At 45.5% G+C, this 1,153,433-nt stretch overlaps 2 protein-coding genes across 6 annotated transcripts; one reads left to right on the top strand and one right to left on the bottom strand.

The window, feature by feature from the left end:
* Positions 1-364,555: 364,555 nt before the first annotated feature.
* Positions 364,556-939,291, top strand: ITGA11 (integrin subunit alpha 11). 4 transcript variants are annotated; one of them, XM_069222912.1, is made up of 30 exons: positions 364,556-364,721; positions 456,784-456,895; positions 523,072-523,181; positions 530,003-530,094; positions 554,228-554,342; positions 556,160-556,287; positions 628,389-628,537; positions 638,156-638,300; positions 652,340-652,508; positions 653,100-653,170; positions 660,675-660,819; positions 684,088-684,236; positions 686,156-686,296; positions 706,351-706,554; positions 710,599-710,729; positions 743,460-743,626; positions 745,141-745,283; positions 760,413-760,523; positions 764,199-764,284; positions 818,143-818,350; positions 819,301-819,399; positions 865,031-865,107; positions 865,415-865,504; positions 874,886-874,976; positions 877,719-877,832; positions 883,239-883,325; positions 898,994-899,104; positions 900,001-900,096; positions 926,553-926,666; positions 938,917-939,291. In XM_069222912.1, exons 1-30 carry the CDS (start codon positions 364,670-364,672, stop codon positions 938,965-938,967), a joined length of 3,558 nt encoding a protein of 1,185 aa, XP_069079013.1. In that variant the 5' UTR covers positions 364,556-364,669; the 3' UTR covers positions 938,968-939,291. The 4 variants fall into 4 exon arrangements, with proteins under 4 accessions (XP_069079013.1, XP_069079012.1, XP_069079014.1 ...); XM_069222911.1 differs by lacking the exon at positions 938,917-939,291 and adding an exon at positions 928,318-933,758 and having other exon boundaries at positions 364,557-364,721; XM_069222913.1 differs by lacking the exon at positions 938,917-939,291 and adding an exon at positions 928,318-933,758 and having other exon boundaries at positions 364,567-364,721; positions 456,784-456,878.
* Positions 939,292-1,046,156: 106,865 nt separating this feature from the next.
* On the bottom strand, positions 1,046,157-1,152,799 carry INTS14 (integrator complex subunit 14). Of its 2 annotated transcripts, none has more exons than XM_069222910.1 (12): positions 1,152,658-1,152,799; positions 1,135,861-1,136,111; positions 1,134,653-1,134,760; positions 1,133,603-1,133,758; positions 1,129,364-1,129,482; positions 1,108,606-1,108,748; positions 1,101,800-1,101,892; positions 1,090,980-1,091,115; positions 1,079,618-1,079,751; positions 1,049,312-1,049,430; positions 1,048,555-1,048,620; positions 1,046,157-1,046,894 (listed from the first exon to the last, which is right to left on the bottom strand). In XM_069222910.1, exons 2-12 carry the CDS (start codon positions 1,136,080-1,136,082, stop codon positions 1,046,643-1,046,645), a joined length of 1,548 nt encoding a protein of 515 aa, XP_069079011.1. In that variant the 5' UTR covers positions 1,136,083-1,136,111; positions 1,152,658-1,152,799; the 3' UTR covers positions 1,046,157-1,046,642. The 2 variants fall into 2 exon arrangements, with proteins under 2 accessions (XP_069079011.1, XP_069079009.1); XM_069222908.1 differs by having other exon boundaries at positions 1,135,861-1,136,204; positions 1,152,658-1,152,794.
* Positions 1,152,800-1,153,433: the final 634 nt, after the last annotated feature.

Genomic DNA, 1,153,433 nt, shown 5'->3' with positions numbered 1-1,153,433 from the left:
AGGTAGGTATGGTAATTCAGCTGTCAGTGTTTGGGTCCTGTGTAGGAATGTTGGGAACTGTGGCACATCTGACAACAGCCTACATTTGAAGTCTATCCTGCAAAACTGACCGGTGGCAATCACCAATGAGGCTAGGTACCTCTGTATCACACCAATGTGTTCTACTGGTATTCCCAGCTGATGATATTGCACTAGAACTGTATTACAGCCATTCCTGCCATTTGTAGTGAGTGAAGCATACATGTGTTCTTCATTATTGACATATTCAATGAATTGCTTTTAGGGGATGAGACAAGCATTGACATTTGTCATGTTGTGATCTTGTGTGTAGGTATGTGCCCCCATAGTCCTGCACTCTTGTATTGACACTCTGTGACTAATGACATGGTTACACACATCACAATTACTAAGCATAGTTGATGTATCACAATACACAAAGACATGATGTATGTGTAGGAGGTGTTTATTTACAATGGTCATAGTGCAATATTTACAATGTCCAGGTCATTGACCCCATTTGTGAAATACATACAATTGGGACACAACACAAGTCCAGGTTTGAAGGACATGTCATGGGACATGCTTGGGTAAAGTGTTGTTAAGTGTGGAGGGACAATAACTGCCAATTGGTAAGTGAGAGACAATTACAGTCCTTAGCAGACAGGTCAACAGTGTGTGGGTGAAGAGTACACATATCCAACTCTGCTGACACTGGCATGATCTCAAGCACAGGACAAAGGAGTACCCTGCCCATGTGGCATGGGCTGGTGCTACTGGGAACTCTTACGAGTGAAGATGATGTGTTCCACATCTTTATCGTCCGATGTGTATGGTGTCTCCTCTGCCCATGATGGTGGTGGTGGGGAGGTAGAGGGGGCCACACACACTTCAGTGGTTGGAGATGTGGAATCCCAATTCCCGGCAGTTGCCATCTGTGGAACAACATATGGCATTACTGCAGCAGGGAGGAGCTGCTGATTATTTAGGATAAAGCAACATCCAGATGATAGGCAGCCATGTCTGCCCTGGGGGAGGCCACTACCTGGTGCATGGAGTCCACCTTGTACTCAATCACGCTGCTGCCAGTTTGGTATGGCAGTTGTTGTGGCCTCTCCCTCATGGCAGCAGCTATGTCCCTCAGACACTGCTGGACTCCATGCAGTGAGGAGTGTGTGCCTTGTTTGGCTGCAGTATGTTCATTGGCCGGAACGAGGCACGGGCGCATACCCTCTGAGTCCCTCAGCTGTGTCGGTGCTGGCAGGTCGTAATATTGGGGTGTTCGGTGGGGCATCTGCGATGGCTGTCACATTATTTGTCCTCCTTGCGACTGGAGGTGGTGTCTGGAGGGATACCAGGACTTCTTGGAGGGTCTCTTGGCTGATGGTTGTCAGCTGGTCATCCAGGTCATCGGGGTACTCCAGGACAGGCAGATCAGCAGGAGAGCCATCATCCTCTGCAATGAGATGGTTTAAAATCAATTTTTCTGTGTTGTGGCAGTTGACATGTCACATTACTGACTTGATATTGGAGGCTCATTGTCATCTTACTTCCAAGACATTGTTCCTGTACATCATGGTTGCAGTCTATCAGCACTTTGCCCCACCTGAGTGTCCCATGAGGGGAAGCTCAGGTGGTGCAATTGGCTACGCCATATCTACTAGGTGTCATGTATATCCTTCTTGTGGCTTGACACCATCTTGTTATTGTCAACCCTCCCTCTGCATCCATTTGCATGGTTGGGCCTTGTAATGAATGTTGCAGTGGTCAAGCAATAGCAACACACATGCCAATATGCCCCTGTCTCAGTCTTACATGTTTCACATACACCGGGTGGTACTGAAACCTTGCGCCACCCCAGGGATGACATTGCCAAGACACTATGGTGGTCATTCCGACCTAGGCGGGCGGCGGTTGCCGCCCGCCCGTCGGAAGCCGCCTGAATACCGCCCCGCGGTCAATAGACCGCGAGGGGTATTCTGACTTTCCCGCTGGGCCGGCGGGCGATCTGATTCAGATCGCCCGCCGGCCCAGCGGGAAAGCGCCTTCCACAAGGAAGCCGGCTCGGAATCGAGCCGGCGGAGTGGAAGGCGTGCGACGGGTGCAGCAGCACCCGTCGCGCTTTTCAGTGTCTGCATCGCAGACACTGAAAAGCCTAGTTGGGCCCTGTTAGGGGGCCCCTGCCGTGCCCATGCCATGGGCATGGGCACGGCAGGGGCCCCCAGGGGCCCCGCGACCCCCCCTACCGCCATCCTGTTCATGGCGGCTTTCCCGCCATGAACAGGATGGCGGTAGGGGGGGTCAGAATCCCCTCGGCGGCGCAGCGAGCTGCGCCGCCTTGGAGGATTCTAAGGGTCAGTGGAAAACCGGCGGGAGACCGCCGGTTTTCCCGTTCTGACCGCGGCCAAAGCGCCGCGGTCAGAATGACCAAGGGAGCACCGCCGGCCTGTCGGCGGTGCTCCCGCCCCCGTTGGCCCTGGCGGTAGAGAACCGCCAGGGTCAGAATGAGGGCCTATGCTGTTGTTTCCTTTGATAGCTCCTCATGTTGATGTATGTGTATGTGTGCTACATTGCACAGCACACATGGACCTAGCAGATTTCCATTTCATCTTCTGTCTGTGCTGGAAGGTGTGCCTTCCTACACAACTATGATCTCCCCCTCAATGCAGCCGTCCTTGCACTATGATGGAAGACATGCAGAATAGTGGCAGTGCAGCTAAACTGACACAGGCACAGGGGTGGACCCAGGAATGGCAAGCATGGGTATCATGTGTTGCTGTGTACATCATTTTCTATATGAAAGTGCCTGATGGTAAATTAGTTTATGGACATAGACAGTTAACTGGAGTTGAACTTAGGTCAGGGCCTCAAGCTAGTTTGATGGTGATTTTGCAGATAGTCATACTAGCGCATACATGGACCCTCATTACAAGTCCAGCAGTCCTATGACCACCTGACTGCCATTGTCTATATGACCCACCCCAACAGCGCAGGTGGTAGTGGCACATGTTGTCAATGGTGAATCCCCCTTGGGCCATTGGCCTGGCACTGGCAGGTTGCTAACAGAATGGCAATGCCACCTGTCTTGTCACACCAGACCAGTATTAGGATCAGCGCTATCCTCCAGGTATGTTCCCGCTTTTCCACCAGCCTTTGCATGGCGGTGAAACCCCCATGCAAAGGTTGGTGGTGATGTGGTGTGGTGTGTCCCTGTGTGCCCCTGCACAGCCCATGCACCTGGCATGGGCAGTTCAGGGGGACCCGTGCCCTGCCCCTTTGCCCTTTCCACTTCCTGATTTGAAGAGCTAAGAGAAGCATGTCCTGTCACGCCCAATGCACCCCAAGACTGGCACTGACTCTATTTTATCCATCAACAATGTTGTGCTAAGTGCCCCACAGAGCTACCATGAGCAGACAGATTTCTACCCGCTATCCCAACGTGTGACTCATACTGCCAACCGCAAAGGGTACACTGCACTGGCAGTCTTACCAACACCAGACTTGCCCATGCACCATCCCCTGTCCAACAATGTGAAATTGGACACCATTATGTTCACAGTAATACACCATGTGCTGTATGTGTGTGGTTCTTTCCCCATTCCTATGTATCAAACATGGTTGTGTCAAAGTAGTTGTGGGCTCAGCCTGTATTTGTTGTGACCTAAAGTTTTCAATCTGTGGTACATATTTTCTGTAGTGGCACAATTCTGATTAGCATCAAAATGTGTGGCTCCACACTCCACCAGTTTAGTTGTTCTAGGTAGTGGCATGTTTCCAGTGATACAGGACCACCCTGCTATTCCCCCAGCACCTGCTCAGATTATTTTTCCCAGCACCCAGATGGCATCCTTACTGCATGATGGAGTGGTGGCTGCCTTATGTGGATGTGTTGTTAATGTGCGGGGTGGTGGTGCTACTGGCACATGTCTGGGTACTGTTGGGAACGGTTGCATTGAATTGTGTGCTGTAAAATGCAGCACACGTGTTTGGGCAATGAGGCAAGGCAGTTGCAAGGTGTTACTGCAAGGGACACCACCATGACGTAACCCCAGGAATGGTATTGACTGACTTCCTTGTCTCTGATGTCTTGGTTATGTTGGTAGGGTTTGTTTGACTATATGCAAGGGATGTTGTGCTGACACAACCAGAGGCACAATGATTAGACATGCTTTCCATCCTATGTGATGCATATGTGCATGTAGGTATTTAGGCCTGGTGATTGACATATGTCCAGGTTGTGTATGTGTTGTGGTGCATGGCACTACCAAGGTGCAGGTACATATGTAGCTTAAGTCTGCATGGTGCTATTTGCTTCATGTGCAATGTGTCCCTCTGTGGCACTTTGACATGCTTAGAATGTGTCCTATGTGCCTCCCCCTTCCTGCACTTGACAATTTAGCATAAATTTTCCCTGTGCAACTTACTCTGCTTTTGTGGTGTTTCCTGGTAGTCTGTGCTGTCCTGCAATTCCAGTGACCAGTTCCTTCGGGATGACCGCTGCAACCATCTCCATCTCGTCCAGGTCCTCCTGTGGTACTGGACTACCACCTCCAGTTTGCAGTGCTGCCTTCGTATTCCTTGCCATTTTTATCTTTGTCCTTCGTTTGCAATCACACCAGCGTTTCTTGCACTCGGTTACGTTTCTCCTCACCTCTTCCACACTGTTAACCTTGTCAACTCTCAGCTGCCAGATTGCCTCTCTCCTGCCAATTGGCAATTGTGAGGTAATGAAGAGTTGATGTTGATGCTCTGTCACCTCTTCCACAAGTATTTCATGCTTCTCCACACTAAAACAACACTTTCTCTTTTTCTTCTCCCTCCCCTGGGACTTGGGTGTGTCCTCCTGGCTGGTTCTTGGTTCATTGGGGTCACTCTGGGGCCTCTCCTGGCTTTCTGGGTCCATTTTGCCTCTCCTTTGCATTGTTTTCTGCATTAGCATCTGAAGTTGACGCTAATGTGGTTAAAAATGATGCATTTCCGTTTTGCGATGACTATACGTGCCAAAAACAGGTTAGAGTCATTTTTGCGGCGTTAACGTCATTTGCCTTACAACAACCCACAATGATTAACGTCATGAAATTTGACTCTAACCATTTTTTAGTGCCGTCTTGCGTCATGGTATAAATATGACGCCAAGACAGCACTAAATAAATGGCGCTAGCCAGTGGTAAGCTTTTTGCTGCAAAACTGTGTTTGCGCAGTTTTGCCGCAAAAAGTATAAATCTGGCCCTAAGTGTTTTAGACAGGTCAGCAGCAGTTTCAGCCCCGGGATGGTAGTCAGTACACCCAAGGAAAGAAAGTACATTGGAGCCTTCTTTTCTAGGTCAACTAAGCCTAAAGTTGAAATTGGGATTCATCACAGGCAGCACATATTTTGGGAGACCCTAAACGTACCAAGAAAAAAACAAGATAACTATTCTTGAACTTCAGATAGTGAGAGCACAATCAGAAAACGGGGTGTAGAGTGTTCTTTCATTTTTCATGGCTTTGGAAGCTAAGAGAAAACGCCCAGCCTTCCCAGCTGTACCTACACTGTGTTTACGTGCACGAAGGAACGTGAGGGCTAAATGCAGGGTACTAGAGGCCAGACGAGAAAGGCCAGAACAACAACTGAAGTGCGACTTCTCCATGTTGATGGATTCTAGAGGTTTACGGTTAACACTTTTTATTTGATTTTGAAAAACAACACATACCATTGCTAACAGCTATTGCCTGGCGAGAAGTCTGGTAACCAGTTTCTGACAGGCAACAGAATCCCATTTCACCCTCCCCTATGATTCAGGCCATTCATTCTCCATAGAGAAACCAGCAGAAAAAGGAGTGCTGTCAACCCCTGGAGGCACTAACCTAGAGTTCAGTGATATAGGGCGGCGCGAGGTAACTGCTTTAAGGAAATATACTGACTGCTTTCATCCATACATTGAGAGAACTTTCAAGAGAATTACTAGCAGTACTTTTGAGTATCTCACACCATTTCTTTAAATTCAGTTGAAAGGTACCCTAAAAACTAAGCCAGTCTGTTTCAAAATCCTTGGGTTTGCGTTCTCATTAGAGTGATATGTTCTCCAAAGCAAAGAAGTTCCACGCTCTAAAGAGCCAATCTTTGCACACGAGCGCGCTTTTTTTCTCCCACATGGCCAAGATTGTTTAGAGAGCCCCTCCTACACACGTGATGAACTGCTTTCCTCTTTGAGATCTTAGGGATTTCACGCTGGACTGTGGGAGAACCAATAATATTACCCCAGGGTCCTGTGGGAGAGTGATCGAGAACATGGAGTCAACAACTGACAGTAATGTGTGATAGAAGTTGTTAACACTTTGCCACAAGTGACCTGCAGCCTTTCCAACACCTGTTGGGTTTGCTTGTCTCCCATTTACGCAGTTTCAACGACATTTGATAACTATACATAGTTATTTTACATAGCATTTCCCGTCTCCTCATGTTGTGATTGTTTTGTGTGATCTGAGGTGGACTCCATTTGAATACTCTGCTGAAAGCACCCACCCCAGAACCCTTGTCTTACCCAAGGAATGCCCTGAAAGAAGCAAATTGTATATGTTTGAGATAAAGTGTTAAATTTCAGCATCCATTCTTAGAAGCTCATGAGATCCCCCTAGGCCCTTTGTCTTATGGAGCAACGCAATACCCAGTGCCATGCCTGGAGGGATTGAAAGGTCCTTCACTTGGTGGAAAATGTCTAGATGAGAGAGCACAAAATGCAATTCTTCTTTCTTTTTTTAAATGTGGAAAAGACATGTGATCATTTTCATTGGTCTCAAATGTGGGCAGTTCAAGACGTTTTTAGTCTCAGTCGATCTTTCATTAAATGGCTCTTTGCAACCTTTCAACATCTCATTATGAACTTCAGCATCCATGGAGTGAGATCCAGATCATGGTATATGATAGGATTGTCCCCTCTAATACATACCTCTTGTTCAAGATGACTGTGTTTGCTCACGATATGGTAGCTTCAATTGCGGACACAATGCACTCTTTCCCACCCTTCCTGGAAGAAATATAGCAATTTCAGATGGTCTTATGCTTGAGAAAAATATTACCCAATTGTGGAAACCAGAGACAAATAAGCACTGTTGCGTTCTGCACCAGTAGATAGTGGGTGCCCTTCTGTGGAGTGCCAAGTGGCTAGAGAAAAAGCACAGACGTTGGGGCCTCTATGACTCTCCTTTTACTGTGGTGATGCTTAATACCATTGTCCAACTTAGTTTGGCTAAAGGCTTTACCCGTTTTCCTTCACCCTTTACACCAATTCAGATTTCACCCCAGGAAACGAGGGAGGAGGGTTCAAGCGTGAACAGACAAATGCCTGATGACAGAGTCAGTGTTTCACAAGTGGGAAATTGATCCTTTTACATGCTTGTGTTAGTACATGAGCTTCATGGATTTCAGAGATTTAACAGACGTCTTCTCATAACGGAGGTGTCTCGTGAGTGAAAGAATGTCGCTACGGAGAGGAGGGTGGTACTGTGTCCAGAGTAAACTGGGGTTGCATCTTTGGCAAACACTTCCGGGGCAGCACGAGGAGATACTCAGTCATAGCTGACTAGTTAGGTAGTCGATATATATCTAGAGAGAGCGAGCTCTGTGACTTATTTAACTGCAATGGGGGGGCCCGCGGAGAGAGAGACTCGTTCTAGTCTCTCTGCGGGTCTTTTCGGGAGGACAGGAAGTGGCACGGGCGCGCCTGATTGGTTCCAGGTAAGTGGGGGTGGGTTTTAGGGAGAAGGATATAAAGGGGTGGAAGGGTGGGGTCGGCCTCTTTTCCTGGGCCGACCTAGAGGGAGAGGTGACGAGTGACCACCCACCCACCCGGCAGATAGGCAAGGGTTTTGATAGGGTGCTAGTTAGAGGGAGCTCAGAAGTTAGGGTTGGGTAGAATGGTTTTAACGTCATTTAGGGCAGGTGATGTTGTTCATGCTATGGCAGGAAATGGGGGAGGGAGGAGAGCCAGATGCGGGCTTGTCCCCCCTTCCAAGGGAAAAAAACAGGAGTAGGATCAGAATGGGGGGGTGGGATCTTACAAACAAGGAGGGCATGAAAGGAATAGGGGAGTGCCTAGGGGAGGAGATTTGAGGAGAGACATTGGAAGAGAGAGTGAGGGGCATAGGGAAGAGTTTTAAGTTAAGGTTGGGCAAAAGGAAGTTATACAGTTATAAGTTATTGATGTTTATGTAAAATCCTATCCTAAATAAATGACCTTTTACACCAGTCACCAGCGTCACTGTATATGTATTCCGAACCACTCTGCGGCTGAACCAGGGAGCTGGCCGATTCTACAATGACTGAGCGCAAATATGTTTTAAGGAATCTCCCTGCTTCACTTCCCGTTGGCCGCCTCCTTCGTTGTGTATATTGTAAGCAAAGCAGTTAACAGTAATGTCCAGAAATGTTGCACAAGCCCACAAGAATGCTGCGAATGAGCGGCTCGCTGGGTGGTGCGCCCATTCCCAACGGAGATCTCTTGATGCTGGACTTCCGGGATATTCCCAGTTCCTCAGCTACGCAGAGCTGACCTAACTACGATAGCAAACGGTCACCAGAGAGAAAGGCACCAACTGCACGGGCCTCCTCTGACTCAAACTGCTGACATTCCCACGGCTCCAGCTGGCCTCGTATGGAGATGTGAGCTACAATTAATAATTTGTGGGCTAGTTTGTGATTGGCAGTGGCTCGGGAGCCAGGAGGACTCACGCCAATTGACTCTGAAGCACAATGTTGTCTTGGGCTTCCAATGGACAGGAGGCGTGGCCAAGTGGAAGAGTTGCAAGCCGCCGTACGGTTAGATATAGAGCTTCGCCATTTTCCTGAAAAAGTCAAAACAAATCCAACTGTTAACACAGAGAAACCTTTGCTTTTTTCGCATACATTCTATGATTCTAGGAACATATAAATGGATATTTTCAACAAATAACAATTCTGCTTCTATAAGACGGAGATGCACGAAAAACGGCCTCTGCCCATAGTCAGACTCGTGTAAACCATAGAAAAGCCCTAATGCTTGCTCGTTTTAGTCACTGTCCTAGAGCTCACAGCGCTCTGAATCGATCTACTTGGCACTGTGCCCATTTGAATATCCACCTGCCTAACATTACGGCGAGTTAACTTTTACGTCTGTAAAGCAACGGTGGCAGGGCAGGGCTACCCCACTTGGGTGCGCCCTTCTTGAATGTGTAGCTGATAAGATCGTTAAATGGGTCGAAATAGTTGCAGCGCTCTGCGTGCAAAAAAGCTTTCTCCTTGGAGATGCATGTGACTCAGGCCATCTTCCTTAGGTTGATGGAACGACCATAACGTCTTTGGAGCAGAAGTCGTATATCACAAACGCTTTTAGAGCAACTACACACACCATGGAGTATTATGATCTACGGAAATATAGCAGGTGGTAGGTATTTTGTTCAGAGAGGAGCACTTGAGGGGGCTGGACGACCTGCCAGAGGAATGGGCAGAAATAGTCAACACCTGCCTAGGAATTAGCTGGACATCTCTGGGTCTTAGCGTCACTCCCCTGTCACTCTCTTCATGTGCAGCCTTTCTTTCTCGATTCTTAAAATCTATGCTTTGTCGTTGGCTTATGGTGCCCCTGCCCTGATTCCATCTTTAAAAGCTTGAGAGCTCAGTATATGCAAGGCAGGAAGTGAGAAGACAGGCATGAAGACATTATTTGATTTATACAACTGATACGTATTGTAAAGAAAGCTATACACAAGGGAAGGCTGGAAGGGTGAAGAAGACAGAGCTATTGACGAGGACGTGGTGTTAATATGCTGTTGCTCCGAAATGCTCGAAGCATGAGTGAGACATTCAGGGTGTGCATGCAAGTCTCGCTCTCTCCTAGTGCGGTAGCATACTGGATAGCTTATTCACATTTGGAAGGTGCCATCATTTTACTTATGTTCACCCGCTTGAGAAACAAAATGCCTCTATAGACATTAATGCAGATTTGATTACTGTAATGTGCTTTACCTTGACATCAGTAAGTTGGCGCTAACTAAGCTACAGATGGTACAGAATACAGCGGTGAGACTGATTCTTGATATTCCTAAATACCACTCAGTCTTGGAAGGATTAACCAAGCTCCATTGGCTACCTGTGAAAACGCGCGTTATGTTTAAAGCTCTGTGTATTGTTCACAAGACCCTACATAACTCATAGCCTGAAGGAATCAGAACAATGTTCCAATGGTATGTTCCTTCCAGGCAACTCTATTTGGCAAATCAAAATCTGGTTGTGATCCTCACGCTCTGGAAGGCAAGAAGGGACGCCAGTGTCTTCTCGGTGGTCTTGGCCAAGCTCTGGAACTCCCTCCCCCGTCATCTCACCTGCTTAAAGACTCATGCTTTGTTTAGAAAATCCTCGTAAACCTGGCTTTTCATCCTATAAGGGAGGTTGCGATGACTCTATGAGTATAGAGCATGCTATCCTTGCAGACGTCTCTCTTTCATCAGAACTAATTAGTCTTTAGCGCCATGAGACCTTTGGGCATTTGTGCACTCTTACAAATCTATTTAATTTAATTTAATTTCATTTCAATGGTGGTCATCCAATTTGCACACCTATGTGGGAGTAACAATCTGCACATCAGGACCACAACACTGGTATAAAGTGCTCTACAAATGCTGCAATGCAGCACAATACAGATGTATCACTGTACAAACACATTTCTGTAGGAAGAGAAAGTCTGAGAGAGAGGAGAAAAAGGATTTACTTCAGTGCAAATCGAAATCAATGGAAAACAAGATCAAATGTCTGCAGAGGAAGTCAGAAAAGCAAGGAATCTCACTGCAGGAGCCAGAGGAGAAGTGATGCACCCCCTGTGAGGAAATGAGCAATTAGAAGCAGGCAGAGGGGGAACAGTTCTTTCCAATGCCGTAGAGAGCAAGGGGTTGAATGGTTAGTACACTAAACAAACAAATGAAGAACAGAAGGCATCACAGTAAAGGATATGACACACCCACCACAGTGAGAGAGAGAAATACACACACTCAGAACTTTTCAGATACATGTGACCAGTCACCCCTTGCTAAACAGGACACAGAGCAACTTCACAGCAGAGAGGAAGTGGTATGCATGAAAAGCAGGAAGGAGAAAGCAGGACAGCAGGGAAGTGTTTGCTTACTAGAAGAAGTGCAAGAGTAGAGAAGATCAGTCACAATGTCTCTAATGTTACCTAGATGATCTTCACCAGCGGAGGAACACCTAAAACAACATCCCACCCAATCGTGGGTGGAAGCCCCAAGCTATTTAATTTAACTTGTCCACAGACCTATTAACAGGACTAAATTTTCCATTAGAAAACTCTGTTCTTGGTGTCCAACCCGGTCCTCGGATTCGTGGCCTTTCATGGGTCACTTAAGTGGCAGCTCTGTACGTCTAAACTGCTTGACATCATCTCCCCCACATTGTATTGTAATTCTCCTTTCATCTCTTTCCGGCTTTCTTTTTCCCACTGATCTAGCGAAAATGAGCAGAAGGGTTTGTCGGAGAAAACGGAATCCATGCTTTAATATAAAGGAAAAAAATCCATATAAAGTGTATTGCTGCCCCCGAAGCACACGAAAACAGCGGATCAGCAGATGCTTCAAATACTAATTCCTTTCAGATGGCAGCTTCTCTTTTAAGTGCCCTGGGCTTTTGGCTGGCCACAACTTTCCAGGGTGAGATAGAGGATGCAATATGATCTCTAACGAAAATATGCACATTCGCTGTAAAAAATGCTTCCTTTGTGAAATTCTCTCCCCCTCCCCAGTAGTCTTTTTTTCCGTACTTGTTGATGTTACTCAAAGGGTGTGAAAAACGACCACTTAACCATGCGGTGGGTTTGTGGAGTACTCACAGCTCACCCCCTGTGCCCTCTGTGCCTCTTGTCCCGGCCTTATTTGGATGTAACTTGGCATTAGATGTGGGGGTTCTACCTGAGCGCCATGCCAGTGGTGGCGCACTGGATCTGTGAGGTTCTGGAGTGATCACAGCACAGATCTGGCCAAGAGAACCTCAAGATTTGACCGGTTTATTGTCTCAGATAAGTTGGGGGCGGTTTATTGTCTCAGATAAGTTGGGGGCGGTTTATTGTCTCAGATAAGTTGGCTTGCCTCAAACCGTGTCTAAGAGAACGTAGGTGCAAAAAAACGAACCTCAATGCTTGCTGTACTTTGGACCTTAACCTGCCTGTGAGACCCATTCTCAGGATCCAAATAGCCTCTAGTGTCTAGGTCAATCAAGTAGTGCCTGGTGGGCTGGTCTTACAATTCGGTGTGTGGGCTGTTTTTTAGCAGCTTGTGGGCCTGCTTTATAGCCAGGGTGCCAGCTTTTACTGTTGATTTCCCTGATATTATTACAAGCATTGTCCTCCAAACCCTGCAAAACAGCTATTCAGCATGTCTTCACAGGTTTAAGACTGGCCTGATTTGCAAATGTGGGCCAATTTTCAACTATCTGGTTCGCAAATTGGGGCCACTTTTATTTTGGTCTATTTTTTGTCCCAGTCCGACTCTGCCAATTTTCATGAGCTTACTGAATGATTCAATCAAGGTCTGGATGATTGACTGAGACTCTCACGTAGTACTGGTGCTATTGGTGTAGAGTCTGTGCTCATGCTCCAGTTGCATGAAACATAAGTGAAAAGATAGTATTTAGGTTGACGTTTTGGTGTGTCTACAAAGGGTCTAATGGTGCCTTTGCGCTGACATTCTGCTCTGGGTTAACTATCAGTGGCACTAGACACAACTTTATGTACACCAAACCATATCTAACATCAATTTACCCTGTCTGGGCACATATCTCACACTTATACTTATAGTAAATAGTCACGCAGTAGTTTACTACTCACCCAGAACTCAAGTCAATTAGTGATTGCAAATTTTTAGCACAACTACATGGTTACAGAAACATATGATGATAACACTCTATAACTAAGTTTCTTTAAATGCTTCAGAAAATAAAAGTATACTAATAATATTTCTAGATTGGAGTGTTCAACAGATATGACACAACTATTCTGAGACTAACCTTTATCACACCTTACCCACTTACCACACACTCCACAATAATATGATGCAACCAAGTACCCCAAGTATTTATTTCTACTAACCAGTTACTGATATTGTTATGTCTTTAAATCTAGCACATACTATCAAAGGATGAACCCACATTCATATGCCAAACATTACACTCATATCCTTAACCTAGATATAATGGCAAGGACTATATGTGATCCCCAATATCACAAGGTATTCTTACAAGTAATTACAAAAATAATAAAGTTAAATGTAGTCACACACTACCACTCTGAAAGCCACATACCTAGGGTCTCACAGCAAGACTACCACTTCATTTAACAAATATGAGAAAAGTAATGAACTACATGTTCGTCAATGCAACACACAGGAAATCACTGGTCCTGGATATGGAAGTAAATGGATAACCTAAGCAACATATTGGAATGCCAAATCACATATTGAAAACATTTTAACATTTAAAAAACGAATTATATTTCTGAGTATACAACAGACACAAAAGGCATAATTGCACATCATTTAAAAAAAAAAAATAATAAATAATCAGAGACAGAAAAAATCATCTTCCCCTGGTTATGTAAAATTATTAAGAATGTATAAACAAGAAAAGTAAAGTCCGGGATTGGGTAATAAAACATAATGGCGGTCATTACAACATTGGTGGTAAAAGCCGCTTACCGCCGTGCAAAACACTGCCAACACACCGCCGCGCCCGCGGCAATCCACCACAGCTATTATGACCCACAGCACGGAATCTGCCAAAATGCAGACACCCACACAAGTCCGCCACACCAAAGGTCAGTGATAAACTGGCGAAAACAAAACCTCCACCATCACGCCAACAGAAATATGCCCACACTATCATGACACACGAATCCACGTGGCGGTCTTTCAACCGCGGTATTCCATTGGCGGTACACACCGCCGCGCTCAAAATACACACAGATTTACAAAACATAGCCACATTGGACAAATCAAAATACACACACCTGATACACATACACACACCACTCCCACACACCCAATACTATATAAAACACACACCCACATCACCCACAAACCCCTATGACCAGAATCACAGAGAGAAGGGCAGAGAGAGACACCACCATCAACAAACTAGCATCCACAGGCACACAACACCATCACCCACATAACTTTCACGCACCTCACACTACACACCACTACATATCAGCACACTTATCACCACACACACCACTACATATCAGCACACTTATCACCACACACCACCCCACACATCACCCACACCACCCCATGGCACGGCAAAGACACCCCAGGTTCTCGGAGGACGAGCTCAGGGTCATGGTGGAGGAAATCGTCCGGGTAGAGCCACAGCTATTCGGATCCCAGGTGCAGCACACCTCCATTGCTAGGTAGATGGAGCTATGGCAAAGAATAGTGGACAGGGTCAACGCAGTGGGACAGCACCCAAGAAATAGGGATGACATCAGGAAGAGGTGGAACGACCTACGGGGGAAGGTGCATTCCGTGGTATCAAGACACCATCTTGCGGTTCAGCGGACTGGCGGCGGACCCCCACCTCCTCCCCCACAACTAACAACATGGGAGGAGCAGGTCTTGGCGATTCTGCATCCCGAGGGCCTCACAGGAGTAGCAGGAGGAATGGACTCTGGTAAGTCAAATCTCTCACTATTTCATCCCCCACCCAACCTGCATGCCATCACATACCCCCACCCTCACCCCCATCACTCCAACTCCTCACAAATGTCCCAATATCACAAACCACACATCCCAACACCAAGACCTGCATGCAACAACAAAGCATGGACACCCAACACCAAAGCATGCCCACTGCACAAACCCATACTCCCCCCCTAAACCATCCTCCCACAAGGTCCCACACAGGAATGCAAGCCTTGGAGTACACGGTTACTCACCCATTGCACACCATGGCACACGCAGATGCAATAATCATGCTTTTACACCCCCGCAGGACCCCTACCCAACGTCACCACACAGGAGGGTCCAGACATGTCCACACCACCAACAGAAGAGTCCCACAGTGATGACAGCAGCTCTGTCCAACTGGATCTAGATGACCAGCCCGGCCCATCGGGGACCTTAGGACAGTCGGTTCCCATCACACAGTCACAGGCCACTACAGAGCTTCCCCCCTCTGGAAACACCAGCACAGCACCCACCCAGCGGGCCCATACCCCTGTCCCCAGGACACGTCAAGCAGCAGTGTGTCCACCACTACAGGGAACCCAGGCTAACCCACCACCCCAACAACAACAGGGACCTGGGGGCAGTGGCAGTGGGCACACCGTTCAGGGGACAGAGGCACAGGAACACAGGGGAACTGGGAGGGCTGCTGTGCGACAGGGGGAGGACAGGCCAAGGGAACCCACTCTCCACGAGGCCGTCTTCAACATCATGGGAGCCTACCACCACTCCCAGGAGACGATGGCAACGGTACTGGCCAAGTTTCAGGAGACCCAGCGGCTGCAGGAGGAACAGTATCTGGGCATCAGGGAGGAACTCAGAGCCATCAATTCCACCATGGGCACCATCGTAGGGGTGCTGAAGGAAGTACTCAACACCAGGAGGGACACTGTGGAACAACAAGGGGCCCCTGACACTAGCCTGGACGATGAACTGCCCACCACCTCTGCCGGCGCTAGTAGACAGGAGGCACCGCCACAGGACCACCACACCAGCACCCCACCCCCTGCAGAGGGAGAACCACCCCGCTAACTGTCCCTGAGATCCAGGACAAAGACAGAGAACGATGCCAAGACCCCTGCCAAGAAATGAGACCACCCTGAATGTCATCTTTCTGTCCCACTTTGTCACCCTGTCCATCCTCAAACTGCCCCAGCTCCACTTCCTATGCCCATTTGGGCAAAGCACCTGTGAGACCAATAGACTGGACTCTGCCATGGACATACCTCCACCATCACCCCTCCCCATTTTGCAACCCCCTCCAATATTGAGCACTTAAATAAACACCCTTGAAGCACAAAACAATCTGGAGTCAGTCTGTGATTTCGAATTAGTGTATCATCAATTACTGTGGCAAAAAGCTCTTACAATTGTAATGTCAACATACCTATGTCACACAGCTCTAGTCCATGAGGAATCAAAGCAGATGTCACACAGTGGGACCCACATCTGTGAAATCGTATGGGAAAGTGACAACTCAGGGACCATACACTGGGTGAAAACGACAGACAGTAGAGAGGTAGTAATGTTAAAGTACATGTAGTAGGCAGGTTTGTATTCTTACCTGTGTCTCACTGGAAATATTGCAGGATCACCGAGTCCCTGTTGTCGAAGTCCTCTTCTTCTGCTTCCTCGTCTTCACTGTCCACAGGCTCCACAGCTGCAACAACGCCGCCATCTGGACCATCCTCCTGCAAAAAAGGCACCTGTCGTCGCAAATGTAAGTTGTGAAGCATACAGCAGGCAACGATGATCTGGCACACCTTGTTTGGTGAGTAGAATAGGGATCCATCATCATATGTCATATGGAGGCACAGGAACCTGGCCTTCAGGAGGCCGAAGGTCTGCTCGATTATCCGCCGTGTTCGCCCATGGGCCTCATTGTAGTGTTCCTCTGCCCTTGACCTGGGATTCCTCACTGGGGTCAGTAGCCATGACAGGTTGGGGTAACCAGAGTCACCTGCAAATGTCGAGGGACAACTGTTAGACACACACTAACCCTTAGGGACAACCCCAGACCCAGACAACTATTCACACTGTATAGGGTCCTTGTCCTCACCTAATAGCCACGTACAGTGCCTCTGGAGTTGACCCATCACATAAGGGATGCTGCTATTCCGCAGGATGTAGGCGTCATGCACTGAGCCAGGGAACTTGGCATTAACATGGGAGATGTACTGGTCGGCCAAACATACCATCTGCACATTCATGGAATGATAACTCTTCCGGTTTCTGTACACCTGTTCACTCCTGCGGGGGGGGGACCAAAGCCACATGTGTCCCATCAATGGCACCTATGATGTTGGGGATATGTCCCAGGGCATAGAAATCACCTTTCACTTGAGGCAAATCCTCCACCTGAGGAAAAACGATTTAGCTCCGCATGTGTTTCAGCAGGGCAGACAACACTCTGGACAACACGTTGGAAAACATAGGCTGGGACATCCCTGATGCTATGGCCACTGTTGTTTGAAATAACCCACTTGCAAGGAAATGGAGTACTGACAGCACCTGCACTTGAGGGGGGATTCCTGTGGGATGGCGGATAGCTGACATCAGGTCTGGCTCCAGGTGGGCACACAGTTCCTGGATTGTGGCACGGTCAAGCCTGTATGTGATGATCACATGTCTTTCCTCCATTGTCGATAGGTCCACCAGCGGTCTGTACACCGGAGGATGCCGCCATCTCCTCACATGTCCCAGCGGACGGTGCCTATGAAGGACAACAGCGAGCACAGAGTCAACCAACTCAGAGGTACGTACCCACAGCTTACACAGAACACGAATCATAATCCGAAAAGTGGCCTGTATGTGTGTTGAGTCTAGGCCTAGGTATGTGTAACGCAGTTAAAAATTAAGCCATGTGGGCCCCTGACATGGCGGCTGCCTGACCTCTAAAGTGGGACAATGGGATGTGAGGTAACTGCGCTGGCGTTGTACACCGTTGCGGTAGGCAGTCGAAGACCGCGGCGCAATGCTGCATTGGTTAACATTGGACCCTATGGGTCCCAGGAGCCAATGACGATGTACGCCGGCGGTGATGGTACGCACCGCCGCGGACGTGACCGCCATTTTCTATTTGTTCAATCACTCGATATCGGATCTTCGACAGTAGAGGACCTACCCTGCAAGTGCTGCTGTGACCTCTGTCTGGAAGAGACAATGGCTCGAGTGTCTGGGGAAAGGGCAACTGCCTTCACATCGGAGGAGTTGGAGAAACTCGTGGATGGGGTCCTCCAGACAAACAGGTAAGTACACTGGGAGCATGCTGTACCTGCTATGCTTGTGTGGAGAGGGGTGGATGTAAAAAGGAAGGGGGGAGAGTGTGGCGTGCATGAAACGACGGTGAGTGCATGTGCCACATGCCAAGGGTAGGGATGGGGGCCAATGACTGTGACGGTGCAGTTGGTAATAACTTTTCTTTTCCCCCTGTACAATTCCTGTAGGTCAGCGCCCACCAGAAAAAGGATATTTGGCGTGCCATCGCCAAGGACGTCCGGACCCTGGGGGTCTACTACAGACGGAGCACCCACTGCCGGAAAAGACGGGAGGACATTCGCCGCTGGAGCAAGAAGACGGCGGAGGCTCAGCTGGGGATGGCCTCCCAACGTGGGAGGGGTGCCCGTCGCACCATGACCCCCCTGATGTTCAGGATCCTGGTGGTGGCGTACCCGGAGTTGGATAGGCGCTTGAGGGCATCACAGCAGCCACAAGGGGGTGAGTACACTCCCATCCTGCTGATTTAGCGCACAGTGGAGGTGTCTGGGTGGGGGAGGTGGGCTGTGGGTTTCCCTAGGCCAGGGCGAGTTTAGTAGGCAAGGTCCCTCCGTAAGGCAGGCCATGTGGCACCCCACCCCACCTCTGTAGAGTGCCAAGTACACCTAGTCATGCCCCTGTGTCATCCATGTGTGCAGATGTCGTCCATAGCCTAGTAGGCCATGTCCCAGGGATTGAACAGTGGAGCCCAAAAGCACTGCATAGTGCAGGGGGCTTCTGTGTCTATCGTGTCCGCCAACTGTAGAGGTAATGCATGCACTCAACATGTCTTTCTTCTGTCGTCCCCCCCCTTTTGTGGTCTCCCTGTTCTTGTGTGCATTAGCATCATCAGGTTGAGGAGCAGTGGCACCGGAGCATGAAGGAGCTGCATCCCACATGTCCATGGAAGGTGAAACTACGGACTCAGAGTACACCAGTGGGACAGAGGGCGAGGGGAGCTCCACGGCGGGGACAGGAGCTGACACCAGCGACACGGACTCGACCTCTGATGGGACCTCCCTTGTGGTGGCGGCAACATCTGTGCCCCTCGCATCTACAGGTACAGCCGTCACCCCCCCTACCAGCCCTGCCCTCCCAGCAGCCCCTCAGCCTTTGTCCCGTGCCCGCTCACCCAGGATGGTGGGCATCACCTTCGCCCCAGGCACCTCAGGCCCTGCCCCAGTCACCCCTGCTGCCCTCAGTGAGGAGGCCATTGACCTCCTCAGGTCCCTCACTGTTGGGCAGTCTACCATTTTGAATACCATCCAGGGTGTAGAAAGGCAGTTGCAACAATCAAATGCATTCCTGGAGGGCATTCATTCTGGTCAGGCGGCCCTTCAGCGAGCTTTTCAGACTCTGGCCTCAGCACTGATGGCAGCCATTGTCCCCGTCTCTAGCCTCCCCCTCCAACTTCCTCCACCCAGACCCAATCCCCTGTACCCCTGCCTATCCCAAGCACACCTTCAGACCAGCATGCACACACGTCAACACACAAGGGAAGTTCAGGCAAACATAAGCACCACACATCCCACAGGCACTCACGCAAGCATCACACACATGCAGACACACCAACATCCACTGCCTCCACTGTGTCCCCCTCCTCCTCGTCTCCCTGCCAGTCTCGTCTACACTCACACCTGCATGCACTACATCTACAGCCACTACTGCCATCACCAGCACACACACCACCACATCCCGCTCACGTGCAGTCACCACCCCCACTACATTCCACACGTCCCCTGTGTCCTCTCCCAGTGTGTCTGTGACACAACCTCCCAAGATACACAAACGCAGGCACACACCCACCCAACAGCCATCCACCTCACGACAGCCTCCAGCGCATGCACCTTCACCCAAAGTCACCAAACGAACACCTCCTACAACCACAACCTCTTCCTCCACTCCCAAACCGCCTCCAGCTACCCATCCCAGTGTCTCCAAAAACCTTTTCCTGTCCAACCTTGACCTCTTTCCCACACCCCCCCACCCCGTCCATCTCCTAGGTCCCGGCTTTCCAGGTCCCAACCTAGCACCTCAGCCACAACATCTCCGGGACCAGAGTTGCCTGTAGTCACCGGAATATGGAGTGCACCGGCCACCAGGGCAGCCAGTGTGGCACGGAGCCACAGCACAGACAGTCCCCCATCTGTCAAGCATCAGAAGTTGGCCAGTGCCCGGCGGGAGAGGGGGAAGACTCCAGCCACCAAAGCAGCTCCCAGGGGTCCCGGTGGGAGTGTGGAGTCCGCTGCAACACCTTCAAAGGTGGGGAAGGGCCACAAGAAACCCGGCAAGTCTGGGAAGAGCAGCACGGCGGAGGAGACCGCCATCATCCCCGCTGCCCAGGAGGCCACAGCCATCATCCCCGCTGCCCAGGAGGCCACCGCCATCATCCCCGCTGCCCAGGAGGCCACCGCCATGCCATCATCCCCGCTGCCCAGGAGGCCACCGCCATCATCCACGCTGGGACAGAGAGGACCGCCAGCACAAGCCCCGCGGGGCTAGAGAGGACCGCCAGCACAAGCCCCGCTGGGCTAGAGAGGACCGCCAGCACAAGCCCCACTGGGACAGAGAGGACCGCCAGCACAAGCCCCGCTGGCACAGAGAGGACTGCCAGCAGCTGAGTCGCTGCAAAGGAGCCCGCCGCCTAAAGCACCGCTCAACAGGTCACCACCGCTCCAAGCACTGCTGAACAGGGCACCGCCACCTCAAGCACCGCTGAACAGGGCACCGCCACTCCAATCACCGCTGAACAGGGCACTGCCGCTCCAAGCACCGCTGAACAGGGCACCGCCGCTCCAAGCACCGCTGAACAGGGCACCGTCGCCTCAAGCACCGCTGAACAGGGCACCGCCGCCTCAAGCACCGCTGAACAGGGCACCGCCGCCCCAAATACCGCTGAACAGGGCACCGCCGCTCCAAGCACCGCTGAACAGGGCACCGCCGCTCCAAGCACCACTGGCCCATGAGCGCCAAGGGCACTGACGCTACTGAGTCAGTCACGAGCAGGATGAAGCACTCTGGTCACCAGGCCCCCTCCAGAACCAGTGGAGTATCACATCCACTACCTCTGTCCTTAGCAGGATGAAGCACTCTGGGCACCAGGCCCCCTCCAGAACCAGTGGAGACTGTCATCCACTACCTCTGTCCTTAGCAGGATGGAGCACTCTGGGCACCAGGCCCCCTCCAGAACCAGTGGAGACTGTTATCCACTTGAGAGATTGTGGCTTTGCACTCCCCAGGATGGAACAGTGGGCAACCCACCCACTGTAGAGACTTGAGAGACTGTGGCTTTGCACTCCCCAGGATGGAACAGTGGGCAACCCACCCACTGTAGAGACTTGAGAGACTGTGGCTTTGCACTCCCCAGGATTGAACAGTGGGCATGTGGCCCCCTTGTGGATTTGGCGTTGTGCACTCAACCGGCTGAGGTGCCCCCCCTTTCCCTCCCCCTGAGGTGCCTGTTTTCTTGCTCGCCGATGCCCCTGCAGTGTTCTCTCCATCATAGTCGGGGATCTTGTGTGGGCCTCACCCATACCGTGTGGGCCCAGTGTTCCACGGACTTCATTGGAGCACTACCTGGACTACTAAGATTAGTGTATATTTTGTTTATGGTGTATATATATATTTGTGCGTACTTGATTTTAATATATTACAATGGTTACACTCATTTCCTTTTGTCTTTGCATTCTTCCGGGGGGCTTGGGGGGTGTAACTATAATGTATAAATATGTATTTGTGTGTGTGTTGTAGTGGGTGAGGGTGGGGGTGGGGGTGTTGCGTGTGTGTGTCACTCTCTTTTCCCTCCCCCCTCCCCTGTGTCGTAGGTGCAGTACTCACCGTTGTCTTCGCCGCCGACGTTCGTGCTCCTGGTAGAGGAGCAAGAAGATGAGGGCTGGAAAAATGTGCAGCTCTGGTTCCATGGCGTCCGGATTCCTCGTGGGGTGTGTAGAGGTGAGCGTTTTCCCTTTGAAGTCCTGTTTCCGCCGTGTTTTTGTCCGCGGTGAATCCGCCCTGGAAAAGGTGGCGGATTGGTAGGTGGTGATACTGTGGGCGGTACATTGCCTTCTGCCTGCCTGTTGGCGGTGACCGCCAAGCTGTTTGTCTGTACCGCCATGGCGGTCGGAGTGTTAAAGTGGCTGTCTTTGTTGGCGGTTTCCGCCACGGTCGTAATTCCAATTTTTTAACCGCCGCTTTAACACCATCCGCCAGGGTTGTAATGACCACCAGTGTCCTATAATTGCCTTTATTAGGCTTCATGCCTCCACATCTCTGTAGTCTCTTCCTAACAGGGCTCAACAACCTCCTGGAGCAGCAGGATGTCCAGGCACCTACTTTTTGGGATGAGGGTGGGGTTTTTAGGATATTCTTTTGTAAGTGGGGCAGGGCATTCTGGGGAGGGTTAGCGACGAGAATGATGAGGTTTTTGAAGATGAAAGTGTTTAGGCTTGAGAAAATATTTAAGGGTATGTGGTGTTTTGGGGACTGGTAGATTAAGGTGTAAGGATTAGGTCAGAAGTCGAAATTGGAGGGAGCTCTAGAATGGGGTCAGGGCTTTGAATGGGGCATGCTGTGGAATGGGGTCAGAGGGTTGTAATGGGGGCAGAAGAAGGAGTAAGGGTAGGTGTCCTGGAAGCACTGGTGTCAATAGAGGAACTATGATACAGAGAACATCTCTATAAGGCAGATGGGGCAGAAGGCATGTCATCCAGAATGTCAATTCACATGTGCGAGTTGCCAACTGACACCTTTGACAGCATGCAACAATGCTGTCTGCCTACAGAGAGGTTCTTTAGAACTCTAACATCAATTCTGATGGGATGGGTGCAGAAGAAGAGGTGCCCAGGGCGAAGGAGACCATGCCTCCTTTTAGGACTGGGTGCTGGCTTTGTTCTGGGGGACTGGAGTGAGGGTGGTGCTGGTTGTAGTGGTAGTGATGATGATAGTGGCAGCCACAGGAACAGATGTTACAGTGTGTAAGAGGCTGACTAAAGTCAGAGGCCAAGCTCTACTTCAGGCCCTAGGTCACAAAGCTGGAATACATTTTGGCCAACACCTTACAAGTTAGAAATCCTTTATTGCATTTGGAAAATGGGGTATGTCTATTCAAGCCCATTTTAAGGACTATCTCATTGGTCCAAATCAACCTCAGGCACATATGTATATATTTTTACTTTGAAATATTGTTGACAGCAGTGTTCCACACTTTGTGTATACTAGATACCCATGCCCAGCATTCACATTTGCACATCTGCCATGGCTCTTGCACAAGTATATAGAGAAAAGCTCAAAATAAACATGTGTGTCTGTCAATACCTTGGCAACATTTCAAATAATAATGTGTTCATGAACTAGCCTAGGACCTAAATGTCTTATACAAAAAGCAGTCTGAAGTACTGGCTAAGGGATACTACCCACATCACATACTATTATTAAAAGCACAGTTGTGGTAAGACATCATGTTTAATATGTATATGAGCATATCCAAAACCCTTTACATGCACCACAGGTGTGTGAGTCTCATGAACCACTTGACCAAAGGGCAGGTTGAATTTATGTTGGCGGGCATAATCCATCAATAACAGATTTCACCAGCAAACTTACAAATACAGTGTTGAGAATATGACTAACTTATATTTTACGGCTGATGCTACTACGTCACAAATGTGACAGATATCCTGCCCACCTGCATTATAGGTAATTACACTTGTAATAAGGTGGACAATATCTCTGTCAGATTTGTGATGCAGTAGCTCTCCAGCAAACTTTAAATCTGGGCCAAAGTTTAATATATGCTATGGAACTTGGAATAAGACTTTCATTTTTTTCAAATAGTGACATATAGAAACCTGAAAACTAGAAAGAACCGTTAAGAACAACATGCTTTTTTAAAATTTGATTACACTTATATCCCTTTTGCTGTACCATCGCCTTTAGCTTCCCATCCAAGTTGGGGGTTGGTCACTGCAGAGGACCTTCCCGGTTTGATAAGGGCAATGAGCCAGCCCTAATCCCGAAGGTCATCCACCATTTCCTGCATTGTTGCAGCCAACCTTTTCAGCTTCCTTCAACCAGTTCCTAAATGTTAAACTCAGATGCATGAATGACTACATCCAGTTTTCAACAGGTGATGGTACGTTGAACAATATCATGGCAGAGTTTTATAGCTTGGGAGCAGGGCCGGCTTCAGTGCTGATGGCGTCCTGTGCGATAGTCCTTTTTGGCACCCCTCACCCCATGAACACCTCCTCAGATTCAGTCACTACCACCGGGCAAATGTGCCCCTCATCTCTCCATAGCCCCCCTTTCACATACATTCATTTGTTTTAAAGCACTTTTAAAGGCTGGCTTTTCAAATCCACTCAGCTAGCCACATAAAACATAGGGCCTGATTCAGACCCTGGCAGGCCGGGGGTAGCACCGCCAACAGGCTGGCGGTGCTACATGGGCAATTCTGACCGCGGCGGGAAAGCCGCAGTCAGAAAAGGGCAACCGGCGGTTTCCCGCCGGTTTACCCCTGCCCAAGGGAATCCTCCATGGCGGCGTTGCAAGCAGCGCCGCCATGGGGATTCCGACCCCCTTCCCTCCAGCCTGGTTCTGGCGGTTTTAACCGCCAGAACCTGGCTGGCGGGAACGGGTGTCTTGGGGGGAACGGGTGTTAGGCGGGAACAGGTGTCTTGGCGGGAACGGGTGTTAGGGGGCCCCTGCAGTGCCCATGCCATTGGCATGGGCACTGCAGGGGCCCTAACAGGGCCCCACAAAGATTTTCAGTGTCTGCATAGCAGACACTGAAAATCGCGACGGGTGCAACTGCACCCGTCGCTCCCCAGCAAATCCGCCGGCTCCATTCGGAGCCGGCTTCATCTTTGCTGGGGCTTTCCCGCTGGGCCGGCGGACGATCTTTTGAAGATCGCCCGCCGGCCCAGCGGGAAAGTTAACATGGTCCCCGCGGTCATTTGACATCGGGGCGGTGTTTGGGCGGTTTCTGCCCGGCGGGCGCCGTCCCGCCGCCCACCGGGGACGGAATGACCCCCATAGTTCTGTTCTTTGCAGGAGGCACATTAACCCTCTGTGCTACTTAATGGTGAGTCAAAACTGCCACCAGACAAAACTCTCATCTTTCTCCCTAGCAGGAACATTAATTGCAAGAGGTATCTTGACATTTGAATTGCTTCCTGAAGGCTGGATACACATTGAACTTTTCAGCAGGTGCTTTTACATAGCATGTTTTTAAAGTTATTGCTAAACACAGCACCCCACCTGAGGTCAGCGCCCCCCAATTCAGGTCAGCACACCCTGCGGCTGCACTGCTCGCACCGCCCTAAAGCCAGCCCTGCGTGGGAGGCATACCACATGTGCTTTGTGCCATAGATGGAACCTATATTTCATTGGTGCTACCTCATGGCCGGGAGGAAATATACTACAATTGGAAGAATTTTCACCACATTGTTGTGCAGGTTGTTTGCACAGCAAATCTCTACATCACAAGTATGAGTGTGCAACATTTTCAGGTTCCATCCATGGCTCACTAGTGCTACACAACAGCTCCATATCACAATATATGGCGGATCTTGCACTAATGAGCCCTTGGCTTGTTGGTAAATTTATAAAAAGTCTGTCTTTTTTTGTCAGAAAGTTGTGCCCTTCCAGAGATAATTTCAAGTATGTTTGCTTTTGTGATTATATTTTTCATGGAACTCAGCTTATCCTAGTCATAAGGCCCAGTTCAGACCGGAGGGGTCCTACTCTACTCTCCTGGGAAGATCTGCAAGATTGTTGTGTTAGGCTGTATGCTTCACAACATTACCCCACTGAGAATTGTTCCATGTATCCCTTGATGTTGAGTACTAGTGGGAACACCAGGGTGATGTTAGTAGCCTGTGTCAGAAAGCTGTCAGAGATGAGGATGAAGGCAGTGAACCAAGGCATAAACTGATTGAAAAATCTTTGCCTGATCATAAATAAAATGTCATATGTTTATAGTCCATATTTGCATATCCTTTTTTTACAATTGATGTTACTAATCCTCTAATTAACCTATTTATGCAAGGTTAGTTTGTTTTTTAAATAAGTTTCGAAAGTACAATACCATGTTGCATATACCTTACGTATAATGATGAACATGCTATACAAGAAATAATTTTTTATAGCTGCTGATGTTTGAGTATCTTAAACATTTGAGAGAAAATATATATGAATAATAATTTTATTGTACAGATAAAATCCAATACAAAAAAAGAAGAAGCAAAAAAGCAATCGAGAATAAATACCCTCAGAGACTAAATTCATGCTAAAAACACACCATAAATTAGACACACATGACATTAAAAAAGACAATCCTCCTGCCTAAAAGTGTAAGACATCCTGAGATATAAAAATAAAACAAACCTCCCAACCCAGAACCCCGAATAGTACACAAAGACAAAATGGATAGGCACAGCCCTAAAGTGCAAGGTGCATTAAATAGTTATTTAGAGAAAATATATAGTTAGTCACAAACATAATAATATGTCTACTTAGTCCTTCCTTAGTCATGTTATACAGTTATCTGCTGGGGCACTAATAAGTGATGGATGCTTTGGAATATACTGGTCATTGAGAGATCTGCTGTGCAAGCTGTCTTACTACTGGTGGAATATTTATGAAAGGAGCAGCACCCTCCCTCCCAGTCATGGAGTAAGTTTCATGTAATTGGTATAAGCCTAGAACTTGGACTTGATGATTTCAACTATAGCATTTCTGTTGAAATTTGGCACAGGGCTGCTTCTGAGCATAATATTTGTGTAAAATATGAGCACAGTCCAATGTGTGTCTGAAGACTATTAATTGTGTTGCTACCGTACGAACTAGTTGCTAACAAAATGTAGCACTGGCTTTATTTCTTCACAATAGGTGTAATCATTATATACATTGCATTGTAAGTTTCATAATTTCTTGGTCAATGTACCGCTTAATACTTTTCTTCTCTGTATGGTTTCTATGTAGACAAGTGTTTCTACACATTGTTGACCTGTCCTTTTCGTTTGCTGGGCTTTTGGATGTTTAAAGGTTTTCTATTAAACTCAGTTACCTTTATAGATTTAGTGGGACAATATGAGGTGACTAATTAAAATCTGTGTTATCATGAAATGTGTGTTGTGAATATATGTTAAATGGTCAGCAAAAAAGTGAAATATCTAGAGAAGTATTTATGCTTTCATAACACATCAACGTAACAGTTAATTCATTTTTATGAAAAGAAGGTTGTAAAATGCAATATTTGTATTGCATAGTTTATTATTTTATACACTGGAACAAAAAATATAATTGCAGATTCCATGAAAATTAGTTAACTTGTATGTGGGATTAGGAAATAAAGAAGAGATAACAATTGCTAAGAGTCCTTTTCCAGATAACAGTGAATAAGGGTACTTGAAATGTGTGGACATAGGGTGAACAAGGTGACTATTCCTGGTGCCCAGATAAGGACCTCACTTTTTGTGTCTCTTGGTGGTAGTGTCTTGGGTGTTGTCCTCAACTGGGCCTCATAAGATCGTTCTTGGCCCTTAGTTTAATAATCTGCCCCAGCCAGCCCATTCTCCTCACCCTTGAAGGGGGATAAAGGAGCCACTGAGTCCCCCCAATTGCAGCATGACGAATTGAGCATGTTTCCAGAAATCACTCATTAAGACACAGAGGTGATTCTTAAATCTTTAAATTCAAGCTGTCCACAGGACCCTGCTCCCCAGGACATTATGCATAAAGGTGGGAGGGGAGTGATAACCATGCTGACAGACATGTTTAACTTTTCACTTAAGTCCATGACGGTTCCACCAACATGAAAACATGCCATTGTTAAACTGTTACTAAAAAAAGCCATCCGCTGATCCCCTAAAATTCAAAAACTATCACCTGATTTCCCTCATTCCAGGACCCAGTAAGATTCTAGAAACGTTTGTCAATAAGAATCTCTCACTATATCTGGAGACAAATGGCATGTTACATCCTTCTAAGACTGGTTTTAGACCAGGTAGCAGCACAGAAACAGCCCTGCTTGCAGCTAAGGAGGAACTTAAAGCCATCCTGGATCAAGGTGGGTCTATAACCCTGACCCTCTTGGATCAGAGCATGTCCTTTGACACCATCTCCCAAACCGTGCTAGTCAAAAGGCTGGAAGAAGCAGACATAGCCGAATCAGCAGTAAAATGGTTTAACTCCTTCCTCTGAAACAGAACTTTCCAAGTATGTGAGGAAACCACACAGTCAGAAATTTGTCCCCTAAAATGTGGGCTCCCTCATGGCTCCTCACTGAGCCCCACCTTATTCAATCTTTATGCCCCCCAGTTGGCAGAAATCATAAAGGCTCATGGTTTCTCATCGATATCCTATGCTGATGACACACAGATTATCATCTCCCTTTCATATCGAACGGATAGGATATCCACCCACCTAATAACTGCCTTAACCATATTACAAACTGGATGGCAGCAAGCAGTCTTAAACTAAATGGGGGGAAAACAGAGGTGATGGTGATGGGAAACAACCCCACCAGGTGAATGGAGCTGAACTGGCCAGATTATCTTGGCAGCCAGCCCACTCCTAAACTGAAAGTCAAGAGTTTATGTTTCTGGCTTTTCAATAACCTTGCTATGGCAACCCAAGCCAAAAAACTGGCAGCAACATGTTTTGGTATACTAAGGACTCTGAGAAAGCTTCTGAGATGACTACCTGACCCCTTGCATAGGGTAGTGGTGCAAGGCTTAAACTTATCATGACTTGAATATGGGAACTCCCTTTACCTGGTAAGTCCCATGTCTATAATAAAAGACTTCAGGTTACGTAGAATGCTGCAATCTGTATACTGTTGAAAATTCCAAAATACCAATCTGAAAACGTGGCCTTGGCTAGGCTGTACTGGTTACCAGTGCTCAAAACGATTCTAGGGCATTCTGCCTTGCTCATCGATCAATGTATAAAAAGGGCCTAAGGCTTATTCAAAGACTATCAACACCCTATGACCCTACAATAACGTTGCACTCCACCATCCAGCATCTGTTCGCAGTACCTAGGATAAAGAAAACTAGGAGTGGAGGACGATCCTTTGCATCCCTAGTCCCCAAGCTCTGGAAATCTCTTGGCAGCAAATAAGGACTACTGAGTCAGAACTAAAATTCAGAAAACGGCTGAAAACAGCCTTTTTTAGACAACTATGCTCAGCATTGATGAAAAAAAAACCTATAAGCCATCTTAACTCTGGGAGGCCCTGCTGGGTAGCCATGCGCTCTAGAAATCCTCATGAATAGAATAGAATAGCTGATCCACCTACCACAGAGCTGCACCCACTAGCTCCCTACTTATGTTTTAACATTGGTGACTGCACCCTAAGCCTCCCTCTCTGCAGCATGTCCTGCCCCAGCCCTTTCTAAACCACACATGCGTCTCGGGTGGGTGGCCAGACATGTACTGTGTCCTGGCTGCACAACAGATGTTACGGCAGTGATTGTCATAGGAGCCAGAACAGGGGTGGCCATATTTGTTGGCAGTGTGGGTCTATAGGGGACTTGTGAGGGAACGATGTGCGAAATGGGGAAAGGGCTCTGTTGGAACTATTCGATCTTGTGCACTTAGGGAGAAGGAAAGACATAGGCCGCTGGACACATACACCTGATGGGCTTGGCTAGCCTCGAAGATCATCCTCATTGGCAGGAGTGCTGCTGTCACTGAAGGTTTGTGACCTTCTTTCCTAAGGCAGAGTGGCCAACGCAGTTGAGGCTGATGACTGAGCTCTTCCTGCTGTACCTTGTAAAAATAAATTAAAAGATTGTAGGCAATGAAAGTTTATACTAAGTTTAAGCAATATATTAACTCTAAAACATTTGGCTTATATTCATGTTTATAGTGTCAAATGGGCCATCAATGTATTTTTAAACTACTTATCAAATTGAGGGTCCATAAGCTGTTTTGCTTCATATTAAACACAGAATGTTGAGAAACATTGATTTATAGTGAAGTGAGATGGTTTGTGGATTCACAGTTCAGGTCTGGGCTAGTGTGCGTTAAATGTCAAACCTAGGGTTGTTTGGCTCTCCTGCCTCTTGGTTCATTGTTTCATGCCTTAGCAACACCATGTGTAGTAAAGTCCATCAAACACTCATGTGTCAATATTTGTAATATTGAACAATCTTAGTTTTCGAAAGGAGGTTACTAAGGAAATACAGCACAATATGATTTCAATATTGAAGGTATATTCCGTTTAAAAGAAATGTGCATTCACAATGAGTCCTTTTGATTTGTAGGACAGATAACGATGCCACATCATTACTATTTTAAAATAGAAAAAAATAACATTTCGGTTATTCAATATGCAGGTGTGATTCAAATACATTTAGGTCAGCTGACTCCCTGTCATTTACCCACTCCTTTATGTAGAGTTGGGTCTGTCAGCTAAATACCCGGTGGAGGTGCAGCACCAGTGCTTAATTTGAGCCAGTGGTTACAGGTGGGGCTCACTGGCAACTAGTTTTCTTGACTAGCACTCATGTTGTCTAAACAGACTTTGGCACTGAGCAATAGAGAGAAAAACACACAAGGGGGAAAGACGGAGTAAGAGTAAGAGAGGAAAACTGCTTAAAGAGAGAACGTTGGGACGAAAACAAAGCTGTAAGAGTGAGACAAAAGAGAAGGGAGTATCTGGCGTGTGGTGGAATTAAGGCTACGCAACCTTGGGATGCGGCACACCAGCATTCAATAGCACATTCCAAAGGCTTCTGAGCAAGACTTTGGTCCCTGGCTCTTACTCTTTATCAGTTAAGCATTGTGCAGCACTACTCCTCATTTCTTACATACTATGTATGACTATGTTTCCTACAGACTGAAAACCAATCTCTAAGCATCATCTTGCAAAGGTCTCACATCCACTGGCAATCTGTGGTTAGCTAGGGTGACCACCTGGCATTGAGGCAAATTCTGGACAGGACTGTAAAAAATTCAGGACAAAGGGTCAAAATTCAGGTCAAAAATTCAGTACAAAGGGTCAAAATTCAGGACAAAAATTCAAGAACAAACATCAGTTTTACAGACACACGCAAGAGAGGCCATGCCTTACTATGTTGTCAGTGCATTTATTTACTCTTTTTTAACATGCACTATTTATTCACTGTGATCTTTTTGTGATTGCCTCCTGGTATGCTACATTCAGGTGTCACATTACGTCCTTGTTCAGTAGTAAATGAATGCCCTTCAGTACTGCGGCAAGGCCATCACCCCTACCCAAATCTACCCGATCTTTCCTGAAGAGAAAGTAACAGCAACATTTTGATTATGTTTCTGAACATTTTAAAACCCCTGGCAAACAGTTTGGGAAACATTAAGGAAATTAACCTTATGCTAGTTTAAACAAATTGAACAAAAACATCTGGCTTACCCCAACCGCCCATGGACTTTCAACCTAATTGTTTTTTAAAGAGGCAGGGCAGATGGTGTGGGCGACAGTCTCACACCTAATGTCAGGATGTGATGTACCCATAACTTGTCTGTAGTCCTATTGCACTAGTGTGTATGTCTGGGACTCTACATTTATCTCAGAAATGGGAGCCCGGACTACCAATCAAAGATAATAAAAGAGGAGGATGAAATCAAGAGCAAATGGGAGATCCACGGCAAGTAATTCAAAAGGGTTGTTGCTAAAAAACTGGATAAATAAAGAAGAAAAGAACAAGGTGGGACAATTCCTAAAATCAGACAAGATGGGTCCACCAAGACTATTCAAAGGTATTGGGTACCTGGGGAGTTGTCTCTGCACACAGGAGCGAAACAGAAGAGGCACTCTCAAGTGGTTGAACAAGCAACACCCATCCACCTTGGCAAACTCTTCTGGTGCAATGGTCCGCTGTTAGTGCTTTTGAAGGGTGAGCAGGGGCCAGACCCCTTGCAAGGTTGTGCAAGGCAATTGCCCGCTTTGTCCATGTCTTTATATGGTTTTGAAGTTGAGCAAAAGCCAAACTAGAGATCTGGGTTATCCCTAAGTGTCAAGTACACATAGAATCTTCAAAATATTTGGGATGTAAATTACACACACAAAATTTACAAATTTTAAAATGTAATTAGTGTTTCTTTAACATATGGCACTGTTCTTGCCTATATATACAACTAGATCTCAGATTGAACTGGGAACCAGTTACCTTTTGATATCTAATGATTAATATCTACCATTCTTACACTGATTTCCAGGATGAAAATCTAGGCAGAGCAAACGGTCCCTCCAAGCCCAGTTTGCTTTTTGGTCTTCTCTTCTGCTTTCTGTATAGGCCATGTGGCACTAGTGAAGATGGTGTGCTACCCCAATGATAGTATTATTTTGCAAACCTTCCCCTGCTCGTCCTTCATTCCTTCTTCAGACATGCCACACATCTGATTTGGTCACTGCAGCACCATAGGGAGCTCTTTCCACTCTGAAGCTAATTGTGACTGCGGGTGGATTAGGTCTTCTGGACTTAGGATGCTATTATTGAGCTGCACAGGTCCAATGGGTGGCTTGCTGGCTTTCTGCCCACCTCCCTGCATGAGATGGGGTTTACGAGTAAAGACTTTTAAGAAATGCTTAATGCACTCCTCATTGTTTCCTACTGACCATTCTACGGATCACCATCCGGGGTTATCATGCACGGCTTTCTATTGCCTTGCCAGAACCTGTAAACTCACTGACACGAAGAAACCCTATGCTCCTGCACTACCTTTGCTAAGCCTTCCCACAGGGTAGCTGTGCTCAGAACAACTCCATCAGTGGCATGTTGCAGGTGTCTTAAAATTGGGGACTTTGTTTCTGAACAGTGAGCTACTAAATTTCCAAACCCTTGAGGCAGACTACCTTCTTCACCCCGGTCAACTCTTTATTTACAACCACCTTAAATAATCATTAAATGCCCTATTTCATGTCTGCCACCTAGCACTAACCCTACAAGAGGTGTGCCAGAAGCTCTGTACCATAGGAAATGGTGGCAAACTGATAGAATGGGTGTACAGACCTATCCTGCAACATGGAAACCACTCCAGGTCTTCTTGCCATACTACCTGGGTGATTGATGTGGCCAAACCTCTGCAAGATATGGACTAACATACTGGACTTTCCCCACAAAGTATCCCACAGCTGTCACTTTAAGTAAATTCATAGTGCTTCCTTGTGAATGCATTCTGCCCGTGGCTTGCCATTGGCCTTGTGGTTTGTAACTCACAATTTGTTGCTTTCAATTTGCTGGCTTTACTTGTTTTAGGCTATGCAGCTTGAATTCGTCCCTTCCCTTGCCAAAACCTTATTTACAGTATCCTGCAGAGTGCTCCCTTTCTGTAAACAGGCCTGTAAATCTTGTTCTTATCTTATCATATTTGCTGTGCCTTCAAAGAACAAAGTCAAATGTCAGGCTCTGTCTTCGGTGGGAACTTAGTGTTTGCTTTCTTTTTTCTGACTTCAAAGTGAGAGGATTTATGCGACAATCTTGCTGGATACTGGGGTTAGGAAAGAGTTTTTTCTATCACCTGACAACATTTAAAGAAACTTCAGAATATATCAGAATTAGAAGTACAAATCAAGCAAATTTTTGTTAATTCTGAACTGTGCTGGAAACAAATACCTTTACATGATTAAAACAAATCATTTCATTAGGTGATGCAAATTCCACACATCATCGTCTGTGCCCAGTATAGTTTGATTTGAAAAACTGTATATCTGTGCAAATGTAATGGTCATTTCGATAAAAAAATGTGTTGTCTGTAATGGCAGTGTGTTAGCATACCATCCATACTGTACTCCACTCTGCTCTGCACCACTACACGCCACAGCACCCTACTCTGTATCACTCTACTTTACTCCACTCCAGGCCACTGCACTCTTCTCCATTCGGAACCACTCCACATTATGCCTCTGCACTCTATGCTACTTCACACTATGCCTCTCTACTCTACTCTGTAGCACGCTACTCTATACCACTGCACTTTACGCCTCTCTACACCACTGCGCTCTGCTCGTCTGCACGCCATACCACTCCAGTCTAGGCAACACCAATCTAATCCGCACAACTCCACTTTCTGCCACTCTGATACACTGCACTGTACGCCACTGCACTCTAAGCTAATACACTCTATGCAAATGCACTTTACTCTGTAACACTCAACTCTATGCCCCTGCACTCTACATCCATCCACTGTACATCACTATAATCTACTCTGCACCTCTTCACTCTATGCCACGGCACTCTACACTACTTTACTCTATGCCATCACACTCTATGCCACTTTATGCAACTCCACTCTACCCTGCACCTCTCCACTCTAAGCCACCTCACTCTACTGTGAAATAATCTACTTCATGCCACTGCACTCTGTGCCACTGCATTCTATGCCACTACACTCTACCCTGCACCTCTCTACTCTATGCCACTGCACTCTACTGTGAAACAATCTATTCTACGCCACTGTACTCTATACCACTCTGACCACTGCACTCTAGTTCAATGCACTCTACACCACTGCAAGCTGACACTCTGCAACACTGCACTGGCCGCCACTATACTCTACACCACTCTGCTCTGTACTACTGCACTCTGCACCAATATACTCTATTCCGCTGCATTCTATGCCACTCTACTCTGCCCAATGCCACTCTATGCAACTGCACTCTACACCAGTGCACTCTAAACAACTGCACTGTATGCCACTGCCCCTTACTCTGCACCACTGTACTCTATGCCACTGTTCTCTGTACCACTCTACACCACTGCACTGACACTCTACTCTGCAACTCTGCACTCTACACCACTCTACTCTATGTCACTGCACTCTAGGCACTATACTCTACTCTACACCACTCTACAATACTCCACTCTGCACCACTCTACACCACTGCACTCTATGCCACATGAGTCTACTCTGCATTCTATGACACTGCACCACTCTGCATTACTGCACTCTCTGCTACTCTACTGTATGCCACACTACTCCACTGCACTCTATGTAACTCTACCCCATGCCACTCTATGCCACTGCACTCTGCGCTAATGTACTCTAAAAACTGCACTGTACGCCACTGCCCACTACTCTGCACCACTGTACTCTACGCCACTGCTCTCTGTGCCACTCTACTCCACTCGACATCACTGCACTGACACTCTACTCTGCAGCATTGCATTCTCCACCACTGTACTATACACCAATGTACTATGTACTACTGCATTCTATGTCACTGCACTCTATGCCACTCTACTCTGCATCACTCCACTCTACAGCACTTTGCTCTACTCTGCACCATTCTACACTATGCCACTGCACTCCCTGCAACGTGAGTCTACTCTGCAATCTATGCCAGTGAACCACTCTACACTACTGCTCTCTCTGCTACTCCATTGTATGCCACTCTACTCCACTGCACTCTACGCCACTCTACTCTGTCCCACACCACTCCATGCCATTGCACTCTAAACCACTGCACTCTATGCTAATGCACTCTAAACAACTGCACTGTACCCCACTGTACGTTGCACCACTGGGCTCTATGCCACGCCTCCTATGCCACTCTACTCCACTCCACACAATTATGCCACTAACTTTAAGCCATGCTGAACAGCAGCTACTCTGGTGTATAACGTGGCTAATGGCTAAAACACATTAGCAAAGCCAATAACTCTTTTGTCGATGAGACCTATTGGCTTTGCCAATGTTTGTTAGTACTATGAGGTACTGAGGTACCTGAAAGAACTGTGAAAAATACAATTACATCATAATAAAGGCTGCTACAAAATGCGCAAATACATTTCGGTTAAATAAAAAAAAGTGCTTCTCAAATACAGATTTGAATAAAATACAGTTTATACCTAGTACTAAAAAAATGTTTAACACTCCATTAAAACCACACACTCCACAGCTCACCTTGGAACACCATTACAATACCTCTCTAAAAGAAATATCTTTCCCACCAGAAAACTTCAAGTGACTCCTTTTAGTAAAGTCAATGCAGGTTTTCAAACCCCTTTGTATTTGCAGATTTACCAGTTGGGCACATTTGCATGTCTTTAGGGAAGGAGACCTCCTGTCAAGAAGGTCTGATTCTTATCTGTCTGCCCCTCCCTCAGAGCACAGGAGACTCCCTGCCTTCCAGTCCAGCTGGGGAAACTGATCTGCCCTTAATTTCGCCCTGCCTCCGTTGCCCTTTAGGTGACAGGCTAAAATTACGGACAAATGCCGTCCGTTAAGGCTTTCATCACGGACAACGGACAGCAGGGCGAAATTACGGACAGTCCGTGAAATTTACGGACGGGTGGTCACCCTATCCAGGTTAGCAGAGGCATGTTATGCTGCAGCTGAGTGTCAATTAAACAACTCTGGCTGGGCAAGTACCCAAAATGGCGGACACATGGCTTCGAGCTCCGCCACCAGCCCCAATATAATCCAATACCATCCGATCCTGTGAGCCTGCCCACAGGGGTTGAGACAGTGGTGCTGACTCCTGGAGGGGGGGTGGAGAGGTGCCAAGCTACTTGCAGACCCTCAGAGCCCACAGTGTGGGTGCCTGTGAGCCGAGAGAGAAGGCTGCATGTGCTGAGGCAGTGAGTGTCAGGAGAAGGCAGGCAAGCAGCTGGCTGTGGCCCGCTCTGTGTCCTAGGGCCAAGAGATGAGACATTTCACTGTCTGCAAAGTGCTGGCCCTGAGGTGAGTGTCCAGGTGCAGGGGCAGCCAAGCTCAGTGGTAGCAAGGAGGGGAGGTCTGGGAGGGGTGGTCCCCTGCATGGTGGGCCTGCTTGCACCAGACGAAATGGCCGAGCTGGTGAAGCAGATGTGGAAGAGTCATCATCAAGGCCGCGTGGAGGGTGGCAGCCACGAGCATATGAGAGGAAGGCAGCAGCTTGTCTCTGGTGCCCGGGGGTCAAGAGATGAGGCTCTACACTGTTGTTCCTCGAGCCTGGGGCCTGTGAAATCATGACCAAGGAGCCCGGGAGAGACCGGTGGCCCCTTGGGTGCTAGGAGAGGAGTTCGACAGTGGGGGGCCCCAAAGGAAAAGAGGAGACGGGGAGCAGTAAGACTACTTGAAAAGCCCTGGGCCCTCTGGGCCACCGGTATGGCGAACACAGTGTGTTGAACAGTTGTAACTGACTGGGGGCTGTTGGAGACTCACCCCAGTGATGTTTCATTTGTTTTGGAAGTGTTAGTCATGTGTTCACAAGGATGACAGATGCTTCAAGTAAGGAAGTGTAGGGTGGTGGAGGGGTGGGTGTTTCGCTCTGCTTGGTTGCTGGAGCTTGAAACGGTTGTTCTATGATTTGCAAATGCATTATCTTGTTTCACACATTCAAGATGCAGGGCCCTCACTCAGGTCTCTCTTACCAGTGTGTTTTTGAGGCAGTGTCAACCACTATGGTTGTGGAAATAGTGGCAGGTACATTAGGTGACTATTTAATAGTCACCTGGAATGTAAGTGGCCTTAAAGACAAGGTTAAGCAGGAGGCTGTGATAGCATATGCCGAGCGATACCACCCTGTGGTTCTCATGCTTCGAAAAACACACCACCTAGGCACCAAATGTTCCTTTCTAAGGTGGTTCAGGTATACAACAGTCTATCATTCAGACTACATGAGGGGGTTTTGGGGAGTGGCTATTTTTCTCAAAAAGACGTTTACACTAGCAGTGCGGGAAGTGCATACAGATCCCCTGGTGGGGGGGTTGTGGTACGAGGGTCTGGCTTGGACGTTGGGGAGTGTCTTTATTCCCTCTCAGATGTTGAGCGCTCCGATGGAGGAGGTAGCCCAGCTTCTTATGGTGGCTACGTCTGGATTTGCAGGAGATTTTAATGCAGTAATGGGCCTGGAGATGGATACCACCTCTGCCATAGGTATTGTTCGCTCCATGCACCTTCAGTCCTGTGCTGAGGTGCTGGGTTTGTTTGGTGGATGCTTGGCAGATGCGGCACCAGGACGAGTGACAATTTACATATTACTCCCATTCCCATGGCACATTCTCCTGCTTTGAATATTTTCTTCTCCCCTCCTCAGACTTTGGTTGGTTACATGCTCCTGTATCCTCGGCTGGGTCTCTCGGATCACTACCAGTATAGCTGGCAGTTGGGGATAGATGATGGGGTGAGCGGGGTCTGGGGCGATTAAATGCCAGGTGGGTTCAGGATGGAGATTTTTTCAGAGGAAATCCAGGAGACCATCACTGACTACTTTGACCTCAAAAAAGAAACTGCTTCCTCCCCCACTGCCCTCTGGGAGGCATTCAAAGAGTTCCCCTCCTAGGAGGGGTGTTCTAATCATAGGTGGATGAACTAAGAAGGGGGAGCTACTCCAACTAGAGAATGAGATCGAGGGCATTGAGCAGGTGATGTGGGTCTCAAGCTTCCCATCTACGCCAGAAGCTCCTGGATTCGGCAAAGCTGAGCTGGCTCCATTCCCATGGTTGAGTGCATGAAAAGGGGGGCATGGCGGGATAGTTAACCTATTGGCTGGAGACTGCCTCCCCTGCAGCCTGTTGACAGAACTGCAGACTACTGCAGGTGTGACGTTGAGAGGCTCATACATTCCAGTGTGCAAATTTGCTTCTCACTTCTAAGCCCTATATGCCAGCTTGGTTTCCACCAATCCAGATCCTGAGGGGCCCATCATCCATGACCTGTCCCTATGGTCACTCTCAGTCACAGAGAGTAGGGACCTGGATCTTCAACTCACTGCCTAAGAGATACAGCAGATGATCTCCGCGATGCCCTCTGGGAAGGCCCCCAGTCCAAATGGGTTCCCACTGGAACTGTATAAAAGATTAATCCTGCATCTGTTGAAGTTATATAAAGATGCTTTTACCCATGGGGTGCTCCCCTTTGGACCTCTGGGGAACGACTATTACAGTCATTCGTAAGCCTGGCAAGCCCTCTGAGGATTGTGGGTCTTAGCCCCATCTGCTCAATTAACATGGAGGTGAAAATCCTACCCAAGGTCCTGGCCTCACGCTTAGACACTGTGATTCGGTCAGTATGCATGGTGACCAAAACAACTTCATGTCGGGCTTTAGCACTAAACGTTGTTTGCACCGCCTCCATCTGACGCTAACCCTTTGCCCACGAACTGACGGGGGATGCTGCACTCCTCTTCGTCGACATCGATGGACCTTTGATATGGTGCATTGGCCCTATTTTTTGGTGGTCCTCCAGAGAATGTGGTTTGGATCCCAGTTCAGATGATGGGTATCCCAACTATAAACAGATCTGTGGGCCCAGGTCTGTGTCAACTGAGCTCTCACCCTCAAATTCCCAGCTGAGAGGGGCACTAGGCAGGGCTGTCCCCTTTCCCCACTACTATTCACCTTGGTGATGGAGCCACTAACTGAGCTTATTAGGATGGATGTCAGGCTGGGAGCTTTGTGATCAGCAGAGGACCGGCTGTTGCTGTATGCAGATGATATGCTCCTCTTTCTCCAGAGACCTGGCGATACCATCCCATGGCTTATGGAGATCCAGAAGTTATATGGAGAGGCAACAGGGCTCAGAGTCAACTCGGGGAAGTTAATGCTGGTACCTGGGCGGGTGGAGATGGATGGGGGGTAGACCACTGTTCACTGCTGGCCAGGGTGCAGTGGAACATGGAGGAATGGGCTAGGTTGCTGCTGTCAGTAGCAGGCAATGGCAAGTGGTGTGCTCTTTAAGATGGTGTCCTTCCCCTGTTTCCTATATGTCCTACAGCGTTATCCACAGCCGATCCCACCTAGCTTTTTCACAAATCTGCAGGCATATATTGAACGGTTTCCTGTGGGCAGGAAAAAACCAAGAGTGTCTTTTGAGAAGAGTTGTCTCACTTCATTTCGTGAGATAAGGGTGGGCTGGTGTTCAACGAATTTATTAGACCTCCCACTAGGATCAACATGAATGACTTGTTCAGAGCGGAAAGAGGTGACCTCACTCACACGTTGGTGCTGGACCTCTTGCATCCCCATGGTTTACTTCCATTGTTATATGGATGGGCACACCCCACTCGCTGGTGCCGGTCACACGGGTCCATTGCTGATACGTGGCCCTCCACCATACGAAGTGGTATGGTTTCCTCACAGGGACGACTCCTCTTTGGAACTGGACGTGGTTGTTGGAGACGTCAGACCTTACTGGGTTTCACTCCTGGGATCTCATAGACGTCTCCACATTGGGAGATGTTTGGAGAGAGGGGCACATGCGGTCATTGTAGGACGTGGTGCCTGAGTTTCAGCTGCACTCCTCACAGTTCTACCGCTGCGTCAGCTACATCACTCTCTACAGGGCTATAAAGAAAGGCTGGATACCGTCCGGAATTTCGCTCATTGGAATGAAAGATGGTGACAGTTGAGCTGGGTCTGGGGGGGGGCGAGAGGGGATATCTCAAAGCTGTATAAATCTTTGGTAGTGAACGCACCAGACCCATAGGATATGATGGGAAGAGGATGTGGGGGCCCTTGATGATGAGGAAAGAGCTGAGGCTAAGATGGTATCTAGGATGCTGGCTATATCCATGAGCTTCCGCCTAATCCTGGTAAAGTATTTTCATAGGATTTGTTATGCCAAAAGGTGTCTATGGTGCATGTGACGGGCCCTGGGTAAAGGTGGCTGCAGTGCTGCCGTTCCCCAGGCTCCCTTTATCACGTACTGTGGGATTGCCCAGTAGTTCAAGGGTATCGGAGGGAGGTCAGTGATTGGATTGGGCAGGTTGTGGGCTTTCCATTGGCTCTGAACCTCAAGGTCATACTGCTGGAAATTATGGATAAGCTGGGGAGACATGAGCCTCATGAGCGCTTGTCGCTGCAGCTTTTTTGGTGGCCCAGAGGGACCTGGCCAGGCACTGGAAGGATGTGCAGGTGCCACCGATACATGAATAGGTCCGGGGCATGGACAATTGTTCAGCATGGACAAATTGGTGTTTAATGCACAGGGGCTTCCACAGAAGTATGAAGGAATTTGGGACTCCTGGACTAAATTTAAAGGGCCCATGGACTGCTAGCCATGCTGGGTGCATGGGGGACCCAACAGTTGTATGTTGTTATGTGTGACTGCCTGTCATTTGTTCGAGACTGTATTAATGCACATGGGGCCTGGAGGTTTGTTACATATTATTTAACTTTTGATCTAAAATCAACAAAATGTGTTAAAAAAAGAACAACTCTGGTCATGAGACACAGGCTACTTTACAGTTGTTTTAGATAACTTATATATACATCACTCTATTTCCACTTCCATGTAGAGGAGGCCATGGAATTATGTAAATAAATAGTCCTTCCCCTTTACAAGAAACAACCGACTCAATGTTATGTATGAAGATAATGTGTGTGAAAGTAGAGTGTTATTTATGAGACAAAATGGCTAAACTTCATTATGACTCCACATTTCAATTTCCTAGCTTTTAGGTATCATTAAAACGTGTGTTTTTTTCAATCCTTTTTTTGCAATTAAAAAGAGTAAAAACACAAAACAAAAGCATATTGTGCAATATCAAAACACTATCAATCAGCGTTATTTTCACAAAAGTGTTACTGGTCCTCCCACCCTCCGCCCATCCGACCATCGAGTTACATAGTAGATGCATCAATTGTTGGTCTCTGGCCATGGGCCGCTGCTCCTATGAGTCCTGGAGAAGCGCACAGTCCCCTGCAGAGATAATCCCACTTCCCCCAAATTTTAGACCATTTAGTCTGACCACCCCTGCCCTCATATACCACCCTCTCTGCTAACATCTATTAGTCCAAATCCAGCTTCAATGTGTCTAATTCAAGTGGTTTTTCAGCCCTCCACATACGGGATATTTTACGTTTAGCTACTATTAATCCCAAAGTCGTTCAGCTCTGGGCCGTGCGGGTGAGATCCGTGCCTCCCCATATAATTAATAAACACCATTTTGGAGAAAGATCCACATTGCTACCACCAACATTGTTTAGACATGAGACCACTGAGGCCCAGTAGTTCTGTATGGCTGGGCAGCTCCAAATCATGTGGTACATGTACCCGTTTGCCCACGTTGTCATATATAGTATGATGTAGCTGCTTTGCCCATCTTCACCAGACTAGCACGAGTAGTAGCACCTATGGAGGACCTTCAATTGTATCAGGCAGAATCTAGAGCATATGGCCACGCCCTGTGGGGACACCAAGGCCTCTGTCCATTCATTGTCTTCTAGTTCCCCAAGGTCTCTCTCCCAGTGTTCCCTGAGGCTTACCAGGGTGTCAGGAGAGTTTGTAATGAGCTTAGGATAAGTGAGTGAGACTGCTTTCTTGGGCATATAATGTATCAGCAGTCTATCTTCAAGTGGTGAGGATTCGGGGAGTTCCCCCCTCTTTTGGCAGTGCCTTGCATAGTCCATGATGTATTCAGAGAGATCGATAAGCTTCAATAGGCACCAGCTGGTGTTTGGCCTGCTGGTCTGTGAATGGAATAACCCCACCCTCCCACCACAAGTCACCCACCCTGGAGATTTCTATGAGATCCCATCTATGGAAACCTGGTTGAGCATCCAGAGTGCCCAAACATGCTGAATCCCACAGGGGAGTGGCCTGGGTGATTCTATCCCACCACCCCAGGGAATTTAATGTGTCATGCCAAGTTGCGAGAGTAACCACTGTGGGGTTGGGAAAGGATATTGGCTTCGTCCCTCCAGACATTGCCCTAGGGTAGCCTTCCGGCTTCATGGAATATCAGTACACATGGTATGCCAGCTCAGTGTCAGACAAGTTAACCCAATGATTGATAGTGACAGGTTGTGCTGCCCAGTATTAGTTCTGTATATCCGGTGGTGCAACACCCCGTCATACCAGCTCCTCGTTAGTTTCTTAACAGCTATACATGCAGGACCCCCATCCCAGAGCAATGTACGAAGTTCTTGATTTATAGCCTGAAACTAAGTGGTTGGAATTGGGTAAGGCGTATTAAAGAGCGCATAGAGAAAACAAGGCCATGCCATCATTTTGAATAGGGTGTCCCTCCCCAAGAGTGACAATGGAAAGGACCTTCAGTGCTCGACATCCCTGCTAGGCTGTGCCAGTGGGGGCTCCAAATGATTAGTGTAAAAAACCTTCTTATTGTTGAGATAAATATCACCAAATATTAGAACCGTTCCTTTGCGATGCGGTTGGCACAGCCGCCTGGCAGTCGATGGACATCTCCGTGGAGAAGGTAAATCAGAGATTTGTCCCAATTGATAGTGTATCCTGAGTGCTGATGGTATAGGGCATACACTTGCATAATTCTGACAAGGGTATGGGCCGGGTCATCAATGTAAAGTAGGATATCGTGAACATAGAGGGAGATTCTGTCCTCCCATTCCCTCGTCCAGCGGAGCCCCCTAATCATGGCGTCTCTATGTATCCACTTCACTAGAGGTTCCAGGACCGGGCCAAAAATCAGGGGGGAGAGGGCACCCCTGACACGTGCACTGCTGGTGCTGCACTGCTGGTGCTGGAAAGTCGATGATATACCACCATTGACTGTCACTTGAGCGAGGGGTATCAAAGACAGTATCAAGGCCATTCATGAGTCTAGTGAGAGCATGATGGCATCCTCACAAATCCGTGCCGCACAACCCAGGACACCTTGTACACGTCTCAAATTGAGGGCCATACTACGCCCCAGCATAAAGCTGGACTGGTCCAGGTGAATTGATCTTTTGATCACTTGCACCAATCGGAGGCCAGTAACTTTGCTAGAATCTTTACCTCTGCATTAAGTAGGGAAGTAGGCCTGTAGGAAGCACAGGCTTCCGGGGGTTTGCCCTCCTTAGGTATAACTACAGTACTAGCCAGTGTCTGATCTCTGGGCAGGGATCCTTTCTCACAACTCTCAAGAAACATCTTAAGAAGATGAGGGGCAATTGTAGAGGCAGTGAGCTTATAAAGCTCGATAGGGAGGCCATTTGACCCATCTCTTTACCAGAAGATAGGTCTTGAATCGCCTGTACTAACTAATCTTCTGTGATTTTTTTGTCTAATGACTTTTTGTCCGAATGGGAGAGAGTGGGGAGAATAATGTTGGACAACAGTTCACAAGACCCATCGGCTGTAGCCGTAGGTGACTACAACTTTGCATAGTAAGTTGCAAAGGTGTTGACTATTTGTCTCTCCCGCATTCGGTTTCCTTAGTCAGTTAATATTTCTGACACCCATCGAGTTGCCCTGTCCTTATGATCAAGCCAGGCCAGCAGTTTCCCCAGCCCTGTTGCCCACCTCATAGAGGTGGCATTGCGTGGAGAGAAATTGGGTTTCAGCTGCCTCCAACACTAGATCTCTGAACTCTTTCTGTTTCAGGGCCAGGCGATAGTGCCCATCATCTGGGTCCGAGTGTAAGAGCAACGCTTCAATTTCTTAGATTTCGTTCTCTAAAGTCTCCATGCCCGTTTCTCTTTTTTGTGTCTCACTATCAAGGTGACTCCTTGACCCTTTATGACTGCCTTGCAGACCTCCCATAGGGTCTGCACCATCTCCACAGAGTCCGCATTCTCTTGGAAGTATTCTATTTTGGTGCTCAGCTTAGTACAGATATGACGTATCTTAAGGTACTATGGGTTGATTACCAGACGGCTCTGGTCATCCTAGAGGGGGTTGGATTATAATGCCCAAACCAGGAAGTGGTCAGATATTTCCCTGACTAGATGACAGACCTCCCTGAAGTGGGGGAGTAGATGAGGCAGAGTAAGAATATAATCGATTTGTGACAGGCTGCTGTGGGCTCTTGAGTGGAATGTGTACGGCTGCTACAAGGGGTTAGAGGTGCCCCATGTGTCCACAGATCCCAGGGCTGCCAAGAAGTCAGCCAGAGGATGGCGGGCCGAGGAGGTGTGAAGAATGGCCATTGGTCTTTAATCCACAATGGGCTATGTTAAAGTCACCGCCTATTATTAGTTCCCCATCCGGGAGCTTCAGCAGGAGACCACTAAGCTCAATAAAGGCCACATCGTGTAGCTGAGGGGGCGTATGCTGAGATAATGTTAATTGTGGTACCCTCTCACCTACCAGAGAGCACTGCATATCTCCTGTATGGATCAACCCAAGTGTTTTGGACTATGAAAGGGAAGGATTTCCATACCAGCATCCCCAGTTCTCTAGATCCCGATGTATAGCCCACATGTACCATCATTTTAAACCCCCTGCGGTCTATAGCTCGATAGGTGTTACCCCGCAGGTGTGTCTCTCAGAGGAGAACGATGTCAGGACCATGTCTCTTAAGATATTGAAGTAGTACCCCTCTCTTTAATTTGTCTCCCAGACCGTTAACATTCCAGGATAATATTGTGATGGCTAGAGGTGCCAGAGCCATGAAAGTAAGTGAAGGAGGCTACTAATATAAAAGGCTGATAGCTCAGCAAGGGCTGAGTAATAACAGTGTGGGGGCTCAGAGGAAGAGCCATGGTTGTGTCAATACCAGTGAGCTGCACATTATACATATAACAGTTTCTTAACTGACAAACGCAAACAATACCCAAACAATTCCCCCCTCCCTGAGCGATGGACCTAAAACTGCCCATCCCCCCAACTCTGCAGAGTGACTGTCGCCCAATGTAACATATTGAACTTAAAGGTAGCTGTAGCCTACAACAAAGTGTCCATTGACCCCCACCCCCAAAAGGAAAATTGCTACAAATCATACACTGGCCCCCTCAACCCTTTTGTAGCGTCTGGCCAGACTGTCACTGTTTACATGAGGAGGCAGCAACACCATAAGTAGTGGGAGCCGTCCACCCATCTCAGATCCATCAAAACATCTTCCCACAGTTTAAGTTGATCGTTTTCATCGATAGGCACACCCCACTCGCTGCTGCCGGTCACACGGGTCCATTGCTGATACGTGGCCCTCCACCATACGAAGTGGTATGGTTCCCTCACAGGGACGACTCCTCTTTGGAACTGGACGTGGTTGTCGGGGACGTCAGACCTTACTGGGTTTCACTCCTGGGATCTCACAGACGTCTCCACATTGGGAGATGTTTGGAGAGAGGGGCACATGCGGTCATTGTAGGACGTGGTGCCTGAGTTTCAGCTGCACTCCTCACAGTTCTACCGCTGCGTCAGCTACATCACTCTCCACAGGGCTATAAAGAAAGGCTGGATACCGTCCCGGAATTTCACTCATTGGAATGAAAGTTGGTGACAGATGAGCTGGGTCTGGGGGGGGGGGCGAGAGGGGGATATCTCAAAGCTGTATAAATCTTTGGTAGTGAACACACCAGACCCATAGGATATGGTGGGAAGAGGATGTGGGGGCCATTGATGATAAGGAAAGAGCTGAGGCTAAGATGGTATCTAGGATGCTGGCTATATCCATGAGCTTCCGCCTAATCCTGGTAAAGTATTTTCATAGGATTTGTTATGCCCAAAAGTGTCTATGGTGCATGTGACGGGCCCTGGGTAAAGGTGGCTGCAGTGCTGCCGCTCCCCAGGCTCCCTTTATCACGTACTGTGGGATTGCCCAGTAGTTCAAGGGTATCGGAGGGAGGTCAGTGATTGGATTGGGCAGGTTGTGGGCTTTCCCTTGGCTCTGAACCTCAAGGTCATACTGCTGGAAATTATGGATACGCTGGGGAGACATGAGCCTCATAAGCGCTTGTCGCTGCAGCTTATTTGGTGGCCAAGAGGGACCTGGCCAGGCACTGGAAGGATGTGCAGGTGCCACCGATACACAAATAGGTCTCGGGCATGGACAGTTGTTCAGCATGGACAAATTGGTGTTTAATGCACAGGGGCTTCCACAGAAGTATGAAGGAATTTGGGACTCCTGGACTTAATTTAAAGGGCCCATGGACTGCTAGCCATGCTGGGTGCATAGGGGACCCAAAATTTGTATGTTGTTATGTGTGACTGCCTGTCATTTGTTCGAGACTGTATTAATGCACTTGGGGCCTGGAGGTTTGTTACATATTATTTAACTTTTGATCTAAAACCAACAAAATGTGTTAAAAAAAGAACAACTCTGGTCATGAGACACAGGCTACTTTACAGTTGTTTTAGATAACTTATATATACATCACTCTATTTCTACTTCCATGTAGAGGAGGCCATTGAATTATGTAAATAAATAGTCCTTCCACTTTACAAGAAACAACCGACTCAATGTTATGTATGAAGATAATGTGTGTGAAAGTAGAGTGTTATTTATGAGACAAAATGGCTAAACTTCATTTTGACTCCACATTTCAATTTCCTAGCTTTTAGTTATCATTAAAACGTGTGTTTTTTTTAATCAGTTTTTTTGCAATTAAAAAGAGTGAAAATACAAAACAACAGCATATTGTGCAATATCAAAACACTATCAATCAGCGTTATTTTCACAAAAGTGTTACTGGTCCTCCCTCCCTCCGCCCATCCGACCATCGAGTTACATAGCCAAACAGTGGCCAATGGGGATGTACGTCGGCGATGATGGTATACACCCCTGCGGACGTGACCACAGGTGTGTTTCTCAATCATCACTTGTTTCCTGACCTTCCACAGGAGAAGACATACACTGCATGTGCTGCTGTGTCCTGTGTCTGGAACCTACCATGGCCCGTATGACCAGGGAAAGGGCCCCAGCCTTCACTCCTGAGGAGTTGGAACGACTGGTGAATGGGGTCCTATCCCAGTACGGACTGCTGTAGGGGCCTCCAGACCAACAGGTGAGCAGACTGTGGGCACGATCCATGTGGCATGAATGCATGGAGTTGTGTGTGAAGGCATTGTGTAAGGGTGGATTTTCTCTTGGCAGTGTACATGTTGTGTGCTGGCCTATGTGTTTTGCAATGTTGATGGAATCAGGTATGGCGGGCCATGTGTGTGACAGGCTGGACTGTCCGTTTAATGGAGTTCTCCTGTATGTATTACCTCTGCAGGTAAGCGCCCACCAAAAGAAGGGATTATGGCATGCCATCGCCAAGGAGATGCGGACCCTGGGGATCTATGGCAGGCGGAGGACCCACTGTCGCAAACGGTGGGAGGACCTGAGATGCTGGGCACGGAAGACCACGGAGGCTAAGCTGGGGATGGCCTCCCAATGAGGAAGGGGTGCCCGTCGGACCCTGACCCCACCTGATGGCCCGCATACTGGCGGTGGCCTACCCTGAGCTGGATGGGTGTTTGAGGGCATCACAGCAGCCACAAGAGGGTGAGTAGAGTGGAATAGTTACAACTTATGGCTGGTATCCAGGTGGTGGTTGTGTGTTAGCGGGTTCCCCTAAGGCCAGGCCAGACATAGCAGCGTAGGTCCTCTGAAGGGTAAGGTTTGCATGGCAAATACAGGTAACTTAGCTTGTTAGTATTCACTTTTAGGCAGGGCTGTGTGGGTCCCAGGTGTGCTTCAGTTGGCAGTGTGTGCTCCTCCTCATGCCTTGATGACTAGCCATATCACTGGTAGTGCAATGCATAGTGCGTAGGCCTGTTCCCTTTGTGGGAGGGTGCTATGTAAGGCAACGGTGGTGTTGGTGCAGTCATTGACCCAGTGTATCCTTTGTCTCTCTCCCCCCCTTTCTTGTTTTGTCATCCTGTCCTTATGTGCATTAGCATCATCTGGTGGAGGAGCATGGGCAATGGCAACAAAGGGTGCTGCATCCCACAGGACCCTGGAGGCACAGTTCACCAACTCAGAGGGAACCAGTGGGATGGAGGGCGAGGGGAGCACCACGGCGGAGACTGGAGGGGACAACACAGACTCTGATACCTCCTCTGATGGGAGCTCCCTGGTGGTGGCGGACAGCTCTGTGACCACCCTAGCTGCAGGTACAGCCGCCACCCCTATACCAGCACTGCTCTCCCAGTAGCCCCTCAGCGAGTTGCCCGTGCCCGCTTACCCAGGAGGGTGAGAATCTCTTTCGCCCCAGGCACCTCAGACCCTTCCCCAGTGAGCCCTGCTGCCCTGAGTGAGGAGGCTATTGACCTCCTGAGATCTGTCTCTGTAGGGCAGTCAACCATTGTGAATGGCATCCAGGGGCTGGCATCCCAGATGCAGCAATGCAATGCATTCCTGGAGGGCATTCATGGTGGATTGTCGACCCAACAGAGATCGATTCAGGCTCTAGCCTGCTCTCTGATGGCAGCCATTGTCCCTGTTTCAACCGTCCCCCCACCAACTCCCACTTCCCAGTCCCATTCTCCTCAACCCCAACCCATCCCAAGCACACAAACAGACAAGCATGCACACAAGGCAACACCCAAGAGTGGCACAGGCAAACACAAGCACCACACTTCATCCCACAGGCACTCACAAAAAAACACCATAGCGTTTCAGACACGACAACATCCACAGCCTACACGTCTCCCCCTCCTCCTCCTCCACCTCCCTCCCAGTTATGTCTACACTCACACCTGCATGCACCACATCAACATCCACTACCAGCATCACCACACCAAGCAGAACACACACCTCACTGGCAGACCCCTCCACAACATCCATCAACGGGTCCGCCATGTCCTCTCCCACCTTGTCTGTCCCCCCCCCTCCTAAAGAACACAAACGCAAGCACTCAGACACCCAACAGCCATCCACCTCACATCAGCATACAGCCCATGCACCTGCACCCAAATCCAGCAGACATACACCTCCGACAACCTCTACCTTATCCTCCACTCCCATTACTCCTCCCTCCTCCCGCCCCAACATCCCTAAAAGGCTTTTCCTTGCCCAACTTGACCTCTTCCCTACCCAGAAAGGGTAAGAGTTCCCCGACCCATTAAAAGGAGGAGAAGAGGCACTCTACGCCAGCGGAAGCTCTCAGGCTAACACCGCCACCACCACCAGCTGTCACAAGGCCCCCACTGCCAGCTGTGGATGTGCTGCCATCAGTGAGAGCAGGGGCTGCCCAGGAGCCTCCCCCAACCACCACCACAATGCAGCCATCACTGATGCAGGGGCTGCCCAGGAGCCTCGCCCAAACACCACCACCATGCAGCCATCACCGCCGGCGGACACCATGTAGTCCACCCTCCAGGGGTTACTGTGTGGACTGCCCCCTCCAGAACCAGTGGGCAAGTCACCCACTCGAGAGACTGTGGCCTTGCACTCCCCAGGACAATGCAATGGGCATGTTGCCCCCTCCAGAACCAGTGGGAAAGACACCCACTCCAGAGACTGTGGCCTTGTACTCCCCAGGACAAAGTAATGGGCATGTTGCCCCTTGCAGAACCAGTGTGTAAGTCACCCACTCGAGAGACTGTGGCCTAGCACTCCCCAAGACAAAGCAATGGGCATGTTACCCCCTCCAGAACCAGTGGGCAAGTCACCCACTCCAGAGTCTGTAGCCGTGCACTCCCCAGGACAAAGCAATGGACATGTTTGCCCCTCCAAAACCAGTGGGATTGTTCCGGCATCCGGCTGAGGTGCTCCCCCCCCACGAGGTGCCTGCCTGTTTGCAAACTGATGCCCCTGCAGTGTTGTATCCGGATGTGCTCAGGATTCGAGTTGGGCCTTAGACTGTGCCCTGTGGCCTTGTGGGCCCTTTGAACTTTGGACTGGGCAGTGTCCTTTTTTTGTACATGTGTGCATATCTGTTTCATTGCCAAATATCGAATTATTCATTTTGATGTTGATCTGATTACAATCACTTTAGTCAATTCCTGTTGTCCTTGCATTATTCTACCATTTTTCGGGGACAAATTGTTTTTCTTGTGCAGCTGGTTGTGTATATGGTGTGTGTGTGTCGGGTGTGTGTTGTGCATGTTGTCACTCTCATTTTCCTCCCTCCCTCTCTTGTGTGCTAGGCAGCTGTACTCACCCTCGTCGTCTTTGTCGGCGTTGGTGTTCCAGGTTGAGCATACGTAGAAGATCATCGGGAAAACTTGGAGTTCGCGTTCCATGGCGGCGTGGTTCTTCCCTGTGTTTCCAATGGTGAGTCCTTTCACTTCTGAGCTCTGATTCTGACAGGGTTTTGTTGGCGTTGGTACCACCCTGGAAAAGGTAGCGGTTTCCTGTGTCAAAATATGGTGGGCGGTACTTTGTCTTCCACCTGGCTGTTGGCGGCTACCGCCCTACTGGCTGTTGTTTCCACCCTGGCGGATGGTGTGGTACATTGGCTGATTATGGTAGATGCCACCGCCATGGTCATAATTTGGCAGTAATTACCGCCAGCCTGTTGGCAGTCTTACCGCCACTTTATCACCCACCGCCAGGGTCGTTATGAGGGCCTTAATGCGGTATGCAGCTTCCTTTTAAAGTTTTTGGGCTCTTTTTCGCTCACAGCTGCACAACGCCACCGTTTTTTTTAATTTTCATATGCTGCTTGGTCACTTGTGTATTTTCCCTGGAATGCCTTTGTTCTTTAGTAGCATGTCCGCGGCAGCTCCCAGGCTCGAGGACATGCAGCAGTAAGTAATGTCTCCTTCTCAGGGGTGCAACTAGACCCGACATTCTGGGGTATGCTACCTCTTCAGTCAGTGGGGCAGGACAAGCATTTCAAGCAACGTAGGCAGAGATATCTTTATAGCAAATGTGAGGTAAAGAAGTGTCAAACTGCAGTTTAAACGTTATAGACAAACACAATCTTATTATGAGTGACAGACTGGATTCTGTATTTATGCCAAATTCCTCACTTAGGTTCAGTTGTTTGGTGGCAGGCTGCCTTGTTGAGACCATATTGTTGATGGGCGATGTTTGATCCATTTACTGCATTTGGATATTTTGATTTGTGACAAGTTTATTTTGTCATGGTTCGATATCCTTCATTATTTGACTTTGAGATATTGTCCATTTGAGTATGAGTCAAAGTTAGATGAGTTTTTATACTTAAATATGATTTTATTATCATCTCCTTAACAATAACACTTGAAATTGAAGGAGCAGATTGGGTGCGCTATTGAGCTAAGGTGAATGTTAAAAAGGGAGGACTGATGTTTGGTACAAGTAGTTGTAAATTAATGGAGCTGACATGATGGCAGCAGTGGTATGATGATCTGACTGACAGAAAAGATGCAATCTGCTTCAGTTATGCACCCTGCACTCTATGTTGTCAAGTCTCTGTAGAAGCTTGGGATGGTGAACAGTATCAAAGGCAAGGGAGAGTTCAAGTAATAGGTGTGGTGGTAGTCCAGTTTGAGTCCACTGTTTTTTTTAAATCATTCTATGTGGTAATCATTGCTACTTCTGTGCCTCAGCCATACTATAATCTGTTTTGGAAATCTGAATACAAGTTATTTTCTTGAAATGTTGATATATGTTTTGAGGCAGATCTTTTAATCATTCTGTCTTTTTGACTAAAAATAGTCTATTATTGGCAAGTGGTTCGGAGGTCTCTTGGCTTTAACTCTGTTTGGTTTAGCAAGGGTTTTATGTAAGGCATTTAAAGTTCCTTTGGGAAAATACCTTTATTTAATCAGTTGTTCACTATTCTGACTGGATTGGCTGCAGAGCTAGCCATTGATAAGGGTTTGCAGGCAGTTCCGCTGGCCCACAGACATTTGCAGCATTGATGAAGTATTGATGAAACTTTGATGAGATTAAAGGTGAGTGGCTGTAGATGTTTTTCTGTTTTGTTATTTGGTAAACTTATTGAGCTATTGAGGTTCTGGAATTGAGGTTGAGAAGCGGGTTTGGATACAAGAAGAGTGAAATTGGTGAGTGAGACGTAATGCAGGTTTGCCCTCCAAACAACAAGGGCCAGTGGGGAGGAGGACTTCAGCTGCACTGCAGAGGAATCAGGATGTTCTAAGGTACTACCAATTCAGTTATCATTGCTGGTGGACCCTTTCTCTTCTGAAATCTTGTAGCAGAGCTGTTGTTTGTGACCATGGGACCTTTCATCAGGTTTGAAGGCCCCTCAACAGCTCTCTATATTCAAATCTTCTGCCCCACATTATGGGCTCGTGGCTGCTAACAGCTCTGCAGGCTGCAGGTAGGTTCTCCAGGACATGGGGAGGTCTCTCTTAAGCAAGGCAGCCATGAGGTCTCAGGGAATGTTAACTTTACTGGCTCCAGTCAGCTTTGCTTGTCACCAGCTCACCGTTCTTTTGAAGAAAAGAAAAAAAAACATCCAAGCTGCTCTCCATTTAAAGGGTGAACGGCAGCTATTCCTGCATGTGTGCACTGGATAAAGATGGACAATGATTGGAAATAATGTAAATTTGCATTAATGATTATACTGTGAGACACAAATGCGGACTTGTTTAGTATCCACAAAATAGCATATTTATAGGAGTCAAGTAAACATATATGTAGTGAAAAGATTGTAAGATAAGCCATATTAATTTAGTGAAAACATAATATTGCCTGAACATGCTGTTAGACTAAGAATGCTTCCTGTGGCATGTGCAGTCATGTTGCCATGTTCTGAGGTGCTTGACTGTAACTCATTTATATCACAGTTTTTGATTTTGGCTCCAGGCTCACGCCAATATAACGTGCATAGGCCTACCCCTGTTCCTGACATAAATGAAGTCGTGCAACTCTCCTGTAATCTAGAGGGGTGCTCCAATTGTACTCTCATTTTGCTGAAGGTGGATTACTGCCACTGTCATTGGTTTAGCAAGTACAGAGGTGGTGGCAGCATACCATGTTTTGTGAATCCACAGTCGTGATCAGACCTTCTATCTATGTAGTCGGCCCCACAGGTGTAAAGTTCTGCATCAATGTGTAACCTAGATTTTAGTACTAATATCCAAGTGGATTATGTGTGTTTGCGACCTGTGTAGTATATGAATGAGTAAGCTAGAGTAACGAACACCTGCAGGTCCCATTTTGGAAGCCGTAGCCTGTCCCTGTGCACAAGATGTAGGTGGGTTTCTTTTCGCAGACAATGGAAAAGTATTCCTGACATTCCTGAAAATGGAGAGAGATGGCAAGGCTCCTTTAAAATTCACTCAACCCCTTCTGTTGTCCGACATTACTTTGCTCCATCCGACCACATGGCACTTGAAATCCCTCTGGTGCATGCACCAGAGGGATTTCTTTTGGAAAGAAAGAGCCTCGGGAGATAGTGAGAGCTGCCCCATCTCCAGAGGCTGTTTTTTTGTTTCAGTGAAATGACAATCATAGGGTAGGGTGCACTGATGTCATTTCACTGAAACTGAAAGTGAAATTAACCGATCGTCTCATTTCACTTTCACTGCCTCATTGCTCAGGAAGCTATCTCGGCCCCCTGAACACCGAGGCATATGGGACAGGTCTCATTGGAAAGGTGAGAATCTCCCTAGTGGATCCCTGCTTGGGGATCACCCAGAGAGGGCGCTCCCAAAGCAGGGATCCACCCACTAGACACCAGGTGGGAGGGAGCGGCTCTTTTGGGAAGGGCTTTTGCTCTCTTTGTTTTTTTGGCATTTACAGCCTTTCTGCCGTCCCCGGGGGAAAAATGGAGGCAGTAGCCCATGATCTGCCCTCCATGGGGACAGAAAGCTCACTAGAAACCAGGGATTTCTTTTATATATACATCTAGAGGTGGGGGCTGCCATTTACGGGCATTCTAATGCCCCCACCCCTCTCAAAAAGTGGCACAGTCTTTATGCCCCCCTGAGGGGCAGATGGGGGCAATAGCAAAAGCCCGCTAGGCACAAGGGAGTTTTTTTTTATTCATCTAGGGGTGTGGGCTGCCCAGAATGGGCATTGCAATGCCCCCACCCCTCATCTAAAAAAAACAAAGTGGGTCAAAAAGGGAAATCTACACGTTTTTGGCCCTCACTTATGTGGGAATCATTTGTGTGGGTGCCCAAAGCAGAGTCTGCCTAAAAACGTATAAAATGAAAAACTGAGCTCCATGCACCTGTGACAGGTAAGGGCCAAAATGTGTACTCATTTTGGTTTCCCCTCAGTTTTGCATTTTATACATTTTTATGCTGACTCTCCTTTGGGTACCCACACAAGTAAGGTATCAATTTTATCAGAAGACTGAGGGGAACACTGGGTGGTAGGACATTTGTGCTGGCGCACTGATCTCACAACTTTTCCACACCGAAATGTAAAGTGTGACTTTTTGGCTAAATTTGAGGTTGGCAAGGGATTTGGGGTAAGAAATGTTGGGGGATCAAAGCAAGCCACATCTCCCTGGACTCCCCAAGGTATCTAGTTTTCAGAAATGTTTGGGTTGGGTAGGTTTCCCTAGATGGTCGCCGAGCCATGGACCAAAAATGCAGGTTAACCCCCTGCAAAACCAGGTTGTTTTTATGATAGATTTTTTTTTTATGTCTCCATAATATGTTTTGGGCCATTTCCTGTCGCAGGCACTAAGCCTACCCACACAAGTGACGTGCCATTTTTATCGGGAGACTTGAGCAAATTCTAGGTGGAAGAAAGTTTGTGGCTCACCTCTGATTCCAGAACTTTGAATTACTGAAATATGAGGAAAATGTGTATTCTTAGACAAATTTTGAGGTTTTCAAAGGATTCTGGGTGACAGACCTGTTGAGACCCCTACTTGTCACCCCATTCTGGATTTCCCTAGGTGTCTAGTTTTCAGAAATGTACAGGCTTGCTAGGTTTGCCTAGGTGTCGGCTGAGCTAGAGCCCAAAATCCCCAGCTAGGCACTTTGCAAAAAAAAATCACGTCGGTTTTCATTGGAAAAATATGATGTGTCCTCGTTGAGTTTTGGGGCAATTCCTGTAGCGGGCACGAGGCTTACCCACACAAGTGAGGTACCATTTTTATCTAGAGTTGAGGAAAGGTAGGGTTGAAGGAAGTTTGTGGCTTCACTCAGATTCCTGAGCTTTGCATCACCAAAATGCGAGGAAAATGCATTTTTAGACACATTTTGAGGTTTGCAAAGGATTCTTGGTGACAGAATCTAGCAAGAGCCCCACAAGTCACCCCATCCTGGATTACCCTATATGTCTAGTTTTCAAAAATGTGTTTACATTGTGTTTTGGGGTGTTGTGGGGACTAGGCCTACCCACACAAGTGAGGTACCATTTTTTTCATTAGACTTGGGGAAACACAGAATAGCCGAACAAGTGTTATTACCATTTGTCTTTCTCTTCCTTTGCATCTTCCAAATGTAAGGTAGTGTGTAAGGAAGCATTCATTTTAAGAAATGCCCTGTAATTCACATGCTAGTATGGGTACCCCCAAATTCAGAGATGTGCAAATAACCACTGCTACTAAACTCCATATTTAGTGCCCATTTCGGAAATACATATGTTTTCTTGATACTTATTTTTCACTCTTTATATTTTACCAAATAAATTGCTGTAAACCTGGTACACAGTGAAAACCAATTGCAAGGTGGAGCTCATTTATTGGCTCTGGGTCCCTTGGATATTTGATGAACCTACAAGCCCTATGTATCCCCGCAACCAGAAGGGTCCACTGGACATAATGGTATATTGCTTTTGAAAATCTGTCATAGGTGGAAAAGTTACAAATGAAAATGTAGATAGAAATGGCTGCTTTTTTCAACTAAATTTCATTTTTTTTTTCATTTCAACTGTTACTGTCTATAGAAAAACCCTGAAGGATCTACACAAATGACCCCTTGCTGAATTCAGAATTTTATCTACATTTCGGAAATGTATAGCTTTCTGGGATCCACCATTGGTATCACACCCATTTCTGTCACTAACTGGAAGGAGGTTTTAAGCACAAAAATAGGAAAAAATTAGTATGTCCCAGTAAAATGCTAAGACTTTGTTGGAAAAATTGGTTTTCTGATTCTAGTCTGCATTTTGCTGCAGGCTGGGAAGATGGTGATTTTAGCACCACAAACTCTTTGTTGAAGATATTTGCAGGAAAAAATAAATGCTTTCTTCTGCAGCACTTTTTCCCCATTTTTTCCCCCCAAAAACAAATTTTAGCTGTATTTTGGCTAATTTCACAGCCCCACCAGGGGAATCTGCAAACCCTGGGTACCTTTAGAAACCCCAGGATATTGGAAAAAAAGGACACAAATTTGGCATGGATAGCTTATGTGGACAAACAGTTATGGTGACCTAAGCGCAAACTATCCCAATTAGCCAAAAAAGGCTTGGCGCGGTGGGTTGGGGAAAGGCTTAGCAGCAAAGGCGTTCAGCAGGTCCTGATGAGTGGAGCTGTTGATTAGCTTTCCTGTGGTACTGTCAGTTGGTAGGTGTTCGAGGTGGGACTCTCTTTGTTGTTCAGGGTGAGATATCTTTTAGGTGAAGCTAGCCTTTTGTTTTTTTCATCACTGTTCAGTGTGGCTGGTGAAAAGCCAGGCGCAGAAACTACCCGCCTCTTTGGACCTCTGTTGTGAGTACTCCAGGCTAGAAATTATCCTTCTGTGAGGAGCATCACTGTACACAAAGGCTTTGAATGGAGAATAGCCTAGAGAGGACACTTGATGGAAGAACCGCCGCAAACCTGCCTATTTTGAGATTGCAGGCAGAGAATCCATATTCATTATCTGCTTTGACTGCATAAAAGTGGGAGCTCCACTTCACCAAATAAAGGAGTATTCCACAACATACTCTGAGGACTGCTGAATAACTACCAGAACTAGTGTCTGTGTGACAGCCAGCTTCCCAGAGGATAGGGTACATCAACTGGAGACTTTCCTTGCTGGAAAAGCTATTCTCCTGACATGAAGCGCCTGTAAGCCAGTCTGCCTGCCTGCCGGTAGAGTGAAAGAGGCTGTCAAGACGCAGGAGGTGTGACTGTGCAGGTAGTGCCAGGAACAGTAAGACTCTACCATGGAGGGTCTACCAGGAGAAAGAAGACTGCAGAAAGTGATCTGCGAGTCCGAAGAGGGTTGTTGTAGTCTCTCCAGAAGTGTGGTTCAAACAGGGAATCACAAGCAGGCAGCAAACCTTGCAATAGGAACAATAACGGTTGAACCTGCTACTTATATCAAGAGCTGTGCTCATGGTGAATGTATCCACAAAAATCCAGAGCTGTTCCTATGGCCACAGAACTCAAAAACTATGTCCTTGAGGTAACGTCACTGTCGTAGCCAAGACTTGTGCACATGACAGCCACAACTGCATTATTTACAGAGTGCATTCCATGGCTGCTAGAGTGCTGTTGTGACACCTGTGTAAGCGGTGGCCCATCTACTTCCCCGTGACCCAGCAGCAGGTCTGATGCCTACCATGAGCCTTCACTGACATCCACTACCTGCATTCACCGAAGGACTCACAGCTGTAGCTCTGGCTGCCCATCTTGGTGCGGCCTACCCAGTTCAAGGGCCACATCTGCAATCATGCCATCTCATCCTAGAAGCGGGAGCGATCAGAGATATGTGATGCCGAAACACATAGAGAACTGCATTGTGGTGAGGCTATATCTAGGAAACTGCACTGAACTCAGCACAACCATAATTGAACTGGGTAGCGGCACCTGAGCCTTGATTAATGCCTCACAAAACTAACCTAACGGAGACCTGCCTAAACTCACAAGAGGAGGTACTCATGTTAAAGAGAGTACCAAAGAGGTTGTACGTAGCCCACTTTGTGTAGCCAAAGTAGGACAGACTCTGGGACATCCAAGGTGAACCATCCCTGACCACCTGGCTGAGGCCCAATAGTTCCTGCTTGCTCCATGCCCCCTGAACTGCTCTCTGCCAGAAAGGATATGTATTCAGAGTGACCAACTATACACTGTATGCCACCTAAGTCTATATAGTCGATATCATTCACTTAATACTAGGTTTTCAATGGGAGTCTAGGGCATAATGGCTTCCGATAGGAAGAGCACAAGATGCACTAAAGGCATTGAAGGAAAAGAATGATAAAAAAGATTGAATAAAACTAATACTTTTTTTGAAAACCACTTCACAACTTTTGGATAATCACCAGTACGCCACAACACATGACATAACTCCTTGTGTTATTCTTGAAGCGTTAATGTACTTGTTAATGAATAGCGCTATGATGTGAGTTTTAAGCACCATGTTGAATATTTTTCAATACTTCTGAGATGTACGTTTTAGGTCTGGCTATTGCCATACCTTGTGTGATCAACAGAAAAAAAGCTTTAAGAAACACAATTGTCAGAAAGACTTTGGCTCGTCCCACACGTTTACCTTGATTACAGCATTTGATTGGGCAGAACTTGTGTGGTGCTGCCAAGAAAAAGTGCACTGCTTGTTTCACTTCTGTTGACTCCTTAGTGGTGTTCCCTCACCTAACAGGGCTACCCCATTAAAATGCAATAACATAGCAGTGTGCAAGAAGAAGACTCCTACACAATGATGTGAAAGTATTGGCTAAGAATATTGCTCTGTGAGCAAGCAGCAGTATATTTGGTAGAAGTATAGGTGAAAAGTGCTGCTCACTGCAGCCCTATCCTGCGGTTCTGCATCGCAGCAGCCCCATACCAATCTCTGCTGCTACACCAACCTGCAGCTTCACTTCACTATCCTCATCTTCACTGGCTCCTCCACAGGCTGCTCCCATCTCACACACCAGCTGTAGCCTCTGCACGCTCATATGCTGGTCTACATCATGGCTTCAGAAGCAGCAAAAACAGCATGTCTGGGCACAGGTGACCACCACACCTTTTTTCACAGTGGCAGTAATAAAGGCCAATGGGGCTTAGTACAAGGCCAACAAGTACCTCTTGAGTTGTAAATTCTCCCTCCATCTGCACTGCACCCCTAGCCTGCGGTACCAGTCAATTCGCACACAAGATCACAACCACAGTACCAGTGCTTCACCCTTAGCCTGTTGTGCTGCTCCCCATCCTGCTGCCTTCCCCAATTAGCAACTCCTTCTTGGACAATCCCCACAGCCTAAAGACTTATCCCAGCTCCCACACCAGCCCCCACAGCCCCAGCTCAATTTCCTTTACCATATCATCCCACAGTCTTAGTACACTCTTCCCTCTTACATTGCACCTGTAGTTACGGATGGAACTGAACAAGCATCTCGGACTGTGGGAAAGACAGATATTCAGTGACTGCATTTGTAGACATGTGATCATATTCACAAGTGTTTGGAAGTTTAATATATGCTGTGTTAGAGGTGTGGTCTGGAAGTGCTGAGTTACAGTGAGTGGTGTAAGTACAAGGTGAAAGGAATGCCTGTGTGAGTGCACGGTGAGAGGTGTGAGCGTAGGGTGACTGGTGTGAGCAGAGGATGACTGGTGAACCTGTGTAAGGGTAGAGTGGGCTGTGTGAATGCAGGGTGATGTAGCCGTGGGCACTCAAAGTAATTCACCTTATCCTAAGGGGCGGCTTCTCCATAAGGGAGGAGGATCGTGTCGCCCCCCGCCTCCCCCTCACCAGCAGCAGCAGCTGCAAACCTTTTCCCAAAAAACAATCATAAACTGTGTTTATGATAATTTTTTGGGAAAAGGGGCAGGGCCACAGGGGTATGAGCAATAAGGGGGAGTGCTGTGTGCTGTGCCTTCTCGGGCTGGCCAAACACACATGCGCACAGGGCTCTCTCCAGCCCAGCAACTCACATGCACACAGGGCTCTCTCCAGCCCAGCAACTGAGTTGCTGGGCTGGAGAGAGCCTGCACAGGCTCTCAGTCTGCCTGGTAGTGCCCTGGCTGGACGTTCCCAGCCAATCCTAACACTGCTCTAAGCAGCGTCAGGATTTGCACTGGTCAGGCTGGGAGCCTGTGCCTGCCTGCAGCGAGGAGAGGAAGGAGCAGAGCAGCGCACAATGGTTTGGTAAGTGCTTTGTTTTAAAAAAAAAACATTTTTTAATTTAATTTCAATTTTCTTCCTCCCCTGCGCATGTGCCCCCCCCCCCTTTCTGCTTAGCGTGAGCCGTGACTGCTTATCCTTGGCAGTTGGCAAGTCGGGATTCAGGTGTAATCTGACCTATGATTATCGAAACTGATCCTGCACCAAAATGTCAGCTTTTCAGACATGCAAAAAGTTATGTTTCTAGTGGTGGAAGAGTCATTGAAGGCCAGGTGCTGATCTCTAGTTCTGGAAAAAAAAACTCTTGGAACTTTGAGCCAAGACTTCTTGTGGATTCTGCCACTCACACCATTATATCAGTCACCAAGCCCCTTCCCCTTCATCTAGTGGCTAAATTATGCACCGTAAAACCAGAAAACTGGTTTCAAACATGATTTACCTGCTAGACAAAATCTGTTTTACCCCAGGCAATCACCTTATTTCACTCTGCCTCCATGTCTTCTATTGTCCTTTTTAAGAGTACCTAATAATTTTGCCATTTTTATACATGGTAAAACTGTCTCTAAAAGATTTAACCTTATTAATACCAATTTAACATCTGAGTACAGCATTAAGCAACTGAAATATGACTATTGAACCTTTGCGAAGGGCCTTCCAGAGAGCAGGAACAAGTATTGCCTTTTTTTTAGTACATTTTGATCCGTTTGAGCTGGAAATAAACTATTTTTTTTTGGTCAAAATCTACAAACTATGCAGCAGACATGGGTATATTGTAGCAAATGCGGCAAATCCAATATTACTCGAAAAACGCTTGAATCGCATAATTACAGTGGCCCTGCTAATAGCATCCTCATCGCAGGCATGAATGTTTCAATGATAAAAGTTTGGAAACTGAAGTCTGAGAAATTTCAGTCAATGCAGAAATATATTTCAGTGTTGTAAAAACCCTTCCAAGATAAAGAAATATACCTCTTGAAAGGCGAGTCTCTGGCATATTTTTAAATTATGAATTATATACCACCTGGAAGGCTCAGTTCCTGTTTTGGAGCTTAGAAGCAAACCAGGCCCATGGCTGGGAACTTTATATTAATGTAAAACATACCCATGTTTCTATTGTAAATTAAATACGTTCATCCTTTCTCCCACTCTGGCAGCAACAGTCCATAATAACAAGAGCAGGGACAGCAGGAGGGCTGGTAGCAATTAAAACACACAAAGACCTGTGAACTGATAAAAGGTTTTTTGAAGACTTGCAAGTACTTTGAATGAGGCCGAGTCTGAGCTGTCAGCCCTTTCCCAGCCCCAGTCCATGACTGCCGTGCACTCCACACACTGGGCTCCTGGAGACAAGAAAGGGAGAGGTCAGGTAGGGGTCTAAAGCCCTTTCAGCCTAATGGACACCGCGCCCCTACTCCTTCCCACTGCTAAGATCACTTACAGGAGAGTGGGCAAATTGAATTCTTTGGCTGCCGGGGGCACCAACTCCTGAGGTCTCTCAGTCATGGCTACTATGTGTGGATGGGAAAAGAAGTGGTTTATTATTACCATCCCGATTTAGGGCGGGTGTGTCTCCTGGGCTTCACAGTGATCTGAACAGCATTTTCTCAAAGAAGCTTTTTGGTATGCAGCGTGTGCTTTTCTTGATCTCTTGGTGTGATTTTGGAATATTCCCTTTCTGGACACTGGTCATATTTGCAAGAAAGTGGCGCATTGGTCCCGAAGTGCAACTTTTCTTGTGTCGCCCCTGCCCCACCCAACGACACCATGGTTGTGCCGTATTTACTATATGGTGGACCATGGCTGTCGTTAGAACAATAGCGTCAACATATTTGATTCTATTGTGGCGTTTTGCTGCACTAGCGTAAACAATTCTGACACTAGTGCAGCAAAGCACAGGGAGGCCCATTGATTAAAATGGGTGCGTCATTTTAACACCTGGTCTGAGCAGGCGGTAAAAATAATGGGAAAAAAGGCGCAGTGAAATGTTGTAAATTTCACTGTGCCATTTTTTCGGGCCTCGCTTCGTTGGAACGCCACCCCTGCATACATTATGCCTGGCGCAGGCATAATGTGGTGCAAGGCTTTACAAAGTGGCGCATGGCACAAAGCAGGCATTGCGCTACTTTGTAAATATGGCCCAGGAGAAAGGCCTCCTTAATGCTACCTTAACGTAAATAATAAATAAATGATGCTAGGGCGGCGCAAAATGGTGTTAGGGGCATGTAAATATGTTCCCATGGGTGCAGCTTACCTTCTGGTTGGCTCCTTCCTTTTTTTTACAGAGGCCTCATTCTGGAGCCCTTTTTGAGAGCTGTTTAGGCTTTTCTTGTCGCTCAGTTTATTTGTTTTATATGCACTTTCAGGGATAATCGAGCTGGGACCATTGCACTATGTAAGTGGAGACTTCCACAGTCAGTCTGTGTTCCCACTCTGATTGCTGATGGCTACAGTATGGGTAGGCATCTCTCCATTCTTCTCCTTCACAGAGATATCTTCATGGCCTTGAAGGTAGAATCCCCCTGTATCTGAGAAGGATTTGCAGGCGATTGTTAAATATGTCTCTGAGGCTTACAATCTGCATATTGGAAGGAAACGTCCTCCTCAGGATTCACCCTTCCTCTTCTGCCTTTATGTGTCTCCTTTCACTCCAGTTTCATCATGGATGTCTCCAGAGTATAATGAGGAGTAGTCCACATTTCTGGGAGATTCCTATGTTCCTAAAAAGAAAATATATTATGAAGGATGATGTAAAACCTGTGATAGATTATCTTTCCTCTAACCTTAAACTTCCGGTGAAGGAGGAACAACAAAGTACTGGCGGAGTATGGTTTAGGCAGTTTCAGAAGATTATGTTGTATAAAGTTTCTATAATTCTTGCAATCCCAGGGGGCATGGGCAGGATCATCACAATGGCGGTTGCACTCTAGGAGTGCTCTGGACCCCTCCGTCATGCAATGCCATCCGTACACCATTAGAACAACCTCACTCTCACTATAGTGGTTCTGTGGAGTCTGTGATCCTGCCCTTTTTTCCTGAATCATAACTGCAAGAGCGCCCGGATATCAAACCAACATCTCCTCTCCCATTTTCCCCAACATGGCAGCCACCATAGGAGCAGTGCTGCAGGGCAGCTGAGGCCTGTGAAACTCACATCCAGCCCCCGCTTTCGCCTTGCAGCCCCAAGGTAGACTGGAGGGTTGGACCCTGCCCAGAGGTTCACTCACTTCTCCCTGCAGGCCAGCGGTAAATACTGGTGACTTGTCATCTGACCTGCCAGAACTGAGGAGAGGGCCCACACAGTAGGCCCAACCCTGAGAGAGGAGCTAAAAGAAGCAACGCATCGGGGTACAACCCCCCCAGCTCACTACCACAAGGTTGCCGCTCTACACCAGCTGAAGGGACTGACTGAAGAGAGGTGCGGATTCTCGCCCTCCGGTGCCCCCGAGCCACCTACTCAAAACAGGGCTCTTCCAACTGCCATACGGCGTGCATGTTGGTGCCAGCTGCAGCAGCCTGCGCTCTCCTCCTGCGCTCACTGGGGAGCCACCTGGTGTGCCTAACGTGCCCTTAGAGAGGTTGTCAGGATCTCTTGTGACCAGGCACACTGCCGCATGCAGCCAGGGACCACACAGCTATGTAGAGCCTGGACTCAAGGGGCCCTGCTTCAGTGAAGCCTTCTTGTGCATCATCAGCACCACAGGGCCTCCCTCTTATCAGGCCTTCACTCTCTCCAGGGACAGCAGCAATCCATAGACTGACTAAAAGATTCCATGGCCAAGCCCCCTAAGCCCTGCGACCAACCTTTACTGGCCTTACCCACCCAGACCTAGCCACCCTGACCGGGGTCTGTGCATGTCTCTCTAAACCAATGTCTGGAAGCTGGCCAGCGTTTTAGGTCTGACATTCTGTTCTCTCCATGTATCAATCGCCCGGCCTGCCTCCTTTGAGACTCTGATCCTGGGTAGCCAACAAACCAGAACACTCTGTGATCCTCACCTCACTGGGAGGGCAGGCTTGTGACCTTGAGGGATGCGATCGGACAAGTGTTTGGGAAGTGGAGCAGCTGCCCTGGTATCTGGACAGCCTGATGTGTCCTTGATCATTGGAGGTGGGATGGTTGGCATTGAGTTCTGCTCCCCTGGAGGTCTGACTGTAACACACTATGACTACTCACTCTGTAGTGGTGGGCTCCTGAGCACAGCCCAAGGCCTGTCTTCTGCATTTTAATACAAACTCACTCTTATCCATCAATTATCGCCTGCCTCGCAACAATACCTGGCTCTGAAATCATCTCCTACCCTATGGATACCTACTGCTCTATTCCTGCACTTGGTGGTGGCAGCAAACACAGGTCCTTTCTGATCGACGACACCTACTTCATGACCTGGCTGCTTGTGCTGTTGCGTCCCCACAGTAAGCAGGCTGGGACCTCCTGGCTACTACACACCACACTCAACGACACCACCGCCATGGGCAAGGATAGATCCACCCACCCAGTGACCTCCCAGACCCACATAGACTAATACACCACAGGCCAAGGCAGTACTGGAACGGCACAACTGAGAAACTGCCCTGCCTGAAGGGGACTTAGCCACGATCTTTCAAGCCATCAGTGCCTCACAATTTGCAGCTGATGTCAAAATAGGGGAAGTTCGTGAAGATGTGGGTCTTCAGCGCCATGGCTTACGCACTGCTACCGCTAGAATCACTGAGTCCCAAACCCACCATCCACGGTGAAGGACAATGTCACCCAACTGAAAACACAGGTCTTCCATTTCCTCTCATGCACTTCGAGTGGAAGATGTTGAAAAACTCTCCTGGTTAAACAACCTGAGCTTTGTGGGATTCCCAGAGGGTATTGAGGCCTCACAAGTCACAGACTTTTTGTAGACCTAAATTAGATCATGGATGCCACCAGAAAAGCTGTCTCTGTAGTTTGCAATTGAACAAGCGCACTAGGGTCTGACCCTGAAACGGCCAGTGGGTGCTCTACACAGACCCTTGATTGCCCAAATTCTAAATTTTAAAGACAGGGACATAATCCTGACAAGCCTGCTCTCGTTCTGACCTCCGTTATCAAGGTGCTCATTTTTCCTGGCAATACCAAAGAAGTGCAGATGCAACTGTGGTCATATGTGGTGGTCAAGCACAACCTCCAACCAATGAATATCTCCTATAGACTGCTATTCCCAGTTTGGGTTAGAGTAGTGTATGCTAATAAATCCCACTTCCTTGACAGCCTGGAAGCGGCCTGGACATGGATCACCTAGGAATGCCCACTGTGCCGATTGAGCGGCTTCCCTTCCTGGACAGTCAGACACTTCGAACTGACCTCTCTGGTCACCCCTCCAAAACTGAAGCAGCACCACACTCGCTCCCATAGAGGCAGAGGAATGAAGACGTTCATGACCCGCTTCATTCTTTAACGCACTCCTTTCTGCCATGAAACATATCAGAACTATGAATAACTCAAACGGTTCTCCAAGAGGCGACTTCATTGCCTCCCCCTGACCAGATGGAGGATACAGACCTAGCCCAAAGTCCCAAGATATGATCAGTCGACGGCAGAACTCCTGCAGTAATGTGACCACTCCTGACTATAAGTGTTAAATATTTTGATTGCTGATGGCTATTACTCATCCTACTCGAAGGAGTCCATCACTCCATTCCTGGTTCCAATTTGCGGTATACATTCATTATTAGTTCTAGGGTGACAGATGCTTCTAGGGTAGAAGTATGGGGAGTGGGGTGCTGGGGGGCAGTTGAGTCTATTTAGGTTGTATATTGTTTGTTTTACACTGCACTCAGACATACACTGCAGCTGCACCAACTACGACACATTCCAGATTTGTGGTTACCACTTACACACAGTGAACAGATACACAGGGAGATCTTCCTCCCAATGACACTGAAACTGTGGAGGGATGCACCATCAATGTGGCTGGAGTGTACGTGCCCCCTACAGCTTTAGACATCCTCGTTCAGGAGCTTTCCAAAACCCTATGAGCTTCTCCTGAAGAACTCACAGTGATAGGAGGTGACTTTAACACAGTCCCAACTCCTGAAATCAATGATACAGACCTTTCCTCCGCCTCCCGTCGAGCTGGTGCTCATCGTCTCTTGGACTGGACTTCTGCTATTGGTCTTTGTGATGTCTGGAGGATCCCTCTCCCCCCTGCTGCTGCCAATACACTCACACCTCTGAGGCCCACCGGAACAGAAGTCCTCCTCATTCCAGCCCTGGAGTGCCGGGAAGTGGCTTACGTTCAAATTCTTCCCCTGGGCATTTCAGACCATTCTCCTCTTCTCATAGGTCTTAGAGCCCCAGCATGGGATCTCTTGCAGGCACCCTCGACTTTCTTATCTATCAGATCTAACAACATAACGTCTTCAGTAAAGAAAGAAGTCATGCCCACCAGAATGGCTAACAAGGGGTCCACCAAGGGTGACTGAGGCAGATTGGTCTATCCTTTGGACAAAGGGTAAAGTCTTCCCATAAACCTATTAACAGAAATGCTACCAGGGTCTTTCTTCTCTATTGTTAGAAGATTCTGGACTACAAGAATTTTGTTCGATAAACAGTTTCATTAGTTTTCATGCAAAGCAGGCACATAACTAACACATCATGTCAATTACACGAGAAACCACAGTACAAGCATGCACTACACATTAGGAGAGATGCTCAGGGAGGACATATGGGCTTCGATTGTGGAGAGACAGGAGGTTCAGTTTATCTGTCCTATCCATTTCCCTGCACACACAATCATGTTTAGAGGGGCATCCCCGGGCTTCATAAACAGGATTCTCCTGCTGTGCACACCAGTCAACCCCTCCTCTCCATTGCATCAATGTGGGAGGAGCGGGATTCTTCCAATAAGACGCTATGTCTCACTTGGCCACTACATTTGCAGTGCCCAAAAACATTCGGTCTGCTCTTGAGCCTCCAGATCCCTCCAGGACACCAAGCATCAACAACAAAGGAGAAAAGGGGATCTCCCAGGTCAATACCTCCATCAGTACGCCCACCACAGCAGGCCAGTACCTCTGTATCAACTCATGTGCAAAACATGTGCAGATAGGGCTAGGGAGGAAGCCTGCATGGTTTAGTCTGGCTGGAGTGAGGTAGGCACAGTACAGGTAGTATTTCTGGATCATGCATAACCAGGAGGATATTGTGATAATCGGTGGGGCCATCATCGCATCTCGCCAGACATCATCTTCGAGAGGCCCCATCCAGTTTTTCCAGTGGGTCCTCAGAGGTTCCAGTGCTCCCGGGGCATTGAGGATTAGGGTCTGGTAAATTTGGAAACTGCATCCCCTACCCTGCGCTCTCATAAGCCCCTTTGCCTCAAGTGGAGTCAATTCGGGGAGAAATGTCATGTGTGCTGTTTGGGTGGAAAGTACATGTCTCAGTTGTAAATATTTGTAGAATTGTGAGGAGGTAAGTGGTTTTGAAGCTCTTGAAAGGAGCACATATGGGTACTGGACCACCCATCCTCCAACAATGTTTTCTGATGAGGTCCCATTTTCCAGACCCTTCCAGCCCTGTCACCTTTCTCAACCACTTACCATGCCAGACCAGGGTCTGGTGCGTAAGTCTGGCTAGTGGTAGAAATGGGGGATCTGTAGACCATGGCCAGTATCTGAAGAAACCCCAGGGTTGCCAATTTGAGCTGATGTGCAGGCTCAGACCACCTCCTCGTAAGACAATCATTGATGACCAGAAGATGCGTCACCAAATAGTAAAGGTGGAGATTAGTCATCACCATCCCACCCTCATAGGGGGACCATTGGCAGTGGCAGAAGGCCAGGTGGGGCCTAGAGTTATGCCATAGGAAGGAGTACGCCTGCCAAGCCAGATCCCTGAACCAGCATTGAGGTATGAGAATCAGTAGTTTCTGAAAAATGTAAAGGAATCTGGGGAGGCTCATCATTTTATAGAGTGCAATCCTACCCATTACATTCAACAGCGGGGAGTGCCATCTGTGGAAGTGTAACCTAGCCTTCTTTGTTAGTGGGATATTGAGTGACCAGGTGAGTTCTGGATGGAGTGCCACTCAAATCCTCAAGTAACGAAAGCTGAGGTGACGTACGGGGATGTCTTTCTTCCAATCAATAGAATCACAGGTGAAATAGAGAGGGGCAGTATAGATTTGGCTAGGTTAACATGGAGGCCTGAGGCCTCCCCAAAGATCTCAAGAATCCAAAGACATCAAGGTCCGCTCATTGATGGTTCGTTCAAGTCGAGGAGGACATCATCTGTGTAGAGTGCAGTACGATCCTCTTCCTCCACGTCCCATTGCCATCCCCACATTTGGCCGTCACAATGGATCAGGCATACGAGGGGCTCAATCGCCAATGCAAAAAAGGAGGGGGAGAGCGGGTATCCTTGCTGGGTCCCTCTCCTGATGGGAAAAACCTTAGTCTGACTCTAACATACAAGATTTATGGGGTTTATGCCTCCCGATCATTGGTGAAAGATTTTCAGACCCTTTCCTCTTCCCTTCGTAAAGGAAAGGATTTCTTACAGTAGCTGAATAAAATGGGGGTTCAGGGTTGTTTTTTGTCTGATGTGATGTTCGACAGCTTGAGTGCCACTGGCATGGCCTCTGCTGGGTCCATAGCAGTCAGTCATAATCTTCATTTAAGGAACTGGGAGGTTGCAGCAGCACAAAAGAACTGCCTCCTCTGAATGCCCTTTTCAGGCCCAAAGCTTTTTGGTGAGGATTTTGAGGTTTTAAGAAAGTCCTTTAAGAGCCAGAAGCAATATGAGACCTTCAGTCAAAAGACGAAGTCATGGGAGGGTAGTAAACGTAGATATGATTTTTTTAAAAAAGAAAAATGTTTTTTTTTCATAATAGATCCCGCTTTCAACCAAGGCCACCCAATCTAGTTCTTCCTCCTGGCCAGCAGGTAAGACCATCCTCAAGAAAGGATCCTGACTAGTCTGGAAATCCTGCTGGTGTGGTAGGAGGTCATTTATTTCTTTTTCAGCAGGTCTGGAAGAGATTAATTTTGGACAGATGGGTAAAATAAGTTGTTACTGAAGGTTGCCTGATAGAGGTTCTCCCAGACTTTCCAGGGCCTTGTTTTGTTCGGAAACTCTGGCTGGAGGATCAGACCAGGAGAAAAGCCTTGAAGGAAAGTATCTCTCTCCTGATTCCGAAAGAAGCAATTCTCCATGTTCTCCCTCTGGAGAGGAATCAGGGATTTTATTCCAAGGTCTGGTTTCCTGAATCCTTATATTCCATCACCCATTTCAACCCATTTCAAAATGAATACTCTTCAGAGTATTTCCTTTAATCTCAAGAGCAGATTTCTTAAAGATAGTTCTCCAAAACACTTACCTGCATGTGCTGATTGCCCTTCACCATCAGCAGTTTCTAAGCAGTTCAGGGCTCTACCCTCCGGCCTGAAGGCTTCAATCTGGGTATTCACCAACATCCTGGCTCAAGTGATGGGTCTCTCGCATGCTCAGTGGGTAATAGCCCACCCATATCTGGCAGACATACTCATCCAGTCCCCTTCACTAAGCAAATCAAGTCTGGATGCATCTTTAACCATTAGGACAATTCAGAGCTTTGGATTTCTAGTCAACTATCAAAAGTACAACCTTCAACCATCACAGAGACTGGACTAGATAGGAGCTACTTTCGATATGATACCAGATCAGGTGCTGCTCCCAGAACATGGAAGAACAAGCTTAGGAGAGCACTGATCATCCTTATGAGGAAGGAGGAGGCTCTACCCAGAGTGTGACTTCGGGTCCAGGGGAACATAGTAAGAGTCCATCAATTTCCCTTAGCTGGTTCTATCTTTGATGCCTCTCAAGTGGAGGTTTCCAATTTGTTTTAATTTCTTCCTCCACGCAGCAACTCCGAGTATTGGTCTTTGGTCGACACTCCATATGGGCCAGGTCATGAGTCACAGGCAGCCTTCTCTTCAGGATTATGCAGAGCTAATTTTAATGACTCCCTCTGTTTGAAACAATTTAATGTGCTACACAAAATCTTACTCTCCAGACTGAGGTTCTCTGTTTACTCACCCAAACCTAATAGTCTTCACTATGGACACAAGCAGTGTGGGGTGTAGGGCGATTCTGGAAAAAATGACTGATCAGGGCCTCTGGGAGACTCTAGAACAGAGGAGGTCTTCCAGCTGGAGGGAGTTCATGGAGGCCTGGGGAGCAATAAAACCTTTTCCAGGCGGGTAAGAGGGAGAACTCTTGTGGTCAGATTGGACAATGTTGTGATGATAGCCTGTCTAAGGCACCAGTATGGTATAGGCTCAGGGACCCTAGAATAATCACCACAGCTGACTTGTTCATGGGGAGAGAATAGCCTCTGAAGTCTCAGAGCAGTTTATATCAAGGCATCTTAAATGTACTGACTACCTCAGCAGGGCCTTTCTGATTTTTCAGATATGTCCTCAGTCCACTTATTTTTCAGGAGATATGCAGGAGGTGGGGCATCCCCAGGATAGATCTATTTACAGTACATCAGAATGTCCAGCTACCTCTTTTTCTGTGCAGATTTCAGGATCACACAGCAGTAGGCATGGATGCTTTGCACAGCTTCTGGCCAATGCCTTTCCCAATCCCTCTAATCCCAATGGTTCTGGGAAGGTTGCAGGGGTTTCTAAGCAAAGTATTATCTGTTTCTATTTCCAGTTCTTTGCACGCTTTCAGAGGAGGGTCTATTAATAGGTTCCATGTTCATCACTGGTCCTTCTTTGGTGTTTGCAGAGATCCTTAGATCCAGTTTCTGCTGCAGCACCTAACATACTACAGTTTCTCCAGGAGGGATTTTATAGGGGGGTTTCTGTTGCTACACTTAGGATGCAGTGGGCTATTACGGGTGCATTTAGATCCCCATGGAATGATCATTCTCAGATTAAACCTTTAGTTAGAAAGCTTTTTTAAGACTTTAAACTTTTAAAATCCGGAGTGCAAAATCCTTTCCCTGCCTGGGATTTACCTTGAGTTTTGGCCACCCTACGGTGAGCTCCTTTTAAGCCTCTAGACACAGCATCAGATACGTTTCTCATACGAAGGTCATTTTTTTCTAGGTGTGATCATGGCTAGGCACCTAAGTGCATTAGGGGCTCTTGTTTGTAGGCATTCTTATATGATGGTTTTTGAGGACAGTGTAGTTCTCTCTCTGGATCCTAAATGTAAACCTAACATAGGTTCCAGGTTCCATAGAGATAAGGAGATTTTCCTGCCTGTCCTCATGTCAGACAATGATGGTACAAACTTTTTCATTTATATTTTAGATGTGGTAAGGCTGTTTAGGTTTACCTAACCAGATCTGCTGAGTACAAAGTTTCGTATTCCCTTTTTATAAATTTTGGGTCTGTAAAAAAGGGGAAGCCCTTCCTCCTCCACACTAACAAGGTGGATAAAGGTGGTCATTTATTTTCTTTATCAGGAGTGTGGTTGAGATCTCCCTGGTACTAATAGGACCCACTCCACAAGAGGCATGGCTACTTCTTGGGCATAATGGGTGGGTGTCTCAATTAGAGTTATTTGTAGAACTACTACCTGGTCTTCTACATGTATCACACATTATAGGTTGCATGTGATTCAGGGTTCTGAGTTGACATTTGGGGCCATATTCATACTTTTTGACGCAAACTGCGGCGACGCAGTTTTGCGTCAAAAATGTTAACGCCGGCAAACGCCATTTCTTTGCGCCACAGGGGCGTCAAATTTATACTTTGACACTCCGTGACGCAAACCACGGGTTAGAGTAATTTTTTTTTACTCTAACCGTTGCGCCACGTCGTGAAGAAAAACTATGTTAACGCGGCAAAAATTACTTTAATCCAGTTTACGACGTTACAAACCGTATATGCGCCATTTTTCCCCGCAAGTACGTCAAAAAGCGGCGCAAACACAGCAAAATGTGCTAAGGTGCCCCAAAATGGATACCAGAAGCCATGAGAGACCCCAGTAAGACTCCAACGGACCAGGAACCAGCCAAGAGGACCCAGACAAGACCCAGGAGAGGGAGAAGAAGAAAAGGAAGTGTTGTTTCAGTGCAGAGGAGCAGGAAATACTGGTGAAAGAGGTGACGGAACACCAGCATCAACTTTCTGTCACCTCAAAATTGCCAATTGGGAGGAGAGAGGCAATTTGGCAACAAATTGTGGACAAGATAAACAGTGTGGCAGAAGTATGGAGAACAGTCACTGAGTGCAAGAAACGCTGGCATGAGGCAGGACTGCAAGCGCAGGACCAAGGAAAAGATGGCAAGGAACAGGAAGGCAGCACTGCAGACTGGAGGTGGGAGTCCAGCACCGCAGAAGGCCCTGGACCATATGGAGGAGATGGTGGCAGCCATCATCCCAGAGGAGATCGTCACAGGGACCCAAGGACAAGACAGCGCAGACTACCAGGAAACCACACAGATGAAGGGTAAGTTGCATGGGGGACAAAATTGGCTAAATGTTAACTGTAAGCAGGGGGGGACATACCTACTACACAAATAATGTCAGCCATGAAAATCAGGCAGTGGAAAGGGCATAGGGGCATGGGCTATGAAGGGGAAACCACGGGCACAGCACAACACTACACCAACAACCTTTGCATGGGGGTACTCTGCCATGCCAAGGATGTTGGAAAGGCAAAACCAGTCCAGGAGGGTAGGGTACAACGTAAAACTGTCCTGCTGTCATACGGCAGCTGGTATTGTCGCTACATGAACTAGGGCTCAGTTTCCAGTCTCAGGCCATATCCGCAAGTGGTATTTACCATTGACAACAGTTGCCACTACCACCTGTTCTGTGTGTGCAGGTCAAGTAGCTAATGGCAGTTACGTGCCCATGGATCAAATACACCCAAAATTGAGGGTTCCGGATGACGATGTAATCAATCCCCTGTAATTCCTAACAAAGTGTAAACCCTGTCAAATGCTCATGTCTATAGGCGCTATAAACATCAGGTACTGTTACTTACATTATGAAGTACACAGCAGTAATGTCATACCCATGCTGCACATTTCAGGGTGTACCCCGTGCCTGTGTTACAATAGCTGCAATGCCACCTTGCAACATCCCAACTGTCACACTGCTAAGACAACAGTATTGAGGGGGAGGACATATGTGTCTAGTTAGTTAAACACACCCGCACCGTCATAAGAGGAAATGGAACACTGCCAGGACCATCAGTGCAATCCAATGTAGCACACATTCCCCAACATCAACATGACACACTACCAATGCTGACACCTGTATCGTGCCTTGCCAATGCTATACATAGTATGTGCTTGGTCTCAACAACATATAGGTGTATGTGAAATATTCGAGACTGGGTCAGTTCCATATTGTTAAGTGTGGTGCAAGTGGTATCAGAACACCCACAGCCATTGCAAGGCCTCACCATGCTATTGGAAGTAGACGGAGGGTTAAGTAGGACAATAAAGTGGCAACATACAATTTGGACAGAACCTACACCTAGAGGATGTGACGCAGACAATTCCCCAAACTGCCCACACTACATGTGACATGCAGGTGGGGCATAGGCCTGGGAGAATGCTAATATTAATGACAGGAACAATGAACAGGAACCAAGATTACTATGTCTCACTAATAGGAAGTAACTTCACATTACAACTGCCACAACACAGACACACTAATTGTACAATATCTCATTACAGAGGACGATTGCTCTCCTTGGGATATGCCTGTCCTGGACTTCCCTGATGACATGGATGACAAGCTGACAAACATTAGCCAGCTGACCCTCCAAGATGTCCTTGGAACCCTCCAGACCCCACCTTCAGTCGCAAGGAGGAGTACAGATATAGCAGCCAGAGGACCCACCCACCACCCAAATAGTACGACCTGCCAGCTCCAACCCAGCTGAGGACTCTGAGGACACTGGTACCACCTTTGAGAGGACAGTAGTGGGAGTACAGCGGGAGCTGGCTAAGGAGGTGCGGGTGGGGATGCAAAATATGGCAGCCAGCCTTGAGGAGATGCGCACATGAATGATGTCATCTGCAGAACAGGCAACAGCCATGCAAGCACTATCATCCCTCCTGCAAGGACTACAACAATGTGTGAGGGAATTCACCACAGCAGTTAGGGAGTTGCCACAACACCTGGAATCCCAAACCTTTCACTGCGTGCACGAATGCAATTATGACCCCCTCAGGGCCGACCTGGCTGCCTACCACAGAGATGTAACTGCTGTACTCAAGAACCAGCAGCTCCTCCTTGCTGGAGTAATGCCCTTAATAGCCCCACAGTTGGCAGCTACCTGGAATTCTGACTTCACGTCTTCAAGCACTGAAGTGTGTGTTGCCCCTTCAAACTCACCACCACCAAGGGCAGAGGAGATGACACATACATCAGAAGATGAAGACGTGGAACAGGTCACCTTCTCCCGTAGGAGTACCCAGTAGCACAAGTCCATGCCACATGGGCACTGATATCCTAGGTCCTGTGCTTGTTAAAATGCCAGTCTTCCTACAGTTGGTCACATGCACTGTTCTCCAGCACACTGTTTACATTGACACTATGCACTGTAATTGTCTCTCACTACCTCATTGGCAATTCATGTTCCTCTGCACTGTATGACACTTCACCCCAGCATGTCCAATGACATGTTCCTCACCATTGCACTTGTGTTGCATCACAATAGAAGGCATCACACTAATGGACTCATAATCCTGGACTATGTAAATATTGCACTACAGCACTTTAAAATAAATAGCACTTACACAACGACTTTGTCTCTGTGTAATGTGACACATCAACTGTGTAGGAGATTAGTGATGTATGTCACATGTCAAGGGCCATAGAATGTCAATACAACAGTGTTGAAAGAATGTAGGCTGATAACTATGCACTGTGGACAACATTCCCTTCAAGACAATCTTTATGTATGTGACGCCTGAATATAAACTTTCATCACACATACCATACAGCAGGAATGGATGTGTACGAGTGTATGGACAAATATGTAACCTGGGAGTACAATGTAAGAAATGATAGGTGTGAGTTATGTATACAGAACCACATAAGATTATACAATCACTCAGCTTATCAGGGTTCACATGAACATCAGGTTGCAGGCAGACGTCCCACATTGGCCATGATTCCAATTCAGGACTCAAACGATGATAGATTTAAAAACATATCCAACATTCACTACACATTGGGAACCATGGTAACCGTGAGTGGTGGGTGCAATGGATGGCAAATGCATAGAGAAGTAGCTTTGTTGTAGCTGCCAATGTGACAGCTCATTTGGAATTGGGAATAACCATATCAATAATGGGATTCTGATGCAGGATGGAACAGAAATGCAAACACTAAATTGACACTTTCAATATAGGAAGGGAGTTAAGGTAATCATTGCTGCACCTTCATCTTGAGTTATATATGTAGTTTATGACACTATTGGTGCTCGGGTCTTGAGGACCAACCCCCTAGACCTAAGATAACCAAAAAATGGTTTAAAACATTGAAAAGAGGAACCGGCACATCAAAATATCTATTAGTATCCAAAAGATATTGTCCCATATCTTAAAATTTAATCACAAATCACATTGTTCGAAAGTCAAGTCTTGTAAAATCACTGTTCTTTATTAATCCAGATTGAAAATAAATAATCCATAGCCATAGCCAATGCATTTCGTCCTAATGGACCTCTTCAGGGCTAAAGGAATGTAAACATATAAAACCACAAATCAATATAACATTATATCTAAATCCCAAAGTACTATACATTTAAAGTGCCGTGAAAAGTATTAAAATCACATATTATCATCACCATGATTTCTTCCTAATACTCAATTAAATAATATTTCATTATCCTATGAATCTATACTTTTTGTACAAAACTGACAATCATTAATAATAGAGCAAATAGATTTTGCTATGCTCTTGCATAATCAATATATATATATACATTCAAATTTTCTATTTTACATTCAACACCATCTAAATTTCATTTAAATAACATGCCTGTGATAGCCTTCATACTGAGAAGTTAACAATTGTACATATGCTGCACTAGATCAGCAGGGGTGTACCAAACGTAAACTAGAAAACTATTTTGTCACTTTAAATGTATGATGGAAGCAGTCAGTGGTCCCTTGCACAAAATCATGCAAATAAATAATTTGTGACCATGCATTCACAAAGTTCAGGGATCCTATGATGACCCATTAACTTTAGACAATTGTTTGGCTATAAAGTGACACAGATGGCAAATGCACCAGCTCTGTACCAGCAATTGTGCCCAAGGCAAAAATGTTTTTGGGTCATGCTACTGAATGATAGAATTTCTACGCCTACTCCGAAAAGCCACAAGATGAACCTGTTTAGTGCTACTGCAATCTGGTAGAATCCGGGCACAATTATGTTTGGCCATGTGAAAGATTATCTGTTCAGACGTAAACACAGAGAAACAATGAACCTGGGGCCAGATGTTCTTTCTTTTATGTGTAGCATTTGCTTCATTTGTTCACGCTACAGCTATGGAAAGTAGCACAAAATATTTAGATATTATCAAGTGTGCATTACTTTGGCATCCATAATTAATTTAAATGCTTCACAAACAAAGTCGAGATATCAGCCTAAGATATTAATAGAGGTTAGGAAGATCTTTGTACGTATGGCCATGAATACTGTTCAGACATAGTTTAAAAACAGTGAGGACTACATTGGTTCCTTGCATTAGCATGTGAAATACATCTCGTTCCTGGTACACTCACAGGCCCTGAAAAATACATTTGTTTGTGCCACATTACCATCATCTATTGATGTCAAAGCAGCACTAATTTACAAGATAAAGTTGTCTTTTCTAAGTTTTTGCAGCTTTAGCGTCAATAAATGACGTTAATGCGTAGCAAAAATTGTATGAATCGGTGCCACTGTTTGTTCAACTTGCATTCCACATGTCCACAAACATTGAATGCAGCATGTCACAAAATCTGCTACTGCTACTACAGAGCAGTTTACTGTACACATTAGCCTGATTTGTACTCACCAACACGGCCACCGATCACCACACCCAGGTGGTCCAGCAGGTCCTGCTCTCGGGCCACCATGCCTGCCCAATGATGTTTTAATTGGTGGTCATTGCGCTGGCTGTTAAACAGTCTTCTTAGGTGGAACAGCACCTTTTGCCCATCTGAGCCTCCTAGCCTCCGTGTGATACCCCTGTATCACCCTTCCACCAGCCTCCAACATCAGTGGGAGGAAGTGACACACAAGCCACAGAAAGGCCCCCAACTCCTCCTCACCCATTCTCCCCAGACGTGACCTTCCCAACATCTCAACAATAATAAGGATAGGAAAGGGTAAAGAGGGAAAAACAGGGAAAGGAGGTATGGAAGGGAAACTTAAAGAACCCAACAGTACCCCAATTAACAATACCCACTAACACACTCCCAACAGTACAAAGACAAATCTAATCTCAAATAATGACAAAAACACACTTACACTGATTTACACAGAAACTTACAAATACAACAGATGACAATGGCAATAGCACACAGGAGACAAAAGCACAATATTCACAGACACAACTCTACAGGGAGTGCAGAATTATTAGGCAAGTTGTATTTTTGAGGATTAATTTTATTATTGAACAACAACCATGTTCTCAATGAACCCAAAAAACTAATTAATATCAAAGCTGAATATTTTTGGAAGTAGTTTTTAGTTTGTTTTTAGTTTTAGCTATGTTAGGGGGATATCTGTGTGTGCAGGTGACTATCACTGTGCATAATTATTAGGCAACTTAACAAAAAAAAATATATACCCATTTCAATTATTTATTATTACCAGTGAAACCAATATAACATCTCAACATTCACAAATATACATTTCTGACATTCAAAAACAAAACAAAAACAAATCAGTGACCAATATAGCCACCTTTCTTTGCAAGGACACTCAAAAGCCTGCCATCCATGGATTCTGTCAGTGTTTTGATCTGTTCACCATCAACATTGCGTGCAGCAGCAACCACAGCCTCCCAGACACTGTTCAGAGAGGTGTACTGTTTTCCCTCCTTGTAAATCTCACATTTGATGATGGACCACAGGTTCTCAATGGGGTTCAGATCAGGTGAACAAGGAGGCCATGTCATTAGATTTCCTTCTTTTATACCCTTTCTTGCCAGCCACGCTGTGGAGTACTTGGACGCGTGTGATGGAACATTGTCCTGCATGAAAATCATGTTTTTCTTGAAGGATGCAGACTTCTTCCTGTACCACTGCTTGAAGAAGGTGTCTTCCAGGAACTGGCAGTAGGACTGGGAGTTGAGCTTGACTCCATCCTCAACCCGAAAAGGCCCCACAAGCTCATCTTTGATGATACCAGCCCAAACCAGTACTCCACCTCCACCTTGCTGGCGTCTGAGTCGGACTGGAGCTCTCTGCCCTTTACCAATCCAGCCACGGGCCCATCCATCTGGCCCATCAAGACTCACTCTCATTTCATCAGTCCATAAAACCTTAGAAAAATCAGTCTTGAGATATTTCTTGGCTCAGTCTTGACGTTTCAGCTTGTGTGTCTTGTTCAGTGGTGGTCGTCTTTCAGCCTTTCTTACCTTGGCCATGTCTCTGAGTATTGCACACCTTGTGCTTTTGGGCACTCCAGTGATGTTGCAGCTCTGAAATATGGCCAAACTGGTGGCAAGTGGCATCGTGGCAGCTGCACGCTTGACTTTTCTCAGTTCATGGGCAGTTATTTTGCGCCTTGGTTTTTCCACACGCTTCTTGCGACCCTGTTGACTATTTTGAATGAAACGCTTGATTGTTCGATGATCACGCTTCAGAAGCTTTGCAATTTTAAGAGTGCTGCATCCCTCTGCAAGATATCTCACTATTTTTGACTTTTCTGAGCCTGTCAAGTCCTTCTTTTGACCCATTTTGCCAAAGGAAAGGAAGTTGCCTAATAATTATGCACACCTGATATAGGGTGTTGATGTCATTAGACCACACCCCTTCTCATTACAGAGATGCACATCACCTAATATGCTTAATTGGTAGTAGGCTTTCGAGCCTATACAGCTTGGAGTAAGACAACATGCATAAAGAGGATGATGTGGTCAAAATACTCATTTGCCTAATAATTCTGCACTCCCTGTATACACAGCCACACAGTCTAGAAGAATCACAGACTGCAAAGTGTAAGTGAAAGTTCACCCACTGTACCATTTCTGTAAACAGGATATCCTATTACTTCACTTCCTGTCTCAAATGCGGTGCATTTTTATTATAATGTGTGAAATTTTATGACGCTTACGGGCTTTGCGTCTATATTTTTTTACGCTTATGCTTAAAAATCCCCCCGCATTCAAGGATCAATACATTTATTGTGGATGACTGATTTCATGGGGTGCAGTGTTGGAATTAATGCTAGGGACCAACCAATGTGGGAATTAATGCTAGGGACCAATCAATATATTATGGGTGAGAGCGTCATTTTTTAACGATTATGTATCATATTTTGACCCATATGCATCTTTTTTTACGCTTTTGCATCAAAAAATCTGTCTATAACTGTGTTTGTGTCATTTTTCTTTTTTTAACATACATGAAGGCTATAACTATACAAAGATAGGATGTTATGACCTGCTGTGTGTGTTCTAGTGTTTGGGCACATGTGGCAGACCACACTACTGCGGACCATAATACTCATGTTGTTGTGCTGGATTAGCTCTCTTAACTGACGCAACTGCAACACAAACTTTTGGAATAAAATTGGTATTTCCTAGTTTGAGCAGGTGTTGCATCAATAGAAGATATTAAGGCTACGCAACTAAACACATAGAATCATGGCCTCTGTGTTTATGTCTGTGAATTGGCTATTTCAATTTTTGTTGTGCCTCTGTGTGAACGTCACAAGAAGTGTTTTCCATAATGTGCATGTATGAATGTGTTTAATTGTGGATAACCATCAGATGCCATTCATTGAGGTACATCAGTCATGATATGTGTTTGTTATATCTGTTGCGTCTCATGCTGTGTGAACTTCCCTGACTTTGGGGACAAAACATCTCCCATGACAAACTATACACAGGATAGATAGAGGACGGTTGACAATGGCAATGTCAGAAATGTAACACATCACATTTAATGAAATGTTGGAAACCACTTCATGGTCACTTGTGTCTATACTACCCATGAATCAGGCATTTGAACATGCTAGGTAGGTACAGTGTTTGTGACAGAGAGTCTTAAATCCGATCCACAAATTGTTATGTACACCACAGTTTGAGTCAGTTACATGACCTATGTTTCTCCTGTGGCTGTGGAGGACCAGCAGACCATGCTGCATGTGTTCACATATTTCCAGTGGTTCATTGAACAAAGGTGTCCAGTTCAAGTGTGTAGCCATGTGTACCCTGTATCAGTATTGGCCTCCATGTTGTCATAGTTATGTGCAGGTCTAGTCATGAATCTGTGGAGCCATTCCCTCAATTAACAGAGTATCCTTCCAAGCAGATTTGACCTAAAGCCAAAGATCAACTAACGACACACATGGTGATAGTCCAGCTATGGCACTGCAGAACTTTAATAAGGCTGACGACAGGGCAACCTTGGTGTGCTTAAAAACTTTATGGATGAGTAATAGGTAGCAGGCAGCTTTCATCACAACATGTGTACACTGGTGGGCTTGAAAATTCCCACTACAACAGGGAACATCAGTGCCACTGTGCTAATTAATCTCACAGCTAGTCACCACGCAAGCACATCAAAAGGTGGCCGCAGAAGTGAATCTGTGTCTGGACCGTCAGGGCACAAACATGTTTTGTCCTCATAAACACATTGGCAAGCCTTGTTTGTTGTGCTGGAGGCACCGTACCAAATCCATACATACAGCCATAGCACACTGTCACTGTTTGACAATAATGAATACATGCAAAACCAGACAAGGGGTGGGGGCTGGATTAGGCAATTTGAATACATGTCCCAGAACCGATTACAATGAGTAAAATGATTAAACCATACTATCTATTTGAGGATTCATTGTAGTCCTACCAGACACAATACCCCACGAGGAAAGAGACGACATGGAAAGCAACTATGAGACAAATGTAGCCACAGGGAACCACTATGGTTAACGCAAAGACAGGAACCACTCTGGCTAACAGGATGCAGGCTCTGTCAGGAACAAACATGACAAGCAAATACACAGGCCCATATTTATACTTTTTGACGCTAAACTGCGCTAACGCAGTTTAGCGTCAAAAAATTTTGCGCCGTCTAACGCCATTCTGAAGCGCCATGCGGGCGCCGTATTTATGGAATGGCGTTAGCCGGCGCAAGCAGACCGGCGCTGCCTGGTGTGCGTGGAAAAAAACCACATAGACCAGGCAGCGCCGGCGTTGGGCAAAAATGACGTTAGGGCGTCTTAAAATGGGGCAAGTCAGGTTGAGGCAAAAAAATCGTCTTAACCCGACTTGCGCCATTTTTTAACGACGCCCATCCCCCATCAACATGACTCCTATCATTGTAAAGATAGGAGTCATGCCCCCTTGCCCAATGGCCATGCCCAGGGGACTTCTGTCCCCTGGGCATGGTCATTGGGCATAGTGGCATGTAGGGGGGCACAAATCAGGCCCCCCTATGCCAAAAAAAATTATAAAAAAAAAAAAAAAAAATACTTACCTGAACTTACCTGAATGTCCCTGGGGTGGGTCCCTCCAGCCTTGGGTGTCCTCCTGGGGTGGGCAAGGGTGGCAGGGGGGGTCCCTGGGGGCAGGGGAGGGCACTCTGGGCTCATTTTGAGCCCACTTGTCCCTTAACGCCATGCCTGACCCAGGCGTTAAAAAGCGGCGCAAATGCGCCGTTTTTAGCCACGCCCACTCCCGGGCGTCTCTTTTGCCCGGGAGTATAAATACCACGTAAAGGCCTGGGAGTCATTTTTTAGACGGGAACGCCTCCCTTGCATATCATTAACGCAAGGAAGGGGTTCACGCTAAAAAATGACGCACATTCCGGGAACTTTGGCGCTATACGCCTCTAACGCCATAGTATAAATATGGCGTTAGTTGGCGTTAGTTTAGCGTCGAATTTGCGTCGAAAAAAACGACGCAAATTCGGCGCAAACGGAGTATAAATACGGCCCACAGTGAGCAGACCCTGACTGGGAAAAGCTGGAACAACACTCTGCGAACTAAAAACAGTTTGTGCTGTGGTCTGCAACGTTACACAATCCCCCAAGGGTTCTGGTACACAAGTGATTTGTACGCCAATGCACAACAAGGAAATTCTGAAAATGGCAGCTTCACAGCAGTTCCAGGCAGCAGCAAGGGCAGGGCAGGTTCAAATAGTTGGTCTGCATGGTCGTGCTCACAGGTGTGTGCAGCTTCAGTCTGTCACAAGTCCTGGAGTTGAGAATTAAGTTCAAAGGGCCAAGTGGTCCCTTCACATGGGAAGCAATTGACAGCTGATTACAGGTCTTACCGACTACCAGGCAGTGCATTATTTGACCTGATGTCCATGCAGACTGATGAACTATGACTATGGCATGCCATACGGAAGTGGGAAGCACACAGGAGTCAGAATGAGAGTCTGGGTGTGTGTAGCTGAAGATTCTTAGGGTAGAGATAGTCCATTTACAGAACCCCCTAGAAGGGTGAGGAGAGACTTCAAACATGGCAGTGGCAGGACTTATTACATGGGATAGACTGCGCAGGGCATGTCTTGTGAGCAATGCTTGTCATACCTGGGGCACTCGTGCTATCCATTTTCAGCTTAGATGGACTTCTTGTCACACATGCTCCTTGCAGAGATAGCTGATGTCACACTTACTACTGTCAAGGGTCTGGTCATACATTCCTGTTACCAATGCAATAGCACATCCACTGCCTCATGTATGAGACACTTTTTTTTTACCTTATGACTGATGGTGTCTTAGTTGTGTGTCATTTGCTGCAATGGACCATGTTGGCAACATAGATATGTCTCATAGCTGTGCCCCTCTGATATTGCCCTTCACATGTGAAATAGATAGGATATATGTCATTTACACTGTGTTTGATGTTGGCTGTACATTCATACCCATCAAATGTGATGTGGCTTTTTCAGTATCCTAATCTGTATTTCTGCAATGCTCCATGAGGCTAAACTCTGATTTTGATTCCTAGGGATCATGTGATGCATAAGAAAATACCCAGAGCATGATTGAGTGATGAAGTTAGGTGTTTAATGACATATGATAACAAAGTGGTGATGGTGACTATAGTTAGAAGAAGTTCAGTACGATGTGTTGTCTACGACGCAATCCTGCAGCAGTGTTTGGATGTTCCCCTTCATTTTTACAGACAGCATCCTCCTCTTCCTCCTCTTCAGGCATTTGTGGGTCTGGTTCATAGAGGGGAATATTCCTCCTTACACAACTGTTGTGCATGATGGCACAGGTCAAAATGATCTTGCAGACCATTTCAGGTGAATATAGGAGGCAGCCTCCGGTGATGTCCGGGCACCTGAATCTGGACTTCAGGATGCCAAAAGTCCTCTCAACTATGGTGCATGTCCTACAATGTGCCTCATTATAGGCACGCTCTGCTGCTGTGCTTGGGTTGGCAAATGGGGTCATGATCCATGGCTGGATCCCGTAACCCTGATCAGCTGAAAGAGAAAATGAGGGTAAATATTTAGTTGTTGGTTGCACCTTGAGTATCACTTTGCATGGCAGTTGTTATCTTGTGTTGTCTGTGACTCCTCAGTGTTTGTGGTATTGTGTGGGATCCTAGGCTTCTGTGAAGTTCTTTCTGCATTGGGTTAACTGTTCAAACTGGTGTTTGGCTGATTGACCTGATATCAGTGGTATATTTCGAAACTTGCTGTTCAGTGTTTATCTCCCATGCATTATGTAATGTGAAAGAAGTGTCCGGGTGCATTCACTGGAGATGACATAATACTTCCACACACACAATCGATTCCACTGTGGTGGTAACACAGTTGCATTATATGGGCTGAACATCCCATCCAATTCAACATATGTAATTGCATGTGAAATGCAACAGTGAGGCCCTATGATTTTGCTATGTGACAATGTACAACACATCTCCATAAGTTGGTAGCACTGAAATGTTCACAAATGGCAATGCACAATTATCCCATCTGTTCTATGCAAACCTATTTTTGTGCCCTTACTGAGTTGGCTCATGTGCAAACATGTACCTACACTACTGAACTTGCTCCAGGTAAGCTGGCTAACTTGGTTGTGGGAGTGAAGGTTTTAGTGCCAGAAGGTCCGTGTACCTGTCCGTCTGTTATGTATATGGGGAATTGTCTCAACCCATATGTGTAGCAGTGTGCACTTTGCATTAGTGTCACATCCACATGTTTTCGCAGCACAGTCCACTTCCTTATTGCTAGCTGGCAATGTCACCCCAGGAGTGATGTGAGATGTTGGTACTGCCTCAATGATTCCATGTTCCCTTCATTAGAGTCAGCATCATCATAGTATGTGTCTCATGGTGTTTGACCTGCAGCAAAACACATTATACACTCCTTACAGAGGACATATTGTTTGGAAGGGTGTGTGATTGAGTGTTATTGATGTGATATTGGAAGATTCATCTTTCAAGTTGAACTGCCAGTTAAGGCCATGTCATTGTGTGGTTTTAAATTGGTCCCGTGTGACTCTGGAGTGACCTCTCTTGTTATTTGCATCGGTCATTTGTCTATAGGTGTGTATCCCATTGGGTCAGGAGATCAAACATGACTACCAGTGTCACAACCTCACTGTCTTCCTGGCCACGTGTCAATGTAGTGGTGTATGTGTTGTGTGTCCTACAGGGTTGCTGAGCTGTGTGTAAATTCTTAGGTTTCTGTACTTGCCAACAAGTAGGCCATTGCCACATCGTCCATCCTGGAAGTGCTGATGGATGGTGCTGTGGCGGAAGATGAATGAATCATGTACACTCCCAGGATACTTTGCCACAATGTTAGTGATCAATCCACAGTGATCCACAATGGCCTGCACATTGATGGAGTGTGTGTGCTTCCTGTTGTGGTATAGATGCTCTGTTGCAGCAGGTGGCACAATCCGTACATGTGTGCAGTCAAGGCACCAAGCATGTGTGGGAAGCCATTGATTTGATAGAACCCCTGTTTGGTCTCCTGTTGCTTCTGCTGTGTGTTGGGGAAGCTGATGTGGCAGGGTGTGAGGGAGATGATGGCATCAAGTATCTTGGAAAGGAAGGCAGAGAATGAGGGCTGTGAGATCCCGGCAACCAGGGCACCAGTGGTTTGAAAACAGCCACTTGCCAACATGTGCAGGACAGCTAGCAGCTTGGTCTCTGGTGGAATGATGTGGTGCCAACTGTGGCTCAATGTGGCGCAGCAGCTGCTGTATGGCTTGCCAGTTTAGTCTGTACCTCTGGATGATGTCATGTTCCCTGAGGCCATGAAGGGTTGTCCTGGTCCTGAATATCCTCTCCTGCCTTCTGTGTTGCCTTTGGGGTCCCTGTTGGTGTGGTGGAAGCTGCTGCTGTTGCTCCTGTGCTCTGCGTCTTCGTGCATGCTAGATGAATAGCACCTCCATGTCTTCCTTTTTGAGCTCTGATGTTGCTTGTGTGAGTTTTCCTTAAGTACTGGTGTGTTTGCCCCATTTTAACGCCTGCCCTGAACCAGGCGTTAAATATTGGCGCAAATCGGGATTTGCGTCATTTTCTGGGTCTGCCTCACAGCTGTGCGCCATTTTTGCATGGTTGGATAAATATGGCACACAGGTGTTTAAGTCATTTTTTAGACTGGAACGCCTACCTTGCATCTCATTGACGCAAGGCGGTTTCACGCATCCAGAAAATGACGCACACTGGGATATTTTGATGTTAGACGGATCTAGCGTCAAAGTGTAAATATGGTGTTAGCTTTGCGCCGAATTTGCGTCAATATAAATGATGCTAATCCGGTGCAAAGGGAGTATAAATTTGGGCCCTGGTTGTTAGGTGGCTTTGGGTTCCATGTCCAGATAAGGTACTATTTCTCGTTCTTTACTTACGTTTGTCTTCAGTATCCTAAAGTATGCATTAACAGAGTGGAACAAAATTAGTCAAATCAGGAACCTACACAGGAGAAGGTAATATTGTAAGCAGGTTTATTCTCCATGAAAAGGTCCCATCCATCCTCAACAGCTTTCTTGCAGCTTCCGTCTATGCTTTCCTAATACATTCTCTCTGACCTCATAACATTCTACTACCATGGCAACTCTAACATAATAGACTTAAATATAGACTTGGTGAATCTAGATATTACACAGAGCACAAGAGGTTTTAGAAGAACGTGAATAAAATTATTTTTAAAACCTCTGCCTAAGCTTTTTCAACTTTTTTGTAGCTGATGAACAAGTGTTTTGATGCAAGCGTAAGGAATGGGACGTGGAACGAGATGAGAAAGTAATAGGGCGAGAAATGGAATGAGAAGATTACTTACAGCTAATCTTCATTACCAATTTGTAATCCGGCCAAAACCTTTAGGAGGATTGCTTTTGTGCAAGGAACTGGCAGAAGGTGCACCCCTGAAGCAATATCATAGTGCCTATTTCTGCGCGGCACCAGTGCAGAAGTGATCTGTGCACTCCTCTTTGACATCTCTGCATTAATGCATGTTTCTTTCTGAAACCACTGCTTGGAAACTCAAAGAGACGATTGCTGTCCTGTGCTTCCGAGCACTGCTGTCAGCAGAACGTTCATTAAGTCTGAGATATTTCGAGTTTGCACGGGGGGGCCCCGCTTATGGCGGCGGTGCCAGGCCAACATGGGGGGGTGGGTCAGGGAGCAGCAGGCTCCCCGGCCCCAACCCATCAATAAAAACACAGCTGATTGGCTGTGAAGGGGCCTGCGGCCCGTAAGCGCTCTTCTCACTTCCGGGGTCGCGCAAAAAAATTACATCACGCGGCTGGCCTTATAAGGCGGCCGCGGTTGGTGAGCGCATCTTGCTCACGCTCGCCGATAGGATCAGGGGGCCCCAGTGGCTGCAGCAGAAATAATGCATTGTGCATGCACAGAAGGTCTGAAACGAGCACTGGCCCTTGGGGGGGGGGGGTGGAGTCTCAGGGTAGCGGGAGCGCCTGAGGTAGGTATCTTAGTGGGCAGCTGGGCCCCCACAGCAATCCAGTCTGGAAGGTATGAGACCACACTGATGGAGATCCTACCCCTGGGATTTGTAGCGTAAGGAGGGGTAGGGTTTGGGGTATGGGAAATCAGTCATGATCTCATTCACAGCCACCAACATTGGGTACACAGGAACAAATGGTTTTAGTCAGTGACAGGAATGTGGATGTATTAGCGTACTCTGTTAAGGCTAGGCATCCCCTGTACTCTGTAAATACTTTTGTGAACATGATTGTGGTTACTGCATATAATTTTGATTATGATTGACAATATTTTGTCAATAAAATACGGCCAGGGGTTTACAACCCCTAATCCCAAAGTGAAGTGCATCTAAGGTTTTAATTCAAGCTTACGCGGAGGGGGGTTGAGTGGTGTTTGGTGGTAGGGCCTCGGCGTTACCCGGCCATATGTGTGTGAAATGAAGACACCGAAAAGAAGTGCACAGACCTCTTCTGCGCTGGCGCAACACAGAAAACGTCACCATAATATGGCTCCTGTGTTTTGATCCTCGCATGAATGTGCAGTGGGTCTGGTGTGACTAGCAGGTCTATGGCATTCTCTTCTCCTGCAGTAATTCCGGGGACATGAGGCTCCATATGGCCTGCAGTGCACCCTGTAAGGCTCGGCCACGACAGGGATTGAGGTTGGAGAACGTGAGGAACAAGATGTCATCACTATTATATAGAGAGGGTAAAACGGACACTTTTCAGCACCAAGCGCTCTGCCTGCCACCTTGCCACGAGCTGAAGCCCGGTCTCTGAGGGGCATCCAAGAGCAAACTCAGCAGAGGCCATTCTAACTAACCCCTTTATACACCTTCTGAAAGGTCTAGAAGGCAGATTAATCATCCAGATTGGTTTTGGTGCCACCACCTCAACTGGTATTATTTCTGCTTTTATATTGTGATAAGGAATTTTAATGTAAGGGTGGGGGGCGCGCAGCAGGGAGGTATGTATTTTTTTTAAAGTGAATAGGGTACCAAGGGGGCAAGAAGCAGCAGACGGAAACAGGGTGACGAGCTGGAGCAATGAGCCCACAGATTGAGGGCATATATCTTTAGGCACATATTGCCCTCTACACCCTTGAGCCCTTCCTAAAGAAAAAGATTATTATGCCAGTTGGCTTTTATCAATCTACCAACTAAACGTAAACAGTACATTCAGGCAAGGCAATAGTGTAATATTGCTATGCCGAAACACCACTAGTGCCCCTGCTGTTCTTAATCCAACCCTGCCCCACTCTGACCATATTTAGAACAATCAGAAGGTGAAAATGGAAAAAGCAGAGCCTTGTATACAACATCGGGAAGACTCATCCAGATCGATCCCCAAGTGGAGTGTGAGTAATGAGAGGCTCTGCCTGATCCAAATGGATCATATTGACCAATCACAAGAGGTCAAAGAAATATTCTTTACCTGCTTATAAGAGCTCCCACTCTCAGCCCTACTACTAGTTCTAGTACTGTGGGAGCACCTCTATCAGTGTCTCTAGACAAGGACTGGGAATGCCCCCTGGAGGATCATCAGGACCCTAAGATCCCAGATTCCCATATTTATGAGATCCCTGTAAAATAACCTTTGCAAGACCAGCAAACTGAGGGATTAAGATATTGAGCTTTTAATTCCCACAGTCTCCCCAAGTTACACATCAGCCCTCCTGTGTAGAAGCAAAACACAATCAAGTCTACTTTAGACAGGAGTGTAAGAAGAAAAAAGATACTTGCAGCTTGATGGGCCCAAAGCAAAAAAAAGGACTCAGAAAGGGCAGTTGGAGAGTGGCAAACTTTCTCTCCTCGTCTTAAGTTACCAGAACTCAACCAAATCCTAGTTTATCACAGAGAGTTGCTCAAGGGAATATAGAGCATTAAAGACTGTGACTCAGCCTCCTGAGCATTTCTCACAGGTGCGGACCAAGACCCGAAAAAAGAAAACGAAAAACCTTAACCATCAGCCTCCCCAGCTATGACAAACTTCTTCACTGGTATTATGAGCAACTCCATCACAGATTTTCAGGTTGACTCTTCCCATGGCAAAAAGTAGCAGGCATTCCCCTTATCCTGTGAATCACTGGAATCAAAGGATCAACCTATGGCTTCTGAGACAGCCCATCTCAAAGAAGAACTATCCGAGCTGTCTAAGACAACGAGGTCCAGATTGGTTTTATCTGCAGTAAACAGCCCAAGTATGCATCACCTTCCCAAAGTCCCTAGCGTTCTGCTGTAGTTTATACTAAATGACAAGTGGACAAATGATACTTGGATCATGATAAAGGAAACTATGTCAGTGACTGCTTTTTCTGTCAGCTAGAAGTTGTAATCACCAGCCTACTCAGGCAGAAAAGCTGATTATGCGGATCAACAGACAGATTGCCAGGGGATCAGATTTTTATCCCTGAAAACCTCCTAGAGACCAAACATTTCTCAAAGAAGTGACCCCATTCAGAAAGGCACTAGAGGTTTGGTAGAAGATTGGCAAAACATAATCCTAAAACACATTCCCATGATAAAATCTAAAGAACGATGGGAAGCATTAAGAAATAAGACTTTGGCCTGGATGAGAGGGAATCTGAGCCCAGGGCTGATGTAGCTCTCTGACCTACAGATGCTGAGAAGCATCCACATTAAAGAATGGAGTTCATCTAATGACTGCATTATTGTACCATATGGCTTGAGTACTGGACCTAACACTCTGAGAAGAAACAAGATAACCAGAATGCATGCAGTCAAACATCTGAATCAAAGTGTCACTATAATTTCCCTTCACTTTGTCAAGCATTGTTCCTTTTCATCCTCTTCCTTTTTAGAATTCTTCTGTGTGCCCCTTGCGGCGAATGGAGCAGAACGTATTATGCGGTATAACATCAGCAGGATTCCATGTGTTTGGATTAATGCATCCCCCTTTTCATGTGTGAAAATAGTTTTGTTTTCCTGTTTTCATCCTGCTAATAACTTAAAGCTGATGCAAGGATAAAATGACTGACCTACTTATAATTCTGAGGAAACTGGAAATTACAACAGGACCCAACACACAAACGACTGACCCATGAGATTGAAAAAGCCTTCCTTGAATTTCTTTGGATTGCTTATTCCAATGGCAAATAGCTATCTTTTTGCAAGCTGCATTTTTTTCCCTATCTCCCTTTCATTCACCCTTAATCCTTCACATATGAAAATATAGTTATTCTTTACTATTTAGAAGCAGCACCTTAAACTTCAAATTGATGAAACTGATCAGACCCCCTATAATTGCTTCTGGGACAACCTTTTTAACTTTCCAAACATGAATTTTATGTCAAGACCGGAGGCTCCTATTATGCGTTTCTTTTCTTGCAGATTGTAATAGCAGCATTCAAGATTAATAAACTACCACTCCCAGAAGGCAAACAAAATAAGCCAATGGGAGAAAAAACGTAGTACCAACACAGAAACCAATCGGAATAACATACTAGGCATTATGACATCACTTGACTGCGAACAGTCTTCTTTTCTTATTGCTCGCAGTCAAGTTAAGTACTTTATTTCAGTTATTCTTAAATATTGTTATATATTTGGTCTATTGTTGGGTGTATATATACTTTGCTTACTATATTGCAGTGACGCGTAGCTTTGTGCTTCGTTTTTCTCACAGTCGGCTTGTTGCCGCATTCTTGCACGCGCTTCCTCAGCACGCTTCACAACTGTTGCAACCGCCTCCTCAGTTGCCGGTCGCCATATTTGCCGCAACTGGGGAGCGTCACTACCATTTTTTGCCCTCTCCACACGTCCTTCTCGCAGCATATTGGCACATTTCATCGTCATGCCGTTCCCTCAGCTTTTTCTTTGGGACTTCCCTCAGCCACACCCAGTCCAGCCCATTCCTGATTCAGGACTCGGTAAGACCCACCCAAAGGCGGAGTTTACCATTTTGATCCTCCCAGCCTTCCCAAACCTCATTTTAACCCTTTCCTATCTGGTTTTCACCTTTCTTTCATTTAATATGTATAGTTCTCATTTACCACATGGGGATTCCGAGGAGATTGACTCTATAAAGGATAAATTAAATGCTTTTATACAAGCTTCTGTAAAACAGGCAGTTTCTACCTCTATTCAAAAATTGTTGAAAATTTTAGAAGCCTCTGTGGTGAATATGATGTCCAAAACTATTTCGGCCCAATCTGTGTGGGAAAGCAGAAAGCGCCTTTCAGACACCTACCAGTCCAAAAAATTACAAAAGGTGGTGCTAACGGTTAGTGAGGTTTCCTCACAAAAGGCAGAGGACTTGGTTTCTCACATGGCTCCTTCAAAGGAGAATAATAATAATAATAATAATAATAATAATAATAATAATAATGATCAAGGACATCAAAAATCATCTAAAAAATGTATGTCTAAATCAGAGCATATTTTGTCCCCTATTATTATTTCTTCCATCCCTGATACGGATGATGATGGGGCTGACATGGTTTCAGATAATGATGTATCTGCTAACAATGACGACAATACATCTTCATGTCCTCATATCAAAAAACCCAGATTAGCTTCAGCAGAACATTCCAAACCAAAGTTGGTTGTAGATACAATGGGATTACCTATGTTTGACCCCAGTCATATTTTTCACCCTAACTCCACAGAGTGGACTCTGGCAGATCATGTCGGAGAGTATTTAACTTCCAGACTGAATTGTCCCCTTGACAAGCAGACCACGGCCAAATTGAGATCTGAATGTCCTCATCCCTCCCTCCCCCAAAAAGTAACAGTTACTCCCTCCATTGATCAGCCTCTTCTGACCTTTTTTACCAAGTTTGGCAAAGATCCTCATAAAGGGGTGGATAAAGCATGGTCATCATGCCAAGATAAACTTTGGATATTCTTGGTCCTCTTACATGCATTTTTTACCTTGCGCAATCCGCCAGATTAGAAAGCAATTTAACTGACCCTGAAGAGCTTTTGTTATGGGTCTAACGGGCGGTTTGCCTCCTGGGCAATGCCAATTCAGCTTTAACTCATGAACGATGAAAAGGTCTTTTACTCAAATTAGACCCCAAACTGGTCAATTTGGCAACTGTGCTCCCTGATGTGAAGACAGAAGGTCAGCTTTTTGGAGATTCATTCATTAAGGAACTCAGTAAATACGTTTCTACTTTTGCATCTCTGGATAAGGCTCAAAAAACCATTAAAGACAATGTTCTCCCAATGTGTTTTTGCCAGGGCTGACAGAGGCAGGAACTGCTTTTCCAGCCGTGGTTATACCAACCAAGGTTCCCAAACCTACTACAACTTAACTTATCAAGAGTACAAGCCTCAGTTCTACCCGCAAAGGGGCAGAGGCTACCGTGGCAGAGGGTACAGGAATGCAAGATCCTCCAACCAAACAGGTAAGTCTACCTTCTGGCCTTCCTCCAATAGGGGGCCATCTTCGTTTTTTCCTCCCAAAATGGCTATCAATTACCTCAGACCCTTGGGTTCTAAACACAGTCCAGGGTTTCGCTATCGAACTTTATTCAAACCCCGTACAAACATGTTTACCTCTCTCTCCACGATTTTCACAAGAAATGTCCGATCTTATCTCTTTAGAAGTTCACTCTCTTCTACAAAAACAAGCAATTGCTTGGACTCAACCTAATCCTTCAGGGTTCACCAACTCCATCTTTCTGGTCCTAAAAATGAACAAAAAGATGCAACCTGTAATCAACCTAAAATGCTTCAAACCAGTTTATAGTCTATCGTCATTTCAAAATGGAGACAATTCTTCATCTCAGGGACACTCTCCTTCAATTCAATTGGATGATTCGTTTAGATTTACAAGACTCATATCTTGTTGTTCCAATTCACCCAGACTGCAGAATATTTCTACAGTTTCAGTGGTTAGGCCTTTACTATCACTTTACTTCTCCGCCCTTCAGTCTCTCGTCAGCCCCCTGGTGCTTCACCAAGCTAATGAAACCTGTGGTTGCTTTTCTCAGGGCTCAAGGGGTGGGACTTATCATTTATCTGGACAACATTCTCTTAATGAACCAGTCCCCTCAAACTTTTCTTTCTCACTTGAGACTAACATCCTCTCTTTTGTCCAATCTAGGCTTTGTTCTCAACAAAGAAAAATCTTCTCTCTCTCCCTCTCAAATAATGGAATTCCTAGGCTTCCAGATAAATTCAGTTTCTGCTTCCCTTCTTCTCCCTTCTCCAAAGATAAAATCTATAAAGTAAGAAATTCTCCAGATACTACGCAGCTCCTTGATCTCTCTCAGATCTCTAGCTCGCATAGTAGACCTTCTCTCTTAATCTATCCAAGCAATTTTCCCAGGTCCCCTTCAATATCTGGCTTTACAGACACTAAAAATACATCACTTAAGAAAAGGCCTTTCATATTCAGACGTCATTCCTCTCGATCTAGATTCCCATATAGAACTCCAATGGTGGATAAACCATTTAGATGCCTGGAACGGCAGGACTATCTTTGCATCAGCCCCAGATCTTGTGTTAGAATCAGATGCATGCCGCACAGGATGGGGGGCCCGATGTGGCTCAATATCGACTGGCAGTACATGGTCTTTAGAGGAGTCCAAATTGCATTAGAGATGCTTGCAGGATCCTTTGCAATCAGAAGCCTCGCAAAAAACAGGGCCTGTTGTGCTATTCTTCTACAGATGGGCAACATCTCAGCAGTACGTTACATAAATCATCTAGGTGGTACAAAGTCCAAACCCCTAGCAGAACTCACAAAGGGCTTTTGGGAATTTTGCCTTTTAAACCAAATTTCGGTTCATGCAGAGTACCTTCCAGGAACTCTCAACTCTATAGCAGATTGGCACTCTCGACATCTTTGCAACTCGAGCTACTGGAAACTTCGTCCTTCAGTCTTTCACTCAATTCACGACAGGTGGGGCCCATTTGTAATAGATTTATTTGCCTCCCGCCTCAATTCTCAACTTCCTCAATTCTACAGTTGCACCCAGATCCGTTAGCTTTGGCCTCAGATGCCTTCTTACAAGATTGGTCAACGTCCCTGAATTATGCCTTCCCCCCTTTCCTCATGATCAACAGAGTTCTTGCTCAAACAAGATGCCAACAGGCCACTCTAGTTCTAGTAACTCCATTTTGGCAATCCCAAATATGGTTTCCTACTCTGTTGGAACTTTCAATAGATTTTCCCATTCTTCTTCCTTAGTTTCCGACTCTCTTGTTAGACCCTCTCAATCAGCCTCACAATCTCATCATAGACAACCTTCTGACTCTTTCCGCTTGGAAGATTTCGGGAATCCCCAACCTTTCCCTTTCATTTCGCAGGAGTCTTCTGAATTCATCAAACAATCCTGGGCTCCAGGTACCAGAAAGGCATATAAATCAGCTTGGGCTTTATGTCACAGCTGGTGTTTGAGAAAAGACATTGATTCCCTTTCAGCAGATGTAACATTCGTTAATAATTTACTAGCAGCAGAAGTTAGCAAAGGTAAGTCTTATCGCACCATCAATCTCTATAGATCGGCTATATCATCCAACCATGCTTATGTCAATGGGAAACCGGTTGGAGAACATCCATTGGTTCGTCGACTTCTCAGAGGAGTAAAATTCTCTCATCCTCCACTTCCCAAATATAGTAAATTATGGGATGTGAATGTTGTTTTTAATCTATTCTTGTCATGGCCGGACAACGCTTTGCTTTGCCTGAAAATGTTATCTGCTAAACTCACTATGTTGTTATGTCTTGTTTCTATCAAACGTTTGTCTGATGTTAAAGCTTTCGACATTTCTTCTCATCATTTTACACCTTCTGCTGTTGTGTTCACTGTTGTTCGTCTAACCAAAACAAACTTAACATCAGTTTTTATCCTTATTTTCCTGAGAATCCTAAGTTATGTGTGGGACAATGTTTAAAGATTTGTGAACAAAAAACTGCAGATCTAAGAACTTCCTCTGTCTCCCAACTTCTTATCTCCTTCAGGATACCCTACAATCCTGTATCTTCCCCTACTCTAGCTCGTTGGGTCAAATGGATCATGTCCCTGGCAGTTATTGATACTTCTTCTTTTGGGGCCCATTCTTCTAGAGGAGCAATGGCATCCAAAGCCTTCTGGGCGGGCTCTTGCTTGGACGACATTCTTAGATCTGCAGATTGGTCTAACGATAATGTTTTCAAAGTTATTTTTTGTAAACCTATTGTTACTGCTTCTACTAATGTGGTTAATGCGCTTTGAACAAGCATAATAGGAGCCTCCGGTGTTGACATAAAATTTAGATTTTCCTAGTATTCATGAAGGAAAGTCTTAATTTTATTAAAGACACAGAGGCGAGTATTATCCCACCTCACTGTTTAACTGTTGTTTTTTTCCCACCCTCACAGCCACAGCGACTCCTACTCAATTTCCTACGTAATTCATCACATCACCATTGGAAGTCTTTCTTCTCTGATTCTACTTCATCAAGAATCGTTGGAAGTTCTACAGTTCCTGTTTCTCCTGAGCATTTTCCATATTCCGGGATTTTGAACTTTTGTTCTGAGCTGTTTTCCTTTATTATGGCTATATTGATTTTATTTTCCATTTTCCCTCTATTTCGTTCTGATTGACTTACTAAGCAAGAAAAGAGGGCTGTTCACAGTCAAGTGACGTCATAATGCCTAGTATGTTAGTCCGATTGGTTCCTGTGTTGGTACTATGTTTTTTCTCCCAATGGCTTATTTGGTTTGCCTTCTGGGAGTTGTAGTTTATTAAACTTGGCTGCTGCTATTAAAATCTGCAAGAAAAGAAACGCATAATACTCGCCTCTGTGTCTTTGATAAAATTAAGACTTTACATCATGAATACTTGGAAAATCTACATTTAGGTTAACATTATGGGCTTCTGAATTTTCTAAAATGCAATTGGTTTAAAATTCTTCCACCATGAGGTGCTGCAAATTCTAAAATGGGTAAACTAATATTTCCAACATGGTCAGTCACAACAGATACTTGGAAAATGTTCTCGCCCAATATCCCCATCAGAATTTTTTTACCAGGCATTAGAGAATCCCTATTAGAGGGCAATACTCTTTTTCCGAAGCACCACTGCACAAAGGATATTTGTGGTTCAAATATTTTTATTCAGTTTCTTCTTAATACATACAGTTAACTACATCCAGCGGCTGATGAGGGGTCATAATAGGGCTGGGGGGTAATTTGGGAAGAGGTATCTGAGGGGGACAAGGGTTGGTAGTGTTAGGTCCTACTGAAGACATGGGAGAAACTGTCCATTCCACTTTGCAGTTTGTGAGTAACCTCCTAGGTTTTGAGAGTTTACCTGGATGTTTTCTGTGTAGTTTCCAGATGATATTCAATATTATTCAGATTCCTTGGAGACTCAAATTCATCATGCCAAGACAATCTTACAACGGTTGAGAGATCAACATCTTTTTGATGAAAAAGATAAGTGAGTCTTTCATACTACTACAGTAGAGCTATTGGGTTACATAATTACACCTAGAGGCATTAAGATGGACGAGAGAATAGTGCCAACAATTGTGCATAAACCAACACCACCTAAAAGCTTACAACGTGGTCTTTGCCCTCTGTTATAGAAGGTTCAGTCATAAATTTTTTGAAATACTAAGAATCATTACCAGATCACTACCTAAGAGGGCTGTTTTGTATGGTCCAAAAAGGCTGACTAGTGTTTTCCCTTTTTAAGGAACATTTTCCAAGTGCCACAATTTTGCCACATGCAACTGCAGAACATCTGTTAATTGTTGAAACTAATTCTTCTTATCATGCGAAGGGAGGTGTTTCTCTCAGCAAAGTTCACGTTTATGGCAAGGTCCATCCAGTAGCTTGTATTTCTCAATGTTTTTTTCCATCTGAACTAAATGATACCATCACTAACAAAGGGCTTTTGGTGAGAAAAAGGTTCTTTAATGAGTAGAGGCATTATTTTTGGAAGCTAGATGCACTGTACTTTTTAAATCAGCTAGATCATTTACTCCAGCCATGATTCTAAAACTGCTGGCCATCCCAGAATAGACAAAAAATTTAGGAGCAGATAGGAGACATTTTTAGTAGCCAAATTTATATGCTGATGTGAAACAATATGTTCAAATGTGTTACATCTGTGTTGTGCACAAGTAACAAGTTCCCATACTAAGGGCCTCATTATGACCCTGGCGGGCGGCGGAGGCCGCCCGCCAGGATGCCGCCCTCCATAATACCGCTCCGCGGTCAGAAGACCGCGGAGGGTATTATGAGTTTTTCCCTGGGCTGGCGGGCGGTCTCCAAAAGACCGACCGCCAGCCCAGGGAAAAACTCCCTTCCCACGAGGATGCCGGCTCGTAATCGAGCCGGCGGAGTGGGAAGGTGCGACGGGTGCTACTGCACCCGTCGCGTATTTCACTGTCTGCTACGCAGACAGTGAAATACTAGCGGGGCCCTCTTACGGGGGCCCCTGCAGTGCCCATGCCATTGGCATGGGCACTGCAGGGGCCCCCAGGGGCCCCACGACAATCCCTACCGCCATCCTGTTCCTGGCGGGCGAGCCGCCAGGAACAGGATGGCGGTAGGGATTGTCAGAATCCCCTCGGCGGCGCAGCGAGCTGCGCCGCCTTGGAGGATTCTTACGGGCAGTGGAAAACCGGCGGGAGACCGCCGGTTTTCCCGTTCTGACCGCGGCCAAAGCGCCGCGGTCAGAATGCCCAAGGGAGTACCGCCGGCCTGTCGGCGGTGCTCCCGCCCCCATTGGCCCTGGCGGTTCTCTACCGCCAGGGTCATAATGAGGCCCTAAATCTGTGAGCCTTTTGAGACCGTTGCCTGGCCCACCCAAAGCCTGGCATACAATGTCAATGGATTGTATTGTAGAGTTGCCCCCAAGCTTGAAAATGTACTGTCTCCATGAAAGACCTCACTTGACGGGCCCCGAACCCAGGCCACACAAATCACTGGTATGCCCTTGAGCCTAAAAGCTAGAACTAATGAATGTCTATACAGATTATTACAATAGGCATAGCGACCGGGGGCCGCATCCAACACAGGGGGACATAATTGGTGCAGTGTCCCCACCCTCCACACCAAAGACATGACCCAGCAAGAACAGAACAGCTACGTTGAGGACAGAGGGAAGAAAACCAGAGGCGAGCAGAACTCGGTGGATGAGGGAAGCCACAGGGACTCATCTTTGAAGCTCCCCTCTTCCTCTGCTACCCACAAGAACAGAACAGCTACCTTGAGGACACAGGGAAGAAAAGAACAGCTACCTTGAGGACACAGGGCAGAAAACCAAAGGTGAGCGGAACCCCTGTGGACGAGAGAAGCTACAGGGACTTATCCTTGAAGCTCCCATCTTCCCCTCCATATCCCAGGTTGCCAGTTCTGGTTGGGGATGGGGCTGCCTGTGATATACAACACCAAGCTCCAGAAAGAGGAGGTCAATAGTGAGTTTCAAGCATATCAAAATGGCATAAACCATCTGGGCAAAGGAGCCCACACCAGGTGCAGCAAAAAAGACCACTGGAGGAATGGTCTTGTGGTTGTGCTCACAGCAGGTACACACCAAGGGCAACCAGAGGAATTCATATTTTTTTACTGGTGTAAGGATAAAACTGTGCCTGTGGACCTACTCACTCACTATATACTCACTGTTTTTGTTGAGCGAAAAACAGAAAGTTCAAGAAAGGGTGACAGGTATCCTCGGGCAGTGGGGTGGTCGGTAGTTAGAAACTGGCAGCACAAGAGGACAGGAAGGGTGGGGAAGTTGGGGGGAGGTGAGATAGGGGGCGACATGATGAGATTCCATGAACGACCCAAATGGGGCCTGCTGAAACATAGTACAGGTATCCCCCTATCCCCGACATATTCCCCTCACAGCAATCACGCGCTAACTCAGAAATGTCCCTTACAGTCCTCTCATGGAATATGACTTGCTAAGCAATAAGCTAAAAAGAGAGATGGTCCTGAAATACTTGGCACGTAGTGCTCCAGATCTTGTTTTGCTACAAGATACCCACCTTGCGGGAAACAAATGTGAGTTCCTACACAGGGGCAAATAAACACTGCTGGTGCACGCTTTGTTTTCCAAGGGCTCCCAAGGTACATATATCCTGTCTTTCCAAGTCTTTAGAATTCCAGATGACAAACACCTGGGTGGACCCACAAGGATTCTGAGCAGCAGTAGGAAGTATGGGCAAGGGGCAGAATATATGACGTCATGGTACTTTCCTCAAGGCCTGCAATTGAAAAGGACTGGAGTCCATTGCAGATTGGCTTACAAAATGTCCTGAAACCCTCCTAGTTTTCGGGGCAACATTATTCTGACCTTACATGATAGGATGAGTAAGGGCACTGGGAGTCATAGAGAGGACACCAGACTAGGGGCCAGATGTAGCAAAACGCCATTTTGCGAGGTGCAAAGTGCGAGTCCATGCGACTCGCAATTTGCACCTCGCAAATTGGTATGCAGTACGGTGTCTCAGACACCGACTGCAACTCGCTATGGGGTCGCAATGACCCACCTCATGAATATTCATGAGGTGGGTCGCAAATTGCGGCCCCATAGCGAGTATAGGCACTCGCAAACATGGAGGCCTGCTGTAGTCAGCAGACCTCCATGTTCGTGACTGCTTTTAAATAAAGCATTTTATTTTTTCTCTTTGCAGCCCGTTTTCCTGAAAGGAAAACGAGCTGCAAATAGAAAAAAATACCGAAAACTTTTGTTTCGTTTTTTTTCAGAGTAGGCAGTGGTCCATAGGACCACTGCCTGCTCTGAAAAAATAATTTTGTGAGCATTCACAAAGGGGAAGGGGTCCCGTAGGGACCCCTTCCCCTTTGCGAATGAGTTACCATCCACTTCAAGTGGATGGTAACTGCGAGTTGATTTGCGACCGCTTTCGCGGTCACAAATCAACTTAAATCGCGGTGCGAGTCGCAAATAGGAAGGGAACACCCCTTCCTATTTGCGAGTCGGAAACACATTTTGCGAGTCGGTTCCGACTCGCAAAATGTGTTTCTGCATCGCTTGAGGGCTTTTGCACCTCGCAAACGGCGTTTTTCGCCGTTTGCGAGGTGCAAAAGCCTACCTACATCTGGCCCCAGGTATCCTAGGGCAGTGAGGTGGTTGGTAGTTAGAAACTGGCAGCACAAGAGGACAGGAAGGGTGGGGAAGTTGGGGGGAGGTGAGATGGGGGCGACATGATGAGATTCCATGAACGACCAAAATGGGGCCTGCTGAAACATAGTACAGGTATCCCCCTATCCCTGACATATTCCCCACACAGCAATCACTCACACGCTAACTCAGAAATGTCCCTTACAGTCCCCTCATGGAATATGACTTGCTAAGCAATAAGCTAAAAAGAGAGCTGGTCCTGAAATACTTGGCACATAGTGCTCCAGATCTTGTATTGCTACAAGATACCCACCTTGCGGAAAACAAATATGAGTTCCTACACAGGGGCAAATAAACACTGCTGGTGCACGCTTTGTTTTCCAAGGGCTCCCAAGGTACATATATCCTGTCTTTCCAAGTCTTTAGAATTCCTGATGACACACACCTGGGTGGACCCACAAGGATTCTGAGCAGCAGTAGGGAGTATGGGCAAGGGGCAGAATATATGACGTCATGATACTGTCCTCAAGGCCTGCAACTGAAAAGGACTGGAGTCCATTGCAGATTGGCTTACAAAATGTCCTGAAACCCTCCTAGTGTTCGGGGCAACCTTATTCTGACCTTACATGATAGGATGAGTAAGGGCACTGGGAGTCATAGAGAGGACACCAGACTAAGCACATCCTGGGCCTGGTGGACCAGTGGGAGATCACCCACCCAGGAGTTGGACAATACTCCTATGTGGCTAATGCCATGCAGTCTATTTTGTGGCTTGATTACTTTTTAATCATGAGGTGCCTCCTGAGGAGATGCCGAGAAGTTAAATATCTACCTGTGGGGATCTAAGATCATACACCATTGAGCATCTGTATGATGCAACCCTCACCATGTATCTCTGGATTGAAAACTAGACACCTTGGAGTTAACCGACTGGTTAACCAAGGCTATACACAAGAAGCAGCAACACTATGGCCTTCATTATGAGTTTGGCGGTCTTTTTCACAAGACCGCCAAAGCTGCGGGTGCCAGAAGACTGCCAGTGCTGGCGGTCTTCCGACCACAATATTACGAGTACTGCAGGATTTTCGCCATATTTTGGGTGGAAATCCTACAGTAGTCATGCTGGCGGTCGGAGGCGCATGGGCGGTTCCACCACTGGCTCCGTTCCGCCCAAAGGACTCCATCAGCTGTATTACAACCTGTAATACGGCCTGGCGGTGTCCTGATGGCGGGGCGCTGCAGGCAGTGGAAGCACCCGTTCCCTCCCAGACAACCTCCTCGCCAGACAAGGTAAGTCGGGCATCCAACAGGGGAGGGTGGTTGTTGTGTGTGCATGTGTGAGTTGTGGTCATCTGCGTGTGTGAATGTAAGTGTGTGTGTATGCATGTGTGTATGTGTGTGACCGCTTGTAATGGAGCCAGCTGCAATGTGCCGGTGCGGCGGGTGGAGCAGCACCCGTCCCACATTCCACTGCCCGTAATTCGTGCAGTGGAATGCGCGACGGGCTGTGCATTGGGGCCCCTGCACTGCCCATGCCAAGTGTACACCGCCATGGAAAGGCTGGCGGTTGGGGACTCAAAATTCTAAGGTCAGCGCTGCTTTGCAAAGAAATGTGGGTTGGAGTAAGACATTCTGATTAGCATCACTAACACCAAGCAATATGGAGCATTCTGCTACTGAGGTGTTATACTTCTTTTGTATGTGTAGAGATGACTGTCAAATATTACAATTAAAGTTGTTCTTATCCACATCAATTCCTTCAGTAAAAGAACATTTAACTCAGCTGAAGATAGTTCAAATTTCAGCACAGGAGGCAATAGAAGAAGCCAAGGACAGATATAAGCTACACGCTGGTTGTAAACAAACCCCTGCACCTAAATACATGTGGGTGAGAAGGTGTGGCTACTCAGTAAGGGTCTGATTCAGAAGCTCCATTTTGTAGTAATGTAAATAGTAGTAAAGTAGTACTACTCACATATGACAAAATACAATTCATAAACCTATTGTCGGAGACATCCTCTTCTGCCTTTTCTGTGCAGAGATTTCTGTACACGTAGATGTACAAATTATTAGTAGTAAATATGGAATCGGCTTGGGGGAATGGTAGGAAAATGGGGAATATTTACTATTGTAGGATGGGTTGCAGAAAATTTAGGGAGGAGTTTGGGGGCATGCTAATACAAAACATGCAACAACCAAAACAGTAAGACAATTACAACACTAAAAATTTACTTCTAAAGTTATTACAGCCTTAAAGGTGTCAAGACAGACTGAAATATACTCCAACGCAGCCTGGGTGCAATCTAAACATCACACAAGTTTAACCACTGGTACTGCAGCACACTTTCATTGAAAACACCAGAGGTAGGGAATTAAAATATCACTTTATAGAAGTTAATATTAAATAAATTGAATTGGTTGGACTTTTAAAATTATAGGTAGATAGATAGATAGATAGATAGATAGATAGATAGATAGATAGATAGATAGATAGATAGATAGAAGATATCCATCCGATAGGTGGCTGCCAGTGGGCATCAGAACACCAGCGTTAAATGGTGCTGCCACCGCCAATTCCTACATCTCCACTCCTCCCCTCACTCGTCTACAATGAGAGAATGACACTCCAAAACTTGTGTGTGATAGTGATTAAATAGGCAGTGCCGAGGTTTTCTAGCATCAACACATTACGGCTGAACCCACCTTGATCATGACAACAGCTGCCATTATTTGTCTGCAGTTTATAGACTACAGAGAACATAAGAAACATACTGCCCATGGTTAAATATTAGGCACCATGTTCTCAATTTTCATACATTTCATTCATATTAATTACTTTGTGGCATGATTAACACCAAAATTAAATTACTTCAAAGTATATATTCTCTCCAGTACAGGCAAGCAGCATTATACGTAATTATGATCGCATTATCCACCGCAGTGGGCCCATTTTACATCTACCACACAATTCATCATGACATTAAAGATATCAAATCATGCTTATTTATCATCTATATTTGTCTAATCAATCTCCACCTTTCAGCCCCAATTGGCTTCTTGAGTCCAAGATTCAAACCACCCTTTTTCATTTGCTTGATAGTATCATACAATATTTACAAATGAAAATGTATTTCCTCATCTACATTGACCCCTGAGGTTTCATTGAATCCATTTCCAGGATATAACGTGACTAGAGCCTCCGTAGTTCTCTTTCCTTATTTCCTTCTCTGGCATTTCTTGGCCCATTATGAATTACACTACATCCTATTAGGTTTTCATCTCCTTTATGTTTTTTAAAAAAATGCAGGACAACAGGTTGACTAGTGTCATTATTTCTTATCGCTCCTAAATGTTTTAGAATTTGCTTATGTGCAGGCAGAATAGTGCTCCCTATGTAAGTTTTAGTGCAGAGACATTGTCAACATATACACCACCAACTCACTCTTGCATTTCACATTGCATTTGATTTTTATTCTCGAGTTAAGTAGTACTCCGCTGTCTTGGACACTCATTTTCTGTTGGCATGCTCACATTTACTACTTCTAGTAAAATGTCCCTTTGATTTGAGCCAACCCTCCTTTTCATCTCTGACCTCAGTTCTTACAAATTGGTCCCTCGTCGAGCTTGCCCTTATGAATGCAATCTAGGGTTTTCTAGCCATATCCTCTCCTATTATGGTGGTTGATTTAATTAGATGCCAATGTTTATTCAAAATCGACCTGACCTTCTCCTGTTGACTATGGTAAGTGGTAATAAAGCTACCTGCATTTCCCTTCTTTTTTCTCTTGGCCCCAAATGGGATAACTTCTCTTGTACATTTACTTACTCTGCTTTTTGCTATATTAAGTATCTCCTCTGAATATTCCCTGCCCCTTTTTCTGAATAGCATCTTCTCTTCTACTTTCTCATATCCCTCTTATGTACTGCATATTGTGTGTGCTCACATTAGCTCTCTAAAGGTTATACTATTTTGAAGAGCTGTTGGCTGGGAAATCCTGGAATAAATGGTGCTATTACCTGCTGTGGGTTTTCTATAGAAAGTTGTCACTAATTTTTGTTCCTCAACTTTCAATTTTACATAACAAAAGTCTATCTCTACCTTGCTGATGTTGCTGGTAAATGTCACATTCTGATCATTGCAGTTGATCTTATTCACAAATCTATTGGCTTGTTCCCTGCTATTTCTCCATGTAACAAACAAGTTGTCAATGTACCAAACCCATAATGTTCTCGAGCCACCTCCCCATTCCTGGGCCATTGAGCACATGCTTCTCCCAACATCCTATATTCAAATTAGCACAGATGGAGGCAAAACAGGTGCCCATTACAGTTCCTCTCTGTTGCTCAAAGACTTCCTTGTTGAACAGAAATATGTTTTTTGTCAGACACTATTTGATTATTTTTAAAAATAAGCAATTGTGCTGGTAAAATCTGATCAGTCTCTGATCATATTTTCTGAAGAAGAGGAAAGAGTCCCATGTACCAGATGAAAATCTATTCCGACCTATGACAACTTAGATGAAAGGTCGGGCCACAAATGTACTACTGTTGCTGCAGGGCTGTCTCATACAGAAATCCTACACTCTCTAACATAAGAATGACTCCCCATGCAAACAGGGGGAGAGTGTAGTGCTTAAGACCGTCCAGAGAACACGCAGAGTATAGTGTTAGTAGTCATGAAACATGCTACTGTATTAATATATTGGGTAATTGCAGAAATATGTAAATTTCTTCAGTATGTATCTTGAGGATATTGTGCACTGAATGATCTTTATCTGTGACTATACTATATATATTTTTTAAATAAATATATCACTCTGTTTTTGCTAATAATTCTCAATGGCTTATTTTTTAAAGAGAAAAGTATCTTCAGTTAAGGTTCCTGGCAGAAAGATACATGGAAGAAATAGAAGAGAATTTATTTTGGTTAAGTTTTCCAGGATTCTGCACAAGATTAAAGATATGCAATGTTTATGACTCAATTGACGATTCCCAGAATGAGAACCACGGATCTTCATTCTATCTTTTGTAGCTGTTATACCTACTGTTAGTAGAGACCACCTTCTCAGAGAATGGGGAAGCCAGAGGGGAAACCTGAAGGGTAGCGTGCCAAAGTAACGAACTACTGGTTTGGGCTACAACTTGTAAGTGCCAAAACCTGGGACTGTATTGGAATCTCCAGTGCAAAAACCTTTACATCTACTTTAAGGAATTGAACTGAACAGGGTGGTGATGCATCTTCCTATGTCTAATACTATACCAGTATGTGGGCAATCATCTGAAGATGCTTTCACTGCTATGTGATTGGCAGACTCAGCTGTGGGTCTTGCATATCTAAGCTTCTAGTAGAGCTCCTGATGTTAGCTTCTAGTAGAGCTCTTGATTTTCCAACAAAGCTTGTCACTCTCAGACTTGGGTAAACTTCACTGCTGACCCTTGTACTGAATGAGATATAAAGTTGATCACAGGAGAGGATGAGTAAGCAGTTAGATGGGTCTTGTCAGGCTAAGTCTGCGTCATGGGGCATCACAGAAATCTGTAGGCTCTCTCCCATGGCCATTATACCAAACAAAGACAGTCTGAATCCTGTCTGTCTTTAACCTCTAGAGCCAGTAAGTTGATTGCACTGAGTAGATGTGACTACTTCAATCACAAGCAGCAAAGAGGAGCAGGTTCTGATCCTCCTCTTCAACATGAAGGAGTGTCAAGTTATATTTACCCACAAAGGTGCATGGTTCCTGGTATGTAAGGTGCAGCTACAGAACCAATTTCCAGTTCAGTCACTAAGTGATGCCTACACTCACAGGATGAGAATAGTGGAGAGCCATGATGGAGTACAAAGTAAGGATCATAACATTTATGTATCGGGTGCAATGGTTTCTGAGAGTCAAACAGGGATAGGTTAGGTAGGGGTTTTAAAGAGTAATATCCTCATGTTTTCCACAAGTAGAAACACCGGAAATCATCAACAATAAAGTTGAACTTTTAGTCTTCTTCTTCTTCTTTAGCTCTCTTCTCTTCCTCGCTTTTCCATTGTCTTCAAGTTTGGACTCTAAGGCATTCTGGTAAATAGTAAAAAAAAGTGGGGAGTTACATCTAGGTGTGTCGGGCAGTCAGCAGTTCTGCTCAGTCTGATGCAACAGGGATTGTGTAAGCTAACTAGGTTGTTTAGTGATGTTGGGACATGACGTTGGGGAGGACGATCAGTGTTCTGGTGTGTGTCGCAGCTGAAGCTATAGCGGGAGGAGCAGAGTCGGAGGAATAGAGAAGAGCCATGCAGGAGGGGACCAAATTATCAGTAAACTGATTCTGCCAGCCTCCACTCACCCCTTCAACCCAGCATTAGCATTGGCCTGCATTAGTCCCTACACCTCAAAGTTGCAGAATAGGCTGTGTTGCAGCTTTGTGCCCTTGTGTGGCCCCTTGCATCCTCGAGGCCCCTGGGTCCTCAGTGCATCACCCAAACGTCTTGCCTGCATTGCAAGGAGGCCTCCTATCAGGAAGACACAGTCTATTATGATCATGGACTGACTATCAGCAATTACTTTTAACAGGAGGCAGGGCAGTGGGCAGCAGGCAAAGGCAGCAGCAAACAGGGTGGAGGCAGCAGGAAACCGGCAGCACAGGGGTAACAGGTTTAGGCTCTGCTACAGGTAGTTTGTGCCGCTGGTTTGCAGAAGTGGCCTGACTAGGATCGGGGCGGCTTGAAGCCAGTGTGTGCATGCTCCCCGCCTGCCCCTGCATTTCACCAGCATGCCTCATTGGAGCAGGCCACAGCGGAGCAGGCCTGTGGCTCCCCCCCTTACTATGCAGCACCACCCGTACCACCCAGCATTGGCTCTGAGGCACTAGGAGAACTGGCGGCTGCAACTGAAGGGAGAGCAAGTGGGAGAGAAAGCAAGCTCCCACTCGCATCACGCATCCCTCCAGCCCTACAGCCTGCATGCTGCGGTTTTCTCACCTCTTATACCCAAGACTCCGATGACTCCTATGACTCATATCCTGGACTTCACTTACATGCCAATCATCAGTATTACAGCTTGTAGGCTGTAAGCATTCCTCTGGCTGGCAGAGCAGCAGCAGAATTTGATTTCAGTCGATTGAAGCCACATGGCAGTGGTTTAGCCTCGTGGTCAGTGTAAGAGAAACTGCCCTCTAGGATGGGTGCGATTTGTGGCCGGGAGAGCACTCGCCTCACGGGGTACTGTGCCTTCCTTTCCTTTCTTAGAACTCAGCCCATAAAACTAGGTGTGGGGGCAAATACACATGTGAGTAAATATGCATGTGCATATTTACCTTTGTGAATCAGGCCCTAAGAATCTATGTTTGAAAAAATATTCTACGTTACAACCAAAATGTATTGGTCAATTTCTCGTTGTACAGATTGTGAATTCAGTAACAGTATTGCTAAATTGCCCTAGTCCATGAATATTAATTCTGTGTTCCATATCTCCTTATTGACACTTTGGCACGGAAAAAGGATGTCACAGCGCTGTGCCAAAATTGCAGCCTCACAACACTTTAGAAATTTACAAAAATACGGCGCACCCCTGTGTTTGGTCCTGCACCAGCGCTGAATTTAGCAGCCGGCGGCAACGCAGGCATCCTTGCACCATAGTGCATGGGTGTCTGCATTGAGGGGATTGATTGTTTATGTGCAGGAAGGTGGCCCTTTCTGCACATTAACAATCACTAACGGTGATTTGGCACTTCTATGTGTTCTGCAAAATTCAGCGCACATAGATGTACCAAAGCATCATTTCTGAATGATTATATATGTGCAGGAAGTGACACCTTCCTACATACAGTATAAACATTCATTCATGGCCTTTTGCTCCTTCTATGTGTACTGCACATGGAAAAAGCAAAAAACGAGGAGGAACAAAAGTATTCCTCCACGTTGTGCCATGCTAACGCCACCTCAGGCGCTGCCCCAGATTTATGTTTTCTTGTAAATCTGGGGCAGCATCAAACACAATGAATGTCGTGGTGGAACGCCCACAGCAACACCCATTGCACGTCCCTCTGCCGCTGAAAACTGCGGCTGAGGGGCCATATTTACGAAGCGGCGTTAAGCCACAAAAAGTGGTTTGAAGCCTCTTTGTAAATATGGTGCAGTGAATAGCGCCACCGGAGTGTCACTAAAAGTGATGCTCCAGTGGCGTTAGGGCCTTGTAAATCTGGCCCTTTGTTCTGCAATAATGTTCCAGATCTTGCACCGATTCAGGTGAGCTCTGAAAAACAATATGTGGAACACAAGATCCTGAATGCAAAAGCTCCTAATTGTGATATCTGTTACACTGGAAGAGGTTTGGCCCTGAGAAGCGATCATGAAAACCAGCCTGCAAGCTCATGGACCACATTTGTGTGTGAACTTTATGTCAATAATCCAGATAAACTAGAAACTCCACTGCCAAGATTGTAATTTTTGGCGGGGGAACTTTCATGATCCGTGGCCGGTGCTTACCATTGCACCCTTTGTAGGCACGCAAGCGCAATACTCTGGACTGGCAGGTCATGCAGGCACTCAGAGGAAGGATAAGGAGTCTTGTGCTGCATGTAAAGAAACTTCATGTCTTTGAAGCGCGTACTACGCGAGGAACCTGATTATAACCCAGGAAACTACGTTTCCATGGACCCATAGAACTCTCACGGTGCTTGAAAATGGCGCCAAACATTTTGACGTTATTGACTATCAGTTCCTCGTGATCCAAAACGTCTTTTCTAGGCAATGGAGATACATTGTTTCCAGAACTTGTGGGAAAACCTTGAAGTTTATTTGTCTATATTTTTGGAAGTGATTGAAGTTTGAACTGAATACAGTGAAGTGTTCTTGCTAATCTAGTCGTATCGTGCATATTTACTTTACACAAATGTATAAATCTGCTGAATCTTTGCTGTGTTACATACATGTTATAAAAACAATCCTGAATGTATTTTCAATCCAGAAAGCATTTTCTAACAAAACAGGTAGTTAGCTTAAGAGTTTCAGTAATGTCAAAGTTCCACCAAAATACAGGGTCTGACATATATAGATAATCAAAAGGTACATCATTCGTGATAGCAAATGTTAGATGCTGCAATACTTTTATTTTTGTCTTTCCCCAGGCACATTTCAATGCTTTTGTTATTTTCTTAACACCTGTGTATTGTCACCCTTGAGGATACTACTATTTCTTGTGACTTTAACATTTCATCTTGTAGTTATCAATTATTTATTACATTTCCTGTATTAAGTAGTAAAATATTCCTTTTGTTTCTTTCCACGTACCCACTATTTTGTGAATTCAATATAAAGTGTGTGCTTTATAACTACACAAGTAAAATGCAATATGTTATGCTATATATACTTTGTGCACAATTGGAGCCCTATTCACAAAGATATGTTAGCACATGTGGATTTAATCACTTGTAAATTTACTATTGCACCTAGGTGTAAAAGTACACTTTTTTGTTCTTCTTCTGAGTGCAGATTTACAAGGTGTAGACTGCCTCCACCCCCTCAGCTCAGGGGTGGTAGCCTCTTAGGCCTACTTGGTGGGCATGCCCGCATGTGGTGCTGAATCTCTGCTTGTCAGGGCAGAACCTCCGCCTCCTAGGTGGAGAACTCTGAATGGGAGGGAATAGGCAAATCACATACGTATATAATACCCAATCACTTCAAGCCACATAAATACTGAGTTTTTCCTCTTCAACTTTGTGAACCTGCACCACCATTAACCACACTCTGCCTCCAGGTTGCGTTCAGGTCTGGAGATAAAGAGGAATCTTACTGAGGAGGAGACTGCCCTTACAATGTAAATTGTGGTAACATACTACAAACTCTACCTGGGCTGCCTCCGTTCACCCTCACTGCAGTACGGAAGGAATCTCTGTGGCAGGAGACATTGGGAGAGGAGATACCCACCATTGGGGAAAAGTAAGAAGAAATGGCAGGATGAGATGAGGTGGGTGAAGGGGGAGAAGTTCTCAAGGATTCAGCAGCTTTAAGCTACTCATGCAGGAACCACTGTATCCCATCTCAGCTCAAACCCCCCTTGACATAGGTCGATTCGCAAAATACAAATGTATTTAGTAAAATTAGTTGGGCAAATTCCAACCACTTTTACCAAATCCATTTTAGTACATGATGCCCGAGTCTTTGAACCCACACTGTTTTCCAGGCATAACGAACATACAAACACAGCCTTTAACATGCACCCTTAAAATAAGTTAATGTTCATATTAATTTCACTTTATACTTCCTTCCTCTCATAGGTCACAATCCCAAGGTAATTGGCTGCTACAGCAGGACCAGGGGACCTTTCTAATGTGGTGGAGCAAAGCACATGGCCTGCCTGTAATTAGAAACTTAAAACAAGCAGAAGTATGTCCTTATGATATAAATTTCACTTGAAGAGTAAATAAGATTTCTATAACTTACCAATAAGTTATTTTATAAATGGTGATTTAGGGGGTCATTCTGACCCTGGCGGCCGGTGGCCGCCAGGGCCACCGACCACGGGAGCACCGCCAACAGGCTGGCGGTGCTCCCACGAGCATTCTGACCGCGGCGGTTCAGCCGCGGTCAGAAGCGGCAAGTCGGCGGGCTCCCGCCGACTTACCGCTGCTCGGGGGAATCCTTCATGGCGGCGGAGCGCGCTCCGCCGCCATGAGGATTCTGACCCCCCTACCGCCATCCTGTTCATGGCGGGAAAGCCGCCATGAACAGGATGGCGGTAGGGGGGGTCGCGGGGCCCCTGGGGGCCCCTGCCGTGCCCATGCCAATGGCATGGGCACGGCAGGGGCCCCCGTAAGAGGGCCCCGCAAAGTATTTCAGTGTCTGCCTTGCAGACACTGAAATACGCGACGGGTGCCACTGCACCCGTCGCACCTTCCCACTCCGCCGGCTCGATTACGAGCCGGCATCCTCGTGGGAAGGGAGTTTTTCCCTGGGCTGGCGGGCGGTCTTTTGGAGACCGCCCGCCAGCCCAGGGAAAAACTCATAATACCCTCCGCGGTCTTCTGACCGCGGAGCGGTATAATGGGGGCGGAATTCTGGCGGGCGGCCTCCGCCGCCCGCCAGAATCAGAATCACCCCCTTAGTGTGTTAAATGATTGTACTCAATTATAAGTTGGAAATTTGTGTGCTTTAAAATGTGTTCCTACTTTCATTTTGTGTACTTTTAAGGCCCTGTGCTGTCCCATTCATCACCTGTTACCTCCATCCTCTGCTCCTAGCACTGCAACCAAACCAGGAATAGCTAACCTGCCTCACTCTTTGTGACAGGATAGAAGTATGTCTACTGTTCTAATCGTCCATATCCATACTTATAGTGCTGATTATTATATACTTCCTCATTTATACTTAGCTTTAGACTTGGCATTGAAATTGCAGGATTATTTGTTAGGCCTTGTGTTAACCTGGGGTGGGGGGATCTGTGTGTGTTTCATACTTCGTATTAAAACTGTCATGAAAACCTCATCATGTATGTCATGTGATTGTTTATTCCTCTATATATGTCATTTTCTCCTGACAGCAACAGTCAAAAAACCGCCGATGGTGTCATATGTGCCAGAAGCAGGGCTGTGGGGCACAGTAGTACCCCCAAAATTACCATACTAGCTTTCAGAAGGTGAATGAGCAATAAAGATGTCTTTTAATTGTGTTTTTATCTTTTCACATTTACTGTGCCTTCAAAGACAGAGATCAAATGTCAGGTTTTGTCTTGTTACAAATTGCTGCTCATTCTTTGATAATGGTATTTACTTTTCTTTCTCTGACCCCAAAGTTAGTCAATCTTGGTGAGGTGCAGGGAGTGTGAAAGGAACAGCTGTCGAATTTTTTTTTTTTCTAACTCACAACAAAATGTAAATACCTGTAAGGGAACTCTACGTATATTACAAAATATACCAGCAATTATAAAAGCAGAAATGAAGTACATTTGTTTATAATTCTTAAGTGTGATGGAAACAAACTTTTTAATAGGATCCAAACAACTCAAGACATCACTTTACTTGGTGATATGCAATGATAAATAATTGCTGAAAGATGACTTTAGCGTATTATTGTTTGTGCTATATTGTTTTTATCAGTAAAACGTATTGTCTGGATGAATTTTGTGGCTATTTGAAAGAAAAATGTGCTGTCTTTAAATGACAGTGTGCTACTACACCATGTTTAGTAATATTTTTGTCACAGTACACTCCAAAATGTGCCACCAGTTACATATGACAATTTCCCACTTTGCTGCTGAATGGATGTAGCTCGTTGCTGTACTTGCTCTGTGTGAAATGCTTGGATTTTTCACAACCCCTATAACTTCACTGATGTAAAACTGATGGCAGCACCCTCCGCCCCTCCCCCGCCGAACATAGTTCCAGTATCACTGTCAGGGACATCCTGGCAGCAGTAATTAGGCCCTCTACCGTCCGTCAATCAGGTATGTTTGGAAACATTTGATGTTTACTTCTGTAGCTCATCATTTTTCCTTTCACAGCATCCTCTATATGTCAATAGAAATAATTGTTAATACGGGTGATTTCGTAAAGCTGTATTGCTTATCTTTCATGGATTTAATTTGACATAATTTAGCGTTACATATCACTTTTATCTTTAGATGTATATCTTTGTAGTTCTCATTTCACATTAATCTTCTTTACAGCTTCTGGATCAAGGGATACCTTATCAAATCCCACTTAAAGGACAGTGGTCAGCAGCTGATGTCAAGGGGTCATCAAGAAAGAAAACATTTGGGGCAGGCACTGACAAATTCATGTAATATATATTTAATAATTCCATGTAAAACGATCAACTGTTACCTTCACATGTTTATTTATCTTCTCATGTTATCACATTAAATAGAAATGATTTTCTCCTAATTTTCTATTAAGATGGTCTGTCGAAGTATTATGTTGTTATGTTGTGCCGATTTATGTGGCTCTCTATCACCTTGGATGGTATCCTGGCACTGATTAGGACAACATTGTATTTGATGTTGCAATGGTATCAACCTTGGGTGCTGAAAATGTTGTTGGAAGGACAGACAAGTGTGCCCGGAGTCTTAATCTTGGCTCAGCGAAAAACGTCTTCCCAGACTTTGAGGTACTCTTTCCTTCTTAGTGTGTGGCCATCCACTCCAGTGCATGCTGCTGTGCCTTCGGATTTAGGCCCAAGCTGCTGTGCTAAGCTGGATCTTAAGACCCTCATAAAGCTGAAGGTAATTGTGGAGGACTTCATCACAAATTAACATTCATTCCTGATTTGTGAAGCAATGGACCTTCACCTCTCTATCAGCAATGTTGAAGGTTTTGATTGGAACAAGAGCAGAACAGAGGAGGATGCTGTTGTGGTGAGGATATGGCCAACTTCCTATTCTTGTATGTAATTTCCTGTTCGTGGCAGTAGCTGTTGATGTCTCCCCCCAAAACGGAGGTCCGTACTGAATGTGTAGTCACATGACGGAGGTTGACCTCTGTATGTGAGAGGGAAGTCATGGCATGAAGAAATAATAAATAACATTGAGGTACCACACAAATATTGCTACAGTGAATGGTTGTGTACATGATCTATGTTACAAATTAAGATTATTGCTATGTATGTCAGAAAAATGTACTTTAATATGGGAGTGCTTTTTATATGTTTATGAAGTGAAAAGTGTTTTCATGATTGTGAAACTGAAGTGTAAATGTAAGACTAACTAGAACTTGTTGTGTTTTCAAGACATTATGTGAAAGAAACAGTGTAGTCTCACGATGGAACATGCGGACTGTGTACTAGTCCACCATTCATCATTGACTAGAAACCGCGCAGCAGTTTGAATGCAGAAATGAAACTAGCAGCTCAAGTGAAAAATTTATTTACTAGTTGATTCCGCACCTGTATATCTGTGATGCTATTAATTGTGTTTGACCAATGACTTTATGTTTCACCACTGCGCATATTAGTTGCTCAATGTTCACCAGTAGCACATTATGTGGGTGATTCCAACCCTGGCGGGCGGCTACTGCCGCCCGCCAGGCAGAAACCGCCATTTGGCCGCCATGCGGGCAAAATTCCGCGGCCCCCATTCTGACATTCCCGCTGGGCCGGCGGGTGCTAATCAAGTTAGCGCCCGCCGGCCCAGCGGGAATGAGGCCGCAACACAGGAGTTACAGTGTTGCGGCGGTGCGACGGGTGCAGTTGCACCCGTCGCGCTTTTCACTGTCTGCCATGCAGACAGTGAAAAGCAGGCCGGGGCCCTGTTAGGGGGCCCCTGCACTGCCCATGCCAGTGGCATGGGCAGTGCAGGGGCCCCCAGGGGCCCCAGGACACACGTTACCGCCAGCCTCTTCCTAGCGGTGAAAACCGCCAGAAACAGGCTGGCAGTACGGGGGTCAGAATCCAAAGGGCAGCGCTGCCCTGGCGGATTCTCCCAGCCGGGGCAAAAACGGTGGATGACCGCCGGCCCCGGCAATCCGACCGCGGCTTTACCGCTGCAGTCGGAATGGGGATTGAAGCACCGCCAGCCTGTTGGCGGTGCTTCCGTCATTCGTGGCCCTGGCGGTCCAAGACCGCCAGGGTCAGAACGACCCCCTATATGTTTTGTTCAGTTTAGCCGCCTATTGGCTTTGACATGGCATTAGCCATTACATTCTGTATTCTGCCTATTGGCTTTGACATGCTGTATTCAGTTTAGCTTCCTATTGGCTTTGACATGCTGTATTCAGTTTAGCTGCCTATTGGCTTTGACATGATATTAGACATTACATTTTGTATTCAGCTCAACTGCCTATTGGCTTTGACATGACATTAGACATTACATTTGATATTTAGGTTAGCTGCCTATTGCCTTTAACGTGGAGTTAGACATTGCAGTTGAGAATCCAAGCTGTATTCTTCCAAGCTGTGTTTTTCCACAAGATGAACCAAGCAGTTTTCTTCACACCAGACTAGACCTGATAAGAGAGAGTACATTTGGTGTTTTCCTTTCTGCTCAGGCTTGGGAAGAGGAGAAGTCTAGGAGATCTGGCCAGTCTCCAAAGGCTTGCGTAGTTTTCCCGAGTCTGAGAGGAGGGGGCACGCTTTTGTAAGGCTGACTCTGGGCTACAGTGAGTTAGATTCGAATCTGCTTGACTTCAGGCTGGAACTAGGCGCCAGTTACCAGTCTCCCGTTTGCGTAGATAATCTCTTTCTCGCAGTTGACCGGAGTCATCAACTTGCAGACCCCACAAAGATGAAGCTGAGTTAGGCCCTGCCGTCTTGCTCAAACGGTGATGAATTAAATTTTTATGCTTTGCTAATATAATCTGCTGTGTACATTGCAATTGAGAAGTACTGTGATATATTTTGTTTTCATTGATACAACTACTTTTACTCTTTTGAACGTGTGCTTGAAGTCTATTAATTCGTCTCTCAAGAACTTGTGGGTGGGGAAGAATTAACAACAATAAAGGTCTTCTTTGAACTCAGAAGTGCATTCCAGAGAGGTTCTGTTAGCTCTGATATGAGATAAGTAGGAAGGCAGAACAGAAGTGGGGTCGAATTATAGATTTCTACGTAAAAGTTTTTTTTGTTGTTTAGAGAATTACAGAAGCACGGCAGACCATGTTTGAAAATGCATGTGTAGTTAAACTGCCTGATGGTGCTGTGAGAAACATGTTTTCTTTCTGTGATAAAGCATATTTAGAAAATGTGCCTTTTGGAAGCAATGATGATCCTTTTGTTTTTGACAGAAGGGTTTGGATACTTTTATCTGCTTACAGAAAAATGCAGGAGAAATGTAGGCAGTTAGAACATGAAAATAAGAATTTACGTGAGCAAATCAGCCAGAACACATTAATGCAAGATAATGCTGAAAGTTATAAAAATGCTGTTTTAGAAGAATCTGTCTTTTCCCATTCCAGTAATGAGGGGGTTAAGACAGCTGTGAGCCAGTCTGAGCCTCCGTGTGAGCCAGGTTTTTTGGCAGTCGAAGTGCATTCCTTAACTGATAACACGGAGAACAGAGCTCAGAATGTGATTTACGAGGTACCATCGCAAAATGCACAAGTAAAACGAAATTTTTTAGAGTTTCTTACTATTTGCACTAAGCAAGAGACACCGAGTTTCATTTGCTTGTTTGATTTTTGGAAACAGAATAGCCCTCATCTGAGTGAAATCCTAACACTTTGGTATATGGTCAGTAGGAAAAATTATATACAGCTGCACGCTTGTGATTTGGCAAATGAAATAATGCAGACTTTAGGTTTTTGCGCAGTGCAAGAGAGAAACACTGATTTACATGTAAATCAGGAACAGGGGAAGAAAAGAGTGCCCCTAGCTAGGATCATACACTGGATCTGGTACCTTCAAGACAGGGCTAGACTACCACAGGTAAAAGAGTCACCAGTGAAATTGAGTGCACCATTTTAATTCGTGTCCACTGAGGATAAAAAGCATGTTTGTTTGACTAATGATTTATTGACTGAAATGTTGTTTTCTAGCACAAGAGAAGGAACAGTGTTGTGCAATGTGTGTCAGACTTTAAAGCAAGAGCTGCTTGAGATGTGTCATTTTTACACTGATTCTTGGTTCATTGCTAATGGTTTAGCCGTTTGGTTTTCCACATGGCTTGCACCTAACTGGTTCAATTCCCTTGCAGATGTTAAAGAGAAAAAATCACAGAGAGAAGTGTACACCCAGAATTCTGACTTAGTGGGGATGGCTAAGTGGGTGCACCAGACATGTGAACAGCTGGGAGAAAAAGACACTTTCAGTTGGGCAGAGATGAGAGAGATGCACATTCCCCTAGATTTGATAAAAACTGTGCAGCACGCACAAGAGCAATCTGTCCCACAAGCAGTCACAGAGCAGTTGGGGAGAGGAAAGTTACCAGAACAGATATGGCAAATTGATCAGGTTTTAGGGGGAGTGATTGCTGCAAATTACCAAGGAGAAATCAAAATTATGCTGATAACTAGAAAAGAATCTGATTCATTCATACAAATTGGAAACAGAATGGCCCAACTTGTCAAAAGTGCAGTGAATGGAGGTTTGGTAAAGAATGAGTCTGCCCCAGCCCTTCTGACAGTGCAAGAAAAGGGAAGCTGTGGTGCAGCAGATAAAAACCTCAGTGCTGAGGTGTGGGTTGAAGCCCCAGATGACCCTACAGAACCTGCAGAAATTATAACAAAGGGCCCTAAAAACGTCCTGCTGATTATAAAACAGGGAAAGGAAGAGAAAGGGTACATTTAAAATGACAAATGTTATTTGCAAGAAAAGTCATACTTTTTTCTTTTGCAGATCCTACCACGTATCGCCACTGACCCTGAGTGTGCTGTGTGGTCTCCCTTCGGGTGTGTGCGTGTGGGGTCGGAGAAGGGACCGAACCCCCAACCTGAACCTGACTGAGTAAAGTGCAAGCACCATGGATCCATTGTGCGCAAATGGCGCCTTCAGTTCAAGTTCAACTTGTTTGATTGCATTCTTCCACTGGAACTAAGCAACCTTAACAGTTAACTGTCTGTGTTTTCTCGTGTGGAACTCTGACTTTCGCTTATATTCCAGCAAACCTTTCAGGTGGACCGTGCACCTTTACATGAGTAGTACTCATGCTACATCAAATTGCTACTTTAGAGACACTACCATCTCATTCAGAATATAAAAGTTTCAGTCTTTTCCGTGTAGATGTATCTGATGTGAAAGGTTATGAGATCTATATGTTAATCCACTTCCATTGCTTTACAGTGATTGCTTTGATCATTCAAATCTGATTTGCTGCTAATGTTTTTTTTTTGTGCTGATGTTTTTTGTTTTTTTTTGTTTGAAACAAGAGATATGTGAAACAAAAATTCATTGGTCATAGGGTGGAATGTGATGCTATTAATTGTGTTTGACCAATGACTTTGTGTTTCACCACTGCGCATATTAGTTGCTCAATGTTCACCAGTAGCACATTATGGGGGTCATTCCGACCCCGGCGGGCGGCGGGCGCCACCTGCCAGGCGGAGACCGCCAAAAGACCGCACCGCGGTCAAATGACCGCAGCGGTCATTCTGACTTTCCCGCTGGGCGGGCGGGTGACCGCCAAAAGGCCGCCCGCCCACCCAGCGGGAAAGACCCAGCAACGATGAAGCCGGCTCCGAATGAGATAAGTAGGAAGGCAGAACAATATCCTGACCTCTGTTCTGTTTGTCACCCCAGGAACCTGGATGTTGTCATAGATAATGGGTAATGTCTATATGTCAGCATCAACGATTTGTGATGTTGGAAAACACACAGCAAGCTACTACAATCTTGCATACAACTTTGTGGGGAGTATAGCAGCACCCCACCCCTCTATGTTCAAGACATCTGAATCAAAACTTAACGATCCCAAAGGTGGGTTCAATTATGACTTTTTTGTGTGTGTGTGTGTGTGCGTCCTCTTCTAGACCTGTTGAGGTAGTGCGGTAGGACATCTGAAGGATGTGAGGAGATGGGCAGAGAGAGCATATACAATATTACCTTCAATACAGACAAGTGACATTTCCTTACGTGGGCTAGTGTTCTAAATAACTGCAAACATGCAGTGACTATTAGTCTAATGGGTTTTATTGTGTTGTGATGAGTGCTGATTGAGTATGCTTGAGATCCCATCCCCCAGGTACACATGCATCCCCAGTGTAAGATATTTTAACTTACCTATCAACCACATGTCACTGATATCCCTAGCAATCAAACAATGTGCAAAAGGTGGCTGATGGAAGATGTAGCTATGCTGTGTGCTTCCACGAAAGGCAGCATACGCGTTAGTGAAGCAGGTACGGGCATTGCAGACAACTGTCACATTGATGTTGTGCCAGAGTTGTTTGTTGCAGAAAAGGTATTTCGCAAAAGATACTGTGCGGGATGTTATTTTTTTGTCCAGACTGGCCTATTCATGCTCGCTCATCTGGCAGTGCCAAAGTACCAGACTGCACAAAAGGCCAGTCCATCACTGGATGTTTCTTCTGTAGTGTAAATAACATCAGGCTGTCAAAGTATTTTCCTAGCACCTGTCTGTCAGAAATTGGTTGAAGGAGAGAATGAAGTTTAAATAATTATCACAATCCTTGTCAGGGTGAACCACAAAAGTCACTAAATAAACCTGTGCTTAACCCTTTATTAGCTTGGCACAAAAGCAGTGAAGCTTAACTTACAATCAATGTGAACATTATTACTGCAGCACCTAAACAGTAATAAAGTAAAAACATATTGAAAGAAAAATTCCAAATTTACTTAGAAAAGTAACGTGACTTTTAATAAAAATAATGACACCAAAAATTATAACATTACAATCAATAGAACCGGTTATTAATTTTTAACTTTACGGTTCAAAATAGAGCCAAAAAAGGCTTGAAGTGCCAACTCTGGGTTTCCGCTCATGTTGCAGTGGGACAAAGTCACATGGTCAGCGGCCACTGTGATAAAGCAGGGGCTGAATAGTGGACCAAGTTTGTCCTGCTGGAAGTTTTACCTTCTGACTTTGATGCGAAGACTGTGTGGCTTGACTCTGAGTTCAGCATTGCCCTGCAGCACTCTGCATGGATCTAGTGAGGCTTTAAGTCGGGAGCTGCACGGCTTTGCATCGGATCCGGTAAAACCTTTGAGGTAGGCAGGGAGGAGCGCATTATAAACCCAGCCTAAGGTACAGGACCTTGAGGAAAGCACTTGGGGTTAGGACTCGCTCCTACAGGGGTCAGTAGATGAGTACAGCTCAGGTCCAGTTGGGTCTGGTCAGATGGAAAGCAAGAACAATAATCTGGAAGCTGGTTGGGTCCCAGTTTTCCTCAAAAAAAATGTCAACCAATTGACCCTTGGAGTCACTTCGGGGTCCTGGGTACAAAGCATGCAGGTCTAGAGTTTCTTCAGGCTTCAAACAGCAGGGCAATCATCTTTTGATTCTTAACAGGTGTGTTCTGATTTCCGTTTTTTAGTGTGCTATTTTTATAGCCAGTGCCAGCCTGTGGGTGGAAGAACCTTTATGTACCGCTAAACCAGTTCTGAGCAGTTCTTTCCTGTTTCCTGGGTTTGGCTTCAGTCTGACTAGCGATACGAATGGCAGGGGCAGGCTTGGCGTCAGGTTCCTTTGTGTGTGATGGGGCAGATCCTTTTTAAGTATAATCAGGGTAGGGCACAGCTACTCCCCAGGCATCCTGTCAGGAAAATCCACTCCCCTCTACACCCAGACCCTTTATCCACTGTCTGGCTCCAATACACGTTTCTCAGTGGGGGAGCCATTATGAGCCCAGGGGCAGCTGCCCATTCACAAAAAAGGCCCAGAAACTTTAAGTAGGGAAATGAAAACTTTTTAAAACCGGCATTCACAAAACTATAATTTAAAATCCAACTTTTCCATTAAAGAGCTTTTAATGGAAAAGTTGGATTTTGATTACAATCAAAATGAGTGGAAGAAGTATTTCTCTAGCTACTTCCAAACTGAATTAATCACTTATTAAATGCAATAAGGTAGACCAGTGTTAGCCTATATAAGGCCAGTCTTCCCACAGTGAAAAACAACTTTGGAGGTTTTTCACTACCAGGCATGTAACACATTAAACATTCATCTCCTACTTTGTAAATACCATGCAACCTTGCCAATGAGCATTTTAGACCTATGTTAGGAGTGACTTATAAATATTGAAAAGGAAGGTTTAGACCTTTCAAAATGTTTATTTTGCAAGGGTGAAACAGCAGTTTAAAACTGCACTGCAGGCTGCAATAGCATGTTACATGGAGCTACTTTAGTGGGTGGCTGATGAATTCTTCCTTCTGCATAAGAGAATGCTGGCAAGTATTCAGAGTGAGGGGAAGGGTTTGCCAAGATTCTTTTTTTTTTTTTTAATATATTTTTATTATTATGTCACACAACAAATAAGCATTAACATTTGAAAAAATAAGATACAGGTTATTATACTACGGTGCGAAGGGTGATACACTCTACCCAACCCTTGACAGCCACATCTGCCCTACCCGGGCAGATGCCTCACTCCCCGGCCGCACGCGCAGGCGCGGGAGCCCCAGCCCGGGCGCGCACCAGGTTGAAGGGACAGGGCCCGAGCTAAACATTAGTCCAATCTACTTTGTGAAATAAAATACTACAAACAGGAGGGTGTGAAAGTTGAGCCCAGTGAGGGGGTTGGGGGACCCAGCGACCGCGCGCGGGGAGGGCAGAGGACAGGCGGGGGGAGCACAGGGGCGGTAGGCCATAGATCCCCCCCCTACGCCACGGTCGCCCCCTCGGGTGTTAAGCGCACCGCCTGGCATGTTGCCCCGGGGCCAGTAGAGAACTATGTGGGGGAGCTCTTCCGCAGACGGGCAGGGGGCAGGGGGAGGGAATCCTCAGTCAGGCAGGAACGGGACAGGTCACGGGACTCTCTGGCGGGCAAGCAAACCCAGCACGTGCGCTATCGCTCAGCCGGTGCATTACTAGTGGTAGCGTCGCGTGCCCCCTCTTTTTTGGGGGGGGGGTTTGTTCTTAGTTATATACTTATTTGCCAGTAGCGTGGTTAGGCCTCCGCATGTGACAGAGTGATCTTGTGTACGTTGGAGTGGGTCTTTGTAGTGTTTATAGTGGTGTTTGGATATTTTGCTGTATTTGTTGTCGCTCTCGCACAGGAGTTATCGTTTAAATAAATATTCATGGCGGTCTCTCGTCGTCTTTACTTTCTAAGGCTATTACAAAGGAGTTCCAAGTATTTAAGCCCTTGACTGGAATCCCCTTGACCAATAGAAGCTGCAGCGTCTGCGACTCAGCCCTGGCCCAGCGCAGCAGCTCAGCGCACCACTGAGCTATCCCTGGGGCGACCGGGGCTTTCCAGTGCATGGCTATGAAGCGTCTGTACATCACCAGCGCTAGAGCTATGCATCTGGATGTTTGCTTCCGTATGTTAGACCATAGGCCTATTCCCAGTAAGCACAATTCAGGTGTAGGGGCAAGTGTGATGGCCGTCCATTCTGCCAGTAGTGTTATTATGTCGTTCCACACAGTACGGATTGGGGAGCAGTCCCAGGTCATGTGAAAGAAAGTGGCCTCGGAGGTGGCGCATCTAGGGCACGTCTGTGTCGATTGGGGGAACATGCGCGTGATGCGGTGGGGTGATAGGTATGTTTGGTGCAGGTAATTGAACTGGGTATAACGGAAACGCGGGTTGCGCGACACCTCTTTTATCATTTTCATAGCTTGACTCCATGCGGGCTGTGTTAGGGGTTCTGATAGCACGCTATCCCATCTGTTTTTTGCTTGTTCTTGTCTATGTTCTTGGTGTGTGGTTAGGATCGTGTATATTCTTGATACGTTTAGTGGGGCGGCTATACTTCCTAGCAAGTCATGAAGCGTAGGGGAGACGTTTGGTTCTGAGTTTTCACAATTCCAGCAGGAGCGCAATATCTGCCGCACTGCTCCGAATGCTAAAAAACTACCTTGCCCCAGATTATGTTTGTCAGATAGTGCTTTGAAGGTTAGGAGGTGTCCTTCATTATATAAGTCGCCGACTGTGCGTATACCCTTGTCGTACCATCCTCCCAGGCCCACCTTGGTGGCTATATTAGCGAGTTTCGGGTTGGCCAGTAGTGGCATCCTGGGGAGTACTGTGGCTTTTTGTCGCTGGCTAGGGCATAGCGGCCCCATATCCAGTGCGCAGTTTTCAATAAAATATTTCGTGGATGTTTGGGGCACTCACGGTTCATGAGGTAATGCCATACATCCAAGTTTCCCAAAGATAAGAGAATTTATTGTGATTCCGCACTATCAGGGCATCCAAGCCAGGTAGATATCCATTGCAGGTGGGCAGCTGCATAATATAATTCAAATCTGGGTGCTCCTAGCCCCCCCATAATTAGTGGTTGGTATACTTTATTTAATGCTACGCGCCGCCGGCCGTTGCCCCATATTAGAGCAGTTAATAAGCTATTCAGGGGTTTAAAGAAAGAGGCTGGTAAAGCCAGTGGGAGGGCCATAAAGAAATGGAGCAGGCGGGGTAGAATTATCATATTTGCTATGGCCACTCTACCCAGAGGCAATAGTGGAAGTGAGCACCAGAAGGGCAAGGATCCTCTGATGGATCTGATCGCTTGTCCAAGGTTGCCGTCACTGAGGTCGCGTGTGGCGTGATATATATTTATGCCCAGGTATTTAAAAGTGGTATAACACCACTTCAGGTCATACGGGTTTGAGAGCAACCCATGTGCTTCAGGGACTGGGCGCATGGGAAATATGCACGATTTTGACCAGTTCACCTTCAGTCTGGCTAGTGAGCCGAATTTACGCAGGATTTCCAATAAGTCGGGTAGAGATTCATTGTGGTCTCGGAGAAAAATTAGAGCATTGTCTGCGTATAGGGACACTATACGATATGTATGATTGTCGCGGACGCCCCATGACGGGGCAACCGCCCGCAGATGGGCTGCCAGTGGTTCGATGGCAAGGGCGAATAAAAGTGGGGATAATGGACATCCCTGTCTGGTGCCTCTTTCTATGTTAAACGATTGAGAAATCGTGTCGCCTGTTTTAACCCTCGCAGATGGGTTAGTGTAAAGCACTTTTACCCAGCCCAGGTATGCCCGTCCGAAACCCATGCGACAGAGTGTTTCCATCAAAAAGGGCCACCCTAGTGTGTCAAATGCTTTTTCTATGTATAGTGACACTGCTACACAGTGGTAGTCGCCCTCTGGAGAGTTTGCTATTAAGCGCAATAAATTCCGGATGTTGCCGAGGGTGCTACGACCCGGTATAAAACCGGACTGATCTTGGTGGACCAAATCTGACATGCATGGGAGTAACCGATTGGCTAAGAGTTTACCGAGTAGTTTACAGTCTGTGTTCAGTAACGATAGCGGCCTGTATGAGCGTACATCTAATGGGTCTCGACCAGTTTTAGGCAGTACCGCAATCAGTGCTTCCCGACAAGTGTCAGGTAGTTGGCTGCGCTTTAAGGCTTCAGATAGCATCGCAAGATATGGGGTTAATATTTGAGTCAAGAACGTGCTATAATATTCAATTGGTAGGCCGTCGCTGCCGGGTGCCTTGCCTTGTGATAGTTGCTGTAGAGCCCGTTGTATTTCGGTAATATCTATCGGCCTGTCTAGGTCCGCTACCTGCGTGGGAGTTAGGCAGTTTAAATTAATATCGTTGAAAAACTCATTTACAAGTGCTGTGGAGGGTGGGGAGTAAGCTTTGTATAATGTGCTATAATACTCTCTAAAGGCACTATTGATGTCTGCTTGGGTGTTAACTATTAATCCTGTGTCAAGGCGGATAGCTCCTATGGGAGAATTCCGGCGCTCGTTGCGTGTGAACCATGACAATAGTTTGCCTGATCTATCCCCCTCCGCATGCGCCCGAGCCATGTAGTGACTATAATCAAAGAGCCCTAGCCGTTTATCTACTTCGTTCCATTGCGTGCGCGTTCTGGTGAGCTCAGCCTGGGTAATTGTGCCACTTGCAAATTTACCTTCGGAGGAGTGAACTTCCCTGTACCAACGCGCCAAGTGCTGCGATCCCAGGATCCCAGCTCAAATATCGTCCGCTAAGTGCCACCAGCCTGATGCACGCACCCCCGTCCATACCCCCCGCCCACCCCGCACCCGCCCGCCAGCCATCGTTGCTCCGAAGGGGGAGGACAGTGCAAAAATGGGATAGAGAAAGAGGAAAAAGAAAAAATAACAAAAAAAATGATATTTCGGGTAAAGCCCGATTTTAAACAATGTGGCACAACCGGTGCCTAAACAGCAAACCAAGCAGTTAAGTTCCATACGGGTATAGTTAGTGTGGTGGGGAGCGTGGGTTGTTTGAGGTCAGACGTCAGGTGGCCCACCTCCAGGATATTTCTTTCCCTATGTGCGATGAGGCCCTGTTGGGGCGGCAGTCAGTCGCCGCACCCCGTCTCGGGGCAGTCGCGTTCCTCCCTGTGCAGTTGCGGGGGTAGAGGGGCCCGTCTCCTCTCACGTAGCATCAGGAGTAGGTGCGGTCCAGGCGCACCCCGGGGCCCTAGAGCTCATCCGCTGATCGCGGGGTAAGATCGGGGCCAACTAGAAGCGGGGAGAGGGGTGAGCTGGATTCGCCTCCAGGAGAGCCACTATCGGTGATGTCTGTCTCGCTCTTGGTGTCGGTTTGTGATCGGGTGAATGTGCTAGTTTCCTTCAAACTTTGTGCTTGATCAGCTTCTCTTTGTGACTTTGTTGGGCGCAATGTTGTTTTGGCTTTTTTTTTCCTTCTGGTGCTGGGGGTGATCCAATCTTCAGTCGCTTCCTTATCTTTGGGCAAGCCGACCAGACCCTTGGCGTGGATCCATGTCCATGCGTCCTCTGGAGTTGGAAACATGAGCGTTTTCTCGTTGATGGTTACACGCAGGCGAGCTGGGAACATAAGAGAGTAGATGATATTATGTTCCTGCAGAAGTTGTTTTATCTTGCTATATGCAGCTCTTTTACGTTGTACTTCCATCGTGTAATCCGGGTATGCAGATACATTGCTGTTTTCCAAACTGAGTGGGTTAGAGGTTCTGAAATGTTGGAGGACTGAATCTCTCTCTCTGTAATTGAGAAACCGGGTTATCAGAGGGCGAGGTGGAGCTCCGGGCCGTGGGGGCCTGCCCGGGATTCTATGGACTCTCTCTATCAAAGGAGCTTTAGTAGGGCCATGTATGTTCATTATGTCTTTCAACCAATTCTCTATAAATTCCTCAGCATTAGGTAGTTATGAGCGTTCCGGGATGCCAATGAATCTGATGTTGTTGCGTCTTGTGCGACCTTCCGCTTCCTCGGTCCTTCGCTGTAACTGCGTTAGTTCCGTTTCCATTTGCTGGATTTTATTCTTCATGTCTGCCACCTCTGGTTGAACAGTTTTTAGCGACAATTCTGTGTTGTGTACTCTATCTGTTAGTTTGCGGTGGTCGGCGCGAAGCAGCGAGACTTCCAGTGCCGCAGCGTCAATTTTCCCTTCCAGCGAGGTCTTGGTCTCCATTATTGCTTGCATGATTTTGTCAAACTGTAGGGAGTGTGTTCATAGAGTTTCACTCAGTTGGAGCAGCGTTGTTGATTGTGTGTCAGAATGTCCAGCAGCAGGGGGGGGATCCCCATCCGGGGGGGCACCCGGTTTGGGATGTTTCGGCTTGACCATGGCGCCTTCCGCGCAGTGGGGGGAATTGGTCCGAACAAGGTCAACAGAAGGCCCAGGCGGATCAAGACAGGAAGTCTACGTGTGGCGAATGGCTGGTTCGAGGGGGGCGGGTGGTGTTAGAGAGGTGGGTCTCGCATGGAGGCAGACCAGAATTTGGCTTCTGAGTGATGGTTCTAACTGCCTGATTGTTGCTGTGGGCCCAACACCTCGGTAACAGTAGTTTCCACTTGTTGTGTATTGATATGATATAACTTGCGTCTGAGTTGGCCTTGTACTTACACTCTGGTGCTTTGTTGATGTTATTGTCTTTCCTCTGTTTTTTTTTTCTCTTTTCTTTTTTATTATTATTTTTTTTTCCTTTCTTTTCTTTCTCTTAGATTTTTCTCTAGTGCCCTTTATTTTACTTTATATGTGGCCCCATCCACGGTCGCCGCCGCAGCACCCTTCAGAACTTCCTCTCCAGGAGCCTCAAGCAGGCCGGTACAATTTTCAGGCGTAGGGGGAGGGACAACCACCACCAGCAGGCCGCTTTCTCCAGCCCAGGCCCCAGCGCGTACCGCGCCCGTGTGGATGAGGGCCTGGGAGGTCAAAACTTGCCGTCTTGCTGCGGGTTGGGTGCTCCGGCATGCCACCCGGGGTCCGGGCCCCCCGCAGGCGAGCGCGCACAACACCAGCTCCAGCTCCAGGCAGATGGCTGGCGGTTACGGCCGGCCAGAGCGCCCGGCCCGGACCATCACGCGGCCCGAGGGGGCCGCCCGCCATCACCGCGCTGGGGGAGCTACTCCGGCGGGCTGCCTAGGGCGCTACCCCCTGACCAGGGGCTGCGCCCATCCGCCACACGCGCTCCGTGCCGCGGGCAGCCCAGCCAGGGTGCAGCCAGGTCGGGAGGCGCGGCGTGTAAAAGCCGCGTACAGGGAGCCGGCTCCTCGCTCCTCACCTCTTCAAACGATTCACAGGCGTCGGAGCCCCAGCGACCTCAGGGAATCCCCGGGAGGTCCGAGGGGGCCTCCCGATGCTGCCCGGAAGCCGCCCCCACCTCGGCCGGCACTGTCGGTCCTCGGAGCTGGGGCCTCGACCGCGCCCCGCTCCGTGTTCCCCGGTAGGGCCGCTGCGGGATCCACTCACGCGAGTTCAGGGAGTGCTGGCTGTCCCCAAGCAAGGGGGTGAAACCTCCCTATTAGTGCGCACATCAGGGGCCAGGGTAATCAGTGGGCCGTGAACAGAGCTCACTGTTTAAGCGTCCGTTCCGGCCCCCATCTTGGCCACGCCCCCCTTTGCCAAGATTCTGTTGACAGCAGTTGGATGGCAGGCTCCCTCTCAATAGCCATACTTCTTAAAGAGCTCACCTTTTTCCCTCAGAAGTTTTTGTCTTCTTTTCACTGATGACAAGGAGCTTATGGATTGGGAGAAGAGTGCCCTCTTTGTCAGTGGACTTTTTGTTAAGACATCCGGCTGATGTCGATGTGCCAAAGGAGCCACTTGTGGCAAACAACTGTTGGAGCTGGAGCCTTCCTAGTGATGGCATTATTCTTGAGAGGTGCTAGTCCTTCATCCATGCAACCAAGACTTTCCCCAAATTTTATGTGTGGTGGCTTTGTGGCATGAGACAGCAGTGCATGAGGTGTATTGCATGCATGTCTTGAAGAACTTGCCACACGCCTTTAGTCCACCCCTACATTATGAGGATTGGGTCTTACTGAAAGTTTGAATAACAATGTATCTCCAGGGCAATATGAATTGTTTCCTCTGCACTGTTTCAACGCAATTTATAATCTGCACTCAGCCATCTTGTAATGGGAAATAAATGTTATAATTTGTTCAGGGCTCGATAAACAATTAAAAAGGAGAATTAAAGAAGAATACATAAGTCATTTTTAAACAGGCTAATGGTATTAGAGACTCCAAAATAAGCGGGCAAGAAAAAAAGACTTATTGTGCAAGTTTATTATTTTCTCTTTATCAACATTGTATTAAGGATGGGATTACTGCACCTTCTCCATATCTGGCGAGTCCAGGACAGCCCATACTTATAAGGGAGGAATGGCGTGAAGGTTTTGAGGCATAAATTGAAGCAGTTGGGGTGGATGACTGTACAGTTTCAAGAAAGTTGGCGCTGTTGAAACATTACCTAGGTGAGAAAGGAGGCCACAGTTAGGAACATCTTCTTCCATTACTTAAGGAGGAAAAGGGTGATACGGACTTTGATGAATATGACACGGCACTAGAACAACTGCTCCTGCATTTTGGTAATAGTAGAAATGAGGTTGTAGAGAGGTTTAATTTCATAAAAAGAGGGCATCTTCTGGGAGAACTCAGGGAGAACTTTGCAGCTGCATTTTGATTTCCTGCTGCTACGTGCAACTACAGAGACTTCCTAGATGATATGCTGCAGGACCAGTTGGTACAAAAGGTCAGCCGCAACAAGGTCCAGGAAAAACTACCCAACACTGACAATCTGACATTGAAAAAAAGCAATTGATATTGTGCAAAGAACAAAAGCTACAGATGAGACTCTGATCAAAATTTCATCTAGGGTTTATGAGAAGGTTGCTTTTGTGAAGAACCGTAGTACATAAACGGATGTTAAAGAATGAGAGATTTCTCTGGTGTGATGATTGTGAGAAAGAGTTTGGTGAACTGAAGAGGAAAACTGCTACTGCCCTGTCTTTGAAGGCCTTTGACACAGGAGGGAGCAGCAAAATCAGCACTAATGCTAGTAATGTGGGTTACCATTGCCTATCCGTCTCGACCCTTAAGAGAAGCAGAGAAGAAATATGTCACTATTGAGACAGAAGCTTGTTGGTGGGGCATATACTACTTCAACAAATTTGTTTGGAGTACAAGGTTTACTGTTTGTGCTGGCCATAGGCAGTTAGTGGATGTGTTTACCACACAAGGGTCTGTTAGAGCTTCTGCACAGTGGTTGTTGTGATTGATGGAGTATGATTTCTCTGTCCAGTATGTTCCTGGAAATAAATGTCTTGGTAAATTACCTATCACGATTACGGGTATGATGTTCGAGAAGAAGTGACAGTGGGTAATATTTTAGTTGCCAGTGTTTGCAGTATAGCTGATGTGTGTTTTTATGTGGGGTGGATGGATGAATGCAGGGAGATATGTGCTGCAGGATGTGAAGAAATATCTAACAGAGGGTTGGCCCAAGAAAGGTAACTGATCTAACCAAGTATAGGCTTTTTGGGACATGGGCGTGGAGTTAGCTTGTTCAGGATTACTCATGCTAAGAAAAGACTAGTCCATTGTGCATGACAGAAGAATTGAGGCAAAAGATTATGAATTTAGCTCACAAAGTTCATATAAGCATGAGTGTCACCTAACAGAAAATAAGACCCACTATGTGACTGCTGATGTGATTGTCAATATGCTAACCAGTGTGTGGGACAGGGAGGAAATTCCTGAAACCATTGTCACAGATAATGGTGTTCAATTTCTGTTGCACACCATGCAATATTTTTTTGAATCTAAGGGTGTTGAACACATTTATTCATCTGTTTCGTCACCCCTAAAGTAATGAGTTGGTTGAGCAGTGGAAAGGGGTCTTAAAAGAAGGTATGCAGTTGACTCTGTGTAGTGGTATTCAGTGGCAAGAACCTGTCAGGAAATTGATATGGGCATATCGCACCAACCTAAGGCCAGTACTGGAAGTACTCCATTTGATGTCAAGAGGGGAAGGTAACCAAGGATTATGCTAACTAAAGCATTGAGAAATGAAGGGGTTTGTGTAGGAAATTAAGAGATGACATTGTTGACAGAGCTGGGGTTGATTTGCAGATTGGTGCCTGGGTTGGGGTCCAGAGGAATCGTGGTCTTGGCAAGGAATAATCATTATTTCCTGATCTGCTCTCAGTGAAAAGGGGTTATCCTTGCACTGTGTTGTTAAGTGATGGTGATGTCTAGAATCAGAAGAAAGTGGTGAAGTTACCTGATTGTCTGATGAAGTGTGAGGACTATGTCGAAAAAGAGAAGAATGTGGTTGGAACTAAGGAAGCTAAGCCTTATATGGTCAGATTGTATAAGACAGTCGTTCCCAAACTTTTTCGACCCACGGCTCCCTTCACCGATATTGGCCATTGCCCGCGGCTCCCCATTATGTCACTTTTTTTCGGGTAGGTGTACAGGGTTCCATGGCACGGTGGTGCTTTCTTGTGTATGAATAGCGCTAATGCCATCTATTCCCTGCCTAGGATACCAGCGATGCAATGTAAACAGCAGAGTGTATGAGCTTGAAAGAACGTGAATCATATGAAACACATAACTATGTCTATGGAGCGTGCCATGTTCTAGAAACGCACTACTCCTCTGGAACTTCTGTGAAGAACGTATGATTAATTTTTCATAATCATCAAATTAACGTCAGCTGCAGCACTACAATTCATTGAAAACCAAGCTCCATGGAAAATAAACTGCAACAGCCAAAATATAGTTAGCAGAGATTTAACCTATTTCCATCTAAATCACATTTAGTTTGGTGAAACGCTGATTAAAATACCCCCCAGCAATGCCACTCCGGGGTATAATCTTTGGCCATAGCTGACAAAACAAATTATGTGTTCGGTAAAACATCAGTACGGGATAATTCTTTTGGAAATGGACCATGATTTGGTACTGAGTAGAATGTATTTAAATTACCATTTGCACAATCTCCAATTGACAGCATCAAGAGTGAATGAATTAACACTCACACCCCTGAGATAATCAGCTGCCTGCAGCCTCTGCGTTCTGTTCTGTACAAGGCATCACACACAAGTCTTGGATTTAAGAATTCTTTGTTCAATGGAAATAAACAAATGTTACAGCGCAGGTCTTCCGAAATGTCATCTACTCAACTGTCTCATCTTATGTAATGTTCTTCAAAAATTTTACCTGGTGAATGTTTTTTCCGATTAGATGAGAATTTGTTATATTTCATTTTTTCATTTACACACAAAACAATCTCGGATAAAACGCTACTGGGTGGTGGGTGGGTGTCTACACACACGTGCAAGCATCCCTTAATTCTCCTAATTATAATGATACTTACCTGATTTTCCTAAATTCGACAAGGAACTTCGGATGTGCGCGCCATCGGATGTGCGCACTTTAATGAGCATGGCCTGCCAAACACTGCTGTCTTCTGAACTGCCGCGTGCCTAAGAAGCGAAGGCTCTGATAACGTAATCACACTGGGTGAAACCATGCTCCAGAGGCAAGATGTTGACAGGTGGAACTTATGTAACTCCCCCACATGAAATGTCAAATGAGTTACTCGCGACAAAATACTTTTTACCTCGTTGTAAAAGGTAATTTATAAACTGTTCCTATCATGTTTCCAAAATGCGCGCAGCGCCCCTGGCAGCTTCCAACGGGGAACCGGGGTGCCGCGACGCACAGTTTGGGAACCACTGGTATAAGACACAAAAGTGTTTGAATGATTATGAAGTGTTCGACTAATACTTTAATGCAGGTTACTAAGAACATTATTCTCCTCATCAGAAATATAATAAAATTATCTACTGGTATTGGTTGTTAGGCAACCGCCAAACGTGGTGGGCATTGTCATAAGGAGCTTTGTTATTGTTGTCATGTTGATGTATTATTGTTTTAGGGAGGGAGATTGTTTGCATTGTACCGTCTGCACAAGAGAAAGTTGGCAAGCATTCAGAGTGCATGAAAGTGTTATCCAAGATTCTCTCTGCAGTGATTGCTGGCAGGCTCCCTCCCGACATCCATACTTCTTAAATTACTCACCTTTTTGCCTCAGATGTTTTGGGGGGTTTTTAGTGGCAAAATGAGTGCTGTAGTCCACCAGTAGCATTTAATTTACAGCCCCATGGTAGAGCTAGTACCATACGTTAGGGACTTATAAGTAAATTAAATGTGCCAATCATGTATATGCCAATTTTACCATATTAGGGAAAGTACACACACACCTTAGCACTGGTTAGCAGGGGAAAATTGCCCATAGTCATAGTGTCAACAAAAAAGGGTTTAGTAATACAAGGCAAAAATCCAGGGTGACTCAGTAGAATGGGCAAACTTCCAAAATGCAACCCTCCACTCAAAACCTGTTGTAGACTAATCAGTATATTGATGGGCTTTTCTGTTCAGGCACTAGAATGTCAACATTTTGCAAATTGTACTGGTCTGCTGTATGCCCTTCTGAATCTAACTGTACCCCTGAGCCACTTCACTGACCTTTGGAGAACCCTTATCCTAATCTGTGGCCCTCATCTGTGAGGCTTCTTTCCTTAGCTTGCTCACAGATGCATCCCAGTAGGGCAGACAGTACCAGCATGGCTGCCAAGGTGATGTGACCCACTCTGCCCCTTGGATCACACTTCTGTTCCCAAACCCAGGGAAAACTCTGCTCATAAGGGCAATAGCCAACAGAGGCCACTGACAGCTGTCAGTGTCAAATGCTAGGCAACTGGGGGCCTTCAGTGGGTCTTATATCCAGCCTTTGGGTTGGAAAGGAGTCCCCTTCTTGTTTCCCTGACATCTTAGGTTTCTCAGTGGGGGGTGGGGGACAGCCCTGGGTGATAGGCACCCTAATTCTACTCTCTCCCTCTATCTCAAGGGTGGTACCCTGAGGCTGTTCTCTCTGCCTAGGGTCTTTACCCTGTGGTTGAACTTTTGCCTGGCAAGTCAGGACTTACAGGGAGGAACCACCACCTCCTCAAGGAGGACACCCTGTGTCTTGCAGAGGTCTGCCTGGTACATGTCTCCTGTCTTTTTTGTTTGTGACAGCACAGGTAGTATGTGCAGTATGCCCTCACCAGGGTCAGTCTTGGGGTGCTCTTCTCTCAGAGTAGGTAACCCTGATCCTCTGGACTACCCACTGTGGTTTTCCTCCACCTCCTACCCCTTGCTGTATCCCTGGGCCTCCATACTCTCCATTTGGGAGCAGTAACATCAAAAAACTGAGCCTTCAGGGCATCCTAGGCAGCAGCCCCACCCAGCTCATCAGTTTCCAACAGTGGGTAATTAAGTTAGAAATTCTCAAATTAACAAAACATTTAAGTCAGTGACCCAAAATTCCAATTACAAATGTATTAAAGTCTTAGAATATTGCCTCAATGACCGTGCACATATGCTGCAAAGGGATCGCTGACACTAAATTATGGTAAACAATATAATTGACAAAAGTATTACAGAAAAAAAGGTTACCACAATAGTGTGATCCCATACCCATAATGTTACGTACAAAAATATCAGAAAAAATTATTGTTGACACTAATATCCAAAAATATACTAAAATGTTTTATGCAATACAAGGCGGCCGATAGGAAGTAAATTGAAACTACTAAATCTATTGCTGGCCTGTACTTGTCTTACCCATTAAATACAAGTAGGTTTGGCTATCTTTCCATAGTCACCAACATGCAGCACCGGTTTGTTTTAACTAGACTAAGACTAGGCATTGCGCACCACCTAGTAGCATTTCCTCAAACCAGGCATTGCCCACAAGAGTCTGTTAGGTGACCTTGAGACGCAGTAAGTAAACAATGCACATTGCATTTTGTCTTATTCTGTAAATTCTATGAACACCTTAGAATCTTCTACCTCAAACTGTTTTTTATTACTCAATATAAGAACTTACCAGAATGCATTGGAATTTTTGTTAGCTTTAGACACCCCGAATGTGTGCTATAGGGTGGCAAATTATATTTTAAAAGCAATTCATGTTAGGAAAAGCCTCATTGCACTTTACATTTTGTTTACACTTTCTATTGTATTTTTGTAAATGGAGACAGAATGCAGCTCGATAATTTATTTATTTTATGATCTTAAATATTTGTGAGTCTTATTGATTTATTGTCCTATTGTTTTATTGTACTTTAATGGTCTATGTGCTTTTAAGGCTTACTCTTGGTATAGCTGAATAAAGATTATGAACTGAACTACTAAAATGTTGATATTTTTAAAATATAAATAGAATTTAAAGTAGTGAATGTCAAATACCTTAATATATGAATTTAATATAAAGTAAAATAAATTCCTCTATTTATTACTACCTATAAATATATGCTTATATAAACACATATATACATATGTTTGTGTTTATATAAATATATAAGTATATATTGTAAAATAATTAATAAAATATTTTACATTATATTTTTTCCTATATTTTAAACCTATTTCTGTGAAAACATATATATATATATATATGTATATATATATATATACATATGTAAATAAAATGCATATACACTAAAACCATAAATAATATAAACAATTCAATATTAAAGACTATATTAATTTATTCAGGCAATAACTAAAATATTAAAATGTAAATCCCCAAATACACATTTGCTATAAACCTTCAAATACATTTAAAAATATAAAAAAATATTATCTAATAATAATTAATGCTATAAAATGTATGCAACCAATATTAAGAAAACTATTGAATATTAAATATACTAATTCCACTCTAGTTCATGCAACAGTAGGGAAAATGTGGGGCTTCAGAGAGGTTAGATTTACTATCCCTACTCCATTCAGTGCAACAGTAGCTGATGCATTGGACTTCGGAGGGATGAAATTTATTATTCCCACTTCAGTCTAGAAAACAGTAGGGAATGTGTTGTACTTTGGAGGGGTTATATTTTCGATTTCCACTCCAAACAATGCAACAGTAGGGAATGTTTTGGTTCAGAGAGTTATATTTACTATTCCCACTCCAAACATCGCAGCAGTAGGGAAAGTGTTGAACTTCAGAGAGGTAAAATTTACTATTCCCACACTAGTCTGTGCAACAACAGGGCAAGCATTGGACTCCGGAGGGGTTACATTTACTATTCTCACCCCAATCTGGTCAACAGTAGGGAAAGTGCTGCATTTCAGAGGAGTTACATATATCATTCCCTCTCCACACTGTGTAACAATAGAGAAAACGTTGGATTTCAAATGGGTGAAATGTTTTATTGCCACTCCAACCATCGCAACAGTAGGTTTACCATTCCTACTACAGTCTAATCAAGAGTAGAGAAAGTTCTTAATTTCAAACACACAACATATAATATAAATAACACTATGAAAATAGAAGAAATATTAAACTCATAATATAAAAAATATTAATTAACATGGAATTATATATATATATGAATTAGAGGAAACTAAAAGCAATTAATCAATTCACATAATTACTATTAAATAAAATACTTATCAATTAATAAGTGTTATTCAATTACTAATTAACTTCCCACCCTATACACCTACAAACCTAGCAGCGCGCACCTAAGATATAACTAAAAACATAGCTATTCCACAGTTTACATATTTAAACTCAATTACACAATTAATTTACAAATAATAATTATTAGTTACTTATTTACTTAATTTTCACCCTCTAACTCTACAAACCTAGCATCTTCCCTCTAAACTATGAGTAAAATAAATCTGTATTCCATATGTTACATAATAAAATCAATTAAATTGTTATCTAACATTTAATAATAAATTAACTAATTATTACTTAGTTAACTTCCACACTATACCCCTACAAACCTAACAACCCACAAGTAACATATAACAAACATAAATTAGTATTACATGGTAAATATTAATACTATATTTAAATAAAAATGGATTTAAAAAATTCATAATAAATTCATAACTTCGCAATCTACCCCTACAAACCCAACCTGCTACAACACTATAAATTACTATTAAAAATTAAATCACTTAAAATTACAAGCTATATTTATATAAACAGTAGTAACACATAACATTAATACATCAACTAAAACACATTCAAATAATTATAAAAAAATATTTTAATCATTATATTATTGGAAATGATATTAAAGACATTTATCTTATTTAATACAGTATTACTTTCCTCACAAAACAATATTCTTGTCAAAGATATTTGTGCATCACGATATTTGTCGCAATATTTAAATTCCGATATTTCTGCTCCCAATATTTCAAACCCAACATTTTATCGAACCATCACAGCAAATAGCATTGTTTTGTGAGCAGTGTTTCCATACAGATACATATTCTGTTTTTTGTAGGTTATATATCTAGTATCTATATCTAATATTTTTCAAATACTCAACATATAATCAACTACACATTTTTTTAAATGATGCAGTTGAAGATAGAGAAAAGTTCCATTACCTGCATTGCTTGGTACTATTTGCTTTTTCGGTGGGTGAGTGGCACTTGGCAAAGTGCACATATGAATAAAGCATATACTCATACATTTATGATATGTCTTACAACATATCTCACACTATTTAAAGCTGTCAGTGTTTACATTATTTGTGTGGCTTTTTAAATGTGATTGAGAAGACAATAGCTGGCACCACATCTTTATTAATTCAGTAATGCATTGTGTTTTCATTCTTATACCCATAAGTAATTGTATTAGTAGATTCACATCTAAGTTTTCATTGAGTGAAGGCTACAACATTTTACATGACTGGGTGTTGAATGATGTCTCTGTGGACAAGTGCAGTTGCCCTTTCTGGGGGTAGAACTGGAGAAACAAATATATAGTTTAGCCCTTACTAAACTCATATAGGGCAAGTATACTGTGCTATCTGCCATGCACATAATGTACCTCCTTTCTACAACTAAACATCCACAGATATCATGTTAATCTTAAAAGGCATCCTATCACTAGATTCCTAAAACCGTCATGAAACATTGACCTTCTATTAAAGCTATTGATTGTTCTCTTTCCTTCCTGTCGGATGACCCTCTCTTTACCCTCCATCCTTTGCATGCCTTACTCTCTCTGAGCATAACCTACTATAAGTTGCATGTCAGTCAGCATTATTTTCTATCATTGTATTGTTGCAAAGTGTCCTCATCTCACTTTGTAGATATCAACCTTGTTCTACTGAAATTCTTATCCCTCTAACCAAATCGTAACTAATCTCCCCTAACCTATCCATTCATCACACTCAGCCATTTGAATGAAATAATCATAATGATCATACCTAACTCTTATCAATCAACTCCATCACAAAGAAACTGAGTAAATGCATGGAATGGTTTCCTGTAGGGCACAACACTAGCCTTGATAACCAATAATAACCAATGACCAACAATAACAAATAACCACTGGATTGATGACTAGCCTTCGTTTCTAGAGTAATGTGCTACCTGTCATAAAGCACTTCGGTGTCTCATCAGGGATAGTAAGCAATTATAATACAATACAGTGAGATACTAAAGATATGAATCTTGTCTTTTAATACCCCCTATGACCCAGTAGAGCCTAGTGCCCAGCAGAGTGATGAGCTAGAGTAGTGATATATTTAGGAGGCGGCTCTCTATGTCGGGTGCAAAACCAGGTACACTGGTACACTGTACACAGGTGCAGAGAGTCCGGGCAACCACACGTTGGTTTACAGAGGTAAAAATTGGACCACCTAATGCTCTAATTTTTATGGCAGCTTGGTCGAGCAGTTAAGCCAATCTTGGGGAAGTGCAAAGTATTTGTTGTACTCATAGTATCAATAAAGCAAGACACACACTCAAAGGAATAACTTGAGACCAGTTTACAAAAATACTTCAGATTTTTATAAAATCTTTGAGACCAAGTCATCAAAATTGGGTAAGTACTTTTTAAGTTATGATTTTTCAAACTTTAGCAAAATAGTCTTTTTGTGCGTAATTACACACCATAGGAATCAATGGGAGACAACTTTAATAATGCATATAAAATCAGGCAATGTGTTTACCATTGCCTCCTTTTGTTTTCAGGTGGAGGTCATCAAGAAGTCCTGTGGGCCAGCCGGAGGCGTTCGGGTGGTTCCCAGTTTTGGCAGGAAGATCTGCCGAAAAGTCCTTGGAGCTGGTGCAGGCAGGTGTGGCCTATTGTCAACGGGGGTGGGGAGCAGGGGCTGTAAAAAATAAAAAAATAAACATTTTTTTAAAAACGTACCATTAATGTTGGGAGAGACGGTTCCATCTCTACTTCCTCCTCAGACTTCCTGAAGCACACAGGCTTCCAGACTCCCTTCCAATCACAACGCTGCTGTCAACAGCATGACAGCAGTGTCGTGATTGGTCTGAGCGCCCTGCTTCAGCACTCAGACAGGGAGTAGGGACCTATGCAATTTCTCCTCCCGGCTGTTCAATACCGCCGGGTGGGGAAATGTAAAGTGCGCATGACTGTTTGGCCGGCCAAACACGGCTGGCCAAAGCGTTAGTGTACATAGCACTCTTTAAGCCCAGGCCTGCCCCATCCTTGCTCCTGAGGAAAAATAAAATGATGATAACCTTGTGTTATTATAATTTTATTTTTCCCTTTCCTTCACTGCATGAAGCAGTGGGGTAACGCTCCTCCGCCTTAGTGGAGTAGCTGCCGCTGGGTGCAGAACCACTGCAGGGGACTACATGGAAAAGCAATGCACAGATGGACTTCAAGGTGAGTCCAGTTGGTCCCCTTGGACTGTAGAGGTCACAAGGGATGGGGGACCCTTAGAGTACAGATGGTTCTCCAGTGCAGGGCTCAGGGAGGCTGGGTGCAGAGCAGATAGATGAGCGAAGAGCTATGAGCAAAGGTGCTCTTAGAAGCAGGCGGGAGGTCACTTTGAGGGTAGCTTGCAGGTCAGCAGAGCCAGTCTGGTGGGTGGTTCTGGTGGTTTCTGAAGTCCCTCAACTGGGGCTTCCTCCTGGTCCTTTTGGAGTCCAGTCTGGCTTTTCTTTTTGGTGTCTGACTTTGAGTGACCAGTAACCAAGGTTATTGAATGGTTCAGCCACTGGAGGTTGCAGTGCCACCAAACTTGGCACACTTGCAGGATTTGTCCTCCAGGTCCGTTGGGTGAAATTTGGTCTGGCTGCAGCATCCTGTTCCTTGGTCAGCAGCCAGTCAGTGAACTCGATTTCACTCATCTTTGGGTCTTTGTTGCAAAAGAGTGATGCCTTCACTCTTTTGGGAGAGCTTCAGCAATTTTTAGAAGAGTGGAGGTCCTCTTGGGATTTTTAGAGTCCGTCTGATGCCTGAGCAACCCCTCAGTGTTGATTGTCGAGCCCTGGGTGCAGCAGGCAGGGTTCGGCACCTTTTCCTTTGTGCAGCAGGAATGCAGTTCTCGAGCCTTGGGTCTTATTTGTTGGTGGTCTTCTTGTGTCCTTGGAATCTGATCTGCAGGTCTAGGGGTACCCACTAAATACTGCATTTAGTCGGCGTTTAGGGTAGCACTTAGTATTGACCAATGGATCATCTACCTTAGGGTGGATACACCCACTCTGTGCCCACTTCCTGTGGGCAGAGATCACTTCCCTATCCCTGTTTGGCTATTTTCCTACCATGCAAGATGGAGGAAAATAAAATGGAGAGATCACCTCGCATCCAACACCTTAGGGGTGGTGAAAGCAGGGGGTGGCCACTCCTGTCCTTTGTACTGTATATTGTCCCACCATTGCTCCAGCCAAAAGTGGGGGTTTGCTATGGGGGCAGCCAACTGCTGCCAACAGCAGGGCTGGGGGTTGAGTTTCAAGGGTGGTAAGCCCTTTGAAGCTCTTAGGCAGGGCTGTGCACATTCCTGGGGTAGGGGGTGTAAAACCTCTGCTCAGGAAGGGCTTTGTTCACTGGACATAGGGAGCACAGGCTATCACCCCAGTGTTCCAGAATCTTGTCTTATGGTGGCAGGCTGGTTGTGACCAAGTAGCAACCATGCCAGGGTAGTTAGATTTTGCAAGGGGCACCTATAAGGTGGCCCCTGGGTAAATTTTGCAATAAATCCAATACCAGTACCAGTTTGGATTTATCATTCTGAGTTCTTTGATACCAAACAACCCAGTGTGCCGAGTGGCCATTGTGTAGCTGTGAAACTTGTACTAACCAGTGTCCAGCACATACATGTAAAATGGCTGCTCTGTTCACTTACTATGCCCCAAGTTTGTCAGGGATGCAGTAGGGGCATATTGCTCATGCATCTATGCCCACACATGCAGTATAGTGCACCCTGCTTGAGGGCTGGAAGGCCTTCCGGAAGGGTGACTTACATATACTGCATGAAGTGTGTAGTGGACACAGCACACTGACTGTGTGCCATCTCAGTTTTGCATTTTAGGAATGCACCAAGACACTCAGCCTGCAATGGCAGTGCTGGGTGCCCTTGAATGCATGGTCCCTGAGGGTGGCACAATCTGTGCTGCTGCCGTCAGGGGGCTACCCTTAGTACTTCATGCCCTGGGTACCTAAGTACCATTTACTAGGGACTTAAAGTGGAAGCTAAAGGTGTTGCCAATTGTGCCAGTGCATCACAACGATTTTGGGAAAGAGATCTAGTCCAGGGAATTTGGTAAGTAGGGGCCCTAGCTACTAACAACTTTGAAACCACTTCAAATACCAAGCAAAAAGTGGGGGCTAATCATGTCAAAAGAGGCCCTTTCTCACACTATACAGTGTATGTTTTCTCTCTTATCCCATTCCTCTTCCACAGGGTCTGCTACTAAACAATATATTCCTCTTGTGTATGTTAGATGTTAATTCAGAGGTGTACAAACATGTATTGCTCCTGTTGGATCTAGACTACACTGTTAGTGATTTCTGATACTTTGTTGTACTTTGCATCCCTATTTACTGAGGAAGGCTTCTGAATTTTACTTTGCTGCAGTTCCTTGGTCTCTTTATCGGATGGAATACTGCTGGATTGCACTTTACTGCAGTTCCAGAGTACCTTTCCTTGGTCTAGGAATACTGGGTTTTCATTTCCAGTTTGCCACAGTTCTCTGCTGTCTTTCCTGGAAGATTACTGCTGAGTTTTACTTAAATGCAGTACCCGGGCCACCATTCCCAGCACAGTACTGTTGGATTTCACTTTGCTGAAACTCCTTGGTCCGCTTTCTTTTGAGCTTACTAATGGGTTTTACCATCCTACATTACAGAATTACACTTTGCTGCAGTTCCCCACCCTCTTTTCCTGGTAGAATACTGATGGATTTGACTATGCTGTTCATAGGCCTCTTTTGCTGGTAGAATGCTTCTAGATTCCACTGTGTTGCAGTACCCTGGTTCCTTTTCCTGGCAGAGTACAGCTAGTTTCACTTTTCTGTAGTTCTGTAGCCTCTTTGCCTGTCACATGACTGCTGGAAATTACTTTGCTGCAGTTCCCCAGACTCTTTTCCTGGCAGAGTACTGCTAGATTTCATTTTGGGGTGGCTCATCTGTCTCTTTCACTGGCAGATTATCCTTAGTTGCAGTTCCCGAGGCCCTTTTCCTGCAGGGTATTGATTAATTTCACTTTTCTGCAGTTCCCTGATACCTTTTCTAGCAAAATACTGCTGGATTTCACTTTGCCTCAGTTCCTCTGCCACCTTTCCTGGCAACGTATTGCTGTATTTCACATTGCTGCTATTTTGTGGTCTCTTTTCCTGGAAGGCCATTGTTTGATTCCACATTGTTGAAGGCCATCGCCGTTTTTCGCGTCATAGGACTGCTGGATTTCACCTAGCTGAATTCCCCTGAAGTCCCAGACTACTTTTCCTGATAAATTAATGCTGTTTTCACTTCCATACAGTTTCCTGGCCCTTTTCCTGGCAACGTATTTCTAAATTTCAGTTTGCTGATGTTCTTATTCTCCTTTCCTGGCACAGAATGGCTGGATTTATTTTTGGTGGAGTTACTGTTCTCTTTTCCTGGGATAGGACTGTGGTCGTCACTTACCAGCAGTTTCTCTTGACTAAAATAATGTATGAAGATTTAAATTTGCATTTGACTTCCTAGTTGGGGCTTTTGAGGTAGCATCTGCTCTGGTGCTTCACTGGCTGACATTTGTCAGTGAACTAGATATTTCTAGCAAGGTATAGTGGGCTTAAGCATCTTACATCCATGATGGATAAAATCATGTGTTGATGTCTCCAACAGTCCGTAATTCTTCTCGTGGAATCTGAATATAAACTATTTTGTGATGGTGTCAAACAATATTCAAACCTTATTGCCCAAAAGCACTTTGTCTCAACAATGTGCTAAATGACAGGACTGAGAGTCCTTACTGGTTCCTAGACTTTCTCTATACAGAGGGGCTTCATCTATTGGTCTATTTAGCTGTCACTTGGTTCTTCCTACCACAGCATAAAGTATAAGGCAATAGGTCAGCTCAATTAAGCAATGTTCTCTGTTCCATTATGAACATTTTCCCTGATCACATGTGCATATGCACCTTAACAGAAGTGCACTTCCATGCCAGTGTTGGTGGGCCAGTGCTTTATTTTAACAATTGCTGGAAATGTCCTTTTTTGTGTGTGGCATTCCCCCATATTTTTGCCTTGTTGTGTGGAACTCATTTTTATTTGTCATAGGACTCTACATATTTACTCCTGCTAACCAGAAGTAAAGTGCCTAGGCTTTCCCTTTTAAACTTGGTAAAATTGTCCTATACCCAATTGGCATTTTTAAGTTACTTATAAGTCCCTGGTATATGGTACTACATATATCCAAGGCCTGTAGCTTTAATGCTACTAGTGGGTTCAGCACTCCTTACTCCACCTACTAAAGCAGCCATGTAAAACATGTATGTCTTCAGGCCTGCCAATGCAGCCTGAGTGTGCAGTTTTACACTGAAACTTCAACCTGGTTTCCTTTCTAATACTTATATGTAACCTTTAAGGCAGGTAAGCCCTAAATGCCCATAGGGTTGGGTGCATGGAACCTAAAACATAGGACATATATAATTTATGTTTTACATGCCTGACAGTGAAAAACCTTCAAAGTTGTTTTTCACTATGGCGAGGCTGGCTGTGCCATAGGTTAACTCAGGTTTACACTATTATCTTTGATAATAGCTAAATTCGGTTTGGAAGTAGCTAGAAAAATGGTTCAAGGACTCATTTTAATAGTAATTTAAAATCCAATTTAAGGGAGTAAGTTAGATTTTATATTACTGCTTTGCGAATGACACTCTTAGAAAGTTGTCATTTTCCTGCCTAAAGCCAAAAGGTTTTACTCCCAGTGCCCACTTTATGGTGTACATTCTTTCTCTTTCCAGCCACACTTTCAATAACCATTTTTTAGGTGTTTTTTGCAATATTTTTGATTCCTCTTTCATTCACTTTTAGTATACCCCTTTTAGCTTGCAATGGCTACATTCTTGTTTCTCCTTTCTCTTTTAGTTTTTAACTTTTCAATTTATTTTTCCTTTGGATCACCAATCACTTGAATAAAGTTTTTTCTGGAATGGAATTTTATGTTTTGCATGGGCACGATTATCTTCACGGACCTTGGTTTTTCACACTTCGTGTGGTTTTCCTTTTACTATCTATCTTTCATGAATGACCCCTCTAGTCGCATGTCATTTTTCTTTTTCAGCCTTGAGAAAGCCCTGGCGTACGAGCCTGTGGGACGAAACACGTGTTGGCTGAGCTTCTGCTTTCTTGTGGGACCCATTTTGTTTGCATCTCAACTGGGAGTTACCTGTTTTCCAAAATTTAAATTTGATTTAGAGCATTTAAGGCTCTCTTCGTAGTTCCTTCTATGAATTTCACCGATTGCATGACAATCAGATACTATCTCATTCATCCAGTGGGACCTTACCTCTCTCTCACTAGCCTCTAAGTGGAGCCTGACTGCATTGTACCATGCTACCAGAGGGTTAAGCACAGGTTTATTTAGTGACTTTAGTGGTTCACCACGACAAGGGCTAGGATTATTATTTGAGGTGGGTTCTCATTCCCCTTAACTAATACTGCAGTTTCTTACACCAGTGCTTTTTTTCTTACCATTCTTTTTGTCTTTTTAGTCATCATTCTATGGTTCAGTTATGTCTTCAGGTACAGTAATTCAAAGCCAATTGAACTCTTTCTTTCCATTAATAAGAACCATATTTTCCTGTGGTACGCATTAAAACTAAAAAGTACACCTACCTCCATGGAAGCACCAATATAGTTCTATTGAGATTATAGGCAATTGTTATTTTTAATTTATGAATTGCATGCGTCTGACTGCCACGTTTAGGCAGCAGCATGTTTTCTTTTTATGTTTGTGGCATATGTTTGTAATAATAAATTAAAAATAACCATCGCAGCAGCCTGCTAAGGTTCTAGCGATTGTCTTCACCATTGCTTGTTTAGCTTTGAGACCCATCTAATTTATGTCGGTTTATGACGATTAACGCTTAACTTCAAAAGGTAGGTGTACAGATGTATTCTGTGCCCTCTTCCTGCTTTCCTTCAGAGCGTGGAGTTAAATGTGCCCAAAGTCTAGAGTGGTCATGCCAAGTCGACCCGGCTTCTAGGAGCAGAAGAGAGACCAACACAGCGAGAGGAGGGGGAAACACAGAGATAGAGCAAGAGAGAACGAAATTATGCGTCAGTTTGATCCTGTCAATTTGTGCATATGAAGAAACCTACGTCTCCCTCTCAAGAAACATAGCCAAGTGACCCCCTTCCTCGTGGCTTCCTGACTTCTAGAGCACTAATCATGTCAAACCACAGTTCACTCTAATTGATTGCAAGTTCTAGGGTTTTGGAAGAAAAACACGTTGTGCAAGTCTTATGTGAGAGAAGCGAGCACCTCGGTTTATGAAGTTCTCGTTTATCAAGATGAGGCCGGTGCGTGGCTAAAGGAAACATTTCAGACCCTCGCAGACCTCCATTCAAAAAATAGGGAACAGATATCTTATGGCGTCTTTGAAATTTAAGAGTTTCCATTCCAAGTCTGGATTCCTGGCTGACACGCTGTGTGAACTTTGGCACGCAGATTATCAACCAGGAGTCTTTATTTCTGAGCTGCACAATTTAAATACTTAGAGGATCTTTCACTTGTCATACAGCACCGCCAGCGCTTACTTGGAACCGGAGGCTTTGGCACGTATTTTTAGGGAGTGGTGCTTTTCCGCATCAGATATTTGTCGAGCTTTGAGAGAGAAAAACACAGAAAACTCGGAGATAGATGCAGAGAAGGGGGCACAATCATTACAAAGGGAGAAAGCAGGATCCTGCAAGTGTTAGATAAAGGGGCAGGGAGTGTCTGGTGGTGGATTAAAGAGGTACAAGGTGAAAGTAAGCCTCCCCGCCTTGGTATTCGGCTCCCTGACATTTAATTGGACCGGCCGCGGGCACCTGAGCAGAGCGTCAGTCTCCCGCACTCTTTCTTCCACAAATTCAGCACTGAGCATCCTACACCTATGGGCTTTCACTGTGCTGAACGCATCTGTGTGTGAATGAGTGTGAGAGGGGTGAGCTACGTTGTGTCCTTTCTTTTACTCAAGCGTCCAAACGGCTGTGCTTCTCAAGTCCCCTAGCAGTCTGTGCCAAATAGGGATATACAGCTGCCTTATGATATCCTCTCTCAGGAATGTAGTCATAGAAAAGAGACAGAAAACTTGGAATGACAAGAGTAAAAAAATGTCAAAACAACTGGAAAACTAATTACTGCATGAACCACTGCTAGTTCCGGATCGAACTGTCCGTCACAGGGCAAAGCGAAGCGGTATTAATCACTGCCTTATACAAATAGACTGCATAGGCCAGTCCGTCCCCTCCCCATTATGTCTCAAACCAGTAACACCTGCATTACCGGAATACGTCACTCTAAAGGATGGGCGGCCCTGACCCGGACGTGCGAGCATTATTCTCTGCAGACAGTGGTTGAGAAGGCCAGGAGAAAAGGAGATGAAAATGGAACTCAGTCCTCTGGTAGTCCATGTGGGTGGTGGCCTCGGCTCGCGCTCCTCCATTCATCACTTAAAGAGGCAGCGCTGCCCTAGCAAAACCACCAGTAATCGTTTTAATAATACAACAATATGTAGGGGTCAGAGGCTGGATACTGTGCGCGTGGGTCCAGCATCCTGCTTGGTGAGTCCACCTCCGGTCCCAGGCTCAGGGGGAGCTCCCCACGGGGCCCTTTTCTGGGATTTGCTTTGTTGTCCATAACTGTTAACTTTGTCTGGTTGTCCGGATCGCGTCACAGGAACTTCCTGATTGGTTGTAGTGGTGGTAGTCTCTGTCACCTGTACACACCGTCCCGTAAGAGATAGCCGTCTAGGACCTTAATGTAAGTGCAAAACGCCAATGTAAGCTGTCAACCCCCATTTACTATAGGTCCGCCGGGTCCTGAACCTCCATGTTCCTGTTCTGTGTGTCAGTGGCGGCTTTGAGAATCTCCAGGGCTTTTTCAGAGTTCTATCATCCACCTGGCAAGCCTTTTTCCTACAAAGGAACTTTCTTTACCAGGAGGCCAGATTGGTTGGGGAGATGTTGGCTACGGATACGGCCTGCGTTCGCCATGCTGGAGCAAGGATCTAGCTTTCACCAAGCTCTGAGGCTCTCTACTCAGTTTCCCCATCCTTCTTTCAAATACCTACCTTCCTGCTTCCAGTAACTGCAAACTCTAAGAATTTCAGGATGAGCAAGGAGCACACATCTCGAAGAAAATATGTGGTCTACATTCGTGGCTCGCCATGCTGTAAAGGGGTTAGAGTGGCGCTGGCGGGGGCTCACACAAAACAAATGGGACAACATTAAATAAATAAAAATAGAAATACAATTTTAAAAAACTTACTTTACTGCGAGCCGGCGCTCCGCTGGCTCCACTTGTAGGCACAGGCTCCCAGCCTGCCCTGCGGCCAATCCTAACGCTGCTCTCATGCTGCTAGCAGCATGAAAGCAGTGTTAGGATTGTCTGAAGCGCCCAGGTTTGCCGCGCCTCTGCCTGCTGTCTCCTATCCAGCAACACAGTGTCGGGTTGGAGAGAGCTCAGTGAGCATCTATGATTGGCCGGCCCGAGACGGCCGGCCAAAAACACATGCGCACTGAGGGGAGTGCTGTGCACCCCCGTCCCTGTCAAGCCCCATGCACCACCCCTTTAACCATAAAGTGATAATAAACATAGTTATTATTGTTTAATTGTTAAAGGTTTGCAGCTGCTGCTGCTGGCGGGGGGCAGGCAACGCTCCTCTGTCATAGCGGAGGAGCCGCCGCTGGTGGTCTTTTGCTAAACTGCTGACCTATGGTAGAAGGTATGAACATTTTTGTATTGTAACATCAGCTTAGGATTCATCAGTACAAAGCACAATATATCCAATGTGTGCACTTCAGACACCACTGCTGTACTGTGAAGAAACCTTAGCACTAGATCACTGTAGGCTTGCGTTTTACTTAGGGCCTGATTTAGATCTTGATGGTGTTACTGCCAAGCCGCATCAGCGGCGGACCTGAGAACAACGCCAAGTTGACAATGTCCGCCTGCTGAATTTTGTTGTTACAGCTCTGCAGGTGGTGTACTGGTGATGGCTTGGTGAAGAAGGGAGACAGCCATAGGATCCAATGGACTTCGTTCAATGGCAGTGGCTATGGAATACTGGTAAGTAACACACACACACTGTACCATAGCCATATGTGTCCCCTTGCCCTACACACTACACAACTCACTACATAAACACCATCATCCATTACAATTCCAACCCAAACCGTACATGCCGAAAACACATATTGAAATATATTTATGACACAATATACACACACCATTGACACTTTACCCACACACAACACAACCACAGCAACCAACACAACTATACACACATCTACACAAACACTCTCACACATTATGACAATGACAACCACACAACACTCACCTGAATGCTACACATAGCAACACAACCCACAATGCACAACATCATCAAACCCATATGCAAGTAGCACACATACAGACTCAACCACATCTCCCACTCCAGCTCCCTCCACCACAAACTGCCAAACGCATAACACACATAAATACATACATATGCATACAGACTCACATGCACTACAGGAAACACATCATCACAGGTCCAGGTCCTCTTGCCTTGTGCACACATGGACACAGTTGACAACTTGGAATGTCGTTGTGGTGGCAGCATTAATTTGGCATGAATAGTGACACCAAAATAACAGTTCTGTATGGGTGGGACGTGTCTTGTACCACGGTGTACCCATCCGTGTCTGACACACTCATGTTCCCCACATGTGCATGTCACAGTAATTTTAATAAATTACAGTGACATGTATATGCCTGCAGTTGTCCTGACCTCATGTGCAGTGCCCACGCAACATGCCATGACAAAGTCTGTCAGTGGCAGCAGAAATGGTAGGTCTTGTCCAGTCGTGCCCATTCAAACACGGAAGTGGATGCGGAGGAGAAGGTACATTTTTACCTCATTGTCCATCCCGCCACTCCCTCCCCCCAGAATCCACCAACTCAAGTGTGGAGGTCTGAACACCACATTTTGATTGGCAGTAAGCACATCCAAATCTGCACAGTGGTAAAGGTGGATGGGGTCCCGCCAGCAGCCCCTTTTTCCAATGGCACAGTCGAAACGGGTGATGGTTCTTGGCAGAGATGGTGGGACGAATGTGGGCTATCATCTATGGGACCACCAGCATCTGAATCTGGCGGGTGGACCGCCAAGGCAACAGACAGCTTTCCAGTTGGAAAACCGATGGGGGGACCTTTATCGCCAAGATCTAAATCAAGCTCTTAAACTGATTAATCTTTGCTGAGTTGGAAAGTGAATATTATTTTGCATCTTCAAACTGAGGGCGTGTGCATGCTGTCAGAACTGGGTCTTCCTTATTTCGGATAATTAAAATAAAATAGAAAACAGCAGCCTAACAACCCCAGGCTGGTGAAATACCTTCTTTGCAAATCTTCAAAAAGAGAAAAAATATTTTCCTCAAAATATTTGAGGAATTAACAAGAACAACAGTAAGAAAAACATAGAGGATAAACCCTGGACTTGGGTCTGGGCTTGAGAAGGGTTTTTTTGTGATATATTTGCATGCAGCAAAGGGTTGCCATTCTGGAAGCAGGTGGGACTCTGTAACAGCCCAGCACAAAACCAGTTTATCTGAAAGGACCTCTGGTAGAAGGGTGACTGCTTTGAAGTACAAGGTCAAATGTTGTAATCACATGTTGCATTACAACCTGTAACTCTCTGTTCCGCTTCTTCAACAGGTCTAATTGCCACTGGGACCATGGAGAGGACACCTGAGACAGCCACTTCCCCCCTGGATGAAGCCCTCAGTGAGGAGAACTCACCTGGATGTGTGGACAATGAGGACGACTCTGGCCCAGCTGGGATACCTGATCAGTCTACAACTGTCATCCTTACCCTGCCTACATCGACTCCTCCCAGCCCTGTTGCATCTACATCCCAAGCAACCATTCACCTCCAAACCTGTGCCCCAAGGACAATTACAACCATCAATTGTACAGGTACAGGAGTCACAACTAGAAAACCCTGACAATGAAGGACTTGGTACCAGTGGCAGTGGGAAAACTGTGCCAAGGGCGCAGGCACATGGGGGTGGGGTCCGTGGGAGGGATGGTGTGGGCCAGCGGATTGAGTCTGCTAGGGATACAACTGGCCAGGACACCATTTCACAAGTCTTGGGAGCTTACCAACAGTCCCAAGGCGTGATGGGCCAGGTACTTGCCATGATGGGTGACATCAAGCAGCTGCAGAGGGACAACCACCAGGAAGTTATGCAACAGTGGGAGGCCCTCAATGCCAATGTGGTCTCCCTAACAGGGGTGCTGAGAGACATTAACACCACCCTGAGCAGGGTATGTCCACAAATCCAGACCACTTCCGTTGACCATGTAACATCAGCCCCTCCTACATCTGTGGCAGCCAGTGGAATGGAGGCTCTGCCAGGGGAAAGACATGCCTCAGACACCCCTGCCTCTGAAGCTGAAGAACCCCCCTCACAAACGTGGACATCTACCCAAACATCCAGGGGGAGCAGATGCCAAGACTACAACCACTGCCAGGAAGTGATCCTCTACTGATTAGTTCCCCTTCTGTGCCACTGATACACCCTGTTCACTGTTGTACGATCACTGTTCATTTTTCAAGGATAGTAGGATACTGGCTTTGAGACTCCAAGTGTTGTAGCAGCTACTCTGATTATTACATCCACCATGACTGAACCCTTCACTATTTGCCCTTTATTGCTTCAATCCCATTCATTGTATTTTCCTCTGGACTTGTAAATAAACACAACTAAACCACAACATATGTTTGAGAGTCATTTTTCATCTATATTGAACAGTTAACTGTGACATGTCTTGCTTACACATGATAAACACAAATGTATGCTTTGATTCTGGGTTCAATGCAAACATAATGATACAGGTGGACAATCATCATCCCCCATTTATAACACTGTGCTGCACATAGGCTGACAACATGCCAATTATCACACAGTGAAGTACATCTTCACAATTTAGTGCTTCAGCATAGGTGTCTGTAACTAACATCCCATAGACCACTGAAGTAAGGGACATGTTAGTCCTTGTCTATCCTAATAGGCAAACAGATTGGTGCAATGTGTCATCAGCTAAACCCTTATCACAGACCCATACCATACCTACCAAATGAACATACCCCAAAACATAGACAGAGGTCAGTATAACTGTTCCCAGTCAGGGAACCTTCCACTTACCATGGTCAGGTATCTGTAGCCATGCTACTCGCCTATGTCAGTCTTGATACACATGCACAGTGGCCTGCAATGAGGAAACACAGTGACAGCTATATACAAGTAAGTATTACCATTATCAAACCAATGAGAAGGTTTAGGGAATGAATTGCACAGGAAGACGTGTCATAGACACAAGACCACACACATGACACAACTGGACCCTGATAACATGGCAAACAGGTCTATTGTGTGGAACAGAACACTGCCATCCCACTTTCCTGACACTCTGGCCATGGAACTCATACACCACCAATATAATGTCATTCAGTACCTGGATCAATCCATGTCTGCTTCACATGTCACACCTGCTAAACCCACCGGCCAGTGACACAATTCAGAAATGACCATATGAGGATGACATTGTGAAGAAATTTGGAAAGTAAAAATGTAGAACAAAAGGTATAGGCAAGTAATGGTAAAAATAACCTAGACATACATGTTCCAAATACAAGGTTAACTCTGATTGTGCATTGTGACAAACACTAACAAAGGAGATCATCACAATAGTCACAACTCCATGTACTATTTTTCAAGAACACCTGAGCTAGGTACTGCTAAGCAACTAACAACATGTCTAATGGTCATACAAAGACCCTTCTCAAACATCTCCAACCCCGCCCTTCCCCAATACCCCATTGAGCCAATCATTTTACAGAACAACACATACCTGCAGTCAGTTGAAGTACTGATTGATGAGATCTGCTGGGATAGCTCCACCTTCATCCTCACCACAGTCATCCTCACTTGACATTTCTGCATTCTTACCCGGTGGAACTGCTGGCTCCTCCTCATCTGGGATGTATGGGATCTGACATCTCAGGGTGAAGTTGTGGAGCATGCAGCAGGTCACAATGATTTGGCACACTTTGGTGGGTGAGTAGAGGAGGGCTCCACCAGGCTTATTAATGTTATGGAATCTTGCCTTTAAGGAACCCAAAAGTCTACTCCACAACAGGACGTGTCATTCCACGGGCCTCAATGAAGCAGACGTCCCCTGGTGTGGTTGGTCTCGCCACTGGTGACAAAAACCAGGGATGGGTTGGGTAGCCAGAACCCCCTGTAAGGAATCGTTATATGTGTGCAAACATAAATCTTGGCGATCCTTACATTTGACAGCAGACATAAGATACAGACACACATGACATATATGACTTACCAACCAGCCAGGCCCTTTCTGTCTACTGTTGTGTCATCAGCTATGGCATAGTACTGTTCCGTATGATGAAGGCATCATGGACTGAACCCGGGTACCTTGCATATACTTGGGAAATGTAGAGGTCCGCCAAACAGTCTACTTGGACATTTATGTAGTGGAAGTTCTTCTTGTTCCGATACACCTGTTCATTGCCGTGTGGGGGAACCAAGGCTACATGGGTACCATCTACGGCTCCCAATATATGTGGTATGTGTGCCTAAGTATAAAAATCAGCCTTCACATGGACCAAATATTCTTGTTGTGGAAATCGGATGTAGCTGTCCAGGTGTTTCCACAATGGAGCCAGTGCAGCCTTCAGGACCAGACTGAACATAGGTTGGGACATCCCTGCAGTTAGGGTCACTGTATTTTGGAAATGCAGCACTGACATGACTTGTACAATGGGTGGTATGCCCTTGGGATGACGAATGGCAGGCATCAGTTCTGGCTTTAACTGATGACAGAGATCCATGATTGTCTGCCTATCCAGGTGGTAGATCTGAATGATATGTCGATACTCTATGGTCTGCAGGTCTGCTAGTGGACGGTACACTGGAGGTTGTGTGACACTTCTCATTCCAGGGTAACTCTGTTATAATAAGTTAGGTCTATCAGTCATTGTGTCCATCGTAAGTGTTAAAATACATATGTCAAACACAATGCTTGGACATGCCATATGACATAGCAGAAAAATGGTACACAGCACATACCTAGGAAAATAATGGCATATTAGTGCAATTCATATCCCCTTCCCTTAACTGTGACATGGAAATGGAAATGCATGCCTCTGCAAGTCTCTGTGATATTGACATCTAAATATGTTATACATTTAAAAGCCACAAATACTATCTATTCAATTGCCAAGAGGGTGCTGACTGTGCCACTAAGGATATCTTACTTTTATCTGATCAACATGACAACATGTCTCTTCAATCTGGACATTCATATATGGTTGGTCAAAGCCAGCACTAAAGGCTATGCGGTAGATCTGTATCCCACCTTGTAACGCATCATGAAATTAACTTTTCTGACCATCTAAGGGCCTTAAAATGGCGACTGCCTCACCTACTGTACTGGACAATAGGAAACAACCCTCGACCACCGGCAGAAGTCATCATGGCGGTAGGCGGATACTACCGCGGTGGACATTGCCATTGGAACACATTGCTGCCTTTGGTGGTCTAGGGTAAATCAGGATGTCTGCTGGTGGTGACGATCTCTTACATGGTGGACGTGGCTGCCATCTCATACATCATCTCTCACTTGACTCCTGACACTGCTGCTAGCAAGACCTCCACGATGCGAGCTGCTGTGTACTGCCTCTGGGAGCAATCATGCTGTGTGCTACAGGTGATAAGGGCCCCTGCCTTCTCACCCGAAGAGCTGGAGAAACTGGTGGAGGAGGTCCTACCCCTGTATGAACAACTCTATGGTGCACCAGAGGAGCAGGTAAATATATGCTTTCATTAGCTTGGCTAGTCTTTGTTATGCTAAGCAAAGGATGATGGGCAATGTTTCGGATTGTATCCTTAAAGTCTTTTGGGTGCTAAAGTTGTGGTAGAATGGGTGAGTTCCTTAGCATGTACTTATGCTTGGTGACAGATTTAGAGACCAGAGAGATTGTGGAGAGAGTGTGATAAATGTTCCCTGACCCACCTTGTGACTAATGAACATGGTTAGTGGAGGTGTTATGCCAGACTCTGCCTGAAAAATCATATCTTCATATGTGTTTGGTGTCTGGTCATCTGTGATAACATGACAGCTGGTGCTGGAGATGCATGTGGTCTGCTTGTTTCCGCCTCACATAGGCCCTCACTGTATATGCTCATGTATCAGTGGAGAGGATGTCAAGACAGTCTGTGTTTGGCTTGCTAAACTGACTTGTAAATAACTGCCTGTTTTAGTGCGGTACATGTGGACATGATATTCTTTCTTGTCTATGTCATCCATGCAGGTCAACGCCCATCAGAAAAAGGGGATTTGGCGTGCCATCGCCAAGAAAATGCGGACCCTAGGGGTCCACAGCCGACGGAGCGCCCACTGTCTGAAGAGGGGGGAGGAGCTGAGATACTGGGCCCAGAAGACCGCAGAGGCCCAGCTGGGGATGTCCTCCCAACGAGGACTGGGTGCCCGTCGGACCATGACCCCCCTAATGGCCTGCATTTTGGCGGTGGCCTACCCAGAGTTGGATGGGCATTTGAAGGCGACACAGCAGCCACAAAGGGGGTAAGTACCGGCTTAACTCATGTTTGCCCCTTTACCAGGTGATTGAGTGAGGGAACAGAATGTTAGCTCTGACAATGTGGTAAGTGCAAAGTCTCACAGATCTCCTGTGAACACATTGATGCACAATAGCTATCTGTAGCACACAGGTGAGCACATACAAATGCATTTTAATGCACGTTACTCTACTATGTTGTCCCCTCAGTACAACGGCACATAATTGTGGACATATGACTGGGTCATATGTGTACCAATATATAGCTTCGTCTACCCTGGTGATTGTTAATTTCCACCAACAGGTCAATCCTCCCAATGTCATAATGGTAAAGTGTGTAGGTTCTTTTTCTCTGTCGTCTGCAATGTCTCAAGTATCATGTCTATGTGCCACATAGATTCAGACATATTTAAGTCACCTTTAGTTTTTTAAGAGTTTCTGAGAAGTGACATCATCATCTGAGACTGTGATGTCCATCTGATATGTTACATGACATATAAGGTTGACATCTTCACATCTGTTGCAAAGTAATCCACCTTGGCAAGTGAGGGATGTTCAGAGCCATTTGTGATGTCTCATCAGAGTAGACAATATGCATGTTGGATACCACTGAGGTGTTGCAACTTTTTTGTAGGTACACACATATTAGTGTCAGAGGTAGGAATATAACTACCATGCTAATGTTCTGTTAGTGGAAAGTGGCCCCACAGCTTTGTCCTTGGGCATACTGTCGTAGGCATGATGTGTAGGCAATAACAGCCTATTCACAATTATGGCCCAGACAGTTATTTGTCAACATCATGTGTCAATAAAAAAGTTCATAAACACAAAGAGTATGGGGTTCACTTATATAATGGAGCCGCTGGCGAGAGATTTCGCCTAGGGTTCCTCAAACTCCCACTATGAGTTTCAGTGTCAGGTGCTGTGGAGGGTTGTATGGTAAGGGAAGTTTCCTTTACAGACTAGGTGGTCTCACACACTATATAGTGTCATGCTTCATCATATGACCACCTAGCCCCACCCAGGTAGGACAGTGCCACCTGGGCGGACTTAACCTCACAGTTAAAAGAACAGGAGGGAGTGCGTAAATTCAGTTTGTCTGGCAAAATATGGGATTCAACTATACTAGGGAAGAAGTAAAAACACCTAGTCAGTCACCTGTGTAATAGCACACTTTTATTCGTGGTGTCTGCTGGTGTGATTAAAAGCAAGGATGGGACACCTCTGTGAGAACAAAGACTCACTGGGTCACCTATCTAAAAGTTACTGGCCAACATGTTTCTGCCCACTACTAAGAGCCAAGAAAGGCCTGGGGGCAAAAGTTCAGTCAAGATTTAACAGTGGTATTAGTTATGTGTACCTGCTGTTACTATGAAGGATATGTCAAATGAGTCCTGGCTGTTTTGGAACCTAATGTTTGCCATGAGACATATTTGGTGCAGTTGTGATAGTTCATATACACCTGTGAGTAGTTTGGTAAGGGTATCCAGGATGTTTGCTTGCCTCATGGTTGGTGTGCCAATCATGTTAGCATCACATGTGCTTTGGCTCTAGGAATCCTCCACAGACAGAGGCCAGGTTTGCCATGTCTTATGTGTGGGCAGTGATGTTTTCACTCAGTCAGTGGCCTATTGGTGTACTAATTGCATAGTTAGCTAGGTCTGGTTGTCATCTTCTTGCACACTACAGGAGTCCATTTATTACATTCACTTTATTAACAACTTGTTGTTGTGTGTGGTACATTGGTCTGAGCTTACTTGCTCCTTACATGACTGATAATGTTCATTTTCTGGAGACCAATGTACCAGGTGCCATGGTCCACATTGTATTTTCAGTCCTAGGTACGTCACAATTGGTACATGTGTGTGTGATATGCGTTCTGACGTCTAGACCTAAAATTGAAGTGTGACGATTTGAGGTGTTACATGTTGGCATGTTTCCATAGTGTATGGTAGTACCTATGAGAAATGAAGAAGGTATGGCTGGTTTGCACAAAGCTGGCTTGCCTTTACTTTACAACACATGTCATTGTCTGGTACATGACACCAGGTTAAAATAATTGTCTGTTAAATATATGTATTGGATTAGTGGAAAGTTATTTCACATTTCTGAACTGTTGCTTGGTTGGTGCTTGCCTATGTTGTTCTGGATAGGGAACCTGTATCAAGTGGCAAAGTCACCTTGTCATGGTATGGCCATTGTGATTGGTCTACTTAAATCATAGTATTGGAGGTGTCAGTTAGGTAGCTTTGCTGGTGTGTAACAATGTTGATTTTTAGGGACGTACATCATATTTTGTTGTGACATTATGTTGGCACTTTACTGGTACTAACTAGGGTATTGGTAAACAGGATGTAACAAGACTTATGTGTAATGTATGATGGAAGTGTAATCTTGGGTATGTGATGACCCTACTTCACTATCTATTTTCAGCATCAGCACCTGGAGGTGAAGGAGACAGGGCACAGCTGAGTGGGGAAGCTACTGGCCGTAGGACCTCCAGTCACAACACCACAGACACCAAGGGACCCAGTGGCTCGGAGGGGAGACCGGATTTTCTACATTACTACATCTTCTTCACAATCCTCCTCCAGTGGCCACTCCCTAGTGGTGGCAGACCCATCTGGGACCAGTCCAGTATCATCTTTGTCTGCCAACCACCGTTTTATCACCACCCTCCCTGTAGCTAACCAACCAGTTGGCAATGCCCGCTCATCCAAGAGGGTGGGTGTCTCCTTTGCCGCAGGCACCTCTGCCCCAGCCCCTCTTAGCCCTGCTGCCCTCAGTGAGGAGGCTATTGACCTCTTGAGGCCGATCTCTGTAGGTCAGTCAACCATTGTGAATGCCATCCAGGTACTGGTAACTCAAATCCAACAGAGCAATGCGTTCCTGGAGGGCATTCATGGTGCACTGACTGGCCTACAGAGATATTTTCAGGCTCTGGCCTCCACACTGATACCAGCCAGTCACTCCTTGTCTACCGTTCCCCCCTCCACCTTCCTCTTCCAAGTTCGAATCCCCCTTCCCCGACCCAGCCTAAGCATACAAACTGATTTGGATGCATCCACTTCAAAAGACAAGGGAAGCGCACACAAACATAAGCACCACAAGACACACCACCAGCATGCACACAAACAACATCAACCTGCAGACACAGCAACAGTCACGACCTGCCCTGACACCCCCACCGCCACTAGCATCACAGACGCACCTGCAGACACCACACCAACATTCACTGATCCAGCCACCACACCTATCCTATCCACAGACAACACCCCAGCAGACCCTTAGACATCCACCCCAGTCACTACACCGCAGGCACCACAACCACTGACACGCCTCCATGCAGCACGTCCACCATACCTACAGACACCACCCCAACAGACAGCCAAACCACCCACCCACCACGGCATCTCCCAGCACCTCCACCCCCCTCAGCCAAAGACCCATAAACACCCTCACTCACCCACAGAACATACACCCATCTCCCAGAAGAACGCACCCAAGACATCCACACATAAACATCACACAACCACTCCCTCACGCTCCACACCCAAACCCCCATCTGATGAACATCCCAGTGTGTCAAAAAAACTATTCCTTTCAGAGTTTGACCTTTTCCCCACTCTCCCCCGTGACACCCCTAAGAGATATGTTTCCCTCCCCAGGGCCATCCCTTCCACCTCCAAGGCCTCCCAACCCCCCTCGCCAGCACCCATGCCCCTCCCCCAGAAAGAGAATTCCACTCCTCCCAAAAAGGTCCGACCCCCTCCCAAACCAAAGCCTAAAGCCCCCTCCCAAGCCTAAGCCCAATTCCCCCTCACCAGCCCCTACGAATCCCTGAGGTGCACACCTACCCCCTTGATGTCCCTACCTGTGGAGGTTACATGGCAGTCAGGAGTCAAGTAGTGGCACCCTTTTGTGCCTTCGGTGACAGGGACATACTTTGGGATTGGCCTATGGCCTTGGACATTCCTGTTAATTTCAAGTTTTAAATCATTAAAGCCAACCAGTTGTTGGTCTTTTGGTTACATCGTTGTCCTGCATTTCCTTTCCTAGGTTTGAGTTGTTCCTGGCTGACATTTGTTGTGTGCCAGTGTTGGTGTGTGTGTGCTGTTTGTGCTTCCTTCATTGTTTGAGCAGTATGTGAGTTTGGGTGCAGTGCTGTTGCCCTCAGGGATAGGGTGTGTGTTGTGTGAAGGGCATGTGTATGTGGCTGACATGTTGTCATGGTATTGTGTTGTGTCTGTGTTGATATGTGTTTGTTGTTGTGCTGTGTGGCTTGGTGTGTTTGGACTGTTTGAGTCTGCGTGTATTTTGCATGGCATAATAGGTTTGATGTGCTGTGTGTGTGTGTGATTTGTGTGTTGATTGCTAGGTTCTATGATGGTGTAATTGTGTGTGTTCCATCACAGATGGTTGTAGATTGTGTTGTCTGTGTCTTGAGTCCCTGGCCAGTGTTGGTTGTGAGTGTGTAACATGTTTATATTAGTGCATTGTGACGTCTTGGTATGTTGTATGGGAATGTGTGAGGTTGGGCCTGTGCTGTGTTGCCGTGCGTAACTGTGTATTATTGATGTGTGGTGTGTGTGTGGGATGGCTGCAGTGTGCATGCTGTGTATGTGTGGGTGTCTTTGATGGAGTATGTGAGCGTGCGTGTCACTGTACTGTTAGGTGTGAGTGCAGCCCTTGCACCCCCTCCCTATGGGTTGTGTTGTAACTGCACAAAATTGAACTATTTACAAACATAACAGATAAGTGTGTGTACTTACAGTTGTTGTCGTGCCTGTAGTTGATGATTCTGTTGTCTTTCTGCGAGCAGGAGCAGCAGGATGACGTCTAGTTCTGGTTCCATGGCGGCTCCGGACATGTATGACTTCCTGGAAGTGAGTGTCTCCTTTTATACTGTTCGTTTCGGCCTGGTGTGTCATGGTGGTTCGACTGCAGTGGTTATGTTGGTGGTGTGCAACCTCGTAATGAGACCAGCGGAAACATGGTCGCCGTCGGACTGTTGGTGGCTCCATTTGACCGCAGCGGACTGTCCTCCATGGTGGTGCCCGCTGTGCTTTGGCGGGATTTTGTGTGCACCACTGCCAAAGTCATAATATGGCGATAACAGGACCGCCAAACTCGTAATGAGACCCTAACTGTCTTACTATACAATAACCTGAATATGACTTCCGAATAGCCTGAAGACATTCTAATATTTGTTTCCTTTCAGGAAAGATAGTACTGCCCACATATAATTTGTCAAATGAGCATTTTACGACATACACACAGTAGTCTGAGTTACATGCATGCAGGGTGTTTCAAAATGTTCTTTTGTTTGCCATTACGTAACATCTATTAATTACACTTGGTACTCTTGTGGCAGGCTTTGTATTTCGCACATCTAAAAAAAATCCATGGGGGGCTTAGCCAGCCACCCGCTGCCAGATCCTTAAGATAGCTTATGGTTAGCCTATCTTTAGAGCCAGCGCTAGGGTTAAAACAGGGGCAAACATGTGTTGCAACTCTCATTCAAAAGGAATATCAACCCGCAGTTAGTTGAAGATACGACAGTCCACGTACAATATGGTTTTGATTTATATATTTGACAAATATCTGACCGTAATAATACCGATATGACTTGACAGTTTGAATACAGCCACAATGAAAATTGCAAAGAACTAGAAACAGTGATTGAAATTCTTTCCATAATGTTGTCATATGTACAGTGATGCAATTAATGCGGCTTGATGATACAAATCCAGCCCATTTTAAGCTTATTTTCAGCCTACAGCCATTCGCAGCCAACAAGGGGTTTCGTCAAGGGAAGTCTCCTTTGAATTCCCGTACGACTTCTTCAGGGCTATAATTTATAAATACAAAGTAAAACATGAGAACCAAAATGCTCCAACTTTGATATTTCCACAATGTGAAAGGGGGACCCACAAAAAATCACCAAAGTCTCTGCCAGAGGCTGAGAAGACCACATGCAAAAAATAGTGATCAAGGACATGCAACACACAAGTCAAATTCTTCTAAAGTGCTCTTTATACCTTCCACCATCAAAGTGTAAGTGTTTACTTATACCAAGGGAAAAACCACAGTGACAGCATGAAAAACAACCATAATAGTCCAGAATTTTAATTTCAAAATAGAAGACAAAAAATTCAGCAAATACCTTATATTTACACCAATCTCCAAACTTATGTACTTAGTCAGGCATTATTAATGTTATGGGCCATGTGCAAATCCTCTGACATAAAGGATAAAAAAGAGAAAGAAAAAGAAAAAGGCCAAGTGACCTATTAAAGTTGAGTGCAATCTAAATAAGCCATAAATTTCAGATCTCAAGGAGTCAAGAAAAATGCCACAAAAACTCCAATAAAATACCTTCCGTCCTATATCATTATAATCCGTCTTCTAATTAAGCTGTAAAACGAAATTAAGGAGAGTATACTTTTAAATGTCGAATATCTACATAAATAGCGTACTGTAGCAGGCTAATTATGCAAAACAGGGGTGTGTCGTATTTTTGTCAATATGATGCATCCCTGCTTTTCAGAACTTGCGCAGCGCTGCCAGTTTTGGTGCAGCACCAGGATACGCCATTTCCTTGTAAATCTGACCCTAGTCTCACAACACTACAGCTGCTACACGTGACTGGTATCCCTGACACCCTATAGCTTTTCTTTGCCTCTGGCTGTTGTGGCTTGAGGGACTGGTTACTATGCCCTGATTTTCTTAGTTCTGGGGAATTTCTCGCCGCAGGCTGTAGCGGTGCCACTTACGTTTCCAAGGCGTCTGCCTCCATTACGCCACGTGCACACAGATTAGTTTCTCCTTTGCCACCACTAGAGTCATCCGAAAGGGCACGTAACCATTAGCAATGAGACACTCTGGATGCAGGAGGTAGGTCACAAATTGCTTTATTCCAGGATTAAGGGACAGGCTGCATGAGCTGCACAGACCATGGAATTTGTTGTCCTTGCACCGCGGCCTCTTCCCCAAGGTTTTCCTTTCTGGTTGCCCATGCCCACTTTCTGTTCACTGCCCTAGAAGAGACGGTGGCGAGTGCAAGAGACTCACGCTAGGGTCCGCAAGGGCCTGCAGCCCCAAGTGTTACTGTTGCCTGGACACGAGAGTCCTAAATGGAAACATTTCAGATAAATTGAAGTTCTTAAATGTACCACTCTCTCGTCTGTAGTGGGGTCTGCCCTATTTATATCATGTGTTCATTGCCATCAGTGTCGTTGCAGTTTTTTGTTTAGCTGCAGTTACTAGCTCATGATAAAAATGGTGGTGTTCAGAGTCTGTATTTCTATCAGTCCTAAATACACAAGACAGAGTATAGTGTGAATAATCTGTGTACAACTGTTCAAGTTACATGATACATACTTATCTCATAAAAATAATATATGAAGACAAAAGGGGACTCACTGACTTTGCAAGTGCTTGTTTCCATTGTGGTTAGCTGGGGGCTCATGTTGCTCAGCGTAAGCAGCTTTGCAGAGGGTCTTCGAACCCACACTCCTGTCTTTGTGCCAAAGTTATGAGGTCTTTTTTTCAGCTGCACTTTCCGGAAGGTATTTCTGATTTTATCTAACATATACACTTTTCTGACCTCCATTTTCCTTTCTATGAGGATTTTCCGAGAAACCCAATAGCCCCTGTGACGTTTGTCGTATTCTGGAAGTTTCTAACATATATAGGTGGAGATGAATTAACTTAGAAGTCACGCAATGCAGCCCAGGAACCAAAGTTGTTGCCCTGAGATGCATGAACGGGAGAAAAGACAGCCCCATACTAAGATTGGACACTGCTGCTTTCTCTCTCCACCTGACACTGCCTTGTGCCAACAACACACCGTTGCACCATAGTACAAGGGTGTCTGTGTGATATCTAGCACAGATTTTCTGCTATAAGGTTAGCCATCCAGTACTAAAAACTATGTTTCGACAAACCTTTCCAACTTTGTATGTGTGCTGTACAGCACAGCACAATCAAAGGGGCACATTTACAAGAAAGTGGCGCATCAGCTATGATGCAGCACTTTTCTTGCGACCCCCCTGATGTCACCATGGTAGCACTGTATTTACAATATGGCGCACCATGGCGCACAGTAGCACAATAGCATCAACATTTTTTATGCTATTGTGGTGCATTGGTCAACTAGTTCCAAAACTTACGGCACTAGTCCGGCAATGTGTGGGGCGGCCCATTGGAAACAATGTGAGCGTCACTTTAATTCCTACCTTGGGCAGGCGTTAAAAATACAGGAAAAATGTTGCAGTGAAATCTCGTAAATTTCACTATGCCATTTTTCTAGGCCTCCTAATGCGGGAATGCGCCCCTTGTATACATGATGCCTAGCACAGGCAGAATGTGGCGCAAGGGGATACAAAGTGGCGCAATGCTTGCACGGGGAAAAGGCCTCCTTGCTGCTGACTTAGCATTAAAAAAATGACACTACGGGGGTGCAAAGAGGTACTAGGAGCTTTTAAATATGCCCCAAAGTGTCTAACTTTGCGCCTGCCTTGAGGTGTACATTTTTTAGGCAAATCCCTGTCTACAAATGTAAGTAGATTGAGATTTGCATAAAATGTAATGGGTGGTAGCACCAAAACGCAGCACTAAGATGCCCCCTTCGCAAAAAGTCAGGTTTGATCGGGGAAAAAATCATTTGTGGAAGATCCAAGAGGTGTAATAATTACTTTAAATCTCAGAATCCTATTCAGGTGCCCACACGTTTACACCAGCAGAGCGGGATTTTCGTCATATTGTAATGAGGGTCTTACTATTTTCATATGTTTAATGCTTGCATAACTCAAGGTCCTGAAGTTATCATACGAGGACAACCAGCTTCTACTACAACACATACATGCAAGTGTAGTTGGGGAAATGTATCAATATTTTAATTAATAAAATGCAAGATCTTAAATATTTTGTGCTAAAATTCAGCATCAAGTTTATGGTTATGAGGAAATGCGACATGGTGATGGACAGAAACTAGCTCTGCACTGAAGCAGTTTATCACACACAGTCACGATACTTTCTCTGGTCGCTGCCCATTCATGTTCTGTTCTCAGTGAGTTCTTTGATTAAAGCGTTATCAGTAAGGGAAACGTGTACAATCCCAGTGCTTGATAAAACCCTGTGGAGAACCCTAGGCAGTCAAAATTTCGGGGTCCCCCTCGCAAATTATCTCCTAATACGTTTTTAATTTTACCAATGAACAATTTTAATAAGCCAATTTTATTACACAAAATTGAACATTACACGTACACAGTTTGCACCGATTTAGAACTGACAGAAGATGAGCTTTTAAAAGACTAGCTGTTATGTGAATCTGATGTCTATGGTTTATGCACTTTAAGTTGTTAATGGATACATTATATTAATACAGTATTTTCTCTATAGAGTCTTTAATGTAAAGTTTTCATTTCTTTGAAATGATTCATTTTTTATTTCTTTTGGAAACAATTTAAGAAAGCTTGATTGTAATTTTCTTTCTGGATCAAATCAATATAATTTTTATCCGTTGTCGTGGGGCCCCTGAAAGGAGTGGGGCCCATAGGCCAGTGCCTACATTTCCTATTTGGTAATCCGGCACTGCACACTCCTGTGACCTACTTGCACCGACAGAAGGTTCTGTTAATCTGGTCACACATTTATATTATGCCCCCCTCTTATTTTACAGTGTTCTCACCCAACCTGGCAATCAGCATGAAATTAAATAGGAAGAAATTCCTCTGAAAAGCTTTGTGTATTAGGCAGTTGCAGCTCGCAGTTTTACAGGAGGTGGAGAAGCACGTGGTAGGTGATGGGGAATGAGAGGAATATTGATCAAATGTAAAAAAAAAAAAAAAAAAAAACTTACCTGCACGCCGTTCTCTGCCGCACCACTCCTCCGTCTCCTCAGCAGGCTGCAGGCACAGGCTCCCAGCCTGCCCTGCGACCAATCGTGACGCTGATCAGAGCAGTGTCAGGATTGGCTGAGAGAGCCCAGCCAGAGCACTCCAAGGCAGACTGGGAGCCTGTGCCAGCTTTCTCCAACCTGCACTACTGCACATTCGTGTTTGGCCAGCCAAACATACATGCGCACTGAGGGGAGTGCACAGTGCACTCCCCATGTCCCTGTCATCCCCAAAGCCCCAGCCCTTAAACAATGAAAGGATAATAAACATAGTTCATTATCCTTTCATTGTTAAAGGATTTTCAGCGGTTGCTGCTGGTGGGGGGTGATGCTCCTCTGCTATAGAGAAGGAGCCGCCACTGGTATTAGGCCGCCCTGCTCTTGGATGTTTCTGCATCGTCCTGTGCATTGTTTTCCACAATCATGCAGGTCAATTGAGTGTTTGAAGATTTCTCTATAAGGAGGGGCACAGATACTTTTTTTCTTCATGCTTGTGGAGCGAAGGCCCACCAGAGGGATACCAGATCCCTTCATCTGAAAGTCTGTCTACTCCCTGTAACCATGGTCCTTGGTGTCTGTCTACATGTGTGAGTATAAGGGCGTGGGTGCATGTATGTGATCGTGCGTGTGCCTGGTTGGCGAATAATGGAATCCATTTGATTTACACATGGAGTTCATTGGACTCCACATGTAAGTGTTTCACAAGTTAGTGGTTGGCTTTTTATTAAGGCTGCCCAGGGTCCATCCATATTGAGCCGCCTCGGAACCTGGCCATGCCAAAGTCAACTGTCTCTGTGATGGGCTTGTAGCCTGTCGGGCCCTTTGAAGTAGCCACAGTTTTTCTGTCACAGAGAAAACAGAACCAGTTCCTCTTCTTGAATCGATCTACATTTTTTTAGGTTATGGTCTCCTGCCTCTGGCCAATACCCTTTTCACCTAAGCAAATCCAAAGTTGCTGAGAAGGGCCTTCAGTGCAACATGGCCTGGACGTAAGGTAATGATGCCAAACGCAAGCACTTTCATAACTGGAGGGAGCAATAGAAATACAAAAACTGCAGACAGCCTTATGAGACAGGCAAGGCTGTCATAAAGAGTAAGCACTGGACCCAGTGACCAGTGCACTGTTTAACATGGGACTTTATAACCAATTAACCTCTTGCCTATGTGGACAAAACTTATACAGGATCCAGTAATAAAACCGCTGCATATTTTCACTTTTTGTGAGCTGCACTGACTCAAGTTAGAAGTATGTTCTTGCTGCTTGCTATTCTGCATGAAGAGGAAAACATGTTTGCCTGTGTGAGCCAGTGGAAAATCTATAAAACCCCATGGCTTTACAAAAAGGATCACCCCCAGGACTCCATATTTCCCCACTCACCCACACCCCCCGCCATGCCAGCAGACAACTAACAGGATTTGAAAAGTGGCTCCTCACCAGAAAAACAATAAGGGCCTCCTCTCTGACATATATAATTTCTTAAACAAGCCTGTGAAATCTAACAAGTCGCCAGGCCCAGAAACAATGGGAGACCGAGATGGAATGCTCCTTTACTATCAAAGAATGGTCCAAAGTTCTTTTCTGAGCTCTTTTAGTGCTGTGAGATGGGAAGCCATGCTTACAATTAATTACTATGGATACTACATCCAAACCAGAATGATGACTTGGAAACTTAACAATACCAATCTCTGTTAACACAAATGTGGTGTCATAATTTGCTTTCTGTGCACTCGTGCCCACCAGAGGCCCTATTTGTGAGATTTTCCAGTGTTCTAGTAAGCTTCCAGACCTTCCACTGTATGTATACACTGATTTCCTGGCTCTTGGCCACTATTCAGCAATTCCCATCCATCCCCTCTATGCAAGGTTTTGTGGAAGCCAGTCTGCTCTTGCTAAAAATTCCATTAGCTAGAATTCCTTGTTCACTGCTTCATCTCCAGCTCTTCGGGCCAAGGATGGGTGGATGAATTCAGCACACCTGTGGCTGTCAGCTGCTAGTCTGCTCACACCTGAGGCATGTGATCACAGAGAGCTATTTTAAACCCCAGTTCCTGTCAGCCAGTGTTGGTCATTGCAGCAGTGTTTCTGTTTGTCTGACCTCTAGTTTCCTGAGCTGTGCTATCCTTGTTTCCAGAATTCCTGAGCTATAGGTATCCCTTGTTTTTTGTTCCTTGCCTGTACCTATTCCTTTGTTCCTAAAAAAGCACTACTTGCAGTGCTACCTTGATTCCTAAGCTTTTGCTATCCTTGTTCCTCAACTAACACTGCCTGCAGTGCTCGCTTGAATTCGGAGTCAGCACTTTTGGTGCACCCTTGAACGCTTTCTTTCTCTGTATACCTTTTCCATGTGCCTGCCACCTTTCCCTTTCTTTTAGTTTCTAGTTTGCTACCTTCCTGTTCCTGCTGTCTTAGCTTCCATTTCCCTTATGTGGTTTGAACTTGCTTTCTGCCTTGTATGGTTTGTACTTGCTTTCTGCCAAGTGCCTTTCTTTCCTGGTAAGCACCCCTACTTGCTTGCGTCTTTGTCCATTTGTGGCTGTGTATTTAGTTCCACACCCTTGTTGTTACCATTTGATCACCAGGATCCATGGTCACAGCTGACGACATAGGTGGTGTTTCTTGCCCACTGTGGTATTGTTTTTGAGCTACTTTTATAACATCACCAAAGGTATGAGCTCCACAGACCCTGCCTTTGCATATATATCTTTTATGTGGCTATTTGCAGTCAGTATCTGTAACAACAATTATGGGTGAGGAGCTTACTGAACTTCTGCCTGACTGTGTGAAGCTCCTGAGTGCTTTACCCCACATTCTCTTTATTGTTAATGTTGTTTTATATAGATATTACCTACTGGCAGTAATCAATAGGTAGTTATAATTAATACCTAATTCCCACAGATAAAGCGTTTGTTGTGTTGCCAATAACTTTGGTGCCATTTGATGAATCTTAACAAAATGTTCAAAACTAGTTTGCCACTCACTTCAGCTGGTGTCTTGAAAGTTTCGGGGTGATTCATCAAGTGGGGCCGAGAAAAAGGGAGGGTCCCAAAACGTGTTTTCCCCATACAATTGCGCATAGGGATTTTGAGCATGACTACAACCAAATCTGCTGACAGAACTACAAATTTGGCAGAAATCTAGACCTTGTTCCAGAAAGATCTTTTTTGTGATTTGGTGTAAATCCCTTCAGTAGTTTTGGAGTTATTAAAGGAAAAAGAAATATCTAGGGATGCGGACCCTTCGCTGATCCAAAAGCAAGAACCTGATTGTCTGGCCGCACCCTGACAGGAAAGTTGCAGCCACCATTTTGTTTGTTGCATCGGGTCAGGGGGAACAGAAAACATTGGAAAACATACATAAGAGGTTAGGAAAGAGGTATCCGGACCCCATAGAAGACATGGAGGGGTCCCGGAGGGCCCATTTTTTTCAGCCGAATCGCAGATCTGCAGATCTCCCATGGCACTCAGCGTGGCCCCCTGTGTAAACTCATGAAGGATTGGAAGATCCGAGAAAAAAAAAGAAAAAAAAAACATACATCCATTACACACCTTAAGCCACTGCGCATGACCGAAGGCCGCGTACAGCATGTGGTTAGACTTATCCAGGGGGGTTGGCTCTGGGACGGTGGTTGTATTAATGTGCGGTAATTACATATTACTTTACATTGAAAAAAAACATAGTAATTCACTGAAAGAAACAAAGGTTACAGGGAAGTTATAGTTAGGCTCATGTTTCACCCATACAAAACCATAGAAATTCAGCAGTTATAGTCATACTTGTCTAAAGAAACTATAACTTGTGCCGGAAAGTAACTTTGGCAACGAGTTATAGTTTCATAACATAAGTATAAGTATAACTATAAGTACAACTTCTGAATTTCTATGGTTTTGAATGGGTAAAACGTCAACCCAACTATGCTCTGTAACCTTTGGTTTTAACCCTGGGTGTTAGTCTGAAAGCCAAATTGACTCGAGTGCCAGTCCTTTCTGAGCTGTAACTTTCTTGTTCCTTTGTGTAAAGCTTCCCCTTTCTCCTCTGACTCTCTGTGTGTGATCTTGGCAGCTCTGTACCGAATATTCTGTCTACTTTGTCTTTCCTGCCACCAGTCCTTGCTAGGGTTTCCTGACATGTGGACAACCAGGCATACTCACCCACCTTCTGTGTTGTTGCCTCAAACTTCATAGATACTGGCAGGAAGTATTGAAAAACATTCACTAAATTTGCAAAACGATATCCCTTGCTTTCTCAGCTACATCTTGCTTGGTCTCTCCAATGCCATAACATATCCATTACTCTCCAAAAAGGAAGGACCATAACGGTGGCGCTCTGCAGACCCAAGTTAGCCATGACATCTAAATGGGGAACTAATGTATCACCTCTCCACAGCGATTGGCTAAGCAAGCTATGCTACGTAGTTCCCATGGAGAAACTCACCCCCTCCCTGGACCATAAAATGGCACAATATGACCAAATGTGGGGACTCTGCATCAAATTCCTTTTCTAGGATTACCATAAATTCACTTTCCCCATACACCTGTGGGTGCTCCATCTCACAGGGACAGCTGAATAACAAAATGCAGATTGGCCTTCTCAGATCAAATTTCCCTTGCAATCTGACCTTAGGACTTGGAGCATGCCAGGAAACCTATTGTCTATAGAATGTCTCCAGACTAATGTTCACAAACCTATATGTGGAATTTACGCCTCCACCTCTCCTTTATCTTCTTCTACATGCAGAGTTAAGCCTCCTCCTCTCCTATATATGTTTGGAGATTGCAGCCCCGACTTCGGAGTTCCTACACATATAGATATACATTTGAATAGTAAATATGAGAGGGACACAGCAAGTGGCTAAATAATGGGAAATGCTCATGAATAAAGGAAATTGGTTTAGAGAGGAGTAAGGACGGGTTTAGGGAAAGGCATAGGGATGGTCTTAACCCACTCACAAAACAATAAGCCTATCATATTCACAAACTGCAATTCTACAGTTACTACAGACAAAAAGGGATCCAAAACAGTAGTAAAGTACTCCATCTTGGAGCTAGTTTAAGTCTAGTGCCGTACATGGCCTACCACTCCTAATGTAACCTCCCTCCCTTTGAAAATAATGGAGTTAAGGACTTAAAATAAAACCCAAAGTAAAATAATGTTAAATTAAATAACATTATTTAAAAAAGTTAAAAATTTAAATACATTTAATTTAATGTTACAAATATAATTACATTTTAAAAATATAAAAATAGTACATATGCTTCATTTAATTATAAAAGATGTTGACTTTGTTGCACTAAAAATGTGCGTAACAAATTATTAAAATATAATTTCATTATTTTTAATAAATGATATACATCACCTTTAATACTTGATACATAATATGAAAATTACATTTATTAATTTAAGTGGGAATGTATTTTCTAATTTAAACTTCTGAAAAATAATTTACTTTATTGTATTTAGATTAACAAAATATTTATTTTAAAATTAAGTTAATATTGCTGTAGATTTTTCATTTAGTTCTATATTTAAAACAAATATATACAATTAGATTGTATTAATATGTATCATAAAATAGTTTTGATTTAGTTTATTTATTTATTTTTTAAATTGTCCCATACAGGGATTCCTCAGTCTAACTGGAGATCTCAGCCTGATAAAGTACAGTGAAAGGTAAAAAATCTCATTAAACTTGCAAACAAATATTAAAACTATTTTCATGATAAAAACGTAGCCAACCCATTATCTCGATTACTTTACGGGCAATAGATCATATTGAAAAAAATGATCAACATTTGAATGATTCAGCCACAACCTTTCCTGTTCCGGTTTAACTATTGCTCTTTCGTCAGATCTGGAAGAAACTCTTCTCAATACTGATCTGACAAAGATTTTTGCAATGTCATTAAACAGAGAAATAAGTCCATAGTTCTCAGTAGTCCGTCTATCTACCTTTCTAAAAATTGGCTTTCCGATTGCCCTTTGCATGACATCAGGATCTCACGTGAAGAGACACTCCAGTTAAGAAGTGGGGAAAGGATGGAAACCCACCACTGGGGATTCTGCCTCATTAATACTGCTTGGTATTCTCAAGCCTCACAGTGTGAGTTAATTTCATTGACTTAATGACCTCTAATTTTTAGTTAGGCTCCATCAATGACAGGAACTCTTCATCAGGCACAAACTCCTCTTGTAAGGCCCCTTTATTACCCAACCAACATATTTTTTGTGCTAACCTGTTCAGGAGTTTTCTGGAACAAAGATTTCTAGTGATGACAGATTTGAGATGAAATTATAACCCCAGTTCATCAGTCTCCTAAAGGTGTGAAGGTTTCCATCTGGAGGCCATTACTTCAATCAGTTCTTCCCACTTATTCTTTTATTTTATTTCAGTATTTTAATTTAAAAGGGCATCAACTGCTGTTTTAATTTGGGAATATTTCGTAAAGGCATGCTATTTAGCCTTAAACCCTAATTTGAAGGCTCTATGCTCACGCTTTGGAGTCTTTTAGGGCACTTGCAAATAGAATACTTTTCTGAGTACAAACTACCACCTTTATGCTTAAAACTACCTTACTTATTAATCCCTTGTATCAGTTCCACAACTCTAACTGGGTAAAACCCATGTATGTTGTTTGGATTAGTTGAACCTGATGATATCCTCTAACAAGCATATACGAACCCTCTGAGAATAAGTCAGTTTTAGGGCGGAATCACAAGTAGATCTACCAGTGGATACTGACAGTGCACCCGTTACATAATATGAATCCAATTTTCTTATCTGAAGGTTCCCGAACCTCTCATTCTCTTGAAAGTTAACACGGTCTTAAACCTGACAACAAATTCTGGTAATTATTTAAATCTCTTACTATAACACAAGCAATTTTCTTCCATTTAGTGAATTCCCCTCGGCTATGGCCCAGGTAAGATCTTGATTGGAAAGCAATGGGGTGAATAGGGCCTGATAACTAGACAGGCATTGTTTAGTTCCCATTCTGTCTTTGTGGAGTGGTCTTACTTACTTCAAGGCTTCTCTCATCATATAGCAAACCAGCTCCTTAATAAAATGTCCCTTTATGAACATCTGAAAGCTGATAAGCCTTCTCCCCTCTACAGTTGTAGTTAGTTTCAAGATTATCTTTAATCTGTTGTCTTATACTTTTGATGTAGTCTAAATTTTAGTAGAGCCCCTTGTGTCACTAAAACTATCAAGATGTGACAGATTATGGGCCTCATTTTGACTTTGGCGGGTGGCGGAGTCCGCCTGTCAAAGTACCGCCGTCAGAATACCGCTGTGCGGTCAAAAGACCGCCGCGATAATTCTGAGTTTCCCGCTGGGCTGGCGGGCGACCGCCAGAAGGCCGCCCGCCAGCCCAGCGAGAAACCCCCTTCCACGAGAATTCCCGGCTCCGAATGGAGCCGGCGGAGTGGAAAGGGTGCGACGGGTGCAGTTGCACCCGTCGCGATTTTCGGTGTCTGCTATGCAGACACTGAAAATCTTGGTGGGGCCCTGTTTCGGGCCCCACGACACCCGTTACCGCCAACCAGGTTCTGGCGGTCAAAACCGCCAGAACCAGGCTGGCTGTAAGGGGGTCGGAATCCCCATGGCGGCGCTGCCTGCAGCGCCGCCATGGAGGATTCCTCAGGCCAGGGGAAAACCGGCGGGAAACAGCTGGTTTCCCTTTTCTGACCGCGGCTTTACCGCCGCGGTCAGAATAGGCCTGGATGCACCACCAGCCTGTTGGCGGTGCATCCGCGGTCCCCGGCCCTGGCGGTCCATGACCGCCAGGGTCGTAATGACCCCCTATGTCTTATGTTAGTTAAAGTGTTAACAGTTAAATGTAGAAACTGCACTGGCACACAATTTTATTTGCATTTGTTTGTAATTCAGAGTTTGATTTAGGTAGTATTTGGATTAAATCACATGTTAGAGGGGTGAAATATGTGTTATAATGTAAGTTAGATTCTAGATTAACAGTGCATATAGAAACAGTATTACATTTCTAGTAATTAATTAATTAAAAATATGTTCAAACATTAGAGAAATGCACTTTCCTGTTGTACTTAATGAAATGCTTTAACAAAGCTTTTCATTTCAAATGAAATGTATCACTCATATTAATGAAGTATTGCGAATGCTGGATTTATAAGTTTGCATATTTTATTAATATGTATTAATTAAATGCATTAGTATAACTTTCTTTTGTTAGCATGAGTAAGTTATGTTGAAGCTTGTAATTTGTGATCATGCTAGAAATGCTGATTCATTTTTTATCATGGATTTTCCCATGGGAAGACTGGAAGTTAGTGATAGGTTCTATTGTTTAAGCATAGAGAGAATGTAGCATAGTGCCCTTGATGGAAGAGCATTGTGGAAAATGGACTGACATAGTATACAATTGTTTCAAACTTGCGCTGAGTCTCACAGATGGAAGATGTTCTCATGACAGACCTGGGAAAGTGTTGAACTGTTTCAGCTTGGAGTAGTGTGATTGATTTCGATTTGTTGATGCCCCTTCAATGCAACATGGACTGATACCTTTGGTGAATCAGTATGTTCCATGGTTTTTGATATGGCAGTTCCCAGTTGGACTTTGCACAGTTCTCAGAAGTTCCCTGATGCTAGCAGATGCCCTGCTGACCCCTGATGCATTGCTGACAAAGATTCCCTGAATGCTGTGCCCTCTTGGAAAGGAATCTTCCCCTCAACCTTTGCCCCTAGAGATGATTTTTATTAGATTTAGAAATCATTATCTAATCTCCTTCAGAAGATTCTTAGTTGAGCTTCTGATATGCTGACCCTTGCCCTTTTTGAATTTTTTCTGCACGTGTTCATTCCACACATGTATTTCCCTAATTTGGTCAGTTGTAGGGTTGACCGTTGCCCAGCTCAGAAATTATTGACTCTGCAAATTTGAATTTATCGATGATTGTTAAATCTGAGCAACAACTTATTTCTGTGTCTCAGATATTTTTGCTTATGATATGTATTATTCTTCTTGAATACTTAGGCCCTCATTGTGAACACGGCGGGAAAGACCGCACCACCGGCAGTGGCGGTCACTACCGCCAACAGGCTGGCAGTCTGGGCCACCAAATAATGAGGCACATGAATAACAGACAGCCTGAAAAATACACACCGCCAGCAGAGGAGTGTCGACAACGACAGAAGAGGCCACCCACAGGCCGACAGAAAGGCCCTACCCGCCCAATAAATAATGAAGCACAAGACCGCTGTCAGTTCCAGGGCGGGAACCACCGCCACTCAAAGCCAGGCGGAAACGAACCAAATAAAAGGAAACACTCACCGGAGGCTCACACAACATGCCAAAGCAGACATGGAGAGAGAGTTGGAAACTATGCCAGTGCTGCCCCTTGCCATACACCTGCGCGACCGCGACCGCCGACGAAGAAGACAACAGCAAGTACCACAACCTACAAAACAAGGGAAGAAAGGGCACAGTGACATACCCACCCACTCCACCTACCCCGCAACGCACCCACAACCCATCACAACATCACAAGGCATACACACCTGAGCAAGAGGTACTTACCCGACACAAGCCCAAGCCAACCTGCCAAAAGTACCCACATGTGCACAACATGCCCCACAATGAAATGAGGAACCACAGATCCAGAGTGTGTCAAAACCAACACTGGGCACACCAACTTTATTAAAGCTCCAAGAGCAACAGATTGTCCAAATTAGGCCATTGGCCAGTCCATATCAAAAAGGCTGATGGGCCCAAATGGTCCGAACTTGACTCCCACATGTGCACATGGTACTCCACCATAAAGGGGCATCAATGGGACAGCCAGGCACCTCAGGGAACAGGGGCAGGGGTGGCAGGGGTGGGGACTTATGTCTGGGAGGGGGGGTTTGGGCTTCCGTTTGGGAGGTGGAGGGGGCTTTGGTTTTGTTTTGGAAGGTGGGGGAGCGGGCAGGGGGTGGCAGATGGTCCAGGGCCAGCACGGGGCCTCTTGCTCACTGGGGAAGGTGCACAGGAATGGGAAGGGCGGACAGGGGCGGACTTGGACGTGGAAGGAGTGGACAGGGCAAGGAGGTGGGCACATTTAGGGACAAGATGGGGTGGGCCAGTGGGTTTCAAAAGGTCTACACAGGATAGGAAAAGTTTCTTTGGGGCAGTCGGGGTGGACCTGGAGGAAGGTGTGGGAGTGGAGGTAGAGGGAGTGGTTGTAACAGCTGTAGGTGTGTGTGACGTGGATGCAGGTGCCTGTACAGTTTGCTGAGGTGTGGTGGATGTGTGTTGGGTGGGTGTCTGGGAACGTCTGAGTGTAATGGGAGGAGGGGGTGGACACAGTGGGACAAGACTGGCTGCCAGTGTAAATGGATGTTGTCTGGGTGTCTGCAAGTTTGGTGAGTGTGCTGCGAGTGTTACTCAAAGTCGTTGTGGTGAGTGCAGGTGTGGTGTCTGGGGTGCATGACTGGATGTCTGATGTTGTGGTGACTGCAAGAATGGGGTCAGCAACAGTGAATAAGGGTGCAGTGCTTGTGAGTGTGCATGTAGAGGTGACAGACAGGGAGGCGGAAGAGGTGGAGACAGTGAGGGAAGTGGATGTTGTTGTGTGTGCCTTTGTATGTTGGCTGTGTGTATGCCTGTGGTGGGAAGTGTGGTGCTGGTGTTTCTGTGTGTGCTTCTTGTGTTTTGAGGTGTGTGCATGTCTGTCTGAACATGTACTTGGGATGGGTAAAGGGAGTGGGGTGCTGGAAGTGGTAGAGGTGGTTGGAGGGGGACGGAAAGACCAGGGACATTGGCTGCGGTCTAAGAGGAGGCCAGAGCCTGAAAAGATCTCTGTAGGCCAGACATGGCACCGTGAATGGATTTCAGGTATGCATTGCACTGCTGCATCTGGGATGCTAGCCCCTGGATGGCATTCACGATGGTTGTCTGCCCTACAGAGATGGTCCTCAGGAGGTCAATAGCCTCCTCAGCGAGAGCAGCAGGGCTGACTGGGGCAGGGGATGAGGTGCCTGGGGCAAAGGAGATGCCCACCCTTCTGGGTGAGCGGGCACGGGCAACTGGGTGGGGAGCTTCTGGGAGGGCGGTGATGGTATGGGTGGTGGCGGAAGAGGTCAAAGATTGGGTGGGCCCACTAGGGTTCGCCACCACCAGGGAGCTCCCACAAAAGGACGTATCAGAGTCACTACCTCCAGTGGTAGTTGCCTCCCCCGTGGTACTCCCCTCATCCTCCAACCCACTGGTCCCCTTGACATCGCTCAACTCTGCCTCCTTGGAACCGTGGGCCGCTGCATCCCCACTCGACGGTGCCACTGCTCCCTCGCCAGATGATGCTGATGTACACAGACAACACAAGAGTACAGGGGAGGGGAGTCAAAACAGGAGAGAGAATGTTAACATCTGAATGGATGTACATATCTGGTTCACCCGTACTCTCACCCAGCTAATACACCAACATGCAGCACCTACAGCTATACTCATGGCCATGCCCCTGACTACTGGCCACAACCCTAGTATACAATCATTTCCAACATTACAGAAGGACCTGAAGAACTGCAGACCTGCCCCTTATCATCTAACTGCCCATGGGGTCCATAATGCTAAATGACATCAGTCAGAGTCCCTGCCACTAGACAGCATACTTACTACAGCACCCTCAGACATCCATCAAGGAGGCATTATATGGTCTTGGTACTCACCCCCTGGTGTCTGCTGTGCAGCCTTCAAGCGCCCATCCAAGTCTGGATATCCCACCGCCAGAATGCGGCGCATTAGTGGGGTCAGGACCCAATGGGCACCCCTTCCTCGTTGGGAGGACTACCCCAGCTGGGCCTCACAGGTCTTCTTTGCCCAGCGCCGCAGTTCCTCCCACTGCTTCCTGCAGTGGGTGCTCTGCCGGTTATAGACCCCCAGGGTCCGCACCTCCCTAGTGATGGCCTGCCAGAGTTCCCTCTTCTGATGGGTGCTGACCTGTACGGGACACACAGAAAATAAACACTGAGGTCAGAAAAAGCACCTTTGATACCGCTGGCCATACGTCCCCTATGTGACAGACACTTAAAACAGCATTCCAGCACCTCACTCAGGCTGAATTTCAAGCATTAAATGGCTGTGCAGTTACAAAAAATGCACACATTCATATAGCCATCCACCACCATCACACACATCCATGCACCCCATCAGCCTACTCACCTGCACCTCTGGTCGACCATATAACTTGGCATACAGGGGTAGGACCCCGTCCACCAGCTTCTCCAGCTCCTCCGTGGTGAAGGCCAGGGCCCTTTCCCCTGTGACTCATGCTATTTCCAGGACCAGAGTCAGGAAACAGCAGCACACTCAGTGGACTACTTGCCTGCATGGAATCCGGGAGTCCAGTGAACCAGGGGTGACGAAATGGCGTACGCTCTGTGAAAGGCCAGGGCCCTTTCCCCTGTGACTCGTGCCATTTCCATGACCAGAGTCAGGACACAGCAGCACACTCAGTGGACTACTTGCATGCACAGAATCCGGGAGTCAAGTGAACCTGGGGTGACGAAATGGCCTACACTCTGCGGCGGTGTGCACCGTCACCGCCGGCGGTGATCATGATAGGCCCATATTCCCCATTGACAACCATGTTAACCAATGAATGGGTGCACGGCTGTGAACACTGCCTTACGCCATTATGACAACCTCTAGCGGTATGAAGTCACTTCCACTGCTACATATCTGAATGACAGGGGGCTGGCATTTTGCGAACTACTACGCAGTTATTATTTGGTCATGGGCCCCATGCAGGCCCTATGGACTCCAGCCCTCAAACGCATGCCCAAAAGACTATTTACTCACCAGAACAGTCCAGAATTATCAGTAAAGGACATGTCACTCCAGTTTAACATCCTATAATGCTTATGTGTCACCTAAATGTTTGACAGCAGTGTTGAATACACAACATGTTGTGCTATTGAATTTGTGTCCCTCACATGTGTTCTCCACTTCTCCTAGGTACAGACTCAAGTGGCGAGGGAGGGCCCCATCTGTGTACAGACCACTTGTTGATTTGGAGACCATTGTGGAACATCACATCATTATCAATTACAGATTCACTTGTGCTACTATTGATGAACTTTGTGCATTACTGGATCCAGTACTGAGACCGGCTAATAGGAATCAGCATGCCATCCCTACTGAAGTGCAAGTGCTCTCTGTACTCCATTTCCTGGCTACGGGCTCATTGCAGGTGACAGTGGGCATGGGTGCAGGGTTCTCACAGCCAATGTTTGCCTCATCCAGTCAAAATTACTGGATGCATTTGTACCACACCTGCAGTCATATGTGAGGTTTCCCCAAAGTGCTGAACTACCTGCCATCAAGGCAGACTTTTATGCCTTTGCCAACATTCCTCATGTGATAGGTGCCATCGATGGCACCTACATAGCTCTCATCCCCCCAAGAGTAAGTGAACAGGTGTACAGAAACAGGAAGAACTTCCACTGCATCAACATTCAATTGGTGTGTACGGCAGACCAGTACATCTCACATGTGAATGCCATGTTTCCTGGATCAGTCCATGATTCATTTGTACTGAGGATCAGCAGTGCACCACACATGATGGAACAAGTACAAGGGGACAGAGGATGGATCATAGGTGAGAGTGTCTGACACGTTTTCTGTACATAGCTGACAGTCAGGCTGTCTGCAACGGAGGGTAGTTAGTTACGGTCATGTTTTGCACACTTTTGCAGGTGATTCTGGCTACCCAAACATGCATTGGCTCCTGACAGCAGTGAGGAATCCTAGAACAGATGCTGAGAGAAATTACAATGAGGCTCATGGAAGTACTAGGAGGGTGATTGAGCGCACTATAGGTCTCCTGAAGGCTAGATTCCTTTGCCTCCATATCTCTGGGGGTTCCCTGTGCTATGGCCTTGAGAAGGTGTGTAGGATAGTGGTGGCCTGCTGCATGCTGCACAACGTGGCTGTGAGGAAATCTATCCCCCTCTTGGAGGAGGAGGGCGCTATATATCCAGACCAGCTTCCTCTGAGAGGGGATGAGAGTGATGGTGATGATGAAGAGGGGGAAGATGTATACTCCAGGAACCAACTGATCCAACTATACTTCCAGTGACTATGAGGTACTGTTCGCTGATGATGTTGTCTGTACTGCATACTGTCAGTCTGACTTATTCTCTATGGGGGTGTGGGGTCTGTAGCCATTTACACTGTAACATGAATTTCAAGTGCCATGTGACATGATAAACAACTTGTAAGACATTTCTGTTTACTCCACACCATGTTGTGCGTGGGGTGCAATTCCTGCAATAAAGGTCTGATTACTGAATATAACTGGCAAATGCATTCACACTTTGATTTGATTCAACATGATGACAGGGGACATTGAAATTGGTGTAAATGTGTTTTAATAGGTGTCAGGGATGCAATGATGCTCTTTACAGTGATGAAAGTGGGCTGATGGTGGGTGTCCATACTGGTTACATGGTCTAAGTGATTGGTGGCAGTGGTTATATGTCCATCTGTACTTTACTAGTTGTTGAGTTACTATTGGCCGGTGAGGATGGTGGTTCAGTGGCACATTTGGGAGACAGTTTGTGTCAGAGTCACTTCTTTGAAGGTGCCTTGGTCTTGGCAGGTGTACCAGTGCCATATCTGGGTCTGAGGGACCGTTTGCGTGTCTGGGGTTGGGCTGTACGGGTAGGGGTATTGGTCTCCTGGGTGTCCTTAGACTGTGGCACCAGTCCAGTTGCTGCTGATGATGTTGATGGCTGGTCTGTATCGTGGTCTGTGGTAGGGGCTTCCTGGTTTGTGGGGGTCTCAGGCTGGGTTGTGAAGTGGTGCAGCAGCACCCCTGCAATAGTGGCCATGGTGCCACTGAGCTGTTTCCACTGCTCCATGGCCTCTTGGTGGTGTTCTGTCTGCAGCCTTTGATTCTACTCTAGGGTTGCCATGATCTGGCCCATCCTGTCCTGGGTATGGTGGTATGCTCCCAGGACCACAGAGGTCACCTCCTGGGCTGCAGCATCCATCCTTTGGCCTCCCCCCGGACTACTGATGCCCTCCCACTGGGCCTAGCCCCCTGTGCCTGTGTCCCCTGCACAGGTCTCGCGGTGCCACTTGTACTAGGGCCATCGTCATCCTGCCTGTTGGTAGGTGGAGACTGTGGCCTCTGTACTTGTGTTCCATCAGTCTGTGGCCTGGATACACAAGTGTGGGGTTGTTTTCCATGTGCTGATGTTGGTGGCTGGGTGGTAGGGGTGTCAGCGATGTCCTGGGTGGCGCTGCTGGATGGTGACTGTCCAGGACTGTCAGATGGGCCAGGGTATTCCTCACTGTCCAGAGTTCCCTCTCCAGTGTCCTGAGTAGTGCCTCTGTCTCCAAGTGGGGCACTGGCACTCCTTGGCCTTTCTGTCAGGGTGGCATGGGTGGTGGTGCCTGATGGGGGGAATGGACATGTATGTTATATTTACAAAATCGGATGGGGTTTTCAGGGCAGGCCTCTTATGTGCAGGTTTTCCACTGTTGGGCCATGCAGGGTCCTTTTGTGAGGTTGCCATTGCATTTAGCATGGGATGTGGAGGTGCATTGTGGATGGTGTAGTGCCAATATGATACTGTGCAGGGGTGGGTGGCTGTGCACAGGGGGAGGGATGTGGGCCCGTTGATGGGTTTGTGGGCCCGTTGATGGGTTTGTGGGCATGCAAGGTAACTGCATGTAGTGATTGGGGCTGGGGTGGGGTGTGGTCATGGTGGTAGTTGGAGGGGTGAGGTGGTACATGCATTACAGGTGTGGTGGATATGGGGTGATTGTAGATGACTTACCCAAGTCCATTCCTCCAGTGAGTCCAGTGAGGCCCTCAGGGTGCAGGATGGCCAGTACCTTTTCCTCCCAGTCGGTGTAGTCAGGGGTGTTGGTGGGGGTCCTCCCCTAGTCTTCTGGACCGCAATGTTGTGGCTCGATGCCATGGATTTTACCTTCCCGTTCCATCTCTTGCAGATGTCGTCCCTTGTGCGTAGATGGTTTCCCACTGCATTGACCTTGTTCACTATTGTCTGCCATAACTCCAACTTCCTGGCGATGGGTGTGTGCTGGGCCTGTGCACAGAATATTTGAGGCTCGAACTTGAGTATCTCGTCCACAATTGTTCTTAACTCCCTTTCTGTGAAGCGTGGGTGCTTAGGGGGTGCCATAATGTGTGTTGTGGGTGGTGTGTTGTGGGGTTGGGTGTGTGAGTTGTGTGTTGTTGCATTCAGCATCTGCTTGTGGTGTTGTCAGTCTGGCTTCTCCTATTGACGATGCAAAGGATTGTGGGGTGTGTATGTGAGTGTTTTATGGTGTTGTGGATGTGTGTCAGGTGTGTGGGTTTCAAACTTGCCAATGTGTGCATTTCTTGCTGTTCGGTCCCATTGCTGGCCGTGACGGTCTGTACCGCCAAGGGTCGTTTGGCATCCACTAAACGCCATAGTGATATGTGCATCATGATTTGGAGGGTGGGAGGTTTGTGTGCTCTGCGGTGGTGGGGTGGGATGTGCAGCCTTTCCACCAACAAGGCCCTGGCAGTGGCTGGTGGTAACACAAATATTGGCGTGTTCAGGTTTTGGCATCTTTATATGGCGGGTTTCTGTTCACTGCCAATGACGGTATTCTGTTCACCGTCGCCCCAGCGGGTGACAGTGTTTACTGCCATGTTCATAAAGACCCCCTTAGTTTTGTTAATGTTGGTCCGCCTGAACTTATTGTGCATTGAAAGTTTGTTGATGGTTCTATCACACTACTTACTGGGGTCAAAGATTCATCAACCTTGAAGAGCATTGATTGCTGCGAAGGATGAAAATCTGGTAGCAGACTGATTGTTTGTACCATAAGGGAAAGAACCACTTTTGTTTAGTGTTAGGGAGATAGGATTGACCTGATGTGAATGCCCAGTCTAAAGACTGCCCCGAATATTATCCAATTGTTCATTCTGAAGACTGATGAAGTTCTAGCGTTGTTCCTACAAGTGACGGGGGCGTAATAGTTATAGGGTTTTGCGCTTGCATTGCTTTTGGCTTGAAGACTGCGGTGAAGTGTGATATTGTTAAGTGTTTTGGGGAGCCCTCGTACCTGAAGTGATTGTGGTGTTCTTTGCTCAAAAATGACTAAGGTTGTTGTTGACAGGTCCGTCATGGTCTAAGATCCTGGGATAACGCACAAGTGTAAAAGACACTTGGTTAATTTATTGCCTGCAGTGAGGTACTTGTCATGAGACATTGATGACAGTGGCAAAGGTTTACCTTGAGTGAGTGTGAGTTATTGGTTGGTATTTAGTAAATCATAAGGGTCTATGGAGGATCTGCATCAACCGTATTGAGAATTGCTGGTTAAGTTATACTTTTTGTGTAATTGTGAAAGCTACAGTCAGAGGAGTGCATGCCTGTACAGTTTTGAAGTGTTTGAGTTCCTACCCATAGTGTGTAGACAGGTAATTGTTTTCTGCTCACAATATTGTGCATTAGGTGTGTGTGTGAGGGATTGTTTGAGAGACAATTGCAAAGTGACTGTATTGCTGAACGAAGTACAAGTGACATCTGATTGTGCTGCGCTGGCATAGGTTGTTTGGTGTGAAGCCACACTGGTATTGGAGGACCGTGCTGCGCTGCTATTGGTTGAGAACTATGATAACAAAGTATTGTGGGAATGAAGTTACTTCCTGTTTCGAGGTTTTCAAAGCACTTAAAAGGGCGTTAAGGGGAGATGTATTTATTCCAGTTAGGGATGGAATAGAAACGACACCAGAAGGAACTCCTGGTTATATTGTAAAGGTATCACGCATGTGTATGACTTGAACAATGGTGCAAAATTACTAAAAAAGAAGGTGCTTTAGCTTTTCCCCGATACAGAACATTTCATTTGAGAAGTTTTGATAATGTGAGGCAAATCATGTATGAAATTAAACCGCCTCCAAGACCCGCACAAGTTCCCATGAAAGAATGTAAATGAAATATGAGACTAGAATGCAGAAAGTGATTAAGACACTTTCGGAAGCTAGATGGGATGGAGAGCAGAGGATGCAGAGAGCAGATATGTTAGATGGAGTCAGAATGTTTCCAGCTATTTCAGAGGAAGGAGATAAAAGTACAAAACCAAAGACCCACAGCAGAACAGACAGCGGAAGGTGAGAGTATGAAGACAGTAACGTATGACAGTGATTCAGGTGATGAGTTTATAAATCAGTTATTGATGAATCATCCATCTCCATATCATTCAGTTGCAACAGGAACAAGAGGTGAAGCAGTACAGAATGTAGTCCATATGTGCCAACTGCTCCAGTTGCACTGACCCTGAATCAAACTGTTCCAGGTACACCTGTAAATTCAGTGACACAACTGCCCGTGGTTTATCCACCAGTTCCAACTATTAATACAATTCAGCCCATTCCAAGTCCAATTGTAAATCAAATCATTCCAGATCCCAATGTCAGTCAAATGGCTCAGACACCTTATGTGAATCCGTCAGTTCAAAATTGTGCCCTGCATCAGTCAGTACCAGCTTTTAGTCCTGTTCAGTCAATGCCAAGTGTTACCCTGAGCCAAACAGGACAGTTTTAGTACTGTCTTATTAGGACAGAGTGCAAGAATGCCAATTCCCCAAAATCAGACAAATCCCATGGGTCTTGCTGCATTAATAGTTCCCGTGACAATAGGTCCAGTTGTTCCCTTGTTTGCTTCAGGCAATTCTGGAAATAATGCCCATTCAATAAATGTCCCGGCTGTTCCTGAAACACCAGTTACATCTATTGGTATATCACCAATTGGTGTGCAGAGATCAGTATAGTCACATAATTCAGAAATGGAGAGAACAGCTTCTCTTGTTCCACTCTTGACCCCCTACATGAATTGCACAATCTGATGTTAAATCAAGCAGGACCAGTTCTTGATGTGAGGTTTCCTTGGGGAACCCCATCTTATCCCATGTTTAGACCAGATCAGATCCCAAATGTACATTCCAGTACTCCACAATGAGCATCCCGGAGAAATAGTGTCAGTTTGCAAGGTTTCCCAGCACAGCAATTAACAGATTGGTTAAATAGTTTGAGTCCACAAGGTGCAACAGGATTAATAAATGGCAATGTCAAAAGTCTTGATTACAGTTCAGTTCCAAAGACATAGCTAACATGAGATCACCTGGAATGAAATTGCACATTAATGAATGGATTACATATACACAGACATGGGGAGCATTAGATAAGTGGAAAGGCAGATGGGTGAAGAAAGTGAAGCCAAGTGTGCCTCCGGCAGGAGCTAATCATGCCAAGGACAATGTGAAAATGATACCCCATAAGAAATACCAGGTGGAGGTTATATCCACATGCCTTGGAGCATGAGTGATATACTGTCTTTCACAAACGATTACCCGAGATTGAGAGAAAGCCTGGGGAGTGGTACAAGCAGACCAAGAGATCTGTGGAACTTTCAAAATGTCTGTGGGAAGATTTGAATATGTTGTTTGACATTGCTGTTCTGACTGATTGGTGGACTGCATGTAAAGTGCATGTTGATTGGCCTGAATGTGAGCTTTTGAGAGATCCAGTAACAGGTGCACCATCAGAGAAGGTAATGAAAAAGAATTGCAAGATGACTGAGTTTCTGGAAAATAAAGGCCCATATTTATCCTTTTTTAGCGCCGCATTTGTGCCGATTTTTTTATGCAAAAACTGCACAAACTTGCAAAATACAATTGTATTTTGCAAGTGTGCACCGTTTTTGCGTCAAAAAATGAGGCAAATGCGACGCTAAAAAAGTATAAATATGGACCAAAGTGTCTCCGAAAGATATTGATTGGCGAATATCGACAGAACAGCCCAGGAAACGAAGTAATCAATTCATGCTTACTATTAGAGACTATTGCAAGATTTTAAGCATCACAGTGGTACTGAGACTATGGAAGCTAAAGATATGGGTCATTTTGTTTTCAGATGTTTACAGGTACTGAAACTAGACATAAATGATTCAGAAGCACCTGATTTGTTGGCAGACTAAACCGTTTGACAAGATTCTGCATTACTTTAAATACTGTAGTGATGAAATAGAGTTGAAACTAAAAAGTTTAAAGAAAAAGTCATGGTTTTGCAATTGAAAGCTGCACAGATGATGGTGAACACTAGTGTAATGCATGGAGTACCACAGCAGGTAACGAATGTTGCAGCACAAAAGAATGATGGACGGAGTGTTGAAACTTTTCAACCACTCACCCCCAGTCACAGATCTGGGTTTAATCCATTGTTCTTTTGCTCACCATGCCACCCCAGGTTGCATGATCAGCCAAATGCAAATCAGTCTTGACCCTGTTCCACTTGGGAACAATCCAGCCCGAACTGCCAAGCCAGGTCCTCCCTGGACTGGAAACAAGCATCCTGGGACTGGTTTCAGGGTATCACCCTTCATCAGCCAGGCTAGCTTGAATCCAGTGGCACAGTGAGAAAGCGACTCACGTCTGGGCTCCGTCCATCATCCTTTTGTGTTGCAAATTTGCCCTAAGTGGGAAGGGTATGCCCAGACATATTCAAGCTGATATACCGAGAGGAGCTGATCCAACCAATATTGAAATACTGGGGGTTGCTGATCCAGCCACGCAGAGGCGATACAGAGTCGATATACAGCCATAGATACAGAAATAAACTTAGAAACCAGTGACCAAATTACGTTAGATACCCCAAGCTATACCACACCAGAGGTTAATTCCACGTCCTGTTTGGCTACTTCACTGATAAACTGCCCAATATCCTTTATCAGAATTGCTAGTTTTGTACATGAAGCAAACCTGTGTATTAGATCTGCACCATATAGCTGACATCTTGGGCAGTATATCCCCTCTACCCTACCCCACTTAACTATTTTCCCTGGGTTGAAGTATAAATCAAATATTGTTTTATAGTGTTGCACCTGAAGTGCTGCAGATATCAAAATGCTGCACCCCAGTCCGAGAGACTCATAGAATTCTGCTTTTCTCACTTTAAGTTGAGCTTCCCACTTCTTACAGTGCTTCTCCAGATCCTCTGGCAACTCATCATTCAGTCTGGCATAAACTGTCCTTATAGTTATCCTGTCACCATTTACCATCATCTCCATCATAGGGCATTTTGCAAATCCTGCTACCCCCCCCCCGTTTTCCTTTGCAAAAAATCCCTTACTTGCAAGTATTTAAAGAATCCACTTTGCTCCAGACCAAATTTCTCCCGTAGATACTCAAATGTACCTATTGTAGATCCTGCAAAGAAGTCCTCTAGCTTGTGTACACCCTGTTGATTCCAACTCACCACATAATCATCTCTAAATATCTTGGGGGAGTGAAGTATTATTTACAATCAACGTATAACAGTTGTGTCTACTGAGACCCATTATTTTCCGCCAGGGGTCCCAACATTTAAATGCAGCGGTTAAAACCTTAAAGCGTACCTTCTTATAGTAGCTGGGTTCCATAACTGTCAACAGTGCACCACAAGCCGAGGATCCAGTTAGCAGTTCATAAATATTCGGGACGTACCCTTCGCCTCTCACAAATCCTCTATTGTTAAACAATGGGTGTATAAATTGTAGCGCAGCTGCCAGCTGACATAATTTTAAATTTGGCAGACCAGCCTCCCTTCTCCCTAGAGAATGTCATATATCTGCTAGCCCGCATGATCTTACCATACGACCAAATGAACCTCATCACTAATTGATCCAGCATGTAAAACCAGGATTTCTCAAACTCCAACGGGATAGCCCGGAATAGATATAAGACCTTAGGAAGAAACATAATCTTAACCATGCTGCACCGCTCCATAATTGACATATGTAGATTGTTCCATCTACCGAAATAGTGTCTGGCTTTTTGCACGATCGGCATTAAATTAAGCTGAACTATCTGCTCCACATTGGGTCTAATGTCAATCCCTAGATAGACAGCATGGTCGACCCTTCGAATATTGGTTGTGTTGCCGTACTCATTTACCACTATCGGGGTCTTGTCTTTATTAAGTAAATAACCGGATACCATCCCAAAGCTGTGTGCAACCTTTTCAATTTCCTTGAGGGCCAGATCCGGGTTAGTGGTAACTACTGCACCATCATCGGCATAAGCTAATATTTTGGTACCCCAGCCATTATGGATCACAGGCTGGATGGCCATGTTCTTTTCTAGTTGTCGTCTATATATAATGCGAATAGCAATGGGGAGCACGGGCATCCCTGTCTCGTACCATGCTCAATCCAGATATCCTTTGAATGGCCACCTAGCATTTGGATTCTAGCACATGGATGCTTGTACAGAGCCTTAATTGCTGTAATAAAGCTGTTTCCCAAACCATAAAGCCGCAGTGTTTCCCACATATGTTCCCAATTAACTCTATTGAATGCTTTCTCAGCATCTAACAAAATCATTGCCATAGGCTCCTCCGCAACATGAGTGGCATCAAACAAAGCTATAACTCTTCTGATATAGTCAGTTGTATCTCTCCCTGGGACAAACCCATACTGATTCTTAGTCACTAAATTACAGATGCAAGAAGACAGACGAGTCGCAAAGATTTTAGAATGCATTTTCACATCACTGTTAATAAGTGTGATGGGCCTATATGCACCCAAGCTAAGCGGATCTTTACCCTTCTTTGGAAACGCTACCATATTAGCGGTACCCCAAGACGGAGGAGGATTACCCCCCTTGCTGCACTTGGGTGAACAGTTCTATCAACACTGGTAGCAGCAATGTTTTAAAATGCTTATATAATTCTAGCGGTATACCGTCCGTCCCTGCGGCCTTCCCGCTTGGGAGCCCTCGCACCGCTGCTTCCAATTCCTCGATTGTCAAATTTTTTTCTAATACCTCTTGTTCCTCAGGAGTGATCCTACCCCCCATTGCCTCGCTTAACCAGCCGTACCCAACTTGATCCTCACTTACAGGAGTAGCTTTGTATAGCTCCGCATAATATTCCCGGAAAGCTTCCCTGATAAGTTTGGGATCTGTGACTATCTTCCCCAGCCTATTTTTGATGGCCGAGATTGAGCCGAGTGTAGCCCTTTGACGAGCCCGTACTGTGAATAAATGACCCACTTTCTTGCTAAATTCATAACACTCCTTTCGTCTTGCCAGGTATTTTTCCACCGCGCTTTCGGCTGAGTGTTTATCTAATAACATTTTAGCGATCGATATCTGCTGTAGGGCATCTTGAACATCTATGCCGCCCTCGAGCGTCCTGATAAGTTGCTTTTCTGCCACATGGAGCTTTTTGAATAATTCTTGAATCCAGTCTGCTTCTTGTTTATGTCGCCTAATGCGAAAACTAAGGGTTTCCCCCCTTATCCCTGCTTTCAATGTGTCCCACACTATCTTGATTGGGGCGGACCCCCTATTAAATTCCCAAAAACTCCCTCAACCATACTTTCATATGCTGCATATATGCAGGATTATTCAACAGCCCTCTCTCGAATGTCCAACCCTTCCTATGGTTCCACCTATCCGCACTCTTAACCTCCAGAAGTAGGGGTTTGTGGTATGACATAAATTGTGGGTATAGTTTAATTTCCACCCCCCCCTAGGAATTCAGGCGATATGAGGAAATAATCTAACCGGGCCAGTTTCCTAAGAGGAGCAGAAAAATATGTGTATCCCGGGTCCAGCCCCTTCAATGTTGACAATACATCTATCAGTCCTACTTCCTTTTGCAAGTTCCTAAAGGCCTGAAATACTCTAGGTTTCCGCCCGAGTAACTTTTATTCTTAACATCCTTTAAACTTTGTTATCTATCCCATGACCCATTAAAATTCTAATCCCTGCAAACAATGTACGGGGCAGACCATACTGCTAATTCAGCTGAGATAAAGTCTAATAAGGAGGGATCATCCAACACAGCACCATACAGTGAACATAGGGCCTCATTCTGACTTTGCCGGGCGGCGGAGGCTGCCCGCCAAAGTACCGCCGTCAGAATACCGCTGCGCGGTCAAAAGACCGCCGCAGTAGTTCTGAGTTTCCCGCTGGGCTGGCGGGCGACCGCCAGAAGGCCGGCCGCCAGCCCAGCGGGAAACCCCCTTCCACGAGGATGCCGGCTCCGAATGGAGCCGGCGGAGTGGAAAGGGTGCGATGGGTGCAGTTGCACCCGTCGCGATTTTCAGTGTCTGCTATGCAGACACTGAAAATCTTGGTGGGGCCCTGTTAGGGGGCCCGGCAGTGCCCATGCCATTGGCATGGGCACTGCAGGGGCCCCCAGGGGCCCCACAACACCCGTTACCGCCAACCAGGTTCTGGCGGTCAAAACCGCCAGAACCAGGCTGGCGGTAAGGGGGTCGGAATCCCCATGGCGGCGCTGCCTGCAGCGCCGCCATGGAGGATTCCTCAGGACAGGGGAAAACCGGCGGGAAACCGCCGGTTTCCCTTTTCTGACCGCGGCTTTACCGCCGCGGTCAGAATAGGCCTGGATGCACCGCCAGCCTGTTGGCGGTGTATCCGCGGTCCCCGGCCCTGGCGGTCCATGACCGCCAGGGTCGTAATGACCCCCATAGTGTAAACCTTTCTTTACCAAGCTGACACTCTATTATATGTGCAGAAGACCATCAACACACCACTGCGGCCGTGGAATTCCGCCACAGCCATTATGACCCACAGCGCGGAATCCACCAAAATCTAGACACCCACACAAATCCGCCACACCAAAGCTCAGTGATAAACTGGCGATAACAAAACCTCTACCGTCATGCCAACAGGAATACGCCCACACTATCACGACCCACGAATCCAAGCGGCGGTCTTTCAACCGCTGTATTCCATTGACGGTACACACCGCCGTGCTCAAAATACGCACACATTTACAAAACACAACCACATTGGAAAAATCGAAATACACACACCTGATACACATACACACACCACTCCCACACACCCAATACAATATAAAACACCCACCCACCCACATCACCCACAAACCCCTACGACAACAATTGTGACAGAAGGCCAGAGAGAGATACCACCAGAAACAACACTAGCATCCACAGGCACTCAACACCATCACCCACACAACATCCACCCACCTCACACAACACACCTCTAAATATCACCCGACACATCACAACACACCCCACCCCACACATCACCCACACCACCCCATGGCACTGCAAAGACACCCCAGGTTTTCTGAGGAGAAGCTCAGGGTCATGGTGGGGGAAATCATCCGGGTTGGGCCACAGCTATTCGGAACACAGGTGCAGCACACCACCATAGCTAGGAAGATGGAGCTATGGTGAAGAATCGTGGACAGGGTCAACGCAGTGGGACATGAACTAGGGATGACATCAGGAAGATGTGGAATGACCTATGGGGGAAAGTGCGTTCCGTGGTCTCAAGACACCAGATTGCGGTTCAGAGGACTGGCGGCAGACCCCCACCTTCTCCCCCAGAACTTACAACATGGGAGGAGCAGGTCTTGGCCATACTGCATCCTGAGGGCTTTGCAGGAGTAGCTGGAGGAATGGACTCTGGTAAGTCAAACCTTAAACTACCATATCCCCCACCCTACCTGCATGCTATCACCTACCCCCACCCTCGCCCTCACCCCCATCACTCCAACTCCTCACACATGTCCACTATCACAAACCACACATCCCAAACCCAAGCCCTGCATGCAACACCAAAGCATGGACACCCATCACCAAAGCATGGCCACTGCACATACCCATACACCCCCCTAAACCATTATTACAGAAGGTCCCACACAAGAATGCAAGCACTGGGGTACAGGGTCACCCACCCATTGCACACCATGGCACATACAGATGCAATAATCATGCCTTTACACCCCTGCAGGACCCCTACCCAATGTCACCGGAGAGGAGGGTCCAGACATGTCCACTCCCCCCACAGAAGAGGCCCACAGTGATGACAGCAGCTCTGTGCAACTGGATCTAGATGACCAGCCCAGCCCATCTGGGACCTCGGGACAGTCGGTTCCCCTCACACTTGCACAGGCCACTACAGAGCTTGCCCCCTCTGGAAACACCAGCACAGCACCCACCCAGCGGGCCCATACCTCTGTTCCCAGGATATGTCAAGCAGCAGTGTGTCCACCACTACAGGGAACCCAGGCTAACCCACTACCCCAACAACACCAGGGACCTGGAAGCAGTGGCAGTGGGCACACAGTTCAGGGGACAGAGGCCCAGGAACACAGGGGAACTGAGAGGGCTGCTGTGCGACAGGGGGAGGACAGGCCCAGGGAACCCACTCTCTACGAGGCCCTCTCCAACATCATGGGAGCCTACCATCATTCCCAGGAGACGATGGCAATGGTCCTGGCCAAGTTTCAGGAGACCCAGTGGCTGCAGGAGGAACAGTATTTGGGGTTCAGGGAGGAACTCAATTCCATCAATACTACCCTGGGCACCGGGTGCTGAAGGAACTCGTCAACACAAGGAGGGACACTGTGGCACAACAAGGGGCCCCTGACACTAGCCTGGATGATGAACTGCCCACCACCTCCCCCGGCAAAAGTGGACAAAATGCATCGCCACAGGACCACGACACCAGCACCCCACCCCCTGCAGATGGAGACCCACCACACAAGCGGTCCCTGAGATCCAGGACAAAGACAGAGAACAATGCCAAGACCCCCGCCAAGAAATGAGACCACCCTGATTGTCATCCTTCTGTCCCACCTTGTCACCCTGTCCATCCATCAACTGCCCCAGCTCCACTTCCTATGCCCCTTTGGACAATGCACCTGTGAGACTAATAGACTGGACTCTGCCATGGACATTCCTCCACCATCACCCCTGACCATTTTACAACCCCTTCCAATAGTTGGCACTTAAATAAACACCCTTAAAACACAAAACAATCTGGAGTCAGTCTGTGCTTTCGAAAATGTGTATTTGCAATAACTGTGGAAAAATGCTATATCCAATGTAATGTCAACATACCTATGTCACACAGCTCTAGTCCTAGTCCATGCGGAAACAAAGCAGAGGTCACATAGTGGGACCCACATCTGTGAAATCGAAAGGGAAAGTGACAACTCAGTGTCCATACACTGGGTGAAAATGACAGACAGATGAGAGGTAGAACAATTAAATCAGATGTAGCAGGCAGTGTTGTCTTCTTACCTGTGTCTCACTGGAAGTATTGTTGGATCACTGTGTTCCTGTTGTCAATGTCCTCTTCTTCTGCTTCCTCGTCTTCACTGTCCACAGGCTCCACAGCTGCCACAACACCTCCATCTGGACCATCCTCCTGCAGAAAAGGCACCTGTCATCGCAAAGCCAAGTTGTGAAGCATACAGCAGGCCACGATGATCTGGCACACCTTCTTTGGTGAGTAGAATAGGGAACCACCTGTCATATGGACGCACCTGAACCTGCCCTTCAGGAGGCCGAAGGCCCTCTCTATAATCCTCCTAGTTCGCCCATGGGCCTCACTGTACCGTTCCTCTGCCCTTGTCCTGGGATTCCTCACTGGGGTCAGTAGCCATGACAGGTTGGGGTAACCAGAGTCACCTGCAAATGTCGAGGGACAACTGTTAGACACACACTAACTCTTAGGGACATCCCCAGACCAGACACCTAGTCACACTGTATTGGGTCCATGTCCTCATCTAATAGCCACACACGGTGCCTCTGGAGTTGCCCCATCACATAAGGGATGCTGCTATTCTGCAGAATGTAAGCGTCATGCACTGAGCCAGGAAACTTGGCATTTGCATGGGAGATGTACTGGTCGGCCAAACACACCATCTGCACATTCATAGAATGGTAACTCTTCCGGTTTCTGTACACCTGTTCACTCCTGCGTGGGGGGAACAAGGACACATGTGTCCCATCAATGGCACCTATGATATTGGGGATATGTCCCAGGGCATAGAAGTCACCTTTCACTGTAGGCAAATCCTCCACCTGAGGGAAAACGATGTAGCTGCGCATGTGTTTCAGCAGGGCAGACAACACTCTGGACAACACGTTGGAGAACATAGGCTGGGACATCCCTGATGCAATGGCCACTGTTGTTTGAAAAGACCCACTTGCTAGGAAATGGAGTACAGGCAGCACCTGCAATAGATGGGGGATTCCTGTGGGATGGCGGATAGCTGACATCAGGTCTGGCTCCAACTGGGCACACAGTTCCAGGATTGTGGTACGATCAAGTCTTTAGGTGACAATTACATGTTGCTCCTCCATTGTCGACAGGTCCACCAGTGGTCTGTACACCTGAGGATGCCGCCGTCTCCTCACCTGCCCCAGCGGATGTTCTCTATGGATGAGAACAGCGATCAGAGGGTCAGCCAACACTGAGGTACGTAAACACAACTTAATAGGAAAATGTTTGAAAATTGACATATGGCTGTATTAGTGTTTAAGCAAGGCCTAGATATGTGTGACGCAGTCAAAATTAATGCCATGTGGCCCCCTGAAATGGCGGCTGCCTGACCTGTAATGCGGGACAAGGGGATATGAGGTAACTGCGCTGGCGTTGTACACCGTCTCAGTAGGCGGTCGAAGACCGCGGCGCAATCCTGCGTTGGTTAACATTGGACCCTACGCCAGCAGTGACGGTACGCACCGCCGCAGACGTCACCGCCATTTTCTCTCTGTTCAATCACTTGATGCCTGATCTTCGACAGGAGAGGACCTACACTGCAAGTGCTGCTGTGACCTCAGTCTGGAAGAGATAATGGCTCGTGTGTCTGGGGAAAGGGCCCCTGTCTTCAGCTCAGAGGAGTTGGAGAAACTGATGGATGGGGTCCTCCCCCAGTACACGCTACTCTACGGTCCTCCAGACAAACAGGTGAGTACACTGTGAGCATGCTGTATGGGCAATGCCCGTTTTGGAGTAGTGTTGATGAAAGATAGTGGGGGGGAGAATGAGGCGTGGATGATACGATGGTGAGTGCATGTCCGTCATGGCAAGGGTAGGGATGCGGGCCAATGACTGTGACAGTGCGGACGGTTATATCTTCTCCTTTTCCCCTGTACTATTCCTGTAGGTCAGCGCCCACGAGAAGAAGGATATTTGGTGCACCATCGCCAAGGAAGACCGGACCCTGGGGGTCCACCACAGACGGAGCACCCACTGCCAGAAAAGATGGGAGGACATTCGCCGCTGGAGCAAGAAGATAACGGAGGCCCCGCTGGGGATGGCCTCCCAACGTGGGAGGGGTGCCCATCGCACCATGACCTCCCTGATGTTCCGGATCCTGGCGGTGGCGTATCCGGAGTTGGTTGGGTGCTTGAGGGCATCACAGCAGCCACAAGGGGGTGAGTACACTCTCATTCTGCTGATTCAGCGTGCATTGTAGGTGTCTGGGTAGGGGAGGTGGGCTGTGGGTTCCCCTAGGCCAGGGCGAGTTTAGTAGGTAAGGTCCCTTCTTAAGGCAGGCCCTGTGGCACCCCACCTGTGTTCAGAGCCAACTACACCTAGTCAGGCTCCTGTGACTTCCATGTCTGGAGCAATCGGGCATAGGCATTGTAACCCATGTCCCTGTGATTAATTAGGGAACTTTAAGTGCACGGCGTAGTGCAGGGGGTGTTAGGGTTTGTACACAGCAAAGAGCATGTCCCCTCTCACTGCACTAGTGGGTTCTGTAATAGCTCCCTTTTAAACTTACTATTGAAAGCCTTTCTTGTTATCTCACCTTCCCCCCCCCCTAGGCTTCTGTGTATGTTGTTTAATGTGCTGTTTTGTTTACACATTGGGCCTTGCTTTTACCAAGGCTTCTTTAAAACACTCCTCCCTAGGCCATGTGTTAATCCAACTCATTTGCATAATAACTGAAACTCTGCACACCTTTCAAGAACATGTGCAGCATGTGAGGACCACACCCAGCTCTTCAAACCACACCCAGCTCTGCACACCTTCCAAGAACATCTACAGCATGTGAGGACCACACCCAGCCCTTCAAACCACACCCAGCCCTGTCTATAAAAGGCATCCCCCGAGCCTCACCCAGTGCTTGTGCTCGTCTACCTCCCGCTTACCTGAGAACAGATCCCTCGGCGCTGGCACTCCTGCTCTTTACAGACTTTCATTGACTTCAATGGGCGCAGCTTCTGGCTCTTCCTTCTTCCGGTTTCCGGTTCCTCCTTGCTTCAGCCTCTCTCCTATGAGTAACCTGCAAAAGAGAAAGAAGACAAGGTTAGACTGATCAGTATCTCTTGCCAGCAAAACCTTTTATTACCTGAAAGAACTTTGACAACAATTTCTGGATTCGTGTATAGACAATTTGAAACGAAATACCTTCCACGAACATTGTGATTCAAACTCTTTGTTACAAGAATATTTTGCAGAACTTTGTGAAGCAAACATTGTTTTTTCTCATGGAACTTTTAAGAATCGAACAGTGGAAACCATTAACAGCAAGGCACACAGTAAATCAAGGACTTGCACAAATTACATGCTGTATTTTGATGTAAAAGTACAGTATTTGTTTTATAAAAGATTCTGGAAATATGGGAAAAAAGTTTTACAGTAATAGAAAACACATCCCAGAGCAGTAACACATTCCAAACCTGGAAACTAGAGACCAGGATCCAAGAGGTACTTTTAGAAGAGAATTTCTAATAAATAAAGGGATAGTCAGGAACCCATTTAGGAATATGTTGCACTTATCTGTTCTTTGTTTATGTTTCATTAGGCACCAGTTTCAACAGAAGTCAGAAAGGGCCGCAGATTTGTGCAGCACTTCAACAGTGGAAACGCAAGAACGGTGTTGTCTCTCTTTTTTTTATTTTATCCACTTCCCCCCTTCCCTTGAGCTTCTGTTCTTAGTGCACTGTTTTAAAAACTAGTGTGCTGGAACAAGCAGTTTCAGGGTGGGGTCGGATTGTCTTCAACCTCCATCAGAACTGAACAAGAACTCAGGTGAGCTGGGCTTTGACAGAAGCACAAGCCTTTAAAAAATTTCAGTTCTGGTGGACGATGAATACCGGGGAAGAAATAGAGGGCATTGTCGTCACGGATATGGCGCAGGCCCTAAATGAGGACTTGGCTCATAATGAATCAGTGTCTGGCATCTTGCAACATATGCAAGAGGAAATAAAGAGATTAAAGATGGAGAATACCTCTTTAAAACAGGATTTAAGCAGGTATAAATTTAGGGGATCTCAGTGGAACACAGCTTCTACGCCTTTGTTTAAAACCTCCTCAGAGACAGGGGCGCCATCAAAACATACAACTTTGCCTTCCCCAGTTGAGGTTACTGTTAATGTTCCTAATGTTGTGCCCTTAGCAGCACCTGAACGTTTTCATGGAGATAGTAACAAATTCCATGTTTTTATCAATCAATGTCAATTACACTTCATTTGTAAGCCACAACAGTTCCCTACTGATGATACGAAAGTGGCATTTGTCTTGTCATATTTGGGTGGCACAGCAGCCAATTGGTCAATTCCTTTCGTGGATAGAGATGATCCCATCCTCCATAATTGGAATCAATTTAAACGTACCATGACCAGCCTTTTTGCAAAACACACTTTCATGCAGGCAAGTGATAATGAGCTTTTAAATCTTAAACAAGGTAACAAGGATTTATTGACCTATCTCACTAGTTTTAATCGTTTACTCACCGAGACACAGTGGCCAGAAGAAAAGCGTGTCTCCCTTTTTTATAAAGGTTTGAGAGACGAGTTAAAAGACGCGCTGGCTCATATCGTTGATTTGCCAAAAGACTATTCAGACTTTGTAGATTTAGTTGTGAAATTAGAACATAGACTAGGAGAATGAAAGGGAGATAAATACAAACTGGAATCACGGTTAACTTTTATTAGACACGAGAAGAAAGACACAGATAATAAACTCCCTGAACCAGAGCCTATGCAAATAGGGACACTCAGAGGTCCACTCACATCAGAGGAAAAAGAAAGAAGGAGAAAATTTCAATTATGTTTATATTGTGGCAGGGCAGGTCACTTTGCCAGAGAATGTCCAGTAAAGCCTAAAACTCCACGAAAGGGTGCTGTTTCCTCCACCTCCTCAACTGAATCGGGAAACGATTAAGCTCGACAAGGGGAGAGGTTACTTGTTCGAGAAAGCATCTTAATCAAACCTCTAATGCTGCAGCCTTCAGGGTACCGCACATACCTAGACATTTCATAATTCAGGTCGTTTTAATTGTTACTACCCAAGTGAGGCATTCTCTCCCTGTCCTACTGGACTCAGGCACGACAGGAAATTTTGTGGATAATAAGTTAGCTGAAATCTTAGGACTTCCTATGTGCCTAAAGCCTTGTCCAGAAGCAGTATGTGCAGTGGATGGGTCAGAATTGACCTCTGGATTAATCACAAAACAAACAAGTCCACTTGTTATGGTCTGTCAGAACGGGCACACAGAGGTGATTAGCTTTGATCTGATAGATACTCCTAATTTTGGTTTGATTCTCGGGGTACCCTGGTTAACAACTCATAACCCAAAAATTGATTGGGAAAATAGAACTGTTACTTTGGATTCCTCTTTCTGTAGAACCAATTGCTATCAAGAAGCAGGTACAGAACAGAGCACAGTATTACACTGTGCTAGTGTTACACAAGATGAACCAAGTCTCCCTCCTGAATATTCTGACTTTAAAGACGTCTTTGATCCAGTAAAGGCTAGTGTGCTGCCCCCACATCGGTCTTATGACTGCCGTATAGATCTTATCCCAGGGGCCCCTTTACCTAATAACAGAGTATATGCTTTGACTGACGAAGAAACCAAATACTTAAGAACCTACCTAGATGACCTACTACAGTCTGGGTTCATCCGTCATTCCACATCTCCGGTGTCATCTCCACTCTTTTTTATCCCGAAGCCGGATAAATCCCTGCGCGCGTGTATCGATTATAGAGGACTAAATAAGGCTACAATAAAGAATAAATATCCTCTTCCTCTAATACCTGTGTTGTTGGATCAATTAAGACATTCTACTGTATACACTAAACTAGATCTGTGGGGAGCTTACCACCTGGTCCGAGTAAAAGAGGGGGATGAGTGGAAGACAGCTTTCAAGACAAAGTTTGGTTTATTTGAGTACACAGTAATGCCCTTTGGGTTATGTAATGCCCCTGCAGCCTTTCAGTTCTTTATAAATGAGGTCCTACACGAATTCCTGGACGTTTGTGTCATAGTATACATAGACGACATCCTCATTTACTCTAAGAACTCAGAAGAACATACCCAACATGTTCGTGCAGTATTATCAAAGTTAAAAGAAAATCATCTTTTTGCTAAGTTAGAAAAGTGTACTTTTAATGTCAACAAGGTGGACTTTTTAGGATACTGCCTGTCACCTCAAGGAATAACTATGGATGTAAAGAAAATCAGTGCTATTGCTGATTGGCCAGAACCATCCTCTGTAAAAGATATTCAGAAATTTCTGGGTTTCGCCAATTTTTATAGGAGGTTTATTGCACATTTTGCAGACATTGCGGCCCCAATAACTACCTTGTTGCGGAAAGGGCAACGATTTCTTTGGACTGATGAGGCGGCACACTCCTTTCAACTCCTAAAACAAAAGTTCACTTCAGCCCCAATTCTGAAACATCCTGATCCTGACTTGCCCTTTTTTTGTTTTAGCGGATGCTTCACAAGTAGCTTTAGGAGGAGTTCTCTCTCAACGAGATGCAGTAGATGGCCAGTTACATACTTTAGCCTTCTATTCCAAAAAGTTATTGCCAGCTGAACAAAATTACACTGTGGCTGAAAGGGAACTACTAGCTATCAAAGTAGCCTTTTCAGAATGGAGGCACCATTTAATGGGAGCCAAGTACCCAGTTACAATCTTTTCTGACCATAAGAACCTACAGTTTTTTGGATCACTTAAAGCACTAACACCACGTCAGATGCGCTGGTTAATTTTTTTTATCACATTTGACTTTGTTATAACCTATAGACCAGGTGCACAACAAATTCAATCTGATGTGTTATCTAGATACGGACATACCTCAGACATGAAACAAGATAAAATAGGAGAACCCATTATTCCTCCCCAAAAGTTGTTGGCACCAGTACAACAGAAGGATTTAATCACAGACCTATATAATGCACACATGCAAATAGCACCTCAGGATTGGTTAAAGGATTCCCATAACACAATACAACGAGGTTTATTGTATCACGACAACATGCTGTTAGTGCCCACCTCTGAATTACAAACACAGGTGATAATTTGGCATCACGCCTCACCCTTGGCAGGTCATCCTGGTTGGGTAAAAACCCTGGAAAATGTGCAAAAACACTTTTGGTGGGACACTATAAGAAAGGACATTAAGTAATTTGTCACTACCTGTCCAATTTGTGCAAGACATAAATCTTCTCATAAGGCTCCTGACGGCTTGTTAATACCAATGCCAACACCCAAACAACCTTGGCACACTGTGAGCGTAGACTTTATTGTAGGTTTACCACCTGTAAAATCCTTCACAACAGTGTTGGTTATAGTGGATTTTTTATCTAAAATGGCACATTTTGTACCATTACGGAAATTACCCACGGCGGCAGAATTTGCCGATATTTTTATAAGGGAAATTGTGCGTTTACATGGTTTGCCAAGCAAAGTGGTTTCAGACCGAGGGAGCCAGTTCAACTCCAGATTTTGGAAAAAATTATGTGAAAAACTGAAAATAGATGTGGCCTTATCCACTGCTTTTCACCCAGAGACAGATGGACAGACTGAACGACTGAACCAAACCTTACTTCAAACGCTACGTTGTTTATTGGCTGATTATTCTAGTGAATGGTTGGAAGCTCTCCCTGTAGCAGAGTTTGTTTATAATAATACTGAGCATTCAGCTCTACTTTGCTCACCATTCTATTTCTTGCAGGGGTATCATCCAAGAGCTATACCCATTTTGTTAGAAGATTCCCTGTTGCCTACAGTAACGGATAGACTAACGAGGTTAGGTGACATACAAGACAAAGCCAGGAAACATTTATTAAAGTACAAGGAAAGCATGAAAAGACAAGCAGACAAACACAGGTCTGAGGCCCCAATGTATAAAATTGGTGACAAGGTATGGCTCTCCACAAAGAACCTAAACATAGAGGGATCCCGAAAGCTGCAACCACGTTTCATTGGACCCTTTAGTATAACTGCCATAATAAACCCGGTAACAGTAAAATTAGATTTACCAAAAGAATATCCAGTACATACTACATTCCATGTGTCCTTGCTTAAGCCGTACAACTCAAAAACCCGACCTGAACCACCACCTCCACCCATACCAATTAAGGGAAATCTGGAATATGAAGTGAAAAGCATAAAAGACTCAAAAAGAATTAGTGGACGTCTGTTTTATTTAGTAGAATGGAAAGGATATGATGAATCTGAGAATTCATGGGAACCAGCATCATATGTACATGCCCCACAGCTGATTAGACGGTTTTATTTAAAAAATCCAGGAAAACCCCGTCCTGTAGGAGGGCCTTTGAGGGGGGCAACTGTTAGGGTTTGTACACAGCAAAGAGCATGTCCCCTCTCACTGCACTAGTGGGTTCTGTAATAGCTCCCTTTTAAACTTACTATTGAAAGCCTTTCTTGTTATCTCACCTTCCCCCCCCCCTAGGCTTCTGTGTATGTTGTTTAATGTGCTGTTTTGTTTACACATTGCTTCTGTTCTTAGTGCACTGTTTTAAAAACTAGTGTGCTGGAACAAGCAGTTTAAGGGTGGGGTCGGATTGTCTTCAACCTCCATCAGAACTGAACAAGAACTCAGGTGAGCTGGGCTTTGACAGGGGGCTTCTGTGTCTGTAGTGTCCGCCAACGGTAGCGGTATTGGATGCACTCAACTTGTCTTTCTTCTGTATTCCCCCCCCTTTTTGTGGTCTCCCTGTTCTTGTGTGCATTAGCATCATCAGGCAGAGGAGCAGTGCCACCGGAGCAGGAGGGAGCTGCATCCCACATAGCCCTGGACAGCGACACAACAGAGTCAGAAGCCATCAGTGGGACGGAGGGCAAGCGGAGCTCCACGGCGGGGACAGGAGCTGAGACCAGCGAGACAGACTCCTCCTCTGATGGGAGCTCCCTTGCGGTGGCGGGCCCCTCTGTGCCCCCGCATCAACAGGTAAAGCCGCCACCCCCCCTACCAGCACCGCCCTCCCAGCAGCCCCTCAGCATGTGCCCCGTGGCCGCTCACCCAGGAGGGTGGGCATCTCCTTCGCCCCAGGCACCTCAGCTCCTGCCCCAGTCAGCCCTGCTGCCCTCAGTGAGGAGGCCATTGACCTCCTCAGGTCCCTCACTGTTGGGCAGTCTACCATTTTGAATGCCATCCAGGGTGTAGAGAGGCATTTGCAACAGACCAATGCATACCTGGAGGGCATTCATTCTGGTCAGGCAGCCCAACAGCGAGCTTTTCAGACTCTGGCCTCAGCACTGACGGCAGCCATTGTCCCTGTCTCTAGCCTCCCCCTCCAACTTCCTCCACCCAGACCCAATCCCCTGTACCTCAGCCTATCCCAAGCACACCATCAGACCAGCATGCACACACGTCAACACAAGGGAAGCTCAGGCAAACATAAGCACCACACATCCCACAGGCACTCACACAAGCATCATACACATGCAGACACACCAACAGCCACTGCCTCCACTGTGTCCCCCTCCTCCTCGTCTCCCTCCTCCCTCCCAGTCTCGTCTCCACTCACTCCTGCATCCACTACAACTTCAGCCACTACCCCATCACCTGCACACCCACCACTACACCCCGCTCACGTGCAGTCACCACCCCCACTACCATTCACACATCCCCGTGTTCTCTCCCAGTGTGTCTGTGAGCCCACCTCCCAAAGTACACAAACGCAGCTACACACCCACCCAACAGCCATCCACCTCACGACAGCCTCCAGCCCATACACCTTCCACCCAAAGTCAGCACACATACACCTTCTACAACCACTACCTCTTCCTCCACTCCCAAACCCCCTCCATCTACCCATCCCAGTGTGTCTCAAAAACTTTTCCTGTCCAACCTTGACCTCTTCCCCTCACCTCCCCCACCACTTCAGTCTCCTAGGGCCCGACTCTCCAGGTCCCAACCCAGCACCTCAGCCACAACATCTGAGGGAACAGTGGTGCCAGCAGTAACGGGCTTCTGGAGTGCGCCAGGCAGCAGGGCAGCCAGTGTGCGAAGGAGCCAGACCACGGACAGTCCCAGACCTCAAAAGCACAAAAAGTTGGCCAGTGCCCGGCGGGAGAGAGGCAAAACATCTACCACCAAAGCCTCTCCCAGGGGTACAGTTGGGAGTGTGAAGAAAGCTGCGCCACCATCCAAGGTAGGGAAGGGGCACAGAAAAACAGGCAAATCTGCAAAAACCTGCACGGCGGACAAGACCACCACCGCTGAACAGGACACCGCCGCCACAAGCACCGCTGCCAAGGACACTGCTGCCACCAGCACCACTGAACAGGACACCGCCGGCACAAGCACCGCTGAACAGGACACTGCCGGCACAAGCACCGCTGAACAGGACACCGCCGCCACCAGCACCGCTGAACAGGACACCGCTGCCACAAGCACCGCTGCCAAGGCCACCACCGCCACAGGCACCACTGAACAGGACAATGCCGCCACAAGCACCATTGAACAGGACACTGCCGCCACAAGCACCGCTGAACAGGACACCGCCGCCACAAGCACCGCTGCCAAGGACACCGCCACCACAACCACAGCTGAACAGGACACCGCCGCCACCAGCACCGCAGGCCAATGAGCGCCAAAGCTTCCGACGCTACTGAGGCCACCACGAGCAGGAAGAATCACTCTGGGCACAAGGCCCCCTCCAGAACCAGTGGAGTAAGGCATCTACTATCTCTGTCCTTGGCAGGATGAAACACTCTGGGCACAAAGCCCCCTCCAGAACCAGTGGAGTAAGGCATCCACTACCTCTGTCCTTGGCAGGATGAGGCACTCTAGGCACAAAGCCCCCTCCAGAACCAGTGGAGTAAGGCATCCACTTGAGAGACTGTGGCTTTGCACTCCCCAGGATAAAGCAGTGGGCAAACCACCCACGGGAGAGACTTGAGAGACTGTGGCTTTGCACTCCCCAGGATAAAGCAGTGGGTAAACCACCCACTGGAGAGACTTGAGAGACTGTGGCTTTGCACTTCCCAGGAGAAAGCAGTGGGCAAACCACCCACTGGAGAGACTTGAGAGACTGTGGCTTTGCACTCCCCAGGATGCAGCAGTGGGCATGGAGCCCCGCTTGGATCTGGCGTCGTGCACTCATCCGGCTGAGGTGCCCCCCTTTCCTTCCCCCTGAGGTGCCTGTTGTATTTCTATCTGATGCCCCAGCAGTGTTCTCTCCGTTTTGATCGGGTATTGAGTGTGGGCCTTGCCCATGCATTTTGGGCCCAGTGGTCCACGGACTATGATGGTGGAATACCTTGGACTTGTATTCTTGGTGTATATATTTGTTTATAGTGTAAATATTATATATATATATATATATATATATATTTTTTTTTTTATTTTTTATTTTTTTATTACTGTATTTGAATAGATTACAAACGTTCAACTCATTTGCTTTTGTCCTTGCATTCTTCCAGGGGGGTTGTAAATGTAATGCATCAACATGTACTTGTGTGTGTGTTGTCGTGGGTGAGGGTGGCGGTGGGAGTGTTGCGTGTTACGTGTGTGTGTCACTCTTTTTCCCTCCCCCCTCCCCTGTGTCGTAGGTGCAGTACTCACTGTGGTCTTCGCCGCCGCCTTTGTTGTTCCTGGTAGAGGAGCAGGAAGATAAAGGCTGGGAGTATCTGGAGCTCAGGTTCCATGGCGCCCTGGTTCCTCGTGGGGTGTGTAGAGGTGAGAGTTTTCCCTTCCAAGTCCTGTTTCCGCCGTGTTTTTGTTCACAGTGAATCCACCCCGGAAAAGGTGGCGGATTGGACTGTTGTAATACAGTGGGAGGAACCTTGTCTTCCGCCTGTCTGTTGCCAGTTACCGCCGTGGTGTTTGTTTGTACCGCCTTGGCGTTTGGAGTGTTAAAGTGGCTGTCTATGTTGGCGGTTTCCGCCACGGTCGTGATTCCATTTTGTTTATCGCCGGCCTGTTGGCGGTTTTACCGCCGCTTTAACACCGACCGTCAGGGTTGTAATGACCCCCAATATGTTAGCTTTCAATGATTTCAAGTCTTCTGCCACTTTCCTTCTCTTACGGGGTTATTTAAACCGCATATATTTACGGATACTATCCGGAATACAGCCATGTATCAGCCTCACGTGGGCTTCTCCCAGGATCACCATAGTTAATTGTAAACTCTCTATTTTTATGACTGCACCTATGATCCGTTGCATCAGCCTTCAAACCCAGACCTCCGGGCACTAAGCCAACCTGCACCTTATTACTGCACTTTATCTGCATTCCCTCAGGTAACCAATTTTCCCTTTTACTCCCACCAGAATAACCCACCATCACCACCCCCTCCCCTTTGTTCCCTCCCTCACCCAATACCACCCTGCCCCCCACTCCCTCTCTCCCCCCCTACTCTTGGTCTTGCACCTCACCCTTCTACCCCCCTCGACTCTCAGCAAGTAATCTTTTGCCTGAATCTCAGAAGTAAAAAGTCTAACTTTCCCGTTAACAACTGTCTTCAGCCGAGCAGGAGCCAACAGGTAAGCCTCCCCCATCCTGAAAGGGTTTAATCAGCTGCCGCAGCCGCCATCTTCGCTCCACAGTAACGTGACAATAATCTGGTCGTGTAAAAAAAGGGACATTCTCCACACGACATGGGGCGTCCGGACGGGCTTTTTCAAAAACGGCTTGCCTTTACAAGTGATTGCCAAAAAAAAAAAAATAGCTCTTTGGTGTTTAGATTTCGCATTGCAGCCTCCCTCGCGTCTGGCTATTGGGAATCTATGGACTCTTTGAATCTCGGTCTCCCAGTCCCATTTAGTAAGTTCTGGGAAAGCACACCCCAAAGTCTTAATCATAAATGCCCTAATGTCGTTGCCCTCCATCCCTTCCTCTATGCCCCAAAACCGCAAGTTAATTCTCCTCTGCTGATTCTCATAATCTTTCAATTACCACATGATGTCAGTTAGTTGTCGTCCATGTGTTTCGGTTTGTTCCTTTAGGGCCTCAACATCCGCCTTCACAGCAGTAGTTCTGTTCTCGATTATACTCAACTTTTCTTCAGTTTCTGTACAGGGCTTCGCAACTTTGCAGACCGTGCCCTGTAACTGCTTAGTGGCGATCTGTGCCCTTTGACTCTCAGCCCTTGTCTTTATTTGCAATTCCCTTATCGTATCGTATCGTATATCATCTGCAGCATTTTTGCACCCATGCTAGTCGTGCTGGTGCTTTGGACATGACAATCCTCACCCCCATTAACGTTAGGTACCAGGTCGAGTTTAGGGTCTTTCTCCAGTCCCGTGAATCTGGTTCCTTAGTAATCCCATTTAAGAACCTTAGTGCTCTGTCCTGAGAGCTCAGCTCCTTCAATTGAGCCTGACCCTGCTTTCACACATCTGCGTTGTCTTAGCTGTAATCGCACTGTGGACTCTGCCGTTGATGATACCCTCTCGGACTCTGAAGATGTGCTGCCTTCTGCTGCGCTCTGGTTGCATCCACTGCTGGTAGCTTCGGAATCCTCGGTTAACTAGTAAAATTTATCACCACCGTCCCTAGACCATTCTGGGACCTTCTTGCTCCTTCCAATTTTCCTGGCTACCATTTCCGCATTATTGCCATTGTTGCCGCCCTCCATCAAATTCCTGAGGCTTAATGCAGGGGGCATATCGGGTAAGACATGAGCGACATGAGTGACATGGTTGGGCTCCACCGTTTGTAAGTGCATGCTACCACTATTGGGTGCCCTGACGTTTGCGCCATTCGACACCCTTTGCTCCTTGGCATTACTCAGGTCATCTACCGGCCCCCCCTCGGCATCTTGTGTCCCAGTCAGGGGAGAGTTACTCCCAGTGGGCCCTTCCTTACTTTCTTTAGCTTGTCCGATCTCCTCTCTATGCGTCTTACAGTTCTCTTTGACAGAAACTGACGTGTCTGTGGGAAGGAATGAGGAGCTCTCAATACCATTCTCTTGCGCGCCACTGATCATAAAGTTCGTAATATCGGGCTGTGATTTACCCTTCCACCTAGGGTCGGGCGGGGCAACACTAGTATCCTTGACATCTTTGGCAGTCCCACCTCCGGTTTTACCACACAGTTTAGTTACTCCTGAAGCAGGTCGCCTGCCAGCCGGGCCTGCACCCCCACTGTCTTTCCCCGAACATGTTGGCCGGGCCCCCTCCCCTTTATCTCCGAAGTTCTGTGCGTTTTTAGGTGCCATGTTTACTCTTAGGAGCCAGGACGAAGCCCCAATTGATTTTAGAAACATCCAATGCCAATACTCCGTGCCCCTTACGACATAGTTAATAGTGCTTCTCAGCGATCTGATCAGTGTCCACGCTAAGCCATTGTGGGAGCCCAACCGTGCTCTCTCAGTCCCACTCTCCTTATAACAGAGCCCAGCCAGCATCAGTATCTCACCAACTGGCCCCTTATTTCACCTTAACAATCCAGGAAACCTCAGTTTCTTTTTGTGCCCTTCATACCTTCATACCTTCAGGCGAGTGTCATTGTAAGTGTAAGTCCAGCGCGCTGTAATCATGTCCTGAGATCTCGAAAAAAAGGTGAGGCGACACGGCACTACCGCTCAGCTCCGCGGCTTCTGCTTTCTCCATGGCCACCCGTTACTCTCTGCAAGCAAGGAGCGGGGGATGACCGGCGCGTCGTGCGCGGCTCCCGCGCTACATCTGCTCCTCCACTGTCAATGTCAATGTATTTGAAAGTCCCAGCCAGCGTCCGGCACTCCCGGCAAACAGTTGGGGGAAAGGCAATGGCCGGTGCGCGCTGTGCGCGGCTCACATCCTGCACCTCTGCTCCTCCGCCATCGATGCGCCGAGCTCCCAGCCGGTGTCCAAGGGGGGCAGGGCTTAGCGACCTTCGCAAACTGAATTATTCCATTAGCTGCACATCTAAAGGAATAACGATTCAGACAAATGAGGAAGATGTGCCCTGTAAAATTGTGGAACAGTACCAGAGTGTCAGATTGAACCATGACATGTAATGATTTGTCCAAAGATTTAAAAGATATGGTGACATCTAAAGTTTAGGGATTTCTCTGGAAAAGAAATTGAACTCATTGAAGGAGTTAAGCCTAGTAAAATAACAGTGAAACGAAATGCAGTCTATCCAGACCCTGTATAATATGTCACCAGAGACAATTGCTGGAATTACCCCTTTGATTAATTGTCTGATAGAACAGGCTATCTTAAAAGAAATTATGGGAAGTACATGTAACTCTCCCATTTTAGGATTGCGGAAGCCCAATGGAAAGTACTGCATAGTCCAAGATTTGAGAAAAGTGAACAAGATTGTCGTTCCATGTTGTCCTGTGACTTTATTCCAAATTCCGGGTAAAGCAGAAAGGTTTACTGTGATTGATCTTTGTCAAGCCTTCTTCTCTGTTCCATTGCATGAGAAAAAACAGTATTTATTTGCATTTAAATTCAGCAGTCATGTTTTGGCATGATGCCAAACTCCTCAGAGGTATACAGAGTCAGTGTCTTTTTACAACCAGATCTTGAAAAAGAATCTGAAATCCCTTAAAATGACCTCTCATTCAGTCTTAGTGCAGTATAATGATGGCCTTTGGTTGTATCAAAAACACCGAGAAGCATGTAGAAGAGATACCATTGCCCTCTTGAATAATTTAAGAGAGAATGGCCATAACGTTTCCCCTGCCAAATTACAGTATTGCAAGAAAGAAGTCCTGTATTTATGTCACCACATTGAGAAGGGTGTGAGGAAAGTGTCACAAGAAAGGATTTCAACAATCATGCGAATGAATCCTCCTGCAACACAGAAAGAAGTCAGAATGTTTTTCAGAATGGTTGGCTAATGTCATTAGTGGATTCAATTCAAATCAATTCAATTTATTTATTTCATGATTTGGAACTCCAAAGAGGTCCACATACACAAATAATTAATCAAATACAATACATAAAATGAGAAGAAAATTTACAATAAAATATGAAAGCTGGGTTATGTGTAAAATTCAATACATCCAAGTTGCTGCCCAACAATCATGTATTATGATGTTGTTACCATTCAATGCTTTGATTTACAAAGTGCATCAGTTCTAAGAGAATAACTTCTATGAAGTGTCTTTGATTCTCAACTCCTCACAGTGAAAATCCTACAAAGTCCATCATGATGTGCAAAATAATAGTTCATTAGGAAAATACATTAAATACATTTTATAATGATAAACTAGGTATATATTTAGGAATGGCTTAAAAAAAAAGAGAAAGTCCTAAATCAGAGTATTTCATTTGGTGGTTTATACAATGATTCCAAAACCTCTCCCGCTGAGTGAGTATCAAAAATCAAAGAATGCGGTTGCGGTCATTTGCCTCAAAATAGCTGAAGAGGGACAGACAAATAACACATGCTTAAAATCTGCAAAAAAATGGGTTACCTGTGAAGTTCAATACATACAGATTGCTGCCCAGCAAACATGTATTACAATGTCATTATATATTGAAGAATGGTATGGTAAAGTGCATCAGTCCTAGGACAAAAAACTTCTATAAAGTGCCTTCGAATTGCAACCCACTGGCTTATTTCGCAGTGCAATTCCAATAAAGTTCATTGTAATGTGCAAAAGGATGGTTAATTAGGAAAATACGTTCTTATGACAACCACCAATGAAAGATAAAATCAATAAAGATTTAAGAAAGCTTAAAAAACGTAAAAGTCCTAAAACAGAATATTTCGTTCAGTGGGTTATTCATTGATTCCAAAACCTCTCCTGCTGAATTAATGTTAAAATTCAGATAAAGCGGTTTCAGACATTTTTCCTCAATGTAGCTAATGAGGGACAAACAAATAACATGTGCTTAAAGTTCTTCACCCCCAACTGACAGCAATCACAGATGTTAGAAGATCCATCCCAATTGGAGGTTAAATCTTTAAGTGGCAATCTATCTAATCTCAACAAAACATAAAAGCGCCTCACCCCAGGTGGTAGATTCCAGGATAGACATGATTGGGAATGTTTAAAGATCACTGATTTAGTTAATGCCACAAGTCTCCTCTTTTGGCGACGGAACTTGAAGTCCAGCAAGAAACCTTTACCCCTTATAGCCTCTTTTAGGCTCTTTTTAAATAAAAGGGGTGGTTGAGATAAATAAGGTCAAGCAGTTGCAAAGCAAGGGTATAATTTCTAAAGAACTGAGATTTTTCTCTAAGTGTACAAAAGATTTCTTTGTATGCTAAATGTCTTAGAGTAGATTCTGCACTGTGTACTAGGCAAAAAGCCCTCCGGACCACTGCCGCTAGGCCCTGTACATAAATGCTCTTAATACCAAATTCAAGCCTTAAGGTTGCCACAGATGCCAAGTTGTTACAGGAAACCAAGCATTTTAAAATCCGCTCTTGTAGCTTATTTAAAACTCCCATTTGGAAATCTCTATACATTCTCTTGCATATAAAAGGGTGGCCAAGATCTTCGATAAACAGTAAATTAGTAAAAGATGCCAATCAACTGCATTATAAAAGGCCAACAGACCTTGTGTCTGAGAAAGAACCTTACTGACATTATTACGTATATGATCTTGGTCCCTTAGTGAACAAGATAAGATTTTCCCCAAGAAGCAATACGTTTTTACCTGTTCCAGCTTATGTTGATCCAGCAACCAAGAGAAATTATTTTTTTACGTGATTTTTTCCCTAAAAAGCATACCACTTGAGAATTTAATGCATTTCTTTTTAAGTGATGCTGCTCGGTGTAATAGTTTAGGGCAGCCAAGGCCCTATTTTGACCTTTCGGGGTAAGGTCAATCACCACTATATCATCAGCATATAAAAGGCAGGATATTGGACGCCCTCCAATTTTGGATGCAAAGCCTTCAGTGTTCCCTAAAATCTAAGGCAGATCATAGATACATAGTGAAAAAAGCAGCAGAGCCAGCAGACAACCCTGCTTTGATCCATTTTTTGTCAGGAATTCTGAAGACAGAACTTGCTCTCCACCTAAAAGAACTTTACACCAAGTGGAAGAGTGCAAGGCTATGACCAAACGTAACAGATTTGCGGGGACGCCCAACTTAAATAATTTTTTCTAAAGGATCTTACGATCTACCCTGTCAAAAGCTGTTGAGAAGTCTATAAATGCAGCATATACCACTCCACCCCTGATATGCACATATTTTTTATTTAAAATTTGCATGAATAAGATATTATCTAGAGTACTGTGCTCCTTCCTGAAACCTGCTTGTTCCAAAGGAAGGATCGAATTTTTTTCAACCCAGGACGTTAAGTGTGGAAGTATACTTTTAGCACAAATCTTGCCAGTAGCATCCAACAGAGCTATTGGACGATAATTTATAGGTAAATATCGATCACCCTTTTTTTTTACAAGGAAACTATGACACTCCCAGTCCAAGATGCCGGGATTACACCTTTTAAGTAGCAGTGATAGAATACGGGTAGAGAATCCTTGCAAGGGCTCTTGTTTAATTATTGCCATAGGAACCTCGTCAGGACCCATTGCTTCAGAAGTCCACACCGACCTTATGAACCCCTCATTCTCAATCACTGAGGGGGGCCATAACTATTGGGTTCAGCCCTACTACGTATATTACAGCCCATTTCACATGGCTCAGTGTCCTGGTTTTCCCCATACAGGGAGAGTATGTACTACCTTCATTCTGCCTCCGCTATCGGTGGGGCAAGAGAAGATTTACGAGACCCGCAGCCTTCAGAGATGATTGTCCAAACTTTGTGGGTATTTTTCGTCACGGCAGCTTCCCTCAGGGCTACCCACCTCTGTTCGGCCTCCTCCTTCCTTATGCCTATCTTCATCCGCACTCTTCTCCTCTTTAATAGGGAAATTCTTCTACTTCTATCTTTTGATTCCTGCACATACTGTAGCCGTACCAATTTATTGATTTCCCTATTCAGTTTTAAAACAGATAGCCTTAATTTCTTTTGTGGGGGCTTAATACACTTAGGCTGGCCGCTCTGAATTATATTTCCCATAAATTCAGAAAAGCAGTTTAGCACATCTCCATTCCATTGATCAATATGTCTTACAGTTGTTTCAAGCACTTCTTTCACAGATAATATTTTTGAAGGCGGCCAATGGATTCTTTCTGTTTTCCCATAGGAGTTGATATCCTGGCCCTTGAAATTCCATGTCTCCATTGAGGACAAATTAAGTTTTAGCGTAAGGCTAAGGATCTTATGGTCACTAAACGGGGTATTGACAATTATCATGTCCTCCACCGATTGAGCTATAGCATAAGAGGCCAAAAAAATTATCAATAATAGAACTACTCTGTTGGGTTTTATGCGTGAAGGCTGCAGGGGAGTCCAAGTGAAATCACTGATTTAAAATTGTGTAACTGAGTTGTCTCAGACCTTTTAATAAAATATACCCCCTTCTGTGCGTCCTAATTCTTTGGGGAAATAGAACGGAAGAAATATTGAGCACATATTACCCATCTATATCACAGAAAACGGATAGAGATAGATTAGAAATTTTACAATTTTGGTCCTACATTATCAATACCTCATATACACTTTCACGTGAATTTGAACTGATGGAGGAAATGCAATTAAACATGTGAGACAAAGTTTTATCATGATCCTTATCAGGGGGAATATAAGCATTTACTATTAACATAGGCGTTCTCCTTCCATCCTCTAATATTGGGTAGACTCTATCTGGTACAGGTTTAGTGGGATTAAAAAGTTATCATACTCCCATTTGTGATTATTACTTAAGAGCATAGCAATTCCCCCTTTTGCATGCCCTTTCTTAGAGGGCTGTGCCTTTTGACAAAGTATGGTGTACCCAGGATAAGAGAAATCTTTTGGATGCATTTTAGATCAGTCTGTAGAAAGCAAATATAATTTAGTTTTCCAGTACGGATCTCTATTCCCGCAGCATTTCAAGAGATCACATGAAATTTAGGGTTAATGACCTGTTTGTAATAACTTACCCTTTGCAGAGTACTATTTAAAGCCCCTGCAAACCAACTCCAATTTTCCTGCTTAGAACCTGAATGCTGAGAAGGGACATCTTCCACAAGCTTCATCACTCATTCTCCATCGAATAGGGAAACCTTAACATTTTCCAGAGAGGAAAAGGTAGGATCACAGGTGCGGTGAAGGCTACTTCATATACAAATATTGTGCAAAGGGGGACTACTGCTTAATAATAGGTGGTTATTTGTCCCATACTAAGACTACATCTATGCCTCTACGCTGTAGTTGCTCGCAGTTGACTAGAATCAATTTTGCGATGGTTTTAGAATAAAACCACACTTTTGTCTTTACTGCTCCTAATCCTTGTAATAGATACACATGGGAGATATCACTGCTTTCAATTAATTTGAACTCATCTATATCTGTGAAACAAGAAATGTAAAGTGAGTGGTTCAAGATTAAACTTGAAACAAATAATATAGAAAACTCTGGACATGCAGTAGTCTCAGTATACCTTAAGATATCCTCCTCCTTACACCACTTAAAGTGTCAGATATTCGGTTCGGTAACAATGAATTTGATTTCACTTTGCAAAATGAGCCAGAGCATGGATTTAAGGAAAACAAAACCCTCTTTACAACAAGTGGATTATCCTGATGAGGACCCCACAGGGGACCTGATCATATTCTTCCCTGGAAGGGGAGTGTGGTGGGTTATGCTGGAGAACCCCTTCCGTCCCCTCCTAAGGTGCGGGAATAATAAATGACTCTAGGTTTTGTATACAATATGGCACTTTCCTTTATTTCTACTTATTGGGTCCCCTCCTTAAGTTATTTCTGTTGATCGTTTCCAAAATATACTCCTTTTGCGTCTCTGGTATTCTTCTTCCAGTCTTTTTCCCCCTTCTCTTTCCCTGTTATTTTCAATTCTTTCTTCTACAGTTGTCTGTCTCCTTTTCCTTTTTAATTTTCTCTGATTTGGTTTTCTTTTAGGCACAGCTCAGGGTCTCATGGTCATTGCTCCGGAGCATGAGGAGAAAACAAAGGATGTAGGAACAGAAGGTAAGTCTTGAGGCACTGTTCTCCGCTCGTACGTATTAGGGTTAGGGTAAGGGAAGATAAGTGAATAATTGTGAACTCTCTGTGATAAATTTCTATACCCTTTGTGTTTCTCTTTCGGTGAATTTGTGTAAGTGATTACAAAGAAACAAACAAATCAATAGTAGGTATACTTCAGCATGCGTTGCTTGAATTGCGAGTAGCTGATTATAAGTAATCCCCTTGCTTCTCGCTAAGGTTTATGCTGTATCTTGTCACCGCCTCCCTTTTTCCAATTTTCTCTCCCCCTGCCCTCCCTATTTGTGCCTTCTGTAACAGAGATGTGGCCGAGCCCCGAATACGGGCACGTACCTGCTCTAGCCATGTGGGGACGTGGCAGGTTACCGGGTTCCAAGTCTGGAGTTTGCTGCTGCCTTCAGTCTTTACTTCTGTCGGGACACTGTTCTCCAGGATCTCCTCTCCGTCTGTTCGTGCTGTCTGTTGTCTCCCCACCGACTTCTAGTGCCTCCTCCTTTAGACTGCGGTGTGTGTCCTCTTCCGTTCGCCCATCTGCGTCCTCTCTGCCTTCCTTCCTTCAATCACGCCACTCTTCTTCTTCCTGTTTCTTATCGGCATCATGCCGTATGAACACGAAACTCTCTATAGTGTCCACGGGGCACTTCTCAATCGGCCCTAATCGGGCATGAGCCTCAAGGCTGCTGGTAACCCTGTTACAGGGAGATTCTTACAGTGCCCAAGTCTTTAAACCTATCCTTCCTTGGGTCCTGTTTGTGTTCTTTCCTGGGAGAAGAGGTTCCTGCGGATCCCAAGTCCTCGAACTTGACTTTTCTTGGGTTCGCCGTTTGCCCTTTCTTCCCACCTTTTTCCCTTTTTTTCTTTCCTGTTTTTCTCTCTTTATCTACCTTAGTGGCCGAATTTCCATTGTGCTCCGCAATCGAAGGGTCAGACCATCCTTTAGAGAATGGTTGAAATATAGTGAAAGGGGCCACTGAGGAGTTTGGCTCTTTTTTTTGGATGACAGGAGCCGAAGTACTCGGAAGGAGGAGGGGACTTGAAAAGAGATTTTCCAAAGAATAGTCAACACTATCTTTGTGGAGGATTTCCTTGAAGTTCGAAGATTTAAGTGGCACTTGGGGTTTGCCAGCCCGAGTTCCCTGGTCTGCGTGGTGAGGCCATTTAAATAAGTACACATTTGAGCATGTATCCAGGGTACACAAAGGTAAGCTGGAGCCTCGGCACCCCAATTTTTCATGAACTTCCTTTGTGGCTAGCAATACTGTCTCGTCCAGAACTGGCCCGTCCTTCTTTTGGTCCATCAAGACTTTAAATATAACCAGGAGTACGTCTTGAGAATGATCAAAGCTATTTATTGATTTTTCTAAGAGTGTCAAAATAGACGATAAAAGTCTCTCCAGGCATTTAATGGACTCCGAGATTACTGTATATTGGTCCGGAGGGTCACTAGGAAAGTTCTCATGGTGCACAAAATCGGGGGTCAATGAAGACAGTAATGGAAAGAAAGCTTGATAAGAAGGAGTACTACTAAAGAGCCTTAGACTGGGCGATTTATTTCTACCATCCAAAGGCGTGATCACACAACAGGCGGAAGGACTCCTTGCACCTTCAATGCCATTCACCTCAATATCAGGAAGGGTAAAATCCCCTGCTCCAGGAATGGCTACCACATTGGTTAAGGGTGAGATGTTGTGTGCAGAGCCCCCCCCCCAAAATATGAAGACTTTCTAGCCAAAGAGTTTGAATCCGCATCCTTTCCACAGGTATCTGAGGTTCTAGTAATTTACCCAGCTTGCTCCTTGGAGACTGGTTCATCAGGTAATTCCTTCTGGAAAAAGAGAGAATGGAGTAAGAGCTTTTTGTACTCTGATGAGGAATACCCTTATTTCTTAGGAGGTTGGAGTTCGGTGGTCATTTTGAACCTGGTGGTAAAGATCGCACTACCAGCGGTCACGGTAACTACTGCCAACAGTCCAGACCATCACATAATGAAGCACATGAGAAACAGCCAGCAGCCCATCCACTCACCGCCATTTTGGGAGCACCACCGCTGATGGCGGAGGCCATCTTCAGGCCAGTGGAAAGGCCCTACACGGCCACCATATTATGAACCACCACACGGCCATCAGTTCCGGGGCATGAACTATCGCCATGCAAAGCCTAGTGGAAATGACCCCTATAAAGGGAAACACTCACCGGAGGCGCACAGAACACAGCGACTCTGACATGGAGCGAGAGTTGGAAATAATGGCAGTGCTTCTCCTTGCCATATTCCTCCAGGATCGTGACTGCCGACAAAGATGGTAAGTACTACAGCCTAGCACACATGGGAGGAAAGGGCACAATTACACAACCACTGACCCCACCCACACCGCAACGCACTCCCAACACCCGAAGCCATACATACTGTAACAAAATGTACTTACCAGACACAAGCTAACAAATACCTGCATCAATGCACACACCTGTGCTCACCACACCCCCACAATGAAACTCTGCACAACGGGTCAATATTGCGCCAACTGGTCTACTGGGAACTAAAATTTACTTGAACAGGAAAAAAATAAATGTTTAAAAAAGGCCATAGGCCAGTCCATATACAAGTCCTGTATGGGCAAATATATGCCGCACTTGACTCCTACAATGGAAAAATCCTCCATTGAGAAAGGGGCATCAATGGGGTAGCCAGGCACCTCAGGGATGAGGGGTAGGGGTGGGGACTCAAGTTTGGAAGGGGGTGTCGCGGGCATAGGCTCTGGGGGTGGAAAGGGTTTGGGCTTGCCCTTGGAAGGAGGAGGAGTTGGCCTGGACCGGGGGTGGCAGAGGTACCAGAGGCAATACGGGACTTCTTCCTCCCTGGGGAAGGGGCACAGGAATGGAAAGGGTGGACTGGGGAGGACTTTGAAGAGGAAGGAGTAGACTTGGTGAGGCCAAGGGGGATAAGACGGGTTGGGCCAGGGGGTTCAAGCAGGTCAACACAGGAGAGGAAAAGCTTTCTAGGTGCAGCAGGAGGGGTTTTGGAGACAGGTTTGGGAGTGGAGGTAGAGGGAGTGGTGGTACGAGGTGTAAGTGTGCTGGACGTAGATGCAGGTGCCTGTTTAGTATGCTTATGTGGGGGATGTATGTGGAGTGGATGAGTGTGAGCGTTTGTGTGTTTTGGAAGGAGGGTGGGTGGACACAGTGGGATAGGTGGATGTTGGTGTGTCTGCTTTGGTATGTTGGGTGTGGGCCTGCATGTGGTGGGACAAGTGGTGCTTGTGTTTCTCTGGGTGCTTAATGTGTGTTGATTTGGATGCATGGCTTTCTGTATGTGTGCTTGGGATGGGTGAAGGGAGTGGGGTGCTGGAAGGGGTAGAGGTGGTGGGGGGGGCGGAGAGGCCAGGGACACTGGCTGGCATCAAAGAGGAGGCCAGAGCTTGAAAAGATCTCTGAAGGCCAGGCATGGCACCGTGAATTCCTTCCAAGAATGCATTGCTGCATCTGGGATGCCAGCCCCTGGATAGCATTCACGGTGGTTGTCTGCCCTACAGAGATGGTTCTCAGGAGGCCAATAGCCTCCTCAGTGAGGGCAGCAGGGCTGACTGGGGCAGGAGAAAAGGTGCCTAGGGCAAAGGAGACACCCACCCTCCTGCGTAAGCGGGCACGGGCAACTCAGTGGGGAGCTACTGGGAGGGCAGTGATGGTATGGGGGTGGCAGAAGATGGCAAAGAATGGGTTGGCCCAGTAGGGTCTGCCACTACCAGGGAGCTGCCATCGGAGGAGGTGTCGGAGTCACTACCTTCAGTGGTAGTCGCTTCCCCATGGTACTCCCCTCACCCTCCAACCCACTGGCCACCTTGGCACTGGTGGATTCTGCCTCCTGGCGATTTTCTTTTATGGCATCTTTATGTGGCGGTATGCCATCCACCGCCACTGGTGGTCTTTTGTTGGCTGTCAGCACGGCGGTCGGAGGTGTTTGCCGCCAATTTCATACTAAGGGCCTTAGTCTTTTTGCATGCCCAGTTCAGAAAAGCTCTACCCATTCAGAGGCGTTTGGCTGTCATGCTAAAAAAAGTGAGCTTTCCTCGACCAAGACCCTGATAGGGAGAACGCCTTAAAGGATTAGCCAACAAATTGATAATTAATGTAATGAAATGAGCGGTTTTACTTATTTTTTATGTTTTCAGAGAAGCAAATGCTCCAAGCACTAGGCAAATGAACTCTTAGAAGAAGTCTGAGAAGGGTGCCTCCCATGAGAAGAACAGACTGCACTGGCCTAATGCCAGCAGCTTCCGCTCCACCTCAGGGATCCACAGCTCTGAGCTTTACCTTCTGAAACCCTATTTCAGTTATTTAAAACTCCTTGTCACCTCTTGTCCAGCCCCTTACTTGCAAACTTGCAAACTTTTGCTGTCCAAAATTAAAGACTCTGGGCTAAAAACCATATGGACTACAAAGCATGTGGAGCCATGAGCTGAAATTGCAGATGGAGTGGGAGCGGGGAGGGCTAGGTTGCTGAAACTTTACGTAATTGTTGATTTAGTGAGGACGGACCGTAACACCCACCTCACCACGCTCCACTACTGCCACCACTCCCTGTGTCTTTGCTTTTGCCTTTGCCGCCACTGCCGCTACCCCTGCTACCGCTGCCAGACCCTTCTGTCCCCTCCTGGGGGGTCGCAATGTACTGCAACGTACTGTATCCCCACAAACATCTCCATCGGTGTTGGGTCAGTTTGGGCATGGGGAGCGAGGCGCAAGGCAGGAGGGCAAGGCAGCAAGGCGGCACGTCTGCCCCAGTGGGTCACCAGTGGGTCGCCAGTAGTCTCCCACGGGTCTCTTCCAGGTCTCCTCCTCCTCCGGAGCCCCCTCTGCTGAGTGTGGACGACACCACCACCCCCGAGAAGCTTGTGACCTACCACAAGTGCGGGTGTGAGCGAGCACCACTGCCGCTGAGCTGCGGTAAAAATGTCTTGGTTCCCTCAGTTGTGGGAGTGTTGGACCCGGCTCCGAGCTCCACCCCTTCTGCTTCTGCTCAGTGGATTCCAAACTTTTCCCTTTTGGCCAAGCCTTTACAGAGGCTAACACACAAAGATGTGACTGATCTGGGGCCACTGGATGATAACGGCATACGTGCCGTCACTGAGCTGAGAGAAAGCCTATGCTGAGCCTCAGCTCTGGGAATGCCTGATTATAACAAATGTTTTTCTTTGTTTTTTTGCGAGAGAGACAGATGGGCACTCTCAGTCTAGACACAGTTTCATGGAAATGCAAACAGGTCTGAGACTTATTTTTCTGTTGCACTTGATCCTGTTTCCACAGTGCTGCCTGGTTGTTTAAATGCAGTCGCCGCACTCCGCATCAGCATCGAACTGTGCGAAGGCATTGTTGTGGGACACCCACTGAATATTTTTATTTCCCACTCAGTGGAAATTTTGCTAACCCGAATAAAGGCACATTATCTGACAAGTGCCCGTTTGACCCATTATAGGCAAGTGATCTTTGTCTCTTCAAATGTGAACATTATGGGTATCATTTTGACACCGGCAGTAATATGGAGGAAAGTACTACCAACAGGCTGACGGTACTTTCCTCCATATTATGACATTGACGGGATCATTTTGACACCGGCAGTAATATGGAGGAAAGTACTACCAACAGGCTGATGTACTTTCCTCCATATTATGACAATGGCGGTTTGGCTGAAGCAAAACTGCCAATGTACCACACCGACCGCCATGGTGGTAACGGCCGTCGGGCTGGAGACAAGAATCTCCAGCCCGGCAGCCGTCACTTGCCCACCTGTGGGATTATGACCCCAACTACCGCCAAGGTTTTTGTGGCTTCCTTACCGCCACAAAAACCATGGCAGTAGGCACTATCAGTGACAGGGAATCCCTTCCCTGTCACTGATAGGGGTCTTCACCATTCACCTCCCCCTCCACAGGCTCCCACCGCCCCCTTCTCTCCATACCCCCTCCATACACACCCCTCCCTTCACACACGCACACACACAAACCCATGCCCACATTCATCCATGCATGCATGCATCCATTCACACACACATCCACACACACTTACATACATACACGCAGACATGAATTCACACTACTCAACATACATGCACTCATACCCCCAAACATGCTCACACATACAACATGCAACACACACGCATACACGCACGCACAGACACACACACACCCCACACACACACACACAACAACCCTCTCCCCTGTCGGAGCACCCACTTATCTGTGTCCAGTGGGTCCTCCGGCAGGAGACGGGACGGGGCGCTGCTGCCAGCAGCAGCATCCACCAGCAGAACACCGCCAGGCCATATTATTCTCATAATACGGCTGGCGGCGGTCTACTGGAGTGGCGCTGTTGCGAGCAGCAGCGCCACCTTACCGCCATCCGCCGGCATGGCCACAGCCGGATTTCCGCCATCCTTCTGGTGGAAATCCGGCTGTGGTCATAATTTGACGGATGGCTGGTAGTCGCGGTGGCGGCCGGCGGTAGGTGGTTTCAAGTGATGGAAGAGTAGGGTTGCCAAATAGTTTATTGTCCTCAATGGCGAGACATTACCATGGACAGGCACATATAGGTAGAGACCGCAATGATCAGAACATTCAGGCAACCAGAGAGGTTCAGAGAGATTGCGGAAGCCACATGTCACAGATGTGTCATCTGGCCACAGATGAATGTAGGGAAACACACAGTGATTACACTGAGTCACATAGGTAGGTCAGGAGGACCTTTCAACAGAATGCAGCTGGATTTTATTGAGCTTCCAGTGCGCAATTGACTAAGATATATTCTTGTCATTGTATGTATTGTCTCACACTTTGTTGAGGCTTACCCCACTAGGAGAAATGATAGTCTTATAGTAGGAAAACTGTTACTTAGAAAGTTGATACTGCAATTCGGATTCTCAACTTCTCTAGAATAAGACTGGGGACATCTTTTCAACAGAGAGATCCTTAAAATGTTGTATGCTGTGTAGGAGGCTGGCTCTCTATATAATGTACAAAAATGATATGCACTGTGCAGACAGTCTAAGCAACCCCACTTTGCTTTACAGAGGTAAAAACTAGACCACCTAATGCTCTAATTTTTGTGGTAGCTTAGTCGAACAGTTAGGCCAATCTTGGAGAAGTGCTAAGCATCTACTGTAGTCACAGTATCAATAAAGCAAGAAACACTCAACATAATTCATATTCTTATTTTTTTTTAAGACCAAGATCATTAAACTTGGGTAAATAGTTTTTAAGTTACGATTTTTCAAAGTTTAGCACAAATTTTCAAAGTTTAGCACAAAAACAAAATGTTTTTGTGCGTAATTACCCACCATAGGAATCAATTGGAGAATACTTTAAAAATGCATATAAAATCAGGTATGTGTTTACCAATGTTTCCTTCTGTTTCTAGGTTGAGGTCCTGTGGGCCAAACAATAAAGTTCAGGCCACAGCTCTCATTTGCTGCATTACCAAACAAAAGCTGGCAGAGTAATGATGTAGAGCTGCTTGGGGGTGGCTAACACCACACTGGCCTACTGAAAGAAAAGAGATCCACCTACCATGACCGTTAGGGACCTCTGCTTATGGAACTTATTTGCAATGTTAAAAACTTACCTCAAGGACCCGACGGGCCTTTGAAACTACTGTGGCACCCTGCTTGAGTTTCTATCTCCGGGCATACCAATGACATGCGGACCAACATGGCTAAGAAACTTGGCTTAGAAATCAGAACTTATTCCATTACTAATGAATAATGTTTGTAGGGCATAGACGGAAACCCTTGAAAATAGACAGAAGCGGACCTGCAATATAATGATTCATACTACTTGTAAATGTATGCAGTGATAATTTCTAATGGGCTTCCTATTATCTCAGAGATTTTTTTTTTGTGTACTATGTGTAAAATTACTTAAACTCTTCCAAATTAGGCAGGGACTTTGATGAGGTTGTTGCCAATAAAATAGAAAAAAAATGGAAATAATGTTGTATATTGCTCTGAACTACTGATGTTGGTGATTGTATGGCCTGTTTATGAGTACGGCGACATACAGGTATTTAATAGCTAATAAAAATGACACAGCTGAAATAAGCATTGGAAAGGCCAGTAGGTCTCACCTCTGGGATCTGTTGGCTTTGCCAATGGTTTATAGTGATTCTCTTCACCATGGGTACTCACTAACATTTTCCCTTGGCCATAAAGTATAGTCTGTCTTGTTCTATTTTGGCTTTCATAGCTCTTCTTCTCATATCAACTTGTCCAATGATCTCCTTTTCTACTGGACTAAGAATGCAGGTCAAATTATTCTTGTGTGTGTGTGCTGTTCCAGATGTTAATGTAGGTTCAAAAAACCTCCCATGTAATCAATGTTCCTTGCCTTTGCAATGCTACTCAAATGTTTCATGATGGGGACAAAGGAAAACACCAAGTTATAATTTGAATAGAAGTATTGATAATATTCCTGCTGATAAAACAATGTTAATAACAGACTACAGGAAATTCCATAGGTTAGTAGCTGGTCACGGGCCCCACGCACAAAGCAGGACACACGCTGGATCCCATCATCGCGGCCAGCAACAGAATCAGCTACATCCACACCACGAAACTTACCTGGTCCGAACACTACATCGTATACTTCACCCTCACAGGATCCACCCGCACTGCCCCCATCCAACACAGTGCCTCCTCAAAACGTCTGGTCCAAGGTCACTCAGCAGCAGTAGACCAGTGCCCTCAGCACCTCACAAAGCAACATCCCTACCAACTTGGATCAGGCAGTGCAGAAGTTTAACGACTGGATCATCAAGGGCACCAACATGGTGGCCCGGACCAAACCAGCCAAGATCTACAGAACCAAGATAAAATGCCAGCTGGTACACCCCGGAACTCAGCAAATCAGAACCCAGGTGCAAACAACTGGAGAGAAGATGGTGCACCAGCAAGAACCATGCCGACCAAGCCACCTTCAAAAGCACCCTCAATGACTACCACCACCAGATTAAAGCTGTAAAAACGTTGGCCCTGTCCCGCTGGATCGAGAACAGAGCAAACAAACCAAGGAAGTATTCAGTATTGTCAGAGATTTTGCATGCCTATCAGCCATCATAAACTCCATCCCCCCTCACAAGAGCTCTACGATGCTCTCACCGCCAACTTCCATAAGATAGAAACCATCAACAGTAACTTTGATCACCAACCCTCTGACCTCCCCAGCATCCCATCAACCTCCACTGCCGATGACCTGCTCACTGCATGGGGACAACTCAGCACACCAAACATGATCACACTCACAAGCTCCATTCACTCAGGAGCACCTGCCTCCCCCTGCTACCACAGGATCTTCAGCCTCAGAAGAAACAAGATCAGCCGCCAGCTCACCACCATCCTCAATGCCTCCTTAACCACAGTCACTTTTCCAGAAGCATGGAACCATGCAGAGATCATAATCCTCCTCCTCATGAAGCCCTTTGCAGACCCCAGCGAGCTCCAGAACTACTGCCAGATCTCTCTGCTCCTTTTCCCCACCAAAGTCCTGGAGAAGGCCAACAACCTCCAACTCAATGAACAACTGGAGAGAAACTACCTGCTAGACCCCTCTCAATTAGGCTACAGAGCCAATCACATCATGAGAGAGCTCTGATCACCGCAACAGACATCTGTGCCCTGCTCAACAGAGGAGAAGTGGTTGTCTTGATCCTGCTTGACCTCTCCGCCACCTCAGACACCGTCTCCCACCACACACTGATCAACCGACTATGCCCGATTGGAATCACAGATGATGCGCTCAGATGGCTAGCATGCTTCCTCACGGGACACAACCAGAGATTCCACCCCCCCCTTTCACCTCACAGGTCAAGCACACCATCTGTGGTGTCCCCCAAGTCTCCTTCCTAAGCCCAACACTCTTCAACGTCTACATGACACCACTCGCAGACATTGTGAGATTGTACAACATCAACATCATCTCCTACGCTGACAACACTCAGCTCATCTTCTCGATCTCAACAGACCCCACCAAGACGAAGATGAACTTCCACAACTGTATGAAGAACACATCCGCCTGGATGAAGATCATTCCTCGCGGACAGATTGTATCATGTTGCCTTGGAGGGTTTTGTCTCAGACCACTTTTGCCGACCACGTGGTATGTCACAGGGATCTTCATTGAGTCCCACCCTGTTTAATCTTTATGTTACACCTCTGGCCAGACTTATTAAATATTTCGTCTTCTTTGTGATTTCATATGCAAATGATACGCAAATAGTGATATCAAGTTCCAGTAACCCTGATGACACCGCCTCCAAATTCTGTTCCTGCATGATTAAAATAAATAGCTGGATGAACAGTAACTGTCTAAAATTGAACTCTAGTAAAATGGAGGTTCTTCTTCTAGGGAACAGCATCTCTTTCTGGACCCCAAAGTGGTAGCCCCAGGAAATAGGATTACCTCCCCTCACCAGTGCAGAAAGTAAAGAACTTGGGGATGCTTTTCGACAAAAAAACTTAATTTTGAAGACCAGATTACTATGCTAGCAGCATCATCATCATCATCATATTATACCCTAAAGATAATTAGAAAAATCTGCTGTGTTATCCCTCCTGAACTACAAAGGACGGTGGCCACCACCCTTGTATTATCCAAATTGGATTACAGCAATGCGCTGTTTTTGGGCACAAAAACAATGTTCTTCTTAAACTTCAGGTGCTTCAAAGTGCATCAGCTCAGCTTCTGATGAATATTCCAAAATACCAATCAGCATCCCAAGCTATAAAAAAGCTTCCTTGGATTCCTTTAGTAAAGAGAATATAATTTTAAGCACTCTGCATAGACAATATGGCCCTCAAGTACATTCAGGATAGATTCATCTGGCTCAGACCCTCCTGAAATCTCAGATCAACAGAAGCCAAGACCCTACGGCTGCCTAGAATTAAATGTGCCTCCAGGGGAGCCAGCGGCTTCTTTTTTTCAGAACAGTAAAATTATGGAACTCTCTTCCCATGAATCTAAAGAGCTGCCTAGATTTGATGCTGTTCAGGATATCCTTTAGGGCATGGCTCTTCACTCAGTAGGCTCTGTATATTCCGTTAATCCCCTCCCCTTTTGTATTGATGTCAGCATCAAGATGCCTCCAGGCATTCAAGTGCTATATAAAACTAAAAATCAAATCAAGGATAACTGCCTGAAGCTCAACATGGATAAACTGGAGGTTCTGATCTTTGCCAGACACTCAACCCTCTGGAACGACTTCTAGTGGCCAACTGAGCTCGGATCCACCCCGACACCGAATGTTCACGCCCACAACCTCAGCATCATTCTTAACAGCTAATTTTCCAGGAAACACCAGGTCAATGCCATTTCCTCAGCCTGCTTCTGCATGCTCTGCATGGTCCACAAGATCTTTAAGCAACTCCCTATCTGCATGAGGAAGACAGTGATTCTGGCCTTCTTCACCAGCCAACTGGACTACGGCAATGCATTCTACGCAGGCACTGCCACCAAAGTCTTGCAGAGACTCCAGATGATCCATAACGCAGCTGCCAGACTGATCCTCAACCTGCCCAAGACAATCCACATCACCAGCATCTGAAGGACCTCCATTGGCTCCTGATCCAGAAAAGCCCATGCCTGCAAAGCCCTTCATGGCCAAGGACTCACCTACCTGAACCACTGCCTTCACCTTCACCAACCAACCAGGAACCTCCACTTGGCACACATTGCCCTCACAAAGATACCACGCATCTGCTGAAGACGCAGCGGAGGACGCTCCTCCTCCCACCTCGCCATCAAAGCTTGGAACACCCTCCACCCTTGCTGACCCACTGCAGAAAGGGACTGAAAACCTGGCTTTTCGAATAAACACCTGCAGCAAGCACCTGGAAACCAACTCCGGTGACAAACCGTGCTACACAAATAACACCTGATTGACTGTGGGCAAACTGTGATATGTTATTCCTTCACTTACTGATGAAGGCAGCTGTGTACACATGTAACAGTCACTAACTTCCATTGTCTCGACCTACTCGTACAATAACCTATAAAAAAGGTTGGCATAAAAAAATCACCTTTAGAACTATCAGTGTAAAATTAATTTTAATTTGCAAGAGAAATTGCTAAATTTGGGGTAAGTGTGGGTGCAATCTGATCTGACTCATCTGTTAGGGATCAACTTAAAGTTATAAGCAATAATATAATCATAATAACTGCCACTTCTGCTAAACCTATGCATATGTGTAAGGAAATGGCTCCTTGTTGCAGTTACCCCCCACTTTTTGCCTGATACTGATGCTGACTTGACTGAGAAGTGTGCTGGGACCCTGCTAACCAGGCCCAAGCACCAGTGTTCTTTCACCTAAAATGTACCATTGTTTCCACAATTGGCACACCCCTGGCACACAGATAAGTCCCTTGTAAAAGGTACCAGTGGTACCAAGGGCCCTGTGACCAGGGAAGGTCTCTAAGGGCTGCAGCATATGTTGTGCCACCCTTAGGGACCCCTCACCTAACACATGCACACTGCCATTGCAGATATTGTGTGTTCGTGGGGAGAAAAAGGCAAAGTCGACATGGTATCCCCCTCAGGGTGCCATGCACACAAAGTACTGCCTGTGGTATAGGTAAGTCACCCCTCTGGCAGGCCTTACAGCCCTAAGGCAGGGTGCACTATACCCCATGTGAGGGCATAGCTGCATGAGCAATATGCCCCTGCAGTGTCTAAGTCTATTCTTAGACACTGTAAGTACAGTGTGGCCATATTAAGTATATGACCCTCTGTGCGTCTGGCCTGAAGATCTCGGACCACCTCCTCAATTATCCAAGGAAGTGAAAAACCTAGGAATCACCATGGATTCCAAGCTAACTATGAATACCCAAGTAGACAAATTAGCACGCACAAGCTTCATCACCTTAAAGACTTTACGACGCATCTTCCCCCACCTCGGATTTCCATACAAGGTGCAAGCTACTATCTCACTTGTATTATCCAAACTGGATTATGCCAATAGCCTCTACCATGGATCATCTCTATCTGTTATGAAAAAACTACAACGTATCCAGAATCCCGCAGCCAGGCTACTACTACATATAAAGCCGCAAGCCCACATCTCCCCTGCCTTGAGAGCACTACACTGGTTACCCGTTGCCAGAAGATGCACTTTCAAGCTGCTTTGTATCACCCACAAAGCTATACATGGAACAGGACCGCTTTTTATCAGAAAGAAAATTACCAAATACATCCAACAAAGAACCCTCCGCTCAAGACTGGCACCCCGCCTTAGAACACCACCATACAAGAAAAAGACTGTAGGTGGTACATCCTTCTCCGTCCAAGCAGCCAAACTTTGGAATTCATTACCCCCAACTATAAGAGCCACAGATAACTTTCTTGTTTTCAGAAAACTACTCAAGAGTTGGCTCTTTCCTTCATAACCACCTTTTTCAAACAACTATGAACTGCATATGCCTATGTGGATAAATATTTTTTCAGATTATATTTTTATTTATATTTATTTATAGATTCTTTGGAAAATATGTATTGCTACTGTCATAACAATAAAATACACACACACTCTTTTAAACCTGTCTGACTAAGTATTTTTTACCCATGATTCTAATTATGTATTGTATGTACATATGTGTGTGTATTCATGTGTGTGTGTATAAATATATATATATATACATATATATATATATATATATATATATATATATATATTTATATATATATATATATATATATATATATATATATATATATGTGTGTATGTATGTGTATATGTTGTTTCTGTGCTTGGCATGTTTGTGGATCATTGCATGGCTCCTGGTTTTTGGGTTGTTATACTAGATATCTATGAATTTCTGCTCTCATTTTTCATCACTCTTATGTCATGTCTCTATCAAACTATCCTCCATTCTCACTCTGACTCATCCCAAATCCCTTCGACCACTTTCATCTCCTAAATATCTCTGCCTAAACTCTTCCCTCCACCTCCACATCTAACTCACCAAACCTCACTCTACCTCTGTGACCTCCCACACAACCCTACTAAATTCTCCTGCATTCATCTCACCCTGCTACTATGCTCTCCCTAACCCTTCCACATACTCTTCCCCCCTCCGCCCCCCTTTATTCATCCCAAGCCTTTGGATTGAGTAAATGAAGGATATACTCCCAATTAACACTTCTGGAATTCTTTCCTCCTCCACCCCTCCATTACTCCAGTCAATCTAACTAACAAACTCTCATATCCGCGGCTCAAATTAACTCATAATAATACTAAAACTGTACTCATTATTAAATGATACTAATCCATCACTAATTCTTGTTGGGTTCCGGAGTAGCGTGCTACTCATCGAAAAGCGATTCAACGCCTCGTCAGGGGTAGTAAGCGCTATATAAATACGATTACAATACAATATGGTCTGGGAGTTTGTCAAAAACGAACTCCACAGCTCCATAATGGCTACACTGAATACTGGGAAGTTTGGTATCAAACTTCTCAGAATAATAAACCCACACTGATGCCAGTGTTGGATTTATTAAAAAATGCACACAGAGGGCATCTTAGAGATGCCCCCTGTATTTTACCCACTTGTTCAGTGCAGGACTGACTGGTCTGTGCCAGCCAGCTGCTGAGAGACGAGTTTCTGACCCCATGTGGTGAGGGCCTTTGTGCTCTCTGAGGACAGAAACAAAAGCCTGCTCTGGGTGGAGGTGCTTCACACCTCCCCCCTGCAGGAACTGTAACACCTAGCAGTGAGCCTCAAAGGCTCAGGCTTCGTGTTACAATGCCCCAGGGCACTCCAGCTAGTGGAGATGCCTGCCCCCTGGACACAACCCCCACTTTTGGCAGCAAGTCCAGGGGAGATAATGAGAAAAACAAGGAGGAGTCACCCACCAGTCAGGACAGCCCCTAAGGTGTCCTGAGCTGAGGTGACCCCTGCCTTTAGAAATCCTCCATCTTGATTTTGTAGGATTCCCCCAATAGGAATAGGGATGTGCCCCCCTCCCCTCAGGGAGGAGGCACAAAGAGGGTGTATCCACCCTCAAGGACAGTAGCCAATGGCTACTGCCCTCCCAGACCTAAACACACCCCTAAATTCAGTATTTAGGGGCACCCCAGAACCTAGGAAATCAGATTCCTGCAACCTAACACGAAGAAGGACTGCTGACCTGAAGCCCTGCAGAGAAGACGGAGACACCAACTGCTTTGGCCCCAGCCCTACCGGCCTGTCTCCCCAACTTCGAGAGAAACTGCAACAGCGACGCACTCCCCAGGGTCCAGCGACCTCTGAAGCTTCAGAGGACTACCCTGCATCTAAAAGGACCAAGAACTCCCGAGGACAGCGGCCCTGTTCCAAAGAAACCAAAAATTGCAACAAAGAAACAACTTTAAAAGGACTCCACGTTTCCCGCCGGAAGCGTGAGACTTTCCACTCTGCACCCGACGCCCCCAACTCGACCTGCGGAGAAACAACACTACAGGGAGGACTACCCGGCGACTCCGACCCTGTGAGTAGCCAGAGTTGACCCCCCTGAGCCCACCCCAGGGACGCCTACAGAGGGAATCCAGAGGCTCCCCCTGACCGCAACTACCTGCTTCCAAGAACCCGACGCCTGGTAAAGACACTGCACCCGCAGACCCCAGGACCTGAAGGATCAGACCTCCAGTGCAGAAGCGACCCCCAGGTGGCCCTCTCCCTTGCCCAGGGGCTATCATGGGGTGCTATCCGATTGCCAGCAGTGCCTGCAAATGCACTTGTGAACATTACGGATGACTTGGTGCTGGATTATTGGAAAGGACTGGCTGAAGTGGTGCATTCTTTGTCTCATCAGGTTGGAGAGTCTACTGTACAGCTGCAGCAGGAAAGCAGGAGCTGTGTCATGACCTATGTTGTGGTGGATGAGTTATGATAAAGAAGCATGGAAGGAAGACATGCTTGAAACTGTGTTGCAAAGGCCCTCACCAGGTGGCCGTCATAACAAGTGCAGCTGGGAAGTCCACTGGTCTCCCGAATAGGGTGCATGTGAGCCAAACCCACAAACTTCAAGGTCCCCTTAATGAAATAGCACCTATTCTGGTAGGGTCGGATACAGTGAATGTGAGGGATCAGGTTAGCCAAGCTATTGGGGCTGATCAAGTGGCTGCAGCACAGACTTGGTTTAATGGGGTCCTCAGTGAGTCAACAATGGTGGATGGTACAGAAGAGTCGGGGCAGAATCAGTTGACTCATGCAAGCTCAGATGCTGATGAAGGATGAGTCGTGCTGGATAAAAGAGTTGTACCCAGAGACAACTGTAATAAAGAGAAAATTGCTGGCTGTGCAAGTGCCTTCAACTATTGCTGAAGAAACTGAAGAGTTGAGTCACAGTGAAAGTGATGCTGAGAGTCGAGTAAACAGAATGTCAAAAAGAAAAAGAGTGCCAAGCCGAAAGTATTCAGCACTTGAATGGACATATTACTCTGCTGCTAACTGGGAACAGGGGTTTGCTACCTTTTGTACTAACAATTTGAATCCAGTTCAACATTCTTGAGATTTAAATTGCTTTGGAGCCGAACTTTGAAATCTCATTGCCAGTCAATGAAGAAAGACATTACGTTTTGGAAGTAGTTGTAGTTATTGCGAACTGTGCCTTTATTAAAGACATTTGAACATTCAGTAGGAGCTTTTGAATATTGGCAAGCAGAGAAAACTCTTGATGAACTTTCTAGAGAATCAAGGAACAATTTTGAATAATTGCATTTTAGAGAGACGATTTTTGGTTTTGCTTTGCTCACAAATAAAAAGACTGAGATGGAACAGTGATAAACAAAAGCCGCTTTGCATTTTTGAACTTTTAATTTTTTTAATTTGGACTATTTGGTCTGGAATTAGAGAACTCATGGAGTTAAATCACAATAGAAGTAGTAAATGTAAATACATATGCATAGGTTTAGCAGTAGTGGCAGTTATTATGATTATATCATTGCTTATTACTTTAAGTTGTCCTGTAACAGATGAGTCAGATCAACTTGCCCCCACACTTACCCCGAATTTAGCAAATTCTCTTGCAAATCAAAATTAATTTCACACTGATGAGAAGTATTTACACACTGATAGTTCTAAAGGTGATTTTTTCCTGCCAATGTTTTTTATAGGTTATTGTATGAGTAGGTCAAGACAATGGAAGTTAGTGACTGTTACATGTGTACACAGCTGCCTTCATCAGTAAGTGAAGGAATAACATATCACAGTTTGCCCACAATCAATCAATCAATCAATCAGGTGTTATTTGTGTAGCGCGGTTTGTCTCCTGAGTGGGTTTCCAGGTGCTTGCTGCAGGTGTTTATTCGAAAAGCCAGGTTTTCAGTCCCTTTCTGCAGTGGGTCAGCAAGGGTGGAGGGTGTTCCAGGCTTTGATGGTGAGGTGGGAGGAGGAGCGTCCTCCGGTGCGTCGTCAGCAGATGCGTGGTATCTTTGTAAGGGCAATATGTGCTAAGTGGAGGTTCCTGGTCGGTTGGTGGAGGTGAAGGCAGTGGTTCAGGTAGGTGAGTCCTTGGCCATGGAGGGCTTTGTAGGCATGGGTCAGGAGCTTAAAGTGGCCTCTTTACTGAATCAGGAGCCAATGGAGGTCCTTCAGATGCTGGTGATGTGGATTGTCTTGGGCAGGTTGAGGATCAGTCTGGCAGCTGCGTGTTGGATCATCTGGAGTCTCTGCAAGACTTTGGTGGCGGTGCCTGCGTAGAATGCATTGCCGTAGTCCAGTTGGCTGGTGAAGAAGGCCAGAATCACTGTCTTCCTCATGCAGATGGGGAGCTGCTTAAAGATCTTGTGGACCATGCCGAGCATGTGGAAGCAGGCTGAGGAAATGGCATTGACCTGGTGTTTGCTGGGAAGTTCGCTGTTAAGAATAATGCCGAGGTTGTGGGCGTGATCTTTCGGTGTCGTGGTGGATCCAAGCTCGGTTGGCCACTAGAAGTCATTCCAGAGGGTTGAGTTTCTGGCAAAGATCAGAACCTCCAGTTTGTCCATGTTGAGCTTCAGGCAGTTGTCCTTGATTTGATTTTTAGTTTTATATAGCACTTGATTGCCTGGAGGCATCTTGATGCTGACATCAATCAAAAGAGGAGGGGATTGATGAAATATACAGAGCCTACTGAGTGAAGAGCCATGCCTTAAAGGATATCCTGAACAGCATCAGATCTAGGCAGCTCTTTAGATTCATGGGAAGGGAGTTCCATAATTTTACTGTTCTGAAAAACAGAAGCTTCTGCCTCCCCTGGAGGCACGTTTAATTCTAGGCAGCAGCAGGGTCTTGTCTTCTGTTGATCTGAGATTTCAGGAGGGTCTGAGCCAGATGAATCTATCCTGAATGTATTTGGGGGCCACATTGGCTATGCAGAGTGCTTTAAATTACATTCTCTTTACTAAAGGAAGCCAAGGAAGCTTTTTTATGGCTCCGGATGCTGATTGGTATTTTGGAATATTCATCAGAAGCCAAGCTGATGCGTTTTAAAGCACCTGAAGTTTAAGAAGAAATTTTTTCTTTGTGCCCAAAAACAGCCCATTGCCGTAATCCAATTTGGATAATACAAGGGTGGTGGCCACCGTCCTTTGTAGTTCAGGAGGGATAACACAGCAGATTTTTCTAATTATCTTTAGGGTATAATATGATGATGATGATGATGCTGCTAGCACAGTAATTTGGTCTTCAAAATTATTATTTTTTGTCGAAAAGCATCCCCAAGTTCTTCACTTTCTGCACTGGTGAGGGGAGGTAATCCTATTTCCTGGGGCTACCACTTTGGGGTCCAGAAAGAGATGCTGTTCCCTAGAAGAAGGACCTCCATTTTACTAGAGTTCAATTTTAGACAGTTACTGTTCATCCAGCTACTTATTTGCAAAATGCAGGAACAGAATTTGGAGGCGGTGTCATCAGGGTTACTGGAACTTGATATCACTATTTGCGTATCATTGGCATATGAAATCACAAAGAAGACGAAAGATTTTAAAAGTCTGCCCAGAGGTGTAGCATAAAAATTAAACAGGGTGAGACTCAATGAAGATCCCGGTGACATACCACGTGGTCGGCAAAAGTGGTCTGAGACAAAACCCTCCAAGGCAACATGATACTATCTGTCCGCGAGGAATGATCTTCATCCAGGCGGATGTGTTCTTCATACAGTTGCAGAAGTTCATCTTCCTCTTGCTGGGGTCTGTTGAGATCGAGAGGATGAGCTGAGTGTTGTCAGCGTAGGAGATGATGTGGAATTTGTGAGGGCTCATAAAAGTCTATTTTTCATTTTATTTAGTTGTTATTTCATTTTTATTATTATTTAGTTGTGTGCGAATTCAAGTAGATTTTAGTTCTGGCTAGAGAAGGCTTTAGTTGTTAGCCAGAGCCCACTTAGTCACCAAAACAGCTTGCAAAAGCATTATTGAGGCAGGGGCTTTGGCTCTGCCTTTTTGTTGCTCTTCTTATGCCCATGCATTTGAATGGTAAGCAGTTCTGATACTCCACCCAAGTAGTTCCTTTGCAGAAGACTGAGTAGTGTCCATAAACTGCAAAGGCCCTGTACTTCTTTAATATGTATTTCTTTCTCTGGCTTCCCTAAAATGTTTTATTACTTCAGATTAATGCTGGCTTTTCAATGAAAACAGTGTTTGACACATGTGTCAAAAACAGCATGGATGGCTCGACACTGAATGACTGCATTGCAGATGGCCTACTGATATGATTATTGCGCATGATAATGGGTTCACATGGCAGACAAACCCCACGGGCCTTTGTGGGAAACAGCGTCATTAAAGATGGCTGCAACATCAATATAATGCACTGCCATCTTAGGTGAGGTGATCAACTTCACATTCTAGGTTTAGGTGATGGGCAGTGAAAACCCTCCACTCTGTCACCTATTTGTTAAAACTAAACAGAATGTCAAAAGTTGCATCCGCCTTGGAAGTATGCTGCACAGTCATGCCTCACTCCGTTTTACACAAACAGAAATATTGCTTTGAAGTTTTCTGAAATTTACAGACTGGCTCAAAACTATTTTCGACTGGAAAACTTTTCTGGCACTTCTGGCACGTTCAGGGACTACTGGCATGTAAAGCAAGATCTCTAAGCTCTCATTGTCCTAGCTGTCTCGTTATATGAAAGATCTCACTAAAGAACAGTGGGACTCTGCTCTTTCTCATAAGAATCTGCTGTCACGCTTACCTGATGTTTAGAAAGAGTCTAATCACAGTGTTTATGTCTAGGAGCAGGTCATATGCGTGATCCACGAAAGTAAGGTATAAATAAAATAGTGCACATCTTTTATTTAAAAACAATAAATGATGGCTATCTTAAAAACCAACAATTGGCAAAACGGAGTTGAAGCACATGAAGTTATTACGAAATAATTACCGGGAAGAACTCGTGTTACAAAGTGAAGTACCTCATAATACATTAAAGTTTATTACCACATATTAATAATATTTTATACCGACATGCTACAACATTTCCTTTAATTTCCCATACCCCAACAGGATTGTCAATTAGGTAACTTTTACACATTCCTCTCACTTTACATTCAGAGAAATAAAAGTGCACTCTAGTTTCCTGAATAAGCAGTTATTTGTCAAAAGACACAGCCTGATATTTGACCTATGTCTCTGAAGGCGCAGAAAACGAGACAAGATAAAAGCAGTATTTAAAATTATCCCTATTGCTCATTCCCCTTCTGAACTCCACCATGATTATTCTGGGGGTGCTGCAGCACTGCCAGCACCCCTACTTCCAGCGCCTATGTCATCAAGGAAATAGAGCGCCCTTATGAAAGAAAAGTTAGAGCTTTATTGAGATTTTTTTTTTAATAAATGGGTAAAAGTAAGTTCAAGAGCAAAACATTTACAGGGTGTTCTGTTGAACATACAGGTGTTGTACAGCTGTCGTCTACATGGCGCTTTCCTCAGCATGGGATCAGTGCGACACCACCTAACCCTGATGACATCACAATAATTTATATCACTTAAGCATAGCATCTAAATTAAATAAAAAATAAAATATATTTTTAATCACATGGAGAGGCACTAAAAAAAACATTACTGGTTATGCCCATAGGTATTAATCCATATTGACCATATACTGGAATATGATCAATGTTACTGGCTTGATTAACCTCTTATCATTGTTAACAGGTTTTGATTTATGATTACTTGTAAGGAACTTTCACACTTGTGAAGCACAGAGGCAGCTCTTTTGTTCAAACACACCATCAGGTGAAGACTAGAGTCAGCATTAGCTCTTTCGTCACCTGCATGTAATGAAAACAACCATACAAATCTATACGTATATATAGAGGCTTTGCGCCAGCGCTCTTCATCCATTGGCCTGTTCAACAATCATTCACATTTTACTTCCGTCCACTGCAGTGCACAGCATGGAACAATAAATAGGTCAGCCCACTTTATCCACCGGCAGCCCTGCACTGTGAGTGGTAACATTTTACCTAACCACATGCGCACATCCATGTAACAGGAAATATACTTCAGTGCTAGGGACGGTGTGCCTGTATTTTAGTTTTCCAGTGGTTGTTTCTTCCCATTCTTTCTCATTTTTGTATTTTTCAGGCATTCTTGTGTGTTTGAACTATGCCTTCTGGTTACAGAAATGCATAGTCAATAGTATTTGTGTTTTGTGTCAATAAGAATCATATTTTTCTGTGACATGTATTAAAACTAAAAAAAAGATTCCTATACCTATTCTAAGCACTGCTACATTTGCCTGCTACAAATGACCCACACTGTTCTATTAATATTGTATGCAATTGTTATTTTCATTAATTTTCCATTTTGTTTGCAAGCATTTGGCACCACATTTAGGTGACATGCTATTTTCTTTGTGTGGCATAGCCTTCAAAAGGCCTGACAAATTGGCTTTGCCAATGGTTGTTTTGAATGTATGTGCAATAATGAAGCATAGCAACTAGTTTTAAAAACATGTATATTTGTTTCATTTTATGATGTATTCTAAACAGTGCTGCACTACTGAATGCATTTCTTTTCCCAAACGGAAAGTGTAATGTCCGGTGCTTAATTTGAGCCGGTGGGGGCCCACAGACACTCATTTTTGGGGACTTATTTTTCCTCAGACATTTCCTGAGAGCAAGAGAGGGAAAACACCTAAACAGTAAAAAAAGGAGGAAGAGAAATACAAGAAAAACCCGTCACCAAGGATAAAAGCAGGAACCTCCAAGAGTGAGATAAAGGGGTAGGCAATGTCTGGCAGCAGATTAAAGAGCTCTGAGGTGGATTCAGGACTATGCAGCCTTGGTATTTGGCGTGCAGACATTTAATAGTGCCGGCCAGGCTTCTGGGAAGGGCTTTGGGCATGGGCACTGTTAGAAATGGGGTCTTTGGTTGACAGTCAGGTTACCCCCTGTTCAAGCAAGGACCCTCACTCTAGTCAGGGTAAAAGAGAATCACCCTCAGCTAACCCCTGCTAACCCCCTTGGTAGCTTGGCAGAGCACTAGGCTTAACTTCAGAGTGCTAGGTGTAAAGTATTTGTACCAACACACACAGTAACTCAATGAAAACACCACAAAATGACACAACACCAGTTTAGAAAAATAGGAAATATTTATCTAAACAAAACAAGACCAAAACAACAAAAATCCAACATACACAAGTCAAGTTATGAATTTTTAAAGATTAAACTCCAAAAATAGTGCTTAGAAACAAAAATGCTTCGATGAGATGTTAACACGGCGTCGTGACGGAGTCGTTCCCAACAAGCCGACACCAGCGGCGCCGTACACGGAGTCGTGTAGACCCCCAAGTACAGTACCTTTGGTGAAGAGTAAAAACAAGCCGATGCGCGAAGTCGGGGATCGCGGCGTCTGTGCGAAACGTTGAATCGGTGCACTTCGAGCGGCGTCGGTCACGACGTGGTGCGGCGACTTCCACGGAGTCGCTGACTTCAGCGGGGCTGCTGCGGCGTCGGGCCTGCGAAGAGCGTCGCGTTCCAGCGAAGGTCATGGCGTCGGGTGCAGGAGGCGTCACCGGATTCAGCAGCGGCGTCGGTCCGGAGTCGTCCGAAGTCGATTTCCTTGGATTTCCACCAGCTTTCCTTTCAAGGGCCCAGGGACTGGATAGGGCACCACTTGTCAGAGCAGGAGTCTCTCCAGAGACCCCAGGTGCTGGCAGAGAGAAGTCTTTGCTGTCCCTGAGACTTCAAACAACAGGAGGCAAGCTCTAACTCAAGCCCTTGGAGATTTCTTCACAAGATGGAAGGCACACAAAGTCCAGTCTTTGCCCTCTTACTCTGGCAGAAGCAGCACTGCAGGAAAGCTCCACAAAGCACAGTCACAGGCAGGGCAGCACTTCTTCCTCAGCTATCAGCTCTTCTCCAGGCAGAGGTTCCTCTTGGTTCCAGAAGTGTTTCTCAAGTCTGTAGATTTGGGTGCCCTTCTTATACCCATTTTAGTCTTTGAAGTCACCTTTCTTCAAAGGGGACTCACACCTACTTGTGAAATCCTGCCTTGCCCAGGCAAGGCCTCAGACACACACCAGGGGGTTGGAGCCTGCATTGTCAGAGGCAGGCACAGTCCTTTCAGATGAGAGTGACCGCTCCACCCCTCCCTCCTAGCAGAGATGGCTAATCAGGAAATGCAGGTTACACCCCAGCTCCCTTTGTGTCATTGTCTAGTGCGAGGTGAAAAACAACCCAACTGTCAAACTGATCGAGACAGGGAATCCACAAACAAGGCAGAGTCACAGAATGGTTTAAGTAAGAAAATGCTCACTTTCTAAAAGTGGCATTTTCAAACGCACAATCTTAAAATTAACTTTACTAAAAGATGTATTTTTAAATTGTGAGTTCAGGGACCCCAAACTCCACATGTCCATCTACTCTCTAGGGGAATCTACACTTTAATCACATTTAAAGGTAGCCCCCATGTTATCCTACGAGAGAGACAGGCCTTGCAACAGTGAAAAACGAAGTTGGCAGTATTTCACTGTCAGGACATGTAAACCACATTGCTATATGTCCTACCTTATCCATACACTGCACCCTGCCCTTGGGGCTACCTAGGGCCTACCTTAGGGGTGCCTTACATGTAAGAAAAGGGAAGGTTTAGGCCTGGCAAGTGGGTACACTTGCCAAGTCGAATTTATAGTGTAAAAGTACACACACACACACTGCAGTGGCAGGTCTGAGACATGATTACAGGGTTACTTATGTGGGTGGCACAACCAATGCTGCAGGCCCACTAGTAACATTGGATTTACAGGCCCTGGGCACCTCTAGTGCACTTTACTAGGGACTTAACAGTAAAACAAAAATGCCAATCATGGAGAACCAATTACGTACACATTTTAAACAGGAGCACTTGCACTTTAGCACTGGTAAAGTGCCCAGAGTAATAAAAACAGCAAAATCAGAGTCCAGCACACATCAACAACCTGGGGAACAGAGGCAAAAAGTTAAGGGAGGCCACGGCAAGGATGAAAAGTCTAACAAGCACTCTTTTTTTTTTTTTACAAATTAAGCACTGATAATGTCTCAGTGGGATCAGCTGAAAGTAAATGTAAAAAGTGCTCATCAGGGCACTGCTTACCTCACTTTCTTGACACTGCTTTAATCACCTCTACGGCCAGGAGTCTCTAAGGCAACGTTAGAGGTGGCAAGCGGCAACCCAGCGGGTTACAATACGACCCTCAGTAACTCCTAAAGAACATCCATGGGTCATCCAAATTTTAGAGTCTCATTAGGGCCATGTAATTCCCAATTTGGCCACTAACAAAATTGGCAATTATAAGGTTCACCAGAATAATTAACTCCTGGTGTTTCCTACCCATACACTTCACCTGCTAAACGTTAGAGAAAATTCTATGTGAGAATGGCCCCAAAATGGGGAATTAATGTGATATCTGTGTATTTGAACACTGACTCCTATTGTATTCCCCCATTTATAAGATCACCCTTGGGCTCAGAGTTGGAATACAACAGTACTCCTTCTTCTGAAAATTACCGCTAGCCAGGGCTGGACTGGCCATAGTGAGCATCGGGCGTTTCCCCTGGAGGCCGGAAGGGTGGGAGCTAGTTATACAATGGTGGAGGGTGGTTTTGTTACTGGGGTGGTTTTGCAGCTGTGCTGCAATATTGGCCCCCAGTAACAAACGCAATAGTGATCTGCACTTCCACGCCTCCCCCCAACCCAGGGGCTGGTCTGCCAAAATTGCCAGGGCTACTTTGTGTTCCCAGTCAGGCCGTGCTGCTACCAATAATTTTGAGAGCAGGGGTACGAATGGCATCAGTATTCCCTTCCGTGACCAGTCTTGAAATATGGTTGTAAGTGCCTCACTTCAGCATTCATCAAGGATTTAGCTTGAACTTCAGATTTTCCAACAATCACACTGGGATATCTAGCTGAGGCACATTATATAAAAAGCAGGACAAGAGGGGGGCACTGGAAAGAGCGAGGAATGCGGATTTTTAGGGGTACTTAAAACGCAATCTTTTTAAAACGAATCAACATTTTCTACAGTTAAAAACATAGAAGAGAGAGTATGTTTTTATCAGTGTATCCATGTAAATATTCCAGGTGAAATCTGACAGACACTTCACACTTCTTGACTGAAAGCACTTGTACCCAACTATTTAATGCAGCATTGGGCCTTTACATACAGCCCCCTGGTCTAAAGCAGCACTGGGCTTATGTTTTCTGAAATCAGCACCAACATTGAGCAAGAAGTTAAATAAACAGATAAGCCTTTGTAAAAAGGTTAATTGAAGTTAAAGAAAAGAAGTAACTAGGTTATCCTTCACTACTGAACTTTAGAAAACCCTTTATGTTTAAAGACATCTTGCAGCAAAGGTGTAAAAATATGATAAAATCTCTTCAAAATTCAGAAAGTGTGCTGTATTAATATACAGAAGAGTTTCACCTTCGTATATCACGTTTTATCAGCTCATTGAGAAGGATTTTCTTTTTAAAAGTCATAGGGGGTCATTCCAACCTTGGCGGTAAAATCAGCTTACCACTGTCAGAAGACCGCCAACATACCGCCGCGGCCGCGGTAAACCGCCACGGTCATTCTGACCCACAACAGGCAAACCGCCAAAATACAGACATCCACAAAAGTCCGCCACACCAAAGGCCAGCGAGAAACTGGCGATGACCAAACCTTCACCGTCACGCCAACAGAAATACGCCCACACTATCACAACACACGAATCCATGCGGCGGTCTTTCAACCGCGGTATTCCATTGGCGGTACACACCGCCGCGCTCAAAATACACACACTCTTACAAAATACAACCACATTGGACAAATCAAAATGCACACACCTGATACACATACAAACACCACTCCCACACACCCAAGACAATATAAAACACACACCCACATCACCCTCAAACCCCCACTCCTCCAGAATCGGGACCACGCACAGAGAAATAGAGATCCGAGCCCCCAGACGCGCATTTTACTTTCACCCAGCAATATTACCACGCAGTTCACACAACACACCAATACCCATCACCACACTTAGCACCACACAATCCACCCCACACATCACCCACACCACCCCATGGCACCGCAAAGACACCCCAGGTTTTCTGAGGATGAACTCAGGGTCATGGTGGAGGAAATTGTACGGGTAGAGCCACAGCTCTTCGGGACACAGGTGCAGCACACCACCATTGCCAGAAAGATGGAGCTATGGAGCAGAATAGTCGACAGGGAAAATGCAGTGGCACAGCACCCAAGAAATAGGGACGACATCAGCAGGCGGCGGAACGACCTACGGCGGAAGGTGCGTTCAATGGTATCCAGGCACAACATCGCGGTGCAGCGGACTGGCGGCGGACCCCCACCTCCTCCCCCAGAATTTACAACATGGGAGGAGCAGGTCTTGGCGATCCTGTATCCTGAGGGCCTCGCAGGAGTATCTGGAGGAATGGACTCTGGTAAGTCTCATCTTCACAACTTCATCCCCCCCACCCCACCAGCATGCCAACTCATACCCCCACCCTCACCCTCACCCCCATCACACCTACTCCTTGCAAATGTCTCACCATCACAACCCACCCATCCCAACCCCAAGCCCTGTATGCGACCACAAAGCATGGACACCCATCACCAAAGCATGCCCACTGCACATACCCATCCCCCCCCCAAACCACCATCACAAAAGCCCCCACACATGAATGCCAGCACTGGGGTACACGGGCACCCACCCATTGCACGCTATGGCACACACAGATGCAATAACCATCCATTTATACCCCTGCAGGACCCGAACGCCACGTCACCGCGCAGGAGGGTCCACAAATGTCCACTCCACCCCCAGAAGAGGCCCACAGTGATGACAGCACCTCTGTCGACCTGGATCTAGATGACCAGCCCGGCCCATCGGGGACCTCGGGACAGTCGGTTCCCCTCAGACAGCCACAGGCCACAGCAGACCTTCCCCCCTCTGGGAACACCAATACAGCACCCACCCAGCGGGCCCATCCCTCTGTCCCCAGGACACGTCAAGCAGCGGTGTGTCCACCACTACAGGGCACCCAGGTTAACCCACCACCCCAACAACAACAGGGACCTGGGGGCAGTGGTAGTGGGCACACGGTCCAGGGGACAGAGGCCCAGGGAAACAGGGGAACTGGGAGGGCTGCTGTGCGACAGGGGGGGGACAGGCCCAGGGAACCCACTCTCCACGAGGCCCTCTCCTCCATCATGGGAGCCTACCATCATTCCCAGGAGACAATGGCAACGGTCCTGGCCAGGTTTCAGGAGATCCAGCTCCTGCAGGAGGAACAGTATTTGGGGTTCAGGGAGGAACTACGAACCATCAGTACCGCCCTGGGCACCATTGTAGGGGCTCTGAATCAGGTATTCACCACATTGCGGGACACTGTGGCACCACAAAGGGACCAAGACACTAGCATGGACCAAGAACTGCCTACCACCTCTGCCGGCGCTAGTGGACAGGAGGCTCCGCCACAGGACCAACAGGCCACCAGCACCCCACCCCCTGCAGAAGGAGAACCACCCCGCAAGCGGGCCCTGAGATCCAGGAAGAAGACAGAGTAAGATGCCAAGACCCCCGCCAGCAAAGGATACCTCCCTGATTGTCATCCCACTGACCCACATTGTCACCCTGTCCATCCTTAAACTGCCCCTGCTCCACTTCCCACAGCCATTTGGACAATTCACCTGTGATAATACTAGTCTGGACTCTGCCATGGACAATCCTCCAACCATCACCCCTCACCGATTTGCAACCACCCACCAATTTAGAGCACAGAAATAAACACAGTTATTGCACAAAACATTCTGGAGTCTGGCTGTGATTTAGTACAAATGTATTAGAGATTACTGTGCCAAAATGCATATTTACATTGTAATGCCAACATACCACTGTCACACAGCTGTAGTCCATGGGAAAACAAAGCAGATGTCACGCAGTGGGGCCCACATCTCTGAAATCGGAAGGGAAAGTCACAACTCAGTTACCATACACTGGGGGAAAAGGACAGACAGTAGAGACGTAGTAGTGGTTAAGTATATGTAATATGCCGGTGTGGATTCTTACCTGTGTGTCACTGAAAATACTGCTGTATTACTGTGTTCCTGTTGTCTATGTCGTCCTCTTCGGCTTCCTCGTCTTCACTCTCCACAGGCTCCACAGCTGCTACAATACCACCATCTGGACCATCCTCCTGCAGAAAAGGCACCTGGCATCGCAAAGCCAGGTTGTGAAGCATACAGCAGGCCACGATGATCTGGCACACCTTCTTTGGTGAGTAGTAGAGAGAACCACCTGTCATATGGAGGCATCGGAACCTGGCCTTCAGGAGGCCGAAGGTCCGCTCGATCACCCTCCTAGTTCGCCCATGGGCCTCATTGTACCGTTCCTCTGCCCTTGTCCTGGGATTCCTCACTGGGTTCAGTAGCCATGACAGGTTGGGGTAACCAGAGTCACCAATTAGCCACACAAGGTGCCTCTGGAGTTGACCCATCACGTAAGGGATGCTGCTATTCCGCATGATGTGCGCGTCATGCACTGAGCCAGGGAACTTGGCATTCACATGGGAGATGTACTGGTCTGCCAAACACACCATCTGTGCATTCATCGAATGATAACTCTTCCTGTTTCTGTACACCTGTTCACTCCTGCTGGGGGGTACCAAAGCCACATGTGTCCCATCAATGGCACCTATGATGTTGGGGATATGTCCAAGGGCATAGAAGTCACCTTTCACTGTAGGCAAATCCCCCACCTCAGGGAAAACAATGTAGCTGCGCATGTGTTTCAGCAGGGCAGACAACACTCTGGACAACACCTTGGAAAACATAGGTTGAGACATCCCTGATGATATGGCCACTGTTGTTTGAAATGATCCACTTGCTAAGAAATGGAGCACTGACAGCACCTGTACTAGAGGGGGGATCCCTGTGGGTTGGCGGATTGGTGACATCAGGTCTGGCTCCAGCTGGGCACACAGTTCATGGATAGTGGCTCGGTCAAGCCTGTATGTCAGTATGACATGTCTTTCCTCCATTGTCGACAGGTCCACCAGCGGTCTGTACACGGGAAGATTCCTCCATCTCCTCGCATGTCCCAGCGGACGGTGCCTATGAAGGACAACAGCGAGCACAGAGTCAATCAACCCACAGGTACATAACCACAGCTTGCACATAACACGATTCCCAATGCATTGAATGGCTTGCATGAGTGTTGATGCAAGGCCTAGGTATGTGTGACGCAGTAGAAAGAAAGCCATGTGGGCCCCTGAAATGGCGGCTGCCTGACCAATGAAGTGCGACAATGGGATGTGAGGTAAATGCGCTGGCGTGGCACACCGTGGCGGTAGGCGGTCGAAGACCGCGGCGCTAAGCACCATTGGTTAACATTAAACCCTATGGGTCTCAGGAGCCAATGAAAATGTGCGCCGGCGGTCGCGGTACGCACCGCCGGGGTACGCATCGCCACGGGCGTGACCGCCATTTTCTATCAGCTTAATCACTCGATACCTGATTTTCGACAGGAGAGGACCTACACTGCAAGTGCTGCTGTGACCTCGGTCTGGAAGAGACAACGGCTCATGCGACTGGGGAAAGGGCCCCTGCCTTCACTGCTCAGGAATTGGAGAAACTTGTGGATGGGGTCCTCCCCCACTATGCGCTACTCTACGGTCCTCCAGACCAATAGGTAAGTACACTGGGACCATGCTTTGTGGGCAATGCCTGTGTTGAGTGGGGTGGATGAATGATGGTGGGGAGGGGAGCGATTGAGGCATGCATCAAACGACGGTGAGAGCATGTGCCACATGGCAAGGGTAGGGATGGGGGGCCACTCACATTGAGCATGCAGATGGTGATGACTATTTTTCCCCCCCTGTACATTTCACATAGGTCAGCGCCCACCAGAAGATCGATATTTGGCGTGCCATCGCCAAGGACGTCCAGACCCTGGGGGTCCACCAGAGACGGGGCACCCACTGCCGAAAGAGATGGGAGGACATCCGACGCTGGAGCAGGAAGACGGCGGAGGCTCAGCTGGGGATGGCCTCCCAACGTGGGAGGGGTGCCAGTCAGACTTTGACCCCCCTGATGTCCCGGATCCTGGCGGTGGCCTACCCCGATTTGGATGGGCGCGTGAGGACATCACAGCAGACACAAGGGGGTGAGTACACTCTCATTCTGTTGACTTTGCGCGCAGTGGAGGTGCCTTGTTGGGGGAGGAGGGCTGTGGGTATCCCTAGGCCAGGGCGATTTTTGTAGGCTAGGCCCCTCCGTAAGGCATGGCCCTGTGCCCCCGCCCCCCACCTCTGTAGGGTGCCAAGTACAGCTAATCCAGGCCCTGTGTCATCTATGTGTGCAGATGTCGTCCATAGGCTTGCAGGCCATGTTCCACGGATTGAGTAGTCGACCCCAAGTGCGCGGCGTAGTGCAGGGGGCTTCTGTGTCTGTCCTGTCCGCCAACGGTGTCGCCAATGCATGCACTCAACATGTCTTTATTTTCTCCCCTCCCCCTTTTTTGTGGTCTTCCTGTTCATGTGTGCATTAGCATCATCAGGCGGAGGAGAAGTGGCATCGGAGCACGAGGGAGCTGCATCCCACATGGCCATGGAGGGCCATGCGACGGACTCCGAATTCACCAGTGGGACGGAGGGCGAGGGGAGCTCCACAGCGGGGACTCGGGCAGACATCAGCGACATGGACTCGTCCTCTGAAGGGAGCTCCCTTGTGGTTGCGGCAACATCTGTGCCCTCCGCAACAACAGGTAGAGCCGCCACCCACCGCACCAGCACCGCCCTCCCAGCAGCCCCTCAGCGTTTACCCTGTGCCCGCTCACCCAGGAAGGTGGGCATCTCCTTCGCCCCAGGCACCTCAGGCCCTGCCCCAGTCACCCCTGCTGCCCTCAGTGAGGAGGTCATTGACCTCCTGAGGACACTCACTGTTGGGCAGTCTACCATTTTGAATGCCATCCAGGGTGTCGAAAGAGAGGTGCACCAGAGTAATAAATACCTGGAGGGCATTCATTCTGGTCAGACTGCCCTACAGCGATCGTTCAACACTCTGGCCTCAGCACTGATGGCAGCCATTGTCCCTGTCTCTAGCCTCCCCCCTCCAGCTTCCTCCACCCAGACCCTATCACCTGTACCTCTGCCTATCCCTGACACACCATCAGACCAGCCTGCACACACCTCAACACCCAAGGGAAGCTCAGGCAGACATAAGCACCACACATCACACAGGCATTCACACAAGCAACATCCACATACAGACATACCAACACCCACTGCCTCCACTGTGTCCCCCTCCTCCTCGTCTCCCTCCTCCCTCCCTGTCACGTCTCCACTCACACCTGCATGCACAACATCTTCAGCCACTACGTCCATCACCAGCACACACACCAGAACCCCCCGCACACGTGCAGTCACCACCCCCACTACCATTTACACCTCCCCTGTGTCCTCTCCCAGTGTGTCTGTGACCCCCTCTTCCAAGATATACAAACGCAGGCAGCCACCCGCCCAACAGCCATCCACCTCACGACAGCCTCCAGCCCAAGCACCTGCACCCAAAGACACCAGACTTCATACTCCTAAAACCACAACCTCTTCCTCCACTCCCATACCCACTACACCTACCCGTCCCACTGCTCCTAAGAAGCTTTTCCTGTCCAAACTCAACCTCTTTCCACCAACTCCCCCACCCCGTCCATGTCATAGGACTATAGTCAGCACCTCTGCCACGACAAAACCGGGCCCTGTCATGACAGTCTGCCATGGACTGTGGAGTCCCCCACCCTCCAGGGCAGCAAGTTCAGTACGGAGCCAAGGCACGGGCAGCCCACCCCCGGAGAAACATCCAAAGATAGGCAGTGGCCGGCGCGAGAGGGTGAAAACAGCAGGGACAAAAACCCCTACCATGGCTCCGGCAGCAAGTGTGGAGACAGCTGGCACACCGCCCAAGGTGGGGAAGGGACACAGGTGATCAGGGAAGGCTGGGAAGGGCAGCACGCCCAACAACACCGCCATCAGCCCAGCTGGCCAGGAGGGCCCCGCCAGCCCCATCCCAGGTGGGCAGGAGGGCCCCGCCAGCCCCATCCCAGGTGGGCAGGAGGCCACCAACAGGCCCGGCACTGCAGCCCAGGAGGGCCCCGCCAGCCACAGGACAGATGGGCAGGAAGGCTCCGCCAGCCACAGGGCAGGTGGCAAATGACCTCCACGCCATGGCCAGATCCGCTGCACTGGGCACCGCCGTCTCAAGCACCGCTGAACTGGGCACCGCCGTCTCAAGCACCGCTGAACAGGGCACCGCCGTCTCAAGCACCGCTGAACAGGGCACCGCCGTCTCAAGCACCGCTGAACTGGGCACCGCCGTCTCAAGCACCGCTGAACTGGGCCCTTCATCTCAAGCACCGCTGAACAGGGCACCGCCGTCTCAAGCACAGCTGAACAGGGCCCGCATCTGTGTTGGGCAGGGCTGCACAAAGCACTCTGGGCACAAAGCCCCCTCCAGAACCAGTGGAGACTGTTATCCACTTGTGAGACTGTGGCTTTGCACTCCCCAGGATGGTCCAGTGGGCAAACCACCCACTGCAGAGACTTGTGAGACTGTGGCTTTGCACTCCCCAGGATGGTCCAGTGGGCAAACCACCTACTGCAGAGACTTGTGAGACTGTGGCTTTGCACTCCCCAGGATTGAACAGTGGCCATGGAGGCCCCTCGTGGATCTGGCGTCGTTCACTCATCTGGCTGAGGTGCCCCCCCTTCCCTTCCCCCTGAGGTGCCTGTAGTTTTGCTATCTGATGCCCCTGCAGTGTTCTCTCCGTTGGAGTCAGGTATCTTGTGTGGGGTTTGCCCATGTGATTTGGGCCCAGTGGTCCACGGACAATGCATGCTACAATGCTCGGTCTTGTACATTTATGTATATACGATTTTTTGATGTGTAGATATATTTTTAAGCCAGTTATACAATATATTCCAATGTTTAGAATAATTTCCTTTTGTATTTGCATTCTTCCGGGGGGTTTGGGGGGTGTCACTCTGATGTGTTGCTATGCATTGATGTGTGTGTTGTAGTGGGTGAGGGTGAGGGTGGGTGTGTCGCATATGTGTGTACCCGTAATATGTTCTTCTGCCCCCTCCCCTGTGTCGTAGGTGCTGTACTCACCGTTGTCTTCTGCGCCGGCGTTCGTGCTCCTGGTAGAGGAGTAGGAACACTATCGCTGGGAGTATGTGGAGTTCGGGTTCCATGCTGTCCTGATTCCTCGTGGTGTATATGGAGGTGGGCGTTTTCCCTTCTAAATGGCTGTTTCCGCCGTGTTTTTATCGGCGGGGCTACCGCCCCGGAAAAGGTGGCGGATTGGTAGCTTGTGATACAGTGGGCAGTACATTGTCTCCCGCCTGTCTGTTGGCGGTGACCGCTGCGCTGTTTGTTTGTGCCGCCGTGGCGGGCGGTGTGGTAATGGGGCGGTCTCTGTTGGCGGTTTCCGCCAGGGTCGGAATTCCATTTTTTACCCCGCCAGCCTGTTTGCGGTTTGGCCGCAGTTTTAACACCGCCCGCCAGGGTTGGAATGACCCCCATAGTTCTCAAACATGAATTTACACTCATTCCCCCCTCCCCCCTTTGACAACAATGTCATTAATAAGCTAAGATGCAAGTCAGTTGTTAAGTGCACTCTGGTTCCTATTGTACAGGAACAACATTATAGTTTACTAAATCAAACACAGGAGGTGGTTTTGCACATCCTGAAGTAATGTATTTCGACATCCTTTTAGGTGCAATAATGAAGAAAAAGGAGGGAAAGTGAAACAAAACAATTGCAGAGGATCACACAATTTGATAAAGTGGGGAAGCTAGGATTCATTCCAGGTTTTCTGGTTTCACATTCTGCAATTCAGCAGCTGTATAGGCTTCGCTTATAGTACTCCTACCTTACTGGCACCGACCCTGGAACTCTCTCCTCCTGAGTGCCTCCGGCTGGCATCAATGGAGCTCTCATCACAAAATGTTTTTAAGTACGCATGTACTACAGAATACATGTTTGGGTGCAGGTGAAACACCCCAAACACCTCCCAGAGCTACGCCCCTGTGTTAGCGCGTTGGACCTTAATAAGTAAACTTACCAGGGGAAGCGAATAGATCGATGAACCTTTTGAATCGTTTAAGATGTTCTTGGCATAGCTCCAATACATAAACAATCATCAATAATCAATACTCAATAATCAATAATCATTAGTCAAAATCAATAATCAATGGAGTCAGTAATTGTCACGCACCATGACTTTTCAGCCATGAATAACCACACCTTCAGTAAATTTTAGTAAGTTTATTTCCCTTATATTAACAATGCTAAAGTCATATAGATTAACCTCAAAATCAAATGGAACACATATAAGAACAATACTGGTTGACCAAAGAGACGGAAGAAACGCTATCTAATCAAAGCCTGAATCACAACACATTCTAAAGCAAAGGTGCAAATCAAAAGCAGAGTCAGCTGCAATAAAGATATGTGATACATAGAATTCAGTAGGATAACTTGTCAAACATTTGTCCCTAAATTCACCAGCCATCATGTGAATGACCTCAACTAACCCAGATTAGCATCAGCATGTTGGGCTTCATGCAAAACAATTTAGAACACAAATTTAGAAAAACATCCAGCTAGGGAAACTATCAAGACAGCGCAGTTGTTACCTACAAAGAAAAGGCATAAAAATACAATTCAGTCACATTGTCATATCTACCTATCCTCAGTATGGGTCAGCAATCAGAATCAGTCTTCGTCCTCAGGTCATTAATCGATCAGCAAAGCATCAGGCTCCCAGAGAGTATGAGCCCCACGAAAGAATCTCTAGTCTCTTCTTCTCCCAAAGTCACTCTAGATCTCTGGTACCATCGTCTATCTAATTTTCCTCTGTCGCGTTGTTATATCAAAGTCACCTAAGCTAGCCTCTAATTCCCCATTGGTCAGTCAATCGCACGTTTATACACTACCCAATAATATTTTTACATCAAATCTATGAATTCTAATATTTCGCTCTTCACATGAAGTTGATAGGTCCACTTTACGATGTCCTCATCATCCAGGTCATCAGGTAACAAATTTGTTGCATCTTCATCTCCAGTCAGTGTCTTCATTGTTCGCATCCTGGGAAAGTACATCTCACACACATTACACACATTTTGTTACATTACTAGGAACATCGTCTCCTGTCCGTTGGTTCTCAAAGAAAGCTTTGATTAAACACTTTTTACAAGACAATGGACATTTCACAGTTTAGTTCACTCTGTCAGCATTTGATTAAACGCTAAGAAATACAGCTTCTGCATGAGGCCTGGCAAACTAGGCCAAGACACTTGCTAAGCTAAGGCCTGTAATTAATAAGCTAGAGCATACTTCATAACCTTAAATATGACATATACTACATTAATCTAATACATTTTCAATATTTCATAAGTATTAATCATCAACTAGTAAATTTTGTGAACACTGGTGGCCATTCTTCGAGGTCACATTTTCAAACGTGTGCATTATTTTTCTACATCATTTATTTTCTACATAATTCATTATTCAAAACGCATAAACACTCATTAATTATTTCTAGTTAAGACACCTGCTGCAGCAATCCCTCCTCTGATGACTAAGGCCCTCATTATGACATTGGTGGTAAATTCCACTTACCACCACGCTGACTGCCGCCAACATACCACCGCCGCCACGGACATCCGTTCCCCATATTATGACACACACACCAATCCATCCCTATTCAGCCACATACACAATTCCGCCACACCAAAGGTCAGTGATAAAGTGGCGGTATCCAAACCCACACTGTTACGCCAACAGAACTACGCCCATCACATTATGACCCCCGAATCACCGCAGTGGACATTCAATGGCGGTAATCCATGGGAGGTACATACCGCTGCGCCCAAAATACACACACAGATACAAAACAACACCACATTGGACAATTCAAACAACATACACCTGACACCCATACACACACCATCCCCACACACCCACACCACTATAAAACACCCACCCACATTACACACAGCCCCTTATGACTATAAACCACTGGCACAAGACAGACACCACGACCACAGACAATACCAGAGCCACACACCACCATCACCTATACACCACCCACACACCCCACATCACCCTACACACCCTCACCTACACAACTCAGACAACACCCATGGCACCACAAAGACACCCCCGATTCTCAGAGGAGGAGCTAAGGGTCATGGTGGAGGAAATTATCAGGGTAGAGCCACAGCTATTTCGAGCACTGGTACAGCAGATATACATTGAAAGGAAGATGGAGCTGTGACGGAGAGTCGTGGACAGGGTCAACGCCGTGGGACAGCACCCAAGAACCAGGGATGCCATCAGGAAGAGGTGGAACAACTTTTGGGGAAAGGTGCGTTCCATTGCAGCAAGACACCATCTCGCTGTACAGAGGACTGGTGGTGAACCCCCACCTCCTCCCCAACAATTAACAACATGGGAGGAACAAGTCTTGGCACTCATGCATCCTGAGGGCCTGGCTGGAGTAGCAGGAGGACTGGACTCTGGTTAATCAACTCTCTATTACTATCACCCCCATACCTGTATAACATCACATACCCTCACCCTCACCCTCACTCCCATCACTCCACCATCCCCCACACACCCCACCATCACATATCACTCATCCCAATGCCAAGCCCTGCATGCCATACCAATGCATGGACATCACTCACAGACCTGCATGAACACCTATCACCAAAGCATGCACACTAGAGAGAATCAACTACCCCACCACATACCAACCTACACAAGTTAAAGCTGCCAGGGCAAAAACAAACAAAGAGGGCACCCACTGATGCACAATATGTCAGACACAGAAACAATAACACTGCATTTACATCCCCACAGGTACCCCAGCCAGTGTCAGCGGCGAAGAGGTGCCAGCACTATCCAGTCCCCTAACAGAAGAGGCCCACAATGATGACAGCACCTCTAGTCGCCTGGATCTGGATGACCAACCTGGCCCCTCAGGGACCTCTGGACAGTCGATTACTCAGGCACAGCCACACACCACCACAGAGCTTCCTCCTCAAGAAACACCAACACCGCACCCACCCAGCGTACCCATACCTCTGTCCCCAGGACACATTAATCAGCAGTGTGTCCACCAATACAGGGACCTCAAGGCACACCTCATACCCAAGTAAATCAGGGACCTGGGGTGAGTGGCAGTGGGCACACGGTTCAAGGGACAGAGGCACAGGACAACAGGGAAACTGGGACAAGTGCTGTGCGGCAGGGGGAGGACAGGCCCAGGGACCCAACTCTCTAGGAGGCACTCACCGAGATCCTGGGAGTAAACCAACCTTCCCAGGATACACCGGGCCAAATCCTGGCTGACGCGCAGAACAGGCGGCTGCAGGAGGGACAGTACCAGGGGTTCAGGGAGGACTTGCAGGCCATCAACACCACCCTGGTCTCCATAGCAGGGATGCTGGCAGACATGGCCAACATTATGAGGGAGGCAGCCTCACAACAGGGGGCCCCTGCCACTAGCCAGATATCTGAACTGCCTTCCACCTCCGCTGCTGACTAGTGGACAAGAGGCCCCCTCACAGGACCAACAGGCCACCAGCCCTCCTCCCCCTGCAGAAGGTGAACCACCCTGCAAACATTCCCTGCGATCCAGGAGGAAGCCAGCGATTATTGCCAAGACTCCCACCAGGAAATGAGACTCTCCTGATTGTCACCCTTGTGTCCCACTCTGTCACCCTTTCCACCTTGAACTGCCATTGTTCCCCTTCCTATGTCCCCTTGGACAATGCACCTGTGCTACAAATAGACTGGAACTATACACTGGACTTTCCTCCATCATCACCCCATCCCAATGCACTTGCCCCCCTACGTCTTAGCACTTCAATACAATTATTTAAGTATGTGTTTGTTTAACCAGGTTCAAACATTACAAATCAAATGTACAGTAATGTTCAAATAGGAAAGACCTGTAGTTGGCTGCGGTGATCGCACCAGGCGCGATAGTGGTGCACCAACATCTGCAAAATGAGTTGCCAAACGGTACAGTAAGTGGTCATAGAAGTGGGAAATAACAGCATGCCAGTGCCAAATATATACAAATAATTGACAATGAAATGTGAAGTAACACTGTCTTACCTGTGTGCCATTTGAAGTATTGCCGAATCACTGAAGTTCTTTTGTCCTCATCCTCATCCTCTGCCTCCTCATCCTCACTGTCCACAGGGTCAACTCCACACGGCCATCTCCAGCCTCCTCCTCCTGCAGAAAAGGCACATGGCGTCTCAGGGCCAGGTTGTGCAACATGCAGCATGCCACGATTATCTGGCAGACCTTCTTGGGTGAGTAGCACCTGTTAGATGGAGGCACCAAAACCTGCCCTTCAGGAGACCAAAGGTACGTTCAATAATCCTTTTTGTTTGCCCATCTGCCTCAATGTAACGTTCTTCTGCCCTTGTCCTGGGATTCCTCACAGGGATCAGTAGCCACAATAGGTTGGGGTAACCAGAGTCACCTAAAAATATTGAAGGACAGCATTTAGCCACATACTATCTCATATGGGCCACACCATACCCATGCACCAACATCTAGTGGGTGGGAACCAGGGCTCACCTATTAGCCACACCCTGTGCCTCTGTAGTTGGCCCATCACAATGGGGATGCTGCTATTCCTCAGGACAAAGGCATCATGCACCGACCCAGGATACTTAGCATTGACATGGGATATGTACTGGTCTGCCAAGCACACCATCTGGACATTCATTGAGTGAAAACTCTTTCGATTTCTGAACACCTGTTCATTCTGCCAGGGGGGGACAAATGCAATATGTGTACCATCAATTGCCCCTACGATGTTGGGGATATGTCCCATTGCATAGAAGTCAGCTTTCACTGTGGCCAAATGTTCCACCTGGGAGAAAACAACGTAGCTGCATATGTGTTTAATCAGGGCAGACAACACTCTGGTCAGCTCTATTGAGAACATTGGCTGTGACATTCCTGCTGCTAAGCCCACTGTCACTTGGAAAGAACCAGTTGCCAAGAAATGGAGCACAAATAGGACTTGCACAAGAGGGGGGATCCCAGTGGGGTGACGGATTGCAGATATTAGGTCAGGCTCCATTTGGGCACACAGCTCCATGATTGTGGCCCTGTCAAGTCTATAGGTGAGGATAATGTGCCTGTCCTCCATTGTTGCCAAGTCCACCAGGGGTCTGTACACGGAGGAATGTCTCCACCTCCTATTCATCCACAGTAGTAGCAATCTATGGGGCAAAAGAGTGAGGAGCCGGTCACAAACTGTACATCATAGACACAACAGTACGATACATGATGCTAATTTTTAATGTATAAGTGGCATTTGTCCTGTATGTCCAATTTTAAACTGTGATGCAGTTATTAGGTAGGGCCTGCCCCTCCCACCATCGAAATGGCATCCGCCTGTCCTGTGTGGAGGGACAGGTGGAACTGAGGTAATTTCGCTGACCCTACCATGGCTTGTGTGACTGGGGAAAGGGCCCCTGCCTTCACCTCGACGGAGTTGGAGTGACTGGTGGATGGGGTCCTACCCCAGTACGGACTACTGTATTGGCCTCCAGACCAACAGGTGAGTACACTGTGAGCACGATGCATGGGGCATGAATGCATGGAGTGGTGTGTGTGAAGGCCTCATGTTGGGGGGGTTGGTGGATGTCCCCTGGGCGGCATGCAGCTTGGGTGCTGGGCACCGTGTGTGCAAATGGTGATGTGAAGGGGTATGGTGGGCCACAAGTGTAACAGGAAGGACGGTCTGACTGATACCTTTTCCTGTGTGTATTTCTCTGCAGGTCAGCGCCCATCAAAAGAAGGGTATATGGCGTGCTATCGCCAAGGAGGTGCGTACCGTGGGAGTCTACGGCAACCAGAGCACCCACTGTCAGAAACAGTGGGAGGACCTGAGACGCTGGGCACGGAAGACGGTGGAGGCCCAGCTTGGGATGGCCTCCTAATGAGGAAGGGGTACCTGTCGAACCCTGACCCCCATGATGGCCCGCATACTGGCTGTGGCCTATCCGGAGATGGATGGGTGCTTGAGGGCGTCACAGCAGCCACAAGAGGGTGAGTACAGTTTCCATCAGTACAACTTATAAATGGTAGGGGGGACCCAAGTGGGGAATGTGTGTCAGTGGGTGCCCCTAGGCCAGGCCTGACATTGCAGAGTAGGTCCCATGTTAGGCAGGGTTCTGAAGTGATAATCCTGCTACCTACCTTGTAGGCATCCACTACTGGTCAGGGCTGTGTGGGTCCCAGGTGTGCTGCAGTTGGCGGTATGTGCCCCTACCCATGCCCTGGTGGCTAGCATTATTACTGGTAGTGCATTGTATAGTGCTTAGGGCTGTTCCCTGTGTGTGACGGTGGTGTGTACGCCAACGGTGGTGTTGGTGCAGCCATTGACCCAGTGTATCCTTTGTCTCTTCCCCCATTTTGGTTTTGTCATCCTCTCCATATGTGCAATAGCATCATCCGGGGAGGAGCAGAGGCACCGGCAACGGAGGGAGCTGCATCCCACAGGACCCACGAGGCAGAGTCCACCAATGCTGAGGGCACCAGTGGGATGGAGGGTGAGGGGAGCACCACGGCAGAGACTGGAGGGGACAGTTCAGACACAGATACCTCCTCCGAAGGAAGCTCCCTGGTGGTGGCGTACACTTCAGTTGCCACCCCAGCTACAGGTACAGCCACCACCCCCCCTACCAGCACTGCCCTCAGCGAGTTGCCTGTGCCCGCTCACCCAGGAGGGTGGGCATCTCCTTCGCCTCTGGCACCTCGGGCCCTGCCCTGGTTAGCCCTGCTGCCCTGAGTGAGGAGGCTATTGACCTCCTGTGATCCATCTCTGTAGGGCAGTCAACCATTATGAATGCCATCCAGGGGCTGGCAGCCCAAATGCAACAGACAAATGCATTTCTGGATGGCATTCACACTCGCTTGGCGGCCCAACAAAGATCAATCCAGGCTCTGGCCTACTCTCTGATGGCAGCCAATGTCCCTGTTTCTACCGTGCCCCCTCCAACTTCCTCTTCCCAATCCCATTCCCCTCAACCCCAACCTATCCCAAGCACACAGGCAGACGAGCATGCACACAGGACAACACACAAGAGTGGCACAGGCAAACACAAGCACCACACATCATCCCAGAGGCACTCACACAAACACCATCCAGATGCAAACATACCAACATCCACTGCCTCCACTGTGTCCCCTTCCTCCACCTCCCTCCCAGTTGCGTCTACACTCACACCTGCATGCTCTACACCCTCATCCACTACCGCCATCACTACCACACCTTGCAGAACACACACCTCACTGGCAGACATCACCAGAACAGCCATGCACACATCCCCTGAGTCCTCTCCCACTGTGTCTGTCACCCCCCCCTCCAAGGTACACAAATGCAAGCACTCAGACACCCAACAGCTATCCACCTCACAACAGCATCCAGCCCATGGACCTGCACCCAAACACAGCAAACAGACACCTCCCACAACCACTACCTCTTCCTCCACTCCCAAACCGTATTCCTCTTCCCGCCCCAATGTCCCTAAGAAGCTTTTCCTCTCCACCACTGACCTCTTCTCTACCCCATCCCCCCCATCCTTCACGTCTGGCCAGGGTGGCAAAAACCCAGGCAAGCACCTCAGCCACCCAGTCCACGGGCCCAGACGTCTCCACACCCACTCATGGTGGGAAAGGATCTAGGGCACCAGGCAGCATCAAGGAAAGAGTGCCTGCCCCAAGTGCTGCCCGGAAGGGCAATGAAGGATCCACAGCTGCTGCCAGGAAGGGCAAGGAGCCAGCACCACCTGCAGGGGATGGGCTGGAACGTCCCCCCCCACCTGCAGCAGCACCACCACAACCACCAGCACCAGCAGCACCACCACCACCAGTGGGCAGCCGTCCGAGGCAAGGGATGGGCTGGAGCCTCCCCCCACCAGCAGCAGCAGTACCACCACCACCAGCACCAGCAGCACCACCACCACCAGTGGGCAGCCGTCCGAGGCAAGGGATGGGCTGGAGCCTCCCCCCACCAGCAGCACCACTAGTAGGCAGCCGTGAGAGGCTGCAGGGGATGGGCTGGAGCCTCCCCCCACCACCAGCAACAGCAGCAGCAGCAGCACCACCACTGAGCAGCCATCACAACAGCGGACGGTCTGCGGTCCTACCTCCATGAACTGCGGTGTGGCCTACCCCTGCAAATCCTGTGGGAATGACACCCAGCTGAGAGACTGTGACCTTGCACTCCCCAGGATCAGAAGCACGGAGCACAATGTCCTCTCCAGAACCAGTGGGTATGACACCCACTCACCCCATCCTCCCCAGGATCAGAAGCACAGGGCATGATGCCCCCTCCAGAACCAGTGGGTATGACACCCACTCACCCTATCCTCCCCAGGATCAGAAGCACAGGGTACGATGCCCCACCCAGATCCAGAGGGCAAGTCACCCACTTGAGAGACTGTGGCCTTGCACTCCCCAGGACCAAGCACAGGGCATGTTGCTCCCTCCAGAGCCAGTGGGCAAGTCACCCACTTGAGAGACTGTGGCCTTGCACTCCCCAAGACCAAGCACAGGGCATGTTGCCCCCTCCAGAACCAGTGAGCAAGTCACCCACTTGAGAGAGTCACCCACTTGCACTCCCCAGGACCAAGCACAGGGCATGTTGCCCCCTCCAGAGCCAGTGGGCAAGTCACCCACTGGGGAAACTGTGGCCTTGCACTCCCCAGAACCAAGCACAGGGCATGTTGCCCCCTGCAGGACCAGTGGTGTTGTTACATCTGCCGGCTGAAATGCCCCCCCCTGTTCCCCGTCCCCCTGAGGTGCCTGCCTATTTTCCAACTGATGCCCCTGCAGTGTTCTATCCATGTTGCTGGCTGCAGGTGACAAGTGTGGACTTGGACTTTGGCCTGTGGCCAACGCACATTGAGGACTTGGCAGTGTCCCTTGAACTGTACAAATGTATATACCATTAGATGGAATTTTTGTATTTCTACTGTATTTATATTATTACACTCACTTTACTCAATTCCTGTAGTCCTTGCATTATTCCTGAGTGGTACGGGTCAATATATTTTATACTGAATCTGATTGTGTGTATGGTGTTGGGGGTGAGGGGTGTTGCGTGTGTGTGTCACTCTCTTTTTCCTCCCCCCTCTCCGGTGCGCTAGGTGGCTGTACTCACGTGGTCGTCTTCACCGTCGTTGTTGTTCGTGGTGGGGCAGGACGTAGAAAATCATTGGGAAGACCTGAAGTTCAGGCTCCATGGCAGCATGGTTGTTCGCTGTGTCTCCAAAGGTGAGTCCTTTCCCTTCTGTGTTCTGTTTCCACCAAGCTTTTGATTTCGTTGGTACCGCCCCGGAAAAGGTGGCAGATTTGTGTCTCTTAATACGGTGGGCGGAACATTGACTTCCGCCTGGCTGTAGGCGGCTACCGCCATGGTGGCTGTTGTTTCCACCCTGGCGGTCGGTGTGGTAAAGTGGCTGTCTCTCTGAGTTCGCCATGGTCATAATTTGGTGGTAGTTACCGCCAGCCTGTTGGCGGTATTACAGCCACTTTATCACCAACTGCCAGGGTTGTAATGAGGGCCTGAATGTGTCATCGCACCAAATACCACCCACAACTTTATAATTTAATTTCTTAAAAATGTTGTCTTCTTCTTGAATTTCCCCTGTAAATTCTTTCTCTTTTCTTTTCTTTTCTTCCCTCCTCTGATTATTCTTAGACTTTTTCAATTTAATCCTTTTACATAATTTGCATAATCCCCAGGTCCCCAATAGACAACCCACAATAATTAGTATTCCAAGTATTATTTTCAATAGTACCCCATTCCAAGTGCTGCTGAGCCAATTTCCGACTGAAGAAAACCCCTTACCAACCTTTTCCCAAACACCTGGTTCTTTCAATTCCTTCAAATCATTACTTACAATAATAGAGACTATTGTCAGATTGGTAAGTAAGTCTCTTATCTCTTTACTATTGTCAGGAATGTACGAGCAACAATGCCTAGAGTTAATCATTTTCCAGACTCCACCATCCTTCGTTAAAAGAATGTCTAAAGCAAGATGATTATGAAGAGTCATAGCTCTATCCGCAGCTAATTCAGTATCTATCAGGAGTATAGCCCCTGGAAAATTTGTCAGCATGTTATCCACAATAGTAGACAACTTTCGAATCTTAATCGAATTCAGAATGACTCCCACTGAAGGAATCACTGCTCCAAATATATCTCCCACTAAGCAGAAGAAGATTCCCTCCTCTGTCTCTTATGAAGTAATTCAGTCATTTTCAGAAACTTTTTCAAATCCTCCATCTGATAAACCTTTGGGAAAACTATCCCCAAATGCCATTCACTTGGAAGACGGTAATAAGCATTTGGTCCACAGATATAATAGATCCCTGGAATCGCAGGGTCCTGCCCATTCAACATTAATGTCCATTTACTCTGAAACAAAAACACATGCCTGCATTCACTCGTACCCACAAATAAACTGTCAGTGCGCGATTTTGGCCTATATATACAAAGCTTCCCTACGTGTAATGCATCTAAAGCTAATTTCCCTTGCGTTTTAATTGTGGTATAAGCATAATCATTCTTGTAAGTTCTTTTCTCTAAGCCCTTTCCTAATTTCTGTTTTAGTGCCTTTCTCCTATCATCAGTATGACCTAAGAAGCTCTTCTGTAAAGGTGTAAGCAAGCATCTCAGGTTGTTTTTACGCGCATATGCTGTGCCAAACGTCAATGTAGGTTCGAAGAATCCTCTAACTAACACTATGTCATTATCCTTAGCTACTCTACTCAGATACCTAATGACAGGAACAAACGAAAACATAAGATCATGATTAGAGTAAAAATACTGAATATACTCCTGGTCATAGAACCTTGTTAGTAGTAGACTACAACTTCTTCCATATGTTAATGGTAAGCTATGATAGGTGACTCCTTCCTCAACTGACGAAGGCATCTGCATACACACAAGACAATCCTTTACATCCATTGTCTCAACAAACTCACTCAATAAGTGATAGAAAACATTAGAAGAAAGTTCTCCCTGCGCATTAGTATAATCATGCAAATACTTCTCATCCAACTTCAATTTCTCTACAGCCGTTAGTGTAGTAGTCTCAAAAGCAGAAGTATGGTTGGCTCCTTGCGCATCAAGAACAGACATACCCACAATCAATACTATAAACAATATCCCACACATGATTGCCAAACCAGTGCTCATATATTTGCAGCGCCTAGCATCTCAAACCTGCTTATCTAAATCAGCCAAGACCTGTAAAGAATCAGAAAGCAGAAGTAACTTATAAAAACTTGCATCAAAAATCAAAAATAGACAACTCTTCTTTCAACAATTCAGTTTCACTTCCAGGAACCCTTCTTCCTTGTCAAAATCATTTAGCAGCTTGTCAAAATCAGGTTTCAAAAAGTCAAATCAGGTTATCAATGTTTTTCTGGCTACTTTTAACAGTCTCTTTCTCAAAAATATTTCTCAGATTGTTTCAGAAGTTCAGTTCATCAGTTTTCTTCACAACACCTCAAAATATTGACTTGGATCCTCACTATCAAAACAAAAATACATAAACTCTTGTTGCCACTCGTTTGTAGTTGCATACGCCCATTCAGGGCCTGCGTATCTTTGACTTGCTATTCTCTTTCTCTTCAATTTTCGATCACCATTCAGCTCTCCTTCACTTAGTTCCTCCTTCACTTAGTTCCTCTTTTCTCATAGTTTCCACTTCTTCCTCCATTGTTCGTTCAACAACCACCTATTTCCTTTTCTTCACTTGAGATTTAGGCCACTTATCTCCTTTCAGCGAACCTTCTGTCAGTATTCTCTTCAAGATTTAACTTAAACCCTTTCCTTTCTTTCTGGTGTATTCTCTTGATGGACCTGCAACCGATTCAGGAGGAGTCAGATCACCTTGACTTTGATCCACCTCAACTCCTTCCCCTTCGACCTCTGGCAATTGCTCTGCTTGTCTGTCAGAATCGTCTACTCCTGGGAGAACCCCCTCTGGATTAGGTTCTCCTGCTCCTTCAGTTGAGATAGGTTCCCCGATACTTTCCTGGAGGTCTCCACCCTCGTCTCTCACAGGAGTAACTGAACCATCCTCAACAAGCTCAGATCTAGTCTCTGTCCCTCTTGGTTCTTTTTCTGATGCTGTGATTTGTCTCACTGTTGTTGGCGCTCTCCACAATGCTTCTTCATGATTTAGTGGACATGCCACTTTCTTCGTGTGACTGGCGTGAATCCAGTTCGGGAAACCAGCACACTTCACAGCTGTTGTAGTTGTTAGGACCACCTGGTACAGTCCCTTCCAACGAGGCTCCAAACACGTCTTTGTCACATGCTTTCGGACAACAACCCAGTCTCTGGCTCTCAGGTTGTGCCCTGGGTCATGGATCGGTGGCAGTGTGGTGGCCTCCTCCTGCTGAGAGAAAGAGCGGACTACATCAGCCAGACCCTTGCAGTAATCCAACACCATATAATCTGTAAAGTTGACAAGTGCATTTGCTGGTACTGCTGGCAATCTCATTGTTCTCCCCATGAGGATTTCATGGGGCGACAATCCTGTCTTCCTATCAGGTGTATTTTTCATTGACATCAACAACAAAGGCAGTGCATCGGGCCATTTCAAATTCGTAGCTGCACACATTTTTGCAATTCTTGACTTCAAGGTACCATTCATCTGCTGCACTAGTCCTGATGCTTCAGGGTGGTAACTACAATGCAACTTCTGCTCAATGTTCAGTGCTGCACACAGTAGTTTAATCACTTCATTGTTGAAGGGACTTCCCCTATCTGATTCTAAAGAGATCGGAAATCCGAAGCGCGGTATCAGTTCCCTAAGCAACAGTTTCACTACTGTGAGACTATCATTTCTCAGTGTAGGGTATGCTCAATCCAGTGACTAAAGATGAAAACAATCACCAACATATATCTCAAACTTCCACACACAGATAAATCAATAAAATCTGAATGGACCTTCTGTTCTTCCAATGTGGCTCAAATTAACCACTGTCCCTTTCCCTGCATTTAATTGCTGACAAATGACACAGCGATGGCAAACTGCTTCAGGGGCTTATCTAAACTTAGGGTTGAACCAATCAATTTTGAACAGACGAACCATGGCATCCCTCCCAATGTGTGCCTGACCATGATAGTACCTTACCATTTGAGACAACAGGCTGTTTGGCAAAACCAACTGACCCTCTTCAGAAACCCACAATTCACCCTCTCTTTGAACACATTTCATTTTACTCCATGAACGTTTCTCCTCCCTGTCGACATTACTCTGCAACGATTTTAACTCTTCCAAAGTGTCAATCACCTTTAGTGCATAACTTGTACATGTGGTGTCTTCTTCAGGTAACAATTCTCACTTGTCCTTGAATGATATACAGTTCAATGTGCAAAACCTTGCGACTTGATACGCATATCCATTCCCCAATGACACATAGTCCTGCGACTTTAAATGTGCACTGCATTTTACCACGGCAATCTCTTCAGGTAATTGAATTGCATATAACAGCTCCTTTATTATTTCACCATTTCTCACTGGTGTTCCAGAAGAGGTCAGGAAACCTCTCTACGACCACAATTGACCAAAATCATGAACTGTTCAAAATCCATATTGGCTTTCTGTGTAGATAGCAGATCAATCTCAATCAAGCAGAAATATGGCACACCCTGGTAAGAACGACCATTCCGCTACCCTGGCAGAATACACTCCTCGAAGCCAGGAAGCTTCCAAGGTACTTGTAATTGTGCACACAGCATATCCTGCTCTCAATGTCCCTGTGTTGTCTCTTAGACAAGAACACAAATTGATCATTCTCTTCCAATCGTGTATCTCTAATGTCAGGTCTCGGTTTTGTGCACAACTCAGTTACTTCGAGACAATCATGTTCGACATCTTCCTCTTTTTCAATTTCAGCAGTATCACTTGGAAGTAAAGTTGCAGGGTTCAGCACTGTACATCTTTTCAGTGTCACGTTTGGTGCTCCCAAAATACTTGCCTCATACCTAATTAAACTAGCACTAGTTAAGTATTGGGTTTTCTTCCTTGTCAGTAAAATCTCAATCAAGTGAGGGACCATTACAGTCAGGGGATATCCTATCACCACGCCTTCACACTGTGAAAGACTCTGACCAACTGTGGCAACTGCACGCAAACAACCTGGTAAGGCTGCTGCAACTGGGTCTATAGTTGGTGAAAAATATGCTACTGGGCAATGAGCTCCTCCGTGGACCTGAGGCAGGACAGACAATGAACATGCATCATGCTCATGACAAAACAATATGAAAGGCTTTGTGTAGTCAGGCATACCCAACGCTGGAGCTCTGCACAAACTCTCTATCAACTCAGTGAACACTTCTATTTCATCCTGGTCTAGCACTATAGGATCTGTGACTTCCTTATGAGTCCGTTTCTGCAATGGTCTTGACATTTCTGAAAAATTCGGGATCCATTGGTGACAGTAACCCACCATTCCCAAAAACATCCTGACATCTCTCTGTGTAGCCGGGGGACTTAACTGCAGTATCATTGTAATCCTCTTGGTGACCCAAATACTTCAGTGGAGACACTTTATGACCATACTTTCCAAATGATTCAACAGGGCAATCGAGTCATACCTACACTTGTCTCTTGTCTTGGACGCAATCAATAAGTCATCCATGTTCTGCACCAGAGTTGATTGGAAAGACAATTCTAATGACTCCAAATTCTTCTTCAAGATCTGATTGAACAAGGAAGGTGATTCTGTGTACCCTTGAGGGAGCCTGCACCAGCAATGGGCCTTATCCAAAAATTTGAAACAAAAGAGAAATTGGCTATCCTCGTGAAGGGGCACAGAAAAGAATGCTTGTGACATATCAATGACTGTAAACCATTCTGCGTCACATGGCATCTGGAACATTATCACAGCTGGATTGGGCACTATGGGACAACACTTGACCACAATATCATTTATTTTTCTCAAATCCTGAACAATCCGAACCTTCCCACATGGCTTCTTTAAACCCATTATCGGTGAATTACATGGGCTGCTCAATACTTATTTTAGAACACCCTGCTTCACAAAATCTGCAATTATCTGAGCCACTTTTATCAGGACATCTTGTGTCAGGTTGTGCTGTGGAAGCTGCGGAAACACTGCATTCTGTTTTAAGGTAACCTTGATTGACTCCACTCCTTTGATCAACCCTACTTCTTTTCCTGTCAAATCCCACACGTTCTCTTTTACTGTTCCCTGCAAATCAGAATGAAGCTCTTTCACTGTGAACATTGGGAAAAACTCAATCAAGGGGTACTCCTCATTTGTAGTTTCACACTCAGTTTCTGGGGCTGGGTCTTCCTCATCATCACTATTTGTCTGGATTTTGATTCCACTGTTTGAGCAAGTAATCAAACACTTTGTCTTACACAGCAAGTCCATTCCCAGTAGGGATACTGAACTCGAATCACAGACTACAAATGTATGCAATCCCTGGAAATTACCAATCTTAACTTGCACTGGATCTGTAATCGGGTTTGTCAAATACTGATTCGCTACCCCCATAACCTGAACTTTTCTTCCTGAAAGGGGAAAATTCTGAACTTCTGCACTTCTCACTGTAGAGCGTGTAGCTCCCGTGTCCACCAGAAATGAGACTCTGTGACCCATTACCTTTCCCTTCACATAGGGTCCTCTCTGATCTGAGAAGGTACTCGCGCTTTGCATCGCGTTATGCGCCTCTATACTGCGATATTATTTTAAAAGCTACCTTTATAACTATTTGTGTTCTTTTTTAGTTGTTTATTGCCCTGATTTTATAGGACTTATTGTAACCCCCTTACCTGCACTCTAATCGGTTCTCCCACCGCTGTTTGGCGGGTCCGGTCTCTGGGGTATTGATTTTGGGTGCCATTTTGGAGTGGTGGTCACTTTGGGCGCCATTTTGGAGTGGTGGTCACTTTGGGCGCCATCTTGGAGTGGTGGTCACTTTGGGCACCATCTTGGAGTGGTGATCACTCTGGGTGGGGTTGCTGACGAGCGGTCTAGCGCTCCAGCTGAGTGGAGGGACGCCTATTTAAGGCGACCTGCCCTGGGGGCTGCCCTGAGAAGGTACTCGCGCTTTGCATCGCGTTATGCGCCTCTATACTGCGATATTATTTTAAAAGCTACCTTTATAACTATTTGTGTTCTTTTTTAGTTGTTTATTGCCCTGATTTTATGGGACTTATTGTAACCCCCTTACCTGCACTCTAATCGGTTCTCCCACCGCTGTTTGGCGGGTCCGGTCTCTGGGGTATTGATTTTGGGTGCCATCTTGGAGTGGTGGTCACTTTGGGCACCATCTTGGAGTGGTGGTCACTTTGGGCGCCATCTTGGAGCGGTGATCACTCTGGGTGGGGTTGCTGACGAGCGGTCTAGCGCTCCGGCTGAGTGGAGGGACGCCTATTTAAAGCTCCCCCCAATGCGCAGCGGATACGCGCAGCGGGCGTGCCTTCGCTGTGCCGGAGTCGTGCCAGAGTCCTGCCCGTCTGCGCCCGTCCGCGCTAAGGAAGCACGGCTCATGGCAGAACTCTGGACCTGGTAATCATGACTGTTCGTTTGAGAACCTATAGTAGGTCCGATTTACTGGCCCTTTGGGGTCAATGTACACGTTGCGAGTGTTTGCCTGTAGGCCCGTTGTGTGGCCCATATCACTGTAGGTGCGGTGTATGGTCATTGGAACCCCCCTCCCTTATACGCTCCTTAGGGCCTGCTGTAAAGAGGATAGGACAACGGGACTTGAGTATCTGGAGCTTAAACGTCAGATCTGTGGTAAAGCACTATCAGGAGATTTACGACCTTCTTGCTGATGGTTCGCCGGATGTGCTTTTTCTGACGGAAACGTGGCTCCAGGACTCTGACTCCTCGATAACTAACTTAGCTTTTCCCCCAGAATATGCTATTTTTACTTTAAATCGTACGACTAGAGGTGGAGGTATTGCGATGGTCACCAAACGGTGTTATCCCTGTCAGTGGAAAGCCGCTGAACTTTTGGGGTGTGAGGGTGCCCTATTTAAAATAGCGTTGTGTCATCAGTTTACCTTCTCTGGGTTATTAATTTACCGGCCTCCGGGCTGTGATTCTGTTTTTAGGGCTGCTCTTCCTGAGTATATTAGCATAGAGGCACTAGGATGCGCAAATTTTAATGTTGTGGGAGATCTTAATCTCCATTTGGACTGTCCTTCCTTACCTACTATTAGGAGCTTTTTGGCGGATCTTGAGGCTTTACAGCTCTCGCAGATGATTACCTTCCCCACACATAAAGGTGGTCATATTCTTGACCCGTTCTTCACAAATTTAGAAGGTCTCAGAGTTCTTGGTTCCTCTCAGTTGGTCTGGACAGACCACATGCTGGTGAAAACGGCATGCTCTCTGTCTGACTATCCTTTTGTATCTCAGGATAGATTTGTTCTTAAACGACACTGGAACAAATTAAGTCTGGAGGATTTTTATCATCAGCTCGAGAAGGCTCCTTTAGGTCCGCTCACCGAGGTCGATTGTGGATACGACTCCTTCTGTGAGTGGATTTCTGGTGCCCTCGATTCTCTGATTCCTATGTGTTGGTCAAAGTGTCACCGGAAGGAGCCGAGCCCTTGGTATGACACTTCCTTGGCATCTCTTAAGAGGGTCTGTAGATAGGCCGAAAGATTATGGAGGAAGTCATATGACTCTGATCTGAAAATATGTTATCTTGCTAAAATCAAGATTTATCACAGGGCAGTGTGTCAAACTCGTGCCTCCTTTTATGCTCAACAGTTTCAGAATTCTACCAATCCATCGAAACTTATTTTTAAAGTATTAAAGGACCTGATGGCGAAGAGAGTAATTGCAGGGGAAATATGCTCGGATTCACATTGTGAGGGTTTGGCCTCTTTCTTTCATGAAAAAGTGCAAGCCATCTATCGCACTTTCCCAACGGGTTCCCTGATGCTAGAGCAGGTTGGTCACACCTTAGGTGAGGGGGAATGTCTTTCCATCTTACCCCCCTTATCTCTGGAGATGTTTGACTATCTCAGCGCCAAAATTAAGTCTTGCTCTCCGGCTGACCCGTTGAAACCGGCCCAACTTAAGACTCTGGCACCGGTTTGCCGCTCCCCGGTACTGTCCTTGATCAACCTGTCTCTTTCTTCTGGAGTGGTTCCCGTTAGATGGAAGCAGGCAGTAGTTACGCCAATTCTGAAGAAGGCGACCCTTGACCCCCTTAAACCTGAAAGCTACCGCCCTATCTCCCTTCTTCCTTGGGCCACGAAAATAGCAGAGGCCCATGTGAATGCCACTCTTACAGACCACCTTGGTAGGTTTAACATTCTTGATCCTACCCAGAACGGGTTCCGCGCGGGTCATAGTACGGAGACGGCCCTCCTCTCGATGGTCGAGCATCTGCGCTCCGTGATGGATTCCGGTCGGACGGCGGCACTGTTGTTATTAGATCTTAGTGCCGCCTTCGACACGGTCTCGCACGGAATTCTGATTCGGCGTCTTGAGGAGGTGGGCGTTTCTGGCTCCGCCTTGCACTGGTTTCGTTCCTTCCTTATGGATAGGTCATTCCAGGTGGCGATCCCGCCCGGTAAGTCGTCACTCTACCCGTTAGACCAGGGAGTCCCACAGGGGTCTTCACTGAGTCCCACCCTTTTCAATCTGTATGTGAGACCGTTGGCTGCGGTCGTCAAGCGGTGGGGCCTAACCATGGTATCCTATGCAGATGATACGGAGCTGGCGGTCACACTGAGTGGGGACTCAGACCTGGAGGCTCCCAGGTTTTGTGATGGTCTGCGGGAAGTGGCTAACTGGATGAAATCCAACTGTCTCCAGTTAAACACCAAAAAGACGGAGATTATGGTGGTTGGTAAACAGGTGGTTTTGTGGGATGATAAATGGTGGCCTTCGGAGTTGGGTGTGACTCCCCTCCCAGCGGCAGAGATAAAAAACTTGGGGGTATGGTTTGATTCTTCTCTGAGTTTCATCTGTCATACCAAGAAGGTGGCGGCTTCTTGCTATGGCATCATCAGAGGACTTCGACCTATCCTCAAATTCTTTGATGCACCTACAAGACAGCTGGTGGTTCAAGCATCAGTGCTGTCTAGGTTGGACTATGCCAACTCCCTACTGGCGGGGATAAACCAGTCAGAATTTCGGCGGCTCCAGCGGGTTCAAAACGCTGCGGCCCGACTGGTGACTGGTCTCCCCAGGCGATGTTTGGTGTCCAATACTCTGCGCTCTCTCCACTGGCTCCCTGTGCAGCAGAGGATTAGATTTAAGGTTCTCTGTTTTGCATTTAAAATCTTAAAGGGTACTTCCCCGCAAATCATGGAGAAATTGCTGATTCCTTATGTTCCCTCTCGCACTCTTAGATCGTTAGGCCAGAACTTAGCAGTGGTTCCGCGCTTTAAGCTGAGCAGAATTGGGGGCCGCTCCTTTCGAGTCCTGGCAGCGAGTTGGTGGAATTCTCTTCCTCCACAAATCCGGGCCATTGATGAGCTCCTTCAGTTTAGGCGGGCTATTAAGACCTTTTTATTTGTCTAAGCTTATCTGTTGTGTTTTGTCTTCTTTTGCCCGCTTTTAGTGCTGTGTTGTGTTTACCTTCTCAAAGCGCCGGGATGCCCCTTTGCTGGGGCAGCTGTGCGCGGTACAAATAAAAATAACATAACATAACATAACATCTACCGCTAAAAAAGTCACAAGCACACATGGATCCTCATCTGAACTGTCACCCGTCCATTTACCATTTATTTCATTCCCACAGTGTAATGGGAATTGGTGCACTGTGTTACTATTTTTGTCTTGTCTCTGACCTGTGACCTGTTGAGAAAGCATCATCTGTTGCTGCTCCATTAGGGCTTGAGGTACCTGCATTTGCTGTCTAGGTACCAGGGGACCTGCTGCTGCATTGGCTGCAACTGTGACACTTGTGCACGGGGCATTTACACCTGTTGCATGGGCTGAAAGTTCTGCACTTGATTCACGTTATTCTGAAAATTTGCATTAGGACCCCTTAATTTCCGCCCTCTCACATTTTTAAATGTATTGATGTCATTACCTTGCTGAACAATACCTTCCTGCACCATTATCGGACACTCCCTCTTCCAATGTCCCATGGCTCCGCAAATGTGACACGGCAATAGTTTCTTCATTCCCTACACATCATTCTGAACCACTACAATATTCAAATCTGGACCCCTGACCCTTATCTCTCATCTGAGGCTGAAACATGACATTTCCCAGCTGCTGCGGCATCTGCTGCACAAAATTTCCTTGCACTCCTGTTTAAGCTGCCTTAATCTGCATCACCATCGCCTTCTCCTTCAACTTTTTCTGCTTCAACTCAATCTCATCACTACAGTATTTTGCATACTGCAACACCTCATCTATTGGCTTTGCTTGCCAGCAAATCAAATGACTCTTAATCATCTGACCTATTTCAGGTCTCAGTCCTTCCACAAATCTGAACACAAAATGGAGCATGTCTTTCGGCTAAATTGCTTCTTTACCACTATACTACTTGAATGCCTTCATCAATCACTCATAGTACGCTTGTATTGACTCCTTTGGTTCCTGCACTGTCCTGTCAATTCTCTGCCAATCAATATTCTTGGGCAAAATCCTTGTTTTCAGAAACTCAATCACCTTATAGAAATATTTCATTACCTCAAGAGACGGTGCACCTGTATTGTTATCTTCCTCCGGTTCACTTGTTGTCCAAACTACAGTCCTCTTACACTCAACCCATAAGTCAGCTGGAACCACTATCTCCAGTAATGTGTTCAAGTCCTCACACAAACACTTCGCAAGGTTCACAAATCTGTCTGTCTGCTGATACCACTCTACTGGCTTCTCCCTCAATTTTGGATAATCATTCATAAATGATAAAATGTCACTCCTACTCCAAGGAACATGAACAAAATTTCCCCCTGGGATTTCCCTCATTGGTAAAATCTTCACCGGATCTTTGTCCTATTGTACATTCTCAGTCACTTCTAGAGAATCTCTTTTCCTCTTTTCTTTACCCATCTGCTTTCCCACTTCTCTAAAGCTCCCCAAACCTGAGCACTCTGCAATAATTCTTTAAGATGCACCTTCATTCGGCAGACCTAATGTGTTTAAAATCTTTTCCTTCGAAATCTAATCTGTAACTTCTCTTCAAATGCTTTGTTTTCTCAATTTCTATGCCATGCTTCCCTGCCAAATCTGCCAATTTCTGATGCACCTTGCCCACCTCTCCTGTAATCTTTGAGCAGAGCATAAGTATCTCAACTCTGCTTCTGTGTAGGATTCTAATCTATTCACCCCATTGTTCCCTCAACTAATTCACCCGCTTCCATGCTTAGTCTGACACAATTTATTTGCTCCTCACCCTTAGAAGCATTTCTGTGGGGTATTCAGCTTGTCTAACCATTCAGTTAACTGCTGAGCTGTCTCTGTAGGCACCACTAAGTTGTAAGTCGTCTCTAGAATAGGCACATCAGGATGAATTCTCTGTATCTGTGGCGGCTGCATCTGTGTCTGAACTACAGGAGTAGTCAACACATTAGGACTACTTTGCACCGCACTCTATGTCAGGTTGGTATTAACCTGTACCGGACCCACTGTCCCCGTTGCCCGTGCCAGGGCTGTCGGATCAGCACTAGTACTTGGACCACTCTCATGCACCGTATACGGTGGTGGTCGGTCTCTCAGTATCTGTGTAACAAGATCTTCAGCATCTGATTCCTCCTCCACTATGGAAGACTTTCTAGCTTCCTTACTCTTAGACGGACTTCTATTAATCTTTCTGGTCGCTTTCTTTCCTTCCGTCTCATCCTCCTGCATACTAGCTGGAAACAACTTAACTCCCTGCAAAATCTCTCATCTCCACCTTTTCTACTCCCAATCCCATTTAGCCTCTGCCAAAGTCTGTTCTACTCTTCTCTCAAATTTCATTTGCTTTTGCTGTCTAGCTACCAGCTCCCTAACTGCTAATGCCTCAAACTGTGCAGGTCTCGGAAGGGGCTTTGATTCATATAGCACCATCCATTATTGCTCCAACATTCTCAGCTTGAATGTCCCATTCTTGGGAAACGCTAAGCTCCCATTTTTCTCTGTCAACTTGCACCATTGCTTTAGCCAGAGACACGGCGCGGCACCTCTTTCTTCTATTACATTGGAAGCCGGTGAACCCTCTGATGGTGTTGGCTCTCCTACACTCACTCTAATGTAAGTATCTCCCCTTAGGGAACTTTTCAACGCCTTGAAAAACTTCATCTTTTCTACTTTTGTTTATTTGAATCAAATCAGGAAATTCCTTTTACTCCCTAAATTCCTTTCACCTATGTTCTCAACCAATCGCTTCTCATGGGTGGCTGCCAATCTATGCGTGACCCTTCTCACTAACCAACCTATCCCAGCGTGGCTCCAATGATGTCACACTCACACGTACTGCTGCTGACAAAGTCTTGCGGCTCGTCCTCCCAAACTCCAATCCACTCAAAACGAATGCAAAATATTGCGAGCACTAATCAAAACTGAAAACCAAAAAACAATCTGCTGGTTTACTACTGGAAAGGTAACATAATCGCTTCAGAAACCTTACAGATTTTCCCTGATGGCCCTTTCGTGCATGCAGCTATTCGACTTTCTCGGTCTCTCAGATTCGCAAGCAAAATTTGACCCGCAAATTTTACTCTCAACTGATCAATGGGTCTGTCCTGGTGCACATAGGACTCACCAAATCTCAGTCTGAATTTCCTCTCGCCCACTTTAACTCACACAGTGACTTGTTGACCATGCCCGATCAATCTTCTAAACCAGACAAATTACAACATATAACCAAGTGTCAATATACGACAGAGTCTTAGACCATGATGGATCCATACATCAACAACCACGTAGACAATTTTTTTAGCACAAAGCGCCACACACATGTGAAGTTCGATTACTTCCCTACTCTCATACTGCGGAGTACGCACACTCCTACTAATCTTCATTTGGAGTACACAAACTCCCTAAATTCTCACATACGTCACAATTCACCTGTGATTTGCATAAGCTGTGCAAGCGCAACCTATCTCTCTTACTCTATCACTAGAATGCCAGGAACATACCCAACACCACTAGTAGGATCTTAGACAGTCATTTCTGGGCTTAAGGGAACATCATTTTCTGTACAAGTGTCATCATTGAAAATCAAAATCCAAACCTCAATAATACTGAATTCTCAATGACTGTCAACACGTGTCACTCCGTTCTGGACACTTATGGCAAGCTCTCCAAAGAGACAAACCATCAGTCTGCTACTATATCTGTTAGCGCGTCGCACCATAATAAGTAAACTTCCAAGGTTGCGCGAATAGGTCGATGAACATTTTGACTCGTTTAAGATATTCTTGCCATAGCTCCAATACATAAACAATAATCAATACGCAATAATCAATCATCATTAGTCAAAATCAATAATCAATGGAGTCAGTAATTGTCACGCACCATGACTTTTCAGCCATGAATAACCACACCTTTAGTAAATTTTTGTACGTTTATTTCCCTTATATTAACAATGCTAAAGTCATATAGATAAATCTCAAAATCAAATGGAACACATATAGGAACAATACTGGTTGACCAAAGCGACGGAAGAAATGCAATCTAATCAAAGCCTGAATCGTAACGCATTCTAAGGCATCGGTGCAAATCAAAAGCAGAGTCAGCTGCAATAAAGATATGTGATACATAGAATTCAGCAGGATAACTCGTCAAACATTTGTCCCTAAATTCGCCAGCCGTCATGTGAATGACCTCAACTAAACCAGATTAGCATCAGCATGTTGGGCTTCATGCAAAACAATTTAGAACATAAATTTAGAAAAACATCTAGCTAGGGAAACTATCAAGACAGCGCAGTTAGTACCTTGAAAGAAAAGGCATAAAAGTGCAATTTAGTCACATTGTCATATCTACCTATCCTCAGTATGGGTCAGCAAGCAGAATCAGTCTTCGTCCTCAGGTCATCAATCGATCAGCAAAGCATCAGGCTCTCAGTCAGAGAGTATGAACCCAATGACAGAATCTCGAGTCTCTTATTCTCCCAAAGTCACTCTACATCTCTGGTCTCATCGTCTGTCTAATTTTCCTCTGTTGCGTTGCTATATCAAATTCACCCAAGCTGTCCCCTAATTCCCCATTAGTCAGTCAATCGCACGTTTATACACTACCCAATAATATTTTTACATCAAATCTATGAATTCTAATATTTCGCTCTTCACACGAAGTTGATTGGTCCACTTTACAATGTCATCATCATCCGGCTGGTCAGGTAACAAATTTGTTGCATCTTCATCTCCAGTCAGTGTCTTCATTGTTTGCGTCCTTGGAAAGTACATCTCACACACATTACACACATTCTGTTACATTATTAGGAACATTGTCTCATATCAGTTGGTTCTCACAGAAAGCTTCAATTAAACACTTTTAACAACACAATGGATATTTCACAGTTTAGTCCACTCTGTCAGCATTTTATTAAATGCTAAGAAATACAGCTTCTGCATGAGGCCTGGCAACGTAGGCCAATACACTAGCTAAGTTAAGGCCTATAATTAATAAGCTAGAGCCTACTTCATAACCCTAAATATGACATATTACTACATTAATCTAATACATTTTCAATATTTCATAAGTATTAATCATCAATTAGTAAATTTTGTGAACACTGGTGGCCATTCTTCGAGGTCACATTTTCAACTGAGTGCATTATTTTTCTACATCATTTATTTTCTACATAATTCATTATTCAAAACACATAAACACTCATTAATTATTTCTAGTTATTCTTTGATGTGTGATAATGAAGAAAAAGGAGGGACAGTGAAACAAAACTGTTGCCTAGGATCACACAATTTGGTAAAGTGGGGAAGCTAGGATTAATTCCAGGTTTTCTAGTTTCACATTCTGCAAGTCAGCAGCTGTATGGGCTTCGCTTACAGTACTCCCACCTTACTGGCACCGCCCCTGGAACTCTCTCCTCCTGAGTGCCTCCGGCTGGCATCAATGGGGCCCTCGGTCAGAAAAAGTTCGTGAGTACGCATGTACTACAGAATTTATGTTTGGGGGCGGGTGAAACACCCCAAACACCTCCTAGAGCTACGCCCCTGTCATTCATGGTTGCAGCCCAACAACTGAAGCTGCCATCCTTCATTCATATGTTTTACTGGGCCTCGCTGTGGATTTTCCGCTCTGGACGGTAATGATGCAGAGATTTGTGAGATGCTGAACGGAGGACTCCAGCTATCTGGGGTGACTGAGAGGGCGATGCGTGGTCTTGCCCTTTGGCACTACACTCCACTGCTTACTTAAGGTACCGGCGAAGATGAAAAACTAACACTGTCAGATGTTTAAAGGTCAGGCACTGTCAACAAGCACATGATTGTGCAGTCGTCTCGCCGCCCCTCCTCCCAGTTACTACTGACTGACTCGCTCGCAGTTCCGTGGTCCCTAAGGCACCGGTGGGAGGGGAGAGGGCTGCTACTGAAAAAATACTAAAAGGTATTTCAATGTTACACCTTTATGTTCAGACTAGAGAAGGACTGAGGTTACAAATTACAGGGTACGAAGACCACTATCAGTGCATTTCGAACCTTCTGGCGACGTAATTACTAGTTTCCACCATTTTGTGAATACAATTATATGCCAATGATGGATGCTTTGGAACTCAATTACAAACCTATTTAATCATCACGGGTGTGCACTCAAATCAAATAGTTGTATTTGGCATTGTCTGTAGATGAAAGGCTGACAGCCTACTTACCCAGTACTTCGCTCTTTTCAGACACGCCTCTTCTGATCCTGGCTAAGCCCCGCTGATCACCACGTGCGACCCCACCCTCATACATGCCAACATTTTAGGAGAGGGGATTGGGAGATTTTAAAGAAATAATCGGGAGAATGTATTTTTCCCGTTGACTGATTTGAAGTAGAGGCAAGTTCAGACGATAGCCAAAATAAAGCCATTTTTGGCTTTAACAATCGGGAGTCTATCGTCTGATTCTGGTCTATTAGCACGTGCTTACCGTTGTGTTGAAGATTCATTGTTATTTGTTAAACTCAGCCACTTATAATTTGGGGAGGTCAGACTCGGGGAGCACTGAGAGGAGATGGAGGCAGTCTCTGCAGTGCCTTTGACTGTCAGGTAATCCTCACACAACAAGCTTTGGCCACCCAGGAACAGGACTGCAGCAGCGCTGGGCGTGGCCCCTAAACTCCAATTAAAGTGTAAGGCACCTTTCTTCGAGATTGGAGGGGCCCGCGGAGATGAGACGCGCTCTAGTCTCCGCGGGCATATTCGGGACAGAGGGGAAGTGACATGGGGGAGTAGGGCAGGATGTTAGGTAAGCGGGGGTGGGTCTTAGGTAGGGAATAAAAGGTGGCGTGGGGGAGGGCTCTGCCTCTTCCGTGCCAAAACTAGTTAGGGAAAGTTTGGTGTAGGGAGCTCCTTTTTGCGGCTGGAAAAAACCTAGGGCCAAGGAGTCGCAACTCAACGGTAAAGGCCCTTTGTTGCAGCAGGCTACCTCGGGATAGGCAGTTTCGCACCCAGCAATAACTGGTGCACGGTGAGTGTAGCGGGGGGGCCCGAGTCAGGGCCTCGGTGCCAGGCATTTAAATTTCAGGTTGAGCAGCGGCCGTGCCGCTCCCGCGTCAGCGCCATGGCAACAAGCCATGACGCTGAGGCTGTGCGGGCCGCGCTTCGCTTGCTCTGCGAAGCCGGCCGTGCCGATCTCCTCAGGCCTGGCGTGCTCGACCAGGCCTGGGTCGGCATGGTGCGGCTGACGCGTAAAGCGTTGAGCCGGGTAGCGGCTGTAGTTGCCGTGTGTTCTTCAACAGAAACATCCCCCGAGAGGGGGGGGGGCAAAACGAGTGAAAAAGGCGGCAGGGGGACGGGCGCGCAGCGCGCCCAATGCCACAGCAACCCAGGCAAGGGGTAGCGTGGAGCGGACGGCAGAGGAGGCGTGGCAAGGGGCGGTTATCGAGGGTGGGGAGGAACAGGCCCAAGAGGGCCTCATAAATTTGGCAGAGGGCACGGGGCAGGGCCCAATTGTGGTTACTGGGGAGGGGACATCCGCAGATAATGATCAGGACTGGGCCCCTCTGGACCTGTCATACCAAGGGGAGGGGTCAGAGCACAGCCAGGGCCCTGGGGCCCCATTGAAAAAAAAGGAGAAGACAAAAGCCAGGTTAAAAAGCTGGCAGAGCAGGCTAAAAGTGGCGAACAGACAGGCTAGGAAAGGGAAATTCGGGGCCAGGATGGGCATACTGGGGCAAAGAAAAAAGGGAGAGGCACAGCAGGCCAGATGGGACCAGAGTGAGATGACCGAGTTAGAAGCCAGGATTAAAGAGAAGCGCCGAGTAGTGGCGGAAACCGAGGAGCGATGGGCCCGGTTGTGTAGGGACAGGGAGGAGGCAGTGAGGCGAGAGAGGCAGTGGGGGGAGACGGCAGTGGGGATGGAGGGCAAGGGCCCACAGTATACAGACAGGGGGCCCGGCAGTTGGGTTTGGGTGCCACAGGCAGGTGTAGGGGGGGGGCAGGAGGCTAAGGCGGGCAAAGGGAGTTATGGCACGGAAGGCCCCAGTGGCGCACACGGTCACACCGGGCAAGGACATACAATGTCAGTGGCAGAGGCTGGCGGAAAAATGCCGAAGCCAGCGGGGTGCAGCACGGCCCCAGCACGCTGGTCAGAAGCACTAGAGGGGTCACCGGCAGCCTTCTCTACACCGCAGGAACGAAGGGAACGCAAAGGTGGTATGCGCCACGAGGAACGGGAAGAATTTTCCACGAATATGATGCGTTTGAATGAAAATACGGGCCACACAGGGGAAATGACTGAAGGGCAAGTGCTGGAGCTTGATTATGAGGATGAGGTAGAGGAATGGGAAGAGGGAAAAATCCGCGAGTTAGAGGCGACCAGAACACAGGGGAGAGTACAAGGGCGCAAGTGCGGCGCAACCCCTGTTTCTGTTTCTGTTTTACAGGATCCCATGGAGGGTGGCAGCCAACGGGAGACGCAGCGCGGCTCGGCCCGAGGTCGGGGGGCAAGAAAGGTGGCCCGGCCCCTGGCGGGGCAAGGCAGAGGTAAGGGGCAATGGTGGTCAGTGTGGGGGAATAATCCCGGACAGGGCGAGACACACACGAGCAAGTCCATAGGGGTGGGGGATTTTTCAGTGCATGACAAGGTTGAGGGGACAGGGAAAACGGGAGGTGAGGAAGTTTCAGTTAAAGCATCCTTGATGTCAGCAGCTAAGGAGACTGGCAAGGAGACAGCAGAGGGGGCCACTGGGGCGGAAGACAAAGAAGGGGGGGAGGCCACAAGAAGAGGCTTCCGTACATGGGCCTTGCCATGCCTTTGGGATCACACATAGCAGAAAAAACAAAAGCCAAAATTTGGAGACACGAATACGTAGACGTTTTCAAGCTGCTACATAGGGATATTCAGGGCGAAAGAGGGCTCCAAAGAGGAGGAATGGGAGCTAGCGCGCAGACCCAGGGTGCCAATAACGATGGACAACTGGACATCAGCCTTTCTGATTTTCGCTAGCATATACTGCGAGAAGTTCCCGAACAGGGCCATTGCACTTTTCAAATATATGATATCATAAGGAAGGCTCAGATGCACTTTGGGGGCTTCGCGTGGCTCAGCTACGATGAAGAATTCAGGGCCAGGGTGAGCATTAATCCAGAAAAGCCCTGGGGGGACATGGACCCAGAATTGTGGATGCAGTGGATGGCATCCGCACAGTCCACGGCATCTACGCACACCGCGAGTGGCTTGCCGGTAATATACAAGCCTTTTCAGTCACGTCCCGCCCAGGGAGGGGCGGGAGGGGGACAGCGACCCCCGGTATCCACAACAGGTGCGTGTTGGAACTACAATAAAGGTTTCTGTTCCAGACAGCCCTGTAAATTCAAACATGACTGCTCCAAGTGCGGGGGTCGTCATCCGGTCACACAATGTTTTACGCTCTCCAGCCCAGCCGAGCAATGGAGAGCGTTCAAAGGCAGAGGCATGCAGGGCAATCCTGCGGCAAAGGGCTCCTACGCCAATTAGGCTGGGGGCTCTTTTGCCATGGTTAAAAAGATATCCTGATACCGACGCAGCCTGCAAGCTAGAGTGGGGTTTTAAGGAAGGCTTTCGGGTAGGTTACCAAGGCCCACGTTTAAGGAGATGGGCAGATAACCTGCGGTCTGCCAAGGAGATGCCACGAATGGTGCGCATGAAAGTGGATAAAGAAGTGGCATTGGGCAGAATTGCCGGACCTTACTATGAGTGGCCAAGTGCACGGCTGATGATATCACCTTTGGGAGTGGTGCCCAAAAAGGCCCCAGGTGAGTTTCGATTGATACACCATTTATCCTGGCCAGAGGGTACCTCCGTTAATGATTTCATCACACCCGAGGACACGAGAGTGGTGTATGCCTCTGTGGATGATGGCATCAAATTGGTCAGAGGGTGCGGCAGGCACGCCGAACTGGCGAAGTGCGATATTCAATCAGCTTTTAGGTTGCTGCCAATACATCCGGATGATTTTGATTTACTAGGGATGCAATTTGAGGGCGCCATATATGTAGACAGGGTGCTTCCCATGGGGTGTGCAGTGTCCTGTGCACTTTTTGAAACCTTTAGTACCTTCATTCAGTGGGTCTTTGTTAAGCTGAGCGGTCACCGGACGGTGACGCACTATTTGGACGATTTCCTTTTTGTAGGAAATGCCGCTTCAGGTGACTGCGCCAGGGCACTCACACTGTTTCAAAACCTGGCAGAGGATTTTGGGGTGCCCCTGGCTCTGGAAAAAACGGAAGGGCCACAGTCAGTTTTAACCTTTTTAGGCATAGAACTGGACACGGACACCATGGTGGCGAGATTGCCGAGACCCAAGGTGCAAGAGATGCTGGAATTTTTGGGCACAATAAAAGTACTCCATAAGATTGATCTACGGTCAGCACAGAAGCTGTTAGGCTATCTTAATTTTGCGTGCAGGGTCGTGAGGGGAGGCAGGACTTTTTGCAGGCGTTTAGGGCTAGCCATGTCAGGGGCGGTGCTGCCGCACCACAGGATACGCGTCTCAGTAGGTGTGAGGGAAGATATTAAGGTCTGGGAAACATTTTTGGCAGATTTCAACGGCGTGTCCATGTTTTTCTGCGACATCAACGCGGTTTGGCAAGTGCAAATTTTTTCAGATGCGGCAGGGGCCTCTGGTTTTGGGCTTTTCTGGGACGGGAGGTGGTGTGCGGAAACATGGCCGACACGGTGGATGCAACAGGGGAGGAGCATTGCATTTCTGGAGTTTTTCCCCCTCTTGGTGGCTTTGGCGGTGTGGGGACACGAGTTAGCAAATAGAACAGTGCTGTTCCAGGTAGACAACATGACAGTAGTGGATTTAGTGAACAGGCAGAGGGCGAGGGATCTCAGGGTTTTGCGTTTGTTGCGTCAGTTCATGCTCTGTTGCCTATCGCTGAATGTAATGTTTAAAGCGGCACACATACCTGGGGTGTACAATGAGATTGCGGATTCCCTGTCTCGTTCACAGTGGCAGCGGTTTCGCACTTTGGCGCCAGGAGCAGAGCGGAGCAAGACCAAGGTCCCAGTAGACATTTGGGAGTGGGGGGCGTGACGATCACGAGACTGGTTGAGATGTCCCTAACGGAATCCACCCGGCGGAGTTACAGGCTGGCATGGTTGGATTTTCAATCCTTTGAATCCTGTCACGGTCATTTTTGATCTCAGAGAGCGGAGGCGTTAGAGTTACGCGCGTTGCGTTTTGTTTTAGCACTAATCGAGAGAGGTTTATCACCGGCAACCATAGGTGGCAAACTGGCGGGGGTGTCTTTTTATGGGAACCTCTTTTTTGGGTGTGACCCAGCTCGTAACGATTTGTTGGGGAAAATGTTAAAGGGATGGGGAAGGGTTAGGTTGAGTACAACTAGATCAGCTAGAGAACCTATCACTTTTGACTTGTTGCTAGAGCTTTTACATGTGTTACCGGTCTGTTGTATTGACGAATGGGAGCTGGCTTTATTTAGACTATGCATGGTATGGATGTGTTTTTGGGGCTTTTAGAGTTTCTGAACTGTTGGGGGTAGGTAAGGACGTTGGAGTGAAAGTTAATGAGGTATATCTGCACGGGCACCGTTTGGGGATCTGGCTCAGGCGCTCAAAGACAGATCAGTTAGGTAGGGGAAAATGGATATGGTTGGACAGAGGCGGCAATCAGGCTGCATGTCCCGTAACAGAGTGGAGGTAATTTCAAGGTGCACGGCGTTTGAAGGAAGAGAATGGGGTTTTCCTGCACGAGTCAGGGGCGAAGCTTACTAGTTTACAACTGCTTCCGGTGTTGTGTATGGCGCTTAGGCGAACAGGGCGGCAGGCTATGGATTTTGGCACTCACTCGTTCAGGATTGGGGCGGCGACTGCTGCGGCGCACCTGGGTTGGGATTGGGCTAAAATCAAGGCCATAGGGAGATGGAAGTCTAGGTGCTGCGAGCGTTACGTGAGGCCTTAGCGATTTTTAGGAGTAGGTTACATACGGGAGGGCAATTTAACAGGCAGGGGGTTGGGGGGGGTTGGCAGAGAAGAGACGTTTTTGTTACAGCTCTTTTTCTTTTCAGGGTGCGTGTATGGACCACAGAGGGACAAGGCGACCACATGGCTGGTTGGACACTCATTTATACAATGGGCAGCAAAATTCGCTGAAAGACAGATTTACGGACGGGCTTTAGGGCTGCCTAGTGACAAACACAAAGGGGGTCATTCTGACCCTGGCGGTAAAAACCGCCAGGGCCAACGACCGCGGGAGCACCGACAACAGGCTGGCGGTGCTCCCATGGGCATTCTGACCGCGGCGGTACAGCCGCGGTCAGAGACGGAAAACCGGCGGTGCACCGCCGGTTTCCCGCTGCCCTGGGGAATCCTCCATGGCGGCGCAGCTTACTGCACCGCCATGGGGATTCCGAGCCCCATACCGCCATCCTGTTCCTGGCGGTTTTGGCCGCCAGGAAGAGGATGGCGGTATGGGGTGTCGTGGGGCCCCTGGGGGCCCCTGCATGGGCACTGCAGGGGCCCCTGTAACAGGGCCCCACAATGATTTTCAGTGTCTGCCATGCAGACACTGAAAATCGCGACGGGTGCAACTGCACCCGTCGCACCCCTTCCACTCCGCCGGCTCCATTCGGAGCCGGCATCCTCATGGAAGGGTGTTTCCCGCTGGGCTGGCGGGCGGCCTTCTGGCGGTCGCCCGCCAGCCCAGCGGGAAATTCAGAATAACCGCAGCGGTCTTTTGACCGCACAGCGGTATTCTGCCGGCGGGACTTTGGCGGGCGGCCTCCGCCGCCCGCCAAGGTCAGAATGAGGGCCAAAGTCATCTGGTGGGGAAAAAGCGGCATGAGATGGGGGAATCTGCTGCCGTTCATCACTTCTACCATGCCGAGCTGGGGCTGTCCAGACTTACTGTTGATTCATCTCGGGGAGAATGACCTCGTGAAATTGTTAGGAATCGTTTTGTTGCAGCACATGCAGAGAGATCTGGAACTCCTTAAGCAGAAGTTGCATGGTACTTGCCTGGTTTGGACTGAATTTGTGCCCAGAAGGGCTTGGAGAGTGGCAGTTAGGCATGGAGCCATAGAACGGGCTCACAAAAAACTCAATAGGGCCATGAGGGTTTTCTGCTGGTCACAGGGTATAAAGGTGTTGAAGCATGGGGACATCAAAGAACAGGAGGTGGGTCTTTTCCGAGATGACGGAGTGCATTTATCACAGTTGGGGAGTGCTTATTATTTGACGGAATTGAGATTGCTGGTAGGAGATCTGTGGGGAGGGGAGATGTGGTTAGAGGGGCAGAGGAAAGTTTAAAAAAAAAAAAAAAAAAGAAAGGGGACACGAAGAAAACAAATGAGGGTGGGGCAGCACAAAGCCAAATGGGTTGTGCTGGATGGCAGTAGATAGGGGAGGGTGGAGAGTCAGGTGCGGGCTTGGCCACCTTTCCAGGAGAAAAAGAACAAGGAAAAGGATCACAGCGTGGGGGATGCACGAAACAACTAGGGCATGAAATAAAAAGGGGAGTGCTTAGCGGAAAAAGGGGGGGGTTTGAAGTAGAAAGATGAGTGGGAAAGGTTAAAAGGGGGGGATCTGTTAAAGTTGGGGTATGCGTTTAAAGTTTAAAGATGTTATTGTTACAATCCTGTCCTAATAAATTACCTTTTACACTTACGACTGGTGTCGCTCGAATATGTCCCGATGGAGGGGCCCGCGGAGATGAGACGCGCTCTAGTCTCCGCGGGCATATTCGGGACAGAGGGGAAGTGACATGGGGGAGTAGGGCAGGATGTTAGGTAAGCGGGGGTGGGTCTTAGGTAGGGAATAAAAGGTAGCACGGGGGAGGGCTCTGCCTCTTCCGTGCCAAAACTAGTTAGGGAAGGTTTGGCCGCCCACCCACCCGGCAGGTTTTGTAGGAGTTAGTAAGGTTTTAATTTTAAGGGTACGCTTGTAGGAGGTAGGGAGTCCGAAGGGAGTCAGTTAGGGCAGGTTGTAAGACAGAAGAGTGGGAGCAGTAGATAGGGGAGGGTGGAGAGTCAGGTGCGGGCTTGGCCACCCTTCCAGGAGAAAAAGAACAAGGAAAAAGAGAACAGCGTTGGGGATGCACGAAACAACTAGGGCATGAAAAGAAAAGGGGAGTGCTTAGTGGAAAAAGGGGGGGTTTGAAGTAGAAAGATGAGCGGGAAAGGTTAAAAGGGGGGGGATCTGTTAAAGTTGGGGTATGCGTTTAAAGTTTAAAGATGTTATTGTTTCAATCCTTTCCTAATAAATGACCTTTTACACTTACGACTGGTGTCGCTCGAATATGTCCCGAGAAAGAACTCGAAGAGATCAACTTGGATTGTATCCTCTCCAGCCCCAGAACTTCACTGTGAACTAAGCAGCTAAACCTAGGAAAGACCCTTAACTTCACAGATCGGAAATACCGGCAGGTGTCGCGGTGCAGTCGGAGATGACAAGAGTTTTTGCCCCCTTTCTCTCTTTCCCATTCCCTGCACAAGTGCCACCAAAGCTCTTTTAGCAGGCCTACCAAGTTTCCCAATTCCATGCAGGAATAGTAAGGTTAGCATGCCTGCCAAGTTTCCCAATTCCATGCAGGAATAGTTAGGACAGCCAGTTTCTTTCTTGAGATTCTGGGACTTGTAATTTTGTTTAGCTAACTATAAAGCCAAGACTACATGTCCCAGAAAGCCAAGAAACAGAAATGGCAACAGACCAACTAACTATTCATGAATGGACCTGGGCAGCTTGACAGCTTTTCTTTAGAAATACTTATAACTGCCTGCTTAGAGCGGGTCCCCATAGCAAACAGCAAGTACCACACTCACAAGCAGGTTCGGACAGGGTTAAAAAATAGGATCGGGCACCACAATAAAAGTGGCCGGCATTAGCAAAGTACATACTATAAAAAGTGGTACTACCTGGAAAATCAACAGTAAAAGCCGGCCTACCTGGCCATAAAACCAGCCCAAAAAATGGCCCACACACTAATCTATCAGACAAGCCTATCGGGCCCTGCCTGATTGTCCCAAAGGCCAGTCCGACCCTGCTTACAAGCTTACGTGCACTCACCTGTAGACACATATCTGAAATGCATACAAACACGGCAAATGCAGTGGGCCTTACGGGGGAAGTGACCTTGAAGCCTTGCCCGTGGGGTTTTCGGACGAATGGTCAATTTTAGAGTGTGAAGTTCTTGAAGTGCGGGTGCCCTGGTTTAATGCCCATAATGTGATTTCCTCTTGTATTTTGGGGCAGTGAAGAAAAACATCAAAATAATATTTAAAAATTAGGACCTTTATTTTATTTTCTTGTGTTGCATGAACTCAATTCATCTGGAAAGCTAAAACGTGTTTTGGCCCTTATTATTAAAATTAAATCTGATTTTTTTGCTGTAGTCAAATCCTAACAAACTATACAGAAGCACTGGCTGACAGAACAAGCATACTGTCATTACACTTACTAGACTCTTGATAAGTGGAGTGTTGAAAACTCAGGACCAGGCAGGAGACACAAGAGGAAGCACAGGGTTGTTTTTACTGAGCTGTCCAATACCTGAAGTGGCATACCTTCAAAGCTGCCTGGTGGTGGCTCAGAACAACTCCAGAGGTCTCAAAAAGTGTCAGGGCTCCGATGGAGACTAGGAAGAAAGTCAAAGTCCAGAAGACTGTCCTCCATTGCAGGGCCTCATTGATGATGCAGGTCAGAGTAGACAGCAGACATCATCTGAAGGAGCTCTACCCTCAATGTCAGCCACTCTCATGGCTAGTTACCATGCTGCCGCCTTTCTGAAACCACCACCACCTTTCGATACTGCCAGAAAGCAAAATATTGGTGCTGGATGGACTGCGTGGATAGAGACATTTGATGATTTCATTGGTTCATGTGACAAGAGTGTACCTAAGAAGTACCTAAAATATCTTGCTGGTGATGGTGTGAAAGAAGTAATAAAGAGAATGCACAGAATTGACAAAGAAGTCACATACTGACAGATTAAAGAAGCATTGAATCTCAGGTTCCATCCAATAACAAATGTCGATTACAAGAGATACATTTTCAGTCTAGAATGCCAAAGAGTTACTGAAACTATCGATGATTTTCTGGAGAGACTCGATGCACTCATCAAACACTGTAAGTTCAATACATTTAATGATGAAGAAGCTATGGGCCTGATTACAACTTTGGAGGAGGTGTTAATCCGTCCTAAAAGTGACGGTAAAGTGACGGATATACCGCCATCCGTATTACGAGTTCCATAGGATATAATGGACTCGTAATACGGCTGGTGGTATATCCGTCACTTTACCGCCACTTTTAGGACGGATTAACACCTCCTCCAAAGTTGTAATCAGGCCCTATGGGGGTCATTCTGACCCCGGCGGGCGGCGTGAGCTGCCCGCCTGGAGGGAACCGCCGAATGACCGCACCGCGGTCAAAAGACCGCGGAGGCAATTCTGGCTTTCCCGCTGGGCCGGCGGGCGACCGCCAGAAGGCCGCCCGCCGGCCCAGCGGGAAACCCCCCTCAACAATGAAGCCGGCTCCGAATGGAGCCGGCGGAGTTGTAGGGGTGCGACGGATGCAGTGGCACCCGTCGCGATTTTCAGTGTCTGCAAAGCAGACACTGAAAATCTTTATAGGGCCCTGTTAGGGGGCCCCTGCACTGCCCATGCCAGTGGCATGGGCAGTGCAGGGGCCCCCAGGAGCCCCACGACACCTGTTCCCGCCATCCTGTTCCTGCCGGTAAAAGCCGCCAGGAACAGGATGGCGGGAAGGGGGTCGGAATCCCCATGGCGGCGCTGCAAGCAGCGCCGCCATGGAGGATTCCCTGGACCAGGGGTAAACCGGCGGGAAACCGCCGTTGCCCTTTTCTGACCGCGGCTTTACCGCCGTGGTCAGAATGGCCCAGGTATCACCGCCAGCCTATTGGCGGTGCTTCCGCGCCGCGAATGACCCCCTATGTGTCTTAGAGTTATTGATGGATGTTTGTCAGATTCATTCAGATGAATGCTGAGAGAAACTCTTAGGGGGTCATTCTGACCCCGGCGGGCGGCGGGAGCCGCCCGCCTGGAGGGAACCGCCGAATGACCGCACCGCGGTCAAAAGACCGCAGCGGCCATTCTGGCTTTCCCGCTGGGCCGGCGGGCGACCGCCAGAAGGCCGCCCCGCCGGCCCAGCGGGAAACCCCCCTCAACAATGAAGCCGGCTCCGAATGGAAAATCTTTATAGGGCCCTGTTAGGGGGCCCCTGCACTGCCCATGCCAGTGGCATGGGCAGTGCAGGGGCCCCCAGGAGCCCCACGACACCTGTTCCCGCCATCCTGTTCCTGCCGGTAAAAGCCGCCAGGAACAGGATGGCGGGAAGGGGGTCGGAATCCCCATGGCGGCGCTGCAAGCAGCGCCGCCATGGAGGATTCCCTCGGCCAGGGGTAAACAGGCGGGAAACCGCCGGTTGCCCTTTTCTGACCGCGGCTTTACCGCCACGGTCAGAATGGCCCAGGAAGCACCGCCAGCCTGTTGGCGGTGCTTCCCCGGCCCTGGCGGTCATGGACCGCCAGGGTCGGAATGACCCCCTTAGTCTGGAGCGAGTGCTAATGGCTGCCAGAGCTGAAGAGCCTGCTGAAAGACAAGCTGCTGACATGGATGTCAGAGGTGCGCAGAGTGAATCAGTCATGAGTATGAAAAGTAAGCCAAAGCAAAACACTGAAGGACATAAAGTGATGTCTATACGTAAAAAGAAGTTATGTTTTAGATGTTGATTTTCATTTCCACACGAAGGCAAATGTCCTGCCATTGTACAGATATGTAAAGGTTGTGGAAATGTAAGCTATTTTGTGACGATGTGTAAAGTGAAGGGAAAAGTAAGTGAATCATGGCGTGAAGACAAAATGGCCACCAGAGCGTTCCAGAAGCAATGCTCAACCCATGCCCAAAAGGCCAAGGGGCGACATCAGTTGAGGCAGATTGACATTAGTTGAAGTTGATCTTCATCTAAATAATCGTCAAACAGTTTTTCCACCTCAATACCAAGTGAAAGAAAGTGAATATGCCATGTCGATGTTTACTTCAGAGAAATGTGCGCATGTTCGATTGGCTGCATGTGAAGGAAAATGTCAGTCAAAGAAAAGTAATTATCAACAGTGATGCATCAATAAACAAAATGCCCGAAGAGAAATACAATGAACTATCTCCATTACCGCAGCTTACGCCATCTCAAACCAAAGTGTATACATGGGCAGCACTGATGCAGATAAAAAGACAAGGTTCATTTGTAGTGACAGTGAAACATAAGAAAATGAAGGTCCAAGCACCTAACCATGTGCTTCAAGGTACGTCAAGTGCCTGTCTACTCATTTTCAACACAGCCACTGATATGGGGCTGAATTCTGTGAATTACAACATGAATGCTCATTACGAAATAGTAAGTCAATTCCCTTCATTGTCTCATTGTTTGGGAAAGCTTAAGACTGTGAAAATAAAGCTGCATATTAATGAGTATGTCCGTCCTTTTGCTCAGAGACATAGACAAATTACATTTCATTTACAAGAAGCTGTTGGAAAAGAACATGAATCGTTACTTTTATTTTTTTAATCTGTTTATTAAACGGAACATTCACACAACAATAATTTGGCTGTCAATAATTCTGCGATCCATTTGCTAGCTTATGTACACTTGCACAGCATTAACACACAATAATGTTACAAAGAAACGGAAAGAGGAGAGGGAAGAGAAAAAAAAAAAACAGAAAAAAAAGGGGGGGGGAAAGGGGGCAGGCAAAGAAAGCAAATATTAGACAGCATAAACATGCTAAGGTGAGGAAAATAAAACAGCCTACAGCTTGAAAACTATGAGCTTAACTATTTGCTAATTAAATATGCAGCTAAACGCTATTAATGTCATTACTAATGTAGATAATCCACAGCAGGTAGAGGAGGAAGAATAAAGAAGGAGTCCGGCTAATATATATGGATAAAGCGGGGGTCATAACTGAGATGTGACTTATGTTTTGCGGAGTTTAAAAGGGTACCAGGCAGAAGTAATATTAGATAACCTAGGTATGAGTTGCATGTACATTTGACTGTGGAGAAAGTATCCTAGTGTGTCGTGAGATTACATTGTGGACAGGAGTGAGGGCATAGATGGCGGGTGTAAGTGAGAGTGAGAAAGGTTAGGGCAGCGTAATTGACGTACTGACGATGTCAGCCAGAGATGTGGTGGGTGTGTAAAATGCACTACTCACGGGGGATACATATCATTTCTGGCTTCTATTGCCACCACAAATGTGTCCCACACCTTGGGGCCCTCCTGTATGAGGCCTTTGTGTTGCAATGAGCGGAGTGTCTGGGCTTCAGCCTGCGCACAACAATGTAACTCGCGAAGCCAGGTCATGTGGGAAGGGACGTGTGGTGCTTTCCAATGCGTTGCTATTAACCGTTTGAAAACAACGAATGCTAAGTCTATGAATCTATGTATTTGTTTATCCCCTCTGGTGCGGTGGCGTATGCCAAGTAAGCAGGAATCTGGCGTGGGTGACAGAGTGTGAGATGAGATGTCTGTTGTGACGTCTATAACGTGGAGCCAAGCCGAGTTTATTGAGTGGCAGCTCCAAACCATATGGTAAAAGTTAGCTGCTGGAGTGGCGCATCTTGGGCATGTCGGGCTTGTGCTCGGATATATTCTTTGGATGCGGGCTGGGGATAAATTTGATTGGTGAATATAGTTGAATTGGGTGTATCGCAGGCGAGGATTACGGGATATTGATTTGATCATTGCAAGAGCTGCGATCCAAGTCTTTTGAGGTAGTGGCGAAGGGAGGACAGAGTCCCATCGTGCCTTAGCATGCGGCAGAGTGGTGCAAACCGCCGCCATCAATGCTTTATACAATTTAGTTATAATGCCTTTTGTGCAACCTATGGTCAGGATAATGGTAAGTAATGGGGTCTCGGGGGGCTCGGCGCTACCGACCCCCCAAAGGTTATTAAGTAGCCGCTTAATGGCACTGTATGTCAAGAAGGCCCCGTTGTGCAACACTCCGGCAGACACCAGTTCCGCAAAGGTGCACATTACAGAGCTAGAATATAGATCGCTCGCCTTCAGTGTGTTTATTTCCCGCGTGTCGTGATGCATTGAGAGGATTTGAGTGCCCGGCAATTGAAATAGCGGTAGCGAGGGTGAGTAAGGGGGAGAGGAGGTCTTGCCTTGGATGTATCTGCGCCAGCAGAACCGAGCTGCTTCCAACAGTATTAATTTTGGGAATTGGGGGGGAGGGCCCGACAGCATTGTACACAGCAGCTTCTGCGGGGCTATATGTGTCTTCAGCATTGTACTTTCAGCCGGGGGAGACTCCTGGAGCCATGTGGAGAGCCACGATAATTGAGCTGCTGCGTAGTATCTTTCGAAATTAGGCATGCCCAGCCCACCCGCCTCTTGCGAGTGTTGTGTTATGGTCAGCGCTACCCTGCGTCTGTCCTTGCCCCAAAGTAAGTCGGTTAATATTGATTGCAGTTTGGTAAAGAACGAGCGTGGTAGGCACAACGGGAGGGCAGTGAAGTAATATAAAAACCTTGGAAGGATAAGCATCTTGGCAATCGCCACTCGACCCATGGGGGACAAGGGGAGCGAGCTCCAAAAAGGTATTAAGCTGCGGGTGGAGCTGAGTACTCTGTCAATGTTACCCTCTTTCAGATCTGTGATAGAGTGGTAAATCTGCACTCCTAGATATTTAAAGGTTGTGTATGACCACGGTAGTTTATATTGTGGAAGTGCCGTGTGGAGATCAAGCGGGATAGAGGTAAGAGGGAAGATACTTGACTTGGACCAATTAACGTGCAAGCCAGAGGCGAGGGCAAAGGAGTCCAACAACTGCAGTACCGCACCCATGGAGGCCGAGTGGTTGCGCAAGTATATTAGGGCATCGTCTGCATATAGGGATATAATGTGATAAGTGTTCAATTCCGGAATGCCCCATATGTGTGCGTTGTTGCGTATTTTAATTGCTAATGGTTCCATGGCAATAGCGAATAGTACAGGAGATAGTGGACAGCCCTGTCTGGTGCCTCTACCTATAGGGAATGCTTCGGAGATAGTGAGACCATTTTTGACGCGGGCTATAGGCATGGAATAAAGTGTTTTGATCCAGCTGATGAAGCCAGGACCGAAACCGAACGCTTTAAGTGTACGTAGGAGATAATTCCAGCTTAGCGTATCAAACGCTTTTTTGATGTCTACGGAGAGGGCCACCGCTTCGGTATTTGTGTTACCATGCATGTGTAGGAGTCTTCTAATATTTAAGAAGGTGCTTCTGCCAGGGATAAAGCCGGACTGGTCCTGGTGTACCAAGTTTGGTAGATAGGGGAGGAGCCTATTTGCTAGTACTTTCCCCAATAATTTGCAATCTATATTGAGTAGGGAGAGCGGCCTGTACGATTTGACATCCAGAGGGTCCCGGCCCGCTTTTGGGAGGACGACTATCAAAGCTTCACGCATAGAATCTGGCAGCTGCAGATTGCGGTGTGCTTCGTTGAATACCTCTATGAGTGGATGTAGGAGATGGGTAGTATGGGAATTAAAATATTCTACCGGTAGACCATCTGAGCCGGGAGTTTTACTGCGTGCCATTTGGGATAGAGCTATACGCAGCTCTTCAATAGTAATAGGGCCATCTAGAGTAGCGGTGTTATCAAGGATAAGTTGGTTTTGAGAGACAAGATTTAATATGTCTGCAAGGTGCTGCTCCGGAGGAGGGGGAGGGGATGTGTAAAGGGTGCGGTAGTATGTTGAAAAGGCGTCGTTGATGTCCGTCTGAGTATTAACAACGATATCAGGATTTAAGCGTATTGCACCTATGGGTGTTGGCTGCGAGGGTTGGCGGGTCAGCCAGGCCAGTAGCCTGCCCGATCTGTCCCCTTCAGCGTGTTGTCTTGCCATGTAATGTCTGTAGTCATGTTTGCTTAATCTATTGTCTGCTTCCCTATGGGCAACTCTGAGCGAGTTCAATGTTGTTAATGTGGATTCTGCGCCGGCTGACTCATTCTCCGCGTTGCGGAGTTTTACCTCCAGATCTTGTAATTCTTTGGTGAGTGTTTTTCTCACCCCGAACGTGGCCGCGAGGCAATGTCCACGTATCACCGCTTTGTGGGCATCCCACTCTATGGCGCGGGATGAGGTTGTATTCTTGTTCAATAGAAAGTAATCGGCTAGTCTTTTAGACATATCTGTTTGGAAGGGGGGATCTAAAAGAGCTTCTGGTTGCAGTCGCCATGTTGGTATACGCGTGTGCGTGTGACCCCATGCCATTATGACGCACAGGGGGTTATGGTCTGATATAGTGCGCGCTAGGTATTCAGACATGCATACTTTATGAATTACGGTTGCGGATACAAAAATCATATCTATTCTGCTGTGTAACTTATGTACGGGGAGTAGTACGAATATTCGCGGTGAACAGGATGACTCACCCTCCATACATCCCTCAAACCATTATTTGATGCCCAGCTTACTAGAGCTTGTGCGGCACGATTGGAAGGGGCCGTGGCGAGTGGGGGAAACGAGCGGTCCATTTGAGTGTCAAGAACATTATTAAAGTCTCCACCCCATATGCACTCTAGTGTGGGATCGCTGAGACTACCGGTAGACAGTGTAGATAAAAAATCACGTTGATTTACATTTGGGGAGTATAGTGCAACTAGGGCTAAGGGGGATCCATCAAGGGTACCTTCGAGTATCACGTATCTACCATTGGAGTCGCACTGTGCGCGAGACGCGGCAAATGGGACCCCAAGAGCAATCCAAATGGCTGCTCCACGGGCGAAAGACAAGGAAATGGTGCCATGCAATTGACCTTTCCATTTTGAACGTGTGCTTTCCAGCGTGGATTTGGAGAGATGTGTCTCTTGTAATAGAGCTATGTGTATTTGATGCCTCTTGAGAAAGGCATAAATTCTTTGACGTTTCCGTGGGGTTGCCATGCCTCTAAAATTCCATCTGAGTACCTTATATTTCAAGATACCTTGGTGTGTTTGGGTAGCCATGTTATTTTTGTAGCCGTCATGTAACCGGAGGGGTGGATATCTGCTACCCCCAGTGTGAAAGTATTGTGTTGCCCACCCGCTAGGACTTGGCAGTCAATGAACGCTATTCTGTGAGCTGTAGTCATGTTACTATAATAGATATGACATGTACGTTTGCTGCCGCATTTACAGTTAACTAGCCTGTAACAAAAACAACCAATAGATAAAAAGGTGCACTCTAATACGAAATATAACAACACTAAAATTACTAATAGATAAAAAACATTTCCGGCAAGTGCCGGCTTGAGAGAATGGTCCATATGGAGCAGGGGGGAGCCAGAGGGCATTGATGTGTGGGCATGGATTTACCCTGCCCAAATTACTGATGGTTCAAAGTGCGAGGTGCTCCCCCTGGGGGCCGCCCGCGAGCCCCGCGCCGCAGCCGAAAACACGGCAGCAGCAATTGACTGCCTCCAAGCAGCCAGAGAGAGGGGAAGTTATAACAGCATATCCAGATACCGGAAGTGGAAGGAACTTAGGGCCTGATTCTTCCGCCGCCCGCCAAGCTACCGCCGCTGAATGACCGCACCGCGGTCAAAAGACCGCGGCGGCCATTTAGACATTTCCTCTGGGCCGGCGGGCGCTCTCCAAAAGAGCGCCCGCCGGCCCAGAGGAAATGCCCCTGCAACGAGGACGCCGGCTCAGAATTGAGCCGGCGGAGTTGCAGGGGTGCGACGGGTGCAGTTTGCACCCGTCGCGTATTTCAGTGTCTGCTTAGCAGACACTGAAATACTTTGCGGGGCCCTCTTACGGGGGCCCCTGCCGTGCCCATGCCATTGGCATGGGCACAGCAGGGGCCCCCAGGGGCCCGCGGCACCCCCTACCGCCATCCTGTTCCTGGCGGGCGAACCGCCAGGAACAGGATGGCGGTAGGGGGTGTCAGAATCCCCCATGGCGGCGCAGCAAGCTGCGCCGCCATGGGGGATTCAAAGGGCAGCGGTAAACCGGCGGGAGACCGCCGGTTTGCCTCTTCTGATCGCGGCCGAAGCGCCGCGGTCAGAATGCCCTGCGGGGCACCGCCGGCCTGTCGGCGGTGCTCCCGCCGACCCTGGCCCCGGCGGTCTTAGACCGCCGGGGTCAGAATGACCCCCTTAATTGCTTATCATATGTCATCAGCTGCACGGGGTGTGAGGGAAGGACCACGCGTGGAGTCCGCTGAGTCTGAATTTGCGTCCTGTTCCTGGTCCGCGTCCATTTGTGTGGATGAGGTAGTGGGCGATGCATTTACGAAGCTGGATGTGGCCCGCAGGAGCTGGGAGCGTTCGGACTGTGCCTGTTCAGGTGATGGTTTAGCTCCCCGTTTTTTGCGTTGTCTGCGGCCCGAAGTAGGGCAAGAGCTATTGTCGTCCCGAGTGCTTGCGACTGGTGGGTCAGCCAGACCTTTAGCATGCAGCCAGGTCCAGGCATCTTCCGGGGTGGTGAAAAAACAAAAGCGAGTGTCGTCCTGCACCCGGAGTCTAGCTGGGAACATCAACGCGTACTTGATACTATGTTTGCGGAGACATGACTTAACACGGTAAAAAGAGTTACGTTTCTGCTGTACTTCTGCCGTAAAGTCTGGATAAGCTGAGATCAGCGCATTTTCGAAGCTTACCGGACCAGATTTGCGGAATAACTGTAGAATGAGGTCTCTATCGCGATAGTTAAGGAGTCTTACTATGAGCGGGCGTGGTTGTGAGCCAGGTGAGGGGGGTCTGCCGGGGATTCTTTGAGCCCTTTCAACGGAGAAGAACTTCGGGATGTTGCCTTTGAAAATTGTGTCTGTGAGCCATTGCTCTATGAATAATTCAGTGCTTAGGCCCTCAACACGTTCAGGGAATCCCACCAGCCGAATATTATTGCGGCGAGACCTGCTTTCTGCATCCTCAGCTCTGCGTTTTAAGGAGTCCACATCTAACGATAGGTGCGCTAATTGCGATTTGAAATCAGACACAGTGCGGGGTAGAGTTGCAGTATCTTTTTCGAGTTCGGCCACCCTGTCTGCTAGAGCGCGTTGATCTGTGCGCAGTAAGTTGAGATACTCTGTTACTGAGCCTATTTTAGCTTCCAGGGTGGATCTAGTGTCTAGAATAGCTTGCAGTATCTTATCGAATTGCGAAGTATGTGATTGTAGGGTGAGTTCCAGTTTCTCCAAGGTCACTTGCGTGGTAGAGTGGGCCTCTGAGGGAGATGAAGTAGTATGGTCCATTTTGCTAGGGGGTGCACGTGGGGTCTTTGGCTTGACCATTTGGTAGGTGCAGGAATACGAAGGCGCGAGCGCAACAAGTGAATACGCAGTGGTGTATACAGCCGAGTCAGGCGTTACACCAGTTCGGCCTGGGCATTGAGGACGGGTGAGGCAGAACAATGATATTAGAGATTAGTAGTCTAATGCGTTGACTACTACTTACAAAGCCTAAAGGTTATGACACTGATAAAGGTTCATGGTGCTATTGGGTTGAAGGCGAGCCACTACGGAGTTGTTAAAGGTTATAACTGTACCGGTTGCTGTAGGGCTCAGGGCGAAGCCCCAACACAACAGCGCACTGCGACTCAATAAAAGTTGCCGAAAGGCTCACCTCTTGCAATCAACCGGGTCCGATGTCCGCTTTATTCCTATCTTTGTTACCTCACCCCTCCTGAGGTGAGGCGCAATTCGTTGGTGTGAGGGGAGCTGAGTAATAGAGACTGCCGTGAGGAAGCTGCATGTCGGCGAAACGGACTTTGTCAAGGCATCATATTTGGGCGATCACAGCAGATTATCCAGTACAATCCCCACGTCCGTAGGATCAGAGGACTTGAAATTGCGAGCCAGCACCCACGAGCCACGCCGGGCGTGAGAACGTCACTGATCCGCCCCGCTGCACGACTACGCCTTGAAGTACCTCCGCCAGTGTACTATTACAATACAGTGCCGTACCTTCCAGGATGTACCGCTACATTGTTTGAACCGCCGGGGTAGATTTCAATTTAAAAAAAAAATGGCGGCTGCAGTCAGTTTGGCCGTGCAGCAGAGTTTTGTGTGCGGTCCGACCTCCGGGCCGGCCGCGGTGCTCAGGGTGGTCCACAGCAAGCAGGTGGGGAACCGGGACACCAGCTCCACTCGCAGTCGTCTCCGTCAATAAATGGTGTCCAGTCGACCTCGCTGCGATAGGATGCGAGGAAAGAGGGGCGGCGACCACCGGGCCGGCGGCTTCGACGCCCGGGACAGCCCCCGGCAAGCGGGAGGAGAGCCGGGGCACCAACACCACCCGCGGACGTCTCCCCCCAAAGCTGGCAACCAGGCAAACCTGCTCCGGCAGGTCGCGAGGGAGGAAGGGCGACGCCGCCGCTGGGAGAGCCCTGCCGGCGCCGCTATTGCTGGTCAGGCTCCCAGGACAGTTTACAATCCCTGCGCCTCGGATGGTACACAGGCGCTAGCGGTCCACAACTCCGGACCCAGCGAGCCCAGGCAGCAGCTACGGGACTCGGGGGATCCTACGGTGTGCACGCTGCGAGCATGCTGAGCACAGGGCGGAAAGAGAACGCGGTCGGCCAGGCGCCCGCCGCGCCTCCCGGATGGCGGCAGTTTCCCAGTGTTTCTTCGCCTCTCATCTGCCTCCCGGCCTCGGGCAGCGGCGCGGCCCCCGAACGGCACCCCAGGCGATACACGCACCCCCCAAAGGGGGGGTTAGAACGCTATGGTCAGGATAATTGTATGGGCCAGGGATCGGAGCTGCAGTTTATGCTGCCGCTCCGGTCGCCATCTTGGCCACGCCCCCCCATGAATCGTTACTTAAGCATGACATTATTGAGTGTTTCATTGGTCTAACACCATGGGTTTCTCCCATAGTGGTAGTGCCAAAAAGGACTGTGAAGGAGCTGTACGCATCTGCATTGACATCTGTCAGGCAAACAAGCCGACTGGACGAGAACGACATCCAGGTCCATAAATTGCTGACATGCTAGCACAATTAAATGATACAAAGGTCTTCTCTCGCCTAGATTTAAATGAAAGTTGTCATCATTTGGAACTCAAAGAAAATTTTGAGCACATTACAACTTTTTCAACACATGTCTGTTTCAATACAAAAGACTTAGGGCCTGATTTAGATATTGGCAGATAAGTTACTCCGTCACAATGGTGACGGATATCCCATCTACCAATATCTAAATCCCAAATGGTGATGGATATCCCAGCCACCAGTATCTAAATCCCATAGGATATCATGGGATTTAGATATTGGCGGATGGGATATCAGTCACTGTTGTGATGGAGTAACTCATCCACCAATATCTAAATCAGGCCCTTAGTTTTGGTGTGTCATTGGCAGCATACCTTTTCCAAAACGTCATTCACGTATCATGTAGCCTGCTGTGAATGCCTTCAATTATAGCAATGACAAATTAGTTTTCGGAGCTACACCGAAGGAGCACGATAGAGATCTCATACAAGTATGTTGTTTACTTAGTGATATAGGTTTGACTTTGAATGCAGGTAAGTGTGAGTTCAACTCGACAAAATCACAATTCTTTGGCCATATCTTTTCTGATGGAGGTCTGACACCTCTGCAAAAGTACAAGCTCTATCCAATGCTGAACCCCCACGAAATATTTCTATTGTATGTTCATTTCTTGGCATGACCAGTAACCATTCAAGGTACATTTAAGACTTTGCCACTGTTAGTGCTCCATTCAGAGAGTTGATGAAGAAAAATGTTTTATTTCAATGGTCACATGAATGTGAGAGACGTTTCAAGAGAATCAAACATGCCATTGAAAATGCTACTGAAATGGCATACTTCAATCTAAAGCTTCATGCAGAGATTGTTGTTGATGCTAGCCTGGTCGGTTAGGTGCTATCCTTGCACAGCACAGTGGACACAAAGGCTCGGAGGCATATTGTAGTCTATGATAGTAGAAGTTTGTCCTGAACAGAACATGCTTCCTTACAACCTGAGAAAGAAAGTTTAACTGTGGTATGGACCTCTGAGCATTTCCATGTATTCCTGTACGGAAAGCCTTTTATGCAGGTAACTGACCATCTTTGGCAATCCACAAGCCAAGATGTCTCTTGCATTGAATGATGGGGACTCCAATTGCAAGAATAATTATCCAGGAAAAAAAAAAAAAACCTAGCTGACTACTTTTCCAGAGTGCTTATACAAGGTCACTGTACTTCATCCAAGATGGCTGAAGCCTATATTAATTTCATTGTAAAATCAAATACGCCAGCTACTATGTTGTTAGCCCAGATATTTACTGCCATGATCCATGATAGTGACATGCTGAAGTCAGTCTGGAACCAACACACTTGACCTCTTGCCAATGATGGTAAATATAAAAAATGCAGAAATGTCAAAGATGAATTGTCCATAACTCAGGAAGGAGTTATGCTCGGAAGGTTGAGAATCTTTGATTGCAGTGGCTTACGAAGGACATTGTGGTATAGTTGCCACAAAAAGAGCTCTCTGAGACCAAGTTTGGTTTCCGTACTTAGATGAAAGGATTGAGAAATTACTTATGTCATATTGCTGTATTGCCAAAGCTGTAATACTGTTCCTGGAGTGGTAAATGGCTTTTGTCATTTTACAGCTCGGCAAGATTGACACTGTGTCAAACCTATGCTTAAAGACTTTGCTGTACAAATGGCAAAAGACTTTGTCACTATCCAGCTCGGCGTGGATAGCACTGTATTGATCCTATGCTTAAAAACTTAGCTAGATAAACAGACATTTGAGGTGAGCAAATCTAGAGTGTCGCTGGTGTTGCAGGGTGCTCCTTACTAGAGCTGCTCTCCACCTAAACTTGGGAACTACCCAGAGTTCTCTATTCTTTTTTGCATAATTTATGTGTCACTCTAACCCTGAAAGGGATTTGTTTTGCGATATATATATATGTATATATATGGAACCATTAGCGGCAAAAGTTCGCCTCATGGAGCATGAATGGGGAATTATTAGGAACGGGGTACATCACACGATTTCACTATATGCAGATGATGCGTTGATATATATCAGGAACGGCTGTGCAGCTATCCCATCTGTAATATCTTTATTGGCTGAATTCGGAGGCCTATCTGGCCTTGTGGTAAACTGGGAGAAGTCGTGTGTCTTTCCCCTGGTAAAAAGGGCTCCTAATAATCATGATCCCCCAGAGACAGGACATCTTAAGTGGTGCCCTACAACATTTAAATACTTAGGGATAAACATATATCATGCCACGGAAGACTTAAGAGATGGGAACCTGGGGAAGGCGCTAACATCTATAAAAGGCTCCCTACAATTCTGGAACAAGCTCCCTCTCTCGCCACCCGGCAAGGTGGCGATTGCTAATATGTTGATTCTACCTAGGCTTTTATATTACTTTGCGGCCCTACCGATAATTATTCCCAAAAGATTCTTCAGTAATCTAAACACAGCATTGCTGCAGCTCATTTGGGGAGGTGGCAGAGCGCGAGTGGCGCTACCCACACTACAATGTCCGCTGGACAATGGTGGCCCAGGAACTCCGAATTTTGAAAAATACTATGCAGCCGCACAACTTCAATGGGTCCAATATTGGATCCACAGACCAGAGCAAGCGGAACCTACGAGCCTAGAGCCTCGGCGGAACGGGACTCCCCTTTTAAATTGGCTGTCGACGAAGCCCCCCAAAGTGGCACTGGTCAACCCACTGCTTGCAGCTGCGTACGCGTGCTGGGCCAGATACGTGCAAAAAAGATCAGATAAGCTCCCATACTCTCCACACGTACCGCTGAATTACCTATTAGTGGGGAACGCAGCCAGAATGCAAGCTGCAAAGCAGTGGAACGAAGCAGGAATACTGACCGTAGGGGATTGCTACGAAGACGGTAAACTAATGACGTTCGAGGCCCTTCAGGCCCTCACAGAGATAAATTCGGGACAGTTCCTGACATATCATGCCGTATGTCACGAAATCAGGAAAACTTGGGAAATGGGCACCTCGGAACCAGAGATCTCCCCTGTGCTTCACCAGCTTCTACAACACAGCGATCAAACTAAAACAATATCCAATCTATATAGAATCCTCAACAAGACCCCTGATACACAGACAGGGAAAACAAGGGATAGATGGAACGCAGTACTCCCCACCCCGATCCCACTGGAAGACTGGCCCAAGGCCCTGTCCCACATCAGAGGTGTGTCAAGGAATCCCAGATTTAGATATACCCAATTCAATTACACGCATCAAACATATCCCTCCCCAGCCAGAATAAAGCGCATGTTCCCTGATGCAGCATCAATGTGCCCCAGATGCAGATTGCCGTCAGCATCCTTTTTCCACATGGTATGGGATTGCCCGAATATACAAACGGCCTGGGCGGAGGTGGTAGAGGAGGTATCTGGGCTTACGGGACTGGTACTGGTAGCAGACCCCGGGTCCTGCCTGTTGGGACTTAGGAAGAGACCAAAAAAACAAAGACATTTACATAAATTTATAGACCTGGCCTTTTTAATGTATAAAAGGTTAATAGCAATGCATTGGAAAGCCTCTATGGCTCCCGATCTGAAATCCTGGCACTCTCTACAGTAATAACACGCTGGGCGCGCACTGAATATCAGGTACTAAAAAGAATGGTGCGTGAAGGGCGGCAACACACAGGTTGCTCTACATGGGAGGATATGGTAACAAAGCTGGAGGCCAAAAACGATGAAAAGCCTCCTTAAATTGGGGCGCGCGTATTCGCAACAACCACAGCATAAACCCACCTGCACCCCTCATCACGGGAACAGAATTCATAAGACACCCAGACAACACAGTGCACATGCATCATATCCGCCCATCTCTCTAGTAATAAATGCCCACTAGGACTATGTCACCACAGTGGTAGCGCGGCGCGGGGAGCAGAAAACCAGGGGAGCCACTCGCATACACTAACCTAGTTGATGCCCCTCCCCTCAGACACTCAGGGAACCCATACACGTAAAGCAAGGCCCACACTGGTCTCAAACGAATGCCTATATAAAATAAACAGTGAAGGATAAACCTAGGGAGGGTGCAGCCAGGGATGATATTGCAAGACCAGAAGCGTTCCGTGAAGTGCATAGAGGGGTTGTGTGTATTTGTTTCAAGACTTAGATAATTAACCATCGTTTTGGTTTATCCTGTGGTTGCAAACTGAACAATTTGTATCATATTTCGAAATATAAAACCAATAAATATATTTAAAAAAAAAAAAGACATCAAAGGTCTGAATCTGTTGAAAATTTACTGTCAAGGTCTTGATAATGTGGGATAACCTTTTATAAAATGATTAGCTGATATGTTTCTTAATACTGATGAAGATTTACAAGGGGGGTAAATGTGTAAAATGTGTGCAAATGCAGTTTAAAGATGGTTGAATGAGATACTTGATGATGCAAAGTGTTCTAGTTCTAGAACCAGTGACAGTTTTTTTAAAGACATTGAGGTTTGTACAGGGTGTCTGTTAACTTATGCCTCAGTGGTGAGCATAAAAAGAACGTGGTATCGCATTCCATGGACATTGTCAAGCCAACCAACGAGTAAGAAGACCTTTTTAGTTTGTTAAACAACTTTTGTTTTATTAAAAGTAAGACATGTTCAATTGTGTTTGTATGTTTTACTGCGGATGCCTCTTGCATTCATTTTACAACATGTCATCCTAGTGTTTAGTGCCAAAATTCAAATCTCTACTACTGTTACGGCTGTTATCTACCTCTTTTGTATGCCCTTTGCCACTGTTTTGCAAGCGGAATAAACTACGCCCTGAATGTTAAAAAAAAAAAAATATATATATATATATATATATATATATGTATATATATATATACACACACACACACACACACACACTCTGGAATATTATGGCAGCACCCTTGAATATCTTTCTGTCTTTCAGAAAATAAAATAATAACAGGGACCATATTGCAAAAAGTGCAGTGGGGACATATCAGGCATTTGCACGCACCCCAGCACACTTGTGCTGATGCAGATTTTGCACCAGCGTGATCACGAGCAGGTCTTCCTTCAATTGCAAGGGGGCATGGCTGATGCAAATAAGAGAAAATTACTTTTGCACCTGTAATGTATTGCAGATATGAGTGCAAAAGAGCTGTTTGGAAGCGTATTAACTGAGGAAGCCGAGAACAGGAGCCCCTGCATACAGGTACAGCAAGTCACTGAACCCGTCTGTGGCCCCCTTTGAAATGGAGGACTGCTTGCCACCCCCAGTGAAAGGCAGACGGGACCTAGTCTGCCTTTCATTAAGATGCTGGTCCCAGTGCAAACACAGACCTGCTCTGCACTGGAAACAGCACATTTGTTGTGAAACGGGTGTATCTTGGTCTTCCTCCAGTGCACATATGTCGGGTGCACCATATATGTAATGCTGTCCCACGTCTGCTGCAGTTATAGTTCAATATTGGCAATCTGCTGGTATTTCATTCTTTGATTTAAGCATTTTGAAGGGCCAGAAATGGGCAAATGAACAATAATTGTCAAGCAACATCAACCACTGCTTCTATTGTGGCTCAGATATTGGTCGTCCAGTGTCTCTGATTGTCATAAACAACATTTGTGCCTGAGAAGAAATGCTTCAGGGTAAAAAGTTGGACTATGAAATACTGACATACTCTGGGAATCTAGGATCTTTTGACGACTAACTAATTCACTAAATTGTGCTGTAAAACAAACCTTTTGGCGTATTTTTTTCTCCAAACGTTCTTGGTGAGTATGTTGCCCTCTAAAGAGCCTATACTTAATGGGCGCAGTTGATTGTAGATTCTGTTATGCAGGGAAAGTTACAGTGAGCCCCTAAACTCCTCTTATGTAAAATCAGTAACATTGACATTTATTTTTAGAGCGCTATACTGTCCCTTTGACTGCAGAACATGTTGGTTTAAACGAGTTATCTGATTTTCCTTGGATGCTCACTGTATTGCTGAAACTCCTACTAATATCGTAGTCGGAGGCTGCTTTAAAGGTACTGCCACAAAATGGGGAGCTGTGAGGGGTCATCTCAGCATACATTGCGGGGTGGGGGGCAATAATCCTTCGGTCCGCCACCATGGGGTAGCTAGAGCTGTTAAGCCCTTCTTCAGCGTGGCAGTGGAGACGTCAGGATCTGATTCTGTGTATCAGTGGAGAGCCCAAGCTCTGCTTCAGTAGGACATCGAGAGCTGTGCTTCAGTGTGGCAGTGATCAGTGTGGCTTCGGAGAGCTCGGCTTCCGTGTGACAGTGAAGAGGTCAGGCTGTAGGCTGTCCCTCACTGTGGCAGTAGAGTTGTCAGATTCTGGATTTAGCACAGCGAAGGAGCGGTCAGGGCTGCAGTTAGAGCGCAGTGCAGAGGTCAGGCGTTGCTTCAGTGTGGCAGAGAGAGATCTGTAGGGGTATCAGTGCAGATGTTAAGCTCTGCAAACAGCATAGCAGTGGAGACGCCAGACTCTGCAGTAAGAGTAACAGTGGAAAGGGTCTGCAGTCAGCAAAGCTGTAGAGAGTTCAGTCTCAACATTCAGTGTCAAGGTGGAAAAGAGACCATTTTCAACAGTCAGTGTCACAGTGGAGAAAGGTCAAGCTCTGGAGTCAGTGTATCACTGGAGAAGTTCAGCTCTGGGCTCATTGCAGCAGTGGAAGGTCAGGTTCTGCAGTCAGTGGAGCAACAAAAAGGTCTAGCACAGCAGTCAGGGCAGCGGTTATGAGATTATGCAGCAGCAGAGAGATTATCCCATGCTGACAAAGTTACAGAGGAGATATCAGACTCCGCATTCAGTTCTGCACAGTGAGTAGCAGTTAATACGTCAGGGGCTACAGGATATGTAGAAGTAGAGAGGTCAGGCTTTTCACTAAGAGTAGCATGGATAAGTCAGGGTCGGAAGTCAGTGTAGCAGTGAAGTAGTCAGTTTCTGCAATCAGTGTAGCAGGAGAGTAGTCAGTTTCTGCAGTCAGTGTAGCATTGAAGTAGTCCGTTTCTGCAGTCAGTGTCGCGGTGGAGTAGTCTGTTTCTGCAGTCAGTGTAGTAGTCAGTTTCAGCAATCAATGTAGGAGTAGAGTAGTAAGTTTCTGCAGTCAGTGTAGCAGTGAAGTAGTCAGTTTCTGTAGTCAGTGTAGCAGTGAAATAGTCAGTTTCTTCAGTCAGTGTAGCACTCAAGTATCAGTGGAGAAGTCCGTTTCTGCAGTCAGTGTAGCAGTGAGGTAGTCAGTTTCTGCAGTCAGTATAGCAGTGGAGTAGTCAGTTTCAGCAGTCAGTGCAGCAGTGAAGTAGCAGTGAAGAAGTCAGTTTCTGCAGTCAGTGTAGCAGTGGAGTACTCCATTTCTGCACTCAGTGTAGAAGTAAAGTAGTCAGGTTCAGCAGTCACTGTAGAAGTGGAGTTGTCAGTGTAGGGGGCTGGCCCAGTTTATGGTATACACCTAAGGTTGTGCCTGACTATACTGAGTCAGGCAACCCTCAGTGATAGAGAGTAGGTGCCAATTACAGAAACTCTCTAAGGGTAACTAAGTGAGCAGCTACAGCTAATCCAGGAGGAATGAAAAGCAGTTGAAATACCACAGTAGTCAGACAATAACTTAGTCACAAGAAAGAACCACACAAGTGTTGCAGAAATAAAGGATACCTTATTACAGCAATACTACTAAACTACCATTGGTGTACCTCCCTTTGGAGATACTGCATACAATTACACACATAAAATAACCAGTAGAAATAGCCTAGAAATATACAGGGCCCTAGGGGAGGGCCATGCCATACACTAAAAAAGTGGAATGTTAAAGTAGGACTCCAACTAAGGTAAGTGTGGTGGTTAGCTAGGGGCTGGTGCCAATTAGAACACCAGAGGTAAGTACAATATGTGACCCTAGCACCCAGGAGTAAGTTAGTTACCCACCCAGTTATCCCAGGGGTGACCTAGGAGCTGTCCGTCAACGGTCGCCGGATTGCAGGAGGGTCAGTGATCAGCCAGTTCACCAGCAAGCACTGGCAAGTGCAAATGGAAGCAGAAGAAACATTTGCAAAGTTGTGGGGACCAGCAAGGTCCAGGAGACTCTATTGAGGAGGGAGACTCAGAACTCGCCCTCAGCGCACAGGAAGGCCAGCAGAAGTCAAGTGAGCCCCCCATAGAATCCAGGAAGTGACCCAAAGGCACCAGATACAGGGAGTCACAGTGAGGCCGTACCAGCCCACAAAACAGAAGTCCCATGTCGCAGGAGTTGCAGGACAGAAGCTGATCTTCGGTTTGCAGAGTGCTATGGGCTGGGGCTACTTGAAGATCTCCCAGAGATAGAATCACCAAGCCTTTGCAAATACAACAGTCACAGTGCACATGGGAGCCACTCCAGTGGCAGGAGCAAGGGCCCACAGTCTTCCAACTTGGATAGAAGACAAATAGGTCCGAGATGAGGCCAGTCGAAGATCCTGCAACACAGGTGGACCTGTGTTGCAGGGTCTTTGGATGTCTAGAGACAGCAGACCCCACCAACAGGTTGACAATTCCCACCAGAAGCAGACTTGTTCGGTTCCAGGCAAGGACCAGCAGCAGTTCCAGAGGCCAGGGGCAGAAGATGTCTTGAAGAGAGTTCCTTGTAGAGTCTTGCTCGACAAATCTGAGGACCCACCCGCGAGGGAGCTCCTAAATAATTCTAAAGGAGGTTGGTCACTCTCTGCAGTGACCTGCCTATGGGGGGTCAGGGATGTCACCTGCCTGGCCTAACCAATGAGGTGCTCCCAGGGGCCTCTGCACATCGTGTTGTCAAGATGGCAGAATGAAGGGGCCACCTAGCAGAGCTCTGGGCATCTCCCTAGGGGAGGAGCTGGAGAGGGGGGTGGTCACTCCCCTGTCCTTGGTGTGGTTTAATGTCAGAGTAGGAACTGGGGGTTCCTGAACTGGTGCAAACCGGATTATGCAAGAAGGGCACCAAATGTGCCTTTCAAGGCAGTCTGGTGGCTCTCGGAGGCCACCCCACCACAGCCCTTAGACACCTAATTCATACGGAAAGGTGGTCACACCTCTCCCTTGCAAGAAATCCTTTCTTCTGCTTCTCAGGCCTGAGACTGGCTCATCAGTAGGAGAGCAGAACAGTGTCTGGGGTCAGCAACAGCGTGGGCTGGCAGCTGGACCCTGTAAGGCTACACAGGCAGATCTGGGGGATCCCCTAGGGAACCCCCAGAGTACATGGTATCATGCAACTAACACTGGAATTGGAATCAGTGTAGTTGCATGATTCCAACATGTTTGATACCAAACATGCCTAGGTTTGGAGTAGCCACTGTGTAGTTGGACCACTCGTGTTGACCAGTGTGCACTACATACCTTAAGATGGCTTCCCCACTCTTATAGAATCCAGGAATTGACCTGGGCTCTGTAGGGGTACCCTGCTCATGCAGTCACCCTCACACATAGATACGTGCACCCTGCTCTTGGGCTGAAGGGCCTACCAGAGGGGTGACTTATAATATCTAAGTGTAGTGGTAAGGTTTGACAGTGAAAGGGTGCTTTCACCCTTTCACGCAGGCTGCAATGGCAGGCCTGCATTCACAATTTACATGGGCTCCTAATGATGCCATAATACATGCTGCAGCCCATAGGAGGCCCCTGACGCACTAATGCCCATGGTACCTAGGTACCATATACTAGATACTTACAGGGGTGCATCAGTATGCCATTGTGGGTGTAAAAAGCAAAAAATCACTAAATTTAGGGGAGAGACCAGTCACTGGAGTCCCGATTAGCAGGATCCCAGTGAACTACAGTCTGAAACACACTAACACCAGGCAAAAAAGTGGAGGGTACTACAACCAGTACCCAGAATACTACAGTCACTTTCTGCAGACGGTGTAGCAGTGGAGTGGTGAACCTCCACTTTGGAGAAGCTAGTATCTCAGTTTGGTGCAGCAGTGAAGAAGGAATGCTCTGCAGTCAGTGCAGAAGTGAAGAGGTCAGTCTAAGCAGTTAGCATAGCAGGGATAAGGTGGGATTCAGCAGCCAGCGCAGCAGCTGATGGGTTAGGGTCTGCAGTCACCATAACAGCAGAGAGGGCATATTCTGCTTTCTGCGTGGTGGAAAAACGACCAGACTGTGCAGTCAGTTTAGCGGTGAAGAGGTCAGGTTCTGCAGCCAGTGTAGTAATAGAGGAAAGCTGAGGCTCTCCAGTGCACACTGCAGTGCAGAGCTCTGCATTCAGCTTAGCAGTGGAGAGGTCATACTGCTTTAAGAGTCGAAGTTTCTAGGTCAGGGTATGTGGTAAGCATTGCAATAGAAGGTTTAGTGTCTACGTCATATGTCACAGTAGAGGAGAGAGCTTCACTGCCAGTGTCTCAATGGAGATGTCAATCTCTGCAGTCGATGTAGCAGTGGAGAGGCACAGGTTCTACAGTCACTGCAGTGCTTGAGCCATCAAGCTCAGCTGTGCTTGTGGCAGTTAAGAGGTCAGGCTGTGCTCTCAGTGCAGCAGTCAGGGTCTGCAGTCAGTATAGCAGTAGAGTGGTTCGGCTTTGACTTTTGTGGCATGGCATAGAGATCATGCTCTGCCATCAGTACTGCATTGGAACGGCCAGGGCCTGTAGTCAGTATAGCAGTGTAGAGGTTAGGCTCTGCTTCCTGCGTGCTGCTGCCAATATAGCAGTGGAGGAGACATAGGGCCTCATTACGACCCTGGCGGGCGGGGGAGAAGTGGCGGTAATACCGCCAACAAGCTGTCACAAAAAAAAATTGAATTATGACCATGGCGGTTACCGCCATGGTCATCTGCCACTTCTCCACTCTGACCGCCAGGGCGGTGATGACCGCTGGGCTGGAGACTTCAGTATCCAGCCCGGCGGCTGTCACCAGACCGCCGGCGGTATCAGGACCCTGCATACCGCCATGGATTTCGGATGGTTTGGAACCGCCACGAAATCCATGACGATAGGCACTATCAATGCCAGGGAATTCCTTCCCTGGCACTGATAGGGGTCTCCCCCAAACCCCTTCCACCCCGAGTCCTCCCCCCACACCCGACCCCCCTACCACCCCTAAAAGGTGGCAGGACCCTCCTTCACACCATCACTCCCACCCCTAACATACACCCCCCTCTCCACCCCCAACATCAACATACACACCCCCTACACGCACACATATACTACAACACATACCCGCACACATACAAACAGACATGCACACAGACCGACCCGCACACATTTCCCATACATACAACACACTCCCTGCATGCATACACGCACTCACACACCCCCTCTACATACTCACACGCACACCCCCATGCACGCACACAACACACAACACCCCCCCCCACCCTCCTCCCCTAACGGACGATCACCTTACCTTGTCCGGTGATCCTCCGGGAGGGGACGGGATCCATGGGGCTGCTCCGCCGCCAGCTCCCTGTCACCAGAACACCACCACCCGAATCCTGGGTTGGGATTCGGTGGGTGGTGTTCTGATGACGGGGCGGTGGAGGTGGAGCAGCCTCCACTTCCCCGCAGACTGCAAGTATGGCTGCTGGCAGCTCTCTGTCAGAAAAAGGACGGAGGGCTGCCAGCAGTCATGATTTGCTGTGCAGAAAACGGCCTGCACTGGCAGTCTTCAGCACAGTGGTACCTCGGCGATCTTGGAAAAAGACTGCCGAGGTTGAAATGAGGGCCATAGAGCTCTGCAGTGAGCATTGCACTACAGAGGTCAAACTCTGCATTCAGTTTAGCAGTGCAGAGGTGAGTGAGTGCAATCTGTGATAGCACCGACGGTGCTGCAGTGGCGAGGTCAGGCTCTGCAATCAGTGTAGCAGTCTAGGGATTACGTTCTGCAGTGAGGGTAGCAGTGGGAGGTCTGTATCTGTAACCAGTGCAAGGGAGCTCAGGCTCCACAGTCATTGTCAAGGTCAGGCTTTGCAGACATTGTTGAAGTGAAGAGGTCAGACTCTGCGGTCAGTGCAGTAATAGAGATGTCAAAGCCTGCAATCACTTTAGCATCAGAGAGGTCAGGCTATGTAGTAAGGGTAGCAGTGAATACGGCATGGTCTGCAGTGAGTGTAGCAGTAGGGAGCTCAAGCTCTATATTCAGTGGTCTGCGGAGGAGAGGCAAGGCTCTCGTGTCATTGTAGCAATGGAGAGGTCACGTTCCCCAACTGTAGTAGTGGAAAAGTCAGGTTCTACCCTCAGCGTAGCGGTGTAAAGTTCTCAGCAATGAATGTAGAAGCGGAGAGGACAGGCTCTGCAGTCTGTGCAGCACTAGAGAAGTCAGGCTCTGCAGTATTTGTAACAGAGATGAGGTCAAGCTCTGAATCATTTTAAAAGTGGAGAGGTCAGACTCTGCTTTCTGTGTAAAGAAAGCAGGGTCAGGCTCTAATTTAGTGCAAGAGTGGAGAGGTCAGGCTCTTCATTCTGTTCAATGGTAGAGAGGTCAGTCCCCACTGAAGGATAGCAGTGGTGAGGTCAGGGCCTGCCTTCAGTGCAGCAGAGAGGAAGTTGTGTTCTCTTCAGTCAGTGTAGCATCTGGGGAATGGGGTCTGCACCTAGTATAGCAATGCAGAGGTCAGACTGCACTCAGTAAGGAGGTCAGGCTCTGCACCCAGTAAGGAGGAGGTCAGGCTCTGCAATTACTGTTACATTATTGGGGGCAGGCTATGCATGCTGCGGTGGAGAGGCCCGTGTGAAAATAGGCTTGGTGTCTACTGAAAATATAACACGATAATTAAAGCAAAAATTTAAAATAAGCACTTGGTGAGGCACAGCTTTGCCTCTCCAAGCAAATCAGTGTGTAATGCTAGCCACTCCAACTATTAAAAGTTTTATACCTCTGCTGCTCTCATGAAGCAAAGGAAAAGACATGTGACAGAATGTAAAATCAGGTAGTGTGAGTCTGTCTCAGCCAGTGCAGGGCCAGGACTGAAAGAAGATACAGATAATATACATTTTTTAGACGCTGAGCTAGTCATTTGTGAATTCTTGTTTACATGTGCCAAAAAGAAAAAGATGCTTAAAACATCACAAGTGCAAGTACAGTCGAGGTATAAGCATAACATGGGCATACAACATAATTGTAATTAAGCAACATGGTGTTTTGTTTCGTGAAAGGCAACAGAAATTATTATAAAGCTTTGAAAAAGCCCAAATGAGCTTACAGTCCCACAAAATTCATGGATTTTAATAGTCATCATTCTCTTTGTTTTTTTTAATGGCACATTTTCCTTCATGATGCTTTCAGGATCATGTTCACAAGATCTTACATCACTGAGTCTTCCTATATCCCATAAGACCACCGTTGAAGCAAGGCCCTCCTGATGAATAGTTTACATAGAAAATTCAATGAGGGCATATAAAGAAAGAAAAAGAGTATTGTGTCCTAAATTACGAAAAAATGATAATTTGATAAAAGGAAACACATATGAATTTACATTTATCCTATCCACAAAACAAAAGAATACATACAGGGTCAAATATATAAAATACACACTACACAAGACATACAAGTACCTAATATATTTGATTTCACAAGAGGTTCCATGTAGTGAACAATACCACAATACCACATAATCTTTGAGACAAAGGTACAAACAACAATAATACAAATAGTTTTCTTTGTATGAGCTGATGTGTATAAGTTGTCGATGTTTCGGTTTCTACTCGATAAACATCCATGAGACCACCCTCAGGACTATATTTATTGGAAAGGATTCTTAAAGAGAAGAACAGAACTTATTTCAAAATTCATAAAGTGTTAAACAGAGAAATGTCGTGCCCAAACTGTGTGTCACTGCAAACACACCAGGCAGCTTGCCCACAAAAGATGGGTCTGTGAAGTGCAGTTTTAGTCCCAACCCCAGAGTTTATTTGTGGGTCTGATGGGGAGTCCTTACTTTTGTCTTTGTCCCCACCCTTGTCGTGAGGCATACCTGTTTCCTTTTTCTTATCTTTGTCACCCCCTGTATGAGCTTTTCTGCTCACCCTTGTTCTGACCCATTTGTCTGCCTTCTTTCCCAATTCTTGGGGAGAGATCAAATCTGAGTCAAACAAGTACTGGTGTAACAAATCAGACACACAATAATTAAGTATATGTTCTCTCAGAATAAGATTGTATAAGCTCTCATAATCATTGACTTTGCTACTGTGTAACCATCCTTCCAACGCTTTCAGAGCCCACAAAATCAACTCCATCCTGGGAGGACTCTTTCCAGGTCTCCCTGAACTTTATCCTGTATTGTTCAGTGGTAAGACCAAAACCATCTATAAGAGCAGGCTTCAAAACTGTAATTATCAGCATCCTCCTACCTGACACTGAGGAGTTTATCCCTCCCCTTGTCAGAGAAGGAGAGCCCAAGGATAGCAGCCCACTGCCTCGGGGGGACCCTCTGTGCTTGACAGGCCCTCTCTAGAGCAGAGAGCCACTTGTGAATGTCACCCCCCACCTTGTATGGGGGAACAACCTTACTCAGGTTTCTGGAATCAAAAGAGTCTTCCCTGACCCTAGGCTCCCTGAAACCAAAGTTGCTGTAGCCACCATGGGGTGCTAACCCCAACCCCTGCCTCTCTATCTCCACTGCCAAGGCCTGTTTCTGCTGCAGCCTCAGCCTGGCCTCCTCCAGTCTCAGTTGCCTGAGTTCTCTGTCAAGAGAATCTTCCCCTGGAGGTGTTCAGTTGGTCCCCTCAGATACCGAGTAGATGTGAGAGTAAGCAGAGGAGGATATATTCCTATTCTGGGACACCCTCTGAACCAGCCCTCTAGGGACAAAAGTGGACCTACTGTTATGGTCCCCCTTTACACTACTGACAGTGCTCTTAGCAGGACTGTGGGTGCACCTAGGTTTTGCCTGATCCTCCCTGGTTTGTCCTGACCCTCCCCAGTGACTACGCGTTCTTTCTCTAGCACTGAAAGGTGAGAGTATACTTCCTCCTCCTGCTTACCAGCATGTTCCTAGTCATCCTGGAGGAGCACACCCAGAAGCAGAGTCTTGTTGGTATTTCTCCCAGTCTTTCGCTTCCTTTGTGCACACAACTCCATAAGCTCTTGAAAGGTCATTTCCTCATAAGGAGACTCCATGACCTGAGTTGTGTGCTCTGCTGAAGACATGTTAGCTAGCTAGAGTGGTGTAGGATCCCTAACTACTCTAAGTCCCCCAAAAGAAGTTTGGAGTAAGGGCTATGCCTAGACCCTTCTCTTACCCAAACCTGTCACGGGGTCCTTTTCTCGGGATCTGCACGTTGCTGAACAAAAGGTCCACCTCCCGGCGTCACCAACCCAGAAGGCTATTATAGCACAGAGTTATGGTGAAGCCAGTCGGGGCAAGGGAGTTTAGGGAAGGGAACGTGCAGGGAGAGAGATCTGAAAAGGAAAAGGTTAGAACAATGTGCATTTACTCATTCATAGAAAAACGTAAATTGTTTATAGACTCTTGACTACATGTGTCTCCGAGATATCAGGTGGAGACCTCTTCTAAAATGGGGGTGAAGCCCCTTGTGAAAACACGACCTCAGATTCAAGAGATGGCCAGAACATTGAACTATGATTTTACACAGAATATCAATCCTGTAACATTTATGAATTCACATCATAAACCTTTGATCATGACTTAGAAAATCTCAAAGACTTAAAAGTTTTTTCATATCTTAAGTTATTCAAAGATCAATGAAAACTGTGATTAGTTTTATCTCCAAAAATACTTTCACGTTCATAATAATAACTGACAAAAAGGTTTTACTAATCAAAACCTAACGCACCTTACTTAATAACACCAGGAAGCACTTTTTATCTGGGCACTAAAACACCTTGAATTACTTGTGCGCATAACGCATTTTCTCTGTGAACTGAAACGCTTTGAATTAGTAAGCCAAAAGAGTGTTTTACATCTGTGAACGGAAAGCAGCATGAATTTCATGTGCACTGAGCGCGTTATCTCTGTGAACTGAAACGCTTTGAATCACTGAGCCAAAAAAGCGCTTTACACCTGTGAAAGTAGAGCACCATGAATTACATGTGAACTAAGCGCGTTATCTCTGTGAACTGAATCACCTTGAATCACTGAGCCAAAAAAGCGCTTTACACCTGTGAAAGTAGAGCACCATGAATTACATGTGAACTAAGCGCGTTATCTCTGTGAACTGAATCACCTTGAATCACTGAGCCAAAAGAGCGCTTTACATCTGTGAACGGAAACACCATGAATTACTTGTGCACTATGCGCGTTATCTCTGTGAACTGAATCGCTTTGCATCACTGAGCCAAAAGAGCGGTTTACATCTGTGAATGGAAAAACCATGAATCACGTGCGCACAAAGCTCGTTACCTCTCTGGAAGTATTAACTTCCTCCAAACTTGGATTCAGCAAGGTCTTACCGCTACAAGTACGACCTTCTCATTTTTGGATGTACCATGGACTATGGTTAGACGATACTCTGCCATTCAGAAAATCTGGACTCTTCCAGAGAAATCTTCACAAGGTCTGGCTGCATCGAAGTCTTCAAAATAGTGAGCAACGTGCTTGGGTGTAGCTGAGCTTTATAAGCCTGCCACACCCCAAGATGGCCGCTGCCTCTAAAAACATGGGAAATGTAGTCCTTTTATAGGATAACACTGATAAGTGCATCTTGACCACCAATGCCCTGAACCTGCAGCTACGTGAGCTTTACCACAGGGCAGACAACGCTGATGGCCATTCTTGGAACAAACGGGGATGACCCGTGGTGCCATAAGGCACGCAGAGTTGCGCAGTGGAATTTTGGGCGAGACCTGGACCACTCCTGGCCCTATTCCTGACATTACAACCTTCTCCCAAGCGCAGTCCAGTGCCTGGTTTAGGAGGAGGTGAAATCGTCACACCAAACGTGGCGCATGGACATGTCTTGCAGGTTCCCAAGAGTAATTTTCCGGTCCGTATCCTTTCCAGGACACCAAGTACCAAAGGGAAGAACCCCTAAATTTAGAGTCTAGAATAGTTCGCACCTCATACTCCCAATGACCCTGAACTAAGAGAGGAGCAGTTCGCGTGACGCTTGAGGGCGAAGCTGGTTTGAGAAGTGTAGTGTTAAACACTGGATGAATTTTCAAAGACAACGGTAATTTTAGCTTATATGTTACTGGGTTCACTTGTCGTATTACTTCATAGGGCTCTATGAATTTTGGATGAAACATATTTTTGTTTTTGAAGACAAAGGGGGTCATTCCAATATTGGCGGGCGGCGGGCGCCGCCCGCCAAGCGGAAACCGCCAATTGGCCGCTCCGCGGTCAAAAGACCGCGGAGGCCATTCAGACTTTCCCGCTGGGCCGGCGGGCGCCCGCCAAGGGAGCGCCCGCCGGCCCAGCGGGAAAGGCCCTGCAACACAGAAGCCGGCTCCGAATGGAGCCGGCGGTGTTGCAGGGGTGCGACGGGTGCAGTTGCACCCGTCGCGATTTTCACTGTCTGCTATGCAGACAGTGAAAATCATGCTGGGGCCCTGTTAGGGGGCCCCTGCACTGCCCATGCCAGTGGCATGGGCAGTGCAGGGGCCCCCAGGGGCCCCACGACACCCGTTCCCGCCATCCTGTTCCTGGCGGTAGAAACCGCCAGAAACAGGCTGGCGGGAAAGGGGTCGGAATCCCCAGCAGCGCCGCCATGGAGGATTCTCCCAGCCGGGGGAAATCCGGCGGGAAACCGCCGGACCCAGCTGGGCGAGACGCGGTCGGAATGCCAAATGAAGCACCGCCAGCCTGTTGACGGTGCTTCCGACGACCGGTTGGAATGAGGGGCAAAGTTTTTTGTGGACAACCCAACTCTATCTTTGGTTGTATATTGAGGACCAGGCTGTTGTTTTTTGTCATATTGCATTTTATATTTTTTCTTTGCTTGACAAAGATTTTTTTGCATGTGTGTTAGCATGTCCTTGACTGCTGGAGTGGTTTGAGTAGATGTAGGTAACGTAACTGGCAAAATATGCGGATGATGTCCATAGAAACCATAGAAAGGAGTTGAATTTATTGACGAGTGGTGAGAGTTATTGTAAGCCAGTTCTTCAAGCCATAAAAGATCCAGCCAGGTTGTCCGAGACTTTGCTGCATAACATCGTAAATATTGTTTCAGAGTTTGGTTTAGTCTCTCTGTTTGACCATCGGTTTGTGGATGATAACTAGTTGATAAATTTGAATCAATTTTTAGAGCCTTGCACCATTGTTGCCAAAAACGTGCAGAAAATTGTGTTCCTCTATCTGAGAGGATAAATCTTGGAAGTCTGTGAAGCCGAACTATATTTTTTAAGATGATAGTCGCTAAGACATCGGAAGTTGGGAGTCCTTTACAGGCAATGAAATGTGCATATTTGGTAAGACTGTCTATTACCACTGGAATAGTTGTAAACTGTTTTATCTGCGGAAGATCAGTGATAAAATCCATAGGATGATTGGGAACAGGTAGAGGTATCAATAGACCTTTGGGCTTACTATGTTCGCTTTTGCATCTTGCACATACTTCACATGATTGTAGCATTTGCTTAAGGTCGTGAATGAATGTAGGCCACCAAAAATACCTTTTCATGAGTTCTATTGTTTTTTGAGGACCTGGGTGTCCTGCCAGAGGATGCTTGTGTAACCAATGAAAAGCTGTCTCTCTTAACTCTTCAGTAGGCAAAAATACTCGAGATTCATGGAGAGGTAAGCCTTGTTAAATAGACCTCTTGGTGTCTTGTTGTAACCACTCTTGCCACTTAGTGATGTGAAAATGATTACGAATGAGATCGAAAAATTTCTCAGCAGATATTAAAAACAACACTTTTGAGGGTGTTATAATAGGCATGGGTTTTTGTTCAGTAGGTGTGATTGAAGAATCTTGTCTAGATAATGCATCAGCCTTACGATTATCTATTCCTGGTCTGAAAGTCACTATGAAATCAAATTCTGCGAAGAAGAGCATCCATCTTAGTTGTCCGAGTTAGTAGCCTGGCAGAACTCATAAATTGTAAATTTCTATGATCAGAATATACAGTATGGTGTGTTTTGCTCCCAACAAATAATGTCTCCATTCTTTAAAAGCATTACGAATTGCTAGTAATTCTTTTTCTGCTATGGTGTAATTTTGTTCTGCTTCATTCAATTTTCTTGATGCATATGCTACGGGGTGCAATTGTCCAGTTTCTCGATGACGTTGAGACAAGATGGCCCCAACGGCAACATCAGATGCATCAGCTTCCACGATGAATGGTTCTTCCACATTAGGGTGAGCTAAAATGGGAGCGATAGTAAAGGCTTTTTTTAAATCTTGAAATGCTTTTTCTGTCTCTTGGGACCAGTTGAAGACAGCCTTTTTTCTTAACAACTTGGGGCCACCTTTTGAGAGAAGTGATGGATGAAACGTAGATAAAAATTCGCAAAACCCAAAAAACATTGAATATCACGCACTGATTTTGGTGTGGGCCATTCGGATACAGCTTGAATTTTTCTTTCAGTCATTTGCATGCCATCAGGTGATAGAATGACTCCTAGAAATTCAACTTCTTTGGTATGGAATTCACATTTACTTAGTTTACAAAACAAATTATGTTTTTGTAGAGTTTTTAACATGTTTTTAACATGTTCTTCATGTATATCTTCGAAGTTTGAGTAAATCAGAATATCATCAATGTAAACGATGACAAAGACGTCTAGATATTCTCTTAGAACATCGTTTAAGAAATATTGAAAGGCTGCTGGGGCATTGCACAGGCCAAACTGCATCACTAAATACTCAAAAAGGCCATATTGAGTCTTAAAAGCCGTTTTCCACTCATCTCCCTCTCATATTCGAACTAGGTGATAAGCACCTAGTAAGTCAAGTTTAGTATAGATGACGGCGGATTTTACCTGGTCTAACAAGACCGGTATGAGAGGTAGTGGATATTTATTCTTAACTGTGATCTTATTAATTGCTCTAAAGTCAATACAAGGTCTCAAATCGCCATTTGCTTTTGGTACGAAAAATAGTGGCGAAGCCGCTGGGGATCGTGATGGCCTGATTAGCTTGTTGGCTAAACATTGATCAAGGTATTCTCATAGGACTTGATTTTCTTTCTCTGATAGAGCATAGATCCTACAATTTGGTATATTGGCGCCAGGTACAATATCGATCTGACAATCGTACGGCCTGTGAGGTGGTAAAGAGCTTGCTTTCTTTTCACTGAAAACATCGGTGTATTCAGCATACTGTGATGGTAACTCGATTTCCTTCTCAACTGCAGTAGCTATAGAGTGTTGAAGATTTCCTTCTTTGTTTCATTTTGATTGAAAACATTTCTTTGCACAAGAAGAGGAAAAACACAAAACCTGGTTGCGCCAGTCTATGCATGGAATATGTAACATTAACCACGGCATTCCTAGGATGAAACCATATTGAGGTGCTTGGATTACATCAAAACAAATTATTTCATAGTGACTCTGATTCTTCTCATCTTTACAAATCATTTGTATTCGTGAGGTTTGGTTAGTAATGGGACCTCCTGCAACTCACTTCCATCAACTGCTTACACGACTTCTGGAACCTTTTTCATGACACTGGGAATATGCAGGTCTAAAGCATTCTGTTGGTCCACAAAATTTCCTGTTGCCCCTGAATCAATTAGAACTTGAACATTATGGGGGTCATTACAACCTCGGTGGTCTTTTTTGAAGACCGCCGAGGGACCGCCGTGCGGAAGACCGCCAGTGGTGGTGGTTTCCCGCTCGGCCTATTATGACCGTTGGCAGCTCTCCGTCCTTTTACCGACGGAGAGCCGCCAACAGCCATACTGGCGGGAGGCGGGGAAGTGGAGGTTGCTCCACCGCCACGCCAACAGAACACCGCCCAGCGAATCACATCCTGTGATTCCCCGTGGCGGTGTTCTGTTGACGGTGTGGTGTCGGCGGAGCTGCCCCCATGGCTCCCGTCCCCTCCCGGAGGATCGTCGGACCAGGTAAGTTGATCGTCCGTGAGGGGAGGGGGGTGGGGGGATTTTGCGTGTTGTGTGCGTGCATGGGGGTGTGCGTGTGTGTATGTAGAGGGGTGTGTGAGTGCGTGTATGCTTGCGGGGGTGTTGTGTGTATGGGAATGAGTGCGTGTATGTCTGTGGGTATGTCTGTATGGGTGTGTGCTTGTATGTTTGAATGTGGGTGTGCGTGTCTGACTGTGTGTGTGGATGAAGGCATGTATGTCGGCGTGTGTGCGTTGAAGTGTGTAGGTGGTGCCTACATGCATGTCGTGTGGGTGATGTGATGTTGGGGGTCGGGGTGGGGAGAGGGGTCCTGCCGGCAGGGGTGGTGGGGGGTGTAGGGGAGGGAGTCGGGTGGGGGGTGGGGGAGACCCCTATCACTGCCAGGGAAGGAATTCCCTGGCACTGATAGTGCTTACCGCCATGGATTTCATGGCGGTTCAAACCGCTGGAAATCCACGGCGGTAAGCCGGGTCCAAATACCGCTGGCGGTATAGTGACGGCCGCCGGGCTGGAGACCCAGGTCTCCAGCCCAGCGGTCGTCTCCGCCCTGGCGGGCGGAACGGAGAACCGGCGGATGACCATGGCGGTAACCACCATGGTCATAATTCCCCAAAGTAAGACCGCCAGCCTGTTGGCGGTCTTACCGCCGGTTTAACACCGACCGCCAGGGTTGTAATGACCCCCTATGCCTTTTTTCCCCGCACAGTCATTTGTACTAAGATTCGGAAATGTTTGACATAACGCTTTGTGCAAGAGCACACTGAAGGATTTGTCAATTTGCCCAAGAGGTCCCCTTCATTTTTTCCTGGGCACTTTAGTTTTCCTGTGAATTTTCTGAAGCAACTGCTATCTTTTTCTTTTTCACAACTGTTGGATCAATCTTGTCTTTGGGTTTCTTTTGGCACTCTCTTATAAAATGACGCTTTTTTCCACAATACAAACACTGACCATTTTTTCGTCGCAGGTCTTTCTCTTCTTTGGTCAATGGTGGGCGAACAGTTCCGATATCCATCGGTTCAATCATAGAATCTGAAGATAATTGAAAGTGTCTGGACCTTTCCATTTGCCAATTTGTTTTTTCCCATTTTTTCCTTGCTCCTTTTCTTTCCAAACGTCTGTGATCTATCCGTATGGTTAGGTTAATTAAATCAGTACAAGTTTCTGGTTGTGGTTCAACTTGGGCCAATACATCTTTTAGTTCGTCTTTTAGCCCCTGATAAAATACTGCTAACCTTTTTTCCTCAGGCCAAGCAGTTTCCACCTCTAACCGGTTGAAGTGGGACAAGTATGTTATCAAGTCTTTATTTCCTTGACGTAATTCTAATAACTCTTTGTCTGCAGTCATAGTGATTGCACGTCTGTCAAAAACCTTTACGAATTCTTCTACAAAACGATGCCAGTTGTACAAAAGAGGACTGTCTAATCGGACTAAAGGCACTGCCCAAGTACGGTAGCTGCATCACCATTCAGGTATGATATAAGGAATGCAATTCTAGATTGTGCATCCAGAAAAGCACAAGGCCGACATGTAAAATGTAATTTCACCTGTGTCAAAACATTTTTAACTTTATTGGGGTCGCGGGAAAACCTCTCTGGTGCAGCTAAAGGAATCTGTGTCAGCACATTCACAGCTATGTTAGTAGATGTGGGAGGCGTAGGACGAGACTCAGATTCAGAACCATCTACTTTACACTGTAATTGAGTTACTTTACTCACTAAATCAGCTGTAACATTTTCAGAGTCTGTCAAATCCCTTTGCATCTGAGTTACTACTTGCATAAGGGTGTCTAAAGTGGCCATTTTGCGCAGCCCCCGTACAGACCAAGAGGAAAGTATTAAAACTTGTGGGCTCCCTATTCTGTCACGTGGTCCTTTCCTTCGGATCTGCACGTTGCTGAACAAAAGGTCCACCTCCCGGCATCACCAACTCAGAAAGCTATTATAGCATAGAGTTATGCTGAAGCCAGTTGGGGGAAGGGAGTGTAGGGAAGGTAACAGCAGGGAGAGAGATCTGAAAAGGAAAAGGTTAGAACAATATGCATTTACTAATTCATAGAAAAACGTAAATCGTTTATGGACTCTTGACTACAAGTGTCTCCGAGATATCAGGTGGAGACCTCTTCTAAAATTGGGGCGAAGAACCTTGTGAAAACACGACCTCAGATTCAAGAGATTGCCAGAACATTGAACTATGATTTTACACAGAATATCAATCCTGTAACATTTATGTATTCACATCATAAACCTTTGATCATGACTTAGAAAATCTCAAAGACTTAAACGTTTTTTCATATCTTAAGTTATTCAAAGATCAACGAAAACTTTGATTAGTTTTATCTCCAAAATACTTTCATATTCATAATAATAACTGACAAAAAGGTTTTACTAATCAAAACCTAAAGCGCCTTACTTAATAACACCAGGAATCACTTTTTATCTGGGTACTGAAACACCTTGAATTACTTGTGCACACAACGCGTTTTCTCTGTGAACTGAAACGCTTTGAATTAGTAAGCCAAAAGAGTGTTTTACATCTGTGAACGGAAAGCACCATGAATTTCATGTGAACTGAGCGCGTTATCTCTGTGAACTGTAACGATTTGAATCACTGAGCCAAAAATGCGCTTTACAGCTGTGAACAGAAGCACCATGAATTACATGTGTACTAGGCGCATTATCTTTGTGAACTGAATTGCTTTGAATCACTGAACCAAAAGAGCGCTTTACATATGTGAATGGAAACACCATGAATTAGATGTGCACTAAGTGCGTTATCTCTGTGAACTGAATCGCCTTGAATCACTGAGCCAAAAGAGCGCTTTACATCTGTGAACAGAAACACCATGAATTACATGTGCACTAAGCGCGTTATCTCTGTGAACTGAATCGCCTTGAGTCACTGAGCCAAAAGAGCGCTTTACATCTGTGAACGGAAACACCATGAATTACTTGTTCACTATGTGCGTTATCTCTGTGAACTGAATCACTTTGAATCACTGAGCTAAAAGAGTGCTTTACATCTGTGAATGGAAATACCATGAATTACATGTGCACTAAGCGTGTTATCTCTGTGAACTGAATCGCCTTGAAATCACTGAGCCAAAAGAGCGGTTTACATCTGTGAACAGAAACACCATGAATTACATGTGCACTAAGCGCGTTATCTCTGTGAAATGAATCACCTTGAAATCACTGAGCCAAAAGAGCGCTTTACATCTGTGAACGGAAAAACCATGAATCACGTGCGCACAAAGCACGTTACCTCTTTGGAAGTATTAACTTCCTCAAACTTGGATTCAGCAAAGTCTTACCGCTACGAGTATGACCTACTCGTTTTTGGATGCACCATAGACTCTGGTTAGACGATACTCTGCCATTCTGAAACTCTGGACTCTTCCAGAGAAACCTCCATGAGGTCTGGCTGCATCGAAGTCTTCAAAATAGTGAGCAACGTGCTTGGATGTGGCTGAGCTTTATAGGCCTGCCACACCCCAGGATGGCCGCTGCCTCTAAAAACATGGGAAATGTAGTCCTTTCATAGGATAACACTAATAAGTGCATCTTGACTACCAATGCCCTGAACCTGCAGCTACGTCAGCTTTACCACAGGGCAGACGACGCTGATGGCTATTCTTGGAACAAACGGGGATGACCAGTGGTGCGCATAAAGCGCCGCAGATTTGCACAGTGGAATTTTGGGCGAGACCTGGACACGTCTGGCCCTATTCCTGACAAAACCCAAGAGACTGTTTCCCTGATACTAGGTATAGTGTATACCCCTAGCTAGTAAGTGGTCTTTCCTGTGGAAAGTACCAAGTGACAGAGTGGTAATGCAATTGCAGGTGTTTATTACACCACTGCCACCAATGTAGGAAGCTGGCCTGGTGTGTGGTGGGTACCTAAGGTACTTACACCTTATACCAGGTCTAGGTTTCCCCTACTAGTGGAGTGAAGGCAGTGTCTAGAAGCCAGGCTCTCTAGAGGTAGCTGTGGATGAGCAGCCAAGGCTTATCTAGAAGACATGCAAAGCTGATGCAAAACCATTGTAGTCACACACACTTACCCACATGAAAGAAAACACTCAATTGTACAAAAATAAAAGTACTTTATTTTTGATCACACAATACCACAAAATACTATAGAGGCAACCCTCCAATAGGAGGTAAGTAATACACTACATTTATACACTAGTAAACAATAGTAGGCATAGAAAAGGTTAGAAAACAGTGCAAACAGCAATAAGCAATAGTGACCCTACGGGGATCCCAAACCATGTACTAAAAAAATGGAATGCGAATACAGGACCCGCATCTAGGTGGATGGAATGTGTCGAGGGGAGCTGGGGGTACTTAGAAACACCAACGGTAAGTACCAAAATACCCCCCAGCGACCACGAGAGCAGGAGTAAATCACTGGAATTTCCCCAAACCACCCAAAAGGACGAAAATGAAGAAAAGAAGACACTCAGGCAAGACTGCAAGAAACCAGCAGTGGATTCCTAGGGAGGAAGATCTGTGGAGAGAGGGGACCAAGTCAAAAAGTCACAGTGGAGTCCAGGAGGAGTAGGAGCTACGACTCACCCAGCTGTGCTTCAAGGAGTTGATTGTCGTGATGAAGAGAAGGTCAGCACTGCAGCCCTGGAACCGAAGAAGAGTTTTTTAGGGGTGCAGAAAATGTTCCACGCTGGAAGGAAGATTGCAGATGGGTGTCGTTGCAGGAATTCCACCAACAAGCCTTGACAAAGGTAAATATCATGGTTGGTGGAAAGTGGTGCTGCCGGGGACCAGCAAGGCCCAGGTGGAGTCAACCCAGGAGGGGGAGTCACAGGGGACCTTCAGTGACCCACAGGGCCCACAGAAGCAGAGGCAGCACCCACAGGATGGGGAAACTAGTCGCATAAGGAGCCCATGCAGCACTACAGAAAGGAATCCCATGCCACAGGAGAACCACGCAGAGGGCTGTGCATCGCAGGAAGGAGTGCTGGGGGCTGGAACTACACATCGCTTGAAGATTCCTTGGAGGAAATGCCAACAAGCCCTGGCAGCTGCATGAGACGCGGCGCACGGGGTACTGTCCTGCGTGGGAAGGCAAGGGCTTACCTCCACCAAAGTTGTATAGCTGGCAGAGAGGACCAAGAGGACTACTCCAGACCACCACCCATGATGCAGGATCCATGCAGCTCAGGATGAGAGGAGATCCACGCAGCCCCTTGTCGTTGCAGCAGGTGCCCTCAGATGCAGGGGAGTGACTCCTTCACTCCAAGGGAGATTCCTTCTTTCTTCTAGTGCAGACTGAAGACACGCCGCCTTAAGTGGATGCACAGCCGGTGGAAATGTTGCAGTTGCTGGCAGGAGCCCAGGAAACAATGTGGCAGAGGAGTTCCTCTTCTTAGAGGCAGATTGTCGGGTCCTGGAAGGTCCAGTCACAGTTCTGTAGGCCAGAAGTTGAAGTGAAGGTTGCAGAAGAGTCCTGCTGGAATCTTGCAATCCGAATCTGAGGACCCACCCAAGAGAAAAACCCTAAATACCCCTGTAAGGGGGATTGGTCACCTAGCCTGGTGACCACCTATCAGGAGGAGGCTCTGATGTCACCTGCCTGGCGTGGCCACTCAGATGCTCCTAGAGGTCCCTGCCAACCATGGATTCCAGATGGCAGAACCCAGAGACCCTCTGGAGGAGCTCTGAGCACCACCCCAGGGGTGGTGATGGACAGAGGAGTGGTCACTCCCCTTTCCAATATCCAGTTTCATCCCAGTGAAGGGACTGGGGGTTCCTGAACCGGTGTAGACTGGTTTATGCATGGAGGGCACCAAATGAGCCCTTCAAGGCATATCAGTGGCTTGGGGAAGCTACCCCTCCCAAGCCAGTGGCACCTATTTCCAAAGAAAGAGGGTGTTACCTCCCACTTCCAAAGGAAATCCTTTGTTCTGCCTTCCTCAGCTTTGTCAGATCAAGCAGCAGGAGGGCAGAAACCTGTCTGAGGGGCGGCAGCAACTTGGGCTGCTGGGAAAACCCTGGACCACTGGTAGGAGCAACGCTGGGGGTCCTCTAAGGAGCCGATAGAGTACATGGAATCATACTTCCAATACTGGCAACAGTATTGGGTATGAGTCTGATATGTTTGATACAAAACATGCCGAGGTTCGGAGTTACCATTATTTAGCTGGACATAGGTAGTGACCTATGCCCAGTACACGCATAAAATGGCGTCCCCGCACTCACGAAGTCCAGGAAAATGGAGCTGGAGTTTGTGGGGCACCTCTGCTAGTGCAGGGGTGCCCTCACACACAGATACCTGCACCCTGCTCTCTGGGCTGAGAGGGCCGACCATAGGGATGACTTACTTCGACCTGGTGCAGTGACCTATAGTGAATACAGGTGAATGCACCTGTTTCACGTAGACTGCAATAGCAGGCCTGCAGAACACTTTGCATTGGTTCCCTTTGGGAGGCATAAAACTACTACTGCAGCCCATAGGGATTCCCTGGCACCCCAATGCCCTGGGTACCAGGGTACCATATATTAGGGACTTACATGGTGGGACCAGTATGCTAAATGTGGGAAGAAAAAGGTACAGTTACAAAAATTTACAGGAGAGAGCATAATCAGTGGGGTCCTGGTTAGCTGGATCCAAGTGAACACAGTCAAACACACTGACAAACAGGCAAAAAGTGGGGGTAACCAAGTTAGAAAGGGGCTACTTTCCCACAGTTGTAGACACATGAATAATCTTAAACGGAAAGGAAAGTAACAAGCGAATAGTTACTGTGCAAAGGGTAGCAAACCAGTGCCTTGTCAGCTATGGGTGTAGCACATGTGAAATTAATGACATGCACAGTGTTCTAATGCCAATTAGATAGCTACCGAATTTGAAAAATGGTTACAAGCTTCTTGAAGGTGGTAAAGCAGTAAATTCACTCTATAGGTAAATTAATTACCAAATGCTTTATAAATTATGTGATTTTGAGTAATTACTTCTAGAGATTATAGGCTTCCACATAAACAATATCTAGATATGTATTGCAAAAATGAAAACGATGAGGTTTAAGAATATGTATATGTGTATCAAAAGCTCAATAGACTTTGGTCGAGCCACATCACATACAATGTTATATAGCTTACCCGAGGGTAAGTAAGTGGAGTAGAATCCCAACAGAAGCAGTACTTCAATGCGTAGTTTTTAATGCACAGGCTACTGCACGTTACATAATAGATGTGCATCTGCTCCACAATTAATTTATGGCAACACCAAACTACAAAGAAGTGTGCAATTTTTTCGCCTAGCCTAATGTCACAATGACAAAATGAGGGAAGTTCACCCGATAGCAGAGGGATCACAGTCCAAAATATGTGATTGTGGAGGTTGACAAACAAATTGCATGTAGCAGCACAAATGTGGACCCGGAAACAGGTCACGGGGATAGATGTCTGTCAAATGTGAACGGTGCTAGCATCTCGAAATGATGGTAAATAAGTGTTGAGGGATTTTAAAACCTGACCGTAAAGCCTACAAGGTTAAGTCGAAATTGTTTAGGAAAAAAACATATGGACATGAAAGTCCAAAACAAGAATGCCATGGGCCAAACAATTGAAAAAGTATACATTCGTAGAAAAGGAATCACAGTGATGCAAATGGCTAAATGAAACTGGTAAAATATAGTGCTGCCATCTTGGATTGGTGTCATGCTAAAGGCTTGTGAAAAATGTACTAAGAAAAAAGGCAGGGATTGACGAAAAATTAACAACCATGAAAAACAGAAAAAAAATCCACTTCAATTAGAAAGACTCTAACATAGCCAGGGCCCGACTGCGAACCCAAAACAGCCCTGGCAATTTTGTCAGACCAGTCCCCGGGTCGGAGGGGGGAGGGGGAGGTAGAGGGGGTGACAAAGCACTGCTGTCTTTCTTCTTTTGTTACTGGGGGTCGATATTGCAGAACTGCTGCAAAACTTGCCCAGGTAACAAAACCGGCCTCCACTGCTCAAAAAAAGGTCCCCACCCGCCCGGCCTATCGAAAAAAGCCTGATGCCCGCTACAGCCAATCTGGCCCTGAACATAGCTAAAGTGTTAAAAACTGTATGTAAAAAGGCAGTCTGTACACACCACTAGGTGTAATAGATGTTGATTTGATTGATTTTAATTTGTAAAGTGTGACGTACGTCCAAAGGCATCTTGGTGCCATACATCTGCAGCGAGTCCTTAAAACAGCAGGCCAGAGTAGAATTCAACTAGTAAGTCTGAAAAGCCAAGTTTTAAGCTGTCTCCGAAAGTTCTGCAGGTTAGGTTGGCCTCCCAGCTGCTCAGACATAGACTTCCAAAGCTTTGAAGTATGGTACACAAAACCTCTTCCGCCCCAAGAGGCCTTGTGGATCCTTGGTAGAGCTACTTTCTTTTCAGCTGTAGAACGCAGGTCCCTCTTAGGTAAATACCAAAAAAAAAAATCTTCAGGTATTCAGGCCTGTCAAATAAAGAGCTTTATGGGCCATGCAGAGGCCTTTAAAGCCTACTCTTTTCTTAACAGAGGGCCAATGAAGACCAATTAGAGTAGACCAGACTGAATCATACTTCTTAATATTGCAGAGTTGCCTGGATGCTGCATTTTGAATTCTATGCAATTTTTTAAACAGCCCTTGCTGCAAGCCCAAATAAAGCGCATTACAATAATCCAATCACGAAAAACTAAAGTTCCCACCCTAATGATGTCTTTCAGAAGTTCAGCAAGTGGAGCGGCAATATAACCCGCATTCTTATGAAACACTTTTGGAGGACAAGTCTCCGCTTGATGCCTTGACTTGGTGATCAATATAAAATCTTCTACCTGCTCTGGTGTCAGAGATGGGAAATTACAAAAACCCAAACATTTTTCTTCAAGAAGTTAATGCGTGTCAGAAGGGTCACACTCCCTCTGCACCACTCTTAATTCCTCATAAACATCTTTGAACTTTTTCCTAAAAAAATCTGCAAGTTATCACAGAATTCTGTACTTGGAGATATTGGGCTGATAGAGGGCAGACGTGACAGCGTTTGTACAGTTTGGAATAATTCCCTGGGAGAGTTAATGGCCAGCCTGATCTTATTTGCAAACAACTTAGGGGGTCATTCCGACCCTGGCGGTCATAGACCGCCAGGGCCGGGGACCGCGGATGCACCGCCAACAGGCTGGCGGGGCATCCAGGCCATTACCGCCGCAGTCAGAAAAGGGAAACCGGCGGTTTCCCGCCGGTTTTCCCCTGGCCTGAAGATTCCTCCATGGCGGCGCTGCAGGCAGCGCCGCCATGGGGATTCCGACCCCCTTCCCGCCAGCCTGGTTCTGGCAGTTGTGACCGCCAGAACCTGGCTGGCGGGAACGGGTGTTGTGGGGCCCCTGGGGGCCCCTGCAGTGCCCATGCCAATGGCATGGGCACTGCAGGGGCCCCCTAACAGGGCCCCACAAAGATTTTAAATCGCAACGGGTGCAACTGCACCCGTCGCACCCTTTCCACTCCGCCGGCTCCATTCGGAGCCGGCATCCCCGTGGAAGGGGGTTTCCCGCTGGGCGGGCGGGCGGCCTTCTGGCGGTCGCCCGCCAGCCCAGCGGGAAACTCAGAATGACCGCCGCAGTCTTTTGACCGCGGTATGGTCTTCTGGCGGCTCCCGCCGCCCGCCAAGATTAGAATGACCCCCTTAGTTTTTCCCTCTTTGATCAGAAATGTATACTTCTGGATCATTATTTTATATTTTGTCCTTTTGTCTAAGGAGTCATTATTCCTCCAGCATTTTTCTTGTTTACAAGAGCTCTTCCTAAAATCTTTGAGCAGTTGTGAGTACCATGAGGCCATAGGACAGCTTCTGCCGTTCTTCACCGATTTGATAGGTGCTACCTGAAGGGCTGCTTTATCTATCCAATTAAAAAAACTAATCAAAGGCTTCAACAGGATGATTACTTAGCACTGGCCTGGAAGTATCCATAGTCTTACCAAATTCATTTACATTAATTTTATTCCAGGATCTAATAAATATAGGCTGGCTAATCAGTTTATTCAGTTTAGCCTGAGACTGGAGATTAATGCTAAAGCGTGACATCAAATGGTCTGACCAGATAACAGGGAGGGTATCTTTCCACTGTAAATCAATATTGTTAGAGACAATTCCATCCGTCCAATAAGTGTCCTGCAGTATTCGTCGGAGTGGTATTTAGCAGTTTTCATTCAAATCCCTTCATGTTATCAATACGTGTTTCAGAATCTTTTTTGGAGGCATTTCCAAACGAAAATTAAAGTCTCCTATTATTGCAAAATTGGGGTACTGTATGCTAGTGTCAAGGAATTCACTAAATTCTTCCAGGAATTTCAAACTCGAGCCAGGCGGCCTATAAACCAATAGCCCATAGAAGTTAGAGTTATTGTCCAACTTACAATAAAAAAATAGTCAGCTAAATTCACCTTATCACAATTAGTTTCATAGCATTCCTTGTAGATTATCGATAAGAGATATCATGTGTTGGTTCTAATCGGCACATGAATGTACATCCCTCACAAGCATATCCCTCATGTAACAATTAAAAATTGATCTTTTACGGGCTGCATTTTTACCTTTATTTTTATACTCCAGCAGTGTTTCTCTAGAGTAATTGGGCAGGGGTCGTGCACGCGTATGAAGCACATCGCAGACAGACTTGCCCGAGTGCCCGCTGTGCAAATGCGCTCTGTAGTTTCCTTTCACGGCCATCATGGGGGGGCGTGGCTGGGGTTGTAACCAATAGCTGAACTCCACTTTAAAGTCAGCGCCGGAAATTTAAAATGATAGGGCAAAGTTAAACGTGAACCTGGAGTCCAGCAACTCCAAACACCTGGTTCAGGCTCCCCCGCGTCGGGTGCCTACTGGGAAAGAAAAACAAACTAAAAGAAACATGAATGGAAACTATAAAATTTAAATAACCGGGACAAACCCTTATACGACGCAGGTCAGAATAGAAGCAAGGCACCTCCTTAATGATGGAAATTCAAGACAAAAAATACTTATCTTAGATGGCTACACAAATTATTCCAGTATAGCAAGTGCAAATCATTCTGTTTAAGCATTCGGTCCTTCGGTGTACATGTTTGCTCGATAAATCCATTTGTCCCTCACTTAGTGGGTCATTCCGACCCCGGCGGGCGGCGGGCGACGCCCGCCGGGCGGAAACCTCCAAAAGACCGCACCGCGGTCAAATGACCACGGGGGTCATTACAACTTTCCCGCTGGGCCGGCGGGCGATCTCCAAAAGATCGCCCGCCGGCTCAGCGGGAAAGTCCCTGCAAAGAGGAAGCCGGCTCTGAATGGAGCCGGCGGATTTGCAGGGGTGCGTCGGGTGCAGTGGCACCCGTCGCGATTTTCAGTGTCTGCAAAGCAGACACTGAAAATCTTTGTGGGGCCCTGTTAGGGGGCCCCTGCACTGCCCATGCCAGTGGCATGGGCAGTGCAGGGGCCCCCAGGGGCCCCCCGACACCCGTTCCCGCCAGCCTCTTCCTGGCGGTGTAAACCGCCAGGAACAGGCTGGCGGGAAGGGGGTCGGAATCCCCATGGCGGTGCTGCAAGCAGCGCCACCATGGAGGATTCCCTGGGCCAGGTGAAAACCGGCGGGAAACCGCCGGTTCCCCTTTTCTGACCGCGGCTTTACCACCGCGGTCAGAATGGCCCGGGAAGCACCGCCAGCCTGTTGGCGGTGCTTCCTCTGCCCTCCACCCTGGCGGTTTGAAACCGCCAGGGTCGGAATGAGGGCCTTAGTGTCAAGAAAAGGGAGCATGACTTAAAAATGTTCTAGCTGTCGCGTCAAGAATTTTTTATTCTAATAAGGACATAGAGGCTGAAGGAACGCATCCATCCCCATCGACTGAGGATCCGTCCTCTAGCTGAAATAACATGGAACCTGGTTGTTCAACTGGGAAGCAAATAAGTCTATTCAACAAGTTCCCCACCGCAGTTGAAGAGCATGGAAATTCTGCTGTTTGAGCTTCCAATTGCTGCCACCCCCCAGGAAGCATGAGTTCCAATCCGCTGTCGTATTGGAATGACCCGGAATATATTCCGCTATAAGCGATATTTGGTGTTGCAGACAATAATGCCAAAAGCCCTTTGTGATCTCTGCTAAAAGTCGAGATCTGGTCCCTCCTAGGCGATTGATATACCTGACTGCGGACATATTGTCCATCCGGAGGAGGATGCAATATTGGACTTTGCGAGGGGACAGCAATTTGATTGTAAGCGCCCCCGCCAAGAGTTCCAGACAATTTATGTGGTAGTTCACCTCCCCTGGGGACCAAAGACCCCCCATCTCCAATGGGCCGCAATGAGCTCCCCGGCCCCACCGGCTGGCATCCAACTCTATTATGACATCTGGATTGGAGGTAAAAATCGCTCTGCCATTCCAGGCATCCATGTGGGAGAGCAACCAAGAGATCTTGGTCTTGGCCTCTTCTGTGGGCGGAACCAACTCTGAATACTGCAGACCTTTCTGAAGATGTAAAATCGTCAGTCTCTGAAGGGCCCTGTAATGCAGCAGCCTCAGAAAAATTGCTTGAATTGAAGAGGCAAGAAGGCCGGCAAGTCGAACCAACATCCTCATTGATATAGTCAGAGAGGCCAGGGCTCTCCTCAACTCTTTCTTAATTGAAGCCCGCTTGCTTATAGTGCCTTGGATCTACGGCCTGGAGCTCGGCCCCTGAAGTGCCTGGCCCTGGCAAAAATAGCATTAATAAAAACCTTTTTAATATTAGTTTGGGCTATGTCCAGTGCCTTGAATGTCGCCACATATTTGCCAAGATCCTTGACAAATTTGTCGCCAAAAAGCATGCCATTAGCTTAGGATCCAGCTTTGTTACTTGCCAAGTCTGCCAGTTTAGGGTCCAAGCAGATTATGAAAGATCGCCTTTGTTCAGTTGACATGGCACAGTTCGCGTTGCCCAGAAGACATCGCACTCAGCCCATTCCAGTACTACCTCAGGATCCAGCAGGGAATTTGTTTCTTTGGATTGGATAGCAAAATCCAAGATTTTTGTTAAAGGCCCTGACAGATCTAACAACTTATCTTGACAACCGCGCTCAGCACAGTGAAGTCCCTTTTTGGGATCTTTGGCGAACTTCTTTAGGAACGTTGCCATGCTGGGATCCAGCTCAGGAGTACCTGCCACTTTGCCAACCAATGAAGGCCGAGGACATTCTGACCTGAGTGTATTGCAGACTTCTTTTTCAAAACTTTTGCACAGCCTGTCTTGCACATAATGGGCCACTTCAGCACTAGGGACCCACCCCATGGAGTGTGGATGAATTATATCCTCAGGGGAAAAGAGGAGATTCTGACCACTCAGAGCCGCTACGTCCGGGGTGACATGACGAGATTTGCGTTTCTTTTTTAATGGGATGGAGTCAGTATAAGAATCGTCTGACTCGGATATAGAAGAGGAAGATTGAACCTGCAGATCAACTTGAGATTGGGAGGACTTCGAAAAAGGACTTGCTGACTCTTGTGGGAACAAACCCCCATATTCGTGATCACGGAGCACTGAAGCTGCCATTTGCGCCAATATGTCAGCTGAGGAAGATCCCCCCAGAACATTGTTAAGGGAGGCCAGAAATCTCCAAAGGTTCAAAAATTTGCAAGCGAGCTTGCTGACTGCCTACCAAAAAAAAATATCTTTTCCCCCTGGGCAAAGCCCTAATAACGCTTACCTCAGCCCCATCAGGCAATTAGAAGAGGCCGAGATGCACTGAAGCTGAATAAACACGTTGATCCGATCGGAAAACGGAACTATTCTGATACGGATCAATGCACGTCAGTCGAAACAGAAAGAGGTCTGCGTCCCCCTAAAGCAAATACTTCAAGGAGACAAAAACCTCTGTCACCCTCGCTCCCGCTCCACACCTGCAAGGACGAGGGATCAGGAAATCCATTAACAGATAACAAGAAAGAGCGCAACAGCGCGATAACAGTGAATAAGAGCGCACGCACTCAAACAATTCAAATTACACTATAAAAATGTCGAAAACAGCACATATACGAAAAGCACTTATGTGAAAGAAAGAGGATGGACTTTAGTGTTAAGACTATTTATATGGACAGAGAATGGCCATTATTGGATAACCTAATGTTCATGGGATATGTAGTTTAAAGTTTTTGTTGTTTTCATTGGCTGCTGTGTTGTCAGTAAAAGAACGAGAAAGCATAATCCGAAGCCTTCAGTCCTGCCATAGAATTCAGGCACGCGCCACTTCATTTCATGGCATTGGTGATTAGATGTTTTGGGGTGTTTCAAGAGGTGTGTTCTCAAAGTTGCATCGAATCTTTGAATACTGTTGCAGAATTCTACATCCACGTTTACGAACTACAAGGGCATTCTCTACAGTCCACGACATTTTGGTTGCACGATTACACATTTGTTTAGTTCCCATCTATTGCCATTAAAATACATGATTTTGTGTTTCAAGTTGTGTTGCAAGTGAAACAACTGCTGCATTTGTAATAGACAACTAGTGGTTAACACCCCCCACATAGGGCTGATGGTTGGTTTTATGGGTTATTCATAAGATTCTATGATGTGATCCCTTAGGTTACGGCCCATTTCTAATGTAAAGATTGGTTTGCTGATTTTAAACATTTAATTTAGTAATAAATGCCATATTTTATCATGATTCCTTTGATATTTTGGGACTGAGTGCCAAATGTAATAACACGTGTGAGGTCCGAATCCTGCATTTTGTTTTTGGTTTTTAATAGGCCATCAGAATTTGTAGTACCAAGCTCTTTTTACGTGACTATTTTATTGGTCTGCTGGGGTACCCTCTCACAGCTAGTCTGATTCTTAGATTTTGGCTTCTCTGAAATAATCCACTCTTTTACTGCAGTTACGGTGAAACCTTAACAACTGGCCAAAAGGCAAATTTCCATGTAAGTTACGAGGGTGGTGACTGTCTATACAAAGTGTATTATCGGTCCTTGGCATTCGGGGCAACCGCTGTACAAAAGCTGCTTCACAGCTTCCTGAGCAAATTCTGCAGAACATTCTATACTGTTGTAGTGTCCAAACACTTACGTTTGTTTAAATAATCAGCTGGTGATTCCTTTGTTTTGCTTACAACTGTGTATCTTTGTCCTGTTAGTTCTTGACCAGATGTACTTCCATCAGTGCATTCATCAACCTGAAGTTGGCTGCTATTAAAACGCTACCATCCACCACACCTCGTTGTGGGCAATCATTTTTATCCATCAGTCAGCCTCTCACCTCACTCGGCATCAGCAGTATCAACACCTGATTCACATCTGCCCAATTCCGCTTCTATACTACAAACACCATTTGCAATTTGTTGGTGGCAGAATTTTCTGGTTGGCTGAGATGAGGCCCTAGACAGGCAGATCCTATTACTCCTGTCAGGGGTGGGTGATGGCGCTCACTGTATAACCTGCACTCACCCTTGGATAGCTTGGTACTGAGCAGTCAGGATTATCACAGGGCAGTTGCGGCTCTTGGGGGTTTAAAGGGGTTGGGCGGGGAGCAAATAATAAAACAAATGAATAAAATAGTAAAAATAAAAACGTGAGTGCCTCGATGCTGCTGTGCCGCCGCTCTTTCTTCCTGGTCACAGGAGGCACAGACTCCCAGCCTGCCCTGCGGCCAGTCCTAACGCTGCATGAAAGCACCATTAGGATTGGCTGGAGTGCCCAGTCAGGGAGCTCCCACGCAGACTTGGAGCCTGTGCCTGCTTTCTCCAGCCCCGCAACACAATGCCGGGCTGCAGAGCACAATGCACATATGTGTTTGGCCAGCCCGAGACTGCCGGTGATAGAGCGTTCCCAATTTAATAATTTACCTGTAGTTGGACGCTCTTGGGTCGATGAATCTTTTGCCCAAGTGGGACTCTCCTTACTCGGGAGTAATCAATCAAATCAATAATCGATAATCAATAACGAACATAAGCAATACCCTGATCAACATAACACTTCACAATTAATCCAGAATACATTTCGGCGAAACCATGACATTTCTGTCATGAATAACCACACCAATTTATGCAAAGTTAATGAATTTATTTCCCTATATTAACAAAGCTAGCACAATGTAGATGTGTCTCAACACAAAATGATATATGTAAATGAACATTAATAGCTGTCCATAACGGCGAAACAGATGCAATCTATGCAGCATTTGAATAACAATGCCTTCTATGATGGCAACGCAAACCACTAAAACTACAATCTGTAATGGGCTAATTGCATACATTTAGTCAGCATAACAAGGTCTCAAATTGCATCGTGCATCAAATGAATCCTCATCTAACCTCAAATTAGCATCAGCACGTGGGTCTTCATGCAAAACAATTTAGCAACATTAATTTAGAAAACTCCTAACTAGGGCTCTTATCAAAAATCAGCAGTTGGTTACCTAAAAAGAAAACACAATGCAATTGTACAATTTTCCTTTCATATTTACCAAATCCAATCAGCATTCAAGGAAGTCTTCGTCTCACAGGTACCGGATTCGATCAGCATGGGACGGGGCAAAGGGGGCAGGGTGGAGGGGGCAATTGCCTCACGGCGGCAAGATAAAAGGACAACTATTATTTCATGCAAAGGGCAAATCAAAGTTAAAGTCTCTAGGGCGAGAATTACTTAAAGTCACTTTCTCTCGATTAGAGAAAGCATCAAAGTCTCTCAAAATGGCGTCGCAGCAAGATGGGCCATAATATCTGCAATGTCTCAATGGGTGCAATAGGTAATGGCTGCTTTCTTCCTTGTGCACCTGGTTTAAGTAGACAACAGTTCAAATCCAGTAGGGTCTTTCATTGGAGGGTTCATAGGTTAGCTTCAAATTGTCCAATCAAAAGCAACAGTTCTCAAGCTTTTACTTAAGCATACATTATCCTTGGAGTCGGGAATGTAAGTTGCAACATATTTTACCAATTAACTCACTTTCAGAGCGTCCATTGTCTGCACCTGCAGATTGACCTTGGAGCGAAGAAGAAAAATGCCAGGCTGGCACGAAACCTTAAGATAAGCATGTGAACGATCTTACTGGAAAAGTACAGCTTCAAGCAAGAATACACGTTTACTAGCACATTGGAAAAATACGAGCATCTAAATCGTGAGACATGGCAACTAGGCCAAAGCCTCCAGTAAAGTTATGCTAAGCTAAAGCATCTCTAACAAGCAAATCATGGCACACGTTTACGATTATGTCAAGCTAGTACAATTCTAATACATCACGTTATATGAAGCACGCTTATAAATGTTGGCAAACTACTCTGAGGGCACATTTGTCCCCGTACAATCTTATTTAGTTCGGTTAAAGTCACGCTTGATTATTGCTACACTACGTTTATGCGCTAAAAATGTAAAACCTTCATTTCAGCTTCATCAATCCCTCCTCTGATGACTACTTGTCATCACACAAAACTATTCCCACAAATTTTATTCCATTAAAATTCTGTCAGTTCTCTCTGCCTTTTAGTTCCCCTTGTCCTTGCTTTGTATTCTTCTGCCATTCTTTTCATCATTTTCTCTTCCTTCCTTCTTTTAATTCTTTCCATAATCATTATTATTCCCCTTTTTATTCCCCAAATTCCAAATATGCAAATCAGTACTATTAATATTCCTTGTATTATTTTTAGCAAGATTCCATTCCAAATGCCACCAAGCCAATTTCCCACTGAAGCAAGTCCCTTTCCAACCTTCTCCCACACTCCTGGTTCTTTCAATTCCTTCAAGTCTGCACTTTCTTTTGTTAGATTAGCAAGCATTGTTTTAATCTTCACACTATTATCTGGAATATACGTGCAACAGTGTCGTGCACCAAGCATTTTGCAAACGCCGCCATCCTTTGCTAAAAGAATGTCTAAGGCAAGCCTGTTTTGAAGAGTCATAGCTCTTTCCGCTGCAAGTTCAGCATCTATCAGGATTATAGCACCTGAAAACTTTGTCAACATGTTATCCACTATAGTAGACAACTTCCTTATTTTGATGGAATTCAACACAACTCCCAATGAAGGAATCATGGCTCCAAATATATCACCTACCACAGCAGCTGCGGTCTCTCTTTTCTGGATACGATGGGATCCAGATGTCTTTGGAATCATCGATAGGTCATCCAGCTGATAAACCTTTGGGAACACTATACCCAAATAACATCTCCCCCACCATCCTTTTGGAAGACGATAATAGGCATAATGCCCACAAATGTAATATACACCTGGTATGACAGGATCAAGTCCGTTCAGCATGAATGTCCATTTGGCCTTAAAGATAAACGTATGTTTACACTCACTCGCTCCTACAAAAATGTTATCATAATAAGATTCACCTCGATATATACAAAATTTCCCTACATGCCAAGCATCTAAAGCTATTCTCCCTTGTGTCTTTATTGCAGCAAAAGCATAATTATCTACTGAAGTCCTCTTATGTAGTTCCTTTTCTAATTTCGCATTCATTTGTGCCCTTCTATCATCGGTGCGATCTAAAAAACTTATTTCTACTGCAGATAGCGAGCAGGTAAGATTTTCCCTATGAGCGTGAGCTGTTTCAAAAGGTAGCATTGGCTCGAAAAATTCTCTCATTATTTTAGCATCCCAATCTTTAGCAATCTGGCTTAGCTGCGTGATTATAGGAACATATGCAAAGGTAACATCATAATTTGAGTAAAAATACTGTATGTTGGTTTGACCATAAAATCTAGAAGTTACTATACTACATGTAATCCCATATGTAAGAGGCATGTGATGATAAGTCACCCCTTCGGTTACCGATGTCGGTATCTGTGTACACACATAACAATCTTTCGCATCCATAGTTTCAACATATTCTGTTAGCAGGCGATAGAAAACATTATATGAAAGCTCCTTTTTAACATGCAAGTGTCTCTCATCTAATTCTAGTCTTTTCAGTGCGGTTAGTTCAGTGACAGTAACAGGAGCAAAAGTAGAAGCATCAATTTTCTCATTCTCACTCTTACCATGCATTGCAAGCACCATTATCATTATTATTAGTATACATGCAATTACCAAGCCTATACACACATATTTACAATATTTCTTTCTACCGTTTTGCGTCATGATCTGTATAGAATCAGAGAGCTAGAAGCACCTGTCAAAGAAACGATTTAGCAATTCAGTTACAAAGCTGAACGAGCGCAATGTTCACACAGTTTTCTTCAGAAGCCAAGTCACTTTTCGGTTAGCAGCATTTGTCTCAATTCGGCAATAACTCAGTCTCAATTCGGCAATAACTCAGTCAATAACTCATTTTTTTTTTTTTTTCAAAGTTCAATAACTAACTCACTCTCTCTTTTTTTTTTTTTTTTTTTTTTTTCAGTTGGCACGTTGTCTCAAATTGTGTTTAAGAGTCAATCAGGTTTTCAAAAGTCTTATCAGGTTAGCAAATGTCTCATCCGGTTTAGCAATGTCTCAGCTGGTTGTATCACGTTAGATTATAGCAAGTAATGTCATTTATCAGCTTTTCAATCAACAGTGTCCATAAAACTTTTCTTTTCTATTGGTATTTCTTCTTCTTCGTTCTCGAGGCTAAGAGATACAAACTCGTCAGTCCAATCGTCATGGACTACATATGCCCATTCAGGACCGGAGTATCTTCTGTTCGGTATCCTTTTCCTTTTCAATTTTGCATCTCTCTTTGACTCTGCCTCACTGGCACTTTCCTCTTTGGCCAAGTCTTTTCCTTCACTTGAGGTTGGTACCACGACAGACACTTCCTTTCTTTTCTCTTTCACTTTTGGCCCTTCGTCATTCAATTTTTCTCTTGTTCCTAATTTTACTGGCGATCTACTTTGTCTTTTCTTTGCACCGTGTCCATTTGATGGACCTGCGATCTCTTCTGAAGTAGTTTGAACAGTTCTGTTCTGTTCTGTCTTGTCCCCTCCTTCTGGGGAGACAATCACGTTTTCTTTTTCTTTTTCGGTACCGTCTGCTTCTGGGAAAGCCCTCCTCTGATCAGGCTCTCCTGCCTTTCCACCTCTTTCGAGCCCTTTGTCACCGTTACTTTTTTCAGGCTCTGTGTCACTTTCAGCTGCTTCAGGCTCTTTGTCACCTTCGGCTGCTTCAGGCTCTTTGTTACCTTCAGCTGCTTCAGGTTCTTTGTCGCCCTCAGCTTCTTCGTCGCTGTCTGAGGTTTCTCCTTGGTCTTCCCCAAGTGAGTCTGTTTCTTCGTCCTCAGAGAATATTTCTCTCTCGACTATTTCTGCTTGTTCGCTTCTAGTTCTGTTTTGCTCTGTCTCAGCGCTCGGCACTTTATTATCAGCTACTGGCAGTTTCAGCGCTTCAACTTCCTCATCGGTGGGACACAACTCTTTCTTTGTGTGACTGGCGTGAATCCAGTTGGGAACCCCCGCACACTTCACAGCGGTAGTTGTTGTCAGGATCACTTGGAAAGGGCCTTTCCAACGGGGTTCCAGACACGACTTCCTCACGTGCTTCTTTATCACGACCCAGTCACCTGCTTTCAGTGTGTGTCCTGGACCTTGGATCGGTGGCAAGGTGGTTGCTTCCACCTGGTGAGAGAAAGAGCGAACCACGTCAGCCAGACCTTTGCAGTAGTCTAACACCATATCATCTGTAATATTCAAAAGCGCGTTTGCGGGAACTGCAGGAAGTCTCATGGCCCTGCCCATGAGTATTTCGTGCGGAGACAATCCAGTCTTTCTGTCAGGGGTGTTTCTCATTGACATTAACACCAAAGGCAATGCGTCAGGCCATTTCAAATTTGTCGATGCACATATTTTCGCCATTCTTGATTTCAGTGTACCATTCATTTGCTCCACCAGTCCTGATGCTTCTGGGCGATAGCTACAATGCAGTTTTTGCTCAATGTTCAGCGCTGCGCAAAGTAACTTTATTACCTCGTTATTGAAGTGACTTCCCCCATCTGATTCTAAAGAGATCGGGAATCCGAAACGTGGTATTAACTCCCTCAACAATAGTTTTGCAACTGTAAGGCTGTCATTTCTACGTGTGGGGTATGCTTCAATCCAGTGACTAAAAATGCACACAATCACCAACACATACTTCAGACCTCCATGCACAGGCATCTCAATGAAGTCCATCTGCATTCTGCTGAACGGGCCACTGGCCCTGCCAATGTGGCTCGCGTTCACAACTGTTCCCTTTCCTGGGTTCATCTGTTGGCAAATGACACAACGATGGCAAACTGCTTCTGCAGCTTGACGAAATCTGGGGTTAAACCAATCTGTTTTGAACAATCTTATCATGGCATCTCTCCCTAGGTGAGCCTGCCCATGATAGAACCGCGCTAGCTGCGATAAAAGACAATTTGGTAAAACATATTTTCCCTCATTTGAAACCCATAACTCATCTGGTCTCTGTGTACATTGTGACTTAATCCAGGAAGCCTTTTCATCCTCCCTGACACTATTCTGCAATGCTTTTAGTTCATCCATTGTATCTACGACCTTTAAAGCAAATGCTTCAGCTGGTTCAAGCTCTGGCTCACTTATCGAATTCCATTCATCCCTGAGCAGTATACAGTTCAAGGCACAAAATCTTGCGACTTGATCCGCATACGCATTTCCCAGAGAAACATAGTCCTGTCCTTTTGTATGAGCACTACACTTTACCACTGCAATTTCGGCTGGCATTTGAATGGCATGTAACAATTCCCTTATTCTCTCCCCGTTTTTCACTGGGGACCCTGAAGAAGTCAGGAAACCTCTCTGTGACCATAGTTGCCCAAAGTCGTGCACAATTCCAAACCCGTACTGACTATCAGTGTAAATGGTAACCTTCATCAATGTGGACAGTTGACATGCTCTTGTAAGGGCTACAAGCTCTGCTACTTGTGCAGAATAGACTCCCTGAAGCCAGGACGCTTCCAAGACACCTGTTACAGTACATACAGCATATCCTGCTTTCAAGATTCCCATTGCATCTCTTAAACATGACCCATCAACAAAAATAATTTGGTCATTTTCATCAAGCTTAGTATCCTTGATGTCAGGTCGGGGTTTTGTGCAAAATTCAGTCACCTGAAGACAGTCGTGCTCGACGTCTTCAGCGTTCTCAATCTCAGCATTTTCACCGGGAAGCAAGGTTGCTGGATTCAACGTAGTACACCTTTTCAGCTGCACATTCGGTGAGCCCAGAATTATTGTTTCATACCTTGTGAGTCTTGCTCCAGTCATGTGTTGAGTTCGGGAGCGGGTCAAAAGTATCTCAACTGAGTGAGGGACCATGACTGTTAATGGATGTCCCATCACTATTCCTTCACTCTGAGTGAGGCTGATACCAACTGCTGCTACGGCGCGCAAACACCCTGGAAGTGCTGCTGCGACCGGATCCAAAGTAGCTGAAAAATATGCTACTGGTCTGTTTACGCCACCATGGGCTTGGGTCAAGACAGACAAAGAGCATGCATCACGTTCATGACAAAACAATGTGAAAGGCTTTGTGTAATCAGGCATACCTAAAGCTGGAGCCCTGCACATGCACTCTTTCAATTCAATAAAAGCAACCATCTCATCTCCTTTCAGCTCAATTTCATCCAATGCATCCTTCTGGGTCAGTTTCAGTAAAGGCTTTGCTAGAGTCGAGAAGTTGGGAATCCACTGGCGACAGTAGCTCACCATCCCCAAGAACTTCCTCACCTCCCTCCTCGTCTTTGGTGGACTCATTTGAAGTACACTCGTTATTCTTTCCTTCATTATTCTCCTTGACCCTTTCTCAATTTGGTGACCCAAGTATTTCACTTTCTTCTGACAGAACTGCAACTTTGAAGGAGACACCTTGTGTCCATTCCTTCCCAAATGGTTCAGTAGGGCAATGGTATCAGCTGTGCAGCCACTTTCTGTCTTGGCTGCAATCAGTAAGTCATCAATGTACTGTACTAGGACTGACTCGAATGGCAATTCTAACGCTTCCAAGTCTTTCTTTAGAATCTGATTGAATATTGACGGTGACTCAGAAAACCCTTGAGGAATTCGACACCAACTGTATACTCTGTCTAGGAATTTGAAACAAAAGAGAAATTGGCTGTCCTCATGAAGAGGCACCGAAAAGAAAGCTTGTGACAAGTCGATGACTGAGAACCACTCGGCATCGCAAGGGATTTGAAACATTATCACGGATGGATTCGGTACTACAGGACAGCATTTGACTATGATGTCATTTATTTTCCTCAAGTCCTGCACTATTCGGACCTTTCCACTCGGCTTTATCAGTCCCATGATTGGTGAATTACATGGACTGCTTAGCACTTCTTTCAGTACTCCCTGTTTTACAAACTCGTCAATAAGTTGGGCGATTTTCATGAGGGTGTCTTGTGCCATGTGGTATTGTGGGGTCTGGGGAAAGGTTGCATTGGTTTTTACTGTCACTTTCACTGGTTCCACTCCTTTCACCAATCCCACCTCCTTTCCTGTCATATCCCATACTTCTTTTCCGACTGTTTCCCGTAACTCAGCTGGAATATCTTCTTCAGTTAACATCGGAAGAAGGGTAATCAGAGGGTAATTTTCATCGACAACTTCCATCTCGTCCCCTTCTACACTGTCCTCCTCTTCCCCATCACTGCTCGTCTGAATTCTGATTCCATCGTACGAACACATAATCGAACATCCCAATTTGCACAATAGGTCTCTCCCTAACAGTGCTATCGGGCTTGAGTCACATACCACAAAATGATGTAACCCTTGATAGTTACCAATGCTGACTGGCACTGGATCTGTGATTGGGTTCGTCAGGTACCTGTTTGCTACTCCCACCACTTGAACTGTTCTCCCTGAGAGGGGCAAATTTGGTACTTCAATGCTCCTAACAGTTGAACTTGTGGCTCCTGTGTCCACCAAGAATGAAACACGATGACCCATAACTTTTCCCTCTACATATGGACCCTTTTGATCAACTTCCAAGGATGCTGCAAGCACACAATTTCCCTCCTCATCTGAACTTTCACTCTCCCATACATTGTTTATTCCACTCTCACTGTGTAATGGAAACTGTTGTACTGTGCCATTTGTATTCATCACCTGACTCGAGACCTGTGGAGGAACCATCACTTGCTGCTGATTCATTGGTGCCAAAGGTATTTGCATTTGCTGATTAGGTACCATGGGTAACTGCTGTTGCATCGGCTGCATTTGCGTCATCTGCATACGAGGCATCTGCATCTGCTGCGGCTGCATAGGCTGTAATCCCTGCAGCTGGTTTATGGTCTGAAAATTTGGGTTTGGACCTCTCATTTTCGGTCCCCTCATTGTCTGGAATGCATTGACATCATTGTTTTGCTGACCAACACCTGCACCTGCACCTTCCTGCACCATCATTGGGCACTCGCGTTTCCAATGTCCGACGATTCCGCACGCGTGACACGGCATCACCCTTTTCATTGCCTGCATACCATTCGAAGTCACAACAGTATTCAAATCCGGACCATTATTCACAAAACCTCCTCTGCCTCTGCCTCTCGCCTGTGGCTGGAACACCATATTTCCCTGCGTCTGCGGCTGCAGTTGCGGTACCTGCTGTTGGAACCCTTGCAACCCTTGCAAACCTGTCTGAGCTGCTTTAAGCAGCATCATCATCACCTTCTCTTTCAACCTTTTCTGTTTCACCTCAATTTCGTCACTACAGTATTTCGCATAAGTCAACACCTCATCAATCGGTTTCGACTGCCAACAAATCAAATGCGTCTTTATCATCTGACTTATCTCTGGTCTCAGCCCTTCCACAAATCTAAACACAAAATGAAGCATGTCCTTCGCCTCTATTGTTTCCGTGCCACTGTAGTTCTTGAACGCTTTCAACAACCTCTCATAGTAACCATGGATCGACTCTTTAGCCTCTTGGGCAGTTCGATCAATCTTCTGCCAATCCACATTTTTCGCGGCAACCTTCGTCTTCAAATGCTCAATCACCTTGTGGTACAAGCTCATCACCATAGGTGATGGTGCACCCGTATCCCTGTCTCTCTCTGGTTCACTTGTCGGCCAACCTACAGCCCTTTTGCATTCCTCCCACAAGTCTGCCGGAACCACAATCTCAAAGAGGGTGTTCAGGTCTTCCCAAAGACATTTTGCAAGCTTCACAAACCTATCAGTCTGTTGATACCATTCAATCGGTTTCTCTCTCAGTTTGGGAAAATCATCCGTAAAAGACTGAATGTCACTTCTGTGCCACGGTACATGTATTAATTTTCCCCCTGCTGTCTCCCTCATTGGTAACATGGTTACTGCATCACTACTCTGTGGTCTTTTCTCCTTGTGCTCTGGGACACTGTCTTTCTTCTTTTCCTTTTTCTTTGCCCACCTACTTTCCCATTTGTCTAAGCACCTCCACACTTGTGCACTCTGCAGCAATTCTCTAAGGTGCGTCTTCATGCCTGCTGACCTCATGTGCTCAAAGTCTGTGGTCCCGAAATCCAATCTATAGCTCCTGCTCAAGTGTTTTGTCTTGTCTATCTCAATCCCATTTTTGTCAGCTATTTCTTGCAACCTTCTGTGTACCTTGTTCACTTCTCTCGTAATCCTGGGACATAGATACCTCAGCTCTTCTTCCGAGTAGGACTCTAGCCTATTCACACCCATAGTCCCTTCCACCAACTCTTCTGCTTCCATGCCCAACCTTACCCTATTCAGGTAGTCTTCTCCCTTCCCACTTGTTGAGCTTTGCGTGGAATTCAGACTATTGAACCACTGTGTTAGCTGTTGCGCGTTCAACCCCATCAGTGTAGCATTCACATCGACTGCCATTGATGGTTGCGGCAACTTTTCAGTGCTCGATGATAGCGGTATTATCAGTGGGGGACTCGACCTCACCACTGTTGATTGAGCACATATGGGACTAAACTCCATCAAGGACCCAGATCCAGTTGGCTGAGCCTCTATCGGAGTTATCCCTGGAGTGTTTTCTATGCACCTCCTTTCCGTCCCATTCTGCACCATTAATCCCTGACCGCTCATACCTGAGTTAGGCTGACTGTACAAAGGTACCGGAGGACCTACAGTAATGGGTAGGGATATCGCATCTGGATTCTGTCCATTCCCCAGGTTCTGAGGCATGTTCATTCCCACACCATGGGTCATCATTGCCGGCATGCCCATCTGACTCCCCGTCATCTGAGCATGTGCGGTTCCCCCTTGCATCTGCTTTTGAGGCATCAAAAACTGAGTTGATTCAGCTTGTGCCAATGTTGGGTTGCAACCATTCTGTACTCCCATTACGGTTGGATCCAGAATCATCCCTGCACTGTTGTCACTGCTGTAGTACCTTGGGACCTGCGGCTGATAATTTTCTGCCGGTTTCAATAGGGGTACATCTGGATATATTCTTCTAACCTGCGGTATCTGCGGGGTGAACAGTAAACTCGGGTCCTTAGATCCCGATGGCGTTTCTGAATTCGGAGTTTCATTATTCTGTACCGGTGCCGGAGGGGCAGAACTGGTACTTGGACCTTGTCCACTCTCTGCATAAGGCGGTGGACGGTCGTTCAGCAATTGCATGATGAACTCCTCATCATCTAACTCATCTTCTCTATCTTTGGAACACCTCCTGTTTGTCTTACAGGTAGCTTTCTTGCCTGTCTCTTCTTCTTCCTTAGCAATGGCGGGAAACAATTTTATCCCCTGCAATACATCTGACCTCCACACCTTCTGTGCATTGTCCCACCTAGCGTCCGCTAGTGTCTTTTCTACCTTTCTCATTCTGGTCTCGAACTTCTTTTGCTGTTGCAGTCTAGCCATTAGTTCCCAAATCGCTAGAGCCTCAAACTGTGCTGGTCTTGGAGGTACCTTCATGTCGTACATCGCAAATCTCAAATTCTCTAGGATCCTTATATTGAATGTCCCATGGATCGGGAACGCTACGCTCCCATGTTTCTCTGTCAGCTTGTGCCATTGTTTTAGCCAAAGACACGGAGCTACCCCTTTTTCCTCCATTACAATGTAAGCTGGTGTACCTTCGGGTGGCGTTTCCTCTCCTACGCTCGCTTTAATGTAAGACTCTCCCTTCATCGCACTCTTTAATGCTTTAAAAAAATTCATTTTCTCGTCTTTTATTTCACAAAATTTGTAATCAATAGGTGACTTTAATTCCCGGAATACTCTTCGCTTGCCTTTCCCCTTCCAATCGAGCCCCACGGACTGCGTCCAATCCGTGCGCGACCCTTCTCTGCAACCAACCTATCCCAGCGCGGCTCCTAGTGACGTCACACCCACACACACTGCGGCTGACAAAGCCTCGCGGCTTGTCCTCCTTCACTCAGCTCCTCTCGTAACAACTTCTAGCATGTATCGCGAGCAACCAAAAAAATATAAAACAGATCTGTCGGTTTACTACAGGAAGGGTAACACAATCGCTTCAGGACCTTAGGGATTTTTCACTAGCCTCGGCAGTTATTCCATCTTTCTCGGTCCCCACGTTCGCAAGCAAATCTGACCCGCAGACTCTGCTCTCAATTTGTCAATGATCTATTCTAGTGCACTTAGAATTTGTCAAAGCCCGAAGTCGAAGTTTCTTTCACTCCCTTAACATACGTACCGACTCGTTGACCACGCCCGATCAACCTACTAAACCGACCAGACCACAACATAAACAAGTGTCTCATACACTTTTCAACATACTCCGGAGTCTCTTGACCTCGCAGGGCCCGTCTCAACAACAACAACCACGTGGACCTTTTTCTGCACAAAGTGCCACACGCACATGAAGTTCGACGACTTCCCTACTCTCACACTCGGAGTCGCACCTCCGCTATTTTCTATGAAGTTCGACGACTTCTCTACTTCTACACTCGGAGTCGCACCTCCGCTATTCTCTAAAAAAATCCTCGCAACTTTTTCACACAATCTGCGGCAATAAGCTGTGCAAGCGCAAAACCCTAACTTCACTCATACCGTCACTAGTACCACCAACGCCGATTCCACACCTCCATTCTCTCCATTCGCAAGCTCCGAGATCCCGGGAAAGTCGCGGGGGACCTAGCCCATCATCATTCTCTCAATCTGTTTTATCCAAGAAAAATCTAATTCAACTTCTCGAGTGGGGTCTCAAAGGGCGTAACCGTTAATTCAACACCATGTACTTTAAGAGTACAGGGTCCCAAAGGCGAAACCGTCCTCTGCTACCATCTACTGATAGAGCGTTCCCAATTTAATAATTTACCTGTAGTTGGACGCTCTTGGGTCGATGAATCTTTTGCCCAAGTGGGACTCTCCTTACTCGGGAGTAATCAATCAAATCAATAATCGATAATCAATAACGAACATAAGCAATACCCTGATCAACATAACACTTCACAATTAATCCAGAATACATTTCGGCGAAACCATGACCTTTCGGTCATGAATAACCACACCAATTTATGCAAAGTTAATGAATTTATTTCCCTATATTAACAAAGCTAGCACAATGTAGATGTGTCTCAACACCAAATGATATATGTAAATGAACATTAATAGCTGTCCATAACGGCGAAACAGATGCAATCTATGCAGCATTTGAATAACAATGCCTTCTATGATGGCAACGCAAACCACTAAAACTACAATCTGTAATGGGCTAATTGCATACATTTAGTCAGCATAACAAGGTCTCAAATTGCATCGTGCATCAAATGAATCCTCATCTAACCTCAAATTAGCATCAGCACGTGGGTCTTCATGCAAAACAATTTAGCAACATTAATTTAGAAAACTCCTAACTAGGGCTCTTATCAAAAATCAGCAGTTGGTTACCTAAAAAGAAAACACAATGCAATTGTACAATTTTCCTTTCATATTTACCAAATCCAATCAGCATTCAAGGAAGTCTTCGTCTCACAGGTACCGGATTCGATCAGCATGGGACGGGGCAAAGGGGGCAGGGTGGAGGGGGCAATTGCCTCACGGCGGCAAGATAAAAGGACAACTATTATTTCATGCAAAGGGCAAATCAAAGTTAAAGTCTCTAGGGCGAGAATTACTTAAAGTCACTTTCTCTCGATTAGAGAAAGCATCAAAGTCTCTCAAAATGGCGTCGCAGCAAGATGGGCCATAATATCTGCAATGTCTCAATGGGTGCAATAGGTAATGGCTGCTTTCTTCCTTGTGCACCTGGTTTAAATAGACAACAGTTCAAATCCAGTAGGGTCTTCCATTGGAGGGTTCATAGGTTAGCTTCAAATTGTCCAATCAAAAGCAACAGTTCTCAAGCTTTTACTTAAGCATACATTATCCTTGGAGTCGGGAATGTAAGTTGCAACATATTTTACCAATTAACTCACTTTCAGAGCGTCCATTGTCTGCACCTGCAGATTGACCTTGGAGCGAAGAAGAAAAATGCCAGGCTGGCACGAAACCTTAAGATAAGCATGTGAACGATCTTACTGGAAAAGTACAGCTTCAAGCAAGAATACACGTTTACTAGCACATTGGAAAAATACGAGCATCTAAATCGTGAGACATGGCAACTAGGCCAAAGCCTCCAGTAAAGTTATGCTAAGCTAAAGCATCTCTAACAAGCAAATCATGGCACACGTTTACGATTATGTCAAGCTAGTACAATTCTAATACATCACGTTATATGAAGCACGCTTATAAATGTTGGCAAACTACTCTGAGGGCACATTTGTCCCCGTACAATCTTATTTAGTTCGGTTAAAGTCACGCTTGATTATTGCTACACTACGTTTATGCGCTAAAAATGTAAAACCTTCATTTCAGCTTCATCACCGGCCAAACACACATGCACACTGAGGGTAGTGCACATTGCACTCCCCTTGTCCCCGTCATCCCCCATGGCCCCTCCCCTTTTACCAACGAAACAATAATAAACACAGTTTATTATTGTTTCGTTGTTAAAGGTTTGCAGCAGCTGCTGCTTGTGGGAGGCAACACTCCTCCGCCATAGAGGAGGTGCCACCGCTGTCACAGGGGCGATGTGTAAAGCATTGGCACAGCACTCTTACACAACAAATACACTGCGTGTCACTAAAGAGACTTCACACGTTGTGTATGTAAAGAAGATTTGTATTCAACTCATACAGTAATTAACACAACATGAACATCATGTACTTCTGGGCATAAATCACATTTGGAAATAACACTAGCAGTTCTATGCTCAACCCTGTTAAAACAACATCAACAATATGTACACTTGGTCAGAAAATATTGCTTTCCATCCCAGCACCCTCATGCAGTACAAAATGTTGTCAGCCCGAGACCCACCCATGCAATTATTCTAATTTAATACAACACAGTTATAGGGTGCACCCCAGTTCACAACTATAGCAGCAATGTGTACAAACAGCTATTTACAGCACTTTTAAAGAGCCTCGTGGACCTGGGCCATATGGGCAAAACCCAATGTCAACTGTGATAATCTCTTGGCAAGGAAACAAAGTGTATGGCAATACTGGGGTGCGGTGCACTTGATCACAGGCAGTCACTCTCACAAAAACACTCCACACCGCTACTTGGTGCCACAGATATCGGTCTGGCTGGTATAGCACGCACTTGCACGCCCTCACTCTCAGCACCCTAATGCGGTGCACTGATATCTGGCAGGTCAGTGGTTGCGGTACTTGCAGACCCCATGGGCCAAAACCCTCCTCCACCCTTCAACCAACCCCTTCTACCTCACCCTCATGGGATGGAGATGAGCAAAACCTTTCCCCGAGTGCTAGGCCTTTCAAAACCAGAGTCACATTTATTCACGGCCCCGGGAGAAAGGAAGAGGGAAAATAGATAACAGGCTGAACAGGCAGCAGTTGACAAATACAGGTTTAGCCCCACTTTGACAGTTCACTCCAAGGTCTCCTAACTGTGCATTCTGGCACGGGCCCTGTTCTGCAAAGCACGGGGCGAGGGTCACTGTAGGACACACACCGCTCACAATTGCGCCCAGCCAAGCCGGGCACTTCAGTAGACTAATCTGCTCCTCTCCACCCCGCATGGAAATGGGGCACAATGTCTGGTGCACAAGTAGCACCAGACAATCCTGATCGCACACAAAGAGTTACCAATTCCATACCTTCCTGGAATGAGGCACAACATCTGGTGTGCGATGACTTGAGTTGCACCAGACAGCCCCAGTCACACATGAAGAGTTACCAATTCTGTACCTCCCTGGAATGAGTCACAACGTCTGGTGCGCGTCGACTTGAGTCGCACCAGACAATTCCGGTCATACACAGAGAGCGCAGGTTCAACTGTGCCACACAAGGTAGAATGCGGCACTGCTGAGGGTACACCTTTACCTCCATGGGTCACAGCCTGTGAATCAGACATCGCATGCAGTGAGCATGCAGTCTGCGTTTCTCATGTGCGAAATGTGACACAGTCAAAGAAACGGGCCACACGGGGTCCCGCAACCAGTGAATCCACTCACCACCAACAAGATGCTTCTGTATGACAAAGCCCCAGAATACAAGCTCACACTCCTTGAATACAGGCTGTCCCTTTGGGGCTCTGCACAAGGCAATCCGGTCTCCAGGCACAATACTTGGTTCCACGCTCACACCGCTGCTTCCAGATAGGATCCAGCAGATGATGTGAGCACTTCAGAGGGCCCCGCTCTCCAGATGTCACTGGTAGAAGGTGTAGGTCCCTCGCAGGAGGTCTTTGATGTCCCTGAGACCTCCACAAAAGAACAGGGGCCAAGCCAACTAGCTCTTGAAGAGCACCCTTCGGGCTGCCACACAGCAGCAGGCAATCAACCCAGTCCTGCCACGGATCAGGAAGGGTGCTTGGCCCCTTTGAAGGTGCACCATGCAGTCCACTACCCCCAGTCCTGCATCTCCACAAGAGTATCTCTCGTTTGTTGTAGTGTGGTGCCAGAAGTTATACTGTAGTGTGCCTTTGCAGTTGGGGGTGGTTCAGAGGGTCTCCCTTTGAACAACAGATATCTCCCTTAAATTTTAGTCCTTTCTGCCATGCAGCAGTGGAATGCAGATCTTAATGTTTAGTAGGGTCCTGATCTGGCCCTGAGAGGCCAGGTGTCAAAACCTCTCCCTCCAATCTATCCAGCCAGGACCTCAAATGGCAGAGGTCTGTGTTTCCAGTTGTGTGCCCACAGTTTAGAACTGTCACTGGGGAATGCCCACATGTGCTCCCCCAGCCTCCAGTGTGAACTCGAGTCGAATTAAAAGGCACACAATGTGTTTTAGAGCAGAGAAATGCCCACTTTTTAGAAGTGGCTTTTCGCAGTTATTATTGACAAAACCACCTTTACCGAGGGAATGGGTTTGTCAGGATGATTTCAATGATAGGAAACAATATGAGGCTGCTCCACTGCAATCCACTATTGCAGTTAAAAATAATTGTAAATTTCCCCCATGTTAACATATGGGCAGAGCAATCCTCATTGTTAGTGAAAACACACATGGGTGTTCTTCACACCCTGGGCATATGTGCCCTTATGCACACACAAGCCTGCCAAGGACATGTTTAAAAACACCCTTGACACAAGTGCGCACACATATGCCTGCAATGACAGGCTGAATATATGTTTAAAAAAGCCATAGGTGCAAATGTACACACAAGCCAGTTATGACAGGCAGGATACATATTTAAAAACACCATAGCTGCAAGTGTGCACAGACAAGCCTGCTATGACAGGCTGAAGACAGGCTTAAAAACACTATAGGTGCAAGTGCGCACACACAGGCCTGTTATGCCAGGCTCAGCACATGTTTAGAACACCAGTGGGCATGCGTGAACACACTGACCAGCACCACTTCCTAACATATATAACAAATGCATGCGCTCTTTCACACTGTACTTACAATGGGAAAGTGCCAGGACCCTAAAGCCACTAAGAGAGAATCAGCAAAACCTGCAGGAAAATGCAAAAAAGTTTGGGAAACCATTATCTCAGTGTGTCAGGTCTAACACAATTCTTCACAGATCTTGACGAGGTTCTCATGAATGTTAGGGAATTGTTTCTTAATATTGATTAAATCAGCTGGTGACCAAAGTACAAGAACAGTGAGATTTCCCATGGGACCATGGCAGTCTTTTAGAAGAAGGATGTGAGGAAGGCACTCATCGTCAGTCACTAGTGACTGGACTGCACTTATTGTCTCAGTTATTTTGACCTCTGTCCCCCATCCCAGCATCTTGCAGTGCATCTCAGACTCTCCCAAGTGATGGTTGGACTAGAGTCCCAGTGTGTATGGTGTCTATCAGATACACCCTCTTGCATGTCGTATTCCTGTGCCCCCTTTGTCAGCAGAGCCTCCTGCAAAGTTTCCTTTCTTGGCAACACTGCAGACGCGCCCCCAGGAGCTCCCACCGGCAAGGGGACATTCAAGATATCTAAAATATTTTCTTTTTTCTCTTCTCTCCTTCATAGCATTCTCTGGTGATATGGTAAATTGAGTACATAATTAGGGAGGAAGAAGGGAAGTGGGGACACAGGAAGACCTACCCCATCTCTCAAATGACTAATTATATATATTTTTTTATATATTTTTATTTTGTATAACACAACAAATGAACATAGAGAAGATATACAGGTGAACGTAGTACAATGCAATTGTAGACTCATTTTTCTCATCCCCTGTCAGTCAAATCGAGTGTTACCGAGCAGCAGTGCCCACAGGTGGCCCAGAGTGCCCGAGCAGGCATGGGTATGCGCACGGTCAGTGGGGCAAAGTCAGGGGGAAGCGTTAGTCTGGAAAGCTTTAAAGGATTCAAATTCTACGGTTAGGGGGGAGTGTAGGAGGGCCTCGATGGAGGGGGTCGGGGGGGGCCAGCGAGCGCAGGCCACGGGCGGCGGGGGAGAAAAACGCACATAGGAGTGCAGAGCTAGTAGAACCCGGGTCTGCGCCCCCTCCCCTACCGGCGATCCCGGGGGGGGGATCTACCGCGTCGCATGGCTCGCCGGCCATGTGCAATCAGAGATCCCTACGTGGGAGCGCGCCCCCGGATGTCAAGGTGGCATGGGGGGGGACACTCGGTGATGCATGTGCAGTTGTGGGGCTAGGTCTCATTGGGGGGCAGTTGCACCCACCTGTTACCCTGCCAACACTCTCTGATCCCGTCCTCCCAATGCGTTTTTTTTTTTTTTTTAATACTTTGGTGATGTTGTGCTAGGCTGTGCCGAGGTTGCGCCTGACCCAACACATGTGATTATGTGGTCTGGTGCATGTTGTGGTGTGTCATTATGGTGTGTACGTAAGTATTTGATAATGTTTATGGGTATGTCTGTTCTAGATCCCGGGGGTTATCTTTTAGTGAGATATTCATGGTGGGCGTTCGTCGTCTTTGTTTTCGATTTTTGTAACGAAGGAATTCCATGTGTTTAAGCCCTTGATCCCCTTGGCCAGCAGGAGCTGCAATGTCCGTGCCTCGGCTCTGGCCCAGCGCAGCAGTTCTGCACGCCACATATCAATCCCAGGGGCGGCCGGAGCTTTCCAATGCATAGCTATAAGGCGCCTGTACATCACCAGCGCCAAGGCTATGCATCTTAATGAGTGCTTCTGGTTTTTAGGGCAGGGGCCTATACCCAGCAGGCACAGTTCCGGTGTAAGAGGGAGCATGAAGGCCGTCCATGCTGTCAACTGAGTTATAATATCATTCCATGTTGAACGGACTGGGAGGCAGTCCCAGGTCATGTGATAAAAATTGACATCGGGAGTAGCGCATCTGGGGCAAGCCTGGGGCGATTGTGGAAACATGCATGTGATGCGGTGGGGTGAGAGGTAAGTTTGGTGTAGGTAGTTAAACTGGGTATATCGAAACCGTGGGTTGCGTGATACTTCTTTTACCATATTCATAGCCTGGGTCCAGGCGCGCTGTGTCAGGGTTTCAGGTAGTACGCTGTCCCATCTGTTTTTTGCTTGTTCTTGACTGTGTTCTAGGTGGGAGGCGAGGATTGTGTGAGTTCTGGATACATTTAGTGGGGCGGTTATGCTGCTTAGTATGTCGTGGAGCGTAGGAGAGATGTTAGGTTCTAAGTTGCCAGAATTCCAGCAGGAGCGTAACACTTGTCGCACTGCTCCGAATGTTATGAAGCCACCTTGCCCCAAGTTGTATTTGACGGAGAGAGCATTGAACGTTAGGAGGTGGCCTTCACTGTATAGATCCCCGATTGTGCTTATGCCTTTATCGACCCATCCACCCAGACCCATATTAGCGAGTTTTGAGTTTGCTAGTAGTGGGATCTTGGGGGAGTACGGCGGTGTTTGGTCGTCCATTAGAACGTAGCGGCCCCATAGCCAGTGCGCGGTTTTCAGTAATATATTGCGTGGGTGTTTGGGGTGCTCGCGATTCATAAGGTACTGAAGTACACCCGTGTTGCCCAGAGTGGAGAGGATCAATTGTGATTCCGCATTGTCGGGGCATCCAAGCCAGGTTGATGTCCATTGTATTTGGGCAGCTGCATAATATAGTTCAAATCTGGGAGCTCCCAGTCCACCCAGGGTTAGTGGTTGATGTATTTTAGTTAATGCTACGTGTCGCCTACCATTGCCCCAAATTAAGGCTGTTAAAAGGCTATTCAAAGGTTTAAAGAAGGAGGCAGGTAGTATCAACGGTAGAGCCATAAAAAAATAGAGGAGTCAGGGAAGGATTATCATTTTAGCAATGGCCACTCTGCCCATAGGCGAGAGCGGGAGCGAGCACCAGAAGGGCAAGGAGCCTCTAATGGATCTGATCGCCTGCCCTAGATTACCGTCCCTGAGATCGTGTATGTCGTGATATATGTTTATGCCCAGGTATTTGAAAGTGGTGAAGCACCACTTCAGATCGCCCGGGTTGGAGAGTGCCCTGTGTGCCTCAGGAACCAGGCGCATGGGAAATACACACGATTTTGTCCAGTTCACCTTTAACCCGGCGAGTGAGCCGAATTCGCACAGTAGTTTCAATAAGTCAGGCAGAGAATCATTATAGTTGCGGAGAAAGATTAGGGCGTCGTCGCGTATAAAGATACTATGCGGTGTGTATAGTCGTCGCGGATGCCCCATAAAGGGGCGACCAACCGTAGGCAGGCTGCTAGGGGTTCGATGGCGAGAGCGAACAGAAGAGGGGACAGTGGGCAACCTTGTCTAGTACCCCTTTCAATATTGAATGATTGGGAGATCGTGTCGCCAGTCTTGACCCGCGCGGTTGGATTAGTGTAAAGCACCCTCACCCATGCAATGTATGCCCGTCCTAAGCCCATGCGATGGAGTGTTTCCATCAGGAAGGGCCATCCAAGCGTGTTGAATGCTTTTTCTATGTCTAAGGACACCGCTACTCGGTGATAGTCGCCCACTGGGGAGTTCGCCATTAGGCGCAGTAAATTCCGGATATTGCCAAAGGTGCTACGACCCGGAATGAAGCCGGGCTGGTCTTGGTGGACTAAGTCCGCCATTTATGGGAGCAGTCGATTGCCCAAGAGTTTACCGAGTAGTTTACAGTCTGTGTTCAGTAGTGAAAGTGGTCTGTATGAACGTACGTCTAGTGGGTCGCGGCCCGGTTTGGGGAGTACGCTATTAGTGCTTCCCGGCAAGTATCAGGCAATTGACCACGTTTCTTGGCTTCGGATAGCATCGCGAGGTACGGGGTTAAGATTTGCGACGAGAACGTGGTGTAATACTCCGGGGGTTGACCGTCGCTGCCGGGTGCCTTGCCTTGCGATAATTGTTGCAAAGCCCGGTGTATTTCTTTTGTGTCTATAGGCCTGTCCAGGTCTGCTGTTTGTGCGGTAGTCAGGTAGTTTATGGTGATATCATTGAAAAACTCGCTCATTGAAGTTGTGGAGGGTGGTGGGTGAGCTTTGTAAAGTGTACTATAGTAGTCTCTAAAGGCACTGTTGATATTTGCTTGGGTGTTCACTATTAGTCCTGTGTTAAGGCGGATGGCGCCTATAGGAGAGTTCCGTGGCTCAGATCTTGTGAGCCATGATAGAAGTTTCCCTGATCTATCCCCCTCCGAGTGCGTACGGGCCATGTGGTGTCGATAGTCAAATAGCCTTAGTCGTTTGTCTGTTTCGTTCCACTGTGTTCGTGTTCCTGTGAGCTCAGCCTGGCTGATTGTGCCGCGAGCGAATTTATTTTCGGAGTAGTGGACTTCTTCTTCTAGGACGCAGAGCTCGCGTGCTAATGTTTGCCGTACTCCTACTGTCTTTGATATGCAAGCTCCCCTTATAACTGCCTTGTGGGCATCCCATTCGTTTGCTCTAGAGTTCGATGTTCCATCGTTTTGAATAAAGTAGGAGGAGAGGTGTGCGGCTAAGTCAGTTCTGAATGGCGGGTCCTGTAGTAACTGGGTTTGCAGGTGCCAAGTTGGGATACAGGCGCGTGGCCTACCCCATCTAATATGGGCAATGAGTGGGGAGTGATCTGAGATTACCCTGGCAGTATATTCGGCACTCGTGATTTTATGTATCAGATCCGGAGTAGTGAGAATGAGGTCTATGTGGGTATGGAGAAGATGCACTGGGGAATAATAGGAGTATTCCCGGTCTTGTGGATGTAAGTGCCTCCAAGTGTCTATCAGGCGGTGATCCGACATCCACGTCCGTATCAACTGCGAGTTTTTGGTGACTGGGGTAGCAGCTATGGGGGAGTGTGATCTATCTATGTCTACTTGCGGTACGGGGTTAAGATTTGCGACGAGAACGTGGTGTAATACTCCGGGGGTTGACCGTCGCTGCCGGGTGCCTTGCCTTGCGACAATTGTTGCAAAGCCCGGTGTATTTCTTTTGTGTCTATAGGCCTGTCCAGGTCTGCTGTTTGTGCGGTAGTCAGGTAGTTTATGGTGATATCATTGAAAAACTCGCTCATTGAAGTTGTGGAGGGTGGTGGGTGAGCTTTGTAAAGTGTACTATAGTAGTCTCTAAAGGCACTGTTGATATTTGCTTGGGTGTTCACTATTAGTCCTGTGTTAAGGCAGATGGCGCCTATAGGAGAGTTCCGTGGCTCAGATCTTGTGAGCCATGATAGACGTTTCCCTGATCTATCCCCCTCCGAGTGCGTACGGGCCATGTGGTGTCGATAGTCAAATAGCCTTAGTCGTTTGTCTGTTTCGTACCACTGTGTTCGCGTTCCGGTGAGCTCAGCCTGGCTGATTGTGCCGCGAGCTAATTTATTTTCGGAGGAGTGGACTTCTTCTTCTAGGTCGCAGAGCTCGCGTGCTAATGTTTGCCGTACTCCTACTGTCTTTGATATGCAAGCTCCCCTTATAACTGCCTTGTGGGCATCCCATTCGTTTGCTCTAGAGTTCGATGTTCCATCGTTTTGAATAAAGTAGGAGGAGAGGTGTGCGGCTAAGTCAGTTCTGAATGGCGGATCCTGTAGTAACTGGGTTTGCAAGCGCCAAGTTGGGATACAGGTGCGTGGCCTACCCCATCTAATATGGGCAATGAGTGGGGAGTGATCTGAGATTACCCTGGTAGTATATTCGGCACTTGTGATTTTATGTATCAGATCCGGAGTAGTGAGAATGAGGTCTATGCGGGTATGGAGAAGATGCACTGGGGAATAATAGGAGTATTCCCGGTCTTGTGGATGTAAGTGCCTCCAAGTGTCTATCAGGCGGTGATCCGACATCCACGTCCGTATCAACTGCGAGTTTTTGGTGGCTGGGGTAGCAGCTATGGGGGAGTGTGATCTATCTATGTCTACTTGCGGTACGGGGTTAAGATTTGCGACGAGAACGTGGTGTAATACTCCCGGGGTTGACCGTCGCTGCCGGGTGCCTTGCCTTGCGATAATTGTTGCAAAGCCCGGTGTATGTCTTTTGTGTCTATAGGCCTGTCCAGGTCTGCTGTTTGTGCAATAGTCAGGTAGTTTATGGTGATATCATTGAAAAACTCACCCATTGAAGTTGTGGAGGGTGGTGGGTGAGCTTTGTAAAGTGTACTATAGTAGTCTCTAAAGGCACTGTTGATATTTGCTTGGGTGTTCACTATTAGTCCTGTGTTAAGGCGGATGGCGCCTATAGGAGAGTTCCGTGGCTCAGATCTTGTGAGCCATGATAGAAGTTTCCCTGATCTATCCCCCTCCGAGTGCGTACGGGCCATGTGGTGTCGATAGTCAAATAGCCTTAGTCGTTTGTCTGTTTCGTACCACTGTGTTCGCGTTCCGGTGAGCTCAGCCTGGCTGATTGTGCCGCGAGCGAATTTATTTTCGGAGGAGTGGACTTCTTCTTCTAGGTCGCAGAGCTCGCGTGCTAATGTTTGCCGTACTCCTACTGTCTTTGATATGCAAGCTCCCCTTATAACTGCCTTGTGGGCATCCCATTCGTTTGCTCTAGAGTTCGATGTTCCATCGTTTTGAATAAAGTAGGAGGAGAGGTGTGCGGCTAAGTCAGTTCTGAATGGCGGGTCCTGCAGTAACTGGGTTTGCAGGCGCCAAGTTGGGATACAGGCGCGTGGCCTACCCCATCTAATATGGGCAATGAGTGGGGAGTGATCTGAGATTACCCTGGCAGTATATTCGGCACTCGTGATTTTATGTATCAGATCCGGAGTAGTGAGAATGAGGTCTATGCGGGTATGGAGAAGATGCACTGGGGAATAATAGGAGTATTCCCGGTCTTGTGGATGTAAGTGCCTCCAAGTGTCTATCAGGCGGTGATCCGACATCCACGTCCATATCAACTGCGAGTTTTTGGTGGCTGGGGTAGCAGCTATGGGGGAGTGTGATCTATCTATGTCTACTTGCGGTACGGGGTTAAGATTTGTGACAAGAACGTGTTGTAATACTCCGGGGGTTGACCGTCGCTGCCGGGTGCCTTGCCTTGCGATAATTGTTGCAAAGCCCGGTGTATTTCTTTTGTGTCTATAGGCCTGTCCAGGTCTGCTGTTTGTGCGGTAGTCAGGTAGTTTATGGTGATATCATTGAAAAACTCGCTCATTGAAGTTGTGGAGGGTGGTGGGTGAGCTTTGTAAAGTGTACTATAGTAGTCTCTAAAGGCACTGTTGATATTTGCTTGGGTGTTCACTATTAGTCCTGTGTTAAGGCGGATGACGCCTATAGGAGAGTTCCGTGGCTCAGATCTTGTGAGCCATGATAGAAGTTTCCCTGATCTATCCCCCTCCGAGTGCGTACGGGCCATGTGGTGTCGATAGTCAAATAGCCTTAGTCGTTTGTCTGTTTCGTACCACTGTGTTCGCGTTCCGGTGAGCTCAGCCTGGCTGATTGTGCCACGAGCGAATGTATTTTCGGAGGAGTGGACTTCTTCTTCTAGGTCGCAGAGCTCACGTGCTAATGTTTGCCGTACTCCTACTGTCTTTGATATGCAAGCTCCCTTTATAACTGCCTTGTGGGCATCCCATTCGTTTGCTCTAGAGTTCGATGTTCCATCGTTTTGAATAAAGTAGGAGGAGAGGTGTGCGGCTAAGTCAGTTCTGAATGGCGGGTCCTGTAGTAACTGGGTTTGCAGGCGCCAAGTTGGGTTACAGGCGCATGGCCTACCCCATCTAATATGGGCAATGAGTGGGGAGTGATCTGAGATTACCCTGGCAGTATATTCGGCACTCGTGATTTTATGTATCAGATCCGGAGTAGTGAGAATGAGGTCTATGCGGGTACGGAGAAGATGCACTGGGGAATAATAGGAGTATTCCCAGTCTTGTGGATGTAAGTGCCTCCAAGTGTCTATCAGGCGGTGATCCGACATCCACATCCGTATCAACTGCGAGTTTTTGGTGGCTGGGGTAGCAGCTATGGGGGGGGGGGTGATCTATCTATGTCTACTTGCGGTACGCAGTTCATGTCTCCCCCACAGATGCATGTTGAAAGTGAGTCATTTGAGATGTGGGAAATCGTTTTGTGTAGGAAGTCACCTTGTCCTACATTCGGGGCGTGTAGTCTGTTAATCACCAACATCTCTCCGTCTAAATGGCCCGTTAGATGTATATACCTGCCATCCCTGTCAGTAACGCTGCTTTGTACTATGTAGGGAACCCCAGGGGCTATCCACACCAGGACCCCCCTAGCGAAGGATGAATTACCCGAACCGTATGCCTGTCCCGCCCAACACTTTACTAGCCGTGAGATCACTTCTAAAGGGATGTGTGTTTCTTGGAGGATGGTGATGTGGATACGATGTCTTTTTAGATGTGCATGTATTCTGTTGCGTTTTTTCGTTCCCGCTATGCCTTTTACGTTCCAAGTCATTATGTTGTATATTGGTGCCTTATTCATTATGTTGGGGTGAGGTTTAGCGTGCTGGTGTTATGGTCCCGGGATCCCATCCCCAGAGTCAAACGTAAGTCGCCGTCCGCCCAGCGCGTGTGTATCTCGCGCACGCCCATCGACCGCCCGCCCCCACCCGCCGACCCCCCCGGGCCCAAAAAGGGGAAAGTAGTGCTGAGTTAGAGTAGGAAAAAGAGAAAGAAAGAGGAACCACAATATACCACAATAAAGGATATTTCGGGGGAGACCCGAATTGAAACAATTTGGCACAACCGGTGCCTAAACAGCAGTCCAAAAGGTTAAGTTCCATACAGGTGTTTTTTCGGTTGAAGGGGAGCGTGGGGTGGTTGAGGCTGGACACCTCCTGGTCCTCCTCCAGGATAATTCTTTCCCTTTGTGCCTTGAGTTGTGGTCGCGCCCTCCGGCCCCGTTTCGATGAACAGTTGGCATGGCCGCAGCGGCCCCAGCTCCTGCGTAGAGCCTTCGCGTGACTCTGCCCGTGTCCACCCGGGGAGTGGGGGTCACACCTCCCCAGCCCAGCGCCCAGAGTGAGCGCGGCAGCGGCACGTCTGACAACACTAAAGTACATCCGCAGAGCGCGGAGTGAGGGCGGGACCGGCCAGGAGAGGGGAGAGGGAAGAGCCAGATTCCCCTCCGGGAGAGATGCTGTTTATGACGCACGCCTCGCTTCTGGTGTCAGTTTGGGATCCGGTAAATGTGCTGGTTTCCCTTAAGCTTTGCGCCTGATCGGCCTCCATTTGCGACCTCGTTGGGCGAGATATTGTTTTAGTTTTCATTTTCCTATTATGGTTGGGTGTGATCCATTCTTCAGCTGCTTCTTTTCCTTTGGGGGAGCCGGCCAGTCCCTTTGCATCCATGTCCAAGCATCCTCCGGGGTGGAGAACATGAGTGTTTTATTTTGATATATGTTGCTCGTTTACGTTGCACTTCCAATGTGTAATCCGGGTAAGCAGATACGGTGCTGTTTTCCAAGCTAATGGGATTGGATTTCCGGAAGTGCTGGAGGACTGAGTCTCTCTCTCTGTGGTTCAGGAAGCGGGCTATCAGTGGGCGTGGTGGGGAACCGGGTCGTGGGGGTCTGCCCGGGATTCTGTGAGCTCTTTCTATTACTGGAGCTTTTGTGGTACCTTGTATGTTCATTATTTCTTTCAGCCATTTCTCTATGAAATCTTCGGCTGTAGGTAGTTCCAAGCGCTCCGGTATGCCGATAAATCTGATGTTATTACGCCTCGACCGCCCTTCCGCTTCCTCAGCCCTACGTTGCAGTTGTGCTAGTTCCGTTTCCAATTGTTGAATTTTACTTTTCATATCTGTTACCTCTGGTTGGATCGTTTCTAGTGATAGTTCTGTGTTTTGCACTCTGTCTTTTAGCTTACAGTGGTCCGCGCGGAGCAGTGAGACTTCCAGTGCCGCGGCGTCTATTTTCCCTTCCAGCGATGTCTTCGTCTCCATTATCGCTTGCATGATTTTGTCGAATTGTGGGAGTGTGTTTGTAGTGTTTCGCTCAACTGGAGCAGCGTAGCAGCTTGTGTGTCAGTGCGGGCAGTAGCGAGGGGGGTCCTCCTCTGTGGGGGCCCCCGGTTTGGGGTGTTTTGGTTTAACCATAGCGCTTTCTTTGCCGTTGAGGTGGGGGGGTAGGATAACTTCCTTGAGGGATCCAGGAAAAGTAGGCTAGGAGGTTCGCCTGCGCAGGCGGCTGCTGTTGTGCGAGCTACACTGAGTGGCAGCTCGTGGTTTAGTTTTGAGGCGGGGCCACAGGCTGTTTGAGTCTGTTTTTTTTTTTTTATGAGGGTCCGGATTTACGCCGGTATCAGCGCTGTCCTTGTTGCCTCCGCTGGCGTAGTCCCTTGAGCCATGGTCTTTGGTCCGTGAGAGAGAGATGCACCATTGCTGGTCAATGCTGTAACCCACTTCTTGGGGAGTTGCTCTGTTTTTCCCTCTCCTCTTTTTATTTTTTCCCTTCTTTCCTTCTTTTTTTTAAAATATTATTTGCTTTTCCCCCCTCGCTCTTCACGCAGTCTCCTCACCCTTCATTTAGTTGCTCCTCTGTGTCTCCTGCGTTCGATACTTCACCAGGCCACGATCAGGCCCGCAAGTTTTTCTGATGTGGGAGGGCGGGCGGGAACCAACTGCAGGTCGCAATCCTTGCTCTGGGCCCCGCCGCGTGCTGATCTTCGCGCTGCCGCGGCCCGGGGACAGAGTTCAGGCCTCTCCAAACACCACAGAGGCACAAGCAGAATACAAGCGGCACCTAAGCCAGGTGTCCACTCGCGGAGGCCCGGGAACACTCTCGCCGTTCCTCTTCTGGGTCCAAAGATGCAGTGGACCGCGGTCCGCTGAACAGAGTGCAGCTCCGCTTGCCGCGCTCGCCCCGGGCCCCGGTCGCCCGGGCAGAACGCGGTCGGGCCGAGGGGCGGAGGGCGCCCGAGCCACGCTCGGCAAAGCAGCACACAGCTCCCCAGGAAATCGACGGACGCTGGAGCCCCAACGCCGTCTGGTGGGGAGCCTCTGGTTACGGTCGGCTCACCCCTCGGGAAGGACTGTCGCTCCGCGGAGCTGGGGCCTCGCCCACGCCCTGCTCCACGCTCCAATCTTGGGCAGGACCGACGCGACCGGCTGTGGAGTATGCTGGGCTTCCCCCAGGTGCTAGGGGGGAGCCCCCTTGACTTATTGCACTTCAGGGGCCAGGATAATTGTTGGTAAGGCAGACCGTGAGCGGAGCTCCGAGCTCAGGCGTCCGCTCCGGCCGCCATCTTGGCCACGCCCATCAAATGACTAATTTGATGTTAGTTTCTTATGAATCTGCTTTGTCCTGCAGACTTTTGACTCATGCTTATGCTTGTCTGCTTCCTCATACCATTCAAGAAACACTGGCCCTTATTTTTCATCTAACATATTCTTATGACCTTCGAACAGTTTTCTCAAGTTAGTTAAGTATGCTCAACTGAAGGTACCCACCTTCTGAAACTTTTATTTCCATCTTGGCGAGTGAGTCCCACCTACTGTTTCAGATACTTGCATGTGCTTTTCTATACCTGTAATACATGGCATGGGCAGGAGACCTTTTTGACCTAGGCTCTTCTTTAGAGTTCTTTGCCCTTATCACTACCTTCTCATTCAATTGCATGAATCACAGACTTATGCTGCTGCTCAGCCCATGAAGAGAGAAACATCGAAAGACCGGTATTGTGCAATAAGGGTGGGCAATCTTCGGTAATTTCTTCTGACTGCATGGAGGAGCATGGAAGGTATCAATCGCTCAGGCACACTGACACCCTTGTGTTGGGCCAACATCTTGTTGTGATGCTATAAAAGGAAATGGGGCAACTAGATCAGTGAGCCTGTTTCACATGCACTTTTATCCTGGTCAGGTCTCTCTCTCTCTCCCTCTCTCATATTCTCCCTCTCGCTCATGTTTTCTACAAGGCACACCTCCCTTTTTTAGCAACTGCAGTTATTGTAGCAATAAACAGGTCATGGTAAGTGTAGTGGTTAAGGATTTGGGTTCTTCGGTCACAGTAAATGTGGAGAGTCCAGGCTCTGAATTATTTATGGGAGTAAACAAGACGCTAGCCTCTGCGTAGAGGTCAGGGTCTGCAGTTGCACTGGCAGTGGACCTGTGGAAAGCTCAAGTGCTAACTTCAGTGGACAGTTCCCAGCAATGACTGTAGATGTGGAGAGGTAAGGCTTTGCAGTCTGTGTAGCAATGGAGAGGTCAAACTAAGGGGAGAGACCAAGCTCTGCAGTCATTTTACCAGTAGATAGGTCAGGTTTTCCCTTCTGTGTATTGCCAGAGAGGTCAAGCTGTGCTTATGTGCAGTACTGGGGAGGTCAGGCACTGCTTTCACTGCAGTGGCAGAGAGATCAGGCTGTACTTCACGAGGTCATGGTTTCCCTTCAGTGTAACAGCAGAGAAATTATTCTCTGCCATCAGTGTAGCAGTTTGGGAATGGGCTCTGCAGCCAGGGTAGCATTGGAAAGGTCAGGCTCTCAATACAGTGTGCAACTGCAGAGTTTAGGTTTGGCCATGATTGTTCAATGGAGAGGTCAGACCTTGCATTCATTGTAGCAATGCAGGCGTTACACTGTGCATTAGTTAAGCAACAGCGCAGTCACACCAGTCAGTGCAGCAGTGGAGAGGTGAGGCTCTGCCGTCACTTTAGATGTGGAGAAGTCTGATTCCGCAGTCACTATAGTGGAGGTGAGGTCAGGATTTACAGTCATGCTGGTGGTGGAGAGGTCAGACTCTGCTTTCTGTATAGGGGTAGAGAGATCAGTCTCCACTTTGGTATGGCACTCAGGGGTGTACCTACCACTGGTGTAGCCTGTGCAATATACCAGGGCCCCAAGGGTGGTAGGGGGCCCAACAAAAACAGCTCCAAAGCTCTGAGAGGCCATCCAAATAACCTTGCTAAAGTTCTGAATGTGAACGAGCACAAAAGAGGACCTTAAAATTTGTTTTTTTTATATTACATTTGCTGTGCTTTTAAAGACAGAGGTCAAATGTCAGTCTATTCTTCTGACAAATTACTGCTTATTCTTTTGACATGGAGATAAGTGTTTACTTTTCTTTCTCTTACTGCGAAGTGTGAAGATTAAGTAAAGTGAACTACCTGAAAACTGGTGTGAAAAGAAAGGCTGCAGGATTCATTTTCTTCTACAAAAACAACATTTTGTTTTTGTAGAAGAAAATGAACTGTATAAATATTCCAAAATAAATAAACAGGAAAACACACATGAAGTGTTTTTTCTGATTCTAGATAGAGTGATGGAAAAATATTAATAGGGCCAACAGAATTCAAGACTACTTGGTGATGACTCAATGCTCAATATCTGTGGATAGCCAACGTCCACACATTATCGTCAGTGCGCTATATAGTTTTATTGGTGAAATTGTATTTCTGTTCAAATTTAGTGGTCATTGCAATGGAAAATGTGTTGTCTGTACATCTGTGTGGCTATCATTACATGACTTAATAATATATGTGTGACTTTGTGACTATGTGCTCTTAAATGCAACACCAGCTGCATACTTCTCCCTTACCAATCTCCTGCTCAATAGGCATGGCTCATTTGCAACACTGGTTCTTTGGGTGATGCTTGAGTTTTTCAGAATCCCTATAAGTTCAGTGATGTAATATTGATGGCAGCACCACCAGTGTTTCACCTTTAGTACATTAGATTATATCAATGCATTGAAAGGCGCTTATTAAAAGTGATCGTTTTTTAAACATGAACTTACAAACATTCCTGTCCCCAACCCCACTGTAAAGGCAATACAATTAGTGAACTAAGAGGCAAATCAGTTGTCATGTGCACCCTTTATGTGAACTATATTCTTGTTTCACACAGCGAAACATTATAGTCCATTAAGTCAAATACAGAAGAGATTTTTGTACAGCACACATCCTCACATATTTCAAGTTTTTCTCAGTTGCAGTAATGAAAACATAGGCGGTACGATGAAATAAAATAATTGCCCAGGATCACACAATTTGGTCAAGTGGCCAAGTCTGAATTGATATCCTAGGTTTTGTGGTCTCATATTGTGCAACTCAGCCATTAGATTATGATCCCTTTTTCACTCCTGTTTTCATCAAAGTTTAATGTTTTGTCTTTCATTCTTGGTGTATGAGGTTCAAGTATGGGTAGCAGGCAGAAGCCACAAGAACACTTAGCTCAGTTTGGCATTGAGGGCTCAAGAGACCTTGAGCTGAATTAGAGCCTTACATCTGGCTTGAGCCTTCAGTGGCTTTCCCATCTCTATACTTTCCCTTGGGTATTCTGTGCCTGAAATAAGCGTGGATGATGCTGCCTGTGTGATACCTGCTTTGCATAAAAGGATGTCTTAGCTCCCACTGTTGATGACCATCTGGTACCTGTGATGTGTGAGTGGAACTTACACAGATGCTTAATGCTGCAGAGTGTGTGTGCGTGTGTACTACTGCTACAGATGCTGTCCATGTTCTGCGCATTTGAGGGAAGCTTGTATTGTTTATGACCAAATTGGTATATGTTCTCTGCTGTGAAGGAAATGTGTACGCCTGCCTAGTGCTGTACCTGGTTGTGTGTGGAAATCTTGCTATGTGTGCGTCAAGCTTGCACTCATACATCCCAGTGCTGTTCCTTATATTTCCTTACACTTGTACCAAATCTGAAATGCTGCATGTTCGTTGTATTTGAGAGAAGCATTAAATGGTGCTTCCCAGTGCCATACTTGTTCCATGTCTTTGAATGAAGCTTGCACTGGCTCCCACAACAATACTACACATGTTCCAAGTCTTTTAAGGAAACTTACACTGGTCCTGCAGGATCACACTTGCTCCACGTCTTTCAGAGAAGATTGTGATGCTCTTGACCAGTGCTGTATGTTTTATGCGTGTGGGCGAAGCACCCCCTGCCCTCCTGCCCTTTGTGCTCTAGTTTTGTGTGTTTTAGGTCTCACCAAAAGACTGCTTTAGCTGTCTCGCCAGCCTAATTTTTTCTAAGAAAATAATAATAACCTTGCATAGAGAAACTGTGCTTTAAATAAGTACACTTCAGTTATTCATCAAACAGAGTGTCATTGATATATTAGTTCAGCCCTTCAGAGCAGCATACATACAATTGGGTGGATCAGCCCTCTTGGGCCATTGTCTTTGTTGCCAATGTTTTATTATGTCTAATAGATAACCACTAGCCTTTAGGATGTCAGATAGTCTAAGTAACAGTAGGTTGACTGCTTACTTTGTGTTACTCTGCAACCAGAGATGCCCAATCTCATGAGGCATTTCCTTTGGTTCATCCCCAGCAGCTTACCTGCAAATGCAGAATGGTGCTAATTGAGTAATGAGAGTACATGCAGCTTCATGGTCCTTGCTACTGGATCACAACTTTCTTATGCAGAGCACCAGGCATCACCGCTGCAATCTTCGAAACCATACCATCACCTAATGCCACCACCTAATGCCACCAACAGTATTCTGCATACTTTATCATTATTTACTGTCCCAAGATGGCAGACCAATGCAAAGCTTTACTTTGTTTTTTTTTTATTGAAGTACATGCCCTTCACATTTAGTTGCTGTATTTTTCTTGTGGTTTCATTAAGTATAGCATATGCTTGTACAAAAAAGAAAAACACCACTTTAAAAAAAAAGGCAAGTGGGACTTTTTTGTTAGGCCAAGCCTCTTCCCCGCAAAAGTTAACAAAGATTGGTCTTGCTATAGGAAATTGGGTTACTGGTTGACAGGGGTGAAAACCTACTCATGTAGTAACCATAACTCATGTCATGGTGAAAAATAAGCACACCCCAAATTAACCTGTGCTCAATCATCTAATAGCTTGACACAAAAACAGTCAGGCCTACCTAGGAGGCAGTGTGTTAAGTATATATGCAGCACACAAACAGAAATAAAGTATAAACACAACACAAGAAAAATCCCACACCAACTTAGAGCAATAAAGTAAAATGTAATAAATTAGTGGCACCAAAAAGACAAAAACTCAATTAGTAGAACCGGAGATATCCAATTTTAAAGGTTTAGATAAAAAGTAGTGATTAGAAGCACAAAGCGTCAGCTGTGGTTACCTTGTAACCACAAGTTCAGGCCGACCACTATAGAGTGCCAGCAAGATAAGGGACTAAGGGCCATATGTACAAACACTTTTCCCATAGACACAGAATGGGTAAAAACCTTTGCTACATCTGGCCCTAAGTTAGGCCTGCTGAACAAAGTATCTTAAAACTTGTTTGTGGAGCGATGCAAGCATCTGAGTCGAGGGTGCGTCATGCAGTGGCAGTTCAGAGGGGCTGCGATGCGAGGCCCTGCGTTGAGAATGCATTATGCAGTGACAGTTCAGAGAAGCTGCAGAGCTGCGATGTGATGTCCTGCATTGAGGATGTGTGGAGCAGCAGCAGTTCCAAGGAGTTGCAGGGCTGCAATGTGACGTAGTGCGTTAAGGATGCATCACGCAGCTGCGGTTCCAAGGAGGTGTAGGGTCCTGCGTTGGGAATGCATCACACAACGATGGTTCTAATGTTGAGCTGCGATGCATTGCACTGCATCAGTTCTGCTAAGACCACAGCTGGGCTGGCACAGTACCTTCAGGCCCACTTCCAAGGGTCTAGGACTGGGGTGGCACCAGCTTGGAGGGGCAAGACTTCGAGCATTTAGAGTGCAGGTGCAGAGATCAAGGTGTTTGGAGCCTTTTCTGTCCCTGGGGATCTGATCAGGAGGCCAGCTAAATAGCCTTGGAGTCATTATGGTGGTTCAGCTATTTATGGTCCCTGAACAAGAAGTTACCCACTTCTATTAAATGTTTTTATATAAGATCCTTGATATCCAATGGCTTGTAATAGCAAACGTTCATATTAAGTGGATCCAGTACACTTTTTATGAACGTATTTTAAATCAAAATATGGATTGGCCCTGTTGGGATTCAATGCTTTGCTCTTCAGGTCACGTGAGGAACTCTGTGGCAGGTCCACTGATGCACTGCCGCATCCTACGTTTCTAAGACGGAAGAATACGTTGATGCAATAGGAATTCGACTTCAGACTCCGAATAACAAGCACTTCAAACTAAAATGTAGTTTTACTGGAACGCTCCAAAGCGTTGTCATAACAGCTGTTTCCCTTCTCAGGGGACGTTTATTTAATCAACATGTTGCACGTTTATCTCTGCAGCAAGTAGAGAAATCCGATGGACTGTCTTCTCAGCTCCTAAGTCAGAGAAAGAATAGCAGGTTCTCATCTGGACGGTATTTTATTCAGAAACAGTGGCAGTGGTCCTCGCTTTTAGTTGTCTTGTTAATGAAGACTGGCTGGGTCCGCACCTCTTGGCTCCGGCCCTGCAGATTGCAGATACATCTCCACAGACAGGACTTTAACTCGTTGAGCTACCTCGGCCGCTTCCCAGTCCCATACGGATTTGGCTTCAGATGAGACTGACTTCATTCAGCACATTTTCCAGTAGACTGCTGAGCCATCAATCCACCTCCCCCAAAAGTTGCCTGTCCCTCCCACTTCCTGTGATGAGGAGGTTGGTGTGCAGGAGCTGAGGGACCGCGGAGGACAGAGCTGGAAAGCCTCTGCCGGAGACGGGACGGACCCCCCAGCAGCCTCTGCGGACACACCGGACCCCCATGGACTGCTACACGGGGCTTCTCGTGACATGGGCGCTCAGCCTGCTGACAGGTAAGGCAGCTTGCTGAGAAGCAGGCACTGTTCGCTGCACCCGGGTGCCAACGACCTTACAGGCTGCTAGGATAGCGCCCAGGCAACTTTAAAGCGCTTGAAGTGCATTTCTTAAGTCAACATTCAGGAGCGAAGCAGCTTGTTACGCTGTTGTTGAGCTTTGCGCACTAGCGTAGCCCTATAGGTTATGTCACTTAAGGTTGCTTCGCGGCGCTGTATGACTGAGAAACAGTGGAACAAGCAGGCTGACATGAGGTGGGGAGCATATATTTATATGATAATGTATATTTTGTTTTGTAGACCACTTTTGACAAATAACGGCGTCACCAAGCTGGTATGAAAGAAAATAAATACTACAACTTGGTAAAGCATTCATATGCAGTTCACGGTGCTGTGCGCCGCTTCCAGGCGCTTAGGTCCGGTGCCTGTGAAAGGTGGGGGATACAAGATAACGAATAACGGTGGTGTGATGTGGTGTCTAGAGCTTTATGTGCGCCTTCGCTGTGGACCGCGAAGCGCTGCACATCAGAGGAGACTGCGTGTCAGAGGGGTCTGTATCTTAGGTTATGTGGATGCATGGCGTGTGTCAGGAGGAGGGTCTGCGTCTCAGGGTTGGCAGTGCGGCACAGAGGTCTTCGTGTCACAGGGGTATGTGCGGCAGAGACGGCTGTGGGTCAGGGATGTCTCTACGTTTGCGAAGTTTGCTTCAGTGAAGACTGCTCCAGAGAGGGCTGCATCTCAGAGAGCCTCATGTGCCAGACGGTTCTGTCTTGAAAATGACTCTATACGATGGGTCAGTGCCTCCGAGAGGGTTGTGTGCCACATAGGGGACGGTATCTGGAGAGGGCTGTGTGTCATAAAGGGCGGCTGACAGAGGTTTTGTACGTCACAGAGGCTGTGTGTCAGAGAAGGCTGGGTGCCAGAGAGGAAAGGGGGTGCTTGCATCTCAGACATGTCTGTATCCCAGAGGTGTTTGTATGTATGCGGTGGCTGTGGGACAGAGAGGACTGTGTGTGAGAGGTCCGCGTTTCAGAGAGAAGTCCGCATGTCAGAGAGGGCGGTGTCCCAGAGAGGGTTGCATGTCAGAGTCACCTGTACCCCAGATGTATCTGCGTGTATCTGAGATGGCTGAGGATCAGAGAGGTCTGTGTGTCAGAGAGGGCTGTGTCTCTGGGAACAGCATCTCACAGAAGGCCGCGTGTCAGAAAGGGCTGTGTTTTAGAGTGGGTGTATCTCAGAAAGAGATTTATATAGAGCAAGCACATGCCTAAGAGGTATCTGTGTCTGAGGTGGCTGTGGATCAGATATGTCTGAGAGGACTGCGTGTCAGAGTTAACTGTATCTCAGAGGTCTCTGTATGTCTGATATGGTTGTGGATCAGATGTGTCTGAGAAAAGTGTGTCAGAGACACTTGTATCTCAGAGGTGTCAGTGTGTCTGAAATGGCGCTGAATCAGAGAGTTCTGTATGTCCGAGGGCACTGTGTGTCAGAGATACCTGTATATCAGAGGTGTCTGAGCATCTGAAAGGAGTGTGTGTCAGCGACACCTGTATCTCAGAAGTATGTGTGTGTCTGAGAGCACGGTCTGTCAGACATGCCCGTATCTCAGAGGCGTCTGTATGCCTGAGAGAACTGTATGTCAGAGATACCTGTATCTTTGCGGTGTCTGTATGTTTGAGAGCGCTGTATGTCCGTATCTCAGAGTTGTCTCTATGTCTGAGAGGACTGTGTGTCAGATAACTGTATCTCAGAGGTGTCTATTTTTTTAGATGACTGTAGATCAGATGTGTCCGAGAAGACTGTATCAGAGACATCTCTATCGCAGAGGTGTCTGTATGTCTGAGAGCACTGTGTGTCAGAGATACCTGTACATCAGAGGTGCCTGTGCATCTGCGAGGACTGTGTGTCAAAGATAACTGAATGTCAGAAGTATCTGTATGTTTGTGGATCGGACGTGTCTGAGAAGACTGTCTCGGAGACACCTGTATCTCAGAGGTGTCTGTATTCCTGAGATGGCTGTGAATCAGAGAGGTCTGTGTTTCTGAGAGGGATGCACCTCGCAGACGGCTGTCTCGCAATAATCTCGGACAGGGCTGTCTCCGAATCCCGCCTGTAATGTTGGGGTCGCTGGGGTGCGGGAGGGGGGTCGTCCATTCCATTCTCTTTCCTTGGAGAACGTCGGTGTTGCTCCTGGGGAGACTACTAATTAAAAAAAGCTTGAAGCGGCGCAGAGCAACATACCCCCCCCCCCCCCCCCGTGACGGCCGGGCAGAGCCCCCTCCACTGGAGGGAGGGCAGAGGGTGTGCAGATGGGAAACTCAAAGACCCCTGGCAGCCGCCCCAGCCGAGTGTTCCGCTGATGAAGCGAAAAGATGGCATTTTTTCAATGACCACAACATTTTTCACATGAAATCTTTTAAAATTGAATTTATTAGAACCTGAGACCAACGTGGCGAACAGTTCAAGAAAGCCTAGAAATGAAGAGCAGTGTACAGGCTTTTAAGGCCGCGTGGAAGAACTAGTTCAATAGTGGTGAAATTCAATTGGATTTAGCAACTACACACACATATAAATCTAATATTTTAATTTTTGGCCGTGGAGTACAGTGTCCACGAGCAAGGAACCCATGCGCACCCCTACCCCTGAGACGGAAGAGGGGTTGTGGGTTGTTAGCACTTCACCTACTCAGCCACTACTACTGCTCAATGCCCTGAGTGTGCCCCGTACTCAGCCCCTTGGCACTTTTGGGGTGGTACCTGCAGGAGGGAGCAGGAGGGAGCAGAGTGGGAGAAGTTGCAAGGATCCCCTTTGTAGTGTTGGGGGCCCTAGGCCCTCATGCTACCAAATAAGGAGACGCAGACACAGTAGCATAGTAGTATGAACTGGCCGTGGGCACGTGCGCCCAGTCCTTTTTATTGCCAGAGTCACCTGACTGGTGACGTCTGTGTTGGGTGGGAGTGGGGTGTGAATGTAAGACCAGCCCTCAGCCGAGTGGCTGGTGTAAACACTAGAACGTGTCCAACAGGACACTACACCCTTGTCACCCTCTGGCCAGCAGTGTTTTAGAAGTGTGCAGAACATTTAAAGGGGAAGCACTGTTTAAAGGTCAGAGTACAAACAACATGTGCTGAATGTCTTCTGAAAAATAAAACATCTGGGGAAAGTCTGGGCCGGAGAAGCCAGCAGAGCACCACAAGAAGGCGGGTGTCGAACAGCTGGCCCAGGGCCTGAAAGCCTCACTGAGGACTGAAAGTTTTCATACTTCGTTCAAAAGGGTTGTTAGGAACACTTTACCCGTGGTAGAACCCAAAGAAAAGGCAACAAGGTGTTTTGTGAACTCCCTCCCCCACCCACACACACCTGAACTTGGAAGGCTTCGGAGTCTTCAGAAGCTCCCAGCACTCTGACAATTTTTGTACTGGTCTGATTCTCCTTGTCCTCGGTCTCTGTGATGTAAGGGTGTGGTCAGCTGCCTGCTTGGGGGCCTCAGACCTACATCCTGTCATTTCCAAACACAGCAGCCAAATGCATTGTACCATCAGCCTCTCAGAGGCTTCAGTGTGATGTCCAGGTTTTCCAGCCCACTCCCCGGTTTCAGCTTCTGTTCTAAGGTGCCTCTAGTGTGCTGTATCACCTACATCACATGCAAGTACTGCGTCCCACTCCCTCCCACTGGAGCATGGGCCCACATTTTGGTGACCCTTGTGCATATGGTATGGTGGTGTTTCACAACATTCTACCCAATCTCTGTGAGAGACCAGTTCCAAATCTCACCCAGTGAAGGAAATTATTTATTTGAAACAACACCCTTCCTCTGGGCTGTAATTTGGGGAATACACTACATTTTCTCACAAGGTGTTATTTTATGGACTTTGTATAATAATAATATCCTATTTCCAAAACGTCATTCTAACAACATTCCATGACATACTGACAGAACTCCATAAAATATGCACAGCATTACATGTCACGGAAACAACACTTCGTGTCATATTAATGTGATGCAATGACATGATAATAAGTATTAAACACGTGATCCTCCAAGGATAGCAAAGTTGGACAGCTACGCCTTACTCCAGGTAACAAAGTGTTCCATACTCTTACACTGTACGATTCAAGTTATTACAGTTAATAAACTTACTTTTCAACCAAAGCTATAGCTTTTAAAATCAAATGTTATTTAGTTTACATATGGGAAAGCTTAGCGATTAAAATAAGAATACCACAAAAGAAACAAAATGACCCTCAGCTTCTGGTACTGAGACATGATGCCAAAATGAACTACTTTTCGTAAGTGTTAAGGTGCTTGAAATAAATATGATGAGGTTCTGTAACCAATGCTGTATGCACTGGAAAATGTTTGGTTGGCCTCAGTTATATCAGCAAAGCCACGGGTGCCAAACAGAATGCTTAAACGTATCATATTTGACATGACACATCAGCCCTTTCTACCACTTTCCCAGAGGTCCTGGTGCAAAGAGGCTGCTCCATAGGTTTCAGCCCAAAAGGCTGAGTCCATAAACATAATTCAGAAGTCAGAGTCACTTAGAAACTCCCACCCAAAAGAATAGACCTCCCACTATAATTCTCCTGCAACTGCTTACCACATCTGTACAGCATACATTACCCAGCAAGGCTCTAGGCACTGTCCAAGATAGCGTTTTTAGGATGACAGTGGTAGGTCACAAAAAAAGAGTTTTGTTGTCAAGTTAATAAATATGCAGAGGATCCTTCACTCACTGTCCAATTACTGACTTAACTGGTGTCAGAGTCACTTTTGTTCCAGGGACTGTTGGTGCAGGAATTGGGCTAACACCTGCAATTTGAATCCTGAAACTGGCTGGTCGAGCTGAAGATTTTTAAGTGGTAGTGGAACCCAAAAAATTGAAGACATATAGAGGTTGCAATAAGTCACCAGCCTCAGCTGAAAACTGGAATTTATGGTTATTATCAGACAGCCTCTTCAAACTGCATTGATCTGCACAAAACCACAATACAAACATTTACTCCAGCACATTGTTCCAAGAAAAGTCACATACATCACTTCAGTGAAACACAATCATGTACTGCACTCAAGACACTGAACGGAGGCAGAATAGGGTGTCAAGATCATGCAAGCAAATGTGATCTAGCTTTGTACTCTGTTGTACATGATGTATAAGGTATCAGCATGTGTAGAGTGGATTTCAGCTATTTATTATGTCTTGCATCCCTTTAAGATTTGATTTGAGGTAGTTGTAGCAAACAGTACGTCACCTTAAAGCTAATGCAGAGAATGCTTTGGTCTGCAGGTCCATTATGTGTCCTCGGACTCCCATTAAGCAATGTCTAGGTCTGAAGAGCAACACAAAAAGATGAAAAGATGATGGACCGAGTGCTGAACCTTTTCAAACACTTACCCCCAGTCACTACTGGGTTTAATCCATTGTCAATTTTCTTTCCCATGTCACCCCTGTTTGGACCCAGTCATATACAAATCAGTCTTGACCCTGCTCCCCGAAGGAATAGTCCAGCTCGAATTGCCAGACCAGGTCCTCCCTGGACCAGAAACAAGCATGCTGGGACTGGTTTTGGGGTATCACCCCTCATCAGCCAGGCTAGCTTGAATCCAGTGGCAAGCTGAGCAAGGGACCCATGTCTGGGCATAATCTGGACACTTAGGGCAACTTTAGCAACACAAAAAGAATGATGGACGAAGTGCTGAAACATTTCAAACACTCACCCCCAGTCACAGATCTGGGTTAAATCCGTCATTCAGTTGCTCACCATGCCACCCCTGTTGGGACCCAGCCATATTAGAATCAGTCTTGACCCTGGTACGGAGACTGTCAGTTGGACCTAAGGTGTATGATGACTCAATGTTAAGTTCATGTGGATGAGCTGTTGAGGAGACAAACAATTGATGCTTTAGGCAAGACAAAAGGAAGATGTTATGTTAAGCTTCCTGAGTATCTTTCCTTTACCTGATTCTGTGGGCCCTGTTCTTTAACATGCTTAGCTGCTGTGGGTTGTCTGTAACCAGGACCTTTGAAGAAAGGCTTTCCTGAAGAGTGTGATCTTTAGGCTTTTTTCAAGTCTCAGATAGTTAGTCTGGTACTGAGTGAGTGGTTGTGCCTGTTCTAGAGCTGTGTTGCTTTTGCCTTCAGCAGTGTTCCACCATAGTTTTCTCACTTCATGGCATGTTGGGGAATCAAGGGGGACTGGATACTTATATACTCAGTGCCTTTTTCCCAGAAGACCATGTGCATTCATTGCTGGATCTTTAACTCAGGTTTGTACTCCCCTGGGAGCCAGTGCAGGACTTTCAGAACAAGTGTTGCAAGGTCATACTTCCAATTTGTATTCACATCTTTGTTGCTCTGATTTGTATCCTCTAGAATGTTACAATCTGCTTTTATTGAAAAGCTGCATAATTCTGCTGCAATGATCCAAACATGAGTGCGTAAGGCCCCTTATTAGCTCTCCGGTATAATCCACTGGAAGTAGCGGTGGTTTTCAGGGCTTCATCCTTCTTGCTTAACATTGATTTTGATGATTAAAGAGAGTCAAGAATGCTGAAGAGGAATGCCACATTCCTAACTGTTTCATCTGCTATGAAGGGGCAGGGCAAGGCAAGAGGACCAGGAGGATGGAAGTGAGGTCTCTGACTTGTCATTACAAAGAGGCTATACGTCGTGCAACCATCTGTGATACAGAGGTTCTAAAAAAGGATTTGCCAGATAAATATATGCCTGACCTGCTGTGAGGTTTGGCTGATTTTCTAACTCATTCCAAGCTGTAGGTGTAGCTTTAAGTCACCCACAGATATTAGGCTGTTTAGTTGCTACTAGTGTATATGCCCTGAACCAGGAGCTGTATGTATTCATTAAACAGTAATAGAGAGAGAGAATCTTGTGATGTCTGTTATTCGTTTTTGGATTTTGCTGTGCTTGTGTGGCTTGTGGTCTGCATTTAGTTAGGAAGTATTTCGTACAAATTTAAATACCTTACTGGCTATTCCCATCTGGCTGTGCAATGTCACTGCAGCACTGAACGAAGAAAGAAATTGGGATACTGGTTGAGGGGAGTGAAACCGTACTCAAGTGGAAACCCCAACCCTAATGAGGGTGAAGTCACAAGCAAACCCCAAATTAACTATGCTCAACCCTCTAGTAGCTTGGCACAGAGCAGTCAGGCTTAACTTAGAAGCAATGTAAAGTATTAATGTAGCACTTCAACAGTAATGAAGTAAAAAACAACACAACACAACACAAGAAACGTCCCACTCCAACTAAGAAAAACAGAGTCAAAATTTTTAGTAAGTAAATCAAGACATAAACAACACAAATTCAATCAGTAGAATCGGAGATATGCAGTTTTAAAATGAAGTGAAAATAGGGTAAAAAAATAAAATAAAGTGCCAAATGTGGTTATCTCATTGCGTTGGACTGGGACAAAGTCACAAGTTTAGACAGACTGTGATGAAGAACAGCCCAGCTACAGGGACCCACATAGGTCTCCTGAACACAGTACCTTAATTGCCAAGAGATGCAGAGTTCTGTGCTGAGAATGCATTATGCAGCAGAGGCAATGCAAGGTCCGGGTGAGGAGAAACATGACGCAGCATTGGCTCTCGGGAGCTGTAAAGTGCAATGAGATGTCCTTGCATGGAGATGCCTCATACTGCGACGTTTCCGATTGGCTGCATTGGGCAAGGTGATGTCCGTGTGTGGTGATGCATCAAGCAACAGTTGTTTTGATGGGATGCATTGAGTGGGGGTGCTGTCCTTTTGTATAGATGCGTTGCGCAGTGGCAGTTCTGATGGGCTTTAATGGGAGATGTGAAGTCCTTGCGTTAGGGAAGTCTGCGCAACAAAGTGATGCATCTGTTCCACTGACGATGCATCTAACAGTGAAGGTGATGTGCAGGTTCTGCAGGGGATACACCCTGTAACAGAGGAGGTACAACTCTTCTGCTCAACCCACAGATGGGCTGGCAGAGCACATTAGTCCCACTTCCAAGGGTTAAGGACTGTGGTGGCACCACTTGGGAGGGCCAGACTCACAGATGGTAGTGTCCAGGTGCTGGGTTCAAGACTGTTGGAAGCCCTTTCTGTCCCTGAGGTGTGTGATTAGGAGGCCAGCCAACTAGCCCTTGGAGTTACTCTGGGGTCCTGGGTCTAGAGTTGCAGGTCCAGTCCTTCTCAGCCAGGCAAGAGGGCAGCAGAGTGGCAGTCCTTTCAGCAGCACAGCAGTCATTCTTTCTGGCAGGGTCCAAGTCCAGAAGTATACTGAAAAGTTTGGTCTAAAAGTCCAATATCTATACCTAGTGTACACTTTGAAGTAGAGGAACCTTCTAGCCACCTGAAGTGTCAGGCATCACCTTTTTCCCTGTCCTGATCCCAGCATCTCTGGGTCTCGGTCAAACCCTTTGTGAGAGTACTCAGGCAGAGACTTTGTGATGTGCAAGTGTGGTAAGTGACAGTTCCTTCCCCTCATTAACTCAGAGTGACCCAACCTGCTGCAACACATAGCTTCCATTTGTCTCACTGTTTGCACGCAATACACAAAGACCAACTGCTAGCTACACCTAGGCTGCTGGCACCAAACGGTTAGGACAAGAAAATGCCAACTTTCTGAAAGGGCCTGAGGCAAGTTTAAAAGGCTACTTAAGTGGGTGGCACAGTGTGTGCTGCAGGCCTACTAGTAGCATTTCATTTACAGGCCCTGGGTACATGCAGTGCCACTTTAATATAGACTTAAAAGTAAATTAATTGGGCCAATTGGGTGTAAACCAATTTTACCATGTTTAACCCCTTCCCCGCCATGGACGTAGTGGTTCCGTCCGGAGGCGCGGCGCTGAGGCGCCACGGACGTAACCACTACATCGTGGTATAGGCCCTCGGGGGAAGCGCAGGCGCTCCCCCCGAGGACCTCTCCCCCACTCCCCCAGGGCAGGGTTGTAAGGGGAATCGCCTCCCCTTCCATCTCCGACCCCCCCCCCAGTGATGTCTGATGACGTCAGCACGCGATTGCGTGCTGACCTCATCAGAGGTCACCTCCCATCACGCTGGAAGCATGCTTCCAGCGCGATGCGGAAGGGAAATGCTCAGCATTTCTCTTCCGCTCAGGAGGAGGGGGCAGGCAGAGGCATGAAAGGAAAGGAAATGCCTTTCCTTTCCTTTCATGTCTCTGCAAGCATTTCTGTTCCCTGATCTCAATGCGATTGGGCAGCAGAAATACCCACTAGACACCAGAGATTTTTTTTTTTTTACACTTACTGATAAGGGGAGAAGCCCGTGGGCAAGGGCCGCTTCCCAGGGGGCCAAATTAATTTTAGCCCATTTCTGCAGAAACCCCCTAGACACCAGGGATAGGCAAGGGTCGCTCCCCCGGGGGAGGAGGGGCAAATTATTTTTAGGCCATTTCTACCCCCATCATCCCATTTTTATTAGATCAATCTGCCCCCAAGGGGGGCAGAAACCACTAGACACCAGGGATTTTTTTATTTTTTATACTTGCGCATAAGGGGAGCAGCCCCTTGGGGAAGGGCTGCTCCCCAATGTGGAAAAATATTTTTAGGCCTTTTCTGCCCCCCCTGTTATAATTAGGCCGATATGCCCCGGGGGGGGGGCAGAAACCCCTAGACACTAGAGATGTATTATTGTTTATGTTTACTTTTGTTTTTCATATATGGGGAGCGACCCCTTAGGCAAGGGTCGCTCCCCTGGGGGGCAAATTGTATTTAGGACATTTCTGCTCCCCTTGGGGGCAGATCGGCCTATTTCTATTAGGCCGATCTGCCCCTGGGGTGGGGCAGAAACCACTTAGGCACCAGGGATTGGTGTGTGTGTATGTGTATTTTTGGAAGGCCCATCTGCCCCTGAGGGGGGCAGAAAGCCCACAAGAGACCAGGGAAGATTTTTTTTTCAAAATAAGAGGCCAGGGGTATGGCCAGGGTGGTGTGCTTCACATGCACCCGCACCATCTTCTTACCCACAATGCCCTGCAAACTTCCAAATTTGCTGGAAATCACACATTTTTCCCACATTTTTGTGATGGAACCTTCCAGAATCTGCAGGAATCTACAAAATTCCTACCACCCAGCATTGTCTCATCTATACTGATAAAAATTCTTCCCCACTTGTCAGCCTACAATTTTTTTTTTTCAAACTGCCCTTTTGAACCCGCTTTGGTTCCCCCTCAATTTCAACATGTTTTTGGCTCTTCCCTGTCACAAGCACTTGGCCCACCTACACAAGTAAGGTATCATTTTTACCAGGAGACTGAGGGGAACATTGGATGGTAGGAAATTTGTCCCAGTGCGGTGATCCCACACAGAAATGTGATTTTTTTTTTAGTTAAATTTGAGGTTTGCAGAGGATTCTGGGTAAGAAAACATTGGGGGATCCACGCAAGTCACACTTCCCTGGACTCCCTTGGGTGTCTAGTTTTCAGAAATGTCTGGGTTTGGTAGGACAGTGCCAAAAACGCAAGCCCCTCCCCCCCCCCGAAAAACAGGTAGTTTTGTATTTGATAATTTTGATGTGTCCAGATAGTGTTTTGGGGCATTTCCTTTCACGGACACTAGGCCTACAAACGCAAGTGAGGTGCCATTCTTGTCAAGAGACTTGGGGGAACGCTGGGTGGAAGGAAATTTGTGGCTCCTCTCAGATTCCAGAACTTTCTGTCTCTGGAATGTGAGGAAAAGGTGTTTTTTTTGCTATATTTTGAGGTTTGCAAAGGATTCTTGGTAAGAGAGCCTGGTGAGAGCCCCACAAGTCACCCCATCTTGGATCCCCTTAGGTGTCTAGTTTTAAAAAATGCACAGGTTTGGTAGGTTTCCCTAGGTGCCGGCTGAGCTAGAGGCCAAAATCCACAGCTAGGCACTTTGCAAAAAACAGCTCTGTTTTCTTTGGGAAAATTTGATGTGTCCACGTTGTGTTTTGGGACATTTCCTGTCGCGGGCGCTAGGCCTAAACACACAAGTGAGGTACCATTTTTATCAGCAGAATTGGGGGAGCGCTGTGTGGAAGGAAATTTGTGGCTCCTCTCAGAGTACTGAACTTTCTGTCACGAAATGTGAGGAAAAAGTGTTTTTTTGGCCAAATTTGGAGGTTTGCAAAGGATTCTGGGTAACAGAACCTGGTGAAAGCCCCACAAGTCACCCCATCCTGGATTCCCCTAGGTGTCTAGTTTTAAAAAAATGTGCAGGTTTGGTAGGTTTCCCTAGGTGCCGGCTGAGCTACAGCTAGGCACTTTGAAAAAAACACATCACATATCAATGTAAAAATGTGATGTGTCCATGTTGCGTTTCCTGTCGCGAACATTAGGCCTACCCACGCAAGTGAGGTACCATTTTTATCAGGAGACTTGGGGGAACATAGAATAGCAAAACAAGTGTTACTACCCCTGGTCTTTCTCTACATTTTTCCTTCCAAATGTAAGACAGTGTGTAAAAAAGACGTCTATGTGAGAAATGCCCGGTAATTCAGATGCTAGTATGGGCAGCCCGGAATTCAGAGATGTGCAAATAACCACTGCTTCTCAACACCTTATCTTGTGCCCATTTCTTAAATATAAAGTTTTCTTGATACCTATTTTTCACTCTTCATATTTCAGCAAATGAATTGCTGTATACCCGGTATAGAATGTAAACCCATTGCAAGGTGCAGCTCATTTATTGGCTCTGGGTACCTAAGGTTCTTGATGAACCTACAAGCCCTATATATCCCTGTAGCCAGAAGAGTCCAGCAGACGTAACGGTATATTGCTTTAAAAAATCTGATATCTCAGGAAAAAGTTACAGAGTAAAACGTGGAGAAAAATGACTGTTTTTTTCACCTCAATTTCAATATTGTTTTTTATTTCAGCTGTTATTTTCTGTAGGAAACCCTTGTAGGATCAACCGAAATTACCCCTTGCTAAATTCAGAATTCTGTCTACTTTTCAGAAATGTTTAGCTTTCTGGGATCTAACATTGGTTTCACCCCCATTTCTGTCACTAACTGGAAGGAGGCTGAAAGTACAAAGAATAATAAAAATGGGGTATGTCCCAGTAAAATGCCAAAATTGTGTTGAAAATGGGGTTTTCTGATTCAAGTCTGCCTGTTCCTGAAAACTGGGAAGATGGTGATTTTAGCACCAAAAACCCTTTGTTGATGCAATTTTCAGGGAAAAACTACAAGCCTTCTTCTGCAGCCCTTTTTCCCCATTTTTTGAAGAAAATGACATTTTTGCTTTATTTTGGCAAATTTCTTGGTCTCCTTCAGGGGAACCCACAAAGTCTGGGTACCTCTAGAATCCCATGGATGTTGGGAAAAAAAGGACGCAAAATTGGCGTGGACAAAAAGTTATGAGGGCCTAAGTGCGAACTGCCCCAAACAGCCTAAAAAAGGCTTGGCACCTGATTGGGGAAAAGGTCTAGCAGCAAAGGGGTTAAAGAAGAAGAGGGCACAAGCACCTCAGCACTGGTTAGCAGTGGTAAAGTGTGCAGAGTCCTAAAAGCCAACAAAACTGGTTCAGAAAACATGAGAGTGAAAGCAAAGTGTCTGAGGGTTACCCTGCAGACAGAGCCAATTCCACCAGCCCCAGATCCATTTTTAATAAGATTCATTATTGATTTATATATTTAATAGAAGAACTAGTAGTGCACGCATAAGAGGGGAAACACTGAATATTGTGCCTTTATTGCTCAAAATAATCTTTTGTCCTTCACATTTAGGGAACTTCTTTTTTCTTGCCCAACACTCAAAAGAGAGTGAGTGTGTTTTCTGGTTTTCTTCCTTGTGTGCTGCTTCCCACTTGCAGACTTTCCCTGATCTGCTACGTTGCTTTCCTGGCCCTTACCTGGCTTTTTTTATTGTGTTTTTTTGCCATCTCCATTCCCAGCACCACCGTTGCTTCCCTTTCTGCTTGCCCACTCCGTGTCACTTCCCCTACACCTTCTCTAGCGCCCAGACCCCGTTCTCCTCTCTGATCCCCCACAGTCCTTTTTTTTTTTTTTAATCTTGTGCTTGTCAAATGTCCTTTTTTTATTTACCGAATGAACCAGCTATGATCAATCAGTAATTAAAAAAGGCACGAATATCATTTTGTAGATGCTCGCACATGCGTGGTTATGTATGTGCACACATACACCATCACGAACCTTTACGAAATACTGCAGTCATGTCAGTATTCTTTTTTTTATTTTGGCACACTATCGGTAAATAGCAAAGGCAAAGCCAATAAGTCCAAAAGGCAAGGCTTATTGGCTTTGCTAATGCTTGTTCTCTCTAGTAATGCCACTGCAATTACAGGGTCACAAACACATACTTCTGCATCTGTCACCAAAGTGCAGGATGAGGGCTGCATCTATGGCTTTTCCAGACATCTGGCATCTTACGTCAAGGACAATTTTAATCGTGGATGGATCTGTGATATTGAGAGCATCACTGACCCCTGAGCTAGGCCTGCCCTGGGGTCTAAACACAGGACCCCTGCAATGCCTCATATTGTGGGTGCTCCCGGGTGTCCAGGCACTGCCTCTACTGTACAATGCATTGTGGATTTGTGCTGATCAATTGTCCAGTGTTATTAGTACTCAAACGTCCTCAGTGCAGTGCACTGTGAAGTTGCGGTATGATGTTAAACATAAATGCTAGCCTCAAGCCCAGGTTGGTGATCTGTTGCTACATTTGTGTGTCTTCAATTTCTGGGTGCTCTTACCATCTGGAAACCTTCACCTTAACCAGCCAGTTTCTGGATTCACATTGCAGGTGTTAGCCCACTTCCTGCATCAGCAGTCCATGAAAGAACACTGACTCAGACTAGATAGTCCAGTAACTGGACACTAATTGAAGGATCACCTGTAGATCCATTAACTTAAAATCAAGACTCCTGTGGTTTTGGGAACTAGCTGTGGCACGTGTGTAAACTACCATTGGCATCCTAAAAGCTTCATCTTGGACAGTACATAGAGACCCGCTGGGTAACGAATTGTATACACATGTTGTAAGTAGTTGCAGAAGAAGTTCGGTGGGAGCGCTGTTCTTTTGGTGCAGGTAATTTTTGCATCATGACTCACTCCCAGAGGGTACTGGGATGATCTAGATTTTGTGTGGTATTCTTCTTTTGACTTTCTCAAATGTAAAATACAGAAACATTGACTTTAAAAGCTACAGCTCCTGTCATGTGAATGCCTACAGGCGCTGTCATGGGCAAGTGCACTGCTTCCTACCTCTCGGGGTTGAGGGTACAGGATCACCTCGGCGTAATAGTTCCTGTTGGCCTTCAGTGGCGCAGATACAGGGCAAGTGCACTCTTAACCAGTGTGTGCTCAGAAGTTTAGTCTGGACTTGGGATCGGATTTTGAAGAAAAAAGGGACATCTGTCAAACAAAGAAGGACTACAATTTTACATCAACCGAGGGGCACAGACTTAAACTGCTCTCATTATCATACACATACAAACGAGGCTTTAAGGGAACAAATTAAATGCAACTTTAAGCTCAGCCTCATGAGTGTAAATTAAATTGCTTTCTGATAAAAGCTTTCACTGCCTTAGAGCACACGAAAATGTGTCTTCTCCGGTTTTCAGTCCAGCCTCCCTGAACACCGGGACATGTGCTAATTGTGCCGAAAGCAACCGAGCCAGCTGGTAAAAAAAAAAAAAAAAATTGGGCTGTCCTGGCAAACCCAGGATGCCTGTTCACCCTACTCCAGGCGCTTCGCAGTGCCTCGAGGCCATCTTTCTCCAGGGGTTCAGTAAAACTAATAGCACTTGCTTTCCTCCCACATACTTTCAGTCCCCTAGGATACAGGCACAGGCCAAGTACAGGGTCAAACTGGCCTACGGGTAATCATGGAGTGCCAGATGGGCTGGTCTGATAGATCAGTGTGTGGGACGGTTTTTAGCAGTTTGTTTGCCTATTTTATGGTCTGATGGGCTGGTTTTTACTGTTTAATTCTGATATCACGACAAACATTGCCTGCAGCAAACACAAATGCATGCATGCATTGTTCCATACCGTGCAAAATTCTCATAGAGCATGTCTTTACAAGCTGAAAATGGGCCTGATTTGCAAAGGTGGGCCACTTTTTAGGTTGAAGGCTATCAGAGAGCGCAGATGTCGGGTTTTCTAACAACATCTTGGGGACATTTGGAAAGCTTCCTTGTGAATGCATTCCACCTGTTGTTTACCACTGTCTTTGTGGTTTGTGGTAGACCTGACATCGTTAGGGTGGTCATCCCCCAATTTTTTGTCTGCCTCCTCCACTTTTCCGACACTGTTTTTGCTGGTTTTAGGACTCTGCACACTTTACCACTGCTAACCAGTGCTAAAGTGCATATGCTCTCTCCCTTAAACATGGTAAAATTGGTTCATTCCCAATTGGCATATTTGATTTACTTGTAAGTCCCTAGTAAAGTGCACTACATGTGGCCAGAGCCTGTAAATTGAATGCTACAAGTGGGCCTGTAGCACTGGTTGTGCCACCCACATAAGTAGCCCCTTAACCATGTCTCAGACCTGCCATTGCAAGGCCTGTGTGTGCAGTTTCACTGCCACTTCGACTTGGCATTTAAGAGTACTTCCAAGCCACAAACTCCCCATTTCATACATATAAGTCACCCCTAAGGTAGGCCCTAGGTAACCCATAGGGCGGGGTGCTATGTAGTTAAAAGGCGGGACATGTACATGTGTGGTTTTATGTCCTGGTAGTGGAAAACTCCTAAAGTGGTTTTCCACTACTTTGAGGTCTGCTCTTTTCATAGGATAGCATTAGGGCTACTCTCATATACTGTGTGAGTGGTAGATTCTGATCAGAAAGGGGCAACTAGGTTATATTTAGTATGATCAGAATGGTAATACAAAATCCTGCTTATTGGTGAGTTGGATTTTATATTACTCTTTTAGATATGCTACTTTTAGAAAGTGAGCATTTCTCTGCACTTAAAATCCATATGTGCCTTACAGCCTGTCTCTAATCCACGTCTGGGCTGGACTAGCTGACAGCTCTCTTTCACGCAGACAACCACCAACACAGGATAGTCAATCACACCTGCACTCATCTGCATACTGAATGGGTCTTCCTGGGCTGGGAGCGTGGAGGGGCTGACACCTACATTTCAAAGGCTTGTGGCCTGGCCTCACACAATGGACTGTGTAACCCCCTACTGGGACCCTGGCAGACAGACCTGTACCAAAAGGGGACCTTGTGGACTTCAAAACCACCCTTCGAATTCTCCCCCACTTCAAAGGCATTTATGGGTATATAAACTGGGTCTCTGACCCCACCAAATCAGACACCTCTGGACCTAAATCTGCAACCTGTCAAGAGCAACTGCCTGGCTGCCCATAGGACTCATCTGACTGCTTTTCTGTGAAATACCGCTGCCCTGCTGTTGCCCTGCTTCTCTACTGCCCTCTGACTTTGCTGAGAAGTGCTCGCCAAGGGCTTGGATTGAGCTTGCCTCCTGTTTCCTGAAGTCTCAGGGCCAAAAAGACTTTATCCCTTAAAGGAACTCCTTGTGTGCTGAAAACCGATGCACAGCCTGCCAGAAACGATGCACATCCTGCCTTACGCTGAAAAAAGCACCGCACAGCCAAACCGGAACAACGTGGCCTGTCTTCCCGAGTGAAGGATTGACGCAGCGCCTGCCTTTCGGCCAGGAATTCGCCACACAATCTACCGGATCGTTGCACAGCCAAACCGGAAGATGCAGCCTGGCTTCCAGAGTGAAGAATCGACGCAGCGCCTGCTGTGCAACAGAAAATTAGACCCATCGCCTACTGGATCGATGCAACATCTCTGACTTCGTTCTGCATGCCCAGGATTTCCACGCATCGTCTCTGGGTGGCAAAAGGACCCACACATCGCAGTGAGGAGCCAAGACTGTGGGCCAGAAATTGACGCAAAGCCCCTTGCAGCATGGAAAGAACCGACGCAACGTCTGTGCTGCGCCAGAAATCCTGACGCACACCCTATTTTTCCACACATCACCTACTCTGAGGTATCCGTGCGTGTTTTTTTTTAATGCAAACCAGGTACTTTGTGAAACCAAGAGACAGCTGTTGATTTCTAAGATTTAAGACTCTTTTTAATCCTCCAAAAGTGATATTTCAACTTGTGCTTATTGAATCTTTATTGTTTTGACCTTAATATAACCAGATAAATATCTTATATTTTTCTAAACCTGTATGATGTATTTTTGTGGTGTTTTCACTGTGTTACTGTATGATTTATAGCACAAATAGTTTACACATTGCCTTCTAAGTTAAGCCTGACTGCTCAGTGCCAAGCTACCAGAGGGTGGACATAGGATCATTTGGTTTGTGTGTGACTTACCCTGACTAGGATTGTGGTTCCTATTTGGACAAAGGTGAATACCTCTGCCAACTAAAGACCTCATTTCTAACATTGGAGGCAGAGGTGGAATAGGTCTTGTGTTTGTGCAGTGACATACAATAGCTACGTGTACACTACCTACCCACAGGTAAAGGTAAACTTGATTTTTCTCTTATTGCTGCAATTTTTTTTCTGCTTGACATTTTAATCTAACCCTAATCAACATGACTCTGGCTGGGTCTCAAGGAGGAGCTGGTGAGTTTGACCTAGCTAAGCAGGAGATATACACTGTCAGCCAGCTGAAAGGGTTCTGTCAGGGGACGGGATTACCTACCCAGGGTGCCTCCAGGAAGGAGGAGTAACAAAAGGTGCTGAGGGCCTGGGCAGAAGCCCATTCACAAGAGGATGTTGAGGTGGAGGGGCCGGAGGATGGCTCCCAAGAGGATTTGCCAATAGCAGTGGGTGATCACACCCCTGGATTTGTGCCCCTTGCTAAACCAGGGAGCAGTGTCTCAAGTCACAACCTGACTGCAGAGGAAAGGAGGGATGAGAGAGAATTTCAACTGCAATTGGCAAGGCTAAACATGGAGGTAAAGGAGAGGAAGGTTGAGAGAGAAGCCAAACAAGCTGAGGCTGAAAGCGCCTTTGCTGAAAAGAAACTACTTCTGGCTCATGAACTGAGTCTCTAAGAGTGGACCTCAAGTCTAGGCAGTCTGAGTCCAGCAGTGATGGCGGCAGCATACATACAGGACCTGCTGGAGACAAAAAGGTTTGTATACCCAGAGATGTGGTGCCAAGTTATGTGGTGGGAGATGACATTCACAAATGGTTTAATGCCTATGAAGTTCCACTAAAAGGGTTATGGGGTCCCTGAAGAGCAATGGAGAGTGGGCTTGTGGAAACATGTACCAATAATTGGGAGGGACACACTTCTCAGATTAGAAAAGAAGGACCAGAACACATACCCACTCATGAAAGCCATTTTACTTGCCAAGTTTGGACTGATCCCTGGAAAGTATTGCCAGAAGTTCAGGGATCGTACCAAACTCTTCACACAGACTTGGGTAGACTTTTTTGATGTTTCTAGTGAGGCACTGAATGGATGGGTGCAGGCAGTAAAGTAGATGATTATAAAGGGTTATATGATTTGATCCTGTGAGAGCACATGCTCAGTATTTGCTTTATAGAGTTGTGCCAGCACCTGATTGACAGTAAGCTGACTGAACCCAGGAACCTTGCTGAGGAGGTGAAACACTGGGCTAGCAAGAAGGTATCTGGGGGACACCCCCACAAAGATGGTCAGGGTTCCCACCAGAAGAAAGAGGGGGGAGAGAAACTTAAAAATTAGTTCTCAAAAGGCCCCCAAAATAATTTCCAAGGGAATAGCGGTAACCAGTCCCAGTGTGATTGAAAAATAAAAGGTTTGTGGATCGTACGAAAGGGAGGTTTGTACCCCTTTGTGCAGAGTGTTCCAAATACGATCAGTCTAAGGACGACTCCAAATGTCCAAGAAGGCATAGCCCCCCACTGGAGGGCAGATACCTAGGTTGGCTAGTGTAGCGCTCAGGGAGGAGGTAGTCCCAGTCAGCTTTGAGGAACAGATAGAGGTAACCTTAGTGTCCCTGGGGGATGCATAGATGGTGCCAAAAGCCCACATGCCTGCCAATACTTGCAAGTATAGGCAGTGGGTCACCATCAACGGGCAATGGGTGGAGGTTCTACATGACATCGAAGCCAGCATGATTACTGTCAGGGGTCAGCTGGTGTTGGCAGAGCAGGTCCTCCCAAATGCATTCCTCCAAGTCATAGTCGCTGAGAATCATGAGAGCCACCTACTGGTAGCTTTGGTTCCCTTTAAGTGGGGTGAGGGTCTCTGGTACTCTAAAAGTAGCTGGGAGTCCTCTCATGCCTGTAGATTATTTGTTAGGCAATGACCTTGAGCACACTACTTGGAAGGAAGCAGAGCTAAGGTCTGATTTGGAAATGTTGGGATTGCCTGAGTGGGTCTGCATGACCACAAGGTCCATGGCTGCCCAGGAGGGGAGTCAAGGGCATCTGGAGCCTGGAAGAATGGCCCTGACAGCTGCCAAGGAGAGGGACAAGGGGTGCAGGAAACCGGTCCCAGAAGTTCCCGCGGTGGTTGACGGAGCTCCTGAGGAGGAGGCACCTGAGCCAGTCGGGGAGGACATTGCTGCCCTAGATGACCCACCTGAGCTTGCTAGCTGGCAAGTTGAGGGTGGGCCCATCAGGGAAGAATTCTGCAAAGTGCAGAAAGAGTGCCCTACTCTTGAGGGTGTGAGGAAACAGGCCTCAACTCAAGCAGCAGATGAATCCTCTGATGATCACCTTATATATTTGGAGAATGAGCTTCCTTACAGTGAGCCTAAGGTACCGGAGGCTGGGGCAGTACGTGTGGTGGTCGTCTCCCAGTGTTACCGGGCCTGGCTCACAACATTCCCCTGGCAAGACTTTTAGGGCAAGACAAGACCTTTGGCAGGCTTGTCTCCCACTTTTATTGGCCCCGAATGCAGACAGCCTCAGGTGCGTTCTGTAGGTCTTGTCTTACCTGCCTGGCCAGTGGAAAAACAGGGAAAAGGCTCAAGGTCCCCCTGATCCCACTCCCTGTCATTGGTACCTCCTTTAAAAGGGTGGGCATCAACGTCATTGGTCCATTGGACCTCAAAACTGTCCTAGACAACAGGTTTATCCTGGTGTTGATGGACCATGCCACCCGCTACCCAGAGGCAATCTACCCGTGTGGGATTCCCAAAGAAGATTGTGTCTGACAGAGGCACAAACTACATTTCTGCATACAAGAAGTCCATGTGGGATGCTTGTGGGGTGTCCTATAAGTTCACCACACCCTATCATCCTCAATCCAATGCTCTTATGGAGAGATTCAACAAGACCTTGAAAGGCATGATCACAGGCTTCCCAGAGGCCCTGAGGCGTAAGTGGGACGTCCGCTTACTATGCCTTCTATTTGCTTACAGAGAGGTGCCCCAGAAGGTGGTAAGGCTCAGTCCCTTTGAGCTTCTCTATGGGTTCCCTGTGAAGGGACCCTAAAGCATTGTAAAAGAGGGATGGGAGAAAGCTCCCAAGGCACCCCCTCAGGATGTGTTTAGCTACATTCTAGCCCTCCGCAACCAGATGCAACATTTCTGGAAGAAGGCCAAGAGAAACCTTGAGGCCAGTCAAGAGGTCATGAAACGCTGGTAAGACCAGACGGCCACCCTGGAGGAGTTTCAGCCTGGAGACAAGGTTTGGGTAATGGACCCAGTAGAGCCTAGAGTTCTCCAGGACTGCTGGACTAGCCTGTTTGAAGTCAAGGAACGTAAAGGGTAGGCCACATTTGTAACTCATATTTGGTTGCTTTCTATTTGCTGGCCATACTTGTTTTAGGCTGTCCAGTTCGAGTTCATCCCTTCCCTTGCACAAACCCTATTTAATGTATTTGTCAACTAGTGCTCGATTTCTGTAAATAGGCCTTTAAATCTTGTTCTAATCACATTTGCTGTGCTATTGGCCGCTTTCAACATCGTCCCACACTCTGTCCTTCTGCACCAGCTGTCTGTTGTGGGTGGGATTGTGAAGGACTGGTGTAATTACTTTCTGGATTCCAGGGGCCAATCAGTTTGGCTTGCTCCTTTTTCCTCTGACATCAAGGAAGTTAACCAGGGGCTCCCGCAAAGCTTCTTGTTGAGCCCTACCTTTTTCAATGTTTTATGTCCCCTTTGGCATCTGTAATCAAACCTTTTGGGTATAAAATAATTTCTTAAGCCGACACAACTGAGTTGCTCTTTGCCTCTGATGGTTCCCATGCCTCAATTGCAGCATCTTGTACAAACTGTATGCACACTGGCTTTGAATGGGTGCAGGGTAGCCAACTCAAATGCAATGCGGATAAAATGGAAATTATTCTATATGGGTCACATGTATGGAATGGTGGGAGGATTTATGGCCTTCTGCTCTTCCGGCCCCGCTTTCTCCAATGTTGGAGGCTAATAACCTTGGGTGTCGTGGGACACCTTATATATGCATGTGACAGCAGTTTTCTGTGCTGGTGGGTCAATGCTTCACTTTGCTCTGCATATTGAAGAAATGTATTGCCCTACTTCCTCAGGGGTCTAGGAGAGTTGTGATCCAAGCACTGACTGCTTCATGCTTGGATTACACGAACACGCTCTACTTAGGAGTGAAGGAGGCTCTGGTGAACTGTCTGCAGGTGGTCCAAAATGTGGCTTCTAGGCTTATTCTGCTTTTTACCTAGGCACTCTTCTATTTCACCAGTCTTGAAAGCACTCCATTGACTTCCTGTCAGGAAACGGATACTATTTAAAGCCCTGGTTCTGGTTCACAGGGCAGTATTTCTGTCCAGTTCTGGCTATTTAGCGAAGAGCTTTGTCCAGTACCTCCCTTCCAAAATGCTGCCTCCTCTACACTTCTGTCAATTCCCCGCTTTAAACATGTCTGCAAGGGTGGTTAAAGCCTTCTCTTTTCGTGCTGTTAAAGCTTGGAATGAGCTCCTACGTAAATTAAGTTTGATCTCTCTTGAGACCACATCCCACAGAGAATATAAAACTTGGCTATTCTCTATGGAAAGGTAAGGTCTTGGTTACTAGATGCATACCATGTGCTCCCTCCCTTAGCTCTGGGTCACTCTTTGGAGTAGCCATGGGCACCATAAGTACCCCCATTCATCCACCCCACATTCCATTCATTTATTCAAAGACAAAGGTCAAATGTCAGGCTTTCTCTTCCAGGGAGATTGGTGTTTACTTTTCTTTCTCTGATATCAAAGTTAGTGGAGTTATGTGACAATCATGCTGCCTCTGGGTGAGTGATTGAGTAAGGCTGTACAATTATATTTTTTTCTAGCACACAACAAAATGTAAATGTCTGTAAATGAACTGGCCAGATATTTCAGAATTAGAAAAGCCCAAATGCAGCACATTTTTGTGTGATTCTGAAAAGTGGTTGGGGCAAATATTTTAAAACTATCAATAAACTAGGTGATGACATTTCCACATGTTATCGTTTGTGTGCCGTATACTTTTATCAGCAAAACTGTATGTCTGCAAATGTAATGGTGATTTCAATTGAAGATGTGATGTCTGTAATACGAAGTGTGCCACTACACCATGCATACTGCACACAAAGCCACTCCACTCTAATCTATACCATGCCACTGCACTCTCCTCTGCAGCGAGCCACTTTACACCACATCACTGCATTTTGCACCACTGCACTCTACTCCACTCTGCACTATTCTATTCCATGCTACCGCACACTATGCCACTTCACCCTACGCATCTCTACTCCACTCTGCACCATTCTACTCTATGCAAATGCACTTTATGCTACTCTACTCTACACCACTGCACTCTTCACCACTGCTCTTTACACCACTCCAGTCTAGGCCACTCCACTCTACCATGCACAACTCCACACTACGTAACTCCACTCCACACCGCAACACTTCACTCCATGCTAATACACTCCATGCCAATACACTCTACTCTCTACCACTCCACTCTACACCCCTTCACTCTATGTTACTCTAATGTAATCTGCACAACTGCACTCTATGCCAGTGCACTCAACACAACTTTACACCATTAGTTTACATCACTGCACTTTACTGTATGCCACCTCAATTGTCTCTGCACCATTCCACTCTACACCACTTCACTCTGCTCTGGAAGAATCTACTCTATGCCCCTGCACTCTACACTACTGCACTCAGTGTCACTCCACTCTATGCCTGTGAACTCTGAGTCACTGCACTCTAGTCTGCACCACTGTAGTCTATGCCACTGCCCTCTATGCCACTCTAATCCACACACTCTACTCTACTCCACTGCACTTGAGTCCACTGTATTCTACTGTACAACACGCACTCTCCGCCACTGAAGTCTATTCTGGAGTACTGCACTCTATGCCACTGCACTCTGCAGCACTCCACTCTGATACTGCACTCTGCACCATTCCCTTCTACACCACTATACTCTACTCTGCACCACTCTATGCCACTGCACTCTATGCCACTCTGCTCTGCATCACCCTATGCTACTGCACTCTATGCCACTTTACGCCACTCTACTCTGTACCACTGCACTCTACACCACTGTATTCTACGCCACTGCACTCTATGCCATTCTACTCTCCACCACTACTGCACTCTATGCAATTGCACTCTACTCTGCACCACTCTAATCTATGCCACTGCCTTCTACAACCCTGCATTGTACGCCTCTTAATTCTACGCCTTTGCATTCTTTGCTACTTTTCAACACTCTACGCCAATGCACTCTACACTGGTCCACTCTACTCTGCGCTGCTCCACTCCACTGTTATCCCCTATGCCATTGCACTCTACTATAGTCTGCAGCATTCTACTCTGTGCCCCTCGACTCCTAGCCACTGCACTCTACTCTGCACCACTCTAATCTACGCCACTGTACTCTATGCCACTCTACTCTGCACCACCCACTGCACTTTATGCCACTCTACATCACTGCACTCTACGATGCTGTTCTCTGCAACTCTGCATTCATTGTCACTGCACTCTATGCCACTCTAATCTGAAGTATTCCATTGTACGCTACTGCAGTTTATGCCACTGCATTCTACTGCATTATACTCAGCAGCACTGCACTCTACGCCACTGAACTGTTTGCCACTCTACACTGCACTATTACATTTTTTGCCACTGCACTCTACACCACTGCACTTTCACCACTCTACTCTGCATCACTCCACTCTATGCCACTTCACTAGGTACTAATCCACTCTATGCCGCTCCACTGCATGCCGCTGCACTCTACAGCACTATACTCTACTCTGCACCACTCTATGCCACCCTATTTTGCTCCACTGCATTCTACGCCACTGCACTCTACTATGCAACACTCTAATCTGTACCACTGTATTCTACGATGCTGCATGGTACATCTCTGAATTCTACGCTGCTGCACTCTATGCCTGCCACTGCACTCTACGTTACTTTACTCTGCAACACTCTATGCCAATGCATTTCCACACCAGTCTACTCTACTCCACTGTAGTCCACACGACTCCACTCTTTGCCACTCCAATACACAATACTCCATGCCTCTCCACTCTACGACACTCTAAGACACTCCACAACACTCTCCATTTTACGCCACTGCGCTCTACCACGTTACTGTGCAGTACTCCACTATACTCCATAGCACTGTATGCTACTCACTGGACGGCACTATACTCTAGTCTTCACCACTCTTCTGTGCACCATTTTATGCCACTGCAGTCTGTCACTCTACTCTGTACTCTGCCACTATACTCTACTATGCAACAATCTATTTTACGCAACTGTATTCTACGATGCTGTATTGTACACCACTGAATTCTATGCTGCTGCACTCTACGATACTTTACTCTGCAATATTCTACGCCAATGCACGTTTCTGTATGCCACACTATACAACAGCACTCTATGCCACTTTAATACACGACACTCAATACCACTCCACTCTACTCCAGTCTACTCCACTCTACTCCACTCTCGGCCATTCCACTCGCTGACACTCCACGCCACTCTCCTCTATATCTCTAACATTTAGCCTGGCTAGTGTACAAGACAGCTAAAACACTGTGTCAAAGCCAATAGCTCTTGCATAGGTGGGACCTATTGGCTTTGCCAATGCTTGTTAGCTATATGGTTCGATAAATGGGGCAACTTTTATTTTGGTGCCTCAGCCTATTTTTTGTCCCGGTCCGACCCTAGGTAAGTATAGTTCCCATACCCTGCGCGCGCCCAGGGGATTAGAAACAGGACCTCTGGAGCCCCCGACTTTCACCCCTTTAAGCTTAGACGCAGAAGCCCACATCGACGCTGGGCATGGCCTGGCCCCCGCAGCTCAAGTAGAGACTTCCTCTGTACCCCTTGACCGTTTCTGTCCTTCGGACTTCAGTCTTAGGATATTCAAAGGACTACTAGGTTCCTATCTGTACTCAAGATATTTGCGCAGTCCATTATCCGGAACCACTAGGATCCCCGGGTCAAGCACAAATACTTTGCAGGGCCTGTTGGCTCAGTCTTTGCATAGGGGTTCAGTAAGAGCAATCGTCAGTCGTGCTCTGAGGGCCTATTCAATGCACAGCGGTTCACGAATAGGAATCCTCAGCTGTACATCACGGTCCTTTGTATCCCATGGGCCCGTTCACGGGATCTCTGCAGCGCTCTTAAACATCTTGACCACAGTGCTTTGGACAGGGAGCCTTTCCAAGCACTAGTCTCAGCATGCAGACCCTGTGCACCACGTCTGTAAGAATCTAGCCCTGCCTTTCACAGACCACCCCGGCCCCTGTTACATCTCTCATGATACACACAGAAACAATTTGCACATATGGACTTCATCAGCCCGCCTTGGGCTGAGCATGTACTCTGCATCTTTTTTTTCTATATAGTATTTCAACATCTGGCTACTTTTTTGGCACTTGTATTATTTTTTCCTAATTCCATTCAGGTTGTGTAACCTTTCAGACCTGGCAGCCTTTCTTTCTTTGTTACTTTTCTTTGGGTATTTTTCTTCTTTTGTTTTAACAGTTTTTAAGTTTTTATTATTTCTTCCCTGATTTCTTAGTGTGCTTTATTCTAAAGCTCATTCTCTAAGTTTCTCTTCATTAATTTCTTTTTTCTTTCAATCATTCTGTTTACCTCTCTCTACATTTCTCTTGCTTTCTTAATTTATTTTTATCTTAAAGCTATCCCTTTTCTTAGCTTTACATATTTTTCCTCTATTTATTCTGGTCGTTTGGTCCTTTTTTTTCATCCTTCCACCATTTGCAATCCTTTATTTTCCTCTTTTGCACCCTTTGTCCTATCTTCATTCTCTATATTCTTCTTTTACACCATCTTATTTTGCCAGTCTTTCCTCATCCGTATCCTCTCTTTTTCATCCCTCCTTCCTTTCCTTCCGCTTCTCCTTCGTTTCCCCTTTCCTTTTGTTCCTGCCTTCTTCCTTACCTCTTTCCCCTTTTCGTTTCTTTCTCCCTCACTCCTACCCTTCTTTCTTTTGTTTCCATTCCTTCCTTCCTCCACAGTGTATATTTCGCCTATCATATCACACCTTGGCTCCGTTTATGAGGATTATGGACCAGTGTGTAAAAGCAGATCACCTTCTAGCTCTCTCTCCACCGATGGGCCCTGAACACCCTCTGTCAAGGCACTCACGGAGGGGCCAGCCTTCCTTTGGGTAGCTCAGCATCATGGCTTAATATGCATGTATTTCTTCAGTGCAGAGTATTGTTCAGACATACCAGTAGGGTGGGAGTTGGGAAAGGTAAACCTTTCTGTTGTTCTTAAGCATCCCATTGTAAGACACTCAGAATATGCACATGAGAATCTGGCACTAAAAGTTGAGGAGAAAGTACTATATTTAAGGAAATCTGTTCTTCTTGTTCTACAAGAGTCTATTTGATGGTAAAGGTGCCTGTGTTTGTTCCAAAATGTTGTAGGTGGTTCGGAATCCAGAATGAAACAGAAAATGTCCTGTGATGCACAATAGCACAGCTCACTTTGTGAGCTCTTTGTACCCTAGTCCAGTGGTTCCTAACCTGTGGTCCGTGGACCCCTGGGGGGCGCGAAGCCTACCCAGGGTTTCCGCGACTGCTTTGGAAATTTAATATTATTAACAAATTATGTTCCCAGCTTTTGGTAATGACTCAGTGGAGGGGTCCCCGGATTCCAATAATGATTCAGTGGGGGTCACCGAGTTCCAGTAATGGTAAAGTGGGGGTCCACAGAAGTCAAAAGGTTGGGAACCACTGCCCTAGTCCGTTAAAAAGACTGACATTTTACATATGAGTGATTTAATTTGGTTTGCAGGAAAACATAAGGCCTTCTCTTTCTGGGAACTTTTGGATAGTTGTGCCCCATGCAACTGCCCGAATCAGTTGAGTCCCAACTCTCTGGCACGAAGAAAGCTTGGACATCATTACTAGGCTCAGTTCTCCATAGAGGTAATGGGTAAATCCTGTTCTTACAGATTCCTGATTGGAACTGGTTGCTCTTCCTTTCTTCCGCTCTAAGATTCATCACAAGCACCTCTGTAAGGTAACTGAGGGATGACAGGACAAACTCAGTAGTAAAGAGAAGAACTTTTATAGCCGGCTCCCCTAGCGACCTTGTACTCCTGGTTCAGCAACAGTAGGTATGGAAGTGTCACTCCTTAGGGCTCTAGTCTCATACAGGGCGAGAAGTGGGTTGACTTGGAAGTGTCACAACCTCTTGCTGCAAGCTCACCCATACACAGATACAACTCCTTCCACTCAGGGAAACGGAGACAAAGTATTCCGCTGAAGATGGAGCAGTAAACACAAAGAAGGCTCTTGAGCCTGGATCCAATGGCAGTGAAAAGCTACTCCCAGGAGAAACAGAAGTGAAAGAAAGAGTTCCTTCTGCAGTTTTAGGGATGATGGAGTAGCGGATGGGTCTTTCGATGGCCTTTCCTCCACTCACCTCCAATTCACTCTTTCTGACCAGACCCAGAAATCACTGGCCTCTGGAAGCCTGGCTACCCTAGCATAAATCCCCAGTCACCAGGGAGGCCACTGCTCTCTCCAGACTGCAGAAGCTCCTCCGCCTTTCGTCCTCATCACTCCACGTTTTCTCATCTCTCTCCACAGATTAGTGACAGTAGGAGTCGAAAATCTGCTCAATTCCAGCAGCCGCCTCTGCCTCTGGCGGGAGACCAATTCTTGGAGGAAAGTGTTGCAAAAAGATCCCAGCTCATTAATCCCAAAGCCAACGTTCATGAGACAAGAGCCTTTTCAGTAAGACAAATACATTTGAGACTTTGTTTACTCCAGAGTGGTACATTCCAGGACAGAATGGATCATGTTGCTTTATTTTCCTTAGAGCGAGTGGCGCGAAGCAGCATTGCACCACACCATCTTTGCTTCTTTTTATGAAAAGATCCAACATAAAAAATTTGAGGCAGGAGGAAGTGGATATATGTGAGGGGGCACGCGAGAATTTGATACATCGTGTGACTATTTTTAAAGGACCCCCTGGAGAATATCTGATCTTCGATTAACATGCATCGGAGGGCTTCTATTTTAATATGGACAAGCCAAAGAAGCATGCCATTGAATTATATAAAGACAAACAGTAAGGGACATTTCACACTAAAATACGGAAATGTGTCAAATATAGGGTGCGATGAAAGATGAGAATAGAGAGTTGTAAAACATTTCTAGATCAAGGACTTATTCAGTCCAAACATATAATTGGTCGATGTTCTGACTCTTTGTGCATTTGGCGTCTTCATTGTGGCAAAGCTCAAATGAGATCCTGAAGTATATTCAATGCAAGATATATATGTGAGTGGCATACAAACATTATTTCGGGTGCAATTAACGAGGACGAAAGTGTTTCCTTTCCATACGTTTAAACACAAATGAAACACGTAGAACAGGTGTACTCCAAAAAGAACTCTAAAATAATTGTGTCCAAAACTGCACAGCAAGTTATACCAGATCAAGTGCCCCTGTCCAAAACCATGAGGCAAAAATAAGAGAGATAACTTTCTCAAAGGGTGGGTTGAAGGACCCTTAAACCTGAAAAAATGGGAATGGAGAGAGATTCTCATGCAAAAGAGAAAACACAACATATGACAAAAAAGTGTACACGTCTTCCCTATCAAAAGTCAAATAGGGAATTGACATGATTGAAGCAAATCATGTCTCTTAGTTTGATGAACTAGAACGGTGGTTCCCAACCTTTTGACTTCTGTGGACCCACATTTTATCAATACTGGAGCCCGGGGACCCCCACTGAATCATTATTGGAACACGGGGACCCCCAAGGGGTCATTACTGATAGCTGGGACCTAATATTATTACATTTTTTAAGCAGCCGCGGACCCCCTGAGGAGGCTTCGCGGACCCCCAGGGGTCCCCGGCCCACAGGTTGGGAACCACTGAACTAGAATCTTGATATGAAGAATATAAATAAAAGAGAACAATTGAATATACTGGACACTCGTGGTTGATATATCATAGATGGTGCATTGCCAATTCTGGGCTTCATGATATATCATTTGTACACCGATTGGGCAGCAGGTGTATATGGCAGTAGCACATTGGGACTTCTGGTGCATAAGTTACTTTTGGGGCAGGGTGGGGGTGCTGTGATTTGTCCGCTGCTCTCATTTTTCTTTTTTGACTAATTTTAATAGTTAAACAAAATCAAATTTAATGGTAAAGTAAAATTTTGTCTAGTACTGCAGAAAAGGTATTTTAGTAATCTTTTGCCTGCCCAAAACCTCTGGAGGCCTTTAGGTAAGTATTCAACTGTCACTTGGCAACTTGGTGGCTTACCTGTGTGAAGGTGTGATCTGCTCCCAGGACTGGGACAAGGCACGGTTGGTGTGGGGAGGTGCTGTCCTTCCTGTTGACAGGATGGCCTGGCGGATGTATCCAAATTTTTGGTGGACTTTAAAGAGGGCTTTCCTGTTCGTGGAAGATGTAACTCGCACCTGGGCCTAACAATGATTGTGATTATTATCTGAGGTGTGTACTTAAGCCCCTCAACTAATACCCTAATTTTGAACAACAAGCATATGTCTCATCAACTTTGGTGTGTTTGATGTAATGCTTCAAGTGGCCAGGGGTATGCCCAGATGCGGGCCCTGTGCTCACTGAGCCACCGAAACCAAGCTGTGGCTCAATGAGCACGGACCCACATGGGGGGAACCCTAATCATGGGGAAATCAGTCTTGGGTTGCTTGTGCTCTGGTTCAAAGAGAACCTGGTTTGCATGCTTGTGCTGGACTGTTCCTATTGTAATAGGGTCAAGACATTTGCTTATCTCTGGGTCCAAACTGAGGTAGCATAGTCAGTCAGCTAATATATACTGAAGCAACCAAGCTCTTGAAGAGGACTATTTGTTAAACTCAATCCCAATGCTCCCTTGCTCATTTTGCAGCCCCTCACATAGATCTTTTCTGGAACTGCCCCTCCCAAAGTCTTACCATCTGCCTCAACTACAATGCCCCTTTTTCTGATGTCACCTACAAATCCATCTTCTCCTTCCTGCTGGGAGCCACTCTGCAACCCTTGTTAGTTGAATGACCTTTCCTGTACACCCCTCAATCCTAAATTCCATCAGTTATTTTTGTGATTTTGTGCCAAAACACTATTCAAAATGTTCCCAAAGTCCTTATCACTGTCACACAACCCCAGTCTTGTCACATTTGCTTTTCCCCACTCCGACAGGCCAACTATCAAAAACCTGTTGTAAATACCACCACAACGAAATCCTCATCTAGTCCTTGTTATGACCTTCTGTAGTGATCACCTTCATTGCAATCTGTCTTTCTCTCCCTTTCATGTTGTGAACTTCTCTGCCAGTCCTGCATCTTCCTTTTTGTTGTGACCGTCTTGCAGAGTCCTGCTCTTTTTTTTTTTGTGACCCTCTCCCCAATACTTCTTCCTTGCTTCTGTTGTGACGCTTTCAGAAGGTTGCTCTTAATCAGACTCTGGCCCTTGATCTGGATCCTCCCTCTTTTATGTGGCCCTCTCCTATAGTTTTGTTTGACCCTCTCACCTACTTCTTCCTTCTTAATGTTGTTGTTACTTTCTCTCCTTTTCTTGCCTCCTCCCTTATATTGTGGCCCTCTCACATGGTCCTGCTTCCTTAGTGTGTGGCTTTCACCTCCATTTGTGCCTCCTACCTTTTATTGAGGCCCTCTCAAACAGTCCTTCTCAATTTTGTTGTTACTCTCACCCCAGTCATGTCTCCTCTTTTCTTTTCTGACCTTCTGACATGGTTCTGCAACTTCTTGCTGTGATACATTGAGGAACTCATTATGACCCTGCCATGGTTGAGGTCTCACCGTCGACGGGCTGGTGGTGAAGACCGTCACATTATGAGTGTGGTGGTTTGGCCTCTGCCAAACCACTACATCCCCACTTGCAAGAGCGGTTGAACAGCCGGGCCGGAGATCAGCATCTCCGACCCGGCGGTCCACTGAAGACTTCCGGCGGTATCAAGAGTCCGCTTTCCGCCAGGGTTTCTGCGGACATTCCAACACACACTCACTTCAACAATCATACACGCATTCACACACCCATACACTTATGCATATACACTCACATTCACACACGCAGACAACACCCACTCACACATGCACACACAACACCCTCCACCCTCCCGCCCCCACCTCCCCTGTCGGATGATCGACCTACCTTGGCCGGTGAGGAGGTCATCCGGCAGGGAATGGGAACAGGCGCTTCCACCGCCGGCAGCGCCCCGCCATCAGGACAGTGTCGGGCCGTATTACAGGATGTACGGCTGGTGGAGTCCTTTTGGCGGGGTGGGGCCGGTGGATGAACTGCCCCTGCGCCTTCGACCACCAGCACATCTACTGGAGGATTTCTGCCCTAATTGTGGTGGAAATCCTTCAGTACCTGTAATATGGTGGTCGGAAGACTGCCAGCAGTGTCGATCTTCTGGCGCATGTGGCTTCGATGGTCTTGAGAAAAGATCGCGGAAGTCATAATGAGGGCCAAGTCTGTTCTATCTCCTGTAGCAGCCATCCCAGGTAACCCATATTCTTGCTTTTTATTGTGAAGTTCTTCCACAGCCATTTCTGAACAGTTTTCCATTTGCCTGCACCTTGTTCAATAACTGGCCGCCAATGCATTAGCTGCAGGATTTGTGTATGTTCACAGTTAAAAGTTCAAATCAAGGACAACTTAGACCTTGATCACTCGAAAGAGAGTGTGGGTATTAAGTGACCCTAACATATAAGGGGTACTAATATATAAGCCTGCAGGGATCAAAAGATATTAAAAGTGTTGTCTCACCCACAACTTCTTGTGGCATGCTTTGTTACTGACGGCCCCCACACCTGAGTAGGATGGTACCGCTCAGGTGGACTCCATTATAAGAGTGAGTTCTTAAATATTTTATTTTTTCAAGACAAAAACAGAGGTCCAGAAGCAGGAATTAAAAATACCTAATAGTACACCTAAAAGATTTCCTTTGATTAACCGGGGCCCTTGGTATGATTATAAAAGGTAGTCTGCATGGTTCAAAGGAGAAGTTAATGGATCACCTAGCCACAAATAATTGACAACATGTTTATACCGATTGTAAAGCCTATGCTGGTTTACGATCTTCTTCAGGGTTCATGAACTCCCTTAACACAGTCTACACTCAGTCAGTGCACAATAATGAAATGTAACGCTCTCATACCTGTCTACTGTGATTTGTAATGATACCCTCTTGTAGGGTTTTTAATGCTTCGTAGTCATGAGTGGGGAGCATTTCCCTGTAGTGACACATTTGTCAAGGAGTAAACACTGCCGCCAAACCTAGTCAGCTCTCATTCTGCTGTAATAGGATCCAATAAGGCAAACCAGCGATATACATGGTTAAGGTTTTAAGTAGAAATGGCACCAAGAGGCACAAAGTCACAGTAGTCCGGGACCTAAGCGCAATTTGATGCCTACTGCGATGGGGTGCAGGTTGGATACCATAACCAGGTATGTCCTTGTCAAAGACATTGCCTTCTGACTCAGTCCTTTAAGTCCCAATCCACCACAGTAGTACACATCTATAGCCCTCCAGGACTGCAAGGGGGGCAGTTAGAGGCTCACATGGTGCCAGGCAGTGGCCGCAGGTCCAAAAGTGTTCTGAAGCAGGTTGTTGGAAAGGCCACATTTATGATTGGCCCTAACTAGTGGGTGACAATGACTCTTGGACACACCCTAACTAGTGGGGTAAAAGTTTCCAGGACCAACCCTACCCACTTTCAGTTTTTAAAGATGGTAAATGTCTTCGGCCACACTATCCTTGGGCTCTGAGACTAGGGATGTGTGTGGGGAGTGTACTGTGGTAATCCTAGTGCCATCACATCTAACACTTAAATCCAGTTTAAGGCAACCATGGTACCCACAACAAACCTAGCGACTGAAGCCTAGTAGGACAAAGCAGGATTCTTCATCAACCAGGAGGTAGATACACAAGAATTGCCTTGGTATCCTGTTCTCTTCCATTTAAGTTTTCCATGTTGCTCAGCAGACCTGTCAAGCGGGGTTTGACACTCAAGCAGGATTTGACACCAAGATGTCCAAAAGGATACTTACAGCACCTACCCTTTGCCTGAGCTTAAAGGATTCATCCCTGTCAATTTAGGTCAGCCTATTGTTTGCTCCTGGGAGGTATTTCATCCCTTCTTCACATGTATTTAAATGATAATAAGTGGCTGGGAGAAGAGCAAATGCAAATTAGCTTCCTAGAGCTCCAGGCAAAGAATAGGAAACTTTCTAAATGTTACTTTTCCTCAATGTTAAAAAATCTAACTTCACCATTGAATTGGGTTTTAAATAACTTAACAATAGTTGGTTAATTATTTTCCTTGCTAGTCCCATTCCTGACATTCAGGATTATGATTTTAATCTGTATTCTGGTTTTATTCACAGGACATCTATGCCTGCTGCAGTGAAAACAGCTTTTGGGTGCTATTCACTGTAAGGTCATGATAACATAACATTTCTACATTTCCTACTTTTAAATACCATGCAGCCTGTCTTGTAGGCTACAAGGCCTACATAGGGGTGACTTACTAATATTTGAAAGGGACGTTTTGATCTGTCAAAAGTTGTTATTTCTGACAGATCAAGCTGATGTTTTTACATTGCTACAGACAGGCTACACTGGTAGGCCTGACGCCATGTTTGCATAGCCACAGTAGTACAGTAGATAACACAATAGGTACAGCAGTCCACTAGTGACATTTAACTTCCAGGCCCTGGCTACAATGTATACCATATAATAAGGACTGATAGGTAAGTTAAATATACCAATTAGGAATACGATATGTTTGAAGGGGGGACCTTAGGCAATTTACTACTGTTTAGCAGGGTTATAGTGCATAGAGTCTCAAAGCCAGCAAAAACATAAAGTTCAGCAGGAGGGAAAAAATCCAGGCGGACCTTGTAGAAAAGGTGCATTTCCTACACAAAATAACTTTGTCTCCTCCTAGCCCCAATTCTCAACCTGACCAGCATGTGACCTGCCACATCAAGAATTGTCTGCCATTTGATCAGCCATTTTCTTGTGAAGCATTTTATTAGGGGGAGGGTGAGTAACATCAACAGTGGTTGGTGATTCGCCATGCTGTGGCTTGTACCGAGAGCCCAAAAAGAAAAAATGGTGGTACGAATGGCATCAGAAGGGCCATCCTCCAATGCCTTTCTCAACTGTGTTAAGTCTGCCCCATTAATTTCCAGAATCAAAGCTAGCAGTAACTCTGCCTTTGGGAGGACCACATTCCTCTGCGCTCTTAAGAGTGGGACAGATGTGGCATAACAAAACTTTTCTCAAATGTCCGGTTACTACTTGTTTCTAAACACAGCCCTAAGTGAGACAACACATTTATATGAGTAAGAGTAATTCTTGCATGAGACTCAATGACGTCATGCCGTTCATAAAGATAATGACAATTCTCCAAGTTGCATGTAGAGAGAATCTAGATTTTATTAAAGACACAGAACTTATGCTTCCATAATTTGGAGACAAACCAGGGACCAGATGTACGAGGATTTTTCTGGTCGCATATGGCCCGATTCGCAAAACCGATCCATTTGGGACTAGAAAAATGCCTTTTGGTCTTTCAAAGCCCTATTTGCGATTCATTAATCTATTACCAAACGGCAAATAGGGTTTGTGATTCAGTATTAGGAAGGGGCATGTTTAGGGCTTCCCTTTCTAATACCGAATCACAGTGGTATGTGTGAATGTTTTCTGATTTAAATGTGGTCCCCTTCCCCTTTGAGAATGTTTGCAAAAACATTTTCAAGAGCGGGCCATGGTTCCACGGCCAAGCCTACTCTTAAAAAATAAAAATAAAACTTTTCATTTTTCTTTTTGAAATGCATCCCGTTTTCATTTTAGACAAAAGGGCTGCATTTAAAAAAAATGCTTTATTGAAAAGCAGTCTCAGACATATGATCGTCTGCTGATCCCAGCAGACCACAATCCCTGTGATTTTGTCATTCCCGATGGGTTACAAAGCGAGACCTACCTCATAAATATTAATAAAGTAGGTCTATTTTTTGACCCAATGGGAATCACACTTTAGTACATGGGTGATTGCGATTATCAAATAGCGAATCGCACAAATTCACTATTTGGTAATCACAAATTTGTCCCTACATATAGTTGGACCCATGTTATCTAACCTGATCTTTCTTCACTATTGACAGGCATTCTTTGATGGACAATTAGCAAAAACATTCACTTGTCGCTGGGGATGCTCTCCTCTGCTTTATCCTTGAATGGGTAGAGAGGGTGCTGATGCGGCGCCCAACACCTGTGGCCTCCTCTTGCCCAGTGATTGAGACAAGGACACCATCTTTCGCTTGGCTCTCAGCCAGACTTCGCTGCTCTTTAGGTCCCATGGATCATAATTTTTCTGGACCATACACGTTTAGTTCAGCAGCAAAAAAGAAACTCAAAAACATGAACATCTGATACATCCTTCTTTATCCAGCAAAACTTAAAGTTATCTTTCAAGGCTGAACCTTTGGAGGAGGTGTTGGAATGGGCAGAAGAGATGGTACCCCTTGTGCTGAATGTGGCCTGCCATTTGGTGACTACCCCACCTCTCGAATGGACACACGGGGACTGCCACTCCATCTCTGCACTCACCCCCAGAACAGACATTGGTCAAGATACAGGAGAACAGGGAGGATTTCTCCTCCAGAAGCTTTGGAGGCTGGCCATCTGGAAAGGGAGACTAAGGCCACAACGGGGTGTGGAACAGGAGAACCAGGGTGTGGAACAGGAGAACCGGCAGCCTTCGGGGGCACACATATAACAGGTGGCACTGGGAGGTTTCCTCAGTTGAGACTCTATACCCACAATCAAACTCCACCGTTGAACAGCGTCATCAAGTGGACATGCATTTGAGCCTCCTGATTAATTATGGAGCTAGCTCTCATGGTAACGGGAGGCCAGTGTGGTGTATGTTATGACAGCAGACCTTTTTTATTCTTCCTTTCTTCTCCTTTCTATTACTCTCCTTTCTTTACTCTTTTTTGTTGTACATAGCAGAGAATATTTGACTCTAGGGTCGGTGGGGGGTTCTGATTCATTTGGGAGTTGTGAAGTTTACTGCATGGAGGGACTTGTTTGTTGTTTGGCTGACAAGTGTCTATTGGCTTCTCTATCGGTGTATGGCAGATACTTCATCTTTTAGAAGTATAGGGTGGGGAGAGCAAGTGAAGGAGGGGTTGTTGATTATGCTTCAGTTATTGTTGTTTCAATGTTACAGACACACAGAAGTCCCCACCTTGGCCCTTACTAGAGGACCATAACCCTTGATGTCGATATGGGGCTGGTGAGGGTACTTTCCTGGAATGTAAGCAGGGCTCTCAAACGCATTAAATGAGGGGCAATCCTGAAAGTACGGAAACAGCGGGGGTTCATAAATCCTTTTCCCACCTGGGCTATTTCCATGCACTCAACACTGACATCTACAGAGTGGTGGCCATCCGTATTTGGCGCAAGGGCTGTCCTATCACTCCCCATGGAACGTCTGTGGAGGATCGACCTTGGGCATGGTGGACCGGGTAGCTACTCGACCCTTGGCTTTTGGTGAACCTGGATCACAAACATCACGTTGTAGATTTGATAGTCTCCTTCTTCTGACTTAATGAGAGCTTGGTGCCCCCTCTGGGACGCCTTCAGGCCACCTTACAGGTGAAATTATCTGTTATCAGACAGGATTTAAGAGGAGATTGCACCAAGAGGTCTCTGACTTAGAAGCTTGAGTGACAGAGCTGGAATCGCAACTCTACCACCCCACCGTCGATGACGCTTCGTAACTTTCTGCACACCCAAAAGGCGCTCCAACAGACGCAAATGGATGATGCCAGAGGGGCATGGATGATGACTCAGAGTCATATTTATCTTTGGGGCAATAAAGCATTCAAAATGCTACATTGACTGTGCTGTGATCCAACACTGTGAAACATGACCCTATAACTGTTGTCAAGATGGAGGAAGGGGATGTAATTAGATGAGACAAAGCCTTTGCTCAAGAATTTGCATCTTATTACACTAAAATCGATTCTGCTGTGGTCCAGCCGGACAACGGGAGCTTAGAGAAATCTATTGGGGGATCTCTCAGGCAGGGTTTGGAGAGAGGGCCTTATCATGGTGGAGGGCTTCCAGGAGGTGCTTAGACCACTCAATGTCAGGGAAGCCCAGGGACCCAACAGGTTCAAAGTGACTGCAGCAGCCGCCGAACCAGTGTTCGTTCTGTCATCTGATCCCTCAGTTGACTACAGAAGTGAAAGTTCTCACCAAAGCATTTGCCAACTGCTTGACATCGGTCATCAGATCACTGGAGACAAGAGACCAGTCCGGCTTTATGTCAAAATGTGTGACTAGACACTACATTTGGAGGGTGTTCAATGCACTTGCATTGGCAGACTAGCTACAAGACCCGCACTATTTCTGGAGGACTTTGAAACAGTATTTGATTCGATGGAATGATACTGCTTCTTCCTCCTACTGGAGAGGCTTAATTTTGGCCCACAGTTTTGTTGCTACGTTAACTCCTGCACACAGATTTGCCAGCACAAGTCTGGATTGAGAGGGATTCTTCCTGGCTCAATGGATCAGGGTTAATGACCACGGTTAAATGATTTGAGTGGGCACTAGGGTTGGAAGATAAGATCACATTATATGCTGACGACATGCTGGTGTTATTGAGTGATTCGCAGTGGTCCGAACCTGCCTAATGCACACTTTTCGTTCACTCATCAGCTTTTCAAGTCTGGGCTTAAATGAGACCATGGCCTCTTTGTTCTTCCTCAGTGACTGATCTTTGGATCTAGCTTGAGCTTGGAACTTGCCGGGCTGAAGGAGGGTTTACTTCCTAAGGATCTATGCCACACCAGACCCCCAGAAAGCCTGGCAGTACAATATGCAACTTTTCTTTGACAAACTTACGACGCTCCCCTTTTCACTCCTTGGTCGTTTAGCTATCTTAAAGCTAGTCTACCCTGAGTGCTCTACCAGCTACAAAACTACCCCTACATAGTTTGTAGGAACTTTGAGCTTTTTTCTGAAAAACGAACGGGGTTCTGAGTAGCTTTCTGTGGCTGGAGAGATTATCCTGGACAGCTGATATAGACTCTTATTAGAAAGTTGCCCATCTTCTGATTCCTATTGAGTGGTGGCATGATGCTGACAAAGACCCGGCATTCACCTCAGAGTAGTGGGTGATGAAGGGAGTGCAATTATTGCACTTTTTCTGTGGGGGGAACGACTATGTTGACTCTCCCCCCAGCCATACGGGTGGTATCAAAGACCTGGCAGGAGGGACAGACTCTTTGAGGGGATGCCACTGTGGGTGAGGACTTGGCTCCATGATTGGTATGATCTTGAAGTCCTTTGCCATGTTACAGATGGAATTTGACCTTCATCGCAGACAATGTTTTAGATACCTCCAGTTTTGTCACACCATAATGCCTTATGCGCCCTAGCTTCCAGCCCCCTGGAGGCCAAAGTGCTGGGGGAAGACCAAGGAGATCATAAAATCTCATAAATGTACAAATCATTGGTGATTAACACACCTCATTAATATCTGCAGTTATGGGAGGCCTGGGAGACCAACCTGGGGCCTCTCACAGAGTACAACTGAAGGGAAGCCTTGGTTTCACAGTGGTAGTGGCACAATGTGGCCTCAATTAATTGCAATATCTACACTGTACTGCCAGAAGGAGGGAGTAGACATGCTGCGTACAGTGTGGATATGTAGGGAAGCATACTTTAACAGTAGGAGATGTTTTAGGAAAGTATCTCCCACAAGACCCCAAAATGGCCCTTTCACACATACAGGTAGACATAGATAGCAAGAAATATAAGATTGCCTTGCTGTGCATTGCGCTCCTGGTCACCAAAAAGGATATTAGTTGAAAAGTGGGACACCCTCCTCAGTAGAGGGCTGGAGAAAGGGTCTGAACCACTACATTAGTATGGAAGGCCCAGTATAAGCAACCAGTGGTTGCCCACACAAACATTGAAAATAAGTGGCGAACGGGCCCTATACAGGTACTCTTTTGGAACCAGGCATGAGTTGGCTGTGGAGAATAGACAATCTTTTTCGATTACCAGCTAATGGAAGTGCTGTATTTACCACATGCGGGGTGGTAGGGGATGCGTGGAAGTGACTGGCAAGGATGGGACTGTGTATTAATTGTGTTGGGAACTGTGTTATCCTTGATAATGTTCTTAGAGGAAAATTTTATAAAATATTTTTAAAAAACGTTTGAAGACCTCAATATCATGAAGGTGAGTACAAATAGTTACGTATAGATTTACTATCCTTAAATCCACATATCCGTGCCCTGAAGGTATATATATTGTCATATGCAAAGTATAGTAAAACTTTACTAACCCATAGAAACTTATGCTCACAATATTTTTCTCCGTGATAATCTTGACACAATATTTTGTCCACAAACTATTTTTCCTACAATATTTTGTCCAAAGCACTACCATACCATCACTAGAGCTGCACCACCCCACACTTTGTCCAGCCTATTCTGCCAACCCTGCTTCGACCTTCAGCAAGCAGCATTGACCTCCTGTTCTGCTTGCCAACAAATTCCACTACATAGATTGACCGGGTCTTGAAAGGATTTCCTCCACATCAGCACAGATACTATCATGCTTAGGTATGATTCTTATTGCTACTTTGCAAACTTTTTCCAAGAGAAATGCAGAGTAGCTCCACAAACATAAGAAGTAGGAACTAGAGGCCCTAAAAGAAAATCTAACAAGCCTTTAACTGTGACATAAATCAATCTTGTCCTAAGTAGCGAGAATGTATTGCACCAAGTAGTAACTAATATAGAACAAGAAATGCTACAAAATGAGCCAAGGAAGCACTAACATTGAAAAAGCCAGTGCAACGATGCAAAGAAAAAGAAGTATGTTGATTAGAAATATCTGCAGTGTTAGCTAGTCTTTTACTGTTTATTCATTGGCAGCATCTGAAGATGAAGGCGAAGTTTGTAATGTAGTGTTGTCGTGATGTAGTCCATTTTAAAGCGGTCCTTTCCTCCACGGGGAGCCAAAAGAGGAAAATGGGGAATGTGGTCTCCAGCCTAAATGAGAGACGTGCAACTGAGTGCAAGATACCTTTACCAGTGCAGACTAGCTTTAGAATCAGCAGCTAAGGGATTATTATTATTAATATCAGTATGGAGGAAATGCATGGTGTGTACCACTGATGGGAGGCATGGGATGTGGCTTGTTGATACAAGGAAGAAGTGCCTGATAGTGATCGGATTTGGTCAGGTTTGCAGTGTTCGGCTGGAGTGTGAGGCTAGCAAAGAGAATGAAGAGACTATGGTGGGAGTGATCTCTGGATCTCTGGATAGAGTTGGATAGGCTAAGACTGATTAGGGAGAACTAACATGAACATTATAACCGATGTATTACCACAGTCCTCTGATAACTGGAAGCCACGGCCGAAAACCCAGGCAATTTCACTTTATCATAGCAAATATAGGGTCCGATTTCGAGCTTGGCAGTGAGGGTACTCTCCTTTCACCCAATTGATCTAGGGCCTGGCAGCGAGGCACTATAAACATAAAACAATTACCCCCTTCTGTGTGCCAGTTAAATTGAACTTTTTCATTGGACCAAAGTGATGGTAAACAAGGTGGGGAAAAAATCAAAATGACAGCAGGAAAAGGGCATTATTTCCAGAACCTGACCAGAAGAAGTAGTTAATTGGCTGCCCCTTTGAGGAAAGAAATTCAGTGGATCCTAGTGGCAAAAAGGGCACTTCCCTGCCCATGTCCCCAGCAAGGAATGGCAGACATGAACAGGGAAAATGTTTGCTGGTTTTGTAAATTAAGTGCCAGTACCGAGTACCGGAAACTACTGGCTTAAATTAAGCACTGATTCTGAGCTTCCATCCCAACAGAGAGGATGCCCATGGCCTGGATGCCCTGGCTAATATTGATGTTCTGTGAAGAGATGCCCTGCAGTGGCCACTTCTCCACTCTGCATCACTCAATAAGGTGCTAAAGAGTAAGAAACCTTCAGCCTTCAGATCTGTCCATGGACTCATTGCCCCTCTCCAAACCAGTTCACTGACACCATGTCACTATACAACCCCCAAAATGCCTTCTCCACTACCAAACAACACACCACAACCGTACCACGTCCAAAAACATTGTATCAGTTCAAGATTCAGGTCTCTCTCCAAACTCAAGTGACTGAGCTATCTGATGGGTTCAGAAATGGTCATTAGTAGTGCATTGTGGAGGGATTTAAAATATCCAATCAGAGGCCATATTTCACGAATCTGAGTTTACACTGAAACTTGACAGCGCCTTAATAGTGCATTTTTCAAATAATCATATTTTTGTTAAAAAAGGAAAAGTAGCTACATAGTATGTAGCACTTCCTCGCTTACCGCTACAATTCCTTTACTCTCTAAGTAAAAAATTGTAGGCAACACCCAAAAGCCTATCCTCACTTTTTCCTATGTATCTTTCATTCTCTCTATCTATCTATCTATCTATCTATCTATCTATCTATCTATCTATCTATCTATCTATCTTTATTTGTCTTTCTATGTGTGTGTACGATTCTGAATTGCCAAGGACTCTCACTCTCTTGGTTTCCTGAGGCTATCTCACCCTGAGCCTTTTGACAGTCGTACAAGGGGGGATACACACAATAGCATATGACAACCAGACATATAGGCCCTCATTATGTCCCTGGTGGCCTTTGACTGCCAGGGTTAATGTGGTGGTACTACTGCCAACAGGCTGGAGGTACATACCGCCATATCATGAGATTGGCGGGTTGGCTTATGCCAACCCGCCAATTTACCATTCATACCGTCATGGCGGTATGAGCCGCTGGGCAGGGGATGTGAATCTCCAGCCTGGCGGCCGACAGAGAACCGCCCCTGGCATTCTGAGACAGCCTACCACCATGTTTTCCGCAGCGTTAGCAATGCCACGATAATCATGGCGGTAGGCCATACTGGTGACAGGGAATTCCTTACCTGTCACTGGTAGGTGGCTCCCCCACCACCCCAACACTCACCTGACACCCTCAACCCCCTCTCCATCCAAACTCAGACCCCCACCTGCCCCCTACACACACTAACCTCCCCACCCCCTGATATTCGGATACTCCCCCACACACCCCCATACACACACTAAGAACTCCACCCCCTCCGATTCATCCACACAGCCCCCCATTCACGCACAGAGACACCCACACGCACACCAAGCACACACCCATTCACTTACACTCATCCATACAAGCATTCTTCCAGACATATACACACACACATGAACAACAACCCCCCAACCCTCCCACCCCCCTTCCCCTGTCAGACGATCACCTTACCTGCTCCCGGGAGGTTATCTGGGAGGGAAACGGAAGGGGCGTTGCTACCAACAGCACTGCCCAGCTTGCTGAACACCGTCAGGCCGTATCACAGGTCATGATACGGCTGGTGGCGTTCAACTGGTGTGGCGGTGCTGATGGTAGCAGCACCAGCTTACCACCATCCGCCAGTTTGATCTCTGCTGGATTTCCACCCTTATTGTAGCGGAAGTCCAGCAGTGCTCATGATCTGATGGACAGATGGTAGCCACGGTTGCAGTATTCTGGCGGCCGTCACAGCAGCGGTAGGCGGCTTTTACCGCCAGTGTCTAAATGACCACCTTAGTTTACAAAGTTCACGCGCTAAGCTAGTAAAAGATTGAGATGTCACCTATGACCAGGGAAACAAGAAAAGTATAAGGAAACATCTGCTGCATAGTTCGCAGATGTGCAGATTTTTACCAAAAAAATGGTTTATAGCTGCAACAGATCAAATCCTTTTACAAGTGTTATCTTGACCAGTTGATTGTTCTAATTGAACATTTAAAGAGGTGAAAATTTTAACAGAAAAACAGACAGCAAAATATCAGGATGACAACACTTCGATGTGGCAAAATTACAGGACCGCAAGACTAAGAAGGAATTCCTCTTACAAATCAAAAGCAGATTCCAACTACTGGCAGACAAGGAATGAGCCAGCTGTAGATGCTGTCAGCAAGAAACAGGAACGGGTCTCTTCAATATATATGAAGAACAGTGGAACATGCCTGGAGACTAAGCCAGGGAAGAGAAAAGAGTGAATAAGACAAGACACATACGAAGCTAAAGAAGACAGGAGGGCAGAAATAAAATAAAAAACTCATGGAGGCCAAATCCATGAGGCTGCAGGAGAAGTACAAGCAATAGTGCACAGAAGCAAACCGAGCAGTCAAAAGAATGACCAGAGCATACAAGTGAGCATGCAAGGATAACCTTGCCAGCTAAGCAGAGAAGGCAGTCAGTAAAGGTGAATGGGGTAAGGTCTTCAAGATCACAAGGCTAATCAGTGGTAAATCATGTCCAGGATACAACAACCCTATTATGTACAAGAAAGGCAGACTACTCACAACCGAAAAACAGCAGGAACCATGCTGGGCAAAGCACTTTGAAAAAGTCCCAATCAGGGTAGTACCAACATGTGAAGTAAACACCCAAGAAGCAGAGACAGACCTGGATCTGAACGCTGCCCTACCACAGAAAGAAGAAACAATTACTTCCATCCAATCGCTCAAGAATGGAAAAGCTCCAGGCCAAGAAAACGTGAATGAGGAAATATTCAAGGCAGACCCTAATACATCAGCCAAGATCCTCCAAAATCTGCTTATATTGATTTGGGAGGGAAATACAGTACCATATGACTGGAACCTGGAAATCATTGTCAAGATTCCAAAGAAGGGTGCATTAACCAACTTAACAACTGGCGAGGAATCACCCTTCTGTACATCCAAGTAAAATTCTGGTGAAAATCTTTATATGCTGCATTTATGATGCTGAGGACAAGCGGTTAAGAAAAACAGGCTGGGTTCTGCAAGGGCAGAGGGTGTGTTGATTAGCTCCTTAGTCTATGGAACATCATAGAGCAGTGCAGAGAGTGTCAGGGACAACAATGCCTCAACTTCAGTGATTAGGAGAAAGCCTCTGACTTTATTCCCCCTAACAGCCTCTCACATATACTGAGAACCTATGGCATAATTCAGGAGACTTTCTCCTTATCAAGAGCTTCTATGATAATTGTATCTGTCAGATGGGAGATAGTGAATATAGCTTTGAAGTCAAGACCAGTGTGAAATAGGGGTGCGTGATGTCAGTGTTGCTCTTCAACTTAATCATTTACTGGGTGATATAACGCACAAAAGAAAACCAAGCTAGAGACATCTCCACACTGGAGGGCTTTGACTATGCAAATGACATAAACTTGCTCTCTCACACACACCAGCATATACAGGAAACGTTGTCTCATCTCAGCATCTTTGCACAGCAAGGTGGCCTGGAGATCAACACAGAGAAATCAGAAGTCATGCCACTGAACATCCCAAACCCTTCACCAGTCAAACCGGCTGGAGACAACCTAGCCATGAGTGAACAGTTCACCTATCTAGGCAGACTCATCAGATATGATGGAGGGGTAGGCAGCGACATCAAGAGCAGACTGAACAAGGCCATGAATGTCTTCAGGATGAACAATGTTTGGAGGTCATCCCAGTATAGCATTCACAACAAGCTAAGGCTTTACCAGAGCTGCTTCAGAGTGCTGGTGGATGATGAAAAGCAACATCACCAAACTGTCAGCTTTCCACACAAATAACCTGAGATGAATCTTGTGCATTTTCTGGACACAAACCATCTCCAGCCAGGACCTGCTCACCAGGTGCAAGCAAGAGAGCATGGACTCTGTCATTATGAGAAAAAGATGGAGATTGCTAGGGCAGAGCATTAAAAGAGAACAAGAGTCCATCATAAGAATAGCTCTCCACTTAACCCTAGAAGGCAAACAGAAGAGAGGCAGGCCAAAGAACTCCTGGAGGCTATCTATGGAAACTGAAATGAAGACCTTGAACCTCATCTGGGGCACTGCACAGAAACTTGTGGAAGGAGACAGAAGTGGAGGTCCTTTGTTGCTGCCCAACATGACAGTTTGTATAATGGACAGTAAGTAAGTCACAATATTGTCCACGATAACCAACCACTTCACCTGCCTACAGCTTGTCATTCACCCTAGAGTAACCTGGATAAACAGTGTTTCCCTTTCATGATTACAAATGGACTGAACCCTGTGATCTCACCAAGAGTTATTCTGTACACTAAAACCATGTTCTACATCTCCATGACCCACTTCAAGTTAATATATTTCTCCAACTTTATGACCCTCATTCACCATTTTGATAAATCTCTCCATTCTACCATTACCGTCTGGATGGTAGAAAGAAGTGGTGTTATGGATTACACCATTTTTTCTTAAGAAACTGTTTGCACAATGTGACATGAATTGTGGCTGTTGGGGCTAACTGTACACTTTGGCAAACCTTCTCTTAAAAATAGCCTATTCAAAAATTTGACAAGCATTCCAGCATTCCACAAATTCCACTTGAGACCACTTAGTGAATGGTCTGAAAATAAGCAACAAAAGTACCAAAATAATGATTTTTGGAGGGAGATCTCTAAAAGGAAAGTCAACCTGGAGTCTAGGTTGGAGTAAACTAAACGAAACAGCAAGCTCTGAGTATCTTGGCCTCCTGTTTGACAATAACAGCTCTTTTAGATTACACAAGGTAATGCTAGACATTACTAGAGCAAAGGTGGTCCCGACCCTGACCTATGGCAGTGTGGGCCTCCATGGAAGAGACTCCATGGTTCTGGATGCCACAATAGCACATATATGCAGGAACAGCGTCAAGCTCCCCCGATATACTTCGCCTCCTCATATCAGGCTGGAGTTTGGCTTAACTAAGCAGGCCTATGCCAGGTGTGCAGCATTTGCCACTTTCTGTCACAAACTGAAAAGCGCTGAGGGCAGTACCATAAACTATCATAAATGGGAGGATATTACAAAGAAGTCACGTTCACCAGCTTTGGACTATCTCCACCCCACGATTGACCAGTTAAGCCTGAGGGATTTACGATCGTCAGCGGGAAATCACAACATCTTCAAAGCAATAGTCAAAAAAGTTACAAAAATAACTTCTTTATTAGAAGACAAGACATCGCTAGAGAAACACTCCCATGCTTGGCTGATATTAAACAGCTATAAAATCTTGAATCCACAGCTGTACCTGGGAGAAGCCGTAAACTATAGCACAAAAAGGAAATACCTGAACTACCACCTCGGAATCTTACCGGTAATAACACATAAAAGTCCCTGGCTGAGAGCCGAAAAGGACTTGCCGTGTCGTTTATTTGGGATTGTTCTGGAAACCTTGATCCACATGTTTTGCCTCTGCAACACCACCCTGACCATACACCGAAAATGGTTGCATACTCTATGGATCCAAAAGGGGGTGTGCATCTGTAGGCTGCCATTCCGTGTTTCCTCAATTCAGCAAATCAGAGAACAATCTCTTAAACAGTGAAGTACCTCTCAGGAGTTGAGCGGGCTCGAACACCTGTCATTACCACAAAACGTCCCTTGATCCAAAGGCAGGGCCATTTGCACATGGACTCTGTTCATAACTGTTGCACAGAATCTTTTTTAACAAACTAAGCATTTTATATGTGCACACTTTCCTCGCACTTTAACCTGTATTTGTAATTTTATGGCAAGTTTTATGGTATATCGTAATGATTAGAAGTAACCGAACAATAAATGTTTTGAACTTGAACTAGTGAACCAATCTACCAACAGAATCAAATACTTAACTTTTCCATTATGTTCCTGAACTAGGACCATGATGTCAATCCCCACTCACTCCCACAGCATGACCTAATGGGTAAAAGAAGGGGATTACACTCATCTGTGTTTTACTGGGTTTCTCCACTCAATGCACTCTCTCACCTTCCACTCAACATCTTTATCCACTCCTAGATACCAGTACACATCCTTGAAACCTCTCCTCATTTTGACAACACCACAGTGACCATCATGACAAATCTCCGAAATCCTACCCCTGGATAATAAATATCAAAGTTAAAATATTGATGGTACTAAATATCAAGGAAAAAATATTGAAAAAATAGACAGGTTATCAAGTCTAGATTTTACCTATATGGTACATATATCTTCAAAGTATGTAGATGAGGAGTTAAGAATAGTAAATCTATACTTTCCAGTAAGCACTTACCTTTAGATAATTTGTCCTTCGATATTCTGTCCACGATATTGTTGTACCACAATATTCTCCATGTTGATAGTTACTATTTCAACATTTCCAAAAATACAACATTCTCCCCTCATCAACAAATCTTACCTGATGGTCAGCCCTCGGTGGTCAATTCGTCTTTCACTTCCCAAAAGGCTGCTAATTACTTCTCTGTGCACCTCTCCCTTGTCCATCCATCTTTTACCAACTTCATGCTGTCTAAAATATTTTCATCGACTGTGTCACCTCCTCCATTCCAATTCACACATGCCCACAATTATCATGTTCCATAACGCAGCCACACAGCTGTCATCCCATTTATTCCTCAGTATTTCCCTTGGAGGAATATGCAAGCAACTCAAAAAATCTTCTGCTTTACTCTTAACCCCCAGCACATAATGTTAGAGACCTTACCTTGGTGGGCTTGGGACAATTCAGGTCGTATTTCTCCATATGTCATTTGATTAGAAGAGCATGGGTGGGAGGAGATCAGGAGCCTATCACTTCTCCCACATTGCATTATTTGCTCTCAGATAATGTCCTCTCAAAAGTGATCACAAATTTGTATAAAGCCCTAAACGGAGTGGATGGCAACAGACTGGAGATTGCGAGACAGAGATGGAATACAGTTCTCCCGGTGCCCTTGACTCCCGAGTCTTGGTTGCTGGCCCTTCAGTAGGTACAGCGTGTATCGCGAAACCCCAGGTTCCGATATACCCAGTATAATTTTGTACACCAGATATATCTCTCCCCATCCCATATTCACGCATGTACCCTGCCTCTAGTCCGACATGCCCCCGATATGGCTCTCCGGCGGCTCATTTCTATCACATGGTATGGGAGTGAGGGCCCCTTCAGACAGTCTGGTACGATATAGTGACAGACATTATTGACATCACGGAACATTTGTTTCCACTGGAACCGAGATCTTGTCTCTTGGGGATACGAAACAGAGATAAGCAACACATTTATATCCATAGGTTTGCCGATTTGGCATTACTCATGTATAAGCGGTTGATCACCATGAACTGGAAGGTGCCCAGGGTACGGGAGCTCCAAGGGTGGCGTGCCATGACATTGTGTTGGGCACGGGGGGAGTCCTGGGTGTTACGGGCATTGCGAGATAATGGACAGGTGCACACGGGGCATGATACTTGAGAAACGCTTGTCACTCGACTGGAAATTAAGAATGATGAGCGCCCACCGTGAATTAATGAAATATGGTAACCACGCCTGCAGGGTGGCCCGTTTGGAGTTTCCAAGTATGGTGGGGGGGGCACCGGGCAGTTGGAAGGGGCCTATATATATGGAAATGTGCTGATGATGAGCTTCCCAGAATGTGAACAAAAGATTGTTTGTATCCGGTTGCTTAAACCCCTTTATGTGTACAGCAGCATAATGGACAAGCCTATTTTTGTCCATGAATGTATCGCTTGCTACCCTTGGAAAGTTTGTACAATGAATCAGCAATTACCTGCGCTGTTGACTTTTGGAGAATGGAATGTATTGATTCAGTTTTTGATATTTGCGTCTGTAACTCACTACATGTGTTGAAAAAACTCCCAGCACATATTGTACTTCACAATTATGGTCTTACCATTTCATGGGCAAACTACACAATCCTCTCACTTGTGGCCAGCACCTTCATGAGCGACATATGATTGAAACCTTAACACTACTGGAAACTCCCATATAAACTGGCAGAAATGTTATAGACCCCACACAGATAAAAGCGTCTATCTCTTTATGGAAGAGTATTACATTTCCACCAGGGCCAGACAGAGCGATACAAAAGCAATCACGTATTCCTTGTCTCCATGCTCAACTCAGATCAAAACTGCTCTTAACCTTACCACTCACATTAGGGGTTATCACACTTCTCAAAGAGGAATGCAAACATTGTCAGGGTGGAGCACTTACAAATGTGTTCTTTCAGCTTACAAAGGTCCTTCTGGCATGCCTTACTCCTCTCGAGTATTATGGTATTCTATAACAACTGCCTAATAACATAGTTTTTTCCTGCAATGTTTTTCACATATATTAAATAAAATGCCATTAACCGAAAGAAAACTTTCATATAATGCTTAATTGTTGGAGGTGATGCATCTTTGGTAGCCTCAACCAGTTCCGTCGTCAGCTTTATTCCTTCCTAACTTATTTCATGCCCTAGCAGGGTAAATAAACGCTCCACATATCGAACTTGCTCTTGGTGGTTTCTGCAGTCAACCCCTTGCTTTCTAAGATCCTCAGTGTTTCATGCAAATTTGTAATGTGCTCAGCCATGGTCTGACCCATGACTAAAATGCCATCCTGGAATAAAATGTTATTTATATCCTTTAAAAAAATCCAAATATTATCCTTTGAAAGACTAAAGCTGCCTCTCCAAGCCCAAAATGGTGCTCTCTGAAATTGAAAACACGATACTGATTGATAAAAGTTATTTTACTTTTTCAGTGTAGTGGCACCTGGTAATGCGCCGCAGTTAAATCAATAGTGGATAATTATTTAACACCTTTAGGTACAACAGCATTTGATAAATTTTCAGCAAAGAAAACGTATCCATTGAAATATTGTTGTTGAGGTGTCTCAGTTCGACATATAAATCTGACTTTCCATTCACGCGTTGAGGCACAGCTAATTGTGCAACACATTCTGAGAACTCCACGTGCGCTATGATTTCTGCTGCCTGTAATTTAGCTACTTCCTGTCTGTACCACCTTATCTCTCACGGTCACTTTCCTCACTTTACGCATGCCTTGGCACCCTCCCTTAAAAACTAAACAATGCATAATCCTACCATCTTTCCTGAAAACACTAGTGGAAACGGTCCATTCAGTCTTTGCTCACACCTTTCACTATCATCTATCCATCTGGAATCATACTAAGCTCTCTTGATCCATCCACCCAAGCACAGACTGACGTACAGCCTCCCTTCTGCTTTCTGTCTCTAAACTTGAATATCAAGCATCTGAAACAAAGCATCTAATTTGTTTCTTCAGTGAATAACCTGGGCAACTCTCTGATCTTATGTCTGCAGGTCCTAACATTTCTCCCAATTACTCACAATTTGTCTTCCCACACTTCTTTATTCGGTAAGGTGTAGGGGGATCCCCAGAGTCTGCCACAGTATTCATTACCACATCCAAACACCACTCCACACACTGGTTTCTTCCGTACCAGTACCTCAATTTCCAGGGCCATCCCTTCTACTCTACTCTCAAAACAGAACCATCCTTCTTGTCCTTTCCAAATCACGAGTAGTGAACTGAAGCTTTTCTGTAACAAACTTCACATCTTGGAAGCATCTTTTCATTTCCTACAAACATATGCAAAATGACCAATAATGCCACAACCGCATTTCTGACTGTACACATATTGCTCAGAGCTGCTGCATCTATACCAATTATTACATCATTTAGTGAAGGCTTTGGGGAGGAGATGGAGTAAAGACTGAGAAGTACACATCATACCGAAACCAGAATAAAAGGAAGTAAAGACTATATATATATATATATATATATATATATATATATATATATATATATATATATAGTCATAAAGACGGCTGGTTGAAGGATAATTTCTACTTTTTTTGCAGTAGATACTATTTTGACAAACCTGGTCCAATATGATAGCCCCACAGTGATAGAGGTCACAGGCCCAGATGTCATTCCACCATCGAATGACATATATGGTATACTAAAGATTACTGTACGCATACATGCACACATCCCCCCTCATCCACACACTTGCACACCCCATCCGCATACATGCAGACACACACCCTCAACCACACGCATACATCCAGACGCCCCCACTTGCTCGCTCACAAACACACCCTCAGACACCCCGTTTGCATACATACACGACTCAGACACCCCCATTCGCACACATACACGCATTCAGACAGATACCCCTAACCCTTTGCATACAAACACACATGCACTCACACCCTGACACACCCCCTCCACTTCCATTCGCACACACCCTCCACACACACATGCATACACAGACGCACTCACAGTCACCCATTCTGCTACACATACATGCACACACCACACACATGCACCCAACACTGCTCCCCTCCCCTTTCGGACGGTCCACTTGCCTGTTTCGGCGAGATGGTCATCCAAGAAGGGATGGGTCCTAGTGACTTCCACCTCCAGCACCGCTGTACAGGACACTGCCGTGCCGTGTTACTCATCGTAATACGATGGGCAGAGTCTTGCTGGCGTGGCGGTGCAGGCGGTGGAACCGCCACTCTTCCTCCATTGGCCAGGCCAACGGGGTCAGATTTCCACCTGTAAACGTGCAGAAATCCACAGCAACTCCAAATTTGGTGGTCTTCGGACCGCCAAAGTCGTAATGAGGGCCTTTGTCTCAAGTAAGGGGAGTATGATTGAGAAGGGACCCGCCAGGAGTTCCAAACAACTGATGTGTAGGTTCAGCTCCTCCTCTGTCCATTTGCCTCTCATGGAGATCTCACAATACCTGATCCCCCTAGCCCTGCCAGCTGGCTAGGGGGGTCAGGTCTGGACAGGACCTGAAGATCACTCTGCTGTTCCATGCCTCCAAGTGGTTTATCCACCACTTTAACTCTGTTCTCCGTCCTCCCTTCCATTGCCGAATAGGTAAGGCCCCTCCGAAGATGAGCTGCATTCAGGTGTTGCAATGTCCTGTAGTGCAGGGGACCTGTGAAGATAGCTTATATCGACGAGGACAACAAACCAATTACCCTGGACAAATGCCAGAGAGAAATCTTGTTCCTCTTCAGTACCTTGCTAAATTCCTTCTTGATCTTGGAAATCTTTGACTCTGTGAAACTCAGAGTAGCTGACATGGAATTAATGAGGAACCCCAGAAAGGTCATGCTCTGCGATGGGGTCAGTTCTGATTGCTGCCTATGATGATGAACCCCAGCTCCTGAAGAAGCACAATAGACATGTTCAAGTGCGATAGCAGTTGGGTACATGATTGATCCATCAGGAGGATGTTTTCCAGGTTAATAATCTACCTGACTTCCTTCAATCTAAGGACTTCCACCACTGGCTGGAGGAGTTTGGCGAAGCACCATGGTGCTGATGACAGTCCGAATGGGAGAGTCTGAAACTTGTGTATCTGACACCTCCAAGCGAATTACAGAAACTGGTGATGCAGAAGGAAGATAGGGATGCTTAGGTACACGTCCTTGAGATCCAACCGCACCATTCAGTCGACCTGCAAGAGGAGGTCCCTCAAGAGGTGAATCTCCTCCATCTTGAGGGGGTGGTACATCAGCCACTCATTGAACTCTCATAAATGTATTATTGGTTGGAACATTTTGTCTTTTTTCTCTATCAAGAAGAGCTTGCTGAGAAAATCATGAGGATGCAGCACTGACCTTCGTGTCGCTGCCTTGTGCAAAAGGTCTTCTACCTCTAAACAGATTAGACTCCTCTCCTACTCTGAGAAAATCAAGGGGACTGATTGTACTAGCTGTACCAGAAATCTGTAGAATTCTATGTGGCTCCCCTGTACCTTCTCCAGGACCCAAGAAGACGAAGTAATTTCTACCCACTTGTGTGTGAATTGTTTTAGTCTCCCTCCTAGGTTTTGATCGAAAGAAAGGATATTGCTTAACATTAAATCCTGGGGCATTAGCCCCTCCTCGTGCAGCATGGTTGGCTCTGCCTTTCCTGCTTCCCTTGCTGGGGAGGAAGGTGCACTGGCGGCTGTTGTTCCAGCCATTATTCCTTCAGCCTTGTCTTCTGTTGGAGCCTTGTTGAAAGGAGCGGCTGGAGGAGCGACCCCTGCCTCTTCTGGCACCAGCAAAAACCTTTCCCGGGAAAACTTTCCCAGTTCTTTTACAAATGGTTCTCCAAATAGGTTACCCTGTGCTATAGCACCTGCTTTGGATGTGGCCTGTTCCCCCAGCTTTGGGTCGATTTTTGTTAGAAGAGAGGGACGTCTCTCAGCTGAAAGAGCACAGTTGGCATTGCCCAGCAGGCACACTGCTTTCGGTGCCCAGCTTGCCACAATGTCTATAGGGAGGGTTTAGACTGCTCTGCCAATTCAATTATTTTGGTGAGTGGGCCAAGGACATCCAATAGTTTATGACTGCATGCACTCAAGGAGAGGTAATTCCCATTCTTGTATTTTATAAAGAGAGTACAGATTGTAGGGTCTATGTCAGGGCTTGATGTCACTATCGCGCCTAAAGAAGGTCTAGGGCACTCCATTCGTAAGCAGGCATGCACTTCCTTGCCCAGTGGCTGGCGAATCCTACTGGCCACTTTTTGCTCTGGGAGCCATTCGGAACATCACTGGTGATATATACCATCGGGATTGAACATGCCTGCCGAGTTCGATTCCCCTTCAACAGAGTCAGAGACAGCAGAAATGAGGCACCAGGGTCTCCCGGAGTCATGTCCCTCATCTGAGTAGCTGTCCTCATCTGTGTCACTCTCTCCTTTTGTGAGGGACCCCCCTGTCAGGGTGAAAATCTGGTACAACTATGTCACAATTTTCCCTTAGAAATTCTTCCTCCCTGTAAGGTGCCTGTTTTAACGTATGCTCACTCTTCCGGAAGGCCTCTCTCACCAATGGAATCCTTCCAGGTGCCCTGTGTCACGTTTCTGCACCCTGTGTGGTCCAAAAGAAGACAGCCCACTGGACCCCGCCCCCCATATCACTAGGATTCCCTGAACCCCCAGATACCTGGGTCATTAACTTGTCCAATTGTTCCTGCAGGGGTGCAAGTGCTCTTGAAATAGTTTGTGAGTGCAGTTTATCAATCTCTGCAGGAAAGCGGCATTGAGGGGGCCATTTTTTGTCTGATGCAAAACTCGGAGTGTATTTATGGTCCCTAAAGGATCCCATGAAAGGGAGAGTGTGAGCACCAAGAATTTTGTAATTATATCGATTTTTAAAAAATACTGTGAAGGGAAGCCCTCCTGCATGTTCTGCAACACAGTAGAATTTTTTTAGGCCACTAGGTGGTGTCAGCTTAAAGTGGCAGGCAGGGCCAAGAAAGACAACACTGACTGCTGCAGCGGTGTCAAGCGAGGGTTGGTAGGGCCCAAACAGCTACAGAATCTCCCAAGAGGGACAGTCCTCAACTGATGCACTAACTCGCATTGCGATTCTTAAGAGCGCAGCGCGCTGCTCTTTCAGGTCACGACGCACCTCACAGAATCCTGTTGCAGGACGTAAAAGTGCCACCTAGTGGACCCACGTGTGATCGAAAATACGTGCTTGGGCCAAAGCCTACCATGTGTTAACGTGCACAATTGAAAATGAAGCCAAGTAGCCAAAATATATATATATATTATGTGTGTGTATATATATGTAAATATATATATATATATCTGTAAAACAGTCACACAATTGTTTCATCCGCCGCTATTACTAATAAACCCAAGAGTTGTTAAGTAAAGGAAGGGACTTAACTGACGAGTAATGAAGAAAGTGGAACAGACATCATAAATATATAAGTCTATATACATAGGACTGTGTTGGGATTGGTTACTGGTTGTCATGACTATACTCTCTGGTGTTTTTAGGATATTTAGTGAATTTTTATTTTGGCTTATACTCTTTTAAACTGCTGTTAATAAAAAGTGAAGAAAGAAATGCACAATCCTCACATCCGGTCCTGACGTAGAATCCCAGCTTGAGTGCACAAGAGTGTTCTGCGCTGCACTGCCTGGCCTGCCTTAGGTGGCACTCGTAAGATTCCAAGTTCTACTGTTGAAGGTGAGCTAGCGTTACATAAGTGATGCTGAGACACAGTACCTTACTCATCAATCCTTGTTCCTCGTACTGGTACATATCTCTAGGGTTCCTCCACCAACCTTCCTTGACTCCTGAAACTCCACTTGGGTTCTAGGCAATCCTTTATGGTTGTGGATAATTACTTGCTGCCAATTTATAACATTAAAGAACCACACAAGACGTGGTAGCAAAGTACTCCACCCCTTATTAATAGTCATAATGCCTGTGAACCAAGCATGATGGGATGCTTCTGTAAAATGAGGGCCATTCTGTTGTGTGAACCACACACTTTCATTACACCCACTTTCCCTCAGTATATCATTATTCAAAACTACAATAGCCTCTTACCGATCCCAACTACCTAATCCTTTCTTTATTCAATCCCATCTGCTGGTTCACTCATTGGGGTTGTGGCACTATCCCCCTCTATTAATGCAATTGAATGCGGGTCCTGATGGTTCATCTGTGATCAGATAGTTTCTGGGCCTAGCTCTCACTATACAACGCCACATTAATGTAAGGGTTATATTGTACCAATTTCGTTCCACAGTTTGGGAACCTAGCCTCACCGGTGATCTAACATGAGAGAGGTTCCAAGTAGGTTTCTGAAATGAAATCTCTGCCTGTGACCTCCTCTGATAAAGGTTCAGGACAGCTGGTGTGCAGGCCTATCGAGTCCTCAGTGCAATGATCATGGGCGTAGGAAGTGTGGGGGACGCGGGGGATATGTCCCCCCCAGATTTTGGAGTGGGGGGGACACGGGGGACAAGGGTGGGGGGGACGAGGGGACAGAAGAATTTTCCCTTCTGTTCTGTAATTCGCAGGGCCATTAGCGCCGCGTGAAAGCGCTACCTATACTGGCCCTGCACTTGACCCGTGACCTGCCTCCAGGACACTTGCCCTCTGCCCTTTTGTTGTGCTGCAGCACACAAGGGATTCCTTCTCACCTTGCCGCCACAGCTGCCTGCAGTCTGCACTTCTGAGAACAAAGGGAGAAGAGAGGCCCTTTGTTGATCGCTGTCTGCATCCCGTCCCTCCTGAGCCCTACCCTTCCCTTGAAAATCGAACCCTGAAGACAGCAGCAAGATTTGAGAAGGTAAAGAGGTTTGGGTAAATAAATAAAGTATTGCCAAGTAATTCTTTTTCTTTTTAAATCCAGTGCTGTGTTGCAGAGTATCTCCCTTTCTAAAAACAGTGTTGTTGAGTTACTGTGAGATAGAAGCCGAGCAGGCTTTAGCGCGCTGGTGGCACCCTGTGCAGCAATGTTTGTTAGGGCACCCGTTTCTGTCACTTCTCTCTCACTCTCTTCTCTCCTCTGTCTCCAGCTTGCCTGCCCCAGTGCTAATTATTGTCCCCTAAGTTGACATCCTGCCTCCCCAACATTTCGGTCCCCTGTCTCTCCCTCAGCCTTCCTGGTATTTGTGAAAGCCCGCTCTAAAGGCCAAGGGCTGTCTGTAAATCTCATTTCCTGCCACTGGCCTGTGGATGGAAGCCAGCACTGGGGCAGCTCACAGGCTTTGCAGGACTTCACAGGCTGTGGTGGTACAGAGCCTGGCACTGCTGGATAGACGGCAAAGAGACTAGCACACAGCACGGGTCCCAGGAAGAACCAGATGGCCTGAGAGATGGACAGGGTTAGGTAAGGCAGCAGGGCCGGCTCTAGGGCGATGCAACTGGTGCCGCTGCACTGGGTGCTGACTTAGGATGGGGGTGCTGTGATTGCAAGTATATTCTGACTTCAAAAGCACCTGCTGGGTGTTCCTTGCCATCAACAGTTTTCAGGCAACAATAAAAATCTCAAGATAACTCTGGTGATTAATGGTCTTCCTGAAGAGAGATTGAAGTTTTGTCTAGTCTGAGTTTTGACTCATCATAACGTACAGGGTTACTATGCCTGCTACAAAGAACGTCTACATGCAGATCACAAAGTCTATATAATGTGAATAGGTCAGTGGGTTACTGCTTTTGTCAGATGCAGGAAAGTACCCTCTTCTTGGCATGGTTACCCCACTTTGACTAGCCCCTACTCTGGTGCGAAACTGGACAATGGAAATGGGTGTAACCACTCCCCTGTCCATCACCACCCCAGGGATGGTGCCTGGAGCTCCTCCAGGTGGCCACTTGATTCTGCCATCTTGAATCCAAGGTGGGCAGAGGCCTCTGTGAGCATCTGATTGGCCAGGTCAGGCAGGTGATGTCACAGCCCCCTCCTAGGTGGTCACCCTGCTGGGTGATCAATCCCCCTTTCTGGGCTATTTAGGGTTTCCCTCTTGGGTGGGTCCTCAGATTCGACGTGCAAGATTCCAGCAGGACTCATCTGCAACGTTTACTTTGACTTCTGGCCACTGGAACCGCAACTGGACTTCACAGGAACCTACAATCTGAAGCTCCAGCAGCGACTTCACCCTGCAGCATTGTTTCTCCGGCTCCTTCCAGCAACTGCAACATTTGCCCAGCTGTGCTCCGTCTGAGGGCAGCAAGTCTTCAGTCTGCATGAGAAGAAAGAAGGAAAATTCTTTGTAGTGAAGGAGTCACTTACCTGCATCCGCAGGCACCAACTGCAACAACGACCGGCTGCGTGGATCTCCTCTCCTCCTGAGCTGCGTGGATCCTGAATCAGGGGGTGATAGTCTGGAGTGGTCTCCTTGGTCCTCTCTACCAGCTGTCCAACTTTGGAGTAGGTAGGTCCTTGCCTTCCCATGCAGGACAGTACCCCCATCCACTGCGTCTCTTGCAGCTACCAAGGGCTGTTGTTATCTCCTCCAAGGGATCTTCAGGCTCCATGTAGCACCAGTCCCCAGCACTCTTCTCTGTGAAGCACAGCCCTCAACGTGCTTCGCCTGCGACATGGGACCTCTCTTCAGGTGTGCTGCGTGGGCCTCTCTGCAGCTCCTGGGGTCCTTGCCTGTAGGTCTTCTGTGGGGGCTGCCTCTCTTTCTCCAGACTCTCTGCCTTGCTGAGGGTCACCTGGGGCTCCCCTTCATGGGTTAAGTCCCCCTGGTCCCCGGCAGCTCCACTTTTGTCCTACTGCGACATTTGCCTTTGCCAAGGCTTGCCGGTTGGTTTTCCACACCACAGACTGACTGCAATTCTTCATCCCGCATGGGACGTCGACTGCATCACCTAGGAACGCTTCATGTGCTCCAGTGCTGCACTGCTGAGCGTCTTCATCTCCCGGCCGAGCAACTCCTGCATCCACAGATGGGTGGGTAGTGGCTCCTGCCACGACCGGACACTCCTACGTAAACTGGACTTGGTCCCCTTCTTTTCCAAGTCTTCCTCTTCCAGGATCCACCTCTAGCTTCTTGCAGTCTTGCCTGCGTTTTGCAATATCCTTCTCTGAAGTCCTTTTGGTGGGTTGGGGAAAAACCAGTAACTTACCTCTTTTCTCCTGGTCACTGGAGGGCACTCTGGTACTTACCTTTGGGGTTTCCTAGATCCTGCAGCTCCCCTCTACAGATTCCACTTCCTTGATTGGGGACCCAGCTTTCGCATTCCACTTTTTTAGTATATGGTCTGGTCCCCCCTAGGCCTTCAGTATTGCCTATTGCTTTTCACTATTTTCTATTGCTTTTTATGCCAACTTCTGATTGCTGCTGTACATATGATAGTGTGCTACTTACATCCTATTGGGAGTATTGCCTATCTAGTGTTTTCGTGTTTGTGTTACTGTAATAAGGAACCTTTATTTTCATAACACGTGTTTCTTTCATGTGTGTAAGTGCTGTGTGACTACAGTGGTATTGCATGAGCTTTGCATGTCTCCTAGGTAAGTCTTGGCTGCTCATCCGCAGCTACCTCTAGAGAGCCCTGGCTTCTAGACACTGCCTACACCTCACTAATAAGGGGATACCTGGACCTGGTATAAGGTGATAATACCATAGGTACTCACCACTTCCCAGGCCAGCTTCCTACATCAGAGAGCTCCTTTTTTGTCCCCTGCAATTTATAAATTAAAACTGAATATAGAACAGTGAGAAATGAACTTTTCAAAGAGCTGCATGCAAACATCAAGGTATAGATTAGAGCGTTATGATTTCCCCCCACTTTTTCATTAACTTAATGTTGCAAAACAAGTTAATTTGAGCGCAAATCAATTCTTATTATTAAAGAAAGCCCCCAACCATGGTGTTATGTTTTAAATTCTGAGTTTGCGCTTCTCCAGATAAACCACTCTTAAACTATACCTGCTACCAGTATGGATGACCTATGACACCTACACCTTGTCGTCCTCTGTCTTATGTAACATTTCATATACACTGATTTACACATATATGATGATTGTCTCTGCGTAATATCTGTGTGATGTAAAGTGCTTTGACACCCTAGACTGGTGTGAGGGCTGAATGATGGAATAACACATGCGTATATCATGCATGCTTTAACATCGCGGTCTCAACGACCGTGTCTTTACTACTCATGCCTTTACAACGAATTTCGCTGTAAAAGAATGTTTGGTAAAGAAACATGCGTGGTAAATTCTCCGTGCCCTGCCCCCTTACACCTGATACCATACTCCACCCTGCCCAATCAGTTAAAACTGCCCCTGCCCTGAGCCCTAACCCCCCCGCCTTGAGCCCTAAAAGTGACCCTGCCCTGTCCTAAAAACTACCCGCCCCCACTGTGAACCCTACAACCTACCCTGAACTGCGCTCAAAACTACCTTGATGCCCCTGCCCCCCAGAACCCTAAAACCTACCCCACCATGTCCTAAAAACTACCCGACCCTACCCTGTCCTAAAAATGAACCCGACCTCCCACCCTAAACCCGGCCACAGCCCTACTTACCTCTCTCTCCTCTGCTTCTTCCTGTTCCACCCGGACAGCTAGACCGCTCTCTATGCTGTAACCACGCATATGCGTGGTAAAGACATGTGTGGTAAAGGCATCCATGCTAGCCCCATATTTGTGGCAGCATGGTCAATGCATTGCATTGCATTGATTGCGTTGTAAGGGATATTTCCCAGTATGAGTGGTGGTATAAAACTAATGAAATGCATCTGAGAGAGAGTGGTGATGGATAGTAGTGAGGGAATCCATGGCAGAGGTGGTCACTGGGGGGTGCCAACAAACAATGTTGCACAGGGCGCCACCAGCACTAAGGCCGGCCCTGTCAGACAGCACAGCAGTTCACAGGAAGGGGGCAGCACAGAGACTGCCACTTGACAGTCAGACAAGGACCTAGCAACAATCATAGGCCTTACTGGCCTTCACAGGCAGGCGGGGGGGGCCAGAGACTGACACAGCCTGACTAGAAAGAAAGCTCCCAACAGGCAACACAGTGCATGGCAGGCAGCACAGGAATCGTCAGGAAGCACTGCGCCCAGCAGGCAGTACAGGCCTCTTAGGACTTTACACAGGCGAACAGCAGCACAGAGCTTGTTGCTGCCTAATAGGCAGCCAAGGGCCCAGCAGACAGGGAATTGCCGGTCTCACAGGACTCGACTGGAAGCGACCGCCGGACTATGCATGCCCTTTCTAGGAACGACAAATAATTTTTGCTTCAATGTTGCTGTAGCTTTTGGAATATGTATATATCAGTGCTAAAAAAAAGAGCAAACGTACAATAAGTTCCAGTAAGTTTAATTCACATTGTTAGTATACCCACATGGTGCTCACTTCGAGTGCTTTAAACCTGGAAAGATGTGGTTGTAGGCAGCCTCCCTGCCGCGGAAAAGATGCTGGAAATGTTTCCAACCCTACTATCTTGGGAATGGTGGGCTCCCCTGTGAGAAAAATGCTGTGAATATGGGCTAATTTACTGCCCTCAGCGCCAAAGTCTGGAGTTGATTTGCGGAATTTTCTAAGGCGGATGAATGGTGGGTGTTTCTATGGCACATAAATAGCCTGTATATACAGTTATCCTTAAGTGACCACAAAAAGCCTTCAAGAAAAGAATGCGTGTGTTTCTACCGGGTTCTGTTCTTGACGAGAAGCTCTCCTACATGCAATTTCTCAAGAAGACACACTCATATAATCTGTTGCATACTTTCTCACATTTATTTTTTCCCACATTCTTACAGTAACTCATCCATTGCAGACACGTTCATGCTGTCACCCAGTCCCTAATGCATACAGTCCCTTGCTTTTCAAGACTTACCCGGTGGCCCTATCACGTTATTCACTTTCTCATCATGTTTCCTACACATTCACTTTCTCTCACTCACACTCACTTACTCTCAGTTACATACTCCCACTTTTTTATTCACTCACTCGCTCCCACTCACTTAAGTTTTGTCCTCACGCACTTTCTCTCTCGCTCTCATGCATGCACACACTTTGTGTCTCATACCCTCACTTCCTTTCCATTCAATCTACACTCACTTTCTTTTCTATTCACTCTTCACACCATCTCCTACTATCCTATTCTTGATCACATGGTTTTCCACATGCTCACTCTTTCTCACCAACACTGGCACATTCTCTTTCGCGGTTACCTTATACACTTACTTTCTCTTTCAAACACATTCTCACTCTCCTTCTTTCTTAATTTCAGTCTTCCAGATACTCTTCCTCTCACTCCTTCACACATTTGCTTTCACTCTGACTCATTCCTTTTCTCTTCAGTAGTATCCAATGTCTCCCCCCTTATTTGTTAATGCCTGCTAGTCAAAATGATCCTCTCTCCTCACTACTGCTCACCCTCATTGCAATGACCACCCTCTCCTACGTTTTATGTACCATTTACCCTCCATTTCCCTCATCACCCTTAAATGCCATATCGTCACCATTTCTAAATGCTGCAGTTTTCCAAAAGATAACCCAGTGCACAATAAGGGCATATGAGGTCTAGCAAACCTAGGGGCATATTTAAGAGCCCCTAGCACCTCCTTGCACCACATTTGGGGCATTTTTTGGTACGCAAATGTGGCCCAACAAGGTAAAAAATGCTGCGTCATATTTAGAATGCATGCATCACGCCACTTTGTAACCCTTTGTGCTACATTATGCCTGCACCAGGCATAATGTATGCAAAGGGGGTATTCCCCCATTAGAGGGGCCTAAAAAATGGCACAGGAAATCTAAGAGATTTCCTTGCGCCATTTTTTCCGGCACTTTTAACACCTGCTCATAGCAGGCTTTAAAAGGAGGCTTCCATTGCTTACAATAGGCCTCAGGGTGCTTTGCAGGATTAGCATCAAAATGTTTGATGCTAATCCTGCAAAGCGCCAGACTAGCGTCAACCATTTTGACGCTAGTCCCCTAACTATTGCCATGGTGCGCCATATTTTAAATACGGCTCACGCAGGGTGGGGGGTGCATGAAAAGTGGTGCTGCACTTTTCATTAATCTGCCCCAAATCTTTTCACGTGCGTCCCTGTAAAATCTCAATGACCCACACCTTCAACTTGCTGCATTCTTAATTTGAGCACGTATTTGCAGTGCTCACTAGAACTCGTTTTTGAGATAAATGCACTGGTGATTGCAACAAATGTGCAATGGGTATAGAGGTGTGTATTTTACATTAAATAACAAATGCTGTTCCAATAGTGTTCTATTTCTGACGCAAAAAGGACAGTGGCACCAGTGCCAAACAAGCACTATACCAGGTCTTCCCACACCATAGCAGGGACAGACAGTTGATTGCCTCCTATTGGCTGCCAGCCAGCACTCTCTTCCTACATGCCTTCCGGTGAACCATTCAGTCATGGCTTAGTGACTGGCGGTACTGGCATTGGCGAGGCCACATTTAGGTTTAAAAGCCAGCCACAACAAATAGCCCGCAACTTGGCCAACCGTAGACAAATAACCTCTCAAGTAATTTATTTTTCATTGAACTCTGATACTTGTAGTTCGATTTTCATTATAAAGTTTGTACTACAAATACCACATTGTAAAGTAAATGAAAAACAAGCCACTAACATCATTCATGAAACAATAGGGATTCTGGATTAAATGTTGACTCCTATTTATTTGGAATAATTGGCAAACTGCAATGTATGTATTGTGCAAACCTGAATGGGGGTCAAGGCTTGCATAATAACCACGAGGGAAAGGGGCAGAATGAAAGAGGTGGCACCACCTGACATCAAATTGGCAATTTCGTCGATGCCAAACACAACCTACTAAAGAAATCTTTGGCCTCAGCGCTTTATACAAGTAAGCACTAACCACACCCCTACTCTCTTTACAATTATGGCTGAAGAGTTTCAGTGTAGGCTTCCATTATTCCTGCAGGGAAGCATATTCGTGGTACCTTTATAATTCAGTGTGTTATAAAAGAACCTCCGTATTTCTGCCTACTTTAATGACTGAATGCCCTCCGGACTAGCTTTGTTGACGAGCATATCTCCGCGGATTCAGCACCCACTGCAGAGACATGAGTCTAACCTGCAGATGACAGGTTTAAAAAAACACACGGAGAGTCATTCTTTCATACTTCCAATATCAACACATGGATTTTCCATAGAGTTTGAAGTTTTTGTATTGTTTTTAATTATTTTATGGATTTTTTGGCTAGAGTACAGTGGCCCATTATTGCTATGGTTCACGGATTTTATAAATAATAAAAAGAGTAAGTAGTTGAGTAACACTTAAAATCATTTAATTTGTGGTGCATGCTTTGTAAATGGTATTTATTGTATTTTCACAACCCTAGGTATTGAACACAATACTTAACGGTAATCCTCATTACCATTATTCGGAGCCCTCCTCATCCCAGACATTACCAAACGAGCCACTCTGCCACTCACAAGCCTTTAAACACGCCTACGGGATTTTGTCTTGTTAAACATATTCCTTCTTCTATCTCCATGAAATGGAACGTCCCTCCCCCAGCCACACCTCACACGAATCAAAACCAGAAGTGCAAGAACCGGAGGAAGGAACGATGTGGTCCAGGAAGGGAAGCCCAAATCTGAATAATGAAGGTTACTTTTAAGTAATGCGTTCGTTACTCTCTCATCTACATCCTCCTCGTCCCAATGATTACCAAATTAGGAATTAAGCTCCAAAAACCTGCACCAACTCTGTACTGATGCAGAAAGCCAACTTTAATTTAGATTACTTACTATATTGCTGCCTTCAATACTGTAAAGTTGAAGTTACAGTTTTGATGTCAGGATCTGTTCCTGATTAGAAAATTGGCAAAACTATCTCCTGGGAGAGAAGATACAGGGTATTGATCTTTGGAATTAACTTGAAATACTGCTTGAAAACTACTTTATCTAGAAGGAAGCATAGATATGGATATGAGAGAACCAATACACCCAATTTTCCAATCTGTCTTCCTGAAGTGATAGCAAGCAAAAAGGCTGTTTTTTACAATAACCAACTAAGGTCAACCGCCTCCAAAGGGGCTCTGCTGTAACACTCGTAGCACTATGGACAAATCCCAAGTCGGTGTTGCGGTCACTACTGTTGGTCTTATTAACTTAAAACTTTTTAAAAGCAAACATATCTACCTAATTTGTACCCAACCTAAGGGTTTTTATAGCTGTCCAATGAGTCAAAAGAGTAGATGGTGATAACCCTTTCACAAAACCATCCCTGAGGAACTCTAGGACCTTGAAAGAATCTGTCGAGATAGGGTCACCTAGGGCTTCCTATAAGATAGTAGGATAGATGGCTTTCTGGACGATTGGATATCTTTAGCAACTTCGTCATACAGCCTAAATATTGTAACCCTAGCCTCTCAAATTCCAAGCCGTTAGTTGTGGAAGTTAAATTTGGATTAACAGCAGTATCTGGAACTTCAGAAGGAAAGGCTGAACTGATAGGTGAAGATAGTGTCCCCTGGACAGAGACATCAGGAGGGAGAACCAACAGTGACGGAGTTAAAAGAATGCTATAAGAATTACCAAACTCCTATCCTCCTGAATCTTCCAAAGCACCTTAGAGAGGAGGACAGCTGGAGGGAAGGCATAAAAAATTCCTTTGGACCACTAGACTGAAAGAGAATCCACCTCCCAGGCTAGAGGACACCATGTCTGGTTACAAAATGTCGGAAGCATGGAGCTGTGTGCTGACACAAAGATGTTCCAAACCGTATCCATAGCTGAATGAATTCCTTGACAGACAGTTGGTATATCACTGAGGTTGGAAGCTCCTGCTGAAACTGTCTACCCTGAATGCAATCTTCCCTTTAAGTACACCCATCTTAATGCAAGAAGGAAAATATTTGTATCGCTAGTGAGTTGAGACTGGGTTTTTTTTTTCCCCCCTGCCCATTCAAACAGGCTCTCATCACCTGATTGTCAGTGCTGATTATAGGATTGGAATCTGTCACCCGGTGACCAGATGCCTGTAGTTCCTTCCACATAGCTGCCAGCTTCCTCCATTTCGAGGAGTGTAAGGTCACCTTTTTTAATCAATGACCTTTTACCTCTAGATACTCCAAGGTTGCACCCCACCCCAATAGACATGCACCTGTGGTGATCTGTGTCAGGGGAGATAGTGGTAGCAGAACTCCTCTCAAGATGTTGTCTTACACTAACCACTACTGTATATCCTGAGGTCACTGGAATCTGTTGGTTGAACTGTTGAGACCTTGGGACCAATGCTGAGGCAAGTGCTTTACTAAAGGCTTGAGGTAGAAACTGGTCCAAGTGAACTACTGCTGTAACTGCTGTCATTAGTCCTTGAACTTTCAACCACCCTCTGGCCGGGAGTGATTGTTGCGTAAGCAGAAAAGTTAGATTGTTCAGGATTGCTACAATCCTGTTATGAGATAGGAAGATCCAGTTAACAGCTAATCATCAAGATATGGAAATACTGGCAAACATATATCCCTGATATGTGTAACCAGTTCGTAACAACTGGAGCCAGTACCTTTGTAAAGACTCTGGGAGATGCGCAAGTCCAAAGAGAAGAGCCTGAAACTGTAGATGCTAGTCCCCTACAGTGAAACAAAGGAACGTCTGACTGTCTGGATGGGGACTTGTAAATAGGCATCCTGTAAATTGAGACACATCAGAAAATCTCCCTCTGCTATCAATGGCATGGTTGACTGGATCGATATTATGTAGAATTTGTCCACCAGGACATACTTGTTTAATGCCTTAAGATCCCACACCTGATGGTATCTGCCATCTACTTTCAGCACTAAAAAGAGAGTAGAATAAAACCCTGTTTCCATTGTATGTCCCAGGACAGGGGCTACAGCTCGCTTCTCTGGCAGTAATGGAGCTCCTAGCAGCATAGACTGTTTTCTTACGTGTTCTTTTGGTAAGGACATTAGAACAAATTGGTGTTTTGGAGATCTCTTAGAAAACCAAACGGAGTGTCCTTGGCTGACAATGGTGAGGACTTATGTGCCTGAAATACACTCCCTCCAATAGTAGGCAGAATATTTGAGTCTTTCCCCAAACCTGGCATTGTCATTTTTATGATTGTCCTCAATCTTGAGTGGAGACTGGTCAGGTTTTACCAGCAAACGAAGCCCACCAATCTCGGACCCGGCATCAAAAAGTATGCTTCTGTTGTATCCTCTAAGGCAGCTGTTTGTTTTCTTCCCTAAAATCACTATCAATACCAGCCCACCAATATGAACTTTTCATTGCAGATTTAGTTTTTATTATACCTAAAAGCCTCTCATGGCACACTGAGATGATTTATTTCCTCAAAGCAGTAGGAGGAATAATGTTCTCCCCCTTACTAGAAATCCATCCACAATGGCCAGTTCACTATGTGCTTCCCAGAATGCTCTGAGTTCCCCCAAATCACTCTTATTAGGCCATCCTTTCTTCACAAAATCAATAACTTTTCTAAAACCCTGATCTTTTTCACTCTTTGCTTTCCATTCTTCTAGACTTAGTAAATGATCTCCTGTTTCTACCACCCATGCAATGTTTTCAATTTCCCATAGATCATCTTGATTCTCCAAAAATGTTGTGGCCATTCTGGATAAAAAAACAGCCACAGAATATTTCTTTCCAGGTAAATATTCAATTGTGTATACAAAATCCAAAAGACGCATGGATAAAGGAGCTAACCTTAATGAGACTCTTAATATTCCCACAATAGTCCATCTTTTTCCGCATGGTGTATGATCACATATAAAAATCACCTCCTTTTCCCATATGAAAGAGAAAAAATGTTCCAATGCCCATAGGCTAGGCTAGAGTTTCTCTTCGCCCTTGAAGCAAACATAATTATGACCTCAACCCCCTCACTATTACTTTGAGATAAAACTGCCCCGGACCTTTGCTACTAGAATCTGTAGTCACAATGCTAGTACATTGGGGATCAAACCCTTGTGGTGCAGGTGCTGAACAAAGTGCATCCTTGATGTTGTCAAATTCTTGTTTACATTAATCCGACCACTCATATTTTGCTTTTGTTTTTAACAATTTCCTTACTTGAAACGTTTTCATGGAAAAAATCCTTACAAATTTCTAAAATAATTCCATCAACCCCAAACATGACCTTAGGTCCTCTTTATTCTGTGGTTACAGAGCCTCTCTAATAGCTTGTAATAAACTTCATTTAGGTTTAACTCCACATCTGATAATCTCATGACCCAGATAAGTTACATTTTTCTTAGCAGAATTGCATTTGGCATATTCAACTGTGAGACCTTGAATTTCCAACACTTCTTATACTTTCTCTAGTTTCATGTACTTGTCCTTATCTCTATCCATAGTATGTTGTCTTGGAAAAATAAAATGCCTTTCATTTTCCCAAACAAATTAAACATAAGGTGCAGGAACACTGCCACCGCTAAACCGAAAGGCATTCTTCAAAACTGGAAACACCCTACTTGAGTCGCAAATGATGTGCATTTCTTGCTGTAAGGAGTATTTGGTGGTAGGCAGCAGATAAATCTAGGGTGGAAAACACCTCTATCCCTTTTGTCATAGTCAGCATTTCACTAATCCTGGGTAAAGGAAATTGATCTATTACAATGTTATTATTTAGATGCCTTTGATCAATGCACAGTCTCACTTTGGCAGTGGCCTTGTGTGCAGCTATCAGTGGGGCTAACCATTCAGCTGCTTCTATTGACTCTATCATTTCAGCATCAACTAATCATGTCAATTACACATTTACTTAATCCCTGACTGCCATAGGTATATTTCTTGCATTGTGGGCTTTTGAAGTAGCATTTTCTTTTAAAATGATTTTATGTTCAAAATGTTTCAATCTTCCCACTGAAGACAGTGGGAAATTTCTTTAGCATCGCTTTTACCGTTACTTTTCCTTCACCCACTATCAAAAACTGTTCTTTACTGTTGGGATCCAATATTACATTTTAATTCCTTTGCTCTAACCACCCAAGGACTGATGGACCCTTCTTTACTACATATCATTTCGTATAAGTCTTTCTGTTTTTAAATCTGAAAATCAATCTCCTATACCCCATCATATCAATCAATTCACCTGTGAAACTTACTGGTGCAATATCAGAACACTGAAATAAATCCTAGTTTCTTTTCAAAATGATTCTTCCACACCTTTTCATTCACAAGTGTGTATGGTGAGGCAGAATCTGCTGCTATCTGTAGACTAACACCACCCTACTCCATACAACAAATAGGTTTGTTTCTACAGCTCTTGCCAAAAATATTAAGAACAACCTTTGCTCTCACATTAAAAACCTCATCATGTTCTTCTTCACTAGAGCCATTGCTACCCTCTGTCTCAAAACATTTTACTTTGTCACATTTTTCTTTTTTTAGTTTGCAGACACATACAAAATGACCATGTTTCTGACACCTACTACACTTTTGTTTTAATGCAGGACAATTTCTACTATTTGCTAAACAGAACCTACTATCACACCTGTAACATTTCTTTAGCTACTGAGCTTTGGCCCCATTTTTGTTTTTGTTGTCTATGGAAACTTTGGCTGCTACTGCAGACTCAGATTCAGCCATTTTCTTTATCGCTTTCGCACACCTTCCAGACATTTCTGCCTTGCGTACTATAGACAAAATAATCTTTTAACTCTGCATCCTCATTAATTCACACTCTTTTCTGTAATCTTGAATCATATTTGTGCATTACTACTTGCTCTCACCTTAAATCTTCAAGCAAACGTCGATACCTACAATATAATGACAATTTTCTCAATGCTGTGACATATTCATCTATAGTTTCCTCCTTTTGTTGTATCCTGTGAAAGAATGTGTATCTGGTGACTCCTATTCACACCTGGGGAGAGAAATACTTGTCCAGTTGTGTGATGACCTCTACAAACACATTACCATCTCCCCCAATCATGTCTCTCTGTAATTGTCCATGAATTCTTAATACGTCAGGCCCCATGAATGTAATAGTAAACTTTTTTTCCTTTCTCGAGATAATTTGTACTCGAAATCTGTAGTCAATAAATAATTAAAAAAATACTTCTTCCATTGCAACCTTGGTATTGGAGGTTCGCCTGACTTGCACAGAAAATCCCTAGCAGGATTTACAGTAATATTTACAATGTTGAAAAGTGCTGAAAAAACACTACCCAAACAATCAGAGTATCCCACTCCCTAAAACTATTCCAAAAATGATGCAATAACTTTATTTAGTTTCCATGAATAACAGAATTTAAGTGTGAGAATCACTGTGCAGTATTTTCCTGTCACTGAGTAACGTGATCCAAAATATAAGTAAATATTAATATTGCATAGTTCTAAGATGTGCTAATCATCGCGAGTCCTCCGCACAAATTGCAAACCCAAGATAATAGTTTGGAGTGCTGGGCATTAAGCTGTGCGAATCACCAATACTTACTAGTTACACAGGCTGCCGCTCCATTATTACCATGCCGACCAAAGTGGTGGCCACCTGAGTTGAAGCAAACCATGTTTGAAACAAATGCCTCCCAGTTGCAGGTAGGTGCACTGCAGTATAGCTTCGCTAAGCTATCCCAAACAGCATTCTGGCACTCCCCCAAAACTGCACTCACTTTGCAGTTCCTCACAGGCCTGTAGCAATGGGAACAAGGGAGCACGGAATGCTTGTGCATGCACAGGCGCTCCATGTCTTCCTAGAAAAGGGTCTCCTCGTCTGCACCAAAACACTTGAATCAACACGTCCCTCAGCATAGCTTCAAATGGATGGACGCTCCTTCCTCATACAGTTCACCATGTAGTATTCACCAACCGGCATCTGTAAGTGCAACTTGGCCCCCCAATGTCGCTAATTTTGTGTAGTAAAATGCTACACAATATAAGGTAAGTATTCTCCTTTATTATATAAGACCAAGCGCTCTGCGTCCTCCTAGCAACTGCTATTCACCAACTGTCCCGGGGTGTAGCTTCGGGGGGGTGTTCGGGTATTACACCCCCTATGTATATGTGATCTGTGGTAAATAATCTCGTAGAGGTGCTTTAAGTTGGATTTCACCTGGGACTTTGTACATACAAACACGGACACACAATTGTCTCTGTTTTAAAGGTCTTAAAATGATTTATTTTACGAAATACTGAGCTTTAAGTACCCCAACAATACGCTCCCCTCTCCCTTCCTACTGTTCATGATTAAATCCCCTTTTGCCCTGATTCTCATATAATATATTTTAACCCACGTGATTCTTGGGTAAGATGAAGCTCACATCCCTAATCTTTCTGAGCAAGCTACGCCCCAATAACCGTCATTCCCCACATGCCAATCCTTTCTACATTATCTGATGTCACTGCTGCTATCACATCACCACCACACCACAGGTTTCATTTGAATGTCATACATGATTCAGCTATTCCGTACAATACATGTTAAAAAGAAAAGTTTCATTGATGTCAGTTCACCAAGAAACAGACCTGACTTAGGTGACTTCAGGCAGCCTTTGCACCCGGTGACATCACCTGGGTTTTAATATTCACTTGTATCACAGGAATTGTTGACATTGGCCCTTGATGGCATCAAAAGAAAGGAATTCAAACGGCAAACACCACCCTTGAGAGATGGACATTTAATGTAGCCGAGTGGATATTTTTAGAGGGGCACAATGATATATGTAAATAGATGTGTGTTTAAAATCGAACGTTGGCTGTCATTGTGAGTTGGCCTGAGCGTTATCCCCTGGGGGATACTGCACGACTGTGAGCGTCTTAGAATTTGTTCACCCAGTTACCGAGCGCAGATCACTTCCCCGATATAACCAGGTGCGATTCCACACCCAATAAAATCACCACGGACTCTGGGCAGGGGCTGCAGGCACAGGTGCAGCGACAGCCCGGCCCTCACTGACCCACTTCATTCACCAAAGAGAGAGAGAAGGAAAAACTCCCTCAGCCACAGGAGAGTCCAGACCACCACCGTGCAACAAAACTCCCTCAGCCACAGGAGAGCCCAGACCACCACCGTGCAACAAAACTCCCTCAGCCACAGGAGAGCCCAGACCACCACCGTGCAACAAAACTCCCTCAGCCACAGGAGAGCCCAGACCACCACCGTGCAACAAAACTCCCTCAGCCACAGGAGAGCCCAGACCACCACCGTGCAACAAAACTCCCTCAGCCACAGGAGAGCACCGACAACCACCGTGCAACCTGCATTGACTATGTCACTCCCATTTACAACCTGCTGACAGTGGGCAGCAAATGGCAGCAGAAAAGTCCCCGGAATCGGGGATCCATGCAAAAAAAGATGTTGTAATCTCGAGTCTTATTATTATTACTCCTAAAATTTAGGTGAAGTCATAGGGAGGCAACGGATCGTTTATTCTGGCCCCGGTCTCTCCACATAGAGTTACTTCTTCCTCACAACCGGGCTCTTTATGCCCAAATGCTTGTACAAACTCTTCAAAGTTACATCTCGGAGCCATCTCACTTTTTCTCTTTGATTTTGTCATCCTCACTTTCTGCCTAAATGCATACAAATGCACTGGTTGGAAATAAATAATGTGAGTAATAATGAACATGTGAACAGATGGCATCCTGGGCTCCAAGTCTACCACCTAGTCTCAGACCTCATAGCAGGAACATATATAAATAAGTAGGGACTGTCAGGAACTCTTTATGTTTCTGGGAAAGTTACCATGTACAGTGATGGGTAGACTTGCACTATCCAAAATCATCATACTTTTCCCTATATTATATCACTTTTTCAACCTTCTGTTTTTGAGCCCTGTTTTCTTTTTAAAGAACTGGACTCATTGTTAATGGTGTTAATGTGAACAATCACAGATATATAGTTGTACTGAACACATTACGCCTTCCAAGTTTGGCCTGTGTGCTCCAAACTATAAGCATTATTATATTGCAGGACAATTGCAAGATGTGACCAGTTGTGAATCGAATCCCAAACGTTTGTGTCCACATTTTTATCAGTGGAAATATACTCTGGTGAACTTTGGGTAGTAGTGTTTGACAACCCCTACTGGAAATTGACCACTACCAATTTGGTTGTCACAGCTTGGTATTGCTAGAATTGACACCCCCAACTGTGTGGAATTGAAATGGTTGAGAAAATGGACGGAAACTGTAGCAACCATCTACATGGACCTGCAGTGTTGCTTCTTGTTTGAAACAAAACATGGCATGTATTCCTATGGGGCTTTCTGCACTTTCACAGAGGTACGAGAAGGCTGAGGAGTGCCTCCAGGACAGTTCCTGACACATGACAGACTGACACATATAGCTAGAGTGCTATGACGCATTGGTAGTGTTGAGCAAATGAGACACAGAAATCAGCAGGCATTCTTGGCTTGGGCAACGGAATGTAAAATATCTCATTTGTATAGTCGTTTGTAAGCTATTCCAGTGATGCCACTTAATGAAATGAGTACACCATGAGAGGGAAATGTGGCTTTAGAATTTGCTGAGGAGGAGTGGGACAAAATAGTGTCCTGCGTAGCTCGAACCACAGCAATAGTAGACTGTTAGAATTCAACTGCTGAATTGTACCTACCTCACCCACACCAGATTGTGTAGAATATTTGGTAATTCTCAGGCAACAGCCCTAGGTGCCATTCCCTCTATGATGACTCTCTGCGTACGATATGGGTGTGCCCAGTGCTAACCAAGTACTGGAACAAGGTCCTCTTTTAGGTCAATGTGGCCTTAAACATCATCTAGCACTAGCCCCTAAAGTGTGCCTATTAGGAATATACCAATGTACAAGAACTGGAAATTCATGAGTAAATTAGTGGATCCAGCGTTCAGCTGGTACTTGCCAAACATAGAATAGCCATTGCTGGAAATCATTAAGGGCACCCCTTGTAGCAGCATGATGAACTGATGTGATCAGATGGGTGTCAGCTGAGATAACCGTCTTACATACAGAAGCTCAAGAACAGAGGTGTGGAATTTAATAAAATATCTACTTGTCCATGGGGCAGATTGATTCATGAATATACTTGCCCTGTAAATAAAAATCCACTTGTCCCTTTGGTGCCATGCAGGAAGACCTGGCCTGGCAGTTCGGGCTGGACTGCTCCCATGGGGAACAGGGTCAAGACTGATTTGCATATGGCTGGGTCTAAACTGGAATGGCATGGCAAGCAAAAAAACTGATGGATAAACCCAGATCTGTGACTGGGGGTGAATGTTTGATTTGTTCTGCATTCCGACCATCATCTGTTGTTTTTGCATTTGTCGCCCCAAGTGGGAAGGGTATGCCCAGGCGTGGGTCACGTGCTTGCTATGCCACCAGATTCAAGATAGGCTGGCTGATGAAGGGTGATACCCTGAAACCAGTCTCAGGATGCTTGTTTCTGGTCCAGGGAAGACCTGGCCTGACAGTTCGGGCTGTACTGCTCCCATGGGGAACAGGGTCAAAACTGATTTTCATATGGCTGGGTCTAAACTGGAATGGCATGGCAAGCATAAAAACTGATGGATTAAACCCAGATCTGTGACTTGGGGTGAATGTTAGATTTTTTCTACATTCCGTCCATCATCTGTTGTTTTTGCATTTGTTGCCCCATGTGGGAAGGGTATGCTCAGACGTGGGTCCCGTGCTTCAAGCTAGCCTGGCTGATGAAGGGTGATACCCTGAAACCGGTCCCAGGATGCTTGTTTCTGGTTCAGGGAATACCTGGCCTGGCAGATCGGGCTGGACTGCTCCCATGGGGAACATGGTCAAGACTGATTTGCATATGGCTGGGTCTAAACTGGAATGGCATGGCAAGCATAAAAACTGATGGATTAAACCCAGATCTGTGACTGGGGGTGAATGTTTGATTTGTTCTGCATTCCGTCCATCATCTGTTGTTTTTGCATTTGTCGCCCTAAGTGGGAAGGGTATGCCCAGACGTGGGTCCCGTGCTTGCTAGGCCACCAGATTCAAGCTAGCCTGGCTGATGAAGGGTGATACTCTGAACCCGGTCCCAGGATGCTTGTTTCTGGTCCAGGGAAGACCTGGCCTGGCAGTTTGGGCTGGACTGCTCCCATTGGGAACAGGGTCAAGACTGATTTGCACATGGCTGGTTCTAAACTGGAATGGCATGGCAAGTAGAAAAACTGATGGATTAAACCCAGACCTGTGACTGGGGGTGAATGTTTGATTTGTTCTGCATTCCATCCATCATCTGTTGTTATAGCAGCAATCTCATTGTATAAGAGCTCTGATAATAGCTTCTCTGATTATATCGGGCTTCATACTATTGTAGGATTTGAATACTAGCCATTCCCTTGTTTTGCCACCTTTCCACAGATCTACATAGTGAGGATAGAGGTAAGCAATATTTCCTGAGTTGGAAAGCCCTTTTGAGTTTGTGCAAACCTACTGACAAGGGCAGATGTAAAACCTCTTCTAGTATTGGGCAAAAAGTATTTGGAGGTGAAATGAACTTGTAAATGCTCAACACATTTTCGCACGAGCAAATCTACAGATGCCTATTTGCTTGTGCAAAAATGCAGTTCACAGATATTTTCTAGGGGTATGATTTCCTGGCCTACTTCTGTAAATTCTTGTGAATTCATAGAAGCCTTAAATCTGCACTAATGCTAGGCAATATACCATGTATTCACTTTTGTGTTTTTCTGTAAGAATTAATTAGGTCTGTTTTTAACTAAGACTTTTTGTTTTTATTAAAATTCTATGTCTGCCTATTTGTGAATCAACAGTTATTTTGTTCATTGCTAGGGACTACTGTGGCAATGTGATCTTTTTTAACCCAAAAATATTTCTGCGTTTTGCCAATGTTTGTTATAATGGTGAGGGCAATTGGTTTACAAAAACCATGTCAAAACAAGGCACGCATATACAAAACCAAAAGGCTACCCAACAATGTCAAACGTATTGGCCTGGCAAATGCTTGTTTATTTTCATGTTTCCCATGAACGTATTGAAACTGGTCACACTGATTTTCCATTCCACATATATTTTGGAAATACTATAATTCATCAATAGGTTGTACTGATTCTTCAAAGAAATGCTACCTGAAATTTTGCAGTAGTTTAGCAAAACATATTTTTTTCTACTAGCATTTTTTGTGTACGTTTTATTTTGGATGCAAAGAATCATCAATCTTGCTTTCAAGCTTATGCAAATATTTGCATCTAGTCAGAGATCATTCTGGTAACAATATAAGTAGCCTCATATTGTTAAACTTTGCAAACGTTTGTAAGCATTTTTATACTGAAACCACTGTCAGTAGTATAATCTGAGCTTTCATTTCCTTAGAGCGCTCACCCTAATAGTAAAGGCTTTGCATTAATGAACCATAAATAGAAGTTCAAACAGTATTACAAATGTACACAAGTTTTACACAATTTCCTGATCCATCCTGTGGTACTGTAAACTGGCAGCTACAGGGTTTGTGCTACAGGGGTTTAGGCCTTATTGTTCCAAGAACAAAATAAACATGAAAACTTGTTGTCCTTGACCCAAACAATATGTCCTGGGCATCTGGTTATAAGAATTCCCCACCTCTAAAAACATCTAAATGTGGCTCCCTTGAAACAGAGATAGGAAACTACCGACGGTGGAAGAGAGGCGTTTTCCACCACCAGCACCGCTACGCTAACAGGACTCCGTCCGCCGTAATATGATACAGCGGTTTCCTGAATGGCGATGCAGTGCTGGTGGTGGAAAACGCCGAGACCCATCCTCTCCCGGACGACCACCTCACCAAGACAGGTAATTGGACTGTCCAAAAGGGAGGGTGGGAAGGTTGGGGTGTTGTGTGCATTTGTGTGGTGTGTGCGTGTATGTGTATATATAGCGGTATGGGTGTGCGTGAGTGAGTGTGTGTATATATGTGTGAGTGCAGGGTGTGTGTGTCTGAATGGAAGCGGAGGGGAGGGGTTGTCGGAGTGCAAGTGAGTAGGTGTGTGAATTGGGATCCATGCAAGAAGGGGTGTTTGTATGGGTGTGTGAAAGCGAGTGGGGGTGTATATTAGGGAGTGTGTTGATGAGTTGGTGTGCATGACTGTGTGCAAGCGAGTGAGAGTGTCAGGATGTATGCTTGCAGTTGGGGATACATATCTCCAAGTGTGTGGATGGGTGGGGGTGGGGGTGTCTGTGTGTGTGTGCTTGTATGCAGAGGGGTGGCAGTATCTGTACGATTGCGTGTTTGTGAGCGAATGGGGGTGTTTATGTGCATGTCTGGGTGCAAGTGAATGGAGGTGTTTGTCAGTGAGTGCCTGGGTAAGTGGGTGTGCATGTCTGTGGGTGTGTGGACGAGTGGAAGGGTGTTTGAAAATGTGTGGACAAGTGGGGGGCTGTTTGAAAGTGTGAGGACAAGTGAGGGGGTGTTTGAATGTGTGTGGACGAGTGGGGAGGGTGTTTGAAAGTGTGTGAACATGTGGGGGAGCGTGTGCCAGCGACAGCAATGGGGATTCCTGTAGCTGGGTGCGTTACCGCCAGGGTTTTCGTGCCGGTGCGACCTCCATGAAAAGGCTGGCGGTGTGCCACCTCGTAATACTGCTGGCAGTCATACGGCTGCCGCTGGGCCGGAGGTGCTCTCCTCTGGCCCGGTGGTCCGACCGTCCTTGCGGCGTTATGGTGGTTTGGCTTCGGGCCTGTGCTGGTAAGACCGCCACCACATGTGTGGCAGTCTTAAGACCTCCACACTCGTAATGAGGGCCTGAGTGCTAATGCAAAACACAAGTCCTGGATCCCACTGCTGAAAACCAATATCAGAAAATGGGTCAAAATGCAATACAATAAAAGCCCCAAAACAAATGAAAAAATAGAGTAAAATTTAATTAAAAAATTACACCAGAATCACAAAAACAAAGCAGAGAAATAGATTTTTAATTTTTTTAGTAGAAATAGTGCCAAAAGCACAAAAGAGCCAACTATAGCAAATGGTCGTAGTAGAGCAGAAAGTAGGCACAATTTGATGCTGATTATGCTGGAGCACGGGTCGGATACACTAACCAAGTTCGTCTTGGTTGTAAATTTTACCATCTACTAGGAGTACTCTTCTAAAGCCTCCCGGGACCTCGGGGGACTCACGGAGGCCAAATGGAGAGTCACGTCCAGTTGCCTGTGGTCAGCTGAACTGTTTCAGGAAAATGCCTCTTGTAGTTAGTTGTGTACCTGTAGTTGTAACATGTCAGCTTTATACTGTTTGAGGCCATTTCTTTGTCCTAGATACAAGAGAGAGATCGGATTCGGTCCTTCAGGTCTCTTCTCGCGGTTCTGACAGCAGACACAGTCCTCTTCTGATTTTCTTCAGATTCAATAGTTTTCTGAAGTGGGTGCCTGGGGTGCCACTTTTAAAGCTGACACAAGCTACTTGGTCAGAATAACTGCTGGGGATGCCCTAACCAATGGGGTTAAGGTTCCAGGGGCTAACCCCCAGCGACTTTGGGCATTTCAAGCAGTTCACACTTCACCATACATCACCTGCCAGGTGACAGTTGGAATTCAACAGATAGACCACCAGCATTTCTAGGCAAGGAAAGGGTGATTTTCTAAATGTCCCTTTCTAGAATATTTATTACAAATCCAACTTTACCAGTAAATTAGGCTTGTGATAAGTGTTTCAGAAAGCCCAAAAATGAAGACTGTAGCTGTCCCCTAGCTGGGGATAACATTTAGTAGATTTAATATTGTGCCCCAGTGCTTTCCTTTGGAATAGCCAACTTAGCTACTGTGAAAATAGTTTTTATGGAAATGACATAGTTAACCTTAAACCTTTACATGTCCTACTTTTAAATGCCTTTCGTCCTGCCTTGTAGGCCATTGTGCCTACTCAGGGGTGACTTACTAATAGAAAAAAAGAGCGTTTAGGCCTGTCAATAGGAGTTATTTTGACAAGTTCATTTTGAAGTTTAAAACTGCACCATCAGGTTGCTGGGCGTAGGCATGCACTCCTGCTTACTCTGTCACTGTAATGGATATGGCACAAATTTTGCTGCAGTCTACTTGTGACATTTAACTTACAGGTCCTGAGTACACCCTTGTACCATATAATAGGGACTTACAAGTAAGTAAAATATGACAATCGGGGGTATGCTAATTTCACCATGTTGAAAGGAGGAGCACATGCCCTTTATCACTGGTTAGCAGGAGTGCCGAGAATTCTATACCCAGCAAAAACAATCAAGGCAAACATCTTTGAGTGCACCATGCAAAGGATGGTCGTGTCCAACACCTTTTTCCCCACCAAAACCATTAAGAAGGCTAGAAAATGAGCCAGCAATAATAATTGAGAAGTTCTTCAAATGCATGTACACGGCTAAGGTGATTTGTGATACCACTTATAGTTGTTTATCAACAAGGTGAAGAAAGCCATCTGATGAATCTTGGTGTCAGGAACCATCTCTTCTGAAAAACTTATGTTCTGCTTTAGAAGAAGAGGACTGTTAGGCACCCTTGGTCATACTAGACCACACAGGAACACACCAGAACCCACAACCACCACACTGTGGGAGGTCATTATCCAAGCAAAAGGTGTAGTGTTTACCCTTTTTTTAGATGTAGGCTAACACACACCATGTGAACTCACCAGGGATACTGTGCCCAGCTCTGAAATTGTATTCTGTGTGATTGCTTGCTGTTGTAAGCTCAGGTATATAGGTATGATGACACAAAAAGTTTGGGTCAGCAAACATAAAAGCAATATTTACTGTAAATGCAATACTGCAACTATGACATTTTCTCTAAATTGACCATTGCGAATGGGTAATCATAGACAAAATATCTGAAACACATTTTCTAGCAAACTGTTTTTTGAAGGGGAACAAAGGAGAATGTATTGATTACAGGGTTGAATGATGACATACTATGGGCACAAGTTATTAGTCAGGCCTGAGTATTTTACTCGTAGTTTACCCCATGTAGGTTCTTTAGAGTTTACCAGAATCAAATGGTATACCATAACTGAGACATGTATATGTGTCTTGATCTGAATGCTTCTTTTTATAAGTACCTATGGCTATTAGGGACCACAGTTCCCAGCTCCCTCTGTCTTCCACACTGTGCCTTCAGATTGCATGAAGATACAATGTAACTCTCATAGAGTCACTTAGAGATGTAACATGATTAAATCATACACGGACATCACACATTTAGATGGTCTTTAGGGGGTACATTAATTATACGGTGATTCTTTACATTCAGATGGATGGACGTAACTAGGTAAAGCTGCTGACACGTATCCTTGAAGAAGAAGCTCATGACATTTCTGAATGCATGTGTTCTTGATTTTACATATGCTTGGTTGTAGTGTTTACCTTTGTCTCTCCAGGGGGCAGTAAACATTTCCAAATTATGGTGAGTCGGTACACTGTGTCTGGTTTCTGTTGAAAATGTTTACAGTGCTTTATCACTCATCTAGATTCTAGGATAGCACTCTCTTGTGAAATATGATGGCATTACCGTAATACATGTGTTAATGTGTTTTATTATTGGAAAGCCTCTTTGACTTGTCAAAAAAGGATGCCAGCATGTACATGCATTTTCCTGTCAATTTTGTGATCATGAAGTGTTGTCCCCTATACTAAATGATAAATTTTCCTTAGGTAGGTTAAGGTCACCGTAGGGATCGTGTACATCCTGATGAAGGCCACTGACCCATTATGCTGTGATGAATGCCTGAAACATGTCAGCAGGTGTATAGAGAAAGATAGACACTGACTATGAAACGTTTTTGAGGAGCACAGTACATGAAAATCTGGGAAAATGTTCCTTAATGCTTACCTTATTGTTCAGAATGTAGAACACTGAAAAACCAGAGAAACTATAAAATAAAATAAACTGTCAAATTATTATAAAGAGGAACATATAGTTTTTTTTTTAATTTTCCATAATTTCATTTCATTCATTTTTTTAAAATGTATTTTATTGTTTAAAAAGTAAACAACATAGGGACGATCATCGGTGATATACATTCTCACAGTTGATAATGGATAAAACTCACAACTATGATATGTACATATAATATGGCCATTATTCATATGCAGAGAATTAGTGGGACATTAAACAATTTTTGTCTGTATCTCATGTCACATTTACTGTTCAACATATTTCACCTACTATCGTCTTGAACAATACAAACTCCACCCATCCCCTTCCCACTAACCACCAAGATAGGGTGGTACTATATACTTGGGTTGCCCATTAGATCAGACATAATTCATTTCCATGACAGTGCATACTCGGAGTTCAATGTCTAGTGTTGCACAGTGAGTGGGGAAGGGTAGGGAATACCAGTTAGCTGCAGTTATTGGTGTTATGGACTGTCTGTATTTCCTTTTTTAGCTTATGTCATTTGCAGTCAGAACTGTTCTAATATTGTGTCTCACACCATAGTGATTGGTCACCGGCACGTTTCCTCCCTCCACTGTAGCACCAAAGGAGGGGCTGGTGATTTCCAGTGTCTTGTTATCTGCCTTTTAGCCAGTAGTAGCGCCAAGTCTACAAAGCGAACTTCTGTGTGGGCACCCTTTGATATTGGATAAAGCCCCAGTGTGCTATGTTCCATTTTATCCCACTATAAGTGTTTTGTCAGGGAGATAAGTGAGTCTCTAACCCCTCCCCAGTAGGGCAACAACTGACAACCTGCCTAAATTATTTGTATTAGATCTGTGTCTTCAGTCTGGCATCTGTGACAGGTGGATGGCGCTATGGGGAAAAGGGTGTCGATCTTGGAGGGTGTCAAATAGGCTCTATGAACGATCATAAATTGAATAAACTTAAACCGTGAGTTATGGAGTATGTGGGTGGCATATTCCAGGAGGATTTGCCATTCTTTGTCGTGAAGCAGGTGCGCAATTTCTGCCTCCCATGTGTCTCTTAATGGGGACAATGATAGCTGGACGGGGGGGGCGTATGCCTCTATAGAGTCACCTAACTAAATGCCTGCCCGTGCCCATCTCATGTATCGCTCATATTAAAGAGTGGGTTTGGCGTTCTTGCCCTGTCCATGTCCAGTTTGTCTTGATGTAAAGCAATATAGCAGCATGTGTGAGGAAGAGGGTTCCCGGAAGAACATGTTTGTGTATAAGTTCCATATGTGTGATTATTAGTCCTTCCTCAAATAATTCCCCTACTGTTGATATGCTCTGCTCATCCAATTGTCAGAGTCTGGCAGTCAATAGCAACCCTGTAATTGTAGGGAGGAGGCATAGCTGGATATTAGGGGAATATGGGGTCGTATTTCCTGTAAGGTGAAGTGCCAAACTCCAATACGCTAGGGCATTATGTAGTAACAATAGCAATCTCTGGGGATGGGATACCTTCCCAGGTAGTAATAGAGAGTATAAGAAGCCATTACATTTCTGAGCTGGTGTATAGCCTATTTCCTGCAAGTTTATACCCACTAACCCATATGAGAGCCATTGTAATTGCACTACTAAACAGTAAGGTTTAAAATCCAGCGCACCCAGACCCCCTTCATCAACTAGCAGCTGTAATTTCTGGAGGCTAATGTGGCTGCAGCCCGAGGCCCATATGAGGTCAGTTAAAAGAGAGTTCAGTGTCCAAAAAACCAAGGAAGGAACAATGATGGGGAAATTAACAAAATAATATAATAGATTTGGGAACATCACCATCTTCACCAGGGCCAGGCGGCCCGCCACTTACAGTGGTAGGGTAATCCAGAATTTCACTTGGGCTCGAAGAGATGATGTCACCCGTAAGAGGTTCCCATCAAGTAAGTCAGTGTGGGCCTGGTAAATCTGAATGCCTAGATATCAAAAGGTGTGTTGGGCCACTGGGCTTTGGTTGTTTCTAGTCGGATTGAACCGGTTGGTAAAATGTTTGGAAAGGAGAATGCTTTTGATTTGGCGTGATTGACCCGCAAGCCTGATAATTCTCCAAATAGCTGGAGTGTTTAGGCTACAGGAGTCAGGATCATTGTCACATCAAGTATATATATAAAAACGCATTGTATGGGAGGAAGCAACTGGTATTAAAGTATTTTTGGACTTCATTTTGCTGTCTGGGCATTCTTCTATATATCATTGGAGGAATTGTATTTATATTTGTGGAGAGCTGGATCCACGCCCGGACTGCCACTGATAAAGTAGCCTCGGGTGTCTGGCATTTGTGATATATTTATATATATATATATATATATATATATATATTTATATATATATATATATATATATATATATATACTTTCATTTCATTTATTGGTGTTCATGGCCGCCAAGTGGGAAATGTCATGTTGGGCACTAGTTCTTATTTTTAAGCCAGTACAAATATGTACTCTCTGACTTACAGTTTCACTTTGCTGGCCCAAAAAACAACAGGACTGGCTGAAAATGTGACACATGACACACGCATTTAACTCATTATTGTTCCCTAAGTTTAAACACCCTACTTTCTCATTGTACACCGAAGTGTGTACTGGTGATGAACGACAGTCATGTGATCTTGACCTTTATCTCACCCAGTGCCTCGCTGATGCACATTACAAGGTGTTCCCATGACACACATCACCCAGTGTTCCTGTGAGTATTATCACCTAATTTTCCCTTAAAATATATCACCCACTGCTCATATAAGACACTTGGCACAGCGCTCTCCTACAGTACATCACCTAGTGACCCACTGAGGGATGTCACCCACTGCTGTGCAAAGCAACATCATACAGTGCTCCGCCGTGGTTTATAATCCGCTGGTTTACATCCTCCGTTGTTCCCTTGAGGTGCAACACTAGGGCTGCTCATGTACAAACCATCATGTGCTTTCCTACTTTAGATCACCATCTACCAACTACTGCGCATCATTCCGTATGCCACTATTATGTATGTCAAAATATCGTGGGCTGAATATCAGTGTGTACAAATAGTGTTCTCAACATCCATGATTGTGCAGTACCAAAATCACTCCAGTGGCGGGGAGAGGAGGAAAGGGGAGGGGAAGAACAGTATGGCCCATAATTGGAGTTCTGGTGATATCATGAACTGCAAGGCCAAAGGACAAGTGTAAATGTCACCAGAATCCTGAGATGGCAATAGAGTACCATGGTTTCCATTACATATAATTTATAATACATGTTTATTTTGGGTGCACTTAGCTTGAGATCCCTGTTTTCTTCAAAGCGCAACTAACAATTGAAAAGCTCTGCTAGTGCTTTTGGGGCTGTCATTATGAGGATGATGAAATCTGTACTTCAGAGGGAACTGTGAAATATTTCCCATATTTCATGGTTCCCTGTGAAATATCGGTTTTGATACTGCTTAATTCTGTACAATGAAACCACGAAAACATCTATCTGTGTGCATCTAAATGCACGTATAAACCACATATATATGTATGTATGTATGTATATATGTGAGTCAAGCTACATATACTTGGAATTAAGTATAGTAAACCTATACTTAGCTATATATAACTACCTTCAGGGTACAAGTCGAGGGTACATGCGGGTTCACGGAGTCCACCCACTATTTTCACAAAGTGGGCACCGTCCACCCTACAAGTAGTGGTGCCTGCCACATTCTGAACTCCTTCTGGTGTAATGTTTTAACAACGCGATGTATTCAGCAGTGCCTGCACATTGTCTGCTTTCTTTCTGAGCAGCAACGTGCAGGTGGCAGTAAGTGTTTATTTTTTATTTTGAGCTTGGGCCACAACAAAGGCTAAAGTTTTTGGCCGTTAAGCCTCCTTTTTTTCTCTCTGGAGCTATCTGAAGCCTCACAAATTCCTTCAAATGCAATGGAAGGAAAACAAAGGCTCACAGCTTGTTGTCACTTCACAAGAACATAAGAGAGTCATGATAACTTTGGGCAGTCCCTGGATATGAGAGATATGCATAAACTGTAAGAATGTCACATATGCTGGTCTGTTCCTATATTTACACACATAGCGATTTAATTATCACTATTATGTTTTATTTCTTTTATAATGCTACTTGTCCCAAAGCAGGCTGTCAGAGCGCTTTGCAGCACATGTACACATTATAAATTGACAAGAAATCATATACTTGTAAATCTATGTACAGGATGTGTTACATAGGATAGTGAGGGTTACAAGGTGTAGGAGTAGCCTGTCTTTCATAGTTCATTGTGCTATATTATAACTGCAAGTAACAAAAGGATCTCCATCTTAAAAGGAATAGCCCACTTACCTATCTACATAAAATAAAATCTGTCATGGTGTGCTTTGGAGGAGACAAGTTAACTCTCTATGGTACTTTGCAAAACTTGGACTAGACACGACACACATCTTTCCAGCAAATATGCTACCCACCAGAGTCATTTTACCATTATTATTATTCCCTGAGATTTACAAGGCATACAAAACCCTCTGCAGCAGGTGCCTTTCCCCATAAGGTTTTTTTAAATGTAGTCTTTGCACCTAATTAAGCACAACAGATTTATTACCCAAGTTCCTCCTTGTTTCAATGTCTTTGCTTCAGAGATTAAAAAAAAAAAATGTTTGAAATTGAGGCCTAGATTTTGCATCAGAGTTGTGTTGCTTTTTTGGCACAACCCCGACGAAAAACCTCATTTGTTAAATCTGGTAATTCACTCAAATGTACTCCTTATAGACCTCCTAAACATATGTGCAAGGTCTTAAGATCAGATGTCGCTTCTTGTGATGTCACTTCCTGTGAGGTTATGGGTTGAAATGCCATTTCTTGTGATTTCACATCTTTGTTATGTCAAGCACCATGATGTCACATGCTGTGATTTTACACGCCATAATGTTGCTTGTATAGAGTCTAACTTGGTTAGTCCCCCAACTTCTTTTTTAGGACTTGTGCTCTGACTACGTTCGAGATGCGTTATATTTGCATGCCAATAGTGTGCTCATGTTATTCTGTTAGTACTTGAACCAATGCCTCCCACTAATCTCAGGAGTAAGTGCTGTGTTTAGCAATAACAAACGATTTAAAAGCACCTCCTGATTTCAGGCAGCAACAAAAATGTCAAGAAAACTCTTTTCATTAATGTTCCTGCTAGAGCGATAGATCAGAGTTTTGTTCACTGGCAATTTTGACTCAGCATAAAGTAGCATAGTGGGTTAATATGCCTGCTGCAAAGAACAGATCTGTATTTTATGTGGCTAGATGAGTGGATGGTAAAGCCTGCCTTTACCAGTGCTTTAAAACAAATGAAATGTATGTAATAGAGGGGCTATGGAGAGATGAGGGATACTTTTGCCAGGAGTTAGTGAGGGAATCTGAGGAGGAGGTCATAGGGGCGGGAGGAGCTGCCAAAAAACGACTATTGCCCAGGGTACCACCAGCAGTAAAGCCGGCCTTGGGTATCATTAACCACTCAAGGCTTCATCTCGTGTGACTCATGGCTCCTCCTCACACTTAATAACGGTAATAAATAGCATATTATAATTTAGCAGCTGCATGTCTAGAGTGCATCATTGCAGTATACTGCATGTGGAGTGTATTAATAGCCAATCACTAAAGGGTGCTATGTGAATGACTAATAGTTTTGCCTATTCCCTGCTAGCCAGATGTTTCAGTGTGACAGGCGGCCTACATGTCCAGCTGGAAACCTGTGTATTGAAGCCTACTGTTGCAAGTAGTAACAAGTAGTGTTGTTAGGCTTTCGATCAGATTTAAAAAATACACGCAGCACATAATAATAAAACATCCGTTGGTTGCGACAAAACACACTCTTGTTAATTAGCCATTTACTGGTCTCCATCACCCCTTTCATTCTGCCTCAGGGCCAGCAGTTGAAGTCCATTAAAAAAGTATGGGAACTGTGATGCTGCGTGCAGTGCAGTTGGGGCAGGGTCAAAGTTGTAGCTAAAAAAAAACAAAATAATATGTGTTTTTGTCTTTTATCGTCAGGTTGCTACATATAAAATAATGCTCAGCTTAAATGAAAAATGAATTAAAAAGTTGCTACTCAGTGAGAAAACACTGTAGTACATTACACACAGTATGAGATAGACTGTTACAAAATGCTCAATAAGGTTTAAGATCAAATGGTGCTTCCAAAATATAGATTTTAGTAATACCCAGGCTGTATTTAATGAATTTTTTTAAGTTACTATCCCTTCAACACAATCAGTGGTAGTAAGTGCTATATAAATATAAACACACACTTTACAGCTCAGTTGTTAACTCTTTTGCACTCAAAAAGAATAAATCTTTGCCATCACAAATCTTTGAGTGATTTGATCAACTAAAGCCGGTACCGGCTCCTAAGCATCCTTTGCATTTCATATTACCCTTTACATTTGCAGATTAACTCATAGCGCACATTTTAATTTTTTTCAGGCAAGTAGGCACCCTGGCAGGAAGGCTTGTTTGGCTGTCTGCCCAGCTTCAGTTTCACAGCACAAGAGACTCACTGCATGATGCTTCAGCTGAAGCATTTAGACTATTGGAATTCACTGTCTAGGGGACGTTTTGTTATGAAAAGTAGGGAACAGTTTTTCATAAATCAAAAAAGTGTGGGCACATGGTGCCTCTCCGATCACATCCACTTCGACCTCTGCTCAGGGCTTTATAATGCACTTCACAAGCAACTAAACATACATCATTTGACGTCACATGACACAGCACAGCCACACTGACATCACGTCAACATCCTCATCCATATAGATCTTGGTCAGCTCAGCCAGTCTAGTGGTAAATAACTCTGAGGAGCTACCCTGGCTCTCATTTAAGTCTCGGGCACACGGAGCAGCTATTCTCATTAGACTCAGTAATGAACAACAGGGAAGGCCCATACACTTAAAAAAGGAATAATCATTTAAGGGAAAACCCTGAAATTGAAATTAAAATCAGATTAGGACCATTGAATTCCTAAAATAAAACTTGTTCCACTTAAAATAAAAGTGGGCTTCAGAGAGGGCTTTCAGTGGTTCTGTGCTGTATTTGCTTATCAATTTTCCTTTATTGAGACGCCAACAAACTAACCAACAAATAACATTTTCAAGTCATCCAGACAGTGTCACAACTCTGCCGCCACTTACAAGATGTAAGCACAACAGGTGAGGAATTCTGTTGCATAATGTACATCAAGAGCCCACTCAGTCTACCTGTATTATTTAGTGTACAATACGCTGAATGTACATAGCTGAGCACTTAAAAAATAATCATGTATAATCCGTCCAGGTTTGGGGTAGTACTCTGTACCGTGTGGACTATCACTGCTGCTGCAGTTATCTCCATTTGCTGGAGTAATTGCCTCTCTATCCGCCTCCCCTGCCTTGTTACTTACTAGGTATCTCTGGTAGGGGGACCAGTAATTTTTCAGGCAATTTTGTGTTGGGATAAGTTCATTGTATGAGTAAGTCTGTGTGGTGCAATATGCCATGTCTGCATGCCAGTCCTGTAAGGTTGGCATGGGGCCCGTTCCTATCGCATAGCCACTCTGCACTTCACTAGTAGCAGTCCCATTGCCACCAAGTGTCTGACCCCATCGTTAATGTCCTTGTCTTAGGCCCTGTAGAGCTAGCAGTGGTGAGGCATCCAGGTTCACATCAGTTATAAGTTCCCTAAATACAGCTACCCAGAATTGGTGTATACCCGGGCAATCCCATGCCATGTGTAAAAAAAACAGCATCACCCATACACATCATGGACAGTCTGCTGTTTCCCGGAGGCCATAATGAAATAGGCGGTCCGGGGTGTAATATGGACTGTACTACTGAATAGGCCTCTGTAAGGACAACACCCAAACCTCTGTGCCACTCCTGCCGGGCTTTAGTTGGTTTTGGTCTCTGGGCTTCCTGTCAAAGGTGTATAGTATCGCCACCAGCTTACAAGGTGTCTCTTCTTGTAGCAGTGTGATGATTGCTAGCATATCAGGGGATTCTAAGAGATCATCTCCTAACAGTTCCCAGAGAGCGTGACTTGCTCTATAGGCTGTTTTTTTTATTTGTGACGTGCACCGCAAATTTCAACTTCAACCAGGCTGTCTAAAACTTCACCACTTGATCACCAAAGCCGCTGACCCGCCAACCCGATAGCCACAGAGACCGCCATCCACCCATCCCATTAACTCTGCAACACCCTCTCAGACTACTTTCACAACAAGATCACCACTATATACAACATTTTCGACCCCCAACTCTCCACCTCCAGCCCAGAGAACATTTCTCAAGCAGCGAACATCATCCACATGATAACCTCCTGGTCTCCGATTACCACACAGACATCTGCAGCCATCATGTCATCCATCCGCTCTTGGGCACCCACCGACCCCCACACACACCAGCTTTTCAACCTCGGGGCTAACACTATTAGCAGGGCCGGCTTTAGCACTGGTGGCGCCCTGTGTGACAGTCTTTTTTGGTACCCCCACCCCATGACCACCTCCTCGGATTCCCGAACTACCACCCACAAAAATGCCCCTCATCTCTCCATAGCCCCCTTTCACATACATTAATTTGTTTTAAAGTGCTTGTAAAGGCTGGCTTTACTAAAACACCTAGCTATCCACATAAAATATAGTTCTGTTCGGTTCAGCAGGCATATTAATCCTTTACACTACTTTATGGCGAGTCTAAGCTGCTGCTAGACAAAACTTCCATCTCTCTCCGTAGCAGGAAAATTTGTCACAAGAGGTATCTTTACATTTTAATTGCTTACTGAAGGCTGGGCCCACAAGGACATTTTCAGCAGGTGCTTTTAAATCGCAAATTTCTAAGTTGTTGCTAAACACAGTGCCCCTCCGAGGTCTATGCCCCCCAATCCAGGTCAGCACCCAGTGCAGCCGCCCCACTCGCACCGCCCTAAAGCCGGCCCTGACTATTGGCATGGAACTAACTCACATCTTCCATCTCCATTGCATCCTTTCTGGACGAATGGAAGCACACAGAGGTCGGACCCCTCCTAAAGAAACCCTCCACTGGTCTCAGCAACCTCAAACAGACTGATCTCCCTGCTCCCCTTCCCGGCCAAAGTGCTCAAGAAAGCCAACAAGAGCGCACTGACTACCTCGAACGAAACTACCTTCTCGACACCTCACAATCAGGATTCCGGGCCAACCATAGCACGGAGACTGCACTGATTGCCTCCACAGATGACATCAGGACCCTCCTCGACCAAGGAGAGTTGGCAGCTCTGATTCTTCTTGACCTCTCCGCAGCATTCAATACAGTCTCCCACCACACTCTCCTCAACAGACTCCACAACATTCAGCAAAACACCCTTAAGTCGGTCGCCTCTTTCCTCTCAGGCCACACTCCTTTCACTTCTACTCCTAAAAATGTCACCCTTGGCATACCCCAAGTATCCTCCTTCAGCCCAACCCTGTTCAACGTCTACATGACCCTTTTGCAGACATCATCAGATCCTACGGACTCATATAGTCTCCTATGCTGACAACACTCAACTAATCCTCTCACTCACTGAAGTCCCCCACGATGCCAAAGCCAACCTCCACAACACCATGACCTACGTTGCAACATGGATGAAAAACAACTGCCTCAAACTAAACATCTACAAACCTAAAGTCCTGATCTTTGGGAAGAACACCTCAGTATGGGACCACAGTTGGTGGCCAACAGAACTCGGACCAACACCCTCTCCATCAGACCACGCACAAAACCTTGGCATCATCCTCGACTGCCAACTATCCATGAATCGACAAGTAAAGTCAGTCACCTCTTCCTGCTTCTACATCCTCCGTATTCTCTGCCGAATCTTCAAATGGATCCCTACCGACACCAGCCACCTCGACTATGGCAACTCTCTCTATGCCGGAGTGACCTCCCAGCTACTTAAAAGACTCCAGACTCTACAGAACACAGCAGCCAGAATCATCCCCAAGTGCTCAAGCATCACAACACACCTTAGGAACCTCCACTGGCTCCCCGTCCATAAAAGATGCCAGTTCAAAATCCTCACAATTGCATACAAAACTCTCCTCAACCTAGGGCCATCCTACATCAACCATCGACTGAGCTTCTATATCCCAACAAGACAACTACACTCTGCCTTGCTAAACCTCGCACACACATTCATCACAGCCGCAGCAGAAGCTGCTCCTTCTCCTACATAGCAGCCAAGTCTTGGAACAGCCTGACCCTCCACCTCCAAACAGCTCCCTCCCTGGTGGACTTCAGAAGGAGCCTCAAGACGTGGCTTTTTCGACAGAGACAAGGCATCCCCATCACCCAGCTACTCTTGGAGGTGATGGTGTTGCGCTTTACAAATGCTATGATTGATTTATTGACAAGTTGTCAACCCATCTCTGAGTTAGGTTGGACAAACTGAGCAGGAAGCAGAAGAACACATGTTTCAATGCAGAGGAGGGGGTGCGGGGAATGGCGAGGGTTGGGTGGCCAAGGCAGTCCAGGATGGAGTGATGGAGCAGGTGACTTTGATGAAGAATCCTGCCTTCATGCTTAGATGCAAAAGCACTCGGATGGATATGCCTCGCGGATACCGATTGTAAAAACTGGGCACACTCGGGGGACTCCAGGAACATTGCCTCGTAGATGCCCGGGCAGAAATGTTCCCCTAGTTTAAGTGCCGTGTGTTTAAATCTTACAGTTCTTATTTCCACAGAAAATACTTTGAAAATTATTGTTTCTAATCTACAGTTGGAGTTAATTTGCAGTAGAAGAGGCGTTCTAATTTCTTTCTACGGTCATTGGGTGGGGGCTGTCTCAGAATGAAACCTGAGTCTCAGGGACAACGTGGAGGGACAACAGCCACTTTCAAGGAGCCCAGTTCAGCGCCCTCCCACGGCGGATTCAGTACTGCAGCTGAATACACATGGGTTACCGCAAGATGTAAGCAGGAATAAAGGTCCCAGCCCAGACACAGCACCAAGCCGTTTTAATGCAAGCGGGGACCTGCCCGGCAGTGGTACCACTCTGACCTAAAGAGGATGGTACTACTGGTGAGAGAATCTATAAACCGAACTCGATGCTGGTAATCTCCATCAAACTACGTGGGTTTGTATGGAAAAAGACTTCCCATTTCCATCACCTCACAGCGGAGATGCTGTGTTGTCAACCACCCTTGCAGATGAAGATCAGGGTAACCTAAACATCACCATTATAAAGGCAATAAATAAGGCAGTGGGGTAATGGCGGTGCAATCCAATCTTAAAGCCCCGCCGTCACCTTTTTTTTCCCTCCGAGACAAATAATTTATTCTGATTCACCCTTTCTGTTCCCAGCCTTTGGGGGACATCCCTTGGGATAAACAGCAGAGTTCCTGTGGGAAGTCTTGCACTTACCACTGAATGTAAGGTCTGGCCTGAGGAAGATGGAATCAGAGTGATGACATTAGCTGTAAGTAATCAAAACATTTATATGGCTGCTTCCCGATATTGGAAACTATCCAATGAAATCCTCGTAAACTGCTGCTCGGGCTGCGTAAATGTTGCTGACACACTGTATGAGTGAAGAGGGTTTGCTCTCCAGTATTGGACTGTTAAGGCACAGTCTGTAGTTGGGTGGCTCTGGTGAATACCTGGAAGAGTTCCTTTTTGCTGACACGTCTCTACTCGATGAGGATTCTCCTCTCTGGGCTACTTGGTCATGTTTCTGACACACCGTCCTTTATTTTTCAGGGGTTTCTGAGGCCTTTAACATCGACACCAAGAGTCCGAAAATCATCCGGGGTTCAAAAGATGCCTTCTTTGGCTACACAGTGCAGCAGCATGAGGTTGGTGGAAAGAAGTGGTAAGTGTGTGAGCCACGTGCTTTGAATGTGTAATTCCACATTGGGTTTAAACAGTGCTTAATTTGTAAATAAAAAGGGGCCGGTGCTCAAAGCTCTCCTCTGAAACACGAAGTTGCTGCAATTAAATATGCGAACACGGAATACCGAGGCAGAGTAACCCTGAAGACATCTCGGGCCTCTTTCTTCTATTTAAGGACACCCCCTGCCCCTCCGGCTCACTCTCGCAGCTTTCTGCTTTCTAACTTTGTGACTTTTTTTCGCTTTTCTCTTCCTCCGTCTTTCCCATATGTGTCTTTTGCTACAAGAGCTCGCAGCGAATGTGTGAGGCAGAAGAATAAGCACCGGCCCGCAAAAATAAGTGCCGGAAACAACAAGCACAAATTAAGCACTGGGTTTAAAAAAAACAATGCATATGCATAGAAGCTGCAGGCTTCTGTTCTGGATTTCTGTGAACAGTGCTTTCCACGGCAAGAGCAGTATCTTCAGGTTGCAGCTATTGAAGCATATTATGTCTGGTAAAGTTGTCTACTGTAATGTGCATAATTACCACAAATTCTTTGACTTTGTATGACTGTGGAATTCCTGACGTTTGTGCAGTAAAGTGTTCAGAGTTGCAGTGTGAACTTTCCCAGTCTCCCTATCAAAAATGCAAGCTTTTTGCAAAATCAAAATGTGGTGAAAAAGATTTACAGCCGAAATAAACCTTTATGCCTGATTTAGAGTTTGGCAGAGGGGTTACTCCATCCCAACCGTAACGTCGCTGTATTACAATTGTAGGCTGTAATGGAATTGTAATGCAGCGGACAGGAATTCCATCACGTTTGTGATGGAGTAACCCAGTCTGCCAAACTTTCAATCAGGCCCTATGTTTCCAGTCTAGCTCCTGATTTTTCCATTCAAAATGAGATCACACTTTATCATTATAGTAGGAAATGTTGCATTATTGTACTGTTGTAGAATCATAATATCCTGACTACTGATGTGAGATTGGTATGTGCTAAACTCCTTTGGGACAACAAAGATCTTTGTCAGTGGGAGCTTCCTGTGTTTAAATGTTGGATTTCCTGTGGATCTTAGGTTGTTTTTGGAAATGAATACATTAGACTGATTGGTTCCTAGTAGAGTCTGTTGAATGGTGTCAGAGGGATCACCTCAAGTGGTAAATTTTGAAGAGCAAAGTATTAGAAGGAGCCTCTGATTTATGAAGGGTATGATTTGTACTGGGGGAGGTTGTTCAGACATTGATGACTGTGTGACTTCTCCAGGGAGGGTGTTTTGTGAGAGAGCGATATGCAGGTGACTGATGTTTGACCTGGGAGGCAGCATAGTTTTTTTCAGAATGGGATGATGTGGGTATCCTTCTGTCTTGGGTGATAACCTTAGCTATCCTCTACCCTGTATCATTTATTTTCCAATTGTTGAGCAATTTCTTTGGTGGTTTCCAGGAGTAACATGCTGCATGAAAGTTTTGCTATATGTATTGCAGATGATTCAGGAACAGGTTGATTTCCCACAGGAATTACTTTTATTCAATTTTTTGATGTTGCAGTGGCTCGTTGGTTACATAAAATGTATGTTTTAAGGAACTATGATACCATCGCTGGAATCACTGCTCCAAAAAACCCCAGCTCAAAGGACTGTTGGGTGAACTAGTACACTTGTACTTTCTGAGTTCTTTTGGTAATGTGTTTTATCGTTGAATTTAAAGAGGGTGTGCGTTGTTACTGCCCTTAGCCCTTCAAAGGTTGAGTCTTCCCACTCCATCTGTCAATGTCTTTTCATATTCAGGAGTCTCATCCTATACGTGGCTGACTGAAGTGCTCCTCGGACCCTTCCAAATGTTGAAGTTGCCACTTCCGTTAGAGATATCCAAAAATATTTTGCAATTTGTTTATACGTTAGAACATTAAAACCAAGGTCGCACAACACACATGTTCCTTTGAGCTACACTGGGGTTCGAGGTCACAGTTTAAGCCTTTTTTACCCCTTCCGCCCCGACAGACACACACCCATGGCGACCTGGGCCTAGGACAGTGCTGTTGTACAAATAAAGATTTTCCTCGAACCTGGGCACACCAAGGGAACTTTTATCACTTGAACCATAGAGGTTACCGGCTCAGCTTTGTTGCTGCACCTGAGAATTTGATTATCCTGGCCCAGTGTCACAATGCCTTTCTGAGTCGAAAAATGTCTTCAGTGAATTTAAAAAAATGTTGAAAGAGCTATTCAGATCCTCTGGTAGGGTTCACAATGTCAATATCTTGGTTGTAACAAACAGTGTGTGCCATGAATGCTCCATAATTCTCCAATGATTCTCATAGGAAACTGAAAATTAAATAAAAAATATGCTTTTGCAAAGTAATTCTCACCAAATGTTTCAAATTTATTTTTTGTCCTCAGAAGGCCCAGGATAGAAATCGAAGAAAAAGAAGAACAATAGTTCCTTTTAAGATTTTTAATTGACTTGTCTAAACTATAAGATCTGCAAGTCTATTGACTTGTAGAGAAATTACTTATATGCCTTACATGTTGCCTCTGTGACCCGTTGAACATTAAGGTTAAGTCTATTTGGTTATGGGTAAAACAAGTAAAACTATGGCTGAGATATTCTTTTAGCTTCTCTGGATTCCTTTTCTTGGAGTTATCAAATAATGAAAACTGATATTTGCTCAAAATCAACAGATGACAATTCTTAAAATAATGGCATATCCCTGGTGAAGGAGAACATAAGCATAAGGAGAACATAAGAACATTAATGATAATCATAAGGAGAAGATGAAATGTACAGTCTGCACTGTTACCCTCAAGAGAGTGTTCTGATGCAGGTGAGAAAGAAACTGGAGCCTAGAAAAAATAGTAAAACAGGAAAAAGCCAGGTTTCTTATGGCTTGACGAAGGCAAGATATAAAACGATGAAGCAGATTACCCCTAGAAGAGGAATTCTAGTGTTTGACATCAAGATGGTAGAATGCACGTTCACCAAACCAGGATAAGTATATTCTAGAGGCATGCATACAGATTTTGAAGGAGGAGCAGAAGGAACAAAAAGAAAGTTGGCCATGAAGGTGAGAGTGAAGATTATTGGGTCCCAGGCAATGGAAGGCACGACAGCAGATACACAGGGTCTTAAAAATGGCTGCTATTTTTCATCACTGGGGTAAAGGCAGTAAGAGTAAGAAGACCAAAAATAGGCCTTGCTGCTGTATCTTGAATGAGCTGCAGGCATTATTAGACACAGAGAGACCAATTTATAAAGAACTGCAATAGTCAGGAAGAGAGTGTACGGTAGATTGGCATACAGCGTTGCGATGAGTAAGAGGAGGCGGATGGACAATCTTTCTGAGAAGTCTCAGTAAAAGGAAACAGTTAGTAGAAACATGGAGATGTTGAAAATGATGCCAAGATTGCAAGCAGCAAAGACATGGGCCAGGAGAATGCCAAGGTCTGCAGGCCACTTGGAAGGGGTTCAAATAGAAGTGGGGGAGCTCCAAAGACAAAAGACAAGGACATCTGCTTTGTTGTCGTTTAGGTTGTTTTTAGCAAAGTATACTCACCCAGCTGGCAAAAAACGACCAGATAGGCTTGAAACGTGTTTTAAACAAGAGAGAAATGAAAGGTCCTGGCCAGCATCATCAGCTCTCTCTCTCTCTCTCTCTCTCTCTCTCTCTCTCTCTCTCTCTCTCTCTCTCTCTCTCTCTCTCTCTCTCTCTCTCTCTCTCTCTCTCTCTCTCTCTCTCTCTCTCTCTCTCTCTCTCTCTCTCTCTCTCTCTCTCTCTCTCTCTCTCTCTCTCTCTCTCTCTCTCTCTCTCTCTCTCTCTCTCTCTCTCTCTCTCTCTCTCTCTCTCTCTCTCTCTCTCTCTCTCTCTCTCTCTCTCTCTCTCTCTCTCTCTCTCTCTCTCTCATAGACAACAGTTTTCAAAGGTGCCTTTAAGACAAGTAATATAGAGGCAGCTTTTCCTCCCTTGTCCAACGTGTGGCTCGTGTCGCCTGAAATTGGTTTCAGTGCAGTTTCAGTACTATGGAGAAGGTGGAACGTGGACTGAGCCGTACTGAGAATGCTGTTTTCAGAGATGAACAGAGAGAGCGGTCTGTCTATGTATTTTCCTGGAATTTGGGTCAGAAATGGGAGATAGCTCAAAAATTGGCAAGACCAGCTCTGAGTTTTCTTTAAGAGGGGGGATGATGGCTGTTTTCCAACTGATTGGAAGTTGGTGGCTGACAGAGAATTGTTACAGAGTTGTGAAACAGCATGAACAAATATTACAGGGACTAAGTAAATGATACCTATTGGGCAGGATTGCGTGAGGGAGACCCGTTTAATCTTTTTCGTGAGGACAAAATATAATCAACTGTCAAAGGAGGCGACCTCTGGAGTTTATTCTGCGGTTCGACGGACTCGAAGGGGGAAATGGGTGATCAGAGTTCGCTCACTTTGTTTAAAAAGACGTCTGTGAGAAGTGTCCATAGAGTCTGGGAAAGGGCAATGGAGCTGGCTATTAGTACACTGCTTGGACAAGACAATAACAATGTGAAAGATCCTGTGAGTAGCTTTGTTATAGTCTATTCGGCCTTTCTAACGAGGGTTTTATAGCGAAGCGGAGCAGCGGCATAGAGCGGATTATCTTTAGGTTCATAAACTGCTTCTCCAGACCTTTGTAATTGTTTGCAGCCGCGCTCGGCTGCTGACAGAGCAGGATCGTGCCAGTCAGCTGAGGGGATCTCGCGGTGAGATGGGCAAGTTTTAAGAGGGCAGTGGCGTCTAAAGAGTTCGTGACCCACTTGTGAAAGTTGGAGACACTAAATTGGAGTCATCGCTGAAGAAGAATGGCGGCGTCATGCATAGGAGAAGCTCAGGGAAGGAATAATGGAGACAGTGGACCACCTCCTGATCATGCCGCAAGGAGGGCAAGCGTCGGTAATGGCAGACAAGGCAGTGTGCCATGTGAACGAGAAAGGAACACCAAAGTGGTCTATCCAAGTTAAAGGAGTGGGAGAGAAACACAATTGTAAGTCTTGAGATGTGAAAATGGAGCCAGGAAAGTGCCCAGCTTTGTGACTAATGCGAAAACAACTGTTCCCTTGAGGAACAGGGTCCAGACTGATTTGCATATGGCTGGGTCCAAGCTGGGGTGGCATGGTGAGCTAAAGAACGATGGATTAAACCCAGATCTGTGACTGGGGTTGAGTGTTTGCATTGTTCAGCACTCCGTCCATCATCCTTTTGTGTTGCTTAAGTTACCCTAAGTGGGAAGGGTATGCCCAGACGTGGGTCCCATGCTCACTGTCCCACTGGATTCAAGCCAGCCTGGCTGATGAAGGGTGATACCCTGAAACCAGTCCCAGAATGCTTGTTCCCGTTCGGGCTGTACTGTTCCCTTGAGGAATAGGGTCAAGATTTGCACAGGGCTGGGTCCAAACTAGGGTGGCATGGTGAGCAAAAGAACGATGGAGTGTTTGGATTGAGGCAGAAGGGCAGAAGGTTTACAATGCCAGCACTGCTCAATTGTAAAACATTAAGGGGGATCATTACATCTGCAGCTACGGGGGAGTCGTGGGGGCCCCTGCACTGCCCATGCCACAGGCATGAGCAGTGCAGGGGCCCCCAGACAGGGACCCGTGCAGCTTTTCACTGTCTGCTATGCAGACAGTGAAAAGCGCGATGGGTGCAACTGCACCCGTCGCACAGCCGCAACACCGCGGCTCCATTTGGAGCTGGCTCCTGTGTTGCGGCCCAGCGGGGATCTCAAAATGACTGCGGCGAGAGTGCGGCCACATTGGCGGCCGCCCAGTGTTCAGTTCAGATCTTGGCGGGCGGCTTCAGCCGCCCGCCAAGGTCATAATGAGTGCCTAAGTGCCATTGAAGTTTTTGGGCAAAAACCAGCAGACGACACTGAGGATTCTTGGGATTGCCAATTGCTAAATCAGCATAATCTTGTTTCCACCTCTTGCCTCTCTCATCCACCGCCAAACATTCCCATCGCTTTTATTTCACTCTTGCTGGTTCTTTTTCAGCCCTGCTTTCTACCTTTGCCACTGTTTTTCAGTCTTTCTCCCTCTTTCCCTCTTTGTCTTTTTCTTTCTCTTGCTCTGATTAATGCTTGAGAGGAAACATAAGTGCATGTCCCCAAAAATGAGTGCTGGTGGGCCCCATCTGCAACCACTGGCTCAAATTAAGCACTGGGTGTCAGGAATATGCGTGTCTTCTGGCTAGACATTGAGATCACGAGAGACTATAAATTTCTCCTATTTCAGAACATAGGACAGTAAATTTGTGAGAAGTATTGCCAATAATTATGCATTTCCTAATCTTCAATTCATTATGGATTGCGCATTTTGGAGTTTACAGAGCAGGTGACTGGTGCATTCATAGGGGTGACGTACTACAAATGAGGTTTCACTGTAACTTTCCTCATATCACACAGAGTACTCCAGTTTGCTGCAGTCTCTTCCCTTCTTAGAGGAAGCCCTCCTGGCGCTACAGACCGGCAGACCGGCAGCACCTCCCCTCCATAGGTTCTATTAATTCCGGGGGGGGGGGGTCTCAGTGGTCCTGCACACCATCTCATCCCAAGGGTCCTCCACCCCTCTGCTTCTTCAGGAAATGGCAATGATAAGGAGAATGGTACCAGGCTATTAAAATACAAACTGTTAACATAAAAAGCCTTTGAATAAAAGGCCCAAAATATTAAAAGGATATCTTAGTAAATGTGAAACCACAAGAAGCACTCGAAGTAGAAGGATGTACAAGGAAGACGATAAATAAGCTCAGTAAAGAAATAAAAGTGTTTTAAGATGAAACAACCGATGTGAAGCTTCACAAACATATGCCATGAGGCACGTGGAGTCATAAATCAGGATGTGAATCTGAGTGCAGATGCGCTCAGCCTGTTAGCCAGATCCCAGGCGACACTCAGATGTGACCTGTGCCCAGGAGTATCGCAGTAAACCTCTTGTGCCCGGTAGCTTGAGGGCCAGCTGCGTGCCTAGTAGTCTGACATCTAGGTGAGGTGTATGTCCGGACATCAGAGCCAGCTGCATGCCTATGAGGCTGACAGGCAGCTATGCTGCATACTTGGGACCTCACAGCCGACTGTGTACCAGCGAGTCTCAGAGGTAGCTGTGGTGAATGCTCGAGGCCTCACAGCAGGCTGCATGCCCAGAAGTCTAAGAGGTGTCTGTGCTGTATGCCTGAGGCCTCACAGCCGGGTGCGTGTCCAGGAATGTGACAGCGAGATGTTCTTTATGCCCGGGGCCTCACAGCCAGTTTCGTGTCCAGGAGTCTGACAGGCAGGTGTGCTATATGCCAAGAGCCTTCTAGCCCGCTCCGTGTCCAACAGTCTGACAGGCAGCAGTGCTATATGCCCGTAGCCTCACAGCCGGCTCTGTGTCCAGGAGTCTGACAGCAGGCAGTGCTATATGCCCAGGGCCTCACAGCCGTCTTCGTGTCCAGGAGTCTGATATGCAGCTTTGCTACATGCCCAGGGCCTCACAGCCATCTTCGTATCCAAGAGTCTGACCGCAATATGTGCTGCATGGCTGGGGCTGTACAGCCGGCAGCGTGCATGCCAGGTGTTGGACAGGTAGTAGTGCTGTATGACCGAGGCCTCAAAGCACGTTGCATAGCCAGAAATCTGACACGCAGCGGTGCCATGTGTCCGGAGCCTCACAGCTGGCAGCGTGTGTGCTAGGAGTCTGACAGACATCTGTGCTGTCAATCAATCAGTCATTTGTAAAGCGCTGCTCTTTACCCCTGAGAATATCCAGGCACCGAGGTTTTGCTGGTCTCAGCCAGAAGCCAGGTCTTGAGTCCCCTTCTGAAAGAGGTATGGTGATGTTCGTAGGTGGACAGGTAGGTGGTTCCAGGCTTTGGCGGCGAGGTAGGGGAGGGAACGACCTCCACTGTGGCTTTGGCAAATGCAGAGTGTGTGTGTGCGAGGACTAGGGAGGCAGAGTGCGGATGTCTGTCGAGTTGGTGGAAGTTCAGGCAGTGGTTGATGTATGTTAGGCCCCTGGCCGTATAGGGCCTTGTAGACCGTGTGTCAGTATTTTGAACTGGCGTTTCTTCTAGACAGGGAGCCAATGTAGATTCATGAGGTGGGAGGTGATGTGAATCCATTTAGGGAGGTTGAGGATGAGTCTGGCTGCTTGCTGCAGTCTGTATGATCTGGAGACTCATGAGGAGTTGGGTGGTAATACCAGTGTATAGCGCGTTTCCATAGTGCAGCCGGCTGGTGAAGAGGGCCTGAGGGATGGTCTTTTGGGTGTTGACATGGATTCAGCTTAAGATATTTTGGAGCATGCGGAGAATGTGGAAGCAGGAGGAGGCAACTGTCTTGATTTTGCACTTCATGGTGAGTTTATTGTCAAGGGTGATGCCGAGGTTGCGGGCATAGTCTGTTGGCAAGAGGGTGGTAGGCGGGCTCTCTGAGTTTGTCCTGTGAGGAAGGATCCATTTGAGGTCATCCCCTTAGATTCTGATGCCGGTGAGTCTTTTGATGAGGGTGTATTGATACATGGTGTTGAATGCAGCAGAAATGTCGAGGAGGATCAGGGCTGCTGTTTCACCCCAGTTCAGGAGTGATCTGATGTCCGTGGTGACGATCGGTGTGGTCTCGATGCTGTGGTCAGCATGGAAGCCAGATTGGGAGGTGTCGAGCAGGTTGGTTTTTTCTAGGTGTTTGATGAGCTGGTGGTTGATGGCCTTCTCAAGGACTTTGACGGGAAACAGAAGCAGTGAGAAGAGGTGGTAATTTTGGAGTTTGCTGAGGTCGACCAAGGGTTTCTTCAGGAGTGGTCTGACATCTACGTGTTTTCATCGGTCGGGGAAGGAAGCAGTGGTGATGGAAGCGTTGAGGATATTGATGAGTTCTGTGCTGATTTCCTTGGTTTGGAGAGCTGGGGAGGAAGGCAGCAGTGTCAGCAGCACACCAATGTCAGTAGGGGAGACTGGCTATAGGCAGCGAGGGGAGCTAGCATAAAGACCTGCTGTATGATTTTGGTCCTCACAACCTGCTCTGTGTCCATGAGTCTGACAGCCAGTTGTGTTGTATGACTAGAGGTGGCGGGCTTCATAGCCACCTCAGTGTCCAGGAGTCTCACCACCAGCTGTGTTCTAAAGCCATGACTCTCAAGCAAACTGTATAACTGATGTATGTCCTTAAGTTTCACATCTTGAAATGTCAAGGAGTCTCACAGTCAGGCACCTCCGGATTAAGATCTTTAGAGGCCCTAAGCACTTAAAAGATTTTGGTGTCCCCATACATATCTAATTCAAAATATAAACAATAATAAACCATAAAATAAAATGTTATTTTTTTTCTAAATGAAACAAAACTTACAGTAAGATGGAAAATGTTTATTTTTGTATACTTCCCCTTTATTTACATTTAAAACATTTTCTTCTATTTTTTCTTATTGTAAATTATTTGATCAGATCCTCAAAACTAATCTTATGTAACACATCTGATTCTATACTTAGTAGAGATAATGTATCCAGCCTGTCTTGTTGTGTAGTGGTTATGTGGACATTTTTAATATACTTCAACTGAGAAAATTAACACTCAGCTGAGCAATTTGCGACCATTAGTGTTACAAATATACAAAAGCAAGTGTCTTCACTTGGAAAGGCACACTCAATATTGTCTTCTACATTTATTTTATAAAGTTCAGCATAACTGAATCTTGTTTTACATTTACACCTATGATGCACATATGAGTGAACTGCTGAAGCTCAGCTGAGAAATTAGTGTTCAAGTCCTCTGGGTAAGCAGCAATCAGCTTTTGACAACACCAAGATTACCTTTCAATTTCAGTAGATGATAACGGGACATTATGTGGCACAGCACTTTAAAAATAAAATCTCTGCTATTTCTTTGTGCAGCTCTCTTCTTCTCATCTCATTTTATGAAATGTATCTCTGGCATTCAGATATACGTCTGGTGCAGCATGTCTGTCATTGGGTAGCTTCTTTCCCATACATTTGAGAGTTTGAGTTGCCTTGTAATCAACATCTGGTAACATTTCTTTTGTAGCTGCTTTTTATCTTTCAAATTCATCTCCTGAACTACACAGTTGCTCTGTGGTCAGCTAACATCCATACAGATCTGCACAAGTTTTTAAGGCAGTTACCAGATTCTAATTTTGTTGTAGTCCCAAGAATAATATATATGTCATTAATCTCTAATATTACTATTCTATTATTATAGTATACATATGCATGTAATGTTTTCATTTATTGTGGGAGCCCCTTTTTGTGGAAACTGGTTCGGCTGCACCATTTCCAGTGCACCATATGGTCCATGGTAAATCCAGCAATGGGAAATTTCCGTGGTGCCCCCAGCACCTGCTTATTTTGCTTAATGGTTAATCCAGCTTTCTAGTCAGGGTATGGTGTATACCCAGCAGCATAATAGGTAACTCGTGCTGTGTGCCCTGGCGTTACCGCCAGCTCCCTCCTGCAATGTTTTATGCCGAAGGTATCTTACAGCCTCCTATGGTGAGTGTGGTGGGTGGAAGTGTGCTGCTATTGTTGGTCTCTTTGCTTTAGACGAGCCCCAACGCGCCCCCCGCCCGCTCCTGCCACCCCAATACTGGGGACGAAACTCAACAACTGCGCAGCTCGAGACGATCACAAACCAGCGTTCTCCCTCCTCCTCGTGCTGCGCTGGCGTCCTCTGCACGGGAGCGACAGGAGCTGACTACGTGTCCGCCGAGACCTTCAGCAACTGCCAAAGAGTTCATACACTGTACTTTTTCTCCAAATGGCTCCTTCTCTCAGCCTGGCTTTCCCCTTTCTGCCTCTGACTCTTATCTCTGACGCGCTCGCTCTTCTCAACCAGACCCCCATTCATTTATTAATTCATTCATTCAGCGTTTCTTTATTGCTCTCTTTCTGCCTTTTTTCATTTTGCCGTCTTTCTTTTTCATTCCTTTATTCTTTGTTTTATTCTATTTCAAGCGTTCTCATTTTCATCCCCTCCTTCTACTGTGCACATGTCATTTTTTGGGACACATTTCGAAAAGTGCCACGCTGGCCTCTCGGGCGGTGGTCGGAGATAAAATTAAGCGCCTGTCTGCTGTGCTCATGTGTTTACGTGGGCTGCACAGGGCTGTGATTGGAGGTTTTGTCTTAAAACTGCTAACGAACCATGAGATATCGGCGTAAGACCCTTTAAGCAAGCACGTAATGGGAAGTGTGATCAAAAACACATGGGGTCCAGTGGCGCAGACTGGTTTATGTGTCAGGAACTGCAGTCAGAGGGGGAGAGGACTGTCAGGAAGGGGTTTCACTGTCAATTACGGGGAGGGCCAGACGTGGAGCTATTTCACGGGGGTTCATGAAATATAAGACCAGTGAACGGGAGAGGGGCCAATATATAGATGTTTACTCTGGTAGTAGCCAGAGTGCGAAAGAACCCTATAGCTGGGGCATTCACTTTGCAAATGTAAACGAAGCGGAATTGTCCCAGTGACTTATGTCGTTTGAGATTTTAAAATGTTTATATGTTACTTTAGAAAAAGAACACCAGGAACCTGTAAGTAATACAGCAGATTGTTTCTCCTTTCCTCTGATAGCTCGACATATCGAAGGCAGACATCTACCAGCAAAGCCCCGTGCTGTGTCCCCATAGAGCCGATATCCCATAGCCCACGTCTACACTTGTAGTCTCAGTCAGACGTATAAGCATCCCCATACAAAAGATCACAAACTGAGACACCACCTTTTTGTTGAAGAAGCATTGCTGCAACCTTACTGAAGCTTAGGCATGACAATGTTAACTTACCAGCGACCCAAGGGCGGCTAGCGATGGGAGCACCTAAGCTGCCTGTCCACCTGATAAGCCACTGAGCTCCAGACTTATCCTTCTTCAGGTGCTTACACCTTCTGAGTCAGTTCACCTCATCTCTGGACCGGTTTGAAATACTGCACACGGGTGGAGCGTTACCAGGCAAGCCCTAGCTGCTCAGACTTACAACTGCCCTTAGGCAATGGCGTAACAAAACTTGAGGGGGTCCCCCTGCACAGGACATGGAGGGGCACCCTCTCTGGACTCAGTCGCTGCTCGCTGGGACTATCGGGGGTGGGGAGGGGGGAAATAATAACATCTAAAAAAATAAAATATATATTTTTTAAAAGTACCTCCTCTCCCGCGCTGCGCCGCTCCTCTGCTGCACGCAGGCACAGGCTCCCAGCCTGCCCTGCGGCCAATCCTGCCGCTGCTCAAAGCAGCGTCATGATTGGCTGGGAGCGCCCAGTCAGGGCGCTCACAGGCAGAGTGGGAGCCTGTGCAGGCTCTCTCCAGCCCAGCCCTGTGCGCATGTGTGTTTGGCCAGCCCAAGTCGGGGAGTACACTGAGGGGAGGACACAGTGCACTCCCCTCTGCTCGTCACCCCTAATGCCCCGCCCCTTTCACAATGATGGGATAACAAACACAGTTTATTATCCCTTCCTTGTGAAAGGATTTGCAGCGGTTGCTGCTGGCGGGGGAGCGACGTACCTCCGCCCCTATGGAGAAGGTGCCCCTGTCTGGACTCACTCAGGAGGACTCAGGTCAGTGTACTGTGCTTAGGGTCCCCCCAGAGCTCGGGCCCCCTATCACCGCAGGGGCTGACGGGGGCCTTTGTTACGCTACTGCCCTTAGAACTAATGGGTCACCACTGCTTTTATTCTGTGCTCCTGCCATAATGATCCGGAGGGGATTGACATGAAGCAGCCCCATGGGGCTTCCTCAAGTGATTGCTACTCTACACCAAAATCATTGCATTGCCCTATAACTCTGCCTGCAACAGAAAAACTGTGCACAAAACATTGTATTTTGTGCAACACCAAAAGACTTGCCGCATCCATACATTCAATGAATGGGTACACAGTAGGGTGGGTTCAACCGGAGACCTCCAAAAAGGGGAAAGGCTGGTGGAATTGGACATTTAAGTGCCCTCCCGCTGCCCAGCACACCCTGTAAGTGACTTTAGGCAAGGTCCCCATGGGGGTGTGAGCCCAACTCCCCCCCCCCACCCAGTTATGACTTGGAGGAAGAGGTTAGAGGGGGACGTGAGCTACCTGATGACGTAATGTACTCAAGGGCAAAACAAAAAATAAAACATTCTCTACGTATCTGTACAGAGGATCAGAGTCTTTCCCAAAGGAGCTATGACACAATCCAAGCCACTACTACTTAGTGGAACTTTTTTGTGCCGCCTGTTGACTATAGCGATTTGGTCTGAGGCAGATACAGCTCGTTATAAACTAGGTCATCTTGATACCAAGCTTTCAAGCTTAGTGAAACAAACCTAGAAGGAAGCACTGGGTAACATTGCTGAAATAGGAAATCCCACCCTTGCAATTAGCACCACTGAGGTTTTCATATGGGAGAGTATTGAGTGGACAAACTTGGTTTTGGAGGTGTAATTGCTCTCTGGGTTGTGGTTTAGACCCAAGAGGAGCCTGGATCGCCAGCAGGGGTAGCAGTGTGAGGCAGCATACAATACTGCATACAACTGCACCACCTCGTGTAAATTTGCACAGTTACCAGTGCTGGTGTGTAAAATTAAAGAAGAGGCTCTACACAAAGATAATAAACTGTGGCAAGCTTTAAGGTAGACACCTCAGCTAACACCATCCAGCCCTCCTGATAATCTTGGAATCATGTGGCTTCTTACTCCATAGCCTATTCTAGAATAAATCTCTTCAAACCTCTAACCCAAGACATTAAACATCCTTCCCCTTTACAAACAGCAATACAAAAAGAAACATATATAAGAACAGTATAAACACTGTACAATTTAGAGAATAAGGTTCAACCTCCCCCATAAAACCTTTGATTGAAGATGTCAAAAGAAAAGCTCACATTAGGATTTACTGAACCCATATAGGAACTAACATTCAGAGATGATAACATCTTGTTGAATGGCATTGCTACATAGTTTTCCACTGAAGCAGGTCTCTTATGAACTCTACCACTCCCACTGCACAGTGTGTCACTAAAGTATGTGTGTGAGGTATCTCTAATGATCTGGTCCAAAAGTTGAGCACTATCCTTATGAGGTTTGTTTGTCGCATTCTTGCGGTTTCTGTTGGCTCCAACTCACTCGGCTTAAGGCCCATATTCATCCATCATGCGTCATAGTTGCATTTTTAAACAATTTGTTCACCTGAAAAGGTTGGTGAGCTTAGAACTGTCAGGAGTTCCTTCCGGAGCTCGGATTTTAGCCATTCTCAAACCTGCACTTTTAAATTCTTGGGCGCCTTTCTCATCGTAATACTCCTTTCTTTCTGCTTGTAATTTCAGTCTTTTATATACCATTCATTCTCCACCACACATCCACCCTCCCCTTAAACTACTTCATCCACCCAGGTATGAGCTTTGTGCCGACTGCCTTCCCTTAAATAATTCAAAAGGAGTTTTCCAGTAGTACAATGGGGAGTCATTTTTTATTCCACTAGTCTCCACTTTAATTGTTCATTCCACATCAGCTCATTAGCTCTAGGTAACGTATAACTATCTGTAATGGTTTTGTTGAATTTACTAAAACTCATTTGGTCTCTGGATGATACAGTGCACTGTTTTGGTGTTCTATACCATATTAACCTACCAAGACTTCTGCGTTAATTGAGCCAAATTGGGCTACGTTATCAGCCAACAAAAATCCAGGTAACCCCTCAATCTGATAGTCCATCTAAAAGCCTGATAACTCCACCTTAGCTCATGTCCAAAAGACACAACTCCTCCAACCATCTTGAAGCTAGACTAGCTAGGAAAAAATGAATAGGGGTGGCCTGTTCACCCCTCAGAGGTCCTCATGATGGCTAATGCTACCTCCTCTCATGGTGTGCTGGGTAATTTGTAACCCTGCAGGAATGGTGTTCTGGTTGTTAAGATCTTGTCACTATTTGACTATCTATTACAATCCCTGATAACGTTCTCAATTTCCTAATACAATCGTGGCCACCAGAAGTCAAGCTGAATTTTATGTTTAGGTTAATACATGCCCACTTGCCTTTCATAAGCTAAATGGAGTACATTTTGTATGGGCAATAGGGGCAGTTTCACTTTAGTGCCTCTGAATAAAAATGTATCTCTTTCTCCTAGGGCTTTCTCATTGTCCATACAGTTTAACCTCATTTCCTAGGTTCTTCTTCACTCCCCATCCACCCTTCATCTTATTCAACACCTCTTTAAGAATGACATTTTTATTTAATACTTATTTCCACTCCTTCTCTAAGATTGCACATTCTGACACTTTCCTTTTTTCATCCTTCTTCATCTTCTACACAGCCCTCTTCTTCATTACTGATTAGTAATCAGGACAGGCAATCTGTGCTTTGTTCTACACCTGAAATGCATTCAACACAATATGTGTTCTTGAAAACCTACCACTGCTTGCCTAATTATAAAAAATATTGCATGATGCTGAAAATGTCCTTTAGGAACTTAGGATTAGTACAGATTTAAACAGTGCTACCCACAAGAAATTGCAAAACATGTTGACTGCTAATTCCTACTTTTCAATTACTGAGTAGTTCAATGCTGGCTTCGCCCATGATCGTAAGCAATGGTTATCTTGCCTTCATTAGACTTCTGTAAGAGAACTTCACCTAGGCCTTTAAATTTGTATCTGTAACAATAACAGTCTGTGTGTGATTCAAAAGCTTGCAAGTCTAGTGCTTTTTTGGAAATCCCTTTCTATCCTCCTGAACTCTTCATCTTTGCTGCTCTCTAGTGAAATTCTACATTTGTTTTAACGAGCCTCTCATGGAAAAAACAAGAATTCAATCATACCAAGGAAAGACTTTAACTCATCCTTAATCATTGAAGCAGGCATTTCCCTAATGGTTTCAATTAAATCTCACTTAGTCTGACACCGGATGCAGATGTGTGATGTTCTAGATGACAGCATTCACTTTGACCAAATTTACATTTATCAGCCCTGTCAGTCCATCCTCCTTGAATCTTCCCAGCATAGACTGTTCATTATGCTCACTGCATGACTCACCATATATATCAACATGTCATCATGAAAGTATTGTACTCCTTCTAAATCCCCCAGCAAAGAGGTCATCGTCCTTTGGAATACCAAAGCTTCAGACACTTGTCCAACTGGCATTTCTCAAACTTCACTCATGGGTGTTGTGAAAGCTGTAAGAGCTTGTGGATATTTATGTAGCCATACTTGGTGGTAGGCAGATGTTAAGTGAAGAGTGGTAAAAAAATGTGTCCACTATAACTTAGTTATTCAGAGTTCTAGGTTTGTGAACAATCGTATGTCACCACTGGGTTTTCTGGCAACCACTACGAGTGCCAATCAAACAGTTGTTGACAGTTACTATTGCTCCAATCGTGCCCAGTCTCTGCAACTCACACCTGATGACTTCACACATACTGACCTTCTCACCCTAGACACTACTGGAATTTCTATCTTGTGTACATATGATTTCAAATACTCTAAAACCTTCTGAAAGACTTCTGGAAAATATTCTCCATCTCGATGCAACAATCCTCTGTTATGTGAACCTGAACATGGGGGACAGCTTTAGAGTCCAAAAACTCCCTAACTCCTTTTGACATGGTCAGTCCATTATGTTGTCCCCCTTGTTCGAAACATACGTTTTCCATAATCTTATTCTATCCTTGATTCCAACATGCTTTCAAAGTATCCTGTCATCTCAATCACTTGACCTCCATAACTCCATTACTTTCCTGTCTGATATCCATTTTTCTAAGTTTACACCTTGCATTACCGAAGACAGTTGACTAAGTGTAGGAACGTGGAGTATTATGCAGAGATGGTGGTTAGGCTTTACTATGTAATTCTGTCACAATACCCCAAAGATGGTCCTTTCGATTCACACAAATAAATCCTTAGCTCAGTCCTGGTAGTGTGGCAAAGAACAGTCAGACTTTACTACAGGAACATGTTTTAAGCATTTGAGAGTACCAACATGGCCGATAAGTAATTGGCATGACTCGAAAGAAATCTGACACCAATTTCTAAAAATAAAGCATATTTTTATATAACTTTAGACACCAAAACAAAGAGTCAAAATAAAAGCAGTACATTTACAAGCTGTCATACTTTACCATTGTGGTCAATGGAAAATCACTGATGACACTCAGTCACTTGTGGTGTGAGTTCAGAGGAATCCACTGGTAGTTAAGGTTGTGCGGGTCCCAAGACCAAGCTGCGACCATCAGACCAATTTTACCCGGCTTGTGGGGCCTCGATGCAGAGGTGTGCTGGCTGTCCTTAGTGCTGAGCACAAGAGCCGCGTCTGCTGGGAAATGGTACTTGTGACACTCGGTCACTTGCAGGGCGAGTACATAGGAGCCCACTGAGGGTTAAGCTTGTGTTGGCACCTGGACCAGGATTCACCAGGCAGAACCACCCCACTGAGCTTGGGTGCCTTGGGTGCAGAGGTGTGCTTGGCTATACTTGGTGCTAAACAAGAGCTGCGGTTGCTGGGTTTACCACTGAGATGCTGTGGGTGAGAAAACTGATGCAAAAGCTCAACAACGGAGCCACAGGTGTTGTCGGCAGAAGGTGTTTCAGTGTGCCCTCGGGTTGCAGCATTAAGTAAAAGTGGGGATGATCAGACTGGCCACCAACAAGCCTTGGCAGTAGTAAGGTGGCGCAGAAGCTCTTTCCCCTTCTTGAGGTCCAGTTGAAAATGGAAGCTGGCTGTAACTTGGCAGGGAGCTGGACTACACTTCCCATAATGCACTTGACCATCTGCCTTTGGGCAATCCCTTGGAGGACCTGATTGCCAGCGCTACTTCGGATCCAGTGAGTGCTTTTTACTTGCTGTGGGTAGGGGTTTAGTGCCACTAGCCCAACGGAGTCTGCTTTTGCCTTTGGCTCACAAAGGTTTCCCTCTTGCTGGAGGAAGCAGTCTTTGGTCCAGGACGAGCTACAGTCCAGCACTTCTAGGAAGATTGCCACAGCTTTTGTTAGTGCAGATTCCTGTCGTCTTTGACGCAGGTCATCTCTTGCCCTCTTGTTACAAGTTGTTGCAGATCTGAGGTTTTGGTGCCGGAGGATCCCCTTAAATCCTAGATCTAGGGATGTTAGGGGTGTGAGTGCAAGTAGCCAATGGGCTACTAGCCCTAGTGGCTGATTCGCCCCTGAGTTGGGTTGTGGCACCTTTTCTTCCCAGAATCCCCTATTCTGCCACTTTTCAAGATGGCAGAAGTCTTTCTCGGCTGTACAGACTGGACAGCCCACTCTATAGGTGTGGCTAGCCTTCTTGGGGTGTACGTCCCCTGATTAACTAGTTTCCCCCTGTGCCTGAACGCAAATATGCCTGGGGCTTAGGGTCGGCTTTGTTCTTCAGTTGGGGAATAGCCTGTTTGCATATCAGAGGCAGTGGGCCCTTTGAAGCTAACCACCTTCATTTGCCACTTCACTAGCCTTCCAGGGAGGGAGGGAGGGGTGACCTCCATCCCATCCAGGCCATTGTCCTGACTCTTTGGAGTGTTCACCCCACTACTCAGGGGGTCAGAATCCTGTCTTGGCGGCAGCAGCTGCGAGCTGGCAGCCAGAGCACGGGAAAACTGACGTAACTCAGTGGGCAACCTCTAATGTTGCTTTCTGGGTCCAAGCCGCCTCGCCCTTGACACGAGATTCATGTCAGGGGTGAGAGAGCACCTTGTTTGATATCAAACATGACCCATTTCGACTGTACCATAATGGAGCCGGCGACCTCAGGGTTGCCTGGTGCCAGCCCATGTTATCCTATGGACCATTGGTCACTTATTAGCCTTTAATGGAGAGTCCACTATAGGAACATATATGCTTGCACTTATATGTCCACACCTTTAATATAATGCACCCTGCCTTCCGGGATCAGGAGACCTACCTTAGGGGTGACTGACATATATTAACAACACTGCTGGGACTGTGCCACACATGGTGGGGGGACAGTTTACTCTGAGCAGTGTGCACTGTTCCTGCAGTCTGCAGTGGCAAGCCTGCTATCAGTAGTTCACTTTGGTCACTTTGGGGTGGAGCAAACAGTGCTTCAGGCCCTGGTGACCCCTTTCACACTCATGCCCTAGGTACTACTGAGACTATATTCTGGGTACTAATAAGGGGGTTAAAGTACTTGCCAAATGTGGATACCAATTCACCTTTAACAATGTAAGGAGAGAGCACTGGAAGTGGGGCCTGGTTAGCAGGCTCCTGTGCACTTTTAGAGTTATAACTAACAGCATCTAGGGCAAAAAGGTGACCATCCAAAAAGGGCACTTTCCTACACTTAGGTTGTGCGTTTCGGAATGACCTGGCATGAAACCATGCTGATCTTAGTGAAAGAATGCTGTAAGGCCTTCTGCATGTATTTTAGCAAAGATTCTACAGTCAGTTTGACTTAAAGAAGCAATGTATGTGATCCAAAGGAGTTAAAGTTTTTTTTGCATTTTTTTATCACTATAGTTGTTGCATGCAATGTTTGTTAGCTTCCTTTCCCCATTATGTCATTGGATATTTCCATCAAATCAGGGATTAGCAGTTTTTGAAAACAGCTTTTAAAATTCCATGTCCAGACCATCTAGTCCTCGAGGTTTATCTGCTGCTAAATCTTGGGAAGCTTTGTTAATATCCTGAGCACGTAATGGACAATCTAGTGCTGATGCAGTACTTTTAAACCACATTTCAATTATATGTAAGTTAGGAGTTAATTTTTGTACTTTTGGAACTTTAGGTTAGTTTTGCTTTATATCTTAGCCTAAAAAAGCTCAGAATACCTTGTTATCTCAATCGAGTCAGGATTTTAGTCTCATTGAGTGTGTCATCTTTGCTGTTTCTGTTGCCTCCACTTTGTGTTAAATGAGCCAGAAGTTGCCCAGAATGTATATTTCCTTTTTTCCTTGATGCAATGCTTCCTGTCCAGCTATTTTATCTCTGTGATAGAAGTTTTGTGAAAGGTAGATATCCATGTGTGCATTTGATCAGTCTTTGAATCATTTTTTGTGTCATGTGAGCACGTCCAGTTCATCAGTTCTTGCTCGTTGGCTCCATTATAAATTGACCGGAAGGATATCTTCGAAGGGGATGACTTTGAGAATAACTATGAGTAGTTATGTGTTACTGAGCCTGAAATACTTGAGGCAAGAAACACCGGTCCCTATTCCAATGGATGTGAACCCACACCTGATAAAACCACTGATGGGGAGAAAAAGGGGCTGTGGGCAGAGACGGTCCCACCCTGTTTGCCCTCTCCAGCACCTCAAGAGGAACAGATAGTGGTCTCCCTCAGAGAGGCCACAACCTTCTCACTGCCCAAAGGCCCTCTCACCCCCTCTCAGCATACCCGGACCCACACCACCCTCCCTTGCCGGATTAAAGAACCCAGCAATTTTGGTCCAGATGAGATATTCTCCTTTTTGGGGAATTTAACTAGTAATCCCCATTAACTCAAGGTGCGATATCAACAAGAATTGTTACTTCTGGCCCTGGTATCTCCCAGCGTGGAACTTGCCTATCTCTGTTGAAGAATTTCTTAACGTTCGGTATGTATACATGTTTTGAAAGTGTCTGGTAGTATTGATTTTAGTGGTATTGTGTCCTCGTATTATGGGCAAAGCACTCCTTAATTTTCTAAGGACTTTCACAATACTTGTATTAAGTACACAATAAAATAAAAGCATGTGATCATCCCCGACGCTGCGCTGCCTGCACCATGGCCTGTGGACACCTCTCGTGAGGTACACAAAGCACCATCCCATCCCGCACTGCAGTCCCGGTCCACTGATGCCAGCATCATCGAATCCAGTATCGTCACCAGGCATTCTGCCTGCACCGTGGCCTGTGGACACCGCTCGTAAGCCCGTCCTGCACCGCTGGCTTGGGCCTACTGACGACAGTGCTTCAGCAACGATGACACCGCTACCTGCACCGCGACCTGTTGACACCACACATTGCACCTCCCCACTTCACACCGGAGCCCTGCTCTCACCGACGTCCCTGGACGCCATCACCAAGCCGATGCCTGCATCGTGACCTGTGGGCACCACACATTGCATTGTCCCGTTTCGCACCGCAGCCCAATGCCCTTCCACGCCAGGGCTCATGACTTCATCAGCCCCGAGTTCAATCCGTAACGCATGTGACTTCAAGGGCCTGACGACCCACACACCGACTTGGAACCGACACCGCTACGCCAGCGACACCGCTCTCCAGAGCTCACTGCGAGGATCACGACACCCTGCAAATCCAAGGTACTGTTTGCACATCTTCATGACACCGTAGTTTGCCTGCGATGCCGCAGCCGTCCTGAACTGTTGGTTTTGTTGATCACGATGCCGTGATAGCCCCAGGTGGAGCTATCGACTTCAAGGAACTGTATTTTTGAGTAAATCTTGCAGAATTAATATATCTATTACTGTATGGTGGATTTTTATTGTATTTGGTCTCGTCTCATATAGATAAATATTGCCTATTTTTCTAAAACTGGTGTGGTGTCCTTTTATAGGGTTTTCCTTTATTACTGTGTGTTATGTGCAAATGTTTTACACATTGCTTCTGAGATAAGCTTGACTTGCTCATGCCAAGCTACCAAGGTGGTGAGCAGGGGTTATCTGAGCGGGTATGTCCCTTTTCCCGACTAGAGTGAGGGTCCCTACTTGGACAGGGTTCAAACCGACTGTCAACTAGAGACCCCATTTCTAACACTGGGTAACAGAACAATTGTTTGGAATGTGGCCCAGAATAATTACCAGTGGCTGAGGTAAAATCAACGTTGCCACCTATCTGGCACTTAATTTGTGACAGAAAGTGTGCTGGTGCCAGAAGGTTTGCCAAAAAGCCATTGCCGGTGCAAATGAACGTCGGCACGCCAAATACCAAGACCAGTAGTCTTTAATCCACCATCAAACACTGTCTGCCCCTTTTTCTCCATCTTGCAGGTTCCTAATTTCAATTTGTGACGGGTTTGCCTTTTTTTGCTTCAGTCATCTTTGCGAACAGTATGTTTTTTCTTCTCTTGCACTCAGTAAAATCTCTGACATGGTGAAGAAAATGCCGGTCCCCAAAAATAAGTGTTGGTGCTCCCCCATCAGCAACACCCCCACTCCTCCCGCCGGCAACTACCAGTTAAAAGTGAGCACTGCACCCCTGGGTTTCTTCAAAGTCAGTTGTGTAACTAAGTCACCAGAAAGGACAAAACATTAGTGTGGCAGTCACCTGGGTCTGAAAATAACCAGGAGATCTGTGAATAGCTAGTACAGTTCTTGGCTGAATAGGTTGCTTTTGACTTGTGTTATAGATTGAACGAGTAAGAATCTTTCTTAGTCAGTTGTAGCAGTTGTAACTATACTCATCTGGGCCCCCACAGGCACCCTGCAAACTCTAGATGACCTCTTACCAGCCTCGGATTGGTAAGGCGGGCAATCGGGCATCGGCTGAAGGGCCTGTGCCTGAGGCCAGTTAATGGGCTTGTTTTTCAGTCCATTAAACAGTGCAAACTGTTTTGCTGTCTCCAACGCCACCAAGTGCACAATGTTAAAGGCTGTTATAACACTTTTGTCATACATATACTGAGCCTATCCCCGTGCAAATGAAGTCAGGGAAGCTGGTTAATTGTCAGAAGCAGAATGACAATGGGCTGTCTGGGTGTCACAGCATGCCCTTGACTCCCTGCAGGTGTGACAGAGCTGCTGATGGTAAACAGTTACTACTTGCTTTTTAAGAGACTGGGACAGAGGATAGGACCTGAGAGTTGGGTGGTTGGGGGTTGGTGAGAGGCAGAAAGGGAACTCTGCAGTTTATTGTTGTCCCCCTGCCCTCCATGGAACAGGGTGGGATAAATGAGTCTCTGCTGTTCTTCTTCACCCCCTCCCTACCATATCTGTTCCTGTAGTCAAAAGGGGAGGTTGTGGCCTTAGCGGACTTTGAAACTGTAAAACCAGGTGTGAGTCCCAGCGTCAGATAAACATACTGTGATCCTGGGCAAATCAGCCGACAAAGAAATTAATCTGATCTTCTGTGTTGTCATCTGGTGCTCTTGTAAAGTGGTCCAACACCCTTGTGTCAAGTTTAGGCTATATAAAACTGTATGTATATGAGGAAAGTGACACTAGGTATATTTATTTTTGCATTTACACATTAGCATCATTCTATTAGTTGGAATGTGCTCATGATGCTATCGGCAAGTTAAACAAAAATAACGATGCACCTCTCGCCAATCTCTGATCACTGGAATGCCCCTCTTAAGTATTGTAAAAGTACTGTGCATATCTAAAAAGCCCTGGGTGTGTGTAAAAAGCCAAGGATGAAGAGGGCTCTCAGGGGACCTTAGGGTGAGAAATATTCAAAGAGCACCCAAGTGGAATAATTTTGTTTCTAGTCTTGACAATCGTTACTGGCCCTATAAGCGTTAAAATACTGTTAGTACTGCAAATGTTTACCAACATTAGCTTCATGCTCCTAACTAAACAGTGTTGCTATAGTCTGCGGTCTGCGAATGTGGGACACTTGTTTTTTGACTGCGGGGGCTAATTGTGGCCGCAATCCAACCCTGCCTCTCACTGTGCTGATGCACTGCGGGGTAAGGAAGCCCCTTGAGTAAAGCGTGCACCCATTAAATTATCCCACAATAACCCTGCATATCATGGGTATTTGTTGACAGTTGTATCGCTTTTCAGGAAAGTAACTCTGTGTTATCGCTGGTCATAAACAGATTATGATTCAGTAGCTTTTACAATAAACCTGGCCGTGCTCGTACCTGCGTTTTTAAAAGAGTCACTAAAGACAATAAATTTGTCCTGCGCTCTGTCTGTTGTGGATCCCGAATATCCCTCAAAAAGCACAGCATTAATCTGCGTCACAGGAAGAAAGAGAGGGCGCCTCGTAAAATGAGCCTGATCTCTTAAGCAGACGCGGCAGGCCGCTGCTCAGACCTGGCCCCCTGCCCTGGCTCCGGGGCTTAGCTGCAGAAATGAGACGACGCAGCGCCATGATTGAATACTTTACTTTCATGGAAGGGAGGGAGAGAGCGGTTAAAACAAGGTCATCATCATCCTAGAAACTTTCAAATATGCAACATTTCCAAGGATGGAGGAAGAGAGCCTTGCTTGGGATTCAGAGCACTAGAGGGCCTTTTAATTTTCAGAGACTAGAGGCCTCTGCACAGTAGGACTGGAGCAGTTTTGAACTTGCACAGACAGGCAGAATGTGTTTTGCAAAGTATGGAAGACTGCATGGATTTGAGGTTGCTTCAGGCAACGTTTGGTTTAACACCAGGGAAATCAATAATAATTAACAACCATTGGCAAAGCCAAAAGGTCTTGCCTATACAATAGCTATTTGCTTTGGAAATTTGTTTTTGCCATGTTATACATTGGTGTGGCTGCTGTTCAGCATGGCTAAAAGTTAGTGGCGTGGAGAGTTATACAGTGGAGTGGGGAGGTAGACTGTTGTAGAGTGGAGTAGGGAGAGTTGAGTTGAGGAGACTAGAGTTAAATGGTTCAGAGGCAGAGTGTCGTGGTGTGGGGTGAAATAGGGTGGAGTGGGTTGGAGTGGATTGAGGTAGTTGGGTGGATTGGAGTAGAGTGAGGTAGATTGGATTGGAGAAGAGGGGTGGATTGAATGTAGTGGAGTCGATTGGAGTACGGTCGATTGAAATCTGGTGAGGTGGATTGGAGTGGGGTGATTAGATTGGATTGGGGTGGGGTGGAGTGGGTGGAAGGACTGAAGTGATAGGACTATGGTGGGTTGGATTGGATTGGGGTGGTTCTGAGTGGGGTGAATTAAACTGGACTGGGGTAGGGAGGACTGGAGTGGACTGCAGTGGGGTGGATTAGAGTGGACTGTAGTGGGGTGGATTGGAGTGGGGTTGACTGGAATGGGGTGGATTGGAAAGGATTGACTAGGGTGGAGTGGATGGATTGGAGGTAGATCGGGTGGACTGGAGTTGGGTGGGCTGAATGGATTGGAGTGAGATGGTTTGAACTGGGGTGGGATAAAATGGATTTGTGAAACGTGGGGTGGATTGGACTAGAGTGGGGTGACTTGGACTAGAGTGGGGTGACTTGGACTAGAGTGGAGTGGGTGGATTGGAGAGGAGTAGGGTGAACTGGAGTGAAGTGGGGTGGATTGAGTGGGGTGGATTAGATTGGAGTTGGGTTGACAGGATTGTATTGGGTTGGGGTGGACTGGAGTGTGGTGGATCGGAGTGGGATGGGGTGAAGTTGATTGGGGTGGGGTGGGTTGGATTGGGGCGAGGTGGGGTGAATTGCACTGAGGTGTGGTGGGTTGGAGTGGGGCGAATTGGACTGGAGTGGGGTGGGATGGAGTGGGGTGGAGTGGATTGGACTGGAGTAGGGTGGATTTGAGTGGGTGGATGGAGTGGAGTGGATTGGATTGAGTGGGGTGGACTTGATTGGGGTGGGTTAGATTGGAGTAAAATGGATTGGATGAAGTGGTTTGGAGTGGGGTCGATTGGACTGGGTTTGGGTAGGGTGGATTGTGGTGGATTGGACTTGAGTTGGGTGGACTTGAGTTGGATGGATTGGAATCAGGGCTTGGAGTGGGTTGGATTGAAATGGAGTGGGGTGGATTGGATTGTGGTGGGTTTGGTTGGTGTGGGGTGGAATGGACTGAAGTGGATTGGGGTGGGTTGGATTGAAATGGCTTGGAATGGGGTGAATTGAGGAGGATTGGGCAGGAGTGGTGTGGATTATTATGGACTGTATTGGACTGGAGTGGGGTGGGTTAAGGTGAATTGGATTGGAGTGGGGTGGACTGAACTAGGGTGGGTGGATTGAACTGGGGTAAGTGGATTGGGGTGGATTGGGATAGAGTGAAGTGGTGTGGGTTGGAGGAGAGTGGGGTTGATTGGAGCAGAGTGGGTGAGGTGGATTGGAGAGGGGTGGAGTGGATAGGATGGACTGGATTGGAATGGGGTGGATTGAAATGGAGTGGGGTGGGATGGATTGAATTGGAGTGGGGCGGGGTGGATTTGGGTGAGTTGAATTGAGTGGGTTGATTTGGACTGGAGTAGGGTGGACTGGAGTGGGGAGAAGAGGAATGGAGTTAGGTGAATTGGATTGAGTGTGGTCGATTGGATTGGGGTGGGCTAGATTAGGGTGGATTGGACTGGATTGGAGTGTGGTGGATTGGACTGGATTGGTGTGAGTGGGGTAGATTGGAGTGAGTTGGATTAAGGTGAACAGGCCTGGGGTGGAATGAACTGGATTGGATTCGAGTTGGATAGACTGGGGTCAGGAGGGTAGATTGGATTAGATTGGATTGGGGTGGGTTGGATTCGAATGCAGTGGATTGGAGTGGAGTGGGTTGGATTGGAATGTGGTGGTTAGGGATGGGTTGGATTGGAGTGGGGTGGGTTGGAAGGGAATAGGGTTGATTGGACTGTAGTAGGGTGGGTTGGACTGGAGTGGACTGGATTGTGGTGGATTGGAGTGGGGTAGATTGGAATGGAGTGGGGTAGATAGGATTGGTCTGGATTGGGGTGGATTAGATTGGTGTGGGGGGAATTGTGGTGCCTTGGAGAGGGGTGAATTGGGATTGAGTGGGGTGAATTGGGATGGAGTAGATTGGGTTGAGGTGAGGAGGACTGGATTGGAATGGGCCAGTCTGGAGTGGGCTGATTGGAGTGGGGAGGGATTGTTTTTGATAGGAGTGGGGCAGATTGTTGTGATTTGCACTGGGGCAGATTGGAGTGGGGCAGATTGTTTTGAATTGGCGTTGGTCAGATTATTTTGACTGGAGTGGGCCAGATGGTTTTGGATTGGAATGGAGCAGATTAGAGTGGGGTAGATTATTTTGTATTGGAGTGGCGCAAATGTTGTATACTGGAGTAAGGCAGATTGCTTTGGATTGGAGTGGGCAGATTGTTTTGGATTGAAATTGGACAGATTGTTTTAAAATGAGTGGGGCTGATTGTTTTGGATTGGAGTGGGGTAGAGTGGAGTGGGACAGATTTATTTGGATTGGACTGGGCAGATTGTTTTGGATTGCAGTGTGGCAGATTGGAGTAGGGAAGATTGTTTTGTTTTGTACTGGGACAGATTGGAGTGGGACAGATTGTTTTGGATTGGCGATGGGCAGATTGTTTTGGATTAGAGTGGGGCAGATTGAAGTGGGGGAGATTGTTTTGGATTGCAGTAGGGCAAATTCTTTTGGATTAGAGTGGACCAAATTGCTCTGGGTTGCGTTTGGGCAGATTGTTGTGGATTAGATTGGGGCAGATTGTTTTGGATTGCTATGTTGGAGAGGGGCAGATTGTGTTGCATTGAAGGGGCAGATTGGAGTGGGGTGAGTTGTGAGTTTTGGGTAGATTGGGATGGAGGGAGGTGAATTAGATTGGAGTGTGACGGATTGGACTGGCGTGGGGCTGATTGGAGTGGGGCAGAGTGTTTTGGATCAGAGTGGGGCAGATTGTTTTGAATTGGAGTGGGGTGGATTGGAGTGGGGCAAATTGTTTTGGATTGGGGTGGGCAGATTGTGTTGGACTGGTGTGTGGCAGATTGTTTTGGATTGCTGCATTGAAGTGGGTCACATTTTTTTCAGATTGGAGTGGGGCAGATTGTTTTGGATTGGAGTGGGGCAGGGTGGAGTGGAGTGGGTTGGGAGGATTAGAGTGTGGTGGATTGGGGTGAGTGATTGTGATAGGAGTGGGGCGAATCAGATTGGAGTGGGGTGGATTATGACATACAGCACTATTATGTGTTTAAGCATAATTTTGAAAATTACACATAAGAAAGAAACAATGTTGCTTTGCAATATTTAGAACAACATAATAGTCATTGTTAAGAGAACAGCACCAACAAGCAAAAACAAAACAAAAAATGAGTGCAAAGTGAGAAAAGAAGACTTGGCAAAATAAAAAAAAGTTAACTATAGAAAGTACAACTTTGTAATTTTGTTTGTTCTGCTGGGCACATTTTTCCAGTCATACAGGCATTTGAAGTAAAAAAAAATGAGTGCTAAGTGAGAAAAGAAGACTTGGCAAACTAAAACATTTAACTATAGAAAGCATGACTTTGCAATTTTGTTTGTTCTGCTGGGCACATTTTTGTCTTCTGTTTACCTTCTGTTTGCAGACCACTAGAAGTTAAAAGAATAAAATAGTAACTCAATCACATCAGAAGCAGCAGGTGGCACTGATTAAGTTGAATCAATCATTGTTTGGTCCCTACTCCATGGACAGGAACGGAAATGACAATATGCCAGCCATGACCAATAATGAGACTGGAAAGAAGAGTGCCACGCAATCCAACAAATGATAAGCAACGGGTGGGTTCCAAGCCCTTTTCTAAATACAACAGTGTCTTGCTAGCAATACACATGTGCTAGCACATGCTGTTGCATGCTCGGCCCTAAAAAACAGCCCAGCGGACCATAAAACAGGCCCACAAATGACCATAAAACTGGCCCAGCTGACCATAAAACAGGCCCACAAATGACCATAAAACTGCCCCACACACTGTCCTGTTATTCAGCTCATCGGGCACTGCCTAATTGCCCGATAGGCCAGTCCAAGAACAGTGGATGGGCTCTTAAAAGCTCAGGGTTTGGTACTAGGGACTGGCCCATTTCTAAGTGCTCACAGGTGTGGTGGAGAAGGGGTATCACAAGAGGCATCACACTCTCTGGAGTATTCAGAAAGCCTAAATTAGAACCCAGATCTTAGCAGCATTTGCAACTGCAACTGTCACAGCACATGTGCATCAGGCATAAACAGACTCTTCTCTCTGATTATACAAAGCATTGACAAAGTCAAATAGATCTTGCTTTTTGATAGGACAAATGTTTGGTAATTGTTGGGAGAATTTGTGCATGTTGCTCCCAGTAGTCTTTCAAATTAAAAATCCATAATGAAGCACCATTTAGGGCTACAATGTGGAAGCTGAGAGTGGGCCATTTAACCAAAACGACTGAAGGAGATCGATTTGTGTTGCAAGTGGTGAAGTAAAAAAGAAGAAAATGTGGCATACTAGGTACTTTTAACAAAGGGATATTATTTTAATTGTATTTTAAAGAAGCCTACATGTCTTCTCTTTGTGAACAAAAATATCTACAAAGCAAATATGTTATCATGACTGCAAAGTAAAACAAATGACCACAGATTAGTAAATAGCAATATGTCTCTTTTTGACAAGTTAGGGCAATCAAACAAATCCAACAGCACACACTTCCTAAACAAAAAAGTCACACATCAGCAATTAAAATGTCATTGTGTCAGCAAAATAAATGCCCACACTGGCTTGCAATTACAATCTGCACTCCATGTGAATAGCTGGCTGCTGCAATTCAAACAATGTTTTAAAAAATATGTACTTAGTGGTTTTTACTCCTTATAATTGTGTGTGTAAATTCTACTCAGTCATTGGCACCTAGGTAGCCAAAATGGTAGCAAACTGCAGCACAGTTTTAAGGCCATGAGCAAGTGGCAGGACAGATCACAATGGAGAGCACGAAATAAAGCATATTGGCCAGGCTGAGATATGTGGCTGCCCAGGTGGTCATACACACTGTGGGATGCGAGGCCTGTAAATGCTTTAGTTACGTACTGCTAATGTTCATTACCATGAGTTCTAGTCTGCCTCATAACAGTGGTTCTGATCCACCTACATCCCTGGTAGGATTGGACGCTTGGTTCACTGAGGTGCCTGGTATTTCAAGGAGTATGGTAGGAGGAGTCCCTCTTTATGACTCCTAGGGAGGAGGTGGGGCGTAACTTAGGGACTGGGTATAAGTATTTGTTTTTTAAGTTTATTTTAGGGCTGAGGATGGTATACACTGTGTAAGCTAAGGGCTTGGATGAGCACTGCAGCCAGACTGAGAGATCCTTTGCTGAAGGTGGAAACTGATTGTCCACTGAACTCAAAGAGGGCACACGAAGTTCAGTACAAAGGTAATCAGTTCTGCCAGAAGCTCATTCAGTCGTCGAAAAATACTTGCTATATCTATCACTTCAGGCAAGGCCGAAACAGGCCCCTGCATCCCCACGGCACTGTGGGACCTAGAAATAGCTGTGAGACATAGGAGACTCAGGGGCCTCTCACTACTTTCTGCGGGGGGGGGGCATCATTTTACGTTACACCACAGATTTCAGAAGCTTACTATTTAAGCATATCCTGATATTCCACTGGAGCACATCCTATATGTGATGGCCTCAAAGCAAAGGATCATATAAAACCTCTGAGACATAGTGCAATAAATCATTATAACTTGGCAGTGATGTCATTTATCTTTTAAATTTGAGCAATTACTGCAGAGGTAGATTGCAATATGTACAAGTATAAGTACATTATGCACAGGTTTTTCTTTAGGTATTGTATTCCCTCGTGTATATTATATATTTCATGGAACCAGAAAACAAAACATTATAATGTGCAGCGTGTCGTGAAAGACTGTTTAAGCACATACTAGCTCCAAGATACTCACCAGACACCAGCGGGAATATTTGTCTGTACTCTGTAAACCTGTGCACGAGGCGGGGTTTTTTGAGCGCCCTATTATATCTTTCCAACTTTACAGTATTTCCCATATCTTTTTGCTAAGGTGAGTGCCAGATTTTACACAAGATACTAAGGGCCAGATGTAGGTAGCCGTTTGCATGGTGCAAACTGCGAAAAATCATTCCCAAATTGCGAGTCGGTACCGCAGTTACCACCAGTGTCACACTGGTGGTAACTCATTCGCAAAAGGGAAGGGGTCCTCATGGGACCCCTTCCCCTTTGTGAATGTCGACAAAAATATTTTTTCAGAGAACAAATCTGAAAATCTGAAAAAACGAAACCAAATGGTTTCGGTATTTTTTTCATTTTGCAACTCGTTTTCCTTTAAGGAAAACGGGCTGCAAAATGAAAAAAAAAACTGCTTTATTTAAAAAGCAGTCACTGAAATGGAGGTCTGCTGACTACAGCAGGCCACCATCCCCGTGAGTGCAGGGACTCGCTATGGGGTCGCAAACTCGACCCACCTCATGAATATTGATGAGGTGGGTCTTTGCGACCCCATAGCGAGTTGCAGACACCGTTCTGCATCCGAGATTGCGACTCGGAAATTGCGAGTCAGACAGACTCGCAATTGCCGAGTTGCAATCTCGGACCTACCTACATCTGGCCCTTAATTACTGACTCCTGTGTAAAAGAGCGTCTATAGGGCTCTCTTACCCAAATCAGCCACTTCAGAATCAGAAGATGTTTGAAATAAGTTTGAGCTCACTACAAGCGTCCTTGGTGCAAAATAAATCAAACCATGCCAGGCTGCAGCAGGGTTCTCTGGGGGAATACCTCCCACTTCCGCCTTTGACCAAACTGTAGCGTGCAATTGGTTAGCAGCCAGGCTCAGGTTCTGGCGGACTCATTGTAGACCGCAAGACCATTAACCTCCTGCGCGATCAAGTGCCAAACTCACAGCCAGCTACCTCTGAACAGTGCTCTGTGTGTGCGGTTTGGGATATTTACCACTAATACAGTGGAAAAAGCTTCACAGTTCCCAAGTCCAAAACAACTTCTATTGTAACCATTTTTTAGATTTGAGCCCCTTCCTTCTGAATTTTTCTAACATTTGCTTCAATTGGACGGTACTGAGGACTCAAAATTCAAGCATAGTTTGCCAATGACAGTGCTTCAAGCAAAACAAAAAATTAATTTTGTCTTTTTAAAGAGGTATTATATTTTTATTTCTGTGGAAGGGATGTTATGCAGTAGTCTTTTTGTTGCCTATGGAAACCCGCAAATGTTAATTCTGGTCTTCACAAGTCATCAAAGTGCGATCCTTGCCAAATCTTTTAGCACCCTGCAAAGCAGGTCAAATCTCATACAAGAGTCTAAAGCAATTCAGGTAGGAGGCAAGTTCCTTATTTCATATTAGGTCATTATGTTACAACAACCGAAGTTATGTTCTGTCAGGTAGCCATCTTCCCTACAGCTGTATGCATCTCCTAGCTTTCCCTTCACACCATAAAACCACATTCTACTACATCATCCAGTCTCAGCAAACCAGAAACCTGCTGCGATATACAGAAAATGGGGACACACCGGACACTACACAGAGCTCCCTACTTACTTTCTTACAAATAAGAAAACAAAGAAGAGACACTTCTTTGAATATATAATACAAGGACAGTAATTCACAATCACTCCAACATGTCCCACAGAGACACACAAAGACAGCAAACAGCAATCACAGAAACTCTGAGACAGATCAATACATGAACCTCCCCCCACACCTTATGTTAAACAAAGAAACATGACAACAACTAGGTTGTGACAGTCATTGCACAATGGTCCAAGATGTGAAAGTCTTGTGACCTGCTTGGACATGAGTCCTACCTCCTGCCTGCACACTCACAATGACACCATACAATATCTATGGATGCAGGACACGTAGTCATGGATGCCCAGTCACACGACTGCCAGGGCACAGAACCCCTGTCAAAACCAAAACGGAAAGTTTATCCATACTTCACTTTAACACAAAACTCCCTTGACCAGACTCCCACACAAAACCTGTCCTCACAACGTCACTCATACATTAGGGGGCCTCATTTTGAGTTTGGCAGACGGGATAGCTCGTCTGGCAAACTCCGGACAGGTTGGCTGCCGCTGTGGTGGCGACCACCCCGCGGGACCAATTAGGTGTTTCCCACTAGGCTGACGGGTGAAAAACAAGGTTTCTGCCCATCAGCCTAGCGGAAACAGGGGGCAGCATTGTCTCCAGGTCCAAATCAAGCCAGAAGCAATGCGGCTGCTCGCAGGGTTCACCAGCATGTTTGGAATATTCACTGTCTGCACAGCAAACATTGCGATGATGCTGGACAGGGGGACTCCTGCACTGCTCATGCCAAGTGCATGGGGAGTGCAGGGGCCCCACCATGTGGCCCCCTGCACCTGATCTCTGCCAGCCTTTTCATGGCGATAAAACCACCATGAAAAGGCTGGTGAAGAACGAGGTCATAATCTGCAGGGCAGCTCTGCCATTAACCCGTCGGGATCCATGATACCGGCAGAGACGTCGGAAGCCCTGGTGGTCTGACTGCTAGGGTTTTAATGTGGTGGCCACAGCAGCGGTGGTCCTGACTGCCACCGCGAGGCTGGTGGTCTTAAGACTGCCAGCATCGTTATGAGGCCCAGAGTCACCAAATGTTCATATCACACTACTTATTAAACTATGGAGGTGACACAGGCACAACAAATTCTCACTGTTTCTCCACCTTTCAGAAGGAACATACACATTCTTACAAGGAGAACACAACTCCCCTGCACACTCACACACAAAAGTGCATCCCAGCACTCTTACACACCCAACACACATCCACACTAGCTAGCCAGACCAAGTGCTAGGCCAAAAATAGCACCCAGTGCACACCCTCTGAATACTGCACTAGAAAAGGTCAGAACATCTTCCTAACACAATGATGGATTATTTACACAGCACAACAATCAACCACTTGAGTAGTCCAGCAATAGAACCATTGAATTCATACTACTTCCGTAGGTAAGGCAGTACACACTTACAAAACACCAGAGATACATCAAGCATAACACCGACTGACATCATTACATGAAAAGTGAATAAACTACTGCTCAAAGCAATCATATACGTACCCTGCCTGTTGTATATCACATCTGTCAGATCTTTCCATTTGTACAGCATGATGACACCAGTGAAACTTGTGGCTATCACCCACAAAACAACAGGATACTACATTTTCTCACATTTACACCTCATGGGGTACTTTCACTTGCAGTCTCTCACGACATGGCACTTCTCTTCTCCCATACCCCACGGGGTACGTGCCCCTGCAATCTCTCATGGTAGAGTACTACTCTTCCCCACTTTGAATACCCTGGGGTACTACCAGCATACAACCCCTAGTGACAGCCAGCCAGTGAGGAAAATCCTCTTTTACCTGGGGCTGCGCATTGAGAAAAGACCACTGTCCATCGACTTGACCATAGCAATAGTAGGATCCATTCCATTTCCTCTAGTCACTCTGGATGTCATAAAATATGCAGAATGCTTTCAAAAAGCACTCTTACATACCATGCGCTGTCCTCCTCAGACTCGGTCAGGCCTCATGCATATACCTGGGGACTTTTCTAGACATACTGCGCACAGCCCTCTAGCAATGCTGCCAGAGCGTGTGCCTCTCGACTAAGCAGTGACCGACTTGAGTGACGTTGAGCCCAGTACACGTTAAGGTTGAATTGAAATTGAATGAGCATTAGAACATTGGAATGCTGGGGGCTCCATTGAAAACTTGGAGTGCTGCGGGCTTTTACTGGCCGGTAAAAGCCCGCAGCGCCAACATTCCAATGTTCGCTTTGTTCACAGCAACAGCTGTGAACAAAGCCTCACGGAGCCCGAGGGGATTTAAATCCCCTCGGGCTCCTTGAACATTTTTTTTTTTAATAGAACATTCTGCCCTGTGTGGCAGAATGTTCTAATAGCCTTAGAAGCTGCCGTAGCGGGCTCTACCGGCTATTAAAGTCCCTCTCCCTTGTTAACGCGGGGAGCGGGCCTTTAATAGCCGGTAGAGCCCGCTACGGCGGGTTCTAAGGCTATAATGTGCACCCATCGCAGTACACTGAAGCCAGTCAGGCACCGGGATCATTCAAAGGCACGGACAGTGTCACCGTCACCCTAATTGCGAAATCATACTGTGGACTCACAAACACTTCTTCTTATGTCACTGTTGCCATTAACTGTGTTACTGTCTGAAGCTCCATGGGTCATTGCAGAGTTTTGCTCAGTGGAAAGGAGATTTCCTGCCTCTTCTCATTGTCTTCACAGCACTGTCTCCAGTGTACTAGCTCCACAGCGCTATCCTTATGACACTGGCTCCAAAGTATTGTCCTTAAACATAAGACACATCATCTTTGCTTACAAGTCCTCTCAGCCGGCTCCTTGTCCTTACCAGATCTTGACTACCCTCCTCACTGGGTTCCTCCTGCCCAGCAGCTTGAATTTACAGGACGTGATGATGGATTTGAGAGTGGGAGGCCCCAAACTAATCCTTCATTGTCACAAGGACATCTTCCTTCTCACAACAGTCCTCTTTCCCTGCCAGAAATGATTCACAGTTGCCACCAGGGTCTTGCTGTATTTTCACGCAGGCTGTTAACTTGTTGCAAAAAAGTTGGAGTACGAGGGCAGGGTCTTCATACAACAGTCTAAAGCCAGTGAGGTAGGAGATAGTCCTTTATTTTGTCTTTTGGTCCTTAGGTTATAGCAACAGCAAGTAGTTTCTCTCGGGGTTGTTCCATACTCCCTCCAATTATCATTATCTCCAAGCTTACACCCCAGACCACACCTCAACATTCTATTATATAATTCAATCTCAGCATTCCAGACACCAGCTCAGAGATACAGAGAATTAGGACACACAGAACGCTACAGCTTCTTTGAAACAACACTGTGCCAAGGAAACGGATTGCCAATGTTAAACATTTTGAAACACACTTTAATTAAAAAATCCTATCTACTCTACTCTTCAAGAAGGGGGATTGAGCTGTTCTTGTTACAGTTGCTTTGGCACACAAACTAATTAGTTCTGATATATTTTTAGAAGGGCCATCACTGATAGTTGTCCATTGTGTATCCAAGCTTTGACCACCCATTCACCCCATTGCCGTTTCAGCACATTACAAGCATTGATGCTGAGCTGCTATGCTTAGCTTCAAAGTGCAGCCAGTGGGCGTGACATACTTTATTCATCTCATGCTACAAAGGAGATCCATTCACAGGTACATTTAAGACAATTCTGTACATTGCACAAGCAAATAATCAGCCTCTTGGAAACCACCATTCTGTCACTTAGAGTATGCCATGCAGCTCCTGAATGGACCAAATGCCCTTAGGCAAATCCACTCGAATCTCTCTTGTCTGTTGACTACAGCCAGGAGTGAGCAAAGATTGCAAGCCACCACTAAAGCTACACAGTGAATTGCTTAATGCTGGAGACTCTGGGGGTCATTATGACCCTGGCGGCCGGCGGTAAGGTGGCGGTAACACCGCCAACAGGCTGGCGGTGTTCCGCCAGCAATTATGACCGTGGCGGAATTGCCACGGCCATACCGCCGGCCCCTCCAATATCCCGCCAGGATTCCGCCTGGCGGTCATAATCCCCAGGGCAGCGGTGCAAGCACCGCTGCCCTGGGGATTATGAGTCCCCGACCGCCAGCCTGTCCGTGGTGGCAAACACCGCCATTGAAAGGCTGGCGGTAAGGGGACTTGGGGTGCCCCTGGGGGCCCCTGCACTGCCCATGCACTTGGCATGGGCAGTGCAGGGGCCCCCAGGCATAGCCCCGTCGCGCATTTCACTGCCTGAATTTCGGGCAGTGAAATGCGCGACGGGTGCTACTGCACCCGCTGCGCATCAGCATTGCTGCTGGCTCTATTACGAGCCGGCAGCAATGTTGATGTGACATTTCCGTTGGGCCAGCGGACGGTAACACTGTTACCGTCCGCTGGCCCAGCGGAAATGTCATAATAGGGAGCCAGGAATACCGCCGGCAATGGCGGTATTCTGTCTCGCGCGGCCTCGACGGTCTTTGTGCAAGACCGCCGAGGTCGTAATGACCCCCTCTGTCTTACTGTCCCATTTGAACCCATCAAATAGGCTTTGATAAGGCTTTAAGCCATGACTATACACCACTGTGTGCGTAAGAGGCCTCTTGACAATGACATTGAAAGTGCCCAGTGACAGGAAAGTTGCCTAATTATGGAAGCTCCTCATTAAAATGCGTGGTTGCCCATTGTTCAATGGCACGTAGATGCAGTGCCATTTAATTTCCTATAGAGGTAGAAAGGATAAATCTAGAAATCCAAAGCCTCTGTATGATCATGAGATGTTCACCTGCATTGGAAGTTTGGTGAAGCCGTACTCCGTGCTAGCTTCAAATATGTGGCATCTGGATTTGGCTGAAGCACCCTACCACAGCCCCGACTGTGTCCAAAGCCACACTCACCTTTCCCGGTATAACTCCATCTCATTGTATTTTAGCACTTCTATAGCGCTTTCCTACATTTTGTTGAGGCCCCTAAGTGTTTCTAGTTGGTTGAGTAAAAACGTACCCTGTTTGTTGTGCCTGGTTGCAGAAAGGTGGCGATACCTTTGAGTAGTATGAGTTGCTTCAGTTTGCCTAGACAAAGTTTAAAACTTTTTTTAACAATAGATGTGTGCCTTTCAATGCAAAACACATGCAGTGTTGGGAAAGGTAGAACATTTTAAACAATGTTTCCAATATAACACATGCCACTCAGATGCATTATTTTCTGGTGCAAAAAGTGGTGGTCTATCAATGCTAGTAAATAGAGATTTGTGCCATTAACCTTGGTAGGAACACCCATATACCACCTACGGGATGCCCTCAAAGCAAAATAGCACAAAACGCTATTTGCGTTACTTTAAAAGTTACTTTTCAGTGCAAATTAACTTTTGCACTAGCAAGTGAACACTTTATTATCAGATTGCGCAGGTTCACATCACTTATTCTAATTTTGTATCAGGACAAAATGATGATAAATCTGCTCCTGAGTGCCTATGCCAATGTCAGAAAGCCAGATCAATCTTTTTCTTAACAGAAGATTTTGTTAAGACTGTAGACTGTAGGTTTGGGCTTTCCAGCAGGAGATGTTCAACAAAAGCCTGTCCTTTGAAGCAGCCACCTTTTCTATGGGTTTTCCGATGTATAGTGAGGGAGACGAAAGGGTTTGGTTCAGTTGGATTTGGCCAAATAATCCTTTGTGTATGATGCATTTTGTAATGATTTTGATCTTGGTTGCGACAAGCACCAGCCAGTCTTTACAACTGGTAGGATGGAATCCCTTAGTTTGTTTTGTGCACTTAATGTAGGTAAAGTATGGCATTACCATGTGGAGGGTACAGCAGACAAGATGTAGCCTCTCACCATCAGAACTGTTAGATAAAAAACGGTAGGCCCTAGGTGAAGAGTGGTGTGAGAGGTTTCTCTTCAGTTGAAATAGGAATGTTGTTTAGCAGAGGGTGGTGAGGACCGGACTGTAGAGAAGCAACGTGCAAAGGAACAGGACTTTGAGAATTGGGTGAATATCTTTAGAAGTAAAGCATGAAGGCAGGGTGCTTTTTTTCTGATAGAGGCTTCTAGCTGTAGGTTCCTCTCCTTTTGAATATTTCCTAGGCATCAGACTGGATCTGGAAACTTCTTTCACCGTACTACTGTGTGCTGGAAAGTGACACTGATGCCATTCCTCTTGAATAGTGACGTGCGGGGCCCATAGAGGCGCCACTCCCACACGCTGATGTCAGTTCCTTTCTTTCTACACTTCTCAACGCCGATCCGGAGCTTCTCTCATCTCTTAGAGACTGCTTTTTTCGATTTTCCTAACAAATTCTCTACAGTGTGCAAGGGATGTCATCCCATAAGACGACAGGTTTTAAGTCCGGTTGGAACGGTCACAATCAAATGTCTTTGACAGATCCCCACCAGGTTTGCCCTTGGTGTCTGGAGTCAATCCACGACTTCAAGACCTGCGGAGACTGCGCATTGATGAATCCAAAGGCCACAAGTGAATGCGAGACAAAAATTTACTTTACCAAGCACAAGAAGATGCAGCACTGTGACTGCTCCAAGTCTAAAACTCATTGCCGGTGCTGCTTCCAGAGTCAATGGAGCCGCTTTCTAGGCTGGTCCATTGCATTCTAAGTTCTCAGGTAAGCCCAAGATATATAAGAAGCTGAACTGGAGTTCTGCTTCTTCTCACCATTCCCACTTCCCTGACCAAGCATGTGGGTGGTGCCAACGGTCCAGTTCCCAAAATTGACCACCTTCGTAGCCGATTCCATAGCTGGATCCAGCTCTACCTTATCGGCTGGGGCCTTGTAGCTATGCTGCGCTAGATCAAAGAGTTTCCCTCATCTCTGCTCCGGCTCTTCAGATCTCCACTGATTCCCTTTGTTGTGCCTTTGGGCCCTACACAGCAGAAAGGCCTACCACCTGGATTACCGTGCCAGCTGGTCCCTCTGAGCTGCATCCACCCTAGGCTCCAGTACAGACACTGCCCCCTACACCCATACCCACTCCGGGCCTGGGTACATCAACTCAGATACCAACTTTGCCACCAGAAGAGGTGGCTGCAATTCTGCCTTCTGATGCCAGTCTTCATTTGACCAACGTCACTACCAAATCTGACAGAGGTGCCTTCACTCGCTTTACTACCAGGCAGACAACATTCTTTACATTCCATTTTTGAAACAGACTCTGATAACGATTATGACCAGGGTGATGAGTTCGCTCAGCCCCATGCCAATGGCGCTGGTGGGCTGGACACTTCACCAGTGTCCCCTTTGTCTCCCCTCTGTGCCAAGCCTTGGAAAAATCTGCATCCTATGCCATGGTCATGCGTAATGCAGCCGAAGTCCTTTACCTCCACCTCCCCACTATGGAGGTGAAAGCAAATGTTCTGATCGAAGTCCTGCTGCCGTGGCAGACAGCTTCTGAGTCTCTTCCACCCTTTAATGAGGCCTTAACAGATGCCCTCCTAGGTTCTTGGACTAAGCCTTGTACTGGCCCTCCTGTTAACTGGCACATTGCCTGGTGCCATCGCCCTGCTCCAGGCGACCCATCCTTTTTGTTGCAATACCCTTCTCCTGAAAGCTTTTTGATGCAGGCCTCCACCAGCCGGACCACCCCCAACAATTTTACTACCATTCCCCCTGACAGGGAATTGAAGCAAGTGGAGACCAATTTGACCCTGGGGTCTATTAAAGCCTTCTGTTTGCTGGGCGCTACTCTCATGCCCTCTGGGATTCGGAGGCACTAGCCCTCCCAGGTGTTCCTGAAGACTTTCATCCTGTTCTGTCACATGCCACTTCAGGATGCTCGTGATGCAGTCAGGTTCTCAATTTGTTGTGGCTTAGACACCAACAACTCCATCGGACAGGCTATTGGCACCCGTTTTGGCATTCAGTGCAGTGCGTGGCTACGATCTGCTCTCAGGTGATGTCCAGTCCTCCATGATGGACATGCAATTCGATGAAACGTGCTTGTTCTGCAACAGGGCTGATCATGCCCCTGAACACTTCAAGGAGAGTAGGGCTATTGTGTGCTCTCTGGAACTTTAGACCCAGCCTCCCCAGCAACACTTTCAGCATTCCTTTCATGGCTTCAGACAAGGTGTTCCTTACCATCAGCCTATCCCTCCCCAGCAGGGAACCAGCAGATTCATAAGAAGAGGCTGCGGTGCTCCCCGGGGTGAGGGTCTGCATAACATTCATTCCAGACCCCCTCCCCCACCCACCAACCTGTTTAGTGTACCCTTATATGGTCACAGCCACCCAGTGGAAGGCAGAATTCATAAATTCTATCTGGATTGGCAAGAGATGACATCGACAGCTGGGTTCTGCAAACCGTCCGCAAAGGTTATGTCTTACCTTTCCGTCATTCCGATGATTGACCAAGGGCCAGCTCTCTATTTTGCTGCAGGAAGGGCAAGCCCTTTTGGCCAAAGGTGCGGTCGAGAGGACGACCTATATTGTCACGACAATATATTACTGAAGTTGAGGGGAGTCCTGCTAGTGCATGTGTAATACCTCACACTTTGCTTTTCCTGTAGGATGAAAGGGAACATGGTAACTACATTATTGAATTTACTGGTATTTGAAATAAAGTACTTGATCAAATATTAAACCTGCATATCCGATCTTACACTCTGTACCTCGAGCTGGTCTTTATAAATTACTAGGCCACTAAAACAGAACAGAAGAAATAGACATCCTTTGGCCCACGTAAGTATTCGCATAATTGAGGGTCGTTCTGCTGTACTTCAGCCAAAACTTCTCTATTGTGAAGTAAGTGGCGAGTGTCACACTTCCTCCTCCTCTGTCCTTAAAATCGAGATGGAGCACCAAAACATTTCCAGCCTGTGCTGCAGCACACAGACATTAAATCTGAAGAGCAGGAATGTGGAGCCCTCTTGGGTACCAGCCCCTTACCAAGTATAGGTCACCTCCTTCCCCCTCACCTCAATGTTTCTTGTCTGAACCGAACTATTACGTCCCTGGCATTGGTGCCAGGGTGTCATTATGAAACACCAATACTCAGTAGCGTATATTGCACTTTACAAAAAATGTAAATGAACAAAACATTTTCAGATTATCTAGCCCTGATGATTTTTTTCTAATTACGTATTGCATGATTATAGTTGCTGGATTCACTGGCAAGGATAAATCAATTTGAAAGTTGTGTGTTCCGCTTGTAGTGCGTTCCTTGGCTAATTATTGGGCGCCCTTACAGAAATTCCATTCCCACCAGCTTGGAGCCTTAATCATTGACACTGGTGTGAACAATTGTATTTATTTGTACACCGTGAGGCCTCTTCACAAAGTTAAATTTCCACATGAGTAAATCTAAAGGTGTAAATTTACTCCTACACTTTGGACGTAAACGTAATACTTTTGGGTGTTCCGTATTTCCATGTAAATGTAATCCAAAGTATAGACGTACATGTCCCAAATTTAGAAGTCTGAAGTTACTACTTGTAACTTTTTGCATAGAGGGAGAGATCTGCCTACTTTGCTGAAAATCTCTGCCACTATGGTGGGAATCTCCATTTGGGAAAAATGAGGAAAATGATCAAAGTATATAAACGTTTAAAAAAATATTTTAATTATTTTATTGTAAAATCTAAATGTAAAATAAATTAAAATAATTATTTTTACCTTAGAACCTATACAATAAAATGCTAGAGCACATTATCTCATCACAATAACTGCTAACTAAATAATTGTATAATTTAAATCTATTCATTTATTTTATAAATATTACTTTCTAAAACAAAACACCCTACCTAGCAATTTTATTTGTAATTAATATTTACTAAATGTAATGAAAAGTTGTGTTAAATGTAAATTGATTTTTAATTTTAATAAAAGTTTAAAAATGTCATTAAAAAAAATAAGTTACCTATTAATTTGTAAAGTAATATATTTAATTATTAGTTTTGCATAATTTTCACAACTTTTTATATATATCCTATATATATATATATATTTAATATGAGGATATATATGTTTTATATATGTATATAGAAATAATGTAATTATTTTAGCATTTTGTGGGGTGTTACATCAAGTCCTATCTTCATCATATTCAGTGGGAGTGTGTTGCAGTACCAGTAAGTCGCCTTGTGTGGTGCTAGACGTACTCCATAGTTTTGCATGAGTACATTTACTATTGTTACATTATGGTTAGGGCAGTAGTAACTTAAGAAGTGTAGTTTGTGAATAGCAATGGTCTTACCCATTTGTAGGTGGGTGTTTGTATTAGCTTGCCCTTCCCTAAACTCCTCCTTACCACTCCTCAAACCCTTTCTTATCCATCCCTAAACCCTCCCATTTAATAGTAGATATTTCCCATTTTCCCACCGCTACCGCTAGTCCCTTACACATTTTCAACTGAGTAGTAAACTTACATGTTCAGAGATCTCTTCATTTAAAATATAGGAGTGGTGGAAGAGGAGATTTCCCCAGTTGGTTTGTGAATTTTATTTTGTAATAAATAAGTAGTACTATTGTAGTATTTTTTTTGTCTATTAAAAAGTGCAGCGTGCCTAGTATGTTTATGGGACCAACCATGGTGACTAGTGTTACTTCAAAATACTGTGCTGCACACATGGTTGCCCAACAGATTTTTAAGTTTGCCTTGGTGTGGTACCAGTGTGCAGGATGGAGCATGCATACAAAGTGGTGCGAAGCGGAAGCAGAAATAGATAATTTGTGGAGAAAAATGTATTCACCCCATGTTCTCATTGTTCTTGATGTAACAATGTAGTTGGTATGTGTTCTCACCAGGGCGGTGGTTGGGTGAACCAGGATGGTAGTTATCAAGGTGATAGAGCTGGTACCCTGTAGTAGAGGGAAGTTGTTTAACTACTGTGTGAAGAAGCACCCCTGCATTTATCTGTCAATGCTACACCTGGTACTGAATGGATTCTGAGTGTTCCAGAGGTTGAGTCCCTGTGGTATAAGGTAACTGTGCTTTGCTGTTATACTTGAATTTCTGTTGGTGAACTGCTTGAATGTTGGTAAATCACAGGTGAGTGACTGCAGCCTGTAGGAGATGAATAAGAAGTTCATGGGGCCTCCTTTCCAGCATTCAGTGGGCTCCCCTAGAGGGGTGCACTGTGCAATACCCATTTAGTACACACACACAGTCAGTGCACCCCCCACAGCACATTTGAGACTGTGGCGCAGACACGGACGCAAAGGCAACAAGTGTACATCCCCTTAAGATTGCAGAAGTGCTGCAAGTGCACCAGTGCAATCTGTATTACTGAAGAGGCTGCAAAGCATTTAAAGCCCATTGTGTAAAACCAAACTACCCAAAGGAAGCAAAAAGTGGGCACACATGCCTGTTACACACCAGGGGCAATTTTGATAATATGGCCCCATGTTGGTCATGGTAATAGAAAGAGGAATTTGTAAAGGCACCATATTGAAAAACTTGAGAACAATGCCTATAGATTCTGTATCTTATTAGAGTGAACTTTAAATACAATAATGTAATGAGGCCCACATAAACAATGCAATTACCATTGTACAGCCAGATATCTTGGTGAACTTCCAGTGCCGCCTCACCAGTTTCTAGACATCCACACCTTAAGGGTCTCTTGGACAGGAATAACACACCTTTTTTTTCTTCTTTTTTTATATATTCATTTTTCTTTCATTTTTTATAACAAAACTAGAGTAAAAGCACTATATACAAATAAATAATCCTTCACAATTGAGACACCCCAAAAATCACCCCCCAGGTTCCACCCTCTGATCAGAAGCACAACATCCCTAAAGTGCACCCCCACATGGCACAGCTGAAAGCACGATACTGGGGATGCACTACCGGATATGACCTTTATTTCAGCATCTAAGAATCATAAATCTTGAAGTTATTGTCGCCCATCTCCCTTGGAGAGTTGTCTTTAGACATCATAATGGGTAGGCTAAATGGGATGAGACCTATGTTTCAGGTTTTAACACGATAGAGGAAATTTACAAACAAGCATTTGCAATTGCAATAGGTCTCCCATTTGTGACAGGTAGAGTTGACAATGACTTTTACCTATGTGTTTTGGACTGAAGTTTAGTGGTTGTATGCCAGGTGCCACAGCAACCATCCCAGGCCTGTCACTGCAGGAGAAAGGGGACAACAAGGCCGCTATCTTGGGAGTGTTTTTGCCTCATTCCTACAGATTCGCTGTGATTTCCTAGAGATGCAACACTTTCTAGTGTGTTTACTTAAACTTTTATAGCACCAAACAAGCCACAAAGAGGCACCTTCATGGAATTTAACATGGAGAATGAGGGGGTCAAAAGAGTTAGGAGCAAAGAAAGGTGGGCAGCCATATATTTCTGTATGTTAAACTTTTAAAGGAATTATTCCTCTACATTGGCAATACCAGTCTAACTTTTAAAACATTGACTCTATACAGAGAGAATAACAGAAGAGGCAGCGTAATTGAACAGGAGGCTTCAAATGTGTGCAGATTGGTGAAACAGAGCTTCAGTGGTAGTTGGGCTGACAGGATAGGTTCCAAAGGTGCAACATCTGTGACTTTGGGTCAGTGCTTTAAATGGAAGTACAGAAGGGCTGGTACTCTGTATTAATTTAAAGCACTGCCTTGGGTTACTACTCTTATGACAGCCCTCAGCTCAGGGCTGGACTCTGTAGAACAGATACCTGTACCTGAATCTCCTGGGCCCTGGCGGTGCCTTTTCGGTGCACACATTTGTGCACTGGCTGATGGTTTTGAAGTCAGAATTATCTCTGTTGGGGTGGCTACTCAGAATTTGAAGTCTTGGCCATGCCATCTGGACCACTCAGAGTAGAGCGAGAAGCCTGGGTTTGGACAACTGAGTGTTTTTTTCCACCTAGACCAGTGGTGCCCAGCGAGGCTCCTACAGTGCTGGTTCATTGGCATTTTTTCAGGCTGTGAAAAAGATTCAAATGTATGTTTTTATTTGGGAATCCAAAGTAGGTCCAGAACCATGTCAGAGATTCTTGATACCCACATAAGATAAACTACGTAAAAATTATTTATGTGGAACTTATTTACACCGTTGTTATCCTGCAAGCCTGGCATGGATCCTACCTGTTTCTTGTCTTAAGCAAAAAAAAGACTTCAGTCACAACAACACATTTGGGTTACATAAGTACAAGCAGTGGCTGGTCCTGGTGGCCACAGTTGGTGAAACAACAGGTCTTCTGTTTAAAACATCTCCTGCTCATGGAGTCTTTTCTGTTACTGTCTAGGATTGACTTTGTGCAGTCCTTGGGCTGTGTACCCATATAAACAAACACACATATATTCCTATAGATACGGAGAGGCATGGTGAAGCACTGAGAGGAACGCCAGTAGAAGAAAAAATGAGAAAAGGGCCACTTGATAGGGCCAGAAAGATATTTTCTTGACATTGATTTTCCATGTACTTGGTAACCACGTTATTATGCACTGTGGTGACATCAAATGATGCATGGGAACATAATGGAGTGGTCACATAAAGCCTGGGGTTGGAAGAGAGGAGAGCAGGTTAAACATTACTGGACTGTGACAGATGATGCACAGATTATTATACATAGGAGTCCAGAGGGTGATGGGGAAGAGCTCTTCACCTGTGACAGTGACTGTGGGGGGTATTTGAGGTGGTGCCTTTTCCAACAGGAAGCAGTGCTATTCGAACACTGTTTTAGACAGAGCTTCCAGAAGTGGCATCTGTAAGGTCACAGCAGCTGTGAGGGGACTGTCATCAAAGCAATGACACCAGTGAATTTTGAGAGAAGGACGTGATGGAGTTTGCTCCACTTTTGTGCCCTATGATACGCTGCTTCTCTCACTGTGGCACCCTTGTGTTAACTTTTTTGCTCTACAGGGTTAGGAAAATGGCTGCCTATACTAACTGAACTCTATTTGAAGAGGCACAATTTACATCCAAAGGCTAGATTTTTTTTTGCTATCAAGCTTGAGGCCGTAAAGTGATTGGGTCTGGAGTCACAACTCCTTTTCCACCATTTTGGAGACAACACCTCTCGCCATCTTCTTGCCCAGAGCTAAACTATGTGCTTGGTTGGTGACCCTCTGGAGGTTATCAAGAGCACTTCCTATCGTCTTGTTTTAAGCTCTACTCAAGTCAGTTGGTTAATGCACTCACTTCAGGGGTCTTGGCAGAATGAGAATATCATAGATTACAATCCTGACATAGCTTTTTCACTTCTTCATCTCTGCAAGGTCGATGCAAATGTTTGTTAAGAATGGCACCTGCTTTGCAGTGCTATAAAATGAACCTGTATTACCATCGCTATATAAAATAAACAAGTTATTCCCAGACTGCCCCAACACGCACCAGCAAAGAACCCTAGGGAAGAGGATGTGGCATAAGGGACAGAGCCGCCGATTTTGGAGCTGGGGAACACTGTTCAAGTCTTGGCGCTGGCTCAACATCCTTTGACTCTGGGCAAATCACTTAATCTCCCCTTGCTACCAAAAAATGAATATATTCTTGTGTAATGTAACCAGTGCGCACGTAAAGCACTGTAATGCCTTTGTATCGAGTTTGCGCTATATAAAACAGTAAAAAAAAAAAAATGCTCCAATACCTTTGTGTCACATTCATGCTACATAAAACAGCAAAAAAAAAGATCCCACAGACATCACAAGGAGACAGCAAAATGCCCAAAAACGAGAAAGAAACAACATACCACCATGAGCGCGAAGCAGTGAGGCAACAGAAAACAAGGGGATACAGGATAGGGTGCATGTACAGTGCCCCTCTGCTTAGCACTGTAATCACATTGACTCACAGGAGCAGGAAACCAAGAAAAAAATCCCCCCAAAGAACAGATAAATCTGACAAAACGTATTTATACAATAGTTAGTCCTTGCTCCCAAAGAGAAAAAAGAGGGACAAAGAGGCATGACTGACCACTTGCAAGCAAGGATTTTTAAATGACACCGAAACGAACAAATGAAATGGCTTTAAGCCTACAGAAGTAAGTATACTAAAAGTATACAAAAGGCCGTAAGTCTACGCTCAACTTAACAAGAAGTCAGACTGGGAACAGATTTATTACTGTTCAGAATTCTCAAACATCCCGAGTAGTATGCCTTGAAAGCTGTGCCATGTATAGCCAGGTAAACAGTCACACTACTAGGAATGTTATGTGACATATTTCCCAAATTCCATTTCTCCAATGCGTACTTCTACATAGCATAGAATTAATTACTAAGGAATTGGTGACTGACTTTTTTCCTGCTGGGGGAATACAGTTTTCCACCTAGAGAAACATCTTCTCAATACATCTCCAAGTTTGGCAGTGATCCATTCCAGTTCTTGCCCTGGAATGGCAGTTAGTTCAGCCCTTTGCTAGGTTGAATCTCTGACCCTTTCCAGGGTGCTGTTTGTGAACAGCCATAAGTGTGCAAGTTTGCAGGTTTTGAAAAAATTACAATGCTACCTACTCCTTATTCTGCCAATTTCTCAGGGTTTGGGTGGGCGTTACTACTGCACATGTCTTCCCGTTCATGGCAGAAAAATACCTTGTAAGAAACCCATCTACACTTGTGAGATTTTCTTTTGTGAATTTCAGGCAGGTGTAAATGAAAGTATTTCCTGTCATAAACGTATGTGTGCATAAAAAAATGCCATTGTGATCTGCCCCAATTTTATATTGTTTTTAGGTTATTCACCATTTGCTCAAAGAAATGGCATTACACCAATGGCAAACTGGTACAGTGTTTCCTCAAATTCAGCATACACCCTCATTACCAAGAAATAATCCAACTTGGGGACATGGTGTAAATCCAAGTCCCAATTCAATAAACTCTAAGGAAATGGGGTGGGGGAGGAGCTCCTGTCAATAAAAATACAAGGTTATTGATACTAAAGCACATTATAAAGTGTTAATGTGTTCACTATATTTAGATAGGTAATCTATGATCATTTCATTTGGATTCTCTGAAGGCCTATTTTTGATAGCAATTATTCACAAAGCACATCTCTTAACTTAGAAATGTTATTATTCACAATGTATTTATTTTATTTGAATTTTTATGTAGCGCATCTGCACCTGGCAGCATTAGTGTACGTCACTATTTCAATAAGCCATAAAAGGAGTATATGATCCAAACATTTAACAGTAGCGATATCCTGTTGGTTAGGTTTGGGGTTGGGCAGAGATGGGTATGTAATGTAGAAGACAATAGGTATGTGGGAATCAAAGGTTTGTTAGGGGAGTGTGTGGACAATAGGGATGGATCGATTCACTTGTGGGTGCTCTGCAGTATTATGTGTCTCTGTGTAGCTAAAATTCTCTAGATGTAAAAGTGATATTTCAGTTTCTTGAAAGAAAAAGCTTAATACTAAAGCAAAAAACATGATAATCTAACCACAGCACTTGGGTTCAAACTTTAGCCGTCTTTAAAAATGTAGGGCCTCATTACGAGTCTGGCTGTCCAAACCCGGACCGCTAAACCCGTGGGGAAGAGACCGCCGCTCCCCCCTGCATTTTTACAAGATTTCCACGGGGCTGATCGGCGGAAACCTCTGAAATCTGATCAGCCAAGTGGGAACCATGCAACAGCATTGGCTTCTCATGGAGGCCCCAGCACTGCCTTTACACCAGTCTTTCAATGGCTGGGACCCTGCCATGAAAAGGGTGGCAGAAATGGGACTTGTGATCAGCACAGCAGCGTTGAACTCAGCGCCGCCGTGGCTGACCATGTATTTGACTGCCACCACCCCATTGGGAACCATGTTCTTGGCGGTGGCAGGGGTACTCTGGCAGTCTGACAGCCAGGGTCATAATGTGGCGGTCAGATCATCAGGCGTGTGGCGGTCCGACCGTCACCGTGAGTCTGGTGGTCCTAAGAAAGGCAGACACGTAATGGGGCCCTTAGATTCCACTCCTATATATTAACTAAATTTATCCTTATCACGTATGTTGATCAATATCTATAATTAACCTTTGGGTTGATCTCCCTTTTATTCTAGAGCATAAAGACTCTTTTCTATATTTTTTTCTTTCAAGTACACTGAAACAGCTGAGAAACTTCACTGAATCAACCGAGTAACAGGTTTTGAGATACTTTCTGGAACTTAGTCAGATTTGCAAACCCAAAACAAAGTTTCAGCAGCTGGATTTTTGTTACCAAACAGTGGGGTAAAATTGTACATTTAGGTCTAACATCACAATTTTCTGTCACGCCACATGTTGCTTGGAATCATAACAATTGTAGTTTTAAATCCTAGTTTTCTGATCTATTCAGTTGCTCCATAGTTGTAATTTTGTATTACCTTTGATGTATGTTTTCAGTTTGTTTTACTCTTTTGGGGTTAATTTTTCAAGTCTGCATTCATAGACACTGGCAACGATCTTGACAAATACCATGATGTTAGACAGATATTAATATTTGCGGTAAAAAAAAATAACGAGTATGCTGCAAGTGGCATCAGTTTGTCTAATTATTCTTATTAATTGAACATTAAACCATGGGAAACCTGCCAGTTGTGACAATGGGTATTATTCATTTATTTGACACTTTTATATAGCGCTACTGAACCCAGCGCCAGTAGTGCACTTTAATAAACCAAACAAATAATATATCAACTAAGGGATTATTAAGGTTTAGGTGCAGGTACTAAAAAAAGGGAGATTTTGGGGAAATAAAGGGGTGGGGGAGTTGGTAAAGTTATCCCCCAAAAGCAGATAAAGTTCCCAAAAAAACGGAAAAAGTGTATTTATTTAGTTATTACCCAGTGGCAGTCTCCACTGGGTAGTTATAGTTAGGTCTGCATTCCCATAGCAAAAAGCATTTTTTTAGTTTGCTAATAAATTTGGGGTCGTTTGAATTCTTCACAAAACGTTCCAAAAAATTGCTCTTGTTTGCATAGCTCCTTCATAGAATGTTTTGGGGTAATATGTCAATTGGAGGCCCATAATGCAAAATCCACATGCAATTTCTACAGGGATTTTTTGAATAGTACTACAGCCAAAACAGCTGAAAGGATTTACACCAAATTTGGTAGGAAGCTAGATCTTGGGCCAGAAACTGTGCTTTTTCTGATTTGGTGGAAATCCATTCATTAGTTTTTGAGAAATTAAGGTTAAAAAATATATGTAGTTCTGAATGGTTAGGTTTGGGGGACTCTCGCGAGAGTCCCGTGAGCCCAACTTCTAAAAATAGAGTTTTCTAATTGGCTGAGGGGGCTTTTTAAACCTTGGGCCATCTCGCTCCTGTGATATTTAGGGTTCTGCATGACCGAGCGCTCTATTTGGCTGGCTGTGGCATGAACGAAAAACGTTGCAGTGGCCATTACAGGACTCCGGGGACTTAGTCCCCTGTCCTAAAACTGTGTAAAAAATATATATGTAAGGGGGCAGGGTAGGGATACCCTGCCCCCAAGCCATTGTGGGGTTCCCAGAAGGACTCCTGAAGTCTAAAATTTAAAAATTATTACTATTATTTTTTTGCTGTGATGCTGCGTTACTTCCATGGGATTGTGGAAGGAAAAAACAGAACAGCAGCCACTATTCAATTTTTAGAATAAAATGACCCCTGGGGTGGGCCAGGGCCAATTAAAATATATATTGAAGGGTGCATGCATAGGTCCTCCCTCCCAGAACTGAGTAAAAAACTCTGGATTCCCATCCTCCAGGGCTTGTCATTATATTGAAAGGGGGGGACGTGTGTCTTCCTTCCTGGATTATGGCCCCAGAGACCACAATCCCCCAAGCCTTGCATATTATTGAAAGGGGAGGGGCTGCGCACCCTGCTCCCCCACCAAGGGGATTAGAGCCTTAGGGACCCCATCTTCCAGGGGCCAGCATATTTATTAAAGGGGTGGGGGTATGAAGCCCCCCCTCCTCAAGCCTCTTAAAGCCCTGGGGGCCTCATCCATGGGGCCAACTCCTCTGTGGTGTCTTAGGGAGCCTACCCCAGGGACACAGTTTCGCTGTCCACAGGGTTATTTTTCGGAAAGTGAATAATAATTGAGCGGCAAGATCCCCATTAAATCCCAGCCCTCAGGAGAAGATTTTCAAAAAAACCTTATCTAGAGATCTATGCTCTGCAGCTGGAGTGCAAGGTTTTATTGTGGTTGTCTTTATGATTGTCTTTTGTGGGCTGAAAAGTAGAAAGAAAGACTCAATGACATGTTGAATTTATTTTTTACTTAAAACTTTATTAAACATTTCTGATAATAATCACTATTATTAAACATTGAATTGTGTAAATTATCTGAAATATATATTTGATTTAAAATATTGGTGATTTTTGGATAAAGATGATAGATCTGCTTTACATATATATTGATCTGCAGACCCGTTGATAATGCCAAAAGGTCCACTTTTTATATTTTGGTGCTGTGACTTTTTGACAAAGTCAGTAAGCCTGCCTGCCTACTGCCAGGACCTGCAAGACCGCCCGCACGCTGCTAATACCAGAAGGCTCTGTGCTGAAGGAGGTATGGATGCTTGTAGGGGGTGGGGCACAAGGCCTGGCCGAGGATTTAGCAATGTGTCAATTAACAATTCTCCTGCTAGACCACATACTTAATATGTACGTCAGTTTCAGCAGGTGTAGAAACACCAAGAGACCCAGCAGGTGGTTGGTGTTTTACAAGTGCTGTAAGAACTATCAAGTGAGACACTCAGTTTAATTAATGTTTTGGAATCCAAATGTGGATGAGGGGTGGCAATTGACTCAGGTTTGTAGCACATGAGATAATGGCAAAAGGGCTTGAGGGGACCTGGAGACTGGTTATGGCTGTATTTTGCCTCCCAACCTTTGCCCTTGCTTACATTAGGGCCTGTGGAATTAGTACCATGCCAGTCATAAAACTGTCACGTTGAACACTGAATATGTAATATTTTGAAATCACATGGGGAGCTGGTAAAGCAGAGGATTTGCGTGGTTCAAGCCGGCTGCGTAGAGTACAAGCCACACTTGTAAATAAGTTGGAGATTTACACTGACGCAATCATGTTTGAGTCTGTGACTTCCTGCAGGGAATGCTCAGAACACTACAGACAATGCATTAACTTTTTTGTTAAGAAATAGCATTTGCCTATTTAATGCGAAATCTTGCATTGTAACGTTCATGTTCAACCTAATGTATTCAGTAAGCACAATACATCACGTTTTTTAAGTCTGGTATTAGATCGTACTAAAATCTGTATGAAATACTCACATATAAGGACTTTCAGCCACCTCTCTTCATCCATCGATCTGGTGTGACCTTCACATTTTGCTTCCACCCGCTACAGCATACACGTGGGACAGTGGGTCAACACTCTTAGGCCACTGGTTAACCTCAGTTTGAGTGATCGCATTTTGCTCTCTCACAAGAAGGATAGCACACACAAGCTTGCTGCCTTTGATGCCATTATTACTGTTTTTACTTGATCATTACTTTAGTGTTGCCTCGGTCTGTGAAGCCTGATGTGATAGCAGATTGCTTCTGAACACAAGGCACATTCCATCTTTATCAGATCCCATCTTCTTCCAGTGCTGTTGTAAATTCCTTTTGGAGTATTTTGTTTTTGTGACTGATGGTATTTCACAGCGTACCAGACTGTGTCCACTTAAATACATTGTTTTGTATTAAGTTTTCCTCTTTTAACATTTTGCTTTCTCTTCTTTCATAATTTTCTTTCTTTCTTTCTTTCTTTCTTTCTTTCTTTCTTTCTTTCTTTCTTTCTTTCTTTCTTTCTTTCTTTCTTTCTTTCTTTCTTCCTTTCTTCCTTTCTTTCTTTCTTTCCTTCATTCATTTTTGTTTCATTCGTTCTTGATTTCCATCTTTCTTTCCTTTTTCTTTTCTTCTTTCCTGCCTTCATTTCTTCCACTTTCCTTCCTTCTTTCTTTCTCTGTTCTGTTTCTTTTTTGCCTTTTATCCTTCTTATATTTCCTTCCTTCCTTCTTTCCTTCCTTCCTTCTCTCCTTCCTTCCTTCCTTTCTTTCTTTTGCAGCCAGTGTTAGACTGATTAACTTTGTAAGACTCTGTTAGCCAAGACCTTTTGATTTTACTGAACATATATGTATAACATAATTTCTGAAGGGGTTTGAGGCAGACTTCATTCATTAGTCTTTGGTTGGTGTCATCCACATTTTACTTTCACCCACGCCAGCATGTAGTAAAGAGCAACGCATCAGCCCACTTTAGCAATTGTCTGACGGCACTGAGTTATGGCATGCTGCTATTTCACTGGGAGCACATCCACACACAAAGTAGTTCCCGTCAGTCCCAAGGAGTACTATGGTAATGTGTGGATTTTTGAGGCCCAAACATTTTTTTGCCTGGAGCAAATTAAATTTGTTAGGTTGTTTAAGGCCCAACATATTCCCAAACAATAAAGTTTTGCAACAAATGTCACAAAACAAAGCAAGAAATGTCAGAAGGCTGGTGGCCGGCACCAGGCCTATTGACTTTGCCAATGGTTGTTTTCCTTGAAGATTGCACATTTTACTCCAAGAGAGCTTTAAATCTGAATTTTCTCAGTCTGAGAACCAAGATGATTCTTTGATTTCTATTTATCCAACTCAATTGTCTTCAAGATTTAAAGATTTATTGTGCTTGAGATGAGTCTCCCTCAGGAAGCATCCCTGGCACAGCTTTTGTTGAGTCTTTTCTGCTTCCTCTCAAGTTGCAAGCTTTTTCTATGTGTGAAAGAATTGATATCCAAGGCTGATACTTATTTTTCCAATCACTGCAGGAGTACCATTTGGAGAGAATATAAATGGGGCTGCAAAAGCTTATGCATTGTAACATTATAGGAGGGTCAGGCTAATTAAAAGTATTAAAACTTGGCATTTTGAACTTGTAGGCATTCAGGTAGTCATAATCTGGATTGAAATACCTATTGTTTAATTTTATTTTTTTCTACGAAGTGCTGTTGTAATTGGTAGGTTAACTCAAAGCACTTTGTGCGGTGTGGTGAAAGGAGGTTTACAGAATTTGCAGGTGATATAACATCATGGTTGGATAACACCTGGCTAGACAAAGGTTGTTTCTGAAGAAGATGGTTAAGTATGATGTAGACCACTGTTCCAAAGGAAGGAGCATTGTACTGTCATAGGACTTCTGTTATGGGAATGAGACTGCTGGATTTGGGCAGCACAACCACCACTGGTGGATAACTGAGTCAATCCCATACCTTTTGCTAGCTGTCGGCCTAACTCTTTTCGCTTGCTAGAAGCACCTCATCCAAACCTAGTAAGCAAAGGTGATTTGTGGCAGCCTGACGCATAACACTGGGTGACTCCTCAGGGAAGTCATGGTTGGCAGATCTTACCCCTTTCTCTCGTTAGCAAAGGTCTCATACACGCACATAGGAAAAAGGAAGAGATGCAGGATAGTTTTCAAAGCATTTAATGAAAAGACTATGATCTATGATCAAATATATGAGCTGGCATTATGAGGAAGATAAAACATAGCACAATTAGGATTGTCAGAGTCAGTGAAAAGAAAAATAAACAGCCCAAGCATATTGGAAAAAACCTGTACATATACGAATACTACCTAACACCTAGCTTCCAAGTGAGAGCATGGTAGTTAGAGCCCAAATCTGCCCGTACTTAGTCCATGGAAGGAACACCCTCCCCCATTACTTGAAAACAGGGATCAGCCCACCGTCAGCCCACCGTCTCCTTGGTTGGTTGCAGAGACTGGGCTGAGGTCAGCAAAGTGAAAGGCATATGGCATGGATGGATCTCCTGGCTGGAATGGCCTCTCTAACCTTCTTTGGTTCTTGTGATGTTTTTATGATAAAACGTGTTTGTGTTCTGAGAAATAGGTTGGGTGTGATCATGTGTGTAAGTGTTGGGCTGTCTGCGCTCTCTTGTGGCGGTAATACTAGATAGATTATCATGTACTGCAATAGGCAACCTTGAGCAAAGATACACTGTGAAAATATTGTGCACTGAAAGCAATAGCAACGTGTTCAAAGAATAGCAGCTGATTAGGAAAAATAAAACATTCCCGCTAAAAGCAGGCTGTGCTAAAATGAAATAAAAATGGAGCATGTATTTGGGTTAAAGGGCACAGGTTACAGGCCTAAACTGAAATACGTTTGCCCAAGCAAGGATCAAAAATGAACCCACAACTGTATTTGAAGAGCCTGACTCAAAAAGGTTACTTACACTTTTTAGCAAGCATACTCTTTTGAGCAAATTTGCTACTTTTCAGTATTAACAAACTGTACTTTTGAAGTAATTTAAACTTTTGTAGTAGCGTACACATTTGTAGTAAGTTCAACACTACACATGGTCAACCTCTGGTATTGCAGTGCCCTCCCCGAGAAACTAATGGAGATAGGGAGTTACTACAAAAGTGTAAGTTAATACAAGAGTGCAAGTGCTGTTTGTCAATACCAATAGTAGTAAACCTACTCAAAAGCTACTACTACTACTAAACAAAACACAAAGTGTAGTTTGTGAATCAGGTATGCAGTGTTGTTAAATTATGTTGGATAGACAGTTAGGGCCTGATTTAGATCTCGGCGGATGGCATACTGCTGTCCATCATATTACGATCTACATAGGATATAATGGTATCGTAATACGGCAGATAGGATATCCATCATGTTTGCTGCTCTAAATCAGATCCTTAGTCAGTTTTCGGTAGCTGAACATTGGCATCTGACCACAGGTGCACCACAAGGTTGACAATATAAGAGGACACTCAATCATGGTGGGCCTTATTGGTGGCCATATGCATGGGGCAAAGGCCTGGGAATGGTGTTTAGTCAGGAGCCAGTGGAGAGATCCCAGTGCAGCCAACTATGATCTTTTCACCTCTGTCTGAGAAAGTTGTTGATGGTGTGGCTTTGTAGTTTTTTTTTTAGCATGACCATTATCTTTGCAGGAAACCCATGGGAGTTTCCAAAGTAGTAACTGATCCTGAGGATAACAACTTCTGGAACGAGGGTAAAGGTTTGTGGATTCCTCATTACATAAGTGGTAGAAACATTATTTGGTGATCATGTTCACATATGTTAGTGACAAATCTGCATCCAGGGTGAGTCCCAAGTTGCAAATATTTTAAGAATGCGCTATTGTATGGTCTGAGATGGATGGCCTGTCAAATGGTAGTTAAGTGGAGGTCACCGGATCTTGGTGCTATGGCTCTCATCTTGGAGGAATTCAGGAATAGCCAGTACTGGTTCATCCACATGTGCATGTACCCTCAGCACTGGTAAACTTGTAAATAAGCCCTAAGAGTGTTGAATAATCAATTGCACATTTTGGTAACTTTGGTATAAACTATGCTAAAGCTGCTGAAAATATTCAACCAGGGCATTGGGTGGGCAAGGAAGGGAATCAGGGACGGATACTTTGATCCTTGTGAGATCCTGCTCATGATGTTAGTTGCAGTGTAGATTTAGGAAGCACATTTTACTCAGTAGGCAAAATTTGGAAGTAAGGATGTGAACCGGTGAAACACTGTTTCTCCCAAGCTGGACTTTGGTCCATCTTGTTGAACTCCACTAAGAAGTTGGGTCAAGGTAATGCACTAGTCTTGTACTCATGAGCTCAAGGTGTTCTCTTTCCATCTGTTTATCAGCTTATGAGGAATGATGACAAAGTAAATTCGAAGGTTGTTATGTTGCAAATAGGAAGGGAATTGGGTATTAATCACTGCTTCTATAAGTGTGGCTAAACAAGTGAGACCATCAGATGGTCATAGTTAGCCAGGGAATCTGCAGTGTTTGTCAGTAGTGGAGCTAATGGTACATGCTTGTGCTTCATGGGAGGACTGCGGTGTGCACATGTGGCATTGCTGAGCTTTCTGATGAGGGTCGTGAGGGTAGATTGACACAGCTTAATGACCATAGCATTGCAGGTTTCTTTTGGGAGGACATTGGTATTTGGAGTGCTGATGATCTTGATTCCCCAGTCTTTTGAACGGGGTTTAATTCACAGAATCAAGGAAGAAAGAGAGGCCCGAATCTTTAATAGTGCAGTATGGTTGCATGGTACTGATGTCAGCAGTGTTGGCCTGAAGAGTGTCTATAGTTACTTGGAAGTGTTGCATATTCGTTGGGAGAGTTTGACAATGGATGGCAACAATGGAATGGCTGCAAGATCATGTAATACTCTGACGACATCTTTGGCTGAGTTTTTGGCTTCAGGTATGCAAGTTGGTAAATAGGCTGTTTTTTTGTGAACCCCAGATAATGAATGAGGCATATATACAGACAATTGGATATTTCGACTTCCAGCATCGCCTTCTAATTTTTATCCCTAACATCAGAGAAAGTACTCTTTGGAGAACTATTTATTCTTCAGGAGCAGTTTAGTGCTTACATTTAATTAAATATGCCACTTGGCCAAGTGAGATAGTAATATGCTTGCCACCTAGGTTGACGTTTCAGATAGGGATGACACTTGTGGGAGCTGACCATCTAGAGCAGCTTAAAAAAGGGGGAGAGGGCTGAATCTCTCTCTTTTTTGCACCACATATTTGCTGGAAGCTGAGGCCCTCTATGAAGTGTCCTTGTTTGGAATAGAGAAACTGATGATAGCGAGGGCAGAATAGGCAAGGACGAGGTAACCAGCCATGATTAGTTTTAAACCTGCACAAATATACGATTAGTTCACCTCCCTTCAGAATATTCATGCAGGGGGGCTCAAAATTCCAGAATATTTTGAAAATATAATTGCAGATGGCTCAGCACGTGCAGCCAGTTATATGGAAATGATACAGGAGTCAATTAAACCTTCTAGTGGGACGTTTGGGCAAAGCCAGATCTGGCACATCCAGTTTTGCACTTGACAGGAAGTGAACAGCATGCAAATTGTTTTTACTATCATTGGATAATCAGATAGATGCTTTTGGCATAACCCAACATAGAAAATGTTAATCAAAGAGCTATTGTTGCCATTAAAGAGAATCATGGACAACTTCGAAACTTATGGACCCCTTTTGTGTTGACGAGGCTAGTTTTACTCAGTAAGACAATTCAGGGGGTGAATAGGATATCCAAATAACCCCACGTCATGAGGGATACTGTCTGCACTTCTGAACCTTTCACCAACAAATCATTGATTTATGATATGTTAGGATAATTAGCTCAGTGGAAGCAAAATAGGAATACAGCCCCCAGAATGCATTTGGTTATCACACAAATGTCTAGGACTGGACAAAAGTGTATGTAATGACTAGGAGGGAGGTGGTCGCAGTAAGGGTGACGAATGTGAACTAATGAAGGGCTATTCCTTCAATACTCTGAGTAGTAAGTAGAGAGCTGTCAACGATTACACCAAAAACACTTCACCTTCTTATGTTCTGGTATGTTGTTGGACAAAACCTTCGGATGATCACTTTTCTCTGGACAGGTGAATATGCTTGTATCATATTTGGATAACTTTACCAGTATCTGACTATGTACAGATCTTTAGTGCTCGATGAACAATAGTTATCTGGGCACACTAGCAACTTGGCTTATCTGCTCGTCTGACCAGTTGCCTCTTTTAAAATAGAGATGCTATTATTTTTTATCCCTTGTCAGACAAAGACAGATTTAATTGCAGAAATCTAAGATTTCATGATTGTTCTGTCACTTTGGTGTTATAGTCTGCATCGTGTGGCATGCTCTGTACCATCTAAGAATACAATTCATAAAACACACCGGTCTCTGAAATATTTCCAAAATGTCTGGGAGATGTGACCTGAACACTTGTCACTGAAAGTGAGCCTGCAGTGAGTTCTTTCACACTGAATAAGGTGCTAAGGAACACCAGCTACATGCATAACACTTTTCACAAGCTTTGGCAAAGCCAATAGGTTTAGCAGTAATGTACCAACACATTTAAACGTAGGCATTCATAAATGCTGTTTACATGCATTCTGTGTATAAATGTTGTTCACCACATTAAAGTGTGTCCTACCAGCTTTGCCAGTGCTGCAGGAAAGTAGCAAAACATATTGTTTTCTAAGTATAACTCACATAGGAAAAAAACCTGAATGTGACAAACAGCATAGTTGGGTTTACTTTTCATATTTAGAATACTCCTTTGTGCATTCTAATGGAAGAACTCACCTGAAGACAAAATGATACCTCACCACCTGACAGCATGGTATGAGAGAGTAATACTCATCTGGGTGGAGCCAAGCCAAAGCCCACTGTGTTCATAATTTAAAGAATAGTGAAAAATATGTCACCCAGCTGCAAAGCCAGAACTAAAAAGGTATGTATACTTTACCAGCTAGGCCATTATTATGAAATTTTTTGAATGGCCATGCATTATTATTGGGCGTATTTTGTCATTCACTGACATTTTACTTTGGGGGTTATTTAGAATATATGAGAAGCTGCAAAACATCCAATGAAATGTGCGAAAGGGTTTTTCAGTGCATGTAATGCTATTTTTGCAGTAAGGGAAAATGCTGCATTCTGTGCCTATTAGTGCCAGAGCACGACCAAAGGGCCATGCTAATTTTACACTAATAGTTGCAGAAAAAGAGACAGAAGCTATGTTTGCACATCTATCTCCAAATTTGCAGCATTGTTATGATAACATGGTAATGGTATTATCGAACTGTGGTAGAAGAGCAAAATATTCAACATTGAAGGTGGCTATAGAAATAACAGAAACCACAAATGGTTTCCTCAAGGTCACCTTAGAAGTGAGTAATTACTGGGGTAATCAGTAATTTGATTCTCAATTTTTCCCAGTATTTTACCCTTAAGCTCTCCACTCCTTCAGCAGGAAGAGTCCCTGAGTGAGCTTTATTGGTTAGTAAGGAGTAGGCCAGGAAAGTATTAAGGTGTAGTTAGAGGCATTTAGGGTTCCTGGAATGGTGACATTAAAGGGTAGTAATGAGTTTTCAGGGTTCAGGGAAATGTAGGGCTAAAAGGTATTAAGAGCTTTTTTGGGCCTTCAGGGAAGGGTACTGTAATGTGGTAATATGGCTTTTTAGGGTTCAGGGATATGCACCATTAAGAGGTAGCAATTAGTTTTAAGGGTTCAATGAAGAGTAGCGTTAAGGAGTAGTAAGGATTTGTCAGGGAACTGTAGAGCTAAAGGGTATTTTGAGATTTCTTGCATTCATGGAATGGTAGTGTAAAGGGGTAGTAAAGGTGTTTAGGGTTGGTGAAAAGATAGAGGAAGCTGCATTGATTTTGGAACTCTAATACAATAACTAAATAATCTAAATTTGCCTGAGACTGTCACTGTGACTTGATGTTCTTTTTACACCTGTGCATACGATTTGTTTGATTTAAATGCATGATAGAGAAGAGTTACAAGTTGGCTAACAGTTAACTGATTCTCATTGGGTGGCTGACAGTTGGTCACCCTATTTGCTCTCACCCCTCCCTACGACGAAGAAAGGTCCAACAGTGGACTATAGCCTCTGAAGTGGAGTGAGTGGGAAAATACATTTCTTAACAATGGTCCAGTGTAGTCTGCGGGTAAAAAGTAAATGTTTCCGCTGCATCATGTTTCATTCAGAGCCGGGCAGCAACACACGACAGTGGAAGAGAAGGGGGCTGGACGCCGGAGCCGGGCAGACAGCCTTGTGCCACAGTGCGATGAAACAAACAGGATCCTACGGTACATATGAACTTGCCCCTGTTATAAACTTAGAAGGGGCACAGAGTGGACTCTCCATGATAAAGAAATATATGGTTAAATGTGTATTTTTTTTTCAAATAAAAAAAACAGACCACATTCAAAGGAACACTTTAAAATGTTTATGCAAGATTACACCAAACGGTAAACTATAAAAGAAAATAGACAGGGCGAATTTTGTGCGGAAAGTTCATGCATGCCCATTACACCTAGCTAATTGCTGTAACTGGGGTTTGAGCATGCACAGGAGCTTACTGGAAATAAAAAGAGGACTAACGATGTCAATTGCACCACTAAATTATATAAACATATCTGCCTTCACCTCGCAATAACTTGTGTAATGTAACTGATGACCATATAAAGAGCTCCAGGTCAAGTTCCTGCTATATACAATTGCAAAATAAAAATGTGAATAGATGGAAAAGGGTGTTAGCACCAGTTAAATTGACTGCAGAGCTATGCATGCAGAAGGAAAAGGGCGTTAGCACCAGTTAAATTGACTGCAGATCTATGCATGCAATTATTTGTTTTATTGATGATAATTGCAACATTTCTTCGAAACAGGCTAAAATGACTGGAATCCCTGTACCTGAGAAGCTTTTGCATCACAAATGACATAGCTTTAATCAAATGACAATAGGGCAACCCTGCTTCACCTTCTGTCTTGCTTAATGTCCCCGTGTTGAAATGACAGCTACTAGGAAAGCACACACAGTTTCCACGGGCTGTGTAATAAATTGTGCCCTGTTCTCCTAAGGGATCACTCACCTTGGTGTTTGCTGCTTATCCAGTCGGCTCTGCCCGCGTTGCACACTTATTTCTTGCCACCACGCTCGCAGTATACCCTGTCTGCCCGGGGCTCCAGTTGTTGTAGCCCCTATGCTTCTGAGGGGGCATGGAAATGCGGGTAGTTCAAACTGTTGAAGGAGTGGGCTTTGGCTGTGCTGGTGCAAGGAACTTAGGGCCAGATGTATCATCACGGCCCTTTGCGATTCGGAAATTGTGAAAATTAAGAAATCGCTATTTCCGAATCGCAAAGTGCCATGTATCGCTAATGCTATTACCGAAACGCAAATTGCGATACCAGCCCCATTCGCAGCTATGGGCCTTTTGACCCATAGCTGCGAATTTTTTTAGCATTTCCAAAATTGCGATTTCTGAACCAGAAATCGCAATTTTGGAATTGCAAAAGCCCAGGGTGCTAGGGGCCTAAGGCCCCCTCTGCTGCACCCCAAAATAATTTTTTGCTACATGTAAGGTACACACATGCCAAAAGGCCATGTGTGCTTTACATGTAAAATTTAAAAATGCAGTTTAACTGCATTTTTTAATTTTGCACCAGGTTACCACCTGGTTGCAGATCATGGTATTTTGCATGTACAAAGTGCCATTCTGCGAAAAATCGCAATTTGCCATTTTTTTGCAGCATCGCCTTGCGACCTGGATTTTGCGAATCGCAAATTGCAGCTCGCAAAATCCAGGTCACAACGCAAGAAATCGCAATTTTTGCGATTTCTACTTTGTGGTCTGCGAATGCCTTTCATGCATTACAGACCACTATTTTGCACTCGCAAACGGCCGAATTTACCGATTCGCACCGTTTGCGAGTGCAAAATATTTTCATACATCTGGCCCTTGGTGAGCGCACAAAGCCTTGAACTCTGGGCTCTGGTTCTTGTGTGGCTGGGTGGATGCCTTCTGGAGCAATGGTGATGTCTCTTCGGGTGCAGCAGCCTGGCGATTTTGAGGGGGGGGGGCATATTTTTGTAACCTTAACCAATCACCCTAGTGCGAATGACAGCCGTCAAAACCATTATTATACGAATTTTAGCCCGTTAATCAGTTTTTTGAGTAGGTTAAAGTTGGTTAGCAATCAATATTAAGGTTCAGTTCATGTACAGATAGATGCAATCATAACAACGTTTTTTCAAATAATTGTAGGATACTCACATGGACTACTTAAGATAAAAGCACAGAGGAATCATGTATGTAAATGAGGTGACGGTGGATAGACGTACTGGCTCGTGGCCGACGCTCAGGCCAGACCAGCCAGCTGGAAGAACTGAAGTGCACAGTGCACTAAGGGATACCCTGTGCAACCGATACTGCGTGGTTAGTTTCAGGACGCTTCTGAGAATCCATATTGTATCATGGCATCCAGGAGGGCTTTTGCACGAAGTATTCAGAGTGGAGGACAGAACCCAGACTGCTGTATTTTACAGGGACTGCAAGGCATAAAGGTAGGGAGGTAAAAAGCATATTTAGTAAAACGTGACCATTAAAGTATGATGCCAAATTGAAGCCTGTCCAGTGTTTCACAAAAGAGAAAAATGAAAGGTGCGGTGTTGCAGCGGCCACCCTGCAGCACGGCTGTAAATTAAAAGTGAAAGCTTGCTCTGTTGCCGGCAGCGGGCAGAAGTGATTTTAGGCAGCCTGCTCTATTTTGGCTGCGAGCACTAAGCAACAAAAAGAAAAGGAAGAGCTGCAAACAAGTTGTGCACATACAACTAAAACGGGAGGGAAGACCAGACCTAAGGCTGGCAGGTGCACTGTTCTTAATTGTGATATATATGCTAATAGGAGTTACCCTACATATTACCATTAATCAGCCTGATCGTAATCAGGCCCAGGTGTCTTGATATGCTCATAATAATGTAGCTGAAACCCTTAGGTAGATCTCAAATTTTGTTTCATAGTGCTTTACGCACCTTTCTCTGCCAGTACTTTGTGTGAAAGGTCTGACAATTTGTTTTGACAATGGGAAGCTGTACGGTTGTAGGCCGTAGTATCTGCTTTTCCCAAGGGGATTTTGGCAATAGCAATACCTTTCTGGAAGGCTGGACTGTAGACAGTGAATTGATCTTTATCAAATACTTATTTGGTTGTAGCAAATAAAAGAGCCATGCATACCAGATCAAGGCAATCCTTGCTGGCTATATGCATGAACCCGACAGTATTTCTTGAGATACTTTTTTTCAGCCACATAATCATGGTCAAGGGAACAATAGTTGGTACATTCTTGCTCAATATGATCTGTGCCTCGGATGTTAACTTTTAATCCCAGGATATCCTATGTTGGCATGTGAGAACATAATGGTTATGATGACAATGTAGATAACAACATAATTTGTTGAAAATGCAAAGCTACAGTAAACAGGGCAGGATAGCTCCATGCAATCTCAAATCATCAAGGTGGTACTTGCAGAGTTTCTTGATTTCAGGGATAGTCACAAATCTCAGATGATAAGATGTAACCCCTGACCACCCTAGATACCAGGGCATGCCGGCTGGTATGGGGAAGATGTGCCCAGTGAAGACAAGGACCATGGGAAGGCTTCCTTAAAATGAATCCTCCAAGGTCTGCACATCTTCTGTCATCCAGGATGGATGATCTTTAGTTATTCGTATACAGTGTTGTAAGAACCTGCATAGATTGAAAACTAGAGGAACATAGAAATCACTGTTAAGGCCACAACTGTTATGAGGCCAGGAGGATAGCCCAAATTAAAAAGTGAGATCACCCTGTGATGTTTCTCAGTCCGAGTCCAGGAACAGGTACCCTTATCAGGTTCATCGGTACTATGAAGAGTTTCCTGCCTATGCATATGGTCCGAGAATTGTTGCTTCTAAATTCTCTACATGAGCTGGGATACCGCTCCACTCAATTATAAATTACCAGGTGCTCTTGCACCAAGATTTCCAGATTGCGGCAACACTGTGCCAGATCTTACAGGCTTGAGAATCCAGCCACTAAAATTACATGCGGTTTTGACTGAAAGTACAGCCTGGAACCTGCCCCCGCCTGCCCGCCCTCTCTAATGGTAGGGGAAAGCACAAAATACCCCCTCCAACCTGACACAGCTTCCCATGTGTTCTGGTGCACTCCTTGCCTCCCACCCAGAACCCCGTTGCCCACTCCCATTTACCTCCTACTTAGAGTTGGTGGTCAAAGGGAGTGGGTTTCTTCCCAGAATGAGTACACAGCATGCAGTTTTGACGTGTTAATGCCAGATCCACATGTTATTCCTCATTCCTGTGACAGGCACTCAGAGTAGCCAGATTCCCCTCACACATTAACCCTGCACATATGTCTGTTTACCTCGTAATCGGGCTTAATTAAAAAACAAAGGGAGTAGCCATCGACTGGCAGAGTATGTGACATCCACACTTCATTGCACTCCAGTCGGTTGGGGTCCATGTGTAGTCAGCTCAGTCTTAATACCAACCTAGATTCTTACAGGTATTTGTTTAAAGCAGGTGTCTCGAACCAGTAGGTCATGAGCTACCAGTAGTTCTCCATGGGCTCTGTGAGTGGCTCTCCTATGTGCAGTCCAGCCTACTACAATATAAGCTTTTACTGGTTGAATTATTATATGAATGCCAAAATTAAAATTCATGTATTCAAAATGAAATATATATTCAGTACTCATAAGGTGTTGTTTGTAGAAAAATGGCTACATTTGTCATTTGAGTTGGAGAAATGTATTATTCACATTATTACCTTGGTACCAGGAGTGTTGCAGCTACAGTTGAAATGTATTACCTAATTAGAGGCATTCCAATTAATAACACTTTTATTTTACTGCTGGCAACCCTGCCTAATGAACTGATGTGATCACTGCCAACAATCTTGGATGGGGTGGTCACTAAATCATCACTGACATTAGTAGCTCATGATTATTTTTATTGAACATAAGCAGCTCTTGTTACTGAAAAGGTTGTAGACCCCGGGTTTAAATAATCTATGTATATTGGAAGAACACCGACTTGCGAGCTGGATAGTTCCTTTAACATTTGCTCAGTGTTCTGCTTGGATCAATCATAGATTTCGAGCTTTTATCGTGCTCCTGGCACAGTTAACTTAAACTCCATCCAGACTGGTCTATCTATAATTCTGATACATGGGCTTGGACCTTGAGAAAGCTCTCAATGTGGGAAGAGATGTCTTTTGTTTACTTTTTTAATTCGAATTAGACTTTTGGCCATTTGATGGCCTAAAAAATTACTTGTTTGGAACTTTGTGCGCCCCTGTTTTGATTTTTACTTGTTTTATATTGAACAATACCTGCACATGTTGAGATCAGTCAATTAATGGAGACTCCGAGGTTTTTCATGTTGCAAATAGACAAAGACTTACACTCGTGTCTTTTAAGATGAGGCCCTGCTTTATCAGACTCCCAAATGCTTATTCGTGTGTTTGGATACTTGGGCTACTGTTAATAATTAAAAACTCTCATTCATTTAGCCTCTATTTGGTGCTATTGCGCCATCTGTCAAACACTGATAGTTAGTGGCAGCTGGAGGAAGTGTAGATCCTCTGTTATTTGATTGTTGATCCATTGCTGATGGAAGAACGCATCTGGCATTCTTTGATTGTTGCTAGATTACCAATGGAAGCTCATGTCAGCCAAGTGTTGATTGGTTACTGGTCAATGGGGGGAGCCCAAGACTGCCATTAATTTAGTGTGGATAGGCAATTGTGGAAACTCATGTCTCGGTAGTAACTGTTTATGAGTTCTTGGTTAAAGTTCATATAAGTCATTAATTCTTTGCTGACAGGTTATTAATAGAAGCTTACATCTGCACTCCTTTATTGTTGGTAGGTTGGTGGTGGGAGCACCCTTTGAGATGAATGGACAGCAAAGAACAGGAGATATCTTCAAATGTTCAGTCGGCAATGAAACAACAAGTGATTGCGTCAAACTTAACATTGGTAAGTAAAAAACATGCTTTCTTTATGCACCTTTTTCCAGTGCTTTTAGCTGATTGCTTCCTCTTCTATAACGAAGTGTATAGTCCTCTTACTTGCTGCAATCCGAACATCACTTGTCCCTTACTTATGACTCGCCACACCCTTGTTTTGTATACATTTTGAGAGTTATCCCAAGCTTTATGTCCTATTTCTACTCATAGATACACGGTCAATAGTGTCCGAGGTCTAACCTTGATTGTTCATTTCCAGAAGAAAAAAAAAATTCTTTTTTACTGACTCTCACCCACTCTAGTAGTGGCATGCCTCATCATCAGGTCTACCCCAACCCTTAAAAGCCAGGGTGGGCTCTATGTAGAGAGGCATACGCTTCTCCGCGGATGGAAGTTTGTGGCGTGTTGGGCCTCAAAACAGTCAGCATTCTGACTTTCTGTCCTAACCATTTTTCATCACATCGACTGAAGGCCGGGTATGGGGTGCATTGATACTACTGACAAATAACCTTTATATCCTTAGTGTGTGACTACGAGGGCATGCCCCCATACTCCCTCAGAGAATTCCAGTGGTTACCCGTGATGGGTGAGTGTACACACTGGATTGCTGCACTATATATTAGCCAGTATATATGTGTGTGTATGTGTGTGTGTGTGTGTGTGTGTGTGTGTGTGTGTGTGAAAGGGGATCCCCAAACAGAGAGAATACAATGCCTAGATTTATCACTTTAATATAGTACCCAACACCAAAATATAAGAGCAATCTTCAGTAAACACTGGCATTTAATTAAATCGGGTCCAGTGGTGAAGCCACAGATATCCAACACACCTACTATTACATATTGCGGAGCACACTCAATGAGGGATTCTTTGGTAAGAAATAGCACAGAGGTATGTAAACCTACCAATTGTCTGTCACTATTTAAAGGTTTTCCCAAATGCCATAAATGTAAAGCGTGCAAAATTGGCATTAACGTGGAGTAGGTGCAATCACATTATTCTACAAAAACAATAATAATTAAGGGGCCTTACAATTGCATATTAGAATACGCTGTGTATGTATTAAAGTGTGAATGTGACTTGAACCACGTGGGTAGCGCCAAATTACAAGGTCAGAAGAGAATACCTCTACATCTTAGAGCGGTGGACAATAAAGATTGGTCCTATCCAGTAGAAAAACATGTGCATGATGCCCATAATAACAACATCAGATTGAGAGAAGAAATTGAGACAACGTGAGAGTAGATACATTGCGCTATTGGACAGCAAAACAACTAAGGGACTCGATATAGAAGAGGAGCTATACACAAGTCTGTGATACAGTGTAATAGATATGTAGCTGATATTTGTTTTTTGAAGAGTAGATATACTACTGTCTTGGCGGACTATCATTAAGAAAATCAGTAAAAACAGCTTAATTCAGTAATACATCACCCACTGGGCAAGAAAATAAATTAAGGGGGGTATGGGAGGTGAAATTAACCCTGCTTGGGAGCAATGAATTTAAAGACTATTTGGTGGTATGTGCAGCTATGCTGCTGAATTGATAGAATAATAACGGATCTGGATAGGCAATACCCACTTGATAATGATTTTTTAAGACACATTAGAGCATCAGTAGCACATGAAAAAAAAACATTTGAGAATAGTGACATCATTGGTGGAATAATAATGTGATATCACGTTTGAATGGTAAACAATGAAATATCATAATCATAAGCATAAGCATAGTAATAGTAGTAATATATAGTTTTTTCAATGTGAGGTGTGGCATCTACATTACTGTCTTAAATTGATTTATTTTGAATTGGTAATTTTTCCCTTTATACTGGTTGCTACCATTATCTTGTTGTCCTGATGATGACCCCGCCAAAGTACTCTATGTAGCGTCAAGACATTGATAAAAGAAAATAGTAAACTAATAGGATTTGTTAGGATGTACACAATGTATTCTAATTTTGAGTTGTGCTGAGAATCAGAATTTCACCAGCCCCTAGTTACATGTGTATATATGCTGTATATCATTTTTGTACAGCACCAATACACAACCTTTCACAAATGTCATTATTCACTTTCACTGCATCGTTTTTGGAGCACCTGCAGTGTGAAACAATGTGCTGAGTTAAACGTGCCGCATGACTTTATCCAATGGCATCTTAATTATATTATTTAGCCCGGGAGGTTTAGGTGTAAAACCTGTCCCCAAAGGGAACCACTGTTCTTTTGTTGCATTTAGTAGCCCAGGTTTCCAGAGTTACAGGGTTGCCCCATAATAGTTTGATGTGCATAGCCAAAGCAGCATTTTTAATGTGCTACTTCAGGGGATGAGAACAGCATCAGGCAATTTCTAGGTTTGGTCTGCACAGCATTTACACTGTGCTTGTGAAATCTCTTGTACACAAAAAAAACTTCAAATGGGCTTATAGTCTGCCCATTAATTACCATTACTTACTATTAGTTGGCTCCATGTCACTTTTGTTTCCTTGCTTCTTATTGGTCACCACCTCCTCCTCGCCTCCAGCTTCCTCCTCGGGCTTTGTGTGTGTCCTTGCCATTGAGCATGAGAAGTACAGCTTCCCTTTTTCCACTGCCCTTTGTGTTTCCCCATCCCCTACTTTTCTACTGCTGTCCATTGTATTTACTCACCTGCCCTTCTCCTGTTGTCTGTTGTGTTTCCCCTACCCCCTACTCTTTTCCTGCTCTCCATTCTGTTTCATCCTCCCGCTCTCTCTTGTGTTTCCCCACCGACCATACCGTTTTATCACTGGTCATGGTGTTTGCCCACTTCCTGCCTTTCTCCTGCTGTCCATTGTGTTCCCCCACCCCCTGCCCTTCTCCCGCTGTCCTATGTGTTATCCCACCGCCGTGCCCTTCTCCCATTGTCTGCTGTGTTTTCCCACCCTGCCCTTCCCCCACTGAACCCTCCCTTCTCCCATTGGCTGATGTGTTTCCCCTCTGTTCCACCCCTCTTCCACTATCGGGTGTGTTTCCCAATCCCCCACTTTCTCCTGCTACTCGGTGTGTTTCCCCATCCCTCTGACATTCTCCCACTGTCTGGTGTGTTTTGACGCACCCCCTGCTATTTTCCAGCTGTTCTGTGTTTTCAACCCCACACGCCCTTTTCCCACTGTTAGAAGTGTTTTCTAACCTCTGCCCTTTTCCCACTGCCCTGTGTGTTTTAACCACCCCGTCCTTTTCCGGCTGTCTGGTGCATTTTAAAGGCCTCCTACCCCCTTCTTGCTGTCTGTTGTGTTTCCCCACCCCTGCCATTCTCTCGCTGTCCGCTGTATCTCCCAACCCTCGCGCCTTTCTCCCACATTCTGTGTGATTCCCATCTGCCCCCACTCTTCTCTCGTTGTTCAGTGTGTGTACCCACTCCCTCATCCTCCTCCCACTGTCTGATGTGTTTGGCCACCCCTGTCCTTCTTTGGCATTCTGGTGTGTTCCCCACCCCCCTGCCCTTCTCCCGCTGCCTGGTGTGTTTCCCCATCCCCCTGCCCTTCTCCTGCTGCCTGATGTGTTTCCCCACCCCACACTCTTCTCCCGCTGTCTGGGTGTGTTTCCCCATCCTCCAGTCCTTTTCCCTATGTCTGGTTTGTGTTTTGAACCCCCACCCATTTCCTGCTGTCTGGTGTGTGTCCTCCCACCCTTCTCCCAATGTCCTGTGTGATTTCCCACTCTCTGCCCTTCTTCCACTTTCAGGTTTGACCCTACCCTCTGCCCTTCTCTCATTGTACGGTGTGTCTACAGTCCTCTCCCCTTATGTTCGGTGTGTCCCCACTCCTCTGCTCTTGTCCCAATGTCCGAGGTGTATTTCCCCACCCCCTGCTCTTCTCCCACTGTCCAGTGTGTTTCCTCACCCACCCACCCTTCTCCCACTGTCCAGTGTGTTTCTCAACACCCTCTCACCCTTCTTCCGCTGCCCAGTGTGTTTTCCCACTGCCCATCTCCTGCTGTCCAGTGTGTTCCCCCACCCCTCTCCCAATGTCCAGTGTGTTTCCTCACCCACCCACCCTTCTCCCGCTGTCCAGTGTGTTTCCCATCCCCGCTCGCCCTACTTCCGCTGTCCAGCGTGTTTCCTCACCCCTGCCCTTTTCCCACTGTCCTGTGTGTTCCCCCCTGCCTTCTACCTCTGTCCAGTGTGTTTTCCCACCCTCCTGCCCCTCTCCCACTGTTAGGTGAGTTTCCACACCCCCGCCCTGCTCTTGCTGTCTGATGTGTTTCCGTGCCCCACCCTTCTCCTCTACATTGGCAATACCAGCCTAACTTCTAAAAACATTGACGGTAATAAAAGAGAATAACAGGAGAGGCAGCTTAACTGCAAATAAATTATAGCAATTTTGTTAAGAATGGCACCTGCTCTACAGCACTATGAAAGGGCAGAACCTGTATTACGAAGCAATATATAAAAAAACAAGCTATTCCCAGACTGCCCCGACATGCACCAGACAAATAACACTAGGGGAGAGGATGGGGCATAAGGGTCAGAGCTGCTGACTTTGGAGTGGGGGAACACAGTTTGAGTCTTGGCGATGGCTCAACATCCTTTGATTCTGGACAAATCATTTAATCTCCCCTTGCTACCTAAAATGAATGTGTTATTTTGTAATATACCTGGTGCTCATGTAAAGCATTGTGATACCTTTGTATTGAATTCACGCTAACTGAACTATATTTGAAGATGCTCAATTTACATCCAAAGGCTAGATTTGTTTTTGCTATCAAGCTTGAGGCCGTGAAGTGCTTGGGTCTTGAGTCATAACTCCTTTTCCACATTTTGGAGACAATATCCTTCGCCATCTTCTTGCCTAGAACTAACTTATGTTCTTGGTTTATGAACCTCAAGAGGTTATCAAGAGTGGGTGCTATCGCCTAATGTTTAGCTCTATTCAAGTCAGTTGGTTAACGCACCAACTGCAGAGGTCTCGACAGAACAAGAATGTCACAGATTACAATCCTGACATAGCTTTTCCCCCTCTTCATCTTTGCAAGGTCAATGCAAATTAATTATAGTGATTTGGTTAAGAATGGCACCTGCTTTGCACCGCTATGAAATGGCAGAACCTGTATTACCAAGTGCTATATAAAACAGACTGCCCCAACACGTGCCAGAAAAAGAACCTTAGTGGATGGGATGTGGAGAAAGGGCCTGAGCTGCTGACCTTAGAGCTGGGGAACACAGTTCGGGTCTCGGTGCCAGCTCAACATCCTGTGGTTCTGGGCAAATCGCTTCAACTCCCCTTGCTACTAAAATGAATGTGTTCTTGTGTAATGTAACCGATAGTCTTGTAAAGTGCTGTAATACCTTTGTATTGAGTTTGCGCTATATAAACCTGCAAAAAAAGAAAAGCGCTTCAATACCTGTGTCGAGTTCGCACTACATAAAACTATAAAATAAATGAATAAAAAAGCCCCCACAGACATCGCAAAGAAACAGCAAGATGCCCGAAACCAAGAAACTACATTCTGCCATGAGCGAAGTGGTGAGGCAAAAGGAAAACTAGTGCGCCACACTAAGGTACATGCCTGAGCATGCAATAATCCATGTAACAGAGTCAGTCTCCAAGGTGGTAACAAAACTGCCTCAAGGCGGGACAATCAAAAAGCATTTACCAACGACATCAAGGGATTTTTGAAAGGCAGGTCCAAGAACAAATGAAAGTGATGGGTGTGAGATGAGCATGGTGCAATGCTTGACCTAAAAATGCCTGTGATGGAGAAGCCTTGTGTCTGGCAGTGTGCTTCCCTTCTGCGTTCTCTTGGAAGTGGAAGCGTCTGCTCTGGTGAGGTGTCCAGTCTGTCTGCCCGGAAGTGGACTGCTCGTCCTGGGAACAGATGGACATTATTGAGGCTGTTAGAGCTTGCACTTTATTGACGTCTCTGTGAATTCTTTGACAGAGACGGAGGCTGCAGGGGCCTTTGTTACGCCACTGCCCATCCCCAATTTGGCACCGATGACAAAGTCCATCTAGGACCTCCATCTGCCCAGTAGCTCTTCCAGTCCCTGTTCAAAGACCTGTGCACATCCCAGTCAGGCAGAAACACACCAGTCCAACATAGTGGTCATTTAAAAGTTAAACTATTATGAGGGAAATGGATCAACGCTTTGCAAAAGAGACCCAGCATAAAATTATGTTTTGGGATTTACTTTTCAGCATGAACAAAAGAAAAAGAAAGTGTGCTGATGGGGCCACCTCATTTTGTCTGTGCATGCGTACACGATGACATAATTGATGTGCATATGTCACTACGTAAGCACTCGTGCGTAACCATGCTTTTCCATTTTTCAAAATGACATGAGTACTTTTGTTTTTATTCACCAATCCTAAATGGATCAATAAATAAATAAGCAGAGTGAAAGAACGTTTTTTATTTGCTATAATACATTTTTAGAAAGGGATTTAAACAATAGGACTACACACGAGGGAGATACATTTCAACACACATGCAGTGTGTTAAGAAACAATAAAAAATGAGTTCCCTAAAAATGAGCAGTGGAAGGACACAATTAAAGAGACTGTACTCCAAGGGAGGGACAAACACATTAAGGACAAGGCAAGCTATTGAATAAGATGAGAGCAAATAAGAGTGACAAAGAGGCCAACAAATGGTAAACAATGTGTGGGCTTTAAGCCATTGAAAGTTGCTGATAAGCTGACAACCAGGCAGCTGTGCTGTCTGGTAGAATCGGATTAAAAAGCTCTCTTGCTGTCTTTGGGGAGGTGAGACAAATATAATGAGTAACACATTGCTGTCACCTCGATGCACGCAGCTCCATCGCTTGTTCCTCTTCATGATGCAGTCTTTCTAACTAAGATTTTGTTCCCCAAGGAAGAGTCACCCTTTCCAACGTGTCAGAGCGGAAGGACAACATGCGCCTGGGCTTAAGCCTTACCACCAACCCAAAGGACAACAGCTTTGTGGTAAGAATGAACATATCCTCTTTCTGATAATACACTGGACTGACTGAGTGAGTGACTCCTGCTTTCTGTGTGTCACTGTTTGCATCCAAATCAGTTATTAAACTACTCTGTGTACAAATCTGACCTAATTTCAAACTACTCTTTGTGTACACATCTGTCCTAATAGCAAATTATTCTCTGTGAACAGATCTGTCCTAATGTCAAACTTCTGTACGTGTACTGGTCTGTCCCAATGTCAAACTACTCTCAATGTAAATATCTATTAATTAATAAACTTCTCTTTGTACATGTCTGTCCTAATGTGTAACTGCTTTCTGTGTAAATACAGGTCTGTCCTAATGTCAAACTACTCCATGTCTACAGATCTCTTCTAATTACAATCTGCTATCTCTGCACAGGTCTGCCCTGGTGCCAAACTACTCTCTGTTTGGAGTTATGTCCTAGTGGCAAACTGCATTATGTGTACACCTGTGTCCTAATATCCAACTCAATTCGGTTTACAAATCTGTTATAATGTCAAATTGCTATCAGGGTACAGATTTGTTGTAATATCAAGCTGCTGTCTGTGTATGGTTCTGTTTAATATCAACTACTGTGTATGTGCAGATCTGTCCTAATGTCAAACTACTGTCTTTGCACAGATCTGTCCTAATATTCAACAACTCTCTGTGTACAGATCTGTCCTAACTTCAAACTGATGTCTCTGCACAGATGTGTCCTAATAGCAAACTTCTCTATGTGAGCAGAACTTTCCTAATGACAAACTTCTATATGTATACAGATCTGCCCTAATGTCAAGCTTCTGTATGTATGCAGATCTGTCCTAATATCAAATTACACTCTGTCTGCAAATTTGTCCCAATATTAAACTTCTCTCTGACTTTCTATGTATGCATTTGCCGTAGAGCAAACTACTCTCCATGAACAGATCTGTCCCAGTGCCAAACGTCTGTGTGTGTGTGTACAGTTCTGTCCTAATGTTTAACTGCTCTTGGTCCACTGCTGATCTGTCTCAATATCAAACTGCTCTCTGTATACACATCTGTTCTAATATCAAACTGCTTTGTTTGTACAGATCTGTCCTAATGTCAGACGGCTCTCTGTGTACAGATGTCTTCTAATATCAAAGTGCCTACTGTGCGCACAGATATGTCCTAATGTCAAACTACTCACTGTATAGAGCTGCACTTAATAGCAAACTTCTGCCTGTGTACTGTTCTGTCCAGAGGTGAGGATGCTGTCTGTGCACAAGTCTGTCCTAATATTAAACTACTCCCTGTAAAAATATGTGTTCTAGGTCTACCGTGGACGGAATGCAGAACCTATCAAACATTCACCCCAAGTCACAGATCTGGATTTAATCCATCAATTATTTTGCTCACCATGCCACCCCAGTTTGAACCCAGCCTTATGCAAATCAGTCTTGACCCTGTTCCTCATGGGAACAGTCCAGCCCAAACTGCCATGGCCAGGTCCTCCCTGGACTGGAAACAGACATCCTGGGACCGGTTTCAGGGTTTCACCCTTCATCAGCCAGGCTAGTTTGAATCCAGTGGCATAGTGAGCCCGGGACCCACGTCTGGGCATACCCGACACACTTATGGCGGCAAAAGCAAAGCAAAACACAAATGATGGGCGGAATGCGGAACCAATCAAACATTCACCCCCAGTCACAGATCTGGGTTTAATCCATCAATTATTTTGCTCACCATGCCACCCCAGTTTGAACCCAGCCTTATGCAAATCAGTCTTGACCCTGTTCCTCATTGGAACAGTCCAGCCCAAACTGCCATGGCCAGGTCCTCCCTGGACTGGAAACAGACATCCTGGGACCGGTTTCAGGGTTTCACCCTTCATCAGCCAGGCTAGTTTGAATCCAGTGGCATAGTGAGCCCGGGACCCACGTCTGGGCATACCCGACACACTTATGGCGGCAAAAGCAAAGCAAAACACAAATGATGCGCGGAATGCGGAACCAATCAAACATTCACCCCCAGTCACAGATCTGGGTTTAATCCATCAATTATTTTTCTCACCATGCCACCCCGGTTTGAACCCAGCCATATGCAAATCAGTCTTGACCCTGTTCCTCATTGGAACAGTCCAGCCCAAACTGCCAAGCCAGGTCCTCCCTGGACCGGAAAGAAGCATCCTGGGACCGGTTTCAGGGTTTCACCCTTCATCAGCCAGGTTAGCTTGAATCCAGTGGCATAGTGAGCCCGGGACCCACGCCTGGGCATACCCGGCGCACTTTTTGAAAACTACGCTATATGTACACCTCTACCTTAATATACAACTAATATCTGTTTACAAATCCGCTATAATGTCAAATTGCTGTCTGTTTACAAATCTGTTCTAGTGACTTCTCTTCATGTACTGCTAACATCCAGCTGCTGTGTACTGATCTGTCAAAATGCTCTTAGTGAGCAGATTTATGACAAAGTCCGGCTTATCTCTGTGCACAAATCTACCCTAATATGAAACTGTTTTCTAGTACCAATGATTCTGGCATCAAGTTGCTGCCCATCTAGAGGCCCCCCCAGTGTTAAGGGTGTCTGGATGTGCAGACCTTATATCGTCCACATGACCTGCATGTGCAGTGATCTGTGCATGTGAAGGCCCTAGCATAAACCTCTTCCCTGTGCACGTGCTGTCCTGCCTGGCAGGCTGCCCCTGTGTACAGACACCTTCTCACAGCAGACTGGTTGTGCAGAGATTGCTCAGTTGTCCCGTGTTCAGCTATGGGTTATGAGACGATAGTCACCGGAAGTGCTCTGCCATCATCGTTCTCACCCTTTAATTGTGCACAGGAACACGTCAGCTCGACACTGGGCACGCCGCTGCCCCTACCGAGCACTCCACCACAGATCTGACCATCCCAGACCTCCAGTACTCCAGCCTAATGATGCCATTCTCAGCCCTCAACAAACCCGGCCTAAGTAACGCTCCACCCCAGCCCTCTAGAACTCCACCCTAACTCCCAACCCGCCCCACCGCAGCTCGTCCTGTCAGCCCCTCCCCAAGACACTGGAACACGGCCAACACTGCTCCTCCATGACACTCTCACCCAGCCCTCCAGTGCCACCCAACCCTTCACACACAGCTCTTCTCTGGCACTCTCACCCAACACTCCAGTACTACCCCACCATTCACACACAGCTCTTCTCTGGCACTCTCACCAGCCCTCCAGAGTTACGAGCACTAAATAGGTCCTCCCTAAAGCACTGCCCAGTCTCCAGAACTACAGAGCCCCACACAGCTCCTCCCTAGCACTCTCACCGGGACCTCCAGAACTACAGAACCATTCACAGCTCCTCCCTAGCGCTTGCTCTCACCCAGTACCTCAGAACTAATGAGACCTGCACAGCTCCTCCTTGGAACACTTGCCTAGCCCTCCAGAACTACCATCCCTTCGCAGCTCCTCCCTAGCACCGCCACTCATCCTCACAGAACTGACAAACCCTTCACAGCCCCTCCCCATCACTCTCACCCATCAACCAGAACTACCGAGCCCTTCACAGTCAGTGCTCCCTGGCACCCTCACCCACCTTAACACAGAGCTTCCACCGAGCAAGGTGACCACCCCCTCCAGTACTACCCAGCCCTTCACACAGCTCTTCTTTGTCATTCTCACCGAGCCCTCTAGAGCTACCGAGCCCAGTACACACAGTTCCTCCCTAGCACTGTGTGCGAGCCGAACCTCAATATTTGAAAATACTCCAATTTGTTTACCTTATAAGTTTGACTCCAAAATGTCCAGTTTATCTAGTGCTTAGGGACTACACTCCTCTTTAAATACACTCCTCATTAAAAATACTTAACTTAGCAGAGTATAACATAATAAAATATGGACGTAATAATAACTGATTCTAAATCAAAAATAGGGCAAAATAGATTTATTGTAGAACTATTAAATGTGGTACGAAAATAAAAATGTATAAATCACCATTAAAGTCCGAACACAGAAGTACAGAATCCTAAAACAATCTTAGTAAAAACCCTAACTAGTCAAACCCAAGATTTAAACTCATAAAGAGTACTTGACAGCTGCTCAATAGAAAATCTAAGAATAAATTAACAGAGCCCCAGAAGGAAAATAAAATCCAACATCATGTGCCCACAGAAAAATAAAAGAGCCCACGACCCCAATACTGAGACAGCTCACGTAAACTATTAAAATATTCTGCAAATTTAGCATGGTATGATTATGGCAAGAATTGCATTGGCAAATCAGAAACAACAACGTAATATTCTAAATCTCTAATACTAACCCATTCCTTAAGGTAGGTGAAATCTTCCAACTCCTCCCTCACCAACTACTCTCCAGAGATGTGCAACACAAAATTAAACATTTCTTAAACAATTGCTCATTGATTTAACACGTCTGCAACGGACCTTCCAGTAGAAGTCCTTGAAAATGATACTTTGGGTACAGGATGGGAGCTTCATTCACAACTGTACATATTTGAATATTTGACGTCATTCACTTGGTGCTGGAAATGAGGGGGAAAATTATCTTGCAGAGGAAAACTGATTGGGAGGGATACATGAGCAGGAGCAAGATTAGCAGAACACTAGAAACTGCATCCATTTTTAAATAAATGGTGTGTATCTCATAAAAAAGCAGCATCATTTGTTCACACTGTTAATTATAATTCCAAATGACTTAACAAACTTATTTCAAGTGCAGCATCATTAATTCATCGGTTACAACTCTATGCATCATTCAAACCATGTATTTGAAGAAAACGTTTCACACAATATTTGCACATTTTTGAAGAAGTGCATGCAAACTGTCACACAGCCCTCCAAAAATACCGAACCCTTCACACACATCTCCTACCTAGCACTCTCACCCAGACCTCCAGAACTACAGAACCCTTCACAGCTCCTCCATAGCACTCTCACTCAGTCCTCCAGAGCTACCAAGGCCTTCACAGCTACTCTCTGGCCCTATTACCCAGCCCGGCATAGCTACAGATCCCTTCACAGCTCCTCCCTAGCACTCTCTCCCAGACCTCCAGAAATACAGAGCCCTTCACAGATCCTCCATAGCACTCTCGTCCGCCCTCCAGAACTACAGATCCCTTCACAGCTCCTCCATAGCACTCTCTCCCAGACCTCCAGAACTACAGAGCCCTACACAGCTCCTCCCTAGCACTCTCTCCCAGCCCTCCAGAACTACAGATCCCTTCACAGCTCCTCCATAGCACTCTCTCCCAGACCTCCAGAACTACCGAGCCCTACACATGTCCTCCCTAGCACTCTCCCAGCCCTCCAAAAGTACCAAGCTCTTCACAGATCCTCCTTAGCAGTCTCACTAAGCCCTACAGCTTTAATGAGCCCTTCACAGCTCATCCGTAGCACTTTTACCCCATCCTCCAGAACTACTGAGCCTTATGCAGCTCTTCCCTATCACTCTCATCATGCCCACCAGAACTACCAAGCTCTTCACAGGCAGTGCCTCTCTAGCACTCTCACGTCGTCCTCTGGATACACTGAATCCTTCACACATAGCTCCTCTCTCGCACTCTTTTCTGGTCCTCCAGGAATACTCAACCCTCCACTCTCAGCTCTTTCTGGCACTCTCACCAAGCACACCAGAACTCCAGAGCCCTGCACACACAGCTCCTTCCTAGCAGTGTAGCCCAGCCCTCCTGAAATACCAAGCCCTTCACACACAGCTCCAACTAGCACACTCACCCAACCATCCAGAACTACCGAATCCTCCACAACTCCTCTCTAGCACTCTCACCTAGCCCTACAAAACTGCATAGCCCTTCATTGCACCCCCTGGCACTTTTATCCACCACAGACAATTATTGAGCCCTGCACAGCTCTCCTGTCATTTCCATCCAGCTCTCCGTAACTACTGAACCGTTCACAGCTCAACTCTCGAGCATCCTCCCCCCAGAACTACCAAGAACTACCAAGCCCTACCCAGGTCCTACCTAGCGCTCTCTCCCAGATCTCCACAGCTACCAAGCTCTACACAGCTTCTCCCTAGCACTCTCAGCCTCCAGAACTGACCGGCCCTTTATAGCTCCTCCCTAGCACTCTCTTTAAAACCTCCAGAACTACTGAGCCCTTTACATGCAGTGCCTCCTCAGCATTCTCACCCCATCCTACAGAACAACTGTCCACTTCGCACACAGCTGCTCTCTAGCACACTCACCCAGCACCCCAGTACTGCCCACCCTTCACACATAGCTCTTCCCTGGTAGTGTCAGCAATCCCTTCAGAACTACGGAGCCCCGCACACACAGCTCATTCCAGCACTGTCACTCACGACTCACATACAGCTCCCCCCTACCACCCCCAATCATGTCTACAGTACTGACGAGCCCTTCACATCTTTTGTCTAGCACTCTCACAGCACTAGCGCTTTCACCCAATCCCTCCTTCCCGTAATAAAAATTACTTACACCTGAAAGGGCTGTGGTTGACCTCGCACAATGCAGTCTCCAACCCCCTGGAGTGTGTTTGGGGCCGGACCTGGGCAATGCAGGATCTTGTGAACAACAGAGACTTGCCCCTTTATGTCTATTTTTTAACATTTTTCTTAGGACTCATGACTGAGTCCTGAGTCCTAAGATGGCTGCTGCCACATTGTTTTTGATGTGGTGGCAGCCAATCAGATGTCAATATAAGATCTGTCGGCTCGCAGAATCCTCCATGGCATGATATATACAAAGTTTTTGAGTCTTAATTGCTCAAAAACTAATGAACAGATATATCCCAAATCACATAAATCACTTCCTTCTTCTGGGCCAGTACCTAGTTTTCTGCCAAATTAGGTGTAAATCCATTCAGGCATTTGGTCTATAGCTGTTTTTAAAGTTCCAATGGATAAATTAATGGGGAAAGCGTGTTTTGAGAGCGCACCCCCCACCCAAACTTTTTTCTTGGCCCCCAAAACTTTCCTTGTGCAAGCTAGACAAAAAGAAACTATATTTTGAAAAGGTCTGAGAAGATTCATCAAACAGCACCAAAGTTAGTAGCAACATTTGCAACATAAAAAGGTATTTGTTATATATTTTTTATATATGCATGTATATTTATATATCAATATATATATGTATATATCTTTATATATACATATGTGTATTATTATATGTATGTATATATATATACATATACACATATATATATATACTTATGTGTGTGTCTATAAGTATATATAGGTGTGTGCATGTATATATTCACTGAAAAAAACAAAGGTTAAAGTATCGTTATAGTTTGGTGAATATGTCAGTGACAATATTAACATTTTAAATTAAAAACTAAGAAATATGTCAGTTTTAGTTAGCAAAGCTAACTATAACTTTTGCCCCCACCATGCACAGCTTAGGACCTTCCATATCACATCACTGTTGACACGTTCTATGACATGATTTGACATCACTGCCCCCGCCCTTCCTCCCTGAGTCCTTTTCATCCCCTGGAACTCCATCCCCTGGTGCCAAATTTAGTAATGTAGGGTAGGAGGACGTGCAACCTCCCCTTCCTGAACCACATTCGAGCCTCTCCCTGAGCTCTGAAAAGGCCTTGGTGACCCCATTGCGCCAGGGCCACTACCATTTTAAAGGTGCAACCCTCCTCCCCAAGCCAATATAGGTCCTGGGGAGACCAGTCCGGGCCGAAATTTACAAAAAAATTGAGAGGAGGGCTGCACGGCCCACCTCCCTGTGCCTGTAAAGGTTGCAGGGAGCCCGTGGCTGAAGTTCACCAAAAAGTGGAAGGTGATTCTTAAAAAAGCCATGAGCGCCCCATCCCCCAGAGCCCGGTCTTTCCAAAAAGGGATGGGGGCCACCATTAATAGACCCCAGGACCCCATCCCCTGGGATCAACTCACTTGCTGTGTCCAAGGGGTGGGCTCCTCGGGACACAGCAAGTGATCCGGCCTGGGGGGCTGGGGTCCCCGGGGCCAATAAAGGTTAGGGGATGGTGGCCGGGCAGCCTCTCTCCCTTTAAAAAAAAGAAAAAGGAGTGGCCCTGGGGGATAGGGTCCCTAGGGCCTTGTCAAGGCTTGTGGAGGGAAGCCATGCAGCCCCTTTCCCTTTGGATGACAGCTTGGGCCTGGTGCCCCCCGGGCTCCCTGGGGCCTGTAATGTTTCAAAGAGGGGGACTCATGGCCCCCCTCCCAGTTTTTGTTGATTTTGGCCCTGGGGGTGGGTTTCTTGGGGCCTATAATGGCTCTGGGAGGGAGCCACATGCCTTCCTCTCCTTAATGAAAGAAAGCAGTCTCAGACTCCTTTTTGTTTTTTTAACCCCAGGTGGGGCCCCTAGGGGGGCAGGGTATCGCTACCCTGCCCCATATATGTTTTTTTATTTAACACTTCAAGACAGGTGACTAAGGCCCTCATTCTGACCTTGGCGGGCGGCGGAGGCCGCCCGCCAAAGTCCCGCCGTCAGGTTACCGTTCCGCGGTCGAAAGACCGCGGCGGTAATTCTGACTTTCCCGCTGGGCTGGCGGGCGGTCTCCTTCAGACCGCCAGCCAGCCCAGCGGGAAAGAGGCTTCCACGATGAAGCCGGCTCGGAATCGAGCCGGCGGAGTGGAAGCTGTGCGACGGGTGCAGTTGCACCCGTCGCGTATTTCACTGTCTGCACAGCAGACAGTGAAATACATGTAGGGGCCCTCTTACGGGGGCCCCTGCAATGCCCATGCCAGTGGCATGGGCACTGCAGGGGCCCCCAGGGGCCCCGCGACCCCCCCTACCGCCATCCGGATCTCGGCGGTCCGACCGCCGGGATCTGGATGGCGGTAGGGGGGGTCAGAATCCCCGCGGCGGTGCAGCAAGCTGCGCCGCCGCGGAGGATTCAATGGGGCCGCGGTACACTGGCGGGACCCCGCCAGTGGTGCCGGTCCGACCGCGGCTTTACCGCCGCGGTCGGAATCCCCATTGGAGCACCGCCGGCTTGTCGGCGGTGCTCCCGCGGTCCTCCGCCCTGGCGGTCAAAGACCGCCAGGGTCAGAATGAGGGCCTAAGTGCCCAAGTCCTGTAATGGCTGCCAGCAACATTTTTCTAAGGCCACTGGCTGCAATCAGAGCTCTCTCTCCTGCACAAGTCTGGCCGAAGGGAACAAAACCTCCCTGGGCCACTCAGAATGTTCCATTTTTAAATTGGCTCTCCCGGAAGATCCTCTTGCGAACCCAACCATCCAGATACATGTTTTAACCTTCATTTCTTAAAAAACTACTGAATGAATTTATACCAAATCACAAAAACCACAATCTGCGTACCAAGACCTAGCTTCCTGACAAATCTGGTGTAATTCCGTTCAGCAGTTTTTGCTGTTGCCCTGTCTAAAAAAGTATATGGAAAATGCACAGGTATTTTGTATTTTGGGGACCCCCTTTTTTCTTGGTCCCACGCTTGGCGGATCACCCTGAAACTTTCCATGCACAAACTAGTCAAAAAGTAGCACCTTTTTGGAAAGGTTTGTGGTGATTCATTAAACGGTGCCAAACTTATTAGCAACACTAAAAATGCTTTTCCTATGGAACAGCTACCCTAACTATAACTACCCAGTGGCAACTGCCACTGGGCAAGATAGGAACATATTCACTAAAATTAAAGGTTGCAGGAACATTATAGTTAGATTCAGAACTTACACACACAAATCCATAGAAATTCAGCTGTTACAGTTAATTATTTCAGGTAACTATAGCTCGTGCCATATGATAACAATAACTCGCGCCCCCACCATGCACAGTTTTATATCAATAATTTTATTGCAAACGTTGCAATGATATTATCAATGATGTCATAGAAGATGAAATTACTAATGTAATATGTGGTATTAGCAGTGCATGACGAGGGCATGAGTTATAGTTACCTTAGGGCATGAGTTATAGTTACATGAAATAACTCTAACAGCTGAATTTCTATGGTTTTGGGTGTGTAATCCGTGCAACTAACTATAACGTCCATGTAAACTTTGTTTTTTTTTGTGAATTTCTAAGGTTTTTTAAATTATATTCCCTAACTATAACGTCCCTTTAACCTTTGTTTTTTTGTTGTTTAAATTTCAACTTTTTTTTTTTTAACGTAAAGTAATATTTAATTACCATACGTTAATCCGTCCTCCACTGCGAGGGTGGGAGTGGCCACAGTCCCTGCAGCCAACTCCTCCCACATGCCGGAATGGAACCAACCCCACTTTACAGCAGGCAGGGAAACAGATGAACACTCCACCCTCAGTGGACGGAAGCATTTTTCCTGCTCCCGCTGGGAGTGGAGTTATTGTTTGCTGCTGCTTGATGGGAGTTGTGTTCTGTGGGTGGGACCTACGTAGTAGGTCCAGAGGGTGGAGGTCCCCAGGACCATTAATAGCTCCTTTTAAAGTGCATGGACTGGTCCTAAGGAGATGGTGGCCCCCGGGGCCAAAACAGCAAAACAGTCTGGCAGGGGGGCCGCATAGGTAACTGAAATCACATTACATCATAGAGCTGCAGAGCAAGACGCCTAGGGGATTGAACAGTGAGGAGGAGATGTGGGCATACGTTGGGTACATCTTGGTAGCAATAGTAGGGATGAGTCACTATTATATAATCCCTGCAGTACTCACCATTCAGCCATTCAGGGCTTACTACAGTTGGATCATTCTCAAAAAACGAAGGAGCACAACTAAAATGACTGGATTATTTTGGTAATCTAAGATTATGGTGGAATATTTGTTGAAAAAATGTCTTTAGTTTTGTATCAGTTTATGTTTAATTTTGGGCGGTCATTGTGCTAACAGCTGTGTAATATCTGAATTACATGGTGGTCCACGTGGAGAAGGTAAAACGTGGTTGGCGTCTACTTATATGAAGGGATTAATGTAAGTGGATAGGGGAATATTTTTTTATTAATACATGGTAAAATGGCCGCCACGTTAACTACTCTGCTGAAAGCAGCTGAAAGACAGAAAGTGCTTTTTTCCAAATTGTTGACCCTGGTCTCCCATTCAATGATGCTGAATTATCTGCTTAAATGCTGCAGCGATGCCAACAGCTTTGGCACTGACGAAGGCTAGGTGCCGAAACGCATCTGCCTTTGGCCATGCATAGCAGCGGTTGGCCAAAGGGCCTGGCCTGCAGCCAGGCCCTGAGGCCAACTCCCTATAACACCCCAACCTTGCACCGTGCATCACCTTCACCCATGCACAGCAGAGATTGCCTGCAAGACCTGGCCTACAGCCATTCTCTGAAGCCAACCCCACTAACCACCCAACCCCTTCCTTTGCACATCCCTTTGACGGTGCATGGCGGGAGTTGGCCACAGTCTCTATGGGTGTGAGAATAGGTGTGAGAGGGTGTATCTGGGGGTGAGAGTGGTTGTCTGGATACGAGAGTGCTTACATCAGTGTTCTAGTGGATGCATCAGTATGTGCGCGGGTCTGTGAGTGGGTGCATGAGGGTGTCAGTGGATCTGTGAGTGGGTGCGTGAGAGTCTGAGTGGGTCTGTGAGTGGGTGTGTAACTATCTGAGTGGGTGCGTGAGGGTCTGACTGGGGCTGTGAATAGGTGCATGAGGGACTAAGTGAGCCTGTGAGTGGTTGTGTGAGTGTCTGAGTGGGTCTGTGAATGGGTGCATAAGTGTCTGGGTGTATGAGTGGGAGAAAGATTGAAAGAGATAGAGAGGGACAAAGAGAGTGATAAGGAGACATAAAAAAGGAGGGAAACGAGTCTGGCTGTTCTCGAACGCTCAGTGTGAAGGTCTAGGACCTTTACACTAAGCTATTCTTTTTTTAAATTTTTTTAATTAGCCCTTTCTGGGCTATCTGGGACTGTGGAGGAGCCCTTAAGCTCCCACACTGTCCCTACATACTTTATATATATAAAAAAGCAGAGCTTTCATCCTATCAGGTAGCCTGTAAAGGGCTTGGAATAAAATAAAAAATGATATATATATACTGTTTGACAGACTATGCTGTCAGAAACCGTAGTGTTTGTTGTGGCTTGCCTGCAGCTTCAAAGCTGCAGTCAAGCCACAGGTAACAGCTGTGTCCCGGGAATGGGAAGCTCAGGACATAGCAAGAGCTGGCCCTCCGGGGTGGTGGTCCCCAGGGCCATCAGTGGCTCCATGAGTGGGGCCGCGCCAACCAAGAATACTTCGGGGAGGTGGCTAAGGGGATGAGTGCATGAGTGTCTGAGTGCATTTGTGAGTGGGTGTGTGAGTGTCTGTGTGGGTGTGCCAGTAGCTGTGTGAGTGACTCAACCACAACGGAACCTCACCTGCCCTTTTATCCAGTAGATTTCAGCTCAGGGAACCTATCCCCCAGGCCTTAAAATATATTTCCTTTTTTTGTGGAGGGGGGCTACGTGGCTGCACTGGACCGATCTCAGCACAGGGAACCCCATGCCCAGGGGCCCAGCCATTTTACCTGGGTGCCCCGTCAGGGCACCCAGTTAGCAGCATTGGGGGCTGTAGGGGAACCCTGAATGCCCCAGTGGTCCCAGTCTGCTCCCCACCTCCTATGGGAGATGACATTGCTGTCACAGACTGGGAGCTGCTAAACATGCAGCTCTCTGCCTATGAGAGCATTCCTTTCATCTTTTTCCCTGCCCGCATCTCTGCAGGCAGGGAAACAGACAAAAACGCCGCTCTCAGCAAGCAAGAGCTGGTTGAGAGCTCTTGCTTGCTGGAAGCAGAGTTGTGTTTGCTATGACTGGTGGGAGCTGTGAAAGTTCCCAGCAAGTCAGACCAAACAGCTATGTCCTGGGGGTGGGCACCCTGGGACATAGCTGTAGCTGGCCCTTGGGGGGTGGTCCCCAGGAACATTATTGGCTCCGGGGGGGGGGGCGCATACCCCCTCCTTTACTGAGCACGGGCCTGCTCCGGGGAGGTGGTGGTCCCTGGGGCCATATATTTTATCCCGGGGAGGATGTGGTTCCCAGGGTCGGGGGGGGAGTCTGAAAGGCCCCTCCATTACTTTAGGTTAGCCATGGGTAGGTGGTGGTCCCTGGATCATGGGGGGTCCATGTGGTCCCTCATTACTGTTAATTTGGCCCCGGGGAGCTGGTGGTCCCCTGGGCCTGGGGCAGCCTGGTGCTCCCCCAATACTGATATTTAACCCAGGGGAAGTGGGGTTTGGGGGGGGTTTGTGCAGCCCCCCATTGCAAACATTTAGCCCTCAATAAGTGGTGGTTGGGGCTGGCTCGGGGGTCTGAGCCCCTCCCCATTACAAACATTTAGTAGCGGGAGGTAGTGGTCCCCATGGCTCAATGAGCCCCAGGAGGGGTGCCCCATGGGCCCTCCTTTTTAAAAATAATGCTCACTAGGACCTGGCCCATCCGAGGTTTTTCCCAAAACAAGTGCAGGAGCCCACGCTTTGTTTTTAATTTTCACCAGATTTACCACACCAGAGTTAAGGAGTCAGGGTGTACCATTACCCTGGCCCCTTTACTTTCTTTTTAATCTTTTTTCAGGGACTCGGCTGCAGCTGAGTGCCAAGATGGCTGCCAACACTTCCTGGTTGAAGTGCTGGCAGCCAACCAGATATCAGCACAAGATTAGGAGGGTTTGTGGAGCCTTCACTTTCCTATATATACAAATTTGAAGTTTTATAATATCTCAGAAACTACTGAATGGATTTACACCAAATAACAAAAAGGGGGTGCTTTCTGGACCAAGTGCTACCTTTCTGCCAAATTTGGTGTAATTCCGTCAAGCGATTTGGGCTGCAGTCCTGTTTAAAAATCCTTTGGGAATGAACATGGGTTAAACACATTTTGGGACCTTCCTTTTTTCTCGAACCCCGCTTGACAGATCATCCCAAAACTTTCCATACAGAAGCTGAAGTGAGTATCAAACTTGTTTGGAAAATTCTGTGAAGATTCATTAACAGGCACCAAAGCTATAGGCAAGTCAAAAAACACTATTTTCACTGAAACACTGCAATGTTTTTAAGCATAGGATTAGCACAGTGTCATCCATGCCGAGGTAGAAAGTGACAAAGTCCCTTGCCATTTTTAAAGCAAAGTCTTTAGCATCCTGCCGTATATGCCGTGCACAGTATCCAAGCTTTGGATTGGTAAAATATCACCCAAGCCAACCCAGAATACATAAAAAGTGAATGCGTAAAAGGTAAAAGGCACCCCTGCTTCTCTGTTTTTTGCATAATTTATGCAGCAGTCTAAGCCTGATATATATATATGTATATGCATATATATACATATATATATATATGAGGTCCGATTAATCTTTCTTACCCTGTTCCAAGGGGTGAGGAGACACATATTAAGCTTTACATTACAGCAAATTACAGAGCAACCAATGGTCACACATTAAATCTGAGAAACCAGATAAAGTTCAAAGAGCTTTATTTCGGACTCAAAGTTAAACTTACATATATGAATCTCTAAATCATGGCATAGATATACAAGATCACCAAAGAAGAATTAAAGTGTTGCACAATACTGAATTTAATCAACATATGCAGTACTACCAATTCATTGCGATAATGCAGACCATAAGGAAAAACATTTGATGTATCAAGTCCAAATCCAAGTTTTCCTTTCCAACCATAAGTTCTAGACTGCCAACTATTCCAATATTTAGGAAATTTAGAGAGAATAAAGGGTCAGCACAACAGAACATATATAGAGGTTTCTGTCAAGAGAAGTGAGGCGGCATGAAGCCACATAGAAATTAAAGCCTGAGGCCTGTACCTCAGAAAGGCTTGCTCTCGGCAGAGAACAGGGGGAATCTGAATCTTACTACTAACTAAATCTTAATTCTTCCAAAGGTGACATCACATCCACAACTTTCACTTAAAAAATAAGATCACAAACCACAAATTGTAATTGGCACTTTAGCCTTCTGAGGTCTTCAGCATTCGTCCTTGGTGCACCCTTGTGCTTTGGAATATCAGAAGAGTTATGGCTGTCAACTCGGAATACTCCTTCCATGTTGATAAAACGTTCCTCCAGGCCTTCTTATCTTCCCTCACAATCAATCAATCAATCATAGCATTTGTAAAGCACAGCACTATCACCCCTAAGGGTATCTGTGCACTGAGGGTGCCATGTCTCCGGAGAAAAGTCAAATTTTGAGTCTCTTTCTGAAGTCCGCCACGGAGGCAGCTGTTCAGAAGTAGAGGGGCAGACTGTTCCAGGACTTGGCTGCTGTGTAAGAGAAGGAGCGGCCTCTGATGTGACTGCGATTGATACAGGGTGTGTGTGCAAGGTTTAGCAAAGTGGAGCCTCGTTATCTTGCTGGGGCATAGAATCTCAGTCGGTGGTTGATGTACGATGGCTCTAGGTTATGGAGAGCCTTGTTTGCGAGTGAGGATTTTGAATTGACATCTCTTCTGGATGGGGAGCCAGTGGAGGTTCCTAAGGTGAGGGGTGATGCTTGAGCACTTGGGGAGGTTGAGGATGAGCCTGGCTGTGATTTTCTGTAGAGTCTGCAGTCTTTTAAGTAGCTAGCAGGACACTCCGGCTAAGAGATCGTTGCCATAGTCAAGGCGGCTAGTGGCGAGGGCATGTGTGACTGTCTTTCTTCTGTCGGTAAGGATCCATTAGAAGATTCGGCAGAGCATACAGAGGATGTAGAAGCAGGAGGAGGCGACTGAGTTTACTGGGTGATTCATGCATAGTTGGCAGTCAAGGATGATGCTGAGGTTTTGTCCATGTTCTGATGGCGAGGGCTTTGGTCCGAGTTCTGCTGTTCACCAGCTGTGGTCCCATACAGAAGTGTTCTTCCCGAAGATCAGGACTTCTATTTTGTCTGTGTTTAGTTTGAGGCAACTGTTTTTCATCCATGTTGCTACATTGGTCATGGCATTGCAGATGTTGGCTTTGGTGTTGTGGGGTTCTTCAGTGAGCCAGAGGATTAGTTGAGTGTCGTCGACGTAGGAGACTCTATTGAGTCTGCAGGATCTGAAGATGTCTGCGATGGGAGTCATGTAGATGTTGAACACGGTTGGGCTAAGAGAGGATCTTCGGGGTATGCTGCAGGTGATGTTCTTGGGTGTAGAAGTGAAGGGATGCAGCCTAAGAGGAAAGAGGCGACCCACTCAAGGGTGTTTTGTTGAATGCCTATGTTGTGGAGTCTTCTGAGGAGAGTGTTGTGGGATACTGTATCGAACACTGCAGAGAATTCCAGAAGGATGAGAGTTGCTGACTCTCCTCGGTTGAGATGGGTCCTCATGTCATCCTTGTCAGCAATCAGTGCAGTCTCCATGCTGTGGTTGGCCCAGAATCCTGATTGTAAGGTTTTGAGAAGGTGGTTTCATTTGAGGTAGTCGTAAGCTGTTTGTTGATGCCTTTCTCAAGCACTTTGGCCAGGAAGGGGAGCAGAGAGATTGGTCTGTAGTTTTTGAGGTCACTGGGGTTATCGAAGGGTTTCTTTAGGAGAAGCTGACCTCTGCATGCTTCCATTCATCGGAGAAGGCTGCAGTGGAAATGAAGTATGTTGAGGATGTGGGTTACTTCTGTGCTAATAGTTTTGGCTTTGAGGTTGAAAAGCCGGTGGGGGCAGGGGGCAGTGGGGGCCCCGTACTGGATGGATGACAGGATGGCTGTGGTGGTCTGTGTGGTAATCAGGGACCAGGAAGTTATCTTGTGGCTAGTATTCGCTGCTTGAGATATGTTGTTGAGGCTGGAGATGGAGGGTTGGGGGTCTGGGCATGACCCGGAGGGTCTTTAAGCAGGGTGCCTCGCATTGTGGTGTTGGCATCGGTCTGGAGTCAGAAGTTGAGGTGCTCCTTGAGGGGCATTGGGTCGTCGTCTGTGATGGTGCTCGCTCTTTTCCCAAACTTGTATCCTGACACCTTCAGCTTTTAGAAAATATACAACAAACAAGCTTTTGCATTGAAGATGACAACACAAGGAACTCAGGGCTTCACTGTGGCCAAGCTTAAAATTAACATAAATATACTTCAGTTGAAATGATTTATCACACACTTCCCACAAATGCCATGCTTAATTTCAACCAGCAGTCACCAGTGAGGGCCACTGGAGCTTATTTTCCCACATCAGACATTTTTCAAGCTTAAAGAGGGAAAAACACAGAGTTTGGAAAGACAAAAGAAGAGAAAGACAGCAAAACTGTCACAAATGGTGAAAGTAGGAACCTGCAGTAGTGAGATAAAGTGGCAGGGAGTGTCTGGTAGTGGTTAAAAAAGGGTTAAAGGTACATGGGGTGGCTTTTAGACTACCAACCTTGGTATTCAGTGCTCTGACATTTAATTGAAACTGCTGCGGGCTTCTGAGCAGAGAGTTGGGTACCAGCACTCTCTCTTTTACAAATTAGGCACTGTTTGGAACCATATTTCAAGGCAAAGCACCTTCATGTAAGTGGGCAGCATGAAACCTAAGATGTCTTTCAGATTGTCAAACGTTTCCGTTAATGTTAGAAGCATGTGCAGAGCTTTAGAATACATCTGGAAACAATGCTTGTCCATCGTCAGTGCCAACAAGCGACTGATGTGTGGCATGCGTCCATCGTAATACTTTCCCCACAACAGACCACATCTTTCTGTGGAGCACGACCAGCGATGGGTGTCTGTGAAGGCAGGGAAGATTGGCTCCAATTAGATTTTTTTTTTTTTGAGACAGTATAACAATAAAAAAAATCACAGTATCAAGAGAATCAAAAAACATTACTAAGAATCAATAGGTTACAATTAGTAAAACAGTGCATCTTGATTAAAAAAAGGGGGAAATTACACATATAGGACCAGCATACATTGACCTCTGCAAAACACCAAATAATACAATAAATAAGCTTATTTGATATTGCACGTTTGCCCATTTACCCTACTCTTTCAAAAATGATACATTTTCACTATCATTATTTTCAATATCCAAACGCCTATCAAAGCCTCACAAACCTGGCGCAGGAATTTGATCTTAATGCATTTCTCTTTTCAAGTTCCTTAATTCTACTCTACCCATTTTGGACCACCATTTTTGAAACATCAGATCTTTTTCCGACCGCCAGTTTTGAAGAATTATTGATCTAGCTATTGATACAATAATATACAAACGTTTTTTCTGCAAGGGTCCAATGTTGATTTCAGGTGAATATCCCAGAACCACTGTCTGGACATCTACTGACTGTTCCATTTGTAGTGTGTAGGAACAATAGTTCTCAATCTCAGTCCAGAATTGTCTTATTTTGGAACAGCCCCAAATGATGTGAGTCCAACAGCCACCCCCTCCATTAAGCACCAAAAACAGACGTAAGGAATTTGAGGGTTAATTTTGTACAAAGAAGCTGCAACTCTATACAGTAACAACTAAGCATAAAATTGCATTTGCGTGAAATTTCCACCCTTCACTTGTTTATCTTATATCATACTGCAACCGTACACCAAAGATCTTCTTTAGCCTGCCATTTATCCCGAGCCTTTGCATTTACTAAATTAGCCTCATTTTGTGTGAAGATAGAAACCCAATGGCTAATAGATCTACGAGTTCTAGATTCTATCAAGTCCTCTACTAGTACTAGACTGGATAAAATCTTAATTGGATCTATATCTCTTAAAAAATGTCTGATCTTGATGAAGGACCATTGCATTATATCTCTGAAATATATAATATTACGTTCAACTTCACTCCAAATTTTCCAGGCTTCTAATTTCATAAAATCCATAACTGTACGGTAGCCGTTACGCTCCCATTTACAAACAATATTTTTCTCTAGGAGGGTTCGATCCTCAATAAATATATCTGCCAAGCAAGTAACTCAATTGATGACTGGAATTTAATAATGCTTAATCATTTCTTCTTTATGTTTTATAAACCACTGTAAGGTCTGATATCTAACTTTCTTAGAGGCTGTTGTAAAGCATAAAAAATCAATGATCGCATACTCTTGGAAAATCAAATCAAGGAAAAAAGTATCTAATGCATTTACTCCTGTGGATTTAAAAAATATATATGTATTATGTGCAAGATTTGCAAAGGAGTATTCTCTCAGATCAGGGAGACCCAGTCCACCTTCTTTTAATGGTCTGAATAATGTATCTAACGACAATCTAGGTGTTTTGCTGGCCCATAGAAAAGCTGAGAACAACCTGTCCATCTCTTTAAAAAATGTCATCTGCACAGCACACGGGATAGCTGCAAATAAAAAATTACATAGAGGCAGGACTGATGTGTGAATCAAAGCAACACAGCCCAAAACTGAGAGATGAAAATTAGTCAGTTTTGCAAACAACAACTTAATTTTACTAATTAAAGGTGCATAGTTTAGTGCATATAAATTGTTAATATTTTCTGAAACATGTAGTCCTAAATAACGCTTAGGCCTCAAATTAACTGAAGGATGACATTCAGTAAGTAAATAGTCTAGTGCGCAATTGCATAGTAAAATCTCAGTTTTTGACTTATAACTTCCTAGCACTTGATGCTCTTGAAGGATCTCAAAGACCTTTTCTTGTATATCTATCTCAAGTTTTAGAAATAAAATATATTTTAATACTAGTCATCTCACTTAATGGTGGTGCTACATTCACTTCAGTTCTAATAGCTATAGCTATGGGCTCAATGAACAGGGCAAAAAGTATAGGCGACGGGGACAACCCTGCCGTGTACCCCTGCTCACCTTACAAGCATCAATATAACTGGAGTTAATAATTATTTGTGCTGAGGTTCCTTTATATAGATGAGATATTATCTGAATGAAGCTAATGGGGAAGCCGAACTCCCTGAGAATAATAAAAAGGCAGCAGACTTGATCCGCCTTTTCGGAGTCTAAGAACATAACCTGAACAGGCACTTTATTTTGTGACATATAGGCCCTCATTATGAGTCTGGCGGTCTTAGGAGCGCCAGACTCGCAGTTTCAGTCTGACCACCGCCAAAGCGGTGGTATGACCGCTTTGACAGCAGTCAGACAGCCACATTATGACTGTGGTGATCTGGCCACGGTCGGACGACCAGTTTCCCTCCACTTGAGGGATTGGAGGTGCTGGGGGTCCTAATCCGCCAGGGCAGTGCTGCATGCAATGCCACCCTGGTGATTATGACCCCCCTCTCTGCCAGGTTGGTGGTGACCTGACTGCTGGAGTTTGGAGGGCTTCCTTTTCCTCCCACCAAACTCGTAATGAGGGCCATAGTCTACGGTATCAATGAAGAAGCTTGTGGTACAATATAACTGCCTGCCTGGCACAAAGCCACACTGATCAGGGTGAACAATAGAACCCATAATACTGCTCATTCGATTAGCTAGTAATTTAGTAAAAATGTTATAGTCAAAGTTTAGTAGCTTGATAGGCGTATAAGAATTGACGTTTCCCTTATATTTGTCTCTCTTCAAAAAGCTGAGTGTGGAAAGATATCAGGACCTCCCCCCCTTCTAAGATGAGGTTGACAAGTTTTAAGAGTTTTGGGTTTAAAGCCGGTGCAAATTTTTTATACAATTTGACCGGTATACCATTTTCTTCGGAAGCCTTTCCATTGACCAGTTATTTCACAGCCACTTCAATTAAATTTCTTCAAGTGAGAATTTGGCTTTCCGTGACACTCTGGTGGTGCTAAGCACTGCGCCATATTTATAAGGAGGTGTAACGCCACTTTTTTGTGGCATTATGCCTCCTTGTGAATATGGGCCCCTCTGACACAGTTTTCTGCGTCAGAGGGGAGTGCAATGGGTGTTGCGGTGGGCGTTCCACCACAACACCCATTGCTTTTGACGCTGCCTCAGATTTACGAGCTGTGATAAACCTGAGCCAGTGCCAAAAACTAACGCCACCCCTGGGGTGGCATTAGCATGGCAAAACGAGGAGGAATGCCTTTATTCCTCCTTGTTTTTTGCTTTTTCTGTGTGTGCTGCATTCTGCAACACACATAGAAGAAGCAAAATGCCATAGATGATTATTTATGTGCAGGAAGGGACACCTTCCTACACATAAACATTCATTCAAAATGACGCTTTGGTACTTCAATGTGTGCTGCATTTTGCAGCACACATAGAAGTACCAAATCACCATTATAGATTGTTCATGTGCAGGAAGGAACACCTTCCTGCACATAAACAATCTATCCCCTCAATGCAGACACCCTTGCACTGTGGTGCAAGGATGCATACGTTGGTGCTAGGCAGCTTAATTCAGCGCCAGCGCTTGGGGAAACTCAGGGGTGCACCGTATTCCTCTAAATACAGCACACCTCTGCATTTCTAAAGTGGAGAAGCGCAGCACTGTTTTTGATGCAGGACCGCGCTGCGCCACTTTAACATAAATCTGGGCCATTATTATTTCATTTTGTACATGCTTAGACCATTCTTCGTCTTCTAGATTAACTTTATTAAAGGACCATCTCCCACCAGGCCTTTCTACCTTAATTCCTGACATTTCCATTTTCACCAGGGCATGATCCAAAAAGCCATTCTGAATGTGCACATAACTATTTAATTTCAAATTACATGAAGAAATAAAAATTATCCAGTCTGGTTTATCTAAATGTTTATTTCACCGCAGGTCTGTCAGATCGAGATCTCTAATGCACTCTGCCATAGCGCTATCCATATGTGGCTTATTCTGCTTGTGCGTAGCCAAAGATCTAGGCCTTGGGCAGGGATAACGTTGGTCCACTCAAACTCAGGCTAAGGAGGGCCTCATGTGCAGTGGTGCGTTGTCCTGCAGGGTTGCGCTGTTGATGATCCTCGCACTTCTTTGTTCCTGCAAAAAGAGGCTGCAGGCAGCAAATGGTGGACCGGACTGGCCATACGAAAGGGTTGGCTCAGCTTCTGAGGGTCTCAGGGCTTTGTTGGCACAGTCGCCTCCCTCCTACTACGTCTGTGGGGCCCGAGTGCATTGGTGCTTTGAGGCGTTGGGTCGCAGTGGTCAGAGATTCACTCTGTGTCTTGGGGACCTGCTGAGGAGGGACAACAAGGCTGTGGGGCTACTCTCCGGACTGGCCTTGTGGGTCCTGACATCCTTTTACGATAGGTCTGCTTTGGTGAAGTTGGAGTCTGGATTGGATCACTAACAATCTAGCTCCGGATCCTGAAGGAAATTAAAATCACCAACCAAAATCATAAAGCCAGGAATATTTAGTAATGCCTGACATAATTCAGCCGAAGGTGCTGGGTCATCTAAAATTTGTGCATATATGGTGAGTCTAGTCCTATTAAGTAGTCCACTGACAAGCACCTGCCTACCTTCTGTATCTGCCTGGGAGAAGGTAGCTTGGAAAGGGAAATGCATATTAACTGCCACCCACTTGTAGGCAGTGCTTGTACTCGACATATACTGATAGCCTGCCCATTGCTTTAACATTTTATATGTAGAATCCCTTTTATTCTTAAAGTCCATCTCTTGGAGAAGCATGATATTGGGTGAATGTCCTTTTACCCAGGGACCTATTGCTCGAGCCTTACTTTTATTATTAAAGAAATTGGTATTTAGCATAACTATTTTTATAAGAGTCATATCTTCATTTAATATCTCTGAAGCAGCCTTTTAAATTGTATTTGTTTTTATTTATTTTTTAATTCCAAATGCTGTAATAAAATAAAGCTGCTTGTACTGACAAAGATAAAGTGCATCAAGTGCCCAAAATCAGTTTTGTGTACTGATATCAATTTGCAATAACACCCCCTTAATTTGACTGCGATAAAATGTATCTTACAATGAATATGGAATCTGGAATCCTAGGGCCTGATTTAAGGAAAGTGGTGCTGCACCCAGTGCAGCGCCACTTTCCTTGCACCCCTTAGCACCCCCCTAATGCAACCATGTGTGTGCTGTATCTAAGATATCGCGCACAATGGCGGTAGTGAAGGAAACGAGGGTCAACATTTTTGATGTTAGTTCGGAGCTTTGCAGGACTAGCGTCAAAAGTTTTGACGCTAATCCTGCAAAGTCCATTGAGGCCCATTGAAAACAATTGTGTGCCTCCTTTTAACGCCTGCTCTGAGCTGGCCAAAAAAACATGACGCAGAGAAATCTCTTAGCTTTCTTTGCGGTATTTGTTTGGCCTCCCTAATGGGGGAATGCCCTCTTTGCATACATCGTGCCTGGTGCAGGCATAATGTAGCGCAAGGGTTTACAAAGTGGTGCAATGCATGCATTGCGGCACTTTGTAAATTTGGCATGGCAATTTTAGCCTCGTTGGGCCACATTAGCGCACAAAAAAATTACGCTAATGTGGTGCAAGGAGGCGCTAGGGGCTCTGACATCAACCCCTAACCCTTATTTTGTGCACCCCGAAGGGAAGGATTGCCCACACTTCCTCTCTCGCACACCTAAACACCCTGGTTGCCATGATGTTGCACCCGATCGCACTCAGACCCTCCAGAAACCAGAGAAACCTTGACCCCCAAGATACCCAGCAAATTGTTTCTTATTTCAAATCGAACTTCTCAGTAATAACTGAGACTATATAGAACAATATAGAGGACCACTATAGGAGCACTTTAGGGCACTTTAGACATATTTGCACACTTAAGTGACATCACTAGCTATAATCATTGATTGGCCTAGCTAGATAGTTTCTGGAGAAGTGCCTGGGCATCACCATCATCGATAAATAAACATTTTGCTAGAACTTCAAGCTTGGCCTGCTCAACAATGGTTGCTTGGGAGCCCCTAGCTTTAAATGAATCAATCTTAACAAATTCTCTTCATCTCCGTGCCGTGGGGACTTCTGCAGTCGACCAAGTCTTCTTTTCAATGGCTTTGTATAAAATACATTCCTTAACTCGGTAGTCGGCAAAGTTTAGCAGTATTGTGCGTGGATACTTGGCACTAGCAAATCATTGCACCGGGACCCTATGTGCTCTTGTGTTAGTCAAATCACCAGCTAACTCTGACATTGCCTTCTTCAAAAGGGCTTCTACCCATTCCAGCACTTGTGGACCCTCACTTCCCTTCCCAACTCGCACTATGCGGAGGTTTGAGCGCCTATTATATTTTTCTAAGTCTTCCAATTTACTCCACAACAAGCTTTCACTCTTTTCCCAATGAGTGACTTCCTGCTGCCTGCCATCATTCTCGCACATCTAGGGATCCTCCTTGGCTTCTATTAGATTGGTGACTGGTGGGTGGTGATGTGGGCTCATCCATTGCAGTTGTCGTTTTGCTTCTGTTATACTGTGGGAAAAGTGAATGAATTCTGTGCAGTTTGCCACCAGATGGCAGAATATTGAATAATAATTTTTCCAGCTCACACCCTCTGGTCTCATTGCAGGCCTGCAGCCCTCTCTGGTCCCATGAGTGCGGCAGCACCTACTACACAACTGGGATGTGCTCCAGGGTAAACTCCAACTTCAGATTCTCCAAGACCGTGGCTCCAGCTCTGCAGAGTAAGAAGATTATATCACTCTATGACTATTGTCCTCGCATTCTCCATCCATCCCGCTACTGCACTGAGATTACACCACCCACATCCCAGCACTGCACTAGGATTACTCCACACACATCCCAGCACTGTACTGGGACCATTTCAAACACGCTGCACTGAGACCACTCCACCCACTTGCATGGGCACTATGCCGCGCTCATCTCAGTACTGCATGGTCATCATTCCACACTCATCTTTGTACATAGTACTGCACAGGCACCATTCCACATCCATCACAGCGCTGCACTGGGATCAGTTCATTCCCATTCCTCCACTGTAATGTGATCACATCACCCACATCCCAGCACTGCACAGTACCATTCTCCGGTCATCCCAGCACTGCATCGGGATGACACCACGTGCATACTATCACTACGCAGGCACCATTTCACACTCACTTCAGTTTTGTACTGAGATCACACAGGTGCATCATAACACTGCACTGGGACCATTCCACACCCATCTCAGCACTGTACTGGGACAACTCTATCCATACTCACTGTGGCACTATACTGTGATCACACCACCAGCACTCATGCACTGCTCCCCATACTGCACCATCAGAAAGCATTGTGGCCGTTCATTAATCATCCCAGCACTGCACTTGGATCACCTCATGCACATTCCAGTGCTTTGCGAGGATTACACCGAGCATGTCTGAGCACGACCTAGGGCCGATTCCACACTGATTGCAGCACTGCATTGGGAACACTGCACTCACATTCCTGCCCCACAGGGGAAACAGGCCTTGCACCTTTTAACCTGACACAATTCCTCAGTCGCCGCCAGCACTGTACTATTATCACATCACCACAGGCATATGTCAGCACAGCACTGGCATTACATCAACATGTACACCTCATTACGGCATTGGGAACATACCCCTCTATAACACCTCCGGTGCCCTGGCTGCATACTGGTACTATGTCACGTAACGTGATGAAGACAAAACTGGCTCAGCCTGGCATTCTACTGGGACTGCTCTCAGAAGCAGGCTTGCTCTGCATCATGAGCTTCGCACACATTGAAATTAAACAGAAGACACAGGGAATCCCCAACCAAAGGATGACTAGAGGAGTGAGGGGGGCACGGTTCACGAGGGGGCTGTTGCTTCTCAAAACGGGACATTTCTCAGGGTACCAAGGAAATGTGGATATTCTCCTGGCTTATGTCTGGGATGGATGATGTAGTTAGTATGGCCACCAGTGGATCACTTGACTGATAGTTTGGTGGCTATTACAATGCAAGCCTCTCCTGGTCAGTAAGGCTACATTCTATTGACAATCCTATGGAATGTCACCCATGAAAAATAGAAATTCTCAAAGTTATGCTGAGTATCCTGTGGAGAGAAAATGCATATTCTGACGTAGGTTCACTTAGCAGAGGTGGTGCTCCAGCCATATGCCCGTTGCAGAACGGTCCATCAGTATCACATATTAAAGTTGGATTTGCAGAGCTCCAAGATTCTGTGGGAGATTCACAGTGTTTGTGGTAGGTTTAAGGGCCATGAGCTTTAAAGATTTTTTGAAGGAATATAATCGATGGATTCGGGCACCATTATAATGTAACCAAAGTGCATCGAAAAGCCAGTATGCAGCCTGATTTCTGCGGGTCCCTGTTGATCCCAGCTAGATCCGGTGATGTAGAGATAGCCTATGTGGTTCGGAGCCATGCTGATGAGCATGCACCATTAATATCTTTTTTGTTGAGAGGCTAGATCGGGGGAATGATGATCCCTCTCATACTGTGTTTGTGACAACAGCTTCCTGTCCTCCACAGGATGCCAGACCTACATGGACATCATCATCGTGCTCGACGGTTCCAACAGCATCTACCCCTGGGTGGAGGTCCAGGATTTCTTGATCAGCATCCTGCAGAAGTTCTACATTGGCTCTGGCCAGATCCAGGTGAGACCTCGTCTCAGTACAGTAAGTGCTCACGAAGCTTTGAATGACATGAACGAAGTAGAGGCCATGTTACCTACACTTACAAAACCTACTCAGTACACCTGCTTAGCTTAGGAATGGTTGTCATGATGGAGCTACAAACACCCCTTTGAGAAGAATTGAAAAACATTGTATTCATTTTAGTTCTCCAAACGCCAGTGTGGGACAATGTGATTTCTCCAGTTTGTTAATGAGGAAGGCTGTGATTGCTCCGAAGCTTGCTCCTACGGTGCAGTTTGGCATGCGCCATGATAAACCACCCGTACAACGTAATTGGGGCAACAATGGCTTCACCAATTCCACACATGATTTGAGTCTTGTGTGGTATAAAAATAATTGGTTGACCTAGGGGCTAGTATTACCCTTATTCACTGTGCGTACAAATCAGTACTTGGATGAGTAGCCTAGTGTTCATTGAAGAAATGTGCACTTTTAGGATTTTGACTGAGGAGTCATATTTAAAGCAGATTTCTTGAACCTGCTTTACACATGGCCATTTGGTAATCAGCAGCTATGCCTTGGGTGAATACTTACAGGAAAGTACAACAAACTAAAAGTATGAATGTGAAAGGCACACACTTGAACATATGTAACTTATTCAGTTGCATAAAAGTAAAAAAAGAACACAGTCACAAATTTTAAATTAAAGTCGTTGAAAATCAGTGTTTCTGCCTTGCAATGTATTTTTAAACATTTGCATAAAATGTACAGTCATGCCCGGTGTGTGTTCTTCAAACAATATTCAGTACACAAATACGGTTCACCCGCACAGCCTTGCACATCTTAGATGCCCTTCTTTACATAGGCTACAGCGTCCATCATGTGGACCTTGCCCATAAGAAGGGAGGAGATTTCACTGTCAGTCATAAGAGCTCTTGGCCCTGTACCCTAAGCAAACAAGTGATGCTTGGTTCCATGGAGATCCTGACAAGTCTCTTCCCAATCTCTCCTCCACTCCCTGCAACTTAGTCTGCCACATTCCGTCTCATCTACAGGACACTTGGGGAGAACAAGAAATGTATTGTTAAATTCTCACCACCTTATCCATCTGGCTCACCCACACCATCCTGTGGAATGTCTTCAACCTCCCAGACAACACAAGCCCAAAAAAACACATTAAGAGACACCCTCCTTAATCTTACTTATACACTCAATGTGGTATAGCACATCACCCAACCAAAACACCAAGTACCATATCCTTGACCTCTTCTTGTCAGCATCACCAACATTTTATTGCAAACCATCCACACCCCTGGTTTGTACAAAAGACCTTAGCCTCCCCGTCTCCCCGGTAAACACCGGCAATGTCCTGGCCATGCATTCTGATGGGCCGGCGGGCAGAAACAATGCTTCTGCCCGCCGGCTCAGCAAAATGTTCTTTATGTGGCCGGCAAAGTCCCAGGTGGGCTGGCGGTCAGTTAAATGACCGCCAGCCTGAACACGGCGGTAAACACCGCCGGGTTCATTAAGAGGGCCTCTACTTGTACTTTTTGGACCACATTATATTGAATGCTTCAGTAAAATTATTGCAAAATTTATAGGCCTAGGATTTTGTTTCCAGAACTATCACTGCACCTTAGCTGGAAGGGTGTATTTACTATGTGAGCACCTTTGAACACTAAGCCCCTCATTTTGACTTCGGCGGGCGGAAAAGGCTTTTCCGCAGGCCCTATTACAAATTTCCCACTGAGGGAAACAGCCCACAACATTGATGCGAGCTCATAATTGAGCCAGTGACAATGTTGCAGTGTGTAGGGTTCACCAGCACCATTCGCGCTTTTCACTGTCTGCAAAGCAGATATTGAAAAACGCGATGGGGCTGGCCATGGGGGCCCCTGCACTGCCCATGCCCAGTGCATGGGCAGTGCAGAGGTCCCTATGGGGCCCCCTGCTCCCCATCTACGCCAGCATTTACATGGCGGTGCAATCACCATGTAAACGCAGGCGAAAAGAGGGGTCGTAATCCCCAGGGCAGCACTGCTTGCAGCGCTATCCTGGCGGATTACGACCGCCAGGCCATTGGCCGGTGAAAATGTGGCGGTGCCGGCGGTTCAACCGTGGTGCGTTTGCCACGGTCATAATGTGTAGGCCGGATTGCCACATTGACAGCGGTCCAACCGCCACTGCGACAGGCATAATTAGGGCCTAAATGTTTCTCATTCATATACTAGACCCCCTTCATGTTGATGTTCTTACCAATGTGCAAATGCATGTCATAGCCACCATCCCTCTATTTACCCTTCTAAATGACGTCAACACTTTTTTGGAAAGTGCAATCCATACCCTGCAGCTGACAATAAACGCTTTGAACATGAAAGAAAACCAGACGCCCGATTAGCTCAGGATCTATGAAGTCCCTTCGTGCAACACACAGACAGCTCACCACATAGTCCAAAGTAAAGTACTTTACCAACAACTCAATGAATGCATTAACAGACACAGAGCATTCTTCAAGACAATCAAACATTGCATCTACCACTTGCCTGATGCTCCTATCCCACATTTCATAGGCAAGTGCAATGCAAACAAACCCTTTTCATCAGTGGAAAAAATACAGACTATCCACATCAACAACACCAAGCATACGTCTCTGACACCCACCCATTCCCACTCCTAAAGAAAATTACTCTAAACCCCAATGACCTTAACCAGCTATAAGCCCAACTCTCATCTGCCCTCCATCAGCAAGATCTTTTTAAAAGCAGTCTGTGCTCAACTCCAAAACTGAATCAGTGCTAACCATCTCCTCCATAACTATTATTTTGGCTTTAGGTCAGGCTGCAACACTGAGATTTCTACTTTTAACAACTTACACAACACTTTCCTGATGACAGATGAAGATGACCACTGTCTACTGATTTTGCTGGAACACTCAGCTACCTTTGGCACATTTGGCCATCCCATCCTCATCCTGGAGTTTCAGATGGTATTTACTGTGAAAGTCATTCACTGTTTCTCCTTCTACCTTTCCAATTGACTTATGTTTGTTTAAATGGGCACCTCCTGGTCCGAGAAAGATCCCAATCACCTGCAGAGCCCCCCAGGGTTTTATACTGTCCCCTAATTCACCAGTATGCTGATGATACATATCTCTAAATGAAAGGCTTCTGACATCCAAAGCCCAAACACTGCCTGCACCTCATTCAGTCCAGGATGCCCAGCGCCTGCCATATGCTCAACCCCACCAAGACAGAATTCCTATTACTTGCCAAGAACATCAAGCAACAAATTGTTCAAACCAGACTCAATGACATGATTCTTGATCGCTTTGAACCCCCATCCTGGTCTAATTCATTTTCTCCCCTTGTCAACCCACACCATCTTCAAAATGTGCTGTATCCTTTACAAAGTAATCATGACCAACACCTTGGTTTATCTCACAGACAAGCTAACTATTTGTGGAGGCTCTCAACACACCCTTATCCAAGTGCCCATCAGGCCAGAGACTAAGAAGGGTAAAGAAGAAAAAACAAATCAGCAAGTCTTTTCCATCTATGCATCAAATATCTGAAATGACATCTCTGTATACATCAGGACTGACCAAACACTTCTCCCGTTTAGTAAAATGTTGAAGACAAACCTCTTAATAAAACACTAGCTCACAATGCAATAACGTACACTTCTGCTCCCCGAAACCAGCTACATCTCCTATCAGTTGTGTTGGACCTGGCTTTTTGACAGGGACATCCCCAAACTTTTTGCCTCCTTCCTCCTATTTTTTCTGACCTGTTGTTGTTGGCTTTTGACCTCTGAGCACTTTACCACTGCTAACCAGTGATAAAGTGCATATGCTCTCTGTGTAAATTGTACTATTGATTGGTTTATCCATGATTGACTATTTAATTTACCTGTAAGTCCCTATTAGAGTGCACTACATGTGCCTAGGGCATGTAGATTAAATGCTACTAGTGGGCCTGCAGCACTGGTTGTGCCACCCACCTCAGTAGCCCCTTAACCTTGTCTCAGGCCTGCCATTGCCAGGCCTGTGTGTGCAGTTTCACTGCCACTTCGACTTGGCATTTAAAAGTACTTGCCAAGCCTAGAACTCCCCTTTTTCTACATATAAGTCATCCCTAATGTGTGCCCTAGGTAACCCCTAGAGCAGGGTGCTGTGTAGGTAAAAGGCAGGACATGTACCTGTGTAGTTATATGTCCTGGTAGTGTAAAACTCCTAAATTCGTTTTTACACTACTGTGAGGCCTGCTCCCTTCATAGGCTAACATTGGGGCTGCCCTCATACACTGTTGAAGTGGCAGCTGCTGATCTGAAAGGAGCAGGAAGGTCATATTTGGTATGGCCAGAATGGTAATATAAAATCCTGCTGACTGGTGAAGTCGGATTTAATATTACTATTCTAGAAATGCCACTTTTAGAAAGTGAGCATTTCTTTGCACTAAAAACTTGTTGTGCCCTTCAATCCACGTCTGGCTAGGTTTAGTTGACAGCTCCTTGTGCATTCACTCAGACACACCCCAAACACAGGGTACTCAGCCTCACTTGCATACATCTGCATTTTGAATGGGTCTTCCTGGGCTGGGAGGGTGGAGGGCCTGCCCTCACACAAAGGACTGCCACACCCCCTACTGGGACTCTGGCAGACAGGATTGAACTGAAAGGGAACTTGGTGCATTTCTTAGAGACTCTTTGAAGTCACCCCCACTTCAAAGGCACAACTTAGTATAAAACAGGGCCTCTGCCCTACCTCATCAGACACTTGCTGGAGAAGAAACCTGAACCAGAAACTACATCCTGCCAAGAAGAACTGCCTGGCTGCTCAAAGGACTCACCTGCCTGCTTTCTCCAAAGGACTGCTGTCTTGCTGTTGCCCTGCTGCCTTGCTGAACTCTTGTCTGGCTGTGAAAGTGCTCTCCAAGGGCTTGGATAGAGCTTGCCTCCTGTTCCTTGAAGTCTCAGGACCAAAAAGACTTCTTCCTTTCACGTGGACGCTCCGTGCGCCGAAAATTTCGACGCACAGCTTGTTTCGCGGCGAGAAAAACGCCGCACACCGACGCTGATCAACGCGACGCCCTCGGGACGATCGAGACTTCGACGCACAACCTCGCAAGGACAAAGCCGCCCGACTTCCAAGGAGAAATCGACGCAACGCCTACCGTGAGTGCGAAACTTTGACGCACGGCCTCGCAAGGACAACGCCGCCCGACTTCCAAGGAGAATTCGACGCGACGCCTGCCGTGAGACCAAAATTTCGACGCACGGCCTCGCAAGGACAACGCCGCCCGACTTCCAAGGAGAAATCGACGCGACGCCTACCGTGAGATCGAAACTTCGACGCGCAGCCCCGCAGAACGACGCGCAGCCGGAAAATAAGCAGGAGAATCCACGCACAGACCCGGGACATCTGGTAATCCTCGCGATCCACAAAAAGAGACTGTCTGCGCGCCGGAAAACGACGCCCGACTTCCCCGCGTGGAAAAGAACGACGCAAGTCTGTGTGTGCTGAGCGGAAATCGACGCACACACCCCTTTTTCCCCGCATCTCTTCTCCTGTGGCCCTCTGAGGAGATTTCCCACCAGAAACCAGGTACTCTGTGCTTGAAAGACACTTTATTGCTTTTTAAAGACTTAAAGACTCTTAATATCACTTTTCAGTGATATCTTTACAAATTCGTATTGCAACTTTGATCGTTTTGACCTACAATTATCCAGATAAATATTCTATATTTTTCTAAACACTGTGTGGTGTATTTTTGTGGTGTTATACTATGGTGTTGTATGATTTATTGCACAAATGCTTTACACATTGCCTTCTAAGTTAAGCCTGACTGCTCGTGCCAAGCTACCGGAGGGTGAGCACAGGCTGATTTTGGATTGTGTGTGACTTACCCTGACTAGAGTGAGGGTTCTTGCTTGGACAGAGGGCAACCTAACTGCCAACCAAAAACCCCATTTCTAACATTGGTGATCAGCGGTGAGGATAGGACTTGTGTTTGTGCAGTGACATACAGTAGCTAAGTATTTCACTACCTACCCACAGTTGAAGGTCAACTTGATTTTTCATCTCTTTTGACTTTTGGTCTCTGATGTCCTCCTGGATATACTATTGATATTTTGGACTTTGGATTTTGGTTTTTGCTGGTAAGATCCTATCAGAATGGGATCGCTTACCTACTTATTCTTTTTGCCTACTGACCACCTCACTAAGGCTGACCTAAGGAAGCTTTGCAGAGAATGTGGCCTTCCTGTAGCAAAGAGATCTACTAAAGCAGAGATGCTACATGCCTACATAGTCTGGGAGGAAGACAGATGGGCAGAGAGAGAGGCAGCAAGAAACCAAATGACTAAGTACCCCTCAGAGGAGGAGGAGGACTACTCACATGAGGAGGAAGACGACTCAGATGAGGAAAGAGACCCAGTGAAAAAAGAATGGCTCATGGCTCAAGCACGGTGGATGGAAGAGCTAGATGAGTTTCTTGAAAAGGCTGAGGCAGCAAGTCTCTTAGCCCTGGAAGAAGAAAAGATTGCAGCTCAAGAGCTGAGCTGTAAAGAGCTGAAACTGGAGGCCGGAAGGGCTGAGTCCAGTTCAGATGGTGGCAGCAAAAATCTTGCATCTAGTACTGCTGAAGAAGGGCACAAGCCCAGAGATGTGGTGCCCAACTTGAAGAAGGGAGTTGACACACCCCAGGCAGTTCAAGGGTATGAGGTAGTTCCCGTTATGCACAGGGTCCCTGAGAAGAATTGGGGAACTGGCACAGGGAGTCATATTCCTACTGGGGGGAGGGACACTTTACTGACTCTAGCAGAGAGTGACAGAGAAAAGGGTTCCCCCCTGGTGGACGTCCTGGATATAGAGTGTAGAGACATCCCAGAAGAGTTTGGGTTGAGTGTCAGGGACAGACAGAAACTGTCTCACCAGTCTCAAGAGGGTGATGTAGAGTGCTTTTCCAAGGCTGAGTTACTAGGTGGTTGGGTGAAGGGTACTGTGGTTAATACATGTGAAGGGCAGAGTGATGTAATTGCTGGAGAGCATATGTCTGGTCCTTATTTTCCAGAGCTACGCCAACACCAGGTGGAGTGTGAGTTCTCTGACCCCAGGGAACTTACAGTGGAGGCAGACTTTTGGGTGAGTACCAGAGAGTCTGAAGAGGCATTTGGGGGTGCTCCTGAAGGGAGTGGTCTAGGTGGTTCCCGACCAAGTGAGGTGGGAGAGGATTGTAGTGTCCCAGGTAGGTCTCAGAGCCTAACCTGTACCGTAGGGCCACCTTTTGAGGGAAGCCCCGCAGTGTCAGAAGAACTTGGGGGGATGACTGTAGACAGCATCCCAACAGTTCTGGTGTCTGGCAGTACCACTCCTAGTGAGGGGGTGCAGAAGTCCAGACATAGGGTTGAGAGGGGGTGGCAGACCCCAGTGGAGGATCTTGAAAGTCAGGGGTCAGCTCTGAGAGCAGAGCCCCCCAGGAATGACCCAGGTGAGACCGTTTCTGGTTTGGGGGAAACCCAGACTCTGCCGGATGGGCAGAGGTCGGGAGACCTGCGCCAACCAGACTCTTGTGTGGCCCTTGGGGACGGCGTGTCCCTTGTGGGGGGTGAGAGTGCCCCCCAGGAAGTCCTGGCATGCCAGGCAAAGATTCAACCTCAGGGTGGTGACTCTGGGTTGGATAACCGGGTTCAGAGGTTAAACTTTGACCTGGTGGGGGGTAGATGTGCCCCCCAGAAAGTCCTGGAATGCCAGGCAATGGCTCAACCTCAGGGTGGTGACTCTGGGTTGGCTTACCAGGTGAAGAGGTCAAACTCTGACCTGGTGGGGGGTAGGTGTGCCCCCCAGAAAGTCCTGGCGTGCCAGGCAGTTGTCCAACCTCAGGGTGTCGACTCTGGGTTGGATGGCCAGGTTCAGAGGTTAAACTCTGACCTGGTGGGAGGTAGGTGTGCCTCCCAGAAAGTCCTGGGGTGCCAGGCAATTGCCCAACCTCAGGGTGGTGACTCTGGGTTGGCTAACCCGGTTCAGAGGTCAAACTCTGACCTGGTGGGGGGTAGGTGTGCCCCCCAGAAAGTCCTGGTATACCAGGCAATGGTTCAACCTCAGGGTGGTGACCCTGGGTTGGATATCCAGGTTCAGAGGTTAACCTCTGACCTGGTGGGGGGTAGGTGTGCCCCCCAGAAAGCCCTGGTGTACCAGGCAGTTGTCCCACCTCAGGATGGTGACCCTAGGTTGGAGAACCAGGTTCAGAGGTTAAACTCTGACCTGGTGGAGGGTCAGTGTGCCCTCCAGGAAGTCCTGGCGTGCCAGGCGATTGTTCTACTTCAGGGTGGTAACTCTGAGTTGAATGGCCCAGTTCAGAGGTTAAACTCTGACCTGGTGGAGGGTCAGTGTGCCCTCCAGAAAGTCCTGGCGTGCCAGGCAATTGTTCAACCTCAGAGTGCTGACTCTGGGTTGGATACCCAGGTTCAGAGGTTAAACTCTGACCTGGTGGGAGGTAGGTGTGCCTCCCAAGAAGCCCTGCTGTGCCAGGCAATTGTCCAACCTCAGGGTGTTGACTCTGGGTTGGATGACCAGGTTCAGAGGTTAAACTCTGACCTGGTGGGGGGTAGGTGTGCCCCCCAGAAAGTCCTGGCGTGCCAGGCAATTGCCCAACCTCAGGGTGGTGACCCTGGGTTGGGGAACCAGGCTCAGAGGTTAAACTCTGACCTGGTGGGAGGTAGGTGTGCCTCCCAGAAAGTCCTGGTGCGCCAGGCAATTGTTCAACTTCAGGGTGGTGACTCTGAGTTGAATGGTCAGGTGCAGAGGTTAAACTCTGACCTGGTGGAGGGTCAGTGCGCCCTCCAGGAAGTCCTGGTGTGCCAGGCAATTGTTCAACTTCAGGGTGGTGACTCTGAGTTGAATGGTCAGGTGCAGAGGTTAAACTCTGACCTGGTGGAGGGTCAGTGTGCCCTCCAGGAAGTCCTGGCGTGCCAGGCAATTGTTCAACCTCAGGGTGGTGACTCTGAGTTGAATGGGCAGGTGCAGAGGTTAAACTCTGACCTGGTGGGGGGTAGGTGTGCCTCCCAGGAAGTCCTGGTTTGCCAGGCGGTGATCCAGTCTGAGGGTACAGACCCTGGGCTGGAAGATCAGGTTCAGGGTGTCCCCCCGGACCTGGAGGGAGGGGCTACTGATAACAGTGCCCCTACCATGTTGTCTTCTGAGGAGGCCACTCCTAGTTGGAGGGGGCTGGACCCCAGAAGGGAGGGCAGGGGGAGGGAAGCCTCACCCCGGGCCCTAGTCCAACCTGAAGGTACAGACCCCAGGTTGGAGGGCCAGTGGCAGGTTAACAGCCCTGCACTGGTGGAGGAATGGTACAGGGCGACTTCTGTAAGCCCCCTGGCCATGTTGGACTCTGGGGGTACCGCTCCAGGAGGGAGGGTACAAAGCCCCAGAGGGGAGGACCAGGTTCAGGCTGTCATCCCTGACCTGGTGGAAGGGAGAGTGGTTAAAGGGTGCCCAGCACCTGGGGCTACCGCCCCCCACTCTCCACAGCCACAGTGGTTGGAGAGCTTTGAGAGGCCTGGGGCCTGGCTCTCATCCCTGGCAGCTGTCAGTAATCACTGTGGCTTGCTGTCCGGGTGGACAGAGTTATCCCTGGGGAGGGGACAAGTGTCACACCCCAGGGGTAGAGTGGGCAACACCACTATGTTGGTCATGGGGGTACTATCCTGCTCCTGGGATACATCTGTGAGCAAAGTAAGGTTAGGTGCTGCACAGATGGGATCCGCAGGAAAGGAGAAAGGTTCCCCATGGATGGGCTTAGTGGGCCCTGAGAGTATGGACAGAGGGATCCAATGGGAGTCAGGAAGGCGAAGAACTGGAGCATGCCCCTGCTGTTGTGGGCCTGGGTCCTTGTTCTGTCGCCTCAAACAGGGAAGTACATCAGGATAGTGATTGTTCTCCCCTGGCTTTAGGCTGGTGGGGGGTCATGTTGGACCTGGCTTTTTGACAGGGACATCCCCAAACTTTTTGCCTCCTTCCTCCTATTTTTTCTGACCTGTTGTTGTTGGCTTTTGACCTCTGAGCACTTTACCACTGCTAACCAGTGCTAAAGTGCATATGCTCTCTGTGTAAATTGTACTATTGATTGGTTTATCCATGATTGACTATTTAATTTACCTGTAAGTCCCTATTAGAGTGCACTACATGTGCCTAGGGCATGTAGATTAAATGCTACTAGTGGGCCTGCAGCACTGGTTGTGCCACCCACCTCAGTAGCCCCTTAACCTTGTCTCAGGCCTGCCATTGCCAGGCCTGTGTGTGCAGTTTCACTGCCACTTCGACTTGGCATTTAAAAGTACTTGCCAAGCCTAGAACTCCCCTTTTTCTACATATAAGTCATCCCTAATGTGTGCCCTAGGTAACCCCTAGAGCAGGGTGCTGTGTAGGTAAAAGGCAGGACATGTACCTGTGTAGTTATATGTCCTGGTAGTGTAAAACTCCTAAATTCGTTTTTACACTACTGTGAGGCCTGCTCCCTTCATAGGCTAACATTGGGGCTGCCCTCATACACTGTTGAAGTGGCAGCTGCTGATCTGAAAGGAGCAGGAAGGTCATATTTGGTATGGCCAGAATGGTAATATAAAATCCTGCTGACTGGTGAAGTCGGATTTAATATTACTATTCTAGAAATGCCACTTTTAGAAAGTGAGCATTTCTTTGCACTAAAAACTTGTTGTGCCCTTCAATCCACGTCTGGCTAGGTTTAGTTGACAGCTCCTTGTGCATTCACTCAGACACACCCCAAACACAGGGTACTCAGCCTCACTTGCATACATCTGCATTTTGAATGGGTCTTCCTGGGCTGGGAGGGTGGAGGGCCTGCCCTCACACAAAGGACTGCCACACCCCCTACTGGGACTCTGGCAGACAGGATTGAACTGAAAGGGAACTTGGTGCATTTCTTAGAGACTCTTTGAAGTCACCCCCACTTCAAAGGCACAACTTAGTATAAAACAGGGCCTCTGCCCTACCTCATCAGACACTTGCTGGAGAAGAAACCTGAACCAGAAACTACATCCTGCCAAGAAGAACTGCCTGGCTGCTCAAAGGACTCACCTGCCTGCTTTCTCCAAAGGACTGCTGTCTTGCTGTTGCCCTGCTGCCTTGCTGAACTCTTGTCTGGCTGTGAAAGTGCTCTCCAAGGGCTTGGATAGAGCTTGCCTCCTGTTCCTTGAAGTCTCAGGACCAAAAAGACTTCTTCCTTTCACGTGGACGCTCCGTGCGCCGAAAATTTCGACGCACAGCTTGTTTCGCGGCGAGAAAAACGCTGCACACCGACGCTGATCAACGCGACGCCCTCGGGACGATCGAGACTTCGACGCACAACCTCGCAAGGACAAAGCCGCCCGACTTCCAAGGAGAAATCGACGCGACGCCTACCGTGAGTGCGAAACTTTGACGCACGGCCTCGCAAGGACAACGCCGCCCGACTTCCAAGGAGAATTCGACGCGACGCCTGCCGTGAGACCAAAATTTCGACGCACGGCCTCGCAAGGACAACGCCGCCCGACTTCCAAGGAGAAATCGACGCGACGCCTACCGTGAGATCGAAACTTCGACGCGCAGCCCCGCAGAACGACGCGCAGCCGGAAAATAAGCAGGAGAATCCACGCACAGACCCGGGACATCTGGTAATCCTCGCGATCCACAAAAAGAGACTGTCTGCGCGCCGGAAAACGACGCCCGACTTCCCCGCGTGGAAAAGAACGACGCAAGTCTGTGTGTGCTGAGCGGAAATCGACGCACACACGCCTTTTTCCCCGCATCTCTTCTCCTGTGGCCCTCTGAGGAGATTTCCCACCAGAAACCAGGTACTCTGTGCTTCAAAGACACTTTATTGCTTTTTAAAGACTTAAAGACTCTTAATATCACTTTTCAGTGATATCTTTACAAATTCGTATTGCAACTTTGATCGTTTTGACCTACAATTATCCAGATAAATATTCTATATTTTTCTAAACACTGTGTGGTGTATTTTTGTGGTGTTATACTATGGTGTTGTATGATTTATTGCACAAATGCTTTACACATTGCCTTCTAAGTTAAGCCTGACTGCTCGTGCCAAGCTACCGGAGGGTGAGCACAGGCTGATTTTGGATTGTGTGTGACTTACCCTGACTAGAGTGAGGGTTCTTGCTTGGACAGAGGGCAACCTAACTGCCAACCAAAAACCCCATTTCTAACAAGTTGCTAACGCAATGCTTGCCTTTGACCATGTATAGCCCATGAAACTGACTAGTGGCTAGGTTTATGCTATACGAATACCACAAATGTACACACACATGCAATTTTTTTTTTATTGTCGACTTTGCTCTCTGTCTGTGAGTGTCACACAAACCTCAGGGCCACTTGGCATTACAGCTTCATATTCAACTCTTTTAACTAGGCTGCCATTGCGAAATTCTTAAATAGGTTGTCTGGCATTTTTCATAGGTTGTGTGGCATCAGAAATGATAAACTCATCTGCACCTTTAGTTTATGTTATTCCTTACATTTGTTAGTTTATTTTCCAGTGATTATACAATACAAGTTCCATGAAATGTGATACACGCGGGTATACGTAGACTACACTTGGAAAAAGCAAGTGAATTATGCAATTTAGTTGTGCCTCAGAACATAATCCCTTATAAACGTGATATCAAAGCCAATGGCTAAAGCATTTGCATAACAGTTCATTGCACGCACTGTAAAGAAACATAAATAAGCTATAATCAGATGGCATTGCCCTGACCCATTCCAAACCGTGTACTCCCCAGTCAGACTCACTACCCACCCAACAAAAATACACTCCCATCCCCGACCTCAATATCACCAGCAGCGCTTTATGATCCACAGGGCCTGACTAGGGAACCAAAAGCAGCAGTGGCAAAAATGTTCAAACCACCCCTGCTCCATTTGTCTTTGTCCTTTCTTTCCCTTCCCATCCATCTATTCTCTCTCTTCTCTTCTTTGCTGGTATCTCTCGCTCTCCCCAACCCTCGCTTCCCCTCTGCAATTAACATTGGGGAGCTGGGAAAGTGACAGAGGCACCAGAGACAGTCCTGGGCTTTCAAAACCGGTCTATAAGAGTCCTCAACTTTCAAAACCGGCCTCCAAGCACCCAGTCCACCAGAAAATGCCTGGTGGAGTAAAAGGCCTGTCCATCCCGGACGATCAGTCACTCATCATTTTTCCTTCACTTGGTCACTTACACACATCCATGAGTAAGCAGTGTTAACCCAGGAGGTTTCCACAGAAGCAAAACAAGCATTTGCAATGCAATAGGTATCACAGTTGTGAGAGTTAGAGCTATTGGCGTTGTAAATGACAATGTCTTTTACCTATGTGATTTGGTTTGGAGTGTAGTGGATGTATGCCAGGTGCCACAGCAACCCTCCCAGGCCTGTCGCTGCAGGAGAGAGGACAAAACAAGCATAATTCTTACAGACTGGTTGTGATACCCTAGAGATGCAATCCTTTATTTTGTTTACCTAAACTTCTATAGCATCAAACAAGCCACAAACAGGCACCTTTGTGGCTTTTAACCCGGAGAAAGAGGGGGTCAAAGGAGTTAGGAGCAAAGAAAAGGGGGCAGCCATATATTTCTGTGTTAAACATTTATAGGAATTATTCCTCTACATTGGCAATACCAGCCTCACTTTTTAAAAACATTGACTGTATACAAAGAGAATAGCAGGAGATGCAGCTTAACTGCAAATGATAGCGATTTTGTTAAGTATGGCACCTGCTTTGCAGCACTATGAAATGGCAGAACCTGTATTATCAAGCACTATATTTAAAAAAAAACTAGTTCTTCCCAGACTGCCCCAACACGCACCAGACAAAGAACCCTAGGGGAGAGGATGTGACGTAAGGGCCAGAGTTACTGACCTTGGAGTTGGAGAACATGGTTCAAGCCTCGTCCCCTGCTCAACATCCTGTGATTCTGGGAAAATCACTTACTCTCCCCTTGCTACCAAAAATGAATATGTTCTTGTGTAATGTGACCAGTGCTCATGTAAAGCACTGTAATACTTTTGTATTGAGTTTGCTCTAACTGAACTCTATTTGAAGGAGACAAATTTACATCCAAAGACTAAGGGGGTCATTACAACCTCGGCGGTCTTGCAAAAAGACCGCCGAGGCTGCGGGAGACAGAATACCGCCATTGCCGGCGGTATTCCTGGCTCCCTATTATGACATTTCCGCTGGGCCAGCGGACGGTAACAGTGTTACCGTCCGCTGGCCCAGCGGAAATGTCACATCAACATTGCTGCCGGCTCGTAATAGAGCCGGCGGCAATGCTGATGTGCAGCGGGTGCAGTGGCACCCGTCACGCATTTCACTACCCAAAATTCGGGTAGTGAAATCCGCGACGGGGCTATGCCTGGGGGCCCCTGCACTGCCCATGCCAAGTGCATGGGCAGTGCAGGGGCCCCCAGGGGCACCCCAAGTCCCCTTACCGCCAGCCGTTCCATGGCGGTGTTTACCGCCACGGACAGGCTGGCGGTCGGGGACTCATAATCCCCAGGGCAGCGGTACTTGCACCGCTGCCCTGGGGATTATGACTGCCAGGCGGAAGCCTGACGGTATGTTGGAGGGGCCGGCGGTATGGCCGTGGCTAATGCGCCACGGTCACAATTGCTGGCGGAACACCGCCAGCCTGTTGGCGGTGTTACCGCCACCTTACCGCCGGCCGCCAGGGTCGTAATGACCCCCTAAATGTTTTTTGCTATCAAGCTTGAGGCTATGAAGTGCTCAGGTCTGGAGTCACGACTCCTTTTCCACCATTTTGGAGACAACACCTTTTGCCATCTTCTTGCCTAGAACTAATCTATGTGCTTGGTTGGTGAACCTCCGGAGGTTATCAACAGCATGTGCTATTGCCTAGTGTTAAACACTACTCAAGTCAGTTGGTTAATGCACCCACTGCAGAGGTCTTAGCAGAACGAGAATGTCACAGAATACAATCCTGACATAGCTTTTTCTCATGCCTTAAAAGGTCTCTGAGTAGAGTGGCATGGCGGCACTCTATCGGTACTGATTTAAGGTGGCGCTACGTGTGGTCGGAGCAGCAGCAGTTTCTTCTTGAGGGTGGGGGAGCATCAAAGACAGCTGGCTGGAGACCAAGCACAGACGTTCAGGGCCTGAAGGAGTGTCCAGCCAGGCCGCTCCATCCAATCCAGGTGCTGCTCTCATGCTGGTTAACAGCTTGAGGGCAACATCTGGATTGGTTAAGGGAGCTCTTCCTCTATCGGAGAGCAGAAGAACACAAAGGAGGATGCACAGCCTGTGGGTAAGTGCCGTTTTTTATTTTAAATGTGTAACGCATGTGTGTGTAATGCATGTCACTGTGTAATGCATGCACGTGTAGTGATTGTGTTTAGTTTACAGCTAGTGTTATGGTGTTATTTTGGTTCTTGGAGGGAGGTTGTGGTTTACTTTGGGGTTTGGAGGGAGGGGGTGTTCTAGGTTGTTTTTTTTGTTTTTGTTTTTTTTACGAAATGGTGGGGCACTTTACTCACCCCACCACTTTTATAGGGTACAAGCCGCCGCTGGGTTGGAGTACAACCTTTGTGGGAAGAGTTGGGAAGCGTCTTTGTGGAACTGACGCATGGTGTTGCAGTGAACGTCTTGCTGCTGTACCTGCTCTCGTGTTTAAAGTGTACATGAGAGGTAGCCTGAGGTAGACTGTTCTTCGTGCAGCTTGTAACTGCCACTAATGTGGCTTTGTGACAGCAACTGGAGAAGGAACTGCATGGTTAGTCACAGAAGACAGAGGTCTGTGGTTGTAGAGTTGGGAAGGGAGGTGCATGAAGTTCTCACACACGGTCTGGTCGGTTTACAGAGAATGTGGCAGTGCTTTATGCATGTTCATGTTTAAAGAGTGTGTGAGAGGTAGAAGGCGCTTCGTGCAGCTTTGTTTTACCTGATATTGTTGAGGTTCTGTTTGGAGGTTCTTTTATCCGGGTTTGCAACACGGCTTGCTTGTCTATTAGTCCATTGTTTTTGGTGCTTGTCTAGTTATCTTCAGGACTGAACATTCAAAGAATGGTGGAGTCGACTAGTTCCACAGGAACTGGCCAGTTAGACAGTTAGACTACTGCGACATCTCCAAAACAAAAGCTCACAGACATACTGCAAAAAAACTTCACTGGGAGCGTGTGAGTCATTTTATTGTGGTTTTACATGGTTACGTTTCTGCAGATGAAGACAGTAACTGGCCACCAAGTTCTACAGTGCTAATGACATATAAGTTAGAGTGTATATAAGTCATGCTGAGCTCTAAGCGCTGACACGTTGCACTCCTGCCGAACCCTAACATGCAGCAGGAGCCACGCTTAGCCCTCACATGCAAGAGTCCCTAAGATCTGACCAGCTAGTCCTGATGAACCCTGACATGCAGCAGGAGCCACGCTTAGCCCTCACATGCAAGAGTCCTGCAGATCTGACACCCTAGAGTCCTGCTGAACCCTGACTTGCAGCAGGAGTCATGCTTAGCCCTCGCGTGTAAGAGTTCTGCAGAGCTCTAAGATCTGACATGCTAGTGTCCTGCTGAACTCTGGCATGTGGCAAGAGCTACGCTTAGCCCTCACATGCAAGAGTCCTGCAGATCTGACACACTAGAGTCCTGCTGAACCCTGACATGCAGCAGGAGTCATGTTTAGTCCTCGCGTGCAAGAGTCCCTAAGATCTGACATGCTAGTGTCCCAATGAACTCTGACATGCAGCAAGAGCTACTCTTAGCCCTCACATGCAAGAGTACCTAAGATCTGACACGCTAGAGTTCTGCTGAACCCTGACATGCAGCAGGAGTCATGCTTGGCCCTCATGTGCAAGGGTCCCTAAGATCTGACACGCGAGAGTCGTGCTGAACCCTGACATGCAGCAGGAGTCATGCTTAGCCCTTGCGTGCAAGAGTCCCTAAGATCTGACACGCTAGAGTTGTGCTGAACCCTGACATGCAGCAGGAGTCATGCTTAGCCCTCACGTGCAAGAGTCCCTAAGATCTGACATGCTAGAGTCCCGATGAACTCTGGCATGCAGCAGGAGTCATGCTTGGCCCTCATGTGCAAGAGTCCCTAAGATCTAACACGCTAGAGTCGTGCTGAACCCTGACATGCAGCAGGAGTCATGCTTGGCCCTCACGTGTAAGAGTCCCTAAGATCTAACATGCTAGAGTCCTGCTGAACCCTGACATGCAGCAGGAGTCATGCTTGGCCCTCACATGCAAGAGTCCCTAAGATCTGACACGCTAGAGTCCTCCTGAACATTGACATGCAGCAGGAGTCATGCTTAGCCCTCACGTGCAAGAGTCCTGCAGATCTGACACCCTAGAGTCCTGCTGAACCCTGACTTGCAGCAGGAGTCATGCTTAGCCCTCGCGTGTAAGAGTTCTGCAGAGCTCTAAGATCTGACATGCTAGTGTCCTGCTGAACTCTGGCATGTGGCAAGAGCTACGCTTAGCCCTCACATGCAAGAGTCCTGCAGATCTGACACACTAGAGTCCTGCTGAACCCTGACATGCAGCAGGAGTCATGTTTAGTCCTCGCGTGCAAGAGTCCCTAAGATCTGACATGCTAGTGTCCCAATGAACTCTGACATGCAGCAAGAGCTACTCTTAGCCCTCACATGCAAGAGTACCTAAGATCTGACACGCTAGAGTTCTGCTGAACCCTGACATGCAGCAGGAGTCATGCTTGGCCCTCATGTGCAAGAATCCCTAAGATCTGACACGCGAGAGTTGTGCTGAACCCTGACATGCAGCAGGAGTCATGCTTAGCCCTTGCGTGCAAGAGTCCCTAAGATCTGACACGCTAGAGTTGTGCTGAACCCTGACATGCAGCAGGAGTCATGCTTAGCCCTCACGTGCAAGAGTCCCTAAGATCTGACATGCTAGAGTCCCGATGAACTCTGGCATGCAGCAGGAGTCATGCTTGGCCCTCATGTGCAAGAGTCCCTAAGATCTAACACGCTAGAGTCCTGTTGAACCCTGACATGCAGCAGGAGTCATGTGCAAGGGTCCCTAAGATCTAACACGCTAGAGTCGTGCTGAACCCTGACATGCAGCAGGAGTCATGCTTGGCCCTCACGTGTAAGAGTCCCTAAGATCTAACATGCTAGAGTCCTGCTGAACCCTGACATGCAGCAGGAGTCATGCTTGGCCCTCACATGCAAGAGTCCCTAAGATCTGACACGCTAGAGTCCTCCTGAACATTGACATGCAGCAGGAGTCATGCTTAGCCCTCATGTGCAAGAGTCCTGCAGATCTGACACGCTAGAGTCCTGCTGAACCCTGACATGCAGGAGGAGTCATGCTTGGCCCTCACATGCAAGAGTCCCTAAGATCTGACCCGCTAGTCCTGCTGAACCCTGACATGCAGCAGGAGTCATGCTTGGCCCTCACGTGCAAGAGACCTGCAGGGCTCTAAGATCGGGCATGCGGGAGGCAGTAACTCGGAGCTGTGATGAGAATGCATCGTGCTCAGTGCTCCGATTCTCAAAGGAATCATGTACATAGAAGGCGTCGTTGGTTACAATAATATATAATGTTACAGACTTTCGGATGCTACCGAACGGGAAACATGAGAGTATAACTTTGGCATACGTTGAATGAAATGCGTGAAATTATGACATATTTGGAAGGTCCCGCTATTTTAGTTTTGGCAGGCGATAACAGCCTGCTTGCACCCCAGGGGCACAGCATGAGCGCTCGCGCTTGTTCAGAGATGCTGAAGTCTGAGAGAGACAGTTAAGACGCTCCGAAGGCAGAGTACCTGCTGCGGAGACCCACACCACGGATCCTACAGATCACAGATTTCATTGCTGTTTGATAAAGTGACTGCCACGAAGGCACTCATTATGAGTTGGGTAGACTTTGGTGCAGATATACGTAGATGCCAGAATCTACATTACCACTTGGTATCTCCACATGAAAGTCCAGATATTGCAAGTTTCTTTAGCGGCCGAAATGGGGAAAGACTGATCGAACTCTGTATTACCGGGTGCTTTACGGAGAAGTCTTAAAACCGCTGAAATTTTAGAAAGTGTCAGCGCGGGTACCTTTGGGGTTTTGGGGGCTGAGGCAGGGGGTGGGTCGGAGGTGCTTGTGCCTGTCTAGGGAGAGATTTGCTCCCCCTTGAAAGTTGTAGGGTTGGGGTTTCTGCAGGGCTGGTGTCTCCGGGCTTAGAACAATGGGGTCTGGAGTTTTCAAACCTGATAATTCCATACCTGGCACACTTAGAAATACAGCTTGGGTTACTTCAGCGAGTTATCGCTCCAGGTGAAGTATCCCAACTCGAAATAAGGACCTTAACGGGGTAATAAAACCTCTTGCTACATCGCAAACAGTAGTAAATTCACACCATGGTGCACAATATCACACTGCCATCCTGTCACAGTAGGGTTCTAAGGCCCATATTTATTCTTTTTTTGCGCCGCATGTGCGTCATTGAGGCAAAAGCAGCGTAAACTTACAAAATATAATTGTATTTTATGTTTCCGCCGCTTTTGCGTCAAAAAGTGACGCAAATAAAAAAAATATAAATATGGGCCTAAATATTCACAGACTCATCCAACAAACGAGCCTTCTTATTGATGGTGACTGTTTTTTCCTCTACCCAGGATGTCTTCTTCAATATTACACACACGCGAAGAACTCCTTGTGTAAGAAATAATTTACAGTCATATCTATAAGGTTGTTAAAATATCTCACTAGACTGACCCACCCGTTAGGCGAATGTTGTAAAATATTCATTTTAAGAAGGGTGGAAGGTTCCTGGGTGCTCGGTGGACTATGACGTGCATTGTTCCTTGGTCGCTCCAACATGCGTATGTAGCATTGGTGAACGTCATCCACACTGTGCCTAGAGACAGCGCCTGCACCACAGCCGATCGAGGAGAATGCAACGCAGAAGGCATCCAGTGATGCAAACTGAATCAATCAAGCTGGAGTGGTTCGCACGGACGAAACCACCACACATGCGCAGTGCCACCATGCTGGTGAGGATCAGGCTCACGTGCCAGGTGGGTGCACATCGAATCCGAATTGACAGGCAGCTCGAGTAGAATTTGATGGATGTGGTGGCGGAATACTCAAGAAGGTGCGCCCTGCGCGAGCAAAGAAGCAAAGTGCCCCTTCCGCAGGAAATGATCTCTGGTGGCCTGCATGTGCTCAGAGAGTGGAGCACTGAATCATCATGCCGGGACACTCAGAGCTGGTTTTAGAGGGCTAGACCAGAATGTGACCAGACAGTTTCGCCAGGCCTGTGAGTATGAAAGTGCAGTGAGCACATTGTGACCATCAAGTACATGAGAATTTTGCTTTTTGTGGCCATGAGTATTCCCAATATAGATTGATCCTTGTTTCGGTCAGACTAATGCTCACTTGGCTATGTCAAGCTAAAAGCTGGTTCTGGTCCATGTACTGACTCCTTGAGGTCAGGGCAGCTTGCATTGTTCCTTATTGGCATCTCTAAGTAAAACATGTTTATGTGTTTTGCAGGAGGAGTTCTGTGCTGCAGCTCCTCCTCTGCATTTACAATATAAACAAATGCTGACTCCTCTCAGGTACCACTGAATGTTGTTTGTTCACAGTTTTCAAGGGTGCAAGAGGGACATCTCGCTGGGCTGATTGAAGAACCTGCTGTGCCATCGAGGCTTCCCGGAATTTTTCAAAATGTATTCAAGGCCTGGGGTCAAAACGAAATGTGGGGGCTTCTTCTGTTTTTCCAGGTGTTAAAAGCACCTGTTTCTAACTACTAAACAAGATTTGGCAAAACCAGTAGTTCTCACCTATGACAGCTATTGGTTTTGGCAGTGTGTAGTAGCCATGCTGTACAGAAGCATGGATGCTTTGCAATGAGACTAAAAGTCACTTTAAAGAGCATTGTGATGCAGCCAGGGCTAATGCATTTTTTAAAGCTCATTAGTGCTCAATGCATCATAGTCCTTTTTTAATTATTGCTTGTAGCCATGCTGCACAGCAAACCATGCTACTATACAGCATGGCTATAAAACATTGCCAAAGTTGGCAATGCCCATGCTGTAGAGCATGAACAAAAGGCAGTGTCAAAGCCAATAGTCTCAAAGGCAAGAGCTTTTGTCTTTGCCAATGCCTATTAGGTCTCAGCACCAAACTATTCTGAGTCTGAGCAAATCAGTTAATCTCCCTATGCGTGAAAAAGAAAAAAAACAATAACCTTTGACAAAAAGCCTATCACATAAAGAAAGCAGTTGTGCCCATGTCCATGGCAGTGGTTCCAATCTGTGCGCTGTGGCACCCAGGTGCGCCATCTAAACTAGCCAGGGGCGCCATGCACTAAGCACATGGTTTGGGAAAAGGAGGAATAGCTATAAATATCTGCTGTCACTACTTGCCCTGGCCTCCTGCTAACTGCAGTGTTAATGGATGACACTGAAACATAAAACCATCTCTCAACTCAGAGTTATTTAACAGGTCCTGGCCCTGAGCTAAACAGTTCAGAAGTGTTGCTCGAGTGAATTTTAGAAATCACTTCATGCAATTTAACAAAACCTTTTGTGCAGTATAATTAAAATATACATGCTAATTCTTATAACCTCGACCTAGGTAAGAAGACAAGGAAGACTGCTTATAAAGGTCATTAAGGGTGAATGTGAATAACATTAATTTAATACACAAGCTCCAAAAATAAAATAAACAGTAAAGAAATATGCAGTAAAGCACTGTAAAGGGCATTTCTTCTGCTCAGCAAATAATGCATACTCAGGCCTTCATGGAAGACCTGCTGTCACAGACAACTAACTCTGTCCCTTCAAGGATAGGTCACAGACACTTTACTCAGAATAAGCCACCCTAAGACAAACACTTTTGAAAAATGTGTGCAGTACAGATGCATTGTCTGTATGTAGGTACCTTTATTGTCTTGTGCACTTTGTTTTTCTTGTCAGCAGGGCCCTACAGATAGGCAGTTTATTACACAGCTAACATTTGTCTATAAGACGAAGATCATAGGATAATCAGCCTAGCGACTACAGTCAGATCTGGGCTGGATGCCTGCTAATGCACCACAGCCCACCTTCCACTGTACTCTTCTTCCATACAAGGTATGTTACAGAGACAGGTATAGCTGTAAACTATTGTACAGATAGACATTGTACCTTAGTGAGCCAGTGAAACAGCAATAACGTGCTTATAAATGCCAGGTAGTGCATATCAGCAGTGTCTGATCACCTTAAAACGTGTAAATATTACCTATTTCAGCTGCGTGCATGTGATATTTAACCAACTGAAGCAAGCTGCAATAGTGCCTAATTAAAGTCCCTTACTTCAATGTGATCTGTGCATGAAAAAGAAAGCACATCCAGCTTTACTAGCACAGATTCTTTGTTAGAAGTAAATGAAAGGATTTGTTCTTTTATCATCTTTATCTCATTCTGTCATTCTTACTTTCATCACTTTACTAGCAACAAAGCTTCTGCTTACTCTAAATAATATTCCTTCTTACTCTTGCAGCTATTCGCTGTCTGTTACTCTGCTAAATATTCCTACTCTTAACTCTACTTCCTCCTTCTTACTCTGAATACTCCTATTCTTACTCCTACTGAGTCCCTCCCACCTGCAGCAGCGGTTCCTGCTCTAACCTGCATTTCAGCAAAGAGAGAGATGGATGCCTCAACTGCTTCAGTTTTGCATGTGTGAGAAATGCAAGGATGAGCGCAGGGTTTGGATAGCCATCTTAAAGGGTGCTCAGAGGTTCACGCTGCCCTTCTTTTCCTTTAAGGAAAACAGTGACCTGCCTGCTGCTGGAGGAAGGTTGGCTTCCTCAGCATCAGGTTCATGTCTGAGGGGATATCACCTTCTTAGTGTACTGGCACTGAGATAGTTTGAATAGGAAGTTACTCCCATTGCATTTCAGTTATAGCTCAGCTATATATGGCATTCGGATGCCATCTGCAACAGACTTTTCTATTGAAGGTCCTTCTGCGAATGTAGCCAACACTGCCCTTTTCAGGTTGCTGATGTTAATGTCAGAATTCCCAAGAAAATAAATGTTTAAATTGGCTGCTTAGTGGTTGTGTCATATGTGTTGCTAAGGATTGTCAGAGATATATATTCTATTTAGTTCTGTGACATGCAGAATATGATGCAAGCTGCTGCCACTGAAGAAGATGCTTTCATGGCAGGAACGTGTGGTTTAAGGCTTCAAGGCCTGGAGTAAACAGGAGAGGTGGTAAAGTGAGTATTTGTTCCTGATAAAGTGCTTTATTACAGCATCAGTTCAGTGACAAAATAGATCACAACTACGATTATAATACCTTAACAGCAATTGATTTCTGGGAGGAAAATGGAAGTACCCCCGATGCCGGGCTTACATCCTCCCACCTGCCAAAAAAAGTAACGTGACGGCGAGCCACGGCCAACTGCCAATAGGTCAAGGGAGCCGCGGGTCGAAAAAGTTTGGGAACCACTGTCGTAGTGAAAATACATTTGGAAGCAGATAACATCTGTGGTCACAATAAAAGCACATAACACATTTGCCACAATAAACATTCATCTCAAAGGAGAAAATGGCTTCTTTGAAGTCTGTTTGGGATAGTAAAACATAGCTACTATTGGCCAGAGGTTCAACAAGGACAACATAAGGAGAAAAGATAAAAGTAGTGCCTCAATCACAGTGGGATCAGTGGAAGGGCAGCAATCAAGCTAAAGCAATCAGTACTTTATCCATGCTCCAGCCGAAAGAAGGGTAAGCTAAGCCAGCACATACTGACCAATTAGAAGGCAGTAAATAAGAGTGACAATAAAGCCAACGAATGTTAAGCAATGGGCGAGCAGCAATCCCTTTGTTGTATCCAATATCTCTTGCAAGCGAGAGCGCATTCACTCTTGCTGGCGAGACCTAAAAATGTACTCCAGGGAAAGAGAAAACATGGTGTATAGCACCATCAGTAGTCTTGCCATGCAAGCTGCCTACATCTTAATGAAGACAACAGACTTACTAGCATTTAAAAATGAATACATAAATGTTGCTTAAGGGGAGTGGGGCTTTGGAAAGCAGAGGGCCCAGACCATAATGTCCACTCTGCCCCAATTGTGACAGCCCCAGCTACAGGGAAGGCGGTGCTGTGTATGTATTGAGATGCATGAACAGGTCATAGTTGAAGGTACCCCCATTTATTCTTTTAACAACCCACATGTTGTACCCCATTGTGCACCTAATACTTGTATCCGTTTTTGGGGACCAAACTACTTTTCAGCCGTTATGCCAACCCAGAGCATAAGACAGAAAGGCCGAAAAGCGAGAAAGAATGGTCAGGAGAAAGACAGGAAAACAGTGACAAAGCTAGAAAGCTAAGGTGACCTTGTCTGTAATTTTCACAGACTGTCTATAATTTCACCCTAATGTCCATCGTCAATGATTAATGGTTTAACAGGCGACATTTGCCTTTAATTTTAGGCTTTCAACTGAAGGGCAAAAGTTATTCCAATAAATGAGAATTCCCCAGCTGAAGTGGGAAGGATGGAGTCTTCTGTTCTGTGTCCTTGGGGAAGGGGCAGACAGATAAATAAGAAACAAGCCTTCTTGCCAGGGTTCCAGCTTCCCGAAAGTAATGCAAATTTATGCAATTCAATCAATCAATCAATCAGGGATTTGTAAAGCGCACTACTCACCCAGAGGGTCTCAAGGCTCTGGGGGGGAGGGAGGGAGCTACTGGTTGAAAAGCCAGGTCTTAAGGTGTTTCCTGAAAGATAGAGGGTCATCAGTCAATTGGTTAAATCTTCAATTGTTAAAGCTGTTCTAGGGCCAATATAGGCATTAATTGTTGGTGTCACTTGAACCGTCCTCTGACAAAGATATTTTCTTTTTGAGGAGTACTGTAAGGGTGTTCCAAGCTGAGCTGCGGAGTACGTGCTTTTAATGGGCAGTTATAAAAAATGTTGGCACTAGGTATAGTCTATTACTGAAATCTATACTTTAGAAGCACTATTCATCTTTAACCTATGTTTATATGCACATTTTATGGCAGTCTACAGTATGCTGTGTGTAATGCATGTTTAAGATAATGACTTACACATTTACAGTGCTTCCAGGGCCCAACGCACTAAATATGCACAAGTCACTTTTTCCTGCTGCTCCAAACAGGATTCAATTCTACAGGCCTCTGGTTGTGCACATAGGCATATGTAGTGATCCCATTAACCAATAGATGTTTCACAACGTAAAATAGTGCATTTCTCCCTAATTGGTTTAACTCCCATTTATTTTTCATTCAAAGTGCACATTATTTCATATGTTGTTACTTGATGGTGAAAGATCAATAAAATAGTTACAGAGTATTCCCTTGTTTTTACCCACCCCTTTCATTCCACCTCTGTGTTCACTGACCCTTTCCCCACTGCAGTATTCATAATTTTTTTATGCATTTTGACTGCTGCTTTGAATAGTTATTTAGGCCTAGAACTAAAAAAATTTCTCAAAACAGAGCAAGACAACTTGGTGTGCTGCTTGAAAGGATGAGGGCAGGAATGCACCATATCTATAGAGAAATGGAGCATTCCTGTCCTCTGCCTACACAGGTGCACAGCCTGCAGCCTAGCACCAACACAGGCACCCTCGCTCTGTGCTGACAGGGTGCCTTTGTTACAGTCAGGATTGTTTTCGTGCAGAAAGGGACACCTTTTTCCACAAAAACAATCCTTAGAGACATTTTCATCTTTATGACTGTGCTAAAGAAAACAGCTCACCTAAAAAGAGGAAACAACAAGGAGATATAAAGATATTTCTCCTTATTGCTCCACCACTGGGAAGGCGTACAATTCTGATGCATACTCAGTGTAGGAGGCTGGCTCTCTGGTCAAAAAGACGTACACTGTGCAGAGCCCATACAACCCCACTTTGGTATCCAGAGGTAAAAAGCAGACCACCTATTGCTCTGTTTTTGTGGTAGTTTGGGTGAGCAGTTAGGTTTATCTTGGAGATGTGCTAAGCATTACTGTAGTCACAGTATCAATAAATGTGGGCACACACTCAGAGAAATAACTCAAGACCAATTTACAAAAATATTTCAGACCTCTGTTCTCGTACCTCAGGTCTTCTTTACTCCTGATCTTCTTGTGTTCATTGAATCTGATCTGTAGGTCTAGGGATGGCCACTAAATACTGCATTTAGCGGACATTAGGGGGAGTACCTGGTAGTGACCAATGGGCCACCTACCTTAGGGTGGCTACGACCACTAAGTGACCACTTCCTGTTGAAAGGGGTCACATCCCTAACCCTGATTGCCTATGTTCCTACCATCCAAGATGTAGGAAAATGAAATGGAGTGGCCACTTCGTCTGCCACACCTGAGGGGTGGAGCAGGCTGAGGGGGGTCACTCCTCCTACTCTGGCTAAGATTTCCTACTCAAACTGGGGTACAGATCATTGGACGGCCATCTGCTGCTAGCAGCAGAGGCAAGGCACAGATTTCAAAGGCTGTAAAACATTTGAAGCTGACCGCTGGTGCAGGGTGCATGCCTGGGGGAGGATGTGTAACACCTCCACCCTGGGAATGCTTTGTGTTCTGGCTCCTGAGGGCAGAGGCTCTCACCCCAGGAGTCCACACTTCTGCCTGGTGGTGGCAGCCTGTTTAGACCAGTCAGCAACCATGCCAGGGCTATTAGGTTTTGCAGGGTCTACCTCAAAGGTGTCCTCTGGGTGCATATTATAAGAAATCCAACACTGGCATCTGTGTGGGTTTATTATTCTGAGTTGTTTGATACCAAACAACCCAGTATTCAGAGGGGCCATCATGAAGCTGGGGAACTCATGATGACTAGTGTCCAGCACACTTATTTGCTATGGCTTCCCTGTACACTTACTATGTCTTAAGGTTTTGCAAAGGTACAGTAAGGGCATATTTGCTCATGCACATATATACCTTCATGTGCATTACAGTGCTCCCTGACTTAGAGCTGTAGATCCTGCCAGAGGGGTGACCTTCCTATGTTGCATGCAGTGTTAGTAAACATGCCACTCTGGGTGAGTGCCATGTCGAATTTGCAACTTTTAGGTTCACCACATCATGCACTTGCAGTGGCAGTCTGCATGAGGCTGTTATGGAGCCTGTCAGAGTGGCACAATTGGTGCTGCAGCTCTATGGGGCCCTTTTTATTACCCATGCCCTAGCTACCAGGGGGTACCATTTACTAGGGACTTAATTGAAGTGTCAAACATAGTACAGTTTTGGGGAAAGAGATCTGGCCTTGAGAACCTGTTTAGCAGGGGCCCAGGGCACTTACAGTTTGATGCCATGTCATTTTTCAGGCAAAAAGTGGGGGGCTATCATGTCAAAAGAGGCCCTTTCAAACATTCAAATCTACCAGTTTTGGTAAATCTGCGAATCCTTAGAGTAAATGGTTGGATGCGTCGGAACACCCATGCTCCACTCATGTAGCGTATTCCCAACATAGTGTAATGCAAGGCAGCGACTTGCGCTGCCTTACACTAGCACAGATTTTCAAAGGCACGCAGGTTCCTCTGAATGCATGGTAAATCTAATTCTAGGTTTTGCAATGTCCTGCGTCGCCTTGCATGGTGCAACAGTAATGCAAATTCTTGATAAATCTGCCCTGTAATGAAGAACCAGTACCACTAGCAGATGGTGTCCTGCCTTCCCTTACCTTCATTATGTACCTTTTTCTTTTTTAGATTTTAGATCAGATTATCCTGTGATCTGTATTTATTTAACACAGTGTAATATTCATCTTACATAATTGTACAAACTCACTGTTTTCTGATTTTAAAGAAGATTGAGAAAAATAAAGTAACCTAGTGAGTGGCTTATATGCACTATGTGTGACCGGGAAACCTTGTTTCAAATCCCAGATTCCCTTCATGACTAAATTGCATAATCTAAACCAAATCAATTTACTTGATTTGCCTAATTTACTTGATAGTCGCATTTGAGCACACTTTCAAGTAATTCAATTTAAGGTGAATTGTGTACAAAAAAACTCACTTGTATCTTTTATTAGCCTGTAAAGAGGGAGGGTTAAAGAACGCTTTAAACTTTATGTTTAGAAACTTTCACTTCAAATAAATATCAATGCAATGTTTTAATCTAATGTAATAATATGAAACACTACCGCATGGTTTTATTGTTGAATGCCAAAAGAGGTTACATAGCATGATAGTAGCTGGGTATGTAGCAACAGATTTCATCATACATTTACAGAAGAATAGTGCTGGGCTACATACATTTATGAAGCGTAACAACACAAGTTTTACATTTTTCTGTGTAATAAAGTGGCCCATAATATACTATCCCTCCTTACCCTCCTGCCCAGTCAAACCTACCTTAACTCTCAGTGTAAGGAAGCAGAGCAGTGAACGCTGTGGTGCTTAGAAGAAAACGTTGGAGAAATTGTGACAGTGTATCAGAGATAGCCATTTTTTTATCACCGCCTTGTGTAGTTGCGTAGATTTAGCGAGTACAAATAGTACATAGATAATGAGAGTGTATGTGTCAAGAGTGGAATATGGGAGGGAGGACTATCATTCTTGGTGTTAGTCTTTAAAGCTCTCCACCAAAATATCACATGTCTGTGCAATAAAGTATTTTCTCAGGGCAGCTCATTCCTCCTTGTTTAACAGGGTGCGCTCAGATTGAAACCAAGAGAGCGAGACGTACGTCCAACTTACAATAGTTGGAGAAAGTGAATCCTCTCAGGGCAATGTAATATTGTGTTTTGCTAGAAAAAAGAGCCAGGTCGATGAACTTGGGAAAGGGTTTTTCAAACTCAGATCAGTGGAATAAGCTTATTAGGACCCCTTCTGGGGAATTCCTTGGTACATGGCCCATAATGGTTGACAGCAATTCAAGAACTCTCTGCCAGGGTGAAAGGAGTGTGGGGTAAGTCCAAAGCATATGAAGCAACTGTGAATTTAATTGCATACTGAAAGGACATACAATTGTGGCTCCCTGATACATTTTGCTAATTCAGGCACCTGTAAGATAGGCTCAGTTCAGAACAGTAAATTAAATATACTTAAAACGGGTGAAGCTGGATACTTCATGGGGATTTCCCAATATTTCAGCCCAGTCCTCTTTGTGTTAGTGGGTTTACAGGTTATAGCAAGGCAAGAGGAAGACGTGTGGAACCTTGTTGTTTTGGGTAGAATGGTCAGTAGGAAACAATGAATAGTGTAGTAAGCCCTCCTTTAAGTACTTAAGGGTAAACCCCATCACATCCAGGCGGTGGCCAGACAGCCAGTGAGCTACCCATTGGAGCTGGGCAGTTAAATAATAGCGTATTAAGTCCAGAAGGACTAATCCCCTAGTAGTGACAAGAAGCTTTGGAGTGGAAAGAGCTAACTGACAGCACCCCAGCCCTGTGTTTAAAGAAAGAACATGGGATGAGTAGGGAAAGGCTTGCAAAATAATACATTAATCTCGGTAGCACCACCATCTTCACTAGTGCCAAGTGGCCCATTGCTAAAATGGGAAGAGAAAAACAAAAAGCAAACCGGGCTCGGAGGACCCTATAACTGTGCCCAGATTTCCATCCTGCAAATCAGTGGAGGAATAGTAGATATTAATACCTAGGTTTTGAGAGGTAACTGATTCCCAGTTCATTCTGGGGTCTAATGGTATATAAAGAAGAAAACACTACTACATGTTAAAGAAATACTTCCTACATTTTAAAATCTGTATCATGTTACAGTTTGCTTGTGAAATTTACATCCCAAATATTTTGAAGATTCCCAATGTGCTTTGGCACTTAGAGACAGATCACTGGTTCAACCTTAGCTTCGACTGCAGAACCATCTTAAGACATGCACAAGTAATGCAATTGCCCAGGGCACAACCTTCCAAAAGGTCTGACCCCTGCTTAGCCTTCACAGGCACAGCCAGTGGTCCATTGCTCCATCAAAGTGTGGCAGTGTGTGTGCTGCTTATTTAACCACTTGACAGTGCCTTTTCTATTTCTCTCCTCTCTGCTAAGACAACTCCCCAGGTATGCAATACACTCTGATACTCATGGCAAACCATCTTGTCTGATTTAAGGAATTGTTCTATCTTAGATTTCTCTTCTTTATTTTCTTTTTTTTTAGCAACAGCACTTTGAATCTTTTGCTGTAGCTAATCCTATCTGATCTCCATTTCATCCTGTTCTTTATTTATTTTGATTTGTAGATTGGGCTTCCAGTTCTGAGATAAATGTAGTGCTATGACATTACAGACAAGTTGTGGGTACCTCACATCCTGACTTTAGTTGTGAAACTGTCTCCCACACAGTCTGCTCTGCCTCTTTTTTTTGTTTTTTTTAAAGTCCACTGGCAGTTGAGGTGAGACAGATATTTTTGTTCAACTTATCTAAACTAGCAGAATGTCACTTACCTTAATGTTTCACAAACTGTTTGCCATTGGTTATAAAATGTATAGAAACATAATCTAGATTTTGCTTTGCTTTCTTTCCAGGAGAGATTGGGTAAATTTGAGTAGGGCAGATGTTGTTGATACTATGCTCAAGAGCATTCATTTAATATTGAACAAGGACATAGGGGGTGATTCTGACCGCGGCGGACGGCGGTCGCCGCCCGCCAAGCGGTTCCCGCCGAAAGACCGCTCCCCACTGGGCTGGCGGGCGACCGCCGAAAGTCCGCCCGCCAGCCCAGCGGGAAACACCCTTCCCACGAGGAAGCCGGCTCAGAATGGAGCCGGCGGAGTGGGAAGGTGCGACGGGTGCAGTTGCACCCGTCGCGAATTTCAGTGTCTGCAAAGCAGACACTGAAATTCTTTGTGGGGCCCTGTTACGGGGGCCCCTGCAGTGCCCATGCCATTGGCATGGGCACTGCAGGGGCCCCCAGGGGCCCCACGACACCCCATACCGCCATCCTGTTCATGGCGGGTGAACCGCCAGGAACAGGATGGCGGTATGGGCTGTCAGAATCCCCATGGCGGCGCAGCAAGCTGCGCCGCCATGGCGGATTCCCATGGGCAGCGGAAAGTCGGCGGTACACCGCCGGCTTTCCGCTTCTGGCCACGGCTGTACCGCCGCGGTCAGAATGCCCGGCGGAGCACCGCCAGCCTGTTGGCGGTGCTACCGCCGACCTCCGCCATGGCGGTAATTACCGCCAGGGTCAGAATGACCCCCATAATGTGCCAATTGGATGGTGCTTAACTATCGGCAATCACATAAAGACCTTAGTCAATTAATAGTGCTATATAGGAAATAGGAAATTAATACACTGATAAAATAGTGGTAGGTTGCCTTTCCTTGGCTATGTCATTAACATTGACCTTTCGTCATGGATTTTGGCCCTTTGTCATGAATTTTTGTGTTGAATTTGACCCTTTGTCATGAATTTTTTACAGTCCTCTCCTGAATTTCCCTCCATGCCAGTTGGTGACCCTAGAGAAAGCAGAGATTAAAAAGATCCTGAAAGATTGAGATAAGGAGTAGGTAGGGTCACGGAAGACAGATGCTTGAAGAGTGAAGAACTCTCCGAAACCTGGTATTTGGCACACACTGCTTCATTTACAAACAACAGTGCAGTGTTACAAGGGTTATCTAGTGGAGGGCAGTAAGGTACAAGACACCTGTCACCTCTTGCCAAGCCCTCTAACAAGGGACCACACCATTTTAAAAGCCTCCACTACATTCATCTGCAATGCTGCAGCTTCACCTGCAGACACGGTACCATTATGCACTGCTCGATGATAATGCAAAATACAGGGGATGACTAAGAATTACCCTGATCGCAAGGGAGTACCCAGAAAATTAAAATACCCCCACTTTGAACAAGGGCTGGACTGGCCATAGCAGGCATCGGGCATTCCTGGGAGGCTGGTAGTGTAGGGGTTGGTATTGCAGTGGTGGGGGCCAGTTCTGTTACTGGGGGCTGGTTTTGCTGCTGTATTGCAATATCGACCCCTGTAACAAAATGCAGCATTGCTTTGCACTTGCACTATGACCCCCGACCCCAGGGCTGGTCTAACAAAAGTGCCAGGGCTGCTTTGAGTACCCTGCTTTGAACCAAAGCTCTTATGGCACCAAGCAACCAAGCAAGTCATCATAAACCTCCCCAGAAGAGCTTGCTTGTCTCTTCCATCCAACATGTATTCATTCATCTTTTAATCCTTCTGTTCAGCTGCTGATATCCACCATATCACCTTTACATTATATCATCCATTCAGTCATTCATCCAACATTCAGTCTGTCACCATTCCGTATATTGGTCAGCCCATCCATATCTAAACCTATCTATCTTCAAACATATCCATAAGACATCAATTTTTTCCAGCGGTCATCCATCCTTTCAGTTATCCATCATCCCTTTCATCCATTCATTCATCCATCCATTTATTCATTCATCCACCCATACATCCTTTCACTCATCCATCTACCCTTTAACTCATCCATCCACCCATCCTTTCACACATCCATCTATCCTTTCACTCATTCACCACCATTTAACCAATCCATCCACTCATCCAGCTATCCATTTACTCTTTCATTCATCATTTCACTCACTCATCCATCCACCATTTCACTCATTCATTCCACCATCCACCCTTTCATTCGTCCACCCATCCACCCTTTTATCCACCCTCCCTATCACTCCTCCATCCTTACCGCCATCCTTTCACTCATCCATCCATTAGCTCATTCATCCACCCTTTAACTGAGCCATCCATCCACTCATCCATCCATCCATTTACCCTTTCACTCACTGATCCATTGTTCCTTCACTCATCCATCCTTTGCCTCATCCATCCATATATACTTTCATTGATCTATTCACCCATTCACCCTATCATTCATCCATCCATCATTCCTTTCACTCATACATCCTTACATAGATCATTTCACTCATTCAGCCATGCATCTATCAATCCACCTTTTCACTCACTTATCCATCCACCATTTCTAACACATCCATCCATTCATCCATCTATTTACTTTTTCACTCAGCTATCCATCCTTTCACTCACCCATCCATCCACCCCTTTACTCATCCATCCATCCACCCCTTCACTCATCATCCATCCTTTCACTCACTTATTCATCCTTTCTCTCATCATCCCTCCATCCACCCTTTCATACATTCATCTATCCGTTCTGCCTTTCTCTCATCCATCCTTACATCCACACTTTCATTCATTCATCCATGCAGACATCCACCTTTCCTTCTTTCACTCACCTACCCGCCCATTCGCGTTAATTATGAGCCTTGGGGTCGTTGCAGACAGAACAGGCTCATCAAAAAGCCCGCCCCATTGTAGCTGCTAAAGTGGGGGTTGACGATGCCCCTGCCCGACAGGGCACGTGACTGTTAGTCCAGCTGCATCGAAACTCCTAAAGCTGCTCCTTGTTGACTTAAGGCTACTGTTCTTCATCATTCCTCCATCCAAGCCCAGGACTCCTTCAGCACTGACAGTAAAAAACGCTTTATTAGCATGACTAATGCCTCAAGCATTACCAGAGCAGAGCTCTGCAGGGCACCTAATGCAATGCAGCACCTCATGTAAACAAGCACCTCTTAAAACCCCAGACACCGCTCACGTGCGCGGTGTAATTTGCTTTTGATCGGGCCCGAGTAGGCACGGGTTAGCTGTCTAAACGCAGAGCTCTCAGTGCCCAGAGCTGTGGTGCGACTCTGACAGAAAGTGCGCAGAGCTGGCATAAGGCCAGGTTGGCTTGAGGAAAGGAATGACACTGCACAGGGATTGCAGGCAATGTTAAACCTCAGCAAAAGAAACGTCTGGCAATGCACAGGACAGGCAGTGCACAGGGAACTCTTCCTTAGCGACCAGTGAGCTGATGAATTAGAAAGCATGGCAGGGAAGGTGGGATGGGCTTTAAAGAAGACTCGCTGACTAAGGTGACCACCAGGCGTGGAGGCCAATTCTGGACAGGACTATAAAAAAAAAATCAGGACAAAGTGTCAAAATTCAGGACAAAAATTCAGGACAAAGGGTCAAAAATCGGAACAAAAAGACAGAACAAGAGGTCAGGCCATCCCTCACTACTTTATCAGTGCATGTATTTACTATTTTCTACAAAGCACTATTTGATCACTATGGTCTTTGTGTGACTGCCTCTAGGTATGCTACATTCAGGTGGCACATTACAGGGAGTGCAGAATTATTAGGCAAGTTGTATTTTTGAGGATAAATTTTATTATTGAACAACAACCATGTTCTCAATGAACCCAAAAAACTCATTAATATCAAAGCTGAATATTTTTGGAAGTAGTTTTTAGTTTGTTTTTAGTTTTAGCCATGTTAGGGGGATATCTGTGTGTGCAGGTGACTATTACTGTGCATAATTATTAGGCAACTTAACAAAAAACAAATATATACCCATTTCAATTATTTATTATTACCAGTGAAACCAATATAACATCTCAACATTCACAAATATACATTTCTGACATTCAAAAACAAAACAAAAACAAATCAGTGACCAATATAGCCACCTTTCTTTGCAAGGACACTCAAAAGCCTGCCATCCATGGATTCTGTCAGTGTTTTGATCTGTTCACCATCAACATTGCGTGCAGCAGCAACCACAGCCTCCCAGACACTGTTCAGAGAGGTGTACTGTTTTCCCTCCTTGTAAATCTCACATTTGATGATGGACCACAGGTTCTCAATGGGGTTCAGATCAGGTGAACAAGGAGGCCATGTCATTAGATTTCCTCTTTTATACCCTTTCTTGCCAGCCACGCTGTGGAGTACTTGGACGCGTGTGATGGAGCATTGTCCTGCATGAAAATCATGTTTTTTTTTAAGGATGCAGACTTCTTCCTGTACCACTGCTTGAAGAAGGTGTCTTCCAGGAACTGGCAGTAGGACTGGGAGTTGAGCTTGACTCCATCCTCAACCCGAAAAGGCCCCACAAGCTCATCTTTGATGATACCAGCCCAAACCAGTACTCCACCTCCACCTTGCTGGCGTCTGAGTCGGACTGGAGCTCTCTGCCCTTTACCAATCCAGCCACGGGCCCATCCATCTGGCCCATCAAGACTCACTCTCATTTCATCAGTCCATAAAACCTTAGAAAAATCAGTCTTGAGATATTTATTGGCCCAGTCTTGACGTTTCAGCTTGTGTGTCTTGTTCAGTGGTGGTCGTCTTTCAGCCTTTCTTACCTTGGCCATGTCTCTGAGTATTGCACACCTTGTGCTTTTGGACACTCCAGTGATGTTGCAGCTCTGAAATATGGCCAAACTGGTGGCAAGTGGCATCGTGGCAGCTGCATGCTTGACTTTTCTCAGTTCATGGGCAGTTATTTTGCGCCTTGGTTTTTCCACACGCTTCTTGCGACCCTGTTGACTATTTTGAATGAAACGCTTGATTGTTCGATGATCACGCTTCAGAAGCTTTGCAATTTTAAGAGTGCTGCATCCCTCTGCAAGATATCTCACTATTTTTGACTTTTCGGAGCCTGTCAAGTCCTTCTTTTGACCCATTTTGCCAAAGGAAAGGAAGTTGCCTAATAATTATGGACACCTGATATAGGGTGTTGATGTCATTAGACCACACCCCTTCTCATTACAGAGATGCACATCACCTAATATGCTTAATTGGTAGTAGGCTTTCGAGCCTATACAGCTTGGAGTAAGACAACATGCATAAAGAGGATGATGTGGTCAAAATACTCATTTGCCTAATAATTCTGCACTCCCTGTATATCCTTAATCAATAGTAAATTAATGCTCTTGAGCACGGTATCAAGGCCATCACCCCTCCCCAAGTTAACCCAATCTTTCTAGTAGAGAAAGCAACAGCAACATTTTGATTCTGTTTCTAAACATTTCAAACCCCCTGGCAAACAGCTGGGAATCATAAAGGTAAATGACCTTCTGCTAGTTCAAACAAGTTGAACAATAACATCTGGCTCACCTCAACATCTAGAGGACTTTAAACCTAAAAAAAATTAATGAGGCTGAGCGGATGGCGTGAGTGAAAGTCTCACACCTAATGTCAGGATGTGAGGTACCCACAACTTGTCTGTAGTCTTAAAGCACTAGAGTGTGCATCTGGCACTCTACATTTATCTCAGACGTGGGAGCCCGGACTACCATTCAAACAAAATTAAAGAGGAGGATGAAATCAAGATCAGATGGGAGATCCACAGCAACTAAATCAAAGGGTTGTTGCTAAGAACTGGATAAATGAGGATGAGAAGTACAAAGTGGAGCAATTCCTAGAATCAGACAAGATGGGTCTGCCTGAAGAAATGGAAAATATTGCATACCAGGGACTGGGGGGAGTTGTCTAAGCAGAGTGGAGAGAAACAGAGGAGGCACTGTCAAGTGGTTGAACAAGCAGCACCCACCCACCTTGACAAACTCTTCAGGTGCAATGATCCCCTTGTCGTGCTTGTGAAGGGTGAGCAGGGGCCAGACCCATTGGAAGGTTGTGCTGAGCAATTGCCACTCTGTTCATGTCTTAAAATGGTTTTGTACCCGAGCCAAGGGCAAACCAGGGATCTGACCCATTCCTATGTGCCAAAGTACACCTAGAACCTTCAAAATATTTTGGATATAGAATACACAGACAAAATGTAAGATCATGATAAAGATTTTAAAATGAAAGAAGTGTTTCTTTAATATATGGTAGTGTTTTCTCCTTTATATACAATTAGACCCCACATTGAACCGGGAATCAGTTATATTTCGACACCTAGATATTAATAGCTACCATTCCCCCACTGTTTTGCAGAATGGAAATCTGGGCAATCTGGGTGGCTGGCTGTCTGGCAGTCCCCTGCATGAGATGGCGTTTACCCATTAAGGCCCTCATTATGAACACGGCGGTCAAAACCGCCGTGTTCATGCTGGCGGTCAAACTACTGACCGCCAGCGTACCTGGAATCCCCGCCGGCCGCATTGTTTCTGCCCGCTAGCCCACAGGAATGCCTGGCCGGGACATGTGGAGCCGCCGCCAATGCCTCTGTGCGGCGGGTGCAGCTGCACCCGTCGCGCAGATCACTGCTAAAAAATCAGGCAGTGACCTGCGCGATGGGGCACTGCACCGGGGACCCTGCACTTTCCGTGCCAAGTGCATGGGCAGTGCAGGGGCTCCCAGGGGTGCCCCGGTGCACCCCTTCTGCCAGCCTTTCGCACCAGGGAAAGGCTGGAGGATTAGGAATAATTATCTGAGGGGCAGCACCGCTGCCCTGTCGGATAATGATTCCGACCGCCTCCAGGCTGCCTGACGGGCAGCCTGGCGGTGAGTGAGGGTCGCCATAGGCGGCCCTCATAGTGTTCATTATGTGGCGGTGTGGCCCGCCATTCCGACTAGCGGTTTTACCCACTACCGCCTGCATGGCAGGCCACACCACCATGTACATAATGACCACCTAAGACTTTAAGGAGGCTTACTGCACTACTCGTTTTTTCCTACTGACCTTTCTACAGAACGCTCCCAGGGGTTATTCCTCACAGCTTTCACTTGCCTTACTAAACCTTGTAAAGACACTAACACAAAGAAATCCTACGATCCTGCACTACCTTTGCTAGGCCTTCACACTCTCACAGGGTGACTACGCTTGGGGCAACTCCGTCAGTGGCATGCTGCAGGCCTCTCAAAATTGGAAGATTTATTTTTTGATGGCGAGTGATTAGATTTCCAAACCATTATGGCAGACTACAGTCTTCACCCGGGTCATCTCCTTACTCATGAACACATTAAACAATCATTAAATGCCCTATTTTGTGTCTGCCACCTAGCACGAACCCCACATGAGGTGTGCCAAACATTCTACACCATAGGGACTGGCAGCACACTTGGGTTTACAGAGATTTCCTGTAAAATGGAGACCACTCTGTACTACTTGGGAGACTGACATGGCCAAACCTCCGCACAATACAAACTAGGCTAAAAAATAATTGGACTATCCCCACAAAAGTATCTTGCTGCTGCCATTGTAAGTATATTCAATTTACTATTCTGAACTAAGCCTATCTTAAACGTGCCCAAATTAACAAAATATACATGGGAGCTGTAGCTGCATGTCCTTGCTGTATGCAATTAGATGCCAATTTGCTTCGTAAGCTTTGGTCTTGCACCTCACTCCTTTCATACTGGCAGAGAGTTCTTGAGGTGCTGTCGACTACAGTGGACCATGTACGAATAAATTCCCCAGAAGTAGTCCTATTTGGCGTATCCCCTACCCTAAGCTCCACCAAGTTCCTCGACCACTGGAAGGATTCACTTCCTCTAACTATCGTAAGTTGGACCAAGGTTTCTCATCCTTGGTTTCGATCTGAGAGCACCTTGTTACAAAGAGGGGAATGAGCAGGTCTGAGAAAATATTTTATTCCACAGACGTGGGATATTTTGGTGGAGGGATTTAAAGACTGCACCAACGATGATGACTCTCCACCTGTAAACCGCCCCAACACATACATTCTTGGTTTCTATGTACTAGTTGTTCTTGCCATATCTAGGTAACTACAACTACACAACACAGTTGTCTAAGGGTGCCTATCTCAGTCACACTGTCATGATTTGCCACAAGAACACTTTCGTCTATGCACGACAGGGTTCATGGCTCTGCTTCCCTAGGCTGACAGGTAAGGCAGTGGCAACTGGGCTGGCAAATGTGGATCAGTTTGTTAAACAAAGAAAAGTGAAAATTGTGTGCTAACTTTTCATAAATGTATGGAGTCCAGTATTGTTCCGTAAATGTATGATGAAATAGGTTGCTATGTACCTAGCTACTATTCTGCTATTCAACATCTTTTGGCATACAACAATAAAAATCTATAAAAAAAATACATATGGTAGTGTTTCAATTTAGTACATTAGATCAGAACATTACATTGACCTTTATATAAAGTGAAAGTTACTAAACATGAACTTTAAAACACTAATTAACCCTCCTTCTTGACAGCACCAGGGCCTAGATTCTGAGAGGTGACAGGCTACGCAGCGCAGCACCCAGAGATGATGCACTGCGTTGCATGACAGGAAGAGAGCAAGAGGGCGCCATATTCTCATAGAAATGGCACTCTCCTTTCAACTGCAGAGCCATGCGCACACCTCAGCGCCGTAGTGCTAAGGTGTGTACGTGAGTCTAGTATAGGTTTTGTACAGGAAGGACATCCTTCCTGTACAGAACACTATGCCTAGACAAGTGGAAATGCTTTTGCCACTTTATATGTGTGCTGTACAGTGCAGCGCCATTGAAAATTGGGAAGGATGGAGAAATGAAAACATTTCTCCATTTAACGCTGCTTTTCAGCTGCGTTAATTTTTAGTGCTTAACCATTCCTACTGATGTTTGACAATAGAGTTTAGCGTCAAAAAGCATGGGTGCTGGCACGGGCCCTGGAGTGAACATCATGGACCAATTATCCGGTGTTTGTTACACAATGGCCAATATTATTGTTATGGATGGTGAAACATTACAGGCCTATAAAACATGCAAGTGAGTTTTTTGTAAACAGTCCATCTTAAACTGAATTACTTGAAAGCCACTTTCAAGTAAATTAGAAATATAAAGTAAATTGATTTGACTTAGATCACACAATTCAGTCATGCAGGAAATCAGGGATTCAAACCCAGGCTTTCAAATCACACATAATGCAATTAAGCCACTGGCTAAGTTAATTTATTTTTCTCATTTCCCTTTAAAACCAGAAGACAGTGTTTTTGTACAATTTTGAAGGATGGATAGTACACAGTGTTAAAGAAATATAGATCACACTTGAATCCAACAACATCTAAAAAAAGAAATAAGTACATAACGAAGGTAAGGAAGGCAAGACACCAAATGCTAATTTCACTGGCTTTTTCACACATTACATAGCTGTTCATAGCTGTTCATAGCTGCACTGGACTCTTATTGCAAAAAGGCTTCCCATGCCCCTGTACAGCGTGCAGGGCTGACGGTGCACTGAGATGCATGAAAGCTGTTTGTGCGTTGCCGTGTGAAGCTTATGCAAGGGATTACTTGTCTGCATACAACTACAAGGAAGTGTCCAGACACTTGATATAATAAGTCCTGCAGAGAAGCCAAGTCCTCCCTGGTTGCAGCCATAAAGTCTAAAGATGAAGTACTAATTTTAGATGCAAAGAGTGTCCATAAAAGGGCCCTTTATACAACAAAAAAGGACTGGCAGAGGTAGAGGTTGGAGAAGTTGTTAACAGCCACCAAACAGAAAGATAATCAAACGTTTTGGAACCTAGTTTCCTTTGGAGATAGTGGAGGTCTCCAACCGACTGATAGTTATATATCAGCTAGTGGTTGCACGTTTCTCAAGTCTATTTGTATATCAAGAATTATTGATAGCCCCCAATGGTGTCTTGGCCAGACAGGGGGCTTTGGGACATTCTCCTTCCCCGATTGCTAGGGAGTCAGGAGATGGTCCAGATGCAATCCAGATTGATATCCTTGCACCTGGGCCCGACTGGTCTGGCTTGAAAACCTCAGCCCATGAAGTATCTGTAGCTATCAAGTGCGTTGTTCCCATTAAAACACTGGGTCTGGAAAATATCCCTGGGGATCTATTCAAGAACGAAATTGAAGTATGGGGTTTTCTTATTTTGCTCCCTTGTTTCCTGCTTTATGGAAAGGGGCTTCACTCACCCCGTCAAGAAAACCAGAGGGTCCCTGCAATAAATATAGTAGCTCCTCCAGGGAAAAAATGCATTTGAAAATATGTTTATAGCTACTACTTATTCTTGCTATATTTGTTTGTATATAAAGCAAATACTAATGGGTATTTTCTTTATCATATCAAATAATTGTTTCGCGAATCCAAACATTTCCTTTCCTTATGTATTTACAATATTCTTCATTCTATTAGTAATACATCTAATAGCAATCTATATATACCTTTTTCTTTGTTAACTTTCACATACATGATTGCAGTTTCAAATAGCAAACGTATCTTTATTTCCAACCTTTTTTAATGTATTTTTTCTTCTTTGTTATAATTTCTACTAATAAACATGTTAGAAAAAAACCAAATAACACAAACCATAGATATAAAACACTAAATATAAGCAACGTTCCTGTCCCCACAAAAACAAAATAGCTAATACTACTATCACAAGTACATCATTCACACCCTCACATATCCAGACTCAAACTTACTGTTATGAAAGCAATACAATATAAAAAGTCTGTAGACTAATACAAGACCCAAATCCTATATCTAGAGTATACAAAATCAAGTATTCCAAACAATAATTAGTTAATTTTCAATCATAATGCAAAAAAACAACATTATATGAACTTAAAAAAAGAGGTTAATGTGACAAGATTTTGGAATGCAGTGCTTACGTGCGTTTCGGTGTCACTCTCCTTGAGGGTCCACCTTCATCAGGGCGGTTTCAATTTTGCAGCTCTTTAAGGGGAAACTGTGACAAACACCATTCCTGGGCTGGGGCAGAAATCATTCTGATCCACAATAAGGGTCCTCATGAACATCCAGCCAACTATAGACCCATCAGCCTCCTCGATAGTTCACAAAAGCTCTTTTCTACAGTTATACTTGGTAGATTGCAGGAATTAATGGTAGAAAAAGACATTCTCTCACTGTTGCAGGCAGGTTTTCAGGAGGCCACTAGCACGATGGACCAGGTTATTGGACTGGAAAGTAGTTACCCTGGGGGGTGGACACCTGTGTGTTGTGTTTGTGGACCTCCGTTCTGCCTTTGATTTGGTTGCCAGGCTGTCTTTATGGCGGGTTTGGAAGAACTCGGGGTACCAAGCTATCTTCGAGATATCAATGTGAGGCTGCATAATAACAACGATGTGCAGGTCAGATGTGGACAGGCTGGTCAGTTTACTAACCAGTTCCCAGTAAGTTGAGGGGAATGGCATGGGTGCTTCCTTGCACCTACACTAGTTTTGCTTTATATTAATGGTCTTATTGATTATCTGGATCAGTGTGAAAATGATGCCCCTAATTTAGTGAATATCAGGATTCTGGCCCTCATATTCGCTTATAATACCCTCCTTCCCTCAAACTCTTCCATGGGCCTTCAAAAGTTCCTGAATCGTTTTGAGAGTTTCTGTATGGAGCGGGCCTAGAAATTAATATGGGGAAGACTAAGTTTATGATACTTAATCTGAGCTACTCATCAAGGGCCAACCCGACACTTGCAGGTATTCCACTCGAGAGAGTCCATACTTTTACCTACTTGGGTATCACGGTTACAGAATATCTAGGATTTCACTCAGTGCAGCTTAAAACTTGAGCAGGTGGCGGGTGGTATAATTAAGATCTAACACAACTCTTCGTTTCAACCTGTAGAGCCCCCCTCCAGGTGTATCATTATCAAGCCCTGGGGGTGGCTACCTATGGAGCACATTTGTGAGGGCACCTGGAGGCGTCCACTCTAGATCTAGTGGAGAATCGCTTTTTGTGACAATTGGTTAACGTCCCTATTAGTACCCCTCTTCACCCCCCTAGATTAGATCTTGGGGTAAGAGCCTTGTTGGATACGTTAGGGCTTTGTTTATTCCTTTACTGTAGGAGTATCTGGGCTACCCCAGAACTTCAGCAGTATTGTGAAGAACTTCAAGAAATTCTTACCCTTGCGGGCTCTAGTAATTTACATTGAATCAAGTTTGTAAAAGCCACTCGGGGGAGATTGGGTTGGGATGTGTGTGGGGTGCCTGAGAGAGGCAAAGTAATTTTCTAAGTCTATTATTAAAAAAGCCTGTTGGCAGTTTAAAGACACCTTTTTACACTCTCGGGTCAGTCGAGATATATTGACGGATGCCTTTCTCTCAGTAAGGATTCTTACTACAGAGAAGAATTTTTAGATGAGATTGAGCCTCCCCCAGCTAGGCGTTTATTTTTGTTATTTTGTTATGGGACCCTACCACTTCATTTTTCCACAGCAAAGTGGATTAAAAACTTGACAAGGTCTGACTGGCAGTGTCCGGCCTGTGCTGCCCTTGAAGAAACTGTTGAGCATGGATTGCTTTTTTGCCCGGCCTATACGGCTAGTAGGTATTGTTGGATTCTTCTTCTGTGTCAGATCTGGGGTATTAGAGAGTACAAAGTTGCCTATAGAATGTTCAAGACAAATTTAAACAACCCTGTGATCTATGGCCTTACTCGCTTTTTGTTGGCCATGTGAGGAGCTAGGGCAAAGATTTGTGCTGCTCATGAGATTTAAGCTAATATAGTTGCCTAATACGTGTGATATAATGGACACCTGCAACTTATTACAATCTAGTTTATGTGTTCTGGAATTTTTAATAATTTGCTGTATTTGTTTTTTTATTCATTTAATGTAATCTTATACTTCTAGTTTGAGATGAATTAGTGTTTGAGTGCTCTATTTATGTGTACATAGTGCTTATATTAAGGTGTACATAGTGCTTGTTTTAACGTATTTATTACGTACATTTTATTTCTCTTTTTTAAAAACTTTTTTGGCTAATAGCTGAAATAAAGTTTTGCTTACTTGTTTGCATGCAACTTTGTGTTCATATGCATCTAGACATGCATGGGCATGTCAACAAGCAGAACTGCTAGTGCATGGGCCTGCTTGAGACAAACCCACTAGAAGAAAACAGATTGAGAGAGTATGAGACTGGGATTGGGACTATGGCCACAGGTAAAGAACAGAGAGAGATTGTCGATATAGAAGATGTACACAGATCACTTCAAACTACTGTCCCCCAATTTACCTGGCATTCTGGGTAGGTGTGTTTTCTTTGCCCTTTTTGCCTGTGTTACATGTGAAGGTTTCTGCTTTTTTATTCGCTTTCATTTCTTCTGCTTGTGCGCAGTTACAGTTGTATTTTTTATTTGAACTGCGGGAAACAAAAGCAGCTGCGTACCATGCTGCGTCCTCCCACTGCTGCCCATCTTCGCCTCTCTGAGGGATTCGAGGAGCGTCAACAGCCACGGTTGTAAAAAAGTCCCCAGTAGCCCCTGCAGTGCAGGGGGTCTTCAACTCATCCAGAGGCCCCCACCGTTCAAGTGCCTTGACTCAGTCCAAGGACATTGACTATGTATGAGATATGGGAGACTCAGGAGCCTATCATCAAGTTCTGCAAGGGACGAGGGGCTTCATTTTGCCCATCACTGTCAGCAACTAGAGAACATTCTGTGCGGGGGGCTTGGCGTATAATGTTAGAGGACTGTGATCCAAAACAAGCATTGGCAAAACCAATAGGTCTCACCTATGCAAGAGATATTGGCGTTGGCAATGTGTTTTAGCCATGTTGTACACAACTTTTGCTCCTGTTCAGCATTGCTAAAAGTTGGTTGTATGGGGTAAATTGGGGTTCATTGGATTGTGGACGATTGAGATAGAGTGGATTGCGGTGGGGTACGGTAGATTTAAGTAGGGGCTGCAGTATGCTGGAATGGGATAGATTTGGTGTGGGGTGGGGTAGATTGGAGTGGGGTAGAATGTGATAGAGCGGAGTGGGGTGGGGTAGATTGGAGTGGATTAGAGTCGATTGTGTAGCATTGGAGAGGAGTGGGGGTAGATTTGGGTGGAATGGAGTGGGACAGATTAGAGTAAATTGGAGTGGTGTAGATTGGAGTGGGTGGGGTAGATTAGAGGAGTGGGGTACAGTGGAGTGGGGTAGATTGGAGTGGGGTAGATTTCAGTGGGGGTCTCGGTTACATTAGAGTGGAATAGATTGGAGTGGGGAAGATTTGGAGTGGGTAGATTGTGGTAGACTGGAGTAGAGAGTGTAGATTGGAGTGGAGTGGGGTAGATTGGTGTGGAGTCGGGTAGATTTGAGTGGGGTGTAGTGGGGTAGATTAGAGTGTAGTGGGGTAGATTGGAGTGAAGTGGATTGAAGTGGATTGTGTAGACTGGAGCAGAGTGGGGTAGATATGAGTGGAATGGAGCGGGAGAGATTGGAGTGGAGTAGATTGGAGTAGAGTGGTGTAGATTGTAGTCAAGTGGGGTAGATTGGGGTGGAGTGGGGTAGATAGTAGTTCAGTAGATTTGGGTAGATTGGATCAGAGTGGAGTGGGGTGGAGTGGGGCTGTTTGGGGGTGGATTTGAGTGGAGTGGGGTAGATTAGAGTGGGGTAGCGTAGATTGGAGTGAGATAGGATGGGGTAGATTGTTGTAGATTGCGGTAGACTGGGGCGAAGTGAGGTAGATTGGGGTAGACTGGGGTGGAGTGGGGTAGATTGGGGTGGAGTGTGGTAGATTGGAATGGAGAGGGGTAGATGCAAATGGCCTGGTATAGATTGAAGTAGAGCAGGGTAGATTGGAATGCAGTGGGGTAGAGTGGAGTAGACTGGAGTAGAGTGTAGTGGCATAGATTGGGGTAGAGTGGAGTGGGGTGGAGTGGAGTGTGGTAGAGTGGGATAGATGGGAGCGCCATAGGTTGAGTGGGGTCGTTTGGAGTGGAATGGGGTCAAATGGAATGGGGTGGGATGGACTGGGGTAGATTGGGGTGGAGTGCGTTAGACCAGAGTGGGGTAGATTGGAGTGGAGTGGGGTAGATCGTCAGGGAGTGGAATGGGGTAGATTGTGGGAGAGTGGAGTTGGGTAGATTAGGGTAGAGTAGAGTGGGGTAGGTCAGGTAGAGTGGAGTAGATTGGGTGGATTACAGTGAGATAGATTTTGATATATATAGTTTAAGGCACATGCTGATCCATCTACAAAGTGATACAATATACAGTCATAAGGTATTGCTGTATATTTTCGCTTATAGATTATTCCTGGCCAAATTGGCCTCTTCTTTTAGCCATCATTCTCAGCCAACACATATTTCATCATTGACGGTGTCCCTAGGATTTAAACAGGGTTGTTTCCGGTCAAAATTCCTACCCGGAATGTCCTCTTTCCTCAAATGCATATCACCAATCACTGACTCGTTAATGTAATGGATATCTGCAAACTCCTCTGTTTTATAGTAATGTAGTATTGTCCACCTTCTCATAAGAAGGACCTTCCTCCCATACCTATCCAGAGTCTCAAAAGAGTACGCTCAGGTCTGGTGTCAAAAGAATGAAGAGACCAATTTGGCCAGGAATAAACTATCAACAAAAATATACACTACTGCTTCATGACTGTATGTTGTATAATTTTGCAGTTCGGGCTGGACTGTTCCCATGGGGAACAGGGTCAAGACTGATTTGCATATGGCTGGGTCCAAACTGGAATGGCATGGGCAGCACAAAAACGATGGATTTAGGCCCAGATCTTTGTACTGGGGGGTGAATGTTTGACATTGTTCAGCATTCCGTCCATCACTTGTTCTTTTTGCATTTGTCGCCCTACGTGAAAGGATATGCCCAGACGTGGGTCCCGCGCTTCCCATGCCACTGGGTTCAAGCTAGCCTGGCTGATGAGGGGTGAATCCCTGAAACTGGTCCCAAGATGCGTTTTTGCAGTCCTGGGAAGACCTGGCCTGGTAGTTCAGGCTGGACTGTACCAATGAGGAACAGGGTCAAGACTGATTTGCATATGGCTGGGTCCAAACTGGAATGGCATGGGCAGCAAACAAATTATGGATTTAGGACCAGAACTCTGTACTGGGGGTGAATGTTTGACATTGTTCAGCATTCCGTCCATCACTTGTTCTTTTTGTATCATTTTGTATATCCATCAGTGCGTGCCTTAAACTTTATATAACTGTTTGTCAATCGTCAGATTGGAGTTGGGTGAATCTTCCCTTTTAAGAGCACCATGCTTTGGGCAATTAATAGTGTTACGTAGATTGTGTTTTTCTTGTAAGCGCCTTGGTCCTATTAAGTCACCCGTTCTTTTTCACATGGGTAGATTTTGATAGACTCAAGTGGGGTAGATTGGGGTAGATTGGAATGGTGTAAATTGGGGTAGATTGGATTGGAGTGGGGTAGATTAAAGAGTTGTGGGGCAGATTGGGTAGAGTGGGTAGATTGGGGTGCAGTGGAGCGGGGTAGATTGGAATGGATTAGATTGGGGTGGAATGGGGTGCGTTGGGGTAGATTGGAGTGGAGTAGGTTAGATTGAGTGGATTGGAGTGTAGTGGGTAGATTGTGGTAGACTGAGTGAATTGGAGTGGAATGAGGTAGACTGGGATAGATTGAGTGGAGTGGGGTAGACTGGGGTGGAGTGGAGAGGGCTAGATTGGGGTAGCATGGAATGGGGTAGATTGGGGTCAGTGCTTGAAATGGAAAAAAAGAAGTGCAGGTACTCTGTACCAGAGTACCTGCTTGTCTCTGAAAAGTGCTGGTACTCTCCAATGAAAAGTATTAAGTTTTTCTTCAGAACTGCAGGTACTCTCTCAAAATAAAAAAATTCTGGTAGTCAGTACCGGCCCATTTAAAGCACTGATTGGGGTGGGTCAGAGTAGAGTGCCTGGAAAGCTTTCCGACAGATGGGTGCCTATGAAAGGTTTGTAGTGGTTTAGGACTGCCTGATGTGCGACTGACACTGTCCTAGACCTACTAGTCTTTCAAAGGTACCAGCTAGATAGTCGACTGATTTCTCCGCAATCCCAATCAGCCTTTAAGGAGCAAGGCTGGGATGTGACTGTCCCTGTAAGTTTCTTGCCCCTGTCTGAACAGTTTTACAGAGGCTGTGGGAAACTCTTTATTGACGAATCACCCCCACTCGAAAGCAGTGCGAGACAGCAACAGAGGTCATGACTGTCAGCTAAAAGCCTCTACTGAGAATCCATTAAACAGTCCCAGCGAGATTAGAAACTTTGCACATGGTTTCATTTCTTGTTAAGTCTCTGAGGTCCAATAACGCCCTAGTTCTGCAGAATACCGCAGGATCTTTCTAATCTTCTGTCCCCACAACCACATGCTTCTGGAATTTCGCCTTAAGTAACTTTGCAGATATGCAGTATCTTTTCCCACCATCCTAACCCTTCCCATTTCCAGTAAATCTGTCTGTAAGGCCTGTGCTCGTCTGGTCAGGCTTCCCGTCAATGACCCAGTCTCTGCTGCCCATGCGAGCGCATTTCACTTCACGCAGCCGCACTGATAGGCCTGCACTTTCACGTTCTCCACTTGGTGAAACTTACATAATGTTAAATAATCTTGCATCATGCCATGTCACCTTGCCAGGGGCACCTTCCTGCACAAAAACAATCCAGAAAGGCATTGTACCTCTTTCTACATGTGTGGCAGATAGCAGCACACATGGAAAGAGAAAAAAACAAGGAGAAATTAAAACATTTCTCCTCATTATGCCTGCTCTGGGGAGGCGTAAGGTTTTGGCACTGCCCCAGTTTACGTGATTTTGTAAATCTGGGGCAGTGTCAAAATCCATCTGTGTTGCATAGGAACACCCACCACTACGCCCGTGGAACGCCTCCTTGACGCAAAGTAAGGCAATGCAGAGACTTGCACTGCCTTGCCTTACTCCATATCAACAAGGCCATTCAATCCGCTCAGGGTGGCCTTGAGTCAGCTCACAGGTACGATTGAGAGGCTTGTGATGCTGGAGCATCAAAAAAAGTGATGCTCCAGCAGCGCAAGCCTCTCATAAATAAACCCAAAATATTCTCTAAATTGTTTTAAGTCTTTCACCGCCAGGTAGCTACATATAAAATAATAGCCAGCTGAAATGAAAAATAAATAAAATAAAATTACTCATTGGGAAATGCACTGAAGTGCATTATGAAACCTCTATTAGTTAATGCACTGCAGAGGTCTGTGTTTAACCAGAGAGCAACAGAACTAAATCTTTGTTAGTACAGTTGAGAATAGTGACTTGTGTATTTTTAGTGCCATGAGGTCACAGCCTGTGACAGAAAGCACTGTGAATATATAAAAAGGCATTATTTTATACTTGCATTGCACACAGTATAATATAGGCCACTACAAAAAGGTTTATTATAAAACGGTGCTTCCAAAATGTTGATTTAAGTAATATCAGAGCATATGCAATACCTCTTTTTTTAATAGCTGTCCCTTCAACACCTCCAGGTGAAGTGAGCACTGTGGAAATACAATTACAATTAAAAGCATGCACTTCACAGCTCAGTTGTTAACTCTTCGCACTACCCCTCAAAAAAAAAAAATGTTTGTCCTCACAAAGCTTTGATCATTTAAAGCTGCTCCCATGCACCCTTTACATTTGCAGATCAGGTCGTAGAGCACATTTGCTTTTCATTCAGGAAGCAGAAGCCCTGGGTTGAAAGTCTCCTTAGCTGTCTGTGCAGCTTTCAAAGCACAGGAGACTCAAATTAAAGTTCAGCTGAGGCATTTTAAGGATCAGCTGGGGGAATGTGCGACCCCCTTTCCAGGTCTCCACGGCCCCCCTGGGGGTCCCGACCCCCAGATTGAAGACCTCTGCTCTATGGTGTCGGAGTCCCAGGAGACCCTGGGACACCAGCACAGGCTCTCCACGCAATCCTGGTGCTGCTCTTGTGCTATGCCTAGCATGAGAGCAGCATCAGGATTGATCTGAGCAGCCTGGTCTGCCGCTCAGACAGTTAATGGGAGTCTGTGCAGTTTCTCCAACCCGGCTGTACAACACAGCTGGGTTGGAGAAACCTAAGTGAGCGTCAGTTTGGCCGGCCGGCCAAACTAACATGCGCACTTAGGTGCACTACACTCTCCCTTGCCTCTCCCCCTCCCATGGCCTTATCCCACCCCTCCCTGCACATACTGGATGAGCAAGCAACTGAAAAATAAAACAATAGTAAAATATAGATTTTTTTCAGCTGCTAGCTCAGCCAGTGGGGGCGATGCTTCTTCGCCAATGTGCAGGAGCCGCCCCTGTCTGTAATGCTTATGTGGAATGCGTGGCACAAGAACAACCTGCAGACTGTAAGCTCAACATGCCTTTATGAATGTGCTGCACCTTGTACACAGACTGAAGAGAAACTCATTGAAGCAAATATATCTGCATGGAAGGGCACTAACCCGACACATAGCCTCCACTATGGAGAAAAAGCAAATCTGGAGACATAGAGCCTGATGCAGATCTTGGCGGAGAGAAATAGCCCATCACAAGCATGACAGATATCCCGTCCGCCGTATTACAATCCCAAAATATCCTATAGAGAGCATAATACAGCAGGTGGGATATCCGTCACATTTGAGACAGACTATTCCCTCTGCCAAGATCTAAATCAGGCCCATAAAGCTAAAACGAGGTTGTCAAGCAGGAAAAAACCCTAGCTGCATCTGTCTTCAGTGCACCGTGAGCAGGATATTTTCTTCTCCTGTCTCAGCTGAGCTTCAGAGGTGTACTCACGTGACACTTATGGCTTAACTCAAACTTTTACACTGCCACAGTCAGCGATCTCCCACCCTGCCAAATTCGCAAACCCTCCCCCCTCTATTTATACATCAGGGGCCCTATTACAGATAGGATGCACTTTCTCTGTTTGCACCACAGCGCACCTTAAAACAGTTCTACTTGGCGCAAAGAGAGACAGTGTGCCCTATTACCGTTAATGCCCTGCCCCCAGGGCAGCCGCAAACTCGTGCTGACCAAAGGGCAGCTCATTCATGTGAAAAACAGCACAGCTGTTTTAAAACCGCTCTTCTTTCACTATGCAGACAACACTATTAAGAGGGGAGAGAGTCCCCTTGCAGGCGAGCAGTGAGTGGCTGCACCAGCCTGCAAAGGGATGTCTGATGGGTTCGATAGGACCCCGTTTACCCTCTCCAGACAGCTGCCACCAGGGAGCACACTGACAGTGCATCCCTTTTAGGTAGTGCACTGTCAATGCACCTCCTGCAGCTTCTTTGCATCTGCGTCTGCATCTATAATACGGCAACGGTGCAGAGGCAAAGGGATTCCCTCATTTGCATGGAACCATGCCCCCATGCTAATCAGATACTCTAAATAGCCAGAAAAGGAGGTTTGGCTACCAAGGAAGGAGGATTGGCTACCAAGAGAGGTAAGAGCCTCTGACGTAACCTGCTGGCACTGGCCACTCAGAGCAGTTCAGTGTGCCCCCAACACCTCTGTTTCCAAGATGGCAGAGGTCTGGGACACACTGAAGGAGCTCTGGGCACCTCCCCTGGGAAGTACTGGTCAGGGGAGTGGTCACTCCCCTTTCCTTTGTCCAGTTTCGCACCAGAGCAGGGCTGGGGGATCCCTGAACCGGTGTAGACTGGCTTATGCAGAGATGGGCACCATCTGTGCCCATCAAAGCATTTCCAGAGGCTGGGGGAGGCTACTCCTCCCCAGCCCTTCACACCTATTTCCAAAGGGAGAGGGTGTAACACCCTCACTCAGAGGAAATCCTTTGTTCTGCCTTCCTGGGCCAGGGCTGCCTGGACCCCAGGAGGGCAGAAACCTGTCTGAGGGGTTGGCAGCAGCAGCAGCTGCAGTGGAGACCCCGGAAAGGCAGTTTGGCAGTACCCGGGTACTGTGCTAGAGACCCGGGGGATCATAGAATTGTCCCCCCAATACCAGGATGGTATTGGGGGGACAATTCCATGATCTTAGACATGTTACATGGCCATGTTCGGAGTTACCATTGTGATGCTATACATAGGTAGTGACCTATGTTTAGTGTACAGGTGTAATGGTGTCCCCGCACTCACAAAGTCCGGGGAATTTGCCCTGAACAATGTGGGGGCACCTTGACTAGTGCCAGGGTGCCCACACACTAAGTAGCTTTGCACCCAACCTTCACCAGGTGAAGGTTAGACATATAGGTGACTTATAAGTTACTTAAGTGCAGTGGTAAATGGCTGTGAAATACGTGGACGTTATTTCATGCAGGCTGCACTGGCTGGCCTGTGTACGAATTGTCAGAGCTCCCTATGGGTGGCAAAAGAAATGTTGCAGCCCATAGGGATCTCCTGGAACCCCAATACCCTGGGTACCTCAGTACCATATACAAGGGAATTATATGGGTGTACCAGTATGCCAATGTGAATTGGTAAATTTAGTCATTAGCCTGTTAGTGACAAATTTGGAAAGCAGAGAGAGCATAACCACTGAGGTTCTGGTTAGCAGAGCCTCAGTGGGACAGTTAGGCATCACACAGGGGACACATATAGGCTACAAATGTATTAGCACTGGGGTCCTGGCTAGCAGGATCCCAGTGATGCATAACAAACATACTGACAACATAGGGTCTTCACTATGAGCACTGGGCCCTGGCTAGCAGGATCCCAGTGAGACAGTGAAAACACCCTGACATATACTCACAAACAGGAGGCCAAAAGTGGGGGTAAGAAGGCTAGAAAGAGGCTACCTCCTACACAGCCCCATGTTTAAATTGGTGGAACCTTCACTGACTCTGCTGGTTTAAACCTTTGACCTGGTGGCCTGTCCACCAAGTGTCACAGTGATGGTTGTCCCATCCTATTGAGGCAGTTGATGGCTTGTGTAATTTTTTCATACTTCCCTAGGCTGCATAAATCCTCACAAGGTACACAAACTGAGGTGGGATTCACACTCTGTTGCAAATTACTAAAATGTTTAATAAGTCTCATTCTCATTTTGCCACCTCAAGCAATTTGATTATTTTATTTATTCTTACCCAGACAGGCTTGGCCATTCATGGATTTCTGTGATCCAGTTCCTCTGCATTTACATATTCACTATTCCCTATCATAGTACAGTGTGTGGAGAGCAACTCATCCAATAACTATACTTCTGAATCCCCATCTTACCAATTCACCACTCCAGAGGGAGGTTCAAGAGGGTCAGGCATGCCTCATTGGGATCCCCCTGCCTTGACTGTCATGAGATGGATCACAGATACAGTTTTAATTCAGCTCTACTCTGGACTTTGTTCTGAAAAAAGTTCCTCCTTCTGGGACCTCTAAAGAATAGGCAGTGTTGTCACTGTCCTTCCACCAACTCCATCCACAAACTTTTCTGCTGCTTCTGCCTGGAAACTAGTTTCATTCAAGCTGTGGATTCTACTGAGATGTCTTTGTTTCACTGACTGGTATTTCTGGGTCATATAATCATCTAACTCTACTGAATTAATCCAAAAGGCACACATTATTAAAGGATGAACAGTGACAGGCACATCCCACCTGTTCCTCACACCAACCTAACTCCACTAATGTGTGGCCATCTCTTTACAGTCATATGACTCTTATAGATACTGTGACATTTGAACTGCTCACTGCTGAAGACGTCATATGCTACTGTTTATAGCACCCCCATCAGCCAAGTCTGAAAGTGCGGGAATATTGAATATTACTATAATGCATGGGAGCCTGCTAGCCTGTGTAAAAGACTGTCTCTAATTTTCTTTTCATGCATGGCTCTCACTGAGACATATTAGTATGAACACCACTGTAGTAACAACGCAGAAGCAGCAGGTGGAACTTGATTTAAACTCAGAAGCCAGGCTGATCCTCAGCCTCCCTCACGGAACTACAAAACAACCACTGCACCCCCATGAGACAAACACAAACACCACAAGACAACATAAAGCACTAATACCTCGTTAAGAGCCTAAACAGAACCCTTCAAATATGAAATGCATGCAAGGAATCAAGTTTAACTACACAAAAAAACTTCCAACCACCCCATTTGTCCATGGGACCTTCCCACCCTTTTAACAGAAGGACCACACACATAATGAGATGCACAGGAGTCAATGGCTGCAATCTCCTCATGTACAGCCCTACTATAAACACTTACTTTCAATCTTCCTTGAAATTCACTGTACTTCATTAATAAACATTCACTACATTCAATCGCCTTCAAGTCTTTAACCCCTTCGCTGCCAGGCCTTTACCCCCTCAGGTGCCAAGCCTTTTTTTGACTGTTTGGGGCAGTTCGCGCTTTGGCCCTCATATCATTTTGGCCACATAAGCTACCCATGCCAAATTTGCATCCTTTTTTTCCAACACCCTAGGGATTCTAGAGGTACCCAGAGTTTGTGGGTTCCCTTGGAGGAGACCAAGAAATTTGCCAAAATACAGCAAGAAATGTTGTTTTAAAAAAGAAAATGGGAAAAAGGGCTGCAGAAGAAGGCTTGTGATTTTTTCCCCCTGAAATTGGCATCAACAAAGGGTTTGTGGTGCTAAATTCACCATCTTCCCAGCTTTCAGGAACAGGCAGGCTCGAAATCAGTAAACTATATTTTTCAACACAATTTTGGCATTTTACTGGGACATACCCCAGTTTTACTATTTTTTGTGCTTTAGCCTCCTTCCAGTTAGTGACAGAAATGGGTGTGAAACCAATACAGGATCCTGGACAGCTAAGAAATTCTAAAAAGAAGACAAAATTCTGAATTCAGCAAAGGGTTATTTGTGTAGATACTACAAGATTTTTCTACAGAAAATAACACCTGAAATAAAACAATAATGAAATTGAGGTGAAAAAAACTGAAATCTTTCGCCACATTTTACTTTGTAACTTTTCCCTGTGATGTCAGATTTTCAAAAGCAATATACTGTTACGTCTGCTGGAATATTCTGGCTGTGGGGATATATTGGGCAAGTAGGTTAATCAAGAATCCTAGGTACCCAGAGCCAATAAATGAGCTGCACCTTGCATTGGGTTTTTATTGTATACCAGGTACACAGCAATTCATTTGGTGAAATATAAAGAGTGAAAAATAGGTATCAAGGAGACCTTTGTATTTCCAATATGGGCACAAGATAAGGTGTTGAGAAGCAGTGGTTATTTGCACATCTCTGAATTCTGGGGTCCCCATATTAGCATGTGAGTTACAAGGCATTTCTCAAATAGACGTCTTTTTCACACACTGTCTTAGATTTGGGAGGAACAAATGTTGAGAAAGACAAGGGGCAATAACACTTGTTCTTCTATTCTGTGTTCCTCCAAGTCTTCTGATACAAATGGTACCTCACTTGCGTGGGTAGGCCTAATATCCGTGACAGGAAACACAACATGGGTATATCACATTTTTACATTGAAATCTGACGTGTTTTTTGGAAAGTGCCTAGCTGTGGATTTTGGCCTCTAGCTCAGCCGGCACCTAGGGAAACCTGCCAAACCTGTGCATTTTTCAAAAACTAAAAACCTAGGGGAATCCAGGATGGGGTTAGTTGTGGGGGGCTCGCACCAGGTTCTGTTACCCAGAATCCTTTGCAAACTTCAAATTTGGCAAAAAAAAACTTTTTGCTCACATTTTGCTAATAGAAAGTTCTGGAATCTGAGAGAAGCCACAAATTTCCTCCCACCCAGTGTTCTTCCACGTCCCCCAATTAAAATTGCCCCTCACTTGGGTTGGTAGGCGTAGTGCCCGCGACTGGGAATGCCCCAAAACACAACATGGACACATCACATTTTCCCAAAGAAAACAAACCTGTTTTTTGCAGAGTGCCTAGCTGTAAATTTTGGTCCTTAGCTCTGCCGGCACCTGGGGAAACCTAGCAAACCTTTATGTTTTTGAAAAGTAGATACCCAGGGGAATTCAGAAGCGGGTGACTTGTGGGGCTCTCGCCAGGTTCTGTTACCCAGAATCCTTTGCAAACCTCACAATTTGGCAAAAAAACACTTTTTCCTCACATTTCGGTGATAGAAAGTTCTGGAATCTGAAAGGAGCCACAAATTTCCTTCCACCCAGCATTCCCCCAAATGTCCTGATACAAATTTTACCTCGCTTGTGTGGGTAGGCCTATGTAAATGCAACAGGAAAAGGTCAAAAATGTGTAGAGATTGAGGGGATAGCACAGCGAGTTGATAAGCACAATTTTTTCTTTTATACATTTTTAGGGTGACTCTGCTTTGGGGACCCACACAACTGCAGGGAATGCTGGGTGGTAGGAAATTTGTGGCGGCGCGGTGATCCTACAAAGAAAATATGCTTTTTTAAGCAAATTCTGAGGTTTGGAGAGGATTCTGTGTAAGAAAATTTGGGGGGATCCACGCAAGCCACTCTTCCCTGGACTCCTCCAGGTGTCTAGTTTTAAAAAATGTCTGCGTTTGGTAGGATTCCCTAGATGAAAGCCTCACCCGGGAACAAAAACGCAGGTTACCCCCCAACCCCACCAGGAAGCACAGGTAGTTTTGTAATAGATCATTTTGATTTGTCCACGTCCTTCTGTGATGTTCCAAACACTAAAATTGTGAAAAGAAACACACTTTGGGTATGTTAAAAAGACCCCTCACTCACCAACTAAGTTGGTGGCATGCTTCATCATCGGGGTCCCACCCGAGACACCTAGCATGTCACGGGTGTGCTGCGACAACTGATTACAGCGGAGCAGGTTTTTTCATTTCTCCACACATACTGGTTGGATTTGGCATGATGGTGAGAGATGGTTCAGTAGATCAAATTTTATTAACGAGATCTCACAAAAATGAAATGCACTGTTAACATCTGAAAGGCCAAAAAACGGAACCATGACTCACAGCTCGTGAGCTGTAAACCGCGACAAGTCTCCAACCGCTTTACAGTCCATTCACACACCTTTCATACATGACATGCACAAGACCATTCACGCTGCGGGCCCAGCACATTACAACACTCACATCAACAGACAGCGTCATTCAAGGGCCCATCACATTTATGCGCCCATATGCCTGACACAGCAGTCTCACCAGCTGATGGGAGTGTGTGGACTGGCGCTTGGTTAGCAGTGTGTTGAAGTGGCCAACAGCAAGTCACTATTTACACCGCCAGCCAAGCGCCACTCCACGCACACCGACAGCCAAGTGCTACTCCATGCACTCCGCCATCACTTTTTTTTTAAACAACTAAGAAAACACTAACTAATTAGAAATAAGTACAAAACTAAAAACTAAATACATGACAGTAATGCCAACCGTGAAACTGAACATATGAAAATGTAAAACAGACAGTTTACGCTCACAGTAGTTCCCAAAAATGTTTTTGAGTGTGGTAACTCTTGAAACAAACACCCACACACAGGCCAGGCTTTGAAGGACAATCAGGGCAGTACATCCTAGTCTCCTTTCGGATACCTCATCAAGCACAGACTCTACGTCTCTTAGCAGTAAAGTCTTTTTTGGCCATGGGAGGAATGTGCTCACCAAAGTAGCGATCTTTCAATCTTGCCACATCCTCCACCACTGCTACTCTAGGAACTCTTGCCTGTTCCAGCACAACAAGGTTCACTATGACAGACTCCTGAAATTTCACAATTGTGATCCTTGACTCTGGAGAGCTATTCTTGAACACAACAAAAGCATTATAATGTGTTAAGTGGAACAGGTGAACCGCTAATTTCTTATACCAAACATAAGCCTTACGAGGAGCAGTATAAGGTTCCAACCTTTGATCTACTCTATCAACACCACCCATGTGCTTATTGTACTCTAAAATGCACACAGGTTTGTGCACTTCAGCAACTTGATCCCAAACAGCCACAGGTGAAGTACTCTCATCATGGATGGCAGTTAGCATGTAGACATCCCTCCTGTCTGCAAATTTCAGAGCTAGCAGCTCATCATTTCGCAAGGCACTGCATTGTCCCTTCTCAAGTTTTTTACAGACAAGCGCTCTTGGATAGCCGGTTAGAGCGGATTGTGCCACAAGCAACAGTGTCCACCCTGAACAATTCCTTGATCAACTGCACCCCAGTGTAGAAATTATCTACGTACAAATGGTGATCTTTGTTAAACAGTCGTCTACCAAGTTCTCACACAATTTTCTCACTACCTCCAAAAGTGGGCGGACAACCAGGGGGATCAATACTGGAATCCCTACCAGTGTGCACCTGGAAATTATAAACATATCCTATACTACTTTCAGACAGCGTATACAATTAAATTCCATACCGTGCCCTCTTGCTAGGAATGTGCTGCCTAAAAACCAAACGACCCTTGAACAGGACCAAAGACTCATCTACAGATATTTCTTTGCCTTGAACATAGACCTCTGAAAACCGATCTACAAAATGACCAAGGACAGGTCTAATCTTAAAAAGACGGTCAGAATCAGGGTGATCTCATGGCAAGGCTAAAGCATTATCAACAAAATGCAGCATCCAAAGAAGAAGCTCATACCGGTTAAGACTCATAGTTGCAGGAAATATAGCAGTTGCCATCAAGGGACAAGTAGACCAATATGAAGACAGTGATGGCTTCCTTATCAGCCCCATCAAAAAAGTTAAACCCAAGACCTTTTTCACCTCTTCTAGATTTGTGGGAATCCACTGACTAGCTGTAGAATGTGGCCTAAGTCTGGCAGCATTGTCCCTCAAATACTGCTCCGCATTCAAATTAGTCTGCTCAACAATCTCTTCCAAAAATACATCATCCTTAAACAATTGAAAGAAATTGACAGGCAAAACGTTTTCCAGATTCACTCTACACCCTGGAAGACCAGTAAAGGCAGGCAACTGTGGCTGCTCCATGTTTGGAGTAAACCAGAATTCTGGTCTTTCAGTGGGAAGCCTTTCAGCCGCTGGCTGCTACACCATTGGCACATAAGTGTCCTCCTCTAAAACAGGCCCTTCATTTGTATTTGTATTTGTATTTATAAAGAGCATTCCGGCCGAGGCATCGAAGCGCTCAGAAGGTAAAGTGAAGTGCCAACAGAATAAAGGAAGATTCAAAGGAAAATTAGCACGGAAAAGCCAAGTTTTGACTAGCCTCCTAAAGACCAAGAAATTTTGTTCCTTCCTGATAAACAGGGGAAGAGAATTCCAGCATTTGGCAGCAGCCACCGCAAATGCTTTATCACCCCATTTCACTTTATAGGTGCGGGGGCCTGAATATTGAATGCTCCTATCGAGCGGAGTTGCCGATTGGGTTTGTACCAGCATAACCGGGAAGCCAAATATTTAGAACCATGTCCATGTACTGCTTTGTAGGTCAAGCATAAGGCCTTGAAGGTAATACGTTTAGCCACTAGAAGCCAATGCAGTTGTTTTAAACTGCTACTGGCCGAGGCTGAATGGGGAAGATTCTGAATCAGCTGAAGCTTCTTCAGAGATGTCTTATCCAAGTTGAGCATCAAAGCAGTACAATAGTCTAATTTGGATATTACCAATGCTAAAGTCACTGTAACTTTCCATTCCCTTTGAAGAAAATGGAAAATCTTTTTCAACATTTTCAATGTCCAGAAGCTAGTTTTAATGATATAACTGACATGTGATTTAAAGGAGAGACAGTTGACAAAAAGTGACACCTAAATTTGTTGTGGGAGTAATAGGAGCCGGGGGAGTTCCACAGTCTATCAGCCACCAACAAGAGTTCCACAGTTCCTTTCCAGATCCAAAGCATAGTATTTCAGTTTTGTCACCATTTAATTTAAGCCAATTTAAGTAGTTCATCCATCTGTTGACTTCTCGCATACATTCGTTAAAGCGATCTACCACTTCCTCCCAGTTCTTATAAACTGGGATGATCAATTGGGTATCATCAGCAGAGTAAGTCGGCCTCAAGCCAAAGGTACGAATCAGTCTGGCTAAAGGAGCAACATACAAATTAAATGTGATTAAAAGTGATGATCCTTGGGGGACACCACAAGGTAAATGGTATGCAGAGGACTTATAGTCACCACAGCTCACCGTGGTCAGTCTATCTTTCAAGAAGGATTCCAACGTCTTCAGAGCCACATCTCTAATCCCTGCTTGATATAAGCGGGATATCATAATCTGAGGAGAAATAGTGTCAAATGCCCCAGATATGTCCAATAGGACTAATATCGCCCTTTGTCCTTCATCCACCATTCTTCTAATCGAATCAGATGTGGTAATGAAGGCTGATTCCGGACTGTGAGCCTTCCTAAAGCCATGTTGAGAGGCATCTAATCCTCCCGAGGCAATTAAAAAGTTGGCTAATTCCTTATTAATATGTTTCTCAAAAATCTTGGCCTGGAAAGGAAGTAAGGAAATGGATCGTAAATTATTCAAGTCTTGTCTAATTCCATCTGGTTTCTTTTTCAGAGGAATTACTGTAGCATCCTTCCAAGATGGAGGATAGACTCCAGAGGTAAGGACCTCACAAGAAATCAGAGCTAAGGCTGTTGAAACAGGATCCAGGGCTAATTGTAAGATAAAAGGGGGACAAGGATCAGGTGGAGAGCCTGATTAGATTTCTAGCATTAGCTTTTTTATTCTTTCAGGAAGTAGGGATTGAAAATTAGTTAGTAGAGGGTGGTTGATATTTGAGTCAGTATTGACTACATCAGAGCAACCATCCCTCTCATCAGAATGATTAAAGCTAGCATAGATTTGTAAAATTGTATTTTCAAAGTGTGTGGTCACCTTATTGCAAAATTCTTGTGAGTTCTCCAACTCTAGCAGAGGCAGGGGGAAGTCAACGCACTAACAACCTTAAAAAGTTCTCTGGGGGCATTGGAGGCCTCTTTAATTTTTTGGGTATAATGCTCAGATTTAGCTTTAGTGCTTGCCTCTTTCCTCTTTGTAGTTTTTAAGAGCAGTTCTTAATTTCTCTTTCTCAATAGGATTAGAATTCAGTTCCATCGCTGCTCTTGTTGGCTTTGAAGCATCTTAAGATCCCTTGTGAACCAGGGGTGACTAGGTTTTTTCATTTTCTGTGCATCAAAGGCCTTAAGAGGGGTCAATTGATTGATGGCAATGGAGATGCCCTGATTAAAACTATCTACCGAAGACAGGGACAAGTTTTTAGCCATTTCCCAGCCTGCCTCCAAAGCAGGTACTAACTGTTCCTTCTTGATACGATTCCAGTGTCTAATCAATTTTCCTTTACAACTGGGTGGCTGAGGTAAGTGAACCTCTGTAAATCTGACAATTAGGAGAGAATGATCTGTCCAGCTAAGCGGAGCATTACTAGTACCAGCTGATCCTCAGAACGGGCAAAAATCCGGTCTAACAAATGTCCAGCTATGTGTGTAGCTGATAGGACTTTCAGCTCCCAATCTAAAGCTGCCATAAGATTTATGAACTCTTTAATATGAGAGTTTTGAATGTCATCGATAATATAATGGCTTTGGTTGACATAATTAAAGGCTCTAACAACCCTGGCCAATGCTGTAAAAAATTCAAAAGAGGACCAGGTGGTCAATATACTAACAGTCCTTCAAAGAGTAAAAAATGATTCTGATAAATTTTAAAATACATGGCTTCACATATCCCAGAGGGGGGATCGGTCCATTCCATTGGCACGTAAGATCTAATCTGCAGATAACCGCTAATCCTCCTCCTCTACCAGTTGTTCTATCCAATATGTGAAAAACATATCCCAAGGGAATAGCCTCAATAAAATCAGGATTGGAGTCTGTTTTTGCCCAAGTTTCTGTTATAAAAAAGGCAATTAATGTTTTTTGTCCAATTAATTCTGCAATTTCTGTTTTATGTTTGATTAAAGAGCGGGCATTTATCAAAGCATATATTAATGAATCCCTAATAGAGGTCCTTTCCTGTATTTCCTTTTCCCCTGTCCTATCCAAACCCGTGCTCAGGGCTCTAACCGCCTCTAAGGTCTGGGGTGCCTGAGTCACCCAATTACACTGCTTACAACCCCATTCAGTTGGGTAATCTAATACCATCTTGTGCTGGCTGGAGTTTTCTGCAAATAAAAGAAGATATTGAGGGGAATAAGTAAGAATGGTCTGAAAATGGGCCTGGTCCCCAGCCCTCAGACCCGGTCGGGTGCGGACGGGCGCAGACAGGCTTGCCTTAGTCGCACCTTTGGTGTGCCATCGGCGCGGCCGCATTCGATGCGAATATATTGCCGCCGAGTCAGAGAGCAGAGCTCATGTGACCCGCAGCAACTAGGCTACGGACTGGAGGTTCGGTAGTAAATGAAAGTAGGGCTCTAACCGACCCTTCCCCCAATAAATATAAAAAGAAGTATAAAATGTCCCTTATTTCCCAAAATGCTGAAAAGTTATACCCCCAAAGAGAAAGTATTTCCAAGTTAAAAGTTAAAGTTAAAAGGCAGTTAAAAAGCAGTTTTTATAAAACAAAAACAAGAAGCACGCGGCACACGCGCTTACCGTCCGCTGCGTGGCCGCATTCGATGCAAATATATTGCCGCAGGGTCAGAGAGCTCTGCTCACATGACCCGTGGCAACTAAACTACCGACTGGAGGTTCGGTAGTAAATGGAAGTAGGGCTCTAACCAGGCCTTACCCCCCAATAAATATAAAAAGAAGATTAAGATGTCCCTTACTTATCAAAACGCTGAAAAGTTATGCCCCCAAAGAGAAAGTATTTCCAAGTTCAAGGTTAAAGTTAAAAGGCAGTTAAAAAGCAGTTTTTATAAAAGAAAAAAAAACACGCAGCACACGCGCTTACACGCGCATCAGCACTGAGAGTGGCTTCATCATCAGACGATTCCTCTAAGACAGAAAATTCACTTCCAGAATCTTGCACTTCCTCCTCTACCTCAGATGCAGTCAGTCTCATAATCATGGTCAGAAGACGACTCAAAAAGCACACCAACAACCTGCTGAGCGGTCATCCTACGGCTAGCCATGATCCTTTCTATGAAAAGTAACTGGACAAATGCACCCCCAACAACCAGCACTGTGTAAGATAAGTAATAAACAAAGTGTGGCTTTATCACTAAGAGTTATAAACTCAAAAACTATACCACTCACTTGCCTGAAAAAGCTAGACTCATCAGCAACTACTCTGCACAGCCACAGCAATCACCAATGATATCCCACTAAAAAAAAAAGAAAAGAAAATTACACATAAGACAACACAAATATCATTGTGCACTAATCTGAAGACAATTTCACACACAATCCTGCATTTAGTACACCACTTACAAAATGTCATTCATGCATGGCAACAATAGTCATTTGGAACAAATTGTTCTTACTTGCCTAAAACATGCAACTAGGCAAACCGCAGGTCAGCCGCTGCCAAAACCACAACGAGCCACAGCAAAGGAAGCAAATGCTTTGAACTAGAACAAAAAGGAGAAATGAACTGTTATAATCACAAATGCAAATACTTCACCAGTTGACAAACACCCCGCCTCCAAGCATTTAGAGATTTTCCCTGGTGTCTAGTGGTCTGATGGGCCTAAAAAACCAGGCAGATGTGCCCCCAAGGGGGCAGAAATGGCCAACAGTACTGTGCTGAATTCCTTGCCTAAGGGGCCACCCCTCACACAAAAAAAACCTAAAAAAATGAAATCCCTGGCGCCTTAGTGGCAGATGGACCTAAAAATAATAAGGCGATCTGCCCCTGGGGGGGGGCAGAAATGGTGTAAATAATATTAGTCCCACTTGGGGAGCGACCTTTGCCCAAGGGGTCACATCCCCACACAAAGCACACACACCCAAACACACACAAGAACCCTGGCGCTAAGTGGATTCTGCACCTCTTGGCGGCAGATGGGCCTAAAAAAAATCGGCTGATCTGCCCCCGGGGAAGTGTACAGAACTGCCCAACAATGCTTTGGGGGTGATCCTTACCCAAGGGACCATCCCCACACAAATAAAATACAAAAAAATTATCTCTGGTTTCTAGTGGCTTCTGCCCCCCTTTGGGATCAGATCGGCCTGAAAATAAGAGGCCGATATGCCCCCAAGGGAGGCAGAAATGGTGTAAAATATATTTCACTCTTTGGGGGGGGCGACCCTTGCCCGAGGGGCCACCCCCCCATACAAAACACACACACACTATATCCCTGGCGGTAAGGGGCTTGGATGGACCTAAAATAAATAGGCCAATCGCCCCCAACGGGGGCAGAATTGCCCAACAGTGCTTTGTCTCCTTTGGGGGGGGCGACCCTTGCCGAAGGAGACACCCCCCACACAAGAAAAAACACAAAACAAAATCCCTGGTTTTTAGTGGCTTCTGCACCCCTTGGGGGCAGATCGGCCTAAAAATAAGAGGCCGATGGTGAAAAAGATTATGCCCCCTTAAGAGATCGACCCTTGCCCAAGGGGGCCGCTCCCAGACACATAAATGGTACAAAATACAAATAAAAACAGAAATTCCTGTCCTTTCCCCCGATGCCTAATTCGGTGCAATCCCCCCCCCCCCCCCCGGCTGGAGAAGAAACTCACTTTCTTCTCCCTTGACACGCTGAAAGCAAATGGCTTCAAGCACGTCTCCTCTGATGATGTCAGCACGTGTTCGCACACTGATGTCATTAGAGGGTGGGGTCGGTGGTGAAAGGGCAATCGATTCCCCATCCAGCCCTGCCCAGCCCTCTGTGGGAGCGCTAGTGCTTCCCCCAACAGCTGGTCTCAGGACGTAATGGTTATGTACGTGGCGCCTCAGCGCCACACCACCAGACGTAACCATTACGTCCTCGGCGGCCAAGGGGTTAATATTACTTTTTCCATCTTTCTGTAATAGCCCTACTCTTCTCAAGTTCCATGTTTGTCCATTTTCCAATTTCACACAACTAATCCCTAAACTTTTCTCCTTGTGCAGGTCCCTAAACCTAGACAACCCGTGCCCTCCACCACCTGGTTAGAACTTTACCCAATCTGCCACATTAATTAAGCGCTTCACTTGGACACCAACTCTCCCCTTGCTTCTGAACTGCCCACTCAAGTCAAACATCCACAAAGGAACCAATTTTGTTGCTGAGTGCCTGTCCCTAATAAGCTCAAAATGTAGCTCCTTGTGCTAACATTCAGTGTGATAAGCGCACAACATGTCCTTAATAGAGTCTTAGACAGTCGATCCAATGTTACAAGCCACGTCCAAAGTTCCCTTCACTCACCTGTTGACTCTTTCTACCCAGCTGTTACATTGTAGATTGCGAACATTGAAGCGGACCATCTTAGAAATTATAAATGTTATAATTTACTGCTGTGATTTAGCAACAGTGGGTAATGGATCTCAGAACTCACTGTTGCTACTTCATAAAGAAATTCTAGGCTGCTCTGACTAGGCTCTGTGAGAGACTATCAGAGCAGCACTGTAATTCAGTGTGCACAGATTCTCAAGGAGAGGGAATGTAAGTCACAGCGAGTGGTGGGGGTGGTGACAGGAGGTCAGGTATTTTCTTTTTATAATTTGGGACAGAGAGGAGAGGCCATGTTATGTATGGCTTCCCCATTACTCCTCTGACCCTGAGTAGGTGTTGAAAGCAGGGATAGATGATTTTGGAGAGGGGGCATGACATTCATAACAAATTATTATAGATGGGTAAAAAGCGAATTATGAGGATTTTTTTTGCCTTGGGGTTCTGAGTGACATCCTAGACAACTCGAACTTCACTCTCATTGTCTACTTCATGTCACTCTGAACCCCTCAGTGAAAAACATACGAGTTATACACTGCTACCCATCTATAATTATATTTATTACAAGCAATTGTGATGGCTCTATTCACCTGTAACAATGAAATGACATCGCTGCTCAACTATGATAAATTATTATAGTTGAGTTGTGATGTCTGCTGCCAGAGCCAGCAGCCAAAATGAATGTTGTATCATTACAGCTGCACTTTAGATAAAGCAAGAAAAATGAAATCTGTTTTTTCGTTTCTGTGACCTTTTTGCTTCAAACAAACAGTGATGAGCCAAAAAGGAGATTTTTCTGAGAACATGTTTATGTTTTATGCACACTAAAGAACATTATAGGAAAAATAGAATATCTCTGAATATATCTACACATTGTGAGCTCCATCATTTTTAAATCTGGGTTACACTGAACTGTTTATGATATTTGTTTTTTCAATAAAATGCTTACTTCTGTTTGACCCATTTACTTTTTGTATCTGCAACTTTTATTGTTTGTGTCTGAAATATTATTATCTCTTTCAAAACAAAAAGCAAGATGCTAAGAAATTAAGCAGATTGAGGGAAGGTGGAAGGCTGATGGTGTTACCATGTATTATTAGGAACAAAATACCTTCTGCTGTACATTAGAAGGATATTGCAAGTCAACTGAAAGTTCCATGACCTTATAAAATAATTCCTCCTTGACTTGCTATATTCTTATATTATACGGCAGGGAATACTTTATTTCATGTATTATTGCAGCCGTTTCTTCTTCTTCCTCCCCAGTAGTATTTCAGTGTCTCTGAGTCAGTCCCAAGTTTGCCACCTTTACCCTAACCACCCTCCCAGATCCACCCAAATTTCTATTCTTGACATTCGTCAAACCGGATAAAAGTGCACCATAGAACACGAACTTCACACATAAGTATAAACCTGTACATGATCTGGCATTTCCAACATTGACCAGGCCATCTCCCTCTATGCTCTTGGTCGTTTTCTGCAGTCTCACATCCCATCACTGCCAACTACTCACAAATCCCTCTATACAGTAAAGAAAATGCCTCAATACGGCACACGGGTGAAGCAAGAATCATCAGCAAGTGAAAGCAAGTGCGCAGAAAACATCAGAGAGTCAAACATTGAAGGACTGCCAATGGAATAATCAAGAAAAATGACCAAATCAATTGTTTTGGCTAAATCTCACAAAGCACTTTTAAATCTGAAGAAGCAAGTTCCGGTTGACTTCCATTTCCAATAAAGCTTGACTCATATTGGATTGATTGTCACTGAAGCCTTGAAACAATTAAATCACAGCGGGATGACTGGTACGTGCTGTGCTGATGTGGTAGCCTGGATTACAAGCAGTCCTCTGGGGCCCATCCCTGATTGGCTATAGCTCAAGAAGCTGCTTCTGTACTGCATATCCCTGGCCCCAGTGCCTGCTTTAGCGCTGTAGGCGCCCTGTGCGACACTCTTTTTGTGGTGCCACCCTGGGACTACCTCCTCAGATTCCCTCTCTACCATCCAGCAAATGTGCCCCTCATCTCTCCATAGCCCCCCTCTCATATACATTCATTTGTTTTAAAGTGCTGGTAAAGGCTGGCTTTACTAATCCACTCAGCTATCCACATAAAATATCATTCTGTTCATTGCAGCAGGCATATTAACCCTCTACACTACTTGATGGCCAGACAAAGCTGCCGCTAGACAAACCTCTAATCTCTCTCTCTAGCAAAAACAATAATCACAAGAGGTATCTTGACATTTTTAATTGCTTCCTGAAGGCTGGGTGCACAAGAAACTTTTCAGCAGATGTTTTTAAATCGCAAGTTTCGTAAGTTATTGCTAAATACAGTGCCCCCCTGAGGTCAGCACCCGGTGCGGCCACACCGCTCACACAGGCCTAAAGCCAGCCCTGCCTGCACCAGCTGACCTAAACCAATTAGATCATAATGGTGACTGCTACTTCCATATAAGGTGCTGGTGCTCTCATGTTGGTTATAAGTCATGCTCTAGGGGCCATCCCTGATTGGGGGGAGCTCAATAAGTCACATCAGTACTGAAGACCTGAACCAACGAGATCATAAAGGGGTGACAGCTGCATAGTGTGCTAGTGCTGTCATGAGTAGCATGGGTTACAAGTCACACTCTGAGGCACATCCGCAATTGGCTGGGCCACAAAAAATCGCTCCAGTAGAGGCTGTCACTGGCCAGCACTGCAAAGAAAGACTTTCCTAGTGTTTTCTCTGCCCAGGTAAAACAGCCGTCTTTGGTCAGCACTACAAATACTTTCCCCTAACCACCCTCCCTGTTTTCTCTAAACAGCTGAAACACAGGATGCTCGTGTTTTTTGTGTGTAAAACAATGGAAATACACTAGGACTTTTTCTCGGACCTCTGATACACAAGCTACACACTGTCATAGCACAAACTATTGCACTTCTGAGCTACGCCCAAGGCATCTCTGAGTTACGCCCAAGGACCAGTGTTGGATGCAAGACCCCAACTCCATCTATTCTTGTCTCACGATCACCTCCTCTCCCTTCTGAAGCTGTGGTTGAGATCCGTCTGGAAGGAGCTGGACATATTCAGTAGGCACAAGATGGCTCGTCTGTCCTGTGGAACTCATCCAGGGGAAAGCACCGATCTTCCTATGAGCCTCCTCCTTTCTGAATTAATGTTCGGCATTTGGCCATCCAAGTTGCACCAATCCCAGCCCAAGTTATATTGAGATTTAGGACCAGAATCTCACACCACCCAGGGTTAGGAAAGCCAGATATGGAATGGGGAGAACTAATCCCTTTTGGGCAGTTTCCAGCACTGTGGAAATACATGGAAATGCATGGTCACATCTTCACCCTTTCATCGAATGGCTCATTCTTGGTGCCTTGCTCTTTCGTATTTGCATACAAAAAAGAAAGTTGTACTGCCAATTGGCTGACAGCCTGTTGTCTTTGAGAAAGAAGGAAATAAAGAAAAAAGAAAAGAAACAAAATAAGCAAGGAAGGAATAAAAGAAAGAATGAATGGCAGAAAGAAAAAAGAAGGAAAAGAAAGAAAAAAGCAAGAAAGATGACAAGAAAGAACTAAGGATAGAAAGAAGGCAGGAGAGAAAAAAGAAAGGGAAGGAAAGAAAGACACAAAGAAAGAAGGAATAAGAGCAAGAAAGAAGGGAATAAGAAATTAAAGCAAGAAGGAAAGAAAGAAAAGAAAGAAAAAGAAAGAAAACAAAGAAATTGAAAAAAGAGGAAGAAAGAAAGGAAAGACTTAAACAATAAGGAAAGAATACAAGAAAGGAGGGAAGAAAAAAGAATGAAAAAGGGAGATGAAAAGGAAGGAAAGAAAGAGGGCAAGAAAGATCGAAAGAAAGAAATTAAAGAAGGAAGAACGATAGAAAGAAAGAAGGACCCCCCTTCCTGGCCTCAAACGTTCTGCCCACCTCTTCCCCACGATCTGTTGCGCTCCCGGGTTTGTCCTCACTTGCTTGGGTGCGTTTCTGCATGATAGTTAGTCTACAATCCTCTAAGGACGCGACACTGCTCCACTTTTGCTGGTTTGTGAGTGGTCCTCTACACACACTTCCCACGCAGCGCACATGGGTCGCAGGTCTCATGCCCTCCTCTGTTTACTGTTGGGTTCCCTCCTCTCACCCACCTCCTGCCTTGCCCCCCTTTTTTCTTTGTTACTCTAAATCATGATGTGTGTCCCCGCAAGTCACATATGACGCCTTAGTGGTTGTCTATTTGCATGTGTAAATATTGTTACATTTTCAATACATAAACTTTGCAAAAAAAGGAAGAAGGACATAAATTACAAAAAAAAAGTTACAAGTGCTGCAAATTAAACACGATAAAAGCTAACTTTCTTTCTGGGCAAAACTTAGCAAAGAAACATTGGTGAAATTTTATCGAGAACAAACGTGCTCTGGAAAATTGTCCACTTATAAATTCACATGCATAATATATAAGCTTTTCATTTGTGGACTGCAGGCATAGTAAAAAGAGGATTACTTAATACAGAACTGTTTCAAGTGGATGCAGTCTGTGAAATACCAGCAGTCAGATAAGCAAAGGACACTTCAAATGAATTTACAACAGCACTCTGAGGAGACAGAAACTGATAAAGTGTGGAATGTGACCTGCTCACATCTGGTAGAAAGGTCCTGCTTACACTTCAGGTCAAAAACACAAAGGCAACACGAAAGTAATTATAAAATAAAAACAAAAACACTAGTACTGAAGGAAACTGCCTTGTGTGCGGACATGCTCATTGTGAAAGAGCAGATTTCAGTCACTCATAGTGAAGTTAACCAATGGCACATTGCCCAATGCTGTATACTCTAGTGGGTGGAAGCAAAATGTGAATGACACAACAACAGACCAATGGATGAAGAGAGGCAGCTGATAGCCCCTTCAAGTGAGAATATCATACATATATTTTTAGTAAAATCAAAAGGTTTTGGCTAACACCAGACCTACAAGGTTTTGTAGATGGCTGCTGTCAGTTTTGAGGGCTGACCACCACCAACTTTTAACAAATTCCCAAAGTTTGTTCTCCCAGGTTGTAGTGGTAATTGTATTTTCTGTCCATCACTGCCAGGTTTTTCCTAGTAGTGAGGGACAGAAACAAATGTACTTCAGAACGTCCTTCCTAAATAGGGCGGGCAATGTAATCCCCTTTCTTATGTTTTAGTCATCTCTAAATTACAGAGGCGAACCAAGAGCTTGACAAAGAAGGTACTTTGTTGAATTTATGACAGAGTACCCCGCCATCAAACTCTAAACCAAGCTCTAATTCTTTCTTGCAATGACCTGCAGCATGCAGAAAATAAGCATATCCTAAAAGTATTGACGTGCACCTAATCTTTGTTCTTTAAAAGAAACCGATCAGAAGAATGAAAGTTCTTTTTTTTGTTAAACTGGAGCTGTAATTCTCTCTCCGACTTGCCTTTTACCTTAGCTGCTAGCTCTGGTAGCAGACATTATAACATCACACCTCACGTGTAATAATGAATTACTGTTAAAGAGGTAAATCATTTTTTATCAAAGGTGATTAGAGAGCTTACAACTCAGCTGCAATAAGATAATCAGAGACAGGCTTTAATACAGGGACTGCAGGTTCGTAGTAATAATAATAATAATAATAATAATCAGTAGGTTAGGGATTAGCCAAGTGAAAGGTGAAGTGGGGAAGGAGTGGCTATTAGGAAGAGGTGACAGTCAAAGGGTGAAAGTAGGCAGCATCAATTTGCTGTCACAGTTGCAGAAGGTTACAAGGAAGATTTTACTATGGAGAGCAAATCTGAATTAAATGATGATGGACTTGAACTTAGAAACACATGGCTATTTAATATGGTGCAGCAGTCGTCCTTTAGGCTTGGAATGAGTCCACAAAGGTGAGGAAAGGGCCAATCTAGCTTATTTCAACAACGTTATAGGAGAAACTGAACTATGAATAAAGCGCCAGGAAATCGTGGATATGCAGAAAATAAGGAGGGCATGAACGAAGCTGAGATAAATGGTGACAGTGAGAATGTAAAGTATTGGTGACTTGTGGGGGAAATGAGTGCGAAGAAGTGCAGGGGGGATGCTGATATGAGAAGTGGGCAAGCATAGTTAGTGTAGTAGAGAGGAGTGAAAAGGGACAGAGAAATGTGTTCAAAGAGGAACTATTGTGAACTATGAGGGAAGAGGTGCGATTATGAGGACGAGGGAGGTTTGTGTCATAGAAACAGAATTTGGGTAGGGGAAACTGACGGGAACTAGGAGAATTTGCAGTGGCAAGTGTAGAGGAAAAGGATAATGTTTGGAAGAATGAGTAGTTGACAAAATGAAAAATGTACGTAAGGTTTAGCAGAACTATATTGTGCGCCTGACTATTCAGGAGTGTCTGACTTCTACTACTTGTGCAGGTGGACACATGAAAGTGGAGTTGATGGATACATAGAAGGCCTAGGGTTTTCTTAGGTCTGGCTTGCCTCAGCAAGGAGTCATCTTCGAAGAGTGAGAGATGCTTGATGGATCCGGTACTGGTAAGGAAGGATAGATTACGGTTAGAATGCCCGTTCAAAGGTATGTTTGGAGTGGATAGTGGCTTGGAGTATTATCTTGTTGCTCAGAGTGTATGGTTGGTGTTACTAATGGTGGGACTGTAGGCAGATGGAAAGGAAATGAGTGGAAGTGAGCGAAAAAACACTGCAGGGTAATTTGGAGCTCAGCAGATAGGGTACACTGCCCTGTCTGCCAAACAGATGGCTTCTGCCAGTGATGCCCTCTATGGCTCTGCTGAAAGAAACTTTAAACCGACTGCCCAACCGATTTCGGGATGTCAGTCTATGTACCTCAGACTTTCTGCCCTGTTTAGGATGGACAGTCAGATATAAAAAAAATTCTATTCGGCCACCAGGAAAAGCCTTCTTAAAAAAAAAATGACCCCGTGCATTTTAGAAGAAACTCTCAGGGTGTCAGAGCAGTATTTTTTCTGTTTTTTTAGTTTGTTTTTGAGGAACAAAAAAGGTTTGAGTGGCTGCCTGATATATGGAGGGCACTCTGGAAACATACAGTGCCTTCAGAGCATCTGCTGAGGCCGCTGCTCCTCTGCAGGCAGGAGATGTCGGCCAGGCAGGCTGGGAGATATACATAGGGGGTCTGGGCTCTCCCAGGGCTGCAGAGTGCATGCCTGGAGCAGCGGAGTACAGCCTGTCGTGCTCTAAGTACCCCCCTGAGTCCAGGTGAAGTGGAGATGGCGAACAAAGCCTCACGTTCAAGGTTCAGGAAGAAGTCATCAGAAGGACAGAAGTGTTAGGGGGAGGGAATGTCTGGAACAAGGTCACCTCCTCAGGGAGCTTCCAAACTGAATCTTATACAACAGGGCAACGCTTGCGAAAGAGGTGGCCTGGGGCTGCAAGTTTGATACTTTTTTTCTTTTCTTTAGTTCCGGATACTTGGTATATTTGAATTTTGACTTCGCCACTTTGAACACTTCGATGTTGTCTTTGGGTTACTGTGTAAACTCACGCTTCACTTCAGGCTTGTAATAATAAAAAGAACATGGTTATGAGTGGATGTTGCGGCAGAACATTATGTCTTAGAATCTGGTAAAGAGAGCAGTACTCATTGGGGGGGTCTGGGCACTGCACAGCGATGTGTTTACCACTCTCCCCTTTATTCCTAGGTGGGTGTACTCCAGTACGGGGAGGAGGTGGTGCACGAATTCCACCTTAATGATTTCCGCTCCGTGAAAGACGTGGTTGAAGCCGCCAAGAACATTGAGCAGCGAGGAGGCACCGAAACCCGCACCGCACTAGGCGTGGAGACGGCACGGTAAGGCCTGTAGGTGGCCAAGACCTCCTAGGGCCAGGGGCCAGTGCTGGGGGCAGCACTAGGGCCGCGCCAAGGGGAGAGGAGGCTAAGCAAACCCACCTTCTTCACATGGGTACAGGTATAAAAGTAAACAATTCTCACTCTAGAATAAAGTGATTTCTTTCAATATCTTTTGGGTTCTAACTTGAAATCCATAGAATTCCATTGATTCACACATTGTTAAATCAGCATACTAAAAGAAATCAGATTATGTTGCAAAGGTGCCCATCATACTCCTAATTCATGGTTCCTGGTATTGCCTGCTGTAAGGTGCATAGACAATATATAAGACGAGAACACTCCTTTAATAAAGTGCACAAGCATTTGTACTTTGGTGACCACAAAGCCGAGATATGCCGTTAAAAGGTAATCCAACCCTTTGAATATGGATTTGACATCTACTGCAGCAGTGGAGTCCCACGCAACACTCCATGTACACAGAAAACTCTGCAGGGCCCATAACACACAGAACATTTTGTGTGGCCTTGCAATTTAGTTCTTATTTTCAAACAGCTAACATTCCAGACCATCATAAATACTGTGCGACTAGGCTGCTTCTGTGCCTGAGAATAAACACATCACAACAGTGAATAAGTATTTTAACTTGCTAGGGAATATATCCACCTGAGAACATGTGCCAGGTAATATAAAATTAGTTCTTGTACTGGAGAATATACTAATAAAATTATTGCCCCAAAAACATTGTGTTTATTAGAGTTCGTGCCTCGAAGAATGAGTGATACAATTACTATCTCAAAAGGTATTTCAGGTCACATAGTTACTTCCAAGACAGTATTAAACATTGAGAAAATTGGTTTAGTGAACACAAAACATGTTACAGACATCATGCTCCTCACTGGAATAAGTAGCTCACCAAACACGTCTGTCAGAGGTATTGTGAGAAATTGGGTTGATTGTTGAGGGAGGTGTGAGTCCTTCTCGAGCAGCTGCAACAATCCTTGTCAGGATGAACCAGAGTAATCACTAAATCAACCTGTGCTTAACCCTCTGATAGCCTGGCACAAAAGCTGTCAAGCTTAACTTAGAGGCAATGTGTAAACAGTAATAAAGTGAAAACACAACGCAAGAACATCCCACACCAATTTAGAAAAATAAAGTAAAATGTATTAAATTCTTTGACAGTAAAATGATAAAAATCCAGTCATTAGAATCTGATATATACAATTTCAAAGATATAAATATGTATAGCGCCCTAAAAGAATAAAGCACCACTCGCTGTCATCTGGTTGTGCGAGACCAGGGGAAAGTCACAAGTTCAGGCCAACCGTGATGGTGCAATGGCCAGATACAGGGACCAGGTTAGTTTAGCTGAAAAAGTTACCATCTCAAAGTCCAGCACTTAGAGTCCACTTCGCAGTGGAGGAGGCTGCGAGGAACAGGGAGAGCATCACTGATGGTCGTTGCTGTAGCATAAAGCTAAGGCTGGGCATCACAAGTGGTCATCACTGTAGCATGAAGATCCTGTTGGATGCCATTTTCAGTCGTTGCTTCAGTTTCGCGTTGGTGATCCTATGGGCTGTAGATGCTGTAGCTCGAAGCGCAGATCTTGCATTGCCAGTTGTTGCTGGTGGTCACTACAGCGTGAAGAGTCAGGTGCCAGCTTTGAAGTGGAAGAAGCATCTGGAAATATCCTGCCCTGGTTTTAGGGTGTCTGGAGTCACAAAAGGCTAGTGTGAAATTCTTTCTGTGGGTGCTGAGGCAGTGTCTTTCTATTCTATTCTATTCTTAAAGTCTTATATAGTGCATGGCTACCCGGAAGTATCCCTGCGCTGCCAAATATAGTGAGGTGGACAGAAGTGGTTGCAGGATATTCTAATGTCAAAAAGCCAGGTCTTCAAAGCTTTACCGAAAGCTAACTCGTGCTCCAAAAGACGCATTTCCAATGGCAAAGTGTTCCAGAGTATGGGGGCCAGATATGAAATAGACCGGCTGTCCCAATGATATCTATGGAACCAGGAAGCCTTCAATAAATGAGCAGACGAGGAGCAAAGAGTTCTCCCTGGAAGATAAGGGCAGGCTAAAGATTTTAGCAGAAGGGGACATTTCTTGTTGACAGCCCTATGTAAAATGCAGAGGGCCTTAAACTGTACTCGATGATCCACTGGGAGCCAGTGTAATTCTCTCAAACCCTTGGAGGCTAAAACATGTTTAGGGGTGCTCATCCACAGGCATGCAGCAGCATTTTGTGCAGTCTGCAACATCCTGGTAACGTAACGTGGTGAGCCTAAGAGCAAAGCATTCCCATAATCGAGATGGGATAGCAAACAGCCTGGACAACAGTTCGTCTGCCGCTGACAGGAAGAAGGTAAAGAACCTTTCGCAGTAGTTCCAAAATGCCATAACAGCTGGCGGCGAGCTGTTTTCCATGATAATCCATAGTCAGGCCATTGTCCAGCCAGAACCCAAGGCTTTTTATTAAATCTTTAGGACTGGGCAGTTTAGTAAAATAGTCTAAGGAGGAGGGGGGGCTCGAAATTGGATGGCTAAGATTGTTGCCCAACAACATAACCTCCATTTTGTCCTCATTTAGTTTCAACTTACAGTCCGACATCCAGGGCCGGCTTTAGTGCTGGTGGCACCCAGTGTAGCAATAGTTTTTGGCACACCTCTCCCCACCCTCCACAACCAACTCCTCATATTTCCTCACTACCAGCCAGCGAAAGTGGCCCTCATCTCTCCATAGCCCCTCTCACATACATTTCAGTTTTTTTAAAGCACTGGTGAAGGCTGGCTTTTCTACTCCACTCAGCTATCCACATAGAACATAGTTCTGTTCTTTACAGCAGGTAGATTAACCCTCTGTGCTTCTTTATGGTGAGTCAAAACTGCCACTGGACGAAACGCCGATCTCTCTCTCTCTCTAGCAAGAACATTCATCACAAGAGTTACCTTGACATTTTAATTGTGTCCTGAAAGCTGGACGCAAAAAAACTTTTCAGCAGGTGCTTTTAAATCGCAAGTTTCGTTAAGTTATTGCTAAACACAGTGTCCCCCTGAGGTCAGCGCCCCCCCATCCAGGTCAGCACCCGCTGTAGCCGCACCAGTTGAACCACCTCAAAGCCGGCCCTGCCATCATCCAACTGGCAACATCCTGAAGACAAGCAGTCAGAGATAAATGGCCAGAGTTTACGTCTGGAGAGATTGACATAATCAGTTGAGTGTTGTCAGCATAAGACACCAATGATAGCCCATGGGCTTGGACTATCTCAGCCAGAGGACGTAGATAAATATTAAATAAGGTGGGGCTCAGGAAAGCACCCTGTGGTACCCCGCAACATGACGGAAGACTGGTAGATAGAAAAGAATGACCCTGGACCTGGGAGGAACTATTCTTTAGAAAGGAGGAGAGCCAGACAAGAGCTCTGCCTGTGACACAGATTTTAAAGATTCTCTGCAGAAAAGTAGGATGAGTTACAATGTCGAAGGCAGCACTGAGGTCTAGCAGGATAATGGCTGCTGAATCTCCTTGATCACAAATGCTTCTAAGCTTCTCAACCAGTGCCAATAAGGCAGTTTCTGTTCTGTGGAAAGGGTGAAAGCCCATATGGGTAGAATGGGGAATCGCAGTCAATTCGGGAAAACCAGAGAGATACTTACTGACATATTTCTCCAGAAGTTTGGAGACTCCAGGTAGCAGAGAGATTGGCCTAAAATCACTTGGGTTAGAGGAGTCTAGGTTAGGTTTCTGTAAAGAAGGTTTGACAATAGCATGTTTCCATAGCTGATGAACAAGCCCCCCAGAAAGCAAAGAATTAAGTAATTCTGTAAGTACTGGAGCAATGACATTGGACCCTTGACAAAGAATATGTGAAAATGCAGGGTCCAATGGCGAGCCAGGCTTTGCAGAATTTAACAGATCCTTAACCGTACACACAGAAAGAGGTGGGAAGGCTGAATGAGTGTGCTCTGGAGGGTTACCAGAGGGAGCACTGAGACAGGGGTCAGCCAGAATGGGGGCAGTGGAGAAAGAGGAATAAATATCTGTTATTTTTTTCTGACCAAAATAAGCCAGCTCTTTACAATGTTCCTTTGATGCCAATAAAGAGGGACCAGCTGTTGTAGGCTCAATAATGTTTTTCAAGATTTAAAAACTTTATTTGGGGAAACTAGAGAAACCAGCTTGGGATGCTTTAATCTCCGTGTGATAGCTCTGGATGGAGTTCCTATATTCTGCTCTACATGCAGCATTGTAGGCTTTCCTCCATCTCCTTTCTAGGTGCTTCAATTCTTTCTTTAAAGATAGAAGATCAGCGCAGAATCTTTAAAGTGCAAGTGGGGCTGTGTACAGCTCCACCCCTCCCATCCTGTCATGATGGCCCATCCTGCCAACACAGCTCCCCTATCATGTGGCTCTCTAGGAGGAAGGCATAAAGGCCAACTGCCAACTACTCCTAGTTGTGACCCAGGAAACAGGCTGCGGGCACCAAATGGTTAGGACAAGAAAATGACAACTTTCTAAAAGTTATATTTTCAGAATTGTGACTTACAATAAAATATATATGTATGTTTTTAAATAGGGTTTTAAAATACAATTCCCGAAACATTTGTTTCTGCTCCCAAATAAAAGATATTGAATGTAATAAGGTAACCCATTTTTATCCAATAGAAGATGTAGGCCTCACAGTAATGAAAAACACATTTGTGAGGTTTTTTTACTACCAAGACATGTAAGAATTAAAAGTACATGTCTAGCCTCTTCAATATAATGCACCTTGCCTAATGGGCTGTTTAGGGCCTACACTGGGAGTGGTGTACATGTATTAAGAGGGAGGTTTAGACCTGGTAAGGGGTTTATTTTGGCAGGTTGAGTTGGCAATTTAAAAGTGAACACAAGTTGCAGTGACGGGACTGAAAGTGTTGTAAGCGACTACTTAAGTGGGTGGCACAATCCGTACAGCAGCCCACTAGCAGGATTTAATTCACCAGCCCTGGGTGTATGATGCACAACTTTACTACTGACTTATAAGTAAATTAAGAGTCCTAGGGCGAACAAAAACGAATTCAGCAGGAAGTTCTCAACACTAAGGCAGAAGAACCAGGACAGGCCATCAGCTCTGGAGTAGTCTGGCCCAGGGTGGTGTTGTACTGTAAAGCCCATTCCCTGAAAGGAGATCAACAACCTCAACAGTTTGGAATTCTCAGTTCCCATTTGCTTGAGACATCTGAGGGGCCTGTTGTCTATCTGAATTCGGAAGTGAGTCCCAAACAAGTATGGTCTCAGCTTCTTCAGTGCCCAGACCACAGCAAAATCTTCCCTCTCAATAGCACTCCACCTCTGTTCCCTGGGGAGTAACCTCCTACTGATGAAGGCTACAGGTTGGTCTAATCCCTCCTTATTTACCTGAGACAGTACAGCCCCTATGCCATGCCCTGCCATATCAGTCTGCACTACAAATTCCTGGGAGAAGCCTTGGGCTCGAGTACAGGTGCTGTACACATGGCCTCTTTGTGGGTGTCAAAGGCTTTCTGGCAGGGGTCTGCCCATGTCACCTTTTAGGGTTGCTTCTCAGAAGTCAGCTCAGTCAAGGGGGCAACTATGGTGTCATATAGCTTAACAAATCTCCTATAGAAGCCAGTGAGGCCCCGTGAGGCCCTCACTTCAGTCTGAGTTATAGAGGCTTCCCCGGCCAGGATAGTCCCACTCTTGACATGGAGGGGATGCAGCTTGCCCCCACCTACCAGGTGTCCCACATACACTGCTGTTTTGTGACCTACCTGGCACTTGCTAGCCTTGATAGTCAGGCCTGCCTGTTGCAGGGCCAAAACCACCTTCTGGTGGTGCCACAGGTGGTACTTCTAGCTGCTACTGTAGACAGCTATGTCATCCCGGTAGGTAGATCCCAGCCAGGACCCTGTTTACCATTCTCTGGAAGGTGGCAGGGGCATTTGTTTAATTCGAAGAGCATTACCTTCAACTGTAAGTGGTAGAGAATGCTGACCTCTCTTTTGTACCCTCAGTAAGGACAATCTGCAGTCCCCTGATGTAAGATCGAAAATGCTCAGGAACTTGGCTGCTCCAGCCTGTCAATGAGATGATCAGATCAGGGGATGGGTAAACATAAGTGTTGGTGAGTCAGTTGAGCCCCCCCCCCCCACCCCCCCATTGAATACTAGCACTGCTGGGCTGGACCAGAGACTACTGAAGTGTTCAATAACCCCCTAATGCAAGCATTTTGGAGACATCCTCTTTAATGCTAGCCCTCACCTGGTCTGACAATCTTTACTTTTTTCTGTCTCTTCAGTATCTACCTCCTGGGTATGCAAGTGTGTGAGCCCAGGGGTGGGAGAGAACAGAGAGGCAAACTGCCTAAAGAACTGGTGACAAACCCTCTGCTGCTCTGGGGTTAGGGTAGGGGAGTAGTTGACACCCTCCACTATTCAATATTGCTCCTTGGAGGAAAGGTGGTCAGGGAGAGGTTTACTGTCCTCTTTCACCCCATCATCAGTTACCAGGGGTAGGTTGATGTCAGTCCTCTCATATCGTGGATTCAGGTGGCTTACATGGAGTTCTGTTAAGTAGGTGACCTCCTTTTTCTCGCTTTCACCTCATAATGCCCTGACCAATGGTCTTGAAGGGCCCTGGACTCCACTGCCTCCTTTATCCACACTTTCTGGCCAGGCTGAAACTCCACCAGAGTGCCCTTCTGGTTGTACCAGAGTTTCATTACTTCCTGGCTGGCTTCTCAGTTTTCAGAAGCCCTTTTCCAGAATTTCTGAATCTGGTTCCTGAGAGCTAGCATGTAGCTGAGTACAACCTTGGGGGTTGGGACTTTCTGGGAGCTTGTTCGCACCCTTTCTTCAACAGACTGAGAAGTTCCCTAATAGGGTGACCATAGAGGACCTCAGGTGGGCTAAACCCAACTTCCTTCTGTAGTACCTCCCTGTAGGCAGAGACAAGACATAGTAAGTAGATGCCCCACGTCCGCCTCATGGGCTCAGGTAGGCCTATAATCATACCTTTTAGGGTCTTTTTGAATGTTTCAACAAGCCTATTTGTCTGGGAGTGATAGGAGGTAGAGAACTTGTAGGTTACTCTACACGTCTCCCACACTAGCTTCATGTAGGCAGACATGAAGGGAGTGTGCATGTCAGACTCCACTTCCTTGGGGAGCTGTAAAAATCCCCATAAAGGCCATAGCCACTGCAGGACCAATCACATTTCTCAGAGGGATGGTCTCTGGGTATCTGGTGGCATGGTCCATCAAAAACACGATAAACTTGTTGCCTAAGGTGGCTTTTGGGCTCGCGACCGAACAATGTTGATGCCCACCCTTTCAAATAGGGTGCCAACAACAGGTAATGGAACCAGGGGAGCCTTGAGTTTTTTCCCTATTTTCCTTTGGTCTGGCAGGTGGGACATGATCTACAGAATGCATCTTAGGCTGTCTTCATCCGGGGCCAATAGAATTAGGTGACCAGTCTTGCAAAGTTCTTGTCCTGTTACAGATGTCCCGCGAGGGTTCTGCCATGAGCCAGCCCCAATAAAAAGGCTTTTTAGCACTGGGGGACCACAACACATGGATTGCCCCAGGCTTATGGACTTGAGGCTCACTATGTAGGAGATCATTCTCACATTAGATCAGGTGATTTCCAGAGGTGTTTATCAGCTGCCTGGACCTCAGCATGTTGCCTTAAGCCCTCCAGAGTTTGATACTCAACTACTTAGACAGGGATGCGGTCGTCAGGTATGCACGGAGTCAAGTCAAAAATAGCAGTAAATAAGGGAGTCAGTGCAGATCTCACAAATCTGACAACTTAACACCGGACATAAATTAAGCAGCAATTAACACCAACTTCAGGCACGAAAGAGTAGATTTCTAGAGGACAGCCTAGTAGCATTTCATGATGTCGTGCTAAAGGGGCCCAGAGCCTGCAATACAATCTTGAAGCCATCGGTAGAAAGGAAATTATTTCATCTGCAACAATGGAGTTGATGGTAAGCTGGCCTCAGAACCACTTTTTCATGTTTTGTCAGGCCCAGATCCACCCTGAATACCAAAGGGTTTACTGCTAGCAAAAGAGATGCTTTTAGCACATCAGCAGAACATTTCTGTATCAGTACATTGATGGAAGTTTTATGGGGTTTCTCCTAAACATTAATAACTCAGTCTTTGAGAGGTTCAGGATTAAGTGAGACAGAGGGAACAGGAGCCAGATGTCCAAAACATTTTTATGTTTGCAAATGGGCCGATTTTCAGAATTGGCCCTCTTGCAAACGCAAAAAGACTTTTTTAAATGTATAAAGTTATGTTTGCGATTTGGTAACCTATTACCGAATTGCAATTGGGTTTGCAATTCTTTATGAGGAAGGGGTGTGTTTAGGGCATCCCTTCCTAATAGCAAATCGCAGTGGTATGTGTTAATGTTTTGCGACCGAAATGTGGTCTCAGAACATTTGCATTTTACCGCCTCCTTCTAGTAAGTAGTAATCCATTCGCAAACGGGAATGGGTGCCTTAGGGACCCCTACCCCTTTGTGAATGTTGGTAAAACATTTTTTAAGTGCAGGCAGTGGTCTCACAGACAACTGCCTACTCTTAAAAAATGAAAAGAAAACTTTTTTTTTTTTTTTTTTTAAACGCATCCCGTTTTCCATTAAGGAAAATGGACTGCATTTAAATGTAAAAGTAATCACAGACATGGTGGTCTGCTGACCTAAGCAGGCCACCATCCTAGTGATTTTAGCAATTAAATGGGTAAAAACTGAGACCTACCTCATTAATATTCATGAGGTAGGTCTATTTGCGACTCACTTGGAATGGCAAAATGTGTAATGCACACATTTGTACATGGGTGTTTGCAATAACCAAATAGCAAATAGCACAACATCGCCAATGATTACCTTCGTACATCTGGCCCTTTGTTCCTAGCAATGCATTAGTAAATGACCCACCCCCTATTCGCTGAGTATGACAACAGTGAGTTACTCACTAACTATTTTCTGACTACTACCTACATGGACTCCTACAAATTCCCCCTGAGCTTCACTTCTAAGAATTAAAAGTTCAAAAAAGAAATATTAAGGTTGAAAGGTGGGGAGAAACATGTTCAACAGAACCAATTTATGTACAATATAATGCAAGAACATGCATACATATTTCTGCACTTCAGATTATGTTTTAAAGAAGAACAATTGATAGATTGGAAATGGGGTCTGTAAAGCATTATTTTTCCTGCACCCAGATCATGGTTTGATGTGGTAGAACTCAGGCTCACATCTATCATTGGCTCTTCCTGCAGGACTTGCAGGGCCTCCTTTGCTTGTATAGAGAGGATGTGAATAACTATCTCACTGGATGAGGAATGTGCAGAGGTGGATGAAACAAGGTGAAGGTACTTCACTGGTAAGTGTGACATGCAGAGTGTGAGATTTGTGGAAACTGTAGGTCGAGGTGTGGTCTAGTGATGATAAACACAGTCTTGAAGCCTTGTATGCAAGCGAGGATAATCATGAGTGATCTCTGTATATCCCTGTACATGATCCCACCAGGTCTTCTGTCTGTCCCTCAAAAAGGAGTACCAAGATCTAGTAGGGTCAGTGTCTGTCTTGTCTTTTCAGCTCAGAGGCTTTCCAGAAAGGTGGAAGGAAGGGAGCCAAGAAGGTGATGATAGTAATAACAGATGGAGAGTCGCACGACAGCCCCGACCTAGAGAAGGTGATTGAGAACTGTGAGAAGGAAAACATCACCCGCTACGCTGTTGCTGTAAGTTATTCTCTTGCATTTCAGCACATGAAGGGTGACAACGAAGAGCACTTAAAGGGCGGAAGAAGACTGAGGATGATAGGAGATATTATACTGAGTAAAGCATGTGGATACATAAGAGATACATCAAGGAATGCAGCTGAAAGCAAAGGGTAAAGCCGACATTTCATTAAACTATCTCTTAAGAGGAAGTGGGCTTGCACTATCACCACACCAGGCAGCCGATGGATAGGAACACAGGAGCCTCCTACCCTCACTGGTGACAACAAGAAGACAAAAACGTAGGAAAGTCATAACATCACTATAGGCAGTCAGGGAACAGGCAAAGACAATCCTCCCTTTCGCTTTGCAAGGGCCATTATGCAAGCAATGAAAATGCTCCCTTTCACAGAAACTTTGGTAGTCAAAGATAATCATAACTGGAGGCAGAGGGCCTCTAACACCGTTGGGCCATGGTGCTAACGAACTTACTCTACTATTGGTAGCAACACGCCTGGATTCTACATCATCACACACAGCCACTAGGCGGGAACAGAACAGCTTGACAGCGTCAGCAGAGTTCAAACACTTCGTACATCTTTAGAAGCAGCCACAGGACAGAACAGATGATCCCAGAGGCATTATTATAGACAGCCACAGGATGGGGACAGTGGATCATGTAACATCACTACTGGCAGTCAGTGAACAGGAATACTGGATCATAGTTAGGTCTGGGCGGAGTTCGTGGAATTCCTCAAAGTGACCAAGTGGCAAAATGTGTTTTTTTTCTGCCACTCGAGTAGATTTTCCTCAACGCGAACGGAAGGTTTCTCAACGCGAGTGGTAGCGACCATCTGTGACCACCAGCGTTGAGAGAACTCACTGGGAGTTGGTCTGAGTAGGATTTTCCTTAACCTTGGCGAGCACAAATGAGGGAAAAAATTCCACTCCGCTCTGCAGAGTTTTTCAGAACGCCGCACTCTAAGCAGAGTGGGAAAAACTTTGCAAACTCAGTGAGCGGAGCAGAGTTCACCCCCCACCCCTAATCATATTAACATCATTGTAGGCAGTGAATGGACAGGGACAGTGGATCATAGTAACATTACTACAAGCAGACGGAAATTTTGTGATAATCCTACTTACATCACTAAAGGTGGTCACAAGGAAGGAAACACAGGTCCTACTAGTATTCATGCGAGACAAAAGACAGTAAGTGAGAATTCTCCTGACATTTCTACATGCAGTCAGAGGGCATGTAGTGACAATTTAACTAACATCACTACAGGCATCCATTACAGGAACAAATGAGCCTTCTATCATCATTATAGGCAGACATGGGACAGGAGCAAATGATCCCACTATCAACACTACAACCAGCAATGGAAATTGTCATAATCCTACTAATATTACTACAGGATATAAGGAGAGTCTACTAACATTCAAACAGGTAGCTAGAGGTGGAGTAGAGGATAAAAAACTAATGTCACAACAGGGAGCATAGTCACAATTATACTGACATCACTACCGGCAGGCATGGGTAGGAGGCAATAGTTGTAAGAATATTCTTACAGACAGTAAGGGGTCAAGAAGTTAGGACCCTATTAACAACACTACAGACAGTTTGACGACATCAAGAAAGTATTGTACTAATAGTTCCACAGAGAGGCAGAGAGCTTTGAAGTAACTGCACCACAAACAGCTGGGTACAGGACAGAAGGATGAATATCACCACAAGAAGCCTGTGGACCGTAAGTGAGGACAATTCGAAACCAAACAACAATGCAGAAAGAGATGTACCGAGCCCTGTGTGCCACTAAGATATTAATTCTGTGTTACTACCTATGGGTCCATTTATCAGATAAGATGGGTGTCAATGTATGTTTGCGTTGTAGAAACATCTAAACCTTCCTGGAGTTTCTTCTGAAATACTAAGACAGTTGGCCTTCTTCTAATTTTCTATTATGTCCCGTTCAAAGGAGTTTTCTTTTTGGTAAAGCTGGAATCGATATTCCTGCTGTATACATGAAAAGAATTGGTTTAACTCACTTTTTGTCTGACTGGGGTTGGATTAATTAGATTGTTCATCTTTTATTTTTTATGTTGGTGGAAATTGATTTAGCCTGGTGTATCCTATTGCAGTATACCACGGGCTTCCAGTTAATCATGGAGCTAGTGTTCATATCGAAGAGCCTGCTGAAATACATTTTGTTTCTTGCTGCCCCGCTGATGAATGTTTGTTCCCATCAACCTTTCAGCGCCCATCTAACTTGATGGAATTAGTTTCGGTAGAGCTGAACTTTTCGGGGGAGTTGGTCTTGTCCTTGGCGGTTATCTACTCATGGTCCCAGTAAAATCTGTCTTGAGATGTGGCCATTTGCTTCTGTCGTCTTGAAGGCACGACTAAAACACATAGGCCCTCATTCTGACCCTGGCGGTCGGCGGAGAGACGGCGGTCGGACCGCGAACAGACCGGCGGTATTAAAAATGGCATTCTGACCGCGGCGGTCCCCGCCGCGACCGACCGCCACTTCTCCACTCCGACCGCCACGGCGGTCATGACCACGGGGCTGGAGTTTGCGCACTCCGGCCCGGCGGTCGTCCCAAGACCGCCAAGGGTATTATGACCCTGCCTACCGCCGCGGTTTCTTGCGGGCGGGAACCACCGTGCGAACCATGGCGGTAGGCACTATCGGGGCCAGGGAATTCCTTCCCTGGCACTGATAGGGGTCTCCCCCACCCCCCACTGCCCCCCCGAGTCCTCCCCCCACACCCTCCACCCCCCTGCCACCCCCCAGAGGTGGTACGAACCCCCTCCCCACCCCCACCCCGACATGCACATACATGCACCCCGACATGCACACACCCCCAACATGCACATATACACACCCCCTACACACACATACACAACGGGGACACATACCCGCACACATACATGCAGACATGCGCACCTGCCGAACAGCACACATTACCCATAGACACAGCAGCACCCCCCGCCCGCATACACGCACTCACACACCCCCTCTACACACTCACACGCACACCCCCATGCACGCCCACATCACACAACACCCCCCCACCCGCTCCCCTCACGGACGGTCAACTTACCTTGTGCGTTGGTCCTCCGGGAGGCGACGGGAGCCATGGGGAGGTGACCGCCAACAGAAGACCGCCAACAGAAGACCACCACACAGAAATGTGGGTCGTAATTCTGTGGGCGGTGTTCTGCTGGCGTGGCGGTGGAGGTTGACCAGTCTCCACTTTCCCGCCGACCGCCAGTGTGGCTGCTGGCGGTTTTCCGGCGGAACGCTCCCAGCGGTCAGAATGCGCACAGCGGCATACCGCCGCGGTCGGCGGTCTTCACCGCGGCGGTAACTCGGCGGTCTTGCGAAAAGACCGCCAAGGTCAGAATGAGGGCCATATTGTCTTTCATGCGCCTCATTTGAGTCTCTTTGTTTTCTTGGTCCCTCTGCAGACCTTATCATACATGGCTGTCGTATTTTTAATGCAGCCTCTGTTTCTGTCTTCATGATGATGGTCCATTTGGAAATGTAATTGATACTGTCATTAACATTTGATTTGGTAGTGCATCATCTTCTATGTGTCCCACTGAGCCCAGTGGAGTGTGTGTCGTACTGTCGAAGCCTGTGGTATTCTTTCATTCTTGTTGTAGCTAGTCAGTCTTTCATTAATTATGAATCTGTGGTGCAAGTCATCACATAACTGTTATTCTTGTTCATGGTAAACTTACTGAATGCTGTTGGTATGTGGCCGTAAGTCTTCTAATTAATCACCACTACAGTTGGTGTAAGTAGAGTGCCGTTGCTTAAGTCAGAATTGATGGCCCTTTGTTAAAAACCTCAGTACAACCAACAGTGCTATATCAATTTTCATGCCAATGATAACCCTTCAGACCAGTCAGACTATGTTGTTGATTTTGGTCTCACTTTCGCTCCACAAATTCTTTTCAGAGATGCTAGTGCCTCATTATTTCCTTTGGACTGGTTAGGTATCAGTTGTTCTTTGCAGCATTATTCATGCTCCATTGTTCATTTTGTAGTAACCTTTGCACTACTACTCCTTTATGAGGGTTTTTTGTTACATGTTGGAGTTATTATGCTCACTAGTTCTTTTTGGCATCAGAAATACTGCCAGTTCCATTAAGAGAAGCTTGTGGTCCATTTATTTTCCTTTTGAAGTCAATTGCATTTGATTGTTCATTTTGGGGTCCTGTGTGCTGGATTCCAATGTGTGCTCTTTTGTTCCTTTCGAAGTCCATGGCTCTCCTTTGATCTTTCTGAAATAACAGTTTTTTTCGTGTCTGTCTTCAGACAGCTTTATTTGTCTAGCAAACCTCACTTTATTAATTCTTCAAAAACTGCAGTAAGAAGTTGAGAGAGAGAAAATGTGCATTGGATCATTTCCGTTCAGGAATTACCTTCACGATTTTTCGAGACCATAGCATTTTGAGGATGGTAATATAGTCCCATTTGTGTTCCCTTTAGATTTTGATGATGGGGCCATCAAGTAGTCCTTTTGTTAGCCTGTTGATACGACGTTTAGCTTAAGATGCAGTGTGCGTTTTCATGTATTCAATGTGTTTACTTTGCTGACGCAACACCAACTGAATTGCTGATTTATGTTTTTATGTTTGGTAAGAACTTGCTGATTGATACCAAAGGGTCTCCTTATGATTCAGCGCTATCCACCAATCGCCTTTGCAATTTTTGTGTGCCACTTTGCTGTCATGCTAACATGTTGACGTTCTAGCTTTTTTTGTTGGCGTGGTAAAGACTTGCACTTTCAGGCTTTCTTAATGATGCTACGTCGACACTGACCGTTTGTCAAAAGTAACTACTATGTAATAGTTTGCTTTGGATGCCTCTTACATTCACCACTTACAGCACGTGTCATCTTCTGGCTCCTTCTCTTAATACTTTTCTATGAGGGTTCAGCTTAACTCTGCTGACGCATTTGCTTCATCACGGGGCACTACACGCAGCGTCCATATTGTTATAGTCACAGATGCTGCTTCTTTCTGGGGCTGTCTCTGTGCCAGCTGCGGCAACCCACTCAGTTCCACCCAGCAACTACTAAACATTTCCCCTAACAAAAAAAACAAAACTATTGATGTCGTCAATGCCTTGTTTAAAGTGATAGCACTTTGTGCTTTGCTGTTTTTACTTTGCTGTTTCTTTTGCAGTCACTTGTGCCCAGTTGTTTGTGGGGTCCGTGACGGTTGTTTGTTCATTTTGGAGTTAATCTTCCTCTTCTTCCTCTCGTTTTTAAGCAGATGAGCCTCAGTGGTCAGCTGCTTGAAGGCAGACAGAGCCAGTGCTTTATTAGGTCTGGCTTAATAGCTCGGTTGTTGATAGCCTTATGTGACCAACCTAAAAACAAGAGCTTTCGGGAGCCCCGTAGAGAGGGGCATTGCCTCCGCCCACACGTTGGTTGACAGAAGTACATGTTTTGATCGGACGGAAATTGCATACACACAGCACTGGAATGCCGTGAAAGTCTCTTGGTTATACAATGTTGCAGAAGTCGTTTTTGCTTCTTTGTTGCAATTTGTGGAGTTCCTGGAGGGTCCAGATGCAATTTCTTCGGTGAGAAAATGATGAAAAAGGATGCAGAGGATTCCTGCTGGAGTCTTGCAATCCGAATCTGAATAACCTCCCAAAGGAGAGACCCTAAATAGCCCTGAAAGGGGGATTGGTCAGCTAAACAGGCAAGCACCTATCAGGGTTTGGCTCTGACACCACCTGCTGGCACTGGCCACTCAGATGCTCCCAGAGTTCGCTGCCAACTTGGAATCCAAGATGGCAAAACCGAGGGACCCTCTGGAGGAACTCTGAGCAACACACCTGGGGTGGTGATGAACAGGGGAGTGGCCACTCCCCTTTCCTTTGTCCAGTTTTGTGCCAGAGCAGGGACTTGGGGGTACCTGAACCGGTGTGGACTGGATTATGCGAGGAGGGAACCAAATGTGCCCTTCAAAGCATTTCCAGTGGCCTGGGGAAGGAAGCTACCCCTCCCAATCCTGTAAGGTGAAGAAAAAGGATGCAGAGGATTCCTGCTGGAGTCTTGCAATCCAAATCTGAATAACTTCCCAAAGGAGAGACCATAAATAGCCCTGAAAGGGGGATTGGTCAGCTAAACAGGCAAGCACCTATCAGGGTTTGGCTCTGACACCACCTGCTGGCACTGGCCACTCAGATGCTCCCAGAGTTCGCTGCCAACTTGGAATCTAAGATGGCAAAACCGAGAGACCCTCTGGAGGAGTTCTGAGCACCACACCTGGGGTGGTGATGAACAGGGGAGTAGCCACTCCCCTTTCCTTTGTCCAGTTTCGTGCCAGAGCAGGGACTTGGGGGTACCTGAACCGGTGTGAACTGGATTATGCGAGGAGGGAACCAAATGTGCCCTTCAAAGCATTTCCAGTGGCCTGGGGAAGGAAGCTACCCCTCCCAATCCTGTAAGGTGAAGAAAAAGGATGCAGAGGATTCCTGCTGGAGTCTTGCAATCCGAATCTGAATAACCTCCCAAAGGAGAGACCATAAATAGCCCTGAAAGGGGATTGGTCAGCTAAACAGGCAAACACCTATCAGGGTTTGGCTCTGACACCACCTGCTGGCACTGGCCACTGAGATGCTCCCAGAGTTCGCTGCCAACTTGGAATCTAAGATGGCAAAACCGAGAGACCCTCTGGAGGAGTTCTGAGCAACACACCTGGGGTGGTGATGAACAGGGGAGTGGCCACTCCCCTTTCCTTTGTCCAGTTTCGTGCCAGAGCAGGGACTTGGGGGTACCTGAACCGGTGTGAACTGGATTATGCGAGGAGGGAACCAAATGTGCCCTTCAAAGCATTTCCAGTGGCCTGGGGAAGGAAGCTACCCCCCCCCAATCCTGTAACACTTATTTTCAAAGAGAGAAGGTGTAATACCCCTCTCCCAAAGGAAATATTTTGTTCTGCCTTCCTGGGCTTGAGCTTCTCAAGCAACAGGAGAGCAGAAACCTGTCTGAGAGGTGGCAGCAGCTGGGGCTGCCTGGAAAACCTCAGAAGGCTGGAATGGCACTACTAGGGGTCCTCTAAGGAGCCCCCAGAGTGCATGAAATCATACAACCAATGCTTGCAAAAGCCTTGGGGTATGATTCCAACATGTTGGATACCAAACATACATATGTTTGGAGTTACCATTATGTAGCTGGACATAGGTAGTAACCTATTTCCAGTACACGTGTAAAATGGTATCCCCGCACTCACAAAGTCTGGGAAACTGGTCCTGGAGGTCATGGGGGCACCTCAGCTAGTGCAGCAGTGCCCTCACACACAGGTGTTCTGCACCCTGCCCACAGGGCTGGAGGGCCTGCTATAGGGGTGACTTATAAGTGACCTGGTGCAGTGTAACTGGCAGTGAAAGGGTGCATGCACCTTTTCATGCGGGCTGCAATGGCAGTCCTGCAGAAGCCTCTGCATGGGCTCCCTATGGGTGGCAAAAGAAATGCTGCAACCCATAGGGATCTCCTGGAACTCCAATGCCCTGGGTACCTAAGTACCATATATTAGGGACTTATAAGGGGGCACCAGTATGCCAATTTTGGGCGAAATGCTGGGTTACCAGTATGCAACAACCATAATTTAAGGGAGAGAGCATAACTACTGGGGTCCTGATTAGCAGGATCTCAGTAGACACACTCATACACACTGGCAAACAGGCCAAAAGTGGGGGTAACCAAGCTAGAAAGAGTCTACTTTCCTACAAGGTTAGCGTCCACAATAATGATTTGCAAGCTTTTATACACCGAATTTTACATGAATGACTCAAATAGTGAATCAAGAAGTCATTAGCTCATAGTACCTATGCTTATGCCAACTTATGTAAAATATCACAAATTCAAGTCTAGGTACTTTGGCCGACAATATTTCAATCCCCTAGACAAGTATCAGGATCATCCTAAGCCTTCGTTAAGCTTGAGTTAAAAGGGTTACAGAGCGCTTGTAACCAAAACGGCAAAGATAAATATGACTCATGTCTCATATGAGTGAGAAGTCAATCAATGGAGATCTGAATCTCTAATCAAGCGCCAATGCCATAAAGTAGTAGTAGAGTGGAGTAGTGTCACAGTGTAATAGAGTTTCACAGAGTGGGGTGGCAGAGTGTCGTAGAGTGGAAAGGCATAAAGAAGAGTGAACTGGAGTAGAGTGAAGTAAAGTAATGTGAAGTGGCATAGAGAAAGTTGGGTAGAGTGTTACAGTGAGCATAGTACATTGTTGTATAGTGGAGTGGCATAGAGGGTTGTGCAGTGGCGTTGAGTATAGTATCATAGATTGAAGTGGCATAGAGTGGTGTGGAGTGGCACAGAGTGGAGTAAAGTGGAATGGAGTGGCGTATAGGGAGTTGTGTAGGAAGTTACAGAGTGGAGAAAGTGTTAGAGTTTAATGGAATAGAATGTCAGAGTCTAGTATCATGGAGTGTAATGTCAGAGTGAAGTGTCATAGAGTGGAGTTGGGTGGTCTAAAGTGAAGTGGCATAGAGTACAGTGGTGCAAAGTAGATTGGTGTAGAGTGTAGTGGTATAGAGTGCATTGGTTTTGAGTAAAATTGTGTAGAGTGCATTGGCGAAGACTGCACTGGTTTAGCGTACAGTGCAGTAGCGTAGAGTGGTGAAGAGTAGAGGGGAGCAGAGTGGAGTGGCACAGCATGGATTGCAGTGTTTCAGAGTTCAGTGGTGCAGAGTGCTGTGTCATAGAGTGATGTGGTGTATGGTAGAGTGGAGTGTGCAAGGTAGAGTAGACTGGTGTAGAGTGAAGTGGTGGAGTGCAGTGATGCAGAGTAGAGTGGCATAGAGTGTAGTGGCATATAGTACATTTGTGTAGAGTGCATTAGAGTGGCATATAGTTGAGCGGTGCAGAGGAGTGCTGTGGTGCAGAGTAGAGTGTCATAAAGGGCAGTGGTGTAGAGTAGAGTGGCATAGAATTCACTGGTGTAGAGTGCAGTGATATAGAGTTATGCAAAGTAGAGAAGAGTGGCTTAGAGTGCCGTGGCATAGAGTAGATTGTTGCAGAGTACAGTGTAGTGGTGAAGAGTAGATTGTTGCACAGTGGAGCATAGTGATTTAGAGTGCAGTCGCATAGAGCGGTGAAGAGCAGATTGGAGTGGCGCAGGGTACATCGGAGTGGTACAGGGTAGATTGGACAGGCATAACATAGAGTGGAGTTGCGTAGATTGCAGTGGCATAGAGGAGATGATTTCAAAGTAGAGTGAAGTGCCCTACAGTGGAGTGGTGTAGAGTAGATTAGAGTGCAGTGTTGCAGGAAAGAGTGCAGTGGGATAGAGTACAGTGGCATTGAGTGCAGTGGTGCAGAGTAGAGTGGCGTGGAGTTCAGTGGCAGAGAGTGCAAAGTTGCAGATTAGAGGGTTGCAGAGTACAGTGGTCTATTGCATAGTGGCATAGAGTGCAGTGGCATAGAGTGCATTGGTTTTGAGTAAAGTGGTGAAGAGTGAACTGGCAGATTGCAGGGGTGTAGTGTGCAATAGTTAGAGTAGAATAGCAGAGACTGCAGTGGCGTAGTGTAGAGTGCTGGAGAGTAGAGTGGTGTAGAGTGGAGTGGTACAGCATAGATTGCAGTGGCGTGGTGTAGGGTGGAGTGGTACAGCATAGATTGCAGTGGCGTAGAATAGCACAAAGTGGAGAAAAGAGGTGTAGGGTGCAGTGGCATAGGGTAGATTGTTTCAGAGTAGAGTGAAGAAAAGATAGAGAAAAGATGATGTACTTCAATATGCTTAAGTATGTAACAATAACAACAACAAAAATAATAACGCTAGGCATAATGGCCCAAAATTAAATATGGCTTCTCCCTGTTAGCCACACTGTAATCAAGCCCTTCATTACCTAGATAACAAAATATTAAACATAAATGTTAGAAAATGATACCCTTCTAATAGCTAAATTGTTGTGTGAAAAGGTCAAATCTGGGCTCAATCTCAACTTCACTATTTCATCAACTGGTGTGATCTTAGACAAATACAAATATTGTGTTTCACAGAGTCTCCTTTCTAGCCTGCAGGCATCAGGGTGAGTGGGACTCTGTTTCCTCTTTAGATCTTCCTAATTGTCTTGCAGCTCCTGTTGAAGGCGTCCTGCAGTGCTCCTCTTCAAGGCGGCAGCAGGTGATGCAGACAGTAATCATCCAAAACTCTTCTCCTCCTAGTGACCTTTGTTCTTATGAGCACCCTTAATGCCCACAGCTGTGAACAGGACAAACTAAAGGGCAGAGGGCGCAGGGGGCCTCCTGACTCACCTTCATTCTGTTACCATCAGATTGGAGGATGGTCGGTACAGGGCTATTATAAGTAGTGCTTTTGTGCGCTAATGGCCCTCCGAATAATAGATGTGAGAGGGGAAATTATTTTGTCCCTTTGTCCTCCCCCACCTTCATCCCCCGTGTCCCCCACCCTCCAAAATCTGCGGGGGATACATCCCCTGCATCCCCCACACTTCCTACGCCCATGGCTGTGGCAATACTTATACTTACTACAGCAGGACTTATTTGGTAATGGTGGCAAGCTATAGGCCTGATCTCTTTATTATGAAATGTTACAAACAAGGTAGCAGGCCTTATGTATTTAGGGACAGATTTATGGAAAGTGGCGCTGCCACTTTTCCTGCGCCCCTTAGTGCCCTCCCCCACCGCCACCATGTGTGTGCCGTATTTAAAATACAGCTCACCATGGCGCAGGGTAGGGGGCAATAGCGTCATTCAATGTGATGCTATTGATGTACTCTGCAGGAGTAGTGCCAAAATGTTGCCGCTACTTTTGCAAAGTACAAAGGGGCCCATTCTAAATAATGGAAACTCCCTTTTAACCTCTTCTCTGAGCAGGCATTAAAGGTGCTGAAAAAAATGGTGCAAGGAAATCTGCTAGATTTCCTTGCAACATTTTTTCAGCCCCCATAACGGGGGAATATCTCCCTTACATACATTATGCCTGGCGCAGGCATAATGTGGCTCAAGGGTTTACAGAGTGGCGCAATTCAAGAATTACACCACTTTGTAAATGTGGCACATGGGAAATACCACCTTAACTCCACATTTGTGTTAAAATAATTGCCACAAATGTGGCGCAAGGTGGCACTAGGGGCTCATAAATATGCCCCTAATTGTGAAAAGCATATGTTAAAGTCAATCAGCAGTTAAAGATGGATTATTTTTACACTATATTAAATCCTACAGATGGGTATTTTTGTTACATGGAATTCTACAGATTAGTGTAGTACGCAAAGGTTTTGGTGATGGTTACACCCTCTGAAAAACGGTGCACATAGAAGACTTGCATTGTAAGAATCAGAATCCTTAATAAGCTCTCCTAGGAGATACATAATTTTGCTTTGCCAACTTTAGTTTGTATGCATTTGTAATTTGATGACGGTATGCCTAATGGGTGCCTTGTGACAAAGCTTATGCACAGGACAGTACACCTGAGTTACAATGACAAGCTAATGATAACACCTATATGCCTGACTAGTGCACAGGGAAATGTTATACAAGATGCCATAGGTCTGGTCTATTTATTGGGAAATGTTATGGAAGGCAGTAGGCCTGGCGTATTTGTTGTGGAAATATTTTTTTTATAGCCAATATGCTTTAAACAGTAGATTGTTATCACACTTTGTTTCATGCTGTAAAACAGGTATTTCGTTATATATAATCTCACAAATTGCAATAGAAGGAAAGTGCTTTGGTATCATTCGCAACCTTTGACAAACCCTTGGAGGACAAGATTTTTACTGTGATGATTCTTGCTAGGCCCTATTGAGAGGGGTTGGATGTTGTTTTGCCAACTGTAATACTGAATATTTTTGTAATTTTATAACTGCATGCATGATGGTTTGCAGCTTATGCACATTTCAGTAGGCCTATGTGGTTATAGTGTTATGTCAGGTTCCTTAGGAGTGATCTGTTTTTAATGAAAAGTTATGACAAAGCAAGAAGATCTGACTCACTTATTGTGAAAAGCATGTGATATAGGCAATGGGCCTTTAAGAGTGGATTGTTATTACATTGTGCTAAAGCACGCAGGCTGGTATTTTGTAGGGATGTGTGAAATTTGTGTAATTTGTATTTGTGTGATTTCTCAACATTTCAGGAAAAATACTTAAAATGCAAATCTGTAAATGAGCAAAATAATTTAGCGCAAAATGCATCCTTGCTTACATTTTTGTTGGGCTTTGGTGACCCACCTGAATTAACCATGGGGATAGAAAATTAGAACTATGGTAATCCTGATTATGCTGTATTAGTAGGAATTTTATATTGTTGTGACAACTGTAATTTTGTACGGTACATATTTATAATTTTAGTACAGTATATCTGATGGATGCCTTGTAGGAAGCCCATGACCAATATAATATGACTGAGTTGTTTATGGTGACTATCCAAGGATGAAGCCTAATTGTTTATAATGAAACATTATGATAAAGACAGTAGGCCTGACATATGGACATATTGTTTGTGAAACCTGTACAGTATATCAAACTCAGTAGGCATTTAAGGGGGGAATTGGAATTATTCTGTATTAAAGCCTCAATGAAATCTCACAGATTACCTTTCTAGGAAAATATTTTTCTGTTGGTTACCCCCTCTGACAAACCCTATGGTTCTAAGCTTTCCACTGTAATACTTGCTAGAACATCTTTGAAAGGCTTGGTAGATTTAACTGTCTATCAGGGCCTTGTAACATATATCCACATATAGAAATACATATCCATACAGATTCATAGAGGGTTTTTGCACCAGCCTTCGTCTGCCAATGGTCTATCTGAGTGTCAAATACACTCTGCCTCTGTCCATGACAGTTTACTGTCTGGGTTAATGGTTCAGTCCACATCTGTAATTGGCTTTATTGCCCTGTGAATGGCAGTTTCTAATCACATGTGCACATCTACCTGAAAAAGAGTGCGCTTCAGTGTCAGGACTGGTTGGCTAGTCCTTTAGTTTTCTATTTTCTCCTTTAATAGTTCATTTTTCATTTCTTTGCTTCTCCTTTTTTTTTTTTTTTTTCCTTTAGAGTATACTTCAGCTCTGTAGGAGGTGCTAATGATGTGCTTGGTTGTTGCTCATTTAATCTGCAGTGTGCTGCATCCCACGTGGCCACTTCCTCTAAATTAGAAAAACATTATGTTATCCCGTTGTATCATTGTTTTACCATACCAAGATAGCCAACTCACTGGTGCTCAAGGTGGCAGAAAGCTGTAACTTTGAAACCACAATAGACTAAGTACAATACATCTGCAAGATGGACTTCTGCTTCTATATTTCGTTACTGCAAGCATATGCCCACCATATTTAGATGGTAGCATATTTCTTGTTTCTACCTGTATTAGTTTAAATCATCGTGCATATGTTGTTTAGTGTGAGTTGTCTTATGTCAAAAGGTAAGTGGAAAAATTACTCATTGGATGAATGAATGGATGCATAATCCAGACCTCTTCACATTGTCAGTGTTTGTTTGACAAGAAGTACAGGATTCTAGAGCCTCCAGCTCCCTTGTTCTTTAGAATTACTATTGTAGTCAGTTGTACTTAAGTATTTTTTTGAAGTTGGTATTAGTTGTACAGCTAGCTGTAGTTAGGCTTTAATGGTCATACTGTGTCGATGTCAGTTTGTCTTGTGGGGATCTGTCTTGTGATAGTTCTTCTCCTACTATTCTGCTTCTCGTTATCAGGAGCCGAAATATCAATGTATTATGTATCCATGCATTTATGTTACATACAAAGCATTAATCTAGCAACAAAGCAGTGGAGCTCCATGAAGGCTTGGGCTTACAGGTAATGCAAGAAGGGGCGAGACAGAAGGGTCAAGCAGCCCCACCTGTGCTCTCTACATCAAATGTTATGAGGCTGAGTTAGTGAGTTTTATTTGCATAGTGCACTCAGGTTGAACTGCCTCTAGGCTACTGGGAGAGATTTGGAAAGTTTTGAAAGTGTGGGATCTCCTTTTTGACCCCTGCCTCATTATTTATTATGATAAATATGATAAGTCCGTCTACAATGTTTATGTAGGTTCTAGGATACTACAACAGGAGAGGAATCAACCCAGAAGCCTTCCTGAATGAGATTAAACTCATCGCCAGTGACCCCGATGACAAGTACTTCTTTAAAGTGACGGACGAGGCAGCCTTGAAGGATATTGTGGACGCGTTGGGGGAGCGCATATTCAGCCTGGAGGGGGGTGAGTTGCTTCCATTCATCACCATTTTCTAAACGTTTAATCAATTGAGAATAGACTCTTGGGGAGTGGTGCTGGGATCGTTCTCTAGCTTGTTTTGTCACGTAAATGTCTTTTAAAACAGTGCAAAATACGTTGGGCCAGTTTGAATACAAGCACTCCCAGTTAGGGGAAAATAAAGGAAACTTTAGACGAGAAGACACTGTTTTCTTGCAAGGAACACAAAATGTTGCTAAGTAGGGAGCCATGTTGAGGGCTGTAGACTTTTGATTCCATAGATGACGAGAAACCCGCAACATCTTGTCTCCTCATTTCCAGTTTGGGCTATTCTGGGCATGTGGAGGCTTCCTTAAAAGTTGATGACATTTTTTGAGACCTGTACATCCATTTTGATTTTGGGTCAGATACCACCATTTTCATATGTTGTTGACGCTAAATGCCCTGGCAAATTTCACTAAAAATAATTCCTATTTTATCAAAAACATTCTTCAGGCCTGTTTACTCTTGTAATGCTTTATACAAGTTACCATTTCGAATCTGGGATTGGAAGGGAACTCCAGGTGACCTCCTGTTCCTTCTCACATTATATTTCAGGAACCAATAAGAATGAAACTTCTTTTGGTCTGGAGATGTCCCAGGCTGGATTTTCATCACACGTTGTAGAGGTAAGGGAAAGGCTCTGTGTTGCAGGAATGTTCACAGCTTTTATATAGAGTGAGTGAGTAAAGAATAAACGTTCTCTGTTAATTGGGAATGTACAAATTTGTGCTGGGTTTTCAGATGTCAGCCTGAGTAGCATATCAGCCTACTTTACCTTTGTGTCGCTTAACAAGACATTCAAGTTTTATAATCACACATGAGCACTGTTTCACCTACTTCACCAATGTATAACCCTTTGCAGGGCATGGATGACCCAGATTACATCCCACTCCATATTTACAAAGTGGCTCAATGCATGCACTGGGCCTTCCTGTGCTTTGCTGCACTAGTGTCAACATTTTTGATGCTAATGCAGCAAAATGTCACAGCAGTGGCAAAACTTCTGGTGCTGTTGTGTTAACGACCTCCATGATGCTCCATATTGTAAATACAGCGCAACCATGGTGTTGTTAGGTGGGTTAAGGGTGACGCAAGAGAAGTGGCGCATCGGGACCAATGTGCCACTTTCTCATAAATATGCCCCTTAGTGCCATTAGGGTGAACACAAACTCAAAGAGGCAGAACTCAAACAGAAAGGTACATGTAAAACAGTGAGAGATAAATGTACACACCATCAGACAATGAGAGGACACTGCAGAGACACCCACACATATGTAAAACTACTGAAAGGAGTCCTCAGAGATATATTCACATAAATATCGAGATGAACCCTCAGATAACTCCATCCTTATACAGAAACTGAAAGGATACATGCATACAACCATCAAGAAGGCCACTTGGAGATAGGTGAAAACACATACAAACACTGGAAGAGTACTACAGACACACACACACACACCTACATATAAACAGCGAGAGATGTTTCAGAGAGGCAGGCACATATAGAAACATTAAAGAATGACGCAAAGATACACTTACAGACCCATAAAGACATAGAGGAGAGACCACTATGATAAGCACACATATACAGCTCTGTGAGGATCACACAGACTTCAAACACATACAGTTATTGACAGAAGAAATTAGAGACTTTCACAGATATGTTAATACTGAAAGTGGGCCATGTTAAACCCACTTATATACACAACTGAGCAGAGAGATCCTGTAGAAACACTTCTGGAGACACTCAAATACAAGACTATAGAAAAATCTCTGGAGGACGCACACTTGTGAGAGATGAGCACAGTGTCTTAAACATCATTGTTATTATATAGCTCATCTTTCAGTAAAATACATTTTATCAACAATAAAATGACTTGTCAGTTAATCCTGGCTCACAAGGCAGCCAGCATCCTGTGCAAAAGTGAATATACATTGAACCAATACGAGGTTTTATACTTTGTGCCCAACTGTTCACTCTAAATTGAAATTAATTTTGCATTGCTCTTAAATGGAGAATCCGATGGCAATTTATACACCGAGGTGCGGGGTCTAGTGGTCTGAGCCATTGGTACTATTTCTAGCAGAGATGCTAGAGCTATTAGAAAACACTTTTCTAGGCAGTCCTTAAAATATCTATATATTTTATACATTAGGAAATGTATTAAAACATTAGAACATAATTGAACAAATTGCATTAATGTGGGTACCTTCTCCTCTGATAGCACATTCTCCACTGTCAGCTTCTGTGGGCCTATCATTTGTATGAAAATATTCAAAGAAACACTCCAGTATGGTTTGATATCCCCACACTCAGACGAAACACACCATCAAAAAGATCTCATGCCAAACTTGGAAACGAGTGGGCTCACTGTCATGAGGTACATTAATTTTGAGGTGCGGACTATCGAGTCTATAAATTGAGTTGTGGTTTCCCATAGAGAACAACATATCTCTAAGACTTCAGTGTGTTTATTTGTTTCGAAAACCGTTTTCATTTTTTAAAAACTGACAACCAATTATAAAAGTTTCAATGCAGGCGAGTCCAAAAATAATATATTTTCAGGGAACAAACAATGTTACACTTTTTAAAGAGACTGATGACGTTTTGTAACTTCAGTTTAATTTTGTAATCAAATATTTGTATTTTGCAGGAAATGCATTAAATAAAAAAAGTGGATAACATCAAAATTCCAATAATATTGATCCATTCAACCAGGACCAGGTATAGATTATCCCAATAAATTAAACCTCATACTAACAGTGAGTACAATTTAGAACAGTTAACGTTCCAACGTTTATAGAAATATCAAGAAGCTAATACACCCACATATTGAGTAAATTAATGTAAAGTTTATATCTGGACATTAATAGCCTAGACTGTTCTGTCAGAAATCCTTGATAAGTTAGCATTTCATATATTAAACCTTTGGCATTCCGTTGTTTTGGAAGTGAAACCTATGCTGTTGCTCTTCCTTATGACTGAACTTAAGGCTTTCTATATGGGGAAACCAGCACTAAGGAGAGAGCAGACATGCCTTTCGGGACAGCTCATTTGAATACACAAAGTTACTAACTGATTAATTACTATGTTTGTTTATAGGGATCTGTATAATTTGAAAAGTAAATTCATGAAATGATTTACTTAGTTGCAGGTATATCTGGCAGTCCACAAAATAAATTGTACCTGTAAAGTTTGCAAAGTTTCCATTTCACGAAGGCTGTAAACCTCTGGTAACTTTGCACTGCAAGATTTTTCCCATACAAATACATTTGCTGAATTTTTTCTCACCATTTATCCTTTGCAAAGGTTGTGAAGCTTGCAAAGATTTTAACAAAACTTCAGAAAGTTTGTGGAGGAAAAACGTTATAACTTCATACACCCCTTGGACTGGAGGCAAACTTCTATTAGTGAGCCTGCATTGCTGAGGTCCTTCCTCCCTTCCCATTCCCTAGAAGCTAGTACTGATGTCCACAAGTCCCCAGACTGAATTTACATAATCCGCTATTGCTATGGAAGTTATCCTAGACAGACTATCCTCCTCCGAGGCCTGCATCGTTTCCAGTCCTTCGCACTCCATCTTTGGCACGTTTCTCTTCATTGCTGCTCCCGCTCTGTGTCCTCTGGGCATTCTTCCATCCTTAATGTCTTGCCAGTTTCGCACAAGCCATTACTTCTGCTATTTTCCTTGGAGCATTTAAGCTCCCGGTTTGGCATATCCCTGCTCCCTTTGCTGTGTGCTGACTTTTAAATGCCATCATGAATTCTTTTTACAAAGGAACTTCAAAATTGGTGGATTGTTTAAGCTCATTTGAAGTTAATGACGGAAATACCTTGCAAGACGTTGTGAAACCATGTTGCAATGCCTTGGACGCACCAGAACTTTCTAGGTCAGGAATCAATTAATTAGCAATTCGTTGCAGCTGAGGAACTGGAAGTCTTGAATATAATATTAGTAAACAATGTCTGAGTTCCTTTAAGACTAATTAAGAAAGGTATTAGTTAAGTATTATAAAAGGTAAAGTAGGTGGGTTGTGTTGAAGTAAATAATCATCGTGCAGCTGTATTCATCTTAATGCTTGTTGCTCTGTCACTTCTGTCAGTCTGTTTGATGGATGATGAACCCATTCTAAAATAAAATTGGTATACCAGTGTTCTGTTCTGAAGTTTCTCTGACAGTCCATGAACCTGTTTTGAAGCAGTGCTGAAAGATTATGAGCCTTTCATAGATAATCCTGATGTACGGTTACCCTATTTGGTAGTAGTACAGATGCTCCTTCAGTTTGTTCTCTTGTAGCACTGACAGGCTATTTAGTGCTTTTGTCGTACCACTGACAAACCCATAGGTCATTTCTCAGCTACTACTGATAGTCCGTGGGTTTGTTCAGTTTTAACACTGATGCTGCACCCTGGTGCCTCTGAAACAGCACCACTGGGTAGCGCTGATAAACCATGCGTCTCCTTTCTGGTAACACTGAAGGATATTGGGTCAGCACTGAGGTAGCACAGATGAAGCAAAAAGGGTTCAAATGAATCAGTTAAACATTCTAGACTTCTCCCTAACACCCTTACCCACTGTTTCTTCAACCAGGATCACATTAGAGTCCTTATCTATGATACTATGATCCCTCCCTCCGTTGACGCCAACACAGCAGCATACAATCTCAACACATGGATCACAGAATGTGCAACACTCTAGCCCCCCTCCGGCTGACATTGGCCAAACGCAAACCTAAGAAAGCCAGCTGGTTCACCACCGAACTCCCAAGAATCAAAGCGTACCCACAGACGTTTAGAGAGGAAATGGAGGAACAGCCAAACCAGCGAAGATCTCGCCTCCTTTATGTTAAATAAAGAACTCAAGGAAGGAAGCACTCCGTGAGCGCATCAACTTCTCCACACACAACTCTAAGGAACTCTTCTCAGTCATCAACAAGTTTACAGATCCCCCTCCAAAGCCACCAACATCCCCCCATCACAGGACCTCTGCAACAAACTTGCCACCTTTTTCCACTGCAAGATCCAAAACATCTACAACAGATTCCTCCCGGAAGATCCTGGCATTGGAACCTGTGACCAACTCACCTCCCAGAACCCACCCAGACCATCCACAACTGGTCCACGCTGACCAGGGAGGAAACAGTCAGCATCATGAACAGCCCCCACGGACCCCTGCCCACACCACATATACATCAGAGCCAGCGCATCCATCGCCCCCTAGCTCCATAACCCAATCAACCGCTCCATCAAAATTGGCACCTTCCCCGAGGACTGGAAACACGCCGAAATACTCCCTTTCCTGTAGAAACCTTCGGCCGACCCATCAGAACTAAAGAATTTCTGGCCCATCTCGCTGCTACCCTACCCCGCCAAAGTATTGGAGAAAGCAATCAACGTACAACTAAGGAATTTCATCTAGGCAAGCAACTCCCTGGACAGCTCCCAGTCCAGATTCAGCAGCAACCACAGCATGGAGACAGCCCTGCTGGCAACCACCAACGACATCCGATTACTCCTAGATCATGGCCACAACACAGCGCTCATACTCCTTGACCTCTCAGCAGCCTTCGACATTGTCTCCCACAGCACTCTACGCACCAGACTCCATGACATAGGAATCCGCAGGAGAACCCTGGAATGGATCTACTCCTTCCTCTCCGGGAGGACACCGAGGGTCAGACTCCAGCCCTACACATCCAGACCCAAGCATCCTCACTGAGTCCCACACTGTTCAAAGTATACATAGCCCCTCTCGCAGCCATCATCAGAAGCCACAGTATGAACATCGTGTCATATGCCGATGACACACAACTCATCATTTCCCTCACTGAAGACCCGGACACGGCCAAAAGGAACTTCCACTCAGGAATAGAAGCCATCGCCACCTGGATGAGAGAAAGCTGCCTCAAGTTCCGCTCCGACAAGACTGATCTCATCATCTACGGAAACGCCACCTCAGCTTGGGATGACTCCTGGTGGCCCACATCCCTCAGCACCACCCACTGCACCTACTGAGCATGTCCGCAACCTATGCCTCATCCTTGACTCCTCCCTATCTATGACCTGCCAGGTAAACTCAGTCACCTTCTGCTGCTGGCATACACTCTGCAAATTTCGGAAGATCTTCCCCCCTACGCCGGCACCTCGACTAGAAACACCAAAAAACTACAACTCATCCAGAAAGCTATTGCCAGACTTATTCTGGACCTCCCACGCCGAGAATACATATCCCAACACCTGAGGACCCTCCACTGGCTCCCAGTCGAGAAATTAATCACCTTGAAGCTACTCACCCACACGTATGAGTCCATACACAATGCAGGACCAGCCTACCTGAACCACCGAGTCTCCTACCACACCCCTGCCAGATCCATTAGCTCCACCCAGTAGGCCGTGGCCCTCACACCTGCAAAACCACAGCCGGAGGAGGATCCTTCACCTACATTGCAGCAAAGAGCTGGAACAACCTCCCCCTGCACCGCAGACAAAGCCTGTTGCTCACCATCTTCAGGAAGAACCTCAAGACGTGGCTCTTCAGATGAGGCCCCTCTCTTCCCCCCCAGGGCCTTGAGACCCTCACGGGTGAATAGCCGCAGTTTACAAAAACTGATTGATTGATTTATTCTCAACATAAACAAAATCTCAAAGGTGGCAAACTTTTACCACTGTGCCCTGTAAAATATTGAGCTACTCATCTTACTTTCACTTTTAAAACCAGTAGCTCACGCGTTGATTCTGTCATGACTAGGCATCTGCAATCCTGTCTTGCAGGCTTCCACAGCCAGACTTATATCATCATCTAATAAATGTTATCATATTACTCTGTTCCTCATTGAGTTACAAGGGCTCCCTATTGAAGCTGGGATAACATTCAAAGTGGGTTACTTGACCTAAAAAACTATCCACAGCAACTCTCCACCCTACCTCATAAATCTTCTCTAGCAGTCAGGTGGCATAAGCAGTCGTAGAAGCAAAATCAACCTCCTTCTGGAGTCTCCTATCTTCAAAACCTCTCGTGCTCCAAGTCAGTCCTTCTCAAAAGCCTCATCCTCTTCATGGAACGCACTCACTGTGTACCGGAGGACCAAACTGACTCCGCTGTCATGGCACCAAAACCTAAAGAAGCATCTTTTCAAACTTTACCTGACTCAATAAGTCTAATGTTTTGTATTGGTCTACATGTGTGCATTGCTTCCATCTTCCCTTATTACAGGTCTGTACACGTTTGTGCTTCTGTCATTCTGCTACCTACGTCCATGTACTACACTTACGTTTCGCAATCTGCATCTCATTGGCCCCCTCCACTCCTACCTCCCCTATTACCTTCCCTCTGTGCCCTCTCCTTTTTTTCTGCTCCTTCCCCCAAGCCCTTCCCCTTCTTCCACCCCTTGATTTACTCCCTCATTGCCTCCCTTCTTTCCCATGTAGGTTCCCCCTGCCTAGGGATCCTGCCCAACACTGTGACTGCCCGATTCTTCCTGCCTACCTGCTTGCCCCTTACCCTCATCCGCTTACCCTTTCCCAGCTGATTATTCTTTTTCCTCTCGCCACTCTCTTTCCTTTTTACCCCGCTCCACCCAGCCTGGGCACCCTTTCCCTCTTTCTCCTTTCTTTCTGCCTCTCTACCCACTTACCCACACCCACTCACCCTTCCTTGTCTGGTTATTCTTTTCCCCATCTCTGGCTTTCTGCTCCCTTCTCTTGAGTTGAATAATTCTTTAGTTCGATGTTGTGTTCGATATTTGACCCGCAGATCCTTATTTGTTGCTTGACCTGCATCTCACTGTTATGTTTTTATGCAAGGTGTCGCCACACCTTATGAGCATGAGTGCCGTATACATAAATAATGGGTATGGGCAATGTGTATAACAGGTCTTCTCTGCAGTACTATAGATGGACTAAAGGTTTGTTCTGCTGCAGCCCTAATAGACCATGGGTTTGTTCAGTGGGATCACCGATCCGTAATTGGTTGCTCTAACACTAGCTCTGAGTTGTCATTCTTTGCCAATTAACGATGGAAAACATTGTCTTCCAGCTGTAGTAATACCTTTATTTACGTCACATGTTTCTTTACCAGAGCACAAGGTTGAGCATTTGTATGTGCTTTCTTTTTGCTGTTCCTCACACAGGATGGAATTTTACTGGGAGCTGTTGGTGCCTATGACTGGACTGGAGCTGTCCTTAAAGAGACCAGCAGTGGAAAAATTGTTCCCAAGAGGGAATCTTATCTCAGGGAGTTCCCAGAAGAACTGAAGAATCATGGAGCCTACCTTGGTAAGCAGATCACAGTGGTAGCTGTAGTAAGACTAGACTTCCCTAACCAAGACTATGGCACATCGTATCCTTCCAGTGGCGGAAAATGGTTCTGCATAGACTTCTAAGGGGTCAAGCAGTACTTTAATCCCAGGCAGAGGTTAAATGTCCCGGTATTGAGGTGAATAATATTTACTTGCACACATCTCCATTCCACAATATCGACTACTGCTGTATTGTCCAGGTAAGCATATAGAGAGAACCATACATTTTATTTTCTAACTCTATGTCCACTCACCTGGATGATATAGAACCGGTCAATATTAAAAACGTCCACATTGTGACTCCACACCCACAGGGAGTGATCACTCTGAAGCTCATGTTGTGACAGGATTTTCTACATAAGTGGGGCTTGCACTGCTGCTTCCTTTAGTGTGTCTCCCGCCACTGTTGCCTGTGCATAGGTAAGAACCTAATACAGCGTGCACTGCTCCAAAGGTATTGCATCTCTTTGTGTGATAGAGAACCTTTGTTGTGCCTGTTGTTGCTGTGGGCATATTGGTCCAGTTGCAGGCGGGCACAGGGTGACGAAATGACCTGTATGTCTGTATAAGGAAAACAACCAGTAGTCCTTTCAAAGAAATGATAGGTTGAAGAAACCGGAAAATGTCCAGCAGGTCTCACAGAACACTGGTAGGTGAAGGAAAGGGAAGCTGTGGTCCAGGTGTGGGCTGCCTCACTGGAGAACATGTAGGTACAGGATAAGCAGTGATTGGTAGGTCAGCAGGTAGAGGTCACTTGACCTGCAAGTGCTAGAAAGTAGGAAAAGGCCCAGCAGGTCTGTAAGAGGATCAGTAGATCATATAAAACAGGGGAAGTACTTACAAGCCACATACGTGTGCAAAAGAGCAGGGGGAGGCATTAATGCTGAACGGGGGGCCACAGGGAGACTTGGAGTGTTTATCATATCAGCCTGATCCTCATGGTTATTTTCATTTGCCTGGCGAAAGGCCACGGATGTGTCAAACTGAGCTGTACCCTTCCTCGAGGCTTAAGTGTCTAGTTTCAAACTGTAGGAGGTGTCTTTTCTGTCATCGCTGATTCTGAAAAGGCGCATTTAAACCTGAGAGTCAGTCAGGTGCCTAGCGGAGGAGCGTTGCGCCATTGGTTTTTCCAAAAAGGAAAAATAAAATGATAATAATGTACATCTCTTTCTTATCATTTTATTTTTTCTTGTAGGACTGGGTGGGGCTGGGCTGGAGGGAGGGGGCCTGAGGAGGGCTATGTGCACACAAAGTGCATATGTCTTTTGGCCGGTCATGTTCATCCGGCCATAAAGACATGCACACTTTGCATGTTCACTACCCGGCAGTATAGCACAGCCGGGTAGAGAACATGCACAGGCTCCCATTCCCAGTCTGAGCGGTGAAGCAGGCCGCTCACACCAATCACGGTGCTGCTTTCAGCAGCGTCGTGATTGGCTGGGAGCCTGTGCAGCTGGGAAAAGGACGGAGGGGAGACGAACGCATCCCCTCCTCGAAGGTAAATGTTTTTTTGTTTTTTTTTAAACTTATGTATTTTTTAACCCTGTCGCTTGGCTCCTTGTTTATCCCCACCACCCCTGTTCAGTGTCAGCGGCCACTGGAGTAAGTGACCAATTAGTCATTATTTATTTGAACACAACTATGTGCAGCTAATTGATTTTATTCCAATCAGGGATATAGTTTATTCCGGAAAAGGGTAAAATGCCTACTGAAGCTTCTATTGCCCACGAGAATTGTATTAAAAACAGCGGACTCTCCCAGGCACGTCAATAGGGTAAAAGGGCCTAAGGCCCATGTAACGTGGCACCTGCCGACTTTAATAGGTGCCACGTTACATCACTTTATTTGCATAGCCCATTAATAGGTTAAGCAACTAATCAAAACCAGACTCTGCTGGCATCCATTGTACTCTGTACACTGGCGTGGCATTTGCACCCCCCTCACTGTGGAAGTAAGGAGACTTGGCTAACCCTGTGGAAAACTGTTAAAAAAACTCAAACCGAAATACCTATTGTATGGAGGGAGCGTGCACTACTTATGGCAAGATGTACCTCTTGTGCTTGTGAAAGGAGATCTTTGGTGGCCGCCGCTCGGGCTGCACAGATTTGTGTGTGCTAGACCGCTCCTTACCTTGCATTACCTGTTGTGCATGCATCATAATCAGGCTGAATCTACGTGCAAATGTGAGGGAATGTTATGCTGCCGTAGTCTGTTGTAGTAGTCTGTTGTTCAAGTTTTATGAGTGGGAGAAGCTTTCCCTGCTGCTGCCTGTATTTACTATGTTTATAGGGATCTGTATAACTTGACAAGAAAATTCTTGAAATGTGGACTGTGGAAAAGAGTTACTTAGTTGCAGGTAGGTCTGGCAGTCCAAAAATAATTTGTACGTATAAAGTTTACACAGTTTATTTCACGAAGGCTGTAAATCCTTGATAACTTTGCACTGGAAGATTTTTCCCACACACATACATTTGCTGAATGTTTTTCTCACCAATAGCTGCTGCCTATATGGTATCTAATTGGAAACTATGGAGGAAGCTTGTACAGCTCCGGCGTGTATTGTACCGACAGCTGCTGTTAATATTGCACAGACAGCTACTGCCTGTATTGTACTGACAGCTGCCGCATGTATTGTACCGACAGCTGCTGTCTGTATTGCACTTTCAGCTCCTGTCTGTATTGTCCCGACAGCGACTGCCTGCATTGTATGACAGCTCCTGCCTGTATTGTACTGACAGCTTCTGCTTGCATTGTAATCTTTTGGAATCTATGAAGGAGGCTTGCACATCTGCAGTTTGCATTGTAACAACATCTGCTGCCTGTATTGTAACAGCAGCTCCTGCCTGTACTGTACCGACAGCCGCTGCTTGGATTGTACTGACAGCTCCTGCATGTATTGTACCAACAGCTCCTGCCTGTATTGTACTGACAGCTCCTGCCTGTATTGTACTAACAACTACTGCTTGTATTGTACGGACATCTGCTGCCTGTATTGTCATCTTTTGGAAGCTATGAAGGATGTTTGTACAGCTGCTGCCTGCATTGCACTGAAAGCTGCTGATTGTTTTGTACTTACAGCTCGTGCCTGTATTGCACCGACAGCTCCTGCATGTAATGTACCGACAGCTGCTGCTTGTCTTCTACTGACAGCTCCAGCATGTACTGTACTGACAGCTGCTGTCTGTATTTTACCAATAGCTGCTGCATGTATCGTACTAACAGCTCCTGCATGTATTGTACTAACAGCTCCTGCATCTATTGTACTAACAGCTCCTGCATCTATTATACTAACAGCTCCTGCATGTATTATACTAACAGCTCCTGCATTCATTATACTAACAGCTCCTGCATGTATTGTACTAACAGCTCCTGCATCTATTATACTAACAGATGTTGCATGTATTGTACGACAGCTGCTGTCTGTATTGTACTAAGAGCTCCTGTGTGTATGGTACTAACAGCTCCTGCTTGTATTGTACTGGCAGCTGCTGTCTGTATTGTACTAACAGCTCCTGCATGTATTGTACTAACAGCTCCTGCATGTACTGTACCGACAGCTGCTGCATGTACTGTACCCTTTTGGAAACTATGAAGGAGGCTTGTACAGCTGCTGCCTGTATTGTACTAAGAGCTCCTGTGTGTATGGTACTAACAGCTCCTGCTTGTATTGTACTGGCAGCTGCTGTCTGTATTGTACTAACAGCTCCTGCATGTATTGTACTAACAGCTCCTGCATGTACTGTACCGACAGCTGCTGCCTGTACTGTACCCTTTTGGAAACTATGAAGGAGGCTTGTACAGCTGCTGCCTGCATTGTACCTGCATGGTAACTATGAAGGGATCCTGCACAGCTGCTGTCCTTGCTACACCTGTTGTGTGAGGGAAACTGTTGGACCTGGCTTTTTGACAGGGACATCCCCAAACTTTTTTGCCTCCGTCCTCCTATTTTTTCTGACCTGTTGTTGTTGGCTTTTGACCTCTGGGCACTTTACCACTGCTAACCAGTGCTAAAGTGCATATGCTCTCTGGGTAAATTGTACTACTGATTGGTTTATCCATGATTGACTATTTAATTTACTTGTAAGTCCCTGGTAGAGTGCACTACATGTGCCTAGGGCAGGTAGATTAAATGCTACTAGTGGGCCTGCAGCACTGGTTGTGCCACCCACCTCAGTAGCCCCTTAACCCTGTCTCAGGCCTGCCATTGCAAGGCCTGTGTGTGCAGTTTCACTGCCACTTCGACTTGGCATTTAAAAGTACTTGCCAAGCCTAGAACTCCCCTTTTACTACACATAAGTCATCCCTAATGTGTGCCCTAGGTAACCCCTAGAGCAGGGTGCTGTGTAAGTAAAAGGCAGGACATGTACCTGTGTAGTTATATGTCCTGGTAGTGTGAAACTCCTAAATTCGTTTTTACACTACTCTGAGGCCTGCTCCTTTCATAGGCTAACATTGGGGCTGCCCTCATACACTGTTGAAGTGGCAGCTGCTGATCTGAAAGGAGCAGGAAGGTCATATTTAGTATGGCCAGAATGGTAATACAAAATCCTGCTGACTGGTGAAGTCGGATTTAATATTACTATTCTAGAAATGCCACTTTTAGAAAGTGAGCATTTCTTTGCACTAAAATCTTGTTGTGCCCTTCAATCCATGTCTGGCTAGGTTTAGTTGACAGCTCCTTGTGCATTCACTCAGACACACCCCAAACACAGGGTACTCAGCCTCACTTGCATACATCTGCATTTTGAATGGGTCTTCCTGGGCTGGGAGGGTGGAGGGCCTGCCCTCACACCAAGGACTGCCACACCCCCTACTGGGACTCTGGCAGACAGGATTGAGCTGAAAGGGAACTTGGTGCATTTCTTAGAGACTCTTTGAAGTCACCCCCACTTCAAAGGCACAACTTAGTATAAAACAGGGCCTCTGCCCTACCTCATCAGACACTTGCTGGAGAAGAAACCTGAACCAGAAACTACATCCTGCCAAGAAGAACTGCCTGGCTGCTCAAAGGACTCACCTGTCTGCTTTCTACAAAGGACTGCTGCCTTGCTGTTGCCCTGCTGCCTGGCTGAACTCTTGTCTGGCTGTGAAAGTGCTCTCCAAGGGCTTGGTTAGAGCTTGCCTCCTGTTCCTTGAAGTCTCAGGGCCAAAAAGACTTCTCTCTTTTACTTGGACGCTCCGTGCGCCAAAAATTTCGACGCACAGCTTGTTCGGCGGCGAGAAAAACGCCGCACACCGACGCTGATCAACGCGACGCTCTTGGGACGATCGAAAATCCGACGCACGGCCTCGCAAGGACAACGCCGCCCGACCTCTAGAGGAGAAATCGACGCGACGCCTGCCGTGAGATCGTAATTTCAACGCGCAGCCCCGCAGATCGACATCCGGAGGAGAAATCGACGCGACGCCTGCCGTGAGATCGTAATTTCAACGCGCAGCCCCGCAGATCGACATCCAGAGGAGAAATCGACGCAACGCCTGCCGTGAGATTGTAATTTCGACGCGCAGCCCCGCAGACCGACGCGCAGCCGGAGAACAAGCAGGAAAATCCACGCACAGACCCGGGACATCTGGTAATCCCCGCGATCCACAGAAAGAGACAGTCCGCGCGCCGGAAAACGACGCCGGCCTCCCCGCGTGGAAAATAACGACGCAAGTCCGTGTGTGCTGGGGAGAAATCGACGCACACACCCTTTTTCCGCGCACCTCTTCTCTTGTGGCCCTCTGAGGAGATTTTTCCACGCTAAACCAGGTACTTGTGCTTGAAAGAGACTTTGTTAATATTCTAAAGACTTAAGACACTTTGGTGGTCATTCTGACCCTGGCGGTCTTTGACCGCCAGGGCGGAGGACCGCGGGAGCACCGCCGACAGGCCGGCGGTGCTCCAATGGGGATTCCGACCGCGGCGGTAAAGCCGCGGTCGGACCGGCACCACTGGCGGGCTCCCGCCAGTGTACCGCCGCCCCATTGAATCCTCCACGGCGGCGCAGCTTGCTGCACCGCCGCGGGGATTCCGACCCCCCCTACCGCCATCCAGACCGCCGGGATCCGGATGGCGGTAGGGGGGGTCGCGGGGCCCCTGGGGGCCCCTGCAGTGCCCATGCCACTGGCATGGGCATTGCAGGGGCCCCCGTAAGAGGGCCCCTACATGTATTTCACTGTCTGCTGCGCAGACAGTGAAATACGCGACGGGTGCAACTGCACCCGTCGCACAGCTTCCACTCCGCCGGCTCGATTCCGAGCCGGCTTCATCGTGGAAGCCTCTTTCCCGCTGGGCTGGCGGGCGGTCTGAAGGCGACCGCCCGCCAGCCCAGCGGGAAAGTCAGAATTACCGCCGCGGTCTTTCGACCACGGAACGGTAATCTGACGGCGGGACTTTGGCGGGCGGCCTCCGCCGCCCGCCAAGGTCAGAATGAGGGCCTTTATATCACTTTTCAGTGATATCTTTACAAATTCGTATTGCAACTTTGATCATTTTGACCTGAAGATACCCAGATAAATATTATATATTTTTCTAAATACTGTGTGGTGTATTTTTGGGGTGTTATGCTATGGTGTTGTATGATTTATTGCACAAATGCTTTACACACTGCCTTCTAAGTTAAGCCTGACTGCTCGTGCCAAGCTACCGGAGGGTGAGCACAGGCTGATTTTGGATTGTGTGTGACTTACCCTGACTAGAGTGAGGGTTCTTGCTTGGACAGAGGGCAACCTGATGCCAACCAAAAACCCCATTTCTAACATTGGTGATCAGAGGTGAGGATAGGACTTGTGTTTGTGCAGTGACATACAGTAGCTAAGTATTTCACTACCTACCCACAGTTGAAGGTCAACTTGATTTTTCATCTTTTTTGGCTCTTGGTTCTCTGATGTCCTCCTGGATATACTATTGATATTTTGGACTTTGGATTTTGGTTTTTGCTGATAAGATCTTATCAAAATGGGATTGTGTACCTACTCATTCTTTGTTCGTACGGACCACCTCACTAAGGCTGACCTAAGGAAGCTTTGCAGAAAATGGGGCCTTCCTGTAGCAAGGAGATCTACTAAGGCGGAGATGCTCCATCACTACATAGTCTGGGAGGAGGAAAGATGGGCAGAGAGAGAGGCAGCAAGAAACCAAATGACTAAGTACCCCTCAGATGAGGAGGAGGACTACTCACATGAGGAGGAAGACTGCTCACATGAGGAGGAAGACTACTCAGATGAGGAAAGAGAACCAGTGGGAGATGAATGGCTCCTAGCTCTAGAGCGGTGTCTAGAAGAGCTAGATGAGCAGCTTGAAAGGGCTGAGGCAGCAAGTCTCTTAGCCCTGGAAGAAGAAAAGATTGCAGCTCAAGAGCTGAGCTGTAAAGAGCTGAAACTGGAGGCCGGAAGGGCTGAGTCCAGTTCAGATGGTGGCAGCAAAAATCTTGCATCCAGTACTGCTGAAGAAGGGCACAAGCCCAGAGATGTGGTGTCCAACTTGAAGAAGGGAGTTGACACCCCAGGCGGTTCAAGGGTATGAGGTAGTTCCCGTTATGCACAGGGTCCCTGAGAAGGATTGGGGAACTGGCACAGGGAGTCATATTCCTACTGGGGGAGGGACACTTTACTGACTCTAGCAGAGAGTGACAGAGAAAAGGGTTCCCCCCTGGTGGACGTCCTGGATATAGAGTGTAGAGACATCCCAGAAGAGTTTGGGTTGAGTGTCAGGGACAGACAGATACTGTCTCACCAGTCTCAGGAGGGTGAAGTAGAGTGCTTTTCCAAGGTTGAGTTACTGGGTGGTTGGGTGAAGGGTACTGTGGTTAATACATGTGAAGGGCAGAGTGATGTAATTGCTTGAGAGCATATGTCTGGTCCTTATATTCCAGAGCTACGCCAACACCAGGTGGAGTGTGAGTTCTCTGACCCCAGGGAACTTACAATGGAGGCAGACTTCTGGGTGAGTACCAGAGAGTCTGAAGAGGCATTTGGGGGTGCTTCTGAAGGGAGTGGTCTCGGTGGTTCCCAACCGAGTGTGGTGGGAAAGGATTGTAGTGTCCCAGGTAGGTCCCAGGTCCTAGAGAGTTCCATGAGGGAACACCAGGAGGGACGCCTAGCCTGTACCGTAGGGCCACCTTTTGAGGGAAGCCCGCAGTGTCAGAAGAACTTGGGGGGGTGACTGTAGCCAGCATCCCAACAGTTCTGGTGTCTGGCAGTACCCCTCATAGTGAGGGGGTGCAGAAGTCCAGACATAGGGTTGAGAGGGGGTTGCAGACCCCAGTGGAGGACCTTGAGAGTCAGGGGACAGCTCTGAGAGCAGAGCCCCCCAGGAATGACCCAGGTGAAACCGTTTCTGGTTTGGGGGAAACCCAGACTCTGCCGGATGGGCAGAGGTCGGGAGACCTGCGCCAACCAGACTCTTGTGTGGCCCTTGGGGACGGTGTGTCCCTTGTGGGGGGTGAGAGTGCCCCCCAGGAAGTCCTGGCATGCCAGGCAAAGATTCAACCTCAGGGTGGTGACTCTGGGTTGGATACCCAGGTTCAGAGGTTAAATTCTGACCTGGTGGGAGGTAGATGTGCCTCCCAAGAAGTCCTGCTGTGCCAGGCAATTGTCCAACCTCAGGGTGTTGACTCTGGGTTGGATGACCAGGTTCAGAGGTTAAACTCTGACCTGGTGGGGGGTAGGTGTGCCCCCCAGAAAGTCCTGGCGTGCCAGGCAATTGCCCAATCTCAGGGTGGTGACCCTGGGTTGGGGAACCAGGCTCAGAGGTTAAACTCTGACCTGGTGGGAGGTAGGTGTGCCTCCCTGGAAGTCCTGGCCTGCCAGGCAATGGTTCAACCTCAGGGTGGTGACTCTGGGTTGGCTAACCAGGTTCAGGGAATAAGCTCTGACCTGTTGGGGGGTAGGCGTGCCCCCCAGGAAGTCCTGGTGTACCAGGCAGTGGTCCAACCTCAGAGTGCTGACTCTGGGTTGGATAACCGGGTTCAGAGGTTAAACTCTGACCTGGTGGGGGGTAGGTGTGCCCCCCAGAAAGTCCTGGCGTGCCAGGCAATTGTTCAACCTCAGAGTGCTGACTCTGGGTTGGATAACCGGGTTCAGAGGTTAAACTCTGACCTGGTGGGGGGTAGGTGTGCCCCCCAGAAAGCCCTGGCATGCCAGGCAATTGTTCAACCTCAGGGTGGTGACTCTGGGTTGGATACCCAGGTTCCGAGGTTAAACTCTGACCTGGTGGGAGGTAGGTGTGCCTCCCAAGAAGCCCTGCTGTGCCAGGCAATTGTCCAACCTCAGGGTGTTGACTCTGGGTTGGATGACCAGGTTCAGAGGTTAAACTCTGACCTGGTGGGGGGTAGGTGTGCCCCCCAGAAAGTCCTGGCGTGCCAGGCAATTGCCCAATCTCAGGGTGGTGACCCTGGGTTGGGGAACCAGGCTCAGAGGTTAAACTCTGACCTGGTGGGAGGTAGGTGTGCCTCCCAGAAAGTCCTGGTGCGCCAGGCAATTGTTCAACTTCAGGGTGGTGACTCTGAGTTGAATGGCCCAGTGCAGAGGTTAAACTCTGACCTGGTGGAAGGTCAGTGTGCCCTCCAGGAAGTCCTGGCGTGCCAGGCAATTGTTCAACTTCAGGGTGGTGACTCTGAGTTGAATGGCCAAGTTCAGAGGTTAAACTCTGACCTGGTGGAGGGTCAGTGTGCCCTCCAGGAAGTCCTGGCATGCCAGGCAATTGTTCAACTTCAGGGTGGTGACTCTGAGTTGAATGGTCAGGTGCAGAGGTTAAACTCTGACCTGGTGGGGGGTAGGTGTGCCTCCCAGGAAGTCCTGGTTTGCCAGGCAGTGATCTAGTCTGAGGGTAGAGACCCTGGGCTGGAAGACCAGGTTCAGGGTGTCCCCCCGGACCTGGAGGGAGGGGCTACTGATAACAGTGCCCCTACCATGTTGTCTTCTGAGGAGGCCACTCCTAGTTGGAGGGTGCTGGACCCCGGAAGGGAGGGCAGGGGGAGGGAAGCCTCACCCCGGGCCCTAGTCCAACCTGAAGGTACAGGCCCCAGGTTGGAGGGCCAGTTGCAGGTTAACAGCCCTGCACTGGTGGAGGAATGGTACAGGGTGACTTGTAAGCACCCTGACCATGTTGGACTCTGGGGGTCCCGCTCCAGGAGGGAGGGTACAAAGCCCCAGAGGGGAGGACCAGGTTCAGGCTGTCATCCCTGACCTGGTGGAAGGGAGAGTGGTTAAAGGGTGCCCAGCACCTGGGGCTACCGCCCCCCACTCTCCACAGCCACAGTGGTTGGAGAGCTTTGAGAGGCCTGGGGCCTGGCTCTCATCCCTGGCAGCTGTCAGTAATCACTGTGGCTTGCTGTCCGGGTGGACAGAGTTATCCCTGGGGAGGGGACAAGTGTCACACCCCAGGGGTAGAGTGGGCAACACCACTGTGTTGGTCATGGTGGTACTATCCTGCTCCTGGGATACCTCTGTGAGCAAAGTAAGGTTAGGTGCTGCACAGATGGGATCCGCAGGTAAGGAGAAAGGTTCCCCATGGGTTGGCTTAGTGGGCCCTGAGAGTATGGACAGAGTGATCCAATTGGAGTCAGGAAGGCAAAGAACTGGAGCATGCCCCTGCTGTTGTGGGCCTGGGTCCTTGTTCTGTCGCCTCAAACAGGGAAGTACATCAGGATAGTGATTGTTCTCCCCTGGCTTTAGGCTGGTAGGGGGTCATGTTGGACCTGGCTTTTTGACAGGGACATCCCCAAACTTTTTTGCCTCCGTCCTCCTATTTTTTCGGACCTGTTGTTGTTGGCTTTTGACCTCTGGGCACTTTACCACTGCTAACCAGTGCTAAAGTGCATATGCTCTCTGGGTAAATTGTATTACTGATTGGTTTATCCATGATTGACTATTTAATTTACTTGTAAGTCCCTGGTAGAGTGCACTACATGTGCCTAGGGCAGGTAGATTAAATGCTACTAGTGGGCCTGCAGCACTGGTTGTGCCACCCACCTCAGTAGCCCCTTAACCCTGTCTCAGGCCTGCCATTGCAAGGCCTGTGTGTGCAGTTTCACTGCCACTTCGACTTGGCATTTAAAAGTACTTGCCAAGCCTAGAACTCCCCTTTTACTACACATAAGTCATCCCTAATGTGTGCCCTAGGTAACCCCTAGAGCAGGGTGCTGTGTAGGTATAAGGCAGGACATGTACCTGTGTAGTTATATGTCCTGGTAGTGTGAAACTCCTAAATTCGTTTTTACACTACTGTGAGGCCTGCTCCTTTCATAGGCTAACATTGGGGCTGCCCTCATACACTGTTGAAGTGGCAGCTGCTGATCTGAAAGGAGCAGGAAGGTCATATTTAGTATGGCCAGAATGGTAATACAAAATCCTGCTGACTGGTGAAGTCGGATTTAATATTACTATTCTAGAAATGCCACTTTTAGAAAGTGAGCATTTCTTTGCACTAAAATCTTGTTGTGCCCTTCAATCCATGTCTGGCTAGGTTTAGTTGACAGCTCCTTGTGCATTCACTCAGACACACCCCAAACACAGGGTACTCAGCCTCACTTGCATACATCTGCATTTTGAATGGGTCTTCCTGGGCTGGGAGGGTGGAGGGCCTGCCCTCACACCAAGGACTGCCACACCCCCTACTGGGACTCTGGCAGAGAGGATTGAGCTGAAAGGGAACTTGGTGCATTTCTTAGAGACTCTTTGAAGTCACCCCCACTTCAAAGGCACAACTTAGTATAAAACAGGGCCTCTGCCCTACCTCATCAGACACTTGCTGGAGAAGAAACCTGAACCAGAAACTACATCCTGCCAAGAAGAACTGCCTGGCTGCTCAAAGGACTCACCTGTCTGCTTTCTACAAAGGACTGCTGCCTTGCTGTTGCCCTGCTGCCTGGCTGAACTCTTGTCTGGCTGTGAAAGTGCTCTCCAAGGGCTTGGATAGAGCTTGCCTCCTGTTCCTTGAAGTCTCAGGGCCAAAAAGACTTCTCTCTTTTACTTGGACGCTCCGCGCGCCGAAAATTTCGACACACAGCTTGTTCGGCGGCGAGAAAAACGCCGCACACCGACGCTGATCAACGCGACGCTCTTGGGACGATCGAAAATCCGACGCACGGCCTCGCAAGGACAACGCCGCCCGACCTCTAGAGGAGAAATCGACGCGACGCCTGCCGTGAGATCGTAATTTCAACGCGCAGCCCCGCAGATCGACATCCGGAGGAGAAATCGACGCGACGCCTGCCGTGAGATCGTAATTTCAACGCGCAGCCCCGCAGATCGACATCCAGAGGAGAAATCGACGCGACGCCTGCCGTGAGATTGTAATTTCGACGCGCAGCCCCGCAGACCGACGCGCAGCCGGAGAACAAGCAGGAAAATCCACGCACAGACCCGGGACATCTGGTAATCCCCGCGATCCACAGAAAGAGACAGTCCGCGCGCCGGAAAACGACGCCGGCCTCCCCGCATGGAAAATAACGACGCAAGTCCGTGTGTGCTGGGGAGAAATCGACGCACACACACTTTTTCCGCGCACCTCTTCTCTTGTGGCCCTCTGAGGAGATTTTTCCACGCTAAACCAGGTACTTGTGCTTGAAAGAGACTTTGTTAATATTCTAAAGACTTAAGACACTTTGGGCCTGATTCTAACTTTGGAGGACGGTGTTAAACCGTCCCAAAAGTGGCGGATATACCACCTACCGTATTACGAGTCCATTATATCCTATGGAACTCGTAATACGGTAGGTGGTATATCCGCCACTTTTGGGACGGTTTAACACCGTCCTCCAAAGTTAGAATCAGGCCCTTTATATCACTTTTCAGTGATATCTTTACAAATTCGTATTGCAACTTTGATCATTTTGACCTGAAGATACCCAGATAAATATTATATATTTTTCTAAATACTGTGTGGTGTATTTTTGGGGTGTTATGCTATGGTGTTGTATGATTTATTGCACAAATGCTTTACACATTGCCTTCTAAGTTAAGCCTGATTGCTCGTGCCAAGCTACCGGAGGGTGAGCACAGGCTGATTTTGGATTGTGTGTGACTTACCCTGACTAGAGTGAGGGTTCTTGCTTGGACAGAGGGCAACCTGATGCCAACCAAAAACCCCATTTCTAACAGAAACTTTAACTGTGTATGCTGTTGGTGTACCTTTTTATGTGACAGAAGCTGGAACTAATGACGTCCGTTCTTAGTCCTGCAGCGGATGTCTGAGGAAAGCTTGGCCTGCCGCTGTTTTGAGTGTAGGGGAGGTTCCACTGCCACTGAGCGTGTTATTACTCTGAAGCCGCCTCTGCTGTAACCTTTTTATTATATGTGATTGAGGCCTGCACAGATGCTGCTTGCTTGCTAGTTAACCTACTCAGTAATTGCGAAGGAGCCACGCACAGCTGTTGCCCTTTCTGGGTCTGTTCAGTATGAGGTGTATTTGCACTGTAGTTGTGTGACGAGACCTCACGCTGATGACACTTCTGATTTGCTATTCCTGTGGAACATGGACAGCTGCTGCCTGTAAGGTACTCGTTTTGTACAGAGAGTCAGCTTGCCCTGCCCGGGACACATTCTGTGCTACATTGTTTCAGTCTGCAGGCCTGAACCTCATTACTGTGGCCTGTCCTAGTCCATACCCAGGAGCAGCACTGTACCTCCCGAAGCTCATCTGAAGAGCTCTTTCAGGTTATAAGCGCTTGTGCCCATCTCCAGTATCCCCATCCATGTAGCTTCTATTCCCTCTCACCCTCCTACCCTGTACTCTATGCCACTGCTCTCTATGCCACTGCACTCCACTCTGCACCACTCTACTCTACAACACTGCCCTCTATGCCACACCATTCTACGCCACTGCACTCTACCCCACTGTAATTCTGTGTCACTGTGCTCTACGCCAGTCTACTCTGCATCACTGCACTCTATGGCACTGCACTCTACACCACTCTAATGTACTCTGCACAACTGCACTGTATGCCATTGCACTTGATGCCACTTCAAGCTATGCCACTGTGCTCTACGCCACTTCACTCTACTCTGTTCCACTTTACTTTATGCCGCTGCATTCTACGCCACACTACTCTACTATACACTACTGCACTCTATGACACTGCATCATACTTTTCTCTACACCACTCTACTCAACACCACTGGCACTCTACACCACTGCACTCTATGCCGCTGCACACTATGCCACTGTACTCTGCGTTATTCTCCTTCATACCACTCTATGCCACTGCATTCTATGCCACTCCACTCCACTCTAGGCCACTGCACTCTATCCTACAGTAAGCTATTCTGCACCACTCCACTTCACTTTACGCTACTGCACTGTATGACACTCTACTCCACTCCACTCTATGCCACTGCATCTTATACCACACCATTCTACTCTGGGCCACTCCACTCTATGCTACAGTAAGCTATTCTGCACCACTGCACTCTATGCCACTGCATTTTATATCACACCAATCTACTTTAGGCCACTGCACTCTATGCCACAGTAATTTACTCTGCACCACTGCACTCTAGACCACTTTGCTCTATTGCTCTGCGCTCTACACTACTGTACTCTGGTGCTGCACTCTACACCACTGCATTCTACTCTGCACTCCTCTACTCCACTTCACTCTACACCACTCTACTTATGCCACTGCTCACTACACCACTGTACTCTACTCTGCATCACCTACTCAGTGCCACTGCACTCGACTCCACTGCATTCTACTCTGGACCACTGCACTCTATACCACTGCACTCTATGCCACTGCACTTTATGCCACTCTACTCTTCTGTGCACCACTTTGTTACTGCACTCTATGCCACTCTGCTGTACTCTGAACCGTTCCATTCTGCACCACTGCACTCTACTCTGCACTACTCTATGCCACTGCACTCTCTCCACCACTATACATGCATCACTACACTCTATGCCACTCTACTGTGCACCACCTACTCTATGCCACTGCTCTCTATACTACTGCATTCCTCTCTGGACCACTGAACTCTATAACACTGCCCTTTATGCCACTCTGCTCTACTGTGCACCCCTCTATGCTATTGCATTCTATGCCACTCTACTATACTCTGCACCACTCCACTCTATGCCACTGCAATCTGCACCACTCTACTCTGCACCACTCTACTCTGCACCACTCACTCTACTCTTCACCACTCTATGCCATTGAACTCTACGCCATTGAAATTTACACCACACTACTCCACTTTGCACCATTCTACTCTACACCACTGCCCTCTGCTCTGTACCAGTCTATGCCGCTGCACGCAATGCAACTGCACACTATGCTACTGCTCTACACCATTCTGCTCTGTGCCACTGCACTGTATGTCACTGCACTGTGCTCTACACCACTGTACTGTAGGACACTGCACTCTGTGCCACTCTAATCTACGCCACTCCACTTCACTTTATGCCACTGCACCCGACAAAGTCTACTCCATGCCACTGTACTCTATGCCACTGCACTTTATGCCACTCTACTCTACTCTGTTACTGACCTCTGTCACCCTAATCTACTCTGCACACTTGACTCTATACCACTGCACTCTGTCACTGTGCTGTACGTCACTGCACTCTGCCACGGCACTCAATGACACTGCACGAATCTATGCCACTGCACTCTACTCTGCATCACTCTACACCACTGCACTCTATGCCACTTTACTTTTCACTGCTGCACTCTATTCCACTCTGCTCTGCACCACTCTACTTAATGTCACTGTACTTTACGCCAGTGCACTCTGTGCCACTGTACTCTATACCACTGTACTCACTCTGCAACACTCTACTCCATATTGCTGCACTCTACTCTAGACCACTGCACTCTACTTCACTCTTCTCTACACCACTGCACTCTATTCTGCACCACTCTATGGTCTGCACTATACACCACTCTACTTTGCACCACTGCACTCTATGCCATTGCCCTCTACTCTATGTCATTGCACTCTACACCACTGCACTCTACGCCACTCTAGTCTGCACCACTCTACTCTTCGCTACTACAATCTATGCTACTGCACTCTACTCTACACCACCACAATGTATGCCACTGTACTCTAGTTTGCACCAGTTTACTCTACTGCACTGCACTGTACACAACTGTACTCTATGCCATTGATGTCTACTTTGTGCTACTGCACTCTCTCCCACTGTACTCTACACCACTGCACTGTAGCCTGCACCACTCTACTCTATGCCGCTGCATTCTGCCACTGCACTCTATGCAGTCCACTCTACTCTACCCCACTCGACTCTACTTATGCCACTCCATGCCAAGCTATACCACTCCACTCCGTTCTATAACATGCCACTCCCCACAGTGCCACTCTCCCCAACTCCACACAGTGCCACTCTACATTACGCTACTCTACTCTAACCTACTTCACACTACCTTACTCTACCTCACTTTACTCTACACCGTTCCACACCACTCTTCACCATGTCACTCCACACCATTCTAGTCTACCCCACTGCACTCTGCTCAACTCTATTTTGACAATCCAATATACACCACCGAACTCTACACCAGTCAACTCTCCTCTATGCACCTCTATGCCACTCCACTCTACACCCATCCACTCTACTCTGCTATTCCACTCCACTATAGACCACTCTACACCACTCCACTCTACACTACTCCATTCTACTCTACACCACTCCTGGCCACTCCACACCACTCTATGCCATGCCACTTTAATCCACTCCACTCTAGTCCACTCTTCTTCACTCCACGCTGCTTTACAAAATGCCTAAAAGACATTGACAAAGCCAATAGCTCTCATGTAGGTGAAACGTATTGTCTTTGTCAATGCTTGTTTAAAACACCAGTGTAGTGCAAAGGGCAGAAGAGGGTAAATTCCTGTCTGACTGCTAGTGACTTCTGCCTGTACCTTGTGCCCTGTTATGTATGCTTGCATTTATATTCCACTTACGGTCTAAGGGTTTAATGGCCTTACATGATTAATACTACATTGTTTCCTTATGTGTGTAGTTAATTTGTTTGCTGGTTTTAAGCACTGGCAACAACAGGTGTTACTTTAAACCAATGTAATGGCACTCCATTTAACAGCCGTGGAAGGATAAGAGGCTGAGTTAGCATTACAAAAAATTTAACTATTGGACTGCAGTTAAACCAATGCTAAACTCACTGAACTTTCCTGCCGGGCGAAGCTGCAATGTCTACAGCCATGAACCTAACCTGTGCGCACAGAAGCAACCTTCAGAAGTCACAGTAGTAAAGTGTTCCTAATCTGCTTCTTTTTAAAAAACAATAACTGTACAAAAGTTGTATCTACACTTTGGTGATTTTGGTAAAGGACATGGATGTCTTACTAATATAAATTATCCAATGTGACTGGTGTCACAAAGAAACTAAAAAAACTAAAAAAAACAACCTCCTCAACTCACATAACCCCACTCCATGAACCTCTGGACTTAAGTGAAACTGTAATACTATTAGTGGCCTCTCAGCTGAAAAACTATCACAACCCTACAACAAACGTTGTTCTCTCATAGTAAATGGACTAAACGCCCCCACCCTTCTTCAGTAAACCTAGGGTGAGTCTCAATGAATGCTCCATACTGAGTCCCCAGGAACTTCCAGGAACTTCCATCAAACCTAAGTCTAAATTGTATGTCACAGCTCTATCAACAATAGAGTGGTACAATATGTACAATATTGTACAATACATAGTTGCTGGAGCCATGTAGGCTGCAGCCGCTATCACATTTAGAATGTTAGCTAAAAACAGACATTTACGTTTTCATTAATTTACAGATGTTTACATGTATGTTTCGGTATTTTCGAAAAACAAGTTTTGTTACATTGCATCAAATTCACATTTTATTCAGCATTCCGATGTTCATTTTGGTTGTCTAAAGGCTAGCCATTTGAGCAATGCAATGCAAAGTGTAGTTCATGAACGGTGACATGTGGCCTCTAATACTATCCACATAGCTGGTGGTGAAAACTGCCACACTGCCAGATCTCCACTCATACCGCCATGACGGTCGGAACAGCTGGGCTGAAGATGATCATCTCTGACCCGGAGGTCCACAGAAGACCGCCGGCGGTATTAGGAGCCGCATTTCCACCAGGGTTTCGCAGCAGTAGCACCGCCACGAAAACCATGGTTGGAAAGACTACTGGTGACAGGGAATTTCTTCCCTGCCACCCGTAGACGACTTCCCCCCCAGCAAACCGCCCCCTCCCTCCCCCTGCCATACATCTCGCACCCCGCCCTCCACCTCCCCTCCATACACAGCACCCCTTCCCCTCTCCAGACACAGTGCCTGCCTCCTCCACCCCCCTCCAGACACAGGGCTCCCTCCCCACCTCCAGACACAGCACCCCCTCCCCATACATGCACACACACAGACACCCACACGCATACACTCATTCACCTACACTTACATACACGCATTCACTCACACGCATCCATACTTGCATTTACCTCAGCACTCATTCATGTATTCAACCACGCATACTCACACCCATCCAATCATGCATACTCTCACGCAGACAAACACACATACACATGCTCATGCACACACGCAGACACCACACACTCACACACATACGCACACAACAGCCCCCACCCTGCCGCCCCCTCCACTGTCAGATGATCAACTTACCTGTTCCAGAGAGGAGGTCGTCTGGCAGGGAAGGGGCGCTCCCACTGCCGGCAGCGCCCCGCCAGCAGGACACCGTCAGGCCGTATTATTGCTCATAATACAGCGGGTAGTGTCCTACTGGCAGGGCAGGACCGGTGGTGGAACCGCCCAAGTGCCTCCGCCCTCCAGCACGATTACTGCTGGATATCCGCCCAAAGTGTGGTGGAAATTCAGCAGTACCCATGATATGGTGGGCGGAAGACCGCCAGCATTGGCGGTCTTCTGGAACTCGTAGCTTTGGCGGTCTTCATGGAAGACCGCCAAAGTCATAATGACCCCCATAATCCTTAAATTAACACAAACATACAATACCCCACTTGTGCTGCAGACATTGGGCCTGATTCTAACTTTGGAGGACGGTGTTAAACCGTCCCAAAAGTGGTGGATATACCACCTACCGTATTACGAGTCCATTATATCCTATGGAACTCGTAATACGGTAGGTGGTATATCCGCCACTTTTGGGACGGTTTAACACCGTCCTCCAAAGTTAGAATCAGGCCCATTATCTCTAAAATCACCCAAATTAAGTTAGGATAAGCAACATGTCTGAGACAACCGAAATAAACTTAAATATTGGCTATGTTGCTCAGACAACCACTGTTGGAAAAGACTAGGCTCTCTTCTATGCTGCAGAAGGCCTACCAGCCCGAAGAACCACCATGTGCAATCCAACAGTCTCAGCAATATCATCCCGTCTCGTCACTTCTTTCCTTGCAGAGTTTGTCATCTAATTAATATAGTTTTCATTTAGTTACAGGGTTCTGTGACTCTTCTCAGGCTAGCGATTCCTTCTGCTTGAGGAATTTTTACTCTGCACTCAGTGAAGGCTAGCTTATGTTTACGGCGGGGGTAGGGGTGCACAATAATAATAATAAAAATAAAAACCAAGAAAAAGTCACTTACCTGCAGGTGTCTTCCTCACGGTGTCCTCCTGCTCCTGGAAGCTCCAGTGCACTGGACCAGGAAACACCACTAACCAATCCTGATGCTGCTTTCATGCTGGTAAACAGCATGAAAGCAGCATCAGGATTGGTGGGAGTGGCCTCTCTCAGTGCTCACAAGAGCGCTGGAGGCCTGTGCTTTCTCTAACCCAGCAGGCTTAGGATAACTGGGTTAGAGAAGTTTAAAGTGCGCATGTCAGGCTGGTCGTCGCATGTCAGGCTGGCCATCGCAAGACAGCCAGCCAAAGGGACATGCGCACTTTAAACAAGTGCATAGCTCCCTGCAGCCACTCGGCAGCAATTGCCCTGCCCTGTCTTGACACTCATGTCAGGACAGGGCGTGGCAAAATAAAATGGTAAATAATAAAAGTTTATTACCATTTTATTTTTCTGTTTTGGCGGCATTTTTTTTATCGGGGCGACGCTCCATGGCTCACATGGAGGGGCTGCTCCTATCTGCACTGACAACTAAGGGCCACATGCAGGTACGTTTAGAATTGCGATTTCCTAATTGCGATTCAATGTGAATCGCATCTAGGAAATCGCAATTCCAAATGTATGAAACTCCTTTGAATTTGTTTTACATTCTCAGTGGGTCGCATATAGACCTAGCTCATTAGTATTAATGAGGTAGGTCGCAATTTGCGACACACTGTGAATCGCAAAAATTGCAGGGATGGTGGCCTGCTGGAGTCAGCAGACCACCATGTCTGTGATTGCTTTTCAATAAAGCAATCTTTTTTTTTAAACGAAGCCCGTTTTCTTTAAAGGAAAACGGGCTGCGTTTGAAAAGCAAAAAATGAAACATTTCGTTTTCATTATTTAAAAGTAGCCTGGTCTTAAAAAAGGTTTTCGCTATCATTCTCAAAGGGAAAAGGGTTCCTTAGGGACCCCTTCCTGTTTGCGAACAGGTTAACACCAATTCGAGATTGGTGTTAACTGCAATTGTTTTGCGACCGTGTTCCCGGTCACAAAACAATCATATATGCCATTGCGACTTGCAATTAGGAAGGGATGCCCTTGGAACGTCCCATCCTAATTGTAACTAGGAAACCTATTTTGTGATTCGGTAAATAGATTACTGAATTGCAGAATAGCATTTGTACATACCAAAATGGTCTTATTTGTGAACAAACGGCCTGATTCTGCAAATCAGGCAGTTTGCGCACAGAAAAAAGATTTTTACATCTGGCCCTAAGTACCTTATTGATAAATATATTTCTAGTTATATATGTGACTTACTCCTGGCTTGAATGTAGAGATACCTCTGAATTTCCAGAAGCAACTGTTATTTATCTGTTCATCTATTTATGGGAAATAGCTTGGTGAATTCGACCTAAAGAGGGAAGGTAACTTTTCTGATTGGGGCACACATCCTGCTTGAGAGCAAACAATCTCACATGGGCCTCGACCTGACTTGTGGTCCTGCTGCCTCTCAAATGAGGAGAACTTCATATGTGTTTGAACACTTTTACTTCCCCCATGCACTTTAATAGACTTTCAAAGACATTCAGGATACCAATGTCCCCAATTGACGTCAGAATTAATGGTTAGGGTTCCAGATTTGTTAAAAAAATTGTTTGTATAAACAAAATATATCAATATTTAACATTTTTCCCAAAAGCCAAAAAGAAAGATTGTGGTGCCACAATCAACAGTTCGTTATTATTTAACATAGTATTCCTGCAGAAGTAATCTTTTTAGAAATAACATAAATGATTCGATCCAATCAATTGAGCAAATCTGGTTATCAAACTTACGTGAAACTAGGACTAGATATGTGTGTGTATCACCACAGTGCAGGTGTCTGATCACTAGCAGAAACCTCTGGCTGCCATGTTGTCAGCAACCAGGAATACAGATCAAACTAGATAGCAATCTTAAACATCAGATGGAATTAAGTGAGAAAAAGACTGGATTCCATTACTATATATCTTTATATTTCCATTTAGGAGTAAACAGTTCATGAACAATTTAATCCATTTAATTTATATTTATCAAATACTTGAGCTGTGTGCCAAGTTTCAAAACGGAGCCTTAGGCAATCACATGGCAGTATATTGTCTTAGCAACAGTATATACAGCCTGATAACTTCATTTTGTTTAGACAGCATCTACTTTTTCATTTTGACTCCCTGTCCTCGAAGTGACAGAATTGTACTAAGTTACTTCTCTTGCAGCGCTCTAGGAGTGGTTCATCTTGGTGAAAGAACAGTTTCTCCTTTAGTCCTCAACTGTAGCTCATGTGTTCATGAGGCACTTAGCGGAACAGCTTTCTTCATTAGAATCTCTACTCATTGATGTCACCATTGGTGTACATGAACTCTTTACAACGTGGCACATTTTAGAAGGGGTTTGACTCTCTCAAGATATCTTCTTGAAGGCAAGAGCTTTTCATCCTTACCTGGAAAGCCTGTGGGCATTCACATTGTATAATTGCAAACGTTGTGATGGGGTTGGGTGAAGGGGTTAGGGCATAGGACCAAGCAATGTGGTCAGGCAGATCTGAACACAGTAGTGGTCTCAGAGGTGTGGCATTGACCGGAAGGGTGCATAGTCACGATTTGCTTTTACGTTTGATGATTACTATGGTTCTTCCATGCTTGCAGAATTCCGTGAATGAAAAGTTCAATTGCAGAGCACCATTAAGATTACATCTGTTCAGTATGTGAATTCAAGATGCAGGTAATTGTTGAAACATATCCAAAATGGTAGGATGGCTTTCATTTGTGAATTATCATTAGTCTGTCCAGTGATTGTAACAAGCAGAGACATGCAGGAACACGTCTGAGCCACCTCTTAGTGTGGAAGGATATCATGCAGATCCTTCCTTGTCCTCTACGTGTGCGAAAGCCTAAAAAGATATGGCAGAAGTCCCACCATAAGTTAGCATATCCCATCAAACTCGTAGTGCCCCCCACCCTTTTGTAGAGGTGGGGGAATCTCCAGTTTTAATATAGTAGAGCCTCAGTAGGCTCCATTATTTGAAATCCTTGATCCGATGGCTAATCCTCCCAGGGTATACCAGGTCACCGTGATGGATGTCAGGGCAAGGCACATGCCAGTGTTTTTTCTGTATGAGCACAGTGTGACTCACGGTGGTCCTGGGCAAGAAAACAGGAAAGTACTGCTGGTGTGCAGGGGGAAAAAGTGCACTCTAGGGACATTTGTTTTTTCCCGTATCATTGCCAAGCCCTCTGGTGAGAAGGCAGGCTGCTCAGCGCTTCTAAATGAGTCCTGAGAATCTTGGTGGAGTGAGTTACACCTTCTTTTGATCTTCCTATCTATTTGAAGTAATAGTATTAATTGACCTTCTCTTCTGAGAAGATCCAGGGCCTTGGGGAAGAGAATATTGCCCTGCAGGTGCTCAAATGAAGGTTTATAGAGTTGGGTTGAGACCACTTTGGCGGTAGGAGGCTGCTGAAACTGTGCAAAGTAGTTTGATTCAAATGAGGTTACCACACACAGATTCACTGAAGAGATTTTATTATAAAAAAGTAAGAATTTACTCTTCCTTTTTCTTGATGTGCATTGCTTTGTTTAAATAAATTGAAATATCCTGAGGGAGAATGACTGGGCACAGAGAGTGACAATAGCTTTTCACATGCATGTCTGTCTAGGCTGATCGGCACCTGTTTCTCTCTCTCCACAGGTTACACTGTCACATCAGCAGTGACCAGGAAACATGCCAGGGTGTACGTGGCCGGAGCACCCAGGTTTAACCACACTGGCAAAGTCATAATTTTTACAATGCACAACAATGAGAATCTCACCATTCATCAGTCCCTGAAAGCAGAGCAGGTAATATGGGTACAGAGCCACGTGTATAACATGAGTAAGGTGACATCTTTGTAACATTGGCACGGGGCAGAACTTTGTGTCTATTATACATGAGGGCCAGGCTTGAAACCCTTGTCCATATGGGAAGGGGCTCTGTGTATCCATGTAATTCACAAATAAGGGTTCAGTGGCATCCATACAGCACACATATAAATTGGCATGATATCTTCATGGCAAACAGACAAGTGGCATGGGGCTAGTCCTAAAACTAAAGGGCCAGGGTGTTTTTCCATGCGGTGAGAGACGCAGAGCCATCCTTGTTACATACAGGAGACATCCTGGTGATGGCCTGTGCCAAACACAAGAGTAGCCCTTAGGCATACCAGTAACAAAAAGGGCAAAGGAAAAAGAGATCAATGTATAATACACTAAAGTGGCATCGAGACAGTCTTTTACAACCCTGACAGTGGGCATGATGTCGTGCCTCTTACATGTGAAAGGTGGCACACTTACATCAAAGTTACATAAAAAGGCAACACATTGCAGTTCTTGAAACACACAGGAAAAGTGCAAGAATGTGCCATTTGAGAAATACAGGAGGCCGTGTCTTCCCTATGGTGCACAGAGGGAGTACACAATGCCATCACTAAATCTCACTGTATGGGGAAAAGTGGCATCGAGCGACACACAAGAAAGGGTAATGGTAGCATCCTTGTCACAAAAAAGAAACTGACATAGTTGTAAAACATTTAAAAGGGGAACGGTACAACTCTGCACAGTGGCAGTCCTGCAACACACAGGCAAAGGGTGTAACATCAACCCTGCTGCACAGAGAGGAGAGCAGGATGCTTCCTCTGTAAAAAAAAAGAGAGAAATTAGCATGATACCACCCATAAAACATACAGAAAAGAGCATTCTGCCATTACTATTATGCACACAGGGCAGCAAGGAACATCTGTGCCATCCCTGCACCATCTGCAGGGAGCAAATATCTCTGCAACACATAAACACAAGAACCAGTCCATCTATGTAACATATAACAGGCACACAGAGACATCCGTGTTATTTGTGGTGAAAGGACCTTTGTAATGGCTGTAGTCCGCTGAGAGGGGCGCACTGGCTTTTGACCCATTCATCTACTAATATTCCTTCTGTGGAACTATTTGATACATTCACCACTTTCTCTGGGAGATTGTTCACTAGACCAAATACCTATCCTTATGGATTATCCCTACATTAATTGCCTCTCTTAGAACGCAGTTTCACACAACTGCCACCTCTGCTAGGGCTTCTCCATGTTGTTGCCTCTGGTTCTTGAAAGCTGTCGCATGCACGAGTCTCCTGTTTCACCCACCACCTCTGCTGGGGGGCTACTCCATGTACTCGCCCCTTTCTCTTGAAGGCTGTTCCATACATCGATCTCCTCCTCTAGAAGACCACACCGTGCACACCTACTTTCTGTATTTCTGTAGGAGACTTTACACACATTTATTTCCTCTTTCAGTACACTTTTTTCTGCATCCACACTTTCTACTGGAGGCTCGCAGCACATCCCCAATCTACTCTGGGTGTGGCGGAATTCATTTGTCAACTCGGCTGTTAATTTTCTATGAGTCCACCACTTCTTCTGAGGGCTGTCCCACCCATCTACCCAGTTTCTTTGGCTCTGCCTTCCACCCACCAGTATTTAAAAGAAAGAAAACTTCACGGGATCTCTTTTAATCAGTAAACATATTTTCAGTGCAGTCAAAGTACTGCAGTTAGTGCAGTGCAGTTAGGTATGCTACACTTGATCCAGTGACCTTGATCAGGAATTGATCACAATTGATCAGTGAGATCAGGAATGCACACTCACGGGAGTCAATGACTGCCTAATCTTTTTATCCTTAGCTCCAAAGTCTTCATGCTCCACTGACTGGTCTTTTTTCTGTTTTTCCTAGATTGGATCCTATTACGGAAGTGAAATTGACTCTGTTGACGTGAATGGCGATGGGGTGACAGACATCCTTTTGGTGGGAGCTCCCATGTACTTCAGCGAGGGCAGAGAGAGAGGCAAGGTGTATGTGTACATCCTAAGAGAGGTAATCCTAATGCCTCTCGTCTATCTGCTGTGGGGTTTTGACATTATGAGGAGGTTGAGCAAGTTGTTTGTGTGTATTAATGGAAATACATGTTCAAGCTTATCGGATATTTTGAATGCTCCATGGGATGAATGTTGTATGTACATCAGTTATGTGCATTAAGGGCCTGATTAAGACCTTGCTGGAGGGGATTACTCCGTCCCAAATGTGATGGATATCGCATCTGCCTGTTTACAAGTTCCATAGGAAATAATGGAACCTGTAATACGGCAGGCGGGATATCTGTCACGTTTGGGACGGAGTATCCCCTCCGCCAAACTCATAATGAGGCCCTAAGTGTGTTTTTCAGCTATTCCTCTATGTTGACGTGAAAACCTCACTCGGAAACAAGGAGCCCACAATCCCATTTGTTGTTAGCACAAGATCGTTGAAACCTAACGTTGTTTTGTTGGTGGATAGCTAAAATAACTTTTGGGGGACCTTGATTGTGATGCTGGTGCAATGTGCCACACATAAAACCACTTTGCTGATGACTTGAAGGGACAGGTGAGTTGTACGAATGCCTGGAAATTGGAAAACAGGATAATGAGGGAGCATTGGTAGCATAGTCTAATCGGGCTGTACTGTTTCTACTGAGCCACAGATAGTTCCTTGTGCAATTGTTGACAGCATGAAGGGACTTTCGAGCCAATGCAGTCTGATCAGTTTTTGTGTGGTCTTTCATAGCCTATTGCTTTGATTTCCTGTCACACATATTATCTTGATTTGGTGTCATCTCTGTTGTCTTCTTAAATGGATGTGATATGTCTATTGTATTTTAATGAGACATAGGTTATCATCTTGGTGTTGTGCCAGATGTAATATTACCTTTTTTGGAGCATGGTGTATTCTTGGCTTAAAAGATGGTCATATAGGTTATATTTTTTTTAACTGGTGAGATGCAAGTTATCCTTTTGTTTTTATGTTATGAACGTTATTTCTTCAGTTTGGTTTCATACAGTGTATTTTACGACCCTGGCTTGGTTTGATGTAGATTGTCAGCCTGATTGATGTCATTTGTTCTTTCAGCTTCATATAAAGTTATGATGTTTTGGTGTAGCTTTTATCTTCTTTTGGAGCTCGTCTGTTTTTGTTGGACATTATGCATTATTTGAAGAGCTTGTCTGCAATGTCGAAGTAGGCTGTTTCTCTGTACCGCTACATGAGCAGAAGCCTGTCTGTCCCTAGGTATAAAAACATTGTGTAATTTTTGGAAAGAAGATTCCTGAGGCCAAGTAAGTTTTTTTGTGCTTATGTAGTCGTCATGGTTCAGATGATTGCTTTTTAGGTTGAGCGCACAAGTGCTCTGACCTGTTGTAATCTCTCTGTAGGCTTTTAACTGTGCCCATCACACGCCCATCACTGTCGCTTGCCTTTCAAAAACCCTTTGTTATCATTGGTTAATGCTTTACGTTTGTCCCTCCTTGAAGTGGTTTTGTTACCGCCTTGGCTATCGACCCTGTTACATGGATAATGCATGATTGCCAATACGTTTGACTGCAAGTGAACTTATTTTTCCTTTTGTGTCTCTCCACGTTCATGCTCATGTCAGCCGTGGTGCTTTGAATCGACTCGCTTAAGTCAACTGTTTTACTTTTCATTTTCAATTTATGTGTTAAAAAAAGTCCATTTAGGAATTTACAACGCTAATAGCGCTAACTCAAGTAAACGCGAGACACATTCCATTGCAAATGCTTGTTAACTCTGCAGTCTTAGTTAGGTTTACTCTCAATGTATAATTTTGTTGATATAGGAGTGCCACGTATCATTGACCCACATGAAGTGTAGTGCTCTAATTAAAATGATTGCTGACAAGAACCTGTTCAGAGTAGGGCAGAATATTATTGGTGAATTTTTAGCCTGTTTTGTTTTATGTTGAGTGAGCACATTTGTATATATATTTGGCCTCTTGCTTTTCTGTAGCATTTGCAATGCTTTGAAAATATAAGTATACATTTGAGATTTGCTTGCTAGGTTTGATCTAGGCATTTGATTTAATGCTGACTTAATAGATGTTTTTTCTAGCTTATGGTCTAAATGGTATTGGGCCTGATTTAGATCTTAGCAGAGGGGTTACTCCGTTACAATGGTGACAGATATCCCGCTGCCGAAATCTAAATCCCATTGAAAATAATGTGATTTAGATTTAGGCAGGTGGGATATCTGTCACCATTGTGAAGGAGTAACCCTTCCTCCAAGATCTAAATAGGGCCCATAGTCTTGGTGAACTGCAGGAGTATGGTGGGGCCTGACTTGTCATCAATTAATTAGAGCATGTGAGTTCCTTTCAGTGTTATGGTATGTATCAAGGATGTTAATTGGGGTCTGACGTTGATCAGAACACATTTGCATTGTGGCATAGTTTTGCATTTGGTGGTTTGAAGACTGGATTATACTGTAGATTGTGTGATGCACTGGTGTGGTAATGTCTGACCTGGAGGCTTTTAGCACTGTGGTCCTCATTATGAGGAGTGGCATTCCAACCAGCTATACTACCCTGGGCCATTACAGTTCACACTATGTCCCTGGACCCAATAATTCCAAGTACAGAGACTCCAGATCCACCTTCAAAGGGTGCAAATGAGCTGTTGCTGAAACTGCTGGAGTGACAGGGCAGGAGCTGCAGGAAGGAGCACAGTTTGGCCCCCACCCAACCACTGCAGCACCACCAAGGAGCAGACAATGCTTCTTCTGTCCTAATCCTACCCTGCCGTATAAGAAAAGGGGGACAAGGGGCGTATAAAGGTCCAGCATACATGCTCCAAATAACTCTAAAGTAACCAAAGGGGGTATGCAGTTCCTTGACTGAAAAATAGAGAAAAGCAGAGTTCAAGTCAGTATGGTAAGTGAGAAATTAGATACTTGGTATCCGATTGCTCAGGCGCAAGAGGCCTCACACACCCAGATGGATGTCATACTTCATCATAGGGCATGCTCCTTGTTGGGCTGGCACTGCAATGCCCGATGGGCACCTTCAAGGAAACTCTTTGCCGAAGATCTTTTTTGTATGCTGTATGTCAAGTGTGAGTATAGGTGTATGGGCTCTTAAGTGTAGATTGGTGTAAATGGATTTGAAATAAAATTGGCTAAGAGGTATCCTGGCAATTTTAATATGTGGGTCCTCTTATCTAAATTAATAACTAATAGTGGTTGCTGAGAGACAGTGATCTGTATCAGCTTAGAAAGCTTGTGCATAGGTGGGTCAACATATTTCTTACCACTAATTGTCATTATCTATCAATGGCAATTTATCAGGACCAGACTTCTTAATCTACACAGTGGTTGGGAAAGTGTTGGGGATATTGGTGAGCAGTACCCGACCACTACCAACAATTGAAAAGAAGTGTATTGGATAATATCTTCAGGTACTGGTATTGAGACTAACCTTCAATAGAAGGCAAGAGAGTATTACACATGAATATGATCATAAGATAAGGGCACCAAAATTCTTCATGGAAAATACTTAAAATACAATCAAATTAAACATAGTGACAGAAAAGAGCACTGTAGAGGGTGGTCAGCCCTCAGAGATGGCTCAGTTCTAGTCCTCATCAGGTGCTTTCTTGTTATTACGACATACCGTGGTATTTGCTGATCCACCATGGCATGCTGTTGATGTGCTGAGCATGCCAAAACCCTTAGCCACATGAAAATTGTTGATTTGATCATACCCTGAGCCCTTAAAGCTATTGAGGTTGGGGGATGTTTCCTTGTGCTAGTTTCCTGCGCTGATCAGCACTTGCTGTGACTGTTATCAACCCCATGAGCATATCCAGTCCCAAAATGTCCTGCTCTGCATCCTTTGTCAGTCCGCTAAGCCCAGCTAGTTCTAGAGCTGACAGCATCTGTGTCCCTGTTTCAGCTCCTGAATCCATGCAATCTAGAGAGTAGGGCCCTGTATCCTATGTGGATCCTCCAGTCCATCTAGTCCTAAAATGCAAGTCACTGTGTGCTTTGCTGATCCTTCTTTTCCATCCAGGCCTAGTGTGTTCTGTAACCTCTGCTGGTCCTCCAGTCTCATCCATTCCTAGCTGTGACAGACTGCATCTTGGTGGCAATTCTCTGGCCCTACCTAGGTGTAGAAGTGACAGGCTGGACATCCCTATGCCACTCCTAGGACTCTGTTTGACTCTAGCAGTGACAGGCCCTACATTCCTGTGCTAAATCCCTAAGTGTATGTGGATGTTCAGTTGACAGGCTCTGTTTGCCTGTGCCAATACCCTCAGCGCTTTCAGTCTTTGAGTTGACATTATTTCTACCTCAGTGCTAATGATTACAGCACTTGCCAACCTACATCTGACTTCCCCGGTAGGCAGAATCCCACCACAGTAGCTGTGCGTCTCCCCCTCCCCCCCCAAAGTTATTTCTGTAGAAGAGTGTTATCCCATATAGAACTTCAGGTAAGGTACAGATTGAGAAGCCTTGATGGACAATTTCTGGCAAGTCTCTGTACTTTATGCCTTTAAAGGCTATTGTGTAATTTCCTCTACATCTCATAAACCCTTTTAAGTAAAGGATTGAAAATAAGCTCCCTTTGATGCACGCCTTATTGTTTCCGACTTCTTCCCCATCACTAGGAACCTGCACTGTTTTCCCTGGTCTGCCTTCAACATGTTGGCAGCGGGCGAGGATCTGTGTGTTATTATTGGCAAGGACTGGGCGCCTCTGGAGTACAGATGCCATTCACAGACCGTAGCCTGTGTTTCCCTTTCTATTTTCAAGCCATTTCTCACATGAGTCTGTGCCACTCTTTAGCAGACTATGCAAAGTCTGGAATCAATCTTCATTAGACACAGAATGATCTCAACCTATTTGATTTGGGTTTTTTAATATTTTGATATCTGATTTTTTCGAGTACCGGTCTAGGCCAAAAGTCTTTGGTACTCTTTTGTTAAGATTAGATAAATCCCAATAACACTCTGATGGGAACTCAGGGTTAGTAATAAAAGACATCTGATAGACTGAGGACTTTTATCTGACGTTCATAGAAATCCATAGCCTAGCGTAGAATGGATGTGAGTGGAACTGTGATCATGTGCGAGGTTCCAGAAAGCAGGACACTGATGAAGGGGAGAGAGGGAGGGAGCTAGAGAGCGAGAGAGAGAGAGAGAGAGAGAGAGAGAGAACAAATGAACGAATTTCAACCTCAGGATGATTTAAAGGTAAATGGTACAAGCCAAAGAGTAGCAAGTGAGCTAAGATGTAGGCACCTTTCATTGTGAAGCACTGCTGCTGCTTGAGAGCTGGCCTACATAGATATTAATTCAAAAGGTGTATTCTATGTATATGTGCATCGGAGGCTGTGCTTACTGGAGGTTATAGCATATCAGAGCTAAACCCCAATTAGCATTCATCAGTATCTGACACAATCCTCCCATCCTGCCTCAGGTTCCTGGAGTTGTTGGTAAGGTTGTCTTTGTCCATATAAACAAGCCTATCTCCTTCCAACACTTGCTCATCCTACTTTGTCTGAAAGACAACCTGTATTTCTGCTGACATGTCCAGTCGCCACTTTTTAAGATTGGAAAGATGGGTGTGGTCTTGCTCCTGACCCAGTTCCAGAGGAGGCAAGCTGGTGGGAGCTTTATTGGGGTGCTGTGCATCAGTGCAGGGGTACAAGAACTTCAAGGACTGTGGCTGCTGGAGAGGTAATGAGAAACACAGTGTAGGGTACCAGTTCCTCCCTGGCACTGCTGTTAAGCGCTACGTACCACCTGTAGCACAGTGCCACTGATGCCTCTGCCCCTGGTTGCTGCCTCAGCCCTTTGTTTGCTACCTCCTGCTAGCCTACTTCAGGCCCCCCACCCTTCCTGCACTCTTCCCGCTTTTTTGTTTGTTCCCGCTCAGGACCCGCGTCCCATTGTTATTTTTTCCCACCCTTCCCCCCTCCTACCCATGTCCACCTAGGACCTACTTAATGGCAGTTGCTGCATGAACCCATTGAGGAGGCCCCTCCAGCTCTTCCCTGGCACTGCTGCTAAGCGCTACATTGCTCCTGTGGCACAGTGCCATTGCTGCCTCTGCCCCTGATTGAACCCGATTGCTGCCTCGGCCCCCTAATTGGTGCATTCTGTTAGCCTACTTCTACCCCCCGTCCTCCCTGTATTCTTCTCGCTTTTTTGTTTGCCCTCACTCAGGCCCTGTGTCCCGCCATCATTTTTCCCACCTTGCTCAGCGCCCCTCCACCCTAAAACCTACTTAATGGCAGTCGCTGTGCGTCAAAGGCAAGCCCGTCTGCACCCGCCCACTCCTGGGCCACACCCAGCACCAGGACACCCTGGATCTGCAACCCAGCACCACCAACGAAGCCAAAGACCTGGAACTCCAACTGCAGCACTGCCTTGATCCAGCAAGGCCCCGTCTCCTGCCACAACTGCTGTTTCTCCTGCAACAGTGGAACCACTACAATCTCCACTCAGCAGACCCCCAGCCACAAACCTAGACTCCCCTGCGTACTACCCAATGTCCGATCTCTCTTCAAGCACGCCATAGAATTCTGGGACACCATTACCACCCTTGCACCCAACTTAATGTTCATCACCAAAACCTAACTCACCCCCGCTTCTGCACCAGACATCACCACCACCACACCCCTCTGGATACAAGATGATCCACCATGACTACCCGAACGGACACGGCGGAGGCATCATCATCATTCACAAGCACTCCTTTCACTGCACCACTTCGGACGACAACACAACACTGATCATGGAACACCTCAACTTCCATATTAAACCCAGTGCCAAAACCACCATCAGAGGAACCCTCGCCTAGAGACCCCCTGGCTCCTACCACAGCTTCTGCAATTCCATCCCAGACTCCATTGCCCCCGTGGCATATGACTCCAACCACTACATCTTCCTGGAGGATCTGAACTTCCACCTAGAAGACCCGGACGACACCAACGCTGCCTCACTCCTCAAAAACATGAGCATCATCAGCCTTTCTCAGTTGGTCACCACCCACATTTTTAGCACAGGACAAACACTAGACCCCATTTTCTTCTCCACCAGAGAGACCAAAAAAGAAGCTGTCACCACCCACATCAAGGCATGAACCAACCACACCCACAAACCCTTCAGCATTGTCAGAGAATTCTCCTGCCTTTCCACCACAGAGAGCACTAGCCACCCTTCCCAAACCCTCTGAGACATGCTATCGGATTACTTTCACCACCAGATCGCCAACATCTACAACAACTTCGATCCTCAACCCAACAACCGCAACCACTCTCACATCCCATTCCACCACTCCCCACCAAATGGAAGCAGCTCTCTACCAAAGACACCATCTCCATCAAGACTTCCATCCACTTCGGATCCCCTGCAGACCCTTACCCGCACCACTTCTACAACCTAGGAGGAGAAATATTTGGAACCCCCCTCACAGAACTCCTTAACACCTTAATCTCTACTGCCACAGTCCCCGGCGCCTGGAAGCACACCAAGGTCAAGCCCTCTTGAGGTGTTGTGGATACACTAGCACATCCAAGAGCTTGATTACAGTAAGATTCTGTTGCTTGCAGCATTCAAACTTATTTAGCTATATTAGTTACAACCTTGAATATCCACCTTGCAATAAACAATGCTTGTTAAATGTATCCTTTATTATAACCAATGCTTGTTGATTATGTCCATTGGATCCCACCAGCTCCAACTGTAACTGCCAAAACAAGTGCTCTTCACAGTATGATCTGTATTGAACATGTGCCACAATCAGGAGGATAATTACTCATTTCCATAACAAGCAACCAACTGCCTTACCACCTGCCCCAACTGTAACTGCCAAAACATGTGCTCTTCACAATGTGATCTGTATTGAACATGTGCCAAAATCAGGAGGATGATTGCTCATTTCCTTCACAAGCAATCAACTGCCAAAAGGCACATGTTCACATTTTATTGTTTAAGGATGCCTGTAAGTCTGAGGCCTTGCTTGGCTTCGTACCTATTGCTCTGCTCACTTGTTTCCAGTCAAGCTGAGTTCCTTGTCCTCCAGCCTACCTCCAGTCAAGTTCCAGTGCAAGTCAAGTTCCTTGTTCTCCCGGCCTGCCTCCAGTTGAGTTCCAGTGTTCCTCGTTCCCCGACCAGCTTCCAGTCAAGTTCCTGCATTTCTCATTCTCCAGACAGCCTCCAGTCAAGTTCCGGTGATCCTCACCCTCCGGTCGGCTTCCTGCAGAGTCCACGCCCTCCTCTTCCATCTTCTACTTATGATCCCATATTTCCTGTAAAAGAGAGAAAATAAGAAAGGTGAAAAAACCCAGTTTGGGTTCTTCTGAAATTTTCAAGCAAGTAACTTCATTTCAAGCTAAAGAAAGATTAATCGCTTACATGAAACAAAACAGAGCTCTGTCTTTAAAATAATTTATGACAATAAGAAGTAGTGTGATTTATCGTTCGGATGGGAAATCAAGATACCGCTAGACAGAAACTAAAGAAAGATGTATTTCATGTAACAATTGCTCCCCTGAGAATTAGGAGATTGGAAACAGAGCAAGTTTATCTGAACTATAATTGGCAAGAGATTATGCCAGAACACAATGAAGCCCTTTAGTCAAGTTGATTGTTTTTGAGTTTGGACATTGCTTTAGAGACTCTGAAAGTATTGCAAAAATAGGAAGAGACTTGTTCAGCCTTATAGAAACATATGCACAATGTGTCATCAATAACTGGCCTTATCAATCAATTAATCAAAGAATTTGTAAAGCGCACTACTCACCCATGAGGATCACAAGGCGCTGTGGGGGGAGATAGGGGAGGGGAGGTGCTGCTACTGCTCGAACAGCCAGGTCTTGAGAAGTCTCCTAAAGGTAAGGAGGTCCTTGGCCTGACAAACGTGGGTGGGAAGAGTGTTCCACGTCTTGGCAGCGAGGTGCGAGAATGATCTGCCGCCGGTTGTAGTTCTGCAGATGCGTGGGACGGTTGCGAGGGTGAGGTCGGCGGAGCGGAGCTGTTGGGTCGGGGTGTAGAAGGAGAGACGTCTTTTGCTTTTTGAGCATGGGTGAGGAGTTTGAAGGTGATTCTCTTGGTTGGTAGTTGGGACTGGGAAACCTGAGTCGGGTCTGCTATCGCTCTGTCAGTTTTCTCATCCTGAGCCAAGAATGAAGGATAAAATAGTGAACTTTGATGTAAACTGGGAAGAGAAAGAGAGAGAGAGGGATAAGAAAGATGCCCATCAAATGCTGAATTTCAAAATGTGAAACCAGATGACCACTACTGGCTTTCCTGCTTGTTCATATTGTGTGATCCAAAGCACATCATTTTTTTCAGAGAGTCTTGTTTTTCTTTGTTATCTTCTTTACTATCACAGATCAGTTCACTACCCCAAGATTACTTAATACATCATCTATATAGATCCATCTCTAAAGGAGTCGCTATCATTTATAAAAACTAGATCAATTGCACTACCCACCCCATTGCTGCACCTGATAGTGAGAGTTTATTCTTCTCTTTAGCAATCAGCGCTACGTGTACACTCTCCGGAATTCTAATACACCGTCCCCCTGATCCATATGGGAGGTTCTTACAGGCTCTACCAGAACTGGTTGTGGACTTTGCCTGCAGACACCCTAACTTTACTATCCTGGGTGATTTTAACATCCATATAGATGAGATGCGCATGACAGCTAGCAAAACTCTCTTGATGGATATGGCAGCTTTAGATCTTGTACAGTTGATCACTGCCCCTACTCATGTCAAAGATCACACCATTGACTTGATATTTAGCAACCTTCAAACTTTACCTGTACAACCTCCCCTTCCTTTGGTCTGGTCCGATAATTTCTTAATTCCTTTCAATATCACACTTACATCCTCTCCACCACTCTACCAACCATCTAGGAAGCTGACCTTGCGGCAGTGGTATAAATTTAACTGTAGGGATTGGTTAGACACCCTAAAACATGCCTGCACCTTTCCAATAGAATCTTGTTCAGCAGAAAGATTTTATGAATGGATTTCTAGCTCCCTAGATATCATATTACCGACCAAGACGATGGTCAAAAATGGTGGTCAGAAAAAGCCACTTTGGTTTTCCCCTCAGCTGCGTCCTCTAAAAAAGGAGTGTAAAAAAATTGAAAAGGAAATGGGGGAAAACCTACAAGGATGACTCCAAATCGGAATACAGAAAAGCAATCAGATTGTATCATATGGAAATCAAATCTGTGCAAGCAGCCTACTATGCCTCCAGAATAGAATAATCCTCTAACTCTCCTAAGGAGATTTTCTCTATTTGTAAGGAAATCACTCAGGAACCTGTTGCTTCCAGTTTTAGGGAAGCTTCCAAAGAAAACAGCAACTATATTGCGTGTTTTTTTCCGAAATAAAATTTCTGATATCCAGGCAACCTTTTCTAAGGATTCATCTCAAGAGCCTAAAAAGTCATCTCAGGCTGAACACCAATCCCCCATTCAGCTGATGACAGGAGAACTATTTGGAAATTACCTCCTAAGAATAAAATCAGGATCACCTCTGGATCCTCCCCCTCCAGCCGTCTTAGCTCAAGGTATGGATGTTAAAGCGCTGATTGTAACTAAAATTTTTAACAATTCTTTTATAGTTGGTAAATTTAGCCCAAACTTGGAAACACGCTATTTTCAAACCACTACTGAAAAAAAACCTAAGCTGGATGCCTCTCTACTAAGCAATTATAGTCTTATTGCTCTTCTTCCTACAGCATCCAAAATAGCTGAAAAACATGTCAGCAAACAAATCACTGGCTTCTTTGAAGAACATAAGCTCCTAAATCCCACCCAGATGGGTTTCAGACCTCAACATAGCATGAAAACTGCCCTTTTGGCAGTGACAGAAGAAACCCGACAATGGCTAGATACTTGTGACTATGCAGCAATCATTATACTAGATTTAAGCACGGCATTCGACACAGTTGATCATAAAATCCTTCTTCAAAGAATTACCCAAGTTGGACTTGAAGGCACTATTTTTAACTGGCTTGCTTCCTTTTTAGAAGGTAGGTCTTTTCAGGTTTTGGATGTTTTTTTTTCTTCTGACATCCATTCCTTTAGCTGCAGGGTTCCTCAGGGCTCTTCTCGAAGCCCCAATCTTTTTAACATTTAAATGTCCCCTTTGGCTAAAATTGTGGAACCCTAATGATCTTTCCTTAATATCTTATGCTGATGATACTCAGTTGGTTTATTCTGTTAGCACCAATGTGACCAAGAAGCCCTATCCTCTTGTCTCTCAGACATTGCTAATTGGATGTCAGACAGTAAGCTTAAACTAAATAATGAGGGAACAGAATTAATGTTGGTTGGCAATTTTCCATATTTAAATCTCCCATCTCAATTCCAGAAGAATTGAAGAAACTCCCCGCCCCCACACCCCCACCACCCAAAAATGAAACTATAAAAAGCCTAGGAGTATGGCTGGACTCCTGTTTTTCGATGAAACAGCATACAAAAAACTTGGTGGCTTCCTGCTTCAATCTTTTAAGAATGCACAGAAAAATCTTCAAATTTCCTCCCAATCTCGGTTAAAAGACTTATAATGCAAGCCCTTATATTATCTCGCCTAGATTATGGGAATGTTCCGTTTCTGAGCTCTCCCATCTGCGTACAAAGGAGACTGCAGATAGTGCAGAACGCGGCAGCCCGGCTACTCATGGACATCCCTAGAACTGCATCGGCCAAACAAGCATTAGCCTTCCTTCATTGGCTTCCTATCCAGCAAGGGATTAATTTTAAAGCTATGGTATGGTGAATCAAAATCTTCATGATAGGGGACTGTCTTTAATCAAGCAAATGATCACACTTTACACTCCTCAGAGATCCCTTAGATCCTCATCTTCTGCCCTAATTAACACCTGCTGTGTTAAGAAAGTAAGATGGGGAGGTAGGTCCTTCACATTTAGAACAGCTAACCTATGGAACTCCCTCTCCCTGGCACTCCGAACGGACAATTCCGAACTCTCTTTTTGAGGTAAATTGAAGACTATATTTCCCATCATAAAATTCCACTGTGGTTCCTCCATCCTCTTTTTAGCACTGGGAGGCCTTCGGGTAGCCATGCGCTTTATAAATCTATTAAGCTAAACTAAACTAAACTTCTGAATTCTTGAGTTCCGGATGTGTACTGAACAAGCACCAACATGTGTGCTGTACAAGCACCACTTTTATTAGTTTTAATAGACTGTAATGCTGATCCATCTATAATAAACTACATTAGTGAATCTAGGCCATGTTAGGGGCTTTTATCAGTACTGACTTGCCTCTTAGTTCACTGGTGCCATTTTCATTGAAGTGAACCATGGATCTTTTTAAAAGCTATCACCTTTTATTAAATATATCTGTGCAGTGATATAAACTGATGTACTAAGGTGAAACATTCAGTTTGTTGAGGAAATACACTTTTTTGAGTTTTGAAGAGATTGTATCATATTTTTACAGTATGTGAATGGCACAATATACATGCCAAACGTTTCATGGCTTAGTTCATACATGGACTCCTAGGACAAAGCCAGACCCACAACTCAGCTTTGGCTTCATTCGCTCTATTAATTTTCCTGCATGCTGTCCTCTGTGTGTGACCCTGTACATGGGGGCATCAATCACTTGATAAAATAATTTATAATAAAAAAATTCTTAAAACATGGTGGCCTGCCTACACGCACTGATTTGACAACTCTACCATCAAGAATTCTTGTAGCAGAGAGAAAGAAGAGCGTATATAGTGAAATTACACTTAAAATAAGTGATCACAGGGCAGGACCCCAGACCATTGTGTTGTATGTCACCGTATTCATGTATTCTCAAAGAGAACTACCAGGCTTAGTTTGGACACTCAGGGGCGTAGATGTAATGAGGGTGATTGGGGTCTGACACTCTTCAGATCCATTTTGAGTTTGGTAGCTGGATTTGGGCCCTGCGTCAGGTTTGCTATTTCTGTCAGTTATTTTGTGTCATTGTCATTTCACTAAGAGGTTTTAACATTTTTTTAAACCATCTTTTTTGTGTTTTAATAATTTGCATTCCAAACAGTGTTCGGGGCATTATCAACATTTCCAACAATCAGGTACAGACTGTCAAATTATAGCCTTACAAATTTCTGTAAATTCTTGTGACTGTATGGTATCAAACAATTTACAAAACACACAACCAAACATGAGCCTTCAAACCCACAAGTAACAGGAATGGAGTTTAAGTGACATAGTCCAGTTCAATAACTACCCGCAACAGTGAGGAATGTGTGGGAGGAGGGCTGGGACACGTCAAACATATTTATTCTTCAGGTATGCTGGAGATCTAATCATGCTGACCCCTAATCATCAGCAGGGGAAGTCTGAAAGGCAATAAGTAATGCATCCCTCTCCACTCCGATGGGACATTTGCACAAGCCACGTATTTCTTCATGGTGCAATGCAGCCTCCTCTGCCATAGCCCACTATATGGTCAAACTCCACCAATACAGCACACCGGGCAACACTGAGGCCTTCCAGTGTACTGCGACCGCCTGCTTAACTAGAAGCAAGGCCAGGTCTATGAATTGATAAGTGGCACCACCTGGTTTACAGAGCCTGAAGTGACCCAGCAAGTAGCTTGTCCTGCACTCTGATAGAAATTGGGTCTCTAGTTGGCAGAGGTATGCACCCTGTCCAAGTAGGGACCACGATCTTAGCCAGGGTAAGTCAAATACACAACCTGAATTAACCTGTGCTCACCCTCTGGTAGCTTGGCGCAGAGCAGCCAGGCTTAACTTAGAAGGCAATTTCAAAACGCGATCATTTATAGCAATGACGGAGGGGGGTTACAGGCAGGACATAATAGCCAGAGGACTAACGGAGGGCACACGATTCCCTCCGTCATTGCTATAAATGATCGCGTTTTGAAAAAAGAAAAAACGCGGCATGCATTAATGCCGGCGAAGGGCTCATATTGATTTTCGGGCCCACAGAAGACTTACAGGAGGCACATACTTCCCTCGACGTTTCTTTGCCGAGATTTATCAGCAGACGGGCTTGGAGAGTAAACAAAAAGAATAGAAAGAGGGGTGAATAGTTGACTCACCAATAGACGAAACTAGCAATGTCCAGTATTTAAATTGATTATGAAGAAGGAAAAGATGTGATTGACTGTGGTTTTGAAACAGAGTATGGTAGATGTGATATGAATATAACGGACATAGAAGTGAGCAAAGCCTTGAAGAAGTCCAGTCAGGACGAAACACGTGTCGGCTGATGGCTATCCATTTGTTTTCTTCATGTTTTGTATATATATGTATATGTTTATGTATATAAGAAGACTTTTCCGTTTTGTATTAAAACTTATATTCGCATGGACATATTCCTCTTTTGGTTAGTTGTATATTTGTGTACAGTAAGTTCTGGTCAGATTTATGAATGTTTAGTTCATTTAAGGAAGAGAGAGGACGAAACAAGCACTCTAGGGGAATTTATTATGATATGTTAATTGGTCTCTTCAAGATATTTGACTATCTCTTAAGTAGAGATATTGTTTTGCTTGGTGTGCACCACTGGTTTGTTTTTGTAGTATTAGAACGGGTTTACTTAGAAACTCGGTTTTACACATCAGGGCAACGATGTGTTTCAGTGTATGAGCACCCATAAGTTTCTTCTTACATAATTCGAATGTGCATTGATTTCAACTAATGAGTTGCCATTTGTTTTTGAAGTGTCGGGACCACCCCGGACTGATCAGGGCTGCTGGGCTATGTGCAGTGTTGCAACAGTGAAGGCTTGACTGGGTCCCGATACTGTTGATGTTGGTGGGTCACGCACATGGGGCTCGTGTTACGACGGGATGAGTCGCAGTGCTGTCTGGCCCCAAAGAGCTTTGGTGGTAGTGCGTCCCACGGTCAGGAGTTGTCATAGCAACCAAGGGATTCCGCTCCACCCGTAGAGAGAAGCACTGCTTAGTTCGGATGGAAGATGTTCCTTCCCTGACACTTGGGGTAAATAGAGCGCTACTCAGGCAGACGGGCACAACCACAGCAGCCTCATGGTGATCTTGTGGTGTGAGGTACCACTTGTTTCAGCAAATTGTCCTTTAGTGCTCCTTCATTTCGAAGCTCTAATCCTGGTGGCAGGGCTGGAAACATGAGGTCATTTATGTCCCTGAGACATCAGGGGAGTCAAGTCAGCAAGCCATTGGGGACACTCCAGAGGTGTTTTTTAGTCCTTGAAGTGCAGTCAGAGATCATCAGGCAACAGGGCACAGCAGCAGTTCCTGAAAACAGTCAGGTCTGGCAGAGTGGCGATCCTGGCATACAGCAGTCTTTACTGTAGCAGCGTTTCCTTGAGTCCAGAAGTGAAGCATCATTAATGGGTCCGAGACCCATAACTTATACTAGAAAGTGCGGTTGATGTGGTGGATTACTTCAAAACGTTTCTGTGAAGTGCACAGGACCCCCTTTCAACTTAACTCCAGTGCCAGACTATCAGTATCAGCCCTCTTTGCATGGACTCTAGTCACAATCCTTTGAAGTGTAATTGTGAACCCTTCCCAACCTCCTCCACAGGAAGACCCATCAGTATGGAGATGAATGCAGATGCAGTTGAGTACTCTGTGTTGTGGGTCTCTGTAGGGAATGTAGACAGTGTAGCTGTCACCCAGAACAGAGGTGTATTGGCAATGGGCTGTAGGAATACAGGGCAGTGACAGCGGAGAAATGCCCACTTTCTGAAATAGTAATAATAAAGCTGACTTTACCAGTAAAGAGTATCATTACCATTCCAACGATGCTAAACGTGATGCAGCTGTTCCTCATAGATCATGAATTACTGCTTAAAGTATTTTAAGGAATTCCCAATGCTGGCCTATGAGAAGGGCAGGCCTCACAGTAATGAAAAGCAACTTTGGGAGTTTTTCATTACCAGGACATGAAAAACTTAAAAGTACATATCCTGCCTTTAACTTACAGGGCACCCTGTCATATAGGCTAGCTGGGGCCTACTTTAGGGGGTGACATATGTAAGTAAAGGGGAGTTTAAGGCTTGACGAGAGGTTTTAATACCAAGCCAGGTGTCAGTGAGACTTCACACAAAGGCTCTGCAGTGGCAGGCCTGAGACATGTTTACAGGGCTAATTAAATAGATGGCACAATCACTGTTGCAGCCTCACTAGGAGCATTTAATTTACAGGCCCTGGGTATATGTAAACCACCTTATATAGCACTCACATGTAAATTAAGTATGCCAATTGTGGATACATAATGTTACCATGTTCAGGGCAGAAGCACATGCACTTTAGCACTGGTTAGCAGTGGTTAAAGTCCTAAGGACAGCAAACAGATACTGCAACAAAACAGGAGGGAAAAGGCAAAAAGTCTAGGGTAAGACCACCCTAAGAATTCTAGGTCTAACACATTCCAAATCCCCCGTCCTGTGATATGGATGAGTATGGTGGAAACCTCCGCCTACAGCGCCCTTACCGATGGACAGCCCCAAACCATATGTGATTGTTTCCAGAGAGGGTGTTTGGTTAAGGAAGATTTGGCATCCCAAGTACTGAGTTATATTTTGAATTTCACATTAAACTTTAACGGTGCACTCAATGGGGATTACATCCTCCAACCCCCTAAGACTGATACTGGTCAATCAATTGTACAAAATACAACACAGAGGCACCCGTTACTATCATGTACTTATAGGAGGTACCCAATGCTAGTTACAATCATTAATAAGTCACTCAACAATATTTCCCTAGAAAAGTGTCACATCATACACATGAACTAAACGATGATCCAATCATAGAAGAGGCGTCAATGGTTTTGTGATCGATAAAACATTTAATGGAATTTTTTTAATGTCTTTGTCTTTTGCTCCGTATTCTCTTCACGAAGATGTGGTCAAAGTTAGATCCAACAAATTAAGCCATAATTTAATTTCCAAATAAGTGTTTCATCATTCTGAACCAGCCATCACATATCCATTCATCAGTTCCGTATTGACCTCCCAGTCAACAATGATGTGCTCATCAATCCCATATTGATCTCACAGCCAACACGTGTTTCATCCATCGACTTCATCAGGGCTGGAAATCACTCGCAACGTTGGACAAATCCCATTAACTATAACCATACGATATTGCCTGCGGGAACCAATGGTCCTTTCCTCTCAGATTATGTGCTGAAATATTGTCTGGGCATAATGTGTTTCACCCTGTCAAGCCCTCGATTCCCGCTTCTGAAAACGGTCGCGAGTACGCTCAAACCATATGTGTTATATCTGCTATTGAAGCTCGACACTGAGCACTAAGAGTTTTTAACATGCAATTTTTTTTTTTGTCTGGAGCTCAAATATATAGTAACCAGTTTACAAAAAAAGTAGTAAATTGGCGCTCACAAAAATACTTGTTGATTTGGTACATATTTACTATTTTATGCTAGTCTAAAACATTGGTAGTAGGGTTGGAAAGCTGCACCTGTTTTAAGTTTCCATGCACAGTACTGGGAATCAAACTCCAACAAGGTGATAAGATGACTACCTTCAAAAAGTCTAACCAGTGACGATCACTTAGGGTAACCTTTCAACACATTGTTTTTCACCCAGTGTGCCACCCTAGACATCGGCCCAAATAATGCAAAATCAGTACAGTCCATACCCGAATCTTGGGCACCTTACACCTCAATCCTGCAGCCAACTGCTTTTTTAAGTTGAGAAATTCAAGATTCACCCCCTCCCCCACAAAATCTCATTGACTAAGCTATGCCCCTACGTACTTTAAATAGATTTAGAAATGCATTGGACATACTGACAACCAGTGTGCATCAAGTCTGCTTAGGAAGCATGCTGTTGAAGGAAGGCAAATTGGGAGAGCGAGAGCAAGGCGGCCTCCTGGTAACTCTAATGTAAAAAGTATATGTGTCAATCCAGTGACATCAGTGAGGCATGCTAGGTTCCTGCTGATGACCTGACCATTTACTTTATTAGAGCCCTACATTCAGCTGCCCTGTAATCCGGCTGACTGCCACTGGGAGAAGAGTGCCTGTCTCTCAACCACCCTGTTGCTTATATGAATCCATAAGAAGAATCAGGTCTGCAATTATGCTTGTCTTTCCAGGGAGAAGTGGCAACTGAGACACCTATGCTGCACTGCTCAGCCACCCATTAAAGACTTGAATGTGGATTCATGCTTAGTCATCACCCTAAACTTAACAAATGCAATTTTCAAAAAGGAAGATTAATGCGTATCTGTGAATAACTCCATCAGAAACACAGCGCCCAACAGCCGTATGTGGATTATCAAGAGGTCGCTGTGATCCCTATCCCTCCAAGATGAGTTTTGTTTGGCTCATCTTAATGCCATTAAACTCCATTCCCCACTCTGCATCACCTGTCAAACGTCTTACTTAATATGACCAGAATCCTCTACGCAAAGTGGATGATGACAAGTGACTGCCTCCATAAAATGGTTTGTCTGTGTATTTCCACAGTTGTGAACTGTATTGCTGTTGTGCCACTTCCTTCTCACTTCTCCCATTTGCCTTCTGTTTTTATTTCTAGACAGGTTTGTGTACAGGTTAGGATGTGAAAAGGGAAGGATATTGGGGTCCCGTGAGCAAAAGTGATAGAAACATCAACAGAGCCACATAACCTGGGAATCAGGCACTGCTATCAATATATTATGTTATGAAAGAAAGGAGCTGATTTAGGAGCCCCTAGCACCTCCCTGTGCCAGATTAGCGTAATTTTTTTTTTATGCTAATGTGGCCCACGAGGCCAATACCGCTGTGGCAGATTTCGCTGTTTGCACCAGGCATAATGTATGCAAAGGGGGTGTTCCCCCGTTGAGGGGGGGGAGCTGAAAAAATGGCACAAAGAAATCTAAGAGATTTCTTAGCAACATTTTTTTCTCCACTTTTAATACCTGCTAAGAGAAGGCGTTAAAAGGAAGCGCACTATTGATTTCAATGGGCCTCATTGGGCTTTGAAGGATTAGCAGCAACATTTTTGACGCTAGCCCTGCAAAGTTCCAAACCTGCATCAACAATGTTGACCCTAGTTTCCCTAACTACCGCCATGGTGTGCCGTATCTTAGATACAGCGCACATATTTGGGTGTTTTAAGGGGTGCTGGGGGCGCAAGGATAATGGCGCTGCACTGGGTACAGCAACACTTTCCTTAGATGAGGCCCAAAGTGCCATTAGAGGTACGTCTGCCAGCGCAGTATGTAGCAATGATAAAGATATCAAAAGTATGTCTAGCTGGCACAAGTTTCAGGTTTCTGTAGAGAGCCCATGCTTTTTTGGTGCTTTGATTTACCAAGAGTGGCTCCACGGCCCTTCATTGGTAGTTGTTTCACCAGTGGTCACATGGGTGGCACAACTTGCGGAGGGCACAAAACTTCAGAGCATGCATGGTAAAAGCACCTGAGTGGCAACAGGGTACTAAGAATATGGCATTCCTGGTCGGTGATTTGCAGGACTATTTTTCTGGATACATGGTTGTGTGATCATGCAAGGACGTCAGCCACATTCTACAAAAAGGGCTTTATAGCAAAATAGTGCTAGAAATATTGTGTGACATAAATATTGTGTCCTAAAGAGCGATTACAATATTAACGTTCTATTCAGTGTAGATTTTCGATTATTACCTTTGTTAGGCCGATAATTTTGTGAACTATATTTTAGACTTAATATTCTGTCAATAATATTCCTGTAACCTTCCCCCTAAAGTATGTGTTCTAGGAGGACAATGAGTACGCGTGAAAACATGCTCATAATATTAGCCATTTAGGTAAAATGCAAAAGTGATTACGGTTGTGCCATAAATGATAGGCTTACATTGATGTCATCAGTACTGCCATTTTGGATATCACGTGTTTTGCCCTCAGTGATATAAATGATATAAAGTCTAGAGTTGTCTGTTATGCCACAAGCAGTGGATGGGGTAAAAATAAAGTTCTGTGCAAGTCTTAACTTAATCATTTACTGATTTTAGGCTTTTGATTGGAACTTGTGGTAATCTAATAACATTGTAACTCACTTAACAGTAAAATGTCACATTTTCTTTCTAATTCTTGTTTTGTTGTGTCTATATAGATTCGCTTTGCTTATGAAGGGTATCTGAGGGACTTACCTAGTTCCCAGAATTCCCGTTTTGGGTCTTCTATTGCCTCTGTGCAGGATCTCAATCAGGACTCATTCAATGATGTCGTTGTTGGAGCCCCCTTGGAGGACGACCACCAAGGAGCAATTTACATCTACCATGGCTTCAAGACCACTGTCCTGAAAAGATACAAACAGGTAACTGTCGGCACCAAGGCTGACTACTACGATCTACCATTTTGGAACAGTGGGCCTCAGCGGAACGCTGACTCCAGCTGACTGCTGTGCTGCCTTGTAGGGAGTAGAACACAAAAGTTATGTGTGCAGGAGTAAGCAGAACTTGGATCACTGCCTGCAGAACCTACTACATTATTTAAGGTAGATGGGGTTGGTAGCAGCAAGACGGTCTAACACTTGTGAAGTACGTTTTGGAAGACTGACAACAGGACTTGTGTTATGCCTGGAGTTCTGTCTCCCTATCTCGTGATGAAAAATGTAATTATTATGTTTGTTTTTACTCTGTGCGTGGACAATGAATAGTTACAAAAGAAAGGAGTCTGAAGCATGTAACAACAAATGTTCCCCATGCCAACACAATACAGCTTTGTTTCTTTTATCTGCTTCCTCAAAAGATGCTGCTTGTTGGTCAAGTATGAGGTCTCAGTCACCATAAGAAAAGACCTCCCTCCCTTTCCATTGCAGAGGACACACGCACAGATTGCAAGCCCTCCTGTAGGAGACTGGGTACATCTTGTTCTTCTAAAGAACACACTTCCAGAAAGGTCCAGTACCGTGTAAGGTGCAGTTCCCTGAAGGTCCCACTATCTGTAAGGCCCCATTCCATAAATGCTCCCCTCACTGTAGCACCCCACTCCAGTAAAACCCCAATCTGTACTAGGCACCTGTTCATTCAGTAACAGATAGGCCTTCCTTACAAATGTTCCATTAACATCCCTGAAATTTTGTTGCCCCAGAATTACTGTTACCAGGTGCCCCAGTAATTCTGGGGGTAGGGAAAATAATGGGGATTTAAGGATTTAGTGAACAACAGGTGGGAATTGCTGTTCCCCCACCAATGTGTGTCCTCCCAATCAGCTTCACACTGAGATTTCGGATCCTTTTAGCATGAAAACTCAGAAATCATATGGGCCTGCTAACTCTTGTCACCTTAAGAGCCTGAGTTCTCCAATGTTGTTTCCCATCGCAAAATGCAGCTTTCTTTTCATATTTACATCGTTGTAATCTCCATGAAGATGTGGTTCTCCACCTCTGTAGATGCCGTCTCACCATGATATGACTTCACGGAGTTGTCAGGAACCGCATGCTGCCCATGAACCCTAATCATAAACACACAAAAACTGTTAGAAGGAGCATATGTTCTGCACAATTCAGTATTCAGAAGCCAGGTTTCTGTTTGCCAGACCTTCTGACGAAATATCACCCAACTTTTTTTTTCAGCCATTCTGATATAGGATCGCTGCGTTAATAAGGGGGTCAAAACAAGTCAGTCTCATTCTGGAAACTCTAGTCAAAACTTTTTTTTTTAAACTAAGAAAGAATTTCAGTAGCTCATCCAAAGTTTACTGTAAATACAAGTGTCTGAATTATAACTCCGGCAGCAACGTTTTGGAAAGGTGTCGAATGTTCACAAAGTTACAGAGTTTTTCATTTTCCCAAAACCTCAACTAGAAGCAAAAATCCCCATAAACGTTTTTGCGGAACATTTTTCCAGCATGATCTTATTTTTCAATAAAATTGTCCTGCAAAACATGTTGATTGCTTTTTTGTCCTCTGCCTTATTGTAAGTTTTTCATCTGTTTTGTATTAATCTTCGTAAAAATGGTGAAGTATTTAAAAAGTTACATAGCAAAATTATGGAAATTCCACAATCTCGTACTACTAAAGCTGGTGACTGCAAGTCGCCGTACACAGTACTGGCAATCCATTGTCAATAATTGTATGCCTCTGAACGCCCAACATATTCATAACTGAGTCTAAACAAATGTTGGCATGAATAACTAAGTCCTAAGATTTCTTTTGAGCGGCAGAAGACGAGGCCTCCCTTGAGCCGAATGGTAGGGTGGGCCACAGACATTAGACATTAGATTGACCCACCCAGGGATTTACAGCTGAGGAGAAGGATATGTGACATGTCTTCCAGATAACCCTAAAGATCATGCAGATCTATAATGGCAGAGAATATCCTTGAAGTTAGAAGTGCAGTCTTGTGAACAAGCCTCAGTCATTGACGTTGCTACTGCTTCGTCAGGGAACATTATATATGTTGATACAGGACTTTGCCTATCTCTCCATGATAATACCTGTTTGTCTGTCATAATTCACTCCTCATTAACTCTTGGCCTGTCACGTCTGCAAAAATGTTTTTACACTTCCATTCTATTCCTTTGCCTTTTAACCAACTTTTTTTCATAACAAAATGTTGGAAAATACATTGCTTGAATATTTTGTATACTTGTGATATAGAAGATAGTACCGCCTGGTCTCTTCTTCTCATGGGGTGCACTGTTAGTTGAGTTTGGCTTCTGGTTTCTTTCTTGAACACTCAGTTGGTATTTGGTTAAACTTTCTGAGAGTTTTCAGGTACTCTCCAGTTCTTGTTGATCTGATCTGTAGCATTCTAGTTTGTTGAATTGCCCAGCTATTTCCACCTGTTGGCCCCACATTTATCATGTGCTAACTTTCAGCAGCCCTTATATTGCCTGCTATTGTCTACTAGTGGATTTTTTTTTACAGCTGTGTCTCCCACTAACCCAGTCTTTTTCTAGTTATAACTTTCAGCCGGTCCTCTATTATTCCATCTGTGTTTCACAGGAAAGTTGTTTTTCTCTAGCTGCATCTCTCAATAGGTCCTTTGTGCAGCTGCTTCTTCTTGCATACCTGCTCTTTTTATAGTTGTATCATTAGGCCTGTATTGTCCTAGCTGTCGCCAGTAGGCATTGCATTGCTGTAGTGATTTTATATGCAATGGAGTACTATAGATGTGTCACCCAGTTGGCACCGCATGTCCCTAGCAGTTTCCTCTCAGCTGGCCCTGCATTGCTCTAGGATTGTCTTCCACTAGGCACTCCTTTGCCCCAGTGACCAGGTCTTTCTTTAGTTATATTTTCCAGTCAGTCTTGTGTTGTTGTATCTTTCTGTCGGTCCTGTATTTTTCCCAGTGTTTCTCCCAGTAAACTGATTCTTTTCTACTTGCTTTTCTCAGTAGTCCCCATGTTACTCTAGTTGTGTCTCCCTGCTATTTCTCTAGCTGTATTTTTCAGTCGGTCTTGTATTGTCTTGGCTGTGTCTTCCAGTAACCCGTTATTTCTGTTGTATTTTTCAGTCAGTTCTGTTGTGTTCCATCTGTGTGTCTCATTCACCTGGTGTTATGCTGAAGAACACTCAGGAGCCATAGTACAAATCCAAGACGTTTATTGAGTTCTTCTGCAGCGCCACCAACAGCTCCTCGCTAAGCCCCACTCACAAAGATAGCTATCAGTCTGGAATCCCCTGCAGTCAAGGGGTTCTCATCGTTTATTGCATACAGCATTATAGTCTAAAGGTACAGTGCGAGAAGGACTACTCACAACAATGTATTAACCATACAGTGTATTAAACCACATCACCGGGTCTTTCTCTAGCGTATCTTTCAGTCCGCCCTGTTGTCCCCACTGTGCCCCCAGTAAGCCGGTACTCTTTTAGTTGTATCTTTCAGTTGGCTCTCTATTACCCAAGTTGTGTCTCACAGCAAACCCACTATTTCCCTAGCTGTATCTATGAGTAGGTCCTTATTTGCCTTGCATTGCTCTAGTGGTGTCGCCTATTGTGCAATGGATTGCTCTATCTGTTTATCCCAGCTGGCACTGCATGCCCTTAGCAGTTTCTTACAGCTGGCATTACATTACTCTGTCATTGCCTACCACTAGGCATCTATCTTCCAACACATTCAAACCTACTGTTTGCTCTTGTCGTGGTCAGGAACAAAGGTTGTTCTCTGACTAGAAGTCTCTGTTCCCCAATTTAATCCTGTCTCAAATCTATTTCCAGAACTAATCGGAAGGCACTTAAAATACAGCTATGTACACACTGAAAATCATAGGTTACCTGTATTCACTGCTGTTTTAAAAGTTAAAGAGGGCCGAGGACACTTTGGTGGCATCTGCAAGCTACACGAACCACTGAATCCATCAACGATTTGTATTACAATGAACTATTTTAACTATGTAACCTTATCTTTTGCAGAGAATACCTGCCTCAAGCCTGGCTCCAGGCCTCAAATACTTTGGCTGTAGCATCCATGGAGAACTGGACCTTAATAGCGATGGTCTTGTGGATCTGTCAGTGGGGTCATTTGGCAATGCTGTAATCCTTTGGTATGTGGTGTCATCATCTCCTGAACTTTTTTCCATTGCTGTGTACTAGTGACACCATCATTATAGCATTTAACACCTTCAGGAGCGGACTCTAAGTACACTTTGATCCTCTAATAAAACATACAGAACATCAGGTTGTGTGCAGGTTACAGTATTTGTTTGAAGCCCATGTTCAGTAAAAGTTTTAATCTCTAATGGGCAGAGTAATTAGAGTGTAGGGTGAGTAGTCTAGAGGTTAGACACTGATGATAGTCTCTCTGCAAAGAACAAATCCTGAGTTTCTGTGGGGAGTCCCACCTATAATGTATTTTAGGTCATACTTTTCTGGAAGGGTATGGATGCAGTTCCAGATTTGGAACTTTGAAGATTGAGATGATAGTTTTTAAATTCTAATGATAGCAGTGGCGTAACGAAACTTGAGAAGATCCCACTGCAAAGTACATGGATGGCTCCCTCAACCCATTTTAGAGCTCTCAGGCCAGTCAGGAGCTCACCGAATGTGCACAGTGCTGGCTGTGCTGAGAGGGCCCCCTAGAGCGTGGGCCCCTCCCCCACACTGTGGGGGGAGCTGCCGAGGCTAATGTTATGCCAGTGAATGGTAGGTGCATGGTCAGTGTTTCTCATAACTGCCACCATTCTCACCAGAGGTGTCTCTGCTGGGATGTTGGTACTGTTACTCATCACATAACATTTCCATAGTGGACAGCAAAGCTGTGTCCTGTTTTATGTAGGTTTCACATGTTGCATTTATGTTCTTAACACACAGAAAAAGATTTTCACCTATTGATCATACCCTGAGGAGAAATACCTCTGGGAAAAGCAAGACCCTTACTCACATTGAGATGTGCCATGCTTCAACTTCGGGCTTCCCACAGTTTGGACTCCAATGTGTTCAAAGTGGGCTACTATCACACAAAGTGTGGGGGTGAGGGTATTTTTGTATTAAACTGATACTGATGGAGTAAATACGCCACCAACACCAGAGATCCCCCAAAAATATGAAAACTACCTAAGGTTATCCAAACAAATTGATTTATTTAGGGATACCCTGATAGGATTAAAAGAAAAAGATGGGGGTGAATAATTGGGAAATAATGACCCTATCATCCTATATTGGTCAACATGTTTCGTCCATACTAATACACCCCTTAGGGTCAGTGGTCTTCATCAGGACTTATAGTCTCTGGCCTATGAAACATCAACCTAACTCTTAAGAGGTGTTGTCCCTATTCTCCTTTAGTCCACTGTCTGCTACACTGGTGTGTCTCAGCACTCAAAAAATAGAAAGTAAAATTGTTGGATAAATGCTCCTGCATTATTATTTCAGAGATCAGTGCTCTGAAAAACACAAAGGACATTAGGGAAAAATAATAGTAAATAATGCTAACAGAGTTATAATAACATAAACAATAATTATACTGGAAAAGGAGTACATTTGACATAACATAGACATGTAGCACAACGACACACTAAATTAACATAAATATCACTACCTTCAAGTGGTACTTGTGGGATACATGTGCATCACCCTGAAAGACTTTTAATTTACAAGCTGCCAATTGTTAGGGGCAACTTCATTGTCTTCAACATAATAGCAGCCTATCGCCCAGTGAGCACAACCAAATCACAGGTTATATTCAAAACACTGATGTGCTGTGCTGCACACGCTGATGCCCTCACTCCCACAATCTGGCAGTAGCCCACTTTGGGCTCATTGAAGTCCAAGGTGTGGGATGTCTGATGATGAAGCATGCCACATCTCGATGTGGGTGAGGGCTTTACTTTTCCCAGAGGGATTTCTCCTCAGGGTATAATCAGTTGCTGAAAACCTTTTGCTGTGTGTTATGATACTTGAGTCGGGAGGTCAAGGGTCTTTAGCTTACATTACCACTTCCCCCCTTTTTTGTGTATGGTAGCATTTATGTTTTGCTCTACCAGGCATTCCCTACATCATCAATATAATAATACAGCTCAGATGGCCTGGTCCTCTTGAATACCAGCACTGTACAAGGAGGGAGTTTTGAAAGGGAGATTAGAATAATAATCCTCCGCTTAGCTGTACATTACATGGGCAGAATGTACAAACTTCAGAATATTGATGTGAATCAAGGGAGCAGAATGGCCTGCTAACAGGCAGTGAAATTCAAGACAAAAAATACAAGAGGCATGGGTCGGTGATGGTTTCCAGTCAGGGCTTTTAGTGACAAGGGAAATATGGAAAACAACACTGAGCTTGCAAAGAAGGAAAACAGCACCATTGTATCAAAAATTTGAAAGATGTTCTGCTCTAGGTCAGCTATGTATAATTTAAGATCTTGACAACGGAAGTAACCCGGTAGATCCTGCCGCATCTGCTGGCCATCGTAGTCTGGATACTATTTATAAATAAAACATGGTATCTCATTCACCATCACCCGCTCTTCGATTTGCTGATGGACCAAAAGCACACCCATTATATGAAGATGGCATCCTCGTGGTATGTCACTGGCAAGACTGGTTAGGTGACAGAGTTGTTGTGCTCTCCTGTGCCTTTCCTGCTGGACCTTGGGTGACATTAGCCAATGCTTTACACAGAGGGACGTCTTGCCAGGGAAGAAGAAGAACATGTAACCTGGGAGCCGGTCATGTCCACCAATGTCACTGGAAGGTCTGTCCTTCCTGTGGCACCAGAAACAAAAATGAAAGGGAAGGGCATGTGGAAGGGTAAGAGAGGTAAACGTGGCTAGTGAAGGGGAAGGACTTGGATCTTTTTTTGGTCTCACCTACAGAAAAAACTTTTAGCTGTCTGTTTTCAAACACCTATAGTTGCCCATACCAATACTTACTGTAGACTTGGGTCAGCCCGTTGCTTACCGTTGATTGGCTTTCTTATCACTCATTTGATTGCTTTTTATTCAATGGCTTTCCTTCCTCTTCTTGTGTTTGCCCCTTCCCTTGAAGTGGTTGTTATGTTGTAGTGTAGTGGTAATAGGGCTTTAAGGAAGAGAATGTTAAGAGAATAGAATCTAGCGGTATCCCGGTAACGGGGATTCGAGAGAAGGAGAGCAGAGCGTGAAGAGAGAGGAGGCGGTTAGGAAGGACGGAGCTGGGTCAGGGGTTTAATACAGATTGTACTTACGAGAATAAACTTCCTTTGATGAAGAACTGAATCGCGTATCATTCTGGATGAAGACATGGGAATGCAACAGTGGCGACGAGCTGGTATGGCTGAAGTACGACGAATCCAGCAAGGACCGAAGATTGTTAGGTGTAAAGTGACCCCTGACCTCGGCAAACAACAGCAGACACGAAGGACGTCCAAACTACACAAGCGCAAGTACAAATAAACACTATTTTAGTGTTTACTGTTTGCGCATGCGGGAACGCATTAAACGGCAGCCGCACGAGCGCGCTAAGTGTAGAGCGTGCTAAACAGCTGAGTGCTCGGCAACGCGACGCTGAAGGAAAAAAAAACACAAAACAGAGAGTTGCCTGGCAACGCGATGTTCGCAAGGAAATAAAGGAAAAAAAAAAAGAAATTGTGACTGAAACATCGCATCTGAGAAGTGTTTATGTGCAGCCTAAAAAAAAAAACATGATGTATGATCCTGTGAATGCATCATAATGCACGCTGTACATGTACAAGGAAAATAAGGTACTTTATAAGAAAAAAAAAAAAACAAGGAAAGAACAAACTTAACTTGTACAGAACAATATGGCATCACAATTAATAAACCCACCACCAATTTTTCTACAACATCCAGGCGAACCATGCATGGTTTGGGAAGATTGGAAAGATGCGTTTGTCACCTACTTGGATGCTATTGGAGGGGAGATGTATGTAGAGAAGAGGAAATTAGCAATTTTGAAGCACTGTCTTGGTGTGGAGGGAAGAAAGGTTTTGAAAACTCTACCTTTGCAAGGTGTGCAAGGAGAAGATTCGGATCAAGAGGAGGAGGTGTATGAGAATGCCATGAAGGCATTGGAAGAGAACTACGGGAAAAAAATGAATAATGTGGTAGAGCGGCATACATTTTTCTCATGCACTCAGAAACAAGGGGAGACAATAGATCTGTATGTAAGCAACTTAAGAAGATTGGCTATAAGTTGTCAATTCAAGGATCTGAATGATGAAATAATTTGTGATCAACTCATAAATAGACTTAGAGATATGAAGATACAGGAGAAATTGCTTGGTTTAAAAAATCCTACGTTGGAAAAAACAGTTGAGGTAGCAAGACATATGGAAAGTACACAACAGTATGTTAAAGAATTAAATACTACAGATGCTGAAAGTAAGGGACAAAATTCTGTGAGCGAAGTAAAGTATATCAGAAGGAATGTAATTGAACGATGTGGGAAGAAGAAAGAATGTTATAGATGTGGCAGTAACAAACATTTGGCGGAGGCAAAGAATTGTCCAGCGGTCAATATCAAGTGTTTTAAGTGTAAAAAGGTTGGACATTTTGCAAGAGTGTGTAGGATGAGTGGCGATAATAAATTCAAGAAATCTGTAAATGCAGTGAAAGAAGGTGGAATAGCCAATAAAATGAGAGACGATAGTGCGAGTGAGGAAGAATTGGAAGTCATGACCGTCATGACCGTGGAAGAAGAAGAAGCAAGGGTGTGTATTCAACAGAATGTGAAGAAGAAAGAGTATAAGCCACCTAAGTGCATCGTCGAAATAAATGAGAGACAGTTACATATGTGGGCAGATTCATGCTCGCCATTCACATTAATAGATGAACGGGTTTGAGAATCCTTGAGAGAAAATAAACTTAATTCAACTGATGTGGTGCCGGAAGGATATTGTGGTGGTAAGCTTCCAATTTTGGGTTATTTTGAAGCAGAACTTACATTTAAGAACAGGAAAACCAAAGGGATGATATATGTGGTGCGTCAAGGGAAATCGTTGCTTGGATGGAAGGAACAGCGAGCTTTGGGAATTATACTGGATCCCATCATCCGGAACAAGTGTTGCTGACGGAGGAAGGTAGGGAAGAGAAATGGGTGCAGAGGTTTCCTAAGTTGTTTGACAAGAGATTGGGTTGTCTCAGGGGTTTTGAACATCAGATCATTTTAAAGAAGGAAGCAGTACCCAAGATACACAAAGCACGGATGGTACCATTGGCATTAAGAAGTAAAGTGAAGGAAGAACTTCATAGGTTATGCGGAGAGGGCGTGATAGAGCCAATAGAAGTGTCTGAATGGTTGAGTCCAGTGGTCATAGCGAAGAAACCTGATGGAAGGATCAGAATGTGCATTGATTTAAGAGACTTAAATGACAACATATTGGTGGATCGTTATCCATTACCAAGGATAAACGAAATGTTAGCTAGTGTTCAGAAAGGAAGATGTTTCACGACTTTGGATCTGTCGAATGCCTATCAATAAGTGCGGTTGTCAGAAGGGTCTCGACATTTAACTTCATTCATCACGACAGAAGGAGCATTTCGGTGTATCAGAATGCCTTTTGGGCTGGCATATGCCTCTGCGGTGTTCCAGAGAATAATGCAAAGGATTCTGGGCAGTGTGAATAACACTTTGGTTTTTCAGGATGATGTCTTGATCTGGGGAGAAGATGAGCAAGCGCATGATAGGGTGTTGTTAGAAGTTCTGGAAAAGTTGGAAAAAGCAGGACTTACCATAAGTAGGAAGAAATGTAAGTTCTGTGTTGAAGAAGTAGAGTACTTAGGACACACGTTAAACCAAGATGGCATAAAACCTAAGCTCAAACTGATAGATGCTATATCGGAAGCTCCATCCCAACAAAATAAGGAACAATTGAGGTCATTCCTTGGATTAGCTGAATATTACACTAAATTTGTAGACCATTTTGCGGACAAGGTGCATGTGCTAAGAGGTCTTATGAAGAAGGGATGTCGATTTGAGTGGTCTGAAGAATGTCAGGAAGCATTTGAATTAATCAAGAGGGCGATAGTAAGAGCAATCACATTGAAACCATATGACCCCGATGATCAGACCATAATTGTGGCGGATGCAAGTAATTACGGATTGGGGGCGGCGTTGTTGCAGAGACATGAAGGCAAGGAAAGAGTGGTAGCTTTTGCATCACGTACGTTGAAGGGTGCCGAACCAACGTATTCCACAATCGAAAAGGAGGCTCTAGCATGCTGGTGGAGTGTGCAACATTTCCAAACATATGTGTGGGGAACGGAATTTGAGTTACAAACCAATCATAAACCATTAATAGACATCTTTACGACGAAAGGAGCAAGCAGGGCGACACCAAGAATTGCGAAATGGATATATAGACTACAAGAATACACGTTTAAGATGGAATATGTTCCGGGTATAAGGAATACAAATGCAGACTGTATGTCTAGATTGCCAGTGGATGATGGTGAGAACATTGAAGAAGACGAGTGGATGGTGGCAGATGTATCAGAAATGGACCGAGCCATAGATAAGGAGGAATGGGAAGCCGCCATATGAGAAGACATAGGGGGTCATTCCGACCCCGGCGGCGGGCGCCGCAGCCGGGCGGAGACCGCCAAAAGACCGTACCGCGGTCAAATGACCGCGGCGGTCATTCTGACTTTCCCGCTGGGCGGGCGGGCGACCGCCAAAAGGCCGCCGCCCGCCCAGCGGGAAAGCCCCAGCAACGATGAAGCCGGCTCCGAATGGAGCCGGCAGAGTTGCTGGTGTGCGACGGGTGCAGTGGCACCCGTCGCAGACACTGAAAATCTTAATGGGGCCCTGTTAGGGGGCCCCTGCAGTGCCCATGCCATTGGCATGGGCACTGCAGGGGCCCCCAGGGGCCCCACGACACCCGTTCCCGCCAGCCTCTTCCTGGCGGTGTAAACCGCCAGGAACAGGCTGGCGGGAAGGGGGTCGGAATTCCCATGGCGGCGCTGCTTGCAGCGCCGCCGTGGAGGATTCCCTGGGGCAGGGGAAAACCGGCGGGAAACCGCCGGTTTCCCTTTTCTGACCGCGGCTTTACCGCCGCGGTCAGAATTGCCCCAGAAGCACCGCCAGCCTGTTGGCGGTGCTTCCTCCGTCCCCGGCCCTGGCGGTCCATGACCGCCAGGGTCGGAATGACCCCCATAGTGTTGAATAAGATAATAGAACAGTTACCGGAGAAAAAAAAAAGACAATTGAATATTGATTTAGCTGAATATAAGAATGTGTGGGAGGAATTGTCTGTGATTGATGGTATACTGAGAAGGGGGGACAAATTGGTTGTACCAGATGGCTTAAGAGAAAGAGTGTTGAAATTAATGCATGAAGGACACGGGGGCATATCCGCCATGAAGAGGAAAGTTCGGGCAGATTATTGGTGGCCAGGTGTGGACAAACATATTGAGAGGTATGTAAGAGATTGTGTGGCCTGGTCATGCAGCGATAAGTCACATGTGTTGTCGGAAACAACCATTAAATCGAAAGAATTTCCGGAGAGAGCGTGGGAAAAGGTTGCCATTGACATATGTGGTCCCTTTGAAAGCTTGGGGTGGACTGATAGATTTGCAATTGTTATGACTGATTATTATTCCAAATGGCCGGAAGTGGCGTTTGTGAGGGAGGTGAAAGCGGGTAATGTGATAACGTTCTGTGAGGAAATTTTTAGGAGAGAAGGTTGTCCTGGAGAAATAGTCAGTGACAATGGGCCACAATTTATTTCTTGTGAGTTTGAGAATTTTCTCAAGAAATGGGGGATTAAGCACCGCAGGACTCCGGTGTACCATTCTAGGGGAAATGGTATGGTTGAACGATTTAATCGAATGTTGGGGGAAAACATCCAGTTGGCTGGGGGCAGTAACTCTTCATGGAAAACTCAGATTAGAGATATGTTGTGGAATTATAGGACAACACCACATAGTGTGACTGGTGTGACGCCGTTTTTGTTGTTAAGAGGGAGAGTGCCTTGTACGGTGGCGGTGCCAGCATGGGTGGTAAAGAATAGGAAAACTGTAGTAGATTCTGAAGAGATCTGTCAAAGGGTGAAGAAGTATCAGCAGCAGTATGTGTCAAGGCACAACGATAAGATTAAAAGAAAACAGGAGGGGTATGAAAAGGGAATGTGGGTAAGAGCTAGCACAGGCAACATGGTAAGGAAGGGTGAATCTAAATTATCAGAGCCTAAGTGCGCGATTGAACTCAAGGGAAACTGTGTTAAATTGTCGGATGGAAATTGGTGGAATGTGAGGAGGATAGTGAAGTGTACGGATGTGGAGAAGGAAGAGTGGCTCAGGAGAAAGAGTGTTGAAATTAATGCATGAAGGACACGGGGGCATATCCTTCCACTGCTTACATTTAATGAACTGTGCTTTCTTGTTCTTTCAGAATTCCACAGAAATCCCCTCTCCCACCCTCTGTCTCCATGTTACTTCCCCCTTCACCACCAACTTGTCCACCTTACCCATCCCACTTATTTTTTATAGTTTTACATTGCCATTGCCCCACTCAGCTCCTTTGTTGCTCCCTCTTCTTCCGTCACTCATCAGCTCTTACTCCAGCTGGACTCACTGCACCATTGCTCTCCCCTCCCCATCTTCTTTGGTGTCTGCCATCTTGATGTGGCAACATTTTCTTTTTTTAACCCCTTCTGTGCCGCGGACGTAGTGGTTACGTCCTGCGGCACAGTGCTGCTGTGCCGAGGACGTAACCACTACGTCCTCGGCACACAGCCCAGAGGGAGCGCTCTCGCTCCCTCTGTGGGGTTCCCCCCCACCCCCCCAAGTCAGGGATGGAAGGGGAAGCCCTTCCCCTCCCACCCCCGACCCCCCCCCAACCCCCCCTGTGACGTCAGCGCGCGAGCGCGCGCTGATTAGTCACAGGGTCTCCCCCATCGCGCTGGAAGCAGAGCTTCCAGCGCGATTGAAAAAGAAATGCTTTTGCATTTCTTTTTCAATCCCATGGGGGAGGCCCGGAGAGGCTTCAAAGGGAAGGAAATGTATTTCCTTCCCTTTGAAGTCTCTCACAGGTTTCAAAAGCCGGATTGCTTGCAATCCGGCTTTTGAAACCCCACTAGACACCAGGGATTTTTTTTTTTTTCTTGAAATTGGCAAAAGGGAGCGACCCCTTGGGCAAGGGTCGCTCCCAGGGGGGCATTTTTTTAGGAAGGCCTTTTCTGCCCCCCCTGGGGGCAGATTGGCCTATTATTAGGCCGATCTGCACCCAGGGGGGGCAGAAACCTCTAGGCACCAGGGACCATTTTTTTTTTTTTTTTTTTTTGTGATGAATTCTTTTTTTTTAGGTGGGGAGCGATCCCTTAGGCAAGGGTCGCTCCCCTACGGGGCAATATATATTTAGGCCATTTCTGCCCCCCTTGGGGGCAGATTGGCCTATTTTGATAAGGCCAATCTGCCCCCAAGGGGGGCAGAAACCATTAGACACCAGGGAGTTTGTTTTTGCGCGCGAATGTCACGCAACAAAGCGACCCCTTTGGCAAGGGTCGCTCCCAGGGGGGGCAATTTTTTGGGAAGGCCTTTTCTGCCCCCCCTGGGGGCAGATCGGCCTATTATTAGGCCGATCTGCCCCCAGGGGGGGAAGAAACCTCTAGGCGCCAGGGCAATTTTTTTTTTTTGTTCTTTTTTGTTTTTTAGAGATGGGGAGCGACCCATCAGGCAAGGGTCGCTCCCCTGGGGGGCAAATTGTATTTAGACCATTTCTGCCCCCCTGGGGGCAGATTGGCCGATTTTAGGTCAATCTGCCCCCAAGGGGGCAGAAACCACTAGGCACCGGGGATTTGTTTTTTGGCGCCAATGTCACGCAGGGGGAGCGACCCCGTAGGCAAGGGTCGCTCCCGGGGGGGGGGGGTGGGGGGGCAAATTTATTTTAGGCCATTTCTGCCCCCCCGGGGGACAGATCGGCCTATTATTAGGCCGAACTGCCCCCGGGGGGGGGGCAGAACACTCTAGGCGCCAGGGCAATTTTTTTTTTGTGTTTTTTTTTTTTTGTTGTTTCTTTTTTTAGAGATGGGGAGCGACCCATCAGGCAAGGGTCGCTCCCCTGGGGGGGCAAATTGTATTTAGACCATTTCTGCCCCCCTGGGGGCAGATTGGCCTATTTTAGGTCAATCTGCCCCCAAGGGGGCAGAAACCACAAGGCACCGGGGATTTGTTTTTTGGCGCCAATGTCACGCAGGGGGAGCGACCCCGTAGGCAAGGGTCGCTCCCGGGGGGGGGGGTGTGCCGGTTGGGGGGGCAAATTTATTTTAGGCCATTTCTGCCCCCCCGGGGGACAGATCGGCCTATTTTTAGGCCGAACTGCCCCCGGGGGGGGGGCAGAACACTCTAGGCGCCAGGGCAATTTATTTTTTGCGTTTTTTTTTTGTTGTTGTTTCTTTTTTTAGAGATGGGGAGCGACCCATCAGGCAAGGGTCGCTCCCCTGGGGGGGCAAATTGTATTTAGACCATTTCTGCCCCCCTGGGGGCAGATTGGCCAAATTTAGGTCAATCTGCCCCCAAGGGGGCAGAAACCACTAGGCACCGGGGATTTTTTTTTTGGCGCCAATGCCACGCAGGGGGAGCGACCCCGTAGGCAAGGGTCGCTCCCGGGGGGGGGTGTGGGGGTTGGGGGGGCAAATTTATTTTAGGCCATTTCTGCCCCCCCGGGGGACAGATCGGCCTATTATTAGGCCGAACTGCCCCCGGGGGGGGGGGGCAGAACACTCTAGGCGCCAGGGCAATTTTTTTTTTTGTGTTTTTTTTTTTCGTTGTTTCTTTTTTTAGAGATGGGGAGCGACCCATCAGGCAAGGGTCGCTCCCCTGGGGGGGCAAATTGTATTTAGACCATTTCTGCCCCCCTGGGGGCAGATTGGCCAATTTTGGGTCAATCTGCCCCCAAGGGGGCAGAAACCACAAGGCACCGGGGATTTGTTTTTTGGCGCCAATGTCACGCAGGGGGAGCGACCCCGTAGGCAAGGGTCGCTCCCGGGGGGGGGGTGGAGGTTGGGGGGGCAAATTTATTTTAGGCCATTTCTGCCCCCCCGGGGGACAGATCGGCCTATTATTAGGCCGAACTGCCCCCGGGGGGGGGGCAGAACACTGTAGGCGCCAGGGCAATTTTTTTTTTGTGTTTTTTTTTTTTTTTGTTTCTTTTTTTAGAGATGGGGAGCGACCCATCAGGCAAGGGTCGCTCCCCTGGGGGGGCAAATTGTATTTAGACCATTTCTGCCCCCCTGGGGGCAGATTGGCCAATTTTAGGTCAATCTGCCCCCAAGGGGGCAGAAACCACTAGGCACCGGGGATTTGTTTTTTGGCGCCAATGTCACGCAGGGGGAGCGACCCCGTAGGCAAGGGTCGCTCCCGGGGGGGCGCGGTGGGGGTTGGGGGGGCAAATTTATTTTAGGCCATTTCTGCCCCCCCGGGGGACAGATCGGCCTATTATTAGGCCGAACTGCCCCCGGGGGGGGGGGGCAGAACACTCTAGGCGCCAGGGCAATTTTTTTTTTGTGTTTTTTTATTTGTTGTTTCTTTTTTTTGAGATGGGGAGCGACCCATCAGGCAAGGGTCGCTCCCCTGGGGGGGCAAATTGCATTTAGACCATTTCTGCCACCCTGGGGGCAGATTGGCCAATTTTAGGTCAATCTGCCCCCAAGGGGGCAGAAACCACTAGGCACCGGGGATTTGTTTTTTAGCGCCAATGTCACGCAGGGGGAGCGACCCCGTAGGCAAGGGTCGCTCCCGGGGGGGGGGGTGGGGGTTGGGGGGGCAAATTTATTTTAGGCCATTTCTGCCCCCCCGGGGGACAGATCAGCCTATTTTTAGGGCCGAACTGCCCCCGGGGGGGGGCAGAACACTCTAGGCGCCAGGGCAATTTTTTTTTTGTGTTTTTTTTTTGTTGTTTCTTTTTTTAGAGATGGGGAGCGACCCATCAGGCAAGGGTCGCTCCCCTGGGGGGGGCAAATTGTATTTAGACCATTTCTGCCCCCCTGGGGGCAGATTGGCCAATTTTAGGTCAATCTGCCCCCTAGGGGGCAGAAACCACAAGGCACCGGGGATTTGTTTTTTGGCGCCAATGTCACGCAGGGGGAGCGACCCCGTGGGCAAGGGTCGCTCCCGGGGGCGGTGGAGGTTGGGGGGGCAAATTTATTTTAGGCCATTTCTGCCCCCCCGGGGGACAGATCGGCCTATTATTAGGCCGAACTGCCCCCGGGGGGGGGGCAGAACACTCTAGGCGCCAGGGCAATTTTTTTTTTGTGTTTTTTTTTTTTGTTGTTTCTTTTTTTAGAGATGGGGAGCGACCCATCAGGCAAGGGTCGCTCCCCTGGGGGGGGCAAATTGTATTTAGACCATTTCTGCCCCCCTGGGGGCAGATTGGCAAATTTTAGGTCAATCTGCCCCCAAGGGGGCAGAAACCACTAGGCACCGGGGATTTTTTTTTTTGGCGCCAATGCCACGCAGGGGGAGCGACCCCGTAGGCAAGGGTCGCTCCCGGGGGGGGGGGGTGGGGGTTGGGGGGGCAAATTTATTTTAGGCCATTTCTGCCCCCCCGGGGGACAGATCGGCCTATTATTAGGCCGAACTGCCCCGGGGGGGGGGCAGAACACTCTAGGCGCCAGGGCAATTTTTTTTTTGTGTTTTTTTTTTTTGTTGTTTCTTTTTTTAGAGATGGGGAGCGACCCATCAGGCAAGGGTCGCTCCCCTGGGGGGGCAAATTGTATTTAGACCATTTCTGACCCCCTGGGGGCAGATTGGCCAATTTTAGGTCAATCTGCCCCCAAGGGGGCAGAAACCACTAGGCACCGGGGATTTGTTTTTTAGCGCCAATGTCACGCAGGGGGAGCGACCCCGTAAGCAAGGGTCGCTCCCGGGGGGGGGGCTGGGGGTTGGGTGGGCAAATTTATTTTAGGCCATTTCTGCCCCCCCCGGGGGACAGATCGGCCTATTATTAGGCCGAACTGCCCCTGGGGGGGGGGGCAGAACACTCTAGGCACCAGGGCAATTTTTTTTTTGTGTGTTTTTTTTTTTTTGTTGTTTCTTTTTTTAGAGATGGGAAGCGACCCATCAGGCAAGGGTCGCTCCCCTGGGGGGGCAAATTGTATTTAGACCATTTCTGCCCCCCTGGGGGCAGATTGGCCAATTTTAGGTCAATCTGCCCCCAAGGGAGCAGAAACCACTAGGCACTGGGGATTTGTTTTTTGGCGCCAATGTCACGCAGGGGGAGCGACCCCGTAGGCAAGGGTCGCTCCCGGGGGGGGGATGGGGGTTGGGGGGGGCAAATTTATTTTAGGCCATTTCTGCCCCCCCGGGGGACAGATCGGCCTATTATTAGGCCGAACTGCCCCCGGGGGGGGGGGGCAGAACACTCTAGGCACCAGGGCAATTTTTTTTTTGTGTGTTTTTTTTTTTGTTGTTTCTTTTTTTAGAGATGGGGAGCGACCCATCAGGCAAGGGTCACTCCCCTGGGGGGGCAAATTGTATTTAGACCATTTCTGCCCCCCTGGGGGCAGATTGGCCAAATTTAGGTCAATCTGCCCCCAAGGGGGCAGAAACCACTAGGCACCAGGGATTTGTTTTTTGGCGCCAATGTCACGCAGGGGGAGCGACCCCGTAGGCAAGGGTCGCTCCCGGGGGGGGGGATGGGGGTTGGGGGGGCAAATTTATTTTAGGCCATTTCTGCCCCCCGGGGGACAGATCGGCCTATTATTAGGCCGAACTGCCCCTGGGGGGGGGCAGAACACTCTAGGCACCAGGGCAAATGTTTTTTTGTGTTTTTTTTTTTTTTTGTTGTTCTTTTTTTAGAGATGGGGAGCGACCCATCAGGCAAGGGTCGCTCCCCTGGGGGGGCAAATTGTATTTAGACCATTTCTGCCCCCCTGGGGGCAGATTGGCAAATTTTAGGTCAATCTGCCCCCAAGGGGGCAGAAACCACTAGGCACCGGGGATTTGTTTTTTGGCGCCAATGTCACGCAGGGGGAGCGACCCCGTAGGCAAGGGTCGCTCCCGGGGGGGGGGGTTTGGGGGGACAAATTTATTTTAGGCCATTTCTGCCCCCCCGGGGGACAGATCCCCTGGGGGGGGGGGCAGAACACTCTAGGCACCAGGGCAATTTTTTTTTTTGTGTGTTTTTTTTTTTGTTGTTTCTTTTTTTAGAGATGGGGAGCGACCCATCAGGCAAGGGTCGCTCCCCTGGGGGGGCAAATTGTATTTAGACCATTTCTGCCCCCCTGGGGGCAGATTGGCCAATTTTAGGTCAATCTGCCCCCAAGGGGGCAGAAACCACTAGGCACCGGGGATTTGTTTTTTGGCGCCAATGTCACGCAGGGGGAGCGACCCCGTAGGCAAGGGTCGCTCCCGGGGGGGATGGGGGTTGGGGGGGCAAATTTATTTTAGGCCATTTCTGCCCCCCCGGGGGACAGATCGGCCTATTATTAGGCCGAACTGCCCCCGGGGGGGGGGGGGGGGCAGAACACTCTAGGCACCAGGGCAATTTTTTTTTTGTGTGTTTTTTTTTTTTTGTTTCTTTTTTTAGAGATGGGGAGCGACCCATCAGGCAAGGGTCACTCCCCTGGGGGGGCAAATTGTATTTAGACCATTTCTGCCCCCCTGGGGGCAGATTGGCCAAATTTAGGTCAATCTGCCCCCAAGGGGGCAGAAACCACTAGGCACCGGGGATTTGTTTTTTGGTGCCAATGTCACGCAGGGGGAGCGACCCCGTAGGCAAGGGTCGCTCCCGGGGGGGAGGTGGGGGTTGGGGGGCAAATTTATTTTAGGCCATTTCTGCCCCCCCGGGGGACAGATCGGCCTATTATTAGGCCGAACTGCCCCTGGGGGGGGGGCAGAACACTCTAGGCACCAGGGCAAATTTTTTTTGGTGTTTTTTTTTTTTTGTTGTTTCTTTTTTTAGAGATGGGGAGCGACCCATCAGGCAAGGGTCGCTCCCCTGGGGGGGCAAATTGTATTTAGACCATTTCTGCCCCCCTGGGGGCAGATTGGCAAATTTTAGGTCAATCTGCCCCCAAGGGGGCAGAAACCACTAGGCACCGGGGATTTGTTTTTTGGCGCCAATGTCACGCAGGGGGAGCGACCCCGTAGGCAAGGGTCGCTCCCGGGGGGTGGTGGGGGTTGGGGGGGCAAATTTATTTTAGGCCATTTCTGCCCCCCCGGGGGACAGATCGGCCTATTATTAGGCCGAACTGCCCCCGGGGGGGGGGGGGCAGAAACCTCTAGGCGCTAGGGGAATTTTTCTTTTTTTTCTTTGTTTTTTTTTTTTTAGAGATGGGGAGCGACCCATCAGGCAAAAGTCGCTCCCCTGGGGGACAAATTGTATTTAGGCCATTTCTGCCCCCCTTGGGGGCAGATTGGCTGAGTTTAGGTCAACCTGCCCCCAAGGGGGCAGAAACCACTAGGCACCGGGGATTTGTTTTTTGGTGCCAATGTCACGCAGGGGGAGCGACCCCGTAGGCAAGGGTCGCTCCCGGCGGGGGAGGGTGGGGGTTGGGGGGGCAAATTTATTTTAGGGCATTTCTGCCCCCCCCCCCTGGGGCCGGCTGAGCTACAGGCCAAACACCACAGGTAGGCACCTTGCAAAAAACACCTCTGTTTTCTGTGAAAAAATATGTTGTGTCCACGTTGTGTTTTGGGCCATTTCCTTTTGTGGGCGCTAGGCCTACCCACAGAAGTGATGTACCATTTTTATCGAGAGACTTAGGGGAACGCTGGGTGGAAGGAAATTTGTGGCTCCTCTCAGATTCCAGAACTTTCTGTCACCGAAATGAGAGGAAAAAGTGTTTTTTGGGCCAAATTTTGATGTTTGCAAAGGATTCTGGGTAACATAACCTGGTCAGAGCCCCGCAAGTCACCCCATCTTGGATTCCCCTGGGTTTCTAGTTTTCAAAAATGCACTGGTTTGCTAGGTTTCCTCAGGTGTCGGCTGAGCTACAGGCCAAAATCCACAGGTAGGCACTGCTTTTTATAAAAAAATGTGATGTGTCCACGTTGTGTTTTGGGCCCTTTCCTTTCGTGGGCGCTAGTCCTACCCACACAAGTGAGGTATCATTTTTATCGGGAGACTTGGGGGAACGCTGGGTAGAAGGAAATTTGTGGCTCCTCTCAGATTCCAGAACTTTCTGCCACAGAAATGTGAGTAACATGTGTATTTTTAGCCAAATTTTGAGGTTTGCAAAGGATTCTGGGTAACAGAACCTGGTCCGAGCCCCGCAAGTCACCCCTCCTTGGATTCCCCTAGGTCTCTAGTTTTCAGAAATGCACAGGTTTGGTAGGTTTCCCTAGGTGCCGGCTGAGCTAGAGGCCAAAATCTACAGGTAGGCACTTTGCAAAAAACACCTCTGTTTTTTTCCAAAATTTAGGATGTGTCCACGTTGCGCTTTGGGGTGTTTCCTGTCGCCGGCGCTAGGCCTACCCACGCAAGTGAGGTATCATTTTTATTGGGAGACTTGGGGGAACGCTGGGTGGAAGGAAATTTGTAGCTCCTCTCAGATTCCAGAACTTTCTGCCACAGAAATGTGAGGGACATGTGTTTTTTTAGCCAAATTTTGAGGTTTGCAAAGGATTCTGGGTAACAGAACCTGGTCCGAGCCACACAAGTCACCCCTCCTTGGATTCCCCTAGGTCTCTAGTTTTCAGAAATGTACAGGTTTGGTAGGTTTCCCTAGGTGGCGGCTGAGCTAGAGGCCAAAATCTACAGGTAGTCACTTTGCTAAAAACAGCTCTGTTTTCTGTGATATGTCCACGTTGTGTTTTGGGGCATATCCTGTCGCGGGCGCTAGGCCTACCCACACAAGTGAGGTATCATTTTTATCGGGAGACGTGGGGGAACGCTGGGTAGAAGGAAATTTGTGGCTCCTCTCAGATTCCAGAACTTTCTGCCACAGAAATGTGAGTAACATGTGTATTTTTAGCCAAATTTTGAGGTTTGCAAAGGATTCTGGGTAACAGAACCTGGTCCGAGCCCCGCAAGTCACCCCTCCTTGGATTCCCCTAGGTCTCTAGTTTTCAGAAATGCACAGGTTTGGTAGGTTTCCCTAGGTGCCGGCTGAGCTAGAGGCCAAAATCTACAGGTAGGGCACTTTGCAAAAAACACCTCTGTTTTTTTCCAAAATTTAGGATGTCTCCACGTTGCGCTTTGGGGGTGTTTCCTGTCGCCGGCGCTAGGCCTACCCACGCAAGTGAGGTATCATTTTTATTGGGAGACTTGGGGGAACGCTGGGTGGAAGGAAATTTGTAGCTCCTCTCAGATTCCAGAACTTTCTGCCACAGAAATGTGAGGGACATGTGTTTTTTTAGCCAAAATTTTGAGGTTTGCAAAGGATTCTGGGTAACAGAACCTGGTCCGAGCCACACAAGTCACCCCTCCTTGGATTCCCCTAGGTCTCTAGTTTTCAGAATGTACAGGTTTGGTAGGTTTCCCTAGGTGGCGGCTGAGCTAGAGGCCAAAATCTCCAGGTAGTCACTTTGCTAAAAACAGCTCTGTTTTCTGTGATGTGTCCACGTTGTGTTTTGGGGCATATCCTGTCGCGGGCGCTAGGCCTACCCACACAAGTGAGGTATCATTTTTATCGGGAGAACGTGGGGGAACGCTGGGTGGAAGGAAATTTGTGGCTCCTCTCAGATTCCAGAACTTTCTGCCACAGAAATGTGAGGAACATGTGTTTTTTTAGCCAAATTTTGAGGTTTGCAAAGGATTCTGGGTAACAGAACCTGGTCCGAGCCACACAAGTCACCCCTCCTTGGATTCCCCTAGGTCTCTAGTTTTCAGAAATGTACAGGTTTGGTAGGTTTCCTAGGTGCCGGCTGAGCTAGAGGCCAAAATCTACAGGTAGTCACTTTGCTAAAAACAGCTCTGTTTTCTGTGATATGTCCACGTTGTGTTTTGGGGCATATCCTGTCGCGGGCGCTAGGCCTACCCACACAAGTGAGGTATCATTTTTATCGGGAGACGTGGGGGAACGCTGGGTGGAAGGAAATTTGTGGCTCCTCTCAGATTCCAGAACTTTCTGCCACAGAAATGTGAGGAACATGTGTTTTTTTTAGCCAAATTTTGAGGTTTGCAAAGGATTCTGGGTAACAGAACCTGGTCCGAGCCACACAAGTCACCCCTCCTTGGATTCCCCTAGGTCTCTAGTTTTCAGAAATGTACAGGTTTGGTAGGTTTCCCTAGGTGCCGGCTGAGCTAGAGGCCAAAATCTACAGGTAGTCACTTTGCTAAAAACAGCTCTGTTTTCTGTGATATGTCCACGTTGTGTTTTGGGGCATATCCTGTCGCGGGCGCTAGGCCTACCCACACAAGTGAGGTATCATTTTTATCGGGAGACGTGGGGGAACGCTGGGTGGAAGGAAATTTGTGGCTCCTCTCAGATTCCAGAACTTTCTGCCACAGAAATGTGAGGAACATGTGTTTTTTTAGCCAAATTTTGAGATTTGCAAAGGATTCTGGGTAACAGAACCTGGTCCGAGCCCCGCAAGTCACCCCTCCTTGGATTCCCCTAGGTCTCTAGTTTTCAGAAATGCACAGGTTTGGTAGGTTTCCCTAGGTGGCGGCTGAGCTAGAGGCCAAAATCTACAGGTAGTCACTTTGCTAAAAACAGCTCTGTTTTCTGTGATATGTCCACGTTGTGTTTTGGGGCATATCCTGTCGCGGGCGCTAGGCCTACCCACACAAGTGAGGTATCATTTTTATCGGGAGACGTGGGGGAATGCTGGGTGGAAGGAAATTTGTGGCTCCTCTCAGATTCCAGAACTTTCTGCCACAGAAATGTGAGGAACATGTGTTTTTTTAGCCAAATTTTGAGGTTTGCAAAGGATTCTGGGTAACAGAACCTGGTCCGAGCCCCGCAAGTCACCCCTCCTTGGATTCCCCTAGGTCTCTAGTTTTCAGAAATGCACAGGTTTGGTAGGTTTCCCTAGGTGGGGGCTGAGCTAGAGGCCAAAATCTACAGGTAGTCACTTTGCTAAAAACAGCTCTGTTTTCTGTGATATGTCCACGTTGTGTTTTGGGGCATATCCTGTCGCGGGCGCTAGGCCTACCCACACAAGTGAGGTATCATTTTTATCGGGAGACATGGGGGAACGCTGGGTGGAAGGAAATTTGTGGCTCCTCTCAGATTCCAGAACTTTCTGCCACAGAAATGTGAGTAACATGTGTATTTTTAGCCAAATTTTGAGGTTTGCAAAGGATTCTGGGTAACAGAACGTGGTCCGAGCCCCGCAAGTCACCCCTCCTTGGATTCCCCTAGGTCTCTAGTTTTCAGAAATGCACAGGTTTGGTAGGTTTCCCTAGGTGCCGGCTGAGCTAGAAGCCAAAATCTACAGGTAGGCACTTTGCAAAAAACACCTCTGTTTTTTTCCAAAATTTAGGATGTGTCCACGTTGCGCTTTGGGGTGTTTCCTGTCGCCGGCGCTAGGCCTACCCACGCAAGTGAGGTATCATTTTTATTGGGAGACTTGGGGGAACGCTGGGTGGAAGGAAATTTGTAGCTCCTCTCAGATTCCAGAACTTTCTGCCACAGAAATGTGAGGGACATGTGTTTTTTTAGCCAAATTTTGAGGTTTGCAAAGGATTCTGGGTAACAGAACCTGGTCCGAGCCACACAAGTCACCCCTCCTTGGATTCCCCTAGGTCTCTAGTTTTCAGAAATGTACAGATTTGGTAGGTTTCCCTAGGTGGCGGCTGAGCTAGAGGCCAAAATCTCCAGGTAGTCACTTTGCTAAAAACAGCTCTGTTTTCTGTGATGTGTCCACGTTGTGTTTTGGGGCATATCCTGTCGCGGGCGCTAGGCCTACCCACACAAGTGAGGTATCATTTTTATCGGGAGACGTGGGGGAACGCTGGGTGGAAGGAAATTTGTGGCTCCTCTCAGATTCCAGAACTTTCTGCCACAGAAATGTGAGGAACATGTGTTTTTTTAGCCAAATTTTGAGGTTTGCAAAGGATTCTGGGTAACAGAACCTGGTCCGAGCCACACAAGTCACCCCTTCTTGGATTCCCCTAGGTCTCTAGTTTTCAGAAATGTACAGGTTTGGTAGGTTTCCCTAGGTGCCGGCTGAGCTAGAGGCCAAAATCTACAGGTAGTCACTTTGCTAAAAACAGCTCTGTTTTCTGTGATATGTCCACGTTGTGTTTTGGGGCATATCCTGTCGCGGGCGCTAGGCCTACCCACACAAGTGAGGTATCATTTTTATCGGGAGACGTGGGGGAACGCTGGGTGGAAGGAAATTTGTGGCTCCTCTCAGATTCCAGAACTTTCTGCCACAGAAATGTGAGGAACATGTGTTTTTTTAGCCAAATTTTGAGGTTTGCAAAGGATTCTGGGTAACAGAACCTGGTCCGAGCCACACAAGTCACCCCTCCTTGGATTCCCCTAGGTCTCTAGTTTTCAGAAATGTACAGATTTGGTAGGTTTCCCTAGGTGGCGGCTGAGCTAGAGGCCAAAATCTCCAGGTAGTCACTTTGCTAAAAACAGCTCTGTTTTCTGTGATGTGTCCACGTTGTGTTTTGGGGCATATCCTGTCGCGGGCGCTAGGCCTACCCACACAAGTGAGGTATCATTTTTATCGGGAGACGTGGGGGAACGCTGGGTGGAAGGAAATTTGTGGCTCCTCTCAGATTCCAGAACTTTCTGCCACAGAAATGTGAGGAACATGTGTTTTTTTAGCCAAATTTTGAGATTTGCAAAGGATTCTGGGTAACAGAACCTGGTCCGAGCCCCGCAAGTAACCCCTCCTTGGATTCCCCTAGGTCTCTAGTTTTCAGAAATGCACAGGTTTGGTAGGTTTCCCTAGGTGGCGGCTGAGCTAGAGGCCAAAATCTACAGGTAGTCACTTTGCTAAAAACAGCTCTGTTTTCTGTGATATGTCCACGTTGTGTTTTGGGGCATATCCTGTCGCGGGCGCTAGGCCTACCCACACAAGTGAGGTATCATTTTTATCGGGAGACGTGGGGGAACGCTGGGTGGAAGGAAATTTGTGGCTCCTCTCAGATTCCAGAACTTTCTGCCACAGAAATGTGAGGAACATGTGTTTTTTTAGCCAAATTTTGAGGTTTGCAAAGGATTCTGGGTAACAGAACCTGGTCCGAGCCCCGCAAGTCACCCCTCCTTGGATTCCCCTAGGTCTCTAGTTTTCAGAAATGCACAGGTTTGGTAGGTTTCCCTAGGTGGCGGCTGAGCTAGAGGCCAAAATCTACAGGTAGTCACTTTGCTAAAAACAGCTCTGTTTTCTGTGATATGTCCACGTTGTGTTTTGGGGCATATCCTGTCGCGGGCGCTAGGCCTACCCACACAAGTGAGGTATCATTTTTATCGGGAGATGTGGGGGAACGCTGGGTGGAAGGAAATTTGTGGCTCCTCTCAGATTCCAGAACTTTCTGCCACAGAAATGTGAGGAACATGTGTTTTTTTAGCCAAATTTTGAGATTTGCAAAGGATTCTGGGTAACAGAACCTGGTCCGAGCCCCGCAAGTCACCCCTCCTTGGATTCCCCTAGGTCTCTAGTTTTCAGAAATGCACAGGTTTGGTAGGTTTCCCTAGGTGGCGGCTGAGCTAGAGGCCAAAATCTACAGGTAGTCACTTTGCTAAAAACAGCTCTGTTTTCTGTGATATGTCCACGTTGTGTTTTGGGGCATATCCTGTCGCGGGCGCTAGGCCTACCCACAGAAGTGAGGTATCATTTTTATCGGGAGACATGGGGGAACGCTGGGTGGAAGGAAATTTGTGGCTCCTCTCAGATTCCAGAACTTTCTGCCACAGAAATGTGAGGAACATGTGTTTTTTTAGCCAAATTTTGAGGTTTGCAAAGGATTCTGGGTAACTGAACCTGGTCCAAGCCACACAAGTCACCCCTCCTTGGATTCCCCTAGGTCTCTAGTTTTCAGAAATGCACAGGTTTGGTAGGTTTCCCTAGGTGGCGGCTGAGCTAGAGGCCAAAATCTACAGGTAGTCACTTTGCTAAAAACAGCTCTGTTTTCTGTGATATGTCCACGTTGTGTTTTGGGGCATATCCTGTCGCGGGCGCTAGGCCTACCCACACAAGTGAGGTATCATTTTTATCGGGAGACGTGGGGGAATGCTGGGTGGAAGGAAATTTGTGGCTCCTCTCAGATTCCAGAACTTTCTGCCACAGAAATGTGAGGAACATGTGTTTTTTTAGCCAAATTTTGAGGTTTGCAAAGGATTCTGGGTAACAGAACCTGGTCCGAGCCCCGCAAGTCACCCCTCCTTGGATTCCCCTAGGTCTCTAGTTTTCAGAAATGCACAGGTTTGGTAGGTTTCCCTAGGTGGGGGCTGAGCTAGAGGCCAAAATCTACAGGTAGTCACTTTGCTAAAAACAGCTCTGTTTTCTGTGATATGTCCACGTTGTGTTTTGGGGCATATCCTGTCGCGGGCGCTAGGCCTACCCACACAAGTGAGGTATCATTTTTATCGGGAGATGTGGGGGAACGCTGGGTGGAAGGAAATTTGTGGCTCCTCTCAGATTCCAGAACTTTCTGCCACAGAAATGTGAGTAACATGTGTATTTTTAGCCAAATTTTGAGGTTTGCAAAGGATTCTGGGTAACAGAACGTGGTCCGAGCCCCGCAAGTCACCCCTCCTTGGATTCCCCTAGGTCTCTAGTTTTCAGAAATGCACAGGTTTGGTAGGTTTCCCTAGGTGCCGGCTGAGCTAGAGGCCAAAATCTACAGGTAGGCACTTTGCAAAAAACACCTCTGTTTTTTTCCAAAATTTAGGATGTGTCCACGTTGCGCTTTGGGGTGTTTCCTGTCGCCGGCGCTAGGCCTACCCACGCAAGTGAGGTATCATTTTTATTGGGAGACTTGGGGGAACGCTGGGTGGAAGGAAATTTGTAGCTCCTCTCAGATTCCAGAACTTTCTGCCACAGAAATGTGAGGGACATGTGTTTTTTTAGCCAAATTTTGAGGTTTGCAAAGGATTCTGGGTAACAGAACCTGGTCCGAGCCACACAAGTCACCCCTCCTTGGATTCCCCTAGGTCTCTAGTTTTCAGAAATGTACAGATTTGGTAGGTTTCCCTAGGTGGCGGCTGAGCTAGAGGCCAAAATCTCCAGGTAGTCACTTTGCTAAAAACAGCTCTGTTTTCTGTGATGTGTCCACGTTGTGTTTTGGGGCATATCCTGTCGCGGGCGCTAGGCCTACCCACACAAGTGAGGTATCATTTTTATCGGGAGACGTGGGGGAACGCTGGGTGGAAGGAAATTTGTGGCTCCTCTCAGATTCCAGAACTTTCTGCCACAGAAATGTGAGGAACATGTGTTTTTTTAGCCAAATTTTGAGGTTTGCAAAGGATTCTGGGTAACAGAACCTGGTCCGAGCCACACAAGTCACCCCTTCTTGGATTCCCCTAGGTCTCTAGTTTTCAGAAATGTACAGGTTTGGTAGGTTTCCCTAGGTGCCGGCTGAGCTAGAGGCCAAAATCTACAGGTAGTCACTTTGCTAAAAACAGCTCTGTTTTCTGTGATATGTCCACGTTGTGTTTTGGGGCATATCCTGTCGCGGGCGCTAGGCCTACCCACACAAGTGAGGTATCATTTTTATCGGGAGACGTGGGGGAACGCTGGGTGGAAGGAAATTTGTGGCTCCTCTCAGATTCCAGAACTTTCTGCCACAGAAATGTGAGGAACATGTGTTTTTTTAGCCAAATTTTGAGGTTTGCAAAGGATTCTGGGTAACAGAACCTGGTCCGAGCCACACAAGTCACCCCTCCTTGGATTCCCCTAGGTCTCTAGTTTTCAGAAATGTACAGATTTGGTAGGTTTCCCTAGGTGGCGGCTGAGCTAGAGGCCAAAATCTCCAGGTAGTCACTTTGCTAAAAACAGCTCTGTTTTCTGTGATGTGTCCACGTTGTGTTTTGGGGCATATCCTGTCGCGGGCGCTAGGCCTACCCACACAAGTGAGGTATCATTTTTATCGGGAGACGTGGGGGAACGCTGGGTGGAAGGAAATTTGTGGCTCCTCTCAGATTCCAGAACTTTCTGCCACAGAAATGTGAGGAACATGTGTTTTTTTAGCCAAATTTTGAGATTTGCAAAGGATTCTGGGTAACAGAACCTGGTCCGAGCCCCGCAAGTAACCCCTCCTTGGATTCCCCTAGGTCTCTAGTTTTCAGAAATGCACAGGTTTGGTAGGTTTCCCTAGGTGGCGGCTGAGCTAGAGGCCAAAATCTACAGGTAGTCACTTTGCTAAAAACAGCTCTGTTTTCTGTGATATGTCCACGTTGTGTTTTGGGGCATATCCTGTCGCGGGCGCTAGGCCTACCCACACAAGTGAGGTATCATTTTTATCGGGAGACGTGGGGGAACGCTGGGTGGAAGGAAATTTGTGGCTCCTCTCAGATTCCAGAACTTTCTGCCACAGAAATGTGAGGAACATGTGTTTTTTTAGCCAAATTTTGAGGTTTGCAAAGGATTCTGGGTAACAGAACCTGGTCCGAGCCCCGCAAGTCACCCCTCCTTGGATTCCCCTAGGTCTCTAGTTTTCAGAAATGCACAGGTTTGGTAGGTTTCCCTAGGTGGCGGCTGAGCTAGAGGCCAAAATCTACAGGTAGTCACTTTGCTAAAAACAGCTCTGTTTTCTGTGATATGTCCACGTTGTGTTTTGGGGCATATCCTGTCGCGGGCGCTAGGCCTACCCACACAAGTGAGGTATCATTTTTATCGGGAGATGGGGGGGAACGCTGGGTGGAAGGAAATTTGTGGCTCCTCTCAGATTCCAGAACTTTCTGCCACAGAAATGTGAGGAACATGTGTTTTTTTAGCCAAATTTTGAGATTTGCAAAGGATTCTGGGTAACAGAACCTGGTCCGAGCCCCGCAAGTCACCCCTCCTTGGATTCCCCTAGGTCTCTAGTTTTCAGAAATGCACAGGTTTGGTAGGTTTCCCTAGGTGGCGGCTGAGCTAGAGGCCAAAATCTACAGGTAGTCACTTTGCTAAAAACAGCTCTGTTTTCTGTGATATGTCCACGTTGTGTTTTGGGGCATATCCTGTCGCGGGCGCTAGGCCTACCCACAGAAGTGAGGTATCATTTTTATCGGGAGACATGGGGGAACGCTGGGTGGAAGGAAATTTGTGGCTCCTCTCAGATTCCAGAACTTTCTGCCACAGAAATGTGAGGAACATGTGTTTTTTTAGCCAAATTTTGAGGTTTGCAAAGGATTCTGGGTAACTGAACCTGGTCCAAGCCACACAAGTCACCCCTCCTTGGATTCCCCTAGGTCTCTAGCTTTCAGAAATGTACAGGTTTGGTAGGTTTCCCTAGGTGCCGGCTGAGCTAGAGGCCAAAATCTACAGGTAGTCACTTTGCTAAAAACAGCTCTGTTTTCTGTGATATGTCCACGTTGTGTTTTGGGGCATATCCTGTCGCGGGCGCTAGGCCTACCCACACAAGTGAGGTATCATTTTTATCGGGAGACGTGGGGGAACGCTGGGTGGAAGGAAATTTGTGGCTCCTCTCAGATTCCAGAACTTTCTGCCACAGAAATGTGAGGAACATGTGTTTTTTTAGCCAAATTTTGAGATTTGCAAAGGATTCTGGGTAACAGAACCTGGTCCGAGCCCCGCAAGTCACCCCTCCTTGGATTCCCCTAGGTCTCTAGTTTTCAGAAATGCACAGGTTTGGTAGGTTTCCCTAGGTGGCGGCTGAGCTAGAGGCCAAAATCTACAGGTAGTCACTTTGCTAAAAACAGCTCTGTTTTCTGTGATATGTCCACGTTGTGTTTTGGGGCATATCCTGTCGCGGGCGCTAGGCCTACCCACACAAGTGAGGTATCATTTTTATCGGGAGACGTGGGGGAACGCTGGGTGGAAGGAAATTTGTGGCTCCTCTCAGATTCCAGAACTTTCTGCCACAGAAATGTGAGGAACATGTGTTTTTTTAGCCAAATTTTGAGGTTTGCAAAGGATTCTGGGTAACAGAACCTGGTCCGAGCCCCGCAAGTCACCCCTCCTTGGATTCCCCTAGGTCTCTAGTTTTCAGAAATGCACAGGTTTGGTAGGTTTCCCTAGGTGGCGGCTGAGCTAGAGGCCAAAATCTACAGGTAGTCACTTTGCTAAAAACAGCTCTGTTTTCTGTGATATGTCCACGTTGTGTTTTGGGGCATATCCTGTCGCGGGCGCTAGGCCTACCCACACAAGTGAGGTATCATTTTTATCGGGAGATGTGGGGGAACGCTGGGTGGAAGGAAATTTGTGGCTCCTCTCAGATTCCAGAACTTTCTGCCACAGAAATGTGAGGAACATGTGTTTTTTTAGCCAAATTTTGAGATTTGCAAAGGATTCTGGGTAACAGAACCTGGTCCGAGCCCCGCAAGTCACCCCTCCTTGGATTCCCCTAGGTCTCTAGTTTTCAGAAATGCACAGGTCTGGTAGGTTTCCCTAGGTGGCGGCTGAGCTAGAGGCCAAAATCTACAGGTAGTCACTTTGCTAAAAACAGCTCTGTTTTCTGTGATATGTCCACGTTGTGTTTTGGGGCATATCCTGTCGCGGGCGCTAGGCCTACCCACAGAAGTGAGGTATCATTTTTATCGGGAGACATGGGGGAACGCTGGGTGGAAGGAAATTTGTGGCTCCTCTCAGATTCCAGAACTTTCTGCCACAGAAATGTGAGGAACATGTGTTTTTTTAGCCAAATTTTGAGGTTTGCAAAGGATTCTGGGTAACAGAACCTGGTCCGAGCCCCGCAAGTCACCCCTCCTTGGATTCCCCTAGGTCTCTAGTTTTCAGAAATGCACAGGTTTGGTAGGTTTCCCTAGGTGGCGGCTGAGCTAGAGGCCAAAATCTACAGGTAGTCACTTTGCTAAAAACAGCTCTGTTTTCTGTGATATGTCCACGTTGTGTTTTGGGGCATATCCTGTCGCGGGCGCTAGGCCTACCCACACAAGTGAGGTATCATTTTTATCGGGAGACGTGGGGGAACGCTGGGTGGAAGGAAATTTGTGGCTCCTCTCAGATTCCAGAACTTTCTGCCACAGAAATGTGAGGAACATGTGTTTTTTTAGCCAAATTTTGAGGTTTGCAAAGGATTCTGGGTAACAGAACCTGGTCCGAGCCACACAAGTCACCCCTCCTTGGATTCCCCTAGGTCTCTAGTTTTCAGAAATGTACAGATTTGGTAGGTTTCCCTAGGTGGCGGCTGAGCTAGAGGCCAAAATCTCCAGGTAGTCACTTTGCTAAAAACAGCTCTGTTTTCTGTGATGTGTCCACGTTGTGTTTTGGGGCATATCCTGTCGCGGGCGCTAGGCCTACCCACACAAGTGAGGTATCATTTTTATCGGGAGACGTGGGGGAACGCTGGGTGGAAGGAAATTTGTGGCTCCTCTCAGATTCCAGAACTTTCTGCCACAGAAATGTGAGGAACATGTGTTTTTTTAGCCAAATTTTGAGGTTTGCAAAGGATTCTGGGTAACAGAACCTGGTCCGAGCCACACAAGTCACCCCTCCTTGGATTCCCCTAGGTCTCTAGTTTTCAGAAATGTACAGATTTGGTAGGTTTCCCTAGGTGGCGGCTGAGCTAGAGGCCAAAATCTCCAGGTAGTCACTTTGCTAAAAACAGCTCTGTTTTCTGTGATGTGTCCACGTTGTGTTTTGGGGCATATCCTGTCGCGGGCGCTAGGCCTACCCACACAAGTGAGGTATCATTTTTATCGGGAGACGTGGGGGAACGCTGGGTGGAAGGAAATTTGTGGCTCCTCTCAGATTCCAGAACTTTCTGCCACAGAAATGTGAGGAACATGTGTTTTTTTAGCCAAATTTTGAGATTTGCAAAGGATTCTGGGTAACAGAACCTGGTCCGAGCCCCGCAAGTCACCCCTCCTTGGATTCCCCTAGGTCTCTAGTTTTCAGAAATGCACAGGTTTGGTAGGTTTCCCTAGGTTTCGGCTGAGCTAGAGGCCAAAATCTACAGGTAGTCACTTTGCTAAAAACAGCTCTGTTTTCTGTGATATGTCCACGTTGTGTTTTGGGGCATATCCTGTCGCGGGCGCTAGGCCTACCCACACAAGTGAGGTATCATTTTTATCGGGAGACGTGGGGGAACGCTGGGTGGAAGGAAATTTGTGGCTCCTCTCAGATTCCAGAACTTTCTGCCACAGAAATGTGAGGAACATGTGTTTTTTTAGCCAAATTTTGAGGTTTGCAAAGGATTCTGGGTAACAGAACCTGGTCCGAGCCCCGCAAGTCACCCCTCCTTGGATTCCCCTAAGTCTCTAGTTTTCAGAAATGCACAGGTTTGGTAGGTTTCCCTAGGTGGCGGCTGAGCTAGAGGCCAAAATCTACAGGTAGTCACTTTGCTAAAAACAGCTCTGTTTTCTGTGATATGTCCACGTTGTGTTTTGGGGCATATCCTGTCGCGGGCGCTAGGCCTACCCACACAAGTGAGGTATCATTTTTATCGGGAGATGTGGGGGAACGCTGGGTGGAAGGAAATTTGTGGCTCCTCTCAGATTCCAGAACTTTCTGCCACAGAAATGTGAGGAACATGTGTTTTTTTAGCCAAATTTTGAGATTTGCAAAGGATTCTGGGTAACAGAACCTGGTCCGAGCCCCGCAAGTCACCCCTCCTTGGATTCCCCTAGGTCTCTAGTTTTCAGAAATGCACAGGTTTGGTAGGTTTCCCTAGGTGGCGGCTGAGCTAGAGGCCAAAATCTACAGGTAGTCACTTTGCTAAAAACAGCTCTGTTTTCTGTGATATGTCCACGTTGTGTTTTGGGGCATATCCTGTCGCGGGCGCTAGGCCTACCCACACAAGTGAGGTATCATTTTTATCGGGAGACGTGGGGGAACGCTGAGTGGAAGGAAATTTGTGGCTCCTCTCAGATTCCAGAACTTTCTGCCACAGAAATGTGAGGAACATGTGTTTTTTTAGCCAAATTTTGAGGTTTGCAAAGGATTCTGGGTAACAGAACCTGGTCCGAGCCCCGCAAGTCACCCCTCCTTGGATTCCCCTAGGTCTCTAGTTTTCAGAAATGCACAGGTTTGGTAGGTTTCCCTAGGTGGCGGCTGAGCTAGAGGCCAAAATCTACAGGTAGTCACTTTGCTAAAAACAGCTCTGTTTTCTGTGATATGTCCACGTTGTGTTTTGGGGCATATCCTGTCGCGGGCGCTAGGCCTACCCACACAAGTGAGGTATCATTTTTATCGGGAGATGTGGGGGAACGCTGGGTGGAAGGAAATTTGTGGCTCCTCTCAGATTCCAGAACTTTCTGCCACAGAAATGTGAGGAACATGTGTTTTTTTAGCCAAATTTTGAGATTTGCAAAGGATTCTGGGTAACAGAACCTGGTCCGAGCCCCGCAAGTCACCCCTCCTTGGATTCCCCTAGGTCTCTAGTTTTCAGAAATGCACAGGTTTGGTAGGTTTCCCTAGGTGGCGGCTGAGCTAGAGGCCAAAATCTACAGGTAGTCACTTTGCTAAAAACAGCTCTGTTTTCTGTGATATGTCCACGTTGTGTTTTGGGGCATATCCTGTCGCGGGCGCTAGGCCTACCCACAGAAGTGAGGTATCATTTTTATCGGGAGACATGGGGGAACGCTGGGTGGAAGGAAATTTGTGGCTCCTCTCAGATTCCAGAACTTTCTGCCACAGAAATGTGAGGAACATGTGTTTTTTTAGCCAAATTTTGAGGTTTGCAAAGGATTCTGGGTAACAGAACCTGGTCCGAGCCCCGCAAGTCACCCCTCCTTGGATTCCCCTAGGTCTCTAGTTTTCAGAAATGCACAGGTTTGGTAGGTTTCCCTAGGTGGCGGCTGAGCTAGAGGCCAAAATCTACAGGTAGTCACTTTGCTAAAAACAGCTCTGTTTTCTGTGATATGTCCACGTTGTGTTTTGGGGCATATCCTGTCGCGGGCGCTAGGCCTACCCACACAAGTGAGGTATCATTTTTATCGGGAGACGTGGGGGAACGCTGGGTGGAAGGAAATTTGTGGCTCCTCTCAGATTCCAGAACTTTCTGCCACAGAAATGTGAGGAACATGTGTTTTTTTAGCGAAATTTTGAGGTTTGCAAAGGATTCTGGGTAACAGAACCTGGTCCGAGCCCCGCAAGTCACCCCTCCTTGGATTCCCCTAGGTCTCTAGTTTTCAGAAATGCACAGGTTTGGTAGGTTTCCCTAGGTGGCGGCTGAGCTAGAGGCCAAAATCTACAGGTAGTCACTTTGCTAAAAACAGCTCTGTTTTCTGTGATATGTCCACGTTGTGTTTTGGGGTATATCCTGTCGCGGGCGCTAGGCCTACCCACACAAGTGAGGTATCATTTTTATCGGGAGACGTGGGGGAACGCTGGGTGGAAGGAAATTTGTGGCTCCTCTCAGATTCCAGAACTTTCTGCCACAGAAATGTGAGGAACATGTGTTTTTTTAGCCAAATTTTGAGGTTTGCAAAGGATTCTGGGTAACAGAACCTGGTCCGAGCCACACAAGTCACCCCTCCTTGGATTCCCCTAGGTCTCTAGTTTTCAGAAATGCACAGGTTTGGTAGGTTTCCCTAGGTGGCGGCTGAGCTAGAGGCCAAAATCTACAGGTAGTCACTTTGCTAAAAACAGCTCTGTTTTCTGTGATGTGTCCACGTTGTGTTTTGGGGCATATCCTGTCGCGGGTGCTAGGCCTACCCACACAAGTGAGGTATCATTTTTATCGGGAGACGTGGGGGAACGCTGGGTGGAAGGAAATTTGTGGCTCCTCTCAGATTCCATAACTTTCTGCCACAGAAATGTGAGGAACATGTGTTTTTTTAGCCAAATTTTGAGGTTTGCAAAGGATTCTGGGTAACAGAACCTGGTCCGAGCCACACAAGTCACCCCTCCTTGGATTCCCCTAGGTCTCTAGTTTTCAGAAATGCACAGGTTTGGTAGGTTTCCCTAGGTGGCGGCTGAGCTAGAGGCCAAAATCTACAGGTAGTCACTTTGCTAAAAACAGCTCTGTTTTCTGTGATGTGTCCATGTTGTGTTTTGGGGCATATCCTGTCGCGGGTGCTAGGCCTACCCACACAAGTGAGGTACCATTTTTATCGGGAGACTTGGGGGAACATAGATTAGCAAAACAAGTACTATTGCCCCTTGTCTTTCTCTACATTTTTTCCTTCCAAATATAGGAGTGTGTGTAAAAAAGACATCTATTTGAGAAATTCCCTGTAATTCACGTGCTACTATGGTCACCCCGGAATTCAGAGATGTGCAAATAACCACTGCTCCTCAACACCTTATCTTGTGCCCTTTTTGGAAATGCAAAGGTTTTCTTGATAGCAATTTTTTACTCCTTATATTTCAGCAAATGAATTGCTGTATACCCGGTATAGAATGAAAACGCACTGCAGGGTGCAGCTCATTTATTGGCTCTGGGTTCCTCGGGTTCTTGATGAACCTACAAGCCCTATATATCCCCGCAACCAGAGGAGTCCAGCAGACGTAACGGTATATTGCTTTCGATAATCTGACATTGCAGGGAAAAGTTACAGAGTAAAACGTAGAGAAAAATTGATGGTTTTTTCACCTCAATTTCAATATTTTTCTTTTTCAGCTGTTATTTTCTGTAGGAAACCCTTGTAGGATCTACACAAATGACCCCTTGCTGAATTCAGAATTTTGTCTACTTTTCAGAAATGTTTAGGTTTCTGGGATCCAGCATTGGTTTCATGACCATTCCTGTCACTGACTGGAAGGAGGCTGAAAGCACAAAAAATTGCACAAATGGGGTATGCCCCAGTAAAATGCCAAAATTGTGTTGAAAAATTGGGTTTTCTGATTCAAGTCTGCCTGTTCCTGAAAGCTGGGAAGCTGCTGAGTTTAGCACCGCAAACCCTTTGTTGATGCCATTTTCAGGGGAAAAACCACAAGCCTTCTTCTGCAGCCACTTTTTCCAATTTTTTTGAAAAAAACGAAATTTTCACTGTATTTTGGCCAATTTCTTGGCCTCCTTCAAGGGAACCCACAAAGTCTGGGTACCTCTAGAATCCCTAGGATGTTGGAAAAAAAGGACGCAAATTTGGCTTGGTTAGCTTATGTGGACAAAAAGTTATGAGGGCCTAAGCGCGAACTGCCCCAAATAGGCAAAAAAAGGCCCGGCACAGGAGGGGGAAAAGGCCTGGCAGCGAAGGGGTTAATGGCCTCTGCACCATGATTAATGTGCATACATGCGTGATGTGTGGCAACACTGAAGACGTCATAGAATAATGATGACTTATGCATGCATGATGATGCGTGTGTGAGTATGCATCGTTGCACTTTTTTCCAATGCAGTTCAATTTTTTTTTATATTTGCCAATGCTGAACAGGTCTGTTTTGCCAAAGCCGAAAGGTTTTACCTACTGGCTTTGCTAGTGCTTGCTTTACATAGGAGGTTTGTTTTTTTTAGATATAATCCCTAAATAGCTGAAATTAAATATTTTCCTAACTGGTCTCTTATCGCTGTGTTTCATTTTACTCACCTATTAACTTATCATTCAAACGATCCCCCTTTCACTCACTTGCACCATGCCATGCTCACTGATCTCTAACTTATGCTTTTATTTATTTGCTGCCTCAGCTGCTTGGCACACGCTCTATTGTTTGCCTGCTCACCTTTTCACTCTTGTCCAGTACATTGTGAGGCCCCTCACATAGCCGTCTCAATAGTCCACATATAAATGTTCTACCTCCCTCCGTAGTCAGTAGCTATAGCAGACACATCAGGCCCTGCTTCCCAGCTCATAATCCTTTCTCCATACAGAAAAGCTACTGCACAGATTGCAAGCACCGCTGCCAAGATGTAACCCAACGTCAACTGTTAGAGATGCGATACATCTTGCTTTGTTGCCCAGTTGTGAATCAGATTCCTTCTTGTTTGCAGGAGCCGAAGTGTTGTCCAGGTCAATGCCAGCATTACGTTTGAACCTGCCAAGATCAATATCTTCAACAAGGACTGCCGACGGAATGGGAAGGAAGTCACCTGCATGGCTGCCTTAATCTGCTTCATGCCCATATTCAGATCACCCCATTTTCGAAGCCACAGCTTGGGTGAGTGAGCCCTTGCGTCCTCTCGCCTCGGTGACAACTCCATCCTTTGTGTCCTAACTTAAGGCATCCGCTCTACCAGAGGGGCCCCCGAGAGGCAATATGATTTAAGGGTGAAGCTGTAGGAAATGTGCCCTGTTGTTAGAATTGATCTAATCTAGTGACTAAGCTGTAGGCGTTGCACTCTAACTGTTAACATGGACGACGGTGATCCACCGGCTACGTTGGGGGAGAAGCAGACTACTGAATACATTGGTCTTGTGGCTTCACGACGGAGAAGAGATGCAGTGTTGTGGCTGCATCTGAGGAACTGAGGTATTTCAGTTATGTTGATAGAGATGTGGTGTCATGGTTTAGTTTCAGCAGATGGGATTTCTGACTAGGAAGATGGAAACATAATTTAGTGGTTGCACTACAAGTGCTGTGGTGTAGTTAATAGTTAGATAAGCTATTTTCTAGTTGTTATGCCGGAGAAGGAGTGGTCTATGGTTACACATGAGGAGACAGGAACTAGTGATTAAATTGGAATCTGTATGATAAAGTGGTTGATTTGAGGTAGACTAATTCTACGTAATGAACCTAATGACAATGTTGACTTCATCATCCTGGACCTTGTTTTGATGCTCTTGCTCCATCTACACATAGAGACAGATTTTTGTAATTAAAATATACAGAAGTACACCAGTTAGTGTTTTCCTCGCACAATAAACTATACTATCCCCCCAAATGACTACACGGATGTAAATGTTTGGTGATTTACTTCTTTCAGTTGTAGAAACCTTAAGAACGAACTAAAGTATCAAGGCATTTCTAAACAGCTGGTGTTTCTGAAACGTTAGTAGGGCTAGACGGTCTTATTCGGGCAGTGTGAGAATATTGGCACTGGTTGGCAGAGCGAGAAGCTGACGCTGGTGGGTAGAGTTAGAATTTGACAAAGGTATGCCATGTCTGATGCTGGCACAGTAGGCGATGTGAAGAAATGGCACCAGTGGGCGGTGTGATGAGCAAGCCATGAGAGCTCTGCATAAGCATCACCATGAATTCTGCCTGTCATTTAGAGAGGGATTCCGACACACTATGTAGTGTGCAAAAACCTCAATCAACCCCAGAAGTGTGTAGAAATTGATACAATACATAAACCGCTGGTGTTCCAGGTAATACTGTTTGCTCTTCGTCTCTGTCTGCCTCAGGCATGCTCGCGTCTGCATGTTTACATTCAAGCACTTCAAGAGGCTCAGGGTCCAGCTTTCCAAGGGCATTTGGCATGTATGTGTCATCAAATACCTTTGACTGAAGTTAGAAAAACAATCTCCTCAGAGCCTGAATACTACATCAAAAGGTTTGTCCGAGGTATTATATCCCTGTCTCTAAGTATTACGAATATTTGCTCATTTAAAAAACATGTTATCATCCCCTCTACTTGTGAGACAATACACACAACCATAAATTGGTGGGGCACCAGTGGGCTAACTTCAGCCATTGACAGGCAGCATCTGATTTTTTTTTTGTCTCTGCAGCCATTCAGTACAATGCCACCATAGATGAGCGCCGATATACTCCACGGGCAGTGCTGGACGAGAACAGCGACAAGCACACACAGAAGGTGGTGTCTGCAACTGCAGGTCGTGGCCACTGTGACCGGCTCCACTTCCATGTGCTGGTATGTGGAATGGGGGGGGGGGTGGAGTGACAAGTAAAGGGGAGGTCTATGTTCAGAAAATAGAGGACGCTAGTAGACTGATCATCAAAAAGCATGGTAGGAGATGAAACCACTGCAAAGCCAGTTCTGCTTCATCTTCATGTGAAGTGTGGGAGATGTACTTCGCGCAAGTACACATCACTTTTCATGTGCCGAATGATATCCGGAATCAGAGGTTTTACCTCCACCTTATCAACAATCAGTGCTATAGAAGGAAGAGATAAAGAATTGCAGAGCCAAAAAGAGGCCTATAAAAAGTAGTAGACCTGTATTAAGGTGTTTGAAGTGAAGGAAACTATTAGAAATAACAGCACTGACCTGGCCAGAGAATTGAAGACCGAAGTCAAAAATGAAACCCAGATGTTTAAATATGGACTAGGGGTTATGACAAAAGTCCATTTTGAGCGTCCTGTGGTCAATAGCCTACAGTTTCTTCTGTTCATCTAGAATCAACACCCCAGTTTTTCGGACATGGAATAGGAGCTAGTGGGAGCTCATCCATCCTTTGACCTCTCTCATGCATTACAGAAATGAGACTTGCAGATGCCGCTAGCTGTCTAGGTGCTGTGCAATCAACTATCATTGTCCTATATGAAGAAAAGGAGGCCAGAGGAATGGAACCACCTCTTCAAAGGCTCTTTGCTCTCATTAAAGAGATTAGGTGAGATTGCAGAACCCCATGGACCACCACTGATCGCTGCCTGGGGGTCAGAATAGAAAGGAGGTAAAGACATGTACTGAGACCTATTGGATAAAGAGGAAGAGAACCAGCTGTGGACAAGTCTCCCCATCCCAATCTCATGCAGTCTTTGCTTGTGCCGAGGCAGTGAAAATAACTGTGGCTCAATTAAACATTTTAAACAGATGGACTAGTAAACTCACTTTCACGCATTTACTTCTAAGTGCAAGAATAAGTTCCATACTATTACCACAATACAGCACGATTGACATGAGAAAATCATAGTTTACTGCCCAACAAATTGTAAGTAACAATTACTTTACACAAGGAAACCACTGTTCTAAGAATTCTTCAATGCAAATTTACTTTTCTGCACAGATGTAACAGCTTGCCGCCTCCGTTTGAATAAATGCCTTAAAAAAGCAATAGGTATGAAAAACGCCATCGCATTAACGTTACAAAAGGATGTGCAGAGTGTAGTATGCTATATACTACCACTGTTGAGGGGAGTCGGACATTCTGACCCACTTGAGGCTTCCTCTCTTATGAGTCATGGCAGCCCCTGACACTCAACAATGGTTATTAAGAGCATATTTCTCTCTGTGCATTACATATTATATATTGATGGTATAGGCCGACCGTGGAAAATGCTGCTGAGCGATCTTAAAGGATCAGGCACAGCAAATCATTTCTGGGCAGAGGTAGGGAGCATATAGATGGCCAATGGTAGGTGCCGAGTGCAGAGTGACCAAGGGTAATGTGCTCCTCACATGGCGCCTCGAGATTCTGGCTGGCTGTAGGTGGGGGCACAATTTGGAAAGAGTGCTTCAGTTTGAGCCTGTCCCCTGGCAGTGGTGGGCATGAAGGGCAGAGCACATTTTAATGGCTGTCAGATCTCCCGTGCAGGTGAGGTGAGGTGCGGCCTTGTCCCTGGCTGATGATAGGTGAAGGGTGCAGGGCAGCATCCCAGACTGTGGAACCCCTGGTGATGCTGGGGTGGGAGGTCTCGGGTTGGGCCTGGTCGGCATGAGGTGCAGCAGAGTGGCAGGGGTGTAGACGCTCAGCTGCCCCTCGGATGGAGTGCCCCGCCTCGGGATTTGTAAAGGTAGGTGGTAGGAGTGGGGCGGGAGCTCTAGGCACCTCGGGTGCTAGTGGGAGTAAGTGCTCTTATTGGAGCACTATCCCCTGCTGTTTGTATCAGGCACAAGGGCTGTGAAAGATCCGGCGCTGTTGGGATGGAGCGCCTCCCAGGAAGTTTTATCCCTAGGGTGTGGCTGCCTGCTTGTGCGGAGAAGAAAGTCTCTGAGCTTTAAAAACTCGGGCTGTGCCGGCACAGTTACGCTCTCTGAATGGCTGCATTGAATTTGACATTTTTTTTAGTCATCTCCTTTTTCCTTATCCCTTCCTTTTTTAATTCGTTTCTTTTCCTTTTAAACCCATTATTGTTCTTCTTTTCCCACGTTATTTGATTCTTTCTTCTTCTTACTTTCTTCTTTTTTCCATTTTACTTTTTTTCTCAAAGTCCCTGCCCCTTTTCTTTGTTCTTTCCTTGTCTTCTCTTTCCTTCTCTTCCCCAGCAATGATTCCTTCTACGAGCTGGATCTGCACCAAACCGCACTTCCTCCCTGATCAGTTCTGCCAAGGCTGACCTGCGTTCCTGCACATGCTGAGTCCGTCTGCGCCTTCTGCACGCTGCGGTGTAGGGTTTTTCGTGTTATTCCTGGAGCAGGATACGAAATGCCGGTCTATTTCTGTGTAATTTAAGGAGTCAGAAGCCAATGTGAAAACAGTATGGCCTTCTGAACGTCTACCGTAACCACTGCCAATGTTTCTGCGTGGCCTGTTGAGGGATTGGCCTCAGCGTCTTGAGCTTTGTGTAAGTTAGACTGTTTTCTTTTTAGTATGTGTAAATTTTAGTTTGCTTATTTACATAGTGCTGACACTGCCTACTGGCTGCATCTAAGCGCTGGCATAGAGAGAGAGGGAATGAGAGGAGACAGATGTGAGGAAAGTATACAAGAAGGCTAAACAATTGAAAGATGGGAACACTGGACCAGGGTCTCAGTGCAAGAGGTGAATATTTGGTCCTTTCTTATACTTTCAAAGCTTCTTGGAGACACAGTCAAATGAAGAAGTTCAAAAGGAGGTGATTTAAATGTCCTTGAACACACGTCTGCGCAGCCAACCTGGTGCGTCTGGTCAGTCGGGGAAAAGTATCAGTGAATGTAGGTTTCACTGTGTGTGGGGTATCGTTGGGTGTTGACATCAATAGGTACAGGTATCAATGGGTATGTGAATAGCAGGGTGATGCATTAAGGGATGTGGGTTTCACTGTGTGAAGATATTGAGCAATGGAATTCTTGGGTGTATCTTCTATGGATGTGGGTATTATTGAGTAACATCTATGGATGTAGGTTTCACTGGATTTGGCTAATATTGAGTGATGGCATTTATGGATGTAGGTTTCATTGCGTGCAGGTATCGTAAAGTGATGGCATCAATTAATGAAAGTTTCACTGTGTGAGCATTTCGTTGGGAGATGGCATCTATGAGATGTAGGTTTCAGTGTGCATGGGTACAATTGACAGAGGGCATTAATGAATGAAGGTTTGACTGGGTGTGGGTATCATTGCGTGATGTCAGCAATTGATGTAGATTTTAGTGGGTGTGATTCTCATTGAATGATACCATCACAAATAACACTCAAGGTTGTATATCTCAAAACATTTTGTAAAGTGTGGATCTTATCTGGTCTAAGGGTGAAAGCTTTCACCCATTCAAAGATGGCATGCTTCATCATAAGGCTGCTCCTTACCTGAGGCCATGCTAGGCAATGACCCACATGGAGAGAGCTCCTTAGGTGTCAAAATAGTAGAGGATTTTATGTGAGGAGTGGTGTAGGCATTTGGTTGGTTAGGTGCGTGGTGCAGAAAGAAAAATAAAGCTGTTAAAACTACCTCTTGTGAACTACTAATTTTAATTTGAAATGACCATTATATTTGCACAGACATACAGTTTTACTAATAAAACTATGCATTGCACAGGCGGAAATGTGTGGAAATTGCATCCCCTAGTGTAATGATTTGTTTTGGTCATATTAAAGTATTTGTTTCCAATACACTCCAGAACTAACAAAAATGTGCTTCATTTATGTTCCTAATTCTGATATATTCTGAAATACTTACATAGTTCATTTAAATGGTCTGTGCTAGAAAAAATAAACTCTTTCCTGCCTCGAGAATCCAGCAAGATTGTCACATAAATCCTCTCACTTTGAAGTCAGAGAAAGAAAAGTAAACAAGCACCCTCAGAATACAGTGGCTGGCATTTGACTTCTGACTTTGAATTTACAGAAAATGTGACAAGATAAGATTTAAGACCTGTTTACAGAAAAGCAGCACTTGGAAGGATACTGTAAACAAGGTTTGGGCAAGGGAAGGTACAAACTCAAGCTAGACAACCTAAAGCAAATTAAGCCAGCAGAATGCATTCTTAGGTCAGCTTTCTGACTGTCCTCAAGATGTCTTTAGAAAACCAGACAACTGTGCTGTCCGATAGACTGCAACCTAAAAAGACTGGGGGTTAAAACAACCCAACAGGAGAGATCAACATGTTTCTGCCTTATTATATACCCTTTAATGGGAGGAGTCTATGTGTTCTTCAGGACCAACCCCCCTTTCTGCTAACAATACCCAGGAAGTGAGTCAAAAATTAATAAAAGAAATGATACTAAAGTAGTGGAAGTCTGTCTGCGATTAGGGTTCATGGGCTGGAGAACCTGCACCTGTCAAGGAATAAAAAAACAGTGATTTAACATTGAAGAATGCAAGGTGTTATAACAATTTATTGATTTAGGTGTAGAGGGAGGGCTACCTTCAAATCAGGAAAGCTACACATGTGACACAGCAAACTTCAAGGTGGTCAGCTCAGTGTCTGTGTCAGGTGAACACAGCACACATTGTCAAACGCATGAAAACAGTTCTTACTTAAACTGAATTAGGTTGGGCCTAAACGTTGCCTCCATACGTGGCATGAGCAGTCTCTGTTTCCAAAGGATAAACATTATACCAGAAAATGAAGTAATGTGCAGCTGAACTAAAATTAATAGTCTACTAGGACGTAATTTTTAACAGATTAACTCACTCACTCTTATGATCTGTATGCACCACACCCCCCTCTTAGAAGATCTTCTACTATTTTCACACCTCTAGAGCTCCCTTCCATGTGGGTCATAGCCCATACTGATACGCTAACATGACCTCAGTGTGAGGAGAAGCCCCGTGATGAAGCATTCCACCTTTGGGTGGGTGAAAGCTTTCATCCTTTAAACATAGGGGTTCCACACTTTATGAAACTATTTGAGACATGCATACTGGAGTATGCTTTGCATAGTATTGATAATAGGAGAACACACTCCATGGTTCTTTCTCCCAGTTCCCTTTTTTATTACTAATTATTTTTGAGTGATGGCATTAATAGATGTATGTTTCACTGGGTGTGGTGATAGAGTCATGATGCATTAATGGGTGCAGGTTTCACTGAGAGTGGGGGAATGCATCAATGAATGAAGGTTTTACTGATTGTAGGCATTGATGGGTGAAGATATTAATGACTAGGTTTCATAGTGTGTCTGTATCAATGATCGTTGGGTGATGGCATCTATGGATGATGGTTTCACTGGGTGTAGATATTGTTGCTTGATGGCATTAGTGGATGTAGTTTTTATGGATTTGTGTGTCACTGGGTGATGGCATCAGTGAATGAAGGTTGCACTGGATGCGGGTATTGTTGAATGATGGCATCAACGGATGTATGTTTCATGGTGTTTTGATATCATTCATTGTTAGAAAATGCCATTAATGGCTGTTGACTCTCTGGGTGTAAGTATCATTGTTTGTTGGAATCTTTGGGATTTTTAGACATCTTGAGTGAGCATGATAATATTGATATCACTGTGTTCATATATCACTGTATGTAGCTGTAGGTGTAATTCAAGTTTAGTGTTACATGTTACTGTAAGTGTGTTCAGCTTTGGGTGGCATCCGGTATCATTGTTCTCATGAAAAGTTGGGGATATACTATTTCAGTAATTTAAAAGGTGCAGTTTTTAAAAAGTGTGATCTTGCAAGTATGATACCTTTAATAGGCTATCATATATTTTGGTTGCAGACGTTCAACATAACATAGATTTCTTCCATTTACAGTGATTGTATTTTAGGTAGCACTGACCTGGTTTTTGAAGTTTTGCCTACCTCCAGTTTTGTAGTATTTGTTGTCAAAAGCCCTATTGCATACGATACCAATGCTTTGCAAAGCTTAGGGTCAACTCACTGCTTTCCATTGGATGACTTTCATGTCAATCTCATTCCCTTGCTGCATATTCAATGTATTTCTGTCCCCCCGTTGTGTTTGTCCTCCCCTGTAGTGTAGCATCTTTACCATCCTTCTGATTGGATGACATTTATCATTCCACTGCTTATATTCAAGGACCCTTTTTCTTGCTCTTTCTGCACTCCTTGTGTGCATGTTTGTTCAGGCTCAATCCCTCAGATTCCAGCCCCCCCGTGCTCTCTGTGTTGCTCACTGCCACACCCCAAGATCGATGTTTTCCTCGCCCCTCCTGGCCGGCTTCTTTTTTGCTTTTTCAAGAAATAGATTTTTCAGTCCCTTAACCAGCAACTGCCTTGGTCTCCTGCCCTCCCAGTGCAGTGTTGAAATGTGTAGCTCTTCTAACAGAAGTGTTGTACACAACATCAACTACTGCATACAAACATGTGTGGTTGAGTGTTGGATATGGTGTAGGAGTTTTCAATGAAAACAAGTTCTTATATTTAGCAGCTGGAATTTTGTATCCCAGGGGCGACTTTGATTAAGGGTTGTAGGAGCACGATAGAGTTCAAGAGTACCCATAAGTTTCTGTCTCGGGCGCATGTGTTAGGTGCTCATGAGAAGTAAATGGCTGAAGGAAATGAGGTAGAAGCTGTGGAGATGGCTGTAAAAAGGACTTTCATTTAATGGAGTTCTGCATCCAGTCTTTAATGGCTTTAAGAATGGTCTGAAATTGTAAGTATTGCACTCAGAGATGTTGTATTGTATTTACCAGGAGCAGTATTACCAGTTAAAACAGTGCGCATTGCACAATAAGACACTTAGGGCCTCATTATGAATTTGGCGGAGGTGATTACTGCGTCACAAACGTGACAGGATATCCCATCCGCCGTATTACAAGTTCCATTATATCCTATGGAACTTGTAGGATATTGTTTATGTTTGTGATGGAGTAATCCCCCGCCAAACTAGTAATGAGGTCCTTAGTGTACAAGAGGTTTTGAAAAAGAGGGCGCAACTATAATGGTCAGAAGTTGGAGAGAAAGAAGAGTCAACAGACTGTTCTTTATGTAGGTCCAAAATGTTTCCAGACTAGAAACATTGTAGGGTAGGTGCCAGTGGAAAGAGAGCAGAGGCAGAGGAGGACACCTGAAGACAGTGCGAGGGGAGAAGGGATCGGAGTGGCACAGGGGAAACTGACAGGGTGTAATATGTGAATCAGCATCACAGGAGTTGATGTGTGTGGCAAGGGTGGTCGGTGTGAGCAGAGAGTAGACACAAGGGCCCAATAGAAGGTTACAGCTGGACAACATTTTTCAGGACATGTCAGAAGAAACCTGTTGGCTGTGAGCCTAAGCATGGTTACTTTGGAGAGAGGAGGTAGCATTGGGTAGTTTTTGTGGTGGAGATCTGCAGTTAGGTAGTCGCAACATGAAAAAGTTACCAAAGGTAAGTAACTTATTCATCAGAATTATGTATAAACTTAAGTGTAGCGTAACTGATATTAATGCACATTTTTGCTTGAATATGCAAAAGATCCCTCAGTCTTCTACCACTTCATATTTTTCTCCACATTGCTCTTTCATTTTTTGTCACTTTCTCCTTCTCCCTTTCCTCTTCTTGCTTCTTTGTTCTTATCTCCTTCTCATACCTATGCCTCCCCTTAGTGACATGTGCTGATGCATACTCTGCTAGTTTGGTATATTTGTGATCTTCCAAGCGTCCTCCTCTCGCATTCAAGGTTTGATCTTTGAGCTCGAAGAGTCCCCATTAACAACTTATAGCTTTGTATAAGTACATAATATAACGTATCCTTGGCGCTGCCCGGAGATTATTGTATTTGGGCTTCACTGCCTATGCGCACTTTTCACTGTCAATATTGATGTGGTGCATTACTTCTATTAGTAAATAGCTCTACTACCTCTATTAGGTGTTGATGAGTTTTGTGTGCATTTGTGAGTCTTAGAAGCTGCATTTTGTTGGGTGCATTGCTTTTCTTGATTTCTTCCCTCTCTCAACTTATTTTTATTCATTTATTTTAACTTCTTTTTGTAAGAGCCTGACACTTCCACACTGCTACCTGGCCACATTGTTCTTTGTGTGATTTCTTTATACTTTGTTCATTTTTTTTGTGAAGTCATGGTAACTGCACACAGCTACCTGGTCGCTTGTTTCAGTTTGTGTAACATCCCACAGAAACTTGTTTTTTTCAATTTGCCATTCCAAAATTGCCATCAGCCTTTTTGGAACGGTAAATTAAAGCAAAGCAAAAGTTCTGAATGGGCACCAGTGCATCAGTATTCATACACACCCAGGTCCACATACGGGCAGTCATTTTATAATGCTTTTTATATAATAAAAAACCATTCCAAAAGTGGCTGCCAATGCCTGCTCATGCCCGTGTGGCCTTCTTGGAATGCTTTTTATTTATAATAAACTAAAAGAAAAAGCATTTCAAAATGGCCTTGTTTCCTTACATATCAGCGACCATCTTGAAATTTTCTTTACTCAAGGAAAACAAATATTGACAAAGCCAGTAGGTTTGTGCCTGCTTTTCAGAGGCAGAGACTGTTGACTTTGATGACGCTTGTTTTCTAGAGGACAGAATTTCATAAGGAAATGTTTCAGGAAAATCACTGGCTTTCTGACATGTTGGCTCAGTTTGATTCTGTGTGTTAAATGTTGATATCATTGGCTCTGATTAGTATCAGAGATCATTAATGACTGATTCTGCATGACACCAGAATGTAACTGAATGTGTAAATGTACCTGTGTTTCACCAGGGTGTGTTTGGGTTTGAGCAAATTAATTTCATCAAGACTAGCTGTAATTGTAAGAAAGTGGAATATTATTTGACGTAGGTGAGAACCCATCTCAAGGACAAATCGCAACCCTTGTCAGGGTGAACCCTAAAAGTCACCTAATTAACCTGAGCTCAAAACCGTGGTAGCTATAGCACAAAGCAGAAGGGCTTAACTTAGGGCAATGTGTAAGGTATTCATGAAGTACCAAAACAGTAATGCAGTCCGATTACAAAACAATAAAAATCCCAAACCGAATTAGAAATATAGATTAACATTTAATAAACAAAATTACATCAAAATGACAAAATCCAGTAAGTTTGTCTGGAAATATGATTTTTTGTAAAGAAGGATAAATTGCCAATGGTAGTCAAGGGTCACAGTAGACAAGGACATAGGCACCATTTCACTCTGACCATGATTGATCATGAGTCAGACACACCCACCAGGTTAGTCCTGGTCAAAGCATTTACCTTCTGACTGTCCTTTAAGTCCCAATCCACTTTAGGAGTATACTTCTAAAGCTCCCCAGGACCTCAGGGGAGGCACTGAGACTCACAGGGTGTCCGACAGAGGTCAATATGGTCCAGTCCAGATCCAGTTGCCACTGATCAGCTAGATAATTGCAGAAAAAGGCTGCTTGCTGTGTTGTGTCCCTGTAGTTTAACAGGCCTAATGACCCTTAGAGTCCACTTCTTTTCTTGGGTACAAGAGAGAGCAGGTCCAGTCCTATATGTTTCTATTCAGGTAACAGACAGGAGGTTCAGTCCTCTTCTGATCGTCTTCAGGGCCAGGTGTCTTCTGAACTGGACACCTGGAGATGCCACATTAAAGCTTGGCAAGGGATAATGGGTGGGAATGGGTGGGAATAACTCATGGGCATACCCTGACCAATGGGGTAAATGCTCCTGGAGCCAGTCTTATCCACTTTAGACATTTTCAAGATGGCCACACTAAACGTGGGATCTGAGGGCTGAATTTTTTTGTGGAATGTTTACTATGATCATCCAAGTGCCCTTCTACATCTAACAACAAAATCCGGTTTGATGCAGCAATAGTACCCCCAATAAACCCAGAGACAGAAGTCTGGTAGAACAAAGAAGGGTTTTCAACAACCAAAATCTTTTTTTTTTTTTTTTTTGGCATTCTGTTTCCCTTTATTTCAAGTGCGCCTCCAGTGCTGTATGTAAATACCCCGCAGGCCTATCAAACAGGATCTGACGTCGTAATGTCAACAGGGCTATTCACAGCCCTGCATATAATCTCAACCCCCTGATATACCTCCGTAAAAAAATTATTGTCTAGAGATTTTCATTTTTATTTCGTGTTTTTGGATTATTAGTGAAGCAATTTAGGTTGCGTAAACATTGCTGATCCAGGCCGAATTTTTCTGGACGACATTTTTAAAAATTGCTGCTATGTTGCAGTGATGATGTAATATTTCAGGAACCATGAGACCTATATACTTCATTTTAGTGCCAAAACCGGTTTTGGGGGTCAAGTAGTCCTAAAGAGACAGAAAATTACTCCTCAGAGCAACTCTTCCGCCATTTTCCAAAATGGCAGCTATGATAGAGGAAAAAGAGGCATATATAGAAATGAAGCAAATAATAATGGTTTTTAATCCTTTAATGCATACACCAAACAATGTTTATGAAAAGAATATGAAAAAAATTATGTTTATCACTCTTGTTTTAGACACATTTTCATAGTTCACTTTATTTATTTGTTTCTGCAATTACTCGTGGTACATTCGCAGAATGTTGAACATTTGAGGAGAGCATATCGACAGGGACATCTTTTTGTAGCACAGGTTTTGCAAGTACATGTACTTGTAAGTTCTGTTTGTAGAGGATTTAGAAACTTTGTAGGTTTTAGCACCCCATCAGTATCTTTCCAACCAAATACACATGGATCTTCCTCTACCTATTCATGATCCAAAACAGTTACACATCTGATGAAGTAGAACACTCTTTTAATGTGTCCATGCACAGAATATGATGTCGGTTGAGGGTCACTTAGCAGGACCGATTTCTTGAATTCACTGTACCAGAGATCGCCAAATGTGTGACAGTCAGAACTTCACACGCATAAGGTATTTTTATACATCTTTAAAGTCACATTCTTCTTCTGTCTCAGCAAATCCTTATAGAAACTTAACAGGTTCAGCAGCTAAAGCTCCAAGCTTTGTTCCAAACAAATCTCTCCTGCTTCAGTTCTGCATATATTTTTCGATCCATGTTCCAGGCAGTGCATAATTTGTAAATAAAAATGCACAGGTGCTCAAAGCCCTCCTCTTAAACAGGCAGCTGCTGCAATTAAATGTGTGAGCACAAAATACTGAGGCAGCATAATTCTGGAGCCATCTTAGGCCTCTTCAATCCATGTAATGCCACTCCCTGCCCCTTCAGCTCACTCTTGCAGGTTTCTGCTTTCTCCCATTGTGACACCTTTTCATTTTTCTCTTCCTTCATCCTTCCCATATGTGTCTTTTGCTCACAGTAAATGCTTGAGGCAGAAAAATAAGTGCCAGACCTTAAAAATAAGTGCTGGTACGCCACACCAGAAACAACAATCACAAGTTAAGCACTGCTTCCATGACATCTAGTCGACGTGCCTTTATATAGTTATCCACATGTTTGGTCACAAAGTTGTGAAGTTGCACAGGCTCAGTCGTTTCAAAGGGGTTTGCTTGCTGCTGCATGAAATAAAGAAAGTTGTCTCTTTCCCACAAGTGTGTGTTGAGGAACAGTTTCACGATGGTCCATTCATTTTGTATTTGTCACTGCTCTGAAAACATTGCAAATAGAAAGGACTTCATGGTTAACTAGCTGCCATTTAGCAACATATTCACTTTTACCTATCTGACCAACAATTCCACTGGTGCTTTTCTGTGACCTCTGGATTGTCTGTTCCAGTTTCATATCTGGAGCCACAGTATTGAACTTTCCCTCTCTGTCTTTTACCAAAATGTCTTTGAATGAATTTTCTGAAGAGGTATTGTGTTTCAACCTCTAGCTTCTTCACTCTTTTCAAATACCAGGATCCATGTCTCAGGTAGTTTATGCAACTGCATTCATGAAACACAGTAGTCGGTGACTCCACCATCTTCACGTGCAGCTCCCAATCACCTTACGGATCAGCATGTACCAAGGTTTTCACTAGAGCTTTCATGTGTAAAACATTCCCTCAGTACATCCAAAGTTTTAATTTTTCTTCACATTCTTTCCCAAACTCTACAAACTTGGTTTTCTGACTTTGAACTGAGAGTATTGGTCAATGCCTTGCTTGTATTTTGTTTTTTGAATGAAGTGCCCCCTGTATCTTCTTCTCTTCCTGGATAAGATATGCAAAACCTAATTTGTCACTCTTGTTCCAGAAAGCATTCCAACGCAATGTTTCTATAGCCTCAGATATGATGTACATACCTTGTAACGAACGAACATAATGACTTCCGCCAATACTGACTGAACAGTTTTGTTTCCAATGATTTGATCCTCAATAAGTGCATTGTCTATGCCACATCCACTGAGATCACTTCCTGCACACTGCAAAGCAAGTTTTGTCATGTCGAAGATGCCCATCATTGGATGAAGATCATCAAATTCTACTGGATTACTCATGAAAATGTCAGCTACAATATGAAAAACACCTTCATTCCATAAAATTGTCAGGATAGTCTGGTATTCAAGCTAAGCATGCGTATTTTGGAAAAAAATTTAGATCGGTGTATACTGTTGCGTAGTATGTGACAGGAGATGGTATTACTGGTAAAAAAACAACATTCTTCAGACAACAGCAGGCATTCTTGTTGACTCCCATGATTTGCTGAGCTCTGTGGCATCGCAACATTTGTCATTAAGTCCAAAATCTAAATCTTTCACGTATCTTAAAATAGTTCCTGTTGATTTTACTGCATCCTGTGATCTTATTTTGGCAGCAAGAAGTTCAGGAGTCAAATCAGCTGAGAACACCATAAACGGCTCATTCTTTTTGTTAGACCGACAGAAACAAATTCTGTCATTGTACATTCTTACCAAAAAAAATCGTAAATTCATTATTATGGATCAGTACAGTTTCATCAATGTTTACCATTATTTCCCTGATTTCACTGAGTGTGAACTTGTAGCCAGCACTCAAGAGTGGCTTTAAAACTTAATTTACTTTTTCAAAGAGTGCAAACTTAACTGAGGGCTGTGGTTACGTTGCTGATGGGAGCTCATTGACAATTCATATTGTTCAATGTATGCATGCATGCAGTTCGGGTAGGCATAAAAATCCTCTGGATAAACATTAATCTCACTGTTTTAGATCAGCTACTCGGCTGGAAACTATATCTGGGAAGAAACTAGCTGCAGATAAAAACATGTTTGCTCTTTTAGACTCAAATACTCTGGCCCTTGTTCTGGCTAAACCACAGATAACATGTTGAAGATACTCTGCTTTCTGATCAGTTGTTGGATGTCGACGAGGAGTAGCCATCCATCCTCTAGGTGGATGGCCATTAGGTTTGGTTGTTGTTGCTTTCTCAGAAGACTCGGATTCTTATTGTGATTCACTGATTTCTTAAATTTTGGGGCATTTTTTTTCCTGGCTTTTTTAAATTGTATACAACTTGTAGCACTTGTTGTTACAGTGATAAAATATTTGATCCTCTTTACCTAACAGCTTCAATCTTTTGTGAACTTCGTCTTGCTGTATTTCTGCAACATCTCGAACTCTCTTCTGTGGAGCCGCAGTTGATGTTAGCTTTTCTTTCAGATTAGTTTAGCATATGATACATTTTTCTTTTTTGAAAGAGTCCTCAGATTTTGTAGTTAGCAACGCTCTGTCAGGAGGTAAAGATCCTCTGCTATCACCTGCTTTGCTGATGTTTACAAATTTGAATCAACGGAAAACCTGAAACAGAAGCAATATCAAAATAAATTACCAATATGACTAAAACACATCACTATAAAGATGCCATTTTGGAAAATGGCAGAAAGGTTGCTCTGAGGAGTTTTTTCTGTCTCCATAAGTCTACTTGACCCCTAAAACCTGACGCTAAAATGAAGTATATTGGTCTTGTGGTTCCTGAAATATACCATCAGCACTGCACCACATCCTCCATTTTTTAAAATGCTGTCCAGAAAAAATGGGCCCGGATCACTAATGATTACCCAAGCTAAATTACTTCTCTACTGATACAAAAACACAAATCAAAAACAAAATTTCTTTACGGAGGTATATCAAGGAACCAGGACTAACATTCTGTTAGATTTCGAGGAGTCATCTCTGCCTATTCTGCTCAGCTTATTGTTTGCTCTTGGGAAGCATGTCACACCTTTTCAAACATGAATTACTAGCTAGCAGAAGTGGGTGAGCAGATGTACATTTAGCCTCCAAGAACTTCAGGCAGGGAAAAGAAAACTCTCTAAAAGTTACTTTCCCTTAATATTTCGAAAAATCCAGGTTGCAAAAATGGATTTTTACTAATTATCAAAATAATGATTAAAAATAGTTGTTTAAATATTTTTCTCACTTGTCCCATTCCCGAGATACAGTATTAAGACTTTAATCTGTACTCTGGTTTTTACATAAGACATTCTAGTCACTGTAAGGACATGTCAGCTTTAAATATTTGCATGTCATATTTTTACATTTCATTCACCCTGACTTTTGGGCTCCAAGGCCTACCTAGAGGTGACTCATTAATATTTAAAAGTGAGGTTTTGACCTGTGAAAAGGATGTATTTTGACAGGTCGAACTGTAGTCTTTAGACTGCCACAGTCAGGCTACCATGAAAGGCCTGAAGCCATGTTTTACACTGCCAATTTAGTGAATGGCACATTAGGTGCTGCAGTCCACTAGAAACATTTAACTTACAGGTTCTAGATACATTTTGTAGCATATACTAGGGATTTACAGATAAGTTAAATATACCATTTGGAAATATACCAATTCATTCAGGTTTATAAGGGGAACACATGCACTTTGCTACTGTTTAGCAGGGGTAAAGTATACAGTGTTGTAAACCCAGCAAAAGGCAAGGTGCAGCAGGATGAAATCCAACAAAAGACAAAAAACCTGGGGTCGACCATGCAGAAAAAGGCGGATTTCCTGCAGTAATTATGCATAATCCACCTCATCTACTGGTATGAGAATATATGGATGTCTTACGTTTGTGAATCAGCTTTGTTTAGATTGGGGGAACACAATCTTCTTGTGCATTTGTGCCTCTGTTGTAATGATTAATTTGATCTGGGAATCTGTCTCATCTCACATCTCTGTTTCTCCTTTAGGACACAGCTGATTATGTGAAGCCTATCACCTTTTCGCTGGAGTATGAACTGGTTTACCCAGATTCCGGGCCCATTCTGGAAGATGGTTGGCCGACGTCCATCCGAGTCTCTGTATGTTGTTTCCTTTTATCTTGTTTGTTTGTGTGATTGCTTTGTATAGTCCTATATAGAGCACCCTCCACAGCTTGTTAGAGTCAGTGTTAGAGGATAGTCTGTGAAAATGACATCACACTGCAGGGGACTATGCTTCTACTGCATTCATTAATCTAAATTAAATGCAAACAGAGCATAACTTGTATGTTTCAGTTCCTTCGGAATTCATTCCTTTGGCATGTGCACTTCAGTGGCTACCTCGTGGCAACCCTTTCCCGAAGCAGGATTGTTGCTTTTCTTCATATGTCTATATTACAACTTCTAGAGAGAAACCATTGGCCCTGCACTTTCTCTTGGGGCTTTGAGCTACCGATAAACTTTCTTATGAGCAGACACTGCAACAGAGTTAACTGGTGAACAAAGTTTATATCTTTTCCTAATTTTAAGTTGGATGCCAACCTTGTTTTGAAGAAAAAGTCCTAAAGATGTGCACTTTAGACCATAAATGATCTCCATCTTTGAATTCAGGAAAAGCAAGCAAAAACCTCAATGCTGAGCCGAGTCTGACACATGCCCTACATTTTATAAACTTTTTCCTAATTAAATTTTGGGGGTCGATGTCATAAAGCACTTGATGCATAAAACATGCAATCTTAAATGTATAATTGTGTGATGTCCAACCACCGCAGTTAGCTAAGCCTAGCAGAAACTGAGTGAAATTTGTTTGGCTGAAGCAAACTCCAGAATGACACATTCTGCATGAGCTTCCGTCCATAGATGTTTTTTGAAAGGCCAGGGGATGTAGTATGAGTATGACGGAAATTGAAGCCAGACTGAATTAACCCAATTATTAGCACAATTGTTTTAGAGAAGGTATGAAAAGGAAATGACAGTTTTACACGATTCTGTCCACCTGAGTAGGTCCCACGCAAGGGCACATTGAATTCAACCAAGTACTTTAAACAAAAGGAATATAAATATTTCGTGTCTGCAGTATTTCTCGCTCAGTGGATTAATTGTAAGTAATTGTTGCTCACCCACCATCATACAAATGTGAGTGCCTGATGGAAACAGGTATTTTCCTTCCACTTCAGACTATGGATGTCAAATTGGATATGCATATTATCTGCATATCAGTGAAACCTGAGATTAAATTCATGCAGCATGCAGGGCAGAGATACAAATGAAAAAGACAGGGGAACAAAGAAGAACCTGGTGGATCCCCCAAAAGACCAGCTTTAACGATCAGTTTAAACGCCCTGCCTCAATTCTTTCTGAAAGAAAATTTAATTTGACAAAGTGCCGGTTCTTGCATAGAGCAGTCAGCTAGGTGCTGCAGAAGACTCCAATGGCCAGTGCTATGAAACTCTCTTGCCAGATCAAATGAAAGCAGCATCCTGACACCACATCAGATCCTCAACTGCAAAGGTGATTACAATGACCTCCATGTCCACACCAGAGTGAAAACCTGCATATTGCTATTGAGAAGGCTTTCATTTCCACAAAAGTCTGTAGATGAGTAGATGTTGCTCTTTGCAGCACTCTGTTTGGCGTTGTATGAATGAAATTGGCTTAAAATGGTTTTATCATTAGTGTCTAAGAATTTTTGTGAAGCTGAGTAAACAGTCCATACCTCGGTCTATCCAACCCAGAGATCCTAATCTCTTTAACCTTTAAATATAAACAACACATCCAATGCTTTGAACTATTCAAATACCTGGGTCATATTCCAAATGGCCAATTTTTGGAATGTAATGAGGGGCATATGCTAAAGAAATGTATCCTTCTGGTCACTATACTGGGATCACCACCAGTAGTATTAATACTCTCTGAAAGCCGGGAGTGGTTTGATAACACGTCTTTGTCTCCTATAAATAAACCTTATGACTAAATATCAACCCACAGGCCTGATGTACGAAATTTAAAAAGAAAGGTTTATTGTTTTTTTAAAGCTTATTTGAGAGCTGGCAGTGGTCCCTGGATCGCTGCCTACTCTTCTACAACATATTTTTTTACTTTCACATAGGGAAAGGGGTGGAAAGGGGACTCATTTTTGTTGTGAATGTGTTACCACCGCAACTGGGGAATCAGTAACTGTTCAATGTTATTCAACTGGATTACGGTCCTAAAACATTGATGTGTTAGAAACATGTCCCTTCCAAGTAGCAATTTGTTATGGGTTTCTAACCCCATTTTGTGACTTGGGTTTAGTGCATAATGGGTAGAGAACATAAGCATTAGCTATTTAGCAGTCACAGTCCCAGTGATTTTGCAAATCAAGGGCTTTGCCAAAAAGCTTGTCATAGCTCGTACTCCAATTAAAAGAATAAAAGTAATTCAGTGTGGTGTTCCAGCTGGAGTGTTCCAGCTTAGTATACCTGGAACTCCCTCCCACCCACTCTACCCATAAATTCCATAAGTTCAGAATGAGGTGGCATGGTTGCTTATGAGTGAGAATGGGAACCAGCTATGTGGACTTCTCAGCGTGACTACCTAAAATCCACTCGCTCTGGGGACAAGTATACTATGCAGATAGGATACTGGACACAGGGGTCAAAGTATCTCTCAATTCCTTTAGCCACGTTCATCCAACTATATTTTGGAGGTGTGACCCTGTCTTTAGACTAGAGTCATTTTCAGCTAACAATGGTTGTGTAGGAAGATGTTGACAATCGTTGGCTGGAATCAGTTTTTGGAATAGGCTGCTTTTGACCATTCGCCAAATGCAAGATTGTTTACATTGCTGAAAGAAAGCAGAACATTTCATTAACGTTTTCCAAAGGCCTCTATTAGCTCTTTTAAAACAATGAGTAACTTAATATGAGTGTTCCAGGAGTTTACAATCTGTGGTAGCAGGCAAATAAAGAAGCTTTTGGCACATGTGCCTTGCTTTTGAAAATAATATTTATGCTACACTACTTCAAATCAGATTACATTAAGTGCAGGATGTACCCCTTGGCTGATGCAGATTTAGATTTCAGTCGCAAAAGTATAATGAGAGTCATTAAAGTTTCAGTAGAAGCGAAGTTTCACTTTATATTATGCCATTCACAATATGTAATGCTACTATTTTTTATGTTCATTTTGATATATATATATATACACGTTACTTTTTACTATTTTACAGTTTTGTAAAGTTTATATTCCCTATAGGCTAACGTGCCCCAATTGATGTACATATTCCCCAAAAGAGTCCGTCAGTACATTGCAGAATGTTCTAGCTAAGTGACATGAACTCTGAGCGGTTCAAGGTCTCTGTCTCCAGTTACCAGTCCTTTACAAGGCATTCGAATTCTCCATGTTCAGAGCGAGCAAGGCCCACTGGAACTAGGCCTCTGGTATGGCTAACTTAACACTATTGAATTAATACAAAACATTGGTTATACATCTCATTATGACATATTAGTACATTTTTCTCATATGTTTTCATCATTTCGCATATTTTAGTCACTTTAGTTTATATGGTGGTCATTCCCCGAGGGCACATTTCTAAACATGCACATTATTTTCTACTATTAATTTCTCTGTGCATTTTTCTCATTAGTATACACACATATAAGTCATTAATAATTTCTTAAGTAACATATCTGCCCCAACAATACCATGAGGAGCCATGCCAAGAGGGATTTTCATAACCTAGGTTTTGAACATATTCAGGCCAATAACATCTATTCAATTTCCTATGCCATGCAGGTGCCCTTCTGGAATGGCTGCAACGAGGAGGAACACTGCGTCCCAGATCTGGTGATGGATGCCAAAAATGATATCCCCACTGCAATGTAAGTACCCATGTACCTACTGCCAGGAGTGCCAAAGTCTGCTCCTTTGGGGTCAGCAGTGTGAATAACCACCATCTAGGGATCAGCACTGTGAATTTTATCCTTTGGAGGTCACTTTGAGCCCTCCTCCAATTTTCAGTCTAGTGGGCATTTAACCTAGCAAGTCCAGAAATGTGAATTCCTTGATTATTAGTCTCATCAAACTCTTGTGAACAGGAATGTGTGTAGCCATTATGCTAGGTTCCTTAAATTCCTGAGGCCAGAAGTGTGAGAACCCACATTTCTATCTTGAGCATTGTAACAATCTACCCCACTCCCGCCCTTGGTTCAGCAATATGAGTGCCCACTGTCTCCGAGGCCCAGTAATGTGAGCCCTCACCATTATTGATCGAGCAGTGTGATTTTAATCCTGTAGGGTATTCTTCCTGAAGTTATATACAGCACAGTCGTGTTCATCAATATGCTATTAAATTGTCATTCCTAGCTTCTAAAAGTTGACTCAAATAACACAGGGTAATTATGCAAAATCTCCTGTAGAAAGCTGGGAACTATTAAAGACACAAGTAGTTGCTAGAAAAATACATATAATTCTAGGCTTATTTTTCAAAAAAAGTCTGTGTCCTTAAAAGTTCATAGCCATATACTCCATAATTCCTCAAACTGTTTGTGCTATTTGAGTTAACCTCTGAAAGCTGTGTAAGCGGCCGCTGACGCATGGTTCCAGGTAGAACCTAGATGATGCCCCCCTGAGGTGACGAGATAACACCATTCCTCTTCAACTGAGATGTTATTGCTGAGTGGACTCCTCTTTATCTTTCTCCCCCCCCCCTTATTTCCTTCCTGTTTTTTTTATTCTCTTTCATTGCTTACCGTTACTGATGTTGACCTATACGACTGAGCTATATACACCCGATTTTTCTATGTTTTGACAGAATGACCCTATACCACAAGGTAGGCCACCTGCAAATGAATCTGAGTGGCTTTTGGACAAAAGCTGTTTGTAATGTATAGACACGAGTCTCATCCATCACATTTTGCTAACTGTGCTTTTCAACTGATGTGATGATAAATGTCTTGATATGTTTAGTCTTTAATAAATGCAACAACAAAAAAACTTGTGAAAGCTTTGAGTGACCCTTTAAGAGTATACTGATGAAGATGACTGTGCTATATAGAACTTCAGGAAGAATACTCTACAAGAGAAAAGGTTTTACAACACCAGTGGAGACCATGACAGCAGTCCCTTTACATCATGTCAGCATGGCAAAACTGCAGTCACGTGTGAGTCCTTCAGACTGCCCCACATTGGACAGCCTATCAGACACCATTTACTCTGGTGTCGGACCTGCCCAATAGGCACCCTTTCGTGACTGGGCTTGCAGCAGTATTGGCATTGGGAACACTGCCACTCCATGACCCAGAGACGAGGTCGGCCAGGACATCTCGATTTTTGGCAGATATGTCACCTTCCTCCTCTAAATGAGGACTTAAATGTAAATTAATTATTATAAATCACATAGAGGAAATAATATCAGCAATTCATAACATATTTATCAATTGGATGCCAAACTGTCTCACGATTAGACATCACCTTAAGTAATTTGTTAAGGGATCAATGACACCGTTATAAAGCAAATCCAGGCCCACCAAGTCTAACTTTAACATATTTGAATTAAAAGAGAGAAATGTAATAGCTAAGGAGAAGAAGACTTTCTAAGGACTGTAATTCATACTGTAAAGCATTAGAAGTACATAGCTAAGAGCAACATGAACCAGACGTAGCTACTACTAGAAAGCAAACATAGTCTGTACTTAGTACAAAGGAAAATTATCACATCCAGTAACTTCTACATCTGGTGCCAACCAGCTAAAATGCTGCCATGTGCAAGGTATGTTAATTAATTTTATAAAGCGTATGTTCACCAATGATTTCTTGGTGCGTCAGGGAATATAGCAAAAGAACGGCTTGCGACATGATTATTTGCATAAGTAGGCTTGTTTGAAAAGCCAACTCTTCAGATTTTTCCTGCAAGAAGCAAAATTATCTGTGAGCAAAGGAAAGATAGAAAAGGGTTGCAGATGGATGGATGGGACTTGAGCTGAAAAGTTGTGTCTGCCCATTGTTTCCTTTCTCAGTGTTGGGGTTTCTTAGGTATCACTTAGGACATTAAAAGTTGTATTTTATGTCTTTCGAAAAGCAAGGGGTATTTCTTGTTCAATATCTGGTTGAACAGGAAATTCCACACCCTGCTGGTGTGCACTGAGAAAGATCTCCCTTGTATCATTGAGGTTATTGAATTTGACGGTAATCTGTGTCGGCTGTGAATTGTAACGTGACAGGCCTAAGAATTGAATGAGGCCATACAAAGGGCTGCAGGTGTTGAAAAGAAGGGGAGATACGGTTGAGCCCTGGGGTGCCCATTCTCAAGTGGTGGGGTCTGGAGGTGAACAGTGGTAGTGAGATTCTGTAGCTCTGTTTGGATAGGAAGCAAGAGAGCCCATCCACAGCTTTACCCCGGATGCCCACGTTTTCCAGTCTGGTCAGTTGAGGTGGTTGGTGGACCGTGTCAAAGGCAGCAAAGAGGTCCAGTAGGACACTAGTAAAAAAGAATAATAACTGAATTTAACTATCAATTAAACTGTGTCTGATGAGTTTTCAAAGTAAATATAAAAGGATGCTGAGGAAATGTCTTGTTTTGCGGTCACTGCTGTCCACATCTAATACGTGTTTTTCCCAAAATGTCTGCTCACTTCCTGACACTCACTTTTAATTACAGTCACTATCTTCTCCAACTAAGTCAGTGGTCTGTGAATTTCCTTTTTACAGAGAGAGAAAGCAATAAAATGTAAGATCAGTGCTAATGTCAAGGTTCACAATGTGTTGAACTCAGAAGTGTCAAAATATATGTTGGCCCTTCCGAGTCCCAAATCGTGCCTTGCAGGTGTTGCCGTTATGTTCACTGCCTGATAACAGCTCAGTCACTTACAGGTGATATTCATTACTCTGAGTTCTACTCTCCCTTGACAATTTCCCAAACACACAAGCTGAGCCTCCACTTGGGACAGAGAAGGCCCCCATTCCTCAATTGAAAAGAAGCTCATCTCCCTGACCCACAAAATGGACACAATCTAGAATCTCTCTCAACCACAAGAGCCCAAGGCTTTTCTGTGTGTGAAAGAAGCTTCCCCTGCTGATGCCCATGTGGTCTGTATTCTGTGTTTATGGTGGGAGTTTGCACTCCTGATATCCATGTAATACCTGTCCACCATATGTACTAAAGCTTTGAAAAACCTATCCACCATATAAAAGTAAAAAAAAGACCGGCATTTTCAGTACTTGTTTCACATATGTGGCTGCCAAAAGTTTGAAGAAACACCTCTTCCACAAGGCTTTCGTGATTATTTACCCATGGTCATGGCAGCATCTGTTCCAAAAACGCATCCCTGTCTAGGAGAAATGTGGAGCAGACCCATGAGCTACTCTCGGTGCTTCCTGTAAACGTTGCTCTCAGGAAAACAGTTCCAAAGCAGATGTTCATTTTGGCATTGTCTGTTCACTCGAAGCCTGACTTGAGTGGGCTGTCAGCCCAATCCTTGACTATTCTCCTTAGTGATTGTTTCCTGTAAAATAGAGATAGCAAAGATCTTGAATAGTGCAGTCCAGATTACAAGCTGTGAGGAGCAGAATGCATAAACGCAATTACGCTCTGCACAATTATGAGATGCCCGCATGAACCTGATTTAACCGGTCTGAAAATCCGATCAGTAAAATCACTGTGGTAAAGAACTGTGTTGCAGCCGGGCCAGCCAACCCTCAGCCAAGACTAGCATGCACTGTGCAGGGAAAAATCTTGGCCTTTTTCCCTTCTCTCCTACCACGCACAGGATCCCTCGCACATCGCACAGAGCAGTAGGTAAATTAGTGTGTTAAACCGCATGGCAGTCCCGCCGGGTAAATCCAGGTATGCACAGTTAATGCCTATTCTCTGAAATTGTCCTTAATTATAGTGAATATGTGTGTAAATAACAGTCGGAAATGGACATTATATCAACCCTGAATACCTGCACATATTTACTCCTAACTCGTAAATAGAGCCAATGCATTTTTAAATGAATGAAAGCCTTCACCCTGTGCTTCGATCACTTGGCGAAAGGATGTCTATACCTGCTGATTGCACTAGAGAGTTTTAAGGAAAACTTTAACTGACTTTCAAATGGCCTAGGCGTTCCAGATAATGGGGGCAAGAGTGAATCTAGAACTGGGGTGACCAGATTTTAAACCGGGGCAGTACAAACATCGAAGGAGAACTAAGATAGTATATATTCACTTAAAAAACATACAACAAAGAAATTCACCTGTTTTAGTTAATGTTATTTCAAGTAACTATAACTCGCACACCCGCAATAAAAAAAATTCTCATCTATAATGTTACTGAAAAATTTTACAGTGATATTATCAATGATGTTATATCAGAAGTCATGAGTGTTTTAATATCTGGGGTAATACCAGTGCTTTGTTAGGGTGCGTGTTATAGTTATCTTAGGGCACGAGTTACATTTACTTGAAATAACACTAACTATAACAGGTGAATTTCTATGGTTTTGTATGTTTAAAATGTGAGCCTAACTAAAACGTCCCATTAACCTTTGTTTTTTTAAGTGAATTTCTATGGTTTTATTCATGTTATTTCCTAACTATAAGGTCCCTGTAACAGTTGTTATTTTTCTGTCAATTTCCTATATATTTTTTTACATAAAGTAATTTTAATTACTAAAAGTTAATCCAACAACCGCCATGCGTGGCAGGGGGTTGGCCACAGGGCATGGCATGTGGCCAGGCCCTGTAGCCAACTCCCTATAACCACCCAACCCTGCACCACGCACTGCCTTTGGCCATGCAGCCTTCCACACAGCACTCATGAAGTGTTTCTTTGTTTGGTGGAGATGTGTTCATATTCCTGTTAATAAAGAACGAGTCTCCAAAATGTGTAAAATATGCTTTCAGGGGGTTCTTTTAGTAAGCTGTCCATCTTCTTGGAAAAGGCATAACACAATATCTGGGCTCAGCAACAGATGACAAGAAAGAAGCCACTCGTCTCAGTCATTACATGAGAAAAAGCAAGGACACAAAGACCTCCCTCAAACTTTACTGATAACTTTTCACAGTAGAAATGCAGAAAAAAACATGCTTGCTTTGCATTGGCCATGCGCATAAAGTTAGGATAAGTAGTACTTCACAAACGTAGAGCTTCAACTTAGGCACCTGCTTTGTTTATATCTGTAAATGCTTCCCATTAAGGTTCATTTTCTGTGAAATGTGCATTGCCAGAATGAAACCTGCCCTGTGTATTTATCCAAGAGGCCAGAGTTTTCTGCACATGTCTGCCCAACTGGAGTAGTTTCTACTGGCTAATTAGTAAGTGCTATCTCATTGGGTAAATGAATAGTGCATCTTCTATGCTACAGCTGTGTAAAGGGCTCTGAGGTAATGTCTCCAGTTTCCTTGTCTATAACTTTGCCAACATGATTGTTCCTCGAGCATGTTCATCAGTTAACTCATCAAGGTGGAACTGCAGACAGCACAATTGGATGATTTGAACTTTACAAAAGTAAGTGCTTCTTTCTTTAGTGGTGATGCAAGGGATCGCGGAGGGAGCCTCATGGTCCCAGTCGGCTCCCTGTCTCCTTTGAGAGCCAGCATTGCTCATGCATGCAGGGAGCTGCTGGAAATGCAGCTCCCTGCATGTAGGAGCAATACTTTTATCTCTTTACCTGCCTGCATATCTGTGGGTAGGGAAAGAGATCAAATATCATCTTCCAGTAAGCTGGAGCATTTTCACAGCTCCCACTTGCTGGAAGCTGTCAAAAAGATCTTCCTCGTTGTGAGCAGAGGTTTCCTCCGTATCCCTGCCCACAGAGATGCAGGCAGGGAGACAGAGGAAACTGATCTTACAGAGAGGGAGCTGCATGTTTAGCAGCTCCCACTCTGTGACAGCAGTGCTGGCTCCCCCAGCAGGTGGGGAGCCAGAAGGGACTGTGGGTGCCTTCAGGCTTCCCCCACAGTCCCCAGCATTGTAACTGGGTGCCCTGGGGGCCAATCGGCCCTGCGGAGTGGGGCTACAAAGCCCCCGCAGCACCCCCTCAAAAAATAATTAGGCCGGGCACTGCGAGATGGGGTCCCTGGGGCCGAGATCGTCCCTGGGGAGGGGGCCACGCAGCCTTCCTCCCCCCAAAAAAAGGTATTAGGCCATGTCCTGGGAATGGGGTCTCTAGGGCCGAGATCGGCCTGGGGAGGAGGGCCATGTGACCACCATCCACCACACCTCAGTGGATGGGGTCCCCGGGGTCGAGATTAGCCTTGGGGAGGGGAGCCATGCAGCCCCCCAAATAATAAATAATTAGGCTGGTCACTGGGAGATCAGGTTCCTGGGGTCGAGATCATCCCTGGGGAGGGGGACCACGTGGCCCCCCTCCACCAAAAAAAAATGAATTAGGCCATGCCCCAGGGAATGGGGTGCACGGGGTTGAGATCGGCCTAGGGAGGGGGGAGGCTATGTGGCCCCCCTTCCCCAAATAAATTTAATGTTTAGGCCGGGCTCTGGCAGATGGGCTCCCCAGGGATGGGCCTGAGAGGAGTCGTGTGGCTACCTTCCCCCACAAAATTAAATATTTAGGCCAGGCACCAGGGGCTAGGGACCCTGGGGCCGAGATCAGCCAGGGGAAGGTGGACCGCATGCCCCCTGCCCCCCCAAAAATTAAATATTTAGTTTAGGCCTCGAGGGATGGGGTCCCCGGGGCCAAGAATGGCTGGGGCAGGAGCATGTGAGTTTGGGTTATTATAAGGGTTGGCCAAAGGGACTGGCCACACACCAGGCCCTGTGGCCAACCCCCACTGCACACGGCCAAAGGCCATGCACAGCACAGCACAGGGTTGGGTGGTTATAGACATTGGCTACAGACCATGTGGCCAGTCCCCCGCTGCGCATGGCCAAAGGTAGTGCACAGTGTGTGCTTAGGGTTGGGTTGTTATAGGGGTTGCCCGTAGGGCCTGGCCGGAGCCCATGTGCAGTTGTGGTTGGATTAATGTATAGTAATGAAAATTACTTTACGTTAAAAAAAATGTTGAAATTCACTGAAAAAAACAAAGGTTATAGGAACATTATAGTTCGGGAATAGAATTTATAAAGCCTTAGAAATTCACTGAAAAAAAAAGGTTTCAGGGACATTATAGTTAGGTTCTGTATTTACTCGGACAAAACCATAGAAATTCAGCAGTTATAGTTAAGAGTTCTTTCAAGTAACTTTAACTCTCGCCCTAAGATGATTATAACTGCTCCACACAACACCACACCGCTCTAGACAATGCCACTCCACGCAACTGCACTGCACGCCATGCAACGCCACTCCACACATTGCCACTCTATGCCAGCCACTCTGTGCCACGCCACTCCATTCAACTGCACTCCACTCTATGCCACAGCACTCCACTCTAACCAGCGTCACTCCACTCGGCGCCACTCCATTCTACACCAAGCCACTCTATGCCATGCCACTCTATGCAATGACACTCTAGGTAATGCCTCTCCCGCAGTGCCACTCCACTCTATGCAATACTATTCTATGCAACTCGACTCTATGCAACGCCTTTCCATGCAACTGCACTCCACTCTCCGCAGCAGCACTCCATTCTACTCCACTCTACGCAATGCCACTCCACTCTACACCACACCACTCTATGCCACCCCTGCTGTACGTAATGTGACTGTACTTCCCGCAATGCCACTCTGCTCTATACAATATCATTCCAATTTACGCAATGCCACACCACTCAATACAACTGCACTCCATTCTATATCACAACACTCTATGCCACTTGACTCAATGCCACACTACTCCACGCCACTCCATGCACTGCCTCTATGCAATGCCACTCCGTGCACCACCACTCTACACCACTCCACTTTATGCAACTCCACTCTGCACAACTGAACCCCACACAACTTAACTCTACTTTACACCACTCCACTCTATGCCATATACTCCATTCTAAGCAATTTCACCCCATGCAGCACCACTTCACTCTGCGCCATGCCACTCTACACGACTCTACTGTATGCCACTATACACCACTCCATGCCACTCTATGCAATGCCACTCCATGCAGCATCACTGCACTCTACTGCACTCTAGGAAACACCACTCCACTCTTCCCAACGTCATTCCATGCAACTCCACTCCACTGTATGCAAATGAAGCAGCAATCCACTCCATGCCACTCCACACAATGCCATTTCACTCAATGCAACGCCACTCCACGCAACTGCACTCCACTCTGTACCACTCCACTCTATACCATGCCACTACACTCTATGCATTGCCACTCCATGCAACACCACAGCACTCTATGTAGCACCACTCCACTCTATGCAATGCCTCTCCACTCTACATCACACTACTCTATTTTACACCACTCTGCTCTACGCAATGTGACTGCTCTCTGAGCAGCGCTTCTCCCCTCAGTGCAATACCGCTCTGCTCTATGCATCACCACTCCACTTAACACAACGTCATGTCACTTCAAGCAACTGCACTCCACTCTACACTATGGCACTCTACACCACTCTGTGCGACACCACACCTCTCTATACAATGTCACTCCAGGCAACACCACTCTGCTCTACACAACTCCACTCTATGCAACTTCACTACACTTTACGCAAACGCAAAGCCAAGCAACTGCACTCTACTCTACACTACGCTACACCACTCCACTGTTTCCCATGCAATGCCACTCCACTTTATGCAATGACACTCCAGACAACGCCACTCTGCTCCATTGGCAAAACCGATAGCTCTTGCATAGGCGAGACATATTGGCTTTGCCACACATAACATACAGCCCCTCAAACAAATAACACACACATTTGAACCCAGGCACACATGACACATCCACAGCCTCACAAACATACAGCTAAAAACATTCACACTTAGAGTGCCAAAAGCTTAGAGCTCAGCCATTGCTGCGACCTATTGGCTTTGCCAATGCTTATTGTAATTTGGTGTAAATCTGTTCAGTTGTTTGGAGTTGATAAAGAAGACCATATTTATGCATATATAGAGACACGGATCCAGTGGGTTTGTCAATTCACGTGCATATAGCAGTGCTGTGACTCACTGGCCGCAACCTGAGAAGAAAGTTGCAGCTGCCATTTTGTTAATTAGGATTCAGTTGCAAGTGGGGAAAATAAAATTTAAAAGCGATAGAGGGGTCAAGGTAGAGGTACTATGACCCCCATGAGACTGATGGAGGAGTCTGTGAGGGACCCCTTATGAGCAAGAATTTTTCCTAAAACATTGTTTTTTGAGCACACAAGGATCAGTGGATCCACCCAGATCCTCACAAATTTGGGTGGACTAGGGTGAATGCGCAGGTCCAGACTCCAATTAAAACACCACATACGCCCACTTACAGACCCACACTCAATCACACACACCCACTAACACACCCACACAACTGCTTATACGATTATATGACGGAACACCGAATTAAAAACAACTACTAACCTTAACAACGAGGTCGGAACACCGACCTCGTCCTTACTACTAATGATTTTACCACGAATGCCTTAACAACGATATTTCGTTGTAAAGGCATTCCTGATAAAATCATTAGCAATAGGCACCATTCACCCTACATCCCTCACCCCACCCCCCCAACCCCACCCCAAAACCTAAAACCTCCTGACCTCCACCCACTCCCCAAAACCAAAAACGCCCCACCCCCCCAACCCCACCCTAAAACCCCCTGACCCCCCACCCACTCCCCAAAACCAAAAACGCCCCACCCCCCCAACCCCACCCTAAAACCCCCTGACCCCCCACCCACTCCCCAAAACCAAAAACGCCCCACCCCACCCCCCCAACCCCACCCCAAAACCTAAAACCCCCTGAGCCCCCACCCACTCCCCAAAACCAAAAACGCCCCACCCCCCAACCCCACCCCAAAACCTAAAACCCCCTAACCCCCACCCCCTCCCCAAAACCAAAAACACCCCAACCCCACCCCAAAACCTAAAACCCCCTGACCCCCCACCCACTCCCCAAAACCAAAAACGCCCCACCCCCCCAACCCCACCCCAAAACCTAAAACCCCCTGACCCCCCACCCCCTCCCCAAAACCAAAAACGCCCCACCCCCCCAACCCCACCCCAAAACCTAAACCCACCACTTACCTTCGCCAACTTCCTTCTTTGTACCTTAACCACGCATGTTCGTTGTTCAGAACATACGTAGTTAAGGCACAAAAATACGAAGTAGTGGTTAAAAAAAGCGTTGTTACGCTTTCGTTAACCACGACTTTCGTAATAAAAAAGTCGTAAAAAAGGATGTTTCCCTGCTTATACACCCACTCACACACCCATACAGCCACTCACACACCTACTCAAAGACCCACAAAACCACTCACATGCCCACTTACAGACCCACCCACAACAAAGGTTACAGGAACATTGTAATTAGGAAGTACAATTTTAAAAACCTTAGAAATCTACTGAAAAAAACACAAAGCTTACAGGGATGTTATAGTAAGTTTCAGATTTTACACACACAAAACCACAGAAATTCATCAGTTATAGTTATCTCATGTGGTGGGTCTCCTCCTGTTCCAAGTCTCGCAGCGCAACAGATCGGCCACTGAGAGTGGCTTTGCTCTTTCTGAGCATAACAGCTAGCACTATTGTTACCTGGGGGTGGGGTGAAAAGGGGCTGTGCAGGGAGACAGATTACGTGTGTTGGCCATCCTAGACGCTCTACTTTTGTCTCCAACAGCAGACAGATGGGAGCCATGTCCCCTCTGCCACCCTGTCATTTTAAAAGCGGGGAGAGAGATCCTTTTCCCCACTGAACAAAAAATAAAAAACAAGCATTTGCAATGCAATGGGTTTCGCGTTTGCTCGTGTTAAAGCTATTAGCACTGTAAACTCCTAACCGGACTGTTCTTGCCACATAAACTGAAAATGAAAAGTAACACAGTGCCACATAACTAATCGGACTTTTCTTGCCACATAAACCGGAAAGGAAAACAGTTTCATATAAGTATGCCGATGGCCACATGAGCACAAAGCAAACACACAAAAGGAAACAGAAGTTCGCTCGCAGTGAAACCTATTGGCAAAACTGATATTATCCCTGTAACCGACAAAAGTGCAATTACCCATGTAACAGGCAAAAGTGCAAATATCCATGTAACAGGGTCGATGTCATACAAAGAGCTTGACTACAGCCCAGTGAGATCGCGCTGCTTACGAAATAAAGAGAAAAAGTAGTGCAGAAACCATACGGAAACATGGAGCCTCGTATGTTTTTAGTTGTTGGCCGGTGCGCTCGAGGCAGGCTAAACACCGGAAAAGGCATGACGTATGCATGCCTTTCACTAATTAAATCAAGCTAATTTTAAAAGGCAAGCCCACGAACTAACCAAACTGATGGTTTTGACATGTGCGTGGTTAAAAGCCCACAGAGAGATTACACCAGGGACAGAGCGCTTTGCGCTCGACCCTAATAATTCAGACAACCAAAATGAGCAAAAAGACTCTTTTTTGACAACACTGACATTTTTTTTTTTTAGGTTACTGTGAAAAACGTTAATTCTGGGACAAAATAACACAGGGAAGGGAGAATAGGCATGTCAGGAGAGTAGCAAATTGAATTGAGCAAGGAGAGCAATGTTTAGAGAGACAAAAGGAGAAGTGAGGCAGTAGAGTGGAGAAGAATGACAAAAATATGATAATCAAACACTGGAAAATAAACATAACTTTCTAACCTGTACCATACAGTTAGCTGTCAGCTCTTTGGTGCTAGGTTATGATTGTAACTGATGACATGCACAGTAACAAAAGGATCTCTACGACAAAAGCAATATCCCACTTAGCTATGCACATAGCATAGTCTGCATAGTACACTTTCTTTGCAGCAGGCATCTTAACCCTCTGTGCTACCATAAATGAGTCAAAATTGCCACTAGACAAAAACTTCATCACCAGACATATCTCTGCACTATTATTGTTGCCTGAAAACTGTTGGATATGCAAGGAGCTCTGCAGTGCTTTCAAAACTTCTGCACTGCTACAAAACTGGCCTCCAGTAACAAAAGCACCCCCCAACCCTCCAGCCTCTAAGGGAAAAGCATGATACCTGGTTCGGCCAGTCCGGCCATGATTTTGGAACTTGGGAACCAAGTTTAAGTTGCGGGGTCAGCTCAACATCCTGTGATTCTGCGCAAATCACTAAATATGCCTTGCCTAAAAAAAATGAATGTGTCCATGTGTAATGTAACTGGTGCTCACGTAAATCACTTGAGTACCATTGGGTAGAGTTTGCACTAGATAAAACTTTTTTTTTAAAGTGAATGATGGAGAGGATAGGAAGGCAGAGAAGGGTGTCAAACATTTTCTAGTCTATGAGAAAAAAGGAAGGATGGTTACCACCTCTCATGCACTATTCTAATTCTCTTCCTCAGTCTAGGGCTTAGTTTAGGGGATGTTGGTGCTTCAGGGGGGTAGTGCTAAGTGCAGAGTACAGCCCACCAGTGGCATTTTCTTCATGAAAAGGATGGAATGTAAAGGAAATTCCACCTGTGGATTCTCCTTTGGTTTAAACGCTGCCTCCACGCACAGGAGGACTTTCCGTTACTGTCTGCCACAAAGCAATAAAAGAACACATAAGAATATAACATTAGGCATAGTACAGAGAAATTCAAGGAACAGAGGTAAGTGAGACAGTATGATAGGAGAAAGCAAGACAGGAGAAAAAGGGAAGTTTTCCACGATAGAGAGATAAAATAAAACTTCAAGGAGAGATACAAAGTGACAGGAGGAATAAGGGCATAAGAGGTATAAAAATGACTGAAGAAAGAGCCCACAGGGAGATAGGAGAGGGAGAGAGGGGGAATTTGTAGACAGAGGGAAAGGTAGGAAAAGAGAGAGAGAAAATGAGAGAGACTGAATTAAGGATATGGGTAGAATGAGAGACATCAAGGAGAGAAGGAAAAGAAGTATAAGAGTAAAAGGAAGAACTAGAGAGGGGACAAAATAAGGAGTACAAGAGAAGTGAGCGTAGCAAGTAAAGAAGGGGTATAGAGACGGAGAGGAAAAAAAGGCATTTCGAGTAAATTCACGCTGCTTTTCCAGAATCAGGTCTCTACCCATAATACATCAAGTACGAAGCTATAGTCAATCCCCAAAGACATTGCTTGCAGAGAGGCTTCTGAGTGACAACCAGGACTGGGCGAAGTGAACAAAGTCCGGCTTAGCAGAATTCCAGAGAGTTAAAAAAAAAAAACTCAGTTGAATTCCGCAAAGACAGATTTCCGTGTCCCGCGGAGTCCTCTTGAATATGCTCAAGAGAGACAAGGTCTTACCAGGGTCTTCCCGGAGGGTCCTCCTCGTCATCCGACGGCGACGAGTTCTTTCGGTGGATGCCTCCCACCTCTGCTCTGGTGCGCCCTGCAGCCCATTTATGGCCTGCACAGTGCAAGCGCAGACTGCCTACGCTTGCTCTGTGCAGCCCATACTGGCCTGCACAGTGCACCGGGTGAGCTACGCTCTGCTGGTGGGGCTATGGGAGTTTTTTGGACAACCCCGCACTCCAAGCGGAGTGCAGAGTACCAAAAACTGCGTTAGCTCCGCCAGCAGAGCGGAGCTCCCCGCACACCCCTAGTGACAACCAAAAAGAGTTCCTTGAAGGTAAACAGAAGTCTCCAGGTCCAAAAGATTTTCAGGGTGTTTTACCTCATGGTCTGATATAATACAGGACATGAAGACATCTTAAAATTGGGGGAGCACATACTAAGGGACAAGTAGATGGCTTAGCAAATTCAGGCAAGCTAGGTGGAGGTGTAGGCCAGAAGAGAAGACCTATGGGTGAGGTGCAGTGGAATAATGCTTTGTCTAGTCATGGTCTTGTCAGTGGCGTAACCAAACTTAATGGGGCCCCCGCAAACTACCTTTAGGGGGCCCCTACTCTCTGGGCCCAGTCGGGGGCCTGCAGAGCGAGCACTGTGTACTAACTGTGCTGAGGGGGTCCCCTGGAGCTGGGCCCTCCCCCCGCACCGCAGGGGCTGCGGGGTCCTTTGTTACACCACTGTGGCCAGTGCTACTGACCCCACGAGCTTTGAAAATTATCAGATATTTCTCCCGAAATTACTCCCACTAGTAAACTACGGTTCATGACAGGTCGTTATTCACAAATGTGGGTCACTTTTTCTTTCTGGCGTCCGGGCCTAACTTTGTTTTCAGTCAAATGCTGCCCTCAGGCCCAATTTGCAATGAGCAGGATTTCCAGATTACGAGTGCCATATAAATTCTGATGCGCCTGGTAACAGGAGGCAAAGGGCCCATCAGAATTGTAAATTATGTTTCACATCGAGGTTTTAGCCCCTGAATGAGGTCACTTTGAAGGAGAGGTGGGAAAGGAGTTTGAGTTGTGTGGTTTTTCATTTCCGCTCTGTGTGATATCACCAAAAATGAAGATTCTATAATTAAAGTAACAAGCGATGATATCAGGAAAAGGACAAATAAATGAATCATGCATTTTATTGGGAATAGCCTTCCATTAAAAACAGATATGCCTCCAATTGCAAAAGCGAGCATATTTTGGACGGCGGCGTCGTAACAAAATAGTGAAATGGCTTTGAAAGTGGTTAAATCCGATGCGTGAGGCGCGCACATCTGCCAATCAGATATTGAAATCCTATAAATCCCCTTTAAAACATAATACCATAGTTGTCAGAAAATTATTGAATGTTTTCCAATTGTATTTTTCTGATTTTCCATTATGTGTCTCAATTCCAGCGCGTGCTACCCACAACTGTAAGCAATCCACACCGTGCGCTATCTGTGCTTCCCAAAAGTAAGAAAATGAGTTCCTTAAGGCCATTGCCAGGGGGCGGGAAGGGACCAGGCCTGTCTAAAATTTTCTGTGGTCCCCGACCGTCCCCCTAGAGAAGCACCACGTTTGTTTGCCGTTTCTTTTAAACGCTCTCCTCGGGCGTGTGTGAATGATAGCTGAGGATATTCATTGGCAACGACTAGAGCTCTGCCTGGTTAAGTCATAAATAACAAGTTCAGTATTTCACTCAGGCAGGCAGATACATCTGGAGAGGCCTAGGAAGACGTACTGGCCCAACACGTGCACAGCTGCAAGATTCATCACTGTCTTCGGCCAGGACGTGGGCCGGATCTAGACCCAAAACAGAAATGGCCACAAGGCCTGTCGCTTATTTTTTATGCGGTAGAAACATTGTGCACATTGAAAAGCAGACCTAGGAATGCCCTCCACCCATTGCTTACTATTGGCTTTGTGGTTTGTAACACACATTTGCTTGCTGTCTATTTGCTGGCTTTATTTGTTTTAGGCTGTCTACCATGTCTTCATCTCTCCCATGGAGCTTAGCCTGTTTACAGTAGTCTTCCACTATTGCTCCGTTTCTGTAAACACACCTTTACATTTTCTACACCACTCTATGCCACTCTATTCTAATCTATACTACCCTACTCTACTCCACACTATACCACTTCACTCTGTGAAACTCTACTCCACTCGTTGCCACTCCACTATACACTACTCCACTCTACCAAGCTCCACTCCAGGCCCCTGTACGCCACTGTATTTTATGACACTCTATGCCACTTTACTGTAGGCCACTCTACTCCTCTCTATGACACTCCACTCAATGACACTCCATTCTGTGTCACTCTATGCCACTCCACTACACTCCAAGCCCATTTACTTCATTCCATGACACTCCATGCTACTCCACTCTACACCACTCTGAAACTTTACTCAACTCTAAGACACTATACTTCACTTTACACTATGCCACTCAAGACCCCTCCGCTCTACGCTCCTCCATACCACACCACTCCACTCAGGTGGCACTGTACTCCAGTTCACTCTGCTCTACTCCACTCCACGACACTCTATTCCACTCTATGCCACTTTACACCACTCTATGCCATGCAACTCTAGGCCACTCTACAATTCTAGTCCACTCTACAACATTCCACTCTATGACACTCCACTCTACAACATTATTCCACTCTAGGCTGCTCCATGCTGCGCCCCTCCAAGGTACAGCCCTCCACTCTACATCCATCAACGCCACTGTACAACACTCTAAAATACTCCACTCTATGCCGCTCCACTCTACGACACTCTACTTTATGACACTTCACACTATGACACTCCATTCAACAACACTCCTCTCCACAACACTAACTTTTAGCCATGCTGAGCAGCAGCCACGCTGAGCATAACTTGGCTAAAAACAATGACAAAGCCAATAGCTACTGCATAGGCGAGACTAATTGGCTTTGCCAAAGATGGGTTCACCTGCACTGTGAACAGCCAGAGTACAACACGCCCATACACAAGCAGCAGCAGGGACTGCCAAAATGGCTTCTAACACGCTTTGTCAGTCCTGCTTATTCAAACCTGCCAAACTCCGGTTTCACTTGGCTTGCCCTGCAACACTATCCTAGCCTCGGTCCGATGGGAAAGTCACAATCATCACCGGTCCCAGACAGTAAGTGAATACTTGTGTGCACATGTGTTGTAGCCAGCAATCATACAGCCGCTACCAGTGATATAACGCAAAATAAGGGGGCCTCCAGCAGACTGTGAAGTCAGAACTCTGATTCTCCCATATTGCACAGATATTCCTTGGCCTTCAGCTGAATAAGGACCCCCTCACAGGTAAGGGAGCCCTTGAATAGCTGTCCCCCCTCCCCAGTGCCAGGCCCTTGACCGGTCCCTTTTTCTCCTCTTTCTTTCCATTCCCTTTTTTCCTGATTTTGTCTCTCTCTTCTCATGATTTTATATCCAACTTTGCTACCCTCCTCACACCACTTCCCTTCTTTTATTTGTTCTCCCCATTTGTCTCGTGCATACACTCAGCCTGACCGCCTCAACATGGCAATATAAATACTTTTGCCAGGTTGGAAAATGACTCCCAGGGAAGGCCTTAGTAGCCCACAAGTCAGAGTGCTAAATATTAAAAAGAAGAATATGTTTGCTTTACGTTTTACATGTCCAGAGAGTGAAAACTCGAAATTGTTGTTTTAAATGTAGCAAGGCTAATAGTCCCATTGGCTAACATTGATTTACATTAGCCCACACGCAAAATGCTAACTCTCATTTGGTAACACTAAACATAGAAATCCAGGGCATCAAATTAATTATTACATTAAACCCACCTAATGTCGAAGTTGGATTTAAAGTAGTTTTTCATTACTAAGATGACTTTAGAAACTTACCATTACCCTGCCCAAAATTCTGGTAGCCTTTGCTGATTAACTGCAGCAGTTGTGACCTGAGACAGCCCACTGCTTTCCTACTATGAGGTGTGGATTGGATTGGAGCAAAGGTCCTGCCAGGAGGGCCCAAGGGCAAGGGCCAGAGAAGGCCCAGCTTCAACAAGGCTACCACCTCTTAGAAGCAAATGCGAGTCATACCTTAGCTTGCCCCCTCCTTTGTGAAGATATGTTGGCATCTGCTCCAGAGGGGGGAAAACCTGTTGCAAAACTGGTTTTCCAGTAGGGGTGGCGGATTATACTGGACACACCTCAGTGGTGTGCCCACAGCTCTGACCCAGGGAGGAACGGTCCCAACATTGGATTTGGGTAGAGAGATGCTCTGTTGAATTGTTTAGTGGCAACAATACAGGAAATGATGCCAGAGTGGGTATGGTTTCCCTGTGGGATTTGTATCCTGATTGGCTAGGGAGCCCTGCTTACCCACAAACTAGAAATTGGCATAAAAGTGGCACCCCTGGCTTCCAGTCTCCTACCACTGCTGGGCTCAGAAAGGACAGAAGAACGCTGCACTTGCTGAACCTGTAGACCTCAGAAAGAAAGGCTGCACCAAGAAAGACGACACCTGCTGAATCAAGACCAACTTCAGAAAGAGAAGAGCTGCTCCTACTGTTGACTTTGTGTTCTGAGACCCCAAGGGCTGTACCTCCTTCCACTCGCACCAGGAACAGGTGAGTGAACGCCAAGGGCTAGTTAGATGGCTTCCTAATAAGCTTCAGGACATAAAAGCTAAACAAGCCGGCACCTGCACAGTGGGCAGCTGACCAGTAGCCATTGGACATGCCCTGGACTCCACTGGTGTAGCCCGTGAGATCGAGTCCTAGCTCTCAAGAGTTGTCTCTTAGGTCGTGGACCCTTGACAGATGTTAGAGTGTTATTTCTTCCCACAGAACAGCAACACGCAAGCCAAAGGCAAAAGATAAAGATTTTTGGGCACAGAGTCAGAGGATCATGGCTACTGCTTCTTGATAGTTCATGGGTAGCCTCAAACGCTTCCGAGAACAAAGACTTCACCAGACCTCTGGACTTCGTCTGCCTGTGCAAAAGTAAAATCTTGACTGGAACCAGCCTGCGCCGCATATGACCTCCATCGCAGTCGCCTGAGACTTTGACTTTGCCCCGGACCGTCACAATCGAGGAGTGAAAAGCAGTATTTACAAAACGTTTTTAAACTTTTACAACTTTTTAGAGTGAAAAGCAATGATTTGTGAAAATCTTGCAAAAATCATAACTCCAGTTCCCTTCAAATAATTTTGATTGTTTTGAGGCTATTGGAAGATAAAAATCTTTACTATTTTCATAAATTGGAGTGGGATTTTTTCACGAAATGGGGAATTATAATTTGGTGAGGTCTCACAACCACCCCAACTAATAATCCATTTTTCTCACACTTTATATTAGCCAAGTTTCTAAGCGCAGTATATGTTACAGTTAATTTAATGGCACTGAATTTACAGAACAGAAGAACAGAGAACTCTGTTGGCCTTGCTGTGGTTAGAAAGTCCTGATGATCACAGGACATGTCTGAGGCAAGGTTTTATTCACTGAGTCTTCTTTCTGAGTTTAATGTGAGTAATTGATTGCTGCTTTAATGAGCAGGTGTTAGTTTCAAATCCCAGCAAGACCAACACAGCCTTCTGTCCTTCCAGATCAAGTAAATTGATTACAGTTGCAATATTTAGTAGTAACTGGAATGTCTGCTATTTATAGTGTTTAGAAATGGCAACAGTTCAGTGTAAAGCCCTAGCTAAATGCAAAGTATAGGTATTATTTGTGGATACTGGGTGCTGCTGTGTCTTCATACACTGATGCAAACATCAATATAGCACTGCATGTACAGATGTGATCCTGTGCACCTAATGCTGCACATATGCATGAGGTTCTAGTGCATCTTGTAATTGTGCCATAATTTGAGTCGTTTTATAGCTGGGTTACTCCCAGACTACATTAAAATGCATTTTGATTTTGGAACTTGTAGATTTGGTTCAATATGGCCAGCAAGGTGGGCCACAAAGGTAAACATTGTTTTCTGCTGACATCTATGTGAAGTGCAGTCCAGTCACAAGTTTCAATCCTGCTGAGGAAAACTCTAAATTTCTTCCTTCCGAGTTGGTGGAACACTACGTGGAGTGTGAGCTGATCTGGGACTATATATTCGTACCCTCACCACACACAGGATTCAGCAATCCCTATATAAAAACCTACCTCTAATTTCTTTATCAGAGGCCACTTGTGACGCACCCAGTTGCCTAATCTAGCCACTCATTTGTGATAACTTATTACAGTTGAGATCTGATATCACATCGCCTGCTGCCAGCAGCTAAGAGGAAAGGCAGGTCACGTCATTGAGCATAATTAAAGCAGCTGTTAAGAAAACTAAAATTATACATTGTTTTTCATTATTCTGCTCTCTTTCTCTAGCTGTACACTGAAAAGCAGAAAACAACATGCTTATTTTGTCACTCTTTAAGTAATTACAGAAAAGCTAGAATCTTTCTGCTTGCTTCTACATTCTGAGGTACTGCAGATATTTTAAATAGCTGAATTGTATTAAACTGGTTCTAATATTTTTTGCAACAAATATCTAACAGTTTTTTGAAGTGTTGAAATTTGCACTAAAGATTCTATTTTTATTCTTCATGTTTGCAAACATGCTCTCTCTTTCATATTAAGGTGTTATGCACCAATCAGTTATTTAAGTGGTTTGTGAGAAAGGTGATGGTGTGACAGTGTATTATAAGGAATAAAGTACACCCTGCCGCACATGATAAGGATATTGCAAGTCACCTCAGAGTTCCATGAAATTATAAACATGGAATGAGTTCCATAAGATTATAAACATGGAAACAGCCTTGGTAGCGGCCAAAGACAACATCAGATTCCTCCCTGAGTGAGGGAAGACAGCAGCCCTGACCCTCCGCAGCTTTCAACACCATATCCCACCACACCCTCATTAACAGCCTCAGCAGCACTGGCATTCAGGGCAACACGCTCAAGTGGATAGCCTCCTTCCTCGCAGTAAGAACACAAAGGATCTGCCTAATATGCTTCACCTCAGAACCTAAGGACATTATTTACATTGTATCCCAAGATTCCTCTCTCATCCCAACACTATTCAACACCTACATGATCTCTTTCACGGACATCGTCAGAACCCTCTGATTCAACATCATATCCTACGCAAACGACACACAGCTCAACCGCTTGCTTACTGAAGTCCCCTCCTCCACCAGAATGAATTTCCGCAACGCCATGACCAGTGTCACGGACCGGATGAGAACCAACTACCTCGAGCTTAACTAGGAGAAAACTGAAGTGCTGATCTTTGGGAAGGACACCTCCATATGAGAAAGCAGCTGGTGGCCATCATGGCTATGCCCTACACCAACCCCAACAGACCACGCCAGCAACCTTGGTATCATCCTCAACAGCAAACTTACCATGAAACACCAAATCAATGCAGTCTCCTCATTCTGCTTCCTCATTCTCCGCATGCTTAGCAGAATCTTTAGATGGATTCCCTCTGACACCAGAAAGACCATCAACCAGGCCCTCACCATAAGCCGACTAGACTATAGCAACACCCTCCATGCCGGCATCTTCAAGTTGACTGCGTGCCTGTAGTTAAGCCTAGCCATATTCTCCATATGTGTGTTCCCACACACCCAAGTTATTAATGTGCCTTTGCACCATTCCAAGGGGAAATCGGGGTCAGCTTTCTCTCGCAAGTGGGGATCAGGAACACCACTGGCTTATTCCAGTTCATTTCAGTACCCAGCTGCTCCTGGAATCTAGGGAATTTTCTGAGAATTGGGTTAAGACTGTTTTTTTTTTTTTCCATGGAGTGTTATATCATCCACATATAAGGACATTAGCAGTGATCTGTCTGTGAATGCCAGTGCATGTTGGGCATGGTGTTGCGTGCCGCAGGCGATTTGGATAGTGTCTGAGAGGCTCCAGATCATACAGAATGCAGCCCCAGACTCATACTAGATCTTCCGAAACAAGCCCACATCACCTCCCATCTCAGGAACCTCCACTGGCTCCCCATCCAGAATGGATGCCAGCGCAAGATTTTCACACACGCCTACAAAGCCTTACACAACCAGGGACTGCCTTACATCAACCTCCGCATGAACTTCTACAAACCCTCCAAACACCTGCGCTCCCCCTCCATGGCCCTCACACCCATCCGTTGCATTTGTCGCACCCACAGTGGAGGTTGTTCCTTCTCCTGCATTACCTCCAAGACCTGGAAGGACCTGCCCCTCCACCTATAAACCTCACCCTCCATGACCGACTTCAGAAAGAAGCTCAAGACCTGACTCTTCGACTGAGACCCTGCAAGCACAGCACTCGGATACCCTAAAGGGTGACAATGCTGCTCTATACAAATACAGTTTGACTGATAAAGGAACTTAGCCTTCGGCCTTGTTCCTCTATATGCTCATGGAACTCCTCAGTCATTTGCTGAATCCTTATAACGTATGGCAGGGGGTACTTATCCCATATATAATTAAGCACTGCCTTGCTTTGCTTAAGTAATGTGGTCTTTCGTTCCCAAGCTCCCACTGGCTGGCTGTATTAAAAGAAGAATCCGGGAAATCTAGGAGGAAAAGATAAACATTTGCAGATGGAATTTGCCTCTGAAGCAACTTCATGTAACATAGTTGTGATTGTATTGTAGTGTAGTTGCGTTTGTGGAGTGCTAGAGTGCTTCAAGCCCCTGGTGAAGTGCTGAAGCACTTTGCAGACAGGTACTACCACTGTGTCAGGCATGCATTTTTTTAGAACTTTATTTATTCCACTTGTCAGTAAGACACTAATGAACAACCAAAGAAAACATTCTACCAGATCAGTCTTCTCACTTCAAGCTCAACACAGATATAAGCCTCAATATACATGCATTTCTTCCCCATCACATTGTTCTAGTCTGGTTTTAATGAAGGTGTGTGGGCTCTGGGCTGGGTCTCACCTTCTTTGACTGCCAGCAGAAATCCTTTGATGGGTGCCCATATATCCTGTGGGCGGGAAGTTGTCAGCAGTAGTTCCACATATATTTCCAGCTCTTCATTACAGTGAGTCCGTTCAGCCAGTCAGTGTTTTTTTAGGTCTGGATGCATCCTCTGTACCAATGCTCCATACAAACCACTTGACCAGCAGCAATGCCAGAGCCAAAAATGTCTTGCTGGCCGCAGGTATGTTTTTTACCCAGCCCATCAGCACCATTTGCAGTGATATGTCAAAGGGCAAATTTAGGATCCATTGTATGGTGGTCACCGTCGCAACCAGAATCTTTGGTTGCAGGCTCGTCATATCTCTTGCAATTATTGTTTTTGCTTAGTCCCCATTTACACACCATAGCTGAGGTGTGATACACCCAATGTAGGAATCAGTAGTGTATTATGCTAAGGCAGCCAGAGGGAAGAGCACTCCTGTCTAGACACAGAAGTACTCCCATACCGTGCCCGAGACCAAAACTCCGAGGTGTATCTCTGATCCTTTCTAGAAGGGGTTATCCGTTTATGCATTGCTTCCTGGATCTTCCTATCTCCCTGTAGATCTTGGGAAGTAGCTGTTTATGGGTGTGACCATGAATGCTTATCTGCAGTGGCGGGAATTCTATAGTCTGATGTGATCTATTTGCAAACAAAGTTTGCCCTGTGGTAGAGAAATATATCTAAAGGGGTTATCTCTGCATGGGCATCAAACATGTCTAATATAATGTAATGTCTTCCCACTTTGCAATGCCTAAATAGCGCTGTTGGGATGCCACTTTTGCACTTACTTCATAGGAAAGCGCAGATGGAGAATCTTGGGGGGATAGAAGGGGAGTATGGGGAGGGGGGAGCCTGACCATCCTCCACAGCCTACCGAAGGCCTTGGCTGCACATTGGACTGTGTTAATCTCAGAGCTGCCTCCCAGGTGTCGCACCAGAATCACCATGGGGCAGTATGGGCCTTGTTGCACACAATCAATTATTTAAGTGGTTTTTTGGAAAGGTGATGATGTGACCATGTATAAAGGAATAAAGAACACCCTGCCACACATAATAAGGATATTGCAAGTCACCTCAGAGTTCCTTGAAAATATAAACATGGAATGAGTTCCATAAGATTATAAACATGGAAATAGCCTTAATAGCAGCCATAGACAACATCAGATTCTTCCTCGACTGCGGGGAGACAGCAGCCATGATTCTCCTCGATCTTTCAGCAGCTTTCAACATCGTATCTGATGACATCCTCATCAACAGCCTCAACAGCATTGGCATTCAGGGCAACGTGCTCAAGTGGAAAGCCTCTTTCCTCACAGTAAGAACACAAAGGATCTGCCTAATACCCTTCACCTCCGAACCTAAGGACATCATTTACAGTGTACCCCAAGAATCATCCCTCAGCCCAACACTATTCAACACCTACATGATCCCTTTCATGGACATCGTCAGAACCCAGTGACTCAACATCATATTCTATGCACATAGCACACAACTCATCCTCTCGCTTACTGAAGACCCCATTTCCGGAACGCCATGACCAGTGTCACTGACTGGATGAGAACTAACTGCCTCGAGCTTAACTAGGAAAAAACTGAAATGCTGATCTTCGGGAAGTACACCTCCATATGAGACAACAGCTGGTGGCCATCTGAGCTAGGCCCTACACCCACCCCAACAGATAACGGCAGCAACCTTGGCGTCATCCTCAACAGAAAACTTACCTTGAAACACCAAATCAATGCAGTCTCCTCATTCTGCTTCCTCATCCTCTGCATGCTCAGCAGATTCTTCAGATGGATCCCCTCTGGCACCAGAAAGACCATCACCAATGCCCTCATCACAAGCGAACTTGACTACAGCAACACACTCCATGCCGGCATCTTCAAGTTGACTGCGTGGCCATAGTTAAGCTTAGCAATATCTCCACATCTGTGTGTTTCCACACACCCAAGTAATTAATGGGGCCTTTGCACCATTCCAAAGGGAAATCCGCATCAGCGCTATCTTGCAAGTGGTGAGCGGGAACACCACTGACTTATTCCGGTTTATTTCAGTACCCAACAGCCCCTGGAATCTAGTGAATTGTTTAAGAATTGGGTTAAGACTGCTTTGATGTTTTTTACATGGAGTGTTATGTCATCCGCATATAAGAACATTAGCAGTGATCTGTCTCTGAATGCCAGTGCATGCTTGGCAGTTAGTGCCTCTATTATGAATAGAAATGGAGACAGGGACACCCTTGTTGCGTGACGCAGGTAATTTGGATAGTGCCTGAGAGTTGCCTATTAATGGGCAGCGCAGCCATCTGGGATTTATGTAGTAGCCATGTCCAGGCCCAAAATTATGCAGATAGGCCCATTCAGGATAGAATCACAAACACATAGGGCCATTCCAATGAGTCAAATGTCTCTGTTGCATCTAGGAACATTACCACCATGATCGTTGAATGATTAATCTAATGTATAACCACAAATAGTGTCTGCAGGGGTGGGCTGTTGACCTCACTGGGATGAATCCCTCCTGGTCAGGTAGTATTAGTAGTGGCATTAGGGACATGAATCGATTTGCATTAACCTGGGCGAGGATCATGGTATCACAGCTAATTAAGGATAGCGGTCTATATGAGTTGCAGCTACCTGCAGGTTTGTGGGTTTCACAATAATTATTATAGTTGCTTCATCCACCATAGAGGGCAGAGCAGAGAGTGTCTTCAAATCGGCCAGTAGGCAGAGTGCTAAGAGATCAATATACATCTTAGAGAAGTCAGATGGGAAGGCATCTCAGCCTGGGGCCTTTCCAATTTTGTAACTGTTGTATGGTGTCCCTGTCCTCTTCCAACGTCATTGGCTGTGCTAGGAACTCTCTCTGAACAGTTCTCATTCAAGCAACCACAGTATTATCTAGGTACATGTGTGTATCAGCAGCGGTGGTGCAGCAGTGGGATCCATACAGCGCCCTGTAGTATTGTGCAAATGTATTAGTGATCTCAGCTGCTTAATGCAAGATAATTCCTAACCGAGTAGTGATATTGCCTGCTCACCATGATATTTTAACCGTGGTCACCAGCATCCTTACTGGATTTTCTCCATCCCTGTATGCCTAGCTCTAGTTTATTTGCCAAGAAAGTTGGCTTTGCTCTGGCTGTGTTGTTATATTCTGACACCTTCTGCTGTATGAGTTCTCTAGTGTGATCACAGTTCCCCCTTGTGAGGTTGGCTTCATGTTGTTTGATTTTCCTCTACAATCTATGTCGGTGCCCTTGTAGTGTTTTTAAGACCCTGTGTTGTTTAGCAATACAGTGGACTTGTCACTGCTATGAATGGTTCCCACAAAGTGGCCTGCTTCTTCACCATCTGGTTGGTCTAAAATATTGTGTAATTCCAGCATGTATTTCCTCTCTAAATGGGCTGTCTAGCAGCACTCTAGGGGACAACTGCTACAGCAACTGTGTTGCTCGTTATAATGAAATGGGTTCTGCCAATTTAATCCGCCTGGATTTTTCACTTTTGGGCCACCTGGTTTTGGACTTTTTTCTGTGGGTGGGCCTCATAACTGCTGACTTACTCATGGTAAACAAACAGTAAACAGACTGCACATGGTTACCACCAGTATCCACTTTTTAAAATAATGCCACTTGTGCGGGCTGTGCATTTGAGACTACTGCTGTGCACAGCCCAGTAACTTTACACAGGTAGCCTAGCACAGAGGGGACTCTGCAGGATTAGATATTGACCTGCAATAGGCACTACAAAATTAGTGGACAGTCATATGTAAAGTCAGTGTGGTTTACTCTTTTGTCTGCAGAGACAATTAGAGTGAAGTTTTGCTTCACTTTGGCCTAGAAATTCCATCAAAACATCAAATAGGGTGAAATGTGCACCAAGATGGATTATGCAAGTTCCAGGAAGCTATGTGTACATCTTATTGGCCATCCAGAATTTTCTCTGGCTCTGCTCAGGATCAGAGCTCAGGCCTTTTGTCACCCTGCTGGGTGAGGTTAATTACATTGTTCTCCATTGATCTCCAGCAGAAGGAACAAAGACCTACCATACAAAGGGAGCAATTAACAGTGCATCACTCTGTTCCTGAGAAGGAAGGGGTGAGGAAGAAAGTCTGCATCCGTTAAGTAGCCTGGCTTCCAGAACTTTCCACCCCCACTTAAAAAAGCTTGGACAAGGAATTTCTTTTTTTTTCCGAGCTGGACATTGGGACTGGGCAGCGGCAGCCATGGACAACTGGAAAGAGGAGCCCCAATGCCCTCTTGGACTTAGGACACTGCCAACAGGTGCCCTCATACCCACCGCTAAAGAGAAAGGGGCCCGGGACCCCATCTATATGCCTCAATGTCCAAGGAACAAGGAGAAGCTCTGACATGTTCCTCCAGCTGTGGTGGGCCACTCCCTGGCAAAGGAAAGAGATTGCAGAACCTAACAAGAGCAGTTTTCTCCAACGGGACAAGGAAGGGAGAGTGCTGATCCCATGAAGAGCCCAGTGAAGAATTCATTAAGAATTTATCTCAGTAAGAGAGCACATCTACCCTGAAGACTGTGGGGTACAAAAGTGAAATAAAGACCAATGTAGTTCCTGTGCAAAGCATAGGATCCAAAGGCAAGATTGAGGAATCCATGACAAGTAAAGGGTGCAGGCCCTAAGCACAGAATCAATATAGAACCTGGGAAGGGGGCACTGCAGTGATGCGAAACACAGTCTGACATAGAGGTAGCATGGATCCAACAAAGAATGAAGAGTGCATTCCAGATAGAGACTGTTGGGATGGAAAAGACATCTGCATGGTTAAAGAGGTGTAACCCTTCTGTGAGTGCTCAACAGTACTGTTGTCTGTATCCCTAATGCTGATTTTTTTCCATAGGTGAACAAGGATCAGGCGTTTGCACCATGACATAGGTCTTTCTCAAGGATTGTGGTCTTGTTGGACTGGGAAAGGTGCCCAAAAGCCCTACCCTCATAATGGTGGAAGGCTGCCATCTTCACAAAGAGCTAAGCAGCACAAGCTCAGTGGTGGCAGCATACCGTGTAGTGTTTAGTAGTAATGAACAGGTTCTTTTCACCCTTTGTCACTGGAGTGAGGTTTACAGACTCACTTATCTTTTTAAAAGTTCTGCTGCTGTGTGCTTAACTCATCCTTGGCCTACATCAGGTAGCTGTGGAGTGCTTTGCATCACAGGAGTAGTGACTGCTCTGGATGTAAGTGTGCGGAAGGGTATGGTACAGAGACAGAGCAGTACTGTGTAGTTCATGTGGGATTAGTGTGTATGCCAGTGGGGATACACAACATGAAAGATATAATGCTGTGCAGTGCGTGCACTATGAAGCATGCGCTGGGTGTATACAAGCTTGCATGAAGTACAGTACATGAAGGGTGAAATGCTGTTCAGCACACACATAGTGAGTGTTTTTTCTGCCAGTGTGTGTTTGCAGGAGCGACTCGTGGTGCTTTGCAGGGGTGGGGCAGCGTGCGGAGGGAGAATTAATGAAAGAAAAAAGAACACTTACCTGCATCGTCACCACCACTGCTGCCGCCACCACCGTGCCACTCTTTGGCTGCAGGCACAGGCTCCCAGCCTGCCCTGCGGTCAATCCTGACAATGCACAGAGCAGCGCTAGGATTGGCTGGGAATGCCCAGCCAGGGGGCTCCCAGGCAGACTGGGAACCTGTGCCTGCTCTCTCCAGCCCGGCAACACAGTGCCGGACTGGAAGGAGCACAGTGCGCATGTGTGTTTGGCTAGCCCAAGACGGCCGGCCAAACATACATGCGCAATGAGGCAGAGTGCTGTGCACTCCCGCTCAATGCTCATTACAGCCCGTGGCCCTGCCCCTTATACTACAAAAAGATCATAAACGTAGTTTATCATTGTTTTTTAGTAAAAGGTTTGCAGCTGTTGCTGCTGGGTGGGGGTGACGCTCCTCCACTGTGTTTGGAAATAGCACACCCTTGCACAGTACAGAAGAGCTGGGATAATGTGCAGTTCACACAGACTGAATGTGTGGGGTGAATGTATTTGTGTCTCTAATAGTTCAAAGCATGGAGGTAGAAGTACTGGACAATAAGTGTGCTATGAATGTACACCAAATGCAAATGTTGCCTGCAATGGTACATTATATGGAGGACCCTGATCCATTTTGGGATGCACAGGTCTGCGTGGTGAAAACATGAGGAAAAGAGGAATTTCTCCAGACAGATTTGTGCATTACTTCATTTGTGTGAGCTGGGTGGGACACGCTGGAGGAAGGGACTTTCCCTTTGCACATTAAAAGGTTGTTCTTTGGTTCAGTGATAGATCACAAGGAAAGGGCCTGGATACATCTAAGAGAGTAGGGCTGGTAGTCTGGGATTAACCTTTTGATGCACACATTACTATGACTGACTTCCACATGTGAAATCTGGTCACTCTCATGAATTGTTTTGTGGGCCAATGAGCTTTGGAATATTGCCTGCTCAGACAGACATCCTTTCAAGGAGGAAGAAGAAAAGAGAAGTGTACACTTCAAAAGAAGGAGAGCCCCAATATAAAACTTCAAAGAAGCAGACCCTAAATCACATTTTGGTGCCTGGAAAAGAAGTCAGATGGACTGTGTGAGGAGGGGAAGGTCTGCAAGACTTCTGACTGTGAACAGGACTGCTAAAGCCTGATATACTCCTAGCTGTGAGATGGGACATCATTCATGAAAATCAAGACCACCTGCCCTGGAGCCTGGAGCACCAATGCTTCCTGGTTGCCAAGATCAGTATGCCCTGTCAGGAAGAGGAGAGCGTTGGAGGGAGAGAGCTCCAGTGGGGATCCCTACTGTGAGAATTCATTGAGTGAGGTGCGAGGATTTGGCTCTGCACTGATCAGAGAGAGACCATGGGCAGGATTGTTTTCAGCTATCCCATTATATGCCAGGAGAGGGTTGCCATAGACTGAGCCAATTATCGAGCATTGTGCAGAAGACGCCAAGCCCACACCACCTCATTGTGATGACCCTGTATGCCAGAGGGGACCACCACTGAAGTAATTTTGTCATCAGCATGTTAGGAGGGGTGCCGTGGTGTGACCGATTGCACAGGAGTCTAAATTGCATTTGAAGGTACCATGGCAAACCCGCCAAATGCTTTCATGCTGTAGGAGTGGGTAAGACTTGAACCGGGCCTTTGGGGCCCTGAGGGATTCACTGCTGAAGGTGCTGTGGCACCATGACCCTATTGACCAAATTCCTAAGAGTCAAAGGAGAACTCTTGAGTATGCCATACTAGTGAGCGTTTTATGGACGTAGCCACCCGTGAATTGGGAAGAACCCTGACCACGTTTTAAAAAAGAGGATAGGACAGGGATTTGCTTGACAACTACTAGAGCCCCAACCTCAAGGGGAATGTATTATTGCTCATGAATGTCCTTATTCCTTTAAATGCGTAGAGTTGGAAATAAAATACTTCTTTTTCTTATAAAAGGACATCAGGCGTAAAAGGGCTCAACCAACACAGTTGGACTCTCTGCGTGCCCGGTGGCCCTCTGAAAGTGGTTCTGACAGACACCAGCCGATACAAAATACAGTGTCAGATGCATATGCAAAATTACATACTAGCACAGAAATGTATCAGTGCTTATATATACACCTGAATAGTCTCTCATACATTCAGTACTAAGAAACAATAAGAGATCTGACTGCACATGCAAGTGCTTGCCTCGTTTACCTTGTTCCTACCAGACCACATGCATTAGATGGGCTTGTGGCCCTTTGCCTAGAATACTCTTATTTTTTGTTGTGTTTTCCAGTACTCTGCACTCTCATTCTACCTCTTTAAGCTCTATATCTGGTGGCGGCCTCCATCATTTGGATCCATGGCTTTCCATTTACTCCTATGTCAATGACACCAAACTCTGAAAAGCGCCCACCTTGATTATGCAATGCAGTTTGTCTTGGCATCAAGAAAGCCTTTCTACTGGATGCCAAGAAGTCAATATCTTCAAAACCAAGTGGTTCAGACGATTACCTGCACCTCTTCCTTCTGCAGAGCTTTGCCTATCCTTCATCAGTTTCATTGGCTCCTGAGCCATATTGGGATCACATGCAAGACCCTGAGCCTAGTACATCATATTAACTCTACTCTTGTTTTTATGTTCAGATGCAACCAGACCAGTATTCATGGAAGAAATACACATTCCTAAAATTGTAACCTGCAGGAAATCCCTTGTAACTAGAAATTCATAGCTGGAGGTCACTCACTCTCCCATCTTGCGCCTGCTGCTTGGGGTGCTCTTCTCCTTCATAGTAGTCCAATCCTCCCATTCTTTTCTGTCCAAAGAAAGTTAAGACATTTCAACTTGGCCAGTCTGACCTTTTTCTTAGCACCAAGGTACCCTCAAATGATTGAATACTATGTTAGATTTACATAAGATAACATAAGCCATGCACTGAAGTATTCACATGTACCCACCTACAAGTACGTAGACCCTGACAACCTTGCAACTGCACATCTGCAAAGACTGACACACAGCCCTTCACACTTACATGAGACTTGCTACTTCACTGCATATCTACAAAGCCAAACTAGAGGATTATCTTCTAAACAAGCCCTAGCACTATTCACTTTGTGCATGCTAGTAAACATACTAATGATACAGACTTCCCTTGTTGTACATCTCTTGTGCTGCTGCTCACTGCAAATATAACAGCCTTGTCATTTGCACCACTAGACATACTATATCAAATCTATATGCCTATTCTGAGACCCGAGCAACCTTGACGTCTGCGTAATAGTAATAACTACATTCCACTCCTTATCTCACAGCTGCTTTCAACTACATATATAACCCAGGGTGTTTTCTGTATTTGATTTTTTTTATATAGTTTGATTTTTTTTTCACGCTTTACCCCAAAAAGGTCTCCCCTATTTCTCATAGTTCTCTTCAGCAATATGGACGGCACAATGTAAGATGATTTTTTAATGAATGTTGATTTTGTTTAAATGTGCTAGGATTATACACTTTAAGATGGCGGCCCACAGTACTGTTTGCCTGTTTGTTCTTTGGTTTTTGTTTACGCACTATATACGCACTTTCATAGAAATGAAAGTCTTGCGATCAAGGCCTGGATGCTGAAACGCTTTGCTGTTGTTATGGAAGATGTGCACCAATAAAATGGAATTAACACTACGCAATGCGTGCACACACATTATCTGTTGGCCAGTGGTCTCATATATCTATATATATATATATATATATATATATATATATATATATATATATATATATATATAGATATATGTACATGTATATATATATATATATATACATGTACATATATCTATATATATATATATATATATATAAGCACACTACAACTGTAGCTATCTTTTAAGTGCCCTACTATATAGATATATCCATATGTGTTAAACTGCAGAAGGCTGTAGCTATCTTTTAAGTGCCCTGCTAAATAAGTATATCCATGTGTTAAATTGGAGCAGACTGCAGCTATCTTTTAAGTGCCCCACCTTTCTACTGATCGAGAACACACATTTACAGAGTCACGTGGCCTAAAATGTGTTAACTATATCATTGGCAGGCAGTTGATCCGTACTTTCGATGACACTACTCATTCAATAATAACTTCTTTCTCCGGTCGCTTGTGTGACATTTCGAGTTGGTTAAATGACAACTCTCTTAAGTTCGACAGTGACAAACCAGTGTCATGATTTTCCATATAGGAAAACCTAGGCATGCTATACCAACAGTATTCTGGCCCTTACAGGATGATTCTCCCTCAGTGATGGCAACTTCAGTTCGGAATCTGGGGGTGCAAATGGAGTGTGATCTTCACTCTCATCTCATGTCAATAAACTCCCTGTCTCGTGCTTCTCTTTAACCCCTTTGCTGCCAGGCCTTTTCCCCCTCCTGTGCCGAGCCTTTTTTTGGCTATTTGGGGTAGTTCGCGCTTAGGCCCTCATAACTTTTTGTTCACATAAGCTACCCACGCCAAATTTGCGTCCTTTTTTTCCAACATCCTAGGAATTTTAGAGGTACCCAGACTTTGTGGGTTCCCCAGAAGGAGGCCAAGAAATTAGCCAAAATACAGTGAAAAATTAGTTTTTTTTAAAAAAAAGGGGCTGCAGAAGAAGGCTTGTGTTTTTTTCCCTCAAAATGGCATCAACAAAGGGTTTGCAGTGCTAAAATCACCAGCTTCCCAGTTTTCAGGAACAGGCAGATGTGAATCAGTAAACCCACTTTTTCAACACAATATTGCCATTTTACTGGGACATACCCCATTTTAACGATTTTTTGTGCTTTCAGCCTCCTTCCAGTCAGTGACAGAAATGGGCATGAAACCAATGCTGGACCCCAGAAACCGAAACATTTCTGAAAAGCAGACAAAATTCTGAATTCAGCAAGGGGTAATTTGTGTAGATCCTACAAGGGTTTCCTACAGAAAATAACAACTGAAAAAAATATATATTGAAATTGAGGTGAAAAAATCTGCAATTTTTCTCTACGTTTTACTCTGTAACTTTTTCCTGCAATGTCAGATTTTTTAAAGCAATATACCGTTACGTCTGCTGGACTCTTCTGGTTGCGGGGATATATAGGGCTTGTAGGTTCATCAAGAACTCTAGGTACCCAGAGCCAATAAATGACCTGCACCCTGCCTTTGGTTTTCATTCTATACCGGGTATACAGCAATTAATTTGCTGAAATATAAAGAGTAAAAAATAGCTATCAAGAAAACCTTTGTATTTCCAAAATGGGCACAAGATAAGGTGTTGAGGAGCAGTGGTTATTTGCACATCTCTGAATTCCGGGGTGCTCATACTAGCATGTGAATTACAGGGCATTTCTCAAATAGACGTCTTTTTTACACACTCTCTTATATTTGGAAGGAAAAAATGTAGAGATAGACAAGGGGCGATAACACTTGTTTTGCTATTCTATGTTCACCCAAGTCTCCGGATAAAAATTATACCTCACTTGTGTGGGTAGGCCTAGCGCCCGCGACAGGAAATGTCCCAAAACAGAACGTGGACACATCCCATTTTTTGATAGAAAACAGAGGTGTTTTTTGCAAAGTGCCTACCTGTAGATTTTGGCCTCTAGCTCAGCCGGCACCTAGGGAAACATACCAAACCTGTGCATTTTTGAAAACTAGAGACCTAGGGGAATCCAAGATGGGGTGACTTGTGGGGCTCGGACCAGGTTCTGTTACCCAGAATCCTTTTCAAACCTCAAAATTTGGCAACAAAAACAAATTTTCCTCATATTTCGGTGACAGAAAGTTCTGGAATCTGAGAGGAGACACAAATTTCCTTCCACCCAGCGTTCTCCCAAGTCTCCCGATAAAAATGGTACCTCACTTGTGTGGGTAGGCCTAGCGCCCACGAAAGGAATGGCCCAAAATACAACATGGACACATCCCATTTTTTTTACAGAAAACAGAGGTGTTTTTTGCAAAGTGCCTACCTGTAGATTTTGGCCCCTAGCTCAGCCGGCACCTAGGGAAACCTACCAAACCAGCACATTTTTGAAAACTAGAGACCTAGGGGAATCCATGATGAGGTGACTTGTGGGGCTCTGACCAGGTTCTGTTACCCAGAATCCTTTGCAAACCTCAAAATTTGGCTAATAAAACACATTTTCCTCACATTTCGGTGACAGAAAGTTCTGGAATCTGAGAGGAGCCACAAATTTCCTTCCACCCAGCGTTCCGCCAAGTCTCCCGATAAAAATGGTACCTCACTTGTGTGGGTAGGCCTAGCGCCCACGAAAGGAAATGGCCCAAAACACAACGTGGACACATCACATTTTTTTTTACAGAAAACAGAGGTGTTTTTTGCAAAGTGCCTACCTGTAGGTTTTGGCCCCTAGCTCAGCCGGCACCTAGAGAAACCTACCAAAACTGTGCATTTCTGAAAACTAGAGACCTAGGGGAATCCAAGATGGGGTGACTTGTGGGGCTCTGACCAGGTTCTGTTACCCAGAATCCTTTGCAAACCTCAAAATTTGGCTAAAAAAACACATTTTCCTCACATTTCGGTGACACAAAGTTCTGGAATCTGAGAGAAGCCACAAATTTCCTTCCACCCAGCGGTCCCCCAAGTCTTCGGATAAAAATGGTACCTCACTTGTGTGGGTAGGCCTAGCGCCCACAAAAGGAAATGGCCCAAAGCACAACATGGACACATCACATTTTTTCACAGAAAACAGTGCCTACCTGTGGATTTTGGTCTCTAGCTCAGCCTGCACTTGGGGAAACCTAGCAAACCAGCATATTTCTGAAAACTAGACACCTAGAGGAATCCAAGATGGGGTGACTTGTGGGGCTCTGACCAGGTTCTGTTACCCATAAGCCTTTGCAAACCTCAACATTTGGCCAAAAAAACACTTTTTCCTCTCATTTCGGTGACAGAAAGCTCTGGAATCTGAGAGGAGCCATAAATGTCCTTCCACCCAGAGTTCCCCCAAGTCTCCCGATAAAAATGGTACCTCTCTTGTGTGGGTGGGCCTAGCGCCTACGAAAGGAAATAGCCCAAAACACAACGTGGACACATCACATTTTTTCACAGAAAACAGAGGTGCTTTTTGCAAAGTGCCTTCCTGTGGATTTTGGCCTCTAGCTCAGCCGGCCCCAAGGGGGGCAGATGTGGTCTTAATACAATTTGCCCCTCCAGGGGAGCGCCCCTTGCCTAGGGGGTCGCTCCCCATCTAAAAAACAAAAACAAAAAAACACAAAAAAAAAAACACAAAAAAAATTAGCCCTGGCGCCTAGAGGTTTCTGCCCCCCGGGGGCAGATCACCTAATAACAATAGGCCGATCTGCCCCCGGGGGGGCAGAAATGGCCTAAAATAAATGTATTTCCCTCCCCCCCGGGGAGCGACCCTTGCCTACGGGGTCGCTCCCCTTGCGTGACGGCACAAAAAAAAAGATCCCTGGTGCCTAGTGGTTTCTGCCCCCCTTGGGGGCACATTGACCTAAAATCGGCCGATCTGCCCCCAAAGCGGGCAGAAATGGCCTAAATACAATTTGCCCCTCCAGGGGAGCGACCCTTGCCTAAGGGGTCGCTTCTCATCTCTAAAAAAACAAACAAACAAACAAAAAAAAAAATTGCCCTGGCGCCTAGAGGTTTCTGCCCCCCCAGGGGCAGATCAGCCTAATATCAATAGGCCGATCTGCCCCCGGGGGGGCAGAAATGGCCTAAAATAAATTTGCCCCCCGAGGAGTGATCCTTGCCTACAAGGTCGCTCCCCTTGCGTGACGGTGCAAAAAAAAAGATCCCTGGTGCCTAGTGGTTTCTGCCCCCCTTGGAGGCAGATTGACCTAAAATCGGCCGATCTGCCCCAAAGCGGGCAGAAATGGCCTAAATACAATTTGCCCCTCCAGGGGAGCGACCCTTGCCTAGGGGGTCGCTCCCCATCTCTAAAAAAAACAAACAAACAAAAAAAACAAAAAACACAAAAAAGAAATTAGCCCTGGTGCCTAGAGGTTTCTGCCCCCCGGGGGCAGATCGCCTAATAACAATAGGCCGATCTGCCTACGGGGGGGCAGAAATCGCCTAAAATAAATTTGCCCCCCCCCCGGGGAGCGACCCTTGCCTACAAGGTTGCTCCCCTTGCGTGACGGCGCAAAAAAAAAGATCCCTGGTGCCTAGTGGTTTCTGCCCCCCTTGGGGGCAGATTGACCTAAAATCGGATGATCTGCCCCCAAAGCGGGCAGAAATGGCCTAAATACAATTTGCCCCTCCAGGGGAGCGACCCTTGCCTAAGGGGTCGCTCCCCATCTCTAAAAAAACAAACAAAAAAAAGCACACAAAAATAAATTAGCCCTGGCGCCTAGTGGTTTCTGCCCCCAGGGGGGGCAGAAATGGCCTAAAATATATGTGCCCCCCACACCCCCCAGGGAGCGACCCTTGCCTACGGGGTCGCTCCCCTTGCCTGACGGCGCAAAAAAAAAGATCTCTGGTGCCTAGTGGTTTCTGCCCCCCTTGGGGGCAGATTGACCTAAAATCGGCCGATCTGCCCCCGAAGCGGGCAGAAATGGCCTAAATACAATTTGCCCCTCCAGGGGAGCGACCCTTGCCTAAGGGGTCGCTCCCCATCTGTAAAACAAACAACAACAAAAATCCCCGGTGCCTAGTGGTTTCTGCCCCTCTTGGGGGCAGATCGGCCTAATTAAAATAGGCTGATCTGCTCCCCTGCGGGGCAGAAATGGCCTAAAATAAATTTCCCCCCCAGGGGAACGACCCTTGCCTAAGGGGTCGCTCCCCGTACGTGAAATTCACGAATGAAAAAAAAACTCCCTGGTGTCTAATGGTTTCTGCCCCCCTCATAAAAATAGGCCAATCTGCCCCAAAGGGGGGCAGAAATGGCCTAAATATAATTTCCCCCCTATGGGAGCGACCCTTGCGTAAGGGGTCGCTCCCCACACCTAAAACAAAAAACTAAACAAAAACAAAACAAAAAAAAAATGTATCCCTGGTGCCCCTGGGGCAGAAAAGGCCTTAAAAAAAAATGCCCCCCCTGGGAGCGACCCTTGCCCAAGGGGTTGCTCCCTTATGCCAATTTCCTTTGTAAAAAAGACATCCCTGGTGTCTAGTGGGCGTTTTGACAGCCGGATTGCTTTCAATCCGGCTGCCAAAACGCTGAGAGAGACTTCAAAGGGAAGGAAATACATTTCCTTCCCTTTGAAGCCTCTCTCAGCCTCCCCCATGTGATCGGAAGAGAAATGCAAAGCTTTTCTCTTCCGATTGCGCTGGAAGCTGAGCTTCCAGCAAGATGGGGGAGGCTCTGTGACAATCAGCGCGCGCTCGCGCCCTGACGTCACGGGGGGGGTCAGGGGTGGAAGGGGAAGGGCTTCTCCTTCCATCCCTAACTCTGTGCCTACCACAAGCAACTTCTATCACAGCGGCTCTGGGCTTGCTTTATGGGTTCCCAGTGCCCATGTGAATTTCGTTTAAATCATTATGCTTCGCTCACGGGTCGTTTCACCAAGTAGGACTGTGTTTTCTTTCAAATAAAGTACAACGTAATATCCCGCAAAGATCCCGAGGCTAAACAAATGTTACCCCATTGAAGGTCCCTCAGTTCAATAAAGGTCAAGTAGGCGGCACATCTTTCTCGGTGCAGGAGGTTCGGCTGTGGCATAACCTGCCCTCCACTCCACCCTTCGAGCTACCTGCTATCATTTATCTTGCTGTCAGAAGAACCCTCAAAACCTGGCTTTACAGGAAGTAGTCTCAATCCTCTCGCAGTTTCTTCAATCACGTTTCAATTAGCCAACACAAGAAAGCCTTCTCAGGTTGCAATAGCAATTTATAAGTACTAATAATAATAATAATTATTATTAATATTTCTCATGTGCCTCACTATTACACATATGTTATATCCAGTGGTGTAACAAAGGGCCCCACAGCCCCCGAAGCGCGGGGGAGCCTCGATTTCCTGGGGGCCCCCTCAGCACAGTACCCTCACCTGAGAGTTCCGGAGTGAGTCTGGAGGAGGGGCCCTCCATGTACTTTGCAGGGTGCCCCCTCAAGTTTCCTTTCGCCACTGGTTATATCTTTTCTACTTGCAAATGTAGTGCAAGTTCTTAGCGTTGCTACCCCTAGCCATTGGGGCTGTGTGGACTTAAAGATTTACAACAATACAATGCATGCGACATAATAAATGCCAGAGACACCATTTGTGGGTATAATATGTTGCAAGTTTATTGATTACACAGGTTGGGTTAGCTTACTGGCGATGCAGGTGTAAGAGGTGAGTTCCTTAAATGGCCAACATCCATCCTGAGAAAGCTAGAGCTGTCCCATTTGGTGTTCTCAGCACCAACGCACTTAGATTCTTTACAGCTTGTTCCTTTATTGTGGGTTACCACTTTCCACTTTCACTTATCTGTCATGCTCCTGACAAGTGAGAGCGAGAACCCCAGCCAGTCTCCACAGTTGCGCAGGATTCCAACTGTCCCTTGAGGGATTAAGGAGTGCTGTTGCGTCCTCCAAGGCCCTGCCGTAAAGACTTCCAGTGACCTGAGGAATTGCTTTTGTCTCCAAGAATCACTATCTGAAGGCCTTTTACTCATTTTAAAGCTTTAGGATCACCATGTAACTCCTCCAAGCGTCCAGGATGGCACTTTGCGATAACCGAGGCCCCCCCACCTGTGCTCCTCCCTTACCCATTGCGTACAGCCTGCTCTTTCTAGAGCATCCCTAATGTTTAGTAGAAAAATGTCAGTGCTCGCATCAGAAAAAGTGTACCCCTTCTGGCACAAAATTACGACTCAGATGTCTACTGAGCAGGGTATGCCTGATGAAACCGAAGCCATGCTGCGTTGCAAATTTCTGTAGGGACCGGTTTATTCTCTGCCTGGACATTTCTATAGCGGCAGGTGATCCCATGTGGGATAATCTCTGACCAAATTATTTCCCTGTCTTCCATAAGGGTGGCTATCCTGGTAAGACCCTGCCGCATGGCATGCAAAAGGGGGCCCCTCCCACAGGCTGTTAGATTATTTCCCACCAGATGGATTAAGAGAATGTTAGGCTTAAACCCTCTCTTTCCCACGAGCTGGCAAATTCTAGGTTCCAGCATGGTCCAGCTCATTCCTGGGCTTCCCATCCAGGACAGTTCAACGTTACTGAATCCGTGGTTCCAACTCCTCTGGCCCGTTGTTCTGCTCTGGCCACCAAGGAGTGGCCCATCACCTATACTGTTTTAACTCCTAAATGAACAAGAAGGTAAGTATTACCACACACTTTATTGACATCTGTGATTGCATTATATTCTCTATTGCACAGCAGTACTAACACAGCGTACAACACGTTTGGCACCTGAGTCATCTAGGACCCAATAGAATCCTCATGTCCCCACGGATCACTAAATACCCTGCAATTGGGGAGGTTGCGATGATAACCCTTCCTTGTCTCTGGTCCGAACGTACAGTTTATATCTGTCAGACTGCCACCTTCCAATCCGCTTAATCGCCCCTGGTGGCAGACCTTCCTCAAAGGCTGTGGTGGCAGCCCCGATTCTAAAGGAATGTGTTGACCATTGGGCCCCTGGTATCCTGCCTTTGCGAGTGACCACTTCAGGACCCTTCTGTATTGAAACTGGATGAGAGGCTGGCCATCTTGGTGAAGCAGTAAGTATCCCGGTTGCCTGGGACGGCATGCTGTATACCTCACGAGCAGCTCTATCGGGCAACACTTGGGGTCCCCTAGCCTTGTCACACGGACTACTGTGCCTTTCCCTTTCTGGTCAGTTTTTGAATGCCTCACTGTCAGTTCAGCTATGTCCTGACCCATCTTGAGGTCACCCCACCTTATTGCCCTATCTGATGTGTCGCTCTTCGCTTTTGCCACTAGCTCTGAGGTCCTGAACCCCCCAAAAAAGGCTAGGGAAAATGTGGCAGAGAATAACAGCTCCTCATACTGTGTGTTATAGATGACTTTATTGACATCTGTGATTGCATTATATTCTCTATTGCACAGCAGTACTAACACAGCGTACAACACGTTTGGCACCTGAGTCATCTAGGACCCAATAGAATCCTCATGTCCCCACGGATCACTAAATACCCTGCAATTGGGGAGGTTGCGATGATAACCCTTCCTTGTCTCTGGTCCGAACATACAGTTTATATCTGTCAGACTGCCGCCTTCCAATCCGCTTAATCGCCCCTGGTGGCAGACCTTCCTCAAAGGCTGTGGTGGCAGCCCCGATTCTAAAGGAATGTGTTGACCATTGGGCCCCTGGTATCCTGCCTTTGCGAGTGACCACTTCAGGACCCTTCTGTATTGAAACTGGATGAGAGGCTGGCCATCTTGGTGAAGCAGTAAGTATCCCGGTTGCCTGGGACGGCATGCTGTATACCTCACGAGCAGCTCTATCGGGCAACACTTGGGGTCCCCTAGCCTTGTCACACGGACTACTGTGCCTTTCCCCTTCTGGTCAATTTTTGAATGCCTCACTGTCAGTTCAGCTATGTCCTGACCCATCTTGAGGTCACCCCACCTTAGTGCCCTATCTGATGTGTCGCTCTTCGCTTTTGCCACTAGCTCTGAGGTCCTGAACCCCCCAAAAAAGGCTAGGGAAAATGTGGCAGAGAATAACAGCTCCTCATACCGTGTGTTACAGATGACCATGAGTGCTCCTACCAATGCCTTTAGCATGTCCAGATCAATGGGTGCCCTCTGGTCTGGTGTCTTTCCTTCTTGTCTAGCCCATCCTTTCAGCGTTGCCCTCAGTGGGAAGCCTGCAGTTGGATCTCTGTCCCCTCTTCGCTTTGTAAAATGGGCGATTGCCGCCAGGTGCCTTGAAACCCATGCATGTGATTTCCCATTGTCTTTTGCCCAAAGCACAAAGTGCTGCACTCTTCTGGCAGGGAGATGGTCCTCCCCAGCTCCCAAGGAATGGGTCACTGATGTAAATCTTTTGTAACACGCCAGGTATCTGGCTCGGGTATCAGGGGCCAATAATAACTCCCCCAACGCCCCTATCCCTTGTTCCACTGTACCAAGCGCCACCATTCTGCCTTGAACGGTGTCATCTCTTCCATCGTCTGAGGGTAAGACGCCCGGAATTTCGCCCACTGAAAATGAAAAAGACCATCAGCCGCTACATTCTTCACCCCTTGAACATGCCGCGCATGAAATTCCACATTTCTCAACAGACAACCTTTTACCAGCTCCCTCAGTAGCCCCACCAATACCGGGCAACTCCCGGACTGGCAATTAATGGCCTGTACTACAGCCATGTTGTCTGACCAGAATGTAATCCTTCTGTTGGCTAGCACTTGCGGCCACAGATGGAAAGACAGGACAATTGGAAACATTTCCAGCACAGTAATGTTTTTTGTGAGTCCATACTTCCCCCATGAATTGGGCCATTTCGCAGCGCACCACTCCCAGTGTAGAATGGCACCAAAACCCTCTCTCCCTGATGCATCTGTGAAGACCTAGAGTTGCTGACTGGTGCACCACAGAGTGCGCCACAACAGCTGCCCATTGAACTCCTCTAGAAAGGACAGCCACATGCGCAGTTCCTCTTTCAGGCCCACACTAAGGCGCACCACGTGGTGGGCTTTCTTAACCTTCACTGTTGCCCATGCTAGCCGCCTGGCAAAGATTCCCACTGCTGGTATAATCCTTGCTGCAAAGGTTAGCCTGCCTAGCAGGCTCTTTATCGTGGCTAGCGTCACTTTGTCTCTACTCAGCAACTGCAGAATGTCGGCTTGAAGAGCACTGACCTTGTCTTCCGGCAATCTGCACATCCCTTCAGTTAAATCAGTCTCAAGGCCCATGACTGTCAAACACTCGGTTGGTCCCTGAGTCTTTCCTGGTGCCAGGGGCACCCCCAATGACTGACTCAGGTGTTGAAATGCAATGAGGGTTGCGCTACACTCACTGGAACCTGCCTTACCGATGAAGAGGAAGTCGTACAGGTAGTGCAATGAACTCCCTGGGGGGTTGCTTTCCCTCGGAACCCATTCCAGGAAGCATGCAAACGTTCTGAATAGGGAACATGACACCGCACAACCCATGGGCATGCATTTGTCGTAGAAGTACTGGCTGGCCCACTGCATCCTCAGGAGGTGAAAACTACTGGGGTGGACTGGGATGAGGCGGAGCGCAGACTTAATGTCCACCTTAGCCATAAGGTCACCTTTGCCTGCTGTTCGAACCAATTCAATTGCCTCATCAAAAGAAGCATAACAAACCGAGCATGTTCCCTCCTTAAGGTAGTCATTCACAGCTGACCCTTTGGGGTAAGAGAGATGGTGAATCATCCTATACTTGCCCTGCTTCTTCTTTGGTACAATCCCCAGGGGTGGCACTATGAAATTTGGAAGGGGTGGATAGGCAAAAGGCCCAGCGACCATCCCCAACTGACACTCCTTCTCCAGTTTTTCTTGTACCACCCCTGGTGCTTCCATGGCTGAGCGTAAATTTTGGGCTTGCCTCGTGACTGCCGGTCCGGAGTATGGGATCCTAAAGCCTTCACTAAAACCTCTGAACAATAGCTTGTGCTCTGCTGATCTAGGGTAGCCTTTAAGGATATGGGCCAAGGTGCTAAAGGATATGGGAGAAGGTGCTATTGTAGACTCTGGACAATTAGGGCTGCTTTGCACTGCCATTTGCACCCATTGGCTTATCGGTCTTGACCCCTTTGTTGCAATTGGCTGGTGGGTGCCATCCGGCACACTTAAAACAGTTGTGCGTGAATTTGAATGTGGTGCCCCAGGAGCAGGCTCTAGTGTTGTATAGCCTCATGAATTATTGTTGGCCCTATACTGGTAAGCCCCTCTCCCCCTTTGGGGGGGCTTCCCTCAAAAGGGATGCCTAAATTGCTGTTAAAAATAGTATGGCTTTGCATGTTTGTGCCTAGCGAAAGTGGGGTCTCTGTTTCCCTGCCTGTTGCCAGTGCCCATGTACTGCACCCAGAGTTCAATTTCGCGACAGTCCCATGACATCTCCAGTGCCTGCTCCATCTTTAGTCTGAGCTCCCTGTCGTAATTCAGCCACCCCGTGCCCCCACTGCGGGTATATTCCTCGTATATTACCCAGTTGTACTTGGAGAGGGACGGTCCCTGCTCAGGGAATTTTTCCATGATTACTGTGGACAGCACTGCGAATGCCTCTAACCAGTTGTCTATTGACTCCTCTGGTTTAACCTTCCTCTTCCATTTATGTTTATCTACTCCTTGCTGGGCACCATTATGTCTGTGCCCTCCTTGGCAAATGTAAGCAGCGAGAAAATGTAAATGAATTCCCTATTCCATATTCTCTCCCTTGCTTCTAAAGGGACCCTCCACGCCAGGGATGACCTTCCCGTCAGCAAGGGATCATCAGGCCCGGCCAAAGCCCCCCGTCACTCCCACCTGTGACAATGTCTGTGGCAACCCTGTCTGAACCTTCAGGTCCCGGCGAGGAAGACTCGCCCTGCACCTTTGGAGGAGAGTTAGTGTCCTGCCCCCACACCTGTCTTGGGCATGCTCGCTTATTGCTGGAACCTTGCTCATCCATGCCTAACCCCGCTAGCGCCTTCGCTGAGGCGATGAAGCTGTGCATTGCTTCCATCATCTTACGCAGTCCTACCTGCAGCCCCTGCCCTGACGGTCCTGGGGTGAGGCTGCAGGCCACACTCCTTGTGGGTTGGCTGGTCTGCTCCTGAGAAGCAGGGGTGTTTGTCATTGTGTCATGCCCCACCTCCCCCCCAGTTAGGGGAACCCCACTTACACCGACAGCCTCTTGTTCTTCACTGTCCTTCTTGGCTCTCTTTGCTCCGCTCTCTTTCTGGGAAGTTGAGGGACCTCCGGGTAATTCTTGATCCACCATGTCCTTCTTGGTTCTCTTCAATTTACTTCCAGCAGCAGCCCTTGCTGGTCTCTTCCTTAGGAGACAAAGGCCGCAATCGGATCCCTGTACCCCGTCTGTGTTTGTTGCAGCAAATGTTTCTGACTGCTGCTGCACTGCTTGCGCCACCACCATTTTCCTTGCCCATTCCAGACCTTTTGCCTGCCCCATGGCCATGAATCTCGCCCAGATATCGGCCTCCTCCTGGTTCTCCTCAGGGGAAAAGAGTGATGGCGAACCGTGGTCTTCCATCGTAACCAATGTGCGTGAGGGTGAGGAAAGTATGTCTGAAATTGAGAGAAGACAGCTTTACTATTGTGCCCATGGAAATGCACCACCCTGTTGTCTGATTGTCAGGCGTTGCCTCGCTGGCTTGTGTACTTCCCCAAGTCCTGTGTTTTTGTACTGTGGCAGGTTTAACCTTTCCTGAGTTCATAATGGGCTTGCCCCTTCTGAGCTCCCTGTGACTAAACCACCCCAGAGATAAAGTGTGATAAAACGTGTGAATCCTTATCTTTCATACTGGGCTCACGCCCTTCTGTAACTAACTTGTAAACGCTTCTGCCAGCCCTAAGTGGTCTCAAGTCCCTGTTCCACGTTTCCACTACCTCACGGCCCTCCTGGCCGCTTATCGGCCGTTAAATGGTGCCCTAGTGGTGTAGCCGCGCAAGAAATATACTGTTTGGATCAATAGCGGGACTTTGTAGCAGCTGCCCTCTTACGCGCGCTACTCTGCCAATGCCACCGGGACCCGTAATTCAAGTACGTGGCAAGTAACCATCTTCGCCAATATGTGCACTGCTGCCTCACCATACTGTGCGGAAACTCGGCCATATCCGCGCATGTCAGGCCCAGCCACCTGCTGTTCACCTGCAACCTCCCTTCACATCGGTCGTGCAATAACACTCTGCTTACTGTGCGCCTTGCGCTCCATTTTAGTACCCTGTCGCCTGTTGTTATAGGTGGAAGCAAAATTGACAGTTAACATCCAAAGCGATTTAACGTTACACCCTTGTCCCGTACCTCCTTTTGCGTGCTGCTTGCTGAACCCACTATAACCCGCAATAATGTGCTGACCTTCCGTCTCTCATGCAGCATAAACACCCTATGCGTTAACACAGTTTCGTCAGCGTAGCACTGTCGTGATAACCACTTGCCTTAGGTGCCCCCTTTAAATCCTCCCCTGGCCTTGTTTACGATCCACTTTGTGAAGATGGGCATGCGAGTCTTCAAATTTGCAACTTATTATTTATTTATTAATCATTTAAAAATTATATGGGGGCACTACTGCACAGCATGCGTAACCTATTGCAACCATGCGGGCTTTAAATAGTCAGAGCATCACTTATCCCCTCATCCCTAACCTAGGCACGCCAACAAATCTTTTGTGTGTGTGTGTTTTTTTTTTTTTATTAACTGGCTTGCCACGCCTCTCTAACTAAAAGCGTTCCGCAAATGTATGTGATTAACCCCTTCTGTGCCCAGGACGTAATGGTTACGTCCTGAGGCACAGTGCTGCTGTGCCCAGGACGTAACCATTACGTCCTGTGCACAGAGCCCAGAGGGAGCGCTAGCGCTCCCTCTGTGGGGTTCCCCCCACCCCCCCAAGTCAGGGATGGAAGGGGAAGCCCTTCCCATTCCACCCCCGACCCCCCCCAACCCCCCCTGTGACGCGCTGATTAGTCACAGGGTCTCCCCCATCGCGCTGGAAGCAGAGCTTTCAGCGCGATTGAAAAAGAAATGCTTTTGCATTTCTTTTTCAATCCCATGGGGGAGGCCCCGAGAGGCTTCAAAGGGAAGGAAATGTATTTCCTTCCCTTTGAAGTCTATCACAGGTTTCAAAAGCCGGATTGCTTGCAATCCGGCTTTTGAAACCCCACTAGACACCAGGGATTTTTTTTTTTTCAGTGAAATTGGCAAAAGGGAGCGACCCCTTGGGCAAGGGTCGCTCCCGGGGGGGCATTTTTTTAGGAAGGCCTTTTCTGCCCCCCCTGGGGCAGATTGGCCTATTATTAGGCCGATCTGCCCCCAGGGGGGGCTGAAACCTCTAGGCACCAGGGACCTTTTTTTTTTCTTTTTTTTTTGTGATGATTTCTTTTTTTTTTAGGTGGGGAGCGATCCCTTAGGCAAGGGTCGCTCCCCTACGGGGCAATATATATTTAGGCCATTTCTGCCCCCCTTGGGGGCAGATTGGCCTATTTTGATGAGGCCAATCTGCCCCCAAGGGGGGCAGAAACCATTAGACACCAGGGAGTTTGTTTTTGCGCGCGAATTTCACGCAACGGGAGCGACCCCTTTGGCAAGGGTCGCTCCCAGGGGGGGCATTTTTTTGGGAAGGCCTTTTCTGCCCCCCCTGGGGACAGATCGGCCTATTATTAGGCCGATCTGCCCCCAGGGGGGGCAGAAACCTCTAGGCACCAGGGATCTTTTTTTTTTTTTTTTTTTTTGTTATGTTTTCTTTTTTTTTTAGGTGGGGAGCTACCCCTTAGGCAAGGGTCGCTCCCCTAGGGGGCAAATTATATTTAGGCCATTTCTGCCCCCCTTGGGGGCAGATTGGCCTATTTTGATGAGGCCAATCTGCCCCCAAGGGGGGCAGAAACCATGAGACACCAGGGAGTTTTTTTTTGCGTGAATTTCACGCAAGGGGAGCGACCCCTTAGGCAAGGGTCGCTCCCTGGGGGGGGGGGGGGATTATTTTAGGCCATTTCTGCCCCCCTGGGGGGGGTAGATCAGCCTATTTTGATTCGGCTGATCTGCTAGGCACTAGGCACCAGGGATTTTTTTGGTTTTCTGTTTTACATATGGGGAGCGACCCCCTTGGACAAGGGTCGCTCCCCTGGAGGGGCAAAATGTATTTAGGCCATTTCTGCCCGCTTTGGGGGCAGATCGGCCGATTTTAGGTCAATCTGCCCCCAAGGGGGGCAGAAACCACTAGGCACCAGGGATCTTTTTTTTGCGCCGTCACACAAGGGGAGCGACCTTGTAGTCAAGGGTCGCTCCCCGGGGGGGTGGGGGGGGGGCAAAATTATTTTAGGCCATCTCTGCCCTTGGTTTTTTTTTTAGAGATGGGTAGCGACCCATCAGGCAAGGGTCGCTCCCCTGGGGGGCAAATTGTGTTTAGACCATTTCTGCCCCCCTTGGGGGCAGATTGGTTGATTTTAGGTCAATCTGCCCCAAGGGGGCAGAAACCACTAGGCACCGGGGATTTGTTTTTTGGCACCAATGTGACGCAGGGGGAGCGACCCCGTAGGCAAGGGTCGCTCCGGGGGGGGGTGTTCGGGGGGAAAATTTATTTTAGGCCATTTCTGCCCCCCCCCCCCCCCGGGGGGCAGATCGGCCTATTATTAGGCCGATCTGCCACCAGGGGGGGCAGAAACCTCTTGTTGCCAGGGCAAATTATTTTTTTTTTTTTTTTTTTTTAGAGATGGGGAGCGACCCATCAGGCAAGGGTCGCTCCCCTGTGGGGCAAATTGTGTTTAGACCATTTCTGCCCCCGTTGGGGGCAGATTGGTCGATTTTAGGTCAATCTGCCCCAAGGGGGCAGAAACCACTAGGCACCGGGGATTTGTTTTTTGGCGCCAATGTCACGCAGGGGGAGCGACCCCGTAGGCAAGGGTCGCTCCGGGGGGGGGGACCGGGGGGGGGTGTTCGGGGGGCAAATTTATTTTGGGCCATTTCTGCCCCCCCCTGGGGGCAGAAACCTCTTGTTGCCAGGGCAAATTTTTTTTTAGTGTTTTTTTTTTAGTTTGTTTTTTTAGAGATGGGGAGCGACCCATCAGACAAGGGTCGCTCCCCTGGGGGACAGAAACCTCTAGGCGCCAGGGCAAATGTTTTTTTTTTTTTGTTTGTTTTTTGTTTGTTTGTTTTTTTAGAGATGGGGAGCGACCCATCAGACAAGGGTCGCTTCCCTGGGGGGCAAACTGTATTTAGAGCATTTCTGCCCCCTTTGGGGGCACATTGGTCGATTTTAGGTCAATCTGCCCCCAAGGGGGCAGAAACCACTAGGCACCGGGAATTTGATTTTTGGCGCCAATGTCACGCAGGGGTAGCGACCCCGTAGGCAAGGGTCGCACCTGGGCAGGGGGGGTGGGGGGTCAAATTTATTTTAGGGCATTTTCCCCCCCCCACCTTGGGGCCGGCTGAGCTAGAGGCCAAAATCCACATGTAGGCACTTTGCAAAAAACACCTCTGTTTTCTGTGAAAAAATATGTTGTGTCCACGTTGTGTTTTGGGCCATTTCCTTTCGTGGGCGCTAGGCCTACCCACACAAGTGAGGTACCATTTTTATGGAGAGACTTAGGGGAACGCTGGGTGGAAGGAAATTTGTCGCTCCTCTCAGATTCCAGAACTTTCTGTCACCGAAATGAGAGGAAAAAGTGTTTTTTGGCCAGATTTTGATGTTTGCAAAGGATTCTGGGTAACAGAACCTGGTCAGAGCCCCGCAAATCACCCCATCTTGGATTCCCCTAGGTCTCTAGTTTTCAAAAATGCGCTGGTTTGCTAGGTTTCCCCAGGTGCCGGCTGAGCTAGAGGCCAAAATCCACACGTAGGCACTGTTTTCTATGAAAAAATGTGATGTGTCCACGTTGTGTTTTGGGCCATTTCCTGTCGCGAGCGCTAGGCCTACCCACACAAGTGAGGTATCATTTTTATCGGGAGACGTGGGGGAACGCTGGGTGGAAGGAAATTTGTGGCTCCTCTCAGATTCTAGAACTTTCTGCCACAGAAATGTGAGGAACATGTGTTTTTATTAGCCAAATTTTGAGGTTTGCAAAGGATTCTGGGTAACAGAATCTGGTCCCAGCCACACAAGTCACCCCATCTTGGATTCCCCTAGGTCTCTAGTTTTCAGAAATGCACAGGTTTGGTAGGTTTCCCTAGGTGGCGGCTGAGCTAGAGGCCAAAATCTACAGGTAGGCACTTTGCTAAAAACAGGTCTATTTTCTGTGATGTGTCCACGTTGCGCTTTGGGGCGTTTCCTGTCGCGGGCGCTAGGCCTACCCAGACAAGTGAGGTATCATTTTTATTGGGAGACATGGGGGAACGCTGGGTGGAAGGAAATTTGTGGCTCCTCTCAGATTGTAGAACTTTCTGCCACAGAAATGTGAGGAACATGTGTTTTTTTAGCCAAATTTTGATGTTTGCAAAGGATTCTGGGTAACAGAACCTGGTCCGAGCCACACAAGTCACCCCATCTTGGATTCCCCTAGATCTCTAGTTTTCAGAAATGCACAGGTTTGGTAGGTTTCCCTAGGTGGCGGCTGAGCTACAGGCCAAAATCTACAGGTAGGCACTTTGCAAAAAACACCTCTGTTTTCCTTCAAAAATTTGCTTGTGTCCACGTTGCGCTTTGGGGTGTTTCCTGTCGTGGGCGCTAGGCCTACCCACACAAGTGAGGCATCATTTTTATCAGGAGACGTGGGGGAACGCTGGGTGGAAGGAAATTTGTGGCTCCTCTCAGATTCCAGAACTTTTTGCCACAGAAATGTGAGGAACATGTGTTTTTTTAGCCAAATTTTGAGGTTTGCAAAGGATTCTGGGTAACAGAACCTGGTCCCAGCCACACAAGTCACCCCATCTTGGATTCCCCTAGGTCTCTAGTTTTCAGAAATGCACAGGTTTGGTAGGTTTCCCTAGGTGGCGGCTGAGCTACAGGCCAAAATCCACAGGTAGGCACTTTGCTAAAAACAGGTCTGTTTTCTGTGATGTGTCCACGTTGCGCTTTGGGGCGTTTCCTGTCGCGGGCGCTAGTCCTACCCACACAAGTGAGGCATCATTTTTATCGGGAGACGTGGGGGAACGCTGGGGGGAAGGAAATTTGTGGCTCCTCTCAGATTCCAGAACTTTCTGCCACAGAAATGTGAGGAACATGTGTTTTTTTAGCCACATTTTGAGGTTTGCAAAGGATTCTTGGTAACAGAACCTGGTCCCAGCCACACAAGTCACCCCATCTTGGATTCCCCTAGGTCTCTAGTTTTCAGAAATGCACAGGTTTGGTAGGTTTCCCTAGGTGGCGGCTGAGCTACAGGCCAAAATCTACAGGTAGGCACTTTGCAAAAAACACCTCTGTTTTCCTTCAAAAATGTGGCTGTGTCCACGTTGCGCTTTGGGGCGTCTCCTGTCGCGGGCGCTAGGCCTACCCACACAAGTGAGGTATCATTTTTATTAGGAGACGTGGGGGAACGCTGGGTGGAAGGAAATTTGTGGCTCCTCTCAGATTCCAGAACTTTCTGACACAGAAATGTGAGGAACATGTGTTTTTTTAGCCAAATTTTGAGGTTTGCAAAGGATTCTGGGTAACAGAACCTGGTCCCAGCCACACAAGTCACCCCATCTTGGATTCCCCCAGGTCTCTAGTCTTCAGAAATGCACAGGTTTGGTAGGTTTCCCTAGGTGGCGGCTGAGCTACAGGCCAAAATCTACAGGTGGGCACTTTGCAAAAAACACCTCTGTTTTCCTTCAAAAATTTGGCTGTGTCCACGTTGTGCTTTGGGGCGTTTCCTGTCGCGGGCGCTAGGCCTACCCACACAAGTGAGGTATCATTTTTATCGGGAGATGTGGGGGAACGCTGGGTGGAAGGAAATTTGTGGCTCCTCTCAGATTCTAGAACTTTCTGCCACAGAAATGTGAGGAACATGTGTTTTTTTAGCCAAATTTTGAGGTTTGCAAAGGATTCTGGGTAACAGAACCTGGTCCGAGCCACACAAGTCACCCCATCTTGGATTCCCCTAGGTCTCTAGTTTTCAGAAATGCACAGGTTTGGTAGGTTTCCCTAGGTGGCGGCTGAGCTACAGGCCAAAATCTACAGGTAGGCACTTTGCTAAAAACAGGTCTGTTTTCTGTGATGTGTCCACGTTGCGCTTTGGGGCATTTCCTGTTGCGGGCGCTAGGCCTACCCACACAAGTGAGGTATCATTTTTATCGGGAGACGTGGGGGAACGCTGGGTGGAAGGAAATGTGTGGCTCTTCTCAGATTCCAGAACTTTCTGCCACAGAAATGTGAGGAACATGTGTTTTTTTAGCCAAATTTTGAGGTTTGCAAAGGATTCTGGGTAACAGAACCTGGTCCCAGCCACACAAGTCACCCCATCTTGGATTCCCCTAGGTCTCTAGTTTTCAGAAATGCACAGGTTTGGTAGGTTTCCCTAGGTGGCGGCTGAGCTAGAGGCCAAAATCTACAGGTAGGCACTTTGTTAAAAACAGGTCTGTTTTCTGTGATGTGTCCACGTTGTGTTTTGGGGCATATCCTGTCGCGGGCGCTAGGCCTACCCACACAAGTGAGGTATCATTTTTATCGGGAGACTTGGGGGAACATAGAATAGCAAAACAAGTGTTATTGCCCCTTGTCTTTCTCTACATTTTTCCCTTCCAAATGTAAGACAGTGTGTAAAAAAGACGTCTATTTGAGAAATGCCCTGTAATTCACATGCTAGTATGGGCACCCCGGAATTCAGAGATGTGCAAATAACCACTGCTTTTCAACACCTTATCTTGTGCCCATTTTGGAAATACAAAGGTTTTCTTGATAGCTATTTTTTACTCTTTATATTTCAGCAAATGAATTGCTGTATACCCGGCATAGAATGAAAACCCACTGCAGGGTGCAGGTCATTTATTGGCTCTGGGTACCTAGAGTTCTTGATGAACCTACAAGTCCTATATATCCCCGCAACCAGAAGAGTCCAGCAGACGTAACGGTATATTGCTTTTGAAAATCTGACATTGCAGGAAAAAAGTACAGAGTAAAACTTAGAGAAAAATTGATGTTTTTTTCACCTCAATTTCAATATTTTTCTTTTTCAGTTGTTATTTTCTGTAGGAAACCAATTACCCCTTGCTGAATTCAGAATTTTGTCTACTTTTCAGAAATGTTGCGGTTTCTGGGATCCAGCATTGGTTTCATGCCCATTTCTGTCACTGACTGGAAGGAGGCTGAAAGCACAAAAAATCGTAAAAATGGGGTATGTCCCAGTAAAATGCCAAAATTGTGTTGAAAAATTGGGTTTTCTGATTCAAGTCTGCCTGTTCCTGAAAGCGGGGAAGCTGGTGATTTTATCACCGCAAACCCTTTGTTGATGCCCTTTTCAGGGAAAAAACCACAAGCCTTCTTCTGCAGCCCATTTTTCCAATTTTTTTTAAAAAAATGAAATTTTCACTGTTTTTTGGCTAATTTCTTGGCCTCCTTCTGGGGAACCCACAAAGTCTGGGTACCTCTAGAATCCCTAGGATGTTGGAAAAAAAGGACGCAAATTTGGCGTGGGTAGCTTACGTGAACAAAAAGTTATGAGGGCCTAAGCGCGAACTGCTCCAAATAGCCAAAAAAAGGCTCGGTACAGGAGGAGGAAAAGGCCTGGCAGCGAAGGGGTTAATAGCTGCTGAACAGTGACAATGCATCCTGCGGTTCTCCTTCGGGTGTAGCCTTGCGCGATAACTAAATGTAGAGGGCTGTCCTAACCACCAACAAACCTGGACCGCCGGACTTACGGTCAATTTTGGGGGGTGGAGGGGGAGGAGGAGAGGTTTTCCCCACCAGCCCGTCCTTGACAAAAACTCGGGGCGCACCAGCGCGTCGCACTGGAGCAGTACGCCGCCACCATGCCAGACCTAAAAAAATAAAACACCCACTAAACGTAACTTCCGCTTCCGGCTCCTGAGTGTGTTGCGACCACGCAAACACTAAGGCTGGGTTCAAACCTCCCCCCCCCTTGGGAGGGCTTAAGACACCATCTGCCATTGACCATGCCTCTGTGCTACAGCTTCCTATAAACAATATGCATGAAATCTTTTCTTGACTTTCAGAGTTGTCCTTGGTGCTGGTGTGCCTTGGGGGGCATTTAAATGCCAAACGCCCCCATGCCTCGCGTTGCATTGTGTGCCGTGAGCAGTCCAGGAGCCTCTGAAATTAAGTGCGTTTCTTTGTGCGCCTCGAGCAGTCCTGAACGCACCGAAAATTACGTGCGTATACTGGTGGGCGGGAGAGGGGTTGTTTAATAACCTGTTCCGCCTGCTTCAGGCCCTTTTTGATGCGGAAAGGGACGGCCCAAGGAGGCTGCTCTGCGGCGCTGGGGTGCCCCGTGGGCACCCAATGCCAAGCGCCCCAAGCCTCACCCCGCCTTGTGCCGTGAGCCCACGAAAGACCATACAGCTGCACCAGGTGAGGCACGAACCCACAACCCTGGCGTGGCTCGGTGCAAGCACTGCTACATAAGTACCACGTGCTATCTGATTGCTCCTCCAGCGCTCACGCATTCACCAGTGTCTGCGGGAGGGGGAATTTCAACAACCTGTGCCCCCGGATTCAGGCCCTTCCTGATGCGGACGGGGGTGGGTGGGGGCTGCGGGGGTGCACAGGCGGCAGCAGGAAGGAGAAGGGGGGTCCTCAGCACCAACGCACCCAGGGATGACCCCACAACTCAAAGCATGCACCAAACTAGGCACGAAGTCCCCCGGGCCTGCCCGTTTCACCTCCAAGCCATATGCACTCCTGTTTCCCTCCTCCCGTCGACGTCCTTCGCTGATCCCTGGTCGCCAAAGAAGCCCAGCCTGTTTCCCTCCTCCTGCCGATGTCCTAGCTGATCCCTGGTCGCCAAAGAAGCCCAGCCCTGTGCGCTGACCCCTTATGAGACCTTGTGGCCTCACTCCTCCCTCTTGACGTCCTGGGGCCATAAAACAAGGGGTGGCCAACCCTCTCTACCTACGGTGGTCCCTTGCGCTCATCGATAGCCCTAGCAGGGGAGCAACACTAGGATGCTGTCCCCCCTATTGTCGCCCTACGTGAGACGTGGCCAGCTGCATATCCTCCTTTAACATTTGTTATAATATGCTCTGTCATTCTTTGGGAAGCAGCAGCACTAAAAGAACCACTAAAATAAAAATAAACAGCATATGCTGTAATGAGATAGTCATTTCTTTCACCTCTCTCACACAACAGCATGTACACAGCTACACATACTTGGTAGTACATCATGAAAGAGGAATTGAATCAGTGAAGAATGATGGTTTTAGTTATTTTGTGTATATGATATGCATGATCTCTGTGCTCCGTACTCGCGTGCTGTGACCTGCACCCCAGTCTGCTCCTGTCACACCTAGACCCCAGCAGAGCTACCCAGATTTTCTAGCTTGTTGTAGAGAAATTGTCTTCTTTCTTGCAGGGAGTACTGCCAAACATTCATGCAGAGGTCTGCCTCAGACTGTGCCATTTACTCAGCATCCTTTGACACTTCTGTCTCCATCATTGAAAGCACAAGGAGACGCATTGCCATTGAGGCTACACTGGAGAACAGAGGAGAGAATGCCTACAACACTGTGCTCAACATCACCTACTCTAGGAACCTGCAGTTCGCCAGCCTCATCCAGAAGGTAAGAATCACAGAAAATAGGTGATCTTCTTGCATGCCAAGGTTAGCCTCTGAAATAGAAAGTAAGAGCTATAAAAGTTGAGAACTCTATGACATGAGAACCACCTTTATCTAGAAGACCCTCTGGAAACATTGCATCCCCTGTATACTCCCACTACATCCATAAGGTGAGACCTCCACCAAACATGAGATGCTTTCCCAGTCTGGAGTTAGCTTCCACCTACAATCATTCAATCACTCCTCTATACTAATTATTCTACCCTTGATGAAACTGGAGTAGTATGGGTGAGCCTTGGCCTGAATCAGGAACATGAGTAAACAAAACATATTAGGCTCCATGTGCTCACTAGAGGATATGTAAAGCTTATAAGTTTGGCCCTGAACATACATTGCAGTCTTTCTATCAGCAATCAGTGTGCAGGAGACCACAAAATGTTTTGAGCATGGTTCTATGCAGAGTAACTGTTCCTCATGGGGCGTAGATTAGGCTTTTTTATTTTCTAAACTCTTCTAGATGCTCATTTTTCATCTATCTGCAGCATACTCTCTAAGAATGTTTGAGGCTAGAACAACAACCCCTTTCCTATTTACCTCATTAGCAGGATGTGCACATCTATTGGTAGGTGTGGTTACCTTGCCAGTTTCAGTATGGTGGAAGACGGGATCTTTATGAATCCATATATATATATATATATATATAGATATATATATGTATGTATATATATATATATACACACATATATATATATATATATGCTTTTGGAGCAGAATTAATTGGATCATATGGAGCTCAAGTTCGAGCAGAACATTACTCAGTTCCTCAATTTCTAAATACGCCTGTTCACTTATATCACCATTAAGAGTTTCCTTTTCCTTGTCACTGTGTTTGCAAATTGATTAAGTAGAAAGCCTTCATTGTATCATGCATTGTCCTCGTCTCTTCTACCCCAGGAGGACACAGATATAAAGATTGACTGCATGAATGGGGACAAGTTTCCTAATGCCAAGCTCTGTAATATCAGCTTTCCATTCTTCCGGTCCAAGGCCAGGGTAAGGAAACCAAGTGATCATTACTTTCCTACACAAGATGTGTGCTTTCATCAACTCGTAGAGTGTCAAGGGTTGGGTGGGTGTAGTATATCACTGCCTCCAAATACTGTAAGGATCGGATACCGTATCCCAGAATGCGAAGGGTTGGATCCTCATCTTGGAGTACACCAGTGGGGTTAAATCACCATTACGGAGTGCTAAGGCATGTATATTGTGGGAATATATTTAATGTTGTAATGTGATAGGCATTGTTATTTATTGGGCATGCACATGTTATGGTTTAAATCCACGCACATGTAGCATACTGTCCAGTGGGGATTCCACGGCAGCGGGTCAGTTGGACGGAGTACCGAGAAATAAAGGTCTTGAAACCATCCTGCTTTGGTGAACCCGTTGATTTTGCCACATATATTTCATTTTTAGAGTAATGCAAGGATTGTACTTCATCACTTTAGAGTACAGCAAGAAACGGTTACTTACTTGTATTAATAGTTTTTCAGGTTTAATCGTTTGTATATTTACATGATGTGTTCAACGCCTCCATGTGATACATGGGCTCAGAATAGCATTGTCTCTTGAGTGTTTAAGGCATCGACTCAAAACACAATGCCTCACAGCTCAGTTGCAGTCTTGAGGAATGAAGAAAGGTGTGTGTTGAGAGGTGTCCGGTGACATACTGGCAGACCCTTGTTTCCTACTTCTCCAAATCCTTGACTGGAAAGAAAATGTAATGTTGTGAAAAATTAACCTCTAAACCCTCTGTTGCCTATAGAGGCGTCTTGGTGTTAATGACTAACTGTTCGAAGAAAGTATGAGGAGGATATATTAATCACAGTGTCCATTGTCGGTAAAATGCCACGTTTTCAGGGACTTTCAGAAAAGGAGAGGTTGCGGTATGAAACTCAGATTCGGCGGTAGCGAGTTCCAGACGTTTGCAGCCTTGACAGAAGAAGCTCAGCCTCCCATCCTAGACCTTTTAACTTGCGTAATTAAAAGAAGGTTGGCACATCTAGACCGAATTGGTCGCATGGGTTTATAGTGACAAAATGCATCTTGTAAATAGGTGGGGCTAGTTTATGAAATGCTTTAACAACTATACACAACGATTTAAAAACAATCCTTTTGGGGACTTCAGCCAATGTAAAGAGTTTATTGCAGCAAAAGCATGAAAGCGCTCTGGGAAGCCGAAGGGCCAGTCATGCTTGCATGTTCTGGAAACGTTGAAGCATATTCACCAGTCCTGCAGAACAGCCCAGTAAAAGGGAATTTCCTACAGTCCAAACGGCTAAGCCTTGTAGCCTGTACTGTTAAAGGATGAGTGTTAGCTGGTGACAAGGAAGACATTTTCTCAGCAGCCTCAAGAAGTGACTTGGACAGATAATGTACCTGTTCATTTAAAGCCAACTTAGAATCAGAGTAGAAACTCAGGTTCCAAACTACTGAAATGGGAGACGGAATTGTCCCCAAGGCATTGTTCCAGGGAGGGAGGGCGAAAAGACTGTTCCAGTTTGAGACAATCATCACTTCTGTCTTGTCGGATTTAAATGTTAAAGAGTTATCTGTTAACCGTACTGGTGGTGCTAAACAAACACAAAGGGCCTGATTACGACCTGGGCCGATGGGATACTCCATCACAAAGGTGACGGATTTCCCGCCCACCGTTTAAAAAGTTCAATAGGATATAATGGAACTTGTAATATGGCAGACTGGATATCTGTCATGTTTTTGACAGAGTATCCCATCTACCAAAGTCGTAATCAGACCCAAAATCTCTCGGCAAAGTTTTCATTATTTTGTTTTAGGGTGATCAAAATCTGTGTACCATCAGCTTAATTCAAAATCTGAGTCTAGAAGAGTACACCAGTTGAGCAGGTGGTCACATGTATAGGTTGAATAATGTAGGACTCAATGATGATCTTTGTGGGGCCCCTTTCACCAAACATTTTAACTCACATCGATGTGGATCAAGATACACTGCCTTCTTTCCATCTGTCAGATAGAAAATTAACCAATTTAAAGTTACATCCTTGAATACAACATCCATTCATCTACCTACCAGCCTTTTATGGGACACTGTATTGAACGCAGCTGACAAATTTAGCAAGACAAGGGCCTAGGTTTGGTCCTGTTCTGCTAGTCTTTGAAGGTTATCAAGACCAAAGTAGTTTCCTTGCTGTAACCTGGGCAGAAGCCTGCTGAGCAGCGTTCAGAATATTTTGCATGTTCAAATACTCTAAAAGGTGCTTATTAATTGCCTTTTCCACTCTTTATTCTGGAAAAGAAAGCTGCTAGAGATGTCAAATTTACTATGACATGCCAGATCAGAAGTAGTTTTATTTAACAAAGGATCAACCAGTGCTTATTCCCAAGCTTAAGACACCATTATCTAATGAATAGATTTATTACATCGCTCTAACAGACTGTTGCAAGGTAGAAAAATCATCAAAACACACTACTCCATATAATAACAGGGAAAATATCACCTCTAGATGGCATCTAAGGTGTAAGGTATTTTGTGTTTTCAGAGGAACCAGGTCAAACAGAGAACCGGAGGAGATGGTCGATGTCAGTTCAATTAGCTCCTTCTAAGAGAAACGTGTGATACGATCTTAAACTGGATGAGTAAAAGATTAAACTGTGCTGGAATCAGAGATGCTGTCCTGGATGGCACATCAGCCAGAGATTCAAAGATCTTTTAACGTTTGATCTGAAAGCTATTCAGGTAGTTAATCGCGAAACCTTTGAGAGTTATCAACAAAAAAAGGTGAGGTTGGGCAGTCAACAATAGAAAACACCTTTGATGCATTACACGCTTTTAAAATTTTTGACAAAGCCAAATAACCAAATTCTCATAGTTAGAGTAGAAAGTAGAATCGAACACTGGTAATTCCAGATTCTTTAAATCGGTATATAGAATCTCTGCAGAAATTTGGCCAGGCTTTTGTTGTAGATGCTTTCTGATCAGAACAAGTGAAAGTCTTTACAGGATGTTCAGTAATAAGCTTAAATGGTTCACAAAGGAGTCTGATCAGGTAACCTGTGTAGGAGTTCCACATTTAATAGCACCCCTAGGAGAAAATGTTATGGTCAAGACCTACTTGATGCGTAGCATTATCAGTATTTTGTACCAGGCCTAATGCCACTAATGAAGGTAACAAATTTAAAGAGGGTATATTTTAAGACTCTGCCCAAACATTGGAAAAAATCTGCAAAAACAATAAAGGCTATATGACTTATAAACATTGATGACAAATAATCAGCAAACAAATTACCGAAATTAAGGCACATTTCCAGTGGGCAGTATCAAAGAATACTGCCGGAGGTTGGAGAAGGAATATAGGAAAGCCCATAAGCTCAGCAGGAGCGAAGGATAATAAATTGTATAGTAAGATGTTACACCTCACATTCTGCCCCTTTTCATAGAGTGTGGTAATTGACATGTGTATAGCCCTGTGGGCATGCGTCTGCTATATCAAGGCGGGAGACATCAGTAGCCAATGCCTCCATAATAATTACTCTATGAGGTTCATGCTCCACTAGAATGTCATGGATTTTGGTCTCATCTCTGACCAAACAACCAGCATTAATCTAAACAAAATTAATACTGTTCATTTCCATATTAGCTACACTGTGTTTCTGAAAAAAACTGGTACAATCGCTTTAACGCAGGATACTCCCCTGTGTAGGGCTCGGCCTGATGCAGTTCTCTTCTCCCACTCCCATTCCCACTCCCACTTCTATATTACCACCCAGAAAAGGTTAAGAAATTACTTCTATAGTTTCCAGTAGCAAATTCCATAAATAGACCAGCCTTAGAAGGCTACTTACTGACTGCGAATCCTGAATTTTCCTTTCCAAAAAGACAACATGGCTGCTGCTTGGCATGTCAAGTTTATGGACTGGTGCAGATAGGCTTGTCTTTGGAGCACTATTGCACATTCCCTGTGTTCCTGCTGCACGGGCACACAGTGAGCTGTTTTAATTACCTGCCCCTCTCAATACTTATTGAAATTGTGCAAAAGGTTGGAGCGCTAGTTCAAAATGGCAGCTGTTCACAGCTCCACACATAGAGTAAGAAACGCCAGTATTGGTCTGATGAGTACATCACGTCAGGCCAATAGGACAATCCATCTTTTAATATGAATGTTGCAAATGAACCTGTGAAAGAGTCACGCTGCAAAGTCATTGTTATAGGTACGTAACTTGTTTATTTTGCAGTGTGAAACTATTCTAGATTTATAATCTATTTATTGATTGCAAAGCATTATTCCCTTCTTTCCACCGGTGGGGGTGAAGTTGAAAAGGACCAAACTGATTTCTAGTTCATTCTGCACCACTGCTACTTCTTGATTAGCCTAGATGTCAATACAGTGATGGTGAGTGGATGCGTGTGTTGATTTCATGTTGCCGCTATGTAGAATTTGCTCTTGCCCTTAGGACACAGTTCAATGCAGAATGCACTTAACTAGGCTATTCCTGTCACGGTAATGATGTTATCTTCACGGTGAGGAGCAAACTAAATTACCCCTCTCTCTTTCCTTATCTCCATTCCTTTCATGAGGCATTCTACCACTCAATAGGTGTATGAGGTCGCTGGCCTCTTTTCTTTAAATCCCACTACAACATTTTCCTGTCTAGAAGGCCTCTCCTGTTACAAAGGGTCAATAAGAGGAGAGGACTCATCCAGACATGCCCTGTTTTTTTGTCTGTCAGATGGACAGTGTCATAAAGGGTTTCTCTGCAACTGGAACTACATGAGAGGAGGGCGCAGTACTGCCACAGGCACATGGATGTGGCATTGAAAGTCTGCAGTTTCTGATGTGGCATCAAAGCAGACCTTCGTGCTTGGGACTACAAATCCTTCTGGTGGTGTTTCCTTGTGTCTTTACTTCCTTGGTAGGCCTGGTCAGGCAGCAGGACAGCAACAGCAGTTATGTTATTCAGTTTCTTATAGAGCGCATGTCTACCTCATCAGTGCCCCAGAGCTACCTACATCAAAACCGGGTAGAGGCAACCTATGTTTAAATCTAAAACAAATGTGTTTTTAACAGCTTCCTAAAGCCTATCTCTGATTGCTAATTTTTCAGTTCCACTGGAAGGTTGTTTCGCAATCTGGGAACCAGGTAGGTGTAGATGGCTGGCCTGGTGTGTAGTGGGTACCTAAGGTACTTACACCTTATACCAGGTCCTGTTATCCCTTATTAGTGAAATGTAGGCAGTGTCTAGCAGCTTAGACTGTCTAGGGGTAGCTGTAGCAGAGCAGCCAAGGCTGAACTAGGAGACATGCAAAGCTCTTGCAATACCATTATAGTCACACACTACTTATACACAATAAAAGACAATACTGAGTGTTACCAAAAATAAAGGTACTTTATTTTAGTGACACAAGGCCAATTTTTTTTAAAAAAAATTATAAACATTTTTTATTATTTTCGAAAGGAAGGGAAAAAGGAAAAAGGGAAGGGTACAAGGCAAGGGGCGCATGCATCTTACAAAATTTTTCATTTCCATCTTCATAGTAATAATTAGATAGCATCTTTGTTGTTTGAGGGGTTGACAATTGTTGTAGCAGCCTTTCATTCCTTTTTACCATATTATAATCCTGTGTCAATACATTATTCTCAGTAATTTTGCCATGTGATCATTCTGGTTTATGTCAATAGTTCCAACCATCGTCCCCAAATCGTTCAGAATTTTTGTGGGCATCCTCTGGACTCGAAGACTATCTTTTCCCGATTGGCACACCAGTCCACCCCTCTCTTCCATTTTTGGAGCGAGGGGCCCCCAGGAAGGCTCCATGCTGCTGCAATGTCTCTTTTGGCAACCAGTAGTGTTGTGGCCACCAGGGCACGTTTTGCACCTGTTCCATCCATTTCTTCCATTATTCCTAATAGAGGTAGTTTTGCTGACTTGTGTATCTCCTGCCCCAGGGCTCTTTCCAGTACCTGAAATACGCCATCCCAATATTTCTGTATTGTTGGGCATGTCCATACCATGTGGAAGAAGTCTGCTGGGTCGCATGTGCATCTTGGGCATCTGGGAGAGGGGCGGGCTCCCATTTTGTGAAGTCTGGATGGTGTCAGGTATGCTTCATACAGGTAGTAAAATTGTATTACATGGAATCTAGTTGACACCGCCAGTACCTTGGGTGCCATCAGGGCCTCTCTCCACTCCGCCTCCTCCAGGGTTCCCACCCAGGTTTCCCACTTGGTCTTAATTGGGACCAGTTTGTCTGGAGTGTTATTAATTAGTGTCTTGGATATTTGCGAGATGCCTTTCCCTTCTGGGTTTCCCATAAGTATTTTGGCTTCGAGCAGGTTAAATTCTGGCATATGGCCTGTGGTCGGCAAGTGTATTTTTAGGGCGTGTTATAGTTGGAGGTATCTGATGAATTGTGTCGCGTTTAGTTGAAATTCTGTCTGGAGTTCCTGAAATGTTTTCATGGATTTCCCCCTCCATATGTCTCCCACCAAGGAAATACCTATTCGGTCCCATTCTGTAAATCCCTTTAGTGCAGCTGAGGCGCTCAACCATTTCCCTCTCCACAACGGGGTCTGGAGGGTGATAATGGTGTTCCAAGTGGTGTACCGCAGAGCCGCTCGCCAAGCCAGGAAGGCTGCCTTAGTTATGTCTTCCATATCTCGGGGGAGCGGCGAACCGTAGAGCATGTCAAGAACACCGGGGAGGCCCAGGATTGTCAGTTCTGTTTTGTAGGCCGGATCGTCCCACCCCCCATTAAACCAATCGTGGATCACAATTAGCTGGGTGGCCAAATAGTACAAGTAGGGGTTTGTTACGCCTAGGCCTCCGTCAAATACTCCTTTCCGACAGTGGTGTATTGCAACTCTGTGTCTGGCCCCTCCCCAAAGAAATTTCCCTGTGCTACCTTCGAGGTTTTGGAACCAGGAGTGAAGGATACGGAGGGGAAAATTCTGAAATATATATAGGAGCCTTGGTAAGATCATCATTTTATATAAGGCCACTCGGCCCATCACGTTTAATGGCAGGGTTTGCCATTTCTGTAAGTCTATTTTAATTCGTGTTAGCAAGGGGGATAAGTTCTTGGCCCATGTCATCTCAGACAGGAGGGATACCCAGATACCCAAGTATTTGAAGCTGAGCCTACGCAGGGGTATTGTGCTTTGCCAATCAAAGCAGTCCCGTGAAATTGCCAGCGGGATCAGAACCAATTTAGTAGAGTTCATTTTGAGTCCTGATATTTGTTCATACTGTCGTAAAAGATTAAGACTTCTTGGGCCGGTTATGCTGGGCTCTTGCATGTATAGCAAGACATTGTCTGCGTACAGTGCTATTCTGTCCTCGTGGGAGGGTCCCCACCTCCACCCGTGGTAGATTGTGTCAGTCCTGATCATCTGGGCCAAAGGCTCGATAGCCAGGGTAAATAAGAGAGGGGACAAGGGGCATCCCTGCCGCGTGCCCCTGCGGATATCAAATGCAGGGGACAGTGTCCCGTTGACTAGCACCCGAGCCGTAGGGTTGGTGTACAATGCTTTGACCCATCAACGCAATTGTGCTCCAAACCTGCGCGTTGTAGCACCAGGAGAAGGAAACCCCAATCAACCGAATCGAATGCCTTTTCGAAATCAACAAGCAGGAGGGCAATGTTTCGGGGCAATCGGTGTCTCTCTGTTAAGGCCACATGTAATCTGCGGATGCAGTGCCGTGTACTACGGGTTGCCATAAACCCACATTGATCTGGGTGTGTTAGTTGCGGTAGGACCCTCTTGAGATGAGTGGCTGGGATGGATGAAAAGATTTTAACCTCTGTGTTTATTAGTGATATTGGTCTATAGTCTGCGCAGTGTGGTGAGGGGGGTTGGGTTTTGGGAAGTACCACGATCGTGGCAGTGTCTAGCTCTTGGGGGAAGAACCCTTTTTCACCAACTTCCCTGTAAAGGCGCAACAGGTGTGGGGTCAGTTCTTCTTTATATGTTTTGTAGTACTCCGAAGGGAACCCATCAGGGCCTGGCGTCTTGCCCGTGCCTAGAGTTGAAATTTCCCCGCCAATCTTCTCTATCCCGATGGGTTCTTCCAATGATCGTGCCTCCACCATGGGCAGCTGTGGGAGAGGGATCCCCTCTAGTGTTTGACGGGCCTGGTGTAGGTCTATTTGTGTGGATGCTTGGTATAAAGAGGTGTAGTATGTGGCAAAGGCATTTTCAATTTCGGCGTGCCCTGTGACCAGGATGGTTCCCTTATCATAGACTTCGGGGACAATTCTGGAGGCATGTTGATGGTAAATTAGCGAGTATAGCATTTTCCCGGTCTTATGTCCCAACCCGTACAGTCTCCCAGTGTTTGCCCTCCATATGTATTTTGCAGTTTCTAGGGAGCGGTCTCGGATTTCCTCTCGGATCAGAAGGAGTTGCCTCCTGAGCTTCTCTCTTGGGTTTGTTACGTTTTGATTTTCAAGGGTGATCGCCCGGCGTTCTAGTTGTGTGATTAGTTGGGTTTTGGCGTGTTCTTGATTACGTATCAGATTTTTTGCTACCCCTCGTAGTACCGCTTTACCCGCTGCCCATAGGGTGCCTGTTGCGGACACTGATCTATCATTGAAGTGAAAGTATTCTGTTAATGCTTGCTGTATTTGTTCCCTGTATTGTTTGTCTTGGAGGTACCATGCATTTAGTCGCCATATCGGGCGGAGCTGGGTTTGGGGTTGGCCCAGAGTGAGCCGGAGTGGAGCGTGATCTGAGATTCCCCTCGTCAGAATTTCAATGTGTGTAAGGGCTATTCACTCAGTGCTTGGGAGGAGTACCAGGTCTATTCTAGATTGGGAGCCATGAGCTGCCGAGGTGTGAGTGAATTGTCGCTTTCTAGGTTGCCATATTCGCCAGGCGTCGCATAGCCCTATCGCTGAGAGCCAGACGCTGATTTCTGTCGCTAGTGTAGACCTATATGTTGAAATTGGTCCGGTTACGTCAAGGGTTGGGTCTGGAGTTGCGTTGAAGTCCCCAACTAGTATAGTACATCCCGGGGGTAGGTCAGAAAGGAGTGTAGTGAGTGCTTGGAGCGTTTTGCTGATCAAGGGCGGGGGAGTGTAGACACTGATTAAATTAATTGTGGCTCCCTCAATTTTGCCGGTGAGGGCTATGTATCGACCTTCTTTGTCTCTTCTTATCTGGATGTGTGTCATGGGGAATGTGCGGCGTAATATTATAGCTACTCCTCGTGATCCGCGTGTAAATCCTGCATGACACACTCTGTCAAACCCGCGGTGGGCCAGAAATGGACAACTATCGCCCAGCAGATGCGTTTCTTGCAACATAAGTATTTCCAGTCGATATCTCTGTATATATGAGAATATTGCGGTGTGTTTGATTTTGTCAAGGAGACCATTGACATTCCATGAAATAATTTGTGTCTGGCTCATGGTGGATGGGTGGTTTTGAGTAGTTTGTCACAATGGCTGTCCTCGTTTTGGGTTAAGGAGACCTGCGGTTGTGAGGGGCTTACATTATGTTTCCCCTTTAGCTCTAACTTGTTTGGCGCCTCAATTGTGTCAATAATAATGTTTTTAGAACCCTTGCCTTGTGTGTGAGTTAACAAATAAGAACATAAACATTGCAGTAACGGAACCGATTGAACAATGGCCTTGAGAACTAGGCTTGAATCCCTTTGCCCCCCAACTCCCTCCCCTCCCCATACTTCCCCCCAGAAGCATCTGTCGCCCATAAATATATGACACCTCACTTTTGTAACTGGTGAGGTGGTTTTCAACTGGTGGGTTGTGGTACTAATGGCGGTGGACCCCTCCATCGTGTCGGATCATCGAAGACTGCATAATGAATAGTTGGTAGGTATTCAAGTTGTTTAAGTTCGGCCTTGCCTTCATTCATTTGTTCAATTTCAGTTTCAATTTCAGTTTCAGTTTCCCACTTCGGGCATTTTTGGCCTGTGGTTTCATAAGGTCGGGCTGCGGGATAGATCTGTATTCTCAGGTGTGTCTCTTTGTGTTTGGGTGCCCTTCCGTGGGCTTTGGTTCTCGGGAGTATTTACAGAGGTTTCGGGGGACCGTGATTACCTTGGTCCCGGTCGGTGAGTCCCGGTAGGGAACACGAGCGAGACCCGTGTCTGTCCTTTCTTCGCTGTGAACGAGTGCGCCGGCGGCGACCGGGTGGACTTCCTTTTGAGTGGGTTGGCAGTGTTTTGAGTGGTGGCCTTCGTCCCAGTTTGTCTGTGTTCAACGGGATCTCCTCTGTCACCCACTTCCAGGCTGTATCTGGCTGCTCAAAGAAGTGTGTCTTGTTTTTATAGATCACCTGGAGTCTCGCTGTGAACAGGAGGTGGTATTGGATATCCATAGCTCTTAGTTTTAATTTTACTTCGATAAATGACCGGCGTTGTTGTTGGACTTCATATGTGTAATCTGGCAAAAGGAGGACTTTGGCTCCATTGTAAAGAAGATCTCCTTTGGAGCGTGCCTCTTGCAACACCATATCTCTATGTTTAAAATTAAAGAGGCAGATTATTACCGGTCGGGTGAGGATCCAGGCGGAGGTCTAGCTCGCAGTGATCTGTGGGCCCTTTCAATCATAAACCATGGTGTGAGGTGGTCTGTGGGTACCCAGGTTTGAATCCAATCCTCCAGGTGGACGGCTAGGGATGATTCTGCAGTGGTTTCGGGGAGCCCTACCAAGCGGAGGTTGTTGCGTCTCGATCTGTTTTCGGCATCCTCTGCTCTTCTGTGCAGTTCTGATGTGCGCTTAGTTAACAACGAGACCTGGGTTTTGAGAGCAGCTATTTCGTCCTCTGCTGTGGAGATCCTGGATTCAGCTTCTGTGATTCAGGCCGTGGCGTTACGCAGGTCTTGTCGGACCAGGGCGACATCCACCCTAACCTCTCCAATTTTGGATTCTACCGCCACCTGGGAGGCTTGGATCGCCTGAAGGATTGCTGCCAAGTCGCCAGATGTTGTCCGCTGCTCACCACCCACGTTTGGATTCGGGTCTTCTGACCGAGGGCCTGTTGTCCCTGTAGTGAATTGGTCAATGCGAGTTTGTGCTGTTGCCTGTTTGGCAGATTTATCTTTACCCATGATGTTTGGTGTTGGTCTTGAGCTTACAAGGGCCGCAGTGCTCGGCTAGTCATATGTTTTATTGAGGTTGTTTTGTTGTATTTGGAGGTTAAGTGGTATTTTCAGGTTCAGAATTATGGTATTTTAGTGTTTAGGTTATGGCCTTCCTCCCATTGTGTGTCTCCCTTCAAGATGATTCCTCGTGATGACTCCATTGCCTTTTCATCGTGGATTTTCTTCTCTTTAATTACTTTATTTACGGGGGAGAAAGGAAAAACCTCCACTCTGTGCTTGGGTCTTATGCCGGATTCATGAGCTCCGATCTTGAGGAGGCCCGGTTTCGCGCCACCTTCTGTGCACCCCGTAGTGTCCCTGTTTTTTCGGTTCCCAGCCGCGGCTCACCTTTCAGAGTTTTGCAGAGATATACAAGTTCGTTTGGCTCCCTCTGTGTTCCACCTTCATTTACTATCTCCACGTTGCCACAAGATCCCAGCCACGATCCCGGGCCGGAGATCGCACCTTCGCCAGGCGCCACCTTGCAGCCCGAATTCGGATTCTCTTGCCTCCGGGGCGTCCCCTCGTCCCAGCACCGATCCGAGACCAGGGGGATTTTTGGGTCTTTTCTTCAGTTTCTGCCAGCAGCAGAGCGATGTCAGCAGGAGGGAAGGGGGGGGGGGGGGGAAGGCGACCACCAGGCCGGCCCGAGCGCCACGTCCCGGATCACTGGGCTCACCTCTCAACGTCGGATGCCAGCTGCCCGGCACCCAGGCGCTCTGGGCCGCCGCCGATCGTCCGCTTCGGGCCCCTCGTCTCCTAGTCCTATTCTCCGGCCGCCATCTTGGCCCGTGGCGATCCCGGTCGGATTGTCCAAAATCAGGGCCATGAAGGGTCGGACGCCCCGCCGCTGGTGTGGGGGTGAGACTGTGGGACCCCCAGGGTCAATCGCAGCGCAATGGGAATGGATGGCCTTTCCCTACTTTAGGCGGATGACGGAGGGGTCCGGAGCACTACTAAAATGCGACCGCCATCTTGACGCCTTGGCCACGCCCCCACGGCCAAAAATATCTTAGAGGCAATATTCCTTCAGGAGGTAAGTATTATACACAATAGATACACTAGTAACCAAAATCAGGTAAGTAAACAGTCATAGAATAGTGCAAACAGTAGAAAATGCAATAGGTTGCAATAGGCCTAGGGGCAACAAACCATATACTAAAATAGTGGAATGCGAATGTCGAATTCCCCCAGGCAAGTGTAGTGTGTAGAGGGGTGCTGGGAGTGTAGGAGAACACCCAAGGTAAGTAATGTACCCCGCCCCAGAGCCCAGGAGAGCAGGAGTAAAGTACAGCAAGTTTCCTCAGAACACACTACAAGTTGTGATGAAGAATTATGCAAGAACCAAGCAAGCCTGCAAGCAACGAGCAACGGATTCCTGGACCTGAAGACCTGTGGAGCAAGGACACCAAGTCCAGAAGTCGAAGAAGAGTCCAGGAAGAACAGGAGCCCCTGCCCACCTGGAAGAAGGTGCAAAAGTGGATTCTCTGGTTGGAAGAAAAGTACAGAAATGCACCAAAGAAGGTAGCTGTGGGTTCCTGCTTGGTGCAAGAGATGTCCCATGTTGAGTTGTTAGATGCAAGCTGTTTGTGTAGAGGGATTCTGCCAACAAGCCTTGGGTCACACAAGTTCGCATTTTGCGTCAAAGAGGAGCTGCCCGGACCAGGAGGGACCTGGGGGTCTCAACTCAGACTGAGGAGACAAAGGGGGCTCTCAACACTTCAGAGAGCCCTCAAAAGACCAGGCAGCACCCATGGGCATCCCAGGACACAGGGACAAAGGAGTTGCAAAGTGCAGTTGTCGCAGCACTGCACAGGAGGATCTCACGCTGCCGGAGAATAACTCAGAGAGCTGTTCATCGCAGGAAGGAGTGCTGGGGGCCTGGGCTATGCTGTGCACGAAGAACCTTTGGAAAAAGTGCACAGAACCCCAAGGAGCTGCAGAAGACGAGGTGCATAGGGGTACTATCGCTACACGGGGAGGCAAGCTCTTACTCTACTGATAACGCGTCCAGCCCTTATAAATTACCTGTACCTGGACACGTTGGAGGTCGGTGAATCTTTTAACCGAGTCGGGCTCTCCTCATCCTTAAATAATCGAGTCACTCAGATCAATAATCAATAACTATTGTAATTGGTAATCAATACTTAATTAATAGATCAATATAGCACATCAGAAATCAATAACAGTTGGTATTTCGACGCACCATGACCTTTCAGTCATGAATAACCACACCAGTTTATTAAAAGTTAGTGAATTTATTTCCCTATATTAACAAAGCTAGCACGATATATATATGTCTCAAAACCAATTGATATATGTATATGAACATTACTAGCTGTCCATAACGGCGGAAGAAACGCAATCTACGTAAAATCTGAATAATGATACACTCTGTTATCGCAATGCAAATCACCAATATGACTAACTGTATTTGACTAATTGCATACATTGGTCAGCATAACAAGATTTCAAATTAGCATGATACATCGAATGAGTACCTCAACTAACCTCTAATTAGCAAAGGCATGTGGGACTTCATGCAAAACGAATTTAGTCAACCGAAATTTGGAAAACTTCTAGCTAGGACCCTATCAAAATTAGCAGTTGGTACCTAAAATGAAAAAAAACACAATGCATAATACATTTATCCTTTCATATTTACCAAATACAATCAGCATTCAAGAAAAGTCTTCGTCCTTCAGGTACCGGTTGATCAGCATGGGGCAAATTTCAAAGGGGCAAAGTTAAGGGCAAAACTTCCTTGCAGCAGCAAGGAGAATGGGGCAAAGTTACTGCATGGGCAAGACGGGGGCAAATCAAAGTTAAAGTCTCTAGGGTGAGAATTCTTAAAGTCTCTTTCTCTCAGATAGAGAAAAGGGCATCAGGGTGTCGTCCAAAATGGAGTCTGGCATCAGGCTTCAAACTGGCATCGAGGAAAATGGCTGACTTCTCTTTGTCCGGTGGGTTTAAGTAAGAAACATTCCAAATTCTGCAGGGTCTTCCATTGGAGGGTTCATAGGTTGGCTTCAAATTGTCCAATCAAAATTGTCTTTTACTAGCGCTCATTTATGCATACACTGTCCTTGGAGCCTTGGAACACAAATTGTAACATGGTTTACCAATTATTTTACTATCTGTACCTTCATTGTCCGCACCTGCAGAGACTGACCTTGTATCAAAGGGGATGAAACCGGCCTAGTACGAAACCTTGGAGATAAGTGTACCTGTCAGCTCTCCTGGAAAAATACAACTTCAAGCAAGAATATATGTTTCATTAGTTCAAGGAAAAACCACGCAGTTAGGATTTGAAACCAGGCAACTAGGCCAAAGCCTGTACTAAATTTAAGCTAAGCAAAACAGTTTTCAAACAAGAAATCATGGCATACATTTGCGATTATGACGGATTACTACATTTTCAATACTTCATGATTAATAAAGCTCGTTTACAATGATGGCGAACTACCCCGAGGGCACAATTTCCCTCGTACATTATTTTCTTTACTAAAATCACACTTCATTATATGTATTGATTACACGGTATGTATGAATATATGTCGGACCTTCTTTTTCTGCGTCATCACCTCTACCAAATTTGGGCAGCTGGATCTTTGGACAGTCAGGGTCACTTCGGTGCACCACCTGTGTTCCAGGGATCATGCTCATCGACAGGAGAGGAGTCCCAGAGTACCGGTTGTCATCAAAGACAGGTGCCTGCTGAAGCAGGGAAGTGACTCCGTCACTGCACGGAAGATTCCTTTGGTTCTTATGGTGCAGGGGAAGACAGGCAGTCCTCAGAGTGTGCACACCCTGAAAATTGTTGAAATAGCTGGCTGGAGCTCAAGTTGCAGGTCACAGGAGTCTTCCTGGATACTTTGTTGCAGTGTCAGTAGTTCCTGGAGCAGTGTGCGGTTGATCTGATGGTCAGAAGCTGAAGCAGCGGATGCAGAGGAGTCCTGGAGGAATCTTGCAAACGGAATCTGAGGAAACACACAGAAGAGAGACCCTAAATAGCCCTGAGAGGGGTATTGGCTACCTACCCAGGTATGCACCTATCAGGAGGGGTCTCTGACGTCACCTGCTGGTAATGGCCACTCGGAGTGTCTCCACACCTAGGAATCCAAGATGGCTAATGCCAGGGACATTCTGGAGGAGCTCTGGGCACCACCCCTGGGGTGGTGATGGACAGGGGAGTGGTCACTGCTCTTTCCTTTGTCCAGTTTCGTGCCAGAGCAGGGAATGGGGGTCCCTGAACCGGTGTAGACTGGATTATGCAAGGAGGGCACCATTTGTGCCCTTCAAAGCATTTCCAGAGGCTCTGGGAAGATATCCCTCCCATTCCTATAACACCTATTTCCAAAGGGAGAGGGTGTAGCACCCCTCTCCTAAAGGAAATGCATTGTTCTGCCTTCCTGGGATTGGGCTGCTCAATCCCCAAGAGGGCAGAAACCTGTCTGTGAGGTGGCAGCAGCTGGGGCTGCAGTGGAAACCTCAAAGAGCTGGTTTGGCAGAACTGGGGGTCTATGGTGGTGCCCCCAGGGTGCATGGAATTGGTCCCCCAATACCAGAATTGGATTGAGGGTTCAATTCCACAATCTTAGGCACCTCACATGGCCATATTCAGAGTTACCATTCTTATGCTACATATATGTATTGATATATGTGTAGTGCACACTTATAATGGTGTCCCCACACTCACAAAGTCCAGGGAATTGGCCCTGGATGACGTGGGGGCACCTTTGCTAGTGCAAGGGTGCCTTCACGCACAGTACCTTTGCACCTAGCCTTCAGTAAATGAAGGTTAGACATATAGGTGACTTAGAAGTTACCTGCTGCAGTGAAAAATGGCTGTGAAGTAGTGTGTGCACTATTTCACCCAGGCTGCAGTGGCAGTCCTGAAGAAAGGTTTGTATGAGCTCCTAATGGGTGGCAAAAGAAATGCTGAAGCCCATAAGGATCTTCTGGAACCCCAGTGCCCTGGGTACCTAGGTACCATATAATAGGGGGGGGGGTCCAGTGTGCCAATCAGATTTGGAAAATTGAGTCACTAAACTAAAATGACAAATTTGGTACAAAGAGAGAGGATAAGCACTGGAGTTCTGGTTAGCAGAACTCCAGTGACACAGTCAAGCATACCAACAACACACATAGGCCACAAACTATGAGCACTGGGGTCCTGGCTAGCAGTATCTCAGTGAGACAGTAAAAACACACTGACAAATAGGTCTCAAACTATGAGCACTGGGGTCCTGGCTAGCAGGATCCCAGTGAGACAGTACAAACACACTGACAAACACTGGCCAAGAATGGGGGTAACCATGCTAGAAATAGGCTAGTTTCTCACAGTAGGCAAAAGATCTGCCTCTCCATCTTGCTCTTTTGATTCCTGGGATAGATAAAAGTCCCTGAGATTGGGAGCAAAGAGTTTGCTTAGGGACATAAGGGCTAAATAGATTTCTAATGATTGGATCAGCTGTCTTGTGGACAATCCTGTAGGTAATACACAAGGCTTTGAACACAATCCTTTTGTGAATTTATAGCTAGTGCAATGCTTTCAAAGCCGGGTCTGCCGATTGAAATTTGGGAAATTCCATCAACATCTTTGCAGCTGCTTTTTGGACTACCTGATGCCTCTTAATGACATACTTTGGGCTGCTGATATACAAGGAGATCCCAAAATACAGTCTTGAGCCTATACAGCTCTGCACCGCTACTTTTTTGGAAGAAGGTCTGGCTTTGGTGTTGGCATAGTGCTTGGTAGCTGTAGCAACATGACTCTGACCCTCTTCTGTGGCAGGAATCTGCCAAAACCCTTGGGGAATGAATTATAAAAAATTGAGGAAGAGCAACCCCTGGCACAGCAGCACGAGGAATGGAAGACCAAACCAAACCCGCAGATGATGTGAAAGCAGTGCAAAACCCACAGATAACTAACATGGAAACATAGGACCAGAACCCAATATCAACAGGATTACCCAAGACTGAACCAACAACTCTGAGGAGGTAGCAGCAAGTGAATTAGCAACCCAGGTACCTGGGAATTGTAGGAGGGGCTCAAAATAGATCCGGCAGCCATACAAGCAAGGCATCCATCAACCAGCCTAGAACGACTAGAAGAAACATGAAAGTCAACAACCTCACCCTAGTGTACTTTGCACCTACAAGACAAATGGCCCACTAGAAAACACGAACGGACTATGACCAAGGGAGATAATTGCACACCCCACTGCAAGCTGAGTGAAAGTAATCAGCAAGAGATTGACCGAGCAGGCATATAGGCACTTGAGTCCAACACCCTGAGTCTTCCCAGTCCAGGATGGAGGACACCATATGAATTAGACAGGGACATGCCCAAGAGGCAACAGGGGACAAGTTAGACAGGGAACAGGGCCAGTACTGGCCTACAAACCCAGAACCGACAGAACACAAGACTGGCAGCATAGCCCAAACAGCCACTAAGGCGCTCCGAAAGCCACAAGCTTCAGGACTCGGAGCTCTGATCTGACTGACTGAGGCTGCTTGGAACAGCAGCAGAAATCCAAGGGTACTTTAATGAAGATGAGAAAAAGGTAAAAGAAAAAAAAACATTATAGAAATACCAGCATACTACTTGCACACGTGGAGTTACCCATGGATCCTGCTACATCCATGGAAGCCCACTAAGCCAAATAACCCAACCAGGTGTGCTAGTATCCCGAACAACACCCAGTCACTGGCCAAAAGCCCAGAGGGATGACAATATTTTAAACATTCAAACAGCAACAGCATACACCAAAGCACGCTAACAAGTAGGCCAAAAATCCAGACACAACCCTTGATGGAAGACACCGGAACCACAAGCACCTCCTAAACACAAAGATCAAGATACAGATAGCTGAGATTGAGGTCATCCACGCCTCCTCAATAAAATTGTCACCCACACACCAGTGCCTTAAAAGGAGAAGCTTCTGCTGGCCAGGATAGCCAGATCCCTCTTCACACAAGACCATAGTGATTGGAGGGACACAACATGGCCGAAACATACTGTGAGAAGCCAAACATAAACTGATCTGAAAGCCCGGAAGTGGAGTACCAGCCCACCAAGCACAGCTTAGAATCTCTGCAGAGCAGCCAAATGCAAGAAAAATGTCATGCAGGAGGTCTCACAGAATTGGCACACACACTCCATGAGCACAGCAACCTCAAGTAGGTGCAAGAAAAAGGTGACAGGAAAAACAAACCCACAACCATCAGACTGAGGGCCTGATTTAGGTTTCGGCAGACGAGTTACTCGGTCACCACAGTGACGGACATCCCATCTGCTGAAATATAAATCGCATTATTTCCCATGGAATTGATATTTCAGCAGACAGGATATCCGTCACCCTTGTGTCGGAGTAACCCAACCGTTGAAATCTAAATCAAGCCCTGAGTGAGTAGATCCCAAGAAGCAAGTTACAAAAGCCACACCATCATGTCCGATAAGAAGAGCAAGGGACAACTTAGCACCACACCCAAGTAGGTAAATGCTTTGGCCAGGGCAAAAACTCATGGAAAAACTCTAACATTTATAAATAGATGACAACACATGGCACAGGTAAACAGACAAGAACGTGAACAGGTGACAGACACAGAAGTCGCACATAATAAAAACAGTAGAGTTTGGAAAACTGTGTCTTGTTGAACCACACATTAGTACCATTGGTCTCACGTTGGTCTTTTTTGAGCCGCACCCCGGCTGTGCCCTGGACTATTTGTGTTGCATTGCTATGCTGAAGGGCTTGGAGGCTGAAGCCTTGACTGTTTGGAGAGGTTTGAATAGGACGGTTTCTTTCCCCTCTCCTTTCGCCAATATTGCTCAGCATGTTCTCATTGCTTTCTCATTCAGGTAGATGACTCCACTGTTTGCGGGTTCCAGCAGGTAACTGAGCTGGGAAAAGTCACTGCTTTTTAACTCTTTTGTTGGGCAGTCCACCATTCTGCCTGGGTGGTGTAGCATTGCACAGCTTGTGGTTTGCAATTGTTGGTTTTGGCTTTCTTGTTGCTGATTGTTTTATGCCTCTGTCTACGTCTGCTTTTTTGCATCATATGGTCTTCAGCTTGCTGTGACTGTTCAGTGAGATTTCCACAAGTGCTCGTGTGCATCTCCATGTTGTGATGTTTCAGTACATTCCTGCAGGGGTGTTTAATATGCTTCCAAAATTCATCCACTTACCTACACCTAAATAATCAATAGACGAGTGGAATCTCCCTGGTTGCAAAGCAAATATTCCTCCACTAATAATTCAACCATATCAACTCCAACGAATCATTTCCTTGTAATACATCCACCAGCTCAACATGAATTCCAACCAAGTATCACCTTATTAGTAACGGTGGCTCTACCAATTGAATATATTGTAAGTTAGGCTCCCAGTTATCCGTTTTTACTGACTTTTACTGTTAAATATAAACAAAAAAACACCTATTTTCCTGTCTGCGTTCATTCTTAAATGTAGGAAAATATGATTCTCACTACTGTCAATAATGAGTGCCAGGCCAATAGCTGTGCAAATCGACAGGTAAGGATGTTAAAAAAGGAAAAAGATTTCCTAATGAAGCTTAAATAACTGCAGCACTACAGCTATTTCAGCTGTTCTTAGTGCAAATAATTTCAGGTGACCCATATTGTACAGTCAATAGTTAAACCCCATTGGACATTCAAACACTAAACACAGAGCCGGTCAGTGTTTCAGGAAGTGTTCCTAATCGGCGAGAACTCTCACACTTCTATTCACTTACACAGGATCAAATCAACTGGTGTGAAGAGATGTCAAATGTATGACCTGTGACCACAAAGAACACATTCAGTTTTCGTATGGTTCAGCGGGAGCCAGTTTTCAGTCATCAAGTGGTGCATGGGATAAAGGCAATTCGAAAGAACACTGGACTCTGATGCAAAATACTGATTTTTTTGCAATTATTACAAAAATTAAATTATCAATAGTTTATAGGTAAATGGACCAGATTACTGAATGGGTTAAGTTATCTCAGGACATAGAGTCATCCGTACTACCCTGTGTCAAAATCTGAAGGGACAAATAGCAACGTTTGAGAGCTCTCCTGGTGCACCTGTGTACTATACTATACTATACTATACTTATCTGGAACTGATGCATTCTGCAGTTCACATAGAAGGAGGAAAACGCCGCCATTGATTGTTTTTGTGTGGGAAGGTGTCCCTTTCTGCACAAAAACAATCATTCGAACAACGCAGACACCTTTGCACCATGGTGCAAGGGTGTCTCATTGGTGCAATGGAGACAATTGAGCACCAGCGCAGTGGAAGAGGACAGGAATGTGCCGAATATTATAGATACTGCGCATTCCTGCCCTTTTCTTTTGATGCAGGGCAGCGCAGCAAAGTGACTTGCTGCACTGCCCTGTTTCAAACAGTAGTAAATAAACCCCCTGGTCTCTGGTTGCCCTGCCGACCTGTGTTTTGTTACGCTGCTCCTGGTGAGCCAAGGGGTGTTGACTGCTGCCCTGCCAGGAGTTAGGAGCTCGCTGCACTTGCGGTTCTGGGTCCCAGGCAATAGAGGAAGACATTACTTTGCTTCTGTGAGCACTCATGCAGTCATGGGACTGGGTATGGTCAGGTCTAAGCCAACACAGCGATAAAGAGGCCCCGGGTCCCTCCTGCCGCTGCAGCACACATCCTCTTGCAGGTGACTAGTTCTATTTGATCCACCCACTGGAGCCAGAGGGAAAGTGCCCGACATGCTTCTGCCATCCTTTTTTTTATTTTTTTTATATGTTTATTGAGAAGTACATGTCAATATACAGACTGTGTTAAATAGAGAAAAAATACATCAAATTATGGCCATATATGAAAAATATTATGAAATATTAACTTCTCAGATTTCTAAACACAAAAAACAAAAACAAAAAAAACATTATACATATATCAGTAAATGCAATATATGAGATTATTTATAAGGCATCCAACTGTGTATTAACTCTTAGAAGTAGACCTATAACAGAAAAACTGGAAAGAAAGAATTATGCAATATGTATTAAACCATATATTATAGGTTGTTAGAAGACAGTCGAGATAGTAATATCATGCAAATCCACATATGTAACATTTCAAATGGAGATATTCCTGCCAATTCAACAGTGTTGAATTGGTGAACAGTAAGTCCTACTTAAAATAACAGTGTTAATGGGCGAGATGTCAATTGTCTTAATAACAGCATGACTCAAAACAATAATAAAAAAGTCTTAATAAAGATAGGAGACAAAGAATGAGAAAACGTTTACGTGTGAATATTAATAGAATATGTATTAGCTAGAAAGGGTTTCCAAATTTGGATGAAAATCCCAACATTATCTTGCAATCTGTAAATCAGCTTTTCATATGATGCCATGTTATACATTTCAATAAGCCATTCATCATGTGTAGGACGTTGTGGTGTTCTCCAATGTCGTAATATACAAATTTTTGCTACAGTGAGTGCAATAGCAATCAATCGTCTTGTATGGTTTGTTAGATTTGGGAGATCAGTAACATCATGTAATATAACTAATTTTTCTGTTAAAGGAATGGGCACATGTATAGCTCTGTGTATAGAGGAAGTTATAGAAGACCAGTATTCCGTCAAAACTGGACATTGAAATAAAATGTGTAGGATATCACAGTCCTCATGAGGACACCTCCAACAGGTAGAATGGTGTAGTAAACCTGCTGCCTTGAGTTTTTGTGGTGACCAGTACCAATTATGAAGAATTTTGAAAAGAGTAAATTTCATTCTTGCCTCTCTGATTCCTTTATCCATGTTCATAACAACATCCGTCCAGTCCTCATAGGAATAGGCTACATTAAGTAATCCTTGCCATTTGACGTGGAGTTGTGCTAGTAATGGTGATGAATGTAGTTTATGCACAATGAGATTATAAAATCCAGAGACCGCTCCTTTCAATTTCCCCCAAGTTTTTAAGTATTGTACGACTGGGGAATCCTCAGGTATCCACGGAAATGGTCCTAGTCTACTAAGTAGAGCTTGTTTCAATTGAAAGTATTTCCCCTTTTGAGAGCTAGGGAGTTGAAATTCTATCTGAAGCATCGTAAAGGTTTTAAGCTTGCCTTCTAAAGTGAATAAATGATCCAGCATTAGAATACCTGCTCTCTCCCATGTATCCCTGGAAATTGTCTGTTTCCCTATTCTAATATCAGCGTTATGCCATATGGGAGCCTTATTATGTAGCCTTGGATTACTCTTAAGGAGTTTGTGGGAGTGTATCCAAATCTTAAGCATAGACTGAATAATAGGGTTAGAACTTTGTAAAGCAGGTGATTTATGAGTATAAAACATTTGCAAACCTGAAGATACCTGTAAAGATTGCTTTTCAATGAGAACCCATAGTGGGGGGTCATCCTGTATTGGCCAAAGATAAACCAATTGAGATAAATGGAGGGCTGTATAGTAATGTTCAATGCATGATAAACTAAGGCCACCAGATCACCTGTGAGCAATCAGGCCCATATTTATACTTTTTGACGCAAAACTGCGCCAACGCAGTTTTGCGTCAAAAGAATTAGCGCCGGCTAACGCCATTCTGAAGCGCCATGCGGGCACCGTATTTATTGAATGACGTTAGCCGCCGGCGCCGTCTGGTGTGCGTTAAAAAAAAACGACGTACACCAGGCAGCGCCGGCGTAGGGGAAAATGGAGCTTGGGTGTCAAGAAATGCGGCAAGTCAGGTTGAGGCAATTTTTTCGCCTCAACCCGATTTGCGCCATTTTTTACGACTCCCAACCCCCATAGAAATGACTCCTGTCTTAGCAAAGACAGGAGTCATGCCCCCTTGCCCAATGGCCATGCCCAGGGGACTTATGTCCCCTGGGCATGGCCATTGGGCATAGTGGCATGTAGGGGGGCACAAATCAGGCCCCCCATGCCACAAAAAAATAAAAAAAAAATACTTACCTGAACTTACCTTAATGTCCCTGGGATGGGTCCCTCCAGCCTTGGGTGTCCTTCTGGGGTGGGCAAGGGTGACAGGGGGTGTCCCTGGGGGCATGGGAGGGCACCTCTGGGCTCCTTCAGAGCCCACAGGTCCCTTAACGCCTGCCTTTTGCAGGCGCTAAAAAACGGCGCAAAAGCGGCCGGATGTCATTTTTTTGGACCCGCCCACTCCCGGGCGTGAATTTTGCCCGGGAGTATAAATCCTACGCACATGCCTCGGAGTCGATTTTTTAGACGGGAACGCCTACCTTGCATATAATTAACGCAAAGTAGGTGTCCACGCTAAAAAATGACGCTAACTCCATGGACTTTGGCGCTAGACGCGTCTAACGCCAAAGAATAAATATGGAGTTAGTTTTGCGTCGAAATTGCGTCAAAAAAAACGACGCAATTCCGGCGCAAACGGAGTATAAATATGCCCCTCAGTTTGGAGATTTTGAGTCTAGGTCTCAGAGATCCCCAAATAAAGGTTTTAATACCTTTGTCAATGTCTCGCAGTATTGATATTTTAACTGTCAAAGGTAACATACCTAAAACATATGTGAAACGAGGCACTATAATCATTTTCACTGCCTGGACTCTACCCCAAAAGGACAGGTTAAGATGGGACCATTTTTCATATTCTGACTTCGTTTTAGCAATGAGTGGATCTAAGTTATCTTGAATCATATGTTCTAAACCAGTGTTGATATAAATACCTAGATACTTCAGGCGATCCGCTTTCCATTGAAAATTGTAGTCTAAGATAGCTGCTTTTGTTGTGCCCCGGGACAATGGGAGAGCTTCACTCTTATTCCAATTGACTTTGTTTCCAGAAATGTTTGAGAAGTGAGAAATAGTAGACATGAGTGCCGAGAGTGAAGTAGGTAGATCTGCAAGTGTGAGTAATATGTCATCCGCGTATAGAAGTAGTTTTGAGATGCCTGCTGGTGTAGGAATGCCTGCTATTTGTGAACACTGTCTTATTGCTGCAGCCAGTGGTTCAAGTGCAAGAAGAAATAAGAGGGGCGATAAAGGGCAACCCTGGCGGGTACCTCTTTGCACTAAAAAGGTTTTTGAAAGGAAACCCCCACAATTCACTTGTGCAGATGGTGTCTTGTATAACCATTTAACCCTAGAGATAAAATCATCACCTAATCCCAACCTATGCAATGTACGGAACATATAGCTCCATTCAATGCGGTCAAAGGCCTTCTCTGCATCTAAGGATAATGCTACTCTGTTTTCTCCAGCATCCTTGGAAAACCAAAGTATGTGAGCCAAAGTGCAGAGATGGCTACGAGAGTTTCTGCCTGGCATGAATCCAACTTAAGAATTATGTATGAGTTTAGAGATAACTTGTTTGAGTCTTTTGGCAAGAATGGTGGCTAATAGCTTTGAATCTGTATTCAGAAGAGATATCGGACGATAGTTACTGCAGTATAATGGATCTTTCTCAGGTTTGGGAAGGACAGTTATGATAGCTTTATTTGAGAGTGAGGAGAGACTACCAGTTTCCTCTGCTTCTTTATAAACCTCATAAAGGACATCTACTGCTTCTGGTTTTACCCAACGGTAAAATTCCCCAGGGAAACCATCTTCTCTGGTGCTTTATTGTATGGGAGACTGGAGATTGCTTGCGCAATTTCATCCTTTGGTTATTTCGCCAGTCAGTATGAGCCGGTCCTGTTCATTGAGACAGGGGAGTGTTATTTTATCAAAGAATTCCTGTTCTTTGAGGAGGTCATCATCAACTTCTGATCTATATAACTTGGTATAATAATCTGCAAACGTATTAGCTATTGCTTGAGTCTCAGTTATTAGTTTACCCTCGGCGTTATATATAGCTGGAATAGCTGTCATAGCTTCTCGCTGTTTTAATCGTGCCGCTAGTAAACGGCCTGCTTTTTCTCCTTGTTCATAATTGCGAGCCTTAAGTCTACATAGCATATATTCTGCTTTGGAAGTATAAAGGGGGTCATTCTGACCCCGGCGGTCTAAGACCGCCGGGGCCAAGGTCGGCGGGAGCACCGCCGACAGGCCGGCGGTGCCCCGCAGGGCATTCTGACCGCGGCGGTTCGGCCGCGGTCAGAAGAGGCAAACCGGCGGTCTCCCGCCGGTTTACCGCTGCCCTTAGAATCCCCCATGGCGGCGCAGCTTGCTGCGCCGCCATGGGGGATTCTGACACCCCCTACCGCCATCCTGTTCCTGGCGGTTCGCCCGCCAGGAACAGGATGGCGGTAGGGGGTGCCGCGGGGCCCCTGGGGGCCCCTGCCGTGCCCATGCCAATGGCATGGGCACGGCAGGGGCCCCCGTAAGAGGGCCCCGAAAAGTATTTCAGTGTCTGCTAAGCAGACACTGAAATACGCGACGGGTGCAACTGCACCCGTCGCACCCCTGCAACTACGCCGGCTCAATTCTGAGCCGGCGTCCTCGTTGCAGGGGCATTTCCTCTGGGCCGGCGGGCGCTCTTTTGGAGAGCGCCCGCCGGCCCAGAGGAAATGTCTGAATGGCCGCCGCGGTCTTTTGACCGCGGTGCGGTCATTCAGCGGCGGTACCCTGGCGGACGGCCTCCGCCGTCCGCCAGGGTCAGAATGAGGCCCATAGTGTATTAAGTTCCATCTTAGCTTTTTCCAATCTGCATCTGGAAGCTTCAGTTGGATTACTAAAATGAGTATGTGTCAGTGTTTTGATATCATTTTCCAAAATGGCCTGTTGTTCTATTCTGCGTTTATTTGTTATGGCAGAATCCCTCATAATTTGTCCCCTAATAGTGGCTTTTGCGGCTGCCCATAAGATTTGTGGAGAAGAAACTGATCCTTTGTTATCTTTCATATAAGTAGTCAAATGTGATTGTAATTGTGACTTTTCTGCCGGTAGTTTGTAGCGCGATATGTTTAATCGCCATGGTTTCCTACAAGGGCGTTTCAGACCCCAATCAAGCTAGAGACTGATAGGAGCGTGATCTGACAGTGCAATTTCTAAAATATCACAATCTAGTACTTGTGGTGTAATGGAATGTGAAATAAGGAAGTAATCTATTCTAGAATGGGAATCATGTACTGTCGAGTGATATGTAAACCCCTTATCTGATGGATGTAGTAAACGCCAGATATCGATCAAACCATGATCTTCTCTGATGTCTCCGAGTATGGCTCTATCTCTACCATGAGTTGTGTCCAGGGGACCTGTTCTGTCTAAGATCATGTAGGAAGTTGGCTCTGTATGTGCTATTTCAAAGTAAGGAATAGCATGCACAGAGTCCAAGGGTTCCCCTTAGAGGTAAAATAGTGGTAAAAATAGATAATACTAATGCTCTATTTTGTGGTAGTGTGGTCGAGCAGTAGGCTTATCCAAGGAGTAGTGTTAAGCATTTGTTGTACATACATATAGACAATAAATGAGGTACACACACTCAGAGACAAATCCAGCCAATAGGTTTTTATATAGAAAAATATCTTTTCTTAGTTTATTTTAAGAACCACAGGTTCAAATTCTACATGTAATATCTCATTCGAAAGGTATTGCAGGTAAGTACTTTAGGAACTTCAAATCATCAAAATTGCATGTATACTTTTCAAGTTATTCACAAATAGCTGTTTTAAAAGTGGACACAGTGCAATTTTCACAGTTCCTAGGGGAGGTAAGTATTTGTTAGGTTAACCAGGTAAGTAAGACACTTACAGGGCTTAGTTCTTGGTCCAAGGTAGCCCACCGTTGGGGGTTCAGAGCAACCCCAAAGTCACCACACCAGCAGCTCAGGGCCGGTCAGGTGCAGAGTTCAAAGTGGTGCCCAAAACACATAGGCTAGAATGGAGAGAAGGGGGTGCCCCGGTTCCGGTCTGCTTGCAGGTAAGTACCCGCGTCTTCGGAGGGCAGACCAGGGGGGTTTTGTAGGGCACCGGGGGGGACACAAGCCCACACAGAAATTTCACCCTCAGCAGCGCGGGGGCGGCCGGGTGCAGTGTAGAAACAAGCGTCGGGTTTGTAATGGAAGTCAATGGGAGATCTAGGGATCTCTTTAGCGCTGCAGGCAGGCAAGGGGGGGGTTCCTCGGGGAAACCTCCACTTGGTCAAGGGAGAGGGACTCCTGGGGGTCACTCCTCCAGTGAAAGTCCGGTCCTTCAGGTCCTGGGGGCTGCGGGTGCAGGGTCTCTCCCAGGTGTCGGGACTTAGGATTCAAAGAGTCGCGGTCAGGGGAAGCCTCGGGATTCCCTCTGCAGGCGGCGCTGTGGGGGCTCAGGGGGGACAGGTTTTTGTACTCACAGTCTTAGAGTAGTCCTGGGGTCCCTCCTGAGGTGTTGGATCGCCACCAGCCAAGTCGGGGTCGCCGGGTGCAGTGTTGCAAGTCTCACGCTTCTTGCGGGGAGCTTGCAGGGTTCTTTAAAGCTGCTGGAAACAAAGTGGCAGCTTTTCTTGGAGCAGGTCCGCTGTCCTCGGGAGTTTCTTGTCTTTTCGAAGCAGGGGCAGTCCTCAGAGGATATCGAGGTCGCTGGTCCCTTTGGAAGGCGTCGCTGGAGCAGGATCTTTGGAAGGCAGGAGACAGGCCGGTGAGTTTCTGGAGCCAAGGCAGTTGTCGTCTTCTGGTCTTCCTCTGCAGGGGTTTTCAGCTAGGCAGTCCTTCTTCTTGTAGTTGCAGGAATCTAATTTTCTAGGGTTCAGGGTAGCCCTTAAATACTAAATTTAAGGGCGTGTTTAGGTCTGGGGGGTTAGTAGCCAATGCCTACTAGCCCTGAGGGTGGGTACACCCTCTTTGTGCCTCCTCCCAAGGGGAGGGGGTCACAATCCTAACCCTATTGGGGGAATCCTCCATCTGCAAGATGGAGGATTTCTAAAAGTCAGAGTCACCTCAGCTCAGGACACCTTAGGGGCTGTCCTGACTGGCCAGTGACTCCTCCTTGTTGCTTTCTTTGTTCCCTCCAGCCTTGCCGCCAAAAGTGGGGGCCGTGGCCGGAGGGGGCGGGCAACTCCACTAAGCTGGAGTGCCCTGCTGGGCTGTGACAAAGGGGTGAGCCTTTGAGGCTCACCGCCAGGTGTCACAGCTCCTGCCTGGGGGAGGTGTTAGCATCTCCACCCAGTGCAGGCTTTGTTACTGGCCTCAGAGTGACAAGGGCACTCTCCCCATGGGGCCAGCAACATGTCTCTGGTGTGGCAGGCTGCTGGAACTAGTCAGCCTACACAGACAGTCGGTTAAGTTTCAGGGGGCACCTGTAAGGTGCCCCCTGTGGTGTATTTTACAATAAAATGTACACTGGCATCAGTGTGCATTTATTGTGCTGAGAAGTTTGATACCAAACTTCCCAGTTTTCAGTGTAGCCATTATGGTGCTGTGGAGTTCGTGTTTGACAGACTCCAAGACCATATACTCTTATGGCTACCCTGCACTTACAATGTCTAAGGTTTTGTTTAGACACTGTAGGGGTACCATGCTCATGCACTGGTACCCTCACCTATGGTATAGTGCACCCTGCCTTAGGGCTGTAAGGCCTGCTAGAGGGGTGTCTTACCTATACTGCATAGGCAGTGAGAGGCTGGCATGGCACCCTGAGGGGAGTGCCATGTCGACTTACTCGTTTTGTCCTCACTAGCACACACAAGCTGGCAAGCAGTGTGTCTGTGCTGAGTGAGAGGTCTCCAGGGTGGCATAAGACATGCTGCAGCCCTTAGAGACCTTCTCTGGCATCAGGGCCCTTGGTACTAGAAGTACCAGTTACAAGGGACTTATCTGGATGCCAGGGTCTGCCAATTGTGGATACAAAAGTACAGGTTAGGGAAAGAACACTGGTGCTGGGGCCTGGTTAGCAGGCCTCAGCACACTTTCAATTGTAAACATAGCATCAGCAAAGGCAAAAAGTCAGGGGGCAACCATGCCAAGGAGGCATTTCCTTACAGATCACATCTGGCGCAAGATTCCAATCGCCTCCCAAAACTATTCTGGAAATTCCCAGTTCTGTTAGAATTCTATTTAGATGAAGGAAAAAGTGGGCTTTAGTCCCAACAGGGGCATAAATGGAACCCACTCCTAATATATTGTTACCAACTTTAAGCTTCGCTAAAACAAATCTACCATCCTCATCTGACCATGACTGAAGTATTTGGCATTGCAGTGTTTTCCGTATTAGAATGGCTACACCACTTTTTCTAGTAGTAGTGTGGGATGCAGCATCTCCTGATACGTGAGAAGGGGATTTGCAGCTGTAAAGAATCTGGCCTACCCAATCTCGTTTTAAGTTTTCTGATTCTATATCTGATAGATGAGTCTCCTGAATGAGAGCAATGTCAGTATGTTTGGAGGCTAAATAGGAAATAATTTTCTTCCTTTTAATGTAATTAGTAAAGCCATTGACATTGCGAGAGACAATTTGCATAGGACTTGCCATGATGATGACTAAAAATGTTAGAGTATATTTGTACTATGTGAAACAGAGTAAAAATGCTAAAAAAAGGAAAAGGAAGTAGATAAATTATATGGTAATGTGATATTGAGAACTTACTGGAGGGGAAGAAAAAAAAAATATATATCTGGAGTATAGTAAACCTGAAACCAATATGTGCAACTATAATCATAAAATATTGTTAACACTAAACTCCAAATGGTGTAAGTACACTGTTCTAAATGCTAGAATGTAAAAGAACACTGCAGATCAAATAATATGTATCTTTTGTCGGTGGGTCTAAGCCTCAATTCGAAACCCAGACTCTGGAGGGGAGGAAAGGAAAACCACTCATGGTAAATAAGTTATAAGAAAAATCACTCCATGGAGTTATAAAATCTATCCAAGAGAAAATCTGCAAATACAAACACAGTAGGAAATGTACATGGTTATTGAACAGCAATATATGAGGATAGGAAATAAATCATATCCATCAGAATTAATAACTGTAGTAAAACACTAATAACATTATATTAATACATAGCATGTATAAATATACTCATCTAGCTGGAAGAAGTGATAGTGGAAGGTTGAGCATCAGTTACTTTATTAAAAGACGTGGGTGACTTTAGAGTTGATCTCGATTTGTCTCTGGGATTTTCCTGTGTGAGTGACTTTACGCAGTGGACTGCTTTATCTCTGTCAAACTGTTTCTTAAAGGTACGGACATGTAATCTACCGGTGCGATGGCTTTGTGGATCTTTCTGTAATTGAAGCGTACTATTCATAGATGTTTTGACCAATGGCGTTGAGTCCATATGTTGGTCATCCAAACTGTCCAGGAAGCCTACCAGATCCTCAGGCTCTGTGTAATACCTTGAGTTCCCATCCATTGTGATCCACATTGTGGCAGGTTCTAAAAGACCATATTTGATATCCCATTTGCGAAGTCTTGGCCTAAGTTGCAGGAACGCTTTTCGTTTGGCATTGGTTTCAGTGGAGAAGTCTGCAGCAATAAATACTTTATGGCCTTCCAAGTCATACGGACCATGTTTACGAGCAGCTGTTAATATTTGGCGGAACAGTTCATGACGTAAGAGGCATGCTATAATCGGTCTAGGTCTAGATTCAAGAGTTGAAGTTGAAGTTCTTGATCAAATTCTGTGAGCTCTCTGCAACTCAAGGGGATGCTCAAAAGATATGTTCAGTAGCCGCGGTATTAACGTTACTAGCAAGTTCTTCACATCATTATTGACTTCCATTTTTTCTGCAATTCCATAAAAACTGATGTTATTTCTTCGGGCCCTGTCTTCCAAATCTATAACTTTTTGTTTTAGGTGCCAGATATCCGGACCCCAATACTCTGCATTATCTAATTTCTCTTCCAAAAAAGTGGTTCTTTGATCTAAAATTTCCACTTTGGTATGAAAAGAGTTTAGATCCATCCGTATTGTCTTCATTTCTGTTGCGAGATCTGAAATTTTTACATCCATAGATCCCAATCTTTGTCCCACGGCAGAGATCTCTTTTAAAATAAGGTCCATAGAAGCAATGTCTTGTGGGACAGTAGTAGACGTGCCTGGAGGTACAGTGTTCCCTACTATTTGTGTAAACAAAGGCTTTCTATTAGATTTTCCACTGGCCATATTGTTATATATTTTAATGTTAGAGAAGACAATAAATAAGTACAGCTTAGTAATCAAATATGATATCTAATTGACTCACAAAGTAGGTAGATATTAACACTGTAAATGGTGACAGACATCAGGGATTTTAGAAATAATGCCTATATGTTTTCAAGCAGGTGTCGCTGAGAAACAGTGCATCAGAAATGTTGTGAAGTTTTCGCCTGCCTACCCAAATTCACTTTACCCCCTCTGCTGATAGGAATTCCGGCATTTATGTAATTTCGTAGTAGAGTCTGAATTGTCAAATTTAGAAAAATATCTCAGAAGTGAACGTTTATATGCTTCTCATACAGCTGCCTTTCGACACCCAAGGAAAGGAATTTCACATATCTCTTCAGAAACTGTCTGTGTTTCCTGATAGAATGAGTAATTTTCACAAACTCTCTCAGCTGTAGGAATGGTGTACAACACTCACTTGCCAAACTGTATTTACGCCACACACCTGTAGACAAGAAATTCCTGCGCTTACATAATCACGTAATGGATCCTGAACAGTTAAGTGACAGAAATACCTCAGAGTTGAGAGTAGCAGCTTCTCTTACAGCAGCCTTCTGACTTATCTCATCAGCAGCTGGCTGTGTTTCCTGACAGAATTAGTTTTTGCCACAGACTTTTTTTCATTTTAAAAACAATGACTGAATGCTTTCAGACAGGTGTCCCTGAGAATCAGTGCATCAGAAATAGCTCACATGTTTTGCCTGCCTATCCAAATTCGCTTTACACCCTCTGCTGACAGGAATTCCAGCATTTACTTAATTGCGTAGCAGACTCTAAACTGTCAAATGAAGAGAAATACCTCAGAAGTGAAAGTCCATATGTTTCCCCTACAGCAAACTTTCAACTTTTAAGAAAGGGAATTCCACTTATCTGTTAAGAAACTGCCTGTATTTCCTGACAGAATAAGTAACTTTCACAGACTCTCTCAGCTGCAGAAATGGTGTACAACACTCACTTTCCAAACTGCATTTGCTCCACACACTCATTCAGGTAATGGAGTCTGAATAGTTAAGCAAAGAGAAAATACCTCAGAGTTGAGACTTGTCAGAGGCTTCCCTGTGCTGTGTGGAGAGTTCAACCAAAGGTCAACAGTAATTTAATTCCCCTGGTGCAGCCTCCCAGTTTAAACACGAAGAAAGCCCCTTATCTCTTCAGCAGCTGACTCTGTGTCCTGACAGAAAGTGTTGTTCTTTGCTCAGCTGAGGGGCTGTGTTCAGGTGATTTGTAGCTGGGCTTCAGTGAAGAACTCCTTTTAACTGGCATTTCTTACTTTGAAAATAACTTCAGAGTTATGTTGCTGTTATCACATGTATATTTCCTTTCATTCTGACTCCAAGAAGGCTTTTTGACAGCTGTTTGGGAAATCCCTCTCCCCTTGAGCTTCGGAGCTCTATGTTGAGGCGGCCATTTCAGACGGCAGCCAGACTCCGCCCCCCCCGCTTCTGCCATCCTGATGATCTCCAACAGTCTCCATTATCCCTCATCCTGCACAATGTGGGTGGCACAAGAAGACACTCTCTTCCTTCTTTACAGCTTTAGAGCCTCACGGTGGAATATGAACTATTTCACCCAAATATAGACAAGGACTGTGCTGAGGCAGGACTTCATTGCCCAGGACTTCACTCTGCTTCCATGGAGGAGGGTGGATGGTTTCATATTAGTTATTTCAGACTCGGGTCTACAGCCATGTAGACCCCTTCCAGTAAAAAGGAAGAAAAATGCTGTAACTCGTTGTACCTCTTGCAACACCAAAAAGCGGCTAACTGAAACTGGGCACTCTGCTCTTTGGGTAACTGTCGCCTTTCATTGCAACACATGGTGAACAAGGGAGTTATATCAGTTATCAACTCTGCCATCCTAAGGGGATGCAAGATTCCATGTGTAACATTGCTAAAAATGTTTAACCCTGTTTGAAAGTAAACGTATGGACGTTTGTGATACAATACTGTTTAAACTCAAACATTTTGAGGAAACTCTGATAAATAAGATAGAAGACAGATGGGAAGGGGTGGCAAGTGACTGAACTGTCCAGAAAATAGGATTTGGCAGCCAAGACGTGGAATCTGTGTCAAGTGCAACCATTTGCACTAAGTGTGAGGTTAGGATGACAAGAGGCTATGTGGGTATATATAGTACATTCACCCTGTCGCGTAGGCTCTCAGTATTCTAATGAGTCTACTGGATTTTTAGCGGCAGCATCACCCGAGGTGTGGAGGACTGAGTCTAATCCACTGCAGGTGATACCTGTCGTTCCAACCCGGGGTTTGCTCCGGAAAACTAGCAGTACCTCATCTCCTCCCAAGGGCAGGGATGACTGGGCAGACGAGCGCGTGACATAATTGGTTTCTCAGGGAAGCCCTGGTCACTCAGGTCTCATCCGTTTCTCTCAGTTACCTTAGTCTCATATATAAATGACAAATAGAGGCAGTATATGTTTTAATATTGATTTTAATAAAACAACTGCATCTTAGATAGCAAAGCACGAGCTGCAATAACCAGGATGACACAGCATGACAATATTAAAATGGTAACGAGGAGAGTGAAGCATGGAAATAATGCTATCATATTGTTGCTACGGTTGATAGACTAATTCCTACGTAAGCTATCATAGAGCACAGCATATTAAGCTCTAATTCTGCCCTTCAGGTTCCCCTGGGAAGACATCATCCCCCATACCTGAGCAAAGGCCTGCAGTCTGCATTAGTATCTGTAGGGAAGCATTCGGCAATCAGCATACAGTCGTGGTTCTCTGGCTGGAATCTCCCTCTAACATGTTAAGGGACAAAGAAGTGTTTTTATAATAAAAACTGCTGATGTTCTGAGAAAATGTCCCTACGTAAGGATGTGTATTTTCTATGAATGTCAGAGACTAAACTTATACTACGTTCACCGGCAATGTACCGTGCTGTAGCCTTGGAAGAAGAACAGAGTGAGAGTGAGCAAGAATGTCTTGTTTGAGAACATTGTGCTGGTTTAAGAAAACAAGAAGATAAACAGAAAATAAAACAAGACCTTAAAGTGGCTATTGTAACAATAAAATAAAGCAGAATAAAATATATCTAGGTTAGAGTGCACAGCGGTTTGGCCTAGTGTGTTAAAGTAACGTGCACGGAGCTGTAGCTAAAATGGCTACACTACAACCCTAGATATAAAAAAGATTGGGCTAGGTACCGGTCCCACCAATCAAAATGACCATAGCTTGCCTCCCCAACATCTCCCCAAAGTTACACAAGTTTATGAACTTCCTTAAAAAGTATCTTCAATTGCCTCCTACTGCTATGCCATATGTATAAAACTTGAGAACGTCCCCACACACAACACTATGATAAGAGTGATGGGATCTGAAAAATGGTCTTCCACTGGCTGTTACGAAAAAGGGAATCGGCAAGCACCTTTTCAACAAAATATTAATGGCGAGAAGAGTGCCTTGGATGGGATATGAGCAAAGGCTCTCTGTAGGCACTCTTTTAATCAACTTTTAAAATCCTGCAGTCAAGGGAGCTTGCTCAAAAAAATAAAATGGTCTCAGTGGATTAGAGGTAAAGTATAGGTTTCACCCATCAGCTATTTCCTCAGACCGCATGACTACTAGAGGCATTCATGCCTGTTGATGTGCAGTGGGGCTCCCAGCAAAATACAGACAGAGTACAACATCAAAACTATATTTTTGTAGACACTTGTGGTGATTATACTCCATTGCACAAGAGATCACATCTCCCTTGCATTATCCATGGCACTGGGTGAGAGTCTGAATTGAAAAAAAGCTACAGGGAGTGTTATACTTGTCAGCTCTTGGCCAGTTGCACCTGTCCTTTGGCTTCCGATCTCCTGTTTGATCCTGTGCTGAATTTCGTTTTTGCTGGTTTAGGACGCTGGGCACTTACCACTGCTGACCAGTGCTAAAGTGCAAGTGCTCTCTGTCTAAAATTGTATGGGTAATTGGTTTATCCATAATTAGCATATTTGATTTACTAGTTGGTCCCTGGTATAGTGCACCATGTGTCCCCAGGGCCTGTAAATCAAATGTTACTAGTGTGCCTGCAGCACTGATTGTGTCTGTGTGGGCAGTTCTAAACTGCCATTTCGGCCTGGCCAGTACATCCACTGGTCAGGACCCACCCTTCCCCTTTACTAGATGTAAGTCACCCCTAAGATAAGTCCAAGGCAGCCCTATGGGCAAGGTGCAGTGTATTTAAAAGGTAGGACATGTACTGGTGTGGTTTACATGCCTGATAGTGAAATACTGCTAAATTTGTTTTTCACTATTGCAAGGACTATCTCTCCCTTAAGGTACCATGGGGATTGCTCTGAAATATCTTTTAAAGTGTAATTTCCCATTGGGAGAAGATAGAGATGTGTTGTTTGGGGTCTTAGAACGCACAATTTAAAAATACATCTTTTGGTGAAGTAGGTTCTTGAACAGCAAGTTTGAAAATGCGGCCATTCTCTCGTTTAACCATTTTGTGCCTCTGCCTGGCTGTGAAATACACATCAGGATGACAGTTGGGCTGTTTGTGAATTCACTCTGGACAGTCACACAAATGGAGCTGAGGTGTGCCCTGCATATCCTGCAGTGGTGGCTGGTGACTGAAAGCAGTGGTGGGGCACAAATACAAGACGGAATTTCACCTTGTGAGAGAGCCTCACTACCCACGTATTTCCATTCACCTACTCACCCACTGCCTTTGGTCACCTACCCATTTACTCATCCACATTGTCATCCACTGCCATTCACACAACTCTTATACACAGACACCCACATTTTCTCAGCCACTCTGTCATGCCCTGCAAACACATTCAAACAAACACACATTGCCTCACCCATCCAGTATCCAGCAGTTTCAGTGATAAAAGGTACACGTTTATTTGAGCTGCAGATTACATGTTTAATATGGCATATCACGTAATTAGTCTGCAGAAGAAATAAAACAATAACTAGCCATGATAAATTACTGGAACCATTACTGCCTTTGAGAGACGAAATCACCTACAGAGGCAGTGAAAGGAGAGGAGAGCTGAGAGAACAGATTTTTTTCTTATTGTCTGTAAAAAAGATAGAGCGCCAACTTACTTGTGTGCAGGGTTGTCTTTGGCATATTTATGACTTGAGGTCTTCAGGTCACACTCCTGCCTCCCAGGGAGCCCTGGATGGAGTTATTTATTGTATTTATTCCATTTCTCCACCACAGACTGCTTGTAATGCACGAAAAGGGGATTTTCTTTGTGCAATGCCACATTCTTTTAATAAAATGTGACCTCTGGTACGTAGACCCTTCTGATCACACCCCACCATTTGAGTAAATAGGAAAGGGTGGAGAATAATATCGGAGTGACATGAAGTTTTCAGAAACCCGGGCTGAACAAAAAACGCTCCAGGCTGTTTACTATCAGGGCTTCTGGTGGAGGAGGAGATAAGCCAGGGACGTCACTGCATTCTGAGAAAACGTAAGGGCTTTGCGTGGGCAAGCCCTGTCAGCCCTACTGTGCAGCTTTCAGCCACATACTGACGCAGGCGCACTGGGGCTTTTCAAAGTGCACAACTTTCACTCTGAAAATGTTGTGCAGAAAATGTTTAACTTTCATCATGTAATTAAATATATGCTTCACTAGAGAGGCCAGAAAAGGCTAGGGGCGCAGCCCCTTAGCCCTTGAACACCAGCCACCCCTGATATCCTGGTGGGTCTTCCTGGGCTAGAAGAGTGGGAGGAGCTGAAACTTGCACCTGCACAGGGCTGTGTCTGTCCTTACACAAAGCAGTCTCCAAACCCTGGAGTGTGTCTGCGGCCAGGGCACAGAAAAACAGGGTCTTGTGCACAACAAAGACTTCTCTTTCACGTTTGCCTACTTCAAAGACAGAAATGGATATAAGTACTGGAGCTTTGACCCGAAAAAGTTAGAACACTTCTGGACTGAGGACATTCTGCCAGGAAGAAGAGCCGGATGTTGTAGGAGGGACTGCCACTCTGCCTGTTGCTTTGCTTTGCTGTGCTGGATAGCTGCTTCTTTCCTGGGGGTGAAAGGACTGGACTTTGCTTTCTACATCCTGCATTCCATGGTTCTCCAAGGGCTTGAGATGAGCTTGCCTCCTGTTAGGAAGTCTCAGAGACATCAAAGACTTCATCTGCCAAAACCTGGACTCCTCTGCTCAGAGCCCTGTTCTGCCAAGTGGTGCCAAAACCAGTCTTGGCCCTAGAAGGAAGTTTTTAGTGCTACAAAGAGAAAATCCATGCATCGCCTCCCTGCATCATTTCTAATCAACCCATCGATGGAAGGATTCAATGCATCGCAGCAGCCTGCACTGGAGCGTGGTCCCTGCTTGATACCATCACCACGGATTTTAACGCAGGCCCCAGCTTTCCATCGCAGCACATCAGAAGAACCACTGCTGTGTGAGCTTCGAGCACCGCAACACTGAAGTCTGTGACACACCACCCTAACTCCAACTCAGCACCTGCTTTATTGATCTGAGATTGACGCATCGTGGCTTGACTTCCGGCGCATCATCCCAGGGCGAGATTTTCTTCATCAACACTGCGCCGCAGTAAGGACCCGAAGCTTTGTGCCTACGAACGACACATCACCTTCCCTGTGGAAGTAAGGAACCGACTCATCACCTCCCCTGTCGCCCCTGTCTTGCAGTAAAGAACAGACACATCACCTCCCCTGCAACAGTAGCTCTTTCAACGCATCACCTCCCAGGCCGCCTGCATCATCTTTGTTTTTGACTCATCTCAGGTACTTTGCCTCAGTCAAGCGCTTCATTGATTTCACGGAACTACAATTTCATGTTATCTTTTAAAAGTAATATCTTTGCTTGTGCATGTTAGATTTTTGTTGTTATGGTCTTGTTTTACTCAGATGGATATTGGCTATTTGTCTAAACTGGTGTGGAGTACTTTTGTGGTGTTTTCACTGTGTTACTGTGTGTGTGTACAAATATTTTACACTTTGCCTCTGAGATAAGCCTGACTGCTTGTGCCAAGCTACCAAGGGAGTGAGCAGGGTTTATCTTATTTGTGTGGCAGCCTTACCCCAACTAGAGTGGGGGTCCCAGCTTGGACAGGATGCAAACCACTGCGTACTAGAGACCCTATTTCTAACAGGGGTAAATGGCTTGTACAAAGAACAGAGGTTTATCAGTGAAGTGAAGTCAAAAAGATCCAACTCAGCTACTTCTATGTCAATATAACTCTAATTCTAAAGCTTATGGGGTGTATTTAGATGAAGGGACAGAATCTGAAAAGATACTAAATTATTTTGCATCTGTATGTAACTCTTCAAAAGAGTTTGTGTCATCTACTGAGACCCCTTCTAGCCTGAAAACGTCTAGGTGGTTTGATGAGGCATGTTCATTAACCCAGAATAAATAAAACGTAGCTCTAAAAAAGAAGCTACATGTGAGCAATGAAGTACAGGGGTGTAGAAGAACATATAAGGAGTGCCTGGATCGTAGAGAGAGATCAGGGATTAAGCTTGGAATGAACTAGTGACTGCAGGTAAACACACACGAGCCAGGCCTTTTGGAAGATTGTTAACTCTTCTTTTTTTTTTTTTTAAAGAAACCCAAGACCAAAAGTAGATGTGTTATCTCAGCAGACGAGTGGATGGATCATTTTAGGAAAGTCTACTCTCTAACCTACAAAGATAAGTTCGCGAGGGCTCTGGTTGGCACTTCGGACTAGACAAAGGCTTGTGTCTTAAACCCTCCTATTGAGGTCACAAGGCCGTTCTAGTGATAAAACAAAACTCCTTTGGAAAAGCTCCTGCCCAAACGGTGTCCCAATGGATGTTTGTAAACATAATACTCCATTGTGTGCCTCAATACTAAGAAACGTTGTCAGGGCTGGCATGGTAAATGGAATTTCTCCCTCCTGTTTGAGGCCATGATTGTCCCAGTTTTTTAAAAAAGGAGACAGAAACGATCCCAGCTGTTACCTGCTAGTCTCCCTGCTTGACTCAACAATCAAGGTCCTAGAGAGAGTATTGCTAGCAAGACTGGAAACCTGGGCCACAGAGAATTTAATTCTGTCTGAGGTCCAGTGCAACTTCTGTCAAAGGATGGGGAGTACTGAGAAATGTCTCAACTCAAACATGCTGATAGGATAATACAAAGAAGCCAAGAGGGCGTGGTACGTGCTGTATTAATGGACCTGAACTGTGCTTTTGATACAGCCAACAGATCAAAGCTTTGGTCCATTATGGCAGAAATGGTTGCAGAGGAGTCCTTAATTACCCTACTGAGAGCCATGGTTACTGATGTCACATCTGGGGAACGTTATAGTTTAAAACAGTGGTTCCCAACCTGTGGTCCGGGGACACCTGGGGGTCTGCAATGCCTCCTCAGGGGGTCCGCAACTGCTTAGAAAGTTAAATAATATTAACAGATTAGGTCCCCAGCTTTCAGTAATAACTCAGTGGTGGGTCCCCAGATTCCAATAATGATTATGTGGGCGTCCCCGGGTTCCAGTAATGATAAAGTGGGGCTCCAAGGAAGTCAAAAAGGTTTGGAACTACTGGTCTAAAAGGTTAATGTACGGGCTTTATCAAGTCTGAGGAGTGTGCAAAGGCTGTTTCTTAGTGCATTTCCTATTTACACTGTGCATCAGCCCGCTGGAGAAGGGCTAACTGAGCACAGGGAAAGGTGTACCCCAACAGGGTAAGCACCCAATTCCTGTGCTACTGTACGCATACAATGCAGTTCTCCAGGCCCGCCAACGGCCACCAGGGCCTTCTGGACGGTTTGACTGGTTTTATGAGGGACCTGGATTGAACTACAAATTCAACTAAGTCTTTCACAATAGTTTGAGGGCCCAAAAGTACAAGAAAGGGTGCCCATACTTGAGCGTCCTGTTCCACTCCACACTCGGTTGGAGCCACTTGCACAACATAAGGCATCAACCATTGATGGCACTCAGAGGTTGCGCTTTGCAGCGTGCTGAGAACCATTTTTTTTTTAGATTACATTCAGTGCCCCATGGGAGATCCACCTTGGTCTACCAGTGAGCAGGGCTCCCTTATCTCAGGGATCACATTAAAATATGCCCGCTTTTTCTGTGGATTTCCTACAGTGGTTAATTTGTGCTTGTTTCCGATCCGGGGCACCGGCACTTATTTTTGAGGACTGGCACTAAGGGCCTGATTTATATTTTTGTAGCGCCGCATTTGCGGCATTTTTTGATGCAAAAACGGTGCAAACTTACAAAATATAATTGAATTTTGTAAGTTTGCACCCCTTTTGCGTCAAAAAATGATGCAATTGCGTCGCAAAAATAGTATAAATCAGGCCCTTAGTTTCAGCCTCACGCATTTACTGCGAGCAAAGGCCTAATATGGGAAAGACGGAGGAAGAGAAAAACGAAAAAAGCGTTGGGAGAAAGCAGAACGCTGCAAGAGTGAGCTGAAGAGGCGGGGAGTGGCTGTAAATGGATTGAATAGGCCCGAGAAGGCTTTAGGATTACAGCTGCCTCAGCATTCAGTGCTCGCTCATTTGTATTCAGCAGCTGCGTGTTTCAAAGGCGAGCTTTGTACACGGACACGTTTTTATTTACAAATTAAGCAATGGATTTCCATATGGCTATATTAAGGGCGTGTGTGACCCTGGATAAGGCACTATCTATCCCTTCCTTGAGATATCAAAGGCATTTTCGACAAAAAAACATAATCGACATGTTGGGAGCACTTGCGCTGTTCTCGGGGCCTAAAACAAAGGAGAAGGTTAAACAGCTGTAGTTTAATCACTGTGAAAATGTCAGACTCTCGGCCGAAACGTGCAAAGCATCTGTCTCTCCAACAACAACTTGTAAAGCACCCTCAGCACAGGTTTTACCTGACGAGACTGAATATAATACACAATCTTGTCTTGTTTCCTGGTAGCACACACTCTTTCAGGAGCCATCTTTTGTACCCAAGTGATAACAGTTCAGAACAAAGCACATTGCACTTCTAGTAAATGCCATTTATTTCTGATTTTAACATCAAACATTGCCAGCCAGCAATGATGACACTGCAGCAGCTTCCAAAAGAATATGATGTCTAGCTGTAAGTAACTTTGTTCAAAGTGCTCGGGAAACAAGAAAGTGTTATGGTTAAATAGACCAATGCAAAGGGGATGAATTATAGAGAGATTTTATGTCCTTGGTTATAGTTACAAGTTAAATGCAAAAAAAACAGATGATGGATGGAATGCAGAGCAAATCAAACATTCACCCCCAGTCACAAAGATCTGGGTTTAATCCATCGTTTTTTTGCTCACCACGCCACCCCAGATTGGACACAGCCATATGCAAATCAGTCTTGACCCTGTTCCTCACAGGAACAGTCCAGCCCGAACTGCCAAGTCAGGTCCTCCCTGGACTGGAAACAAGCATCCTAGGACCGGTTTCAGGGTATCACCCTTCATCAGCTAGGCTAGCTTGAATCCAGTGGCGCAGTGAGCAAGGGACCCACGTCTGGGCATACCCTTCCCACTTGGGGCGACAAATGCAAAAAGAACAGATGATGGATGGAATGCCGAGCAAATCAAACATTCACCCCCAGTCACAAAGATCTGGGTTTAATCCATCGTTTTTTTGCTCACCACGCCACCCCAGATTGGACACAGCCATATGCAAATCAGTCTTGACCCTGTTCCTCACAGGAACAGTCCAGCCCGAACTGCCAAGTCAGGTCCTCCCTGGACTGGAAACAAGCATCCTTGGACCGGTTTCACGGTATCACCCTTCATCAGCTAGGCTAGCTTGAATCCAGTGGTGCAGTGAGCAAGGGACCCACGTCTGGGCATACCCTTCCCACTTGGGGCGACAAATGCAAAAAGAACAGATGATGGATGGAATGCAGAGCAAATCAAACATTCACCCCCAAACTGGGGTGGCATGTTGAGCAAAAGTAGGATGGATTAAACCCAGATCTGTGACTGGGGGTGAGTGTTTGCATTGTTCAGCACTCCGTCCATCATCCTCTTATGTTGTTAAAGTTGCCCTAAGTGGGAAGGGTATGCCCAGACGTGGGTCCCTTGCTCACTTGCCCAGTCAGAGAGTGTAACCTGCACTTACATCCCATCAGTGACCTTTACCGTGCTCTCAACTTGCACCTCATAATTGAGTTGCACCACACACCAATGCAGCCGTGACTGGAAGAAGATGGAGGCCAAGAGCGTATTTATGAGAGGTTTGCTTCATGCTTAAACCACGCAACGTGGTACATGTGTGACGCAAGCTTTTAAGTCATATTTTTGAAGCCATGCAAGGCCCCTTGGACTTTGAGTGCCCCCAAGAATATGGAGTAATGTAATGCAGCGCAAATCGGTGCTTTGCATTACTCTGCGCAAGGGAGACATTACATGGGCGTTATGTGGGTGTTACCATGCAACTTCCATGGTTTTTACGCATTTCCAGATTTACCAAACCTGGTAAACCTGGGACTGTGCCTTAAAAGATATGCCTCCCCAGGAGAGGTGTAACGAGGAGAATTCTAATTTCTCCCCTTTACTTCCTCTTTCTATATGTGCTGCATTCTGCAGCACACATAGATGGAGGAATATACCTGTAAGAGTTGTTTTTGTGCAGGAAGTCCCCCTTCTTGCACAAATACAATCCTGCCTGCAGCAGAGACACCCATGCACTGTGGCGCAAGGGTGCCTGTGTTGGCGCTAGCCAGCCCATTGTGCACCAGATCGTGGAGAAAGACGGGAATGCCACATGTAACTTAAACACAGCACATTCCTGCCCTTTCCCAGTGTTGCAGGGCAGCACAGCAAGGTGACTTGTTGTGTTGCACTGCACTACTTTCACATAAATATGGGCCTTTGTGTATATTTCTTATTGTAAGCACCTACAGGCTTAGATCACCATATATGCAGACAGTCAGAAGCCCCCTGTGCATGTGGGAATGCTTGTGTCTATCCAAAAATCATGCTGTACCTTCACCCTCCTAGCTGGACTCCTGCCACTTCAGCTCCTTCACCACGGCCAGTGCCCACACAGTTCACATAGTACCCCTCCACCCCCACTGGTTGGTCTCACACTGGAAGATGGAAGGATTTGCCTGCAGTCTAAGTGAATGCTGTTTTTCGTTGCATTGAACCTCCCTGCATTAAGCACTGCTTTGTTAGTGCCACCACACCAGTTTACTGCATTGGTGTGTGCCAGGCAGCCCAAGCCCTATCCTTAATGACTGTGATGAGCCTACTGCAAACCTGCAGTTCTACTCTTCCGGTTCGAGCAGAGCATGGCTCTTCCTCCCCAAGCCAGGGTGCAACTGCTGCTGTTCCGGTAGCCGGTGCTGGACTCCTATAATCCAAGACGGTGATTGGCTCCTGCTTCCCCAGCCAATTAGAAAGAAAGAGAGAGAGGCAGTGCTTAATTTGTGCTTATTGTTTCCGGTGCTGAGCACCGGCACTTATTTTTGAGGGCCGGGGCTTATTCTTGTGCCTCAAGCATTTGCTGCGAGCAAAAGACACACATGGGAAAGACGGAGGAATAGAAAAACGAAAAAAGCGTCACAAAGGTAGAAAGCAGGAAGCTGCAAGAGTGAGCCGAAGGGGTGGGGAGTGACTCTAAATGGTTTGAAGAGACCCGAGATGGCTTCAGGATTACGCTCTCTCAGTATTCCGTGCTCGCACAGTTAAGTGCAGCAGTCGCGTGTTTAAGAGGAAGGCTTTGGGTACTGGCACCTTTTTATTTACAAATTAAGCACTGGAGAAAGGGATCTCTCACAAAGGTAGATGAAATGATCTGGCAGCACCCTAAGTGAGTTCCAAACAGATCTCCCTATACGGAGCGCCCTAACTGCAGCCTCATTTTGTTAGCGGTGCTTCCAGGTTTTACCAGTGTGTGTGTAATCTCAAGGATGCACTAGCTCAGTTAGAACTGTGTGTACCACACCCCCACCCACTAGCTTGGGCTCTCTGAGTGAAAACAGGAGCAGTGGAAGTGAGTGAAAGAGAGTGACAATGGATATTTTGAAAGTTAACTTCTGGAGAACAGTGGCAGCAACACTCACTCTTACTCATTAAAAGTACACGAGGGGCAAACGAATAAGCACCTTCTTTAAAATAACCTGCATGCAAATTTTGCATGAGTGGTTGGTTCCTGTTTTATGAGGGATAGAAGCGTGCACTGCAGCTGTTTCACTTTGTGCCTACTCTGTATTCTGCCCAAGTGGTACCATTCTGTAAGGCAGAGAAGCTTGCTCCACTGCCCGAGCAACGCCTGTCAGAGGAGAAAGGAAGCTTGCACTACTGCTACTGTGGTGTGCCAGCTATTTGAGGAAGGGATGGTTGCACTGATACTAACTTGATCTGTTCTTGTGTGGTAAGGGGAAGAAGCTTGCACTACTGCTGCCAGAGCTGTACCTGTTCTGTGATGAAGGTCAGCTTTTTCATGGCTGCTGCCACCAGCCCTGTACCTCTTCTTTGTGTTTTAGCATTACATACTGTCAGAGATGAATTGATAATACAGCAACTGCTGCAGCAGATCTCAAGGGGAAGGGTGGGTGAGAGTAGGGACGGGGGGAATAAAATAAAAAAAAATAAAAAAACCTACCTGTTCCCTTCGCCGCCATCTGCCGCCTCGCTCCTCTGCTCTTCTTCTGGTGTTCCAGAATTCAGTGGGACACCAGAACAGGCTACCCAGCAATCCTGGTGCTGCTCTCATGCTAAACCTAGCATGAAAGCAGCACCAGGATTGGTATGAGCGGCTTGCTCTGCCGCTCAGACACTACCCTGGGGTCTGTTCAGTTTCTCCAGCCCGGCTGTGTAGCATTGAGATGGCTGTCCAAACACACAAGCGCACTTAGTGCATTGATTCCACTCCCCTCTCCTGTGGCCCAGCCACACCCCTCCCTGCACCTGCTCATGGCTGAGCCAGCAGCTGGAAGATAAAACAAAACAATAATAACAATAATAAGATATCGTTTTATCTTTCATCTCTGGGCTTAGCCAGGGGGCGACACTCATTTGCCATTGTGAAGAAGCCGCCCTGTGAAAATACCCACACACTTGCTGAAGAACGTACAAGTTAAGTTCATTCAACAAAGCAAGCACAAATGCAGCATGGCTGTGCAAAGCGACAGCATGTCCCCCTTTAAACAAAGACCTTTAAACACAGATCATCTAATGCTAAACCCTCTCCAGTTTATGAATTTTCTTGATACATTGCTTCAGAGGAGAGTACACATGACAGAAAGTGAAACTCAGATTATACAGCTTTCTCATGAGAACGAAAAAGGACCTTGAAAATGAAACATGAAAAGTAAGCTCCCAGACACTGATTTAGTCATCTGCGAATCCTCTCTTAGCGGTGCCAAGCATGGGAATGAGGCTGAAAACATCTTAAGTGAGAGAGCAGAACATGTTAACATGAGCACAATACTGAAAGCAAAATGGCAGTAAATGAATCAATATGGGTTTAGCCATTACCGTGATTTCAAACATTTTGTGTGCAATTCCATAGTACAGAAAATATATTCTTACTTTACGAGACAACTTCTCGCTAATCTGTTTGCTTATCATTGCAGGTTGCCTTTCGATTGGATTTTGAATTCAGCAAAACTATTTTCAGGCCAACTGCAGAGCTGCATCTCGCTGCCAACAGGTTAACCATGCCCTTTGATGTTTCCATTTTTAAATGTATTTTTCTTATAAATATGACCTCGGTGTGACCTTGAGCACATTGAGTTCTGGGACAGTATAGGTTTTGCCTCTGATTCTCTATGATATTTGGTGTGTTACATTGCCCTCCAGGCACCTCTGTGCAGCTGGTTGATGAGACTGTCCTAACGAGGCCTCTCTGATGCACCCCTTAGAAAGCCTCGTGCTTGTAAAGTTAATGTTCGGTAAACCACTGTCAAAGGCTTAAAGAAAACAATCATATCTTTTTTATTATCTGAATTACATTGTAGTGACAGTACTGAAAAGGAGAGCACCCGACACGATAACACCATCCTCATGGACCTACCTCTGAAGTACCAGGCTGATCTCCTGTTCACCAGGTATTGTATCAATATTTCACGGTCTAATTGCCACAACAGGGTCCACCCTGTCACTAAAGGGCTCGCAGCCTGACTAAAGTTGGTGCCACTGGGACCACAGGGGCAAACCAGTCAACACACTATCAATGCATAGCCTGATCTGAGCGCATGATGAGTTGTACTCAATGCTTGCACTTTAAGGACAGAGTTTGGCTATGCTTGAGTATATGATGATCGAGTCAGCCACTCACTGCTTGTCTTTTAAATATTGAATATGTACATAAACATAGACATATGTTCCCCTCCAACAATAACACATGTGGATAATGGACAAGTCATGAGCTACTGCTTGACCTTTTCCGGGCACTACAATTCCCTTCACTACCACCTGCAGCCCACATCTGATGTCCTCTTCTGCAACAAGAAGTTCAGTCTGTACATTGGAAAAGTAACAATATGGGTTTTCAGGTGCATGTGTGATACTTTGCACTGAAAGTGAATGAATGTGTCCCATGCATGATCTCATGCCACTGAGTTTGGATTCAAAGGAGGCTGTGCCTTTCACAGGACACAGCAGGTTGCATCTGGACATATGAGATTGAGTGGGAATATTAATTAGAGTGTAGTACCACATGTGAAACTGCCATTCAGTACATGTGAGTATACCTGTTCTTATGAGTTTGTGCAAAGAAATGTGAGACTGCGCAGAGCATATGGGGCAATACGTGAGCATAAGCGGGTACCCTCTGCAAACAAGTCTATGCTTGAGCTTATGAGGCTATGCCTGCACATATGAAGCAATATTTACCATATGAGCCTGGGCACAAACTGGTTTATTGGCATGAAAGACTCCACTGGACACATAGAGCTGTGCTTGAAAACACTTTGGCCCTCATTATGACTTTGGCGGTCTTTGTACAAGACCGCCAAAGCCGTGGGCGTCAGAAGACGGCCAGTGATGGCGGTCTTCCGACCACCATATTACGAGTACTGCAGGATTTCTGCCACATTTTGGGTGGAAATCCTCTAGTAGTCGTGCTGGCGGTCAGAGGCACAGGGGTGGTTCCACCAAGGGTCCCGCCCTGTCAAAAGGAATCCATCAGCTGTATTACGAGAAGTAATACAGCCTGGCGGTGTCCTGATGGGGGGGCGCTGCCGGCATTGGAAGCGCCCGGTCCCTGCCAGACGACCTCCTCATCAGAAAAGGTAAGTCGAGCGTCATACAGGGAAGGGGGTGGGAGCGTGGGGTGTGTTGTGTATGCGTGGGTGTTGTCTGCATGTGTGAATGTAAGTGTGTATGTGTGTTTTTGTGTTGGTGTTTGTATGCATGTATGAATCCGTGTGTGTATGGGTGTGTATTCATATATGAATGCGTGTATGATTGTTGAAGTGAGTGCGTGTATGGATGCTTGTAATTGAATGCTTGTATGTAAGTGTTGGTGAATTAGTGCATGCGGGGTGCGTGAATGAGTGTATGCGGGGTGCGTGTAGGTGTCTGTGCGTGTATGCGGGGAGAGGGTGCAAGGGAAGGGGGTGCTGTACTGGTGGGGGAGGGGGCACTGTACTGGTAGTGGGGGGGAGGGGTGCTGTTCTAGTAGGGGGTGGAGGGTTCTGGTATGGAAGGAGGGTGGGAGAGTCATCTGCCGGTGACAGGAAATACATTTTCTGTCACTGGTAGCTTTTCTACCAGGGTTTTCATTGCGGTGCTACTGCCGCGGAAACCCCGGTGGAAAGCCGACTCCTGATACCGCCGGCGGTCTTTATTGGACTGCAGGTCAGAGATGCTAACCTCCGGCCTAGCGGGTCCAACTGCCTTGGCGGTACAGGTGGGGATGTGGCGGGTTGGCAGAGGCCAACCCGACACACTTATAATATGGCGGTCTTTACTGCCGGCCCGTTGACGGTGAGACTGCCACCATGGCCTTGGCAGTCAGAAGACCACCAGGGTCATAATGAGGGCCTTAGTTCTGATCTTTTCATCATACAGCCTGTTCAATTGCCACACTTGTACATCAACGTGCCTCTGTCAAACTCATCGCAGCCATTCATTGTAGTGATGAGGGCAACAGGTAAGCTTGTGATGCATGGATTCGGCAAAGAAATCACGGTTTGAACATCACCCCTGTCCCTAGTTCCTGAAGCACTGATCTTTGTGTTCACCCCAGAATAAGGAAGGCCGCACCCCTTGCCGCATACACGGGATGAGTGTTTGAGCCAAAAATTCAGATACAAAAGGAAGGAATCCCCGCCTGCGCTGGTGGTGCTGTTCTTTAAGAACCTTCTCCTGTCCAACCTCTAGGCTCCTATGACACCTCTCCCGTGGAGGATGGGTGACAGCGGCAACAGTTGTAGGCACTGATTAAAGCAAGTGCCCAGTGCAGTTCTGTACACATTGCACACCTATTCCTTGGTGAGGCAGGGCACAATATGTTTTCTGACTAATGCCAGACAGACGTCCTTAGCTCCTACTAAGGGGGTGGACGAACTCCTCCGTTTCATATGTCTACATGTATATCCATTGGAGTGGGCTGGGAGACGTGAATTAATTTCAAGAGAGTGTGCCGTGCAGAAACACCGCTTGACAGGGAGGCTCCTGCGAATGAAGGCAGCAGCAAGTTGTTCCGTTGTCTCCACAGAACTAATGGAAAAGTTAATTGGGACTTTCTGAGGCAGCCTCACAGTTTGGTCCTAATGGCTCCCAGATAATGGGATCCTGCTCTGCCCTTCTCCTTCCTCACCTTCTGCCAAAGTGGCTTAGAAATGTCTCCCGGCTGATTTACTGAACTGTTTGTTTGAAGACAGCAGGGGAACAGAGCTCTCTTGCCACAGACCACAGCCTGGCAGCTTCCTGATAGACTCATAGACAACTGACAGTACAGGAGGGGGGGTTCAAGTTTCACTCCCGGCCTAGGGCTTTCCAGCCCAGTTACTTCTAAGGGCACAGACTGGTAGGTACACAAAATGCATCTTTCTCACTTTCTTGCATAATCATAATACATACAGTGTACAGCACGCCTGTCACTCACCATAAACCAGACAGCGTAGAGCAGAGCAAACCCTCCCTGTGAGGCAAACACCGCAGACACAAGCGTACAAAAGTCCAGCACTCACCCTACTGCAGACACTGTACAGCAGAAAAGTCCCTTTACATAGTACGACACAGCATGTCCATTACTTACACTTTTGCAAGCAAACTGTACACAGCAGGCCCCACATCCACTCTGCATCATCACATAGCCTCACCCTGGTACAGACACATACCAAGGCACATACAGTGTACACAGTATGTCCATTACTTGGTACACACACAGAGTAATCCTTTACCAAGGCACATACAGTGTACACGGTATGTCCATCACTTGGTACACACACAGAGTAATCCCTTACCAAGGCACATAGAGTGTACACAGTATGTCCATCACTTGGTACACACACAGAGACATCCCTTACCAAGGCACATACAGTGTACACAGTATGTCCATCACTTGGTACACACACAGAATAATCCCTTACCAAGGCACATACAGTGTACACGGTATGTCCATCACTTGGTACACACACAGAGAAATCCCTTACCAAGGCACATACAGTGTACACGGTATGTCCATCACTTGGTACACACACAGAGACATCCCTTACCAAGGCACATACAGTGTACACAGTATGTCCATCACTTGGTACACACACAGAGTAATCCCTTACCAAGGCACATACAGTGTACACGGTATGTCCATCACTTGGTACACACACAGAGTAATCCCTTACCAAGGCACATACAGTGTACACGGTATGTCCATCACTTGGTACACACACAGAGACATCCCTTACCAAGGCACATACAGTGTACACTGTATGTCCATCACTTGGTACACACACAGAATAATCCCTTACCAAGGCACATACAGTGTACACGGTATGTCCATCACTTGGTACACACACAGAGACATCCCTTACCAAGGCACATACAGTGTACACAGTATGTCCATCACTTGGTACACACACAGAATAATCCCTTACCAAGGCACATACAGTGTACACGGTATGTCCATCACTTGGTACACACACAGAGAAATCCCTTACCAAGGCACATACAGTGTACACAGTATGTCCATCACTTGGTGTACACACACAGAGAAAGTATGTCCATCACTTGGTACACACACAGAGATATCCCTTATCAAAGCACATACAGTGTACACGGTATGTCCATCACTTGGTACACACACAGGGAAATCCCTTATCAAAGCACATACAGTGTACACGGTATGTCCATCATTTGGTACACACAGAGGGAAATCCCTTACCAAGGCACATACCGTGTACACGGTATGTCCATCACTTGGTACACACAGAGGGAAATCCCTTACCAAGGCACATACAGTGTACACGGTATGTCCATCACTTGGTACACACACAGAGTAATCCTTTACCAAAGCACATACAGTGTACACAGTATGTCACTTACCCTTTCGCCGGCACAGTGTTCACAACAGGCCATTGCCTCGCCGTAGTACAGACATGGTGTACACAGCATGCTCATCACTCACTCTACATGTCATGCTGATCTCTTGCCCCTTTGAACGCAAAGTGTACACACAGGCCTGTGCCTCACCCTAGTACAGACAAGTGTACAGCATAGCAGTCCCTCACCATGGTACAGACAGTGTACATATCATGCTCTTCAGTGACCCGTTTACAGACACAGTGTACACCACATGCTGTACCAGGTACAGATAGAATATACCGCATGCCAATCTCTCAGGCTAGTAAAAGAACACCGCACAGCAGAGCAATCCCTCTCCAGGGTACAAACAGTGCACACATCATGCTTATCAATGACCCTTTTATAGATGCTATGTACACCACAGTACTATGCCTCTCCCAGGTACAGACAGTATACACTGTATGTCCATCCCTCAGCCTAGTATAGGGACAGTTACAGCAGAGCAATCCCTCTCCTTGGTATAGACAGTGTACACATCATGCTTATCAATGACCCTTTTATAGATGCTATGTACACCACAGTACTATGCCTCTCCCAGGTACAGACAGTATATACTGTATGTCCATCCCTCAGTCTAGTACAGGGACAGTTAAAGCAGAGCAATCCCTCTCCATGTTACAGACAGTGTACACATCATGCTTATCAATGACCCTTTTATAGATGCTATGTACACCACAGTACTATGCCTCTCCCAGGTACAGACAGTATACACTGTATGTCCATCTCTCAGCCTAGTATAGGGACAGTTACAGCAGAGCAATCCCTCTCCTTGGTATAGACAGTGTACACATCATGCTCATCAATGACCCTTTTATAGATGCTATGTACACCACAGTACTATGCCTCTCCCAGGTACGGACAGTATATACTGTATGTCCATCCCTCAGCCTAGTACAGGGACAGTTAAAGCAGAGCAATCCCTCTCCTTGGTATAGACAGTGTACACATCATGCTCATCAATGACCCTTTTATAGATGCTATGTACACCACAGTACTATGCCTCTCCCAGGTACGGACAGTATATACTGTATGTCCATCCCTCAGCCTAGTACAGGGACAGTTAAAGCAGAGCAATCCCTCTCCATGGTACAGACAGTGTACACATCATGCTCATCAATGACCCTTTTACAGACACCGTGTACACCACAATTCTGTGCCTCTCCCGTGTATAGATAGTATAGACTGTATATCTCTCAGCCTAGTAATGGGGCAGTGTACAGCAGAACAATCCCTCACCATGGTCACCGACAGTGTGCACAGCATGCTGTCACTTAGCCTTTTCATGCAAAGTGTAAACAGCAGGCCTGCCCCTCACTCGGGTACAGGCAGTGAGCTCGGGTAAAGTGATCCAATGTTTGAGATGCAGGAACACTCTGGCTGCTGAGTTTTGAACCCATTGCACTTTATTTAGAAGACCTACCGATGCTCACGGGTAATCAGTTCTGTACGCGACAAAGTACCAAGAGCTAGATTAGTGTGGATTCTGAAGATTCCTAGGAGAATAAACAAAGGAGGCAACGAGAAGGCCTGTATGAATCGAAGTTTTATAAAATGTCTGCCTTAGTCTGCGCATTATCATAAATGGATTGAGTTAGGCAACAAGAGCAGCGCATTATCAAAGGTTCTCAGTGAGCCTTAACATTGCAAAGAGCTAAATGAGCCTGAGCTTTATCACGGACTTACTACGTAATTTCCTGTGGTGTGATCACTGTCAAGCCACATTGTTGTTTCCTGACACGTCAACACTTATGCTAACTGGTCACTGCCTGTCTCTTGCATGGGAAGTTGGCAAGTGTGAGGTTTCTGGCAATATGGGGTTATACTTATTGCTTCCAACAGTACACAGCGAGTCATAAAGATATGAAAAACTGGCGAGTCTTGGCAGAATCAAACTTAGAGTAAATCTGCACATTATCAAAATAAATGTTAGGATGTGCATTGTAAATTCGCAAAATAGGTCATTATCAAGGGATAGGATAGTTTGGGCGATGCAAAGAAGAGTATGAAGAGTTGTGTACATCTGTGAACAGCTGGGTTAGGCATTATCAGGAGTTAAGAGCAAGGCTGAGTAATACAAGAGACCGTAAATATGTCTGGGCATTATCAAGAGTCTTGGACGAGCCTGGGTATTTTCAAGTTACTTAAAAGTATCTGCATGTCACAGAGAGCCTTATGTGTGCCAGAGTATTATCAAAGACTGAAAAAGTCTGGACTTACCAAGTGCGCACAAGTCTAGACCCTAACAAGAGCTGACTCACACTGGCCATTTACCAAAACTTTCTAAGTCGGCCTTGGCGCTAACAGTCGTCTGAATTTGTTGGGCATTGTAAAAAATACTGCGTCTGGCTAAATCTCATCAAGGGCTGAGCACGTTTAGGTCTCAAGCAGGCATCTGTCCCTGCACCTGGGAGAGGCAATGTACTGCTGTGAGCACTGTGCTCTTCAATATCATGTAGAAATAAGTGTGCCTGCCGTTTCATTTCATGTAACCATTGTCAGGAGATTACCACTTCTGCGCATGTCATCATGTCACCATGTTAGTGGCTAATTTTGATACCAGAAAATTCATTTGTTTTTAGATTTCGTCTGTTTGCGCGCTGTGCTAGCGAAATCTATTGTGAATAAAAAAAGATATAAAAGGGGCTTGGAACCCACCCCTTACCTGAATTTACCATTCCTCCACTCCATGGTCACTCAATTTTGCTCGCTTCTCATTGGCCAGCACATCGTCTGCTTTCACTTCCCACTCTTACCGCTGTGCTTTTGCAGTCGCATGGAGCTTGGATGAAGTACTCCTTCCGGTCACCGACATTGTCGTCTGGCCAATATACTTCCTCTAACTACTCACTCACCTGATACCTTTTTTTTTTTTAGCAATTCTTACGCCAGCCAATCCATACAAGGGTATGTTTTTTGTTGTCTTTCTGACTACATAAATGTATCTACAACGTAAGAAAATCACAGACTAATCCCCTCCAGTTTTTAGGTAGGCATGCAACGTCCATCTTTGATGTCTTCGTTTTTTCCAACGTAAGACTAAACTATTCACACTGTCAACACAAACTGTGAATTTTAAATAAGATGTAGCAAAGCTAATTTGTTTTTTAAATTAAGACAAAAAAAGACTGTATTCGTGAGAATGTAAGTAGATGTTATACAGCATATTCACTTTTCTAGTCCACTCCCTGCAGAGTAAGATGTAAGATGGCCGCGCTGTTCAGCCTTAACCAGCCTCAAAGGGCTTGTATCTTCTTTTTAGTACGTCTTCTATGAAGAGCACTGATTGCAGGACATTGTGTCACTCATCCACTTCGTCCCCTTAGAATTCTGGGGTCTTGCTTTGTATTCCGATGCCTACCTTGTTCGTTTTTCTCTCTGGATTGCAGACTAAGTGCACGTGCATGACTAGGATGCTTTCCCCATTGCTGTCCCCAAAAGAACCCAGGCCCGCCTCTCTGCGCTGCCTTAAATCTGAAGAATTCACTGAATATGCATTGCGGTCCATTCTTATTATCCTGATATTCGCACAAACAAGTTTTGTCACAGGGCACTGAGTAGCATAAGGGTTAAGAGAAGCCAGCACAGCAACAGCTTCCTGCACTCCGAAGGTGCACGTTTCTAGGCACCTGCTGCATGTCTCTCACACAGCAAGCACAAGTATGTAGGCTGCATCACCCTCGACTTTCCCTCACCTCTCCCTCCTGTCTCCCCACCTCACCTTCCTCTCACTGCCAACTACTCTCTCTCTCCAACTCCCCCTTCTGCCTTCACCTTGCTCTCCCCTCTCTGCTCAACCTTCTCTCTCTGCCTCATTCTCCTGTTTTCCAACTCACCTTCCTCTTGACCTCACTGTCCTCTCTTCCTCACTATCCTCCTCCCTTTGCCTCGTCCTCCTTTGTGTTCCCTCTCCTCACCTCAGACTCGACTCACTCCCACTCACCCGTTTCTTCCAGCCACACCCTCACCTCTGCTCCCTACAGGTTGATGATTTTGACATGTAAAGGGCGCACAAACTCTACAAGTGGGTGTACACACCTCTGCATTCATGGACCTTGCACTCCTGCTGCCCTGAACCAGTTCTTCGTTTAAAGCTTCCAACATGTTTAACAGCAGCATTGAATATGCAGAGTGTGCTCATGAATACTCACAAAACCCACAAAGTAGTGAATGTGGCAATCACAATGGAAACTTTCAAACTAGCACCTCCTGCCATCTTATCGCACAGGCTTTAGGAGCTCCCAGTGAAGCTTCTCACAAACCCAGCTTGTTTCTCTTTTTCGCTCCTTGCCACATCCTCCTTCATCCACTCCAGACCACTGCTTGGCTTCTTCACAGGACCCCCAGAGGCAGCGAAAGTAAGTCCAATGTGTTCACCACGCATTTATGACCCTTAAAACTGACCTCTTTAAATGTTATGCCTATAACAACAAATGAATGTAACCCTTTGTGATGTAACTGGTGCTCATGTAAAGCGCTGCAAAACCTCTGATGGAATTTGCACTACATAAAACTGCTAAAAAAAACAAGCGTTGACGCCAATAGGTTTTGCTTCTGCAAAATCAATTGCTTTTGTCAATGTTTTTAGACGTTACATAGCAGCGCTATGCAGCATGTCTTAAAGTTGAAAAAAGCAGTATGACGCAATCAATGCTGTCCATCACATAGTTTAAAAATAATAATAATAATACTTTACATCGTGTTGTACAGCAGCTAGCGACATGTCTATGCGTTGACGGTGTCATACTGCTAGCTCTGTGTGTAACATATCTAACAAACATTGACAAAAACAAGAGTCCACAGAGGCGAAACCTATTAGCTTTGCCAATGCTGGTTTGTGATGGAATTTTGGCATGCAAAAGATTTCTGAGAATAGGGATCTTTTTCCTTGTTTTTAACAGGCACTCGAGTTTGGACCGCTGTGAAATAAAGTCCAAAAGTTGCTTGGAGCAGACGGACAGCATCACAAAGCCTTTTAACTGCACTTTCAAGGTACTGGAAATCCCTATAATGGGTACAGAAGGGGGAGAAGGCTAGAAAAATGTGTTTGAAGCTGAATCCTCATTATAGACATAACCACAGCACCCGATCCAGCACTCCCCATCCTATTTGAGAGAACCCTATATTAAAGTGAAACCTGTAAGGGTTGTACAGAACATCAGTAGGCGATGGGCATTTATGGGCTAGCCCGGGATACTACTATGATTACTGGAGGTCCAAGGAAAACTGTTTTGCAGTGGCAGAGCTATGGCTTCGTCCTTTGGCGTGCAGAGTGACCAGTGAATGTTCATGAAGAGCTGTGGGATTGTATCTTTCTGCTTCGGCATGCAGGGTAACCGCTGAATGCACTGCGGCTAATAGTGGAATTTAATGGCATGGTGCAGTGTATGGTACAGTATGATGTAAAATGTATGTGTCTTCTAGAGCTCGCTTATACACACGTATATATATATATATAAATATGTATGTACACATATATATATATATATATATATATATATATATATATATATATATATATATATATATATATATATACACATATACACACACACCAATATACATGCACACTGTATAGGCACTCGTAGGCTGCACTGGAAACTATGATGGTATGATTGCAGGGTCATTTAGGTCTATGCTGGAAAAACTCGAGAATTTAAGGGTGTCACAAGACCACAAATGTTTAGGTCAATGCCTCAAATGGACATGTAGCAGGCTCAACAGTTGTACTCTTACATTGAGCAATCCTCAGCCTGTATAGTGCGGGGTGTAGTAGGAGTTAAACTCACACGGAAGGAGAAAAGTCCGAGTCACACTTGCAGAATATCAGTGGTTAAGTCAGAGCTTAAATTGAACTCTTTTCCCCACGGGTAGCCCCAGCAGAGCTCGCAGTCTCCTATTTCTTGGTGTCTGTAAGGAGACAGGTCACCATTTTGAATGCGCCGCTAGTTTGTAGCTCAAATAGCCTGGCAAACCACGAATATCACGTTGCAGTACACAGACGCGGTGCAATGCCTGCTAAACCAATCAAGACCCTGTGAAGGAACGGAAAAAGTAAATAATTCTCCTAAGAGTTCTTGAATTACAACACTGCTAACCACAGAGCAGGTCAGAGATTTCAGTAAGAGTTCTGAATCGATAAGGGCTCACATCCTCAGTCCATTCACACTGGGGCCCCGCCAGGGATGGAGATCAGGTTGAAGAGGTGTTAATACATGACTTGTTGCCACAAAAAATACATTCAGTTTTCGTGTGCTTGAGCTAGAGTCAGTTTTCACTCGTCAAGTGCTGCATGGCACAAAGGCAGAACGGAAAAGCCTGGATTCTGGTGAAAAATCCTGAACGTTTTGCAAATATTAGATGGATTCAATTATTATCAATATATAAGTGGCAAAACGAACTCAAATAACTGGGCGAGTCGACATTAAATACCACCAGGTGCGTAGGATCACCCTTACTTGCCCCTCAGGTGCTGCCCTCGGTCAAAATCTGAAGGGGCAAATAGCTGTTCTGAGTCGTGTTATAGAAGGCGCTGACTCCAGGAGCTGGTTTTGATTCAAGGCCCTGGGCAGAAAGATGAGAAAAACGATCTCTGTCATGTGTGGGGGCTTAAAATGATAACAAGTGACGCAGTATTAAAGTCCCACCACCGTCTAAGGCCATTTTGAAATCATCTAAATAGACATCATGGCAGACTCAGCATCCCGTAACTGTTGGAGCCAAACGCAGACCAGGGTAAGCTTTTGTTCTCCAGAAAGTTGTGCAGTTGGGCAGTAATTTCTCTTTCACTTATCTAGGAGTAGGTACTGAGAACTAGGCCTGAAGCTGCTGAGTAGCATACACGGTAGTCAAGGATTGATCAGGGAAGTCATAGTAAGCACTGTCCGACTGTGGGGCTGTCCTTTGACATGCAGTGTCAGCAATAACATTCTAAAAAGGCTCCGGTGACCGATGTACATTATTGTGTCTCTCAACTAGTGTGCACTATAAGATCCTGGGAATGCTGTGGTGAGAGTTGTGTACTGCGGGTTGGTCCATTTAGCATGAACTGTATTCCATGAATAATCATGGAAGCCTGCAATCAGAGCTGCGGGATTGTCGATTTGTCTATTATCACTGATTATACTCAATAAATACCAGGGAAGGTTGCACTCAGATGTGTTATGATGGTTGTTCGTATAAACCTAGATTGTAATCGATGAATGTTGAGGGAAGGCTGCAAGGAGCCGGCAGGGTTGTGGATGTGTCTATTAGCAGGGCGTACACTAAATATTACTCAAAGAAGGATGCATAGAGAGCCAAGGGAATGTGGATTTGTACATTAACTAGATTGCAATCAGTGTTGATTGGGGGCTGCAGTGAGAACTTTGTGGTTGTGGATTTGGCTGTCAGACTAGGCTGTAATCGATGGCTGTTGAGGGAAGTCTCTAGTCAAACCTGTGGAGCTGTGGCTTATACCTTTGCCCATTAACGTGGCCTGACTGTAATGAATGTTCAGAGAAGGCTCCTTGTGAGTGCTAGGGAACTGCATCTTTGTCCTTTGGTGTGCACCATATACAATGGATAATCGACAACAGATTTACTTACTGTTTAAGGGGGAGTTAGCTGCGAACAGTCATGTTAAAATCCACTCTCCCATCCTTTCTCTACATGTCCTGAGCTCAATTTCCACCTTGTAAGAAAATAATTTCCTACTCCCACATTGTTAACAAACTTTTTAATTCAATATTTCAGATCCAAAACTTGGGATTCTTCCCTGTGGAGGAGCTGGCAATAAAAATTACGATTCCTGTTGCCACGAGGGGAGGGAACCGGCTTCTGATGCTCACCGACTTCCTTGTGGACCAGGTAAGATGTTAAAGTCAGTAACTGGGAGCTCATTTGATTAATAGTTAGGGACTGGTTATTCCTCTAGGGGCCTCATTACAAGTCAGTTGGAATGAAATTAACTCATGCTTATATGCAATAATTTTGCTCATCTCAATTACTACGATAAGCTTCTTCTGCACCCGATTTAGCAGGTCTAGAAGAACCTGACCAGATTTGTTTGGCTAGTAGAACCAGACAGAAAAATCTCATGAGACTTTGATTGCAGCAACCAAGTCTCATTTTCCTTTTTCCTCCCAAAAGGGGAATGCATACTGTTGGAGGCGGCATATTATGGTTGTCTGAGGCAGGACCCTAGCCACAGAGAACCTGCCACTCCCATCAAGGGTGGGTGGTCACACATATGGTATAACCTGTGCTCACCCTTAGGTAGCCTGGCACAGAGCAGTCAGGCTTATCACCAAGGCAATGTGTAAAGCAAAGACACAGCACTTCCCCGCCACAACCACGCTGCATGGTGCAAAGGAGATTTCACACACAGTGTATGCATGAAAAGATTGTATTCAACAAACACCTTGTCAACACAATATGGGTATAATGTAACTCTGGGCCTCTGCCCCAATTTGCAGTGGAAGTCGCAATATGAGGCCCAGCTGTGTTAAACACTACTATTGTATGTACACATGAGGAAAACAGTACATTCCCTCCCCGCATCTTCATGAGGTGCCAAGTGTCGTCAGCACAAGACCCACCCTAGAATTCCCCACAATCAGTGTAACACATAAATAAAGGTTGCACCCCGTATCCCAACGTTAGCAGCAAAATGAACATACAAGGTTTACAACACTTTCATGTAGCACTGCAGTTAAGCCGCACTAGTAAGATGTAATGCCAACTGTACAAACTTCCTGACAGGATGATCAATAACAGTAGTGCCATGATACTGCCTTCGCATTCACCCACACTCACCCCTGCACATCCACTTTGCTCTGCTGTGCGGTACCAAAGGTATCAGTTGGCGCGTGCGCATGCTCACTCATACTCCCTCCCTCCTGGCACCCTAATGCAGTGCCCTGATATCTGGATAGTGGATGCCTCTGTGTTTGCGAGTCCCCTATGCCCCAAACCACCCCGCACCCACCAACCAGCTCCAGCTATCCCGCCCCTCAACGAACCAAAGATTGCATCAACCTCTCCCTGGTTACTGGGCCACTTGCGAATAATTCACAAGTCTCAGGGTTCCGGGGTCAAGGTCAGGGAAAGGAAAGACAACAGCTGGTAAACAATTAAGGAGGAGACATTAAGGCTCCCCACAGGAGGTTCACTCATAGGTCTGCAAAAAACAGGTGGCGGGTCACAGGGGCTGCCGTTAGACAATGAGGAGCCCAGAAAGACAGTTCAATGTTACCAGTTTCAGCACCTCCAGAACGGAGAAGCGCCTTTAAAGCTTGTTGACGTGAATCGCCCTCAACACTTCCATTTCACACAAGTTACTAGACCCGCTCCCCCTGTACCAGGAGATGCCTCGTCAGGGGCACGAAGACTCGTGACCCCAAATGGTTATGATTCCCCGTGAAAAGTGCTCAGTGCTGTACCTCCACAAAAAAGAGGAAAAGCCTCAGAGGTACACTGATGTGAGTCACCCTGATCGTACGATCATTCACAAGCCAATTCCCAAGATGGTACCTCCTCGGACAGAGGCATCCATCTGGTGCATGATGACCTGAAGCGCACCAGACCCTCCTGGACTTTCCCACAAAGGATGTAAATCCTGCACCCCTCTGGGAGTCACAGCGTCTACCACATGATGGCTTGAGTTGCACTAAACCATCTGGTCACCCTCGGAACTTGGTTTCTGTACCTCTCTGGAATGAGGCAATCTGTCTACTACACAATGACTTGTAGTTGCACCAGACTCCCCGGTCACACACTGCGACACAAGTTCAGTTGTTCCATTAAAGGACAAGTACAGCACAAGCCAGGTTGTACCCCCACCTCCGAGCGTTGCAGGGCACTGCACACAATGAGCATGCAGCCAAGGCTCACACAAGAGAAATGCAACACACTAGACAATAGCGGGCCCGCGGGATCCCGCACCAGGTGAATATGTTCACACTAACAAGATGTTTGGGCATGCAGTGGTCCCCTGAAGTCCGGGCAGTCCTCTGCAAGCTCCGCCTCATGAAATTCCGGTCTCCAAACACAATACTTAGGCCATGCTAACGCCACTGCTGACCGGTGACATCCAGCATATGAGATAGACGCAGCAGAGGGCTGCACTCTCCAAATATTACCGGTCGTTAATATAAGTTCCTCTCAGGTGGTCTTTGATGTTCCTGAGACCTCCTCAGAGAACGGGGGTAGGCCGACCTGCTCTTCCCTAGTTACCCCTTGGGATGCTACACAGCAGCAGGCAATTAGCCCCAGGCCAGTCTCTAAACAGGAAGGGGAGCGCTGATCCTCTCCTCGGAGAGTTGTATCCTGGGCATCACAGATTCCTCTGCCAGTGTGTCCATGTGGTCCAGCAGCACCGGGCCTGTGTCACCGTAAGGTTTACTCTGCTTTGCGGACATTGAGTACCCCTAGTTATACTAGATGGTTCTTTTGAAGTTGGGGGTGGTTCAAATGAGTTCTCCTTTGAACTACAGATATCTCCCCAATATTTCCTCCCTGTCTGGCCTGAGGCTGTGGAATGTAGATCTTTATCTTTAGTGGGGCCATGCCCTGGCTTGAGAGGCCTAGGGTCAACAACCTCTCCCCACAATCTATCCACTCAGGCCCCAAATGGCAGGGATCTGTCATTCTGAATGGCTGAGTTTTATAGCGGTCACCTGGAAAATGCACATATGTGCTCTACCTCTGTGAACTGTAGAATGAAGCCTAATTTACAAGGCACCAGAACCATTTCAGCACCTAGAAATGCCTACTTCCTAGAAGTGACATTTCTAGAGCTTCGATGACAAAACCACCTTTACCTTCTGAAGGTGTTCATCATTCTGAATTCAACAGTACTGAACATCATGAGGCTGCTCCTTTGCAATCCACTATTGCAGCCAGACTTAATAAGATTCATTCTCCCATGTTACCTTATAGATAGAGCAGCACTCATAGGTAGTGCATACACGCATGGATGTTTGGCACTCCCTGGGCACATATGCCCTGGTGCATGCCCGTCAGGGCACCTGGGACACTTTTGTTAAAGCCACCACAAAGGTGCAAGTGTGCCAATACTGGCCTGTTCTATCAGGCTAAGGGCCAGATGTAGGAACCGTTTTGCATGTCGCAAACTGCGAAAATCGCAGTTTGAGCCATGCAAAACGGCCATCGCGCTGTTGATTCACATTTTGCGAGTCGGTACCGACTCGCAAAATGTGAATCCGACTCGCAAATAGGAAGGGGTATTCCCTTCCTATTTGCGACTCACACCGCGATGCAGAATTGCTTTGTGACCTCGAAAGTGGTCGCAAAGCAATTCGCAGTTAACACCCACTTGAAGTGGGTGGTAACTCATTCGCAAATGGGAAGGGGTCCCCATGGGACCCCTTCCCCTTTGTGAATGTCGCAAAAAAAATTTTTTCAGAGTAGGCAGTGGTCCAATGGACCACTGCCTACTCTGAAAAAATGAAACCAAATGGTTTCATAATTTTTTTGTATTGCAACTCGTTTTCCTTTAAGGAAAACGACTGCAATTCAAAAAAAAAAACTGCTTCATTAAAAAAGCAGTCACAGACATGGAGGTCTGCTGTCTCCAGCAGGCCACCATCCCTGTGAGTGCAGGGACTCGCTATGGGGTCGCAAAATGCGATCCACCTCATTAATATTCATGAGGTGGGTCTTTGCGACCCCATAGCGAGTCGCAGAAGGTGTCTGAGACACCTTTCTGCATACAATTTTGTAAGTTGCAATTTGCAAGTCGGTCTGACTCGCAATTTGCAAGTCGCAAAATTTTATTTTGCTACATCTGGCCCTTAGTTCTTATCTTAGATAACCCATGTGGAAATGTGGACACCCTGGCAAGTCATACCAGCTCCAGTACTTATATGGGCAAACCACTGGGGTGCAAGTTGCAAACCCAGGCAAGTGTTACTTCTAGGTAGAGGGAAGGATGGCACCAGCACTTTCACACTGTGCTTCCAGTGGAGAAGTGCTCAGGACCGGTCGGCCCTTTGCGAGAACCAGCAAAACATCCTACAGAAAAGTGAAAAATTTGGGAGAACCACTACCTCCTCGTGTCTGGTCTAACACATACAATGAGAAAATCTTGTCCTTCACTCATGTACTTTCCCCACCGCACACATTGACCCCCCCCATGCATTTATCACCTGCTTGGACTAGGTGAAACCACATGGGATAGGTTATTCCGTGTGATTTTACGGCTGGAAAAATTGGTCCCATATGGTTAATTCCATGCGGTCTTACTCATAATTGCATGTTACTGGGGCACTTTCACTGGATAGTAATGTTAAAATAGCATGTGAGTTTACTGTGGCCCCAGAACTGTGCAACTCTGACTCAGGGCCGGGGTGGCATTTGCACTGATATTCTTTTAGGTCACTAATACCAGCCATCCAGTAATTCTTGTTTTATGAACTGGAAGAACAAACATAAGGAAGTAAATGCTTCTTATTAGTTGTTCTAAAAGAGTATAAAACCTAAATGTTTCTTTCCATGTCATGTGGGCAAGTAAGGCTGTATCAAACAGTTCTTTTTCTCATTGAACTTATTCTGCATTGAGATTTACCTTTTACTCCCCCGCAATGCTGATTACTTTGTTACCTTTGCATAATGCTGTAATATAACTCTCTAATCCTCACCACCCAGGATTTCTCCCACACATGTGCTTTAGATCAGATCCCTTTCAAACTTACATTTGGAAAATTCCAGACGCAAGGCATATCATCTGAACATTTCACCTTGCCCTGGTTCAGCCCATTCTTTTCTAGTTCAGATTGTGTCAGATTATCCTGTAACTCACAAGGCGACCTCCATTGACTCCACACGAATGCATCTCATGTACCCGAATCTAGATCTGTACGCTGAGATTTTAGGTCACTGTGTGATGTAAAATTCAAATGTCTGTCGACAGGCAGTGTTAAGATTGGAGGGCTGGTGAACTGTGAGTTCAAGTGAAATTCAATAAGTACAAGGCTAGAAGCTGCAGTATCACACCCAAGAGTGTTGGAAAAGGGAGAGCTCTGAGGTATACAGCTCATGTATCAGGCCTAGAAGTTCACTCCTATAGGGAGAGCTTTGGAGACAGGCTCTTGAGAGCCCTACGATCGAGATAACCCTAAGGTATACATCTCCTGTATGAGTCCTAGAAGAGCGCTTGTCTAGGGGAGCTCTGGATGCAGGCTCTTAAGCCACATAATAGGCAGAGCTCTAGAGATATGTGCTTCAGCGGCCTTTATGTGTTTTAATTCACAGGAGAACATCACCTGCAATATCTGGGGAAATAACACAGAATATCAGCGGTATCCCACAGATGAAGACCTGACCTCTCATCAACAACTGGTGAAGTACCTTCGAATCACACTTTGATCTTGGTTAATGACTACTGTTTGTTCAGTAAAAAAAATAGTATACTTAGGATAAGACATGCCGGACCTTATGCTAGGAGGCACCGAGAGAGGTAGTACTCCATACTCACAGTGACACCGACCCTCGTTACTTCATACTGATGTGGACAATAGCTTGAATGCAGTACATCATACATACATACATGGTCACCGACCTCATGTACCTCATACTGAGATGGGCACATAGCTGCAGAACGTTATGCCCAGAGAAGCAGAGACTTGCAAAACATCATGCACTGTAATGTGCAGATCTGCAATACTACATACTTAACAGATGCAGCTCTTCGTGCTCAGATTGCCAAAGACCTGAAGTACCTATCACGCAGACAAGCCAGCCCCATAGTACTTCATACTTATATGAGCAAAGACCTCCAGAGTGTCACACTCATATAGAAACACCCTAAACGACTTTACAAATACATTAAAGTAGGCCTGCAGTGCTTCAGAGTCAGATGAGCACAGGCCTGCAGTACTTATCGATCAAAAGGCACAGACCCACAGTACTTTGTATTTGGATGGGTACAGACTGCCAATAGTTCATATTCAAATAGGTAGACGCCTACCCTACATTATAATTGATTGAGAACAGTTAGTTGGGCCCATACCTAAAATATTTCACACTATTATAGTCACAGACCTGCAGTACTTCACACACAAATAGATCAAGACCTAGAATACTTTAAAGTCACATAGACACAAACCTTAGGTTCTTTATTCTCAGACGGCAAAGATCTACAGTATTATATACCATGATAGGCACAGACTTGCAGTACCTCAGACAGGCACAGACCTGTTGTACATCACACTCAGATGGACACACAATGCAATGACGTATATCGGTATATGAACAGGCCAGCAGTACTTCACACTCAGATAGGCACAGACCCCCAGTGTGTTATGTTGATTAGGAATGCTAGGCACCCTTCAATGCATATCACAGGACTTTTTTTTTAAAACAATCAGTTTTAGATATTTAATACAATGTATCATTCTTGGCTTCCAAAAAATCACTCATTAATTTGATACTCATTAACTTAGAGAATGTAGACGGCCAACATGCGTTTCGCTTCTGGTGCATTTCCAAGTTTGAAAGAAAAGATTGTACTATTATTGTGGAGCAGTAGGTCCATACTCTTGCCGAATTGCATATATCTCGCCACCCTATGAATAAAACAATATTTAAAATATGGCAGAACTTAAATACTCTCTTTGAAGGGAATCCCCACAGCAGACTTCAGTACTTTATGTCCTGATGTACACAGACCTGCACTGCCTACGACTCAGAGGAGAACCGACCTGCTGTGATTTAAATTCATATGTGTACAGGCTGTTAGTACTCGTGGCCCTGTATTTAACTATTTAGTGTGATGAATTCTATTTTTATATTGACACATACAGAAGTATGCCCTCTATTTGATTTAATATATTGTTATTTGCTAGTTATTACAGGTTGGAGTAGGGGGAGAGGATATATTTTGATTTCATCTCCTAATACAAAATACTAAGTGCAAATTCTCTCCTTCTGGAGATTTTTGTGGGTATTTATGTTCATACCCAGTTTCCTGGGAGTTTACTGGATAGCGTGTTGTTTCTGCTTAGCGCAGACTCTTGTCTGCAAGGGCCTTTGTATCTAAAAAAGGTGTGCCTCGATTAGGGGTTAGCAAATTGATTCATGTCAGAACAAGAAACATTGAGCTATACAGATGATAATATCACAAAAATAGCTAGTGACCCTTCATTATTATGTAATAGAAGTACTACAGGGACAATAACACAGAACAGTTTTGTACTGTTTAATGACTATATTAAAAAATTGTAAGAACTGAACTACATGCCAAGTTCCTTACAGACTGCTTGAATGCAAATATCATCCCTACAGGTTTGCAAATAAAAAATATACCAATTATCTTTGTTGAAGGCAAAAAATTTAAACTTAAGTTCAGTTTTGTGTCAAGAAATGCTCTCTTAGTTCTTGGATGGTTTTAAGTATTAAGACAGTTAAGAAACATATAAAGAAAAACAAAGAGAATGCAGAAATTGAAAAAAAACTATTGGAAGATAGGACACTAAGGGGGTCATTTGACCCTGGCGGTCCGAGACCGCCAGGGCCATTATGACCGCAAGCACCGCCAACAGGCTGGCGGTGCTTTTTTCCCCATTCCGACCGCGGCGGTAAAGCCGCGGTCGGACCGCCGGGGCCGGCGGTTTTCCGCCATTTCTGCCCCGGCGGCTATAATCCGCCAGGGCAGCGCTGCTTTCGGCGCTGCCCTGGGGATTATGACCCCCTTACCGCCAGCCTGTTTCTGGCGGTTTTCACCGCCAGGAAGAGGCTGGCGGTAAGGGGTGTCTTGGGGCCCCTGGGAGCCCCTGCACTGCCCATGCCAATGGCATGGGCAGTGCCGGGGCCCCCCAACAGGGCCCCGGCCAGCTTTTCACTGTCTGCATAGCAGACAGTGAAAAGCGCGACGGGTGCAACTGCACCCGACGCACGGCCGCAACACCGCCAGCTCCTGTGTTGCAGCCTCATTCCCGCTGGGCCGGCGGGCGCAAACTTGGTTTGCGCCCGCCGGCCCAGCGGGAATGTCAGAATGGGGGCCGCGTGAGTGCGGCCGCATTGGCGGCCGCATTTCCGCATGGCGGTTTCTGCCTGGCGGGCGGCGGTGGCCACCCGCCAAGGTCGGAATGACCCCCTAAGTAAGGAGTGCTTAGAAATATTACACATTCCAATGAAAGATTTTGAGATAAGACACCAAATAATGCTAAGGAGTGTTTACAGAACAAATGTGACTATGGCCAGGAAGTTTTAAGGCAACTAAGTAATGGCACACAATATAAAAATCACAACAGTGACCCTACAACTTTAATTCATGAAAAGATATATGAGCTCACTACACAAGGTTTGAATGAGTGAGAAGGAGTTTTCATACTTAAATAAACCTGATTACTCAATCCCTGCTCTCTATACATTACTTAAGATACATGGGAGTGTAGGTAAGGCCCCTGGTCGCCCCATTGTGGCGGGTTGTAATTCCATGCTACAACCTCTGGCGGAATGTGTAGAATTTTTCACTAAACCTTTTGTTCCATTAACTAAATCTTTTACAAAGGACAGTAGAGGAATCATTAACCAATTTGAAGGTGAGATGTTTGATTCTACATAGAAGCTACTTGTCACTATATATATAAAAAGCCTATATACTAACTTTCCACGGAAAGAAGTGTTAAATATAATTAAGCCATCCCTGGAAACTCACCCAGCCAACATAGAGTACCATTGTCATTCATAGTAGATTCCATTATAGATTGCATAAAAAACTATTTCATATTTAATAATGACTTTTATGCTCAAATTTAAGGAGTCGTGATGGGAGCAGCTTTTGCTTCAGAAACTGCAAATCTGTATATTGCACACTTTGAAGAGTAAACAATCTATTCTAATACTAATCCATTCAGTTCACAGATTCATAAATGGTTACAATATATTGATGATATCCTCTTTATTTGATGTGGTACTCGTTCAGAACTCACATAATTTCACAGTTGGCTTAACAACCAGAGTATCCACTTATACTTTTCTTGAAAGCATAGTGATTATCTAATTATCTTTTTGGATCTATGTATTAAAATAGACTGTGATTCACTTGTCGTGAGTCGGTACACAAAACCTACTGCAAGGAACACACTACTAAAGAATGATCGTTTTCATCACAGAAATTTAAGAGATAATTTACCTTTTGGACAATTTTTGAGAATCGGTTGTAATTGTACTAAAAAACAGACTATTTTGATGAAGTCAAAATATTATGTCCTAAACTAGTTGCAAAAGGTTATCCATCAAGACTAGTTAGGAGGTCCCTTTAAAGAGCATGGTACAACAACAGAGATGAACTATTAAAAGAAAAAGAGAGAAATACTCTAACAGTGCCTTATCACATGTATAGCCACATTCGAAACAGAAACTAACAACATAAAAAAATATCACCCTAACAAATTGGCACCTACTTGATTCACCTCATTTTACTCTAAAGAGACCAATGTTTGCCTTTAAAAGAGAATGTAATTTGAGAGATAGCTTAGTGAAAGCATACAAAGATCCGAAAAAAGCAACTATAACACAGCTATGGGGCTTGAGGCCAGCGGTGGGGCATTTCAAATTAGTAATTGTACTAAATTCAATTTTACATCTGTGACAAAAAGTTGCTTTGTCAATGGTAAAGAATGGATTTTCAGACATCATTCCAACAGTATGTCTAAATTTTTTATATATTGTATTGAATGTCAATGCAAATTGAAGTATATTGGGGAAACAACTCAAGAAGTTAGACGCGGGTCCTACAACACCAGTCAAGGATCTGTTGTAATGTGCAAAATGCACCTTTGGTGGATCATTGTCAAGCTTTTATCATAATGCAACTGATAAATGTTTTTCTGGATGTTGTTATTGGTGGTTCTAGAAATCCTGATGTGGATAATTTACTTTCACAGAAAAACTTGTGGATTTGGCATTTTGATTCTGTATCTATAAGGCCTAAACCAACAGATCGAATGGCAAATTCTAGCTACATTAGCAGTTATAAGGCTACAAGATGTTTTGTCTAATTTACCTCTTTTTTATTGCCCTATGTGTGTCATTTCGAGAATGCATGTAACTATATATGTTACTGTGGGTTTTGGCGCCCCACATCAAATAATTCAGGATATAAAATTACTTTCTGATCTTGTGATCTACACTATTGCTTATGTTTAGGTACATCTATTAGTTGATACCCATGTTATACATATATACATTGTCTGCCAGAAATCTTTATTCAATTAATTACTTGGTTGTAGATGCGTACATTTAAACTTCTAATACAGTGGTTCACCCTTGCAGTGATACATTGTATCTTTATAGAATTGGATTACCCACTTAAACTGTTACACCAGCAATTTGATTTTTGTTCTGTTCTGTTAACAATTCCCTTATTTTTAGCCCTTGCATTTTGGTTGTTTATATCATATTTTTCACTCTGTCTATTGCTTGGTGTGTTCCTTTGGTGTGACTAGTGTATGCTTAATATATCATTAGTACCCCGCCAACATGGCGGTCCTAGTTTTATATTCTTATGCAGTGACTTTTGTCCAGTATGGTGGCCGACCTACACACTCATAGTTACAGACCCACCACACGCATGGGAGAGCAGAATCAGCCAGGTGACACTAGCACCATCCCCATGCATTTGTGATTACAGGAAGGAGTCTGATGATGCTTGCACCTCTCTGCTCGTGAATCCTTCACATGGAGTAGTCCCCTTTGATTGTTTTATGCACTGGTAAGCAGGTTCCATTTTAGTCTGGATTTATTCAGGGAACTTTTACATCAAGAGATATTTGTTCTGACAATATATCTCTACATACAGGTTTTCCTACGGTGTTCAGCTGTGTTGCATTCATTGGAACACTGTTTTTGATTAACTGGGCCAATTCCATTGAGTCCGATGATGTATTACTCTTTATACATATAGGATACCCATTGTGAGTGTTGTATTTTTTAGAAGTGTTAAAAAAAAAATTTCCCCTTCCCTTGGACAACACGTCTTGGTCATTGGTCTCACTGATTAGAGCTTGTTTTTTCCTTTTTCTGGTATTTGTAGTGGCATACTTTATTTTATATTACACCTTTACACCCCCCCCATGATCTTATGCTACCATTAGCCGTTATTTGCTAGGTTCTATTATTTTACAACTTAATAATGCAACACTTTTGTCCCAAGGATGATCTTGTGCACTTGTCAGATGACTGGAGAGAAACGCTGACATTGTGGTCACCACAATTACTAAACTTAAAAGAGTTACAAGTCCTTTACCTTACAGAAATCTTATATGAATTATAAGAAGGGATATATAATTGGATGCTCCCCGTGCTACCTTGGATCATTATTTGGTCTGTAAAGACTTGTTTGTGTGACCTATTTTGGTGATTTGTTGTTGACAAGAGGAAAGTGTGATTTGTTGAGGACCCTGTTTTTACCTATTTAATGTGAGGAATAAATTGTATTTTGATATTGACACATAAAAAGTATGCCTTTTATGTGATATATCTTATTGTTATTTGCTATTCATTACAGATTAGAGTGAGGAAAGCGCAAATATTATTTGAGTACAAATTCTCTCCTTAAGGATATTCTTTTTTAAACCTCTGGCGGTCAGAAATTATTTCTCCTCCTTTCTTTAAATTACATTCCTCACGAGCCGACTCCTAAAACATTCCATTAACATTTCAGGATTCCTGGTCCTCAGTGCAATGCATGAAAAATATTTCATCTCATCTATCTTAAATATTTCTGAGACTTCCAGTCCAGTAATGACTTCTAAACTCATGTCGTTAATCAATAAACCCTGAGACAGCCCAGAAAACACACAATGCCGCCTCTGAAGGAGAGGAAAGCAACGGATAGAGCTGCATGAGAAGGTAGGGATGATGTTGAGGCGCTCAGTGGTCATAACCCATTCATTCAAGCAACTTCTTCCTTATTTGCATTACCCTGATGAAGTTAAATCATTCCTTACAGATATTCTCTGGAGTTGTACAGCTGCAGTTTATTAAAGTTTTCACATCCCCCACCACAAGTGGCACAGCCTAATTTCTTATTATACCAATAAAAGTAAAGCGGACGTATTTGCACTCATTGTCTATTTAGTCTCAAATTTGAAAGATGTGACCGCCTGCAGTGTTTAGGCTTAACTTGGTACCTAGTCAACCTAGTCAAGACAAGGCAGATACCTTGTTCCCTAGTCCTTCATACCAGATCCCTCCGTGCTTGCACTGGAGGCGTAGTGTTTGTGCTACGGCCCCTTCTGTCACGTTCTCCGTCTACCACGATGGCCATGTCTTTGGCATCCTAAGGCCCACCGCAAGGGAGGACTGCACCATTTTGATGGTTCTTGTGACCTCGCTATTGTTGTTTTTGGGACATGCTGCCATCAGCGGCACCACAGCACCAAACAGTTCCACTCTTTTACGCCTCCCTCCAGCTGGCCTACCAGTCATTTTCTTCTTGCTTTATAGACAACCTGTCAGTTCCAGCAGTCCTGTAATGTTCTTGATGAATGTGTCAATTCCTAATCCGGCCACGTGTACCCCATTCTTTGCACAGTATTTCGGCATACTCAGGTTGATTAATCCATGTTTGATGTTGTGCCATCACATGCACGCACAGTATAGCTACGTCCAGCTTGCTCTGCAATTTTTCCACTGCACTGTAGGATGTTGCGTTTCTCCATTCACTCTCAAGTTGAGTTCCAACCACATATATGTTGTCACACTCAGCAGCCTAGTTGCCCCCATGAGACTTTTGCTTGGGTGGATAAGTAGTTGATTTCTGCCTGTGTTTCTCAAATTGTTGCCTCCCATATAGCCACGATATCTGGTTGCCAGTGTGGCTCCAGCATTTTGTCGACCTGTGGGTGGAGTTTGACCCTTCTCGTTTGCGGCATGCCAAACCACTTGTCATTTGTGTTACTGAACCAAAGCCCTCTGAGTTTTACTCTCCTAGTTGGGCCCGTCGCATCCCTGGGACCGTGTTTTTTCAGACTGGATTGCATGTCACATTTTGGAGAATTGCGGCTTTGTTCACATTGTCTGTGATGTCAATAGGAAAAAAACCTGTTGACAACCACGCCTTTAGAATTCTCAAGTTTTTAATTTATGTTTTACAAAGGCCCCCCACCACTATGTGCTAGTGATGTTATCAGTAGTGGCTCGTGGGCCGCAGAAGGGGTGGGGCTGGGAGGAGGCGTGCGAGGGGGGTGTTAAAATTTAATTCAATTAAATAAATAAAAAACACACTTACCTGTTCCACGTGGTCCCGCGCCGCGCTCCTCTTCCTTGCTGGCTGGATGCAGGCACAGTTTCCCAGCCTGCCCTGCGGCCAATGGGAGTGCAGGGCGCTCCCATGCAGACTGGGAGCCTTGCAGGCTCTCAACAGTTGCTGGGCTGAAGACAGCCTACAGCTCATGTGTGTTTGACTGGCCCGAGATGGCCAGCCAAACACACATGCGCTCTGAAGGGGAGTGCTAAGCCCTCCCCCAGTGCACGTCACCCCCGTGGCCCTGTCCCTTTTAAACAAAACGATAATAAACATTGTTTATTATCGTTTTGTTTAAAAGGTTTTTCAGCTGCCGCTGCTGGTGGGGGGGACAACGTACAGTGTAATATCACACTGAAATTTTGGTTTTAGGTGTCTTTAGTACAGACAGAGACAAGGAACGTTTAGGCCAACAGAAATGTTGAGCACCTCAAGTTGGCAAATTGATGTAGAGTTAACTACTCAAGGTGCCAGAACAACTTCTGTGGTACCACAACGTGCATTTGAAGAAAGTGGAAAAGTCTGTACAGTACCATAGGGTTCATGGCGACAATATGAAACATTGACAGATGACGGATGACAAACTATCAGGAACTCCTGAGCATATAGTAGTTTTCTGCCGACTACACAGAGCGGTTAGCACTGTAGTGTGGAGTAGCTCTCGTCACTTGCTCCCTGAATGCGTATTTAAACGCGCCCGTGGCGCGGTCTGACCGGCGTTCCTCATGATGAACACGGTCTCCAGCTGCTTTTTCCTTTTTAAATTCGCATCCAGCACCTTTGTAAAATTTTATTGCAATATTGATTGAATTTGAAAGTCTTTACAAAATGGTGAACTAATACATCTGCTGAGAATTAAGTTGGGTGAAAATATTTCACTTGATGGCCATTGTTTTCTGCAGATTGCACAGAGCGGTTAGCGCTCTGGTGTGCAGTAGCTCTCATCACCTGCTCCCAGACGACATACTTAAATACAGCTGTGGCGCAGCCGTGCACAACGGGCCATCTGCGCCTGTCCGCGCCCCGAATGGCTCCAGGGGCCAGGAATGCTGTCTCTTTGTCTACAGGTAGGCTGAATTACTCAACCTCTCAACTGCTTACCCTTCACTCGCTTACCAGAGGAGCCTGTCTCCTCTTTCTTGATTTAGATCTAGTTTTAGCAGTAAGAAATTGCCCACATTGCAACTTCACTACCAAACCCCTGCATCCAGAGTCTATGCCACTGCCGGACTGTAGTTTGAATGGCTTCAAGTTTTTTTGACGTAAACTGTCCCTCATTATTGAAACATCACTCTGACATTTTAAATTTCCTCTTCGAACATGGTCCAGATGCTATGTTTTTAACAGAAACCTGGCTTAATGACGCTTCAGGGCCAGACATTATTATGGCTTTGCCCCCATATTGCTGGATTCTGAGAGAGGTTCAGGAAAACAATAACGGAGGTGGTTTAGCTATCATTTTTAAAGAATGCTTTGCATGCAAAATAGATTAGCTGACAATCCCTGACAGTAAATCTCTACTGTTCTCACTGTCAGTAGCTGAGAATTTAACAGTATCCGGATCCCTAATTTAGCACCCCTGGGTTTCCGGGCAACTGGAGCTCTGGCATTATGGAAGTTCTCGCATCACCTATTCTCAAATTTTCCAATTTCACCATTTTGGGTGATCTAAACAACCATTTTGATAATGTGGCCTGCAGTACGGCCTCCTCTGTGATAGAGGATTTTGTGTCTCTGAACATCCAGCACATCATGAATTTCCCAACCCACTTAATTGGCCACGTGTTGGATCCTATATTTACCAACCTAAGGAACATTCAAACAGACCAGCCTATTTCTCTGCCATGGCCCAATCACTTCTCAGAACCTTTTCCCCTCCCAGTTCACCAGGGTTTGATCAAGAGAGAATCTGATGACACCCACTGGCAGGAGCTCGTCAAAGCTTAACATCCCGGCTCTTAACTCTCTATTTAGAGCTAACTGCCCCTGCTGAGTCACTCAGTAGAATCAGACTGCCACATCATTGATTCTTGGCTTAGGTCCTCATTCAATGTATTAATCTCTAGTAGGAAACACCATGGAATCCTTCCCCCCTGCTCTGTGGTATAATGACTCTATGCAGGAGCACAAAAAGCTATGTGAAGGCTTGGAAAGAAATTGGAGGAAAACGTATTTTAACAAGGAGCAGCTAAGATACAAGTCAGCTTTGAAGGGCTACCAGAAAAAAATTAGTATTGCTAGAGCCTAATTTTACTAGAATAAAATCACTGTGGCTAAAAACTGCCTGAAAAATGTTAAGGTAGTTACAAATCTTTCTGACTGTGCTAAAATGGCCCCAACTCCCCCACTCTCTCAAACCCAATGTGATGAAATTGCAGACGTTTTCTTTAAAAAAAAGTAGCAGATATCCAGACCACCTTTTTTAGTACACCTGAGGTCAACTCAGTGGAAGCTCTTTCCCATACGACCTGTCCCTTGAATATGTTCCACACTTTAGATGTGACATAATTCGTCTCATAGCTCACGGCTACCAGATCAGGCTCTTCGCTGGACCCTAGCCCCCTAACCTCCTCAGTACTGGGTAAGCTGGCTCTTCTAGTCATGGGACAATTCACCCCATTTCTGAATGCTTCCTTGACCGAAGGCATCATTCCCTTAGTTGTGAAGCTGGCCTCGGTCACAACTTTATTGAAAAAGCCAAATCTTGTCCTTTATATGGTCCAACTATGGACATATTCCGCTTCTTCCTACTCTGGCAAAGGTGTTGGAGAAGCATGTTGATTTGTAGCTCACATAATACACCGAATTAAATGGTTCACAGCACCCTTTGCACTCGGGCTTCAGGGCTGGCCACAGTACCTGCAATGTCAACTTGATACTGGTGGTCATGCGGCACTAATCCTTTTAGATCTCAGTGTTGCATTAAACACAGTAAACCACTTCACTCTGCTTTTTAGGTTAGGAGAAATAGGAGTGCAGGGCACAGCCCTGTCCTGGCTGAGTTTCTTCCTGCACAATCGCCCTTCCAGATTACACACATCAATATAGGTTTAAATCACACCACCTAGCCTCTGGGGTGCCACAGGGTTGTATTCTAAACCCAGTTCTGTTCAGTCTCTATGTAAGACTTCTAGCAGAGATTATTCAATCTCATGGTCTTATATTATTTTCATATGCAGATGATACCCACACTGTGGCACCCTTATCATCCAAGGATAACTACAAGACAGAGGCCCTTAACATCTGTCTCACCCAAGTTTCATTGTGGACGAATAAGACTCACTGACATTTAATAGTGATAAGACAGATGTTCTGCAGGTGGGCATCTATCCCCACCTACAGTGTCCTCATGTCTGGCCGTCAACCATGGGCACCATTCCCTCCCCAGTACATATGGTAAAAAAAATTGTAGGTATGGCTCAATGACTAACTCTCTACGAGCAATCAGATCAAGAAAATAGCTGTTACCTGTTTCGGCATTCTTAAATGGCTGAGGAGAATTTTGGTCAGCCTCCCGTTCCCAGCCCAAAGAACTGTAGTCCAGGCCCTAGTTGTCTCCATCCTGGACTATGGTAGTTTTCTATAACTAGGTGCTGCAAAATCTCTGCTCAAATGGCTCCACACAGTACAAAATGTAGCTGCATGCCTCCTCCTCCACCTACCCAAATTCACTTCCTCAGCCAACATGTTACATACTCTTCACTGACTTCCAACCGAATGTTGCATCGAATTCAAGGCCTTATGCTATATGCATAAGTGCCTATCCAACTTGGGTTCTATGTATCTGAGACCTTTGTCTTGGTATACAGCACAACGCTTGCTTCTCTCAGGCCATCTGGGGCTCGCACTGATTCCTGGAGAGTTAAGAAAGCCTGTGAGGGTGGTCAGGCATTTGTGTATCTGGGTCTTAAGCTCCGGAACACCTCGCCACTGACGCTGAGAGTCTACATGTCGCTCACAACCTTTCATAAACTGCTTAAAACCTGGATGTTCCCCCCTCTTTAACATCAGCTAACTGTTTGGTTAATTGGTAATGCTCTGGTGATTCTGGTTCAGTGAGGAGACTAGCGCTGGGAAATCTTATAAGGTAGCCATGCCAATTACAAATCACGTATAACAATAATAATAATAGTCTCCTGTAGGAATGGGCCCACAGATCATTCAGCTGCTCACCAGCTTCGGTCTTGCTTGTCAAGGACAGTTTAGAATGAGGTGGCAGAATGGAAACAGATAACTATCCAGGCTGAAATATGAATTTGATGGACACAGTTTGTGAAAACTTTAAGACTTTTCTGAGTAAGAATCGGCAGAATGTTGGGATTTCCTGGCTGAGCTCCTATTTGTCAGTTATAACTTGTGAACAATTGGTAAAGTTGAAAATGTAGTTAGCAAGATCTCAAATCTGTCGAATTTTAGTTAATATAAAATAGAACCACATCCGTGGGTAGAGACTTCCTGGTCACTGGGAGTTTTTTATCTGATGCATTTTTCGAGCAAAGCTACATCAGTCACTGTCCCCATATCTGCCAACATTTCAGAACAAGAAAGAGGGAGATTTTGAAAAAAATATCTGATTGTCGTCATTAACTTCTGTTGAAGCAGAGGCAATTTCAGGCAGGATATAGCTAAAATAAAGCAATTGTTGGATTTAAAAAATGGGAGTCGTATGGCTGAATCGGGTCTTTTGGCATGTATGCACTGAGCACCAGCATGTTTTCTGTTGGTGCAGCCCTTTATTCACCTCTCTACACAGTTTAGAGAATGCTTATGCCTATTTCTTAATCAGCCGCTGCCCAACTGTACAGGTCCCCCTCCTTTTTCCCCCTAACAAGAGTGTCTGTCAGACTGAACAAAGGTCTCGTCTTCTTCAGGTCAGGCAGCCAGGAGCTGTGCATGCACTAAATGTGCAGACGCCTCGCTGCCTGGGCTAAACTTTGCCAGCCTGAGGATTTCACAGCCCTATGGGTGTGATCTCCTCAGCCCTACAAAAGGGCCTCTAGGTCCTCCCACTTATGCCAAGAGGGAAACCATCACTGATTACCTCGGACCTGCGCCTTTCACTTTTAAGCCCTGAAGGGCCCAGGGCAGAGTGTCAATCATTGACATCTCTTCACAGAGTTGGGTAGGGTGAGCAGTTGTATTGACCCCATCCTTCTCTGTGATGAGTGAGAGACTGCTGCCTTCCCTCATTGGAGGAAAGGCAGCATTCCCAACCCTCTTGTGACCTCGGAGGCTTCCCTCCCAGAACACTGCAGTGAAGATAATGTTTAATGTTTTGTGATGTTTTGTGTGTATATGTATGAATGTATGTATGTGTATTTGTGAGTAAGTGTTGTGAACGTGTGTGTGTATATATATATATATATATATATATATATATATATATATATATCCCACATTGTGAGGACTGGATCTGTCCTTTTAGCGTCGGTAAACATTGTTAGGTCCAGACAAACACTATCCTTGTGAGGACCGGGGTATTATGAGGACCTGTCCCCATGGTGTGTTTAGGTAGTTTCAAGTGAGTGTATCAAAATACTAAAAGTGCTGTTATATTTTCCTCAGTCTGCTTTATGACCTTCCCTACTATCAAAGTGTGTGTGTAGTTAGAATAGTAAATACACACTTCATTACGGTCAATGTCCGGTCCTCATAATTATAAGTATGTTATGGGGATGGCGGTGGGTGGGTTTCCGTCCACCATGCTAATATTACCAGCCACCACTGTTCTAAGTTCTATCAGTGTTTGTAGAGAGGGGAAAGGGTCTCATGTAGACAAACTGATTTTCCAGAAGCCGTGGCCAGCCTTTAACATGCTCGAGCTGGTCCCTCGCCCAGGAGAAGATACTGAGCCATGCGCAGGAGCTGCCTGCAAAGAAAAGTTCATTTAAACACTGTCTCTGGAGGCCGCTGGTGCCGTTGTCTGCATTTTGACTGCTTTTCTTCTCATTGCTTTCCTTTCACTTGTTCCCCTTACACCCCCTCAACCCCCCATTTTTTCAACACATTGACAGTCAAATAGAACAAATGATAAGTGGCACTAAATTTGGTTCACACAGGGCGCTTTTTGAGCAAAGGCCAGGTCTGCCAGAAACAATGATGTGAACGAAGGGCTCCCGGCTCTACAGTTCGTGTTGTGTTTTACTCATCACAGAGGGTACTCATGCATAGCAGCTTCCCTGTAACTGAACGCGTATATGGTGCAATAAGCTGGTCTTTTAGCTGCTGTCTCCTCTTCTACATGTGGTTCAGGTTATGCCTCGTGATTTTTCACTTCAGGCTTTGAAATCTCTTCCTCCCATGGTGTGACACACTAAATATGTATTCTGTGTTCTTGACCTTGCACAGCACTTGGCCACCACTAGGTGTGTTCTGTGTCCTTGCCTTTGCACGTCGCAAACAGTGAATTTTGCTGTTTGCAACGTTCAAAAAGCACATCACAATCCACAAACCCCATTTTGCGATTCGGTAACCTGGTTACCGAATTGCAAAACGGGCTTGCGACCCGCAATTAGGAAGGGGTGTTCCTTAGGATTGGTTTGTGACCATGAACGCGGTCGCAAACCAATCACATTTTGCACCCATTTCAAAAGGGTGGTAACCCATTCGCAAAAGGGAAGGGGTCCACATGGGATCCCTTCCCCGTTGTGAATGGCACTGTAAACATTTTTTCAGAGCAGGCAGTGGTCCTATGGACCACTGCCTGCTCTGAAAAAATGAAACAGAAACGTTCCATTTTTCGTTTTTGTAATGCATCTCATTTTCCTTTAAGGAAAACGGGCTGCATTACAAAAAAAAAAAACTGCTTTATTGAAAAGCAGTCACAGACATGGTGGTCTGCTGTCCGCAGCATGCCAAAACCCCTGTGAGGGCCGCCATTCGCAAGGGTGTCGCAAATTGCGACCCACATCATGATTATTCATGAGGTGGGCCTTTGCAACCCCCTTGCGAATTGCAGATGTGTCAGGGACACCATCTAACATTCGGATTTGCGACTCGCAAATTGCGAGTTGCTCTGACTCGCAATTTGCGGGTCGCAAATCCGAAAGTTGCCACATGTGGCCCTAAATGTTTTGAGAGGAATGCTTGAATAGTCTAACCAGTGACAATGGCTCTGGGTAGCATTCCAACCAATCATTTTTGCCCACAATGGCATCACCTTACATTAGACCCACCATATGCAAATCAGCCTGGTCCCTGCTTCAGTAGGGTCAATCCAGAACGAACTGTTATGCCAGGTTCTCTGAACAATAACATAAGCAATTCAAGACTGGTTTGGGTCTATTTGGGCCTCATCAGACAGGTTCTGCTTGGTTTCAGTGGGTCAGTGAGCACAGTACCCATGTCTGGATATACCCTTGGCTGTTTAGGGTGTTAATCAAACACACAGAAGGTGTGCCAAGTAGTCTAACCACTGGCAATTGCTCAGGGTAGCGTTCCAAACCATTTTTTATTGCTCATCATGCCACTCCAGATTAGACCCAGGCGGGTCTTCTTTGAACTGGAACCCCAGCGACACAAGACTGGTTTCGGCCTAGTTCAGCATCAGCCACCTTCTGCCTTAACAGAGGCCACAAGTCAAGAAATTGCTTCAATTCCTCGTGCTCAGCAGATCACCTCTGCACCTTGTACAAGTTTTGTTGCATCTGTGCATGCTATTCAGTACATTTTTCTCTTTCACTTAGATATGTGTGAGACCGAGCCAAAGCATGCTACTTTGTACTCTGACACCCATCACCTGTGCTTTATTTTACAGAATCATAGCAACGCCGATGTGGTTTCCATTGACTGCAACGTGAATCTGGCCTCGAATGAAGAAGTGACGTTCCTCCTTCATGGAAGACTGTGGTTAAAGTCACTCAAAGCAGTAAGTGGACTTGCCACGCCCAAAAGTCGGAGCCAGAGACACATGACAACCTTGGGTCTGAAAGAGAGGCATGGAATGGCGAGACTCTCGGCCTATGTTTCCTTGCACGATCGGGCCAATCAAGCTAAGAACGCCATTTAAGAGAATGTCCGACTTTAGAATGAAGACAGAGAGTGATGTCAGATACGCACAGACACCTGCAGCAGATAACTCACGAGGGTTGGTGCTAAATAGCGTCAGACCCAGGTGATTAAACCACAGGACCGGGTCATGGACGTCATTCGGTGACCCCTGACTTTCCCTTTGCGACCCCTGGCACTGCCTTTGTGACCCCTAGCTACAAAGGTGGCAAATTTAGTGCCACGAACGCAGAGACAGCTCGTCCTTATGGTCGTCAGTTGAAACTCCCCTTGTTTTCTGTTAATTTTGATTACATTAATACTGAATAATGAAATATTATTCACTGTTAGTGTAATAAAATGGGGTTGAATTAGCTGGCAATATGCTCTTCCGTGGCAGCTGAGGTAAGTAAAAATGCTTTTAAATGTATGTTGTATGCAGCCTGCGTGTGAGAGAGTGTGTTTAAGTGTGATTTTGTGTGTATGTGTAAGTATGCACCTGTGAACGAAAGTGGAGGTCAAAGGTCACGTGATGTCTCCTTCCGCTACCCCTGGCATTTTGGTGAATTGACGTCCATGCTGAGGGGTTGAAGTGGGAGGTGGTTCAGCAAGGAATGGAGCATTATACAATATGAAGGTTTAATAAACATTTAATTAACATTTATTACCATCATTGAAGATTTACAATTTGTAATTATTTCCAGCTTTGCTGGCCGGCAGCTCTCCTATTTATTTCTCATGGTTGCTCAGCTCGCTGCCTTTTTCTTGCCATTGCAGATGAAGTTCAGATCATTGAAACTGGTCGTAAACGCCGCCCTGCAGCGTAAATTTCACAGCCCCTTCATATTTCAAGAGGATGAACCAAGTCGCCAGGTAGAGTTTGCTTTTATTACCTCTCCCTGCTCTTCCCTGTAGTGATAACCATCCGTTTCTGTAGCGCCTCCACCACAGGTGATACCTCCTTCGACTACGTTTTCCTCGACAACTTGGTCGAGGAACAGTCTGGTATCAGATCAAGCCCCAGCCCTCTCTCTGCCTTTTCCTGATTTTATCTGCCTAACGCCGACCCCATCCCTCCTAATGTATTACTAATGACCGCCAGACAGGGCAATATTCAAAGAACGAGACTGGGAAACAACGTGTTTAGGAGGCGCGAATCAAAATCCACCTTTTATCAACTTTTAACAAAACAGTAAAAAATTGTGTGATAATAACACTGTTATGGCTTGAAATTTGTATTGTTCAGTTATTGGAACTCAGCTAGAGTCCACACGATGCACCTTGGCCACTTGAGGGACTGATTTTGAATGACTCCTGCACAAGGATTTTATTTTATTATAAGTTATTCGGTGTTGGACGTACCTTGTAATTACCAGGTGCAATAAACCCAGCACCCCTGCACATTTCTCCCGTTACATTTCATCACGTTGAACCCGAAGAAATATACGAGGGGATTTGCCTGGAAAATGTCTGGGCATGCAGATTTCTGTGCGAAAAAGCACCAAAATTCTCATATTATGTCCAATTCTCAGGACACAATTCGTTATATGTTTTATTTACCATATCTAATAAATTCCGAACCCTGGATCATCACATTTTACTATGTGCATGCAATAATCTTACAACACCTCCAGGGCACCTATACTCAGGACCTAAGAGTATAGGCTGGACTAATAAATGAACGTGCTCATGGTTTTAGTATGAAACTGCACTTCTATGGGTTTTAAACAAAGTAGTTACTAAACAAATTGCCAAACGTAAACTTTACTTATTTACTCTGTGTCCTGTATAGACCCAAGTTTCTGCTGTAGAAGTAGGTAAGACAAGCTGTACTGTTCTCTTATTTTCAGGATCCTATTAATAACTAATAGCTACATTCCTCTGACTTCACCGACCATTGGGTGAACTTTTTTAGGTCGAAGCGTACCATACAGCGCATCTGTCTGGTTGCTAAAGTCTTCTTGGGGACAATCTGGAAGCTGACCAAAGTGATGCCCATTGCTTACAATTGGCTTTGTAACTCACTTTGGTTGCTTTCTATTTGCTGGTTTCATTTGTGTCTTAGGCTGTCCAGCATGTCTTTGTTCCTTTCGTGGGACATAGCCTGTTTACTGTATTCTTCATCAAGTGTTCGCTTTTTGTAAACAGGCCTTAATTTTTTTTTCTTATCATGTTACATTTGCTGTGCATTCAAAGACAGAGATCAAATGCCAGGCTCTGTTTTCCAAGGGAGCTTGGTGTTTACTTTTCTTTCTCTAACTTCAAAGTGAGAGGATTTATCTGAGAATCTGAGGATATCAGATAAATCTGGCTCACAACAATATATAAATGTCTGTAATTAAACTCTGCAGAAATTCCAGAATATATCAGAATTGGGAAAGCGCAAATGAACAATATTTTTTGTAATTCGAAACTGTGCTGGAAACAAATATTTGAATACTATTGAAACAAATACACTAGGAGATTCCACTTTCGCACAATACTGTTTGCCCACTCTACAGTTTTAACAGTAAAATGCATGTCTGTGCAAATGTAATGGTCAATTCAATTGAAGATGTGTTGTCTGTAATGGCAGTGCCCTACCACACTGTGCATACTCAACTCTATGCAACTTCACAACACTCCACTCTATGCCACTCTGCTCTACTCCACTATAGTCTATACCGCTCTACTCCACTCCACTCCACTCTAAGACACAGTACTCAGCTCCAGTCTATGACACACCACTCTATCCCACTCTGCTCTATGCCATTCCATTCTGACACTCTGCTCCACACCACTTCACTCTGACACTCTACACTCTACACCACTCCACTCTACAACACTTCACTCTAGGCCACTCTACTTCTCTCTATGACACAACACTCTATAACATTCTTCTCTATGCCACTCCACTCTAGTACACACCACGTCACTTTACTCCACTCTAAAACACTCCATGCTATGCCACTCCACTCTGACACTTTTACTCGACTCTGTGATCCTCTACTGTTCTCCACTATAGGCCACTTTATGCCTCTTAACTCTTGCCCACTCCACTCTTTGACTTAACTCCACTCCACTCTACGGCACTGTATGCCCCTACACTCTATGGCACTTTACTCCATTCCACGCACCTCCACTCTGCACCCCTCCATGACCCTCTAACTCTATGATACTCTGCAGCACTCCACACCACTCTAGAACTCTGCAGCACTCCACAACACTCTATCAATCAATCAATCAGGAATTTGCAAAGTGCACTACTCACTCGTGAGGGTCTCAAGGCGCTGGGGGTGGGGGGGGGAGGTGCTGCTACAGCTCGATCAGCCAGGTCTTGAGAAGTCTCCTGAAGGTAAGGAGGCCTTTGGTCTGACGCAGGTGGGTGGGAAGAGTGTTCCACGTCTTGGTGGTGAGGTGCGAGAATGATCTGCCGCCGGTTGTAGTTCTGCAGATGCGTGGGACGGTTGCGAGGGCAAGGGCGGTGGAGCGGAGATGCCGGGTTGGGGTGTAGAAGGAGAGCTGTCTGTTGAGGTATTCTGGTCCGGTGTTGTACAGTGCTTTGTGAGTGTGGGTGAGGAGTTTGAAGGTGATTCTCTTGTTGACTGGGAGCCAGTGTAGATCTCTCAGATGTCCTGTGGCGTGGCAGTGGTGGGGAAATCTCCAGGATGAGGCGTGCGGAGGCACTCTAGATGCGTTGCAGCCTCTTCTGGAGTTTAGCGTAGAGAGCATTGCTGCAGTCCAGTTTGCTGCTTATGAGGGCTTGGGTGAACCTTCTTCTGGTTTCGGTGGGGATCCATTTGTGGATCTTTCAGGGCATGTGTAGGGTGTTGAAGCAGGATGAGCAGATGGCGTTGACTTGCTGGGTCATGGATAATGAGGAGTCCAAGATAAATCCTAGGTTGCGTGCGTGGTCAGTGGGAGTCGGAGTTGCTCCGAGAGTGGCAGGCCACCAGGAGTCATCCCATGCGGAGGGGCTGGAGCCAAAGGTGAGAACTTCCGTCTTGTCAGAATTGAATTTGAGGCAGCTGTTCTTCATCCATCCTTCATTCCTTCGTGGAGGTTGGTCTTGGCGGAGTCCTTGGTGAGGGAGAGGATCAGCTGGGTGTCGCCAGCGTATGAGATGATGTTGAGGTTGTGGGATCGGGCGATATTAGCGAGCGGGGCCATATAGACGTTGAAGAGGGTCGGGCAGAGGGACGAACACTGGGGTATGCTGCAGATGATTTTGCTGGCCTCCGAGCAGAATAGGGGGAGGCGAGTGTCTGGGTTCTGCCGGTAAGAAAGGAGGTGACCCAGTCCAGGGCTCTGTCGCAGATTCCTGCATTGCTGAGGCGTGAGCGTAGGGTGTGGTGGCAGACGGTGTCAAACGCGGCCCGAGAAGTCGAGGAGGATGAGGGTCACGGTTTCGCCGTTGTCTAGTATGGTTCTGATGTCGTTGGTGGCGGCGATGAGAGCAGTTTCTGTACTGTGGTTGCTGCGGAATCTGTATTGGGAAGGGTCCAGGATGCTGTTCTTATTGAGGAAGCGGGTTAGTTGTTTGTTGACAGCCTTCCCAATGACTTTTGCCGGGAAGGGGAGCAGAGAGATAGGCTGGAAATTCTTGATTCCTTTGGTTTTTTGAGGAGGGTGTTGATCTCGGCGTGCTTCCAGCCCTCCGGAAAGGTGGCGGACTCGAAGGAGCTGTTGATGTTCTCCCCTGTAGTTAGGGTGCAATAAAGGAGCTTGCTTGTTGAGGATGTGGTGAGGGCAGGGGTCAGATGGAGAGCCGGAATGGATGGCGTTCATGATTTTGATGGTGTTGTTGTCGTTGATGGGGGTCCAGGAGAGCAGGAGGCTGGTCGGAGGTGAGTCTGTGGTGTTCGTGGTTGGCGGGGGGTCTGGGTGCTGAAGCTGTTGTGGATGTCTGCAATCTTGTGGTGGAAGTAGGAGGCTAAGGAGTCGCAGAGGTCTTGAGATGGCGGGATGTTGTTGGCATTGGAGCTGGGGCTGGAGAGTTCCTTCACGATGTTGAAGAGCTCCTTGTGGCTGTGTGCATTGTTGTTGATTCAGTCTTTGAAGGCGGTTCTCTTGGCGGTGCAGGTTTGCTGGTGATGTCTGCAGATGGCGTTTTTGAAGGCTGGGTGGTTGTCCAGAGTCTGGTCTTGGTGCCACTTCATTTAAAGCCTTCGGCAGGTTTGCTTAGATTCGTGGAGGTCGGCGGTAAACCAGAAGGCCTTTCTGTCAGTGTGTTCGTTGGCGGGATTCTTGATCGGGTCGAGAGTATTGGCACAGGTGTCGATCCATTGCCTGATGCTGCGGGCAGCTGTGTCAGTGTCGGTGGTGTCGATGGGTGGGTTCTGGGAGAGGGTCACAATAAGTTGGTCTTCGGTGACCTAGTTCCAACTGCGGTGGGGGATCCGTTGTGGGTGGTGGTGTGTTGTGGGTTTCTTGAAGGAGAAGTGGATGCAGCAGTGATCTTTCCATTGGAGTTCGGTGGTGTGGCCGAAGGAGACGTGATTGCTGGCGGAGAAAATAGGGTCGAATGTGTGTCCTGCGGAGTGGGTCGGTGTCGTGACGAGCTGTTTGAGGCAGAGGTTGGAGAGGTTGTCAAGCAGGGTGGCGGTGTTGTTGTCGTTGATGTTCTCGAAGTGGAAGTTTAAGCAGTGGCGGCCCGTCCTTTAGGGCGGAGGGGCCAGACCCCCCCACCTTTTGCTCCCCATGAAGAGTGTCTGTCAGGCTGAACAAAGGTCAGCCTGACAGACACTCTTCATGTTCAGGTCAGGCAGCCAGGAGCAGACATGCAAGATTTGCACAGACTCCTGGCTGCCTGAGCTGAACTTTGCTAGGCTGAGGAGGTCACAGCTCCTATAGGTGTGTGACCTCCTCAGCCCAGCAAATGTGCCTCGAGGCCCTCCCCTGGGTGACTAGGAAAGCGCCACCAATTGACACTCTCCCTGGGTGCTTCAGTTTAAGCCCTGAAGTGCCCAGGGCGAGTGTTAATCAATGACACTTCGTCATAGAGTGGGGTGGGGTCAGCAGTCTCACTGACCCCATCCCACTCTGTGACGAGGCTGGGACTGCTGCCTTCCCTCAGCCAATGAGGGAAGGCAGCAGTCCCAACCCTCCTGGGACCTGGAGGCCGAAGGTAAGTGTGTGTGTGTGTGTATGTGTGTGATGTTTCAAATTGAATGTTTGGTGCGTGCATGCATGTTTGAATGGTATGAATGTTGTTAATGGATGTGCGTGCGTGTGTGTGTGGAAGACTGAGTGTGTGTGATGTTTTAAAATGAATGTTTGGTGCGTGGGTGCATGTTTGAATGGTATGAGTGTTGTTAATGGATGTGCGTGTGTGCGTGTCTGTGTGTGAAAGAATGAGTTTGTGTGTGTCTGTGCCCTGCCCGCCCACCTCCCTCCTAAAGCTGCCGGCCGCCACTGAGTTTAAGTCCCCAAGGATTATGAAGTCAGTGGATGCAAGACCGTGCATGCGGATGACGTCGGTGATGGAGTCGCTGAACTGCTGTCGGGGGGTCTTTAGACAAGGGTCCCTCGGAGGGTGGTGCTTGGTTCAGTGTGGATTTGGAAGTGCAGGTGTTCGGCGGTGCGGAGGGTGTCTTCAGTGCTGGTCGTGATCCTGACGGTGTTCTCGTGGATGATGGCGATGCCTCCTCCTGGTTTGTTGGGGTGGTCCCTGCGGGTGATCTTGAAGCCGTCCGGGATGGCTATGATGATGTCATGCACTGAGGAGGGGTTCATCCAGGTCTCAGTCAGGAAGGTGACGTCTAGGGAAGCTGAGTCGAGTAGATTCCATAGCTTTACTGCGTGTTTGTGGACAGAGAGGATGTTGAGGAGGATACATCTGAGATGGTTGCCGTCTGCCTTGGTGGGTGGATGGTTGTCATGGAGGCTGGTGAAGGTGCAGTTCCAGCAGGAGACGGGTCCGCGAGTGGTCTGTGGGCAGGCTTGAAGTCAGGCTGGAGAGTGGCCAGTGTTGATGGCGTGGATGGTGGCAGCGTTGTAGTGAAGACGCGCGTGGAGGCGTGGGGGGGGACGAGAGCCAGGGGTTCCGGCGCTGGGTGGGATCCAGGAGCAGCCAGGCTAGCCTTTGGCGTGTCAGGGGCTGCCATTAAGTAGGGAGGTGGAGGGGAGGAAAGGATGGCTGGGGGCGGGAGTGGGGGCAAAAAACGGCACGAAAAAGGGGGAAGGGCCGCGGGGTCAGCAGTGGCGGGAGTGCAGCGCAAGAGAGAGAGGAGGGGGGTGGAGCCGCAGGGGCAGCAGCGGCAGGGAGAGAGAGAGGTGGGAGAGCAAAAGTAAGAGTGAGAGAGGGGAGTGAGGGGAGAGAAAAAAGAGGAAAAGTGTAATGTGAAGTAAAAAAGGAGCACAAAGGGACAGACACAGAAGAGAAAGCAGAACAGAGACCAAAGCAGAGAAAAAGGAGGAGAGAGGCAGCCCAGTAGGAAAGCAGAGCTCTCCCACTAGACACCAGGGATGAGGTGCAGGCAGAAGCCTGCGGGTGGAGGAGGACCTCAAACTCCCGACAGGGGTCAGGAGTTCAGAGGAGCAAGGGATGAGGGCTCTACTCACCAGGTGGAGCCACGGGAGGCAGAGCAGTGCACTGACCAAGTCAGTGGTATTGCTTTATCTCACCCTACAACACTCTGCACCCCTCCACACTACAACACTTTACTCCACTCCACACCGCTCCACTTTACACCACTCTGTCACTCTATTCTACTCCACTCTGTGACACGCTACTCCGCTCCTCACCCATCCACCCAACAACACTCCACTCTGAGCCACTCTGATACGCCACTCTACTCCATGCCATTCCACTATGACCTTCTATGCCACTTTACTCTAGGCCACATTAATCCTCTCTGTGCCACTCCACTTTATGAATCTACTCTACTCCACTCTGCAACACTCCACTCTACAACACTCCATTCTATGATGCTCCACTTCACTCCACTCTACTCCACTTTACTCCTCTCTACGCCAGTGTACTCCACACTACACTATGCCACTCCACTCTCTGTCCATTTACTCTGCTCTAGGCCTCCCTCCTCTATGATACGACACTCTGACATGCCACTCCATGACACGCCACCCAACAACACACCTCTCTTTTCGAAGACACTTCCGTCTAGGGCACTGTACGCCCCTCCACTCTATGATACTTTAATCCATTCCATGCACCTCCACTCTATACCACTCTGTGACCCTCCACTCGATGATGCTCAACACTTCACATCACACTACAACTCTCCACTCTACAACACCCCACTCCACAACACTCCATGTCCCTCCACTCTACATGACTTCACTCTACTCCACGCCACTCAAGGACACTCTACTGCATGCCACTCCACTCTGACACAAAACGCCACTTTATTCTAGGCGGCATTACTCATCTCTACAACATTCCACTCTGTGCCCCCTACAAGTCTACAGTCTATGCCACTCCATTCTGCTAGTCTCTGAACCACTTCAGTTTATGACACTCTGTGCCTCTTCACACTAGGCCACCTTAATCCACTCTATGACATTCCACTGTACACCACTCCTAGACAATTTACTCTACTCTACGTCCCTCCACTATAAATCACTCCACTCTGACACTCTACTCCACTCTATGATGCTCTAAGACACTCAACATCACTCTAGGCCACTTAGCTCTACTCCACTCTTCAAAGCTACTTCAGTCTATGCCACTCTATACCACTTTACTCCAGTCTATGACCCTCTCTTCTATGACACACCCCTCTACACCACTATATTCTCCTCTACTCTGACACTCCACTCCATTGCCCTCCACTCTCCTCCCCTCCTCTTTACTCCACTCCATGCACCTCCACTCTAAGCCCCTCCACGGCCCTCCACTATGGCTCTCCATGCCACTACACTCTATTCCACTCTACTGCACTGTACAGCACTCCATGACACTCTGTAACATTCCACCTCATCCCACTGCACTCTACACCACACCACTCCATGACACTCTACGCCCTTCCACTCTGCAGCACTTTACTGTACTCTCTGCCCCTCCCTCTTACGCAGCTCCACTCTACACCACTCCACTCTATGCCTCTCCACTCTGCTGCATTCTACAGCACTCCAGTCTACAACACTCTATGGCACTTCACTCTAGGCCACTTTACGCCAAGCTCTGGTACTCCATGAACCTTCACTCCACATGACACTCCACTTAGCGCCACTCTATAAAAAATCCACAATACCCCACTCTATCCCACTCTATGCCACTCCACTCTATGCTCCTCCACTCTACAACAGTTTACTTCACTCTAACCTATGCCCCTACACTTTACCATCTTCTATTTTACACCACTCTATGACACTTGACTCTACAACACTCCATTCCTCTCCACTGTGGATCACTCCACTCTAAGACACTGACTCTGTGCCCCTCTATAACACTCCGTGCCACTCCACTCTACTGCACCCCCCACTGCTTCATTTTAGGCCACTTTACTCCACCCGACGGCACATTACTCCTCTCTTTAGCACTTTACTCAACTCTACGCTACATCCCTGCACTCTACGCCTCACCAATCTGTACCACACAACTCCACTCCACTGTACTCCACTCTATTCTACTCTGACACTCTATACCACTTTACCCTACTTAACTCTATACCGCTGTAACTCCACTCTTTGAAACCTCATGACGCTGCTCCAATCTACGATGTTCCACTCTACAACACTTTACTCCACACTACGCTAGTCCAAGATCCTCTACTCTATGTCACTCCATGACACATTACTGCACTGTGAGCCGCTCCACTCTATGCCCCTCCATGCCACTTTACAACACTCCATGCCACTCTACAACACTTCACAACACTCCACTCTATCCCACTCCACTCTACATCACAACACTCCACTCTATTCCACTCCAGTTCACTCTACAACACTCTGTGTCCCTTCACCCTACCACACTTTCCTCCATTCTACTCTTCACATCACTACTCTACGCCCTTCCACTCTACACCACTCTGTTCTATAACACTGTATTCCACTCTACAACACTCTGACACTTCACTGTATTCTACAACACTGTACTCCTCTTTACTCTGTACCACAACACTCTACTCCACTCTGCATCACTCTGCTCCAACCTACTCAACTCTACGGCACTCTACAGCACTCTGCTCCACCCTACTCTATGCCATTCTACAACCCTTCACTCAATGGCACTCCACGATACTCAACACCACTCTACTCCACTCACCAACCCTCTACTCTGTGCCACTTCTCGCCACTCCACTCTACTTCACTCAATGCCACTCCACAACTATGACACCCTTCTCCACTCCATGCAACTCCCTCTGTGCCACTTTACTACCCTCTACTCCACAAAACACTACTCCACTCAATGCCACTCAACTGTATGACACTCTATGCCACCCTACTCTGCGACACTCTACAACCCTCCACTCTATGACACTCTACTCCACTCTGTGCCACCATGCTATGGCACTCTACTCAACTCTCTCTACACCACTCTGTGTCTCTACACCACTCCACTCTTCACTACTCCTCTCTTTTCCATGCCACTGCAATATAAATTAATGACACTCCACTCCACAACATTCCATGACCCTCCTCTCCACTCTACCCCTCTCCACAATCCTCCATGCCACTCCACCGCACTCTAGGACACACTACTCCACTCCACGCTATTCTCCTCTATGCCACTGTCATTCAGCAATGCTGAACAGCAGCCGTTCTGGTACATGTCTAAAAAACACTGGCATAGACAAGACCTATTGGATTTGTCACTGTTGATCTATAGAAGTTCTTGTTGCTTCCTCTAGGAACTGTGGGCCAGTTGCAATCATTGCATTCTTCCCTGGCCTATCACACCCTTGGTTACTTTAAAAAATGGTTCAGTCCCCGACATGGAAGGAAGACGGCTGTGGCCCCACTTAAACATTACCTGCTGCCTGTCCTCCATAACTGGGCCCTCTGACGGCCTTCAGCCCCGTGGACTAGCTGCATTTCATCACTAAGCTTTCTGAACCCACCCTCAATTCAATCCTTCCTCACAGATGGACTCTTCTAGGTTTATATGAGCAGCGTCTCTGCTCCAAAAACTGCAGGACTGTGTGGCACCCCTCATATGCCTCTTCCGGCAATGAAAGTGTTTGTGTCACTGGGTGTGGACAAGGCAGTGTGTGCACGACAGCAACGTGCATGTGCATATGTTATGAGGCGTGTACACGTTTTTGGGGTTTGAGTCATTGAGTATGTATACAGCAAGATCTACGTGTCACTAAGTGCATCCATTTGCATTTTGCCAGCGAGTCTGAGCATGACAAGGTTATATGTCAGAATATCGTCAGCAAATATATTGTCTGCTACAAATATTGTACTGTAAATATTGTTCCCAAAAATATCGTCCCGTCGGTTGTAGATTTTCTATAGCCAACTCCAGTGGGGCAATATTTGTATTAAATAGTTAGGATACAATATTTCTTCCTCACAGTATTTTGGTTGCAATAGTTTGGTAAGTGAGTAGTGAGTGTGTTGAAATGTGTTTACATGACAGCATATGCGTCACTCAGTGCGAACACAGCAGAGTGAAGGTAAAATGGCAGTGAGTGAATATCTTTGTCACTGACTTTATACGTAAAAGAGCATGAGTGAGTGGCAGTGCGCCCACGTGAGTGTACATAGCAGTCTGTCAGAGGAGGGGCCTCAAAGTGCATATAGCAATAAGTGTGTGTGTATAGACTGTAGATGGTAGTACTCTCATATGTGACAGTGAGGTTATACAGTGAATAAGTGTGCATATCTGAGACTCATTCTCCTGTCTGAAACTTATTAGTACGCATCTGTGCATTGATTGTATCTGACTGCTCCTGAGTATCTCTTTCGCAAGGGGGGTGTGCCTTCTGTGTATATTTCGAGTAAGGGGATGTATAAACACGAAATCAAGTCTTCCATAAACACGTGGATTTCTGATACTTTCTCAAACGACTAGCACATCTTTGTGGTTTAGTGTATGGGCTTGGTTCATTATACAAACACATTCTTGCTAAATTGCTACTTAAAACTTCTGGAATAGCAAAATCAGCATCTGTGCTGTTGTCCATGCATTAGCGGTTGGGTTGGCCAAGATGTTACATTTTTGTAAATGTTTTTTTATAGTGCTCAATTTTGTAAGTATCCCGTTTTTAGCAGATAAGCTATCTACGTTTTGCAATGGTACATACCTTTCCAATACATGCTTTTCTACAGTTCTGTGGAGGCACCCCAGCTTGCATTTGTGAAACTGTGTTGCAGTAAATGTATCCTCTGTATATATGTGTCCTGACACAAGGCTCAGTTTCAGCAGGATTCCCCCAGGGCCTAGAATAAGAAAAACCCGGTGTCCACAAAATAAGAAACCTTGGGGCACATTATGATAGCAGCAGTCCGTCATTTTCAAAGATCTATGTGATAGATATCTGTTCTACTCGGATGAGTGATAGCATAAGGGAGGTCATCCACCCCGTTAGGTGGGCTTTTCAATTTTGCGTTGTGAAATCAGGTAGCTCAGGATAATCTATTCCACCTAAGAGAATGCCCGGAAGAGATAGTTTGCTGTTCAAGAAATGTCGCACGGGGAGGAATGAGGCTGCATTTCCAGATAAGTCAAAATGTATTTCTGAATTGAAACTTAAAACTGTTTTCTGAAACGATAAGAGATGAGAACGTGAGATGAACCGCTGACGATTATCTGGAAGTTACTTTAAAAAGAAACAAACTATAGACATGTAACCATTCGGTAATTAAGTCACAATGGGGCAAATCGCCTTGTCTTCGGTACTGGGAAGGTGGCCAACCTAGGGAGAAGTGGCCGAATGCATCTGTTTTCTTAGGGATTGATGGGGAGCCAGAGGGAATGGGGAATCAGAGTGTTTTGCTGTATTTAGCAGGGTTCAGCAGCTGAGTTTCTTGTCACTTGTAAACCTACAGTAAACTATGTTGCTGTTTGGCAGATTTAGGAAGCGATCCAACCTCAGACTCAAATATTTAGACTAAACTCAGTATTGTCTGTGCCACTGTAAATTGGAAGCAAAACTATCGTGGAAATTAAATCGTAGTTACAGACCGGATTTCCGAAGTTTACTCTCCAGGGAGAGACGGCTGAGGAAAGGCTGGCTTGAGTGCTGGTTATCTCCTATTGCAAGGGCCTACTTACCTAGAGCTAATTAAACTTTTCTCCCAGAAGATACCAGACATCAATACCAAGTAAAAGGAGGAGATCAGCATGTTCACTGCACGAGAAAGTGATCATGCAGTGAACATGCGCTTTGGGACTGTTGTGCTTGCAGGAATCTAAAATCAACAGCATGCCTTATTTAGGCCGGCCTGGTCATTAGACTGGTCTCTTCCACCATTTCTCGTGCCACCTACAACAGCCAAACCTTAGTGCGGCCTAAAAAGCCAAGATTGAATTCCTGGCTGATTGTCTTTTTCCTGCTCTGATCAGACCAGGAATTAAAGCTGCACATACTTTAAAGAGTGCTGCTGACCAACCAGCGTGTGGAGAGTCCATATATGTTTGAGCTAGGCATCAGCGTTACCGAGGGGGAATCTTGCAGCAGTGAAGCACTGAGCAAGCTGTCTACAAAGACCTGTGGGAATCAGTCATGGGAATGTGTCTGCACCACAATACAATGACACCTGCGGCAAACTTTGAGGCCAAGCAGAATCACTGCACTTCAACATAGCTGAAGGTCAGACTGCTTTGTCCCTCACTCACCGTCTGTGCTCTGGGGAGTCTTTTTGCAAAATCCAGTTGACCCTAGGAGCCTCCAGGACCACCTCACCTCCATATGCTGGCCTGGGGGAAGTAACTGGGGGAGATTTCCCTCGATTCTCGAACTGTTTGAATATTGGCTCTAGTCCAAGCAGTTTCAAATAAATTGTTATTTGAAACCCAGGTCTGAGCCTCTGACTAAACACTGGGACCGTAGTCACCAATTTTGTTAATGCTCATTTTGTGCCCCTGGTGGGTGGTAACTTCCCGATGGGGGCCAGTCACCAGAGAATCCTGACCATGGCAGGCAAATACCCTACAAGTAACTGCCTAGAGACTGGCAACCTATGGCCAGAATCCACCAGAGCAGTGCCCTTGCCAGTTATCAGTGCTTCAGTTATCTGACTGTATATTTCAGCACAATAGACATCCTGGCATGAGTTTTTGGTGCAAAGAGGCATTTAAACAGAGCACTGCTCACGTTCTGTTTTTTTTGTGCAATTGCGGTAAATTTTTACAGTGAATTGCACAATTTTAAGTCAGTTTTTACCACAAATGACCGTTGGCTAATAAAAAACAAATAACTCCACTGCAGTCATTGTTACTGTTGCTTTAGCTATGGAGAGTAGCACTGTGCATTGCAGTCCAGAGACTGTCTTTACAACACATAGGCCCATATCTATACTTTTTTACGAAGCATTTGCGTCATTTTCTGAAGAAAAATCAGTGAAAACTTACAAAATACAATTTTATTTTGTAATTGTGGGCCGCTTTTGCGTCAAAAAGTGACGCAAATTCGGCGCAAAAAAAAGTATAAATATGGGCCATAGTGCTTAGGTGCTAAAATAAAGCTTACGGTCAGAACTCTAGATTTCACTGTGTATATGCTCTCTCTTAAAGTACTTTTCTTTTATAATTCGTTGATTGGGCATTGGTATGGTATTACATGTACAACACAAAAGAATGATGGACGGAGTGCTGACAATGCAGCCTGTATACTTCAGTGCTTAATTTGTAAATAAAAACGTGCCGGTGTCCAGAGCTCTCCGAAACACGTGACTGCTGTAATTATATGTGTGAACACGGAATACTGAGGCAGGGTAATTCTGAAGCCATCATGGGCCTCTTCAATCCATTTACAACGACTCCTCACCCCTTCAGCTCAGTCTTGCAGCTTTCTGTTTTCTCCCATTGTGACGCTTTCTCGTTTTTCTCTTCCTCCGTCTGCAGTAAAGGCTTGAGGCAAAAAAATAAGTGCCGGCCCTCAAAAATAAAAAATAAGTGTCGGTGCCTGCACTGGAAAGAACAAGCACAAATTAAGCACTGGTATACTTAGGACCCAACCTACATTACCTCAGTGCTTAGTTTGTACTCTTTCGGAATCCAGCATCAGCACTGTTTTTTAACACTGACACAATTTTGACATTCCACCACATGTTGGCGCTAACCATCTATTTTTAAAAAGAGACCATTAGCTTTGTGTTAAATAAGTCCATATATATTTAGAAAAATAATAACAGTGCTCCCTTGCCATTCTTATAGCTTTGGATGACCTAGAATATTCCAAATTGTTACATTTGTCAGAGAGTGTTAGGTAGCAGGTATTGTCAGTACTGGCATTTGCCAGTACTACCAGGGACAGTGGCTGGTGCAAACTACTGCTGCCTTCTGAGGTATATATGTTGAGCCTAGCACTTAATTTTTCACAAAATAAGCATTGCATAGACTCCTTGAGTAAGCCTCGGATTAAATAGCCTCCATATCATAAGAGAACTACGTGCTAATAGGGAGTTCTTGGTTATCCAGTTTGGAGGTCTAATCATACTGTGATCCTGGGACACCAGTAGACAACTTCAATTCTTACAAAAAGAACATAGTAGCCCAGGTTGTCTGAGGATCCAAGAACCCAGTTGTGACAACCTTCAAAAACTCTTTGACAATAGAGGGATCCTCAAGAATCCTTGGGATTGCTTCATATCTAACACCTCCTTAAGCATCCCACGGATTCTATACTAATTTCAAAGTACCACTAGGAAGGAGGTGTGGCTTAGTGTCTAGAGCTACCAACTTTGGAATCTGGCCACTCAAGTTGAAATCCCAGTCATGATGATTGGCTCAACATCATGTGACTCTGTAAGTAAATGTAATGTGTGGAATGTATTTGTGTAATTACCTCTTGATGAATGTGATCTTGCAAACCATCTCTCAACCCCACCACCCCGCTCCACTGTTTGCTAGATTCACACTATATAAATACAAATACATACATAACACTGGGCCTTTTGAACGTTTTAAAATAAAAAATGGTTATCAATAAAGTGGAGGTAATGGAAGCTCTACTGTAGGGAGAATGCCCAAGTTCATCATGTTACTGTTCTGAAATCTTGGTTACACAAAGAATGTACTTTGGTCACTTGTGTAGATACAGGACTGTAGAAATTGTGGAGAGCAAGCATGCAGACAAACTATATACCAAGAGGGCTACAAACATACAGAAAGATGCTCAAAGGATCATTGATAGGTTCCCAGGTAAGTGAATAAATATGACTATCATACTTCATGACATTTTCATCTTAATATAAAGCTTAAACCACATTGGATTATACAAAGCAGGAAACTAAACACACTGTAAATCATGAAATGGACAACATATTAGAATTAGGGTTAATAAAGGAATAGAGTGGTAAATGCAAGAGTATGATTGTTAAAAAACAGAGTGGGCCCATTTTGTAAAGACTGTTACCAAACCCCGCCCTCCAACGGTTTTGTTCATGAAATTACAGTCCAAAGGATTAATGCCCACACTTGAAGACCGGACTCCGGTGTCTAAAGAGATAAGCAACATTGTTTTGCTTGTATGTATGCATATGGATCCTGGTTTAATCATTGAAATGGTTTCGCCCGAGGATCTGCTATCTTACCTTAAAGGACTGGCTGCAATCTGATAGCTTGCTACCCTAATTTCATGCCAGGTTCACCCAGTTTAGCATAGCAGAGGCCTCTGCTGTTAGAGGGACACAACGTGGAGGTCAGTTGTAGCTCATAGTAAGAGACACATCCCCTTCCTTTTTGGAGACACATAGTTGAGATGCAAGCATAGTGAGCTGGAAAATGCTTATTTGCATAACAGAGTCACTGTGTAGCTGTTGTACACAAGATTCACAAAAGACTGCTGTAATTGTCGGAGCTCAAAGGTTCTTACTAGTTCTTTTCAGGATCCCGGTGCGTGATCGCATCACTCCCATAAGAAACCGGCCGTAAGAAATGCATGGAGCAAAGCAAATGGCAACTACAATGAGTAACGGGGATAAGTGTTAATCACAATGCACCTTTATTCCCCAGGGTAGATGCTTCTTGTTCTGGATGTGTGCCAGCTCATAGTGAGGCTTACCTATTAACTGACACCATCAATTGCACTTTATTTTTTCTATCTATTCTCTCCAGCAAAACTAGCAATTCAAAAGACTGCTGCCGGTATCCTTAGTCTGGCTATCTGTTCTTTTTAGCCAAAAGAAGGGAGACAGCATTTGGGAATGAGATCCATTAGAGTGACTGTTGGATGGATCACAAATTCCCAGTGAGGATATTCATCTACACTGGCAACTCCAGCCAACTCTAAACCAGAAGTAGGTGGCCACTCTCTATTTGAAACACTGCTACATCAAACCGGGGTCTTTAATGGCATCCTTTGGTATGGAAGGTCTCACCTCATGATGAAAGTCTCCGATCTTCGGATCAAGTGGAAGGACAACAGAGGTGTGGTTGTTAATATGAAGAGAGCAGTCAACTTGGTCCAGCTGATAAGAGAAATTATAATATTTTTTTGCTGAAAAGAGGATGTGGAAGGTGATAACTGTTGTACCGTCTTAAAAATTCCTTCCTGTACTCCTTAATTTTGTACATACATTTCAAGGTGGATAAAGCACGTCATGTTCCTTTTAACGACAAACGAGGCAGAAATTACCATGCCAGTGTTTCTTCAAAGCTTGCTTCACCCGTTCCTTCAGTTTTTAGTGAAATCTTCAGTTATCATGACTTTTTGAAAGACAGTCAAAACTAGGAAGAAAGTACAACCTATGAAACATTGTCTCTAATCTTTAAGGTACCACTTTGATTTTAGCATAATATATATTAGGCGCTTCTGCTGTCATCAATGCACAAGACTAGGTTTTTTGGATTCCATGGATCTTTTAATCCAGTACCTGAGTTGGGTCCAGTTTTTGTATCCTGTGAACATGATGAGTTTGATATTCCAGTAAATGCATTCTCTTCATCCTTTGATAAAACCTGCAGGGAGGGAGGGTTTTGATTGGGACACTTTGATGACCTCCCCCTGCTTCACTGGTTATTTCTTTTGAGTGTGGAGATTGTTCACCTTGCCTCTGCCTGCTTGTTTTCTTTACCTCCGATTCTTAGCCCCTTTTCTTCTGTTCCACATTTTTGTCGCTGAGGGCTGGCTGAGTTTTGCCAGTGTGGGATGTTAAGACTCATTATTATTGGTATTGGATTGAATCAGAAGGTATCTGATAGCTTGTGATTTCTTATCTTAGGATGCTCCCCTGGTGTCAGACTGGATCAAGAAAATCTTGAGCAGTACCTCTGGGCGCTGACTCCAGCCCAGTTCCAGCCTTAATGGCAACTTGCCATTCACTTCTATGGAGTGGTCCTGATGCAGGATGCTGAGGATGCTGTGCAGTCGACAGGGGACTTCTGGGACTCGATCGGCTCGGAGTCACCTGCATTGTTAGTGACGTGTGCGGTGTCTATTTAGGTGCCACCCCAGTGCACTGACATTAGTTCTTTTATTTCCTTGCCATCAGAGTAGATCCAGGGAGAGCTACCTCAGTCCATTTTCAAGACTATTTTTTTTTTTTACCTTTTGTTTATCCCCACCTGGTTTGCCTCTGGTGGCTGGAGCCAGGCGACAACTCCAAGGCCTGCCCCAACTGCTGAGCAAGGACTCTAACGTGGTCCAGGAATGCTCCTTGAAGGTCTTGGTCACCTGAGACCACTCGACTCCGTGATGCTCCAGGAACCAATCACGAGGAAGATCCCATACCCACTCGCTGATCCATTCCCGATGGTCATTGTCATACTCAAAGTCGTCACTGGGTAAGTCCCACAAAACATTCAAGAAGTCGAAGAGCCCCTCAACTCCACTGTGTGGTCCAAGTCTTCGAACGAGTTGTGGGAACAAATCTATGCCCCACTCCAGCACATCAGCCGCAGAGGCTGAGTCTGGTTCCACTCCAGGCCTCTCAAAATTTCCCAGAGCTGGCTGAGGGAGTTTTGCACATCCTATTTGAACTGGCCAACCCCTCTGAAGTGTCTTTGGGCCCCACAGGTGTAGCAGATGCCCCCCCAAGTTTTCTGCTGGTGAGTTCGCCATCAATGCCTGTTCAGTCCTTTGGATCCATACATGGTTTCAGATCAGCTAGGGTCGTAAGACCACAACCTTCCCTGGAGTCCATTCCATTAGTGATGTTCCCAGGGCCATCTATGCTGACTTCATAGTCATACCCGACTTCAATATGGTGCTTGTTCAGAGCAGCCAAATGTTGACTCCGGCACCGGTTGGAACACAACCCTCCAAGTTGGTGACAGTGCCTTCTTATACTGATTGGCCCTGTAGGGAATAGGACTGGGATGGATGTGAGGATCCTTATGGTTACACTGACCCCAAGGAAGAGCCCAAGTATAACTAGCCAGTGATCTAGACACCTCTCCAGACACTGACATTTGCTATTATGGTGAGGAGGGCAGCTTGAAGTCCTGGATCTTATGTTGCCCTTGGTGGCAGTCAAGACGAACATTTTGACAGAGGTGTTTCAACTGGGAGTGGCCCTTACAGAACCTCTTCTCCTTTTCAGTGAAGCCCTCACTGATGTCCTGCAAAGAGGCTCTGTGCACAGGATGATTGCCCAACACCATTGCACCACTTCTAGAAATCCAGCTTTCCTCACCCAGCACCCCATCCTGTAGAGTGTGTGTGAGAAAATGTGTTTTTTTATATTGTGTGCAATGGCAAATTCAAAGAATTTCACACTTTTTGGGGAAAACCTTTTTCAAAGTGGAATGCTGTCACTCCCAGTTACTGACCATTTATGGCAAGGAGCAGGTCAATGGGACTAACAAAGTGCCAAAGAACAGTTATATCCAAGAAGAAGCAGTCTCCAGCTCAGTTCTAGCCTTAGTGGCAACTTGCTATTGATGTCTATGGATTGGTCCTGATGCAGGATACTGATGATGCTGTGCGATCAACAGGGGACTTCCTGGGGTTACTCTTTGGTCCTAGTGGGGTGAATTTGGGCACAGGGGTGATATCTCTTGAAGTCCTCTTTGGTCCAGGAAAAGTCCAGTCACCACTGGACTACTCTGGTCACAGCTAAACCAGCAGTGCCCTTGTCCTGGCAATAGCTTTACTTCTGGGTGACCAAACTGAACCCTGGTGGCTCTCCCAGGTCCAGCAGTCTCGGGTGCAACGTTTGCAAATCAGAATTGGTCTCCCATGCTGCACTGCAGTGATGAGTGGTGATCTGGACTATGAACACACCCATGCAGGCTTCTTCAGCTTTTGTGGTTCTGATGCTGGAAAAGGAAGTCCACCAATTGACTCTTGAAGTCTGTGCACCTAGCTGTGCTCAGGGAGCGATTTATCCATGAGCAGGACACAAACAGTCCTCTCTTCGCTAGCACGAGGAGCAACAGGTGCAGACCAACGTCAGTGCAGCCTCTCTCTGCCAGACCCCAGGTCAGCCAATGTTATAGCCAGATCCAAGACCAGCAGGGCAGTCCTTCTTTAGTCCTCTTCTCCAATCCAGGTGAGATCTAAGTTCAAGGGGCCAAATGTGCCTCTTTTATGCCCAGAAAATGTGCTTAAGGGAGTTTGTGGTCACTAGCCAATGGGCTACTTGGATTCCTCCTGTGCCATGTTTGTGTGGAGCTTGGTAGCCCACCCTAGAGGTGTGGCTACCTCGGGGCTACATGCCAGTTGATAAACCGATCTGACCAGTGTTTTACCCTTGCTTTCCCTGACACCTTTCTGTCTACCTAGCCAAAGGAGCAGCCCCTCTCATGTGTACTAGCTATTTGCCCTTTAAAGGCAGCTTCTCATTTCAAACTCGCCTCACACCCTATGTGGCTTTCCTGCCAGGAGGATATAACATCTTTACCCCACCAGATCCCATTCTAGGCTGCCCTGTGAGTTGTTTACACTACTCCCCAGGCGGCCAGAAGGCTGTCCTGAGGACAGACCTTTGCGTGCAACCGTAAATAGGCACTGGAAACCTTGGGCACTAAAGTGTCAATTTACTAAGTTGCACTTTGTTTACCAATGACATTAAATATGATTTAACCATTTAATTGAGTTAACAGGGCTACTAGTCTAGCCTTCAAATATAATGCATCCTACCTTGAGAGCTCAGTAGACCTATCTTGGGGTGACTTACAAATATTAAAAAAAGAAGGCTTGGGCTTCGCCTTTACTTGAAATGGCAAAGTTGAGTTAGCAGTTTAAAGCTGCTCTGCCAGCCAGGAGTGGTAGTCTAGGAGTAATGCTTTTGCTTTGTCTCACTCATGGTAGCACAACTAGTGCTGCAGCCCACAAGAGACACTTTAACGTACAGGCCCTAGATACCCCAAGTACCATATTCTAGGGACTTACAAGTAAGTTAAGTTATGCTTATTAGGGATAAGCCAATTAAACATGTACCTTTTTAGGGATTAGAACACATGCATGCAGTAATGATTACCAGGACTCGGGGCATTTCAGAGCCATTGCACTAGTGACTAGTAGTCAAAATGGGGGAAAAGTGGGGATGAGCCTGCAAAAGGCATGTCTCCTCACAGTCTGGTTGTCCAAGTCAACCTTGGTGCGTTCCATACCACACCACTAGAGAGAAAATCCAAGAGGCTGCACACCTTTGGTAAGAGAAGTTTCTCTTCCACCAGCCTTGCACTGCATGCCTCTTGGGCTGATATTCCAACACAGTTTGAGATTTGGTTGCGCAAGTGCTGCCTATGGTCTCGGAGGAGGCTCAAGCGATCCTGTCCCAGGCTGTTGCTGATGACAGGAATGTAGCAAGTTCACTCTACCCTGTGGGCTGGATACGACCGTCTCGCTAAACAGAGTGACTGCTTTGTCAGTGACACTTCATCACCACACCTGGTTGAAGTCTACTGTTTTTTTCTGGGGATCTCCAGACATGTCTTATGAACATGTTCTTGAATGGCACTAAGGACAGAAGGTACTCGGACTCTTCACGGCACCGCTCCAGCCCCACTCTGACTTTTGCCCCTTCCATGGTTATGGTAGGGTCTACCAACTGCATCCATTCCCACCCAGCCATGGCCCTGGCTCCCAGTCCTTTCAGACACACAGTGCCCATAAACCAGCCACCATGCCCCCGGTAGCCGCAGCCCACCAAACCCCTCTAATATGCCCTCTGTCATGGGCAACCAGTCAACAGCAGGATCAAGCATCACCTGCCCCGGTGGCAGTCTATTCTGCCGCCCATGCCACCATCCTCAGACCGACTGACGGAGAAGCACTTCTCCCTGCTGCCTCAGGAAATGCAGGCTCTTTTGGCCAAAGGAGCCATCAAGAGGGTGCTAACATCAGAAGTGGGTCATGGTTGTTATTCCTGCTACTTTCTGGTGCCGAGAAAGGATGGAGACCATCACCCTGCACCCGCTCAACTACTTCCTGAAAAAGAGGATAAGTTTGAAATGTTCACATTGGCTCAGGCCCTGTCTGCCCTGGGGAATGGATAGTAGTGTTGGACTTGCAGGGTGTCTGTTTCCACATACCCATCCTTCCCACCCACAGACATTACCTGTGGTTCACAAGCACTTTGTGTGCTGTGCTCTCCTTTAGCTTTACTAGCATTCCTCGGGTGTTCACTAAGGTGACGGCTGTGTTTCCAGCCCATCCGCAGAGGTTAGGGGTTCCAGTCTTCCCCTACCTCGAAGACTGACTGCTAAAGGTGGACTCGCCCCAAGCATTCATCACCCGCCTCCAGACTTCGGCGCACCTCCAGCATATGCTGTGGTTCACTATTAACATGCCAAGGGCACCTGTTGACTCCCTCTTCGACTCTTCCTTTCAACTGAACGTTCTGGACATAGTGCAGTTTCAGGCTTTTCCCCTGGAACAGCGAGTCCAGGATATGTGGGTTTTAATTCTGATGTTTTAGCCTCTATCCCGTTTTTCGGGCACTGGTGGGTTGACCAGGAGTCTACTTTTTGCATGACCGCTATCACTTCAGTTTTGTTTGCATATTGTGAGGAAATGGGTGTATTATCTGGCATGATTATGTGACCTCACTGTGTAATACACTGCCAACCACTTTAGGACCAGTCAGGTTTCATTTGTTAAACCTTAGCTGTGGTTCTGAGCAGTCATGCCTACCCAAAAGGAACAATGATAAAAGTATTTCAACAGCACCAAAACAATTGAAAAAGAAAGAAACCCAAGAAATCCATCACCAATTTATAAAAATAGAGTATATTTTTATGAATTTATGGACACCAAGATGAAAACCATCCACTGGAGGGTTCCAGAGAGACAGATTTACAAGGAACATAAATCATGACTAGTCACCGCAAACAACCATTGAAAAATTCAACAAATTTGACACTCAAAACCTTTTCAAGATAAACGTTGTCAGAGTGGAATGCGGTTACTTTAAGTTACTTTGGGCAAACAACTCCAGCAAGGAATCAGTCAAGGGGACTCAAAAGGTCCAACAGAAGCTACCTCTTTCGAACAAGCAGTCTTCAGTCCAGTTCCATTATCAGTGACTGCTTGCTACTGACTTCTATTGAGAAGTCCTGAATCAAGGGATACAGGATGCTGAAGATGATGGGAGAGTAGCTCCAGTTGATGGGAGTCTTTCTGGGGCTACTCTTCGCTAACAGTGAGGTGATTCCGGCCAGACACAGGGATCGACATCCCATTAAGTCTTCTCTGGGTCTCCCGAAGTCCAATCACCAATGGGATATCAGTCTCCCGGCAAAGCAGTTTCTTTCTTTTGACAATAACTCTCATTCTGGGTGACCAAGTTGCATTCTGAAGACTCTCCTGGATCCAGCAGACTCGGGCACAACTTTTGCGCATTGACTTCCTGGTCTCTTGGGCTTCAAGGTGGCAAGGGGTGGCAATCTGGCATTCTAGGCTCCCAACTCACCCCAGGAGGCTTTGTCAGCTTTTGTAGCCCTGTGCTGTGAACGGGAAGTCTGCCAACTGACTCTTGGAGTCTCTGCTTCAAGCTGGGCTCAGGAGATGACTTTTCCACGAGGAGAACAAAGCAGGCATAGTCCATTCCTTCATTGGCCCAAGGAGCAGCATGTGCAGTCCATCCAGCAGACCAGGCTTTCTTTCCTGGTTCCAGGGTCAGCAGGGGAGTCCTTCTCCGGTCCTCTTCTTCCAGTCAAGCAAGATCCGAGTTCTGGTGCCAGGGATGCCCCCCTTTTATGCCCAGAAAGTGCCCTCATGGGAGCTACTGGGTTCCCTCCCGCCCGATAACAACTTCCTGTGACTTGTGGCATCTAGCTATCCTAGAAGGCTCTATTTTGCCCACTCTCATGGTAGCAGAACCCCTCTCTCAGTCTTGAGAGCTTGGTAGCCCAACCTAGGGGTGTGTCTACCTTAACAAAAGAGCAGCCCATCTTGAGTGTCGCTAACAGCTGCCCTTCAAAGGCAGCTTCTCAAGATGGGCTAACCTCTCTGTTGGTCTTGAGAGCTTGGTAGCTCAGCCTAGAGGTGTGGCTCCCTGTTTTGTATGCGCTCATGGGAAAGCAAGTTTGTCCAGTGTTTTCCCCTCTCTGTCCCTAACATCAACCTGTCTACTCAAACAAAAAAGCAGCCCCTTTCAAGTGTGGTTACCATTTGCCTCTCAAATGTGGCTTCACTTTACAAGCTTGGCTTTGGGGCTAACACCCCTTGTGCTTTCTTCCAGGAGAAGATAACACCTTCTCCATTGGTAGGCTACTAATATTACCTTACCTCGTTGTCATTCACAAATCTCCCCAGAAGGGCATAAGGCTGTCTTGGGCCCAGCCTCAGCAAATGGCCACTGGAAAATTGGGCAACAGAATGGCAACTTTCTAAAAGTTACATGTAGCAATAAGTACATTAATTTCGACCTGGGCAATGCGTTGGCCTTAATGTAACAAGGTGTTTGATACCTTGAAGTACCATCTGTGGTAGTCCCACTCAGAAGTTAGCACAGCTGAGTTCTAGGAGTGTAACTCTCTACATGCCAGTAGGGCTACCAATCTCTCTTCCAGCAAAAAACAACAATTGTGAGTTTGTACTGCTAGAACAAGTTAAACACAATATGCTCCCCCCAGCTTTAGTACTCAATAGGCCTGAAGGGGTGACTTACACACATTAGAAAGGGAATTTGGGCTTTGCCATTGCTTAAAATGGTAAAGTCGAACTAGCGGTTTAAAACTGTCCTTCAGGTCTACAGTGGCAGACTGGGAGCCATGTTTTACATTATCCCACTCAGGGTGGCACAACAAGTGCTACAGACCCTGATGGGGACAATCTAATTTACAAGCATTTGCTACCCCTGGTGCTGTATACTAGAGAATTACACCTACGTTAGGCTATTCCAACTGGGTATAAGCCAATCAACCATGTACCTTTTTTAAGGGTCAGTACATGCACTGAGTCCTTATTAGCAGGGTTTAGGGCAATTTTGAGCCACCACACCAGTGGCTTGCAGTCAAAATGAGAGCAGAAATTGGGGATGCAATCTGCATAATAGCCTGTTTTCTCACACCAATATTAAGCCGCCCTCATTTTCCTTCATCCAGCCTGCAACAGCCTTCATACAATTCTGGATGTTTTCTTTTTACTCTTCTCTCCTACACAATGTTGATCGTCCTGGGCAGCTGTTAAGACTGCATCAGTGCTGTAAGGCAGTTTGATGCCAGATTTTGCACTGTTGAAGAAATCATTATTCCAAATTTGAACATTGACTAAATTCCCCATATTCTTTGTTGCAGAAGACAGTAAACGAAAGGGCTTTGAAAGAGTGACCGCCCTTAATCCAGTAATTAACTCCCCTGTACATAAGTAATCTCACTGCTTAAGGAACATAGGGCCAGATGTATCAAAAAAGCCTTTTGCGATTCGGAAATAGCGATTTTTAAGAAATCGCTATTTCTGAGTCGCAAAATACTATGTATCATATTTGTGATTCGGTAATATTGATTTCTTAAAAATCGCAAATGCTGTTACTGAATCGCAAATACGATACAGCCCCCATTCGCCCCTATGGGCCTGTAGGCTCATATTTGTGAATTTTTTGCATTTCCCAAATAGCGAATTCCTAACTGGAATTCGCAATTTGGGAAATGCAAACTCCAGGGTGCCGGGGGCCTAAGCCCCCCTCTGCTGCACCCCAAAACAATTTTGGAAGACATGTAAGGTGCACACATGCCAAAAGGGCATGTGTGCGTCACATGCCAATTTAAAAAATGCATTTTTAATGCATTTTTTTAATTTGCACATGGTTACCACCAAGTTCAACTTGGTGGTAATAGCGATTCCTTAATGCCCAATTCACATTAAGGAATTGCTTCGTACATGTGCTTAAGAAATCGCAAATAAGGATTCCTTATTTGCGATTTCTTATTTAGAGAATCGCAATTTGCGATTCTCTAAATGGGGTTGCAATTTTAAGGAATCGCTATCTTAGCGATTCCTTAAAATTGCACTGCGAATGCCTTTCTTACATTCAGAAAGGTGATTTTGCATTCGCAAACGGCCGAATTTTGCAATTCTCACCGTTTGCAAATGCTAAATTCTTCTCCAGGAGGTCTGTAGATAACCCTACACATGAATACATGAGTGTCTGATGCCACTGTTAACCACCGTAATCTCACCGCCCAGGAGATGTTTACCACTGATGGATGACAATGCCAGGTTACTTTTATAGATAATGACAATGCCAACTCCTATTTAATGTCCTCGGTTGATGTGCACTATTTTTAAATTACATGGGACTGCAGTTTCCAGGTCAGGGCCTGAACATATGTTATACCTGGCTGAAAACTGAAAATGCACCTTTTATCAGCAATTCTTGCTGAGTAATACGTTCAAAGTTCAATGAAGCTGTTTGAATTTTAAAAAACCTCTGAATATTAGGTTCTTATAATAGTGGGTTCTTCCGTTAGACTTCACTATCCATCTACAATAGGTCAGAGGCTTGTTGCTAAAGTATGTCTTCCTCTAACACCCCCAAATAAAATTTAAAAAAATGTAGATTTGGATTGCATCATTCCATAAAGCTTAACTTTGAAGGCCCAACCATATAAGTAAAATTTGTTTTGGTGTCCCTAAACAAGTCATGCTTTATCACTGTTTCATGTGTATGTTCCAGAGGACTAACAGATTCCAAGTATCAGACAAACTTGGTATACACCGCTCCCTGTCTTTGCCTTTCACAACCAAGCATCTATAGAAAAATGTCCAAGTTTCCGGTCAAAAAAACATTTTGTAGATGGGACACCAAAATGCATGTTCAAAAGTGTTCATTTTAGTATTTTGATTTCTGGCCAACTGATTGCTTTGTGCTGGTTTATGTTTCAGGTAATATTTGAACTTTCCAAGCATGAGGACTTTGAAATCCCCATCTGGATCATCATTGGCAGCACGTTAGGAGGGCTCCTGCTTCTGGCACTCCTAGTTCTGGCATTATGGAAGGTAAGGGAGAATTATGATTGCCTTCTTTGTGGGGTGACTTCGATTCCCAGTGGCCTGGGCAATCATCTGATAGAAAAATAAATGTGGGTAGAACCCTCAAGTTTGAACTCTGGAAATGATGCTGATCATAAACAGCTGACATGCTAGAAATAGTCTTCACCTTACACACATTCACACAAACACTCTCTTCCACAGCTCAGCTATGTCAGATCCAAGTATCTTCTTTAGCCCAACACATCGTACCCAATTCTGCAATCTGTTTCATGTACATTCCACAGTCCAACACAACTACCCCAGTCTTTTAAACCTGCTCTAGACTCTAAAAAAAATTCCCCACCAATACTTCTCCAGCTGTGCTAGGTGGCACTATGCAGCCCAGCCGTGACTCCACCTGGCCAGTGTGTGACAATATTCAAGTGTATGAGACCCCAACTAGTGTGTTACAGTAAAATGTTGATACTTTTCTGTGCCTCATCAAGGCCAGCAAAGAGGAACTGAGTGAGGAACCATGACAGCAACATATGTAATAAATTATATGTTTGCAAACCTTACAATCTTTTTAATCACTCCACTAACTCGTCATGGAGAGACGTCGATGAGGCATCATTGGGGAGATACAATACCCACCAGCTATATCATTACTAAAGGTAAGTAACTTTTTCTTCTGGTGGATACTTCATCCTACAGATTTCTCGCCTTATAAATGTATTCCAAAGCATTACCCACTGACAAATGTGAGATAGACTAGTGCTGATCATCCATGGAAGTCATGCAGCACAGCCCAACAAAGTATCACTTACTGTGTACCTGAACTGCGAGGCAATAAAATGTAGGAAAAGTATGTAAGGATAACCATGTGGCTGCGCAGCAGATGTCTGCCGTTGGAACACCTCTGGACAGGGCCAGGGAAGCAGCAAAGGCCCTCATGGAATGGGCTTGATCTTTTTTGGCCAAGGCATTACTCTTCTTAATGCAAGGGGTAACCTAATGTGAGATTGTGTGTTTGGTTGCATGTCACAGCCACTGCCTAGGTATAGGCTAGTCAAGTTTCAGTAGCCAAAAATATCCGGAGGAAGTTGTTGACCCACGTTACCATATGGATAACTCTACCTCTGAAGCTTCTACTACAGGTGCTTCTGAGCAATACAATGGTGAAGTGTTTTGTAGCATCTCTGAGACTCGTGTCTTCCAGAATGACTGTCATTGAAAAATGTCATTGTTACTAAAAGAATCAACCAACTGAGATGATGTACTCAGTTTTCAGAACGAGATTTGACTTCTGGAACTTGGGTTCTAGATGAATAGAGTACATTTAGTTTAAAAACGTAGGTGTTTTCTTTTTAGATAGTAAATCATGTTTGTGAAAAGATGTTCTTCAGATCTGAAAGCCACGACGTCAGGGCACTTCGTTGTGCCAGGGTGCTGCTACCGCTGCCACTGCTTTAAATATGACTGCAGATTAACATTTGTGGAAACCGAAAAACCTCCGTGTCACTCACGATTTCATTTATGGGGGACAATTAATCTTTTGTAAGGGGTTTAAAGCCCATTACTACTCCACTTATTTAAAGCACCTGTCCTGCTGCCTTGTAGCTAGAAGACAGGTGGGTAAAACTGTATAAATTTGACTATGGCGTTTTTGTTTTTGCAGCTGGGATTTTTCAAAAGCACACGTCGCAAGCCAGACGAGGGGGAGGAGGACAATGCCAAGGTCCTAGAGTGAGTCTTGCTGACCCGCTAACGCCCAGATCCTCAAAAGCACATCTGCGTGGACCGCCAGGAGACACTATAGCAAAAACATTCCAGTTGCTCTGTTCCACAGAGAGCTAATGATGTGACGTGACCACTGACCAACAATGCCTTGCGGTCTTTGCAAACACAGGAGATGGACGGTGCTTGAAACTGTTTTGAAACGGCTCGCTTTCCCCCAAAATGGTACATCAAGGATATAAATATCAACAGAGGTACTGGAGATAAGAGAACCTGACCCCAGGCAGAGCTTCCAACTCTTTCTTCTGTGTTGATTTTTGGTTTCAGACTGAACATTGATGGTGAAATGCTGCAGAAGGTGGCTTAGGTTATATGTCTATAACCACGCTAGCAGGAACATTTTAACATCCAGAAGAACCTTCTAAACCTCATTCATAAGATTTATGCACTGCCCCTGTATTGAAATACATTTCACCCTTACCCTCCGTTTATCGTTTCAAAACCTAATGCTCCTAAAACCACAATGCAACAGCTTTGTAGGACGAAAATCAGTTTGACGGTGGGATCTGCAATTTCAACAAGTTAGAATGTAGCTGTACTCAGAGGTGGACACAAGACACTGTTACTGAATGAGAATTCTGGGATGCTGTGAAAATAGTCGGTGGCCTCTCTCCTACCCCCAGCCGGAAATCGAAAGAAAAACTAGGTTAGCAGAGCTGATAAAGGTAGAAAGAGAACAGGAGAGGCCTGCTCCCCGAGGTGCTTTAGAAGACCCTGATTTGGCAGAATACATAGCATATCTTCCCTTATTCGTTGAGATGTTGTAACACATAGATCAGTTTTAAGCAACCAGCCCAGTCCTGCTTAGAATCTTTCCAGGCAGAATTGTTCAGTGGTGATGAAATAAATTAAACTACTGGAGTATCACTTTTAACTGGCTTGAGGACAACAAAGTCTATGCAAGGCATGCCCAGTGAACTCCTTTTACCAACCTCAGTTGGATCAATGTAATGGAAAGACTTTAGATATTGTTTCATAAAGAAGGTGTGCGAGTACGTCAAACATCTTTGCCTATTAAACTTAATAGAGTGAACCTGGGTAGAGACTAGCTGAATGTATGTGGGGTGACAAGGTGACAATTCAGATGCCCTATGGATCACGTCTTGGCCGAGTATTCTAACATTCATTAATAAGTGGCATTGCAGGGAAACTGGTAGACAGAGTATACATATGTGTAGGTGAAATGAAGATCTGTTTTATGGTTCACTCTCCAAAGGTACAGAGCAATGAGACACAGTTTGATGAAAGACTGGTCTCAGTGTTGGCAGCACGTCAAGTGTAAGGTCATGCACCTCGTGCAGAAATTATGAGGAGAAACAAAGGTGAGGGGGTAAACATCCACCACAATAGAAGGTTCATGGGGATATCAAAGACACGTCTATGGGAAATTAGGTCTGTAGGCCCCATCTCTGGATAGACAAAGACAAAGGGAAATCAGACCAGAGTTGAGTGATAAATGGAGAGTAGTTCAAGAATTTAAACGCATTTATTGGTGAAGAATAAGGGATGGTGGCTATGATGGCGACTGCATCAGGACCTGCATTTTTAGAAGAGGTTTAACAGGTGAGAGGTCACAATATTAGCCTGAATATTAAGCAAAAGAGAAACTCCACAATGCAGAATCATCTCCCTCTTTGGTCCTTGTGAGTCTCTCCATTTGCTATTAAATTTGGGGTTTTGACTACACTACCGCCACCTCTGAAAGGCTACTTAGTAAATCCACGATCCTTTTAGTGAACAGCTTCCTTCAGTTTCTCCTGTTTTTCTCCATCCCATAATAGCATTTAAATAAGAATCTCAACCTCCAAAGAAACGGTATGTTTTGTGCATTGTCTAAAAATATATTTTTACTCACCCATGAGACAGTAAGGTAGCTAATCTGATAACTGAATACTCAGGTCATGATGCCATATGGGGCTGAGCTAATTGCAGGCTAGTCAATTAATGAGACAATTAATTAATTAATGCTGAGTTGACAATGAGATTGTATAGGACTTAGCTGACAGTCTTACACCTGAGACAAATGAGGCCGAGCTTCTGGTGTGATACTATGCTCATGACAGAGAATGTGCGCTATTATAATTCAAACATAATTTGGAAGGAGCTAATAACTTGAACATCGATTCAAGAGATAGTGCAGAGCTGGTAAATAGATTATTTGATGGAATTCTAGGGGGCATGAGTTCATTAAGGCATACTCAATTCATGAGATGGTACAGCGACTCAGATTATAGAGAAACCTCATTAGATATCAGGAAGTCTTGGCTGACAATTAGACAATTAATAAGGCGGTTATGATGGTTGATGAGCTACTCATTTTATGAACAAGTGTGTGGTATGAGTTAATAAAGAGTCTATCCAATTATGCAACAGCATGGTAAGGTGGGTGCGATTGAGACGCTCAGTTAATGAGATGCAACAGGGGTGGGTTGGTATTGAGAAAATTCATGAGCAAGTACGGCTGATAATCAGCCACTCAGTTCATGCAGTATCATAAGGGCTGAATTGATAACGAGCTATTAGAACTTATGAACTAGTAGAGGCTGGGCTCATACTGAATCGGCGTAGGCTTAGCTGATAATGAGCAACATATTTCATGAGACAGTACTGGCTCTGCTAATAAAGAGCCACGGGATACAAGAACTAGGTTTAAACCCTAATAACATTTGCTAATATGTATCCCTAAGTATAGCGTGATAGTTTCCAAAACCCCAACCAGTAAGAAAAACTACATTTGTGAAAGTGTGACTCCATTCCCTGAACACAGATGAGTTGAGTGTGTTCAACATAATACCACTAGCCTGCAGGGATCCAAAGTAGGAGAAGTGATTTGTATTCACAGGTGTTCTGTATGTCAGCTTGAAATGCCATTAAAAGTATATGCTTTGTAAGAGAAGTTGCTGAACACACAGCCACTGTCACCATGTGTAATAATTGTAAATATGTTGTGAAATATATATTTGTCCTTTTTGCACAATATTACTATAACTTATGATGCGATGACGTATTCTTATTTAAACCAACACAGATTAGGGATCCCCCCCCACAATTCATTACAAAAACAATGTATCAGTAGAAGTTTTGGAAATAGAACATGCAATAAATAAAGGTGGTGTCTAATCTTTATGTACTTCTGCTTTTAGTCTTGAATTGCTGCAAATGACTTAAGGAGAACTTAAAGCGTCACGCTTTTTGGAAACTGAGTTTCTGCAACAGGCGATCAGAGTCCCAAAGTTGCTGAATGGTAGACAATATTGTTATTTCAGCATAGTCAAAGTCAGCACAGAAATACAAATGATGGCATAAGAGTGTGCCAGTTCGGTTCCCAGGTGGGGTACCGACAATGGCTATGCTTCCTTTTGTAATATTTTAGCCAACAACATCATCATCTCCTTTGTAAAGGATGGGCCCTGGTAAATTGAATTTGACAACTTATGACAATGTTTAAGGACAGTCTTTCATTACCAATATTTAGGAAGACCAGGAGTGGGATATTTTGTGGGACCCCCTGAAGCAGCACTGGATTGTTTTGCAAAAATGAAGAACAGATTCAATTATGTTTACAGTACTATATAAGTTCCAGGATACTACGAAATGTGGATGTATTTTAATGGACAACTAAATTCTAAGCTTTTGCCAAAAGTACAACCTCTCCCTAAAACACCAGGACAGGTTGTAGCTCTAGCTTTTATGGTTTTCTCCTTTTGGAAGTAAGGTTATGGTTTTACAGACAGTCATACAGTTAAGTCACAGGAAGCCAACATATAGTTTGTGCTTCAGATCCTGTATCAAGATAACCTTCCGGTTCTTTGACTAAAATGAACTGTAGATGGATTGTGCTGTAATAATAATACTCTCTTCCTATACAATCATAAATAATCGTCCCGTAAGAAATTCAAATCACTGATCACGTTGCATTTTTGATAAATATGTTTGTGCATGATCCTCCAGTTTCTTGCATCACTCAAATCAATATAGCACCAAGTTACTTGTTTAAAGTGTACAATGCACTCTAGAAAAAAACACAAATAAATAAATGGCTGTGTTGTATTGCAAAGGCAACTTTATGCACTTGTATTAAATAAGAATTGCTATCCTCTTTCCATAACATCAGAAATATGTAATTCTGATGCAGCAGTCGTTTTAGTAGAGTTCTTGTTTTCTGGCTACGGTTGTATTACTGTTTTGGGGAAAATTACATTTTCAAATATCAGCAGATTATACAGCATAGCTATTAGAAAAAATCAAAAGTCTTGTGCTTCGACCTCTGTGACCACTCAACAGAAGATCTAAAGAACCTATTCTTCTGACTAATCGATCCAACTCAGCTCTAAGGGGGTACCAGATGGGCTGGAAATGCTTACATACATAAGCATAGGTCTGCTGGCAGCTGGTTGTGATAGACTTAACAAAGGAAATCTTTAACCAACACATACGTGCAATTACCAGCTAATAAAATGAACCTCTGCATTGGCCAATGTGTGGAACATCATAGCATCTGGCCAATGCCTAAAACCTCAGGAATTTTTCGTAGACATCTTCAACAATTTATGCAGTGGTTGAACTGGTTTCACAATAATCAACAATCATCCAACCTTCTAGGTACCAAGATACACGGGTGTTTTTCCGTTTCCTTTTTGTTCTACTTATAATTCTTGGTATCAGTGGTAAAAGTCCACTTTTAATTTACCAGCCATCTTGTTCCAGATATGTTTAACATTAAATGCATTTTCTGCGATTCTAACACTAACAGTGTTGGGGTTCATTTCCATAGTAAGTATAACACATTTCCACACTTGGTAAGTTGAGCTGTTAAATGATGATGATGTCTACCAAAGAGACAGACTGGCTCACTGGCACAGCAGAAAATTTGCTGGAAGAGAAATGCTTCTACTAGAGCTGTAGGGCTGAAACAAAGCAAGTCACCTATCAAACACCCCTCACTGAGAAGTACTCACCTGTTGGGAAACCTAGCAGTTTACCCATAGGCTAGTCCAACTCTTCTCACTCAGAATCATATTCTAAGGAGAAAATCAATCATGCCTTTAATTCAAACCGGTTCCGATTTCTGGGTCTGAACACATCGGCATACGAAGATGCAACCAAGGACTAATTATTGCATGGTACGCCACAAACCTGCATGTTTTCAAAAGGTCAAAAAGCTCCTTAAATGTAAAATGTAATGCACACGCTTTATAAATTGTTTCTGCTGTAATATCAGGGGGCCCTGTGCTTGTTCTCAAAGTATGTAAATATACTTAATCATTTACACCTCTTATTCTTTGTCTCTACAAATGGTTTGATTAAATATTGTTTTAAGGACTAATATTTCTTGTCATTTGTAGCACTTAACCTTGTTTTGTGGGAAAGGAGCACAGTATGGGATCGATTCACAAACACATTTATGAATAGGGGAAGCACTACTACAGAAGCACATACTTGTATGTGCATTTGTGAAACAACCCCCGAAATGTAGAACTCCTATTAGTGAAATTACGAAGATGGCACGTTCCTTCTATTTGTAACTAATTGTACATGACTATTCACATTTCAGATCTTGTGGGCGGAAATCACAGTCACGCAAGCGTACAGGAGTACTTCTTCATGTATTCCAAAATACCTTTGTGAATAGGCCCCTTCATTTCTTGTTTTCCCTGTATTTTAATTTTCTCCAAAAGACAATTCCACACAAATACAGCTCTTTGTAATTATTTATTTGCTCGCAGATGAACAAACAAATTGCTCATAAAAAAAACAAAAAATAATTCTTTTTTTATTTTACAACGAGAGCATCCTGACTAGCTAATACTAAAGCACAGACTTTCCAGCTGTTAGGCGGGACTCTGCAGGGAGTGTGGATGCACCCCCTTCCCCTCCCCCCGGTGGAGCGTGGATCCCTGGTAGGAATTAGAACGGGCATTTTCTAAATTACATCAAAAGAAAAAAATAAAAATAAAAAAAAAGCATTATGCCAGTAAATTGTGCAAAATGTGCTTTATAAGTGGAAACACTGAATATCATAACATCATTACAATGCCTGAAATAGCAAATATGTTAATAAGAGAAAATGTAAAAGCAATTCTTTTCGAAATTTCTTGAACCATAGACCTTTTGGCTCCTTCACAATACATTTTAAATTAATAAACAGGATATACTGTAAGCAAGAAACAGAATAGGGTTTGGGTTTCTATTTCGAAATGCCCCTTTGTTTTATCTTGAAACACCTAGCTTGCTTGCAGTGTTTCACAAAGAATATATTTGTGTTAAATTGAAAGGCTCTACTGAATAGCCGACTTAGTCCAAATTTTAACAAAGTAAATGCACTCCAGCCCCCTACTGCGACCATTGCACCAGGGCTTCACCTTTTAAGATAAGCAAATAAGTAGTTTACATGAGAGTTTAAAAGCAACGACAAATTACTATCAAATTTAGTACTGCACCTATTAATGTAAAAACAGAAATATTAGTTAAATAAATCTGATCTATTACATGAATGGAACACATTTTAAATCAATTTAGTATTCAGATAGGGATTTCTAGCGGCAAGTTCCTTACCTTAGAATATTCCTCAGGGGTCAAACTGAATCCGGAAATGTTCTAACATTACCTCTGCGAGGCCTTAGGTGGCATATTTTGACTCCATATCAACATCTGCACCAGATGTGATATGCATGCTGACATCAGTTCCTTTCCTTCCGTGCCAGTCAGCTCAGATCCAGACAGAGCCACCAGCAGTCTTTTTCAACTTACTTTTTTCTAAATTTTTTGTCGACACTTGTTTTGAAATTTGCTAGGGATGTCTCCCAAGAAACCCTGAGGCTTCAAACCATGTGGTGCCTGCCACAGACAGATGTCTGCAGGGCAGACTTGCATCTTGTTTATCTCTGGTTCTTGGAGTGAGACCACGACTGCAAGACCTGTGAAGATTGCCAAACCATGAATCCCAAGGCACTGAAGGAGCGGCCCCTCAAGCTCCTCACCGCCCGACTTTAGTGACCCCACAATGCTTCCAATCCCGGTTGAATAAGGTCCCTATAGGACTAGCGGAGCTGCTCCAGATAGTCATCATTCTGGTCATTTAGTAAGTCACATAAGAAGATGAAGTCTAAGAAGCTGAAGCACTCTTCTACTTCTCCCCTCCAGTCCTTGTCATTGGACTTGGCACAGGAGCATCACTACTCTAGACCTCACTCTGCAGTGGAGCCTTTGCCAGGGCCAGCTCTATAACTCTCAGAGTTTCTCGGAGCTGGAGCGACCCTTGCCCAACTCAGGGAGTTTTATGAGGCCATGCACTTAATATTTGGGTGGCCCAACCCCTCTGGAATGCCTATGCCTGGGTATGGGAGGAGTCCCCCTACTTGTTCTCCACAGATGGGTTCACCCTCTATGCCAGTTCGGCTCCTTGGATCCGGAGTGGCGCTACCTGCAAGATCTTAACCTTCCCTGGTGCCCCCTCCATTGCTGTCACTCCCTTACTGCCGACGTCCAGCGTGGCGCAGGCCATATGGTTATACTTGATTCCAACAAGAGCCAGATGGGTGACACCCAACTACGGCACCGACCAGTACCATGCTTTCCGAGTCGAACCTAGTGCCATTACATTGTTCTTTTGACACGTTTTAAGAGGGTGATGATTGGGAAGAGTCAGAGGATCTTTATGGTAACCATCACCCCCGGATGATACAGAGGACAACTTGTATGAGGAACTTGTGGATGGCAGTGATTTAAACACCTTACTAGATACTGGCCTGGTCCGCCCCCCTATTGTGGCTACAGAGGAGGGTGCCTCATTCACAGTGGTGGTGCGGAGGCCAGCTGAGGTCCTGGACCTTCAGCTGCCGACAGTGGCAGTCAAGACAAATTACTTTACAGATGTCCTCCTTAAGGCTTGGTTCAGGCACTGCACAGAGGCTCCTGTGCACAGGACAATTGCCAGCCGCCATCATCCTACTTGCAGGGATCCCAGTTTCCTCACCCAGCACCCCACACCTTGGAGAGCTTGGTGTTTCAAGCATCCACTTCAAGGATCAATCCCTTTGCATTTCATACCACCACACCAGGAAGGGAATCCAAAAGGCTGAATCTCTTCAGTAAGAGGATTTTCTGTTTCACCAGCCTAGCAGTGCAGTCGGTGAACACTGCATGCCTTTTGGGCCCATGCCAACACACTGCGTGAGATTCGGTTGTGCAGGTGCTGCCCACGGTCTCGGAGGAGGTCCGAGTCATACTCTGTCAGCGATTTCATAGTCAGTGTCACTGAGACGCCATGTCTGGCTGAGAACCACTGGCTTCTTGGGAGAAGTCCAACTTTGTTCATGGACATGCCCTTTGATGGCTCTTGCCACTTTGGTGAGAAGGAGCAGGAGCTCTTTAAAAATAGAAGACTACGGGCAGGTCCTTGGGGCTATTCATAGCCCCCTTGCCAACCCCAGTCTGCATTTCGCCCCTTCCGAGGCTAAAGTAGGGGCTACCATCTGCATAGTTTCCTGCCCATCCACCAAGGTCAGCCGAGCTCCCAGCCCTTTTGTGGCTCTGGAATCAGTTACTACAGATCACGTGAGACCACCAGCCAGAGGTCGGGTCAGGCCACTAATGTCCCCCGGCATGTGCAACCTCCAGACCCCTTTAGTTTGCACCTTATAACAGCATGAGCACCCAGTGGGAGACAGGATTTGCCATCACCCAGTAGAGTCTCTACCAGATAAGGAGTTACAAAAGGTAAGTAACTTATTCAATACACTGATTTTTGATCCAAAATGTTAAATAATGTAGCAGATTAATATAATTAAGTAGTTAGCATTAGTAGGGTCAGAATCCATTTTAGATTAGACTTAGTTATGTTTAACATATATATGTATTTATCATGTGTTGCAGTTAGGATGCCCTATTATTTAAACATTTTTAAAAAATTGGTTTAGTGGACGTTCAATTAATTTACAGTAACATAATTAGAAATATTTGCTACTGTAAGATTTAAGGTTATTTTTAGTCTTTGAGTTAGTGGTAATAATAATGGAGTCGTAATTAAGGGCATGATAATGTAAGTCACTGAGTGATAGGAGACTAAACTACTGACTTTTGGAGAAGTAGCAATTGTGTGCAGAAGTAATGGTGGTCAAAGTAATTAAATATGAGCTAACTAATCTGGCTCCCTCCTTCCATCACAGCTTGTGGTTGATAATTTACGGAGTTGGCATACATAGCTAACCACATTTATTCCACTGCTCACATAAGCCCTGAGTGGAGGAGTAAGGAATTACATTTTTACCTCTACCCTAGGAGTCAAACTGTAATTCATTGACATGCTTTTTAGGCACATACATTACAATGCCTTTTCTATGGATTACATCAATGAAGGGGCATTGGCACGCTGACAGCAACAGGACTTGCCACCCTACCCACGTGACCTATGGCAGCCAATGCATATCCGAGCAGTGGGCATGTCCAGCTGCTCTAATCTTCATAGAGAGCTGTCCAGAGCTCTGCAAATTTAGAAGCACTGCCTGCAATCTGGTTCTTTCCCTTCAATTCCCAAATATGAATCAAAAGATATAGAGAAATAAAATGTAGCAACAATTGCTCCCTACAAATGTGTCTCATAATCTGTAAACGCAGCGTTATGGTTCCCCTCGCTCCTTCTTGGGATTGGCTTCAGTGTTACAACACCTGTTTCAGAGACAAAGTTCTAAGGGCCAGATTTAAGAAAAGTGGAGCTGCACCCAGAGCAGCGCCACTTTTCTTGCGCCCCTTAGCGCCTCCCTAACGCCACCATGTGTGCGCTGTATCTAAGATATGGCACACCATGGCTGTAGTTAGGGAAGTAGTATAAAACTTTTTGACACTAGTTCGGAGCTTTGCAGGATTAAGGTCAAAATGTTGATGCTAATCCTGCAAAGCCCATTGAAGCCCATTGTAAACAATGGTGTGCTTCCTTTCAACACCTGCTCTGAGCAGCCGTTATAAGTGCAGAAAAAAATGATGCAAAGAAATATCTTAGATTTCTTTGCACCATTTTACCATTTTTTTTGGCCTTTCTAACAAGAGAATGCCCCTTTTGCATACATTATGCCTGACGCAGGCATAATGTAGTGCAAAGAGTTACAAAGTGGCGCAATGCATGTATTGCGCCACTTTGTAAATATGACGTAGGGAAAAGGCCACCTTAGCGCCAACCAAATTACGCTAAGGCAGCGCTGAAGTGGTGCTAGCCCTCTGAAATCAGGGCCTAAAGATCTGTAGTAAAGAAAAAAAAACTGCTAGAACTGCCTTGTAAGATTTTTAGAAATTTGAGACTTTTTGTGCGACAAGACTGACGAATTGAAAAAAAAAAGTACACTGTTAGTTTAAATACTTTAAGAGATATTACAGCATTATAAAAAGTGGGATTGAAAGTTAAAAAGTTGTAAATGTTACTGAGGGTTTTTGAAAATTTGCATTCTTATCAGAATGTTGAGAGGCATTAAAGCCCATTAACTTACAGTTACAGTTGGTGGAGTGTGGCCAGCCTTGCAGCGAGATGGCCGCATTGTGATGCACACGGACTGGATGCCCCCTTTCACTCGTTCTCTTCCCAGCTGAGCCAAGCTGAAGGCCTCTGCCACAACACAGTGGCACTGGGAAGCAGGTGCACAGGTTTCTGCAACCGAGCAAGCCACTAGGGGCTCCACGACTCTTACATCGCCGCGCTAGGGTGAGGCTGCAAGATGGCTGATTTATATCTCTGGAACCTCCAGGTGGATCTTTTTTGTTCGAGTGTCTAAATTCTTATAAAAATACAGTCTGTTTTTAGAAATTGGTGTTGGATTTCTTGAGGGTTGTGTCGATTTCTTCTTCAATTGTTGTGGTGCTGTTTAAATGTTTAACACTTGTTCAGTGCTTAATTTGTAAATAAAAAGGTGCCGGTGCCCAAATCCCTCCTCTTAAACATGCGGCTGCTGCAATTAAATGTGGGAACAAGGAATACTGAGGCAGCGTAATCCTGAAGCCATCTTGGCCCTTTTCAATCCATATAAAGCCACTCCCTTCCCCTTCAGCTCACTCTTGCAGCTTTCTGCTTTCTCCCTTTGTGACGCTTTTTCGTTTTTCCCTTCCTCCGTCTTTCCCATATGTGTCTTTTGCTCGCAGCAAATACTTGAGGCAGAAGAATAAGCCCCGGCCCTCAAAAAATAAGTGCCGGTGCTCAGCACCGGAAACAACAAGCACAAATTAAGCACTGCACTTGTTCCTTGTGTAAGCCTTGCTGTTCAGTGCCACAGCTACGCAAGGTTGAGCTGAGGGTTTGACAGACGAAACCTAAGGGTCCTAAAGGGGTTGGTGAGTGTATTACATGGTGAGGCTGCATACCTACACCATATAATATACCGCATTTCCTCACATGCAGCATTCCCACACAGTAGGCAACTTTCAAGTGGACAGAACCACCATGACCATCTTCCCGGATTATACCCTGAAGGTGCAGTGCAGACTGGCTTCCTTCCTAGAGGTCAAGAAAGCACTGAGGGAGGCAGAATAGCAATATACACTGATGTTCCCAGCCAAACTGAAAATCATGATGGATGATCACGGCTTGTTCTTCAACACCCTCTGCAGGGCCATGGAATGTCTCGAATGGCATCAAACTGTACTGAAAGACACCAACTAGAGGCAGAGGTGCCCAGGTGGTGCAAGCTCTTTCGACCTGTCCAGAGACCAGGCGAAAAGGGAGAAAGTAGGCGCACAACAGAATGCAAAGGCTGGCAGGGGGCTACCACAAAGAACTCACAGAGATAGGAGCTCAGAGATGCCCATGGACAGTGGAGGTGACTTTAGGGGAGGCTACAGTGCCTCCACATGTAATGCCTCAGACTGCAGACTAACTCTGAGGTCACACAACTGCAACACAGCTTTTAGCGAATGGCAATCATGGGCAAGTATCTGCCTCTAGCTGATCTGTATGAAGCTGCATTGGTAACATGACACTTGGTCTCACACCTCCAGATGGGGCCTTTGAGCTCTATATATTGTGGTTACATATTTGATCAGGGGTAGACGAGAGGACGGAGTCAGACACTCTGCATGCCCATGCACCATCACATACTTCTCCCTTGGGACCCAGCCCTGGGAATATTCATTGCCGGTTGGTCACAATTCCTTCTCTTTAACCAAATGTTTATTGTAGCTATCAATTCTGAATAGAATGCCATAGCACTACTGACCAGAGAGAGGGAAGTTCTTCCTTTTTTCCTTTCCTTTTATTTTTCTCCCACTCCCACCTCTACTTTATTGCTCACCGTGTGCATCAAACTAGCACCTGTCCCAGCAACCCAAGACCATTTATTGAGGGAGGAGGGGAGGAGAGACACGACCATCTCACTCATGCCATCAATGATTAATTACACCTTTGTCACCTGCGAGGGGTGGGCTCCACTAGGAAGTGACACAAAATAATGTAATGCTCAAAGCATAGGGGGGTGGACATTCTGTTCCTTCAAGAGATGCACTTAGTGGGAGAGGAGCGATCCAGAATTCACATGGGACGGAGGAGCCAGGTACAAACCACTGGGTTTTCTTCTTACGCAGGGGGACACTGATATGGGTCACACCGAGACCACCGATTGAGCCCATTGCCGTGGATATAGACAGAAAGGACAGAACTGTCCTCCTGAAGACGTGCCTTAATGGCGTATGGTTATTTTTGGGCAGCATTTATGCCCTGAATGTTGGGCAAACCCAGGTCCTTGACACACTTGTGCCATTGTTATCAGATGATGTGAGCTTGCCCATGGTCCTGGAGGGTGACTATAATGGCGTGGAAGACATACACCTCAACAGACAGATCAGTACCGCCATTGGCAAATGCACCCATGGTAAAACTGTCAGTGGGATTCCAAGAGTAGGCCAGGAACTGGTGCTTAATAAATGTTTTCAGACTACAGCACTGGGTGAGTCTGGAATACTCTCATTATTCGCCTGTCCATGATTTGCACCTAAAGCTGGACAAAATCATGAGAACGAACGACCTAGTGAATGATATAACACACATAGAATACCTGGCCCACACTGAGTCAGAGCATAACCCCCTTCTCCTCAAGGTGGCCTGGGGATGTATGCTAGTGCCCATACCTACATGGAGACTCCAAACCTCCCACCTGGAGGAGCATACATTTGGGGAGGAACCCTCTGGGCAATACCATTAACAGCTATTTCCAGACTAACAAAGACACCACCTGACACTTATTGGCAGGCATTAAAAATAGTCTTAAGAGTGTCTTACGAGGGTTCTGTATTGGTCAGGTGGTTGGGGCCCAGAAAGGGTTGGAGAAAGAGCTAACAGATGTTGAGAGCTCTTTCCGCACGTAAGAGTAGGACCTGCCCATGGACCCTTTGGTTAAACCCAGAATTGCAACAGAATGGGTAAAACAAGCAACCACCCTAGAACGGCTGCAGCCCCGAGATTACATGCCTATTAACCATACAGAGCATGGCAGTGCGGGCAGACTGCTGGTGAGGCTTTTCCAGCCTACTGACCGTGGTTGCCCAGTTACCTGCATTAGAAATGCATTGGGTGATATAGTGGTCCCCAGAGTGATATCCACTAAGTTTTTTTTCAATCCCTATTGTGTCCTATATAGTGAGCAGCTGCAGGTGCCTTGAAAGGAAGTTGAGGCTTTGATCGATAGGGGACCTCTGACTCGAATGGGAACACCAGAGGGTGAAGCCCTGGGCGGGGAACCGATCACGAAACTGAAAATCAAGGAGGCCATAGTGGAATTGGCACATGGTTGAACCCCAGGAACAGATGGACTAACAGTTGAATTATAACACAGCTATACTACTGCATTCCACCCAAACTGGCTGTAATGTATGCAACCGACCTGGAGAGTGACTACCTACCGGACACTACTAGGGAAGCCTTATAGTGTCCCCAAGCCTAAGGGTGATCCTCTTGCCATGTAAGCCCAAAGGCCACTCTCCATGTTAAATATAGACTACAAAATCCTTAGCAAAGTATTGGCTAACCAGCTACTGCCACACCTGAATAGATTAGTCAATCACAACCAGAACTGCTTCATTCTAATTGCAGTACCTCCCTCAAAATCTGCCATCTGCTCAGGTTCCTGGATGATGACTCACCACAGCATTGCACCTCCTCCCTAATACTCTCTGTAGACTTACACAAAGCATTTGATACTCTGGACTGTGAGTACGTGAAAGCAGTCATGGGGTGCATGAACCTGGGTCTGGGATGGAATAAATGGGTAGCTCTGCTATACTCAAGTGCCCGTAGCATGAGTCTGGATGGGCCCATGCATATTGGAGGCATTCCGGGTACACAGGGGGATGCGTCAGGGCTATCCTCTATCTCTGATGCAATTTGCACTGGAAGTGGAACCCTTTGCCTCCGTAGTGCAGACAGAATGGGGATCCAGTTACTGGATACGGAACACATTGTCTCGCTCAATGTAGATGAGATGCTTCTGTACCTCAGAGAGACAAATACTAGAGTAATGTGGAGCACCGGGATGCTAAACGCTCAGGGAAGGGTCTCTGGGCTACATACTAACTGGAATAAATATTGCACTTTTCAGGTGTCCCCCGAGTTCCATGGCCCATTGTGGTTTGAACCCCAATACAGCTCTGAATTGACCGCCCCTCCCGGAGTTCTCAGGTACCTGGTAGTCAAGGTGCAACACACCAGAGTGGCTACAATGGAAAGGAACTTGGGAGAGGTACTGCAAGCCCTACGAGCCTGAGTGGGATTCTGGTGATCCCTTGACCTACCTATTAGGTCTAGAATCACGCTCTCTAAAATGGTCATCCTTCCACTAGTCCAGTCCGAATGGATGCCACAGAACTCATTCAGGGAACTAAATACCCTACTGCGTGACCTGATGTGGGATAGGGGCAGGCACAAGGTCTTACTAGATGTGCTGAGGCACCCGACAGGGATGAGAGGTTTGGGTGCACAGGACATCAGAATGTACTTCTTATGTTCTTATCCACCCAGCTACAATAGCTGGTGAGATGACTGTCCATACAACACACAGCAGGGCTGGAGGAAGTAGTAGACCAATGCCAGGGAGCTGCCCTTGTGAAATTGCTACTTGGACTACAATTGAGGGAGGTTCAGCAGGCGTTGCTACTTGTCCTACCAATCCGTTGCTGAAAATAAGTGGTTCAAAAGACCCAACATCACTCATTGTATGCACCTGCCCTTCCGATGGTAGACATACCCAAGCTTGGGTGAGGGTACTTTATGGCATGCAGGAAGTGTGGGTGAAATTCACAATTCAACTTCTTACACAGTACTTACTTCACTCCACATAGGTTAAATCTTATGATGCAATTGGATGCCATGTGCTGTCCCTGCTGTACTATGGTGGGCACAAATGTATCCACATGGTATGGAGTTGTTCTATAGTGTTCTATAGTGATGAGATGCTGGACCACGGTTGGGGGACATGGAGCGCTCATTGAACAGATGCGACCTGCAAAATCTAGAGATTTATATTCTGGGCATTTACACACTACAGAGGAGTAAAAGTGGGTAAGAGATTCTTAGACTTGGCCCTGGTTCCTGCCCGTAGGGACATAGCGCAACATTGGCGATTTCCGAAAGGGCCACTTCACAGAAGACAGAAACATGATCTGGAGAAATGGGCTACGGTCGAGCTGAAGAAACTGAGGGGGATCAGCACAAAGCCCATCGCAGATCTATGGATGGAAATCCTTACTGCCTTTTCGGAGGTAGACGGCTAAGCACCCCTAGAACGCTTTGCACGGCAACTCCTATAGGGACACAGGAGCCTAAAACCACCGGGGACAGTCTCTTGCTTCATGCTTCATGCTTCTTGGCGGGTTGTCCTCAGATTAAAGCATCTTAAAGTAGCTGAATCAAATATTTGCTTGTTAATAACAACTGTAGTAGAATATCTGGGCATACAAAGTGTTCTGATGTAGTTATGTGTAGTTATACTAAGACTATCTTCAGTCATTTGATAAATGAGTGTGACTGTGGGTACGTATCCTCTTTCTTGGCAGGGTTACCCCCATTTCCTTTCTGTTGTCAGTGTGTTTGACTGTGTTCACTGGGATCTTGCTAACCAGGACCCCATGGTTATGCTCTCTCCCCTTCTAACTTGGTAACTTGTACTATTTTCATCGCCCCACATTTGTCATACTGGTGCCCCTATGTAAGTCTCTACTATATGGTACACAGGTACCCAGGGCAGTGGGATACCAGGGAATCCCATGGGCTGCACCATGTATTGTGTCGCCCATGGGGAGCCCATGCAAAGTGTTCTGCAGTCCTGCCATTGCAGCCTGTGTGAAAGGGTGCATCCACCCTTTTTCACCATAGGTCACTGCACCAGGTCACTATAAGTCACCCTTATGGCAGGCCCTCTTAGCCCCGAGGGCAGGGTGCAAGTACCTGTGTGTGAGGGCACCCCTGCACTAGCAGAGGTGACCCCATGAACTCCACTTCCATTTTCCTGGACTTCGTGAGTGTGGGGCGCCATTTTTATGCATGTACTGGACATAAGTCACTACTAATGTCCAGCTACATAATGGTAACTCCAAACCCAGGCATGTTTGGTATCAAACATTTTGGAATCATACCCCAATACTGTTGCCAGTATTGGAAGTATGATCCCATGCACTCTGTTGCCTCCTTAGAGGGCCCCCAGCATTGCTCCTACCAGACCACTGGGGTTTTCCAGGCGGTCCAAGCTGCTGCCACCACTCTGACAGGCTTCTGCCTCCTCCTGCTTGAACAGCTCAAGCTCGGGAAGGCAGAACAAAGGATTTCCTTTGGGAGAGGGGGGGTAACACCCTCTCCCTTTGGAAATAGGTGTTACATGGCTTGGGAGGGGTAGCCTTCCTAAGCCACTGGTATGCTTTGAAGAACACATTTGGTGCCCTCTGTGCAAAAAACAGTCTACACCAGTTCAGGGAACTCGAGTCCCTTCTCTGGTGCAAAACTGGACATTGGAAATGGGAGTGACCAATCCCCTGTCCATCACCACCCCAGGGGTGGTGCTCAGAGCTCCTCCAGAGGATCTCTCGGTTCAGCCATCTTGAATCCGAGGTTGGCAGGGACATCTGGGAGCATCTGAGTGGCCAGGTCAGGCAGGTGATGTCTGAGCCCCCTCCTGATAGGTGGTCACCTATCCACTTTTCAGGGCTATTTAGGTTCTCTCTCTTGGGTGGGTCCTCATACTGAGTTTGCAAAATTCCAGCATGACTCCTCTGCAACCTTAATTTGAATTCTAGCCGTGACTGGACCCTCCAGGAACCGACAATCTGCATCCACAAGGAAGCCTCTTCTTGCAACATTGTTTCCACAGCTCCTTCCAGCTTCTGCAACATTTCCCTGGCTGTGCATCCTCTGAGGGCAGCAAGTCTTCAGTCTGCATGAGAAGGAAGAAGGAATCTCCCTTGGAGTGAAGAAGTCACTCCCCTGCATCCGCAGGCACCTACTGTGAAAACGACCGGCTGCGTGGATCTCCTCTCATCCTGAGCTGCGTGAATTCTGGATCAAGGGTGGTGGTTCAGAGGAGTCCTATTGGGCCTCTCTGCCAGTTAACTGACTTTGGTGGAGGTAAGTCCTTGCCTTCTCATGCAGGATAGTACCCCTGTGCACCAGGTCTCTTGCAGCTGCCAAGGCTTGTTTGCATCTCCTCTAAGGGATCTTCAGGCAACGTGTAGCTCCAGCCCCCAGCACTCCTTCCTGTGATGCACAGCCCTCTGCATGGTTCTCCTGCGGCATGGGACCCTTCTTCAGTTGTGCTGCATGGACTCTGCTGCGATTCCTGTGTCCCCATCCTGTGGACCTCCTGTGGGTGCTGTCTTTGATCCTGTGGGCTTTCTGTATGGCTGAGGGACCCCTCTGACTCATCCTCCTGGGTTGAGTCCTCCTGGGCTTTGCTGGACCCCAGCTGCATCACTTTCCACCAATTGCAACATCTGCCTTTGCCAAGGTTTGTTGGTGGAATTCCTCCACCAACACCCAATTGCAATTCTTCTTCCAGCGTGGGACGTCATCTGTATCCCTCAGGAACTCTTCACCACCTCCATGGCTGCAGTGCTGACCTTTTTCACATCACCGTCGGCCAACTCCTGCACCCACAGCTGGATGGGTAGTATCTCCTACTCCTCCAGGACTCTTCTATGACTTCTGGACTTTATCCCCTTCTTCCACAGGTCTTCCTCTTCATGAATCCACCACTGATTTCTTGCAGTCTTGTCTGGGTGTTGTATTTTCTTCATTTTCTTCCTCTTGGGTGGAGTAATTTACTCCTTTCCTCCTGGTCGCCAGAGGACACTGTCTATAGTAATTTCCAATCAGGACAAGTAAAGTTTGAAAACATTTTATTGCTCGACAGCACAGCACAGCACGACCTCTTCCTTGGTTGCTGTTTCTCCGAATTGCCCCACAACATTCCTCTCCGTACACTCCCTTCACATTCCACATTCCACCCCCCTCGGTTCCGTAAAGGAAACTTACACAGAAAACCATAAATATAAAACAATAGGATACAACACATTTTATACAAATAAAGCCAAAGAAAAAACAAAAACATGACATACTTACAGAACTAGGAAAATAAAAAAATGTCATGTAACATTCCCTTGACATAACAATATAGACACAATTCCAGAACTACACAAAGTCCACCAACCTAGATGATACTTGTCCAGAACGAGCTTCGAACTTAACTCTCGAAGCTATGGAATGTTTCCTGAAACTAACATCATTACAATCTACAACATCATCCCCAGTATGTCCCTCATTAGAGGATACTCCTCCTTCTACAACATCACTTCTCTTCTCACCCAACGCCACATTCTCGACAACCGGCATCTCTCTTCTTTCACTCAATACAGACCTAGAACTAGTAATATTTTCTTCTTGTACACAACTATGTTCAGGGAAACAGCCAATCTTTTCACACCCCAAATTCTAACATCTTGTGTAACCACAGTCTTATTAAACACTTTCACCACTTTTATGGCCTTACCAAACCTGGGCATACCTTTCCTTACCCACCCTGGTTTTCTCACTCTGACCCAATCACCTACCACAAATGATGGTTCCTTTATTCTCCATTTTCCATCATACGCCTCTTTACAAATCTCCTGCTTCTCTTTCACATTACTCCTTATCACTTCCATATTCACACTCTATAACTCTCTACCGTGCTTTCTCTTAACCTACCATGGACATAGGCCCTCATTAAAACCCTGGGGGACGGCGGAAAAAGGGCGGTAAGACCGCAAACAGGCCGGCGGTCATTACCGCCCCATTATGACATTGGCGGTTTGGCATTTGCCAAACCGCCAATGTCCCGCACCGTCTGCCACGGCGTTAACGACCTCCAGGCTGGAGACAATAGTCTCCAGCCCGGCGGCCGTCACTAGACCACCAGCGGTATCAGGACTCCGCATACCCCCATGGATTTCATGGGGTTCTGTACCGCCACGAAATCCATGGAGGTAGGCACTATCAGTGCCATGAAATTCGTTCCCTGGCACTGATTGGGGTCTCCCCCTCCCCCTTCCCTGAGTCCTCCCCCAACACCCACGACCACCCTATCATTCCCCAAAGGTGGTAGGACCCACCCACCCCCATGGAAACCCACACACCTACCCCCCACACCTCCCTACATGCACGCTCATACCACACACACATACATGCGCACATACATGCACACATGCACACATACATACACGTTACATTTCCTATACACACATTACACCCCACGCATGCATACATGCACTCACACAACCCCTCTACACACGCACACCCCCATGCACGCACACAACACACAAACCCCCCCGCCCCCTCCCCTAACGTATGATCACCTTACCTGTTCCGGTGATCCTCCGGGAGGGAACGGGATCCATGGGGGCTGCTCCACCACCAGCACCCCGACACCAGAACACTGCCACGCCGAATACTGGGTCGTATTACGGTGGGCGGTGTTCTGATGACATGGCGGTGACGGAGGAGCAGCCTCCAGTTCACTGCCTACCGCCAGTATGGCTGCTGGCGGCTCTCTGTCCAAAAAAAGGGCGAAGGGCTGCCAGCAGTCATCATATGGTTGGCAGAAGACCACCACCACGGTGGCGGTCTTCGGCCTGGCGGAACCTCGGCGGTCTTGTGAAAAGACCGCCGAGGTTGAACTGAGGGCCATAGTTTGGAAACAGGATCTCTTCCCCTCAGTAACCTGAACGGACTCACTCCCATGATACTGTGGGGAGTGATACGGTAATACCATAGTTTCTCCCTTACCTTCTCTTTCCAAAACCTCCCACAATTCTGTGCCCAACAAATACTTTCTTTCAGAACTCAGTTAAACCTCTCAACCGGTCCATTCTCTTGTGGTTCATACAATAAAGCGGTGACATGCTTTACATTGCTATACTTGAAAAATTCTTGCATTTCCTTCAACACCAACTGGACACCATTATCAGATGCCACAGTTTCCGGATATCCTTCTCTGTCAAACACCTCTTTGAAAAATTCAATGATGACATAAGACGTGACCTGGGATACAAGTTTAACCTCCGGCCATTTAGAGTGGTAGTCCACTAATACCAAAGCATATCTAGCTTCAACAGGCAAAAAATGGAAAGGACAGGAAATGTCAAAACCTAACTTCTGCCATGGAGATTCAGGCCACTGAACAGAACGTAAAGGGGCCGACACAGTCTTTAACATCTTCTCTGCGTTAACACACACACAGCACTCTCTGACAGTTCTTTACGCCATCTTATCCATTCCTGGCCACCAAAAACACGTCTGTATCAATCTTTTCATTGATGACATACCAGGATGACCTTCATGTGCTAACTTTAAAATGATATTTTGCATACCTTTAGGTGGAACACATTTACCCCTCTTGAACACCAAAACACTTTCAATTTCCAATTCGTCTTTCACTTTAAAGAAAGGTGCGATCTCTTCTAAAAAAGACTTTTTCCTGGCCAACTCGTCCTCACGTACTGCTTGTACTACTCCTGTAGTATCGAATCTTTATGATCACACTCAAGCCATTGCTTTTCCTCGATAGCCCTAAACTCATCAGACACAAATTCCCACACAACAGACACAACGTTCAAATCTAACATATCACATATATCCGATGCTCCATTTTCATTCTGAGGAAGACGTTATAAACAATCAGCTACCAAATTGTTCCTTCCTGGAACATACTCAACCTGGAAGGAATAGTCCTGCAATCTTGAGACCAACCTCACAATACGGGCAGTAGCATTCCATCCACCTCCAGGTGATAAAATGCCAACTATAGGCTTGTGATCAGTTTGAAGTAAAAAATGTGAGCCCCAAAAATAATTTCTAAAATGCTCAATCGCCCAAACACATGCCAATAATTCCTTTTCAATGACAGCATACCTTCTCTCAGTATCAGATAGAGTACGTGAAGCAAACGTAACATTCCATACATCCTTGCCACACCTTTGAGACAACACACCTCCAATACCATGCATGTTTGCATCCACAGTCACAATGCACTGCGCTTTAACACTGAACAGTTTGAGAGTAGGCGCACCAGCAATTTCCTGTTTAATAGTCTCAAATGCATTCCTCTGCCTTTCAGACCATACATACTCCACATCCTTTCTAGTCAATTCCCTCAGCAGCTCCATTTTGGTAGCAACATTTTCTATAAACTTGCTATAATACTCACACAACCCTGCAAACGATAATAGCTTTTCTCAATTGTCAGGAGCTGGAGCATTGATGATAGCCTCAACCAGTGAACGCTTACATACCACTCCAACCCTGAGACAGTATGTCCCAAATAATCTACAGATTTAGCAAAAAAATGACATTTCTTAAATTTTAAGGTCAATCCATTCTTGCTAAGGACTTCACACATCTTTGACATGTGCTCTTTGTGTTCTTTTTCATCTTTTGATTAAACCAAAACATCGTCCTGGAAGCATTTTACCAATGTATCTATATCTTTAAATAGCATGAACATAGCCCCTTGGAATACTGACTCCGCAGACGCCAGACCACAAGGCATACGCTTGAATTGAAACAACCCCTGTGGAGTAATGAAGGTAGTGAGATGTCTGGAATCCTCCGTAAGCTCAGTTTGATGGTATGCAGACCTCAAATCTAAGGTGGAAAAGATCTTGGCAACATCTAACATACTGACAACTTCATTAATGTTTGGTAAAGGATGACAATTAACTATAATGTTCGCATTCAATGCCCTCAAATCCACACACAACCTCAAAGAATTATCAGATTTCCGGGCCAACACTATGGGAGACAACCATTCAAATGATTCTATCTCCTCAATGACATAATCTTTGATCATCTCTGCCAGAATATTCTTCAACTCTTCCTGTACACCTGTGGGAACATTTCTCAACTTTTGACCCACCTGGCTTTGCATTTCCTAATCTTATGACTGTAGTTCCGCAATTTACCCAACACATCCGTGACTACATGTAGAAATTTTGAAACAATCCAATCTCTCTCGCCACCATCCTCAATCACCAACACCGGTTCACCAGATCTGGGGTTCAATATAATTTCTAGTTTCGCTTGGTCTCCCCAACCAAGCACATTGACCCCTTCTTCTGCAACGTACAATTTAATTACAGCCAACCTGTCCTTAAAACCAATAGTAGTATCTATATACCCCTTGATATCAATTGCTGTTCCATCAAAACTTTCTGCAACAAAATCAGAACAGGTCAGATCAGACATACTCCAAACATCCTTGAATTTTTCTACAAAATAATCACCTGTGATAATGGTCCATGGCGACCCGGAGTCTGCCATCACTTCGAGTTCCTGACCCTCAATGAATACTTTGCATTTGGGTTGTTTCATGACACCCCAACCATTGTTGTCGCTATCATTCTTGAGAGATAACACCACACCCCTTTCTCTCTCCTCACTCACATATGAAACTTTACCCTTACTGTTACTATTACCTTTCCTAATTTTCTTACAAACCCTGGCAAAATGTCCTATTCTCCCACATTTTTTAAATTATTTATCAGTTGAAGGACACTGCAGTGAATTGGCAAAATGACCCAAAATCCCACACCAATAACATGACAAATGTTCACTTTTCCCAGCTTTGTCCTCTTTCTTGTTCCAAGTAGCGCTTCTGGTAGAGGTATTGCTGTTAGATCCACTCCCCCCTACTACTCCAACAACATCAAAATCCGAAGTTTTATTTTCTTTCAACCTCTTGTACAGAGTTTATCCACTTTTCCAATTGTTCCAAAGCTTTTGCAGTATTAATTACATCCTGTAACTTTGGATCACCCATAACCCACAACTGTTCTTGAATCCTCTGACTCTTAACATGGACAATGATTTGATCTCTGATCATCTCATCAATAATGGGTCTAAAATTACAATGCATGGACAATCCTCTTAGAGCCGTGAGAAACTTATCAAAAGTCTCTTCCACCTGTTGGATTCTGGTATAAAATTTGAATCTATTTAAGGCTACACTTGTAGTGGGCTTGAATCTATTCTCCAGCTTAATTAACGCATCTTTAAACACGTCAATTTCTTCATCTTGAATAGTTCCTTGAGGTAAAGTTCTAAAAACCAGTTGACCTTCAGACCCCAGACAATGTAGTAAGATTTTTTTTTTCTTTCCTGTGACATTCCCTCTTCATCAATGGCCTTTAGATACGTCAAGGATTCTTCTTTCCATCTGGCCCATGGTATAGGTGGATCTCCTTTAACTTGAAGAAACTTTGCTGGAGGCTCAAACTGCATTTTCCAATTATTTTTTTTAATCCTTATATTTTTTATTTTTTTTATTTTTTTATTAACCCAAAACAAGAAATTATAGAGATAAAGAGGAAAATCCAGTAAAACTACAAGTGAAACGAAAGAAAGACAGCCAGTCTTTCTTCACTGTAGAACAGGAAGTGGGCTGGCACAGGAAACAGATCAACCCTGTACAGATCCAGACGTGTCTATTGCAGGTAACCAAATACAATGAAAACGTGAAAGCAAGGTAAGGAATCACCTCCAGTCCAATTCCATCTATATTGTGCCTTGATAATGGTTTTGCACAGAGCACACGTGGTACCTCGAATGCAACGCGTTGTTCAAACACACACGCGATGCCTAGAAACCGCTCGCTGCACGCGAGGAATGCGTCCTTCAAAACGCTTCGTTGGTTTAAAAATAAATCGGGCAAGGCGTCAAGATTTGCCCATAAAGAGGTAAATAAAAAAAAATCAAGGTACAATACTACCAGCGTGTCTCCGTAGATCACCGGCACCGTCAAAACGTCGCCGATAGGTATACTGTCCGTGGGTTCGTGTAAATGGAAGTAACACCACACCTGCGCTGCCGCGTTATACGTGGATGGTGCACTGCCACACAGCTATTCACCAAATTTGTAGTAATTTCCAATCAGGACAAGTAAAGTTTGAAAACGGTTTATTGCTGGACAGCATAGTACGACCTCTTCCTTGGTTGCCATTTCTCCGAATTCCCCCACAGCATTCCTCTCCATACACTCCCTTCACATTCCACATTCCACCCCCCTTGGTTCCATAAAGGAAACTTACACAGAAAACCATAATACAAAACAATAGGATACAGCACTGTGGTACTTACCTTTGGGGTTTCCTAGTACCCCCAAGCTCCCCCCCCTGTACACATTTCACTTACCTAAGTGGAGGTCCTGTGTTTGCGTACCATTTTTTTAGTCTGGTTTGGGCTCCCCCTAGGGTCACTATTGTCTAACTGCATTTGCACTGTTTTCTATCACTTTCTATGCCTATTGCTGATAACTAGTGTATATATTTAGTGTGTTACTTACCTCCTATTGGAGGGTTGCCTCTCTAGTACTTTTTGGTATTGTGTCACTAAAATAAAGTACCTTTATTTTTGTAACACTGAGTGTTTCCTTTCACTGTGACTACAGTGGTATTGCATGAGCTTTGCATGTCTCCTAGATAAGCCTTGGCTGCTCATCTACAGCTACCTCTACAGAGCCTGGCTTCTAAACACCTCCTCGTTCCAATAGGGGATACCTGGACCTGGTATAAGGTGTAAGTACCTTAGGTACCCGCTACACACCAGGCCAGCTTCCTACATTGGTGGTGCTGCGGTGGGATAAGCACTTGCAATTGCCTTACCACTCTGTCACTTGGTACTTTCCACAGTAAAGACCACTTACTAGCTAAGGGTACACACTGTACCTAGTATCAGGGAAGTCATCTCTTGGGTTTGGGTAAGCTAGGGGTCTAGGCATAGCCCTTGCTCCAAACCTCTTTTGGGAGACTTAGTTAGAGTAGTTAGGGATCCTACACCACTCTAGCTAGCTGACATTTCTTCAATAGAGCACACCTCTCGGACCATGTATTCTCCCTATGTGAACCTGACCTTCCAAGAGCTCAGGGAGATGTGTGCTCAGAGGAAAAATAGGAGAAATCCCAATAAGACTCTACTTCGGAGCCTGCGCCTCCAGGATGACCAGGAACATGCTGGTAGCCAGGAGGAGGAGGAAGAAGAAGTAGACTCTGACCCTCCAGTGCTAAAGAAGGACAACTTAGCCACTGAGGTGGGTCAGGAAGAACCCAGGGAGGATCAGAGAAACTCTAGGCACACCCATAGCCCTGTTAGGAGCACGGTTAGCAGTGTAAAGAGGGGTCACACCAGTAGGTCCACCTTTGTCCCTAGAGGGCTGGTTGAGAGGGGGTCCAGGGGTAGAAATAGACCCTCCTCTGCCCTCTGTCACATCTCATTAGTATCTGAGGGGATCCACTATTCAACTCCAGGGGACGATTCCCTAGATAGGGAACTCAGGCAACTGAGACTGGAGGAGGCCAAGCTGAGGCTGCAGCAGCAACAGCTAGCCCTAGATCGGGAGGCTTTGGCAGTGGAGAGAGAGAGGCAGGAGTTGGGGTTAGCACCCCATGGTGACAGCAACTGTAGTTTCAGGGAGCCTACAGTCAGGGAGGACTCTTTTGATTCCAGAAACTTGAACAAGGTTGCCCCCCTACAAGGTGGGGAATGACATCCACAATAGGATCATTGCTCTGCAGAGGGCCTGTAAAGTACAAAGGGGTCCCTCAGAGACAGTGGGCTGCTATCCTCTGGCTCTCCTTTCTCTAACAAAGGGAGATATAGACTTCTCACTGTCAGAGAGGAAGATGCTGACAACTATGCGGTTCTGAAATCTGCACTTTTAGATGGATTTGGTCTCACAACTGAGCAACATAGGAATAAGTTCAGGGAGACCAGGAAAGAGTCCTCCCGGGATTGGGTTGATTTTGTGAACGGCTCTGTTAAAGCTTTGGAAGGCTGGTTACATGGCAGCAAAGTCAGTGAGTATGAGGGCTTGTATAATGTAATTCTGAGAGAGCATATTTTGAACAACTGTGTGTCTGACTTGTTGCCCCAATACTTGGTTGACTCAGATCTGACCTCTCCCCAAGAAATGGGAAAGAAGGCAGACAAATGGGTCTGAACTAGGATGAGCAGAAAAGCTCAAACAGCGGGTGACAACAAGAAAAAGGAAACCGGGAAGGATCAGGACAATGGTGGGAACAAAGATAAAAACAAGCATTTGCAATGCAATGGGTCTCGTTAGAACTATTAGTGTTTTAAACTCCTAACCAGACTTTTCTTGCCACATAAACTGAAAAGTAAAACAGTTTCACATAAGTGAGCAGACGGCCGACATGAGCGCAAAGCAGACACACAAAAGGAAACAAATGTTTGCTCACAGTCAAACGTACCGGCAAAAGTGCAATTATCCATGTAACAAGGTCAATGTCATGCAAAGCGTTCGACTACTGCCCAGTGAGATTGCGCTGCTTACGAAATAAAAATAAAAAGTAGTCCAGAAACCATATGGAAAACATGGCGCTTCGTGTGTTCTCAGTAGTTGGCCGGTGCGCTCAAGGAGAGCTAAACACCGGAAAAGGCATGATGTATGCATGTCTTTCACCAATGAAAGCAAGCAAATTTTAAAAGGCAAGCCCATAAACCAACCAAACTGATAGGAGTGACATGGGCGTGGTTAAAAGCCCATAGAGAGATTACACCAAGGACAGAGCGCTTTGCGAGCTCGACCAAAACAAAGGGTCTTTATCGGGTCCTCAAAATTCCTTCCAGGGTGGGTGTAAAAACTCTTCCTACCATGTTAAAAAGTCTTGGTGCTATGTTTGTAAAAACAAAGGCCATACACCAGGAGACAGCTCTTGCTCTAAGAAAGGCACCAAGCCACCCACCACTACAGCCCCCTCCTATACCACTAGTGCCCCTAGTAATAGCAGTAGTGGTGGGTCAGGTAGCAAAAATCAATCCAAGGGTGTAGCTGGGCTTATTTTAGGAAGTGTAGTGGGGGCTGGTTTAGTCTGAGAGACAACTGAAGCTGTCCTTGTATCTGATGGGGGCACTGATCTTGCTACCCTTGCTGCCTGTCGCCTTAATATGGGTAAGTACAGGCAGCAGCCCTTAATAAATGGTGTTCAGGGAGATGCCTACAGGGACACAGGTGCCAGTTTCACTATGGTGACTAAAAAAACTGGTGTCCCTTGAGCAACACCTACTTGGTCATCAGTACCAAGTGACTGACGCCCATTACATTACTGTGTGCCACCCCATGGCAGTCGTTGATTTCAGCTGGGTGGGTGGGTTACTGGTCCTAAAAAAGTTGTTGTGTCCACAGACCTACCTGTAGTGTCTACAAGGAAACAACTTGGAGACTTCAGCTTGGGCTGAAGTAGAGTTGGAGGCCCATGCAGCAATGCTGGGCATCCCAGGGCATAGTTTTGCTTTGACAAGGGTACAGGCCAAGAAGCAAAAAGAGCAAGGAAACCTGGAGCCTGGAACAATGGCCCAAGAACTTTTAAAACCCAAGGGTAGGAAGGGTAAAATGTTCCCCCCTTCCCCACCCACCAGTGAAGATTCCCCCTTTGAGGAGGAGGAATCTACTCCTTTGGCAGAACCTACACCTGAGGAGCTGAAAGCTGACACAGCTGAACTCTTAGGTGCAAGGGGGGGCTGCCAGGGAGGAATTCTGTATGGCTCAGAAAACCTGTCCGCCACTGGAAGGTTTGAGGCAGCAAGCAGTCCTCCAAGAGTCAGGGGATGTCAGTGGCACCCACAAGGTGTATTAGGAAGACAACCTCTTATATTCAGAGCCAACGAAACCCAAACCTGGTGCCACCAGGAGATTGGTAGTACCTCTGCAATATAGAGAATGTTTGTTGACCCTTGCACATGATATCCCACTGGTAGGTCACTTGGGGCAAAGCAGGACTTGGGACATGCTTGTCCCTAACTTTCACCGGCCCCACATGTCTGAAGATACTAAGGAGTTTGTCGCTCCTGTGTCACCTATCAAGCCAGTGGTAAGACAGGTGGCATCCAATGTGCCTGTGGTTGGGGTTCCATTTGAGAGGGTTTGGGTGGACATTGTTGGCCTCCTATACCCACCCACAGCCTCTGGGTACAGGTTCATACTGGTGGTGGCTGACTATGCCACCAGATACCCAGAAGCTATTCCTCTAAGGACCACTATAGCTCCTTCAGTGGAAAAAGCCCTCATGGGAATTTTCTCTAGTGTGGTCTTTCCTAAAGACGTGGTATCAGATAGAGGTACCAACGTCATGTCTTTATACCTTAAGGCAATGTGGAAGGAATGTGGTGTAACTTACAAGTTCACCACTCCCTTACCTCCCAAACCAATGGTTTGGTAGAGAGGCTTAATAAAACTCTCAAAGGCATGATCATGGGACTCTCTAAAAAATCTGAGGAGATGGGATGTTCTACTGCCATGGCTCCTTTTTGCCAACAGGGGGTTCCTCAGAAGGGAGTGGGCTACAGAGCCTTTGCACTTCTGTTTGGAGACCCTATTAGGGGTTCTCTTGCTCTTGTAATGAAGGGCTGGGAGCAACCTCTCAAGCCCCCTAAACAAGACATAGTGGACTATGGGCCTGATTACAACTTTCGAGGACGGTGTTAATCTGTCCCAAATGTAACGGATATACCACCTACCGTATTACGAGTCCATTATATCCTATGGAACTAGTAATACGGTAGGTGGTATATCCGTCACATTTGGGACGGATTAACACCGTCCTCCAAAGTTGTAATCAGGCCCTATGTACTTGACCTCAGATCAAGGATGGCTACGTATATGAAAAAGGCCACTAAAAACCTTCAGGCAAGCCACAAACTGCAAAAACATTGCCATGACCAGAAGGCTGTCCTAACTGTTTACCAGCCAGGGCAGAAGGGTGAGGCCACCTCCTTGGTTAAACTTGGCACTCCCAGAAGCCCCTCAGGGTTCTTCATGTGAATCACCTTAAACCCTACTATATCAGGGCTGATGTGACCCTGCTCTTGGCCAATGATGGGGACAGGAAGAAGAGAGTGCTCCTCTCCCTGACCTCTTGTCCAAAACTGCAATGGATGGCTCAGTGATTGGCGTAATCCTGGCAGGCTGTCTTTCTGAATCTCAGAAGGAAGACTGCAGGAACCTCATAGGGCAGTACTCAGAACTGTTTTTCTCTGACACCTGGTCAGACAACATGGTGTGAGCACATCACTGATACAGGGGACAGTTTGCCCATAAAAAGTAAAATCTAGAAGTGCAAAAGATGCTGGACCTAGGAGTCATTCAGCACTCAGTGGTGCTGGTCCCAAAACCTCACTCTCAGAATGGGAAAAGAGAAATGAGGTTCTGTGTTGACTACAGAGGGCTCAACACCGTCACAAAGACAGATGCTCATCCAATCCCTAGGGCAGATAAGCTAATAGATACACTGGCATCTTCCAAATATCTTACCAACTTTGATTTGACTGCAGGCTATTAGCAGATCAAATTATCAGATGATGCTAAACTAAAAACTGCTTTATCAACCCTTGGAGGGCATTAGGACTTCACAGTGATGCCCTATGGTCTGACAAATGCACCTGCCACTCTTCAGAGGCTGGTGAATACAGTCCTCCAAGGACTGGAAGCATGTAGTGCTGCTTACCTAGATGAAATAGCTGTCTTTAGGTCCGCCTGGGAGGACCACCTGGCCCACCTCTGGAATGTTTTGGAGGCTCTGCAAAAAGCAGGGCTGACTATCAAGGCCTCTAAGTGCCAGACAGGGCAGGGGAAGTTTGTGTATCTGAGCGAAAGAGAAAACAGGGGGGATGGGGGCAAGTCATGTGGGAGATTTAAAGGTCCTGTGCATCATACTCCCATACACCTAACAAAAAAGACAGATGCACAGTTCCACAGGAAGTGTGAATCCTCACTACCACCTCGGGGAGAAGTCAACTGGTCCCTATAAGTATTCAGAACTAGAAACAAGGACATCACTCACCTTTCGGTGACATGCTTCATCATTGGGCTTTGATCCTCGTCAAGCTGGCACTGCAATGCCTGACGGGCCCCTCAAGGGGGCTCTTTGCCGGAGATCTTTTAGAAATAATTTCCATTGGTGTGTGCATTGATGTCAGATTGGTGTAACCAAGCTGTTAAAATTGACTAGGGGGAACCAAAAGACAGACCTTTATTATCAACGTGGAACGTCAAGACTAAAGACAACCAAGGTGAGGGAAGGTGAGTGTAATTACCCAATTCCCCTACTGGTGTGTCAAGTTGTGTGTCATATGCCCTGGTAGTGGGGGCCCATATTCAACCACTGCAGGGGAAGATCCAGACTATTTTAGACTGGACACCCTCTACTACACAGACCCAGGTGAGAGCCTTCTTAGGCCTCACTGAGTACTAGAGGAGGTTCATTAAGAACTATTGCGTCATTGTAGCCCCTCTTCATGACCCCACCTCAAAGGGAATACCTAAGAACGTTTTGTGGACAGCTAGCTGTCAAAAAGCTTTTGAAGACCTCAAACAGTATTAAAAAGCCCTGACTATTTCAATACGTTCATAGTACAAACAGATACTTCTGAGGTAGGGGTTGAGGCAGTTCTATCTCAGCTTAACAGTGAAGGCCAATACCAACCTGTAGCTTTTATAAGTAGAAGGTTGACCCCCAGGGAAAGGCATTGGTCAGCCGTAGAAAGGGAGGCCTTTGCTGTGGTCTGGGCCTTGAAGAAGTTGAGGCCATACCTCTTTGGCACTCACTTCATAGTTGAGACAGACCACAAGCCCCTTCTTTGGCTCAAACAGATGAAAGGTGAAAATCCCAAACTGTTGAGGTGGTCCATATCCCTACCTGCAATGGATTATACAATGGAACATCGACCTGGGAGTAACCACTCTAATGCAAATGGACTCTCCAGATATTGGCACTTAGACAATGAAGACTCATCTGGGCAAGGTTAGCCTTCTTGTCCTTCGTTTGGCTGGGGAGTGTAGGAAAGTACCCTCTTTCTTCGCATGGTTACTCCCATTTTCTGCCTGTTGTCTGTGTTTGACTGTGTTCACTGGGATCCTGCTAACCAGGACCCCCGTGAATATGCTCTCTCCCTTCTAACTTGGTAACTTGTACCATTTTCATCCCACATTTGGCATACTGGTGCCCCCATGTAAGTCCCTAGTATATTGTACACAGGGCATTGGGGTACCAGGGGATCCTCATGGGCTGCAGCATGTATTATGCCACACATGGGGAGCCCATGCAAAGTGTTCTGCAGGCCTGCCACTGCAGCATGTGTAGAAGAGTGCATGCACCCTTTTTCGCCAGAGGACACTGCACCAGGTCACTATAAGTCACCCCTATGGCAGGCCCTCCTAGCCCAGATGTCAGGGTGCAAGTACCTGTCTGTGAGGGCACCCCTGCACTACCTATGCCCAGCTACATAATGGTAACTCCGACCCTAGGCATGTTTGGTATCAAAGATGTTGGAATCATACCCCAATACTGTTGCCAGTATTGGAAGTATGATCCCATGCCCTCTGGGGCTCCTTAGAGGACCCCCCAGCATTGCTCCTACCAGCCTTCTAGGGCTTTTCAAGCAACCCAAGCTGCTGCCATCCCTCAGACAGGTTTCTGCCTCCTGCTGCTTGAACAGCTCAAGCCCAGGAAGGCTGAAGAAATGATTTCCTTTGAGAGAGCGGGGTAACACCATCTCCCTTTAGAAATAGGTGTTACATGGCTTGGGAGGGGTAGCCTCCCTAAGCCACTAGTATGTGTTAAAGGGCACATTTGGTGCCCTCTATGCATAACGCAGTCTACACCGGTTCAGGGACTTCAAGTCTCTGCTCTAGCGTGAAACTGGACAATGGGAAGGGGAGTGACCACTCCCCTGTCCATCACCACCCCAGGGGTGGTGCCCAGAGTTCCACCAGAGGGTCCCTGGGTTCTGTCATCTTGAATCCAAAGTTAGCAGGGACCTCTGGGAGCATCTGAGTGGCCAGGTCAGGCAGGTGACGTCAGAGCCCCCTCCTGAGATGCGGTCACCTGGCTAGGTGACCAATCCCAGTTTCAGGGATATTTAGGGTCTCTCTCTTGGGTGGGTCCTCTGATTCGGCTGGCAAGATTCCAGCAGGACTCCTCTGCAACCTTACTTTGACTTCTAGCCACTTGAACTGCAACAGGATTATCGAGGAACAGACAATCTGCATCCACGAGGAAGACTCTTCTTGCAATATTGTTTCCACAGCTCCTTCGAGCTTCTGCTTAATTTCTCCGGCTATGCATTCTCTGATGGCAGCAAGTCTTCAGTCTGCATGAGAAGTAAGAAGGAACTCCCTTGGAGTGAAGAGTCACTCCCCTGCATCTGCAGGCACCTACTGCAACAATGACCGGCTGAGTGGATCTCCGCTCATCCTGAGCTTCATGGATCCTGCATCATGGCTGGAAGTCCGGAGTAGTCCTCTTGGTCCTCTCTGCCAGCTGTCCAACTTTGGTGGAGATAAGCCTTTGCCTTCCAACTCAGGACAGTACCCCCGAGCAGCTGCCAAGGCTTGTTTGCATCTCCTCCAAGGGATCTTCAGGCTACGTGTAGCTCCAGCCTCAGCACTCCTTCCTGCGATGCACATCCCTCTGTGTGGTCCTCCTGTGGCATGGGACACTTCTCCAGTTGTGCTGCGTGAGCTCTTCTGCGACCCCTGTGTCCCCATCCTGTGGGTGCTGCCTTTGCCCCTGTGGGCTTTCTGTGTCACTGAGAGTAACCTCTGACTCCCCTTCCTGGGTAAAGTCCTCCTGGGCCTTGCTGGTCCCGGGCAGCCCCACTTTCCACCAACCGCGACATTTGCCAAGGTTTGTTGGTGGAATTCCTGCATCAACTCCTAACTGCAATTCTTCTTCCAGCGTGGGACATCATCTGCATCCCTCAGGAACTCCTCACTGACTCCTGGACTGCAGTGCTGACCATTTTCACATCCCCGTCGACCAACTCCGGCATCCACAGCTGGGTGGGTAGTAGCTCCTACTCCTCCTGGACTTTTCTATGACTTCTGGACTTGGTCCCCTTCTTCCACAGGTCTTCCTCTTCAGGAATCCACGGCTGGTTTCTTCCAGTCTTGTCTGAGTGTTGCATTTTCTTAATTTTTTTCCTCTTGGGTGGTTTGGGGAAAATCCATTAATTTACTCCTTTCCTCCTGGTCACTAGGGGGCACTGTGGAACTTAGCTTTGCGGTTTCATAGTACCCCCAGCTCCCCTCTACACATTCCAATTACATAGGTGGGGGTCCTGTGTTTGCATTCAATTTTTTTAGTATATGGTTTGGGCTCCTCCTAGGGTCACTATCGTCTAACTGCATTTGCACTGTTTTCTATCACTTTCTATGTCTATTGCTGATAACTAGTGTATATATTTGGTGTGTTACTTACCTCCTACTGGAGGGTTGTTTCTCTAGTACTTTTTGGTATTGTGTCACTAAAATAAAGTACCTTTATTTTTATAACACTGAGTGTTTCCTTTCATGTGTGCAAGTCCTGTGTGACTACAGTGGTATTGCATGAGCTTTGCATGTCTCCTAGATAAGCCTTAGCTGCTCATCCGCAGCTACCTCTAGCAAGCCTGGCTTCTAGACACTGCCTACAAAACACTAATAGGGGATACCTTATGTACCCGCCACATATTAGGCCAGCTTCTTACAGTGACTGTTGTACATCTTGCCTATGCTATGCTCTCAGATGCGCTAGACACAAATATGCACTTCTCAGCATGTTGTACTCCACTGCGAAATTGTTTGTTTTTGTTAGAATGGGGGTCTCTAGTTAGCAGTAGTTTGCACCCTGTCCAAGTAGGGACCTTCACTCTAGTCAGGGTAAGGGACTTGCACAGCTAAGATAATCCATGCTCACCCCCTTGGTTGCTTGGCTCAAGCAGTCAGGCTTATTTCAGAGGCAATGTGTAAAGTAATTGTACACACACACAGTAACACAGTAAACACTTTAAACGGACTCCACACCAGTTTAGAAAAATAGCCAGTATTTATCTGTGTAAAACAAGACCATAACAACAAAAATCCAACCTACACAAGTAAATATATACGGATTTTCAAAGATTAAGGTGTTCATTACAACCCGGTCGGTGTTAAAGCGGCGGTAAAACCGCAAACAGGCCGGCGGAAAAAAATTAAATCACGACCATGGCGGAAACCACCAACAATGACAGCCACTTTAACACTCAGACCGCCACAGCGTTACAAACAGCGTGGCGGTCACCGCCAACAGACAGACGGAGGACAATGTACCGCCCACAGTATCACAACCTACCAATCCGCCACCTTTTCCGGGGCGGATTCACCGCGAACAAAAACACGGCGGAAACTGGACTTCGAAGGGTAAACGCTCACCTCTACACACCCCACGAGGAATCAGGACGCCATGGAACCCGAGCTCAAGATCCTGCCAGCCCTTATCTTCCTGCTCCTCTACCAGGAGCACGAACACCGGCGGCGAAGACCACGGTGAGTACTGCACCTACGACACAGGGGAGGGGGGAGGGAAAAAACAGGGACACACACACACAATACGCAACACCCCCAACCCCACCCTCACCCACTACAACGCACACACTAATACAGCATGATACATTACAGTTACACCCGCAACCCCCCCGGAAGAATGCAAAGACCAAAGAAAATTAGTGTAACCATTGTAATATATTAAAATCCAGTACGCAAAAATATATATTTACACTATAAACAAAATATACACCAAGAATAGTAGTCCAGGTAGTGCTCCATTGAAGTCCATGGAGCACTGGGCCCACACTCAATCCCCGAACATGACGGAGAGAACACTGCAGGGGCATCAGATAGCAATAAAACAGGCACCTCAGGGGGAAGGGAAAGGGGGGGCACCTCAGCCGGTTGAGTGGACGATGCCAAATCCACGAGGGGGCCACATGCCCACTGTTCCATCCTGAGGAGTGCAAAGCCACAGACTCTCAAGTCTCTACAGTGGGTGGTTTGCCCACTGAATAATCCTGGGGAGTGCAAAGCCACAGTCTCTCAAGTCTCTACAGTGGGTGGGTTGCCCACTGTTCCATCCTAGGGAGTGTAAAGCCACAGTCTCTCAAGTCTCTACTGTGGGTGGGTTGCCCACTGTTCCATCCTGGGGAGTGCAAAGCCACAGTCTCTCAAGTCTCTACAGTGGGTGGGTTGCTCACTGTTCCATCCTGGGGAGTGCAAAAGCCACAGTCTCTCAAGTGGATGCCTTTCTCCACTGGTTCTGGAGGGGGCTTTGTGCCCAGAGTGCTTCATCCTGCCAAGGACAGAGGTAGTGGATGCCTTTCTCCACTGGTTCTGGAGGGGGCTTTGTGCCCAGAGTGCTTCATCCTGCCAAGGACAGAGGTAGTGGATGTGATACTCCACTGGTTCTGGAGGGGGCTTTGTGCCCAGAGTGCTTCATCCTACTTGTGACGGACTCAGTAGCGTCAGTGCCCTTGGCGTTCATGGGCCAGCGGTGCTTGTTGCGGCGGTGCCCTGTTCAGCGGTGCTTGTGGCGGCAGTGCCCTGTTCAGTGGTGCTTGTGGCGACGGAGTCCTTTGCAGTGACTCAGCTACTGGCGGTCCTGTCTGGCCCAGCGGGGCTGGTGCTGGCAGTCTTTCATGGCCCAGCGGGGCTGGTGCTGGCGGTCCTGTCTGGCCCAGCGGGTCTGGTGCTGGAGGAGGCCTCCTGGGCAGCTGGGCTGGTGGCGGTGGCCTCCTGGGCAGCAGGGCTGGTGGAGGTCGCCTTCTGGGCAGCGGGATGATGGCGGTTGCCTCCTGGGCAGCTGGCCTGGTGCTGGCGGTAGCCTCCTGGGCAGCAGAGCTGGTGGCAGTGGCCTCCTGGGCAGCAGGGCTGTTGGCGGTCGCCTCCTGGGCAGCGGGGATGATGGCGGTCGCCTCATGGGCAGCTGGCCTGGTGCTGGCGGTGGACTCCTGGGCAGCAGGGCTGGTGGTGGTGGCCTCCGGGGCAGCTGGGCTGGTGGCTGTGGCCTCCTGGGCAGCAGGGCTGGTGGCGGTGGCCTCCTGGGCAGCAGGGCTGGTGGCGGTGGCCTCCTGGGCAGCAGGGCTGTTGGCGGTGGCCTCCTGGGCAGCAGGGTTGATGGCGGTCGCCTCCTGGGCAGCTGGCCTGGTCCTGGCGGTGGCCTCCTGGGCAGCAGGGCTGGTGGCGGTGGCCTCCTGGGCAGCTGGGCTGGTGCTGGCGGTGGCCTCCTGGGCAGCAGGGCTGGTGGCAGTCGCCTCCTGGGCAGCGGGATGATGGCGGTTTTCTCCGCCATGCTGCTCTTCCCAGACTTGCTGACTTTCTTGTGGCCCTTCCCCACCTTGGAAGGTGTCGCAGCTGACTCCACACTCCCACCTGTACCTCTGGGAGCGGCTTTAGTGGCTGGAGTCTTCCCCCTCTCCCGCCAGGCACTGGCCAACTTTTGATGCTTGACAGGTGGGGGACTGTCCGTGCTGTGGCTCCGTGCCACACTGGCTGTCCTGGTGGCCGGTGCACTCCAGATTCCGGTGACTACAGGCACCATTGGTCCCGGAGATGTTGTGGCTGAGGTGCTAGGTTGGGACCTGGAGAGTCGGGCCCTAGGAGATGGACGGGGTGGGGGAGGGGAGGGAAAGAGGTCAAGGTTGGACAGGAAAAGTTTTTGGGGAACACTGGGACGGGTAGCTGGAGGGGGTTTGGGAGTGGAGGAAGAGGTTGTGGTTGTAGGAGGTGTTCGTTTGGTGACTTTGGGTGAAGGTGCATGCGCTGGAGGCTGTCGTGAGGTGGATAGCTGTTGGGTGGGTGTGTGCCTGCGTTTGTGTATCTTGGGAGGTGGCATCACAGACACACTGGGAGAGGACACAGGGGACGTGTGAATGGCAGTGGGGGTGGTGACTGCATGTAAGCGGGGTGTGGTGGTGGGTGTGCTGGTGATGGAAGTAGTGGCTGTAGATGTAGTGCATACAGGTGTGAGTGTAGACGAGACTGGGAAGGAGGAGGGAGACGAGGAGGAGGGGGACACAGTGGAGGCAGTGGAAGTCGGTGTGTCTGCATGTGTGTGATGCTTGCATGAGTGCCTGTGGGATGTGTGGTGCTTATGTTTGCCAGAGCTTCCCTTGTGTGTTGACGTGTGTGCATGCTGGTCTGAAGGTGTGCTTGGGATAGGCTGACGTACAGGGGATTGGGTCTGGGTGGAGGAAGTTGGAGGAGGGAGGCTAGAGACAGGGACAATGGCTGCCATCAGTGCTGAGGCCAGAGTCTGGAAAGCTCGCTGAAGGGCCCCCTGACCAGAATGAATGCCCTCCAGGAATGCATTTGTTTGTGGCAACTGCCTCTCTACACCCTGGATGGCATTCAAAATGGTAGACTGCCCAACAGTGAGGGACCTCAGGAGGTCAATGGCCTCCTCACTGAGGGCAGCAGGGGTGACTGGGGCTGAGGTGCCTGGGGCCAAGGTGATCCCAACCTCCTGAGTGAGCGGGCACGGGGCAAAGGCTGAGGGGCTGCTGGGAGGGCGGTACTGGTAGGGGGGGGGTGGCGGCTGTATGTGTAGATGCGGGGGGCACAGATGTTGCCGCCACCACAAGGGAGCTCCCATCAGAGGACGAGTCCGTGTCACTGGTGTCAGCTCCTGTCCCCGCCTTTGAGTTCCCCTCGCCCTCTGTCCCACTGGTGAACTCCGAGTCCGTTGTCTCGCCTTCCAGGGCCATGTGGGATGCAGCTCCCTCCTGCTCCGGTGCCACTGCTCCTCCGCCTGATGATGCTAATGCACACAAGAACAGGGAGACCACAAAAAGGGGGGGGGAACGACAGAAGAAAGACATGTTGAGTGCATGCTTTGCCGCTACCGTTGGCGGACACGACAGACACAGAAGCCCCCTGCATTACGCTGCGCACTTGGGATCTACTGTTCAATCCCTGGGACATGGCCTACAAGGCTATGGACGACATCTGCACACATGGATGACCCAGGAGCCTGACTAACTATACTTGGCACTGTACACAGGTGGGGTGGGGTGCAACAGGGTCTGCCAGAACAAGGGAACCTAACTAGCACACTCGCCCTGGCCTAGGGAAACCCACAGCCCACCTCCCCCACCCAGACACCTCCACTGCGCGCACAAGCAGCAAAATTAGAGTGTACTCACCCCCTTGTGGCTGCTGTGATGCCCTCAAGCTCCCATCCAACTCCGGGTACGCCACCGCCAGTATCCTGAACATCAGGGGGGTCATGGTGCGACGGGTACCCCTCCCACGTTGGGAGGCCATCCCCAACTGGGCCTCCACCGTCTTCTTGCTCCAGCGGCGAATGTCCTCCCATCTCTTACGGCAGTGGGTGCTCCGTCTGTGGTAGACCCCCAGGGTCCGGACGTCCTTGGCGATGGCAGGCCAAATATCTTTTTTCTGGTGAGCGCTGACCTACATGAATTGTACAGGGGGAAAAGAAAAGTTATTACCAAATGCGCCGTCACAGTCATTGGCCCCCATCCCTACCCTTGCCATGATGCACATGCACTCACCGTCGTTTCATGCACACCTCAATCTCCCCCCCCACCATCTTTCATCCACCCCTCTCCACACAGGCATAGCCCATACAGCATGCTCCCAGTGTACTTACCTGTTTGTCTGGAGGACCGTAGAGTAGCGTGTACTGGGGGAGGACCCCATCCACGAGTTTCTCCAACTCCTCCGATGTGAAGGCAGGGGCCCTTTCCCCAGACGCACGAGCCATTGTCTCTTCCAGACCGAGGTCACAGCAGCACTTGCAGTGTAGGTCCTCTCCTGTCGAAGATCAGGTATCGAGTGATTGAACAGATCGAAAATGGCGGTCACGTCCGCGGTGGTGCGTACCGTCACCACCGGCGTACATCGTCATTGGCTCCTGGGACCCATAGGGTCCAATGTTAACCAATGCAGAATTGCGCCGCGGTCTCCGACCGCCTACCGCGACGGTGTACAAGGCCAGCGCACTTACCTCACATCCCATTGTCCCACTTTACAGGCCAGGCAGCCGCCATTTCAGGGGCCCACATGGCTTAATTGGCTTAATTTTTCACTGCGTCACACATACCTAGGCCTTGCCTCAACACTCATACAGGCCAAATTTCGGATTATGATTCGTGTTCTGTGTAAGCTGTGGGTACGTACCTCTGAGTTAGTTGACTCTGTGCTCGCTGTTGTCCTTCATAGGCACCGTCCGCTGGGACATGTGAGGAGATGGCGGCATCCACCGGTGTACAGACCGCTGGTGGACCTGTCGACAATGGAGGAAAGACATGTGATCATCACCTACAGGCTTGACCGTGCCACAATCCTGGAACTGTGTGCCCAGCTGGAGCCAGACTTGATGTCAGCTATCCGCCATCCCACAGGAATCCCCCCTCAAGTGCAGGTGCTGTCAGTACTCCATTTCCTTGCAAGCGGGTCATTTCAAACAACAGTGGCCATAGCATCAGGGATGTCCCAGCCTATGTTTTCCAACGTGTTGTCCAGAGTGTTGTCTGCCCTGCTGAAACACATGCGGAGCTACATCGTTTTCCCTCAGGTGGATGATTTGCCTACAGTGAAAGGAGACTTCTATGCCCTGGGACATATCCCCAGCATCATAGGTGCCATTGATGGGACACATGTGGCTTTGGTCCCCCCACGCAGGAGTGAACAGGTGTACAGAAACCGGAAGAGTTATCATTCCATGAATGTGCAGATGGTGTGTTTGGCCGACCAGTACATCTCCCATGTTAATGCCAAATTCCTTGGCTCAGTGCATGACGCTTACATCCTGTGGAATAGCAGCATCCCTTATGTGATGGGGCAACTCCAGAGGCACCGTGTGTGGCTATTAGGTGAGCACCTGGAAGCAAGTCAGTGGGAATGGTTGTCTGGGTCTGGGGATATCCCTACAGGTTAGTGTGTGTCTAACAGTTGTCCCTCGCCATTTGCAGGTGACTCTGGTTACCCCAACCTGTCATGGCTACTGACCCCAGTGAGGAATCCCAGGACAAGGGCAGAGGAACACTACAATGAGGCCCATGGGCGAACTCAGCGGATAATAGAGCGGACCTTCGGCCTCCTAAAGGCCAGGTTCAGGTGCCTCCATATGACAGGTGGATCCCTATTCTACTCACCAAAGAAGGTGTGCCAGATCATCGTGGCCTGCTGTATGCTTCACAACGTAGCTTTGCGACGACAGGTGCCTTTTCTGCAGGAGGATGGTCCAGATGGCGGTGTTGTTGCAGCTGTGGAGCCTGTGGACAGTGAAGACGAGGAAGCAGAAGAAGAGGACATCGACAACAGGAACTCGGTGATCCTGCAATATTTCCAGTGAGCCACAGGTAAGAATACAAACCTGCCTACTACATGTACTTTAACACTACTACCTCTCTACTGTCTGTCGATTTCACTTTCCCTTACGATTTCACAGATGTGGGTCCCACAGTGTGACATCTGCTTTGTTTCCTCATGGACTAGAGCTGTGTGACATAGGTATGTTGACATTACATTTGATATAGCATTTTGCCACTGTAATTGCTAATACACTATTTCGAAATCACAGACTGACTCCGGATTGTTTTGTGCTTCAAGGGTGTTTATTTAAGTGCTCAATATTGGAGCAGGTTGTAAAATGGTGAGGGGTGATGGTGGAGGAATGTCCATGGCAGAGTCCAGTCTATTAGTCTCACAGGTGCATTGCCCAAATGGGCATAGGAAATGGAGCTGGGTCAGTTTGAGGATGGACAGGGTGACAAAGTGGGGCAGAAAGATGACATTCAGGGTGGTCTCATTTCTTGGCGGGGGTCTTGGCATCGTTCTCTGTCTTTGTCCTGGATCTCAGGGACCTTTTGCGGGGTGGTTCTCCCTCTGCAGGGGGTGGGATGTTGGTGTGGTGGTCCTGTGACGGTGCCTCCTGTCCACTAGCGCCAGCGGAGGTGGTGGGCAGTTCATCGTCCAGGCTAGTGTCAGGGGCCCCTTTTTGTGCCACAGTGTCCCTCCTGGTGTTGAGTACTTCCTTCAGCACCCCTACGATGGTGCCCAGGGTGGAATTGATGGATCTGAGTTCCTCCCTGAAGCCCAAATACTGTTCCTCCTGCAGGTGCTGGGTCTCCTGAAACTTGGCCAGTACCGTTGCCATCGTCTCCTGGGAGTGGTGGTAGGCTCCCATGATGTTGGAGAGGGCCTCGTGGAGAGTGGGCTCCCTTGGCCTGTCCCCCCCCTGTCGCACAACAGCCCTCCCAGTTCCCCTGTATCCCCTGGACCGTGTGCCCACTACCACTGCCCCCAGGTCCCTGTTGTTGTTGGGGTGGTGAGTTAGCCTGGGTTCCCTGTAGTGGTGGACACACTGCTGATTGACGTGTCCTGGGGACAGAGGTATGGGCCCGCTGGGTGGGTGCTGTGCTGGTGTTTCCAGAGAGGGGAAGCTCTGTAGTGGCCTGTGACTGTGTCAGGGGAACCGACTGTCCCGAGGTCCCCGATGGGCCGGGCTGGTCATCTAGATCCAGTTGGACAGAGCTGCTGTCATCACTGTGAGCCTCTTCTGTTGGTGGTGTGGACATGTGTGGACCCTCCTGTCCGGTGACGTTGGGTAGGGGTCCTGCAGGGGTAGAAAAGGATGTTTATTACATCTGTGTGTGCCATGGTGTGCAATAGGTGGGTGACCGTGTACCCCAGTGCCTGCATTCCTGTGTGGGACCTTGTGTGATGGTGGTTTAGGGGGGTGTATGGGTATGTGCAGTGTCCATGCTTTGGTGATGGGTGTCCATGCTTTGTTGTTGCATGCAAGGCTTGGTGTTAGGATGTATGGTTTGTGATGTTGGGACATTTGTGAGGAGTTGGAGTGATGGGGGTGAGGGTGAGGGTGGGGGTGGGGGTATGTGATGGCATGCAGGTAGGGTGGGGGATGTAATAGTTAAGATTTGACTTACCAGAGTCCATTCCTCCATCTACTCCTGCGAGGCCCTCAGGATGCAGAATCGCCAAGACCTGCTCCTCCCATGTTGTTAGTTGTGGGGGAGGGGGTCCGCCGCCAGTCCGCTGAACCGCAAGGTGGTGTCTTGAGACCACAGAACGCACCTTCCCCCGTAGGACGTTCCACCTCTTCCTGATGTCATCCCGATTTCTTGGGTGCTGTCCCACTGTGTTAACCCTGTCCACTATTCTGCGCCATAGCTCTATATTCCTAGCTATGGAGGTGTGCTGCACCTGTGATCCGAATAGCTGTGGCTCTACCCGGACGTTTTCCTCCACCATGACCCTGAGCTCCTCCTCAGAGAACCTGGGGTGTCTTTGTCGTGCCATTGGGTGGTGTGGGTGATGTGTGGGGTGGTGTGTGTAGTGATAAGTGGGGTGATATTTAGTGTTGTGTTGTGTGAGGTTCGTGGAAGTTATGTGGGTGATGGTATTGTGTGCCTGTGGATGCTTGGTAGTTGTTTGTGGTGTCTCTCTCTGACCTTCTCTCGGTAATTGTGGTCGTAGGGGTTTGTGGGTGTGTGTTTTATATTGTAATGGGTGTGTGGGAGTGGTGTGTGTATGTGTATCAGGTGTGTGTATTTTGAATTATCGAATGTGGCTGTGTTTTGTAAGAGTGTGTTTATTTTGAGCGTGGCGGTGTGTACCGCCAATGCAATACCGCGGTTGAAAGACCGCCGTGTGGATTCGTGTGTCGTGATAGTGTGGGCGTATTTATGTTGGCGTGACGGTGGAGGTTTTGTTTTCGCCGGTGTATCACTGACCTTTGGTGTGGTGGACTTGTGTGGGTGTCTGACTTTTGGTGGATTCCGACCTGTGGGTCATAATGGCTGTGGCGGATTTCCGCGGCGGTGTGTTGGCGGTCTTCTGCACAGCGGTAAGAGGCTTTTACCACCAATGTTGTAATGACCCCCTAAATCTTAGTATAGCACTTAGAAACACAATAGCTCCAACGGGGGCTATCATGGCATCTTGACGGAGTCATTCCCCATCTGTCTGAAGCCACTCGTGAGGGAGTGCAGGCGGGTCATGGAGTCGCACGGACCTCAGGTACAGTACCTTAGAAAACAATGAAGAAACAAAGATGTTGCTCTGAGTCGTGGAAGTGAGGTGTCGCTGGAGCAGGTGCGGTGTCGAGGAGGTGAGGCATTGATTCTTTGCTGCTATGCAGGGGAGGTGAGGCTATGAAGGAGAGGTGAGGCGTTAATCCTTCTGTTTGCAGGGAAGGCGATGTGGTGAGGCGTCGGTTCCTTACAACCCAACAGGAACGATGAAACCAGCAGGTCAAGATGCAAGGCGTCAACTTCGCGGTGTCTCAACACACCACAGAGCCACAGATGCTGCGGCAGAGTCAGGTGTCATGGATGTCGGTGACACGGCACTCAGGACTCACACTGTGGCAGGACTTCGGAGGTGCTGTGGTAGCGTCGGGCCTGTGTTGCTGATCGTGATCATTGTACTTAGTGGGGACCACAGCTCTGGTGCATGCAGCGGCACAGAGTCAGACAGTGGCGCCAGTTCTGAAGTCACTCTGGAGGTGATGTGCTTGGTTCCTTCTTGGTTGCGCCAGAACTCACTCCAAAGGGCCAGTAACTGGACTCGGAACCACTTTGCAAGTCAGGAAGAGAGCCCAGGTGCTGTCAGATGAAATCTATGATGTCCCTGTGACTTCTTAGCAGGAGGCAAGCTCAGTTCAATCCCTTGGAAAAACTTGGAAAGCAAGCCTGTAGAAAGCAAAGTACAGTCCTTTCACTCCCAGGACAGAAGCAGCAAGCAGCAGGCCAGCACAACAAAGCAACAGGCAGTGTGGCAGTCCCTCCTACAGCATCCAGCTGTTCTTTCTGGCAGAATGTCCTCAGTCCAGAAATGTCCTAACTATGTGGTGTCAGAGGTCCAGTACTTATACCAATTTCTGTCTTTGATGTAGGCAAACTTCAAAGAGAAGTCTTAGTAGTGCACAAGACCCTGCATTCCCCTTTCCTGGCCCCAGACACACTCCTGGGGTTGGAGACTGCTTTGGGTAATGACAGGCCGAGCCCTATTCAGGTGCAAGTGTCACCTCCTCCCACCACTCCATCTCAGGAAGACCCATCAGGATATGCAGGGCACACATCAGCTCCCTTTGCGTGACTGTCTAGAGTGAATACACAAACAGTCCAACTGTTATCCTGACCCAGACATGTATTCAGCAGACAGGCAGAGGCTCTGAATGGTTAAGCAAGAAAATGCACACTTTCTAAAAGTGCCATTTTCAAACTCACAGTTCAAAAAACAACTTCACTAAAAGATGTATTTTTAAATTGGGAGTCAGAGACCCCAAGCTCCATATCTCTATCTGGTCCCAATGGGAAATTACACTTAAAATATTTCAAGGCAATCCCCATGTTGCCTTATGGGAGAGATAGGGCTTGAAATAGTGAAACAACGAAATTAGTAGTATTTCACTGTCAGGACATGTAAAACACACCAGTACATGTCCTACCTTTTAAATACACTGCACCCTGCCTATGGGACTGCCTTGAATCTACCTTAGGGTTGACTTACAGGTAATAAGAGGGAAGGTTTGGGCCTGGCAAGTGGGTGCACTTGCCAGGTCGAAATGGCAGTTTAAAACTGCACAGACAGATACTGCAGTCAATCCTGAGACATGTTTGCAGGACTACGTAAGTGGGTGCCACAATCAGTGCTGCAGACCCACTAGTAGCATTTGGTTTACAGGCCCTGGGCACATCTGCTGCACTGCACTAAAGACTTACTAGTGAATCAAATATGCCAGTCATGAATAAACAAATCACCAATACAATTTAAACAGGGAGCATATGCACGTTATCACTGGTTAACAGTGGTAAAATGCCCAGAGTCCTAAAGCCAACAAAAACAGGACAGAAAATATAGGAGGAAGAAGGTGTAAAGTCTTGGGATAAGCCTGCAAAAAGGACCAGGTCCCAAACAATCCCCTTCCAGCCTAAAGCCAGGGTAGATCAATGAATACCTTGATGGACTTCCCTGCTTACAGCAATAGAACACGGGCCCTGGCCTGCAACAGCATGGGCATGTTCCAGTTCTGTGCTTTTCTGAACCCAGTTGATTTCCTCTGTCCATAACCTCAGGGCCCACTAAGCCAATCCATGGGGAATACTTCTCCTCACCAGCGGACCCCATCTACGCAGCACCTAATCTTACTTTGCTCACCGATCTACCACTATGGCCAAGGTAGAGGTGTGCCCTATTCCACCCTCGGGGTATGACTCCTGTCCCCAAACCAAGGGCAACTCAGCCCACAAGGACAGCAACCCACAGTGACCACTGCATACACAGGCACTGCAATGGCAGGCCTGAGACACGTTTGTAGGGCTACTCATGTGGGTGGCACAATCAGTGCTGGAGACCCACTAGTAGCATTTGGTTTACAGGCCCTGGGCACACCTGGTGCACTGTACTAGGGACTTACTAGTAAATCAAATATGCCAATCATGGATAAACCAATCACCAATACAATTTAGACAGGGAGCGTATGCACTTTAGCACTGGTTAGCAGTGGTAACATGCCCAGAGTCCTAAAGCCAACAAAAACAGGTAAGAAAAAATAGGAGGAAGAAGGCAAAACGTTTGGGGATTACCTTGCAAAAAGGCCCGGTCCAAAAGTTTAATAACCAAAAAAACAATAAAAACATTTTTTTTAAACTTAGTTACAATTAAATAACTGCATTGTGGTGTGTTTTTGCTTCAATTAACATGTAAGCTAAATTAATAGCTAACAGACATTTCCCAAACTTGAAACATCTAAGCCCAAATATGTTGAATAAAAGTCCTTCCTACTTATTTGAAGGACATCCGGGAAATGCATTTGTTCATCAAGTACCATGCAGGATACTGGAACCAACAGATCCTACCTTTCCCCCAAAGCTATAAATAAGGTCTTCCCGCAAGTTTGTGTCACATGCCTGTGGTGTTCTACAAAACTGCAGACATCCAACACATGTTCTGGGGTTGCCTGCGCTGGTATCCTCTTGGCCCAGAATTGTAGATTTAATTTCTCCCTTCACTCTAAAACCTATCCCTTAAGACAGGGCAGCTGTAGCAGGGACATCTTAAGGACTTTGAGGGCCCTGGGCCAAAAGTATTTAGTGGTCCCCTGTTCGGAACAGCTTTCAATTTACGACCCAATTTCAGCTCTTTCATGCCCACTTTGGCCAGGTCACTGACAGTGCACCGACACACTCGTCCAAATTCTAAATGTATTTCCATCTAATATTCTGGGATAGTGACTTGTTTTTTCAATACTATAATACAACAGGAGCTCACTAATATTATTACAAAAAACCTTTGTGACCCCCCTCCCATTTCTCAGATTTTAGGTCCTGTTTTGATCTGCAACATGTAATATCCTCCCATAATCACTCACATTAAAAACAAATTAAAGGAAAACAATAGTTAAAATAATCTGTTTACGAATTATTTAAGGTCATCAAAGCAAGAGACTTTGCAGAACATGGCTGGCTCTATCAGGGGGGCCCTTGAAAAGCTGGGGCTTTGGGGGCAATACCCATTTTGCCCATGTGTTAACCTGGCATGGGTGAGTTACTGGGCAGTGGAAGCTGAAGCATGTTAGAAGGGGCGGGACTTTCAGGAAAAATGTAATGCACAGTCCAGGCATTTCCAGAACACACAATCCAGGCATTTCCAGAACACTATAAGCAGCGGAAGCACTAGACACTCCTTAGCTGGTAATTTTCTTGGTTGCAGAGTTCCCGCCAAGCAGACTCCCCACCGTTCTTTAGTGTCCTTACGACATTGCTTTGTTTGTCCTACCTCCATTCAGTGTTCCAGGTCAGGTTAGGAATTGTGGGCCCATCCTCTCTCTTGTACAAATGTTTTTCACTCCTTTGGAGTCAACAGACATTTCTTAGATCTCTCTGGACTTGTTAAAGTTCTCACCAAGCAGAAGCCAGTAAGTTACTACTACAATATGCTCTCTAATATTGCAATAACCCAAATTCCGGATAGTGTCTCTCATACCTAATGTTCGAGGCAGACGGTGGAATAGGTGCCTCTTACTTGTAGCTGATGTTGTTGTTCTTGTTGCATCTTGGGAAACTTCTGATCCAAAAAGCAAAGCGTCCTTTCCTGTATCGTCATAGTTGCCAAAGGTGCTGCCTACAGATGTTTTCCCTCAGGCTCCCTGCTTTGTAGGTCTCACCGGAGACAGTGCATGTGCTGTTGCTTTGATTACTTACATTTGGATTAGAGTCCGTCCATTGATTACCATTGACTTTATTGTCAGTCTTATTTTCTTGCTTCTATGTGGTCAACATCCGGGCTTCCTTTCCTCTTGTTGTGTTCAGCCTTTCCTTTAAGCATGACCCAAGTACTGCTTCCAGTGTTCTTCCACTGCACGTGCTTTAGGAGCTACTTTTTTCATTATAGAAGCAGTCCTTGAGTGTGGATGTGTGAGCACTGTCTGTCATGTTTCTTGCCACCTCTCAACTTCCTTCCACAGTCATTCGTGTTGCTTGCCCCCTTCAGCCCTCCTCTCACTATCCGTTGTGTTGCTTGCCCCCTCCAACCGTCCTTTCACTGCCCTGTGTGCTTGCCCCATCCCACTATATGTTGTGTTGTTTGCCCCCTCCTGTCCTCCCTCCACTATCCATCATGTTGTTTGCCCCCTCTGCCCACTGTCGGATTCAGTCCCCTCCTACTGTCTATGTTGACCCCACCACAACACTATGATGAGGCCAACGCTGTCTGCATCATAATGCTGGCAAAGCCAGTAGGTCTTGCCTACACAAGAGCTATTGGCTTTGTCAATGTTTTTTGGCATCTTTGTACAGTCCTGCAGCTGCTGTGCAGCATGGCTGAAAGGGAAAAAAAATGCTATGAAGGAGCCAGCCTAACAACATCATATCGCTTTTTTTTTTTTTTAGCCATGATGCATGACAGCATTGCTGCTGTAAAACATGGCTAAAAAACATTGACAAAGACAATGGCTCTATCGTAGGCAAGACCTACTGCCATTGCCAGTGCTTCTTTCACTGGAGTTGTGGAACGGAGAACTGTTTCTTGGAACATTCCCAAACAGGCCTGTGTGGAAGATTGGACCTTATGTTTAATTCTCTGCTATTCCATTGCACATCCTAATAACCCATTTGTTTATCTGTTTAGTTGTTGGTCCTGTTTCTTTGGAGAACAGGGGCACCAAAGGGAGAGAAGGACATGGCTACTGAGGACACATGGACATATGGAACCTGATAACAGAAAGACATTGGACGGGAAACATCAGCTACAACAACTAGGGATGGACAACAGTTCAACTACGTGGTGCCATATCTCACTGAGTCACACTCATATGGGGAAAAACCTATGCAAAATAACGTAATGCAAAATTTTGAGAAATTTCACAAACTTCAGGAATTTCATGAATTTTGCATGAGCAATTTTAATTTCACCCAGGCCTACTGCTGTCTATTGTACCCCAACAAGCAGGAAATATGGCACTTTTATTGTCGTATTATGTTTTTTAGATCTGATCCATGGACTATCATCTACTCAGCAATGTATGAGGGTGAAACCAAAATGGTGAGGGTCTGGATTCGAGAAAAAGATGCTGAGGAGGCTGCAGCATTTTCTGACACTTAGTCAGCCACTCAATGTCCACACAACCTGGTTCATTTTAGGGCAATAAGAAAATTTGAAGTTTCTATGACCTTTTTGCAGCATCTGTTCATTTTCCTTTTCTAGAAGCGTTCCTGCTGCGTTTTGTGTGTATTTTGTAAGCGTAAAGCGAGGGAAAGAAGAGAAGTGTTGGGGTGTTGTGGAGGGGACAGGGCATTAATGCCAGTGTTTGCGCTTGTGTTGGTTCTCCTTCTTAAGTCAGGATTGACACACCATTGCTTCCTAACCAGCATAACAAAGGGAACAGAAGTGTAACTAGTTTGAGGGAAACAATTGAACTCACATAAGAGTAATGCTACAGGGTCTGTGCTATTCCATATCATTATGTGTTCACTGTGAGATCTTTTTCAGGAGTTGTATGGAAATGCCTCTTTGGCATGGTTACCCCTTGACTTTTTGCCTCTTGTTGATGCCAGTTATGATTGAAAGTGTGCTGGGTGCCTGCTAACCAGGCCCCAGAACCAGTGTTCTTTCCCTAAACTGTACCTTTGTTCCCACATTTGGCACAGCCCTGGACCACAGATAAGTCCTTTGCAAATGGTACCCCTGGAACCAAGGGCCCTGATGCCAGGGAAGGTCTCTAAGGGCTGCAGCATGTCTTATGCCACCCTGGGGACCCCTCACTCAGCACAGGCACACTGCCTCACAGCTTGTGTGTGCTGGTGGGGAGAAAATGACTAAGTCGACATGGCACTCCCCTCAGAGTGCCATGCCCACCTCACACTGCCTGTGGCATAGGTACATCATCCCTCTAGAAGGCCTTACAGCCCTAAGGCAGGGTGCACTATAACACAGGTGAGGGCATATGTGCATGAGCACTATGCCCCTACAGTGTTTAAGCAAAACCTTAGACATTGTAAGTGCAGGGTAGCCATAAGAGTATATGGTCTGGGAGTTTGTCAAACACAAACTCCACAGTTCCATAATGGCTACACTGAAATCTGGGAAGTTTGGTATCAAACTTCTCAGCACAATAAATGCACACTGATGCCAGTGTGGTATTTATTGTAAAATGCACCCAGAGGGCATCTTAGAGATGCCCCCTGAATACCAGTCCAACTCCTAGTGCTAGGCTGACCAGTTTCTGCCAGTCTGCCACAACCAGGCGAGTTTCTGGCCACATGGGGAGAGTGCCTTTGTCACTCTGTGGCCAGGAACAAAACCTGTACTGGGTGAAGTCACTTTTCACCTCCCCCTGCAGGAACTGTAAAACCTGGCAGTGAGCCTCAAAGGCCTTTTGTTACAGTACCCAGGGCATCCCAGCTAGTGGAGATGCCCGACCCTCCGGCCACTGCCCCCACTTTTGTCGGCAAGGCAGGAGAGGATAATGAGAAAAACAAGGAGGAGTCACCCACCAGTCAGGACAACCCCTAAGATGTCCTGAGCTGAGGTGACCTCTGCCTTTAGAAATCCTCCATCTTGAGATTGGAGGGTTGCCCCAATAGGATTAGGGATGTGCCCCCCCCTCATGGAGGAGGCACAAAGAGGGTGTAGCCACCCTCCAGGACAGTAGCCATTGGCTACTGCCCTCCTGACCTAAACACACCCCTAAATTCAGTATTTAGGGGCGACCCAGAACCCACACAAGGAAGAAGGACTGCTGACCTGAAAGCCCTGCAGAGACGACGGAGACAACTGCCTTGGCCCCAGCCCTACTGGCCTGTCTCCAGACTCAAAGAACCTGCACAGCGATGCATCCAACAGGGACCAGTGACCTCTGAGGACTCAGAGGACTGCCCTGAACCCAAAGGACCAAGAAACCCCCAAGAACATCAGCACTGTTCAAAAACAGCAACATCTTTGCAACAAAGAAGCAACTTTTAAAGAATTCACTCTTCCCGCCAGAAGCGTGAGACTTCACACTCTGCACCCGATGCCCCCGGCTCAAGCTCCAGAGAACCAACACTGTAGAGAGGACTCCCAGGCGACTGCGACCTCGTGAGTAACCTAAGGCGACCCCCCACAGTGACGCCTGCAGAGAGGATCTAGAGGCTCCCCTGACCGCGACTGCCTGGTAACAAGGAACCCGACGCCTGGACCCAGCAGTGCACCCGCAGGCCCCAGGACCGAGAGGAACCAAACTCCAGTGCAGGAGTGAGCATCAGGTGGCCCTCTGCCTAGCCCAGTTGGTGGCTGGCCCGAGAAGCCCCCCTGTGCCCTGCCTGCATTGCTTAAGTGACCCCCGGGCCCCTCCATTGCTTTCTATAGAAAACCCGACACCAGTTTTGCACACTACACGCGGTCGCCCCTGTGCTGCGGAGGGTGTGTTTTGTGTGCCTGTTTGGGTCCCCCCCCAGTGCTCTACAAAACCCCCCTGGTCTGCTCCCCGAGGACGCAGGTACTTACCTGCCAGCAGACCGGAACCGGAGCACCCCTGTTCTCCATAGGCGCCTATGTGTTTTGGGCCCCCCTTTGATCTCTGCACCTGACCGGCCCTTTGATGCTGGTGCTATGACTTTGGGGTTGCCTTGAACCCCCAACGGTGGACTGCCTATGCCCAGGAGGCTGAACTTGTAAGTCCTTTGCTTACCTCAGAAACTTAACCTTACTTACCTCCCCCAGGAACTGTTGATTTTTGCAGTGTCCACTTTTAAAATAGCTTATTGCCATTTTAACCTATACTGTGTGTACTAATGCTTTAATTCAAAGTTCCTTACTTACCTGTGTGGAGTACTTTGCATTTTACGTATTTACTTCAAATTTTGAATCTTGTTGTTCTAAAATAAATTAAGAAAATATATTTTTCTATATAAAAACCATTGGCCTGGAGTTAAGTCTTTGAGTGAGTGTTCCTCATTTATTGCCTGTGTGTGTACAACAAATGCTTAACACCACCCTCTGATAAGCCTACTGCTCAACCACACTACCACAAAATAGAGCATTAGAATTATCTAAATTTGCCACTATCAACCTCTAAGGGGAACCCTTGGACTCTGTGCACACTATTTCTCACTTTGAAATAGTATATACAGAGCCAACTTACTGTTGCTAAGAGCATATTGAACTACAATCAACATTCAAACGAACTAAACCTAATCAATCAATTTGTCCATGACATATTATCAGTGGTTACAAGGTTCGATGATACAGGTGACTTCCGGGCCACGGTAATTCTTCTTTAGGCGGGGATGCATGCTATATGAGCAAAGTTACTTGCGGAGCCATGGTTTTTTTTAAGGATGGGCAAAAACCTCCACTCTACCAGTGGAATTCATAGAGTTTTGCCCACTCTACGTTCGGCTTGGAGCGCAGAGTTCTGGCAAAACTCCGCCAACCGCCGCATGGTGGAGTTTTTTATTGCACGCAGCTCACCAATGTTGAGTTCGCGAGTGAAAGTTTGCGTCCCCTAGCGTGATTTTTGGGAGCTAGAACGCCTCCCGGCACAACTTCCCAGCACGGGCAGTCATGGCAGGTTGCTACCGTTTGCATTGAGAAAGCTGCTGCTCGCATTGAAAAAGGTGCCATTTGCGTAGAAAACATACACGTGTGGCAGAAAGAAGCAGCACCCTCTGATGTGCTATGTGGACCAGTTCACGCTGATTTTATATCACGGTTTCAAGCTCCTGGTGCTAAAAATCAGAGCCAGCTGCGCAATGTACCAACATTTTGCTCCTTGTGGAATCTCACAGAGTTTTTAGGTAAGTCAGCAAACTTCCACAGATTAAAACTTGCAAGTTTTACCCATGCCTAGTTTTTTCGTGATCTAGGTAGTTATTTCAAAGCATTTGTATAGGTATAAACTCTCTTCTTACTCTCAAAGTAAGACCTGGTGATTGTTTGGGATGTCTACACATTTTGATGTTGTTATGTAGTGTGACACCCTGAGAAGGCTAGGTAGGGAGAGATTTTCTAATTTGTACACAACTGGATTTGAGCCTGGCTGAATGCTGTGGAGTGTAGTATCAAGCTGCCTGGAGAGAGTGGGACCCCCTTCAACAGGACGACTATGACCTCGGAACAGGGGAAAGACGTTTTCTAGAAATAAACAATCAAGGAGTGTTCCTAAAACTGGCTTCAATAGTTATCTCTGATCAGTGCTTAATTTGTGGTTGTTGTTTCTGGTGCTGAGCACCGGCACTTATTGTTGAGGGACGGTGCTTATTCTTCGCCCCCAAGCATTTGCTGAGGGCAAAAGACACATATGGGAAAGACGGAGGAAGAGAAAAACGAAAAAGGGTCACAATGGGAGAAAGCAGAAAGCTGCAACAGTGAGCTGAAGGGGCAGGGAGTGGCTTTAAATGTAATGAAGTGGCCCGAGATGGCTTCAGGATTACGCTGCCTCAGTATTCCGTGTTCCCACATTTAATTGCAGCAGCCGCGCATTTAAGAGGAGAGCTTTGAGCACCAGCACCATGTTATTTACAAGTTAAGCACTGCCTCTGCTCCACTAAACTCAGAGGAGGATAAAGAGTGAGAAAATAGGTGGCTTGAACAACTGAAGGTAGGGAACAACCAAGTTTGGGGGTTCTCATTAAGGAATTGCAAGGCATATAGATGCATGTTACAGTTATAAAAATGTTTAAAAACCTTGATATTTCTATAGACTGGGAACCCCCAACCAAAAGAGGCACAGTCTGGCCTTACGCCACTGGTAATAAACCCACTATCACTCTCCAGAGAAAATTCCATTAAAACAATCATCCAAAAAGACACACATATCAGTACCAGTAACAGCGCAACTGAGAAACTGGATACAAAAGATAACATGATTTCCCCAGAGGAGGAAAACAAGAACACTGTAAGCTGGCACTTTCCCCTTGAGGGGCATCCAAGCCCCAAGAGAAATGAGGGTGAGATTGAGAAACCTCTGAAATAACACAAACAAAAAACCATATCCAGACAGCCAGGTGGAGTGCAACTGTGTCCTCTTGGGTGCTTTTACCTACATGTAAAAAAACAGCTATCATAAATGCACCCGGTGCAGGGTCTTTCACATGAGAGTCTCTTCTAAAGTGTCCTACCTAGTGGCATGTAGAGCACACCATTACCATTTCGCCTGGGCCTTCCTTGGGTCCTTTGGCAATTGCCCCGGCCCTTACCCTTCATTTTGAAACCAGTCTGTGGAGAGTTCTTCTCCCCTTTTGGCTTAGAATCATGCTACTCTAGCCCCTTGTTAAAAGTATTAGCTAAACGAACATTAGCCATCAGTGCAAGTTTCTGTGGTTCCCTCTGTTGGATCTGACAGGCATTGTAAAAGTGGGGTACAGCATTCCTCTTTGAGTTTCTGTCACCATCAACTGGTTAAGAGAATGAAAATCATTGGCCTCCTCCCCTCTCACCCACTCATTTTAATCATGAAGTACACTGTGAATCCAAGTTTCAAATGAAGCACCATCTGCTGTCTTGCATTCCATGAACCTCTGAAGGTACTGAGCTGGCTTCAGTCCAAACCATCTAATCGCAGTTCCCTTCATCTGCTTGTTGGCCATCTGGCTCACCACAGGCATTCTTCCTATGACAGGTGTAAAATTTCAAAGGCAACGACTCATTAAAGCAGCTGCCTTGGACACCCAATTTAAGGCCTGCACCTTAGAAGCAACCTCAAAACTCACAAACTACTTCAAGATATCTTGCCCTTTAACATACACATGTACATGCTGTCTTTGAATCTAAGTTTGTGCAAGTTGCAAGGAGGCTTGGCCCTCTTGAAACCATCTTAAATGACCAAAGGTAAGTCCAGGGAGGCAATGATGTCTCTTCTTTTGCTCAGGCCTCTCGACTTTGGAGGATGGCAGCACCTCTTCCAGATGACATGTGAGAGCAGCTGCAGTTTCTGGACAGCCTGCACCAGTGTTTGATGTCCTCTCACAACTCCCTTGGCTTTTGGTAAGTGTTACTACGAGCGGTGGTCTGTAGAGCAGGTCATCCTTATAGATCTTTTGGCAGGGATCCTCTTAGCACAATGTTGCAGGGTGACAGCCGTAACCTTCGTGGTGGCCCTAATCTTTGTTGTGGCCCCCATCTGAAAGACAGGAGCCCTTACCAGAGAGGGATACATGGCCCACACTCTCAAAGCAATCCTAACCAGGCCAGGTGTCTCACACTTCGTTCACTGGGATCCACTCAATAGGATCCCCACTGGGCCTTTTTCCCTCCAGGCTCTCTCCGCCTCTTCAAAGTGTATGCTGGTCTTGGCAAGCAGTCAGAAGGCTGGTGCTCCAGGCTCAGGGTAAGTAGTCTTCCCTTCTTGGTTGATGGCGCATCACCTGCTAGGGGATATTGCAGTCCTTTGTGTCTAGTCTTGGTTGCAGCAGTTCAAAATCTTAGTTATCTTTCCAAGCAGATGAACAGCTTGTGAGTCTCATGCTCTCACTTTCATAGTTCGCATCCAGACACAGACTTGATTTAGTGTCTGGTCCTTTGACATTTGAGTTGTGACTGTGGACTCCTTTGAAGTCCCCTCTCCTTTGTCATTTTCTTTTTCAGAGGGATAGTTGGCCACAGCAGGAGCCTCTGGAATTCTGATTGACCCACAACACAGGACAAGAGAGTAACCAGGGATCACATCTGAATGTCAGTCTCCTCTGAAATATGCCTCACAAAGGTTCAAAGGCCTAAGCCCCTCTGTTATGATGCCCAAGTCCTACAGTCGTAATCTTACCAGACCCACCATCTCTCCTGATAATGAGCCCAGTCCCCCAACCAATAACCCTGTCTGAATCAAAGAGACCTTTGAAGTGCACAGAAGATGCTCTACTCCCCTCCTCAGTGTGTGTGTGTTTCCATGCAGTCAGCAATCCACATCACCTGTCTGGGGTAGCAGCCCTCACATCTAAATTGCCTTTCAAGGACCTGGGATTCCAAATTGGAACCCACAGGCCTCCCTATTATGTAGCAAGTACAGGCACACATTCAGCACAACACATAGAGGCAAGCATTTCACGCTGCATGGCGCCAGATAGTCATCATGTAGGGTAAGCCGGTAGGCACCCCTTCAGTGACACAAGTGAAAATGCCTGTTCACACTACTGATTCCTACAAAACACAAAACGGCTATGGTACCACCACTATACTTATGTCAATTTACTCCTGGCAAGGGCACTTATGTTAAAATGCTGGAGACTTTTCCAGCCCAAAAAAAGAGTTCAGATCAAGGCTATCTATCCTACACCACAGCTTCACCCTGTAAATAAATCACCCACAACTTCTTCAATCCAAAGAAAGATATTATATAAGAAGATGAGCAAGAAAAGAATAATTCTAGATGAGGCTCTTAAAAAACATTTATGGTGAATTGCTGGCACACATTGGACTGGTGGGGCGACTAACCCACATATCTAAGGCAAACACTAGCATCCAGGAATCGTTCCTCCTGTAAGCAAGTTGTGCTGTAAATCTTCGCTTGGAGGTCAGGCTCAGAATTTTTTATGCAAATTTCTTGTAGATAGAATAGTTCTTGAAAGCAAGAATCCAAACTAGGGGGCATATTTACAAGAAGTGACTCGTCACTGCAATGTGTCAAAATAACTTGCGCATCAGTACGACAGTTTCTAACACCATGGATGTGTCGTATTTACAACATAGCGCACCATGGCATAAGGTCCAAGGCTGTGTCAAAAAAATGTGCATCCGTAGGAAGGATGTCGGAAGGAAAACTGACACATTTGCTACAAAAGTGGCACATGGCTGATTTACGGCACGCAAAGCATGCTAATTCAGTCATGCATCACTTTTGTAATGCAATAGAAATCCTTCAAAAAGTTATGCCTTTAAATTAAAAGTTTTCCTCATTCACAGAAAGGAAAATAAGGAGCAGGTGGCATCAGCCTGGGTGACAACCCCAGCATCAACCTGGTTGTCCAGGCAGTGTCCTAGGGGAAGAGGAAGATGAATTTTAGTGAGGAGGAGAATCAAATACTAGGGACAGAGGTGACAAAGCATTAACGCCAACTCCTTGACACCTCAAATTTGCCATTAGGGAAGATAGAGGTCATACGGAAGTCCATAGTGGATAAAATCAACAATGTAGGGCAAGTCACAAGGACAGTGACAGACTGCAAGAAGCGCTGGCACCACTACAAGTGCAGGAGCAAGGAGTAACTAGCCAGCAACTTGAATGCAGCCATGCACACTAGAGGAGGAGAACCTGAAGTCCAGGAGGAGCTGACGTCCTTGGAGGAGCAGGTGGCATCAGTCATCCCAACCGAGTTGGTGACAGGAGTGGAAGGACATAACAGTGCAGCCTATGAGGACCTATAAGACACATAGGGTAAGTGGCAAGAAGGAACAATATCAACAAATATGTCAGGTTCATCAGCGCAGCATGCTATGTTTCTGCGCTGCACTGTGCTGAGTGTAAAGGAAAGGGATCGAAATGGCCACATGTCCAGTCACACATCATACAAATGCAGCATAAGAAAAACACTCACATGTTGCACAGCCCAGTCCACAACCACATATGTGTTCAGTCCATGTGTGATGTGCTGCATGAGTCCAGTTTCACCGTTGGGTCTTTTGAATTTTTAGGCAATATATCAGTGTCCACGACTACAAGTCCCACAGTACAAAGCAAAATATCTGCACTGGAACACCACACCATGGCAGGACACAGGAACTGTGACATCCATGACTTGGATAATACATGCCCCCTTGCACCATGAGACTAGTGGGTTTCTCATGGGACCATACAGCCAAATCTGGACTTCAAACCAATGGAATAGAATGTGGGTGTCAGAGGATCAATTCCTCATCTGAGAGGAGAGTCAGGGGTTGGACGTGTGAAGTACCACCATATAGGACCATGTGCAGAGCCATGTCCAGAGGGTACATAAGTACAACAATACTGGACCAGGACAGTACAGTGACTACGCTGTGCCTCCCTGTACCACAGGGAAGGGGCAGAAATGCTATGCATGTTCAAAAAATGGTGCATTCCTGTTCCTTCCCCCAGTGCTGGTGCCCTTATGGCTGCCTAGGGTCAACACAGGCACGCGTGCAACATGTTGCAAGGGTGCCTGCTTTGCATGCAGGATTGTCTTTGTGCACCTTGTGTACCTTCCTGCACAATAACAATCAATGGAGACATTTACCTCTTCTCTTCTGTGCAGCAGAATGCAGCACACATGGAAAGAGGCAAAAAGGAGGAGAAATAAAGTTATTTCTCCTTGTTATGCCTGCCCCAGGTAGGCATATGTTTTTTATGCATGTCCAAGTTTACTCGTTTTTGAAAATCTGGGAATGAGTCCAAAGCCATGGGGGCCGCGTTGGAAAACCCTCCACAACGTCCATTGAATGACCCCCCTGACATAGACTAAGGCAACAAAGCCATTTTTAAATGCCTTGACTTACTTAATATCTATAAGGCCGCTCAAATATCCTTTGCGTGGCCTCATACATATGGTTCTGCCATCTGTGCCGCTGGTGCGTCAACACAAGTGTTGCACTGGTGGTGCATGTAGCTCATGCCCCTTAGTCCATAGTATTAAACTACATTGCACACAGATGCACTGATGTGTGGGGTGTAAGCACACAGGTGTAACCTGCCATGGCAGCCAACACCCTCGATCCTGATATGTAAATAAATCTCAGGGGGAGTGAAGCAAGTGATGCATGAAATAGTGAGTTGTGTGGTTTGTCAAACAATAGATGGTGTGTGAGACAGGTTGTCCCTTTGGTAGTGCTCTTTAACATAAGTGTGGCTGAGCACAATGAACTGTCCCTATATTGAATGGGGGCAACATTGTGTAGCAAGGAGGTGAGTAGTGGTGTCTAGAAGATGGCATAGATGTACTACATCCAACATTCAGTGTGCACCGGGGGGGGGAAGATGTAGCACATGTCAGGAGGGGGATGGAAGAAGAAAAATTGCACCACAATACATTTGGCAAAGCAGGAGGATGACAAACAGTGAATTCAGAAGTGACAGGATAAGCTAAGATGGCCAAAACTATGGGCATGAATCAGTGATGGTTTCAGGCAGTGAAGTATGGGTAAAGTTGTGGGGCAAACCAGGGTAGGTAAATGTCTGCATTATCTAAAATACTACCCTGTGTGTGTCGAGCCTGATACATAGCTTACAAATACATGCAGCCATGTTAGGCAATTGGAAGTGGTGAAAGTACATGTAGGTTTTGGCGTCACATGTGAATCAATGTATGATCAGGTTTCTATCTGTGTGTGACACCACACCAAAAAAACGGGAGGAGGAATCGCCATAGTCCACAGGAGCACCATCAGGATCTCAACCAACGCCTATGACACCATCGATGCCACAGAACACTTACACTTCCAGATTCACGTGAACGCCAACACCACCCTCAGAGGAACCCTTATCTACAGCCCCCTGGCCCCCAACCACAGTTCTGCGACGCCATCGCTGACACAATCAGCACCCACGCCCTCGCCTCTACGGACTACATGCTCCTAGGCGACCTGAACTTTCACATAGAGAACACCAAAGACTGCAACTACTCAGCCTTGATCGACAACTTCGCCAACCTCGGTCTCAAACAACTTGTCACAACGCCCACCCACTCAGCCGGCCACACACTCGACCCCATCTTCTCCGCCAGCAACCACATCACCTTCACCCATACCACTAAACTCCACTGGACCGACCACCGCTGTGTCCACTTCACCTTCCAGAAACCCACCGCTCACCACCACCCGCAACAGATCTCTCGACGTAGCTGGAACAAGATCCCGAAAGACCAGCTGATCTCCACCCTCGCCCATGCCCCGCCACCCATCACCAGTGACCCCAAAACTGCCGCCCTCAACCTCAAACAATGGCTAGACGACTGCGCCAACACCCTCGCCCCACTCAGGAAACCACCCAACACCCGCACCAGCACAAAAACACCCTGGTTCACCGCCTGTTGTAACTTAATAGCGATTAGATTAAGCATTAGCAGAAGACATCTTGTATTTAGCAACTATTGTGAACTTTTCGCGGAATCCATTTTGTTTTCATGGCAGCCATTTTCTCTGCCACATGCTGCCATGTGCTCACCATGTACTCTGTCCTACCTTTCTGTTAACTACTCTTGAAAATCTGCCTAGTGACAAGTTATATTTAGCATCTCCCACTTTCGCACATGCCCAGTAAGATCTACAGCTGTTAGTAATCAGTAACAGACAGTAATGTGTCAACTAGTCCTTGAAACTGTTAGCCCCTCCTACCTGTCGACTGTGCATTTCCACATGACCTTACATGTATGCAAGTCTTGCTTCTATAATTGTACCACCTCCTTTTAGCCCCTGCGTGGGTATAAAAGGACCATGCTCTCTCAGTTCAGTGTGCTACTTCAAACATTACCGAAGGGTGCTGTTTGAACTGTAGTACCACCTCATGAGGTTTATTAAACTTTGTCTTTTATTTCAGTTTCTGTGCCAACTTCTTCCTATATGGTCTGAGGACTTTGTGCAGAGAAGGGTGAACCCCTTGCACTAGTAGGCCTTGCTGAGGCTTATTTCAACAAATTGGCGCCCGAACATGGACTCATCGGCGACTCGGACGCCCAACGGATTGGTCGCAATGAAGGATTGGGATCTCGCTGCGGACGATCAATGCCTGAGGAGACCCGAGTCTTGGCAACCACAGCGTTTTTCCCTTCTTTCTGATTTGACCATCCAGGTGGCGCCGGTCCTCGACTGAGATCCTTTTTGTTCATTCATCATGCAGTGACCATTTGGTCGATTTTAGAACTTGGCAGTTGGAACCTGGACACCTTGTGATTGGTAAGAGCCGTTTTACGGCACTTGCTGTGGGTTTTGATGCCTTTGTTTGGTAATGAAGTTTAGCACTACTTACTGTGGCTCTTGTGTTTTGGGTGACTAGTCAATTTGTGTCCTTTGAATTGATATATAAATTGCAATTTATATAGGCAGGTAATGAGGAGAATTTTCTCCAATTTAATTTTGATTTGAACGGCACCTCAAGTGCTTCTTTGATTATAATATTGCATATTCTGCACTATTTTTGGCATGCCTGTTTTTAGCGCACTTCGTAGGATGTGTTGCTTTTGTAATGGTACCAATTTGAGACTGGAAGAATCGCAACCGGCACCCCCAGAGGGGACACCCAATAGAGATATGTATGTTAAACGTGGTCTTTCTTCTATAATGTACAGCACATTATGGAATAAATACACTTGTGCGGATCCTGAGTTACGTTGGCCTATGCATGGGTCATTTGATTTGCGAAAGATTGAGTATGTGGAACAATGTATGTGTAAGCGAAAGTCTAGGCAAGATATGTTTGACTTTGTACGAATGTGGGAGAAAGAAGTGCGTGAACGAGTGAAGCGTGAGCAAGCCTTGCTTGAGAAAGAGCAGCGGAAGAATGTATATGTGAAAGCATTGGAAATGAGAAAGAAAGAAATAAATGACTTAAAGGAGCTAGAAGAGAAAGAATGTAAATTACAGGTAACTGGCCAATACACCGTTAGGCAACCTCTCTATCCTATCCTTAATAAACCACACAATGATTTTTTGTTACTAGATCGCCCTCCACCTCCGTATGTCGTTCCTTCTGCCCCTCATGAGTTAGCTAAGGTGTCCAGTTCGGAGCAACAGAAGGTGCGAGACAGTCGCTCTATGTTGCCTGCTGACCATGCGTCTGAGCTTAGATCTATTGCTCGTAAAACAATTCGTAGCGTTGTCTCTGCTTCTGAACTTTTAGACAACATGAAAGGGTGGACGGAAAAGGAGCAGCTATATTTTACTGAGGCATTTGGCACAGAAGTTATTGAACTATATCGGAAATATTCTGATGAGTTAGAGCCCGATGATGTAGCAGCTGATCATGAGCAAATGCGTGATGGTCTTTTTGTTTTATCCCAGGTGGCTGATGCAATCAGGCGTTTGGTGAAATTATGTGTTGTGGCAGTCCGTTTGCAAGAGGAGAAAAGGGCTGTGGATGTAGTTGCACGGACATCTCAGACCGGCGGGGTGCAAGCTTCCATCTTCGGAACAGATAAGACTATGATAGTTCACGCGAAACCAATGCGGGAGGCTGCGCCTTTGTATGTTCCTCCTAAAGGATTGGGTACAAGTGATGATAAAACTTCTGTTGATGCTAAGGTTTATTTTATTTATAATTGGGTGTATACTCCTTGGAATAGGGCAGATGTAATGGCACTTAAAACAGCATTACCTGACCCGCGGAAAAATCCAGCCGCCTTTTATGTGGAAGTTGAGGGAGCAATTGGTTCTTGTACTATGACTTTGGCTGACATTGATTTATTTTTCGGATTGATATTACCACCAGATATGTGGAGAACTGTTCATAAAATTGATGATCGTGTAGTTTTTGGGGCATCATGGAAAGAATTAGAACAGATGGACGGGGATAGGGAACCTGCGAAAAAGCCATATCAGTTGATTCTAGATCTTCCTGCAGCCATATTAATTAAGTTAAAAACGATTATTCCTCCTAAAAAGATAGATTGGACTGTTTTAGCGTCTTGTAAGCAAAAGGCAGATGAATCAGTCTCTGATTTCTTTACACGCTTTAAAGAAGCATTTCATGATTTTAGCGGCCAGTTATTGTCAGATGATACGGGCAGTCATTTGTTTGTCGATAAATATGTCACAAATCTGTTACCAGGAATAGCTAGTCGTCTAAAAGCTAGTGAAAGTTCATGGACTACCTCTACTCCGGTTTCTCTTTTGACTATGGCTCAGTATTATGAACGTCAGGAATTAGAAGCAAAAGGTAGCGAGGATAAAAAGATTAAAGAATTAAAGACGAAGGTTATGTTGGCTCAAGCTTATGGTCCACCTTTTAGAGGTTGTGATAGAGGTGGACGTGGATCTTATGGTTCTTCTTACACTCGTTCAAATTTGTCTGTTGATCAGTGTGCGTATTGTAAGAAATTTGGGCATTGGGCTGCCGATTGTCCAGCACTACGTGTTCAGCAGTGTTCACGTGGTCGGAGACAAATGAGAAATCGCTCAGGATATTCAGGGCCTAGAAGAAGCACAAATGATCATGCTAGGGTTGATGCTAATGCACGAGGGCAGGATGGGTTTAACACTTTTGATAGACGGAACCAATACCAGATATCTAACCATGTGCAGCCTGATTTCCAAGATTCTGCTTATGCATAGGATTGCCTAGGATGGGGTAAGGAATCAGTTGAAGTTCCAATAGATCAGAGGGGTCCCTATGTTACAGCACATGTTTTGGGTTCTACTGATCAGTTTCTGGTTGATACAGGAGCTACTCGTAGCGCCTTGTCTAAACAATTGATTCCAAGGGCTACCCTGTCTGGCTTAACCATTACATCGATAGGTTTCGATGGAACACCTTCCCCTAGCCCATTGTCACAACCACTTGCATTCCATGTTGATAAATTTACTGCTCCATGTCCATTTTTGCTTTCTCCAAATACACCAGACAATATTGTGGGTCTTGATATGCTCAAGTATTTCAGGGCTACAATACGATGCTCTCCTGAAGGGGTGCGTGTTATTTTAAATGATAATCATCCTGTGATGGAAAGAGTTTGTCTTATTAAAGAGGATGTTGCATTAGCTTCACTCCCTGGTACTTTGTGGGCTACTTCAGATACTGATGTGGGACAAATGATTATTCCACCGGTACATATTAGTGTCAAGGAGGGAGCTGTATTGCCACGTTTGCCTCAATACAAACTTTCACAGGAGGGCGAAGAAGCACTCACACGAATTGTGCATGATCTTATTGCAGTTGGAGTTGTTGAGGAAGTTCTGTATAATGTTTGTAACAGTCCGATTCTTCCTATTCTGAAAAAGGATACTGATACTAGGATTTACCGATTCATTATTGATTTACGGGAAGTCAATAAGATTGTGATACCACAATATCCTGTGGTATCTGACATCACAACACTTCCTACTTTGGTTCCCCCGACAGCAACTACGTTCTCTGTGATAGACTTGAAGAATGCTTTCTTTTCGATCCCTATTCATCCTGACAGCCGATATTTGTTTGGTTTTACTTTGAATAAACGATCATGTAGATTTTGCAGAGTTCCTCAAGGCTATACTGAGAGTCCAAGTATTTATAGTCAAGCATTAAAACAACAACTTGATTCTTTTGTTTTGCCTGAAGGTGTGGCTCTCATATAATATGTCGATGATATTTTGTTGGCAGCTGATACCCCTGAGCAATGTGAAAAGTGCACTTTGTCCTTACTTTCTTTTCTTGCTTCACACCATCATAAAGTGTCACGAAAGAAATTGCAATATTGTGGACCAAAGGTAACCTATTTAGGTCACCTTTTGTCTAAGGAGGGCCGTGCACTTACATCAGATCGTATTCAAGCAATTTTAGACACACCAGTACCCTCTACTCAGAAAGATGTTTGTGCATTCCTTGGTCTTACTTCTTTTTGTAGGCAATGGATATTAGGGTTTTCACACATTGTCAAACCTTTGCTAGCACTTTTGACTAAAGATACTCCAATGCCCCTCCCATGGACAGATGAATGTGAGACTGCTTTCCGGCAGCTACGACAAGCCCTTTGTTCAGCACCAGTATTAGGTACTCCAGATTACATGAAGCCTTTTGCACTTTACGTACATGAGAAAGATGGATGTGCATTGTCAGTTTTAGTACAGACACATGGCGATAAGCAGCGTCCCTGTGCATATTTTTCAGCAGTACTTGACCCTCTCGCTCGAGCGTTGCCTGAGTGTTTTCGTTCAGTTGCCGCAACAGCTGTGTCAATACGTCAGAGTGAAGGGATAGTTTTGTCACATAAGCTGTTGGTGTTAGTACCCCATGCGGTTGATGGTCTTTTAAATCAAACAAAGACACAACATTTAACTAGCGCTCGCATGACAGGATATGAATTGTCATTGCTGGCTCCTCACATTACACTGAAGAGATGTGCAACACTAAATCCAGCCACTTTGTTGCCATATCCGGTGACTCAGCCTCAGTCAAAAGAAACACATGATTGTATATTCCTTACCGAAGAACAGACAAAGGGTCGTATTGATTTACAAGAAACCCCCCTTCCAGATGTAGACAGGGAATTGTGGGTTGATGGGTCTTGTTTGAAGTTGCCAGATGGTACGACCTCACCTGCATATGCAATCACCACAATACACACGGTAGTGGAGACAGCTCGTATACCACAGAAGTCAGCTCAAGCAGCTGAACTAATAGCTTTGACACAAGCATGTGAGCTTAGTACTGACTTATGTGTGAACATTTATACAGACAGCCGCTATGCTTTTGGAGTGGCTCATGATTTTGGTTTGCTTTGGGAGGAGAGAGGCTTTCTCACATCCCACGGGATGCAGATAATGCACGGAGAATTAGTGCATAACCTCTTGACTGCATTGACATATTCAAAGAAACTAGCTATTGTGAAATGTAGTGCACACAAGAAAGTGACCGATAAGATAGGGCAAGGTAATGCTCTTGCGGACCGCGTAGCACGAGAGACTGCGATGCATCAAAGTACTACTTCTATGTATGTAGTAAAGTCACAAGCTGAACGTTGGCATAATGCTAGACAAGACGTATTAGATATACAGAAATCTGCTTCTGTGAAAGAACGTGATCAATGGTCTGAAGAAGGAGAATTGGATGATGAGGGCTGTTGGCGGAATAAGCAGATGGATAAATGGAAATTACCTATAGCTTTTGTACAACCTATGGTTCAGATGGCACATGAGCTGGCACATGTTGGAGCTTCAACAATAACAAAGTTGCTTACGCAAGTTTGGGAGCATCCAGAAATTTCCAGTACAGCTAAGAGAGTAGTACAGTCTTGTTTGATCTGTTTACAATACAATCCTGGAAAAGGGACACGTACTCCTGCGGGAGGGTTTGCTACACCAACTGCACCTTTTGAAGTTCTACAAATGGATTATATTCAGCTTGAACGTTGCAACAATTTAAAGTATGTCTTGGTGGTGGTATGTGCCTTCAGTAAATGGATAGAGGCGTACCCCACAAAGGATAATACTGCCATTACCACAGCGAATGTGCTTTTGAAAGAATTTTTCCCTAGGTTTGGTGTTTGCAGACTTTTATGGAATGATAACGGACCTCATTTTGTTGGGGAAGTTATTAAGTATGTCCTGAAAGGATTAGGGATCAAACAGAAGTTCCATGCGGTTTTCCACCCACAATCAGCAGGGTTGGTGGAAAGGTATAATGCTACTTTGAAGCTGAAGTTAGCGAAGATACAGGCTTCCACATCCTTAACTTGGCCGGATGCATTACCGTTGGCATTATTGTCTATTAGGTCAGTGCCACACTCTCGAATCAGCCTTAGTCCTTATGAAGTGGTATTTGGAAGGCCAATGAACATTTGGGGAGTTCCTAAGCCAAATTCTGTATATGATGTACCTTGTGTCCTGATGAATGATTATTTGGCACAGTTAACCGACAATTCGGTTTCTATTCATCAACAGGTTCGAGAAGCACTTCCTGACAGATCTACAGGTGAAGGCCATGAACTCCGACCTGGTGACCAGGTGATGATTAAGTCCTTTGAAAGATCAAGCAGCTTGGAACCAAGGTGGCGAGGCCCAGAACAGGTGCTCCTTGCGACAAGGACAGCAGCTCGAGTGACGAACCGAAAGAATTGGGTCCATAGTACTCACTGAAAGAGAGTGCTACCTACCTTGGTGGAACTTGCTGTGCTGACCGATCATCAAGAGATTTTGACTACGGAGAAAGGCCGTGCTATATCACCTGACGAATCTGCGGAGTTCTTCCCGGACCATACGACTTCTGGAGTGTCGCGATATAATTTGAGACCGAGGAAAGAATCTGTTTTTTTTTTTTTTTAAACTGGTTGAGCTACCGCCCTGGGTTAGTGAAACGGAGAGCCAATGTGTCAAGGGGGGGGATCAGCCATGCATTAGAGTAGTGACACCCGTCTTGGCCCGTGGTGAAGAAATCAGCGGCTGCCCAGGGATAAGAGCTCCAACGATTGTTTTTAATTAATTTCTGAAAGAGTTGATTATCACTGTTGCTAAAATGAATAACAAACTGATCATTAGTACTATGGGGTTTGTTGTTGTTTTGGTGGTTATAGCAATAATCACCTGGTTTGTTGAAAAGAAGGCTCCTGCTCGTGAGTTTTTTGTTGCCACTACTCCAGTACCAGAGGATCACTATTACTTTACGCTTCCCTATCAGGAGCAGACGCACCATCAATCGTACTTCAATAATACTTTCATTCAGATGTTGCATCATACTCATAATGCTACAAATACTACTAACTGTTGGGTATGTGGAATGATACCTGCGCATCAAAAGAAAGGAGGAACACCTTTCATTCCTCTTCCTTTTTCACACAATGGTTCTTGTCAAGCTTGGTATACGCTTTTGTTTGCATCTGGAAAACGTACAGAGGGCGGACTTCTTTTTCGCCCTAAATAAAGTATGCTACCAAGACAAAGATGGGTATCCCCAAGCCAAAGGAACTAAATGGGAATGGGAAGAGTATCAACCGGACAATGTTTCAATACCATATTTCTTCACAAATATAAGAGACTCTGTCAAGAAAGAACAATTTGTAATTTCTGTTACAAAAACTAAAGCAGATTTATGTAGACGTAGCATTGGGCGAATTCCAGTAGGGATAAGTGATTGTACCTTGATTTTAACTATTGAGGGTGTAAATAATAGTAGTTTTACAGCTTCACATAATACATATTTTGTTTGTGGTAACTATAGATATCACCAACTACCTGTTGGGTGGTCAGGTGTGTGTTATGTATCTTTTCTATTACCCCCTGTGTTTTTGGCCCCTGCATCATATCACCGAGATTTTAAACTGTTTAATGACATCATTAAAAATAGATATAAAAGGGCAATAAGTACAAATGAGGTAGACCAAACGGATACTTGCCTGCAACAATCAATATGTTGATTTTAATTTAGGGTTGTTCTCCTTTGTGGGTACTGCGTTAAACAGTAGGAAAGTGAGACGATTGACTAGGGTTGTGGAAGCTGTTACCAATCAGGCAGCTCTGGCACTTGGGAATATTACTGAGGAGCTCCAAATTGCGAGGATTGTAGCGCTCCAAAATCGTATGGTACTAGATGTGATATTAGCTGATCGAGGTGGTGCATGTCGCATCATCGGTAGTAGTTGCTGTGTTTTTATTCCAGATCACTCACCTTCAGTATATGATGCAATATCTAAATTGCATAAAATTGCTGCAGAAATCCACACAGAGACTGGTACTTGGACTTTTTCTGGATGCTTTTGGGCTCTTGTTTCCGACTGGGGCTGGAAACTACTGACTATCCTGTGTGTAATGATTGCAATATTTTTCACATGCTGTATCTGTATTCAGTGTGGTCCAATGTTCTGCTCCATGTATATTACTGCTTGTATGCCTACCAAAAGAAATATTACAGAAATGAAAGCACAACACATGTTAGATAAGGAAATAGCTGAAATGATGAGCATAAATATACAAGATGAATATTTAGATTATCCCAGAAAGACGAATGTCTTCAGCTAATGCTGAAAGGGTCGTCTGTTGTAACTTAATAGCGATTAGATTAAACATTAGCAGAAGACATCTTGTATTTAGCAACTATTGTGAACATTTCGCGGAATCCATTTTGTATTCATGGCAGCCATTTTCTCTGCCACATGCTGCCATGTGCTCACCATGTGCTCTGTCCTACCTTTCTGTTAACTACTCTTGAAAATCTGCATAGTGACAAGTTATATTTAGCATCTCCCACTTTCGCACATGCCCAGTAAGATCTGCAGCTGTTAGTAATCAGTAACAGACAGTAATGTGTCAACTAGTCCTTGAAACTGTTAGCCCCTCCTACCTGTCGACTGTGCATTTCCACATGACCTTACATGTATGCAAGTCTTGCTTCTATAATTGTACCACCTCCTTTTAGTTGGTATAAAAGGACCATGCTCTCTCAGTTCAGTGTGCTACTTCAAACAGTACCGAAGGGTGCTGTTTGAACTGTAGTACCACCTCATGAGGTTTAATAAACTTTGGCCCGTATTTATACTTTTTTAGCGCCGCATTTGCAGCGCTTTTTGACGCAAAAGCGGCGCAAACTTACAAAATACAATTGTATTTTGTAAGTTTGCGCCGCTTTTACGTCAAAAAATGACGCAAATGCAGCGCTAAAAAAGTATAAATACGAGCCTTTTTCTTTTATTTCAGTTTCTGTGCCAACTTCTTCCTATATGGTCTGAGGACTTTGTGCAGAGAAGGGTGAACCCCTTGCACTAGTAGGGCTTGCTGAGGCCTACTTCAACACGCCGACCGTCAGGCCTCCAAGGGGAAGTGCCAGAAAATGAGAAGATATGGAGCAACAAACAAACCGAGAGCAACCACGCCGCCCTCAAGACAGCCATCCGCAAGCATCACCAGCTCATCCAGACTACCAAAAGATAATTCTACAAAGACCGAATCGACAACAACGTGCACAACAGCAAAGAGCTCTTCAGCATCATCAAAGAACTTGCCAACCCCAAGTCCTGCTCCATCGACACCCCCCCTCGCAAGACCTCTGCAACTCCCTCGCCACCTTTTTTCACCACAAGATCACGGACATCCATGGCAGCTTCGCCTCCCCAATCCCACCAACCACCATGGCCACCACTAACGCACCAACCATACCAACCTCCTGAGCACCTGGACCCACACCAACGACGAGGACACCACCAAGACCATGAGCACCATCCACTCCGGATCACCTGCCGACCCCTGCCCTCACCACGTCTTCAACAAAGCAAGCCAAATCATTGCCCCCCCAACTCCGTGCTATCATCAACGGCTCCTTCAAGACCGCCACCTTCCCGGAGAGCTGGAAACACGCCGAAGTCAACACCGTGCTCAAAAAACCCAAGGCAGACCCTGAAGACCTCAAGAACTACCAGCCCATCTCCCTCCTCCCCTTCCCAACGAAGGTCATTGAGAAGATAGTCAATAGCCAACTATCCCGCTTCCTGGAGGACAACAGCACGCTCAACTTCTCCCAATCCGGCTTCTGCCTCAGCACCAAGACCACTCTCATCGCCGCAACCGACGACATCAGGATCATGCTCGACAAAGGTGAAACCGTGGCCCTCATCCTCCTTGACCTCTCGGCAGCCTTCTATACCGTCTGACACCACACACTCCGTGCATGCCTCTACGATGCCGGGATCCGCCACAAGGCCCTGGACTGGATCACATCCTTCCTCTCCGGTAGAATTCAGAGAGTCCACCTCCCTCCGTTCCTGTCAAAAGCCACCAAGACCCTCTGCGGAGTCCCCCAAGAGGATTGCCAGAGGAGTCATATACACATTCATGTGAGTGGAGATGAGTCTAACAATGTGTGATACTCAGCAGATAATCAACACTGGCAATGATGAAATGGGCTATGCATTAGTGCTAGCTATCTACCTAGTTATACTGTGTATTTCCCCTCAGAGTTTGCACACACTGGCCACTGTTTAGAGAGATAACACACACTTGGTAAGTGCATGCACTTACAAATTCCTGCAGTGTAGCAGGTTGCTAGCTGTGTAGAGTGGTGTGGATGCATGACCATATGAATGCACTATGGCAATGCCAGACAGCACAACATGGCAAACTGCCATGATGTAGCGTGTGTAAGGCTGACAGCAGGATCAATTTGAAAACATTAACAAACACTGTTCACTTTTACAGGAGCTGTGGCCTGAGTAGTGGCTACAGGGAGTGCTAGGTACACTGGTGACTTAAGACAATATTGGTGCAAGGTGCACAATAGTGCTGTGAATACATGAAAAAACGTTAGACATAACCATCATGAAAAGAAGTGGCAATCACCAAGCTGGATGTGTACATTAACTCAACATATCTGCAGTGGCAGGGCAGGCCAGCAAATTGTGTAACTGTGTTGTAATGGGTGGCATGATAATCAATCAATCATAGCATTTGAAAACCACAGCTCTATCACCCCTAAGGGTATCTGGGCAATGAGGATGCCATGTCTCCATCGAAAAGCCACGTCTTGAGTCTCCTTCTGAAGTTTGCCAGAGAGGGACCTATTCGGAGGTGGAGGGGCTTAACTGCTGTGTAGGAGAATGAGCAGCCTCCGCTTCAACTGCGATGGATGCGGTGTGTGTGTGCAAGGTTTAGCGAGGTAGAGCATAGTTGTCTTGCTGGAACATAGAAGCTCAGTCAATGGTTGATGGCCATAGGTTGTGGAGAGCCTTGTATGCGAGTGTGACCCTTGTCACACAGTGGCATGTGAAAAATGCACAGATACTGCCATCTGAAAGGCAACTACATTGCCACTTCCCCTCAGTACATACAAATCACATAGGCACCACACATCAATGTTGAGCCATAAGTGAATGAGTATAATACTGTATGTCAGTCAGATAACTACCGTCAACATCTAGCATTGAACAACATTGACATATATCCATTTTATTACAGAGGGAGAAACAACTCTTCCTGACCAACTGCCTGTCCAAGAAGACCAACCTGCTGCCAATGACATCCTGCCCTCCCATGGACATTGGCACCTTTGAGCAAATGCTGGATTACATTGTCTCACCTTCTCTGAGAGTGGGAGGGGCTGATAGTGTCATCAGGTCTCCAGAGGAACTGCCTACAACCCAGCCTACCCCATCAGCAAGTCCCAGGATAGCTCTGGACTCCGAGGACCCACAGGTTGTATTTCAACACCAAGCAGTAGGAGTCCAGTGCCAGATGTTGGATGATGTGCGGACAGGGATGGAGACCATTGTAGGCACCCTAGAGGTAGTCCTTAGGTGCCTCAGTCCCAATAAGGACACCTCTGGTCAAATTAGGGGCACCTACACTCCACGCCAGAGATTAAAACAGTCCCTGGCTGACCCCAGGAGGTTGCCAACCAGCTGGGGACTACATGTAACATCCTTCAATCCATGGAGTGGAAGCAGAACTCCGATATTACAACAATGGATGCCTTCCACCGTGACGTTGTTGCTGTGCTGACAAGCCAGCAGGCCCTTCTCAGCGCTTACCTTCCTTCCTTGTTGGCACAGGCAAATGCTGCTGGGGACAATGGATCCACATCTTTAGCCCCTGATGTGTGTGTGTATCTCAGATGCCTCCTGCACAAACACCACCACCCTCAGGGGAGGCACACCACATATCAGAGGAGGAAGAAGTGGATTTCCCAACTTTCAGGCAGAGAACTTTCTCAGTAACCTTTGTCTGTGGCCCTTGGTCAGTGTCCCATTGGACCTGCGCTGAGTAACATGCCATCACCCTTGTCATCTGGCACTGTTTACTGTGTGTTTGCCCACCTGTTGCTCTTATCCATTTGTGGACTGTCAATGTGGCCTCCCTTCTCTAATGGCAATTTGGATCTCCTTCTTACTGGAATACTCCTCTCCTACACGTCTCATGACATGTATCCCCCATGGACTCTGTCTGGACATCCTTTAGCTCTAAAACAATGTTGGGGTTGTTGCTGAACTAAATGTGACTGTGATCTGTCATATTTTCACACATGTAAATAAATGCACTATCTTCAATCCGTGTGTTGTATGCCTGTTGATGATTGGACTAAGTAGACCATGATGGATGTTCTGACCCTAAAGACACTACCTACAACCTCAAGGGAATTGTGTTTAATAGAGCCATGGACAAATCTACACAGGCCAAGGGGAATAGTTTATGTGAACCCTATGTACATCAGAACTAGTAAGTAGTTACCGTAGATCCCAAGCATGAAGTGCAATGATTAGCATTCAGTCAATGGTAAGGGTGAATGAAGTTGCAGCACAGGTGGGGACCACCTCCATAGATACTAGCCAGCAAACAACATTGCTGTGACAGTAAAATGGTGCAAGGTTGAGTTTGTAAGTGGCTGGCATCAGCGTGTGACCCAAAATATCCTCGAACAGTGACATTGGTTTGGCATAATCATCCATTCAATACACGTAGCGTAACTTACACACACCGTGCAACATATGTGAATACCTGTTTTGGGCTGTGTATCCATTTACAGCAAGACTGGCACTTACAGTGCACAATCATGTTTGAAGATCCCTTAAGTGACTCCATGGCAAACTTGACAGGATCTTCAGTGGGTGTTTCACCAAGTTATATATGTATATAATCGCTGCCTGGAAATCCTACAGCATGGGCTTAACACAACCTAAGCATATATGACAACTCCTACGCAGTAAATCATGAAGCAGTCGTGTAAGTAGAAAACACTGTTTATCAAAGTCGATAGAAAACTTATCAGACCTAAAACTAACTACACTACCTTACTTATCTAATTTAAACTATGACTAAACTAACCCATGCTAACTAACCTACCCCACCTTAACCTTAACTAAAATCTTTCTTAACCTACCTAACCTTAACTTATAGTACTCTACACATATAACACAACAGACATGTTAAACATCAAACCCACCTCCATTAATACACATTTTCACACAATAACAACACAAACTACACTTATACACAAACTACCCAAATATATATATTTGTAAGTTTTTTTTCTTAAGAACACATATCCTACACAACAACCCCCCCACCTACTTAATAACCTACCCACCCATCTCCCCCACTTAATAACCTACCTACCCATCTCCCCCAGCTAACAACAATTCATGCATAAGATGTTAAAATTACTAAAACTAAACTAATTTACTCCTACACTAAAACCTATCCTTACCTGTGCTAAAATACTACTCTATGATAAAAAAATATCTAAAAAACAAGGGAAGGACAGAAAGTCCAAACAAGGCCTATATCTGGTCCGCAATCCTGTCCACGGACTGCCCCAAAGTCTGGACCATCTGCATAAGAGTGACTACTTGGAGTTCTAATACCGAAATGTGGCATCTCTATCGAAAAAAAAAACGTTTTGATTAAAAAACAACCATCCATCGTGATAAACATATACTTATCCTAATGCTCTAAGCAAAGGTACTCAGGTGTTACCATTGTAGGTATAAATTGCAGTGTCTTCCCAAATCAACCTAGAACTATGTTAATACTGACACTGATTAGGAACTATGCTGTTGTGTACACTTCGAATGGTACACATGTCCCTTCTAGGGACTCACTGGGGTTTATTATGCAGCTTGCAAATGGGTATATTACATGGCCAATAACCTATGTGTAATGAGTAATGTCTAGCAAGAACAGATGTTGTGCCTCAGCATTATGTAATTGACATGGCAAAAACACAAGGCCACACACATTGCTACATAGACTGACTCTGTGGCAGGTAGTTGAAACATGGATGGAGGGTGGTAGCTACCTCACATCAAATCAAATAGACCTGTTGGACCATTCTCCTCTATTGACTAATGGAAATGCCGGGAAGACCATTACATGGCTCATTTCATGTAATTCAAGCAATAGCATGTGGCCCTTCACATATCCTAGTGTCTGTCCATGCATGTCAGTAAGGAACGTGATCTTGATGCACATCACCTCAAATCATATCTGTTTGATGAGTGTGTGCTGAACATGCACAATGACATTTGTCCCTATTTACTGCACCTAAAGAACTTTGTCCTACTTCATTTGTGATTTGACATGTTTGGATAAATATTTTTCTGGTGAATGATGATACCCGTTGCACATGTCATTGCAACCAATTTCAGAGATCACACACAATTCTTACAGAACACAGAAAACATTCAGGTAACACTCACTGGTAGCACTGGGATCACTGAAGATTTCCACCTAAGCAGTAGTGTAGGGTGCAGGTCCACCTATGAGATAAAACATGGTACATTGCTATGTGAATTTTGAACATGTATACTGTGTACATTTGAAGCACAGTAGATTTACTTCACAAATGTCTGGTATTATCTGCACATTGACATGTAGCATATGGCATGGTTAACATGGATTACTGATGAACATATGTATACCATGTTGCAGTGTTTATGGATAACATCAGATACATCACGTCTCAGGTGCACAAAGTACAAATAAAGTTCAAAGCCATCCTTCTTTGCTGCATGGTGCAAGGGTGCCTGCCTTTGGTGGCTATGTGAACAGGCTAAACTGACATACCACACCCTGCAAGGTAGAAACTTTGCGGGCATTTTCTCAAACCAATACATGTTCTGAACAATACTACACACATGAGACATTAGTCATGCTTTTTTGTCTTAACTTAGCTTATTACATTTTACTACTGCACAGTAAATAAATGATGTCCATTCATGTACAGGCTCATAAAGGAATTGTGATCATTTTCAAAATAACATGTATAAGTAATAATACTTAGGGGTGCACCAATCAGCCTATCCAACCTGTGGCGTGATGACATGTGAGTGTGCTCCTGTGCAACATACATGATGGGTGCCCCCACAGTGTAATGACCTAATAGGCCAGGTAACAACACTCCATGCACAGTGCCAGATAGGCCACCAAGCAAATCTGGGCCTCCCCTGCACAGCATTGTCTGTTAGTGCTAAGTGATTGTGAACATGTCTCTGTGGCATGGTTATTTTTCTTAACAGAGTTAGCCTGTAGCATGGCATACTAACTCAAAAACATATATGACCCTTTGGCCCAAATTTATACTCTGTTGCACTGAATTAGTGTAATTTTTTTTTACCCTAATTCAGCGCAAACTTAACTCCAAATTTATATTTTGGTGCTAGACAGGTCTAGTGCCATAATATTGGAGTTAAAGTCATTTTTTGGATGTGTGAACCTACCTTGCGTCAATGAGATGCAAGATAGATGTCCAAAAAATGACTCCAAGACCCTAACGCCTTATATATCCTCCCATGCAAAAATGGTGCACGTGAGAGAGGTGGGCCTAAATAATGGCCCTAAGCCAGCTTAGCTCCATTATTTGACGCCTGGGTTCTGGGCAGGCATTAGGGGACCTGTGGACCCATTTCCTTGGTCAAATACCATGGAAAGAGCCACAGGTGCCCTCCCCAAGCCCCAGGAACACACCCACCCACCCCAGAGGAACACCACTGGGTGGGGGACCCCATCCCAGGTAAGTATAGGTAAATAGAGGTTAGTATTTTAATATTATTTTTAAAGTGCCATTGGGTGCCCTGAAATGGGTCCCCATACATGGCACTGGGTGCAATGGCCATGCCCAGGGGACCCTTGTCCCCTGCGCTGGCCATTGGGGTGGTGGGCATGACTCTTGTCTTTTATAAGGCAGGAGTCATGTGGTATGGATGGTTTTGCATTAAGAATTGACGCTAGACTGGTTAGAGTCATCGTTTTGGCTCTAACCAGCCTAACATCATTTTTTGGTGCAAAACCCCCTTCTCCCATACCGCCACCCCCGCCCGGCTAACGTTATTTTCCATGACTTTAGCCCACCCTTTGCGCCGTATTGCGCCATTCCATAAATTTGGCGCCCGGCTGGCGTCCTGGAATGGCGCAAGCCAGCGCTATACTTTTTGGCGCAAAAAACTGCGTTTGCGTAGTTTTACGTCAAAAAGTATAAATCTGGGCCTTTGAGTCATAAAAGCAATAACAGATTTTTGCTAAAAACATAAAGCCACAAGCTCTTGGAATATATGTACTTGCCAAAAGGCTCCCCACTTCCAGTCCGAGATGAATAATGAGATCTGCCTCCCAGATGACCACATCTGCACTTGAGCTAATGGACAGTCCTTTCTACGCCAAAGACAAGGCCCATGTGTAAGCGTATCTTCTCCCTTCACTGTTTCCTCTCCTGTGTGGGGTAACCCTGGCTCATCCTACCCACTGTGGTGATTATATTCTGCAGGTAGTGGACTAGGAGCCATAAGAAGCCAGCAAACTCCTCCTCTGACAAACTCTTGGATCTGCCCGTCCCCCACATATCCCTCTCCAAACAAAACACCCTTACCTAAAACTAAACTTAACCTTAGACTTCCCCTGACACCTAATACTAAAAAAAAACTAAAACACAAATACCCAATAAAACAACACAAAATACAATTACAATACACAAATAACACTTTTGGGACACAACAGGGACAGCACAAAACCACAAGATCAAAAGCACTCCACCATTCTCTCAATCAAACAACAAACACTTCCACCAGCCAGCACAGACAAAAAAGACAAAGTGAAAGTAATGTCACACTTCCTGGTTTGCAGCATGGCAGAGCCATTGCATCATTTCCTGGGTGGAAGCGTCATGTTTTCTTCAAATGCATAATGTTTTCTTATGCACTGTTTCAAAATTAGGCAGTGCGTGAATTATACACAACGCATGCCAATGCACAGTGCATTATTTTTGATACATTGGCTTGGATGTGTGGCTTCAGAGCGATGCGCTGGGTGCAATGCATCACACACAAGGCTAATGTGTGTATTTTTAATGATGCACCTAGCCTATTGTCTGTAGTGCAATGTAGTGTATTGTGCAATTCAGGTAATCACTCTCAGGGATCAGTTATCTTGGTCAAATATTTTCAGCTGACATGTATGACAACCTGGAATGTGTTGCATGTATGTGTTAACAGTGCACATATGTGTGACTCATTGCATTAACAGGGTGGACATTAGGACACGCAATATATCACCTTGAAATACACTGACATATTAGAAATTGTTGAGTGCCTGACATTATTTATATGTCTTACAGTTTGTATCATGCTTGGCTGGATGTAGATAGCTGTGTAGTTGTAGTTTTAATTACACAGATCTTGCAGTCCGTTGCAAATATAATACGCATTGCAATACATGATTATGCCAAAACTTGAGGAACATACTATCTGTCTGCATTCCTGAGATAGAATGTGTTACGAATACAATACACACTTAAGGAATGACATAGACTGGCTGCTTCAGCCAGTCTACAGTGTTTGTGGCATCCAGGTTACAGACTGACTGTCTAGAAATGTAAGGTTTGTGTCTAGGCCTATTTGACACCTGTTAATATGTGTGAGGCAACATTTACCCAAAGGAAATAACCAACGACTACCATATAATGTTGTGGGACACACACATCTGCAGTCTGGGCTTGGTGTCAGGAACAATATGTGTGGCACATGCACATTACCCCTGCAGAAAGGTGTTTGCCTAAATTGTTAACCTATATTTTGGTCATCATGAAGCCAGCTTGAGTAGCCGAAACAAGTATGATGACTCCCAAGTAGATATATTTCTTCCATTACCATGCATCACATTATTTGCCAACAGAGAGGGCTTCTGTGAACTTAGAATGTGGGTAGGCACTCACACCTGATGGTCATCTGTGCATTTTTCGGACACATTATGCCGCTCTAATCTGGAATACGTCAGTGCATGCTATCTTGGCAGAAGAGATATTGCATGTAGTTATCCCTTCACATCTATTGAGTTTTTTTTAAATCTCTGTGTCATGTTTTCACTGACAAACATAGATGGAGCTATAGGAGTGACAGCATTGTTGTTATCAGAGTGAGACACACCGACATGTTCACATACATCCCTGCAGGTAACAATTGCAACCGTGCCTAGTGGGGCAAGTGTGCTTGAATTTAGCCTAGCTATTCAATCCAGCACCGACACAATTAAGGACTCCACATTTATATGTGTCATGTGAGATACCACAATGATTTTGCAATGTGCTTGCAAACGTTGTAGCATATGGTGACTATATGGGTTGCACTATGTTCCCATGCACATCATAGGTGCCACTTTTCACAGGGAACATATGAGTTCACTATACTAGCCTCCACAAGTATAGGGTGGTACAAATGGCTACATGTACAACCCACACATGCAGTCATTGCACACGGTTTACATTTACACTCCCTTTGGATTGTAGTAGAATGTATGACCGTCAGTAGACTGTAGCAGTACACATACTAACATGTCCACTCTTTCCCACATTGCTAGCTTTATTTGGTGTTTGTCTTCCCCAAGCACATTTGTCTGCCACATGGTGATGATATGCACACTAATTTGGGTCAAGATGATGTTGTAATATGGTGAGTGTAACACCCAGCAATATAACTTTGGAATAGGCTTTATTCTAGTTGAGGATATATGAGTGCTGAGATGTTTACAGTGACTGAGATTTGGAACTGGTAACATAAACTTAGTGTATAAACATTTATTTATATTTTGCATACATCAATACATAAATAAAAATCTAGTCCATCCGGACACAGTAAATTTACAGAAAAAAGTGTTGTACAAAGCTGTTGCGTCTCTTTATCCCAGCAATTGATAGTTCAGTTTCTCCTCTAGCTTCATCCTCAGCCTCATCCATTGCTTCTGGCTCCTCAGGGGACACATCCCATGGTACATTAGTCGTTACACTTATATTGCGTAGTATGCAACATGCCAGTATTATTGTGCACACCATAGAAGGGGAGTATAGCAAACTGCTACCCGACATGTTGAGGCAGCGGAAGCGAGACTTGAGGACCCCAAAACTATGTTCCACAATACCCCTGTGTAGGAAAGTACCATCTTGCCTGGCATGTTACCCCCATTTTTTACTTGTGTGTATGTTTGTTTTTGCCTGTGTCACTGGGATCCTGCTAGCCAGGACCCCAGTGCTCATAAGTTGTGCCCTGTATGTGTTCCCTGTGTGGTGCCTAACTGTATCACTGAGGCTCTGCTAACCAGAACTTCAGTGTTTATGCTCTCTCTGCTTTTAAAATTGTCACTGCAGGCTAGTGACTAATTTTGCCAATTCTGATTAGCACACTGGAACACCCTTATAATTCCCTAGTATATGGTACCTAGGTACCCAGGGTTTTGAGGTTCCAGGAGATCCCTATGGGCTGCAGCATTTCTATTGCCACCCATAGGGAGCTCAGACAATTCTTACACAGGACTGCCACTGCAGCCTGAGTGAAATAACGTCCACGTTATTTCACAGCCATTTTGCACTGCACTTAAGTAACTTATAAGTCACCATATGTCTAACCCTCACTTAGTGAAGGTTAGGTGCAAAGTTACTAAGTGTGAGGGCACCCTGGCACTAGCCAAGGTGCCCCCACATTGTTCAGGGCAATTTCCCCAGACTTTGTGAGTGCGGGGACACCATTACACGTGTGAGCTACATATAGGTCAATACCTATGTGTAGCTTCACAATGGTAACTCCGAACATGGCCATGTAACATGTCTAAGATCATGGAATTGTCCCCCCAAGCCAAATCTGGTATTGGGGTGCCAATCCCATGCATCCCCGGGGCTCCAGCATGGATCCCGGGTACTGCCAAACTAACTCTCTGGGGTTTTCTCGGCAGCTTCCGCTGCGGCCAACCTTCAGACAGGTTTCTGCCCCCCTGGGGCCTGGGCAGCCCAGCCCCAGGAAAGCAGAACAAAGGATTTCCTCTGAGAGAGGGTGTTACACCCTCTCCCTTTGGAAATAGGTGTTAAGGCCTGAGAAGAGTAGCCTCTCCTGGCCTCTGGGAATGCTTTGAAGGGCACAGATAGTGCCCTCCTTGCATAAACCAGTCTACACTGGTTCAGGGAGCCCTCAGCCCCTGCTCTGGCGTGAAACTGGACAAAGGAAAGGGGAGTGACCATTCCCCTGTCCATCACCACCCCAGGGGTGGTGCCCAGAGATCCTCCAGTGTGTCCCAGACCTCTGCCATCTTGAATGCAGAGGTGTGAGGGCGCAATGGATACCTCTGAGTGGCCAGTGCCAGCAGGTGACGTCAGAGACCCCTCCTGATAGGCTCTTAGCTGGTTAGGTAGCCAATCCTCCTCTGAGGGCTATTTAGGGTCTCTCCAGTGGGTTCCTCTTCAGATAACGAATGCAAGCGCTCACCAGAGTTCCTCTGCACTTCTCTCTTCGACTTCTGCCAAGGATCGACCGCTGACTGCTCCAGGACGCCTGCAAAACCGCAACAAAGTAGCAAGAAGACTACCAGCAACATTGTAGCGCCTAATCCTGCTGGCTTTCTTGACTGTTTCCTGGTGATGCATGCTCCGAGGGCTGTCTGCCTTCACCCTGCACTGGAAGCCAAAAAGAAATCTCCTGTGGGTCGACGGAATCTTCCCCCTTCTAACGCAGGCACCAAACCTCTGCATCACCGGTCCTCTTGGTCCCCTCTCATCTTGACTAGCGTGGTCTCTGGAACACAGGAGCTGGATCCACTTGACCCCAACAGTCCAGTGGTCCTTCTGTCCAAATTTGGTGGAGGTAAGTCCTTGCCTCCCCACGCCAGACAGTAATCCTGTGTACTGAGTGATCTGCAGCTGCTAGGGCTTCTGTGCACTTTTGCAAGACTTCCTTTGTGCACAGCATAGCCCAGGTCCCCAGCACTCCGTCCTGGATTGCCCAACTCACTGAGTTGACCTCCAACTTCGTGGGACCCTCTTTTGTTGTGCTGAGATGACCGCCATGCTCAGATTTCTTGAATGCCTGTTCAAGTGCTTCTGCGGGTGCTGCCTGCTTCTGCATGGGCTCTCTCTGTTGCTAAGTACCCCCTATGTCTCCTCCTTCAAGGAGCAACCTCCTGGTCCTTCCTGGGCCCTGGCAGCACCCATTATCTTCAACCGTGACTCTTACAGCTAGCAAGGCTTGTTTTTGGTCTTTCTGCAAAGAAACAACTCTGCATCCTTCAGCATGCCGTGGGACATCTTCTGATCAAAGGAGAAGTTCCTGGCATCTTCCATTGTTGCAGAATCTTTGGCTTCTTCCACCCGGAGGCAGCCCTTTTGCACCTTCATCCGGGGTTTAGTGGGCTCCTGCCCCCCCCGGACACTTGCATGACTCTTGGACTTGGTCCCCTTCCTTTGCAGGTCCTCAGGTCCAGGAACCCATCTTCAGTGCTTTGCAGTCAGTTGTTGTCTTTGCAGAATCCCCTATCTCGACTTTACTGTCTTTCTGGGGTAGTAGGGTAACTTTACTCCTACTTTTCAGGGTCTTGGGGTGGGGTATCTTGGACACCCTTAGTGGTTTCTTACACTCCCAGTGACCCTCTACACACTACACTAGGCCTGGCGTCCATTCGTGGTTCGCATTCCACTTTTGGAGTATATGGTTTGTGTTGCCCCTAGGCCTATTTTCTCCTATTGCATTCTATTGTGTTCTACAGTGTTTGCACTACTTTTCTAAGTGTTTTACCTACCTGATTTTGGTTTGTGTGTATATTTTGTGTATTTTACTTACCTTCTAAGGGAGTATATCCTCTGAGATACTTTTGGCATATTGTCACTAAAATAAAGTACCTTTATTTTTAGTAACTCTGAGTATTGTGTTTCTTATGATATAGTGCTATATGATATAAGTGGTATAGTAGGAGCTTTGCATGTCTCCTAGTTCAGCCTAAGCTGCTCTGCTATAGCTACCTCTATCAGCCTAAGCTGCTAGAACACTACTAATCTACTAATAAGTGCTAAATGGACCTGGCACAAGGTGTAAGTACCAATAGGTACCCGCTATAAGCTAGGCCAGCCTCCTACACCCTGGTCTTGCCCAGTGCTTGGTTGTAGTTGCGCTGTGCCTCTGTCTTCGGATGTGCAAGTGGGGTCATGACTCATGGCTGCAGACCATATCCTTGTCAGCTAAAAAGACAGGAAAAGAAAAATCATTCAACGATCATGATGATTGATTGACCCACATTCAAGTACATGTCTGTTATGTCGACCGAATGACTCATACATTTTTCTGCCAGTATGAGGCTTACACTGATACTGGATAGCACACGTGCCCTTTCATATTTGTTATTACTGACACTGTACTACACATACAAGTAAACTGACATGTGTGATACATTTACTAATTGAACATTTACTTAATTCGAACTAGCATGAAAATGGTGAATCTTTACTGATATGGAGAGTGAGTACGACATTAAGGAGACGCTTATCTCACACTTCTGTATTGTGTTGGCTTCGGAATATTCTTGGCATGTCTGGCCTAGTACATGTGTTATTTTTGATTAGTTACCTGGTGCAATTGATGTGGTCTCATTCATTCACACAGATTTAGATGTGACAGTAGTAGTCACTGTTGTTCATTAGCTACTGCCATGTATAGAGTAGTGAATGCATGTCAATGTGGTACTTCATTGTCTACACATTGCAGTGCATTGGGTCCACCGTGTTGACAGGAAATAATGGCCCAGATATTTAGAAATGTTGCACTGTACAGTGCAACAAGTGAATTATCAGCACTGCACTACCCCACTGAGTAACAATAGTGTAGGATATATTTTCTCCCATACAACACAGTCCTGATTTTTCAAGCTGCACTGGCACACAGTAGGCTGTGTAGCACCAAGAGAGGCCCAATTGCAACATGGTGAATGTATGGCTGCATTTCCTGTGACATGTACTTTATCAATAAGGGGCAACATTCCTGCACAGCATGAACCCTTCGAGGCTTGATAGTGTATGTCTGTGTGCCACGGAATGCACCACACATAGGTGGCAAGAGAGCTTAGGTTGACAAGTAGTTGTTCCATGGTACACATGACCTGGGGAGGGCAACTGATTTGAGAGATTTCACAGTTTACCTGGTGTTGGATACATGACATCCCTCATGACCATGGGAGCTACATGTGGACACATAGACAACAGACATGGAAGCCCTTCCTTGCACACAGTGATGCAACACAGCATTTTTCCTAGCATTGCATTTCTTTCGACCATTGAAAGGCACACACAGTAGCTTAGTGTGCCTTAACATGTGTGAAGACACACTAAGCCACTGTGGGTTGCATTGCACATGTGCCATGATATATGGTGCAAGTATGAGACACACCCCTCCTACATATGTACTGTCTCAGTCACCAAACACATAGATGGCTATTTTATCATACATTATTTACTGTTCCTATGTCAGTCATGTACTTCAGATATATTTACCAAACAGTAGGCCATTTCCATACCTCCCATTCTGGAAGCGCTCATTGATGGTGGTGTGCCTGAAGATGTAGGCATCATGAGCACTCACAGGGTACTTTGCCAACACACTGACGAACATACCCAGATGGTCCACTATTCCTTGTATATTTATTGAGTAGGTGTGCTTCCTACTGTGGTACAAGTGGGATGTTGCATCAGGAGGCACCAGTTGTACATGTGTGCAATCCATTGCCCCTAAGACTTGTGGGAAGCCAGCTATGGCCTAAAAGCCTTGCTTGGTGTCCAGTTATTGCTGCTGTGACTTGGGGAACATGATTTACAGGGGTGTCAAGCTGATGATGGCATCTAGGACAAAGGGTAGGAATACGAAAAAGATGGCTGTGAGATTTCTGCCTCTCTGGTTCTGATGGTCTGGGATAACCCAGATAATAGCGTGTGGAGGACTGACATCAGCTTGATCTGCAGAGGGATGTTGGTGCACCTCTTTGATGTTGGCTGCATACTCAGTGCAATCTGGTCCAGGAGCTGTATGATGGACTTCCTCCTGAGCCTGTAGTAGGTGATGACCTAGAGGTCAGTGAGAGTAGTCCTTTGTCGGTATATATGCTCCCTTCACCTCCACTGGCTACGTGGTGGTGGTGGTCTTCTTGTTGCTCCTAGCTGAAGTATTAGCACTTCCTTTGAGTATGTTCTGTTTATATACCAGTACAAATGTGTAATTTCTTATGCCTTGGTTGCTGATGCACAGGAATTTTGGTGCATTTCAGGCTCTGTGCACCGCTTGCCAATGATGCATCACTTTTCCATAAACTCGTACATATCACTGCATTGGCTCTGCATTGAATTTTACAAAGGAACGCCTAATTGCATACATTTATAGAAGCATAACACAGCTGGTTCAGGTGCAGGAAAAATCCAAAGCAGGCCTCCGAAAAGTGGCACTCTGAGCTTAATGAGTCACTTTGTAAATATTGAGCAAAGAATACGCCCCAGTAACGTAAAAAAAAAAAATGACGCAACAGGGATACAGACCCTGTATGACAATGTGACTCCTGTTATAAACAAGAGTTGGGAGGGCTTTTTAGCTGGATGCATGTGCACATGCTGAACCGAGAGGCTTTGGTGTGTTTGAGGCATGGTGCTTGTAGGACAAAGGCATAGGAATCAATGTTTTGTGTGTTTTTCTCCTTCATTTTGGTTAGACTCTTATGCTCTCCCTCTCTCAAATGCCCACACAACAGATTTCTTGGCTTTGGTCCCACAGAGCTTCAGTGGTATATTAAACAAGCATAATGTAGTGCTCAACCTACAGTTTGACTGATATGTTTTTTGAAGTTTGGCTTTCATTTTTGCCACAGCAGGCAACACCCAACTTCTGCCTAGCACAGATCCAAGTATACCCTTCCTTGAAGGCCGTTTGTGCCCTTGATTCAACATGCTGCCCTCTTTTCAACCAGAAAGACAACGCTGCTCAGTAAAACAGAGTAGAAGGGGTGGTCATGCAGATAACTTCTATAGGAATCAGGAAGCATCTTGAGAGAGCTCTAGTCTCCAAAGCCACCCTAAATTGAGTGCAGTAGAAACCCAGAGATAGGGCAGCGGAGAAGGCTCTGTTGGCAGAAATACCATGGTTGGCTCTTTTGGTACAACAGCATAACTTTTTTATGGCCCACTGATGTGATTACATCACTGAGGACATCATTCAAAAAGTGTTTTAGTTTGTTTGATAGTTTACAAAGTGGCACGTAAGTACCACAGTACTTCTTTATCTAATTTTGTACAGCCTGTGTCCAGGTAATGGGTGTAAGTGTTTACAAAATGCATGTAATCCTAGTACATCATAGCTGTGTACCGGCACTGAATACGTTATAAATGTTAGCATTGAAGAGTAACCCTGTATGCAGGTGACAGTTGACAACTTGTGTTCAGCATGTTCCACACACATTTTTAGGCTTGGTAGAAAAGTTTGCAAAAGGGCAAAGATTCTATAAAGAAAACACTAAGTATTGTAAGCAGCCTTGTGTTATTAGACAAAATCGTCTCAGCAAGACAATTTCTACGTAACATACAAGACTGTATCAGGTATTAAACTATGTACAGGTGATTGTTTTGCTTCAGAAGTTAGGCTGTCTGTAAAGCTTTCAATACAATACGAAGGCTGAAGGTAGTATGACCTTTAGCACCTTCAGACCTTGGTTATTTTAAGGAAATAGTGTCTTTTTTTACAACAATTGCCTTGAGTGAACATTGCTCTTAGTAGGTACTTTTGTAATACTCTGTGGTGTATTTCTCTTGAAGGTTTCACAGTTTGCAAACAGTGTAGTATAGACTAAAACTCTCTCCGTTGAGTAAACGCTGTTTGTAGTAGCCATTTTTCTACTCATATCAACTTCCCTTCTCAATGTATGTTTGGTGAGTATGAGTGGTTTGATATAGACAAAAGCTGTAGTAGGGCATTCGTTTTTGAACAGACGTTCAGTATTTTCAGGATCTTGGCTTTGTCTGAAAAGCTGTACACAGATTGAATGCTGTACTCAAAAGAAAGGAAGAAGCTAATGTGGGGCGCCATGCCTCAATAACAAAATTAAAAACTAAAGCTTTGCACTAGTCAGTCATCTTGGAACAGTAGAAAATGATAGAATATGCAGAATACTGTTTCATGATGGTGGCATGACTTTGAAGCTTACAGCAATGATGCCTCATTCTCTGCATAAGAAAGTTGTGGTCCCGTAGCAATAGCAGCACAGATGCAGGTACTTTCATCAGTCAATTTGCACTAGCCTGCATTTGCAGTTGAGCTGCTGGGGGATGGCCTAAAGAAAATACCACCTGATACCGTTACTTAGACTCCCTAACAATAACTTTATCACATTGGCAGCAGCACCTAAGCTTATTTCAGGCACAGAATACCCAGTGAGCTACTGAAGGCTCGAGCCAGATGTTTGGCTCTTGCTCAGGTCAAGGTCCTCTTCAGCCCTCAAGCCCAAAATGAGCTGAGCTTTTTGTAGCTTTTGCCTGCTACCCACACTCTAATCTCATGCACCAAGTATGAGACAAATGGCCTTTTTTACAAGCTCCATGCGCCACCTCTGCATCACTTTTTTTTTACACAGCAGGGGCGCTAGCATTGCACTACACTGCTCCATATTTACAAACTGACACATTGGGCCCAATGCATCAGTTCGTAAAACCCTGTGTCACATTATACCTGCGTCAGGTGTAATGTATGCAGGGTAGGCGTTCCCACGGAAAAAAACACGTAGAACTGATGCAGTGAAATTTACATCTTTTCACTGCGTCACTCTAAGACTTCACTGTGTCAAAATTTTACTGCCTGCTCAGACCAGAAGTAAAATGGATGCAGGGCTTTTTCCAAAGGGACTCTCCTCGCATTGCTGGAGTTGCATTAGTTTAACATGCAATTCCAGCAATGCGTCACTTCAGCGCCAACAGATGAGTCAGAATTTCTGACTCCTCTGTGAAAATGTGCTCCATGGAGCTCTGTATTGTAAATTAGGGGATGTGCAGCAGGCACAAGAAATCTGCGTATCAATGATGATGCGTTAGTTTCTTATTATTGAGGCAGGGGTGGCTCCTCCATTAGGGCGGAGGAGCGTTGCTCCCCCGCCAGCAGCGGCTGCTGCAGATCTTTTACCAAAAACAATAATAAGCTGTGTTTATAATCGGTTTTTGGTAAAAGGGGCGAGGCCACAGGCTGTGACAAGCACTGCACTCCCCCTCAGTGCGCATGTATGTTTGGCCGGGCTGGAAAGAGCATGCACAGGCTCCCAGTCTGCCTGAAAGCCACCTGGCTGGGCCCTCCCAGCCAATCCTGATGCTGATTTGAACAGCATCAGGATTGGCCGCAGTGCAAGCTGATTGCCTGTGCCTGCAGCAGAGGAGCCAATGGAGCGGTTCGGCGGCGAAGGAGGTAAGTTGAGTTTTTTGTTTTTTTAAATTTATTTCTCTCTCCCACCACCCACCCGTGCTCCACCCCAACCATTATGTGTATGGCAACTGAAATAAGGCCCAAAGTATTAAACGTTGATGTCAAATAGGAGCAAGAAAGGCATACCAATCTTTTGTCTGAATTACACAATGTGAGACTAGAGAACCTGGGATCAGTCATTGATTAACCACTTGACTAAACTGTGGCATCCTAGGCAATTATTATATTTTAACATGCCATCTATTATTTCTCTATTGCATAGAAAATAACCTTGAAATATGCGAGGATGTGCGCTGTACAAATATCTCTCTAGTGTTTGACTTAAATGACTATAATGCTGTTCCGTGTACAATTATAATAAAGCCCACATATAGGGTGAACATCACAACTGACTTGTCTGTTAGTTCACAAATGGTATTGCTGTCAGAGTGGGGTGTGGGGGCATGAATGTTTCTAAGCTCAAGTTTAAAATCACTTTCAATAAACACCTGTCAATGCAGTGATATAATCTGATGTAATAAGGTAAAACATGTTAAAGAATTTTACTATTTTTGAATGTTGCTACTTTATTGTATTTTTACATATTAGTTACACAATTTCCATGCCAAATGTTCTCATTGCTCAGCTCGTGCCTGGGTTCCTAGATCCAAGATGTGCTCTTAGAGCCAAAACAGACCCTTAACTCAGCTCTCTCTGTTAATTTGTTGATTCTCCCACCTCTACTACAGTACTGTGTATAAGTTCACCCCTCCCTCAGTATCTCTTTCTGAGAACCAACATCTTGTTTTCTGAGATTCTGGCTGCTTTCCAATGGTCTCACAAAGATAACTATTCCTACATCTTTTTTAAGCAGGAAGTATTGTGCATTAGCAACCCCAAGAAACTGTTGACCCTATGCATTTTTAGCATAAATTGAAACAAACAATGCTTAAATCATTCATTTTCCTAGGTCCAGCACTCTGCACTAAGTCTATGTTCCTTTACTAACTGCCATCGTCTGTGCTCAACCCATTATGCTGATCACAGTGATTACTGTGGCTGTCTTGTCTTCAGACGCCTTCCAGCAGCATGGGCATAGCTACTTCATTGACCTCTGCTGGCATCAGCAGCCAGGACAGAATGCCACACTCTGCATTTACAAAAGTAAGAATGTGCACTTCTCGCCCATTCACTGCCTGCCCAATGGGGCCTTTGCAGTACCCGTGCGGGTGCTTCTGTGGATTTAGCTGCTCAGAGTTTGACTTCTGGAGCTGAGGGAACTGGACAGAGCTAACAGCAAGCTCCCTGTGCTCTGAGTGCCTGTGGCTCTAGCAGGCAGCGGTGTTAGAACTATTTTCACAGTGGTGTGTGGCGTTGCTATCGATGTTACATCACTTAATTCATAGAGGGATTCTATAAAATGTAAGCATCATGCTAGTGAGTTTAATACTGACCGCTGAAATCTTTGGGCCACACACTAAAAGTGTGAATCTCGATAAGGTCGACTGTGCCTTCCAGCCACTTAAATACTAATTAATCTATTTACAATCTTGTAATATCCTTCCCACTAAGAGTGGCCTGGTCACATGGGACACATGGAAGCCACCAATTGTCCCAGAGTCAGGTTTCTACTGCTTCCAGCACTGCATGTGCATCGCCTTCCTCAGCCCATTCTGCTCTGGAAACAGACCAGAAGAAGCAGCCATTTTCTTACTTTCAATCACATACTGCAGTGGTTCCGAACCTGTGGTCCGCGGACCCCCTAGGGGTCCGTGACACATTCCCACGGGGTCCGCAGGCTTGGGCTGGGAGAAAGGCACTTCTCCATCTGGGGCCTCTGACAAACATGTGCGTGCGTGTTTTCATATTTATCACTTCCTTGGTTGAGCAGTTTTCAACACACTGCAAAGCTCCTGGTACTGCAAAAATAAAAGTGTCAAGCTAACTCAAGTGATTAATGTACCTGCTGGAGAGAGATGGGAGTTTTGTGCAGTGGCAGTTTTGACTCAAAGGTAGCGCAGATGGTTAATATGCCTGCTGCAAAGAATGTGCATCATGCAAAGAACAGTATTTTATGTGCATAGCACAGTGGGTTACTGCTTTTGTCACAGAGATTCTTTTATAACTATGCATTCATAATCAGAATCTAGCACAGTGAGCTGTGAACTGCCATTAAAGAGCTGCATGCAAACCGCATGGCACAAATTAGAAAGTTGTTTTTTTCCTAGTCTTTCATTTTCCTTATGCTGCTAAAAAAAGGTTTGCTTGTGTAGAAATACATTCTTATTGCTAACGCAGTGCTTAATTTGTGCTTGTTTCCGGTGCTGAGCACCGGCACTTCTTTTTGAGGGCCGGGGCTTATTCTTCTGCCTCAAGCATTTGCTGCGAGCAAAAGACACATATGGGAAAGACGGAGGAAGGGAAAATCGAAAAAGCGTCACAAAGGGAGAAAGTAGAAAGCTGTTAGAGTGAGCTGAAGTGGCAGGGAGTGGCTTTATATGGATTGAAGAGTCCCGAGATGGCTTCAGGATTATGCTGCCTCAGTATTCTGTGTACCCACATTTAATTGCAGCAGCCACGTGTTTAATAGGAGGGCTTTGGGCACCGGCACGTTTTTATTTACAAATTAAGCACTGTGCTAACGTCATCACTAATCACTGTGCTATGTTCTGAATCTTAAGTTTGTGCTTCTCCGGACCAAGCACTCTTAGAAAATGCCTACCAGTGTAGATGACGTGAATCCTAAACCTTGTAGTCCCCTGTAAAGTGTCCAGACACCCTACAGTGGTATGAGAGGTGCTATAAAACAAATGAAGTACATGTGACAGAGAGGCTAGGGAGAGATGAGAGGCCCTTATGGTTTACTTCCTTTCCCCTTCAATTATTTATGTGAAAAAGCTTTCTCAGATCTTGCATACCTAAAAAATAAAAACAGAAATCGCTCTGGAAATGTAGACACTGAACTGAGGATTCACCTTTCCTAAATAAAACCAAACATTGAAAAGGTAGTTGCCGAGATGCAGCGCAACCTTCCCAATAAAATGTTTCGATTTTTGCATATTTTTTCAATATAAAATTATTTTATCTTTAGTAATTTGAGTATTTGTTTGGTGTGTACTTGTTATATTTTTTGCGAATTACTGTTTTAATGTTTGAAAATTAAATCGTACAAATTGCTGGGGGTCCCCTGCTTTCAGTAATGATTCATTGGGGGTCCTCAGGAGTCAAAAGGTTGGGAACCACTGAGTCATACTGGATTTGTTACAAACGTAGATGCTTCTGGGTACAGTCACTGATCTAAAACGTTTTGGAATTGCATGTGTTTCCCACCGCAACCCTCAACAACTCCATCCCTTCTGGAAAAGGTTCAGACACCTTAAGGCCTGGACTGGCCTATGGGGCACAGGCAGTGCCTGAAGAGATGGTTTGACAGGTCATTGTGTGCGGGCCTGTTTTTTGGCTGCTTTTGGGCCTGTTTTTTGGCTGCTTTTGGGCCTGTTGTATGGTCAGGTGGGCCGTTTTTGACGGCTGATGCCCTCGATAGCTATCGCAAACATTGTCTGCAGCAAGCACAAATGAATGTGATCTCCATTACCTTTCAAAACATATATACAGCATGCCTTTGCAAGTTCAAAACTACCCAGATTTGGAGATAGGGGCCACGTTGTTTAACTATCCATTCACTAATGGGGCGCAAGCCTATTTTTTGTCCCAGTCCGACCCTGAACTCTTTGATACAATCAGTCGGCTCAACACAAGGTGTTAAATAAGACACCTCCATTGCTGCTTTTAGCCTCCAGACCTGTTTCTCATTTCTACCGTCACCCACTGTTGCATTTTTTTCTGTTCTCAATTTGATCTGATTTCGTTGACTGCACAGCGCACCCGTTCAAGATGTTGAGGAAATAAAAACAGGTCTCTACATTGTACGTAAATGCCACAGTCACAGTTAAAAAACAGTCTTTCACTGCCATCTACAGGGCTTGAGGCACAATAGCAAGATCTCGTTAGAACATAAGTAGCAAATAAAACCAAACTGAATGTAAAGGCAATAAATAGATCTGGTGTTGGCAGCCTTTTTGGCTTTATCAACATGCGGTTTGCTTCGTATTTGTTTTTGTAAAATATTATTGCCGGGGGAGCTGTTGGGCGCTTGTTAACATACATACAAATGCACTGGCTAAACAAAAAAAAGTTATTTTGGAGTCTGAAAAAACACTTTGTAATAGTGGTCTCTGCCACTGAATGAAACTACTTTGTGTGCAGAGGTGATCTTGTGAAACCGCAGAATGCTGTCGCCCACAGTGAAGTTAGCTAATGGCTGAGGTCGGGTTGACTGGTGGAATATACATTTAGATCCGGCCAGCAAGCACATCTCCTTTGCGACAGTACCTGAGCTCCCCTTACCTTATGTTTACTGTTCTCCACAGACCAGAGAGCTAGGCAGATAAATTCCGGGTTTGGTCAAGATAGAAGATATAGCCTGACCGTTTCATGCCGGCCCCTTCGTTAGGCTTCCAGAAAGGCCAGGAAGAAAGCCTGAAATAGTGCTCTCTTTCAGAAGTGGAGTAGTGTTCGTACTTGAAAGGTATCTCTCTTGGCTTCCCGTCGTTTTTCACAAAGAAGGATCTATGCCAGCCTCTTGAGCCAGCAGGTGTACGTCGAATGCACCAGCCCAAAGAAACATTTGCCAAGGACACAGCTCTGACTGTGGTTTCTCCCCTCAAGGGCAAGACCAACCCTAAGATTGGGAGGAATAAATCCGTTCTTGCGACAGAGACGGGGAGGAGGCTGTACTATCTAAGGTGGAAATGACCAGCCCCTGACTACGAAGATTCAGAATCAAGGCCCACCAACCTGAGGCTTTCCTTTTGGTGGTCTTGAGAAAGTGAGCCACCATCGAGCCACGAGGACGTTACAGTCCAGCTGTCTTACTGAAGAGTTTATGCAGCAAACAGGCTGATGACCCGCAGAGTGCAACTCAGGGTTACAAGATTTGTGAACCTGCTTCATCTCTGACCTTCGTGTACCATCTCTGATTCTGTGGTAGCGCATACCGATCCGTTTCCTTCTATGCCACAGGCATTTGTGTAATGTTGGTGTGGTCAATAGCCACATTTTTTGAGTCATGAATCATTCTTCTATCCCTTGTAGTTCTGGCTAGATTTCAGGGTGGGTTTACGGACAAAATCTCAGTTTATCATTCTCTCCTGCTAAACTGGTGGAGCTAATGCATTCCCTTATCCGTGTGTCCACCACGGACGAGAAATCTAGACTGCAGTCAGCCACTGTCAAGATACAGCCCACTGAAGTTTTGAACCCCAGTAGATTATACTTTTGGTATTAGCCCAAATCCAGCACCAGCGGTCTTCAGCTATGAACTTGACTTTGAGATTAGCATGATCTCTTACTTAGCTCCCTGCATTTCTCTCCACACCATTACAGACCCCATGTAGCCCCGTTACCAGAACACCAAGACTCTTACCATTGAGGGACTAGCTCCTTGGCACCCCAAAACATCATCCTTTCCACTTGGATGTGGCCCCTTCTAATTTTGGATAATGGGTTTCAGGTAGCAGGAGTTTTGCCGCATTTTTTGAATCTGAATCCACTTGCCAAACCCATTGCGTTGGCTCTCCATGCATCCAGTGCCATTGAGAAACTAGCGCAAATGTACCACAGCAAGCGTGACACAATGTAGCATCCCCTCTGGTACCTCTGCACCACTGACTGGACAATGTAAACACAAGTTCTTAGTAAATCTTTGAGCCGCATGAAACATCTATTGAACCTATGATTTCAATGTATCCAGGTAGTCAGTGATTTGGCCAATAAACATACATCGCAGAACAGTGTCTGAAGCATTTAGTGAAATAGTCTCTTTTGCTTAGGTGCTATAATCTAGTTGGAGACTAGATAATGGCCACAATGTTTGTACTTACAATCTTTAGTTGCATGGTTGTGTGTTCATATGGAGGTAGTCTTTTTCAAAAATTCCTTCTCACTAAACATTTTGTCATTTGAGAGCAATTACTGGTAAAACAAAATATATTAAAGTTTCAAACCCTGTAACACTCCCAGGAGTAAACCTTTATTGCTCATCCCTTCTACCCTTGTGTTACATTTGAAGCTGCAGGTGCGTAATGGGACTCGGAAATCAGGCAGGTACTATATTAAGAAAGAAGTTACACGTAAGGGAAACCCACCAGGAGCTAGAATGTAACAAATTCAGCTCCCAGGTATAGACATCAGCTCCAACTGACAGGGATAGAACACTCCTCCATAATGACATCACACATTCCATAAAGGGCACAGAAGACAGAATACCACACATCATCCACCTCACAAAGAACAGCAACACAGTGGAGTATAAGAACATTAAAAAGCAGAAGAAACAGAAATCATAATGGGCAAACAAAAAACATAACGTATTTGACTTACAGTACACAAATAACGCTGAAACAATAAAGGTAAAATAGAACCTTATGTACCATGCACGCACCATTTAAGAAAGCTCAGAACTAAACACCACCATACCCAACTCCTCACACACCTGCACACCCACGCACGGCACACAAATTAAAAATAACCACACCACCAATAATATGAATGGGATCACACCCAGTGGAGTATGTACGCTTCACAAACCAACACACAGCAGTACAACTTAGTGGAATACAGAAACTGCACAAAAAGCACAGAGGTCTCCTATGTACACTCTATGTAAACTACACATGGAAATAAAACCCTGTGGAGTGCACATAGTCCACGGAATGGCACAAAGCCATGACACCCACCACCTTGGAGTATGTACCCTCCACACAAACAGCACGCAAGCCTTCAATCGGGTGGAGTGTACACCCTCCACACAAGCCAGCACTGGAATAAGCACCAGCCACAAACAGCATATGGGCATTCAACCCAGTGGAGTACACACACTCCATGCACACAGGACTTCAACCCAGTAGAGTATGCACCCTCCACACTAATAGCACACGGCCTTACAAATTAGTGGAGTACGACCCCTCTACACAAGCAATACACGGGTCTTCAACCCTGTGGCGTACGCATCCTCCACATAAACAGCACACAGGCATCAGAATACCTTGGGGCACGCGCTCCCTCCAGTGCGGTCAACAATGAAAAGTATACCAATGAATGAAATGTAGACTGTCGCTTTGCATCAAAGTACACTCAACACTACACGTGAGGTACATTCTCCATTACACACAACATTTAAAACTCGCACATATTCACTAAACAACCATGGAAAGTGAACCCATCTACAGTAGCATTAAAAAAAAAAAACATGCGTATGAGCACAAATATTGGTAAAATTCGGAAGTTGGGAAAATTCGGCACCAAACTTTACTCTAACTTTCACATTGATTCTCATAAACGAACTGAGCCACCAGTATTAAAAAGGCATAAATACTTCACAGACATAAAATAGAAACCACAACTGACATATGCTGTGATACATTTGAACGAAATAAAAAAAAACTATCTTCACATTAAACTTCACTTGATCAATAAATTATGTGACTTGAAGTTTACCAGGCCCAGAATGGTGACTGCTGTATCGTGACAGCTTTAGTGACATCTGCTCACACTGGGAAAGCACTGCACACCAAAACTGTCCTGTCAGATGAGCAAACCAAAGTGGACTTTCTACAGCTGACAGTCTACAAGCAAGGATTCGATTTCCACAGCACGCACAGAGTAGCGCTTCAATCTTCAAACCACAACAGCAGTTGAAGTTGCTCTCATGCTACAATATGTTTTCACTCACTGACATTTTCCCAGAAAGCGACTTAAAATTAACTAGACCACCGAAAAACATCAACTTAAAGCAAAATGCCACTGGGTAAATACACTTCCACTCTGCAACAACACCAAAGATGAAAACCTAACACACTACTACCACTGACACTCTTCTTCCCTCTTTAAACATCAACACAACCACATATCAACCACACCAGCACAAAACAACCACAAAGGAAGCATAAGCCCTCTAGAATGACTAACAGGACAAAATCAGTTGTCAAGACAAAATTATTCAGTTGAGGTCAAAACACACTTGGATCTCACAGGTTGGCCACATCAACATGATCTCAAAACGAAGACTTGAATGAACCAAAAACACATCACTCACACACAACACAGATGCAGCAAAATCCAATGGTATCCACATCTACTTTGCACGGTGTAAGACTGATGCCTCCGGACGGTATTTCATTACCAATGTTATCATATCTTCTAATACATAAATACACAGCATGTGCTGCGTTACTAGATAATCATGTACTGCTTTGAGCAGCCTTGGCCAGAGGTACACAATGAAATGACAGGCAGGGAAAGTAATAACAAAACTTTCACAGAATAGCAACTGATTAGAAAAATAAAAACATCTTTGCTAAAAAGCCAGGTATGCTAAAATGAATTAAAATGAATAAATGAAGCATATAACTAGGTAAAAAGGCACAGGCTGCAGGCCTATGCTAAAATGTGTGTGCCCCAGCAAGGCTCTAAAATGAACCCACAACACCCTCCCCATTGTCGGGACAAGAGTGCAGGGTCCAAGACCTAAAATAACTACACTTCAAAACTAACAAACACTATAAACTCACTAAAATATACATAAAGAGATATAAATGCCGAAGTTAACCAGCAAGGCAGGCAGATAGACAAACCACACTAAAAGGACAATTTAAATTTCAAATAAAAAATGCCAAAGGTCTCATTCAGCAATAATCATGATCCTGCATGAAATTTCTGATGTCATCAATGAAGATAGAAGCCACGAAGGACCCCATTTCGGCAGGCGATAAAGTGACCAGCTCATAAGATGAAGATTCATGGAGCACACATGTGCAGATGCCTCAGCCATAGGTCTGGCCGAGAAGGCAGCACTTCGTGCAGTGCCAGATGTAGAAGTAGCCATGACGTCCACAGGGGCGGCTCCATAGAATGCCTCACCTAACAACCGCAGTCTCGATGAGCATTCTGTGAATGAACCCTCATGGAGAAAATTAAGAGATCCGTGTCCAAAGAAGGTACAGGCTCATCAGCAAAATACACTTTTGGTGCACATTTGAAGAGTCATCGTAAGCAATGGAAAATTGGCTACACACAAGTGAGAATCATCTGAATTACAGTGACAAATTCACTTCCAGTTCCTCCAGCAGTGAAGCTCCAAATAACTGCATCATGCAATCATGACACAGTGGGCTGGTGGGAGCCCCAATGCTCTGCTTTGTTGAGATAGGACAACCATTTCGAATCAAAAATAACAACAGCAGAATACCACCAATTAGTGCCAAAGTTTTTGGGAATCCGCTAAAGACACTTGAAAAAAGTGAGTGGATGGCTGAAAGTATAACTCTTATCATAGACTGCAAAGTGCTAATGAATCCAGAACCTACAGCCTTAAAAAAGTGCACAATCCCAGCAGTATTAGTATAAATCACGCTTACCAATTCTCCTAAATGTTTGATGATGTTGGTATTTAATAGGGACTGTATCTCTGCAGATGACCCTGCTGCTTGGAGGTCATAGGTCTCTCTGGCTGATATCAGAGCCACATTTTTGAGACAAAAGAGGCTACAGTCTGCTTCGTTTGTCAAAATATACATTTGATATAGCGATGTGAGGCCACAATTCTGCTACTTTTATCTCATGCAGCAGCAAGTTTCAATTTGGGAAACCGAAATCACGTAGGCAATTTCAGGTTTCATACCACAGCAGCCTTCATCACTTAAATTAAATAACTTCCATTTAAAAGTATTTGAAACACTGGGCGAATCAAAGAAACAGGACTACCCTTCAGATAACACACCCAATTTGCCACGGCCGCATTGCATGTGATATGCGAGGACACCCGTTTACAAATCATAGAATCACTAACAGAAGTCTTGCATTTGCGTCTGCTAAGACCTCTGTCTCAACATTTAGACATTTGTAATTGAAGGGTAACTCCCACACATCCTGGAAAAACTGTGCCCTAACCACACAAATCTGCCTACAGGAAAATGTTTTAAACCCAAGTGAATTGAAATGTTGAAATGGGCATATTAATCACTCCATGTATTAACCATACTGACAATGGAATTTCCCCTGCAGTAAAAGGCAGCTTTTTGATGTTAAGCATAACATAACTCAGCTCTTTCTTAGCCATTGTCTGTTTTTCTCAAGTCAAATTAAATGCAGCAAATAACTACTTAAAGTTAACATGCTGCCAGGGCACGTGGCCACTTTTAAGAACTTGAAAAGTCCAACCGAGTTGCATGATGGACCTAAGCTCACTGTCTATGATGCAAGAGTGACATGTCATTTTGAATGATGTCAATTGCAGATTTATTTAGTAAGTAAATGTGGTTGGACAATGTGTTCATACCATTATCGACAACGGCTAGGGGCTTCTCTGTGTTTTCCTTATCAATCTGTCTTAAACGTGAGGCTGCTCCCATTTGTGAAAACTTCTGAATCTGGTTATATATGGCATATAAAAAGGTTTTGAGCGTGGCTTTTTAGGACCTAACAAGAAATCTTGTAAGTCGAAATTCTCTAAAAGAAGACTAAAGTGTTCTTTTTCAGTGGTTAATGTCAAAGAGCATAACCACTGTTGGCACAGTTAGCCCACACTACATATTGTGACAATACCAGAGTGCTGTGCGGTGACGTAACAAGGGTTCAGTTGGCTCGCTCTAAAACTCTGTGTGGAGTTTACAAAATGTGCATGACAGTCATTTGTGTCCACTGGCCACAATAACCACCTGTCGGGATGTGAAAGTGATGAATTAAAGGTACATTCTGAGCCCAACTATTGAGCTATTCTTCAGTAATATTTAAAAGCTATTGCCAATTGTCAAATTTTGCAGGGGTGGGATTATTGGGTGCATTCAGTTATTTTATTTTTGCTAACCCAACACAAGTTGTTTGCTGGATGGTGTCATTTAAAAATATAATTTGAAAGGGATAAGGCATTCTCTAAATAAAGCTTCCCTTCCCTGTATTTGCCAATCTTGTGACCCCCACACACACTTTAAATCAATAGATTTTTTCCAAAACTAAGCCTTCCAAAGCCATCTGGGAAACAAAAGAATCTGAATAAATCAATTTAGTGTCAGTTAGCAATATGTTTCTCACTTTAAAGGCAGGTAATTTGAAATAATATGACTCATCAGTCTTAACATCAAGCCCAGTAAAATACACAAACTTGTCAATGTATGCTTTAGAACTCTCCACTGGTGGAGTTGGACAATGTTCCTGTTGTGTCTAATTATAAACTAATCTCGGGGTACCATCTTGGTACAGAAAATATTGTCCATAATGATGAAAACAGATTATTTCCCTATGCAGTAGTCATATAAACATCTTCCCTTTCAAACACAGTATACTTTTCAAGCTCAGAAAGCATTGAATCAACAGTTTTGCATCCCACTAATCAGAAACAACCCCGCTGTAAAAAACATAATTCATAAAACATGGAATTTGAATAACTCCAGTAGGGCCAAAAATATCATATGGTACTTTATCCCAAACAATCTCATCAGGAATTGGAACAGCTGTAATGTTCACTAGGGAAAAGTCTCTTTGGACCTTATGTAATGATAGGTAAACCCCATCCACCAGTTCAACAACAGAGTGTTCAGGAAGCTAGTGGCCATGTATCGGAAGAAAAAGTGGCGACAAAACCAATCCAAAGCAGAAAGGCAAGCTGTGTCAATAGTATCCATAGATAGTAAAATGGACAAACCAAATATTTGTTTTTAAGCCAGTTGAAAAGCTTACATGCTCTTGATACAGGTGCAGTTGTTGAAGAAAAGTCATCAGTGTCGGCAAAGTTGGCAGAAGCAGTCTGTGCAAAAACTGAAGGCGGTGCAGAACTGATAGATGTACCCAATGGTGGTTCATAATAAATGATGTTCTTCCAATTTTGGAATAGTAGAGATCTACATCTTGGACATTGCTTGTTGATGAAGTGGTGACAGGCCTTAACAAAAGTTCATTCTCTGTCCTCCCCAAGGTTGGGGAGACAATTGTAGCATTATTTAGTGTTGAAGCATTGTTGAGTACTTGAAGAGGTATATCCCATGGTGTAGGGAGAGAGGCAAATAAACTACCCAGGAATCCTCTTGGTCTACTCAGCAGGATCGGCTACATGATGCAATTTGACGTTGTCAATTGAAACAAAGCGTATTCTTCAGAACCAGGCAGCATTGGTAGAAAGACATTTCTGGTACCGTGAAATCCCAAAACTGTAATCAGCGCTCAATATGATGGGCCAAACTCCTTCTTTACAGCCATTTTTTCATGCACTAGATCCCCAACTTTGGGAATCCGGCTGGTAGATGTTGTTGGCAAATCCCTCCTTCCCAATGTGGTGGCATATGTAGATGAATTTTCATAACAAATTGTTGTGTTTCCTCTAAAACAGCAACACATTCATTTAAATGGTGTTCCTACCACCATTGCACCAAGACCATCAAGGTCTGGGACATACATAGGTATCCCAAACAAGACCTCATAAGGGGTACGTCCTCCAGGGGACCTTCTGGGCAGATAGTTTAGTGCTCTCTGGGCCCCATATAGGTGATGAAGCCAACTACGACCAGAAACTAATACCCTTGCTGTTAAGGATTGCGTAAAGTCTTAGTTCTTCCTCTCTGAGACCAAATTTCCCTCATGATGGTATGGTGAGGAGTAATGCATCCCATCATCCATCTTTGCCATGGTGTCCTTGAATGCCCTGGAGGGAAAAGCATGGGCCTGGTCCCAGTGGAATGCTGTGACTGCATATGTCCTGACGAAGACTTGCAAATCACTAAGAACAGTTCGGGTGACAGCCGATCATTGTGGCCATACCCACAAAAATCTAAAGCATGAATCTACAGCAACTAAAATATATTTGTATGCACCATCTGGTTGTAAGGGATCACAATGGTCCAGGTACACATACTGCAGTGGTTTGTTGGAAATTAGGAGGGGTTCATGCGGTGGGCGTTTGATAGTTGACCCTTTAATTTGTGGACAGGTGTCACAGCATAGGATATACTGTTTGGACTGTTTGTATAGACCTGGCCACCAATAGTGCTTTTGCAATACGGAAATGGTAGCTGCCACACTAGTACGGGCAGAAGCAACACCCTCATGCGCTGCTTTGATGAGATTTGTTGCAAATGCAATGTTTTGGGCACTTAAGTGGTAGAATTATTTTGATAATGGGTATGCTTTTGGTAAGAGGTTGCCGTCAGACGAAGCTTTTGTAGCAGACTGATTCATCATCCAGTCTTGTATGAGAATGAGAAATTGCAGCAACAGAAGCCGTAACTACTGCAGATTTGACAGCTTCATCAGCCAAAGTGTTTCCTACAAAGTGTACTCCAACACGTTGATGGCCCGATGTATGAACTACATGAGCTTTTGGTAGCTTCTCTTTAAGATCTGCTGTCCTCTACCACAAGAATTTGTATTTGATGGTGTTCCCTTTTGAATCTCTGAACCCGTTTAGGCACCAGTAATGTAAATTTAGATTAAAAGATTGGACACAGTAGTACAAATCACACACAATCAAAGTAGAGCCTTAAGCTCTGCAAGTTGTGTGGTGCAGTCCCCTAGGGTCTGCATGTAGGTATATAGGGGGTGGAATTTACTATCCCTTGTTATTCCGCTAACAGCTGTGCAAGTAGCAGAGTACTGATTTTTGGTACCTAAAGCTGGTTATGTCGAACCATCAGTGTGAATGATGATGAGGAATTGATCAAGAGGCAAGATGTTAGTGGGCATGGGGTACTGTAGCTCATATTGAAGGAATGTTGAGGTCTGAAGCTTTATATCAAAAACATAATCAACATCAGTGACCATCAGAGACGTCGCCCATTGAATCCAATGTTAATGTAATGTTTTTGGGTTTGGGACGCTAGTTTTCGTAACAGCCTCATGGGCTGGTTTTGGAGTAATAACAATGAAGTGTTTCCCCTGAACAAGTGGTCTCTCCTTAATGACAGCCACCTGAACAGCAGTCAATATGTTTTCTGTTGGTGTGAAACGCTTTTCTGCATTGGAGTACAAATGTGATTTGTATGCTATGGGTACCATGTCACCCTTGCTAAATGAGACATCAGTGAGCTCTGATGACCAAGTTTGTTTTGTTGCCACATATGTGTTTTGATTCAAGCATGTCTAGTTGTAATGCTCTGGGAATGCATGTATTCCTATGTATCTAATGTTTGCTTGAGAAATCTGGACGTAATAAGTCATAAAGAGATTTGATACATTGTGCATATTCAGAAATGTAGGTTCTGCCAAAGTTAAAAAAGCCCAGTAATTACTGTAGCTTTGTGATGGTATTTAGAGGTTGTATTTGTGCCCATTTTTCTAGAAAGTGTGGGACTAGGCTCTTGCCCTCATCTGATAATTTGTATCCTAAAAATAGGACACTAAGTAAAGCAATTTTTGTTTTCTTAGAATTTAATGTATAGCCTTGCGAGGCGAATCCCAAGCAATGCTATCTACCCTGGGTAAGTGTGCGTTGAGGTTGTCATCTGTGAGATAGATGTCATCCATATAGGACAACACCTTGGGATCAGTATCATGAGATATTGATGTCACATGGGCAGAGAACAATCCTGGACTGTTCTTATACACCCGTGGCAAACAGTAAAATTTCCTTTGTGAGCCAGGCGCCTTTAAGGCACTTAAGCCCTGGCTTTCAGACTATATTTTGGCAGAAAAAAACCCATTGGAAATATTCAAGGTTGTTTGGCATTTTTTGCACACTATGTTGTTAATAAGTGCTGTGCTGTATGCATTTTGTATTGCAAATGTGCGTGTGTGACTGTTTAAGTGTCTGTAATCTCACACAATTCTATATGAATGCTCAGATTTTACTATGGGAAATAAGGGGTTATTCATTGAGGAGACGCAGGGTTCGATTACTCCCTGGTACTTGAGTTGTGAGAGTATTTCTCTCACTGGAGCTTTAGCCTCATGTTTAATGGGGTATTGAGGTTGGATCTGTAGTGTGGATCTTATTGGAGTAATGTGGTAGGGGGAATCTTTATCACACCCTACATGGTTGTGGTACAACGGTGGTGCTTGTGCCAATACCCAATCTGCGGCATAAGCTTCTTTTAATGTGTCTGAAACTGAAGTTGAGAAGAAGGCAAAATGGCAACGTCCCTTAAGGGAGCTTGTGGACAAATTCAGGTGACCAGTCTTTTTCTGCCAATAATATATCATAATATAGTGTTAGTCTTCTCCAGAAGATAACTTTAATGGTGCATTCTGTCTCCTTCAATCTGTATTTTTAATTTGTAGACCCTGTCGGGCGGGGAGACATGTCTATCTGCTGTTTCGACTTTAAGGAAGTCATTGGTCGGTGTCACATCCAGAAGATCTACAAGATTATGGTGACATATTGCGACTTCTGCTGCGCAGTCTAGCAGAGTCACTGCCTACATCCTGTTCTTCAGTAGTGTTCTCAAGATTTTTGGCATGTTTGGCCAAAATAGCTGCAAACTTTCTTTTTGAATTGGGGCTTTTGTTGTGGAAGTTTCTCTTCCTTTTTTGTAAATGTTTTTGAAGAAGGTTGTGAGTCCTTTTTCTGCATCACGTAGTCACTTTTGGTGTTCTGATCGCCCTCCTCTCTCACTCAGTTTATCCAGTGTGTCCTGAAAGGAACGAGATAAGCGACTGTCAGTATACTGGTATCTATCAGGAGTTTTTAAAGTTTCCCTATTTCTAAGATTGTATCTTTTTGTGAGGTTTCTGGCTGCGGAGATTATCCTCTTTGGCTTCTTCTATCTTTATTAGATTTGTATTTATCACAGCGAAATTTAGAGCTCTCTTGTGCCTTTTTTTATACCTTCCTTACAGGAAATACTCTGTAATTGTGGTTTCGTTGATCTGGCCCCCAGACTATCCCGACCTATACCAGTATACGTTTTGGAGACAATCTTAGGCAGCTCGTGTTCCTGATCCTGTTGAGGAATCTGATTAATTGCCAATGCTGCCCATGCTTCCTCTTTAATGATGCTTAAAATAATTGAGGAGACTGTGTTAAAATTGGGCAACAGTTTTATTCCCAAGTCCAGGGAAGTGGCTGCCCGTGTTCATTTTGAATCTGTTTCAACACTTCCGGAAGATTCGCAACCGTGGGTGAACAATGTGTGGTGGTATATATTACAGCAAAGACTGTGCCTCAAGTGGCACAATGCTCTATTGAGGGAACCATTCCAAAAGGCAAGCACATTGTGAGAATTCTATGTTTATATTGGGGTCCTGTATGGGGAGACACTGCTTCCAGCTGGTTTGTTTTTTTGTGCAACCCTGAACGGGATCTTTCCCCACTCAGTGGGTGCTTTTCCCATTATTGAATGGACAGTTTGTGGATTTATCTCTCCTACGGCCAATTGATTAATAGCTGGAGCAGTCCTCGCTGGGATGGTATTTACAGTCCACATTACAAATTGTATTAAGCGTCTATATATAGCTAAGAGATCATGGTATAATGTGTGTATTTCAGCTGCTTGCATAGTTTGTACATTGTGATGTGGTGTATATGTAGCCAATGTTGGACATGTAGGTCCATCATTGCTTAAGGGACCTAACCTAACAAGTAGTATTTCATGTGGGAGTGTGTCATTAAACCAATCATGGTGTTATTAATAAGTTAGAGGTATCTCTAAGTATTGGTATTGTTAGACCTGAAACGCTTGAGAAAGTGTTTCCCTAAACAGGTTAGCTTTTTCTCATATGTTTTGCGATTCCTTTTTAGTTGCCTTAGGGCTCTGGGCACTTTCCCACTTTAAGTGAAAGTGCGTACACTATTCCTACACATGTTAGGAAGTGGTGCTCAAGCTTGAACATCCTAAAGCCCAAGATGGGTACTCCCTATTTAGCTATGTCTCCGTATAATGGTACTTAGGGTATCTTTAGCATGTGTGAGAAAGAGATACTCAGAAGACCTGTAAAATTAGTGCCTTACTAACGTTGGTGGCACCATGTCGTAGGACTCTTGCCATGGAGGCAAGACTGCTGATTTTTGGGCGGCAGCACCACCATCGTGTGTAGGGGACTGAGTTGATCCCATACTGTCTGGTAGCTGTCGGCCTCACCTTTTCAATTAGCTAGCAGCATTGCACCCAAACCTAGAAGTAAAGGTGATTTGTGGCAGCCCGACGCATGACACCAACTCTTTAGGGAAGTCGCGGTTGGCAGATCCAGCCCTTTTCTCTCATTAGAACAAGTCTCACAAAAGAACAGGCAGACAAAGAGATGTAGGACAGTTTTCAATGCATTTATTGAAAAGACTGCAATCTATAACATATATGAGCTGTGATTATTAGGAAGATGAAACATAGCACAGTTAGGATTGTTACCAAAAGTGAAAAGTAGATAAACAGTACCTGCATTTTGTGAATAAACATGTGCCTGAAGTGCCGAACCACACTTTCTAGCTTCTACACGACAGCATAGCAGTGATAACCCATTTCTGTCCGTACTTAGTCCATGGAAGGAACACCACCACCCCCATACCTGAAAAGCAGGGGTCTGCCCGCTGTCTCCTCAGTTGGTTCTAGAGACAGGGCTGAGGTCAGCAAAGTGGCAATAAAAAAGCACAGCACAGAATGGCTCATCTGGCTGGAATGACTTCTCTAACCTTCTTTGGCCTGTGGGATGTTTTATGACAAAATATGTTGCATTCTGAGAAACAAGCCAGACGTGGAAATATGTCTAAGTGTTGAGGTCGGCTGAGCACTCTTGTGGCGGAAATACTAGCTAGATTATCATGTACCGGCTTGAGCAGCCTTGGGCAGAGGTACACAGTGAAATGTCATGTAAAGAAAGTAATAACACTTTCGCAGAATAGCAACTGATTAGAAAAATAAAAACATCCCTGCTAAAAAGCCAGTTATGCTAAAATGAATTAAAATTAATAAATGGAATGAATAATATAACTAGGTAAAAGGGCACAGGCCGCATGCCTAAGCTAAAATACATGTGCCAAAGCAAGGCTCTAAAATAAACCCACAACAGTCACCTCCACTTCTTTTTTAGGACTTGTGCCCTGCATACATCCTAAAAATAACACTTAAGTCATGGTAACTTATATCCTCCACGGGAGCAGAGAACAGTTCCTGCTACAGGTTATTTCTCAACATAATACTTTAAGTACACAGGTTGCCTGCAACCTCTCTGACTTCTACTCACTGAACCCTGACCTCCCTCTCTACAACCATCATCAACACCATTCCCTCTTCCTTCCCTTCTGTTTCCAGTTATGTCGCTGAACCCCATCATCATAAACCCACTAATGCCACTATTATTATGGCTTGTGGGCAAATAATTCTCACCACCTTTATGGTATAACGCAACTTTCCTCTTATTCCATTTGTGACCATTCTCAAGAACAATATGCCAATCATGACCTGTCCTGATTCTAAGGGATCCCATAAATTTGGGAAAACCGGCCTTCAATTGTCTTTTCTTGATCTTAACCCAATCTTCTACTTATACTTTGTCTTTCCTGACACACAATCCATCCACATTGAGCTTCATGGTGCCCCCCTCCATTAACAACCACGCAGGGAGTAATTTGGTACCTGGCTTCCTTCCCCTTATGCATTCGAAGGGAGCTCTTTTGTTCGCTCCATTTTCCATAGAGCAAAATGCCCACACCAATTCATCAACCATTCTCTACCCATATTTCTCACTTTGGAGTCCCATCAAGACAGTACCTTTCACAAAGCGGTTAGCCCTCTCTGCAAAATCATTATTCTCTGGGTTGTATAGAGCAGTGTGTTTATGTTTCATGACATATTTTGTTAAAAATTCCTTCATTTCTTGTGAGGTAAGTTGAGTCCCATTATCTGTAATAAGTATCACAGGAAATCCCTCTTCACAGAACAACTTTTCTAACATCAAAATGGTATTTCTCATTGCCACCTCCCTCATGAATTACACCACCAGCCACTTTGAATGAACATCAATCATGACAAGACCATATTTCAAGTCAGATCTCAACTCATTCATGGGCCCTATTAAATCCATGCAAATACTACACCAGTTTCCCAGATCCTCTATGTGTCCTCCTTCAGATTGTACCCCTGTCTTCAGCCTCTTCTCACTCTCTTTGCAGTAATGGCATCTCAACTCCCAACTTGTGACATCTTCATCCATCACAGAACACCAACAATTTTCTCATATCCTTTTTTTTTTTTAAGGAGAGTTTGACCCAGATGTCCTGTATCAGCAAAAGATACTACCTGTTTCCTCAAACCTTGCGGGGGTACAAACTTGTCAATTCTCATTACAACCTCTTGACCACTGAAGGACAATTCTTCTAAAATCTTCAGACACAGCCCTACGCTAGCGACACCTGTACTTTCACTTCTACTTCTCTTTACAATCTATTTTTTAACCTCTGAACACCTCTTCAACCTCCGCTTCTCTCATCCATTCCTCCATGATAAACACCCCATCAAGGTTTTTCTCAATATCAGTCAACCATGTTACAGCCCCTTCTAGTTCCTTAATTACTACTGCTCACTTGTCTATATCTCTCCAATCTAAAGAAAGACACGACAAGCGATCCGCTTATGGACCCCTCCATCTTGGAATATACTCCACCTTATACCTGAATTTTGTAGTGTTGCTGCCAATCTTGCTAGCCTTGTTGAGCCTTTTCCTGCCCCCCACTGTCAGTACCTTTACCAAAGGTTTGTGATCTGCGCAAAGCATGAATCTCAAACCCCACACATAAATCTGAAAGTATTCAACAGTCCAGGCTGCTGCTAATGCCTCCCATTCTATCACAGAACAATTTTGCTCAGTTTCTGTTAAGGAACAGAAAGCAAGAGCAACAGTCCTTTCTACACCACTGTACACTTGAGACCGGATGGCTCCAATACCGGTGGCGCCAGCCTCCATTATTAAAATTGTTTTCAATATAGAAGAACAAGAAGGTGACAGTATACCTGCACTACAAATTTATTTCTTGATACCATCAAAGGTGTCCTTTTGTTCTCTCCCACATTCAAAATTACACCCTTTCTTCAAAGGGGCTTGCAGGTGAGAATTTGAATATTTTGACATCAAACAAGGTTTTGTACAGTTGTGTGACAGCTCTCGCCATCACTGCATGGGTTCTTGGCCATACAGCAGGCTGTAGGCAGGCATTTCGTTGCCAAATTCACACTGGAGACACTCAGGATATAGAATACACCAAGTTTATTCACATCCTGCAAAGAACGTGGCTTCCCTCCTGCAAGCACAAGTCCAACTGACACAGATGGACTCTACGCACCCTGAAACTCTTAACATGACATAGCTATAGAACACACAAAAAAGGAATACCTTAAAGGCATAACAGTATGCTTGTAAAAGCCTGTGTTTACACACTGTGAACAACGAAAGCCACAAATTAAAAAAAGCACAGTTAACTAACTGTGCATTGAAGCGTCAATTTCCAGCTTATCTGTTACAAGTGTCTGCTCCCTATGGCTTGCATACAATCCCTAAAATTGCCTGAGGTGCACTTCCTTGCTCCAAACATAGTACCTGAAAGTCTGACTCCATCCAGGATGTTTTCGATTACTCAGAATTTTGGTTTTGCTTACTAGCTATACCACTCAGCTGTTGAAGCCTTCCACAGCTTCCTGTTGTCCAGGAACCATGTACTCTGCTCTTGCCCAGCAGTGATCAATGTCATCCCGTGTGATCCTGGCACATTTGAAACTTCACCCCTGACCCTCAAAAAAGCTCTGCTGAACTTGTCTTGTCATAGTTCCTTACTTCTCTTTACTGCACATCATCTGTGTATTCCTCTCATCTGACTAGTATGAAAGCTTGTTTTGCAATGTAAAATCTTATTCAGCAGATGCCACTTGTTCAAGGTTGTCTACACTCACTAATCTGAAGGGCTAGTCTTGTAATACCTAGGCTGCCTAGTGGAATGTCACTGGTGGGGTCCCTGCCTTTAAGTAGCAGCAATGGCTCTTTTTCTGCATCCCTATTTTTCTCTTGGTTTCACTTCTGTTTCCATTTCTTCTATCCTTCTCACTTTAACTCATTGTTTCAGTTTCATATCCAGTTCACCTCCTCGCCAGTGTTACATCTGAAGTTGCAGATGCGTAAGGAGACTCAGAAGTCAGAAAGGTAGAGGTAATTTATGAGGGAACAAAGTTACAAGTGAGGGAGCCCCCCCCCCCAACTCCCACTAGGAGCTAGAATGTAAGAGGCTCAGCCCCCGCTACAGACATCAACTGACAGAAATAGAAAACTCTCTAATGGCATCACACATTCCACATGACGCAACGTTACACACTAGGCAAGAATAGAGGACACACCAGCCTAGAACAGAAGACAGAATTCCACACCTTGTCACATAACGTATGAAGGGAGTACCTGGTTATTTAGAAGTTATGCAGTAGGACCTGAGGCCTAGAGAGACGTGGGTAAATGAAAGTCCCCACCACGGATACCGCCCAGGGTTACCGGAGGATCCAGGAAAGGCTTTACAACAGGAAGCAGCACTAAAGTTAAAATAATTCAGTATAAGAAACTAATCACCTGAAAAGAAGCTACTGCTTGAAAGCTAATATTTCAATACCAAGTCCCTCTATCAGCTTTTGGCTATGCTATGGTAAATAAGATGGTAATTTAGCAAGGTACTAATAATGAAAAATCACAGCCCGATAGATTGGTCACTTTATAATGTCCACTCATGCAAGAGAAGGCAACAGCCATTCCCTTTCAAAGAACCACAACATATGATCAAATGGTTCTGGTTCTCTATGCAGAGAGGTCCCAAAAGGTTTATATGCTACACCAATCCCCTTAACAGCACCTTGGTTTTGGCCCTAATCTGTGGACCAACATCCTAAATGGCAGAAAACTAAATAAACAGCCTGTGAGAAAAGGCCTTTTGTCATGGTTAGCCCCTGCGTGTTGCCTGGTATTTGATGTGGCCTCAAAGGTGTTAGTGCTCAGGGCCCATTCTAACCAGGTTCCCTTGATCAGATCTCTTTCCCAAAATTGTTGTGATGAATTGGCACAATTGGCAATACCATTAGCTGCCACTATAAGCCTCTAGTAAAAGGTACATGGGGTAGTAAGTGTAGGCCCCAGAGTGCAGCAGCAAAGATTGTGCCACCCTGTTGCATCCAGAGGCACCCCGCACTGCTACTGCAGGCTGAGTGTCCTGGTGCAATCCTAAAATGCAAACTCGACATGGCACACAACCTGGGTGCCCTACCCACTATACACAGCATGAGATATAGGTAAGCCAACCCTCTGGAAGGCCTTCCAGCCCTAAGACAGGGTGCACTATACTGTAGGTGTGGGTATAGATGCATGAGCAGCAGTAGGCCCCTACTGTGTCCTTGCCAAACTAGGACATAGTAAGTGAACAGAGCAGTCATTTTCAGTGCATGTGCTGGACACTTGTCATTACGAATTTCACAACTACATGATGGCCACTCTGAACTCTGGGCTGTTTGGTATCAAACAACTCAGGATGATAAATCCAAACTGGTATCAATATTGGATTTATTGCAATATGTACCTAGGAACCACTTTAGAGGTGACCCCTGCAAAGCTAACTAACACTAGCATGGTTGCTGGCCGGTCACAACCAGCCTGCCACCACCAGACAAGATTCTGGAAACCTGGGATGAGAGCTCCTGCTCTCTGGGTCCCAGAACAAAGCCCTTCCTGGGTGGATGTGTCACACCTCCCTACTCAGGAATATGGACTGCCCTGCTAGTGAGCTTCAAAAGGCTTACTGCCCTTAAATCTCAACCCCCAAGCCTGCTGCTAGCAGCAGATGGCCGCCCCCATTGCAAACCCCTTCTTTTGGCAGGAGCAACGGCGGGAAAGCACACAAAGGACAGGAGGAGTGGTCAGCCCAAGCTTGCACCTCCCCTATGGTATTGCATGCAAGGTAACCCCTCCATTTCATTTTCCTCCATCTTGCATGGAAGGAAAATAGCCAATCATATGTAGGGAAGTGACTTCTGCCCACAGGAAGTGGTCACTTAGTGGTTGTAGCCACACTAAGGTAGATGAACCATTGGTCACTACTAGGTACTCCCCTAAACACCCACTAAATACAGTATTTTATGGGCACCCCTAGACCAGAGATTCAGATTCCAAGGACACAAGACCAGCAACAAAGAAGACCCAAGGCTCAAGAACTGAAGTCGTGCTGCACCAAGAAACAGGCTCCAAACCCTGACTCCTGCATCCAGGACTTGGAATCACCCGTGACTCGACAATCACCGCTGAGGGGTTGCTCGAACATTGGACGGACTCTACAAACCCCCAGAGGACCTCCACATTTCTGAAAATCACAGAAGAGCTCCCTTCTGTGTGAAGGCACCCCTCTCCTGCAACCAAGACCAAAAGACCCGTAAAGTCCAGTTCACTGACCGGCTGCTGACCAATGAACCGGACGCCACAGCCAGACCAAATTTCACCGACAGCCTGTGAGGACAAAACCTGCAAGTGTGCCAAGTGTTGTGGCACTGCTACCTCCAGTGGCCAAACTGTGCAATATCCTCAGGTACTGGTCACTCAACGTCTGACACCTAGAAGGACAGAACATTGCAGACTGAAAAGGGCTACAAGGAAGCCCCAGTCGAGGGACTGCAGAAAACACCAGGACTTCCCCACCAGGATGTCCCTGCTAACCTGCAAGCGACCCTCAAAGCGCTCTACCTCCTGCTTCCAAGGGCACCTTTGCGCACAGCTCCTGGCTTACCAATTCACTCTGCACCCGGCCGCCCTGTGCCCTGCACTGAAGATCCAGCTGTGTTCTAAGGATCCCCACTCCTTGCAACCTCGACACTCCAAGGGGACCCACTGGACTCACCTTGAAGTCCACCTGTGCAGTGCTTTTCCAAGTGGTCCCCAGCAATGGCCTTGCACCAGCTCCAGTGACCTTCTACAGCTGCTCCCGCCGAAAGTTGGAGCCGCCTGAACTTCTCCAGCTGGTCCATAGGGCCCACCGGTGACCTCAACCTATCTGCAAAAGGAGACATTGGTAAACGCATTGCCTGATTTTATATGCATTTTTAAAGTATTTCTCCATTGATTCCTACGGTGTGTAACTACGCACAGAACTGAGACATTTTCTAAACTTTAAAAATTCATAATTAAAAAGTACTTACCCGTTTTGATGATCTTGGTCTTAAAAATGTTATAAAAATCTGAAGTATTTTTGTAAATTGGTATCTTATTCTTTTGACTGTGTGTCTCCATTTATTGATACTTTGAGTAAAACAAATGCTTTGCAGTTCTCCAAAGTTAGCTTAACTGCTCAACCAAGCTATCATAAAAATTAGAGCATTAGGTGGTTTCGTTTTTCCTCTGTAAACGAACGTGTGGTTGCAGAGACTCTCTGCAGTGTGCCTTGCTTTGCACACTACATAGAGAGCCAGCCTCCTACACAGCCCAAGGCAACTTTTAACAGAAATTAGTTCAGGAGAGATAAAGAACACATTACTTACCTTCAGAAACATCTTATCTGGTAGAAACAATATCTAGTTGCAGATTCCTTACCTGTGAATTTCCCCCAGGCGTCAGACTGGATCCAGAGAATTTTCTGAGCAATACTCTTGCGAACCGTTAGGTGACGTCCTATATTGGAACCACCCTGGCACACTGACGTCAGTTTCTTTTCATGACTTTCCAGGCCATAAGCGCAGAGCCATGAAGGACACCAACTACTGGTGCATCAAAACTAAGGCCCTGTTAGGGGAGTCAATGCCCCTAGAAATCAGTTTGCAGAGTGGGGAGGATGGGTGAGTCAGTAGGGAATCTGCAATTAGATATCGTCTCTACCAGATAAGGCATTCCCGAAGGTAAGTAACTTGTTCATCTGACAGAGACTTCTTGTTGCAGATTCCTTAACTGTGAATAGATATTCAAGCAACACCATCCCCAAAGGTGGGTCTGTAAATGTAGATTATACTAGAAAGTCCTGCAGGACTGAACAGGAAAAATAAACGTCCCTACGGACCTGATTATCTAGGCAGTAGGGATGAGTAAACATGAAAGGATGCCATGTTGCCGCTTTAAATATCAAGGACTGGAACTCTGCATGCCAAAACAGTGGTCGCAGCTGTAGCTCAAAGAGAATGAGCACACAAGCTTTCAGGGGGTTGCTTCTTGGCCAGTGCGTTGTAAATATTAATACAGAGTACGACTTATCTGGAGATGGTCCACCTCTGCACTGCCCGACCTTTCTTCACTGCCACATAATCGACAAAGAGTTGATCATCCACCCAGAACTCTTTGGCCTCCTAAAACTTTTATAGTTGGGCAGCGGTCACCACCGCTCCCAAAACTCAGGGAGAAGGTAAGTTGGTCCAGGCCCAAACTCTGCAAAGCAAGACCTAGAACGTCAATGCTCCCTTGTTGGCCAATGGATGAGAAGAAGTCAAAGAATGCTCCGACTTCTTCTTGTGCCTCAACTTACCCGACCTGGAGTGGGACGACGACAATGGGGGACTTTGCAATCGATCCCGGGACCATCCGCTTGAACGGGAACTTGACTTGGGCAGAGTCGAGCGTTGGGCTGCCATCAGCTTCAGGGACTGCTCCATCAAAGCCTTCGGATGCATGGCCCTATACTTGGAGCACGACTTCGAGTCATGGTTGCACTCCAGGCACCAAAGACACATGAGGTGTGGATCCAACACAGACATCGCCCAATGACAGGAACCACAGGGCTTAAACCCAGTCTTCCTTGATGACATCCTCGACGTACTATGAGCAGAAAACTCACAAAAAATCTTCAACAAAAAGTAAAAAAAAAAAAAAAAAAAAAAAAAGGTAGTCAAAAAATTACTGAGGAGTAGCTGTCTTTGAATCAGCGCTAGCTGCCATGGAAAGAAAAGAACTGACATCAGCGCACTGGGGTGGCGTATATATAGGAGCCGTGATGTCATATCTGGCGCAGATGAGAAACGATCCAGTATGACGCTTGGGGGAGGTCACAGATAGGAAATCGGCAACAAGAAGTCTCTATCAAAGAATAGCACACAAAATATCAGTTGGCTATCCTCGAATAGTTTACCAATTCTCCTCCTATTACTCTGCCTGTTACAGATGCCAGGCAACATTCTGAAACTAATGCATATTCTTCAAAGATTGAGCTCTCTCTCTTGCCCAGTACCCAATGTGCAAACCAACCCTGTACAAACTCAAAAAGCTTTGGCTGGGTTGTCTGCTTTCAAAAAAGTCTCAACCTCTGATTTATGCAAACCTATTAGTATGCTTAAAACTAGCCTTTGAGTTCAGCCTACCCATCCTCTCTCTGTTCAAAGACATAAATCCATTTATGATGCCTTTCTTAATTATTAACCTGATAGATACCTCACTCTTGCAAGGTGTGCCTAAACACAGGGTGTTCCAAGTGACAAAAAAGAAGACTGACTCAAATCCCAAAATACATGAATCATTTTGACCTGTGTCTACCTTACCCTTCTTGTCTAAAGTCCTGGAAATCTGCGTAGCCAACCAGCTCAAGCTGTTCACAGTCAAAGATAAAATGTTAGATGCCTGCCAGGTCGGCTGTGTTGTAGCACTTAGAGTATAATTCTATTAATTATTAGCAACACACTCTGTATATTATACTAACAAGGCATACATCCTCTTAGACTTGTCTGCAGCATTTGTGATAGTAAACCATGCCACTCAATTTAAGATTGTTAATGAAAGAAAGGGACTAAAGGATTCGGTGGTTCACGTTATATTTAGGCTACATACATCAATGCATACAAATCTGAAATTCCCTCTCCAAAAACGTACCTCTCCAGCATGGAGTACCACACGTCTCAATGCTATCGCGGATCCTCTAAAGTGCGCATGGAGGCCCTCGGCTCTCTTCTGAAACCTTCCATCATCTCCGACCCTTTCTATGCTGATGACCTTTAGCTCTTTTTGAAACTGTCTAACCCTCACAGTGTTATTGGCTTGACCCAGGCTTTCAAAACCATCTACTGCTGGATAACACACCACCACTTCAAGTTAAACCCACCAATTAAGACAACTCTTGGTTATCTCTTCTCCCAAATGTACCACACCTATGCACAGCAGTGGACGAAGTGCAGCAAAAAAATGTAAAAGTATTGGAACTGGTTCCTAGGATATACATTTTTTGAGGGTGTGTGACACCAGGGGTTAGGTCAGAGTGGCGCAGTTCGAGGATGGTCTTGTGCAAATAGATAATCGCAGGGCAGCGACTGCAAAGTTCTGGATTAAACAAAGCTTTCTTGGCTCAACATTTCAGCCGTTTAATGTTTACTGTAAGTATTCAAGGGGAACGAGACGCTTAAGGAAAACATTAAAGGTTACTTACCAGTAACAGTCAGTTTGATCTAAAGGAGTTGTAGTTTCACATGCTGTGCAATCTTCTCCCATCTATATCCTCGCCAATCTTGTATTGATGTTGGAACATTACATTTGTCTTTTGTTTTAAGTTTTGCTTTGTTTTCAGGAGGGTATGAATGACTCATGAAATCTGCAGAACACCACAACACAGACTCTGACTTACATTATGTTTCCGTTATTGGGCGCATAGCAGTTTACTAGCATTTTGTGTACAGACTGCCCAAAAAGCAACCAAACCCTTAGCTCTTCATTTTTGATCCAGAACCCAATTACACCCCACCTCCTTTTCCCTCTATCAATTCATCCATAAAATAGACCACTGCTTTGGTCCTCTTTTGGAATATTCCCTGCAGGGCAGGGTGTTCCGAGTGATACAACTGAACGTGAAACAGGTATCCTGACTTTTCTTTTGGCCAGCTAGAATAGTGTGTGTACAAACAGGCCTAGGCCTTCCTATGATTCTTAAGTCAATACCCGGTTCTGTGACCTGGAGGGGTGCACCAAGCCTCCTGTCCATATCCAGGGATGTTGACATGAAATGCTAATGGCAGCAACCCATTTTTGGATTCCAGTAGCGTACAGACATTTTCCTTTGGTTTTGATGGAGTGCAGTGCCTACGGGCCCAACGCAAAAGGTCTACGTATATGCAGCAGTGACAGTGCCATCCAGTATCACCGAGACATGACCAGAGGGACCTCTTCTGCCACTGCCCTTGATATGCTGTGAGTCGTGTGATACCTGAGAACACTGCATCATTACCTCCATGGTGAATGACGGCCACAACTGTTGAAGACAAGTGACCACTACAAAGGCCTGCCATGCAGTTCTGCATCTAGCTTCAAGAAGTAAGAGGCAAAGCCATTGCCCGCAATGTAGCATCGCTCAACGAGACCCTTTTTGTACGACTGCGAAGGTTGTACCACCAACCCATGTGCTTACCACATCCAAACAAACAGGCAACACAAGGTGTGAATTTAAAATCTGGGAGACTGACTTGTACTCAGAAGAATTCTGAATTTTAGAGAGAATAATGATTGGCATTAAGAACTCTTTGTGATCCAGATACGATACAAGTTGACCTTTAGGTTACTGAAAATAGTACAATTGCGAGCTAACACGTGCACGATTCCTACCATGATCTTTTTCATTGCTGCTATAATATGGGTGTGAGATTTCTGTAGAACTTGGCTAGAGCAACAATGCAGTGATTTGTAGAACCCTGTAGCTGATCTTCCATTTTGTGCAATTAAAACACTTCTCTTTTTAAAAGGACAGGCAGCAGCCTGGACACAGAATATTTTGTCTGTTTGACTGCTTGAGTTCTGAGTCAGAGCCACAGCAGGACAAATCCCAGGGACAAACAACCCCAACCGCCACAGTTGTGGTTCAGTAGCCTATGCTTGCCATGTGCCCCCCCCCCCTCAAATGGGGTTGGGCACTGGCCTACTTGACCAGTCTTAAACATTAGTATCTACTTAGGGGACTGCCAAAAAAAAACTCACTGCCAAGTAAACCCACTACACCTCAGTTAGGGCCCTGAGCACAGGGCTGGAAAAGATACCAAAGAAGAGAAGTCCCCGTGGAATATGTGGTCTATATGTAACAGGGTTGTTTCACTACATAACAGTGTTATATCATTTAAAGGGTGTTAACCAACATTTAGTCGTTCTTCCTTAAGAGAAAGATAAACACAAAGTCATAGAGGCCTTAGCCTCGACACAATAAATCGAAACACAACTAACTGCATTGTTTCATATTGCATAAAATGTGACCACACAGCCTGCCTTTAACTTTACCTAATTCTATAAAAACATTAGGAGGCGAATCTATGCATGTCACCCTAGCAAAACAGATGGATTTATTTTGGACAAGTGTAATCTGGCTGACAGAAATTGTTAATCTTTTGTATAAGGAACAATAAAATAAACTAGTGTATTCTGGCTGATCGGAATGGTGAATCTTTTGTATGAGGAACAATACAATTTAAAAAATGGATATAACAATGTATTATCTTACCAACAAGAGCACGCAAATTGTGTGAAAGACTGTTACGGCAAGCAGCAAGGGCTCTAAACTTTCAGGTTAATTTCTATAAGGATAACCCAAAGAAATAACCCACAATAAAGCTGTGCCTTGTATCTGTGAAAAACGTTTGAACAGAAAACAGAAAAAGACTCTAAAAACTGCTATCAAAAGGATGCAAATCTCAGTGGGTTACAAAAAAGAGACTACTCAATCCGGATTAGATTTCACCAGATAATCTGTACTGAGAGAAATACTGCTTTAAAACAGAGTTGCATCTGTGTGCTGGAAAGAAGGGGAATTATGTGAAAGGCACTCAGTTACACAATTGGCCAGTCTCTGTAAATAACTTACGATCAAAGAGCTCCCTTGACATTTCCTGTTTGATCTTACACCCAGAGCTGCTATTTACTGATAAAGGAACACCTGTATGTAGACCAGCGGAGAATGTACTCATTCTGCAATGTTACCAGTGGACACCATGTGCGGAACCAAGGACTCCAAAAATTTCTCTCAACCTGGACTGAAACTGTACAGTAGTCACCTACAAATAGACAATGGCCTTCACCCGCATGACGGGAAATGCTACTTAATGGAAAAATATAACCTGTTGCCACCAAGCATCACAGCACTAAAAGACATCAGTTTGTGGCTGTTTGCTGTCAGCTATAGCTTTTGTTGCTTTTGTTTGAGGCGACACAGACCAAGAATCAAATTTAATTTTTGGTGTACAAGTGCAGTAGTACAAAACATGTTTAATTTGAAAACTTTGCAAATAATAAAGAAAAAGTGAAACTATCCATTTTAAAATTTTGGTGCTAGTCAAAGGAAGGACGTCCATTGATGCCATGGATAAAACAGTTCTCATAGAAAAAGGTCACAATTCCTCAAACTATTGTGCAATGTGGTAGGAGGAATTAGTCCAAGCAGATCCATGTAGTTTTTCAGTTCGCACTCTTTATACAGAATTTCCTCATTGGTCCTAAGGCGTAGCTTTGCCTAAACAATCTTCATGAGGAACGTTTCTGGTTGTGTTTACATGTTGTCCCTTAAGTCGGATTTTAACGTGTTGGCTAAAGTCTCTAAGGAAGCTGCAGGCTTCTTCGGTGTGTCTCCTCGTGGAAAAAATGGAGAGGATTTTATTTCCAGAATTTAAAAAAACAGAACACAAGTTACTGCAATAATGTTCTACTAGGGCAATTCACATCCTCTCGGCACTGCTGCCAGAGAAGTCTGTCTGCAGGGGAGTGATATTGTGGTCGTAGGTGGCATACTCCGAAGTCCCAGTGCTGGTGATTTTCAGCTGTTGAGCAGCATGTGTGAGCTGGAATGCAGCGTCGGGGTGGGCAGTTTCAGGCAGAAGCGTGCACTCTCTTTCAAGCATATCTGCCACACCTTTCAAAAGGTCCAGAAATCCGAACGCTAGAGCAGCCTTCCGCATGCGATTGAGTTCCTGCAGAGAGAGAGCAAGATGGGAGCAACTATTAGCTTGTGCATCAGATGTATCAGAATAGACTAGTCAACCATGACGTTATCCTCACAAAACTCCCAATTCAAATCCATTCTCTTGTTCAAATGATGGTGGCCTCCAAGTCACCTCACCACTACTGCTTGTTCTAAATAGTGAGATCACTTATGGCGTCAGCGTCATTCCGCCTACTTACATTTTTAGTCTATTAACCTAGTCACAATTGTGTTTTTTGAAAGCTCTCCCTCCCTCGCTCCAAACTCACTCCAATCCTGGTAGCAATTACTTAATGACCACTCAATTGTGTGCCATTTTGTTAATCTCCATCCACTGCTGACTCAAAAACACTGCAGTCCCACTACATGCATTCTTCTTTATTAATGAAACAGATGAGGAGGCTCTGCTCGAAACCCCATTTCCCTAATTCAGAAATACGTGGTGGGTGGGTGGGTGGATGTCAGTGAAGATACAGGTGCCAAATAAGATCCTCAGCTTTTAATAGCAAGGCTCAGTATGAACCAGGAGTATGGCTGGGACACTAAGCCTTTGTTCTGATCACTATTCAGACCATCAGAACAAAAGTCATCTTTGTGATATACCAAATGGGAAAAGAGCTTACAGTGACTCCGTGGTTCTGTAGTCATACTGCCAAAGCAGGCTCCCTACAGAAGCATACATTACTGTGAATATGAGGGCAGACCCATACTTTTAAATGTTATATACAGTTTTTTTCTACAGTGTCTTCACAGAGTGGTATTAGAGAGCAAGTATTGTGGTTGAACCCTGCAAACGTCGCATGAGCACCTGCTTGACTAAGGACATAAGCATAGACCCCTTCCCCCACCCTGCTACACATACACAAGTACTTTCCCTTAAGCATCTCTATGGTTATTGCAGTTATGAAATGAATACCTTTCTACAAATTATGTATCAATGTTTTTGTTTGTCATATGGCCTTGGGACATTTCTGAGATGTTGAGAGATTCGCCAAAAATATTACTTTGCCCTGTGTATTTCAACCAATCTCACGCAAGGATGGTAGGTGCATTCACATGTGCAGCGAGCTCCCATTCCCCTTCACTCCGTTCACCGCATAAGAAGAGCAACACAATAAGAGCAAACCACTTCTCATCATGCACTTTACTAAATTTCATTAAGCAGTGGGTTATGTAGGCGTCAATGTGCTTTGGTGCCCCAAGGGGTATGAAATGCTATATAAATCAAACTACAATACCGTCCGTTGTTTGATACAACATCATTAAACAGAGCAGTCTAGACATTTTTGTTGGCTTACCACTTTTGACAAGGCGTGGTCAGGCAGCTTAAAGAATATGCCTTACAGTTCTACTGGCGATACCATACAAACTCAAACACTTTGCAGTTCTCAAGAGAGAGATCTATACCTCCCATCTTACATCTTGCCGTTTGTCAGGAGCAACAGAAAGAAAGGACACCAGCGGGAATGGGATGCAGGGGGCTGGCATCTTTCACTCCAAGAGATAGTAGGTGAAAGCAGAGAAAGCATCATGCAGCAAAGTGCGTGAACTGGAAGTCCGGTTGCAGCCTTTGACGACATCAGCACAGACCAAACACGCACAAACTGACATACTGCCAGAATGCTCCAGGAACCATCCTCATCACATACCTTGTAGAAAGTCTGCGTCTTCTCCGGAAGTTTTCTTGCATTTCTTAAAATCTTCTGTACATCTGTCTGCAGGAGGAAGAAAGGCCTTGTGACAATACTGAAACGTGTTTGAGAGGGTTGGAACAGGATAACTGGGACAGCTGCGCACCAATCATCTACAAATCTGTATGGTTGTATTTCTATCGCCTACAGTTACAACACAGTCCAATGTTTGTTGGTAGCAATAATTAGTTGAAACACTAAATTAATTCATCTTTTCAAATACATCAAGCAAGTCTTCAAGAAAGAATAAAACAAATGTTAGCATTGCTACACTCAACAATACTCCCACTTTATTGACACTGAAGGGATGCTAGTAGAAGGTGAAACTGATGGAATTCGAGTCTGTGATCTGCAGGTGATGAGACTGAAATTCCTTTCCAGAAGGTAATCATGCTTCTGTGCTATCTTACCATCTTCAATGCCAATCACGTACCCTACACAGCAGATGACAACTGAGCGATATACACTCAGCCTCCTGAAGGGAAATTGTAAAATTACTAAAACTTGCATTTTTCTGTGCACAGCACTGCGCCAAGGTACCGCATTACACTAGTCTAATAATCAAGCATCTTAGAGATCCTGTGCCTTCACTTCAGTCTCACCCTATCTGCTTGGACTTGACAAGTGCATGGCGGAATGAATATATTGCTCATGGAGAGATGCACCGAAATAAGAAGCTGACCTTGACTTATGCAAGATCAAGGGCAGTGCTTACCTGTAGGCCGCTTGGCTTGATCCAAACTGTCACATTCTGAGCATAACTTCGCTTGGCGTTGGGCTGTAGTGGAAAGGGACTCTTGTTGTCATCATCCCCATACGGATTCTCTTTGGCATCTTAAAGAGCACAAATGAATGGAATTAAATAACTTATCCGTAGTCCTTTACTTCAGTCAAAAGAAACTCATTATGTACAGGAAACTTGCTTACTGCTGATAGGATTACTGGGACTCCTGCACTCGTGTCAGACGACTAGAAAATGATAGATTGGCATGACTTCTTGTACCGGTCTTGGAATCCTATATGATCTTTTAATTGAAAGCTAACTTTCAGGGCGTGTTTAGTAATAGAGCGCCTACAATACTTACTGCCACTAGTCAGCAGCTCCCTGCTAACCTGGTTAATCTAGCAAACAGATTCTATCTGATTGCTAAGCTACTTCGCCAGCTGAGAGTTTAGCAGTGATATTCCCCAAAAATTGAACATTGTCCCAGTTCAATCAATAAACAAGGCCTCTTTATACTAGTCTCCATTTTGTGGGAACTACAATTTCCATATGTACATAGAGGACAAGTTAATCCTGAGGTTGACAAAACAAGGTCCATGAAAGGAGAGGCCAAACGGCACGCTGTTATGACTTGCTTTTGCTTAGTGTTATGGTTATAGTACCTGTGTGTGTAACAGAGAATTCTAGGAGCCCAAGGTTCTATGATGAGTCAGTTACTAATACATTCATGGAGGCTGCCTGCTTTGGTAGGTGGTTCTGCAATAAACTACTTCTAACTTAACTGCATATGGAGTTTACCTAGAACACTGGCGACAATTTGCCTGGGAGGAGACAGGTACTGCCACCAACCTCTGCTTACCAGAACCCACGGATGATACACAAAGGACTGCATCTTCACCTTCCTATGGACAAAGCATAAGTGAAGGCATTGCAAACGGTATACCATCAGTGTGTAAAGAAGACAACTACTGAGCATCCTTCCCACCGTGAGTCACTGGTACACTCCGCTAATACATGCAACTTCTCCTTTTTCTTTTATGGAACTGTTACCATGTGTTGTTTGAGCTGAACAAGGCTACTGAGGAGTGCGCACTAGCAGTATCTACATTACATTGACTTTTCTTGTGGTATACTGCTGCGCAATGGAGTGCTGGCACGCGGTGACTATATGCCAAACTTTATAGACTTTGAGGTAGGGTATTGTTGTGGGCTATCAGTGTCTTGGGGTTTCAACTGTCTCAGCCGCTTACAGCTCTCCATGTGCAGCAATGGGGCATTGCCTCGTGCGCCATATTAATCACAGAACCTTTCCAGAGTTTTATGGAGCATTGCCACGGGCTATAAGCAAGCCACACGGCTAAAGGAATCTTATTTTTTGACTCTTACCGCGTTCAGCCTGCCAAAACCTTACCTCTCTAAATGTTGCAGTCACATGGAGCAACAGTAGCATGCATCTTCTGCTGTGCGTGACCTATGTATAAGACGTTTCCTCCAAGTCTATTTGGGGAGCAGCAATAAACTATTGAATACTGCGGTGCAATAGACAACCATAATTTCAAGGTGGTGGAATTTTTGAAGGGATACAAGGAATACATGCATTATTTATTAACAGACATAATTTCTAAAGCTTTACCGACAAGTATTTCAGGAGGGTAACCCTGAAATTAATACAGGAAATATATGTAATATAAAATGGAACCGGAGGGAAACACAGAAAATACTTGTGTCTACAAAACATTGGTTAGGGTACCTTGTGTTCAGTATATTTCAGCAACTACACAGACTTATTTAAAATGGCAGCAGGCAACATGTCTCAGCAACCCACCTTCTTGCCAGAGAAGGGAGAACCGGTTTTGCCTTGGAAGCGATGGAAACATATTTTTGAGTTATACTTGTTGGCTATTGGGTTGGGAAAAGTTTTCAGCTGCCAGAAAACAAGGAGTTCTCTTACATAATCTAGGTGTGGAGGGTAGAAATATTTATGACAGTTTGAAACAATAATTATAGGATGAGAGGATGGAGAACCATGAGACATTTATGAAATGTCTGTAGTTATGTTAGGTAAACATTTTGAATCCAGGATAAATATTGTCTTAGAGAGGGATACATTTTTCACAAGAATCCAAGGAAAAACTGAAAGATTTGGAAATGTTGTTGCTACATTACGCAGGTCAGCACGGATGTATGGATTTGGAGACATCATGGATTCTTTAATCAGAGATCAGTTTGTGCGATGTACCAACAGTAAACGTGTGCAGGAAAAACTATTGACAAAGAATCCAGACTTAAGGGAAGCCGTTGCGATAGTTAAAGGAATGGAAAGCACGAATAGTTGGCTAAAAGAGATAAATGACAGTGATCCTGCTAATGGCTTACATACTGATGTCATTAACAAAGTTCAAGATTCTAATGTAGTATCCAAAAATGAATGCTGACAACAAGGTTTCTATAACTTCAAAGAATAAAGAAAGTAGAGAAATCAAAACAAAATATTATTGCTGTGGTAACCAAGGACATTAAGTGAATAGTTCAACCTGTTATGCAAGGAATTCTGTATGTGTGAAGAGGGGTCACCACAAAAGGTAAACCCCACATGAAGTTCACAAAAGCGTGAAATCGATGGGTGAAGAGGATCAAATATTTTAACATTGTAACAAGTGCTACAAGTCTTATACAAGGGAAAAAAGCCAGGAAAAAAACCTTTCTTTTGAGTGAGCGATGGCAACCAAACCCAATGCTCATCCACTTAGAAGATCGATGGTTACATCTCATCCACCTTTAACAACTGATCAGAAATCAGAGGATCTTCAATATGTTATCTGTGGTGGCATGGTGAGCAAAACAAACATGGATTTAATCAAGATTTGTGGCTGGGGGGGGGGGGGGTGTTTGAAAGGTTTCAGCACTCCATCTATCAACCTTTTGTTTTATCTGTGGTTTAGCCAGAATAAGGGCTAAAGGGATTGACAAAAGAACAAAGTACAGAGTAAGTGAGTGTCAAAGAGCAAACATGTTTTTATCTGCAGCTAGTTTCTTCTAAGATTACATTTTCAGTTGAGAATCTGATCTAAACAACGGGGGGAATGTATTTGCAGAGGATTTCTTTGCCCACCCAAACTGCATGCATATATACATTTGAAAATATTAATGTACACTGAGCTCCCAGCAGCAATGTAACCGCCAACCTTCAGTTAAGTTTGCACTCTTTGTAAAAGCAAATTAAGTTTTAAAGCCACTCGAGTGCTGGCTACGGGTTCACTCTCAGTGAGATCAGAGAAATAATGGTCAACATTGATGAAACTGTAATGAACCATAATAATGAACTTAAGAATTTTCTGGTGAGAATTTGTTTTGGTCAGTCTAGCAAAACGAATGAGCCACGTATGGTGTTCTCAGCAGATGTGACTCCCGAAGTTCGTGCTGCCAAAATAAGATCATAGGATGCAGTAACATCAGAAGGAGCCATTTTAAGAAATGTCCTGAAAGATTTAGATTTTGGACTTAATGACAAATTTGTGATGCACCAGAGAGCAAATCATGGGAGTCAACAAGAATACCTGATGTTGTCTTAACATTTTTACATCATTATTCAATATCAGTAAAGCAAAACCGCTACAAACTAAAGTTCTTGATTTCGGAACAGAAGCTGACAACATTGATGATGGCTTTGAAGATATAAGCAATTAAGTGGAAGACCATCCCACTAAACGAAAAGCTTATGTTGTGCAAACGTACTGTCTTTCCAAATCATGTTTTATGAATTACATCTTGGCAAAAAGAAAACTCAGCTACACATGATGAATGTCCATGCAATGTATAACAAGTGCAAAAGTAGCGAGCTAATCACTTCAATGAATGGCACTGGTGTATCAGCAAATTATAATGACATAGTACGGAGCAGGAACTTGTTAGCAGCTCATGGTGTAAAATCCTGTGAATTTGACAGCACACCACTTCCAAGTCACTTTACTAGGAAAGGATTCACAATTGCTGCTCTTGATAATTTTGATTTTGAAGACAGCTCTTCTTGGTCTAAACATCCAGCACACACAATACTGCCATGGTGCTTTTTCAAGACTGTACCAATGTAGTAGCTGCTGGGAAAAAGCTGTGTCAGCTGTAGGCATAAACAAATAAAGCTGCAAACTTAAAGCCCACCTGCCTTGCCAAAGTGTGCAAAATCACTACAAGCCATCAACACGTCCCAATCTACCAGAAAGTTCCAAAGAGTCTGAGAACGTGGATCTTCCTCTACCTAATACTGCAGTCCGCAAAGGTAATTTAACTGAATTTATCATATCTCTTATTCAGTGCAGAGTGAAGGATGAAGAAAAAACAGTTCCTCCGTGGGCTGGACTTCATGCTCTTTAGTAGCAGAATACCATCCTACTGAAGAATGTTAGGTTTTTACCAGTAATACCATCTCCAGTCACAAACTAGGCAACAGTAAACACAGCTCTAAAAAAAAATCCTAAATGTGCGCGCTCAGCTTGAAGACTAGCCTATTCTGCCATGAAGGTGTTTTCCATATGGTAGCTGATATTTTTATAAGCAATCCAATAGCATTTGATGATCTTTAAACAATGATAGGCGTTTTCCACATGACACAAGTTGTGTTGTGGTGTGGTGTGCAGGAAGGTATCTCAGTCGATGTGGCATAGACAATTCACTAATTGAGGCTGAAATCATTGGAAGCAAAACTGTCCAGTCAGTACTGAGCGGAACTAATTATGTTTGTTCGTTACAGGGTATGCTCATCATATCTGAGGCTATAGAAACATTGCGTTGAAATGCTTTCTGGAACAAGAATGACAAATTAGTTCTTCACATCTTGTCTCAGAAGGGTGCACTTCATTGAAAAGACATAATGCGGAGCCAGGCAATGTTCAAGACACTCAATTCAAAATGAGAAAACCAAGTTTGTAGAGTTTGTCAAAGAATGTGAAGAAAAATCAGAACTTTGCAAGTACTGGGGAAAAGTTTTACACATGACAGATCTAGTGAAAAACTTGATAAATGCTTATTGAGAAGGTGATTGGGAGCTGCACATGAAGAATGTGAAGTCACTGACTACTGTGTTTTGAAAAATGGATTGCATAAACTACCTGAGATATGGTTCCTGGTATTGGGAAAGAGTGAAGAAGCTAGAGGTGGAAAGAATTATACCTCTACAGACATTTTGTGGTGAAAGACAGAGAGGGAAGGTTCAATGCTGTGGCTCCAGATTGAAACTGGAACAGATGATCCAGAGATTTTCAAGGTAACTGTTGGCCAGACATGTTAAAGTGAATATGTTGCTCGATGGCAGCTAGTTTACTATAAAGTCCTTTCTATTTGCAGTGTTTTCAGAGATTACAGATTAAAAATTAATGGACCACCGTGAAACTGTTCCTCATCAATAACTTGTGGGGGAGAGAGGGGAACGTGTTAATAAAAATGTTGACAGCCTACTTCATTTCATGCAGCAGCAAGGAAACCCTTTGAAATGACTGAACCGGTGCGACAACACAACTTTGTGACCAAACAATATGTGGATAATGTTATGAAGGGCCGTCTACTAGATGTTCTGGACAATGGGTTAAAACTATATGCAGAACTGAAGGGGAGAGATTTGTATTGAAAGAGAAAAGGCTGTTTGACAATCACTAAAGCTGACCTTCCACCCTTTAATTGCCATAGTAAGAGTTTCGTCCAACCAGCCACTACAAAACATGTTACAATGAAACAACTTTCGCAAGCCCATAGAGAGATGGTTGTAGCAAAAGAAAGGGGTGAATTTATCAAGGATATTCTGTTGCACGATCTTCCAACAAAGGCATTATTTGCTGGAGCTGCTGCAACTAAACCAGTGAAGCACAAACTCTTACAAGACTCACCTGAAGGATTTCAATCCAAAAAGGTGTCTTCATTGAAAACTGCTGTTGTTGTGGACTATATGTCACAACTGCGAATGGTCAAGACTTCCCCCATGCAAAACTTCGGAGAGTTCGTTCAGACTGTTTTACTAATATCAAAGCCAGTGTGCTCCTTGCAAGAACTGCACATTGTCTTTGACAGTTATCTTGAAGTATCTGTCAATGTGAGAGAATCAGACGAATATTTGTCTATAAGTGGAACAATTGACCTTACCTGCATCAAAAATTTGACACCTATATCTGTGCAACTTGATAAATGCTGGTCATCAACATCGAACAAGATGAACTTGGAGATGTTAACTCGCCAAAACACTGCTGGTGCTTCAGTGAACACAATTTCCAATTATTGCAAGTGGAATGATTGTCAGTGAGAAGTTGGTGCCTGCAGAGATATATTCAAAAAGTCACTGGCCATATTGTTCAAGAATTTAACAGCAAATTGGAAGAAGCTGACTTTCGTGTTGTGCCACATTGAGTGGGCTGTTCGAAATGGCTCCAATCGAGTCATTATTGTGTTAAATGACACAGATGATGTTATTGTGCTACTTAGATCTGTTGCAATGTTCCCAAGTCAAGGATATGCGGGATCTGACTTTTCAATCTTTCCAGACTTCACCTTGTCCGTACAATCAGAGCACAGAGACTTCTTGCCAGTAAAAAGAGCCCTACAGTGCATGGACGCTAAGTATGCACTCCTATACCCTGCAAAGCTGCGTGTTATTTTCACTGGCAAAACATTAATCATCACAGACCCTAAAAAAGTTACCAAATTTGTCAAGATTATCCTGCTGAAGACTGATAAATCCGGGGAGGATGCGGAACACGAGGAAGCACGTCTCAAAAACACGGATTAATTGCACTGTATCTCTATTAACAGACGGGGGCACGGCTTGCCTTGGCTATGACACTGTAAATCACTGTTCTCCCCTTGATATGCTGGCCTACTAACTACTCTGCATGGGGTGGGAGGGTGGGGTTTGGGTGAAGGGGCACTACTGGTGTCCCTATAAAGCGAGCACCTGGCTGCTATGCAGTCTTTCCTGGACCGGTCATGAAAACATGAATGTTTGATGCTGATCCGTCCGGATGAGCCTAGATGACCCCACTAATGTACTCTCTGGCCACCCAGATGTCGTGCTGGGTGAAGTCAGTCCCTCTGGTCGCCTCTGCGGGATGGGTCCCACTTTGGATATTGTCTTATTGTGTTGGGGATATTTAAAAGGGTGGGGATACATATTTGGTCTAATTGAAAGGCTAAAGTGGGTGGTGGGTGGCTAGGTATTGCTTGGTTGTCAAATGGTGCCACTTGGGGGTGTGTGGCTTTGGGCATCAAGGTGAGGGTTGCACTCAGAGTGCTCCGGACCCCTCCGTCATCCACCAGCAGAAGTTCCAATATCCTGCACTTAAAATTGCATCTGCTGGGATCGTGCCCCCCGATGAGGTAAAGGAACTGCGGCGACTGAAATATCTGCAGGGCCCAGAGGACCACAGAAGCGCCCGGACAAGGGAGCCCAGGCAGGGGCAGAGAGTGAAGCAGAGCACTTCACGTGGGTGGCTCTGGCTGCGCAAGAGGAAGCTGAAGCTACAAACAGGCCTGGTGGAGGTGATAAACCGGAGGGGAGGACCAGCTGAGGAGGACCCCCGCAAGGAGGAAATCGGCAAAGCAGAGGCCCGGGCCGTATGCTCTGCCCAACACGCAGAAAGCAGGGACGCGACTGGGGTCTGGGCGGAGAAGCGAGATAGGCCCGGGCTGTGGCAGACTCCAGCGACTGGCACCTGACTCAGAGGGGCGGCTGCTGGGAATCCCAAGACCAGGAGACAGGTGGACCCCCGGAGCAAGAGCCTAACCGCGCAAGGGGGCTGAAAGGGCCTGAGTGCCCACAGTGTGCAATCCAACCGAAGGTAGGGGCCGGGAGGACACCTATGCTAACCTTGAGTGTGGCACCACAGCAGCACTGGATGGAACTGGGCCCACAAAGTCCCCCCCCCCGGGCCTGATGTGCCGCTTGCTCGGACTGGTGAATGGGCACGTGGCGTGGGCTGGAGAAAGGGCGCAGCGGGGACCCAAGGGTGTGCGCAGAGGTGATGGCACAAGAGGAAACCCCCCAAGAAGAATAAACTGGCTGGACAACCCGGATGAGGAAGCGTGTGCGAAAAGTGCAGTGAAGGTGTGGCCTGAGGTGAGACTGTAGGTCGTGCCCCCGGTGCCACGGTACAAGGGAACCCATGAGGGCCCAGTTAACCTGCTGACAGATCCTGACACACAACCAGCAGTAAACAAGTGACCACGGGGAGTGCTGTGGCGCGGGAGGACCCTCAGTGTAGTCAACAAGAGAGAGGGGGGGAGATGGTGAGGGCCCCCACCTAGGGGGCGCCCGGGTCCCCCCCACTTCCCCCCTTTCCCATTTTTATCGATTGTCCCTGGGAGACCTCTTGGACTAGGGTACAACTTAGGTGCCAAGGAGATAAATGAACAGGGCCAGCGCTCAGCTCATACCCCCCCAGACAATAACTGGTATACTCTGCGTCGAAGTAACAGGGATAGGGAGGCGTATGTGCTCCTGGGCCCCCACTCCAGTCCCGCCATGGGGAAGGACAAACTCAACCAACCACTGGCATCCCAGCAGTGCATTGACCAGTATGCCACCCAATCGAACCCCCAGGGGAACAGTGCCTCGACACCTGGGAACCCAGCGGTGGAAGGACTGGACACCATCCTCCAGGCGATTCAGTCCTCACGACAAGCTGCTGAGAACAAAATCAGCAAAGTGCGCAAAGATGTGGGCCTACTTCGGCAAGACCTCTGGACAGCAGTAGGCTGTATTAAAGAGGCAGAAGACCATGTCTCAACAATTGAACATGAAATAATTGACCTTAAATCCAAGGTAGACCAGCTACTGACACTCAGAGGCGAACTCCACCACAGAGCTGAAGATGCAGAAAACCGCTCCTGGCGCAATAATTTGCGCCTTGTAGGATTCCCCGTAAAAGAACCAGGCCGCTGAGTTCTTAGAGAAGTGACTCCGAACCTGGCTACTGGCACAAAAGCTGTCCCATGGTTTACGGTTGAGCGTGCCCACAGATAACTGGCTCCCAAACCTCCATAAGGAGGGGGCGAAGGAGGCCAATAATAGCCAGGGTTCTACATTTCAAGGACCGAGATGCCATCCTCGGGGAAGCAAGAATGCAGACTGAACTCCGGTGGGAGAACCATAAAATCCTTATATTTCCGTATTACATGCGGGAGATGCAGAACAAGCGCCGTTCGTCTGAAGCGGACAAGCAGAAACTCAGAGTGATGCAACTGTCATATATGCTGCCGTTCCCTGTGCGCCTCAAGGTCCTCTTCAACGGCAAATCCTTTGTTTTGACACACCAGAAACTGCCTGGAACTGGCTCACTGAAGAGCACCAAGTTGCCATAAGAGGACCCCTTCCCCTCATCTGGGGGGGCGGGGGGTTCTCCAACGTTCAGACTCGATGACTCACTGGGTCTGAGGCGTAAGCGAGGGCGCATGCGGTCCAGCCGCAGGAAACAAAGTGAAGAGACCAGGATATCAGAGACTGAACCCCATGAGACCCTTGGCTCAGTCAGAGCCAGTCGCGACCGCTCAATCGGAGAAAGGACACGACTTGGTGTGTCAAGTAGATGACCGCCTTAGCCAAACTCCCTCTCTAGTATGAAGTACAAAACAAAAGTTGCTCCCTGTGAGCCTTGAGGAACTGAGAAGGAGATTTCATGGCCAGTAATAGAAGCAGGATGGGGCCTTATTGTAAAACTCAGACTATATGGAGGGGTCCACCACTCCACACCTAGTACAGACACTTTTTTTGGGAGACAGATGCTTCAGGGATGGAACTATGGGGTGAGGGCAGTTGGTGGGGGTTTGAGGAAGTATGCTTTAAAGTCATGTTACAGTTGTGTTTCATATGTATTAACACTTTTCTTTCAGGTGGTCACATCATACTCCTAGATCTACATCATACACATGACCCTCTTAGAGGGGGATTCCTACCTACAGACCTCTTCCCTTGGGTAAATTGACACACACAAAGTCCTAAATGCATTCAAACACTGTTCCCCCGTACACTTTGGGACTCCTTAAAAAGGTCCTGTCCTGGAATGTCAATGGACTCCTAGACAAGATTAAGCGCTCTTCGGTTTTTGGCACAGTTCGTCGCTTTGCCCCCTCTATAGTGTTGCTCCAGGAAACACACTTACTGGGCACTCGTTGCCCTATGCTCTCGGGAGGTGGCTACAACAGGGTGTACCACGCACGCTTCTCTAGAGGCTCTAGGGGAGTGGCGAACCTATTGCACCGTTCATTACCCTTAGTGATCACCGCAACTAAGCTAGACCCGCAAGGGCGATATGTCCCCATGTCTGGCACACTAAGTGGCAAGTCGGTTATTCTTCTGAGTGTGTACACCCACCTGGTGCACTCAAATGATTCCTGGAGACCCTCAAGGAGGTTGTAGATCAACTCCCCCCAGGCTTGACACTCCTAGGGGGTGACTTTAATGCTGTCATGAACCCAGAGGCAGACTCCACTGGTACGCCATCAGTAAGTCGGAACGCCCGAGCCAAACAACTACACCGCTTGGCAAATGGGATGGGTCTTTGTGATGTGTGGCAGGTTTGGCACCCCAGAACACGGCAGTAGACACACAAACACACATCTGCGGGAGAACAGACCTCCTTTTCATGCCAGCTCCAGATGTCCTCCGGGTCACAAGCGCAGAGATACTTTCACATGGGATCTCTGCTCATGCACCACTTCTTGTGCAGATAGACGACACTGGCAAGGCCCAACACCCCCTGTGGCGGCTGAACTCTTGGTACCTCCAGGACACCGCCTATATCCAAGCCTTGAGAGAGGAACTCAACCACTACTTTGCGCACAATATTGGTTTTGTGCAATCATCGGGCACAATATGGGCCACCTGCAAGGCCAGCCTCCGAGGGCATGCCAGACATCTTATCCAGGTGCAAGAGCGCATGAGGAACCAGCAAGTAACGAGCCTTGAGACACAGGCGCTACTTCTGGACATGCAACTCTCTCCCACCAATCATGCGTCCGCTACCAGGCAGTTTGGTACTAATTAAGGAGGAAATCAGTCATCTCACCCTCGAATCTGCAAAGCACATGTGGCGTGCCTCGACAGCTCGAGTATACAGGTGGGGTGACAAAAATGGTAAGCTACTGCACTGGCTGGCGTACCGACCCCATAAGTAAAATTGTCCCCGAAATCATTGACAACACGAGCAGCTCTTGCAAGACGCCCCACTCGATCACCCAGGGCTTTGCTGCTTACTATGCAGGGCTTTATGCAGAGCGTCTGCAACCCCAATCAAACGGGAGGCCCCACTGTTGTGAGATGTGTCCCTCCCCCAGCATCTCAGCCGCAGGGAAAAAGGACGTTGATGGACCCATATCGCTGCAGGAAATTAGAGAGGCTATCTCAGCACTGACCCTGGGTAAGACCCCAGGCCCGGATGGGTTCCCGGCGGAGCTCTATAGTAAGTGCGGTGACCTTTTAGCCCCACAGTGGTTGAACCTGTATGCGGAAGCTGAGCAGACAGGAAACTTCCCTTCGCACCTCGATCAGGTCACTATTGTAGTGATTCTGAAGTTCCATCCATCCTCAATATCCTGCACGGCCTACCGCCCCATTTCGCTCCTTAATACCAAAATAAAAATTCTCTCCCAATACTGGCTACTAGGTTGAAGAGGGTGCTACCCTTCCTAATCCACCCAAACCAATGTGGATTCATGCCGACCAGAAGCAGCGGGCACTGCCTTCGGCGGCTTCATACAGCATTGGCCCACCGTCGTTCTTTGGGACCACACCCGGAGCTGCTTCTCATAGACTTTGAAAAAGCATTTGATACGGTTGACTGACCGTATCTCTCCTAGGTGCTCATAAAAGCAGGGATTGGCCTTAGGTATCAGGGGCTGGTGCGGCTCCTTTATTCCAACCCGACAGCCTGCGTACAGGTGAACGGGGTAGTTCAGGCTCCCATTATCCCCGCTTCTTTTTGCCCTAGCGATCGAACTGCTGGCGAAAATCATAAGGGAAGACCTGCTAATCAGCAGATGGGCTTGGCCCACCTGACGTGAGGAACGCATCGCCTTGTACGCCGACGATATACTCCTTTATCTGACCAACCCAGCCAGTAGTGGACCCGGGGTGTGCAACTACTGAAACTATTCTCTCAGGCCTCAGGCCCCTAAGCTTACCCCCAGCAAGTCCATACTGGTCTGGTCACATCCTGCAAGGGACTGCTAGGATTGGCAGGACAACATCCCTATTCGACGTAACAGCTTCCGATACCTGGGTATTACTATGGCCCTTTTGCCTGAGTTAGCATGGTCACTTAACATCACACCGCTCATCCAGAAGATTAGGGATGACCTCAAGAGATGCCAGACCCTACGCCTTAATGTCCTGGGAAGAACAGCGCTGTATAAAATGATGGTCCTACCCATTTTCCTTTATCTTCTCCAGAACTTTCCCTATCAGCTCCCCAAGCGAAGGTTTAAAGAAATGGATGCAGTAGTGCGGCGATTTCTGTGGTATAACTCTCGTCCACGACTCACACTCCACACTTGTCAGCACTACGTACACGAAGGGGGGTTTGGAATGTTCAACTTATACCTCCATTATCTAGCTACACAACTGCTGGGAGGCGGGTGGTCAGACCCAGAGTACCAGCTTGAACTCCTGACAATGGACTTCCCCAAGCTACTTGAGTGGTTATATGGTGCCTCCCGCCACCCCACAAGAGATTCCTGAAGTGACGAGAATGGTACTTACAGGGTGAGGGCAGCGCAATGGGAAACACTGTGGTGGGCAAGCCTCACCCAGCAAACTCCATTGTGGCGGGGAACATGGCAATGTGAAGACTCAGCCTTGGAGTGGTTCCATAAATAGGATAACATAGGCATTTAACTTCTAGGGGACGTCTGGGTGGGTTCCCATATGCTGTCCTTCCAGGAACTTAAGCGGCAGTAGTCACTCTCCAAGACCCAGCTTCATAAATGCTTGCAGCTCTGACATGCACTAGGTGCCAACATCCAGGCTGGTACAGTCCTCCCTGTGTTTAGTCCAGCAGAGGCGAAAGTCCTAATGGGTGATTTTCGCAAGGACGGGGTGGCCCAGGTATACTGAATGTTGATCACCAACATGGGAAACCCGCTCATGAGTCTCAGAGTGATGGGAGGGCTGGCTGGGTCAGATGGAAGAAGAGGACCGGCGGGATGCATAATGGCTCCAAGGAGCCTGACCATAACTACCCGCATCCGATTGGTACAAGCATATTACCTACACACTGCATACCTTACCCCCGGCAAAATGCAAAGAGCGGGTCTCCGACCTCATGCTGACTGCCCCATTACTCAGGACCCAATGCAGACTTTTACTACCTGGTGTGGGCTTGTCCACGCATAGCAGCCTACTGGTGATTGGTGACCTCTGAACTTTCCAGAGTATTGGCAGTGGAGGTAGAGATGGCCCCGTTGCCAATCCTTTCGCGTGTCCTCGAGGGAGTGAGTAACAGAGGGGCGGACCGTACCTTTCTGGGGATAGCACGCCTGGGGGCCAAGCATGATATAACTACCAGCTGGAAGTTTGAGGCAGTGCGAGACGCGAGGGTGCCCAGCTAAATATACTAAAGAGTGGGGGAAATGGAAAGGGTTTTGTAATGTCTGATAATGAGAAGCCTTTTCAACACGGCAATAACAGCCAAATGGGTCCTTGGACAACATAATGTATTAAGGGTATGTTCTGTTGAAGCCCAGCCAGGAATTTTACATTGGTATGTATCAGTAGTGTAAATGTGACCTGTTGTTATTACGCTGCTGCTGCAATAAAATCAATAAAGCTGTTTATAAAAAATAAAAAAAATAATTGCCACTTGACTGCTAACTGTAGACTGTTTTCACCTTAGTTGTCACGTACCACATGGGTCCTACTCCATGTCCGTATGCATGTACGATAGGAATTCAATATAGCTTCTACCTATACAACTGTAGTGCATGCAGCGCTTTAAGATCTTACAGAGGAACATTCGTGGACTCAACAACTAGGTTGGAGAACGACACGTAGCCTATTATTCCAATTATGGTGGGGATATAGCAGTTCTTATCTGAAAAGGGCTTGCGATACACAGGGCAGACATTTGTCATACTATCTATACTGTCTTGCTTGATTATCCTGTTACCCTACCCTCACTTCTGTCTATGGTCCTAACTCTGATGAGATATTTTTTCATTGATGTCTGACGATTAGCCAAGGCAATTTTATTTGGGGGTGCTGGGGGAGGGAGGGGGAGGAGCTTCAATATAGTGTTACACCCTGACCTAGACCGATCCATTGATACTAGACATCCGCATACCAGAGCAGCGGCACAACTCTGCACCATCATGGATGACTTTACCCTGACAGACCTCTGGCGCTCTCAACACCCCATACAGAGAAAGGGAACGTTCATTAACACAGCACAGGTGGTGTGGTCCCGCGTAGACTTTTGGCTAACATCGAAAGGTGTTGGCCTGGACAGTTCAGATTTCTCATTTACCGAGGACACTCTCAGATCATTCTCCTGTTTTACTGGAGTTTCAGCTCCCGTCTGGGCCATCCAGCACTTTCTCATGGAGTCTCCGGGCGGGTGTCCCGCGAGATCAGGTTTTTAGGGAGGACATCAGGAATGCAATAGGGGAATTTTTTGAGCATAATGACAGTTGGGAGACCTCAAGATTGATGCTTTGGGAAGCTTTTAAAGCTGTGATTCGACAAGCATGTATATCAAAGCAGGTGGGCATACTCCGCTCCCTGTGTGGCGATCTTGAGCGGTTGGAGAAAGAGATAAGGGAGCTCGAACTTATGCTTTTTGAAGATCATCAAAGTACCACACTTGCATCCATCTGCAGCAAAACATTGGAGCACGAAGCGGCGGTGCAAAGGGAGACAAATTACCTTGGTAGAAAGGCAAGTGCTAGGTGTTTTGGGGAAGGAGATAGGCCGAGTAAATCGCTTGCCCAACTGCTACCCAAGCCTGGGCACCGAAGCTGTACAGAAGGCTATGACTGACTTTTTCTCGACCCTATACTGCACTCATCAGGGGTCAGAATCCCCAGACTTATCAGGGTACTTTGATTCCATTCAACTTTTATGGCTTGATAAGGGACATCAAAGATATCTGGACGAACCAGTTACAGCAGAAGAAGTGATCGGTGTTAATAACACCATGACTGCTGGTAAGGCACCTGGTGGTGATGGCTTCACCGTTGTATTTTATAAGGAAAATGCCCCTCTGATTATCCCACATTTACTGGCCATGTATGAGGAATCGCTATCTACTGGTATTCTGCCGGCGTCCTTGTGTGAAGCCCTTATTTGAGCTATTCTTAAACCGGGCAAAGACCCTCAGGGATGTGACTCCTATCGCCCATTATCTATGATAAATATTGACAACAAGGTACTTGTCAAGCTTTTAGCTTCACGTCTTCAGCAAAGTTCACCGACTACATCACAACCTGACCAGGCTGGCTTTGTGCCAGGTAGGTCCACAACACATAACCTACGTATTATTTTTGCTGTGCTAAACACCATTGACCCCCAGTATCTGCAGTGGTGGTCTTTCTGGACACCACCAAAGCGTTTGACTCCCTTGAATGGTCATATCTCTTTCCTTTGCAAGCGCGCACAGGTCTGAGCCCAACCTTCATTAAGTTGATTTGTTTGGTCTATACCCGTCCGGTGGCTCTGGTTCGTGTAAATGGAAATATCACTGCACCTTTTGAAGTGTTGAGAGGCACCAGACAGAGCTGCCCCGTATCCCCTGTTGTATTTGTGATAGCTAAGGAGCCACATGCTGCTCGTCTGCGGCAGCACCATGCGCACCGCGGTCTTGCCTTCACCCCACCCAGGATCCTAGATCCTGTTACTCAATATGTTAGAGATCCGTGAGTGCATCTAGAGCCTCTTATTAGAGTATTTATTGGCTTTGATGGCTTTTCCGGAATAGAGATCAACTGGACGAAGTCGATAATGTTTCCACTAAAGGGTGTGGTGCTCCTGTTCGTGTTGAATTTTCCACTCACCTACGCAGAGGGTCCTGTTACATATCTCAGGGTGTGGATTAACAGGGACACAGATGACCTGTGGAAAAGCAACTATGGGCAACTAATTGTATGGAAGACAGCCTACAGAGATGGAAGCGGCTTCCGTTGTCCCTGACTGGTCGCTTAGCTATTGCGAAAATGGCAATACTCCCAAATTTCTATATCTCTTCATCAATCTGCCACTCTTGCTGCCTTTGCACTTCAGGCGCCAACTTAAATTGCATCTTATTTCGCTGGCCTGGGCCGGTAGACAACTGTGCATTGCCTGGGAAGTTCTGACCCGGCCGTTTGAGCAGGGAGGACTGGCCAATCCGGAAATGTACTCATACTATTTTTGTGCCCAGGTTCATTTTGTAAATTTTTCTCTTTCTCATACAGTTTCTCGCCCACACGGCCCCGGAGACCAACTTGGCTGCACCTTGCCCACTTCGGACGGCAATGTCCTTGACTCCCAAAAGTCTGCGCTCACCGTCTTAACTGGTGGAGTGCATGGTATGGGCGTGGAACAAACTCTGCAATAGAGCGCACCTCAAGCATCTTTTTGCGCCTGCTGCGCCGCTTATTGACCGTCCAGCCTTTCCTATCGCTGCCGATTTGGGGACACGCACCCAACTGAGCAAACAACCTAACTTCTATGGGTGTCATATACGCTGTTGATTTCTTTCTTTAATCAAAGCAGGCTCTTCGGAACATGGTACCAACCTATTTGACATGCTCACATATTATCAATTACATGCAGCACATTGTGCACTTTATTTTGTGTTCCTTGATGCCCCACCTACTTTCCAGGTGCTTGAGGCAACTCCAACTAATTCATCCCCTCAAAGTTGATAACGCGGCTTTATGCGGGAATGCAGACCACATCAACAGTGCGCACGCTGAAGAGCAAGATGGCTTGGGATTTAGAAACAACGCCGCTACTCACAGATGAACAGTGCTGCTACTGCTGTACGCAGACATGTGCGCTCTCTTCCAACTATAGGATTCACCTTGTTACATACACCAGCTATACTACACTCCTGGGTACTTACTGAGCATGGGCCTAGTTGCTGATGTGCATTGTTCCTGTTATTCCTACTACACTGCAGATTATTTATACCTTGCTTGGAATTGCCCGAAAATTTCAGCTTACTGGATCGAAGCATTTGCTAGAATTCAGGACATCACGGTCTATCGAATCGAGTGCGCACCTGTGGTAGCCTTGTTAGGTTATGTTAAGAATTTCCTATTGCATGTTGCCAAATAACAGCAATTCTTTTAAAATTTGCCAAGCATAGGGCGGCGATGCGGTAGGGTGTGCGCGCTGCACCACTCGTAGCAGATTGGCTCACTGATGCTGCGTACTGTCAGGAACAGCTTGCTGGCAACTGGGACCTTATAGACCCAAGATCTCGTCCCAAAGATATTTGGATTCCTCCTGAGTGATACTTGCATGCTTATTCAGACATAGCAGATGCTGAATGAGACGGGGTACTTATTGAGCCCTTAAATGCATTAACAGGGCTAGAGGTGTGGTGTGCCTCATGTTCTAATGTTGAATGACATGTGTGCCCTTCCTAGCTCTGTAGCTGTAACTATTCTAGTGACACAGGTGTTTACTCAGTGACTGTTTTATGTTTTTTCCCTAAGATCTTTCCGGTTTCCTTTATATTTACCAATGCTTTTCAGTAGGCTTGTCAATCTGCAGCACGTATAATTTGTGTTCACAGACTGAATACTGTAGTTTGAGATGACTGTCTATATATTCTGTACGTCATTGGATTTGTCTTAAGATTTATACAATAAGTAACCATTATTTTTTTCATATTCAGATCATAAACATTGTTTGATGTATATATAAAAGGATTAAAAAACATTAGTGTAATTTCTATATATGCCGCTTCTTCCTTTATTGTAACGGCCATTTTGGAAAATGGCAGAAGTGTTGCTCTGAGGAGTTTTCTGTCTCTATAAGACTACTTGTCCCCCAAAAACGTATGTTTTGGCACCAAAAAGAAAAGAAGCATATAGGGCGCATGGTTCTTGAAATATTTTTTAAAATGTTGTAAGAAAAAAAAAATACATAAATAATCGGCCTAGATCAGCAATGTCTACCCAAGCTAAATTACTTCTCTAATTATCCTGAAACATAAATCAAAATGAAAATATCTAGACAATTGTTTTTACGGAGGTATATCGGGGCGGGATTATTATTTCAATCAATGTAGAAAATTAATGCACATTTAAGATCTAAAGACTGAAGGGCTCTTTCGGCAACTGAGTCAGGCTGCGGAAAGAAGACTGGTAACTGAATGGATTGATTAATGTGGAATTGAGAGACCACTTATGAAGGAACTTCGGATAAGGGCGAAGTACCACTTTTCTCCTATGAATTTGGAAGAATGGTTCTTCCAAGTATGTGGCCTGGAGCTCACTAACACGTCTGAGAGATGTGACAGTATCTATAAAAGCCACTTTCTATGAGCGATTACTGAAGAGGGCATGAGTGAAGTGGCTCAAAAGTAGGTCCCCTGAGCCTGTTAAGGGACAATATTGAGCTTCCATGATGGTGAAGGAGGTACTCTTGGTGGAATTACCCCCGTTTAAGGCCTTGCATGAATTCTTTGATCACTAGAATTCTAAACAGGGATGTATGTTGCCTGTTTTGTAAATATAAACCTATAGGTGGGAGATGTAAGAAAATGGAGGTATAAGCTAAATTTGCTTTTTATAGATGAAGCAAGTAGCAGACAATGTCTTTGACAGTAGCTTTAATGGGATTAATGTGTTCAGGCTGTCAGTAGCAAACTAAGCGTTTCCACTTTGCAGCATGATATGCTCTGGTAGTAGGTTTACAAGCTTCTCTGAGAATGTTCAGACATTCTCCAGGCAAATCTAAGTAACCAAACTGTATGTTCTTCAGAAAGCTTGTGAGAGCTATGCAGAATGTTTGGAGGAGTAGTAATGAGCTCCAGACAGTAACCATATTGGATAACAGAAAGGACCCATTGGTCCGAAGTGATGTTGACTCAGTGTGCATGGAAAGATTGCAGTCGTCTGCCGACAGGTGTGGAGTGGGGCTGGGAAGATGCAGGTAGTCACTGTTTAGATGTTGATGTAGAGCTGCGGTGGTGGCACTCTTGCCTCTACCTCGGGTGTTATTAACATCTATAGGCTCCTCCGTAGAAGCCTCATGAGTATGAACTGGAAGGCGGTCTGTGCTGAGAGGTGGAGGCCTCTGTGCTTCTAGCTTTGTAACCATCCCTGAATGTGGGGCTACGAAAAGTAGCTCTTTGGGAGAAGGACTGTAAAGCAACAATGGCTTTTGCAGTGTCCATGTCTTTTTCAGCTTCTGAAGTGTGAAGATCACTTAAAGACCAAAAAGATGGTCATTGTCGAAGGGCATATTGAGTACCACTTGCTTGAACATCTGGTCTAAAACCTAAGCATCGAAGTCAAGCATGTCTTCTTACTAGGATGCTAGTACTGATACCGCGTGCAGCCGTGTCCGCTGCATATAGGGCACATCTGATAGAGTTATTACTGATTGTCTGCCCCTCTGTGACAATCTATTGTCCCCTTTTTTGGTGCTCATCTGGGACATACTGGAGGAGCTCCTCCATCTCATCCCAGTGAGCCAGATCATATCTTGCAAGAAAAGCCTGTGAGTTGTTGATGCGCCAATGAGTGGCTGCTTGTACAGCCATTCTTACCTGGGGCGTCAATCTTTTTGCATTCCTTGTCTGAGGGGATGGGAGGAGAAAGAGTCCCCTGTGGCCTGACTATTAACCCGTTTGCATGCAGGTGTAGCCACAATAGAAACTGGAGGAAACTGTGATCTTATGCAAGGTAGATCAGAGGAAACAGCTTTGTATTTTTTGTCTACTCTAGGGGTGATAACCCTAGAGCAGACTGGTTCCTTAACAATTTCATCTACATGACAATGCATGCCAGGGAGCATGGGGAGGAACTGAATAGGGTATCAAAAAGAAAGTCTTGCTCAAAGAGGTCCCTATGCAGCTCAACATTTTGGAAAGCGGCTGCTCAATCTATTACCTGCTGGTAGGATGTAGCATCCTCTGGTAGTGAGAGTTGTGCAGGGTATAAATCAGCATCTGTGGAAATCATGGGATCAGGGTCATGTGTCCCATAAATCTGGGTCCTGCTGTGTCCCACCAAAATCTACCCCAGTGATTAAAGGAGAACCCTGTGGTGTTAGATCTCATGCAGTAGATGAGGCAGGTGAATGATGAGGATAGGGGTGTGGATGTGGCAGAGATGATGTTTGAGGAGGAGGAGGATGAGGAGGAAGAGGAGGAAGAGGAAAAGGGTTGTGAAGGGTGGTGGTAGCCTTGTCCTTCGTCATCTTTGGCGGTCATAAAGTATCCAGAGCCTCCTGAAAGGATAGTTTCCTCTTGAAGATGACAGGAGTGGGAAGCAATAATGTGCCCTGTACCCTTCCTAGATGTGGAGGTGGCGCTGATGAGTGTCCATGGTCTCCAAAATGGATTAAATGCAAGATGTTGGGGCCAAAGATTGACTAGAATCTTTAGGAATTCAAAGATATTGAATCCCTGGTTTTCGAAACTGGAGGTTTCGGTCAGTGTCCTTTTGTCAGAGCTGAAGCACAGGTGGAGCTTGTTCGGCTTGGTGCCAAAGTGGTAGGTGCCGAAGGTCAGATGGAAATAACAACAATATCTTGGACCGAAGATGTCGAGCTCAATGTCAAAGACATTGTCTTGGCAATTTTCAGTGCAGAGCCGGAGGGTGAGGCATCCAAGCCTGTTTTACAGACCTGGCCATGGCCTGGTGGCAGTGGTGGTCTGGAGACCTTGGTAAGGGAATTTTTGGCAGTTCTAGAGGGGGCCGGAGGGGCTACAGTACTCACCGGTTGAGTCAATGTCACCTCGTGGCTTTCGATATCTGACTGGACATTGGAGTTGGAGTCCTGGTTGGAGAAGGCCTCCTCATGTTCTTGTTCCTCCTTGGCATGCTCCTCTTAAAGATGTCTGTTGTGTCTTTTGGAGTCTTCCGTGCCATCTCCAGTCGACGAGCTCTTCGGGCCCGAAGGATCTTTTCCAATCTGAAGGATCAGCAGGCGGCTTCTTGATGGTTTGGGGAGACGCACAAGTTACACACCAGAAGTTGGTTGGTGTGCATGAATTTTGCGAGGAAACAAGGACAAAAGCAAAATGGCGTCTGTTGCATTAGGACAACATATTGGTCAGTGCCATGTGTGCAGTTAAGCTGGAGTTGGCGAGGGAGCCCCGGAGGGCGTGCGGTCGGTTCTCGGAACGACCGAGTGAGGCGAACGGGAGAAAAAAACGTGATTGAGAAAAATACAGTCGATGGAGCAAACAACAGAAAGAAAGGTTTCAAAACCAGAGCGAGGGGAAAACGGAGCAAAGAGACATGTCAGAAGGGGGAGAGAAAACTATCTACCAAAGGAGTCGATGCCCATACGCAGTATCAGTGAGAAGGTGGAGTCACTCGCTCCTGTGACTCAAAAAATGCTTCTTTAAAGAAAAACAACTTGTAACACTCAAAACCCAACACTAGATGGAAGGAGTATGCAGAGCATGTCTATCTACAGCCTCACATGCCATCAAACAGTTAGTATCCCCCAACTTCTCAAGGTGCGCTGCGAGCACTCCCCACATTTTTATGAATGCCCGAGGAGCTCTTGTGAGGCTGCAGGGCAGCACAGCAAAACAAAAATTCTCTTGCCGTATCCTGAACTTCAGGTAATGTCTGTGAACTGCAGGATAGGTCTATGAAAATATGCGTCCGGCAGGTCCATGGCACCCATCCAGTTATCCTATCCACACAGAACCTGGGCCAGTGTCAGGAATTTTAATCTGTCCTTCCACTGGAAGGCATTCTGAGGACACAACAATAGGACAAAAGCATCTATCCATAAGATCGAGGAAATAGCGGCATTAACAGCCAGTGCCCGCTTCTGATGTCGGCACCCTCTCTATGGCGTTTTTGTCCAGCAAGGCCTGCACTACCTCATGCAATATGGAAAGGTGGTCCTCCGTCAGTCATCACAAGGGTGGTGGAAGTTGCGGCAGAGTGAAAAGGAATGGACAATTTGAAGGACCCACTTGTCTTAATTAATTGCTTTCCATCCAGGGAGAAAACATCGGCTCCCACCTCAGAAAAGATGTCTCTGTGTCTAGAAAGACACACTAAAGTGGTTTTGTGACTGAAGCATCTGACGGGGCACAGGAATGGAATGCACGCTGTCCTTGATGTCAATGTGATCTGTCAGAAAAGCGACCTCAGCAATGAAAGGGCTGATAAGCTTGCCGGGCTGAGTGCATAGGCTGGAGTTGACTGTATTGGTACCCCTTACGAAGCCACAAACGGGTGCAAAAATGTAGGTGAAACTGTCTCGCTGGGACAGCCAGGCCCAAGGAGCATGCTGTGGCCCTGAAGAGGTGAAAGCCGTCAAAGAACATGTCCCTGAGTGAGGATCGAACGTCACGAGAGAAGCCAGTAGACTGCACCCAGGTGTGTCATTTGAGTGCTAAACCAAATCCCAAAATGCATGGGAGCAGCAGCTGCATTGACTGAGCACAGAGCAAGGCTGGTGGCGGAAAACATATGTTTGCTCAAGGTCTCAAAGAGCTTTGATTCCCGGTTCGTCAGGTTAGATGAGAAAGCATTTGTTAATCCTACTGGTAGATGCTTCCACCACCAAACCTTTGCAGGTTGTGTCAGAAAAGCTGGGTCACCTGTAGCAGGGTGATGGTGTGAGCAATTTGCTGATTTATAGGAGGCCATGCACATGGCTTCTTCCATTCTCTGAGCAATGTATAAGTTAGGGCCTCATTGAAAGGCAGCAGAGGCTCTGTGTTTGACTTGACTGAAGAACCTCAATGTCAAGGTCTTTACCTCCATGGTTGAAAGTTGGAAGTCACTTCAGCCGCCTGCCACGTTACCACCGCAATATACACACCCATATACATATTACAGTCACATTCAGAACTATGTAGTTATAATTCAGACGGTTTTCCAAAAAAAGGTATTTTTTGATTTGCCTATGAATTTTGCTCAGCCGCCACCTATTGACTGATGTGAAAGAAATTAGGCAATCTACTAACTCAATCTGCATAGTTTTGGCATGACAAATTTCATGACGATCAGAGCAGAGGAAAAATAAATTTAAAGGAGTGAGGGAGTGAAAACAAGAAGTTTTCCCATTTTAGCTCCCACAGGACCTATGTTGAGCGGATTGAAAAAACCTGCCATGAGAGTAGAATTTTACTCAGAAAGGAAAATGTTACTTCTGCATCTGTTTGTGGCATGTAAGGCTGTAGATTCACATGCTGTACATACTCCTGCAATGTATTGTTGAGCTCGGACAAGGGCAACTTGTTTTTCTTCTAAGAAGTCTTTAAGTCACAAGGTATAGTGACTTCACCTGTTAATGCGCATGGTAATGCACATCGGAATAAGCTCCATTGTTAGATTATTTTTTCTGCACTGCGGGTCAAGATGAAAATGGAGTGTGGCGATACAGAAGGAGATGACTGCGCAAACAATGAAAAAAGAAATATGCAACAACATGAGGCTTCCGGGGAGGAGGGTATTCACATGTGAATTAACAGCACTACATGCCACAAACAATTGCTTAGAGGGCGAGTAACATTTTCTGTTCGTGGCATGTGTAGCTGTAAATAAACATGCTGTGCAAAGACTGTAAAGAAGTGGCTAGCGGGAGGATGTTGCACAGGTATGGAAATATGGAGTACCGCCTGGCCAATGTTAGCTTTTTGCGGGTTAGGACATCCACACCCTGGTGCTTGCTGAAAATGTGTGCAGTAGAACAATCCCTGAATGTGGGGCTGAAAATGTGTGCAGTAGAACCATCCCTGAATGTGGGGCTACGAAAAGTAGCTCTTTGGGAGAAGGACTGTAAAGCACCAATGGCTTTTGCAGTGTCCATGTCTTTTTTCAGCTTCTCAAGAGTAAAGATCACTTAAAGACCAAAAAGATGGTCATTGTCGAAGGGCATATTGAGTACCACTTTCTTCATCCCTATAGCTACGTTGCAGACGTCAGCTATAGGGATGTTACCTTAAAGAAAAAAAGAAAAGAAAAAGCCCCAGAGCGGGTAAGGTGAGGTCTGGGTGGGGCAGGCAAAGGTCTTATCTTTGGAGTAATAAGTCTGTATACATGTCAGTAACCCTTGTGCTATTCGAGAAAGCACAGCCCTTGTGTGGTATGGTTAAAGAAACAAACAGGTGCTGTCTTTTACAGAAGGTTTTGTCCTGTCAATGTAATACATATGAGCCCTTTCGACATCTTGTGTGTTAAAGGCTCTCTCAGCCACTTAGGGGGTTATTCTAACTTTGGAGGAGTGTTAATCCGTCCCAAAAGTGACGGTAAAGTGACGGATATACCACCAGCCGTATTACGAGTTCCATAGGATATAATGGACTCGTAATACGGCTGGTGGTAAATCCGTCACTTTTCCGTCACTTTTGGGACGGATTAACACCTCCTCCAAAGTTAGAATAACCCCCTTAGTCGGAATGTGAAAAGAACACCAGGAGTTGGAGAGTTTGATTGAGATGGAATGAAGAGACCACCTGTGGCAGAAATTTGGGGTTTATCCTACGGACTACCCCCATCATTGTGAACCTGGAAGTAAGGTTCCTCCAGGGTTAGAGCCTGAAGCTCACTCTCAAGAATGAGGGAAGTGATGACCACTAGGAAGGGCACCTTCCAGGAAAGGAACTGTAAAGAGCAAAAGTTAAGTGGTTCAAAAGAAGAGCCCATAAGTCTTGTGAGAACAATGTTGAGGTTCCACACAGGTGTGGAGAGGGACCCTGGGTGGAATAACTATTTGTAGTCCTTTTCTGAAGGACTTAATGACAGGAACTCTGAAGAGTGAAGCAGCAACTGCTGCTAAGTGAAATCTGATGGAAGTATAAACAAGGCCTGACACCTGTAAATGAAGCAGATAACAGAAAAAGGACTGCGGAGTTGTGAGGGTCAGTGTGCCTGTGAAAACAGTAGTGCACAAACAAACCTCTTCCAAATGGCTGCATAGCAGGTGCGCATTGTAGTTCTGTGTGTCTCCTTAAAGGATGGTTATGCCTTTCGGAGGTAGATTGAAGTAGCCAAATTCTAGAACAGCAGGAGCCAAATTGCAAGATTAAACAAGTTGGGGTGCATGGCTTTGCCCTGGCTCTGAGTGAGATGCTCTGGCATGTTGGGAAGCCTCTCTTGAGGCACTAGAGATAGGTTGGTAAGGGCGAAGGACCATGCCGGACTGCCTGGCTCAGGTGGGATCCACCAGAATGAGATGTTTGCCAAAGCTTCTGAACCACGAATGAGGCAAGCATGAGAGGCGGAAAAGCTTTAAGCAAATATCCCTGACCTGTTCATCCATAGTGCATTACCTATGGACAGTGGAAACTGGAAGCAGAGCTTGGACATTTTGCATTTTTGGCAGTGGCAAAGAGGTCTATGTTGGGGAAACCCCCGACAACAGAAGTAAAGGAGTAGTATTTGTGGGTTGGGTTCTCACTTGTGGACTTGTTGCTGCATCCTGCGGACTACGTCTGCAAAGTTCTTGTGCATTCTGGTAGGTATTCCACCAGTAGATGAACTCTGATGGACTGCCCATTGTCAATTGCCCTGTGCTAATGGCGACAGCTGTAGCAAGTGCGTGCCATCCTGCTTCTGTAGTTAGAACATGGATGTCATGCTGTTTGTGCAAATGAGAACCACCGCATGCTGAATGTGACAGATGAAAGCTTTGGGTGTCAGCTGGATTGCCAGCAGCTCCAGGTGGAGTGGCCACATACCCGGAACAGTCAAATTCAATAAATGTGCCCTACCAGCCTGTGAGGGAAGCTGCAGGGCCCACCTTGCAACAGGTGGTTGGTGTTCCAACACTGCAGAGAATGATGTGTGCGGCCCCCAGATCAACAAAAGATCCTCCCAGTGAACCTCTGCTTGTGACCATTGTGCAGCTTGGCACTCCTGCAATGGGCACATTTGTGACGTGGAATGCAGAACTATAGCAATACAGGAGGCTATCATGTTGAGCAGGCGTATGACCGTCCTGACAGTTATGTGGCCATCTGGCTGAAAAAGGGGGAGCAAGGATAGGAAGGCTTGAACCCATGCAAGACTGGCATAGGTTTTGTGGTACTGATGGTGAACCCTAGACTGTGTAGTAGGCCTATGGTGGTTTGGATGTAAGCCAAGCACTGCTGATTAGGGGCACTCTGGATCAGCCAGTGGTCCAAGTAAGGGAAGACTTGAATGCTGGTGCTCCTAAGATCAGCAGCTACCACAGCAAGACACTTTGAACACCTTGGGGGCAGTGGTGACCCCAAATGGCCGCCCTTTGAATTGGTAAAGCTAGCCATGTATCATGAACCGGAGGTACCAGAAGTGTGCAAGTTGGATCAGGATGTAAAAGCAGTTGTCTTCAGGTTGAGGACAGTCATCAAGTCACTTGCTTCAGTAGAGGGATGATATCTTGAACTATCACCATGTAGAGGAGCTCCGACAGGATGTTTGTCGAGAGGTATGAGTGAGAGCATGGGCCCGAGAAACCCATCCTTCTTAGGGATGAGAAATTACAGGGAGTACCTCCCCTTGCCGCAGTGGCAGAGAGGTATGAGTTCTATGGCCATCTTGCGAATAACTGTCTAAGTGAGTAAGTGGCGAGCTCCAAGCAGTAACCTTAGTGAGGGTCCACTGGTCTGAGGTGATTTCTGCCCACAGTGAGGAATCACTGTAATCTTCCCCAAACAGGTGTATTGTGATATATTGGGGCAGCAGGATTTTGTGTAAGCAAATCACTGCTTTGTGGGGGCAGCTGCCTTGGGGGCACTGCCCATTCCCCTACCCTGGGTGTTGTCATCTCTGTAACCCCCCCCCCCCACCCCCGAAAGAGTCTAGTGAACGGGTTTGCTGGGTCAGCTACCAATGAAAGGAGGGAGAGGTCCTGGGGCATGTGGACTTGGGACCTGCGAAAGGAACCAAATGTGGAAGGTGTCTGGAGTGCACCCCATGGGCTTGGCTGTGCCAGTTTCCTTTCTGATGATTTTGAGTACCTGGTCAACGTGCGGTTCGAAAAGGTACTCCCCATTGAAGGGCAGGTTGAGTTGGTGCTGTTGCACTTCTGGCTTGAAGCCACAGAAATACAACCAGGCATGATGTTGAATAAGTACAATTGAGTTGATCCCATGCACCACTATGTTCACTGCATCTAGGGCATACACAATACATATGTGTGATATTTTGTCTTCGGTAACAAGACTGCTGCCTCGTTTTCAGTTCTGCTATAAGAGGTGTTGGAGGAGTTCTTCCATATCGTCCCAGTGGGCACAGTCACACCTGGAGAGCAGGCCGATGTAGTTGAGGATCTGATAATGGGTTGGGGTAGGGAGCATCAGGAGGCAGTTGGGGTTTAGCTTGATGTGAGCTAGTGTCCTGATCCTGGAGTTTCTTGGTTTTGGCCTGCGGTTGGGGGTCAAGCTGAGAGCTTCCTTAAAAGTTAGACTCTTTGTGATAAATGGCTTCTGGAGCCCTAGGGGAAAGCTGTGGATGTTTTAGAATTGGGGCTTGACATCAAGCTCTTGCTGCAAGTGCTGTAAATTTGACTGTTCCATGATGTTTTAGAGCTGAAGGAGATTTTGGAGCAGAGGTCGCCTTCAACGCTGAGGGAGCAGTTGGCAAACACAGTGTTGACAGCGAAGGATGGTCGGTCTCTGACAGTTGTTTTGGTGCTGAAGGCTGGATTGGATTGGATCCAAAGCCTTATGTCGATGCTGACAGTGGGCCTAGGGTAGTGGAGGACTGGAAACTTGGCACTTGGGTTCTGGGCTCAATGCCTGGCCCCCTTGGGAGGGGTCTCGGCCTGAGAGCGATGTTTGAGTGGGGGTGGAGGAGTGGTGGTACTCATGGTCTATGTCTTCTTTGGATGGATTTCATCAATCTGAGGCTCCTCCGTCTCCGACTGGGACTGCGAACTGGCTTTGGGGCTAAAGTGGACGGACGAGTCCGAGTCGTTGAGGCCCTGAAGAGGCGTCGAGAAGAATCAGGTCACAGAGTCCCGTGGAGATTGCAACGATACAGAATATCTTGCAGAAGAGTTTTTTTTTTCCAACGGGTATAGAGATGTTTAAGAGCAGCTGACTAACAGAGAGGCATCGACCCGCAGCTCTATACAAACACGCAAGAACCCAGCGGTGGGGAAAAAAAAGGATCTAACAATGGAGCTAATGCCCACGCACATTACCAGTAATAGATGGAGTCACACTATACAGCCTGACTTGAAGACTTCTTCAAAGAAAAACAAGTTGCACACATCCGAACTCAACACTAGATGGCAGGAGTATGCAGAGCATGTGTATTTACAACTACACATGCCACAAACATAATGTTTTCTTGGCCTTTTGTGGTTTGTCTTTCAGACAGATAACCTGTTCCTATAATTATGTTCTAGTATCCAGAGTGTGGCCCTTTATATTTGGTATGTTATTCCATCTTATAGAGTGCACATTCAGCAGCGGTTTCTGGTTCTGATAAATAATACAGCTTCAGCTGAGAGGTGGAATAAAATGACTTGCTTTCATAAGCCTGTTTAAAAGCCATGTCTTTAACAGTTTGCAAAGTAGCCTATGATCCTAGAAACACTTCTGACATATGAGGTCAAAGTGTTAATACTATAAAGCCCACAGCCTGTGATTTATGATCTTTTATTCAGGCTGCTTGACTTCTGATAAATGTGGCTCCCTCTTTAATTTTATATAAACGCTCACCCAACATCACGGCCCTCTGTGGCACTTTTGTTGCTTAAGGGTCAATAAACTAACAAAAAAAAACTCGTATGAAAGAATAAAATAGGCATTTATGATTGTTGACAACAGAAGGCTTGTCTCTGTTTACTTTATGTGTCTATGTTGCTTCCAATACAGTGATTCAAAGCTATGTTAAACAAATATTGGGTTGATTTGTCTATTTTATGCAAGCTCAGCCACAGAGAAGCTGAACTATGACTACCAAGACATGATCCACAGGAAGAGAACCAAGGCCCAGCTGACTGGAAGGACCAACTAGGACACATCTCAAAGGATGGAGACTACCAACTGGCCACAAGGACAACCTTGTGTAGTTACCCAGGGAAAGCAAGGTGACATCCAAAGTGAGGAGTTGCTCCATCGCATTCATGAATTGAAAAAGGTAAGCCTGACACTGCCCCACAACCTAAGTACCCCAAACCCATAGGGGTGAGGAGGAGAGGGACGTGGTGGTGGTGGTAAGGTTTTTTTTTATTGCCTCTTGACAGCCAGTATGGTAAATTGCCATTTTAATTGGAGTATAGTAATAATGTGGCCCTTCAACACTAGTCTTAAATAACAGTACTGCCAATTAACACACAGTAACTTCGGAGAGATGCAGGACCCCAAAAAGTAAGGTTACACTCTACTCTTCCAACTGGAGAATGTTCCTTACAGAAGAGTGGGGTTATCCTATTAGGACCTTCTAAAAAGCTATTCTGAAAACTAAAAAAAATAGATGTTCAATGTATTTATTCTAGCAGCTGTAAGAGCTAACAAATGGATTTGAGTAGGTAAGTGCTAAAGCTGTGAACCAACAAATAGCAGGTGCAGAACAGCCTTAAATGGAGACGATAAGGATGAAAACATTTAATAATTCAACAAGTTAAATAATGCAGATTATTTATGAATTTCAAGATATAAGATTTGCTGGTGTGTAATCTATTTCCAATCACTACACAGCACCACCTAACGCCTGTAACATCAAGAGGAGCTTTGCAATCAAGGCTAGCATGTGGTAACAGATGAGCATTTTGCATTTAGAAATCATGTTTGCAGAAAAATATGAAAATATATCCAAGTTCCTTAAAACTAACAAAATTACAATCTGATTCTTGGCGTCATTTTTACAAATTGAATGTCCATGTTCACACTGCCCCATCCCAATAACTCAAATAGAACAGACTGCTTTACGATTGCCATTTTTCTTGCAGCCCCAAATGAATTTCTCTTAACCTAGCAGTGTGTTCGACAGCAGGCTTTGTGGTAGCGTTTCTGCCTCAGTCTCATTGACTTATGCAGGCGAGAAACTGATCATTTGTCATTGTCGAGACCTTCAGTTAGCAGATATCCTCAGGCATCTACTGACCAATTCATCTTTCTCCAACCACTATCTTTGCATTGCTGTCTCAACTCATGTGCCCTCAAAAGTGGTACTTGATAGTCAGCCTTGTTTCGTTACCTGAAATTGGCCCCAACTGCCACATTTTTCCCAGCCACGGCAGGGGTTCTGGACCTACATCAAAGAGTGACATCATCAAGTTTGATTTCTTCTTGCTGTCAGCTTGAGAATACAGCATCCCGTACCACTCAGGCCTATAAGAGATAATAGTATGGGCTGATAATGATATTTGCTAAATGCAGTCAGACCCTTCTCCAACACCTTGCAGACTGCCAGTGAAAACAATATGAAAGTACATTCAAAAAGCTGAAATGATCAAACTTTGGAGCCCTTACAGCAACAGAGTATCTAAATGACAATTAGAAAATTCACCTCCTTCTAGGCCACAAATTCCAATAACTCACCACAATTTTCTAACTACTCAAATGTAACCGTACAGACTGAGGCTAATTCTGTGTCTAACGAATGCAAGAATAAGGTAGACTTGGTGGTGTGCTCTAGGCACCTCGGAGAGTGCTACATTTTTGCGATGTAATGAAATCTCTCCAATTTTCTTTATCAACACAATACATTCTAAAGTCAGATACTAAAGCTGTTCTCATTGGAGTGTGATACAGAAGAAAAGCATTCAAATAAGTGCCAGATATCTTATTAGTTCCAGAGGTCGGTCGTACAGGGGCTCGTCAACCCTGATCAAAATGGCTTTGTCCAAGTTGAAGCAGCTCCGAAAATATACGCCACTTTTTCCCCCTGATGGACCAGCCCCCTCGCCAGTTCCCCTATGCTGCATTACTTATTTTTGACTTGAAGAAGGCTTTTGACACCGTGGAATGGGATTACCTCATGCAGGTGTTAGCCTCACTAGGCGCAAACAAGCACCTTTGGGCATACAAGCACTTGCTATATACCGCCCCCAAATCTAGAGTTTCTGGTGCCCATCTCCCCAGCATTCCCAGTGGAGATGGGCACCAGAAAGGGTTGTCCCCCCCTTGCTATTCACACTCGCAATGGAACATCTAGCTGCCTGCTTGGATGGTGAGGCCTAAGGAATCCCTCTGAACGGGGTGACGTGATTACCTTATATGGGGACAATCTATTTCCCTCTGTTTGTAATGCCCGAGCAAACCTCTCCCCCATCTATGCAACATTACGTTCCTTTGCAAGCATAACCGGCTTACGAGTCAATTCGGTGAAAGTCCGCGTGATTCCCTCGGGGGACACTCTGCCCCCTGTTGAGGTCCGGCTAGGTGAGCATCAGCTGTAATGGAGGGGCATTGCCGTTCGATACCCGGGGGTACTACATTCATAACATTCAGCTGAAGCTCTCCTAGAAGACAACTTCCAGAGATAGCCCTGAAATTCCAGATCCAATTTTGGAAACCGCTCCCGCTGGCCCAGATGGGTAAAACTGCCATATCTAAAATGACCATGCTTCCTGAGTCTCCTTTATCATTTCACCAACCTCCCTGTAACCCCTCCCCCAGCAGATTTTTTCAACAAAAGAGCTCATCTGTAATAAAATGCCATTGAATACATCTGCAGCAGCTGAAAGTGCCCATGGAAATGGGCTGTTTGGGCACACCCTCGTTTGAGGCTTATTATCTGGCAACCCAGTTTCAGTAGGTCTCCAGAAGGCTAACGCAGCGTGACCTGACAAATTTGAGCGGACACAGGCTCTCTCACAGACCTCCAGGGCTTTCTGCTGCCAAGGGCAGCCCCCCTTTACAGACAACCGCCACACTTGGTAGCCATAGCACACAAATGCATTAGGCGAATGCAGACCCTTACATGCCCTGTGGTCCTTTATGCTCCAGCCTTCCGCCTATGGGGTCTTCCCACATTCTCATAATTCTGACTCCTTCAGAGACCTTATACCCTGGCATGACTGCTCCCTCATGGCTGTAGGTGATCTATTTCTGAAATATCAACTCCTTCCCGTCGACCATCTGATCGAGGACTTTGCCCTTCCCAGGGGCCAGTTCCTCCAATGTCACCAGATGCACCTGAAGGCAGCAGTGCAGATTGAGCCACCCTCTAGAGCCATGCAACCAGATGCAGCCAGCACTGCCATTGCAGGCTGTGTGTCCTGGTGCAATCCTAAAATGCAAGCATGACATGGCGCACAGCCTGTGTGCCCTGTCCACTGCATGCAATATAGATAAGTCACCCCTCTGGCAGGCCTTAAAGCCCTAAGGCAGGGTGCACTATACTCTATGTGTGGGCATAGATGCATGAGCAATATGCCCCTACTCTGTCTTTGCCTAACCAAGGATATACTAAGTGAACAGAGTAGCCATTTTAAATGCATGTGCTGGACACTGGTCAGTATGAGTTTCACAGCTACATGATGTCCACTCTGAACCCTGGATTGTTTGGTATCAAACAACTAAGGATGATAAATCCAAACTGGTACCAGTACTGGATTTATTCCAAAATGTACCCAGAGGCCACCTTAGAGGTGACCCCGGTAAAGCTAACTAATATTGGCATGGTTGCGGGCCAGTCACAACCAGCCTGCCACCGAAAGACAAGATTCTGCAACCCTGCGGTGAGACCTCCTGCTCTCTAGGTCCAAGAACGAAGCCCTTCCTGGGTGGAGGTGTCCCTCTCCCTCCTCAACAATGTGCACTGCCCTGCTAGCGAGCTTCAAAGGGCTTACTGCCTTTCAAACAGGAAACCCAGTCCTGCTGCTAGCAGCAGATGGCCACCCTGTTGCAAACCCCCACCTCTGGCAGGAGCAATGGCAGGAAAACACACAGAGGACAGGAGGAGTACCCACCACGAGCTTGCACCACCCCTAATGTGTTGCACGCGACGTGACCTCTCCATCTCATTTTCCCCCATCTTGCATGGTAGAAAAATAGCCTATCAGGGGATAGGGAAGTGACCTCTGCACACAGGAAGTGGTCACACAGTGGGTGTAGCCACCCTAAGGTAGATGACTCATTGGTCCCTATTAGGTACTCCCCTAAATGCCCACTAAATACAGTATTTAGTGTGCACTCCTAGATCAGAGGTTCAGATTCCAAGGACACAAGAATACCAGCAACAAAGACCTAATGCTCGAGAACTGAAGTCCTGCTGCACCCAGGAAAAGGCGCCAAACCCAGGTTGCTGCACCCAGGACTCGACAATCGCCACTGAGTGGTTGCTCGAACAATGGATGGACTCTACAAACCCCCAGAGATCCTCCACTCTTCTAAAATTCACCAAAGATCTCCCTTCACAGTAAAACCATCACTCTACTGCAACAAAGACCAAAAGACCAGTGAAGTCCAGTTCACTGACCGGCTGCTGACCAAGGAACCAGATGATGCAGCTGGACCAAATTTCACCTGACGGACCGCAAGGACAAAACCTGCAAGTGTGCCTCAAGATCGAACATTCTTATGCTCCTGAAGATATTTTGTAATTCCTGCCCTATCAACGTGTTCCTTGTTGAAAAATCAATAAACATACTTGTGAAAAAAAGAAATCTTATGTCATACTCACTGGCTCTCACACTGTTGGCACTCCTGGCTTTCAATACACTGACCGCAGAAAAATGGTCCACCATTATGGGTCAGGACCTTACAAACAGTGGTCCACTGCATTGGCATATGTCTGTAAACTTTCTGTAGCTAAAATACACTCAATTCAACTATTTACACCTGACATACTCACACTTGTGCACGTTCATTGCATGTTCCCCGAGACCATTCCCAAGTGCTTACACTGCCAATGGCCTGAGGAGGATTTTTATCATATGGTATGGGTCTGTCCAATTATCATACAATATTGGGCAGCGGTGCCATCGCTACTGTCAGAACTCACAGGACAGACCCGAATCCTTATAATATATCCTAGGAATCCTAACATGTAAGAGTAAATATGCCACAAAATGTATCGACCCAGCATATATACTTGCAAAATAGATTATAACTATGGCTTGGAAATGAGCAGATGCCTCAACTACACAGCTTTTACTGCAAGACCTAACCAAATGGGCGACCGCATAGATCACGGCCTGGCAGTCGCTACCAAACCGACAAACAGTGACACTACATTAGGATGCCTGGAGCACTTATCTGTAAAATCTAGTGATAAAGACTGATGATAGGCCACCGTAAGGACCAACCTCTTAATCAGTGGAGAAGCTTAATCAGTGGCAAGCACCTTGGCAATGTAGATGGGGCTGAAGTACTAGCCCACAGCTCCTCCCTCCCCATGCCCACTTCCCGACCCAAGCTGAGAGTATCAATTCCATCAACCTCTGCCACACCGGAACACCCGGAATCAGGATTTATTTTTTTGTACAGACCGTAGAAGGCAATGTAGGAAGCTGGCCTAGTGTGTGGTGGGTACCTAAGGTACTTACACCATATACACAGTTCAGGTATCCCCTGTTAGTGTAGCGTATGCAGTGTCTAGAAGCTAGACTCTCTAGAGGTAGCTGTGGAAGAGCAGCCAAGGCTTATCTAGGAGAAATGCAAATCTCATGCAATACCACTATAGTCAGACAGCATTTACACACATGAAAGAAAACAATGTTACAAAAATAAAGGTACTTTATTTTAGTTACACAATTACCAAAGATACTAGATAGGCAGTTACCCCAACAGGAGGTAAGTAAACACACTAAATATGTACACTAGTGATCAGAAACAGACATAACTAGCAATAGAAAACAGTGCAAGAGAAAAAGGCAATAGTGACCCTAGGGGGAACCCCAACCATATACTAAAAAAAATAGAATGCGAATGCAGGACCCCCACCCAGGTAAGTGGAATCTGTAGAGGGGAGCTGGAGGAATTAGGAACCCTAAAAGATAAGTACTACAGTGCCCGTCAGTGACCAGGAAGAAAGGAGTAAGTTACTGGATTTTCCCTAAAACACCAAAAGGACTAAAAAGAAGAATAATGCAACATCCAGGCAAGACTGCAAAAAACTAGTGGTGGATTCCTGAAGAGGAGGTCCTGAAAAAGAAGGCGACAAAGTCCAGAAGTCTCAGAAGTGTCCGGAGGCGGCAGGAGCCACTACCCTTCCATCTGTGGTTGCAGGAATTGGTTGAAGGTAGGACAAAGACAGTCAGCAAAGCAGCCCTGGAGTCGGTGAAAAGTTCAAGGAGGATGCAGTTGACGTCCCAGGCCGGATGGAAGATTACAGTCTGTCTGTGGAGTGGAAAAGCCACCAACAAGCCTTGGCAAAGCCAAGAGTCGCGGCAGAGGAAAAGTGGAGCTGTTGCTGGGACCAGGACTGAACCTTGGGGGGGTGGGGGGGTCGGCTTGCTTCCACGGCTCCTTTCAGCTTCTGCAACATTTCCCCGGCTGAGCATCCTCTGAGGGCAGCAAGTCTTCGGTCTCCAACTTTGGAGAAGGTAAGCCCTTGCCTTCCCTCACTTTGGTGAAGGTAAGCTCTTGACAGTACCCCCACTGCGCACCACATCTCTTGCAGCTACCAAGGCTTGTTGGCATCTCCTCCAGGGGATCTTCAGGCTCTGTGTAGCCCCAGCACTCTTTCTTGCTATGCACAGCCCTCTTCGTGCTTCTCCTGCGTCATGGGACCCTTCTTCAGCTGTGCTGCTTGGGCTCGTCTGCAACTCCTGGGTCCTCTCCCAGCTGACTGATATTATTATTGTTACTGTATTGTAACAATATTTTATAAGCAACCTAAGCTTTGGAGCCTTCTTCTGTATGGGTGTTTATCCCTTTATTAGTGGGGATGTATGTACATTTGCAAGACTTGCATTTTGTGCTTTTATTTTCCTTTGGTTTAGGTGTTTGTGCAAAGCTCAGAGTTCACTAACAGTTTGACCAGTATAAGGTCCACTCTAAGTTTGACCACTATCGGGTCCACTGTGAGGTTTGGGAAGCTACCTGGTTCCAACAAGCACGGTCTAATTTATTTTTCTATGACCACGAGGTCCTACTTCGCAGTCCAGCATTGATTTGGAGTGCAGCGGGAACTACTCTGCTTGCTCAGGGCTGCAATAATACGAGCCCACCTCCCCGGAGGCTCATACTTCTGTGTAGATTTAAACTAAAACCTAAAACAAAATATAAGAAATTATAAAGCATTCCATAAAGGTGTGGTATCCTTCTAGGCTATTTGAAGTACAAAAGGCTTCCTTGATCACACCATCTACAGCCGAGTCGAATCAGAGACTACAGTCTTGCCTAAGGAGTGTTGTTGCTTAAGAGTATACACCTCTGTGATTGTGAAAGTGATAAATTGGGGTAGATACGCCCCCCATTAAATATCTGTGCAACAACCCCCAACTGAGATATCCCTTACATCCGTGGGGTGCGTTTCTGATGTGACAAGTGGTGTTTGATATAGCACAGTCAGCTATTCGTTTTGAAGGAGTATGAAGAGTATTACGATGATGAGTATTACAATGGTGGAAAGAGATAGTGGAGGCATTGGATAATTTAGTGCAAAATTCTGTAAATAATGCTCTAGAAGTAGCAGTGGCAGGTTCCACCCCTCCTATTTGTGGCACTTAACACTTTTTGTGTCATCATCCAATTCAGAAGCAATGTCTTACGGGCCTGCCTTCTAAACACACTCAGAGATTATAGAGGGTGAGTGACTGAGACTTTCTGGGTGAAAGAATGTTGTGTAACATTCTGCCTCAGCCATAACTCTTTCACAGACATTCACTTGCCCTCTAGCTGAGAAACTGCATTATCATCTTTTACCACACTATTGACATTTTGTCATCAGGTTATTGGCAGCACTGGTTCCTATCATCAGTGATACCTTAAACTGTAGATGAAGTTGGAATGCCTCCATTCGGAATCCCCTAAGAATAACTGACTTGCTGGCCTGCTGAAATACTTGCTAGTTCTGTCTGCCCCACCACTTTCACATTTCAGCAGCCGCCACCGAGTAGTAGCACTGCAATTATTTGTACAGACAACTGAAAAATTATGGGGAATACATGCCTAGAGAGGACACATCATCAAACCCCGCTGTGCAATCAAATAAGCTAAAAGCTAGAAAGGGCAAGGCCAAGGCAAAATCTGGTAAATTGCTGCATTTGGAAGCATTTGAGAAATTAATGGTTCATGGTGGATCAAGAATATAGCACCTTGGAGCCATCAGCTGGTGGCTCTCAACATCAGCCAAAAATATATATGATTCAGACAAAATGCTTGATCATTCAGATCAGTCCGGATATTCACTGGTGCAATTCCTGCAAATACCTAAGAAAAGCTAAAAAGCTGAATCCCAGTCAGGTGCAAGCTCAGCCTCACGGACTACTGGAGATCGCTCAGGGATCCTATTGTTCGATCAGGATGACACTATGCACCCAGGTCCTGTGATTGGGTTTCCTTCCCAGCAGTGGTGTAGTATGATCTAACTGCTCCGCACAGGGTTCGAGAAGGATGTGCATAGCCGGCTATGGGCAGAACGCCAGCAACCTGCTCTGGTGTGAAAAGTGGCTAAAATCCTGCAGACTGGTCCAGATATGGCCACTTTTCTCAATAAATAGTCTAAGGACCATAAGAAGAGCAAGGACAAGTCATGGAGGGCGTGCCAGGGCAAATTATTGGATCTTTCAGGACCCCTTTCGAAGATCATACATATGGCTGGTTCTGCCAAAGAATCACAGATCCCGACATACTGGATGGTTGGGCTCAATGAGCAAATTGCCAGTTGGGGAAACAGAAATTGGGCAGTATCAGCAGAAAGACACAGATCAAACCTTATGCATATTGATATCAAATGAACCAAGCTGGCGTCAGCAGAAGCCACACCTGAGGAGTTCTTTTGGTGACCTATTCATAAGGACTGGAGGAAGTTTCTGAATACCTTTATGGTCTTGGATAGGGTTCAGGTCTTTGAGAAGGTGTTTCAAGCTGTCCTTGTAGGAGTTTTTGGACGATATAAGGCACAAGTGTTGGGTAGGTCCTTCTTTCAAGGTCTAGAGAGAAGGTTTTTTTTAAATTGCAGGAGAGGTGATGATTGTTTCAATAACCCCAGAAGAACCTTCTTTAGGTCCAGAGTGAGAAATGGCTGGGTCAGATACGGCCAAAGCAGTTACAGTGCAGTGCAGCTGCCAATGTTGCATGTAAAGACTGTACAATTTTACCAAGTCATTTTGGGGGGCAAAATACACTATCTCCTTCATAACTGTTATCAATTGACACAAGACGTATGGATGATAGTGACTTTTCAGGGTTTTAAGAAAGTTTTAGAGTTCCCCATGTGCAACAGTACCCTCCCCCCCCCCCCCCAAACCACTGAGTTTTTCACGTCAAGAGCACAATTTAATAGACACAGAGATTCAAGTATTACTGCAGAATGAAGCAAAGCTCCATCGCAGACGTATTTGCAGTAATACTTTTCTGGTGGAAAAAAAAGGCAGGAGATACCTGTTAGTATTAAAATTTGGGACATTTCAATGGTTGGGTCCTCTACCGACATTTTAAGACAGATGCAATCCATCGTCAGAGATCTTCCGGAAAAACAACTACATGGTTAGCTCAATCTCAATGACGGTAGAGCCAGTGGTCAGAGGTCTCTGTTCAGGCTGCTGTCAGCCCTTCGGTGATCTACCAAGAACACAAACCATTCTTGAGGAGAATCTGAGAGCCAAAAGAGTTCAGTTGTCTATCTAGATGATCTAATCATCATGGCACAAGCAAGTGAAAGAGAATGCACATGTCTGGCACAGTACACTTGTTACAGGAGCTGGGATTTCTTTTGAATGAGAAGGAATCTATATTGAAGCCATCTCAATATATGGAATTACAGGGCTTTCAAACAGATTCAGTGAAGGCTCAATTATTATTGCCACCACAAAATATAAAAGACATCCAGAGTGAACTCAGATTGGCCCAGAAAAAGGAAGTGTTATCCTTAAAAATAAGAGCAAGGATTGTGGGACTGTGAGGTTTGTTGATTCACCTGATCTTTCAAGGTCCTATTCATTGCCAAGCACTTCAGAGGTTGAAGATCCAATGTAGTTTCAGAGGTCTGTCTATACGGACCAAATAAATCTGTGGCCACAGGTGAGCTCTCATGGCGAATACGGCACCTGGAAGCCTGGAACGGCACGTACAGTTTTTGGCTGACATCAAGAGCTAGTTAATGAGTAAAATGCCAGCAAACACACCTGGGGATCCAGATGCATCTCAGTCTCCACAGTCTTTCGATGGTCCACAAAAGAGTTGAACATACAAATATTAATTGCATGTAGTTATTAGCAGGACAGTCTGCCATAAAACCCTTTTCCCCTCAAAAAACAAATTGTTGCATTCTTCGCTAGATGATCAATGTTTTGGCACTCTGTTATACAAAGAGCCCAGGAGGGACAAGGATTTTTGGCAATTTGGCCTACAACACAAGATTTTAGTGGTAACAGAGTATCTTCCATGACAATCAAATGTGGTGGGAGACAGGAGAAAAGAGGAACACCTGTTTGCTTCCTGTTTGAAGAAACAACTGGAAATACATTACAGTCAGTTTGAGGTCGTAAGCATTGCTATAAGATTGGAGTGGGAATGACTAGTAAGTACCCCCCCCAATTCATGACCATTTCTCGAGTGGTGGCCCAAGCAAGAAGGCAGAGAGCAGATCTGATTTTGTTAACTCTTATGGAGAGCACAACTTGGTTCCCAGTTCTTCTAGAAATGTGGTGTGATTCCCCGTTGAGACTTTACTCTGTCCTAGAAGTCTTATCAGCCCAGGCAGGGTTACTATATCTGCTGGTGCTAACGGATCAGTTACACTTCGAGGCCTGGAGGGCACAAGGGGTTATTGCCAAGTGCCTGGATTATCATAACAAGCTGAATCCTTTATCAAATAGGCATGGTCTACCATTACCCATAAGCAATATTCTGCTTCATGGAAGAGATGGGTGAGAAGGCGCAACAAGCCTGTGGGAGCAGTGTTACAATTTGTGGTAATCTTATCCCAACTGGCTTTGGATGGTCTTATTTACAGGTCGGTAAACAATTTCAGATCTGCAATCTCAGCTGGTGAAATACCAACTGAGAGTAAACCAATCGTCAAACATCCTTTGATGAGCAGTTGATGAGAGGGATCAAACTATCTTGTCCAGGAAACAACTATCAGTAAAATTAACAATGTTATGTTTAATCTTGTGCAGATGAATGCCAGATGGAGGTGATTTGGATTTAAGTGGTGGGGCTTTTTTCCCCACAAGGAATTATACATTATATTTGTAGACATGCTACAACCTATTCTAAATGTGTATCATACCTAGCTTTCGGGACAAATTCAGATTGTTAAAAGGCGTACAAAGAACGCACTAGAGAGTTCAGAGCTGAATGAAAAGGAGAGTTGCTTATCGCTCTACCAAACCTTATAGACCGGTGACATCAGCAACAGAGGCTAGGTAGGTAAAATGGCCTACATGTATGGAACAGGTACTGATGTGAACACATTTGCAGCTCATTTAGCCAGAGGTGTTATGACATTTAGAACGTTTTTGCTAGGTTCTAGATTAGAGGACATTTTGTGGACTCAAATTTGAAAAGATTGTATTGTACACCAGCTACTAATGTTGCTTAGATTGTGATGGACAAGCATTAAACAAATATAATAGGTCTCCAGTCCACAAATGAATAACACATTTTCCAGCTACTGCTTTAAATATGTTCAGGTCTACTAAGGATGTAGAGCAAAGGATTATAAGTGGGTGAGGCTACTAATGATTGTGCATTAAGTATATAAAATATGGTTGTATTGGAACCAATGTTTACCTGCCCTTGTTAGAAATGTTGATAAGTATATTGAATTAGAGGTTTACTTCTGACATGTTCTGTTTCCGGAAATGAACAATTCCAATATTAGAATCTCAAGCATCGTTCTAATCAATATGCACAGAGAGGAGGGGTGACTGAGTGACACTGGAGGTCAACTGGTGGTCGAAATACAAAAACGATTCAGTTTGGAAGTTCAGGAAGAAGTGGTTCATGGGGAGTTTGCACTGGTTGTACTGTTAAGGGTACACTACGCAAATAAAGAAGAAGCAAGATGGTGTTGATCCAGGCTAGTCTGTTGCAATCCATGTTGATTGGTAGACTGGGGTACAACAAGTAGTGTTATCAAAGGAAATATAGTTTTTGTGATTTACTGTTTTAACTGGCTGCTTTGAGACGCACGATCTTTGCCTCTGTGTCATTGCTAAAATTGAAAATTCTTGACGCAATAGTTAGAAAAGTTTTTATTTTTATTCCACTCCCTTTTCTCCTCCCATCAATTGGCTTCTGAACTTGCTCAGCCATATCAGTTTCAATTTAGGAGAGAAAAGAAAGTCCACCAGTTGCCGAACACAGACCTCTTAATATTACAAAAAACAATAGGTAAGAGATTGAAAGGTGATGGTAAAATACACTAACTTCTGGGACTGCACCACAGAAAGTTAAAGACCACCAAAATCATTTAAGGGTCTGGAGAACTGTCTTACCCCAGTTGGACAATGGCCACCATCCCTTCCACTTTCAGGCTACCGTGCAATAACACACAGAAGTTGGGGATTTTGCCAGCTAACTGATTTTCATCCTCAGCCTCATCTGCAATGCCAGTGTTAACTTCATCGCCTTCTACAGAAAAAAAGAAGCGTTAAAATAAAATCCTTCAGCATTTGGAGAGACCATGAAATTAATAAAAAAACAAAAAAAAACAGCAAAATACGATGGTAAAGACCCAATTTAGTCGAATGATTTTTTAAAAAGTGTTTAAAACAAGAGACACATTTTTAGCAATTAGGAAGAAGCAGTAAGTGAAAGGGCGCAATCCTCCGTCATAACCACCCAGTGACTTGTTGGATGATCAGACATTTTGGTAATGGCTACTGCAAACAGAACATAATGCTTTGCTTACACTTTGTTTTCAGAGAAACATCAACGCAAAGATGCACATACTACTCTACCAGGTTAAGGGTAGTGTCACTTTTTTTCCATTTAATATACTCTCCGGTTAACAACTCGTGGAAATGCCACTACAACATGGAGATAATCTCGAGATGCCCAAACATTATGCATGTTTACTAGATACTGAGCTCCTAAGACACAGTCTTAATTTCAGTTAGTAAACCAGAGCGAAGTTGGAAGAAAAGATTGAAGGCTGCACGGAAAGAGGGTGGCTAGTAAAGAGGAAAGGATAGGGAAAATGAAGGAAGTTTGAGTTCAAAGGTGTAAGAAAGGAAAAAGGATAGGGAAGAAGTGTGGAAGTTAAATTGTGAATAAGGCAGGAAGGAAAATGAGCTAAGCAAGGAGGTAATTGAGAGGGCTATAAAGAGCAACATAGTGGAAGGAAGTAATGAGAGAAGAAATGAGGGTTGTGTGGGTTTGTGATGAGAAAACAAACCAGTCAAAATGGTTCTGACAAATCTTTTAGGACAAATTGTTCACCTTGAATGCCTTTCACCAGGTTGTGGAAACCAAGTGGAAAAATGTTTCTTCCAGTTTTTTTTTTTTTTTTTTTTTTTTTTACATTTAAAGGAGCACTGCCCATTTTAACCCAATTGTTAAAAACTGGGTCTCTAGTTGGCAGCGGTATGCACCACAATCCTAGTCAGGGTAAGTCAAATACACAACCTAAATTAACCTGTGCTCACCCCCTGGTAGCTTGGCACAGAGTAGGCAGGCTTAACATTGAAAGCAATGTGTAAAGTATTTGTGCAGTGGCCACAATGAAAATACCACAAACAGACTCTACACAAGTTTATGAAAATAGAGATGATCTGAGAAAAAAAAGACCAAAATGAAAAAAATACAATAAGTATAAGCCAAATTATACACTCATATGCAGTGCTTCTTAGTCAATTGTGTCATTCAAACAATGCAGGTACTCTGAGGGATGACTTTGCTTCTTTTAGACAGTTTAAGGTATAATCTCTGGTCCCGCTCTGCCCTATAGAGCGGCTGGGTGTCGAGATCCCAGTCAAGTCTCTCTCCCAGTGCAGCAGGAAAAACACCAAACAGCAGGGAGAGATGTTGCACAAAACACAGGAGCTAAAGAAACCAAAAGATCTGGTGCACTTTCAAAAGTGCAGTGAAGAGAGGTACCGTGCAGGACGCGGGGGCCATGGGTGTGGGCAAACAGTGAAGCCCACTGTACCTGCTAAGATGTTGGTTGTCGCTACGAAGAGTGGGACGCTCCAGAGGAGGCTCTTGGATGAGAGGGTTGCTTCCCGGGGAAAGGCAGATCCGGGCGTGAAGTGTGAGTTCATGGAGCGCTCTCTGAAACAGACTGCCGGCACTACAGCTCCAATGTGGGCTGCCTCTTACCGCAGATCAGGGTGTCCCAGAGACCTGAAGGAAAGAATGGCTAGTCCCACAGCCACTGGGCTGACACAGTGATTTGCAGAGAGATGCATATCTTAATTGATGAAGTCTGTTGGGGACCACGGGGCAAGCCAGCATGTCTTTGGAGTCACTATGGGTGCAATCTAAGATCCCTCTTAGCAGGGCAGAGGGCAGCAGGCATCAGGGCACGGCAGGGCAGGGCAGCAAAGCAGGGCACCAGTTCCCAGGAGCAGTCAATCACAGCAATGAGGCATTCCTTTCAGCGCACAGCATTTACTCCAGCAATGATTCTTCCTGTTCCAGAAGCGATTTGATTTCAGGGGGGTCAGGGAACCAGTACTTATACCAAAATGTGCTTTGATGTAGGATATTACTTCAAAAGGTTTCTCTGAAGTGCACAGCTCCCCCTTTCAACACAGCCCCGCCTCCAGACTATCAGTAGGAGGGAATCAGCACCTTTGAGTAGGATCAGGCCACTACCATTTGAAGTGTAGGTGTGAGCCCCTCCCAACCTCCTTCCAAGGAAGACCCATCAGTATGCAGATGAATGCAGATGCAGTTGAGTATCCTGTGTTGTGGGTGTCTGAAGGGAATGCACAAGTGTAGCTGTCACCTAGCCAAAGCTAGGGGTGTATTGGAGACATACTGTAGGCCCACAGGGCAGTGTGGGCAGAGGAATGCCCCATTCCTAAAAGCGGCATTTCTAAGATGGTAATAATAAATCCAACTTTACCAGTAAAAATACTTTATCATTACCATTCCAATGATACAAAACATAATGCAGTTACTCCTCTCTGATCAGGAATTACATCTTAAAAGTATCTTAAGGAATTCCCAATGCTGGCTTATGAGAGGAGCTGGCCTCCCCTGAAAAATGACTTTTTTCACTACCAGGTCATGTAAAACCTAAAAGTACATATCCTGCCTTTTACTTACATAACACCCTCCCCTATAAGCTACTGAGGGGTTACATATGTAAGAAAAGGGGGCTTTAAGACTTGGCAAGAGGTTTCAAATGCCAAGACGAAGTGGCAGTGAACTGCAGACACAAGCCCTGCAGTGGCAGGCTGGAGACATGTTTAAAGGGCTACTCATGTAGGTGGCACAATCAGTGCTGCCGGCCATTTAGTAGTATTTAATTTACAGGCCCTGGTGTATGTCATACCACTTTACAAGAAACTTCAAAGTATATTAAATATGCCAATTGCAGATACACCAATGTTACCAGGTTTAGGGGAGAGGCACATGGACTTTTGCACTGGTTAGCAGTGGTAAAGTGCCCGGAGTCCTAAGGCCAATGAAAAGATACAGCAAGAAACAAGATGTATAAGGGAAAAGTATGGGGTAAGACCACCCTAAGGATGCCAGATCTAACACTAATCAATTTAATTTCCCAGTTACTTCTCTTATCATTGTTTGCAAACTACTTCCACTTTAGTCCAACTCCCCTTTTCCTCCTCTTTTCTTATTTTCTGGAAACGTTCCTGTAATGTGGTTCTCTCTCTTCATTCTCTATTATTTTTTGTTCTTATTGTAGCTTTACGCCCACTTTTTTCTAATTAACTTTGCTTCTCTTCTATCCTCCTTTCCTCAACTGTGAACCTCTGCTCCTTTCCTTCTGGGTTGCTGTAGACAGTGGGAAGATTAAACCTTTTTCTCCATTTAGTTTTTCTCACAATTGATTGTCAGAAACTATAACTAATTTTTTTAAAATATATATGACATATACTGGATCTGGGATTATAACCGCATCCGGAATAACTTTTCCGCAGAAGTCACTGTAATTTAGTACAAAAGGTTATTTCATTATTATGACTGTTCCCATCAGCCTCGCTTAGTCAGGCATTCTTCGTTTTGGTTTAGGATTTCATCATGACGACATTGTACCAAAATGAAGGCTAAATTAAAGGGAATAATAGAAACTGAATATCTTACATTGTAAAATGTTGAACAAAATTACAGAAAAGGGGATTATGAATTATTGAACGAGGACTAGGATAAGATAAAGAAAAACAAGCTAGGATGAAGAGAGGGCTGAGGGGGGCAAATAGGAAGAACAAGGAAGAACTGTGGGACAGAAATGATGGGAAAGGAAGGAGAAAACAAAATGGGAGAAAAAAGGGAAGGAGGAAAAAGGAGAGATAAAGTACGGAGGATGAACACAAAAAAACGGACTAAACAAAAGCAGGGAGGAATGAAGGTCAAGAGGAAGACAATTTATAAGAAAGTGGAGATGACACTACTTTTGTCTTGCATAATACAAGAGACACTAGACCAAGCAAGCTGGACTGATATGGTTGACCATGTTTTTATTCCTGGGAGCATTTCTCAACAAGTATGCCACAGCAGTTTCAGGGGAAAAAAGGTGACAAGATAGCAACTATAAATCTGATGGCCCGACCACAGCAGAGTTGCTGACTCCTCTGAGGCCCGGCCAACTACTTTCTATGCTTATGGTTAATATGAGATTTCTGGTCAACTTCACGTTTAAACTAAATCTTCCCTGGGCCTTCCTTAAAAAGGATGTGGGATTACCACTGGGTGAAGTCAGTGTCTTCTACTAAACATCCAATCAAGTAGTGTCATAATTTCTACCGAAGGATTCTGAACTAGTCTGAACACCTTGCAAAAAATGCATGTTAAAAGACAAGTAGGCAGACGGCCAATTGGACTCTCAATTAACCATACGTGACACCTGTGGCAAGAGATTCAACAACAGCCTGATATACCTTTGCTGAGACATTTAGCAGAGGTCCAACAATGCAACCTTGCAATATTGACCAGAAAGTGTTCAGTGTTCCTCTGGTCCTTCCTGGTAGGAGAGTTCTAAGAGCAGGTCTGGCACAATAAGACTACTTACTGAGAATAGCTTTATCAAACAAGGTCTTTGAAAATTGAGGTCTTATTTCAGAACATGCATAGGTTGACAAGTCTGGTCTGCGTGGCTAAAGCAGTAACAACATAAGGCCTACTTTTCTCATTCAGAAACTATGTACGAAATTAGGTTTTTAGCAGCCTCTCAACTAGATGTGGTCTTCAAAACATAATAATTAATCTGTTTTCTGGAGCAGATACGTCTGTCTATACTGAACAAAAGCTATCACTCTTTCTGAATATGGCCGATACTGACTTTGCCATATTCATACAGGCTTCGAATGCAGACATTCATGAAGGAGAAGATGCAGGTTAAGTGAGTATCAGCTACAATACAGTTATGGCCCAGACAGTGTATAAACTCTCTATCTCTGCAGATAAAGCCCACACCACACAAGAAAAAGGAGGAAAAGAAATTAAACACCACGAAAGAGAAAATCCTGCCCACCTTTAAAAGACAGATGAAGGGGGAGTTTATCTACAAGTATTTTAATTAAAATAAAGCATCATAGACCAAACTACAATATCTACTAGTCAGCAGAATAAAATGGACATCGCAAGATATGCAGTGAATACTGAGGGATGGGGAAAATAAGCTAATTTCCCATGGCTTAATTTTTATTTAGCTTAAAAGCTTTCCATAGTTAAATACAGTTGCAATCTTATTTGCACGCAGCTTTAAAACAAGTAGCGTTTACATCATGTATCATGTATACACTACACAACTTTGTGTGACTCATGCCTTCAGGCACCACCACAAACAGCTCAGCTAGCAGACCACAAAACTTCGGCTTCTAATAAAAATACTGATTTCTGAAGTTAAATGCTATGAGAGCAACTACACTATTGTGTCCAGAGAAGTAAACTGAAGTGATTAATCTTGTCTATCAGATGATGTGGTCTTGCTTGTTGACTAGGGCTTCATTCTAAACTTGATGTTAAACTATACAAAGGCAGTCAATCCCAGTGCTCTCAATTCTGTCATTATAAAACTTTGATACCTTCGCCCCACCAACTTGGTGTTCTCTCAGCATCCCTGACTGTTTGTCAGCCCCTCCCAGGCATCCTGCATGTTGTCAATGAACTAGGATTTGGTTCATATTATCAGCTTCAATTTCACGTGAAAAAGAAGGGTGTGCCCTACTTTCACCTATGGGAGACGTTTTTCACAGCACTGTAGTTAGCATACATTCATACAGTTTGTGCATGTACAGTAATCGTAAATTGGAAAACTCATGTAGAATGGCTCGTGCACCTCTAAAATTTAAATTCTGGCTATGACTGCATTGAGGATTTCCTGTAAAAAGATGCATATGCGACGTTCATACAATAGGGACCCTACGTGCTCTTGTATCTTTATTATATTAACTATGTTTATTCAGTGCAATATAGTCAAGGCTTCTTGGCTCTGCAGATATTTACACAACCACTGAAATTCAGACACAAAGAATAAAGAATCCCTCTAAAAACCTGGAAGGAAATAGTCTAACGCCCTAAATATTCAGCACATGAAATTTAAGGAAGAACGAAGATTATTTGTGAACATAAAGCTTTTAAGGGTTTTGCTTAATTCTTTCAAGCAGGATTCTGCCTAAAGTCCTAAAGGGACTGTGACTTTGTAATTCCGAACGATCTGGTAAGATGTTGGGGTAATACATTAAAACCACAACTGCATGTTAACCAGGTTATGGGGGAAGTTGTTAATGCTGTCCACTGATATACGTTACAACTGTCAAGGCACAATGGCTTGACCAAGATTGTCTGTGTTCTTAATATACTTCAATAAAAATACATTTTTTTAAGTTAAAAAAAAGCCCTTAAGGGACACGATTCCACTTTTATTGCTGCCAATGGAAAAAACCCTACCTACATAATTTACTGTCCCGGGCTTCAAATCTTGGAGAAGGTACAGGTGAACCTATCGTGATCTATGTTTTAGCTTATGCCAGTTGAATTTTGTTGCTCCAAATTCTGATATACTTACCTAAACTCCCCTATGGGCATAGGTCATAGTCATAGATGTCTTATATTTAATGGAGAGCCAGCGCAAAGATTTCATTGTGGGGTAAAGTTTTCAAGACTGTAAAAACTACATACCAACCTAGTGCCTATATTCTGTATTAAATGATGGTGGTGTAACAATTTAGAATTGGCAGCGAAATGCGCAGCATTTGTATAACTGACATAATTTAGACATGAGTGAAGTAGGAAACAGTCTTTACATTGAGGTTCAAACCACGCTGTCCTTAAACAATGTTGTCTGAAACTTGTACAGTAAAAGTTATGTAAAACTAAGACATTATCTGCACAAAGCATAAACTGCCTCAAAAATCAATAAAACATTTGACTTGGACACCATACAGACTATAACGAGCATTTGCAAAGCAACGGGTCTTGCGTTTGCTCATGTTCGAGCTGATAGCGTTGTAAATTCCTAACCCGACTTTTCACCTATCGGCAAAAGTGCATTTATGTACATAAGCCGAAAAAGTGCATTTAACTATGTAAAGCGCTCGACTTCTGCCAAGCAAAATCGCGCTAGTAAATTAGAGAAAAAGTAGTCCACAAGGCGGACAGAAAACAGCGAGCCTTGCATGTTTCTGTACTTGGTCGATGCGCTCGAGGAGGGCTAGCCACCAGAAAAGGCATGACGTATGCATGCCTTCGACTAATGAAAGCTAGCAGATGTTAATAGGTGTAGGAGGCTGGCCTGGCTTGTAGTGGGTACCAAGGGGTACTTACACTCTGTACCAGGTCCAGTTATCCCTTATTAGTGTAGAAGAGGTGTTTCTAGCAGCTTGGGCTTATAGAAGGTAGCTATAGCAGAGCAGCTTAGGCTGAACTAGGAGACATGCAAAGCTCCTACTATACCACTGGTGTCATATGCACAATATCACAAGAAAACACAATACACAGATATACTAAAAATAAAGGTACTTTATTTTTATGACAATATGCCAAAAGTATCTCAGTGAGTACCCTCAGTATGAGGATGCCAAATATACACAAGATATATGTACACAATACTAAAAATATGCAGTAATAGCAAAAGGAAGTAATGCAAGCAATGTAGAATTACAGTAGATTGCAATAGGAGCACATAGGTATAGGGGCAACACAAACCATATACTCCAAAACTGGAATGCGAACCACGAATGGACCCCAAACCTATGTGAGCTTGTAAAGGGTTGCTGGGACTGTAAGAAAACAGTGAGGGTTAGAAAAATAGCCCACCCCAAGACCCTGAAAAGTAGGTGTAAAGTGCACCTATATTCCCCAGAGAGCACAGTAGTCGTGATAGGGGAATTCTGCAAGGAAGACCAACACCAGCAATGCAACCAAAGTGGATTTCCGGACGAGAGTACTTGTGGAACAAAGGGACCAAGTCCAAGAGTCGCGACAAAGTCGAGATTGGGCAGATGCCCAGGAAATGGCAGCTGAGGGTGCAAAGAAGCTGCCACCGGATGGTAGAAGCTGTGGATTCTGCAAGAACAAAGAGGACTAGGAACTTCCCCTTTGAAGGATGGATGTCCCACGTCGTGAAGAAGCTTGCAGAGGTGTTCCCACGCAGAAAGACCGCAAACAAGCCTTGCTAGCTGCAAGGGTCGCGGTTAGGGTTTTTGGATGCTGCTGTGGCTCAGGAGGGACCAGGATGTCGCCACTTGGATGAGGAGACAGAGGTGGCGCCCAGTAAGTCAGGGAGCCCTCAAAGAAGCAGGCAGCACCCGCAGAAGTACCGGAACAGGCACTTGGAAGAGGAGTGAACCGGAGCTCACCCGAAGACACAAAAGGGAGTCTCACGACGCCGGAGGACAACTCAGGAGGTTGTGCACTGCAGGTTAGAGTGTCGGGGACCCAGGCTTGGCTGTGCACGAAGGAAATCCTGGAAGAGTGCACAGGAGCCTGAGCAGCTGCAAATCACGCGGTACCCAGCAATGCAGTCTAGCGTGGGGAGGCAAGGACTTACCTCCACCAAACTTGGACTGAAGAGTCACTGGACTGTGGGAGTCACTTGGACAGAGTTGCTGAGTTCCAGGGACCACGCTCGTCGTGCTGAGAGGGGACCCAGAGGACCGGTGATGCAGTCTTTTGCTGCCTGCGGTTGCAGGGGGAGGATTCCGTCGTCCCACGGGAGATTTCTTCAGAGCTCCTGGTGCAAGAAGGAGGCAGGCTACCCCCACGGCATGCACCACCAGGAAACAGGCGAGAAAGCGGCAGGATCAGCGATACAAGGTTGCAGTAGTCGTCTTTGCTACTTTTTTGCGGTTTTGCAGGCGTCCTGAGCAGTCAGCGGTCGATCCTTTGGCAGAAGGTGAAGAGAGAGATGCAAAGGCACTCTGATGAGCTCTTGCATTCGTTATCTAAAGAATTCCCCAAAGCAGAGACCCTAAATAGCCAGAAAAGGAGGTTTGGCTACCTAGGAAGGAGGATAGGCTAGCAACACAGGTAAGAGCCTATCAGGAGGGGTCTCTGAAGTCACCTGCTGTTACTGGTCACTCAGAGCAGTCCAGTGTGCCAGCAGCACCTCTGTTTCCAAGATGGCAGAGGTCTGGAGCACACTGGAGGAGCTCTGGGCACCTCCCCTGGGAGGTGCAGGTCAGGGGAGTGGTCACTCCCCTTTCCTTTGTCCAGTTTCATGCCAGAGCAGGGCTGGGGGATCCCTGAACCGGTGTAGACTGGCTTATGCAGAGATGGGCACCATCTGTGCCCATCAAAGCATGTCCAGAGGCTAGGGGAGGCTACTCCTCCCCAGCCCTGACACCTTTTTCCAAAGGGAGAGGGTGTAACACCCTCTCTCTGAGGAAGTCCTTTGTTCTGCCTTCCTGGGCCAAGCCTGGCTGGACCCCAGGAGGGCAGAAACCTGTCTGAGGGGTTGGCAGCAGCAGCAGCTGCAGCTGCAGTGAAACCCCGGGAAAGGCAGTTTGGCAGTACCCGGGTCTGTGCTAGAGACTCGGGGGATCGTGGAATTGTCTCCCCAATGCCAGGATGGCATTGGGGTGGCAATACCATGATCTTAAACATGTTACATGGCCATGTTCGGAGTCACCATTGTGACGCTATACATAGGTATTGACCTATGTATAGTGCACACGTGTAATGGTGTCCCCGCACTCACAAAGTCCGGGGAATTCGCCCTGAACGATGTGGGGGCACCTTGGCTAGTGCCAGGGTGCCCACACACTAAATAACTTAGCACCCAACCTTTACCAGTTAAAGGTTATACATATAGGTGACTTATAAGTTACTTAAGTGCAGTGGTAAATGGCTGTGAAGTAACGTGGACGTTATTTCACTCAGGCTGCATTGGCAGGCCTGTGTAAGAATTGTCAGAGCTCCCTATGGGTGGCAAAAGAAATGCTGCAGCCCATAGGGATCACCTGGAACCCCAATACCCTGGGTACCTCAGTACCATATACTAGGGAATTATAAGGGTGTTCCAGTATGCCAATGTGAATTGGTGAAATTGGTCACTAGCCTGTTAGTGACAATTTGGAAAGCAGAGAGAGCATAACCACTGAGGTTCTGGTTAGCAGAGCCTCAGTGAGACAGTTAGTCATCACACAGGGAACACATATAGGGCACACTTATGAGCACTGGGGCCCTGGCTGGCAGGGTCCCAGTGATACATACACTAAAACAACATATATACAGTGAAATATGGGAGTAACATGCCAGGCAAGATGGTACTTTCCTACAATAAGCAAGCCCACTAACCAATGAAAAACACTGACGTGACGTCGACAGGGCTCCGAGCCCTATTCTGAACCCTAAAGCGTCTCACTGCGATACGCATGCAACGCAGGCTCGACCCTAAAAATTAATGGTTGCGTCACTATACATTGGGAATACCAAGGGTTGTTGTTACATAGATGAATTTAGTTGTAGAGGACCGAATAAGGGTCTGGGGGTACAACACATTACATCTAAAACTGCAGGCGATGGCAAGCTCGGTCTTCTTGCAGATAGTTGGAAAGATGACCTTGGTGATCAATCCCTACTAAAATAAGTATATATGAAGATAATACATTCAGTCCTAAACCCGAGCAGTAAAAGATGCATTCACTCACAGGTTGGAAACCAAAGCTTTTAGCAAGGGACTTACCTTTGTTAACTGCAATCGGCAAAACCAGGTGTCTAGACAGGACAGGAGGGCTGGCAATATCAGAGATGTCAATAAACCCAACTATGTCAAGCTCTGTGAAACAACATATATAGGTTTTTAATTAAGGGAAGGTATGGAAGCATAAAAAACACGTCAGTTCTACTGTTTAGGGAAATCATATTGTATGACCACATCAAACCAGGCCCGGTGGGCCTTACTAATTAGTCCTTACTAACAGAAGCTACAATAACATTTATGAAAACATGTCTAATGTACAAGGCCCCAAATCTACTTCAAATTCAGGAGGTCCCTAATTAATTGGTGACTGCACTTACTCCAGGGTAGCATCCATTATCAAAAATGCCTTCCCACTTAAGATGCACATAACCAGTTTCCTGTCTGTATCACTCCATCCCAGCACTTTGACACAAACCCTAAAATTGTAATTTACAGCCAAAATATTTATAGTGATATTTTGTGAAAAGTAAATAGATAATTTGAGTGAAACCTAATTTTGTATTATTTATTTTTATATGAATTGCTGTTTTGTAACCTGCTGCTCTCTGGAAATCATTGTAAGCTTTAGAGTAAATCAAACGGAAAGCACTCTGTTTCAAAGTTGTAGCTATAAGCTTAGCATTTGTTAAGGAGCCAAATTATGTAAACCAAACTGGGTATGTATAATATCTTTTTAGGCAAATTACGTCAAAGTTCAATAAAAGTATGATTTGTTTTCACAGATGCAAGGCTTCTTCATTTGATCAAAGGTAAACTAAAGTTAAACATTTCGCAGCATAAACAATATTCTGTGTAGAAAACCTAAACCTCCCATTTAGGCAACTCTTGAATGTTGTTTGGGTACGGAAGGAGGCAGAAACCTCTTGTGAGAAAAGGTAATTTTCTGTTTTCCTGACTAAGTCGAACAGGTTTTGTCTTTATTTTGTAGAAGCAAATGTTCTTTATCCCCCACCCTCACCTCTTTTAAATGATTGAACCATTCTCTAAATGAAGGACACTTTTGGCATGCGATGATATTAGTATTGGAAATGGTGCAGAGCTAAAGTTGCTTTGCATATTACCACTCTAATTTTTTTGCTCTTGGGTACAGTGGGAAAGTGGATTATTAGTTGGAGTGGATGATACTCCACCACAAGTAATAATGTCACTATTCTTGTTAGGTTCAGTAAAGGTTTCAGTAATTTAAACCCAAGCTCAACCCGTGGTAACTATGGGTCAGAGAAAACAGGCTTAACTTATAGCGTGTAAACCATTTAGGAGTACCAAAACTGTTAAAAAATAAAATTAAAAAAAAAACACACACACACACACACAATAAAATTCCCACTCCAATTTATAAAACTAGAGAATACTTTAATTAACAAAATGACACCAAAACAACATAAAGCCAGTAATAGGAACCAAATATATCATTTTTTAAAGTTTTAAAAGAAAATACCACCAAAAAAGGGTAGGTGAGCGGTCATTTGGTTACGCTTGACCGATATCTAGGCACAATTTAAGGCCGACCGTGATGAAGCATGAGTTGGATATAGGAACTAAGTATGAACCAGGCAGAAGTTTTACTTTAAGGCCTAGTCTCTGACATAGAAGTTAAAATCCTCAGCATGAAAAGGCAGCAAGTTGTGGCTGAGAAGGGCTCCATGAGGGTGATAGCCGTTGGATGAGATCCTGGTGAACCTCTCAGCAGAAGAAATTCAATATTTGCTCCCAAGGTCTGTCCCTCCCCAGGATACTTTGGGCACCTTCGCTAGGTGAAGGTTCCATCCAGTTTGGACTTAGTCACTTTTTTGGAGCTTGGGTTTCTCTACTAGGGCATGGCTGCAAGCTGTGGCTGAACAGGGTTCCACAAGACTGGATAGGCTCTCTGCTGCATCCTGTTGAAATGGATTAGAGGATGAGAAAAAGCTCTGAACAGGAGCAACCTGAATCTTTGGCACAGTAGCAAAACAACTTTGTCGAATTGTCTTGGCAGGTTTGTACTGGTCCACCACAGGTTTTTCAAGCCAAAATGTTTCTAAGTCCCAAGTGTTTCAGAATTTTAGGTGTACACTTTGACACAGCCAAGAGTCCGAAGACCTTAGCAACAGCATTTCAGGGCCAAGGTTCACTTTAGCTGAAGCCATCAGCAGAGTACAGGGCAGGTCCAGTCGGCATTAGTCATCTGGACTTTTCAGGAAAAGGGCTTCCAGCATCTTCTTGCGTATCTGTAGTTTAACAGGCAGTCAGCCAACTAACCATTGTAGCCTACTTCTTTGTTCTGGAGACAAGCAGAAGCAAGTGCAGCCTTCTCACAGGTCTTAACAGCAGGTTCAGTTCTTCTGACAACCACAGGCCCAGTAAGTGTTCTGAAGAGGGTGCAACGTTTATGCCTGGCACTATCCTTTTGGGTGGGGACTCCTGGCCTCTCCCTGACCAACAGGGGATAAAGGTCTAAGAGGTAACCTTACCCAATTTTGCAGCACTTCCTGTGTGCCCGACTGGAAACAATTCCAGCCAATTTCACCCAAAACCAAGATGTCATAACCTTTCTTCCCCTCACCAGAGCTCCTGTGCTTATTTCTAGCCGTCAAGGGCAAGTGGCACTAATTTTTGAGGACCAGCACATATTTTTCCTGATTGGACATTTCACTAAAGCAAGCAAGGGAAAAACAGACAAGGGGAAAAAGATGAAGGAGTAAGACAGAAAAATCATCACAAAGGGAGAAAACAGGAGCCTCCAAGAGAGGGTAAAAATAAATGGGGTGCCTGGTGGTGGATTAAAGACTTATGAAGAGTACTGGAGACTTTGCAGTCTTCATATTTGGTGCGCTGACTGTTAATGGTGCACTACCTGTACTATCTCAGAAGTGTGGCCATGGTAATGAGCAACCTCTTCTCTATGGTTGCTATAAACCAATTCTGGGGGCAGCTACACTCCCACTGGGATTATTGCCTGGCTAACTAAATGGACCTCAAAGGCCCTGCCTAGGTGTCCGGGTATGCCCCTTTAGGCTAATCAAGTTAATGGGCAAAGCCCAGATGGTCATCCTGCCAGAGAAACAGAACACCTCTTCACACTCAAGTCTTTTGTGTCAGCTCTGGGAGCAAGCTCACTCCTCTAAGGGACTATTCAGTTCCTGTGTGACTGCTGGAAGCTCATGTAAATGGACTTCTACAGGCTTTACGCAGAGGAAAGTTAGCTTTCTAAAGGTACCATTCCTAAAATATTTATTAAAAATCAGACATTACCAGTGAATTTGACATGTAATAAATATTTTTAAAAGCCTGAAAAATGTAATTTGCAGCTTTTTCCTGTGTAGAGATAACATTATTAAATGTAATACTCTATCCCCATGTTTTACTATGGTACAGCTAATACTGCTACTATGAAAAGAGTTTTTGTGGCCTTGTCACTGTAAGGACAAGTGTAACATTAACATTTCCATGTCCTACTTTTAAATACCATGCACCCTGCGTTATTGGCAATAATTAATAGTTAAACAGAGGGTTTTAGCCTCTTAAAAGAGGGTATTTTGGCAGGTAGAATTTGCAATTTTAAAACTGCAGATACAGGTTTCAGTGATAGGCCTGAATTCATGTTTGCACAGTTATTGTAGTAGGTGGCACAATGTGTGCTGCAGCCCACTGCTGACATTTAAATTATAGGCTCTAGGGACACTTTGTACAATATACCAGACACTGAAAGGGAAGTTAAATATGCCAATTAGGAGCATAGTCAATTTCAACACGTGTCAGGGGTTGGAGAACATGCACTGGAACCTGGTTAGCAGAGTCCCAGTGTACAGAGTAAAACAAAAACAGCAGCATCAGTCCAAAAAATGGGACCAAAGCATTTTTAATCCTACTTTACTTACAATATTTTAATTATAGCATAACATGTATTTACAAAGCACATGTTGAGGTAATAAAGAGGGAAAATATCAATGGAAGCTTCCAGATATGGAATTTTAAATTTCTACTTTTTTACTAAATGGAGACTTCATACCTGATGCAAACATCATGGATAACCGGCCTTCCCAATATTTGGTATACAATCAGAACTTGCACCAATGTAGTACTTCCAAAGAAATGTTGGAGTTCCATTGAAAATCGGGAGGAATTTCAGATAGCTACATCTCATAGGTTACACCACAAGAGGGCAAGGGAATTCTATAAAGCAACGCAGATTTATGGGGAAAATCCACCTTCCTACATCTTTATTTACATCTTTTGATTTCTGCATGTTTTCCATATCTCTGGACTTATCCCACTCATTTAGTGCAGAGTGAAGAAGTTACACTTCTGAATGTTAGAACCAACAGAATGAGACTGCCAGACATTGATATCTAGCAGATAAGTAGAAATGTTCATTAGCTTTCATAATATTGGATTTAAAGGTTTTCTTGTGTGTCTGTGAGAACTATTGTTCAAGCATCTTAAGCAAGCTTTCAGATTAACAATGGGTCAGAAGAGTTGATGGTGGATCAATAGGGTTTTATATTAGGACACATTAAGATATAGGATGACATGTTTGTTTCAACATGCATTTCAAAGTTTTGTGCACAGGTAGAACAATTTGTACAATTGCAACCCCACCTTTCTCATTCAGCACATACCTGGGCGATCACCAACATCAGCGTTTGCACTCTTCTGTGCTATTTCTTTCTTTTATTCTAGTCCCCTGCCTTTGTTCAAAGGCATAAAGGTTTGGGCTGGGTTAAACCATGTGGTAAACTTTTCCCTCTCCATTTCATGCTCAATTGTGTGACAAATGGGAAAGAGTATTCGTGATTGGTACTCAAAGTATAGGACACAGAGTTCCTCTCTTCGCTAGTCGTTGCTTAAAATGCTGGACTGCTGACATACTCAATGTAACTCTGCTGCAAAAGCACAGAGAAAGATTTTTAACTCTGACAGAGATGTTCATCCGAACAAATTGGTCTAAACAGGCTAGCAAACATAGATCTGCTAAAACCTTTCAAGAAAAGGAGAAGATTTCTGCATCTTGATAAGGAGGAGTCAGACTTCTAGCCACACACCCCCTTACTCCACCATTATGGTGGCAGAAGTCAGTGTGCAGGAAGAAGGGACCTTTTGCCTTTCCTTTCTCTAATGAGCTCCCAAAAGTGGTTTCTGTTTGCCCACATTACTGGCTGTGACACAGAATGTAACACACAACTTTACTAGAAATTCAACTTGGCTAGCTTCAATTTTTTCCGCAGGACCTGACAGCTGGGCAGAACATTATGAAAGACTGCCTTTTCACCATCACTTGTTGGCTTTCAAACACCCCATAGTTGGCCTGCAATGCCAAAGGACGTGTGGACTTGCGTTTATCCTCCTTTGTTGCTAAAGGACACATTTTTATTCTACAAATTACTAGTTTTTATGCACACAGATTGCCTATTTGTTTTATCCTATACTTCAGCTTACATATTTTTTCATTTAATCATTCTGGACTCCGATTACTTAAATTATCAAACTAGTTAAGTTTTCTTTATTCTAAGTGGCAAACCATCAATAAAGAAAAAACACACTGCTTAGTTTGCTACATAAAAGGCAAGCAAGGGTGATGCAAACAAGCTGCAATTCACTCTTCTGGGTATCCTACTCAAGTCCACTACAAAATGAATGCTGGGACAAGGCTCCTGCAACATGCCACAACAAAACTCTAACAATTGTTGAAAGTGTTAATATGTATGGATACTTTTGTTCTGAAGTTTTACTTAAGGCACCACCTTAACAACGCCCCCCTCAACCCCTTCCAATTGTTCACCATACCGACCCCTTTAAGTGATTGCCATTTACACAACTCAGCAATGATCAGGGACTGGAGGTGGAAGACAATAGTAGAAGATTAATTTAGTGAACTTCTAGACATTTGAGATTTTGTAAACTTAATATCCCTCTATGTAACTATTTTGAGTAATTACATATACACATCGGTGTGTGCATGAACATGAATTTTGCAATTTAATCACAACCCTATAGCTCCAAGCAAATATTCACATTATAAAGACATATATATAGGATAAAGCATCCCCGTCATACATTATAAGGGTAATGCAAGTTACCTAGGAGTTCTATAACCATATAGATTCCAAAGGCAGAGTTCCTTTATAAGGTTGTGGACCTCTCAGATGAACTGCAATATCCTTATCATGCATGGCTGGGTGTACTTTATGCCATATAATACATGGTCACGCCATCGCCTTTTCCACAAACCACTTAAAACCATGGTGCGTAGCTCTTTCATATGAAAGAGACAGCATGCTTACAAAGGTATAAAAAGAAGTATAAAAAGAGAACCTCTAGTATAAAATTAAACACAAATAATCTGTTGCAAAAAGATATTAGAAACAGTTCAATACGAGTTCTTAAAAACAAAAAACAAAAAAAAGCTGCAATAGCTCAGAATGTGTTTAAACATGCAGAAAGATAGTAGGGAATGCATAAAAAGTGTTCTTTCTGCTAGTCAATGTAAACTAGTAAAATCGAGCAGAAGAAAGAAAAGTGATATTTTAGTTGCTTTAAACAACTGCTCTGTGACCTGACCTCGATTACGGACTCTGGCAGCAGGCATTGCGACTTCTGAACCCAGCTGCAATAACTTATTACAACTGAGTTCTGACATCTTTTCTTTATAATCAGCGACTGGGTGTGTCCCAGGTATCCATTATAAAGAAATCAGAGGCAGGCTTTTATACAGGGATTGCAAAATCCCATGTATTCTATTTATATACATGGATTTCACTTCACATGGAAGGCTATTCAGCAGTCTGTTCATAAACTCTAATCCTTATTACCTGTGTTGATTGATTTGGGGATGGGATCTATTTCTTCGTCCACGGTGACTGTCTCAGGCCTGGGAAAGACCTGCACATCAGATGATAAGTGACCACACCGGAGAACAGCATGGAACGGAGTGTATGCCAGGTCGATCAATTTTCTAGGTGCAACCAGACAGAAACTGTAAGCGTCTTCACAACAGAAGAAAACACACAAATCACATTATCTCTGAACTAGTTCATTTGGGAGTTATTGTTATTGGAAGTACTTGACAAATGAATACCTAAAAAAAGCCCCAGAACATCTGTGCACATACATCATTTACTAATCAGAAAATGGTGCATATTAATTTCTTTTTAGAAACCGCATCAACAGAGGTGGGGTTCCTATACCTCAATAAGTATTACTTTATAAACCATTCCCTACAAACCCCGAACACAGAACAAAAAAAAATCTAGTTTTTTTTTGTTTTTTTTTAATTTCCCGTTTCCTTTTTCAATGGTATTATAGGCACTGTAGGGACCATATGTTTGTTCCAGTTTCTCAAAGACAGAATAACTCTTCCATCTCTTTTCGGCACATGAATTAACGCTACTATCCAGTTTTTAAGTTTCCGATACTATGTAAACAGACTAAAGGGGTCTGTGCTACAAAACTTGGCATCCACCTTCGTACTAGGCAAACTACAAAAGACTGCATTCATAGAAGCCCAAGTGGCAACCTTTAATACACTGAAAGCAGTGAATGCCCTTTGCAATTACTGAGTTATTCCACCATCCTAGCCAGCTTTAACACATCTTTGTAGAAATAAGAACAAACAAATTAAGAAGTTCATTACTTAGTATAACTTCCTCAACATCATCTCTAGTGCTAAGGGAAGCACTTTAAATGGCAAACCGAATCAGATTAAAATAAAAAATAATAATAATCTGAGTCGAAAATTGGGGATTGGATCCAAGGAAAGGCTTATTCAGGAGTAAAGAGAAGCTGGAGGAATCAGAGGAAAAATGTTTAGTTTCATAAAGTCTCAGTGAAAATGTAGCACATTCAAGTCAATTAGAGGAATCATTTTCAATAAAGAAATGACAGGTACCAAACGTAACAGTAGTACAATAAATTATGTACTTCAAAAAAGCCTAAACCACGGACTACTACATAATGCAAAAACGTTAACTTCTCAAACAAAATACGAGAGTCAAACAATCTGGCACACACCACACTAGACAAGTGAAAAAAGGTGGAGAGGCGCTAAGATACATTTGCACAACAGTTTCACTCTAGTAATTCTATGGAAATGTTCATGGTATCCTAAACTAGAAATAAGTATAAACCTTGGCTCACTGAGCCACATATTCATCCAACAGTTTTGACCATAACACTGCACAATATAAAACCCACTGCATACATTTCACCCTCTCCACAAAGCTTGCGCCCCATTCCAATGAAAATCCAAGAAATTTCTTGACACTGCTGATAGAGAAACACAAAAGATTTCTCCTCCACTTTCACCCTCAGAAGCAACAGGGATGCATCCAGCCCCAGGGAGATCAAATCGCTTTTCAAGTCCCATCCTTCACATTAAGACGATGAGCCTCAGGTTGGGAACAAAGGCACCTTTATTCCAAACATGGTCAGATTGGTCTTCTTCACTGCAACTCTAGTCACCAACTCATCCTTGTCGGGGTCCACCCCATTCAACAATAACCATGCCCATCCTGTTATTTTTTCCAAGCAGCCTTTCATTTAGGTTTTGGAAACTTGTGTTACTGGCACTGTTGTGTCTCTTGACACTCCCCCACTTAAATGCACTTCGTGAAAATTAAAACACTACGCCTTAGCACAGGACTCATCTTTCTATAACTAGGCACCTCATCACTCTCAAATTCCAGACTCTTGCCTCATTCTCTAGATTCTCCACCTTGGCCTCCAAGTGAGCAAATGCAGATTAGGCACAGTCTTCAAACATCTTTTTATTCAGAGATCCCACCTTGACCTTACTTGGCTATACAGCCAATGCATTCATGCTGTTGAGCCTTGTGGTATTCTGCAGGCCCCTCAGGGCCTCTGCCTCAAATGCATCTTGCAGAAAAAGAACACCTCTGATTTCAGATCTCCCCTTAACACTTTCAATCCTGTTTTCATATTGCAGGATGTCAGCTACTAACCGGCCCTAAATCTGTCATGTTTTGGCAGCTCTCCTCAGTGACAACCAAGACAAAATACTAGCCTCATTTTGCCAAAGGAATCCTGGGATGCACAATTCAGGCTCTCTGGATGATCTATGGCTAGTAATACCCAATGAGAACAGATTCACAAGGTTAGGGTCACCCAGGTTTGCTATTGTGTGTAGGTTTAACCTAATAATGCATTTGCTTGCTGTAGGATGCTGGCTCTCTCTCTAGTGTACAAAAACGATGTGCACTGTGCAGAGAGTCCAAACAACCCCACGTTGGTTCACAGCTGTAAAAGCTAGACCACCTGATGCTCTAGTTTTTGTGGTAGTTTGGTCGAGCAGTTAGGCCAATCTTGGAGAAGTGCTAAGCATTTGCTGTACTCACAGTATCAATAAATGTGGACACACAATCCAAAGAATAACTCGAGAACAATTTACAAAACTACTTTAGATTTTTATAAAAAAAATTCGACCAAGATCATCACAATTGGATATGTACTTTTAAGTTATTATTTTTTCAAAGTTTAGCAAAAATAGTTTTTTGCTTAATTACGCACCATAGGATTCAATGGGTGAAAACTTAAAATATGCACATAAAATCCGGCAATGCTTTCACAAATGTCACTTTCTGGTTTTAGGTGGAAGTCATGGAAATGTCCTGTGTCCCAACCAGAGACGTTTGGGCGGTTCCCGGTCCGTGCAGGATCAGTGGTTGAAAGTCTTGGAGCTGGTACAGGAAAGGCGAGGGGGACCACATGGAAGTGAACCGCACAGGCGGACTTAAAGTTGGGTCCCCTTGGAGTGTGGAGGTCACAAGGGGTTGGGGACCCCAAAAGCAAGGGAGGCCGGGTGCAGAGCAGATAAGTCAGACAAGAGCTGTGCCCCATTAAGGAAACTCTTTAAGTTGTACAAGATTCATACTGGGAAACATGACACCTCAGAGAAACTTAGGCTTCTAGTGGCACAGTATGAGAGAAAGCTAACGTCAGCGAAGACGTAGATGATGAGGTCTCTGGGAGTGAAGATAATGCTGTGGACAATGGAGAAGGTCGCTCCTCTCCTCCTAGCACTAGTGAACCCACATGGGGGGACCTGGCTTTAGCCAGGATGACCAAAATACTGGCCCTGGAAACTCAGCTTTTGGAGATACAACCTAAGAGAAGAGAGTTGGGCCTAGGACCCATCTGTGGTGGCAGAATACAAATCCTTAAGGGAAAACCTTTTAACCTAAAACTCCCCAAAGAAGATGCCCCACCTTTTGCAGAAGGAGATAATATTGTCAAATGGTTTTCTGCCTTTAAAAGAGCCTGTATTGGGTGGGAAATTGGAAAGAAACACTGGGGCACACTGTTATGGGAATTATTCTCAGGAAAGTACAGGGAGAGAGTCCTGACACTTAATGAGGCAGGTTCTAAATACTATGACCTCATGAAGGATAGCCCAATTGAGGGCTTTGGATTTACAACTGAAGAATACCACAAAGCTCCAGGAGTCTCGAGAATGCCAGAGCCAAAATTGGGTAGAATTTCTAAACTATTCAGTAAAAATGCTGGATGACTGGTAAGCTGGTAACAGGGTACAATATTATGTTGGGCTGTATAACCTGTTCATGAAAAAGCATCTGCTAAGTAATTGTCACAATGATAAACTATATTAATGCCTGGTAGACCTAGGTTCACACTTTCTCCTCTTGAGTTGGGGAAGAAGGCAGACCACTGGCTCAAGACAAGGGTGACCAAAACTACCACTGGTGGGGGAAGCCAAAAGCCCTGCCCCCCGCCAAACAAGGGAAAAATGAGAGTCAGAATAAAAACAAAAAGTCTTCTCAAGGCCCCCAGGGTGGACCAGAGCCTCCTCACAGTCCAATGGTGGGAACAAAGGTAGACACTTTGATGCCAACAAGGCTTGGTGTCATGATTGCAAAGCTAAAGGACACCAAGCCTTTCTTTTCAAGTGTGAGGTAGGGCCCAGACCACTTGTCTTGGAGACTTGTCTTGGAGAGCCATGCATGCAGCCTGTTGAAGGCCCGAGGCAGCAAGCTGCACAGGGAGTAAAGGGTAGTGTCAGTGGTACCCACAGGGTCTATTGGGAGGATGGACTCCAGTTTCCTCAGGCCAGAGACCCCAAGTCTAGTGCAACCAGGAGGGTGGTAGTGCCCCAGCAATAGAGAGAGTTTCTTCTCTCTTCTGTCTTTCTAGCCCATGGCATTCCCTTAGCTAGGGATCTAGGCCAAAACAAAACTTGGAGAAGGCTAGTCAATCACTTTCACTGGCATCTGGTCACCTACTTAGTTGACCTTGGTAGTTGCAAAAATCCCAAAAGGATTATTCATGTCAACCGCATTAAACCCTATCATGACAGCGCTAATGTGACCATGCTCATGGTTACAGGTAAGGGACAGGAGGAAGAGAGTGAGCCTCTCCCTAATCTCTTCTCCAGCAACCCACGAGATGGTTCTGTGGAAAAAGTGCTCTTGTCTCACAGACCAACAGCAGGCTGCTTGCAGGCATATCCCCAAAAAGTATACTGAGTTAATCTCTCTGGCTCCTGGTAGAACTAACTGGTGTACCCATAATGTGGACACTGGTGACAGCTTGCCTGTCAAAAACAAAATCTATAGGCAGTCAGACAATGTCAAAGAGAGCATCCAAGTGAAAATCAAGAAAATGTTAGATTTGAGTGTCATTGAACCCTCAGCGAGCCCCTGGGCTAGCCCAGTAGTTTTAGTCCAAAGCAAAACTCTAAGGGTGAGAAAATTGAGATGAGGATTTGTGTGGACTACAGGGGCCGCGACTAAGTCACAAAAACAGATGCCCATCCAATTCAAAGAGCCGATGAGCTCGTAGACAGACTGGGGGCAGCCAGATACCAGAGTACCTTTGATTTAACATCTGGGTACTGGCAGACTGGCTTGACCCCCGGAGCAAAAGAGGGGTCTGCATTCTCTACTCCAAGTGGGCATTATCAGTTTACAGTTATGCCCTTTGGATTAAAGAATGACCCTGCCAACTTCCAAAGGTTGGTGAATTAAGTCCTTACTAGGCTAAAATCCTTTAGTGCAGCTTATCTGGATTACATACCTGTCTACAAATCCACCTGGCAGCATCACCAGATTAACCTGGCAACGGTTCTTGGGGACCTGCAAAAGGCAGGCCTCACTCTCAAGGCTAATAAGTGCCATATAGGGCAGGGAAAGGTGGTATACTTGGGCCACCTGGTAGGTGAAGGCCAAGTCAGTCCAACCCAGACCATTCTGCCTTGGAAAACTCCCAAATCTAAGAATCCACTGTCTCGTTGTCATACTTCCACACCCTTCGACTTCTAGATCTTCAAGTGGATCCCCCACAGAGACGAGGAGGACAGTTTCCCACGCACGCCAGTTGCAAACTGACCTATGGCAACGCACTCTATGCCAGCATCACCAAGGAACTGCAATCAAGACTACAAAGAATCCAGAATGCAGCAGCCAGGCTCATCCTGGTCATCCCTTGACTCAGCCACATCTTATCCCACCTCAAAGACCTACACTGGCTCCCGGTCAACAAGCACATCACCTACTAACTTTTGACACACACCTACAAGGCACTACACAACATAGGACCGGCCTACTTCAACCACCGCCTCACCTGGTACGTGCAAATCCGTTCTTCCCAGCTGGCCCTCGCAGCCATTCCCAAGATCTGAAAAAGCACAGTAGGGGGAAGATCCTTCTCCTACCTCGCAGCCCGGACATGGTAGACACAACCTCGCAAATACTGAATAATTCATTTATTGAGATTCAGGTCAGGGTATTCCTTGGCTTGACGGGGTACTAAAGGAGATTTGTGAAGGATTATTGCACCAGAATGGCCCCCCACACAGAACTGACCTCCAAGAAAATAGCCCAGCCCTATGCTAAAACCTCCCCAACCTCTTGTCTCACGACCAGGCTGAACTGAGAATCTAACCTTCTGTCTAACACTCCAAACTTCACAGCTCATTTTCCACCCAAAATTATTTTTGTGAAAAGTTTCAATATAACTGCATCTGTATCTCATATTAAAAACGTAAATTCCCCAATACCTAATGGTCCAGGTGTATGTGATAACTAGGACTTTAACTGGAACTTTGTGATGTCATCTTTCTCAAAAGAATGTGTTGGGGTTAAGAGCTGTTCTAAAGAGGAATGTTAGTTTTTAAAACTGAGAGCTCGAACAGCTACGAGGAAGATGGCTGGAAATTTTCTCCAAGCTTAGTAAACTAAATGAGAATTGTATCCAGTTCCCGTCAGTTCACTTTAGAGGACTTTTACATTGTTTCACTGCTGAGAAAGAAAATAAGATTTATTGGAGAACATTTATCACAACATCGAGGTGAGGTGGTTGTGAGATAACTGAACTACAGTCTAGGCATTTCCTGGTCTGTGGTTAAATTAACCTCCCTAATAGTCCTTTGAGGTGGTTTTCCCCAGCATGGGATCACTCTACGATCATTGTTTTTGGAAGTGCAAGTGTACCTGCTTGTCAAGAGTCTTCCTGCTTCATTAGGTCCTTATGAGTTCAGGGAAACTGCCATTGACCATGCGCCTTCCTTGCATTGCTACAATCACCTCAAGCATATATGAGTTCCAGCTTTTGTGCACGTGCCCTGCCATGAGTATCACTGTGTTGTTATCACACTTAAGAAACAAGCTGGATCGGCTGCAGAGAGAGATGCTGCTTAACCCTGGTTTTGGACGATTGGGCACTTGTTCATAACTGAACACGTGGTGAGTGACACTGTGTCACATTAGAGGCTTAAATCCACAATGAATTGGAACAGAAATCAAAGTAAAGAGTGTCCAAAACAGTGTGTTAGGCACACACTAAAAAAAGGTGAAGAATGGTGCCTATATCAATATAACACAGTGATGGCCACACCTCGTATAAGATAATTGGTGGGGGTGTTTTTTTTTGCAGAGGAGAACTCAGGCACATAGTGTGTCGGTGTTTATGGCACATTTGTGTGTGGTGGCCTCTGAAATGTGGTTACTTAGCATTGTCTCTGTTTATTTTTTTTCGGGTGTGATTGAGTTTGCGATTGCAGAACACTACATCGCCGCCATTCTTTTTGCCATTTCCAGGCGAGCCCAACACAAAATGGGAAAGGTGAAAAAAAAAAACGTGTTTGAAAGGTATGCTAGAGTGTGTGGATCGTCATTAAGCTCTGAACAGAAAACAGCTTTTTTGTTGCACTGTTTGGGCCCCGAAGGGCCAGAGGTTTACAACCATCTTCCTGATGTGATGCTCTAAGTCTAAATGAATATGAGTGTGCATTAGAAAACTGGTTATTCACTATTTACCAAAGGTTAACACTATTTTAGAAAGGTATCACTTTGGGAAGAGGGTGCAAAGAAATGGAGAATCTGTGGAAGACCACATCATGGACATGAGGAAACTGGCATTGTTGTGTACATTATTGGGAACTGTGGAAGAGCGAATCAGGGATCAATTTAAGTTGGTTTGCAACATTGATGAGGTTAGAGATGAGTTGTGGCAGAAGGATGACCCTACACTCGATGAGGTTTAAATGATAGCTAAGACAATTAAACATTTTATGAAATGTGTGGACATCCTTAGGAAAGAATTTATGCAAGAAGTTAATGTTGTTAAACAGAGGTTTAGTACACAAGACAAGCAACAATGTTCAAAAGAAATGCTTTACGTGGGGAAGCAAGGGCCGTTCGGCTTATCACAGAGAATGCCCATTTTTAAAGTGACTGTAAGAGCAAGAAGGGGAAGGAAAGAGTCAGGGAGGTGGGTTTACAACAAGAGGAGAGTGAAAGTGAAATTGAATGTGGTCAAATTGTAAAGCAGATTGAAAATGGGAAAAAGAAAAGCCCTACTGACGAGATCTTGGTGGAAAGAAAATCACGAAGATGTTTAAATTGGGTGCAAAAACAATCTTGGTATTTTCTTTAAGGAACAAGTTAAAGGGAAAATAAAACTGCAGAAATCTGATATTAAACCGCCTGCCTATGGAGGCGAACCCATGAAACTGGAAGGATATTTTGTGGGTCTGACTTAATATAAAGTGGGTATATTTCTGGCAAGGTGTATTCTTCTTTACAAGAGGATAGAATCTTGCATTGGTTTCACAAGAAAGATCTTTGACTGATGTTGAACCCCTAATAGCAATCCCCCTAAAATTCAGAAATATTTGGGTTATAATGTTCAAACTGTTGGTGATGATACTTTGTGAGAGGATTATAGACTGTAAAGGATTAAGGAATTTGCACCTGTGTTTAGGAAAGAGTTTGGATGTGTGAAGTGGTAAGTACACAGAATCAAAATAAAGAAGAGAGTGCAACCAGTATGTGCCATTTTTGGTGAGAGAGGATATGCAAGCTGAGTTGAATGAATTGAGAAGTGAAGGTGTCATGGAATAAGGGGACTAAGTGGTTGGTTGGCTTCAGTAGTGAAAGCTAGAAAAACCAATGGAGAATAGAGGTTGTGTGTGGACCTGAAAGAATAGAATAAGCGTCTGGTGGTGGACAAGTATCCAATTCCCAAGACTGCTGATATGTTGACTTCATTGGGTGGTGCTAAGATATTTTCTCCTACTGACCTCAAGACAGCTTACCATCAGATTGTGATGGAAGAGGAGTCCAAAGAGCTGACTGATTTTGTCACACCTTTTGGCACATTTAAGATATAAAAGGATTATGTTTGGATTGGTTTCTGCAGCTTCTATCTTTCAGAGAACAATGGAACAAGTTTATTTTTCAGGATGATGTCTTGATTTTTGCTATGATATGGACCAACATGATTAACGAGTAAGGGAAGTTCTCAAAAGATTGTGAGGGGCCAGTTAATTTGACAATAAAGGGACAAAAGTGTAAGAGTAAACAATCCTATATTGAATATTTGGGACATGAAATTCCCACGGATGGCATTAAACAGAAGGCTAGTTTGGTTGATGCAATGAAAAGGTTGTCTTCATCCGTGAACAAGGACGAACTTTTGAAGTTTTTTTGGAATGGAAGAGTGCTACAAGTGTGTGCCTAACTTTGCAAGGACGAGTGAAAGAATGAGGGGACTGCTGAAGAAAGGTATGGAGCTTTTGTGGGACTATGTATGTGAACAGGAGTTTAATGTGACAAATTCTGAACTTGACTCAGCCCCTAATCTGAGAAGCTTTAACCTGGTTCAAATGTCGACCTTAATAACTGATACAAGTCGGATGAGGTTGGGTGCAGTTTTGGTGCAAGGTGAAGGAAAATTTGAAAGCACTATAATGTTCACTCCATGCAGCTTAAAAGGGCTAGAGATGCGTTATTCCATTATAGAATGGGAGACATTAGCAATCTATAAGGCTTTGCATATTAGAACATTTCTTTGAGGCTGTGAATTTACAGTCAAAAAGGACCATAAATGGTTAAGGAAAATATTGTGCAAGAAAGGCATTGTTGCAGTCTCTTGCAGAACCGCTAAATGGGTGATAACCTTACAAAAGTAAAGGCCTGTGGTGGAATGCATTCCAGGGGCAAAGAATCCAGCTACTGACTCTTTGTCCAGATTGGTAAAGCATGATGGCGATCAGCTGCTGGAAGAGAGGGAGATGGAAGAATATTCTTGTGTTTGTGAACCTGAGAGAGGTGTGATTTTTGAAAGCCAGTTGAGAGAAGATTGAAGCCGATTAAATAATACAGGAAGTATTTAAACTGTTGAATTGGGGATGGAGGAGGAAAGATAACAGCAGCGTTAAGTATGGAAGATTTAGGAATGTGAAGGAGTTGTTTGAAAAACAGGGATTGCTTTTCAGGGGGACATGACTGGGTACTCCTCCCTCTGTGAGGGGTGAATTGTTGATTACGGCTCATGAAGGGCACCTAGGGATTTCCAAGACTGAGGAGAGATTGAGACTGGACTCCTGGTGGCCGGGAGTGGACGTGGAAGTGGAAAGGTTTCTAAGGTATTGGATGCAATGTGTATTTTCTGAAACCTCTGACTCAACCGATGGTGGTTAAGAATTTGCCTAATGGTCAGTGGGAAGAAGTGGCCCTGGATATACTGGGTCCCATACATTCTAACAGTGAAGCAATACATGTGTTGGTTCTGACAGATATGCTTCGTAGGTGGCTGCAGGTAGTCTTTACTTGTAGACTTGAAACAAAGTAAGTTTATCAGTTCTGAAAAAATATCATAAGGAGAGAGGGAATACCAGAGGTTTTACTGACAGATAATGGAGTCCAAGTGGTCTTCAAAGAGATGGAGGATTTCCTGGAAGAAAATGGCATCAAGCACAACAAATGTCATCAAGAAGCCAATGGCATGGTTCAGTGTTTTAACAGAGTGTTAAAGGAAACCATTTAGATTCACAAACGTTGAGGGTAGCGGAAATGTGAGGTGTGTAGAAGAATTGAAGTGTATCGTTTGACACCACACTTGGTAACTGCTAAAAAAAATTTTGTTCTTGTGGGGGAAGAAGCAAAACAGTTTGATGTCTTGCTAGTGGGTGAATTCAAAAGGGTGAGACGAAGGGTGGTGAACGTGAGAATTGAATGGAGAGAGAAGTGAGAAAGATGAAGGAGAGAAAGAAATGGTTTGATGCTAGAAGAGCGGCGAAGGGTGGCGTATGTGACGGATGGTGACTGGGTGAGAATGAGAAAACCTGCGAATGTTCAGAGAGTGAAGTACTTAAGTCCCATCTGAGTGGTCAAAGTGTTAATAATGCAGTCAAGACGGTGGATTTAGCTGTTTGGAACTTGAAAGGAGTGGTGTGATAAGAGGTAATGAAGGAATGGGGACACTGTGTGATGACATTGAGGGTAAGGGAAGTGGTGGAAAGAGAGATTGGTTGGAAGTAAGTAGAAGCCAAAGAGTTGTAATGTCACCCAAGTATTTAGAAACTTACACAAAATAAAGAGAATTGGGCTACAGATTTTTTTTTTTTTTTAATAAACAAATGTTTTGTTTTTCCGTGTAGTACATATGTTTTTGAACTTGGCAACTTCTGTGCAGTGTTTCTTTTGTTCTTGAGTTATTTGCCATGAATTATTTGACAGAGTATCCTTAGTGTTACTGCATAGTGTTTCCAGTGGGTGGGTGCTGGTATTTGTGTTTGTAAAAAAAAAAAAAAAAAAGGGAGGAGTGTGGTAAATGGGACTTTAACTAGAACTTTGTGATATCTTCTTCCTCAGTAGAATATGTTCAGGTAAGAACTGTTCTAAAGAGGAGCAGTAGCTTTTAAAAATAAGAGCTGGAACAGTTGTGAGGAAGATGGCTGGGATTGCTCTCCTAGCTTAGCAAACTAAATGAGAATTTCATGCAGTTCCTGTCTGCTCACTCTAGAAAACTTTCACATTAAAACAGAGAATTTATGAATAGGTGGTGGTCAGAACCCTCTATGCTTTTAATTCAGACTTCTGTCAGTGTTTTTAGCTCAGAGTGTTTAGCTCCCAATGCCACTTTGCACACTTGGTTACTTTTCTATATAATGCGGTAGCTCGAAACAAAGGAGAGAGCTGATGAACCAAGAGAATAACCACAAGGTCATTAAACGTATTTGTTCAAGCTTAGGAATGCTGTCAATCCTTATCTAGCAGACTGTGAATGTTAAGTGGGCAGCAGCATGACCAAATTGAGTGAGTAAAGTTACAAGAAGGGTATTTTAAGGAAACTAATGGCTTGGAGGAGTAAACAAAGATTACAGGGACGTTATAGGTTAGGTTCACGTTCTGCCCACACAAAACCATAGAAATTCTGCAGTTATAGGTATGCTTGTAGTCATACCTATGTTAAGAAATAATAACTCACAGCCTGAAGTTGCTTTCCAACACAATTTATAGTTTCTTCAGATAATTATAAGGATAACTAAAACTGCTGAATTTATATGTTTTTTTTAGGGTAAACCGTGAACATAACTATAACGTCCCTGCAACTTTTGGGTTTTCAGTGAATTGTGTTTTTTGTTTTGTTTTGTTTTACATAAAGGGGATTGGCTGGCAGCAAACTCTCCCCTCCCCCAAACCACCCCTACCCCAACCCCTGCCACACACATACAGGTCCAGTCCCACATGGAACACAGCCCTTGGCCATGCGCAGTGGGGGTATGGTATGTGAGTTTTTTTTTTTTTTTATTCCATCTTGGCTCGGATCCGGGGGATCCATGTCCCTAGATATCCATATTTCTTTTCCCTTTATTAGCTCCACAACGACTACATGGATTTACATCAAATCACAAAAAGAGATATTTCTGGACCAAAATCGAGCTTTCAGCCAAATTTGGTGTAATTTAGTTCTGCGGTTCGATCTGTAGTAGTTTTCAAAATCCCTATAGGGAACTGCATGGGAAAAACACATTTTGCTCCCCTCCTCCTTTTTCTCGGGCCCACACTTGAAGAATCATATTGAAACCTACCACACAGCAGCTGAAGTAATTAGCATCCCAGTTTTTAAAATGTTGTCTAGATTCATCAAACAGTGCCTAAGTTATTGGCAAAACGAAAAACGTTTTGTCTATGGGAATTAGATCCTAACTATAACTACCTACTGAATATCGCCAGTAAGTAATATCAAAGTTACTCCACAAAGACACGAACACACACTCAGGGTAAAGATTTGCCAAAACAAAGTACTGAGCATGAGCAAAGGCTGAAACACGTAGCAGGAGCTGGGAGCACTGTAACAAAATACTTTTGTTTGACAAATCCTCATCCTGAGTGCGCGTATCTTCAAGGAGTAACTTTGATATGTCATGTCCGGTGCCGCACCCAACACCACATGACAACGCCAAGGGGCAGCACAGATCAAAGCAGACATATCTCTTGGATGAATGGATGTACAAAAACACAGAAATTCAGCAGTTTTACTTATGTTAAACTTTTTTCTGTGAATTTATATGATTTTTTTTAATGACCTTCTGTCAGGTTGCAGCCAGCCAATCAGGGCCTTGCTTTTCCCCAGGATCCGAGGAGGAGTGTCAGAAAAGGGCACTTTTTTGCCCATTAAGGGTCCACCTCCATGTGTCCTATGGGGCCAGGATACCTTCTATGTTTTTACACCGTTTTATCCACCCCCAGGCAATGCAGGAAACAAAATGGCAGTCACAACTTTTTTGTCAGGTTGCGGCCAGCCAATCAGATCCTTGTTTTTCCTCTGAATCCAGAAAGGATCGGAGGAGGATCGAAGGAGGATTTGCATCCCTATATATACAAATTTGGTTTTCATTTAATAACTAGAAACCTAATGAACGGATTTACACCAAATCACAAAAAGTGTGTTTCTGGACAAAGAGCTACCTTTCTTCCAAATTTGGTGTAATTCCATCCAGTGGTTCGGGAACTATTGCTGTTCAAATTCCCAATAGGGAAAAAAAAAAGAGTTTTTAGTCCCTGCTCAACCGATCACCCTAAAACTTTTCAAACAGATGCTGAAGTGAGCGTCGTATTTTCTTGGAAAATGTTGTGAAGATTCATCAAACGGCGCCAAAGTTATTAGCAAAAAAAAAAACTATTTTTCTATAGAAACTAGGTCCCAACTATAACTACCTACTGGCAATAGCCAGTAGGTAATAAATGTATATCTTCACAACATTTTCAAAAGTAGTACTCCACTTACTTCATCTGCTGTCTTGAAAGTTGAGGTGATTGGTTACATGAGGGCCGAAATAAAAAAAAAAAAAAGGAGGGGGGTGGGGGGGCCTTTAAACACTTTTTCCCCCACGCAATTTCAATAGGGATTTTTAGACACTACAACAGCCCAAACCACTAGATGGAATTACACCAAATTTGGCAGAAAGCTAACTCTTGGTCCAGAAACGTGCTTTGGTATAAATCTGTTAATTAGTTTTTGAGATATTGAAAGTAAAAAATATAGACATCTAGGAACACGGGTCCTCCGCAGATCCAACAGTCCCCGTGCTGATATCTTAATGGCTGCCAACACTTCAACCAGGAAGTATTGGCAGCCATTTTGGGACTCTGGCTCAGCCAGCTCCCCCAAAAAAGTTAAAAATAAATGAAAGTGGTCAGGGTAAGAATACCCTGACCACCAGGGCCTGGTGCTAGGGTACCCCAGTGACCCCGCCTGGGCCAAAAAAATGTTTTTTTTTATTTTACTGTGAAATTAGTGGAGGATTTAAGAATCTCTGCGAAAAAAATTTTTAAAAAAATGTCCGAAAAGAAAGGGTTTAATTCCCTGTGTAATGCAGCAATCCAAAAATCTGACAGGTGTGCCTGAAACACTAATCAAAACTGAAAGTATACATCGACATTTCATATTTTAAGTATAGAACAGTCAATTTGTCAAATGGCATTTGTCTTAGTGCGAGGCACAACGCTGCCATTTAATCTCTGATGGAGTAGCAGATACGTTATAAGAAGGAACAATAAATAAAAGCAGAATGTATTCCTTGTCTGAGCAGGTGATAAAGTTGGCACAGGGTGATTTTCAATTTCACAGCAGCCTTGATACCTCAACACGATTTGGTATGTTCCCAAACCTCACAGTTTATGTTCTGTTTGGGTTCTAGTCAGTCATTATCGACAAAGGTTTTACAAACAGATAATCTTTCCCTCTGACATCACGAGTGAAACACGACTGAGCGCTGCTTTCTAACAGCAAATTAACAAATATCGTTATATTGTAAAAGAATAAACTAAACTGCGAACAAAAGCAATAAAACAGATTCATAAATAACGTCATTACATAGTGAACAGTAACACACCCTTGTCTTGAATAGTTTTCTCTCTTTTCTGCCTACACCGTGCCTGAAGAGAGACATTAAAGGCAAGTGGGGGTAGAAAGGGCCGTTTTTCACATCATGGTTTCGCGGGACAACGCAGACAATTATGGTCACTTATTTCTCTCGTAAACCTTAAGTCAGAACTCCTAATTGTTGAGAGATGCGCAGCTACAACTCTATATCTGTGTCAGATGCATGAAAAAGGCAGAGTGCAACACCACAGCTGTGTCTTCTGTCTTCCAGGCTTAGGTTTTTTCAGAAAAGCCAGTTCAATGAAATGCCAACCGTCTGACGACTACGACACAGTTCCGATTGTAGGCTTTGTGACATACTTCTAAAGAAAACAAGGGCACCTCAGCCAGCAGACGTCCAAACTGCTGCCAAACCTCTGGATTTCAAACACACCCCACCAGTGGCCTGGGTGGGTGACCTGGACGTTCAGTCAAGGAGACAACACTCACCTCAAGAAGAGAAGCGACAATAAACACCACCAAACACAATGAGGTGTCTGAGCCAGACTAGAGGGCATTTAACAATTCAGAAAAGCCAGTCGGGGACGAAGGGGGTCACCCTGGGGAGGAAGCGGGCTTGGTTCATCCTTTAGTACTGACCTGGTCATGGGCCTTGAGCAGGACAATGCAGATTTTAACACTGCTGTTGTTCATTAAAAGGTGTGCTTGTTGATCCTAGCTCAAACTTTTTATGTAAAAAACACTGTCAAATAGTTTTACTAGCACCAGACTTTTTAATACAGTGTATTTAGATTGAACATGTCGGCCAGATTACATGCAAGCGTGCATGTCAGAATGAGGGTAATGGTCTGACAGAGCATAAACCCGGCTGTAAAGCAATGGGGTTTATACAAGAAATGGAGAAAGAAAGGGCAGCGCCGACAGTGTGGCTCCATGCATCCGAGAGGCTTCATATGTGCCCCCCTCAAGTCACGAAGCACTGGTGAAGTGGCAGCCAGAGAGGTGACACGCCGGTCAAATGAGACTTCACACAAATGATTACGCAACTTCAGGCTACGAAAAAGACACCAAAAATAGAGACGCAGATTTATAATACATAAGCCACATTTTTGATGTTTGGGGAGACAGGGCAAAAGACTTCAATTATGTTAATAAAAACAGGGGGAGCGCAAGCCGTTGTCTGACGACTATGGTGAAGCTTGGGTGCTTGGTGAATTAAGCAGCTAAATTCAGGGAAGTATGGTGCAGGACAAACCAATGACTGGAGCCCCTCATTCCTTACATCAAACCTGATGTAATTTGGCAGTGATATAAGGAAGGTAATTTCAAGACCCGTGATCGTAGAGTCACAGCAGGCGTTCTGCTGTAGACCCCGGTCTACTGTGCAAGAGCATCCTCGCTTGCGCCATGATGTACAATGTCACCTTCCATCTGGGCACAGATATAGAACAACACGAAGCATCATAGTGGCATCCAAGTCATCACGTTGTTCCAGTATCCCGAGTTCAAGATCTGCATGAATAAAGCAACCTTTGGCTTCACCTGAGCTATTTGTCACGTGATAAGTCACGAATGAAAGGTGGATCTTAACTCTGCCCACACCTGCCATCATGAAACCGCATTGGGGGTTACACTATCATGGAACTGCTAAAAATAAAAAAAAAGGCCGAATGAAAACAACACAAAGGAACACTTATCATATGTACATTTCCTCGGATGTATTGTGTTGTATATTGAAAAGTGACATTGATAAAATACGTGCATGATCACAAATCTGTTGTCAGTAAAGCTTTGACACATACAGTAGTTCAGTTCTCTCTCTTTTCTGTCACCTGTGTTTTGGGTGTTTTTCCGATCCTGTTGTCCGAACCCACTATGCTTGCAGAAAGACGCAATGACTGCACTATTCCATCTCTCACAGCCTCTGGAGCAAACGAACACACAAGAATCTGAGGGCCAGCGGTTCAAATGGATAAGACAGAAAATGGAGTCACTGAACACTAGCACGCTGGCTCATCATTTCTGTTGAGTACTGAGGCTTTCAAGATTTAAGACCTTCACTTAATTTTTTTCAGCTGGGTACTCGGTGACAAACAGGAAGGATAGCCCGTCCCACTTATTACAAGTGCATCAGAATATAATGAAGTGGCTAGGATATTCCCTTGCATTTAAAGAAAGCATCCATCTGCCAAACTCTGTATCGGGCCTTTAGTGCCTTGCCTAAAAGCAATAAGAGATATATTTAGTAACTAGCCACAACGATCCTGCATTTAACTATAACTTGGAATAGATTTACCTTAGTGATTTCTGTCCATAACCAATTGTTTGTACCAATGTAGATCTTGTTATTCCTAACACTCAATACACCAGAAAAGCAGCTTAATTCCTACATTGTTTTATTGGCATGCAAGCACATCATTACAGGGTGTCATCAGCAAAGTGAAGAGTGTGTGTGTGTGTATACATGTATATTACCTACTGGCAGTCGCCAGTAGGTTGTTATAGTTAGGACCTAGTTTCTATGGAACGGGCGATTTTTGTTTTGCTAATAACTTTGGCACTGTTCGATGAATCTTCATGAAATTTTCCAAGAAAATATGACGTTCACTTCAGTGCCTGTCTGGAAAGTTTTGGGGTGATCCGTCAAGTAGGGGCCGAGAAAAAAAAGGGGGGGGGTTCCAAAATGCTTTTTCCCCATCTATTTTTTCATAGGGATTTTGAACAGCAATAGCACCTGAACCACTGGACAGAACTACACCACATTTGGCAGAAAGGTCGCTCTTGGCCCTAAAGCACCCTTTTTAGGTACAGTGTGCAAGCGTTCTGACCTGTTGTAAATATTGTGGGCTTTTAACGACGCCCACCTCACACCCATCACTTTAACTCGTTTGTGGGCTTGCCTTTCAAAAAATCCCTTGATGTCATTGGTAATTGCTTTACGTTTGTCCCGCCTTGGGGCGGTTTTGTTACCGCCTTGCAGACTGACCCTGTTACATGGATAATTATTTTTAGGGTCGTGCGTAATTCGCTCTGTCCCTACTGTAATCTCTCTGTGGGCTTTCAACCATACCCATGTCAAGCCCATCAGTTTGGTTGGTTTGTGGGCTTGCCTTTTAAAATGAGCTTGATTTAAATAGTGAAAGGCATGCATACTTCATGCCTTTTCCGGTGTTTAGCCCGCCTCAAGTGCACCGGCCAACTACTGAAAACATACCATGCTCCATGTTTTTTGTAGGTTTCTGCACTACTTTTACTCTTTATGTCGTAGGCAGCGCGATCTCACTAGGCAGTAGTAAAGCGCTTTGCATGACATCAACCCTGTTACATGGATATTTGCACTTTTGCCGGTTATATGGATAATTGCACTTTTGCCTGTTACATGGATAATTGCACTTTTGCCTGTTACATGGATAATTGCACTTTTGCAGATACGTTTCACTGCCAGCGAGCTTCAGTTTCCTTTTGTGTGTTTGCTTTGCTCTCATGGTGGCCATCGGCTCGCCTATGTGTAACTGTTTTGCTTTTCAGTTTATGTGACAAGAAAAGACCGGTTAGGCATTTACAACGCTAATAGCTTTAACTCGAGCAAATGCGAGAGCCACTGCATTGCAAATGCTTGTTTTCTTTTTGGCTCTCCCCTTGTGCTCTGTGGCATCCATGGACCTCACAGCAGCAAAAGCGCAAACTCCATCGGCAGTATTGGAGTGCTGGTAACATTGTTCACACTGTTACCTCAGAGGCATCTCTTTTGACTCTTCCCTTCACGCTCCATAACTTTCCCTAAAAACACTTATAATTGATAAATGCTTTACTAAAAGACACAGAAATCTACAACGGGAGAGCCGATACTACAATATTCACTGCACTCGGGAAAAGTCTCTCCATAATGCTTCGCAAACATTCTTTTTCAAAACATTTTTGCCCATAACTCAGCCTGTGCTGGTCCTAGGACAATGGGGCCACCACCAGAATGTTCAGCGTGATACAATCTGGGTTCCCACACTAGGTTAGCAAGGACCCTCAAATAATAACCCCTCCGACCATTCAGCCCCTTTTTAATCTGTCTTACGGCTGAAACTTCTGTTTTACAGCTTGGAGTATTTTGTGTTCTAAGGGCCTTAGTACTGCAGTAGGCCTGAACATGTGTAAGGCACTATGTTCTCTAGGGACTAAGTATATGGTTGTACTACATTACTTTGTGCCATTCTATTTTCATGTGATTGTGCTCTCTAGGGGCTAATTATGTGGTTACATAACCATGTTTCTTACAAATGTTTTTATTATGGTGTCCTCTGGGGGCTGTTCTGAGCAATAGTCAACATACGACAATATTTGCTGCACTCGGTCGGCCCATAATGCTTTGCAGGGCATTCTTTTACAAAACATGTTTGCTCATAACTCAGCCTGTGGTGGCCCAAGGACAATTGGGCTACCTTCAAAACATTCACCACAACCTGCTCTTTCTTTCTAGACCATCTCAGGGCCCCACACTAGTTTAGTGGGGACCCCAAAATAATAACCCCTCCCTCCATTTAGTTTTTTTTTAACCTCCCTCGTGGCTGGAATGTTTATTTTACAGATGAGAGTAGTTTGTGTTTTAAGGGTATTGTTTGTAATATCATTGCAGTAGGCATGTTAGCCCTGAAAATGTGTAATGTACTATGCCCTGTAGTGCTAAACATATGGTTGCACTGTAATAGTTTAGTCATTTTCTTCATGCGGTTATGCCCTCTAGGAGCTTACTATATGGTAACATGACCACGTTTCTTACAAATGCTATTTTCATTGTGGTGCCTTCTAGGGGCTTTTCTGGGCTTTACAGTCTAATGCCAAACACTTATTTCTGCTAAAAGTTTTTATTGGGATTATATGATGCCTGTATATGTTTTATTAATCTCTCCTTATTGCAATTATGACCATGATACAGGCCAACTTAACATCCTTTTTACACTATGACTGTTTGAACACTCTTAATATGTTTGGGTGACCCTTCTTATTTCTCTTGTTACTCCTCCGTGGCTGTTTTGTGTTAGGAATTCTGTTAGCCAGCCAGCAACTCTGATGGTGGAGTGGTGAAAGTGGTATTCTATTGGAATTAGCATGGCAGATTTAAATTAGGATGCTAAACAGCAACATCTTCATTTTTGGCTGCAGATAGAGGAAGAATGTAAATGGAAGAGCTTTAGTTATATGCAGGGCCACTGGAATTATGTGGCAGGAAAAGACCAAATTATGAGGCAGGTTTGGCCAATTTATGTGGCAAGAAAAATACAGTTATGAACTTGCAACGCCAATAGCTCTAACTCAAGAAACTGCAAAACCCATTGCATTGCAAATGTTTGTTGTGATTTAGTGTAAATCCGTTCAGTAGTTTTCTAGTTATTAAATGAAAACCAAATTTGTATATATAGGGATGCGGATCCTCCGCAAGACCCCCCGTGGTGCAATTGCTTCAGCAAGCACTAGCTGCTTTAACAGCAGCTCCCTGCTTGCTGAAGCATTTAATCTCTGTCCCCTGTATGAGTGCAGGGGACAGAGATGAAAGCTTTGTTTTTTTACAGCGGACCTGTTTGACTGGTCCTGCTTTCAAAAACCAAAGTGTTTGCTGTGGCAGTTGCAGCTAAACCACAGCAAACTGCTATATCCAGAGGGATAAGATAAGACACAGAGGATCCGGACACAGATCATGGGACCTTTTAAGTGGTAGGTTCACAGCATAACATTCAACTGCCATTGTCAACAGATTTCTCATGTCAGAATCATATCCTGTTGTAGTTTTGCATATAGTTAAAATACCAACAGCAAGAGATTGTTTTTGCCAAGTAACCATTTGAAAAGAGTACCACAGGTAATACAGTTTTTGAAGGCCATCCTTTACAGAGTCACTGTGGAGCAATGTCTAGCATTGACACTGAAGATACTCACCCAAACATAGACTGCACATTTTTCAAACATAGTGGTCCATCAATGGTGAAAATTTGACCTTCCCCATTGTTCAAGTCTATGAGACGTTCCAGACAGTCCAAGGCATCAGTGCTCTGAAGCTGCAGAGGAACAACATGCACAGGTTACAAACCTTAAAGCACATACGAACTGTATTAAAATACTTTAGCATATTAATCAGACTGTTGAGAGTAAGACACCCAAATAAGAATTCTTGGATAGCAATTAAATAACTATTGATGTATGACCGCTTTTTTACCAAAGACAGCTTGTTGAAAGTGCAGGGGTTGGGAAACACTGAGGAAATGAGAGAGAAATCAAGTGATGAGGTGGGGATACAGAGACACACTGGAAGGAAGTGGATCAAAGAAGAAGTCTGACAATAATGCCAGTTCTTGTTCTATAACTTCTCTAGGCACCCTCAACTGTAAATCAGGCCCACACGTTGTAAGTAGCAAAATAAATGCCTTATTGAACAGTGGTGCTTGCTAAAAGGAATCACAGTTTACAGCTGTGAGCATTCCTTATTACGATATATAAAATACTGCAATAAAATCGGGATGTTATTTTTTTTTATATTTTTTTTATTTTTATTTTAATGTGTAGGAAAATGTATCTCGACACAGTCTGCCAAAAACATATATGGTAGCCTGGCAGTCAAGGAATCTTACTACACCCAAAACATAATCACTAGCCTCCTGTCCATGGTGCTATGCAAGTCATTTTTCTTTAAATAGGAGCATAACAGGAAATGCCTGTTTACTGGAAAACCTTTTCACATAGTAACTAAAACGGCCATGAAAGATTCTCCTTTGTCTAGCTTTATTGCATTGCCCAATGTCAGAGACAAAATCTTGGCAGGAAAAATGTTGGTACAGACTGAGCAGTGAACCGGGAGATGCTAATTTAATTATGCTAGCCAAACCTAACTTTTAACACCTAATCCAGGACCGGGCTGGCCTTTTTTTCCACCTGGCATTTCCCGGGTGGGTGAGGCCCCTTGAGGCCAGTTTTGAAAACCCCAGGCAGTTTCTTGTGCCTCTGTCACTTTCCCAATCACCCAGACATTAATTGCTTGGGGAGACTTCAAGAAACAGAGAGAAAAAGGGAGAGAGAGAGGGAAGATAGAAAGCAATCAGAGTGAGAAGAGAGAGGGCAAGAAGGAGCGAGAGAATGGATGCCTGGATAGCTAGAAAGAGGGAGATTGTGAGAAGATGGAGAAGGGAGCTGATTTTAGCATTTTTGCTAGGATTGTTTTGGGTTACCCAGAGCGGCTTTGACCTAATCACAGTTTTACATTACTCCCACACAGTCCAGACATTTAAAAATTCTGGCAGACTGTTTTCTTGATGTTGGCCAATAGGTAACTTTTGACAGATTAGTCAGGTACAATACCTGAAGCAAGCTTTTGATCTTGGGGATGGACTAAACCTTCTTTGGTGTGATTATGATCAAGAAGCAATGTTCTAAAAGTAGGTTAGTGTAAGACTAGGATAAAAAAGCCACTCTATTAATCAAATATTATTCATGTCATATGGCTTACAGCAGACACTAAACTTCAACAAGTTAAAGAAAACACTTATATGGGATTATATATTTTTGTTTTTACATCCAACTGTTTCTGTGGTCCATATAATTAAAGCAGCTCCTATGTCAACGTTTGTAATGAAGAGGCATTTGTTTATTAGGAACAAACAGAATGATCGACCACTGGCTTCCCTGCACAAGGTCTATCATATAACAGTTGCGACAATCAGAATACGAGCATGGGAAGTTGTTGCTGGAAGAGTGCACTGGGACCCAAGCTTTCTAACTTACAGCTCTTAGTGAGCACCATGAACCTAAGCTCTGTTGATATAATGGCAAAGGGGTTATTAACCTCACTGAAGTATGATATTCAAGGAGGAGTGCTATATCAGGTTATTGGATAGTAAACATGAAACAATCTTCGTGAGGTCTAGAAGACCGGTTGGTGTGCCTAGCAAAAACCCTGAAACACTATGTTCTTTGGATTTCTTTAAAGATAAAAACAAAAGAGTAGGGAGTCAGGCTGAATTGGAAACAAGTCTTGTTGGTTCAAAAGTGCACGCTTGCACGTGACTTAACATGTTAGCTATTTGATCTCTTCTTTTCTGACTTCTGGGCTAAATTTGTTTTATTTAGATTTGGACATATAACAATATTTGGATACTGAGCTTCACCAGGAAGAAGGTCAAAAGAGAACAGTTTGTATGCATGCATAATAGAATAATTAGGTCTAAACAGATCCTTTTTGGTTTCCCATTACTGAATGTGCCAAGTATTAGCTTTCTGAAAATGACTGTATATAAATGTTGTCCCCAGCCTGGTCAAAAGGACCTTAATTATTTGGCCTTGGAAGGACTCTAAATGAGGTTTTGTGCTACAATATCCAAGTGGAGGCACAAAAGAATAGGTACAAAAATTGTACATTTTTGATAAGAAATGGCATTAAGATGTTGTTTTACACTAATGCATTAAGCAAAATAATACAAATAGGTAACTCTGAATGAACAAATTAATAGTCGATTTAATTTAGTGCAGGTGTACACCAATACGTTGCAAAGTTTCACAACTGTTTGCGCATCTCCCAGGCGTGTGCGTATTCTTCCTACTAGTTTTGGAACTTATGTGCAAAAATATATTCTAATTGCATCCATTTCAGGTGTACACCTGTTGCATAGAATCTGCATCAATAGGAGTAGGTACATTAAATGCATGCATTTTTTAATGTTTTGCTCAGTTTAATTTCCATGAAAAATCAACTTGTGTTCTTGCTAGAAATTCTGGGAGAAAGAGTCCTGCATCATACAGTACGTATGCACCTATTCAGCTATGAAACAATTTAGGAATCAAGACACACATTTAACAAAAAAAAGATTCAACATGTCTGGTATTCTTCTTAAATCGGAGGGTTCTCTTGCAATGATTGCTGCCCTCCGCACAGCAACCTGACGTAAACATGAATTTGTTCAAACAGCGAAAGATTTTATGAAAAAGAAAGAATGGTGCTTCCCTCCTAGTTTCAGTTACATTATTTTATTTGCCTAAAGCAGACACGGTTCTTCACTTAGTCCATCAATTTGAACGTTTACACAAGCCTCAGTAAAAGGCTACCTCTTTAAATTACTGAATATCGCAATTGAAGACTGAGAGCTAATCCGTTACCTTTTACAAAACGTCAGACGAGGGACAGCACCCAGTGTAACAATTTAAATGACTTTTAATTTGTTTCTGCTAAAACAATTTTTTTTATAAAATCTGCAAATCACGCATCTAATGATGGATTATGTAGCAAGTTTCGCAAATTTTTGTTTACCACAAAAGAACACTGGCATCAAGGGAAACTGTGAGATATGTGCAGGTGTACAAACTTATTCACAATGTCACTAAATTCATTCTTGCGTGAAATGATTTAAAGTTGTCTTTTTTCGCAGAACTTTTCAGTCTTGGTCAGTCAACTTCCTGATGAGACTCTTTTGAATTATGTCTGAGGTCAAAACAGGTTGACGATTCCATTGTAGGGTAAAAGTGTAACAAAAAAAACATTTGAAGGATATCAATGGGTGATATAATGAGCTGTGCCAATTACCCCACTGGCTCCCTGAACACTAGTCTGATTAGTTTAATAATGGGGAACACAAGCAAATCCAACGCATAATGTCTGAAACAGAAAGGCCTTCTTGAACAGTTGATATTCGAATATAGTATTATTTCATGTTTGATTTCATTGACTCATGCTCTTTTACTAAAAAATGTTATATTATTCCCATATTGCACATAACATGTCACATTGCGATCTGTCTTAATATGACTTATTATAATGAGATAGGCAAATTAATCTCATTCCTCTTGCACCACAGAAAATATTTTTCCTGCCATACCTATAAAAATATATGAATGTTTGACTAAAGTAACTGCTTTTCGAATACAATAGACCTCAGAGTCACTCTTTTTTGCTTATGAATTTTTATAGTGGCACTGGCTAGGACATATGGCCATAGTGAGGTACATGATAAAATACTCCCTGGCATTCATAATCCAATATGAAACACATAATTGTAAAAGAACATAAAACTGTTCATTACATACAGGTGCATGTATTTAAGTTAATTATATAATGCAAAGGTTACATTTGTATACCCCTCCCCCCCATTTGAGTCAGTGTTTTTTGTAACATTCAAAGTAGTGTTGCAATGTCACCTCTTCAAGGTTGGCCATGCACATGATGTACAACTTGGATGGGAACGGGAATGGCAGCGGGAACCGGTTGCTGTCTGTTCTCTGGCTGAGTGTGGCTAGAGAGTGATGTAGGGAGCCTCGCCCAATACCCAGACAGCCATCAGTTACCAGAACAATCTGAAAAGAAATAAGATAAGAGAATGAAAAGAAATATGTACTTTGTTATAAAACACACCCTTACACATTCTGAATTATTTCCCTAGGCAGCCCTAGAAATCAGCAAAAGAGCTCGTTATTGTCCCTCTACCCAAAACTAACCAGAGAGAACAAAGTACAAAGGGTAACAATAAAGAAAGCAGATTATCTCTATAGTACTGTCAACGTAAGTCACAACACTCCCCTGGACAAAATACAACCACTTCAAGATCCGTTATAGTAATCCCTTTAGAACTTGGAAGCACAGACCATCAATCGTACCCTACCTTTCTAAGATGAGTTTTGTCCATTTAAAAAAAAAATATTAGCTATTTAGAATGGGTGATATACCCAAAAAGGCTTTAGTGTGCTGGATTGTTAGAAAAAGCCCCCCTTCCTTAAGTCCTAGACATACAACTGATTCAGTATAAGACAATGTCTGTAGATTTCAACTACCACAACCGGCTTCTGTAGGACACATCTTTTGGAGAAGGATAAACACCATTACCTAACTATACACAGCATTCCACCTACAGCACACAACCACTGCACTAATACCCACACCAAATTACCTCACCAGGCAAACCCATAAAACTCTAAGTCTGACAAAGGCACACTCCTCACCCTACTGATAGCACATCTCTGCAACCCAACTCGAAATCATGGTTATCAAGTGTGCTAGAATGCAAGGATTACCAGTGATAACAGGGGGATGCATAAGTGTCAAATAAACAGACAAAATAGGGGGGGGAGGGTACTGAATTAGGTGAGACTGAACAATGTACTTGACAAACATACTCCAAATGCTGCAGCTTTTAAAATGTTCCTTGTCTCAAGTAATAAACCTTCAAACGCCTGCAGTTACATGCATTTTACCTGACAAGGGACTACGCCTCCCCACTCCTGCTGCACCACGTTGCAGACTCCTGCAAGGGCTCCCTCCAGGCACGTTTTATCATAGTCTTCCATGTTATTTAAAGCTTCCTGAATATTAAGAACAGAAGTACTCATTAGCATGAATCGGTAGTCCACAGTAAAGTTGCGAAACACAATATAAATACTACTCGAGTCAACAGAGTGCCATTCTGCCAACTAGTGCAGCACTCCAATACCTCACACATATGAAGGGGCCGATATAAATACATCAGTTTACCGACAAGAAGTAATACTCATTCCACAAGGAAGAATATTGGTTTCAAAAGTACAATAGGCTGCAGCTTCTCCCAACTCATTGGATAAAAATGATGGACAAGTCTTGACACTCTTACATCAACTCAGTTCCATTACAGACAGGCATGCAATCCTCACAGGGTAAGCCTAGCTATGACCAAATCGGGCAGATATTGGGGCGATTTGCACTTCACTCTGGGCACCAACAGGGCAACCTGTGACGTCAACATGGTGCAGATGCAGTGGATCTCAAAAAACATTTTAATAGCCTAATTTCCCCTTGCATCTCAAAAAATGTAAAAAGAAGGGGGAGAACGGTTGTTGAAGTACCCCTTTCATAACACTTGCACTAACGTACTACAGTGAAGTACTGTCCTACAGAAAAGTAAGTTGATTGCGGCAATAACAATATATAAATGTGTAAATATATATTATTAAAGTTCGTACTTCTATTAATCCCACGTGCTAAAACTCAAATGTTGCAGCTACCACATACAACTGTTAACTAATCACAAACTTTACAGCAACCACTCGTACATAAACTAAAGGCTTTTTAAAATATAAAAAAGAGGAATGCCAATAGGCCTATGACCTTCTCAAACCTGAGCACTGGGTCTTTCTGTGGTATCTCTTTCCTGGATTTGTTTCAACAGTAACAACTGAATTTAGCACAAAACCAAATACAAAGTGTGGAGGCATGTACTTGATTCTCCTATTATTTAAATCTAATGAAGGCACAGAGCAAGACACTCAAAACACACAGACACACAAGGAGAAAATACAGAATAAAAAAAACTAATGCATGCCTCCCCAGAACAAGAACTTAGGAAGGGCATTTTTTGGTCTCCATACAAAAGAATGGCTCTGATACGAGTCTGCAGAATGAGTTTGAATGCATGCTTTGATATCCGTACCTGCAGTGTGTTGTAATCTCTGGTAAAAGGGATCATCAGTTCCCAAAGTGAGGAAAATACTACCAGAGCTGTGAATTCAAGTTTATAATTAGTAGCCATGTGCTCAAAGAGCATGGTGAGTCCGTGGGCTGCTAGGTGTTTCCTCTGGTACTCCTCTGTGCCTTCAATGGACACCGGCCGGGTCATCGACAGGGACACATCCATCACAACAACAGTTGGCATTGTGGGTTCTTTGGTAGGATGTGTTAAAACTGCACAACAGAAAACAATTTTTAAGGCTAGTCTGATGCTTCTAAAGTAGAGATCTCCAAATGGTGGTGTCCAGTTTTCATGTCCATCTCCACCTACGCAACATAAATGTTTAATTAATTTCATTATCACAATAGACCAAGAACAGAATTACCAGACTATGGATAACTTTCTCAATGTCAACATTCCTGTAGCTCAGACATAAAAATCTGAGCACTTTATATATAAAGTTATTTTAAAATATTTAAAAATCGTATAGAAAAAAAAATTGCAAAAACAGACTTACAAATAATAAACATTTCCAAGCATGGATAGATAGTGTAATGTTCAGAGCAACAGAAATGTACTAAGGAGAACTGCTTATTTGTAAGTCCCAATAAGCAGGAATGGGTCTCAATGAAAGCAACAATCTCCAGGGGTGTGGAATTTATTAAAATATCTACTTGTCCAGGGGACAGGTTGCTTCACAAATCTACTTGTCCTGTAAAAAGATCTACTTGTCCCTTTGGTGCCATGTAGTGTGGCGCCAAATAATGGCAGCAATCTCATTATGTAAGAGCTCTGATATTAGCCTCTCTGATTATGCCAGGGCTACTCCCACAGTAGGGCTTGAATACTTGCAGTTTCAATCCCTACTGTAGCAATTTCCTTATTTTGCCACCTTTCTGCAGATCTGCATACTGGGGCTGGAGGAAGCAGTAAGCAATAGTTCCAGGGCTGGAATGCCTTTGAGTCTGCAAACCTACTAACCTGCATGTTTTAAAGATTTTCACCAGCTTCTCTCTAATATTTTCCCATAATAAGAAAGGTTGGACATTTACTCCTGACAATGGCAGAATTAGAACTTCTTCCAGGGTTGGGAAGAAAGTGGCTGGAGGGAAAATGAACTTGCAAATGCTCAATAGATTTTCACATGAGCAAATCTACACATGCGTATTTACCCATGCTAAAATACAGTTCACATATATTTTATAGGGGTACGACATATACCATGGGTGCACTTTTGTGACTTTCTTTAAGAATTTGGGGCCACATGTAGGTAGGTTCAGATTTGCGACTCGCAATTTGGGAGTCGCAAATCCGAATGTAGGATGGTGTCCCTGACACCATCTGTGATTCGGAAGGGCTTCGCAAATGCCCACCTCATGAATAATCATGAGGTGGGTCGCAATTTGCGACCCCCTTGCGAATGGCGGCCCTCACAGGGATGGTGGCCTACTGGAGACAGCAGACCACCATGTCTGTGACTGCTTTTCAATAAAGCAGTTTTTTTTTTTTTTTTGTAATGCAGCCCCTTTTCCTTAAAGGAAAACGAGATGCATTACAAAAACGAAAAATGAAACGTTTTCGTTTCATTTTTTCAGAGCAGGCAGTGGTTCACAGGACCACTGGCTGCTCTGAATTTTTTTTTACAGTGACATTCACAATGGGGAAGGGGTCCCATGGGGACCCCTTCCCTTTTGCGAAAGTGTCAGCACCCATTTGAAATGGGTGCAAACTGCGATTGGTTTGCGCCCGCGTTCGCAAAACAATCCTACATTGCACTGCGAGTCACAATTAGGAAGGGAACACCCCTTCCTAATTGCGAGTCGCAAACCCGTTTTGCGATTCGGTAACCAGGTTACCGAATCGCAAAACTGGGTTTGTGCATCGCAGTGTGCTTTTTGCACGTCGCAAACAGCGAAAGTCGCTGTTTGCGACATGCAAAAAGCTACCTACATGTGGGTCTTGGTCCCTAATTAGGTCTGGTGTTAACAAAGACATTTTGTTTTTATTAAACTTCTATTTCTCTCTCTCTTTCGGCTGGCTTTACTTTGAGTGATCGCATTCTGCTCTTCCACAAGGAGCATATTGGCACACAAAGTAGTTTTGTTCAGTGTCAGGAACTACAGTGGCAATCAGTGACATAATGAAACTGGAGGGTGCCCCTTTGCAAAGAACATGGAGGAGCCCCCTCTCCAGACTCACTCAGGGCAGGTGCTGTGCTGAAGGGGCCCCCTGGAGGGCGGCTGCGGGGCCTTTGTTATGCCACTGGTGGCAACGTGTGCTTTTAGAGTTCAAAAACGTTTTTTGTTTTTTTTGACAGTGTTTGTTACAATGTTGAGGGCCTGGTAGCTCCCACAACAATAAAGTGTTACAAAAGCCATGTCAAAACAAGACACGCATTGATGAAACTAAAAGACTTATAAAAATATGTCAGATCAGTTGGCTTTGTCAGTGTTTGTTTATTTTCATGCTTTCCATAATCGTGTTGGAAATGGTTACACTGATTTTCCATTAGAAATATTTTTGGGAAATACTAGCATGCATCAAAACATTTTACTAAATGACACTTCGTTTGCATCTAATCAGAGAGCATTCTGGGAGCATTATACTTAGCCTCATAGCCTAAACTTTTCAAATATGTGTATACACGTTTTTTTTTTTTGTACTGGAACCAACGTCAGTAGTGAAGTGTGACCTTAAAACATTTATTTACAGCACTCACCCTAATAATGAAGGATTTCAAATAATGAACCATAATTACAAGTTCGAACAGCATTATCTTTTGGAAACACATTACCTCAACTGCAGAGAGTTCCACTCTCTGTAAACAGGCAGCCAAAAGGTTTGTGCTGCAGAGGGTTGGGCCTACTTGTCCCAAGGACAAAGTAAACATAAAAACTTGTAGCCCTTGACCCCAAACAAGATGTCCCGGGCGTCGGGCGATAGGAATTCCACATCCCTGCTCTCAGAGACAGTCTTCCCCTTTGCAATACAATGGGTCTTGCGTTTGCTCGAGTTAGAGCTATTAGCGTTTTAAATTCCTAACTGGACTTTTCTTGCCACATAAATTGAAAATTAAAAGTAAAACAGTTGACATAGGCAAACTGATTCAAAGCACCACGGCCGCCATGAGCATGAGCGCGAAGGAGAGACACAAAAGGAAAAATAAGTTCTCTTGCAGTCAAACATATCAGCAAACGTGCAATTATCTATGTAACAGGGTCGATAGCTAAGGCGGTAACAAACCTGCCCCAAGGAGAGACAAATGTAAAGCATTTACCAATGATAACAAAGGATTTTTGAAAGGCAAGCACATGAGAGTGATAGTGATGGGCGTGCGGTGGACGTGGTTAAAAGACCACAGTGCTTACAACAAGCCAGAGCGCCTCCGTGCTTAACCTAAAAAGGCGTACTACATGCTCTGGCTCATCTTGTTAAGGGCTTGAAGTAGTATAACCATGTCACCTACACATAGAAGAAATTACATTGGCTGCCTCCTTTAGCTCATCATAATATTTAAGACCAATTTCAGGATCAGCTTTCCTCACCAAAAAACTTTCCAAGTCGGGTGGACAGCACCACAGAAGGACTCACGCAACAAGATACAGAATTAAAGAAACACAAGAAGTTAAAGAACAGAAGTAGGTCTTCTTCATCTAGGCGCAGGGTATCTGGAACAGCAACTAATGACAGAACTATGCCTACCCTCCTACAATTTCATAGAACTGAAGACATGACTTTAAGGAGCTTTATTTACTTTAGTTGAACTTTTAATATCTTTTGTATCAGTCCCACTAGAGTAGCAGAGCGATTTATAAAGAGCAGGAAATGATGAACAAAAAATGTGTAACAGTATACAGTGCAAACACAAAGAAAGAAAATGAAAACATAACACAAGATTGCTTTGCTGGGAAAAATGTGACGGAACAAAGGGGAGCAAAAAAAAGTAAATGTTGCTCTATGACGCATTACAAGATTAGAAGGAAGACATCTTGTTTAATAGTTCTTGTCTTGAATGAATGGGTTCCCAGACAGTAAGAATCATAACTTCGAAGTGTGCAGGATCCACCCTAGATGGTCACATACTAGTCAGAGTATATTACTGAGGACAGCTGTTGAAACGTGCAGGGTGTATTTTGAAAACATCGGACAGCAAGGTGTTGGCATAATAGAGTCTTGGCAATATTGGAGATTGAACAACGGTTTAAAATTTCAATTGAGAGAAGGGACTTGATGCCCAGGGGTAGTCTGGTTTGGAAATATGCCCTTTAGCGAAAGCATTTATGAATGTAAGCAAACTCATTTTTTTCATCCGGGGTAAAGCCAAGGATTTTCACTTTTTCCATGGACAGTTTGCAGTCCAGTATATTCATTTTACTCAGCCAGGTTTGTATTGGGATGGTACAGAGTGTATGCACGTATGTGTGTTTGGTGGAGTTGAGGGGACAATAGAGTAATAGGAATTCATATTTTTTGGGGGCATCACCTTGAGAAGGGAAATCCTCATATGTCTTTAGATTGTCTAGGGTTTTCACAAGATCCGATCCATCTTGAGGTGAGGGCATTTTCAGGTATAGCTGGGAATCATCAGTGAATAAGAAAAACAAGATGCTTGATCGTCTTCTGAGCGGCTCCACATAAAGAATCACAATCCAAACAAGATTCAAATGTATTTTTAAACTATACTTACATACACTTTCTAGCAATAAAACAGCCCTGGCTTAAGGATGATAGTGGCTTTACAATGGCACTGGCAAGCTAGGGGTGACAGACGATCCCTGCCTCAGGGGGAAGTAGGGGCAGTATGGGGTTCCATTAAGGTCCAAACCCTGCTAACACCAGAGGCTAAAGTTATGACAGTTAATAACTAGCGCTCCTCAACTGACTCAATCACAATTACCATTGTGTCCCATATTCCACGGTAAATTGGAGACATTCTTGATAAAGCTAGCGTATTTCTTCATGCCTTATGGTCTATGCGATTTTAACACTATGGTGGAATCACATATTAACCTGGAAGGCAAAGCATTATTAGAGGTTATGACAGTGTTAGGGCTCATCCAGAAGGTAGCACACCCTACAAACAAACTGGAACAAACCTTATATTTTATATTTTCAGGTGAGAAGCTCTTATCACCCTTGCATCAGATGCCATACTTTGGCACTATAAAATCAGTTTTACCACTCACTATATCAAGCTCGAGCCCCTGATTGGCAGAGAACCCTTCCACCCACCACCAGGCACACAGAACTTGTTCTGAAACTAATTCAGCCCTGTTAACAATTCTGTAGGTATTCCTGCGTCTGGGGTTTAGCTTATCTTATCTTATGGGAGATTCCCGGAACTACTGGCTCTGTGGTCACTCTTCTAAATAACATAATTTAGTTAAAGTCAGGTTCTGGGACAACATAAGTAAGTAAACCATCTACACTTCAAAAACGTGACAATCCTGCAGAGATTAATAATGTCCATCAAACTTGCAAGCTACTGTACTTTGGCAAACAGCTGGGGTCAACAAAAACTGCAGACCTTTCCGGAAGATATGACCAACTAAAGCAAGCATTTTTCTCGGCAGATCCCAAAAATCAGATCTGCTAACCTTTAAAAATGGGTGTCACCAAGCAGCAAATGAGCAAGGTGTCCCATAATGCTAAACCACCTGGCTACAGTAAGATGAAGTGGAAGAGTTCTGGACTGCATCTCCCTTTCACAGGTCACAGCCCCCAGCAAGTGGCATGCCATACACTTTTCTTGATCCCCGAATCCTGTGGTACCTCACCAAGTGTTCACAATGGCTTTATATATCAATGTCACTCAATTGTCTAAACTACTTTCTAACTATGATTTGCATTTTTTAACTTATGCCGATGATCTACTTTTTTTTTTTTTTTAACTCATTGGCCTTACAATCTTACAACAGAAGTCATCCTTAACTCCTGTCTGTATCAAATGGCAATTGGATTCCTTTGAATTTTCTGAAACTTAATGACATTAAGGCAGAGGTTGTTATATGCCATTACAAAGATCACTGAACCCCCAGATGTGCAGCAAGAAATACCTGCCATATGCCCTCCACCGACCCTAGTCATAAGGACTTCGAGCATTCTGGTAGATGAAAGGCTGTTTTACCCCCTCAAACTGGAGCTATAGAAACTCTGAATCCTACAACGTAGTATGTTTTTGTTGAAAGAAAAGCAAAGGTGGTATGATAAGCAATATTCTCACATAGGATAGATTACTGCAACGACCTTTACCTTGGACTTCAAAAGACTATGCTGAGCCAGTCCTTAGAAAATCCTTCTATGAGGCTAGTGACAAACACAAACTGCTGCAAACACAAAACTCTAATGCTCACGCAGGATAACATATGTGGTCACGCAGGCTCCTGTCATGCCCCTGGCTAGGCCTGATCCAGAGCTTCCGGAGGGCGTTCCAAGATGGCAGGAGGAGAGGCGTGCTGAATGCAGCAGCCCCATCTCTGGGTAAGGGCTCGAGCATGATCGAGACAAGTCGAGCAGTACTTTGCAAGCCTGATCAGAGTGATCCAGTCAGCATAGCGTGAGCAAAAGTGACAAAACAATTACCAGTGGAGAAAGTACCAGCAGAGCAAGGGAATAAACATAATCAAGCCTGGGCTGCATATCACAATTTCGACCTGAGTGAGTCTGCAAGCGCACATTAAGCGGTGGCTGAGGAGTGCCGAGAAATACTGGCGGAGCATAGGTGTGCAGATAATGAGCGAATCAAGTACATACAAGCTGGCCAAGCAGTAAGGCATAAGGAGCACGGCTCCAAGAACAGTGAACTGTGACTTATGTGTGGGGGCTCTAGTGGCTATTGACTATAGCAATGGCCTCTTCGGATCATATGAAAGCAAATAGCTAATTTCTGAAAAGAGGTGCGAGGGGGGGCTCATTCTGGGGTGGGAGCGTGGTCAGAGAACCGGATGTAAAACAACATAGACACATTTGAGTGACATTTGATCTATGACCCACCAGCGGACAGCAGTGAGGGCGAAGGGATGAAGAGGCTCTCATGAGATATCCCATTGTTAGCTCGTGTTGTTAGCTCGTGGTACCAGTAAAACCCTCCAGGTCCTCCAAACCCAGGAAAAACAACAGCAAAAGCCCTAAGATAAACATTCGGCACAAGCACATAGATAAACCAGACTCTAATGACCTCAGGCACTGCCCTAGACTCTTGGGAGGATACATGCCGTGCTACGGATAATACTCATCCCAGAGATATATCAACACTGACAGGGGACTCGGGCAACAAACATGCCCTCATCACTGAAGAAGAGCAATCCTCAGGTGGGATATTTCTTGAAGGCCATGTGAAATGCGAAAACCTTGACCAGAGGCCCGTATCAGACAGTCCTTCCACAGATTGCAATTTGTCAGGCAGGGAGGTGATATCAAAGATCGTCCCCACCTATCCGATATTAAGTGTGGCTCCAGCTTGAAGAATATACGGGTGCATCAGGCTCTAGCTAATCTCTCAACAGAGGGTAAAAGTTAGGATTACATACAGGGAAATGGTGGCATCATCTCCCCAGCTCAGAAAAACAGCAGAGAGATGTCTTTGCACAGAGAGAACTCCCCTCTTCCACCCCCTCCACATACGATTTCAGAACACAGTTTATCGCAGTCAGAATCTGACTCAGTTTCTATACCTTAGGACACATCGTCTGTAGAGGTTCTACTATAACAAATACTGGGCGAAATACAGGAAATGCAGTTGTCCCAGGAAGTAGCCAGCAAGACCACTAATGAACAGGTCAGTTTACTTAACACTAATCTGCAGGTCCTGAATAAAAGAGTAGCGCATGTCGACCAAGGGGTCTCAGACCTAGAAGATTTTAAATCTAAGACTTATCCTGATGTTTCTAAATTACAGATGAAACTCATCGACCTACAGCTCAAACTCGATGATTTAGAGAATAGATCACACAGGACTAACCTACACTTCGTCGGGGTCCCGGAGAAGCGTGAGAATGAGACCATGGTCAGGGCTTCAGCGGCAAATCTTCTTAACAAGTATATCCGTCTTGAAACCATCTCCAAAGACGCAGATTTTGCCATAATGAGAGCATATAAAGTTCCCTTAAATCAGAATCCTAGCTTCTTACACCTGCAAACCATCCTAGTGAAGTTTAGTGACTAAAGAGTTAAGAATCAGATACTATCTAGAGCCATCAAAGATAAAGTATATCAGGCAACTGCTGACTTTTCTATTAGAGTATTTTCTGACATGTCTATGACAGCAGCAAGACAACGGAAGTAGACGAAAAAGTTGATTGACAACTGATAAGCCTGTGGGGCTCCTGTAGGAGTTGTACAACAGTCGAAATTGAAAGTGATATACAATGGGCAGGCACATATCCTGCAGACTGTAGAAAAGGCGCAAGCCTTATTGAGTCAAATTCAACAGAAATCAGTGACCATGTCTTAAAGAGCTATATTGTAAGCAGTGGGACGCCCTTCATCCATGTGCTCTCTGAGATCTAGCCACAGGCACATCACCAATGCTCCATAATGCAGGGAGAGAAGGCGGGTGGTGAAGAAAGGAAGGAGGCTGACTGAAAGCAGGTGGTTGTGTATGGGGCACAGGGGATGGGCCCTCCGAGAGACCCTAAGCGGGGAGAATTCCTGCCTTCGGTAATATAGGGAGGGTTCAAACAAGATGGGGGTCAGGGTGGCCGGGCACGAGGGGTGTAATGCATGATAATTAAGCATTTGCAATGCAATGGGTCTTGCGTTTCCTTGAGTTAGAGGTACTGGCACTGTAAATGCCTAACTGGACTTTTCTTGTCATATAAACTGAAAATGAAAAGTAAAATAATTGACATAAGCGAGCCGACTACAAACCTAAATTTGCGAATGTGGCATCCGCCCATCATTACCAATTTAACCAAGCGACCCTAAAGCACCGAGTTCTTTACACAGTAGAGCAGAAAATGCCAACGGCGTACAGTGCCAGGAAAGCTACAACTGGAAAAGCCACCTGTTCCAATTGTAGAATGTGGCTAGAATGCCACATGCAACATCAGCAGTTTTATTTGAAAACTATTTTTGAGGAGAGGGGCTCAGATATTAAATTCCCGACAGAATACAGACAGCGATAACATTGTCCCAGAAGCACAAAAACAAACGAAGACAAACAGCTGCAACTTAAAAAGCCTTACATAAGCAAGGCAATTGTCAGCTGGTATTTTACAGAGCTATGGGTAGTGCAAGAGAATGTTTCACAAACTCCACTATAGGAGAGGGGAGCCCCAACTTAAAGAAACACAAATATTTTTGATCGAGAGACCAAATGTTAGAATGAAAAGTCTTGCAAGCCCTTGCATTTCAACAACGCTCTAATGAAGTTAACAATAGCAGAGCAGCCTGAGAAGATTTATGGCCCCAATAAAGGAGATAAGCAATGCCTTGTGTGCGATGTCCTGAGTGCTGGCAGGGAGGGGCCCTGGAGGAGAGACTCCAGATGCAATGCAAGAATAAGCAAGTTTCACATCATTGCTTCGAGGTTTAGCTACATTCTACCAGAAAGGGCACATTGTGGCTTTCGTGAGCAGTGCGCTAAACAACCAGGTGTTTCTTTTGTAAAAGCAACTCATTTTAGTAGCCAGAGGTAAACGAGGACAGCATTGGAATAAAGCCAAAACAAATGTCAGCAACACGGGAAAAGGTGGAAGGAACAGAATGCTGCTATAAAACACAGGCAGCTACCAGCCTAAAACACTCATAGTGAAATGGGAGCACCAAAGAAATGACAAAAATAGTCTGTCACAACAACCGATAAAGAAACCAGAGTGGAATAATACAGTAGTTGGTCACTGCTCTGAAACAAAATAAAAAAAAGAGGGAGAGAAAGACAGAACTGACCACTAGCAAGCAAGCTTTTTAAAGGACACTGCAACCAACAAATGAAATCACTTTAAGCCATAAGAAGTATACTAAAGTATACACGAAGTCAAACGCTCACGCTCGACCTAAAAACTGATAATAGGGACACGACTGATAGACAAAAAGCCGCGGAGATCTCTCCAGTCAGAGAGGGCCATTACTTACTAACAGTGTAGCATGAGGGAGCAGTAATTTAAAATCGTCACATGTAATGTTAATGATATCAACAAGTTAAATAAACATGGTCAATCTTGGCCTGGCTTAGATCAACCAGAGCACAAACCACTTTCCTGCAGGAGACACATCTCAAGGTATCAACCAAACAACTTGCGTTACCCAAATATTTCACGCAGCACTTTTTTGCTTCCTCTAGTGCCGCTGGCGGGGATGGAGGGGTTGCTATTTTATTCATAAGGAAGTTTACTGGGGAAGTACAATGGGTGATTTGTCATAACAAAGCTCGGTGGATTTTGGTCTCAGAACTAAAAACCTAACTAGTCATTTGGTCAGTCCTTATGGGCCTATCCAAGACGAGCCCATATTTTTTCAGGAAATATCCGATCTTTTAATCCCTTTCTCTGGACTCATCATTATAGGTGGGGATTTCAATCTTCTTCAAAGATACTATTCTAGATTGTTCACGACACAATAAAACACATAATAAACCAAGGTCTGCCAGGGAATTGGCTCAGGTTAAGGGGGATTTTGCACTTCTAGATCCCTGGAGAACTGATTATCGCACATCAAGGGAATACACATGTTTTTCAAAGCGCTATCATTTTGCATCATGGATAAAAGATTTTTATCTCTTACACTTGGGGGAGAACAGAGTCAGGCATTTTATCTAACCCATTTTCCCGATCTCAAGATATACAATAACGTGAAAGGGGAGATGCGTTGGGCCCTTGATAGATCCTTACTGACCCAAGCGGGGTGGGTTTCAAACATGTGGCACCCGTTAATAGTTTTTTCAAACAAACCATGGCTCTGTCTCCAACTACACAATCTGGAGGGGCGTGTAAGGCTTGGATACGGGCCGTGTATCACCTGTTGCATGGCAAAACAGAGAGCAACGTCAGCAGACTGAAACACTTCAGCAAGAATTAAATTTGGCCAGATGGGCAGGTGATTGGCATTCACAAACCGACTGTAGGATTGAGGAGTTTTCAGCCTATCAAGCACTCAAAGAATATTTTGTATCGCTTGAGATCATTAGCCAAAAAACATGCTTTTAGAGAGTCTATGAAGAAAGCGAATACAAAGGGCGTCTTCTGGCCTGGTCAGTTAAAAAACTAAAAAAACAGCAAATCAGGGTGCTATCCGTGTGGTATGGGACTTTAACAAGAAGGCAGTTACAACTGATAATGAGCAAACTGGTCGCTTTTTTTTTTGGGGCACACAACTCAGACTAATATTCTCAGAGGGATTCCCCCCGCATGCAATCTAGCCACTACTTTTTTTTTTTTTTAATTCTATCGAATTCCATCTATAACTGAGGATCAGCAGAAAAATCTCATCATCCCTATTACATGAGCTGAAATACTTGACACTATTAAAAGCCTCCCTAATGCTAAGGCATGCGGCTGCAATGGCTTACTAGCTAAATTCTATAAAACTTTTGCTACTCAAATAGTAGATCACCTATTATAAGTCTTTAACTATTTTCTGAATGGGAATGAAATTCTGGCAAAGTTTACCAAGGCCACAATAGTCAGCTTCCTCACAAAAGATAAGCCCCCTGAGTCTCCTGGATTACATAGGCCAATCAGCCTGCTAAATTCAGACTGTAAACTATTTACCTAAATCCTGGCTTTTCAACTAGCCCCAGCTACTGCAACGGTAGTGCATAGTGATCACAATGGGTTTTTGCCTGGATGGTCTATTAGCAGCAATACAGATTTTCTGATACAGGCAATAGACTATTTTTCTATCAACAAAGTAAAGGCGGCAATAATGATGTTAGAAGCAGAAAAAGCATTTGATTGCGTTCAGTGGGCAACTTTGTTTCTAAACTTGTCACGTTTTGGATTTCCCTCCAAACTAATAGGGCTGCTAGACAAACTATTGTGGGGCTGAAGCGACTATCATGATCAACTCGCAAACCACAGATGTATTCCCATAAGGAGGGGGACACGCCAGGGGTGTCCTATGTCACCACTCCTGTTCTCCTTGTTTATCAAACCTTTGTCTTTGGCAATCAGACAGGACGTGGGTATCACTCACTGATTGGTGGTGCTCCAAAACAAACTGTTTGCAGTCAAAATTATTTTTTTAATTTAGAAGGAACCCGCAACAATATTCGTAGAGCTTTGGCAAAAATTCAAGCCTTTTCTGATACAGGGGGGTATAAAATCAATCAGTCCAAAAATTAAACATTATTTCACTGCTCATCGGACATTTGACTCAGGAAATGCAAGCCACATATTCTGATACTCAGCAAATATGGTACCTTGGCATATTCGTGACACACAGCTTCTTAGAACTGTTTAGATTGAATTACTCTTCATCCTGAGGAAAGCGGGGACAATTTTGGCTAATTGTCAGCGCTTGCCCCCATCAACTACCTGTATTCACATTCATGTTTTCTAACCTGATGATTGCAGAGGAACATGCTTTCGTTGAGTTGAAGAAATAGATCAAATGATAAAGAAATTTGTTTGGCAAAACAGGAAACCTCGTACAAAGGTGACTACTCTTCCACTGTCAGTAGAGGATGGTGGGTGTGCACTTCCACACATGTGTAAATACTATCAATACACCTACGTGGATTGGTTAAACAGGACGGCCATACAAAAAGACGGATCAAATTGCTTCTATTTACAGCTCATGATTCTAGAGAAAGGACTCCAAACACCTGTATTCCTCAAAATACCCAAGTTACCTAAGAAATCAAGATATAAATTCCCCAATATTCTGGCTAAAACATTTGCACAAATACAAGAGAGCTATAATTTTTTTCTAACTAACCCCCGAATTTCCCTGAAAGACCAAGGAATAGTTTAATTGAATCTAGCTCCAAATATTATTGGGAATTGGGCCAACTTGGGGTACCACAAGCTGGAAAATGTCCTTCTGGCAGGGCAGATCAAAACATGGCAACAGATTAGTTCAGGACACATTGGTATCCCTACAGAGCTTAAGTTCTCATACCTACAAATTACACAACATCTTCTTAGATATGAGGCACTGGCTAGTGGAACCTCTGACCACATCAGTTAGGCCCACCTTGTTAAGAATCTTAAAGGGCTGGGAATCTGGTACCAGCACCTCTATTTGCATACACACGATACCATTGCACGCACAGCGCTTGACTATTTCTATGCACATTGAAGAAAAGCTAGACATAGCAGGATGGACCAGATTTAACCATCAAAATGGGTTTATATTATACTCCACAACGAAGATGTCCGAGATGCAACCAGTCTTGTGGGGATTGAGCCCATACGAGTTTCCTTTGCTCTAAACTGTTCAGCTTTTTTTGGGTGGGAAAATCTATAGTTTTCTGAGTAACAAAATTCAGGTCGAGATAAAACCAGAATTAGGCAGGGCTTTAATTGGGATTTCTCCAGCAAACTGCCAATTGGATCTGTGAGAAAGTTTTTTTTTACTGGCTCATTTGTGGAAACGGAAGTACCCGAATCCCCCTGCATACGAGACCTGGATTACTCTGATGCACCAAGTGAAGACACTAGTCGAAGCATATGCATAAAGGGTGGGAGCCAAGCAAAAAGCTGAAGGTATTTGGAAACATATGGGAGAAGGTGAATCATTAGATGATTTAACCAAAATGAATTAACTATATCTTGGGGAACGAATGAATGTTGTGAAAATCCTTTTGTATGTTCTCCTGATCTAGTTAATGTAACTATTTATTCTTACCGGAGATAATGACAACGAGATTTTTTTCTGAATCATGATCTTGTTAGCATTATTATCGAGTAAATAGATATTATTTTAAAAAGAATACTCATGCAGCTTCACTGGATGCTTTCCTATCATCATACCAAATCCAAATCTTGTGCACTGTCAGCAAGAGGTGCCCCTTGATTGGACCAGATTTTGTTAGCAATAGGCTAAACAACTGTATGCCTATCTGAAATCTTGTTTCCGACAGCTGCTTTCTACTTATTTGTACATTTAAAAAAAAAACTTGACTTGAAGAGGAGCTTTCGAAATTAAAGCAGCTCTTCCCTCTTAATCTTTGCTAACAGAACAGACTTCAGATTCAGGAACATGTTAAGGACCTAGCTGTTTACAAGATAGTATGTAGATTATTTTCAAAGATCTCAGATGTCATTAGTCAAATGAAACACCAGCATATTATTATGTGCCACAAAATACACATACATTCATATTAATACTTTTCATGCGTCTTTCTAACTCTACAACAAAAAAGTCGAATTAGATTAGGCTTCCCACTGGGTGAAATCCACATAGCATAATTCACATGTATCACATAAATCTATGTTAGTAGTATAAAAGAACTCAGGGGAATTATATCTATTGTGCAAATTATAGGTTTTGAACTACTGTTTTTGCAATTCTAATAGACACAAAATAATCAGAGGATGTAACGGTTAAGTAATCTCCAAAGTTCTAAAATTTGCAGTTGTAAGTATTTCAGGATCGGGAGTGTGATTGCGTGGCAAGTTACAGGACTTGTGAGCTTCTCTAATTTTAACATCCCTTCCCCTGAAGTGCTCAGTAATTTCACGTGGTTTTATACTACAAAAATATGCCTTCAGTTTGTCTTGGAGAGGGCTGCGTCAATATTGAGGTTACAACTATAAGTCAAGCAAATAATTGCAGTTAATTTTATATGACAAGGGTGCTACGTTTGTGTGATATTGCAAAATACAATTTTACCATTTCAAATACATACACAAATTGGAAAAATTGGAAAAAAGGTCAAGGTGTTGCAAACTTGGTGAAGTTCTGTTTTGCCATGTTTTAACTGCGAGATCCATATCAAGTCCCAGGTGGGTCTAAACAAGAATCAACAATTAAGGAACATCCTATAACTTCCCTGCTAGTGAAGGCCAATCAAGCTCTCAAAGAAATTCAAAAATAGTTTACGGAAGTTTTGGAACGACTCCATCACAAATGGTTAGTCACTATGCATCAAAAATAACCAGTATTGATTAGGTGAGTCAAGGAGCACTGGCTCTAGAGCAGGGCTGTCAGCAGCATGTTGTATTCATTGTTCATACCCAGAAGGGCATTGAGCAGGACTGACACCTAGAGTACTGCAGGCTGTACTGATAACTGGAAGCACTGCGTGCAGCGTGAATTCAGGTCGGCACCACGTGCATCATTAACAACATATAGCACCAAAATCATTACTTTTAACCAACACTACACACAGCAGAAGTCATATACTGCAATTCTACATGCAAACGCATACAAAAAGCAGAAATCCGTGCTATTATCATGCAGTAGCATAGTAGTTACAACAGGTACGGCTGATTTCTTGAAATTGAATATGAAGCACTGTTTTCATAACTGACTGAACTGTGTCTCTTTTCAATACTGCTTATCTGAATACAGCTCTGATGTTCTATAGTACTCTGTACAGTATCATTACCCTACAGCAGGGCACACAGTAGTAATGCACCGCAAGTATTGTCCATAGCATGGAAACTATGCAGCACTATATATTATATGTGCTTTACTAATACCTTAAGTCACTTCGTAATTCCTTCCGAAATGTAAACAGGAATTCCCCTACTAACGCCCTATGAAATACCACTACCCTGCAACTCTCTTCAAATTTTTTTTGTCATTTTCAGGTACCCTCTGACCAACGTTCCTGGCTCTACCCAGCTGCTACTCAAACTAGAAAGCTGTCTTTAAACTATGAATTGTATCTTGCTTGCATCTATATAGCGCTTACTAGCCCTCATATGGCGTTGGACCGATGTTTTCAGTGAGCGGCACGCTTCTCTAACATCCGAGAAATTAGCGGTTAGCTGATTGTTTTAGTTTAATGCTTCCACGTGTGTTTTAAATTAATGGATTGTTAGTCTCATGTTTTTAGGATTATCAACTAGATGCACTAGCCAAGGTGTTGGTGGATGGATTTGTTCAGTTTACATTGGTTAACTAGGACATGGAGAGAGGATGATTAATTCTGTGCGAGAGAGAAAAATAATCGGGAATTAGAAGAATAGGGTGCAGTAAGGCAATGCGATGTTATGGGAGAGGTTAGGTAGCAGTAAGAATGAACTGTTTAGTGACAGGAGTAAAAGCAGCAGAGGGGTTGGAGTAGATAGCAGCAGAAATGATAATTGATAGGAGTACGAGAGGATTAATTTTAATGCAGACATAAGTGGGTTGCTGTTTGCTAAATGTCAGAAAGAGTCACAAGTTTAAACTATCACGGACAGACTGTTTGAACAGTGACAGCACAGAGTTCCCATAACGCCTTGATTTCGTGTTTGGCGTCTCTGTAATGTGAGCTCTATGGTTCTGTGGATGTCCTTCTCTTCTTTGTAGTAAACCACAGGTGAGACGTTTTTTTAAATCAACTCAATGCAACGTTTTTAACTGCAGCGTACTGCTGGTCATGCCCCTGAACGTGCCACTCTAAAATTTACATGTACCCCACCCCAACCTTTAATGAATGGTACAGCCTGACACCACGCTATTAGCCTCAAAGAGCTTCACATTGTGTCTGGTTACCATATTATCGAATAAAAGGTGTGATTCAATTTTACTTTATTGCGCTCTTTAAATTGTTATGGCAAATGAGTTTCTGCACAATAAGCAGTTCCGATTCACTATGCAACAGAAGTGTTTCAAGCAAGCTCCGAGTGTATTAGGAGTACGTAAATCTCTTTCTCAGTGGAGTAAACATCCACGCCGGCTTACTATAACGGGTCAGGTGTGCCGAGGCTCTTCGTCTCCAACAGTCCCCCGGAAGCTGATAGCAAACAGGTCACCAGCGCGATCTCCACTCACTAACCGTGATCTCCGCGCTGCTTGCATCTGGTCTCCGGACGACCTAAGTAACAGCTCAAGCATGCGCAGCATGCAGCTCTCGAGCCAGACAAAAAAAGAAGCACAATCTTCCATAAAAACCTACCTAAAACATCCGACTCCTCAGAATAACGACGAGTGGCTACAGCAATTTTTAAATTCTAAGTCAGGACCGGAGGCTTGGGTTCATATGGCAGGGCAAGAGGCGAGGTTTCTATGTCAGGACCGGAGGCTTCGGATTTTTCTTTCTCTTTCTTTACTGTCAAACACACATCAGCCAATAAAGAAACAACACTACATTTCCCAAGAGCTTCGCAGCCTGGCTATGACCCCCAATTAGTGCCCATCATGTAGTATATAGATCTTAAACACTAAAGTCCATCCTCTTTCTTTGCTGCTTCATCGCACAGCTAAATGCTTTCATATTTTCCCTTACATTATTGTGGATTATCAGTACTGTTGTTGTTAGAGCAGGTGTTCTAATTTGAAATTTATTAATGAATGTATGTATTTTTAATAAAGAGTTTATGTAGAAAATGAATTAACATAGAAAATAACGCTCGTTTGAAAGTGTGACCTCGGAAAATGGCCACAACTGTTCACAAATTTGTACTAATTAATGATTGATAAGCATGAAATATTGAAAATGCACTAGCTTAATGTAGTAA

This window comes from Pleurodeles waltl, chromosome 3_1, assembly GCF_031143425.1.
Source record: "Pleurodeles waltl isolate 20211129_DDA chromosome 3_1, aPleWal1.hap1.20221129, whole genome shotgun sequence".
NCBI classification, from domain to species: domain Eukaryota; kingdom Metazoa; phylum Chordata; class Amphibia; order Caudata; family Salamandridae; genus Pleurodeles; species Pleurodeles waltl.
Note: the sequence above shows the minus strand (reverse complement) of the source record. Positions and strands in the feature narration are given on the sequence as shown.

Bases quoted from the DNA above. Each gene is read 5' to 3' on its own strand.
- ITGA11 (XM_069222911.1), top strand. From the start codon at position 364,670: ATGGACTGCTACACGGGGCTTCTCGTGACATGGGCGCTCAGCCTGCTG. The intron at 660,820-684,087 runs GTAAGCAGATCA...CTCTCTCCACAG, and splicing joins GAATCATGGAGCCTACCTTG to GTTACACTGTCACATCAGCA. The intron at 865,108-865,414 runs GTTAACCATGCC...ATTACATTGTAG, and splicing joins CTGCATCTCGCTGCCAACAG to TGACAGTACTGAAAAGGAGA.
- INTS14 (XM_069222910.1), bottom strand. From the start codon at position 1,136,082: ATGCCAACTGTTGTTGTGATGGATGTGTCCCTGTCGATGACCCGGCCG. The intron at 1,129,483-1,133,602 runs GTGACATTGCAA...GTTCCTCTGCAG, and splicing joins GCATGGCCAACCTTGAAGAG to CTTCAGAGCACTGATGCCTT. The intron at 1,101,893-1,108,605 runs GTAATAAGGATT...GTTGTTTCACAG, and splicing joins CCCCAAATCAATCAACACAG to AGCTTGACATAGTTGGGTTT.